The 883,635-nt window shown below is 45.2% G+C and overlaps 3 protein-coding genes and 1 non-coding gene across 13 annotated transcripts; 2 read left to right on the top strand and 2 right to left on the bottom strand.

The window, feature by feature from the left end:
- Positions 1–125,802: 125,802 nt before the first annotated feature.
- ELF1 (E74 like ETS transcription factor 1) lies at positions 125,803–651,811 on the bottom strand. 9 transcript variants are annotated; one of them, XM_078657393.1, is made up of 10 exons: positions 621,922–622,070; positions 370,580–370,888; positions 314,506–314,577; positions 257,115–257,295; positions 195,823–195,930; positions 178,159–178,323; positions 175,459–175,542; positions 169,269–169,461; positions 160,062–160,556; positions 125,803–127,805 (listed from the first exon to the last, which is right to left on the bottom strand). In XM_078657393.1, the coding sequence occupies exons 2-10, from the start codon at positions 370,649–370,651 to the stop codon at positions 127,172–127,174; spliced, it is 2,004 nt and encodes a 667-aa protein (XP_078513519.1). In that variant the 5' UTR covers positions 370,652–370,888; positions 621,922–622,070; the 3' UTR covers positions 125,803–127,171. The 9 variants fall into 9 exon arrangements, with proteins under 9 accessions (XP_078513519.1, XP_078513521.1, XP_078513520.1 ...); XM_078657395.1 differs by lacking the exon at positions 621,922–622,070 and adding an exon at positions 594,937–595,019; XM_078657394.1 differs by lacking the exon at positions 621,922–622,070 and adding an exon at positions 442,375–442,559.
- LOC144771692 (large ribosomal subunit protein P1-like) lies at positions 264,187–264,637 on the top strand. The gene has a single exon (XM_078656032.1). It carries the CDS (start codon positions 264,235–264,237, stop codon positions 264,571–264,573), a length of 339 nt encoding a protein of 112 aa, XP_078512158.1. The 5' UTR covers positions 264,187–264,234; the 3' UTR covers positions 264,574–264,637.
- Positions 651,107–651,178, bottom strand: TRNAE-UUC (transfer RNA glutamic acid (anticodon UUC)). Its single transcript has one exon. It is a non-coding gene; the product is annotated as a tRNA-Glu (tRNA).
- A 340-nt stretch (positions 651,812–652,151) lies between the features above and the next one.
- On the top strand, positions 652,152–870,212 carry WBP4 (WW domain binding protein 4). 2 transcript variants are annotated; one of them, XM_078657391.1, is made up of 10 exons: positions 652,152–652,295; positions 680,080–680,152; positions 687,166–687,228; positions 687,315–687,438; positions 739,845–740,033; positions 765,081–765,136; positions 786,568–786,643; positions 813,666–813,976; positions 832,798–832,982; positions 869,599–870,212. In XM_078657391.1, coding segments are annotated over exons 1-10 (1,290 nt in total). In that variant the 5' UTR covers positions 652,152–652,293; the 3' UTR covers positions 869,810–870,212. The 2 variants fall into 2 exon arrangements, with proteins under 2 accessions (XP_078513517.1, XP_078513518.1); XM_078657392.1 differs by having other exon boundaries at positions 652,158–652,295; positions 813,666–813,980; positions 832,802–832,982.
- The last annotated feature ends 13,423 nt before the right edge of the window (positions 870,213–883,635 follow it).

The raw sequence follows: 883,635 nt of genomic DNA, 5'->3' as shown, positions 1-883,635 counted from the left end.
TTGGCGACAGACCATTGTTACTTATACTACGGCTGGGCTGCTACAAATAAGAATGACCTACTAGGTAATGACTACATCTCAATACGTGGAAAATAAAACAACACAAATACAGTAGTATGTAAATGGCCCCAAATTTTCATTTTGCTCTAACTTCCCAAATGTTCATGTTTCATCTTGAAACCATCAAGCAGTGTGTTGATTGAAGTCTACAATCCTGCATAGGATTTTCTGTCCAGACCTCATCAACAAGACCTCTAAGTAAGTCTATTGCCAGCGTTATTTTCAAAAAGAATCATTCAACATTCAAAGTGGTGATAAGGAACACGAAAACACAGCAGTCCTTGAGTGTCTGCATCTGTGTTTGGGAGAAAAAAAAAATAAAAGCTTGTGAGAAATAGGAGGGGAGAGTGAGAAAGATATGAGCAAGGTAAGGCAGTGAATGTATGCGAGGTTGTGTGTGAGAAGAACAAGTGTGGAGACAGCAAAGTCCTCTGCATGGTGAGAGACATGTATCCCTGAGTACTGTAGTCTGAATCCCTGATGCTTATTTTTTTTCATAGGCAAACAGATCATGCGGGTGCGCTATGACATAGTCCTGTCTCATGGATTGAGGTCTTGTTGCAACGAGGGGCACCCAAGGCGCTACCATCAGAGTGATGAAAGGCTACCACATTCACCAGGAGTTAAGCATCACATGTGCGGTGGTGGCAGCATACTGTGTAGTGATCAGTAGTAGTGAACAGGACCTTTTTAGGTCGAGCCTAGTGCAGCGCGCATATGCTGCTCTAGGAGATGACCTTTTGGAATCGGTTTGCACTTTTGTAACACTCATGCGTGTGGCGGCATCCACCTTGCGGGAGCGAGCAGCGGCGCGCAGGGGCCATCTGTTTCTAATTAGCGTGGCCGCCCGCGCTTGTTTACATTTGCCTGTCTTGCGGTCACTTTCACTTTCTTGCCTGTCTCACGGTCGCGTTCACTTTCCTGTTTCCTCTGGTCGCTTTCGCTTTCACTTTCCTGTTCCCTCCGGTCACTTTCACTTTCTTGCCTGTCTCGCAGTCACTTTCACTTTCCTGTTCCCACCACTCTATTTTAATACATGCAACACTTTAAACAATCAAAACAACATATGCAAGTTAAGAGTGCTTTACATGGGCCGGTGCCGGCATTTATTTTATTTTCGAGGGAGATTACCTGCATTTCTCAAGAAAGACATAATAGTTTTAATTGGAGAGTACCAGCTCTTCTTAAAACAAGCAGGTACTCCGGTACAGCAGTTCTATTTTTCCATTTCAAGCATTGCCCGCGGGCATGCACACCGATGTCTACTCGTGCACGCGCTTTCCTTGAACACGCACACTTTTCTTCGAGCTGGCTGTTCTTGATACTGTAAACTGCTCCCACGCGGGCACAGTGCACTGGTGTGTATTTCTACAATCATTTGTGCAGATAACACATGCAAAGCCAAGTGCATTTCAAGTTGTGTGTTTCAAGGATTTTGATTGTAGAAAAGGACGAATGCTTTACTTACATTTATTCCAGTGGAAAGAACACAAAAGCACCGATTCGACAACAGTGTAACAGTTTCATATATGACAACGAGTCTATTTGTGCCACAGCAAACGGGTTGTCCGAACCAATTTCTTAATTAAGTTTCCCTAACCCTTATGTAAACTAAACACAAGACAGGGTTTTTTACTTTTCTAGTGCTACGTGTACCTTTAACATCAACCCAGTTTCCTTGCATGGAACCCATGCTATACAAACACAACACAGGCACTCCATCTCGGATAACTTACAGATCCATTTGAAACCAGTTTGAGGTGGTATCTGGCCTAGTTCCAGGAACCGGCGTGCTGGAACCGAGAGGAGGACGGGGGAGGGAGGGTTGCACTCGGTCCGTGACTGCCTGGCACAAAAGGGGACACGCACACTTGCCCATGCCCCTGCCGTCCCACAGACAGGGTTGGTGTATACTCAAAGGTTGTGTAGTTTATTGGCCAACCTGCTCTGTCTAAACCGAGGGGCCTCTGTTTTCATAAGCCTGGCTTTCCTACTCAGCAGTGTGATCATGGACGGATAGTTCTATCTACCACAGCAATTGTTTCCTTAATGCAGAAAATGGGGACCACTTTCAGATTGGTCTTCTATGCTGTCCCTGGACGTTCGCTTTGTCCTTCTTTCAAAAAGCGACCCTCCCACATGTCAAATAAGCTATGAAAGCGCCTCTCCCTGATCTTTACAGTATTGGAGTTTTCTGAAGTGGCAGGACTGTGCGTTTAGTTATAAGTTGATACATGGCCTGTCTGTGTTTGTAAATAAACTGACGGACTTTAAGTGGGGTGAAAAAACTGGGGCTTCTAGAGTCAGAGAGCATGTGCTGCTCTGCGAGGCATGCTATATTCTGTGAGGTTTGAACACGCCAACTTAGCTAACAAACATTGGCAAAACCAATAGCTCTAGCTAAACATTTATAAAGCCCCAAAGGCGAGACCTATTGGCTATGCCAATGCTTATTACCCTGTGCCACTGGAGTGAGACCTACAGTCTCACTCATCTTTTTAAAGGTCCCTCTTCTGTGTGCTTAACTCACCCTTGGCCTACATCAGGTAGATGTATAGTGCTCCATAGCGCAGGAGTAGTGACTGCCCTTGATTTATGTGTGCCTCAGAAAGGTGCAGTAGAGCGATAGAGCAGGACTGTGTAGTGCATGTAGGGATAGTGTATGTACTGGGTGTATGTGTGCCTGAGAGGAGTATGTTACGAGAGAGATGTAGTACTGTGCAGTACGTCTGCAAGGAAAGCATGAGCTCGGTGTATGTGTGCTTGTATGAAGTACAATACATGAGGGGTGAAATGTTGGGCATTGCGCACATGGTAAGAGTGTGTGCTAGCAATGTGTGTGCCTGTAAATAGCAGTTTTTTAATGTTTGTAAATAGCACACCTTGGCTAAACATAGAAAAGCTTCACTGCTGCTCGGAGACTGAGTGTGTGTGCTGAATACTAGTGTGCTTGTAATGGTACAATGCATGGAGGAACAGTGCTGGACAAAAAGTGTGCTATGAATGTACACTGAGTAAGTGATTCTGTAGTGGTACATTACATGGCTGCCCAGTGAAGACATGAGCGGGAGAGGAATACCCCTACCTGACAGATTTGTGTATTGTCGCCTTCCTGTGAGTTGGGAAGGGTCACACACGGAAGGGAAGGGAACAACATTTGTACTTCAAGAGGTTGCTCTTTGAATCAGTGATAGATCACAAGGAAGAGGCTTGGACAAATCCCAAGAAGGGAGATGGTGCTGATAATGGAATCATAAAGATTAGGGATGGAGCCTAGGATTAGCCCTTTGATGCACATATCACTGTGGCTGACATCCAAAGTGTGAACTCTGGTCACTGCCATGAATTGTGTTGTGAGTCAATCAGCTTCAGAGTCTTGTCTGCTGTGGCAGACATCTTTCATAAGGACAGTAGAAAGAAAGAAGTGTCCACTTCAAAAGAAGCAGAACACCCAACATAAAAAGTAATTGATTCAGACCCTAAATCACATTTTCTGTCTGGAAAAGGATTATAAGAAGGAGAGGTTGAGACTCCAAACTTTTGTCATCTGCCAAACAGCCAGATGGGCTATGTGAGAAAGGGAAGCTCTGCAAGACCTCTGCCTGTGACCAGGATTAGAGGCAAAGGCCTGCTGGTCTTCCTGCTGGGTAAGGGGCATCACCCAGGACATCAAAATCACCTAGCCTGGGCACCATTGCCTGCCTGCTTTCCAGACCAGTGTGCTCTGTGAGAGAGGGGAGAGCGTTGGAGGGAGCGAGGTCCAGTGGGGAGCCCTGCTTGAGAAATCCCTGATCCACGGGTAAGGCTGTGCACCGATCGGGCAGTTGCCCGGTGCATTATTGGCTCTGCGACCCCAGTATGCAAGGAGAGGGCCACATTGTTCTGATCTGTATCAGAAGCACTGGACAAGGAGCACTAAGCCACTCCTCGGTGATAACATATGCCAGAGGGGTCACCGTTGAATTGATTTTGGGCCAGATGCGCACGACTTGAGACTGTCAGAATCAGTGACTCCGTATGTCAGGAGGGTCCGTCATGGTGAGGGCGATTGCATCAGGAGAATCTGCGCCCAAATCATGATTACTACAACAATCCTGTATCCCAGGAGGGGCTGCCAGTACTACTTTTGGCTAGGGTTCGGGTTGTCGCCTGGACCAAAGAAGCACTGCTGTGACCAGTTGGTCGAGCCGCATACTGTGATCTGCACCTGACGAAGTTCCCAGGGTTCACTGAGACACTGCACCCAACCCGCTAGGGGGAAGAGCAAGGTACCTTTTGTATCCGCCGATCAAGTGCAGCTTCGATCACTGGGAACAGACTGGCAGTGCTGCTCGACAGGAAGAACGTGTGCCGATGTGTGCTGCCACGTTCTGTCGGATCCTCAAACTAATTCTCATCGGAATGATGCACAAAGGGGTCCTCCTCCTGTTAGCCTTGACTCTGAGAATAGTCAAACACAGAGTGAAAGGAGAGCAGGCGAGGGAAAGGGTATTGGGAAGAGGAACAGCAGGGAGTTTGACATCTGAAAAAACAAGGAAACATATATTAGCCTTCAGTATCAATAGTACACTCGGGTAAGTCTCGCTTGTATATAAATAAACAATTATATACCTTGAGGAAAACCAGGCAGACCCTGCTTCCTGGAATACCACCTCACACGTATCTTAAGCACCTGAAAACCTGCCGAAACCTCTAAGCAGAAAGACAGAAGATTCAACCCTTAACTTCCTATTCCAACATAACACCAATACTGCTATGCATAGGACCACTCAATAATCATACCTCACAAAACATTCAGCAGAACATTGATATGTAGACATCAAATGATATAGGAAAATCATGTATGGAAGCTTCTTTAGAACAAAAGCAAACACTCAAAGTCTCGTACTAATTCCCTGGTCTTTACGTTCACAATGAACGCTAATCCAACAGAAGGGACAAAAAGTTTGCAGGAGTGTTTAGGTCCTCTAAAACAATTTTGCATGAGCGAAATGGGCATTGGCAATCCAAAGGAATAAACACAAAAAAATGACTTGAATACAAAGTAAAACGTTCCCAACCTGGGACTTATTTCTTATCTTCCAATCTCACTCTCAGGGAAAGATATTCAGTCTTGTACTCCAAATAAAGGAGCACTGGTAAGATTAAAAAAAAAAGCTCACTTGCTCCTCACAAAGTTTTCAAAAAACCACTTACGTTTCTGCGGCTCCACGCCGAGGAACAAAGTGATGAGAAAATGAACAGCCTTCCATGGCTCGTTAAATGTTTTTAAGTAGGTCCCCCTCTGGGTCTTGTACCAAATAATAAATACAAAAAGCGGACCTCTCCGCAATGGCTTCCTTCTTCCTTACCTCAGTAAGACGAGACACGACGGCACGACGGTGCAGAATACACGTCTGTCTCCTTTAAGACCGGCTCGGCGTTCAGGAGCGGTTGCACCCTCACTCAAACTCTGGAAGCGAAATTACGCACAGGGATCCTTGTGCATCACTCGTTTTTATCCTGTGAGCCTCCAGACGATTGTGAATTGTAGTTTTTTGGTCTAATGTGCTGGGAAGGCGCTGGGGCTCGTAATTCCTGACACTTTCATCACATACGGCTGACTTTGCCAATCAGGATCCGAACTTGTGAGCGACTGAGGAGAGTGTAATGGTCGTGGGCCCTAGGCCCACATGCTAACAATAAGGGTGACACAGACACCAGTGGTACGTGGGTTAGTGAGCCACGAGCACGTGCGCTCGGCTCCTTTTATTGACTGTGTCACGTGATGTCGTGACATCAGTGGTGGGTGGGTGTTCAGTGTAGGCTTACAATGTTAACCCTTAACAGTGTCAGCTAGGACACTACATTCCTCCCAAACTTTAATAAAAATTAAGGAAATGCAAAAGTCCGAGCCTGTGGGAGGAAGTACATAAATATACAGTAATTACAAATTTACAGTGAGTCTCTTCAGCTGCTTGCTTGATGACGGTGATGGAAATTGCTGCTGAGACTTTATTTCTTCTTGGCTCGACGTCCTGGTTCTCGGTGGGCGTGTTCTTCTTTGCTTGCGCCGTGGACGTGTGGTGGTCAGTCCACGGAGATCTTGCTTTTGCGGATGACGTCAAACAGGATGACCAGAAGTTAGACTTGGATGAGGTTGTCTTCAGCTGGTCCGTCGGTTTCTTCACTGTAGGCAGCTTGGCTTTACTTTTCAAAGGGTGGAGTGTTCAAAGGACATTCTTCTCACTAGGACGCCCCTCTCGCGGGTGTTCTCCTGCCACGAGATATCACCGGAGGCCCTTTTACCAGGTTTCCACTGGGCCGGGTATTATTCCACAGCGTTGCTCCAACTCCACAGTCTGCGTGTGAATGGAGGAGTCGATGGGGTACTACCTCGCAAAGTCCGTAGCTCCACCTGAAGGGTAGTTGTTGACTCTTGCCTTTGCGCACAAGTTCCTCATCTTCCTGGGACGTGCAGGTTAGACGGCGATGGACTCATCTCTCGTGTTGGGACCCTCTGCCACCGGTGTCCCTGAGGCCTTTGCCCCTTGGATCTCCACGGGCTGGTGTGGATTGGTCAGTGCTCCTTGTTCAGGACATCTGAGCTCCCTCAACTTCCAGACTGCCGCTCAATCCCAAAGGTGGGTGTTGCCAATGGTCCGGCCTGTGCTCTCCTACCGTCCACGGGTCGTCGGGGTCTTGTGAATAGGTGCCTGTTCTGTTCTTGGTGCTATCAGTGTTCTCCAGGACGTGCGGGTCACTGTACACGATGTTGTAGTGTGTCACCTCTTCTTCTTGTGGGTGTGTGGACTTGTTACACCTCTCTTCACCTTTTCCAGAAGTTGTTGATGATGGCGTCGTGCCACATGACTTTTTACTTCAGTTCTCTTCTTCATGGCATCGTGCCACGCTTCTCCTTTTCACGACACAGTGCGGTCACCTTTCTTCCTTTGTCTTGCTGACCAGGCTTCTTCAAGCAGCGTGCACTCCGCCTGTTTCCTTCTGGTCTTGTCCTGTCTTTAGGACACTGTCTTCTCTCCACTCTTCGGTGACTGGACCGGTCATTACGATCTTCTTTCTCGTCTCCGATTACTTCTAGTTGTTGAAAGTTGGGCTGAAACCGTCAACATTATCGGCGCCCTCTTGCTCTCCTTAAACCTTTTGTGCGCGTAAAACAGCCGCCATTTTGGGCACCATGGCTTCCCTGCTCTCGCCGAGAGCCAGCGCGCCTCTCTCTTCCTCCTAGCTTCGCTGACAACCCCCCTGCCTGCACCTGCCGCGAATCATAAAACCCCTCTTCGGCACTGCTCTGCCCCAGGCCCTCGTCCTGTTCCCAGCGCAACACCTCCCTTCTTCCCATTTATGATCCCCGGCCCTTTGATGCAAACCCCTTTTCCCCGTGTGCCCGTTTGTCTTCCCCGTTCCCAGGCCGACACCCAGCTCTGCCGATACCAATCCCTTGCCCCTCCCCGTACAATAGAAAGCTTCCCTCCTCAAAGGACCCCCGAGATGATCAAAGCCCCCCCCCCACCCCACGAGATCCGATCGAACCCCACACACTCCGTGAATCGGCGGAATATCCAGCTGCGCGATGATCATCACCTGTTGTGAACGGGGCGGGGACTTCCACTGTAACCTTGCGTGGGAACGGGCTGGGAAGGGGGGATTCTGAGGATGTCTTTCCGTACATCAAAGTATCGACGAGAATGTGTTACATGCAATAAAGAGATAAACGTGTGTATAAGAGGCCAGGCCTCAGGGATGCGGTTAGAGCACCTCAGAACGATACCTTCTGTCCGTTTCGTTGTGTTCTCCTCCGGAGAGAATAAAAACCTTGTTTCCTGCCTTCCAGTCTCCAGTGCCTGCCTCTTCAATAGTTTAACTTCTTTGTGGGTTCAAGAGGCGACACCGCCGGGCAATACTTAAGGATCTTATATTCTGGTTGGTAGTGCCCCCCTTATTTTCAACAATTGGCGTCCCAAGCGTGGGGCCCATCAGCGACCCATGGATCCAGTGGGAGAGGTCCTGACGACAAAGTGAACGACTGCAACGATCGGGAACGCGTCTGTCCGATAGACCCTCGTCTGACAGCCGATCATCCGAACTTCACTGGTTCCGAACAGACCTCTCTCGAGTGATCTACGGTCCTGACTGGGAACCATCAGGAGTGCCGCGAGGATAACGGAGAAGAGAGGACGATCGGGCGCTGGATTCGGAAGACAAGAAACTGTCCATGCGGTCCGGGTAAGGTCGTGTAATCACGACAAGTTGCGAAATGATTGCTTGATTGCTTGTTTGTTTAAAAATACTAGTATTGCTCTCTTTTATTTATTTGGAGATTCACTGTCTGCAAACGGAGAAACAACGGGCTCTCTCTTTGCAAGCAGTGGAGGATAGGTAGGGCAGCAGCCGTGCTTATTTTTTCTCCCCCACTCAATAATCACTTGAAACTGAACTGTTGTTCGCAAAACTATTGTTTCCTGGAGATTCCCTGTCTGCAAACAGGGAAGAGACCACCCTTTTTGCAGATAGTGAAAAGGGTAGGTAACGCAGGTCTTTGCGGACCTACTCATTCTCCCCATTGTTATTTATTGGTCCTTTGTTATTTTGATCCATGAGGTATTCACTGCCTGCAAACAACGTAGAATAGAAATATTCTGTCCAGTCTTTGCACCTAGTGATAAGATAGGCAGTGCTGACTTTTTAGTCCCTCGTTACGAGCCGTCATGTCTGTCTTCTCCCCACTGATTAGTAGCCTGTTTAGCCCGGACCGCCTATTAGAGATGGACCATCCAGCCCCACTGGAAGGCACCCCTAATAAGGACATGTTCATGAAGCATGGATTGACCGCTATAGCCTATAGTAAACTATGGCATAAATATACAAAAAAGGGTCAAGAAAGTCAATGGCCCCTGATAGGATCCTTCGATGATGATAAAATAAAAACGCTAGAAACTGCCCTGGGTAAAAACAAGACAACACCTACTATGCTTGACAGCTTCGGCATGTGGCGAAAAGAAACTGAACAACGTAAAAAGAAAACTGAGAGTAGGTTGGAAAAAGAGCTGCGAAAAGCAGCCCACCTAGCTGCTCAGAAACTAGAAAAAGAGATAAAGGAAAGAGAGAAAGCTAAACAGAAACTAGAAATGGAAACGCCAAGCCAGTGTCCGGTTAGAACCCCCTCCATGCTCTACCCTGATTTACCCTCGAAACAACGAGCCAATGAGGACCTGCTGTTAGGTCCTCCTATCATCTACATGCCCCCTCCATATGCCCCTTCTCAACCCTTGGCGCAGCACGCGCCACCCCCAGGTACAAACGAAGGTACCGCCACAGCGTCGGCCCCAATGGCCTCTGTGCCAGCCGAACCCCTTGTATTAAAACCCGCATCAACAACAACGTTAGACGACCATGAGACTCGAGGGGCTGGCCCTGCAAGAACAAACAGACTAGACAAAGATGAGCGAGCGGGGATCGACAAAATAGCAAGGACACTGGTAGAAAAGAAGGATGATGAAGAGTACATCACAGATATGTTCAGCTCGTATACAGGGAGTCACAGACGACATTTTACCGTACGACTGTGTTATCATGTCTTGAATGCATACGAGGACCGATATCGAGACAAAGGTCCCGAGAGCCTAAGGACTCTGTACCGGAAGGTCGATATCGGGGATGAGGGCGAGTGTGATGTGTCGGACCTCCTTACGCGTACGCTTGAGGTTTTCCGCCACCTCACTGAACGAAAGCCGGGAGCTAAATCCGCAGCCTCCGTAGTGACCGAACCACCAACCGAGCAATCTAACACCATGATGCCGATACGTGAGGCTGCCCCTTACTGGGTTCCTCCTCGGGGTACAGGGACTCACGATGATGCAAACAACCAAGATGCGAAGGGAAGGGTAGTGTACAACTGGGTCTACCAGCCATGGGACCGGCAAGAGATACTGACATTCCGGAAATCTCTACCCGACCTACGTAAAAACCCCACTGCCTTCTATACTGAATTGGGTACAGCCCTGGGTTCAACGATTATGACCCTGGCTGACATCGACTTGTTCTTCGGGTTATGTCTACCAGCTGATGTGTGGAAGCAAATCCGGAAAGTCGACCACCTTGAGCTGTTTGGACATACCTGGTCACAACTCGATGACCTGGACAAACAACGGGGACCAGGACAAAAGCCGTTGAAATCCATTCTAGACCTCCCAGATAAAATCGTAGAGAAATTAAAAACCCTAATCCCAGAAAAGAAAGTGGACTGGTCGATAGTAACAGCCTGTCGCCAAAAACCCCAGGAGGATGTATCGGAATACTTCTCCCGGTTTGAAACGGTGTTCTCCGATTACAGCGGCCAGGACATGACCACTGCAACCGGACACCATCTGTTTGTCCAGAATTATGTTAAGGGCCTATCATCGGAAATCTCCCAGAAACTACAGGCCAGCGAGAGTAGTTGGGCAGCCTCCAAACCTACAGCGATTCTCCAAATGGCCCAATATTATGAGCATCAGAAAAATGAAAACGATAGGGCGACAGAGAAAAAGAAGAAGGACTTAAAAGAGAGGGTGATGATTGCCAAACTGCAAGGGGTGACTATAGGACGAGACCAATACCGGGGAAACTACCAGACAAACGTCCCTAAGACTACATTTCCCCAGGACCGCACTCTGACTTCCTACAGTGGACGCACAGACCTTAGAGAAGACCAGTGCGCTTTCTGCAAAGGGACTGGCCACTGGAAATCCCAGTGCCCAGTTCTTCTGGAAATGATCAGAAACAAAGACCCCAGGGATGTAGCAAACGGACCGAGACCTAAGGGACAACAACGAGGGCCCCCAAATGACGCGACTAATGACAGACCAAGCAGACCAAATACGTTCGATCGACCCAGGCAGAACCAATATCAACAATCTGACTATGACGACACTCACACCTTCGCATAGGACAGCCAAGGGCGAGGGAGGGATCCAGTCGAGCTCTATGTTGACCAACAGGGCCCTTATGTCACTGCTAAGGTCCTGGGTACCAAGTCTCCATTTCTGGTAGACACTGGCGCAACACGTAGTGCGTTATCTAAACGACTGATTCCAAGGGCACCCTTGTCTGGCTCACTCATAACATCGACAGGTTTCGATGGAACGCCCTCCACCAACCCTTTGTCTGCCCCGATTCTCTTTGACGTAGAAAACAACACCACCGACACCACGTTCTTGCTTTCCTCCAATAGCCCTGACGCCATTATGGGACTTGACTTACTGAAACACTTCCGAGCGACGATCAGGTGTTCTCAAGATGGAGTTCGAGTGTTTCTTTACGACAACCCCGTTCTGCTTAGACATTGCTCCCCCCGACACATGTTTTCCATCACCGACGTTGACGCGTCCCTGCTTGACACTCTACCTCCGTATCTGTGGGCCAAAGCGGATTCGGACGTAGGGCGTATGTTAATTGACCCAGTGCACATTACTGTCCGACCAGACGCAACACTCCCAAAACTCCCACAATATCGGATATCGCCAGAGGGCGAGAAGGCATTGGTAATGATTATCCAGTCACTGATAGACGCAGGAGTGGTAGAGGAAGTGGTTAGCAACGTTTGCAACAGCCCTATCTTGCCCATTATCAAGAAGCAGGGAGAGGGAGATGAGAAAGCATACCGTTTCATCATCGACCTCCGAGAGATCAACAAAGTGGTGGTACCCCAGTACCCTGTGGTCTCAGACATCACCACCATCCTGACCTTGATTCCATCCACTGCCACCACCTTTTCCGTCATCGACCTCAAGAACGCATTCTTCTCCATCCCCATCCACCCAGACAGCCGATATCTCTTCGGCTTTACCCTAAAAGCCCGCTCATATAGGTTTTGCCGAGCGCCTCAAGGCTACACGGAAAGCCCTAGCATCTACAGCCAGGCCCTCAAAAGACAACTAGACCAAGTCCAGTTACCCGACGGAGTGGTGTTGGTACAATATGTCGATGACATCCTTTTGGCAGCCGACACCACCCCTCTAGCGGTTACCGCCACCATTCAACTCTTGCACTTCCTTGCGGAAAATGGCCACAAGGTCTCCAAGAAGAAGTTGCAATTCTGCCTACCCCAGGTCACTTACCTAGGCCACCTTTTGTCCAAAGATGGAAGAAAACTCACCCCTGATCGAATCCAAACCATTCTAGATACCCCTGTCCCTAAAACCCAGAAGCAGGTTCGCTCCCTATTAGGCCTCACCTCCTTCTGCCGACAATGGTTACCAAACTTCAGCCTCGTTGTAAAACCACTGCTTTCTCTGCTAAACAAAGACATCCCTTTCCCACTCCCTTGGACTCCTGAGTGTCAAACTTCCTTCACAGAACTGCGAGATGCCCTTTGCTCAGCCCCTGTCCTGGGTACCCCTGATTACAAAAAGCCCTTCTCCCTTTACACTCACGAAAGGGAGGGGTGCGCTTTATCTGTCCTGACCCAGGCCATCGGCCCTAAGCAACGACCGTGCGCTTACTTCTCTGCCACTCTTGACCCTGTCGCCAGAGCCTTGCCTGCCTGCCTTCGAGCTGTAGCTGCTGCTGCAGTCTCTATCCGACAGAGTGAGGGGATTGTACTCTCGAATTCCCTCACGGTACTGGTACCCCATGCAGTCGACACCCTCCTGAACCAAACCAAGACGCAACATCTGACGAGTGCACGACTGACTGGATACGAACTGACCTTGCTTGCCCCCCATATCACCCTGAAAAGATGCACCACACTGAACCCAGCAACTCTGTTACCCTTGCCAGAGAACGATCCCAATGTGCACCCCGTACATGACTGCGTGACTCTTACGGACGAACAGACCAGGAGTAGGGTCGATCTCAGAGACACAGCTTTCCCTGACCCCGACGGGGAGTTGTGGGTGGACGGTTCTTGCATCAAACTCTCCGATGGTACCACTTCCGCTGCCTATGCAGTCACCACGGCTCGAACTGTAGTAGAAACAGCCCGCATCACCCAGCGATCTGCCCAGGCAGCGGAACTGATTGCTTTGACGCGAGCCTGCATCCTGGCAACAGGAACCACAGCGAACATTTACACCGACAGCCAGTATGCCTTCGGGGTGGTTCACCATTTTGGGCTCCTCTGGAGGGAGAGAGGATACTTGACCTCACACGGCACACCCATTTTGCACGGGGATTTAGTCTCCGCCTTAATCGAAGCTGTCCTCCTCCCCAACAAACTTGCCGTTATCAAATGCCAGGCACACAAGAAAGTGACAGACATTATTGGACAGGGAAATGCACTAGCCGACATCACCGCCCGAACGACAGCTGAAAATAGAACGACAACACATATGTACGTGACCAGGTCACAAGCAGAAAACTGGACTGACGCCAAGGACACAATTAGAGACATACAAACGGCTAGCACACAACACGAATTGACTGAATGGACACGGGTGGGATTGAAAGACGATGAAGGTTGCTGGCGGACAAAAGACACGAACAGATGGTTGCTACCTGATTCGTACTTGATTCCCATATTAACCATGGCACACTCCCCTGCCCACATAGGATCAGCCCCCATGATCGAACTTGTCTCCAGGGTTTGGCACAATGACAAGATCCCAGATTCCGCCAAACGCCTGGTCCAACAATGCTTAATATGCCTGCAACACAACCCCGGGAAAGGAACTGTAGTACCCCGGGGGGGATTTGGGGTCCCAAACCACCCATTTGAAGTCCTGCAGATGGACTACATCCAGCTAGACAGATGCCAAGGCCTGAAATATGTGCTCGTCGTGGTGTGCGCATTTAGCAAGTGGGTGGAAGCATATCCAACCCGTGACAACACCGCTATGGCCACTGCAAAGGTTCTGTTAAAGGAGTTTTTCCCCCGTTATGGCCTCTGTCGTGTTTTATGGAGTGATAATGGCCCCCACTTTGTAGCCAAAGTTATCCAGCTCATCCTAAATGGGCTGGGTATTAAACAGAAATTCCACGCAGTCTTCCACCCTCAATCTGCTGGGCTTGTCGAACGACACAATGCCACACTAAAGCTTAAACTGGCCAAAATAGTGGCTACGACGGGCCTGAAATGGCCAGACGCCCTCCCATTGGCATTGCTATCGATGCGCTCTACCCCCACCCGACATCACTTAACCCCTTATGAAGTTGTCTTCGGTCGGCCCATGAGCGTCTGGTCGGCCCCGAAACCAACTTCCATTCATGACGTTCCGGACGTCCTAATGTCTGATTATCTGTACAAATTGACTGAAACTTTGTCTGTCCTTCATCAGCAGGTGCAGCAGGCCATCCCCGATGCTTCCAGGGGTCCGGGTCACGCCATCCAGCCGGGGGACTTCGTGCTGATCCGAAATTTTCAGCGATCAAAGAGTTTGGAACCCCGGTGGACGGGCCCCTGGCAAGTGCTGATCACCACTCGGACCGCACTTCGAGTGGAGGGGAAGAAACACTGGCTGCACGCTCATCACTGCAAAAAGGTCTCTCCAGCCCTGGCCACGACAGACACCGTCAACACCCAAGAAGAGCTCCTGAACCAGGACCGACCATCGTTGAACTGCTACCCTGATACTGAGACACTTGAACTTTCAAAACATCCTGACCCCACTGTGCCATCTCGAGAAGGGTATTTCCTGCGTCGAAAGGAGGGAGCTTCGGCTAAGTAGGCCACGGACTAGGTTAAAGGATCTCAGAACGGTGACCCAAACTACCAAGGGTTACCTGGAGAGAAGCTAAAACCAAGTCTGTGGTCCTGCCCACTACCGAGCACCTTGAAGACGAAGATGATGGAAGCGCCAGATAAGAAGATGATGGAAGCGCCAAATAAGAAGCCGACGGAGACAGCAGGAAATACCCACTACAGAAATCCGAGAATGGACAGATTCCATAGCTCAAAGACAATTGCACTCTTCATCGTAATCCTCCTCTGTTTTCTCCTCATGACTACGCTCTGGATTATGGAAGAACACGCACCTGCTCGCGAAACATTCCTAACCACTGCTCAGCCTACCACCATGAAGGAACATCATCTAATTTCGCTCTCTCCTCAACTAAGAGAGAGGCGAAAGGAGTTTTGGAACAACTCTTTCGTGCAGCTACTTCACCAGCACAATCTTGCCACCAACACCACCAACTGCTGGATCTGTGGGTTGCTACCCCATGCCACTGGACATTCAATACCATTCATCCCTTCACCCTTCTCTGTCCACGGCTCCTGCCTTGCCTGGCTGATCCTCCTGCAAGAGAGCTATACGGGCAATGCCACCTCCAGCAGAACTGCAGCACATTCTTCTCATGGGGCCGGGCGAAACAAGACAAAGACACACTTCTGCCCGCTGACCCCCAGCGACTCGATCCAAATGGACATCCCGGCTAAAGAACGAATCGAAATGCAGGTGTTCAACAATCCAACCAGACCCACCTTCTCCTATCTGCGGAAACGAACGGCTGCCACTCTGACTGTGGCCCTGTCGGTCATCAACGTCACAGGCCACATGTGTGTAGAAGGACTTGGGACACAGCTGGTGGGTCGCAGCGCTTGCCGCTTTACCAGCACTCTGGATTCCACGGATCCACCTTCCTTTGTGTCATCCCCAAACATGTATTTCATCTGCGGCACGAAGGCCTACACCTGGCTCCCCAAAGGCTGGGGGGGCACTTGCTACATCTCCTTCGTCCTTCCCCCAACTTATGTGGCCCCAGCGAATCACCACAGGCAAAAACGAGCCAAAGACGTTGAGCAAGCCGACTCAACAGGGGCGCAGTTCCTCGATGCTATGAAAGGACTCGTCCCCCTCTGGGGCCCGATGGCAAACAGCCGTGCCATCCGACATTTGACTCAGGCAGTCGAGACAACCATGAACATCACAGCGGGCATCTTTGCCAACAACACTGCTGAGCTCCAAGCGGTCCGTTTGGTGGCTCTTCAGAACCGCCTCGTTCTAGATGTGGTTCTGGCGGACCGTGGAGGAGCATGCCGCATTATTGGGTCCAGCTGTTGTACATACATACCGGACAACTCACCCTCAGTGTACAAAGCCATCGAACATCTTCACAGACTCTCTTCGGAAGTTCACCAAGAGCAAGAAGAATGGTCGCTTGGTGGTTGGTTCTGGGACACCGTCAAAAGCTGGGGCTGGAGACTGCTCACCATTATCCTGATTCCCGTAGTCGTAATATGTGGCCTATGCTTAGGAATTCAATGTCTGCCACCTATGTGTTCTTTATGTGCGAGTTGTATTTTTCCCAAAACTGTGGACATTGGAAACGAACATATGAGAGCATTGTATGATACCGAAGTTAGGAATTTGATGAAAATTGACATTGAGTAAAGCAAGGTGGCTAGATATGTTGAAAAGGGGGGACTGTTGAAAGTTGGGCTGAAACCGTCAACATTATCGGCGCCCTCTTGCTCTCCTTAAACCTTTTGTGCGCGTAAAACAGCCGCCATTTTGGGCACCATGGCTTCCCTGCTCTCGCCGAGAGCCAGCGCGCCTCTCTCTTCCTCCTAGCTTCGCTGACAACCCCCCTGCCTGCACCTGCCGCGAATCATAAAACCCCTCTTCGGCGCTGCTCTGCCCCAGGCCCTCGTCCTGTTCCCAGCGCAACACCTCCCTTCTTCCCATTTATGATCCCCGGCCCTTTGATGCAAACCCCTTTTCCCCGTGTGCCCGTTTGTCTTCCCCGTTCCCAGGCCGACACCCAGCTCTGCCGATACCAATCCCTTGCCCCTCCCCGTACAATAGAAAGCTTCCCTCCTCAAAGGACCCCCGAGATGATCAAAGCCCCCCCCCACCCCACGAGATCCGATCGAACCCCACACACTCCGTGAATCGGCGGAATATCCAGCTGCGCGATGATCATCACCTGTTGTGAACGGGGCGGGGACTTCCACTGTAACCTTGCGTGGGAACGGGCTGGGAAGGGGGGATTCTGAGGATGTCTTTCCGTACATCAAAGTATCGACGAGAATGTGTTACATGCAATAAAGAGATAAACGTGTGTATAAGAGGCCAGGCCTCAGGGATGCGGTTAGAGCACCTCAGAACGATACCTTCTGTCCGTTTCGTTGTGTTCTCCTCCGGAGAGAATAAAAACCTTGTTTCCTGCCTTCCAGTCTCCAGCGCCTGCCTCTTCAATAGTTTAACTTCTTTGTGGGTTCAAGAGGCGACACCGCCGGGCAATACTTAAGGATCTTATATTCTGGTTGGTAGTGCCCCCCTTATTTTCAACATAGTTACTCTTGGTGTTGCGTCCGTCTCTCCAGGTCTTCTGATCTCTCGGTACACGGACGTCTTCTGGCAGGACATATTCATCCTGACTTGGCAGAATTTCTTCTTTCATTTCTAGCGATCATTTTGGGTGATCGGCTTTTGTTTGGGCGTCCCTCTGGCTTGTCGGATCATCCTTTTTCCTGGGCGATCTTCTTTGCTACCAGATGGGGTGGACAGCTTGCTCTTCGTGAGTCTTCTTGCTATCCGCGACCATTGGGATCGCTATTGGTTCTGCTGCAGTGCTTTTGCGTCGGCGCAGTTTCTCCTGCGCTCTTCGTGTGCTCTGTTTTTCCGGAGGGTTAGCTTCACCTCTCCCTGGACCTTCTCCGGTGGATGCACTTCTCGTGCTCGCTTCCGGTGAGGCTCTTTAGCTTCTTGGGGCGTTCACCTTGCTTGGTTGTTGCGCCTCCTTTTGGCTGCGGGGTAACTTTGCGTTACTCTTCCGGTGCACGTCAGTGTGCAGTGTAGTGGCAAGTTCTTGCTTCACTTGGTACCGTCGTGATACATCTTCAGTGTAGCTTTGTTCCTTGCGGTTCAATGGATTCTTTGGCGTTGTCGCTCTTCCACTTGCGTGTCGCACTTTTCTTCTTCACACTTGGGTACTTGCCTCGCACGTCTTCTGGTGCTTTGGGTGTGGCTTCCTTACTTTCAGGCGCTGTCCTGTACTGTCCGCGTCCGGGGTACACTTGCGCTCTTCCAGTCGGTTGCCTTTGGATCTTGCTGCTTGCGGTAGACGTCTTTGACTTTGACCTCGACGTCCAGCGTGAGGTTGTCTTCAGCGATTGCAGTGAGCACCTGTGGCCACAGGCGTCACTTCTGCAGTGATGATGGGTCTCCGTCTTGATCCGCGTCGCTGCAGGCTTGTTTTCCCTGTAGGCTGTCCCTTGTGCTTACTTGTGCTTGTTTGGTTCTTGTGGCTTCTTTTTGGGTGCACTGCTCACCAAAGTCCACTAGAAGGCAGTGTGGCTGGATTCCCTTTTGCAACAGCCTGCCTCCTCTTGGTGACTTTCTTCTTGAAGTCCCGGGATTGCTGTCTTCCTTGGAGTGTGACTGAGAGGAGGGGGCTGGATTCACTGCTGAACTGACTGCAGGTAAGTCCTTTCTTTTCCTTGTTACTTGGGGCTATGGTGCACGATAGTGTTTGTGGTGCAGGCTTTCTGGATGCCCGGGAAATCACTTCTCTATTTGGTTTGGGCAGCACTGGCTGTTTGCAGATTGTTCCTTCTTCGGATCAGCCTCACTCACGCTGCGCAGAGGGAAGACTGGGGGGAAGACTGGGGGCCATGTCCGGTCATTGTCTAGCGGCCTCCGTTCACTTTGTCCTCCCTGCCTGCCGGCTTCCCAGTACTCGCGTGGGCAAGGGGGGGACTATCGGCCATAGTTTTGGCTGCACTGGCTACATCCGGTACTTTTCTTCACACACTGCCCCTCGCAGCAGCCATGCAAAGTCACCGGCTGCGGGGAGGCATGTGGGGGCGGATAGATTCAGCGCTATCTCGCTGGCGGGCTCCTCTTAATTACTCTCACTCTTTGCGGGGCCCAGCGCTTTACTTTCAGAGGCGGACACCATTTGGTTTTCAGCGGGTAGGATCCGCTTTCAGTCTCGCAGCGGGTAGGCTCCGCTTTTCTTTCTGGGACCGGCAGCTCTCCCGGGCAGTCTCTTCACCCCGCCGCCGCACTTCACTCACTCTGTGCGGCGGGGGAAACGCTGGAAGCAGGCCGCCGGTGAGCTCTGCGAGTCATGCTTTGTTACGGGCCTGATTGTGATTCTCCTTTCACCCTCGCCGCGGCCGCCTTCCACTACTCATGCGGCGCGGCAGGGGGTGGGGGGGCGGTAGACGCTGCCAGCAGGCCGCGGGTGGGCTCCGCTGGCGCTGCTTTCTTTAATGTTCGCTGTGGGGCACCGTGGCCACGCGGGTAGGGTCCGCTGGCGTCCTGCAGCGCCCAGCAGCTCTGCACACGCTGCGGGCGGTTTTCTTCACCCCGCCGCCGCACTTTTGACACGATGCGCGGCGGGGACCCTGCAGGCAGGCCGCGGGTGAGCTCCGCTGGTCTGCCTTTATTTACAGTTCATTTTCGGCTGCTTCGCGCCCGGCAGGGCGCCTGACCATGTGGGTGGGCACCGCTTATGTTCGATCACAGGGGGGATCGCTCCTGGCATACGCGACCCCCCAGGGGCATTCACAGTCCCCGGGCTCACCTCCGGCCTACGGGCCTGTCTTCTCCTGCGGCCGTGGCGAGTGGGCTCCGCCTGGTCAGCACTCCTCGCAGGGGGCACAGTCGCGGCCGGTGCAGGTGGGCTCTGTCCGGTTCGCTTTTCATCGGTGACTCGGCCCGGGGCACAGCAGTCGCCCCACGGGCCTCTCGGCGGCGCCGCCTCACCAGGGGGTGCCCTTCACACGGGCAGCATTTCCTCCCCTTTCGCAGTGGCTGCGTCGCGTGGAGTTCGAAAACACTCCCTCGTCGCCATTGTAGTGATCGTGGGCCCTAGGCCCACATGCTAACAATAAGGGTGACACAGACACCAGTGGTACGTGGGTTAGTAAGCCACGAGCACGTGCGCTCGGCTCCTTTTATTGACTGTGTCACGTGATGTCGTGACATCAGTGGTGGGTGGGTGTTCAGTGTAGGCTTACAATGTTAACCCTTAACAGTGTCAGCTAGGACACTACAGAGAGGGCACACGCTGCACTGCTGAACATTGCAATACCGACAGAGCAGATAAGACTGAAAGTGGGCCTTTTGGGCCCTGGGGGACTTTCTGATAATGGTGTTTAAGCACTATACGAACATTTGACTAATTTCTAAAAAGTGAAAGGTAAAACTCTTGAGTAGGGCCTAATAGTTTGCCTTCCCTGAATTCGGCAACCAGTGAATGGGGAATAACCCCAAACACGTTACACAAAGAATGGTTGGACAGGGATTTCCTGATAACTAATAGCGCCAGACTCAAGGAGGATTGTGCTATTGCTTCTGGATGTCATATACCTTTGCATGTGTACAGTTAGAACTAAAGTACTATTTTTTACTATAGAAGCGAGTATTGGACTGGACCTTGATTTACTGTGTGCACTGCTTAGAGCTCAACTTGAAAAAAACAAAAGTAGTACGGCTGGTAGATTCAACAAATAAAAAGCATTCTTGGTTCGTAGAAGAGTAAAAAGTGGAGGAAGTCAAAACATACAAATACCTAGGATTTATTGTAGAACATTAAATGAAAGGAAAATAACAGATAGAAGCAATGCAAGACTCAATCTCAGAACTAAGGCTTTAAAATCCTAAAGAAGAAATTGAGCTGCCCTTCATTGAGACATATGTGAACAGTGATGTGCACCCAGTTGATTCCAATGGTGACATATGGGTCAAAGTTGCTGAAAGGGTGAGAGGAAAGCATTTTAAACAATCTCAACCAAGAGTATATCGGTGTTTAACATACCGAAATCTGCATCCCCAGCACAAGTGCGCTTAGAATTCGGTCTGTTGAACCAATAATATTAAGGTGCATTTGTAAAATTATGCTGGAGACTCCGTGCTTCCGACAAATGATCCATTAATCATTTGTACTGGCAGGAAATAGAGGAGCAAAAACAGAATAAGATAAAAGACTCATGGGGGCCAACATCTAAACCAGACCATCAAGGAATTAGGAGTACAAGAAGCTTGGTGTGCAAGCATTGGGAAACAGGCCTTTTATCAAGTACTAAAGATTTCAGTCAAACAACACTCATATTTAAAAAACAAGAACACCTTTTTGCTAAGACGACATGTCTGGACAGCGATTAATTCGAACAAAAAACGAATGTCCCAGGAATATCTCACAGCGCATTTTTCGCAGTCAATAAAACACCAGTTCATGCAGTACAGATTTGGAAAATGGGAAACAAAAGATCTAATCCCAACTTGGAAGGACCAGTTATCAAACCAAGAATGCCGACTGTGTAAATACAAGGAAGAAACCGTGGTACATATTTTCTGTGTCTGCTCAAAGTTCTTGAAAGAAAGGAAACATTCGCTGAAAGAAATTTTCAGAGATCTAGAAATTAGATCTTGCAGGCAAGCAGTAATTTCGTGGCTAGGCGAAGCCTCAATACCCCTCATTTACCGAGGTGTAAAATTTGTAAAATCGTATATAAAAGCAATGGAACACCTAACATAAGGCGCTTTCACTATAATAAAGAAGTACCATTGGGGAACAAGATCTGCCAAATATGTAAGAACAAAGTGTTATTGGCTAAGTTGCACAATGCACCAGCACTTTAAACGTAGGAGATCAGAAAAGGCAAAATGCAAAAGGGAATAATGGACTTAACCACGGAAAATAAATTTAAAGAGGAATTAATTTACACACCCAGTACGGAAATCAAATTTGTAAAAGGCCCTCATACTTAAATCGACTGGACTATATCAGGCATCAACCAAATCGCACAAAGATCTAGCTCTTTAAACCATGGGACCATGAAGGAAAACAACTAACTCTCTAGATAAATGACTTAAAGAACATTCAATTTGAATAATAAGTAGTGAAGTAAGACTTATGTGGGACACTATTAATGAGGTTAGATTGGTGGTTTAAAAGATAGCCGCCGTAACAACAGAAACGTAAAATAGGATTTAATGTCTATTTTGAAACAACTGTCTGTATTTTAAATATATTCTTTTTATATGAAAACAACTTGTCAAAATGGTCAAGGACTATATTTTAGAGTGGTAGTAAAGAAATTGTTTACGTTCATGACATGCAGTGAACAAACGTTTGTGTAATGTTTTTTATTGACTAAACACTTACACATCACTGTCACTTATATTGTGTGCATTGTTTGCATTTTAAGTTACAATTTGTGTTTGCTAACCTGTATCTATATCCCTCCCAAGGGAGCCTTGACTTCTCTAAAACAGCTACCACTGCTAGTCAAGTGCAGAAGGGGTGCTTGGCCCAGTTGCTCAGGACCCTTGGTAGGCTGGGCCCCAGCACATCTGGAGTAAAAGGCATCAACCACCAGCTGGATCCAGCAGCCCTTGTGTGCCCTGTCGACCCTTGAAAGGAGTTCTGACAGCAATTAAGTGGGATTTACAGGGAAAGGGCTGTTTGGATTAGAATGGAACATGTTGTATGTGTTTGTGAAAGGAGCATTTCATTGAGTGGTGAGGGTTTGAGAATGTGAGTGAAAATGGGATGCAAATAGAAATGGGACAGAAACGGCGTTTGAGAGAAGGGTGTGAAAAGAAGACTAGAAGATAATAGAACGTATTATATGAGAAAGAAGTGTATGTGAGACGATAGTGAGATGAATATCAGGAAGAGTGGCATGTATTATGTGCTTGAGAGAAGAGAGAATGACGGAGAGAGAAGAGTTTCAAAGAATGGGACAAAATGGGTGGACAAATAAAAAATGAATTCTTGCATTGAAGCCAACAGCACCGTGCATGCTGGGCTTTGAACCCATAATGCTAGCATTAGAATTACAACTCTTGTTGGATCTGAAAAGTCCTCTGCATGGTGAGGGGCGTGCACCCCTGCTCTGAAGTGCCCAAACTGCATGGATATTTGGATCCCTCAGTACTGATGTTTGGTCATGAAAGAACATGGATTATGTGTGCATTGCATGAGCTAGACCTACCACACCGTAATGCGGACTGGTTAGATCGGGAGGGGCACACCAAGTGCAATCCTTGTAAAGGTAGAGGGTTATATGTAATTGTGATGCGAGCACAGTGGTGGCAGCATACCCTTTTTATGTTCAGTAGAATCAGTAGCTAGGACAGGCCTTTTTACCTGTGTCACTGGAGTGAGCTCTACTAACCCACTTGTGTTAAGTTCTGTGGCCATGTACCTCACTCATCCTTGGATTGTGTGTAGCACTGGACAGCGCATGATACTTGCTTGTGTACTGGGATGCATGAGGGTGTGCCTGTGGATGGTACAAAGCATGGAGGACTGTGGGTTCCATGTGGGAATCCCAGGGTTTGATGAGACTTGTGGAGGTGAGGACTGCTATCCCCAGACAGGAGATGTGCATTGGGGACACTCCGGAGGGCTGGGAGAGGGCACATACATTGAAGGGAGAGGAGGAAGACAATCTCTGAGCACATCTCTTTGATTCCAGAAAGAATTATTGGTCAGTGGAGCCTTGGCTCATTGTCGGAGAGATTATAAGGGACCAGGGAATCATGATAGAAAAAAAGACTTAGACCTTTGAACTTTTGTGGGATATTTCAGTGGATGCTGACAGCCAGGTGTGATCCTTGGTTATTCCCCTGACCTGTGTTGGGGGACAACCAGAATTGGAGTCACTCCTGCTTTGACGCAGGGCACTTTAGAGGAGAGAGCACTTCAAAGAAACTGTCACTCCCCAAACCGAATTTCAAAGGCAAACACTAAATCACATATGTGTCTGGATTTGAACTATAAAGCTGAGAGCATGATTCCCTTACATTGTTGAACAGTGCTGTCTCTTCAATAGAAGGACATTGCCAAGGCTTCTAGTGGCTGCAACCAGGACTGAGGACCAACGTCTGTCAGTCTCCCTCCTGGGGTAGGGGCCAGCACCAAGGAAGACAAGACCACTTTGTATGAGTTTGGAGCACCAGACTTCTGTCTGCCTGCCAGTCAAAACCAGAGGACCCTATGAGGAGAAGAGCACCTAGAGTCTGAGTACCTACCAAAACCAGTGGGCCCTGTGAAGAGGAGAAGAATGACTGGTGGGAATGAGGCCCAGCGGGGATTCCGGAGCGTGATCCCTTTGAGCGAATTGCGAGATGACTGGTTCTGCCAAGACTGGTGCAGGAGTGTGGGCCGTTGCCCCTGTCTGTGTTAAAGTCGGTGATCCCTGTGTTGCAGGAGAGGAGGACTCTGTGAAGTGCGGGCTGTCACTTGTGGTTGCTTGCAAGTCGGTGTCACCCCATGGCACCGGGTGGGGGCCGCAGTGAAGACAATGCCATTGCAAAGTGCAGGCCGAGGTCCACGACCTCCCATGTGACCAGGAGAGCAGTTGGAACCACTGTGGAGTCAGGAGCAACACTACCGAGACGTCCGACATTTAAGTGGGTCCGCAGAGATTAAAAAGGCTTATGCATCATCTGGGAAGACACTGTGAAAGGACGTGGGCCTTCAGAGTAGGGAGGCTGGAGCTAGCAAAGAAGCGCCCTGACCCTCCCGAGATTGCTGGCTATCATTACCTCTTAAGGTACAGAATGTTTTGGGTGGCACTAGCTGAGGCTGCATCTGGGAGTTGCATTATCGAATGGGGAATAACCATCCCGATAATATGGGGCAGGGATACTCCGGGATTTCACTCCAGATGGCACTAGTGCAAGGACCATTAACAACTGTGTGGGTTATTTGGTGTGTCGATTACATGCTTTGTGTGTTGACATTACATTTTTTTTCTTTCATAAAAGCAAGTATTTAAATGGACAGGGATTTTATTGTCGTTACTGTTTGTACTTTGAGTCTTGAGCCTGTGCATGCTTTACATCTACCTTCCTTTGAAGAGCCTTGGACTGCTCAGCTCAAGCTACCACTGAGAGTCAAGTGCTGAAGTACTTGGCCCAGTTACTCAGGACTCATAGTAGGTCAGAGGCAAAAAGAACAATTGATGAACAGAATGCAGAACAATGTTCTACATTCACCCCAGTACAGAGATCTGGACCTAAATCCATCGTTTTTTTGCTTCCCATGCCATTCCAGTTTGAACCCAGCCATATGCAAATCAGTCTTGACCCGGCGACCAATGTGAACAGTCCAGCCTGAACTGCCGTGCCAGGCCCTCCCTGGACTGGAAACAAGCATCCTAGGACTGGTTTTGGGGTTTCACCCCTCATCAGCCAGGATAGCTTGATTCCAGTGGCATGAAGAGCACGGGACCCACGTCTGGGCATACCCGTCCCACTTGGAGTGACAAATGCAAAAAGAACAAATGATGGACAGAATGCAGAACAATGTCATACATTCACCCCAGTACAGAGATCTAGGCCTAAATCCATCGTGTTTTTTGCTCCCTATGCCATTCAAGTTTGACTCCATCCATACGCACATCAGTCTTGACCCTGCACCCAATGGGGACAGTACAGCCTGAACTACCAGGCGAGGTCCTCCTTGGACTGGAAACAAGCATCCTAGGAGGCCCAGTAGTCAGGTAGATCAGGGCCTGGGGTATCAGGAGTTAAAACCCTAAATCCCTACTCTTTCGGTCCAGTAGCTCCCTTTTGCCATGTGGCCCTCTGAAAGGGGTACAGACAACCCCACAATGCAAAATGCTGTTCGGTGAAAAGCCAGGAACATTGGATTTTATTATATGCAGGGCCTCGGCAATTATGCAACAGTAGTTAACAGAATTATGCATCAAGGAAAAGGAATATATGTGGCATAATGCATCACAATTTGTAGCTGTATTAATCCTTTATTTTGCCATTATACAAAATATTAAAAGTATCTGGCCAAAGTTGTGCCACATTAGTACAGCAACTGAAAGGTGACTGGGAACACTTTGTAAAGGATCTGCCACTGCTCAGTATAGCGTGTAGCCCATTTGTTTAATATTGTTTGAGTTAGAAACGACATTTTTGTTTGGGAGAAATATTCATGTAATGCAGCAGAAGGTGCGTTACATGCAAATGAGAAAAATTAAGGGTTAAATAGCCCTGTGAGTGAGAAGGCGGAGACAGTCTTTCTAATTCCGATGTGAGCATTTGACTGCACGTGGGCTAACATTAGCACTCCCTGGTAATCAAATGGACATTCTAATGTTATTTACCAGAACAATGGAGCAGCAGCAGCAGCACAAGTGTATTAAGAGACATTAAGATGAGAAACACAATGTGTTGATGCCCCTTTTCATAAGCCCATCCCTGGCATTTGAGCTTTGTGTGAAATTGGTGGAGCCCAGAAACAGACCCTGTCCTGAATAAGAAGAGCACAGGCTGCAGGTGCTGCCCTGCGAGGGCCGCTAGTGCTGCAGATTACAATGCACATTGCAGTTATGTTAGCAATATATGTTATGTGTATTTGATAAGCGTACTATCACTAAACAAGGGTATCCTGGAGCTGAGCTGGTGCGAGTGCCTAGCCCTGTATATAGTAGGTTGGTTAATTGAAAAGCCAGGTCTTCAACTTGTTGCAGAATTCAAGAAGAGAGGAGGAGGCTCTGACATGAGAGGCCGATCCAACCATTAGGAGCAACATAAGAGAACGCCCATCCTCCTGGTCTGGTTCTGTGTATGCATGGTATGTGTGCGAGTAGGAGTCCTGAGGAGCAGAGGTGACTGGGTGGTTGGTGGAAGAAGATTCAACGGTTCAGGGAGCTTGAGCCTCAGTTGAGTAGTGCCTTGAATGTGTGTGTGAGGAGTTTGAATTAAGCACGTTTGTGTATCAGAGACAGTGGAGTTCCCAGAGCAGTGGTGTGACGTGAGTTCTGTGTGAGAGGTTGAGGATAAGTCTGGCTGCTGAGTTCTGGGTGGTTTGGAGTCTCTTATGAGTCACTTGGTGATCCTGGCATAAAGTGTTACCATAGTCCAAGTTGCTGATGACAAGGGCATGAGTGACGTTTTTTTGTGTGTTGTTGAGCGCCATTTGAAGATCTTCCTCAGCATCTTCAGGATATGGCAGCAGGATGAAGTGACAGCGTTGACTTGTGCGGTCAAGTCTAGTTTGGTGTATATGATTATTCTGAGGTTCCTGGTGTGGGTTCTGTGTGTGGGTCCAAATTCGATATTCCACCAGTTGGAGTCCCATAGTGAGGTATTCTTGCCAAAGATCACTACTTCTGCCTTGCCGGTGTTGAGCTTGAGACAATTGGCTTTCATCCAATTTTCAACGTTGATCATGGAGGTGGCAAACTTGTTTCTTGTGCCGGAGGTCTTGTGCAAGAGGAAGAGTATGATTTTTGTGTTGTCGGCCTAGGAGAGGATGTTGAGGTGTGCACCAATGACATTGGCCATAGGTATCTTGTACGGGGTGAAGAGGTTGGGTCTGAGCAATAAACCTTGGGGCTCACCACAGATGATTTTAACAGGCTTCCGAGGAGTAAGGTGCCACGCTGATGGCTCCTGTTCTGTCTGTTAAGAAGGACCAGATCCAGTGTAGAGCTGGTCCTTGGATGCTAATCTCCTGCAGGTGCCCGATGTGTATGGGGTGTGAGACTGTATCAAATTCTGCAGAGAGGTCCAGGAGAAGGAGGCTGCTATGTCTCCACTGTCAAAGGTCACGCAGATGTCATCAGTGACAGTGATCAACGCAGGTCATGAGGTTAGGGTCTGTTCACCGCCCATGATGGGAAGTTGAATTGTGATGGTGACAGGGTCTGGTTGAGGGTTGTAGTTGCTGTATGTGGAGTGATTTTTGTTACAGAAAATTTTCAAGAGCTTGTTGCAAAGGTCTTGTGAAGGGGTGATGTTGCTGGAGGCAGCAGGAGGTGCAGTGAAAACTTTCATGATGGAGAAGATTTCCTTGCTACTGTTAGTGCTGGTGTTGATGCAGTCTGCCAGAGCTGTGCGCTTAGTATCTGATGATGGTAGCACCTTAAGGCTATTTGGAGATGTCTTTATCAGCAGTGTCTTGCCTTGTTCTCCAATTGTGCTCCAGTTGCTTGCATTGGCATTTCATCAGCCTAAGTTCCTCTGTGTATCAGATTGCCTCTGAATGGGCTTTTGCTGTTGAGTTGCACTTAAGGAGAGCCCGGGTGTCAGCGCATGCAATGATCCAGCTTTGAGGTTCTTGATGGCTTTCGATAAGTTGCTGGTGTGCTTGGTCTGGTGCTTGGAGAGGGCAGAAACCCACTACTCTTCGGCGGGTGGTTCTGGTGATGGTAGGTCTGTGGTGGTGCAGGATGGGTATGCTGAAACTGACCTAGGCTTGGTCTTTCCAGGTCATAGTTGCTGTCTTGTTGACTGTGGTGTTACATTCTGAGGAGAAAATCACTCCCAATAGGTGCCCGGCCATGTGGGTGTTTTCTGTTATGTGCTGAGTGAGGCAAAGGTTTGCAAGGTTTTCTAGAAGGGCATTATAGTTTGGAGCAGTGCAGTCTTCAAGGTCAAAGTTAAGGTCTCCGTAGAGGATGAAGGTGCCGGTGTTGATGAGGTATACAACAATGTCCATGATGTTGCTGGCAAAATGGGTGCAGGGCCCTGGTGGTCTGTATTTGAGGATTCCATCCAGGGAGAAGTTGGCTGTGATGCTATGAGGTGTTCCATGCATGTAGGTGGTGGGGGTGTCCTTGTAGGTAGTGCAGCTGATGGTATCTTTGAATATGATGGTGACTCCGCCTCCGGGCGGGTGCTGACGGTCTTCCCTGGCAATCTTGTAGCTGGTGGGGATGGCTGTAGCAATGTCCAGTGCCTAGCTTGGGTTTAGCAATGTTTCTGTGAGAAAGGGCAAGCCCAGATCGCGGACTTTCAGTAGGTCCCATGTTGCAGGAGAGGGGGACTCTGTGAAGTGCGGGCTGTCACTTGTAGTTGCTTGCAAGTCGGTGACACCCCATGGCACCAGGTGGGGGCCGCAGTGAAGACAATGCCATTGCAAAGTGCAGGCCAAGGTCCACGCCCTCCCATGTGACCAGGAGAGGAGTGGCATGTTTGGTGACCAAACTGGTCTAGAGGAGCAGGCATGCAAGTGTGGCATGTTGTTTGGGCAGCGTTTGGTCTCAGTGAGCAGGTAGATGGTTTAAGTGAGGTGTTAGGTGCTGCTGGTGCTAGAGTTGTGAGTTTAGGGTGTGAGAGTGCATCAGAACTTGCATTAGGTGCATGTGAATTCTCCTTCTGTGTTGTGTGGTGCGGTATGGAAGTAGTGCGGCGAGCAGCAGCGAGGGTTAAGAGCACAGAAGCGTGCAGCAGCATAATTGTGGGGAGCGAGAGTACCAGGGTTCCTGGCACTGGGCGCGCCTACTGCACATATCTGCTACACGTCCGTGCTGCAGCTGTTATTTAATAGGTCCTGGGAGGAGAGAGGAGCGCAGGGTACCATGGGTGGTAAACAGTGAAGTCCCATCCTGTGCACATGGATGATGGGAAATCCAGTGATTTCAAGTCAATCGCAGATGGATGATGGGAAATCCAGTGATGTCACTTCCTGTGAAGATGTATGACGGGAAATCTAGTGATGTCAATTCCTGTGCAGATGGTTGATGGGAAATCCAGTGATGTCACATCATGTGCAGATGGGCAATGGGAACTGCTATATACTCTTCAGGCAATTCACAACTCTCTCCTGCCTGACCCTCCTTTATTAAACCAGTGCAGCATGACCAATGCACTACTAGGACCATTTCTGGAAATAATTTACTCCAAAAATCCATCAACTGACAGAACCTCATAGTGGGAAAAAGTATAAGGCGATCAGTTGCCACTGCTGTTCTGCCAGTACATAGCATCCACGTTGTGAGCTCGGTTATGTGCGACAGTTCCATGTTTTTGGTGGGCTTGTGTGTGACACTTTTGAGTGACACTTCATTGTGAGTAGAGCAGAGCAGTTATGTTCATGTAATGAGATAAACGTAAGAAATTTCCTCTTTGTGCAATTTCGAGATTTACGAACAGCCCAAACACAATTCCCAATGCAAAGTAACCTTGGCTATAATGCTGGGACTGGACAAAGACATGGTTCATACATGCTAATAGACACGATTTAGCTGTCTCCTGCCAGAAATCGCATCTACTTCGATAGCAGTCAATGGGGAAAATACATTCCCCCGATTTTATTTTCAAAATCTCCCCTTTCCTGGTTTATAATGTTGGCATCTATGATCGATACACACACCAGTGCACTTAGGTAGTTCTATCATTGGCTTATGACTTCCTTTTCACCCTTCTACCTAACACAAGTACTTTTAAGTATGTGGCTAATTTTCAGTTTACTTTGTTAATGCTTAATTTAGAACTGGCAACACAGATTTAGAATCTGCACAACTATGGTAATCTGGTACTCTAGTCCAAATGAAGTGCACAAAGCCAACATTCACAGAACACCTTACATTTTTAACTGAGTGCTCAGGACTAGAGTATCCATTTGTCAGTGACATTCTATGTCAATTAATTAAGGAAAGCGGGGAGGAGCCAAGCTCGCGAGCAAAATGGTCGCCTTGTAGCTCGGCTCCGTCAGCCCTCTGGCCTGACTCACATATCCTGCTACATATCCTGCCCAGAGACGATACATTTTCGAAGAAAGAGAAACGCAACACTTCGCTCCCACTCACCGTCTGACCTGGAGGCTCCGACTTGCGGAGGATCCGGAGTTGTGCCCTCTCGCGGAAACCGGGGCCTTTGTGAAGCTGAGACCGGGGCTTCGCCTATTAGATCTGGCCTGGCGTTGTGGCGACTGTTGGCCCCGGCCGAGAGACTGCACCACGAGAGAGAGCCACTGTGAGAAATCCCCGGTGATCCTGAACCGGGCCTGCCTTGACGGCCGCGAGGCTGGTGCGGGGCGTGGTGCTCCATGGACTAACCGTGTAAAGGGGTTTCCCCGCCGCCGCTCCGTTCATCGACCCTGGACCCTCGCGCTCGAGCTATATTTCTGAGGAGCGCCGGCTCGACCATAGGCGACCTTCCGCTTGGTGGGGCTCTCTTTTCTGCACCGCGGTGGTCATTGCCGGGGCCCCCCAGACATCTGTAAAGGCCTACATCTGTGGACTGCTCCGGGGGTGGCGGAGAGTGAAGAAGGGGTTGAATTTACAAAATGGCTGCCGCAGTTTGGAGCTGTGGATTTCCTCCTGATGGCGATCTCCGGTTGCTAGATTGCGCGGAAGGATGGCCATGTGGACGTGAGCCTACGATCGGCGACGTTCTTGCTGCCTTGAGATCTCTACACGCGACCTTGGCCCCCGGTGCTCCTGGGGACTTGTCCCGATCCACCGCCATCTTGGGTGGACGCTCCTTCATGATCCCCTCTTGCCTCGGTGATACCATTGCCTCACCCCCCTCGATGGCTCCGAAATATGGTGCTGCTATCCACCAACGGATTTGTACATCGGCGGCTTCAGAACCTCCTGTTCGATGTTCGGAAACTGGAGACTTAGACACTGTGCGAGGGCCCGATCATCCCCGGGTGCCTGAGAAAGATGGCGGACTGCTGTTTGTTTTTACCTTGATGAGGTCTTGTTTCTATTTTGCCAGTATACTCCCGCCTTTTCGAACGACGAGACTGCACTCCTGTTTTTTATTGCTCCTGTTGCTGTTGCTGATATATTTGGATTGCTTACTTGAATTTCTATTCACTTGCTTTTTCATTGACCTTTCTGACCAGCATCTGTATCGTATTCTTTTTCATTTGTGTGCTTGCCTCGCATCGTATTGCACGCTTCAGGCTGTTATTTGGTGGGTGGTAAATGCAGTGAAGAAGGGATTGGGGTGAGATGCATGGCCCCCGAAAGATTATTGGTGTACGAATTCATGGCGGAGTTGCCCATATTCATAGTGCTATGAGAAACCTCTCTGAAAGTTTTATTGTGTTCGAGTCTATATCGTTCTGGTACACATGTACTGTAGTGTATGGTTGGGTGGAGGGCTGTAGCCGACCGTATTTATTTTTGATCTCATGCTCCTCCCTCCTATTTACTATCTTGTTTCCATATCTTTTTTTGTCTTCTGTTTCTTTTCTCTCTTATCTCCACTATATTTCGGGTTCTGGTTTAGGGCGACAGGCGCGCTGTTTGGAGGATAGGCCGTAGCCTTCTGCAGGGGTGATGGGTGGGTTGGGTCCTTTTTTTGTTGTTTTATTTTCTTCAGTTCTATGGCCCTTTTGTATCTCTTTATGGGGGTGCCGCGTCTATCCTTTGCCTCCCGTGGTATGATTGGGTGGGATATGTGACGTCGCTGTTCCTCTTCTTAAAGTTCTGCTGCTTCCGATTCGACTCCCATGCCCTCATCGTTGCAATTCCCCTGTTCCTATGTGTGTTCCTTGCTATGGGGAGCTTGTTCCGACGCGGCATTCCTCTTCTTTTAATCTGTGTTTTTTTCCTTCTTTTCTTTCCTTTTCCCTCTTCCTCCCCTCCCCTTTTCTTTTTCTCCCCAGGTTAGTATGGCGGGCTAGTTTTAATGATATTACTATTCCGGCCCCCCTGTTCTATATCCAAGTGCTATTGGGTGGTGGGTACGCCAAGTTATTATTGATTGCATATTGATTTGTGCTTCCTACGTCTGTCCTTCTACCGATGTGTATAGTACTGCCATTTCTATATTGCTGCCCTTTATCCTTTGGCTGTTAATGATTTGTGCGGGGTATACGGATATTGTTTTGTTCTCGCTGAGCCTGCCATACGCCCTATCGTTATATTATAAAATTAACCTATATTACTCCTGATTGCTGGCCGTATAGATCCTCATACTTCCCCCTCTCTTTTAGCGACTATATTGAATGTACAATTTTACTCTGATTCTGTGACTACTATTTTGGAATTTTTGACTGCTTTCACATGTTGTGGCCGGCCAGATCGGTTGTAGGCCCAGCCTTGTATATCCTTTTTGTACGAATAAAGGTTTTAAAAAAAAAAAGAAAAATAAATAAATTAAGGAAAGCATGTATTTGCTTGACCTCATATAAATGAAAGGCGAAGTAGGCTCTGCCAGAATTATAATGTGTAACCTCAATGTTAAGGACAACAGTACACAGCAAAGACTCAAACTACTGATCTAGCTGTTCATAAATGAATATTATGTCATTGCATCTTTCAGACAGAATATCATCACCATAGTTCTGACTCGGGTAGCTAGAGTTACAAGTCTGACTGAGACATACACCCACATATTGAGAAAGATCGCCTGCAGAAAAAAACATGCTGCAAGCTATGTAACAATACTGCCATGGAGTAAGCTTTGAAACCTGATCTCTCTTAAATCTAGTGCAAAATCAGTTTGCTTTAACCTGACCTGGAGTCAAGGAATAGCTGCAAAGTGACCCCATATTATATTTGAATTCTACAAGTAATGACTTATTTGCCAATTGCACTGTGGCACTTCATTGTATTTTTCCCATTTAAGGGACGCGCTTCGCAATCCCAACATGCAAGTGGTGATGGCTCAAAATGCAGAACTGTGTGTTCAGAGTTCCAAATATAGCCTTTGAAAATAAGACAGTGTTCCTCAACTTTCAGCAAAAAAACAAATGATATCAGTTTTGCCTACCTACTGTAATAGTTAGGGCCCTAGGCCCTCATGCAGCCATACACAGGACACACACATAGTTATGCTGTCTGGAACTATCCCAGGGAACGTGCACCCAGCCCCTTGTATTAGCAGTGTCACCTGACCGGTGACACCTGTCTTGGATAGGTGTTGGGTGAGTGTGGAAGCCAGCCCTCAGGGAGTGGCTGGTAGAAACACTAAATGTCTAAACACTTGACCGTGTCCTGCAGGACACTACATCCTTTCCAAACTTTATTGAAAAGAAACAACAAGTCCAACTTATGGGAAAGAATAAAACAGCAAAACAAAACAACAACTGAGTCTACTCAGGCGGTCCACAGGACAGGATGAGGGGACAGGTGCAGCTAAGAGAACCCAGCTTCACAGCACGCATTCGTAGTTTAACCATGGGACTCTGAGCACAAACTGCAGTGTGGATAAAGTCCGTATCGCTCAATAACTTGTCCGTGGTGCTATAGTCCACATTGGCACTATTACTCTGTCCCGCCTGGTCTAATGGGGTTGGAGTCTATTTACAAAGATCAACTTGAGGGTACATCAGGAGCAGTGGTGCAGTCCGCTGCATAGATATCTTTGAAAACGCGCGGTCTCCATGGATGACCAACCTGCAAACATAGAGGACGACAATGCGGTGGTTAAAAGTCTTCCTTGACAGCTGTGCTGCTTCCCGGTACCCAATAGTGGATGAGCTTCAGATTTCCCTCTCGTGCCAGGACTCCTCTCTCACAGGAATTTCCTTGAGGCTCTTTCTGCTGGGCTGCCACTGGACTGTGCAGGGCCTCTCAGGCTGCACAATGGCGTCACTCAGGAACTGCCAACAAGACCACATCCGGATCACTCATGAAGCCACAAAGGGTGGTTGTCTCAGGACCTGTTTGCTCTGGCCATCTGGACTCCGGTGTACGTGCTTTCATCACATAGTCTTTGGGTGTCCAGTCTCCCTCTGTGACCTCAGTACATCCTGCTGCCTGTCGTGGAGCGTCAGCAGATGCATCTCTTGTATTGGGGTTCACCTCTCACCGGAATTCCCTGAGGCCCTTGCCCCTGGATTGCCACAGGCCTGTGTGGAGTGTTCAGAGACTCTCATAGGCCCAACCACCGAGGTAATTGAGGAAGTCTTTTGTGCATCCACAAAGGTGGATGGGACAAATTTGTGACTATGCTCTCTTCAGCAGGCTTCAGGTTCACTGGGTCTAACAGAAGGTTTCTGGGTGGCCAGCCTCTCACGACACCAGGGAAACCATATTAACGTCTGGTTGTTGGGCAGGCGTACGATTCCACTCTGATGGTATGAGTCTCTTTGGGTAACATATGTAATGCACTTAATAAGGATGACAATTGCTGATGAGTGTCAGTGATCTACCTTGTGACGATTCTGTTACACTTCTTCTCCTCTTATTTCATGTTCTTTGCGATGTAGTACTGGGGCCTCATGCCACTCTCATCTCCTTTTTTCCATCTTCTTCGCGACGTAGCAATATAACATTTTGCCATGCTCTTCTCCCGGATTCTTCCACGACGTGGCATTGTGCCTCAACTCTTCTTCTCTTTTCTCTTCCTCTTCAAGTTGTTGCCTTGTGCCATCTTGTCATGCTCTTCTTGTTTTTGACCAGGCCTCTCAATGTGACATGCACTTCACATGGACCTCCCAGGTCACAGCCTACCACTAGGACTGATTTTCTTCTCTGTTTCATGACCAGCCCTCTCACTGTGACCTACTTTTTACAGGGACCTCCCTGGTTGCATCATGCCCTTTCTGTAGGACCTGAATCTTCTTCTCAAGGTCCTCTCACAAGTCCTGGCCATTCACTGAGGGATCTTCTTGGCAGTCCACATATGCTACTGGGGTGGCCGACCTCCTTCCTTATTCTTTCTGTGTCTTTTCTCCGAGGGCTCATTCACTTCCAGGTCTGGTACCCATATTCCCTCTGCAGGTGGCCACTTATCTCACGGGCTCGCTGGTGCAGTCTTGTAGTAAGCTAGTGTTTCTCCATGAGTGTCAACTGCTCTCTGTCCCATAAGCATGCAGCCCTTGCTTGGCTGAGACACAAATGTTCTACGCGGTGTCGCTTGCAGATGCCAAGGGACATCACAGTCACATTAATCACATGCTGCAGCAGCCTTACTAACACTGAGATTTACTGCCTTGTCGCTTTATTGGCTTTTAAGCTTGATGGCTTCTGGCTCCACAATCTTGGCTGAACCCTTCCTAGTCACTTGATACTGCGCGTCCTTGACTTGCACTGAATTACACTGCTTGGGTGCTATCTGTTCTTTCTAGGGCATCTTTAAACTTCTTGGGGTTCTCTGCTGTGGTAATGCAATTTATGTACACCAACACGCTTAATTGTTTTAAACTTCCTTTATTACCGGAGCGCCGGGATCCGTGACCATTACACTAGCGGTCGGCGCCTCTACAAGATGGCCGCCTTCCGCTTCCTGTTACTCCCTTTCCTGTTCCGGTGACGGAACAACTAGAGCGTCGCCACATATCTCCCCCCTTTTAATCAATACAAACAATATAACAATAGAGTCCTTACTTCCAGTTCATGTCAAAGTCCTTGAACTTCTCAGGTACCTTTACAGTCCTTCCTGCTCTGGTTCTCACTGCTTCAATACCACCTCCTTCCAGTTCCTTTCTGTCCAGCCTTCCTCCAGCGCCTTCTCTCTCTCTCTCTATCACTTCCTCACTGCTCTCTTCCTTGCACCAGCTCCTCGATCTCTCGTTCGTACCTCCTTCTCCTTCACTGTCTTCCACTTGCTGCATTCCTTTTCCTACCTTCTCATTTCGCCTTCCACTACATTCTTCTTCACCCTCGTCTCCTACATACTCTGCGCCTTCTTCCGTTTCATTTCCCCACTTGATGATCTTGCTGCATCTTGCCATTCTGTCCTGTGACCACACTTTCCCATCACTGAGTAAGGCAGAACGTGCGTAGGGCTCCAGCACTTGCAAAGGCGGTGAGAATTTGCTCTCTCCCTTTTTCTTGAGGATAGCTAGCTTCACCCTTACCCAGTCGCCCTTCTCCAGTTCTGCACCTTGCACGTTGCGTGTCTTGTTAAAGTGTGTCGTGTATGTTTCTTGAGCTTTTTCCAGATTTCTTCTGACCACTGCAGGTGACCATTGGCTCTGCACCACAAGTTTCCTCCATGCTAAGTTGTCTCTAGTGAAGGCTTCTCTTCCTCTTAAGACTTTAAATGGGCTGTATCCCGTGCTCCCTGGGGTGATCCGATAGGCCCAGATCATCTTCTCCAGTTCTTTCTCCCAGTCCAATCCATCATTTATCGCCGCTTGGATGGTGCCCATGATCACTCGATTGAAACGCTCCACCTGACCGTTTCCTGCAGGATGGTAGATGGGCGTGTGTTTGACTTCTATCCCATTCCTAGCTGTGAAGGCAACCCATTTGGCGGAGGTGAATTGCGGCCCATTATCGCACGTGACAACCTTAGGAATTCCCTCTCTGACAAATGTGGAGCGCAAAAAGTTCACCACTGCGTCCGTGTCTACGTTCTCCGTCACCTCTACCTCCGGCCACTTGGAAAATCTATCGATGAGAACTATGGCATACTTCTGTGTTCCTGCTTTGTCGAGGATGGGGCCCATAATGTCCACTGCTAACATTTCCCACGGGCCATCCGGGACTGGGAACTTTCCCAACGGTGGTCTTAGCATGCTCTGCGACTTGTCTGCCCTGGCACATGATTCGCACTGCCGTACATATCGTTCTATCTGAGCATCGATGGCCGGCCACCAGTACGCTTGTCTAGCAAGGGCCTTGGTCTTTGTGATGCCCTGGTGCCCTTCATGCAGTAAAGACATCAAATGATTTAGTATGCCGCGCGGTGGGATCACTTTGTCACCTCGCAATAGGAATATTGGATTCTCTGCCAACGACAGTTCCTCTCTTACTTCCCAATATCTCCTAAGTTCTTCCTTGAGGTGCCTTTTTTCCGGCCACCCGTGGACCACATACCCCTTGATGGCCTCCAAGTCGTCGTCCTCTTTATAGGCTTCTTCCCATTCCTGGGCACTGATTGCATTCTCTGTCTCTTGTATGGTGGCTACCACGTATCCTTCCCACCTATGTTTCCTGTTGTTATCCGCCTCTTCCATGGCTGCCACTCTGCTAAGGAAGTGCGCCACTTTGTTTTGCGGCCCCGGGATGTGCTCCACTTCATACACATAGTCCAGTAGTCTGAGTGTCATTTTCGCGATTCTAGGGGTCGCATGGGCGTGGCCACTGGAGGTCAGCACTTTGACTAAGGGCTTGTGGTCTGTCCTCACCAAGAATTTCGCTCCCCACAAGTACTGCCTGAATCTTTCCATGGCCCAAACTACAGCCAGCATTTCTTTTTCTATTACGCTGAACTTTTCTTTGTTGGGCGCGAGTGACCTTGAGGCAAAGCTGATTGTCGACGTGTCTCCATTCTCAGACTGCTGCATCAGTACCGCACCCAAACCACGGTCACTGGCATCTGTTGTTAGGATAGATGCTGCCGTTGGGTCAAACCCTTTCAGGGGAATGGCGGCTCCCATTTCCCGTTTGAGGGTGTCGAATTCTGTCTGTTCCTCCTGGCTCCATATGAACCTGTTCTTTTCTTTCAGTAGCTGGCGCAGGAGATGAGTTTTTGTTGCAAAGTGAGGAATGAACTTGCTGTAATACTCGGCCATTCCCAGGAACGACCGAACATCCTCTTTCTTGCTCGGAGTGGGGGCATCCAGGATGGCGTCCATGTTGGCCTTCTTTGGTTCTATCCCTTTTTCCCTCACCTCGTGACCCAGGTAGGTGACAGATTGCACACCGAACTTGCATTTTGTCCATTCCGCTGTTAGTCCGTTGTCCTGTAATGTGCGCAGCACTTTGTGTAGTTTCTCGTTGTGGTCCTGCTTGGTTCCTCCCATGACTAAGATGTCGTCTTGGAAGAACTGTACATCTTCAACGTTCCTCAGGATCCTGTGCATCATCTTCTGAAAGACTGCCGCCGCTGAGGCCAGGCCAAACGGCATTCTCACAAACTCGTAGCAGCCGAATGGCGTGATGAAAGACGTGAGGTGGCAACATGATGGATGCACTTTCACTTGGTGGTAGGCTGACGATAAATCTACTGTGGAAAACCACTTGATGTTTTTAGTCTTCGCCAGCATCTCATTTATGCGGGGCAGAGGGAATTTGTTGATCACGATGTTCTTGTTCAGTTCCCTGAGATCGACACACAGCCGCACCTTGTCATTGGGTTTCTGGGCCACCACCAGTGGCGAAAGCCATTCTGCACTCTCTATGGCTCTGATCACTCCTTCTTTTTCTAGCCTGTCCAGCTCCTTCTGCACTGCTTCTCTGCAACGGAACGGGATGTTCCTCACCTTATGAACTACGGGTTTTGCTCCTTCCTTCAGTTTTATGAGGTGTTTGTACTTTGATAGTTCACCGATTTGTCCGTTGAAGACTTTGGGGTATGCTCTGTGCCATGACTCTGCCTCATCTTTCTCTTCCCTGTCCATTAGGAGAATTTTCTCAATGCCTCCCGGGTTAAGTTGTATTCCCAACGCTCCCTGGTCCTTCCAGCTTAGTACTGAGGGGCCTTTCTCTGCGATGTATAGCTTGCAATTTGCGTGGCGGCCCCTGAACTCGAACAGGAGGGGGCAGTATCCCAACATGGGAATCTTCTGTCCAGTGTATGTGACCGGTCTCAGGTCCATCGGACGTAGTTCCTCCTCAATGTTGGAGACAAATGTTTCCTCCCACACTCGTCTCTGTATGATGGAGATGGGAGCACCGCTGTCCGCAATCATTTCTATGGGTATCCCTCCAATGTGCATGTCCAGCCTCGGCTTGTCCGACTCAGAACCATCCATCTCTAACACCTGCATGTCGATGTAGAGGACTTCTTCTAAGTCATCATCTTCCTCTTGATCGTCCACATTCTCTTGTTGCTCTTTGTCGACATATCTGACCATCGCTCCTTTTGGCTTCCGGCGGCACACTTTCTCGTAGTGCCCGAACACGTTGCAGTATGAGCATCTTACCCTGAATGCCGGACACGCTTTGTCGTTACCGAGATGCGATGTACTCCCACACCTGTAGCAGCTCAGTCGCCCACCTTTGCTCGTTCTCTGGTCCGTTTGGCTGGTTGGGGCTGGGCGTCGTCCATCTTGATTCTTCGGTTGGTCTCTCTGCTTCGGCCGTTCACTCCTCCCCGGCGTCATAATCTTGCACCCTGTTTGCGTTCCCCCAGTTTCCTTCTTGGCCGCTTGTGCACATCGTTTGGATAATTCAGCCTTTTTCACCATCGCCCAGATTTTTTTGAGGGGGGCGTCCCCATTTACCCACAGTTTTTCTTGGACCTGGGTGCTGGATGTGTGCATGATGATTTGGTCCCTGATTAGGTCGTCGTGTAGCGCGCCAAACTTACACGAGAGGGCTAACTTTTGGAGGGCCACAACATACTCGTCCACAGACTCACTGCTCTTCTGCTTCCTTTGAAAGAAGTTGTATCTGTCTATGGCGACGCACACCACCGGCCTCTAATGTGCGTCGAGGTCAGCAATGGCGTGGCTGAAGACGTCTGTATCCGTGGCGTCCCTTACGCCTTTGACTATGGTATCGTATACTCTTATCCCTTCAGGGCCCAAGTTATGTAACAGTATTTTCTTCTTCCTCTTGCTAGAAAACGGGGTATCACCTTCCTCCTCCAAAGCATCAAGGTAGTTCAGGAAGTACCTCTTCCAGTCTTCCCATTGCATCTCCGGTTCTCCGCTCTTCGTTAGGAATGGCACCAGCTGAGTGAGGGAGGAGGACTGGGCAGCCATTCTGGGTACGCCTCTCTGGTTCGCAGCAGCTGGGATCGCCTGACTGGGTGGACTCCCCGGCGTGGGTTGCTCGGCTGCGTCCCCTTCGCTGCGATCGCCGTCGCTATCTTCACCACCTTCCACTTCAGAGGGACCAGGTAAAACCTGTAGGTTGCTTCCCTTGGCTGGGTCCGAAGAGCCAGGCACTTCTTTGCCTGATCGCCGCTCCGCCAGCTTGCCGGGCACACCTTCGCTTAAGCCTGGGGTGGGGCACTCCACTGAGTAGGGCTAGGCGTCTCCTGTTTGCGCCCTCTATGCTGCACTGCCTGAGCTTTCCTTCTTACAACCTTTCCTGCAGCCCGGGGTGCTGTGTACCAATGAACAGGGCTCTGTGGCTTCCACCCGTGCCCACTGTGCTCTATAGCGCTATTTCCTCCTCCAGGTCTTTCCCCCCCGCAGGTAGGGTGTAAAACAGCTTACTTGCAGGCCCGTGGTGCCTTGCTGGAGCGCTGGCGCCGTTTCGCGTTTTTTTTTTCTGGTGCAGGTCGGGACCTCTGCCACGCTCCGGCGTTTCTTCTCGCTGGTGGTGCTTCGACAGTATACTGGCAGTGCGCAGGGTTCATAGACCAATCCTCGTCGCCATTGTGATAATGCAATTTATGTACACCAACACGCTTAATTGTTTTAAACTTCCTTTATTACCGGAGCGCCGGGATCCGTGACCATTACACTAGCGGTCGGCGCCTCTACAAGATGGCCGCCTTCCGCTTCCTGTTACTCCCTTTCCTGTTCCGGTGACGGAACAACTAGAGCGTCACCACATCTGCAGTGCGGGTACATAGTGTCTCTCTCCCCCTCAAAAGTTCAGGTCCCTGGGTGCTGCCACCCCTTCAGCTAAGGGCCACAGACGCCTTCTTAGCCCTGCCGGCCGGCAGGGCTAAGAAGTGTTCACTTTGATCAGGTGCAGTAACCACCTATGGGCATTAGGTGGCACTGTAATACTATTTAGAGGCCACAACAGCTTTACTCCTCGATTGTTCATTCAGCGCTCACTCGCTGAATGGGGAGGCTACCATCCAGACCAACAGAGAGAGGTTAGAGGGGCTTTCCGGGGCTGTCTCTTACTCTAGGCAGCTTTGCCATTTACCTCAATAGTCACACACTGAGAAGTAGGAGAGTATAGGTCGCTTTTTTAAGAGGTAAAACTGGCAAAGTACAAATCTTTGAAAAACTGCCCTCACCCATAACAAGCATTTACAATGCAATGGTTTCGCCTTTGCAAAAGTTAGAGCTATTGGCATTGTAAATGACAATTTTTTTTATTTAGTTGTTGGTTTTGAAAACAGATAAATAAATGGCATTGTCATTTACATTGCCAATAGCTTAATCTATCGCAAATGTGAGACCTATTGTACGAGCTCAGCAGACAGCAATTACCACCACACACACACACACCCAGAGCCACACATACCCACCCAGAGCCACACACACACCCATCCAGAGCCACACACACACTCAGGAGAGCAAGCACAGCGAGGGGGCAGGGAAGCAAGCACAGCGAGGGGGCATAAAGCAAGCACAGTGAGGGGGCATAAAGCAAGCACAGCGAGGGGGCAGGGAAGCAAGCACAGCAAGGGGGCAGGGAAGCAAGCACAGGCAGGGAAGCAAGCACAGGCAGGGGGCAGGGAAGCAAGCACAGCGAGGGGGGCAGGGAAGCAAGCACAGCGAGGGAAGCAAGCACAGCGAGGGGGCAGGGAAGCAAGCACAGCGAGGGGGCAGGGAAGCAAGCACAGCCAGGGGGCAGGGAAGCAAGCACAGCCAGGGGGCAGGGAAGCAAGCACAGCCAGGGGGCAGGGAAGCAAGCACAGCCAGAGGGCAGGGAAGCAAGCACAGCCAGGGGGCAAGGAAGCAAGCACAGCCAGGGGGCAAGGAAGCAAGCACAGCCAGGGGGCAGGTAAGCAAGCACAGCCAGGCCACCGGAGGATTCTAGGACAGAATTAATACAGACTAAACGTATGGCTTGTCAGATTCAAGCAAACTATGTGCGTTATCTTCTCTCCGAGCCTTGAGAAGTAAGGCCCCCTTGACAGGACAGCATGCCTCTGGGGACCTTTAGCTCTATTCCCCAGCCTCCCCCTAGAGGCCTGGAGCACTGCACCCACAGAAAAGGTGCAACTTGTCCCTCCTGAAAGGTACTCGAGAAATCTAAAACCGGACCAGCCTGTCCTTTGTGACCTAGAAAGACGCGCCTCGGGACTACAGCTGCCGGACCCTTGTGGCTTCTTCCTTATGGGGGACTGGGGCTGTGAGTCTCTAGTGCCACCTACAGTTCTAAAAACACTTAGGTTAGCTCCTTAAGACTTGACTTTATCCACCAGGACAGTGTTTCCGACCCGTGTCTTTCTGCTGTAAATCGTTATCAGAATCAAAACTACAGCACTCAAAATGCACTAGGTACGATCGAAAATGACAGCGCAATCTTCACATCTTACGGCCCTAGCCCATGAGTGCCGTGCTCAACTACATTATTTTATTTGGACTTTGATGTATCCAGTACTGCTTATGTCATCTAGACTAACAATATACAGCCGGTGAATTCATTTTGCTCTCCTATGAAGTTTATCAGGCACAAATTGCATGACCCCGAGTACATTCAAAATTCATATGGAATTTGCCTACACGTTGCAGTCAAAAGGAACAGGTGGGATTTTATAAGAAAACTTTCATCTTCGGGTTTTTCACAGACATACAAATCTTGGTTTCATACATCTGTAGAACATGGAGCTTCCAACAGTTTGGCCTTTGCCCTGAATCTTCCAATGGGTGTTGTGCACCTGCTACTTAGTCTCTGGTGCTACATTTCTCAAGACCTACTACAGCCAGCATATACGGTTGTCGTTCACGTCCGGGTGTTGGTTTGAGTCAGGCCTTTGTTTGGCCACGTGACGCAGGCTGGGTGAAGAACTAGAGTGGTGGGAGGGGGGGGGGATGGGGCTACAAGCCGTGAATACTGATGCAGTTCGGTGGGGGAGGGTCAGAGGTGTTTGACCTCAAGCTTGCAGTACGTGCAGGATGTGACCAGCGCCTCAATTTGGAAACAAACTGCTATCGCCACACTGCAGCTATGAAGTTGTGATGATACTACACCATAAAAGGGGCTTTGGGTGCGTTCAGATAAAAAAGGACAGTAAAAAGAAGAGTAACTTGACAAATTAATCGTTTGGTTACTGTTTCGCTGCCCAAAAAAATAATGCAACTCCTCCATGGGGTTTGATGATATGCAAGGTTACAATATGATTCAATGCCATCGATGACGTACTGCGCCAGCCCTTGGAATGCACTTAACAACTGCATGCGCTGTGGGACTTTTGGTCTTGGTTCTCTTCGACGAATTTACTCACATCAACGCAATGATTTGTTTAAAAAAACGTCATGACAGGGATAATGTGTACCGTAGCTTTACTTTTACTGTGCATGGCACGTCCGGATTGAGCCTCGGTACTTTAAATTGTAACAGTGCAGATTAAGATCATGAGGTCAAACTCAGGCCTCTACAGTGTAACATTGGTCTACTGAGCTACCAGACCCGGCTCCGAAAGGTCCACACCTTCAGAACTCAGGCCGGTCCTGGAAGAGGAAAAGCCCCCGCACTATCCCTCTACATGCCTTTACACCGCTTCTAAGTTGCAGAAGGCAGCCGACCCTCCTCCGCGACTGGGCTGTTCCTGCTCTTCAAACAGCTGTTGTGCCGGTGCCTGACTTGCACACCCACACATGGACACACGGACAGCAGGAGGGGGGCGGGAACGGGCACACGGACAGCGGGAGGAGGGGCGGAACGGGATAAGAAAAAAAAACTAAAAAATGCTGCTTACCTGCAAGAAAAGTGAAATGGCGCAGCCCACCCCTGCTCGGAGTAGGGAGCGGGTCGGGTCTGCGTCCTCACAGGGAGAGCGAGCAGGCTGGTGTGACGAAGGATACCGGCCTTGAAAAAAAAAAATTACATCCGCCCACCGCCGCATGACGTGGCGGAAAGCCTAAAAATCGCAGGAACGCCCACGAATCTGCTCGCAGAATGACGAGCAGATCTATCTTCCAATGGTTAGCCTCCATTTATGGAGCTAGCCAATGGAAAGAGAGGGCGGGACAAAGCCACACAGTGTAAGTCATTAGATGTCGCCTGCGCGAAACGCTGCTTGCGTAGCTTTCGACAGGCGAGACCTAAAAATTGGTGGCATACTTCATCATTGGGCTGCTAGACACACCTCCGCGCAGACCAACGCATGAGGTGGAGCAATAGGGTGGGGGAGACAATTCAAACATGTAGAAAATATCGGGATCCCACCCGAGGGGGTGGGAACACCTCACCCCCTCCGCAAAGCACATGGAACGCCTCCTTTGCAGAGAGTAAGGTGAGGCAGCGGTTTGCGCTTCTTTGCCTTACTCAATATTTATTGGGGCACTCAAAGCCACGCATTGTGGCTATGCGTGGCTTCATAAATCTGACTCAGAGCCTTGCGTCACTCATGTACCTCATTGCATGGTTCAAACATGTTGCAAGGCTCTCATAAATATACCCCTAAGTATTGTAAGCAGCCTTGAGTATTTTGACAGAATCTTCTTGGCATGATAGTTTCTACATAAGGAAGACAATGTGCACCAAGTACTAACCAATGTACATGTGTTTGATTAGCTTCAGAAGATGGGAGATTAGTTAAGTTTTCACTACAGTATGAAGGCTGCAGGTAGTATCACCGTTAGCACCTTCAGACCGATGGTATTTAAAATTCATAGTACCTCTTTGGACAAGTTTTGCATAGAGCGAACACTGTTCTTATTAGATACTTTTAAATACTCTGTGGTGTATTTCTCATGAGCGTTTCACGGTCTGCAACAGTGTGGTACAGAATAAATTCTCTCAATAGAGTTAACACTGTTTACAGCTCTCTCTTTTCTACTCTTATGCACTTTATTTCTAAGTGTAGATTTGGTGACTTTGAAGGGATTGAAACAGGTACAGGCTGTCCGTAGTAGGGCATTAGTTATATAATAGAAGTTGAGTACCTGGAGGAACTTGTTTTTTTTCCTAACAGTTGTGTACAGATTTAACATCTTGTGCAATAGGGGTAACCCATCTACTTGTGGTTGATTGTTAATATGAACTTGGATACCCATGTAGTGTATGTATAGGGTCAATGTTGTACTTACAAGCAGTTTGCTTTACCTAAGGGGGTTGTATGTGTGACGGCATTAATGGTGCTTCATATTATTCTGAGCTAATTTGTACTTACTTTCAGAACTCTAATGCCATATTCGTTTATAGAGTAATGGTTACAAAAGAAGCTTGGATGATGTCATCAATGATGTTATTTGAGATGCCCTAATTGATGTCATAGAACATGTCATCAGTGATGTTATTTGAGAGGTCATAAGCAGTGCATGGCAGGGGCATAACTAGAACTGTTGAATGTATGCAGTTTATTTAGTTCAAAACGTTATGTTGGCACTGAGATATTCACCTACCTATAACATCACTTAACCTTTGTTTTTTTCCAGTGAATTTCTAAGTTTTTTTTGTGTAAAGTAAAATATAATAAAAATTCCTGACTATACCTTCACTTTAACCAGTATATGTGTGTGTGCATGACTGCACGACGAGGCCAACACATTGCTGCTGTGTCTCCGGATTTGCCTGGACCTTCACACATGCAGTGAGACGTCTAAGGGGCCCGGGAGAGGTCTCTGTGCCGTGAGGACACTTGCTATTATAATCTGCACCTACACTCGACATGTCATAGATCACCAGCACTCACCATGAGTTACAAGGAGTCAACAGCCACAAGCACTTACCTGCAAGCCGGCATGGTGCCTGCTGGGAGTTGAAGTCCGCTTAGAGGGACTACAAGAGGTGTTCACGCTATTGGTTGACTCTGCTGGGCCCCCACCAATGGGAGTTAAATGGATCGTTTGAATGCCGGCATGTGTTAGTTTCTGGTGTTTGGCATTTGAGAAAGTCAATGAAGATGAAATGCGTCATGCCTACCACGCTGCAATAAAGAGTTTCTCCCTGGTTCCCCGTTGTGTCCCTCTGGTTTCTTTCTCCGTGGAGTGAGGGATCTTGATATATAAGTACACAACAGGGCCCATTGATGTGATGTACACATACTGTTGAAGTATTATGCAGTAATCAATTTTAAAATATAATTGCAATCAGCATTTAAGAGTTATTTGTATTATGATGTGTTATCATTGGCTTTAGATCTTTTCCGATGTGCGTTTTTGATTGCCAAGAACATGGTTATTCAAAAAAGTATTTCTTTAATGTCTATGATGGGAGGGGGGAATGGCTATATATACTCCCAGCTGTATGGCGGCAATTTGATTGACAAAGGCTTCAGTGAAGCTGAAACGCGTCTCTTTTTAGCGCGAGGTCGAGTGAGAACCAGAGATTAAAGAAGGCCATATACAAACTTCCTTGAGTACGTGCCTTTTTCCTTGCAGGAGAGGGATGGTGTGTTCAACAATTCACAGCGGTTGCGGTTCTCCGCTGATCACGTAACACCAGTCGGCTTATGGCTCTACCCTTTGACCGCAGTTTCTTTGGAGCAGTATGGGAGTGCTATTGGTAGAGCCCCCGGAGTTTACACCAGGATGAGGAACAAGGATGACAGCAGATGTGAGGATCCAGCAGCGGGGCGGTTTTTGTCAACTGCCAGCACGGGGCCTTGGTTTCCCAAGTCTAGAAAAGACTTGCCCAGGAGACTAATTTCAAAAGGGGGTGGTGATGGACAGAGTATCTGAGTTAATCAGAACACTCCTACCCAGTCAACAGATCAGGGCTTGATCCATCACCGTTTTTTAGCTCACTGCACCATCCCAGTTCAGAACCTGGCTATATGCAAATTAGTCTGTCCCTGGCCCAGTGCATCATGGGAACAGGGCAGACCAAACTACCAAGCCAATTCTTCACTGGAAAGGAAACAAGCTTCCGGGGACCGGTTTCTGGCATTAGAGCCGTCTTCGGCCCGGCTTGCTTGAATCCTGATGGTGCAGTGAGCAAGGGACTCACGTCTGAGCATACCCTTCCACACTTGTGGTGGCCAAAATAATTTCAAAAGGGGGTGGTGATGGACAGAGTATCTGAGTTAATCAGAACACTCCTACCCAGTCAACAGATCAGGGCTTGATCCATCACCATTTTTTAGCTCACTGCACCATCCCAGTTCAGAACCTGGCTATATGCAAATTAGTCTGTCCCTGGCCCAGTGCATCATGGGAACAGGGCAGACCAAACTACCAAGCCAATTCTTCACTGGAAAGGAAACAAGCTTCCGGGGACCGGTTTCTGGCATTACAGCCGTCTTCGGCCCGGCTGGCTTGAATCCTGATGGTGCAGTGAGCAAGGGACTCACGTCTGAGCATACCCTTCCACACTTGTGGTGGCCAAAATAATTTCAAAAGGGGGTGGTGATGGACAGAGTATCTGAGTTAATCAGAACACTCCTACCCAGTCAACAGATCAGGGCTTGATCCATCACCGTTTTTTAGCTCACTACACCATCCCAGTTCAGAACCTGGCTATATGCAAATTAGTCTGTCCCTGGCCCAGTGCATCATGGGAACAGGGCAGACCAAACTACCAAGCCAATTCTTCACTGGAAAGGAAACAAGTTTCCGGGGACCAGTTTCTGGCATTACAGCCGTCTTCGGCCCGGCTTGCTTGAATCCTGATGGTGCAGTGAGCAAGGGACTCACGTCTGAGCATACCCTTCCACACTTGTGGTGGCCAAAATAATTTCAAAAGGGGGTGGTGATGGACAGGGTATCTGAGTTAATCAGAACGCTCCTACCCAGTCAACAGATCAGGGCTTGATCCATCACCGTTTTTTAGCTCACTGCACCATCCCAGTTCAGAACCTGGCTATATGCAAATTAGTCTGTCCCTGGCCTAGTGCATCATGGGAACAGGGCAGACCAAACTACCAAGCCAATTCTTCACTGGAAAGGAAACAAGCTTCCGGGGACCGGTTTCTGGCATTACAGCCGTCTTCGGCCCGGCTTGCTTGAATCCTGATGGTGCAGTGAGCAAGGGACTCACGTCTGAGCATACCCTTCCACACTTGTGGTGGCCAAAATAATTTCAAAAGGGGGTGGTGATGGACAGAGTATCTGAGTTAATCAGAACATTCCTACCCAGTCAACAGATCAGGGCTTGATCCATCACCGTTTTTAGCTCACTGCACCATCCCAGTTCAGAACCTGGCTATATGCAAATTAGTCTGTCCCTGGCCCAGTGCATCATGGGAACAGGGCAGACCAAACTACCAAGCCAATTCTTCACTGGAAAGGAAACAAGCTTCTGGGGACCGGTTTCTGGCATTACAGCCATCTTCGGCCCGGCTTGCTTGAATCCTGATGGTGCAGTGAGCAAGGGACTCACGTCTGAGCATACCCTTCCACACTTGTGGTGGCAGTTCGGGCTGGACTGTTCCCAAGAGGCACAGGGTCAGACTGATTTGCATATAGCCATGTCTGAACTGGGGTGGCTGAGTGAACTAAAGAATGGTGATGGATTAAACCCAGATCAGTTGACTGGGGGTGAGTGTTTGATTTGTTCAAACTCTCCGTCCATCATCCCCTTTTGTATCGCTTTGCCCAGGAGACTGGCACACTCTGGTGACTGGGCACCGCGGACGCCTATGCTGAGGCGGTGAGGAACGTTTGGCAATAGTATTTTTTGTTTATTGGTCTCATCCGACCTCGTGGTTTTGTTCATTCTTCCATCGTTAATGAGTGCTGCTCGTTACCTTGAACATTATGGTAATTTTACCATTTTCAGACTGTTGTTTCACTGCTGGTTGTTACATTATTTTGACTATTAGCAACGGCGTTTGGCAGCTCCTGTAGTAACTGTCATATGAATCACTGCCCTTGAACTTGTGACTGTTATCATACTGCCACACTGACCTATGGGAGTTGTAGTCCGTTCATCAGGAGTAAGGCAATTTAGCCGTACATCACACAATTGACTTAATCTAACTTCGTGGGATGACAGTGATCAGTTAATAAGGTGTAAGTGTGATGATTCACACCACAGCGTTCATGCCTGAGCACCTGGAGACTGCTTTTCACATTTTCGGTCTAGAGACTGCATGCCGGTTATTCATCATTATTTGAAAGCTTTGCACTTGAGCGGACACGTCTCTATTTCAATGTTTAACAGTTGCAGCACGAGTTTTATATATTTGTACAATATCATGTTATTGTTTTATCATGTAAAGGACAGCTTTTTTAAGAGAAATTGTCGTCGTCGTATGCTAATGAGGTCAAAGGTATTCCCCCTGCAGGCTTGTGATGAAATTAATTTGCGCACATGCTCGGAAATGCAACAGGGCCCATTGATGTGATGTACACATACTGTTGAAGTATTATGCAGTAATCAATTTTAAAATATAATTGAAATCAGCATTTAAGAGTTACAGTATTATGATGTGTTATCATTGGCTTTAGATCTTTTCCGATGTGTGCATTTGTTTTTGATTGCCAAGAACATGGTTATTCAAAAAAGTATTTCTTTAATGTCTATGATGGGAGGGGGGAAGGGCTATATATACTCCCAGCTGTATGGCAGCAATTTGATTGACAAAGGCTTCAGTGAAGCCGAAACGCGTCTCTTTTTAGGTCAAGTGAGACCAAGAGATTAAAGAAGGCCATATACAAACTTCCTTGAGTACGTGCCTTTTTCCTTGCAGGAGAGGGATCGTATATATATATACGAGTTATTTCCATCTGGACACACATCTCGTTGTCCCATACATATCCTTACGTATTTGGTAACTGACTTTATTCTAGCATACTAGCATCTCCTTACCCTTTTACCTTACTTTACCTTACTTCTTTGTTTTTCACATCCCTGTAGCCGCCCTCTTTCTGTCTTCCCCATACGTTTCCACATTTTTATCGATTTTTTCTTCATCATTTTCACCCCAGCACATTATCTCCTGTTGCCCCCAGACATGGACCGCAATGTATTTATACAGCTATTTTTGATACTAACGTTTCTCATGCCATTGCAACTAAATTTCATGCAATCTTTTTAGTAATCATGTGGATGTTTCCACTAAATGAATTTATTCGTATTATCGTATAAGCATGACTTTGCACAATATTTCTTATTACAATTCATGAGCCCCGTATATTTATGTACATATCACTGAATGTATGGATTTGTATTATTAATTGAACTAGCATGATTCATTAGAGGTATTCTCTTTATTATTGAAGAGTATCATGTATCTGTGTATTTATACATTTGTAAACCATTCTTGCACGTACAATTCGGTGCTGTTTTGAACCGATATAACATTTTTTCCATGTCTATGACTCACCACTTTATCACGTGCTGTGGGTGTAATTCTTTTTAATGGTCCGCCCATGTTCTAGCGTTGTCATGTGATCAAGCCAGTCCGGTGGTGAAACGCGTTATGGCCGACGAATAAACGCACTACAACTTGCCCGAATTCTGGGTTCGAGTCTGCTTGTACGTTGCTCGAATGTGTGGGTAGCGGTTTCTCCGAGCAGTTACTTGGATATATATATATATATATATATATATACACATGCACACACACACACACACCAAATCTCCCCCTGTCCCATGATGCCAGCGGACTCAATAGACGTATTTACCGATGTGGTGACTTAGGACCTTTTGAAACTTCGAAACTCAAGGAACAAATTGAAAGGTGAAGGTAACATCACAGAGAAGAGTGATTGCGGATCTGAAACAGGTTAAAACAATTGTATGTAAACCATCTGACAAGGGCGGGAATGTAGTTTTGATGACTAATGACTACTACATAAAAGAGGCCCTTATGCAATTGAATGATGCATCGAGCTATATAAGGGTAACAAGAAAGGCATTTGAGGAAAGTGTTAAGGCCTACCGATCAATCCTGAATAAGTGGTATCATAGGGGGATGCTGAGTAAGGAGGAGTTTGCCTTCTTGGAATGCAAACATCCCCGGGTACCAACTTTTTACCAACTACCCAAGCTGCACAAGCACCAGGCCGCCCAATTGTTTCGTCCCTAGGGAGCCTGACGAAGAACATGTCCAGGTTTGTAGATTTTTTTGTTTGATTTTGTTAAAAAACTGATTTCATACATAACAGACACAAAGGACTTTTTGATAAGGTCCTGCCGGCTCCCCACGGTCCAGCCGGCTCCCCACGTCCTGCGGGAGCCAGCATTGCTTTTCCACATGGGGAGCTGATAACATGCAGCTCCCCTTGTGGAAAAGCAATCTGCTTTGCTTCATTGAAGCAAGAGCAAGTTTCCCTGCTCCCGCTTCAATGGAGCAAAGCAGTTTGCAACGACAGGCGGGAGCTGCGCGGCTTCAGCCCTGTCATTGCAAACAGCAGTGTCCCAGGGGTGGGCACCCCGGGACACTGCAGGAGCTGGCCCTGGGGCATGGCGGTCCCCCGGGCCATCAAGGGCTCCAGGAGGGGGCAGCGCGGCCCCCCTCCCAACCTATTGCACAGCCCCGGGGAGGGGGCGGTCCCTGTGGCGAGTGGGGGGCTCAAGCCCAAGCCTCCCACACAGGTGTATGTTTTTAAAAATAAAAGCCCCGGGGGTGATGGTCCCCGGAGCAGCGGCAGGCCGTGTGACCCTGCGATTATAATTAATAAAAGCCCCGGGGGTGGATTGTAGGGGCTTGGGGGGGCCTTAGAGGCCCGCCACACACTAAAAATAAAAGCCCCGGGGGTGGAGGTCCCTGGGTCTAGGGGGGCCCCCACACACTAAAAATAAGAAGCCCCGGGGGTGGCGGTCCCTGGGGCTGCGGGGGGGGGGGGAGGCCGTGTGCTCCCTGCAAATATTTATGGAAAGCCACGGGGGTGGCTTTGCCCTTTGCGATGACACCCAATGGCTTCACCTCAGGAACACTGCGCTTGCAGCAGGGCTTCTTCCGCGACTTGAGCCGGCTGCTAAAATCCAGTCAAAAAAGGTGCCCCTTATGGAAGAACCACAACAGGTAGAGTATATTCCAATAATTTTATTCATGGGGCTGCATGCAGGTTTTGACACAGACGTCATCGTTGATAAACTGCCAGACGCGTTTCGAGTATTCCTGACTCTTAATCATTGGCAACCACATGTAGAGCAGGACCGGCAATGTGCAGCTCGATTTAAATTCACTTGGACCGCCCCAGTGGGCGTGGCCACTACTCTGGCCTTGTGGTTTTCGTAGTGCACAACATTTATACTCCAATTAGTCCGTCCTGAAAAACATGAAATCAAAGTTCACTTTAAAACCCCAGTGGGATGATGTACAGTCTTGTTAAAAGCATGCTGCATTCTTAATCCTCAGTGATGGGACTACCTCCCTTTGCGATTACACCCAATGGCTTCACCTCAGGAACGCTGCGCTTGCAGCGGGGCTTCTTCCGCGACTGGAGCCGGCCGCTAAAATCCAGTCAAAAAAGGTGCCCCTTATGGAAGAGCCACTACAGGTAGCGTATATTCCAATAATTTTATTCACGGGGCTGCATGCAGTTTTTGACACAGACGTCATCGCAGATCAACTGCCAGACGCGTTTCGAGTCTTCCTGACACTTAATCATTGGCAACCACATGTAGTGCAGGACCGGCAATGTGCAGCTCAATTTAAATTCACTTGGACCGCCCCAGTGGGCATGGCCACTTCTCTGGCCTTGTGGTTTTCGTAGTACACAACATTTATACTCCAGTGAGTCCGTCCTGAAAAACATGAAATCAAAGTTCACTTTAGAGTCAGCTGCACATCATCGGCCCTGTGATGCTCAGCGTGCCTGGTGCCATTGAAGAAGGGTCACAGACTTGAAACGCGTCTGGCAGTAAAGGCAGTGAATTTTGATGGTATCTCTTGGCGTTTGTATGCAGCCTTCGTGACAAAATAAAGGAGCAAGTGTACTTACCAGGCTTGGTTCTTCCACATGGGGCAACTCGTTGTTTTGAAAAGATATATATATATGTATATATATATATATATATATATATATATATATATATATATATATATATATATATATATATATATATATATATATATATATATATATATATATATATATATATATATATATATATATATATATATGAGTTAGGACCTATTTTCCATATGAAATCCGCAACATTCTATTCCCAATAACTTTGGTGCCGGTTGACGAACCTTCGCAAAATTTTCAAAACTTTTGGCCAGCTCCGGTCCGCTCCTATCCTGAAAGTCTCTAGGTGCTTCGTCAAGCGGGGGCCGAGAAAAAGGAGGTCCCAAAACGTGTTTTCCCCATGCAATTTTCCATAGGAGCCTTTAGTCGCAACTACAGCCCGAACTGCTGAACGGAATTACACCAAATATGGCAAAAAGGTAGCCCTTGGATCAGAGTCGTGCTTTTTTTGTTCAATGGTGTAAATCTGTTCAGTATTTCTAGAGAAAATCAAAAGTAAAATCATATATATATCTATGGCCGCAGAGGATTGCGGCACCCTCCCAAGCACGTGCTTTATTCTAATTGGCTCTCAACACTCCAAATCAGTATTGGCAGCCATCTTGTGCCCCGGTAGTACCGAGGAACAAGAAAGCAGAGAAAAAAACACGCAAAACGCAATAAGGGTGCAGAGTAGAAACACCCTGACCCCCTAGGTTTGCTTAGGGTGTCCCACAAGGACACCCAGGGCCCAAAAAATTTGCAAAATCCGCGCAGGGTTCGCGGATCCTGCCGATTAAAAAAAAAGAATGAAGCTAGGGCTCCCACGCTTCCTTGGTAATTAATCACCCGGGGAGGTCTTTTTTTAATTATGTGCGGGGGCTCTCGGGGCTCCCCCAGCCCCGGGGACCGCCACCCCCGGGGCGGGCTTCTTTAAATTAGGTGCGGGGGCTCTCAGGCCCCCTCAGCTCCAAGGATCGCCACCCCCGGGGATTCTTTAAATTAGGTGCGGGGGCTCTCGGGCCCCCCAGCCCCTGGGACCGCCACCCCCAGGGCTTCTTTAAATTAGGTGTGGGGGCTCTCGGGCCCCCTCAGCTCCGGGGATCGCCACCCACAGGGCTTCTTTAAATTAGGTGCGGGGGGTCTTGGGCCCCGCAGCCCGAGGACCGCCACCCCCCCAGGGCTTCTTTAAATTAGTTGCGGGGGAACTCTCAGGCCCCCCAGCCCCGGGTGCCGCCACCCCCTGGGGCTTTAAGAAAAGAATGGCAGGGGCTCATGCCCCACTCCACACACCCCAGTGACACCACCTCCCGGGGGCTCTAAATATTTTAATTGGGGGGTCCGTGACAAAAACCCCAGCCCCGGGGACCACCACCCCCAGGGCTTTGCAGGTTGTGGGAGGGGGGCTGCGCGGCCCCCTCCTGGAGCCTTGTCGTGGCCCTGGGGACCGCCACCCCCCAGGGCCGGCTCCTGCAGTGTCCTGGGATGCCCACCCCCTGGACACTGTAGTTTGCTATGGCAGGGCGGGAGCCGCCATAGCAAACTTGGTTTGAATTTCGAAAGAGAGAGAAGGAAAACCTGCTCTCTCTTTCAAAATTCAAACCAAATTGCTTTTCCATACGGGGAGCTGCATCTTAGCAGGGAAGGACGCGGGGAGCCGGCGGGACCGTGGTGGGATTGGGGACGGCCCCCAACGGAGAGGGCCAGCCCTGGGGGATGGAGTCCCCGTGGCTACAAGTGTCCCGAGAGGGGTGCCACGCGGTCACCCCCCCAAAATTAAAAAAAATATATAAAAAAAAAAGGACCTAGGCTGGTCCCCGGGGCCATATAATGGCCTAAGGAAGGGGGGCGAGGCATCCCCCCCCCAAAAATCTTTTAACCAATATGGCCATGCCCTGGGGGAATAGGGTCCCCGGGGCAGATTTTGGCCTCAGAAGGAGGGCCACGCGGCCCCCTTCCCAAAATAGTGAAAGAAATAAGATTTTTGGGGCAGGCCCTGGGGGATGGGGTCCCCAGGGCCAAAAATATTAGGAAAAGAAGGGGGCCACACAGCCCCCATTCTTAAAATAATTTTTTTTTAAAAGACCAGCATCGCGCTCAGGCCACGCCCCCTCCTTTGAGCACTCTGCAAAGGCGCCTCCTGGCGCGTTTGAAGACGGGGAACAAATTCCCCTTGAATACTGGGGGTCCCTGGGGGACCAACTATCCCACCAGGAACCTCCAGTATGCGCCAGGGGCCTGCGTTGCAGAGAGGTGTCCTGAGGCCACGCCCCTTTTCACACCTCTCTGTAACGCAGCTCTGTGGCGCTTAATGGAGGTAGCTGGTGGGCTAGTTGGACCCCAGTGACCCTCAGTATTCAAGGGGAGTTAATCCCCCAACTTAAAACGCGCCACAGGGCACATTTGCACAGTGGTGAAGGGAGGGGGCGGGCCTGAGTTGACATGTGTGCAAACAGATCCTGTGGCACACTTTAAGTTGGGGAATTAGTTGCCCCTCAATCCTGAGCGTCCCCGGGGGCCAACTAGCCCACCAGGTACCTCCAGTAAGCGCCACAGAGCTGCGTTGCAAAGTGGTGTAAAAAGGGGCGTGGCCTCTGAACATCTCTCTGCAACGCAGCTCTCTGGCACATACTGGAGGTACCTGGTCGGCTAGTTGGCCCCCAGGGACACTCAGGATTGAGGAGTAATTAATTCCCCAACCTAAAACGCGCCACAGGGTTTGTTTGCAGACATGTCACCTCAGGCCACGCCCCCTTCCTTCATCACTGTGCAAACGCGCCTTGTGGCACGTTTTAAGTAGGGGGATTAACTCTCTTTCAATACCGAGGGTCCCTGAGGGCCAACTAGCCACTAGGTACCTCCAGTATGCGCCAGAGAGCTGCGTTGTAGAGAGGTGTTCAGAGGCCATGCCCCTTTTTACAACACTCTGCAACGCAGCTCCGTGGTGCTTACTGGAGGTACCTGGTGGGCTAGTTTGACCCTAGGGACCCTTAGGATTCCAGGGGATTTAATCTCTTAACAGGGCCTATTTACACAGTGGTGAAGGGAGGGGACGGGTCCTGAGGTGATGTGTGCAAACGCCCTGTGGAGCGTTTTAAGTTGGGGAAATAATTCCCCTTCAATCCTGAGGGACCCGGGGGGCCAATTAGCCCACCAGGAGCCTCCAGTAAGCGCCTCTGCGCTGTGTGGCAGAGAGGTGGTGCAGGCTGTGCCCCTTTTTACACCTCTCTGCAGTGGTGCTTACTGGACGTACCTAGTGGGCTAATTTGCCCCGAGGAATTCAAGGGGAGTTAATTTCCCAACTTAAAACGGCCACAGGGCGTGTTTACACAGTGGGGAAGGGAGAGGACAGGGCCTGAGCTGACGTGTTCAAACACACCCTATGGCGCATTTTAAGTTGGGGAAATAATTCCCCTTCAATCCTGAGGGCCAACTAGTCCACCAGGTGCTTCCAGTAAGCGCTACTGCGCTGCGTTGCAGAGAGGTGTTCCAGGCCGTGCCCATTTTCTCTGCAACGCAGCTCTGTGGTGCTAACTAGAGATACCTGATGGGCTAGTTGTACCCAAGGGACACTCAGGATTCAAAGGGACTTTATCCCCCCAAATTAAAACGGCCACAGGGTGTGTTTGCACACATCAGCTCAGCCCTCCCCTCCCTTCACCAGTGTGCAAACTCGCCATGTGGCGCATTTTAAGAGGTAGATTTAATCCCCCTGCCCTATTATATACTATCCTGTGATCCTGCCCGACTGCTATACACTGCTGTTCCATTGTGAACAACAAGGTCCCGTCGAGGTCATATTAAAATTTGTTGCCAATTGTGCTCGCCCGACCGACCAGTTCCGCTGATTTACTGGAACACGGAGGTGCCGCCTTTACTTCTGGTGCTCACCACCAATTGCGCTGATATTGCGCGTTCGGATTCTATATGCTGATTTTATCGTCCCTCGCCTGTCTGCAGTGGCGCCACTAGATGGGACATAATGCATGTCCATAGATACAGCCTTACCATAACTAGGGCATCCGACACCCCATGACTTGTTTCCTTACAACGGAAATACACGGAGATCTTCATGCCAGACCCTTCCTGCTTTAATACAATAGCAGTGAACCCAGACATCTAGCCCTGCTTATCAATTGGGCTTACTTAGTAGGCAATTCATTGGTTGTCCTGATGATGATCCTTTATGATTGTAGGATCGAAACGCCGTCGACAGTTGTTGTAGTCTAAACATAAGTTCTCCATTGTGTGACATAAATGCGTTTTCACTACAAGAGTAAAGCTAGATTAATCTTTGTAAACTGGTACTAGCTTCTCACAAATTGCTAAATTGCCTGTTAACCTTCTATTTATGTAAAGTGTCTGTTCTGTGTTGTTTTGTTGTGGATACAGGATTGTGTCCCACTATATATATATATGTCGTTCTTAATGTTTTCTATTCGCTACATTGATTAAATTCAGGGTCCGGATGGACACCTAACTCATTATAGTGCATATTGTGGCCTATAATTATTCTTAGCCTATGCAATTTGTCTTTTGCCAAGGACCTTTGTTGATTGATATTACTAATACCCTTGGTCCTTGCTTACCGAGTGGGTTCCCTTGTTTCTCTCAATACTATTATATACTAGGGGCTTACTGATGAGGTCATGCTAATAACAGGGGTACCCCCAACGCATAGTGTTCCCTAGTGTATGTAAGTGTTTTAACTGTATTTTAAGTGTCTTTTAGCATAGCATTGGCTCTAGGACTGGTTAGTCAGAGTCAGTTACCACCAGTACCCATCTGAAAAAGTTGAGGGTACAGGATGATTTTGCGACAAAGCCTCTTTCTGCTCCTCTGTTTGTTATTTCGGCACGTCTTCCTTCTTCCTGCAGTTTTCTTCATCTTTGAGGACTTCTGTTGCTTTTTTCTGCATTTCTTTTTCTTCTTTCTGTGTGTTTTTTCTTCTTTCTTCACATGTGCTACCTCTGTAGGCAGAGTTAGAAACTAGCATTTAAAAAAGCTTTGAAATTCACTGAAAAAAACATAGGTTTCAGGCAGGTTATAGTTCGGAATTATCATTTAAAAAACCCAAGAAATGCACACAAAAAAAACATAGGTTTCAGGGGTGTTATAGTTAGAATGACATTTCACTCATACAAAACCATTGAAATTCCCCCATTATAGTTAGTTCAGCTAACTATAACTCGCGCGTCCGCAATGCACTACTGATGATGTCACATATTACATCACTCATGACATGGTCAGTGACATCACTCATGACATCTCAAATGACAACATCATCCAGTGAATGTGTGTTTTTCTGAAAATTAAATATGCTTTATATATGTATATCTCAAGGTCGATGGAAGAATAAATGGGTATATAAGTATCTAAATGGATGATTTTTTTTTTTTTAATTGATTGTATAACTGGCTGAGGAAGTGTATCTTAGTGAATAATGTCCGGGTGTGATTGGAACCAGCCGGTGCTCTTCCCATTTTCCACACAAGCCTCTGAGGAAGACTGTGTTTGAAACGCATCAGGCAGTGGGAATCTGACTGTGAAAGGGGGGCCAGCTAGACGTTTCTGTACAAGTTATTAAAGGCTTATGCTTGAAGCCTTGTGTGTGTTCGGGTGCCTTTCAATTACCGGAACAAGCATGATTTGCTTCTCTTTCAGAAGAAGATGCCGGCATCCACTTCTAAAGAGTTTCAGGCCCTTTATTGTTTTTTCTCTGGAGATATGCGGCAGTTCACTTCCAACCTTGCACGTTTCAGCTCTCTCAGGAGCCTTGATCACAGGTGATCTTCTCTCCATTTTAGACTGACCATGTGTCCCTTGTAAATCAAACCACATTTTTATCGTGGTTTTCCAGTCGTGTTCTTTCTATGGAATGCGCACTCAAAAACATTAAAATCAATTAACTTTCACAGCAGCATATCTGTAGAAATCACAGTACATTATTAAACTCTGCAATTATAATCATGTTTTTTCAAACAGTTCCAATGCGCATAAAAAGTTTGTTGCCACTGCCTTGCTTTTACATCTCCTTATATGTGCTGTGAGTCCCTTCAAAATCTGCTAGCAGGAAACCAACATTCCAACTCACTCCCTGCCCTTCTTGCTTGTAATTTAATTAAGGAATAATCCTGTCTTTTTTCATCTGTAAGGAAGGGCAGGTCAGGCTCCTTTCAAAAAATCCAACACTTTCTTCTCCATGTGAAGGAGCCCCAGACCCTATCAGGGCGGCTTCAACTTGATGGACACAAAGCATCCCATCTGTTTATTGAACATACTTTTCTTTCACAAGAAGACACCCACATCCACTTCTAAGGAGTTTCAGGCGCTTTATTTTTTTCTCTGGAGATATGAAGCAGTTCACTACCAACCTTACACGTTTCAGCTCTCTCAGGAGCCTTGATCACAGGTGAGCTTCTCTCAATTTTAGACTGACCACGTGTCCCTCGTAAAGCAAACCACTTTTTAGGTCGCCTAGCGCAGTGCGCATGCGCTGCTCTATGGGAGGCTTCCTATGAGCACTCCAAATTTCCCAGAGACTTGCGGGTCTGGCAACTCTCACACATTCCATTAGCCTTTGCATGTGGCTTTCAATAATGAAAGCACACAAATGGCCAAAGATGGGTGCGTGTCCCGCCTTGTCTCTAAACGTTCACTCCCATGGAGTTTGGGTCTCGGGAGCGAGCAGCGGTGCGCAGCTGCATTCTTCCCTTTTTCTTGTTCTTGTTCTGGATCATGTTACTAATTAACACAGCGCAGTCGCTTTCACTTTCACAGCTGCGCTTGTTAAGTAGTAGCTGTGCTACGTGTATAACGTCCCTTCTGTGGCTCTCAAAGATTTGCTTTTGCTAATTAGGCCCTCGCTGTGTTTTTTAGATTTGAGACGGGGTATTCACTCTGCAGAGGCGGCGATTTTTAAACAGATGGAACCAGCTTCGAGTCCCGGCGTCGGCTTCACGTCCTGTGATTCTGGGCAATTAATTGTTTTCAGTCAAATGTACTATATTATAGCAGATTTCACTGACTGGCTTAAGATTTAACATAAATAGCTGAAAATTGTGCCCCGACTGTCATGTTGTCTCCGTCAATTTGCTTTAAAGTTTGAAAACGTACACTTAAAATGTATTGCAGGATTAAGCACATACGTAGAGATATACTACCATTTATAAATTTAGAGACATTACCTACGAAGAAGATATGACTTAAGATCGAACTAAACGCACTTGTTTAGATTCAAGCCGGGTTATTTACCCTTTAGAGGCGTCAATTTTGAAACAGATGGAACCTGCTTCAAGTCCCGGTATCGGCTCCACGTGCTGTGATTCTGGGCAATCAATTATTCTCCCTGTGACTTAAAAACAGGAATCTGACTTATGTAATGTAATCTGGTGCTCGTATACAGAGATCTAACTTAGTCACGTTCGCCCAATATAACAGGCATTGGCATAGCCAATAGGTCTCGCTTTTGGGACCTTATAAGTATTTAGTTATGCAGCACAAGATCCTTGGTGTAACAACTTCAACTGTTGCATGGCTAAACACTTATAAGGTCCCAAAGGCGAGGCATATTGGCTATGCCAATGCTTGTTTATCGTAGTTTTCAAGTCGTGTTCTTTCTATGGAATGCGCACTGAAAACCATTAAAATCAATTAACTTTCGCGACAGTATATTTGTAGAAAATCACAGTCCATCATTAAACGCTGTTTCACAATGAAGGATGCTGTTAGGTTAGTATTAGCCAAAGAAATTGCCGGAGAAGGAATACAATTCAGGTTTTTTATTTTTGGTTCAGTACAATTAAATGCCAATAATCCGATTGGAGAAAAAGACAAGCTTGCAAGATCATAAAGTTCCGTTCTCACCAGGGCTTCTCCTGGACTTATGCTTTGACAGTTCTTGGCCGTCACTCAGGAGATTGTATTGCCGGTGGTATCAAAAAGAAAGAAAAGAAAATATACCGGAATCAGTGGCTGGGAAGGAACGTTTTACTTGGACAAGGGGGTAGGGAGTGAGGAAGTAGGTCACCGCTAACCATACACCAGGTGGACCTCAGCGTGACCTCCCTCTATATTGTACCCTTCCCCCTCCTGTGACCTGTAAACCCCTGGAGCCTTGCCCGTACCTTGGCAAGCCACCCCTCTCCGGGAGAGTGGCTGGACGAGACGCCTTCCGCTTTGCAGTCTTCCTCGGCGGTAGCCTTTTCCGTCTTGGCGCCTTCTCTGGGGACCGCTCTGCTCGATTCAGGGTAGGTTCCGATCTTCTCCGCCGTCCACGCCACGAACGCTTCCTCTTCTACGGGGAGCACTCCTTCCCCCTTCCCCCTTCGTCAGAAAGTCGGCCCCTCTTGTTGCGCTTGGCGGCCCTTCTGGTTGGCTGGTTCCTGATGACATCACGGACCACGCCCCCGGGGACTCCTCTGGAAGATCTTATTTAAAGGGCCACGGTTCCTCCTGTGTAAAAGTCTAGATGGCGTGATTGATTTTGGCACTCTCAAAAGGCAGTAAAGTCCGGAATTCATTGGACTCGTGACACACGTTCCCCTGGATTTCCCCAATCAGGGAAAAGAGGAAACCTGGATAAGAAGTCTGCATTGCCTTGCTCCTTGCCATTTTGATATAGTACCTCAAAGCGAAAGGGTTGTAGGGCTAAAAACCAGCGAAGGACCCTGTCATTATTCCCCTTATTCCTCAGGAGCCAAGTTAGAGGAGCATGGTCCGTATATAGCAGAAAGGAACTTCCCTCTAGATAATTCAGAGTTTTTCCACAATCCACTTTAGGGCTAGACACTCCTTTTCAATTGTTGGATAGGCTTTTTCTCTGGGGAAGAGCTTCCTGCTGATATACAGGATGGGGCGTTCTAGTCCCTCATCATCCAGTTGTGAAAGGACGTCTCCTAAACCTACCCCTGAAGCATCTGTTTGCAAAATAAATGTTTTCTGGAAGTGAGGAGTGAGGAGTACAGGTGAGGTAGTCAATGATGTTTTTAGGGCCATAAAGGCCTGGAGTTCTTGTTCCGAGGTTTTTTTTATATGATTAGTAGTAGTGGATTTTTTTAGTAGGTCAGTGAGGGGTGCTGCTGTTTGGGAGAAGTGAGGAATGAACCGTCTATAGTATCCGACTAATCCCAAAAAAGCACTCATTTCTTTTTTTGTTTTGGAGAAGGGGGTGTCTTGAATGGCTCTTACTTTCTCAGACTGTGGTTCTATTAGTCCTCCCTCCCCTAATAAGTAGCCTAGGTACTAAACTTTTTGGAAGGCGAACTTGGACTTTTTGGCATTAATGTGAAGGTTGGCTTCTCTTAACTCATTAAGTATTGCAGAAAAATGTGACTGATGTCCCCCCATGTTTTACTGAAGACAACAATATCGTCTAAATAGGCTGATGAATAACCTTGGTGATTTTTTAGACGGTTGTCCTTGAGCCTTTGAAAGCTAGCGGGGGCTCCATGAAGGCCGAAAGGCAACACGGTGACATAAAAGAGCCCAAAAGGGGTAGAAAAAGCAGTCTTTTCTTGATCCTCCGGTTGAAGAGGAATCTTCCATTAACCCTTGGTGAGGTCGATGGTGGATATGTAACAAGCCTCACCCAGGCGTTCGATCAACTCATCCACCCTGGGAAGGGAATATCCGTCCTATTTAGAGATACGGTTTACCTCTCTGAAATTGATGCAGAAGCGGATGCTTCCGTCTGGTTTCCGAATGAGCACAATCGGCAAACACCAATTGCTGTTTGAAGGTACCACTACCCCTAAGGCTAACATATCAGCCACCTCTTTTCGTAAAGCGGCGTGATGTGCTTTGCGGACTCTATAGGGTTTTTGTTTGACAACAACACCATCGAGGGTAGGTATGGAATGGGTGGCCAAAGAGGTCTTACCTGGTTGATTGGACAAGATGTCACAGAATGAGAGGAGAAGAGTCTGCAGCTCTTCTTTTTCTTCCATGCTAAGCTTGGGGCCAAGAATTGTATCATGTACTGTTGTCTGAGCTGGGGTGGCGAATGAAACACTGCAGGGTTTCTTAGGAGGTGGGCCTAACCACTTTTTTTAGTAAGTTCACATGATACATCTGGGTTTTGTTGAGGGGAAGGTGGAGCAGGTAGGTGGTCTTTCAGAATTTTCTTAGGACCTCAAAAGGACCATGCCATTCCTTTTTTAACTTGTGAGAGGAAGAAGTAAGAAGTACCAGTACCCAGTCACCTACGTTAAATTCTCTCCACTTCTTTCCCTTATCATATTATATTTTATGTCGTTTTTGGGCCTTGTCTAATTGGTCTTGTGCTAACGTTCTCAATTTGTGAAGTCTTGTCTTCACCTGGTTGGCATAATCCAACAATGCATGTGCTTCAACGATTCCTTGTTCTTCCCATTTCTCTTTCGTAATTTCGCGGTGGGTGCGAGGTTGTCTTCCGAACAAGAGTTCGAAAGGGGAAACACCCAGGCTTGACTGTTTTGCACTTCTAATAACGAACAAGTCTAATGGAAGAAGCTGATCCCAGTTTATTCCATCCCCTGCCAGGAGCTTCCTCAATGTAAGTTTTAAGTTTCCATTATATCTCTCTACGAGACCATCCGTTTGAGGATGGTAAATGGATGTTTTTATATGTTTGATATTTAGCTGTTTACAGAGTTCCTTCATGAGGCGAGATACAAAGGTTGTGCCCTGGTCTGGAAGTATCTCTTTTGGAAATCCCATTCTGGAAAATACCTTGATTAGCTTTTGGGATATGGTGGAAGTTGTAGCAGTTCTCAGGGGGAAAACTTCGGGATACCGGGTTGCATAGTCCACTATCATAAGTACATACTGATTACCTTTGCTGGATTTAGGAAGGGGTCCTGTCAAATCCATGCCTATACGTTCAAAACGCCGCCCAATGATGGGCAGGGGCTAAAGGGGAACCTTCGGAGGGAGATAGGGGTTTCTTTTCTGACATACCTCGTACTCTTGGCAGTTTTTTTTTATTTGGAGGTATATGCCGGGCCAGTAAAAGTTATCTAAAATCGCCTGACTGTTTTTTTCAGCACCCACATGACCTGCTAACAAATGAGAGTGTCCGAAGTATAAGATCTGGTCTCTAAAACCCGTTGGTACTAACAACTGGGCTATAGCCCCTCCTTAGCGACCCGATATAGAAGCCCATGTTGTTCTATAAAGCAAGGATAGGTTTTATTTGGGTTGTTCTTTGACTCCTGGGCTCTCTGCATGCATATTTAAGGGCTGCATTGTTTAACTGCCCCCCCCCCTGAAGTTATGGTCCATAGCCCAGGGTTCTGAGGCAAGGAGGGCGTTGTGTGAATTTTGTTGGGGTGTCTCTGTTTTCAGAGCACTAGCAAGGAGGAGGGAAAAACTAGGATTATCTACCATAGGATTAATGGTTCGGGAAGAGAGGGGAGAACTCCTACGGTGATAGTGGATTTGGTGTGTACTGGTAACAGTGCTACAGAATAACTCCGGATATCCCCATGAACACACCGTATCCCAACCTTCTTCATAGAGGCCATCTGTGAACTAAGGACCATATCCCCCCTGGCCACTGAATGTTTACACCCGGAATCAAGGAGTGTCTGTACTTCTTGAATGTTTATAATGAGACTCACATAATACATATGTCCCATCTCCTGTGTAAACAGAACCGATCTGGGGGCGTAGCTGACATCCATAGGTTCTTTTTCCGGTCTGTCTCTTTTTTTTCTACAAAAAGGTGCTATATGACCCCATTCGCCACACTCAAAACATTGGGGGCTAGAGGTGACAGAAGGATCAGTCTTCCCATGTCTTACTTTTGGGGGCTCTGGGTAATTTTTGGCAGGTCTTTTCTCCCATCTGGATGCAGTAGGGCCTTTTTGAGATTTATCAAATTCTTTGGTAGGCCCACGACCCTGTGCACGGGTGAATGAAGTGGCCATTTCTACAGCCTGTTCGATGGTTAGATTAGCATGCTGTCTAAGCCATTTTTGGGTGCCATAAGGAAGGATCTCTAAATATTGTTCGAGATAGATCTTGTTCATCACATTTTCGAGACTGTCCTCTTGCGGCTGTAACCAGCGGTCAGCTGCATCCTTCATTCTAAAGAAAAGTGTTTTAGGAGTGTCCTCCGCTGGTCCTCGTTCTTGTCTAAATCTAAGGTGGTGAGCCTCGTCATCGACTCCTAGGCGGTCCAAAATGTGTTGTTTCACAACTCCATATGCAGCAGTTCCATCCCTGTTGATGGTCTGGTATGCCGCCTGAGCCTCTGCTGTAAGCAATGGAGCCAAATAAAAGGGCAAAGTTCGGTGGGCCATCCACTAGCCCTGGCAGCCCTTTCAAAATTAAGACAAAATGCTATAGGGTCCTCCCCAGATACATACTTTTGGAGGGGAATAACAGTACCCAGTGGTGCAGGGGTCCGTCCTTGTCCTAGCCCCAAAAGGAGCTTATTCTGTCCTTCTGCCAGTTTTTTAAACTATCCGCCTGTTTTTGTATGGCAGCTGTAAAAGTTGCCCTAACTATTTCGGCCTGATTGGTACCCCTCTCGCTGGCCCATTCCAACTTGGTTTGACCTCCTTTTAACTGGTATATTATGTTTTCCATCACGTATCGACGGAGGCTATGCCCGCATTTTCCACCACTTTGTCACAATGAGTGATACTGTTAGGTTAGTATTAGCCAAAGAAATTGCGGGAGAAGGAATAAAATTCAGGTTGTTTATTTTTGGTTCAATACAATACAATTAAATGCCAATAATCCGATTGGAGAAAAAGACAAGCTTGCAAGACCATAAAGTTCCGTTTTCACCAGGGCTTCTCCTGGACTTATGCTTTGACAGTTCTTTCCCGTCTCTCAGGAGATTGTATTGCCGCTGGTATCAAAAAGAAAGAAAAGAAAAAAAATATACTGGAATCAGTGGCTGGAGGAACGTTTTTCTTGGACAAGGGGGTAGGGAGTGAGGAAGTAGGTCACCGCTAACCCTGCACCAGGTGGACCTCGGCGTGACCTCCCTCTATATTGTACCCTTCCCCCTCCCGTGTCCTGTAAACCCCTGGAGCCTTGCCCGTACCTTGGCAAGTCACCCCCCTCCGGGAGGGTGGCTGAACGAGACGCCTTCCGCTTTGCAGTCTTCCTCGGTGGTAGCCTTTTCCGTCTTGGCACCTTCTCTGGGGACCGCTCTGCTCGATTCAGGGTAGGTTCCGATCTTCTCCGCCGTCCACGCCACGAACGCTTCCTCTTCTCTGGGGAGCACTCCTTCCCCCTTCGTCAGAAAGTCTGCCCCTCTTGTTGCGCATGGCGGCCCTTCTGGTTGGCTGGTTCCTGATGACATAACGGAACACGCCCCCGGGGACTCCTCTGGAAGATCTTGTTTAAAGGGCCCCGGTTCCTCCTGTGTAAAAGGCGAGATGGCGTGATTGATTTTGGCACTCTCAAAAGGCAGTAAAGTCCGCAATTCATCGGACTTGTGACAAGCTGCAATTATAATCATGTTTTCAAACAGTTCTAATGTGCATAAAAAGTGTGTTGCCACCTAACTGGTAGCACTTCCTTGCTTTTACGTCTCCTTATAAGTGCTGCAAGTCCCTTCAAAATCTGCAAGCAGGAAACCAATATTCCAACTTAATAATGGACTGTGATTTTTACAAATACGCTGCGGTGAAAGTTAATGGATTTTAATGGTTTTCAGTGCGCATTCCATAAAAGAACACAACCAGAAAATATATATATTCACTGAAAAAACCATAGGTTTCAGGCATGTTATAGTTAGGAATTAGCATTTAAAAAACCTTAGAAATTAATAGAAAAAACCATAGGTTTCAGGGGTGTTATAGTTAGCAAGACATTTCACTCATACACCGGGACCGAGTCAGAGAAGGTAATTGAACTTTTTATTTTAAATTTTTTAATTAAACCTCCCAGCTCCACGCAAACCCCTCCCCGGGGCACCCCCCGTCCTCACCACCCACGAGTCATGCTGGCCGCGACTTCTGATAGACCTCCAACTCGCTCCATCTGTGTTATTGCGTTTGCTATTTCATTTACCTTCTCAACTGCTTTGTGGATAATATGAAGGTGACTTGGCATGCAACTTACAACTTTGTTTCATGAATTCTTGCATAGCTTAAAGTAAGAATTGTACTCCATTGTTTATCATAATCTGACGTGGACATCCTCTTAATCTAAAAGCTTTTTTTTCTTTTATTAATTTCATTTTGCATTTTGAATGGAATAACATGACATACAGTAGCTTTACTGATGAAGCTATGCAAAAATTTAACTACGGGAAACACAACCCCCACACTTTCACCAAAGACAATAGTTATACATTTAGTACAACCCAGCTCAATACAAACAAAAGTAAATCTCAAGCACTCCCACCCTCCCAACCAGCTCAGTGGGTCACAGCGATCAAGTTGGGTGTTCAGCTCTTGAGGAGTTACCTTCTGCTTCTGAGGAGGCCATGATGTAAATCTCAGAGGCCCTCAGAGTATTAGACATCGTCATACGGAGCCACCCTGCCCTTTGTAAACATTGTATACAAGTAATGAAAGGACACCATATTACATAAAATTTGGCCACACGGTCATGAGGAATTGCCCTTCATTTTTCCATGGCATATATAGACCAGGTCTTTCCCCCACCATATGTTCAAGGTGGAGACTTGTGGCTGTTTCCACATCTGCCACAAACAACGTCTCAACTGGAAATCAATAAAACAGGACATTGATAACTGTGATAAAAATCACAGTGGGTGGGGGGACAAAGGAAGGGAGACCACAACAAAGAGGACAGAGTGAAAAGGTTATTATTTCTAAGTAGTTATAAAAGCACTACAGTACAATTTAATATACAATGACCATAACACACAAAGTGAGCACTGGTCGTGCTGGTGATAGTGAGCGGCACAGTGACACAGGGGTGAAGAGAACAGCGTGAACAGGAACAATGGGTAAGAATAATAATATTGTGATAAAAAAATATATACAATGTTGATGTTTAGGATTCAGGATAAATAAATTGACCACAACAGCGCCCATGTTCTATGCTGGGTATTCAACGGAGTTTCAACCTGATTGATTTCAGGTCATCATCAGGACAATGGTCATTAGTTTAAAGTAATGCTTAACTGGACCTGGGCTAGGTCTAGCGTTCGGTTATGATCAGACAGGGTTGTTAAGACATGAGGCATCAGGTATCGGCGTGTGCACCACACCTCATTCGCCCCCCTGCCAGGGTGCAACACAAAGGTTTGGTTCCTCTACTGCTGCATCTGAGCACATCGATCGCCACTCAACTCGCTACTGGAATTACTCCGTCAACCTCAATCAAACCTTTCTTGATCGTCAGACCCATGGATACTTCAATTAATTTGGTGCACACGCAGATTCCTGATGCCTCGCCGTCTTTAACAACCCTGATTGATCATACCCAGACGCTTGACCTAGCCCTTGTCCACTGTCACTAGCACGCCCAGTACACAGTTTGTGTGTTATGGTCATTGTATATTAAATTGTACTGTAGTGCTGTTATAACTACTTACAAATAATAGCCTTTTCACTCTACCCTCTTTGTTGTGGTCTCCCTTCCTTGACCCCCCCCCCCACACTGACTTATATCACTGTTATTACTGTCCTGTTTTAATGATTTCCAGTTGTGACGTTGTTTGTTGCAAACTTTGCCCGGTCTCACCGGGTTAACGGGTTCTACTCCTGTAACAAACATGCAGCTAACAGGTGGGAAAACAAGCGTTACGCAAACTTCTTAGTTAGACTGTTGAAGCCATGCAAAGCCATTTTGCATGGCTCTGAGTGGCTTAAAGAATCTGGTATAACAACTCAGCATAAATTGCCACGTTGCATTACTCTGCACTGGGAAGGCGTTACATGGGTGTTGCGTGGATGTTCCTATGTACCTCCCCTGGATTGTGAGGCATCCCCAAATTTACAAGAACTTGTAAACCAGGGGATGCGTCAAAATCTTACACCTTCTCAGGGGAGGTGTAACGATGAGAGGAATATGCCTTCCAGGATTGTTTTTGTGTACCAAAACAATCCTGCATGCAACACAGGTGCACCATGTTGCAAGGGTACCTGCGTTGGCGCTACCCTGCTAAAAGGGAGTCAGCACAAGTGAAGGAACAGGAATACGCTGTATTACCTTAAATACGGCGCATTCCAGCCCTTTCCCTGTCACGCATTACAGCAAGGTGGCTTGCTGTGCTGCACTGCGTTACAAGATCATAAATGAGCCCCTTGAAGTCTAAGAACATTCTATAAGAACATTGTGTGTCACTGAGAATGCTGGGTAACTGTTGGGATTTGGCAGTAGCTTTAGCCTGAACTTCACCTGTGCACCCCAGCTCGCTAATGAAGTATATCTTTTCAGAGGCGACACATTTGTGAGAGTCAAGGGGCAAGCAACATGGGCCACCTTTTGTTTGTTTTCTGGTTCGCCTCTGAGAAATTACTGCATGCAGTTGGTTTTGTCCTGGAGGCTCGTATCTGTGGAACACAACGTGGCAGGTGGGAAGTGTGCCTGCACAGCCTTTCACAAAGGGGTTTGCACATCACAATGCAGCTATAGGAAAATAAGAGGACTCACTGAATACACAAGGCATCTTCACAGATACAATCAACATCTGCACTGCAGGACATGTAAAAATCCAAGCCCTGCATTTAGTGCCGAGTATCTTTAAAAAAAAAAAAAAAACTGTATTTTAATAATTTTTAAACAAACCACTGTCTGAGATTTCCCAGTCCGGATCAGAGATGGGTGTGCCCAAGTCCTTTGCATCTTGAAAGGATATAAAGGTGTCCTCGGGTCAACTCTCCCAATGGGAACACTAGTGATTTGCAGACATTCATTTTTAGACCAGAGACCTTACTGAAGGTGTACAAGCGCCTCAGCAACATAGGGATAAAATCCCCAGGTGAGTGCACATATACCAAGGCATCGTCCGCATACAGCAATACTACATGGTTAATATTCCTCACCTGAAACCCCCAGCGTGTCAATTCTGTGCGCAGCAGCAGTGAAAGGGGTTTAATTGCCAAGGCAAACATTAGTGGCAGAAGGAGGCAGCCCTGTCTTGTGCCCCTCTCCACCGTCCAGCATTCAGAGAGCTTGCCTCCTCCCTTAATGCTTATAGAGGGTGCGGTGTACAATAGTTGTATCCATGCACAGAAGCTAGGTCCAAACCCCATGCCCATTAGCACTGCCATCAGAAAGGCCCACTCCACTGTGTCAAATGCTTTTTCAAGGTCCAGGGAGATCAGGGCCCTCCCCAACCCCTCATCTATGGTATCATGCAGCACATGGGTCAGCCGTCAAAGGTTATGCGTGGTACTACGGACCTGCATAAAACCACATTAGTTCTCATGAACCAAATCTCGGTCTACCCCCACCCAATCACGTCGCCAACAGTTTACAGGTCTGTGTTAAGCATAATCAGGGGCCTGTACACATATGAATCCACTGGGTCTCCTCCAGGTTACAACATCAAACACACTACCCTGTCTTGCATAGTGTGTGGTAAAAAGCCCTTCTCCCTTGCCTCTAAATAAACTTCCAAAAATGTCTCTTTTGTGGTCGAGGTATAAGAAATTGATAGAATTCCACAGAGAATCCATCACTGCCAGGGGCACTGAACTTGTTCAAAGCCTTAATGGTGCACCTACCTCTTCCAGTGTGAATTCCTTCTTTAGTTCTAACATAGTCTCCCTCTGTAGTTTGGGGATCCTACCCTAGCAAGGAAATTGTCCATCCAACCCTTAGTGTCAGGTGGGCCAGCCCGGAATACCAACTTAAAATTATCCAACAGGGTTTTCATAATATCCCGCCGCCAGGCTTGTAGATATCCTTGTGTATTGCATACAGACAGAATAGGGGTTATCTCCGTTTCCCGCTGGAGAATCCATGCCAGAAGTTTGCCTGGATTGTCCACATCCCACTGCCAGTAGGCTCTTAGGCCTGTTTTATCTAGAGTGTCCCAGAAGGAGGAGACCTTCCTGTGGGCCGCCAGCCTATCTGCACATACACCCGCTACATACACCTCCTGTTTCTGTAGGTCTGCTAACCGGCCCTCCCCGGTCTTCAAATCCACTATTAGCCTTCTGCACACCCATAAAAAGTACGAATACATTCCCCCGCACTACCGCTTTTAAGGCCGCCTCTTTGACTGCCCAGGTGGTCAAGGTCCCCAATTATTAGTGGTATAGGTTTCTATGGCAGTCCGCAAGTAACATCTAAGAAAATCAGAGGGCATACACCATTTTCGACTTCCATTCAGCCTCTCATCACAGTCCAACACCAGAAAGGCTGAGGAGTGATCTAACAAAAACCTGACCATATGCGAGGTTGTTTCTATCCAGGTGTAATCCAGCCCACCCACCAAAAAACGGTCCAACCAACTGTAGGTATTGTGGGTCCGAGAGAGACATGTGTACTTTAAACCATCAGGGTGCAACATGCGCCATCCATTCAAAAGACCCACATTTTGCATCACCCTCTCCAGGGCTCCCGTCATCAGTTTCATCCGGGGTGGGAACCGATCCCTCCCTCCATCTAGAACACAGTTAGAATTGCCCATCCATAGATTGGGAGACCCTACACTATCCGACAACACCTCCTGCAACCGCTCAAAAAAGCACCAGTCATTTATATTGAGAGCATATGAATTTAACAGTGTAATATCTGTTCCACCAAGGGTACCCTGGATCAGTACAGATCTCTCCTCCATATCCGCTGCACTATAAGTGAGCCTAAAGGGGACCCCAGGGGCCACCCAAATGACCACTCCCCTGGCATAGGATGAATAATAGGCAGAAAAGACTTGACACCTCCACTCCTTCAGTAATTTCTGTACTTCCATTATCCCAAGGTGCATCTCCTGCAAATAGGCAATTTGAATCTGATGGTGTCTGAGGAAAGAATGAACCCTATAGCACTTAGTTTAATTTTGGAGCCCTTGGACATTCCACATTACTATAAGAATTCGGTCAACCATATTCATTGCAGAATTGTGCCCTAAGCATGCCCCCCAGGATGCCCTACTCCTGGGCCACCAAGTTAAAGTCCATTCGCACAGTCGTAGAACACACATCTTAACAATAATAAACTATCGACCCCAACAGAGGGATCTGTGAAACGCCGCCCAGACATACAGAGCAGCATCACTACACACTGCAAATCCAAATGTAATCTCGTCGTCAGGACCTACAGCCTAAGTCAACCCCCACAACTATTGCCTAACACGAATGTGGAGCAGTCGCGCAGCAAAACAATCCCACAAACAAGTAGCTACAACAATGGCAACCCCCACACAATGCACAGCAAGCTACCCACTCATATTGACTACAGAGATAATTCAAGAATTCTTGTCAACTCACGCTTCTCCCCACTTACTACAGCAGCAGCATAAACCCAATTAAATGGAGGATGCTCCCCCTGTAAAGGAATAAACAATGAATTAAGCAATCTATACATGAGGGTCCCAGTCCTCAAGATATTGCGCTTCTGGTGTCAGAGGCCATGTAGACTCCTCTCGCTGTAAAGAATTATCTCCCGCCCCAAGTTGTTGCTCTGGAAGGACCAAGCATGGTACCACCCTCTTGGTAGTGCTTCCCTTGCAGGAGCAGTTCTCTCAGGGGATTGAGAAGTGTCAGTTGCTGGCCCCACCACCTCTCTCCAAAGCAAGCTCCGCAGCGACATACCCCTCCGTGTTTCGGACCTCCAGGAGCTATTGCCGTCCCTGTGCACTTTGTCCCACACCTCTAAATGAGCACCAAACATCTTCAGGTGTATCAAAAAAGGTGGGACAGCACCCTCAATCGAGCTTGGTACAGCAGCTTATAACAAAGCCCCATCAAGCGAAGTTTAGCTTTGATTTCCAGGAAAATCTTTCGGGCACCTTGGACTTTATTTGTATAGTCTGGATAAATGGAGATTTTGTTTTTCATATTTAGCCGTGTCACTAGCTGCTCTAAGAATACTGTCCTGTTAAGATGTGATCAATAATAGTTCTCTGGGGAGTTACAGGTCGTGGTGGAGCCACTAAAGCACGATGCACCCTCTTGATGGTGAAAATAGGAGGACAGCCCATCAGGCCTCAGAGTACCCCTAATCCAGGCTTCCACAAATTGCTCAGGGTTGGCCGACTCTGTTCACTCCAGGAATCACAAAAGGCGCACATTGTTGCATTGGGAGCGCCCCTCCACATCCTCCACTCTCTCCTCCAGGGCCCTTGAGTGAGATGTGACAGCAGCGACCAGTTTCTTCATGGTGCCACCTCTGACTGCAGCTCCTCAATGCAACCTCCTGCCAGCTGGACTTTATCAGAAATCTTGTGGAGGTCAGTATGTAGGAGAATAACTTCGAAGGGCTACGGTTTCACTTGTTTTTTAGGGCCACACGATACCCCTTAATAGCCTCCAGCAACTCAGCCCAAGTGGGTTCTGCCACCGTCTGGTCAGTGTCTTCACCTTCTCTACCAGGTGTGGTACGTGCACAGCGCTGCGAGGTGGAATGGGATGGTGTGATGTTCTAAGGTATTGCCTTGAGGGGTCCTGCCTGTCTGTTCCAGCCTATGGTTTTCGCAGTTACAGGGCCCAGTCACTTTGACCAGCAGCAGAGTAAGTCCCCCTCAGCAAAGGGGGGACAGGGCAGCACACCCCCACACCAGCGGATCACCTCGAAGCGAAAGGAGATTCAGTTCCCCAAGCGTCAGCAGGCGTAGCACTTACCCTTTGCCACAGGTACTAGTGGGGTCAAGGACATGTCCCCCAGGCCCAAACTCTGAGCAGGAGCTTTAAGGACTTCTAATCAATTTCAGCCCTGGTAGGCCTCCAGAAGATTCTGGCTATTTCCGTCCGGTGCAGTAATCCCCAGGGTCCGGCCCAAAAGGGTGCCACTCACCATTGCCAAACATTTAATTTCTAATAGGTTACCCCAACAAAGTTAAACAAATCTCTCTCGGTATGTTCCTGGGGAGAGCGACAGTCCCTATGCCAACCATCCCACATTGCAATCGATTTCATCATGTGTTGTAAGGTAGAGAAGCTCTCAATTCAACCTTTCCCCCTTAATCTACAGCTATCGTCACTTAGCAGTATAATAATGACAATGCAGATTCAATTACAAAAGCAGCCAACAAGTTTAGTGCTGAAAACAGTCCCTTTTCAAAGCAGACGTATAGGTAAGTAAAAGCAAAAATAATATATTTTTCAGTAGTTGCCTTTTCAGAATCAAAGCGAACTTGATTTCTAAGTTTTCTGTGATTCTTCACTATAATTATTTTTGTCATTTCATATCAGGTTTTATGCTTGGCAGCCGACTACACTGGAGAGATTCCATGAATGCCGTGGGATACCGTAGGCATTTCTAAAACAGGAGATATGTGGGGCATAAAGGTGATGAAAGCTATGGATTATTCCCAGGTCTTTGGATATGTGCAGCCAAAATAGGCCAGCACAGTTATAGAACCAAAACGCAATATATATATATAAGGCTATCCCCCTTCTGAAGAGTAGGGCATAAGTTGCTTAGTACAGAGGAAGGCAATGTATATATATATATATATTATATATATAATATATATATATATTACCTACTGGCGGTCGCCAGTAGGTATATATAGTTAGGATTTTTTCTCTATGGGTTTTTTGAAAATTCTATGTCTAATAACTTTGGCGTTTGTGGACGGAATTGGCTGAAATTTTCAGGAAAATGGCACATTTTGTTTCTGAGCAGCCCTTGAAAATTTGGGGGGGGGTTCGTCCAGTGGGGGCCGAGAAAAAAGGGGGGTCCCAAAACGTGTTTTTAACATTGAGTTTTCCATAGGGCGGTTGGCCTCACTTTTAGCCCGAACGGCTGAATGGATTTGCACGAAACTTGGCAAAATTGTAGGGACTGGTAGCCCGATGTGCCTTTTGTAGGTCTCAATATATGTGCTCCAGTGGATTTTGAGAAATTAACGTTTAAAAAAAGATATATATCTGTAACAGCGGACCGGGCAGCGGCCCAGGACGCGTACTTTTCGCGCAGCGGAGCTTTGTGAAGCGAAGCTGATTGGTTCTCTGGCGTCTGTCAACATTCCAAACAGTCCGTAGCGGCCGCCATCTTGTCTCTCGGTAGGATCGAGAGACAAGAGGAGGCCAAAGCGAAGGGGCAAATGACCATAAGGGGGAATAGTAGATCCTCGCTGACCCCCTAGGTTTGATGTGGAGGTTTTAAAAGGGCCCCGCGGGGCAAAAAAAATAAATAATAATAATAATCGAACGGCTGAATGGATTTGCACGAAACTTGGCAAAATTGTAGGGACTGGTAGCCCGATGTGCCTTTGCTAGGTCTCAATATATGTGCTCCAGTGGATTTTGAGAAATTAACGTTCAAAAAAAGATATATATCTGTAACAGCGCTCCGCTTCGCGTAACGGAGGTTTGCGAAGCTGATTGGTCATTCTGTCACTGGGCTATAGTTGGGCTACATCTGGCTGATATTTGGGCTACATTTGTTTTTTTGTGTGTCTGGCGGCCATCTTTGGGCTACATTGGGCTACATTGGGCTTCATTGGGCTACATTCGGCTAATTAGCAAATAGCTCATCGCAAACTAGGAATGGTAAAGAATCGCTATTTATTCCTTAAAGTTCGCTATTTAGGAAATGCAAAAAACTTTGATGATATATATGGCGGTTCATCTCTAACAAGATAAGAAGCATAGGGATACATTTATGATGACTGGCGCATCACCAGGGATGTGTTAGTCATTCTGTGCCGCTGTTCCGTCACCTATGGTGTGCTGCATTTACAATGCGGCGCATCATGGGGCAAAAACAGCACAGATGCGTGATGTATCTGTGCCGTAAAGGTGGCGCATTGCTGGAGTTGTATCGCAAGTGTGATGAAGCTCCAGCAAGGGTCGGGGGTGCCCCTGTCGCAGGGTTTCTGTTCTCACACAGAACTGTGGACAGAGGATTGGAACCTCGGCGAATGCATTGCTGGAGTTGTATCGCAAGTGTGATGAAGCTCCAGCAAGGGTCGGGGGTGCCCCTGTCGCAGGGTTTCTGTTCTCACACAGAACTGTGGACAGAGGATTGGAACCTCGGCGAATTAGGGTGTCCCAAAACTCACGTTAGTAATCAAAAACTCCTTAGCAAGCTAGGTACAGTGTCACATTGGATATAACAAACTCTCAATGTTTAGACAATCCAGAATATGAACTTATAGTACCTCAGGATACGTGGAACTCATGAACAGTCGGTCGTTATAGATTCCTTAGAAACCAGAAAATGGAGTTAAGAAGAACAGATGTGTATTTGAAATGTTTATTTACTAATGCCGTCTTCTCAGGCGCAGTACCTTAGATAATAAAAGTACACATATTATCAGTAGCAAAATTACCAGCATAGTTACTAGTACATAAAAAGTGAATGGTGATAGTATGTTAACATGCTGTAAATGAATAAGAGTTAGCAACACTTATAAGCAGCCGCGGGCCGTGGAGGGAGTTACGGTGAGGCAGGGAGGCGGGGAGGGGGAGAAGCAGGGTGGAGAATACAAGTACACATATTATCAGTAGCAAAATTACCAGCATAGTTACTAGTACATAAAAAGCGAATGGTGACAGTATGTTAACATGCTGTAAATGAATAAGAGTTAGCAACACTTATAAGCAGCCGCGGGCCGTGGAGGGAGTTACGGTGGGGCAGGGAGGCGGGGAGGGGGAGGGGCAAGGTAGAGAGGGCTCCACCCTGCTTCTCCCCCTCCCCGCCTCCCTGCCTCACCGTAACTCCCTCCACGGCCCGCGGCTGCTTATATCTCACCCTCCCTAATACACATATTATATTATTTGCTAAGAAGGTCTCTTTGTGTTGGTTTAGGGCGTGCCCATACTTTAGTGTCTTAGATTTGAAGGAATCACATCAGCATACACCAGCTCTCTCTTCATGTGAACCGCATCAACTGTTGTGTATGTGTGTTCGGCAAAGCAATATAAAACCCGCCTCATGCCCAGAATTGGCAGAAGTTGCACTTATGTTATGAGTATGAAGTCGTGGAGATCAGACCTCATAACAATTCTGTATCGTGTTGTTCTTGAAACTTTAGCACTCGCTGTACAGATATAGTTTAACAAGTAAAGCAGATAGTAGACCAATAACATATTATTCTCATGTAAACCACGATGAACTACTAGGTGGAAAGCTAAAGCAACAACTAAGTGTCGTGTGCAGAAGTTGCAAAAAAGGAAAAATGGCGTTTAAACCGGTAATGAGCCCATGCTAACTTAACACGGTGTAAAGATATCCAGGACCTAGATGACACCTCCTCATGATCCGGAAACGAACTGAATAAGATAATAGAAGTGCCATCTCATGAGAGCAGATTGCAAGTTTATATGTGGACGGTCCGCAAGGTAAAGCATTAAAAACTAGGAAAATTTAATGCTAAAGAAAAATAAAACAGCCAAGTACTTTATCGAGTCTTAAGCCAATAGGCAAGGTAAATAATAAAAACTTGACAAATAAGTTAATGAATTGTCAATGAAATGCTAGTACTCAGCATATCAAACATGAAAAAGGTCTATGACATAACTGTGTATGCAAAATAAGCTGCAACAGCCTCCAATAGGAAGTCACCGTCTTCATCCGAAAACAGTTCAGCCATCCAATTTAAAAGCGGAAAAGAACATACGTGCTCTCCCAGCACCGGATCCTCTATCACCATCAGAGGACAGCTCGGTGGGTTTTCAAGAAAGCTCTGTTCCAAGAAAGACTGTGCTGCCGCCAGTAAATTCCAGGGACCAAGTAGTCCATGCATCAATGCCACAGCCATAATCCTTTCGCCAGGACAAACCAACTCGTGAGTAATGATAGGAGTCATCAGCTGATTAAAGTCGACGTCAGGAGAAACCGGTCCGCAGAGACACAAATCAATGGCCCAATCGAAATCACAGGTCAGGCAGTGAAATACAGGCTGGATACAGGTGAAGTAGGAGAACCGAAAAGATAATCCATATGCCGTGCTTAATATCGCCAACGGCATTGTGCCATAATATTCTAGCATGCGATTGCGGAACAGTGTCAGCAGCTGCAGGGTCGGAGGTTGCATAGGAGGGACATCCATATTTAAAAATGTAAAAAAGCATAAGAGCGTCCGCTGGTAATGCAAGTAAAAATGCCAATCCACGAACCAGAGTGCAGAAAATACAATGAAAGGAAGCAGGGATGACTCCAAAGATTTTCTCAAATGAAGTCACGAGGCCACTGGTAACAACTTTAAAAAAGTGTGTCAGGGACTTTGTGGAGGATGCGTTAAAGATAGTCGGAAACATGTTGCTGAAATTGAAAGGCAAATCTTAATTGAAAAGGGTGTGCACCTCTGTACGGGTGTTCGCTATGTGAAGTACGAAAGTTTCACGGGCCGAACTCAAGGCCACCTCTCTCTGAGACAAAAGAGCTCTTATTCTTGCCATGCCGTTGAAACGTGTCCCAAGGTTGGTATTTGTGGCCAGATTGAAAACTCCCTATGTTCATGTGTGGGAGGAAATAGAACATTTCTGCAGCAAATAACCTGTTCACTTACTGTTACGATAAAAGGAATACTTTTAATTAACTCAGAACAATCTTCATTATTGAGCATCAAATAACTACCATTTTCCAACAACTTGAACGTGGGGATGATAGCAGGAACTGGCGTGCCTTGCAACACGCAAGCCATATTTGGTCGGTGTTTGTTGCATGAACCGTGTAACTGTATGTGCCTACACATTAGTGAATGATCTGGCGTCTCAGTGCATTCCTCTCCATTCAGATAAACTTCTTGATCATCTTTGAAACATCTGTATGTGTATGGAAGCGACCAGACCTCATGAAGAAAAGCACTACCTAAAGGTTCATAACGACCTATTGGTATATATTTCATACAATTTGAAAACTTATATAAAGCAAAAGGCAGCGTTATTAAACCGTGGATAAGGCATGTTGTCAAAAAACCCGCAATCCTCTGCTGATGATGTCACTGAGCATGTCATGAATGATGTAATATGTGACATCATCAGCAGTGGATTACGGGTAATAGTATCTCTAGTTTACTCCCCTATAGCTGTCTTTATTTTAACATAAGTGTGTGTTTCCCTCCCTTATACTTACTGTTTTTGGTTCGCTTCCAGTTCGCGTACCGGCGAGCGAACTAGGAAGCGAACTAAGAGAAATAGAGGTTGGCACAGTTCCAAATATTGTACCAATTTTTTAATAACGGGGAGGTAGTTCTGAAAAGAACTTTTTTTTTTTTTTTTTCTGAACATTTTTTCACTGTTTTTGAATTTTTCGGAACAGTTTTATATTTTTTTGGGTTTTTCTTGGAGGGGGCAATGAAAACGATTCATTGTAAAGGGCTCAACAGGAGCAACAAAACAAAAAAAAGAAGTATTTATTATTTTGGGCGTTTCGGACAAACTTGCATATGATAGTCAATAGCTCTGTTGATCAGAGTGATGCTTCTTTCTCCGTAGGAAATGAATCCATCGCAAAATACGCAGGTGTGTTTTACTTCACCAAATCTCATTTGTATATTTGGCACCATCTCCCTGCCCTCTGGTCCCGTTACTTCCGGTACAACAGATCTTCTGGCCATAATAGGGAGATTATCTAGGTCGTTCCGAAACTGTGCAGCACTGTAGTTGTTAGGATGCCACCTAGTCATATGGCGATGCATTGTGTAGTTTCCGAAACTGTATTTTTTGTCGGTCCCTCTGGACAGTCTATCTTGACATATAAGGCAAGTTACGTATCTTGCATTTACTTTTTTCTGACCTTTGGGAATTTTAAAAAATTGCCAAATGAAGTTTTCTTTCCGGTGAGACGTCCTGGGCTGCTCAGGCAAAAACTGCCTCTCTTCGTGCTCGTCCTCCTGTTCCTCTTCTTCTTCTTCTTGTTGAATTATAACTTGAGCAGGTGGTCCACTCTTCCTTGGATGTGGTGGAGGTGGTGGGGAAGCACCAGCTGAAGCTACTAAAGAAGCCATTGCTCAGTGATCACAAAGGGTCTTTCTCTCACAATGATGAAAGTCAGAGTGAGGAAAGAAGGAGGGATTTTCATCATTTGGGAAAAACAAGAGTTCTCAACCAATCAAAAGTGTTCATTTTAGATTATATGACCTAGTCTTACATCATTAGGAAACCAAAAGTGAAATGAACCAATGAAAAGTGTTATTACCAAGTCACATGACTTGCTGTGTTTACGTTAAGCGCTTTGCAGGGCCTCCCGGTTTGCTTCCAGAAACCTGCGCTTTGCGACTCGCTTCGCGTACCAGTTCGCTAACGTAGTACGTCATATGACGTATCACGCGACAACGTGAAACGTCATGCGGACGGGAGGCGTCACGATGTTGTTTTGTAACGCGGCACTTGCGGTAAAGAAACGTTTACCGGCTCGCGGTCTATTTCGCGGCATCAAGGTCAGCTAACGGGAAGCTTCCCGATTTGCGAAGCGGGAACGAAGAAAAAAAAATATTTAAAAAAAAAATTATTCATAAACATATAAAATATATTTTTGGATTTAAAGAAGAATACATTTTACAGCTACAGATATTAGCTGTTAAAAAACCAATGAAATTCACAGAAAAAACCATAGGTTATGGACCATATATAGTTAGGAATTAGCATTTACAAAACCTTGAAAATTCACTGAAAAAACCATAGGTTATAGACCATATATAGTTAGGAATTAGCATTTACAAAACCTTGAAAATTCACTGAAAAAACCATAGGTTATAGACCATATATAGTTATGAATTAGCATTTAAAAAACCTTATTTTACTCACACAAAACCATTGAAATTCCATATATAGTTAGTTGCACTAACTATATATCGTGCACCCGCAATCCACTGCTGATCATGTCACATATTACATCATTCATGACATGGTCAGTGACATCACTGATGACATCACTGATGACATCTCAAATGACATCACTGATGACATCACTGATGACATCTCATTTGACATCATTCTTGTGCTAATACGATAAACCTCTTCAGACTCTAATATAACCTTAGATACACTCAGTGTATACAGACACTCACACACTGCCACTCATCCATGGAGTTACTCACACACCCAGTCAGTCATGCAAAGAAACAATCTCACCTCCATTTCTTCAACTATACAGTTAAACACACCTTACTTATTGAAACATATACTAACACATATTTACTCTCTTATACAATCCCTGATACAAGTTCACAATGATCGATACAACCACTCACTCATTCAGTGGCTCTCATGCACAGTTATTTATATATGCCAACTCTCACATGTACTGTGTTTTACATATGTACTTACTATGACATGTAGCATTGAGATATCCATTCACTCATCAATACACTCATGCACACAGTCAACTGCCCATGTAGCTGTTTCCACATGCACTCTTGAACTCATACACCTAGTGAATAAACTGCTCACACATCTATGCATAGAGTCTCACACCTTCCAGCCACCCCCACACAAACTCAATCTCCCATAGAAATACTTGGGCAACCAATTAATAACACATATAGCCTCTCGTATAGCTAATGATCAACACATGCAGCAGTTTACAGAACAACAGACATAATGATGCACAAATTAAGACAGTTTAGTCACTAACCCATGCATTCAGTGAGACACATTTAATCACTCACTCATACAGTCAGTCATGCACCTACTAAATCCTTCATCCAGACACTTATACATCCACTCAAGACATATTTTAACTTTACAGAAATACACAGTCACTGGATGTTGTCATCAGTGATGTCATCAGTGATGTCATTTGAGATGTCATCAGTGATGTCATCAGTGATGTCACTGACCATGTCATGAATGATGTAATATGTGACATGATCAGCAGTGGATTGCGGGTGCACGATATATAGTTAGTGCAACTAACTATATATGGAATTTCAATGGTTTTGTGTGAGTAAAATAAGGTTTTTTAAATGCTAATTCCTAACTATATATGGTCTATAACCTATGGTTTTTTCAGTGAATATATATATATATATATATATAAGAAATCGCCACACTGACAGCCTCTGCTGCCAAAGAATTTCCAAATGACAGAGTAGCCCCGTAAGTTGCTGGTGCAGAAAGTGCTTTTATTTAATTTCGTGCCAGCGCGTCCGCCATGACGCGTTTTGCCTCAGGAAGAGGCTTGATCACATGACGTACCACACAACTCTCGGCAGACTTTTAAAGTGACGATGCAAAGCATTACAGCATGGACATAGTAAAAATACTGATTATCTCTGAGTCGATGAAATAAATACATATATAAATACATAAATATTTCAATAATAAATACACTTACAACATTTCATATGTATAGAAGCCAATTTCAAAAAACCTCGAGTGCAATGTTGTCAAAAATTACACGGAAGTTAGATACCTCCCTCTGTCCTGAGTATTAGAGTCCAAGAAGCCCAAAATGTATCGTGCAAATTGTATTCAAGCCACAATGGCTGATACCCATTGAATGTTGTATCTATCCGCTTGCCCTTACTTAATATCAGGTAGGGCTAAACCTTTACTACACAGACCCTCTGTTCATTTGGACTGTAAAAGAGGACTTCTGCTTAACATCGATCTCATTCTTATGTCACCAAATCATGTCAGATATGTCTAATGCCTTCGTCACTCTAGTGTATTACTCATAACATAATGCCCCAGTGGGCCATAGAGTTGTTTCAAGTCTGCCCAAATGTTGTAAAGTGCCAATAGTGATGTTCAAAGTGCTAAAGTTATGTGCAAAATGTGCGAGACAAACATTTAAAAAAAAAAAAAAAACATACATATTAAATAAATTTTTCTCATAATACCAACAAACTCCTATGTTAAAAACATTGTAAACATTCAGTTGTATGTACCCATCCGGACAGGCTACTAGTATCTCAAGAAACTTAGATGCAGGTGTGTAAATCCTCCCTATCATTCAAACCTCCCGGGTTCTTAGAATTGAGTTCCAGTATGTACCTGGTCTCCAGGAGAAGGAGTTTGGACTCCCGATCCCCTCCCCTCCTGGACGCTGGTACAGTATCAATCACATAATACTGGAGCTGATTGGGATTGCCTGCATGCATGGTTTCAAAGTGCCTGGCAACCGGATAGGATTGGTCGTGCCCCACAATTGCCCGTATGTGTTGGAGTAATCTCTTGTGGGCCGGCAAGCGGGTGCTACCGACGTACCTGAGACCACAAAGGCACTCCAACACATACACGGCGAATTCTGTTCTACAAGTCAATCTTTTACTGATGGCAATAGGCTCTCGTCGGAAAGGACTGCTGTAGTGTGTCCTATTGCTCCCATGGCGACAAGCTTTGCATTGAGGGCATGTTTTAAAGCCTCTACTGAGGTCCAACAAGGTATCGGAGAGTTTGGGCTCCTGGGTATTTCTTACCTAGGCCTTGGCCATGGAGGGGATCTGCGAAAGGTCAAAAGGTTTTTTTGGGTACTTTATGACCTATGATGGGATCACTCTGGACAAGATTCCAGTTCTTATATAGAATTTTCCTTAGTTCTCCATGTTGGCGATTGTACGTCAGTACAATACGCGATGATATTTCAGGATCCCTGTCTTCCTCTAGGACATTATGATCTTGTGTTCTGACCCTAGGTATCATGGCCTACTGTCTAGTAATGGACTCAGTACGTTGTATTGCCTTGGTTAAGCTATAATTCGAATACCCTCTGGGCCAGAAATCGTAATCTACTAGATTCCTGCGCTATTGCACACGCTGCATCAGTGCTACAGATTCTTCTGATCCGGAGCATCTCCCCAAAAGGGATGCTCCGGATCAGATGACCCGGGTGGTGACTCGTAGCGTGCAACAAAGTGTTGCCCGCGGTGGGCTTCCTATATAGCCTGGTTGTGAGGGCATCGTTAGCAACATATATCTCCACATCTAGAAAGCACAGAGCAACTTGGCTGATGTTGGAAGTGAATTTTAGGTTGATGTTATTTTTGTTAAGTACCTCAACAAAGTCCCTAGCACTTTCTGGACTACCCCTCCATATAAGGAACAGATCATCGATATACCGCAGGTACAGTAAAATATTGTTAGAGGCAATTTCATGGTGTTGGCCAAAGAGGACCTGCTCCTCCCACAGCCCCACGTGCATGCACGCGTAGCTGGGGAAAAAGCAGGCCCCCATCGCCACACCTCTGACCTGCTGGTAGATAGCTCCATTAAACATGAAAAAGTTCTGTTCCAAACACATCTGTGTCATATTCAGTAGCATTTTGTTGTGAGCCGCTGAACTGGTGGAGCGCTTGTTGAGGTAAAATTCCATTGCTCTCAGTCCGTCACAATGCCTTATGGAGGTGTAAAGAGCCGAAACATCAAGTGTCATCAGCAACATGTTGGGGCCCCAGGAGAACTGCTCCACCTTGCGGAGGAAGTCGAAAGAGTCCTTCACATAAGAGTTCAAAGATTTGACAGAATCCTGAAGGAAGAAATCGATGTACTTGGATACATTCTCCGTTGAACTGTCAATAGCAGAGATAATGGGCCGACCCGGTGGAATGTCGGTCCACCCATGCTGTTTTAACATTTTGAATGTTGCTTCTACGATAACATGTAGAATCTCCCAGATGGACTTCAGCCTCATCCAAGTACATCTGTCGTGGCCACAGGACTACGTTCCCGCCTTTGTCAGCCTGTTTGACTATTACGTCATGATTTGTCTCAAGTTTGCTGATTAGTTGTTTGTAACATCTATTCTGATTGTTGATATAGAATTTCTTTTTGTTCGTGGCGGTATATAATTTCTTAAGTTCCTGAACCACTATTTCCTGGTAAGTGTCCAGATTGTCGTGTACCATGATTGGCTGGAAAGTGGATTTCGGCTTGAAAGGAGTCTTACCACATCTCAGATTCGTGCTACTGATCCGTTGACTGGATGCCTGTTCATTTTGCAAAGACCAGATTTCTTCCAATGTGTTAAGATCTTCACTGTCTGTCATCACTGGGCTAGGAAATGCTCCAACCACGATCTTCATTTTTGGTTGGAGCTGGAAGAATTTGCTTAGTTTCAACTTGTGGGTGAATCTATAGATATCCATCCTGGTGTCCGTATAGTTCATATTACAGGGCGGGCAATAAGATAGCCCCAAGTTCAGGACAGAAATTTCACCCGCAGTCAGTTTCAAGTTCGTAAGATTGAATATTGATTTTGAGTCGGTTGTTTCCCTATCTTCCTTTGGAACCGATTCCACTGGCCTTGTTTCCCCGGTTTGCCTCCGCTCCCATTTGCGGGCATTGCATTTCCTCCACTGGCTGCGTTTGAAGTTTGCCCTTTTGTTTTTGCTCCAATGGGTATTCGTGGCCTTAGAGTCTCCCGACGGTCCTGGCACAAACAGTTGACTTCTTGTGCCAGGGATAGCTTTGTAAACCCCAGATTCGGGTCTCTTGTCGGGTCAATTTCTGGATCGCTTTCAGCAGCCGAGCTGAGGTCAGAGTTCGAATCCGATGTCATTAAGGTTTTGCTCGTAGTGTGTTGAACATATTTATTGCCCCTGACCCTGGCTTTGACCGCATCGTACCGTCTAGCGAACGTAAACACTTGTCCATTCTGGTAATCAATCCGATCTCTTTCAAACTTGAAAGTTTTCCTTTTTTTAATAACCTCTTGCTCCTTATTTAATCTAGCCATCATCTCTGTTCTCATTTTCGTAATGTGTTCAGTAACTGGAACTTTGGTCAACTCATGCTCCAGGATATCAACCTCCCCCTGCAGTTTGATGCGGTCACTCTCCGCGTATTTCACCAGAGTATGCAATAATTCCCCCGATGACTCCAGGTTGGTTTCTGCCCACTCCAATAGCACAGCAGGATCGGGGTTATCATAACTAGGAGCTATGGTGCTCCGTAAACCCCTGGGGACACGTCCAACTGCTATGTAGCGAGAAAGGGACTGGTGCTCCCACCACTTGGACTGCTCGGATCGCATTAATCTTTCTAATTTCCTGAATAAGTCCCTTGTGGTGGTGCTGCCGGTCTCCTGGCTTGTTGGCAAAATGTTTGTAGATCCCCCAGTTATAGCTAGCTGGACATTTTACTCATACAAAACCAATGAAATTCCCCCGTTATAGTTAGTTGTACTCACTGACGATGTAAGGAATGATGTAATATGTGACATCATCAGCAGTGGATTGCGGGCGCGCGAGTTATAGTGAGTACAACTAACTATAACGGGGGAATTTCAATGGTTTTGTATGAGTAAAATGTCCAGCTAACTATAACTGGTGTGAAACCTATGGTTTTTTCAGTGAATTTTAAAGGTTTTTTAAATGCTAATTCCTAACTATAACGAGTGTGAAACCTATGGGGCCTTATTTACGAGCCCCGTGCGCCTCCGGAACGTCACTTTTTGTGACGTTCCGGTGGCGCAGAAGACTGAGTGATATTTATCAGGCAGGACTGAGCCACTTTTTGTGGCGTAATCCTGCCTGATAAATATCAGTCCCTTTAACGCAGTGTCCTCCGTAAAAGGGGCGTGCAATGGGTGTTGCTGGGGGCGTTCCCAGCAGCATCCATGGACTTGAGTAATTTATAGCATCCTCAAAGTAAGTCTTTCAAAAATTCCAAAGTATAGGACATGATAATCCAAATCCAAATGTTTCTCAAGAAAAGTCATAAACCGTGTCCGTGGGTCATATTTGCCCAAACGCCGATATTCCGAACGATTGAAAATGACTTTTCTTGAGAAACATTTGGATTTGGATTATCATGTCCTATACTTTGGAATTTTTGAAAGACTGACTTTGAGGATGCTATAAATTACTCAAGTCTGCCCGATTTGTGTGGGTAAAATTGAGACCTAGTCACTTTGAATAACAATGTACTTACGACTTGTCTAACATTTGGAAGAAATATCTAGTTATATGACAACAGGATACCGATATAACTTGAAGGAAATAAGAACGCCCTGAAGAAGTTCTGTTGTACAGAACGAAACGCGTCGGCTGGCTGTGGTACATAAACTTAAGGAAAATAAAAGCATTTGAATATACACCAAGATTCAGCGCTTCAATAAGGACTCTAAGTGATATGATTTGATTGGACGTGTTGTGTAAGTGGTGCTGTGCCAAAGTTTGGAATATTCTCCACTACTTCTCTACTACTCCACTACTCTCTACTACTCACCCCCTACTACTCACTATCTACTACTCTCTACTACTCACTCTCTACTACTCACGCTTTACTACTCTCTACTACTCACTTTACTACTCTCTACTACTCCCTCTCTACTACACTCTACTACTCACTCTCCACTACTCTCTACTATTCTCTCTCTGCTACTCACTCTCTACTACTCACTCTACTATATACTACTCTATACTACTCACTCTACTACTCTCTACTACTCACTCTCTGCTACTCTCTACTGCTCTCTACTACTCACTCTCTACTCTCTATTACTCACTCTCTACTCTCCACCTCCCTCTACTAGTCTCTACCTCTCTCTACACGCACACATATACATGCATATGCCTATATATATATATATATATATATATATATATATATATATTCACTGAAAAAACCATAGGTTATACACCATATATAGTTAGGAATTAGCATTTAAAAAACCTTATTTTACTCACACAAAACCATTGAAATTCCATATATAGTTAGTTGTACTAACTATATATCGCGCACCCGCAATCCACTGCTGATCATGTCACATATTACATCATTCATGACATGGTCAGTGACATCACTGATGACATCACTGATGACATCTCAAATGACATCACTGATGACATCACTGATGACATCTCAAATGACATCACTGATGACATCACTGATGACATCTCAAATGACATCATTGATGATATCACTGATGACATCACTGATGACATCATTGATGACATCTCAAATGACATCACCGATGACATCACTGATGACATCACTGATCACATCTCAAAAGACATCACTGATGAGATCACTGATGACATTATTCGTGTGATAATACGATGAATCTCTTCAGACTCTAATAAAAACTTAGATACACTCAGTGTAAACAGACACTCACAGACTGTCACTCATCCATGGAGTTACTCACACACCTAGTCAGTCATGCAAAGAATCAATCACACCTCAATTTCCTCAACTATACAGTTATACACACCTTACTTATTGAAACATATACTAACACATATTTACTCTCTCATACAATCCCTGATACAAGTTCACAATGATCCATACAGCCACTCACACATTCACTGGCTCTTATGCATAGTTATTTATATATGTCAACTCTCACATGTACTGTGTTGTACATATGTACTTACTTTGACATGTAGCACTGAGATATCCATTCACTCACCATTACACTCATGCACACAGTCAACCGCCCATACAGATGTTTCCACATGCACTTTTGAACCCATACACCTAGTGAATCAACTGCTCACACATCTATGCAGAGAGTCATACACCTCCCAGCCACCCATACACACTCTCAGTCTCCCATACAAATACTTGGGCAACCAATCAATAACCCATATAGTTAATCATATAGCTAATGATTAACACATGCAGCAGTTTACAGAACAACAGACATAATGATGCACAAATTAAGACAGTTTAGTCACTAACCCATGCACTCAGTGAGACACATTTAATCACTCACTCATACAGTCAGTCATGCACCTACTAAATCCTTCATCCAGACACTTATAAATCCACTCATTCTTCAATATGTAAGACATATTTTAACTTTACAGAAACATACAGTCACTGGATGTAGTCATCAGTGATGTCATCAGTGATGTCATTTGAGATGTCATCAGTGATGTCATCAGTGATGTCATTTGAGATGTCATCAGTGATGTCATCAGTGATGTCATCAGTGATGTCACTGACCATGTCATGAATGATGTAATATGTGACATGATCAGCAGTGGATTGCGGGTGCGCGATATATAGTTAGTACAACTAACTATATATGGAATTTCAATGGTTTTGTGTGAGTAAAATAAGGTTTTTTAAATGCTAATTCCTAACTATATATGGTGTATAACCTATGGTTTTTTCAGTGAATTTTCAAGGTTTTGTAAATGCTAATTCCTAACTATATATGGTCTATAACCTATGGTTTTTTCAGTGAATTTCATTGGTTTTTTAAAAGCTAATATCTATAGCTGTAAAATGTATTCTTCTTTAAATCCAAAAATATATTTTATATGTTTATTAATAATTTTTTTAAAATATTTTTTTTGTTTCGCTCCCGGTCCGCGAACCGGGAAGCTTCCCGTTAGCTCAATTTAATGCCGCGACCCGGTCCGCGAACCGGTAAAAAATCAACTTAGTGACGGTATCGCGTTGCCGCGTAATGCGTCTTATGACGTACTGCGTTAGCGCACCCGGAAGTGCCCCGGGGCGCGGACCGAGGCGCGAAGCTCAGCGACCCGGAAGCTAACCGGGGCGCGTCGCGAAAGTGCGACGTATCGCGTTGCCGCGTAATGCGTCTTGTGATGTACCGCGTTAGCGCACCCGGAAGTGTCCCGGGGCGCGGACCGAGGCGCGAAGCTCAGCGACCCGGAAGCTAACCGGGGCGCGTTCCGCAGCGCGTAACATGAGCGTGAGAGGTCATGTGACTTGTTAATAAAACTTTTCATTGGTTCATTTCACTTTTGGTTTCATAATGATGTACGGCTAGGTCAGGTGACCTAAAAATAACACTTTTCATTGGTTGAGAAGTATTGTTTTTCCCAAATGATGAAAACCCCTCCTTCTTTCCTCACTCTGACTTTCATCATTGTGAGAGGAAGACCTATTTTGCTTGTTGGAAAATGGCTTCATTGGTTGCTTCAGCTGGTGCACCCCCACCACCACCTCCACCTCCTCATGGGAAGAGAGGACCACCTCCCCAGGTCATTACCAACACTGAGGAGGAAGATGAAGAAATGGATGAGGAGGGAGAAGAACCACAGTTCTTAGAAGAGTTGCTCCGGGTTTCCAGAAAGAAAGCCAGTTTCATCTGGCAGTTTTATTCGATCCCTCCTGGCCAAAAAAAAGTCAATGCGAGGTATGTCACCTGCCGCATATGCAAAGAACAATTGTCCAGAGGGACGGACAAAAAATATAGCTATGGAAATCACACAATGCACAGGCACATGACAAGGAAGCATCCACTAAATTACAGCCGGGCGGAAATAAGGGATATGCAGGACAATCCAAGACCAACTCCTGTGGCCAGACCAACAATACCGATTTCTCTAACACCAGAAGAGGCACGGGAAACTGTGCCAAATATTCAAGAAAATTTTGGGCACATGATTCACTTATGTATGCACTGTCGTGCATTATTAGCTTGTGGCAACATGAGCATCAATGCACTCAACCTGGCGTATGAACACCATGATTGCCCTAACCGCCCCCAGTAATTTTTTTTTGCTCCTGTTGAGCCCTTTTCAACGCCTGTTTTTTGTTGTTTCCCCCCCCAAAAAAAACCAAAAAATATATAAAATCGTTCAAAAAATACAAAAAAAACAAAAAATGTTCAAAAAATAAAAAAAAATATAAAACAACAAAAATATAAAAAAAAAGTTCTTTTCAGAACTACCTTCCCTTTCAAAAAAAATTGCTAGAATGTTTAGCACTCTGGCAAGCTCTATTTCTTTTGGTTCGCTCCCGGGTTAGCTTCCCGGTACGCGGACCGGGAGCTAACCAAAAAAAATTAAAAAAAAAAAAAGTGTAAGTATAAGGAAAGTAAACAGAGAGTGATGTTAAAAGAAAGACAGCTATAGGGAGTAAAGAAGAGATACTGTTTAATAGATCTATTTACCGAAGAAAAGACAGAAGAGGGTATAATTGTGAAAAACAAAATAGATAACGAAGTGAAAGAAAAAAAAAGAGAGTATAACATTAACAAAGAAGAGTTTCTTGGAGAATGTGAGTGAATGTTCAAAATAAGATTAAAACATGAGTAATAACAGAGAGAAAAAATAGAAAACAGAAAACAAAAAATAACAGAAAAAGATTAATTGAAACAGCAAAGAAATGTAAGTAACATAGAGCCATATCATCAACATAGGCAATAAAAGTTTTGCAGCTTTTATTGGCAGAAATGTGTCGCTAAAGCTGCTTTTGTGGCAGAAAACTGCCACTAAAACCACTTTTGCACCAGTTTTCTGCCAATAAAAAGAGCAATAATTGTATTGGCTGTGTTCATAATATTCCCCTTAGTGTGCTTCAACTACACAGAGAAAGCATTATGAACAAGTAGTGATAGAGTGATCAGTCAAAGACACTAAGAGTAATAGAGACGGAGTGAGTGAACAAGAGTGAGGAACTATGAGAAGAGAGGGACTGAGAAAAAGAGTGGAAGGAGTTGAGTAAGTAGGTAATAGAGAAAGGAATGAGGGAAGTAGCAAAGGCAGGAAACTGAGGGTTAAAGAAATGAAGCAGTGGAACTAATAGTAGTTAAATGTGATAGAAATGTAACGAAAAGAGTACAAAATATTTACCTTATAATTGTCGTTAAATTACTCACTTTTTGTTTTTATACTTTCAATGTGTGAAAGAGAGAACAAACATTTGAAAAATATTAAAACATGTATTTAAAAATTAGAAAAGACAAGGGAAAAGATTGAAGGACAAACAGTTTTTCAACAACTTTGACACTTACAGAAGCTTCTGCTTCTCCAGGCCCCCTACACAGTCCTAAAGATATACATTTTAAACTAACAGTATCTTGATGCAGATGAAGTGAGGCCTATCTTAAAACATGGTGCATCTTTTGCATTGCTGTTGTTTCAGAAAAGTGTCGCAAGACACTAAAATTTTAAATAATTGCTTCAGGATGCCAATAAGATGTCTACTATCCAGAGGTTTGTTTGAGGTGAGGCCTACTCAGGGTTGCAGATGAGATTTACACTTGTTGAAGAGTACAGAGGAGATAATACATGTGAAGGTCTACCAATGAAGTGAGTCATGTCCACTGCACTCTTCAACAAAGTCCAAACCTCCTATGTTTCCCTGGACAGACCTAAACTTGATCTGCACAATGTGATTCGTAATGATAGGAAACACAGGTGATGTAATTGAAATACGTGCAATTTATTTTGCTCATTTCACAATCACATCACTTGTGTTTCCTTTGCTTAGGTATCTCATTGTGCAGATGTAGTCTAGCATATGAAAGAATACGCAGAAGTGCAGCACTGCATGCAACAACTTTGACACTTACAGAAGCCTCACCTTCTCCATGCCTCCTACACAGTTCTACATATACATCATAAATGCAAACAGTACAGAATTAATTATACATGTTAAATGGTTTATTTTTGCTGTTCTCAGAATGTATCAAAATTCACTAAAAACAGTGACTTGAAGGTATTCATCATATAACAGCGGGGAAAAAAAAACACAATCAAAATGATTGTGTTTAAAAAACCCATACAACATAAGAAATCAAAATTCAGAACTCCTTAAAGTTAACTTACTTTCCATGACGTCCAAGGATGTCCTATGAACAGCTTACACTCTTTTGTGCTGTTATTACTTTCAGCCCGCCACTTTCTGAAAGAAAATCTCCATCGTTTTTAAAAACACGTTACATGCAATAAATGACTTCTTGCTCTCTACCACAAGTTTCCACAAGGCCAAATCTGGTCAGAGCCATTTATAACTCTTGGATTTCTTGTAAGCCAATCCCGTCATTTGGCATTTCCGCAACTTTCAGAATTAAAATGTTGAAGATCATTTTCACAATCCTGGAATAGTAATATCTTCCCCTTCTTGCTCAGTCATGTTCTACATTTCCTATGACACTGATACTGCTTACTATGAAGCAGACTTACACTACCTCTATGACTACTACAATTATTTAATTCTCTACATCACTTTTAATCACAAAGCAATGTAAAACAGTAGACAGCATTGCAGACTTACATTCCCTCTACTCCATGTTTTGATTGGCTGCTTCAATTAGCTTATAAAAAGAAACAGTTTTTCTGAACTCATTCAAAGTGCACGTATTTCTCCATGACGTCCAGTCCTATGGTTAGAAGTTATGTCTCTGAACTACACTTATCCTCAAGGCCAAATTGTGTAGGAGCCATTAGAACTTCTTGAAATTCCACAGAGCACATCCCGAGATTATTTCCCTAAAATTTTGGTTTTAAAAACACCAGGTAAGAGTTTTTAAGGTCATACGGCAATTTTTTTTTTGAAAATTAAAACAGAATCATTGCAGAATGACCAGCCATTTCTAGACTTTAAATAAGCTGTGTAATGTCCTGATGTTATTGAAGGGCCGTCATGATATATAATTGCTGCAGTTACAAAAGTCCTTCCTGATATTGACAACTGCGAAGCTACAAAATTTTTAATTAAAGTTGTCAATTTTGTTCCATCAGGCCTACATCGTTGGAACATTAAAATGACATACTGGCCATATGTTCGTATAAATAATGTGGACATCATTTCAGATTTACATTGGCTACACTCCATGTTGTGATCAGCTGCTTTTACTAGCTTATTAAAGGAGACTGATTTACTGTCTGGCAAAGTTAAATATATAAATCTTTCTGAGTCTACACTAGTAGTACTTGATACCATACAGTTCTCGCAGTCATGCTGCCATTGATAAGAAAGCCCAAACAGCTGATCTACATCTACACCTTCAGCATGTAATACATCAAGCATATACATTAAAAACTCCTGACAATCTTGCTGAATATTTTGAGAGAATTGTGTTTGGCCTGAACGGTACAGAGCAGGAATATCGCCGCAAAAATATCGCCTAACATAAATATCGCCGCAAAAATATCTACAGGAAGAAATATCGATGACAAAAATATCGTCTGACCAAAATATCGACAGACAGGTAAGTAATATCGTTAACATTAATATAGTTGTAATAAATATCGTTTACAAAAACATAGTTTACAATAATATCGTTTTTTAAATAATTATAAGTAATGTAGTGTTTTTAATGATTATTTTTAGTCAAAGTACTATTTTTAGTAGTATATTATTATTTAATAATGTATTTTCAGTTGAATTTAGTATTAATAGTTCCGTAGCGGGTTGTGGGTTTATAGGGGAGTAGGGTGGGAAGTAATTTAAATATAATGAAATAATACATTAATTAATGTTTTAAATGAATATAAATAGTGTAATAAATAATAGTTAATTAATTTCAATTAGTTAATTGAATAATAATTATGTAATTAATTATGTTAATTTTTTAATTATTTTTAGGTGTGTGTACAGGATTTTTTTAGTGAAAATGTTTTTGGGTAAAGGGGTATTTTTAGGGTTCAGGGTCAGTTTTCAGTTTTTGGGTAAAGGGGTATTTTTAGGGTTCAGGGTCAGTTTTCAGTTTTTGGGTAAAGGGTTATTTTTAGGGTTCAGGGTCAGTTTTTAGTTTTTGGGTAAAGGGGTATTTTTAGGGTTCAGGGTCAGTTTTCAGTTTTTGGGTAAAGGGGTATATTTAGGGTTCAGGGTCAGTTTTCAGTTTTTGGGTAAAGGGGTATTTTTAGGGTTCAGGGTCAGTTTTCAGTTTTTGGGTAAAGGGGTATTTTTAGGGTTCAGGGTCAGTTTTTAGTTTTTGGGTAAAGGGGTATTTTTAGGGTTCAGGGTCAGTTTTCAGTTTTTGGGTAAAGGGGTATTTTTAGGGTTCAGGGTCAGTTTTCAGTTTTTGGGTAAAGGGGTATTTTTAGGGTTCAGGGTCAGTTTTTAGTTTTTGGGTAAAGGGGTATTTTTTGGGTTCAGGGTCAGTTTTCAGTTTTTGGGTAAAGGGGTTTTTAAATATAATGAAATAATAGATTAATTAATGTTTTAAATAAATATAAATAGTGTAATAATAATAGTTAATTAATTTTAATTAGTTAATTGAATAATAATTATGTCATTAATTATGTTAATTTTTTAATTAATTTTAGGTGTGTGTACAGGATTTTTTTAGTGAAAATGTTTTTGGGTAAAGGGGTATTTTTAGGGTTCAGGGTCAGTTTTGGGTTTTTGGGTAAAGGGGTATTTTAATTATATATATGTATTATTGTTGTTATATAAAGTAATGTGTAAAATTAATTTATATGTCCACATTTATTAATTTTATAATTAAAAAGTGTAGTAAATTTGTTTGAAATAGTTAAAAAATAAAAGTAATTTAATGTATTTTGTTAATAGTACTTATATTTATTTATTATTTAATGTAATTTTAATTATTTTAAAAAGTCGATATTTTTTACATCTATATTAATTACAACGATATTTTGGAGTCGATATTTATGTACTTACCTGTTTAAGTATAGGGTGTCGATATTTTTGTAAACGATATTTTTGCAACGATATTTATGTCAGCTATATTTTTGTTATCGATATTTTAACACCCTACCGCCTGAACATCTGTCTAACAGATTTCGAATTTCAGACACACTTTCTATGTTTCTTCTATCAGTGCTACATTTCTCTAACACAGAATTTAACAAACTGCAAAATCTTTGATCAGAATTGACCACAATCTCTTCTTTTACATTTTCTAGAGAAAACAAAACATTAACCACTACATTAGCATAGCAGTTGACACCAGAACTGTTTTCAAATTGAAAACCAACAACATCTTCAACAGAATCCTTTTTGTTTCTGCTTGTAATTTTAGGTTCATCGACTTTTCGTCTTTTTGCTACAACCTCCCCAGTATTGGTCACATTTCTTCGTTTCCGGCCTACCACACGTTTCTCAAACAAAGGATACTGAGGCAAATGTGGCGCATACTCTCTTCTTAACCTATTGTATTCCTTAACACAATCTAGATCAGCACAAATGTTTGTGACATCACACTCAATCAAGTACAATCCCGATAAAGTTCTAACTCGTGACAATGCCACATATGCCATACCCTCCTTGAACACAGAACTGCCAATATTCACCAATGCACTGTCTACACTTAAACCTTGCGATTTATGGATTGTCACCGCATATGCCAAGCAAACAGGAAACTGCTTACGGCGAACATATAAGTCTTTTACAAGCAAAAATCTAGCAGAACAACGAGCAATTAGCTGTACTTCCTCAATGCCATCAAATTTAATTTTTAAAAATTCAATTCCATCTCTATTTCTGTATTTCACAAAATCAACAACATTACCCATTGATCCATTTACCAGACCTCTTTCAACATGTAAATTCCTTCTTAAAATTATACGGCAGTTCAAGCACACATTCAGAGTCTTTTCAAAACCTGCAGTTTTAGATATACTCTTCTCTAATGAATCCAATTTTGTTTTCAGATTCTCAGACAAAATAATTGTTGATCCCATATGCTCTACTCTGTCAATAGCTTCCAGTTTCACAATCTCTTGCTTTTCTAAATGCAACATTTTGTTGTTAAATTTGGCACATTCTGCAAGAGTTGGCATCAAACATATTCCAGATTTCTTCTCAGTAATTTTCAGAAAAATATTCTCAGGCACAACATCTTGTTCTGGATATAAATTTGATAGTAATCGTGCATGTAAAGCTTCTTTCCCATGCTCGGTCACTTTTCCAATTCTAACATCTTGTAGAATAGTCTTGTAAACTTCATCCTTCGCCTGACGCATATTTTCATGCAGTTCAGCATAATTGAAGTTTAACCATATATTGACGTTGCCAATGCTGCCTAGGCACTTCCTGGTATCTTCATGCGTGAGCATTTTGAACACAGGTTGCCCTTTCACTGGTGTCAGCTGCAGAAGATCTCCAAAAACAATGATGTGTTTGCCACCAAATAACACATCATACTCTGTTTTGAGAACTTCTTGCATTCTCAAATGCACAAAGGCAAGCATGACATTGGAAACCATGCTTACTTCGTCAATGATAAGAAGTTTCATTTTTCTCAAGATTCTTGAAACTTCAAAACAAGCATCTCCAGATAGCTTGTGATATTGTAATTTGTTGTCATGCTCCACTGGCAGCATCAGTAAACGATGTAAAGTAATCCCTTTAATATTATGTGCTGCCAGTCCAGTTGGAGCAGTGACAACACAAGACAGCGATGACTCTGTCCTTTCCTGCAAATAGCATGAAATTGCTTTAATGAGGAAACTTTTTCCAGTTCCCGCTTCTCCACTCACGTACAGTCGGACAGGCTTCAACGACGTACATGAGCACTCTTTCTTATCATGACTTAATCCATGATCAATTTGCATGGTAACTTCGTCATATATTTTCCTCTGCTCAACGTTGAGTTGTCTTTCCAACTCTTCTAAGTTAACCGCATCCTCCTGAGCATGTGCCATGGCTCTTTCCACTTCATTCATAGCAGTGGCAGCTTCATTTTCGATAACAGGTCCTCCTAGTGGATCCTGACTCAATGAAGCAGAACTCTGACTGTCCTGAGAACTGTCTCTGGCAATCTCGGCTGCAATCGTTGCTTCCTGCTCAATTTCCGCATTCAACATTTCTACATATTTGGGAAAAGCAGGACATTCTATGGTCTCCTTGGCGGCATTGAAAGAGTCTTCGTAACAGAGAAAATCTCCAAGCAGTTCCTCTTCTGCACGCCAAGGCTTGAAAAGTTGCAAAAGTGCTAAATAGAAAAACTCCTTTTTTTCAGGAGATTCGCCACTCAATTTTCGATGGTTTACCAAGTGGCATTTTCTTTGCTTGACCAGACATCCCTCACTTCCTATTACAGCATACACTCCTTTCTCAGTATCTTCTTTGATGTTCCTCTTGAATATGTAATTTTGAAGAACCTCATACAGACAAACATTCTCAAGGTGAATGCTTCGATTTGGATAATATGTATCCAACATGTTGGTCTTCAAAATGTCGGTACTGTTTGGCTCCTTTTCCGCCAAATACTCAATTTCCCGGACAGGTTTGAGAACTCGATTACGCGTTGCAGCAAGACCAAGACTCGCCCAAACGATACTCCTGGACTTGGCATAGAGACTTGCTGAAGACAACCGGTCAGAACATTCGTACGCTCCGATTTCTCGATGCGACAACATCTTCAGACTGAAACTGTACAACTTCTTGCTGAGGCTCTTTTCATGGGAAATGTCCTCCCACATATCCTTCAATTCTGTCTTCTCTTTTTTGGTGATGTAAGACGTCACATACCGAGCCACAGCCATACAATTATCAGCCACAAACTGTATATCCATGTTAGCATTCCACATGGACAAAATCACCGGGTTGTAGTCATTGATGTACTTGGACTCTTCGTTCCTCTTCAAATTGTATGTGTTTTTAGGTGATTTCTTCATGACATTGTGTCGCAGCGAAGACATCAAACTGTTTACTCTTCCTTTAGAAATCACCGGTCGTGGAAAGCCGAAACGACATTTGGTGTAGAACTTGTCCTTGTTTCGGAATTTACGACGGCAGTAGTTTCCACATCGATGGCTTTGGAAACGCAGAACTTTTTCTCTTACGCTTTTCTTCTCCTTTGCGTTTGGAACAGCACACGTAGAATACTGTTGGATGAAACTCATCACTGAGTCTTCTGGATCCGTTCCAAATTTAGGTGCATCCTTGATCCACAGCAACATATGTATATGAGGAGCACCTCTTGCTTGGTACTCCTTTCTCCAGAAGAAATCCAACACCTCTCCAAGAGGTGGATTCTTCTTATTCATGATGAAAGACATCATAGCTTCAAATCTATGATTGAAGTACCTACATACATTGACTGGATCCAAAGAGCACAGTTCTCCGGGTGTCTTGAATTCGATGTTATCTACGTTAGCATTTGCCTCTCGTAGAAATTCAAGTAAGTCTTCCCAGCCATACTCGGCACAGCTCAGAGTGAGGAACCATGTGGGAGTACCTAAGTTCCTCAGCATACATTTTAAATCACCATGACGACGGTACCAGTACTCATTAGTACCACGCTGACACGCCATGAGATTAATCAGGTGAGAATCCAAAATACTGTCTTGGACATTGACTTTATCCATAAAGTCACTTGCCGAGATGTTTTGCATGTGTATACCACTTTTCAAGATGTGGTTCACTGCATATGACAGTCCAGACAGATCGCTTTCAAACAGGAGATGAAACAAATAAGGAATGCATTGTCGAAACCTAGCATCTCCTGCATACAATCGCAAAGTCCGGTATTCAGAAGCAGGAATTTGATGAGGTCGCTCATCATATCTTCCTCCCTGACCTGTTGGAAAAAGCTGTGGGAAACACCGAGCTTCCAAACTTTCCTCCCAAACACTAATGGGACTCCCTTTGTCTTGTTTCATTTGAAACAACTCAATAGCATTCCCCATGACTTCCTTGGAATGCAAAGGATGAACACTATAATGTTCATATATTTCTTCACTAGTAGAGGGTTCTACTTTCTCAATTTGACCAGCACACAAATCGCTATCCTCTTCCTCACTTACTTCCTCTTCTGCAACATATACATTCTTATAGTATTTATTATTTTTTTTCAAATACAATGTTGCCTTTTTAACTTTCCTAACATCTACTAAATCTTGCCATATTTTCTTATTCTTTGTCGGAACCCCATTAACTAAGATAACCAGAGGTTCCTCTTCCACTTTTTCTACTCCAATTGTGTTAATGTTTTTCTTCAAATCTAGAGGCAAATAAACAACTCTTCCCTTTAATCCTCTCTGTAAATCTGATGGAGGCAATTTCCCTGTCTTTGGCTCCATTCTTACAATAGCCTGAAAGGGATGGATACTTTGAATCAAAATAGATTCATAAGTATTTAAATCCTTCAATTCAGAAGGAATCTCAACCAATTCCAGATTATTATGAACTGCTCTAGCAGGCATCTGGTTTTGATTTAATTTGCAACAACAATAAGTACACACACGTTGATCCAATCCCAAATCAAAACAATTTTCTACCATCAAGTATGTTGCGAAATCCTTCCATTCACTATTATTTTCCCTTTCACTTTTTGCATATAAATCCACTAACTTAGTCTGATTCTTATAATAAGTGCGTCGACAACACACACAAGTGAAATTTGGCCTCTCACTTGATTTCACCTCAAACGTGGCAATTTCCCTCTGGAAATTATCTGTACTGGAAACCTGTACACTATTTTCCACATTACCCTCTTCTTCTTGGTCAATTTCAACATTCTCCTCTTTACTTCCAAAGTAACAAAACTCAATTTCTTCACAAATATTCTTCACATCTACTTCAGAACCATGCAAAAGAGCAGCGCATAATTGTTTAAGCATAATTGCTGGACTCTTAGCATAATACAACATTCTAACTAATTTCCTCACTTTATTATGATGCACTGCTAGCATCCTGAAATGATGAAAAACACTCTGGCATACTCTCCTGGAAAGACAAGCCAGTGAATGACCATGCAAACCTGTCACTTCTCTCACTCTGCAAGGATCTAATTCTTGCAACAACCTTATTTTCTGCTTCAAACTTTTCTTATTAAATGACCGTACAAAATCACAAAGCAAATTGATGGAATCCTGTCGCACACTACAAATACTACTACACTTCCAGGTGTAGACAGGACCCTTAGCACGTCTTCCTAAAACCTCATTACCTAACACCTCTTCTGTCTCTGTTGTCACAAGTTTTTCTTTTTCAACTGGACAACCATCTTTCACTTCATAAGCACGACCACTGGTGTCAACTGCATGCACCAAATCATTATCCTGGAAATAACTCTCCTCATTAAAAAATGCCTCACAGCTTGAACTATGCATCCATTCTCCAGAAAAAACTTCACAAAAATTACTACGATTAACTATTCTCTTCCATCTACTATTTCTTTTGAAATCATAAATTGCCTTGTTTAGCTTCCTAATTCTATTGATTATCAAAATAAATAACTTACGTTTAATTTCAAATGCCTGATCAATAACTTTCTCAACTTTTTTTTTTCTCTTATAAAAAACCAGTTTCTGTTGACCTTTCTTAATATTTTTTAACAAATTGCCAATTATCCTGTTGCGGAACATTCGTTTACGAATCTCCCTAAACTGTTGTTTCCTTCTACTATCATGCACAGAGTTATCTCTTGCTCTAGCAGTAACATTTTTGATTGGCCTTTCCTTTCCATTTGAATTCCTTCTCGTTTTATGGACTGAAACATTTTCTGTAGTAATATTTTTTTTACTACACATATTTCTTATGAAATATTTTGTGCTCTTACCCGGTGCTTTCTTCGTGACTTGACAAATCTTTTTGTTAGAGGACTGCTGCTTATTTTCTTTCACCTGCTGTCTTTGACGTTTTGCAGCCTTTCTCTGTCTTTCTATTGTTGGCATGGTGAAATCTTGAAATGATCTGCAGTTGAATCTGTGGTAAAATATAATAAAAAATGTTATTAACCATTATTACCAAACAGTAAATCAATAACAGTGATCAAAAACTTAACACACTACTTGACATTTTAATTAGAAGATTTTTTAGTCGTTGGCAAATTTACAATACAGAAATAGCAGAAAAGAAATGACATTTATATTACCTGTGCTATTTTATATGTGAATCTGATCTAATTTTATGAGCATATTTTAATATTTTATTGAAGACACTACACATAACCTGTTTTTGAAGGTGTCTTTATTTTTAAATTAAACGGTTTACATTTTTACTTTTTATTAATTATAAATTTTAAAAATAAATGTTTATATTTCCATAGGCTCAAGCAGGTCAGCTTCCCACCCTATGTCATATAATTCGGACAAATCTGCATCCTCATGACGCTCTTCTTCATCCTCAGGATTTAAATCATCCAAAGGATCAACATCCACTGATGTTTCAATTACAAGTTCAATGATGAGGTCAAAATCAACTGATTGCAGATTGTCGCTCATGTTGATGTTGTCTTTATCTTTAAAGAAAGATAACAACAATGAGATGTTGCAGAGTAAGAGACAAATCTCATAGATTATAATAGTAAAATTGTTTAACAAGAGTAATATTTTGCAGCTATTATTTAGCCATGTCCAGCAATGCTGAGCAGGTGAAGACTATGTCTAAATTTTCAGTGAACAGGACTCATCTCTTCTTAACCTTGGATAAGCCTCACCGACTCTGTGTGTCCTGCACATACTTAAATGTAAAGGGGCAGATTTATGTTAAATGGCACATCCCCAGGCATGCACCAGTTAACGTGCACCACTACTCTGCCACCCATGTTGTGCCGTATTTACAATTAGATAGGAGAAAGCTTCGTCAAAACCCTGCGCCTGCTTTAAGCAGGCATAGGTCTTGACGCAACATTGTGGAGATGGGGCACCCCTGAGCCTTGCTTGAGCTGCATCGCGCTTGCGATACAACTCCAGCAATCACTACCTTTACAGCACAGATACGTCACGCATCTGTGCCATTTTTGCCCCATGATGCCCCGCATTGTAAATGCAGCACACCATGGGTGGCGGAACAGCGGCGCAGGATGACTGACACATCCCTGGTGATGCACCAGTCATCATAAATCTATCCCTAAGCTTCTTATCTTGTTGGAGATGAACCGCCATATGTATCATCAAAGTTTTTTCCATTTCCTAAATAGCGAACTTTAAGGAATAAATAGCGATTCATTACCATTCCTAGTTTGCGATGACCTATTTGCTAATTACAAATTACCCATTCATTTCCATGCAGCAGGAGGCCCATAGGAATGAAGCTGCAATTTGCAATTAGCAATTTGCTCATCGCAAATTAGGAATTTTTCCAAGGGTGCAGGGGTGTCTCAAGAACACCCTGCTGCACCCCCTGAAAAAGAAATTTGGGGGCATATGGCGCCCATACATGCCCTAAGGGCATGTATGGGCGTCATATGGGACCTTTTGTTTTTTGGAAAAAAAGCTTTTTGAAAAGAATTCACAAATTACCACCAACTAGAAGTTGGTGGTAGTTTCCAAATCCTTAATGTCATTTTTTTACATATTTTTTGTTTGATACATTGCATTTAAGTAATCACAAAATTTGCAAATCCTTCAGTGCAATTGCAAAATAAGGAATAGCAAATTTTGCTACTCCTTATTTTGCATCAAACTTGTTTGATACATACCATTTGTCTAATTAACATTCGCAAAGGCCGAAATTCGTAGAATTTTGATCTTTGCGAATGCTAATTAGCTTGATACATATGGCCCCAAGTGAGGCCTGTCTTGCGACATGGTGCATCTTTTGCATCACTGCTGCATCGGTTTCATGTGGTACGTTTTTTTTACACCATGACATATCTGCCTAAATGCATCAATTTGTAATTTTGTCGCCTCATAGCAAATCTTTTGCACCGCTGCTGCATCATAAAAGTGACGCACAGTGGCACAAAAGAAGCATACACCTATCATAAATCTGTCCCTAGCATTTTAAATGATTAATCCAGGATGACGATAAAGTGTGTCCTATCCAGAGGTTTGTTTAAGGTGAGGCCTACTCAGGATTGCAGATTAAAGTTACGCTTGATGAAGAATACAGAGGAGATAATACATGTAAAGGCCTACCAATGAAGTAAGTAATGTGCACTTTATTGCGCCAGTCATCATAAATGTATCCCTAAGCTTCTTATCTTGTTACAGATGAACCACCATATGTACCATCAAACTATTTTGCATTTCCTAAATAGCAAATTTTAAGGAATAAATAGCAATTCTTTACCATTCCTAATTTGCAATGAGCAAATTGCTAATTGCAAATTAGCACCGCCGCTGCATCATAAAAGTGACGCACAGTGGCACAAAAGAGGCATACACCTATCATAAATCTGTCCCTAGCATTTTAAATGATTAATCCAGGATGACAATAAGGTGTGGCCTATCCAAAGGTTTGTTTAAGGTGAGCCCTACTCAGGATTGCAGATTAAAGTTACGCTTGATGAAGAATACAGAAGAGATAATACATGTAAAGGCCTACCAATGAAGTAAGTGATTTGCACTTTATTTCGCCAGTCATCATAAATGTATCCCTAAGCTTCTTATCTTGTTACAGATGAACCACCATATGTACCATCAAACTATTTTGCATTTCCTAAATAGCGAATTTTAATGAATAAATAGCAATTCTTTACCATTCCTAATTTGCAATGAGCAATTTGCTAATTGCAAATTACCCATTCATTTCCATGGGCTAGGAGGCTCATAGGAATGAAGGTGCAATTTGCGATTAGCAATTAGCTCATCACAAAATAGGAATTTTTTCAAGGGTGCAGGGGTATCTCAAGAACACCCTGCTGCACCCCTGAAAAAGAAATTTGGGGGCATATGGCGCACATACATGCCCTAAGGGCATGTATGGGCGTCATATGGCACCTTTTGTTTTTTGGAAAAAAATGCTTTTTGAAAAGAATTCGCAAATTACCACCAACTAGAAGTTGGTGGTAGTTTCCAAATCCTTAATGTCATTTTTTACATATTTTTTGTTTGATACATTGCATTTAAGGAATCGCAAAATTTGCAAATCCTTCAGTGCAATCGCAAAATAAGGAATAGCAAATTTTGAATTAAGGACATTTTAAGTCATTTCCACATGTGCAGTGTTTTCAAATTATGATTTGAAAATCGTTTTTGGGGAAAAGTAATGGTTTGCAAATTTATGACAAGGACATAATGGTGTATGCTTCTCTATAAGGCATTTCAGTCTCTCTGATGTCATTTTTCCCATATTACATTATAAGACCTTTCCCCATGGAGCACATTCCTTGTAAATATGCTCCCACCTGTGCATGGTGAATTTAGATTTTGACTGTTTGAGTCACATAGCCATGTTAAAAGTGACCCAAAAAAATTGCAAACGCTTTAAAAAAACACATTCATGTGTCTTAACACCTTGAACGCTATGGGGATTTTTCCCCTGTGCTGGAAAAGCAGCAGATGCACTTTACATGACGAGCTGGGCTCGTCATGAGCGTAGCAGGAGGCTACTGCATGACGAGCCCAGCTCGTCATGAGCGTCGAAGGGGTTAAGGACATTTTAAGTCATTTCCCCATGGACAGTGTTTTGTAAGTGGCGCAAAAGAGGCATACACCTATCATAAATATGTCCCTAGCATTTTAAAGGATTAATTCAGGATGACGATAAGATGTGGCCTATCCAGAGGTTTGTTTAAGGTGAGGCCTACTCAGGATTGCAGATTAAAGTTACGCTTGATGAAGAATACAGAGGACATAATACATGTAAAGCTCTACCAATGAAGTAAGTGATGTCCACTTCATTGCGCCAGTCATCATAAATCTATCCCTAAGCTTCTTATCTTGTTAGACATCAACCGCCATATGTATCATATAACTATTTTGCATTTCCAAAATAGCGAATTTTAAGGAATAAATAGCGATTCTTTACCATTCCAAATTTGCGATGAGCAAATTGCTAATTGCAAATTACCCATTCATTTCCATGCGCCAGGATGCCCATATGAAAGAAGGTGCAATTTGCAATTAGCTCATCGCAAATTAGGAATTTTTCCAAAGGTGTAGGGGTGTCTCAATAACACCCTGCCGCACCCCTGAAAAAGAAATTTGGGGGCATATGGCGCACATAAATTTTAACAACATTCCTTTACCTCAAAAACGATTTTCAATTCATAATTTGAAAACACTGCCCACAGGGAAATTACTTAAAATGTCCTTAAGACACATGAAAGTGTTTTTTTATTGCCTTTCCAGCATGGTTGGGTCACTTTTAACATGGCTATGTAACACAAACATTTAAAATCTAAATTTGCCATGCACAGGTGTGAGCATATTTACAAGCAATTTGCGCCACAGAGAAAGGTCTTACATTAAAATGGGAAAAATAACATCAGGGACAGTCAATTGCCTTATAAAGAAGCATACACCATTATGTCCTTGTCATAAATTTAAAAACAATTCCTTTTCCCCAAAAACGATTTTCAAATCATAATTTCAAAACACTGCACATGGGAAAATTACTTAAAATGTCCTTAAGACACATAAAAGCGTTTTTTAATTGCCTTTGCAGCATGTTTGTATCACTTTTAACATGGCTATGTAACACAAACATTAAAAATCTAAATTTTCCTTGCACAGGTGGGAGCATATTTACAAGCAATTTGCGCCACATAATTCATAATTTTCTCCTTAAAGCACACTATTCTCTATCTAAATTAAAGAAATATTTTCTCACCTTAGCAAATACTTTGAGTTTGAAAACAGTCTCAGAAACACACCAATTTGTCTTCAGCAGAGCAAAAGGTATGCACTCCAGAGTCTGCAGCTATCAAAAGCACAGAAATGCTGTAATTCTTCACACATCTCTCATGTCACCCAATCAAAACTCTTCCCTCACTTTTTTTCAAATGAAAACCCTTCCCCCCTCTGCCATTTCATGCCTTTTCTGCATAGCAACCACCTCTTGGAAGACTTCTGGTGTTTGCAAGTTCACACAACAATGTTGCAATTGAACTCTGAACTCTCAGTGCACCTGCATATCCAGTGCATTCTTTCATTTAATGATTTTTTATTGACCATTCAAAATACATCTTTCAAATAACTCATCCGTGCACCCTAACTTTCTGTTTTCAGCAATCAAAATCCACCAATCACTGTTACTGCTTCATGAACACAGAAACTCCACAGTTTTTTTCATTTTAAACTCTCATTTTTTCAACTGCCATTTCATTGCCACACTTCATCTGACTGCAGGAGAACCTTCTCTCACCATGTTTTCTGTCTGGATTGTTGGACATAGTTATATTCACTGGGCTCAAAGGTACACTGAAAACAGGAATTTACCTAACCTCAATTTACAAGATGTGGAAATTAAGTGGTTTGGCCACAGAGGATTAAAATGTCACCAATTGATACCATTGGTGAAAACCTTTATGCATTTGCCCAAACCTGACCTGTTAATTGTGCACTGTGGAGGTAATGACTTGGGCACTTTGACTGGTGTAGGTCTGGAAATGCTTTTAAAGGACACCTTTGAGCAATTAATGGCACTTTTTCCTCAGACTGCCTTGGTATATTCAAATATATGCCAAAGACAGAAATGGAGGTGGTCAAACCAATTTTGTCCACAAATTGAGAAGTCGAGGAAGCATGTAAACAAATCTGTTTCAGCTTACATGAGAGACCATGGAATGGGCTCCCTGTACAACAATAACTTGCGTTACTACATGCAAGATATCTACAGAGGAGATGGAGTTCACTTCTCAGATGAGGGCAACAGAATTTTCACTCTGAATTTAAGAATGTGCATTGGTACCTACTTATAAGTACCTAAATGTACCATAAACCCAAAAGCTCTTCTCAGAGCTACCCTACATCTGATCACTCACAATTATTATTTTACTCTAACATTTTTCACTAATTTTCAACAAAGTACGCTCCCTGGGGCGCTACCCGGTACGCGAACCGGGAGCTAACCTCGCAAAAATGTTTTAACATTTTTTTTTTTTTCGCACATATGGGCCTCCTCAGCCACCCTCACAAAACCTAGGGGGTCAAGATAAGTCTACCGTGCCCCCTTCTACCCATTCTGAACATTATTTGCCCTCCATCTTGTATCTTAATTCGACCGAAACACAAAATGGTGGACTCCCGTTACGCTTAAGGTTCGCGAACCGGGGCGCTCAACGGTTCGCGTACCGGGTCGCTCCCTGGGAAGCGCACCATCAAAAAAGGTGGGAAAGTAGTTCACAGAAAAGCCACTTGAGACAATTTCACCAAATATAGACTAGCTCATACTACATACCAATCCCTACCATTTTCACAAATTTGATTGGAATTCCATTTAGCCATTTAGCCTGTAGACCTCTCTAAATACCGTGAGGTAAATTACTTCACAAAACACATCTGAAGTGTTGGAATTGACAACCAATTAAAATGTTACTTTCATTTTCTACTTTTTTTACCTGACATTTGATTGGTTATATACCTGAATATATATAAAGGAAGAGAAGAAAACACAGCCATTTTGACTACTACTTCTTGGTGTACATTTCAATAGGATTTTCACTAATTCCTTCAACTTCTATCTAAAGGTAAGTTTTTATTTTTAAAACTGAAGTATATTGTGCACTATAAGTTAATATGGTAAACTTTTTCTGATAGTTATATACTATCCCTCTGTAGTAGTTATAGATTTAGATAGACTTCTCTGTTACAGTTATGGATGGAGTTAGGCTTCTCTTGTATAATTATGAATTTACTTACGTTAAATCACATACACTTTTTTATATTCCTACTTCCACTCTGATACTATACACTGCCCAAAATTAATCCCAACAGTGCCCTATCTCTACTAATATATATTTTTTTAATCTAAATTTCAGGCAAAATGGAAGGCGAACAGAAAGTTGAATTTCAAATTGTCCTGCAAGAGAGCAGCCAAGAAATCAATGATGAAAATGATATTGAATTTTTCGATGAAACTTGGGACAATGAACTACTGCAATGTGTACAAGCAGTAGATAACCTCCTTGAAAATGAGGACATTTTACACCCTCAGAGACTACAATGTATATTCCATGATAATTATGAAATTTCTGACAATGAAATGTTAGAAAGTTTAATAAATTATGAAACACAATCACAATAAAAAAAAATGCTTAAAAAATAAAGAAAATAAAAAATAATCAACAAAAACAACAATCAATTAACATACAGCATTTGAAAAGTCCATCATTCATTTTTCATTGCAGTACGCTGCCCAGAACGCTTCCCGGTTCGCGGACCGGGCGCTCCCCACGCAAAAAAAACAAAAACATTTTTTTGTTTTTTTTGCCCCGCGGGGCCCTTTTAAAACCTCCACATTAAACCTAGGGGGTCAGGGAGGATCTAGTATGCCCCCTTATGGTCATTTTCGCCTTTGTTTTGGCCTCCTCTTGTCTCTCAATCCTACCGAGAGACAAGATGGCGGCCGCTCCGGACTGTTTAGAATGTTGACAGACACCGGAGAGCCAATCAGCTTAGCTACGCGAAGTTCCGGTACGCTTAAGGTCCGCGGACCGGAGCGCTGCCCAGAGCGCGCTTACAGATATATATCTTTTTTTAAACGTTAATTTCTCAAAATCCACTGGAGCACATATATTGAGACCTAGAAAAGGCACATCGGGCTACCAGTCCCTACAATTTGGCCAAGTTTCATGCAAATCCATTCAGCCGTTCGGGCTAAAAGTGAGGCCAACCGCCCTATGGAAAACTCAATGTTAAAAACACGTTTTGGGACCCCCCTTTTTTCTCGGCCCCCCCTTGACGAACCCCCCCCAAATTTCCAAGGGCTGCTCAGAAACAAAATGTTCCATTTTCCAGAAAATTTCAGCCAATTCTGTCCACAAACGCCAAAGTTATTAGACATAGAATTTTCAAAAATCCCATAGGGAAAAAATCCTAACTATATATACCTACTGGCGACCGCCAGTAGGTAATATGTGTAAATATATATATATATACACATACATATATAAACATATATAATCTGCATATCTATATAAATACAAATATAAATGCATGCATACATATACGCATACATATGCATGTTATTTACATGAAAGTTTGAAAAACACTAATAAAAGCAAAGCTAAAAAGCCACCTCATTACAAACAGAATGGCTTTAACTTAAACGAGGGCGAGATCTATTGCATTTTCAATGCTTGTTTACTTTGGTTCCATCAAGAAGGCATTCAGATGTGTCACACATTTGCCATAAATTCTGAATGTTAACACTCTAGTTGCTCATTAGATCATTGTAGTAAAGCTACTGCTCACCAGGGAAGTCTGCTGCTGGTTTTCAAAGTGTATGTTTCAGTCTGCATGTCAGAATTTTGTTAATGAAATAGAAGAGGATTTGAGACGTCAAAATGTGCCCTAATTTTTCTTTCTTCAGCACTAATCATAATTTCTATGGCAAAATGAACCCCCTCATTTTGTTCCTTTGCAAATTAAATGTTTTAAGTGTTACCACTTTATTCCAATCAAGATGACTTCAGGTGTGCCATACTTTTGTCATAAGTAAGACTGTTAGCGCTCTAGTTGTTCTTTAGAACACTCTGGGACATTCTGTCATTGGGCTATAATTGGGTTACATCTGGGGGATATTTGTGCTACATTTTGGCTCTTTTGTCTCTGGTGGCCATCTTGAAAGACTTATTTGTTATGAAGTTTCCTAATTTCCTCATTTACTACAGTCTCCTCAGTAGGAAATACTTTCAGTTTTCTACTTTGATTCCATCATGAAGGCATTCAGATGTGACACACATTTGCCATAAATTCAGAATGTTAGCACGCTAGTTGCTTATAAGATCACTGTAGTAAAGCTACTGCTCACCAGCCAAGTCTGCTGCTGGTATTGAAAGTGCATGTTTCAGTCTGCATGTCAGAATTTTTTAATGAAATAGAAGAGGATTTGAGAAGTCACTCAAAATGTGCTCTAATTTTTCTTTCTGAAGCACTAATCATACTTTCTATGGCTAAATGACCCCCCTCATTTTGTTCTTTTTTAAATTAAATGTTTTCAGACTTACCACTTCATTCCAATCAAGATGGCTTCTGGTGTGCCATACTTTTGTCATAAGTAAGACTGTTAGCGCTCTAGTTGTTCTTTAGAACACTCTGGGACATTCTGTTATTGGGCTACATCTGGGTGATATTTGGGCTACATTTGGGCTCTTTCGTCTCTGGTGGCCATCTTAGGAGACTGCATGTCTGAATTTTTTAATGAAATAGAAGAGGATTTGAGAAGTCACTCAAAATGTGCCCTAATTTTTCTTTCTGCATCACTTATACTTTCTATGGCAAAATATACCCCCTCATTGTGTTCCTTTTTAAATTAAATATTTTAAGAGTTACCACTTTATTCCAATCAAGATGGCTTCAGGTGTGCCATACCCTTGTAATAAGTAGGACTGTTAGCGCTCTAGTTGTTCTTTAGAACACTCTGGAAAGCTGCAGTAGAACACAAAGGAATCAACTGACAGTCTCTGTCCTTGTTGGATGTACATGTTTTACTGAGAATGTCAGACTTCATTCTCACATGACTGAGAAAGATAATGTGAATTTACAGAAAATATGCTTTCAGTTTAGCTTATAGATCCCCTCCCAAACCACTGTGGGAAAAGCATGCGATAATAGTTTTCTTTCAAATATGATTCATGATATCCCAGCAGAAGGCTTTTTCACATGGTAAAATCACCTTAGAACACACCACAATTCCTAAAATGAGTATGGTACCATCAACAAATGATTTATAATGTAACTAAAGTCCTAAAACCTTCTATTAACTGCAATGCTTTTTAATGAGGTGCTATCATGTATATTGGTCCCAAGATGGCTGCCAACACTTCTTGGATGAAATGCTGACAGCCAATCAGATCTCACGATGAGATGTGTGGTTAGGCTCCGCCCAGATACATACATTTTTTCACATTTGATTTTCTCAGGAACTACTGGAGGGCTTTACACCATTTAACCAAAAGGGCGATCTGCATACCAGACCCTAACATTTTCCCAAATTTGGTGTAATTCCGTTCAGCGGTTCGGCTGTAGCCGTGTCTAATCGTCCTATGGAAAATAACATGGGGAAAACACGTTTTGGGACCCCCCTTTTTTCTCAGCCCTCACTTGACAAATCCCCCCAAAACTTTCAGGGAAGGAGCAGAGCCGAACGGGCCATCTTCTTTGAGAAATTCGCGAAGATTCAACCGCGCCAAAGTTATTCCCAATAGAATGTTGCAGGTTTCCTATGGAAACTAGGTCTTAACTATAACTACCTACTGGCGACCACCAGTAGGTATATATATATATATATATATATATATCTCACTGAAGAACAATTCTCTATAAACTAACCAGGATAAAAATCAATAAACAGGTGAAGACCAGGGAACCCTGGATGACTGTCACTGGGAAGAGGAAAAATGGGGCCTCACGTAGGTGGCTATAACAGAATTGTTCCACAGATACTGCTGAAAATCGTGCATCGAGTAGACTATGTACGCACTATGATAAACAAGTTGGCAGGATAGCTTCAGATCATGGTTTAAGAGGCTGTATTTTAGTAGCTACGTCCTTTCTCATGTGGTTGAAATGTCCAGTTATTTTCATTGACCATGAATACAGTAATATTCATCACATAAGTCTGACATATTGAACCAAGATGTCAAATTACTAAATAGATTCATGCTCAACTTCAGGTTATGTTGATTTTTCTTTTCTGAAAATAAAAATAACAATTGTTATAAAATGTTGGTACAAACCTGATCCAATTGTCCCACTGTGAATCTTGATTCTTTGAACCACCCCTGAAAATAAAGTACTGTTTTTTAATCTCCATCAGTGAGTGAAACATTAATCTTTGATGAGTTTGAAGGGGTAGGTACAGGCCTGGATGACTGTTTAGAACCTTTATCTAAAGGATAAGTTAAAGCTTCGGAAATAGTCTTAGCATCTTAATTTGTGTCATGTACTGGCTCTAATGGGGATGTTCTGTTGGTCTGAGTAGAACACGGGTACTCATAGTACGGCCCACGGGCCAGCAGCGTCCCGGCAAGCCTTCCGTGGCGGTCTGCGGACCTTGCACACATCGTACCGTGTTTAAAAAAAAACAATTCCAAGATTGTCTGCAAACACTGCCGTTTTCAGAGACACTATGAGAGACTCTACTGCTCTGTGCTGCGGGCCGATTCATTCCAGGAGGCCAGAGTGGGGCAGAAGGGGCGCTAAAAGGTGAACAAAGCCCCATTCACATGCAAATGGTCTTTTTAAAGACCTGTGAAGTGCTTGGGTGGGGCTGTGTCTCTGTGCGCGCTGGGGAAGCTGGCTGGAGAAGCTGTCTCAGCCCGGTGACACACAGGCAGGGTGAGATGACAGAGGATGACAGAGGGTGACAGAGGGAGGTAGAGGGACAGAGGGAGAGGGAGGGAAAGGGAGACCGAGACATGGAGACAGAGAAAGTTAGACAGACAGAGGGAGGAGGGCAACAGAGGGAGGAGGGCGACAGAGGGAGGAGGGCGACAGAGGGAGGAGGGCGACAGAGGGAGGGAGACGGAGTGAGGGGGACGGAGTGAGGGAGGGAGAGGGGGAAGAGGAGTGAGGGTGACGGAGGGAAGGAGAGGAAAGGAGAGGAAAGGAGAGGGAGGGAGAGGGAGGGAGAAGGAAGGAGAGGGAGGGAGAAGGAAGGAAGGAGAGGGAGGGAGGGAGAGGGAAGGAGATAGGAAGAGGGAGTGAGACAGTCAGAGTGAGTGAGACAGAGGGAGACAGGGCGGGAGAGAGGGAGATAGAGGGATAGAGATATATATATATATATATGCCGGGTCTGGTAGCTCAGTGGACGAAGGCGTCCACTGCAGGGACCTGTGTTCAACCTCATGGCCACAGTTTTTTTTGTTGCTCTAGCTCCGACCCCTCCCCCACTGACCCCGCCCCCACTGGTGCGGCGCTCTGACACAAACCACACTGTAAATTTGGCCCCTGAGAGAAAGTTTGTGAGTACCCATGGAGTAGAAGGAAAATAATTTTCATAAGTTATGAATAATTTCAGTAGTGAGGTAGAATGCATTTTAACTATGAATGTCTGGAATGCAATGGCAATGTAGTCTCAGTTTTATGATATCAAATTGTCTTTGCCTCATTGATATTGAGTGCAGCAGGAAGAAGGTACTCTACCATAGAAACAGAAGTACTACCATGCTTTTGCCACTTACAGTACTTCCAAACATTATTGTGGGGTTTGTAGGTTTTCTTTTTTTTAAAACGTTATTTATAATTTTCAAGAAAACAAAGGGCGGACAACATCAGGCATATAGCAAAATATCGAGAAGTAGAACATTGCCAAGGCACAATTACGTATCAGAGATTGCAGTATAGAAGAAATACAATAATACTCGACAATACATCAATCACAGGAGATGGCAGCCACTGATGGGAAAAGCATCAGGGGGGAGGTGCCCCATACAATAATACAAGTGTCTTGGCTGGTGGAATATAAGGAGGGCTTGGCAGCGGAAGAGGTAAGTATTGAGCTCTGGAGGTCAGGCCAGAGAGAGCAAATAAGACCGGAGGATTTGCCAAATATCTGCAGGTCTGGCCGGGGCAGTAGGGTGGATGGGGGGGGGGAGGGTAGGGGGGGGCAGGGGGCTGCAGTGCGGCATAAGCTTCATTTGTCAGGTCACAGTCTGTCATGCTCGGTAGCCAGGCCATAGTACTGTGACGTATCGCGCAGCCCCAACTAAGAGCAATCTCTCTCTTTGCTAGTAGTAAAGCGATGGCTGTGACTCTACGGATGTTCTTGGGGTGGGTGCTGCATTGCCCAGAAGCGCCATCAGGGGAGAGGGATCTAGAGATAGTAAAATCATGCAGGAGAGGATGCAAAATACATCAGACCAGAATGTGGCGATAGGTGGACAGGTCCAAGTCGAGTGGGAAAAGTCTGCTTCCGGGAAACTGCATTTAGGACACAAAGAGGACCTGGAGGTGTCGAGTTTGGCAAGACCAGCGGGGGTGGTGTAAGATCTGTGCAAAAAATGAAAGTGAAGTAGCTTATGACAATAATAAATAATAAATAGGCATTTGTTAAGCGCACAGCTACCCCAACGGGGTGTCCCGGCGCTATCACAGATAGTGAGGAGGGCAACTGGCCAAGCTAGACTAGTCCTGATGGCTAAATAACCAGGTTTTAAGGGCTTTACGACAATTGTTGGGGGATATCAGTTTGTGTGCAGCAAGAAGATCAGTCCTTGTCGGAGAGGAGATGTTCCCAGATCCTCTTCCCATTGCCGTCGAACCATACTGTGAGAGGTGCGTATGAGTGCCATGCAGGCACGGTAGGGTTTGGTGACCAAATGAGACCCATCAAAGTCCATTATTAACAACGTAAGAGAAGGGAAATCTTCTGGTGCAAAAGGGTAAGGGATGCGGGAACGTAGTGTCCCATGTAGCTGGCGAAACGCAAACTTATCCATGTAGGTGGCATCAGCAAATCCGGTGTCTACCGAATGGGATAGCACGTCAGTCCGGAAATATGTTACCTACTGTGTGGAGGTCATGTCCATTCAATGTGCGTTGGACACGTTGTTTGAGTATCAGAGGCAGCTGTGGGTTTGTGAGAGAGGAAGTTCCGGGAGTATAAAATATCATATCCCAGGACCCTACAAAGCTTTTGCCAAGGCCACCACGTAGTAGACAAGGTCTAGATATCCGTAGGGCTAGTTTGAGACCCAGAGGAAACGGAGATGCAAGGGGCGTCGGATCTGCCAGGTCACATTTTGGTTTAGCGTAAGGGTGGTACAAATGATATGCAAACAGGGCCACAAGGAAATTAGTTTGAAAATCTGGGACTATAAAGCCACCCCGGTCATATGTAAGGCTAAGGGTATTCCAAGCGATACGAGGCCTGGGACCGGCCCTGATCAGTTTTAAGAGGAGACTACGCAAATTGGCAAAAAAGGAGTTTGTCAAAGGGATGTGTACGTGAAAAGCAAATGGGGGAGGACAGCCATTTTAATAATGGCAATAGGGCCTGCCAGGGAGAGAGGAAGCCAGATCCAGTGCTCAATTTGGACTGCAAATCTGTCGGACCTTAGTTAATCAATTGTTCATTGCCCCTATGCAAAATGATGCTCAAATATTTAGTAGTATCCGCACACCATTTAAGGGGATACTCACAGGTGGGAGGATGGTGACATATGTAAGGTGGAAGAGTTCATACTTCGCCCAATTAATGTGTAGACCAGAAAGCCACCAAACTGAATGATTTCCTGCACTAAAGGGACTAAGTTGACCAAGGGATGCCAAACAAATAATAAAATATAATTGGCATACATAGAATTGAGGAGTGGACCAGATTTAAAGTGGAGGCAACAATGCAATGCGTTTCCCTGGAGGTGGCGAACAAGAGGGTCCATTGCTATAATGAACAATAGGGAAGAGAGAGAACACCCTCCCTCGTACCCCTGAATATGGCGAGGGGCTCAGAAAGCGATCCATGTACCCATATGCAGAATGTAGGGTCCCAATATAGGAGAGATAAGAGGGTGATAAACCCACCGGGAATCCCAAGCTTCTGCAGCATTGCAATGAGCGAGAGCCATTCTAAAGAATCAAAGGCATCAAGAAGGGCGACCAGAGTGGGTATTTCAGGGGAAACTTGTTCATAACGGAGATTACAGCACGTACATTTAATTAAGTGGTCCTATGGGGGAAAAACCCGGTTTGTATGGAGGAAATTATCTGTTTGAACAGCAGTGATAATCTATTGGCGACTGCTTTGGCCAGGATCTTATTGTCAAATTTAAGCAGAGTGGCTTATAAGAGGTGCATAAATTAGAGTCTTTGACACTTTTAAGCAGCAAAGAGATCACCGCATCTCGTATAGTAGGTGGAAGGATCCCTTGTCTATGGCCATGGCATACATATTTAGTAGGTGGGGATGAAAATACTCATATGCCTTATAAAAAGCTCCTGTCAGGCAATCAAGGCCAGGGCCCCTGGAGCCATCTAGGGAGTCTATTGCCTGAGTAATTTCATCCGCTGTGAAAATTGGGATTGACCAGTGGTGAGCCTGACCCTGACTATTTCCTCAAAGTATGCCAAGTGCATCGTTTCGTCAGGGTCCAAACGTGAAGTTTATAAGGACTTGTAAAAGGACAATCCTTCTCGGATGTCTTCATTAGCAGTAACCCAGGTGCCACCGTCCAAGTGGAGTTCAGTAATGCATTCAGGACCCCTTGTGGGGTGTAGGAGGCTGGCCAAAGTACGACCAGGGCATTCTCCCTCGCCCTATTTACAAGCCGTGGAGTACTTGCCAAGGTATGCAGTCTCCCTTTCAGCAAAGTCCTAGAATTCTGCAAGGAGAACTGTCCGTCTGTGTAGGGAAAAAGGAGTAGAGTGGGGAGTGTGTGCCTTGTTGATTTCAACAAGTTCAGCTTCTGTTCAGAATAGACTATTGTGGATATCCCGAACCACACCTTCATGCTTCGAAATGCAGATCCCACATATATATGCCTTAAAGGCATCCCGCAAGATGGCATGCCTACTAACCGAACCGGAGATGAGATGAAATATTCAAGGATAGAGGCACGAAGTTCCTAATAAAAACCGCATCCAACAAAGCAGTGGTAAGGAAGGACCAACGTCATTTCCCGCCTCCACCATAAGGGAAGGTGAGAAGCAGTTTAAAAAGGGGCATGATCGGACAATGTACATGGTAAGGGATGAATGTCCTTAAGCCATGGGAGAGCATTCTCGAACAGGAACCTGTAGTCCAGCCGCGTCCACACCGTATGAGGAGCAGAATAAAAAGCACATCCAGGAGCATTGGAGTGGCAAAGACGGCAGACAACTCTGAGGGAACGTGTGTCAATATTATCTCGGAGAACGCGTAGCACACATGATTTACCACCTGACCAAGTGCTGGTGGTGTCTAATGAGGGTGTAAATAATTAAATTAATATCCCTACCTAACTATATGATGTCTATGTAAATCAACCAAGAAGAGCAGACAGCTCCTGGAAGAAGGGGGAATCGTCCACATCAGGGGCGTAAACATTCAATGCAGACTGGCCTCCCCAGCAATTCAGCCGTCACAATGACATCGCATCCGTGGCTGTCAGTGATAGTTGTGTGATGGCTAAAGAGGAGACTTCTATGAAGGAGTAACAAACTCCACGGGACTAAGTGCTGTGGTTGGCAAAGTATCTATGGGGCCCCCAGAAAGCTGCGAACGTAGGAGAGGTTTGGGGTGGAGGGAGGTGCGTTTCCTGTAAGAAAGCAACCTTAACACCACGTTGATTGCAATATGACAGCATTGTTTGCCCTTTTGGAGGTTAAGACCGAAATTATTCCACAGAACGTAGGTTCCAACAGTAGTCTATCATACCCCATTGTCAATATATAGGGAACAGCCATGTATGTCACGTCGTATGTGTAGAGCAATGAACAGTCCCATCCAAACTATTTGTGAATAAAGAATTTAAAAAAACAATACCCATAGAGACCACTACTAACCACCCCCACCCACACTGGGCATCAGAGACCCAGTGAGTCCCAGAGAAACTCAAACAACAAACAGAAATCCAAATATTTGAGACATGGAATAATCCTTGGGGGGCGAACAATGCTGCGGCAATCACTGCCCATAATGAAAAGTGAGAATTGGTGCTTAATCAAAAGATATTAGGGTTACATGAAAAGGGACATTTGAGCAAAATATAGAGCTGGTTAGCGACAACATGTCAGCCTATAGAACAATTGGGAAACTGTAAGAAATTCAAAGAAGCCATTGAGCAGTTCAGCCAGGAAGGAAAAGATGGGTGCTAGCCAATACGTTGAGGTCCAGGGAGGAGCGCTCTGGGGTGGTGCAGGATGATGGAGGTCCACTAGGGCCCAAGTACTTGCATAGAGATAACACCTTTGTATCGAAGAATCTGGCCTTACCATCCACAACCATCCGGTGCCTTGCTGGATACAACATACCATACTTGAGTCCGTGCTTGCGTAGTTGTTCTTTTGCAACTTTAAACTTCCGCCTTTTCTCCTGGACGACAACCTTAAAGTCAGGTTAAATGGAGATCATGATGCCCCGATACTGCAATGGGCCATGATCACGGGCTAAGCAATGCATGGTGTCACGGTCTCTATAATTCAAAAGGCGAGCCACAATGGGGCATGGTGAGGTGAATGGGGACCCAACAATCGGAGGGCTCATTCAACAACAAATGTAGATGTCAAATATTGCCAGCCAAACAAATCAGTGAGCAATGATTCAACAAAATGGTCAGGGTGTCCCATGTTTGTGGATTCCGCAAGGCAAACTATGTGAATGTTGTTCCGGCTCGAGCGTGCCTCAAGGTCCTCTTTTTAATAGCTACTGCTTTCAGGAGACGCTCCATCTTCTCCTGTTGCTGGGTTAGGGAGGTCCTGCCATCCTTGAGGCAAGAGACGCGCTTCTCAGCAGCATCAAAACGGTTGCCATGGGCTCTAGGCGTTTCCCCTTGCGAACAAGCTGAGCGGTGAGGGTGTCGAAATGGGCATCAATTGCACAGAAGCCAGATCAGAGTTTTGCCATAATACCCGCAGTTACCTCTGGAGGGTCAGGGAGCTGAGCCTCACCATGCCCATCCTCAACATCACATGGGGAATCAGACCGCCAGATCGATTGGGCACGGTCAGAGGTATGTTTGTGTTATTTAGGGACCCTGCGACCCTTGATGAATGAATCCCTGATACATCACAAGGGAAATCAGCAGTAGAATTAGTGGGTGGCTTGCACAGGGGGAGAGGAAGACAGTGGAGAAAAGACCAGCAGATTGAAGGCTGTTTGTAGGTCCAACAAACCACCTTCAAGCCCGTCACCTAGAGTATGGTGCACTCATGCAAAAATAAAAGTCAGAGCAGTTGCAGCAAAATGTGGCAAAAGCGAGGGAAGTCGCTGAGGCACTCTCCAACCAACCCAGGGGAAGCAGAGGGTAGGATGGCAGCAGAGCAAAGGTAGGCCAAACCTCGGGGGGATAAAAGGCCAAGTGGGAGATGAGGAAACCCCGCAGTGTGATGTGGTAAATCGGAGGGAGGGCAGCCGGGGAGGCAATGATTAAAAGCATAGTGTGGAGCAACAGTGACGTGGTAGTGTTGCAAAGAAAATAAGTGTAGCTACATAGGAAGCCCACAGAATAGTAAGGGGGGCTGGCACTGTACTCACATGAGGTGGCCTCCCACATGCAGCACTGGCATCAGGGGCGAGGGAACTAACCTCCTCGCATGACCAAGTTATGAAGCTGAATCAGGGGATGTGCCAGCAATCGTGCAGCTACACAGAGCCTAGGGACATCAGGCGGTACAGCAATGCCAGTCCCGGATTCCAACGAAGTGCAGTCGCCTGGCCACCCGCAGTAAGGTGACGATGGGCAAGGGGGGCAATGGTGCAGGCCAGCGCCCTGGGACAGCAGGCAAAGGTAGATGAAGCAAGGTGTGTACATCGCTTCTCTGAACGGGCCCCAGTTAGGCCCCACACCTCGTGGCCCGATGGGTCACGTGCACTGCCATGTCCGAGTTGGGCACTGCAGGCCGGCTGCAGTGATGATGGCGAGGAGCAGGCAGGGTCAATCCAGCATGAAGGTAGGGAGAGAAAATGTGAGTATGGGGGGGGGGGGGGGAGCCTCTGGCTCACCTGCAGCCCCGGTCACCACTGGGCCTCCGAAGCAGGCTTGGTGCCCCTCTCCGGCTCGAGTCAAGCAGAACAAGGCCCCATCAAAGCAGCAACCAGTGTGCTGGGGGGACAGTCTTTCCAGTATGGGACAGATGGAGCCAGCTGGAATGCTGTAAATGTCAAGATGGAGGCAAGCAGTGTCGGAGGTTCACTGCCATGGGCCATTGCTGTAGACGACGTGGCCACGCCCTGGGGTTTGTATGTTTTCAATATAAACGTATTACAAGCCATTGCAGTGCACAATAGAGAGCAAAAGTACCAGTAAAGTGTCCAATTATTTAGTGAGTCCTGAGGGTGACGAAGGTTTTACATGGTTCGTCCTGCTACCAGAGACGAATACATGGAGCACGGTGATTTCCACTCACTCAGACATGGAGCAACAGTGAGCTGAATTTAAAATAGAACCTTATGGCCAATCATATATCCACCACAGAGAAGGGGGAGACAAATGTTTAGGTGAGGAATTTGCAGTTAGGTAAAATATATAATACTGAGAGCATTATTGAAGATGAACATGTTTTTCTAAATGAGCTTCCAACAACAAATTCCTCACCTTAATAGATATACATGCAGTTCCCTTCAAAAGGTGGTGGGTCTTAGGAGTCGACTTTCCATCAGATCAGGAATGAACAGGCAAAATGGCACTTCCGGTTTGCCTGAGAATCTAGACAATACAGCGTGGTAAAGGTATGGATGGGCTCCAATGTGGAAGTCTTGCAGATATCCAGCAACGGAACACCCATAGCCAAAGCCTTGGAGGCAGATTTGGCTCTAAGGGAATGAGCCTGAAGGCCCTCAGGAGGCTAGCTTTTTGCCAAGGTATAGCACATTGATACAGAAGACAACGCATCCTTATAGGATCTGTTTCTGAACTATCCTTCCATTCTTTGTACTGGTGAAACCGAGAAAGAGTTGATCATTTGCTTGGGGCTCCTTAGCTGCCCAGCGGCCAAAATAGACTGACATGGTAGACAGGCAACACTTGTCCAAAATCACATCCACCACTTCCGCTGGCAGGTAAAAAAACACTCACTTGGTTCCGCCTAATCTCCACACTTTCAGGTGTAAGTTGTGGAAGTTCGGTTGATGAATCCTGGCCAGTAGTTGGGACAGATGGCAATTCAGAAAAGGCAGACAGAGCTGTGGGCAAGCTCACACACCCAACAATTCAAAGTAACAGACCCTCTGAACCCAGCCCAGGGCTGTCAGGATGAGTGGTGTCCAGTCCCTCCAGATCTTCTTCAGAACTTGGGAAAGAAGCAGTAAAGATGGAAAGGCATAAAGACAAAAGACCCACAGAAGGCAGAACCCGTCTCCCAGAAAGGCCAGAGTTGCAAAATTTAGGGCGCAAACGGGACAAGACTGAACATTTTTGGCAGTGCTCTCCTTGGACAACAGACATATGGCACCAGCAGGAGGTACAAGACCAGAGGACCAAAAAGCCTCAGAACTTTATGGGCCGGAACATAGGACAGAGCTCGAAACATCAAGATCATATACTGGATGTCCCAGACCTGCTGCAGGGGGGGAAAGGTTTTGAATGCAACTGTGTTCAGAATGACTCTTATACAGAGAGCCCACTGCACTGGCCAAAGTCAGGATTCAAGTTTTCGACAGAGAACTCTAGGGTGTACACCAATGAGACTGTGGTGAGTACACCTTCAACAGCGAGTTGTTGAGGTATATGAGTATCCATGCCCTCTGAAGATGGGCCACAACCACTGTCATCACCTTCGTGAATCCCTGGGGTGCCAAAGTGATGCCGAAGGACAGAACGATAAACTAAAAGTGTTCTCTGACCCTCCCATGAAATGCCTGGAAGACTGCAGTATGGGCAGGTGAAAATACATGTCCTGAAAATCCAAGGACACCATACAATTCCCAGGTTCTACAGCAAAAAACACCTGGTGGGATAGCATTTTGAATTTGTCCTTTAAAAGAAAGGTGTTTAGAGGCAGAAGGTCAAGAATTAGTCTCAGCCAGTTGTCTTTCTTCAGCACTAAGACGTACTGGGAGAAGCACCCTTTGCCCTTCTACGCCTAAGGGACTCACTCGATTGCCCCTCTGGCTAGCAGTTTCTGCGCTTCTTTAAAAAGGATGGTGGCAGTATCCACCGTAGTCTGGGCAAGAAAAAGAGGAGCATGAGAGGCATAACTAGAAAGGAAGGGTGTTGCCATTTTAAACAATTTTCATGACCAACCAGTCTAAGATAACTGCATGCCAGGCAAAAACAAATCCTATCCCCTGCCATCCACAGATAACCACTGGAGGAGGAATCAAAGTGGCTTGGCGGCAGTTGTGGCAGGCAAGAAAGAGGACGACTGCTGTTCATTCCCTCCTTCACAAACACCACTTCGTTCCTTGGATGCAACATGGATGTGCAAGCTGTTGTAAAGGTTGGGAGGATTGGTTTTGGCGATAGGAAAGGATTCGAGAGTAGCATTGGAATTTCAGGTACTGCTGGTGAAATTGGCAGGCCAAAGGTTGCAATCCTAAGGAGCGAGCCCTGATGGCACAGCAGGCTTTGAAAAGCTTAATGCCAAATCTGCTTTTTGTTCAAAGAGCCTGTTGCCATTAAATAGCATATCCACAAGCTATGACTGTAGGTCTCCAAAGAAACCTGTGGCATGCATTAAGGCATAGCGACTAACTATCACACTGGTGCCCAAAGTATGGCCAATAAGGTCCATGCTGTTGAAAATGGCAGATAAAATTTACTTGGTCACATCCTGTCCACTGTGAACTAGAGAGTGAATGAGTTCCAAAACTCCTCCAGTAGAGTGCGCAAGATCTTGCTCACCATGTCTTAGAGGGCATGAGTGTACCATCCCATAAGACAAACAGCATTTATGGACCTCATAGCAAGACTGGCAGACAAGAAGGCTTTCTTTCCAAGCACATCAATGCACTTTGATTTCCTATCCAATGAAGCCATGGGGAAAGCATTGGGGTTTACCTTCCTGGCAGAAGCACAACTAGGATTTCGGGCATCACGGATGAAGGCCACCCCCCCCCCCCCCAGGGTAGGCCTATCATGACTAGCAATAGTTTGGCTCACTGTTGGCGTGTCGCTCATAAATGCTTGGCCCATACTACCATCAAAGCAGCAATGGTTCTGAAGTTGAAGGTCATGGCTGCAAAATGTGGCATATATCTTGTTTGCTGTATTACATAGAAGTGCTATAGGCCATAATGTGTTTGACTGATTCTTCCATTTGAAAAACCCTAAATAAGGTCATTGGTCTTCAAACTTGGCAATTGCAATTCTAGCTCCACTGCAAATCACCACTGCGAAAGAGGTGCTCTCTTCAGTAGGGGCGGCTCAATGACTAGTTCAACACAGTCTCAGGTGAGCTGTCAAGCTCACTAGCATTTTGCAGGTAAAAATAAAGACCACCATCAGTATAGAGAGGTGGATGTAAATTGTTCGCCTACTTATCGTCACATTATCATGGTCATGGAGAAGATGCTGAATACTTTTTACACCGTCAAAATAAGATCCAAATATTGCCTCCAGGTGTCTTTAATACTAATGTCAAAGTAAAGGCATCATAGGGGAGTTTTCCTAGAGAGGATATGCTTTGGTAAATTTGTTTTGTGACATCAGCTGACAACTAGCAGAACTCTGTTCTATATCCAAAACTGGCATCAGGATTTGGCACAACTGAGGCTGAAGCACAGCTTGGTGCAGAATCAGCCAGAACCGGTGTAGAGGTGTAGCCTCGCTCCGGCAAGGGCCGAGTGGACGCAGTTAACACTGGAGAAAGCCATGCCATAGGGAGTCCAACTAGAGGTTCTTGTGGATCCATGGGGGCCAAAGACGCTTCAGGGTAATTTGGAATCATCCCAAAAGAGTTCAACATTGCCTTCTTGAAGTCCCCAATATGCTGCAGAGACGTTGATGGCCCAGCAAATTCGAAGCCTCTATGCTTCAACTGTGGAATGGGACTGGAGTCGGACGATGGCGACTGGGTCAAGTCCATGGAATGCTGACTGCATGACCATTCCCTGGAGTGGGAAGGGCAGGAAAAGGTGGCTTTCTGCTTCAGTCTTTTGTGCTTGCACTAAAACTTGTCTTTTGACTTCATCTTGGAATTATTACTCGAGGACAGCAACTTGAATGGGATCAGGACTTGGATCAAAAACAGGCCCAGATGTAAAGGCAGACGTCATGTGAATTCATGATCGACACCTGCTTCCTTCAGGTGGGGCATGGTTTAACACCTATAGACTTCAGAGGGGTCATTTTCCCTCCTGTGGTTTGGTAATGATATTTGCAGTCAGTGAACACCAACAGAGACTTTTTAGTAGAGAAGTTCGAGATACGAATCTAAGGGTACAGAAAAAAGAGGAATCACATCAACATATAGGGGTGGCACCTATATTTGGCTTCCCGTCGTCATTTCTGGAAGGGGAACAATGCTGCTTTTCTGAGGACAGAACCTATTGGCGCATGAGAGCTGTTCCTGGAGACATTCCTGGGGGAATTCAAAAGGTGTTAAAAAATGAAATGTTTACATGTAATTAGTTCTTGCGTCAAGCAAAGACAGCCATGAGAACGGTTTAAGAAATACAAACTGTAAACAAAAGAAATAGATGTCTTGAGACATTCACATGCGGTGGCTCACATGCCTCCTGTGTGACAAGCAACATGTGATCACTAAATTTATTGTGTTAAGCTGGAAAAGCAGGAACCCACCCACCCACTGCAAAGGAAGTATGACGTCTTAAGAATACAGGTGCTATGGGCATAAGGAAGAGAACAAGAACAGATCTGACAGAATGTGGCCCCTTAAAGTGGTATTTAGATCAGAATGAATTAGAACATCAGCCATAAAACAGAAGTTTAAACTCTTCAACTAGTGCTTAATGCTGACAAGTTAATACTTTAGTAACTGTACCTAAGGTAATAATTGATTGTTCTTTTGTTTTTCCCTTATCTTTATTTGCAGATTATTTGTGGTAAATACATGCATGTACCATGTGTCACTGAAATAAATCTTCCTGGTATGCTGCCATAGGCAAGGACTTGCATCTCTGATAAAATGACCTGCTCACAGAGAGCTGCAGTCATCTCTGAGGTGGAATTCCTATTAATAAAAAATAAAAAAAATTCCCGCTAAAAACACACAACGCCATTGATAATATGTTTTTCCGGGGTTATCACTCCTCTGCAGTAGTGATGTTCTAAGCAGACATGGTTGAAGAGACAGTCTACATTATTTCCACAAACACATTTGTGTGTGAAATTGTTGCTCAAGCTTGGTGGCATTAGGTCCATATATACAAAACTAGGTGGAAGGTCTCCTGTTAACGCAGATATTTGTGGTGAGACCAGAGCTCGAAAAAAAGCCGATAAAGTGCCAATGTTCCATCTGTTTCCCCTCTCTTCAGTCCTTCTAAGAGTTAAAAATGTATAAAAGCCAAAGGGTAGAGTATGTGTAGGAGAATCTATACTGCTTCTTAGCTTCTACCGAAACCAAACAATAGACATAGTACAATTCTCAAACATTTTAAATATAGGTCATTTAAGCAAAATAAATGCTTTAGTTCACATGATTTATTTTCATAATAAATCAATTAAAATACAAAAGGTTGAAAGGTGTTTCACCAATAATTTTTTAAATACAAATTCACTCTGAATAGATAAGACCATTCAAATGCTAAACACATATTGATCTCTTTCGTCTATAAAAATTATTTTTCATCTAACAGAAATCATCTTAAAAATGTATTTTTTTTCAAATTAGATGTAAATGTACACTATTTACAACCAATGTTCTACACAGAAGCGGACAGACAATTGAAAAAATATCACCTACTTATTCATTGTACACAACCCTCATTAAGTCAGACACGGTAGTCTTTGCAGAAGTTAGAAAATAATATGTAAGCGTTCAAACAATAAATCTCTGCATCAACTATTAAGTCTGATGTACTTAAACTGAAATAATTATGCATTGTTGTAAATAGCAGGCATTACTGCTATATAATTTAACAGTACTCAGTGTATCAACTCCGGAAGGGTGGTGTTGACTGGTTTCCAGTTTATGACCGGTTGGTCAAATCAGACATCAGCAGCGATCACGCCAGGCTATCTTGCCGACTAGAATAAATGCCCGGCATTTTCATCACTGTTGCCCATCATCAACTGAATGGAGATGTTCTCCATTCCATGTTTACCATCATTACAAGTTGACAACTTTCTTGCCCACTTTCGTTGGGCAAGGCTACTAAAGACTGTTGCTGTATGCAAAATGGGACATGATGAGGAACAAGATTCAGACTTTTCTAAGAGTACAAATTGCACACACGAAAATTTAGCAAACCTCTGCTTCTTACCGAAGAATCAGTTTACAATTTTAAAATATTTACAAAAATGGTGGACCTGTAACAATGTCCTATTCCAAGCAGAAAGTGAACTTGCATAGTGTAGCTGACAGCATTTCATAGCACATATTGTCAACCCCCTGAGCAGGGTAAAGGCCCTCTCAATTTAGAGCGGAGTAACTAAGGCACAGGGAAAACAGTGAATTGCCTACATGAGTCCTGTTGCTGAGTCGTAACAAACTCGTACCCCAAGCCAAGAGAAAGACCTACTAGAGGACATTGGCTAACAAAAGCGTTGGCCACAACAAAATTCCCAAGTCATTCTTCATAGAATGAGGCCTCAGCCTAACGGACATCTGAACAGAGAGTCAATGGAACCCTCAGCCTGAGATCTGAATAGAAACATTCAGGACACCTTAACAAATGAAGGCGTTGTCTAACCATCCACATTCAATGCTACGAAGAGCAGGCACTGAGAAACGTGTGGTCCGCCAGACCTCCTGATCCAAATGTTATTTTTATAACTAATAAAGTCTTGTACATGAAAAAGTAAGCACATTACAATGCACTCATATGTTCTATTATTTACAATTGAGCTCCCACTGTTTTTGTTCTTGCTTGACTTCCACATGGGATGGGACACCATTTGCACCGGTTACCACCAGCATACACCGTGGATCAAACCTCTGATTGGGCAGCTCCCCAGTCTCTTTGGGCGACTCCATTTGATTCCAAGCACCCTGGTGCTGCTCCTGCTTCACAGCCACATGAGTGAAAGTCTGTTTGGCCTCTGTGGATTTTATCACCGATGTTATCACAGTGCCTGAAGTGTGGGGGACTACCTGTGCAGTGCTTGGTGAAAAAGTCACCACAGGTGTGGCAGCGCCGAGGATCGAAGAGGAAGGCACAGTAACTGTTCCATTGCAAATGGTCTGTGCATTGCTCGCGAAAACCTGCTGCACCTGAGCAGGGCTCAGAACAATGGATGAAGCAGATGTTATTGCCTTTGGCGACTGGAGCGACATGTTTTCTTTAAGTACTGTCATATGCTGAGAAGATGGAATGGCTTGTAGAAAAAACTGCTGTGAGGCCGTTGCCGAAGTGGGATCTGTGCTCGATAAAACTGTTGTAAGAGGCACTGTCTGGAATACCGTGTGCAGATGCTGACTCCCAGGAGAAACCACCACTGGCACTTGTCCTGGAGAAGGCATTGTCCTGTTGAAATATTTATGTATGGAGAGATATTAGTTACCATCCATAACTACTTTACATAAATAGACATTACAGTTTACCAGGAGAGAAGCAAAACTAAAACAACACATCATTATCACGAAGCACTACTATACAAAGAAAAAATGCATAGATCTCCAAGACATTTCATTTAGTAGGCACCCAAACCGGCATATCGTGCTTTACAACTCAATTTGAATTTGTATTTTAAATAAAAGGTGTCCTGCTAGAAATATCAAGGTATCTGTAAACCGTGAAACCAGCTGTGACAGGGAGGAGGAGAGGTGGAAATATGTAATTGGGACAGCACATAACAGCACAGTCTACTTTTGTTTTTAAATATGCACGTTATAAATAGTTAAAATTTGCCCAAAATCACATGTTTAGGTAAAATGTTGAAACCACCATTTAGAATCCAGGTCTCCTGAATCTAACATCAGCAACTTCACAACTAAGGAATATGTCCTCTTTATGGAGTTACCACAAAGTGCTGCAAACAGCTAATCTTCCAGATCTAAACACATGCCATATCTATTTTTCTATATAGTAAGGTTAACATTTTAGTTTTCCAATCTCGGCTGTCTTCACGTGTGCAGGTGAAAGGCTACCAGAAATCTATTTGAGACTAATCAAGGCTACTGAGCTACAGTGTGTGCATGGGTTCCATGCAGCACAAATAAAGATGGCCTGGACAAGGTGCAAGAAGAAAGCTGGTGGTCCACATGCATTTAAGCACGAGGAGACAGAAAAAAAGATAACTTGCTCAATACTGTGGTTGGAAAGCGAAGACGTGCATACATTTTTGCCAACTTGAACTCAGGATGGGGCGCAACTTAATGTGGTGTCTAGCTCTAGGAGGTGGCATCCCAATGTACAGTTTTCAAGTCAAAATGCTTCATGGACACAACCGATGAAGCAATTGAGTACACTATGTGGAGGTATTAATAAGTAAATTAACCCCTTCGACGCTCATGACGAGCTGGGCTCGTCATGAGGTAGCCTCCTCGCACGCTCATGACGAGCCCAGCTCGTCATGAATAATGGGTTTTTAAAAAACTCAGCGCAGCAGGGGAAAATGCGCCGCAACGATGCGGTTAACAAGAGTCAGTTATGTAATGTATCTGTTTTCATCTGTGTGTATGTTTATCCCTAAGAATATAACAGATGTGAAAACGTTCCTGTTTAAATGTGAACAAAGAAAGGTACATAGATTAAGGGGCGATGTACAGGGATAAAATGATGCGATCCCTTGGCACCAGTAGAACAGCTTAGAGTAATCGGCCCACATCAGCAATCTGGGATATACATATCCCCCTCACCTATAGACAATCAGTTCGATAGACATTGAGATACAAATATAAGTGATTATCTCAAGTGTGACATAAAATGGATATAGAAATACCCAGAAGGGATATTATTTAATTTGAGCAATATATAAGAGGGGGCGTCACAGCCCGCAGGAAAACTAGAATGTGTGTATTATATGTACATATATATACACACATATATATATGTATATATATATATCCACAAAACTCCTTCCCAAGAAAAGAGACAGAGACCCTGGAGGAAACGGTAGGAAGCCTTCATTTATTTACACATTGGCGAATGCATTTCGGCAGTCTTCTGCCTTCTTCAGCACCCAAAGCGTTCTGTAAGTGTTGTCACACGCTGCTGATGAGTCCCTCCTCTTAAACACTTGCAAATGCAAGCCAGCTCCACCCCCTGTAGTTACTCCACGCACCTGTGTGAAGTCCCGAGTGTAGCGCAGGACTTCATTTCCCAGAATGCAGCGTGATGAAGTCTGGGAACTGCGGTGCAGAAGCGAGACACAGAAAGTCAAAATGTCATTACGGGGGGGTGGGGTGGGGGGGGGGGGGGCAGGGAACAGCATGCGCCCCACAGCACACTAGAATGGAATCTTCTGCTTTGGTGTGCAAATTGCCGAGTGCCTCCCCCGGTCCCCCAATACCACCTCAGCCACGTTGTCCAGAGAGTCTGTAGAGCAGGGGCTGATCCACAATGTGCTCTGCCCGGCATTGGATTAATATTCCCAAAACTGCTTTCTTTCTCCCCGGTGTTGGTGGCGGGCTCCTAGCCTTTCCAGCAAACGCTGGTGAAACAAAGCGAACTGCAACAGTTCAGGTCCCAGTGAAGCCGGTGCCCAAAACGAGGTGGGGGTCTCTGAAAAGCGTCTCTGGGTGACGCTGCCATTGATCCACAAAACTCCTTCCCAAGAAAAGAGACAGAGACCCTGGAGGAAACGGTAGGAAGCCTTCATTTATTTACACATTGGCGAATGCATTTCGGCAGCCTTCTGCCTTCTTCAGCACCCAAAGCGTTCTGTAAGTGTTGTCACACGCTGCTGATGAGTCCCTCCTCTTATATATATATATACAAGCATTTACAATGCAATAGGTCTCGCATTTACAAGAGTTTGAGCTATTGGCATTGTAAATGATATTGCTTAAAGCTTAAACGCTCGCAAATGCAGGACCGATTGCATTTAAAATGCAGGTTTTGGAAAAGGCCCCCATGCCGAGCTTTCACGTTAATGTCAGCTACGCCACTTTCTTTAGACGAGCCACGTAACGTCAGCGCACAAGTATTTGAGGAGTATTGTCAACTCATTTAAGCCTGGTATCATTTGCAGAGGCATGGAGAGGACTCCTTGCTGTTTTATGTTCGCACTTAAAAAAAGCAAACTGTAGGCAGAACGGGGTTGGCAGACACAGGGTCCAAGAATGGGCCTGCTCCTGCATGGAAGACAGCGATGCAGGCAGCGTAGGTTTATTTGATGGAAAACACGGACTAATATGTAAAGCATGTCTTGTCTGCGCTATATAACACTACTACATGTAAATAAATAAAAGGCGAGAATGTCCAGCAGGCGAAATGCTTCACTGGATAAAAACACAAATAATCTATAAAGGTGCCATCAGAACTGCAAGAAATGGGGCTGTAAAGCAGAATGTATCATGTGCTGTGAGCGGCTTCATACAACAGAGTGCTGATGGCATAGCGCCTTGAGGTTATTTAGTGCACAGTGCACTTTTATGAGCTCATGTAGCGAAGCCATTGTGGTTTAAGCCACTGCCCCGTGGCCTCTCTGAATGACTTTCCTCCACCCCAAGGAGACGGATTGGGCAATTAAAGGCTATAAAAGGTCTGGAAATAAAAGCTTAACGGTCTCGCCTTTGCCAAACTTAGAGCTATTGGCATTGTAAATGACAACATTTTTATTTATGTGTTGGTTTTGAAAACAGATAAATAAATGGCATTGTCATTTACAATGTCAATAGCTTAATCTCTCGCAAATGCGAGACCTATTGCATTTGCACCCACCCACACACCCACAGAGAGCCACACACACACAAAGAGCCCCCCACACACACACAGAGCCCCCCCCACACACACACAGAGCCCCCCCACACACACAGAGCCCCCCCACACACACACACAGAGCCCCCCCACACACACACAAAGAGCCCCGCCACACACAGAGCCCCACACACACACAGAGCCCCCCCCCACACACACACAGCGCCACACACACACGCAGCCCCACACACACACGCAGCCCCACACACACACGCAGCCCCACACACACACGCAGCCCCACACACACACGCAGCCCCACACACACGCAGCCCCACACACACGCAGCCCCACACACACGCAGCCCCACACACACGCAGCCCCACACGCACAGCCCTACCCACACGCACAGCCCTACCCACACGCACAGCCCCACCCACACGCACAGCCCCACACACACACACAGAGCCCCCCCACACACAGAGCCCCCCCACACACACAGAGCCCCCCACACACAGAGCTCCACACACACAGAGGCACACACACACACACACACACACAGAGCTCCACACACAGAGCCCACCACACACACACACACACAGAGCCCACCACACACACACACAGAGCCACACACACACAACGCCCCCCCACACACACACAGAGCCACACACACACACACGAGGAACAGGGGGGCAGAAAAGCGAGCACAACGAGGCAACAGGGGGGTGGGGGGGGGGCAGAAAAGTGAGCACAACGAGGAAAAGGGGGGTGGGGGCGCAGAAAAGCAAGCACAACGAGGAACAGGGGGGTGGGGGGCAGAAAAGCGAGCACAACGAGGCAACAGGGGGGTGGGGGGGCAGAAAAGCGAGCACAACGAGGCAACAGAGGGTGGGGGCAGAAGAGCGAGCACAACAAGGCAACAGGGGTGTGGGGGGCAGAAAAGCGAGCACAACGAGGCAACAAGGGGGTGGGAGGCAGGAAAGCGAGCACAGCGAGGAACAGGGGGGTGGGGGGCAGAAAAGCAAGCAAAACGAGGCAACAGGGGGCAGAAAAGCAAGCACAACGAGGAACAGGGGGGTGGGGGGCAGAAAAGCAAGCACAACAAGGCAACTGGTGGGTGGGGGGCAGAATAGCGAGCAACACGATGCAACAGGGGGGTGGGGGGGCAGAAAAGTGAGCACAACGAAGAACAGGGGGGTGGGGGGCAGAAAAGCGAGCACATCGAGGAACAGGGGGGTGGTTGGCAGAAAAGCGAGCACAACGAGGAACAGGGGGTGGGGGGTCAGAAAAGCGAGCACAACGAGGAACAGCGGGGTGGGGGGCAGAAAAGCGAGCACAACAAGGAACAGGGGGTGGGGGGCAGAAAAGTGAGTACCACGAGGCAACAGGGGGGTGGGGGGGCAGAAAAGCGAGCACCACGAGGTAACAGGGGGGTGGCGGGGGCAGAAAAGCGAGCACAAGGAGGAACGGGGGGCAGAAAAGCAAGCACAACGAGGCAACAGGGGGGTAGGGTGCAGACAAGCGAGCACAACGAGGAACAGGGGGGTGGGGGGCAGAGAAGCGAGCACAACAAGGCAACAGGGGGTGGAGGGGCAGAAAAGCGAGCACAACGAGGCAACAGGGGGGGCAGAAAAGGGAGCACAATGAGGCAACAGGGGGTGGGGGGCAGAAAAGCGAGCACAACGAGGAACAGGGGGGTGGGGGACAGAAAAGCAGACCCAATGAGGCAACAGGGAGTTGGGGGGGGGCAGAAAAGCGAGCACAAAGAGGAAAAGGGGGGTGGTTGGCAGAAAAGCGAGCACAACGAGGAACAGGGGGGTGGGGGGGCAGAAAAGCGAGCACACGAGGAACAGGGGGGTGGGGGCAGAAAAGCGAGCACAACGAGTAACAGGGGGGTGGTTGGCAGAAAAGCGAGCACAACGAGGAACAGGGGGGTGGGGAGGGCAGAAAAGCGAGCACAACGAGGAACAGGGGGGTGGGGGGGCAGAAAAGCGAGCACACGAGGAACAGGGGGGTGGGGGGCAGAAAAGCGAGCACCACGAGGCAACGGGGGGTGGGGGGCAGAAAAGCGAGCACCAAGAGGCAACAGGGGGGTGGGGGGCAGAAAAGCGAGCACAATGAGGAACAGGGGGCTGGGGGCAGAAAAGTGAGTACCACGAGGCAACAGGGGGGTGGGGGGGCAGAAAAGCGAGCAACACGAGGCAACAGGGGGTGGGGGGGCAGAAAAGCGAGCACAACGAGCAACGGGGGGCAGAAAAGCGAGCACAACGAGGCAACAGTGGGGTGGGGGGCAGACAAGCGGGCACAACGAGGAACAGGGGGTTGGGGGGCAGAAAAGCGAGCACAACAAGGCAACAGGGGAGTGGAGGGGCAGAAAAGCGAGCACAACAAGGCAACAGGGGGGAGCAGAAAAGGGAGCACAATGAGGCAACAGGAGGGTGGGGGGCAGAAAAGCAAGCACAACGAGGAACAGGGGGGTGGGGGGCAGAAAAGTGAGCACAACGAGGAACAGGGGGGGTGGGGGCAGAAAAGCGAGCACAGCGAGGAACAGGAGCATGGGGGGCAGAAAAGCGAGCAGAACGAGGAAACAGGGGGGTGGGGGGGCAGAAAAGCGAGCACAACGAGGCAACAGGGGGGTGGGGGCAGAAAAGCGAGCACAACGAGGAACAGGGGGGCAGAAAAGCAAGCACTCACCGGCTGGGGCGGAGGACTCGGCAGCTTCTCTACTTTTTCCGGCGGCGGTCCAGCAGAAATGGCTCTCCGAAAAGCCCCGACATCTTCGGACTGGGGGGCGTGTTTTTCATGCTCTCCTCTTCCCATTGGCTGGAATGTAAAATTCCAGCCAATGCGAAGAGGACAGAAAGAAAAGAGAAAGAACCTAAAAAACACCCCCCCGAATCCCAAAACGACGGGGCTTAAACGGAGTGACGCCCCTCTCCTCCAATGGCTGGCCTCCGTTTAGGAAGCCAGCCAATGGAGAAAAGGGGCGGGTTCAAGACCCACTCTGGAAAGCATCAGTTCTCCCCAGCTAGACTGCGCAAGCGCAGCCTTCGCTAGGCGGAGACCTAAAAACAGAACACAGCAAAGCTGTGAAAAACATTCCAGTCTGAGCACCGCAGGTCACCGTAATGCGCGCCGGAGCCAAGGGGCCCTGAGCTCATGGAACTCGGGGGCTGGAGGGGTCTCGACAAAGCAGGGAGGCAGAGAAACCAGTACGACTGACTGCGCCCCAGCCCTACAAGCGCTACTCTCCTGACTTCATCTCCCCACCTGGCCACTCTGCCGCTTCTTAAACCTCCCTCCCCCCCAGGATGCCCACCCACCTTCAACCATAAGCAGGGCACGGAAACTGTTTTTATTTATAAATAAGAAAAGCTTCTCAGAAATGTAAGGGCATAAGATAGCTGGTATGGATAACATGCCTGCACCAGAAAGGTGCTCTGAGGTCTGCCTCAGCTCCAAGCGCCAAAGTACAAATAACGTGCATGGTCGCTCCTGTTTAACACGGAACTCAGGGGCAGGAGGGGTCTTGACAAAGCAGGGAGCAGGGCTGGGGGGATGAGAGGGGTGCAGAGAAAACAGTACGACTCACTGCGCCCCAGCCCTACAAGCGCTACTCTGCTGACTCCATCTGTAATATAAAATGCGCTCGTGATTGTCCCGGCACCTTAGAAACTGAAAGCAGTAGGGGGGTGGTGTGTGTGTGGCAGGAGACATGGGCACAGAGTTGCGGGTCTCTGAATAGCGCTGGGACTTCCTTTGAGTTAAAAGGGGTCTGCATAGTCTCCGGCGGCACAACCTCGAGGTGAAAGCAGCCTCTTTGGGTAAAAGTATTAGGGGGCTGGTGGTAATAAAAAGGTAAAGCTGGAGCCTTTTATTTGGGGGAGGGGGGTAACTGGCTTACCAGCAGACCCTATCTCCCCTCACCCAGTGATCACGGGTGCGTTTGCCCCCGCAGAGTGTAAGCTGCAGCGCGAGATGAGATAATTAACCTCTTTGAATGAGCCCTGGCTGACAATCGAGCACGCACAGCCCCGGGCACGACAGGCGCTTTGTTGTCATGACTCATGGTCCCTGCTTGCAAACACATGTGCCTAATGACCACTTGCGTGTAACAAGGCCCGCTGGTTTTGTCCAGTCTTAACTGGCTGTACGTCCACTTACTTTATCTAAGGGATAAGCGCACTGGCCCGTTTATATGTGATGACCCTTCACAGCACGCCCAAGCCACAGGCAGCGCTAGTATAAGCTCATATCATAGTCAGTCAGGAGCGTCTTGAACAGAAATACTTTACAGAGCCAGTACGCTTAGAAATGGGCGATTTGCATTCCGTAGGAGCAAAGAGTGATATCCAGCCTTGTTATCTCTCAGTTTAGGCTTTCACAGCATCCTTGAACGGTGGGAGAGTACGAAAAAACACATAAGAAACTCATTTTTCGGCGGCTTACCGGAGGTGAGCGCCACTACAAAGTAAAGGTAGACGCATTGCCGCCATAATTACATGTAAAACAAGCGGCCGTGCGGAACGAGGGAGAGGAGGGGGGCCACTCCCCCAACCAGATGGCACACTGCACACAATTAAGTACGAGCGGAGCGAAACTGCAGTTAGGCGCCGCTGCCTCGGACTACATGGAAGTGACCATAGGGCCAACAGCCAACAGTAATCAAGAAAACAGCAGCAATGCCAAACTTAAACCAATATACAGATTACTTTAAGTCTCGCTGAGACCGCGCATGCGCTGCCAAACTTGAGACCTAAAAATAGGCTCAGCTTGCACAATCTAGCCTTCAGAAACACTGTTAACCCCTTCCATGTGTCGGACGCACGGGAGACGTCCAACGCATAAGTACCCATGTGCGTCGGACGTCTCCCGCGCGCCTGAAGCACCCACCCCTTTATACGTAGGGGTGGGGGTTGCCAAGATGGGCATCCCAATGCCCTCATCCCCCCAAAAGAATAGCCACAGTCTTTCTGCACCCTGTGGGGGCGTATTAGGGCCATAGCCCCCGATTTCCCCCCTCCCCAGGGTGGCAGAAAGCCCACTAGGCACTGTTTTTTTCAGGAATGTGCCTACCTGGGGATTTTGGGTCCTAGCACAGCCGGCACCTAGGGAAACATGGCAAACCTGTATACTTTTGAAAAATAGACACCAAGGGGAAAACAGAATGGGGTGACTTGTGTGGCTCTCACTAGGTTATGTTACCCAGAATCCCTTGCAAACCTCAAACCTTGTCAAAACAAAACACATTTTCCTCACATTTCAGTTATGGAAAATTCTGGAATCTGCGCAGATCCACAAACTTCTACCCACCCAGCATTCCCCAAAGTCTCCCGATAAAAATGGTACCTCACTTGTTTGGGCAGGCTTACTACCCGCGACAGGAAACGGCCCAACACGAAACGTGGACACACCACATTTTTACTGTGATAACTGACCCTTTTTTATACAAAGTACCTAGCTGTAGGTTTTGTACCCTGGCTCTGCTGGCACCTAGGGAAACCTAGCAAACCTATACATTTTTTAAAACTAGACACCCATGGAATCCAAGATAGGGTGACATGTCTGGCTCTGTAACCCAGAATCCCTTGCAAAACCTCAGTCTTTTTAAAACAATAAAACACATTTTCGTCACATTTCTGTGATGGAAAGTTCTGAATTCTGTGGGGATCCACAAAATTCCACCCACCACGCACTCCCCAACATCTTCCGATAAAAATTATACGTTATTCGTGTGGGAGGGTCAAGTACCCTCGACAAGCAAGGGCCCAAAACGTATTGTGGAGACATCAAATTCACCAAACACAAAACTACCTGGTTTTTCAGGGGGGGGGGGGGGGCACCTGGGTTTGTGGCCTCGGCTCAATGGCCATCTATGGACACCTACCAAACCCACACATTTATGAAAATTAGGCACCCTGGGGAGTACAGGGAGCTATGGCTTGTGTGGATCTCTCAACGTTCCCTTACCCAGAATCCCCCGCAAACCTCAAATTTAGCTGGGAAAAAAAAATCTAATTTTCCTCACTTTTCTGTGTGGGATCACCCACCTGCCACACATTTCCTACCACCTAGCGTTCCCGCAGGTCTCCCCATAAAAATGGTACCTCACCTGCATGAGAGCCGTCGCCGAATGGTAAAGAATGGACCGACAAAGCTACGATTGTACCTTGATGAAGTAAGTGCCCCGGATGGATGGGGGGTCCGAATTGGTAAGAACAAGATTTATTAAAAACACAATACGAATCGGTTAAGGCTAGAATGTCCGCAGTTTTAAATGGGTCCCCGATTGCTTGATTGGAGATATACCATTTTAAAACTAGAGTGAGACCTCTGGCTAGATCAGGTCTATAAAATAGTTGCTGAAATTAAGAACAGATGGATGAATATTAAAATGTAAACAGAAAGAATATATAAAGAAGTATTGATTTGAAATAAAATGAATCTGTTTAACCTTGCACACAGTGTGACAATAGGACGACGTCCCACTCTCACCCGAGTTAAGAGCGAAAAATAGGAAATTCAGGTTAGCTATTAGGTCTACAGTTATGCATTTTCTATAAAAAAGAGAGGTGCATCTCTGCTACTACACTGCAGATGGTGTAATGTGAGAGTGGTATATATAAATGTGTGTGTGATTGAGTTTACACTATATGTAGTGAGAATTAAAGTAGAAATTAGGAGTGAGGCAAATCCCTGTGGCGTGATTGTTACAAATAGAACCAATGAATGAGAATGTTTTAAATGCGTTGACTAAAAAAACAACGTTATTGTCATTTTAGGAACTTCCTGAAGTGTTACTACAACTGGCAAGTACAGTAACTTAAAAACCTCCACATATTAAATATTTTGGGAGGCTTGTTGAAGGTATCTATATCCTGAGGAAGGCCATAGACCCTTGGTGGGCACATATAATTGTCAGAAAAATGTCGATAAAAGCAGCGAGGGTGACAGGGACTTAAATTCCCTAAGTACAGCCCCAAGATTTTTAATCCTCTCGGGAGGGCCCAAACATAAAAATAATGGCGAGGGTACCCTCATAGATAGTTGTAACTTCTTATTTTATTTGCAAAGTGTATCCCTAGCATAATCCCTAAAACATTTTGTGCTCCACCGTGGATGTTGGTCTGCATCAGGGTCTGTCAGCGGCCCTACGATGAAGCATGTCACTACCTAGTGGGTGAGGGCAATATTAAAAACCCTTAGGGCTTCCCCATTCTGTGATTTCTACAAATAGATTCAAGTGGAACGAAGTATAATTATATAAATAGGAAGGACTATAGAAAGTATAATCCTCTCAGCTCTTCGTTTTTTGGTGTGAAGGATACGTTCAGGATCGCTCTGACAAAGGGTTTGCCACAAGAAAACAACTTCTATTAAAAACCTTATTCAAAAACACTTTGGTGGACAGGGTGACGTGGAGAAGTTTCCTGTCTTTTTCCAGACTAGTAAGCTATGCCGCAGCTGGTGGCCCCGGGCATTGGGCAGTACTGCGTTTGAGCAAAAGGGGACCTGTCGGTGCACTGAGGTACTCGGATAGGGACATTTTCAATTCAAATGATGGCTCACACACTTTTGGCATCCGGGCTATCAATAATGTGCGTTTGAAAAGCCATTCGTTTTTGGAATCAGAATATAATTCTCAATGGGAAAACTGAATTTCTTGAATCACAAAATCTATTATCTTCCCAAACCAAGACTGTTCTTAGTACTTCTTGTGAATAACTCTTTTTCCCCAGATGTGTATGACTCTCTATACAAGCTGACATTGTCAGGTTATGTTACCAAACTGAATATTAATGACCTGCACTTCCAGCTTGAGCATTTTCAGGCACTACAGGGCCTCTTGTTTCAAAACAGTCGCTGACAGAAGGGCTAAGGAAGATATTAACAGTGATTTTTGCATATGCCTAGAAAGCACATGATAGGAAATGGATCTGAGAGGCAGTGTGAGGTAATTTCACTTTGATGGTGCCTGAAACGAGAAAGGTAAACCCCCTCCCTCTTTTGCATCTGGGTACAAGAGACAGTTTGTGTTTAGATAAATAGAGAATTTTGTGGGGTAAAAGGTAAATAAGTTGTTGCACAATAAAATTAGGACTCAAGACATACAAGCTGTGGTGACAATACAAGCCACCTTGAAGTAGATACGAGTTTGGATAAATAGCTAGTAAAGTGATTTTAAAATAGTGTCATAGTAATAGACTGCAAAAGAAACAATTTGGGCTAAAGTTCAACTAGTCGTTACTAGGTGTCCCTCACGAGTCAAATGCAAAAGCATTGAAATGATTACATCAAGCTTTTGCATTTGACTCATGAGGGACACCTAGTACCGACTAGTGGAACTGCAAATTGATGTAATAATAACTTCAATGCTTTTGCATTTGACTCGAGATGACACCTAGTAACGACTAGTTGAACTGCAGCTCTTTGTAGAATTATTTTGATATTGGATCCTATAATATTCACTGCCCACTGCTAATCTTGGCCCATAATGCTTTGAAGGACCTTTGATTGGGATTCTATTCTTGCCAATAACTGTGCTTGGGGTGGTCCTAAGAGGATGGGACCACCACTGAATCCTTGAGCAAGATGTGCTCTTTGTTTTGAAGGCATCTGCTTGGTTCTCTCCCTAGGTTAGGGAGGATCCCAAAATCATCACATCTCTCACTGCTTGCTAAATTTTCCTTTTCACTTTTGCGAAATAACTATATGCATTTCAGCATGTAAAGACAGACATACTTGTTACTTTACCAAAAGTATATGAGGTTCCTGTTTTATTAATTGGGAGTCTGATGGAGCAAAGTTGCGGAATTCAGAGTTTTTGTTCAACTTTGTGGAATTCGGTGTAGTAGTACTCCGCCAACTACACCCACCCTTAATTATTGGGTGTTTTTTTAAACATAGTTTGTGATTGTTTCTTTTCTGACCTAGCAATGATTTCCTTTCTTCACTCGGGAGTTGTGAGGGTGACGTGAATCTAGAACAGTTTTAAGATGCAAAGTATTATTACAGACGTCAACTTAGTTTGTTTTGTGCACCATAAATCTATTCTAGGTTCACATTCTGTGCACTGATCAAGTAGCAATATTACCCCCAGAGGTAAGGAGGGATTGAAGAACTAGCAATGCCTAACAAATGTTTTAAAACTGACTTATCACCTCCCTTTCTGATGGGATGACTACACAGTAAAGTTCTGTAAACTTGGCTCTAGATAACCAAGTAGCTGTGGTACAAATGTCATAAATTAAGACATTGCCCATAAATGCCAATGTTGCTTCCTTTTGCGCTCGTTATTACCTACAGACTTTTATTTCAAAAAGTGAAACACATTTATATTGCCTGTACAATGCACCTTGCTATAGTTCCTTTAATCATTGCTGAGCCTATAACTTGAACTGCATCTGCACCAATAAAACTGCATAGCCTTCCCAACATTTTTAGTTTCTTGTATATGAAACAATAGATCTTCTAACATCCTAATTATATAACGCCCTTTCTGCTGAATTTGGAAATCAAAGCAGGTAATTGATATTGTGGGTTAATATGAAAAGTCAAAACCACTTTAGTAATGCATGGTGTGTGTTTGCATCTCACTGTTTTCTTAGTGTATAATTAGGTATGGTCCCTGAACATGTAAGCCCTGTTACTCATCTACTCTTATCAATGATGTAACAGTCACTGCCAAAGCTGTCCGTCATGTTAAGTGGTTGAGGTTTGTGTCATGCATAGGATTAAAAGGCTTTCATCAACCATGTTACAGCTAAATATAAACACCATTTAGGAGTAGAAGCTGCATCTGCTTTTTACACCAAGGAATTGTAAAATGGCGGTGTTTGATACCTTCCCTTAATCTAGGCTGCATTAGTCAACAGATGCACCCCGAGCTATGCATACCAAAGGTCACAGTCTAATGAATACAATGGGTATCTTAAAATCACTGATCTGCAAGTATTTTTGCAAACTGATGTTTCAAACACTATTTGGTGTACTTCATTCACTTTGCTGCATAATAAAGTGTTGTGCATGATTTCCAAACCTGCATAATTATCTTTATGCAATCCTAAATGTTGAAATTCTAGGATCTGATCTAGGTTACTAGTTGCAAGCTCAGAGAATCTGGCTGATTATTCATTTCCTCTTGTATTGTCAATAGATACATGTTCCATGATCAAAGGTCCATGATTTCCTTGTGCTGTGATGAATATTTAGATATGAATGTCTTGCTTAATGTGTCCCCCTGGCTTGAATTAGAATCGTATTCCTCTCATACTTGACCCAGACATTATTACAGTTGGAATGACTGGAATAGAAGGAAAAGCAGTAGCAAATATCCCATTTTAACTAATTGACAGCACATTGCCCCGCCTCAGAGAAGTAATGTCTCGATTCAGTCAGGCCATTTTGAGTTTTCTTTTGTGGTGAAGAGGCCTATGTCTATCTAGGGTGCCCCATTTTTTATATCTTGCTGACTGATGTCTGTTTTTGCCTTACACTCATGGGAGATTCAGGTCTGTCTGCATAAATAAGTATGCGTATTTACATTGTCTGCCCCAGGCAGATACAGTGCTACAAGTATTATATTTCCTACAATGACCCAATGACAAATGTCCTAAGCATCATTTCTCCCCATTTGTTTAGGTAAAACATTGCCGTTGTACGGTCTGTTAGAATTTATGCAATCGTGTTCTTAGTTTGGCTTTGGAACACTCTCCCTGCAAGGAAATCTGTGCTCAAGAGGCAGTAAGTATGGTCTATGTTGATGGATGCTAGGACTGGAGGGTTTAACATATTGTGGTTTGTCCACCATTCTTGAAGAAGTTTCATGTGAAATCTTGTATTTGGTATCAAATGTATACATGATGCCATCATTCCCAACAACTCATTGTCCTCATTATTCTCCTCCCTGTCCAAGACTGAGATGTTTATTAAAGGAGAATGTGTTGCTGCAACGCCACCACTCTCTTTCTGTATTCAGATATGCTTCCAGAAAAATATTTGGGTTATTTGGCCTGAGAGAGGATTTGGTCAGGATGACTGTGAATCCCCCTTGGGTTAGTAGCTGAAGTATTGTGAGAGGTGTGGCGCCGCGGCCAGGGCGACTGACGCTGGAATCTGGGGATCAGGGTTCGATCCCCGGGTCCGGCGGCAGGTTAGCCCAGCACCATGCGACTCTGGGCAATAGCTTGCTTAATCTTCCCGACGGCCCCCAGCGCCTAGAGACCCTAACGGGTGATTGTGCGCTATACAAATGTGGATTATTATTATTATTATTATTGTCTGAGTGCTGTATTGCCATTCTTGAAATAAATTCCCCTTTACTAGTCCATCATCTAAGTATGGACAAACGTCTATTACTGAACGTCTCAAATGTACTCCTACCATACTGCAAAACATTTGACACTCTTGAATGTCATTTGCCAAACCGTAGTATCTTGAATTGGTACTGTACACCTTTCCACACAAACTCAAGAAACTACTGACAAGCTGGATGCATACTTATATGGAAACGTGTCTTTCAGATCTATTGTAGACAGAAGGTTGTTTTCCTCCAACAATGGTATGATCTCTTTTACTGCTGTAATCTGAGCTTTAGTGTCTTTATGTTTTTACAAAGCTTAGGTCCTGTACGGATCTCAATGTGAGGTCCTGCTTGGGAATAAGGAAAAAGACTTGATATACTCCTGTGATCAGCTCCTCAAGAGAAATCTCCTATACTGATGGTTTTAGAAGAAGTTCTTGTAATTATTGCTGTAGTAATTGAATGCGATCCATCTTGTAGATTTGCCTCTTTGGTTTCACAGGTTTCTGCTTCTTATTGGTGTTGTGTGTTGTAGGAGTGAAATTAAGAAATTATTTTGTAATTGTTGCGGAGCCCTAGATGTATTTTCCTCAGGCCTTTCCTCGTGATCTTGGTGGGGTTGATTGTTCCCACGGACCAGAGTCTTGAAAATCAATACTACCATGTGCCTTGCAGTTGAAATTGCATAGCAGAAGGTTGCCTTCCTTGGCCTCTGCTTTCAATGAAAGTACCTCTTGTAAATTAACCTCTTATCTGTAATGCCCCTGAAAGGGGGCATGTACGTAATTCCTGGATCCAGCTACACAATATGACACAGCACTGCATTATATTGTCCCTGCTGACCATTGTCGATTAGCTGTAACTAAAATAAATAAATAATATAAATAGGTGCAAAATACAGGGCTAACTGTAGACATGAACTCAAAACTATTTTGCCATCTTCTACTTCCTTATTTTGTTGATTTACTGTTAGCAACATTGGTCCATATTGTTTACTTTTTCTACAAACGGCTCAATGCCTTAATCCAAAAACAAGCCAGTTTGTTTTCTTCCTCCATCTGGACCCCATAGGCTTTAGGGGCCACATATGTCTAGTGGTGATGGTCTAGTAGGATATTTTTCAAATTCTTCCAGCAATGAATCTACATCTATGTTTTTCCATATAGCCTCTTCCTCTTCATGAAGATTGTCACTTAAGGTTTGTAATATTGCATGACTAAACAGTCATGTACAGTGTCTTTCTGGTTACCTCCGGTTCTTGCTGAGGTATAAGTAATGCTAATTTAACTTTATGGTTTAAAGTTTCAATACCCTCTCTTGGAAATGTTACTCCCACTGGTTTTGGTGTTTTGTAAGAAGCTAAAGCAACATCGAATGATTCTCTTTAGTGAGCTCGATGTTGAGATATGCCTGAGGTTAAAAGCCTTTGATTCTACTTAAACAAGGGTCTACCTCCGGAGGACGATTTTAACACTATGTGATCTCCTTGTGTTGTAATAAAAAAAAGCACCGAAAAACACTCTTCTTTTGCTGCCCATGTTTGAGCTCCAGGGGTAGCTGTCGGCATTCTCAAGATCGGACTACACGTGTTCCTTTTATCTGGGTTTGCCAATAGGAGGATACAAAATTGCAAATGGATCAGAATATTGTAGTTAAACTTATCTCAGGTCTGTGTAAATTTGACAATGTGTTGGAAGCTTGGGGATGTGTTTCTCCACTGGCTCCCTGCAACTTATATTTTGTTCCATTCATTTGAGCCCAAGTATACACAAAAGGCCCACTGTTTTTTGTGGGCACGGGCCCACTGCATCACCTTCATTCAATATCCCATCTTCCGGTGATTACCCAGTTTACGCCGATTTGCCTAGCTGGATACGTTTTCTACAGTGGCAGTCCCTGGCTTTGGAATCCACTCCCAAACTCTCTTTAGCAAACTTTTACTGCCAATGTCCTTTGGAGGGCCTTTAAGGCTCAAGTAAGTGTTCTGTTGGATTTGCTGACTGTTTGCAGCATATACTTGGCTTAAGGTAAATGTGTGGTTCACAAGTAATTGACCCATGCACCCAAAGGATGAACACAGAAGCACAATGCTTAATTGATTTGAATGGTGTGTATTGCATTGCATCTTGATTGGTCAGAACCACTTCTCCAGTCCAGCATTTCATTGTGTGTAGAGTTCGGCAGCAGTTACCCAGAGGAATTAATGACAGGTAAGGGAGCTCTAATGCCGAATAAGTGTTTAGTACTTGTTACACCAGAAATTAGGTTGCATTTCAGAACCTGAATGGTGCAGGGCATCAAACCACCGAACACCACAAGCTGTAAATACGTGTCCCTAGATCATCGGTTTGCAGCAGCACGTGTCCCTAGATCTTCGGTATGCAGCAGCACAACAGAAATGTGATTTACACCTCTAGGTACACCAAGAAGAAATAGTAGTAACAATGACCATCCGGGCCTACCTACGCCTTTAACCCCCGAGAAGGTCTCCTGCAACAAAGGCCCAACATCAATATTCATGAAACTAACTCCCCAGGTACCTTGGGCGAATTTAACTAGCTCACCTCGCCAAAATAGGTACGAGGATGAATTCATAGCAATGGCCCACATGCAGGATGAACTTGGAGAGGGTCTCGACCAGGAAACCTCCCCGCCGCAAAAACGCAGTACAAGATACATTTCTGTGCTGGATTTGAGTTGAACACAGGCAACCGGAACCACAACAGAGGCCACCCTAGATAGTAAGAGGACGAAGGAAGTATTGACGTGCACAGAAAAATCAGCATCCAATGCAGAACTCAAAACACCAACAGTAGCACTAACTTTTTTAAATAAATTCTCAGAAATCAATTCAGAAAACCCCCCAACAGCACCGCAAATACAGAAATTACTTAACAAAGAGCCCCAGATACTCAAAGCCCAGATACACAGGGAACAAAACACAACCCAAATGGAATTGACTAGTCAGAACACTTCAGAAACGTCATGGCTGAAGCTATTAAATTCTACATCAAGTCCAACATCAAAAAACGAATTAACGCAAGACACAAGTAAAAACAAAGGGGGAAAAAACATGGGGGAAATAAAACCATCAAGCCCCACAGCAAGCCTCACATCAAGCCCAACAATAAACAAGGAAAAGCGGCAAAACACAAGTATAACCAACTACAAAAGGGAAGAAATCTCAGATAAAAAACTAGGCAACACAAACGAGGAAAGGCAGTCTACTCAACTGCAAAGCAAAGGAAAAACAGTGGAAAACCCCAGAGATGGAAGAACTGTTGCTCCAAAACCGGGCAACTCCTCACTTCCCCAAGAACGAGCTGATTTGCCACTCAATCAGAATTACGAACAGAGTACTAGTGTAAGCAACTCAGGGTTGTTTCTCTCTACAATAGAAACACTTCAATCAACAGTAAAGGCTTTAAACTGGCAATCCGACAAAATGGATATCCAAGTCGACTTAATGAACACCAGAGCCCACTACATTGCGGGTATCGACAACAAACTGGATAAACTAAATAATCTGATAATAACAGCTCAATCAAAGTATACACTGGAACAGAGTCCCTGCACCTGCGGTCCTATTATAGACAAATTAAACCTCCTTCCCAATCTATTAGAACAAATACTGGCTGCAAGAAAATCAGATCCACATTTTTCTAATGAAAATTCAACCAGGAAAATTATCGATCACAACCATGCTACCGGTCCAGAAACAGTAAATTTAACCCAAAAAATTACTGACCATAATACCGTTAAGATCCCAGAAACGGATACATCTAAAGGAAAGAACAGGGCAGAAATAAGTCCAGCAGTAAACATAACAACTCCAAACAAAAAAACTTCCTTAACAAGGCGACAAAAAAAACGGGAAAGGAAAGCAAGGAATAAACAACCAACAGGACACGCGGAAGAAGGTACCAGAATATTCCCCATATTTACCTCAGCTATAAACAAGGAGGAAACACCAAATACGACGATTCAATCCAGCGTCTCATTTGATCAAACACACAACTCATCAGGACAAGAGCTCCTAACAAAAAAAGAAAGGGAGGCCCTTCGCACAGAGACGATAAGCAACGCTGGCATACGCACAGTATTAACGGCCGTAGGCGAAAAAAAAAACAACAGAGACGCACAGCCGAGGTTGGTCTTGGGCAACGGAACACAGATAATTGATGCAGTGGAAAAAGGAAGCCGCATAGAAACCGGCAGTACATTACAACCAACCGGCCCTCCAGGCCTACCTACAACCTCGGAGATCCCCGGAAAATACCAAGAGGAGGCCGAGAATAAAAAACTAACACCAACCAGACAAAGATGCGACGTCACCCAAGAAAAACGACAAGAAGGAACCAAACACTGCCTACAAGGCAGAGAAGAAACAATCCTAAGACAAAGCAGGTCTCAAGGTACGTTACAAGATTCCACAATAGAGGGCATACCTACTAACGTAAATAACAACCAGGAGGTACCATCAAAAATAAATGAAAGAACCGTAAACTGGAAAAGCCGGGTCTGGGGTGGAAAAAGTCTACCCCCCTTCTGCGGGTATAAAAATACTACTAAGGCATGGAGTCCGTCACATAAACTTGAACCACAACGAGGACGCCACTCCAGGGAGAGGAACAGAGTCTGAGTACATCAGAGCCCCCCAGACTAACACAGCCACGAATGGAGGCTCAACAAAAGTGAATAACCAGACCATAATGACCACGATATCCCAGCGCGCACAAGTAATCGATACGCACGGAACACAAACATCCGCCGGGACCGGGCCCCACTGCAAAATCAGCCCAGACAACACACCAGAACTAGGGAAAGGCCCTGAGAACTGGTCTAGCAATGACAACTTATATCTCAAACAACTCTTTTTTACCCCGGAATACGAAACTCAGGGGCAGCATGACATCCTCAATAGGGGAAATTTGTTTAAACTTTACGCCAACATTGAAGGGCTTCAACACCTAACTAACACGGACCTACTCTCAGTCAAATTTTGCAAGCAAGACACAACTAGTTCACAACTAGTGACCGTCCCGAGATCCTCGAAGGAGGTCGCTCCCCTTGCTGCTGCGAATCCCATCCTGGTATCGTAGCGCTGCTCACACCGCCTGTGCCTTAATTACTGAACAGCAATCACTTATTTATGTAATTAGCGCTGCTCGCGCTGCTTGTGCCTGTGATTTCTTTTTAAAAATACTTTGATTAGCTAGCGCTGCTCACGCTGCTTGTGCCTGTGATTTCAGAACCTTGATTAGCTAGCGCTGCTCACGCTGCTTGTGCCTGTGATTTCAGAACCTTGATTAGCTAGCGCTGCTCGCGCTGCTTGTGCCTGTGATTTCAGAACCTTGATTAGCTAGCGCTGCTCGTGCCTCAGCCCCGTTTGGAATTACTGAATTGTATTCAAATATTCATTCTGCTGCCTGTGCCTGCAGTGCCTTATAGCGCCGACCCCACTGGCGTTTGACGACCGCCATTACCTGACCTGTGCCCTAACTCGTCGCGCTCGCTTTTTGGCTTGCAGCCATCTTGTTGTTGTTGTGACGACCCCCAGCCCGGCTCTCCACCCCGCCCCCCGCCTCCAAGATCATCCTCCCTCCCACTGTGAATATCCTGCCCGTCCCATCGCTCGTAGCGCTGTGACCGTCCCGAGATCCTCGAAGGAGGTCGCTCCCCTTGCTGCTGCGAATCCCACCCTGGTATCGTAGCGCTGCTCACACCGCCTGTGCCTGTGCCTTAATTACTAAACAGCAATCACTTATTTATGTAATTAGCGCTGCTCGCGCTGCTTGTGCCTGTGATTTCTTTTTAAAAAGACTTTGATTAGCTAGCGCTGCTCACGCTGCTTGTGCCTGTGATTTCAGAACCTTGATTAGCTAGCGCTGCTCACGCTGCTTGTGCCTGTGATTTCAGAACCTTGATTAGCTAGCGCTGCTCGCGCTGCTTGTGCCTGTGATTTCAGAACCTTGATTAGCTAGCGCTGCTCGCGCTGCTTGTGCCTGTGATTTCAGAACCTTGATTAGCTAGCGCTGCTCGCGCTGCTTGTGCCTCAGCCCCGTTTGGAATTACTGAATTGTATTCAAATATTCATTCTGCTGCCTGTGCCTGCAGTGCCTTATAGCGCCGACCCCACTGGCGTTTGACGACCGCCATTACCTGACCTGTGCCCTAACTCGTCGCGCTCGCTTTTTGGCTTGCAGCCATCTTGTTGTTGTTGTGACGACCCCCAGCCCGGCTCTCCGCCCCGCCCCCCGCCTCCAAGATCATCCTCCCTCGCCCCTCGCCCCTCCCACTATCCATATATGACAGATGCATTCACGCGCAGCGGTCACGCCGAAGGTGCGCCAAAGGTAAGCCCGTCTACGCCTGGACCGCGCCCAGCGCCAGACCCCCTGGCCCCCGCCGTACCCAGTCCACCACAATCACATATGATGTCGCGTCCCTCCTCGCCCTCAACACCGGTCGCACATCACAATGCTGCGTAGCCACCCCTGGACGTACCCATGGTCCATTCACCTGCCTCTCCTGCAAGTTCAATTGCTCCAGGACCATCACCAAACCCCCCTACGTCACACGCCGCCCCGACGCTAACCACCTGAAGTGCATCCTGATCAACACCCGCTCGGTCCACAGACACGCTACGGAACTCTGGGACCTACTCGACACTGCTTCACCTGACATCGCCTTCCTTACAGAAACATGGATGAACACATCATCAGCACCCGACATCGCCATAGCCATACCAGACGGCTACAAGATTACCCGTAAAGATCGTACCAACCAAACTGGAGGAGGCATCGCCATCGTACATAAGAACACCATCAAAGTCACTACCAGCACCGATGATAATCTTACATCCGCAGAACATCTCCACTTTCAAATCCACACAGACCCTAGGACCACACTCAGAGGCACCCTCATCTACAGACCCCCAGGCACCCGCACCCAATTCAACGATGACATCACGGACTTCGTCAGCCCACATGCCCTCGCCTCCGATAACTACATTCTTTTAGGCGACTTCAACTACCACCTTGAAAACAAACACGACAGCAACACCACCTCCCTTCTGGACAACTTGGCCAATCTCGGACTCAAACAACTCGTTGACGCCCCCACCCACGCAGCCGGACACACGCTCGACCCTATCTTCACCTCCAGCAAGCACATCTCCTTCAATCACACCACAGCCCTCCACTGGACTGACCACAGCTGTGTCAACTTCAGCTACAAATCCACCCTAAACAACAACCGCCCACAACCCATTCCTCGTAGAAACTGGAATAAAATCACCTCCGACCAACTCCTCACATCACTCAATCAAAACCCTCCCACCCTCTCATTGGACCCAAACCAAGCAGCCACCAATCTCAAGCAATGGATCACCCACAGTGCTGACGAATTAGCACCCCTGAAAAAACACCAGATCAAATCAACCAACAAAAAGGCTCCCTGGTTCAACGATGACCTTAAAAAATCCAAGAAGCTACCCTGGAGAAAACATGGAGAAAAATCCCGACCATAGACAACATGGCCACACTTAAGGCAGCCACCCGAACACACCACCAACTGATTCGATCCGCCAAGAAATCAGCATTCAAGGATCGCCTCGACAACAACTCCCACAACAGCAAGGAACTCTTCAACATCGTCAAAGAATTCACCAACCCCTCCGCAGCATCCAACGACATTACTCCTTCCCAAGACCTCTGCAACGCGCTATCCTCCTTCTTCTACAACAAAATTGCCGACATCCACAACAGCTTTAAGAACACTCACAGCGCTTATCCCTCCCCACCCACCTCAGATCCAACCCCACCAACCAACACCCTCAGCGCCTGGAACCCAATCACAACTGAAGAAACGATCCGCCTAATGAACTCAATCCACTCTGGCTCGCCAACTGACCCCTGCCCCCACCACATCTTCAACAAAGCAGACTCCATCATCGCACCCCATCTCAGTGATGTCATCAACTGCTCATTCAACTCTGCCACCTTTCCAGAAAGCTGGAAACACGCCGAACTCAGCGCCCTCCTGAAGAAACCCACAGCAGACCCCTCCGAACTTAAAAATTACCGGCCCATCTCCCTCCTCCCATTCCCGGCCAAAGTCATCGAGAAAGCCGTCAACAGCCAGCTCGCCGCCTTCCTGGAATCCAACAACTCCCTAGACCCATCCCAATCCGGATTTCGAGCCAAACACAGCACCGAAACTGCCCTAATTGCAGCTACTGACGACATCCGAACTCTACTGGACAACGGTGAAACAGTGGCCCTCATTCTACTCGACCTCTCCGCCGCTTTCGACACAGTCTGCCACAGTACCCTTATACAACGCCTCAGCAACATTGGAATACAAGGAAAAGCCTTGAACTGGATCACCTCATTCCTCGCTGGGAGAACCCAAAGAGTCCGACTTCCCCCTTTCAACTCCGAAGCCACCGAAGTCATCTGTGGTGTACCACAAGGATCTTCACTCAGTCCCACCCTCTTCAACGTTTACATGAGTCCACTCGCTTCCATCGCGCGTCAACACAACCGTAACATCATCTCCTACGCCGACGACACACAGCTTATCCTCTCCCTCACCAAAGACTCCAACAACGCCAAAACCAATCTTCACGAAGGCATGAAAGATGTAGCCGAATGGATGAATCATAGCCGCCTAAAGCTCAACTCAGACAAAACGGAGGTGCTCATCCTAGGATCTTCCCCCACTGCCTGGGACGACTCTTGGTGGCCCTCCGCTCTGGGCACAGCACCCACACCCACAGACCATGCACGTAACCTCGGCTTCATCCTAGACTCCTCTCTCTCGATGTCCAGACAAGTCAACGCAGTCTCATCCTCCTGCTTCAACGTACTTCGCACTCTCAAAAAGATCTTCCGCTGGATCCCCCTCGAGACAAGAAAGACTGTCACCCACGCACTGGTCACGAGTCGACTGGATTATGGAAACACCCTCTACGCCGGAATCACAGCAAAATTACAGAAAAAACTCCAATGGATCCAAAACGCATCAGCGAGACTCATATTAGACGTCCCTCGCCAAGATCACATCTCCGGACACTTAAAAGATCTTCACTGGCTTCCCGTCAATAAAAGAATTACTTTCCGCCTTCTCGCCCACGCACACAAAGCCCTCTACAATCTAGGACCCGAATGCCTCAACACTCGACTGTCATTCTACAAACCCACCCGACAACTAGGATCGTCCAATCAAGCCCTCGCCGCTGTCCCGCGCATCCGAAGATCCACCATGGGTGGCAGATCTTTCTCATTCCTTGCTGCCAAGACCTGGAACTCACTCCCCACTCACCTCCGCCTTACTCAAAACCACATCGCCTTCAGAAAAGAACTTAAAACATGGCTATTCGACAAATAACGTCCCCCTCCCCAAGCGCCTTGAGACCCTCTGGGTGAGTAGTGCGCTATACAAATTCTTGAACTTGAACTTGATTGGAACAAACATTAACAACATGGGGAACAGCAGAAACCGCCCAGTTAATACTATCCTTTAGAGAGAGGTTCGATTCATGGGGCATAAGACTTTCCAGGCCGGTAAAACCACGCTACCCAGGCCCTCTTGAAGCTCGTCCGGCGACAAAAGGGAAAAAAGAAAATCGGATAGAAAAAAAGGAGCAGGCAACTTCAGTACTACGGAACGCTAGAGGGAACAGCCCTTCACCGACAATCCATCCCCTAACTACAACAGGTAACCAAATAAACTCCAAGGATGACGCCGCCTACTGGCGCTGGCTAACAGACACATTAAACAAACAGAAAAATAATTGACCTCCCAAAAAACCCCAAAAGGATAGTACCCAGGAAATCCTCCACCTATTGTCCTGGAATATAGCCGGATCCAGGAAATGGATGGAAGAAGGCTTGCCCCCCCACAATTGGACAGCATGCGACATCATTGCCCTCCAAGAAACATGGGCATTGGAGGAGCTACCTCTTGTTGGGTACACTCACTTCAATATACCAGCAAGGAAAAATGTCCTCTATGGTCGACCAAAAGGGGGTTTATCAGTTTATATCGCGTCGGACATCAAGATTAACTCAGAACAAATAGCCCCTTATGGGCCAAACATGCAATTAATAAAACTATCTATGCCAGGCAGACCAACTGCGACACTACTGGTTAACTTCTATGCACCTCCAAAGGTGAAAGAGAAACAAGCCGCATTGGATCAGCTAGTATCCATAATCAGGGATACTCGAAACTATAATCCACCCTGGGAAATCATCGTAACAGGTGATTTTAATTCAAATCTAATCTATACGCCTGAGGATGATGAGATTATAGCAGCTGACAATGAATTTTGGAATGTCAAACCTCAAACTCAGCTGCAAACAGAGCGATTCGATCCAATTGGTCGAAAACTGGTAACAAGCCTGGAATTCCTAGGGCTGCGGTTCCTTAACGGAAGAATCAAAGGTGACAATCCGCCGCAGTACACCCATCTAGGAACCTTGACGGCCTCAAGGCTCGATTACACAGCAGTCTCTTCCACTATTGCCATTTGTCCAGCAATTTTCAATAGAATACACCTCAAAAAGTGATCATTCATATCAGCATATTTATTTCAATTTAAAACTGACCAAATATCACAGTTGCAATACAGTGGGAGATAACCTTCCGACCACTAACTTAAAACGACTTAACTGGACAACGGCCAACATCGATGAGCTGCAGGCAAACGTGCAGAGACTAAAAATAGAGGGCGAGGTTAACAACAGGTACCCAAATACAAAAATGGGAGAGCTTTACGGGAAAATTACCAGCAAGTACGTCCGTTCCAAATAAATCACAGCCTCCAACTAACAAAATTCCTCTGCCAAAGAACCTGGCAAAACTCAAAATAGAGATAAGGAGAAACGCCAGAGCATTAAAAAAGACAACTAAGTCATCCAAAGACCGGGTCCAAAGACAAAACCTCAAGAAAGAATATAAAAAGAAAATGTGGGAACACAAAAGATCTCTGAAAGATGACTTCTGGGCAAAATTACTCTGCACCGCCAAGAACACCAACTCAAACGCATTTTGGAGGATTATCAACAGCTTAAATCACCCTTCAAATCCAACATCATCCAATGTCCAAGAAGCGGACTGGGTCGCGTTATTAACAGAGAGGTTCGCAGAGATAACACTAGACCAGCCTAACCCAGGAGCATTCCAACAAACTACCAATAAAGTGGCCCAAAAAAGAAAAGGGAGTATCACTCCCAGCGGTGGAATTAGAACCTCTTGCATGCAAACATCAAACAATAAGGATGAACGCAGAGAAAATCCATCACCAGACGGGGATCTCTTGGTAACCAGGCTTCACCGTGACGTGGTTAGCCCACGGGAGAAGAAGGACGCAACAAATAAGGTCAAACAAGCACGGTATAGCGAAGAGGACATAAGAAGAATCATAAGGAAGTCACGTGGCAACGGAGCTCCAGGGCCGAATGAGATCCCTCCAATAGTCTACAAAACTGATCCGGACTTTTGGTGCAGGAAATTAAAAAAATTATTTGAAGAGATAACAAGTGAAAACGAAATACCGTCAAGTTGGCAAGGCTCCATAATCTCACCAATCTTTAAAGGAGGAGACAGAACATCCCCAGCTAATTACAGACTGATCGCCCTCCTAGATGTGGAGGCGAAGTACTTTGCATCCCTCGTCCTGGAAGATCTAATAAATTGGTCCGACGACACAAAGAGAATACCGTTGAACCAAACAGGCTTCAGGAAAGGAACTGGGACACTGACAAATATTATGTCTCTCTCAGTGCTAGCCGATAAATATCTTCGAAGAAAACAGCCCCTTCACCTATGTTTCATTGACCTAAAGGCAGCATTCGATAGTGTAGATCGGAACATCTTATGGAGGAAATTGCGCAGTTGGAACATCCCGGATAAAATCTTGAGAGGGATCTTACTCCTTTATTCCAACACTTGGATGGAAGTTAAATTGGGGAATGGAACACGGCTCTCAGGGAAAATGAATACCAGCAAAGGTCTAAAGCAGGGCTGTGTCCTAGCCCCCCATCTTTTTAACCTTTTTATAGCAGACCTAACATCAAGTCAGAATAAGATCCCATCCCATCCACCTAAACTTGGCTCCTTTCCGCTAACTCATCTATCCTATGCGGACGACGTGGTACTGTTGAACCTAACGAAGATTGGCATCCAAAGGTTATTAGCAGGGCTGGCAGAATTCATAACAAACAACAACCTGGAGATAAACACAACAAAAACAAAAACAATGCTCATCACCAGGCGGCGGACAGCCAGCGCATACATCTACCTGGAGGGAACAAAGCTAGAGGCCGTGTCCAACTTCAAGTACTTGGGCTTCTACTCGATAATCGACAAAGCCACCAGCAGCAAATGTCGTACATCACTCAGAGTTCCAACTCACTCTCATTTGCTTTTGGATCTTTGGCTAAAAAGCTCACGGGGCCATCATATAAACCTCTACTGGCAACAATAAAAGCAAAAGTTCTTCCAACCCCGTCATATGGCAGTGTAGGATTGCATGGGAAAGACGCAGATCTGCTTAACAAAATGCAGACAGCCATCTTCAAATCCACCTTCCAAATACATCAGGGAGCCTCACCAGCTCAGACAAGGTTAGAATTTGGAATAATAAATGAGACACTGGGAAGAAAGTACGCAAGTATTAAGTACTGGTATACACTGAAACAGAACACGTCAGCCTCGGAATTGCACCAAGCACTATGGGAAGAAATAAGATCTGATGTTAAGTCCCCATACAATCAGTATCTTGAAAAGGCCATAACTGAGACTGGAACAAGAAAACTTTGGGAACTCAACCTGCCTTACCCGGCGTTCAAACATGCTATAAACAAGTCGACAAAATTCCACTCCCTCTTACTCGATAAAGCCACGTTTAGTACCAGAAAACACGCATGGATGGTCATATCAAACTACAAAACACTCGTGGCAGCCCCATATCTAACAATCACATTCCCAGCTCACAGAAAACAGAAATTAATGGGACTCCGTTTGGGGAAATTTCCATCGACTATGGACCAACCAATCTGGGTGCACGACGGACCCAAAATCTGTAGACTATGCGGGAGGAGTAACGAGGACTTCATTCATCTTGTCTGTATCTGCCCGAATCTAGCTCAAGCTCGAAGCTCTCTTTTAAAAAAGTCTATGAACGAGCGGGGCATAAGAACGTGCAGATCTGCAATTATGGCAACCTTGAACCCAGTAGACACGCGATTGAACTGCCTACTACTAAAGTTCCTTGCAGCCCACTCCCAAGCGCTAAAGCACACCCTGGCACCCTGTCCTCAAAAGGATAACACAACTGTGGTAGCTCGGGGAGAGAGCTCTCCGGAACTTAAAAGAGAAAAAAAACAAGAACTTCTGAACTAAGTTAGACAGACTGTATTTTAATTACACTTTATTCTATTTTAAATAACAAACTCGGTAATAGACTGAGAATGTTTTAGAACATATCAACAGAGATTGCACTTATATATTAAGAACTTTTAAACACATTAGTCGATTCTTTTAAAATGTATTGTTGTGGTTTTAATTAACTGAAACAATACCAAAATTTCACCATCCTTCCATGAATTTAACTCCAAAAATAATGGCCAAGAAAGAAAGAAAATTAAAGTACAGGCGAAGGTGAAGAGAAGACAAAATTATCAATCTGAATAAAACTGCTGTTGTCAAAGAACGCTCATGACGTCATTAGTGACCCTTCATAAGAAATATGGAGAAGCAATAGAAGACTGAGAACACATTTGAGCATTCATAACATAGTGGAAGCCTGGATAGGAAACGCTAATTGAATCGAAATGCAAACTCCAGAAATCTGAAAGTGCACCTGTAAATATGAAGATAGTATCACCCAGTTTAAAAACAAAAGTAAAAAAACTCGATTTCTGAACTGTGCAATCTGTTGGCATTGCCCATTTCAAAAACAGAGCTGAAAGCTTGATTACTTGAAAAGAGAAGTGGATCATTAAATCTTATGCTGGCCAAGGATGGAAGATAGAATGAATTTTAAAAGGGTCAATGAGGTGAGAATAGATGAGCTATGTTTTCCTGAATATAGCCAGTTTATTAGGGCTCGGCAATAACGCGCTGAAAGCGCGTTCTCGCCGAGAACTATTGTCGGCGTCTCAGCAGTCTGAGACGCCGAAGGGAGACAAGACCTGGCCGCGCGCAGCGTTTTTCCATAGGATAACGTTGTGCGCGCGGCCAGGTCTTGTCTCCACAGCATGGCAGGAAAGGATCGGATCGCGTCGCGCGCCTCTCTGGAATGCAGGGGAGTCTGCAGAGAGGCGCGCGGCGCTGATAAGCTGGCTGGTTCTTTGTGTAACTCAGCGTTGTCCTTTTATAATTTGTTTACTTGTATCCTTACTGCTCCTATTGCGAAGCGCTCTGCCGCTTTCGGGCAAAATCCGCGACACACAAACACGCATAAATAAATAAACAACTGCCGCGCACGTAGTAGAGTAACGTGCAACATCTAACCCGCCAGCCCTCGCAACGAACTGGGCGTCCGTGGAATCCCCCCTGCTGACCCTCCCATCGGCCAGGCCGTGCTATTGCAAGAAATGCTGCGCAGCAGCCGCCCATCTCTTCCACCCCCCGGCCTGTATCACCCAGGGGAGGCCCCACCCCTCTCTTGGATCTGCCAGGCCACACCCTGTGCTCCCGCGCCTCGCCATCTACGCATCCGCAACCTTCGACCGGCTCACCCACAACTCGAATCCGGCCCCCTTCTCGTTGAGCTTTCTGTTCGGCCTGGCTGGTTGCGGTCACAAGGCTAGTGGTCAGCCTCACCCTGTTTATGTGCACACATATTGGTGAGCGAGCAGCCGGCTCGGCCATGGTTCTGCATGGACTATGTTAGGTTCTGTGTGGGGGCGGTTGGCCATAGCTCACCGTCACATGGCTTACATTTCAATCCGTGTGTATGTGGGGGTAGCATGTTTAAGTTTACTTCTTCAAGTCAGTAAATATTTGTCTACTGCTGAGAATATGTATGCCATTCCGGCTAAAAGCATGCACCCTTCAGGTGGCTGGTAAACGCTCACTACCTGTAGTGCCTGGAGCCTAACAAGGCACATGGGTTATCCCGCCTCCTTAAGGCCACAGGCGCCTTGACATTTAAAGATAGCTTAAGGTCAATATGCCTGCTGCTGCGATGTGTGTGGGGATGCGGGTCATTGGTTCCAATGCAGAAATACATCTCGAAAGGCTAACGCGCCAGCTGCTGCAATGCGGCTGTGTAACTAATAATGGGTTTGAAGTCCTACAGGACAGACCCCTCTTTTAACCCGACCGTAAAAAAATCGCTTTATCGCCGATTATTTAATTGCAAAGAGACAATTCATTCAATGGGGTGCGCCGTGGCACTATTTATCATTAAGACTGCCCTAGAGCTGCCCTGGGTGTCCTCTTGATTCGGATTTTTGATATTGCCAAACTGCCACTTTGGCATTATATTTGTGAGCTCGGGCTGGCCGGGGCATTAGACGTGCGTGAAATGGCTGCCACAGGGTCAGTTCGCGCAAGCTTGAAAAAGAACAATCGCATATTCCCCGGTCACTTGATTGTATAGCGCCAAAACGACGCCGGGTACGAGAGGAGCGCTAGATGATATCAGACAGGCCAGGCTCTCTCGACAGTGGCGGACATGGGTGCCCTGCCGCTAATGTGGCACCAGGCTTACTATTGGATGGTTTTGTGCCTTCTGCCACCCAAGGTTTTTTTTCCAGTGTAATCTGTTTCCAGGTTGAGGCCGATGACTGACAGATGGACCTCTTGGAATAAAGTCAATGTCTTGGAAAGTAGAGGAACTCCAACAAACTGCACCTGCTCTGTAAGACATTTTTAGCAACACCCAGAGGCTCCCCGGTCAGCTTTGTGTGTTGGTTTATTTTTTTTAATCGCATTCTTTTGTTCGTTCACTCCTTTATTTGTTTGTGTGAAGTCATTCAGGCTTTTTTTTATTTGTTTTCGCCTTGCCATTTACAATGTCAAGACCTTAAAGTCGCGTTCATTTACAATGCTAATAGCTCTAACTTTTGCAATGCTGCGACCGTTGCATTGTAAATGCTTGTTCTTTGAGGCAGGGCACAGAAGTACACTAGGCACTAAGAGAGAGCTGCTATGTAGTAATATGTGATGCTTGAACACCAAAGTCCATAGAACTTTATATTTTATATTTAGAATTTAAGTTTGCCTTCCTTTACCCCCCAAAATGAAAGGAATCTCAAAAACCCTAAAAGCAAATATATTAATGCTTCCTGGAAAGTGTACCAAGGAAGTCAAATGGTGTTACTTTTGATTAGGTTTCGGTAAATCGTTGTACGTTTGGAGACATTACTATGTTATTTTTAAATCGGAAGCGTAATTAAAATAATTTAAATGAAGACAAGAAGTGGAAGGCAGGGAGTGAGACAAGAGGCAGGTAAGGGAGCACAGGGAATGTTTCTGGAAATCTCTCCCATATTGAAGATCAGAGACACAGAACTATGGAACAGCCACTGGGAACAAGAGAAGACAAAAGGACTTAGTGGGCAGCAAATCATGGGAAATGGGAAGACTTGGCAAAATACAGGCCAGGGAACAGGAAAGGCACAGACTTGGTACAGAAGCTAAGATGGAATTCAGAGGAAGGCGTGAAAGTGGATGGACAAGCGAACTGAGATTGAGAGCAATGCATAGATATCTTTATCCACAAAGGCCATAGAGTGTAATGGAAACATATGGTTCTGGGGTTTCCCAATTGTGTCCGGCAGCAGGATGAGCCACAGCTACACAGAAAGAGTGGTATGCTGTAGCAACGTGAAGTATCTATACGGCTTAGGCAGTCCACCCCAAGAGCATCTTTCCCTGCATCTCTCCTTTCACAGTCACAGACGTGGTCATTCACAGGGAGCAGGTTTCCATCTTTCACGATCACGTGCCATGAGAAAATGTAGCAAAATGTTGCACTGAAACCACTGATGTTGGTCTTGCCGCACCATGCGCAATACCATAAAATGTTTAGTCTTGTATCCCTTCAAATACATTCTTGTACTAAATAAATATGACACCAGTCAGGATAAATTTATGGCACATTTTCTTTTAAGGATGGACACATAACAGAAATATTATAGGTCCTCGGCAAAACGTTCAGAACTGGCGACTCTTCAATAACTTTCATGCATCAGTCACCACACTTAGTTGACATCACCATCAACAATTCTCCGGCACAAACATTTCTTTTATTAAGGGCTTTACTTTTCTTTCATCACATTTACACATTAACCATAATTTTCTAGTGGAAATGTCATAAGTGGTGTGGAAATGGCATGATATGAAGCAAACACACTTGAGGAATAAATGAATCTTGAAATAAACAAAACCATTCGGCTCTTGAACAGGATAGATTGACAGGTCTCTACAGGATTCAGAATACATTTTTTAAATCATCAGAACTTAAACTCAACTCTGCCACTAAATGTTTTCATTTATGTAACCATAACTAAACTGAAGATTATAACTGAAAGAGTCTGTACTCCTATTTAAAAAGAAATGTAAAAAAATTAAAGACTTCAAATGTTTAAATTTCTTACCGGATACTATGAACAGGGGATTGCAACAGTTCATCCTGAGAGATGGAGTCTGTAGCTGTCTCAGTTACCGACGGCCCTGACTGCATCAGCTGCAAGGACCGGTAGAGGCTAGATGAATTAGACTGCTGTGAAGCGTGCATAGTGTTCACCGTGTTCACCGTCCTCAACATATCTGGTGACAAAACAGTTAACTGCTTATTTTCAATCTCTAGTTCTTTAAATTCTGAAGACTGTGCTTTTCCTGTAGACTTCAGAACGGTCGTCTGTGCTCCCCTCATACCATGATTTGCTGATATTCTGTCTTGATCAGTTTGATGCCCGCTGGTTGCAGATGGAGGAAGAAAAGAGGACTCTGAAGGAAGGCTATCAGGAGACTCCACACTGGCGTTTGGATCATCGTCATCTATGTAGACAAGATCTTTTGGCATTTCCTTGAATTGATAGACCAAGCGTTGTCCTTCTACTTTGGCCAAAATACCCCTCTGATAGTAATACCTACAAAAACACCAAAATATATACACACATTTAACTTCAGATCATAAAAAATATTGCTACACTTGCCTCGTTGCAAAACCCATTGTAACACTATGGACAAATCTTTTTTCAATATATTTGTAATCAATGCACACATTTTTCAGATCCAAATTGACAATCCTCATCTCATCCCTGTTATTTCTCACAAGAGATATCTAAGTACAGATCTGAAATGTTAGCACCATCGCATTGTCAAAGTTGTCAATTACAAGAGGCATATCAGTGCCTGTCACGATTCTTAATACAACTATTTAGTCCAAATAAGTCCATATACAAGGGAAGGACATATGAGATCAGTGGAAACTGTTAAAGCAGGAAGTGATCATTATTGAAAATCTGTTCTGTTTAAAGTAAGTTGCAAAAGTTTAACAATTAGTTCAAATCAGAAATGGGGCCTCTTAAATCTCTTACTGTTGCACTTTCATCATCACCATTATTATATTTATGGAATGTCATACCACCCACAGGCACCCAATGAGTTTTCAACCTGTCAATAAAAATTCAAGCTATCCAGGAAACAATTTTCATCATGAATTCACTGAGCCCAGCAATAGGTGACACTTTCCTTTTTTCAGCAATCACAATGAATAGATTTTCGTATCTTTAAATTCATTAAATTAGAAAGATTGACTTATTGACACTATCAGCAGTTTATTATTTAATGTAGAAGGGGGCCAAGGACTGATAAGACAAAAAGCACTATATGCAAAATTGATATTTAATAGTACCTTATTTAAAAGAATAACACAAATTAACAGTGATGTAACAATATAAATATCAAATAAATCATGTAAAAAAGTTAAGCACTCAATCATTTCACCAGTACTGTTCATCATAGGCATAGGAACTGGAAGTAGTAATTTAGCTTCAGAGTAGATAAAGGTGGGGCTCAACAACACTGTGCTTGGTGACCAAAGCCGAAAATGGATCTAATTACATAGACTCTTAAAACTACCTATAAACGTGTGCACGAGTTATGTAGAACTGGAAGACAATAACACATTTAACCTCACTCTGAACCATGACTTTTAAAGAACAGTGTGTAGCTTAGAAGCACATCAGGTTTCATACAGTTAATTTCAGAAATTCACAGTGTGTCTACTCATTTCCAAAGAAATATCCCAACTAGTACACATATTTATACTATTTTACCTAGAGGTAAAGGCTGGTCCCTTATTGACTCGTGCGTTGGGAGTGTACCTAGAATCTGTCGCTCAGCCTACCCAAGTACTTTGGCCCTTATTTAACATATAGCAGGCTGAACTCCTTTCTGCAGGTTCAGCAAAGGGATGTATGTACTGTACTCTACGAACTAACGGCTCACCATATTTAAAGATTCCCCCCCCGCCCCGGTTGGCAGAGATCTCTGTGCCTTTCACAGAACTGTTGTCGCTACATGTTCAATGCACCCACACTACATAGAGTTTTGGTTTTTAAAAACAACATCCCACAGCAGAAGTTTGTGACTCAAAAACAAAAGATTAATGTCCCCGATACAGTTTTGTGGGTGGGTGGGTGGACATTCCTTTTTTTTCCTGGTCAGGACCACAAGGCTTTTCTTGGCAGTCCTGAACAGAAATAAATTACATTGGAAAATCTGCCTTAAATATGGCAGATGGTATGACACCCATTGACCGATAGCCTAGTGTCAGTTGAGTTGTAGATCAAAGTTGTGCTCCGGAAAAGTCAGTGTAGGCTTTCAGATGGAACATGGGGGTTTCCCCTGGCTCGAAGGGGGGCGGGGGAAGTACGAGTTTGGCGGACATGGTATGGACAAGTTTGGTAGCAAAACTTTTAACTGTATTAACAACTGCTTTTCTCTTCCTGTTTGGCTATTTCCTATGTGTTATTGAGTTCATGTACCAAGCAGACATGCTTACTTAATGGCAGGAACCCCAAGTACTAAGACTGCTTGGCTGCTCATTAAATCTGCTTTAAAGTCTGGTCTACTTTCGTGGTGCATTCTGGTCCCTCTGTCGGACATGCCCTCTGGTTCCTGTCGGACACACTTGCATTGCTTCTAGTACAATAAAACTAGCCCATCTTCTTATTACCGTCCACGACAGACCAGTAGTAAACAAAAGCATCCTTAGTTAACTCTTATGTCTACTAGGGTTTTCACCAATACCATCCCCTTAAGGACAAGTGTAGAGGGTTTAACCCCTTGCGTGCTCATGACAACCGGGAGCCGTCACGCGCCACGGTGGGTGTGTGCGGAGGACGCCCCCTGGCCGTCTGAATCCCGCCCACTTATTTAAATCCCTGCAAATTGTCGTCATTTTTAATGAGTAGTGTGGGAGTAGTGGTACTGATAAGGGCCACATCAATTTCCACTGCAAGGTGTGGTAGATATTGAGGAGAGTGAAAACAATATTGCACAAAGCGTGCTTGGGTGCACAGATAGTATAGCTTTGGCGCCTCAAAGATAGAATGGTAGTACAAGAGTTTCCCATTTAATTCTGGGGGATTTTCCCTCCCATGTTAACCTGAAAAAACTAAGTACAGATCTAACGTATCATTGCTTTCCTTGCAGTCAGAGTTTAAAGCTCATGTTGAAAGACATCAGTTGATGATACAGACAATAAAAATGATACTATACTATTCAGAATCCTATCTCTTACAGCGTCAGATAACATTGACTATCCGAATTCTACCAGAACAAGAGACACTTGAGAGATGTACAACAATGTGAAAGTGCTGACCTTTGAATGAGTTTCAAATACGAGAAGCACAAGATGAAACGATTAATATTAACCATGATCACTTTGCTTCAAAAACCGCAATTTATGTATACACCGCCACAAACAATTCCTAACAGAGTTGCAGTTACAATTATTAAAACAAGGGTTGCCAGAGCAGAAATTGACAGCTGTGAAGGCGGATTTGTTTAACGTAATTTGCCTTTAGGAGCTCGATATCTGCTCATGACCGAGTTCTCTGTGAGATTAATTCAATATGTTGTTATATATGGACTAATTTATAACAAAGGAGGGAGGGAGAGGGAAAGTGGATTCGGTCTCCCCTGGCAAGTTTACATAAACAAAATAGAATCCACTCAACTGTTATATATGGACTGCCTCCAATGTCTTGCAATCCACATACCATATATTGTGTTTTGTAATAAATAACTTGTATTGTACCGACATGGTAAGGTAATGTCTTTAGGGTATGGTACATTTCTGGAAGTAGTGGTCTTAGATGAGTGTGGCTATGTCCGATTCAATGCATCCATTGCAGATGGTCTTTAATCTACCTGCTATTATTTGAATACGATATTGCTCTTCCATGAGTTTCTAGTCTAGAGAGTAATAATACATCATATTTTTTATTTTACTCAAACAATATAAGTGCCTTTTATTTCGGACATATGAAGAAATGGCTAACTGTCAAAAAGACCAATTGAAATCCTGCCTACTAGCCAGTTCTTTATGTACGCCCACAAACTAGGTATATATATATATATATCCTACATGCACGTTTCAAATTGTAGAGGACAGAAAATAAGTGCTTGAACCTATTTCATATACATATTTTGTCACTCTTCTTGGGCTACTCAGTTTACAAAAAACTTTATTATTCTTGTGAAATAACCTATAAACGTCTAGTAGCCAGAGAAACATTTTCATACTCAGCCCTTACTTCAATATCAAGGATTGCTCCCATCCTCAATGTGTGGTTATGCGATCGCCTAGAGTTCGGACCAGAAACTGATAATTTAGTTGTTGAAGTAGGCCTCTAGCACAATCAGGACCATGATCGCAGACCAACGTCATCCCGACCAGGTTCCTATTCGTGGGGGCACACCCCTGACATTTCCTTTCTTTAGACTCGCTCGTGTGAATCCAAACCCATTTCTCTGTAACAGTGCAAACGCTACTGAGATACCTATTTCTGGAGTCGTTTGTTCAATTAAGCCTAGCTCTTCCTGTGGGTACCCGGAGATAGATTCTTCACCTGATATGGCCAATCCAGTTGTTGACTACAAGTCCCTTGTTGGTGAGTTTCTCTAACACTCAGTGAAGTATGTTGAAAGGAAGAAAGAATCAAAGTTTGCGAAGATCCCCACTGCAGGAAAAATAGAAAGAGGCATGCCTTGCCTTCTGTTCAAGGTGTATTCCAGTTGTCACTAAAGAACAAGAATAAACACATGCACCGGTAAGCACTATACCAGCTGAGTCTACCTCCTTGGGCAGGTGCCTTGAGAGGTCTTCTAGGAAGGAGGCTCTAACACCACACTGTCACTGGACCCAGGAGTAGGGGACAGCCCTACTCTCTTGCATCAAGTTCTGGAACGACAAGCATTTTCAAATCTGGTTAAAGTCGATACTCATCTCCACTTCACACTTAACCTCACTGCTGCTTCTAAGATGATTAATCATGGGAGTGCGATACAGACACTTGAATTACACACACTCAAGAAAATTCTAAACATGGTTTAAAGTTTCCTTAACAATAGACTGCAACTGGGGCCCCACGTCATATCCTGCTAAAGAGAAATGTGTGGTTCCTCAGAGGTCTTTCTGAGCGACCATGCTCTTTAATGTTTATGTGTACCCTGTGCAAGTTAGGATAGAGAAGTTAGGTCTATCAATTTACCAGGATGTGGAGGTCACTTCACTGTACCCTAGAACGTTACCCATCCAACCTGCATAAATTACACGCCTGTATGGCCTTCTGTTCTTATGTTCAACCCTCCCCAAAAAATGATTACATTCACTCTCCCAGCCTGGCTCAATGAACTACATCTGAATGGCTTTTATCATTTAATAGCTCCAAAGGATACGTCACTTGTGTACATCATGGACACACAACCTTCCAATATTGTCCACATCTAGACTAAGAATATTAACCTCCACGTCAGTACGAAGCTTATTCCCCTACGGCTTGACTCGGGCCTAAACTCTCATTTCAATAAAGTGGGTCTTAGACCGATATTGTATTGGCATAGATTTGGGCGACCCCAGACCTATTGCCATACCAACAGGCTCTGGAGGATGTGCTGGGGCTTCTAAGATCTCCTGGCTCAGGGTTATAAAATGCTGACTGACCAAGATGGGGTGTGGGAACATCTGATCCAGCCTCGCGGAAGCCAATGGGGCCCGAAGGAATCACTCAAGAGTACATACTGGTGCTACATTGATGAACACACTTTAGGGAATGCTAGGGTGGGTACTCTTACTGCCTCCTTCCTTGAGTTCAAAGATGACTACATCATAGTGATGGAGCAAGGAGGAGGAACAACATTTTATGTACCCCTTGTGAAGTCATACTTCCATAACTATAACATGAACGAATGGAATGATGTGTGGAATTAATCAATCTAGAGTATAATTGCACCTACACAAGTACACGTGGGAATTAACTTTGCTTATGTTGCAATTATAATTAACTATGTGATTTTTTTGTGTCCTAAACTAATAAGCAGCTTTGAAATAATAAAATGCAGCATAAATGTGCTTTTGTTTATGTATTTGTGGCAGAAACCGAAGGATAAGTAAGTATATTACGCCTAAATGTTGCTTATCTGCTAGGTAACTACTAATAGGGAAAATCTTAGTAAGGGGGGAGGTAAACATAAGGGCTAAAATTCTGAAATTAACGTTCGTTTGTGTTTGTTTCTATGATAGTTCCCATTCTGGCCTGTGAGGCCTAACAAAAGATGGCTGACTCGCTGAACTGCGAATCGAAAATGAACTGAGCATGCGCAAGCCCGACTGCGAGTTCGAATACGAGCTGCTTGTGCCTGGAGTGAAAGCAGTTCAAGGACAGAGTAGCCTGGAAGTCCAGATGGCTGCCAAAAGATGAGCACAATGGTTCAGAACGTGAGAAAGTCTAGCAAAGTAGCTAAGTGAGAATAGGACTAGTTCGGACAAGGCCAAAAACAATGACCCATTTAAAATCAAGCTGACGGAAGCGGAATAAATGTTGTAATGATGAGATGATGCTCATCCACCCCAAATTGTCCAATCATAACTCGAATTTATGTTGAAAGTTACACTTTTAGATACAGCAGCTCTCCTTTGAATCTCACCGATCCATGGAGTAAGGTGTAAGTATTTTGTGAGTGACTCGCAGTGTCATGGGCCCCACTGTCGACTGTATGTATGATTTTGTACTTCAGGAAAAGGTGTCATGGTTCTAGAAATTATTTCCGGAGAACCGCTGCATCAATAGAAGGATATTTGGACGAGATTAAGGATCCTGTAGCCTAAACATTATATATGAAATTTTGGGTTGGGACCTTGCCAAAATGTTCAGTTATGGCAAAATGGCTGTGTGCACCCAAAGAGTCTGATGGGTATAGTTCCTTCTGTCCCCAGGTGATCGAATTCATAGAACACATTGTAATGTTTTGTCTAATTTACCATGGGTACAGAAGGAAGTGAATTCTACCACTATTGTGTAACCCCGGAATCAGGGACTGTAGATCAGCGATAGAATCCTGAGAAGTGATGCCAGTCCAGTTATTGTATTTGTGTCTCACTTTTTTTATTGGATATATGAAGGATTAGGCAAAAAAGGTTAGTCACTTGAAGGGTTGACAAAGGGTCCCGCCCCAGTAGGGACTGAGGGAGCGTCTTCCAATGTATGACGTAGTTTCTGAGTCTTTGTAACAAAGGGAGAAGATTTTAATCATGGAAAAGCGTTGAGTCCTTGGACACATGTATCTCCAAGTATTTAAAACTCTTAGTGGCTACAGTTGTATTGAAACCTTTGGGTAGGGTCGGTGGCTTACCACTAAGAACATAAAGAACCAACTTGGACCAATTAATGGTGTATCTGGAAAATTCCTCCAAAACAATAAATATGTGGAGTGCTCGATTCAGGGAGGCCGCAGGCGACGCCAAGTACAATAAGATGTCGTCGGCATATATCGATATTCGGTCCTCCCAATCTGTTGCCCATCTCAGCCCTCTAATTATCGGGTCTCTTCTAATCCACATCGCCAGAGTGAAAAGAGTGAAAAGCAATGGAGAGAGGGAACATCCTGGCCGAGTGCCCTTTCCGAGCACAAATTTTGAGGATACACGATTGTTCACCACTATCTGAGCAAACGGAGTCACATATAGTAGGCGTATCCAGCGCAGAAAGTCAGGGCCGAACCCTATTTTCCGCAAGACTGCAAACATGTATGGCCATTTGATCGTGTCAAATGCCATCGAGTGACACTACAACTGTATCCTCCTGTATCGTATCGGAACGGCCAAGCACCCCATGCAGTCTCCTCAAGTTGAGACAGATGTTTCTAGCTGGCATAAAGCCAGACTGATCGGGGTGTACTAACTTGGTGATTACTGTTAATAAACGTGTGGCGAGTAGTTTAGCAAGTATCTTGGTTTCTGCATTCAGCAGTGAGATCGGACTATAGGAAGAGCGGAGGTGCTTGGGTTTTCGTTCCTTGTAGATAACCATGATAGTAGCCAATCTTTGGTCTACTGGGAGCGACCCCATCTCGCGGCTTTCACGGAACATGTTTGCAAGATATGGTGCAATTTTGCTGAGGGCGAGCTTGAATAGGTCGACCGGCAGGCCATTTGGGCCAGAGGCTTTTACCCAACGCAGGTCTTGGATAGCTTTCTCTACCTCCGAAGCGTCTAAGTCTTTTTCCAGCTCAAGTCGTTCATCGCCATAGAGCCGTGGCAAAGGGATATCTTGCAGCATCGACAGTGCGTCCGATTCAATGTATGTCGTGAGTGAAGTATATATCTCTCGGTAGTGGTCAGTGAATCAGGACTCGATTTTTTATTGCAAAGGACTTGTTTCAAGTGGTGGGAACAGGAGAGCAAATGGAGTGATTAAATGCTCAATGTAAATAGCAAGGCTGAAATAGCTTTGCCTGGCTAAAAAGCAAGTTTTACAAAAACAATCATATTTAAAAAATAAAGATCTCATTATTGGGATGCAAATGCATTTATGCAAAATGGTATTTCACATCAATTATGACAGTGTGTGGCCTGGACTCTAAATGATGCACAGTTGCATCAGAACACAATTACTAACGTTCTATGATGCGCCTGCATGTAAGCCACAGACTAAAGAAAAACATTAATTGGATGAGGAATGTATTTCCATGGTTCGGCTAAAATATCTAACATGCCTTGTTGTATTTTTTTTTTTAATTATTTGCGATGCAAACTGGGAGGGGGGGTGGATGATGCAATCATTTCCTTTTAGAGAAGCACAAAGTAGCCTATCTGTTAATGCCTAGAACATTTACACTTGAAGAAAAATATTTAAATATACAGGTAGTACATTCCATAATATCTGATGATTCTATGTTGGTTCCCATCTCTTGCTCTGCGCCACATGTGAAAATGGAGCACACAGCACTGCAGGCACATTGAGAAAACACCCATGACCCCTGTCGTCTTCACACTGAACCAAGTTGCTTCTATTTCCCCTTGTGTAACTGCATGGAATCTGCCTGAACCACCTGTTCACTACAAAATGGATGCAGTGTTGCATTGCAACCAAATTAGGCTGGTTAGGTGGAAAGCTAAAGCCGTTGCTGATCACGTAGCTTATGTGCAATACCTCTCACCCCAGAGATATGGTGGAAAGAAGTAAAGTGTTCAAACAACTCGGCTTAAAATGCTGCTAAAATGAAAGGTGTAATTTTACCAATTTGTTTGTCATTCAAAGTCTGTGAAACATTGCAACTGCATACTATACCTCAGTGCTCTGCCCATAGTCTCATAGTTCATATCTGGCTTGTTCTTATGTTTTCCCCACAACTTGGACACAGCCTTTGAATCTACAAGCTTGAAGATGCCTTTGTCTCTCTGCGTCCACTTAATGTATTTTGGGCATGTAGCCTTGTCTTGAAGCAAAGCCAAAAGGAACTCCCAAAGATAAATTGTGTTTCCTGTAGGATAAAGATGAAGAAGTATAAATTAACTATTTTGACAGCAACATTTTAGTGACAGAGTATTTAAGGTATGTAATAAAACAGTAGGTGTAGAACACATTTAAATGTAAGCATAGTTGCAATTCTGTTAGACTACTGCTTTTATATCAGCCTTGTTTTTAAACTGCTTTTACAATGCACTCATATGTTATACCAAACTGTGCAGCCCTATTCGTCTACAAGAACCAAATCCTTGTTTTCACCTTGGAACTTGTAAGGGAGAAAGTTACATTCCTGTTAGTTCAGCAGAGGAGCTTCTGTTGTGTCTCTCTTATTCAAGATCTGCAAAAAAGTACTTCCAAAGTCTAAAACTACCTTTTTATTGCATGCAAGTCACCACTAAGGTCTGCCCTCGGTGCCCCAAGGGTAGGGTGCCTTGTTATAAAAAGCAGGGACTTATAAAATATGTTTTATATGCCCTGGTGAGAGAAAAACTGCCATTTTAGTTTTCCCATATTGTTTTGACAGGAGTGAGCTAGAACAATAATTAGAACTATAGAAATAATAGTTACAATAAATCCAAAACTTGCCATGGTTAGATTTAGTAGAACTATTGCAGCAAAGTAATTTTAGAACTTGCTTTCCTGAAGTTACCAAAAGCAGCCCTGTAGCAGCCTCTTCTGATTGGCCAGCCTTTGACAGCGGTGCCAAGCTTCCCCTGTTTAGATGTGAAGTGGTCTCGGCTGGAACAAAGACCATCTGGTGGGAGGTGATCTGCTGCTGCAAATGCTAGGACAGGAAGGGGACATGGTAGCCAAACTGGTCTTCAAAAGGAAAAAGACAGATAGTACCGGAACTACACACCCACCCCCAACTTCCTGAACACCCAGCCAAATGGGAGCCCCAATAATTGAAGTAGGAGAGGGGCTGGAAGGGGAGTGTAGGGAAAGGTTAGCCACACATGTGGGTTGGGTTAGCCAGACCTGAACCCCCAGGAAAGATTTTCCCCGTTTTGGTTTTTAGTAAAAAAGTGCATTCTGGGACAAAAATATGCCACACTTCTAAGGAAGTGGTCATAACAGAGGGTGGCAACTTGAACCCCATTAGTTAGGGGTGCCCCTTTCTTACCAGCCCAGAAACTGCAATAAATATGTGGAAGCTGCACAGCACCTCAGATCCCTGCTTGAAAACATCAGAAGGAGGACTGCCCTGCTGAACCCCTGGTCTGCATAAACAGAGGATTGCACTCACAAGGACTGCACCTGCTGCACACGCTGGACTTCACTAAAGAGGACTGTGCCTTGCTTCCAAGAATAAGGAGTGGGCTCCCTGATCAGCAATAGGACCAAAAGAGCTGAAAGAGGTTACCTGCATCAACTCCATCAGAACAAAAAAGTGACTAAGTAAGAAGATAAAAACTTGACCAGCCCCAACCAGCCAACGTATCTGACCCATGCTCCATTACTGTTGGCCTGAAAACTTTTTGACTTGGTCACGGTTAAGCGTGACCAGACAGCCGCACTTGGCGCTATTTAGTTTTTGGCAATAGAAATCATTTTTTTACATTTTGCCTTTAAAAATTCATATCTTCAGTTCCTGAAATTGGGTTTTTGTCGTTTTGGAGTCCTTTTAAGGATACAAATATTCTCAATTTTTATTAAATGGTGTTGGCTTTTTATTAGATATTTCTTATTTACTGTTTTTGCCGGTCTCCTCGCAGCCAAGCTACCAAGGGTTGAGCGAGGATTAATTTATTGAAACTTGACTGGAACTTATTTGTGATTGTTGTGATATTGCTAGCTGTTGGTACCTACCTGCACCTAGCAATAAACCACCTTCCAACCAGGTTCTTTAATCCGTTTTCTCATGAGAACCAGCGACACCCTGCCTTATCTCCAGTTATCAGTTTCCCTCAACTTTTTTTGCCTATGTGTAGAAAATATGTGAAAGTAATTTAATTTCTAGATGTGCTAGCATTATATGCTCAAACACTTTGTGAGCGTGATGTTACGTTGGTTTGGTTCACATTTACTGACTCCTTTGCTTTTGAAAAAAAAAACTATTTCTAACTTTGAGTAGGCTGAAAGAGTGAGTTTTCAGATAACAATTATGTTGCTTCAGGCTGGGAATCTGGATACTCTCACCATGAAGAGGAAAGTGGGCTGGACCAGACTCCACACAACAACTTCAGGCGCCAAAGATAAGGGCGCTACTCCCCAGGGAATGAGGGGCAGAGTGCAGACCAGTACCTTAACAGTAGAACCTGGCCGGACAGTGTTAGCCCAGCTAAAAGAACCACATTACAAATTCTGAACAAGTTGATTATTATGTCATTGTGATTGCTGTAAGTGCTGTCTTTGTGGGAACACATGATGAAATCTGGGTAGGTGACGACCTGAAGACTGGGTGGGTAAGAAAGCAAAGAGACGAGTCCCTCGAGTAGAAGTATGGTTGACTTCCATGGTATAGAGTGAGCAGGCTCTGGAAAGGTGTGGAAAGGGGAATATAGGTCAAAGTGTCAGGTTCCTAAGTGTAGATCCTCTGAGGATAAATGTGAGTGCGAAAGAGGTTTATTGATCCAACTACACTATCTTCTTCATTTGCTCTTCTGAGCGCAAAATTAAAGGCAAGTCAAATGCAATGGAGGTCAATTGGTGAGAGGGAGCAATACCTCCCTTCCTCCCTCCATGAGATCAATTAGACAAAACTACCCAGACCCCCGTCCCCTTCCTGTCTTTGCATTGCCACCCCTCAAACCACAGGATGAGCTACAGCACAAGGCTGGTAGACCCCTTTTTGTGTCTGTGTCCGAATATGAAACTGAGGTGAGAACTAAGATATCTTAGAAAGAAGAGCTCCAACAAATGGGACTCCAGCCTATGCTATGCACTGCCAGTATGGAAAAAGTGTGTGCAGGTCATTGAAACAGATCCTAAAAATAAACTGAATTGGGATAACGGCCAGCTTTTCTTAATTGGTTCGAGGGAGCAAACAAACATAAGCAAGAGTCTCAGGTACACAGAATGCAAAAAAAAACTCAAATACCAAATTAGCCATTTGATGGACAGAGTTATGACTTGTGTCCCCACTGCCATGCCTCCTCCTTATCTATTATACCAAATAACTAAACCAAAAGAGACTGAAGAAACCATAAAGGAGAATATCCTGGACATCCTTGGTTTTCTCATGACAGCTAAAGGGGCTAGGGGTGGAACCCTTTAAAAATGCTCTCTTGCATCCCACAATACCCTCTCTGTTCTGAAGCTGAAAAAGGAATTTGACACGTAAAATCTTATCTCATTATACAGGGAATTCTTGTGGCTACTTTTAGCTGCTGTAACTCACCTATTCTCCCTATAAAAAGGTAGGTATAACCAATGTACACCCTTTTGTACAAGACCTGTGCTCTATCAATAGCATGGTGATGCACAGCTTACCTTGCTGGTAGACTTACGTTCTTCCTTCTTTTCTATCATCATACACAGAGTATATTCAGCTTCTCCTCCGATGCATCTCAATTAACAAGGCAGATGCTTCCTCAAACATTTATAGGCCGGGTTCTATTTTTTCAAAGCTTTACACATATATCTGGACATTTTGGTCTTTCTGGAGAACTCCACTTTTAAGATTTGATATTTTCCTTGTACACACTGAAAGAATTAGCCCTTTTACATGAACAAGGTTCAGAAGCTGAGAAAAAAAATTAGGTTAAATGGAACTGTAATGGGGACCTGGAAGGAGTGGGAAGGCATGGCAGTGGTAGAACCAAAATGTCTGCCTCCCGACCTGACCATCATCACCACTCCCCCTCGAATGAAATGGGTGGAGTTACTTCTTTTTAATCACATGTACTACACATTCCCCTTATAAATCATCTCTGCGCTCAGTCAGATGGGACCTTACTCAAGGATCTACAATTTCATATTTTCCGTTCAAGAAATTAAAATAATAATATTGGCTTGTCTCTAGGCACTGACAACAGGTGTAACTTATTATTCAAGTAAAGAGCACTACTTTACACAAACATAAATGGATGAAAAACTGAGTAGCCCAAAATTATTTGAACCTGTGACTCGGGTTACACACGTTTCTACCAAGGATGCACAAGTTCACTGAGCTATTTATTGCACCTCAATTCCCTTGCAAAGCGGTCAAGAACAGCAGCAGTTCTGATTGCCCTTAACCTTCAATGCCATGCCGAAGAAAATATGTTGCTTACACACTCATGGTTAACTGAAGTATAACACAAACTTCTTTAAAGAAAAACTCTAATCTCTTACTAATTATTCAGGTTAATGCAAAGCCAATAATAAAAAAACTCAGAATGTAAATGAGAGTAAAAGGAGGTGAAAAATACCAGTAGCACAACAGAAAGGTTTTACAAACGAAATAATTGGAGTACATACAACAGTGCGATACAATAGTCGCTAAACCTTGACGGTCTCAAATGAGCACTCCCATACTCGCACTACAATACTTTACAATAGAACATTTTAATCCTGTATGTTTCATTAGAAATAAAAGCATACGACGTTGTGGGTCTGTCTTTGCCAACGATAGCAAACAATTGGTTAATCAATTACATGCCACTGCAGATCAACCTGGCTCTGTGTTAATCACTGTATCATAATGTTCCAAGTATTGCTATTGTTTATTTTTTTTTAAATGTTTCTGTCTGAAATGGTACAGATGTGAACTAAAATACATTAACAAGACTCAAGCTGCCTGACTGAGGGTTGCAGTTTTATTTGGGATATACTAGTGGCCCATTTTAAGAGGACAATATGCTGTAACCAATTTTCTACAAATTTAAATTCTTCACACACTTAGAGGAGCGTAAATAACTCTACTGTCGATACATTTTTGGTGCTTCTTGCCATTATGACTGACAAAAGCATGGTGGTAGAAGAATGGGCAAAACAATGCATGTTCTGCTTTACTGCTTCATTTTTACCCACAAAAGAACAATATTAAATTGCAAAACATAAATAACATACTTTTTTCTTAAAGGTTTTATCACGCAAATCAACACTAAACCCCAAATAGGCCTATATGAAGAGAACAAACGTCCATCTTAGCAACAGCAAAAAGTGGTAATCTTGCAAAAATAAAGGCACCCAAACCAGCACACCTTTATAGCTTCTGATATTGTAACTATAACCTTTGGGTGCAGAATAGTATTCCCAACACTTTGTAATTCAGCCCGCGATGTATTATAATTAATTACTATTGTTATTCAGATGCACAGCTGGTTTATTAATCATGAAGCTGGCAGCTGTAATAGAGTCAGTGCAGAATCAAATGGGAGAATTTAAAAGGATATGATGGAAGCAATTCATAAACTGAATAAAATGAAATAAACTCCACCCATAAGTACATACATCATACGATTAATGATTGCTAGTGCTTATTGGATAAGAATATTGCTAAGACAATAGGCCTGGTATTAACTGATTGGCCTGGCCTAAGCTTACATTTTTGTGAATGTTTTTGTACGAAAGCATGCATTGTAGGAAAACAAGCATTGTGTCAAATCCAAAAGCTATTTTTATTTTTCCTAATGTAACTGCACACATTGCACCAGTAATCTCGGGCATTAAAGACTCTGCTTATTGTGCAGATGTGCATACTGTACAAGAGCACAATGCGGTCACTCACAGTCAGGTATGCCAGTAGCTCAAGTGGGTTGAAACTATGCCGCACTGAGGTGGGCAGAAGCAAAATGTGAATAACACTACGGAAGACCAATGGCTGAAAAGGGCTGACAAATTCCCTCTCAGTATGTATAGCATATATATTTTTTCGTTTAAAAACCATGCCTTGGGTAATTCCAGACCTAAATGAGTGTTTCGGTTCATTTATTTGTATGATCCAAATCACAGGGACAAATTAGAAAATGTGATAATAAAACAAACAAAGTTTCAACCGAATTTCATAGTAATCTGGGGACAAAGAATGGCCATAGTAACCTCAATGGGCCGGCTCTGTCTTAGAGATTGAAGAGTAGTTAATTACCCTTTCCATCCTTGTTCTTCTTCTTCAGCGTTATGTTTGGTGTTGCTGTGGGAGACTCAGGGCGTGGAGTTTTGGGTTTTCTCCCTGAAACAAAAATTGTATTACTTCAAACCATTTACATAGTGAAAAAATTAAACCTTATTCTGTTAAAGTTTGATTGTAGAATATAGCCAGAACTCTAGTATTGCTTTCCCCTGGGATGACTTCAAAATAGTTTCCAATTTATTCCAGGAAATGTTAGCATATCTAATTTCTTTGCCTAGAAAAGTGTGCCACTTGCATTAATTTACAATCGATTTTATTCAACCAAAGTAACGGATACGTCTGCGTTTCCCCCCAAAATGAATTAAAAAGCTTAAAGGACTAAGCACTCTTTTTATATTAAATTCCATATAATTAGTTTTGGTAATAACAACACACACAGGTTGAGAAAGCTGATGGGTTACATAGGGCAAAGCCTGGTTTAGGTTTGATCACAGAAAATCCTTTGCTTTCTCGGGAGAAGAAGAGAGCTCAGAGGAAGGTGGGCAGAGTTTAAATGTGATGAAGTAAAGGAAATATAATAGAAAAGTTTAGAAGCCCCTTGAAGACCTGGTCTCTGCAAAATCCTCCCACTATCATGGACAATCATAAATGAACAAATAGTGAAAAACGAAAGATATAAACTTAGTGGTTATTGTATTTAAACATGGTATTCATTTCTTCACAAAATTAAAAGAAGCAAGCCCGTGAAACAGATTGGTTTTGGCAATGCTTGTTTTCTTCCGCCTAGATGGCCACAGACATATACGTGTGGCTGCCATCTTTGTATGAATGTTCTTATGTTTTAAGAACATCCATTCAAAGATGGTGATGGTGATTGCCTTTGCATCTGCTTCTGCAATTTGTAAATAGATTTTCCTAAAGCACAGAAAATGTCATGCAAAGATGGCGCAATCCGTGCATTAACACACAATCATAATGGAATAATTAAAAGATAATTTTAAGAAGGATGTTAAATTATATGGAAGCGGGCAGCACTCAAGGACACTGGGAGCAAGCTTGCACTCTAAGGGGTTGGTTATTAATAAAGAGGAGTGTGGAGTAGGGGTAGAGAGAGGTAAATAATATAGTGCTTCATATGCATGGCAAAGGTCTGGCATCAGATGTGAATGGATACACGCTATCCAATCAAAACACAGAGCCGAAAATGCTCCTGCTGAATCACCCTGTTTGGACTTGGCCTGGGCGGAGTTCCGCTACGTGGAACTACCTGAAGTGACAAAAAAAAAAAAACGTGCTACGCAGAGTTCCACGAGTGCATTAGGGTCATGCTGTTAGTGGTGATTTTGAGTGCCGGGTGTTTGTCCTGCTATAAAATAGTCGCGAACGGCATTATGCACAGTGCAAGAGGGAGCAGCTTCCTTGCTACTACTTGAGTAGATGTTCTTCTTGAGCGGCAGCTTTCTCAACTCGAAAGGAAGGTTTCTCAACAAGAGTAGTCGTGACCTGAAGCGAGAACTAGCATTGAGAAATCCAACCACCCGCACTGAGATTGATTATCCTCGCTCGCCAACTAGACATTGGCGAGCGACGAAAAACCTTGCCGGAGGTGGATTTTCCTAGCTCACCAACTTGACGTTAACAAGCACGAGCGAGGAAAAAAATCCGCACTGCTGAGTTTTTGGGAACTCCGCGTGCTCCGCGGAGTGTGGAAAACTCTGGAAACGTAGCAGAGTTCACCGCCCAGGGTTAGTTTAGGCTACCTTAAGGAACAAGTAACAGGCAAACGTATACGAGTACCGACAAACTGTTGATAATGGTTTCACATCAAGAAATCTTTTGCATGATCGGGTTTTTCTTTCCCTTGGCTTGAAGAAGGGTGCTTCACTAACAATCCCATGGCATGTCGAGCACCAACTTACAATCCGAGTGAATTCACCAATGTGTTGGGCCACATCAGTTTCTACCCCAGGGTCATAAAACGGTAGCCCCCTGGACTGCGGTAATGCCATTTACTCTGGACTTGCACAATGTCTTTATCCAGATTGCCAATAGTCCAGATTGTTCAGCTAAATCCGGTTTTGCGTGTGAAAGAATATGATCATGTTTTGCCAATTTAGAGGCCCTGCCACTGACTTCTTGTGTTGGCAAGAGGGGTAGGTATGAGGTGTTGAACAGTACACTGCCCTTTATATGGAACAAGCTTTATAAGAACGATTTGTGCTCTTAACCCAATGTCTTCACTTCATTGTAGTATCTTATCACAGTATTGAAAGACAGAATGGGTATACTTTTTACTGTTTTGTGGAAGAAGAGGGCCGTTCCCTTATGACCCGAAAGAGAAATTATCTAAATTCAGAAAAAAATACCTTATTTTCATAATTATAATTCAGATTCGCATTGTGGCCGACTCCACTGATGCATTAGCAACAGGAAACTATTTAGTAGTAGTAAACGGCACTATTACATAATGTAATATGTAAACAGCATGGCATCAAAAACAACCCTGCATGTTATGAACAGAACACAGCATCATGACATGCAATGAAGGCAGCACTGAACAAGCAGGTCTTTATGCAAGATATACAGTCTGCAGCACTGCATTACATAGGACCTGCTGCACTTAACAGCAACATTATCAACATGCCACAAGCCAATGTATTGCACTATGGTCCACATGATTCGTTCTTCCTCTTACTACTAAAATGTGTTACATACCTTTCTTTTTCTTCGATGCCTCAAGCATAGCCTCCTTTGGCAGATTAGTGTATCCCTGCTGAAGTTGGTGCACCTCCATCACTTCGGGGATACCATCTACCGTCACAGATAAGTGTGTGATTGGAGTACCAACCATGTCATCTTCAGACGTACAGAACAGATTCGCTACAGAGTCAAAAACAATACAAAAATGCATTAAGCAAAACGTCCAACAAATGCATAGCTCCGCAATCTTCCAGCCCACCTTCCCAAGACTTGCATTTTTTTACTGGTCTTCGTGTGAGCTTCTAACAATGACTGGGCATTTGCCTTGCTTTCCCAAAGGAGCATAAATGTCTCAGCACGCCCATGCTATCCAGGGTTTAACGTTTGCTTTTCCCTGGGTATTTTAATCATCAGCTCAAGCACTGAAGATAATTTGAAGCTGAAGGGAACCACCAGAGACACCTTGTTCCTGGCTAAGAACATATATATTACTACAACAGTTTCAGCAATCAAAGGACAGTCCCCAATAACATTTGTGCCACTGTCTCCTGTGTGACATTTTTCCTCATGAACCACTGTGCACCATGCTTTAATCCACTATTTTTTTGTCTTTCTTAGTTTCTTTTACTTGTAGACGATTCATCGACTTTCTTTTCTTTTTACCAACAATATACTCAATGTCACAGTTCAGCGGCTTCCACCATCAAATCAATTCTACCAAAAATCACTTGAACCATTGTTCATCGTGCTGTAACAAGTCCCATAGATAATGGAAGGTACACTGCGGTCCATGAGGTATAATTTGAGCTGAATACTACATAATAGATTTTAGAAGTGCTAATTAATTATTTACACCTTCAAAGCACCATACGTATTACGTCTTTAATGTACATCCAGTGGTGTTGTTCAAAAACACATTGAACCTCACTATGACTACTAAGCATATTTCTTGCCAGATGAGAGAAATACCCTGTTCTACCCGACACAAAATGAATGGATTAAAACCACGTTTCAAAAGATTTCTATTTATATGGAGATTCATTTATGTAAGATATCCTAAGAATGACTTATCTTCCCCAAACGATAATCTCCTACTGGAACTTCCAAATAGAACTGTGACCGCTGCAATGCTGGATCCCAGGCTGTGTCACATCCCGCAAGAGCAAGGAAGGAATGGTGTTATTGAAGGGCACTGTAAGAAAGTATGAACAAAAGACTGCTATATGGTACCTAGACATTGTGGAGGGCCGGAGTGTGACGGTTGGGGCTGTGACACAATGGGAGGGTACTTCCAGCTTAAGCCGAAGGCAGCTGGACCAATCAGGATAGTGAGAAAGGTGCTTCCAAGACAATTTAAGAAGCAAAGGCAGTGGGAACAAGTTGCCTCCTTGCAAGTGCTTTTGGTCATATGGTTCCCGCTGGATCAGTTAATACACTGTTTTCGATTCCCGCACCTCTATTTTGTTCTCCCTTCTTTGTGCTTTTTTATTTGAAGCTCTGATTAAAACTACTTAAAACCTTCGAGTGCCTAAAGTGCAGCATTTTGCTGTTTGTGGAATAAATATTGGAAGGTTGGTCTGCCCTTCATGCCAGCACCAGCAGCTACAGTGTGCCGTCACTTCTGACTGCATTGGAAAATATATATATATATATATATATATATATATATATATATATATATATATATATATATATATATATATATATATATATATATATATATATATATATATATATATATATATATATATATATATATATATACACACACATATATACACATACACACACACCCCACTTACTGTAAACGTACTTACCCGAATCAGCAATCAAGCTATTCTACTAGTGTTACCACTGATGATGGCTCTTCTAAGCCGAGTGGTGCAGTTATTCTGAATATCCCAGAGATTAAGTCAAGACCTCCAGTTTCTGTTCTCACCTCCCTACACTCCATTCTCCCCTCACACAATTACGTTGAAAACAGTGTGTCTATTTCTGGCCTAAAAATCTTTATTGTTGGAGATTGGATTCTCATCAGAGCCCATATTCAAAACCTCCATAACGATCCTAGCCTATCCGGCAATTACCAGGTCTGCCTTCTGCCCGCAACATCTGTTTAAGTGGTGGTTCTGCTCCACTGGACTGTTCTATGGTTTTCGTGTAGCAAACATAGTTTTTGCATTAAAGCGCCATCTACAGCAACTACATCTAAACGTGGTGCAAGACCCTAATACGAGCTGCACACTGCTCTTGCCTTTACAGACACCTAACACACTGCTTCACAGTTTGCTGGAATCACTTCAGCCACCTCATTGAAGCTTCTGCTATAGCCTTGAGACCTTCCTCAAATTCCATTCTGGTCAGCTTTTACCAACCCATTCACTTATTTCCTTCTTACCAACTAAGGAGGTCTATTATTTTCTACCTTTTTAAAAGTCAGTTGAATCCATACTTCGCTAGTCTTCAAACAAACTTTCAAAACGAAGCTATTGCCCTCCTGCTATGTTCTATCAAACCCCAAGCTGTGCCATCAATAGGCCCTTTACTCTTTTCATGCATCCTTTCCACATCCCTTCCTGAATTAGGGTGCAGGTTCGTAACACATACGTTTTCCACAATTCCCTTCCACTCCTGCCTCATCTGCACGATATAAAGCACTCCAACAAGGAACCAAAATGGTTGTGTCTCTTGCCGCTCCACTACCCTTACCTGCTACCAGTCATTAATACACGTTTAAGTAAGTCTATTTGATTTTAGATTGTTAAATACAACTGAAAAGAAAACACTTGTATTAAGCACACATTTCATTTGCATAATAGGTTTGGTTAGATTCTCTATTTTTGCACCCCATTCAACATACTTAGCAAACACACAGATTTACAAATATAAATCCATATTTGGGATTTACAAAACATGGATTTACTCTCAGAAAAATATGTATTCTTTCATCCCTGAGTGAGTAAATTCTCTCCCTGGGGAGGGAAGTGGAGATTCAGGGTGGTAATGTCCTCAGACATTTGTAAACAACAACAAATCTATTTTTCCATGACCCATTCACAAGCTATCCATTTTTAGGTCTCGCCTGTCGATGCGCATGCGCATCGAGCAAGGCGAGAGTATTGGCCCTTATCCGCTCTTTATCCACACTGCAAGGAATCGTGGCGATTCCTTGCAGTGCACGAGAAATTTAAGCTCAATGCGCATGCGCATTGAGCTTAAATGCGCGTGCACATGCCCCCAGCCGCCTACTCTCTCTCACAGCCTCCCCCAGCTCCGCCCCTCACTACTTGATTGCACGGCCGCTAGGCCGTGCCTCCCCTACTCTCCTCCCCCCTCCTCCCCTGCCTGCCTGCCGCTAGGCCGTGCCTCCCCTACTCTCCTCCCCCCTCCTCCTCCTACTCTCCTCCCCTGCCTGCCTGCCGTGTCGCACCTCTCCCCTCTCCGCCCCCTCTCCTGCCCGCCCCCTCCCCTGCCCGCCGTGTTACGGTGAAAGGCTTGTTTCCGTTTGTCTCTCTCCTTTCAGGTATTCCCTTCCTGTATTCTTTTTCCTCGAGCTTTACAATATTTCTCCCAAGTGCCCCCACCTTCTACCTTTGTCCCTCAATTTAAACATTTTCCTTCGGCCTCCTTTTCAATTATGCTCCTCAATTTTCTGCCTTGAGGTTCAGTCGCCCCCTTCAATGGCCTTCCTCTCCTCGTCCTTCCTTCCTCTTGCCTCTCTCCTCTGTTCCCGGTTCCCACGCTGCCTGTCCCTGCTTCCTGCCTGTCTTTGGGGTCTCCGTCTTCTTTGGTTGTCCCTCCCCTTCCCGCCGTGTCGCATTTCTCCTCCCCCCTCCACTGGTCCCCGCAGCCTCCTCGAGTGAAGCCCCTGCCTGCGCCAGCCCTGCCTGTGAGTACCGCGTGCCTGCAGCAGCTCTCCGAATTCGACTGCCTCCTGCAGGCGACCCCTCCCTTACATGTTACTGCTCCATGTCTGTGACCGCATCGTTTCTCTCCGCCTGTGACTGCTCCTGCCTGCGATTGTTCGTTGACTGTAACTGGTCTCCAGTTCTGTGTGTGCGCTCTGTAACTGCTGCACACATGAGCCTGCTGGCGATTGCTTCCTGTCCGACTGTTTCTTGTGTTTGTTTAACAGTTTATTCTGACCAATTGATTTACAGTTCACATTCGGGATTTCACACGGTTTGCGAAGTTACCTGGAAACTAAGTATATGCTGGGGCTTTGTCAGGTACATGCAAACGAGAGCAAACTTACTCAAACACAACTCCAGACCTTCCTGAAGTAAAATCCTTGTCTGACTGGCGCAGAGTTAAAAGAGGCGAACGCGCTGTCGTCGTTTGCGTTCCAACTTAAATATATCGCGCCAAAAGATTAAAAGCAAAGAAGAGCTCACTCACGCGCACACACGCAAATAGTTGTAACTTTTACAGCCTCTTGAATTTACGTAGCAAATCTCGCGTCATTGTTGATAAAAAAACACGTGCTCAATTATACTATATCCAATCCTGGCTGCCCCGCTACAGTATTTGCCCTGAATTATTGCTCGCCCATGTCAGGCTTCGTTTAGCGCTTGCAAACGGATGTAGATTTAATATAATGTTACCCGTCTTCAGCCATGGTTCTTTCCTTCGCGTTTTGCCTCGTTGACTCTGCGAGAACCCCTTTAACTTCCACGGCTCAGAACCGGAACGCAGCAGCCAGTCGGATACCAAAAGCAAACGAAGCCATAATCGTTGTCGCCCCACCGTCGCTCTCTTCCACAGGTTTCCCATCTCTTCGGACATCCGCTTCCAGGAACATACAGTTTCCTCTTTTGGTCACCATATAGCAGTGGGAGTCTAATGCTAAGCCTGCCGCTGCGTTTGGGTTTGAAGTCGAGCAGGCTGTGATGTCCTCGCTTCCAGGCACTGTATCTGACCCTCGGGCGCTCTCTGCTAATAGCCAGTCAAGCCCCAGCACTGTCTGCTCTTATTTTTTTCTCACTCACCCTCACTCACCCTCCCTCACCCTCACCCCCTCCCTCACCCTCACTCACCCACCCTCACTCACCCTCACTCACTCACCCTCAACCCCTCACCCTCAACCCCTCACCCTCACTCACTCACCCTCAACCCCTCACCCTCACTCACCCTCAATCCCTCACTCACCCTCAACCCCTCACCCTCACTCACCCTCAATCCCTCACCCTCACTCACCCTCACTCACCCTCAATCCCTCTCACCCTCAACCCCTCACCCTCACTCACCCTCAATCCCTCACCCACACTCACCCTCAATCCCTCACCCTCACTCACCCTCAATCCCTCACCCTCAATCCCTCACCCTCACTCACCCTCAACCCCTCACCCTCACTCACCCTCACTCTCACTCACCCTCACCCCCTCACCCTCCACCCTCACTCACCCTCACCCTCACTCACCCTCACCATCACTCACCCTCACCCTCACTCACCCTCACCCTCAACCCCTCACCCTCACTCACCCTCACTCACCCTCACCATCACTCACCCTCACTCATCCTCACCCTCACCCTCACTCACCCTCACCCTCACTCACCCTCACCCTCACTCACCCTCAACCCCTCACCCTCACTCACTCACCCTCACTCACCCTCACTCACTCACCCTCAACCCCTCACCCTCACTCACCCTCAACCCCTCACCCTCACTCACCCTCACTCACTCACCCTCAACCCCTCACCCTCACTCACCCTCAACCCCTCACCCTCACTCACCCTCACTCACTCACTCACCCTCAACCCCTCACCCTCACTCACCCTCAACCCCTCACCCTCACTCACCCTCAACCCCTCACCCTCACTCATCCTCAATCCCTCACCCTCACTCACCCTCAACCCCTCACCCTCAATCCCTCACCCACCCTCAACCCCTCACCCTCACTCACCCTCAACCCCTCAGCATCACCCTCACTCACCCTCACTCACCCTCAACCCCTCACCTACCCTCACCCTCAACCCCTCACCCTCACCCTCACTCACCCTCAACACCTCACTCGCCCTCACCCTCACTCACCCTCAACCCCTCACCCTCACTCACCCTCACTCACCCTCACCCACCCTCACTCACCCTCACTCACCCTCACTCTCACTCACCCTCACTCTCACTCACCCTCAACCCCTCACCCTCACTCACCCTCAACCCCTCACCCTCCCTCAACCCCTCACCCTAACTCACACTCACCCTCACCCTCACTCACCCTCACTCACCCTCAACCCCTCACCCTCACACAGTGCAATAGGTCTCGGAGCATTTGAGTTAGAGCTTTTAGAAATGTTTATGGCTTTTTTTTTTAATTCTTTAGCATTGGCTACAGGAAACAAAAATGCTAAAGATTTACAAAAAACCCATAAACAATTCTAAAAGCACTAACTCTAATGCTGCGAGACCTATTGCATTTCCAATGCTTGTTACTCCTGCTCGCCAACGGAGTATATTTCTGACCCTATGGTCATGTTGCAGTATCATTACCTGAATTCCATTAGTGTATAATGGTCAGAGCATATTTTTAATTTGCCCTATTTTTCCAAGAGAGTATCTAAGGGTCACAGAGGAAGTAATGCACCAGGGAGAGATCTGAAAGGAAAATATGTTGACAGTGTGTCAGATTTTACAACAATGCCTGTTGCCACAGAAGTAAACTAACCCCCAAAGAGCAGAGCCCCCTGGCCCTCCGGTGCCTGCGCTGGGCTTCAGGGTAGCTGCATGGCACAGGTTAGGAAGTTATGGTTTTTTTCTGTGCCTTTTATTATCCTAATGTTGTTAAAAAGGGTTTGTATGGGTAGGAATAAATTCTTATTAGCAAAGCTAACACTAACCACTGTGTAATTCTCTGAATCCGGGGTTTGTGCTTTCCTAGACCAAGCAATCTTATAAATGCCTACCAGTATCGATGACATGAATCCTACACTTTCTGGTCCCCTTTGTCTTATGTAATATTTTCTATACACTTATTTACACACGTATGATTCATTGACTCTGTATTTGTGTGTCATGTAAAAAGCTCCAACACCCTACTCTGGTATTAGAGGCGCTATAAAACAAATACATGTGAGAGAGGGGCTATGGAGAGTGAGGGGCACTGCTGGTGGGGGGGAAAGCCCCCACTCCCCCCTTACGCTCACTCATCACAGGGCGCTCATACAGAACTTTTACACCCCATCACTTTCAAATGCCACGAGCGCCACTGGGCAACATTTCTACATGTGTCTGCTGGGCCTGGAAGCACTACGAGGGGCGCAGACACCGAAGTGGCTGCCTCCTCTCCCAGAGTCTCAGATGGCCCTGTGGGATGCACTGCCCGATAAATGATTGATTGAAGCCAGGCAATGGCGTGAACCATGGAAAGTATCAATACACCGGGCGACGCTCACAGGAGTGAGTCTGCGGGCACAAGCTGCATTCTGACCTCAGGGCTCTGCCTGTGCCCATCCTAAAGCCACTCCGGTTCTGGTCATGGAGGATCGGGCACCCCAGGAACTAAGTGGCAAAGAATAAGAAAAGATGCTGCTGATTAAGCCTATTGCATGTTGGTTTCCCTGTTTTTACCCAATGCCCCCGTTTCTGAATCCTAGGAGATTATGCACTGCAAGTGACGCTCCTCTACCCTAACCAGTCAGATGTGTCGGCACACGGTGCAGACATTAAATTCTTACAAACTGATCAATGTTTGGAATTTTAAAACACTCCTTAGCACACAGAAGCCCATTGTAGGCTGCCTTCGGTAACGCCTATACATCATATCAGGGAGCACTTGTGCAACCTCATCGGATTGGTTTTCACATTTTTATGGCTCCAGAAATTTGTGGCTTGCTGAAGACAACTGGGTCCCTTCAAATTCATTGCTTTTCAATTCAATTCAAGTCTGTGTCTGATGCCCAGGAAACTACGCTAACTATCAGTCATGGTGCTGCTGAACAAGGTTAAGTATAAATGACGATTCTACCTCTAAGGCTGCTGTTTGTCCGAGGTCGGATAAAACTCCCAGTTCACACCAACGCAAACCTAACCAATCCTGCCGCTGCTCTCATACTGTTTTCAGCATGAGAGAAGTGTCAGGATTGGATGGAGCAGGCTATCCCAGCACTCTTTTTGCGAATGGGTGCCTGTGCAATCCCCCGTCTGTTTAACACAGTTGTTGGATAGGTGCGGCCAGAAGCGGGCAAGTCAGGCTTGCAGGTCCAAGACAGCCAATCCAAGAAGCGTACTCTGCACTTTATGGTGCCATTACTGCTATGCTAATCAAACAGAGATTCACTCTAGGCATTACACTCACTGGTGGCACGCACATCATAATAAAATGGCAATAAGACCATTTTATTATGAACATTGGTTTACTGCTGTGCCACCCTCCCCTGCCGTAAAGGAGGAACCACAGAAGCTGAAATCAAGTGCTGCACTAATGGCGCACTTAATTCGTTATCCCTTAATTCTGATTTAGTATAAACTGGTCAATAATACATTTTTGATATACTGGTTTATTTTCGTCTTTAACCAGGTGCCATAGTTCTGGCAACGTTTTGCTGTGAATTTTAAGTCGGTGAACTGCAAATACCTTGATTTGCATGCCTGTCAGTGTCCCCTTTACAATTAGGAGTTTTCAGAGTTGCTGCATTACTTCTGAAATTCTGGGATTCCTATTGGTGTCCATGCTTCAGACTGCGTGGCAACTGGTTTCTCTCTCCATCCAAGTTCAGCTTCACTTGGCAATTATTTCTGTGGATTCTGGTCACCACCAGTCTTGCCAAACCACTACATGTGTCATGTAGGCAACGTTCCTCAATTACCCCACATGAGAATGTAGAGGGTCTAATTTGATGGTCCACCTTGGGGAGACAGGAAAGACCCTGTCCTCCTGGCTCACCTTTTACCTATCCATCGTCTTTGGAAGAAACCTGAACTACTGGTACAGTGCTTTTAGGGTTGAGTAAGGGTATAGGGTGGTAATGGTGTTTTTAGAGTGGGTAGGGGGATTAAGTGGTAAAGGTGTTTTTAGGGTTTAGAAGTGAATGAGGGTATTGGCTGGTAAGGGTGTTTTGGGGTTTTTGCGGAGGGTAAGGGTATTTAGTGGTATGGGTGTTTTTAGGGCTGGGTAAGGAAATTGGGTGGTAGGGTACAGAAAATATAATAATGAAAAACAAATGGAGTGTCCCCTCACCACCATTAAGAAAATATTAAATTTAAATTGTAAAATAATAGATCCCCCAAATAAAAATAATTAAAATATATATATATACAAAACAATAGAGCACTCGGATTCGAAGAGGAACACTGCAGAGTGTTTAGTAAAGGCAACAGGATTCACTGCACTTAGAGAAAAATAAAAAGCCTTACACGTTTCGGAGCCAGCTTGCTCCTTGTTCACAGGCATTTCCATGTGTAGGCGCAAAAAAGCAGGAAGAAAACTTTTGCCAGCACGTCATTTATTAAGCCCGTCATTAGGCACCAGGTGAGTCCACAGATGCAGCATGCTGGGATTTGTAGTACTTGTTGCCTTAGTAGGCTTTCAGTGCCCTTCCCAATTGTTCCCAACAGTTGGCTTTGCGCTTTCACAACATTAATTTTAATTCTTTTCGCCCTCCAGTGGGCCTCCGCAGTTTCAGATCCTCCTCTGTAATGCCATCCTTCGCATCATCAGGAGAATTCCAGCCCAGGACTTTCTCTCCCTGGCCCCTCACAGTGGCTTTTGCGCTTTCACAACATTAATATAGATATATATATATATATATATATATATATATATATATATATATATAGAGAGAGAGAGAGAGAGAGAGATCGATGGATAGATAGATAGATATATGGGTTTCACATACCTTAGATATCCTTACTTTGTGTTGTAAAGGCATGCATGCGAAAGGAATATTCGTGGTAAAGACACGAGTGGTGAAAGCATGCATTGTAAAATGCATGCATTGTTATGTCATACAACCAAGAGAAGGGTTAGGAGAGATTTGTTATAGTTCTCATGGTAATGGAAGGGTGGCTCAGGGAGTTGAATGTTTGCAGCTGACAAATGCAGTGCTCTAGAAGTCAGGAGCTTGAATCCTGTCCTGGCCCAGCACACTCAATTTTCCATTCTCCCAAAGTTGGTAAACTGAAGATGCATAAAATGGGCTGTGGTAAAATAACATCTGTTCCTTACAGGTGTGGCATAAAGTGCGGTATGCAGCACTAAATAACAGCGAATAGTGTGTGTTGGTTAACGTGAAGTAGGCTATCTTGCTTAGGAAAAACCAAGCCCAGTATCTTTAAGAATTACAAACAATAGGTATTCTCCAGTGTTATTTTGTTTGATGATGTCTTGTTTTTGTTTTGAAACCTAATATGACATCATTCATAGATAGCCCTAGATGGTGAAACGATCACCTAAAGCGCTCTGAAACCTCCGGGTCTAGCTAGCGCTATATAAAACTCCCAAACAAATAAATAAATAAATACCCTGCTAGAGTTTTTTGTAGCCTGCTGTGCATAAGAAGGTGCCGAAGGACTTGGCCACTGATTCTCAGAGACATTTTTACGAGAGGGGGCGTTTCAAACTCCACCCAAAACAAACAGCTCAGGTGGAGAAAGGTGATCGCCCGGGTCGGTCGTGATTGCACAGTCCCGAAGGCGCTCGCTCGGATTCCCTCTTTGTGAGTTTTGGACGGAGTCCGGATGGCCCCAGACCCCCAGCGCCTCTCCGAGAGGTAACTTGATGGTTTTGGAGAGTCGCACTGAGCTGAAAAGCCCCTAGGATGCTTTGACGCGCTAACTCGCGCGCCTGGAATCAACCCGAGGGCCAGCACGCGCTGCTTTCCTCGCACACCCCGGTGCCTCTAATCTCCCAGCGGTGCCAGCCTCTTCCGGCGGCTCCCACGGAAGGGCCTAAAAGACTGGATCCCACAGGAAGCACCCAAACCCTGAGTGCACAGGCCCCTGGGCCACCGGCGAAGGAGCTGTTGTGAAACTGCAGGCAGGCGCGGTGCAGTGTTTCTAATTCACGGAGTTCAGGCAATCTAAGAGCAGGTATGAGTCCTTCCGGTTCAAGAGATAACCTGTAGCTCCTGCCCCCCCCCCCCCCCCCCGGGTGAAATAAATGTGACTACTTTCAGAAAGGTCAACAGGAGAAAGACAGAAGTATTCGACTCTCCTGGGTTTCGATTAGGATAAAACAGCTTCACACCGCTGCCAACACAAAGTCTGATGAATGGACAAGCGCTCGCCATAGTGCTGTTTATATTTCCAACACGCTTTCACTTTCAGTGAAAGCGAAAGCGCGATGCAAAAATAAATGTGCGGCGCCCGGTCTTCTTTTGGGAGGAGAAGTGTGGCTCAATGATTAGAGCGGCAGACCCTGATGCAGAGGTCTGGCCCGGACCAGGGTTCAATTCCTGCCTCGGCGGGTCTTGGGCTCAATTTCCCCGGACCTGAGAATTCTCGCCTCGGTGTCTATTCTAATCATGGGTCCCACTCTGCAACTCTGGCCAATAGCTTGCTTAATCTCCACAACGGCCTCAACAGCGCTATGATGCCTGGCCTCAACTTGAGGGTGCCCAGGAGTGGGCACTTCACAGGGAAAGGCCAGGAAGGGTTCCACAGCGGTATGTGTACAGCGCCTTGAGACCCCTTCGGGGGTGATACGTGCGCTATATATGCACTACATTTACATTTACATCAGGACTGGATCTCAGAGGCTTGTTTACATAACACGCCTCTGAGATAAGAAATTGCTTCACGACAGCCGTGAAGCAGGAGACCCAGTCCGGATGGGCCGTCCCAAAAGGACAAAGGGCGGTAACACAGAAGTCTCACTTTCAATGGGAAGCCACCGTTAACCATAAACGGTGACGCTACCCAATGAAAATTAGGGTGGGGCGTCAAGCCCCCTTCTGAAATATACTCACCCACAATATGTCTCGCAGACACGAGTAGCGCATGCGCGCTGCAACGCAGGTCTGCGAGACCTAAAAAGGTAGGCTTAGGTTGCGCCATTACTTTAAGGCAAACTTGAGTTAGCAGTTTAAAAACTGCTCCGCCAGGCAGCAATGTTGGACTGGGAGGCTTTGCTTTGGCACACACTGTGCTGCAGTCCATGGGGGACACTTTAACTTACGGGCCATGGGTACATTTGGTACAATTTACTAGGGACTTTTAAGTAAGTTAACTTATGCCAAATGTGGGTGAGCCAATAATACATAAACCTTTTAAAGGGTCAGAGCACTGGAACTGTGGCCTGTTTGGTAGGACTCTGTAAACTCTCAGTCAAAAAACAGCAGCATCATCCAAAACTTGGGGTGTGATCATGCAAAAAGAGGCATTTCCTTAAAGTTCTCCATTAGGTTCCAGTGACCTAGATCTAATTATAACGCAGAACAGTCCAGAATCTGACGTCTTAACGCTAAGGTCTTCATGACAGCTGTTGCAAGATTTATTTATGTATTATTGTGTGCTAAGTGGAATGCATCCTTCTCACGTTTTCTCCCTTGCCCCACAGGTCACACCCTTCCATCAGGGATGAGTTTCCTGACCCGCCCCCCCCAAACTGAAAGTGACAAACAGATTACAGTCCCCAAAAATGAATCCTCTAATGAAAAAAAACAAGTTGTCTACAATTAGTTGATGCACACAAAATGTACAGCAACAATAATGGAGGTTGTTGTTGTTTAACATATGCAGGAACAAAATACAGTGATGTAGTCATGCCTTAAATAAACCTTTTTTACATACTTAAGGAGCAATGTGCTTGTTTTGATTCTCATTAAATGTAGAATTCTATCATGACACATGCCCTGGTCACGCAGCAGAAGTTCCACATCTCACCCCTTCCATCTACCAAGGAGCAATGATTAGTAGCCCTTTGTAAACAAGCATTGAAAATGCAATAGGTCTCGCAATAGAAGAGTTTAACCTTTTTCGTTTTGCAAATGGATGAGTGGCGTTGCGTGGATGAGTGGCGTTGCGTGGATGAGTGGCGTTGCGTGGATGAGTGGCGTTGCGTGGATGAGTGGCGTTGCGTGGATGAGTGGATGTGGTGGATGTGGCAGTGGATGTGGTGGATGTGGCAGTGGATGTGGTGGATGTGGCAGTGGATGTGGTGGATGTGGCAGTGGATGTGGTGGATGTGGTGGTGGTGGGTGCGGTGGTGGTGGATGCGGTGGTGGTGGATGTGGTGGTGGATGTGGTGGTGGATGTGGTGGTGGATGTGGTGGTGGATGTGGTGGTGGATGTGGTGGTGGATGTGGTGGTGGATGTGGTGGTGGATGTGGTGGTGGATGTGGTGGTGGATGTGGTGGTGGTGGGTGTGGTGGTGGGTGTGGTGGGTGTGGTGGTGGGTGTGGTGGTGGATGCGGTGGTGGATGCGGTGGTGGATGCGGTGGTGGATGCGGTGGTGGATGCGGTGGTGGATGCGGTGGTGGATGCGGTGGTGGATGCGGTGGATGTGGTGGTGGTGGATGTGGTGGTGGATGCGGTGGATGTGGTGGATGTGGCGGTAAATGTGGTGGTGGTGGATGTGGCGGTGGATGTGGATGTCGTGGTGGTGGATGTGGTGGATGTGGTGGATGCGGTGGTGGTGGATGTGGTGGTGATGGTGGATGTGGTGGTGGATGTGGTGGTGGTGGATGTGGTGGTGGTGGATGTGGATGTGGTGGATGTGGTGGTGGATGTGGATGTGGTGGTGGATGTGGATGTGGATGTGGTGGTGGATGTGGTGGTGGATGTGGTGGTGGATGTGGATGTGGTGGTGGTGGATGTGGCGGTGATGCGGTGGTGGATGCGGTGGTGGTGGATGCAAAACAAAATGTAACACAAGCAACAGCGCATGCTCGATGCCAGGCAAGACCTAAAAAAGACTGAATATGTCAACAATGCATCTCGAGATTCATACAGAACTACCTAATGTACTTCACCAGATACAAGGAAACAATTAACTGCTACTTCGGGCAAATCTCCAACAAGATAAATGACTTCACTAAGCTCAATGAGAACAGAAGAGCTGCATCTTTCTTGGAGGAGGACCATTTCTGCTGAAAAGACAGTAGTGAACACGTGACACCATTGGCGAGACAGCGAGTCGAGTAAAGTATGCTGCAATGCATTTGGCAGTACTTGTAAACCAACAGGTTATTTAAGTAAAGCATTTCTGAATTAAAGCACAGAGTGAGAATGAGAGGGACCAGCGAGAGAGAGGATAATGTGAGGAAGAAAAATATACAGAATATGAGAGAGCAAAAGAAATGAGAATGAGAGAGGGAACACGATATGGCAATGAAAGAAAAGAGAACTGGAGCAAGAGAGTAATTTAGAATGAAAGAAACTATAAAGAATGAATGAGAACAAAGAGTGAAAGAAATCGCAGGACAGAGGGAGGAAGGCAGGGGAGGGGGGAGGAGAAATGCGACACGGCGGGCAGGGGAGGGGGCGGAGCGGGGAGAGGGTGTGAAAGCAGCAGGGGCCTGGAGTGCGGCTGAGGGAACTGAAGAAATGCGACACGGCAGGCAGGGGAGGGGGCGGAGCGGGGGTGTGGGAGGAGTGCGCCTGAGGGAAAATACGTGCAAGGCAGGCCGCTGGAAGTTTTTCTCTTTAATTTGGCCTCCTAATAGCCCTTAAAGTGCTTGCCTGGGTCATGAACACGCAGGGAACCTTTGAACGAGAACATCAAAGGGGCGCCGCGAAAGTGACGCTTCCAAAGGTGCAGGACCTCTTCCGTAAAGAGCTGCTCCTTCTATGAAACCATGCCCACACTTGCAGGGAATTGTCAACCTTATACGGAGTCTCAGTAGAGAGGCCAAGGAAGGTGTGAGCATCGTATCTAAATCAATTTCTCATGCAACGAGGGGGATCGCTCCGAGTCTATGTTAGGTGATTAGGGGGGCGAGGAGGCGGTGAATGTGGTAAGCCATTGGGGGAAGGGCCGCGCTGGTATGCCGAACCAAACAGAAGCGGACGGCTACCACATTTATGCAAGGACGGGGTGGGAATGTAATGAGCTCAGCATTGCAGCATGTCTGAGCCCTTGGAGTGGCGCAGACTGCTGTTAAAACAAGCATTTAACACCAGCGTTCCGTAACGCGAATCAGGATTTAGTGTGTACTTTTATAGCACTTATGGGACACAATGGGCGCTTCAAAAGGTGGTAGCAGGTGGTAGCAGGAAGATGTTTCCAGACGTGAACTGCAAATCATTTTTCTTTTGATAAAACTTCAGAATGTTGTGTCTGACCCAGCTGACGGACACACTCCCCTTGGCAAGTGAAAGCATTAGGTGGCGGGAGGGAGTGCTTTCAGTCGATGAGGAGCTCACATACCTAGTTAGTGTTAGGTCAGGGCGGAGCTAGCGCGCAACCATGATTCTACCCCTCCTTGTTAAATGCAACAAAAAGTATATCATAACAAATCAGATAGGCATTATGGGGAAAAGGCACACGTGGTACACAAAGCGATACTGTATCACATACAAACTGGTAGCTCGCTGTGAAAGCCAGTTTTACACCAGTAGCTTTAACCCTGTCTGAGTATACACAGTAATGCTCTAATGTAGAGACAGGAGACAACAGATTCGTCTGCCAATGAGGGGCCGTGGAGTGAAGGCTCGGGGGCGGCGGACGGGGGAAGCCGCATGACACTCCGTACAAGCCAAAGCAAACTCGAACAGAGGCAAGAGGAACTAGTCAATGACACAGCAGTGCTAAATAGAATATAACAGATATATGAAGTGTGCTGTGATCGGTCTGTTGTTTTTCCTATTTTCTAGCACGTAGGGGGCTGCAGATAAGGGGGGGGGTGCTGTGGGGCTCAAGGGGCGCATTTCGGCAACAGGCCTGAGTCGATTTACAGTTTTTAAGGGGAGGCTTTGGGTTGCGGTGCCTGGCACTGGTGGGTGTGGCGTCCATAAGGAGGAGTTGTAAACTGGGGTCCGGAATATGGGGGGAGTCGGATCCGATCCTCATACAGGACTCTGGGAACTGCTGGAGTCCTTGGTAGGTGGTCCGGGTACAGTGGGCGATGGAAGGTGGGGGAGGGCTCAGAGTGACGTCACCTGCCCAGGACGCGGGGGCAAATATGATGCTCCTGAGGTGTTGATTCTGGGTTTGGTACAGGGGTGAAAGAAGAGTTGCGATAGGTGGCATGCCGGGCTCGAGAGGCGGACAGGGGTGACCGGGTCTATGGGGGGAGAGCGTGTACTGAAGCTTCCAAACATATGTAAAACACGGGTGGAATACAGTTTTAGAGGTTTTAGCTGCTGAGGTCTCGGATAGTTATTGTGTAATAGTTTGCATTTTAGGCAGGGTTGTTGTGAGTGACGTTGAAGCCGCAGTGAGGGAAGCTGTCCTGGGGGCAGGGGGTCGGGCACGGAAGACGTGGGAGCCGCGATTACTACGGGGGCTACGGACACATTGGGCGGGGGGGGGTGGTAGTCTGAGGAGGTGGTAATTGTGGTAAGAAAGGCGGGGAGGCCTTGGGGTTGTTGGCGAGGGGGGTAGCCTTCAAGGGGGTAGGGCAGGGGAGCTGGCACAAGTGGGATGCAGCGGGTGTGGTGAAAAGTGCCAGACTCCGCACTACAAAGTGTGCAGGAGGCCTCCTTCAGCAAACTACAAGCATGCTTCACTCGTAAAGTGTGGCTGTGGCCTTCGTGCACCGCCATGGGTGCGAGCTTTGTGCAGGGTGCTGGGTGGACACGTTGTGTAGAGGTGAGCCCTCGCACGGACTTTGCATGCTACAATTTGCACAAAAGTGCCGACTGAGTCCTTTATTAAAAGTGCTGGATGTGCTCTTTGTGCAAGGTGTGAGCCCCCTTTGTAAAACAAGCAACGTTTTAGAACATGAAAATGGGATAAAAAACAAGCCAGTGTGCCTTAATCATATAGGCCTTTAAACACAACAAGACGGAGGGCATTGCTGTGGGGAGGGGGTGGAGGAGAAATGCACACGGCGGGCAGGGGAGGGGGCGGAGCGGGGAGAGCGGCATGTGGGTGTTAAGAAGCCGGGCCTTTGAAGTGAAGCTAAGCTTCACTTCAAAAGGTGTCGGAGCAATGCGGGAGAGAGGAACAGATGGCGATTGCGGCTGTGCACGCGCTTTTAAGCTCAATGCACATGCGCATTGAGCTTAAAAGTCACGGGCACTGCAAGGAATCGCCACGATTCCTTGCCTCTTAGTTAAAAGTTGTTTAAGCCGCAATAGGCTCGCAAGCTCGATGCGCATGCGCATCGACAGGCGAGACCTAAAAAAGGTCCTCATTGAATTTCCAAAGGAATTCATGTCTCCATCCTCCTTCAATTCAGTGCCACAAACTCTCACCACGAACATGTACGGCACACACACGCAGAATGTCAGTGCAAGGAGCTGGGGGGTTCACATAATAGCGGACTTCCCCGACACAGAAAAACATCTAATTGACAAAAACTTGGCACGCTGCCATCATTAGTTTATTTGACTTACCCCTGGGAAAGACTTATGCCTACTACAACAGCATGCTTTTTGCTCCCCTGCAGGCCACAGAATAGGTTTAAGATCTTACATTGCCAGGGACATGCCTAGTCCCAAGTGCACAAGCTAGATCAGCATGAGGCCATGGCCAAACAAAGTCAAGACACCAATTTCACAAGCAATTGTACACTCATGGCATGGGTACATGCCTCTTTACCATGCAGGGTACGTTCGTGTGCCAACAAGTTCACACTTACATATCCTCTTTTCATCTAGCAGCGGCCCAGGGGAGTCCATGTTGAGAAGTGCCTCTGCAGCTTCAATAGTTTCCAATGATTCATCTCCATTTTGACAAGAGGCCTCAACTGAAAACAAGAAAAAATACAAGAAACAATAATAGTTAATCATCTGGACAAACGCATTGAATTCAAATAACTTTTTCTACTAAACCACATAACCCTGGTGTCTTAATGAGTGCTCTCTGGATTATAGTGTTTCAGTAAAGCTTCTAGGCTGACACCGCTGAGATTTGGCTTCTGAGCATGGAGAAATTCAGTTCACTATTCTTGAATTTTGAAGTCTAAATTCTTTGGCCTTTTAGTTTAAAATTCTTCACTTCATTTCTTTAGCTCCAAATTTTCAAAATCAAAGAAAAGATCACTTCTTTGGCAAGTACACAAAGTCATTGTGCCCTAAAAACAGCATGCAATACTAAAAACTGGAATGGGTGCCCAATGGTAATACTATAAAGTGAAATGCTGGATGAAACAGTCAACATCATTTGGTGGCTTGACAGTGACTGGGGTAGAAGGTACTTACTGTTGTGCTCCAAAATAATAATTAACAGAAAAAGTATATTTTTATGCTATACTCCACGAGCTGAATTGCTGCGAGCGCTTTACTAATAGGGGCCACTGGCCACCCAACACAATGATAATAATGTTATCGAAAGGTAGATAGCACTGTCCTGGGATTCAAACCTCTTATTCCATGGAACCAAATGACATAAGCAAAATGAGACTACGCGAGTGAGTTACAATCAGTTTTCTGGTAGGCATTCATGTGATTCACTAGATCATGCAAAAGAGCTCAATTGCAAAAAATACACATTTAGAGAACTTCTATGAAATATAGATTTCACTAATCAATCAATCAATTAAAAAACAACAAAGAAAAATCTATACAATACGTTTAGTGCCAACAAAGGAAGATGTTGCGTAATGCAAACAATAAATTACATTCTGCAAAGCAGGAAGACATGCCAGTGGACGCTCGACAAGAGTTAGAATGTAAATAGAATTAAAAACGGTTGATTGTTCCTGGAAAAATGTTGCAGTTAAAAAGGTTCAATTATGATTCTGAGAAAGACTCAAACCACAAATGACGACTCCCAGCAGTCTTGTGGTAGCTGCAGAAGCTGATGAACACAGAACTCGGAGAACTCAAGGCCTGCAGGGAGAATTGGGGAAAAGTCCCCTACTCTAAACCCAAATTAAGAATAAAGATTTTCAGAAAAGGAGACAAATTACATAGGCTTGAGTCTTATGCTTCATTGGTACTCTTGTTTTTAGGGAATGAACGAAAGCTGCATTAGTAAGGCTTCTGGACATCATGTGGTCAGGTACTGCACCCCTCTCTACATTAACGTATACTCCTCCTAGAAGGAATCAGGTCAGCATGGCATAGTTATCATCCAGCTCATAGCAAAAGTACAGTCAGTTTTTATGGGTTATAAAGCAATCACCAATACAGCGTCACTGGACTAGACCTTCAGATTATAACATTTTGTGTCCTTGTCCATTTGAGAGGAAAATGCCCTTACTTTCATGAATGCAGACATTATAACCACAGACATTGGCTTGGAGAGTGTCCCTAAACTGAAAATGTCCTCGTGTATTTGCTGTCTAGGGACTTCTAGGATCTGGGGTCTCGGTTTAAAGCTTCTTACAGGTCTCATAATACAATACCAGTGTATGTGGGCCCACAGGGTGGCCAGTGAATGGAGCAAGGTATGTGACTCTCAAGTCTGCCGATTCGTGGGCCTGACCCGGACTGCTGCCAGAGCACAGTTAAGTGTCATTACTAGCACTGGTGCTTCAATCCTCAGCTCCGGGGTTGTGTAAATTATGGGGAGGCTGGGGTAGGTTACAGCCTCAGAGGTCTGGGCAGCCCTCATGATAACACGTATTTCACTGGACGATCAGGTTACAAGGCTACTGGGTAAGTGCCCTTCCATTTCTGGCACTTTGCAGCACTTTTAAGATCTACTTAAAGTTTCTCGTTGCTCAAATGGGTGCAATTTGTGATATTTAAATGTTTACCTCGTCTTCATTGCTTGATTTTGTTCATGAGAAAAGTATCACTCTTAGTTGTTGAAATGTCACTCAAAATTACACTGTAATTATGAAAATGTCACTCAGAGCAATCTGAAACCTTGGCAACTATGGGTATGTATGCTCAAAATGGTACAGGCCATTGGCATTCAGCGCTCACTATGAATGGATGACAGGTTAGTAGCGCTGCCCGTCCTGAACTTCAACACAGTAATTGAACCATCAAGCTATCTACTGTGTAAACCATGCAACAAATCTCACGTGACAATATGATAAAAGACCTTTCAAAATACAAATATGTTTTTTATAATGCGGAAGCTAGTCACATTAGTACCTTAGATATCCGTGCTGTGAATAGCATTTATTAGAAGTGACAGTATCAAAACATTAAATACATTCATGCGCACACCTGTGTTATGACGATGTAATTATTTAATCAAGACCCCTAATCGGGTACCTAGGTTGTTGTTCCCTTTGAAGCACCGTCAGTCTATTAAACCAAACGCAAGAAAGGTTTTTGTACCGCGTACTTCAATGTGCTCTCAGATGAGACGAGGAAGAAAAAGGGGGCTTGATAAAGTAATTGTCCTAAATAAATCATTTGGTCAGGAGGGGAAGCCAGGAGTGATCTCTGGTTTCTTAGTTTCACATAATACCCCACTTGCACATGCGCTCTGGAAACTGTCAAATAAAGACATTTAGGGAGCACAGTTAACACCTTATATGAAATCAGATTACTCTATTGTGCTTCTCCGGGAAAGAAGTAAAATACGTTTAGATTCACAAGAAACTTGCTGGGAGTAGAGCACTGTTCACCATCCAGTGCTTAAATGGACAGATAATTACAGGTACCGAGTACCTGCACTTCTTTAAATCGAAGGGGAAAAGAACATGCACTTCTTTGCAGTGATGCAATGCTTTTAGCACGAGAGTACCTGCACTGCTCAGAAGCAAACAGGTACTCTGAGATACTGAGTACCTACACTTTAATATTCCTATGTCAAGCACTGAGCATGACGCAATGGTGCTCAGCGGGTCCCGGTTGGAGTCGCAGTGGTCCCGCTGCGCGTCACCGGTTTCATGTATCCGCTGCCTTTTATGGGGCCGGTGGGGAGGGCAGGGGCGTGACAGCACTGGCTATTTACGACTCGGTGTCGATGCCTGCCTCATCCGAAGGATCCGCAAGTAGCGGAACTACACTGCTTGCGCTGATCCGACAGTAAATCCTCGATACGAGGCTAGTTCCAAAGCAAGCACTGAGGCACCTTCTACTTGTTGCAATGCACAGACCGTCGCAACTCAGAAGTGCAAGCTTTTGTCTACTCAGTGACAATACCGAGCCTGTTGTACATATTCCCGGAAGCAGGGGCGCGCGCGGAGGTGCGCGAGTTAGTTCCGGTAGTTTTCAGGACACATGGCATTGCTGTTTTTACACCAGAATGACAGTGCCCCGTGGCGGCCAAGCTGTCGCCCTTCCTTCCCAGTGCCCCCTTATCGGCGGTGCCTCGACCCCGTGTGGCATGCACTTGTTTTGAGAGGGGCGGGGGCAGCAGCCACCCCAGCATGCAGCTCGCTCCACGCACTCTCGCTGCACGCGCACGGGGCAGGCGCCCTCCCCTCTGCCCGGGCACACTGCAGCCCTTACCTGCCCGGATCAACAGATCCAGCTGGTTGTGCCTCCCTTGCAGCGCCGTCGCCATGTTTCCCAAACACTTTGCAGCCAGACCAGTATACTTCCAAAGTGGAGAAACCCGGATATGTGTGTGTGCAGCTGCTTCCTGGAGCCAGCAGCGGGAGGGGGAGGGGCGGCGCTGGGCCCGTGTCCCTGCAGCCCAGATCCCCTCTGGCACAATGTTTTGCTGCACTTCCTGGAGAGAAGTCCGACCCACGTGTCTGCCAGGCCCCCGGGCATGCTTCCTGGGAGGGACACCACCACCTCACATCCCCAAAGCGTCATTTAGTGGATGTATTCTGGGCCTGTCACAAACACCTGTTGATCACGGGCTGAAACTCTCGGAGCTTGTGGAACCTGGTTTACTGCCTCTCTGGCCAGGAGCCCGTTTGAAACGGTGCTGTAAAAATGTCAGCACATGGACATTCAACGTGTCGTCAGGGGTAGTAGGCGCTATATAATTACATTACAGTCGTCTTTCAAAATTGAGACTAATGATTATTCATTGTGATGAAGGAGTTGTGCAGTAAAATATTATTTTGGAACGTCGCAGTCACCGGCGGCACTCTTGCGGCAGAACCTATTTAATGCACTAATTCCAGACAAAGCTCGTTTCAGGCGTTCCGTCTAAATCGCACCAGAATCTAGGCTCGGGATGAGCTCCGGAAGAAAGCTGCCAGCACAATATTTTTCTTTTCTCATGGTCTCTTCAAACACGTTGGCTGCTGCTCGCATTGTTCTGGGGAATATCTTTTTTAACAGGCCCATTTGTTTTCCCAAAGACACTTAATGTTATCCCATTATTAGTGAGATGCTTTCATCTGTATTTGAAGAAGGGCTATGGCTGCCCTCTCTCTGGTCCACTCTGAATGTTTACACGATTAAAAGCCACAGTCAGGAGCTAAATTTACTTTTGCATTTCAAAAGTCTGACACTGGGAATATGTATGTATGTATGCGGCAGCAATGTGTTCTGTATAATCATGGATTTTCTCAATTGCCATATAATGCGCCATCTCCATAATAATTTGAAGATTTCACCCCCCAAAAAATGTTTCTACCTCAAACGGATCAACATTTATTAAAGAAAGTTCTACACGTCATTCTATACGGTGTTAGTTTTTTTTGCAATAGTTGCTAAAATGTCGAAATAAAGAAATAATGTTGCTACAGATTGTGTCACATTATGGCGCATAACTTTCCTTTCCTAGCTGCGTGATTTTGTTTACCCTGTTGGATAATTTACTTCTCCACTGCAGCATAATTCAACTGACCCTTCATATAATGCATCCACTGTTCCTGGCTTTTCAGCCAACGGCATGGTGCAGTGAAGGATTTATAGTTTGCTTTAGACACTGCCATTACGGGTTGAAAAAAATTGCATGCACAGTGCTGTTTGCTACTTGCCAGAATTGGCCTGAGGTGTTATTGTATTGTAATGCGACATTTGCATAGGGCTTACTATCTCTATGTGGGGCTCTGAAGCACTTGCCTACAATGGTAGCACATTACACTGGTTAGGGTGTGTGGTTGCAAGTGTTTTGTCTTTGTTTTGATCCAATCTGGGAAGTGTTTCCATGTCATGGGTAAGAACTACTGTGGAAAAAGGGCAAGCAGGTCAGATCGATTACCCCCTTTCAAGGTTTGCCCGGCGATAGCCGCCTCTCACCCAACTCAAGGTTACCAAATGAAGAGGCAGGCGCTGGAGACTGGAAGGTGGGAAACAGGAGTGTATTCCGACGGAGCAGAACACGTCAAATCAGACAACAGGGTATCTTCTCGAGGTGCTCTAACCGCATCTCTGAGGTGGGCCTCTTATACACAAGTTTATGGCTTTATTACATTTATGACATCCGTGGTATTGCTTTGAAGTACGAAAAAAAGGCATCTTTGGAATCCCCGGTTCAGGCCCGTTCTCACACATATCTACAGTAGGGGTCCCCACCCAAATCTCAGCATGATGGCTATCGCGCAGCTGGACATTCCGCTGGGAACAGGAATGCGGGCGATCGGTCGGATTTAAGGGTGTGAAGGCATTGATTAATCCCCGCTCCTTTGATGTGAGGTGAGGTCCTACTGTAGGGGGCAATAAACTGCATCTGTTGGGCTAGGTGATGGCCTGGGATCAGGCCGGACAATCGGCAGGGAGGAAGAGGTTATCAAAAGGGCCTGTTCTATGAATTAGATGAAAGAGTGAGGGGGTTCAGCACGGGATGTGGCTCGGAGGCAGGGTCGCGCTGGAGGTGCGTTTATGGCCCAAGCAGGAGAGACCGGGGGCTGTCGGGGCGCGGGGATGCTTGCGAGGCCGGGGGGTGAGAGGGAGAGATGCGCTGGCTATTGGCAGTGGGCAGAGAGACCATGGTTTTCAAAAAAATGGCTGCTGCTGTAAGTGTGCGAGAGTCTGAAAGGGGACAAGATGGCGCCGATAATGTTGACATCGCAAACCAGATTTAAACAGTCCTCCCTTTTCAACATATCTAGCCATTTTGTCTAGTCGATATCGATCTTCATTAAATCCTTAACCTCGACGTCGTACAATGCTCTCATGCGTTCCTTGTCAAAGTCCAGAGTCTTTGGGCAGATACAGTTTGCACATAGTGAGCACAAAGGCGGCAGGCATTGAATTCCTAGGCAGAACCCACATAACACAACTATGGGTATCAGTATAATTGTAAACAACCTCCACCCCCAGTTCTTTACAGTACTCCAGAACCATCCGCCAAGCGACCATTCTTCTTGTTCCTGGTGGACTTCTGAGGAAAGTCTGTGGAGATGTTCGATGGCTTTGTACACTGAGGGTGAATTGTCCGGTATATAGGTGCAGCAGCTAGACCCAATGATGCGGCATGCCCCTCCACGATCTGCTAGAACCACATCTAGAACAAGGCGGTTCTGAAGGGCCACCAAGCGGACCGCTTGAAGCTCGGCCGTGTTGTTTGTGAGGATGCCAGCTGTAATGTTCATGGTTGTTTCAACTGCCTGGGTCAAGTGTCGGATGGCACGGCTATTTGCCATTGGACCCCAGAGTGGAAAAGTCCCTTCATTGCGTCCAGGAACTGTGCTCCGGCAGAGTCGGCTTGTTCAATGTCTCTCTCTCGTTTTTGTCGGTGGTGGTTTGCAGATGCCACATAGGTCGGAGGAAGGATGAAGGCAATGTAGCAGGTACCTCCCCAGCCTTTTGGGAGCCAGGTGTAGGCTTTCGTACCGCAGACAAAGTACATGTTTGGAGAAGTGACAAAAGAGGGTGGGTCAGTAGTGTCCAAGGTTCTGGTGATGTTGCAGGCACTGTGACCTACAAATTGTGTCCCGAGGCCTTCGATGCATACAAGGCCCGAGACATTGACAACAGATAGGGCCACAGTCAGGGTGGCTGCTGTTGTTTCCGGAGGTAGGAGAAGGTAGGTCTGGCCGGATTGTTGAACACCTGCATTTCGACACGTTCTTTGGCTGGGATGTCCAAGTGAACAGAGGTGTTGGACGTCAGTGGGCAAAAGGGTGCAGCCGCTTTTTTTGTTTTGTTCAGCCAGACCCCTTGATAAAAGTGTGACATGGTTTCGTTGGAGATTGTCTTATCTCTGTAGCTCTCTTGCAGGAGAATCAACCAGGCGAGGCAGGAGCCATGAACAGAGAATGGTGAGGGGATGAAAGGGATGGAATGTCCAGTGGCATGCGGAAGCAACCCGCAGATCCAGCAGTTGGTGGCATTGGCGGCAAGGTTGTGCTGGTGCAAAAGTTGTACGAAGGAGTTATTCCAGTACTCCTTACGTCTTTCTCGGAGTTGAGGTGAGAGAGAGATCAGGTGGTGTTCCTTCACGGTGACAGGTAGTATAGTGGCTAGAAGTGTCTCATGTGCTGGTGAGCTTTCTTCCAAGATCCAGAGGGTGGTCATGAGGAGGAGGCAGAAGAGAAGGGTAACAAAGAAGGCAATAGTCTTTGAACTGTGCATTTTGTCAGTCTTTGGGTTTCTGTAGTGGGTCCTTGGATATCCAGTCGCTTCCACCATCTTCAAGTCGGGTGCTTCCATCATCTTCGTATCGGGCGCTTCCATCATCTTCAAGGGGGCTCGGTAGTGGGCAGAACCACAAACTTCGTTTGGCTTCTCTCCTAGCGACCTTAGTAGCGTTAGGCCACCGCTCTGAGAATATAAACTTAGTCAATGGTCTATTTAGCCGAAGCTCCCTCCTTCCGTCGCAGGTTGTACCCTTCTCTGGACGGCACAGTGGGGTCGGGATATGTTGCCAGTTCAAGCGCGTCTGTTTCCGGGTAGCAGCTCAGGGGTGGTCAATCTTTGTTCAGGAGCTCTTCTTGCGTGGTCACGCCTTCGGTTGTTGTCAGATTCGACGAGATCTTCTTGCAGTGGTGTGCGTGCAGCCAATTGCGCTTCCCTCCACTCGAAGAGCTGTTCGGGTGGTGATCAAAACTTGCCAGGGCGCCCGTCCAGCGGGGTTCCAGACTCTTCTCCCGCTGGAAGTTCCGAATTAGGACGAAATCTCCAGGCTGGATGGTATGTCTGGGGCCCCTGGAAGCATCGGGGATGGCCTGCAGCACCTGATGATGAATAACAGACAGCGTTTTAGTTAGGTTATACAGATAGTCAGACATTAGGACGTCCGGGACGTCGTGAATAGATGTCGGTTTGGGTGCAGACCAGATACTCATGGGTCGGCCAAAAACGACCTAGTAAGGGGTCAAGTGGTGTTTGTTGGGGGTGGAACGCCTTGACAGCAATGCCAGGGGAAGAGCGTCTGGCCATTTTAGTCCTGTGGTAGCCACTATTTTTGCCAGTTTTAGTTTCAATGTGGCGTTGTGTCGCTCGACCAGTCCAGCAGATTGGGGGTGAAAAACTGCGTGGAATTTCTGTCGTACCCCCAGCCCCTTCAGGATAAGCTGGATAACCTCGGCTACGAAATGGGGGCCATTGTCACTCCATAAAATACGACAAAGGCCGTAGCGAGGGAAGAACTCTTTCAGTAGTACTTTTGCAGTGGCAATGGCAGTGTTGTCACGCGTCGGGTAGGCTTCCACCCATTTGCTAAAAGCGCATACAACCAGTGGCGTCACTAGGGTTGGTGTCACCCGGTGCGGGTAACTCATGGTGTCACCCCCTCACGACTTACCGCATGGACCTCCTCCGGTGGCCCCACCTAGTAACCACCGGCTCAAATTAAGCACTGCCCAAAGACCTGTAAAAGATCATAAAAGAGTGCCCTGTTCTTCTACTTCCCGGAACGCTTCTGTGAATCGACCAGAGTTGTCTTTTACATTGTTCATTCAAGGTGTAGAGAAATGGATAAATACACAAATTCTAGCTAATGTGATATATATATATGTAACAACATCTTGGAAGATCAGGTTTAAGGTGGTAACAGTGGTTACCTAGAAAGCAGCAGGTGCTCGGCTGTCTGCGGAGGGATTATTGCAACTGTGGTTTTGGCTAAATATTGGCAAATATGGTCACGAGCGAAGTCACAAAACGGAAAAATACCGCTTGAGCATTGTGAAGACAGCTCAGGGCCAATGAGAAAGGTATGCCGAGCACCAGGGCCGGTCCGTACAAAAGGTAATTCGTCTGTCCATCCCGTCTCGACGAGCAGCCCTGTTTCCAAGGAGACTCTCCCACGGATCCGACATCCGAGTGGCAGTAAATACATACAATGCCGCAGTAAGCCCCCCCCCCCCACTTGAGGAATTATTGTGCCAGTGTATTTTCCCTTTCTTGCTCTCAGGAAATGCCACATGAGGAAAAATAAGTGCCAGTCCCCCAAAAAAGAGTGCAGTGTCCTACACCAGCAACCACCGGCTCAAATTAAGCACTGTTTACTGATTGCCCATGAACTCCACAGGCAGCAGTGTGTGGACCTTTAGGGCAGGCATTCCTATGATCAGTTGTCTGCATAGGATTTGCAAGGCTTGACTGACCCAGGCAGGAAAAAGAAAACACGGGGTGTGTGGGAGAAAGTTTCCGGCTTGTCCAGGGACATTTGTCTTTCGTTTCTCAGAAGCAAACTCCAACTTTTGCGATTTGGTCCTATAAAACAAAAAAGAATTGTTGAGCAGTTGACCATGACATAGAGGTGAAAGAACGTCAGTTATGTCACTGGATGCAACGTAATCCTACATGTCGAGCCAGAGGGGCAAGAAACCAAAATATGTCAGGATGAGTTGAGTTTTGTACAGCACCAGTGGCCTGTAAACCTTCCTCAGGTCTACATGACCCTCTAAGAGTGTCTTGCAAAGTATATATTATGCACAATCATTGTGTTAGTCTGACACAAATGCAAATAAAGTGTCCAAAAAGCTGCAATTTGTCTGCAAACGTGAATTGGAAAAGCTAGCCAGCTTCACAACGTTTTCCACAGACCCTTGCAAAGGTTGAAATAAATTTTGAACTTGACTCAACCCTACTCTGATTGAGAGGCAGAAGGCATATATGTTGGGAAACCTTTTTTATTTTTTAATACACTGTAATAGACTGCTGGCTTTAACAAACTGTGTCTGAGTAAAGTTTTATAGAGTGTCCCATCTGCATAGTCAATGGAGGCGCTGCGAGGTATTGTAAGGTATGTGACCACACAAGAAAGGTGTGCTGAAGCATCCGTACTAAGACTGAGCCTATTTGTATTGTATTGTACTGTAATTGCATTTATATAGCGCTTACTGACCCAGACGAGGCGACAGAGCGCTTTTCAGCGAGTAGCACACGAACCCAAAAAGGATTAGTGGATCAGTATAGTGAAATTGTGTAATAAGAAAGAGCGCAACACGTGCCCTGGCAATCGGACTGTAATAATGTGACACCACTATAGTTACAGGTGTAGTGCGCAGTGAGAGAAACAGTGAGTATGTGTCATGGGTTTCCTGAACAGGGTGGGTTGGAGGTGTGGTGAGCCATGATGATGCAGAAGAATCAATTCAGTGGTGTAGCGCCGATTTTCCCTAGCAGCACACCAGGAGCTACACAGAGGGTGAAATAGTTCTAGATTTGTACATATTATTATTCTAAAAAAGTAGGCTGGGAGAAACTGCAGATAGGAGCTGCACGTGCTATGGAATACTGCAATAAGGGTCAAGACTGTAAGAGGTGAGGAGGCCAGGACATTTGAAGTGACGCCCCTGAAACAGTTATTTTCGTTTATAGCACTGCCTGAATCTATAAAACGCCCGTTACTTAGCCCTGAAACAAGTCATCAATACAGTTTCTGAGACGAGCGTCAGTGCCACCGGAGAAATACGCACCTGTCAACCACCAAAGACAAATATTCTTAAATTGACACGATGGAGGCTGAGTACCGAGCTGGGGCTGTAACCACAATCTTTCACGTTGTTTAGTTCCTCCATTTAGTAACACAGAAATAAAACTCGTTTCCCCCCCTCTTCTGAAGTCCTCCTTTTATTTTCCAAATCTAGCAACACGGTGACATATTAACGTCTTTTCATTAGTTTTTGAATGTCACGTCACCAGCTGGTGGGGGCTTGACAACAGCTTTGCCGAAAACTTAAGTTTAGCAAAAACACTTACACGGACATAGCTCTCCTTTTCTTTCGACTCGACTGTGGTGGTGGCTGGGGCCCTACCCTAGGGGCTCTGTAGTGCAAATCGCCCAGCAGCAGCACTCCCCCCGACCCCGAGACTGTCTCCTCTCTCCAGCACTGCCTCTCTCAAACTAATCGCGTGGAGGTGGCGCACGTCAGAGAAGCACAGCGCGGGGGCTGGTCCAGGGCCGTCATTGGTAGTGCTATAAGATTGACGGCCCTGGGACCCACAAACTACTAGGTATGCTGCCACTACGCATCGCACCATCACCCCTAAGCTAGGTGGTGCGTGCGTGGCCGTGGCGTGCGTGCACACTGCAGTCTTTGGTGCTTGAAAAGCAGGTGTGCTTGCACAGCATTGGTGTCACCCCATGACAGTGGTGTCACCCGGTGCGGTCCGCACCCCCCGCACCCCCCTAGTGACGCCGCTGCATACAACAACAAGTACATACTTCAGTCCTTGGCATCTCTCTAACTGGATATAGTCCATCTGTAGGACTTCAAATGGATGGTTGGGGACCCCAAACCCTCCCCGGGGTACGACAGTTCCTTTCCCAGGGTTGTGTTGCAGGCAGACTAGACATTGCTGGACTAATCGTTTGGCTGAGTCTGCAATTCTATCGTTATGCCAAACTCGGGAGACAAGTTCGGTCATTGGGGCAGATCCTATGTGTGCAGGGGAATGAGCCATAGTCAGTATGGGGATCAGATACGAGTTGGGTAGCAACCATTTGTTCGTGTCTTTTGTCCGCCAGCAGCCTTCATCGTCTTTTAATCCCACCCATGCCCATTCAGTCAGTTCGTGTTGTGAGCTGGCCATTTGGATGTCCCTAATAGTTTCCCTAGCGTACGTCCATTTTTCTGCTTGTGACCTAGTCACGTACATGTGAGTCGTCGTCCTATTCTCAGCTGTGGTTCGGGCAGTGATGTCGGCCAGTGCATTTCACTGTCCAATGATGTCTGTCACCCTTTTGTGTGCTTGGCATTTGATTAAGGCAAGTCGTTTGGGGAGGAGAACCGCTTCAGTCAGAGCGGAGACTAGATCTCCGTTCAGGATGGGCGTGCCATGAGATGTCAGAAATCCCCTCTCCTTCCATAAGAGCCCAAAATGATGAACCACCCCGAAGGCATGCTGGCTGTCCGTGTAAATGTTTACTGTCGTCCCCTTTGCTAGGATACATGCTCGTTTGAGGGCAATCAGTTCTGCCGCCTGTGCGGATCGTTGCGTGATGCGGGCGGTTTCAACTACAGTTCGGGCTGTGGTAACTGCATAGGCAGATTAGGTGGTGCCGTCGGGGAGTTTAATGCAAGAGCCGTCTACCCATAGCTCTCCGTCAGGGTTTGGGAAGGCAGTGTCTCGGAGGTCAACTCTACTCATAGTCTGTTCGTCCGTGAGGGTCACACAGTCATGTATAGGGGGGACATTTGGGTCATTTTCGGGCAGAGGCAACAAGGTGGCTGGGTTCAGCGTGGTGCATCTTTTCAGCGTGATGTGGGGTGCAAGCAGAGTCAGTTCGTATCCAGTCAGTCGTGCGCTAGTCAGGTGTTGCATCTTAGTCTGGTTCAGGAGGGTGTCAACAGCATGGGGCACTAATACCGTGAGGGAATTCGAGAGCACGATCCCCTCACTTTGTCGGATAGAGACAGCAGCGGCAGCTACGGCTCGAAGGCAGGCAGGCAAGGCTCTCGCTACGGGGTCAAGAGTAGCAGAGAAATAGGCACAGGGTCGTTGCTTGGGGCCGATGGTTTGAGTCAGGACAGACAAAGCGCATCCCTCCCTTTCGTGAGTGTAGAGAGAGAAGGGTTTGGTATAATCGGGGGTTCCTAGGACTGGTGCAGAACAAAGGGTGTCTCGAAGTTCTTTGAAGGAGGATTGGCATTCGGGGGTCCAAGGGAGCGGGAAGGGGACATCTTTAGCTAGTAGAGAAAGCAGTGGCTTTACAATGAGGCTGAAGTTTGGCAACCACTGCCGGCAGAAGGAGGTGAGGCCTACCAGGGAGCGGACATGTTTCTGGGTCTTTGGGACAGGGGTTTCTAGAATGGCCTGAATTCGATCGGGTGTAAGCTTTCTCTCGTCTTTGGACAAGAGGTGGCCTAGGTAGGTGACCTGGGGTTGGCAGAATTGCAACTTCTTCTTGGAGACCTTGTGGCCATTTTCCGCAAGGAAGTGCAGGAGTTGGACAGTGGTAGTGACTGCAAGTGGAGTGGTGTCGGCCGCCAAAAGGATATCATCGACGTATTGTATCAACACCACTCCATCCGGCAGCTGAACGGCGTCCAGCTGTCTCTTGAGGGCCTGGCTATAGATGCTGGGACTTCCTGTGTAACCTTGGGGAGCTCTACAAAATCTTTATGAGCGGGATTTTAACGTGAAGCCGAAAAGGTAGCGGCTGTCTGGGAGGATGGGGATGGAGAAGAATGCATTCTTGAGATCGATTACAGTGAAGGTGGTGGCTGTGGAAGGAATCAGGGTCAGAATGGTGGTGATATCCGAGACGACGGGGTACTGAGGTACAACCACTTTGTTGACCTCTCGAAGGTCGATGATGAAGCGGTACGCTTTCTCATCTCCCTCACCCTGCTTCTTTACAATGGGTAGGATAGGGCTGTTGCAAATATTGCTGACTACTTCCTCTACCACTCCTGCCTCTACCAATGACTGAATTATCTTTACCAATGCCTTCTCACCTTCGGGCGATATCCGATACTGTGGGAGTTTTGGGAGTACCGCATCTTGGCGAACAGTTATGTGCACAGGGTCAATCATCATGCGTCCTACGTCAGCGTCAGTTTTGGCCCACAGATACAGAGGTAGAGAGTCGAGTAAGGATGAGTCAGCGTCAGAGATGGAGAACATGTGTCGTAAGGGATAAGGTCTGAGCAGAGTCGGGTTATCGTACAGAATGACTCGAACTCCGTCCTGTGAACACCTAATAGTAGCTCGGAAATGCTTCAGTAAGTCAAGTCCCATAATGGCATCGGGGGTGTTGGAGGAAAGCAGAAACGTCGTGTCAGTGGGGTTACTGTCCAAGTCGAAGGAGATCGGCGCGGACAAGGGATTAGTGGAGGGCGTACCATCAAAACCTATTGATGTTATGTGTGAGCCAGACAAGGGTGCCCTTGGAATCAGTCGTTTAGATAACGCACTACGTGTCGCGCCATTGTCTACCAGGAATGGAGACTTCGTACCTAGGACCTTAGCGGTGACATAAGGACCTTGCTGGTCAACATAGAGCTCGACTGGATCCCTCCCTTGCCCTTGGCAGTCCTATGCGAAGTCGCAGGCATCGTCACAGTCAGCCTGCTGGCATTGGTTCTGTCGAGGGCGGTCGAAAGTGTTCGGTCTGCCTGGTCTGTCATTGCTAGCGTCGTTTGTGTGCCCTCGTCCCTGTCCTCTATTTTTCGGCCCATCCGCTACGTCTTTTGTGTCTCTATTTTTGTACATTTCTAACAGGACCGGACACTGGGACTTCCAATGCCCAAATCCCTTGCAGAACGCACACTGGTTGTCGTCAATGTCTGTCCGTCCAGCATAGGGCGCGGGGGTACGGTCTTTAGGGGGTGGATTTCTAGGGGCAGTCGACTGGTAGTGTCCTTTGTACGGTTCCCTACCTATCATCGCTCCTTGCAATTGAGCGATCATTACTCGTTCTTTCAAGTCCTTTTTCTTTCTCTCAGTCGCTTTGTCGTTCTCATTCTTTTGTCGTTCGTAGTATTGAGCCATCTGAAGGATAGCCGCGGGTTTGGAGGCAGCCCAACTACTTTCACTAGTCTGCAGTTTCTGCGAGACTTCTGGAGTCAGGCCCTTTACGTTATTCTGGACGAATAAGTGATGTCCGGTTGCAGAGGTCATGTCCTGGCCGCTGTAATCGGAGAACACCGCTTCGAACCTGGAAAAGTATTCTGATACGTCTTCCTGGGGTTTCTGGCAGCAGGCCGTTACTATCGACCAGTCCACCTTCTTTTCTGGGACTATGGTTTTGAGTTTTTGTACGATTTTGTCTGCCAGGTCTAGAATTGATTTCAAAGGTTTATGTCCGGGCTCTCGTTGCTTGTCTATGCCATCGAGTTGTAACCAGGTATGTCCGAACAGCTCAAGGTGGTCGACTTTCCGGATTAGCTTCCACACATCAGCTGGTAGACATAGCCCGAAAAACAAGTCGATGTCCGCTAGGGTCATAATCGTCGACCCCAAGGCGGTACCTAATTCTGTGTAGAAGGCAGTGGGGTTCTTTCGTAGATCAGGCAAGGACTTTCGAAAAGTCAGGATGTCTTGCCGATCCCAGGGTTGGTAGACCCAGTTGTACATTACCCTCCCCCTCGCATCTTGGTGGTTAATATCGTCGTGTGTTCCCTGTCCTCATGAGGGGACCCAATAAGGAGCTGCTTCTCTTATCGGCATTATGGTGTTAGTTCCCTCGGTTTGAGGTACAGTCGCAACAGGGGTCGTGGTGCTAGCTTCTAATCTTTGTTCAGTGAGGTGGCGGGAGACTTCAAGCGTGCGCATGAAGAGGTCCGTCACATCACACTCACCTCCGTCTCCAATGTCGACTTTTCTATACAGAGTCGTTAGGCTTTCAGAACCTTTGGCTTGGTACCGATCTTCATAAGCATTAAGGGTGTGGTAACAGAAACGTGTAACAAAGTGTCGTTTGTGGTTATTGGCATACGAATTGCATATATCTGTTACGTAATCTTCGCTTTCTTTCCGTTCCACTAGCGTCTTTACGATTTTATCAATCCCTGCTCGTTCATTCTTACTCAATCGATTTAATCTAGCGGAGTCTTTCTTCTCAGTGTCGGGGTCATCTACTGTTGCTGCTTGCGCTGCGCTGAGTACAAGGGGCTCGGCCGGCGCGGAGGCCGTGAGGACCGAGGCTCTGGTACCGCTCTCATCTGTGCTTGGGGGTTGCGTGCGTTGCACTAGGGGTTGGGAAGGGGCGTATGGAGGGGGCATGTAGATGATCGGGGGACCTAGCAGTAGATCATCGTTCGCTCGCTGCTTCGAAGGTAGCTCAGGGTAAAGCGTGGCGGGCGTTCTAACGCGACATTGGCTTGATGTTTCAGATTCTTGTTTTAGTTTAGCTTCCTCTCTTTCTTATATTTCTTCTTTCAACTTGTTCGCGGCTAAATGAGCTGCTTTTCATAATTCTTTTTCTAGTCTGACTTCATTTCTTTTCTTTCGCTGTTCTGTTTCTTTGCGCCACATGCCAAAACTATCAAGCATAGTGGGCATTGTTTTATGGTTACGAAGGGCTGTTTCCAGCACGCTTATTTTAGTATCATCGAAGGATCCTATCAGTGGCCACTGACTTTCCTGATCCTTTTTAGTATATTTATGCCATAACTTACTATAAGCTACGGCGACTAGTCCATACTTTAAAAACATATCCTTATTAGGGGTGCCTTCCAGAGGAGCCGGATGATCCACCTCTAATAAGCGGTCCGGGCTGAACCAACTACTGAACAATGGGGAGAAGATAGGCATGACGGGTTACAATGGGGACAAAAGTCTGCACTACCTATCCTTCACTACTTTGCGAAGACTAGGCAGAATATTTCTATTCTACAGTATTCGCAAATAGGGAATACCCAAAGAGAGAACTAATTCCAAACAGTCAATGTTCGGACAAACAATCAATCAATCAAATGAGGAAAAAATAGGCGCGACGGGTTACAACGGGGGCAAAATCCTGCGCTACCTACCCTTCACTATCTGCAAAGAGAGAGGGAAATTCCTGTTCCTCCCCGTTTGTAGGCAGAGAAGATCCTTTCAGAGAACCAATTTCGAACAGTTAATGCTCGAACAAACAATCAATCAATGGAGAGGGAAGTAGGCGCGACGGGTTACAACGGGGGCAAAAGCCTGCGCTACCTACCTTTCACTATCTGCAAAGGGAGAATACTCCTATCCTTGCCCGTTTGTAGACAGAGAATCTCTCAGAACCAAACAATCAAATGCGTAATACTAGTATTTTCCAAGACAATCAAACAATCAATTCGCAATTCGTCGTGTTACACGACCTTACCCGGACCGCATGGATAGTTTCTCGTCTTCCGCTTCCAGCGCCTGATCGTCCTCTATTCTCTGTAATTGCTGTGGCACTCCTGATGGTTCCCAGTCAGGACCGTAGATCACTCGAGAGAGGTCTGTTCGGAACCGGTGAAGTTCGGATGATCGGCTGCCAGACGAGGGTCTATAGGGCAGGAGCTCTTTCCCGATCGTTACAGTCATTCACACTGTCGTTGGGACCTCTCCCACTGGATCCACGTGTCGCTGATGGGCCCCACGTTTGGGACGCCAATTGTGGAAAAAGGGCAAGCAGGTCAGATCGATTACCCCCTTTCAAGGTTTGCCCGGCGATAGCCGCCTCTCACCCAACTCAAGGTTACCAAATGAAGAGGCAGGCGCTGGAGACTGGAAAGGCGGGAAACAGGAGTTTATTCCGACGGAGCAGAACACGTCAAATCAGACAACAGGGTATCTTCTCGAGGTGCTCTAACCGCATCTCTGAGGCCTGGCCTCTTATACACAAGTTTATGGCTTTATTACATTTATGACATCCGTGGTATTGCTTTGAAGTACGAAAAAAAGGCATCTTTGGAATCCCCGGTTCAGGCCCGTTCTCACACATATCTACAGTAGGGGTCCCCACCCAAATCTCAGCATGATGGCTATCGCGCAGCTGGACATTCCGCTCGGAACAGGAATGCGGGCGATCGGTCGGATCGAAGGGTGTGAAGGCATTGATTAATCCCCGCTCCTTTGATGTGAGGTGAGGTCCTACTGTAGGGGGCAATAAACTGCATCTGTTGGGCTAGGTGATGGCCTGGGATCAGGCCAGACAATCGGCAGGGAGGAAGAGGTTATCAAAAGGGCCTGTTCTATGAATGAGATGAAAGAGTGAGGGGGTTCAGCACGGGATGTGGCTCGGAGGCAGGGTCGCGCTGGAGGTGCGTTTATGGCCCAAGCAGGAGAGACCGGGGGCTGTCGGGGCACGGGGGATGCTTGCGAGGCCGGGGGGTGAGAGGAAGAGATGCGCTGGCTATTGGCAGTGGGCAGAGAGACCATGGTTTTAAAAAAAAAATGGCTGCTGCTGTAAGTGTGCGAGAGTCTGAAAGGGGACAAGATGGCGCCGATAATGTTGACATCGCAAACCAGATTTTAACACTACCAAATGCGGTTATTTTGTAGTGGAATGCAGAGCTTAGCAGTGTATTGGATGAAGAGGTGTTAGAGCTAGACTTTATGTTGATGGTCTTCAGTGAACTGGCAGCATTCAGAAGCTCTATAGGTCTCTTGATGCCACTGCTTATGATCATAGCCTACTTAACCGGTTACTGTATTGGGGTGACGAACCTCATATTTTGCTTCAAGAGTTTTTGTCCTGAGCAGATGGGGGAAGGGGAGTGTGTATGTATGTATATATGTTGTATACGTGTGTGTGTGTATATATATATATATATTCACTGGAAAAAACATAGGTTTCACACCAGTTATAGTTAGGAATTAGCATTTAAAAAACCTATTAAATTCACTGAAAGAAACATAGGTTTGACACCAGTTATAGTTAGCTGGAAATTTTACTGACATAAAACCATTGAAATTCCCACTTTATAGTTAGTTGGACTCACTATAACTTGCGCGCCCGCAATGCACTGCTGATGATGTCACATATTACATCATTCATGACATGGTTAGGGACATCACTGATGACATCACTGATGACATCTCAATGGACATCACTGATGACATCACTGGTGACATCATCCAGTGTGTGTGTTTCTGTAAAGTTAAAATATGTTTTACATATTGAAGAGTGAGTGTATGTATGAGTGTCTGGATGAAGGATTTAGTAGGTGCGTGACTGACTGTATGAGTGAGTGATTAAATGTGTCTTAGTGAATGCATGGGTTAGTGACTAAACTGTCTGAATGTGTACATCATTATGTTTGTTGTTGTGTAAGCTGCTGCATGTGAGAGTTGTCATATATAAATGACTATATATAACAGCCTGTGATTGCATAAGTGACTGTATCTATCAATATGTACTTGTATCAGTGATTGTAAAAGACAGTAAGTATGTGTTAGTCTATGTTTAAATAAGCAAGGTTTTGTGTGTATAACTGTATAGTTGTGGAAATGGGAGTGTGATTGATTCTTTACATGACTGACTAGGTGTATGAGTAACTCCATGGATGAGTGGCAGTGTGTGAGTCTCTGTATAGGTGTATGAGTGCATATGTTGGTCTTGTATTGATGAGTGACTGTATGTATGAAAGATTGTATGGGTGAATGAGTGGATGTGTGTGTAGACTTAGAAATCAGTGAGTGCGTATGTGGTAAGTGGTTTTACAGTGTCAATGGTTTCAGGAATGGTAGTTTGTATTTAACACTAGGTGTATCATGTGTTAGATTAGAGTGTGAGGAGGTGTATTGTATTATCACATGGTTGATGTTATCAGTGATGTCATCAGTGATGTCATCAGTGATATCATTTGAGATGTCATCAGTGATGTCATCAGTGATGTCACTAACCATGTCATGAATGATGTAATATGTGACTTCATCAGCAGTGCATTGCGGGCGCGCGAGTTATAGTGAGTCCAACTAACTATAACGTGGGAATTTCAATGGTTTTATGTCAGTAAAATTTCCAGCTAACTATAACTGGTGTCAAACCTATGGTTTTTTCAGTGAATTTAATAGGTTTTTTAAATGCGAATTCCTAACTATAACTGGTGTGAAACCTATAGTTTTTTCAGTGAATTTCATAGGTTTTTTAATAGCTAATTTCTATAGCTATGAAATATAATATTTTTTATAATGAATCCTATATTGTATATTTATGTAATACTATTTTTTTATGTATATTGTTCATGTTTATTTTTTTTATTTTTTGCCTTAGAGCGCTCCCGGTGCGCGTACCGGTGAGCGCACCGGTAAACGAGTGTTGCGGCGCGCCCCGGTGCGCGTACCGGTGAGCGTCCCGTTAGCGCTATTTCCGCGAACGAAAACATCATCGTGACGTATCGCGTAGCCGCGTGATGCATCTTTTGACGCACGGCGTAAGCGCACCCGGAAGTGCCCGAGCGCATACGATCTCCCAACGTAAGCGCCCCGGGACGCGCCCTGGTGCGCGCCCCCGGGCGCGTAGCGTAAGCGCGTCGGGTCATGTGACCTGAAAATAACACTTTTCATTGGTTCAGAACAGTTTTGTTTTCCAAATGATGAAAGCCCCCACCTTTTTCCCTCATTCTCACTTTGTTCTTTGAGTGAGGAAGACCTGTTTCTATTCATTGAGAAATGGCTACAGTAGCAGCAGCAGCAGGAGCTTCTGCACCAACACCACAAGGACCACCACAACACCACATTGGTGGTGAAGAAGAAGAGGAGGAGGAGGAGGAGGAGAGGCAGTTCTTGCCTGAAGATAATACCCCATATAAACCTAAGGAGCACTTTGTGTGGGAGTTTTTTAAAATCCCAAGGGACCAAAAGAAAGTCAATGCGCCAAAAGTGACATGTCTGATCTGTGGCACTGTACTTTCCAGGGGGAACCCTGCAAAAAAATATTCATTTGGGAACCATACAATGCTTCGCCACATGCAACGCAGGCACCCTAACAACTATGCTGCGGCAGAGGTCAGAGAACTGACCAGAAACCCTCCCCAATCTTCTCTGAGCACCTCCAAAAGCAAACAACCCACTCCATCGGGTCCAGAGACAAGGGAGATGGTCCCAAACATCCAACGCCAGTTTGGAGATTACAAAATAGTTTGTATATTTTGCGGGACTACAATTTCCTATGGTGAGCAAAGCATCAAAATCATCAACCGTGCTGGAGACAACCACAACTGCAGAAAGAAACCTTAATTTTTTTCTGATTTTTTTTGCTCCAGTTGAGCCGTTTACAATTCCCTGATTTTTGTTTGTCCCCATAAAAACTACAAAAAAATATAAAATTTTTCAGAAAAGCCAAAAAAAGTTACAAATGTTCAAAAAAACAATTAAAAAAATATAAAACAACAAAAAGAATAAAAAAAACAGTTCTTTTTAGAACTACCTCCAATTTATAAAAAAATGCTACATTTTTAAAAAACTCTGTCATTCTTTTTTCTCCATGGTACGCTCCCCGGTACGCTCCCCGGTGCGCGTACCGGGCGCTCCCCCGCGTAAATCGAAAGAAAAAATAAAAATTTGTTTGCCCCGCGGGGCCCTTTTATGGCCCCCACATCAAACCTATGGGGTCAGGGGGGTCTACCCTGCCCCCTTTTGGTAATTTCCCCCTTTGTTTTTGCTACCTCTTGTGTCTCGATCCTACCGAGACACAAGATGGCGGCCGCTCCGGACTGTTTGGAATGTTGACAGACACCCGAGAGCCAATCAGCTTTCCGCTCGCGAACTCGCGTAGCGCGCTGGTACGCGCCCCGGTGCGCGTACCGGGGCACGCTTATAGATATATATATTTTTTTTAACCTAAATTACTCAAAATTCACTGGAGCACATATCTTGAGACATAGCAAAGGCACATCGGGCTACCAGTCCCTTTTATCTCGGCCCCCACTTGACGAATCCCCCCCAAACTTTCAGGGAAGGAGCGGAGCGGAGCTGGCCATTTTCTTGGAGAAATTCAGCCAATTCCGTCCATCAACGCCAAATTTATTCCCAATAGAATGTTGCGGATTTCCTATGGAAACTAGGTCTTAACTATAACTACCTACTGGCGACCACCAGTAGGTAATGTGTGTGTGTGTATATATATATATATATATATATATATATATATATATATATATAAGGAAATACTCGCCTGACGCCTCCCGGCGTCACCGATCAGAAATTGAAAATCGGACAAATAACGAAGAATGGAACCCAGGTCTGGTGCCAGAATCAAGGTGTCTTTATTCGTGGAAAATTGAGCTTAACAAGCCGCCACGACGCGTTTCGACTGTATCCACAGTCTTGATCACATGATGTGATTGCCCAGTCACAGGTGAGTTATAAATGGTCAAAACAAAGGGCGGACTCATGGTAAATACTTAAAATACGTCACAAGTTTGACTGAAAATGAAAAACAGACTTGAAATACATCATCTAATTGAAGTCTCAACATATTGAATGTTTCATGTGAAACCGTACATTTCATGATTAGTAAATGTAAAATACATCACTGATAATCAAATATATATATATATAGTGAGAGAGAGAGAGAACTGATGGGGAGATCTGCTGGAATGGGCTCTGTTACTATCATTCTATTATCTGAGTGTTACTGTAAGACAAATAGACGTGGTCATAGTGTGTAGGTAGTTATATATCTTAAGTGTATAAGAAGATTGACCTATAACTGGCTGCCAACCAATGAGTGTTATGGTATTAGTATTAGTGTGGGCAAGAAGCACAAGTTACTACTTGTGTAACGATATATCTGTAAGAGACATTAGTTAATGAAAGATTCCTTACCTTAGAATATCCCCAGGCGTCAGACTGGATCCGGAAATTTTTTGCGTAGCAGTACCCATGCGTGTCGGTAAGCGTCGGCCAAGGCTCCGCGTCAGTCGTCGGCGCCGTGATGACGTCATCGGAGTACTTAGACGCCGCCTCCGCGTGGTGACGTCAGTTGTTTTACAAAGCTTTTCCGCGCCAGAAACGCAGAGCCTTGATAAAAACTAACACTGGTGCCATGAAACTAGAGCCCTGAAAGGGGATGACCTTAACCCTAGATATCGGTTCGCAGAACGGGGAGGATGGGTGGGTCGGTAAGAAATCTATCACTAACTAATGTCTCTTACAGATATATTGTTACACAAGTAGTAACTTGTGCATCTGAAAGAGACACGTTAGTGATAGATTCCTTACCTTAGAATAGATACCCCAGCAATACCAACCCCGGCGGTGGGTCTGCGAACCAATAATTACACCAGAAAGTCCTGGAGGAGGGAACGGCCAAAGAAGCCATCCCTCCGGACTTGGCTGTCCAGGCAGTAGTGTCTTGCGAACGTGTGCAGCGAGGCCCACGTAGCTGCCTGACAAATGTCCTGCAAGGGGACTCCCCGACCCAGGGCAGTAGTAGTCGCCGTGGCCCGAGTGGAATGGGCCCTCAGCCCAACAGGAGGTTCCTTTTTAGCCAAGGAGTAGCAAACCTGGATGCACAACACGATCCACCAAGAGATGGTCCGTTTGTGCACCGCCCGTCCCTTCTTAGCGCCCACGTAACCAACAAAGAGTTGGCCATCCACCCGGAACTGGTGTGTGCGATCCAGATAGAATGAGAGCGCACGTTTTGGGTCCAGACGGTGGAGCCTCTCTTCCTCTTTCGAGGGATGAGGAGGCGGAAAGAAGGTGGGCAAGGTGATGGACTGCCCGATGTGGAAGGCTGTCACTACCTTGGGCAAGAAACAGGGTCTTCTCCGCAACACAACCTTGTCCGGATGGACAGAAAGGAAAGGTGGTTTTGAAGAAAGAGCCTGGAGCTCACTCACCCTCCTGGCAGAGGCGATGGCAACCAGGAAAGCAGTCTTAAGGGTAAGAAGACGGAGGGGACAGTTGTGGAGTGGCTCGAAGGGAGCGCACATCAAATAAGTGAGTACAAGGTTCAAGTCCCACTAGGGCATCACGAATGGAACAGGAGGAAACATGTGTGTGATGCCCTTCAAAAACCTATTTACAATTGGGGACTTGAACAAAGATGGCTGATCAGGTAGCCTCAAGAAGGCAGAAAGAGCAGAAAGGTAGCCCTTGATAGTGCCCAGAGCAGAGCTCTGCTGGGCAAGAGAAAGAAGGAAGAGGAGAACCTCAGAAAGGGGGGCAGAGAGTGGATCCACAGCCTTTGCTGTGCACCATGCCACGAATCTGTTCCACCTGCAGGCGTATACCGACTTTGTGGAGGGACGCCTAGCTGCCAGAATGACATTACAGACTTCAGGAGGCAAGTCAAATGGCCTCAACTGTCGCCGCTCAATCTCCAAGCTTGTAGGTGGAGACTGGATAGGTTCAGGTGGAGGACCGTCCCCTGCTGCTGCGACAGAAGGTCCTCCTGAAGAGGCAGACGAATCGGGGGATCGACAGACATGCTGAGTAGCTCTGGATACCAGTATCTTCGTGCCCAGTCTGGAGCCACAAGGATAACCTGGGCCCGGTCACGCCTGATCTTCTTCAGCACTCTGGGCAGAAGTGGTATAGGCGGAAAGGCATACAATAGACCGCAACTCCACTCGCGACGAAAAGCGTCGCCGAGCGAGTGCTGCCTTGGAAATTCCAACGCGCAGAACTGATGACATTGCGCGTTCTCTTCTGTGGCGAATAGATCTAATCAAGGCTTTCCCCACTGCTGAAAGAGGCCTTGCGCCACGTCCAAGTTCAGACGCCATTTGTGATCAATAATGCACCGATGGCTGAGTTCGTCCGCCTTGGCGTTCAGGGAACCTGCCAGGTGTTGAACCACCAGGGTCACGCCCGGATGTTCCAGCCACTGCCAGAGGCGCAGAGCCTCCTAGCAAAGGGTCCACGACCCCACCCCGCCCTGTTTGTTGCAGTACCACATGACGGTGGTGTTGTCCGTGAACACCTGCACTACACTCCCCCGGACAGAGGGGAGGAATGCCTTCAGTGCAAGCCGGATCGCCCGCAGCTCCAAAAGGTTGATGTGGAGCTGGGACTCCGCCGGAGACCAGAGGCCTCTGATCTCCGCCTCTCCCATGTGGCCTCCCCAGCCCTGGAGGGACGCGTCCGTCACAACTACATGCTCCGGGTGGGGTAGGGAGAGGGATCTGCCGCTGACCCAATCGCAGTCCGGGAGCCACCACTGCAACTGTTGTGCAGTGCCCTCCGAGATCAAGACATGGTCGGACAAGTTGCCCTGATGATGGGCCAACTGAAACTTCAGGTCCCACTGCAGAGCCCGTATCCGCCACCGGGCATGATGCACCAGAAGGATGCAGGAGGCCATCAGCCCCAGAAGTCGCAGCGTCAACCTGACCGAGACTCAGGATAAAGGCTGAAAGATCGGAATCAGAGCCTGAATATCCCGAACCCGCTGTTCGGGAGGATAAACCCGAAACTGCGGCGAGTCGAGAACCGCTCCGATGAAGAGGAGCTTTTGAGAGGGGCACAGGTGTGACTTCAGCACATTGATGGAAAACCCCAGCAGGTGCAGGTCGGCCGGCCGTAGTCTGGAGGTGGCTGACTGTCTGGGGCGAGCCCGCCTTTAACAACCAGTCGTCGAGGTAGGGGAAGACTGAAACCCCTAGCCTGTGCAGACGAGCTGCGACCACCGCCATCACTTTCATGAACACCCGTGGGGCGCTGGTAAGGCCGAAGCGGAGCACAGTAAACTGAAAGTGCTCGTGGCCTACCGTGTACCGCAGGTAACGCCGGTGGGCCGGCAGGACGGGGATGTGAAAATAAGCGTCCTGCAAGTCCAACGCTACCATCCAGTCTCCAGGGTCTAGGGCAGCTAAAACCTGAGCCAACGTCAGCATCTTGAACTTCTCCTTCCGGAGGAAGCAGTTGACGTTCCGTAGGTCCAAGATAGGGCATAGGCCCACTTTGCCCTTCTTGGGTACCAGAAAGTAGTGAGAGTAACAACCACACCCTACTTCTGGCCCAGGAACGCGCTCGATGGCCCTCTTGGCTAAGAGGGCCGTAACTTCCTCTTGCAGAAGTTGCAAGTGATCCCCCCGACACGCGGTGGTACTGCGGTGGCATGGCTGGAGGGGTCGCCTCGAAGGGGAGGGAGTAGCCCCTTCGGACGATTTGCAGCACCCACTTGTCCGATGTGAGAGTGCGCCAGTGGTGGTGGTGATGGCGAACCCTGCTCCCCACTGGTGTCACATGGGCCTGAAAGCACGGACTAGGAGGGTTTTGAGGCGGATGCTGCAGGGGCAGGTGTGGACTGGCCTCGCCGTTGTCCCATACCGCCGCCATGGCTGTTTCCACGTCCGCCACCGCGCTGGATGGCAGCTGCAGCACGTGGCTAGCAGAACGTGTGGGGGCGCCCCTTCCTTGGCCACGAAAGGGGCGAAAGGCAGCCGTTTGCTGGCGCGGGGCCGAGAGGCCCAAGGACTTGGCTGTAGCCCTGGAGTCCTTAAAGCGCTCAAGCGCATGGTCTGCCTTGTCGCCAAAGAGGCAACGGCCATCGAACGGCATGTCCATAAGTGTGTTTTGGACATCGGCTGAGAAATTGGCGGACCTCAACCAGGCGTGACGACGAATCGCCACAGTCGTTGCCATCACTCTGCCTAGAGAGTCGGTAGTGTCCAGCCCACACCGAATGGATTACCGTGCCGCATCTCGGCCTTCCTCAAGGGCCTGGCCGAGTTTAGCCCGTACCTCCATCGGGAATTCTGGCAGCAAGGCCGCGACCGTGTCCCACAGAGAGTGGGTGTAGCGGCCCAAGAGGCACGCGGTATTGACTGACCGCAATCTCAAACTCAGGGAGAATACCTTCTTTCCGTAAGTCTCGTACCTCTTGGATTCCCGGTCGGGGGAGCCGACGGGAATGCGGTCTGGGAATTGGAGGCCCGGATAACCAGGCTCTCAGGGGTAGGGTGGATAGACAGAAAGCAAGGGTCATCCGGAGCCGGGCGGTGGCGTCTGGCCACGTTCCTATCCACAGGCTGCCCTGTGGCGGGCCTGGACCAAGTGCCCAAAAGAACGTCTGACAAGGCCTCATTAAACGGCAGCAGAGGCTCGGCCCAGCTTGACTGCGGTTTAAGGACCTCAGTGAGGAGGTTAGTCCTCACGGCCGCGACGGGGAGCTCAAGGCCAAGGCCTTGGCCGCCCTCACCAGCACCATGCAATAAGCAGCCCCCTCCTCCATAGCCACGCTAGAAAGCGAGACAAAACCAGTGTCGGGCGAAGTGTCCAGACCACTGGCCTCCCCAAGCTCTCCTGTCCAGTCCGCAGAAGACTGACACTCACGTGCCAGAGGGTCCTCAGACCCCTCCCAGTCATCCTCATCACCCACCGCCTGGTAGTCAGGCTCAAAAGATTGGGTCGGGTCATAGAAATAAAATTCTCCCATCGGCGTCTAGAGCGGCGCCGCTCCGGCGCCGGACCCGAATCGAGGGCAGGACCAGGAACGACGTCGTCCTGGGACTGCGCCGGGGGCGATACCCTTGGGGCCGACACCGGCGAGGTCGTGAGGTCGACCGGCGGCGACCTGGATCCGGAACCAGAGGGGCCATGCGGCGCCGGGACCGAAGTCGCCGACGGCGCCGGGGCCGAAGCACCCGACGGTGCCGGTGCCGAAGCGCCCGGCCCGAAGGCGCCGCGGAACCCGACGGAGGAGCGAGCTACCTCATGGCCATGAGGAAGTCTGTAATCTCCCCCGGCGTCGCGTCCTGCCCAGGGACCGGCGGGTGTGGAGCAGGCCGCGACACCTTCGGCTCCAGCGGAGCCGCGTTGGCGGTGTCGCCCGAACCCCCGGCCGCATCGCGCGAGCGTCGGGGGGAGTCAAAAGAGCGATGATGCCTCTTCGACTTCTTGTGCCTCTTACCTGAGGACTTCGAGCCCGAAGACAGATGACGACTTCCGGAACTGTGGTGGCTCCGGCCCCGCGACCGGTCCCTCGACCTTGCGGACCGGGACCTCGAGCGGCGTGGGGCGGACTTCCGAAGCTCAAGTCGCTTACGGGACCGCTCCCGTCTAGCCTTGGACGTCAGGGCCCGGCAGTCGGAGCAGGACTAGTCATCGTGGTCCAAGCCTAAACAGTGCAGGCACCGGCGATGGGGGTCGGTAACCGACATCAGTCGGTTGCAGTCGGCGCAGGGCTTAAACCCGGGCATCCCTACCGGCACAGTCAGAGTCGAATAGACTTCAAAAATGGATCAAAAAGGATCTCAAAAGGTTAGTCAAAAAGTGACTCGGGTACAACTTTTTCCAGATCTGCTCTAGTTGGCGCGGAAAAAAGAAGAACTGACATCAGCACGCGGAGGCGGCGTCTAAGTACTCCGACGACGTCATCACGGAGCCCACGACGCAGACGACGGACGCCGAGCAGCGGACGACGCCTACCAATGCGCATGGGTACTGCTACGCAAAAAATTTCCGGATCCAGTCTGACGCCTGGGGATATTCTAAGGTAAGGAATCCATCACTAACGTGTCTCTTTCAGATGGGATGAAATGTCTAGAATATCCACGCTAACCTTCTTAGCCTACCTGTATCTAGAAAGTAGTGTGCTGGTTATGTTGTTCCATATCCGCGGGCTGTAAACTGTAGACTGAACTTGAAGGTGCGATTAAGCCACTTGTCAGCCAGGTTTAAAATAATTACAGTCCAGTTAGAAAAATTGCTTTTTTCACACACAAAACCAAAAGTAAACTCTGCTTACATATTTTGGAGGGTTCTCTTTTTCATCCACATCATGCACTAAATAAAGCATTGCAATACAAATCGTTTTGCCTTTTGTGTAGTGAAAATACCAAGCTTCAAACCACAACAATGAAACAAAATGGGCAGCAACAGCAAAACCTTCCCTAACTCATAGAATAAGTAAAAGACAGGTTGCAGAAGCAGGAGTGACATAACACGATTCTCTCACACATACAGAACTAATAAAGTACAGATAGGTAACACAGAAAAAAGGATGTGAAAGGAAGTAAATACTGTTGTGTGGTCTATGTCGACAGACATTAACATACATGAAGTACAGCACACCTGGAAGAAACAACCAAACCTTTTATGCAATTACCATATATTCATGTACTCACATAGGATGATGCACCCTCACCAACTCAGTGTGGGACGATTTATCAATGTATTCCATATATAAGACTCAGAATCATCCGAGATGTCTGCTGATCACCGGTTATACTGTTTTGCTAGTTATGAGTTCCGGAAAGGTTATGTCCCTCAAGTCGACATCTATGTCCTCTCATTGTCAAACTCAGACTTTTATTAAAATTGTGTGTAAGTGAGCTAAATATTTTTTTTACTGGTGTCACCTTACAACAAAATTAAAAAACAGAGGGTGGTGCGACGGACACTACTTGTCTTTTCCATCACCATGTTTCAACTCAAGAATATGGCCCTGATGGAGTCAGGTACCTTCCTCAGGACTAGAGGTCTTGGTATCTTGCATCACATGTTGTGAGACAGCTGCCTATGCATAGGGCATGTTATGCAAGTCGAAGCATCCTTTGTTTTTTCATGAGATGGGGCAACAGCGGCGGAAACAACCCTTTACAAAGAACAGGCACCCCTTGGTCAGAAACAGTGCAAGCTTCCATCCTTCAGAGGACAGGTACAACTAGAGCAGCAACACTTAAGCTTTCCCCATCACAGGACATGTACAAATCAGTGAGCCGCAGTCCAAGCTTTGCATTCTCACAGAGCAGAGACATCATGGCAGTAGCAAAGTAAGCTTCCCTCTCTCACAGAAAGTAGCAAGTGCAATTGATCATTCCACGCAGAATACATTAATCGCCCCAGGACATGCAGTTAATGGATTAGGGTCATGAAGGTGACAGACAGATCTCTAGCGTGGGTGCTTAACTAACTGAGAGGAATGTATAGAGGATGTGTGAGTAAACATTCAAGCTCTTACGCCATTCTCACTTATGTGATCTTCCACATCAGTACCCTGAAAGTCCTGCTGCAGTCACTCAAGGACCATTTGTCACTACTTACTCTTGCCAGTTCCTTTAGATCCAACGTCTTAAAGTTACATGCATATCTGCCAAAGGCTTTACCCTTGCTATACTAAGGTAAAATCCTTCTCGACTAATGGTGTAAAGGGGGTGGAGGGAGTGATATGTGCCTAGTTCTACCTGTTTAAAGAAAAAATGACTAAACCAAAACACACACCTCTGTGCTGTTTTTTTGTTCTCCCTAACGTTCCAACTGTCTGTATATTTCCCCTTTCTCGTTTATATTCCTTTGTCTCTCACTCATGTTCTATCTAGTCTCTACCTCTATCCAGTCTCTTATTCTCTACCTTTTTCCTCTTTCTCATTCTCCTTACCTTCCTCACTCGCCCTCACGTGCACCTCTGTGGCTTCAGCATCTTCTAATTCTCTCTAGTTTCAATTTTATATGTCTTTTCACCCCTTTCTCTGACCCCCAACACTCTCCCACTCGTTATTCACACCTGCTCCTATCCCACCCTCTTCTATCCCTTTATTATACATCCCTCTCTGACAAATCTCATTTTTTAGGTCTCGCCTAGGCAGTGCATGCGCGGTCTCTTTGAGGCATGCTATATCTACTGTATGGGCTTTCACCACGCCCCTCACTTTTCATTGGTTTCTTTATGTGCCTTTCTAAACTGGCTCTTGTGTGGTGAATCAGTCATATTTTCCCCTCCTTTTGTGGTTTGGTTCACACCTATGGGGACTAGCCTGCTTACATGTCTTATCTCTCCACGGGGCGTATCGGTTACTTTTGCCTATTTCCTTACTTTGCCTTGCCTCTGGTTGTTCGTTTGTTGATTTTTATGTGTGGGAAAACAACTGCACTTAAGCCAATGCTATTTGAACCATGCCTTCCCCTCCGCCGTAGCCACAGCACGGCCACACTTCTGCTCCTACCACTGCTGCTGTCAGTGCAGCATGACTGCCACTTTCTGCTCTCGTTCATCATCGCCCACATTTCCAACGCAGTACATGTTGGCATCCATGTCTGCTGGGCTCCAGAAGTAGGAGGGGTCACGGGAGGGACAGTGTGTAGGGAGGGGTGAAGGGTGCCACATCCCGGTTGCCTCGGGTACAGACAGGGACACCGCCGCCTTCTTTTTTCCTTTCTTTTTGTACTTGTTTTTATTTTCCAGAACCCTTCTGGGCCTTCACCAAACATAACGTCATCGGACCTTTGGCAATCTCCGAAAATTAGTCCTGCAAACAGTGCATCGAGAGAAGAACAGTACGTAGGCCCCCTGCCATCCAATGAACATCAGCGTTCTGCCGTCAATAGCAGCGAGTTATCGACTATGTCAACCAAAACAAAGACGTGCAACGCTTTTACTCTGTGTAGCAAGCAGGCAGGTAGCTTTGTGTATATTTTGCTGTTCATCAGTACCAAGAACCTGTAAAGCTGAAGTAGCCACTGCTATATAAACACAGCACCCAATGTACAGTATAGTGGAGCACCCAATGTACAGTATAGTGGAGCACGGATGAGGCCATGGTTCTTAGCCAAAGCAACTGTGGGTCTCCTAAGTAGTAAGAATAAGGTGCTCCTTGCTCATGTATGAAACCTTATAGAAGTGCCTACAGCTAATAAAATTTAATCCCTACGAAGAACAGAGACTGCCTGCGCTCTGCTCTTCTGGGATGCAAGCTGAGGCTATAGGACGTCACATTCCCTCCCCTGCCATCACGAGAGGCTAAGAGCCCTTAGGTGCCTCCCTCCCCAGTGTGACCTGTCCAGTTAAAGGACCTTGATCCAGCTGCAGATCATGTTTTTCATTGCTACTCATGGGCAAATCGTCTTACTCATCCATGTCCTCTCCCCATGGATGTCTACTGGCATTTGGGTGCGGAGTACAGCAGTGTGGCTTGCAGGGAGACTTTTGCGGTGCTCCCTGGCCGTGGCCCCATTTGTTTTACCTCTCCCCCGTCCTTCCCCCACTTTACCTACCTCCCCTCCCCCTTTCAGTTTTCTTCTCCCACACCGACCGCAGCACTCCTGTGGGCAGATCGAGTCACACGACTGCCAGCACCGTTTTCACATTGGCACGAGTAGCTCCTAGTTCTCATGGACGTCTGTCATGCCCCTAGCTCCCAAAGTTCGTGCAGCTCCAGCAAATGCTGGACAGCAGCCAGCACAGTGGATGCACAGTGAGGAAAGCCTGCAGCTTCTCTAGCATCGTGGCTTCACATCCATGAGTGCCTGATTCTGTCTGCATCTGAAAGGGTAAAGAAAACGCATGAAAGAAAACCCTGCCAAATCACGTACAGCAAGAAAACACCTTCGCAGGAAAATTCTTGCTCCAAAACCTTTTTTTGTAATATCTTACATCCATAGGCAAAGTATTGTAAAGTTGGCAACATTCGAGATGTTATCAAACTTTGGCAATTTTGCAAGCATTGGCCTGTAAATGTTTAATTTCTCCCACCCTTGTTACAAGCCCCGTGTGTTCTTGTGTTCCTTCCATATACTACTGGCCAAAGACCAAATGGCTTCAAGTTACCTTCTCAAATTCATGCCGAGCTAGCATATGAGCTTGAGGCCTTGGCGGTCTATTTTCACTGTCTCTCCTTTACTTCTTTGCTTTTTTCTCTCTGGTTTCCATGCATTTTCTTCTAATTTCCCCCTTCCTGTATATTCATTTCTCGCCTTTTTGCACTCCCTCACACTCTTTCCTTCCTCTTTCTTTCCTCTGTTGATCTCTTTCCACTCTCCCCCATTACCCTCTCCTTTTTTCTCTTTGCTGCTTTTTCTTCTCTCCTGTCTCTAGTATTCTGCCTTCTTTCTGACCATCACCCAGGCACTCATCCTCTAATTCTTTTAATCTCTCCCCTGGTCAGTCACTCTCATTCTGACATGCACTGTATATTCTCCCCTCTTTCAGTTTCACCTATTCTCTCTCTCTTGCTTCCTCTCGGTCTCTCAAGAAGCATTAGAACAGGCAGGAAGAAATCTCCCTGCATTACCAAGTACGAAAAAACTAGAAGACATTTTTTATGTTCATTCTTTTTTTAATAGGATCTTTAAGTTGTACATAATGTCTTCTTGGTTAGAAATGTGGTAACAAAAATACGTATAACCCTTTTTAGGTCTCGGGCCTGCGTAGGCTGCACTTGCGCAGTCTCGAGATTTTATGTTTTGGAGTATGGGGCTTAAACCCGCTCCTCTTCTCCATTGGCTGGCTTCCTAAACGGAGGCCAGCCATTGGAGAAGACGGGCATCTGTCCATTTAAGCCCCGTCTTTTTGGGATTCGGGTGTGTTTTTTAGTTTCTTTCTCTCCTTTTCCCATTGGCTGGAATTTTACATTCCAGTCGATGGGAAGAGGAGAGAAAGAAAAACACGCCCCCGAATCTGAAAATGACGGTGCGTTTCTCCGAGGCATTTCTGCTTGACCTCGGAGAAACATGGTTGCATCCCCTGCTCCTTGCATCAGTGCCTCACACCGCTGCTCAGGGCAGGGTCCCGCAGTGTTAGTGTCACCTTCCGGGATCCATGGAGTCTGTACCTATGGGCATCCACATTTAGTGTCTTGTTAAACCCTTCTTTGATTCTCCAGAGACGTTCATACAGCAGCATGGCGCACTTGGCCGGAAGAATAAACCAGAGACGTTCATACAGCAGCATGGCACCCACCGTAGTCTAAGATTTTAGGTAGCACTCTAGTTCTCTAATAGACCGTTATGCCAGGAGAAATTACTTGTAGTCGTCCTGCTTTCGTGTTGTTGCTCTTCCGATAGTCCTTTGTCTAGGTCTTTCGCTAAGAGGGAGGGTAGGGGCTAAATCCTGTGAAAAATTGTCCATTTTCTATGTCTACCGGCCCTCTGTGTTAGACCGTAGAGTGCCAGCGCGTTTACATCAGCCTCTGAGACGTCACATTGCTGTGGCTGCACAGTGAGGGGCGGGCCCGGGGCGGCGCTGGGTGCTGCCAGCTCCAGAAGGGAAGAGGCGGTGTAGGAGGAGGAAGGAGGATGGTGGCGGTGACCGATCTCTGAGAGGTGAGTCCAGAGCAGGCGCCTGCTCCTGCGCTGTGCGGGGGCAGCAGGAGAGAAAAGACGGGGATGGAGGGGTAGCTCTGTCTGCGACCACAGCATCTCCAACCTCTCTGTTTGTATGAGTGTTTGGGGTGTCGGCGCCAGTCCTGGGCCTGCAGTCAGACAGCAAGAGTGGGGGTGTCTTATCCTTAGGGCTCTGGCGCGAGTACATCTGTTGTAGAGGATAACCTTTGCTGAGAAGCTTGAGGAGAAGCTTGAGTCGAAACTAGGGTGGCAAAGGGAGGTTGGTGAACAGGGGCTGAGACTGAAGCCCTTGCACCCGTCGTGAGACATAACTGATCGTGCACTGGTCTACCATGGCTGGCCCTGGAATGTCACACCCGTGGTGAACAACGGCACTATGTCTGAAGTGTTAGAACCCATTATACGCTACATGTTGCTTGGACGTCATGCACCAGCTGGGGAACGATTCACGGTAGTGGTGGTGAAGATGTATTATCCTCATTGGTGTTGGGTCTTAGGGATGGGTCTTGAGCTGCCTTGGGTCGTGAGTTACAATTATCATGCACACCGCCGGTTACGAGGTAGCTCTGTAGTTAGTGGGCTTTCATTAGTTCTGCTTCTCTCGTTCTCCTAAGCAATATGGGGATGGAGGTCGTGGTCTCTGGGGCGGACTTTTACCGTGTCTACTACCACTTTAGCCCACCAGTTGCATGCGGAAGGACAAGCTGACAATCTAAATACTGAGTCCAAATACTGGGAAAACCGGATGAATTAGCAAGAAAGTTGTGCGTTTTGCGTTAGGAGAACTTCTCACTGTGGGTTCAGGCAAAAAAATGATCGACTTTACACACAAGGGTTTTTCTTCCAGTTTGTGTTTGAATGTCATGCATGGCTTGAGCTGCATTGCTGTTGTGCATCTGTTGTGGTGGTGTCCGTCTAGTGCCAATGCCGTGCCTGGATCAAGAGTAGTTTTTTTTCGTCTAATTACTCTGATAGACCCCATTGATGAAAACATGTTGCTTTTTATCCGGAATAACATAAGTCAGTACCCTCTCAGTCAATATAACAAATGCCAAATATCTGAAATAAATTACATATTCGACCGTATGCATAAATAAAAAAATGTAATTTAAATGCCAATAGCTCTAACTTTTGCAAAGGCGAGACCGTTGCATTGTAAATGCTTGTTAATTACAACTTTTCAATATACTGCACAGCAGCTCTGGCTAAACATTTATAAGTTCCAAAAGGCGAGACCTATTGGCTATGCCAATGACTGTCTGTAGGAAGCGGGCTCTGTATATACTATATCAAAGTGAGGTATAGTGTGTACAGAGTCCAGTGGAACCCCAAAGGAAGGCAGAGGTAAAGTTAGATAGCACCTCACTCTCTATTTGTGGTAGTGTGGTCGAGCAGTAAGGCAGTATCAGAGGACAGTGTTAAGCATTTGTTGTACACACTGTCGGCAAATGAATTCACACACTCAAAGACTGAACTTCAGACCAATTGTTTTTGTATCAAAAATATTCTTTTAGGTATTTTATTTCTGATTAGAAGGAGCACAGGACACACTCAGTCAAAGCACACCAGCAATTCAGCAAAAAGTGGGGGCAGCCATGCAGAAAGATGGCACTTTCTCACGTTGTCTTACTCTGTCCCCAGTCTCTCAAGTACGAATGTATGACGGAACTACGCATGTCAATACTACGCATGCTTTTATGACATAGCCGTTACAATGCACCGTTTCCAAGCATTACTTTAACCACACAGGATTTTACGATTTATGCCTTTACCACACATGCCTTTATAACAAATTTCCATTCAAAAGAATGAATGGTAAAGGTTTTATGTATTTTACAGGTAAGGAGAAACCCTTTTTATGTATATATAAAGGGTTTATATTTTCCTGTAAAATACTTACATTTTTGTGGTAAAGGCATACGATTGGTTAAAAAAAAAAAATCCCAGGAAGGTACCAACCCTATTTTTGTTTACACACACACAAAAAATATATATGAATGTATGTGTGTGTATTATATATATATATATACACATACACACACACATACCCATGACTCCTCAATCCATACCCACCCTAAGATTTCCCTTACCACCCAAAAACCTGAACCCACCTTAACCCCTAAAGATTCCCTTGTCACCCAAAAACCCATACCCGTCCTAAAGCCTACAAATTCCCTTTCCACCCAAAAACCCATACCCACCCTAAAGCCTAAAAAATTCCTTGCCACTCAAAAACCCATACCCACCCTAAATCCAAAAAATTCCCTTGGCACCCAAAAACCCATACTCACCCTAAACCCTAAAAATGCTCTTGCCAGCTCATAACTATTCTAAGCACAGAAAACCAAGAACACTTAACACTTACCTGCAAAATACTTATAAGATCTTAAATCCTTTACCAGGCATTTGCCTTTACAATAAAATTAATTGTAAAAGCATGCATGTTAAAGGCATGATTGTTGTGAAATCCTGCATGGTAAAGGTACTGCACATTAACGGTACCTGTGTGGTAACGGCAGTGTTGTAATGGAGGTTTCCCTCAATTACACCATCTTTTACTTCCTTGTCCCTCCTGCTTCTATCTTCTCCACCTGCACCACGATGGCCTCCCAACAATGTTGCCACCCTAGTTCAAGGTATATTTTTTTGTACCACCCACTCTTGCAACTGTGCCATTTTTCCTACTTGTACTGGAAATTTAACACCCCCTACTGGTGGCAAAGTAACCTTTAAGCAGCCCAAAGCCTTATAACACACCAAGACCATTCTACATTTGCAGGAATTATTTAATGATCAGTTTGCCCCGCCTAGCTATTCTGGCACATAATGATGATGTATTGGAATATTTCATTGATTCCGGTTCACAATTGCCTGTAGGTTATATTTTTTTTAGCTTATTTTCTGGGGAGAGAAGGGGGGGGGATTATGCTGGAAGTAACACTGTTTGGGCCCACTTAGCATTTACAAAATAGTCCAACCAATCCTACATTTCACAGTACCCTGTCCTGAATGGTGGGGGACAACAATCACCCTGGAAAGAATTGAGTTTGCAAGTCAGGCTCCTTCGCACTGAGCAGTGTGGTGTTGGTTTCAACATTTTTATTTTACAGAGTTTTATATAGCGCGAACTTGACCCGACTCGGGTATCAGAGCGCTTTACATAGCATCATTCGCATTACATGAGGACACATTTATTTTTGTTAGGCACGGGGAGATTAAGTGATTTGCCCAGAATCACAGGATGTTCAGCGTCATTGTCGAGACTCGAACCCAGTTCCCCAGATTGGAGATCAATCGCCCTAACCGTTAGGCCAACACCTCTCCCAATGGCTTTCTTTTGTTCTCAGTCCTGTCCTCAATCAGTCAAACAAGGCTTGTATAGCACTGTTAATCACCCGTGAGGGTATCCAGGCACTGTGGATCTTGCTGCAGAGGCTCAGTCAAACAGCCAAGTCTTGAGTACTTTCCTGAATTCCGGTAGCGAGTATGAGGTCCGGAGAAGGAAACAAATGTCGTTCAAGGCCCTGGCAACAAAGGTAGGAGAAGGAGCTTCCTCCGCTGAGATTTTGACATATGTGAGGGGTGTGAGCGAGGTGAAGGGAGGCGGAGCTCAGGTGTCTAGAGGGTTGGTGAAAATTCAGGTGGTGGTTAATGTATGCTGGCCCTTGGTTGTGTAGGGCTTTGTATGTGAGGATCAGCATCTTGAAGTGGCATCTCATCTGGATTGGGATCCAGTGGAGTTTTCTGAGGTGGGGGGGGGTCATGTGGTTCCACTTGGGGGAAGTTGAAGATGAGTCTAGCCGTAGTATTCTGTATGCTCTGTAGTCTCTTTAGGAGGTGCGAGGAAATTCCTGCGTAGGGTGTGTTGCCATGTCCAGCTGGCTGCAGACTAAAGATTGGGTGACAGTACTTTTGATGTTGACCGGGAGCCATCTGAAGATTTTGCGGAGCATGCAAAGAGTGAGGAAGCAAGCAGAGGAGCCGGAGTTAATCTGTTTTTACACAATGAGCTTGCTGTCCAGAATGATGCTGAGATTGTGGGCAGGGTCTGCTTGTGTAGGTGAGGGTCCTAGTTCTGAAGGCCACCAGGAGTCATTGTACGGGAAAATGTTGTTCCTGAAGATTAGTGCTTCAGTTTTATCAGTGTTGTGTTTCAGGCAATTGTCTTTCATCCAGTTGGCGATGCTTCTCATACACTGTGGAAGGGGCTCTCGTTTTGGAGGGCTCTTTTGATAGCGAAAGGATAAGCTGGGTGTTGTTAGGGTAAAAGATGATATGTAGTGCGGGGGGCGGGGGGTTGTTGTTCTCTAGGTGTTCCATAAGTTGGCGGTAGATAGCTTTTTTGAGGACCTTAGAGGGGAAGGGGAACAGAGAGATGGGGCGGAAGTTCTTGAGTTCGCTGGGGTTGCCGGGCGGTTTTTTAAGAATGGATCTGATTGCAGCGTGTTTCCATTCATCATGGAAGGTGGCCGTGGTGATGGATGTGTTGAAGATGGTAGTGAGTTTGTTGCTGATCAACTCGCTCTCAAGCTGAAAGATATGGTGGGGACACCGGTCCATCGGTGCTCCTGAGTGAACGGAGTTCATGAGGTCCTTGGTGCTTTGTGCGGTGAGTTGGTCCCAGGTGAATAGATGTGGTGGGGGTTTGCCTCTGTGGGAGCGCTGAGGCTAAAGTTGTTGACTGTGGTGTCTAGGGGCTCAAAGTTTTTGTAGCTATCGGAGATCTTGTCCTGGAAGAAGTCGGTCAGGGTGTCGCAGAGTTCCTGGGAGGGGTTGGGGACTCTTTAAAGTCTGAGGGGGTTGGAGAACTCCCCAATGATGTTGAATAGTTCTTTATGGCTAACTGTTGTATTCACCAGAGGCACTCGATCACAGCACAATACATATGGTGATGAGGTAATCTAGAAGTGATTCATGTATTAATATGTCTGTGGAGGCTGTGGTAGTGGCCTCACTCTATCCCACACATCCAGTAGAAATTATCAAACTGCTTTTTTTCACCTGCATTTGGCATCATATTCACCAGCAACAAAAACGAAAGTTCTCGATGGCCTTAATGACAAAATGAGGTTGGGACCCAAGAAGTAGTGCTGGAACAATATTCAGAGGGGGAGTGCTGCCACCAGTATGACTTTACTGAAGTCATATAAGGACTGTGAAAAATCCAAGCATCACCCAAAGAAGAAGTGTAGCAAATGAACTAAACCCATTCAGCAGGATAATGGTATGTTGTTGTATGTAGGCATACATGCATATTGGAGTTCACAGTCGCATATAAATTACAAAATCATGGTATGGTAGCACACTCTAGTTTAAATGCAGCACATTTTACATTGAAATGGCCACTAAACCTGTACAAAAATGCAGTTGTGTTGGAAAAAAATACAGCGCACAAAAGACAATTCAATGACAATTGGCTTCAGCGAATATTTATCATTTGTGCATTACCTAGTAAAGATTCTTGATTTGTTTTGCTCCTATTAACATCTGTGTCCTTCACACTTCAATATTGGAAAACAACATGCTCCATTTGCATTTACCTAACAGCCTATATATTTTGAAATGTACAGAGTTCATTTACAGATATTTACATTTTATTGTGTGCTAAAAAAAAACGCATTCTGAAGTGGATCCTTTCACATTTCCCGAATCCCAGAAAGATTGTCATATAGTTCAGTTTACAAATTGCTCTCAATTTGCAGTTAAAGTAAGAAAAGTATACACCAATCCCCATGTTGAAAATAAGCAGCAATTTGTCAGAATACTTAAGTCTGTCATTCGAACGCACAGGAACTGAGACACAATAAAAAACACATCTTTATTGCCGATTTTCCTTCTGAAACTTAGCATAATTATTTTGGGGGTGCTTCAGCACTCCCACCGCTCCTACTTCCAGAAACTATGCACCCAAAGGTGTCAGTTTTCCATGCTATGTCCTCTCATTCCAGAGCAATATCTCTAAATGCCAATCTGATGCTAGAGCAGTATTAGGAACGTTCACGTGCTACAAAATCCAGTGGTTGCAGTGGATGGTATCTATTAGGAATGACGTTTCAAATCTATTTTAGCTTTACCTGCACCCCTAAATTTTTATCGCAAAACAACCATTCCTGAGCCTGATGTGCCTCTGGTTGAAGGTGAAGGGAGAGGGCCTCCTATACTGTGAAGCCAAGGAAGTGGGAGCCAGCATGTGCTTTAATTGATGGAGTCTTTTGAGGCTTCCTGGGCACAAAGATTTATTATTTTTGGAAAATAATGTAAGAGCAGCTAAGCTCTGGAGTGTGTTTTTCTATTGCAAACTATAAAAAAAAAGGATTGCACTAGGTACATTCTGATTGTGCATTACTAAAAATGTTTATTTCTAAAGCACTTGTTTTTTTATTTAAAACACAAACAATCTATGCAGATTTGGAGGCAGTCTGTCTTGTAATGTGTATAATACAATTTTAAAATAATAACTTGCATATTCACAGTGCTTTCAGTCACTGGCTGGGACCTCAAATCACAACAAATACTCAAGATTCCGTTTTTTGAGTATTTGGTTACACAGACATCTGCAGTGATCGCATTAACAAATTGAGTTTTCATAATGTAAAAGAGTGCATTGTCCATCAATTACTTTAACCTGCATTTACTTTTCATTTACGGTGTGGGTGTATATTTCATATGTATTTACCTGAAGGTGAAAGGCCCCACTTCACACAGACTGAGACTGCTCTCTTTGCTCATAGGAATATAGTTCCCTTAATTTTTTGTGCACTTCATCACTAAGGACGACCCTCCCGGAAAAGGCATTTGCAGGGGTCTGTATTCATGAATAAGGTTCTACCTAAACAATGAACAGGAGTGTAGACCAGAAGAAACACAATGGCCTAGTCAGAAGACACCTCGCACAACGTCAAATCTGGATCGGATTATAGTGGTTGTCTGCTCCCAAGGAAGGGTCCTGTCCTTTAAAAGGATGAAAATGCCCCACTGGCAGGTTCTGACTGGATGGTACCCACTGAGAATACCTATTGGCCCATAATCTCTACACAAACATATCAGTGTAACAACAGGCATGCAGTATGACTCGGGGGGGAAAACAGGCAAAAGGATAAAAGACGAACATTAGATTGGAATCTCCCTCTGAAGGATTACTCCCAGTTACAGGTAAGTATCAGTACTTCAGTGATCAGGGATTCGAGTCACTGGGGAACTGGCTTCAAGGGCCACAGAACAAGTTATAAGGATTAGTACGTATAAACTAAATACCATGTGCCACCCCGACGTGAGAGGAGTACTAGGAGATGCCAAATCAGCCTTACCAGTCTTATGTGTGGAGGTTATCACAAGCATCTGACCGCCCTGGGTACCAGTCAGAGGCCGCAGGATGCCAAGAAGACAAGTAGCTTGGAGGCAAAAATACAAACACAGAAACTGGGAGGAGAAAAGGGAGAGGCCATACACGTGAGGGAACCAACAAGGGCGACAACAACAAAAGTGTGAGAACACAAAAGTAGGATGCAAACTAAAAGTAAGAAGAGAGCCACAGCAACCAAGCAAAGATGTGTTGCCAGGCTTCTGCTCCATATTGTTTTACCATTAAAAACTGGTTCTACCTAATCTCATCAGGAAGTGCACCCTAAACCAGGAAATACGCACATAAAAGCAAAACTCAATTGTGCAGTCTAGTGTTTATGTGGTTTTAGTTTCTATAAGCCTGTTCTCCTTAGTTTTATTCCCTTCCAATCTTACGCTTAATCCTGTGCCTGTGCCGTATGTGAATCCTGCCACCTGCATGTACCAAGAATAATCACCAAAAGTACACAAAGTTAAAGGAGATGGTAGATCAAATGTGGAAGTCAGCTGTCAAGTAGGAATGCATTCAAAACAACACCACATTACACTTTATTTGTGATTTTAGTGACAATGGCTCAAAGTAAATATCCACAATCGCCCTGAAAGGTAAAGAGTTAGAAGAGAACAATAACACTGCAACTGAAGAGTGAGATATCAATGACTGGGCATTTGACCACTCACTGACAGCGTTATGTGAGGAAGTCGTTGTCACGAGCATCTGACCAGGCATGGTACAAGTCAGAGGCCGCAGGACGCCGAGCAGACCAAGTTTCAGGAAGAGGTCGAAGTCTAAATATCGAAGATATTTATGGAAAATTATGTGAATTAATCAAAATGGATAAACCTTGGAAAACAAAAGGCATCGGTCTATGCTCTTAGATTACTCATGCTTGTATTGTGGACTAAGCCTTGTGTGAACACAAAGTAGCCGAAGGATCACCGAGTGTGCACTGGTGAAGATCAATTAAAGAGGAAACTGTCAGAGAAATGGACAGGCTGCATGAACCCAGCAGGCCTAATCTGGTTACAAATGGTAAGTCTCTACTGTATTACAGTATCGATTTAAATTTCCAAGCAGGCAAAGAAAAGAACATAAGAAATATCATGTTTGGTTAATACATTCTGCTTAGCTTTACAACGTTTAAAGACTGCCAGAGATCTGTAAACAAAGAATAGAATGTGCAGCAAACTGGCCTTTCTTTTTCTAAATAAAATAAGAATCATAGAAATACAGAAACAAATAAAGGAGTGTAAAGACAATAATGATGCATGTTGCTAAAAATGTGTGGGCATTAGCAAAAACGAGGATTCAAGAAATTACCAGTTAATTGCAATTTGTTTTATCGGCACAAACTTTTTTTTATTTAAACAAGAACAGCTCTACATGTCACAATACCCAACAGTCTTCAATTATTTGATAAAAGTAAATCAATCATAAGTGACTTACCTGTAACACAGACTGAGCAGCATCACATCTTTCATAAACCTGCATGTCTTTTTAGCTTCGGCCACCCTAAAACCAAATCCAGAACTGCATCTTAATCCGTAACAGTCGGAATCGTCAATGGGAGTGATTACACAAAGCTATGCTGATTTAAAATCGGATAACTCCGAATGGGAGCTGATAATTTATGGAAAGTGAATTATGGCGGATTTTGAGGTAGGCAAGGAAATCTAAACTTTGCCACTGTTCGTCACGAAATCCATATTCACCAATGTCAAATACCATAGAACCTCTCATGACAATTCTTCGTCTGCAGAATCCACCCAAAAACTAATAGTTCCTAAAGTAATATATCCCTGTCCATGGTGTAAGAACATTAATGTAGATCGTGTACACGTTTTTGGTTGTCCAATATTGATCTTTTTGTTGACGAAATTTTTCGTTTATTTAAAGGTTAACATTGAAAATAAACTCCAATAAAATGACAAGTCGGGGGCGTGGCTAAGATGGCGGCCTGACCGGACGTGTTCCCCGAGGCTCCCCGGCCCTGAACCCCGTATAGCCTTCCTCACAGAGCGCATTACCCCTTTCACTGGAGGACGGCGAAATGGCGGCCGTGAGAGCTCAGCACCCGGAGTGATCCCGGCGTTCCAGTGGCCCAGCATAGCACAAGCGACGTGTCGGGGGCTGCTGCCGCTGCCCTCGGAGCGCCGGACGGCCTGTTGCGATCCCCCGCGGCTGGCACACGGCCGGGACTGACTGCAGCGGAGCCCCGGGGCGGCCCGACGGACTGCTCCAGCACTCGAGGCCCCGGCTTTGGGCCTAGCTCCTGCGGTGGCCTCTTCGTCCGGAGGGGTCGCGGGCTCCTACAAGCAACGTCCCACCCCCTGGTCAGATTGGTGGCTACTGAACCAGACGCCTGCTAGCGCTGAGGAGCCCTGCCTGAGACGGGACAGAATGACACGGACAACGAAGGTGACAGGGACCTGGGATTTGGCAGCCGACCGGGACCTGGGTCTAACGGAGCTGAAAGCCGCTACGTGCCGCTCCTTGGGAGGCGGAAGGGCGGTCGGCCCCGCACGTTCCCCATAAGGCGCCGGACTCCGAGCCTACAGGTGAGAGGCGCGCGCCCCCGGCTTGCCCGACCGGCGGTGTGCTGAAAATTGAGGCCCAGGCTTCGGGCCTACTGAGGAGGTGCTGCGGTGGCCGTCTGGAGGAAGAGACGTCACACCGTATCGGCGCCGGGGGTGCTAGCCTTGAGGGATGTCCAGTGGCTGTGGCCTACAGGGAGACCTGCCCCGGGCCTGACTCGGTGCACATGGGACTCTGCTGCATGAGTCTCGGCTACACGGCTGGAACCTCGGCGGTCACCCCTTGTGCCGGGGGCCTCTGGGAGAGGCCAGAACACCCCTGAGGACTCGGACAGCTGCCCCCCCGAGCCCGACGCCCAACCCGGCTTTCTGGCTGAGGGGACCACCGATCTACACACGCGGCTACCCCCACGGCTCCGAACCCTTGACGCTAGCGTGAGGGCAGGGGCACTCACTCGTAGCCGCGACAGGGGCATAACGGACTTGGCAGTGCACCGACCGACCGTCGGCCCCCCGACCGGGTTGTGCTACCCATCACCGCTTCAGAGGCTTGGATCCGGCGCCCTCCCAGATCGCGACGCACACCCGCGGGTCTACCGGACCCCATCCCCTTAACTGTGCCCTACAAAGCAATTCGACCGGCCGGACACTTGAGCACCTGCGGTGAGGAGGAGGGACAGCTACCAGCAGGGGAGCCGCGCTTCCCCTCGGCCGGCCTTTGGCCTGTGTGAACACCTCCAGGCCGCGACAGACGCTCAAGAGGATTGCGCCGAGGTAGGAGGGACCCGACGCCGCCTGTCCCCTACTTCTTGGCCTGGGCCCCGGTGGAACTCCCGCTTCCCCTGCGTGACTGGGGGAGAGGCCCCCTGTCCCACCCGGCGCCCCTTGGTGACCGAGACATGGCCAACGCTGGACGCAGAACCGGTCGCACGATACCAGACATGCTGGCTAAGGGCGCGCTGAAGGGGGATAAGTCCCGCACACCCCATATACCTACAACTACGGCCAACACCCCGACACAGGATGATGGAAGTGCCCCTATCGCAAAGGCATTCCTGGAATCCTTATTCAACACCCTGCGCGATGATTTCACAGCCCTGAAGCAAGAACTGGCAAGGGAGCAGCGAGAATTGCGCAGAGATGTGGATGGCCTTGGTGAGAGAGTAGCCGCCATGGAAGAGACTGTCCAAGCACGTAGCGAGGAAGTTGAATTCTTACGACAGGAGGTTCTCCAGCTCCGGGAACAGCAGGTGGACCTTCAGGCGCATACGGAGGACCTTGAAAACCGCTCCCGAAGAAATAACATTCACGTGCGAGGTGTTCCTTTGAAAGCCGAGGGGAATAGCGTGTCCTGCTATCTGCAGGAACTCTTTAGGGAGACTCTCGGAGAACCAGCCGACTTCGAGATCCGCATTGACCGTGCACACAGAGTGGGCCCTACGAGACAAACCCCTGCACCTCCGCCGGACATCCTGGCCTTTCTACCGGACTTCCCTCTGAAGGAACACATTCTGAGGGAGGCACGCCAGAAACAACCTCTTAGCTTCAGAGGCCACTCGGTGGCCTTATTTCAAGACCTCTCGGCCATCACACTACAGAAACGGAAATCTTTTCGTGCAGTCACGTCCTTCCTCCAAGATAAAGGAATACCATACTCGTAGGGTCATCCATTTCGGATTATCTTCAGGTGGCAGGGAGCCCAACATCAGATCCGTTCCTTCCGTGACACGTGCACTTTATTGGGCATCGACATTGCGGAGGACGACTCGCCAGGAGGAGCATCACAACAGCGGGGGCGCGAGGGGCCCTCTTCATCGCAAGCGGATGGGTGGCAGCAGGTGAGGAGACGCCGCCATCCCAAGAAGAAGGGCCTCAAACCTGACCCAGAGACGATGGCCCTGGAACAGGCAGCAGCTATCCAAGAGGTGGTCAAGGACACATCAAGCCCCGAATGACGCATCAAGGTTTGGGGGTTGATTTAACGCATACTTTTCGCCGGAGGGGTGGGGGGGGGGGGAGCCGCTAAGGCTGCCACTACCACACACTCCTCCGAAGTGACCCTCCACTGGTCTGGGCTTGACTTGAGACTGGGGGCTGCAGGCCGCCGGTGCCACGTTTTCCCACTACTGACTTTACCTATGGGCCTCCACGGACTTGTGACCGGCCCGGGAAATTTTGTTCTTGGGGGGTTTGCCAGTTGGGGTTAGGGAGGGAGTCATGCGGGAGTTGGGGAGGGGTTTGGGGAAAGTCCAGAGCTCAATTCTTGAGCACCTACACTGGTTACATCTCGCTGATGTCTGACTATGCCACTAGGGGGGTAGCCCTCCCTCTCACTGCCAGGGACCGCGCACTAGACACCGTAGCTTCTGTCCACCACCTCACATACCATGATGCCACACACCCTTAAAGTCTTAACACTTAACGTGCGGGTACTCAACAACCCGGTCAAAAGGAGGGCAATTCTTTCTTTTTTGAAAAGCACACACGCGGATATCTGCCTCCTCCAGGAGAAGCACCTGCTAGCCCGGGATTGTCACAGGCTTCGCTCGCGAGCGTTCCCGGGACAATTCTTTTCCTGTGGGGCCACCAAAACAGCTGGAGTAGCGCTTCTAGTAGCGAAACATTTCAAGGGGGAGGTCCTACACAAAATAGCAGAGATAAGAGGCCGGCTTCTAGCGTACCGAGTGGCCTTAGGGGCAGTGACTTATACCATCGGCTCTCTGTGTGTCCCAATGAGGGTCAGGAGAAATTCCTACACACTGCCCTCACTGACATAGCGGCGACCTCGGATAGACACATCATAATAGGTGGGGATCTGAATGTAGTATTTGACACATCCTTGGACCGGTCTTCCCCGCGCACCTTCCACGCCAGAGGTCTGTCGACCGCTTGCACTGACAGGCTTCGGGATCTCGATCTCCATGATCTGTGGCGGCAACAACATCCAGGGGAAAGAGAATACTCCCACTACTCAGCGGCACACAAATCGTACGCATGTATAGATCATCTTTTGGTGACCGGACCGGTGAGTTCACTCACTTTGTCGGCAGACATGGGAGTCATATCCTTGTCGGATCACGCCCCGGTCTCTATGACCGCTGCCATCCCGCAGTCTCCTTCGACTCAGAGTGTGGCGACTCCAAGACACGCTACTTCACAGACAGGATGTGGTGCAACAGGTCCAGGAATCCATACATGATTTCCTGCGACACAACGCGAAGTCAGACACCGCACTAGCAACCCAATGGGCCGCATTGAAAGCTGTCCTTCGCGGAGTATTTATTGCAATCTACTCGGCGGACAATCGACTACGAGCGGAAAAAAGAGAGAAACTCACGCTAAAGGTACAGGAACTTGAACGCATGCACCAGCGGACCGGAGCACCCAGAGTCTGGAAACAGCTCAAGGTGGCAAGGGGTCACCTAGCAGCCCTCGACACTGATCGAGCAGAGTATGCGGCGCTCAGGCTGAAACACGCCTATTACACCGGCGGGGATCGATGCAGGCGGTTGCTGGCCAATCGACTCCGCTTGGCCCAGGCAACATCAGAAAGTGAAGGGCATTACGCGCACTGATGGGTCTACCGCGCTGGAGGACGCACAAATAGCCGAGACGATCCGTGACTTTTATGCTCACCTGTACGAGGGCACGCCTCCGAATGTCACTGCAGCAACTCGATATCTGGACTCGGTCACACTCCCATCTTTGGCACAGGAACAATCCGAATGGCTCGAGAGAGAGACATACGCACTGAGGAGGTGGCCGCTGCAATAGCGCGTCTTAAGGTGGGGAAAGCACCTGGTCCGGATGGCTACTCCTCTTCCTTTTACAAAACCTTCTGTACCACTCTAGCGCCATTGCTCACTCGCCTGTTTAACTCATTCGCAGACCCGGGAGCCATCCCACCGGATCTCCTGCGGGCCTCTATCTCGGTCATTCCAAAACCAGGGAAGGATAGAACCCGATGTGGGGCATACCGCCCAATCTCCCTTCTTAATGATGACCTTAAATTGTACACTAGCATTCTTGCCACACGTCTAGCAGCCCATCTACCAGTCTTAGTGGATCCCGACCAGGCGGGCTTTGTTCCTGACCGCCAGACAGTTGACAACACAAAGAGAGTAGCACACCGGATTGAAAAAGCTTCCCGGATCCCTGGGCAATACATGATGTCAGCGGTCGACGCAGAGAAGGCATTCGACCGGGTCCACTGGTCTTATCTTGAATTGGTCCTTGCTAGGTTTGGGGTGGGGGAGAAGTTTCGAGCCCTGATCTTCAACTGCTACAACGCGCCCTCCGCGGTGGTGAGAGTCAACGGCTATACCTCGACTGCGTTCCCCATCGAGAGAGGGACGAGACAGGGGTGCCCCCTGTCGCCCCTACTCTTTGCCCTCTACATGGAACTCCTCGCTTGTCGAATTCGACAGCGTCAGAAGGATCTGGGCATCAAGTTCGGTGGCGACTTTCATGCCATCGGCCTCTATGCGGATGAAGTCCTACTTGCCCTGGACCATCCGCGGACGGCGCTGCCGGCGTGCGTAGCTGAGCTTGAGGCATTTGCGGTAGTGTCCGGGTTCAAGATGAATACGGACAAATCTATAGCCCTGGACTTGTCTCTCACGGACTCGACTCGAGCTTACCTACAGACCCTTTTGCCAGTCCAATGGGCTACAGACACGGTTCCATACTTGGGAATCCAGCTCGCCCCGACCCTGCCTCGAATGGTCACTGCCAACTACACTACCTTGCGCACTCGCATGCGAGCGGAGATAGACCGGTGGAGACATCTTCCTCTATCCTGGCTGGGCCGCATAGCGGCAGTGAAGATGACCATCCTACCGCAAATTTTATATCTCTTCCGCGCTCTACCACTACGACCCCCGACGGGCTGGATATGACAAACCCAGTCAGACCTTGCCAACTTTATTTGGCAGGGTCGGAAAGCCCGGCTGAAGAGGACGCTTGCCACCTTGGCTCCGGAGGAAGGAGGCTTGGGTGTCCCTGACTTGCATAAATCCTACCAGGCAGCCCAGCTGTGCTATCTGGTGGAATGGAGTAAGTGGGAATCCGATAAACACTGGCTCTTTCAGGACCAGGCAGTGGCCAGGCGACCGCTGCAGGAGATACCGTTTCTACCCCGAATTCATAGGCCGCCCAACCTCTATTCGTCCTTAATCACTCGGGGTCCCCTGGAGGTCTGGGATGCGACTAACATAACTTATGGCTTGACCACATTTCCCTCTCCCCTCACCCCCCTGGTGGATAACCCTGACTTCACTCCCGGTGCGGCTAATGGGGTCTTTGCACATTGGAGGCCGGCAGGTTGCCGCTTCCTCTATCATATCTACAACTCAGAAGGGGTTCTCCCCTTTCAGCTTTTTAAACAAGAATATAATTTCTCCGAAACTGAGCGCATGAGATACTTGCAGGTGCGTCACTGGGCGTTGCAGCCGCAGGTGCGAGAGACAGCCAATAGGAAATTCACTGCATATGAACGTTGGCTATTCTCACGCACTTCCAATTCCAAACTCATCTCAGACCTTTATAAACTGATTCAGACACCAACCACACATATCTACAACCCGGGCAGGGTACGGTGGGAAAGAGAACTGGGTAGATCCCTGAGTCATAAAGAATGGGGGAACATCGAATACAGAGCCAGGCACTCAGCGTACCACATGGGTCTCACAGAAACACTCACGAAAGTATCTCTATATTGGTACTACACCCCAGAGAGGCTATCCGAAATGGACCCCTCCAAGGATAAGCTATGCTGGAGGGGCTGTGGACACACAGGGACTTTGGTACACATCCTATGGGACTGCCCGTTCCTCCAATCATATTGGACACACATCTTAGATGAAGTGGACACGCACTTTCGGACCGAACTGCCCCGCTTTCCTGCCTATATCCTGCCTATATCCTACTGGGCCTCCCCAAGGCACTAACCTACCCACTACGCTCTCGTAGGGGCCGTCAACTGGCAATAGCTCTTGGGTCTGCTATGCAGAACATCCTTGTCCACTGGCGTACTGCTACTATTCCTACTACCACAGGTTGGCTCCACCGGATGTGGCATGTGTTGGGCATGGAGAAGCTATCACTCACTGCAGTGGGGAAAGGGGAACAATTCGAGGAACTCTGGCAGCCCTTTAGAGCGCTACTACTGACTGAATTTACAGAGATAACTTGTCCTAAATATCTCCGATTGTTACGCCTGACGGCACCCATAGCTACGGAACCCTAGATGCCTGCGGCATGAGATGTTTCGACGTTGAACCTTCGAACTGTAGGGAGACGGATGGGAGCTCTGGACTGGGGTGGGGGGATGTTGGCAGGGGAGGTTGGGTTGAGGGTGGGGGGAGGTTGTTCCTGGTTTTTTCTAGTTTTTGTATCTTCTTGGTTCAGTGCTTTTTCATCCCCGACAGGTTGGACATTGCTGTCACTGCCAGTATTGAACTAAGCGTCCTGCCTCCACTGAGGATTAATACTTATCTCTGGTGTAACCACGCTGATTACTGTACTATCTTGCACTGCCTTACCATAATAAAAAGATTTAAACCTAAAATGACAAGTCTAATTCTCACTGGTGTTACCCAATTATCCCAAACATTGCATAAGGCACTAAAGTATTTGACCTGGGTAGCGATAGGGATGTTAGTCTGATTAATCACGCCATTTGAAGGAAGAAATTCATGACTTTCCCTCACACAACGGCTGGGGCAAATACACAAAGTTACATCCCTGAAAAGAGCACATGGTAATCAGAAATAATCTATCAGTAGCATTCCATTAAAGACCTTTTGCAGGCAAATCAAGAATGGACTAAATCACTTATTGTTTTATTGTAATATATATTCATTTGGGTGGTGGAAATGTAGAACTTGCCTGCAGCTACTTTGTCTTCATCCTTGGACTCTTAGCTGTATATATCATACCATTAATTTAATGAACTAGGTCTAAAGAAAACCAACTGATTTCGCCTTTTGTTGCAGTAGGTTTTACAAGTTACGCGTGTATCTATGAAAGATATACATTTCAGAACAACTGTTACAGGTAAGTAACATAGCTCTTCTGAGGCATGAACCTTTCATATTCTCCAATGCTCTCATTTAGTAATAAGTAAACATTTACTGTAATAACTGGCAAGGAGAAAAGGACATAAAAGTTTTGTTCTTGAGTTTTGACCAGTCGTGGCTCGCAATACACGAGGTGGGGGGGGTCGAGCAGGGGTGGGCGGAGGTTTAAAATATATATATTTTTTAAACGTATCTCACCAGGTCCCGCACCGCCTCTCCTGGGCCTGGTCCCTCGTTTGGTGTTTTCCTGCTCCTGAACAGGAACAGGCATGCGCCCTCCCCTCCCGTAAGCCAATGACAGAGTTGTAATAGGTGCAATCAGCGCCCAGCCGGGCGCCTGTAGGGAGGCCATTTTCTCTATGTAGGCTTCAGAGGGCCGACCAGTCAGGGTACTCTGAGTGGCAAGCCACTCCTCCCCGACCCGCCCGCCCCTAACCAGGCATACTCTCCCGCCCTCCCCCAACCAGGCATACCCTGCCTTCTGCTTTATTGCAGTGCGATAAGCAGAAACATAAAATGGTATTTAAAATACCATTTTATGTTTGTGCTTCAAGCACTGCGAGAAGCAGTGTGGGAGGATGCTCCTCCGCCCTATTGAAGGAACAGCCCCTGGGTCTTGACCTATATAAACATAAGTATGCGCGTAGGAATACAAACTGTACATTTCACTGAATATCTACTGACTTTCAAGGCACATTTCTTTCAATCTCAGCTTACACTATTTCTATGCAGCATTGCTTCAGTGGCAGTTTTACTGCATTTTGGCTGTATCTGATTGTATCCTAGGATTAATAGGTGTCTTGTTAGCCACTTGGGATTCCATGTACAGTTTTAAAGCATATACATGGACATCAATTTCAAACATTTGATTTCAAAGCAATGCTGTGAAATACAGAACATGCAACATTTATATCCTAGAAAAGAAGCTGAGAAGAAGCACAATTATCTAATGTCACTAAAAGGAAAGAGAGGTGTGAGCTTGAGCAGGTTAAGCTTGATTTCCGACAGGAAGTCTGTTTCAGTTTAAAAACTAAGTTTGAAACAGGGCTAAAGTTTACGAAAACAAGTGCACAATATGGCCAGGGTATTTTCTTGTTTTCAGGACTACGAAACAGCCGTATAAGGGTAAATATGCTTTACCAGCACCCATATTATAACTAGGCTATCTGGTTTCCGGTTTAAACCTAAAACAACTGATAAAAACCCACTGAAAGGAAAATAGTCATCACCAGTGTTAACATATTAACACTAAAAAAATCACCTTTGCAACCACAAACTAAGTGCCCTTCAGAGAAAGTAAAAGATGTGTGAATGAGTCATTTTTATTGCTTCCTGAAGGGGCCAATATAATGTAACCTTTTTGTAAAACATAGCAGCAAGAAAAACTGGGCTAACATTATTCTGCTTGAGTTTTGTTGTTTAGGAATGTCACTAAAGCAGTTTTGTGGTCTTTGGTCTAAAGATGCAGTGTTTAGAAGCATGTTTTGGGTCTTATTTAGTTATTTTATAAACTGTAGAGAATTGGGAAATATCAAAATCCTATATGATATTTTGGCTACCTTTGATTTCACTGATAGGTAAAATTACTGGTTTCATAAGAATCTTTCCCAATTTGTACAATCACATTCACCCACAGACAGAGAATGGGTGAAATCCTTTGATACATCAGCCCCATTTTCTAGTGAGTCAGTATAGATTGTAAGTGAATTGTCAAACACCGCAGGTGTAAACATTCAATGCAAGGTGTAGTGACAGGTATATGTGAAAAGAATGTTGTCACCAAGCATCGGAGTTAGAGGTGAAAACATGACACCAGACATTTGGTAAACATGGAACGCAGTGTCACTTGGAATGCTGCTGAACAAAGTCCCTACCAAGTTCAATAAAGATTAGAGTGATATTGTTTGTATTTGCAGTAATTCAGCTACGTATATGAAAAAGTTGTATGATGGCCTGTCAAAGTCGATACCCGAGTGAAGTGCTTCCCAGTAAGAGATCCTTGTCAGTTGGTAGATGGTATGCTGAAAGGATCTTTACAATATTCAGAGTTAATGAAGAATGCTAATGACTTTGCAGTCCATTCTGGTGCACTGTTTTGTTATGCCCGGGAACAAAAATGCTAAGATTTCTCATTTTGTGCTTTGTGTGGTATCAAAGAAAGAGTCATATTAACTGTGTCTTTTAGCCGGTGGTTCTCAGTCCTGGAGGCTGTGAATACCATATTATCCAAGTGGCGACCGTTTACAGATTTTTGCTCAGTGATGATGCCAAAGGCAAGAAATGTGATTATCTTCAGTCACTTATTGATAGTGATGTGAAAAAAGTTAAGTCTACTGCATGCTTAGGTTTTTACAGGAAAATGTGACTGCTGTAGTGGACATAATCAAAACACTAGAGTCTGAAAACACCCCTGTCTACAAAGTGTTCAGCCTAATTGGTGTAGATGTGAAATATCTCCCTGAGAATAGGATGGGCGACACATTTAGTGACTTTAGCACTGAAACATTTTCCATATTAGAATTCTTGCTACTTGGTAAGCAAAGAAATGTTGAAGAGCAATTCAGGAAATTTTATTTTACAGTCTATGGGAAATGGCTTGCAATGATGCATAGAAATGTCCCTTCACCAACCATGGCATTGATGTTGATGAAGCCTCACTGAGGTACTCTGCATAAGTTCTAGATCCCTTCTTAATTTTCTCCAGACTTTGAAAAGTACTGCTTCATTTTTGACCGCTACAATAACTGAGGGCATATGTGCCCAATTCAACACATATGTTGCAGACGTTGTCCTAGAGAATCACAATCTTCGGGTGCACCAGTATTGGCATGGAAAGCTATGTCATTGGCCAGAGTTAGCAAATTGTGTACTGGCTGTTTTGGCGTTGCCCGTCTCAAGTGCCAATGTTGAGAGGACCTTTTCACAGATAAACATTTACATTAGAAGGAAAGAGCAAGCACACATGACCAAAGGCTCACTAAAGAAGTATTGTATGGTGTACTACAATAAGTTTGATCTGTAAAAATGTATTTGGACCTCATATATACCCTGTGCACAAGCTCTCTATACACATGCACTATCAGTGCAGAAAGCAAGCAATAATTAAAATTAAATTAAAATTCCATAAACACCGGAAAAACACTGTTTCTATTCTTTTAATTGCAGGAAAATGTGTAACCACTGATAACTACTACTTTTTCAGGTATTGAAAACCCCCCACCAGAATTGACCAAAAATAGAAACTGAAAACAGAAAAGCCTAATTATGACTAATAATCTAACCAATGAAATGTTAAACTTGTTATCGCCAAGAAACCATACCATGCAGTTAAACTAAATAATGTAGATATACTAGGTTTCATAGTGGTTAATAGACCCAAATGGGTCGAAAGTCCAGAAGGAACTGAATGTAGCAATAAGGTAAAATAGATGCAATAACAATTAAATTATTTTTACATTTACCGCAGACACAAAATATTGACCTGAAAACTTGCAAAGATAGCATTCCAGGCTCCCATCAAAATATCCACACAATTGGGAGGTAATTTCAGTAGCTTAAGCCCATGACAAAGCCATACTTGTACCCCACTTCCAACACCTTTTCAGTGCAGTTTAGATCAAGCAGGCAACCAGATACTCAAGATCAGCCACCCAAAATGTGCTGGCTACCTGGCAGAGGTCTAGCATTTTGGGAGTAGATCCCTCAATTTCCATGCCCTTCCATCTGAGAAGAGCGCCAGCCACCCTTTACCATCTAAGACAAATATCTGCCACATTTTATTAGTGAAACAGGATGAATGAAGCGCTCTGGACAAAATCCTTTTCTGCTCGCCCTATGTCTCCATCTGTTCTCCTCCTGTTTACCACCCTGCGCTTGAGTGATCACTCAACAAATGACCATACAACTAAATACCATATAAGGCTGCTTAGTTCAGTGATGGCAGCTTCAGATTTGGCTTTTGCTTGTTATTTAGAGTAGTAATTCCAGTTTGTGTGGCAACATTTTGAAAGTCCCACAGACATTAGTAGGCATGAAAGTTGTGAATAACTTACCAGCAACAGCTGGTGTACTTGGGAGTTTAGGGCACAGCAGATTCCTGCCAGCAGCCCACATTTGTGAATTAATGGATGGGTCGTAGGGCATAAGCTGCTTGTGTGAAAGAGGAAAGTGCTCTCATCATGTTTTGTTTCTGAAGACAGAGAGAACGGGATTGTGCTGCAACCCTCAGGTTTGCAGTTGAGTATTTATTCCCAGCACTAGAGGCACAAGGAATAATTTAGCTTGCTTTTAACACGTGTAGCATCTGTTTCAATAAATGCAAACAAAAGTAAATGTCAGGGCACCCAATGGATGGCTCAGACATGGAATACCTAAATTCAGGGAAAGGAGAGAACTGCGAGCAGATATACCTGATGCTAACACTTTGCTGAAAATGTTCTCCAAAAAGTCATTCGAACCATCAATCAGGCATCCTGCCACCTACTTTGGCTAACATGTGTCTAAGAAACCATATCGCAAGCAGGCCAACACATCTCCAGATTTACCTTTATTTCTATTCTCTGTGCACAAAACTACCAAACCCCATCCTGCTGGGGGTGAGTGTGCGTAGAAGGCAGGTATTATACTATATTAGCACACACTAGCCTTACTGAAGGACAACTGCAGTTGGGATCAACCTGGTACTAGATGACGTTCCTGGCATACATGAGACTATACATATAATGACATTTGGGGTAAATGTTGCCTTGACAGTATGTCCCATGTGCTGATTCACAATTTGTAGTTGAGTTTTGAGGAAAGACTAAAACATCAGAGCGGTTGGCCTTTCAGGTGTAGCTTTTCAAGGTCTCGGATCCTCTTCTATTTTTAAGCATTGCAGTTATGGTGAGAGTGCACACATAAGATAGCAGTTGACGTGGGCCTACCAATTTTAACTTGTATCAAGGACTAATGGCAATTTCCTATTAATAGTTGACGGGCTGTGACAGTTCGTGAGAAAGTACCACAGTAATCTTTGGTTTTCAACCGGACATAGAATTATTCAAAACTGGTGTTGAGCATTTGATTCGCACTAGGATTAAAGCAATGTCATCTAGTGCTACCAATCGAAATGTTTGATTTGACATGCCTCACTCTTTCTGAGCTAACGTCAGTCAATGAAAAGCATTGCCCTTAGGGGCCCGTAACCGATGCAGCTAGGTTTTTTTGCTTATGCTCACTGTGCCTAAAGAAAGTGCCCGTCTAAAATGCTTAGCACTTCTCCTAAACGTTTTGACTTTTGAGACAAGAAAATGTGTTGATTAGCTTGCTCAGCCAAAAACATGTACAGTCTGGTTACAGATGAATGTCATCTTTCTTCTTTCTCAAGATCTTAGTCTCAGGGACCTATGTAATCTCTTTCTTTCAGGAAACTATTGATTCCCACTGAAGACCTATTTGTAGAATATCATATATTTGTGTCCTGCCTTTGCCTAGTAGAACTCACTTATATTGTGGTTGCTGGCGGGGCACCCCGTTTGCCAATTCCGTCATTCACAGATATTTTTCTTTTGTTAATAAACCTCTTAAGACTTGAGTTGCTGTAAGTACAGAGTGTCTTTGACACTTCCCTCCTAGAATTCCCACTTACGCCAACTCTCCTAATTGTAGCAATACTGCCACTCTTTTCATTTCTTCTCTCCTTCAGGACACTCTTGGTAATGATGTTAAAGTGGTAAGAAGGAGGAATTAATCAACATGAATGTTGCCATGCTCCTAATTGGTACAAAAATACTATGTCTGAAATGGGATGGCAGTAAAAAGCTTTGATTTTCTTAAGTAGAATTAGATGAACATTACAGAATGATGTACTGATAGGAATGTTGGGTTTGATTCCAGCATAAAACTCGATGACATAACAGAGAATGCCAGGCTAGGAGAGATATCCAGCCCCTCTGTAAGTGTGGACAAGCTTGAAGCAGGTGCATGTGAAGCCTTGGTTTAACAGGGTTTAGATTGAGAACAAGTGCTGTCACTCACTCTTTATTAACATTAGGACAGTCTCTCAGAGATGGATGCCTACCAATAATGGAATATGATAAATCCCTTGGAGAGAGGTGAATGGTCAGAGTACATGAAACTGAAGGAGGACTCACAATGCTCATCTGACTATATAATTAAAAAGTGTGAGAAGTTGGCCTGATGTATGATGTCTCCAGTTCTGGGGGCACCTTATATCAGTCCAAACAATCCCTTATGGTGGTGGTTGTAAGTCAACCTTATAGACAAGCTATCCTGGAGGTAGAATGGACTAAGCAGCCTAAAGGCTTAACTCAAGAGGACATGTGAAGCCAGCTGTTTTACCATATGCAATCCTGTAATATCAAATGAAAGGACACCACACAAGTTATATATTATAAAAATATATGTATTTATTCTCAGAATAATCCCCACTACTCTTTTTTTTTTTTTTTTTGCTCATAAAAAGGACAGTCTCTCGGAGATGGATGCCTACCAATGATGGAATATGATAAATCTCATTCTCATCTATATACTGCTAACCACAGTTTACATAGCTATAACTCAGTGGCCGTGTAGAGTGGCGGTTGGGTAACATTAAAATATGGCGAGCGTGATGCTCCAAAAACTCACCATATATGTTGCACAGCACTTTCTGGCCCTCGTCCGGAATGTCTCTCCTCATTGGGATCGGAATCCTGGACTCCACAAGCAGGAAATGGAATGACTTTCTTCCTGCTCTTCTAACGCAAAGTCAACCAATCCTGGAGCTGCTCTTGTGCTATGTCCAGTATGAGAGAAGCTCCAGGAGTGGTTGGAGCGTGCTACCCTGTGCTCATTTTGAGACTGGTTTGAGACAAGTTTCACAGCCATTTGATTGCTGGGTCTGCAGTGTGCATGTTGGATTAGACGGCGTCGACAGCTGGCCAATCCGATATGCGCACTGTAGACCAGTGCAGTTAACCTGCATTTGTAAGATTCAGCCCCACAGCGCCAGCGGTGGCAAACTAAAAAGCCGTTCATACGCCATTTTATTTATTTGCGTTTGCCAGTTGCGCTCACATTAGGTGGGTGACGCTCCTCCGCCATTTAGGAGGAGCCTCCCCTATGTGTGCATGGGTAATAGGTTTGGCTCCTGTGGCAGCTCAGAAAACATTGGGATGAGGTCAAACCTGGTAGAACCAGCTCAAATTGAGTCCTTCCAGACAGAAAAAGACAAATGCAACTGAGACTAGAGCTGCAATCCCAATTCGAATAGTCAGGGTGTTGAGTTGTAGCCCATGATTAAGTGTACCAAATACTGTTATTAGATAAACATAAATAGCACAAAAGCATCTGCGGTGTGCAGCAAGTGAATGGGTCTTCATCTATGAAGAAGTCCTATATCTCGGTGCTACGCCAGGACCATTGCTGAAAACTAGCTCCTCACATTGTCAAAGATACAGATGTTCCGAGAAACTGGTTTATACCCCACTTCCCCCTGCAGCTTCTGTCAGAAGGGACAGCCATCCATCATGTCCTTCTGGCAGATGTGAGAGTTACCAGAACTGGTGGTGGAAAATCTGTTCATTCTCATTGCTCAAGCTCCGACTGTTGCAGATGACCAATTTTTTTCCTTCACAGTCACAACAAAGTTCTTACCTGTGTAATGGTTACAGCAGAAATTGTTATCAGTGCCTTCAAGATCTCAACTAGCAAACTTTGATGCTGCTCTTCTTTTTTTATGTAGGGGTTTGTTATTTTCCCCTACATTGCGGTAAATAGGCCCAGGGCTATCAAATTACTGGATGTGAGGGTACTAGCTGTGGTATGTTTTCTATTACGGGTGGAGATCGGTTATCATCCCGTACACAAGGGGGATAAATTGCCTTAAATATAAGCAATGGGCTTCAATGAGTTCTCATACAGAAGTGTCAAGTCATGCCCTCAGGTTGATTCTTCCTGGTGCCCACAACTTAATTTTGTGTGTGAATTAGTACACTTGAAAAAACACACTTTAACCTAAAAAAAAGAATTATGTCTCTCAAGATACGGGTGATCTCTCAATCAATGGTGATAACTATTGAATGTGTCAAGGCCAAAACTTGGGAGATGCCTTACATCCAAGGTGCAGCAGGTAGATGTATGATTTCAGCCAGAGACTATCATAGAGCCCAAGAAGTCAAAGTTCTCCTTTCAGAGGGCACAACACATGCCTGGATACTCACCCTCTGTAAACTTTTGTTTGAAGTATGATGAATTGGTATTTATAAAGTGTATTTATATATAATATGTTATTGTTTTTAAAAATGTATGTTTTAAAGACTTTGTCCAAACATTAATAAAGTATGAACTGTACTGTAAAATTCAATAGAGGGGGAAAAGAGCTTCAAACGCACTGTCCTCTCCATCTGAAAGTTACTGCTAGTATATGTTTGCTCCCCCCATTTTTTCTGTTAGTCTAGCTGTGTTCCTGAATTTGGTGTTTTTTTATCTTGAAGTAACAGTAAACTCGACAGCAGTATGGCTTACTGCAAGATGGCATGCGAGTCTCTTGCCTGTCAATGACCACTATATTTCGCAGGCATAGTTTGACTGGTGGTTTCTCTGTATCGCTCATTGTGTGATCCTCATCCTGTTTTGTGCCAAAGAGGAGCTTGTGCACAGACCAGTGTTCCAAATTGTGCAATAATTAGCACACATTGGAATTTTTTAGTTGTGGGAATAACGAGCTATTTTCCCCCGGTTGAGAATGGTTCGCAAAACAATAATGTGATATGTCCTGCCTTCTTCCAACCTGCAGTAATGACCACATCTCATAAATAATCAGTGGAAAAATGTAGTAATGTTTGATTCCAGAAAACAAAAAAATGACATGTAATTCCTACCTTTCAGCAGGCCCGGTTCTAGCAGGGGGGCCAAGTCGGCCAGGCCCACCCAAACATGACCTTTGGCCCACCCAGTTACAGCAGAAGAGGCCACGGAGAAGGTCCCTCTTAAGTGCTTCCTTAATTTCAACGTCTGAAAGTCGAAATGTTTTTTCCACTGTCTATAAAACTGAAATTGAGTGGTGTGTTTTGGGGGGTAGAGGTGGGTGAGAAAACAGATTAACAAGGTAGAGGTGGGTGAGAAAACAAATTAACAGGGAGAGCTGAACTACTATTACACTCTGCTCAGAATCCTGGTGCTGGTGCTAAAGCCTAGCCTGCTGGAAATTAGAATAGTTAGGCTGTTGAGTATAGACATCAGTTCTTACTCTTAAATAACTCTCTAGACGCACAGTAGGCCCGTTTGGAAGAAGATATCATGAAAATCTTGGGTGTGTAGGCTGCATACAGAATTGACAAAAATTGACCCCGAATTGGCCCAAACAAACTCTTGGCCCATCCAGATGAAAAGTCTTAGAACCGGGCCTGCCATTCAGCAGTAAAACCTTGAATGGAGTTATTGAGCGGATGAGCCCTGATACTACCGGTTTTCAGAGGACTGTCCTGGTGTTCCGGAGCTTCTCTTAATTTTGAATACATGTCCCAGTTTTTGGGACCAAGGTCAATTCATTCTGCAAGCGAGAATTGCTCTTGTTCAGGGCAGCGCAGAAAGAGGTTAGTTGCATCAGTGGCGTAACAAAACTTGAGGGGGGACCCCTGCAACGTCCATTGAGACCCCCCCCCCACTCTCTGGACATGCAGCAGCAGGGGGGAGACAGAGTGAGGAGGCGGGCAGGGGGGCTCGGGTTGGAGGTCCTGCCATAGCTAATGTTATTCAAGCTTAGCGGTTAAATGTGTGAAAATATATATATATATATATATATATATATATATATATATATATATATATATATATATATATATAATATCGGAACAGGCCAGACACCGGTTTTTGCTTCTCAAAAGCAGGACACCCTAGTTATAGATCGCATCCTGTGGCATCGGTGTTTACAGGTGCAGCAAAACTCTCACTCAAAGGCAAGGCCTAAGAAGTGTTGACATCCAAACAATACTACTGGTTACCCTTCCTGCAGTGCGATGAAGGAAATATTCGCAGTGGGTAATAATTAATCAAGAATCACGAGAAATAACGATGTGAGTTAAAATACCTCTGCGAAGTGAACGCCGCAGGAAAACCTTCACAACATGTTTCAGTCTTCTTAACACAGCGACAGATACTCGCTCCAAACGATGATAGGCTGATTTTCCATTTTCAATGGTAGTTCAGAACGTAGCCACCAGGTGGCAGACGATACACATATACGAACCTTTGGGCGCCTAGGGCTGCCGAATGTTAATGTTACTGAATGACGTTTAGTTTATGTTTTTTTTGTTGTAAAAGCTGTCGCTGCAATCTGCAGACAACGAGAGAGTGGAAACTTCCTTACGTTACCTCCACCTTCCCGTTTAAAGCGCATTGAACTTTGAAGCGCTTGGCTAACTCACCTGTGAGAGTGATGTCGTCATCGTCGTCGTCGATGACCTGCTCCTCGGCCACATCCAGGGAGCTCTCGGTAATCATGTCATTGGGGTCATCGGTGCAGGTTAACCCCGAGTAACTGTGCAGGATGTCAGCGCTGGGGACATGCTCCACGATGACGGCCGGGAAAATGGAAGGGTCGCCCAGCTGCGAGACGAAAAAAAAATAGGAAAGCACGTTAATACACAAAAGTACTGGAAACAACAAAAAACCTTTTTGACTTTATGCTTTTTGCATCATTCTACATCGACGAAGTGAACTTAGTCGGCACTTAGTTAAGTCTCACACATAGCTGTCATAGTAAAAGTCTCTAATAAACGAAAGTACCAGATTCCTTTGTCACCCTGTAGTCGTAGACTTGATAAACCAAGTGGGGGAAATTTCGTGATTACAATGATTGAAGCACTGTGTTAAGGATGATATGAAGTCTTCTGGTAACCAGTGGCGGGTCCTACGCTAAGGCGGAGGAGCATCGCCCCACTGGTCAAAAGGAAAAATAAAATGATAATATTCTAACCTTATTATCGTTATTTTATGTTTCCTATCGCAGTCTGTGGCCGGTGCGGGGCTGGCCATAGCAGGGGGAGGAGTGGTTTGCACTCCCGAACTGCTCATGACGGATTGGCCGGCCCTTGTGGGTTGGCCAAGCAGTCATGCGCACTTTGCATGTTCCCCACCAGGCTGCATTACACAGCCTGGTGAGGAACATGCAGAGGCTCCCAGTCCCCATCTGGGCGCCAAACCACAGCACTCGGACCAATCACAACGCTGCATTGCAGCGTTGCGACTGGCTCAGGGGTGCCTGTGTGCCCAGGGGCTTCCTGCTGGATTCAGGAAGAAGGAGGCGGCGCTCCGGGGAATAAAGAAGTTGAAACGAAACTTCCAGCGTCAGTGTGGTGTATTTACATTATTACAATGGCGACGAGGGTTGAGATATAGACCCCACACACGACACACGCCGCGGAAAGGCTACGCGGGCTTGCATAAGCGCGGCAGGCACCCGGAGCGTGGCAGAGGAGCCGAAGGGGCACAAGAAAAGAGCGCGAACACACGCCAGCGCTCCAACACGGAATAAACAACGAACAGAGCGGACAAGAAGACAAGAAGTGAGACAAGGAGCATCTTTCTGCGGGAAAGGGCTGAGGACACGCAACCTTCAGCGCTGTGCAGAGCTCTGGGCGCAGGGAAAAGCCATAGAGCCACAAAGTGGTACACCCCATCCCTAGCTGTCGAGAAGGTGTGCCCGGCAACCTGGCGCAGCAGCGGTCAGGCGAAGAAGCGCCCAGCTCGACGAACCCAACCAAAGGGAACAGTCTACAGGCATTACCAGGTCCCTCAGGGAGAGAGAGGGGAGAAGATAGCGGCAGTGATCGCAGTGAAGGGGACGCAACTGAGCAGCATACGCCGGGGAGCCCACCTGGCCGGACGATCCCCATTCCGGCGAATCGGAGAGGTGCACCCAAGATGGCGGTCCAGTCTTCTTCTCTCACCCAATTAGTGCCATTCCTGACAAAGTGCGGAGAACCGGAGATGAAATGGGAAGACTGGAAAAGGTACTTCCCTAACTATCTCGAAGCCTTGGAAGAGGAAGGCGACACTCCGTTCTCGAGCAAGAGGAGAAAAAAAATACTATTGCAGAGCTTGGGCCCAGAAGGGATCAGAATTTATGATACCATAGTTAAAGGCGAGAGGGATGCCACTGACACAGATGTCTTCAGTCACGCTATTGCGGACCTGGACGCACACTACAGGCCAGTCGTGTGCGTCGCGATAGACAGATACAATTTCTTTCAAAGAAAGCAAAGGAGTGGAGAGACGGTGGACGAGTATGTTGTAGCCTTACAAAGGTTGGCCCTCACGTGCAAATTTGACAGGCTACATGACACCTCATTAGAGACCAAATTATCATGCACACTACCAGCTCCCACGTCCAAGAGAAACTGTGGGTAAATGGAGACGCTCCCCTCAAAGAGATATGGGCGATGGTCAAGAAGGCGGAATTGTCAAAGCGTTGTGCGCAAGCAGCCAAGAAGGAAGCAGGTGGGACGCAAACAGTATGCAAGATAATGACGCCGTCGAGAGGTGAACGACCAAGGCAGAGAGACCAGCAAAGGAATCAAGACGGAAGAAAACCCAACAACAACTACAACACCCAGATGGACAATAAGACGAATAAAGGTGGTAGGCCGAGCTGCGACAGGTGTGGCAGTACTGCACATCTGGGCAATGACAAAGCGTGCCCTGCGTTCAGGGCAAAATGTTCATATTGCAGCGTGTTCGGGCACTATGAGAAGGTGTGCCGCCGAAAACCCAAAGGAGCGATGGTCAGATATGTCGACCAGGAACAAAGAGAGGATGCAGACGACCAAGAAGACGCGGAGGACCAGGAAGAGTTCCTATATATTGATGTCCAGGTGTTGGAAATGGAAGGAGAAGGAACAGACAAACCCAGACTGAAAATGCACATCGGTGGGATACCCCTGGAAATGATAGCGGACAGCGGAGCACCCATCTCCATCATACAACGACAAGTATGGGAAGAAAAGTTCGCACCCAAGATCGAGGAGAAACTGCACCCTATGGATTTGAGGCCGGTCACATATACGGGACAAAGAATTCCCATGTTGGGATTTTGCCCCCTCCTGTTCGAGTTCCGAGGTCGCCACGCACATTGCAAATTGTACATTGCCGAGAAAGGCCCCTCAGTATTGAGCTGGAAGGACCAAGGAGCGTTGGGTATACAACTCAACCCGGGGGGCATTGAAAAAATCCTGCTAATGGACATGGAAAGGAAGGACGACGTGGAGTCGTGGCAGAGAGCGTACCCCAAAGTGTTCAATGGACAAATTGGAGAACTGGCGAAGTACAAGCACCTCATAAAGCTAAAAGAGGGAGCGAAACCCGTGGTGCACAAGGTGAGGAACATCCCGTTCCGCAGTAGGGAAGCAGTGCAATCGGAGTTGGACAGGCTGGAAAAGGAGGGAGTGATCAGAGCCATAGAGAGTGCTGAATGGCTTTCACCTCTGGTGGTAGCCCAGAAGCCCAATGGTAAAGTACGGCTGTGTGTCGACCTAATGGAATTGAACAAAAACATTGTGATCGACAAATTTCCCCTGCCCCGAATAAATGAGATGCTAGCTAAGACTAAAGACATCAAGTGGTTCTCCACAGTGGACTTGTCGTCGGCGTACCACCAAGTACGACTACATTCCTCGTGCAGCCATCTCTCTTCTTTCATCACGCCTTTCGGCTGCTACGAATTTGTGAGAATGCCATTTGGACTAGCATCTGCAGCGGCGGTCTTTCAGAAGCTGATGCACAAGTTACTGAAGGACGTGGAGAACGTGCAGTTTTTTCAAGACGACATCCTGGTAATGGGGAGAACCAAACAGGACCACAACGAGAAGCTCCACAAAGTGCTACGGACGCTGCAGGAAAATGGTCTGACAGCGGAATGGACAAAGTGCAGGTTCGGAGTGCAATCCGTCACGTACCTGGGCCATGAGGTGAGCGAAAACGGGATAATGCCAAAAAGAGCCAACATGAAAGCTATTCAAGACGCCCCCACACCTAACAAGAAAGAGGATGTTCGGTCATTCCTGGGAATGGCCGAATACTACAGTAAATTCATTCCCCATTTTGCCACGAAAACGCATCTCCCACGCCAACTCCTGAAGGAAAAGAACAAATTCTTATGGAGCCAGGAGGAACAGACGGAGTTTGAAGCCCTTAAACAGGAGATGAGTACCACCATTCCCCTGAAGGGATTCGACCCAGGAGCGGAGTCCATCCTCACTACAGATGCCAGTGACCGTGGCCTAGGGGCGGTCCTAATGCAGAAATCGGACAACGGAGAAACATCGACAGTTAGCTTTGCCTCAAGGTCGCTTGCGTCCAACGAGGAGAAGTTTAGTGTCATAGAGAAGGAGATGCTGGCAGTGGTATGGGCGATGGAGAGATTTAGACAGTACTTGTGGGGAGCAAAATTCCTAGTCAGAACGGACCACAAGCCCTTGGTCCGAGTACTGACGTCAAGTGGCCATGCTCACGCGACCTCTAGAATTGCCAAAATGACTCTTAGACTGTTGGACTTTGTGTACGAGGTGGAACACATTCCTGGGCCGCAGAACAAAGTGGCGGACTTCCTGAGCAGAGCAGCGGCAATGGAAGAAGCGCATAGCAGTGAGAAACAAAGGTGGGAAGGATATGTGGTAGCCACCATCCAGGATACGGAGGAAGTGATCAGTGCCCAGGAGTGGGAAGAAGCATACAGAGAAGACGTCGACTTGGAGGCCATCAAAGGATACGTGGTCCACGGGTGGCCAGAAAAGAGACACCTCAAGGAAGAACTGAGGAAGTACTGGGAAGTAAGGGATGAACTATCATTGCCGGAGAACCCCACATTTCTGCTCAGAGGCGACAAGGTGATTCCTCCACAAGGCATAATGGATCATCTGATGACTCTACTGCACGAAGGGCACCAGGGCATCACCAAGACCAAAGCTCTCGCCAGGCAGGCGTACTGGTGGCCAGCCATTGATGCGCAGATAGAACGACATGTGCGGAGATGCGAGTGATGTGCCAAGGCGGACAAATCACAGAGCATGTTAAGACCACCATTGGGAAAATTCCCAGTACCGGATGGACCTTGGGAAATGGTTTCAGTGGACATCATGGGCCCCATCCTCAACAAAGAAGGAACACAGAAGTATGCTGTAGTTCTCATCGACAAATATTCCAAGTGGCCAGAGGTGGAGATAATGGAGAATGTGGACACTGATGCTGTGGTGCGTTTCTTACGTACCACGTTCGTCAGAGAAGGCATCCCGAAAATCATCACGTGTGATAATGGGCCACAATTCACCTCGGCGAAGTGGATAGCCTTCACGACCAGGAATGGCATAGAGGTAAAACATACGCCCATCTACCATCCAGCCGGTAACGGTCAGGTGGAACGTTTCAATCGGGTGATCATGGGCACCATTCAAGCGGCCATCAACGATGGAATGGACTGGGAGAAGGAATTGGAGAAGATGATCTGGGCCTATCGTATCACCCCGGGAAACACGGGATACAGCCCATTTAAGGTGTTGAGAGGAAGAGAAGCCTTCACGAAGGACAACATGGCATGGAGGAAATTAGTGGTGCAAAGCAAATGGTCACCGGCCGTGGTCAGAAGAAATCTAGAGAAGGCACAAGAAGTATACACGATGCACTTTAACAAGAGACGCAACATTCAAGGAGTAGAGCTGGAGAAGGGAGGCTGGGTGAGAGTGAAACTGGCCATCCTCAAGAAGAAGGGGGAAAGCAAATTTTCACCACCCTTGCAAGTGCTGGAGCCTTACGCTCGGTCTGCCCTGCTCAGTGACGGAAAGGTGTGGTCACAGGACAGAATGGCCAAATGCAGCAAGATCTTGAAGTGGGGAGATGAAACTGAAGAAGGAGCAAAGCAAGTAGGAGATGAAAGCGAAGGAGAACGTAGTGGAAGGGGTAACGAGAACGTAGGAGAAGGAGTGCAGCAAGTGGAAGACAGCGAAGGAGAAGGCGGGACGAGTGAAGGTACGAGGAGCGGGTGGAAGGTAGAACGCAGTGAGGACGTGATGGACAGAGAAAGAGAAGGAGCAGGGAGAAGGTCAGACAGAAGGGAACCAGAAGAGGAAGGAAGTGGTGAGAACCAGAGTTGGAAGGACTGTAAAGGTACCTGAGAAGTTCAAGGACTATGACATGAACTGGAAGTAAGGACTTTATTGTACAAAATTTGATTATTGCATAAAGGGGGGAGATATGTGGTAGCGGTCTAGTGTTCCGTCCCCGGAACAGGAAGCGAGGGGACGGGAAGCAGAAGGCGGCCATTTTGTGATCGCCGCCGACCGCTGTAGTTAACGGTCACAGCTCCCGGCGCTCCGGGGAATAAAGAAGTTGAAACGAAACTTCCAGCGTCAGTGTGGTGTATTTACATTATTACAAGGAGAGGCAGTGGCCAGCCGGTGCATGGAAGTCCTTTTCTTTTCTTCATTCCCTTCCGCCCACTCCCCCTACCGCCCCACCACCCCCGTCCGGGAGCAGCCGCTACTGCTGGTAACCCTACCTTTCCAAGTTTATTGTAACACACGCTTTGCAGGTATTTTTTGCACCTTGACTCTTGGACGGTTCTAGGATTTTTAAGCCCGGGCAGAGAGGGAATGTGCAGAAAGGGAACGTGTACGGCTCCTCTAATTTGCATACAAGCTGACAAATTCATGCCTGTACCATCTCAATAAATGCCACTGCTCCTGAAGTTGCTTTGTGCAGACCCCTTCTGGGCTGCAGCCCCTCTCTCTTAGCCACCTTCAAGTACATCTTTTACAGCTCATAAGTGGTTGAAGGGGTGCGTGAGTTGCTTATGGGGGGAAGACTGGGGGGGGGGTTAAATTGCAGGATAATAGGTATCCTCGGGTGCATCGGTGTGGGTAGCAGGGCAGGAGGCTTAATTGCAGGACAAACCTTCAGACTATGTCTCCTTGCAACTGGGACCATGGGAGGGGACCCCCAGTCTAATTTTATCTGTGCATTTTGGGATTTGTAGTCCCTTTTATTCAATTCTTAAAATTACGACTACAAATTGCAGAATGTAAGGAAAAGTCCTGGACTGGATGAGCTAGTCATGCATCGACCTAGGAACGTGAGCACTCTGCTCTACATACTCAAAATATCCTCATTTCCAACTCATTCCTGCATGTCCTGTGTGCTGTGATGCCCATCAGGGCCCTTTGCACCTTTTCACAAAACAGCACTGTAGATCAACAAATCAGTTCAACTGTTGAAGATCTATCCACGTATGTATGAATGAACATACAGAGCGCAAATCTAGCTACAATGCAGTGAAACCTTGTACACAATGTGATGGGACATACAATTAGAAAAGAAGGCTTTAGGGTGGATTAGAGGGTGCTAGTCGCCGGATTGAAGTACGCTCCAAAACGGCCTTAGCTTCCGAAGAAGAACCGAGCACCTTGTAATCCTACAGGAAAGAGGCGGCGGATGGGTGGATTAGAGCACCCTCTAATCCACCCATCCGCCCCCCAGAGCGACCCAGACTTTGACGCCATGGCCTCAGTATCCGAGCTGTCTTGTATCTACGCTGCTCTTATCCTCCACGACGACGATGTGCCTGTCACGGAGGACAAAATCAATGCCCTGATTAAGGCGGCAGGAGTGTCGGTGGAACCTTTCTGGCCTGGTCTCTTTGCAAAGGCTCTTGCTAGCATTGACATCGGAAGCCTGATCTGCAATGTAGGAGCCGGCGGTGGTGGTGCCCCTGCAGCTGGTGCTGCAGTTGCTGCAACAACTGCTGCTGCTCCTGCTGAGGACAAGAAGAAAGAGGAGGAAAAGAAGGAAGAGTCTGAAGAATCTGATGATGACATGGGCTTTGGTCTTTTTGACTAAATGGACATTAATCAGACTTTTAATAAAGTAAAAAAAACAAAGAAAAAAAAAAAAAAAAAAAAAAAGAAAAGAAGGCTTTAGGTGTGAAGCAGATTAGTGAACTATAGAAGTTACGATTGATAGCGAAGGTGGGGTGTAAGTGGGACTTCCTCAGAGATGATCAAGTACCTGACTGGGAACTCTGTTTTCTAAAACAAACTTTACTGAGCAATATTACATTTGGTACTTCAATTTACGCTTGGATCAGGTGTGTCTTTCAGGCTGATCATAGTTTCAGTAAGCATTAAACTGTGCGAGAATACATTTTTTCCACAATATGTTTTATTATCTAACATGTCATTCGTCCTTCTGTACTCCGAGAGCTATTTACCAAAGGCTACATCTTAATGGCAACTATAAAAAAAAAAAAACTACAACTCCTCCCACATTCCCTCTCCCCTCCCATTAGGTGTGCCATGACTGAGGTTAATGACCTCATATAGGATGCAACACACTAATAGTGTGGGGCAACTATCAGTTTTGACTCATGTACTCTAGTCTTATCCACATCTCTCCATTGTCGCATACTGGGGGGATACTACTTGTTTGTATATCGGGAGGCCCCGTAATAGGTAGTAAAGTGACTCAGAACCTCATGGTGTAGCGAATGGGTACTTTGTGATAGTTTATTTTTTGAAGACCTAGGTTTTCTACTCGTAAAAGTGGAAGAGGGAAGGAGTCTTATGGATCTCAATGGGGGGCGGCATACCAAATCCTAGGAGAACCTGACATGTTCCCTTCTTTCTCTTGTCTGTGCTTTTAATTAATACATCAAAAGAGTTGAGATGCTGGACTGGGGCCGTGTGAGTCTCCTAAGACGATGGCCTTTGAAGCAATTAAAGAAACCTTCACAGGACAATGTTTGAAGTCAAAACCATAAAGGTTTATTAAAATTTAAGAATAATTATAGAAGGCAAAAAGTAGTTACTCAAATTCAAATCAGCACCAATAATGCATCAAATGCGAGATGATTAACATAAGGTTATCCTTCAAAGTAAATGAACAGCCAGAACAGAAGTATAGTTCAGCAAGAGGAATAGCATAAAATCTGCTCATATAGTTTAATTATTAAATCAGTAGACAGTCTAACGCAGTTAAAAAGAAAGAAAAAAAAGCATGCCGACGTGGAGTGTGACTTTGTGGAAGTGAGCAAAATGTCTGGTGCATCCCCCCAAAAAAGATGCGTTTTATGGGTTTCAGGCAGTTAAATCCCCACACTCGACATGGTGAGTTCTGACATTTTTGAGCTACACTAAGAAAATTATATATACATAAACCAATAGCTTTTCAAGAAAATATGGTACATCAAAAAAGAAACATTTAGGAACACCTTCTTCCATGCATAAATATGGTAAGATATACAAGAAACTGAAGGAAAGAACGTGACATTTGTGCAACAAATACAAATAGACAGTAAAACTGATGTTTTGGGCAAATAGCCTTGAATTTGTTGCAAATACCTACACATTCAGCACACGGCTTTCTTCTCAACGAACACAAATTAATACATTTCATATCAGCAAGTAAACAGCACAGTGAAATTAATTCGATTTCACTTATTTTCTAAATTGGAAAGACACAGAAGAGAAACATGCACATAGGAAACATGTTTGTGTAATTTAAAATCACATTTCTTTCTATATAATATAAAATGAATGTGAATGTAGGCTGACTAGGCCTAGTCCTGCAAACCGAGGTCTAGTTATTCTAACTAATCAAATTTAAAACCAGCATTATTTTTTTTTTTATTAAAAACACAGTCAAACTAGATTTACTGATTTCTAGTTTACACAGTTCTGTTCTCTCCCTAAGCAGTCTTACTCTTGGTTGTTAGGTATGGTGTAGTACAAGCGTTGACTGCCTTGTAGATAGTGTCGCAGGTCTTGGATTTAATGCAGATGGGTGGTGGAAGCCAGGCTTGTTCTTTGCGGGTATGTGTTAAACAGGGGTCCATCCTAGCATTGCGCCAAAAAACTCAGCCAAGTATATCCCCTTCAGCACTTGACTTTCAGTGGTAGCGACGGCAACCAGTCACAGGCTCAGCACTTCAGAGAGATCAATGTGGGGTTAAGGCAGGATTAGCACTCCACACAACATCCCACATGCCAACAGTGCGAATAATATAACTGTAAAGCACAGTTGCAGCTTCTCTCTTTAAAAAAAAAAAAAAAGTACTTTATTCTACTATAAGACAGAATACCACCTACAACATAAAAGTTATCAGGTACCCGATGAATGGGTGTAAGTCTAATATAGTAGCAGGCTAGCCTCTTCTGTCTCTACCCACCCACCTCTGGTGATCTAGGGTTTTGTGGTGCAGTAGCAGGTGGAGGTCCAGTACACTCTCTCCTTTACCAAATAGTTTCCACGACTGGAGCAGCCTAAGAGTTTTGCACCAGTTCTCTGGGCAACGGCAGCCGCAGCAGGCCCTTTGCTTTCAACCTGTGCTAACCAGAGGTGTGCTAGGCATGGGTGAAGCATAGAGCAAAGCCACTCTGGCCAGGTGGGTGAAAGCAGCTTGGCACAGTCCTCAAGACATCAGCGCAGGTTCCTCCGATCTGGTGAGACTTAATGGTGGTTACGCTGGACCTATTTGCAACATGGGATTACACAGTCCTCCATGAAGGTGCAGGACTATGGGGGTAATCTTCTTGAGTGAGCCGGTTATTCAGGCAATCTCGGGTGACTGGTGCCATGACTGTGATGTCGGAGATGATGGCGGAGCCGCTCAGGCATGCTTCAGAAATGTAGCGTTTCACTTGTGTTCCATGAGCGACTCCCAGGCTAGACCACCAGCAACATTAGTTGTGAGTCTCTTGGTGGACAGACCACAGTTCTAGGGTCAATTGTTTCTATCCACACCAGCAGTCAGCTCCTCCTGTAAGGTAGACTCGCTCCTTTCCTCTCGCTCAGGGTAGACTCTTCAGATTTTCAAGCCAAGATAGGCAGTTCTTCCCCCATATCAGACTCCATGTGATGTCCCCTCCGCTATAGGAAGCTGGCTGTCAGGCAGACACTAACTTTGGCTGTATAGTACTCAGTGGCTCCCACTCTTGTACAGGGATGGCATATAGGGGATGTGGATTCTTATTCTGTCTTTTCAGAACTGGTTTTGGGTAGGCCCTCTTTTACTGTGTGCTCCTCAGGCTGTCTTCCAAACTCAGCCTTTGTCTTGAGTGATGCCTTCCGCAGCAGGGTTGTCCCCAGATAGGTGCACCCACAACATAGACACAGAGAGATGTGATCAGTTCACACCCGACCATCAGCCACACCTGACAGTGATCAGGAATAGAAATTAAGGTTTGGCCCTTACGTAAAGGACCCTTCAACAAAAAATGCAGTCCCACCCTTCACCCCTACCATCCAGCAAATGGCAGGGCCAGAAAGACTACCCAGCAGCCCTCTGTCTCAAAAGGAACTAATCCAATTTTTAAAGGAGAAGCTTGAGGGTCTCTTCTTTCCTCACTTCAGCGTCTGAGTTTCCTCTGTCCAGGGTTAGAATGACAGCAATACATCACCACTGTCTGGGAAAGCAACTACACCTCTATGTGCACATGAATAGACCAGGGGTTTCTAAAATGGAACCCACAGGTCTGTATTACTTAGGTACGCCCATACACTCAGACCCTGTGCAACAAGCATTCCTCCACATGCCCAGGCTCTCAGCACTACGATTCCACATTCACTGTTAACAGCAGAAATTCACAAGAATGGGCCGGTAACCTTCCACTTCTATGACACTGCTAAAGATGCCTTTTAAAGAAAGATCAATGCATAACATTGCATGCTGCTAAAACCATGCTATATGCATGAACCTGTGAGAGGGATTGTAGTTCTCTGTCAATACTGAGGACTCACTGGTGTGCCCCTCCAGGACAAGTCTAGGGCCAGTCTCATGTCAAAGGCAGGCAGGCCTAGATGTTCATACACACGTTAATTTAGTGAAAGACTGGGGCCAAAAATAAAAAAATGGGATACCAGATAATCGCAATTGGGCACAGAGCGGAGGACATGTCTATATACCAAGCAGGGGACATTCCTGTCTAAACAGTGTGGTATGCACTGGTTGTACTTGAGAAAAACGCGAGGAGGTGCTCTACTGCGTGGTGGGCAGTCTTCAGCAGAGTGACGTGGATCTGAGGCACACTAGCCAATAAAGGGCTTCCTGTGTTGAGACAGAAAAGGGCCAGCGTTTGAATAACAGTTAAGAGTCTACTTCTTGCAGTAAATGAATCACCCTGTAGAGCAGGATCAATTGATGCCAGGCAGTATTTGTTGTGTGGGATGCAAGCTCTAAAGTTGTTAGTGTACATTTAGAAGTCCAGTGGCTCTCTGTTGCTGACAAATGAAGTCATCAAGATTCATCTTAAAAAGTCAAATTGCACCTGCATTGTTTCCAGCACAAATTATGTCTTGAGGGTTTTTCAGTTTGAGTTAACCTTAGACTTCCATAGTTTTTTTTTGTTGAGGTAGGGCTTGGACATCCAGGCTTTGACTGCAGTAAGCCAGTTCTTCAAGGTGCTCAGTACTGTAGCTAGGTGACACTTTGAGATTAAGTCGCAGGTTATTCACATACTGGTGGACACTGACATTCCTGACAGCCTGTAGGAACTGGCATGGGGATGGAACCTTACGGATGGCACAGGAGGGAGGAAGGAACTTGGATGTGGAGAAATGCATATAGATAAGTTGGGATCTGTTCCGCATTGCAGGATGATGTTGCTGAAAACATTGTCCATGTAACGGTGTTAGGTAATGGTTGTTGGTAAAAGATGTGAAAAGTTGGATGAGAAGATAGGTGTCACCATTGTTGAGGAGCTGCAGACTTGGATGGCTTCAGGCTCTATCCTGCTTTGGAGCGGGAGCCCGAGCTGAGGGTTTTCAAACAGGGCACTGCTTTTTTGATCTTATGTAGTTCTTCTCAGTGGCCTTACCCATTAATGGCAGGCATGAAAGATGTTCAACGCTAATGTTATTTTTACAGTTTTAAAACAATTTTCAAATTTTCTATGGACATTTTCTAATATCCTGGAAGAGGGATTACTAGGGGCACAAACGAAAAATCAAAAATCAATCAAACTAGCTGTGGCCCGTTTCACCTTCATAAAAAAATTAAAGGTGCATGCACAGAAGACATCAGCGGAATAGATATCAACAATGCCAACTGTACACCATAAGAAACAGAATAAGCTCAATGAAATAAAAAGTAGATTTGCTCAACTGAATTTATGATCCTGCAATTTCTCTCTCAGTGATGCAGAATGAAAAAGCATTATTTAAATCCAGGTGTAATAAATAGATGTACCATTTATGTTTTTTAATGCAGATTTTGTGCCAAACGAAATGCTACATTTTAAGTTTTATATATGAGTATATATGTTTTTACTTCGCTTTTTCGGGGGTTAGTTCTGCTAGTCAGGCATGTGAAACACGTGTTATGATGATCTTATAGCCCTCACATGAAAGGACTGATTCACAAAGCACAGGTTTGAAAATGTGAAAATTGTTGGGTTGGGAATGACCATTGTAGGGTACACGGAAGTGCTCCCTGGCTTTAGTAGGTTTAAAGCAGTGAGCAACCCGAAATACCCTTGAGGGCTTGGGTGAACATATGAAAAGGTAAGTAGTGCCTTCAAGGGAATTTATTTTGAAGATATATCTTTAGACTGATTTAAGAAAAGACTTATTAGGACAAATCAATGGTGCTCTAGCGTAATAAATCAACAGTGCAACTTTCTTCAAATTATCAAAAGAATAAACATTGTGGTTCAACATGAAACAGATAACAAATAAATACAAAAAGACAAACGCTAAACCGGTGTGTATGAAAAAATATTGAATTTATCAAAAAAGTTAAAAAGGCAGTAAGATTATGGTACAAATATATAAACAGGCCTACAGGAATATCGTTAATACATCAATATATAGCTCTGTAGGTCCTGTTGACGCCTTTCCTGATTTTCAATTAGGTGGATGGATAGGGAAAAAGGCGATGGTCGACGTTTCGGTCTCCTATGTGTTTATCTGCGAGACCATCTTCAGGACTGTTAAATTTATATTTGTAATGCCCTCAATAATTGGTAAGGTATAATTCAGGTGAGTAAGATCAAAACCGGTGGGTAAATCTTGAATCATAGATCTATTGATTACAGGTACTGTGACTTCTCTGTGTATCGCAACAATGGTGAATATTTTAAATACGAAAGTGTATTGAGAACTTCAGGAGCTGGATTGGACAACTTGCCTGGTAGATGGCAAAAGGATAATTATCTTTGTTTCAAGTTAAAGGAGCGTCGCCGTCTGCCGGTACGCGTTCTGGATTTCGCCTTCACGTTTGTGACTCTGAATTTAAGATTGCAACTAATCTGCTGGCTCACTTTCAATGCGGGATATATACTGAGAGCATCAAAGAGAATACCACGATTTGGTCTGCACACTAAGCTATTTGCTTAGCCCCGTACCGGCAGAATTTTAACAACCTTACGCATAAGCAGCACATACGTTGTGCAGGCCGTTGCATACTTAGAAGACTGCACCGTACCAGTCCTGCTTTTCGTTCAGACGGCGACGCTCCTTTAAATTGAAACAAAGATAATTATCCTTTTGCCATCTACCAGGCAAGTTGTCCAATCCAGCTCCTGAAGTTCTCAATACACTTTCGTATTTAAAATATTCACCATTGTTGCGATACACAGAGAAGTCACAGTACCTGTAATCAATAGATCTATGATTCAAGATTCACCCACCAGTTTTGATCATACTCACCTGAATCATACCTTACCAATTATTGAGGGCATTACAAATATAAATTTAACAGTCCTGAAGATAGTCTTGCAGATAAACACATGGGAGACCGAAACGTCGACCATCCCCTTTTTCCCTATCCATCCACCTAATTGAAAATCAGGAAAGGCGTCAACAGGACCTACAGAGCTATATATTGATGTATTAACGATATTCCTGTAGGCCTGTTTATATATTTGTACCATAATCTTACTGCCTTTTTAACTTTTTTGATAAATTCAATATTTTTTTATACACACCGGTTTAGCGTTTGTCTTTTTGTATTTATTTGTTATCGGTTTCATGTTGAACCACAATGTTTATTCTTTTGATAATTTTAAGAAAGTTGCACTGTTGATTTATTCCACTAGAGGACCATTGATTTGTCCTAATAAGTCTTTTCTTAAATCAATCTAAAGATATATCTTCAAAATAAATCCCCTGCTCTAGGAGGTAAAAAAAAACAAGCATTTACAATGCAATAGGTCTCGCAGCATTAAAGTTTGAGTAATTGGCATGGTGTATGACAATGCCGTTGCATAAAATTTTTAGCAAACTTTGAATTGGTGAGCAGTGACAGTGTGTGCAAGAGTATGCTGTTCTTCAAAGCAGTGTGGTAGAGAGTGCAGGAATTTGGGTGACGTGAGCAATGTGGATGGGGTGAGATTACAGGAGTGAGTGTAACTCGACAAAATGTGTTTAATTGCATACCAGTGACACCTCACGCACGGGCTCACAGCTGTTATTATTCACACAGCTCTGATGATGCACCTCACGCACAGGGCTAACGCAGTTATTATTCACACAGCTCTGATGATGCACCTCACGCACGGGGCTGACGCAGTTATTATTCACACAGCTCTGATGATGCACCTCACGCACCAGAGGAGGATGGAGTGCTCATTGAGGGTACAATTGCACACACTTGAACTAGATATTGCCCCACTTGACAAACCGCCTGAAAGTAGTGGTGAAAGGGTAGCCTGGGTAACCCTTCGGCAGAACCCCCCCCCCCCCCCCTAAAAAAAAAAATAAAAAAAATCAATGTCCCTCAAACCGCTGTGAAAAGGGGAGCTAAATTTCTGGGTCAAACGGTGGCGGCTGGGAGATCTAGGGAAGAAGAACATCCTGGCAGGATGTTTGCCTCAGAGACAGGGGAGGAGGGACTCTTGAACAAGCACAAGGGTTAAAAAAAATGAGAAGACATGGTAGTTACAGACACACATTAGAGACGTTCATGCAAAACTATTTTGCATTACATATTGCATGGGACAGTTAAACCCCAGACACAACTTCAAGATACCAAACTTCAATAGCAAAGGCATAAATAGCGAACTAGAGGTGGCTTATGTAGTGGCAGCCTCATTACAAAATAGGAGATTAAGGCAACTAAAATACAGGTGTAGGAGAAAATATCTGGAACTGACAGTCTGAGGGCATAGTTACATAAGAGATATGTAGATATTGTAGAGCTGCATGCCGCGGTGACAGGTGGAGCTCGTGTGCACGGGCTACGCCAACTGTCAGATTCTGGGGACGGGGCCACCTGTGTAAACGAACGAAGGGGTGTCCCCTATACTGAGGGGGGTTCTGTCGCTATAGCTTCCCCCCACTCCCCCCTCCCACACACACACGACACCGACTTATTTAAACAGGGAAGGCGTCCTAGTTCTTGCCGGAATAAATGTATTTTCACCATTCTGCCCTAATTCCACCTTTCTCTCTGAGTTCGAACAGCCCATCCACCAACCGTTTCTGATCCTCTGTCTCCCGGTGACAGTGACAAGACGCCTCAGCCCCTCGCCCACTCCTACTGAAGCTGCTGACCCTTGGTGTGTGCGTGTTTTGGGGTGCAGGCGTCCCCAGGCTATATCCATAGTCTAACAGATGCCATTCCCTCGCCTCCAACAACCCCCATAACTCACCCCTCAGCTGGTTCTGGGCCTCGCAGATCCCTGCTGTAACTGCCCTACGGAACCGGATTACCCCTTCGCCTCCACCCACTAACGTAGCTCATCGTTCTAGTTGTCCTTCACATGCTGGTGGCTGTATTCACCACAACATCTTCTGCCACCCACTTCCCACAGTTACTCACCTGATGCTGGTTGTAGTTGTTCCGCCGCTGCTGCAGAAAGGCGGCCGCAGCCTTGTGCTGTTGCTGCTGCAGCTGTGGACTAGCCGGGGAGCGCCGGTTCTGCGGCAGTGGAACACTCATCTGCGGTCCGGAGAATGGTCCCCCGAAGCCGGCCGGGGCCTGCAGGGCACTGTGCGGGAAGCTCTGGAAGAAGGCTGCGGGGCTCAGTCCGGCTGAGGAGGAGGGCGGCGGGTAGTAGACCTCCGCCGTTCCCGGGGTGCTGCATCGTGGTGGCGAGGAGGTCTGCACAGACCAGGGAGTTCCGAAGCCTGGCAGCGGAGGCGGCGAAGAGCCTGCGGAGGATCCTGCGGCAGGCGCCGGACTGTGTGGCTCTGGCAAGCCACCGAAGGGAGATTCCATGCCGGTGATGCGGGGAGGCGAGGGCGTAGCATGGGCTGGGGGGTCGACTCCCTCGTCAGTGGACAGCAGCAGATCGGCGGGGCCGCCGCTCTTAGGGGAGGCGGTGGGCAGGTACTGAAGCTCTGTCCCGGGTTTGCCCAGCTCCTGGGGCTCGGTCTGCGGGGGTGAGGGGTGTGCGCGGGGCCGCGGCGGCCAATAGTCCCCTGTCTTGTGAGGTTTCTTGTGGCTCAGCAGCGGCTCGTCCCGCCGTTCTGGTGGTGCTGCGCTGCAGCCGCCGCACACAGGAAGAGCGAGGAGACGCCGCCGCCGCCAGGAAAGAGGGCAGATCCCGAGGCGGATAGCGGATACGCCGATCTGAAGCCGCCGCCAACAGGCAGGTTAGCCGTATGCAGGAGGCTGAAGCTGTAGTCCCCCATGGAGGGAACGGGCCACCGCGGTGCCGGAGATCACCTGCGGATGCACATATATGTCAGGGAGCCGGGAGCGGTGTCACACACCGCGGTGTGTGAGGGGGGACTTAGAGGAGGACAGTCTGCCTGCTCATGAGGCAATAAACACTTTGCGTGTGGCGGACAGGCGCGGTATATAGTGTTTCTATATAGCAGTGTACACTAAATGAAGGGTACTCACCACATGACCCCAGCGATTCAGACGTGAGCGAAACCAAAACCTTCCGTGGGGCGGGACTTCCGTTTTCAGAAGCCCGCGCCCACGGAGTGCCACGGAGAGAGGCAGTGCTGGTGACGCGGGGCTCCCATGCCAGAGGGAAAGCCCCGCCGTGGCGGCTGAAGTCCGGAGTGGCGGTCAGTGGGCCGTACTGGTTGGGGGGGCTCTGTGCACTTGTGTGTGTGCGCGTGTGTGTATGCGACGGCGGGGGTGGGTTCTCTGTATGTATGTATGGGTGCGTGCGTGCATGGAGGCTCGTGTGTGTGTCTCTGTGTATGCGCATGCGTGTGTGTTCTTGGAGCTTCCGAGGAGACAGCAGCTGGCCACAGCGAGCGCGTTCGCGTGCGCGTGGCCCGCTCCGATCGCCTCCTCGGAGAGGAAATGCGCGCGGCCAGGTGCTGTCTCCTGGAAAGCAGACTCGCTAACAATAGGTCTCTGGCGAGACAGCGCTTCGCGCTGTAAATGCCACGAGACCTAAAAAGAGGTCCTTAGAGAAAAATTCGGCTCAATTAGTGCCAGATTACGAATACTTTGCGGCCTGATGCTGATTAATATTTGGTTAAATAATGATGAGTTTGTCCTACAATTTAATTAAGGTATAGATTTATAAACATGCATACAGATGAATAATATTCTATTTCCACTTCCTTGAACAGTAAAAAGGTATTAAAAATGCAAAGGTGTTTTTTTCATAAGCTCCACATGCTGTTAATTGTGACAGGCTAAAAACGGTCCAGATTGAGCCCCGGGTGTTTAAAAAGCAGAGGGAAAAAACTTCTTCGTCAAACTTAAATGGATTAATATGCATATGCAACAAAGTGAATGCTTTAACATGAGAGTGTTGTTCTGTGTGTTATGGCCACTTACAACAATATGATTGCACAGATATCCAGATGCCATATGTATTTTTCATTAAATAAATATGATTGCAACTTTTTTTTAACTTTTACTTCGCAGAACAAAAATATGTAAGGATGAATGCCTCTAAGATTACCAAAAATAGTTACAGATGGAAATGGATCCAAAAATAGATACCGTCCCATCTGGGATCAATATAGTCATATTGCATTTGGGGCCATGTGAAGATGCTTGTGGTGGTAACACTTGTTATGGAGCAGATGGGAATGAATTGGCGGACACGTTTTTATGTATTTCTGTTTTTTCACAATAACCATGCACCATAAACTGTAAATGCTAACCTTACAAGAGGGAAAACTTGAATTAATTGCTTCTGGAGAAACAGAATAAGACACATTGAAAAGTAAGGGTTATGTAATATCAGATGATAAAATGGGTAGGACCACTGATTAAAATAGGCCTCATTTTATTAATTTGACAATGGATGTGTTAGTTATCGTGACAAGAGATGATCATGGGTTGAAGGCTGGTTGTGCAACCGAGATCATTACGAAAAACAGGAACCAGTAAAAGGAAGTGGTTAAAACTAACCAAATTCTACTCTGAATAAGAAAAACAACAGCGCTTAAAAACTCAACGTATTTAGATAGACAGACAAGTTCTACACTAAAAAAAAGCATTTAAGGGCAGCTGAGGCATATGCCACTTCAGATGTTATTCGCCATCACAACATATTTTAAAGCCCGGTGAAGTATACTGGAAGAAGTACATTTGTTTTCAGGACATTAATAAAATAAGAGCACTTTCCCATCAAATAGCTGGCATTCTGTATGTATTACATGTCTGTATTCGTAACCACAGCAGCTTTGCCAAAGCCCATAGTTTACTTCTCAATATTTATAATAATGATAACGTGCTTAATGTATAACTTAGGGTACCAGTTTTATGGTATTTTATTTTCTACCATTTCCATCTGTATTAATCCAAGTTTCTTTTGTGGTCATCGTATTGATATGTATCCATATTTACTTTATGTTATGTGAATACATTAAATTGTGAGATCGTATATTTCCACATTGGTTTAACTGATAAACATGCACTCATATCTTTATGCATGTCGTGTTTTAGCAAATTAAGCAATCAAATATAACATAACAATACACCCACGGGTAAATATTAGCATTATATTTCAAATGAATGTAATTATTTAAGGAAATCTCAACCTCCTCTTTTAACTCCCCATGCTGTCTATCTGCTCAGCTGTTGGCCTAGCATTGATGAAAGACAGCATGGCAAGCCACAGGCAACATATTGTTTTCGGTCTGTATTTATCTGGAAAAATCTGAAAAAAATGGAAAATGTTAAGCATTGTGGACAGCATGTGCAGTTACACGTGTCTTACTTTGCATAGTGCTGTGTCACAATCACATAATCGCCATGGTACTGAATGTATCCATCCCAAAAGCATGCAAAACTGAACCAGCCTGGCAGCACTTTCAATTTTTTAACTTAATGTTACACAATTCTCCACAGGAAGCACTTAACTTACTGACCCATATTACTAGCAGGAAGTAATCTAGAGTGGGAGATAACCAACTAGCCACCCTAAAGAGAGAGAGACAATCTTCTGCCATGGACTTTACAACATCTCGAATTCATAAAGGAGTCCAACCATAAATTACTGTGTTTGAAATGGTCAGCAGAATTTACAGTTCCATTTTGTATTTCATCCAAAGAAATACTGCAGTCCGTCCCCGGCCTAGCTACCTAGTAAAGGCTGCTTGGAGTCCACCACCTTGAATGGTGTGATTGTCAATCTCCTGCAATTTATTGACCATCCACCCAAGCGGATAAAAAGATTTTGGTGGGTGATTACTCTGCTCTCAAAGATCCATGTTATCATTTACGCCATCTACTCCACTTCTTCCAATAGTGGCACTCGCTCAGCACAACTTCATCAGTTACGAATACGCGATGGACCCTGATTATTTGCCAATTATTTCACAGAGTGGATAAAGTGAACCACAGATCCATGGTTGAGCAATTCAGAAAAATAGTTATCTGTAGTACCCATGGTCATCAACCTAGCCTTGGTAGTTTCTGTGCCGTGTGGTGTATTCCAGAGGTGATTCTATCACTGACCAGCGGAAGCAGAGAGCTTCTGAGAGCTGAGTAGTAGAAAACCACTCATAGTGGGGCCTTTTAAGCAACTAATTAAGACCATCAAGCATCCAGACCATGTATGTGACACCCACAAGTCCCAAAAATGATGTACAATCTTATGGTTAAGCTCTCTAAACAATCTCGTTTGCCATGAAAAAAAATGTGGATAGATTTTTATTAGTTTTTTTCTCAGTAACATTCTACAGCAGCTTATGTTATGTGTATTGGTATAGCGTGTAAATAACCTGTGAGGGTCCAGGCGCTTGGATGGTGTCGGGCAGCTGTCTCCTGGTGAGGTTAGGCAAAGAGACAGGTCTTCATAATTTTTTTCCCAGAACTCAAGAAGAAATGTGGTGGCTCTGAATGGGTGAGTGAGGTCGTTCCATGCTTTGCGGGGGGGGGGAAGAAATGAGAAGGCTAGCACCTGCAGTGGCTTTACGATGCAGGGTATGTGTACAAGGGAGAGTCCCGCTGAGCAGAGTTGCCTGGAAGATGTGTAGAAGTGTATGCAGCTGTTAAGGTATGCAGGCTGTTGTTGTGTAGTGCTTTGTATGTGTGTGTGAGCAGTTTCAGTTGGGTGCGTTTGCGGATTGGGAGCCAGTGTAGTTCATTTATGTGTGGGGTGATGTGGGTGCAATGCTGTAGACTGAGCAGGAGTCTTAGTGTGGCGTTTAAGATTGTTTGGAGCTGGTTTAGGAGTTCCTTAGTGATTCTTGATTAGAGTGTGTTGCCTTAATTGAGTCTACTAGTGATCAAGACCTGTGTCTCCAGTTTTCCTGGTGTTCTCATGAAGCCATTTGAGGATCAATCGTAGCATTCTAAAGATGTGGAAGCAGGTGGCGATCACTGCTTTTACCTGGGCTGTCATTTAGAGCTTGCCGCTCAGGATGATTCCAAAAGATTTCATGCATGGGTGATGGGAGTGGGTGAGGGTCCAACTTTAGCTCTCCACTTGGTGGAATTGCAGACGGAGGCTTTCCCCTCAAACATCACTACTTCAGCTTTGTCCTTGTTCAGTTTGAGGCCGTAGTTTTTCTTACATATGGTTACTGTGGTCATGCATGTTGTGGAGCATCGTCTGTGGTGCAATTGAAAGATTCCTTGTACAGGACAGTGATTCCTCCTCCTAGTCTGTGCCTGCAGACTCAGTGAGCGAGTCTGCATCCTGCTGCAAAAGCTGTAGGATGTCTTTGTAGTAAGGGTTTTGTCCGAAAGGGAGACTATCAGTTGGATATCATCTGAATAGAAGAGTACGTTTGATTTTTGATTTGATTTTGATTTGTCGATTTGTAAAGCGCGCGAATGCCCGCGGGCGTCTTGGCGCTATGATAAATCCTTCCATTCCTTGAGCGGTGCCTAAAGTTATGCAGACCGTACCCTGGACCTTCATTGCATGCGCGGATGTGGCTCCCCTGGCACATTCTATCATATTCTGTGGGACTGTCCAAAGATAGAGAGATACTGGGACCACATACTATCAGAAATATCCGATGCTACCGGGGTAGAACTGCTCAGGGAACCCAGATGTTGTTTGTTGAATATATGGTCGCCAACTGATATGAACCGGGGATTGCAAATGTGGGCTACACTGGGTCTCGCATTGGCGAAACGAAATATCGCACAAAAGTGGGGATCTGGCGTGGTGCCGTCCCATGCGCAATGGGAAAAGGACATGGACACAGCTATGGTTGCTGAAAGGGCTGTTTATGTACACAGGGGCTGCCCCAAGAAATGGTCCAAGATCTGGGGAAAGTGGAACGAACACAGAGGACAGATATGTGATCCCCCACCGGACCCAGAAACTAGTCCATGAGGGGGTGGAGGGAGAAGCGGCATATTACGAATGTGTAGGATTTGTATGGTTATAGAAGGGAGGGAATAGGTGTGCTCCATCACTGTTGGGGTCTAGTACTGAAAAATGTTTAACGTAAGATCCTACGGGGGGGTTAGGAACGAAACAGGCACGACTGACCACGTCCCGTAGGGACATCACGGGATCCCAAACAATGTACATATACAGGATATTAGTCATAATTGACGTACCTATAATGTCGTGAGAAGTTTGAAAGCGACCTAATGTGTAAAATGTCTAATTGATCAACTGATTCTGAATGTATTGGTGCTGTGTAATTTGATGAAAAGCTAAATAAAAGTTTATAATCAAAAAAAAAAACAAAAAAAAAAAAGTTATGCAGAGAACAGCCATGTTTTTACTTCCTTTCTAAAGGATTCTAAAGATGGGCAGGTTTTTATGGCAAGAGGTAGCTGATTCCAGGTGCGTGCTGCGTGTACAAGGAAGCTTCTACCGCCCCAGCTTGCTCGTCTAAATCTGGGAACGGTAATTAGCTTCAGTTAGCCGGATCTCAGAGATCTCGTTGGTTCATATTGTTTCAGATGATATCTCAGAAATTGTGGTCCTTTTCCCTGAAATGCCTTATAGGTCAGGCATAGTGCTTTAAATTTCACCCTCTTTGCAATTGGCAGCCAATGCAAATTCTTTAGTTTATGGCTAATCGGCTCAAATTTAGGTATGCCTAGAACCAGTCTGGCTGCTGCATTTTGTAGACGTTGTAATTTGTCTATAACTTTTGTCCTAGCTCCAGCATATAAACCGTTTCCGTAACCCAGTCTCGCCAAAGCTAATGCTGTTACTACTGTTTTACGTGAATCCTGTGGTAGATATGGAAGTAATTTTTTTTATCATTTTTAGAATATACCAGAGTGTTGAAGACAGCTTACTGGCTTGGGCTTCAAATGATAAATTTATGTCAAGAGTGAAGCCCAAATTCTTCACTTGTTCTGATGATCCTGGGCATCTACCCAAGTCCTTGGGCCACCAGGTGGGGGACCAGATGTTTGGGTCACCCCCTAGTATCATCACTTCACTCTTATCTCCGTTGAGCTTTAGGCAATTTCTTTCCATCCAATGACTGACCTGTGTCATACAACGTTGGAATTTTTCCGCTGTTTCCTTTACATCCTTACTGATGGTCACTACAATTTGAGTGTCGTCAGCGTAGGATATTGGGGTAAAGCCACAGTTTCTTATTATTTCAGCAAGGGGGGCAACGTATAGGTTAAAAAGGGTAGGACTCAGCGAGGATCCCTGCGGGACCCCGCATGGTAGATAAAAAGATTTGGATTTTGCTCCTCCTACTTCTACTGAAAAAGTTCTGTTGGCTAGATAGGATTCAATGAGGGTACATGCCGAGTCATGTATTTCTGCTGTTTTTAGGCGAATTATAAGAATCTCATGACTGACTGTATCGAAGGCCGCCGATAGGTCGAGTAGTATCAGGGCGGCCTTCGCTCCGTTGTCCATCACTTTCCTGAGTTCCTCCACTGCTGTAATTAGAGCCGTTTCTGTTCCGTGTCCTTCGCGGAAACCAAACTGAGAATAGTCCAGCCAATTGCCATCCATCAGATAGCGAGATAGTTGTTTGTTTAAGAGTTTCTCTAATATTTTAGCGGCGAAAGGAATCCTGGCTATTGGTCTGTAATTACTTGGTTCTTCACAGTCCAAATTTGATTTTTTGAGTAATGGTCTGATTGATATCTTTTTCCAGTCCTCCGGAAAGGTGCTAGTTTCAAGTATTTGGCAGAATAATTTTTCTAATACCATGCTTAATTGTTCTGAACAGACTTGCATTGTTTGGGGTGGACAAGGATCTGATGGGCTACCTGAGTTAATGGTGAGTAATTCTTTCTGAATTTGATCCTTTGTAGGGGAGGTAAATTGGAACGGTGTAGGATGGTCTGACTGTTCCACTAAGATTGCTGATTGTGAGGTGGCCTGGTCTGGCTGATTAGCCCTTTCTATATTATGGTTTTTAAAAGAATCATAAACTGAGGAAACTTTTTTTACGAAAAATTCGCCTAGAGTGTTACAGAATTCTGATGACATTTCTTCTAAGGTATTATTTTCAATTTTTGAAAGTTTTTTAACAGTGGAGAAGAGAGCTTTACTGGAGTTTTTTGAGTCATTAATTTTTTGGACGAAGTATTTGCTTTTCTCTGTTAATAATTTTTTATAACTAGCTAAAGTTGCTTTATATTCTTTTTTTTGCTGTACGTCGTAATTGGCTCTCCACTTTTTTTCTGCTCTTCTACACGATTGTTTTTGTTCCTTCAAAGCTTCTGAGAACCATGGTTGTGAAGGGGTCTTTCTTTTAAAAGTAACTTTCTTTTGTGGAACTGTAAGTTGGACTGCATTCTCTAGCCACTTATTGAGTTGTTTACATACTTTATTGCTGTCTGTATCTAGAGTTGGATACGACGAGCATAGGGTGTCCATAAATACCTGGGGCTGGATTTTGGACCAGTCATGATGTGTTTTTTTATGGCTTCGACTGGTCTTCCTGTATCCTGTGTAATTTCTAAAAAGAATGAGACCATCTTGTGGTCTGACCACGGGACCATTAGCGTGTCAATGTTATTTATCTTCTGGCATGATGTAAAAATACCATCCAGAGTATGGACGGCGCAGTGCGTATCTAAATGTACTTTTTGTTTTAAGACAAAATTTTCCATTTCATCTATAAATGAAATTACCTTGGGGTCAGATGTTTTTTCTAGGTGTATATTAAAGTCTCCTAGAATTGTATAGTCAAGAAATGGACTTAGCAGCTCAATTAAAGGGGTTTTGGCATTAGGTGGTCTATAGATCAATAGGCCATTAAATGTATAATTGTTGGTAATTTTTATTTGAAAAGTTAGCGTTTCACAATCTGGGTTGCTTCCTTTGTCTGAACTTTTGATCTTAAATTCCTCCTTAGCTACGATCGCTAATCCTCCTCCGCGTTTCATTTTTCTATCGGCTCTGTAGATAGAGAAACCTTCTGGGATTGCCAGGGTTAGATTGGCATCAGATGCTTCGTCTGCCCACGTTTCGGTAACGAATAGAAGATCTAAATTTTGGCTTTCGATTAACTCTGCTGTGTGAACATTATGCTTGACCATAGATCTAACATTAATTAGACCTGCTTTAATGGTTGATAGTCTATAGATTGGTATCTTAGGTTGGTTGTAGGTCATATTAGGAGCTCTAATTCGTGAGAAAGCAAATGTTTGTGAACAAGATGGACAGGTCTTACCTTCCTCATGTAAATCGATCGGGATACAGGTGGTGCGAGGTCTTAATGATAGGAGCTCCTGGCTGGAATAGGTCCATCTTCTTCTATCGATATGAATTTGGTCAGGGGGCATGGCCCTGGGCCCGGTCTGGGCGCAGACGGGCTTGCCTTAGGCGCGCCTTCGGCTCGCAGACGGCGCGCCTTCGGCTCGCAGACGGCGCTCCCGCTGCGCTCGTCCGCTGCGCGTCCGGGGATTGCACATAGTTTATAGGAGTGAGGATATATCGGCGGGGGCGTGGCCTCACGATAGTGGGCGTGGCCTGGGGTTCTCGGTAATGGCGGCAATAGTCTTTCCAAACCCGTGACAGCGTTAATATCCGCTGTGCGGGTATGTCGAGTGCGTTTTAATCAAGGTTTTAGTGCTCAGGGAGGGGGTGTGGAAAAGTAAATTTTGTCATGTTCTGTGTCCCTACGTGTCATCCATCATATGTTATGTGTGCATGACCAATATGCATATGTACTCCCCATGTCCGATTAATGACGCAATTATAGTTGTGTCCACCTCTGGTATGTCATTTTCCAGTCCCCGTGAATACTACGAATATCAGGCTTATGTAAAGTAATGTTGCCACGCTTCTCAGTGTGCACGTTATTTCATTATAAAATCCCCGTTTCCAGGCCTCAACAGGGCCCGGACATCAGATTCAGCTCCTGTCTCCTGAACCCTTGCTGAGGAGCGATTCAGCCCCCACCTGTATCCTCGACCTTTCACTTACTTCCTGCCTCGCAGTGCCCGGTGCAGCTTGGCTCAGTCTCTGAGTCTGCCAAGACTATGTTATGATTCCCGTTATCAGTTTAGTCCTCCTTCTCTGCATTCCTAAACTACTGAACTGCATCAATAGTTTCCGTCATTGTCTAGCCTATGCGGCTCCATATTAAGAGAAATACTGTATTTAATGGTCATTTAATATTCTTCATCACGCACTACATGTAGAATAAATGCATGCTCTAGTCTTAGAGTCAATTAGCTTTTCCCCTCATGACTTCTAGTTTATATCAACATGTTCCCTAAACATCAGATACTAGATAGGGTTTAGGTACATGTCGCTCCGACCCTCCAGACTTTAGTCTCTGCTCCTAGCACAGAGTTCATAGCCCCCAGCTTCTCCTCGTAACACGTCATTACCAGTTTGCGAGCACCACCAGGTTAGAGGTCCCGGCTCCTTAGGTAGCCCCCTCCTATGTTTCCGCCCATTCATGACATATTCTGTTACGTTTGCATCACATGTCTGAGTTACACCTTCTTTTTACTCTTATCTTTCGCGACTGCTACGCGTCACGCCTTCTGCTCCACCCACTGCTACGCCTACTGCAATGTAATGCTATGTGTTTGCGCTATGTATATATGCTCATGTATTGTTATTAAAAGTCAGCGCGCTCATCCCAGCCCCAGCAGCTGCTGGGCCCTGTCATCCTATTCCTATGCAGGTTGTCCTGTTCCTGTCCTTATGCTGTATTAAACCTGCAAAACTCCTACTACCTCGAATCTTGACTCTTATTTATTGAGCTATCTGTTATGATATATGTCTAGTCAAAAATAGGGTATTATTTATTTATTTACCACATAATGGCGCCCGAACAGGGACTTGCCCTTTCCCCACGCGTCGGTGAAGCCACGCCGACCCCCTGACCCTCTGCAGTCGTGACGGAACTCTTCTGCGCAGTGGCAGATATTTCTGCTCAAGTATCCCTCAGGCCCACGGAGGAGACGGAGGAGGCGGTCCAGCATCCAGACGAGACGGTGGAGGAACGCGGCGAGTCCCGACCAGAGCCCAAGCCAAGAGTCCAAGGTCCGAGGTATCCGGAGGTCCACCCGTAACTGAAGTCCGAAGTCCGAAGTTCGTCTTCATCGTCGTAGCAGTCCAGTCCAGTCCGAGGCCTTCCGTTCTTGCTGCCCGGTGAGTACCGTTACTGGGGTGGTATCTAGACAGGGTCAATTTGATTGACTCTGGTCTGTGGGTTGGTGGTACACAGTCCCACAAACGAAGTGTCCACTTCGGTGGATGCGGGTCCTGACGTGTCTCTTTAAAGAGACCGGTAAGTTTCGTGCTGTTTCAGCAGTGCATCTAGTTTCTGTTCTAGTCAGTTCTGTTCTCGAGAAATTTCAAGTATTTCCAGGTAGTATTCTGTCCGAACTGTTATTTTAAATGTTTTTCATGTATTCTAATGTCGTGGTATGAATGGGAAATAAGTATCGTGTTTATTGTGTATTGTATTGTGTCTAGATTACAGTTCAGTCATGCCTATATTTTCCAAGTTACGTCAGTTAAAGACTAGAAAGGGTCTGCTGGAAGCAGCAGTTCCCGTCCCGCCCAGGGACAGTCCAGGTCACTTTATGTATCAGAAACATGGCATAAGTGCCATATTGTATCTAGATTTATGGGTAGAGTATACCAAACAGTTAGAAGAAAAGTATAGATGGCCCGTATCGGGTACATGGGATGCCGAATGCATCATGCGAGTAGAGGAGGCATTATGGAAAAAGAAAGCCAGACAATCACAGAAAGATGCCATCGAGTTATGGCGCAAAGAAGCTCATAAAAGAACCGAAAGAGAAATCAGAAAGTCAGAACTAAGTAGAGAATCCCAAGAACGAGCCCAAGAAAGAGAATTAATCGAGATAGGTGAACGAGTTAGAACTGAGCAATCAGACAGACAGAGGAATGCCCTCATTAAGGGTATGTATCCTCTTCTTGCTGAGGGCTTGCCAAAAGCGACCCCAGAGGCATCCAGTAATTTCCCGCCACCATTAGTTCCGACCAAGCTACGTCACAAACCGACCGCAGCTGATATTTTTATTTCGTCCTATCTGGACGACACAGTCCCCGAATATGCAAATCCTGTTCGCACTCCGCCAGTCCCTGTAAACCAGGTAATTCCTGCTCCTCCAGACACCGGGGTGCCCTTAACAGCCCCCCTGGGTCAGCCCGCCATACAAGTCCAGCCCACGTTACAATTACCCACCCTGCCAGGACGAAAAGCATCAGTTGATGATTCCAGTTTAGGGGCCGCAGGAGGAGGTCTTCCTCAAACTCCGCCGCCATACAAGCGTTTATCAGCACTCGAATTACATGCTCAAGCATCACAGCGTACTCCCAAGAGTAATAAGTCTGTTGCAGAGATCAGGCAAACCCTTGGCGAATGTGTCTATGACCCAGTTCCAGGCGAGTTTAATATTGTTTTATATTCCGTACGCGTAAGGAGAGTGACCGAGTATCTAGTCACCCTGCCGAATATGAAAGAAGATCTAGACAGGATATATCGTTTCATCCGTACAGGGGATGACCCACAAAGTATTAGTGATGCCATGTCTCAAAGGAAAGCCGAGATTCAGCGCATGATATTAAAGTTCTTAATTAACTGTCTAATAAGAGAACAGGATTACCCGTCTAAAGACCCGGAAGAAATGAAAACTCTAACAAAGTGGAGTGATAATATAGCCGAAGGAAAGCACAATACCATTGGTGCCATGGAAAGTATGTACAAGAAAATCCGTAGAGAGATAATAAAGATACACGAACAGCGTAAAGCAGCACAAGTAAGCGAGAAAGAAAGTACCTCTGATCCTGAAGAGGAAGACGACGAGAATACTGCCAGAATAGCGTATGTAGGAAAATCTAGATTTCCAGATCGCCATTTACGTCTAGAACACAAGCCAATTTTCCATCATCCAGCACCAGAACAAGGTTCCCTAGAACAAGTATTTCAAGCTACCGATCACATTCTGAAATCACGAATCGGTTATAGTGAGTTAAGTACTATGCATGAACAGGAACTAGTCCGATCGGCAGGCAGATGGATTACTGATTCTACCACTTTTCCAGACGAAATAGTGGCACAAATGTTCCTGAAAATGCCCCCAGCCGAGCAGCGACTGGTGGGTATGTATATGATTCAGCACCTCATTACTCTGTATGAGGGTCAACATTCTGATCCAGGCCCGTTACATGATATCCTGAACGAGTTACTCCAGTACAGATGGAGAGGTCTAGGTACCGATTTAATTAGTGTCATTCTAGAACAACGCCACAAATATAGAACATTCTTGAACCCGCATTTTGTCCATGTCTCACCCCCAGAAAGTAAATCATTCTACATAGACAGACAGAATCCGTTACGAGAAGTCCCCCCAGTCAGAGGAGCGGGTGGCGAAATGCAGCGAGTGTTTGTATACACTCCGATCACAAAGATGGAACTCCTCGAAATGAAGAAATTAATTCCCTGTCATGACAAAGATCCAGCAGGGTTCCATAGAGAATTAAAAGACATGCTCCGTATGGGAGAATACACTTACCCAGATATCATTAAAATGTTAAAGGTTCTGCTACCCGCAGGGGTGTATGAAAAGCTAAAGGAAAAAGAATGGGAGGTGGGAGAGAAAAAGATAGATTGGGCAGTCCTAGAAGCAGAAGATAAGATACGTGTACCAGGTACTGGTCTTGGAGAGAAATGTAAAGAATTACCAGAATTATTAATTCAAGTTTTACCCAGATTATTAACAACTAGAAAAGAAGACTGGGATGCAATCTCAGCCTGTAAACAGAAACAAGATGAAGATATTAGTGATTTTTATTCTAGGTTTGAAAAATGCTTTAGTATCAACAGTGGCCTCAAGACAAGTAGTGAGTCATACCCTCACCTTTTCGTTACCAAATTAGTCGAGAATTCAAGTCCACCAATTAAAAACCGAGTTCTGAAAGTCGAAAGTACCTGGCAAGCAAATACTCCGTCCCAGATGCTCCAGATGCTCCAGTACCACCAGAATAGAATCAGGGAAGAGCAAGAACACGAGAGAAAACGTATGAAAGACACGAAAATGAAAGTACTAGTTGCACAATCTGTTCCTCAAGACAGTCAGAAGAGGGGTCAGAATCAAGCCAGTCATCCTGCAGCTCCCGTTAAAGGGAACTGCAATTATTGTAAACAGCCAGGTCATTTTATAAATGAGTGTGCAGTTCTGAAACACAACATAGCTACTGGTAAGACTAAAGAAAGACCACGTCCGCCTAGACAGGAACAAGTTTCACAGATTCCTCAGCCACAGAATGCACAACAGACAGTTACAGTACCGCAGCCTATTGCTGCAACACAGCATGTTACATCGCAGATGTACCAGTATGCACAGTCTGAGTATCCAGAGTACCAGCCATATTCATGAAACAGCCTAGAGAGGGAGGTAGGCTTGCCTTTCATCGAGATACCTGTAGATCAAGAAGGTCCCTATGTTCACAGTCAAGTATTAGGGAAAGACAGAAAGTTTTTGATTGATACAGGGGCAAGTAGGACCACAATTAGTCATGCCGAAGTTCCAGGGGCTCCGCTCTCAGGCTCAAGAAATGTTTCCCTTGGATTTTCAGGAAAGCCTATCGTTAATGAGATTTCAAAGCCAGTCACTCTAGAAGTAGGTCCATTGTCCCGCACTACTGATCTGTTACTTACTAAGTCATGTCCAGAAAATCTATTAGGCATTAAAACACTGAAAGAGTTAGGTGCAGTTATATGTTGTTCCCCAGAGGGAATACGATTGTTCCTACGTGACTTTAAGGGTCACTATGTATTACGAGATTTTGATTCCAGACTGTCTAAAGTTCCGCAGCATTTATGGGCGCAAGGTCCAACTGATGTAGGTTATATGCAAATCACACCCCATCGTGTGACTCTCAAACCAGGTGTAGTGTTACCACGAATCAGGCAGTATAGATTGCCACCTGAGACTGTAGCAGCCTTATCCAAAATTATAGACGAGCTCATGGCTCAAGGAGTAGTTGTAGAAACTGACTCCAATGTATGTAACTCTCCGATCATTCCAGTCATGAAACGTACTGATCCAAATGCACCCCCAGTATATCGATTAGTGATTGATTTACGGGAACTTAACAAATGTATTATTCCTCAGTACCCAGTTGTCCCAGATATCTCTTCCCTATTGACAGCCATTGATTCCGAAGCCACGTTCTTCACTGTCATAGACCTCAAGAACGCATTTTTTAGTGTTCCCATCCATCCAGACAGCCAGTTTCTTTTCGGATTTTGTTTAAATGGAAGGAGCTATATGTTTACACGAGCTCCTCAAGGTTTCACAGAAAGCCCTAGTATTTACAGTCAAGCACTTAAGAGACAACTAGATAATATTCACATGCCAACTGACACTGCGCTGCTCCAGTATGTCGATGATCTACTGATCACAGCCCGTTCTGAACGTGACTGCGAGCGAGCGTCACTGACGGTTCTGTATTTCCTAGCCGAGATGGGACACAAGGTGTCCCCTTCGAAGCTTCAATTCTGTGTCCAGCAAGTGGTCTACTTAGGACACTTACTGTCCAAGAGGGGTAGGCAGTTGACACCAGACCGTATCCAGTTAATAGCGAGTCTTCCTCAGCCCAGGACCCAGAAGGAGGTACGTGCCTTTATCGGCCTTACTTCTTATTGCAGACAATGGATTCCTCAGTATGCATTTCTAGCCAAGCCACTGATACAGTTAACGACACAGGAGGCAGCCGCATCGACTGTTCTCCCTTGGACATCTGAACATACACTTAGTTTCAACGAGTTAAAGAAAGCTTTATGCCAAGCTCCAGTTCTAGCTACACCGAACTACAGTAAGCCTTTTACACTTTTCGTTACTGAACGTGAAGGTACAGCATTATCTGTTCTTACACAAGATCAAGCAGGACAATACAAGCCGTGTGCTTATTTTTCGAGCACACTAGATCCAGTAGCCCAGGCTCTGCCTGCGTGCCTCAAGTCAGTTGCAGCCACAGCCCTAGCTATCAGACAAAGTGATTCCATAGTTTTAGGACACTCCCTGACAGTACAAGTCCCACACTCCGTGGAAGTTCTTTTAAACCGAACACAAACACAGCACTTGACAATTGCACGTTTAACAGGTTATGAATTGACACTGTTTCAGCCACACATAGAAATTAGACGCTGCAACATCCTGAATCCTGCTACACTGTTACCATCAGCTAGTTCAAATTCTGCCACACATGATTGTGTGGAAGTAGTCAACATTACGACAAAGCCAAGACAAGACCTGACAGACATTCCGTTACCAGATCCTGACCTGACACTTTATGTGGATGGTTCATGTATGAGAACTAGTACAGGAGAACTAGTCGCCGCGTATGCAGTGACTACTGACACCGAAGTTATTGAAACACACCGTATTGATACCCTGTCCGCTCAAGCAGCAGAGCTAGTTGCTCTGACACAAGCCTGTATACACGCCAAGAACCTGAAAGTTAATGTTTACACAGATTCACGTTACGCATTTGGAGTTGTACACGACTTTGGAGTGCTCTGGCAGGAGAGAGGTTTCATGACTTCTCATGGAACCAAGATTCAGCATGGTATCCTTATCCAAGCTCTGTTAGATGCAATACATTTACCGACATCTATCGCTATCATGAAATGCAAAGCACATACGAAAGCTACTGACATTATTTCCCAAGGTAATGATCTAGCAGATCGCACAGCCAAGCTTACAGCACAGACTCTAGACAGTCCAGTTAACATGACACACACTCCAGATCTGACTACATGTATGACAGTTAAGGACCCTACTCAAGATGTCATAGATATCCAGTTACATGCTACTCCCGATGAAACCAAGAAGTGGTCTGAACAAGGAGGGGTCCAGACAGATCAAGGATGGGTGACGAAGGGTAGGACCGCATGGTTTCTCCCCGACTCTATGGTTCAAGTCATCATTAATACCGCACATAGTCCAGCACATTTAGGAGAAAAAGCAATGTTAGACAGTATCCAGAACATTTGGTTCAACAAGCATTTACGAGCTGCAGCCAAGCAGAAAGTCCGTACCTGTATGATATGTTGTCAGTTTAATCCAGGTAAAAGTGTCCCGGTGGAACAAGGGGGATTCCAGCCCCCTGACCACCCCTTTGAAGTCCTCCAGATGGATTATATTCAGATGGAGCGATGTCGAGGTTTCAAGTATGTCCTTGTAGTTGTATGCGCTTTGTCCAGATGGACAGAAGCATATCCAGTCCCAGATTACACAGCCGCGACCACTGCCAAGCAGTTGGTTCGTGAGTTTTTCCCTCGATATGGACTCCCTAGAGTCGTATATTCTGATAACGGTCAGCCATTCTCATCTGAGTTGATGAAGCACGTTTCCCTGTTGTTAGGGTACCAGTGGAAGTTCCATTGTGTACGCCATCCTGAAGCAGCCGGTCTAGTCGAGAGACATAATCAGACTCTGAAAATTCGAATTGCCAAAATATGTAAAGATAAGGGTGTGGACTGGCTAGTAGCTCTGCCAGTTGCTTTGTTTTATATGCGCATGGTCGCACATTCCAGATCAGGTCTGTCCCCGTATGAGGTCGTATTCGGCCGCCCCCCTAACATGTGGGGTACTCCTAGACCCCGAAGTATTACTGATGTTTCATGTAATATGCTGACAGATTACCTAGCTTCCTTGATGTCTGCCCTCAACTCATGTCGTTCACAGGTTGCCGCCACATTTCCAGACAATACCGAGGTGGCACCGCATGAAATCGTTCCAGGTTCGATGGTGCTCGTACGCAACTTTGACAGATCAAGTCCGCTGGAGCCACGTTGGAAGGAGCCCCGTCAGGTCCTCCTCACCACCCGTACAGCTGTGAAATTGGAAGGACGCCGCGGCTGGGTGCACCTTTCGCACGTCAAGAAATTCTACGGATTAAAACCGGTCTCCAAGAACATTTCCCAGGATATCAAGACTTGTCAAAACATTGTTCCTAAGGACTGTCCCGCAAATGACATTGACACAACCCCTCCCCTGTTAGAGAAAACTCCGCAACAGGAGTATAAACAGAAATTAAGGTCTAGTAAAATAAGTCAGCCAGTTTGATTGTCTAAGTCCTCCCCTAGGTGAAACGGTTAGACTGTTTCTGACATGTATAAAATAGACCCCCATAGTGAGAGAGTTAGTCCAAACTCAATCCGATGTATCGTTTTTCTAAGTTTCATATTATTTCTCAGCCTTTTGATATCCTGCACTAGTTACGCATTTTTCCTGTGTTTTCCAGTTCCTCATGTAAATAAGCCTTCTAATGTTACAGTAGAGCACACGTTTAGTGATCTGCCTCCTCACGAATATTCATACCGCCTCGCTATGCGTAACAATGCATTTATCCGCATGTTGCATTATTCACATCAAACCAGCAATGCCACTAATTGTTGGGTGTGTGGTCGACTGCCCCCTTTCCAGACGTCAAAGGGAGTTCTGCCACTTTTTCCTTATCCTTTTTCACATAATGGTTCGTGTGGAGCATGGTCCACGTTAACGTCATCCTTAACAGATATGTCTTTTCTTAACAGCACATGTTTCCCAGATAAGCAAGGTTTCCCCCACAGAACAGGTTTAGATCTAGAAAATGAAGTGTATAATTTAGGTAACTATTCTTCGAATTTCATGGTCCTGAATGTTCAGTCTGATACTACTCCAGACTCACCTGCTATTTCAGTACTACCAGTCAAAGGCGAATTATGTGTCCGTAATTATGGTTCTGTACACGTAGGACATAGTGATTGTACTACTATTATCCAGTATAGCGACAGTGGGAAATCTATTTTTAAAGCTTCACGTCATTCTTATTTTGTTTGTGGTCAAACTGCATATGTTCGTCTGCCCCTCGATTGGGAGGGAACCTGTTACATTGCCTTCCTACTGCCACCTGTTTTCCTAGCCCCACCTGACTACCATAGGAATTCCTTCCTAGTACATACTAGACACAAGAGAAATCTCCCGATTGTCGATTATACTGAAACTGCTGCAGAACAATTCATTGATATTGATAAAGGTGTGTTCCCTTATTTAGGTACAGTTGTAAACAGTAAGCTAATCCGTAGGTTAACAAGAACCCTTGAAGCAGTAGTAGATGAGACTGCCTCCGCTCTAGGTAACTTAACCGAAGAGCAATCCTTTATGAGAATTGTTGTGCTCCAGAATCGTCTCGTCCTTGACGTCATACTGGCCGATAGGGGCGGGGCCTGTAGAGTCATCGGATCCAGTTGTTGCATTTTCATTCCAAATAACGCGCCGTCTGTTTATTCAGCTATAACCAGACTCCATAAAATAGCCCATCTATTACACCAGGATCCAGGCACCTGGACATGGTCCGGTTGGTTCTGGAATATAATTTCCGCCTGGGGATGGAAAGTCCTGTCCTTTCTAGGTATCGCAGTAGCGATCATATTCAGCTGCTGTCTCTGTATACAATGTGGCCCTGCGATTTGCGGCATGTGTGCTACCTCTTGTATTCCTAGTCCCAAGCCCCGTTCTAAATCCCGTTCCAAGACAATTCGAGATGAACAAATGGTACTGTATGAAATGATAGATGGTATCATGAATATTGATGTTTCCTGATGGAAACGTAGTGACAAGGAGGGAATGTGGAAAAGTAAATTTTGTCATGTTCTGTGTCCCTACGTGTCATCCATCATATGTTATGTGTGCATGACCAATATGCATATGTACTCCCCATGTCCGATTAATGACGCAATTATAGTTGTGTCCACCTCTGGTATGTCATTTTCCAGTCCCCGTGAATACTACGAATATCAGGCTTATGTAAAGTAATGTTGCCACGCTTCTCAGTGTGCACGTTATTTCATTATAAAATCCCCGTTTCCAGGCCTCAACAGGGCCCGGACATCAGATTCAGCTCCTGTCTCCTGAACCCTTGCTGAGGAGCGATTCAGCCCCCACCTGTATCCTCGACCTTTCACTTACTTCCTGCCTCGCAGTGCCCGGTGCAGCTTGGCTCAGTCTCTGAGTCTGCCAAGACTATGTTATGATTCCCGTTATCAGTTTAGTCCTCCTTCTCTGCATTCCTAAACTACTGAACTGCATCAATAGTTTCCGTCATTGTCTAGCCTATGCGGCTCCATATTAAGAGAAATACTGTATTTAATGGTCATTTAATATTCTTCATCACGCACTACATGTAGAATAAATGCATGCTCTAGTCTTAGAGTCAATTAGCTTTTCCCCTCATGACTTCTAGTTTATATCAACATGTTCCCTAAACATCAGATACTAGATAGGGTTTAGGTACATGTCGCTCCGACCCTCCAGACTTTAGTCTCTGCTCCTAGCACAGAGTTCATAGCCCCCAGCTTCTCCTCGTAACACGTCATTACCAGTTTGCGCGCACCACCAGGTTAGAGGTCCCGGCTCCTTAGGTAGCCCCCTCCTATGTTTCCGCCCATTCATGACATATTCTGTTACGTTTGCATCACATGTCTGAGTTACACCTTCTTTTTACTCTTATCTTTCGCGACTGCTACGCGTCACGCCTTCTGCTCCACCCACTGCTACGCCTACTGCAATGTAATGCTATGTGTTTGCGCTATGTATATATGCTCATGTATTGTTATTAAAAGTCAGCGCGCTCATCCCAGCCCCAGCAGCTGCTGGGCCCTGTCATCCTATTCCTATGCAGGTTGTCCTGTTCCTGTCCTTATGCTGTATTAAACCTGCAAAACTCCTACTACCTCGAATCTTGACTCTTATTTATTGAGCTATCTGTTATGATATATGTCTAGTAAAAAATAGGGTATTATTTATTTATTTACCACAGGGGGATCGTGCAGATAAAAACACAGTAAGTATATTCAAATTTTAAAATAATGACGAACGCTCTCCCGGCTTCCGCCTCAGGAGAAGAATGTATCTAAGTTGCGCTTGTCTTTAGCGCCCTTTTTGTACCTTCGGTGGGGGGCGGGGCCTGGGGTTCTCGGTAATGGCGGCAATAGTCTTTCCAAACCCGTGACAGCGTTAATATCCGCTGTGCGGGTATGTCGAGTGCGTTTTAATCAAGGTTTTAGTGCTCAGGGAGGGGGGATCGTGCCGATAAAAACACAGTAAGTATTTTCAAATTTAATGACGAACGCTCTCCCGGCTTCCGCCTCAGGAGAAGAATGTATCTAAGTTGCGCTTATATTTAGCGCCCTTTTTGTACCTTCGGCGGGGGGCATGGCCTCACGATAGTGGGTGTGCCTGGGGTTCTCGGTGATGTCGGCAATAGTCTTTCCAAGCCCGTGACAGCGTTAATATCCGCTGTGTGGGTATGTCGAGTGCGTTTTAATCAAGGTTTTAGTGCTCAGTGTGGGGGGTAGTAGGGGGGTTGTAGGACCCGATGAGGTCCGCTAGCGGAGTCATGTAGATGTTGAATAACATGGGGCTTAGGGATGATGCTAGGGGGTCTCCACATATTAGGTTCTTGGCTTTTGATATGTAGAGTGGCAGGTTAACTCTCTGTGTTCCTCCTGTGAGGAAGGAACACATCCAGTTGAGAGTGGGTCCTTGTATATCCGCCTCATGCACTCTTTTGATCAGGTCAACTAGTATAGACGGCTGCTGTGTCTCCACAGTCTAGGATCATCCTGATGTTGTCAGTTGCTGTTATGATGGCAGTCCTGTGCTGTGGTTTGGCAAGAAAACAGATTGCGTGTTGCCCAGGAGCTGGTGTGCATTGAGGTGGTGAGAGAGTTTCCTTGTATATGGCTTTTTACATCACTTTGGCTAGGTAAGGTAGAATGGAGATCGGGCTGTAGTTTGCTAGTTTTCTGGGTTCTGCCAAGGGTTTCTTTAGCAGTGCCTTGACCATCTTAGTGTTTCCAGGGATCCAGGAGTATCTCAGAAGTGATGGAGGTGTTCATGATATGGGTGAGAACCTCAGTGATAGGGTAAGCGCCCCAGTTGTAGATGTGGTGGGGCAGGGGTCTGTAGGTTCCCTAGAATAAATGGTTATAGTGCTGGCTGTTTCCTCCATGGTAAGTGCTATCCAGATCATCAGAGGTATTCCGCGGGTGTTCGAAGGTAGGCTGGAGGCAAGGTTGAATAGGTTTGGTGGAGAGTTAAAGTTGTTTAATAGGTATTTGATTTTCTTGCTGAAGAATTCTGAGAGGTTGTCACATAGTTCTTGAGAGAGGATGATGCAATTCATGGTGGCAGCTAGTGAAATGAAGTCCTTGATGATAGCTAAGATTTCTTTTCCACTGTTGGAGCGGTTGTCCATGCGCTCTATTAGGACCTTCTTTGTTGCTTTGATATGTTGATGAAAGCTCTCAGGGCTGTCTTATATGTTATTTTGTAATTTTCTAGAAGGTTTGTTCTCCATTTTCTTGTGTTGTTTGTTTTGCAGAGTTTCTCAGTGTAACAGCTGACCTGCTTCCGTATGTTTCTCTGTGTGTTGTGTTTACAGGATGCCAGAGAGTCTGCGCAGTTTATGATCTAATCATGTTGTTGTTTAGGTTGATGGTGGAGGGTGGTTGATTTCGGCGCAGGGTGTCTACCCAGAAACCTCGATGCTGCCTCAGCTTCGTTTGGCCATTTTTGTGGTGGTAGGTCTAGTTGGGCGAGGTATCTAGGTGAGGAATTGGATGATGACGTGGACAGTCCAGGTGAGCAGCATGGCAGTTGTGATTTCAATGTAACTGAAGGTGGTGAAGATCGGGTTGAGGGTGTGTCCGACGAACTATGTGGTTCCAATGACATGTGTCAGTTGCAGGTTCTCGAGGAGTCCGGTAGTGTTGAGGTCACTCCAGGTGGCAGTCTCCTAGTAGGATGTAGTTGCTGGGGTTGATGGTGAAGGGGGTGATGAAGTTGTTCATGCTGTTTGCATAAGTGGCTCTGGGACCCGGTGGTCAGTGTACGAGGGCTCCACTTACAGTGTATATACCTGAAGTCTGTAGCTTGAAGTGCAGGAGCTCCATATAGGGTGTTGCGGCCTCCATAGTTGTGGTGCAGTTAAAGGACTCCTTGTACATGATTGTGATTCCTCCTACTGGTCTGTGTCGGCGGCCTTGGTGTGCGAGTGTGTATCCGGCTGTTAAAGCTGTGGGGTGTCTGCGCCACTTTGGAGGTCAGCCACGAGCAAACAAACAGGCAACAGGCGGGTGATTAAGAGTGTGACTGAGCAGAAATTAAGACAACAGAAAAATGTAAGAGAAGCACAAAAGGCAACAGAAGGGTGAACAATAAGGGCACAAGGCAATAAAAGCAAAAGTTAGAAGTCAAAGGATGACGAGTTTGAAGACAGAGGCAGCTCAGGCAAGAGACAGAGCGTGTTCGGGAAAGGAGGCAGGAGCCTTGATGTGCTGGAGCCAGGTCCATGAGGGCCTAGACCAGTCGAAGAACTAGTGCGAGTTAGTCGGGGGTAGAGGCCTGTGCACCAGGTAAATGAGAGGACAGGGGCCTGTGCACCTGCTTAGTCATAGCATCTCTTCACATGGTCTATAATTTGTACGAGACACCCAAATTTCTATCAGTTTGATTAAACGTTATTGCCCTGTTCTTAAAACTTGCTGTGTGTAGATATCCAAGTCATTGTGGACTTATCTATGCTTTTAGCTGCCGTTTCAGGAACAGTTGAATATGCACTAACCGCAAACCTGCGATTATAAATGATTTGCACCATTGATGGGCCAGCCTGGTGTAATACGGAAATACAGAAAAAGAAAATCACACAAGTCGTTCTACAGCCACCCCCGAACAGGCGCCTTTGGAAGAATTGTGTCTCAGTCCTGTTCTTGGGAAGGTGAGCTATCAAATTCCTAGGGGGTGTACCTGGGGGCAATCGCTGTTACAAAGAGCATTAAGCACTCAATCTAGAAACAAGATGAAATGATCCAAGCAATGTTTAGAGGCACCACTCAGTCTTCAAATGGGCGTGGCCTATGTAATTTTAAAGACATGGCTTAAAAACACCCAAGTTTAAAACCTGTCCTTAGCACAGTGTGCCGCCCGACTGGTATTTTGCTGTTTTTGTCATTGCATCCAGATATATAATACAGCAAGTAATATTTTACTTACTAGCCAGGACTATTGGCTTTGTCAATGGTTGTTAGTTGAATAAGATAAATAAGCAACAACTATGGCTGCGTTGTATTGTATATAATATTGAAAATGATTATGTTCTGAAATGATGAGACTATAAAGACCTATAACGAGTCTCTTCGAAGTTACATCAAAGTCAGTGAAGGGTGGTACTGCTTCAGAGATTTTTTTCTCACCTTGAGGGTGAGGGCAAAACGGGAGAGATGGATAGGGACGCGTTTCAGCACCTGCTTTTTAGAACAGCCACTGCTGAACACCGGCCCACTTAAAGCCCGGAAGTGCTGGAAGAATCTTTACTCCAGGTGCCACCAAAAGTGGCCAGTACTCTGGAAGAGGTGTTGAATTAGACATTTTTAACTTAGAAATTACTCTGGACGTATTGAATGTGGACATTAGGAATGAGAATACACTAGGAAAGATGACACACTTTGGGAGTGGTGAATCGCTAACACAATAAGCAAGCTGATCGAAACGGTTAACAACATTTACTTAGCAGTCATTATTCTGCATGACCTTTACTCTACAGTCTTTAAAACGCAGATAAGAACCATGCTGGCAAGTACATTTAATAGGTTTTTACCTTTACCCCACTGTACTTTACTGTGCAGGTAAGTATATATATTTCTTTCAAATAACATTAATTTAATATTATTCTTACAAAAATGTAAAGTTGCAGATAGAGGTAAAGTTAGGTTATGGATGAGTTTGGCGTTTAGGGATGTGCATGTAGAGTTAAAGGAAGATAAGGGTGACTTTAGGATTTAGGGGTGTGTAGAGCTAAAGGGAGGTAAGGGTGATTTTAGAGTTTAGGGTTGGGTAGAGGTAAAGGGAGGTAAGGGGGTTTACATTAAAAAGGGGGAATTGCGGTAATCTCCACAAATTATATATACGGCGCCGGCCATGATATTTTTTCTTATTCACCCTTGTATTTTTGCCTTTACAAGGTTTGGGATACGTTTTTCTTTTTACACAAATTATTGGCCTTTTCACCCCTATGTTGCCTGTGCCTCCGCGACCGCTGAACAAGGAAGCTGCAGCGTGGAGCTATATATTCAAACAAATGCCAAAAACTTTTAGGGGCGCACACAGCACCAACTGACACCATCCGGTTTTTTAGGCAGGTAACTCACTTCTTTATTCAGGGTTAAAAGTCATTGACCTGACGCGTTTCGAGAATTCCATATATATATATATATATATATATATATATATATATATATATATATATATATATATATATACACACACACACTCACACACACACACACACACACACACACACACACACACACACACACACATACAACTCGTTGTAAAGGTCAATATGTTGTAATGGCCATGGAGTGAATGCATGCCTTGAAAGAATTCCAGACGAGCAACGTCTACTATTCAATCAACAGTCATCTTGAAGCAACGTGGGGCTTAATATACTAGGTACAATACTTGAAACAATACTCCGGGTGTACTGAATGGGTAAATAATCTGTGTCTTTTGATCTCCGAAAGAAAAACGCCCACATTACTGTGGGCACAATTAATATTTTTGGCATTATTAATGAACCAGTACTCCCGTTCTTTAACTTTATTTATTGATGTATTTATGTAAGGTTCTGTAAAGCGCTATTAATCATGCCCACCGGCCTCACCGTGATTTGGCATGAGGGTACATAGAAAGATTATGGGGTAGCAGGCTAGTGTTATACAAAAATGGTGATGCGAAGCAACATAGTCTATCAGATTACAGCTGGACTTGCTGGAATGCCCACAATAGATTATGACCTGAAGGATGAAAAGCCATAAGGAAAAGAGTCCAGAAAGCGAAAGACGACAAAGGCATGCCAAGTCTACTCTAAAGCATCTGATCCGTCATGTCGTGGAAAATAAATTCTATAAACCACCAGAATGGGCACAATTACCCTGAATGGGGCCATAAGCATTTATATGAACACATGATACTATGAAAAAAGAGTATAACAAATATAAAATAATATTCAGCTGATAAGGAATACTAGCCATTTACTGCGTGGTTTTGATAATCTGAGCGGGGACACACATGCAACCACAGCCCGCGTGACATGCTACTGTGGCAGGGTCTCACAGTCCCTCCTCCAAGCCTCCACTCACCCTGGGCCCGCCTACAAGCTTCCTTTGAGTGTGCATTTTCAAATCCCAAGGAGTACTTCCTCCGTCATTTTGATAAAATCACTCCGGATTTTGTAAAACAGGACCAAATATCTCTGGAGACATAACTGGACACGGTACTAAACAATGAGGCCTTGCTTTATGAAACAATTACACAGCATTCAGCAGGTCCCCCGCGACAACAGATCAAACAAATAAAGACATCAGGCTTTTTCCTGCTTAGGCTGTCGTGGCCTCAGTCCAACGCCATTACTTCACTGCAGGCCTGTTGTTCCATGTTTCATTCGTAGATATTTGAATTAAGTTATGCACGTGTATACTTTGTGTACAATCTAAGAAACACACCCCCAGTAAGATGTGCTGGAAATCTATAGACAGCCTGCTAACGCAGACAAAACTGGTACTTTAATTTAGCCCCCTGAAGGTGAGGAATGGGGTAGGAATTGGTTTTTAAAATAAGTCCAATGTCCTTTCACCATTCCATTTAACTTTCCCGCATCTACCTGTATATAACTTTTTGCCCGAATTTCAGTTTTGTCTTTCATGCTACTCAGCAGTTCTGCTCGCGCACCGTTTCCTACAGTCAGACAAACACATCCATGCAATCTAGCCCTCTTTCCCTTGCTGACATCTGTAACTACCTTCGGAGGGATTCTGCGTCGCCCCTTAGCGTTTCTTTCGTCTTCCAATGCTACAATCTCACTCAGGGAAATACGTGAAAAGAAGTAAGGATTTGACCGAAAATTATCCAATTTCCTCCCCTCTTTTCCCACAACGTTTAGGACCTCTAGAGAATTCATCTTTGCCCATCCCTTTCTCACTGAAGCTCCTCTATTGCTCAGTCATTAAATGAAACATTAATTCAGCTCTTATCGCATCATCTTCACGACCCTTCATTTGTTACTATCCCTCGCTCTTCAGTAGGTAGTAAGTTTTCCTTCCCTTTGCCCTCCTGCCAGGCATTGCGTCCCTTCTCTCGCCGCCTAACATCACCTGGCACCACTTCCCCCTCACCCCCCACAATGCCCGTGACGTACGCAGACATCAATCAGATAATTTTATATATGAACGCTCCCTCTAGGGATGTGCTCTCGTCCCTGCTAAGTAAAATTCCTACCTAAACTTTACATCTATTATTCCCCAACCAGGGAAAATCTTCTCGTTCTCTACTTGCACTTCTCGCCATCTCAATCAGTTTTTACCTCTGCCCCTCCTGGTCTTCATATTGTTACCCAGACCTTTACTGCAGCCTGTCCCCTCGGTTTCAAAATACAATGGCATCTTAGGGGTAGGAACCACCTGCTCACGGCATACCTTCTTCACCATCATGAAAAATCACACACTCCCTGTAATCGCTCTGGTTTCTTATTACTTCAGGTCTTTGTAATTTTCTCACTCTAGTTTCTTATTACTTCAGGTCTTTGTAATTCCACCGATTCCTACCCTCCTTGAGCATTCCTTTAAGCATATGCTGCACTTCACAAAGGCACGAATACAATAAATACAAAAAAACAAATAATGCTTCATATATGGATGATCTTTTCTGCAATGATTTGTTTTCACTATAGCAACACCTGATACCCTTCGTTCAATTCCTAAATATTGGCATGATCCGCCCCTCGGCTTCTCAAATGTTTTGTTCTGCAAACTCATCTTCTTTAACTTCTCGCCCAGTGTTCCCAATCTGAATTACTGTACAGTCTTTCCCTTGCCTCCCAAGTTAAAACATCCCCAGTCCTCTGCAACCTCTTTAACTCCTATGTAATACTTTATATTCATTAAACATGTTTTCAAACGTTCTCGTCCTGTATATAAACGCATCCAAAACTTTCTCCCACTTTACTTTGTGACCTCATCATCCCTACATCACAAACTGGTCATGGTTTCCTGTCTTTTCTTTCCCTATTACTGTTCCACCCTACCCTATTGTTACCTGCTGCAGTCATCCTTCACACCAACCACATCCGTTTATATGTCTCTCGACTCACGGTCACAAAAACATGTTTTTAAACAACGAGTAGGTTGTACTGCACAACCACTAGGGTCACAGATTGAAAATTAACTCCATATTATACTGGAAATGCCAAGACAAAATGCTACAGCAACTATAGGGATACGAGTTCTCTTTTACTGATCAGCTATGGTTCTGTATGTGGGATTGTATATTTTGGTATTTGTAAAAGGCGAACCTAGCTGGATAGCAATGGAGGGGCTGTACAATAAACGGGGATTTATCAGTGCTTAATTTGTAAATTAATAAGTGCAGCAGCCGAAAGTTTTGTTCTGAAGACTGCAGCCAGTGCTACTGAATGTCAGTGTGCCGTATACCAAGGGTTTAGCGTCTTGATTCCACCTCTTGCCTCTTTAATGCATCACCAGACATTCCATGTCCCTTGTCTTCTGTGAGCGGTTGTGTGGGTGGGTCTGTGAGTGGGTGTATTTTTTTAAATTAAGAACTGGATCCGCGAATCTAGTGCAGATTCACAAGGGGCCGCGCTGAGTGCCACAGAGGATCCTCGGGTCCTTACGTGTCTGTTTTTGGACATTTTGTTGCCCACGAGTTATTTCTCACAGACCCTTCCATCAGACCCACTCCTATATCCTGACCCCTTATATCCTATTTCTACTTTATTCCACCCACCCTCCCTCCCCCACCAGGAACTGGGTCCCAATGCACAAAATGGCGACCGCAACTTTTCTCTCAGGTTGTGGCCAGCCAATCATGGCATTGTTGTTGGTATGTGGCATCTCTAAATATACATAACTCTTTTCTTTTGATAACTCCAAAACTACTAAACAGATTGACGCCAAATTACAAAAAGCACCCTCTCGACCAAGATCTAGCTTTCTGCCAAATTTGTTGTAATTCAGTTCAACGGTTCCGGCTGTAGTGGTCTCTAAAATCCATATGGGAAATTGCAGAGGGAAAACGAGTTTTGGAACTCCCTATTTTTCTAGCAGAAAGCTAGATCTTCACCAACAAAAGGTGCTTTTTGTGATTTGGTGTATATCTGGTCCATAGTTTTTAGGTCTCGCCTGTCGATGCGCATGCGCATCGAGCAAGCGAGACTATAGGGGCTCATCCACTCTTTATCCACACTGCAAGGAATCGTGGCGATTCCTTGCAGTGCCCGTGACTTTTAAGGTCAATGCGCATGCGCATTAAGCTTATGCGCATGCGCATTGACCTTAAAAGTCACGGGCGCGTGCATGTCCGTCTTTGTTTACCCGCTCCGCCCCCTCCCGCCGTGTCGCCTTGCCTACTCTCTTCCACAGCCTCCCCCAGCTCCGCCCCCTCACTACTTGATTGCACGGCCGCTAGGCCGTGCCTCCCCTACTCTCCTCCCCCCTCCTCCTCTCCTCCCCTGCCTGCCTGCCGCTAGCCTTGCCTACTCTCTCTCGCACCCTCCCCCAGCTCCGCCCCCTCACTACTTGATTGCACGGCCGCTAGGCCGTGCCTCCCCTACTCTCCTCCCCCCTCCTCCTCTCCTCCCCTGCCTGCCTGCCGCTAGAAAGCATGGGATACTGTGCTGCCTTAACTATTTGCTATGGCCATGTTAAAATCAGAGCCAAGTCGTAAATATACATTTTTCCACACCACTGTTTTTTCGATAAAAACGTGATTATTCACAGTTTACGCTGCTAATCCGTGACCAAACAGACAATATGAAGCTCTGAGTCTATTCTCTTCCTAGCGTGCTGTGACTGCCTCCCCCGCTGTATCCCCTCACCCCCCCCCCCTGCTGTATCCCCTCACCCCTGGTCTCTCCCCACGTCTCTCCGTTGCTCTCCCCTCTGCTGTCGCTCTCTCTCTCGCTCACTCCCCGGCTCTCTTCTTGCCTTGCTGCTGCTCTGCCTCTTTGTGTCTGATCCCAGGCTCACATGTCGGAGCTGGCAGCCCCCGCGGCTAGTTCCTATCTGTGCGACAGCATTTTTAATTTAACACAACCGCCTTTGATGTTTTCAAATATTTATAGCCAGCTTCAGAGCACTGCAGAAGTGTTTCCATTCAGATGGAACGGCTCGGCTCGCTCTCCTCGTGCAGGCCCTCTTAAACTCGGATCCCGCGGGATTTAGTTCACGCGAAATTCTCTCCGTGTCTCGTGCTTTTCTGTCTCTTTAACTTTTACTTTCCTTTCACAGCCTGTCATATGTTGTTGCACTCTCCCAGAAATAGCTAATGGATCGAAATATCAGAATATACAGAAAATCGAAAACTGCGACCAAGAAAAGCTCGTGCTGAGAAGTAAATCTTTAAATCTAAGAAGGACTTTGCGTGCTTTACAAGTGTTTACAGGGGAACAGCGTAGAACTGCACAGTTAATTTGATAGTACAAGCACATGCAATGGATGCACTTATTTCATATCTGTTTAATCCGTTCATTTTAATTCCTTTGGTCGCTTTAGTTCTAGTCATTATTTCTTTGCCTCTCCGATTGCGCTCTTCAATTACCCTCCACGCCCACAATTTATTTTTCTCATTCTCTGTAGTACTCTGCCAATTCTCACAATGTCTACCATTTTTCGAACCCCGCCTCCCCCCTCCCTCCCAGCCTCCACAGTTTCCGCTCTTCCAATATTCTGAATATTTCTGAATTGTTTCGTTTCTCTCCCTGTATGGAAGTGTGAAGTTTAGAAACTACCTGAAAACGTGGTTATTGAAGCAGGCTGTACACTCACCCTCAACCCCTCACTCACCCTCACTCTCACTCATCCTCACTCACCCTCAACCCCTCACCCTCACTCACCCTCAACCCCTCACCCTAACTCACCCTCACCCTCACTCACCCTCAACCCCTCACTCACCCTCTCACCCTCAACATCAACCCCTCACCCTCACTCACCCTCACCCTCACTCACCCTCACTCACCCTCACCCACCCTCACCCACCCTCACTCACCCTCACCCTCACTCACTCTCACCCTCACTCACCCTCACTCTCACTCACCCTCACTCACCCTCACTCACCCTCGCTCTCACTCACCCTCAACCCCTCACCCTCACTCACCCTCAACCCCTCACTCACCCTCACTCACCCTCACCCACCCTCACCCTCACTCACCCTCACTCACCCTCAACCCCTCACCCTCACACAGTGCAATAGGTCTCGGAGCATTTGAGTTAGAGCTTTTAGAAATGTTTATGGCTTTTTTTTTTTTAATTCTTTAGCATTGGCTACAGGAAACAAACATGCTAAAGATTTACACAAAAACCCATAAACAATTCTAAAAGCACTAACTCTAATGCTGCGAGACCTATTGCATTTCCAATGCTTGTTGAGAAATTAAGGTTCAGAATGTATAGATATCTAGAAAGTTGTGCAAGCAAGAGTCTCATAAGATTCCTGCTGGCATGCAACTTCAAATAATGGAGCGATCTCATTGACCACAAGTGTCTTTCTTCGTTTCACTCCCAAGAGAGTCTTGCGAGAAAACAAGCAGATGTGCGGGCCACACAAAAACTCTTACTAGAGTCCAGAAGACCAAGAAAAACAATTTAAAAGACAGGACCATGTGCAGCAGGAGTTCGGCTGCCACGGGCAGGTTGGACTGCAGAGAGTTGGCCATGCGCATTAGATTGAGCACAGGGCCTGGCCGTAAGAACTCACAAAACAAAGGTATTAGTGATATTATAGTTAGCTATGATAATAATAGATTACTTTATATTGAAGAAACACTTCAGAAATTCACCGTAAAAAAAAGATTATAGTGACATCACAATCAGGTGAAAATGTCAGTAAAAACTTAAAATTTTAAACAAAAAAAACCCCACAGAAATTCACCAGGTATATTTAACTGAAGAAACTAGAACGTATGCACTCACCGTGTGCTGCTTATTATCTCACATATTACATCACTCATGAAATGTTCTATGACATCATTGATAACATCACAGATGACAACTGAAATTAGATCATTGATGACAACACTATGCACTACTGGGTCACGAGTTATAGTTTCTTCAGTTAACAGTTTGGCAATGACAAAGGTCCCATCAGTGTTATTATCTCTGACGTAATAAATGCCCGTCCCCTAAAATTCCCTTGTAGAAACACCAATGGCCATTAGGTGTATAAGCTATCTGCAGAGACATTACATTTCCTAAATTAGGATAAGCTCTGTATAGTTCTGATAGCCGTTCTCTGTATCATTGTCTACTCTGATGATGTGATGCTGAAGTTTCGACCTTCACAACAACCATATTCTAGATCGGGTCTCACAAATGAATGTTTTACTAATCCGATTCAGGGTATTGAAATTTCAGTAAACAAAACAGATAATAATCTAACAGTCACATGTTTAGGCTTCTTTTTGTCTCAGACATGAAATATTATGTTCTGATTTGCTGTTATTGTGTGTTTTCGTAATGAATTATATAAATGTCAACTATGATGGATGGGAATGTTTAAACTAAAGCATAATAACCCCTAGGATTCCCCTGGTTACCATTCTATTGCATGCTGTTATGATATTGCAGAAAGGCATCAACTAAGTTAAAAGCAATCTTGGCCCAAGCACTCAGCAGAGTTCCAGTCCAACCAGCTCAACAATATCTCCTACAGACCGAAACTCCAGCAAAGCTGGATAGGTTACAGGATTAATTGGTGTCATCAGGGAGTTCCAGTAAATCCAAATGATACACTGAGCTTACTACCCACATCTGTGTAAATCTTTCTCCACCTAAAGTGCCAGGATAAGAGAAGAGAACGGTCATGTATTCAAATATTTAGGGCAACACTCGCTAATCACTGGGAAACCTCTTAATAACATTCAATTTCAGTATTAGTCATCATCATCAGATTGCTGTACAGTGGCGTAAATACAGCACACAGACTGCGGCAATTTGCAAAGTTAAATCTACATACAGAGATCGCCATATATGTGGGTTTACACCTATGCCTCAGTGTGAATCTCTTGCTTTTATTTATTTGGTTCATTATTTAGGTAGTGGGAACGAAGCCACATGGGGTACTGAGTTTTTTATGCATATAACAGGAAATACAACAGAACTTAATGTGGAATTACTGACATCATAGCTGAAAAGTAAGGACAGAGTAAATAGAAGTTCAAGATAGGCTGTCAAGGAAAGTATACGATTCAATATGAACATAACTTTATGAAGGTGTATGAGATTTTGCATGTGCCTTTAAAATAAGGTAGGGCCAATTTTTTCCTGAATTAAAATAGAGTTTTTTTTAGATTTTAAATTGTCTTCTGAGCCCTACATGAGAAGAGTTGATTCAGTGTTTTTTTTAGGTCTCGCCTACGCAGCGCAAATGCGCAGCATAGGAGGACCTTTAGTCGTCGTTCTGCTCTTTTAGGAAACACATACTCGTGCTTGTGGCGGCATCCACCCTGCGGGAGTGAGCAGGGGCACCCCACAAGCACGAGTATGTGCTTCCAAAAAGAGCAGACTGCGCGTGCCCGCATGCAGCACTCCCAGGCTCTCTCTCGCTTCACATAAACAGTTCTGTCAGTCATTTGAAATCAACAGAATTCAGCACTGCTGGTGCATTTGGAATTGACACTTCAGAAAGCTTTGTACGTCATTTCGTTAAGGAAAGCTTCAAATTATGGAATCTTGGGATTTACACTGTAGCTTTGTATTTAACCGCGTTCACTTGCGTGGTTTAATCAAACGTTCACTTGTGTTTTGTGAATCTAAAAGATCTGCTGCGCAGACACTACCAAAGGTGCATTATAACATCACAGGCGTATTCGTGGAGCGCAGTTGACCCAGAGTCACCCTCTTAGCGCTTTTGCTAGATCCCGGGTGTTTTTTGCTATCCAGCTTCTCACTCATTTTATGGGCCCCAGGAGGATGAAAGGCTGAGTGGTTCTGCCGAGATTCGAACCACGACCAAAGGCTCGTACAGAGATTCATGAAGTGGGAGTTTTACTGCACCGGGCCTCCAGAACCCCGCGCTTATGTCTGCGCTACACACAGTAGACATACAAAACAGTCAACGATTAAAAATAATTTGCATTATAGCCCCAGCCCTTCATTTGAGGCGCGTGCACACAAGACGCCAATGAATCTACTGTTGTCTCAATACCGTGGATCTGCGCAGACCAAGCTCAGCTGATTCTCTCATTCACTTTCAGGTTCTGAGGCAATGTTTTGAGGTCAGCTAGTCAAAACAATGTTATCAAGTAATGGTCCGGCAGGGTGCACTTTAGTGTATAAAATGAGTTTCTGAAGGGAAATGTCACATAAATGAAATCCTCCACCCCTCTGGTAGGTTTTCTCCATTGAGGAAGGTCCACAAAACTATACCGGTATGTGTGACCTGCCCTTACAACTGCTTTGCAATACATGCAGTAACCTTAAATTCAAACATTAAAAAAACAAGCATTAGATTCGCTAACCGGTCTCGCCTTTGGACTTTATAAGTGTTTAGTCATGCAGGACGTTATCCTGGATGCAAAGCCAATAGATCTTGGCTATCCGAGACTCTAGGGTTCAGGGAAACTGTACTTTACACTTCTGTGAAGTCCAATGCTCTGCCCGAACATACATTTTAAAAGTGCAGTTTTAAATTGTTCAAATAGTAAAATCCAAGCATATTACTGTTTACAGAACGTAGGCTAAGGCCAGTTCAGAACACAGATGCTAGTACCAGGGAGCAGGATAGAACACAGGATGTGGGAACTGATTGGAAGACTCACCCTCCATGAGGAGCAAAATGATCCTCATGTGGTTTACAGGTAATGCTGCACATGGCCAAATCAAGCACCGTTTTATGACTTTATGACAAAGAATTGATTTGATACTATACAGTTAACAAGCAGCAATTACTCTTTCATATGATAACTTGAAGAGACAATGAATTATACATCAATTCATCTGGCCCTTCCCATACCATCATCACACATCAATCACACGCCTCCTTAAATGCCTAGCAGCTGCAAGACGTTTCATAATTTAAATGGCAATAAAGATACATTACTAAGGGCAGTGTTTTTAGGTCTCGCCTACGCAGCGCGCATGTGCAGCATAGGAGGGACTTTAGCCATTGCTCTGGTAATTTTCAAGCACACACTCGTGCTTGTGGCGGCACCAACCTTGAGCGAGCGAGCAGGGACACGCCACTAGCACAAGTGCAGTGCTTGAAAATGAGCAGACTGCACGCGCGCATGCACCACTCCCGGGCTCTCTTCCGCTCTCCTCTCGCTTTCTCTCTCTTTCTCTCCGCCTCTCTCTCTCTCTCCCCCTCTCTCGCTCTCTCTCTCTCTCCCTCTCTCTTTCTCGCTCTTTCCCCTTCTCTCTCTCTCTCTCTCTCTCTCTCTCTCCCCCCCTCCGGCCCCCTGCTGGCAACTGTACGTTCATGCTGCCGCTGCTGGTTAATCAGACGTCGCTGGTTGCCCTCAGAGTTCACATCTCTTGGTGAGTGCAGAGAGACGTGTTTCCTTATTTTGTCATTATGAATAGATTTTTATTTTTTGATGGAACGGTTTATTTACAGAATGTGTTTGAGCTTGGTTAGAATGTGCTTTTTTTGTTTGTAAGTCAGGCCCGTTGAGCTGCGCGTCAGGTCGCTAACAAGGCATCGCGAGTGCACATCAAATGCAGAGTCTGCATCCTATGGCATAGACCCAGAGGGTACCCGCTTGAATACCACTATCATCGTAGGGGTTACTTCCGTTTCTGACTCTGTAGTCCATTTAGGTGCGCAATGTCTTCGGCAGCCATGTGTGTAACGGCGTTGGCTACTATGGCAACGATCAGCCATTTATACCACATGCGCGTGCTCTGCCCAGCCGCTACCAGCTAACAAGCATTGGCATAGCCAATAGGTCTCGCCTTTGGGACCTTATAAGTATTTAGTTATGCAGCACAATAACCTTACTGCAACAACATTAACTGTTGAATGGCTAAACACTTATAAGGACCCAAAGTCGATACCTATTGGCTATGCCAATGCTGGTCTTCTTTACTATTAGAATTATAGGGAGTTATATCTATTGTTTCTCCAACTCCAAACGTATGCAATTTGTCCTTTAAGTAGTTCTGACATCCTAAGCAAATGGCCTAATGTTTTAAGCATCCCCTCAAACTGAGTCTGGCATCCAACAGGATCCAGTAAAGGTCTCTCAAAAACAGGATGAGGTGGTATGATTTTTTTGCCCCTGTGATTAGCCATGTAGCTGTGTGAAAGATAGCTTTGGCAGAACTTTGCAGTAGATATTCTCAATTTTCTAGTCATTCTCCCTTGGCACACCTACATTTACACCTAAAACACAGAACTATGTGTGCATACTTCAACACAGTCTCGGACGAGAGGTCCTCAAATAATAAATTGGCACCCATAGGAGTTGATGTACCGCTGTACATTGGGGGATGGGATGGGATGGCATTTCTGACAATGTGAAGTCGTAATACAAGAGTACTTCTATGCATACTTTTTCAATTGCCACGATAAAGTACAACTTTACAGTTACAGTAAATTGACTAACAAAACTGTCGCAATTGGCTTTTTGCGGAAAAAGGTGATGAAAACACAGGGCAAGCAGGCAGGCAGCCTTCAGCATGAAATTTTCCCAAAAGTTGATTAATATATCAGTCAATCGGGTGGTGTTTATTCAATGGTGCATTTAGCACAAATGTGCCAACAGAAGTGACTGGAGTAGTAATTATTGTTTGGCCAAGATTAGGCAGGAATGATCAAGAAAGCAGAGTCAGGTGGTATTCTTTTTTCATAAAACAATCTCAATAAACATAAGAAAAACAATCCCACTACAGTCCCTTGATAACCAACCTCTGGATAGCATTTTTATCATAACCCACCCACTGTCATAGTCACTAAAAAGGGACTTTTCCCTCCCCCTTTAAGCCAGCATGTTCACTCTTCTTCCCTGCATACTTTTTAAATATGAAGGAGACTTAAAAGAGCTGAAACCAACTGCAAACGCATGACTACATTAGCACCATTATCGGGAAGGTTGGGATACAAGTAAAGGCAAGTGAATCTTTTTGTAATCTAGAAAGATGTGCAAATCCAATTTGAAAACACAGCTCCTTAATGGGACAGGAATAATCACTACAGAGACATGATACATGGTCGAATACATTTCTATGAATATGAATGCGGAAGTAAAAACTAGGGACCCTATTCACAAAGATATATGTTCACCTGTACATTTACTCTAATTTTTTTTCTTTCACCATTTCCAAGTGCACATTCACATCCATGTAAACACTTACATGCCTCCCTCTTGATACCAGGGGTTGAGGCATCTCAAACTGAATTTATGAGTGTAAAGGTACTACTAGTAACTTTTTATTCATAGAAGGATATTTCTACCACTGGGACAGAGACCTCTCAGGTACAGTAGAGGGTAAAATAATAACGTTTATTGATTCTTAATGTAGAATAACAATGTCATTGTAAATTAAAATGAATAATTATTAACCTATAACTTACAGAATACAATATTACAACACATTAGCTCATCAACTTAATTGTTTTTTAAAATAATTTTATGAATAATATACTTCAATATAATTTATAAATATAGTTTTTTTTTAAACTAAAATAAACGTCCCAACCTCATTGACATTTTAATAGGTCATGTCTGTAAATGTAACTAAACTAAGTTTTTATTTAATTTAAAATAATTCTAAATATCTATTAAAAATTAGAATTTTATATAGTGAAAAAATAAGCTAGTTATTATTTTTAAAATTATAAAATATTTAACTTTAATGTAACAACTTTTTATTACTAAAACAATTATAGATATATACATTTTAATCTATATAAAACATTTCTTATGAGGAGTAATTTTAAGTCCATGCCTCTATTATTTTCTCTGGGAATATGTGGAAGTACCTGTGAATGGGTGGTGCTAGACGTCAAGGCAGGGCTGTAGAACATTTACGACTGTTTTGTGGACCTTCGGGCTGCAGTAACTTTAGAAGTGTAGTTTTGAATAGCAATGGTCTTACTCTTTTGTGGGTGGGAGTTTGTTTTAGCATATCACACACTAAACCCCGGCTTACCCAAAACGTTAGTAGTACGTTTTCCTCATTTTACACCCACATTTATTACTAAGTAACGAAATGAAATGAATTAAAATGAAATTTATATTTACAACGCACGCTAATAACCGGAGGTGTCTAGGCACGGCGGCTCATAATGATCTATAAGCCAGCGCGGGGTGATAGGAAGGTGGGGGAGACGCTAGTTGTTGAAGAGCTAAGTTTTTAGAAGTTTACGAAATGCCAAGCGATTTTTTTCTGTCTTAAGTGCTAGTGGGAGTGAGTTCCACAGTCTGGCTGTGCCTGCAATAAAACTTCTCCCCCCTGAGGCCGTTCTGGCCCTGGGGATTACCAGATTTGCGGATGCTGCTGAGCGAAGCTGCCTCTCAGGAATATACCACTTGAACTTGTTTGCCAAGTAATCGGGCCAAGTCCATGTAGTTCCTTAAAGGCGATGCAGAGGGCCTTGAATTCGATCCTCCTTTTAACAAGTAGCCAATGCAAGGCTGGGAGGGCATAAGCCACGGATTGATATTTCGGAATATCAAGCAGCATACGAGCTGCTGAGTTTTGGAGGACCTGCATTTTGTTGAGGAAGTGTGCTTGTATTTTAAGGAACAGCCCACTGCAATAATCTATTCCAAACAATATAGGAGCTGTTACCACCGCTTTCTGGAGCTCAAGCTGGATGAAGGGAAGGATCTTTCTGATAGCTTTAATCATGAAGAAACAGGTGGAGGTGGTTGTATTGATTTGCCCCTCGAAGGATAGTTTAGTATCAAAGTAGACTCCAAGGTTTTTCACCTTAGAGATGGGAGTGTGGATTTCTCCCATTTCCTGTGGCCACCAGCTTGGTTGACAGAAAGAGGTGTCACGTCTGAAAAAAAGCACCTCGGTTTTCCCTGTATTTAGCTTGAGGCAGTTTTGGGACATCCAATGTCTGATTTTGCGCAGACATCTTGGAATCTCAGTGCCGTGTTCGATGGGTCTCCAGAAAAGGACTTCATAAGCGAGTAGAGGGGGGTGACATACTGGTTAAAGGTTGTTGGGCTCAATGAAGAGCCCTGCGGAACCCCGCAGGGCAAGGTGAACCAGGACGAACTGTGGCCGTCATGCTCCACCCGTTTTTCTCTGTCACAGAGAAAGGACTTCAGAAGATCCAGAGCTTAGCCCCTGATCCCAATAGAAGAGAGTTTGCTTGCGAGCAGATCGCGGTCAACCATGTCGAAAGCCACTGAGAGGTCCAGAAGGATCAGAGCTGACTTCCCACCTTTGTCCAGAGTCACTCTAATGTCTTCCGACAGATTGATCAGGGTCAGCTCGGTGCTGTGTTGATTTCTGAAGCCATATTGCATGCAGTCTAGTAGCTTGCTATCATCCATGAACTTGATAAGTTCTCTATTCATGGACTTCTCAACAAACCTAGCAGGAGAAGGAAGACGAGAGATGGGCCTGTGGGACTGTAGCGGTTTGCATCTATACTATCCGAATGTATGACGTTTCAGCGCATACATTCACCACGCATGGCTTTACAATGTGGTCGTTACAACAACCGTGTTGCTACCACGTGTGCCATTACATCGCAAGTCATATATCAACGACTTGCTGTAGGGGGCGCGCTGGACTTACGAATAGTATTAATTACTATTCCTACTCCAGTTTGTGCAACAGCAGGGAAGGTGTTGGGTCTAAAATCCAACACATTCCCTGGTACTGCACACCCCCTACAGCAAGTCGTTGATATGACTTACGATGTAATGGCACGCGTGGTAACCGCACAGTCATTGTAACAGCCGCATTGTAAAGCCATGCATTGTGGAAACAGCGTTGTAAATGCTGTTTCCCATACTATCCAGGTTTGTTTTTTTCAGAAGCGGGACAATAGATGACTTCTTCAAGGATATCGGGAAATATCCATCGGAGAACATCTGGTTGAAAATAACTGTAAGGTAGTGGGCCGTAGCCTACGAGGCCAGGTGGAGAAGTTGGGGGGGCAGGAGTCCCAGGGTGAGCCTGTTCTTGTTCGAGTAAGCATAGTCATAACCTGCATTACCGAGACGTTTCTAAAGTTGTAAAGGCAGGGGATAGTGTCTGCTGGAAAGCCTTCCTCACTTAGGACCTCCATCATAGTGGTGGATGGTCCTTTGTGTTGACCTCCCCCTACTCCATGGAAAGAATCCGAACCTGCTTTGACCTTTGCCTGGAAGGAGTCTGCTAGCTGGTTACAGAAGTCTTGATTTAATCCTGTGTTTTTCTGGGCGGGGAGTTTACTCAGTTTCTGAACTGTGGAGAAGAGTCTTTGGTGGAATTAAGAGACGCACTTATTTTGGTAGAAAAATATAGTTTTTTAGTAGTTAAGATTTTTGTTTTATAGTCTGCAATGGCTTTTTTGTATGCAACCTTGTTGTTGATGTCATAATGCGAGCCTAATTCCTTTCTAGTCTTCAACAGACTTGCATCTGTTGTCCCAGGCTATCGTCAACCCATGGCTCGAGGGCAAAGTCCTTTTAATGGTTGTAGTTAACTAACTTGTATGGTTGAGATCTCCCCATTGAAAAGATAGGAGAGGTTAGATGGAGGAGGAAATTTCCACCAGTTGGTTTGTGAAGTGCATTTTGCCATTAGTACTACTGTAGTAGTACTAAATGTACAAAAAAAATCAGTTTGTGAATCAGGCACATAGTAAGGCCTTTGCAGGCCCTCTAGCACTAGAAAATACTAGACCATGCTCACATCATATCAGAATAAAATAATGTTTTTATAGTTTTAAAATGTGCTAAAATAAATAAAATTATTCCCTGTCCCAATGGGAATAGGAGGTACAACCTGCCACGACTCCCAGGACCTCCGTCCCCGTTCAGCAATGGCAGTCGTCTTCCCATCCCCGGAGGCCACCATCTAGAAAAATACAAATAATACATGACTTTAAAAAATATTCCTAGTGTTTTATCATTCAACTAAATATAACCCGTTTTTTAAAACAACCGGGGCTTCGGTTTTTAAAGGAGGACTTGCACAAAAAAACTAATCTATACACTCCCACCAACTCTCTCTTCCCATGTGAATTTTTAATTTTCTGAGGTCCTGGGGACTTCAATTGTGATTTCCTTCAGCCACCATTTCTCCTTCAAGCAATTTCCTGGGTATTTTCAATGACATTTAAACATTTATTATTGCTCTCACAAAATGGCCAGACACCGGTAGGCACAGCACTCTTAGATGTGGATGTATCCACTTCTGCTAGTGGAGACTGGCTGCATATGCTTGCATTGCACCAGACATGGGTCACATAGGGCACGGCCCTGGAGCACATCAGACATTATGCTTATTGGCCTGGAGTAGGTCATGGATGAAAGAAGATGGCTGGTGGCTACCAAAGTACACTACTATCAAAATTTAGGGCAGCCATCTCCTCTATGAAATCTCAGCCGTTTGCCACCTAAAAGTTGCTTAGATTGATGGAGTTGTACAATGTTTATTTTTTATAAGAATTTCAATTTAAAATATAATAATAAAGCAGGAGACAGAACAAGGACCAGGAAAAAATACTACGAATTTTGAAAAATCAGCGGAAGCACATACTATATAAAACACACATTTGACCGTGGTGTATTCACACTTTTTCATAATATATTTCTTACCAATGATTTGCATTTTGTGGCACTTTTAGTGACTTAACATTTCAATATTCTGTCACACTTAGAAAGTGGGCTTTATCACCCAGGGCTGCACAATTTCTCACTGTGCTCCAGAATTCTGCACTCGAAGTATAGTTCGATTATTTTACCCTCAGATAGTGCATACAAAACATGTGAATGAGGGTGATAAATTACCCTCTATTCTAAGTAGGTACACCACTTATTAAGTCAGCCAGTAGATTAAGTCATCAGCAACTACAGTGGTAACGCCATTATTTAAAATAATTTAGTTCTAAGCAACTTTTTCCAGTTCAAATTATTTGAAAAACAAATACACAGAATAGGTAAATTGTATGAAATAAATCAAAGCACAATCAGTGAAATGTTTGGGAGGGGATAAAAGTCGAAAAGTAAGAGGCTGGGAATGGGTAAGGTTACATTAAGGAGTGTGGAAAATCATCTGTTTAATGCAAAAATGGGGCATATTTGATCGAGTTTATAGAGAAAAGGCTACTATAATAGTAATGGCAGTTTTTCAAGTAAATACATTTCAAAGCAATTGCCAAACCATATCATTTGAGAAATTAACACACATTCAGACAACATTTATGAGTTTAGTTGCGCTGTCCCTTAAAATCTGAATATAAAAACGTTTGTACTTTGGAGTTCTGACCCTAAAACGAATGCAATACATTTCACTTGTTTTATTAGATTGGCATATACTTAAAAAGTGCTAAGTGACAGACGATTGGGACCACTGTGTGGTCCTTCACCCATTGTGCAACCAAACACATTTATTTTAGGAAACAGAAATTTTAGACAGAAATACGAACTAACCATTATATTCACTTTCTTTTTTGATAGTGCATAGTGGATAAAGCTGAGACTGGGATCTGAATGCAAGCCTACTAGCTGGCTATAAGGTATGCCATTAGGTCACATGTCCTCATTCTTTTAATCCTATTTGTTAACTTTTTGAGAATGTTTTATGTGCTATGGCAACATTTTATTCTAAAATCCATCTTGTGCCTAATTCCACCAAATTGCACACTTCACTCGTACTTTTTAGTCTCATAAGTGCTCACAGCTTTCGGGAATCTAATTCAGGATTTAGCTAACTGTATCCACCAATAACGAGATACCAACATTCTCTCCCATTGCTGAAGGCTTGCTGCTCCCTAGCCCCAGCTCCCCTTCTCTTTGTTTTAATCCTATAGTGCAGTTGTATCGAGGTAGGCGGCATTGCTCACCGGCCATTCTATGACTAGGCTTTGATTTGCATTACTTTAGGTTTCCTAACACCCAGTGCAGAAGTTAAGACCTCCATTTGATTAATTACTCGCTCTCACCTCTTTCAAGAAAGCCTCCATTGGCTGTTGAGGGGGTTTCTAGACAATGATGAAACTGGAGTATTTTGCACTTAGTGGTATGTATCATGGGGAACCTCCTAATATTTTAGTATGCTAGTATTTTGTCAGCTTTAACAATGAGGCTTATCCAAAGAGTCTACGCTCGCCTTACTGGCAAGTCAGCAACAATAGGCAACTTTAGTGGTATAGGTGCACTTCATATAACCTAATAACATAGCTTAACAAACAATATGTTTTAGGAAGGAACGCTGGAGAACCTCTGGAGACTAATACCTGAGGCAGGAAGTGACGAGATTGTTACCCTATCTTTAATATATAGGCTTCCAACCTTTGTATACTAAGACCGTTTTTTGTCACGCCTGTAACAGGTGGGTATGGAGTGATCACTGTCTCCAAAGTTTTAAGTTCTTCATTAGTTCCAGTACGGGTTCAGTGAGGATTCTCACCATTATAAAAGAAAAGTAAGGGGAGTCAAATAGTCCGGGTACCATTATCCCTAATTTACCACAATGACCATTTTTTAGGACACCACTAGCCCTTGCAATCCATACATTACCTATTTGTGAGTAGGGAAAAGACAACAGACAAAATAGTAATTGAACAATTCTGACAAGCTCAAAAGATACCGAATGAGCCTCAAACAAAACCCTATCCATGCCAAGCAAGGAGAGGTGGGAGGCGGGGGAAAACAAGAAATGAATAGTGGAATCAAATCAGGTCTCAGAACAAGATTACAAATGAAGAGGAAGCAATAGCTGGCAGGCCCACAGATGTGAATATTGTTAGTGACTAAAAATTTGATTGTGAATTTGTCTGATTACATCTTAAATTACAGGGGAAATAAAGTGCTTAATAGGGGCCTAGGCTTTTGCTCCACAAGCAGATGTAACTTTGCTAATAGTCAAATTGATTTAAGTTTGTATGGATATTAAAACTCAAAAGTTTTTTTGCAATGAATCCTCATTAAATCTATGATGTGAATTAAATCATTATGCTGTCAGATCTGACTATTTCTAATGTGAAATATATTCAGTGTGTTCTATCTAGCGACAATGAATTTAGTTTCAATATAGCAGATTTACTTATGGATTTGGACATTCAACCTGATTTAAGCTGTGACAGTACTTTAAGACCTAAATCTAAATTCATTCCGTAGTGTGCCCACTTTGTAGGGATTGAACTTTTCACAACAAGGGTTATGAAAGATTTGTACAATTTGGAAGATAAGGAGACTACGAACATCTATAGTGATGATAAAACTAGTAATTTTACTAAGGAGGAATTGGCAGCCTTAAAGAATTTGAGGTCCAATGAAGCAATAATAATCAAGGAAGCGGATAAAGGGGGTAATGTTGTCATCATGAACGACCAACAATATCATTTGGAGGACATGTGGCAACTTAACACTGAATGTTACAAAAGTGGTGTCTATGGTTAACATCAGACTGGCACATTGGCATGAAATCTGCCTGCTCTCCGATTTAGAGTTTAAACATCTTAGGGTAGACTCACCCCAAAAAAATTATATATATTTTCCCAAAAATTCATAAGGATGCGGCCTTCCCACCAGATCACTGATTATCTCGGGAATCGGTGTTCCGAAGTAACACATATCTAAGTTTGTTGATGGGTTTCTCAAACCATTTGTTAGCAATTTACCATCTTATGTTAAGGACACCACGGACATACTCAGTAAATTTGAGGATGTCCAATGGGACAAAGAGAGGATGAAGTTCGTAACCATTGATGTGGAAAGTCTTTACACTTGCATTCAAAGGGAGTTGGGTCTAAAAGCCCTAGAATACTTTTGTCAACTAGAGATGCCAACCTGTATGAACATTCTCAGATGTTGTTAGAAATGGCTGACCTCATTCTGAATAACAATTTCTTTACACAACAAGATCAATGGTTCCAGCAGCCACAGGGGACGGCTATGGGATCCAGGTTTGCCCCCTCTTACGCCAATCTCTTCATGAGTTGGTCTGATAGGGGGCAAGCTTGGTTGTCCAGGGCCTCAAGGTGGACAGAGTATGTTCACTTTTGGGGCCATTTCATTGATGACATTATAATGATTTGGACCAGGTTTCAGACTCGACTTGAAGAATACTTTTTTACCTTAATGATAATGCATGGATACCACTAACTTTCATCCCACTAGGATTAACTTCCTGGATGTTTCGTTTTACATCTCTAATGATAAAATACAAAGTACTCTTCACAGGAAGGCTACAGCATGCAATAGCACTTTATTGGTGAGTAGTGCACATCCTTCAAGCACGACTAGGGCCATTCTTTATGGAGAAATACTCAGGGTTAGAAGGGTTTATAGTGAGAAGAAAGAATGTGAGAAAAATCTGTAAATTATGACATCCAGAATGACACGGAGAGGTCATGATTTGGATAATATAAAGAGAAGAGTTTCTAATATCACCAGGAATTCACTTCTGATAAATAAAAAGTTAAAGAAGGATGCTCGTTTGGCACTCATTACAACTTACAATTCATCTAGCCATCAAATAATGAGCACTTTGAATATACATTTGGGTCTCTTTGTAGGAGTACCTGGTTTGGACGCCGCCTTGAGCAAAATACCATTGGTAACACATAGAAGAGGGCGAAAGATTAAAGATTTGTTATCGCTAGCTATATATGATCACTATCAAAAAGAAAAATCCTGTTTTGATTTGGTTACCTGATCAACTGAAAAGTTATTACACCTGTGCAACGTGTAGTATGTGCAAATTTAGTAGAAACACAACCCAATTGTTTCCATATAATACAGGAAAGGAATATACAATTGGAGCAGTTATCAATTGCCGTACTACCTATGTTGTTTATGCAATTGTTTACACCTGCAACAAAGTGTACATAGGGAGCACTGCCAAGGAACCAAGGGTCAGAATAGAGGAGCACTTGAGGGCTATTCACAGCAAAGACAGTTAATTTCCTCTGTCCTCCCATAACGTAATACAGATACTGTATATCCCGTTGAATTCCATGGAATTGATATTGTAACAGCTGATGTTCGGGGTGGTGACAGGAAGTTAATGCTAAGACAATGCAAATCTAAATGGATTTTGCGCTTATGTACAGTAGAAATTGGACTTGAATAAAGAACATGAATTCCATCATTTCTTATAAAGGATAGGTTTGGGTATTTGTCACTTAAGATTGAATTTGTATTTAAGACTACTCAAAGAGAGCTTGGTTCCTTTAAGCTGAATATACATATGACTTAGATTGGATAGGTACATTCATAGGGTAGGTTGAGAGAATATGTAATGTAGTAATATCATCTTAAAATTGCCTTTGTATTAAGTATTTGAAGTTATTACATCACATGTGCTATGAGTTCATCCAAGATGGCGGCCAGCAACATCTGGTGTTTCAGGAAGTATGCCAACATTATAGATATGTGGGTCTCCTGTAGTCGAGTGATTATGTAGTTTTCCCAAAAGGGATAAATATAGTAGGTAGATATGCTGATAGATTTGCTGGCATGGTGTGGGTACTTTGAACACATTGCTTTTGAGAATATGCAAATCACAATTTAAAAATGGAGGCAATGTAAATTAGTGAATTATATGGAGTTGGTCACGGATGTACCATACTGAGCCACTCGATTGATATAAGGTGCCTGGAGTATGTAATACAGCTTTGAGAGAGTTAGTCTATTGTATTATCTGCCCACTTTAAGATGGCGGTCGGTAAGATTTGTAAGATCCGGGGCAGGAGGAAGTACAATTATGTACTTTCTTATGAGTGGAAATAGTACATGCTTTACAGGTTGAATAAACCTAATCTAGCATTACAGATGTGTTACTACGATGTGGTACTTATTTTGGTTTAGATGTATTATTTGTGATATGTGAGCTTTTCTATGAATTATGAGAGGAGTAAAAAACATCGCTCCAACATGGCGGTTATAATCATGTGTTCTCTTATGATTAGATTAAGTACGCATTTCACAAGTGGAACAAACAACATTTATGATGACAAGCGTGTTATTGTGATGTGGTATTTAGATTTTTGACTTTTGATGTAGGACTTGTGAGAAGCGAGTACTTTAACACTACAGATCACAAGATGAGTAGAAAACAACGTTTTAATATGGCAGCTACACAAACGAGTAACATATATGCGATGTGACACAGGTGAAATGCATTTGCAAAATCCAGCGAGTATTTAAGGGGCAGTCCGGGAACGGAGACCCTTTTGGAAACTGTGGAAGTGGATGCTGGGTCATGACGATAGGGAGTTCTGTATTTCTACGCAGTGGCGTGAAGTGTAGTTAGAGGCTTATCGTTTGTTTCTCCACTTGCTACAAGTTTGAGGGCAAACATGGGGATCGTGCTTAAAAAAACAAATTTCATTGCCGGGCACAGGATATTAGATGTGCTACTTTGTTCTGTTATAGGGCAAAGTTAATATATACTTTGAAGAGGAATATATTATAATTATTACCTGTGGTTCGCATTGATAATGCATGTGGTTAAACTATGCCACTTTAAATACGTGATGATTGTAGGCAGCTTCAACAGATGTTATTATAAGGCACAGTGTGTTTGTTGAAAAGGATTAGTGACATAGGAGTTTAAACACACACAATGAAATGTTCTATATCAGAGGAGGGTATATTATCTTAGTCTGGTAACTTGTATTGTTGATGATGACACTGTGAGAGTGAATGTTGACTAGACACAGTTGCAAGTGGATGAGAAGGGTATTAGGAAGATAAGCTTTTTATGTAAGGCTTTGTCGATTATTGGCTAAACTATAAATGTGGGCTATATATTATCCATCTATGTTCCATAGAGATACTTGACCCAATTGTCCAACTACTAAAAGTAGTTGGGAATTGTCATTGCTTGAAATAAGAAGTAATTGGAGAGTATATGCAGAAAACTCCTGGAGTACCTCATGTGGGGTAAGTAACCTCATAGCAATGTATAGTAGGTATTTGAAGACTGAGTGAGGCGTGAAGTATATATCTCTTTGTGTAGTAAAGTTATGGGTAATACTGCAAGTAGATTTGATTCTGTGGGGTCATGGTTATATTTTGTTAAAATATGGCTTTTCCTGTCTTCATAAGGAATGCCCCCCCCCCCCCTTTTTTTGGCTTGTTTAGGAAAAGAGAAAAAAGAAAAAATAATTGAAACGTAGTAACAATTGTTCATAGAGAACAGAAAAATCAGTATGCTAAACTTAATTGTGCATTTATCCCATGATAGTATTGTATTATATACAAAAATAAACATTCCTGTGCCGTCTGAGCGACATATAGGTAGAGATTTGATAGTAAAATCATTAGACATGGTGATATAAACTCCAACATAGTCATTGAATCATAAAGAATAGATCTTTTAAAGGTGCAGTCGTTTTCTTAAAAGACAAAATGGGCTGAAGTAAAGAGGAGGTTATAAAAGAATGGACATCACTGTATTTAACCATAAGACTTTTTACAGAGATATGAAGAATTTGGAATTACATTTTTGGAACGACCCTAGATCACAGTATCGACTTTTCCATAATTAGGAATTTTAATTGTGTTATGCAGACTGCAATTCTGCGAAGTAGTTTTTACATGTGTACTGTTGTTCAATGTATATGCACATATTTGATGTTTGTCATAAGTGCATATTTGTGTTTAAATCTTTTTTAATCTATTTTCTTTTTTTGTATTTGTTGAAAATGTGTAACTAATTTGAATGTTTGTCTAAAGTATATACTTATGTTTTAATGACAGCCCTGAGGAAGTCTTTATGGAACAGGACAAAATGCGTTGGCTGTCTCTCTGGCTGTGTCCTTGGCTGTGTTTGTGCTATTTCTGTGTATTAGAAAAGAAGGAATAAAAGATGACATTTTATATGATAGTATAAACTTTGGGATGTCCTTTTACTGTTTACGTGGTGTTGCAACCTCCTTGGTGAAAGTATTATACACTGTATATGCAACATTTAGTCTATCAGTTGGTGCTCCTCCTGTCTATGTTTACAAAGACAACAAACAAAAAGTTTGTCCAATTGGCACAAGCAGCATTCCAAAAAGCACTAAAAAATAAAATTTTCTCCTGGTTACTATGTCCCCTGCCTTCCTCGGTGCCTGCGTTTATTACACTTTTCAACAGGGCTTTTCATTTCGAGTGCCAGATTCCATTCATTCAGTTATTGCAACTATTCTGCTTTTGGATGCCTGCCTTACATTATATAACCTCTAAGCACTGCCTGTGTTGCACCTAGTGTCTGATTGGCGGCCCACAATACCGCCATTGCTTTCTCTATTGGCCTCTCTGTTTGGAGCCATATTTGGACTTTCCCCTTCCGTGAGCAAAATTACCTCTCTGGGACCCATCGTTTTCTATGGTGCACCTGCCTTCTGTTTCTCTCTCTGTCGAGATGGCTCTGGTTCAAACAGGGTACAACATTTCACTACCAACATCCCCATTCTGTTGGGATATCCTCCAGGGCTACCAGATCCCAGCTGCAGCAGACCAATGTGCAACACTGCAGGCTGATCAAAAAAGTGCACATCAACCCTAGCTGCCTCACTCTACAAGGTCTGTGTACCTGCCTAAGCATTTATGAGATGTAACAGTCTCCCCCACTCTCACAGGGCACAATAGCACCATCAGAAACAGCTCCTTTAAGGGATTATTCTCAAAGAGCTGACATCCCACCACAACCGCCTACCCATGAACAGCTCTTCCTGCAGTCGCCTCTCACAGCGTGTATGAATATCAACCTGCAACAGTGCTAGAAACAATTTTGATAATTAAATACAGTTCTTTTTAGTACACCACCAGAATGAGCAGGGCCAGGCTGTGAAGGAGACGTGTCAAATACATGAAAAGATTCTACCACACCCCTTGCAACATTCTCACTCTCTTCCAGCCACCTGGCCTTCTGTAGCATTTGTTCCTCTCCTTCACTGCACTCTGCTCTCTACGTAGTCCTCTACGTAGTCCTCTTCCCTTTGCTTTTCAGGTCTCGGTCTTACATGTCCATCAACATTGGAGTGCAAAAACGTCACCCTCAAAACGTCACCCCCAAAAGACGCTCTGAAGAAAATATACTGGGATTAGGCTGCAGGCCAGCTAATCATGAACTCTTCCCACTGTAATTCTACGAGAACTTTTTTGCTCCTGAAGGACATGACAAGATACGAATCCTATTTTGACTTTATCACTGCCCCAGCAGATAGGGCCCTGTATTTCAAATTTAGAGTTGGTATTCTCCCAATTGGCGCTTTCACATCGAAATGGAAATCTGTCACTCCGTTGTCTCCGTTTTGTGCCCTTTGCCATACTAGACCAGAACCGGTGGCTCATATTCTGTTTGAGTGCCCGGACTATCTAAGACCGAGAAAATACTGGCTCAAGCCCCTTTTGCTTAACATGGGAACACGCAGGCACTTGGTTGCTCTTCGCATCTTAATGTCAGATACCTCTCCTGTTATTGTATGTGGTGTCTCCAAATTTTTAAAACAATTTTGGTTGATCCGTTCCAAAAGGCTGTCAATTTCTGTTTAATTGTTTCTTAGCTAATTTATTCGGGAGTACACCCGTTCTTAACTTTTTATGATGTATACATAGACTACCTGGATGTTTGGAATATTTTTTACCGTATGTAAATTGCTTACAAGATATCTGTTTTATCGAATAAAAGCTTACAACCAACGACTTATAAAGTCAATGTATTCACTATTTAGAATTTTTTCAAACATAACTTTAATATCAACAAATATCATGAATCTCCTATCTCAGTTGAAACCTGAAGTGAAATATCCACTTAAATAAGAAAACCTTTGAAGCCAAATTAAATCTGAATCATCACCAAATTCTGTGAAATTGAGGGTGCCTTGATAAATGAGGTCAATCCCCAAAACAAGTATCTCATTAAACATCAAAGACAGTTGTATCAAAACTGAGCCACCACTAGCTTTCATCACATTAAATTAGCATCAAACTCCGTGATAACCCACCTAAAGGGCCTTTATTCACTGAATATACAAACACCCAATAGACATGGAATCAAAAACGTTATTAAGTTATTCATTAACAGTCAGGTTGCTTTTTTTTTTTTTTAGTTCAAATCTTTTTTATTTGAGAATACAAATAATACAAATGATACAATAAGTACGAAAAATTCAAAAAACAGAGAAACTAAACGAAACGAAAATACAAAAGTAAATTATAGGCATACACATAAGGAAATATAAAGTGTAAGAATGGCTCATTGAACAAAGGGAGACAGAAAATAATGCATTAGCGACTACAAACGATACTTTGAATGGGGTGATAATATGTTCAGGATACAATAGCGCTTCGAAGGAACATAAAGTGGCTCCTTAATGGACACTTGTCATTTGAGACCAATGTTCTTACCATCCATCCATAATAAATTGGAGCCATGTAGCAGAGATAGGGGGAGAGGTAAGGGGAGGGGGGTTAGGCAGCAGCAGCATGATATGAAACAATATGTACAGGAGAAGACTACGAGCTCACAGTACAGGCGTGAATAACCAGTGTGTTGTCACAGGCGTATTGTGGGACAATTGGTTTAAGGCGGGTCATAGCAAAGTTCTAACGGGTCATAGCAAAGTTCTAATGAGTCTAACAGGCTCCATAATTTGGTATGAGGTTTTTGCCAAGGGGATGAATGAAGGACATCATTGTCAGCTCCCCTCAGGGACATCAGCCATTCCTGCCAGATTTTGAAGGAGACATCTGAAGCACTCTTCCATTTGTTGAGAACAACCTTGCACGCAAGCGTCATCATGAGGTCTAGAAGGTGTCTGTCGTTGTCTCTTGTTATGTTCGGATCAATCGCCCCCAGTAGAACATATGTGAAATCCCTAGGCGGCCTATATGGAAGGTACGTTGGATATAGTTATAGATCTCATCCCAAAACTTTTGCAGTAACGGGCAGTGAAAGAGCATATGTGCTAGGTCACCAGCTTCTGTCTTGCAGTTCCAACAGAGGGGAGTGTCTGTAAGTTTGAGCTTGAAGAGTTTTTCTGGTGTCCAATATGACCTGTTTATCAACATAAATTTGGTCTGTGAGAGTATCGGGGATATCTTGTTATAGAAAGGCGTAAGGTGGATTTTATCCCAGTCAAAGGCCATGTTGGAAGGGTTAGATTCATTCTCCCAGTCCCGTTCACAATTCCTGTGTGCCCTCTGAGGCATAGGCGATAGGATCTTATAGATTTTTGATAAATGTAAATGTAAATGTGACATGAGTTGGATTAATTTATTGCAAAGTGTAGGGTTCTGTGGTGGGATGTCTCTGGCAGATACGAGTGCTTTAAGGTGTAGAAATTTGTAAAAATCAATTGGTTGGAGGTCAAGTCACGATTGTAAGGTGGCAAAAGTTAGAGGAGTGGTTCCTTCATAAATATCTTGCAGCAGATTCACACCCTTCTTGAACCAGTGATCCCAGTAGAGGAGTTGGCCTTCATCTTTTAAAGCTGGGTTAAACCAAAACGATGTTAAGTTAGACTTGGAGAATTTTATTTTTGCTTTACAGTGTCTCTCCAGGTTCAGGAGAGCCCTTTTAGTATTAAGGAATATATACTTTGAATGAGGGAAGGCTGTAGCATCCAAAGTCATTATGGCGGGGAGTGGTAGGTTATTAATGATAGATTTTTCAACTTGCGTCCACACAGGTGTATAGTCCTGGCAATTGTGAAACCAATTTGCTCCCTGTTTGCATAAATAGGCCGTTTGGTAGCATCTAAAGTTTGGTAATCCTACGCCTCCTCTATCTTTTGGCAATTGGAGTTTACGTACGGAGATTCTTGGTTTCTTATTTTGCCACAGAAAAACGTTAAAAACCTTATGTATCCTGGTGAGGAAGTCTTCAGACAGTAACATGGGTAACATGCTTATTAAATAATTGACAAGTGGCGTGATCATCATCTTTAGAGTTTCCACTCTGCCCCACCAGGACAAAAAGTTTGGGGACCAGCCGTCCAATAATGAGGAAATCTTTTTATATAAGGCATGTTCGTTAGCTTTAAGAGTACTGATTACATTTTTCTCGAATTCAATGCCAAGATATTTAAAGCTCTTTGTTTGCCAGCACCGTTCGGAATCACCCAGAATGCCTTTATTACCTATGTTGTTAAGCAATTTTACCTCCGTCTGGTCTTTAATAAGTTTGTACCCTGATACATCCGCAAATTCCGCAATAGAGGACATCAGGGCCGGGATTGCTAATTCCGCGCTCTCGGAGACCACCAAGACGTCATCAGCGTACGCCGCAATTTTGACTGTGACATCTCCAAAGCCTATGCCTTTAATTAGTTCGTTGTTTCGTAAAGAGAATAAGAAGGGCTCGATTGCTAGCAGAAATAGTGAGGGAGAGAGGGGGGGACAGCCTTGTCTTGTGCCTTGTTTCAGCTCGAATGAATTCGAAAGACATCCACCCGCCCTAACTCTTGTAGAAGGGTTAGCGTACAAGGCCATCACCATGCGGATGAAACCGGTTCCCAAATTAAATTTATGTAGTGTGGCCTCTAGGTAGGCCCAGTCGACCTTGTCAAATGCCTTCTCGGCATCTAGAGTCACAGCCACCGTGGGGGAGTAAGTCAGTTTTGCTTTTTCTAAGATGTGGGCAAGGGTTCGTTTGTTGTCGCTGGATAATCTATTTTTGAGGAACCCCACCTGCGATGGGTGAACCAGTTGGGGCAGCACTTTTTGAATCCTTTTGGCCAAAATCATGGCATAGATCGTACAGTCGAGATTGATCAGGCTTATCGGCCTGTAGTTTTTTGGGGACGGAGGGTCCTTCCCATCTTTGGGGAGGACAGCAATAATGGCCTCTGCAGGTGTGCCATGGACTTGCCCACTTGTGGCAAACTGCTCAAATAAATCTCTTAGTGGGTCCGTTAAAACAAGTGAAAAGCTTTTGTAGAACATCGCACTAAATCCATCGGGCCCGGGGCTTTCCCAGTTTTGAGGGACTTAATGGCTTGTATGATGTCATCTAAGGATATGGGGCAATTTGGTTCGGTTTGTTCGTTTGGTGGAAGAGAAGGGAGTTTGCAGTTGTCTAGATAATGCCCCAACTTGGATCCATTGATGTCTTTGTTTTTACTGTATAGATCATTATAGAAATCCTTAAAGATTTCAGCAATTTTGTTTGGGTCCGAGTGTGGTGTCCCTAATTTATCAACGATACTCTTGATGGAAGTTTGTTGTAGTTTGAATTTTAGGTAGGATGCAAGGCTTTTACCCGCTTTATTGGTGTGACACAGCCTGAAGTTTTTACGATGCTGAAGCCAAATTCCAGCCCTTTCGCTGATTAATTTGTTGTATTCATACTTTTTATTCATTAGATCATTGAAGACCAAGATGTCTCTAGAAACTATATGCCGTTGTTCTAGCGCTGTTATTTCTTCTTCTAATCGTGTTAGGGCGGAGTTAGCATCCCTATTCATGGCAGCTCTTATCTTAATTAACACCCCTCTAACCGTTGTTTTTAGGGCCTCCCATCTCGTAAGGTCAGGTTGCTTTTTAAATGCAAAATCTAGTGTTTAAACAGAAATCCAGTTTTCTTAAATCTTACGAGGACCATGGGATGAATCATGGTTCCAAGGTACTAATATGTGTCTGTGACACCACTGTGGCTCCTTATTTCTAGCAACCTCTGAATAAAAACACATTTGTGCAAATACCAGTTCTGTAACTATTGATATTCAATAATGACATCTAGTTACTTTTATATACAAACAGAAGCTGTATTGCAATAAACCTTTAAGCACATTTAAAACTCAAAAACATTTTCCTTGTAAATAGCCACTGGTACCTTGTTTAACTTCAAGAGTGCTAAACTATCCAATCCCTTTGCAATTTGTCAAGCAGAAAATTCATTTATTTTGCGGATGTGATAAGCAAGCTAAAAGTGAGTCTTTGCTACAAGTCATGAATTAATTGGCATTCTGCAGCAGCTGCCACGTGGCCAAGGAACACACTATTACAAGTACCATTTGAAATAGTAAGAGGTCCTTCATGTGTGTGAAAGACAAAGTTAAGAAATGCTGTGTGTTGGTCAGATCTTTATCAAACCAACTGATAAAGATTATATGCACCATGCCTCGTATTACCATACCAAATTGTATGAATTTAACTAAAACACACAGGAAGGTTGAGGTCCAAGATAGCATACTAGAAAAGTATAAATGGGAGAACAAGAAGAGGGGAGAGGCTTTGTAAAGCTGTAGATGGAATGCATTTCCAGAACAATAGGTTCCATATATCCAAATTCATTATTATGCCAGATTAAGTGGTACATACTAAGATAATGAAAAGTACTGAATGCGTAAAAATGCACATCAATTTAAGGTGCCAGAGATAAAGCTAATAGACATAACTGAGATAGGGTATGCAGCTAACACACGTACTTAAGCTGGGAACATGGTTATCAAAAATATAAGGCTGGTGAATAGTTCCTCATAATTAATCTTACACATATGTCAATCACTGTTCACAAATATATGCCTAGCATCAAAATAACTGTAAATGAATACATATCTCCCAATTATTGTGCATGTAGTAATAACTGTGCAAGTAAATGTATAAATTATTTTTATTTAGTGTGCCAACGAACGAGACGAACACATGGACTAATCCAGATATTATATTCAATAGCAATAATGTACCATAACAAATGTTTTACAGAATTATAGAGCGAAAAGGGGATTTTCTTATCCGAAAATACTTAGGACCTGATTAGGAGTACGGTGGTCCAGGGACCATGTGTCCGCGTTGGTGGTTCGATAGAGGCCAACTTGGCAGTCCAACCGCCCAATTACAAGTTGTACAGTGGGACCACCGCAACACCTCCTTCAGTCCCCCGCCTCCTCCAGGAACTGAGATCCCGGAGCTGTGGCGGGGAGGATAGTGGCGGACAATGGTGTAGGTGCCGGCATGGGCACCACAGTCATAATTACGACCTGCCATTCTGCCGACCTTTTCAGGGGGGGACGCCGACATAAAAAGGTTGTCGGAAAGGTAGGTTTTGGGGGTAAAAACATGTTTCCAGGGCGAGCATGCCCTGGAGATATGTTCATGGTGACACCTATGTGTACCCCATGTCACCTGCATGGTTGAGTACACTGCTGCTCCTGCAGACAGTGCTGCAGGGAAACAGTGAGCCCGACCGCCGAACTGAACTTCAGCATGGACGTCATTGGCTGCAGCTCTTTCATAAAGCTGCAGCATGCCGCCGCCATGACTGTGCCGCAGCAAGACCGCCAGCCCACCGTTTAAGTTGCAACGCTGGCTAGGTGGCGTTAATTCAACCACTGCTGCTGCGGGCTGTCGGTCTTCCTGCCAGGGACGTAATCTGGCCATAAAACAAAGAATATGCCCTTTAAATTTACAGGTGATAGTGGCCTAGCCCCTAATAGCGATTAGGACTCTAACCCGCATCAACAATATTACAGTATACATGGCCAACAATAATTTTTTAATAAAAAGTTTTCAAAAATGATAGACTTCGGGGCGTGGCTAGCAGCCAAGAGACATGGCTTGAGTGAGCTCCGCCCCGTTTTCTGGCCGATTTATCCTCTACAGCCTGTCATCCTGGTGAGATTCCCCCCGCGGACCCCCGCAAGAACCTGACAACCCCGTGGGGACGACAGACTGGAGTTCGTGGCTGCAACACCCCCCTGGACGACTTGGGACTTTGGATGTCTCCGGGGCCAGCGGCGATCAAAATGGCGACTCGGAGGAGCTAGGGCGGCTCTCGACCCTGCTCTCTGCCCCACAGCGCCGAGGTTCCCGGCCTTCGCCCCCCCCCCCTGCCTGAATTCAACCCGCGGCTCACACAGGGTCGCGGTGCGGGAGATCGCCGGTGCCCCGCGGAGCTGGCGGACGGATCGTCTGTGCTTGGAGGCCCTCGGGAGGTGCGGAGGTCGGCCTGGGGGCGGGCCCTAAATTGAGGCCACGGATTACGGCCTAGCGGGAGCCGGGCACTGGTGGAGGAGTGACGGGGGCCACGCGCGTGGATCATCATACGACCCGGAGCATCCCTGGACTGCGGGGACCTGACTGGCAGGGCTCTGAGGCACCCCGTGAGCAAGCTGCTACATTTCTCTGCTCCCCGGGCTCGGGACAACGTTGCACCACTCCTGCGCTTGGACATTGGACTCCTGGGCCTGCTCCGGTCCGGCTACGTAAGGTGGGAAGCCTACTGGCAGTCATCAGCTGACTACGGGTGCCTTCTGAAAGGACGTTTCCCCCCCCCTGCTCGCTGTAGTGCCACTGCTTGCGTGGGACTGATGTGCGCCAACCATGTGATGCAGTAACTGGCGACGACTCCTGGAAGACACATAAGAGGCGTCCCTGTGGCTTCGCTCTACCCCCCGGCCCCTGGTCTGGCCTTGTGACTCAGTGGCGCTGCAGGCTCTGTGGGGGTGCAATAGTGTCTGGGACGGACTGGCTTTCTCCCCCCCCCCCGGCATATTGATCTTTGTTGGAACACGGCAACTTGCGGCGGAGTTCTGGAGTGTGTTGACAGCGCAGGGGGCTGCATGGTGTGGACGGTAATTTAAGAGAGCAGCTACCACTGGTGGGGCATTATAAGGTTGCATGCGGTTGCTACATGTGGATCCCTGATTGTTGTGGGGGACTCTAGGAAGTCTGAGGTGCAGCTACGGAGTTGGCCCCTGCACTGCGTACGGACAGCGACTTTGATAGTGAGGACCCGTTGCTGCCGCAGCTGCAGCGCCCGTGTGCCTCTCCTCCCCACCCTTCCCCCCCAACACACTCCTACAATGGCCTCAGGGGGCAGGGGATCAAGAAATAATGCCCAGAAACAACTGTCCAAATTTGCGTGAACTAAGAGTGGCGATAAAAGCGGCTCACCAAACGCAGATAAGAGGGACTCGGTGGCGTCGTCGCATTCAGAACCGGAGCCTACGCTACATGACGTCATGGCTGCCATTGGAGGTATGCGCACATCTATAGACTCTGTTTCAGTAGAGGTCTCCCTGCTGCGAGCTGACTTTAAGCAGATGAATGAGAAGGTAAAAGAGCTAAAAATAGCGACGACTGCATTGCGGGACGATACCTCCGAGCTTCAACGACAAATGTCCGAAATGGAGACCAGACAGCTTCGCATGGCGCAGCAGCTGGATGACTACGAAGGGCGGGCCCGTCGCAATAATATAAGAATCCTTGGTGTTCCGGAAAAAACAGAAGGGCCAGCTGCGGACCTTTACGTAGAGGATCTAATAACAAAACACTTAAAGCCCAAGTCACTCTCGGCTTACTTCTCTATAGAACGGGCTCACCGAGTTCCAAGCGGAAGGCCCAGGCCTGGAGCCCTGCTGCGACCTTTGATTGCCAGAGTCTTTAATTTTCGGGATCGGGACAGCAGCATCCTGCAGACCTCGAGAACTGGCCCGCCGCTCAAGATTGATAACCATGAAGTGTCCTTTTTTCCCCGATTTCACTGCCTGGGCACAGGCACAGCGGAGACGTTTCCAGGCAGTTAAGCAGGAGCTGGGCAGCAGAGACAAAGTACGCAATGCTCTTTCCGGCAAAACTGAGAGTAGAAAGGGACGGTAAACCGTGGTTCTTTGATTCGCCGGATGCGGCCTGGGACTGGTTGGAGGGCTGGACAAAAGTTGGAAGCAGGAGCGGCAGTCGACGGGAGAGGACGGAACAGAGAGACAGTGAGGCTCTCGACCGGACAGCAATGGACAATATGGCGGAATCCAGTGGTTTAAATGACCAGGAATAAGATATTTCTTGCCTCATCGGGGGCCAGACATTGAAAACACACGCAAGTATTGCGGGGGAGGGGTGGAGGGATGATGCGAGTGAAGACTAAACCTTTTTTGAGGCTATGTTGGATTTCAGAAGACTCTGGGTATATAATATGTTTCATTTGCCGCTTATTACGACATGTCATGATGTTTTACATGGGACTATGGTAGCGTAAAGGCTGTATCTTATTGATGTCAATTCAAAAGGCCACTAAGCGGAGGGCTCAGTTCCCCTTTGCGTTCTTAGCATGGTTAAGGGGGATTCAGGCACTCTGCCGCGTTGGGGGGTGGGTAGTTTTACATCCACAGGCAGGGGAGCAGGGGGGGGGTGAGAAGAGGGGGGGGGGAGAGTTCGTGGGGCGGGGCAGGGTGTTTGTTTCTTGCAGAGTTGAAAAGTTATCCGAAACAATGACGACAATGTGTGAAGGGGTCTTAAACTCTACTTCAAGTTTTTGTTCTGGGCTGTATTTTATTGCTGTGATCTATGAGGTGCATATTGAGGAGATTGGTTTGCAACACTGGTTTGACGTTGATGGCAGAAACGGGTACTGTGTATATTGCTGCAGAAGTTAGTGTCCCCCCGCCAGCCCCGGTGTCCCTTATGACCTTAGTTACTTGGAATGTCCATGGGTTGGGGGACAAAACTAAGCGAGGATTGGTATCACAATATATACGCCGAACGGCACCTGCTGTCTTCCTGCTCCAAGAACCACACCTAGTGGGCTCGGCATGTAAGGCTCTGGACCGCTGGGGCTATACGATGGTGGCGCACTCTGAGTTTTCTACTGGCTCTAGAGCAGTTGGCATAATGGTTCGAAAAAGGTTTCCCCTAATTGTTCAGCAGGTATGGAAAGACACGCAGGGACAATTTGCTGCTATCTCATGCCAGTGGGAGGGGAAGAGATTTAATATAGTGTCAGTATACATTCCGCCAGCCCTCCACTCCGTGGCCCTTCCGGCCCGAGTACATTCTTGTTGGCATTACCGGTGGGGGAGCTCATTATAGGAGGCGACTTCAATGCAGTTTTAAATGCTGAGCTGGATCGCTTTCCAGACAGGTTGCAGGGAACGGGGAAATCCCGATTAAGTAGTTTCCTAGATGCGCTCGGCCTAACGGATGGGTGGAGATACGCCCATCCTACGGACCGTGCATATACCTTTCACTCCAGTGTCCATGGCAGTCTCTTGCGTATTGATTTTTTTTTCCTATCGGCAGACAGCCTCCCTCACTTGACCGAGACACGGATAGGGCCGAGTTGTTTTGACATATTCCTCCCACGTCAAGGCTCGGAAACGGATCTTCCCGATTTCTCCTGGATATCTATCTGCAGGTCCCTAAGATTCGAAAAGAACTTATTGCCGTCACAAAACACTATTTTCAAGAAAATGTGGATTCCGTTCACTCACCGGGCATCCTCTGGGAGGCTTATAAGACTGTGCTGAGAGGGCAGGCCATTGCCTCCATAACGGGACATAAGCGGGCAGCTAGAATTGAGTTAGATACGATGGAAACCAAACTGATCGGGCTGCAGTCGCAGTACGACAATGACCCTACTGCGGAGACGGCACGGCAGCTGCGCATTCAACAATGTGAGCTCACTGAACATCAGCGGAAACAAGTTTGATTGAGGCTCCAGCACACGCGACACACTGTCTATGAAATTGGGGATAAGGCTGGAAAGCTTTTAGCCTGGTTAGATCAGAAGGGCTCAGAAGACGATCGCGCAGCTCCGCTCCTCCTCAGGCGTAGTAGTCTCGACCCCTGTAGACATTGTCAACACGTTGGATGACTACTATGAGCAAGTATACACCTCCACTTCATGTTTTACGACAGAGGAGGCCCAAGCCTACATTAAAGATATAAAAATGCCGTCTCTATCAGAGGAGGATGCCCTACTTTTAGAAACCGCTTTTACGAAAGAGGAAGTACCAGCTGCGGTTCACTCCCTGCAATCGGGTAAGGCTATGGGACCAAACGGGATCCTTATTGAGTTGTATAAGCAGGTATCTGAATTAACGGTCCCACATCTCTTAACCATGTTTTCCGACAGTTTAAGCAGGGGGGAATTGCCGCGGGATCAGCGACTTGCCACAATCGTTGCAATACCAAAACCTGGCAAGCCTCCGGACGAATGTACTTCCTACCGTCCGATATCCTTGCTCAATGCAGAAGCCAAGATTTTGGCCAAAATGATAGCCAACCGGATAACTCCGCATCTTGAGACATTGATCCATCCTGATCAGTCCGGCTTTATGCCAAATAGAAGCACGGCTCTTAATTTGCGCTGGGTCCACGTGGTAATGACGCAAATCCCAAACCTCCCAGAACCTGGGGTAATTTTATCCCTGGATGTCCGAATGGTATTCGACATGGTTGAATGGCCTGATTTATTTGCGGTTCTCCGACATCTTGGTTTTGGCCCCAATTTGTGTGCATGGGTAAAACAGCTTTATACAAAACCGCTGGCACAGGTGGTTGCTAACGGCCACATCTCTAGGGACGTCCCGCTCGGTCACGGCACACGCCAAGGGTGCCCATTATCACCCTTGCTTTTTGCTCTTATTTTAGAACCACTGGCGGCATGGATCCGGTGGGACCCTAGTGTGAAAGGGCTTAATTGGACTGAGGAAGGGAAGACCGCATATCGTTATATGCAGACGATATACTTTTATATCTGACCCGACCCAGACGCTCTATTATAATTCTCCTTAACATCTTTGCAATCTTCGGACGAGTCTCAGGGTATACTATTAACTGGTCCAAGTCTGTTCTATTTGTTCTTAAAGGTCCCCCGCCACAACTTCCGGCTGATTGCCAATTGATTATTTCCGAAGATTCCTTTAAATATTTGGGGGTTTGGGTGACGCCTACTCAGGAGGCCTTTTTTAGACGTAATTGAGCACCCCCACTTGAGCGTTTTCGCTCTGACGTACAACACTGGCACACCCTGCCCTTGACCCTCCTGGGGAAGGCGGCACTATATAAAATGAAGACACTGCCTCGGTTGCTCTACATCCTCGAAAATACCCCATTCTTGGTCCCTCAAACGTACTTCAGATCCATAGACACACTGGTCTCAGGCCTTTTGTGGGGGAATAAACCGTCGCGCATTTCCCGACAAACTAATCCGGGGCTGGTATGACGGCGGAATTGCTCTCCCCAATATTCAATTGTATTACTGGGCGGCCCAGTTGAAGATTGTCAATCAATGGCTGCACGCGCCCCAGACTGAGCCCGCGTACAAAGCCGACAGGTACGACCTGGGTGGAGGTGGAGTGCTAGCTGCGCTTTATGACAAGAGGGGCGCCCCGGGCCTTGCTTGGCCCTACAGCCCATACTGTTAAATTGTGGTATGCGGCCCAGGCCCGCCTTAAGTGCAAAAACGTCATTACACAAATGACACCACTCTGGGCATCGCACCAATTAGGCCGCCTGTGCAAGAGTAAGGGCTTCCACGCATGGGATCTGATCGGTATCTCCACAGTGGGAGACCTTTAGAAAAGAGGTGCCGGGCTAACATTTGAGCAACTGGTGGAACAATATGACCTGGCTCCCACCGAACGATTTAGATATCTGCAAATTAGTCATGCCTTAGGATCACTTATCCAGCCTGGGGACGACGTCCCAGACTCCACCCCGCTGGAAGATAGGCTCCTCACGGAGCACATGCCCAAAAAAGCGACCTCCTTCGTCTATCGTAAGATTATTGACAACCTGCCGGACCCAACTTTAAAACTGAAGGACAAATTAACTGTGGAGGTGGGGGGAGAACTTGATGAATCGGACTGGCAGATGGCGCTTTCCTCCCCCAGAGAGGTTGCTATTCCTTCCCGACTCCGACTGGTACAATTGAAAATATTACACCGAGTATATTATACTAGGGTCACACTGCACGCGATCGGGAGAGCTGAACATGCATACTGCTTGCGACGGTGCGGGGAGGAAGGGACGTTCTTTCATACTATCTGGGATTGCCCATGTATTGCAGATTACTGGGCTAAGGTAATGAGGACTATGTCACAAGTGGTTAAGGGATCAATACAACCGGACCCTAAATGCGGTCTCCTAAATATCTGGGAACCCAATGATCTCACTCACTCCACCCAGGATTGGATGACATTAGGAATGATGTACGCAAAAAGAAATATAGCTAAATATTGGGAGGCCCAGGGCGCACCGACACTCAGGGATTGGTGCTCTGATCTTGACGTTGCAATGTTGGCTGAGCGAACAGTGTATGTACATCGAAAATGCCCACGGAAATGGATACGGATCTGGGGGGCATGGAATGAGTACAGAGGATATTTATGTGACCCCCCCGGCATTGGACAGTGAGAGTGACTCTGAGTAGGGGGTGAGGGAGGGGGAACTTGCGGTTGGACACAAATGTACCCAAATGCACTGCAGCCTAAGGTTATCTTTCCTATGTTTTTTCTTTTATGTGTTGTATCTAGACCGAGTGATTATCGATCTCTTTGTATGCACACTGTGATTCTCTATATATGCCCTATGATTGCTCTGAACTATAATAAAATGTTATAAAAAAAATGATAAACTTCATTGTTTATCCAGATTATCAAATCATAACATCTAATTAGTTGCCTATAAACAAGCAAAATCAATCTATTACAGGTATACACATATTTCAAAACAATAGGTTTGTAAACCAGTGCATTTCGGGACCTGCGTCCCTTCGTCAGGGGTATTTTCTGCAAAGGAAAATTAAAACATGTTCACGAGATGCAAGCGAGGGGTAGGTCAAATATGTTAGTGAAAACACGAGCATTTATAATACCTCTAATAAAGCGTGCTACCATCACCAAGGTGTATAAAGTGAGTGTGCACACGAGTAAACAATACTTACTAATTTTTTGTAACCAGTTGCTGTCTCAATCTGTCAGAATTATCAAGAAACAACACAAAAATAATGTTTTTAACAACCGAGCCTTAAGGGATTAAATGGTACCAAAGTTGAGCACTATATAATAATTCTCTCGTACCTATAAGATGATTTCCTATGAAATTCACTAAGATGAAGTACAATATACATCGAAGCCTATCCCTGTGAATAGACAACATTTTTGCAGACACATTATTACCTGCCTGAATTATATGTATCATTAGAGGAAAGAGAGGTATGCAAAAATGAGGATCTCACAGTCTTAGATCCTGACATCTGCTCTTCATCTGGCCAGACAACGGGATATCTCACATACCCCTACCAAAATGGTATGAAAACCTTGGTGTATGGATCGACCAGTATCTTTCATTTGGTATCAGATGACAGCAGTAACCAAAAACATAGACTTTCATCCCATGTTGCTAGGTACGATTTAACTGCTGCTACAGTTGCTACACAGCATTGTTATTATTGAGACTGGACTTGAACGAGATATCAAAACTTAAAAGGCTGTAAAATCAAGCCTCGGGACTCTGTTTCAACTGAAAGAAATGTCCTCAAATCACACCAGCCCTCAAGGAACATCTGTGGCTTTGGTGGCGCAATGCATAAAGTTCAGAATTAACAAGACACTCTTTAAATTATGGAAGGATGAGACTAGTCCAAATACCTTCAGACACAATTCCTGGGCAACATTCCTTTTAAAAAAAAAAAAATACATAATGTAATTAGCTTTTTGAGCTACATAACAAAACAAACATAAGCATATGTTCAAAGCATAACAAAAGACAACGCGGGAGGCACTGGTGCATCAAATAATGTCACAGGATACAACAGCATCAGTTTAAAGGTATACAGGGGAACAATATCCTACTGATGGGCACAATAATCTAGGCAGTTCAGAGTTTCAGCACGGTGTAGGCAACTCTCTATTAGCCTCATCCTGGGAATAAAAGTCATAGCGTTTAATCCAGGCACCCCATATCTTATGAAATGTATGAGGCCATCCTCTGCTCTTATATACCACCCGCTCCGTCGCCATATACAAGTCCATCCCTCGTTTCCATTCCACTGTAGTGGGTGCCTCGAGGTCCCCCAGTACTTGGCCAGGTTTCTTTTGGCAATCACCAGGCCTAAATTACAAAATAGTAATTTCATCCAGGGGAGATCTACATCATTTGGGATACCCAAGAGGATATATTTCAGGTCATCCGGTAGTGTGGTCTCAAGTACTTTACCCAGTTCAAGCAGTAGTTTTTGCCAGAAGGGGCATATAACAGGGCAGATCCAAAGTGTGTGACAGAAATCACCCCCTTGACCCATACATCACAGATAATTCAAGGTTGCAGCCTTCCCCGTTTTACATAAACATGCTCTGTCATAATAGACCCGGTGTAGAATCTTTAGTTTGATGTGTCGCAATCTGGATTGAATTGCCTCCTCCCTAGGGAACATGAGGGCACCCTCCCAAACCACCAGGGGCGTAACACAGGCCCCTGCAGCCCCCGCGGTGCGGGGTGCCCCTCACCCTCCAGGGGGCCCCATCAGCAACGCACTTCTGCTGGGGAGCTCTAGATTGAGTCCGGAGGGGGCCCCCTTCACTTACCCTGCAGGGGAGCCACCTCAAGGTGCATTACGCCACTGCAAACCACATCATCCAGTTCGCCAATCTCAGACCCCAAGTGAGCCTAAATTTCTGTAGGTTATCAGGCATGTTATTATTAATGATTTTGTATATAAATGAGACCATTATTTTCCCCATCAGCAACCTACCCCCCAGAGGTGCACACTCTGGGAAGTCAGCCGTGATAGATTCTGCTCCCCAAGCGTGTTTAAGTTGGAGCTACTTGAATTGCTGTGTATCGTAAAGCTGGTACTTCCGCTGGAGGGAAGAAAATGACATAAAGGCCCCACCCTCTAGTATGTCGCCCTCCTTAGATATTCCTATGAGGTCCCAGTCCTGAAATCCTCTCAATTTGCTGATTTCTTTAAAACTGTTCACAGCCCATAATGGAGTTTGCCAGGGGGTTTTCCTAGCCTAGTCCAGATGTCTGTTCGCTTTATGCCATACCTCAATTGTTACTTGAGTTGCAGGTAGGAAGCGCTTCACCCCGCTACTCCCATAGAGATAGTGGAGATAAGGGAGGTTCATAAATTGTACCCTTTCCAGAGCATAGGTGGGGTGATCTACCTTCATGTGATTTATTACAACCAGGTGGAAAGCCCAATAGTATGCCCTAACATCTGGGAGGGCTGCACCTCCACTGTAGCAACTCAGTTGAAATGTCTGGCAGGCCTATCCTGCAGTGTGCTTCATTCCAAAACTCTGGGCTACATTCCTAATCGTAATTTGAGGTCCAGTAGTGCTAACCTGTCCTGCGGTTTCATGCCATATTTTACTGGAAATATCATGAGGGATGTCAATCCCCTTCGCTGGAGTTCAGCTTTCAAATCCTGTCAGCCCAAACAAAAGGAATCCACCTAAAATGGGGGAATTCAAGAAACACCTGAAACCAAAGTGTTGAATAAGATATACATTGGATATGTTTGAAGAACGTTTATTGTATGTACACCACCAACTGACGCTTCCTGCCTTTCCAAACTCCAGTCTCGATCTGTCTGAGAGAGACATCACCATGTAGCTTGGAATGCAGAGTCATGGAACATTGGAATAGAATAACTAAGCATCTATAAGTATTACAACACAAAGCATTTGAAAGACACCTTATTTTGCATGACTTCTAAAACCATCAGAACTACAGCTCCCTTCTCTAAAAAGGGACATATCTATCTGGTTGAGAGCAGTTCGACCATGCTGAAGCAGAAATATCTGCCTTCATGTACGCCTCTTAAAACGTCAATCCGTGTTCCAGACTGAACGAGGACAAGTTATCATCATAAACAGCTGCCTACCCAGTTACCAGTGCTATGAATTGGCATTATATCACAAGTCGTTACAAAAGGGGGTGGTGATGGACGGAGCATCTGAACCAATCAAACACTCACACCCAGTCAACAGATCTGGGTTTAATCCATCACCGTTCTTTAGCCCACACTGCCACCCCAGTTCAGACATGGTCATATGCAAATCAGTCTGACCCTGTGCCTCATGGGAACAGTCCAGCCCGAACTGCCAAGCCATGCCTTCCCTGGACCGGAAACAAGCTACCGTGGACCGGTTTCTGGCATTTCAGCCGTCTTCAGCCCGGCTTGCTTGAATCCAGTGGCAAAGTCAGCAAGGGACTCACGTCTGAGCATACCCTGCCAACTTATGGCGGCCAAAGTGGTACAAAAGGGGGTGGTGATGGACGGAGCATCTGAACCAATCAAACACTCACACCCAGTCAACAGATCTGGGTATAATCCATCACCGTTCTTTAGCCCACTCTGCCACCCCAGTTCAGACATGGCCATATGCAAATCAGTCTGACACTCACTCCCAGTCACACCCAGAACATTAGAAAACTTTAAATCGGAGATCAATTCTGGAAGGTGCACAAAATAAAGTCTCGAAAGCCCATTACACACTTTTTGTCTTAGCTAACACTCTGAACCATTAAGTGGGTTTAACATGTTCAAATCATCGCTAAACACCAATTGTAGGTGAAAGGTAAGAGTAACTTTATTAGAGCACCTCGTCCATCAAACACCAGCAGCAACTGTCCCTCTGGCACTTGAATCGAACTCTACACTTTTATATTATGAATGACATCACAAAACTGCATGCTGCAGCTTGCCCAGCTAGATATCACACTTCTTCACCCTTCAACTGTAACAATAAAACAATAAATTTCAATATTCTTTGAAGGATACAAGTGTAAACAACCATGTACAACCTTCTATGTAAACATGGTAAGATTTATAAATGCAATACATTTTCCACAATGGATCATTTACATTGTTTAGAGTAATCTTTTAGATATCACTGGCTTGTACCTTTCATCAAAGTGTGTTTTATTTTTTCTCTGCAGCTCCATTTCTCGATCTCTCCACACCCCAATCCCATTGTATTTATGCCTTTTCCCCGTTCATCCATCCTGGACTTAAAGTGTTCGGTGCCCTTCCTTTGAACAACTCAAAAGGCAATTTTCGAGTACAAGAATGGGGTGTCATGCGATGTGCTGTTACTTCCTTACAATCTAAGGAATTCACTCTGGATAATTGCATGTTTTCTTTAATTACCCTGTTGAAACTTTCCACTGCTTCATTGGTTTCAGGATGATATATGGAACACTTTTTAAGCTGTATCCTACATGTTTCAAGATATTCCCTCATTTGCTTGGAATAGACATGTGGACCATTATCTGAAAGCAGAGATTTGGGAAAACTCTCTATTTTAAATAGCTCTTGCTAAAAATTAATTACACTGGTTGTAGTTACTTCTCGTACACAGGTGACCTCTACTCATCTTGAGTATAAATCCATCATAACCAATAGGTGTTCACTTTTCAAAGTCCCTACAATATCAATGGCATCCTCTTTCCAAGGATCATCCAGCATTTTGCGACAAACCATAAGTATTTGACACAGTGCCAAAACTCTGTCACTACTCTTGCATTCCGCACGGTCAACACTTAAATCCATACCTGGCCACCAAAAACTTGTTCTCAATCTCTCCCTTGTTTTGGTTATTCCAATGTGCCCTTTTTGTGCCTCATGTATCAATTTACTTCTTAGGTTTTTGGGGGGGAATCAACGTTGCCCCTCTTAACAACATTCCCCGTTTAGCCGTTAGATCATCCGTAATAGTAGACTATGGTTTCAATACAGTTCTCAACAAACTTTGACCAGCCTGTACTTATTTATTATATCCATCAACTCAACATCCTTCACTGTTTCTTCTTTCCACACCTCCTCAGTCAGAATCCCTAAGGTAATCTCAGGCACATGTATTTCTTCCTATTGCACTTCTTCTACCAACGTATCCTCTTCTTCTTCTGATACTAGTGAAGATAAACAATCTGCTGATAAATTAGAAACCCCAGGTACATGTCCCACCTCAAAATTAAAATCCTGCAGTGCAACAACCCATCGTCTGAATCTGGAAGAAATAATATCCAATCCTCTTTTTGAAAAATCTTTCAATGGTTTGTGATCTGTACATACTTGAAACTTGTTATTCAAGTCCCAGAAAACAGACAGGGTATCTCTCTCTCTCTCCACCACTGAATAGCTCAACTCGGCCCCCCCGTAAACTCCTAGAAGAACAAGCAATCCGCCATTCTTTACCAACCCTGCTCTGTTTTAAGATCACCCCTAGCCCTTTGGAACTAACATATGTGACTATGACAGATTTTTCTTCTGCGATGAATGCTTGTAAATTGGGTGCATTGTGCAATTCATTCTTTAGTACCTCAAACTCCTGTTGACACTCTGTGGACCATTTGAATTCCTTATTTTTTCCCAAGTAGAAATCTCATGTTATTAGATTTCTCAGCCAAATTGTCTTTCTTTATTAGATCACCTCATGCATCAAACACCAGCAGCAACTGTCTCACCGGCATTTGAATCACATTCTATGTTCTGAATTATATCACAAACTGCATGTTGCAGCTTGTCCATTACTGTCTTCAAATTCCTTACCCTTACTGATCACTGATAAGTTTCCATAATTACTCTTGACAGTACAGACGTGAATGCAAGTCTGAGATGAGAGGTCATCGTCAAAATATAAATAATAAATGTAGAAACATACGGTTGAAAAACTTTAAAACAACATATCTTGCCTAGTAACTTTTGATAAACCATTTACATTTCCCCATATGATATTTTACCTCAGTGTTGACAGTTAAAAAGAAATTACTCCATTAATAAGATCAGAGAATACAAAATGACTGCTAAAGACTGCCTTTTCGGCGTAGCCGAGGGCTGTACATAAATAAATGGGTTTCGAAATGTTACATTTTAACAATATGTGGAGGTGAATTCTTCAGTACGGTTTTTATTAATCTGTTGCACACGCAAGACTAAGAAATACTTTTTTAGTTGTACTTTTAGACTCTTATTTAAGCGTAGGGGCAGAGGCAATGCCTTCACCTAGGCCAAATCTCTCGCTGGGGGTTATTCTCAATGTCAAGGTTGGCTGGGGTATGGCAGGAAAATGTTGGAGTGGTGATCTACATCAGCCTGAAACCACAAGCACTGCCATGTCGATGTCAACTTTCTGCCCAGCTGTCCCTGTAAATCCCCGGTCTCTAACACACAAAAGAAGCACTGGAATTATGTGATAATTATGGATTTGCAAACCGCATAATCTGCAGATTTGAACAACAAAGTGGATTTTAGAACAAACCCATCAAAAGTTGATACAAAAAGTGGTGACCTTCGCAAAGGTGGTCACATTTCTGTTGCTTATTGCTATCTTTTGGTCTTCGACTGGTACCAATGAGGTGAAACCTAACCCAGTTTTAACAAGTGTAAAAATTAACAAAGCAAGGAAGTAATACCATTAGAAAATATGCTGCATAATGTGCTTTCTCTTCCCATACAATTTAGTCAAGCCTGCCACATAATTTGGTCCTCCTGTGGTGCTTGCACGCCTCAGGGAGCCTTGAGATGCTGGGGTGACAGAGGCTTCTACCCAGAGTTCAATGAAACTCCTGAACCATGGAGAGGCAGAGACAGCAAAGTGACTGCAAGGACTTTACCTCTATCCTACCTTCTTGTCAACCCATGTGAACACGTAGTGACAAGTATGATTTCTACTAAGTGGGTATCTGGTAGACTGCTAGCAGAGGAAAGTCGATCACTCACCATCTTACTGGAGGTTTCCTACAGCTGCCTGCGCCTTGTAATTGACATCTGGGAAGTGGAACCTTGTCGGAGAGAGATTACTTCCTCCAGTGCAAAGGTTTAACGGTTCACTAGCCTCTTTTCGTACACACTAAGATGTGTATGCTCACTCAGAAAAGGGATTTGTTCCGAGTGTTGCGTAAATAAAATGCATGTCAAATGCACAATTTCTAAAATTCCTGATATATGGCTCTTAACAGTTGAAATGTCACATTCCAGCATGCTGAGGTGACCACCAGCCACATGCCAAATACAACTAGGTTTCCCTTCTATGGTTTACCCTAGATTGCACATTGGCACTTTATACTTCAACCCCCCCAAAAACATACTACGGTGGCTGTGGCTGGTAGTGCATGACACAATTAAGCCATTGCTTATCAAACTAGCAATGCGTTTCTTAAGAGACTGAGATCAAAATCAGCATTTCAAGTGTCTCCTACTTGAGTATAGACAAATTAACTTGGACAGTAGGACAAACGTAGCACCCGTTCAATAGAATCGAGGTCTACACAGGTCTGTGCTCACAAAGCACCGTGTGGTTAACATTAGTCACATTAATAGGGTACGTGTTCTGAGCTCCGAAAGAAGATCCAAGTGGAAGTGACAACCTGGGAGGAAACTGCATTCGAATTAAAACGTTAATTTCACGGTCTGAACTCACATTTTAAATGTTCATACACTCTAGTGCTTCCCATGTGACAAAGACAGAACACTTCCAAATGAGCCATTAAAAAACTGGACCACACTGTGAATTTTGTGACCAATATTCTATATTTTTTTTAATTTTAACTTTAAACCACTTCATTTCTCTGGTTATAAATCGAAATAAAACCCATGGGGTTAGAACGGTGTCTGACTCAGCGGCTGACATTCTATCATTGCCACAACACTGTGAAAGTATTGTTTTTAAAAAGTTACCTATCATATTAGTAATCACACTGAATAACCAGGTTTGAATACACTTTTTTAACTTTGGTTTCAGTAAAAAAAATTAATGAGTTTGGCAACTCAGAACAGGGGGTAATCCAAAATGTAAGTGCCCAACAACAGTAGGTGCCACCATGCTTTCATTCCATATCATAATCTGATAATAGTCCTCTACAGGGTTCTCCGTTTCCAAGTTTAGCTATGGTTGCAGGGACGTCACCCATGCCGGTTATCTATTCCTTTAACACGTTGAATGCTATGGGAATTCCCCTGCTGTGCTGGGATTCCTGGATCTTCATGCTTTCAGGACGAGCTGGGCTCGGCATCAGCGTAGCAGCAGGCTACTTCATGACGAGCCCAGCTCGTCATGAGCGTGGAAGGGGTTGAAAAGGACTGTATACGTGTGCATTTGTATATGTATAACTGTTGTGACTAACAATGAAACCAGACTTCAGAAAGTGGTGACAAATTAAAATGGTGGCACATAGTGAAGAATAACGGGAAATCAGAAAAGGATCTAACCAGGTAGGGCGGGAAAGTGTGTGTAAAGGAGTCACGTAAGACAGTAGCAAAGGGCAAGCTGGCATCTGCCAGTGAAGTTCTGGGACCGATGGAGGGACGAGTGCAGGAGATGGAGGTTATAAGAGGGAGCGCAACCCTCCAAAAGAGAGCCAGAAAAAAGTGTTCCCTTCTTTGTTGCTCTCAAGGATTTCACATGAGGTCATGAATTCGCTACAACGCAATAACTATTTGTCAGACACCTATGATGCCTCTAATGATGTGATACCAGCTAAGAATGCTGTATTATGAGCCACCTGGTAGGGGAGTGGTCCAACTTCAAAACATGTAATTAGGAAATCTCAGTCCGGGACCAAGACACTCAACTAAGACCAGAACTGGCAAACTTTTGCAGCACTATCTCGGAGGTTGTGAAAGAATTGCTCCTCAGACAGGTTTGAAGCTTAAACATGAATACTGCATACATGATCTATTGCTTAGTATGAACATCTGAAATGACCTTAGACCCTGGCATTCGCTACCATACATAAATGTCAAAATTAAGCCCTAAACAACATCAGGGACGGTGTTTGAGAGCTCGGATGGTAAGACTTCATTGTACCTGCACCCGATGAGCAACCAAAATTCAGATGAAGCTGTTCTACACAATGGGTATACCGTAAAAAAAGAATCATTGTTAAAAGCATCAGCCGAAATGTCTCAAGGATGACGTTTGCCTATACTGGTTCAAAGCTCAATATGCATAAACAGACTCTGCAATAAGAATAAACACAGTTTTTCCATTTTGATTGACTCTATGAAGGGTCAAAACCACCAAAGCAGGACACTTCAATGAATGAGACTCCCTTGGAATTTCCAACCTTGTCTTGTGGCATCACCCTAGTCACTATCTACCCTAACGCCCCCTCCCCCAACTCCTCCCCCTCCAGCACTCTCTACCCCAGGATTTCAGGCTGATATGTAATTGTGCAGCACAACTATGAGTTTCACTTTACCAACAGGAGGTATAAAGTGGCAGAAACTCCCTACCTCCATCACTCCAAGACAGCATTTAGACTTTGTGAGACGGCTAAGGACTATGATGCTTACACAATCCACAGCCCTCAAATTCAGAAGACAAATTGTGGAGCCTGTGGGTCTGGAGAAGAGTGTGTACACTATGACACCTGCCCAAGGCGGAGTGGCGCAGGTTGCCTGTTGAGTGGCAGCAAACTTGGGGTGCTGGTTTTAGTTTATGGCAAATGCTGCATGTGGTACCCACATGTGCAAGACTCCAGCAAGAGACGCACACATGGAGTGGTGTTTTGGCAGATGATACCTTGCGACAAAGTCACAGGGGTAGTTACAAGAAGCATAGCTACAACATAAAGACCAGGCAATAGTTAAGTAGGTATGGAGTTCTGAGCCACAGTGGTTAACTAGCATACACCGCTGTGGTTTAGTCTGTGCCTATTATGAAAGGCTCGTTTTTGGGAGGCTAAACAAGGACAATAGTAGTAATAATCTTTATTGCTTGATTGCAATCACAACAACTTCGCATCTCAATCTTAAAAACTAGATTAATCATTAAAAAAATTAATTACAAGCAAAACATCTTCCCAACACATATAATAAGAAACTGTCCCATATATACAATTTAAAACTTATCAATAAAATCAAATCCAATCACATAACATCAATAATTACAGAATAATATTGTACATTTTATATTTTAAGGTGACGGTGTGTACAGCATACTATTTCCTTATACATAATGGAAAGATATTCTAACGAATAACCATTAATTTCAGCGGAAAAACTTTACACATGTTGTAATTCAAAGTAATAATGCTAAGGTGCAAAATTAACAGAAACTAAAAAAGTTTGTACTGTACATTTCATGCACAAATTACGTTTCAAGGTGCCAATGTGCAATGATAGCAGCACCATCATATCAAAACAATAATAAAGTGCATCAATTTACTATAAAGTGCTAATATGCGATTATTACAACAACCATCATATTAAAACAATAAAAGAAGCATCAATTTACGGTAGAAGTGGCACGTCTGTTTTGACATTTCAAATTCTCATCCTCGCAACATGATTATTAAGTGGTAAAGATTATAGGCCAGATAAAACGATTAGTCAACAGAGCCGTAGAAATACTGGAGATCTACCTTATTGTATCGAACTTTTTTCGACTGCCAATAAATAATTTGCCAAATGACTAAAAAATGGAATCAATTCGCCAGATAGTGACATGATTAAAGCCTGATGAACAGATCTCACCCCGCTCTTCAAAAAATATGGTCTCACAACTGTACGTCGAAGCTTAGTCAATTTGGGGCACACACACACTATATGGACTAGTATTTCCTGTGGCCAACCACAAAGTCTACAGTTAGAGTCCGGCCACTGCTTGATCCACGATTGTGTGCCCTCCTTTTTTGGGTTTAATCCCATATGTAACCTTAAAAACTTATTTTTAAACTTTGCTGAGAAAAAAACATTCAAATACGGCTGAATATGCAGTTTAAATTGGATAAAAATGAATTAGCAGAGAAGAATTATGCATGGTATGTGATTAACTCATAATATGCTTTTATAAAATTAACTTGTAATTGGGCATTTTCAGATCTTGCAGTGCAATCTGCCGGCCGATATCTCTTAGGGAAGTTAAAATATAAGATATCCATTGAGCCGCACAGACAGACGTGTCTATTTCTTGCCAGCAAATGTTCCCTAAGGATGCTGGGGCTGATGTTGACAATGCGACCATAAGGTTAAAAAAAAGCTCCTTTTGATACCAGGCTCTGTCTCTGGAGACCAAACTCCAGTCTTATTCCTGCTTGACACACTGATTTGGCAATCCCAAAAGTTGCTTTGTAGACCTCGACAACCAATAGGTCAAGCACCTTCACATCTTTCCCTCTAATAATGTGAGAACTATATATTAGGGTTGGTTGTATTTTGGCTTTAATTACTTTAAGAACAAAATCATATGATTGGCAGTTCAATTGTTTTTTTAGACATTTAAAAGCATGGCTCAAGGTCACAGCCTTGGCCCTTAGATCCTTAGATAAACAAGGACAAATTATTGGTGACTTCAGCGTAGGTTTTTGAAGACTATCAGGAAGTGTGCTGGGCAAGTGGGATGCACAGGAACAGGATATTGATATTTGATTTCCTGCCTGGACAATAAAATAAGAGAAAGGATGCCAGTACAATTTGCACATCGAAATAGCTTTCACGTTCTGGTAAGTTGGTCCTGGAGTTGGAATCCTGCAGGAGTGTCCTTCTGCAATTATGTTGGACAGTCTCCTTGGGGCAGGAAGTTTAAAGCTACCTTCACAAACACAAGGCCAGCTTGATGACTAAGACAAGTGGCTGTCAGTGAAGGAAACCCTTCTCAGACAATATCATTACATTCAATGCAAATTCCTCTGGTTGTGTATCATGCCCTGGCTTGAAGAACTGTTGAGCCCAGTAGAAATGGAAATGATCAACCAGGCTTTTTGTAAACTATCAAAATACTTTTTTGGTCACTGAAACATGATGTATTTTTATCGAATGATAGGGGGAGAAAGAAGTCTTGTAGGGAGGACAGACATGTTCAACCAAGGGGACGACTGACACATACATATTCATTCAAAGGGCATATTTTAGCCACTTAATATATTTTTCATCAGGAAATAATATTTCATCAGCAGTAAACTTAAGGTACTCATGATGAACTTGGATACTGTGCCCTTCGTTTCAGGTTAATATGGTATGTTAGAAACTTCCAAGTCTCTCTCTGACCCCCATTCATCTCTACCTCAAAGAACAATGTGCTTTAGTTCCCATTCATATATTTCCACTGTTCTCTGGCAGCGTGAGACTGGACCCATCTTGTTCAGGCATAAAAATTGCAGTGCGTTTTCTAGGTACTACATTCTCACCAGCCTCTTGAGAATTTTGAGAAATGAGTTTGGGGTTATCAATTGGGGTTTCAACTCCAAATAGAGATGCACCAGGGGTTGAGCTCTTAGGAACAAGAAAATAAGCCTTAAGGGAATTGCAATGGACTCTTAATATGAACTTCCATAAGCCTATTAATAGTGAGGTCTGAAGCCCATAAAGGGAAACTCCCACATATGGCTTGAGTTCAATACTTACTAGCATTTATTGTAATACACAGTCCTTGATTAATCCTACAGCCACAATGTAAATGTAAGAAGGGCGGATTTAAAACACTTTAGAATACAGAAAACCTCTGAATATCTGATATGGTTTTTGAAAGAATGTTTTAAGATTTTAAGGTTAAATGTTTTTTTAATGAAATCAAGCCTTTGAAGCAGTACAGGTAGAAAAGAAGTAGCATAACCTAGATAACATCTGGCAAAGAAAAGAAGAAGAAAATGCCTTTTAATACAATACTGTTTATAACTGAAATGATTGAGTCTTGCGACTCCATTTCAGAAGAAAAAAAACATGCTAGTTGAGAAGGATGTGAAAGGGAAAATCAATTTCGTAGCTCACAACTGAGCTAGGCAATACAATAATTGCAAATGCATTTTTAAAACTCAACTTTGAAGCCCTCTTTTGAAATCATTGGCAAATTTGCGTGGGAAGACTTTAGGCAGAGAATCGGTCTCATCATTTCCCTTTCTCGATTTATCTCTATCAAGAAATTCCAGAGCAGCCTTGGGCAGTGTGAAAACTGGACTGCCCCTGACTGCACCACTCTCAATATTGCAGGATCCCAAGCAGAAGCCTTCATGCCCACTGAGTTGATCACGGACATAACAAATTGGAGTTCTTATTAACTCAATAGCATTGCACAGAAATGTCTAGAATGATGTGAACAGTGCAGTCATTCAATAACAGCCCCTTCATATTTGCGGAATTTGCAGTTAGAGATGTTGCTTCTTTGATTTTCCCCAAGTCCACTACATAGTGCCCATTCCAACCGAAGTGTCACAGAAGCCCCTAGGGAAGACCCTTTTGCTCTGTATATGACAGGGGTTGGGCACCGTCAAAAAAAGAAGTTAAGAAGCACTATTTTAATACCTTAACTCTTGGGTGCCGGGAATTCCAACACTCTGGCCCTGGTGACCCACGCAGCGTTTTTCAGATCTTTCATTTTACGTTTCATTCTGATTATTTAGGTTGCGAGTTATGGTTTGTATGGCTGTTGTGCATGTTATTGATTGTCCCTCCAACTATAACTTGTGAATTTTAGTGGTTTTACGGTTTTAATTCGTAGTTATAATTGCACTTCAACAAAGGTTTTTTTTAGAAATATATATATGTATATATTCACTGGGTATAAAAGCAAAGGTTAGCGTGATATTCTACTGGGGTATTATAGGGGAGGGGGTGAATTTCAACCAACCGGCAAGAGAACTGTGCTCCGCATACCTCTCCCTAGTCCACATGCCCGCATCCACAGAAGCAGGAGCCCAAACGTCTCCTACCAGGACTCTAACATCCGGAACAGCCTTCCCTTCCACTTCCAAACGCCCTTCACCCTGCAGTAACTTAGGAAATGCCTGGCTATTCGACTTACATGCCTCGCCAGCTGAAATCCCCCCCCCCTCCCGCTCCTGGATACCCTCACATGTGATAAGCAACACTTTACAAATCCCATTTGATTGATTACGTTTGACCACATGTAGGGTTCACATGATAACTGACTTTCCTTGGATGTGTGACCTAGGGGCTAGAGTTGCTGACCTGGAATCTGGGTAAACAGGCTCAAATCCAGCTACAGTGCCTAAAAACAAATGTGCAATAAAGGTTCTCTAGTACAGCACCCTAATGCCATCAGGTTGTTGTTGTTGAAGCGGTGGAGGAGGCATAAACCTGTTGTAAGTTCATGCTTGAAAACAATCACTTCTAATGAACCCCATGCAGAATCTAATTCACTAACGTGAAAGCTTTCTGCATGTGAAAGAATTTCACTTTTTGAATCAAAAAGCCTTTTCTATACTTTTTAAGGCGTGTGTTGGACTGATTACATTCCAAATTGGTCCTTGGTTTGTGTTAGGGCTCTGAGAGCCAAGTCAGACCCTGGGCACGGTACGCCCTGTTATTTTGCTGGCTCACCTACCTCTTTACTCAGTCTGCTCAAGTGTTTCGTGCCCATGCCCTCAGAATCCACTAGGCCTCCAAGATGGGCAGCCTTGATCCCCTAAGGAACCGCAGCATCCTTAATCACAGATTACAGAGAAACCCGGTAGCAACAAATAAATAATTAAAAAAGAACAAAGAATATGTTTGTATTTCTGCAGGTATCCAGCGTGCTCACGTTTTTAAAGAATTACATATATACATGGTTTTAGTTAAATTCAGAAATATGTATATAATTTGTAACAAACAAATGCGAGCATGCCCCATTCTAACAGAATTGAAGTTCCTGCTTTTAAATTTGTGAGGCCCAAGAACCCAGCACTATTAAATCAACTTTTAGGTCGAGCCTGGTCAGAGCATGCACTGCTCTGCGAGGCATGCTATATTCAGGTAGGGACTTAAAGCTCCCCCCATTTCCCCACCCAACTTTTCAATTGGCTCCTGTTACTGTCCTTTCTAAATCTTTGCATTTGATTCATGAAAGGCTCATTAGTCCCTCCTTGGTACCGCCTTGTCTGCATTTGTAACCTCCCATGAGGACTGGATATTTTACTGGTGTTACACGGTCTGCTTTATCAGTTCTGTGAGCACTATTTTCTTTAATGATTTTCCCCTGCTCCATCCACGACGTGCTTTCTTACAAGGCAGCATGCTGCTCGCTTTTATATTTGAATTAGTAATGGTGGTCCGCTTAAAGTATAAGCCGCGTTTCTTTATTTATTTAGTTTGCCAGTGCAGTCTGCTTTAACTTTAGCGGCCGCTCTACAAAACTCTTTTTTTTTATCTTCCAGGGAAAGCACTCCATACCGTGCTTTTACTTTAATAGTGGCCACGCCCCATTCTTTAGACGCTATTCGCCGTATTCAAGTCACAGAAAACCGCGTCTAAACAAAGGGGTGCTGTTGCCATTAAACTGAGAGGCACGGCAAGGGGCGCTTTTACACAAAAAAAAATTGTGAACTTCATTAACAAAATAGTTTATTTTTGTAAAAGCCCCTCATCCCGTGCTTTCACTTTAATTATGGCTGCACCCCTTTCTTTAGACACAGCTCTTCTAAAGAAAGAGGTGTGGCCACCATTAAAGTGGTCTCTCATTTGGGAGAGTTTGAGCTATTGGCATTAAAAAGGACAATGCCTTTTATATATGTGTTGATTTACAAAACATAAATAAAAGGCATGGTAATTTACAATGGCAATAGCTTAAACTCTCGCAAATGCAAGACCTGTTGCATTGCAAATTCTTGTTTTTTTTTTACAGACGTCAGTCAGTCACTGCTGGGGGTTGCCGAGTTTTTCCAATTGCATTTTAAGTCCAACTCTATCCAAACGAAAGCAAGCCAGACCGGAACTGCCTCACGCAGGTAGGGCCTCCCCCACCTCAAGCACTGGCTTCTGGAAAGACTAGGTGAGACAGGAGAAACACCCTTGCCCACAGTGCTGTGACGTCACTGGAGCTGCGCACGAAGGAATCAGCATTATGTCAAAGCACAAATGGCAGAAACATGGCCAATCACTACGTAGCTTACAAATAAAGCCAAACAGTGATTGGTGTTGGTGCCTGCATTGTCTTGTGTACATGGGCGAGGTGCAGGGTGTATCTAACCAATCTGGTTACTACTCGCTCATGCTGTCTATAAAAGTAAACAGCAGGAGAGCAGTGGCACAATTGGTTTGAGCAGCGATTCTCACCGCTTTGAAGGAGACCAAGAGGGCTGTGTGTTTTCTACCCAGCTCCTAATACAGGGAGAGTTGGAAATGCCTCAAGTACGAATGTCGGGCACGACATAGCTAAACACCAGTCCTAACAGACATGCGCACTTGTCTTCAAACTTTGCCCCAGTTATCCCAATTCCTTGCTTCCAATGAACAGGACTGTTCCCGCCCCGAAAGCAGTACGAGTAGGACACACCATTTAAAAACATCCCAACCAAAAAGCAGTACGAGTGGGACACATCATTTAAAAATGTCAAACATATTTAAAATTACATGAATCAGTGTGGTGTCTCACATCAGGGAGCCACCGCTCTTCTGCTCAAATGGATGAGCTGCCCCTGCTCTCCGCTGAAACCTCTCTCTCAGATGACGGGTGTGCGTAGTAGGGTGTATAGATAGACTGCCATTTCCTTTCCGGCCTCTGTCTCAAATGAGGGGGTCCGTGTAGCAGTTTGTGGAGAATTACAGGACTGTCCTTCCAGACCTTTCTCTCAGATGACAGGTGTGCATAGTAGGGTATGTTGAGAGAGACTGTCCTCTCCGATAACATCTCTCTCTCAGATGACGGGTGTGTGTAGTAGTGAGTGGAGAGGTACTGTCCTCCCTGCTAACACTACTCCTTCTGATAATAGGCGCGAATAGTAGGGTGTGGGAAGAGACTGTACTCTACTCACAACTCTTACCAAGCTGATGGGCGTAAATAGTAGACTGAAACAAATCTACAGTAATGTGTATACTAAAGTGTAATCAAAGATCACCTACTCCTTTCTACTTTTCACAATACTATGAGTCTTGCAAAATCGTAACATTTTCTGAATATAATAATGAACTATTTACTCATCACAGTACTTATCTCTTCCACACTTCCTCTCAGAAACAAGGACCACAATATGCATTCCTACTAATAGATTATATTGAGAACTCATCTACTCCTTTTTACTATTCATGATCCTGCAATTGTCTTGCGAGAGCGTAAACATTTGTAAAAAACAATATCCATTTATTATATTCAAAGTATTTATCACTTAGACAACTCCTCTCTACAATCTAGGGGAACAGCATGCCTTTCTGCAGCCCCGCTGTATAGCTTTTATACTTCATTTCCACACCTCCAATCTTTCACAGTGAACACTAATGGTGGCCATTTAATTTTTAACATTCCAACAGCCAGTAAAGGCTCCCGCGAGAACGTGAAGGCTCACTGGAAAACAGACCTCTCGACCAATCACAGGGCTCCATTTTTGATTTTGCTCTCTCGTGGGAGGTTCACAGAACTCTATCGAGCCCAACTGCCAAAATATTTTCCACCCTTAATTTCTCCAAAACGACTGAATAGATTTACACCAAATAACAAAAAACACAATCTGCAGACCAATTTAGCTTCCTGCCAAATTTGGTGTAATTCCGTTAAGCAGTTTTTGCTGTACTCCTGTCTAAAGAAGTTTATAGAAAATGTACGGGGATTTTTTATGTTTTGGGACCTCCTTTTTTCTTGCTAGCCCCCTCCTCCCTCCACCCCCTGACGCATCACCCCAAAGCTTGGATGAACATTTTTTCAGTTTTGTCACAATTCGTCAAATCAGACACAATGTATTTTGGCTCCACATGACCCTTGCTCATATAAGATCCATGAGGGCTCCGCAGATAGGATCTTAGGTCTGTTTTTCCATAGAAAGTTTTTTGGTTGTTGTTGTTATGCTGATGCATTATAAGTAAACGTTTCCTTGGCAAGAATACCATACAATTAACAGTACCTTTTATGTAATGTGGGTAGACCTGGTGCTTCCCAAGTCTCAACTAAAAGTGGTTATGCATGGAGTAACATATGGACTGCCAACATCCGGTCAGCTCTTGTCTAAGCATCCACTAGAAGCCTTTGAAACCCAACAGAATAACCTTGGGCGTTTCCATTAAGGAGTAGCCTACTACTCTTAATTCTGCTCAGCACTTCCCTCCACAAGCCTCTCAACTTTAAACAAGCCCATCACATATGCTAGTTGGCTCCCATCTCGGTTTAACATCTACAACACATATCCAAAACCCCTGGGTGAAGGCGTGTCTGTGGTTTTAAATACTAATCATACATTATCTTAGAACATTGTTACCTGTGTGTAACATTTCAGAAAGTGCAGGAATATCTTCCCATATGCAGATGCCGTATCTTAGGCAATAATATTTGGGGCTGGGTGGGGATGGCGGGGTCGGAGACACCCCTACGTTTACATACAGGGAAGTTCACACATGTTTGCCAGGAATGTGCGCTTTACACAAACAATATGTAAAATATTTACATACTGTAGCAGATACTACCAAGGACCAGCAACAAACCCACACTTGCGCACCGGCCCACCATCAACAACCACCATCAACCACAGAGTTTACCATCAGCACAACAATTAACAACTCTGGCTTGGTTCATTTGCAGAAACCAGTGCTAACTGCCAAGCATGTACAAGCGCCGCAGCGGTGCAGTCATAATGTTCTAGTTTAAGAATGTTGGTCAGAGTCAGCACAGGCCCACTGCACATGCAGCCACAGATTAAATGAAGGTATGTGCCTGGGTGTGTGGGCTTTGGCAAGATACTTCCAGACTAAACTGGTTGGACAATGTGCCTGTAACAGTCAGTAATGGATCTCATGACATTATGGGCACCTGGAAGGTGAATGCTAATGACTGTGAATCACTGAAATCATTGTCAATGTGCGAATTGGAAGGGGCACTATTGAAGCTGGAAAGTATGCAAACTCTGCAAAAAGTAATGTGGAAATGGCAGTATCGCTGCTTGTAAAAGGTGGCTTGTCTGACGTCATGGAACATGTTTTGACTTGGTCTATGTTGTGTAACTATGTAATACATCAAAAAATGAGAGGAACCCCTTAAAAGTATCAAGGGAATGGAGGTAGCACACCTGAAGAGATAGTGGTTTCCCCTTGATCTCAGTTGTTATATCATAAATATCTGTATTGGTACTTTGAAGCATAGTCAAGGGGAAACCACTATAACTATGTAATACGGCATGATGCATGATTTCAGCGGAGTTTGCTAAACTAGTTATAGGAAAGCTTTCAAGGGAAATTATTACCATATTAATTTAACGACCCCTAGTACTTTAACCGTACAACAGTCTTATATGGTTTGCTCCTGTTATAAATTAGATTTAAAAATGAATCGAGGGAACAGTAACTCCTAGGTCATGTTATATTATGCTATTGGTGGCGTTACAGTGCAATAATCACCTATGAGGGAATCCAGGTGCTCTGTTGCAGGTGTTAGCGGCCAGCCCTGGGGGATTACTCGAAAAGCCAGATCTTCAGCTTCTTGCGAAAGTCCAGAAGAGAGAAGAAGACTCTGATGTGTTGTAGGAAGTTGTTCCCGGGAGGTCAGGTACGAGAATGTGCAGCCCGTTGCTCCCAATTTGTGTGTGAGTGGGGTGTGTGTGCTAGTGCGAGACTGGCAGAGCAGAGGTGCCTGGAAAGTTGGTGGACAAGCAAAAAGAGTTTAGAACTCTATTTTTGTTTGCACTATGTTATCAAACTGTCAAAAATGAAATGCTGATTCTCTGTCACCATTCATACCAACAGACCAGATTCAGGCAGATTGCCTCTGCTTCAATATATGTCAGTGGCGAAAATACATTCTCCTGATTTTTTTTTATACATCTCCCACTTGCCTGTTCTAAAATGTTGGTTTGTATGTTCACAGTATCTTCATATTCAGTGTTCTTCCTCAGATGTGGCACGAGTGATTCGAAGTATATCCTTATTACTTCATATTGCTGGTCACTTGTGAAATCAATCACATTTACCCGTATTAAATTGTTGAACAAACATATATGCTTTCATCGGAGATATATTCTATGAGAATTGCGCATTTTGCTGTGACCACAAACTAAGAACAAACAAGTGTGACCGAATCAAACCTTGGTTTCACTATCTATTACTGGCCGAGTACGAGTGATACACAGATGTTACAAACATATGTTCATGCTTTAGAGACTCATGGAATTCCTTCGTTCGCCACACTGTCTCGCAATCTTTGCAAGTTACACACTGCCACACCCATTACACTTGTAATCTTCACCACCCAGTATTGCTTCTCCAGTTTAAAGTAGGCTGAACCTTCCACAACCAGCCTTTCCACAGCCATTCACCATAACAACGAAACATTCCTTTGAAGAGACGGCCCGATATCCTGGTCCTGACTTCCCTCCTATTTTAGCGGATGACCACCTTTTGCTCAAGTGTCTTCTGCATTGCTACTGGGCGTTGACATTGCAAGCAGATGTGAAGAGATGCCATCTTTTCGGTTTGGGGGGGGGGGGGGGGGGGCTCTGTGGAAGGAAGGAGGTGAGTATGCGACCCTAGCTGTGTAGTCTTTTTTTTATAATACATTTCATTGACTTTGAATTAAGGTTCATCACAGAAAAGAAACAATGTGGCAACAATACAACAGGTGCATCTCTCCCAACAGTCCCCGTCCAAGGTTCCCTCATCGGCCGATGAGCCCACTCCACTGCAGTCTGCCCATATAGGGCTATATGTATTTATCCCACGTATGTACAGATTTCTGTCTCCAATGTCTTAGCTTGAGATTCCCCTGGTGTAATGGCAATTCCTCTATAATATGCTCATCTTTCCCAACTTGTATATACTTTAGTGGACAGCCGCTGGCCTCAAATACTGGATTTTCTCTATTCATGCACAAGTTTAGTCTTCTTTGCCAATTCTCGATGGAGGAAGGGAATTTATTATCTGTCCACCAGAAGGCGGTATCCCTTCTAGCCACAGTCCGGTCCCCCCCCAACAGCAATGTAAATTTGTAGCAACCCTCATCGAGGTCGGTGGTGGAGTGTAAAAGGACCAACTTTGGGTCTGATGGTATGGTGCACCCGGACACTAGTCCCAAGCAGGAGAGTACCGATCTCCAATAAGGTTCCAACATGGCGCAACCTCAAGTGGTATGCAGGAGGTTACCATCCTGTATCATTCACTGGTGGTTGTTTAGTCTAGTGTATCCACATACGTTTGGGCTTAAGGACCCTGTGCATGGGCACCATATGTTCGGAGATAGTAGCTCAGTACGTTTCTGCATTTAGTCAGAATAGACACATCACAACGTGACAGCAGCATTTCAAAGGGAAATCTTAGAAAAGCAAAGACAGAAAACGACTATTTAAGCACCATGTGCTGACCCTGAGAAGATTGCTACGCAAAAAAAAGATGGACAGAATGCTGAATGAATCATACATTCATCCCCAGTCAAGAAATCTGGGTTAAATCCAATGTACTTTTGCTCACCATGTCACCCCAGTTTGACTCTGAGAAGATGTATCAAACCCGTTGTGCACATAAAGCATTCAGCGTTATAGTGTATTGTATTGCAAAGCTAGACTGTCCCATAATTATGCAAGCACTCCCATTTGTCAGTCCTGGTCCTCCAAATCGCTCTTCTTGATGTCCCAAAAATTCTGGAAATTAAATGATCATGGCTCTGCACCTTGATTTAATCAGGATAAAAGCACCTAGGTTTCCCTATTCCAAACATCTAGAAAGCCTAATATGAGGTATTGAGCATGGTCATCCCAGTTCATACTACAGTGCTACAACCACGTCTTCTATCCCCCCCGAGATGACTCCCCCTCTTAACTCTGAAACCTTTGACTCCCTTCAGTTATCCTTTTAGGTGGGGGCACATAGGTAAATGCATCTATTAGGGAGAGGCTGTATACAGGCTATAGAAACTGGGTAAATGGGGGAACGTGTCAGTACTGCCTCCCAGATGCTCTCTCTGGCTTGCCCTCTTCTCTCTAAACATAAACAATAATATTGAACTCTGATATGCCAATGATTTGCCTTGATGTTATGCTTCACTCCCCTTAAGTCAATCAAATCTGCTTTTGCCTTCAGCCGTCTCCTGCTTCCCTCTCACATAATCTCTCCTACTCCCTTCCTTCCTGTCTACCACCTGATGTCTAAGACCACCTATCTACAAAATACTGTTAGGCCATCTGTTGAGTGTAGAAGCGTTTTGGTGTAATATTATGATTCAGAGACAAAGATGCAATTTCCACTGTATATGCTCAGTCAAACCACCATTTGATGAAGCATGAGCCACAACTGCCTACCTCAAATATATTTATTTCACAAAAACACCCCGGTGAGCCTAAAAAACAGTTAAGTAACACCAGGGCGTGATAATGGAGTACAAGGAGTCGCAAAAGAACTTATCTTATACAGTATTACAATTTTGAAGTGTTGCATGCCAGTTTGCAAGCTGTAATATCTTTGCTTTTAAAAGCCATGCTCATCCTTTACAATCTGAACAAACTTTATGTCAAAACAGTGAAAAAGGCACTGATGGGTTGACAATTTGCAAATTTAGGAAAACACAGGGGCTTATTTTGTGGTACTTTTAATAGTACTACAAACAGACTACAAAATGATATTCACAAGCATATGTGCAGCAGTTCCGCGTCTACAATCTTTCTCTGTGCAGAAACATCTGCCCTCACCCGAGGAGCCCTCACACATTTTAGAACTAAATGTGAGAGGGACAGGAAGGAGTGTCTGGAAAATAGGGAATGCTTACTGCTAAAGGGGGTGGTTGTAGGGAGGGGGGGAGTATCAAGAGTTTCAGGAAAGGTTAGAGAGGGGTTTAGGTATGATTAGGGAGAGGTTAGGGAGGGACCTCCACCCATAAAAGAGTTCGCTCATTCTTGTTCACAAAGAAAAGGACACAAAGCAGTCATAAATGTTACTACAGTTCAGAGCTGGAGTAAGTCCAGCACCAATACAAAAGTTAAAAATAAGAATACATTTAATTTACTGTTAATCATCTAAAAATAAAACGTAATCTTTATTTCAACACATTTTGTTGTACATTATTTTTTACATGAAAAATGCTAATTGTTTTAAAGCAATTAAAATGCTTTTAATTAATTCTATTCATCGCTTTTTTATGTTATATATTACTGTACATTTTATTCTAAATCCCAAGAAGGGGTAACTGCAGTTCAAAGTTTTGCATTCAGCATTGTTGTTGACAGAAGGATGCGTAGAAATCGCCTAAATGGAAAAGCCGAACCCAAACATAACATTGTAGGTGAAGGATGCAATGGAAATGGGCAGTAGCCGAAAAATTACACATCAATGCATGCAGAAGGGATGAGAAGGTGGGGGAAACCATGGGTTTTTGGGGGTGAGGGGCGATAGTAGAATATTCAGATGCCTGTAATTTAGCAGCGAAAGGGATTTTCCGAAGAGGAAGCATAGAGGAGGAGTGTGTAGATCATTAATACATTATCTCCTCTATTTTCTTGAAGTGAATTACATGAACGGTGATATTCAACTGTTCCAACAACCCAGGATAGTAAAGTGGGCACTGTTGATATACTATGAGATGTGAGGGGAATACTGTGACTGTGATATCTTTTGTATTTGCTACCTTTTTGTAGTATGAGAAACATTTTAAATAAATATTTAAAAAATATTACTTTAAATTCATTTTAAATGTGTTTTTGAATTAACCGCATCGTTGCGGCGCATTTTCCCCTGCTGTGCTGGAATATGCAAAAACCCATTATTCATGACGAGCTGGGCTCGTCATGAGCGTGCGAGGAGGCTACCTCATGACGAGCCCAGCTCGTCATGAGCGTCGAAGGGGTTAAATACAAAAACAGTTACAGGATTAATAACAATTTAAATTTAAAAGGTTTCCTTCTGCGACGAAATTCAAACGGCAATCGTCAACTATTTCGAACTCAGCTCAGGCTCTGTTCACTCTCCCTCCACACTCTGGGAGGGTTTCAAGGCGGTGATTCGGGGCGAATGCATCTCCAAACAATCTGGCATGTTGCACTCCATTCGGGGTGTTCTGGAGCGTTTGGAGGAGGAGATCAAGGCCCTAGACTCCTTACAATCGCAGGACCCCAACCTCAACATCCTGGCACAGCTCTGGGCAAACTTACTTAACCCCTTCACTGCGGCGGCTATTCCGCTGCAGTGCTAAGGGGGCGCAGCGGCCGCGCGGCGGGCGCATGCTGGTGATGGAACCGCTCCGTCAACAGCCGCGGTTGCGCTGTGCTCATGACGGAGCAGTTCCGTCACGGCCCCGCCAGCTCAATGGAACGCTCAGCGCAGGCGTGCCGAGCGGGCCGTGACGGAACCGCTCCGTCATCAGCACAGCGCGACCGCAGCTGATGACGGAGTGGTTCCGTCACCAGCAGGGGAGGGGTTAATTAAACGACTAGGCCAACAGGGAAATCTCCTTCCTGGGCAGGGAGGCGAGGGAGACCGCCCAGGTAAGACTCTAGCCAACCTCTTGCATCAACCACACGCCGCCTCTTTTATCACCGCACTTCAGGACGGTGGTCCAGACAGAACGGCCTCTCCCATGGAGGTGGTGGCCAGACTCTTCCCCTTCTACTCACAGCTTTACAATGCAGGGGAGTTGCCCCCACGTGAACTCCTTGATCAGTACTTTGAAACTATCGAGCTCCTCTGGCTGGGCAACAGACATCGGGAATACCTCTATGAACCCTTCACCAAGGAAGAGATCATGGCTGCCATCAATGGCCTCCCGGGCGACAAAGCTCCCAGCTCTGATGGCCTGCCAGCATCCTTCTACAAGCAATTTGCGCCCCTCCTGGTTCCACACCTTGCTGCCATGTACAATCACTCTTTCGAGTGTGGTCACTTTCCCCCTTCGCTCCGCGAGGCCCTGCTCACGCTCCTCCTAAAGCCAGACAAGTCTCCCGAACTCTGCGATTCCTACCGCCCCCTATCGCTCAATAAAATTTTCGCAAATTTGCTGGCCTCCGCCTCCTCCTCATTTCCTTAATAGCTCGCCCAGGCCAGTCCGTCTTTATCCCTGGTCGCGCCACCTCTCACAATCTCCGGACCATATTTGCTGTTCTCCATCAAATCAATCACTCGCTCCCAGCCGTGGCCGCTCTCCTGGACGTTACCAAGGCCTTTGACACCCGAGTGGCCCTTCCTTTTCTATCTCCCCCCACGCCTGGGATGTAGCCCAGTTTTTTTGTGCACTGTTCAGCTTCTCTACACTCTCCACATCGCCGCCTCCAGATTAATGGGCATATCACGGAGCCCATTCCTATCGCCAGGGGCACTAGGAAGGGGTGCCTACTCTCGCCCATGCTATTCGCCATCGCTATGGAGCTCCTCGCCACTAGGCTCAGGCAGCACCATACCCAGAGAGGCCCTGGCTTCGCTGCTCGCTCCATTGTAGTTTCCATGTACGCGGACAACATCACGCTATATGTTCGTAATCCACAGGAGAACATTGGTCTTATGATCCGCGAGGTAGTGCGATTCGGGGGGCTTTCGGGCACCCAGGTCAACTGGGGTAAGTCAGTTCTCTTCTCTCTTACAGCTGCCACCACTCCGTTTGCCCAGGATCATCCGTTCATTTGGCCGTCTGGACCCACTAGATACCTGGGCATCTGGCTTAGTAGGGACGTGGATGAACTATGGAGGGCCAACTTTGGCCTCGCAGTGGGCTGGTTGGAGACCAAGATCCAGCTGTGGCAGAGGCTGCCCTTGTCCTTGGCAGAACACATCACCATTGCGAAAATGGTGGTACTCCCGAAATTCCTATACCTCGTCCTCAACATTCCCGTCCCCCTCACTGCACTTTTTTTCCGTAAACTCTGCTTGCTCATAATCAGTCTTGTCTGGGCCGGGCGTCAGCCCAGCATCGCATCTAACATTCTCACGCTGCCTCTGTCCCGCTGGGGCATGGGAGCCCCAGACTTTAAGCTATATGCCCTTAGCGCCCAGGACAGCTTCCTCCATTTCTGGTTGCACCCAACGCCGTTTCAACTACATGTTGCGGTGGAGGCCGATCTTGCAGCTCCTTGGCCGCTTCTAACTACTCTCTTTGTCCCGCCAAACCCCCACCGTGGCGAGATAGATACGGTAGAGAACCTGCGCTGGGCCTGGCATGGACTCCGGAGGTACATTGGCTCCAGCATGCTCTCCGCCAATGCTATGCCCCTCACCCATAACCCATCATTCCCCCCATTGCAAACTGACGGCATGGTTAAACGTGTTGCTCGCCTGGGGCTTGCTAAGGTGTCAGACCTCTACCCTGACAATACCTTTTTCACCCTCTCCGGCGAGTCCGGTCACCTGGACACGCTGCTGTATTACCAAATAAGAACGTCCTGCCGGTAGATCCATCCCACATTCCCTCAACCCCCCCCTCCCCCACCTTAGCGGCCTCAACATGGTATACGCGTCTAGTTCCCTGCGCAAGATGGTCACAAGGATTTTTGCACTCACGCATGCGGCATCTCCGGTTAACAATGACAAGCCCGTGCTGCTTGGAGCGAGGATCTGGGCACTGATCTATCCCAGGAGGTCTGGTTGTACTGATGTAACCAAACCAAACATCTTAGCAAACAGTATGTTCACCTGACAGGTACGCCCACCCAATGCTCCCCGACACTAGACTGCAGATTACCCCTGGCCCATTTAAATATCGGGGTATACATATTACCCGAGACCCGCAAGTGGCATGGGATCGCAATATTGTACTGATCCTAACAAGTACCTGGTCAAACCCCTATTCCTGTTACTTCCTCCCTCTGAATCCCCTGAGCTACATAGCCCTCTATAAGATGCCAGCCCTCCTTTGATTTTTATATGTTCTATAGAATTATCCATTCGAGCTTCCATCTACCTTTTTCCCTGGGGTGCAGTCAACGACCATCAGATTTTTTTCAATGGGCAAACCCCCCAGGGTCTCCTACACAAAGTGTACTGCACTGCCATATGAAGGGGGTTTCTACTACTGGATGACGCACTTTATACTTATTAATGATGGGCTTTGTGGAGATCTCCAGGACTTGGCGATGGGATTGTCTGCCTGCCTCCTTTCCTCAGATTTCTAGACTCCCCTTTGCTGGCGGCCAGTGCGTTCGCACATTAAATGCCTGGGGATACAGACACGACAGACCACCTTATTAGTAGGAGCATGGCTGCGCCAGTGGCTTGGCTGGAGGGTTTTAAAAGCTGGGACAGCATAGGGATCTCGTTGTCGGGGGATACCTGGGACAAAGACATTGTCTCCTTTGAGCAGTTTAGATCTGAGTTTCACTTACAAAACTCGCAATTCTTTAGATATTTGCAGGTGTGCCACACCATGAAGTCCTATTGAGAATTACACATGAAGGTCCCCGAATTCAATACCCTGAAATAAATCTTACCATGGCCCCACTCCCCCTTTTATAAATTCATCCTCCTTAACTCTCTGGACCCGTCGCTTAAACTCAGAGATTATTGGTCGGCAGATTTGGGGGGTACTGGAATACGATGATGTGATGCAGGGCAAGAATGGCCTTACGAGTCTTGGCTATTTCCTCCAATCTACGCTTGATTCAATTTTCTTACTTTCACCGAATTTATTACAGGCCGGATAGGTTGTGGAAGATGGGGTGTTCAAGATTGACGCACTGTACGTGGTGCGGGGATCCCGAGCGGTGCTTCTATCACACGATTTGTCTTATCCCTGCATCGTGCCCTACTGGTCCTCTATCCATGCTCAAATTGCGCAGGTGCTGAACTCTACATTGGTGCTTTGTCGTAAAGTGGAACTCCTTGGGATTATGGACAACTGGGCCGCTAACAGGCATCGGCGGACATTCCCTGGCCTGTGATATCTAACTGCCAAATGGGAAATAGCCAAGGGCTGGAGGTCACCAGAACTCCACCCAGCTGGCACAAGGGAATGAACTTTTGCTGCACAGGGGAACAAGACATCTATAAAATTGTAGATTGGGGGAGGGTGCCAAATAAACACGTGAAGATCTGGGGTCCACGCACCTCTCTTTCTTTGTAAACCATGCTCTGATGCTTTATTGTCCATGCTTGATATATGTTGTTTTCTTTGGGGCTTGGCGAAAACCAGTGGAATGTGGGCCACTCTGCATAGCCAGCGGGCATGTATATGTAGGTACCCTTGCTCTGTTATGGTTTGTTTACTTTGGAAAACGAATAAAAATCCCCCCTTGGTTAAAATAATGTTATTATGTACCAATATTCATTAAAAGTGATGTACATAATTGATTCAAAGTAATCTAATTATATTCCAATAAAAATGTTACATTAATCTGGTGAAAGGTGAACAGCACAAAGTAGTAAAGTTACTCAAAAGTGTAAGCGTAAATTACACAGGTAGATTTACTCGTGTCTAAATATACCTTTTGTGAACAGGCCCCACAATGTATCAAGTATAACTGCCCCCCCCAAGAAACAAAGGAGGAAATCACAGTCAAAGTATCTCTAAAATGGTCTTTTAATTACTACTGAATATCATTCGTACTGACCAAGATGTGCAAAAACTTAAATGTACAAAGTATATTCTTTATCTTCAATAAGTAGTATTCAGTTATAAAGTAGTTTTACTATGGCGCCATATCCGTACTCCCCAAAACCGTTTATAAAACCTTTTTTTTTTTTAAAACTGGTAATAAGTGCTTTTCACGTTTTCATACTCTGCGTCTGTCACAGTTTTATCAGATAAGGCATTTACAGACTATCCAAACTAATACAGGGCGACTCTATTGCGGACCCGACCATACCTTCTTACTTTGGATACCACATGAAGTAAAAGTCTACATTGCTTGCGTATTATCTTAATAGGTAGACATGTTTACAGGCAATGATTACATTAGATTTATCAACATAAACTATTCCCCCAAAAATACTTCCAAAACATATTCTTAAATTAGCTGGCTGGGTAGGGATGTGGATAAATTCATCTTAAGATTCAAGACCGCATATTTGTTCGGTGACTACAAATGTAGACCATGCCCGGTCTTCAAGAAGGTGTTCTAAACTTGTGTGAGAATGTACCATCGTTTGAAACACTGTTTCTTTCGGAAACATTGGAAGGAAGGGGCCTTCTTTTAGAGACCTGGAAAGAGCCCCCTCTAGTATACTGAGGACAACGTGGAATAACCTTCCCAAAACACAGGGGGACATGATGCCAGGCTAAATATTTAGCTTCCAGACGTAAGGGCCTGTATACAACATAGACAGCAGTCCATAATCTACGCCACTATTTCCAAGAGCTATGGGCTTGAAAACATTCCCTCACATTTATGAAGAAACAATGATGGGCTACCCCCAATAGGATGAGGGTCATTACAAAGAAACCTTCATGAGTGCTCTTTGCAAACTATTGCTGCTCCCGGCATAATGTACGGTACTGTTAAACAAGCCTTTGAAAAAGGAAACTAATGGAGAAGATGGCATTCCAGCTTAGAAAGCGAGAATGACACAACTTGGAGCAGGCTTAAGATGAATGTGTCAGTTTTCCTCTGCTGCTTCTGTTAAAAGGAATTGACAGCGTCTGTCAATAACTGTTGTAATTCATGTAAAAGCCTAATAAAAAAAAATGAAAAAAAAATGACAGCATCTGTCAATATCCAGCTGACACTTAGGTTTCCCATGTACTCCAATAAGTAGACTGACATCATGTTCCCTTTTGCTTTGGGAAGTTCTAAACCAGCCTGGTTCGACTCAAAATTGATATGTGATATTCCTTAAGATGCAAAAGAAGCGTGCGTCTTGGGCGGAATAATGATAGGATGCTAAAGCTTGGGCAACTGGTAGATTCCGAGGAGGGCTAAAACTTGACCACCCATACATTTATTTACACTGGCTGGGAATTCACACCAACAACCAGAATAACATCTAAATATCCCTGGCAAGCCCACCTGCACTTACAGGTTTCTGATTAACTATTGGCATTGATGACCATATGCCTGATATCGAGTGAAGATACTCGCAAAATCAGCCAAACTACTGCAAAAGAGGAGCGCGCTTGACCATGGGCACAAGGTGACCCATTAGTATTCAGTGCTCCTTCAGTTCTACAGGTCCTGTTCACACTCACTTTCCTCTTGACTTCACGAGGTGAGGGAGTGGAGAAGTGGCATTCAGGAACCATTCTGTACTGAGAGTCACAACGTACACTTGTAAGTGTCGCTTTTAGGAGTAGGTTTCGCTTTTCTTTTTACTGCTGATTAACATGGTGGACTAATGCAATGACTGTGACTGAGAAATTGAATGTAGAATGAAAAGTGGTGGGTGTGATCTACTAACAAGTCCACAAATATATTGACACTCAAGAGGATTATTAAGCAATTTAAACAGCCTTGGTTTGGTCAACATGGTGGTAAAATGGGCTTAGACCTGGTGTGTAATTAGAACCAGAGAATGCTGGTGAAAATGGGTTCAATCTGATGAGATGGGTGGCTGCCAGGGTGCCCCTAGGTTCAGTTTCTGGCTTATCTTTTGCAATGCCTTATCCACACCATTGCAAAAGGCTTGGAATAAAGAGGTGCATATTTTTGGTTACACTAAAACATTGAACAGAGTTGATACTCAAGAGGAAGTAAAACAAATATTGGTATGCTATTTTAGAAACCTCAAAATATTGAGATTGCATGATTTGCTCTTGTTTCAAAGTGCTACGAGGCAATATAATTGATAAGTATGTGACACAGAAACCAAACAACCTCATAGTTCAGCTAAATTCGAAGACGTCCAAAGACATGCCGTGTGGACAGAAAGACTCTAGGCAATGAGATGGGGAAAGTGTACTGCTGGCACTAAACTGTGAGAGATTTGGGAGTTATTCCAAAACACAAACAGTATGAAATGAAATGTGGACTTCAAAATGAATGTGGGGTAGCACATATTGTCTCCTTTCCGTTATAAGACTCGCGCAGATCACTACCAGATGCCATAGTCTGCATCACAGAACATTTTTGGTTGGCACTATCAAATGTCTTTACTGGTAAGAAATATTGTAGGGTGGATGGTGTGCCTATTCTCTTGCCTTTGTGTAATGAAAGTAGGCTTGTGGCAGCTGTATTGTGCGATAACCGTGTTTAGGTATACTTGAACATTCAGAATGCAGTTGATGTACAGTAAGACAACTAAATAAAATGCACAAAAACCAATACAACACAAAAGAAAACGCAAGGGAATAACAAAAATGCAATAATATAAAACAGCAGAACACAACTTAACATACCAGTACAAAACATGCAAACTGAATACAACAAAACACAATGAAACAAAACAGTTTGACACAACAGTGTGCCAACACAAGTCAGTAACGCAGCAAAATAGCAGAACATAATGTAAAACAACAGAACAGTACACTCAACACAAAAACCACAACACAATTGTCCTGTATTCGGTTGCTTTTGTATGATTAATGTTTTGTGCTCAATTACTGTTGTGATACATAGTTTTTCTTCATCAACCTTAAAAAGTGATGCTCCGCTTCCGCCAAAAGCTACACATTCCGTTAGAAATCCATTGCCAAACAAAGAACCACTGCTAAAGTTGTAAATTACAGCCACTTCAACTCTGCAACCTTACAGGATACCACTGAACCCCAAACTGTGCATAGATCAGGTCTTAAAATGGTACTTCGCAGGTTCAGATTATGCAGCCATCCACGCATCTCTTGCAGGCCTATGATTAACAATGTAAGGGTTTAAGTAAGTATAATCTGGAAGGTGAGGGGTAATGTGACAGATACTCCCCTTCTTCTGGGTTATAAATAAAGTACAAGACTAGAGCAAATTCTAATGGACTTCTGTTCCAAGAACTAGGCATCATGAGATTCAACTATCTCAGGAGAAGGCGAAAAGTAATTTAGTTGTTGACAAAAAGAGTGGTAAATGTAGTAAACGACTGTATCAGGGTGCACTAATGAATGCAACTGAACAGTTAATACAGTGTTATCCCATGACCAGCCCTGGTGCTCCTGACTGGAGTCAAAGCACATAATATTGAGATTAAAAAAACACCAGGGCCCATCCTAAAATAAAATTCAGGTCTGTGACAGGATCAAGTGTTCTGGTATGTGTTACTCATATTGTGTGCCCATTTCCATCCAACAGTGCTTAATTTGTGCCAGTGGTTGCAGGTGGTAGCCAACAGGGTTCATGTTGCATCATCAAAATGTGATCCAGAGCAAGAGAGACAAAGGCAAAAAATGGATAACATGAGAAAGATAAAAGATAGGAAAACAGTGAAAGAAGGAGAAAGAAGAACACTTAGGTTAGGGAGTGGAAGAAATAGGCATGAGATGGAATCAAGATCAGGCAGCCTTTGTTCACCGCAACCAAGGTACTGGACAGAGCAAGCGGGACTCACAAGCAAAACTTTGGACCGGCAACTTATGTTTTTTTTGGTAAATTAAGCACTGCAATGACAGCATGTTAAGCTGGTCTATATCGTAAAGATGGTACAGCGTATCTCTCCACAAAAGACATGTCATCCTTGGCCAGATGAAGGATGACAGAAGCACTGGCCTGAATGTCGCTCCCCCTCACTGCACACTTTTGTCATGGTCAAGAACACTAGAATTATGTGATTTGCAGCTGCGTCGTTTTCCACATTATTATAAATTTACCACATAATGCATCATATGCTGCATAGCCTGAAAATGTCAACGTAAAAAAATGTTTGTAGGTCAAACGGTACAAGAGTTACCAAAAACGCAGCAGTATCTGATGCTGCACAGTGGAAGGCACATGCAGAGGTTGATTAGTCACCTTTGTGTTGCTTATTGTTGTATTCGGTTGTCAAACTGGTACTAATGAGGTGATATGTTGACCAGATATTTTAAAGATAACAAAATATTGAGGTCATACTATGTGCCGCATCATACAGCTTAATTTGCCTTTTCTTGTTACATAATTTAGTCAACCCTGCAGTATAGCTTTGTCATCCCCTGCCACATAATTCCAGTGGACCTGGTCATGATTAACCAGCCTCGTCAAATTTGTGTTCTGATCAAAGCACGCACTGGGTCGGCTTATCACTTAAACAGCTCTGCACCAATCATTTGGTGTAAATATTGGTCTCAGACATCTTGTATAACCGGTGCTTTGAATGGGCAGGTGTTCGCACTTTTCTAATTTGAAAGGTTGAGCACCTGCACTTATAGGCGGGAGTTCAATACTTTTAATGGGAAAGCACCTGCACTTCTCAAGAGCACAGAGGTAACAGCGAGTACCTACACTTCTATGATTCGATTTTAACCACCGTTTACAATTACCACAAAAAACACAGGCCGATGAAAATGTGCTTATCATGATGCCTTTTCACACAGTACCTGGTGTTCATCTTCCATCACGTTACTGGCGAACTCGAAAACCAGCTCATTCTGCTGAACGACAGAAGTCATGGTGCCGCATGCCCCGGTCTCAGCGGCGCGCGAGAAGCCCCAGCGTAGCCTCCTCGCGGGACTGTACACAGATGACGTCAGAGGGCGGCAGTCTGGTGAGTCAGCGGCCCGGGTCAGATGTCGGGGTTTCCCCCCTAGCACGTGAGACGCGCAGCCTCGTGAGGTTTCTCCGTCACCATGCACACACCGGCGGAGGCTGTTCCAGGTTTTCCCTGTCAGTCAAAAGCGTCTCCAACCCTGAAAAATACAAACAGAAGAAGCGCAAACTTAACAAAGTCATCTTTTGCTCACAAAGCACATCGAAGCAAGTGCAACAATTTCCACAGCCGCTCCCACTCAGTTCCTCTTAAACTTTCCATGGTCACTTCAAACTCCACATCTGACAGCATTTAGACGCTTTAAACGACTTTGCCCTCGTATTGCAAAACGAGCACAGGGGATAAACAATTCGAACACTAGAAGCAACATGGCTTTACCTAAAATTATTACATGTTATCAATAGCATAGACAATAACTATACCGTTCTTATTTCCACGGCCAATTAAAACGAAGTTTATGTTACTCAGTTAACCGGTCGGCTGAAATAAGGGGCGACAAAGAAAACCCACGTACTTTTCAGATTCGGTTTCAATTCAGCAGTCCGTCGGCAGTCTGACATAAAGAGTTCTTGTCAGCCTTTGGCCGCCCTGTGAATGTGTGTCCTTATCTCTAGCGCAGGCCTGCGAGGGCAGGAAGGAAAGGAAACAGCACAACCCGCGTCATGGTACATTAACATGCAAAAAAAAAAAAGAAAAAAAGAGAAAAGACGAGATCTGTGCGCTCCAGCAACAGAAAATAGAGATGATGTTCGGAAGCGGTTCTAATTGAGAGCGCGAGGAGGGTGTTTAAAAGGAGCACGCGGGGGAGTGGGGGGGGGGGGTTGGGGGGCTTACCCAGCACTTCACAGAGGGAGGCGACCAGCCCTGGATGGGAACAGAGCCTTGCACAGTGCTCAGATATCAAGGAATCTAGAAACACTGAAATACTATGTGGCAGAGCAGACTACGGTACACAACTTTTTTGGTGTCACTTCTTCTCTTACTGGACAACAGAACATATAGATTAAGAATACTGTACGTTTCTCGAATGGGCCCAGAGTTTCAAAGGTGTTTAGTACAGAATGTAGTTACATCATGGCCACAGAACATCCCGCCCCTCAACATACCCAACATCCCGCAAATAACACACAAGACACCAGTGTTAGAGTGGGAAAGTTGCTGCAGGTTTATTACATACAATGTTATGTAATCACGGTGGGTTATCTTACGGACGATCCAAGGGCAGGCCGCATTCTCGCCACCTGCCCGCCTGATGAGCCAAGCAGCACAGTGGCGAACCACCCATCTGCTGAGCCATTATGGTAATAACTCTACTCACGCCCCTTGCGGGGCATATCTAGGCAAACCCCCGGTTGCACAGGCACACAACCGCCCAAAGGACTACTGGGGCGCCGACACGGGTTCCCGGCCTCCCATGAGGTTCCAGGTTAGGCTCTGGCACCCCTATGTGCCCGCTGAAGTACAATGCTGCACCTCTCCGCTTCCGGATCGCCCTGTAACTCCGCCACAGCTGGGCCGGCGGCCACCGTCGCCGTCCGGGCCCCTCACCACTTCGCTACATAGATTACCTGCACCGGAGAGTGACCTTTGATCCTGACCTGAATCATTACATGGCTGATGAAACCAATTCTCCTCTGTCACTAATCTGCCGATTCCCCCGGGTCCATGTTCCTCTACAGAGTGTAGACCATCCCAGGTTCGTGAGGTCATACCCCCCCCGGTGAATGACCAAGGATGAGGAGGGGCCCCTACTGCTAATAGCGCTTCCTATTTAACCAATAGGAGCTCCAGAGCATGCCACTGAGACCCAACCACACACCTTTACACAAAGCGTCGGCAGACTACACCCAGGTTAAGATGCAACTTCTGCCGCGACGCAGTCCTCCGGATAAAAATCTGTAAACTGTGCTTTTGTGTAAACGCTTATGCTTCTGTACTCAAGAGAACAAGGGGATTATTCAGTAATAAACATACATTTATAATAATCACTTGTGTGGTGTCCCTACAATTGATATTACAGGATTGCAATGGTAAAACAGCTGGCTTCGCATGCACTCTTGCGTTTGGCCCGGAGGCCGATTAGTCCATGCTACCTCCGGATAGCTTGTCTATGAGGTTGACTTACAACCACCACCATAAGGAATTGCTAGACAAATACGAGGTGCCCCCAGATTTGGAAACATCATACGTAAGGCCAACTTATCCCATTGAGAGGGGCTCCAAGAGAATCTATGGGTAACTCAAGTTTAAGCAGGAGGCTGTTCCGGCGCAAGCCAGGTGAGCCCGACCACCCGTGAACATGTTCGTGAGGCCGAGTGTCAATTCCTGCTAAGAGCCCACCTCGCAAAGCTACCGCCCATATGGGTGAAAACGAGCAACTGGGAAGTAGGTTACCTGAAAGATCAGTGTGCACCCCCGCAAACTAAGCGGGTAAAATTGTGAGGGCCCCTCCCCATTGACCACCACAGGAGTGAGCCCCGACAGCAAATCTGTGAATTGTATAATTTAAGGTGCCCAGGTAAATTTTCGCACAGCAATAACGCGTTTCCTAATAGCTGATAAGAGCAAATCAAACACTTATTTACCAAACTACTCGCTGCACGTGATGCTGTATTGCCTCCTATAGCCCTGCAGGGGGTGTAAAGCGTCGCCTGCTGGACCATGTGCTTGGGGTAAATAACCGCTTGTATACATACTCCCCTTAGTGCATGTCAGACGGAGGATGCCCCAAAATACTGTAGAGCGAACAGCTCGACACCCGCCAACGCTGAGCAGCTCTCTGGTACAACCGGCCCAGAGCAATGGAACATTATGCTATCCCGGAGGCATAAACAATAAGCATGTTTCACGACCCAACATGGGTAATGCTGGGTCCTGAAAGGCCTGCTGAAACGTATGAACGGGCCTCACCCCTGCCCCAGTGAACTTCATAAGCAAACATGGACCAATGTGGTGCTACCCGAAAGGAAAAGTCGTCTCGTATATACAATGTACCAAATTGGAAAATGCAGGGGCAGGCGCTGCATCCCCTGTAGGGTGATCCATGAAAATCCCCTCACACTAATTGCTGGAGTCCTATCCCTGGTAGCCCTACCCGTTGTCCAAGGTGACCCTCCGTAAGGGAGGACACCTACCCTACTTCACTTGGTAGACCCCAGGGGTGCTAGCCCTCCACTAACGTTAGAGAAATAAAATGCTAGCCCTCTACTGACGTCTGAGAAAAGGGCATGAGTGCATCCGGAAGGTACTTGTTGACATATGAATATGTAGTTCTAGTGATAGACCAAGCCCTGAACTACGCATGCATGATATCTGCGCACTGACTAAGCAGCAGCCGGCCCATGAAACTGCCCCTAGATAGCGACTTGGGGAGGACAATACGACACCCCTACTGGTTGACTTCACGACGCCCAGCTGCGCCCACCGCCCCACACGATAGACAGTTAGCTATGGTGCCAATCCGGCACCTCAGATAGCCCCACACGTGGGTAGGGTGGCTCTGCAAAGTAGTACCTGCATAAGAAACAGAACTTCCTGAGAAAGGTCTGTCCCCCCTCACATAACAATATGCGATCACTGTGCTGGGACAAGGCCCTCAATGCCACACACAACCAAGATCAAGTCTGATTGACAGCGACTAGAGCAGGTCGACCACCTACATTCACAAAGGAGAGGGACAGGTAGAAACTATATTACTTATTCTATAGGTAAGTCAAGATGACCGCTGCACTTCGTTACTTCTCTTCAGAATTGGAATGCCCTTGCTATTGTCTGAAAGGAGCCTCTTAATACAGAATATTATATTCCCCTGGCTCAGAAGGGTCCTCCCAGGGAGTTCAAGTGGTATGGGAGTCTACCCCCACAACATGTTAAGCAACAGGTTACCTTCACTCTGAGCTGGGTCCACTACTGACACTGTGCACTCACTTCTCTCTTAAAGCACCCCACTACATGCACATAGTACGCTCAAGCGGCATGCACGCCTGACCCTTTCCTCCTGAAAGGCCCCGTATGCTAACTCCTGAATGTATGCTCGGGGGAACAGGTCTGTACATAGCTCGACACAGCTGCACAATCTGCCCGCGCCCCACCGGGAACATCTTAGAATTGTGGGTGCAGGGTAGCCGAACCCTCAGGTGACTGTACCGAATGCACAGTTAGGCAGTGCCTACCCCCAAGTTGGTGTAAAGTGCTCCGATTTTATAAAGCAAATCAAATACCATTGAGAGAAGGGCTATGGAAAGGCACTGTTGGTATGTGATGGTGAGGGAACCATTGAAGATCCCCAACAAAGATTGCCATGTCCTGGAGCACAGTGAGTTCATCATTTGATATGCTTTAAAAGCTAATACACTTGAATATCTGGAATGGCACAGGGAGCGCAGAGGAAAGCCGGGTCCAAGCGCTACCTCGCACCATTTCCGTTAACTCAGGACACCCCTTCATCCTGCTAGGCACTGGGGAGAATGCGTCAATAGCCCCGAACATAAAAAATGCAAAGTTTTAAGCGCTCACATACCCGAAGGTGTAACGTAGGAAAGGCCCCGGGGCGCGAACGCTGTTCACTCGCGCCGAAGTCGGCAGACCCTCCCTAAACTTGGTGCCAGCGCAGGGTACCAATCTAATCGTGTGCCAAGAATGTCAAGTATACCTGCGTGTAGGCAATCCCCTGGACGGATCGGATGACGCTTCACCCGGTTCGATACTTCCCGGTAACCGTGTGTGATGCAGACGCTCGGATCCCAAGGATGCCCCCCTGCTGGTGCTCGAACTTATGCCTCGGAGAGGCCCGTGACTCCAAAGGCCGAAGCCCTTGCCTTTGAGCCACAGCTCCGGTATGCAGGGAGATTCGAGGGCATGGCGGGCCACTACTGCCGCCGGGAGGAGGCTGTAAGGCCCTGCGTAAGCCGTTTATTTCTCAAAGGTGCTCCGCCCAGATTGACAAATGACCCCGTTGCACCCCAAAGTGAAAGCAGCAGTGTCGTCTAATTACATGATGTAACCAACCGGGTACGTGTCAAGCACATTAACACTGCACTTCCTACATGTCTGGAAGAGCAACTACCACAAGAATTCACAAGTTGACCGCCATAGCCACTGGGCCAAGACCTCGCGACCTTGGTGTTACTGGGAATTCTAACCCGACTGAATCCGCTGCAACGCTTCTCTCGAGAAGGGGCACCCGGAGAAAACTACAGTGGGGGGCCTGCGGCCGCGAACCCGGGGACCTGGTGGTCAAGAGAACGTCCCAGTGGCCAAGACCTCACGACCTTGGTGTCACTAGATAGATCTAACACGACTGCAACCGCTAAAACACTTCCCTCAAGGAGGGGGCACCTGAAGATCAAGGGCACGTCCCAATGGGCGCTAAGGGCGGAACCAGCAGCCAAAGGGTGCTGGGTAGATACCAGGAGAGGTAAATAACGGGTGAAGCGTTCCTCGTGACACGGCCAATACTGCAAGCCGGTTGCCCGGCAGGGGCTGTAGGACAACCTGGTGCCTAGATCACGCACGGGGACTAGTGCAGGCAATCAGGAAGTTGCGCGCTATTTTAAAGAATTATTTGGTACAGTAGAGAAGGCGCGGCCTTAATCCTACTGGCGCCGACACGGATTTGAAACACTTCCCTCGCAAAAGGGGGGGGCACCCAGAGAAAACTACCGCTGGGGGGGCCTGCGGGCGCGAACGCGGGGACCTGGTGATCAAGAGCACGTCCCCGTGGCCAAGACCTCACGACCTTGGAGTCACTGGTTAATTCTAACCCGACTTTAACTGCTGAAACACTTCCCTCGAGAGGGGCACCCGGAGAGAACTACTGCGGGGGCCCGCGGCCGCAAACCCGGGGACCGGATTAAGAGCACGTCCCGGTGGGCGTTGGGGGCGGAGCCAGCAGCCGAAGGGTGCTGGGTAGATACCAGGAAAGGAAAATAACGGGTGGAACGTTCCTCGTGACCCGGCCAACACTGCAAGCCGGTTGCCCGGCAGGGGCTGGAGCGCTGCTCGTGACCCGGCCAACACTGCAAGCAGGTTGCCCGGCAGGGGCTGTAAGACAACCCGGTGCCTTGATCCCGCAGGGAACTAGTGCAGGCAATCAGAAAGTTGCGCGCGATTATAAGAATTATTCGGTACCGTAGCGAAGGCGGGGCCTCAAACATACTGGCGCCAAAAGGACAACCAGTGGCCCCAAGAAAACGTGCGCGGCCTGGTTTCTGTGCGCCAGGGGTAATTCGCTCGTGGCCCCCGAAGTTGGGGGCCCGCTCTCCCAATAGAACGAGCTGCTCTAGGACCTTGACCACCACACAGAATGGCCCGCGCGAATTTGATCCCCAGTAACCAACTCGAGTCTTGCCCGAGCTGCAGAACAAGGTCCCAGCAAGCAAAGTCAAATGTATTTTACAGTTTATATAGCACGAGCTTGACCCGACTTGGGTATCGGAGCGCTTTACCTAGCACCCGTTGTATTACATGAGGACATATTCATTTTTGATGGCACGTGGAGATTCAGTGATTTGCCCTTAATCACAGGATGTGCAGCGTCATTGCCGAGACTCGAACCCAGGTCCCCAGTTTCGAGGTCGCCCGCCCCAGCCGTTGGGCCACCTCCTCTCCTAATGAAAACAATGACATTCGCACTCACAGCACCCGAGACCGGCAGGAGGTTCTCCCCTCGAGGGCACCAGGTTGAAACACCCCCTGGGGTGTGACACCCCCGGGCGGTGTTTCTCCCCCCCCCCCCCACCCCGGCAAGGCTCACACTTGGAACTCATGCAGGAGGGTGCTGACCGGGCCATGGTTGGCGAGTAAGACGTCCGGAGCGGTAAAGAGGCAGTAAAATAGGCGAGGAGGGAATAAATACCCCTCGCCCTGCCTACCGCCCCGGACGTGCGTCACTGGCCCTCCCACCGGACTCACTCGCCCAGAGGGGAGTGGCTGACAAGGAAGGGGGGGGCGGGACAGCCTTCCGTAACTACGAGCTCGCCCTCTTGATGGCCACCGGGTGGCCTCGGGCAGCTGCATTCTTCTAGAATTGTTTGGGTGATTTTGCCCTTGGGACCATCACGAGTATCAGGGAAAACCCATCTCTTACTTACTTGACAGAGAACCAGTTTTATTTTATCTTTTCTTCTTGCTATGGATGCAAGAGGTGAAGTCTGCTGCTAAAAAGTATAGAGGTGAAATCTGGCATGTGTCCAGGTGAAAACCAACTCGGCAGTGGCTACCCACTTCCAAGACATGGGTCAACTTTCAAAGCAGTCCTTTCTAACAACGAAACAGCTGCACAGAAGTTATTCTAGCAAACCGAAGTAGAGAAATGTGGAAAGATGGTTATATAGAAAATAGGTCAATATATTTGCACACAAAAAACCCAGCTTGAGGCCTTCAACAATATCTTCGCTAGTGATCTGTTAGTATTTTCAGGCCAGCATCAACCATCAACGAGATACAGTGGGTCCAATGATGAATGCAAGAAAGTGTAAAGTGAGTCTTTTAACATACGAGACTGAGAAAAGTCCATGCCAGATGTAAGCGGAAGATGAGCAGGCTAAATTCAGGACAGGGAAAGAAACCTAGACTACTAGAGATGCAAATAACAGCAGCAAATTGGTCACCTTTCTGAGAGATAATCAGGCACGCAAAGCACTACAGAATCAAGGAGAAACAGACAAGTCTGGGAAAACCATTTGGTCCTATTAGATAATTATCCAAAAGGGCACATTTCTTCTAATAGAAGCAAGAAGGGAAAACGTTAAACATATTTTTCACACCTGCAAGAAGGGAAACATCCACAAAAGTTTACACCACAAACAGGTTCTAGGGCCAGATGTAGGAGAGGAAATACCGGTCGGTAACGGCCGATTTCGGCTGTTACCGACCGGTATTTAGGAATCGGCATGCAGGGGCCAGCATTTTACAGAATTGGTAAATTTACTGTTTCGGTAAATTTACCGATTCTGTAAAATACCGAATCGGTAATTTTACCGATTCGGTAAATCCCAGATGTAGGTGACACTCCTAAGAGTGTCACAGGCCCTTAAGAGTCGGTATTTTACCACCCAATCCTATTGGGTGGGAAAATACCGAATTCAGGTGTGCATGCACATCTGTGCATGCACACCTGTGCCATGTGACACACAGACATGCCCTTAGGGCATGGCACACATGCCTGTATTTGGGGTGCTGGAGGGTGTCAAAGTGACACCCCCTGCACCCTTGCAGGATTCGGTATTTACCGATTCGGTAAATACCGAATCGGTATTGCCCATTGATTCCTATGGGCTTCAAGGCCCATAGGAATCAATGGGCAATACCGATTCGGTATTTACCGAATCGGTAAATACCGAAAGTTACCGAATCGGTAAATACCGAAAGTTACCGAATCGGTAATTCTAATTTATGATTTACCTACATCTCCCACCTTCCTATTTACCGATTCATAAATACTGAATCGGTAAAATTCGGTATTTATGAATCGGTAAATAGGAATTACCTACATCTGGCCCTTAGCTTTTTAGCCGTTGACAATGTCTTCCATTTTACATTTTTAAGTCTAGCTTGACAGCACAGCTCAAGGGTGTAAATTACCAAAACAACGCTACTATTACTCCACCACTTAAATGGATACTATGCTTTATTGGTATCATTCGTGTTCATAATTGAAGTACATTCATTTCATACGAAAGCTAACAAGACAGACTGGGAATACAAACCACCTCTGGCAACTCTGCTGGACCGGGGGGAGGAGGGGGGTGACGGGGTGCTAGCGAGAAGCAGCACTGCTTCTGCTTTAGCATTGCTACCGTTTTTGTTACAGGGGGCCGATATTGCAGCCCTTGCTGCAAAACCGTGCCCAACTAACAAAACCAGCCCTCACCGCTTGAAAAATTACCCTCACCCTTCCAGCCCGCCAGGAAAACCCCCAGTGCCGGCTACAGTCAGTCCGGCCCTGAATGTAATGCGTCTGAAAGTAACCAGTGTAGAATACCATCATAAGATGGCACACACATTGCAAAGATTGCCTTAATGTTGTAGTAATTTTTTGAATGAGGATTTTTAGTCTTTCAAATATAGCCCCCGTGATGTACGCCAAAGATACGTGGGGACTGAAAGCACATCTTGTTGATGGGCGCCGCATGGGCAGTGAGTCTAAAAAAGAGTTGATCTGTTACTTTGTATATTATTTTGACCATTTCATGAATTATCATATACCTCTGCTGATGATTTGTGGATTGGAGACACTAATAGCCATACTCTACTCACCGTATATATATTCCCACGTCATGTGGATGAACAGACTAAGCCATACCTGTTACACTTGTTTACATTGCATTTATTTAGCGGTTACAGTAAGCATGGATGGCTTTGATATGCAATTACCCACACCGTCTCACAGCTTCCACTATTCACGGATGGGAGGTATACTAGGTCTATCCTAATTTTGATTTTCTCTGCAGTACGCTATGTATGTTTTTGATCTATCCGCAGGGAGTAAATTATATAAATACTTCGCACCCAAAATGCATATATTTCATAATGGGACAGCGGTTTAATGCCCAAAGTGATACTTCTTCTACACAAGAATGATTATATTCTTTATCACGTCACGATGAAATTGTAGCCATTTCCTTGATAACTTATGGACCTTAACAGTGATGTGGCCCTCCAGACATTATCCTAGTGTAAGGACCATTCACCTGTTAGACCCGACAGCCTTTGGGTGGTCTTCCCCCAACTTTTTGCCTGCCTGCCTCCCTCCATTTTTCTGTACTCGTTTTTGCTGGCTTTAGGACTCCCCACACTTTACCACTGCTAACCAGTGCTAAAGTGCATGTGCTCTCGTCCTAAAACATGCTAACATTGGTTCATAGCCAACTGACATATTTAATTTACTTATAAGTCCCTTGCAAAGTGTACTACATGTGCCCTGGGCCTGTACATTACACACTGCTGGTGGACCTGTAGCACTGCTTGTGCCACCCACTTAAATAGCCCTCCAACCATGTCTCATGCCTGCCACGGCAGGACCGGTGTGTGCAATTTACTGCCATTTCAACTTGGCATTTAAAACCCTTTGTATAGCCTTAAACTCCCCTTTTATTACACACAAGTCACCCCTAATGAAGGCCCTAGGCAGCCCGTAGGGCAGTGTGCTGTGTAAGTAAAAGCTAGGACCTGTACTTTTATGTTTTGCATGTCCTTGTAGTAATAAACTGCTAAATTAGTTTCTCACTGCTGTGAGGACTATTCCTGTCAGAGATGAACATTGGGAATTCCTTAAAATACCTTTAAGCTGTGATTCTTGATTAGAAAGGAGTAGCCTCATCATGTTTCATATCTTTGGATTGGTAATGATAAATTCTCTTTATGGGTTAAGATGTGTTTAACATTACTATTTTAGATATGACAATTTTAGATAGTAGGTATTTCTCTGCTCTTACTGCTGTGTGTGCCTTGCAGCTGGTCTCCAATACACGTCTGGGCTGGGTGATAGCTACACTTTGTGCATTCCCTCCAGACAGCCACAAACACAGGAAGGCTGTGGCCGAGCACCCATTTACATACATCTGCATTCAGATGGCCCTTCCAGGGCAGGAAGGGAGGTAGCAGCTAACACACTTCAATAGCTACTGGCCTGACCCCATACAAAGGACTGATTACCTACCCCCAACCGATAACCTGGCAGACAGGACTGGACTGAAAGGGATAATGGTGCACTAAAAAGTCTCTCTGAAGTCTGCCCCACTTCAAAGGCACATTTGGGTATACATACAGGGCCACTGACCCAACAAAATCAGACAATTATGGGTCTACAACTGAACCTCTGTCAGAAGAACTGCTGTGTTGCTCAAAGGACTCCACTAGACTACTGATCTGGAAGGCCTTTTTTTCTGTTGTTGCCCTGCTGCCTGCTTCTCTCAAACTCTGCTGAAGGAGAGCTGGACTCTGCCTTCTTCCAAGCGATCTCCAAGGGCTTGTTGCTTGCCTTCTGGTGCTTGTGACTCAGGGATATCAAAGTCTCTACCCCTGTTCCTGTGTCTGGCTCACTGGAAATGGCCAAGATACTTGCAACATGGATTTCAACGCATCTCCTGTCTAGGTATAGCCGAACCGGTGCATCGACCCGGTTGCAGGGGTGAAATCAGTGCATCGCCTCAGAAACAGCGCTTTGCCTCCAGAGATTGATGCATCGAACATCGTATCACTGCCGCTGCAGCTAAGTGAGTTTGACCCATCCCCTTGACTGCATGGCTGAAACTGCCACATTGCTTGATGCCTCTCGACTCTGGCACCCATCTTCGGAACTGGCGCATCACCTTAACTGCATGGAGAAGATTGACGCATGCTGCACCGGCGGTCCTCCACATAGACACATCTCGCTGTTTGAAACAAGGAAAGGTACTTTGTTCACTGGGGCCTGTTTTGGGTCCTGTAGTTAGCTGGAGCTCCATTGCAGTCGGACTGAACTTTCACCCGGTTCAGCGTGACCTAAAGTAACCTTTTTTAGTACTACTTGCTTCTAAGCGCGTTGCTGCATTTTTTCTTTCTAAATTCAAGATCTCAACTTCTGCTTATTGGATTTTTGTCATTTTGGTCTTGTTTTAGTTATAAAGTTGCATTTTATTTTTCTAAACTGTTGTGGAGGCTTTTTGTGGTGTTTTAACTGTGTTACTGTATGAACGATTGCACAAATACTTTACACATTGCCTTCTACATTAAGCCTGCCTGCTCTGTGCCGAGTTACCAGACGGTTAGTACAGGATAACTTAAGTTGTTTTTTAACTTAACCGGATTAGGATTGTGGTCCCTACTTCGACAGGGTACACACCTCTGGCAACTAGAGACCCAATTTTTAACAGTGCTTTATAAGCATCTCTTTATATGTTGCTAAATATTACACTTTTCGGTCGACTTACCATTGTATATGGCTAGCTTTACTGTGACGATTCTAGACACATGCTATTGACAAGTATGTCTTTTGAGATATGATAGTGTTACATTCTTTTAGAAGAAAACAGACTTGAATATGTGCTTTACCTCCCTCCCTTCTTTTCCTTGGCTAGATATGATCATCAATTACTTTTCTTTCTCTATTGTGAATTGGAATTATTGGAATTCCACTTGGTGAGACAGCTCATACTTTTAAATGTCTTAAATATGCATGTATACCACTGCTCAATTTGAGCCGGTACTTTCCGGTGCTGAGCACCAGAACTTAATTGGTTTCCGGTGCTGGGCACTGGCACTTAATTGTCAACACCACACTTAGGGCAGTCTGCCAATAGGTGGTGCTGCTCACGTAATTTAGAGATGAGCAGTGTAACAGTTGTTTAGGAAAACAATATACATATACAAATTTGCTAATACCCGTCTCCCCAGCTATTCCTTTAGCTTTGGGGACCTGGATTAATCTGAAATGTCGCATTTACATGAGAAAGAGATGGTTAGTAGTTGTTTGGCCAGCGAAGACAAGGGTGATGGGTGGTGCAAGCTGCAGTGGCCTCCTGGTCAGAGCCCTGGCACTTAATATTTTACAAACTAAGCACTGATGTATACTTTAGACGGGGATCGCGGACAGATGGTACAAGGTTCTTTCACTCTAGTTTATACACTACTTGATTTGGTTCATGAATGTTTATTATTTTACAAAGATCCGGAAGGGTTATAAGCAAAAGCATGTGAATCAATTCTATGGCTGGTGCATAATTGTACAATGGGATGCGTATGATTTTGTGTACCTTTCTTTGAAGTGGAGTGTGAAATCGTAACTTTGATAAGTCCAGCCCAGCATAAACTATTCACATATAATTGGTGTTTACACTATGGTGAAGTGAAGTTTTGCTTACTAAGTGAGGGAATAATAGATTTCGTATTCTGTCATTTCTAGCATTGAGGAAGTCATTAAGTGACAAAATGCGTTAGCGAGCTAGAACAGAATATCAACAAGATCAAATAAAGAAGACTTGGAATATAATAAGATTGACATTTTGATTATTTAAATTTGGGGAAGTAATTCAGGTGAATTCTTGAGGGATGAATAAAATATTTTAGAAATATTCCCTTGGATGAGTGACTTGTCCACTTATACCTCACTGGAGCACCAGAGCTTTACCAATAAGGACCAGAGTGCAATTTCTGAATGCTGAAAGTAGCAAACTTACTCAAAAGTGTATATTACTACAACAGTGCAGTTAGTGAATAGCACTTGGTAGTAAGCTTTGTTGTACTACAGTAGTACAACACAACTTACTACAAAGTGCAGTTTGTGAATCAGGCCTAGAATTGCTTAGCTCATAGACGCACTGAAAACCATTTTTTTCACTGCAAAAGACTTAAAAAATATTTTGGAGAACGCTCAAAAACAAGCTACACTTATTGGCTTAGAAATACTTGTTTAATATCGGTAGCAGTGAAATCTACTAATGAGTAGAAATAAAATATTCAGTTATCAATTCATACATGGTCACAAGGGTTTTAATTTGCAAGAAGATATAATAGTTTATCCATGCAATATAAAAATATTCGGTAATCAGGAGTAATGGCAGTACAGTGAACACTATCTGGAAACAAGTAATCATATTAATAGCTTGTAGCTCATTCTACGATATCAAGACATAAACCTATGGAGATTAGTTCTAAGTATAGGCGGCTATCCCAGCAACTGTAAATTGAGAGGCATCTCCATCCTTGAAAGCAGGATCATTCTACTTTTCAAGACCGACGACTGATGCAAAACAGCTTCTTACCTCCCAAATACTCATCAAAACACATGGGAAAAAATATAATGAACTAAATCAGTGGCACTATATCGTCTCCCATCATGGATTACAAGGAACATTGCTCCTGTGTACAAAGACCAGGTTTTCTTTCAAGGCTAAATATGCCGGATAAGCTATTCAGAGACGAAGTTTGGGTGAAACGCTTCAGCTTTATTAGGATTGAAGTGATGTAAACCTCACCATGCGCAGCTTGTAACTTTTTTTGATAAAATAAGGATCTCACGTGGACTCCTAAACCTCACCATGCAAATACATGTGAACAAGTAGGCAGATGTCAGGTGTTGCGATGGGTGAAATTCCAGATTGAAAAACAAGAGTTAAGAATTTGCCATTTTTTTTCTGCCGGTAGGGTGGAAATTGGCTCTGAGCTACTCCTCTGTGGTAAGGGGAAAAAAATACAAAAACACAGCTGATATTTGAAGCATTATGAGAGGCTGGGAAATATAGTTCCCCTAATGCTAACTGCATGAAGGGAATTACATTGCTCAGACACCTGACAGTGCACTTCAAAGGAACTTCCCCCAGTAGGGAAGCCTGTGTGCAACGCCTGCCCACTGGATTCTCCTGCCAGGCAGGTGCCACACTTAAGTTGTTCTACTGGGAAAGTTTCTGTTAACATCTCTGCCACGGGCAGCCACTGTAACGAACTTCATGTAATTATCATCTAGGTAATTACTAAGGTCACTCCTTCACAAGTGCGGACGGCACAATAATTCCTTGCTACTTGTTTTCCTAAGTGCCCAGAACGAGGAATTCTTGTTTTGCGTGGTATTTCTTTTGCATACCCCCTTTTCTTCCAATACAGGGCAGGAGGATACAGAAACGGTAAAACTGACCGATGTTCTACATCCGCCGATGGGGAAAACTGTATTTTGTTCATCCCCAGTCAGGTGTTGTAAAGTGTGCGACTGAACAAAGGCCCTGGTGAAAAAGAGTAAGGACAAAGCAGTGCCTTGCACTTCAACCTTCTCATTTCAACCTTAACATCTCCCACATTGTAGAATGCTCGCACATAGCAAGACAGATCCTCACCAAATAAACAAACTTTTAATATATGCAGACTGGGGTGCCCTGTTGCGCGTACAAAAACTGCCTTGCACATACTTCAAGAAACATTTTGTGGCATCTGCAAGAGCAACTCAAAAAGTGAGTACAACAAAATGTAATGTTTACGTCTCTCACACATATGTACATACATGATGCAAGAGGATTCAACTAAGGTAGTTACATCCTTTGACTACCTGACACTCAACTACAGAGAAAATAGCTTATGATCAGTACACAGCTTACCTGTGATGCTAAAAGAACCAGCAGCAAGGAGCAGAGCAAGGTTCAACAATAAACACTGGAATCAACGGTTTACTTCAAAATCTGTTACCTATATACAGACTGCCCAGGATATTGCGGTATAGATTTGCAAATTTTGTGGAACAAAAAGGAAAATTTGCAGCATTATTCCAGCACTTTATTTTATTCGTAATCATTCCTTTTCAGACTTAAATCAACGGAAATTGTTTTAGCAGCATATTCTACTTTGAAATAGGCATGCTTAAAGTGTCAGGGTGTTTGTTTGCTATATTCTCCTTTGTGGTAACATTCTGGAGCATAGGTAAGCCAAGCAGTTAGGCAATTTCAACAGCTACCATTTAAAACGTTCCAGATCACAAGTCTGCATGCAACACAAAGCACTAAAGGTATGAGAGTCATGTGATCCACCTTCTGCCTCTTTCAACGTAAAGTAGAAAATAAGTGATGCTGTTGATAAGGCAGACCATGTTTGCAACACCATCTTTCGAAACTAAGCTTGCTTGTAAGGGGCATGAATAAATATATCTAGAATTTTGAGTAAATTTCGCCCCTTAAATTGTGCAATTAGGTAGGACTAGTTGGGACCAAGCAAAGGGAACAGAAGGAGCGAGAGAGGTCTGGGAGGGGCTCCAGGGTGGAGTGGAGACATATACGGGGAGTGGAGACATATGTATGGAACCCGTGAAGGGAAGGAAAACAGAGATATTTCAGGAATGAGTGAGGTAGGAGTTGGGAAGGTAAAAGCAAGCTCACAAGCACTTTATCAAACAGGTCACTAAGTTACTTTAAGAGCTGTGGCAAGATGCCTGGGTTTGTCTTGACACAGTGTACCATCTTCACCTGAGCGGGGGTGTCCGAGCCAAGGTATTTCTCCAATGTTGATTCACTACTTGTTTAGCAAATCATTGCTCCACTGTACACACGCGTGGCCCTCTCCACATGCATGTTTTTTTATCATCAGTGCAATAGGAGCAGAGGAACATAGTGCACCTGCAGCAACCCCTTTTTTGCTCACAAGTGGCTTACAGTCTTATGCAAGATGGATCACTCAGAATGAGATAGTGTAGCAGTTGGAAGCCAGAGGGAGGAGTGAGGGGCAAGGGGGCAGGGGGGTTGTAGTTGTTGAAATTACTATAAATGCACTTATCAGAATGTCCTGCTACTACTTTGTTATCTCTTAAATAAGGTTTCTGCAAAATATACTGTAAGAAATAATGCAGAATGCTTGCAAACACTGGAATATTGAGGCGCACATCTGTAGTTATACAAGACAAACACTGCTATGGTGTCTTAAAAAGTATATAATGCAATGTACGACTTATGAAACCAAAAACTGTCAATAACGTGTGTTTTAAAAAAAAGTGTAGCAGTTGGAAGAGCATATAGTAAGACAGAATCTAAAGAGATCTTAGGCGCCATAACATTTACCGAATCATTTCAATTCTTAAGAACTGACAGGATATTAGCAACTGAAAAGCGATCTACGTTTAACAACAAACAATGTGCAATCTGTTCGTAACAAAGGCAAACGTACCCCCCCAGGCATATGAGATTGGGACATTCCAAGCTGCATAGGAGCTTGGTGGGTCCAGAGGCACAAAACCAAACGTTTTGAGGCTTTATAGCATCTTAAAAGTAACTTCATTAAGCTACACTATGGTAGCTCAGTGGATTGAGGACCTTGTTGCCGAAGGCAGCGAGTAGCAGGTAGGAGGATCGTCTCCATGGAATGGGCAGTGGAGAGGGAGGGAGGCTGGGGAAATATGCAGGGAGCCAGGACTGTAGCTTGCATTCACAAAGCTCTCAACGGGTAGGCAGCAGAGGAATTTAACACCAATGCCACCAGCTGGCCTATTGTGCACACTCCTTTAATTGGCTTGATTACAGCGCAGAGCCAATAAAAGGTGTATCAGCCATTTTTTCTTCATAAATGAAAACTATTTAATTTTTCGGTGGCACTTAAAAAAATGCATTTTTACAGAAGTGCCGATTTCGTGTTTTTTTCTATTTTACATATCGCAAAATCTTTGGGGGTTTGCATAGATTTTTGGGGAGATTAGTATATAACATGGGTTGAGGAGCAGCTTCTAGCATGTAGTTTTGTAAGCAAATAGAAGGTTCTATAGGTCACCCTTGGTGCTTTTGAAGGAATCCTAAAACTTACACTTTGGCAATTGTTGGCACTGCCAAGCACTGAAGCAAATATTTCCATCAAGTCAACTCTTCCATTGGCCTTTGGTTAATGATTCAAGACTAGAACAACCATCAGCACGGGAAGGAAGACTCTAAAAACATGTTCCATGGAGAGTCCATAACCTCCATTTCTGTTTTGCAGGATGTAAATAAAACCGTTTGTGAAGCAGAGATGGATGACTGTTGTTGCCTTTGAACTACAAGCCTCCATCCGTTTTAGCTGATGGAAATTGGCTGGCAATTCCTTTAAAAATTTAATGAACAAAGTTTGGAGTTACAGCAAAGATCCCCATGTGAATGAAAGATATGAAGCACAAAGTCTTACCTTGCTTTGTACCAAAGCAGTTGGGAGCCCAGAAAACATTTCTGTTATGGAACACATTGCCTTCAACGGTTAATAATCAAAATTCTGGAATCCGTCCACAAAGGAAGCAATCATAGAGAAGGGCTTACACTGGCTAGAAATCCTCATTCCTTTTTGCTCTGTTGCCCGTATTACGCTACTTTGTACTCAGGATGGTTGAAGACCGTGTTATCATCTGAGTATATGGTTTGCACATGCAACAGATGTTTACTACCACTCACTCAAATGGAATGAGACTGATTACTAGTGTTTACCTGCAATACAGAGTATTGGGAGCAAAGAATAATGTTGAGAGGCAAATCATTTCTCTGCCACTTGTAGGTGTAATAGAAAGAGTGAGTGGGTTTTATGGATAAGGTCATTCTCTTGCATGAAGGGTCTGGATCAGTAAACGCTGTGAACAACACATTATGTAGCTCATCATGACGGGATGGCCCCCAAACAGCAGAAGCATCACTGAACACAAAAGGGACAGCATGCTTATTATTCTTTTATTAGTAAGTCATATATATTAGCCCTTATAGTATTTTGTGTGGTGGATGCATGGAAGTGTTAAGGCACAGTATGAAGTGAAGAGATGGCTTTACTCAATTGAAGATAGTTCCCCAGACAGCCTGGCTAACACTGGATAATATATGAATACTGTTGCCAGCCAACAGAGACTGCTAGAACCACATTAGCCCCAATTACAAACATTTGGAACAATGTCTTTGGAATTATTCCCCATTTAAGGGTGTGCAACTCGTGATGGCCAGAACCAGGTGTAGTGATACTGACTGGAATTATTTATTCTGCCCCGGTAACCAATTAAATACTTTTCATTAATCTCTCAAGGCGGTCCCTAGTCTGCTCATTCACCATCCTGCAGCAGCACTGCTGCCTCTAGTTCATTCTTTCCGTTTGTCCCATGATTTGTCAGTTTTATGTATTTCTAAATGTTATTATCACTAACTTTTAGGCAGCAGAAAACTGGATTTGGACTATTTCAAAACGCAACTTTTCTTATGGGAAAGTGGAATTTGGATACAGAAAACACTAGGAATTAGCGAGCAAACCCATTTTCAAAGTTCAGAAGCTGTGCTTTTCCAACACAAATGGCCGACAAGGCCAACTATAAAAGCTGCTGCCAGGCCGTGTCGCTCTATTTAGACGTTGGCTGATCAAAATCCCTACACACCCACACCCTGCACATACTCCAGAAAAACTTATGACATCTCTTGAAAAAGACCAGCAACTACATTATAAATAATTCATGTCACTATGTAGTGGTTACAAAGCGGTGTCTTTCTAGTCAAATGAGAGCGGTGTAGACTCACTCCCTAAACATACACCAAAGGAATGTATGGGAATCCCTGAATCTCCCTGTACCACAGACAAATACACAGAAGCAGCATGTCATGTGTCTTGGTCATTAGCAGCAGAAGTCTTCAACCCAATGAAGGTAACCACGAAATTGTATGGAGCAGGCCCAGGGACTTCTCAACATGTCTACAATTATCGGCCACACTGTACCAGCAACACACAATTACAGTGTATATATTTCCAGAAGACATGAACCAGTCCACATTAAATGCTAGAGGGAGACAATAGGTTGTATGAAAATGGGGAGCATATCTATCTAGAGAACCACTTATTTATTTGGCTACAATGCAGCTTCCAGTGCACCACACTCTTGAATGCAAGTCTGAGTAGTAAAAAAGTAGAGACAAACTATTCACTAAGGTAGCAATTACTGTTAACACAACGTATCATGTCTACACCCAACTTCAACCCCGAGTTTGGAGTCGAGACAGGTGTGTAAGCATAACGTGTGGAAGGTGGACCAGGCTCCAGTTGTTGAAAATAAGTGTGTTCAAATATGCATTATGTGGCTGATACCATTATTTAATAAACAATGACATGTGAGAATTGACGTGCCCGAACAGCTATACAACTTTACACAACAAAAAGACTAATTCTTTGCAATATAGACTAGCATTTGACTTCAACTGTTACATCGTTTAAAAAAAGAAATGAATCTTTTATAGATACAAAGGAAATAAACATACAGAGTGATCTTCTCAGCTGTATCCTCATTTAAATGCTATCTAGATGAAGAAAGCCACTGGCTGAGTGGACTGACCAATTTTCCTATGCTGAGGTGAGTGGAAAGAAAATGCAAATGACACTTGGATAGTCCAATGGACGAAAAGGACTTCCTGAAAGCCCAGTGTATGCACGTATGTATTATGTTTTTATTTCTGGAAAACATGAATGTTTGACCAGATAGATAAAATGGCCTGACGCAATCCTAAAGACTGATAATACATGATTATTTTTATATAATATATATATATATATTTTTTTATTGCTCCAAACAAAAATGGCCTGACGCAATCCTAAAGACTGATAATACATGATTATTTTTATATAATATATATATATATATTTTTTTTATTGCTCCAAACAAACACCAGCCTGCTGCACTCTCGAGCGGGTGCTTTCCAAGGCGGGGGTGTACCCGCCAAACGAATAACTGCTGCCACAATCTTCTCACAATTAAGTGTGAACCAGAAACAGCACTCTCAGGGGGGGTTTAAGGCCAATAAATCTTTATTTGGCACACCAGCACGGACAAGACGCGTTTCGGCGCTTAGCCTTTGTCAATTGCGAAATGAAAACGCGCCGCCATTCTTTTTAAGCACATTGATTCACTCACAGCATGTATGGTATAAACATCAAGAGAGGACAACATAACGGATAGTTTGTCGCCATCTTTGAATGTGCAATTCTAACATGAAAAAGAAAAGAAATACATTTCGATATTCATGATTATTTGTGTGGGGTAAGGGGAAAATCAAGTATAAATTACTTATTTGCCATGTTTCAAATATTTACAATATATACAGTATTAAATATACAATTTTTCAATCAAGCCCTGGATGGGCTGAAACCCCATAACTCATTCATGCCCATCTGTGACGGACTACATCAGGTGCATGCATTCGCCAGCGGGGGAGGAGCGGTCCAGCCTGTACTACTCTTAAGGCAGCGAGAAAGGACTATGTTGATGCCAAAATGTAACGGTGCTGGGCGCTGAGGAAGGCAAATGACCGAAATGCATTCGCCGCCACCGGAACAGTTGTTTGCCAAATAAAGTCTCTCCAAGCCGTCCCTTGGGTTCCTGCTCTTTTCTTTGGAGGGAGATACATGCCGAATATATATATATATATATATATATATACACACATATTTAAATAACGAAGCAAACCACATTCACTGGATGATGTCATCAGTGATGTCATTTATGTCATCAGTGATGTCACTGACCATGTCATGAATGATGTAATATGTGACTTCATCAGCAGTAGATTGCGGGCGCGCGAGATATAGTTAGTACAACTAACTATATCGGAGGAATTTCAATGGTTTTGTACAAGTGAAATGTCCAGCTAACTATAACACCCCTAAAACCTACAGTTTTTTCAGTGAATTTCTAAGGTTTTTTAAATGCTACTTCCTAACTATATCAGGCCTGAAACCTATGGTTTTTTCAGTGAATTTCAAACGTTTTTAAATGCTAATTCCTAACTATATCAGGCCTGAAACCTTTGGTTTTTTCAGTGAATTTCGAAGGTTTTGTAAATGAAAATGTTTAAATGTATTATTAGTTATATACTTTTATACGGATTTACTATATTTTTTTAACTATTTATTTTTAGATATTTTATTTTTTAAATTACATTGTAATTACATTATACATTACATTATACATTGTAAGATAGAACAGTTCCGCACTCTGTTCATCTGTGCACATCAAACGATCACTGTACAAGTTCAGTAGTGCACAGGTGAAGCCACCACTCAAAGCCATCTCCAGACTCTCTCACGTCCATCTCTAGCTCCGATCCTGCAACACATTTAGAGCAGTACATATCTATCGAGCTTGCACAATGGGTAGTAGCATGCTTCCTACTCGGTCACATGCAGTTATGTTTCAGCTAATTATACCACCACTAAGCTGTAGAAACTTTATTAATTATGAGGAGGACGCAGGTTTTTATTCATGGTTGTTCTTAGCCTGCATTTTATTCTTTTTTTTAATTGATTTTTAAATTTTGATATTGTTATATTGTGCAGCTTTTAAGATTCACTATTTGATTTCTCATAAAGCTTATTTATTTTGATTTCAATGAGGACAACTTTTCAAATAGAAAATCTTCAGGTGAAAGTTTGGTTATAGCATTTCCTTAAAATAATGTTTTTGTTGGAAGAAGATCATGTGGCAGAGTGTCCTAGAAACTCTTAATATGGCAATAAAAGTGTGGAAGTTTATCTTTAGTGATTATCTCAAACTGCTGTTTCTATTTCAATACAAATTCGCAGAATTTCGGCCTTTGCGAATGCGAATTTGCTAAATGGTATGTATTAAGCAAAATCTGGTGCAAAATAAGGAATCGCTAAATTTGCAATTCCTTATTTTGCAATTGCATTTAAGGAATTGCAAATTTTGCGATTCCTTAAATGCAATGTATGTAGCAAAACAAATTTGCAAAATGCCCTTAAGGAATCGCATTTGCAGAGTGGTGCAAGGGGAATTAGTTCCCCCTCTGCAAATGCGCCAGGGGGCTGCGTTGCAGAGAGGTGTAAAAAGGGGCATGGCCTCAGAACACCTCTCTGCAACGCAGCCTCCTGGCGCATACTGGAGGTTCCTGGTGGGCTACTTGGCCCCCAAGGACCCCCAGTATTCAAGAGGAATTATTTCCCCCTCTGCAAATGCGCCAGGGGGTGCGTTTGCAGAGTGGTGCCGTAATATTTTTGGGGGGATCGGCAAGGTACACGTACCCCGCGATTTTTTCAACAAAAAGTAAATACATTTTTTGGGCCTTTAGGGTCCTTGTGGGACCCCCTAAGCAGGCCTAGGGGGTCAGGGAGTTTCTACCCTGCCCCCTTTTCGCGTTTCTTTTTCTGTTTTCTTGTGCCTCGGTTCTACTGAGGCACAAGATGGCTGCCAACACTTCCTGGTTTGGAGTGTTGACAGACAGTTGACAGCCAATCAGCATGCAGCTCGTGCTCGGTAAGGTACGCATACTGTACAGACTTCTGAAATCTGTGCCTAGATATCGCTATGATTTTACTTTTGATTTTCTCAGGAACTACTGAACGAATTTACACCATTTAACAAAAAGCACAATCTGCGAACCGAACTCTATCTCTCTGCCAAATTTGGTGTAATTCCGTTCAGCCGTTCGGGCTGTAGCCCTGGCTAAAGGTACCTATGGAAAATTGCATGGGGAAAACACTTTTTGGGTCCCCCCTTTTTTCTCGGCCCCCACTTGACGAATCACCCCCAAACTTTCAGGGAAAGAGCGGAGCCGAGCAGGCCATTTTCTTGGAGAAATTCACGAAGATTCGTCCACCAGCGCCAAAGTTATTCCAAATAGAATGTTGCGGATTCTATATATATATATTTTTTTTTTCTTTTGATTTTCTCAGGAACTACTGGAGGGATTTACACCATTTAAGCAAAAGCCTGATCTGCGAATCAGACTCTACCATTTTGCCAAATTTCTTGTAATTCCGTTCAGCAGTTCGGGCTGTAGCCGTGTCTAATCGTCCTATGGAAAATAACATGGGAAAACACGTTTTGGGACCCCCCTTTTTTCTCAGCCCCCACTTGACAAATCCCCCCAAAACTTTCAGGGAAGGAGCGGAGCAGAGCGGGCCATCTTCTTTGAGAAATTCGCGAAGATTCAAACGGCGCCAAAGTTATTCCCAATAGAATGTTGCGGATTTTCTATGGAAACTAGGTCCTAACTATATCTACCTACTGGCGACCGCCAGTAGGTAATATATATATATATATATATATATATATATATATATATATATATATATATCTTCACATGCCGGTTCCTGGTTTCCCAGCCTTGCGAGCGCTCAGTGTGGGTGCGTGCCCTACGGCGGAACCTCGCCGTTCAATATTTCTCACTCCTCCGCAGAAACTAAAGTAATGGGCGCACTCGCGCTGATTTCCACAATTTGATTTATTGATTATTTCAGCATGAAAACAAACAAACGATCTACGCGTTTCAGTGCTCCTGGCACCTTGCTCACGATCCAGTGTATATATATATATATATATATATATATATATATATATATATATAGATAGACAGACATACATACTTACATACACAAACACATACTGAAAATAAAAAGTTAAAGTGAAGTTATAGTATATAGGCAAAACTAACATTTAACCCTTTCCGTGCTCGTGACGGAACCACGCCGTGATGAGCCACAAGCGGCGAGTGCTCATGACGGTGTGGTTCCGTCATGCTGCGGCCGCTTTGCCCACGCAGCACTGATTCCCCGCCTTTGCGGGCGAATTAGTGAGAGGGCGGGGCCATGACGGAACCACGCCGTCATGAGCACACACCGCCCGTGGCTCATGACGGCGCTGTTCCGTCACGAGCATGGCAGCGCCGCGCTCAACCCCCACCCCCCCCCAACGCTGTGGCGGAATTCGCGCCGCAGCCAAGGGGTTAAAACACACAGAAATTCTGATATTCACCAGTTATAGATTACTGAGATAACTAGACCTTGAGCCCACGCCACAAATTGCTTATGGCCTTACATATTACAACACTCATGACATGTTAAAAGACAAACCACATTTAAGTGTGGCACCCCCACATTCTATATTACTCAATAATCTTCAATGCCTCTACTCCTTTAGTAAAATTCTGGAAATAAACATGTGCAACGTATAGAATTTCTCTACCCCACTGCACGACAACAATTTTGCATGGGCATATGCCTCGTTATCCGCTAGTGGTTAATGTATCGTCAACAGCAGTTTTTGCCTTTTTATCAGATTTTTTCGAACAGACTTTGGCTTTGTGCCACAGCCTACTTTTAAAACTACCTCTGCAACCCACATCAGGTGCACTCAGCCTTAACTTTAACAATCAGTATTTCTTCCAACCCAAACTTTAGCGATTTGTAAATGGTGAGCCATATAACTTTTAATCACAATTACACTTATGTACAGGGCTTATGCTATTTCTATGATATTGACCTTTACATTCGGCGGGCCACACCTTAGACCTTATTTTTACGAACTCGGAGCAGATGGAAGTACAGCAACCAGTGCCGCTTATCTGGTCAGACCATTACCTGGTCCAATTTTCCCTCCAACTTCAAACAGGGCCTAAAAATAAGGTCAACCCCTTATACCATAAGGGGAAATATAAAAGACCATGGCATAAGCTGACGATGGATAATTTTGCCAAACCATTCATCGATCAGTCCAATAAAACTGAACAAACGGATCAAGATCCCTCAGCCATGCTAGCCAGTTTTAATCTAGCCCTAATGAAAACACTGGATACAGTGATTCCACAAAATAAGGCAACTATGCCACCAAGGGGACCCTCAGCCCAATGGTACACAGATGAACTTAAGTCTCTAAAAACTACATGTAAAGTACTGGAGAGGAAATGGAGGAAGGGGAAACTACCGGGAGAGAGGAAAACATACAAAGTAGCACTAGCTAATTATCACCATAAAATAAAAAGAGCTCGATGCTTCTATATCCAAACCCAAATAGAAAAGTCAAAAAACTCGACCAAAGCCCTATTTAATATTGTCAGAGACTTCTCCTCACCTTCAGTATGCAAACAATTACCATCAGAATCACAGGATCTATGGGATTCCATTGCATATTTCTTTCATGCAAAAATCGAAAAAATCTACTCAAAATTCCCGGTTCAGGATATAAATAAGACCCAGACAAACAAAAAAACAGACAACCTCCATATACCAAACAGGGCCGTGCTTAACCACTTCAATCATATCTCGCTCGCAGAGACAAGCAAATTACTATCAGTAGCTAAATCTGGATCGCCACTGGATATATGCCCACCTAGTATAATGGCTCTCATGTCCCCCGTATGTGCCCTAATTATCCAACGAATTTTCAATGCATCAATGGATACAGGCCTTATTCCGAGGGCTTGGAAAGAGGCCTCCGTGCGGCCTATCTTGAAGAAACCCACCGCCGACCCACTGGAGCTGAGTAACTACAGGCCAATATCCCTGCTACCGCTATTGGGGAAACTACTAGAATCTAACAAACTCCCAGCTTAGTCAATACCTAGAAGCAAATGAAATGCTGGACCCCTCCCAGTCAGGCTTCCGACCGGGGTTCAGCACAGAAACAGCAACGCTGGTTGTCACGGACTCACTAAGACGTACTCTCGACTCCGGTGGCTCCTCAGTTCTGATCCTCTTAGATCTCTTCGCGGCCTTTGATACGATTTCTCATCAAAGGCTCGCGGAGAGACTAAGCGAGTGTGGCATCGGTGGCACTGCCCTACGGTGGCTGAGAGATTTCCTAGGGGACAGATGGCAAACTACTACTCTTGGACCGTATATCTCTAAAAGGAAATTCCTGCTGGATAAAGGGGTGCCACAGGGATCCGGTCTTAGCCCTACTCTGTTTAATGTTTATCTATACCCCCAGGCCAAACTTATCCAATCCTTCGGCTATGAGATTATCTTACGCCGACGATACACAGCTACTGTTCCCAATTGGTAAGAACATCATGGATGAGAAACAGCACTTCATGGACGGTATGCTGGCGATCGTAAATTGGATGAGGGACCAATGCCTACAACTTAACCCGGGAAAAACCGAGCTAATGCTCTTAGGGAAATCTGCACATCTCTGGACTGCTGACTGGTGGCCCCCCCAATTGGCTGAAGCACCAAAACCTTTCAACTCAGTGAAAAGCCTGGGAATCCAATTAGATGTCAAGCTAGATATGAAGGACAATGTAAATAACATCACAAGTTCATGTTATTATAATCTGCGTCTACTGCGTAGAATACTCCCCTACCTACCCTTGGAGCACCGTAGAACCGTAGTGCAGGCAATGATAGGAAGTAGACTAGACTATGGCAACGCCTTACTGGCAGAGGTTGGAACTACCACCTTATCTAAGCTACAAGTAATACAGAACACAGCGGCCAGAATGGTTTTGAATTGCCCTCCTGGTACACCATCTCTTCCTTTGCTTAAACAGCTCCACTGGCTGCCAATTCAAAAACGCTCTGTGTTTAAGATCTGCTGTCTGTCCTTCAAAGCCCTTAGAGGTGGGGGCCCAGCCTATCTTAGAGATAAACTTTCTAGGCACTCGAGCGAATGTAACCTGAGGTCTAACTCCCTAGCCCTCCTGAACATTCCTCGGATCCGGCTCACCTGCACAGGCGGCAGAGCATTCTCGTTTGTAGCACCCAAATACTGGAATTCTGTTCCAGTGACGTTGAGGAAATCTACCACCTACTTGTCCTTCAGGAAACAATTAAAAACCTGGTTGTTCTGAAACTCTTCCCATTGCAGTTTTCCCCTCAGGTAAAGCACTGAGATGCCCCCGGGTGAGTCATGCGCGATATAAGAATCATTAACATAACCTGTACACTCAATACCTCAATGCTGTATATGACTATGGTGTCACTAATTGTTCTCTTATTACACTATAGTGTCAACTTAAACTTTGTTTTTTGTAAGAAAAAATAGAGATTTTCTGCTTTCTAAACAGTAGTTTTTATCTTGTTTCAACACCTAGCTATAACGTCACTTTACCCTTTGATTTTTTTCTCTGCGAGTTTCTAGGTTTTTTTTTTTCACAACAAATTTTATTAATTGATCAGGTAAAGGCATATATGCAGTTCTCCACAGTCAGGAGATCACTGCCAAATAGCAACACATGTCTCAATATCTGGGAAGCCCAATCAATAAAAAGAACAACTCCCCCCACCTCCTCCCACCACCCACAGCCACCCAAACAACCCCACTACCCACCCCTTATTCCCCCCTAACCCAGTGCACGTGATCACAGTAAGCCCCCCGTAAGTGCTGATACTAAGCCAGGCGCCGTGCGTCTCTCTAGGCCTGGAGTCCATCGTCTAAATACGGACCGTGGTCGGGATCTGCTGGAGGCTCCAGAGTCAACCCCCTAAACTCAGCCCACCTTTTCCAGATTTTGTAATGTTTCCGTGGGCATCCTCTGGCCTCGAACACTGGGTGCTCTAGCCCCATAAAATAGTCCAATCCAGCCTTCCACGCATTCAGGGGGGGGGGGGGGGGCTCGTTCATTCATCCACGCCCATGCCAAGTCCCGCTTGGCCACCACTAGGCCCAATAACAAAAGATGACGTTTGTAAACATTCCCTCCCATACCCTCCAGCACATGGAGAAGACCCAAGCGAGGGGTACGGGGGAGATCCCACCCCAGCACCTCCGACAGACAGCTCCATACACCATTCCAGAACCCAGTCAAGCCAGCACAAGACCATACAGTATGCAGCAGGGTACCCATTTCGGCTCCACATCGCAGGCACTCCGGGGACACAATCAGGCCCGCCTACCACAGCCGCTCCCGTGTATAGTAAGCCCTATGCAAATATTTGAATTGGATTAGTCGGAGTCGTACCGCAATAGCGGTCCCACGCTGGGACTCCAATGCCTCCCTCCAATCATCCTCATCTAGGGGTCCTACATCCCCTTCCCAGGTGTCTTTTAACGGAAGTCGGGAGGAGGAACAGTGGGTAACTAGCGTTTGATAGATACGGGATACCTTTTTATCCCCGAGGTCTCCCATGAAAACCTTCGCTTCCACGGGGCTGAATTCCGGCAGCAATTCCAAACCAACTAGACTAGGCACGAGTGCATGGCGGAACTGTAGATACTTGAAAAATTGGGTCTTGGGCATGTGGAATTCGTCCCGTAACTCCTGGAATGACTTGAGAGTTACGCCGGACATAACGTCTCCAAGCGATGAGATCCCGATAGAATGCCATCCGCCAAACCCCAGCAGCGAGGCCAGCGCGGGGAGCCGCCCGTTATGCCACAATGGGATCTCCGCCGTCAACCTACCCCACCAGCCCATGCGACGCAGCATTTGTCGCCATACCGCAAAAACCACTTGTGTGGCACACGGCAGCTGCCTCCGGAGTCTGGCTGAGTATAAGATTGTGTGCAACGTGTTGTCCCCCATCAGCGAGCGCTCCAGAGCATATGCCGGGTCTCCTCCATCTCCGTACCACCATTCATTCAACACTAGCAAATGGGAGGCCTGGTAATATGACAGCAGGTCTGACGTAGCAAGGCCACCACAATACGTGGATAAGAAGCACGTACGCAGCGCCACCCGGGCGGCACCCCCGGCCCACAAGAAGCGGCCTAGGATAGAATTGACCTGCCGGAACCACTGAGGTGCGATCAGGTGCGGATAGTTCTGCAACTGATATAGGAGGCGCGGAAGTGCGACCATTTTAAAGATCGCAGACCGTCCATAGATGGTAAGAGGCATCCGGGACCATGTTTTAATATACGCTTGGACCCTCTCCCACACCGGTATCACGTTGCGCTCCCACGAGGTCATCGCGGACTCGGACAAGAATACTCCAAGATACATTACGCCCCCGGCCGCCACGTGCAAGGCCGACGCCCACGAGCCCGCACTCGCCCCGTCTCCCAGCACCCATAGGGTGGACTTACGCGGGTTAAGATAGAGGCCCGATACCTCGCCAAATACACGCATGATTCCCAACATTCGGGGGCCTGATCTATTTAAATTCGTGAGAAAGAAGAGGACATCGTCCGCATAGAGTGCGATCCTATCAGTGAGTCCCCCATCCCACACGAAGCCCCGCAGCTGCGCGTCGATGCGCACCCAAGAGGCCAGGGGCTCCATGGCCAGTGCAAATAAATACGGAGACAGCGGGCATCCCTGACGGGTCCCCCGGCCGATGGGAAACCCCTACGAGACCACTCCGGAGACACGCATGGACGCCGTGAGTTTCTAGGGGTTTTTAACGTAAGCCAATTTATTATTAGCATACCTAACTATAACATCACTTTAACATTTGTATTTTTTAGTGAATACACATATTTATGGCGTCCATGCTTCTCAATAAGCTTCTTACTGGCAACTCGGAATGTGCTGCTTTGCTTTCAACTTCATCATTACTGCTGTTCTGGTTATATGTTTCTGGTTTCTCTCACCGGTTGCAGCTGCACGACTGCTAAGAGGGTCTGTATGACGGGGATTGAGAGAAGATGTGTAGTACGAATAAATCCTCACCAGATTTGAGACTCCAGTGAGTGCTGGTCGTTATTTTGAGTGCAGCATCATATATATTTATATATTCACTATTTTAAAATTAGGGAGGTATTAGTCGAATGATAAGATAGGTAAGTTGAGTAAACAGATGTAGAAAGGGAGCACTGTATTTATGCAGGCATCTCTCTATATTTTTGGGCTATTTAAAAATACATTATACCTCAAATTACTAAAACTCTTATCTCCTTTCACATTTTTAAACCTCTGGGTTCATACCTACATTTACCTCTCAATGCTCATTCACTTCAGCTTGCTTTTCAGGAAAGTCTTTAATACAACAGCTCTTATTCCAACAAAATGGCATTTAGCAGTTCCTCACTTTTGCGTTGAACGCAAAAAGTTGGCGCTCTGGTTGTTCGTTAGAACTCGGTGGTTACACTGCAGTTGATTACTAGGGAGCTAAGGTATTGACTGCTGTTGGAAGAACATGTTTGACTCTGCATGTCCGGATGTTTTACGAACAGATATTTGAGTACTTGTAAAAAATGAGCCTTTAATTTTTATTTTTAGAGCACTAGGCAACATGTCTAAGACAAAAAACCCGCATTGTGTTAATCTCTAAAGGAAATGCTTTAACATTTTGCAAGATGGCTTCAGGTGTTCATAAATACAGAATGTTAGCGCTCTAGTTGTTTATTAGAAACTGCACTTGATTAATGGGGAGTTAATGGATAGACTGCTGCTGTGTTCAACGTATATGTTTCCCACTGCATGTCAGAATGTAATACTAAAATAGATATGGAAGATGTTTCAGAACTCATAAAATGTGTCCTGATCTAAGCTTCAAGAGCACCAAGCATATTTTCTCTGATAAGAACATCACCCTCATTTTGTTCATGTTAAAAGGAAAGGCTTTAGGTTTAAAAGCCTTGATTCCATCAAGATGGCTTGAGGTGTGCCACACTTTAGTCATATATTACAGAACGTTACCATTCTAGTTGTTGATTAGAACATTATAGAAGCAGAAATAGAATATTTGATAACTAAATGACAGGCTGATGCTGCTGTGGGAAGTGCTTTTTACTCAGAATATCAGACTTTATCCTCACACAACTGAAGAAAGACAGTGTGAACTTATTGAAAATGTGCTCTGAATTTAGCTTCTGAAGCACCTTACATAACCTCTAGGAGAAAATCATTAAACAAAACAGTTTTCTCTCAACCATGGTTAATCAAATCCCAGCAGAGGATCACCATCTTCCACAGAGTAAAATCCCATTAGAACACACCACGATTCTTAGAATTAGTATGGAACCACCAACAACTAATAATTTATATTGTAACTAAAATGTATTATCCTTTATATGTGAGCCTTTTACTGACCCTGGAAAACAGACTTTCACTGCATCCATTTCAATGGGGACCATGATTCCCCAAGTCCTGCAATGGCTGCCACAATGTTGTCCACGCTGTGGCCAGCTAAAAAAGGCTGATGGAAGAGTCTCTTTTGGATCCCACTGCCACAACCCACTTGGGGTCAGGGTGTGTTCACCATGCCCTCTTATACTTTTTTCAATAGATTCAGGTTGCAGGCTGAACAAATTTAAAACAAATGACAAATGCTTGCTTGCTAAGTATAATTTCAATTTTTTGCCAGCTGTTGTCAATTCATTTAGCTGTTTTTCTGTAGCTTCAACAAAAGTTTGCTTTGGGAAACGACATGAGAAACTAATGTTTTTTTTGTTTTTTTTTTATTGATTTTTTGTTTTATCCCATGGTGGTGGGAGACAGGTTAAACAAACAAACATGAATCTTACATAATTTATACATAAGAAATTATACAATAGTAATTAAAGGACATTATTAATTTGCCAGCCATTTTTCAAATGGTGACCAATTCTTCGAAGCAGTTAGACATTTTTTCTTTCCTCTGAGCGCCTGAACAGAAGTCTCTAGTTTAAACCAGGCCAGCATCCTGGCCTTCCAATGGCAGAAAGTAGGAGGTTCAGGATTTACCCAGAGCGATGTAATACAAAGTCTGACCATGGCCATTGCAATAAAGTGAAAAGCTTGCAAATATCTTGTTCTTTCGGGGGCCTTAGAATATTCATAACCGGTAATTACCATTTCTGCAGAGATTTTAACTGGAGTTTGAGTTAACTGGGTAAGAAAAATTTCAATTTGATTCATAAAGGAAGTTAACTCCGAACAATCAGAAATGAATGTTTTGGACTCCTTTTTTCTAGGCCCACTTTGCGGATCAGTACAAAACTCCTTTGTGCTCCAGCCACAAAGTAGCATAACAATATTCCATGACACTATAGGCAAGAATGGGAACAGGGACCGTAAATTAGAACACATTCTCCGGCAAGACACAGTTATCCTCCTCCACGCAGACCCCCAAGTTTTCCTTCTCCAAGTCAAATATGGATGGATGGTCTGTGTACTGCTGCTGCAGTCTTTTGGTGAAAAAAGCACAAATGATGGACGGAAAGCTGAACAATGTCAAACACTCACCTCCAGGACAGAGATCTGGCCCTAAATCCATAGTTCTTTTGTTCACCAAAACCATTCCAGTTTTTGCCCAGCCATATGCAAATCTGCTCTGCGATCAGTCCAGCCCAAACTACCAGGCCAGGTCTGACTGGAAACAAGCACCCTAAGACCCGTTTTGGGGTATTAGCTCTCATCAGTCAGGATAGATTGACTCCAGAGGCATGTTAACCACAGGACCCCATCTGGGCATACCCGTCCCACTTAGGGAAACAAATGCAAAAAGAGCAAATGATTGACGGAATGCTGAACAATGTCAAACACTCCTCCCCCATACAGAGATCTGGGCCTAAACCCATTGTGTTTTTTTGCACACCACGACATTCCCGTTTGGACCCAGCCATATGCAAATTAGTCTTCACCCAGCTCCCGTGGGGTACTAGGGGTGAGTGTTTGATAATGTTCAGTATTCCGTTCATCATCGTTTTTGTAGTATCACCTGCTGCCAGCTTGTGGTATGCTCCCCAATCAACGTAAGTGGCATTCCAGGGGTTTTGTGGATGGAAACTACCTGCTTTTCAATAGTCTGAGTGCTAGTGAAAGTAGACAAGTTGGTCTAGATAGAAGATGTGAGTTCTCTGTTGACACCAAGTCAACCCTCCAGATCCTCTGCAGCTGTCAGAACAGTGCATGGGATCTCATACATCTAACCCTTTCTGGCTTCAATCAAGTGGGGTTCAGCTACATGACCTCCATTATTATTTTTTTTAAAGGAAGTAGAAGCCATCAAGTACACCTAAACAGCAACATGATCTATATGAGAAGCGCTTGGCAACTGAATATAAGAACCCTGAATTCTTTTTCATACATGTTCCATAGCTTCCACGTTTGTCCAGGCTATGTGACTTCTGCATGTGCCATCTATTTTGCCCTCTGCATCCCTGAACTCTGCCATGTGCATTCTTTGATTCCTGCTTAGCCTATCTCTACACCCAGCCACGTGTTCATGTATTGTATTTCCTGTAGGTCTGCCCTGCGTGCATCCCAAATGCTAATTTTAATTGCTCACATATCGCCCTTCACGCACCCTACAACATCCTCCCTATTAATCCTTTTGCCGCACTGGGCAGTCTGTCATACCACATGTATCTCTGTGCTGTGCTGCCTTGCAGTCCCTAAATCGCCAACCTTTAGTCTGTATACTCTGCATTTGTCACCCCCTGCCAAATGTCCCTGAAAATATGTGCTCCCTGACGATTTAGTAGGTGCCCCTGTGCATGCATCTATAATGCACTATCACATGCCTCCCACACCCTTTCTCAGAACCATCCTACAATGTGACCTGCCATGTAGCCTGTCCTTCCGGACTTCTGTGCCTATGCCTATCATATTTGTGCCCTGACACCTGCCATCCTAGTCTGTGCCCACCCATGCCCTCTGCATTCTTATCCAACCATGTACCCTACTTTTCTCAGTCTTACCTGCCAGTGCCTCCTGCATCCTAATACTTTCTAGTTATAATCATACTTTCTCCATCTCTGTTTCACCAGTAATATGGTCCTTTATTGGTTGTACCCCATTTCTGTGCTGCCTTACTCCCTGTGGCACGGTGCAGTATGTATATTCCAGATTCCCATGCCAACAGTCCGTGTCCCCAGCATGTGTGCGCCCTGCTGTAAAACATTCTAGGGCAATGCAGAAACTGGTATAAATGTACGCTTCAGTGAGCCAATGTGAATACTGGCAGAGCAAGGTTTAGTTTGATTTGGTAATGTTTAGTGTCACTGTAATGTAAAAACTGGCAGTTCAGTAAATACATAGCATTGGAAGACCCAGCTTATAGAAGAACGATTTGAGAAGGGAGACAACAATATTTCTCTAAGAAAGACGGAACAGTATCCAAAACACTAGTAAAATGGCAGGGAGGCCCTTAATGGTATCTGCGGTTCCTGCATTAAGACTTCAAGCCGGGCTAGAAGCGACATGAAACAGAATGTGATCCTTTCCATCCTAGACCGCAACCGAAGAGATCTTAGGTGGATATGGAGCTAGATGCACTGAATTTCGTTAGCATAATTGAGTCAAGAAACAACTGATCTAAAAGTCTACCAATCACTGCCTTGCCTGAAGAAAGTGAAGTGTTCTTTTCTGTATTACTGGTCTTGTTGCTAAATCGGTTTTTGTACTGATCACTGAGCTTTACTTCTGTTGTTTCTAAGAACATAGCAATTTGAGGACTACTTGATGATCTAGATGGTTTATAATTATTCATATATTGTCTCAATCATATGACAAACGGCATAATTTTTAGGTCTTGGCTAGAAAGCGTTGACACAGTCTCCTAGAGACATGTTATATATACTTGTAGGCTTCAGCCTGCCCATATATCTTCCAGACATGTTGTATATACTTTGTAGGTTTCAGCCTGCCCATAGTTTTCCCATTTGCTGGCTCCATCGTCACTCTTATATTGTTTCTCCCCATTTGTCCATGGCATGCATGTGTCATGCCTCTTCTTGTATATAGCCCTTCTTGACGGCATAGACCAATTACTACTATACACCTACTGCTCCCCACTTAGCAACTGCTTTCGAAACTACTTTTTTCTTTAATTTGGAGCACTTCACACAAGCGCTTCTGTTTTCACTCACTCCGAGCTTCGCTGTAACAGGGATGTAAACCTTGTTCTTATCTCATCAGAAATGCTGCTGCTCCTGTTAATGTGTGCGATACAAAGCTAAGCTCTGGGGCACTTGTGCATGCCCCCTACTGCTCCGTCCATAGTGCTTAAAATCGCACTCCCCATGCTGTATTTTTGTTGTACGAAGTCCGGCACTTTAAGGTCTCCCGCCAATAAACACAACTCGCTTTCACGCACTGCACTGCACAGATGAGAAAAGGCAGGTAGCGTAGATCCAGGCCGCACATTTTTTACATCTGCCTTTCACCCGAGCACTTTACGGTAAACAATGATGCACACTCTTGAGGCAGGCTGGAGGTCGGGCTTGTTTGTTCTGGGTTTTTTCATATATATTGTGTTCTTGATTTTATTTGCCCTCGTCCATTTTATGCAGGTTGTTTCACACTCTCACTGCCTGTTCACTCTTGAGACCCTACAGATTCTGAACTTTTTTTTGCACCTTTTATTTTCCAATATTCATAGTTCTTAAATCAAGCGATTTACAAATGAGAGCTGCCAACTTTGGAAATGGGGAACCGTTGTTCGAGTCAACATCCTGTGATAATGGATAAATCACTTAATCTCTCTGTGGTTATAAAAATAAATGTGCCCATGTGTAATATAACTAGTACTCGTGTCTAGCCCTCCAATACCTTGTTTTTCGTTATGTCGGCACCCATTGTAGTTGAATGAACTGGAGAGGAGAACAGCACATCTCGGTAGTACCATCCTGCGGCCTACAACCCTTCCAATACTACTACATATTTAGTTAAACGTAGCATCAGTTGAGAGAAATCTAGATGAAAAATGGGTGCCTTTTGTTTAAATTAGTACTTTCTCTTTGTAAAACATTTTGGTCATGTTACTTAAACAATGGTTTTCACCCTGCATTACACTGTCCCAAACGTTAGCCTTTACATCGTCCTGAAAACAAGCACACACAAAAAAGAGTGATTTTCTATGCTTCTTAGGATTTGGCACATTATGCCCACCTGATGACCCCAAATGTATTAGATCAATCCAATGCAAAGATGCTAATTGTGAACTGCACTCATGCATGCCTGTATGCACTTCCCCAAGACGAAATCTGGATGTGGAATGACGGCGTACTGTGCATACACGAGTGCCACGGTTTGCTGCCCAACCTTCTCAGTGTGATGTAGCACAAGAAACCACAACACTTACCAAAATAAAGATGGCATACATTTTTTTTTTATCTTGTCACATTTGCTGTTCATTGAAAGGAAGATATCAAATGTCGGGTATTCTGACAAATTGCAGCTTATTATTTTAACATGGAGATTGGTGTTTACTTTACTACAAAGTTAGAGGATTTTGTAAAGTGTACTATCTGACAATCTTGATGGGGTACATGTAGTATGTAAGGAAATGCAAAGGATGTCACTTTTTTATAACACAACAATTAATTACCTGTAAATACACCTTACGAATATTTTTAAAGATATCAGCAGTTAGGAAAGCACACATGAAGCACATATTTATGTAATTCCGCAGGGTGAGGGGAAACAAAGATTTTTATAGAATAAAAAAAAATCAACAAACTTCACTTGGGGATGTGCAAATGATAAATAGGTGCTGAAATCGGGTTTCCACACATTATTTCTGTGCTTTATAGTTTTATCAGTAATACTGCATGTCAGAACAAATTTTCGGGCCATCTCAATAGAAAATGTGCTGTTTATGGCAGAGTTACTACTACATCATGCATTAGTAATGTTATGTGCGACAGTGTGCTCCAAAATTAACCAGCTGCTACATACCACATCATTGCCATTCTTCTGCTGAAATGAAGTAGCTCATTTGCTATACTTGTTTTTTGAGTGGATTCTTCACAATCCCAATGACTTCAGTGATGCAACATTGATGGCAGCACCCCCACTCTTGTTATAGCACACTGTCTCTTGGAACCCCACCTAGGTTTGAGTACTTACGTCTGTACCGAGCTGTGAGGGGGGCGAGAATGGTACGAACGACAGACAATCTTACAGTGCCTCCCTTGGGTGATCGCCTTCTGACATCCAGTGTGGGGCTGGTCACTTACAGCAGATAGTCCGGCCACCAGGCTAAGACAGCACTTATTATTATCTTTCTTTTGCAATGTTTGCTCGGTGCCCACCACACCCAAGTGCCAGTGAGAGCTTTGCAAACTTGATCGCTCGGCAGACTGCAAACATGCCGCAGGACACAGCGAAAGCATCTATTTCACAGAAATGTGTGAGGGGTGTATGCTGTAATATTCTGGGGATGTTAAGCAGTATTAATGTAGGTAGCAGTGACATGAACTGTCTGGATTCTATATTTCCAGCCACCAATACACTGACCCACAAAGAAAAGCGACTATACAATTATGGCAGAGTTGTCAGAGCCTATACATTTGGATCTCGTTGCATCTGGATATTTTGGAATACATTCTATTTGTTTATATTTCAGATTAGAAGGTATATATTTTCCATTTCTGAACAGTCAGAAAATATTTAATCACAGGTAGGGCCGCTCACATTAAGTGGTTAGGGAGGACAAATTGATTAAATTATGAGACCAGAAAAGGTCAATTATGTGCCATAATGCAGCACATATTCTGGCAGAATTATTTCACTATTTTGTCAATTTAATACGTATTAATACCGTCTGGACAAACTGAAATGTGACCAGTAAACCTCTGAAAAGGGAAGGCCACGTTGGGGCGATTCAAAGTAACTTTCCATCCATTTCAGCTATGATTTTTGTTGTTGAAATCAACAAATTATGAAGCAGAAGGTGGACTATGTGGCAAGCAGTAAATCCATATATATGTAGAAAATGCAGTAACCACAGAATTTCACAATTCAAGTGCCACTGGTCACAGGCCACTATTCCCAAATGTGTGGGCCTGGGCATATCCCATGTTTCCACCATCTGCTGTATTAAGTACAGGTCATAATCCATGGAAAAATTGAACCTCTGATTATTTTAAATTAGGCCCTTTAATATAGACTCTGTGTAGCCCTCAGCTGAATGAAGGATGCCCCGCAGAGCAGTATTTACAAAGAGTTACATTTGCTTTGTATCCTAAGAGAATGTATTTAAGAACACCAACACTAATAGAGCACCTCTGACCTTCGGAGCGTCCTTCACTCAGTGCTACGTATTGAAGTGCCAAGAAAAACAGCAGTCCAATGTACCTGTACCGCCCATAGCTCACTAAACAGGAAAACAAAATTATGGCTAGCTTCACTGTACTAATGGTTCATAATTGCCTTTCAAACACGTTAGTTGTCTGAATACTATAGAGGTGCACATGAAATGTTATAGAGAGTTGAAGAGGAGAATTTTCTATGTAAAGGGGCATTTTGTTAGAGAAATGTGTAAAGTCTGAGCTCTTTAGACTTTACCCATCCTCTCACCTGCCAAAAAGGGTCTCATTGTGGGTTACCTATGAATTCTGATGGGCCCAGTCACAGCAGTGACTGGGCCCATTAGCATCAGAAGTTAAGCTTGAACACTGCTGGTGAGTGGCATGCCCCCAGGAGATTCAAGAAGGCAAAGCCTCCAGGTAGAGCACCAATTTGCAAGATTCGGCAGGATCAGTAATCTCTGTTATCTACAGTACCCTGAAATAATGGCCCATCCCCCAGTAACAGTAATCCCGTGAGGGGGGATTCAGGGCCTTATAACAGGCCACTTTGAATGAGGATTAAATGATGACAAATAAAAGGAGCACATGGGACATTCACCTCCGTAAATTTATGCAGCTAAAATCCACAACCAACTGAGAACCAAATTATGTTGCAAATCGCAAACAAATAAGATATAAAACTTTGCAGTACACAAATGCCACGGATGTTATCAATAACAATAATATCAATAACACAAGATAACAACAATAATAATAATTGTAGCAAGCATGCTTCCTTGTATGCTGGAATCTTGGTGACCTCACCACATTAGAGAATATCACGGGACACCATACATACCAAAGTTCCTTCCTCCATGTTAAGACATTTGACATGACAACCCGCTGTCTGGGCTGCTATAGAGTATGTGTTTTTACCCAGAAAGATGGTCACAAGAACGAAGACAGGCCGTTTTATGCACTCTATTCCTTCCTGTGACAAACTTATAATGTCTTGAAGTCTATCCTGCACTAAAACCTATAAACAATTCTACAAAAAGTTGAGACAAAAAAGCTGGTTACACATTAGAACCCCGATTCACATCTATACTAATTTGATTTCTCTTATCGAGTCTTGACAGTCGCAGCAATCTTCAAACAAATGTATGCCAACGTAATGCATGCATCTATTCCCCTAGGACTATGCAGCACAATAACTACAGCGAGACCATAATGGAGCAATCCGAAATATAGACAGACTGCTCTAGAGGGAACATACAATCCCCAACCTCAAAACCTGCCACTCCTGCCAGGGATCAAACATATACAATTTAAAGCTATCTGCATGGTTCATTCATTGCTTCAAGAGGAATGTACTGTCAGGGTTGTGGAATTTAATAAATTATCTACATGTCCATGGGACAGGTTTCTTCAGAATTCTATTTGTCCTGTAAAATAATCCACTTGTCCCTTTGGTGTCATGTGGTGCAGCAATACATTATGGATTATGGCAGCAATCTCATGATATAAGAGTGCTGATATTAGCCTCTCTGGCAAGTTGGCAAAATGCAGGATTTGCTAGAATTAAAACCTTACTATAGTAGAAGTACTGGCATAATCACAGAACTACATACTGGGACAATATGCTATAGTTTCAGTGTTGGGAACAGGGTCTTTACAAACCTACCAAATTATATGTTTTAGGGTCTTTACAAACCTACCAAATTATATGTTTTAGGGTTTTTCACCAGCTCTTCTCTAATCTTCTCCCTTACTGAGAAAGGCTGGAATTTTACTCCGGACAATGGCAGAAATAAACCTTCTTCCACTGTTGGGAAAAAGTAATTGGAGGCAAAGTGAACATGTAAACGCTCAACAGATTTTTGCATTAGCAAAAATCTAAAAATGCATATTTTCTCGTGCTAAAATGCAGTTCTCAAATATTTTCTGAGAGTTTGATTTCCTAGCCTACCTCTGTAAATTATTGGGAATTCATGAAAGCTGTAAATCTGCATTAATGAATGGGTGCACTTTTGTGACTTTACTTCAGAACTGGGCCCCTACTTAGGTATTGCGTTAACCAAGACCTTTTGTTTTTATTACAATTCTGTCTATCTTTATAGACTGGCTTTATTCGGAGTGAAAGCATGCTGCTCTTTCACAAGGAGCATATCAGTACACACAGTAGTTTTGATCAGTGCCAGCGACTACTGTGGCAATGCTTGTTATAACGATAAGGGCCTGGCAGCTCCCACAACTAGAACGTTTCACAAACATCATGCCAGAACAAGACACACTCTGACAAAACCAAAAAGTTGATCACCAATGTCAGACCTATTGGTGTTGCCATAGATTGTTTAATGTTCATGTTTCTCATAATCTTGTTGAAACTGGTTGCACTGATTTTTCAGTATAAATAGTATTGGGAAATCAAGCATGCATCAACACATTTTAGTAGGTGATGCTTCAAAGTAAAAGAAATAGTACCTAACATTTTACAGTGGTTAAGCAAAAAGGCTCATCAATTCTGCAAATATCTGCATCTAATTAGAAAGCAGTATAGAAGCATTACACGTAGCCTCATATTGTTAAACTTTGCAAACGTGTGTACACATTTTTATACTGGGAGCACAGTCAGAAGTACAGTCCTACCTTACAACATTTCTGTAGAGCGCTCACCCTAATAATAAAGGCTTTGCAATAATGAACCATAAATACAAGTTCGAACAACATTAACATATGGACACAGATATTACCTTAACTGCAGACAATGCTCTTCCTTGATCCACAATGTGGTGCTGTAAACTGGCAGCCAAAGGGTTTGTGCTGCAGGGACATGGGCCTACTTGTGCAAAGTACAAAATAAATATGGGACCTGGTTGTCCTTGAACAAAAACAATATGTCCTGGGAGTCAGGCTATAGGAATTCCACACCCCTGAGTACTGATCGACAAAGTGACTCAATACTCTCCTCTGAGACCTCCTGGCCAACAATGCCATAATTATCAAGGCACAAAACTAGAAAAGCAAGAGTGAGGGGAGAAGAGTTCCTCCATTCAGGGATCAGCTGTTTAGGACAATCATACAACTATTTACAGTATAGACAAGGGGCAAAGACATGATGTGTTCTCAAGAAAGTAAGGGTGACAAGTAGAGATTAAATTCCCAAGCAGGCACTTGTACCATACAAGCACCCCAGAAAAGGTACTGTGACATAATACAGCAACTAATTTCAGGGAAGCAATCTGAGATGCAGAGTGCCATAATGGACTACTTACTGTGACACCAACAAAATGATGGCATTGGCACACAGTAAAGCACTCTTAGCACCTTAATGAAGCATCTTCTTAGAAGCAAATGAAGAGGTGAGAGTGAGGACCCTCTGTAACTGCACACGAATGCAGGTTAGAAATGTGGGCCAATCTGCATGGAGGGTGTAGTGATGTACACAGGAGGTGAAGGCAGTTATGAAACATTAGTACTGTGAAACAATTCAGAATTTCATTTTCCTGTTTAGTGAGCTATGGGCGGTACAGGTACATTGGACTGCAATTTTTCTTGGCTCTTCGATGCCTGCTTTTGGAATACAAGCCAGACGTAGCACTGAGTGAGGGACACTCAGCAGGTTAAATCTGTGGTCAAAATTTACAACCATAAAGCAGAGCAGTGGAAAGGATGGGAGCCCCACTAGCCACTCTGTATGCTCCCAATTGCTGTATTTGCACGTACCACCCCTTTTAAGGATCAAGAATGTCCTTTGTTGCCTCTTGTTTCGCATTAGCAAACCCTTTGTGTAATTATCATACAGGACAAAATGAATCTGAAAACAGTCGGGGACGCTTTTAACCTTTGGTCAGCGCTTGTCCCTGAAGGCGCTTGTTTGGGGGATCACCACTTGCCTGCTGCTGCTGTTGTTGGAACTCGCCGTCTCCCCTGGGGGCCGCTCCAAGGACGCTGTAACCGGCGCTGTCATCTTTGCTGGGGGCTACACCTGGGAGGCTGTAAACCGGCGCTGCAGAGGACGGGCTAGGGCGCGAGGCTTCAGCGGGGCTGCGAGCGTTAGCAGGGACTCCATTGTCCAGGAGTCCCTGCGTGACCGTGGGAGAACTTCCGGTCCGCTCTCCCCGTTGGCCCGCCCATCACGTTAACTATTTCAAGGACCAGTACTCCCGCAGCGCGGGACGCAGCTCGGGGCGAAGACCGGGCTAAGAGCGGGCCGTTTGAGGCCGTTCGAGGACAGAGGACTGGACTGGCCCACCCTCTTTCGCCCCTTGCCTACCTCCTTGGTTTATTTGGTCTATTGGGCATACTATTGTATTACCTTCATAGAAACACCAGCCTAGGGGGCTGGACCTTCCTGCTAAGCCATGTGCACCAGGACAACCCGGAGCAGGCTGGTCAAGGGTCTACCATCAATTACCGGCCCAATGGACGACTTTATTTCTCGTACTAATTTAGCCATAGACAATGAAATTACTAAACTACAGTCTCGTGTTTCTCTGGAGTTGGCTTCCGCTAAAAGATTGTCCCAGGATTTTGCTCTCTCAAAAAAATCTTCCCTGGGCCACATAGCAAATGCTGTTACCCCAGAGCGCTCGGCCATTCCCCACCGGGCATTCACGCAGGCAGACGTCCATCAGACCCCGATTTTATCCCCCCTTCCCACAACCTTGTGTCCCTTGACTCAGACAGGTGACCTGAATTTACCTGTGGTTACTTCACAGCACGAAGCAAGTTTGTACTCCCCTGCCCTGATATCTTCAATCACGCCTAAGGGTAATAATACTACCAGTAAACCACCCAAAAGGAAACGCAATTCTAGGTCTGCTTACTCTCGTAAGAAGGCTAAAATTGCGGTGCAGCAACAGCTAAAATTGGACAACGTTCCAGCCCTTAATGTAGTGGGAGGGGGCATTTTTAGGACACAGCCACAACTAGAGGGAGTTGTAGAGGGGATAGCCCCTGCCTCTATTTCTACAACTGTAGAGGATAAGGGCCCTTATGTAGAGGGCTTGGAAGGGAAAGACGGGGATTTCATAGGTCTAGTTTGGGAAACTCTTAAGAAACTACTTTCTCCACTAGACCTGAGACTCTCACGAATCGAAAATAACTTGCTTGAGATGGAGAAGAGTATTATTGCCTTGGCCACTCTTGGCCTGAGAACCTTAGAAAATCAAGGTGCTCTTGTAGAAGATCTAGTACCACAAGCCGCCCAACCCTCCCCTCCTATACCCGTAACAGTACGGCCGGTTCCTAAACCGCGGACTGTGGGTGTGGATCAGATTACTGCAGTTCCCATTATTAGGGTTCCTAAGCACCCCAATTCCCAATCTTCAGTAAATCTTAGCGCTGGCGTCCCTTCAAGATCTTCTCCCAGCGAAGCTGTTCACCAATCTACTCAGGACCCACACGTTAAAAGCAATTTCAGAGGGGGTTATATTGATCTTCCTCCTGAGGCCAATGACTACGTGGTTGCTTTGACGGGCGTCCCCCAGATCGGAAATGGTCACCACGAGAATCATTGGTCTCTCAAGAACAAGATAATGCATTGGCTTAATGCGAACAGACCAATTCCAAATGGGCGGAAAAGTAGAGTTCTGATGGTTCGTCGAGTTCCCTGGGTAGGTCCGTCTAGGAAACCCAGTCCTGGGGACTGTATAGTGGTGACCTTCGAGGACCCACTTACGGCATATCACATTTGCTCGTGGCCCTCCGGTGAAGGTTCTCCCATTATACCCAGGCCATTGTCCTTCTTCTATCCGCCACGCCCCAGACAAACTCGGGAAGGCGACTGGTTAACGGTTCGCCATCATACATGGAGGAACAACTCGAACAACTACCAAGATTTCCTTAGACAGTGGAATGGGTTCCCGACCTCGAACAGGTTTGGCGGTCTTGAGGATGTAGATTGACTCCCAAGGCAACTTGCTTCCCAAGCAATGACAAGGGCCCCTTTACCTATGGCCCTAGGGACCATAGTATCTCCATCCTTGAAGACAGAAATCATTCCCACCAATCTCCTTGCTCCAGAAGCAATGCCACACGCTTTGTCAATAGAGGGGGGTTTTAATACTATAAGCACTCTAGATTCTGAAGATGTAGTGCAGCAGTTGGACACACCCTTTGTGGCTCCCTTGTCACCTTTTCTGATCGCTACAGCAGGCGGGAAGCAGACTGCTGTAGCAAAGGAATTTAAACTTCAGCAGATTGAGCCCCCGCTAAGGTCAATTAGTGCGGCTGCAGTGCCGATAGGTCCTCAGTCTATTCCGGCTGTATCCGCCGATTCATCAAAGCTGATTACCCCAGGCAATTCTCCGATCAAGATTTTAAGTTGGAATGTGGCAGGACTCGCACGCAATTTTGATATCCCTGAGTGGAACACATTTGTGGACCCCTTTAACATCTGCCTCTTGCAAGAAACCTGGTGCCTAGAACCCAGGCACAGAGTAGGCTTTACATCTTACTTTGTTCCAGCTTTACAAAATCATGGCTGCAAAGGTCGCCCGTCCGGCGGCCTTCTTATATGGGTTAGCATCGCACTGGGTTTAAGCGTAAGTCAAAAGACCACCCAATCTCTCGACCTTCAGAGGATAACCATACGTTGCCAAGGGGGTAGGAAGTTAGAAGTGTTCAATCTCTATCTAAGGGGGGCCAAGGGAGGGGCTTCCTCGTTATCTTCCACAGGGCTAACTAGTGAACTAGACGCTTGCAGTATTGATTCCTATGTTCTTCTTGCAGGCGATTTCAACTGCTGCTTCGAGCCACTGGCTAGGGAGGACATTCTGGACACTTGGGATGATGATATAAGGAGAGGCATTCCCACCCTGACCCTAGATCCGATTAAAAAATGGACGCAGAGTGCTATAGATATTAACGCACTCTGTATGGAACACGACCTGAGAGCGACAAATGGTCGATCTAAATCGGATCTTAAGGGTTTGCACACCTATAATAGAGTGGGATATACCTCCAGAATAGACTATATTATGTTGAATCATAACTTATGGCCATTTCACCAAGACATGGAAGTTATACCGTCTTGTGAAAGTGACCACAATTCTCTATCCTTATCCATCATTCCGCCCTGGCACGCAAGAAGTCCAGCAAAGGTTGCCCACGCGTGGAAAACATCTCATGATCTCGTACCCTCCAATTGTGGCAGACGTCTAAAATGGGTCAAAGTGGCAGAGGATGAGGGAAGGATTGCGCAAGCAGGGACTATAATGGCAGCAGTGGGCCCGCGACTCGATGCCTTGGGTACTAACACCCAACCTGTTTTAATGACATTCACAGAAACTATTGCGGCATTAAGTGATCTGTTTATTATTCCCCAAAACAGGGCGAGGGCTGCAACGAAAGGCGCCTCCAAGGCTAGAGACAAGTGGTATTCCTCTAGTTGTCGGGTTGCTAAAGGGGAACTTATCTCTGCAGTGAAGTCCAAGGACCCTAACAACATCAGACTTGCGAGGAAATTGTACAAAAAAACTGTAGCCACAGCTAAGGAGGCTCATGAGTACAGCTTCTGGAGCGAGTTAATGGAGGCGAGCATTAGAAAAGACTAAGGGGTTCTGGGACCTGTTGAGAGCCAGGGGCAAGCCCATTGATCTTCAACTCACATGTAACATTCCTGGTGAGGTCTGGTTTGCCCATTTTTCCAAACTGTATTCCTCCTCACATGGTGTATTACAACCAAACATGGGTTTTTCGGTCGGATCTCGAGTTGCTGCAATGACCAATGCTTGCCCCTTCGGCATTGAGGAAGTCGAGGGGGCAATCGGGGCCATTGTCACCAATAAGGCTGCCGGCCCAGACGGTATCCCTGGCGACCTGCTCAAGGTAAATCCATGTCTGTGGAGTAGATTAATCTCCATGCTACTGAATGAGGCTGTGCTGGGGGGTTCTTTTCCCGATTCCTGGAGGGGCGCTGAGGTCGTCCCTATTTTTAAGAAAGGCTGTCGGGACGACCCAGCTAACTATCGCCCAATTAGCCTGCTTGACTCAACACAGAAGGTTGCGGGCAAAGTAGTACTAGGTAGGATCTTGCAATGGGCCGAAGAAACCCAGGTACTGTCAGATTTCCAGGCAGGCTTTAGAACAGGGACAGGCACCATTGAGCAGACATTTCGCCTTCTAATGCTATATTGGAAAGTGGTCGTACTGGGAAGGGGCAGTTTGTATTTGGTCTTTATAGACTTGCGAACTGCCTTCGACCTGGTCCCACGAGTCCAATTGTGGAATGTCTTAGATGGGTTGGGTATCCCGCCCTATCTGTTGGCTTTGCTTACCAAGTTTCACGACAGCAACTTTGCCCAGATTAGATGGGGTGATCAGGGGGAAAAAAACATCTTGTATCCCTGTAGATAGGGGCGTCCGCCAGGGTTGTGTGCTTGCCCCCACTCTGTTCTCACTCTATGTTAACGGAGTGGTGGAGCATCTCCTTCAACAACCAACAGATGCACCTTCCCTGGCTGGTAGAAAAATACCTACGCTCCTATTTGCGGATGACACCCTTCTAATCTCAAACACCACCAGGGCGCATCCAAAAGCTGCTTTCTAGCATCAAGGCCTTTTGTGACAGCAAGGGCCTGTCTATAAATATAGGCAAAACCAAATTCCTTGTTCTGAACCCCCCCAGGAAATCTGTTATTCCTCCTGTGCTAGATTCCGTCCCTTTAGAAAGAGTCAAAGAGTTCGACTATTTGGGCATTCGACTCTGTGACAACATGAGTTGGAAAGCACACCACCAAAAGGTGTTTCTGACCCATAAGAGGGTCACAGGGTCCCTGCTCAAAGAACAACGTGCTTCATCTCTCAAACCTATTGGGGCACTATTAGACATCTATAGGGCTAGGGTGGTGAGTGCAGCGCTGTATGGTGCGGAACTGTGGGGCGTTCAGAGAGTTGACACCTTATCCTACCTCGAAAACAACTTCCACAAAGATCTAATGAAGTTACCCCACAGTACCCCCACACTCCCCCTCCTTCTAGATGCAGGTACACGCCCTATATGTGAGCAAGCTAGGCTACGTCCCCTTTTACTATGGGCCAGGATATGGAATGTCCCAGAACTGTGCAGCTATGCCGATGCCCTGAGAGAACTCCTATCCTTACCGGGCTGGCACAAGGTCAGCTGGCTTAGGGAGGTCAAGCGCCTTCTACATGAACTGGGTCTAGGAGACGCTTGGGCTAACCGAACAGCACCTTCTAAACAGATGCTCAAGAAGTTGTACTGGCTATGGGTGGCCAAAGAGAGAATGTGCAATTCTAAGCATTGTAAATCTGTTGTTGAGTTTCTCCTAATTAAGGAGCTCCCTTACAGAGAACCTTACCTGGACCTAATTCATATCCCCAGCGACAGATCATTATACTTCAAATTTAGGGTAGGAGTACTTCCCTTGGGGCTGTTGACTTCTACTTGGAAACCACCCTTTCAAACAATTCCGCATTGCCCCTTCTGTGATCTAAGGGTTGAGTCTATTGCCCATTTGTTGTTTGAGTGTAATGCATATGCAGCGCCTAGGTCGAGGTGGCTGAAGCCATTATGTAGGAGCTTGAGTACAAGATCACACTTAGAAGCCTTACGCATATTACGGTCAGATGCCCGCCCCTTTTTTGCCTGTTCTATGGCAAAATTTTTGGGCTGGGCTTGGCGGATAAGATCTGCAAAGAAACTGCTGCTCCAGTAATGTACCTTTTTTACCTTGTACCTATTTTTATGACTGGGCCATTAACTTACTCCACTGATATCTATGTTGTCCTTGCAGGTTTTTTAGATTGTGTAATTTACTGCTTGTTGTCCTTGTAGGTTTTTAGATTGTCAATTTCTTCTTCTTAACTGTTTTTATTAATTGCTGTTTATGTATGCTTTTATGATATGCTTTTTATATCGAAATAAAGCTTTACCAGTACCAGAAAACAGTTGTCCTTGAAAGAAAGTAAATAATCTTTCGCCTATGAAACGAGCGTGTACACCCCCCCCCCCCCCCCCGTAGTGCTGCAAAACAATTTGTTTGGTCATGTTCGTCGACGACATAACGTTCTCAAACAGGGGCGGAAAGCTTAATGCGCAGCGAATGCATCTGCTTTCTTTTAAGATTCCATCCATCCCTCGAGAGATACTCAAAATCTGGCCAATCTCTTGAGCCAGATCCTCGTATTTATCAGAGGTTCTACAAATCCCTGCTTCACTATGTCAGATGTATCATCTGATTTACAAAAAATACAAAAAGATTTTCCAAAACAAGAGGAATTGTGCCCAGTCCACGAGTTTCTGCACCTCACATACAAAGCAAGTTAAAGGACTTTATCCCTCAACGAAACCAGAACAGGGCAGACTTATAGAGGAGCGTAGCTGAGGTCATTTCTATTGGCCAGTAACGAGCTTTGGCACCAGAGCCATTTTACGGCGGAATAATGTGAAAAAAAATGTAATTTTGATGGCTAAAATAGGCCTTCCTCTGTTACGTTTCAGAACAGAGCAGCACCTCATCTAAATGAAGAAGCTTCAATTATAGTTTTATAGCGGAATACCTTTAGCAGTTCTTCCTCTATTTCTATAAATGCTTGTCTCCCACAATGCAGTCCCTCCCCTGCCCTACTCTGAACTGCCCCTTTTCGTTACTCATGCACGGTGTGGGTCTTTGGAAACAAAGTGGTGGCTAGTGTTTGGACCACCGACCAGCTGCTCCTGGATCCTACAGTCTCCTGGCTATCAATGATATGACATAAAATCCTCTCAAATGGATGCCCCTTTAGGGGGGAAGTTATACAAATCTATCAGGCACATCAAAACACATTTTATTGATTTTTTACAGTACTACATGGGCAATCGCCCGACATATACAATAACAAAAGTGAAAATCAAACCTGTAAGCAGACATTCCCACCCCACCCCACCCACACTGGCGAGCATTCTTAGAAACAAATACATGTCCAGAGAGAGAAAACACTAAGTTATATAGTATGGCCTCCAACACCCCGTGGAAGCTGATGTTTAGGGGGTTTGCGAAGGAAGAAGGGAGGGGTCTAAGCCCCTGTATGTGGCCCATCAAGACCAAATTTGTCTGTGCTTTTGAGGACAACCCCGCGCTTGGAAGACTGCTATTTCTGCACCCATGCAGTTGTATAGGCCCCTTCTCCATTTCCCTATTGTCGGTGGGGAAGTTCCTTTCCATAGCGGAGCGATATCGCGTTTGGCAAGTCAATGCTTGTTTTGACAAGGTTTTTGTAAATATTTCTTGTTGGGGGATGCATATAGTAAGCGCTATATAAATGCAATTACAATACTATATATATGTGTGTGTGTGTTTCAGCCAATGTTATATATTTGGTCTCGCAAAGCAAGTACAGCAGTCCCTGACAATGAAGGGAACCACTTTGTACGAGGATGTGCTCCTTGAGAAAGAGCAGAAAGACACACTTGTTTAACCCTGTCAAATGAGAGTGTGGCCTTCCTTAGCCAGCTGAAACATATCACCCTAGCTCCAGAAAGTTTCTAAAACATGGCACTTGAATACCTATTCCTGCCCATCTTTCACTCATTAAAGATTTTGTCAATGATCATGATTTTAGCATGTCATGTGCTTCAACCGTGCCAAGAAGCTTGGAACACTTGTGTTGAATAAATACAAATAATATGAAAAGGTACTGCTACTATCTGTGCTTCTAAGTGAAACTTTAGAGCACAACATAATTCATTAACATCCACAAATTATAGATGCTGATTAAAAGAATCAGGGTCTGTATACATTTATGGATGAAGATGGAGCTTAGAACTGTAAATAATGCACAGGAGGAAGGAGCCTGGTGGCTGAATGTTCAGCAGGTACGATAAGTAAGGAGTGGAAAATGAAAACTCCCTGTGGACAGTCAGGAGTGTGCAGTATTTCCCATCTTAATTAAAGTCTCAATATTCACAGCGAAAAAACCGTTGGAGTAAGCAGGCAGAGGCCTCTAGAAGAGTGACTCAGCATTTAAAAGAAATTCACAATAGTGAAATCAAAGTGGTGAGATTAGCTGAAAGGGTCAAAGAACGTCCACAAGGAGGTACTTGCGAATGAAGACGGTGCCAGCCTAAGGAGATTATTTAATGAGCAAATCTACGACCAAGAGGACTGGAAATCAATGAGGGCTCTCAAATGTTTCTGGAACTTAAATCTTTTCAGTGCAAGAAATAGGATTCATTTAATTTCAAGTTATTCAAATTGTACACCATATTTGAACAGATAGGTTGATGTAATATGCACAATAAACAACGTGATGGAAAGAATGCTTGAATGAACATTCAAATCAATAGCTTTTTAATTATAGTGCTATTTTAGACTACGAACAGTCATGTGTAAACAAGTCTTGGTTCTTTTACTACATGAACAGCTCATTTCGAACTGACAGTCGCTGGTGATTATGGAAGACAGCAATACAGTTTATCAACTTTTACCCACTGTGCAGCTCTAAAGACCAGCCATAAGCAAATTAGTATTGGTCTTGTTCCCATAAGAACAGTACAACCCAAAGGGCCGGACAAGCTCCTCTCCATACATTAACCCAAGCAACCCTAGACTGGTTTTGGCCTACCTGGGCCTCATCAGCAAGTTGCACCTTGACTCTTATGGAACGGTGAACTCAGGGCCCAGGTCTAAGCATATCCATCACACTATGGGTGTTTACTGCAACACACAACAAAGTGAAGGAAGGAGTACTCAAACTAAATTCAACCACTGATGACCAATCGGGATAGCATTTCACTCAGTTGTTTTTGTCAACATTAGGAACTCTAGAGAGAGGCGCGCTATATGCCAGACAAAGCCTTGGGAGCTCCTCGGGGAGAGGCAGGCATCTTCATCTCAATCAATCAGGCGAATGTATAGAGCGCGCTACTCACCCGCTAGGGTCTCAAGGGGCTGGGATGGGGGGCATCTAAAAAACACTGACTCAAAGCTGTGGAAGAGAGGATGGAGGGGTTGAGTTGTGCCTTCACCAACAATCTGTAAGGACTAAATATCTAGTATTTGAATGTTTTACAGAAAACCAATTGGAAGCCCCTAAACATATTAATTTTTCCTTACTACATTGCAAATGCATCCTCTATCGTGTCCTTAGCCTGTGAAGTCATATTCTATCTATTTTAGTAATGGCATACTGTTTACAACATAGTTGTAGTGTGTACTAACTGCCCTGTAAGTTGGGGAGTATTTGTATAAAGACAGAAAAGCAGGGTGAAGAGAAATGCAAGACAGCTTCTATCAAGTGAAGAGAAACAGGCAGTGTGGGGCATAGTCTGAAATAGATGTGAAAATAGCTCCGAAATAGTGGAAGCCATGACATAAGAGAAGGGATTGTTGCGAAAGTTTGCGAGTAGGAAAAATAAATTACAGTGGATGGTGGATTACCTGCATTCTTATCTGAAATATTCAATTTATTTTTCCAGTCGGTGGCTGCCGCTTTTCTTAGTTGCACGGGCTGTTACAGAGCGTCTTGCAACAGGCAATGACTCTGTAAAGTCGTCCAGTACTTGAATGTTGGAAACGCGCAACACTGTGTGTCAGGCGAGTACCTCTGCTGTCTTTCAAGGCAACGCCTCGCTGCACCGGTGCCACACAGAGCACCGTGAGCCTGTTCTGCTTTTCCAGGAGTCCACACCCTGACAAAAACCAAGGGAAGCTTCGTTGTAAATGTTTCTTTGCTTCATTTTATTTGATAAACAGCGCAACGCTGCTTTCGAAGAGAAAAGCCATAACAGACCACAATTTATAGCTCAGCTGTCATCACTGGCAAGGGAATTCTGCGAGAGAGTTCTCATTATGGGCTAAAAATACACTTAAGCTACGTAAGCTGGAGCACATTCGAGTAATAAAGAGACACATTCTGAAATGGTTAAATCTCTTAAAATGAGTTACACTGCTCACAAATTCATTAAGAACTGATACTTAGGGTACTCCGGCTATAAAGTCAAATTCATGTATTTGTTGTCGGTTTTCACCAGTTAGTCAGTTACAATTGTAAACCACTGATTATATATCATTTTAAATCATACACAAGTCAAGTCAAAGTCAAAAATTTTATTTGTGTTGGTACTCGACAGAGGACCACAAAAGAAATCTACATTTTACAAGAAGTGCAATAGTATTAATACAAAGATAAAAATTGTTTTAAAAACCTGTACAAGTTGAAACAGATGAATTCATTCAAAGGTACACCACACATGTCTAAAAGTTCACTCCCCTTAGTAATTCTGCAGCAGCGGAATATAGGATTAAGGTATCTTGTACGAGCTATGGTTACTTTTTGATTGGGACACACAAGTAATAAATGTTCAATAGTTTGGTCACCCCCGGTGCACAAAGTACACAGAGGAGATCCTCCTGGAAGCCATCTGGAGGTAAATGCTAATAGTGGTAAGATACCCAACCGGTACATAGTGATCGCTCTTCTTACACCATGTGTCAGGGTAAACCCAATATAAGGTCGAGTTTGCTTGAATTCTAGTTTCTCCACAAATGGCTTATAGATGGTTAATTTATTACAGTGTAAACAATCCAATTCGTAGCTCAATTTAGGGGTAAAAGTTTTTAAGAACAATTTTAAATGCGCTGGAGACCAGGTACTCAACATTTCAATTTTAATGTTTGCCAACCGAAGTGCAACAGCCAAGTTTTCCAGAAAGATTTGCTTATTAGGCACTGCCCCAAAAGACTCCTTTTTCAACACTGACCTTAAAGTGTTCTCCTTTGCGTGTATCAGGTTGTAGGCCCACCTTATTACATTAGCAATAGCTATAGCATAAGAGCTTATGATAGATAGTTCTAATCTCAGTGCCTGTACAGGTACAGCATCGGAAACTTTCATGATCCTTCTTAATATTTTCCCTTCTTTTTGATCCATGAAAACCCATTGTTTTAAAGGGATGTATTCCGTCGCATATGATAATACAGGTGGTATTTTTACTCTGTATGTGCCTAACAGTGCAGAGAAATGTCTATTCCCAGTTGCGCTGTAAAGTTTCAGGAGAGCAGAGGCATGTATATCGGCTTTCCTTTGTAGGTTTAATACCTGTGTTGAATTTGTTAAATTTTTGGAGAGAATCCTTCCGAGATAAGGATAGTTGTCTACCTCTTCTAGTTTTTCTTCACCAATCTTCCAGGTATATTTGGCACTTTGTTTTCTTCCTGAAAAAGCAATCACTTTAGTTTTCTTTATATTTGGTATTAAGTAATTTTCCTTCGAATATCTATACAAAATGTCCAGTGATGCTTGTAGTCCGAAAGGGGTTAGATCTAATAATACAATATCGTCAGCGTAGAGTAATGAGATTATGTTTTGCTGGGCGATCTTCGGCGGTAAATTAGAACCAAGTTGCAATTGGTGAGGCAAGTCACTTAGATAGAGGGAAAAGAGGAGCGGGGCTAAAAGGCACCCTTGTTTCAGTCCATTCTCTGTTTGGATTCGTTTTGTAAGTCCTTTTTCTCCCCCCATCTGGACTTGACACCAGGTGTTGGAGTGAAGGCTTATGATTGCTTGCAGCAATTGTTCTTTGATTCCAAGCCTCCTAAGTTTTTTCCATAGGGTAGATCGATCAACCCGATCAAACGCCGTTGAATAATCAATGAATGCGGCATAAACTACCTGGGCTTTTAGAGTAATGTACTTGTCAAAGATAACCTGAATGACTGCTATGTTGTCTGTGACCGAGTGTTTAGGCCTAAAGCCTGCTTGACACATGGGTATCAGACCTGACGAAAAGGCCCATTCTTTCAGGCGATCTAATACCTCTGCCGCAAACACTTTGCCTGCTGCATCCATGAGTGCGATCTGACGGTAATTTCCAGCTTGGGTTTTACTTCCCTTCTTATGAATAGGGATAATTATGCTTCCCTGCCAAGATTTTGGAACATGTCCACTCTCAAAGATGTAATTAAAGAGAGGGCATAATAGCTTACTCCATTCTTTCGGTGCTACTTGTAATGCCTTAATCGGGATTTGATCTGGTCCAGAGGCACCTGTGGTTCTTGCTTTGCGTATATTGAGTTCAACCGAGATGACTGTGGTTTGTATTAAAGAACTCTCGTCTTTATCATGCTTCCTATCTTTACTATTTACTTTAGGTTTTATTGAATTTACTTTATAAAGATCAGAGAGGTATAGTTCCCAGTCATTCGGGGGAACCGGGATGGCTTGTAAATTTTTCTTTGTACCAGTTAATTTCGCAATCAAGGACCAATATTTACGTTGATTGTAATTACTTGCAGCAATCTGAATATCGACCCAATTTCGATCTTCTATGGCTCTTTTTTCCTTTTGGTTCTCCCGCCTCATTTGATTCTTCAGTCTGTTTATTTCCTTCTTTACACTTGCTGAAAAGTTCATGTATTGAGCACGTAAGAGTTTATTTAATTGTTTCTTTACTTCAGAATGCTTGTGGGAACATACATTTTTACCTTCCTTCTTTTTAGTGTTTCCTCTTGCACCAGATGATATCATACTTAGGATAAGTTTTTTTAAATCCTTAATGATGAATTCAAAGTTTTCTGTAGGATTATTGGAGAAACTCTGCTCCAGGAACTTTGAGTGATCAATCTTCGTCATAATTTTATCAAGGGTCGAGGAATTCCAGTAGATACATCTCCGTTCACTTTCTATTTGAACAGTACTTTCAATGTAAATAATATGACTAGGTTGGGAGGTTTTAGGTATCCAATCTGCTGTTAATTGCATAATCGCATGATCGCTCTCCAGACAAAATTGATTAGATAAAAGCAAAGCAGTATCAAGCAAATCCATACTACTTATGATATAATCTATGATGGATGAAGACCCATTGCCTCGCCTGGTATACTTTGCTGGAATGTCTCCTTCAACAGCTCCATTCAATGTAAGTCCATTAAGGTGCGTTATTGCTGATAATAACAATCCGCCTCTTTTATTGGTTAGAATACCCTCGGGGAATTGTGGAATTATAATTTCCTGACCTTCTTCTGCATATGTATTTGCCCACCTATTAATTTCAGAATTGGAAATTTTACTATTAAAATCCCCCGCGATTAAAAAAGATGAATGATTTTGGATCTCAGTAATTTGTGTAATCTTTTCAATTATGTCCAAAAATGTACTGTCATTTTCTTTCCCAGGGGGAGCGTAGACATTGAAAAGTAAGATTGCCTGTGGTGAAGCAGTGCTATGTTTTTTTGCGAATATTTGAATGCACTGTAAGTTGTTGGATTTTGTATCTATTATTTCCTGTTCCCATAGGTAATCTTCCCTTAGCATTATGGCTAACCCTCCTTTAGCATGACCTCGATTGGTGGCTAGTGCTAGTTTTTCATATATGAAGTACCCTTTAAGATTGAAAGATGCGGTGTCCCATGTTTCTTGTAAAAGCAATATGTCGGGGAGATTTCTCATAACCATGGACAGTTTGTTTTTAGTTCTGCCAGCAATATTCCAAGATGTAATCCTTAGTCCCGTGCTAAACAGAATTTTGTCTGAAGTTAGAGATTTTGTTGCAATTCAGAGTCTCGGAGACCCAAGCCCAGGACTCGGTAGTATTATGCTCTTCAGGTTCCATGTCAGCTTTGTACCAAACTGCCCTATGACCTTTATTCACCAGAATTTTTAGATTTGTAATGTCACGATCTTCAGTTATACCATTTTTTCGCTGGTATTTATTGACTTGAGAATTGGTAATTGCCTGTATTTGAGCATTATACCCATTGGGAGTATTATAGTCCTTTGGATCTTCTGTTTCCATTACATCATATCCGTGCTTGTATAGTGTCTCTTTCTCCTTTAATATTATGCCTGGAAGAACTGTTGACCAAAAGGTTACTATTGTCACTTTATTGTTCTCTTTTTTAGGAAAGGATACAAGATCAATTTCGTTACTAGTCATAGTATCTAAAGGCCTTATATGTCGTAATAAATTGATAATCCTTCCTCTATTGAGTGGTGCCGAATCAGTAGGAAAAAGTTCCTCAATTTGAAGAGTTTTGGAAGAAGGCCCTTCCACCTTTTCATAGTGGCTACTGTTTCCTTCTATAAAGATGTTTTTATTTTGATCCAGTTGCTTAGGATATTTCGTGGGGATATACTCTTTTACTGTCGGATCTAGTTTAGGAACCATATTTTCATAGTTATTACTGGGAGTACCTTTTTCAACATTTTGAGACTCTATTTTTGTGTCACATTGTTTTTCTTCAGATTTATGAGAGATACAGATTTTTGGAATTTTAGTTTACGATTTTTCCGTTTTTGGATCCTTCTCTCTGGCTTTTTTCTCCTTTTTTTCCCAATTGCGATGTTCTTTTCCTGGTTCTTATTAGTAAGCGTGTCTTTGTTACCTTCACTCGGTGCATTACTGATGTTAATTCTTGATTCCTGTATTTCAGGAACGTTAGCATTGGTAGACTTATTCTTTTCATGAGTTTTTAAAAATACTGGAAAGTGTTTTATTTTCTGTTGATGTTTTTCTTTAAATAAGTTTTTCAAAGAATATGTCACTGAGTCGTTCAAGTTTTCAATTTTATGTTTTTCTTGTATCTGAATGTCTACAGTTTGAGTACCAAAGTCACGCGTTTTTTCCTCCTGAATTTTTTTGTGATCTTTTGGTATGAGTTGTTGGTCAGAATTGGTTTTATATAACATTTTGATTTTATCTACTTCATGGAAATTCTTTTTCTTCTTTTCTTCTACCAAATACTTTAAAATGCCTATTTGAACGTCCAATGTTTGGTCGGAATTTTCGAGTATATTTCCAAGGAATGAAAGAACAGATTCCAATATCTCTTGTAGAGAGAATAGAGCTTTAGATATTGGAGGAGCATTATCAGCAGTATTATCATTATTTTTAAGGTCGAAGAAGTCCATTGAGGGATCACACAAAGCAATAGGTGAAGAGGTTTTTAACTGGATACTATTAGTTGTTCCTAGATCCTTTTTCCCTGTTGCAATAATTTGATTACTATTATTTATTTCATCGAATAAGGTTACGCTCCCACTGCTTTTTATAGGTGTTACCGTTTTCAGATGGATCGTTTCATGATATGACAGAAGAAAGTCTTTCGGAGTGCTAGATAATTTGTTGCTTAGGTCTAATTCCAAACATTCCTCCTTGAGTTGTAAGCTAAATTTCGTTGGGGTAGATTTTGATGGAGGGATATTAGTCTCCCCAGCAGAGTCTATTACGTTGAGATTAACATCCTTACTTAGCGATAGTGTTTCTTGACTTTGTTTGGGCGGAGAAATAAGTGCGGAGAAATAAGCAGTGATGGCTGGTGTATGAGTTAAACGACCTAGTTTTATAGCTTTATCACTGGTATTTCGCACTGCATTTTCCGTTCCCATTCTTTTCATATAGACTGTCCGAGATCTCAATTTCTTAAAACCCATTTATGCTCCAATTATCGTCAGGGATAAAGAATCTCTTATAACGTCACTGGTATCGTTTGAGATTTTGGTGTTTTAAGGAAATCTTAGTTAACCCCAATATATTCACAATGAGCAGAGAAGAATATTTACCACTGTTAGTAGCGTTTCAGTGAAGGCTGAGTAGATATCAGGAACCTGAAATGATGACCGTCAGTGGGGTGGCCCGTCCCGTCCTCAGTCGGCCTCGGACGGCCACAGACGGCCCGCCCTTTGCCCGGGCTTAGCCCGGCGTCCCGCACGCGTCCCGCTGTGCGTCAGTTGGATGTATTTATAGGAGGAGCAAGGGGCGGGAAGAGACTCCAGGTGCGCTCTGTTGGTCCTGCGCTGCAGCCTGGGTCTCGCAGTCCCTGCCCTTGCTATCGAGCAGCCTCACAAGCGCTGACAATCTCCTTTGGTTGGCAAACAAGCAGGAAAGCAGTGGATTCACGAGAGTCACTCAGCAAGGTTGAGCTCCGAGCGGCACCCGCGAAGCGGGGGCCGCGAGCAGTTGAGGATAGCAGCAGCCAATCATAGGCCGCTTGCAAACACACAGCCAATCAGTGAGGAGCAAGGGCGGGAAGAGACTCCAGGTGCGCTCTGTTGGTCCTGCGCTGCAGCCTGGGTCTCGCAGTCCCTGCCCTTGCTATCGAGCAGCCTCACAAGCGCTGACAATCTCCTTTGGTTGGCAAACAAGCAGGAAAGCAGTGGATTCACGAGAGTCACTCAGCAAGGTTGAGCTCCGAGCGGCTCCCGCGAAGCGGGGGCCGCGAGCAGTTGAGGATAGCAGCAGCCAATCACAGGCCGCTTGCAAACACACAGCCAATCAGTGAGGAGCAAGGGCGGGAAGAGACTCCAGGTGCGCTCTGTTGGTCCTGCGCTGCAGCCTGGGTCTCGCAGTCCCTGCCCTTGCTATCGAGCAGCCTCACAAGCGCTGACAATCTCCTTTGGTTGGCAAACAAGCAGGAAAGCAGTGGATTCACGAGAGTCACTCAGCAAGGTTGAGCTCCGAGCGGCACCCGCGAAGCGGGGGCCACGAGCAGTTGAGGATAGCAGCAGCCAATCACAGGCCGCTTGCAAACACACAGCCAATCAGTGAGGAGCAAGGGCGGGAAGAGACTCCAGGTGCGCTCTGTTGGTCCTGCGCTGCAGCCTGGGTCTCGCAGTCCCTGCCCTTGCTATCGAGCAGCCTCACAAGCGCTGACAATCTCCTTTGGTTGGCAAACAAGCAGGAAAGCAGTGGATTCACGAGAGTCACTCAGCAAGGTTGAGCTCCGAGCTTCTCCTTCCGTCCCCGCTGCTCTGTGTTTAGTGCAGTGCAGCGGGGACGGAAGGAGAAGCCCGAAAATCAGCAGCGAAAGCTGCCATATCGCTAACCGACACTGTGGTTACAAGCTGTGGAATATATCGCCACGAACTAAAGTCCCCTAACGGAACCCCTTTGAGGGTTGGAATTATCACCTCAACGAAGAAAAGGAGAATATTCTCGGAAAATAGCCTTGAAAAAGTCGAGGGTTACATTCCCTACTGACGAAACACGTGTTGGCTGTAACATCTTCTGAAATAAAGCAACACCTACGGAACACCCTGAATAACGAGGATCTCAATTCTTAATGATTGCATGACTAATGTATGGTTGAAACACACATGTACAAACCGTTGTAAGATACTAAAACGAGTGCTAAGGAGCGTTCAAATATCTAATGGTCCTTGCCCATGTTAGAAGAGGAAGTGTGGTTCTCTTCTCCTTATAGCACCGTTACTAATAGTGAGCTAGAAATTAGAAAGGTGTACAGTCCCTTGAGGCGCCATATCCTAGTATCATACCACCAATCCAGTCCAAACATGGGTGAGTGTGGTACTTTAACATAAATCTATTAATAAAGCGAATATAAAACTGCAATTAACCAAATTAAAAAAATATATATTTTTGTTTGACACTCCCATTGTAGTCTTGGTTTGGATTTACAGAAAGCAGAATCAGTATCATAACTTGCTAACCTGGTTCTGTCTTTCCGTTGTTTTTAGACGCCAACGTGATATTTGCACTAATTGTAACAGCTGCATCGGAATTAGCTCCCTTGTCCGCTATTTTCTTGAGTTGGAACTTTTTCATTGTATTCATGCGCAAATCATAATAAATCAAAAAGTGTACGATGTTCGCCGAAGCATCAAAACTCAAAATCTCTTACCATAGCTTTTAGAATTCTAAAATCGGGATCTCTATCAAAATTGACACAATGAAACATCGCAATGGGGCCTGCCTGGTGGTGATGAAGAGGATGGTGGCTATACCAATTTCACTGACTACATCTGCTGCTTATGATCACTTAAACCACCCTTCCTTGGTGTCAAAACGGTGCTTACAGGTCCTTGTTAAAATGTATTTCTTTGCAGTTGTCATTACAGCATCTTCCCTCTCCATTACTACACACATCTTTCGTTGACTAGAGTTACCTGCCCTACTACTTGATTTCTGTCAGCCCCAGCATAGCACATTGATTAAATTAGCTGCACGATTTCACACTTAAAATTACTATGCTCAGGTGTATCTGAAGTTCACTAGTTATGCCATTTTAAATCTTAACAAGGCAGGGTGAAGTTTAGCCATGCCTGCCATTTCACTCAAGACTTTCACACTTTGCTGCAGAGATAAAAATGTCAGCTTTGGCCTTTGATAATTCTAAGTCCTTGGTGGTGTCTGCCATAAGCATGGGCTTAAAATCCGTTCCGCTCGCGGATTTTGCGGATTTTCGGTAAATTCGCGAACTCTCGCGAACTTACCGAAAATTCGTAAATCCGTGCGAAGCGGCTGTTTTTGCTTGGTCGCACTTGCCAACTAGAATACTATACAATTTCGCAGGAGTAAACACTCGCGAAAACGTAGATGCGGCGGGCAGCGACAATCTCGCAATTGCGTGATTGCAAAATTTGCAATTTCGCACAAGAAATCCACCAGCAGGCAGCATAAACCTTGAAAATTATGATTTTTATTAGAATAACTCCTCAGGTTGACATTTGCCTGCACTTTTTTTTTGCAAGGAGTCCATTTTGGGGGGGGGGGGGGGGTTGAAGGAAGTGCCCCACAGTCTCCAACTTCCTGTTCCTGTCCAGCAGGCTCCTCTCAGTGCTTTCTTCATGTGCTGGTCACTTTGATTTGGATCTTGACCTGGAAGCACTCAGCAGGTGCAAAAGTTCAAACTCATCATTAGTAACCATTCCCTGTAGTGCTTCCTGAGGGGGCCCCTCCAGAGTTCAGTTGCCTACTTGCAACTATTCTATGACCCTGCTCTGACCCTCACAGCAGGCTCAGAGAATAGCTACAAGTATACAACAAAGGTCCTGTTAAAAAAATTACACTGCAACAGAAAGCAATTACAGATAAGGAAGCAGGTGCCAGGGATCTTGATCTGGAAGGATTACTTTTTGTGGATGCTGCTGGATATTTGGATTTTTGCAAAACTGAAAGCACTCAGCAGGTGCAAAAGTTCAATCTTATTATTAGTAACCATTCCCTGTAGTGCTTCCTGAGGGGCCCCTCCAGAGTTCAGTTGCCTACTTGCAACTATTCTATGACCCTGCTCTGACTCTCACAGCAGGCTCAGAGAAAGCAATTACAGATAAGGAAGCAGGTTCCAGCCAGGAAGTTCAAATTCAGTAACACATTAATCAGCCCCTAATTCATTTATGTCAGTTGAGGCAGGGCAGGTGTGCTTTTCCACCCATAATCTACAGTGATGAACTAGAGGGTGGCATGGGTGAGCCAGAGGGTGGCATGGGTGAGCCAGAGGGTGGCAGTGGTGAAACAGAGGGTGCTGTGATGAACCAGATGTAGAAACAACATGTTCGCGACCGTTGCTACCCGAAAAGTAAGTTCGCGTTTGCGAACTGGTACAAAATCCTCGCGAACTGGCAGAAATCCTTGCGAACACAAAAAAAAATCCGAAAATTCGCGAGAGTTTGCGGATTTTGCAGATTGCGAATCCGTAAATACGCAATTTCGCGGATTGCCAATTCGCAAAATCCGCCCATGCTTAGTCTGCCTCCTATGAGATGTTAAGAGATACTGTGTAGCAAAAGAGCACTTAACTTTGTCATTTGGGATTTAAATTAATTCAAAGTTTGTCGGCGAACATTATGGAAGGCAAAGTGGACAAGCATTTCCATTATAGTGCAAAAATTGTAGAACCCTTGGGGTGACCAATGGTTTCCAATCTTACTTTCCTGATCTTCTCTAGTGTGAACGTCACACGAACGAATCACTAAAAACCAAAATAAAATCTTAATACATTTGTACAAGCTTAAAAGCCTGCTAGTTCGTATAGACAAATCTAAAGGGATCTAAAACGTAACTACTAACAAAATATCTAAACAAATAATTGTCTATTATGGATCTCTTTACACAATAGCTGCCATTGAAAATGTGCCCATTCTATAGAAACCAACAATAAAAACTTTGAGGAACTTTAACCCCTTGGCTACTGGGGCTATTGCCCTGCTCTACTGGGGGGCGGGGTGGCGCGCACAGTGCCCCCATGCTCATGCCGAGCTCCGCTCGTCATGAGCCACGGTGCTCCGGTGCTCATGATGAGCTGAGCTCGTCACGACCGTTTAATGGAACGCTCAGCACAGCAGGGGAATTAGCCCAGAGTGCGAGCGTTCCACGCGCAATGACGAGCTCAGCTCGTCATGAGCACCGGAGCACCGTGGCTCATGACGAGCTGAGCTCGTCATCATGAGCATGGGAGAGGTTAATGACTCCTCTTTTAAAACAGATCCCGAGACTGGATAAACACATTGAACTGTACCTATCTTAGACCCCACCTTGCCACTCCTGCCTGAGACTTAGCAGGAGCAAAAGTGGGCTACTTTTGCCTCCTTCATTTAAGCTTTCACAGGGAAATAAGTGCTAGGTAGTAGTGTTCAAAATGCATCAGCATTGACTCATTGTTCTCAAGCTCATACCAAGCTGATCACAAGGAAACCACATTTTTTTTACATTTCTAAGGCGCACAGCTACCCAGAGGTTTCCCGGATTCATCGGACCCACGCGAGAGGAGAGAGCTACCCTATTGGTTAAATAACCATGTTTTTAGGTATTTGCGGAATTTGTAATAAATAGGTTCATGACGGAGTTTTAGGGGAAGAGAATTCCACAGTGAAGGAGCTAAGCAAGCAAAAGACCGACCACCCATACGTACTTTTTTGATCCTGGGGACTTGAAACTTTGCCTGAGTAGAGGATCGGAGAAGACGCGAGGGGAGGTAAGGGTGCACCAAAGTACTGAGATACTGTGGCGCTGCCCCGGATTTAATCCTATGCATATAGCAAAGGGCTTTAAATTTAGTGCGATTCGCCATCCTGAGCCAGTGAAGGTCTCGTAGAGAACTTGAAATGGAGGCCTTTCTAGGTAACTGGCAAAGTAGTCTGGCAGCAGAGTTACGGACTACTCGCAGTTTTCGAATCACCTCCTTGTTGGCTCCCAAATATAGGACGCTGCCATAGTCCAGTCTGGACACAATTAAGGCCTGGATAACTGTTCTTTGCGTGGACTTTGGCAACATCCAAAGTATTTTTCTGAGCCATCTCAGGATGGTGAAAAACAGGTTGAAGCGACCTTAACCGCTTGCTGCCTCATAGAAAGCTGCTCGTCTATGATTATGCCAAAATTTCGGACTGATTGTGACAAGTTGGGGGAGATCACTCATTAGAGGCGGCCAGTGTTGGGGACCCCAGAGATCTTTGTTTCTTCGGAGGATTAAAACTTCAGTCCCCCCCAGTTTAATTTCAACCTGTTGGTATGCATCCAGACAGCTATCTTTTGCAGCCCTACCTGGAGAGATGACACATTAGAAACCTCCTTGGTGGACAGGGAGAAGATTAGCTGGGTATCATCTGCATATGAAAATATGGTTAGCCCAGCTTCTTCTGCTATTGAGGCCAGGGGGGTAACATACATATTGAAGAGTAACAGGCTTAAGATAGATCCCTATGGCACTCTATATGGGGAAGTATGTAGCTTAGAACTAGCAGACGGAGAGAAAACATGAAAACATGAAAAGTCCTGTCAGACAGGAAGCTCGACAGCCACTTGAGTGCTGATCTGACAGTGCCACAGTTTCTCCCATGTACAGACGTTTGCGAAGAGTTTTCAGTGACGCCCAGGAGCGTGGATTCTGTAGAGAAGCCAGCTCTAAATCCTCATTGAGATGTATGCAGGATTTTTTGGGAGTCCACAAACGGCGCCAGCTGCTAATTGATATGTTTTTCTAAGATTTTAGAAAAGGCTGGGAGTAATGAAAATGGGCAGAAATTACATGATTGTGTGGGAGGTGGGCTAGCCATTCTCTATAAAGAGTGCTTCCAATGCCTTATTACACCTGTCAAGGTTCCTAGGGATGCCTTTGAGGCTCTCTATTTTTCTTTGACAGGCCCTTATAAATTCACATTTAACGGATTTCTAGTTTATCGTCCTCCAGGCCCTAGAACCGATTTCGGACTGCAACTGCTTCACATCCTAGAACCTTATTTTGGCTGCGAAAACTTGACGGTTCTGGGAGATTTTAATTTCCATCTTGAGCTGTCAGAGGCTCATGATACCGTCTCCCTGGTGGATGTTATGCTAGCTTGTGGACTTTTCCAACTGGTGAAAGTGGCCACCCATCGAGCAGGACACACGCTCGATGGAATCTTTTCCAACGATCGGAGGTTGACAGTAAATGATTCCTTTTTTCTGTCATGGTCAGATCACTTGGCCGTACCACTCACTATGTCCTGTCCGATCCTGGATGGCTTCAGAAATATTCCGAGCAAGACGGAATTACGTAGGAATCTGAATAATATCACAGAAGGTTCCTTCACACCCTGGATCACCAGTTTGTCTACTTCCTTGGGGGACAATGTCCAGTCGGCTGTCTCACAATATGACAAGACCATTACAGAGGCTCTGGACTCTCTGGCCCCTATACGGCCTTGCTATTCTGCTAGGAAAAGACCTTCAGCCCCATGGTTCACGGAGCATCTAAGACTACTCCGACAGGAAGCCAGGAGACAGGAGCGTCTATGGCATACCAGCTGGGATCTAAGGGAAAAGGAAATCCATAAGATCTTGAAGAAAGTATAAATTGGAAGTTATTAGGGTAAAACAAGAATACTTTACTGCCCTAACTTCCTCACTTTCATCTCCTAAAGAGCTCTTTAGGATAGCAGATTCCCTTACTACCCTTCAGACCCCTGATCCGGTGATTGCGTCACAGGAGTTCTGCAACAATATTGCGATGTTCTTCCAGACTAAGATCCTGGACATTTATACCGCTCTAGAGTTGCTGAAACCTGTTACCACTAAGCCCGTTGCCCCAGCTGTCCTGGACTCTGGCCTTTCGGAGAAATCTCCGGTATGGTGCCTGGAATCCTTCCCTCCTCTCTCCCTACAGGATGCAGAGATACTTCTCAGTAAAATTAAATCTGGCTCTCCTCTAGATGTCTGCCCGCTTAAGATCCTAAAGCAGTGCGGAGATTCTCTTTTGCCCCCTCTTGTAGACATCATGAACAGGGCCATGAGGGAGGGCATTTTTCCCCAGCAGTGGAAGAATGCAGTAGTAAGACCTTTACTCAAGAAACCCTCTCTCGACCCTGGGGTACTAAAGAATTTCCGTCCCATCTCACTGCTCCCAGCCCCCGCGAAGATGTTAGAAATCCATCTGAATAAACATCTTGCTGCCTTCGTGGAAAAATCTGGCTGTTTGGATCCTTCCCAGCATGGTTTCAGGAGGGAACATAGTACAGAGTCTACCCTCACCATAGTACTGGATAATATCCGTATGTGTGTGGATGGGGGACAGACCTCCCTCCTGATCCTTTTAGACCTTACCGCCGCCTTCGATACCCTTTCTCCCTCAGTGCTAACATCTCGCCTGAGGGAGATTGGGGTTCAGGGGGCGGCATTGGCTCTACTCACCTCTTTCCTCGACAAGCGAGAGCAAAGAGTGAAGCTGGGTAAGTTTCTATCTCCATCCCTGTCTGTGCAATGTGGGGTCCCTCAGGGGTCGGCGCTTAGTCCGACCCTTTTTAACATCTATGTGACCCCCCTTGCCAGACTAATTAGATCTTTTGGGATGGAGGTAGTTTCCTATGCGGATGACACCCAGATCCTCGTCTCTCTCTCCCAGTCAGTTACTCCGACTGCCTCCAATTTCAGATCTTGCATGGAGGCGGTCGGACAGTGGATGATTCACAATTCGCTGAAACTGAATGGGGAGAAGACTGAGGTGATGGTGTTTGGAGGCAAGGAGGAGGTATGGTCAGCTGAATGGTGGCCGGACTCACTTGGAGCATGTCCTGTCCCTGCGGCATCTGCTAAAAATCTTGGGGTGGTGATCGATCCCTCCCTCAGTATGTGTCAACAGGTAAACAGGACTATTGCTACCTGCTGGGGCGTTCTACGCATACTGAGGAGGATTAAGCACTACCTTTCGCAGCAGGCTAGGAAACAACTGGCAGTGGCTCTAGTGGGTTCTCGTCTGGATTACTGCAATGCGCTGTATGCGGGACTGAATAAAAGCCTGCTGCAGCGCTTGCAGGTGGTCCATAATGCAGCGGCTAGGTTCGCTCTGGATTTACCTCGGGGCACCTCAGCCACACTGGCTAGGAAACGGCTTCATTGGCTCCCCATGGAGGATCGTATTCTGTTTAAAACCCTGTGTTTAATCTATAGGGCCCTAGCAAGAAACAGCCTTATAGGAATCGGATCCATCCTGTCCTGTTATAGTCCTGGCAGGAACTTACGTTCCTCTAACAAGGCTCTTCTAGCAGTCCCGCGTATCCGAAAAGCCAGATGGGGAGGTAAAGCCTTTTCCAATCTGGCACCCAAGTGGTGGAATGTTCTTCCTATGGAATTGAGGTCCCTCCCCACTCTGCAGCTTTTTAGAAAGGCCCTGAAGACCAGTCTCTTTGCGCTCGCATATGCGTAGTTTGATTTGCCATCTTTTTGATTTATTTTTTTAGGCGCCCTGACACCTTAGGGTTTTGGTTGCGCGATATAAATTATTTTCAAATCAATCAATCAAATCATGATTCCATCAGATCACCATTCACTTTTTTTAGCAGGGGTAGAACCATGGCATATTTCCACGCCGCTGGTACTATTGCTTCACGTAGTGATGCATTCAGCAGTTCCATAATAACAGTGAGTAAAGGTAATTCCGATTTTTGAAGAATGGAAATAGGGAGAGGATCCTTGGGAAAGCCAGATTTAAGACTAGTTAGAATGCGATTTAAAGATGGAATATCTAGAGGCAGCTAGTTTTCCAACGACTTGCCCGGAGTTGCACTTGTAGCCTGCGTCATAGGAGGAGTGGTACAGCCAGATGTAGATACATTGATCTTTAATTGCAACTCCACACTAGTTGCCGAGGTATTCAATTCTGTAAACATTTTTTCTATTTTATCAGTAAAGAACCCAGCCAGAGCTTCACATTACACATCATTTAGCTCAGGTGGCGTGGGTTGGTATGTTGCACCAGATAGCTCTTTCACTACTTTAAACAGGACTTTAGTATTGTTATGCGCCAATGTAATGGTGTTGTTTGCGTGCTCAGCACGAGCAGTTTTACACAGGTCATCATCATCTTTTTTTGCCAGTTTATAAGTTTGTCTAGATTCTGGCGCATAGTCCTTCCTCCACTGTTTCTCCAAGGCTTTACATTAGGTTTTTACTACTTTTAATTTATCAGGGAACCAAGGGGGCAGGAGTACGATCATTGTTCATATTTTTTATTAGACGTAGGAAGACATGTATCAATAGATGTTATCAGCCAGGTTTGGATAGTGTCAGCATCTGCTATAATCAGCCACAAAGTTGATATGCAGAAATGCATTAGACAGCCAGCTAGAGGAGAAAGGTCATCTGAGCTGAAGCTCAAAAATCTTTAAATAAACTACCAACAGAGGTGAGTTAGTTCAAGTATGGATTCTTTCAGAAGACCATGCAAAGGCAATGACTTCACCCTCTAACCACAGAAGCTTTATCTTACTTCTTGATACAAGATCAACCATAGGCCAATAACTGAGGTAGCCTCATGCTAGCAAATTCATAATGCACTCGCATAATAAAAAGATAGGAGGACTAAGACTTGTGGAACTCCACAAAAGGTGTGAAAACATGCTTATTACATTCAGGTATGTCCTATGATGTCACATCCTGAAAAATCACTGAACATTTAACAGCATAGTATATGATCTCTTGTGACTAAGTTGTAATTTGACTCCCCAAATAAGGGGAGAATGGGTAAATAAGCCCTTTACAACATAAGTAAGTAAATAACTATACATAAGATATTCTGCTTTTGTTAAACAACAGTGGTCCAGATTACAACTGTGCTCTGTGACGTAGTCCTTCTCAAATAACCTACACCACTGTTTCTTCAACTGAATAAAAAAGGTGTGAACATTTAATACTCCAAGTAAAGAAGCATTCATTGAAATTTCTTCTGTGCAAAGTGAAATCCCTTCTTGGAAGGGAACGAACAAATGCAGTTTTAGCTGCAAGCAAATACTGTGCACAGCAAACGTGAAAATCCGGGTAAGACAGACTTGAGAGAGCAAGGTTCGTGAAATGCACTTGTGATGAAGCCACTTTAACGCTTCCATCTTTTCACATGCGCAACAAGATTTCTTAAAGAGATGTTTTTGAAAATCTAGCTGACTGAACAGCGGAATGAAACTTAACTTAAACAAAGCAGTGATTAGATATTCAATAACTTATCTGCAAAACATACCGAGCAAAGGATGTACAAAGAAAGGTTATAATGATTTTATTTACATAGTTCTAATTGGTAGGGATTTTTCCTCTCTTCCCCGCCATTATACTGCAGTGTTCCTCGCAGAGATGTTTTTTACAGCTACGTTTTACCCCATAATGTGATCTCCTGGCCAGTTACCCATAAACATTAAATACCTGCATTCAAATCGAAACCCAAATTACGCTTAGGTTGGCGGCTGTTCTGTGGCTTACAGGATAACATCTATTTGAAATGTAATAATCATTTAAAATATAAGTCAGGAAATAAATGTTGTCGGTTTGACAGCAGCAACAACCACAATATTTAGACTACACACCTTTGTACTACTTCAAAAGGTGACCGTTCCCAAAGTAAAAAGTCTGTGATTTTTAGCACACAAAGATGTTTCCCTATCTCCCAAAGGAGAGTGGTTTGTAGGCAATTATTTCTGTCAACTATCACTTATTAGGTTAATACTCCATTCTTGGCTCTCCCACATAAACTGATAATGATCAATGAGGTTCTACTTTGACAATGATCAATGCGGTTAACTCTTCCAGGTTAGATTAAGGAAACTGAGCATCTCAGAGCCCTGAACCATTACCTGCAAAAGAAACAGTGCATAGTTTGCCTAGATCGATAATAAAAAACACCATAACACACTGACCAGAGATGTGTCATTTGCAATCCATAAAGAAGTGGCTTCTTCCAAGACATGGTGTTTTGCCCATATGCCCTTTTATAGACAGTGGCATGAGTCTAATTTTTCAAAATGCCAGACTAAAAGAATCAAAGTTCAGGCTGCAGCAAGATTTGGAAGACTGGTTTAGAGGACAGAGCTTTCTGTTGCTGGTAGCCAACATTTGGAACCGTCTTCCTCGCGCCATTCATCATTTAGAGTCCCCTATGTCCTTTATGAAGCCCTTAAAAAGTAGGCCTTTGTGTCAATAGTCTGTCTTTACTACCACAGAACTCCCTTTCTTGAGATCTTCTGTTTTGCACTGATCACGTTTTCGGATTATGTAGCACAGTATAAATGTCACCTCACCGTTATCATAATTTCCTGTCACGAAGAGTAGTCGAGAAGCGAATTTGGGTAACTTCTGACAGCAATGGCATATGGAACTTCTCTGAGAAGAAATGGTACACCTCGGGCAACGCCGGCAGAGCCAATACCCCCACACCTTATTCTGCTACTCCCCAACTGTAAGGTGCCTGTATTGTTGGAGGTGATATTTGGAAGTCAAATGCTGTTGTCCATAATGAAATAAAATGCATACTGAAATGTATGGAATGATACAAACTCTTTGGAAGTAGCAGGAGTTCTAAAAGCAAATGAGGTTGACATCACAGACTGTACCCAACTATAGCGTAATACCCTGACGCTGATCATAGGAAATCAGTACACAGAAGAATTTCCTGACTTGGGAAACCCTTAAAATAAAGACGTATGTGTGGGTTAAAGAAAATTCCCAAATGATAAGAAGCCATTAACAAATAGGCAGCTTCTCTATTTCTTAGCTTTTTAAACAGTCCGAGTGCACTGGGCAGGTTATTCCAGTCTGCACCTGCAAGAATGAAGCCCTGATCTACCTTGAACTAATTTTGCATGGAGGAACGCACAGTAAACAAACCCCTGTACAGTTACGGGTGCAATGTATAAGTACTTAAGGAGGGCATTTTGCTGGTAGCTAGATGACAAGCTGAGGCCCTTGTAGGCCAAATAACTGATTTAGTTATTTAACCTTAATGGGGATGGAAGATAAAACGAGGGGCAGCAATAAAATGAGGGCTACAATATATATATATATCTGTGCTTCTTTTACAGGGATGGGATAGGTGAATTCAACTAAGAGCAAGGAAGAGCCATGAGCAAAACTGAGAGGAACTAAAGGTCAAAGAAGCGGTCTCCACAAGCACCTTGGTTGTTTTATTCCTTCATCCTTCCACTTGCTATCCCCTCATCCACCTGCTAACCAGTTGAAGGCTTACAGCAAGGTTACCAGATGGCCCACGTCATCCGGCACACTGTTTTCCACTCATGGCTATTTATTTAACAAAACAGAACAGAACATTCTGGGAGTTGTAGTCCTAGTATACCTAAACTGGGAATTAGGCACTAATGTTCTAACCAGAAGTGGCAAGTAAATGGAAAACTGCGCTGAAATATGAGGTCAGTGATGACATGGTGCCTTCAGGTAACTTTAGATCAAAGTGCTCCCTGAAGACAATCGACAGTAGAAAGCAACAAATGTCCCGATGGAGGAGACTGTAGACAGAAAATGGGTCGATGGGGAATTCGGGGTTCCCACCGCTTCCATAGAAACTCTGCAGTTCCTTCATACCTGGTACTAGTAATGAGAATGGAAAATGGAACGTAAAGGGTGCGGCTTTCTTTTAGCATAATTGTGAAACATTAGCTTTCTAAGGAAGAGTCCTATGTCATTTTACATGTAAGAGAGAACTAATATAACATGGGTCAGTTGTAGTTGTTATACTACCAATAAAAGTCGAGTAAATACAAAACCACACCTGCATCTCTTATTTCTGCCATTACCTCAAGACCAAGTTCATGGAAAACAACAGTGCGTTAAATCCTAAAAAACCTGATTTAAAAAAAAACTGCGAATCAGACACAAAAACGCCAGGACATTAAGCTCTATATAGATGCATTTACAATTCATTAAATCAATATTTTTTTGTAGTTTACGTTTTTAGAACAGTGCACGCGAGCTCTGTGGTTAGCTGAAAGATGCTGTGGTAAGCTCCACAGCTGCTTAATTATGCAATACAAAATGAAGGGAAACGAAACAACATTTACGTATCTATTTAAGGTGTGTTTACACCAAGTACAGCTCAAAAACATAGCCGGCATCTGAAAATGAAAAGCGTTTGGCGAGACTCTGCAGAAGCAGGTGGCAGTTTGCGCTGTTGCTAACACGCTCCTTTGTCTCTGCCCTCTAACCCCCAGAGCTCAGCAATTAGGTTGGGTGTATTTACGAGACAGGTGCGGCCCGGGAGGCCCTGGAGCCGGTCCCTGCCTCCTTCCAGGCCCTGCCTGCTCTTAACTCGCTTCATAAAGCCGCGCTCTGTCTCCGCCGTCCCTGTTAAGTGAAGACAGGCCTTTTATGACCAGTCATCGGTTTGCACTTTGCACTGTGCTTTAGACCGCCAGCCGCAGCCTCCCAGCACAGGTAGAATAGATTCTAGCAAGAGTCCCCCCGGGTTAGGTCTCTGCCTCCACCATCCTAACCACCAGAAGAGCTGGAAGTTGCACCGCCGAACGGGGGAGCCACAAAAACAAGCTCCCATCACACGAACCACCGCCCACCTCAGGTGATAACACCTGCCCAATCCCTCTGGCTACCCCTCGCGAGAGCCCGGGACGCCGGCGCGCGCAGGCCTTCTTCTTACCCGCACCGTGATGGCGTTGCACCCGGCAGCCGTTCACCCAGCACAGGCAGGCCCACCCGGCGCTCGCTGCTCGCACTGTCAGCCTGTCAGAGGTCTGGAGAGCCCCAGCCCTTGCCGGGCAGGCTGCGCACTCGCCCCGACCTGAATTTCCAGTTCTCTTACATTGCTGCCTACTTGTCTTTATTGGCCTGCCCGTCCCACCCGGTGTCGGGTTACACGGAGCCAGCACTCGCAGCACCTTGCGGAGCAGCCAAACATATCACATACCTGGATGTGTCGCTACCTGTTGACTTCATCGTTAACCCTCTGCGCGCCGCGCCGCCATAGGGGCAGCCAGGGACGTCCCTCCCCTGCACGACGCAGGCCCCCACCCAAAGAGTTAAAATGCGAATGCAAAGAGTGGGGCTGTCTTAAGAGGCAGACAAACACAAGCGGCTGCAGAGATGTCAAGCCAACGTTGCTGGTTGCAAGCAAACTTTAGTGGGAAAGCGACATCACTAAAAGTTATAATTTGTGTTCACTTTAGCCAATAATGATGTAACATGTCTTCCCGCAATAAAACAAACATTTAACAACTCATGTCACTTCGCTGGTGGCACGGTTGTGTTCGTGCATCTAGTTTACTTTTACCTCACGCTAGTGGCATTTTGTGTTAGTATGAAAACAGCTGTGATTATTACTTAAATGTTTAGTAAGGTCAGATAGGCCCATAATAAAGTACACCATCACCAGTTACATATTGTGACAATAGCACTTTCTAATAACACTTTCCATATGTCGTTAATCAGTCCTATACTGCTTCAGCATTACAATTATCTATTTATCATTTACAGTTAAGATAAGGCTGGAACATTTCCCACATTTAGCACCTTAAATAGCCCAAGAGCCACATCAACGGCAAAATAAACTCAGCAGTTAGCACACTCAAGGCACCTTTCGTCAGTGAGTTCAGTATTTTAAAAACAAAGGTTTCAAATAACTTTTTTTAACAAAATTATAGCGGACTATAAAAACTGGGAGAACCATTGGGGGCGCAGTGGGGAAGGAATCGCTGCTTTCTGCTCCTCCTGACCAATCGGATAAACAGGAGGATAAGAAGGCATGGAAACTTTGTACAAAGGAGTGAAGGTGGAGTGTAGGTAGGGTGACCAGGCGTGCCGGATTTGGCCGGACAGTCCTGGTTTTCCGACATCTGTCCCGATAGATTTCAGGAAATTAAGCTCATGTCCCGGTTTTTTGAGAGGGTCGGCTGAAAAGGGTCGGAGGCATTTGTTATGTTTTGCAAAGCAGGGATAGCTAGCAGCTGTTATAGGAAAGCAATTTAATGAACAGGCATGCAACTGGCTATAAAAATGGCATTTTATGTATTTTCTGACTGCCTTTTCTGTAATTTTCTGCTAAGGAGCATTGTCATTCCGTACACTGTGTTGAAGTAAACATTTAGTCCTTCTTCTATTTTTGGAAAATGTCCCTTTTTTTGCTTTAAAATTCTGGTCACCCGAAGTATAGGTTGTATGCAGTACAGAGATTAGGGCATAAATGGTGATGTAGATGGTGGTATACAGTGCGGGAGTATGCTGTGTTGATATGGGTGGGTGGTGGTACAGAATGTAAGGTGTAAGTGGAGTAAATGGTGTAATTGTTAGTGGTGATGTAGATGTAATAAATGTGATGTATGGTGGAGCAAGCAGTGGCGTAGGTTGTATTTATATGGGTCTATGTGATCTGCATGGTGGTGTAGTAAGCTTGTGGTGATGTAAAATGCAGATGGCACAGAGTTCCAGGGAAAGGTTTACATGGTGGTGTAGAGTGTTGTGTATGATGTGGTGATGCTGTAGATAACAGGAAATATTGTAGGTTATGGTGTAAGGTGAAAGTGGTTATGTAGTGGTGTAAGGAGCAATACCTATGCAGTGTAGGTGAAAGGTGGCGGCGTATATGGTGATATAAATGTAGATAGCATAGGTGAAAAGTGTACGTAGTGGTATAGGAGTATGGCGGTGCTGTAAGCACACGCCAAACTGCATGAAATGGTGTAGAGCAGCGGTCTTCAAACTGTGCCCCCACTCCTCCAGGGGGCATTAAGTGATCCGTGGGGGAGTGGGAGTTGGGCGCCAGGCACTGTTTAGGATAATCATCATGCTGATAACAATGCTTTGTTTTTGCTGGAAAAACCAGAGCGGCAGAAATTCACCGTGTAATGGGCCAGTGCTAACATCTTTTGTCGTTCATATACTGGCTGAGAGTGGTTGTATGTCGTTACAACGAATTCGGTTGCAACGCATGCCTTTACCACGCATGCGTTACAACTGAATTTGTTTTCCACGAATCACCTTTACCACGAATATTCCTTTACCAGCATAGATTTAGAACGATTTTCGTTGTAAACTTATGCATGGTGAGGGCATAATCGTGTTAAAGGTTATACCTCTCCCCTTACATGACCCCCGGCCCCCACTTCTTATAATTAACCCTGCCCTTAACCTTTTTTTTTTTTAAACTAAAATCCCCCTTACCTTTTTAAGTCGGCCCCTCTTCATCTTCGTTGGTTACGTCGGTCGTACGTCATAAAGAGGAAGCAGAAGTTTATTTCAGCTTCCTCTCGAACGACGCCGATTGCTTCAGCTTCGGCACTTCAGGGTTTTTTTTTTGGGGGGGGGAGACCCCCTCCAACCCCCCTTTTTAATCCCACGCTTTATTTTTCATTTTTGGGGGGGGGGGGGGAAGACCCCCCAACCCCTTTTTCTTTTTTTGCATTTACCAGACATGCCTTTACTACGTATCTCGTAGTAAAGGTATGCGTGCTAAAGGCTTTGTTGTAACCACGCATGCGTTGTAATGCATGCGTGATAAAGGTTTTCATGGAAACGGCCCCGTTGTAGCGGCTGTTTCCCGCTGAGAGTAGGTTTCAAAGGTGGAGGGCCTCCTAAAGATACTTTTACACTTTAGTAAGACCTGGCGACCAGAATAGTATGTTGGCAATCATGTATTTTATTGCATTTTTAAAAGGGATAACTGCAATGTTAAATATGTTTATACATTTTCAAACATTGCCAAATTGATAGAATAATTGCAAACAATTGTAGAATAATTGTAAAAAAAAAGAAGTTGTTTTCATTCTTGGGGGCCCCAATGATCTTTTTGATCATAGAAACACTTGTGCCCCCCTCCCATGAGAATGCAACTAGTGAACTAAGGGAAGAGTCAGTTGTCATGTGGACCCTATATGTGACTTAGATTGAAGCAACATTATAATATATTTATAATCTATTAAATTAAACATGAGATATTTGTAGAGCGCACATCTTGAACTCACATATTTCAAGGTGCTCTCATATGCGATAATAATATAATTGCCACAATCACACAATTTGGTTAAGCAGGGAAACTGGGGTTTATCCCAGGTTTTGTGGTTTCCTAATGAGCAATTCAGCCACTAGAGAGGAATCTATTTACATCTCACCTTTTTTTATATCAAAGGTTAATTCTTCACTATACCAAAACTAAAATCAAAACTGAACCAATACATTGGATTGGTTATGAATTCTTTGTAAACATTAATTGATGCCTCAAGTGGCCTCCTGATGCTGGGGTACATGTTGGAAGCTGTATACTGAGCTTGACGGGGTTGTGATCAGATAGTTTCCTTGCTAATCACCCAACGTCTGTCACCCAAGCGCTTGCTCCTATAGTGGCCAGCCAGTAATCTGGTCGGGACCAGGACTCACAGGCCAATGATGCATAAGTGCCCTCTAAGCGGTCCGGATTGCGGATTCTCAAGAAGTTCACCAAGCCCATCTCATCCAGCTCTTCTCTGATAATTCAGGCCGACCTTTGTTGTGTCAGCGTAGAGGGGCCCATTTGTCTTTGCTTGGGTCCAGATGTGTGTTTAAGTGGTCTACAACCTTTACACCGCGGTCAAAACACCACGGTGACATTCCGACGCGTCTTTTACAACGCAAGTCGTTACCACGAGTTGCGCTGGAGGGCGCTCTAGACTAAGGAATAGTAGATTTACTATTCCAACACCTTCCCTACTGTACGTAGGCTGGAGTTGGAATAGTAAATCTTACTATTCCTAAGTCCAGCACCCTATAGCGCAAGTCGTAGTAACGACTTGTGTTGTAAAAGATGCGTTGTGATGTACCGCGATCATTTTGATCGTGTTGTAACATCGTACATCCGTTTAAGTGTCCCCCCCTTATATATTTCTAATTTTGGGAGTGGGAGGAGGATAATATTACTCAGGACAGTAAACGCTGAAGTTAATGTATGTAACCTAATTGACAAATGAATGTTGCAGAATAAATATAGTTATGATGTATGTTGACTTTTTAAAGGAATGAAAATGTCAAAACAATAAATAAAATATAAAAAAAGGTGCCATTTCTACTTTTCTTATTACTGTTACACGTTTAATGTCTTTTGCAAAAAAAAAAGTAAATGCAGGCCTGCTAAAGCAAGACCTATTGATTTTGCCAATACTAGTTTAAATTTAGGAGCACAGCATCAAGGCACCAGCGGAGAGGAACTTCTGAACTGCGGCATAACAATTTTTGTAGCAGACCACTGGAGGGATGTGCCAATGAAATATTTGATGCACAATGCAAAGGACTTGATCACGATTTTCTTCTGAAACCACAATCAGTGTAGTGACCCAAATGTTGGAGCAAGGTGTTCTCTGCACCCCACGCTGATGTCAAGCATACAGTAGCATCCTCACCATGCTGGAGAAAAAGCATTAGGCAGTCCAGAAGGTTATATTCATATTACTGATGTAGTCGATAGGTAGCATAACCAACACAAGAGAAGATTGAACATCAGAGGGAAAGTCAGTTGGGGAAAAAATATAATCAGCTTGCAAAAGTAGACCTTCTTTTGATGCTTACACTTTGAAGAAAAAGAGCAGTGGGGCTCTCTATCGATCTACATTTCCATATCCTTCTTCTTCAATGGGACAAGAGGTGGACGAGTACCAAAGAAGAGGGCTGGCTCTTCGTGTCTATTCTGTTGCAGCAGTTCCCACAAAAAAAATCTAGTTTTTGAAGATGTTCATTGTGAGAAATTGGGTTTTTAGCTGACTGGGGTGTGAGAACTGGTCAGGCAACAGCACAATCTCATAGTAAAGTGAACCATAAAAAGTCACTAAATTAACCTGTGCTTAACCCTGGGTAGTTTGGCATAGAAAGAAGTCCGGCTTAACTTAAAGGCAATTTGTAAAGTATTTATGCAGCACACAAACACAATTGAAGTGAAAGCACAACACAAGAAAAATCCCAAACCAATTCAGAAAATTAGAGTAATTTTTGATGAATTATTTTAAGCCAAAATGACAAAAATCCAATCAATGGAACCAGAGTTAAGACTTTTGAAAGGTTTAAGTGAAATCTAGCGCCTAAAAGACCAAAGCGCCAACCGCGTATATCTAGTCACGCAGGACTGGGCCAAAGTCGAAAGTTAAAGCCGACCGCAATGAAGCGCAGTTCAGATACAAGAAGTGGATTGGGCCAGGTCAGCGCTTACCTTAAGACTTAGAAACATTTCGGAAGAAAAATGTCTGATAAGGTCAAGTTCAGCGGTGCAGGGCTGCAGGAGGAGTCCAATGAGGGAGCGTCTTAGTCGGATGGCCTTGGGTCGAAGCCAGGGTGAAGGTTTCTATGTTCGGACTCAGTCGCCGAAATGGAAGTCAACAAGGATATAGTCGAAGACAGTTCCACGAGGTCAGATACCCCTTAGGTGAAGGATTGCTGAAACAGATTTGCAGCTGTGGAGAAGAATGTATTGGGAGAAGATGTGAAGTCAATCAGACCGGCGAGGCACCTCAGGTGGATTGGCGAGCAGGTTGTCCCAGTCTAGTCCTGGTTCTCAGAGCGCTTGTAGCCACATTTTGAGTACTCAGTTTTGGGAAGTGGCCATGTGAGCACCTTTAGCAACTAAACCAAGGGTCCAGGACTGATGGGACATAGGTAGGGGGTTCTGGACTCGCCCAGGATGGGTCCAGGTGCGGGTTCAAGATGTTGGGAGCCTGTTCTATCCATGTGGATCCAAACAGGAGGCCAGTAAACCTGCCCTAAGCGTAATTACTGGTAGTCCTGTGTGCAGGTGCAGGGTTAAACACCAGAGCTGGCCTCTGAGGGTTCAAGGCAGGCTTTGGCAGCAATGCAGTTCTTCCAGGTACAGCAGCAAAAACTGAGTGCACAGCAGGTCACAGAAGCAGGCAGTACTCTGAAAGTTCTTCTGCAAGTCCAGTAGTGAACTGAAGAGTGGGTCTGAAGGTCCTGGTGCCCATCTTCTGGAAAGTTGGAGAAGCTTCTGGAAAGGTTCTTTGAAGTGCATGGGCTTCCCTGCCTCCCCTGCCTTGGCTCCAAGCTGGCTGCAGTGACAATACCGTGTCGTTAGGCTCTTGGTGTGAATGCAGAGCAGAGGATATTCACGTGTAAGCAGGGCTGTGCTCAGCTCCGCCTCCCCTCATTTGTTTGTGTAACACTCCCCTCATCCTGCCAGCAGATGGCCAATTCAGGCACACCTAATTACCCTATTGTGGGTCTGTCTGGGAGGAATTCACAAAGTCTACTGTCAGTTACACCCAGTCATGTGTCCTAGGCCAGGCTACAGGCACAATAGGGCTAAGGGCAGGAAAATACAAACTTTCTAAAAGTGGATTTTTCAAAATTGTAATGAAAAATCTGACTTTAAATCGGGGTTATCATTACAATTTCATAGGTATCAAACATGACATCTTCTTCCTCTCAATTAGGAGATATAGCTTATTAGATGTAATAAGGAATCCCAATGCTATCCTATAGAAGGGATAGGCCTATAAACTCCCAAATTAGTTTTTCACAGTAGTGAAAAACTAATTTGGGAGTTTTTCACACCCAGGGCATTTAAAAGTTGAAAGTACATGTCCAACCTTAAAATTACACAGTATCCTGTCCTATGGGCCACCTAGGGCCTACTTTAGGGGTGACTAATATGTAAAAAGGGGGAGATTAAGGCTTGGCAATGGTGTTTTAATGCCAGGTCTACATGGCAATGGGGCACTGTATTAAGGCTGCAGTGGCAGGCCTGGGACATGTTTTAGAGAACTACTTAAGTGGGTGGCACAATAAGTGCTGCAGGCCCACTGGTAGAATTTGATTTGCAGGCACTGGGTATATGTTATACTACTCTACAAGGGACTTATACGAAAATTAAATATGCTACGTAGGTAAATGCTAATCAAAACATGTTTAGGGGAGTGAGAACAAGCACTTTGACACCGGTTAGCAATGGCAGGAGCACAGAGTCCTAAGAACAAAAAAAACGAATTCAGCAAAAAGTCGAGGGTAAAAGGCTAAAGGTTTGGGAGTGGCCTTGCAGAGAGGGCCAGGTCCAACATTCATCTTGAACCAGTTCTTCAGTATCCACAAACCTATTGCTTCAGTTAGGAGGCAGTTGTTAAAACGCCTTATCTCTTTCGAAGCAACAGATGGAGGTGTCTAATGAACTAATAATACTTATGTAATAACTTCTTCTGGCTGCTTTTCTTTTTAATGATTTATTAAATGTTGGACTGTAGCCCAGGGACAACTTCCAAGCATCACTATTCAGAGAATCATACAAACACACAATTACTCACATAACAACAGAGTTAAGTCTCCCAACCCCTCCTATGCACGTACTTTCAACAGCTTCTATTTCTATTTCTATTTAAAATTATTTGTACAGCGCACGTACACCAGCGGTTTCATGGCGCTAAGCTGACAGAGAACTGGGCAGAAAAACAGGGGCTAATTGGAACCAGTAAATGAGAAAATGATGTATTAATTAAAGAATTTGGCAAAAAGATGTGCCTTGAGCTGTTTCCGGAACAACAGGTAAGAGGTTGAAGCTCTGAGCTCTAAAGGCAACGAATTCCAGAAAATCGGAGTGAGGGTCGCAAATTTCGAGCCTCCCCATTTCTTTCTTCGGAACCGCGGAACAGTAAGAAGGGATTGGGTAGATGACCGCAGTTCCCTGGAGGGAACATAGGGGATAATCTCAGATGAGATGAAAGCCGGTGCCGTGCCCAGTCGTGCTTGAAAGGTGATAGAAGCAAGCTTAAACTGGACACGGGCACAGACAGGAAGCCAATGTAAGGACTTTAGGAGGGGAGTGGTATGGTGGGACTTTGGGAGTTTGAACACCAGGCGCGCCGCCTGGTTTTGAATCTGCTGCAAACGCCGAAGACTATATGCAGGAATACCTGCATATAGGGCGTTGCCATAATCCAGGCGGGATACGACCATGGCAAGAGTGATTAGTTTTAAGCCATCAAATGAAAAAAAAACGGGACACCTTGCGTATGGTACGCAGTGCCAAAAAAGAAGAAGAAACCACAGAGCTGACCTGGGAGTGAAGGGTGAGTTGGGAGTTAAGCTTGATGCCTAGAGTTTTAACTGAGGTAGAGGGAACAGGTGGGGAACCAAGGGAAGGGGGCCAGAAGATGGAGGACCAGGGGCTGGATGAACCACCCGTCAACACCAGCTCAGTCTTGTCTGGGTTGAGTTTAAGATGGTTGTGGCTCATCCAGTCTCGGATGTGGATCATGATGGTTTGAAAATTAAGGGCAGAATCAGGGGAGGAGGAAAGATTGAAGACAAGCTGGAGGTCGTCCGCATAATTGAATACGGCGACCTCCATTTGTTGCAGTGAAAAGATAAGAGGGGAGATGTAAAGGTTAAATAAGAGGGGGGAAAGGGAGGAACCTTGGGGGACCCCGCACTGAACATCGCGGAAGTCCGCAGTAAAATCGTTCCATTCATTAACAGCTTCATGGGAACGGACTAGTAAGCAGAAAAAGGTTGGGAAGGCAAAAACCATGCTCCATGCAAACAGATTAGTAATAATAGATTGGTTAATTACAACAACCTCTCAGGAAGAGTTGTATGTCACAATATTGTGTAGAAAATATCACCTGACATAAACAATGTGTCCTAAATATTCTTTGTAGCAAATATTGTCCCATTGGGTGTAGATTTTCTATTATTTATTCCAATGCTGTAGTAGTTAAGAAAATGCTATTAGGACACAATATTAACGTCGGGCCATATTCTGACCGTGATATTCTGGTCCTCACCACTTGCAGTCCAGCAATTTAAATGTATAACTGCCTAGGAAACCTTTAAGTATTACAATTTTACGAAAAATACTGGATGATTCAAAGAACAACTCGCACCTAATATGAGAACATTTAACTCAATTTTTGCATGCAACTATATGTCTACAACCTGCTGGTTTCAATGCTATTACTAAATATCACAAAAACTCCCTAAATCTCCACTATTGCTTGATGTAAATAACAGCATTATGAAAAAGTCAGCAATATGGCTGTTTGAACAGCCTTATCCTATCTTTAAGATGCATCACACTGCTGTAGATACTGCAACTGTGTGCATTATGCATGTGAAGGCCTAGGCTGCCACCAGTAGGAACTTTGTCCCTGCTCACTTTTTGCACTTTTGCCTCAGTTTCCTGAAGCTTGGAGGGGGTGGTGAGGAAAACTCTGCACGAGGCTTGCCCTCTAGTCTGGATGGGGCAAAGGCGAGAGGCTGAAGCTAGTCAAGTCACTGTGGCCAATGGGCTGAACTGTTTATGCTTAGCATGTTGTCATGCCCAAATAATTTTTCTACACAAGCTTGTATGATACATGGGAGAGACTTGTTTATTTCTGGCACAACATTGGGTGTCCAGAGGCTTTATGGATGATTTGTCTGGGTCTCACATGAGTCAAACTATGGAACTGAGCACAGTTGTGAATGGCGGTTGGTGTGACGGAAATGTTGGCATTCTGGCCTTTGCCTTTAGACTGTCACTGGGATGATCAATTGGCACATTATTTTAAAAGCATTGTATTGTCCGGGTTTGGTCTCAGGTGCCCTCTTCCAGTATTTATATAGGTGACTGTTTTGTGTTTTATGGTTATTAATGTTGAAAAAACATGGAATGAACTTTACCAAGAAAATCACTGTGTCCAGCAATAGTTTATATTGTTTTATCTCTTTTAGATGTATGCTGTGTGCAAATGAAGAGTTCAGACCACACATCCAGTGACAAGATTTTACACAGGTACCCTACGCTAAACTCAAATCCATACGTCGGTCCTTGAGGGTCGGATCCATGCAAGTTTTTAGGTCTCACCTAGGCAGCGTGCATGCGCTGTCTAGGAGATGACCTTTAGAAAACCATCAGCTCTTTTCAAGCACTCATGCTTGTGGTGGTATTCACCTCGCAGGAGCGAGCAGCGGCGTGCAAGGGCCATCTGTTTGAAATTAGCGTGGCCGCGTGCGCTTGTTCTTCCACTGCCTGTCTCGCCCTCACTCTCCCTTGTCAACTTGTTTTTAAATTTGTCACCATTTTTTTTTCTTACTTGGGTTGTTCCATTTTGAAAGCTACCTTTGACTTGAAACGAGTTGCAAAAGAGAATGGCTGGAGCGTAGTCTAAGATCCATAAAAGCAACAAAATAAAATCACACACTAGGCCAGACCGAATACAAACGCGCACCGCTTCTAATCACTAGGCCCGTCATCTCGGCACGGCTGTCCTCGCTTAACGGGGCATGGATCCTAGCGCCGAGTCCTGTGACACACGCAGAGCACCTCACTTGTGAAGTTCCTTATTTTAGGGAGGCAGGTCACCGGAAACCCAGGGTTGTTACGGACAGTCGCTCCTCGAGGCAGACACTTCTGTCAAATCAGCTGATTGCGGTTAGGGAGGATTCATGCACTACAGTAGCCAGAGAAATGGGATGACACGGTTTGTTATGTTGTTGACAATTGTGTAGCGCCCATTCAGCAACATTCATGGCATCATGGTGCTATATTACTCCTTCTGTATCAGTCAGTCCATCCTTCTTTGAATGTCGGTACTGCTGCGCTAAAAAGTTAGGTATCGATCGATCTATCTGAGGGATATGTTTGCACTAAGGTGGCATTGTACAATTCACACACATATGCATAAGTGTGTATATTGTGTGTTTGTACATCCCACATGCATATATGACTTCTTTGCATTATACTGTTTACATACAATGTTATGGTTTTAATTAACTGAAATAAATAATTGTGACTTCTTTGACTGTTTACATAGAAAGAATAATAACTGAAGTTCTGTGAAACAAGGACGAAAACGTGTAAAACCTTTTTGCTGTTTTCTACCTTACGCATAGCTGTCAGAAAGTGACCTCTGAAAACATATATTTCTGTATACAAAAACTTAAAGCGGCGCTAGTGCCGATTCTGCGTCATGTGTATAGGGTGAGGGCTACATAGAACTCCTGAGTGCGTGCATAGGTGGTGAATGCATATTGTCTCTAAAACCAAACTCTTTGGTTTCAAGATATCACTGCGCGCACTTTTTTAATCAGTTCTTGCAAAATGTGACTACTCGGCTTGCCAGGTTTCTTAATGTTTGACCCGTGCTGTAGTAAGACTATGCAGTTAGAGGCCAGATTTTCACGAGTGTGTGTGATGAGAAGGGGTTGAGGACACAGAGGATTTGTGAGTTTAATCGGCACAGTTATACTTGCACGGTGTGACTTTGGGACCACGCAGTAAAATAATACGTGCAATTTGAGTAGTGTTTCTCGCTTTTTCGTATCCCTGGTCAGCGTCCCGTACTTTTGCTCTCACAGAGTTTACGGAACCTACGGAAAAAGTTACTTTTTGGATTGTGCGGAAAGCTCCGGCTCGTGAAACTGCTAGTAGATAGAAGTCTTTCTCTCCTTTTACGGCTGTGTTTTGTTGTTGTTATTTTCACATCACTGACAATAGTGAAGGATCATACATGAAGCTCATTGACGTCCTTCAAATCACTACCCTACCCAGAACTCCAAATAATTGCTTCGACCTTCTACACTGGTCAAAAAGGGGTTGCGGGTAACAAATATGTTGGATTCCCATTTCTTCAGGGAATTATGGTCTTAAGAATCGGTAGGTGTGAGTTATCCGCTTCACAAAACTGTGATCCTGCGCAAATCCCATTTATCGCGGTGTCTCAGCTTTTTTGACTGACAAAACGACGAGCCACTAAATCTTACTTATTCAGAGTGAAACTCTACTTATTCAGAGTGTTATTTTGAGAGTCTAAGATCGCAACAGTACTGCCAATCTATGGGATGCCTTATTATTTAGAGGCGGTACACTACGTAGCGTGTTCAGCCTGCAGCATACTAAGGAACGAGAGGTACAGTACCACCCCAGGCACACTTCTGGAGACTCTATAACCCGCTGCTCCTCACTGTGTCCCACAGCAACACCTGATGCACTGCATCACTGTGGCGCACTACACACAACATTAGGGGCACAAAAGCCCTCTCTGCAACAGAACCGTACAAAAACAGAGCATAGGCACACAACACGATGTAGGCAAGCTCCCTAAAGCACAAGGATGTGGCGTCATGACCAGAGCTGCCATGCGGGAAGCTGGAAAACCAGGTTCGAGTCACAGTGGCGGCACACCATCCTGTGAGATAAAGCTCCCCATGACCATCCTTCCTCCCCTTCTATCGTCCCTCTTCTTAACACAGCTTCTCTCCTCAGATGTTCGTTGACAGGGCCTGCACCTAACGAAGCTGATAGCCTACTCAAGCCATTTTCGTCAAACACGGACACCAACTCAAGTACAAAGGGAATAATTCAAACAATTCACTCTAAACCGAACAGAGAATCCCACCATAACCGCAGAGTCATAAATAATGACAACCTCAGGAGAGTGAACATCATTCAGCCTCCTTCCCCCCAGACTCCGGCTACACTCAAATGAATACTACTCAACTGCAGGTCTGCCAACAAACATGTCTCTGAGATCTTCGACCTCATACAACATAAAGAGATCGACATCATTATACTCACAGAAACCTGGCTCACCCCCTTGTCCACTCCAATTCTAGACCTCTTGGTGCCCCCCTCCCAAGACATAATTCGTCTGGACAGAGTTACGAAATTGGGAGGTGGCCTAGCCTGTATACATCGAAATACACTTGCGATCTCCCTTTCAGAGTTCTCTTCCCCATTAATCTGCGAATAACTTTGCCTCAACATTTTCAGTAACAAGCAGATGGTTTGCAAACTTCATATATTCTATCACCCTCAGGGTTAAAATCTACCATTCTTTGAACAATTAATGGAAATCATAGCGGACAATGTGGATTCAATGCAGCCCCACATCTACCTGGGAGACTAACCTTCATTGGTCAAACCCTAATGACCAAGCGGTAGCATGCCTCAATTCCTTCTTGAAGGATCACGATTTGGTTCAACACTGTGACCAGCCTACCCACAGTAAAGGGGAAACCCTTGACCTCATCATCTCTAAAGGACATTCAATCACTTTGGACTCCATCATACCCTGCGATTGGTCAGACCATCATGTCATTTCCATCCAAATCAACTTGGAGGCTTCTCAGAGTAATTCTCAAACTACTAAACCAAAGATCTGGAAACAAGACCTCAGAAACATCAACACAGTTGACCTAGCAACCCGCTGTATGCATACCCTCTCTCCTCAAAGAGACTTAGTTGAAGTGCATGCACTAAACTTAAACTCTTCTATTTCCAGCATCATGGACGACATTGCTCCACTCCAACAAAAAAATGCACCCTCAAAAATATCTAAACCATGGTTCAATAGCAAGCTAAATTCAGAATGTCGCAATCTAAGGGCCTTAGAGTGCTCCTGGAGATCTACTCCTTCAGCAGAACATCTAAAAAACCTCAGATCAGCTAGAAGCTCTTATAATAAACAAATCAAGACAGCCAAGTCGGAATATTTCTGATCCCAACTTAATCAAGCGGCTAATCGACCCAAGAAACTGTTTGAATGGTCAAACAACAATCTCTCATAGCCCCCAACTGTTCAGCCTCGGAGGTTAGTCCTCCCTCTTGTTTTGACTTGGAGGACTTTTTAACTGAGAAAACAAGTCTTATCAACATTGATCTAGAAACCAGGAGGTCTCTTAACATCCAACGGCCCGGCACCCCTCCAGGTCACACCGGACAAGGTCGCTACACTTAGCAGGGGTATCAAGCACAACGCTTCCTGGGATACCTTTACCATCCTAAATGAAAACTAAATCAATACGGTCCTTCAGAGTATCAACCCATCTAATCACTCCAGTGACCCTCTTCCACCTACCATATTCAAAGCAATTAAAGATTCTATCTCTCCCTTCTGGACAAAGATCGTCAATGCTTCTCTCTCTCAGGGTACGATTCCAGACTGCCTAAAAGAGGCCCAGGTAACACCTATTCTAAAAAAACCTACAGCAGACAGTACGGATCTTAACAACTTCCGCCCTATCTCCAGCATCCCCACTCAAGCCAAACTCTTGGAAAAATGCGTCCAGTCCCAATTATGTGCGCACATTGAAAATTTCCATCTCCAGGACCAACACCAATCGGGCTTTCGTAGCGGGCATAGCACTGACTCGGCTCTCACTCACGTCATGGACGACATCCTAAGAATGCTTGACAGAAATGAATTGTGTCTCCTTATCCTACTCGACCTCTCCTCAGCTTTTGCCACGGTCAATCATGACAACCTCCTAGATATTTTGGGGCAAAGGATGGGCCTCTCTGGACAGGTGCTGAAGTGGTTCTTGTTCTTCCTCCAGCATAGATCACAAAGAGTTAAGGCAAACCATTCTCTCCGTCCCAGCCATCCCCTGTCACCATGGGGGTTCCCCCAAGGATCCTCCTTATCTCCCATTCTATTCAATTTGTTTCTGGAACCACTAGCTAATGTACTAAAATCCAGGGACATACACTTCCATATGTATACAGAAAACACCCAACTCTACCTGAAAATCTCCTCCCCGGACAACATCACCTCACTTAACTCCACCTTACTGACTACCCAAAATTGACTAACTAAGAACCACCTCCTGATAAACACCTCCAAAACAGAATTCCTCCTCATCTCTCCCCCGAAACACACTCCTAATATTGACCTCTGGATGAACCAACTCACAGCCTTCAACTGCTACCCACACATTATTGACTCAGCTAAATCTCTAGGAATCACACTGGATAAACATCTGAATATAAAGACCCATATCAGTAACGTAAGCAAGCGACCTTCTGAGAACACTCCGGAATCTCAAACCTTTCCTACCTCAAGCAGGTGGTCCAAGCGCTTGTTCTACCGAGGCTTGACTATGGCAGTGCTACGCTAGGCGGCCTCCCCAAATACACTTTGGCTCCTCTAAAGGCATCATTGAACCCTGCGGCCAGACTGATTACGGGCACCAAGCGAAATGCCCACATCTCCCCGGTCCTAAAATCTCTAAACTGGCTGCCCTACGAAGCTAGAATTCAACTAAAGATTGCATGCTTATCGCACAAGGCCCTCCACTTCAAAACCCCCAATTACCTGGCGCAAAAGTTAATACTATCCGGAGGGGGTAGACCGTCGAGGAGTGCTAAATCCTTCCTCCTGAAACCCCAGATCTTCCGCAAAAAGAGAACATGTCAACGAGCCTTCTCGGGGTCTGCTCCAAAAATCTGGAACTCTCTTCCACCGGAAATCCGGAGAATCTCCACCAAGGTTGCATTCATATTGGAAGCAAAACGATTCCTCATGAACAAGTTCTTACCTTCATAAGAGGAGCGAATGTCAGCTATTAGCGCATTGGTCACACTACAAGAAAGGACGTCATTCTGATACTTTACTATTGTATAGGCTCCCCTTTGTCGTTATGTTTCAATGCATAGCACATTATACTCCTAGCCAAGGCCTATCTTGAGTCTTTTATGTGCACCACTACTGTATTGCTTTTGTATATTCCTTATTTGTCTCTCGTACGGTTATGTTACCTCATTCCCTCAAGTGTAAAGCGCTCTGATATCCTTCGGGATTAAGTTTGCGCTATATAAAACTTTATAAAATGTAACTGGTTCTCCTGTAAAGCTCTTCACTACGTTCGGGTCGAGTTTGCGCTATATAAAACTGCAAAACAAAACAAAAACCAACCAGCCAGCACACCCCGTCGAGCAAGAGCTCACTACACCGGCTGATCCAGTGCACGCACAGCTATGAGGGCTCTATGCACCCCAGTACTGTCCGTGGGATAGAATGTTCCCACCGCACACACAGCGCTGGCAGGGGGCAGTGTCCAGACACACACCGAAACACACAAGATGATGGATGGAATGTTGCAAGATGGCAAAACATTCACCCCCAGTCACAGATCTGGGTTTAATCCATCGTTATTTTGCTCACCAAGCCACCCCAGTTCAGACATAGCCATATGCAAATCAGTCTTGGCCCTGTGCCTAATGGGAACAGTCCAGCCCGAACTGCCAAGCCAAGTCTTCCCTGGACCGGAATCAAGCATCCTAGGACTGGTTTCTGGCTATCAGCCGTCTTCAGCCAGGATAGCTTGACTCCAGTGGCGTAGTGAGCACGGGACCCACGTCTGGGCATACCCTTCCCACATAGGGTGAACAGCAAAACACACAAGATGATGGACGAAATGTTGCACAATGGCAAAACATTCACCCCCAGTCACAGATCTGGGTGTAATCCATCGTTATTTTGCTCACCAAGCCACCCCAGTTAAGACATAGCCATATGCAAATCAGTCTTGGCCCTGTGCCTCAAGGGAACAGTCCAGCCCGAACTGCCAAGCCATATCTTCCCTGGACCGGAATCAAGCATCTTAGGACCGGTTTCTGGCTATCAACCGTCTTCAGCCAGGATAGCTTGACTCCAGTGGTGTAGTGAGCACGGAACCCATGTCTGGACATACCCTGCCCACATAGGGTGAACAGCAAAACACACAAGATGCTGGACGGAATGTTGCACAATGGCAAAACATTCACACTGAGTGAGACTACGGCCCTTAAACCTATATTCAGCCCGGGGTGGCAGGAACAGCACACTGTACTACCACTGAATCAATGCATACAGCGTACATCAGCACACGGAACTGTGGTGGTCAAAACCCCCGGCACACTGCACTACATACAGCACTTTAACGGACACCTTTAGGCGCACCGAGTACTGAGCCCCGCACAGATCTGGAACAGGGACTCCTAAAAGCACCAGGACACGGCAACAATCCACACAGCACTGAGAGGTCACATTCCCGCAGACACTGCAACTCACAAACAACTGCAGTGGCACACAGAAACACTGCAAAACACATAGGACTGACCGGTCGCATCCCTGCAGACACTGCAAATCGCTTAGAGCTGGGACTGTGAACCCGAGACACACACAGAGACACTGCAACCCACACAGGACTGACAGTTCACATCCCCGCAGACACTGCAACTCACAAACAACTGCAGTGGCACACAGAAACACTGCAAAACACACAGGACTGACCGGTCGCATCCCTGCAGACACTGCAAATCGCACAGTACTGGGAGTGTGAACCCGAGACACACAGAGATGCTGCAACCCAGACAGAAAAGTCACGCCCACCGTAAGGCACCCCAAGAGACTGCAAACCACACAGCAGGGGGCCACATCCCCGCAGATTTTCCAACCCACACATAACTGGGACCCATGGTACACCGAGACATTGCAACCCACTCCGCACTGAGAGGTCACATCCAGCGGGTACTGTAACTCACACACAGGGACGTCCACCTCAGGCAAACCGAAACACTGCACCCCACACAGCAGCACATGGAGTCCTTATCCCTGCACAGACTTCAACTCACACACAACAGAGACAGTGACCCTCACACACACATAGACACTGAAACCCACAGGGCCCCGAGATGTCACATCCCTGCAGACACCAACTCACACAGAACTGCGACCACTGCTCCTAGATGCAACACACACAGGGCCCTGAGGGGTCACATCCCTGCAGACACTGCAACCCCAACAGCCCTGAGAGGCACATCCCCACAGACACCAACGCACACAGAACTGCGACCATTACCCCTGGATGCACCGAGATACTGCACCCACACAGCCGAGAGGTCACATCCCCGCACATACTGAAACCCCACACAGCCCTGAGAGGTCACATCCCCGCAGACACTGCAACCCACACAGCCCTGGGACATTACCTCTAGGTGCAGGGAGACACTGCAACCCACAGGTCCCTGAGAGGTCACATCCCTGAAGACACTTCACCCCCACGGAACTGGGGCGATGACTCCTAGACACACAGAGACACTGCACCCCACACAGCACCAAAAGGCCACATCCTCGCAGAAACTGCAACTCACACAGAACGGGAGTAGTGGGCCCCTGGACACACTGAGCCACTGCAACTCACAGCACTGAGAAGTCATATCTCCACAGCCACTGCAACACAAACCGCACCGGGATGGCCAGCTTTACAAATTGAGACACCGCAACAAACGCACTCTGGGAGGTCACATTTCCGCGGACACAACACTCCAAACAGCACAGGGAGTTCTTGTCCGCTGATACTGCACGCCTCACAGTACAGGTGCGGCCACGCTTAGACTCACAGAGACACTGCACTCCGACACAGCACTGAGGTCACAGCACCATGGACACTACTCTCCACACAGTACTGAGGTCACATCCCTGCAGACACAGCTTCCCACACAGCACTAGGACGGGCGGTTGCATCCTCAAACACACTGAAACCAAGGGCGAAGTAGGAGCAATGTCACAGAGGCCCAGGAAAGGTTACATGTTACCACAAACCTGCGGCGTGGGGGTATTTTCCTTGTGTGCATGAGGGTTTATGACACACTTGCTACGCCAGCGTTAGAGACACTGCACTCCACGCAGGTCTGGGGCCGTCCCATTGCCAAACACTCCCAGACAATGCATTCAAACTGTAGTGTGTTTATCTAGGTACCTATATTGATACTCCTATTTCTGACCCTTGTCCGGTTATTAATTCACTAATGTCCATACACCGGCACAGAAACCCGTTTTCAGATTAGGTCATAGCACATGCTGTCACATTAAGCAAGCACTATCCCTCCAGCCCCCTAGAAAGCACAACGAGTTCTCAAAACAAATCAAACCTCCAGCAGACCTGGGAAATCCCCGCAGCCATTGTTTTGATTTCGCTCGAGAACTCCTGCAAAGAATGTAAGAACGACCAGTCCTTATGACATTCTTGCTGACGTCTTATGTCCGTCCTTACGTCAAACACGGCACCTTTCAGGTATAAATATACCGACGCTGCCCTAAGCTAAGACACGGTGGTGACGAGCTTGGAGCAGCGCTACTTGCCGGAGAGCCCAGCTGATGCAGAAAGCCCACGGACGCTGCCCCTCCCTTTTGACGCACTGAGAGAGACGCTGCCTTTTCTCCTGCCGAGAAATCCAGCCTCCGGCGTTTCCAGCCGCCCTCGCGGGTAACTGGGATATCGAGTCCTGAGACAGAGATGCCAAACCTCCAGCCTTCTAAATCCCAGGTACTGAACTGACTAACCCCTTACAGAGAATTCTTGAGTCAGATCCTTGGCAAACCAAACTTAACTTAAACTGCTACTTACTTACTCCCGCCCACGTATTAGGCTTAGGTCAGGTACACCGGGGTAGGCGTAGTTAGAAGCACCAGTTGAGAACGATTAGTCAATGTATATATGTATGTATATCTTTTGTCAATTTTAAGTATCATATGGCTAAGAAACCATATAAATGCTTTTACAGTATTATTTTATAATTCTGTTTTTACTGTATGCACTTTACTTAACTATAAGTATTGCAATAATAGCGATTCATTTCTCTTGTATGAGAAAAGAGACTGATCAATAAATAACATCTTTTTATTGAAGCACGCCCATCTCTTATTTCTCTACAAACTGGTGAAACTAAGAATGCACGTACTGACTGAGTAAAATAGTTGTCTTTTGTTTTCACACGACTCTAGAGATATACTCTTGATTAGGGGAGAGCAAAGTTGTCATGTTCTATGGTTGTCAGAAACTAAATCCCTTCTTGTCTATCCAGGGAGGTTAAACTCCTCCTTGCCTATTCGAGAAAGTTTCTAGTGAACTCTGAGCTAGCTGGCACACATAACTTTAAGTCTAATATCGTCAGTAGAAGACCTAGTTAACCGCAGTCCTACGTCTATACTATTGAAGATATTATTCCAATGCGCAGAGCCTATTGGGATAATAGGAACTACACTACATGGCGCCCAACGGTTTGGATAGGCGATAAATCTAATGCAAGACATTAGAGTAACTCAGTCGTGCTTTTTCACACAGACCCTTTTTCCCATAAAACTCCAAAGATGTCTGGAGTGGGTGAAAGGTTAAATCCGCCAAACTTAGTAGGAGGAGACTCCTATGTATGGTTTTTGGTTTATTTAACGTTGAAGGATACAGTGTTCCAAAATATTGTGCATCTAATCTTTGTTTCCGTGGAAACCTGATCTGCAACAAAAACCCTTCTTGACAGTAAAGTGTCAGAAACTGAAGAAGAAAGGGAGACAGCTAGAGTAGCAGCTCAACTCCTAGCGGAAGACACAAGTCTCGTACAGCAAGACCCGGATGCAATACTCATCCCGGTCAGCATAAGAAAAACTATAACCTTAAAACTTATAGAAAATGGACTGACACCAAGAGGTGGTACAGTCATATTCGTAATTGAGGCACACGAATATCGGCAGACAGAGGTATTCTATTCATGGATAAATTTTCCAGCAGCAAACGCTGTAACAAAGGAGTTCCATTATTACAAGATAGAGGAACCTCCGGATGAGTACACCCCTTTCAAGGAGGTGGAAATACCACTCAAATACCAAGAGCACCTGCTCTGGTTTAAAGGCGCCCTAAAACATAATGATCACATCACCAGGCTCGGTCCACTAGGTAGACCAGGAGCAACGTGACCGGTTCTAGCCAGCTACACACCACATCCAGACATTGGAAAAATGTCAATACCAGAATTTTTTTTTTTTTTATTTTTTTTTTTAAAAACCTTTATTGTACAAAAGGCGCTCACAGATACGGGCCTACAACCCACCGGGCCGGCCACCACAATAAAGAGACATACGAGGCAATACAGGAGAGAGAACAGGATTTCTAAATAGCTCATATGAGAGGGAAAGACAACAAGTATTTGAGTCGCCATCACGGACAGGATAAAAGTAGGTTAATTTTATAATAGAAAAAAGGGGGGTGTCACAGGATAATGTCAATCTGTATGGTCCAGAGGGCCGTGGGGGGCCGTGAGTAAGCCGAAGTCTCGAATACAGGAAAAGACTAACAGAACAATACATTTTGGCAAAGGCAGAACTTGAGTCCCACATCAAGAACAATCACAATCGCTGCTCAGCACCCACCCACCACTACCAGGGCACATAATAATAAAACAGCGAAAAGTACGCTTACAAATCTAAAAGCCCTCCGTTACAACAACCCAAGGGAGGAAAAGAAAAGGGGGTGGGGAAAGGGAAAAAAGGGGAGGAAGAGGATATCAAAAAAGGGGAGGGGGAAAGTGAGGGCGCAGCGTCAGTGCACGCCCCCCACGGCTAACAAAGCACCCCATACTAATTCAGCACATGGAACTAGTGGCAACAGGAGAAATGAATGCGTAGTAAACCGTGACAGCAGACATAACAAAAGTGCCACGCCAGCACAAACACCCCGGGGGGCTACGCGCCGACACTGCGCCACGAAATTAGGGGATACATAAGAGCCATAGAACCAAAAAGAGGAACAGGGAAAGATACAATAAACAGACCCCCCCACCACTCCGCACAGCCCACCCTGCACCCCTGCAGAAGGCTATGGCCTACCCCCCAGCAGCGTGCCTGTCGCCCTAATTAGAACCCGAAATATAGAGAAATATAAGAAAGGAAGAATCACTTAGATTAAAAAGGGGGGGGGGGGAAGGGAAAACAGGGAAAAACAGCGGGAGAGGAGCCACATAATCAAAACCCCTTCAGCTCCCACCCCCCCGCCCGAAAATACTCAGAGCCCACGGGAAGATAATAAACTCACGGATAAGCTCCAGGAACGTAAAGACGTATCAAACATAATCATACAATCATAAACGGATCACCCAACCATACCACAAAATAACAGTCCACAGAGGCAAGATCAGCTCAACCCTGTCCTCGTTTTTCGCAAACTGTAATCGTCCAGCGTACCAGGAACCAGATCACATAAAACAGGAGGTGAATAACAGGGAGTCGAATCAAAAATACACTCAAGTTGTAGCGATCGTGACCCGGATGATCCAGAAAGTACAGTAACCACTTCAGGCAAAGCAGGCAAAGTTCCGATGAGAATACGGAGAAAGCCGGTCCAGCGGCATCGTCACAGGATCTTCGTACGGCCATGTAAGGCCAAAGAGGAAAAGGAGACCCATCGAGGTCGGTCCAGACGGGATCCAGCCGGGGAACCTCCGAAGCAGAAGGAGGCACAGGACGAAGAAGGGCAGCGGGCACCCGTACATCCACACCAACAGCAGCCTCCAGGTCCACGACCCCCAGGAAGGTTCCAGCAGCACACAACAGAGATGAAGCCGCACAAACCGAGGGGGGTCCGGCAGGCCCAACAAAGGGACCCCCCTCCAGGATAGCGGTCGGTGCGGCCATGGGTGCCCCCCAGGAGCGCAGGGCGGCGAGGATGTCGCGGAGCGTAGGCTCACCTTTACAGTATTCAGCAAACGTGCCGCGCGGCGGACCCGCACCGCCGGTCCCCCCAAGGCCAAGAATCATGGGGCCGGCCGCCATCTTAGAAGCCCGGCGGGGCCGCTGCAAACACCGACCCCCGCCCGGATATCAGCGGGGCAAAACAGGACACCGGCAACCACCAGCAGAAGTGCCACCAGGGCAGGAAGGGGAGCCACCAGAAGAAGGTGATGCGCCGGCACCCCACACGCCGCCGGCACCGCTCTCCGAGTCCGGGCGGAGGAACTCAAAATGGCCGGGCCGGAGAACAAAGGGGAGACGAGCGAGATGTACGGTTAACCCCGTCCATGGAAGTCAGCTCCCCAACACCAGGCCGCAGGATCGCCGGACCAGGCCCGGGAGGCCGCAATCGGTCTATTAGCACAGCGGCCCCTCCGACCGACTCCACATCACCACCAAGGGCCGGCCACCGCGCCCCGTCCAGCCCGGGCGCCGCCAAGGAGTGCCAGGCCCGGCCGCTCCGGAGGCCCCGAAGCAGACAGGGGCGTAACTCAGGATCCGTGACACCCAGGAATCACCGGAGCAAACGGTAAGTGCCTGTGAGTTATCGTCGTTCCACTGCACATCGTGGAATACTTCCCGGGGCAGGATAAAGTACAGGATATTTGCTGCAGACAGGAGAGTGATCGGAGCCGAGCTAAAACGCGGCCATCTCGGACGCGAGCTTGGCTCCTCCCCAATACCAGAACTTTTAACACAGTTAAAACAACTGATTAAAATACACAGACAATTAGTCCAATATGTAATGCGGACTTCAACAGTCCAACCAGCTATTAAAATTCCACAGCTGACCCCTCATCAAGGGAACACAAATAAAATCACACCACAGAACATACAGTCCTGTCTAGGTAAAGTACCCATTAAAAGGGACCAAATTCCATTCTGGTTAGCACAGAAAATAACTCAAATAGAGGCGGTATTTCCAGATACCACCCCTGTGGAGAAACACAGAATTCTGACTATCTGTCTCCCAATGGGGATCGCTCCACATGTGGAGGACTGTGACACTTGGGGTACAGTCTTTGCTTCCATTTACACAAAAACACATGGTGTTCCGTCCATGGCGGTAATACCAGAGGTGCTAAAACAGATTCAAAATGAATACGGTCCAGAACCTGCTTTAACTCTGGGTATGAAATTACTGAAAGACTTCAAGCAGGTCTCGGCAATATTACTAGCAAACATAAAAGGGGAAGCAGCAAATGTGGCGATCCGCCAAAGATTGAAGGAAACAGATATAGCAGACCAACCATCTGAACTTGCCAGAATAATAGAAAAATCCTATGAAGAACTAGGAAGAGATAGTTTGGGTGGGAAACCAGTGAAACCCCAACTAATAGAAAATCCTGAAAAGGTATTCATTAAAAATAATCTAAACACTTCAAAAAAGAACTGGGATGGAAATAAACAATCCACTCCCAAAGAAAAAAGATTCCAGTCCAGAGGAAGGTCTCCTCGGCGGAGAGAAAGATCTCCGGACCAAGGACACAAGTCTCCCCAGAGGGAGCCCTCTGAGAAAAAATACAACCTTAGAAATAGGGATAATTTGAAGAAACCTGATATATATCAAGATATTGATACACGTCCCTCTCGGTCTTTTCAGACTTCCTCGCAGAAATCGGAAAGAAGAGGACGGTCAGAACACAGGGAAGAGCACGTCAAGTCCAAAGACAAAGAACCTGCTCATCAAAGTAAAAAGTTACAATTTCCAAAGAAGAAGGTAGCCAGCATTAAAATAATCAAACATGCCGAGGATCCTGAGGACTCAGTTGAAAAACGGAGAGTGGGCTCAGACAATGTTAGACAGCGCAGCAGAAGTGAACATAGCTCGCAAGATCCTGATGAATCATCTGGAGACAGTGGACACGAATTAATACATTCAGGTGGAAACTGCAGATACCAGAGTTAGCAAACCTCATAAAATATATGAAATAACTTTACGTATAGAGGGAGATAAGACTAGGAAAATAAGGGGTCTATTTTGGGATAATCTCTCCAAGGGCTATGACATCCTTTTAGCTGAAAAAGACTGGCCACCAGAATGTGTCAGGGAGTGCCCTCATGGCGAAGAAATGATTATGCCTGCCTTCTCAAATCATATTCCAATTCATAAAAAATATACACTTGCAAGAAAGTGGGCAGTAGCCCAAGCTCCTGCACTATATAAAAATCATGTGGGATGGGATGAGGACTCTCCTCCTCACAAGATCCAGTTAAAATCTCAACCGACTGCACAGAGGCAGTACCCAATTAAGCAAGAAGCTAAAAAACAGGTCAGGGAGATCTTAGATCAACTTGAATACCAGGGGGTGATTGAAACATGCACCTCACAAATGAACAATCCTTTGTTTCCTGTCTCCAAACCAGATGATTCATATCGTCTAGTTTTGGACTACAGACACCTTAACTCATGCTGCAAAACGTTTGCAGTACAAAACTCACACAGTGCGGCACTAATGAATAACATAGTGCGCAAAAAATACAAAACAACATTAGACATCTCTAATGGATTCTTTTGTCAAAATATAGCACCTGAAAGCAGATATTTGACCGCTTTCTCAATAAATGGCTCGCAGAAAAATTTCTGTTGTTTGCCCCAGGGGTTCAAGAACAGCCCAGGATTATTCTCAGCGAGAGTAACAGAGTTACTACAAATATATGATGACGAGGCATTATCTTATGTCGATGACATCTATCTAACAGATGATGACTTGGATACTCATTTGAAAAGAGTGAACACCATAATACTTGGGTTCGCAGCAGAGGGTTACAAATTCAACTTCAAGAAGTCAAGAATTGCCCATCTGACTGTCCTATTTTTAGGATATGAATTATCAAGTGAAGGCAAAAGCCTGGCTGACAATTTCCTAGAGAAATGTGCTGTAATCCAAGCACCTAGAACACTGAAAAACTTGCAATCAATTCTAGGTTTCCTGAATTTCGGAAGAACTTACATTATAAACTATGCAGAGAGGGTTAAACCTCTCTATGATCTAATAAAACCAGATTTTAAAAGAATCAATTGGACTCAAAAACACACAGAAATTTTGAGATCTGTACAAACAGACATGTTAGTTAAAACAAAACTGCAAACACGCGATAACACACGCAACCTTGTGATTCGAGTCATCCCAGGAAGATGTGGATTCACATACCTAACCTCAAATGAGGGAGAAAAGGTACCAATAACATACAAATCACATTTGTACACAGAAGCTGAAAAAACATTCAGCATTAAGGAAAACATTGTTCACGCGGTTCAAACAGCTGTAGCAAGAGAAAGATACCAAGCTGACGGCAGACAGATTACAGTCAGAACAGCAGAATCAGCCTTTGAGGCATTAACAAGCCCATGTAATTTACCTACAATGGCACTAAATCCAAAATGGATACAATGGGAAGATTCTCTTGCTACAGACAGAGTGAAATACTATTTTGATCCAGAGATGACAAAATTAAAAAATCTAGAATATGAAAGAGAATATCCTCTGCCAATCGACATTCTGCCCATACGACAGTACGCCTGTGTAATACATACAGACGGACATGCTCAGCCCTCAGTTTGGGGAGAACAAGCTTATAACGCCACATGCGAGATTACAAAAAACGTGTGGCGCGGAGGTAAATTAAAACCTCTGTTTTCAAAAACACACTCAGTGGAAAATAATTCAGAACAACAAACTGAAACAATAGCATTAAAAATGGCGCTAGATCATGCGGATCGCGAATTCCCGACACTAATAGTGTGCGATTCATATTACTGCGTCAAATCATACAATAACGACTTGCAGAAATGGGTTGAAAACGGGTACAAAGATGACACAGGTGCCACAATAAAGCAGAAATCGCTTTGGGAACAAATAGTTCTTTTAAAGAAAGAACTACCAAAGAATCAGGTGATACACTCACTGAGTCATCAGCGTGATGGCGTGGCGTTCACGTTGCAGGGAATTCATTGGCTGAGACAGCCACAGCGGAAACAACTAAATCGGCTTCCGTAGCTACAAAAAAGCGTTCAGTAAAATACATTGACGGGGAAACAATGCTGGCGGTAAAAACGTCATCAAAAGGCGACTGCTCAGCGCTACCCCTCATGTATCCACTCAATTATACATACATAATCGATGCAAACTCTGTTCCTTTTGCTCGAATCCCTGGAGTGGGGGATAGAGTGATTCCAAACATGGACAGGAGAGGCTTGTTAATAGCAGACGCACGTATGGGTGAGGGTCTTAGACACCTTACACTTAAGGATTCTCTAGAAGAATTACAATCAACATACTGGTGGCCAGGAATGAGCCTGCAACATCACATATTTGCAAAAAACTGTCCAAACTGCAACAGAGACCGCAGTGGTGACCGAGACGGTGTATTGCCATGGCGTTTCACTCAATAAAGGATTAGGCTATCGACATAAAATACCCAGTATGAATAATGCGTCATATTAACATATAGAGACTATTTTCACTTATAATGTAGACCCCAGCTCTCGGCTGACGTCTGAACTGTTATAAAAAGATTTGCGAGTCTATAATGGCATATACGCAATTGGCATGCTACATTCTGACCAGGGTTCTGCTTTTAGCTCTCTAGCTTATAAGGCGGCCATGGCCGGCATGGGCATAGCATTGCGGTACTCTTGTCACCTCCTTCCTGAGGGAAACGGGATGGTGTAAAGAAAAAACCAGGGCATAGAGCAATCTATAACAGCAAAGGTATTAGGTTCGGGAGCTGGGTGGGTCAAACATTTAATAAGTGCCCAACGTAGTCTTAATAATCTGCCAAGAAATTCTCTGAGAGGTCTCAGTCCGTACGAACTATTGTTTGGGACTAGAATGTTAATCCAGGACCTTGATAGTCAAACTTCAGTGGTTAAAGAAAAATGCTTTGATATCAAAGATCGTTTGGCTATTTTACAGGACTTAAACGAAACAAGAAAAGACCTGAGCAACAAAGTTGAAACAGCAACCAATAACCACTGAAGAGAAACCACCTGTCCCAGCAAGGCCTGTCTGGATTCCAAAAATCGGGGATCTGGTCAGAGAGAAGATCGCGGTGAAGAAGGAATTTGGGCCTTCTTACAGAAAAGCAGTTCCTGTCTTGTCTGTCAACGGGACAAGATCAGTAGTACTACCGCCCCTTGCTGGTAAAAAGGAGAACCGAGTTGTATCCATCGACCTGGTTAAACCACAATCATGTGGCCGATAACAAGTAGTAGGCCAAGTGGACTCCCAAGAAGTAGCAGAACACCAAAGTTTGCTACAAACACAGAGGTTCAAACTGAAAGACTAATCACAATTGATAAACCTACAGTAAAACAACAAGGACTATGCAACAAAGCCATGGAACTTAAACCTCTTGAAACCCAAATTAAAATCTTAAATCAAGAAACACCAGTCTACAATGATGTAACCACAGACTATGCTAATGAAACAAAGAAAATTCCAAAAACAAAAAGGAATCCAGAAGCAATTGAAACAATTGACAGAACAGCATCAGGCTACTTCATCAACTTCGATGATTTTTCTGAGGATCCAAGTGAACATGAGGAACAGCGGACAACAAAAACTTTTAAAGATAAAGCAAAGGAACTCTTTCATCAACTAAAAGAAACCTATCTGATTTCTCCATGGATTGAACTTTGGGTGGCACTAGGAGTATTCATCCTCTTACTTTGGCTCATCATGGTAATATGCTTGGGACATTTCATTGAGGGAAAATATGCTACAATGGACACAGCAAGTCAGAACATCAACTTGGTCCTGAAACCACACAAGTCTTCACACATCGAGAAAAGAGAACTTTCTTCAGTAAACTTCACAGCCAATCCTATACCCGGTGGGGTAGCATGGGACAAAACTGATTACGAAATCTATGGTCCGGTTGAGCTCCTGAAGTATCCTCATCAATTCAAGATTTCATTAAGTGACTTTGTAAAACCAAGCACATTTGCTGATGATTGGGACTTTGAAAGTATTAATGATATGATGTCTGACCTAGTAATGTCAGCTAAATTTACAGAACATGATTATTTGCAAGGTTCATCTAATTACGATCAAATGTTTTGTTACAACCATTATGGTAACCATTATCTGCATAAATCTACTCAACCTAGAAATGTTTTAAATTTTAACCAATGGGAACATTGTGCAACTCCACCAAAAGGCAGTTCAAAGACATTTTTTGATAAATATTCATACTTTTCAGGGTTTAACACAAGTAATGCAGAATCATTTTATTTCAAATTGTTAAATAAGACAGGGGTGAAAACCATGCTTACAAACACAAAATTGATATATTCGGACTCATTTTTTGAAAAAATGAATACATTCGGTTTTGATTTCTGGAACAATAACATTGAAACGAAAACGATCTGGGGCACAAAAGATTGGCAAGTGCAAGGTATAGAATCATTATTTAGAGCCTGCATGATCCCAGAACAAATTATATTTTTGAATGATACAATTCAACAGACATCCTGTCTTGGCCTAGCCAAAATTAAAGACTTAAATAAACCGTCTATTCCAAAACCAACACCTAACAGTAATAGCACTACGGATGTTGAGATAGACATATCCTATATTTTTAACCAAAACAGAACACATCCTGATTGGAAACAATGGTTGATCTGGCCCACAGACACAAATAACTGTCAAGACAGATTCCTGAACAAAATACAGGGGTTCACATTGACCCGGCCAGACCCAAGATACTCCCAGAGACAACATCCAGGGATTGTAACTACTTATAGTGTGGGGAAACTCTGCCTTCAATGGCTACATACATCCACACTGTCAGAAATTAAGCAACACTTAACTTTACTTAAAGAAGGTGCTGACTTGCGCGATTTCATCATGGGACCACGCAAACAGCGTCAAAAACGTTTCATAGCGGCCTCTATATATGCAGCTTACAACGAAGCTTGGAAAGTAACTCAAATTGAGACAGCAGAAAAAATACGGGAAATTGACCGTGTTAATTTGGAAAAATCACTTTCTCTTGTGGACAATGGGTTAATGACTCTGTCTTCCAGAATATATTCACTGGACAGTATTGTATCTTCTGCAATCGATATAATAGAGCAAGACTTACTGATGTTGCAACACGGTCAGTCTCAATTACGTTCTATTGTACAGCTTGGCTGGACGTTACAAAATCTGCGTTCAGGCTATGTGCCTTGGCGTTTAATCAACACAACGTCACTATTTAATATCTTTAACCTTACTGATAAACAAATCAGTTTGGCACAAAAGGGTGCTGACTATACAATTCTGAGCATTGAAAAACTTGAGAGATTACCATTGACAATGTCACAACGACCTGTCATTGAATGGATAATACATGGGATAATAAATATACCGATAACAACTTTCCAGTTTCAATACTGCCAAAAAATATATACAGGCAGGCCAGTATGAAAGGTTGGGTAAAGGATACATTAAGTCCACATGGAACTTGCCCTATACACACACATGTGTCAGTAATACCGGACAGAGTGTATTTCTTAGTGGTAATAATTGTGAAAAATCACTAAGTGGCATACTTCTGTGTCAGGGTATTAGTTTACATGGGGCCTGTGAAGGGACTTCAAATAACCTTTCATGTCACCAGTTAGGCACACCCGCAACACAAATAGAACCATTCTTTAGAAGACTTTCGAACTGGAGTTACATTCTAATTGTAGATCACAGATGTTGTGGCTTGCTGCCAGGAAAACCTTATCTTGTAAGCGTGACTTCCAGGGTCATGTGCTGTGAAAGAGTATTGTTCCCGAATGATGCTCCAGACAGGGAGGGAAGGTTATGGCCCATTTTAAAAATCTCTTCTATTCGAATTGATACTTTAAGAAGACTGTGCTCCTACAGACGCCAACCCAGTTGACGTCATCAAAAGAAACGTATGATCTCCAAGTTGCAAGGACAACGGCAGAGATTCATTCAATGTTATCAACAAATTGCCCCCTACACTTCGCAGAAATACTGAACGAAATCTTAAATATTTTTGATACAAGTGGTATCGCGAGTGTATTTAAGACAGTTTTTTCAGGCGCTTTAACACCATTCAAAGCGATCCTGGGTATCTTTCCAAATTTCGTCCATTCCATCTTTGGCGGACTTCCACTCCTGTTGGGACTCGCAGCAGGCATTTTATTCTTGCTACTATTGCTTCGTTATGGCAAACCATGTCACAGACAAGACTCCAGCAACAATGGAAGAAACGATCCTAGCTATCCGCTACCGGGACCGCATAACTAAAGTCCTTGGCTTAGCCCGGCTACGAGATCTAAATATGACCTGGTTTCTTTCATTCAGACCCATCTGGCAGAATTGTGTTATGCCTGTATTAAGGTGCATGCTATGCGGCGAAGAATGCGTGTTGGACACCTGTCTTACACTACAATCAGAAGTACCATTGGATGCAGATACTTTGTTGGGTCCAGTAAAGGCTCATGCATTGTGCTGTCCCCAGCGGCTACCTATCCTGATGACGGCATTCGTGGAGACTTCACCACTACGATTGAGGGGTAGTGAAGTACAAGATGAAAGCAGCATCAATCAGGTACAACCATCTGTAAGCAGTTCTGATCGACCCATCATTGAAAGCACTCATGCGCACGACTGCATGGTAGCGACATTTTCCAACCTGGTCGAACTTTCACCAGAAGCTGTAGACTGTTTTTTCGAGAATCTGTCTGAAATGATGTTTTCACCGGAACAGAGAGAATGATTTTAAAACAAACTTGCACACGGCGTTCCCTGAACTCTGAATTTGGCCTTCAGTCTTTTGAAAACAAAGTGACTGTGAACTATTTTTTCTCTTCTCCCCTGAATAGTGAAAACTTTTTTCCAATTCCAAAATATTTACCTTTTTGGCACTTATCTTCTGCTTAAAGTAAAACTATTCTTAGAGAACAGAACTTCTATTCTTAGGAATACTAGAGACATTACATTACCTCAACCTCTAGTTTATATACAATTAATTGTGTTTATATGTGATGAGATGGTCTCGCAATTTTTTTCTGTATCAAGAGCCATTTCATGTGTAATTTCGCAAATCATTCATGCCGATATAAAATGTGCATCTCCTTTTTGAATGATTATACTGCTTGAATGCATACAGTACCTATACTCATTTCGTGCATTTTGCATACGCCATTTTTCAAAAAAATATATATATATATATATTTTGGGGTGGTTCGGTGTACACATGCACTATTAGTTGTGTTTACTATTGCTTAGTTTAGTAAATATGTACTTAAATTCGTGGAGTGGGTGCAGTGTGTTTATCTAGGTACCTATATTGATACTCCTTTTTCTGACCCTTGTCCGGTTATTAATTCACTAATGTCCATACACCGGCACAGAAACCCGTTTTCAGATTAGGTCATAGCGCATGCTGTCACATTAAGCAAGCACTATCCCTCCAGCCCCCTAGAAAGCACAACGAGTTCTCAAAACAAATCAAACCTCCAGCAGACCTGGGAAATCCCCGCAGCCATTGTTTTGATTTCGCTCGAGAACTCCTGCAAAGAATGTAAGAACGACCAGTCCTTATGACATTCTTGCTGACGTCTTATGTCCATCCTTACGTCAAACACGGCACCTTTCAGGTATAAATATACTGACGCTGCCCTAATCTAAGACACGGTGGTGACGAGCTTGGAGCAGCGCTACTTGCAAGAGAGCCCAGCTGATGCAAAAAGCCCACGGACGCTGCCCCTCCCTTTTGACGCGCTGAGAGAGACGCTGCCTTTTCTCCTGCTGAGAAATCCAGCCTCCGGCGTTTCCAGCCGCCCTCGCGGGTAACTGGGATATCGAGTCCTGAGACAGAGATACCAACCCTCCAGCCTTCTAAATCCCAGGTACTGAACTGACTAACCCCTTACAGAGAATTCTTGAGTCAGATCCTTGGCAAACCAAACTTAACTTTAACTGCTACTTACTTACTCCCACCCACGTATTAGGCTTAGGTCAGGTACACCAGGGTAGGCATAGTTAGAAGCACCAGTTGAGAACGATTAGTCAATGTATATATGTATGTATATCTTTTATCCATTTTAAGTATCATATGGCTAAGAAACCATATAAATGCTTTTACAGTATTATTTTATAATTCTGTTTTTACTGTATGCACTTTACTTAACTATAAGTATTGCAATAATAGCGATTCATTTCTCTTGTATGAGAAAAGAGACTGATCAATAAATAACATCTTTTTATTGAAGCACGCCCATCTCTTATTTCTCTACAAACTGGTGAAACTAAGAATGCACGTACTGACTGAGTAAAATAGTTGTCTTTTGTTTTCACACGACTCTAGAGATATACTCTTGATTAGGGGAGAGCAAAGTTGTCATGTTCTATGGTTGTCAGAAACTAAATCCCTTCTTGTCTATCCAGGGAGGTTAAACTCCTCCTTGCCTATTCGAGAAAGTTTCTAGTGAACTCTGAGCTAGCTGGCACACATAACTTTAAGTCTAATATCGTCAGTAGAAGACCTAGTTAACCACAGTCCTACGTCTATACTATTGAAGATATTATTCCAATGCGCAGAGCCTATTGGGATAATAGGAACTACACTACAAAACCACACACTGCACGCGGGAGGAGGGGGGGTCACATCCCCAAACGGATCTCTCCGTCCCACTATTGCTCCAGCACAGAGCACTGGCCGGGCGGAGATGCCTTTCTGACAACTGAACAGCTCCAGCCCTTTTGTTCCCAGACTTGGTAACATATGCCTCTCCGCAAGCAGCCCTAAGAGAAATCACCGCACCCACTCCCATCCCAGCCACCCAGAGGCCCTGGCCACTCACCCAGCACTGACATGAGTGGGGGTCGCTGGAACCCGAGCTGGCAAGCTGCGTCTCTAAAGCAACCTAAACACGGGAGAAGTTTGCACTGATATGGACAGTCCTAAAAACTGCATGCCAATCTGCAACAAGCATTGGCATAGTCAATAGGTCTCGCTTTTGGGACCTAATAAGTATTTAGTTATGCAGCACAATATACTTGGTGCAACAACATCAACTGTTGCATGGCTAAACTCTTATAAGGTCCCAAAGACGAGACCTATTGGCTAGGCCAATGCTTGTTTAAGATAGGTACATTTATCTAAATGGGGATATGCTAAAAATCGGGCATGGATCAGGCACCCCTAGGACCGACTTTGAAGAACCCTGCCATACACCGACACCAAGGTAAGCAGCGCTTATCACTCAAAAGCTGAATTTTCATTCGCTTGGAAATCATATGTCCCTGGCGGAGGAACAGTTTATCGTCAGGGGCCTGTAAAAACACGAACGTGAATCAACAAAGGAGCGGCCCCGCTTACGAAGCTGCAACTGCGTAGGTGGACGTGAAGCCGCAGTCAGGCAAGTAGGGAGTGGGGGAGTCTGTGAGACGCACGCAGGTCTTTCATGCCCCTAGGTAAATCACATTCACACCCCAGTCAAACTGACTTTGCCCTTAAACACAGCCATGTGTTGTAATTGTTTACACATGTTGTGGTGGCGTGTCGAGTTGTATTATCTGGAAACACCTGGTTTAAGGCCTTAATTAAAGTTCTACATAAAGGAAAGGAATATCAAAATAAATACTGAGCCTATTGAAAGCCAGACGAGCCTGAGGCCAGCTCTGTGCGTGCTGGACGTGAAGCCAGGGGTCCGAGGGCAATGCAGGGCCCATGATGGACTGCGGGAAGGAATATTGCTGATATGATTCATTCGGGCCTGCCTGTCCAAGAATACAACACAGGCATGAAGGAATCTATGCCCAATATAGACCCAAGCTAGTTTGTTTACTAACTAAAGTGACCAAAAAAGCTTCTCATAATGTCTGTTTGTATAGCGTGCACCTGAAACTGAACTGCCTCCAGGCGCTTCAATACACGTGATCTCATATCTAAGTCCTCGGTACTCATATATACCTCAGACGGATGAAAGGCCGAGTCAGTCTTGCTGGGAAGCATATCTGTGATCTGTAAGTACGGTGTCCTGCTACCAGAACATTACAACCAAAATATCGTCTGACAGAAATATTGAGTACTAAGTACCGTTTACAAAAATAGCGTCCCACTGAAGTTAAAAATAGTAAATCTACACGGAATGGGCCTATATTTTGTAAATGATATTGGTGGCACAATATTTTTGTCAGACTATATGTTTGCTAACACTATTGGGAAATACAACCCTGTGCAAGTCCTTAGGAGCCCGAGGGAAGGAAATACACTTTGCAGCATTCAGCAAGCCCAACTGTAACTACTATCTCCAGATACCATTAGTACAGAGAATAAAGCAAAGACCGAGAACCAGGCAAAGGAATAATAATTATAAAGAAAAGGAGTTATTCGTGTAATAATTTATTATCTACAGCTAGTGCGCTGCAGTTAACTCCAAAGTACTTATTTCATCGAGAGGACAGAAGGCCGAGTAGAAGCCAAAATGCTTTCTCTTTCTGGTGATACTGGTGTGTGGAAAAGTGCATTAGGAAACAGAATTATTTTACCAAGTATCCTGAATAAAAACATGGGTAATAAACAGCGTCTCCCAAAATATTCAGTATGAAGAGAGAGACCAAAAGAACAATAACTCTATGTAGAAAGATCTCGTGTCCCCCTCGAGACTTTAGATCACAGAAACATTTCCACTGAGCCCATCCACCTGTACTTCAATTAGACAAGGTGACTGAAGTAAGTGGCTGAGACATTAAAGTGCCTTGAAGGATGTGTTTAGTGCAGAGTAACATTTGTCCTGGTTCAAGGGTGGGGGTAGTTGCCTCTTTTAATAAGTAGTGTACACCTTCCCGCACACTGTTTGTCCATGGGGTAGGAGTATAGAGCAGCTTAAGGTAGGCAAAATGGGGATGAAATGGAAGTACCATTGCAGGAAGGATAGGAAACAAAAGGCATCTGGACGGTGCAGCCTGCAGTGGGCTCTGCTCCAGAGAGGATTCAAGCAGACAGTCTGGATGGACACATTCAAACTGTAGGAAACGGCACACATATATGGTTATGTTGTTCTGTTTTATGAGATATCAGGGTTCCTGCAGCTGCAAACCAGCGCCAGCATCCAGATTATCTCCTGCTCTAGGAGCCAGTGAAGGCCACTGAGGAAGGAATTAGCCCTGGTAGTGCTGTCACTAAACCTCAAGGCTTTAAGGCCGGCGGTCCTGTCAGTGCTGAGCACCCTTAGTAATAAACTAGCATTGGCAAAGACATTAGGTTTCGCCTATGCAGGAGTTATTGACTTTGCCAATGTGTTTTGAACATGTTGTACACTAGCGTGGCTGCTGTTCAGCATTGCTGTTCAGCATTGCTAAAAGTTAGTGGCGGAGAGGAGGTGGTGTGGAGTGTCGTAGAGTGGAATGTCTAAGAGTGGAGTAAAGTGTCATGGGGTCGAGTGGCACAGAGTAGAGTCGTGTAGAGTGGACTGGTGTAGTGTGCATTGGCATAACATGTTGCAGAATATAGTGGTGTAGAGTAAAGTGGTATCGAATGCAGTGGTGTTCAATGCAGCAGCGTAGATTAGAGTGTTGCATAGTAGAGTGCAGTGGTGTAGAGTGCAGCAATTTAGAGCAGAGTGGCATAGAGTGCAGTGCTGTAGAGTGGACTGCTGTAAAGTGAAGTGATGCAGAGTGCAGTGGTGTAGAGTGCATTGATATAAAATGCAGTAGTGCAGAGTAGTGTGGGGTAGAGTTCAGCAGCATAGAGTGCAGTGTTGGAGAGTAGAGTGCCATAGAGTGTAGGGGTGTAGCGTGCAGTGGTGCAAAGTAGAGTGCAGTGGCGTACAGTGGCGTGGGGTGTCGTAGAGTCGACTGGTGTAGAGTGCATTAGTGTAGAGTGTTGCAGAGTACAGTGGCATAGAGTGCAGTGCCATAGAATTCAGCGGCATACAATGAAGCGTAACAGAAAACAGTGGCGTAGATTAGAGTGGTGCATGGTACAGAGTAGAGTGGCATAGAGTGCCGTCGTGTAGAGTGGTGCAGAGTAGAGTGCAATGGGGCAGAGTGGAGCAGAGGAGTCGCGTAGAGTGGAATGCTGCAGAGAGCAGTGGCATAGAGTGTTGTAGTTCAGAGTAGAGAGTGTAGAGTGCAGTGTTGTAGAGTAGAGTGTCATAGAATACAGTGGTGTAGAGTGGCGTAGAGTGCTTTGGCTTAGACAGCAGTGGTGCAGTGGCATAGAGTACATTGACATAAAGTAGATTGTTTCAGAGTAGAGCGAAGGGGCATGGAGTGGTGTGGTGCACAGTAGAGAGCAGTGGCGTAGAGTAATGACATTAGGTGGTGTAGAGTCAGTGGTGCAGGGTTGATTAGAGTTGTGTACAGTGGATTGGCGCAGGGTCGTGGAGTGGAATGGTACAGAGTAGAGTGCATTGCCATAGAGTGGCTTTCTCAAGGCTTAATAACAAAAATTGTAATTCAGAGAACAATTCTCATATAATGTAGAACGAGAGTCTGCATAACAGTTTCATACATGCTGATTTTTTAGCAGCATTATAATCCCTGGATCAATCCGTCAGGTCAGTGAAGTCTCAATAACAAGCCTTAGGGAGTAACAGAGAGAATTTCTCTTCCACATATTCCTTTTATACCAGTCTTGTTATGCGCTTAATTCAAGGAACGTTGCTACTGGCATCTATGATGGGCAACTAGAATACTCTCGATTGGCTACGAGGGCTTTTATGCCTATTGCCAATTGTTGTTTGTCATTGCCTAAGTTTCTGACACCAGGTTTTCTTGACTGAGAATGGTCTTTGGTCAAGCGACTACCTTGCAAAACTGTCGATCTAGAGATTGGCTGCTTGGCAGGCATCAGTTTCCGCCATGTCTGGCAACACACTGCACAACTGGGACAGACTCTGTGTAGACTATGGAGGAAAGCTGCTAAGACAGAACATTTTTCGGTCTATTCTTGATGCACGTCGTGGACTGATGTTGTCCCCAGCAATGTTTGTTAAGGATAATTGTAACATGGACACCATTGGATTATAAATTAGATTAGTTTTTGCTTTAGTGTGTTCCTAGCGATGGCACTTCAAGATGAGCCAAACCGCTGTAATTCTGGATTTGGACAGAAATACACTTGGAAAGCGGTAGGAGAAAGGGTAATTAGATTTCCATCTGCAAGTAATAGATATAAAAATGGACTTAAACACCCTCTTTGACGATTCTGCAATGTCGCTTTTTATTTTAAAGACAAAAATGTAAAATAATGGCATATAAATACCTAATACTGTAGTGACCTCAACTGCGAGAATATATTTTCACGGATGGATAGCGCACATACCTCAAGTTTCGCCCCCGACCCTGTTAAATTGTCAAAAATGCCCACCCTTTTATCAATTCACAGGAACAAGACTTAATATGTTGCCTCTGCTGAAAATTACCCTTAATATGCTGCCGCTGCTGAAATTACCCAGATTGCTTTTTTGCACATACTCCTGTACTGTAAATTCAGTCCCGCTCTTAGAGAAAAACTCCTTGGCTATTTTCCGAATACAGAGTTTAATGAAAAGCATGGGGCACAGGCATATAGGATCATAGCCTGTGATAAGCAACCTAAGATGGGACACTCGATTGATTATTTGGATACTTTCAAAATGTTCACTGTTAGGAATATGTAAATCTTATTTTCGATTTCTCCAGTGGTGAAGTTTACATGCCTGTAATCAACTCAGAAAATGTGTAAATGGTAATTTAAAAAAAACTAGCATTAAGCCGGATTCCAACTGCTACTAATTATACAGAAATGAAAGGTCTATTCACAAAGGTAAAGTAGTACTCCGGTCGTACTCTTTTACTCACTCTTACATGCCTTTGAGTATAAGGTCCTAAACATCTAAAGCGGTAATAACATGGGGGTTTCCAGGGGCTATTCATATAGTTTTAATTTAAATAGAAAATGTTGCGGTCTTATTGGACTTTTAACAGACACTGTCAAATTCAACAGAGTGGGTGTTGGCTTCTAGCCATGTGGATTTATCCATGCAGGTGTGGTTTTGTTATTTATTTTTAAATTTTTTGCAAAACTTAAATGTTGGAGAAGCTACTAAGCCCTCATCAAGGTAAAAAAAAGTTTTTGTGAAAAGCATAAAAAAGTTTTTATCTCAAAAAGCACACCTTGCTATATGGTATGTAAGTCTGTGGCATTAAAGGGAATTCAAATGTCTTGGCTAATACAATTCCAAGTAAAAGTAAGTTGGATGTTTCGGGGCAATAGGCAAAGGCATGCATGAAATAGAGTACTGCAGTGCTACTTGGTGTACTCATTCATGCGTTTGTCCTTCACCCCATAGTGATATACACAGGATCGCGTAAAGTCCAGGTTATAACCCATTCCCACATTTATTTCAAAACTGACAACTTAATGTAGCCATTTGAACGCATTTCCGTCTTCCAAAACGAGGAGAATCACAAGACATAGCAGTGGTAGTACTGCAGCTATTTTTAGAATTACTGTGTGATTCCAGCCATATGCTATCTGTGTACAACTATACCAATTCACATTACAGCAAGTGATAACACTTCCATGGTAAGTCACTGAATCTTTGTCCAACACAATGGATAATTTGAATTAGCTTATCAGTACTCACAGTCAATTCAATTCAGGTCTAGCAGTGAGTACAGAGGATGACTATGCATTGTATCCCACAAACAAACATGCTGGATGACGTCAATACGGTTTGATCATCCTTTAAGTATGAACATACATACAACCAGGCCCCTGATGATGCTTGTGTTACCAGGAAGGGGGAGGCTACATAAAGCAGCACCACTTATTACTTAACAAACAAATTATAAACTTGTTTTTAGGTCTCACCTCCGACAGCGCATGTGCTGCATGTGCTTGTTTATTGTGACAACAGTTGTTATCTACTTTTATTGTGACAACAGATGGTATCAGCTTCCAAATGCATTTTCACTAAGACTTGGACATGGGTGCAATTCCTTTCTTTATGTGCTAGGATTTTTTGACAAATGTATTTTTTTTGTTTTCACACTGATTTGCCCCAGAATCACAGAAGCCCAGGACCTCCCACAAGCAAAACAACGCCCGATTCCCACTCTGCTCTATGCAGACGATGCCGTCGTACTGGCACGCACCCCGCGCGAATTACAGAAGGCACTCTCCAGGTACTCGGATTTCATGGGCAGTCTTGACCTCCACATTAATATTAAGAAGACCTTCGTAATGGTGGCAGGCACAGGGAGAAAACGGCCCAAGGACATATTCCTTAATAATCAAAAACTTGAAGTGACGGCCCAGTACCCCTATTTAGGCATCACAATAGATGAAAAATTGACCTGGAAAGCGGCAGTCGAGACTAGGAAGCATTGTTTTAAGAGAGCAATAGCAGCCCTGATGTCCTTCTCACAAAAAGTGGGCAAACGGTCGCCTGTGGAATTACTGAAAATTTACAGTGCTAAATGCCAGACTATTGCACTGTACGGGGCCGGCGTCTGGGGGCATGCGGATGTTGGTGCTTTACAGGTTGCAGAAAACTCATTCCTAAGATTTCTCCTTGCAGCACCAAGACGATCTTCTACATACGCGTGCCACACTGAACTAGGTATACCACACATAGAGGACCTGGCAAAAATCCAACAGTTGCTATTATGGCGGCGTATTTGGACCTCTAATCAAAACACGATAACCAAAGGGATCGTGGCAGACTCAATGGCATTAGATCATGCGGTAAAAATAAGATGGCTCGCGTATATTAGAAATTTCCTCACAGACCTAGGCCTAGAGACATTTTACACCACATCAGCAAAGATCAGCGAAATACCTAAGAAAGATCTGAAAGCAATGGCGGCCTTGAGCAATTTAGATGGACTAAGGCTCGCCAACGAAATAGGGACAGCCTCTGTCCATCACGCAATTATGGTCCAGACTACCATCACCATCCAGCCTTATCTAACGCTTGAAATTGGTATTTTCGATCGACTTCTACTAACCAGATTCAGACTAAACCTTTTCCATCGGCTAGTAGCTTTTCCCACGACGAATGCTTGGGAGCCAATTCTAGGTCTTTGTCCTTGTGACGAAAAATCAGTGCAGACCACCATACATACTGTACTGTTTTGCAAATTTTATCGTGATCATCGCAAATTTTGGCTGCTATCATTGTTAAAATCGTGGGGTTTCAGACAGTGCCGTCCTGCCATGTTGCGCCTTCAGTTTTTAGAGTCTGAAACCATTTGTTATCACGTTGTTAACTTTTTTAAATGTATTTTTAAACACAGAAAAAATTTGTAAGTAACACGCCCAAAACAAAGAACAATGAATTTAATGAAATGTGAAGTGATATTCTTTTTAACTATTTCTTCTTAGTTTTATTGTATAACTGATCTTCTGCTTATTACTGTAATAATATGTACAATACTGCTTTTATGGATTTCTATTATGAAATACCGAATAAAGAAATTTACAACAGAAGTGTTGTGCCGAGACCTAACAAGCACTGGCACGGCCAATAGGTCTCACCTCTGAGACTATCGACTTTACTATTGTCTTTTGATCATGCAGTACAGCATGGGCCCTCTGATTTTGGCAATGTTTCTAGATATACTATATAGCAGCACGAATGCTGTACAGCATGGCTAAAAATAATAATAACAAAATATTATGATGCAGCCAGTGCTAATGCACTTTAAAAAAAGTGATTTAGCCCCGGCTGCGTCATAGCATGTTCCTAAATTAGTTTTAGCCACACTGCAAAGCATCCGCACCGCTGTACAGCAGAGCTACAAAACATTGCCAAAGCCAATGGCTCTCATGGGGGAGTTATGTATTGGCTTTGCAAGTATTTGTTATATTTCGAGACTTTACTTGTTTGTAAGTAATATCTTACCTGAATGAAATTAAGGACTTCTTAATTAAGAGGATTTTATTTGTAACTGAACTTTTTATAGAGCACATACTATAATGTAATAGCATTTTGTTCAAAGTCATATCGAAAGCAAGTGTTACTATTTCATAATTTAATGGCGCTCAATTGTATCTACCCGGTAAGGCTGACAGATTAAGTCAGATTAAGTCGACCTTGCAGATGATCTGAAGATCACACCGGTTGTCAACAGCGAACAATTAGCTTAATGAGCCATCTTATCAACTTTAATCTATACATCAAACTTTATCAGGATATTCCTAGATGGTTCAACAATATTACTCATATTTAGAGGCATAAGTATAAGCCTCTCAAACAGTAAAGGATGGTTGTGAAGAAGTAATGGTCTCAGGCTTCGACAATGTCCAGTCGGTGTATTATCATATTTACTTGCCTTGCTCATATGTAGAATCTTAAAGTGGTAAGGATATTAAAGAAAACAGCTACCATTTATAGGGCTCGTCCACCAGACAGTGCAAGCTGTCTGGCTGTGAAAGACTTATTGTGAACATGCAATGGGCTTGCAGCCACCCATTATTACCACTTGTTGTCATCCTCATTTGGTGGCTTCTTATTCGGTGGCTCATCTTCCTCTACTTGTGTTTGTCCTCCACTAAATATAAGCCTCGTTATGGTCCCTTTGATTGGATGACTTGTATCCTTTCAATGCTTACATTTAGGGAACTATTTATTCTTTTTCATTCAGTACTCCACAAGAGTGCATGTGTTTTCTCTCTTGCTCCTTTATGTCCTGCTTTCTCCCCTCAAACGCCCACCTCTTTGCACTGTATATTGCTTCCTATACCTCTCAGCTCATCTGTAAATGCATGCAACAAGTATACTTTTGCTCAGGCAAGGCAGATGACAAGACTTTGAGGGTTGTTTTGGTTTGATCTCGTACAGTTCATATTGCCTGAAAGTACAAGCTTTGGCACCAAAGGCTCTTATGGCACTAGGAGAAGGGTCACCCACTGCACCCGCTTAGCTGGTGTCTGAGGCAGAAGGTATACCTAGCATGATACTTCTCGATGAGGCATATAAAGCTGCTCCTTGGGCTACTACAGAAGATCAAGTAGCTGAATCCTATTGTAAGTAAATTATGGTTTTGCAAGTGTTCCCCTTTACTACTGACACAACTTTGTTCTTTTTTTATTCTGTTTGGAGTTTCCCAAGTCAAAAGTATTTGAAAAGTAAACCATGACAAGATTGAATTCACTGGATTCAGTGTACAGTTGTGAAAAGTCACAAGGTGTGTTTGTTTTCCCCTAACAACACTTTACTTACAAACACTGGCAAAGCCAACAGCTTAGCACTTGTATTTTAAAGGCAAGATCTACTGGCTTTACCAATGCTTGTTTCATTTGTAACAATGGTGACAACCAGGAAGGATCTTTTGTCGATAGCAGGCCTCCACAGTAACATCTGTCCTTCTGCTCGTGGTTTAACTGACAGGAACCAGAGCTCCAGATATGCAACAGAAGCAGCCTGTATTTCCGGGATGAGAGGACAGCCTCTTTCTCAAGAGCTATAAATAATCCGTGAAGGGTGGGCTAGACGAGGGTTCACGCATGACACTGCACCTAAAGATGAACACTGGAGATTTTCTCAACTGACTTCAATCTGCCACCATTTCAATATGGTGGGGTCATTTGTAGGTCTGATGTAGAGGCAGTTTAAGCAGTTTGTAAGCTGATGTAATAATAAAAAAACATTAATAAAAAAATACACTCATACATACATACATACATACATACATACGTAATCGACTTTGGATCAGCCCCCTTCACCCACTGGTTTGTTGAACTGTAATTCACATTTTTCTTCCACAGCATACGGCATAAGAAAATGGGTCAGACCCATCATTGGCTCTCTTGCACTCTACGCAGAGGAATTAATCACAAATCCACGTGTGCCTAAAATAAATTTACTGCAGTGCCAGGGCTTTTTGCTTATCCATTCTTTATCCTTATTTATTTGTGCAGTCATACATATGTGTTTACCTTAGTCTGCAGATTACAGTAATTCAAAGTGAATAGCACGTTTGTTTTTCCCTAATAAGTAATGCTTTTTTTGTGAATTGCGTTAAAACTAAAAAGAGGTTCTACACATGTTCAACATGTCTGCTAAGAAGAATCTGTACAGCTGCAGCTGTATTAAAGTTATCCAAATTAGTTAATTTAAATTTTACATTTTCATCAAGAGTGCTGCTATTTTTCCATCTCTGGACTCCTGACAGGAACTGCCCCCACACACTAACGACTACTGAACACTTCATACTACAATATATCACTGTTTGTGCCTGCACTCATGTAACTTCTTAACAACCTCTGGGATCTGGGACTGTCTGCGCTATGTTCTTGTTGATTTACCTGCAAGTTGTGCAGGAGTTGCAACTGTATGTATGCTATGGTACTCCTGATTTATCTTACCTTCAAAATGTGAATGCAGGGCCATGGCCCGGATGGTATCAGGAAAACCAAATAAAATATGTTACTTAACACCTTGAATGCTATGGGGATTTTTCTCCTGTGCTGGAACTCCACGAACCCCATTATTCATGACGAGCTGGGCTCGTCATCAGCGTAGCAGGAGGCTACTGCATGACGAGCCCAGCTCGTCATGAGCGTGGAAGGGGTTAAAAGAAGTGTTGCTATTTGGCATCCCAAATAGAACACCTCCTATTGTGGGTTCATGAATCCCTTTATAGGGAAAAGATACTTCTACAGGAGAACTACTCACCAACTAACTTAAGCATGGCGCACCTTGCACGGTTATAAGAGGGACACATACACCATACTTAATGGCAGTGATGTCACAAGTCTGGAAACATTCTTGCAAATACAATGTGAAGGGAACTCTCTTCATGACGGAAATGGAGATATGGAAAAAATGGAAACCAGTGGCCGAGACTGCTGGGTTGTCTGAAGGAAGTTGCCGGGAACTGTGAGATCTGTATGAGAATGAGGTGCTGGTACGTTTGATGAAGCACAACACAGGTTTTCAGTGGGACTGGGCCAATTTTTGATACTTGCAAAAATTACTGTTCTGTTAAGTACTAATTGGGGAGGATTCCACGGGCGCTCCCCTTGGGAGTCGGCCACAGTGAAAACCATTACCGAGCTCATACAGGGAGGTAGATATATATCTCTATTATACAAGGCATATTGCAGGACCACATACTTAGTCCCCTGAATATCCAAACTAAAGGGAAACAAGATCATAATTAGGCTTTCTGGTTTTAGGTTTAAACCTATAATAACTGATAAAACCCCACTGAAAGGAAAATAGCTATCACCTGTGTAAACATATAAACACTGAAAAAACACATTCGCAACCACAAATTTAGGGGCCGATTATGATGGAGGATTTTCCGCATCCTCAGGGCCAGCGGATGCCACTGCCGACCCGGAGGATGCGGAAAATCCTCTGCGGAGCCTCAGAATACCCACCGCCATATTAGGATGGCGGTGGGTCTAGAAATCTGTCCGCAGCTTTTCTGCAGCGGTCAGCTTCCGACCGCGGCGGAAAAGCATTAAAATGGCTGGCGGTGTCTATCAGACACCGCCAGCCATATTAGCATGGTGTAAGATGTATGCTTTTCCGCGGCGGCTTTTCTGCCGTGGAAAAGCATATGGACCTTCACTTCGGGGAGGGGGGAGGGGGATGCACATGGGGGGTACCTATGGTACCCCCCTGCATTTGCGTGAACAAAACAGCAGGCACCGGCGGTGCCTGCCGCTTTGTGCATGCAAATGGATAACGTACATTTTTAACATTGCGGCGGGTGCTGCTTCAAGCAGCACCCCCCGCAATGTTAAAAATATAGGATGTGACCGCCAGGGTGGCGGTCACATCCTAATTTGCACGGAAGGACCGCCGCTGCCCCCGCGGACGGTCCCTCCTACTCTATGGTGGCGGACGGACTCAGGTCCGTCCGCCATCATAATCGGCCTCTAAGTGCCATTCAAAGAAAGGAAATGATGAGTGAAAGAGACATTTTTATTTCTTCCTCAAGAGGCCAATACAATGTAACTTTGTTATACAAGGTAGCATAAAGAAAGACTGGGCTAACATTATTCTGCTTCAGTTTTGTTGTTTAGGGATGTCACTAAAACATTGTCTCTTCTTCCTTCTGCTTCTTTTTCAGTTTTATGGTCTTTGGTCTAAAGATGCAGTGTTTAGAAGCATGTTTTAGGTCTTATTTAGTTATTTTATAAACTGTAGAGAATCAGGAAATATCAAAATCATATTTGATATTTGGGCTACATTTGATTTCCCCGATAGGTAAAATGGCTGGTTTCATAAGAATCTTTCCTAATATGTACCATCCCATTTACCCACAGACAGAGAATGGGTGAAATCAGCCCCCTTTTCTAGTGAGTCAGTATTGATTGCAAGTGAATTGCCAAACACCCCGAGCTTTAAACATTCAATGCAAGATGTAGTGACAGGTATATGTGAAAAGAATGTTGTCTCCAAGCATCTGAGATAGTGGTGAAAACATGACACCAGACGTTTGGTTAAAATGCAACGTAGTGTCGCTTGGAATGTTGCTGAAAAAAGTTCCCACCAAGTTCAATAAAGGTTGGAGTGAAATTGTTTGTTTTTGCACTAATTCAGCTAAGAATGTGAAACATTTGTATGATAGTCTCTCAAAATCGATATCTGAGCTGAAGTTCTTCCCTGTAAGAGATCCTTGTCACTTGCTGGACGGTATACTGAAAGCATCTTTACAATCTTTAGAGTTAATGAAGAATGCTATTGAATTTTTAGTACATTGTGATGCAGTAAAAAATTATTTAGATCTCATATCCTGTACACATGCGCTATCAGTGCAGAAAGCAAGCAATAATTATAATTAAATTAAAATACCATAAACACTGGAAAAACATTGTTTCTGTTGTTTTTAATGGCATGAAAATGCGTAACCACTGATAACCACTGTTTTTTTAAGGTAATGAAAAAACCCCACCATAGTTTACCAAAAATAGAAACTGAAAACAGGAAAGTCTAATCATAATATTCCATTCTCAAACTGGGTTCCGATACTGACATAGCACAAGAAGGTGTCTGGTGATGCAAGGCTCTGCCTCAACAATTTAAGATACTACACAGGGCATATCTCACCCCACACACACACTAAGCAGGACACATCCAACAGGGTTGTGGAAATGTTCACGCTGCCACCAGAAAGGGGTGGAGTTTCTGTACATGGTATGGTCTAGCCCGGTGATGCCTTGATGAAGTTACAGGTAGTGAGGGTTGACTGCTCCTTAATGCATAATATTTTGGAAATACAGCCAAAACCTAAAAAGGCAAGGATTCGCTATAGGTTTCTAGTATCAATTGCAGGATAGTTATACACTGGCTACAATGGCAGACCCCCTCACTAAAACTATGGCAAAAGATCTCTTGAGAGGCTACAAGCTTAGGAAGTTGTGATGAAAATGGTACGGAATGAAAATAAATTACAGGAAGATTGGCAGGAATGGTATGTAACGACTGATCAACTGTTGGAGGAGAAAAATGTCCCAGCCTCAGCATGTTTCGTAATTTTAGGACTGCCTGCCTCAACATGCCAACCCACTCTGACATTGCAATCCGTGCCTGCAGACATGTGTGCTAATGCTTTTCTCGTTCCTAGAATAAATGTTTGCGATGCTCCAAAGGCTGTGCTGTAACAACCTTATTGTCTAACGAAACCAGTGTTATCAAATCCATATGGAGGCCACTTTCAAGAGACAGCATGTTGTTTTTTTCTTTCTTTTTTCATTTTTGTGAGTATGCAATAATGTTATTTTCAAGTAACCCGACCAGCTACCCAAGGCTCCTCTTATTGGCATTTCCAGGGCTTATTTCAATTTCAAGGCCTAAAGCTAGCTTGTAAAGGATAAAACACTATTTGTGAGGTAGCGCAACCCACTGTGCAGTCATGGATAAGGCACTCCTAAGAATGGTAAATCCATGGGATCAGCACACGTTCAATACTGAGTTCGAACCAAATGTGCACAAGCTGAAAAAGATTATTTAGCTTTAACCCAAAAACTAACAATAAACAATTGAGAATAATATTCTTTAATGGCTCCGATGCAACTGCTGCATAGAAATAAATACTCAGTGGAAGTCAAACTATGTATCATGACATTTGCTTCACAATTGTCTTCAACTATTAAGCTATATCTGTATTTTCTCTGCATTTTACAGTCCTCTTATTTTTGAGAATACTGCACTAGAACTGGATTATTCTTTTCTTGATGTAACAAAACACCATTAACCAACGTCTTTTTTATAAATACTTGAGATGAGCCACATAATGTATCACTCAAATATCAGCTTTAAATATATTTTGGAAGCTCAAACATTTTTCTCCAAAACATCAGCTCATGAGTTCTGAGTTTCTGACAATACATACATTTTCATCTTGAAGACACACTTTACAGTTTTGGTATACATATAATAATTCAGCCAAGCAAAAGCTTCAAATTTAGCAGCTGGGCCCCACACAGGAGAGCTACTTACAAGTAACTGGAGAGCTACCAGTTGCTCACAACCTACTTGTTGGAGAAACCAGATATAGACAGATGGGTCAAACTCCCCATGCCTACGGAGGCAGAATTGTTCTAATTGAAATGGTCGTCTTACCCCAACTACTCTACCTGTTACATAATCTCCAGATTCTCCTAACCTGTGCTTTCTTTAATCAACTCCAGTCACTACTGATAAAACCGATATGGGCAGGTAAGCAGCCACACGTTATTCTAAAAGTGCTTCCAAAGCCATATGACCAAGGTGGATTCTTAGCAGTGGTGTTGGAACAATTTTCAGGGTAGGAGAGCTGTCATCAATGCTACTTTACTAAAGTCATAAGGTTTGCTAAAATTCCAAGCATCACCCAAGGACCAATATAGCAAATGAGCCATGTCAATTCAGCAGGAGATTAGTAATGGTGTGGTATGTAGCCAATGGTGCATGCACATTGTTGCAAATATACTACTAACGCATAGCACGCTGCCATTTACAGACAGCGCATTTTCCACTAAAATGGCAAGACAATTTGCACAGACTTGCAGATTTACTGATAAAACTCTATAGCATGCAAACAGTGATGAGAGGAAATGAGGGTTCAGCAAATATTTATAATCTGCACGTCACCAAGTAAAATCTTTGTTGCCATCACACTTTAGAGTTACAGAAGAAAAACGTTATTTGCGCTTTCCTAACTGCTGATATGTTTTCAAATATGTGTACAGTTTATGTTAGAAAACAAAATTGACATCCTACAGCTTTTCCTTCCACTCTCCCTGTGGCCCAGCAGGACTCTCAGATAGTTCACATTACAAAATCCTCTAACTTTGCAATCAGAGAATGAAAAGTAAACACCAATCTACATGTTAAAATATTAAGCAGCAATTTGTCAGAAGACGTAGCCTGACAATTGACCTCTGTCTTTGAATGTACAGCAAATGTGACAAGATAAAAACAAAATGTAAAGGCATCGTAATGGCTCATTTACCTTCGGAACTCCAGCATGTTTCTCTTGGGAGTGCTGTAACACTCCTCGGACTCCTACTTCCAGTGCCTATGATTCGCAGCACCAAACTTTGACAAAATATTATTTACTAGCACATTTTGCCAAACAATAGGTGCACAACACAAGGCGGGGCCCACACAGATGCCTAGAATAAGACCTGGCTTATCCATATAAGCTATTAAACATAATAATCAAAACCCCTAAGACCACGGGCTGAAATATATGGGCAGCGTCATGACTAGCACAGAAATGCGCAGTGGATATACAATACTCATCTTCTATACAATTAGTCAACAACCTTAAGCTCTAGGTTACAAGCCACTAATGATGAAAGAATTACACAATAGAACACTCTTACATTTAGAGGATTTATACATTAACAAACTATTCATAGAAAGTACCGACCATCAGAGCAGAGGACATAGCTCTCCACTAGGTATATTCCATGATTACAGAGTAAATGAGTCAGTAAAGGACAGCTTACCCTCATACCCACAAGAGCAGCTGGACTGGAAACTATTGACACGAGTCGCAGAGGATCCAGCACCAATATAAACTAGTTACTATGCCGCTGGCCGCGCGACACGGAGGGGAGCATGGGCGAGACAGCGTCTTAGTCCCACACGTCGCGCGAGAGAGGAGCCTGCAGCGCGCCAACCCCCCCTCCTGAGCCGCCCTCCTCGCCAACGGCCAATGGGAGGGCTCTTCTAGGGATGGGGGCGTTCCCGGGGGGTATTTAGCAGGCCCAACATCTTTGCTCGGCCTCTCCTTCCCGTGTCGGTTCCTTGGGCTGTTCTGCGCTGTTGGCTCTGCACAGGTAGGGTGGGAGGTCCATTCGATGCTTCCTCCTAATATGGTTTAAATGCGCTAACGTAGATGCGTTTGGCCAATCAATGGCCACGTCTCTGTTCCCTTCTACCGGAAGTAATCTAGTCCAACCCTCCGTGCTCTCCGCGGGAAAAGTGCGTGTCGCTATTTGGTTAAGGTGTTGTGGGGGAGTGTGTGACTGCGAGCAATCGAGGACAATAACTCCATGCTTCCGCGGGAAAAGGGGTGTGTCGCATTGTGTTTCAGACATTTGAAGCCCCTGGATTCGAAGTGTCTATACGTTCATAAAGCGCGCTCTCACTCAAATGGGGAGCCAGAGGGGGATGTTTTAGCGACTATGATACGATAGGGGTTTGTATATTAATTTAAATAATGCATTTTATATAGCGCGAACATTACCCGAGGTCAGAGCGCTTTACAAAAGAACCAGTTGCAATACTAAGAACGCAGGATTACATTAGTCCCACACCGCCAGCAATGATCCACCTTGAATCGCGCCCGTGCCCCCAGGATCAAAGCGGTGTAATGAATTTAGTTTTCCTCCTCACTTATAGTGATCCTTAGTTTTCTTCCTCACTTATATTGATCCTGCCTCCTCAAGGTAATGCTCCATCCTCGCTTCTGTTCTTAAGTGTTCCCGAAGTAACATATTGTACTCTGCAGCGCGTTCAATGGGGGTTACCTAAGGCTCCCTCCTCGCTTTTGTTAGGAGATCTCAAGTCTTGGCATCTCGGATACCTGCATGAGGAATCGATAGAGATGCCAATGCGTCGCTCTTTGTGCGCCTGGCTAATATCCACGAAATAAAGACAGGCGGATAATGCCGCATCAACTATTAGCGGTTGGCTGCTCAGGCCAGCGCGCCTATCTTTCACGCAGTATGGGACAGGTAGCCCGTGACATCCTGCAATTCCCGGCATTTCACTTTATCTCCCCGAGCCGAGTTTTGCTTCTCTGATATAGAGCGTAGAACACGGCAGATCACCAATATTTGCGATCCTGCCACAAGTATGCACAATGCTAAGTGGATTAATTTGTTCATTTACGAGTTTATTTTAGTTTTACAGCAACCATAAATGTTCAGATTGCCGTGTAGTGCCTGTATTCGGTTTGGACCCGATCCTGGTGTGCTGTGGAAATAGAATGACGCAGCACTCCAGCATTAGATAAGTGAATGGTTAAGAGGGGTTCTAATGTTATGCCTGGGGTTTTAACCGTCCTTGGCACCACCAATATACAGGCTTATGTGTTAGATGAGTGAATGGTTAAAGGGGTTCTAATGTTATGCCTTGGGTTTTAACCGTCCTTGGCACCACCAATATACAAGCTTATGTGTCGCTAGGGAAAGCTGCAGCATCAATGGTCTGAACGGTACGAGGAAAGAAGTGCCACAAGCCGCTAAGCATGCGCACAACGAATTGCTAAGTGGTTTGGGAATGCAACCCAGTAAAGCTTTATTTAATTAAAGCTTAATTTTGCGCGGTTCGGTCCTACGGTACGCCGCGCGCAGCCTTCCGGCCCCTCTCTTTGGCAGCGCTGTGCGGTACTAAGAGGCACGGTGCTGTGTTTGTCTCACATTTATGCATTGGACTTCGCAATAATTTGTTCAATGAATGTATTCCTATATATCTACTACACCCATATTTGCATACAGGTAGTAATATTGTCATGGTCAAGCATATGCACGCATGTTGCGCATGATTATACATGGGATGTTGTATGTATTTATGGATTGTGAAAGTGAGTGAAAATTCCGGTTTTCAGTCTGATTTCAGAACTCACAGGCTGCTTGTGGCTCCCCGGGGGTACCACGCCGATCCTTTTATGCACTCCCGCCATTCACTTTATCATTCACTGTGACACGCACTTAATTGTTCTGTACAACAACAAGAAACGCAGCCCGAGCAGACCGTTTCCGCCGGTACTTTCAGTACCTCTCAATGTGTTCGCTAGAGCACGAGCACAGCCTCCTCCTGGCCCCCACTGCAAAATAGATTATGCCATGCATGGTCGGCAAACACGTCACCCTGAGTGGGGCTCAATAGGTACAGAAAATGACGGGCGAGAAACTTTGCGTAAATGACAGGGGAAAACATACAAAAACAGACAAGTTACATGAGGTAAGAGTGACAATTGTGATATTAGAGGTATAGTACGCAATACATACCAGACACCCAGGCACAAGAACAAACGTTACGTAGGCAATGATGGCACTTGTGCTAGTGCAAAGGTAAACAACAAGTGAGAAATAGCAAACAGTCTGTTATAAGAGAGAAATGGCGTGGCATGCACCAAAGAGGACCAAACACAGGTACAAGGAGAGCACTGCAATAATGGCAAACACTTTAAACTGAGAACGGGGAATGACATTGACGGTTACGGGCACCTGCCAGTTGGCTCTAACCAATCTCAAATAATGATCTTGCAGTGATTTGCCAGGACAATCACTGTCATGTTTATTGCAGCACTGTGCCCATGCAGCAAGTAAATGATTTGACTACAGGATAGCTGTCATAATCCCACCTCTTTGCGGGGACGTATCACTGGTTTTCCATTCTCAGCAGATACAATAATGCAAATAGTCACTTGCCGATCCCCCGTATAATATGTCCGGACAAAAACAACTAACAGTACCCAAGGAATCTCTGTAGGAGGTGTGGCCTATGTAACTAAGGGCGTGGCCTAAGAACCGTATCTAAGCAATCCCCATAAGAGGTGCGGCTCATGTAACCAAGGGCGTGTCCTAAGACCCGTTCTAAGAAATATCCATAAGTGGTGTGGCCTAGGTAATTGAGAGCATGACCTGAAAACGATAGCAAGAAATGTTCATTGGCAGGTACCAATACGGAGAGAAAACGGAAGGGTACTATGATAAAGGTGCACTAAACAGCGACCGAAAGTAGCTAGGTGGTGGGGGGCTCTGTCATCGACGGGGGCCTCCTCCAGAGCTGTGGCGGAGTACAGGGCGATCTGGAAGCAGATGGACAGTAGGGGTACCTCTGCGGCAGAAGGATACAGTCTAAATACCTCTGCCTGGCACAGTAAGGGTGCCTGAGCCAAGAACCTGGAGCCGAGGGGGTTCCAGGAAACAGCGTCGGCGCCCCGTTAGTCCTTCGGGCGGTCGGGGGCCTGAACCGACCGGGGGTGTGCCTCATCGCTCCGCCCTGACAGGGGGGGCAGGAGTATAACGAAATAAAGTGATAATTTACTGCACCGTCAGAGCATCGACTCGCCGTGCAAGATGGCTCCTTAGGCATGCGGGTCAGCGAGGGGCTGCCGCATTGGATCGCCTGTAAGATGACCCAGCTTATCAGCTACTTGTTGTACGAAATAAACCTGCACCACTGCTTTCCCACAAATATGTCTCATGAGTCTCCTTGGTATATAAGTGTTAACGTGCGCAGTGCGGAGCGAGCGCTGGCGGTGTGGGCACTATGCCGCTGGCCGCGCGACACGAAGGGGAGCATGGGCGAGACAGCGTCTTAGTCCCACACGTCGCGCGAGAGAGGAGCCTGCAGCGCGCCAACCCCCCCTCCTGAGCCGCCCTCCTCGCCAACGGCCAATGGGAGGGCTCTTCTAGGGATGGGGGCGTTCCCGGGGGGTATTTAGCAGGCCCAACATCTTTGCTCGGCCTCTCCTTCCCGTGTCGGTTCCTTGGGCTGCTCTGTGCTGTTCCCACCCTAACCCTGACCCAGCTGCAGAGCGGAGGGCGAAAGTTGTGAACTTTTAATGGTCATGTTTTGTGTTGCAGGCGGAGTCACAGGGCGATCTGGAAGCAGATGGACAGTAGGGGTACCTCTGCGGCAGAAGGATACAGTCTAAATACCTCTGCCTGGCACAGTAAGGGTGCCTGAGCCAAGAACCTGGAGCCGAGGGGGTTCCAGGAAACAGCGTTGGCGCCCCGTTAGTCCTTCGGGCGGTCGGGGGGCCTGAACCGACCGGGGGTGTGCCTCATCGCTCCGCCCTGACAGGGGGGGCAGGAGTATAACGAAATAAAGTGATAATTTACTGCACCGTCAGAGCATCGACTCGCCGTGCAAGATGGCTCCTTAGGCATGCGGGTCAGCGAGGGGCTGCCGCATTGGATCGCCTGTAAGATGACCCACCTTATCAGCTACTTGTTGTACGAAATAAACCTGCACCACGTCTTTCCCACAAATATGTCTCATGAGTCTCCTTGGTGGGTCTTGGGCTCAAAATTCCACGGCCCTGATAATTCTCGCCTCAGTGCCTATTCCAATCATGGAGTCCCACTCTGCAAATCTGGGCAATAGCTTGCTTAATCTCCACAACGGCCCCCACAACGCTAAGGATGCCTGGCCTCCACCTTGGGGGTGCCCAGGAGTGGACACCTCACAGGGATGGGTTCCACAGCGGTATTCGTACAAGCGCCTTGAGACCCTTGCGGGTGAGTAGTGCCCTATACAAGTATCAATTTTACAATTTTTAATGTGCAAAATGCAAACTGGATCGATCCACAGATAGCTGGTCGAAGGACCTAATGCCGTCCTGGTCGATTCACAATGGAACCTTTGTTACAACCATACAAAGGAAGTCTGAATGAACCACAGCCATCAGTTGTTGCACTATAAATACTTACACTAAGTTTAACCTACTCTAGTCACTATGTTCATATATGGGGGTGGGAAAATGCGATCTGTTCCAGATGATCAGCCAAATATACAAACTTCATCCATCAGGTAAGGACGACTGGACATGTCCCAAGATAGCTCAAACTGGGAAGAAATATTCCAGAATGTTAACCCCTTCCGTGCTCATGACGAGCTGAGCTCGTCATGACCACACCCATTTACATTACGGCCCAGCACAGCAGGATAATCTCCCTAGCAGCCATGAGGTTAATGAGCTGACTAGCCTCACCCTACAGGTGGAACCCGAACAAACATCGCTAGTATACTTAAATAAGCATTGCAAAGGACTGCTGAAAGTTCAATCTCAACCAGCTGGATAAATAAAGAAAATGAATACTGCAGCATGGAGGCAAGCACTTTTTTTCTCGAAGCACACAACTTCTGCCCAATCAATATATATACTTTGACTCTAGTAATGTTCACACAATTGTCTGGCGACACCTGGGCTGTCAAGACAGACCATAAGAATATCCAAAAAAGGGCAGAAAGTTTGGGGGCTTGCGCTTTTACCAGGTAAATGTCGAATGGCCGTGACATGAGGTAGAGGGCGACCTCGAAATCCATCGATTGGCTCAAGAACTTCATTACCTGTAACACAAACTCCAAAAACTATGGCCAACTCTTACCAAATGTGGCTAGACCCAAAGACATTTGGGATCCACTACAGAAATATTTAGTTGCCAATAGGGCAGGAGAATCTATTAGTATTGAAGAAAGCAACAGCTGCAACTCTGAACACTAACCAGCTTAGCTCAAACAATAGCTGAACAATCCTTCAGGTTAGGGAGCTGCTCAGTGGGTGAGCCCTGTTTAAATGATAGATACATATGTAAGGAAATGTAAATGTTTTAACAAATCCTATGCTGTAATATGACATGCTTGATACAGATATATCTGTAATTTTTCAAAGGAAAAAAGGTATAAAAAATTAAAAGAAAAAGAAAATCGTTCTGACATTTTTTTAGTGGAACCATTTTTGCCGAATATTTCTTTAGGAATGGTTTCAACTGGTGGACAAAACCAGCCTGGAGAAAAACCATTCTTGAAGAAACATTATTTTTATCAGGTTATATTTATTTTTGGGCTATTTAAGTAGGGGGTCCCTCTTCTTCTCCTTTCATCTGATCATTTTGCTCTCCTACCTGTCCGCTAGCACCCTTGGTGTTGTTCTCCCTTCTCTTCCTAGTGCTCATCCTCCTGCCTCACTCCCCAGTGTTTAGGTCTCAGCTCTAGATGGCGCGCTTGAGCTGTCTTGAACAGAGACATGTTGTATTTATAATGTGGGCTTAAAGCCCCCCCCCATAGGCTTTGCATTTGCTGGCACCATCGTCGATTCATTTTTTGTTCCCCCCATTTTTGAAGAGCATGCATAAGATATGCCTCTTCCGGTGTTTAGCCCTCCCCGAACGCACCGCCCAACTACTTTTTAACCTATGTATCGGCCATTTTTATCAATTGTTTTGGGACTGCTTTATTATTTTTTTTTTAATTGGTGACTCGTCCCGCCACACACTAGAAGCACTGTTGTTTAAATTAGCGGCAAGCGTCGACTAAACACCGCTTCCTCCTCCTGTAACCGCAGTGACATGAAGCCTTCAGCGCTCTCCCCTCCGTGCCAACCCGTATCAGGTCTTCATATACCAGCTAAGACTGTTCTAATTCTGGGCTTGTTAAAGGAGTACTCTCCAATGGGGAAATAGTGAACATCAGTAAGTTGCAGGAGTAATATGTATTGCAAAAGTATAGGATGTAAATTTCTTTTAATTTAAGAATACGTTTAATCTTTTTAAATGCCACACAATCTGTTGACCCGTTACACAACTGAACACATTTTCATCCTCTCATTCCAATTTTTCTTTGTTGAGTACCTAGTAACAGACAGTATAAACATTTTTAATGTCTGATCCCGCAGATAGCAGGGTGTTCATTTGATTGCGGCTAATGTCGTAGTGTGATCTTTCACCAACCTGTTTCACACAAACAGAAACAGTTAATTTATAAGATTGCACTTAACGTGCACTTAAGATGCTTAAAACTTGGCTTTTTCCCAAATGATCCTGCCTCAGCCTTAAATTGGTTATGCCCACAGCGCTGGGATGCCCTCGGGTAACCACAACAATTACAAATACTGCTTTCATTTCATTTCATTCATTCATTGAAACACTTGCTTTTTAGGTCTCGTTATTTGTTGGCATGGGATGTAGGAAAGTGGGTTTCTATTGCAGTAGCCCCCCCACACTATTTACTTAACACTTGATGCACTTTGACTTGATGTGCCCTGACTTGATGTGGCCTGGGTACCTGCCAATCGGGTTCCCAGGGCCTTTGTTCGTTCCCAAAACTGAACCTCTGTATCCACAGTTGGCACATCTCTAGCCACAGGTAAGTCCCTCCAACAAGATACCATGGGTACAAAGGGCACTGTGACCAGGGAAGGCCTCTAAGGGCTGCAGCACCTATTGTGCCACCCATAGAGACCCTGCACCTTTACACCCACACACTGCCATGACAGGCTGTATGTTTTGGTGCAGAGAAAAGTGAAAAGTCGACATGGCGCACATCCCTGTGGCCTAGGTAAGTCCCCCCTCTAGCAGGGTGCACTAGACCACAGGTGAGGGTACAGTTGCAGGAGCGCTGTACCCCTACAGTGTCTGAGTCCATTCTTAGACATTGTAAGTGCAGTAAAGCCACAATGAGCATATGGTCGGGAAGTTTGTCATTACGAACTCCACAGCTTCATAATGGCTTCACTGAAAGCTGGAAAGTTTGGTAGCAAACGTCACAGTACAATAAACCCACACTGACACCAGTGTGGGTTTAAACGTAAAATGCACTCAGAAGGTAACTTAGAGATGCTCCCTGAAAAATAGCCATCCCTGGTGTGGTTCCTAAATGGCTACCTGCCATTAGCCACCACCAGACAAGTTTCTGGACCTCTGGGTGGGGGACCTCAGCTCTATAAACAAAGCCCATCTTGGGCAGAGGTGCCACATGCCCTCCCCTAGGATTGACTTGGTCCACGAAGAGGATGCTTCAAAGGCCTGCCACCGAGGTTGGCTGACCGTGCCTTTTGCTGCCCCCAGCAACTGTCTCCCACTGGTTCTGACCCCCACTTTGGGTGGAAGAATCGGTAAGAAAGCAGGTTAGGAAGAGAGGTGGGCCCACCTTTGTCAACCCCACCCCTTAGGTGGGGAAGGCGAGGTGAATCACACATCTGGATAGCCTGCTGACATTCCGAAAGGCTGCTAAAACCTATCCTTTTCCTGTGGCTTAGTCCCTGGTTTCCTTACTGATACTGCTGCCAGCGCCGGGATGCCTAATCGCTGAGGCATCTGTGCACTATATAAAAATGGGTAACATAACATAACATCTCAGTCCCCTCCATCTTGGCGATGAGGGGACACAGCGAACCAGAGAGAGGCTCATGCCCCCCTCCCACTGGAGGGTGGCGTATTAGGGGGTGTACTCACCCCAAGGGAGGGACCCATTGGTCTTAACCTGCACACCCATATAACGCCCCTAAATTTTTTATTTTGGGGGACCCTGAACCTTGCCTCCGCAGATTCCTGCAACCTACAAAGAAGGACGGTAGAAGTCGCACAGCAGAGAAGACTGTAGAGAAGAACTGACTTGGCCCCCAGCCCTACCAGCCTGTCTACAGTTTTCAGAGATCCTGTACCAAAAGTCGACTTGTCCTGCAGCCTGCGGCCTCCAGAACCCCTGGGAGGACAGACTGCCTTCAACAAAGACCGGATCTCCTACGATCAGCAGCTCTGTTCAAAAGTAACACTCTGAGCCTGCTGAGGACCAAGAAACTTTATGCCTGGAACCACCACTGCACCAATCGCCTACGGCCCGAGTACAAGTGGCCCACTGGTCACAGCAAGGTCCCCCAGTGCTCCAGAGTCCAAGTCCACCATGGGATGCCCCTCCAGAACTCCCTAACGTCACTGCAGCCTCCGAATGGAGACCCCCACCAACCGTGAGTGGCCTGGTTAGGTGAAATCCGACCTCAAAAGGCACCCCTGGAGAAGAGGACCGGAGGTGCACCTACGTTCCTGAGCCCTCCAACTTACCTGCCCGGCTGATGCTTCTTCCCTGAAGACTTCCTGGACCGATCCTGCAGCCAAAATCCTAAACCGGCGACCTTCATAGGATCGCACAAGGCTCTTGGCACCTCCTTAAGCACCCTGCGCCACTGGTGTTGTGGACTTGGTACCAACCTGGAACCCACTTTGCCTTGACCTTATCCATAGGAGCTTTGCTCCCACAGCTGAGTGGTCAGCTCGTAAGCAGCCCTTGATCAAAGGCTCCCTAGTCCCACTGGCTAACATTGGGCCCCTGCACTCTGCACCCGGTCGTCGTAGTGCCACTGGTGGTGAGATTTGAGAGACTAACTGACCCTTGGGGAGCCTTGGTTCTAAACCCCAAAAGCTATTCTTGCAGGACATTTACTTACCCACAAACTGATGGGAACCAATTTTATGAGTTTTGTTCCAAAAATGTTCTGTGTTGAACTGACATTTTGTATGAAAACCAAATTAACTTTCTTTGAATCAAAAAGTGTTGAACTTACCTGTATTTTGAAAGACCCATTGTGTGATATCTAGGCATATCACCTTAAGTGGTCAAAGTAACTGAAAAGTTATCTAAAAATAATCAAAAGTAATTCCTATGTATTCTAAACTGTTTTAAAAGCAAATACAAACCGGTAATGATTCCAATTCACAGTTGCATTTCCTTGTACCGTTTTGCATTTGAAAGTATATTCTACTTGCCCTTAGCAAGTCCTGCTTGGTTCTAGAAATAAAACATAAGTATACCTTGTTTATACTTACCTAATTGGTCTAGATTTTGTCTCCGAGTGTGCGCCATCAGCCTTGATTGAGCGAATACAATAAATGCTTAACGCACCCTCCAGATCAGCCTAACAGCCTGACCACACTACCACAAAGAGTACTGTTAGTGATTATATAATTTAGCATTTGCTATTCCTCTGAGGATTCCCTGAACCCTGTGCACATTATACCTTACTTTGCTATAGTATATACGGAGACAGCTTCCTACATGGGAGATTGAGGTTGTACTTTATTGCAGCACGTTTGCGCAGTTTTACAATACTGACATTCCTTGGTTTATCATATGATACCTCTATTCCATCTAACGTTCGCTCTATTTCGCTGCTCCCCACTTTCTCAAAAATTTTAGAGAAGCATGTCAATGGTCAACTGGTTTCTTTCATGGAAACCCAGAACTTTTTCACACCTCCCAACGATGTTTCAGAGCTGGATTTCCTACTGAATCCACACTGTTGGGGGTGACTGAAAAGCTAAGGCATTATCTAGATGAAGGTGAAACTGAGGCACTCACTTTATTAGATCTTAGTGCCGCTTTCGAAACAATATCCCTTCATATCCTGGAGAAAGCCTTACAGTCATTAGGTTTGGATGGATGGCTTTAGAATGGTTTAGTTCCTTCCTTAAGGATCGGACCTTCCAGGTCTCCTCAGCAACGGCCTGTTCCAATTCTCATACATTCCCTATTGGTGTCCCACAAGGTTCGGTGCTGAGTCCGCTGTTATTTAATATATACATCCTCCCTTTAGCGGAGGTTGTTGAAAATGCTGGACTGTCTCTTTTTTCCTATGCTGCCGACACAGAGATTGTCTTTTCTCGCTCTACTCGTCAGAAGGACATGAGCCCTCTGACCTTAACCTAGGATTGAGCAAAGTTGCTTGTGGATGCAAAATAGTTTGCTCAAATTAAATGACGACAAGACAGAAGGTATGATCTTAGGCAAAAGACATGACCTCTGGGGACCACAACACTGGGCTCCCTAATTGGGATATCTTCCCACACCAGTGAACAGTGTTCGGAACCTGGGTTTCATTATAGATAAACATCTGTCGATGAAACAACAAATGGCTAAGATTTCATCCACCTGTTTTGCAGTCTTGCGATGGTTGAATCTTCTCTCAGTGCAGAGAACTGTGGTCCAGGCTTTTGTTATTTCAAGACTGGATTACGGTGATGTGCTCTATCTGGGAGCAGATATGTCGATCATCCAGAGGCAGCAGCTGGTGCAAAACGCATCAGCGAGACTTCTTTTTTGACTGCCTAAGTTTTCCTATGTCTCAGTGTGTCTACAATACTTACACTGGCTGACGGTGTTGAATTGGGTGAAATTCAAGGCTTTGTGTTATATGTTTAGAATTAAAACCGGTTCAAACCCAAAATATCTGTAGGATTTGATGTAGCATCACCTACCATCTCGCCCCTGCGCTCTGCTCAGCAAATTCGGTACATTGTTCCTAAAATCAGACGGGCCCGTTTGAGAGGCCGGTCATTGGCTTACTTGGGACCGACCTTATGAAATTCCTTACCAGCCTCCTTGCAAGCTAAGACCTCTCTGCTGGCCTTCCACAAGGGTGTGAAAACCTGGCTGTTCTTAAATTAGCTCTTCTTCGTACCTCCTCTCTCTGGACTTCCCTGCTTGGCACCGGGAAACCCTTCAGGGTAGCTGTGCGCCGTACAAATGTTAAATAATAATAATAATAATAGTTTAACCCCCCCACCAGCTGTTACCATTAACTTATCCTGCCTTCATCCCACCATACCATCACCGCCATCACTGCTCTGTGAGGCCTGCCAACACTCTCCTATTACCCCTCTCCTTTATCTGCCATCGCCTCACTCTCATCATACTATTTTGTCCTTACCCTCCTGCCATTGTCTTTCTTTGCCACCTACATGCTCTTTAATCACTGTAACCCCTAACTTCCTTACCTGCTGTCACAATTCTCTGCCTTTAACTTAAATCCAATCACCCTACTCACTCACAACACTCCAATCCATCTCCTACTAACACTCTCCTCGTCATCACCCTCCTGCAGTCACTCCTCTGCCACTACCCATCCCATATCTTCAGTCAACCCCAACTGCAACTACGCCTTCCCATGCCTTCACCCCACGGAATAACCCATCCTCTTCCATCACCCTAAGTCTTGACTGCCATACCCTCTTTTGTCCAACCCACTGCCATCACCCCACTCACTCTGGTCATCTCCCTCTACTTTCTTCATCCCATCAGTCATTACCCTAACATCCCCTGCCAGCACTTCGTAGCAACATCTTTCCTGATAGGTTTCTGATTTTCCTACACAGCTATGGAGGACCTGATGGGATCTGATGCAAAGGAAGCTGGACATGAGAATGAGCTGTACTATTCCAAGAGTCCTCTCCGCTCACCGCTTTTTGGAGCAGATCTAAATGCCTCACTCTAAGACACATGCTGATGTGGGCCTGAAGCAAGGATTCTAGTGGGATAGGAGGCACTGAGCTGTTGCCAAGGTCTCTCCTGCTACGGACAAGGTCTCTCCTCCCAGAGTCTGATCTGAGAGGCAGTGGAGATGAGTATGCCTGTAGGTGAACAGTGTCGCTACTCACCCACAACACCTACTCCCTTCCTCCTCACTTCTACATAGCACAACATTCCTATGAAACTCGGCACTCTTGGACGCTCTCCCAATGTATCGGATGGTGCATTGATCTATAGAGTATAAATTATATACTCTTTATAGGTTAATGTACTCTCTGACACAGTGTGAGCGCATCCATCGCACATTTACGCCCTTTTCATAGGCATAGCAGCCAAGCCTTATGTGTGACATAACATATCCAACGTTTCAGTGTGCTTTTGTGTGGCATACCTTTACTCTACGTGTAACACTCTTCATGTCACTGTCTCGAGTTGAAACAAGTAGTGAAAAATCATGTAATGGGATAAATATCAGAAAGTACCACGTTTGCACTCATAGTCGCTCTAGAGAAATTGCCTTGATACTACTGGAAAACCCAGAAGGGCTTATAGACGGTCACTGACCTACTTTCCATGACGTGATCGTGTTAGAAACAATTGTGATGCCGTAATATTAAACTAGTATTTTAAACCAGTCCTCGGGACTGAGGATATTTTCTTAAGGCTGCCCGCATTTCTTTACAGTACACTCAGTCGTTTGTTAGGTCTCCTATGTGTACCCACTCTGCCCTTTAAATGCCGACCATAACATGTGCATAGTGGTTTCCCCGTGAATGTTGCCCACTGCACAGACCGACCTGTGCATGCTACCTTTGTATGCTCCCCTGCTGACTCTGCATTATGCATGCTCTGAAAATGTTCTTCCTACTTGTTCACACTACCCTTTCCCCTTTGTACAACCCTACGCCAACAATATAGCGCGGTTAGCAACATCATAGGTTTAAAAAAAATCTTATTTAGCCAAGATGCACAGCATCGGGGATGTTATACACCATGGCTAAAAACCATTGACAAACACCCTTGAGACAGAAAAAATACATCTACAAGAATCCAAATTACCTACACAGGTTTCACCAATATATCTCGAATAAAAAAAAAAAATTATTAAATACAGAGACAGTGGAAAAGCAACTAAAAGACATTCATATTGGCAGATAGATCTTAGATTGCCGAGACATATTGGATTTGCCAATGCTTGTTTATTTCATAGTCAAACGTGCTTTAGTCACCATTTTGTCATAAAAGCAATAAACAAAACACGATATTTGTAAAATATATCAATGCCGGTCAACTGATTAATTATGCATGATTGTAAGACTACCTTAAAAATACAAATTTAGCTGCAAGCCATTGTCTTTAAAAACCATCAAGCAATATATAACTGCTTGCAAAAAATGATCATTAAATAAAACAGCCACCACAAGTTAAAACACTGGATAGGAGGGGAATTAAAACATTTTTGTCACCATTAAAACACTCAGGAAGGGGGGGAAGATAAAACATTTTTGTCCTAACTTATGGAGCAAGCATTGTGGGGCCATTACTTTAAAAAAAGCAAAAGTAAAAGACAAAAGCAAAATATTATGTAAGAAAAAACTGTGACCTAATCGACCAAGCACAACCTAAAAATTTCGCTACAGCTGTAGTGATTGGAATAGAAGCATGTGTACGTGAAATTCTTTCAGCTTCCTCGCTCCTTCTAGTTCCGAGTAATTTACAAATTGGAACTATATCATCTTTACAAACTCCCCTACACCATCTACGACTCCACACTCTCTTTCTTTATCTCGTTACCCGTATTGCGTCATCTGTTTTTGTTTGTTTACCGACTAGGTAGCAGTAGACATAAAAGAAAGACTACTGCGACTACTCACCCCCATCACCCCTGCCTCGCCCTTTTTTTTATACATTTTCCAAAACAGAGAATTCTGTTTTCGGCTCTTAGGCATTTATCCATAAAGGAGTTTCAGTTCTGATCAGTTTGATTTCTTCAGGCTAAGTCTAAGCAAAACAATTGTTCCCTGTTTACTTATCATTGGCATATATTTTGACAACAAGTCAGTTTTCACACTTACAAATTCATCTGATGCTTTCCAAATAAATACACCAGGCTGGAGGCTGCAGTGCTTTAGCACAGTAATGCCAGACGCTGATTGCCGTTAATGTTAGGGCCGGTGCAGTGTGCTGCCATTCTCCAGGAAAAGAAATCCCCAAAATCCAAAGATGACCCTGTACATCATGAACTGCTTTTTATTACTACACATTTTTGTATAAACACAGTGTATTACACAAGTGCCATGCTGGCTTTAGGTTCCTGACAGATGTTCTTCATGAAAAATTCAGGAGCCGCCTTGGCTCCTAAAGTCAAGAGAGAGTTGGTTTCAGAACATAGCAGGCAATTATTGCCTGGAAAAAAGGACACGAGCCTCGTTTTTTTTTGTTCAGGAGAGGAATGGGTCGATTCTTTGCCACTCTGTCACATTTTCATACTTAAAATGATGCCTCAAAAAAAGGACCCAAGGAGTATATAGAAGTTTTAAATGTAGGCAGTCCTTCTAAGACAGTCTAAAAATAGAACAAGCTTTGGCTAAACTAGTAGTCTGGCAGTTGCTGCCAGCCTTTTGGCTTTGTCAATGCTTGTTTTGTTATGGTTTTTGTAAAACTTTATTTTTGAGGAGCTCCCAGACCTTTGCCAAGTGTTTTCTGAATAGTTATGGATTTACCACATTTCCCCATAATCCACAATGTGCAGCATAATATGCAGACTTTACACAAAATATGTTCCATGGTCAAACGGTTCAAATGTTACTAAAAACGTGGAGGCACGTGTTACAGCGCAGTGGAAAGCCCTTCAGAAAGGTCGACTGGTCATCTTTCAGTTGCTCATTCCTATACTAGGGTGTTAAACTGGTACTAATGAGGCACAACCTTTACCAAGACAGTGTTAATATGTGTAAAAATGTCAAAATAACGAAGTAACACTATCACAAAATGTGCTGCATTATGCCACATAATGTGCATCTTCTTGCCACATAATTTAGTCAACTCTGCCACGTAATTTGGTCCGCCACTGCTGCATAATTCCAGTGGCAAAGATTCATAACACAACACAACACAACACAACATAACATAACATAATAGACTTGTTAGTGTAATAAAACAGGGGAGCCAGAGACCTGGCGTGATTTCTAAAAAGAGAGAGTCTAGAAGAGGACACTACGCTTTCTGACAGCAAAGAATACTGCAAGAACATTCAATCTGGCTAAATTATTTGAAGTATTTTAGAAATCTGTGCGAAAGGCACTGAGCCTTGTGTACCAGTGCATTTCTCCATAGACAGAGAATGAGAAAAAACCTTTGAAACATCAGACACTAACTAGCTCTTTTGTGACCTGTAATTTGGAATGGCTCTTTTGCCACTGCTTGATAATTTTGGAAGACGACTGGCAGAGAAATAGGCGAATTTACCATAACATTTGCAAAAACCTTAGATGAAAACCCTGATTTGATTTTATGACTGACCTTGCCCCTATGATAAACTGTAAAATATTATCAATGGGCAAGGATTTCATCACAGTAAGTCTTGTATCACTTGCTTAAAAGAGAATTTCCTTCAAATTAAAAGTCCTTTTGAAGCTTCACCCATTAGAAGCCTTAACACAATTATTTCAAATGAGTAATTCCCAACAAGAAGCACCTTAGCACACACAAGGGATGCCATCTTTAGAAATACAACTTAAAGCAGCAATAAAGACCACTTCGGCCCTTCTGCCCTTTACAAGGCACATCTGCCCTTTAGAAGTCCGTCTAGTCTGCAATGTGGATCTTCTTCTGCTCTCGACACATTTGGTGGAGGTGTTTCAGCTTTCTTACTTTTTGCAATTCTTCAACATTCCCCGAGGTACAGCTTGAAAACAGCACTAGGTGCGGGTTCCTTTGCGTACTCCTGGAAAGGTCTGGTGTCTTTTCCAGCAGGCTCCTGCTCTTGCTGTGATGAGTGTGCCATAAAGACTAACTCCACACAGTAGGAATAGGATTCCCTATTTGCAAATGTATTTTTTTTCCTCCATGTGAGGAATATTTTGCCCCATGAAGAAAGCCCTTCCCCTGTGCCCCCAGCAAATTTGGGGGTAACCCGTTCCTCTTCCCATCATTGAAGGGAGGCTACTTCAGCCTATATGAGAGGGTTTTACAGCCTGCACCTTAAATGGCAATAGATACTCAACCAAAGCCTTTGCTTTGATGGTGAGAACAACAGGCTAAATCCTATTCTTTGTTTGCCATTTTTTGTGCTTTTCCAAGTGTCTGTCAATGTTTCACTTTCTCATTGCGATAAAGGTAATCTTTTATACATTCCCCTTGTGTTCCAATGTAGACTAACAATTATGGAGTAAACAAAGGATGCGTAAGATGGGTATACATGCTTGTAAGGGCTTGCACATGCTAGCAACTGGTGGCATAATACCAGGCTAATGAGATTTTCATCAATCGAGGGGTTGCTTCTCAGAATGTATGCCTCCTCATGAAGAAGATCAGCAAAATGGTCAGGCGGTTTAGTCGATGTTTCTTAAGTAATTTTGCCCGGCGTTAAACGCCTCTAATACCTTATGAAGATTATCAAATAAAGAGGCAGGCGCTGGAGACAGGAAGACAGGAAACACGTTTTATTCCGACGGAGCAGAACACATCAGATCGGACAACAAGGTATCGTCTCGAGGTGCTCTCTGACAGCCTCTCTGAGGCCTGGCCTTTTATACACTGGTTTACGACATGTGACCGCTCTTTATTACAATAAAGACATTGTGAAGTAGTGAAAAATGACATCCTCGGTACCCCCCCCCCCCCCAGTTCCGGCTCATTCCAACACGTGGCTACAGTAGAGGTCCTCACCCCCCATACGACAGGAGGGGGCTATCACGCAGCTGAGTGTTTCGCCGATTCCTTTGGAATGTGTGCGCCTGATCGAATCTCAAGGGGTGGGGAGGTCATGATCAATAGTAGCTCCTTTGAAAAGGGTCGAGTGCATACAGTAGTGGGCAATAAACTGTATCCTCAGGCCAAGGGATGACCAGCGGTTCGTACAGACAATAGGGCTCAGAGGAAGGGGTCATCAAAAGAGGGGTATTCATGGAAGCAAAGGAGGTGTTTGTTAGGCGCGGGGTGTGATTCCCAGAGACAGAGTCATGTGGAAGGGGAGGTCATGACTTGTGCATGTGAGAGCGGGGGCAGCCAGGGTGCATGGGGGAGGCTTGCAGGGTCAGGGAAGTGTGCTGATGATCGATCGTGAACAGGGAGACCATGGTACCTAAAATGGCTGTCGTGTATGTTCATACGTGAGTCTGAGGAATGGGCAAGATGGCGCAGATGATGTTCAGTTCATAAACTAAAATTCCACAGTCCTCCCTTTTAACATGTCTCGCCAGCTTGTCAATTCGGATCTATCCCCATAAGACCACGTATTTCTATCTCATAGAGGGGACTCATGTGTTCAGTTCTAAAGTCCAAAGTCTTAGGGCACATACAGTTAGAAATGAGTGAACACAAAGGTGGCAGACATTGAATACCTAAGCAGCACCCACACAGTACCACGACTGGTATCAGTATAAATGTAAACAACCTCCATCCCCAGTCCTTCAAAGTGTCCCAAAACCAGCCTCCAAGCGACCATCCTTCTTGCTCTTGGTGAACCTCTGAGGATAGTCTGTGGAGGTGTTCAATTGCTTTGTAGACTGAAGGCGAGTTATCTGGCACGTAGGTGCAACAGCTGGAGCCGATGATGCGGCATGCTCCTCCACGGTCGGACAGAATCACATCTAGAACAAGGCGGTTTTGGAGAGCCACCAGGCGGACTGCCTGAAGCTCAGCCGTGTTGTTAGCGAGGATGCCAGCCGTGATGTTAATGGTTGTTTCTACTGCCTGAGTCAGGTGTCGGATAGCGCGGCTGTTTGCCATTGGTCCCCACAGAGGAACAAGTCCCTTCGCTGCATCCAGGAACTGTGCTTCGGTGGAGTCGGCTTGTCCAACGTCTCCGGCGCGCTTTTGCCGGTGATGGTAGGCTGAGGCCACATACGTGGGAGGAAGAATGAAGGCAATGTAGCACGTACCCCTCCACCCTTTCGGGAGCCAGGTGTAAGCTTTGGTGCCACAAACAAAGTACATATTCGGAGAAGCAACAAAGGAAGGGGGATCAACTGAGACCAATGTTCTGGTGATGCGGCAGGAACTGTGACCCACAAGCTGCGTTCCCTGGCCTTCGAGGCACACGAGTCCTGTGACATTGATGACAGACAGGGCCACGGTCAGGGTGGCAGCCGTTTGCTTCCGCAGGTGGGAGAAGGTGGGTCTGGCTGGATTGTGGAGCACTTGCATTTCGACTCTTTCTTTGGCAGGGATGTTCATAAGGAAGGCGGAACCTGAGGCCACAGGACAAAAGGGGGCAGACGTTCCTCCTGTTTTGTTCAGCCAGAACCCATAGTAGAAGTGTGACACTGTCTGACCAGAAGCGGCGTTGTCCTTGTGGCTCTCCTGCAAGAGGATCAACCAGGCGAGGCAGGAGCCGTGAACTGAGAAAGGAGAAGGGATGAAAGGTATGGAGTGTTCAGTGGCATGCGGGAGCAACCCGCAGATCCAGCAGTTCGTGGCATTTGTAGCAAGGTTGTGCTGGTGCAACAGTTGCACGAAGGAATTGTTCCAGAACTCCTTACGCCTTTCTCGGAGCTGAGGCGAAAGGGAGATCAGGTGATGTTCTTTCATGGTGGTTGGTTGTGCAGTGGTCGGCAACATCTGATGAGCGGGTGTGTTGTCCTCCAAGATCCAGAAGGAAGTCATGAGGAGGAGGCAAAAGAGGAAGACAATGAAGAAGGCGATTGTCTTTGATCTGTGCAAATTGTCAGCATTTGGGTTCCTATAGTGGGTATTTCCGGTTGCGTCCATCATCTTCTTATCTGGCGCTTCCATCATCTTCTTGTCTGGCGCTTCCATCATCTTCAAGGTGCTCGGTAATGGGCAGAACCACAGACTTTGTTTAGCTTCTCTCCGGGTGACCCTTGGTTGTTTTAGGCCACCGTTCTGAGATTTTAACTTAGTCCGTGGTCTACTTAGCCAAAGCTCCCCCCTTTCGACGCAGGAAATACCCTTCCCGGGACGGCACAGTGGGATCAGAGAATTTTGCAAGTTCAAGTGCCTCGGTATCAGGATAGCAGTTCAGTGATGGCCGGTCTTTGTTCAGGAGCTCTTCTTGGGTGTCGACGTTTTCTGTCGTGGCCAGGGTCGAGGAGACCTTCTTGCAGTGATGGGCGTGCAGTCAGTGCCTTTTTCCCTCCACTCGAAGAGCCGTCAGAGTGGTGATCAGTACTTGCCAGGGGCCCGTCCACCGGGGTTCCAGACTCTTCGCCCGTTGAAAGTTCCGGACTAGAACATAATCTCCCGGTTGGATATCGTGACCGGGGCCCCTGGAAGCATCGGGGATGGCCTGCTGCACCTGTTGATGAATGACAGACAACGTTTTTGTTAATTTGCACAAATAATCTGACAGCAGGACGTCGTGAATGGAGGTTGGTTTGGGGGCAGTCCAGAGGTTCATTGGTCGCCCAAACACCACCTCGTAGGGGGTCAAGTGGTGCTTAGTGGGAGTGGAGCGCATCGATAGCAATGCCAGTTGGAGGGCATCTGGCCACTTGAGTCCTGTGGTGGCCACTATTTTTGACAGTTTCAGTTTCAGTGTAGCATTGTGTCGCTCAACTAGGCCAGCGGATTGGGGATGGAAGACCGCATGGAACCTTTGCTTTACCCCCAGCCCCTTCAAGATTAGTTGGATAACTTCAGCTATGAAGTGGGGGCCATTGTCGCTCCATAAAATTCGACAAAGGCCGTAGCGAGGGAAAAACTCTTTCAGTAGTACTTTGGCAGTAGTCATGGCAGTGTTATCACGGGTTGGATAGGCTTCCACCCATTTGCTGAAGGCGCATACAATGACTAGTACATACTTCAAGCCTTGGCATCTCTCCAGCTGGATGTAATCCATCTGAAGGACTTCAAAGGGGTGGTCGGGGGTCCCAAACCCTCCCCGGGGTACCACAGTTCCTTTCCCGGGGTTGTGTTGTAGGCAGATAAGGCACTGCTGGACCAGGCGTTTGGCTGAGTCGGGGATTTTGTTGTTGTGCCAGACTTTGGAAATGAGTTCAATCATGGGGGCAGAACCTATGTGTGCAGGGGAGTGTGCCATAGTCAGTATGGGGATCAAGTATGAGTCAGGCAGCAACCACTTGTTTGTGTCTTTTGTCCGCCAGCAGCCTTCGTCGTCCTTTAAACCCACCCGTGCCCACTCAGTCAGTTCGTGAGGTGTGCTGGCCGACTGGATGTCCCTAATCGTTTCCCTAGCGTCAGTCCATTTTTCTGCTTGTGACCTGGTCACATACATGTGTGTCGTTGTCCTATTCTCAGCTGTGGTTCGGGCAGTGATGTCGGCCAGTGCGTTTCCCTGTCCAACTAAGTCCGTCACCTTCTTGTGTGCCTGGCATTTGATCACTGCTAATCGTTCGGGGAGGAGAACTGCTTCAATCAGGGCGGAGACTAGATCTCCGTGGAGAATGGGTGTGCCGTGGGACGTCAGGAATCCCCTTTCCCTCCACAAGAGCCCAAAATGATGAACCACCCCGAAGGCATACTGGCTATCCGTGTAAATGTTCGCTGTGGTTCCTGCTGCTATGATACATGCTCGTGTGAGAGCAATCAGTTCTGCCGCCTGTGCGGATCGTTGCGTGATACGGGCTGTTTCAACTACTGTTCGGGCTGTCGTCACCGCATAGGCAGCTGAGGTGGTGCCGTCTGGGAGTTTGATACAAGAACCATCTACCCATAGTTCTCCATCAGGGTCTGTAAAAGCAATGTCTCGGAGGTCAATTCTACTCCTGGTCTGTTCGTCCGTGAGGGTCACACAGTCGTGTATAGGGGGCACATCGTGGTCATTTTCAGGCAAGGGCAACAGTGTAGCAGGATTCAAAGTCGTGCATCTCTTAAGAGTGATATGGGGTGCAAGTAGAGTCAATTCGTATCCCGTCAGTCGTGCACTAGTCAGGTGTTGAGTCTTGGTCTGGTTCAAAAGGGTGTCAACTGCGTGGGGTACTAACACCGTGAGAGAGTTTGAAAGTACAATTCCCTCACTCTGACGGATAGAGACAGCAGCGGCGGCTACTGCTCGAAGGCAGGCAGGTAAAGCTCTGGCGACTGGGTCAAGAGTGGCAGAGAAGTAGGCACAAGGGCGTTGTTTGGAGCCGATGGGCTGAGTTAGAACAGACAATGCGCATCCCTCCCTTTCGTGAGTGAAGAGAGAGAAGGGCTTGGAGTAATCTGGTGTTCCTAGGACGGGTGCCGAGCAAAGGGCGTCTCGCAACTCCTTAAAGGACGCTTGGCATACGGGGGTCCAAGGGAGTGGGAAGGGAACATCTTTGGCCAACAGGGAAAGTAGGGGTTTTATGACGAGACTGAAATTTGGTAACCATTGTCGGCAAAAAGAGGTAAGGCCCACCAATGAACGGACTTGCTTCTGTGTTTTTGGGATGGGGGTGTCTAGGATGGTTTGGATTCGGTCGGGTGTAAGTTTCCTCCCTTCTTTGGACAGGAGATGGCCTAGGTATGTCACTTGAGGTTGACAGAACTGCAGTTTCTTTTTGGAGACTTTGTGGCCATTCTCCGCAAGAAAGTGCAAGAGTTGGATAGTGGCCGTGATTGCAAGTGGAGTGGTGTCGGCCGCCAAAAGAATATCATCGACATATTGGATCAACACCACTCCATCTGGTAGCTGGACGGCGTCCAGCTGTCTTTTGAGGGCCTGGCTGTAAATGCTGGGACTTTCAGTGTAGCCCTGAGGAGCTCTACAAAATCGGTACGAACGGTTTTTTAAGGTGAAGCCGAAGAGATAACGGCTGTCTGGATGGATGGGGATAGAGAAAAATGCATTCTTGAGATCAATAACGGTGAAGGTGGTGGCAGTGGACGGGATGAGGGTCAGAATGGTGGCGATGTCTGAGACTACGGGGTACTGTGGTACCACCACTTTGTTGACTTCTCGCAGGTCGATGATAAAGCGGTACGCTTTCTCATCTCCCTCACCTTGCTTCTTAACAATGGGTAGGATAGGGCTGTTGCAAACATTACTAACCACTTCCTCTACCACTCCTGCATCTACCAGGGACTGAATAATCGCTACCAATGCCTTCTCGCCTTCGGGCGATATCCGGTACTGTGGAAGTTTCGGGAGTATTGCGTCTGGTCGAACAGTTATGTGTACAGGGTTCATCATCATTTGTCCTACATCCGAGTCGTTTCTGGCCCATAAGTACAGGGGTAGGGTGTCGAGTAAGGATAGGTCGGCATCAGTCGTAGAGTACATATGTCGTGCGGGGCGGGATCTAGACATGCTTGGGTTGTCATACAGGATGACTCGGACTCCATCTGGGGAACACCTAATAGTAGCTCGGAAATGTTTTAGTAAATCAATACCCATAATGGCGTCAGGGGAGTTGGAGGAGAGCAGAAACGTTGTGTCAATGGGGTTGTTCCCTAGGTCAAAGGAGATAGGTACAGACAGGGGATTAGTGGAGGGCGTTCCATCGAAACCTATCGATGTAATGTGTGAGCCAGACAAGGGTGCCCTTGGAATCAGTCGCTTTGATAATACACTACGTGTCGCTCCAGTGTCTACCAAAAATGGAGACTTTGTACCCAGGACCTTAGCGGTGACGTAAGGACCTTGCTGGTCAACACAGAGCTCGACTGGATCCCTCCCTCGCCCTTGGCAGTCCTATGCAAAGTCGTGAGCATTGTCGCAGCCGGACTGTTGGCACTGATTCTGTCGGGGCGGTCAAATGTGTTCGGTCTGCCAGGTCGGTTACTGTTGGTGTCGTGGGTGTGCCCTCGTCCCTGCCCTCTTGTCCTGGGGCCATTTGCCATGTCCCTTGTCTCGTTATTCTTAATCATTTCTCAGAGGACCGGGCATTGAGACTTCCAGTGGCCAAATCCTTTGCAAAACGCACACTGGTTCTCATCGAGGTCTGTTCGTGGAGCGCCGGGTGTGGGTGTGCGGTCTCTAGGGGGTGGATATCTAGGGGCATTCGACTGGTAGTTTCCCCTATACTGCTCCCTTCCTCTAGTCACTCCCTGTAATTGAGCAATCATCACTCGTTCTTTTAAGTCCTTTTTCTTTCTCTCAGTCGCCCTCTCGTACTCGTTCTTTTGGTGTTCGTAATACTGAGCCATCTGAAGGATAGCTGCAGGTTTGGAGGCCCCCCAACTACTCTTGCTCGTCTGTAACTTCTGGGAGACCTCTTGTAATAGCCCCTTTACGTAGTTTTGCACGAATAGGTGTTGTCCGGTTGCGGTGGTCATGTCTTGGCCACTGTAGTCGGAGAACACTGTCTCAAATCGGGAGAAATATTCTGATACGTCTTCCTGGGGTTTCTGACGGCAAGCCGTGACTATCGACCAGTCTACCTTTTTCTCTGGGATCAATGTCTTTAGCTTCTGCACTATTTTGTCCGGGAGTTCCAGTATGTCTTTTACAGGTTTCTTACCGGGCTCTCGCTGCCTATCTAGTTCACTGAGTTGATTCCAGGTATGTCCGAACAGATCTGTGTGGTTGGCCTTCCGGATTTGCTTCCACACGTCAGCCGGCAGACATAACCCAAAAAACAAATCAATGTCCGCTAGAGTCATTATGGTTGAGCCCAAGGCTGTACTTAGTTCGGTATAAAATGCTGTCGGGTTCTTTCTTAAATCGGGCAGGGTTTGCCTAAAGGTTAAAATATCTTGTCGATCCCATGGTTGATAAACCCAGTTGTACACAACCCTCCCTTTTGCATCTGCGTGGTTAATATCGTCGTTTGTTCCCTGACCTCTTGGGGGAACCCAGTAGGGGGCGGCTTCTCTGATAGGCATCATAGTGTTGGCTGCTTTCAGTGGGGGCTCAACTGTGATCTTGACCTCTGGTTTCTGCTCCATGAGGTGGCGGAAGACTTCAAGCATTTGTATGAAGAGGTCCGTCACATCACTCTCAGTCCCATCTCCTACATCGACCTTTCTATATAGAGCCGTCAGTTTAGCAGGACCCTTATTCTGATACCTATCCTCATATGCGTTCAGGGTGTGGTAGCTGAACCGTAAAATGAAATGCCGCCTGTGACTACCGGCATGTGAATTGTGCATATTCATCGTATATTCTTCGCTCTCCTTCCGTTCTACCAGTGCCTTTGCTATCTTGTCAATCCCATCCCGCTCGTCTTTGCTCAACCTATTTGGTCTGGCTGTTGGCTGCTTGCCAGTCTCGAGTTCATCTGATGTTGTTACCGATGTGGCCGGTGCGAAGGCCGTAAGGGCCGGGGCACTAGCGCTAGGGTCACCCTCGCCCGCACTCAGGACTGGTAGGTGCTGTGCCAGTGGCTGGCAGGGGGCATAAGGAGGGGGCATGTAGATGATCGGAGGACCTAGCAGTAACTCGTCGTTTGCCCGTTGTTTGGAGGGCATCTCTGGGTAGAGCGTAGAGGGGGTCCTAACAGGGCATTGGCCTGTCGACCCTGATTCTTGCGTTTGTCTAACTTCCTCTCTCCTTTTTATCTCTTCATCTAGTTCCTTCGCTGCCAGGTGGGCTGCCTTTCGTAATTCTTTCCCTATTTTTGTTTCTTCTCTTTTCCTTCGTTGCTCTGCTTCTTTGCGCCACATGCCGATACTATCGAGCATAGTGGGTGTTGCCTTATTTATTCTAACAGCTGCTTCTAGCGCCTTTATTTTATGATCATTAAAGGAACCTATCAGTGGCCACTGACTTTCGGGGTCCTTTTTCGTATATTTATGCCATAACTTACTATAAGCTATAGCGACTAGTCCTTTTTTAGTGAACATGTCCTTATTAGGGGTGCCTTCCAATGGAGCTGGATGGTTCATCTCTAATAAGCGGTCCGGGCTGATCCAACTACTGACCAATGGGGAGAAGATAGGCATGACGGGTTACAACGGGGACAAAAGTCTGCACTACCTATCCTTCACTACTTCGCGAAGACTAGACAGAATATTTCTATTCTACAGTATTCGCAAATAGGGAATACCCAAAGAGAGAACCAATATCGAACAATTAATGTTCGTTCAATCAAACAATCAGTGGTGAGAAAGAAATAGGCACGACGGGTTACAACGGGGGCAAAAGCCTGCGTTACCTATTCTTCACTATCTGCAAAGGAGGACAGAATACTTTTTACCCTTCCCCGTTTGTAGACAGAGAATTCTCGAGAAAAACAATCCTCGAACAAACAATGTTCGGGCAAACAATCAATCAGTGGGGGAGAAAAGATAGGCACGACGGATTACAACGGGGGCAAAAGCCTGCGTTACCTACCCTTCGCTGCATGCAAAGGAAGAGAGAATACTTTTATCCCTCTCAGTTTGCAGACAGAGAATCTCCAAGAGAACCAACAATTCGGAGAGTAATACTAGTATTTTCTAATCAAACAATCAAATATTTCTTAGTTTGTTGTGTTACACGACCTTACCCGGACCGTATGGACAGTTTCTCGTCTTCCGCTTCCAGCGCCCGATCGTCCTCCACTCTGTTACTACCGCGGCACTCCTGATGGTTCCCAGTCAGGACCGTAGATCACTCGGGGAGAGGTCTGCTCGGAACCAGTGAAGTTCAGATGATCGGCTGTCAGACGAGGGTCTATCGGACAGGAGCTCTTCCGATCGTTGCAGTCGTTCACTCTGTCGTTGGGACCTCTCCCACCGGATCCACGTGTCGCTGATGGGCCCCACGTTTGGGACGCCAATTGAAGATCAGCAAAATGGTCAGGCGGTTTAGTCGATGTTTCTTAAGTAATTTTGCCCGGCGTTAAACGCCTCTAATACCTTATGAAGATTATCAAATAAAGAGGCAGGCGCTGGAGACAGGAAGACAGGAAACACGTTTTATTCCGACGGAGCAGAACACATCAGATCGGACAACAAGGTATCGTCTTGAGGTGCTCTCTGACAGCCTCTCTGAGGCCTGGCCTTTTATACACTGGTTTACGACATGTGACCGCTCTTTATTACAATAAAGACATTGTGAAGTAGTGAAAAATGACATCCTCGGTACCCCCACCCCCAGTTCCGGCTCATTCCAACACGTGGCTACAGTAGAGGTCCTCACCCCCATACGACAGGAGGGGGCTATCACGCAGCTGAGTGTTTCGCCGATTCCTTTGGAATGTGTGCGCCTGATCGAATCTCAAGGGGTGGGGAGGTCATGATCAATAGTAGCTCCTTTGAAAAGGGTCGAGTGCATACAGTAGTGGGCAATAAACTGTATCCTCAGGCCAAGGGATGACCAGCGGTTCGTACAAACAATCGGGCTCAGAGGAAGGGGTCATCAAAAGAGGGGTATTCATGGAAGCAAAGGAGGTGTTGGTCAGGCGCGGGGTGTGATTCCCAGAGACAGAGTCATGTGGAAGGGGAGGTCATGACTTGTGCATGTGAGAGCGGGGGCAGCCAGGGTGCATGGGGGAGGCTTGCAGGGTCAGGGAAGTGTGCTGATGATCGATCGTGAACAGGGAGACCATGGTACCTAAAATGGCTGTCGTGTATGTTCATACGTGAGTCTGAGGAATGGGCAAGATGGCGCAGATGATGTTCAGTTCATAAACTAAAATTCCACACTCAGTCAATTCAAGGAAAACCCTGTGCCCCTCCCTGAAATCTTCGGCATTCACTCTCAACTGTGCAAGGGAACCGGAGATGTCCCACCCTTTTCCTGGGATCCTATTGATATTTGTCCTGATCACTCTCCAAGGATCCCCAACGGTACCATGGCTCCTCCCCACAGCCTCAGGGGTCCAGTCTTTTACCGCAATTACAATAGATCCCAAGGGCTTGCATGAGGTTAGCTTATCTTTCCACTCAACAAGAAATCCTTGATTTTCTTTTCACTTGTTGTGAATGTAACACATGCAGAACAGTTACATTCACTTCCTACAGGTTACTGTTTTACAGAATAATGCAGAACTCAGAGGGTGTAAGTTCCCTCCCATGCGGCCCTCGCCACGTAGGTACAGTATATCAACACCGACTCGCATTGGTCTTTTAATAGGATAACTCTGTGCTTATCAATACTTCCCCAACCAAACTTTCAAGACAACACACCCTTAGTTTTGGCCAAACCTCAGTTTACTCCAACCTCTTCAACGAAGGCTATTTCAACCGTGTCTGCTGCCTCCCTTCCACGGTTACCAGTTCCATGTTGCTCTCAAGGTAAATCCCAGAACACGTTTGAACTTTCCAATCTTGTTCGGACAAACCCTAGAAGTTTTCACGCAATGTTTAAATTCTCATATTATTGACTGATTTTTCTAGGCACATACAAACCGACCATGATAACAAGTGTTGCAGTACAGTAGCTTGTCTCCCACATCCACTCAAAACAGTGAAATCAAACAAAATGACTACTAATAAAGGGAACACTTCAACATCTGCTGTCTAGTTCGGTAAGGCACTGTGCAAGAGTAAATCTCAGTGTTTTTCCTCTGAAAAAAAAGGTGCCTAAAAACACCAACACCACTAGGAGCACAACTTTAGCTAAGCTTCAAATCCAAAAGACTCACAAAGAACACACACTTCAACGCGCCTGCCTGTGGACTGAGACTCTGGTAGGGCATCCTATTGCATCTTGTTACTTTGTTAATACGTTCAGGAAATGTCTCAAAATCCAACTCTATGCAATCTCGCTACATTTGTAGACTGCAACCATTGCCTTACAGCACTATGATGTGTATACCTGATCTCTTCTGTAATTTTACACATGCACTGTCCACAGTTGACATTAAAAAAGACTGCATTTTGGCTATACATCCACTTGCAAACTAAGAGACTACACAGCTTGGGACTAAGTTTGCACTTTGAAAATAACTCCAACAAAATAATAAATAATAAAGTGAATACACCCCCTTTACATATTTTTTAACTTTTACTTTTGTTGATGACAGTGAGAACATAAATAAGCCGGCTTCTGGAGAAGGGTGACTCGTGTTCCTAGACATGGGCTTAAAAAAGGTGGTAGGAAGGCAGTAATTCATGATCCTCCATGATCCACAATTTCCAAAAGCAGGCATTCCTCTTTACGGAAACAATCGAAAAAAGTGCAGGCAGCTTCCAAATCCGGAATATCCTTCTTTCAGCTGTGAGGAAAGTGGGTGTGTCAGTCATGACACCCAGGGGCATAGTTCTCATTTATTAGGTAGAAATATTGTCTTAGCTTCCTTTGTGTACCCGAAACCCAACACCTCAAAACCTTTAAAGGATGTCAATGGGAGTAAAATGGAGCAGGGGCGAGGGATGGTCTAAACAAACCAGACAGGGGAGATACCCGATCCACAGTCAGGTTCATAAACAATGGACCACAGTTTGAATAGGATTTTAATTTTTTCCTCCCAAGTATGAGAAAAATATTGTCAAACAAGGCACTTATGTTACGGACACTCATTATATAATATATGATTTAATTTATTTGCCCCACACTCATGTTGCAGATCTGTCACACTATTCACACACCGGCTGAACATCAATCAATGCGATGTGTGCTGCAGGTTGTGCTCTTAGAGACTTGTGAGACATGCGCAGTGGAGTCCTTGCCAGCGATCACTGCTCTTGGGTATCCAGACTCAATATATACTGCCCTGTCAACAGATGGTACTGGACAACCAAACAGCATGCAGGGTGTGGATTCCTGAAGAAATCTGGTGAAATGGAGTGGGTCTGTCACAATATAAGGCTGATTGATACTTTTTTTCTGCAGATGCTCTTAAGAGACGGCGCCAAGTATGTATGTGTGTATCAGGGACATCCTGGCCTCTAGTTATTTTGCAGTAGGTTATGTTCTATGTTGGCTGCCAGTTTCGCCACAACAATTTCTTTTTCTTTTAGTAAACGTATTTTGTTTACTGAGTGTTATGTTTTGAACATTTATGGCTTTAAATAATAAAAAAAATAGTTATAAAAGGAGTGGTGCCTTATTCTACCATCACAATGTCATTGCCAAAAGGTGCCACATGGAGCATGGTCACAAAATGAACATGCTTGTAACTGTAGTCTTTGTGGTATCTCGCTCCCAGAGGGGCAGGCACCAGAACATCTCACCCTTGTTGCCTTCGGCCAGGCACCCTAGACTCGCCAGAGCTCCCCTGGAAATCTGACAAAAAAGAGACCAGCTAACTTCTGCGTATTTCATTCCGACTCTGCTATCCCAGTATCACTCTTATGTAAGGAGAATTCAGATTTCCACTGGAGCTCCAATTTGCATTATGAGTTTTAGTGCTTGTAGGAGGACTCTAGGCACTTTAAATTCTGATATATGTGCCATGTCAGTGACAGCAGCCGCTCACCACTTTTGGATACTTGGTTCACTTCCAGGCTTCAAGAACTGTGCACTGCTAAATTTCTAGGTTGAACGCATTAAAAAATGTTTTCAAATATAGCCTTGCAGAGAAGATTAGAAACAATATAGCCAACAACAATTAAAGGGCGTAACGAAGCCAGTTTAAGCTTTCCTGCAAATAGGATAGCTGAACCTCAGCTAGACAGCCACACAAAAAAACCCAACTTAAAAACATGGCTGCCGCAAGGAGGCCTAGAAAAGAAAGGTTTACCTCAGCCTGTGTTATGAACTATATATGTTCAAAAAAATTGTTCTTGGTGTTTAAATGTTGCGGCAACAATTATGTTTAAGGGTTTTATTACACATGGAAGAACAGCAGTTTTCGACCACTGCAGCAGTTTCGCCTTTTGTGGTGCTGTAAGTGTTCAATAATGCAACACGACAGTAGCAGCTGACTCTTGTGCAGAGCACAGTTAACTGGGAGACTTTTTTTTCGGTCTGACCTGTCCTGGAGTCCGCTACAGCCAGCCTAATGTGTTAAGACATTCATGATAAAGTCACACACATACAGGAGCTTTCAGTCAGACTTTTTCCATTGGCGTGTCAGCCGTCATTCACATTTTGCTTTCAACGCCGAAAGCATACAGCATGCGACAATGGGTCATCCCACTTCGGCCATTGGCTTTCTTTACTGTGCGTGACAGTATTTGTTTGTGTACACATGCATATCCACCTAGTAGTGCCAAAGACGATGTGCCAATGTTTGCTGTAATTTCCGCTTTGATGTCATTCTTATTTTATTTTTGGAGTAAGTCACTTTCTACGTATTTCTTTTCAAACATGTGCACGCCACCTTAACACAGTGGTATTTTTGCTTTTTACTATTTTTAACCTTTCAATGACTTCTGCATACATTTGAATAAAAATCACAAACCTTGATACGCCCGGACCTGTTGGTTTTGCCAATGCTCGTTTTATTTATCTTTCCGATTGTGGGCAAGACTGAAACATTTACTGTGCCAGATACCATCATCTGCTCTACCAACTAACTTCGCCTTCTGTCCTTCCCAAATTGGTTTTACACTCACTTTAAGAGAAATGAAACGTAAAATCATCAGCCTAAAGACTGATGGGAAGGGACTTCGCCTTTTCCATTACATGCTTTTGGAGATTGTGGATTAATTCATTCCTTTGGCATGCAGTAATTCTAAAGGGGGAACCAGACGCACCAACTCTCACACTGGTCCCTAAATGTTTCATCTACTCCAGCCACTTCCCAAAGACTGATATTGAGATCGCTTAGTAGCTTGAGCCTGGGATCTCAATCTCGACATAGTTGTGCTGCTTGATATCTGTGCTGGGAAGTCCCTCTTCCTTGCAATCAACATCGACTGAGGTTTTTTATGTCGGCTATACGCCCCACTCATCAAATAGGCGCAGTCATGTCACTTATTCACCCCTATCCTATGCAACCCCTTGCAAAGTGAACATGAGTGACAGCAGTGTTGTTGTTTGGGCTTTAGACATTACTCTTCAGCCTTGGATGGTAATCGTGGGTTGGCGTTCCTTCCAGTTATATTACTAAAATTAAATAGGTATATTCCACGCCTATGCCCCACAGTTTTCATTATTTTTCCACTGCTTTTCAAAGAAATCCTCACCCCTCTACTGAACCTAATCAGATCACACAACCTATCCTACTTCAGCTATGTGGGCACAAACCAGTTTACCATTAATTCAGAAAACCCTCCGGGCCTCAACACCTGTTCCTTAGGTCAGGCCCGCTCTATGCCCAAAAAACTTCAACACACACAAGCAGTGGTCCACTTGATGCTTACTCAATTATTTCAAAGTCTGAGATTCTTACCTGGAAAAACAGGAGAGTTATCACCTCACTGATACCTGACCTGAACAACTCTATCTTCCCTCTACCATGACGGAATTGATGACTGGCTGTGGTCGTGATCCCAAACTCCAGCCTGTTGCATAATCTACTACTAAATCAAGTGATCAACAGTACACACAAAACAAAGGCTATGCTACATCTTCCCTCAGCTTGGCTTTCCTTATAGGGTTGAAACCACTATCACCTTGATGTTGTCATGCCTGGATAACACTAACGGATTGTACCTATCTACTGCTGGCTCCCGAGAAACCAAAATGTGGCTGCCAGCAACACCTACATCTACTCATAAGTGACTTCATCGATCTAGGCCTGCAAGCTCTCTGCTGTGTGCCTAACGCCAGATACAGCTCATTCAAGGCTCTCTTATGAGTCCAAAGGGCTACCCACAGAATAGGACCCACTTTCCTCCAACTAAAATGAGAGCAATATGCCCAAAGGATGCTCAATACCAGACTGGCTACACTCTTGCACCATCCTTCCCTTCAGAAAAATGTGCACCTGTCGGCGCTTCCTCGCCTGCACAGACCGTAAAGCCCTGAAATCCACTCCTGGAAGGATAAGGATCATCCATGAACACCTAGAATTCGGCAGGGTGGCAAAGCCTGGTTGTTCCAAACTGATGATTCTATAATGCTCTGGTTCTTTTACAGGGGTATAGTATTCTTACACTTGCCTTACCCTGGCCATTTTACACTCCTCCAACATACCACACGCACAGACTCAGCGGCAAGATCACCATACTATGGCTGAGCACACTGTGAAACCTTATGCACAACATCAAAGACTTTCCACGTAGGCCAGACTAAAGCCCACACCCTAGCAACTAAGCACAAGCGCCAGAATTCTTTCTTACACAACTTCATGAAGATGCCAAGTATTTGCAAATGCAACTATCTCGGGTACATCTCTATGCTTCACTCCATGCTTACGTCCAGTTCACTGTGACACCATTATGGCACTCGAGCTAACCTAAAGCACAAACCCTCACTCTTCCCACATTGGCCACTCGATACCTCTACGCTCTATTTCATCAAACGGAGTAACCTCTTACTCTACCACCCAGAATCCCTTTAGGTCTGATCCAGGGTCTGAGACATGAATAAACCAATGCTACAAAACAAAACTTTCTGTTTCAAATGGCCTCAGCTGATCAGAAATAAGGTTTAAATCATTGTGACTGCCAATAACTCCCCATTGCAGAATAGCAAGTCACGATTTACCGAGGAGAGAAATTGATTTCTCAGCTTTCTCTCTTTCAACACGCAGGGTTTTCTATATTTGCCCCGCCAAGGGCCAGATCCAGGCCAAGTTTTCAGGCCAGTCACCTGGGATAAATTAACAACCTGTTAAACAAAACTAGCAATCTGCTTTTTCAGTGATTATGCTCAAAGTTTGGCATAAACGTGGTCCTCGTGGACCAACGTTGGACACCGCATTAGTGTGGATGGCCCTAATCAGCAATGACCTTCACACAAAGTCAACCTTCATGTATTGTGGCATTGGAATGAGTAGCTAGGTCTGCCTGCCCATCGGTGCAAAGCACAAGGCAAAAGCGCTGTCTTGTGTATATGACAACACAGCTGAAAACATCTAGAGATGTTTCCATCTGTTTGAAAAACATGCAAACGAATCCCCAGCATTCTCAACCCAGCATTTCTGAATTTACATTCCGCGCTCGTGCAGCTCAAACACATACTGGCTGACAACACAATTTTGCATGGAGTCACAATTCGGTATTTAGCCTCCAAATGAATTTCCGTGACTGCTGACTGTAAGCAACATTAATATATTTTCTTAAAAATGTAGGAATTCTTAAAAAGAAAATTATAACCTTAACTCCTCTGCTTTGGAATGGCAGGTTAAGCTTGTGCCTTAATCATATTTTTACGGAACATTTTTACACCCAATGACGTTAGAGTGAGCTAGTTCATTCTCAAGATCAGACAATTACCTAGAATCCATTAAATAAGGATTTTGTTATATTTAATAAAATATTCAACTGCAAAAAGAATATAATTGTGACTAGAAGGATAAAGGAGAGTTTGAGCACAACCAATGATTTCAGATTTCAATCCTTCCTTAGAGACCTTAAATACTGTGAGAAATGTTGTTTCAGTTACTTTGTTTATAGTAGGGGAAGGTTAGGCAGGAGTGTTTCCACCAGTCAAAAACAGTAGGCAGCACACTGCCTTGACATCCCAGTACCCAGTCCACTCAGATGCATTCTGGTAAATGTAGTGTATGGTATCACTTGCTTCCATTAAACAATCGTTTGTTTTAAACATGGTTGGTGCAGCCAGAGGTGAGCATCTCTATGCAAAAGTTTATGTTTCAGGATAGTTGTCTTTCATCAATAGAGAGAGTCGCATAAAGTTAGAGGTGCTGGAAATGCTACTCCACAGTCTTCAGGTCACAGTTCCACTCCTTGAGCAGAGGAGCATCACTCAGAACTTGTCAGCTCAACCAGCTCCAGGGAGCCTTATCAAACAAAAACAGGGCGAAAGTGCACTGCCTTGCCATCCCACCAATGTTCAAGTGATGATGGCATGGTCACATCATCAGTGTTATATCACTGTATTGGATCAGCAGGCAGTTGTCCCGCTTAACCCCTTCCATGCTGATGACGAGCTCAGCTCGTCATCAGCTTTACCTACCCTGTGCGGATGACAAGGTGAACTCGTCACTCAACATGTTGATTTTGAAAATCCAGCGCACAGCGGGAAAACCGCTAGCGTGGAAGTGGTTAAAGACAATACCTTTCCACAGAAATGTGAAAGTGGTGGTCTCTGTTCAATTTTATTCAATGTGTTTACTACCCACCAACCACAGATGCAACAAATTGACCTTGGAACTACAGTCCACTCTGTGGTCAGGATAGGCTGCACTATCGCAAGCTTCTCCATTGGTGTCCAGGTTTAGGTTCAGTTTCTATTGGTATTTTAGCACTACGTCTGTCCTATCTGAGGTAATGTATTTACCTTCCCGCTCTGGGGAGGCCTTTTTACTCACAGAAGGGATGCCACCGCTGCTCAGTTTCTTTCTGGTCTCCTTCGCAGGATAGGTCTTCACTATAAGGATCTCAGTTCTCTGAAAGGTGATTACATCCTACATTCACATGACCACTAAACATGCCCTGTTTCGGATGTTTTATTCACAATAGGCTTTTTAAATAGGCTTGCTCGTGTTAGCAAGTTATGGAGCAGCTACTATGGGGTCTAGTTGAAGTCAGCTGCATACAGACTTCATACCCAGGGCGCTTTAAAGCTCAGCATCGTGGATCAGCGTGACTAAACACTTAAGTTCAATGCCCTGATAGTTTAAGGTTAGGGGCAGACGGGACCGAAGTGAACAGACAAAAAATGAAAAGGGTATACAAATTCATTTAATTTTCTATATTTTCATTCCTTTGTAGGTATGATGCACTCCGGCTGGCTCAATCTGCATATAGAGTGAAGTACTAATCCAGTCATGTAAAGGTTTGTGTTCAATATGCAATTAATTTCCAATAGAAAATTAAATGCATATTGAACACTTGGACTTACTAAAGGAAGACACAATCTCGTACGAAGACTCAATGTCCCATCAGTGATGTCATTTGAGATGTCATCAGTGATGTCACTGACCATGTCATGAATGATCTAATATGTGACATCATCAGCAGTGGATTGCGGGTGCGCGAAATATAGTTAGTACAACTAACTATATAGGAGCAATTTCATTGGTTTTGTATGAGTAAAATGTCCAGCTAACTATAACACCACTAAAACTTATAGTTTTTTGAGTGAATTTCAAAGGTTTTTTAAAAACGAATTCCTAACTATATAACTCCTGAAACCCATGGTTTTTTCAGTGAATTTCAAAGGTTTTTTAAAATGCTAATTCCTAACTATATAAGGCCTGAAATCTATGTTTTTTTCAGTGAATTTCAAAGGTTTTTTAAATGCTGATTCCTAACTATATAAGGCCTGAAACCTATGGTTTTTTCAGTGAATATATATATACACACATATATACACATATATATATATACATGCAGAGACAAACTCCTTCCAAGAAAAGAGCAGAAGCCACAACGGGGGAACATGAAGGAGGCAGCTTTATTAAAACACAAGGCAAATGTATTTCGGCGGGGATTGCCTTCTTCAGTGCCAGGTGAGTGTTTCAGGAGGCGTGTCCCTTCCCCATTCAAAACAGTCCTGCTCTCTGCTGATTGGTTACACCTCTACACCTTAGCTCCAAGTAGATAGGTGCGCCCTTGTAATGCTGGTCCACCGTGTAGCAGTAGACCACAAGTCCCAGAATGTATCTTTTCTGGTCCGGGCGAAGCTGGATAGGGTGACAGTCCGATATAGCTGCAGGGCACTCGGGGAAAAAAGGACACTGCCACTGTCCTGATGGATGTTAAAACAAAGGCCCCCTCGAGTCCCCAACACCGCATAAACCATGCCTTCGGGAGTCTGTAACGCGAGGGCCATATGACAGTGCAACAGGCCCGCTGTGAGGAAAGGTTTCCTCAACATCGCGCAATTTCTTCCCAGTCAGCAGGTGGGCTCCAGCCATCCGATACCTCGGAAACAAACAAAGAGCAGCCGCAGCCGCCCACGCCAGTGTTGATGGAGCCACTTGAGAATGTGGGGGCTTCTGGAACGCGTCACAGGCAACGCGTATATATATATATATATGTACACATACACACACACAAAAAACTGTTCCCTCTCGTAACAGAATGAAGAGCTGGCTAAAGTAGACATATTAAACTGTAATTCCTTTTAAAGATAGATTTTGAAAGTGTGTATTAAAGATAGCAGTTCTGATTCCTTATGAAGGACTACAGAAACAGCTTTCGTAATTTAGCTAATTAATGAAAAAGGGGACAGTTCATGAAGAAATTATGTTTCCATGCAATACCACATTAAAAACAGACCTGGCGTTTGTCAATCCTTTGTGGTGGTGTGGTAGTGGTGTTTGTGGTATAGTTGGTTATATCTGTGGTGGTAGGACTGGAATTGTGATTGTCGGATTGGTAGTAGTGGTGTGATACTGATTAGTCAGATCTTAAACCTAGAAGATAAATAATGGGATGCATCACAAAGCACCCAAGATTATTTAATAGACAAATGTAGCTGGTTTATTTTCTGCGAGTTGCCTGCAATACCCATGCTTTGTTTCACACGGAAGTAGGACTAAAATCAAGTTGCCAGACAGTAAGGGAGCTTTATAGTCCGGTTTCTATCCTGCTTGGATGCATTCTGATCAAGTCAAGTCAAGTCAAGTCAAAGAATTTATATAGCGCACTACATACCCAGAGGGTCTCAAGGCGCTTAGGAAGGGGAGGAGGATTACTTGTCAAATATCCATGTTTTAAGTTGCTTTCTGAATGCTAGGCTAGGCTAATCAAGGCTAGGCTAATCAATGCTAGGCTAATCAAGGCTAACACGTGGACATCTTATAGACCTCCCAACTGCTTTTTCATTATAAATAAATAAAATGTCCTGACCCCAAGGATGGTCATCCGAACTGATAAACAAAAAGCAATTAAGAGACCATGTTAGCGTAAGGCTCACAGAGATGAAAAAATATTCTAAAAGGGCTGCAGGCGTAAAATAAAAACAAGATTGCTTCCTCTATACAACACAAGTATGAGGTAAAAAATTGAATGTGACAGAAAGTGAGGTTGTAGAGTGCACTTAGTAGGTCTCAAATACTGCCTTGTGTATAACAAAGCAAGCACTTCAGGGGATACGGATGAAATATCAAAGACCCAAAGCATGGCTGTGACAGACATACAAAATACTCCTCTGGGCTGACCTAACATGTGAATGACATTGTCTCAAGTCACTGGCTGAAAGAAGCTGACCCAAAAAAACACACAATGGCTGAAATGGTCCAAATCATAGACCACTCTATATACTGTAACCTATAGGTCCCGTCCTGTCAACAGCTGCACAGTCAACCAAGATCATAAAATATAGATCAATACAACACACACAACCACAGTTTGGAAAAAAATTGCTTAGTAATATTTGTGCTAAATGGGCATTCACTTGTGCTGCCTAAATATCTGAGTAGCAAGAGAATTGGCACCCATGGATACTTTTGTTTCTCATACTGTCCTAAACCCATTCTTGTTATCATCCAAGGCCCAAATGTCTTGTTTTAATACAGCCTGTGCTCCGATCACCTCACATGCCAGAACGTCAGAAAACGTGAAAACCCACCTCTTCTGTCAAATATGCAGACTGGAGCAGATAACCCATAACCCTTCACACGTGTGTGCTTTGATGCTACTGTCTACTAGCGGCTATTGTGTAGTGGTGCTAGCGATACAAGAAGCATAAACCGAAACAAGAAACATAAAATAAAACCCTCCTCTTATACCTAGATTCTAGCTCCCCGCATCTGGAACCCTGCCCTACACTCACCACTTGTATCAAACCTTATTCCACGTTCATCCCGTGTCCTGACCAAACCCCACGTTTGACCTTTGACCAGACCCCCCTCTGCATTTTCCCACTGACTGGCAATTCCCGCGTGCACACACTCCCAGTTTAGGTCTCAACTGATTAAGCCCTGCCTATGTCCACAAAATAAAGCTTCGACCTCACAGCATCATTTATAATACTTTTCATCTTAAATACAAATGGTCCATTCATACAGAAAGAAAACACATTTGCTGAAAGAGGTTTAAAAACAGATACATAATACAAGCAACGAATACATAAAATGGCTTGCCGTTATGTTCTCGCTGTGTGCGCCGCCCTCAAAAGCTAGATTCAGCATTAATATCCTGCCTGACGAAGCACGCGGTAATCTGCAACGGGATCTCTGCACAAGCCAGCCTGAGGTCAGCAAACATTGTCGCAGGCCGAGCAGCAACAGGGGGTTTTCCACTATCTCTGCGTCTGCAGCCTGGAACCATTCAAGGGTCAAACCAGAAGACGGTTACACAACACCCCACCCTTTACTCAGTTTAACACAAACGAACCTTCCTGGCAGGACGCGGTATTTATTGTTTCACTCTTTCTGTCATCTGTCATTTCATTAAGCAGAAACTGAAACGGAAAATAGATTCTGAACATCCAGTCTTTCCTGGTTGAAGCGAGGCAAACGTGAGAACTCATTGCTATGACCCTGCAAACAATAACACTGGCATTTCTGATTTTTTGATTTTATCTCTACAGGCTCCTTGAACTAGAATGTTTTCTTAATATGTCAGTAAAGGTCACACGGGGCGGCCATGAGTGCAACTGTTGATGTTGTTTTGAAGTGCGAGGCCTGGACCCTGCCCTCAGTGCCAGGGCACCTTTACTCAGGGCACAAGTCCTATAAAAAGAAGTGGGGGGGACTGATAATATGCAAATAACCTCATGACGTCACGCGGTGAAAGTGTCCCGGTGTCTGAAAATTACACCGGGACATTTTCAGCTTATTTCTGTAGGGCCCAGCTTCTTGGCAGGGGCTACAGCGTCCACCCTGTGAAAAGAGTGGGGGGATGCCGTCCACACGCGTGTATCCCCGACTCGATCCCTGCCTTTACTGCTCCAGGCCTGATGGATCGGGCCTGCCCTCTGGGCAAGGCCCCTCCAGGGCAGGCCCTGTGTATCTGTGATCATTCTCTGGTAGAGTGGCGTCGAGTGAGCTAAGACACCCTGGGCCCCGCCCTGAGTGATACAATAGTTCTGACGTCCCCCACACTCGACAGGCACACGAAGACAAGCAGACAAGAGCTGCCCCAGGAGGAGGAAGTAAGTAGATCCGTTTAGAATATGTGCATGGTTGCATGATCTGGGATGAGGTCTCCCCACCCGATGCCTTGCGGGTTCAACTTCTGCCGCTTCCCCCACAGCCTGCCCTCTTGCTTTGCCTCCCATGGGATGACCGGGACCCGCGAGTCTTGTTGCCAGGTACGGGGGTGCAGTTGCAGGAAGATTTTCGGCGCTGCGGCGTGAAGCTCCCGGGCTTTTCTTTGCTATCCGAGCCTGGGGGGGGTGCGCCCTCCTGGACTGCGTTTCTGCCTCCTTCGGACTGGGACCGCTGCCCCTGGCATCCAGGCGGACTTCCCCAAGCTCGCCGCTCCTGATCATCCCCAGGCCAGAGCCTGTGCACGCATCTAACAGCCTTTCGTTCACCTTTGGTTTTGTGGCTGCGTCCCCCTTCTGGCTCTACTCAATGGAATCCTGCTCTCTGGGTCCCTCTTCTGGATTCTTGACTTTTGTTCATCCTGCCATTTTTGGAGATGGTCTCCGTCTATAGCAACGACCCGGACCGCCATTTTGTTTGACCTTTGTTTCGTTCCTTTGTCCTTCCTACTCCTCCTGCTGGACTGCCTTAAATAAATATATATATATTCACTGAAAAAACCATAGGTTATAGACCATATATAGTTAGGAATTAGCATTTACAAAACCTTGAAAATTCACTGAAAAAACCATAGGTTATAGACCATATATAGATAGGAATTAGCATTTACAAAACCTTGAAAATTCACTGAAAAAACCATGGGTTATAGACCATATATAGTTAGGAATTAGCATTTAAAAAACCTTATTTTACTCACACAAAACCATTGAAATTCCATATATAGTTAGTTGCACTAACTATATATCGCGCACCCGCAATCCACTGCTGATCATGTCACATATTACATCATTCATGACATGGTCAGTGACATCACTGATGACATCACTGATGACATCACTGATGACATCACTGATGACATCACTGATGACAACATCCAGTGACTGTATGTTTCTGTAAAGTTAAAATATGTCTTACATATTGAAGAATGAGTGGATGTATAAGTGTCTGGATGAAGGATTTAGTAGGTGCGTGACTGACTGTATGAGTGAGTGATTAAATGTGTCTCACTGAATGCATGGGTTAGTGACTAAACTGTCTTAATTTGTGCATCATAATGTCTGTTGTGATGTAAACTGCTGCATGTGTTGATCATTAGCTATACGAGAGGCTATATGTGTTATTGATTGGTTGCCCAAATATTTGTATGGGAGATTGAGTTTGTGTAGGGGTGGCTGGGAGGTGTGTGACTCTGTGCATAGATGTGTGAGCAGTTGATTCACTAGGTGTATGAGTTCAAGAGTGCATGTGGAAACAGCTACATGGGCAGTTGACTGTGTGCATGAGTGTATTGATGAGTGAATGGATATCTCAATGCTACATGTCATAGTAAGTACATATGTAAAACACAGTACATGTGAGAGTTGGCATATATAAATAACTGTGCATGAGAGCCACTGAATGTGTGAGTGGTTGTATGGATCATTGTGAACTTGTATCAGGGATTGTATAAGAGAGTAAATATGTGTTAGTATATGTTTGAATAAGTAAGGTGTGTATAACTGTATAGTTGAAGAAATGGAGGTGAGATTGTTTATTTGCATGACTGACTAGGTGTATGAGTAACTCCATGGATGAGAGACAGTGTGTGAGTGTCTGTATACACTGAGTGTATCTAAGGTTATATTACAGTCTGAAGAGGTTTATCGTATTAGCACAAGAATGATGTCAAATGAAATGTCATCATTGATGTCATCAGTGATGTCATTTGAGATGTCATCAGTGATGTCATCAGTGATGTCACTGACCATGTCATGAATGATGTAATATGTGACATGATCAGCAGTGGATTGCGGGTGCGCGATATATAGTTAGTGCAACTAACTATATATGGAATTTCAATGGTTTTGTGTGAGTAAAATAAGGTTTTTTAAATGCTAATTCCTAACTATATATGGTCTATAACCTATGGTTTTTTCAGTGAATTTTCAAGGTTTTGTAAATGCTAATTCCTAACTATATATGGTCTATAACCCATGGTTTTTTCAGTGAATTTTCAAGGTTTTGTAAATGCTAATTCCTAACTATATATGGTCTATAACCTATGGTTTTTTCAGTGAATTTTCAAGGTTTTGTAAATGCTAATTCCTAACTATATATGGTCTATAACCTATGGTTTTTTCAGTGAATTTCAATGGTTTTTTAATAGCAAATATCATACACTGTCGAATGTCAAGTACGTGGTAAGTAAAAACATTTTCGTGTTTATGCACACTGATCTGCTTTGAATGCTGCCCCCCCACCCCTCATTTCTATTAGGAGTACTCTCTCTTTGCAGATAGTGAAGGGTAGTTAACGCAGGCCTTTGCCCCCGTTGTAATCCGTCGTGCCTGCTTCTCTCTCCATTTGATTGATTGTTCTCTTTGGTTCATTCTCTATTTACAAACAAGCACAGAGTCGCAATACTCTGTTTAGTCTTTGCAGATAGCGGAAAATCGTGTAAAAAACAAAAGGAATCGAGCAAAATCAGTAGGCCACTAATGGGATCTCTTTTTGACCTCGCTAAAATAGAAACATTAGGAACAACCTGTTGAAAATAGCAATGTGTATGTACATAAGCGGCGTTCATTTCTGTTCACAGTACCCCTTGTTGATTGTTTGAATCGAGCATTGAATTGTTCGAAGTTGGTTCTCTTAAGGATTTTCTCTGCCTGCAAACGAGGAAGAATAGGAATATTCTCTCTCCCTTTGCAGATAGTGAAGGGTAGGTAACGCAAGCCTTTAACACGTCGTACCTATTTCATTCCTCATTGATTGATTGATTGTCCGAACATTGACTGTTTGGGAATTAGTTCTTTTTGGAGGTATTCCCTATTTGCAAATAAACGTAGGAAAATCTTTGCAAGTAGTGAAAGGGTACGTAATGCGGACCTTTCTCCCCCGTTGTAATCTGTCATGCCTATCTACTCCCCACTGATTGATGCACCTGTTTCACTCAGACCATTTACTAGAGATAGGTCATCTGGCCCGACCAGAGAGCACCCCTAGTGAAAAGGACATATGCAATAATAACGAAGTGATCACTGTATCCTGTTAACAGAAACTTTAGCATGAAACAACCTGGAAAGAAAAGAATAGGAAAACGAAAATCAGTAGGCCACTGATGAACTTTTTATTAAATAACAAACAAAGAAACGATAACAATACGTAATGATAAAACCTATTATTGTCCTAGAAACAAGAAACGTTAGAAGTAAGCCCGTAATAAGAAACCTGAAAACATCGCCCCTCACTGCCCCAAAACGTGTCTGTCCCACCGCCTGCCACGGCCAAATAACGGCAAACTGGGAAAGATAGAAGTCAGCAGACATCCGCCCCATTCTAGAAACTTCCAAAGGGCAACAGGTTTTCGGCTACGCCCAGCCGGAAGCAACACATATAAGGCGGGTCCTGCTGCCACGCCTCGGCCAGGAGATCATCACGTAGGGTGTAGCCGGAGGAGAGGCCGAGGCCAGCGGGACCCGGCCAGGGGGATTGACAACACTGGAGAGTTTCAGGGGGGGGAATGTCCCTGTCCTCGACCCTCCCCTCTCTCTCCCAGTCCGGCCGCGGTGGCCCTTGAGAGTTGCAGGTTGTCCCTCCACACTCTCTCCCGGTCCGGCCACCAACGGCCGGGGGCTGGGGCCGACGGGATCCGGCTGCAGCCGATGAGCCAAGGAACCCGTTCATGGGGCCAGAGCAAAGGGCGTCCGGCCGCCATCCACCGGAGGTGCGGCCCAAAGACGGACGGGACATTTCTTCTTTCTTTTATAATGGCTGCGACAACACTGGGGGGGGATGTCTTGCACATGCCTCCGACCCCCCCCCCCCTCATCCTCATCGCCTGGTCCGGCCATAACAAATGTCAAGCGAGACGCCGTGGGGTGCACTGGGAGGGAGAGACGATGCGAACAGGCCTCTCCCGCCTCCCCAGGTGAAGGCTTCCCAGCTGCACCCTCAGCGCTCCAGGCGCCCGGAAAAGGGTTCTTCCACTGTGGCGATGCTGCAACGTCTCGCCCGGCAGGGTGGAGCCCGTCCGCTCATTTGACCCCGCGATCGCCAGTAGCTACCGAACTCTCAAAATGGCGGTCGACCTGGCAAGAGCGGGCCTAGCATAAAGAAATGGCCCGGTCACTGGTTGACTCCACCACCGTAGTCCTCCACGACCTTGAAGATTCTAGAGGAGCCGCGGGAGTCTCCGACCCCCGCAGACACCCCCGATGGGGAATGACTGCCATGATCGCCCGTGGAGTGACGAAACTGTAGCCGCGGGACGTCGGCGCTCCCATGCTGCCACCAGCCTCAGTTTGAATGACTAGAATCCTGCAGACCTCAGTTCCGGTGAAAGCACAGTGTGACCCGGTAGGAAAAATTGTTGCACCCCCTCCCCTTTTTGACTGATAGTTCAAACCACCGATCCTTTCCTTTGCCCTTTTACCGGAACTATGGACTGCCTCCCCCTCTTTTATATTTTCTAGAGAAAACAAAATATTAACCACTACATTAGCATAGCAGTTGACACCAGAACTGTTTTCAAATTGAAAACCAACAACATCTTCAACAGAATCCTTTTTGTTTCTGCTGTGACCCTGCTACAGCACAGGCATTGTCCCCAGCAGTAATTCTGCAATGCCGATAAGTATAGCTGTGGTGCCTACTGGACTCACTCACCCCCGCGGCGCCCCACGCCGTTATTTGCTGGGCGGCAACTTACTAGACATCACCTTCGTGACATCCAGATTTCAGCGCTTTCTGCTGCCTTGGAACTATTCGCACAACAGACCGCTACTGACAATCCACCCCCCGGGACGCCCCACGCCGGATACCCAAATCAGTGCGGCACCCAGGCAACATCTTCTGAATTTTCATAATTTGAAAGAACTAGTAACATGTCCTCATCAGGAATTTCCTCATGAAAAGTCTGCAATGATGATTCTTGTAATTCTATGGTCTCCAAACATTCAATAAATTCGCCATCAAGAGATTGATCAAAAAAATCATTCAAGTCATCTCCTCCTTGTGAGAATATTTCATTATTGGTGCTGTCAATTTCAATAAATGTATTGGATAATTCAAAAGAAATTGCCACGGTCTCTTCGTTGTTTAAATGTTTTTACTGTTTTTGTTTTGTTGTATATATTTATAAGTTATTAAAGTTTTATAATCCTACTACTTTGTTGGAGTGCTATATATTTTTAATATGACACATAATTGTAAAAACTTTGATGTACAAAGAGTCATCCCTGGAATCTTCCGCTTCAGGCTCGGTCCCCTCCCCAATCACAATACAGGATGGTTTTCAGATAGTAGGAACACGTGTGGTGTGACGGATCTCATCGGGTGTGGGCCTTGATCTACTATAACTCCTTTGAAGAGGGGTGATTCTTTACAGCTGGGGCCATAAACTACATCTGCAGGGCTAGCTGATAGCCTGGACAATCGGACACAGAGGAAGAGGAGTGTCAGAGGGTGCGGTAGTGAATAGGGCGAAAGGGAGGTGTCGGGCGGGCACAGAGTGTGATTCTCAAGGAAGAGCAGCGCAGATGGGGGGAGGTTTATTGCCCATGCATAACACAGAGAGCGGGGGTGACCAGTGCCTGGGGAAGATGCTTGCGAAGGTGGGGAGCCATGCTAAGGATCGACAGCGTGCAGAGAGTGGGTCTGGTCAAGGCATCTAAAATGGCTGCCGTGCACGACAAAAGTGTTGCATTTCAAAAAAGGCAAGAAGGCGCAGACAATGTTTTTCAACACTTCCTCATTTCCTTCGAATCGAACGTTAACAGACGTTGGTGCATATTACCAAAGTTAAGCGATATTTATCGCTAACGATGCTTAGCAACGAATTTTTTACCGCTAAGCATCGTCAGAAATTATCGAAGATAAACCTTGCTATTATCAAGGTTTATCGCAAATGCGATAAAAAACGGCCGCAATGCATGAATATCGCTAAAAAGTCAGCGATATTCATGCATTACCGAGCTAATGCTCTTAGCCATGTTATCCACCTCCCATTGGATAACATGGCTAAGAACTGCTCAGGGCAGGTGTTAGTTTTTGGAGATATTCGCGCTTAGCGCGAATATCTCCAAAAGTTGGTAATAGGAGATAGATATCTTGCATGTTGTAATGCAAGTTATTGTGGTATATGGAACTCATACCATAATCTCTCAGGAAAGCAGAAACTGATCCTTTTGGGACCGCCTGAGAAGGCCTAGGAGGTGAGGGGTACTCTACTTTGCCCCCTTTTCACGTTCCGAACTATTTTTTTTAACTCTCTTCTGTAATTACACAAAATGGCAGCGATAAGATGCATCAGAGACAGACAGTGAGAGAAAGGAGGCCGGAGATGAAGAAGAGATGTCAAATACACATTGGAGATAATATAGTGGGAGAAGGAAAGTAAATATGAGTAAACTTACCATGTAACATAAAAATTTTGCACTCTATACTATAAGTCTCATTTTATACTACAATCACTTCGCTACAACCTCATAAATTAAAAATAAAAATGAATAATGTCTCAAACAATTTTTAATTTCTAAATATAAATTTATTCTTCTGAATTTTCAAAATTTGAAAGAACTAGTAACATGTCCTCATCAGGAATTTCCTCTTCAATCATCTCATCTGGAATCTCCTCATGAAAAGTCTGCAATGATGATTCTTCTAACTCTATGGTCTCCAAACATTCGATAAATTCGCCATCAACAGATTGATCCAAAAAATCATTCAAGTCATCTCCTCCTTGTGACAATATTTCATTATTGGTGCTCTCAATTTCAATACATGTAGTGGATAATTCAAAAGAAATTGCCACTGTCTCTTCATTGTGAGCCATTTTATTTTGAAATTGCTTACTGTAAATTGCAGAAAAAAATAATCACTTTCATTTATCGTTTTTAGTAATACATAATATAAAACTAACTTTATCAAGTATTTAGTATAACAGAAGGACTGTAAATAAATAACAGAAAACATTTTTCAAATTATCTTCAAGTGTACAACATAGTTCCCCTTACAAATTAACAACTCACCTTTTTAAAAGTAGGAGAAGTGTTAGTACTGTGTAAATCAAACACCAGCAATTGACCACCAAAAATTCCTCACAAATGTACCTCAGACAGTAGTATCACAAAATGGCTGTGGTTTCCTCTCATTTTAGATATATACATAACCAATTAACTTTCATCACACACAAATACAAAACCAAAGTAACATTTTAATTGGTTCTAAATTTCAACACTTTCAAATGTGTTTTCCCCATGCAATTTTCCATAGGACATTTAGATACGTCTACAGCCTGAATGGCTGAACGGAATTACACCAAACTTGGCAAAATGGTACATCAAACCTAAGAGGTCAGGGAGGATCTACTATGCCCCCTTATGGTCATTTGCCCCTTCGCTTTGGCCTCCTCTTGTCTCTCGATCCTACCGAGAGACAAGATGGCGGCCGCTACGGACTGTTTGGAATGTTTACAGACGCCGGAGAACCAATCAGCTTCGCAAAGCTCCGTAACGCGAAAAGTACGCGAAGCGGAGCGCTGTTACAGATATATATCTTTTTTTGAACGTTAATTTCTCAAAATTCACTGGAGCACATATATTGAGACCTAGCAAAGGCACATCGGGCTACCAGTCCCTACAATTTTGCCAAGTTTCGTGCAAATCCATTCAGCCGTTCGATTATTATTATTATTATTTTTTTTGCCCCGCGGGGCCCTTTTAAAACCTCCACATCAAACCTAGAGGGTCAGGGAGGATCTACTATGCCCCCTTATGGTCATTTGCCCCTTCGCTTTGGCCTCCTCTTGTCTCTCGATCCTACCGAGAGACAAGATGGCGGCCGCTACGGACTGTTTGGAATGTTTACAGACGCCGGAGAACCAATCAGCTTCGCTTCACAAAGCTCCGTAACGCGTAAAGTCCGCGAACCGGAGCGCTGCCTGGTCCGCTGTTACAGATATATATCTTTTTTTGAACGTTAATTTCTCAAAATCCACTGGAGCACATATATTGAGACCTAGCAAAGGCACATCGGGCTACCAGTCCCTACAATTTTGCCAAGTTTCGTGCAAATCCATTCAGCCGTTCGGGCTAAAAGTGAGGCCAACCGCCCTATGGAAAACTCAATGTTAAAAACACGTTTTGGGACCCCCCTTTTTTCTTGGCCCCCCCTTGACGAACCCCCCCCCAAATTTTCAGGGGCTGCTCAGAAACAAAATGTTCCATTTTCCTGAAAATTTCAGCCAATTCCGTCCACAAACGCCAAAGTTATTAGACATAGAATTTTCAAAAATCCCATAGAGAAAAAATCCTAACTATATATACCTACTGGCGACCGCCAGTAGGTAATATATATATATATATATATATATATATATATATATATATATATATATATATAAAGAAATATGGCAGAATAATCAAACATCGCCCACCGAAGGGATACTACTGAGGGGCTGGGTTGAACTACAGGAACCAGAAGGCTCTGCATTGTAATTGAATGCAACACCCACTGGAGGGTAATCATGAATAATTAAATGAGCTCAGCTGACGCTGTTAGTGCAATCACAGTCCCGTGATGTTTGCCGTGCTCCTCCTCTGACGAAGGCCAAAATGGGGTTGAAATGCATTAGGACATTTGGAGCGTTTCAATAAAACTTGAAAATTCACCGCGATGTGTGCGGCTCACTTCTTTCTTCTGGAAAGATGCGGGTGATATATATATATATATATATACACATTATATAATTGCCCAAGCCTAATCGCTGTTAAAATGTAATCCTGTGTGAATCTACTATTTGTATATATAGAACTCTAACCACTAGTATATGTAGTAGACCTTTGTACTTACTACCATTCCAATGTGATTTTAGAGTTTATCTCTTTTTATCTCTTCCTTGTGTGACTTTACAACTTGTATGTGTGCAATTTTTTCCTGTTTATGCCTCTTCCTTGAGTGACTTTACACCTTGTACATTTGCAATTTTTTTTCTGTTTGTATCTCTTATGTAACTCATGTAATCCAAAGTCCTTATGTAACGCAACTTTGACACTTACGAGTAATGTTCGCGCTATATAAAATCGTATTAAATAAATAAACAAATAATAAAAAGTAAAGGGGTGTCCTTTATTTTATTCCTTCCCACACATACTGACGTCAGACTTAACTTTTAATAGGAATGTGACAAGAGTAACTGCAATCGTTTATTATAGGTGACTCCAGACGTCACGATGCCGTGTTCCTACTGCACCAGCGTTTTATCATCATTTACGTACTGAACGCGAGACGACATACAGATGGCGGCCTGTTTAGCGCTCGCCACCAAGCTCTTATTATGAATATAAGTATTTGAAAAAAAAGATTTATTCTCAGTTATTTGTTGATGAGACATTAAATACTCTACTTCAGATTCGGGAGCAATATGGTCCGACAAAACTATTAGCAGCACAGTACTTACTAGGCAGAGATTTCACTTTTTAATTTGACACTGCTACTACTAAGGGTGGAGGCACCTATCTCAAGGCACACAAATAGAGTACTTACACTGTATGCTATTTGACGATTCATGCGAAAGGTTCCCTCATCAAAATATGCTGAGTCAAAACCACATGTCACATCAGCAGCCCTGCAAGATTCAGTATTGTAATTTGAGGCCAGCAAGAGTTAAGATATTTTGGAGCTCATGAACGAACCGCGATTAAAGGTGAGTGAAGAGTGTATTTGCAGGCTTCCATTTTGGACGCCACTAACATTGTAATGCTGTAGAACGTGTGCTTCTGTACTGGGAATGCAAAGAACATAGTACAATGTATTACACGCCTCTAATGTTTCTTATGATCGCCAGCTGGTCATGTAACATGGATAAGACTAATGAAAGTTGCTGAATGCCAATGATACAATTATTTGACATTCAATCCAGTCAGGATTGAGTCTAAGACCCAATCGCCACCTTATCTGTGGTCTGATTCATGTAGCATCCCACTAAATCTGTATGCAAACCACTGCCTTGGGAGATCAAGAAATTACTAGCTATATATTGAAGCAAGTCTATCATTTAGCTCATCAATGGGCATATATTTCTCTTCTATGGAGGCAAATTCAGAAGCTGTAAAATGCAGAAGGGAGAGACAAGACCCTACCTATTAATTTACCCATTAATTTACAGGCGATCCGAACCCCCAAAACATTAAGGGCATACGAATGAACACTGGAAAAAGATATGCATGAAAACAGCATTACTTCTGTTCAAAGTGTTAAGTTCTCCTAAGACTTCTTTCTTTTTTAGATCTTTTCTGCATTTACATCTGCCAGCACATTGACTTCAAGGACAAAGGCTACGTTTTTATTAACTTGTTACATTATGAGGATGCACTCTTGATGAAGACTCTGGAAAGAATGTTGTACTGTCCACCCATGAAGCACTAGACAGTTTAGTACATGTGGTCCACAGTACACTTCTGCATGTTTTTCCAAAAGTACACCCCACCTTGAAACCTGCAAAGGCCCCATTAAGTCGCATGTGTGTGCTGCTCTACAGGAGTCCCAGGTTAAAGGCGCAAGGCAGGATGGTTGCTGGTATTTTTTGCTGTAATTGCCTTGCAAATTGATCCCCACAACTTCATTGCATCTACCAACCACAAAGACTTTGCCTCTGCAAGGTTGTCAGGTTAGGTAAGACGGCACACACACATATTAGTATCATTGCCTTTTTGACAGCTTGCCACTGAACCTAATGGGATGGGGTGAGGGGAAAGTCATTGGCTGTCTCTCAACATGTTTGCTGTGAAGTAAAGAAATTAAAGGTTTTCAACAAGTAAAGGAGAAAGGACTTTGGTCATTGTACATGACCATATCAAAGACGTAGCCTAGAAGGAGGCTGGTCCAATGATTGTCTCTTTAAACAAGGGGCTATGCAAAACATGAACTGATGTAATCCTCACAGAATGGTCACTTTACATAAACAACACGTACTACTGTGAGGACCAGTCATAAACAGCAATATGTGCCTGTAGACATTTGTATCGTGTAGGAGCACATTAACTGTACTAAGTTCTGGCTGGTGAACTTGTTTTGAACCTAACGTAAGCACCTTATACATAAATTATTCCAAATGTAACCTCAGTAGGTGGTGTGGGTGGCAACTATATAGAAGCACTAACAGGCAAAGTGTCTAATGGCTGTGCGGTTTCAGAGATTGAAATTAAGTTATGATACCCTTACCATGGGTCTTGTACATATTTCTAACCCAGGTGTAAAATAAATTATTAAAATGTAGTCACTCAAAGGCATTCAACTGTACTGGATTAAAGGACGATATGCTTTTCCACTGGTGTTGGCAAAAGACAATACAAATCTTTTTAATAGTATAAAATTAGCACAAAAAAATTCCAATTTCTGGGGAAAAAGAAAATTTTGGGGCAACTAAGAAATCTGTGAGGACAACAATGAAAATGTAGGTTAACTTTTCTTAATTTAATGCGAAAGTATTGAAAACCCTTTATGTGAGGGCGGAGTTCAGATGTGGTAGGGTCAGGGGTGGCTCCTCTGCTAAGGTGGAGGAGCGTTGCCCCACTGCACTTAGAGCAGAAAAAAAATTAAATGATAATAAAGTTATTATCATTTTATTTTTCGCTGCTGCTGGGCTGGATTAGGGCATGGCGGGGCTGATGGCACAGGGAGGAGGAGTGGTTCATGCACACTAAGTGCGCATGACAACTTGGTCAGCCTTCTTGGACTAGCCAAACCGTCATGCACACTTTGCATGTTCCAGACTAGGCTGTAATGCACAGCCTGGTGAGGAACATGCACAGGCTCCCTATCCCTGATTGAGCGCCGATTCACGGCGCTCAGACCTATCACAACATTGCATTTCAGCATTGTGATTGGCTTAGGGGAGCCTGGGTGCTTCTTGGTTCTGGGACTCACCAGAAGAGAAGCAAGGACGGCGAGCGTGAAAAGGTAAGTGTTTCACTCTCTCCATCCCTTCGCCCCACTACCCCCGTTCCCTGCCAGCCACCGCTGGGTAAGGTGGCTGCTTTGATTGTGCTCTGTGGATCAGCAGGAAGGCTCGGTCTCTGCTTCATCCTTGCAGGGAAATTATATATACAAGCTAACTGAAGGTGAGCTGTATCTCGATTGGCAATGGGCTCTGGTACCTCCTATACTGGTGCCACCCCACACCCCTTCTCTGAGGCTCACCCAGACTCCTACACACTCTGTCCCCCACCCATTACCTGCTCGACAGGGACACTTGTCTAACCATCCACTGGAACACTCAGGCGACAAAGATATGCAGAATGCTATATGATGGTGAGATCGTACTGCTGCCCTTAAGACGGGACCCTATTTTCAGGAAAAACCGACCTTGGCAGAGGTGGCATTATGCTCACATAGCGGGGCACTGGCATGCAGTTGACAGGGCGACGCTTAATGGAAGGTGGGGATGTGCAACCCCTGGATGAGCTTTTTGACTCCCGACACTGAATCCTTCATATGCCTGAGAAGGAGCGAGGCTTTGCACTTTTTACCATATAGTAGGGCAATTTAGTCTAACGTTGGTTGATGACTTTTAATGGCTCTGTTCACCAATAATATTCATTTGGGGACCATTTCATTTAGCTCATCTTTGTTTCGAAGTGAGTGCAGTGAGCCTGAGTAGACCAGTTGGTGGGGAACAAAATCCCGAAGTGACTATGGGCCAGATGTATCAAAGGGTTTTACCCATTCTGTGTCTAAGGGGAAATGTGTTGATACATATGGCCATATGTTATATTAAATTTCTGCTATTTAGTACATCCAACACCACAAAGCCCCAGCGACCATCAGTGGTATAAAGTACCCACAAATGCTTTTCTGAGCAGTGTTGCCCCTTTTCACACATCAAGTCGGAAGGTGACCTAGTTGACACCAGAGGCTATTTTGGAGAATCTATGGAGACCCATTTAATTTAGAACAAAATGTGAAATGGATGCCTGGCCACTATACAGAGTACACACACTGGTCTGGCAGGCTGCTGGTTGCAATCCTGGAATCACAACTGATCTACGCTGATACCCAAATTTCTGGCATCCATCTAGTAGTCAACAAAGGAGCACGCCAGCGGCTACTGTTGTGTTCACAGAGGGGACATGAGCCTTAACAAATGTGTGACTAAGAGGTGTCCTTCCCCAGTGTTTACTACTAGATTTGAACCCAACAGTATTAGTATGAATTACAGTTGGACAGTGAGGTGAGACCTGTTTTACCTCTACGTTCGAATTAGTTACTAAAGGACACAAATAGGGGTACCTTTGACTAACTTGATGAAGGCCTTAGACTTTCCTATGAGGGATCTTACCGTAGCTGAAACACATTGTCAAAAGAGATGTAGGAAGGATGTTCGAGACTTAAATTCACGGCTAGTGTTTTGAATCCAGCCTTGGGTACCCCAAAATAGAGGTAAAGCATAGGATTTACACAAAGGTCGTTTTATATAAAAAAAAATATGGACCCTTGTATGACCAGAAGAATATTTAATCTGATCTCCCTCGCAACGAGGTCGAGACCACCATGTTAGTATCATCTTAACATGGGGGGACGGACTGGCCTATGATGAAGCATGCCATAAAGAGTGGGTGAGGCTTTTCCGTTCAAATCTTTTTCCCTTCCCATTTTCCCTCAGACATGACTCTGCTATTCAGAGAAGAATACAGGAATGGGTACTTTGCCGTACTGGATACCCTCCGCCTTCTCCCTGCACTCTAGTGCTAGGTCTTTGATCCACTCAATTACTGAACCAGCATAGGTTCTTGAATCGCATTGAATACCACCTTTATAATATGGCTCAGTCGAGGCCAATCCATGAGATTGAGCAACAGTTCCCAGATAACAGTTAGAACGTTGAACTCTTGAATGCACAGGATACTCACACAACACCATCGCTGGGTCGATCTAAAAGCATCAATAATTGTTTCCCTAAGGGTGATATTTGCTCAGCTACAGCATGGACACAGGTCTATTATCACACTGCTAGTCCTGACCCAAATTTACCTCTTCTCACCACATGCGATATCTTTAATAGACTACCCTTCTGCCCAGACTGAACGACTATCACACAGCTCTAAAAACTGATACAGACCTTACCTTCCCAAATAACTGAATATCGAAGTTCCTGGTCCTTGCCCTTACCCTTTAATCATCACTCCTGTTCCGCGTTTTAACAAAAAGTCATTAGCACTCCTTAAAATGCTAATGGCATGACACCTTTCATCAAACAAAAGAAATTCCTGTACTAATTGAACAAAAAATACACCAACATTGCATTGCTCTCATACAATAAACACAGTTATTGGATGGGGAGTTGACTAAACTGAAGTGTGACTGCATGGGAATGATCATTATCAGGCTGTTGTGCTGCATCAACGTTAAATCACTGACCTCATAGATACTTTGCAAAATCCAAGCATCGCACAAAAAACAAGTGTAACAAATTAGGTGGTGGTAAATTCTGAAGCACACTCCCAAATACTAAAGCTGGGATGGTAGCACACTGTTATTTACTGAATGCAAATTCTCCATTGAAATGGGCACTATTTTTGCACAGACGTAATTTTACTGATAAAACTATATAGCTTACAAACAATTTGTGGAAATCAAGTATCTCGGTTTGATTTGATCCTATTAATATCTTTGTTTCCGTTACACTCTAGAATTTGAAAAAAAGCGTTTCATTAGTGTTTTCCTAACTGCTGATATATTTTTTAAACATCTATACAGTTCATTTATAGGCATTTACATTTTGTTCTGCATTAGAAAAAAATCACACCCTACAGACTTTCCCAGCTAGATTGTCACATAGTTTCACTTTACAAAATCCTCTCACTTTGTAGTCGGAGAAATTCTTCGTACCATTGCGCACCGCACCTCAGTAATCACTGAAGGTCTGTATCCCTACAAAACAGATTCACTCATGACTGAGCTAATTGATATGGCTGTTGTCCTTCATAGATTCCCTGCGTGCAGGAGGGGCCCAGTGTCCAAGTCCGTCCTGCACTCAGCTGAGCTGCTACTTCAGTGAAGTAGTACCTCATTCAATTGTAGAAGGGTTAGGGGTCCACGTTGACATCTTTCACTGTGGTCGTCCCTACCATGTTGGCCGCAGTCATTCCCCGTTCCCTTCTGATGCTTCTGCAAGCTTTCTCTTTGCCTAGAGAGTCAGGCAGAGATACAAATTCTGCAACTCATTTTCAAAATTTCAAAATTCTTCATGGAATTAAGATATCTAAGTTTTCTGTCAAAAAATCTACACCACATATTTGGACTGACTTTAGTAATGGCTATTAAAGAAGTCAGCATCAATCAACGCAACTACAGTGAATCTTTTACTGTAGTTTAATACATTTAGGATATGCTTTTGTAAGTATCAGATTTGCATCTGCCAATAAGGGCAATGAGCTAGAAGCGTGACCTTTGGGACTTCGACCAACGATTAAAATATACAATGTGTTAAGAGCCTGTAGTTGTTATCTGGTGTAACTTTCAGGCGCAGAGTTCGAAACAAATCACTGCCAATTCTTCAGCATTGCTTCTTTTCAAGCCCAATAATTTGAATGCCATTAAACTGAATAACAGAAACACTTGTCATTAGAAATGACAAAAACTGCAACCGTAGCCTATGTAAGAAACATGTTATGTTATTACATATTTTGATTAACAAATATTATTATTGGCAATAATTTATTGAGGCCGTTTCCTAAAGAAATGATATAGGCACCTGCTAGGCTTAATTCTGATCATAAGAATTGTGATTAGGGCCCACTGGCTTGGAACACGCTATAGATTGAATACCTATGGCTCAATGGGATTCCCATGAAGTCATCTGCAGAACAGAGGTGTCGCATTATATAGATGGGCCGTGCTTTTGTTCTAGATTATGGGCTGCACCATGCCTTAAATCAGAACATTCTGGGAAATGGGGGCACTGTAGAGTCATGCCACAAATAGGAAGAAAAATCATGTGCTCAGGAAATATGTAAGCAACGAGGGAGCCACTCACATTCTTTGAAAGCTTGAATGATTGAATGTAACTAAGTTGTGTGCTTTTCACTTCAGCACTGAAATGTTGTTCTTAAATGGTAGTCAAAACAAAATGCAAAGAAATGCATTGGTTTGGATGCATTTCACATACATTTCACTATAAAAATGTTGTTTTTAGGTCTCACCTACAGACAGTTTTTACAATACAGATATTTAGAGTGGGCTTTGGTTCAGGACAATTGCATATCATTTTGGCTTTCAAGTCAATCTCTTTTGCTTCCTTTCTATTCAATGGCTTTCCTTACTCTTCTTGTGTTTGTCCCACCCCTGGATCATTTCTTCTCCCCTTCTTTTTGGCTGGATGATTTGTATCCTTCCATGACTCTCATAAGGGAACTACTTTTTTTAGGGCTCGCCCCTCGTGATGCACTGCACAGCAGTGCTCGCGCAGGTGAGCCGTTTTGTAGGGGGGTTTAGAAACTGACCCAGGAAAAGCATACGCCTGTGTTCAACAAAGTGAATATAGCGGACATGTTGAAGCTGTGTGGTTTCTGCCTCACAGTCAGCGAGTGTTTAGGCAGAAGAAGCAAAACAAATCTGTATTTACGATATTTAATGTAAAAAACGATTTTGTTTTACTATTTCTGATAGAGGCCAGTGGGTTAGCAAAGCAAACCCACATTTCATTAGCTTTTTCTTCTGGAGAAAAAGATGCGCATTATTGTTAAGTATTTCAGAATAGTAAAGCAGAAGAGGTTAGGGCACTTTGGTTGGATCAAGGGCTCTTGTTTTACTTTTGTGGCGAGGCTGTCGTCGTTTGGCAAGCGTTGTAGCTTTACAGATCCTCGCATTGCCCTCTCCTTTGTGTTCATTCTGTTAGTTCGAATTCTATGGGGCCGCCGAGGTGAGCGGTCCCCCTCCCTTAGTACCGGAGCCTGAGGAGGATACCCCCGCAAGCTAGGAGTCCGGGCGGCCCTAAACCCCTGTCCGTGCGGCGCTGCGACGGGGCCAATGGAGGAGGAGGAGGAGGAGGAGACGAGGTCCGAGGCGCCGGGCTGGGAGCAGGCTCTGAGCCCGAAGCTGCACCAGGGGATGTGCATCTTGAGGGACTTCTTGCTGGAGATGAACCGGTCCCTGGTAGCGGCCTTTCTACAGGGGGAGACGGAGGAAGAACCAGTACTGTTGGTCATGGAGGAGGGCTGATGGTCAGGGGCGATATCAGGACCTAGAAGACTTTGTAGCCGACTTCAGGCTCATGCTGGAGGGCTGCTACAGACGAAGAAGTTTGGAGCACTGGATGTCCAAGCAGGCCCAGCGGCTGGAGGGCATGCTGGAGCAGAAGTCGTCTCTCCTGTCCCGGTGTGAGTCCCACTTTTCATAGACACACTGGCTGTGAACCCATCCCGCATATTCTCTGTTCATGACACTCACTGTGCCATCTGGTCGCAAATCCAGTTAACCGTGTATTGATCTTTGCCTGCACACACCCACCCCGTCCATCTACATTTTCTTTATTGTTCTCCAGAATCGCATATCCCTACTCGTTGCTTTGTCTATCAGTTCAACTGTTTTTTGCTGCCTCAATCAATTCTTCCACTGCTGCTATGTGCATTTCCATTGTGTTGCAAACTGCCTCAGCCCTTCTCACGCTCATACCACTTGACCGTCTATGTGTCTACCCCACATTTTGAGTATTTGTCCCACCTGTGTATTGTAATTACCCTTTTATCCGTTCTCCAGACCTCCATCCCTTTCTCTTTGTAGTACTTGTAGCTGCAAAAATGATGCGATTTCATTGTACATAACCGGCAGCAGACAAGGAAAGTGGCAGTTTAAGGGTTCTGGATATCCCTGTTTATTAAAGTTTCCAGTGAACTGAATGCAAGGTCTTGCTCGATTGTCTTGGAAAATGTCTTCTTCCTTTTTTAAAAGGAAATAATTTGTTCATGTTTGATCGGATCCGGAAGATTTGCGGGAGGTATACCGGGGCAGTAGGTGGAGCGAAGATCATGAGCTCATTTGGTACGGCTCGAGGGAGTACAATTGTTTCAAATACTTAAAAAAAGACATCATTTGAAAAAATTATTGGAAAGTGTAACATCCTTATGCAAAGGGCATTGGTATTTATAATGCCAATAGCTTAAACTTGTTTGCAATGCAATAGGTCTTGCATTTGCGAGAGTTTAAGCTATTAGTATTGTAAATGACAATGCCTTTTATTTATGTTTTAAAACCCAAAACATAAAAAAAGCATTGTCATTTACAATGCCAATAGCTCAAACTTGTTTAAACTGGTGCGGACACTGTAGCTTATTCAACAAAGAAGTGTGCAAAAAAGTTGAACAAATTGTGGCCAACAGGCCTATTGGTTTTGGCAGTGCTTGTTTTATTACATGAAACTGGCATAATATTCAGTGTGTCCCCATTTCCTTTGTTTTAGCTGGAGTCTGCAATGCTGAGTGAAGGGGTGTAACAGAATGTTGTGTGGTCTGGCCTGGAGACTAGTAGAGTGTTAGTTTTAGGGAAGATCAATCTGACTGGACCTACCTTTGATGTGATCCGAGGGCCTGAACTGGAACAAGGGACATAACCTTCTATTTGAGTAGCTCCAGGCTCTTATGAAGTCCCAGCCTTCTCACTACATCAGCTATTTCAGATTACCTCTAAAGCTAGAGTCCATAGAATGGCCTTACTTTAATGCTCTTTGGTACACAGAGAATCAAGGAACCTTTTTAGTGTGAGAGACTGCTGTCAATTCTAGCGTGTTGATGTGATACTGTTGCTCTTATGGAAGACCTTTAATTTGGGACCCCAACACCATAGTTACAGCCGCTTCTTACTTTGATGGTTGCTGGAATTACATATTTAATCATGTTGTAGTTTAACACTGCCATTCGAGGGACTGCACGGGTACTTGGCTCATGAAAATCCAATCCCACTGATAACCTTGGACACCCCCGTGCCCCCCCCCCCCCGGTCTCATGAGTAATTTTAGTGTCTGATACCAAGAAATACACACTGTTGGAAGCTAGTCTTTTGCCTTGAGCATTCCCTAGCATTGTTCTCCATGGTAGTGTGTTTTCTTGCTCCCTGCCCTATGTGCTGCTTCCCCCTCACATCTACTCCCCTGCACTCTATATATTACTCTCCACTCTTCCCAGCTGATCAGTAAAAGCACTGCAAAATGTCTATTTCTGCCGGGTTTGAATAAAAAGCAAACATTATCATGTTGGTTTTGTTTTATCTCATGCCTTCCATCTGTTACATGAAAGCTCATGGTTTGGCACTAAAAGGCAGCATTTATGGTGCTTGGAGAGGGGAGGACTGCTTCACTCAGCCTATATTTGAGGCAGATTATTTACATAGAGTGACTGGGGAGGAGGTGATATCCTAGAGGCCATAAATCTGCTTCCAGGGCGGATGCAGAGACCAAGTGGCCAGAGCATTTGTTCCAGTTCCAAGATGTGTGGAAAGTGAAAATGACCGACACAGTACCTGTAGTCGGAATGACAAATATAAAATTATATGCCGATGACATTGTCCTTTTTTAAATTCAAAGCCCACAAGTCAAGTAGAAATTTAAAAAATATTTTCTGACTTCCAAAAGCTAGGAGGTTATAGAATAAATGTTAATAAAACGGAAATCATTTTAGCTAACTGCACGGTAGACACTTTATCAACAGAATTTAGGCAGATTTACAATACCCACCCTAAGAGATATTTGGGAATACTCATCTCTGAAAATTTGGAAGACCTATATACGTTAAATTACATACCCCTGTTAAAAAGGGTTGGTTCGCAATTAGATCGCTGGAACCAACTACCATTATCAATAATGGGACGTGTTGCCCTAATCCGTATGTCTATCCTACCACTTTTTAATTATCTTTTTAGTGCAGCCCCTTGCGCAATTCAGGTCTCATTTTTAAAAAAAGTAGATGCCATGTTCTCCTCTTTTCTATGGGCAAATACAATTCCGAGATTAGCACTTAGCACTTTGTACCTGCCGTCCGCACAAGGAGGGTTGTCCCTCCCAAACATTACAGAATATTATTATGCTACTTTTGCACATCATAGTTTTAGTTTTTTTTTTAGATGATCATGAAGCAGACAATTTTTTTATGAGGAAGATGTTGTTGGAATCTAAAATGTATAATCCAGTAAGAATTACGAAATACCCAAAGAAGGTACGCTATAAGTCTTTACAGTGGCTATTTAAGCAGAAAACCCAGCTCCTGAAATATTATGATATTTTTAGAATAAGTAGTTCGACTAGTTTATTTAATTTAAATATAGGGGAGAGGGGTTGTCTGGATAAAAATATTGTGAGACTTTGGAAGGAAAACGGTTTTGAGAAAATTGAGGACTTTCTTTTAGGGAATAGATGGAAATCTTGGGAGGAAATCACTGGGGAGATCCACCACTCGAATACAATCTTGAAATGGTCCTTTATCGCTCTTCACGCCGGGTTCAGAGAGCTAGACATATCTGACTTATTTCACAAAAGTGACATAACGGAAGCACTGAATAGCGCGACGCGAAGGAAAATTAGCGTCTGGATAAAAAATCTCAAGGGTGATATCTCAATTGTATTGTATAATAAGGTTAGAGACAGGTGGAAAAAGAGGGAAGACATTGAAATTAATAAATCAACGAGGGATAAAGTTAATAAATTTAACAAATCCATCTTTCGAGGCGCCAACTTTAAGCGAATGCAATTCTATAGCAAATGGTTAATTTATAGAACGCCCTCATTTCTTCATAGTATATATGCCCAAGTTGAGGATAAGTGTTTCCGTTGTGAAGAAAAGGGTACTTGGAAACACATAGTCTGGGAGTGTTCCAAAATACAGGAGTTCTGGAAGGAGATAGGAAAATACCTCAGTAATATGATCAAAGTCAATATCACATTTGATGAATTAACTTCAGTCCTTGGTTGCTCCCCGAGCCCCACTCCCTATGACGAGTCCTTGTTCATAGCATCATTGGTAGCAAAATTGCTTATTTTGCAGTGTTGGAAATCGGAGAAAGTACCAACCCTACAAGCATGGAAGGTAAAATTATCCAGGATTCAGGGAGGGGAAAAAAAGTATGCATTGAGATCAGGGGCCCTTAGGAAATATGATAAATACTGGAGTGTGTTCGAATGTTAGACTTTTTATGCTGGACATTGATTTTAACCTCTTTGTTAGTCTGTTTTATTGTCAATATATTGCACTATGCACATTGCACTTTATGAGTATTTTTAAACTCTCTGAATTTGAATATGACTCTGTATTTAAATGAAGTTACTGTCAGTTTTCTCACTGTTTTTTTAATATATATTGTATTTTGCACTTTATCAATTTTGCTGCTGAAAAAGAGAAAAGGGGGAAAAAATGCCATGTAATGTTTATCCTTTGTCTATGAACTATCAATAAAAAAAAACTTTAAAAAAAAGATGTGTGGAAAGTAAATGGCAAGCTTTTTCGTTCAAAATTTGACATGGCCTCAGAAAGCTGACGCGTTCTTTTAAGTACCTGTATCTAGTCCTCTGTGTTGTTTCTAAGATGGATCACGTGCAATGGGTTTTTAAAAATCTATTCAGCTTCCTGTGTGAAATGTGAAAAATAGGCTACGCAGTTTATAAAGACTGAAATATGAATTCAATAGTCAGTTTTGAGATACCTTCAGAAATGTGTGTGCTTTTACTTCAACATTAAACAATTTTTTCTTTTACTTTCTTTAATAATGTGTTACAAACAGGTTTTGATAAAGCCAATAGCTCTGCATTTGCATTATAATAGCGAGACCTATTAGCTTTGCCAATGCTTGCTTTGTATGTTTGCCAATTGGGACTCTTCATCTTTGCTGTCACAACTTCTTCCCACCATAGCGCAGTGTTTTTCTCTAGATGTCTGCCAGTTTTGTGCCACCATTTGCTTATTTCTTTCTCTCTCAACTTTATGGGGCGGAGGTGGGGGGGTCATGCATCCAATGCCTTCATCTCCCTCCACTTCTCCAGTGGTACGGGCTATCAGTGAGTTAGGTCTGTGGTGGGATGTCTCAGTTCTTCTGTCTTTCAGAAGGTCAGAGGAGCGATAGAGGAGTGAGGGAAAATGTTCCTGCCGTAGGGTTCTGAATCGTTGTATGACCTTCCTCCAGAGTGTACGTGCTTTTAATAGGGAAAAGACAGCAGGGTTGGTTGTATTGCACCAGGTAGGGAGAAACTGTCTTCATGCAGTAGGATTCTTTTCGTATGTGTAGGACTTGTACCCCCGAAATAATAGTATCACAAGGTGGGGTAAGTGTAACTGTTTATTAAGTGACAATTATCTCTACAACAAGAGCGCAGCTATCCTTCGGCTAGCCCTAGCGTAACTGACTTCAATGGAACGACTTGCAAGATAACTAGACCCAAGAATAAAGGCTAATCCCACATTCCACAATCTCACATAAAGTTCCTGCTTACAAAGCACAACAGTAAGATCCTTTGTGGGATATAAACACATATGAACGGAGTTTCTAGTTTGCTGGAAATCCAGTGAAACTGTGTGAGGATAGCAGAACTGTGGCCCTATCCTACGCTAGTTTATGTATTTTGTGAGAGCTGTAGTTTGTGTAGGCCAGAGCCTGAAGACTAGAAAGGTGGAGCTAAGGTTATCAATTTAGGCAGCGTAAGAGCTTGGTTTAAGCAGGGTTTCCAAAGTGTTACGGTGGAAAGAGTGTTTTCAGTTTCTCGAAAAATGTATGGTGCCATGATAGGCGCAAGTAGGTTTTTGTTTATGTGTTGGGAACAAAAACAGTCGAGAGATTTAACAACATTCTCAGTGATTTTGGTTGTAGACTGTTTCGAGTTTAAGTGGGAGAGAAGCACCCTAAAATAATGAAAAGCTAGAAGAAAAAGAATGTCAATAACACCTTTCCAGGTAAGGGGCTCTTTCTGTCCCACACACGACATTGGATCACATATTACGAGAGAGGAGACACAAGCATGCAGAACATGTCACGTTTTAAGGGTGAAATTAATTATGGGGTCATGCCAGCAATATGTACAAAAGGGGCAACATGACAACACGTTGACTACATTTGACAGCAAACTAGAGTTCTCAAATAAAAACTGAATAAAGCAAAATACAGACAACAAAACTCTTTTTAGATGTGCCAACAAAACTAGAAGAAGGAAAAATGAATGTCGTCTCTTAAAAACCTGTAAACAATGCACGCAGACTAATGCTCCAAATTGGAAGAAATGCTGAAAAATTGGTCATTCTGGTGAAGTCAGATAATGTGAGAAGTGTAACACTCTTAATTGTAAAGGCTTTAAAGTGATGGCTTGGGATCATTTTGCCATTCAGTATTAACCCAAGTGAGTAAGACCAATCAATACAAGCATTTGCAATGCAATAAATCTCGCATTTGCGAGAGTTTGAGCTATTGGCATTAAAAATTATTACTTCTCATAAGCAGAGACTCTAAGTATAAAGTAGGTGTTTACGCACCGCTTGCAGGTTTTCAAAACACATAAATAAAAACATTGTCATTTACAATGCCAATAGCTCATAATGCGAGATCTATTGCATTGTAAATGCTTGTTTTTTAATGTGTATGCCGCGGTGCCAGCAAAATTCTGTGAGATTTAATGGAAAGGAGCGTGAAAATCTATAATGTTTCAGCAATCTTGTGACCACCCTAAGGACGAAAGCAAATAGAACTGCAAAACCCAGAATCCATTGGGAATGAAAACCCGGGCCACTTGAACAGTCCAAATTTAAACGACTCAAAACCATCATAGTCTTCCAATGAAAAAACTAGCAAAAATCAGGGGACTGATTGAAAGCATCAGAGGCTGAACTATGAGCCCAACGGCTCGAGGACGCTGAACCCCGGTTCCAGTCTGCTCGTGCACATGAATTACACACCTTCAAAGGTAAGTGTGCACCGCGAAGCACAGACGGGCGTGGGTTAATGAAGAGAGATAGCATGGAACGCTGTTAAAGTTCAACAGGGAATTTCTGTCTTTCAAAAGTTGCTCGTTCCAAATCTGACATTAAGCCTTAGGCAGTTAATTATGAGAATCTTTCTTCAAAATGACAACTTGCTTCCCTTTCGGATTTATTATAATATTGAAGATTGGAATGTTTCAAAGGTTTGGATACAATGTTTCATTAAAACGTCCGACTGCAGCATGAAATATATGCGAGTCTGTGTTTTATCAAGAAAAGTATTTAAATAATTGTTTTTACATGAAAGCATTTTAATGAACGGATGTCCTGTTTTCAGCCAGATAACTGAGGCAAATCGTTTATGGAAATATGAACTTCACACACTAACAGAACTAGTGGTGCGCACGCACCACAGAGGAGCGGGGGAGGAGTGCAGCAGCGAGGCGAACGCGCGCTGCTGCGCGAGCTGCTGCGCGAGCTGCTGCGCGAGCTAGCGACCGTCGGGAATGGGCGGGGCAAAGGCGGGACATGCGCCCGCCTTTGCCCAATTGCGTGCTGGCTAAAGCACGCGAAAGCCAATGGCAGCCGCAGGAAAGCTGCTCACACGCACGAGCTTGTGAGCAGCTTTCAAAACCCCATACAAAAGGTCTCTCGCTGCGCGGGCACTGCTGCGCACTGCAACGCAGGCACGAGCCCTAAAAACTAAGGAATATTATTAAGCACCAGCAAAGGGGCCTAAGGCCAGCGATGAAGGACTTGGGACTGTCTTGATCACTTTTTATAACGAATATCTAGGCATATACCAACAGATTTATTAGTCCACAGAGCCCTCTTTTCCATGACATTATGCTTTGATACCACGTCCAGAAGAATGGAAAATTTCAACATGTGCAACCCCCTTATAGTGATGGTGATCCAAGAATCTATGTTCCATCTACCCAGGCGATGAGTACCACACTAAGTCTATGTATTCACTTCCGCTCAAATGGTTGCAGCAACATAATTCTTGGAGAAACTAGGGGTCTTTAAAATAATCGCTAGGCTTGGAGGATTTATGATTGCACCGATCGTGTAAAATTATCAAGGCTGTTTCTATGCTAACATCATCTTAATTTCAACTCACATTTTTACAGCTACTTCCATCTGCTATAAAGCTTTAGCCTTTGACCTTTGTGCTCCTTAAGGCGATTTTTTTTTTATAAATTAGGAACATCGATAGTAAATTATGATTTGTTTAGTACATTTTCGGTCCTCTCTTATGTTGGATTAATAAATCTGCCCCATTTTGTTGGGTCTTGGGGCAACATAATATTATGATGCGCAATTTGCATCTATTTGAGTATCCTGTGCATTTTAAATGTTTAACACTAAAAGTAATAGGTTTGTTGCACTTTTATGGGCACATGGTAGCCAGGCGTTTTTGTTAAGCTGTCTGAGGAATGGAACATATGGATCATAGGCGCACCATCTGACTGTATATAAGGGCAGCTAGCCTCAGACTCAAGCTACTGCTCTTGCTCTAGCTGTACCTCTGCTCTTCATTGTTCCTGCAAGAAGACCATTGTCCACTTTCATTTGTGAAATGTTCAAAGGTGGCAAAAATAGAAATACAAGCCTCACCATGCAGAGAACTGTTCGGTTAAACAATAGAAATGGCTGGAGCTGATCCCCCTACACGTAGTAGATTTGTGAGTTAATGAGTTGGAGAGACGTTTTGATCCGTGCCTATGGGTGCAGCCTTGATTGCTTCTAATGGAACTGCCTGCAGCAGCAAAGGGGTGGTGGGGTGGGGGTGGGAGGCAAAAACACAACTCTCCTCCGTCCTTTCGCAGCACCCAGAGCTGGGTTCTAAAGTCCTTGTCAATGTTGAATACAATGCACCTGTGCCAAGTAAGAATTTTTATAAGCATTAGCTGGTAGGTTTTTCTAAAGGCAGTATTTCTGTTAAAATGTAATCTGGTTTTACTTTCCGCTGGGGCTTCCCTGGTGAACAGATGACCAATTTCTCTATCAACAGGGGTACAGTAGTGCTTCACTACATTCCTAATTCTATTTATTTCTTCAGTTTCACAGCAAGCTTCTTGGACTCCAAGCAAATTAAGGTGTTCTGACACAGGGCAAAAACAGTAATTAAATAATGAAAGTGAAAAGGGAGACTCCCGAGGTTCACCCTACAGCACGGGGTTTGTAGTTTAATCAAAAGGTAGTAAGGGCAAGGCTTAATGTGAGGATGGAGAGAAAGTAATCAACATCTCACTCAACAGCAACCCTAACACCAGCCTGAAGATGGTATTGACTGTTGAAAGCTGTCAAACGCGCCAAGAAGACGAGAGCCTGGACACCACCATGATCAACCTGCATACTTAGATTGCTTATAAAAGGTCTGACGTGTGTAATAGATGAATTACACAATTTGACTAAAACAGAGCACAATGATTTTGCAATATTTCTTCTAATGAATTAAAACATAAAAACTGATTTTGCCTCAAAGAGGAGAAAAAAATGCTGTCTCATTTTTTTATGAATTGAACAGAGAACAGTTGTGAAATCAATTTTATTTTGAAAGTGGGAAGGGAGCAAGACTATTTGAGGGTGTAAGTAGAAAGAAAAGTGCAAGTGCAGGGACTTTTGCAGTAAGCACGGTGTTGAAGAGATTTAAGAATGGCATGCCTTGCCCGATTCTTTAGCAGGGACATGATCAGTGGCGACTCCTCCGCTATGGCGGAGGAGCGTCACCCACCTGCCCCAACAACGTCAGGAAAGGAGAAACATAAGAGCCTCGTTTTAGTTTTCTTTTCCTGCCGACTCTTGGGGCCGGGACCTGGGGGTGACAGGCACCGAGGGGAGTGATAGTGCACTCCTTTCTCTGTGCATGAAGGTTTGGCCGGCCGTCTGAGGCCAGCCAAACCGTCACGTGCAGTGACAGCTCTCTGCAACCCAGTACAACCCAGCAACGCAGCTGGGTTGTAGAGAGCAGGCACAGACTCCCAAATTGAGGGCGCTCAGGCCAATCCTGAAGCTGGTTTCATGAGTGAGAGAGAGCAGCTTCAGGATTGGCTGCAGGGCATTCTGGGAGCATGTGCCTTCCTACAGTGAAGAGGAGTGGAAGAGCGCAACGGGGACGGCTGCAGGTACATTGTTACTTTTTTTTTACCCACGACTCCTATGCCACTTCCTCTTGCCCGCCCGCCTGCCGCTCGTCCAGCATATCAGTCGCTCCTGGACATGGTGTCGACTGAAGGTACAGAAAGATGTGGGCAGATAACTGCGAATAAGTGAGGGAGAGGTGGTAATGAAGTACACAAATCGAAGTGCAGCATCTTTAGCCCCATATTTCTTTGTGAATATAATATAATGAATGGCAGATGTTATTCAGCAACCAAGATAGAGGACAGAATATGTGCCATACCTCAAGTATGCAGAGAAGAACAAGGGAAGCGAGGGATGCTACGGAGAAGGGAATGACAGGGACCTGGTGCTGAGAAGTGACCCTAGTTCACTTCCTACTGCCTAAGCACCTTTTCACCATTTCTCTAGCTATACCCTCCACTACCCCCCCCCATGCCCCCCTCATGCTTCCTGTCCATATCAGCTGGTCCTCAAACTGTTGAGAAATACAAGGATGAGGATTGAAAAGTGAGCATTAGAAACTGAAATAACTCCTCATGCCAATCAAGACTTTGGTAAAATGGCAAACTTGCCCTGTTTTAGGCTCTTTTCATTACATCGTCAGGTTGACTAAACCAGCACATTCTACCACCTTCTGACCTACACATCTCTGCCTGCCCCACCCCCACCGGTGCACCCTGCCTGTACAGAGGCCCGCTCGGACCACTCTTGAAGCCAGAGAAACATATCCCCGGTGCAGATCCAGCCACTAACAACCAATAAAAACTCTGTAAATCTAATCCCTTGAGCAACAGAACAATCCCACCCCTTCCAGGATGCAGTGGCAGGCCGCCTTTAACTGGAGCATTATTTACATAAAACACTATTCCATTCCTGGCCACCTGAGTTCCCCTTGCAAATGATTATTAGTACACAAGCTCTGTATTGTGCTTCATATTGAAAACACTTTAATCCGCGGTTTCGATCCCGAAAATCTAACTGCAGGCCTGAAATTACCCTCAAGTATAAAATTGAGCATGAAAAGACTATCAGTTACAGCCACATTCTTTCCTTACCAATACCAGCTATTTTGGTAGAAATTTCAACATTTCTCAGCTAAAATTGCTATCGGGCTGGTCTATTCTGAATACAGTGCAAACCCTTCTGCAGAGGGATTTGGTCACCTTCTATGATTATGTTGCATCATTGTGAAACAACAATTTACTGAGTTAAACAGGTGTTCTTTGGAGAAGACACTTTGAAGAACAATGACAGGATTTCCAAGTTTTTCCCCATTTAAAAACGTTTTATAATCTGTATACCTCGAGTGAGGTGTTCTTGGTGGGCTTATCCCTCATGGAGAATTACCATGAAGAATAAACAGTAACTACAACATGGAGGTTCTTTAAAAATCCACAAATTAGCGCATGAGTGGACTCCTCATGACAGACAAATGCACAGTAACACGATCTACACAGGTGTACTGAACAAGTTTACTAAACAAGAGTTCAACATAATTTACAAAATGCAACATCAGAGGCTTATATACAATGATTATCAAAATGGAGCACCTGAATGACAGCATTCATTGTACACCCAATGGCAAAAGCCATCCAATGAATGATATCATGATCTACTTATTGCAAACCCAACAGGAGCAAGACGGTACCCTATGACTTTTCGCTGTATGTAGTTGGTCACACTTTCACGGTATCAAACTCAAGAGTATGGTTCAGTCCCTGTAAGGTTAGCACCTGTGGCAGTTTCAATTACCTCAGAAGGGGTGCACTTGACTGACAGATCAGTAGGCCCGGCCGTCATCAATGAATAGAGAGGCGTGGAACTGCCTGACCTGTGGCCATGGCTCCTGACACACATGCTCTATTCAGCAGAGAGGTGGAACAGGTTTTGCAAAGAAGAGGGCAGGGCAGCGGCGAGAACAACGGTCGCCTGGCAACAACAGATGGTTTGTCATAATTTCCCTGGGGTTATACCTAGATAATATTTGACGGCACCGAACTCTTCATATTCTGTAATACAAACAGGAACCTTTTTTCTCTGCATTATTAGAAGTAAATGTAAAAAAAAAAATCGAGATTGGTTGCATTGGTATCATATTCTGAGGGCTATAGAAAGGGTCGTAAATGAGGTATTCCCTGTCCTCGCCAATATAATGTTTGTATTACACAAAACCTGACCTGTGAAATATGGGTTTCATCATCATACTGACAGCCCCCCTGCATAAATTAATCATTAGAGCCACTACAAATGAGTAGCAATAGAGAACCAAATTATGAGACAAGGCCTTCTAAATTATGAGACGAGGAAAGATAAATTGTGCTGAATTATGCAGCTCATTCATTCCCTAGTTGCTTTATTTCGGCCCAGCTAGAAACAATTTTTTTGGTTAAAATCTGCATACAATGTGGCAAGTATGGTAAACCTGCATAATTCTACCAATCCTGATCACCGTTCTTTGTTTTATCAACAATCTATTTATGAATGGATAAAAAATCTACACATTCTAATTCCAAACAGTGTCCATTTTTGGCTTCACCTTGAAAAGAACAGCTTCAACAATCTGTTGCCTTTCGAAACAGAATGTATTTTGATACTGCAAAAGGTATTCTTTGAAAACTTCTGCATTCTTAAAGGGAAACTGAGTATTGTTCTCTTCTTTTTAAAGCCGACAACCAAACATTACACTCCAGTAGTTCACTAACTATTTTCAATACACATTTCCCTGTCTGAACCCCCCCCCACACCCAATCAATAAAAGAAACTAAAATAAGCACGTAATACAAAAAGTACACCATGGATAATTTCTAATTTAGTCGTATATTACCATCTCAGGGTTGTGTAGACCTTCACATACGACATGGCTGCCCATCTTGTTTATAATGGCACCAGAACTCTACAATAGCAATTTCAGACCATATTATAAGAAGTGTGGCTCACTGGTTAGAGCGGCAGACTCTGAAGCAGAGATCAGGCGCGGCACCAGGGTTAAAGTCCCGACGCGGCAGGGTCTTGAGCTCAATGTCCGCGAACTCGATAATTCTCGCCTCGGTGCCTACTCTAATCATGGGTCCCACAATGCAACTCTGGGCAATAGCTTGCTTAATCTCCACAACGGCCCCTACAACACTGGGATGCCTGGCTTCACCTTGGGGGTGCCCAGGAGGGGCTTCTCTCAGGGAGAGCCAGGTAGGGTTCCACAGCGTTATACAGCGCCGGGACGCCCCGTTTGGGCAGCTGTGCGCTTTACAAAATACACTACATTTACATTTACATTTATACAGTTACATATATATATATATATATATATATATATATATATATATATATATATACACACACATATGCATGTGATCAATGCCAGGACTGACCAAAACGCCTCATTTCAGCATTGAATATAAAATAATTTTGTGAGCAGGAAACATTGATGTCCACTCCCAAATTCTTGATACCACAGTGGGATTGTGTATATATATATATGCGCTTGAGAAGACGCCGAACCACCGCACCTAACAGCGCATCGCTTGGCCAATTAAATTGGGTGATGACTACATCGCGTTGCCTCTGCCTACTGAGGGAAAGTGGCACCGGCGCGTTGTTAGCACTGTTGGTAGGGTGAAGGTTAAGCAGGATGACCCCTCAACACTACAACAACCACAATCCTAAGGGGGCTGCAGTCACCACCCACTGGGGCAAGGACTTCCGCATGTGTAACTGCAGCCAATCAACTCGATGTAGCGAGTATGAATCCATCCTCTTAAAAGTGGGACTTGCTGTGGACAGGTCATTTTAAACACGCATCAGGCATCTGAAGAAGGCACGATGTGCCGAAATGCATAATGCCGCTCTGTTACCTGGAATAAAGGAGGTCGTTTTAATTTACCTGTGTGGGCGGACGTCTTTCTTAATGGAGAGGTTCGTTTGGTCGGATGTTTTAGTGCGCAGCCACTCGCACTCTAAGCCCCCACCCTGAAGAGCTCGGCGGATTGTGGCAAACCTTTGTACATCTAAAAGCGCTTGAGAAGACTCCGAACCACCGCACCTAACAGCGCATCGCTTGGCCAATTAAATTGGGTGATGACTACATCGCGTTGCCTCTGCCTACTGAGGGAAAGTGACACCGGAGCGTTGTTAGCACTGTTGGTAGGGTGAAGGTTAACCAGGATGACCCCCTCAACACTACAGCAACCACAATCCTAAGGGGGCGCAGTCACCGCCCACTGGGGCAAGGACTTCCGCATGTGTAACTGCAGCCCATCAACTCGAGGTAGCGAGTATGAATCCATCCTCTTAAAAGTGGGACTTGCTGTGGACAGGTCATTTTAAACAAGCATCAGGCATCTGAAGAAGGCACGATGTGCCGAAATGCATAATGCTGCTCTGTTTCCTGGAATAAAGGAGGTCGTTTTAATTTACCTGTGTGGGCGGACGTCTTTCTTAATGGAGAGGTTCGTTTGGTCGGATGTTTTAGTGCGCAGCCACTCGCACTCTAAGCCCCCACCCTGAAGAGCTCGGCGGATTGTGGCAAACCTTGGTACATCTCAAAGCGCTTGAGAAGACGCCGAACCACCGCACCTAACAGCACATCGCTTGGCCAATTAAATTGGGTGATGACTACATCGCGTTGCCTCTGCCTACTGAGGGAAAGTGACACCGGCGCGTTGTTAGCACTGTTGGTAGGGTGAAGGTTAAGCAGGATGACCCCCTCAACACTACAACAACCACAATCCTAAGGGGGCTGCAGTCACCGCCTACTGGGGCAAGGACTTCCGCATGTGTAACTGCAGCCAATCAACTCGAGGTAGCGAGTATGAATCCATCCTCTTAAAAGTGGGACTTGCTGTGGACAGGTCATTTTAAACAAGCATCAGGCATCTGAAGAAGGCACGATGTGCCGAAATGCATAATGCCGCTCTGTTTCCTGGAATAAAGGAGGTCGTTTTAATTTACCTGTGTGGGCTGACGTCTTTCTTAATGGAGAGGTTTGTTTGGTCGGATATATATATATATATATATATATATATATCACACACACACCCACACAAACACACACGTGTGTACATATGCAGCCATCGTCAGGACCCACACACTCAACATCATCTCCTACGCCGATGACACCCAGCTGATCCTCTCCCTCACCAACAAACCCACAGCCGCCAGAGACAACTTCCACGATGGGATGGAAGTCGTCGCCACCAGGATAAAAGACAGCTGCCTCAAACTCAACTCGGACAAGAACAAAGTCCTCATCCTGGAACCCACCCTCTCTGTTAGGGACAACTCCTTGTGGCCCGCCGCACTAGGACACCCCTCACACCCACAGACCATGCACAAAACCTCAGCATCATACTGGACTACTCGCTCACAATGAACAGCTAGATCAACGCAGTCTCCTCATCGTGCTTCGACACGCTTCGCCTTCTTCAAAAGACCTTCGAATGCATCCCCACCAAATCCAGAAAGATGATAAACCACACGCTCAACAGCAGCATACTAGATGACAACAACGCACTCTACGCCGGCATCACCCAGAAACTCCTCAGAAAACTACTGAACGTTCAAAACGTCGCAGCCAGACTGGTCCTCAACATCCACCACCGCAGCCACTTCACCGAACACCTGAGAAAAGTCCACTGGCTCCCAGTCAACAAAAGAGTCCCTTTCAAGCTCCTCACACACGCCTACACAGCCCTCCATGACGAAGGACCAGCATATTTGAACCACCCCCTCACACTCCACTTACCCACCAGATGCCTCAGCTTGACTCAATTGGCCCTGGCCACCGTCCCATAGATTTTTTTTTTTAATTCTGTTTATTGACATTTATACACAGCACATACAAAGAGCACAATGGCAGCAAATACACAGTCATAGTTATACAGCAACTTATTGGCAAAGAATACATTGCATGTTGACGGCAGCTGCTCCCAAGCTCCAATATAAGCTATCATCACCCTTACAGTAGGCAACCACCCCCCCTAACACTGTGGCTCCTCCATGTCTTCCCCCAGGAGCGCTCTAAGTGCCTGTCGCACCCTGTGAAACTGGAAGCGAGGTAAAAGCTGGGCACCCGAATCTCCGTCCGAGTCAATGTCCTCCCAAGTACGGGCCGAGCCACCAGCGAAGAGGTCACCTATAGTATTGATATTCAATTTAGCAAGAGCAGATAAAACACCCTTGTCCCTACAAGGGCCTAGCCATGTGCACCAAGCCAGTGGTGCGACCGGGGCGTACAACAATGAGCAAGCCTGCGCATCCATAAGATGGAACCAGGTGTGCGTCACAGCGATTAATGAATCTAGAAGGCCCGTACGCCGATCTCTGGGGCGGGCGAGCAGAGCAGGGAGCGGCACCGGGTCTGCCACTTTTCCCTTGATCTTCAAATGTGGTGCTTCCGCAGAGCCATGCATCCAACCATATGCATGTGCGCCTTGAGCAGCACGATAATAAAGCTCCAGATCTGGGGCGTTAAGGCCACCCTCCTCATAGGGTCGGATAAGAATGTTCCACGCCACCCTGGGCTGCTTACCAGCCCAGACCAAGCTCAGCACCAGTGCGTGCAACTGTTGAAAAAAAGCGTTTGACAGGACCATCGGGATGTTACTGAACAGGAATAGCAGGCGGGGGAGGACTACCATTTTCAGCAATGATATGCGTCCCAGCAGGGACAGGGGGAGATCAATCCATTTAGCAATCGTGTCCTCCAGGTTGGAAATGGCCACTCCATAATTCTCCTGGAGGACCACCTCTGGGTCCGTGTGTAGCCGGATACCCAAGTATCGTACCGAGTCCGTGGTCCACTGTATTGGATAATCAGATTCTACCCTCTTGGTGGCAGGGGTGAGTGGGAACATGACAGTTTTGTTCCAATTCACATGTACCCCAGACAGAGAACTGAACAAGACCACTTCCCTCAGTACTCTTGAGAGGTTTTCCTCTGGGTCCCACACATAAAGCAAGGTGTCATCCGCATAGGTAGAAACTATCAGGTTGTATCCCGGAAAGCGAATTCCCCGGTGGCCATGATATTCACGGAGTACGCACGTCAGTGGTTCCGCGACCAGGGCGTACAAGAGAGGAGAGAGGGGGCAACCCTGTCGAGTGCCCCGGCCTATTGTAAAGGGCTCTGTAAGGAGTGATCCAATTCGTACTCTCGCCGTTGGGGAGGAATAAAGAGTGTCCAGCAGTTGGATAAAGAGGTCCCCTACTCCCTTGCGTCGGAGCACAAGTCGGAGAAAAGGCCACTCGACAGAGTCGAAGGCCTTTTCCATATCTAGGAAGACGTCGACCGCCGGGACCTCCGGGCGCGTGTGCTGGAACGTCGCAAAAACTGTGCGCAGGTTATGTCAGATTCCGGTTAGGGACAAAGCCTGCTTGCTCGGGGGCCACTAATCTAGGGATCAGCGGACTGAGTCGGTTTGCGACTATTTTCGCAAAGATCTTAGCGTCCACGTTAATCAGGGATAGTGGTCGGTAGGACGCGCAGTCTTCTGGGGGTTTGCCTGGTTTAAGAATAGCCACTATAATGGCCTCTCTCATCGTGGGTGGCATCGTCCCCCCTTCCGCCATCTGCTCAAACAGCGTTAGCAGCCAGGGCGTTAATATATCCGAAAATATTTTATAAAACGAGGACGGAAAACCGTCACTGCCCGGAGCGCTCTCCGTCCTCATGGAGGACAATGCCCAGACCACCTCCTCTCTCTCAAAGCGACGCACTAGAAATTCATTGTGGGTGTTTGTGAGCCAGGGTAACTGAATATGTGTTAGGTAGACAAGGATCTGTTCCTCTGAGACCGATCCCATAGTGGCATAAAGTGCGGCGTAATATTCCCGAAAGCGTTCAGCCACTTGCTCCGCTGTCAACTCCTCATCCGTTTGCGGCGATCGGAGTATCGGTGTCTTAGTACCATGCCTATGATGTTTGGCGAGTCTAGCCAAAACCGCCCCTGGGCGCTCTCCCTCCCCATACGATCTGGCTATGGAGTATTTCCCCAGGTATTTCACCTCCGCGTCTGCCTCATCGTGATATTCTCGAAGCGTTTTCGCATGTTCCCGGGTCAGCTCCACGCTATTATCTCTATGGCGGCGCGCTTCTATATCCTTAAGTGTAGTTTCTAGAAGTGCTAAGCGCCCCCGTATGGACTTTAGGACGCCCGCGTGTTTCGAGATGGCCACGCCTCTTATGTATGCCTTAAAGGCCTCCCAAACGGTCAAAAAGGAATCTACCGAATCGATATTTCTTTCAAAAAATTCTTCAATAGCCTTTGCCATCTCCTCCCTGAAGACGTCATCCAAAAGTGCGTATGGTGCAAGACGCCACGTAAAAGGAGGAGGACGCTGTGCCGGGCACAAAGCGTAACCAACACCGGGGAATGATCCGAATAGGTACGGGGTAGCGTTGCGCAGGCCTGCACTGCAGAGAGGTGGGACGAAGACAACAGCCAATAGTCAATGTGGGTATGAATGTTGTGTTGTGCCGAATAATGCGGAGACCCCCCTTGCGTCGGGTGCCTGACCCTCCAAACATCCTGCAGTCCCAGTCTCGTCATTTCAGTTTCTAACACTCTGGCAGAGGGGCGTCTGTCAGGGCCGTCTGAACGATCTAACGCCGGGTGTCGCGTCATGTTGAAGTCCCCTCCCCAAAGTACATATCCTTCCCCTAAATCCCTGACCCTGCTAGCCAGCGTTATGTAAAAAGAGGGGCAATCAAAATTGGGACCGTACGTGTTGATAACATGGAAGGTCATGCCCTTGCCAGCGCATTTCGTGATGGTGTATCTGCCTTCCGAGTCCGTGGCTATGGGTGCGAGAGACAGGGAGGCCCTCGGGTTCACCCAGGTCAATACACCCCTAGCATTGGAAGTAAAGCCAGCCGCATGTGTATTGTTATGCAAACCTCTATAAGTCAATGTAGGGCTGTCCGGTCTCAAATGAGTCTCTTTGAGCATGGCTACATCTATCTGTGTCTTGATAGGTATTGTAGTATCCGTCTGACCTTTCTGTGGTCATTGAGACCTCGGACATTCCACGTCAGGAAGGTGAGAGTGTCATTGTCATGAGTGCGTTGTGTCATGTCAGTGGGTGCAGTAAGAATTTGCAATTGGTTGCGATCAAGCGCATCACCATCCAGAGTGTCATCCTACATGTATGTGTGCCAACACAATTCAAAATCAAACAAAGTACCCAAAACCAAACTCCTTCCCACAAAAGCAGCAAGCAGGAAAAAACTGTGTACTGTACCCCAACCCCCTCCCACGCTTGCCCTACCCCAACCAGGCCGCGCCCCTCTACACCCCCCCGTCCCTCCCTCCACCCCCATCAATGATCCTCAACCACCCCTCTTCGCCCCCCACCTCCACCCTCAGCTCCCAGAACTATGTGAATGAAAGAAAGCAGTACATAACAAGAACAAGTTCCCCAAAAGGAGGAGCAGGGCAGAGAAACGTGGCTCACACTCCGGGGCATAGGTAGGATGCACTTAGCAAATATATAACAGTATCCAACAGTACTACCGCCACATGGTCCCGCCCCTCCACCTCCACATGGAAGAAGGTAGCATAATAACAATTCTACTGACAGTACCGGGCCGAGTTCCATAGCAAAGCCCTGGATGGTCTCCCAACATCGGATAGTCCCAACGGGTCTCTTCAGCTCCCCAGAACATCCCCACCCGGGATGCTCTCACTCAGAGTACGGCGTTGTGCAAGTCTAGAGGCAACGCGTAAGACAGGAGGAGAAGCAACATTACCACGCACACCCCTTCAGAGTAACACCCTGCAAAATCGGGGAATCACCAAGGCAGAAAATCAGACAAAGAGTAGGCAGAGAAGCACCCCGGTATAGAGTCACTATGTAAAGTACTAGTGCACCCCATCAGGTCTAGAAATCACGTTGGCGCACAAGTTCGACAGTAGGTAGGGGCCCTCCTCCTCCAACCCCAGCCAGTGGCCATACCAAACAGTCCTGCAGCTGTGCTGTCCCCGTAGACCAAGCACTTCACCAGATAGCCGACAGCAGACTCAGTCCTGCTCTTCCAAAAATTCTCCTGTCACCTCCTCCGCTCCTTCGTCTCTCAGTGCCTGTCGATTATCCCTGCGCCAGTCCCTCATGGCCCTCTGCAGCGCCTTCGGGTCCATAAAAATAGTAGAGCGACCCTGTCTGTTGACCCTTAATTTGGCGGGATGCAGCAGGGCGTAGTCAATGCTGAGTTCGCGTAGCTGTCGCTTCATGGGAACAAACTGGCGTCTAGCCTCCTCCACCCTAGCTGTAAAATCAGGGAACAGGGATAGCGTGCTGCCTTCATAGTGCAGGGGCTGTTTCTCTTGTGCCAGTCTCAGAGCAGTGTCCCGGTCCCTGTAGTTGAGAAGTTTAGCCACAATAGGTCGCAGGGGCTCCTGGCTTGGGTCTCGGGCCGAGGGTGCGAAGGGCACGCTCTATCACGAACATTCCTGAGAAGGCCGTGTCTCCCAGCAGCTTTTTAAGTAGTGACTCGACAAAGAGCTCCATATTGCCCGTTTGGGTGGTTTATGGAAGGCCCGTGATGCGTATGTTGCATCTGCGCGACCGCGCCTCCAAATCTTCAGCCTTGTCTTGGAGCAGCTGAATCACTTTGCCCAACTGCTTGTGATCGGAGTCCAGTGTCGTCTGTGACTCCTCCACCTCCCCTATTCTACGCTCCGCCATATCTAGGCGCTCGGCATGTTTATCCAACCGCTCCGCCATCCTGTCCATGCGGTATGTGAGAGCGTCCATTTTGGCGCCTAGGGAAGTGAGGCCGCCCTGTAGGTTCTTTTCCATCGCCAAGAGGATGCGTCGAATATCAGGTTCCGCCGAGTCGCCATCCCCCGAACCTCCCGCTCTATTGTTCGTGTCACAAGATGGCAGGTCTGGGGCCTTAGTCTTCCTGCTCTGATCAAAGTTAAGTTTGGTCTGCGAGCGGTCTGGGCGACCCATGTCGCCTCAGCAGGGCGTCGCCTCAGAGAGCAATGTACACCGACACACCCAATAGTCCCTCCACACACAGCTGGGACAACCAGTGACCAAGCCGCCCTCCGCAAACAGTGCGCCGAGAAGATTGATGTCCGATTGGACGCCGTGCAGGCCCCGAAGCATGTCCCTGCCACCCCCGGGGGTCGGCGTGCAAGTCAGCCGTGCAATAGTCAAGGGAACCAGGCCAGGGGTTTACCACGTAACACAACTGCACCCCAGGCCCAGAGATGTTGCAGCTCTCGCAGGTCCACAGCAAACGACTCACCACAGTGGGTTCTGAAGATATCCTCTCAGATATATACGAGGAAACCAATGGGGCCCTGGCGCACTCCAAATGGGATGCAACAAGCTGGGCAGGTCGCAAACAGAGCCCGCAGGTCGCGTGCAAAGCAGCCAGTCCAACATCCAATCGGCCCGAAGATGGGGGCAGCGCAGTAGGTAGGCCTCGAGACCTATGAGGCACCAAGAGCGCTAGAGGGGTATCGCCACCGTGCCTCCTTCAGCCCCAGACTGACTCACCGCCGACTCCTAGCCGTCCACGCCGCACACAGTCCCGGCCGCCCACTGCCAGCCGGCCCGCCGTCACCAAAGCACTTCCCCAGCTCCTTTCTCAACACAGTGGTGGGGGCTCTTCAGCAGCAGAGATCTGTAGGCGGCGAAGCGGGTGCAGCCGGGGATCCGCGGCCGGAGTCGCACTGGGAGGCCCACAGTCTCAGCCCCCTCCTCAGGTCACCAGCGTAGTGTGCACACCTCCGGCGGCGCGCTCACGCACCAGGCTCCGCCAGAACTATACTGCAGCTGCTCCTCGCCCTGCCACAGCAGATGGGGCACTCTCAGCTGCCGTACCGCACGCCCTCAGGTTGGAGATTTGCCCAGTCCGGGCCACGCGCCAACCCCAGCTCCGCAAAGGCCGCACCGCCTCGTAGGTCAGCTCGCCGCAGGTCAGTCGAGAAAAAGGCACTACCCGGTGCCCTCGGCACCTGAAACTCGAGCCGATCGCACCTTCACTGATCCGGAGCCTTTGGCTGGCTTTGTGGCGCCCAAAGAGTACAGCTACCCTCAGGATAGGTTACAGGATCGTTGTCATGGCGGAGGGGCCGACGGCTTAGGCGGCCATCACTGTCGCAGGCTAGCTCCGCCCCCCCACCACCGTCCCATAGATGTAGAAAAGTGTGGCTCACTGGTTAGAGGAGGCAGACCTGGAAGCAGAGGTCAGCCCGGGACCAGGGTTCAATTCCCGGCTCGGCGGGGTCTTGAGTCCTAAAATGTCCATGGACTCGACAATTCTCGCTCCGGTGCCTACTCGATTCACGGGTTCACACTCTGCGACTCTGGGCAATAGCTTGCTTAATCTCCACAACGGCCCCTCGCGGCGGGATGCCTGGCTTTCACCTTGCGGATACCCTGCCGGGGTTATCTCACAGGGGAATACCAGGACGGGTTCCCTAAGCAAGCGCTTAGAAACCGCTTGGTGATTTGCGCTATATAAATTCCTGTACATTTACATTTACATCAGCAAGACCAGGAGGATCCTTCTCAAAACTCGCTGCCAAGACATGGAACACCATGCCTCTCCTCCTCAATCGAGCCTAGTCACAGACCCAATTCAGAAAGGATCTTCGACTGAACCCCAATGCCCAGACAGATCAGCAGCCCCCATGCCATGTAAATATTACAGAAACAGTGACAGGTTCAGTGGCATAATACAAAATGATAGGACCCACCACTGCAAGCATGATCGGGGGCCCGATAAGTCTCCCAGGTTGCACAGATCTTAATTTGTCTTCAGCGCAATAGGGTCCCACTGAAGGGTTGGGGCCCACCTATACTGCAGGTGGCCTCCTTGGGAAAGCAGAGTAACTTTCCCAAGCTCTTACCTATTTCTTTGTCCATGCCATTGCACGTATTCCGCAAGGCATGCAATGGCACGGCTTTGGGCAGTGAGGGGGCACTCTCCAAAACAAAGAACCCTGGGCCCCTGCCACAATGCGGGGGATGTGTGGACCTACATTACACCCATGGATAGATTAGCTCAGAGTTTTTTTCACGGAACTGGCGTGTTTTGTTTTCTTAGTAACTTTGGTAATGTTCGATGAATTTGCATGAAACTTTACAAAGTAAAGTACATCCACATTCAGTCATAAGATGACCAAAAAACATTGGCAGAGCCAATAACTTTCTCGTAGGGGAGGCCTATTGGGGTTGCCAATGCTTTTTACTTGATCAAGTTATAGCAAATTAGGTTTAGGTGCTGGTTTTGAATGTCTAACAGAAAAACAAGGGAGTTCTACTGGTTAAAAACATGCCAAGTGAATTTGAAAGGCACTAATAACGTCTCGTGAACCACCTGTTATGTTAAAATTAGTTATAGAGCGCCCGTACACCAGTTCGTTTCTTGGCGCTGGTGTAATCAGATGTAATGTTTACTGCAATAGTCTAGTATATGTTGAAAAACCCACAATTCAACAATTGGAGCCAAACAAAAAAATTACATTTTCCATCATGATGGCAGGTCACAGTCACTTTTGACCGCTGCTGCAAAAAAACAGTCTTCTAGCTAGAAGCTGCTTATAACTGTGGACATAATATGTTAAGATATTATCCTATTTATTTTCAAAAGATATACAAATATAAACAAAAATCAATCTGACTTTTTAAAAAACACTGTGCACAGGTTTCTCAGTGCGACTGCTATGGTCACCACTAATCCCAAGCTTTCCTCAACAACACTCACTGTTAAAGGTCATGGCATAATTAACAGAAAACATGTATTTACTTTCACGTAGCCTTGATATTGTTTATGACAGGGGCAGGCAGGCTCGGTTAGGCAGAGGAAATCTCCTGCAGGAAATACTATTATGTTGCTGATCCTTTTTAAAAAAAAAAAAAAAAAAAAAAAACAGGCAGTTAACTCTTTAGGAGCCTTTGTGCTATTTTTTGAATTTCCAGTTTTCACAGCTAAAATCTTAACAGTGCCATTTATAGACACATGCAGTAGGCAGATTCACATTAGACCTTGTAAGTAAAAAGAGTAAAGGTCATAACATATTAAATGTGTTTGTTGCAGGGTGCTCCAAGCCCTACAGTTGATTCTCAAAATACCGATGTTTATTGCTTGAAAGATTATGATAAATGCAGGAGCGGCCAGAGCGGGTAAGGGCGGTAGGGCCGGGATTCGACAGACGACCACGAGGGAAAATTAAATAAGTCATTAATTTTCCCTCATTGTCGTCTGTCGAAATGCCCCCTCCACACCCTGCTCTTACCTGCACGGGCCGCAGCTGGATAAATGCTATTTGTGGTTCGCTTCCCCTTGCAGGGACGTAGCAGTGAGAGTCAGGGAGTGAAAATCTCAAATTTCCCAACTAAAAAGGCGATGGGCCAAAGGGCGGAGCGGTGAGATAACCATAGTTCGGGATGGACTGTTCATGTGAGGAACAGAGACAGTACTGACTTGCATTATGTGGACCTCTGTCTAAAGTGGCATAATGGGTTCAAATAAAGTTTGTGCAAAGTCTACGTAACTTGCTTTTACCTAATTACGTGAAATTATAGCAAAATTGTGCATAGGTATATGAAATACAAATCTGTCGTTTTACTCTATATGTTACCATGAAATGCATCTTCGCGTCAATTTTTGCTGTGAGGATGCACTTAAAACAAGCATTTGCAATGCAATAGGTCTCGCAATAACGCGAGTCTGAACTATTAGCATTGTAAATGATAATGCCCTTTATTTTTGGAACATAAATAAAAGGCTTTGTCATTTACAAGGCCTATAGCTTAAATTTGCGTTAAAACGAGACCTATTGCATTGCAATGGTGGTGGTGCTGCTGCGTTTTCTCTGAATCTGCACTCTGAATCTGCACCCACAATCTGCACCCACAATCTGCACTCTGAATCTGCACCCACAATCTGCACCCTGAATCTGCACCCTGAATCTGCACCCTGAATCTGCACCCTGAATCTGCACCCTGAATCTGCACCCACAATCTGCACCCACAATCTGCACCCACAATCTGCACCCACAATCTGCACCCACAATCTGCACCCACAATCTGCACCCACAATCTGCACCCACAATGTGTGAGTGGCGTTGCGTGTGTGAGTGGCGTTGCGTGTGTGAGTGGCGTTGCGTGTGTGAGTGGCGTTGCGTGTGTGAGTGGCGTTGCGTGTGTGAGTGGCGTTGCGTGTGTGAGTGGCGTTGCGTGTGTGAGTGGCGTTGCGTGGGTGAGTGGCGTTGCGTGGGTGAGTGGCGTTGCGTGGGTGAGTGGGGTTGCGTGGGTGAGTGGGGTTGCGTGGGTGAGTGGCGTTGCGTGTGTGAGTGGCGTTGCGTGTGTGAGTGGCGTTGCGTGTGTGAGTGGCGTTGCGTGTGTGAGTCGCGTTGCGTGTGTGGGTGGCGTTGCATGAGTGGCGTTGCGTGTGTGAGTGGCGTTGCGTGTGGGAGTGGCGTTGCGTGTGTGAGTGGCGTTGCGTGTGTGAGTGGCGTTGCGTGTGTGAGTGGCGTTGCGTGTGGGAGTGGCGTTGCGTGTGTGAGTGGCGTTGCGTGTGTGAGTGGCGTTGCATGTGTGAGTGGCGCTTGCATGCTTGATAAACAACTTACACGTCTTCTAATGGACTGAAAGGGCTGCAAGGAGGTATAATAATAATAAAAAGAGCCAGAATGGATCAAGGGAGCAGCAGGGCAGGGGGAGAAAGGAGGGGTTATTTTGCGAGGCTTCTGGCGGGGGGGGGGTGCGGGGGGGGGAGAAAGGAGGGGCAGCGGAATGCGTGCGAGGGGAGGAGAAGTGTGGCAGGCAGATGTGCGGCCTGGTGAGGGGGCGGGAATGCGAGCCTGGTGGGGGCAGGCGGATTACGGAGATGCTCGTGCTTGTGTGGTACTGACTGTGCAGTGCACTATGAAAAAACAAGCGTGGTATCCCTATCGGCGCTCTCTTGCGAGCACCATCTGGGCTCGCTCGGTGCAACATGGGGCTAGCAGAACCTTTTCCAGATCTCCATTTCACTTCCAGTGCAGCTCCACCGCCACTTTATAAGTTAACTTTCCAGACACCTTTTGTTCCCCTGAAGTAGGCAGCAGTTTTCTAGATTTATCCTGGATTTCAAGCAGTTTCCCAACAAACTGCAACGATTTAAAAAAAAAAATTTTTTAAAGTCGGGTAAAGTGTTCAGTGGTGAGTAAGGCATCTCATTTGCACCTAAGGAGAGCGATAACTACAAAAAACCTACCACGAACAGCTGCAAATTGGCCGGCTTCATGATTGTTTTCTAAATAGCACTCTACGAGCTTGCACACTAAAACTAATTCCAAACTGGCTTGTGGTGGCGCTTGAGGCAAGGCGGGTGCGGCGGTGTGTGGAGAGCTAGCAGGCTGCCTTTTAATTTATTTGGTTAAATTCCGAGCCTAGCTGACGGACGGGCAGGAAGAGACGCTGCAGGGACGGCTGACTCGGCCCAAGCAAGAGACCAGCGAGGTGGTGCCAGTAGAAGAGCTTCTGACAAGAGATTCTAAATGAATTAAAGTGAAAGATTACATGCTCAATGACGTATCACGTGTAAACAAATGAGTATATAACGGAAAGTATGCCAATCGTTTTTTAAATGTATATATTTATTTATGAGTTTTGTGCAGTGAGAACATGGGCAAAAGGTGTGAGCGTGTTTAAAAAAGAAGAAACAATTTCAAGAGAAAATTAAGAGACACCAACAATAGCAAGAACATTGTTAAACAAACCTTGCCAATACACGTTGCAGCCGGCCACATAATTAGGGGAGGAGAAGCCGCACAGCACACGCTGGGAGAAGCCCTTTGATGTGCTGTGCGGCCGCGATGCGCGCTCTGTGCTGGGGGAGGGGGGAGGGCCATTAGGAACAGGAACAGATGGCCAAATGCGCGTGCCTGTACGTGCACTCGAAGAAAACGCCACGGACAAAAGTGGTGGTTTGACTATCCGATGGAGCACATGAATTCTCCCCCATTTCCCATTGCTTCGCAATGGAAAAGGACGAGACCTAAAAAGAACAACTGGCACAACAGCCACTCACATACTGTAATTCCTGTTAGCTCGTGGTAACTTTTACTGCAAATTGTATAATTTGCTGCAAATTGCTACCACAAATTGAACCATTTGCTGTAAATATTCACCACGAATACTGCATAATTAGGCAAAGTAGGGTAATAATGTCATTTTAGGAATTTCGCATAACAAGAGCAATTCCAAAAATTACAGTAAAGCGTAATTTAAACTAAGCCAATGCCTAATTGGAACACTACCCCAAGCAATTGGCAAGAATGTGCCCCATCACCCTTAGGGTGTCTGATTGCCTGTAATATGCCTGGAAACCTGGGAAGGCGCAGCTTTCCAAGCATACTAATACAAAAGTTTGCGAATTCCAAGAATTAGTAAATGTACACACCTTCAATACCTATATGGGTGCAGATTTACCACTTTGTTCAGTAAACCAATTATTATATATATTTAAGATCCAGATCTAAATAATGAAGAAGTTAAAACCTCTCACTAAAAGGATAACAAGAAAAACCTACCCAGACATGGCAGACCCGACCCAGGTCCCCAGGCACAACTACCAAGGCAAGAATGCAATTATTTGGGGGTGTCACACCCCAAACACCCTTTAAAGCAAACCCCCTGGTTCCTTGCCTTCTCGTCAAGCAGTTAAAAAACAATAAGGTACTCTGGGTGCATCTAGGGTTACTACAGGACAGTCCTACTGCATACTGCTGTCACCTAAATGGAAAGGGTAGATTTCTCTCCCTTTTAGCCTTTTCTCTCACTTGATCTCTCCCCCACTTCCGGTCACTTGTCATTCAGGCATTTAGATCCTAGCCCAGGCGTAATCACCTCTCTCTTCCTTTCTTCTGGAGGTCAGACAGTTGTCCAGCCAGTCCAATTTTCTACAAAACTACAGGTGACAATGTGCATTTTATACTGAATACATTAGAACATATTTTTAGATTATAGACAGCTTTAGCATCTCGCCAGACTATTGCTTTTCTCAAAAATTCATACATTATTTTTATACATAGAGGGACTTTTTGTCAGCGGGCTTCACTTCATCTCCTGGTTTATTAAACTGTCATTCATCTTTAGTTCCACCCACCACAGCTTGGGCTGTGAGTCAGCCCACTTTAACTATTTGCTCCCTTCACGTTGAGTGACTACAAAAAGGATGTGCACATTGTTCACATTCGCCTAAAAACAGATCAATTTTATTCAATGACATATCTGGTTCAAAATTACCTTTTTATTATTTTTTCTCTTTAAATGATGGATTCTTTTTTGCATTAATTTTGGGTCCCGAGTTAGCTGATGAAGTATTGTCGGGTTCCTTTTTAAAGTTGCTGTTACTAAGGGGCCTATTATGATTGCGGTTTTCCCGCATCCTCCGGGCCGGCGGAAGCCACCGCCGGCCCGGAGGATGCGGAAAAACCACCGCAGAGCCTCGAAAGACCCGCCGCCATATTAGGATGGCTGGTGGGTCTGGCATTCCGTCTGCAGCTTTTCCGCTGCAGTCGCCTTCCGACCGCGGCGGAAAAGCTTTAACATGGCTGGCGGTGTCTATCAGACACCGCCAGCCATATTAGGATGGTGTGAAAGGCATGCTTTTCCGCGGCGGCTTTTCCGCCGTGGAAAAGCATACGGACTTTCACTTCGGGGGCCCGTTGCGGTCCCCCTGGGTGAAGGTGGGGTGGGGGGTGCACATGGGGGTTACCTATGGTACCCCCCAGCATTTGCGTGCACAAAGCAGCAGGCACTGCGCGGTGCCTGCCGCTTTCTGCAAGCAAATGCGATGCATGCATTTTTAATCTTGCGGCGGGTGCAGCTTGAAGCTGCACACGCCGCAATGTTAAAAATAGAGGATGTGACCGCCACCCTTGTGGACGTTCCCTCCTGCTCAGGGGTCGCGGACGGACTCAAGTCCGTCCGCGATCATAATCGGCCCCTAAGTGTGCAAGTGACATTGCAACATTGTAACGCCCTGGGAACTGAGTACTCGATCAGACCTTTATTTATTCTTGTTTCCTTCACAAATAAAAATAATAAAAAGCAAGGTACAACTGAAAAGGTTGTGTTATTTAAAAAAAAAAAACACTAATAAAACCGCTGTATCAGTTGTTTTCAAGTTTCAAATTTCTATCACAAGCATATGGCAGCATTTTTTTCATGGCATATGCTTGCATAAAAAATATACAAAAAACTATTGCACCAGCTGGCTACGTCCAAATGTTGGGATTTGCTAATGTTGGTTTATTCACTATTTCATGCCACCAATCTTGTCTCTGCGCCCAGTAAAAAAAGTTTTAACAATGCCCAATTTAATGGCTCTCAATGTACCCGATGCATAAGGATGTAAGGCTGAGTTTGCTTTTCTGGGATTCAAACTGGTCCTCAGCAGGTCACAGTAAATGCCGGTGGCAAGCATTTAACTCACTGAGCTAGCTGCCTTGCCAGTTGGGCCATTTATAATCCTCAAGTGCTTCCACAGTGGGTTAAACAAAAGAATACCAGGGAGAAAAAGCTTGGGCGGGAGATCCAAGTGGCTCTGAGTTGCAAAAGAGAAAGCACAAAGTATCAAAAATGCACACTCCCAGGGAGCAGCACTTGGCTGCTTATGTATGGCGTTTGTTACTGTATCATCTCCTCCTCATCTACTCCTCCAGTGGATTTGTGGGTGTGATACAAAACTCAGACGGACGCTTGACAATGAGATGGGCAATTCCTGGATAGTACGGTCAAACTTTCACTGGCCAACAACAGATCCATTCTCTACTCAGACAAGTGCTACCGGACAAAGCAGAGCCAGCTTGAATTTTTAGTAACTCAGACCAACCCTTCCTTTTATGTATTAATTTTGATTTACACGTGCATGAAGGACTTGTTAGGCTTGCCACGAAACAACGTAGTCTTTAACCAGACATGAGTCAGTTTGATCTACAGGTATCTGAAAAAGACACACACAAAACACTTAAATGAGGGTCAACACCTATACAGCACAGTGAAGTGGAGAACGTGTTGCCTCCACATATGGCTGCTTGAACTGTGTCTCTTGTTTCTGAGGAGTGAGTAGTTCATTGGTTGACTGATGAACACAAATGTTCCTTTGCAGGGAATGATGGCCGAGCTGTGAATGGCTCTGAAGACTGAGACCCGTGTCTTCTCTTTTCCACCTGCCCTACTATCTAATGAGGGTTATTGACACCATCCCTGACGAGCCACTGTGGCTCAGTCACCATCCTTGTTAAAGTGTTTCACAACACTTGCTGTCAATTAACTTGTCCATTGGAAAGAATGTACACAGGCAATTACCATCATCCACTGATAGCGAGACTGGAGCATTGACGATTGTCTTGAAGTCTGAAGAGGGCAGAACATTTTAGAGCGTCCACATCTTAAATGGGAAGCCAATAATGACTAGGGTGATCACAATGTGAAGTTGGCGGATGAAGGATGCCCGTCTCTGATGCAGGCTTCGGTTCACCGTCTAGAACCATGATGCCTGACAATGACAGATGAATCCAACTGATCCCAAATGGATCTGCAGATCACCTGTCCTCAGCATGGGGCATCACTTTTGCTAACCCAAACTGTCTAAATCGGCACTTGGCTTCTCGCCATCACCGTTATTTCGACTGGCAGGTATCAGAGGGGTTCTGAGGTCTGAGTCACCCGTAGGTTGTGCATCATCCTAGATTTTTTATCTGTATCTTCAGATAGCAGGTGGGGTCATAAGTTGAGGGGGGTGGTGACATGTGTAGATCATTTCCTAAACGTTCAAAGATTACTAGATATGGTAGAGTCAAATCCTTACATGACATTTTCAAAGCCTACCACTGGTCTACGGAGATATCTAGGAAGAGCTGCATCCAGCACACAGTAGAGAATTAAATAATTTATTTATTTATTTATTTTATTTTGAGAGTTTTATATAGCGCGATCAAGATCTTTGCAGATATCAGAGCGCTTTACAACAAGGGGTAGGAGAAACAAGAGAGCAATTAACAAGCTTTTGAGCGAAGGATCTATTCCAACGAACAACAGCAAGGAACCAACCACCTCTTCATTCTGTGTGAGAGGGGTATGCAACCATAGACACTGAGGGCTGTAATTACGCAGAACTTCTTGGCTGCCTGCAGCCAATAAGTGTATATAGCTTGAATCTTGATGACTAAGATTAACCTAGTCCTGAAAAACGTTTCTCAGTGTTGCCCTCTAAGGCCTCGTATGGACACCCCTGAGTATGTGATCAGCTGCTTACAGATCTGCAACTGAAGCCTCTTATTTACATGGCAAGGGTGAAAAATATGGCTTTTCTGTATCTTACATATTGTACACTATATCATTAGAACGCTTCTCTTTGCAGACAGTAATACTGCGTTAACTTGTGACATTGGGCTAGTGGGGCTCGAGCCCTACCTCATCAGTGCAGCCACAGCATTCTGTCCTACCATGGCCTTTGCCTCATGCTTCATATGTGCACAAACAACACTCGTGCACTAAAAGTCAAAACAATCCATGGCACTAGTGATGGCATCACTCCCTCATACTGATGATGACAGCACTCAAAGGTTTTAATAGGGATGGCTGCATATCTGGCATTAACCCCTTGGGCGCGGCCGCCATTCTGCGCCTGTGCGGCTGTTTTGAAGAGTGGGCGGGTTCATGACGGCCCCCAGCCGTTATCAGCACACGCCCACCGTGGTGCATGACGGCCGGGGGCCGTAATCAGCATGGAAGGGGTTAAAAAAGTTAGCTCTAATAATGGCTGCACATCTGGCATTAATGGAGATGGCACAAGCTAGCACTAACAAAAATGTCATTCCCCGGAATTAACAGACAGCACAAGCTAGCACCAACAATGTCTGCCCCCTGGCATTAATGGAGATGGAAGAAGCTAGCAAAAGCTGCAACCCCTGGAATGTACAGAGACAGCACAAGCTAGCACCAATGACGGCTGCACCCTGACATTAATGAAGATAGCACAAGCTAGCACTAACAAAAGCTGCAATCCCTGGAATTTACAGAGACAGCACAAGCTAGCACCAATAACAGCTGCACACCTGACATTATTAGAGATAGCTCAAGTTAGCACTAACAAAAACTGCAATCCCTGGAATTTACACAGCACAAGCTAGCACCAATAATATCTGCAATCCCTGGAATGTAGACAGACAGCACAAGCTAGCACCAGAAACAGCTGCACCCCTGGCATTAATGGAGATGGCAAAAGCTAGCCCTAACAAAAGCTGCAATCCTGGAATTTACAGAGACAGCACAAGCTAGCACCAATAACAGCTGCACACCCGGCATTAACAGAGATAGCACAATCTAGCACTAACAAAAGCTGCAATCCCTGGAATGTGCAGAGACAGCACAAGCTAACACCGATAACAGCTGCACCCCTGGCATTAATGAAGATAGCTCAAACTAGCACCAATAACAGCTGCACCGCTGGCATTAATGGAGATAGCACACGCTTGCACTAACAAAAGCTGCAATCCCTGGAATTTTGAGAGACAGCACAAGCTAGCACCAATAACGGCTGCACCCCTGGCACTAATGGAGATGGCACAAGCTAGCACTAACAAAAGCTGCAACCCCTGGAATGTACAGAGACAGCACAAGCTAGCACCAATAACGTCTGCCTCCCCTGGCATTAATGATGATGGCACAAGCTAGCACTAACAAAAGCTGCAACCCCTGGAATGTACAGAGACAGCACAAGCTAGCACCAAAAATGGCTGCCCCCCTGGCAATAACCCCGTCGATGCTCATGACGAGCTCAGCTCGTCATAAGGTATACCTCTAGGGTGCTCATGACGAGCTGAGCTCGTCATGACCACACCCATTTACATTATGGCCCAGCACAGGAGAGGGATAGCTCAAGCAGCCAAGGTGTTAATGGAGATGACACAAGCTAGCACTAACAAAAGCTGCAATCCCTGGAATTTACAGAGAAAGCACAAGCTAGTACCACTAACGGCTGCACTCCTGGCATTAATGGAGATAGCACAAGCTAGCACTAACAAAAGCTTCAATACCCAGAATTAACAGCGACAGCATAGGCTAGCACGACTAACGGCTGCACCCCTGGCATTAATGGAGATAGCACAAGCTAGCACTAACAAAAGCTGCAATCCCTGGAATTTACAGAGACAGCACAAGCTAGCACCAATAACAGGTGCACACCTGACATTATTAGGGATAGCACAAGTTAGCACTAACAAAAGCTGCAATCCCTGGAATTTACACAGCACAAGATAGCACCAATAACATCTGCAATCCCTGGAATGTAGAGAGACAGCACAAGCTACGCCAGAAACAGCTTCCCCCCTGGCATAAATGGAGATGGCAAAAGCTAGCCCTAACAAAAGCTGCAATCCCTGGAATTTACAGAGACAGCACAAGCTAGCACCAATAACAGCTGCACACCTGGCAGTAATAGAGATAGCACAATCTAGCACTAACAAAAGCTGCAATCCCTGGAATGTGCAGAGAAAGCACAAGCTAACACTGATAACGGCTGCACCCCTGGCATTAATGGAGATGGCACAAGCTAGCACTAACAAAAGCTGCAATCCCTGGAATTTACAGAGACAGCACAAGCTAGCACCAATAATGGCTGCACCCCTGGCATTAATGGAGATGGCACAAGCTAGCACTAACAAAAGCTGCAATCCCTGGAATTTACAGAGACAGCACAAGCTAGCACCACTAAAGAGCTGCACCCCTAGCATTAATGGAGATGGCACAAGCTTGCACTAACAAAAGCTTTAATACTCGGAATTAACAGAGACGGCACAAGCTAGCACCAATAACGGCTGCACCCTGGCATTAATGGAGAATAACACAAGCTAGCACTAACAAAAGCTGCAATCCCTGGAATTTACAGAGACAGCACAAACAAGCACCAATAACAGCTGCACACCTGACATTATTAGAGATAGCACAAGTTAGCACTACCAAAAGCTGCAATCCCTGGAATTTACACAGCACAAGCTAGCACCAATAACATCTGCAATCCCTGGAATGTAGAGAGACAGCACAGCACAAGCTAGCGCCAGAAACAGCTGCACCCCTGGCATAAATGGAGATAGCACAAGCTTGCACTAACAAAAGCTGCAATCCCTGGAATGTACAGAGACAGCACTAGTTAGCACCAATAACAGCTGCACACCCGGCATTAACAGAGATAGCACAATCTAGCACTAACAAAAGCTGCAATCCCTGGAATGTGCAGAGACAGCACAAGCTAACACCGATAACAGCTGCACCCCTGGCATTAATGAAGATAGCTCAAACTAGCACCAATAACAGCTGCACCGCTGGCATTAATGGAGATAGCACACGCTTGCACTAACAAAAGCTGCAATCCCTGGAATTTTGAGAGACAGCACAAGCTAGCACCAATAACGGCTGCACCCCTGGCACTAATGGAGATGGCACAAGCTAGCACTAACAAAAGCTGCAACCCCTGGAATGTACAGAGACAGCACAAGCTAGCACCAATAACGTCTGCCCCCCCTGGCATTAATGATGATGGCACAAGCTAGCACTAACAAAAGCTGCAACCCCTGGAATGTACAGAGACAGCACAAGCTAGCACCAAAAATGGCTGCCCCCCTGGCAATAACCCCGTCGATGCTCATGACGAGCTCAGCTCGTCATAAGGTATACCTCTAGGGTGCTCATGACGAGCTGAGCTCGTCATGACCACACCCATTTACATTATGGCCCAGCACAGGAGAGGGATAGCTCAAGCAGCCAAGGTGTTAATGGAGATGACACAAGCTAGCACTAACAAAAGCTGCAATCCCTGGAATTTACAGAGAAAGCACAAGCTAGTACCACTAACGGCTGCACTCCTGGCATTAATGGAGATAGCACAAGCTAGCACTAACAAAAGCTTCAATACCCAGAATTAACAGCGACAGCATAGGCTAGCACGACTAACGGCTGCACCCCTGGCATTAATGGAGATAGCACAAGCTAGCACTAACAAAAGCTGCAATCCCTGGAATTTACAGAGACAGCACAAGCTAGCACCAATAACAGGTGCACACCTGACATTATTAGGGATAGCACAAGTTAGCACTAACAAAAGCTGCAATCCCTGGAATTTACACAGCACAAGATAGCACCAATAACATCTGCAATCCCTGGAATGTAGAGAGACAGCACAAGCTACGCCAGAAACAGCTTCCCCCCTGGCATAAATGGAGATGGCAAAAGCTAGCCCTAACAAAAGCTGCAATCCCTGGAATTTACAGAGACAGCACAAGCTAGCACCAATAACAGCTGCACACCTGGCAGTAATAGAGATAGCACAATCTAGCACTAACAAAAGCTGCAATCCCTGGAATGTGCAGAGAAAGCACAAGCTAACACTGATAACGGCTGCACCCCTGGCATTAATGGAGATGGCACAAGCTAGCACTAACAAAAGCTGCAATCCCTGGAATTTACAGAGACAGCACAAGCTAGCACCAATAATGGCTGCACCCCTGGCATTAATGGAGATGGCACAAGCTAGCACTAACAAAAGCTGCAATCCCTGGAATTTACAGAGACAGCACAAGCTAGCACCACTAAAGAGCTGCACCCCTAGCATTAATGGAGATGGCACAAGCTTGCACTAACAAAAGCTTTAATACTCGGAATTAACAGAGACGGCACAAGCTAGCACCAATAACGGCTGCACCCTGGCATTAATGGAGAATAACACAAGCTAGCACTAACAAAAGCTGCAATCCCTGGAATTTACAGAGACAGCACAAACAAGCACCAATAACAGCTGCACACCTGACATTATTAGAGATAGCACAAGTTAGCACTACCAAAAGCTGCAATCCCTGGAATTTACACAGCACAAGCTAGCACCAATAACATCTGCAATCCCTGGAATGTAGAGAGACAGCACAGCACAAGCTAGCGCCAGAAACAGCTGCACCCCTGGCATAAATGGAGATAGCACAAGCTTGCACTAACAAAAGCTGCAATCCCTGGAATGTACAGAGACAGCACTAGTTAGCACCAATAATGGCTGCACACCATGGCATTAACATCTACAACAAAAGTGGGCAATGATAGTTGCTGCACTCCCACAACAGTACACCAGAAGACTCGAAACTATGCAGACATGAGATAACAGGATCTAAACTCAATTTAATATACTTCTTACATCTGAGTTCACTGTATGAAGATCTACCCTACTGTTTCATTGAATGTGACTTACAGAAACATATTCTATCTACAAAATGATTAACTAATACTCTACCCATAGACCATAATGTGCAAGGAGCACTTCTTATTCTGTCACTCAACAGTAATAACAGATCTTCAGCTTTACAAATAAACAACATTTACGATTAAATATTTTACCTCCCAGACACTGTAAACATCATGCATTTCATTCCAACTGACAAACTAAAATCTATGGCAATCAGTAGTTTTGTAGATTGTCCTGAGTCGATGCTCACCTCACAGGTAATCAAGAATTTACCTTTCGAACAGAGCTAATGGGCACTTGCACGGGTGTTGACGCTTAATTATTCACAGTTGGTGAGGTCACCAATGTTCGCAATCAATAACAAGCATTGGCAAATCCAACAGGCCTGACTCGCATTTTGAGCCCTGACTTAAATATTTTTAAGAAAGCCTGCTACAGTGAAAATGAAACAAAAAGTGATTGTTTTGTGTATGAATTGTATCTGTGAGAAAGAATGAGATATGTGAAGTATCAAGGTACAGCTGAGAGTTTAAGCCGTCCCAGAACGGTTCACCAAACCTGCAAACCTGCCAACAGCATAAGGCGAGAGAGGAATATTCCTCTGGGTAGAGCCAAAGCCCACGCTAAGTATGTTTTAATTAATTAATAACAATAGGTCTACACAACTACGTTGTTAAGCCACACCTAAAAATCATCCTACGTTTAGTAACCATAAATGGAAATGACCCTGGTATATTTTACAGTTGTCTTTCGTGATCTTACAACTCCTGTTGAGGCTATTTTGGGCCACTGGCCACTTCTGACGAGGTGACAAATGAACAATAGTAGTCAAGTTCATAGCTTTTTTAGTAGATTAACTGCATTGATATGATTTATTTTGTATACAGCGACCGGTCTCCGAGGGGCATGCGGTCATTAAAGGACAGTAAGAAACAGTAAAATCACACGAGAGAGACCAGGCTAAAAGACGGCCAACAAAATAAAAAAAGTTCTTCACAGTTTGCCTAAGTAGTAAATGACTTCGGATGGAGTTTATATGCAACTTTACCGGTTTCACAGCCCTGTTAAGCGGAGCAACAACAGGATGCCTAGACTAGTTGGCTTCAAACACTACCTCAGATTGCTTTTGACCTTCGACCCACGAGGAGCTGGCTTCACACTCCGATTTTGTAATATCCATATGAGATAAATGTGCATATGTTTAACCTAAATTAGCATAGTTACATGGTCAGGGACAATCCTGTAAGCTAGGGCATAATTGTGCACACCTCTGAACTCGAGGGTGTGAACTTGGGGTGCTTCCGTCACTTCTGGGCACCATCCTAATGCATGAGTTTATACTGGTTTAAGCTAGGAAGAATAGGCAGATGTTTGAGTTCTGGACCACAATCTAAAGGTCAAACCTTCTAAAGCAGGACTGTCTAACACACGTCAAGGTCTAGATCCATGCCGGAGTTCCACGATAAGCAATGTATGTAAATGTATAGTTTGTGGATATTTGGCATATATATATGGTCCTCCTAGACTTACGTTGGACACCCCTAAGCTAAATATGTCAAGGATACTGTCACATTGTGACATGGGAAACTTCCCATGAGGCATGAGGCAGTACTACCACGACGATATGTCAACATCTTTTCTTTGGAAAAGACACAAATGAATCTGGCACACTTTCTATTTCTGTGTATGTTTGATCTTGCAACGAAAGACTCATGCTTTGTTTTCTTTTTTGACCTTTTTTTATGTGTGTTTATTATCGTTCTGTCTGCTTTGTGCTGGTATGGCATTTAAAAAAAAACAGGCAGTTTACACTGTAGTTCGTGTTACAGTTCACCCCTAGTACTGCTCAATGCTCAGCAAAATGATCTTATCATGTTTGCCTTGAATTCGCAATAGTAAATATTAACAGGCCTGACTTCGACAGGCTTATTATTTTTGTTAGGCAATTTTCCTTTTTTAATTCTAATTAGTACCGACGTGCTGCCTACTGAAATGCTAAATTACAGGTGTTGGTTATTTACAAATTATGAGTGAAAAAAAAAATTCTTTGACACCAACATATTTTCAAACGGCAATAGACCCTCCTTTCATTCCATTTCCAAACGAGGAATTCAATAGTGCTCACATTACCCAGATACAGAAAGTGTAGAATGAGCTCTTCGACTTAACAGAACTTATTCCAGCCCAAAGGCCAGACTTAAGCGGGGCGACTGATAACATCATTAAGTGATTGGTTCAGGAGAACTAAAATAATAAAATAACTACGTACTGCGTGGTGGATTTACGTCTCAAAGAGCATTCTACATATCAAGCGTAACTAGTCAAGCTCTGCTATTTATAAACAGGTAACTTTCTAGTCTGTTGACCATTAAAAAACACTTGGCCGCTCGGCCCAAGTTATTTTTTCACCTTAAAAAGTATAATTCGAGGTTATTTGCATAGCCGAACCAGGTGTGGTAAAGTGACCCTGTATTATGATGCTTCGATGTAGACCAACTGACAACTGAAAGATGGCCCAAGACAAACACTCCAAGGAAAACAGTGCATGGCTTAAGTGGGGATTTGTGTTGCAGTGTTGTCTTGTAATACCGAACCTTGTCTCCTACTTAACAAGTGCAAAGCTCTATAGGGAACTAAAAACCTCTGCGCGACTGGGTGTTCTATAGGAACGAATGTCCTGAAGTAAATTATTCTTGATGCCGAGGAAACTGGGGCAGAGTTGGGGCATCTGGAAGTGCTAAGGCTGGAGCACTGTGCATAGAGCGCTGGAGTGGAGGGCAGGGGCTTCTATGAAGAGATCTTTACTACCACCTAATGGCAGCACCAAATAACAGAAAAAAGGTCCATATGTTATTTTTTTAGTGTATGGGGAGAGGTCCCAAGGTAATCAGCTTCTTGCCTAGGATCTTTAAAATCCTCGCTCTGTTCTTGGTAGGATGAGGCTGTCTGTATTTTATTTGCTCTGCAGAACAAACCTGGTATTACGTCCCACTGTGCTCAATACAAATACAGATTGACAGTTTTTTTAAACACAAATTACTGTCACTTTGGGAAACAGACACATAATTTCTTAATACAAAGCTGCACTTGTCAATTGCTAGCGTGATCAGAGCATCTGATTATCTTCAAAAACCCAGCACTTGAATTGACATGTCCTCTGGGCAAGTTCCTCTTCCAAATGACAGAGTGCAAGACACGCCATACTATTGAAGAGAGTGATACCGATAACAACTGCACAGTTAGAATTTACAATGATCATGTAGAGCTGCCGAAGAATGCCTTAGATCAGTAACCTTTGAAAATGTTAAATATAACCTACTCATTTGCACTGGCAACAGAATGCGAGATGCTTTGTTTCCAGAGTAGATTAGGAATATATACATATTTTTGGAAAGGATTACTGCTGCTGTTCATCAAGTATGCTGCAATAAAGGGATTAAGCGATACCGCCTAGAAGAGAGCATTGTCTCATAAAAACAACTTAGTGGAAGACAGAAAACTGAGCACTGGCAGACAAAGGGGGCCCTTTATGCACATCTAGAACTCATCCCAAACTCAACATCTATTGGGTGACTATTAGAGGCCCCAGGCTGTCCATCATTTTCTCAAGGGTGTGCAGAGAGAATATCGAGTAAAAAATATCGAGTTGCACAAATATCGAGTAATAAATATCGTGGTTCAGAAATATCGACAGCAAAAATATCGTGGTCAAGAATATCGACTTAAGGTAAGTAATATTGATTTTAAAGATATTGAAGTGTTTAATATCATTTGCAAAAATATAGTTGTTAAAAATATTGTTTTTTTTAATTGTTATGTATTTTAGTATATATCTTATATGTATGTGATGTATTTTTTTGTATAAGAATTGTTTGTATTGTTAATATATGTGTCACATTTTTAGTAGCTATTAATTGTTTTAAATTTGATTTTGCATTTTTAGTTTCGTAGCTGGTTGTGGGTTTATAGGGGGATAGGGTGGGAATTAATTTCATTATATTAAATTCATTTATTATTTTTTATTTTTTATATTTGTTTAATTTAACTTGTATAGTTTTAAATGTATAAAGTCATTTTGAAATTAATTAATTGGTTGTTAATTAATTTGAATTAATTGGTAATCAATTATGGTAACTAATTAATTTTAGGTGTGTGTTCTGGTGTTTATAGGTGTAAAGAGTGGGAAGTAATTTATTTTTAATTTGACTTAATTGGTTAATTAATTTTAATTAATTGGTAATTACTTATGGTATTTGTGTAATTAATTTTAGGTGTGTGTTTAGTAGGGGTAAAGGGTGTTAAGTAGTTTATTTTTATTATTAATTTTTTTGTTCATTGATATTAATTAAATGAATTATTATTCTATTATGGTAATTGTGTAATTAATTTTAGGTGTGTTGTGGTGTTAATAGGAGTAAAGGGTGGGACGTTATTTGTGTTTAATTAATATATAGTGGTTAATTAATGTTAATTATTTGTTATTTATTTTGGGTAATTTTCTTTATTTTTGTGTGTGTGTTTTTACTTTTAAAGGGGTAAAGGGTGGGTATTAAATGCATTTTAACTATTTAATTATTAGTTGTTAATAGTAATAGTTTTAATTTCAAAATAAGTTTTAATTGTGTTTTTATTATTTTCTAGTATAATTTAGGTGTGTATTGTGGATTTTATAGTGTTAGAGTCTGTCAATTAATGTTTATTCGTTTTTTTATTAATATTATTTTTTATTTATTATTAATTATGTTAATTATGGAAGTACATTTATTTTAAAATGTTAAAGTGTTTTGTTTTTGGTGTGGTGTATAGGGTGGGAAATAAAATGTATACATGTACTAATTTATTTTTTGGTTTGTAAATATTTACTAGTTGAACAAAAACATTTATTTATTATTTTATATAAAATGTGTACGTTTTCATTATATGTAATTAACATTATATGTTTTCTTCCTATATATTTAATATATTAGAATTTTAATTTTTTAAATATTGTTTATTTTTATGATTATTTTTAAATATGTATATATATATATATCGTCATGTGATCAAGGCTTCGTTAAGCCGAAACGCGTCATGGCAGTTTGGTGTTGGGCTTTTGAATAAATAAATAGCGCCAATTTCTGGGTCTCGCCTCGTCTATTTTGGCTATCTTGCTGAACTTGGGACGTCAACATACCATATATATATATATATATATAGATATATATATATATATATATATAGATATATATATATATATATATATATCTATATATATATATATTTTTTTTTTTTTACTGTTTGATTGTGAATAGTAATTTTTGTCTCTCCGCTACCCAGCACTTTCCCTACTGTTGCACTCACTGGGATGGGAATAATGGATTTTACCCCTCCGCTGCCAAACACTTTCCGTACTGCTGCACTCATTGAAGTTGGAATAGTCATTTTTACCCCTCCACTATCCAACACTTTCCCTACTGCTGCACTCATTGGAGTGGGAATAATAATTTCAACCTCTTTGCTATCCAACACTTTCGCTACTATTGCACTCACAGGAGTGGGAATAAAATATTTTACCCCACCGCTATCCACAGTTTAATGTTTTAATTTGTTAAATATTTTTGTTTTTTCATATTTTAAATTAATACATTTTTTTAATTGTTTTAAACTTTTAACATAAATAATGTATGTTAAATGTATTTTATTTTGTTACAATCCTATTTAATATATATTATTTTATTTTATATAAAAGTCAATATTTTATACATCTAGATTTTTTACATCGATATTTTTAGTCAATATTTTTGACTTACCTGTTTAAGCATAGAAGTCAATATTTTTGTTGGCTATATTTTTTTCTATATATTTGTAACATCAATATTTTTTACATCTATCAGGGGGTCGATTCCGATTTGGGAAAAAACGCTCCGAATAGCCGTTCGGAGCGTTTTTCCCGTACGAATCGTACCCTGCAACGTCCCCCGTACGTACGACGAAGTACGATTCGTACCAGGAGCCGTACTCCGTACGAGTCGTACAAGACACCGTACGACTCTAATCTCCGTACGATTCTCCCTCGGAACCAGCTGTACGCGACATCTGTATGGTTCGTGGCTCTTTTTTACGACCCAGCAAGTACGATACGTGTCAGGTACGCACCGTACGACCCTTTTTCTACGGGAGCTGAAAACAGCCGTAAAAGCAGAGTTCGCGCCGAAACAGGTACGGAACGGCCCCCGGGTATGGTGCGTACCCCCCATGATCACAGGGGTACGCACCGTACCCCTGCGATCATGGGGTGTACGAGCCGTACCCCCATTGTACGATCGGTGTACGAGCCGTACCCCATGTACGATCGTTGTACGAACCGTACCCCATTGTATGATCGGTGTACGAGCCGTACCCCCATTGTACGATCGGTGTACGAGCCGTACCCCATGTACGATCGGTGTACGAGCCGTACCCCATGTACGATGGGTGTACGGCTCGTACACCGATCGTACATGGGGTATGGCTCGTACATGGGGTACGGCTCGTACACCCCATGATCGCAGGGGTACGGTGCGTACCCCTGCGATCATGGGGTGTACGGACCGTACGGTGTGTATGTGTTTGTGTGCTTTTCCGTACGACTCGCCCTTACCCGACGTGGACTGTACGAATCGCGTCCTCATACCCCGGTCCGGATCGTACTCGTCGGGTCGTACGGTATGTGTACGAGTCGTACAGTTCACGGTTTCAGCCTTGCAATACGTACGGATCGCGACGATTCGGACGGATTCACGGAATACGGATCGTACTTCGTGACTCGGACGGACGGGTACGATTCGTACGGAAAGGGCTCCGGATACAAATCGTACGGACGTTTTTTTCCCCGAATCGGAATCGACCCCATTGTGTCAGTGAACCATCTCAAGGTTGCCCATGTCAATGTGACATGGATCTTCTTCACTTGGCTGGTTATATTTTACTGGTTCCTCCTGAGATAAACTTGCCAAAGTGTCACAGGAGTCAGAAGAAGCAAGTGAGTGGTTCTTATCATTCGTAATAGACTGCATCCTCCTTAGTGACATGTGCACTCCCAAAAGGATTAGCATATCCCATTACTTAATATTAATGACCAGCATTTTCTGACGTTACCATCCAACCATTTCTAGATGTGCATAAGCAAATACTGAACACTTCAGCCAAATCAATACGACAAATGCACAGGAACTTTAAAAACTGCTGAATTCATGCAAAAAGAAAACTACTACCACTTGGCTCCAAACATGGGGCAATGCACTCAACTAGCACCAGCTCCAGCCATCCGTGTCCAGGAAAATGTAAAAAGATTAAGCTGATCCAGAAACAAATCACTTACCAGGGACAAAGAAGGCAATAACATTTTGTGTCCCAAACCTTCAACTTCAAACTGCTTTCGAGAAACTAACGGACTCCGCAATAAAGGGAACAAACATCCAGCCACTAGGTCCTAGGCAAAAAGCTAGACTGTGTTATGATCCATTTTGCAAGCATTCGCAAAAGGCATCACATTACCACTTGTAGAAGACATAAACCGTGATACCCCAAGATTAGGCACTAGGCAAGTCCCAGTCTTGCTATATGCGAATGACGCGGAGCTTATTGCGCGAACATCTAGGGCGTTGCAAGTGTTAATAAATGGGTTTGTCTCCTTCATGAATACCTTGGATTTATCACCCAATTTTAATAAATCATTCGTTATGGAAATAGGGTGTCGAGGGACTAGCACAAAATCCTACATGGCAGGCACTGCTAGCCTAGCTAGAGTTCCGACTTTTACATAGCTGGGTGTTTTATTTGATTATAAACTGAATTGGAATAACCTGATGGAGGAAAAGGCAAAGGTCATGAAGAAAGCCCTGGGAGCCATTGCAAATTACGCTAATAGGTTAGGCACATGGTCTCCGGGTGTGATTTTAAAATTATATCAGTCAATTTGTATTTCCAAGGCTTTGTAGGGGAGTGCGATTTGGGGCTATAAGGCAGTTGATATGCTCCAAATCATCCGAAATAAATGTTTCCGATGGATTTTAAAAGTGCCACAGGGAACACCTGCATATGCAGTACATGAGGAGCTGGGGGTCAAATATATTACAGATCTAGCTGCAGTCAAGCCCCTGCTCTGCTGGATGAATGTATGGTCCAAAGAAGAGGCTTCTTTTAATCAAGCAGTAATTTTGGATTGTCTTTCCCTGGACCACGCTCTGAAAATCCCTTGGCTTAAATACATTCATTCAGTGCCCTGGAAAGACCTGATATTTTTATGAATCATGAGTCAGTAAAGAAGGTGGACAAAAAGTTAATTGAAGACCTATTTTTAAAAACAAGTAGCGCAGTGCGTGAAGGAAAGGAGCTTAATAAGCCTATGATAAGAGCCATGCTCTAGTTAAATCAGTGCCAGGCATGGAACTCTACCTTTCCATTTTAACCGGACCCCATGAGCGTTTTTTAATCACTTGTTTTAGACTGAATATGTTTCACCACTTAGTTGCCTCTCCTCTTGGTTTTATTGTACGAACTGAGTCCCCTGTGGCTGCGACAATAGGTCTCCGCAGGATATTTTACATTTTGTCTGTTTATGTAAATATTTTATGCATCTCAGGCTACAATTTTTTAAACCTTATTTAAAAGAAATGGGATTCAGACAGGCACGTGTTGCTCTCTTGCATTTGCAACTTGTGCAAAACGCTCGTACACTGTGTGTTGTTTCGCATTTACTAAGAACAAGGATAAGATCAAGGAAATCCAGATTTGACGGAGCACAGGAGGTATATTATGGAAATTGGCTTGGTAGATAACATAATCAAAATGTTTTTGAAGTATTATATGATTGATTTCACATGAAGGTTGATATGAATAATTTTATATCACAGGAAATGTTATGCAATGATTAAGCGTAGATTCGAAACACTCTCGAGAAACTGTAAGAATAGGATGGTTTAGATTTGCTTCAGAAAGATAGCGAGAGGTGTATTTTTATTGTGTGTTGAACTATGTTTTAATGTATTTGTTACTGTTTTGAATGCATGATCTCTCTTATGGCGGTATTACTGCTGAATAAAGATTGTTTATTATTATTATTATTACATAAACCACAGCATCAAGAGCACTGCTAAAAGATATCATTATGACACCCACAATTCCAACACAGAAGAGAGTCCCTGGGCTACTCATCATTGAGAAAATCACATCCAGAATCAAATTTTAGAAACAAAATCTCGCCACACCGTAATGCTAGATTATGCTTAACTCTGTACCAGTTGGGGCTGCTATGTTATGTCTGTCTTACCAGGAACTGAATATGCAGGATTACATTGTAATGAAATTAAATGGCGTTGAACCAATGTGCCTGCACTTTATTTAAAAAAGGCCCTGGTTAACCTACAATTCATGTAAACAACACCCAGCAGCATCCTTTCTAAGCGATTCCCCAAGAAGAGAGGGCTTTCTGCATGCTACCAAGGCAACAAAAGCCCATAACAAACACGAACCTGCCTTCCCAAGAGCCAAAGATATTGTGGGGGAACAGGATATCCAAATTTGGGACCTGGGTCATTTAACAAGCTCTCCCAAACCACAGGAAGAAATGCGAGTGACACCACCTTCAAGTGGAATGCGCCACCATTGACTACTTAACAGCAGCAGGTGGCCCCAACACCTGGTGACATAAGGGTGTCGGCTTGCTACAAGAACCATATGAATCCTGCATGTCAGCTCGGCTTTGGCCTGGTGCGTTGGAGTCAGACATACCACTTAACCTAGTGGGCTGAGTTCAGGTGTGGCTGTGTGCTCTTTTCATGTCAGAGACACCACTGATCAGTTAGGTCCATGTGCTGGTTGAAGTGAGTCACCCCACTGCACCCGCAAAACAGCTACCTTCCACTCCCTAGCCTATGAGAAGGGGACTCTTACCATGTACAGTCTTCATCTTACCACAAAAAACCTTACATACACAAGACGGGCCTGGAAGTTGCCTCTTATCCTTTTCAAGTGCCTCGTTTCTGGTCGTTCTACATTCCTGGTTAGTGGTTACAGAAACAAGCTTAAAAGAGCGCATGTCCGAGTCACAGCTCTAAGTGACAGGCTGCGCTGCTCACAGAGGAGACAGAACTCCACACTGTTTGCACTGCGAGGCAGTAATATGCAACAGGTTAATGTTTCACTGCAGCGCCGCGGCCAGACCCACGCGAAGAATCTAGTGTGCCCCTCTCGCCTCAAGACAAAAAAAAACACGTCTTTAACACAAACAGGAGCCAATGTGTTTCGAACACAGCGGCCGTAATTACCGTTCGTGTGACTCGGGAGGTCCGAGGTTTTCTGTCTCCTGCCGGCCTCCTTCCCCGCATTGTGTCTCCGCGCGCCCGGTGCAAAGGTCACGCTCTCATTTGAATGCCCTGCCCTGCCCTGCTGCAGCAGGTAGGAATGACTAACATGCCCGCCCGGCTCGAAGAGCACACGGTGTGCCCCTCCCTGCCTTCGCGCCCATGCTTACTTATTTACCTTATTTTTGTATTTGCGGTTTTCTATAGCGCAATCTTCGCCAGTGAGCAACAATAAGCTCCCCAAAATAACACGCTTCAATTAAAGAAGAGCACAGACAGGCAAATGCTGCAGTAGTTTGATGTGGAAAAGTGCTTGAATAGAAAATATAGGGTTTAATTCTCATTTATGTTTGGAAAAAGTTATAATGTACACGACAACTGAATGGTCCAGCCCCTGTGAGGAAAGTACCCCACAATTTCCACTTTTGGAGTGCAAAACAAGGGGAGCCATTTTAAGTAGGATTAAAGGGAAAGCATGCAGGTTGGGGAGGCGAAGCTTGGCGGTGAGGGGCCTCTACAAACCGCTACTGGGGGGCAGGATGAAGAGCGGGCAGCAGCCAAGCCCGGGAAAACGCTGGGCAATGATTGGTTATCTTGATTTAAAGCGACCAATTAGCAGAGGGCCCCCCTGGGTGCGTATCAGGATTTAAGGGCATGCCCCCCCCCCAAAAAAACATGTGCATAGGCGCCTCCACAACGGTGGCGGCCTGTGCTTTGGAGGCGGGTCGCATCAAACAAATAGGCTGGTGTTCGTTGGATGCCTTTCGGGGTACATATGACCTAGCCTAATATAAGTCTTTCTTCACCACAGGTGGCCCTCGGCAGGAACACAGGGTATGGATCCTGGGACATTCGAATGTTGTCAAGACACAGCGGTGAGTGACATCGCAGAGAACTAAATAAGGAATGTGGCTGCGCGACACAAAGGTCTCGTTGGATGGGCAAACCTGGGATGCAATAGAAGCACCTGCTGCCTACCGTACAGAAGGCAATAGGTCGCAGGGAGAAGCTGGACGCAGGAGTGGTGCACCTGGTGGCTTGATTTGGCCAACCTGGAACGTAGGGATTTGATGGGGGCCATGATATCCGTACTGACGTTTGTAGCTAGGCTCATTAGACCAGCAGAGCTGATATGGCCAGAAATTATACTACAAGTCCTTTGGAAGGGGGCTCAAGACAAGGCAGTTGTAGAACGGTCTAGGAAGAAGATGAACAGCACCATGTCCAGATTGTGCAAGGCTACTGGGTGGGGTTTTGTGAGGCATGGCCTTATTAACCTTAAAACACCAGGGTACCACAAACCTTATGAGGAACACTTGTTGGAAGTAGGCATACAGCTGTTCCTCCTCAACACTAGGGGGGGGGGGGGCTAGAGTTACAAGGATTCAAATAAAGAGTGTCAGGAAGGAGCCTGTGAAGGAGCTGCCTGAGGCCGGAAAACCACAAGCAACGTGGAGGGCCGGCTCCAGATAGAGCGCAATAGCCAAAGGTGGAGCCACTGAAGCCTATGCCCTAGGGGTGCCTTATGGCAGGGGCATGGGGTGCAGGCTATGGGTCAGCAGAGGGCGGACACAGCACTTGGAGCCCGGTCAGGCATGACGGCCGCCCACAACACTTGGCAGCAAGGTGTAGCCTAGAAGCAGCAAGGGAGGTGCTGAGAAGGGGAGACCTGCTGAGAAGGGGCATTCGCTCAGGGCGTTGTCACCAGGTGTTGTGCTGTTTAGGTTTAAGGACTGGACTTGAACTTCAGGCAAGGAGGCGATAATGACTTGACTTGATTTAAATAGATTATGTGTTCTTTATGGCAATATATAAATAAAAGCTGTAGCCTTTTTTCACCATCACAGAACTGTGTCATTTGTAAGCACGAAGGACGGTGGGGTGCATGTTTTGGCCGGGGAGCTGAAGGGAACCGAACTTGCCCGCCTGGGAGGGGTTCGAAAAAGTAGGCCTTGGGTGAAAAAATGTAGAACAATTTTAATTATCTGTGTCGAGCGCAAATGATGCCAAACACTACTAAATTATAAACATTTTAACACAGTCACACAAAAACCGTTGAAATAGGTCTTGCTCGGATTGCCAAAAAATCCTTAAAATGAAATTGGCTTTGAGTGACAGAGTTAGAGATAACAGAAGGCAGAGAGGGAGAGAGGTCTGGATAGAGAAATAGAATAGACAGTGGTTAAATAGAGAGAAAGTTCAGTGTCACGAGGTTCCTTAAAAGGTTGGGGCCCTGATCATATGCCCACTTTGCCCATGCCCTCAAACGTCTCTGCATTCAACAAATGTGTATGGCAGGCTGTGCCATTACACTGTCCATCTAATCTTCTATACACTGGCACATGAAGAAGCAACCTGCTCAACTCCCGTTTACCTCATACATTAAAACAATAGAAACAAATTATGAAGCACAGTTTTTAAAAGTTTCAAATACGTTCCTGCAGGTTTAATCTTACATCCGGAGTGCATTTAGGATCACTTTTATAGAATTCAGATACTTGTAGGAGCATGCCTGCAAATCTAAGCCAGCTGTAGATTTCCGGTATAGCAAATTGCAAAACTAACTTATGTGGTATTTACATCTTGTAGAAAATTACATGTGTAAATGTACGTTTGCAAACGCAACTTTCCTCTATATGCAATTTAAAAATAGGAGTGTTTCATCAACATTCCCATCTCTGAAAGACAATTACGCCTGCCTTTAAACAGAGTATATTTGTAGAAGTTTCTACTGTGGAAAACGTCCTGCATCTTGATTCTGAATGCCCCAAAACTCACGAATCTGTGGGTGTTTTCTGCAAACTGCAGTCACTCCATGGATATGTGTAGTTCACGAACAGAAAATTCCACCAATCCCTGATATTGTGGCTCACTCTGGGCATTTTACATTTGGAAATTGCGTTTTTTTGTACACTCATGATGAATGTAGTTGATCAAAAAACTTTGTGAACCGAACCGAGCTCAGTATATAACAAATTTCTCAAACCTCTAACGAGCTATTCTTGGCAAACAGGGCAAGCCGAAGGGCGAGTTAGTGGGGGCATTATTTTCAAGGCCTTGTGGGGCCAACGATCGGCACTCTTTAAATTTTGAAGCAAGCCTGCACTGTATATTTATTCACCCACAAGGGCTAAAACCACTAAGTGGCACCAAAATACTGGAGCTGCGAACAAGTGCTTTGTGACACATTTCTGGCAGCCTGACGTTTTGAACTGGGTACTGCAAAAACTTCTGAGATGCCTACTCTCAAGAGCCACCACAAAGAAGTCTACTTCTGCACCGATCGCTGGAAAAAGGTCCCAAATACTAGAGCAATAATGCTCAAGGTAATGCAGATAAAAGCACATCGCAAGGCACCGGATACCTTTCCAGGGAGTTTTCCATCTCGTGAGTCTATCTTCCTAGCTCTTTAACCTTCAATTGTCTTAAAATCATTATAGTTGATTTCTTCCCATGTACAAGGTATTCTTGTTTTCTTCATTGTCATTGTATTTAGAGGGGACATAGAAGCCTGATAGTGAATAGGAGCACCAGAGAATAGTCAAGGTGCTACAGAAACCTTTTCAGTCCACCTTGTTGAATGCTTCATGTTTCAATCTGCTATTTGACACCCTCCAGGGAGGTCTGCAACACTTTGCAATTGAGAAAGCTCAGAAGATTTCCAGTTCTTTATGTGATGCACAAGAAGCCATGGGTATGGGAGTAACAGGCACTCTCAAAACAGATACAGAGTTTAATCAGACCACTTGTTAGCCCCCTCTTACCTCTTTATACTCCCTCCAAATTTGTGGGTTTAAAACTATAAGCCCCTCACTTAGAACCGTAATTGGGATGTTTTAGTAGCGTGAAGGTGATGTAACAGTGACGGCCCAACAATTATAACAGAATTGCACCGTGAGAAACATAAGAGGGTCTACAGGAATGTGAACACTAATAACATCCTCACACATACTTTTACGTCTGGCTCAAGTAGCATAGCTGGAGTGACATCGCTCCATCTATAGGCTTTGACAATGACAGCGGTTACGCGTATTGACAACAGCAGATAAAACAGCTAGATACACCCACATTCAAAACGCCTCAACTGGCCTGTCGTGCCCGATGTGACAATTGTTGGTGGCTTTACTCAAGCACCTTGAGAGGTCCAATCTCAATTAAAAAACCACAATCATTTGCACCCTTGTTGGAACTGTCAGGAGAAAGGATAGGGTCTAAAGCACAAGGGAAGCTAAATCGGCCTCTCGCTCACCAAGACAGGAGAGTGCATGTCAGTGAGCAGTGTTGGGAAGATCTCCCCGATATGGAGGACTCCAGTTTTGAGCACTTTCTAGAAATCACCTTCTTAAAACAATGAGGTCCGATTCACAAACATAAGTATTTGTGCATGTAACTTTAGTTTAAACACAGACAAACATCCTTTTTGAGAATGTAAACTTTTTCAAATCAGTAACGGTGTTTTGCCGTCATAAAATGTGATTTACTGTCACAAATAACTTTGTGCGAGTAAATCTGCTCCCTGGGGCGGTGAGTAGGTGTCTTTAGTGGCTGTTTTTTTACGTCACACGCAGTTTTTTCGTCACATTTCAACTTTGGATAAGATAATTGACACACACCCTGAGATGTCTCCTGTCTGTGCGTTACTTCTTGACATGTTAAAGTGAATTTTCCTCTTGGAATATAGCCACAGTGACCCTTGTAATTCCTAGCGTTGACTCACTGGTTCAGTAAAACAATGGCACAGATCCCTGATTCCTCAGTCTAAACAAACACAAGCTCTACGTCAGCTCCAGACAACTTTTCTCCGTTTTTTCTGGGAGAATGTTAGCACCCTAAGAAGCTACATCCTTGGGTGACCTTTTCTTAATTACATAAAAGAGCATTGTTTCACTATCTGCTATAACTATTATTACATAGCATACCTTAACATGTAATATAAATTATTTGTAGCACATGATCAACATTAGAACAAAAAAACAAATAAATTCTATGCAAGTCCAAATATTTACTACATATTCTCTGTTTAAAGTCTAGTATCCTTCTGCATCCTTTGATAAGTGACAATCATTAGAACGAACTGTGCTTATGTCTACAATGCAAGTTAGTTCTGGGAGTTTCAATGTTGTGCAATGCTTCTTTTGGCACGGATCACGCCCCATTGCAAAGTGCTGCGAAACAATAAGACTGCTGATAAAATCACAGTAAGCCTGAAAAGAAAGGGAATGAAAGGCCCAACAACAGAAGACTTGGCAATCACACAGTACCATTGTATGTCACTCCATATTGGAACTCTTCCCCTGGTCACCCGGTGAAGAACACGTATCAAAATGGGAAGCACACTGTGAGCTGGAAACCCCTGTACAGCTCATGTGTGCAGGCTTTCAACAACTGAACACAGTTATTGGATTTCCATTCTCCCCAGCATAGGGGAGGCGGACTCCTAGGTTTTTGGTTTTTTTTTATCTTGGGGGGCGGTTAGAGTTGGTGCTCAAGGAGCTCACCCAATTCAATTACTCTCTATTTAGGTCTCACCTATCTTACAGCTTTTAGCTGCCTGTAGGCAAAAGCCTCTTGTGGACTAGACCAAAAGCTTTTTGTGGACTTGGAGCCCTCTCACTGCTTACAATTGGTTGGTTTTATTGTCACTCTAATTTGCTTGCTTCCTATTGAAGTGCTTGCTCCCCTTTTCTTGCGTTTGTCCCTTTCATGGATCATACCCTCTTTACCATCCTTTTGGTTGACTGACTTGTGCCCTTCCACCGCTCACATTTAGGTGAGTACTTTTTTCACTAAGCTCTCCGCGACAGTGAATGTCTCTTCAGGATCACGCCCTCATGTGCATCTTTCTCCCTGTCAAATCCCTACAGCCCCCTCCTAGAGCACGCCCTGTTGCTAACTCCAAACCCCCACTTGCACTCTCTATCATGTACTGCTTTTTATACCACAAACGCTTCATGTCGATTTCTCTTTCCTCCATCCTGTCTTGCTTCTTCCTCCTTGGCTTTTTGGGTTTCGCCTGCCGAAGGCTGCTGCGCAGCCTTTCAGCGCAGGTGAAATCCTATGTCCCCAATAAGCACTTCGGGAACGTCCCCCGGCTCTCATTGGCTAGCTCCATAAATGGAGGCTAGCCATTGAGTGCCGGATCTGTCCGTCAAGGCCGGACCAGATTCGGGGGCGTTCCCGACATTTTTTCCCAGGGCGGAGTTACGTTTTTTCCTGTTCCCTCCCCTTTCCCGCCGTCCATGTCCTCTCCCGCCCCCCTCCCGTCGTCCGTGTCCTCTCCCGCCGTCCGTGTGCTCTCCCGCCCCCCTCCCGTCGTCCGTGTCCCCTCCCGTCGTCCGTGTTCTCTCCCGCCCCCCTCCCGTCGTCCGTGTTCTCTCCCGCCCCCCTCCCGTTCGTGCAACTCGAGTCAGCTGTGCCCATCAGCGAAAACAGGCAAGAGAGAGACTCTGAAGTCGGCAGTCAGGTAAGTTTTCTTTTTTTTTTTTTACTTTTCTTTTTAATGCCCCCGGCGTGATTACCAGCTAGATCCCCTACCATTTGAGGTTCAGCTCGGTGAGGCTCTTCTTACTTGGATCTTCCCGAGATCCTCCGCTAGGCCCCGCTGCCCTTTGAGGTGTTCTTTAGCAAGGCTTCTCTGCCTTTTTGTGGATTCGGCGTGCAGCCATGGCTCGGGATCGCTTTGTTCCCATTATATGAATCACACATTAATATGCGTCTCTTTCTGGTAAATATACTGACACAGACTTGTTTTTAGTCTCTGCAACGACAGAAGCGCCGTCCCACGGTCGGCCTAATTTTAGCACTTAAAGCTGTGCGTTTTTGTGTTTTCTGAATATTTCCTCCCCTGAATGAGTTCTACAGACGTAGTTGCTGTGGTGCCCTGGTCTTTCGGAGCCCAGGTACTTTCTACTGTTCCTGACTGCCTCTTCGTACATTAAGCTTTGTTGTTGCACGTTGTGTCGGAGCTGCTGGCGCCATCTATCTGACCCCCTCTGCTCAGCACTTTATGGTCTGCTGATGCGCTGCCCCTGCCATGGTGCGCAACTGTCCCTCACACCCTCCTTCCACGGGTCTGTAACCCTACTTTGGGGCGGGAATCTTTAATGAGGTGCGTGCAGGTCTACGGTGCCCGACTCGTGCTGGCAGCCTGCCCCACATGTCCATGCCCAGGGCTTTAAGCGGGCCGGGTATCACCGGTGCTGCGCACCGGAAGTTTTTTAAAGGAGGCCTCGAAACGGGCCTCTATCGGGCTCTGTTTTGTGCCCTGGCACAGGCGTCCGTTTTTCCCCAGACTTCAGTGACAGCAGGCACATCCATGTGCGCGTGCTCACAACTCACTTCTGGAGAAGGTACGTCATGCCAGGTTAGCGTTCTAGGGGAAGGGAAACCCTTTTAAAGAGAGTCATTTTCTCTCTGTATTTCCCTTCTCTTTTTGAAAGTGTGGAGCAGCAACATTGTCGTGGTGTCACCAGGGCTGTAAGTGGAAGCTTTTTCAATATTATAAACCAGCCATAGTTGCTGCTTATTTATCTTATTCAGCTAACAACCATCGCGAAAACGAAATGCTCCTGAGTTGTTGTAGGTAGGATTTTACGTGTTGTATCATATTTGGATGCAATGACAAGCAGCAAACTACAAGTCGGGCGGCACACTATGTATGCTAAGCACACATTTTTAGCTTGCGTGTTTTATGACACGCCCTTAATTACATTGACGACGCCCCTTTGAACCCCCCACGTTTTTTCATCCTACTTAAAGCACCGTCCTTGCCTGATTGGCTGGATGCCTGTGTCAGACGTAGTGTGATGTTGCTCTGTACTGCCCTTCCATATCAACGGACCCGTGACGTACTGCACTTTGGTTAACTGGGCTCCTTTCATTGTGCTTGCCCGACACACACCCTTGGAGACAGCGAGCGGTTGCAGCCTGTGCCAGGTACAAGGCACTTTGGCCTTGCGTTGCAATTTTTGTTAAGCCTATTACATGCCATCCGATCAGAAAGCCTTATTTATGTTCGCTACTGCTACAGTGGAGCCCCCGTGTTACTATGTGACAGACAAACTATTATGTGCACTGGTCCTGCAAATTTATTTGTGTGGTATTTAGTGGAAATTCTAGGCTGCAGCGTGCTCACCAACGGCAATTGTTAGCAGGGAAATGCACAACCAGACGTCCTTAAACAGCCACTCGCGCTCATTTGCCTATCAGAAGGGCACTCTCAACCAGTTGCCCAGAATCAGCCACGTCAACCTCCCACAACACCAGCCACGCACAACCATGCCAGCTGCTTAAAGTTGCTCACACCCAGACGTCCCCAGTCGCCACGCAGAATCATCTTTCCTAACTAGGCCCACAGACCTGCAGAATCGGTATGTATGCTCCCCACAATCCCCCAGGTCCCCTGTGTGCAGAAAAATGCTTTCTGTGTACATTTCAAGAAAGCGATTGGCCGTGCCTGCAGGTGCTACCTCACCCTGCCGTGCCTCGCAAGTGGGATATTTTACTTTACTCTCTTTTTCCTTCCTGATGACCTGTGCTTCTCGGCTGACCCGGGGGTCATTGGTGTGCGTTACTGCGACACGTGCCTGACCTCACTTAGCAAGTTTGACATCTGACCTGCTGGCTCACAGGGCATTTCAGTGCCTAATTAATTAAGTGCTGCTTGGTTTGTGGTTGGGAGTCATCCTCTGGACGGTGGTAGGCAACTGCCCTGGGCAGATTCTACAGCTGCGGTCTGTTTTATTACACTGGCAGTGTTTGGCCTGAGGTTTTTACAAGACCATCACCGACCTAGGGCTGTATATTATCGGAGTCTCAGCCTCTTAACAGTATACGTTTTTACTTATTGTTAAAGGATGTTTTTCAATACTTTTCTAGCGCATAAAATCTGCCTCCCGTTATTTATTCATGCAAAAGATCTTCATGTAGAACCCCAGGCGGTAAGTAAAAACACAGACAGATGAAACCTTGTGTCGGCGCTGCAGATATTCAAATCTCCAGCCTCTAGTTGACATGAAAACTCCAGGCTCTGCCTGTTAACGGAAATCCATTGGAAGCACTCAGCCAGCTGAGCTATCTAACGAAATAAAGACACTCTGCCAGTCAACACCTGGGTGACGGACACCCCTTACTTGAGGGTTGGGGCTAAGTTTCATTAAGTACATTCACCCTTTTAAGGTAAACCTACAGATTGTTCTATCGATATATCTTCTGGCCGTGTTTCATAGGGCATGTGCTGGAACAATATGCACCCCTTCTCTCCCATCAATATTACTGCCCATCTTCGCCATTCAGCTTTAAACTCCACCTTTAAGCTTCAGTTTCGGACAGTGAATCTGACTTTACGAGCAAAGTCTCTCATGTGACTAACTTTACCCATTCCTACTGTCCTTTTACTGGTGGACTTGGTGTGTAATTCACAGGTACTGTTTCTCCATCCTTTCACCTTTTGATTTGCGCTCTTCATACTCTGCCTACCTTCCGGAGACGATCCTGACACATTTCTGTGGAGCCTCCAAGTTGTCCCATGTCTTGGGTGACACCTTCAGCCAGTTCGTGCTTTTCTACCAGCAGCATGTCTAGTGGAACTTGCAGGTTTGCTTTTTCCATAATACGATTGTGCTTCAAAGTCTCCGCATGAAAAGTGCTTTTGTACAGAGAAACCAGGGCTTGGTTACCACTACACACGGTATGTACATGGAGACACTTGGCTGTTATGTGACTGACTACTTCCCCAGTCCTACCTTCCTTTTAGAGGCCGACATGAGAGAAGCAAAATGGAAAACACAAGTTATGTTGTTGGCACAGAAGTCATGCATTTATTTCCCAACAAATGCATGGATATTGCAGAAGTGACAACTGTCTACATTGCCCTAACAGGATGATTTGATTCGTTATCTGTACACAGAAAAAGCATAAGCCGACACTATAGAGCCAAACACTGTGACTTTCTGCAAGGTTGCTGGATTTCCTATGTTCTTGCCTGCAAGCTGTATACCTTCCAATTTTCTCCGGTGGAACCCTTCTGATATGCAGTGTTGCATCACTTCCTCAAAAAGGGCCACCCTATATTACGCCACCTGGAAAACCACTTAATAAGATAAACCGTTCTTCATTTGAAGATTTTTAGCTCCTCTTTCTTCCTACCCTGACATTAGTGGCCATACATTCATGACTCCCATGCACTTTGTTACAGCTGCTGTGCCTTACTGACTGCCTCGGCCCCCACTTTGGTTTACAAGCTCTCAAGAACTTCACTGCCTTACTAGACTAAGCGCTTGATCCTGCTGGTCATGGAATATCTTCTCGGCCCCTTTTGCTTGTGATAGTCTGATTCCTGTTCAAACATGCTAACCTAGCCACAAAACCCCATGCCAATACGTAAACCTGCAATGTTACTGGGAAGAGTCCCATTCCGTTATTTCCCTATCATCTTTTACCCCGTGCCTGCATGTATCACTCTGCACAAATTGTTGGCTAAAGGCACGCCTTTGGAAAAGTTAGAGCTATTGCCATTGTAAATGACAATGCCATTTATTTATCTGTTTTCAAAACCAACACATAAATACAAATTTTGTCATTTACAATGCCAATAGCTCAAAGTTTTCCAAAGGCGAAACCGTTGCATTGTAAATGCTTGTTTATACTGTTTTTAAAATTATTCTGCCCCTAGTGCATTGCTTTCCCCGCTGGTTACTCCTCTCTCCATTACCTCCCCCACTACTCGCTACTTCGTTGCTTCTCCTTGCCTTCACAGTTATTAAAAATATATATAGATTTTGGGAGGGTCTAGCAGCTACCATGTGCTGCCGGGCCACTCCACTTTTAAAGAAGCACCTTTACACAGGTAAAATATTTTTTTCATTTAAGGAGCCTAGTGGCATTTGTACTCCTAGAAACATTAAAGTATGTCAACAGTAGGTCCTCACTCAATATGAAGTCAAGGCCACCACCTCCACAAGGTGAATTAAGGCAGTAGCCTTAGGGTACCACAATTAATGTTATGCCAAATAACAAAGAAAGGCCTAAAAAAAGGCACATTTCAAAGAGAACAGAGAGCACCCCAGCAGCAAAATAATATTTTGACTGCAGTTTTGAACATCCATGCACAATTTGTGATTATGTCAACCAAGTTATCTGTCAGTTCTGGTTAGGCAAATCATAATATCACTCGCACAAAGAGGTAGAGCAATGAGCATAGACCCATGAAGGGGAGGGGCATGCATTCTGCACGACCAACTGCACCCAAACAATACATTTGCATTAAGAAAAGAATGTGCTTGTAGTGTCACCCCGTGTTACAATTCATTTTATTTTATCACCTGGGCTGGGACACGTACTCAGACAAAAGCTAGTGTGTAATTTGTAAGATAAACACTGTGAGGTAGCTTATTTTTGTATTTAGTATTTGTCTAATTTGCCTTAAAACATCCTGCATTGTGCTATAATGTGCCCCACCTTACTTTCAAGGCTGCAGCTCCAAATATCGTGCCTGCCTCCCCAAGGCTGCGGCTGAAGTGTAACCCCTCTATTACAGAAACCTGCTAAGGCAGACATGTTTAGTGTGGGTGTCAAGTGCATAAATCAAGGGTGTCCAACATAGGTCTAAAATGTTCGATCAATGTGTATTTATATAGTGGGAAACTAGCTGAAAGGCAGCAGAGTACTGTGTAGGATTGAATGAAGACATATAATCAGAGAACAAATCCAGACAGGAAGCTGGAGGATTCTGAGAGGGGAGGTGGACTATTTACTGCATTGGAATGCAGTGTTATTTAAAGGGGCGAGTCTTCAACCCTTTCCTAAACTGCAGAAGGGCATGTATGGTACTGATGGATACAATAACGTTCCAGATCTTGGATGCGTACATGAAGAAACCCGTTGACTTGTTTTCTTATTTGCACTTTTTTGCCTCCAGTCTGATGGGGTGTGGCTGCGGGTGCGCCAAGAACCACAGCTTGAGGCTGTGGACGTCCAGAGCAGAGGCTTTCATATACATTCTACATGCCGGATTGGTAGGAAAGCCACATGAAGTACCTTTGCGAACCTAAAAGAAGCTCAATTAGATAGTCACTGGTTATTCTGAAAATATGTCTTGGATCTGACCGTCATGGATCTACATACATTGCCACCCATTTGTTAGGGTATACAATTATTTCCTCCGGAGTTGCGAGAAACTTCCTGGGAAGGAGAACCTTGCTCCCCTGAGCTGTAGTCGGAGCTGACGGTAAGACTAAGATGGGAGACCGTTGTGATCTGCATCAGCGGGGTCTCCAAGATGCGGCGGTCTCTATGACAGGTCCCCAAAAGAACTGCTGCCATGTATTATGCTTTTAAAGTGACAAATAGGGCCTGTTAGCAGGGTCTCCAGGTGGTGGGCAGGGCTGATTATCACATCTCAAGATTTCGAAGGGACTTTTCTTGCCACCAAGATACTCAGCAAATGTGTATCCATTTACCATATTTTCTAGTATGTTTTTTTTACACTCTAGCCTTGGTTTGCAGCTACGGTACAGGAAAAAAACTCTTGAAATTGGTGTAACTCTGACAACTCATTCTCTGAGCTCTTAGTCGTTTTAAAAACATTTAAAAGCAATCCGTCGATCAGTCATTGACTTTGTAAAACGGTTTCTCCTCTTTCCCAGCAGCTAATTTAAGCAGCTCTTTTCTTTTGCGTCGTGACTTCTGATGGAAAAGGACTCTTCAGAATACACAGGCGCTGAGATGTAGTTCGTGAATGGCTTCATAGAATGCCAGAGCAGAGTGACTGATACTTGTCATATGTTTATAGCTGAAGAGAACTCAGACAGGATTGCCAGAATCCACGTCAACGGGACACACTGTTCCAGTCCTGGGCTTTCCTTTTACACATCATATTTTCCAGCTGTGTTAGTACAGTGGCTTCAGTTCAAGAAAACCAAACTGCATATCCCAGAACGCACTTAAAGGAAACACCAGGAAGGTGGAAGTGGGATCCTCTGAAAGGAAGTGTTCTAGGAACCCTACATGCCACAGTGTTCTGGCATAGAGGAAGAGTGGTGTTATAAGGTCCTCCCGCTCTGACATCACAGTGCTCGTTCATATAACCCTTCTTTTCTTTCTACTGAAAGAAGCTGGAGGGCTATTCAAATACAACACAAACTAAAAACTGATTTAACACGACAGAAAGTGGGCATGAGCGGGAAGAGGTCGTTTGACTCTTCGCAAACTGACCACACAGTTGCGCGTCCCTCCCTTTCATTAGATACTCTGTGTCAAAAATGCATGATCGCTTTTCATAACAGCAGTGTGTTTATGTGAGAGTGTGTACACAATGGCACTTAATACACACAGATAACACACTCCTAAGCTCTCACTTTTCTGCACACCCATGAACAGCCTCCCTGACCACTCACTGGATGCTATGGTCACTCCGCGCAGCGTCTACACAGTTTAAGTTACAAGCGCTACATTGTGGTGCTATATACCCTCAGCAATATAAATGGATGACCTCTCTGGAAATTCCCTAACAATCACCCTAACATACAAGCCGCACCAACCAACACCCTTCTCTTCCCTGTATGGACATGCCAGAGATCAATATTGTCATCTTTTTTGCCTCATATGGGTATTTTTCCAAGATGGAAACATTATCCAAACGGTTGACATATTCCAAGCAATTGTTACAATAAATACTGTTTTGCAATGCCTCGAGGAAGAACCCAGAGTGCCAGTCTCACGCATTTACCGAATGGCTTGACAGACTCTCTCCCATTATTGACAAAACACTCAGGGCACGATTAAACAAGCATTTACAATGCAACGGTCTCGCCTTTGCAAAAGTTAGAGCTTTTGGCATTGTAAATGACATTTTTATTTGTGTTGGTTTTTAAAACAGATAAATAAATGGCATTGTCATTTACAATGCCAATAGCTTAATCTCTGCAAATGGGAGACCTATTGCATTTGCACACACACAGAGCCACACACACACACAGAGCAACACACACACACATAGCCCCACACACACACACAAAGCCTCACACAGAGCCACACACACACAGAGCCACAGCCACACACAGCCACACACACACAGAGCCACAGCCACACACAGCCACACACGCAGCCACACACACAGCCACACACACAGCCACACACACAGCCACACACACAGCCACACACACAGCCACACACACAGCCACACACAGCCACACACGCATACACAGAGCCCCAGAGTATAATTCCAAGAGCCAATTTACTTGTGAAGAAGCATCCGAGGCACCGTTGAGGCGCTGACAGCTCATTTGCTACCGTGTGCTCGGGTGTCCATCACTGGGTGCTGAGGTAAACACCCTGCATCACGAGGCCGCCTCTTTCAAGCACCTTAGACCATGGAGCCCCAAAAACATTGATTTAGCAGGTAATGTGAGTTACTATGTTTCTTTTGCGTAAAGATTCTTACAGCTGCTCAGCAATCCAGGTCTCATTTTAATGCCAAACAGCTGATCCTATGTCATGGTCTATATGACATAGGGTTAACAATCGAATGTATAAACACATAATATTCAGTAGTATAATGGTACAGGGTGCTGGTTTCAAGGAAACCCTTCTTTTAAAAACCAACACTGGGACATGGTGAAATATAGTGATTGGCCCATGATCACATGGTTTGGTCAAGTGGTGAAACAGAGCTGAGACTACAAAGGAAGCCTAGAACGGACAGTGACATGGCACTTCCTCTGGTACTTTCTCCACAATCATACTTCTGAGAGGCAGGCCCCCTGCGCTCAGTAATTGTGAGGATACTGTAATAGTAGCCCCAGTGTTTTCCTTCTCTAGATCTGCGCACAATACAGCACTATGTATTACTCTTAACAAGAACGCAATAAACCGCTTCCGTGAAACTGTTCACAAAGAACATATATCGTGGAAGGAGAGAAAAAACATGCCAAGGAAGACGTAGCAAGAGAAGGACAATGAACAGGCGTAGAAGAATGGCCCAGCGAGATAGCTCAGTTGGGTAATATACCTACTACAGATTGTTGCGTATTCGAGAGGCCACAGGTCCTAATCCTAGATAGAAAGCTCAGTGCGTGACTGCACAAACTGCAGAGATGTGCAGTGTAGTGCATGTGTGTTGTAAGTAACCCAGTAGGTCACTGTTTCCAAACTCTGTGGCAAAGCTCAATGGGTTGTTTACCATTCTGTGTATCCAATAGGTAATATGAGCCAGCCACGGAGAGAACACTGAGTGAGCTAATATTACACCTCAGGCAGAGATGTGAACGTAGACATAGGTCAAGTGTTTCAATTCCAGAAGCTCTTTCCTTTCCTGCAACAGAATGACAGTGACTCTCTCGGCACAAAGTCATACAGTATTGTTTGCGCCCATGGTCACCAGGGCGCAGGTGCGTTATCTGGAGGCCAGCGAAGGGCCGCTTGCCTGATCCAACCACATAGCGTGTTGTCGGTCCACGGACACGCGCTATACTCGGGCCTCAGGGCGCTAGCGTCGAGGAGTAGAGCTCACTAGGGTGACAGTGGTCGTGCTTTCACTGTGCGGCAGCCAGGAAGCTCCTGTCTGGGGTTTTGGACAACTCGTTGACCCCGTGGTGACTTAATGCACAAGGGTGAGAGCAGATACGAAGTGTCCGCTAGAGAAATCCAAAGCCTGGCCAGATCTGACCCAACCCGGCACGGACAGCCTGCCATTGGCAGTGGCACTGAGAGTGTGAGAGCGAGACAGCTTGCTTCAGGCCATAGAGCAGGACGACGTGGGGCACGCGTGGTGCGTGTGATGGGCTGCCCGTGGTCATGAACGCAGCAGCGGAGCATGACAGTGTTACCTGGAGATTATGGTGACGAAGGGTGGGTGGCTCATAAAGAGCCTTCAGTTTGAGGCTGGAGTCGCCGGTACGGCATCAGCACGGCTCCTGGGTGCAGCCAGGGGTGGGTCTCAGTAGCACAGGCTTGAATACCTTTACTGTACACCCTAGACCCACAACAAAACAAAGGACCCCGAGGTGTAGCGCGATATGCCGCCCTGCTGCTTAAGGCACGGATGGATATGGGCTGGGCGGGGCCGCGACTCCTGGGGGCCTCGAGACTTTCATCGGACTGGACCCATAATTGCGGCGGCGCCCCCCCGTTTAGAGGGCAGTGTCACGCTCTGTCCCAGAATACAGGAGCACGGTCACGCGCAGATCACGGATCAAGGCGCATTAACCTTCTGTGCTATCTTGCTGCGGTTGGAACCTGGGATCTGTCGATTACACACACAGCTCTGCAGCAGGCGCATTGACTATCTCAGCTATCGTGGCGGAATTTAAGCCAAGAGCCTGTAAATCATCCACAAATGGCTGTAGGAGGCGCGTCAACTTTCCAGGCTAGTACACTGGGATTTAAACCCGTGACAAGCAAGCTGCACATGAATCTGTACAGGAGGCGCATTCACCCACCAAGCTATCGTCCACTGTGGCCAGTCCAGCTCTGTGCCACGCGCGGGAGGTGACTGGACTGCTGCAGGTGGGGGTGCTTGGTCAGTACGGTGTCGAACATTATCCTACCGTGCCCTGGCCAATGGAGTCCACGTCTAGCATCGCGTGCGCACAAATTAACATGTTCTAAAAGCACTGACCCCAGGGGCGATGGGTGCACAGGGCATGTTTCCAAGGGCATTTCATGAGCTTTTCTGTCGGACCGATATCGCAGGCTCAGCTACAACAAGCGCCTAGATGCCAATCTTTCACAGTGTGCTCTCTACCGAATTTGTCAACAGCCCCCTGCCCGACCAACCCCTCACCCCTATTAGATCAACCACACCCGACTCGCTCCTGTTCGGTCTGCTCCCTGGCTGACCTGATATCCCACGGGGAGGTGGGGGAGGTGTGTATGCGACAGGACGGTGGAGGGCTGGGACAATGGCGGACTTGGGAACACGAGAGTGGCTGGAGATTGACGATAGAGCCTGGGAGTGAATTGTCTGACCAGTCAAGTCCCATCGCTTGAGTCATTACCCAAATAATTGGAAACAAAAATCAGCTCCTGTAATTTCATTTCCCGATAGGGGGGGGGGGGGGTAAGTATACCCGGGACTAGTGGGAAATCGAGATATTTTGCATGAGATTGGCTGCGCCTGCAAAACCATTTGGAAGGCTCGGGACACGAGGTAGCAAAAGGTACATTACAGGAGGAATATACGAACTCGAAAGTTTCAAACCGGCATCCCGGAGCAGCTACGTCTGCTGGATCAAGACGGCACTGCGGAGCTTCGCAAGTAAGCTACTGCCCGGGCGCCATCTTCGGAGGAATGACAAAAACAAAACTTGGAAGAAAAAAAACGCCCACCGCTGCATGACGGAGAAAGGCGGCGGAGCTTAAAAAAAACACAGAAACGCCCACTAATCTGCTCCCACAATGATTGACACATCTCTCTCCCAATGGCTAGCCTGCATTTATGGAGCTAGCCAATGGAAGAGAGAGGCGGGTTAAAGCCACAGTACTGGAAAACAAAAAATTTCGCCTGCGCAGTGAACGCCAGGCGAAACCTAAAAAACAGTTGCAACCCCAAGTTCAAAGCAGCTGTGGTAAAGTGCCTCCTGTCTGCATAAACACCATATCCTAATTCGCAGACTCAGGTTCTCCAGTCAATCCACAGATGAAATTTAGGACTATAGAAAATCTGAAGGAATGGTGGATTTCCCAGTCTCTTCTTTAGGGTTAAGGGAAGAAATATGGCTATCCCTAGAGGAGCTGTGTGGGCAGGGAAGCAATCAGGGGTGGAGTAAAAAAAAAACCAAAGGAATGAGCCCAACTACACATAGGCCCGGATTCCGAGTTCATCAGAGTATTAGGTGCACCTGACAAATAAGATACCACGGATATGTTATTTATCGGGTGAGATAAACAGTACCTTACCGTACACTTTACCCCAGTTAAATTCCAACAGGTCTGATCTGTCGAAATTTAACGAAGGATGAGGTATTTAATGCAATAAAGTTACTGGGTGTGTTAAATACCACCCGACTCGGAAGTCCAACCCCTGGTACAAAGAGGTTTGCACAAGGATCTGAAAGCACCGACCCACTCATAATCAGGGCCATTGTGTTAAAATGCTGAAGTAGAGAGTAGGGATGTCAAAAAAAGAACAAATATTTTCAAGGAAGGTAAAAATAAAAAAATAGTTGCATGCACTATTGTAATATGTGCAGAATATACTACTGTGTAATGTTCAGTGTACAGATATAAGTAGGCGGGAGCAGTAAAAGAGATCTATGATTGAAATAGATTTCAGTGCATACACACTTTTTTTTTTAGGGTATTCTAAAAGCCAGAAACTTTACGGTAGTTGTGCAGTTCTACGTAGATTATGATTTAATGCTGTCTAGGGGTATGTCTCTGAAATGGAGGGCACAGTTGAACAAAATGTTGTGCCAGTAAAAAAGAGGAAGAGTGAAAACGAGCTAAATGCCGCACACACCAACATATCCTGCAAAACAAGCACAACGTGACAATCGTAGGCAGCTCCACCCACAAGTTATCAACAGTTCCTAAAACACAGCACACTGTGTTCATGGGAATTGTTCTGATTAATGGTAATCTTTCACTTTTAGCACAGAACCTCCACTAAGCTGCAATGTTCTCCCTAGGCAAAACTCAGAGCTCATCAGTCTTTTTAAGATTGAGCCTTCCCCTGCCAGGGAGTCAGTTTGTTTTATGGATTTTAAGGAGTATCTATGTAAGTATATATAATATGTATGTACATCGGCAGAGTGTAATATGATATGTATTACTTTATTGCCATTGTTCAGTGTGGGTAGAGGGCATGACAACAGGTGAAGTGTCGAGAGGGTGATGACCCACATCACCCTCAACAACGGTGATCGATAGCATATTATACTCTGCACATCTGCATATAATTAAAGTCATGATATTTTTTATAGTATTTAAGCTATATCACGTTGCAAGGATCTACATCTACGCAGTGAGATAAAATCACAATGACGAGGACTCTTGATTATTAGCAGTGCTTTTCCATATGTAAAGACAGACAGACAAACAGATAGGGCAGGAAGATCGGCATGCGTTTGCCACCAAAATTATGAAAAACTCAACAACCCCATTGCAATTCCTTGAATTTGTGCACACCTTGCAAAAACTGCTTACATTCTCCACATTTGATTGCATTGTAAAGAAACTTCAGAGTTACAAGATTTCTTGCTACAAAAACGTGCCGGTTCGGTTGCCTGCTGGCTACACCATTTGAGAAATATTCAGTAGGTCATGATTGAAGTTGTAGGAAGGACGCATAAGACGCCTGTCACTAGCATAGTATATGTGGGCATAAATTCAATCAAAAATATATATGTTAATAGAAAATTAAGATTAAAAGCCCTCTACAAATGTACATTGACTCAGAACCACAGATTAGGTTAATAACCCATATAAGTGCTATTAGGAGGAATCTCTTCCACATAAAACCAATTCCTAATACGTTTCCAGTGGGCTAAGCTTCTGAATTCTGGGGAAGGAGACACTTATGTGGTTTATGGCAAAGAGTGGTTGCCTGATGCTGTGTTAGCCCTTCATCCTGCTCATTTTCAGTGACACACAGGCAGCAACGAGCAGCTCACCCGATACAGCTCCTCTGCGTGAAGTTACAACTTTCACATCAATCCACACCAGTGGTGTAAGGCAAAATGATGGGGCCCTCCTGCAGAATATGGGTGACAGGCACCTGACACTCACATATTTTTATAGACCTGAGGAAGAATGGGTGGCACCCTGAAGAGAAGACCCCCTGAGTATGTGGGCCTGGGCTATGCCTCTTGCACACCAACAGGAGGACAGTCTAGGGGCAATGGCAGGTTATGAACTTTAAAAAGAGTGCAGCGTAAATAGCCGCACTAAACTGCACTGAGGGAGCAAGCCTACCAGGAGTATCTCTTAAGGAACAGGACGAAGCTCCAAAATAGCCACATTTCTGTGGAGCTCCGTCACATTCCCCATTTCTTGAGCTGCACAAGGACAGGTCTCCAACATACAACAATGAATCCAAACAAGATGCTTGTGAGCTACTGGTAGTTCTCCAGCTACCCACAATTAGGTCTCCTGTAGGTAGCCCAGCCTAATAAATGAGACACTTTAGCTTGGCTGAAAGAAATATAGGTATATCAAAATTGAAAAGTGTTTATTTGAGAAGAAAATGTGTGTATTTTCAAAACTCAGCTGAAGTTTGGGGAAGCTTATTACTAATATTAACTTGGAGCCAGGGACATTGCAGCTATGGCAGTTATGAATTACCCACGTAGAGGCATTCCAGAATGACAAAGATATTTTTACATTACTGCTGGGAACAGTGCCGGAGGTACAGATGTGATCACTACTGGAAAACTTGCATATGGTGATCACTAATATAATCTTTTCTGATGTGGTCAGTAATAAAACTCTACTAATAGTAGCTCGGGATGATGTTCATTGAACATCTGTAGCTCTTACGGCAGAAAAAGTTGGAGACCGTTTCAGCCCAACACTGTCTCCTTTTAGAAACACCGTAGGAAAAGCTGCAGGAGCTGAAGACCATGGAGCCGAAGCGCAGCATGAAACCTTCCTGATAGAGACCTGATGAGAGTTGAAAAATACTACTCGAAGTTAAGAAATCTACTTGAATGGAGGTTCTGCTTGAGGCCATGCAGCTCAGTCTGAAGAAAATCAGGCAAGAAGCTCAAGGGGCGTTAAGTATGGTGGAATATATAGAGACCAGAGTCACAGACTTGCAAGCATCTCAGAAAACATGTAAGGGATTTCAGGAGTCATGCAGCAAACTTAATTGTTTACCGTGAATGGATAGTGGAACATTTGGAAAACAATGCTAGAGTCACTAATCTCCATCTTCTTTGAAGTGCTAGCTGCTGGATATTTGAGGAACACCGTCCAGGGATTGATAAATGCTTTGATCTACTTACAGCTTCCTCAGCTACAATAGCTGTACAAACAAAACTGCAGCTGATCGACAATTCCACAGACGCTATTGTGGGATTCTAGGGTACTGTGCACGAGAGAGGTAACATTATGCACAGCTAATAAGAAAGTAGAGTGGACTGTAGGTTACCATACATTCCTCCTATTTCCAGAATTAGTAGGAAAACTCAACTGAGAAGGAATAAACTGCAAAACATTAACAGTGGTATTCTGGCACTGCAACAGCCTCCGGTAAACAGCGTTTACAACGCAACTTTTACCACGCACTACCTTTACCACGCAACTTTTACTACGACTTGCGCTGGGGGGGCGCTGTAGGATAGGGAATAGTTTAATTTACAATCCAAAACCTTCCCTACTATCCACGGGGACTGGAGTTGGAATAGTAAATTAAACTATTCACTATCCAGCGCCCCCCAATGCAAGTCGTTGTAACGACTTGCATTGTAAATGTTGCGTGGTAAAGGCATGCGTTGTAAAAGCATGCGTAGTAACGACATACATCCCAGCCTCCAAATGGTATCCAGGCAAGTTATGAGCCAGAAGAACACTTAAAGTAATCAGACGCTCTATGACTAATTTTATCATCATCATCCATGGTAAATACAATGGCACGGTGCACATGTTCACCCAGGCTCAAGCTGCACAGATCTTCACACTCCATGGCAACAGTGAAAATGAAAAGACTCTGAAAGGTAGGCAAAAGAGACACATTAAGGCATCCATGCAAGGTCTTTCTGTGTTGTAGAAGAAGAAGAGGTTGAAGGGTGGATGTAATATTCAGCATAATGAAGACCCATGCTGGGTTTAATGCTGCCTTGTGGTACAGCTTCTTTTTCTGGAGACTTTGGCGGTAAAGCCTCATAAAAAAGAACAGACCGGCCATTCCTGCACTCAGACATTTTCCCAGTGGGCTGCAGGGAAGAGTGCTGCTTTTAAGACAGAATGGGCTTCCATCACCAACTACCCTGCTACTTGTGTTTTCCTGCAGCATGGGGCTGGTTCGAACATGTTTGATGGGGCTAGGTTTGGTTTCCACTTTAGCCCTGCTCAGGAGGGTTGTATTTTGGACCAATAATTTCAGAGTTTGATTAAGTTGCCAAACCTGGCCAGACTTTTGTCATGTTAAATGTTTTTCCCCTACTCCTTTCCCGAACCGCATTAAGAAAATTACTATAAACAAATTGTAAACCATATCTAGCCAACCATTGCCAGGAGTTTGAACTTAATGAGCACAATATTAACATGATTTCCTACCTTTCCGTCAAAAAGCAGTGCACCCCCAACAAACTTTACAAAAAGTACCACTCCAAATTCTCAATTGTTCTTCAATAGGTCACTAATTTGGGATGTGTGCAAATGACATCCATGTGCTCGTTGCCTGCATCCTACGGATCCTTCAGTCACTACAGTACCCTCAGACTGCCTGCTACTAACCACGCAAGTACCCAGGGTCTGGTGATCACTGTAGGACCTAGATTTTCAACTAGTGATAACTGCTCCAAAAAACAGACTTCATGCTGTCCACCTACCTATCCTCACCACAGACGTCACAGACTGCCAGCATCCTCTGGGTGCCCACTGCAGCATAATTAGCATATCGGTCTCCGACAAGGCAAGCACACAGTTCTGTCTGCTTTCTGAGTTAGGTAAGCACCCTTATGGCACATATACCTCTTCCCTTGGGTACCCTGGGGCTGCTGGTGACCACACAAGTACAATTAACCTGTCTGCGTTCCATGGGGGTGGAGATTTTCCTAGTTCACCGAGGCTGCATGTTTCTAATGCAAGATTTGAAACATCCAATACTCACACAACTACATGCCCTTTAATGAATTACTAAGTTGGCAGGGTATGCTCAGACGTGAGTCCCTTGCTCACTTTGCCACTGAATTCAAGGTAGCCAGGCTGATGAGGGTTATGAACCCGAAACCGGTCCCAGGATGCTAGTTTTCGGTCCAGGAAAGACATGGCTTGGCAGTTCGGGCTGGACTGTTCCCATGAGGCACAGGGTCAGACTGATTTGCATATGGCCATGTCTGAACTGGGGTGGCGGAATGAGCTAAAGAATGGTGATGGATTAAATCCAGATTAGTTGACTGGGGGTGAGTGTTTGATTTGCTCAAACGCTCCGTCCATCATCCCCTTTTGTATCGCTTTAATGAATTACTAGCAGCCTAAGTTAAGCAGAAACATACATCCTGAGCTTTACATATAGCCCCACCACACCAGTAGACTATTTATCCCTGAGACGTCCGTCGCAGGTTCCATTTAGAGCCAAAAGCAGTGAAACCAAAGAGACCTTTACCATGACAAAGGCTCAAGTGCATCTATTTAGACTCAATTATTCATAGAAAAAAACAGAGTGTAGCACCTGTGCACCATGAAAGGACAGCAAGAAGTGCATTACAGAGACTGTATAACCAGTAATACGTGAAGTGATAAACACCTCACTCCGTACAAGAATTGTACCTCCCCTACAGAAACAAGCTAGGGTGAAAGCTCTTCTGAAAAAAACAAATCTCAACCCTGATGATTGGGCAAATTACCGACCCATCTCTCTGCTACCGGGAATTAGTAAAGTAGCAGAAAAACATGTGAATTCTGCCCTCTCCAGATTTCTGGAAGAAAACAACTGTGTTCATTCTTCGCAGACAGAGTTCAGATCCCAACAAGGTGCGGAGACTGCTCTCCTAGTCGTGATAGAAGGATCAAGGAAAAATCCTGGATGCCGGAGGCTGCCCAGCCTTTATTCTTTTGCACCTTAGCGCAGCCTTCGACACGGTGAACCATCAACTAATGATTCATAGACTTAGGGAAGTAGTAATAACCGAAAAAGCATTGAAATGATTACAGTCCTTTCTGGAAAATTGAGTCTTCACAGACTTTGAAGAGGTATTTTCCTTGAAGCAAATACCTCTGACATGTGGAGTCCCCCAGGGATCCTCTCTTAGTCCAACAATGTTTAATGTTTATATGAGCTCCCTGGCTGGAACCCTATTTTCAGATGAGATACAGATGATCACGTACGCTGAAGACACCCAGCTAGTGATCTCTCTTAATCAGCTTGATAAGGCAGGAACTGGTCTGTCTTCATGTCTTGAGAAGGGATCCAGGTGGATGGACAGTTCCTTTTTAAAGCTTAATGGAACAAAGACCGAGCTTATGCTCCTAGGTCATTCTGTCCCATTGAATATATATCTTCATTGGCCCACTTGTTTGGGCACGCCGCCGGTGCCAAAAAAGCAGATCAAGAGCTTGGGTGTCTGGCTTGATGTCAACCTTAACTTTAAGCAACAAGCACAAAAAGTTGCAGCCAGCTGCTACGGTCTTCTGAGAATGATTAGAGGAATTCTCCCCCTGCTACCTTTTGGGGCTAAACGGCTATTAGTCCAAGCCTTAATTTTATCGCGGCTCGACTACGCCAATGCCCTTTATCTAGGTGCTCCTCAAACCTCTATAAAAAGACTGCAAATTGTGCAGAATTGTGCGCTCGCCTCCTACTCAATATCCCGAGACACCTATCAACAAAATCAGCCCTCTACATTGGCTACCAATGCTAGAGAGAATCCAATTTAATTGTGCATTGCACATAAAACACTTAATGGCAAGGGTTCAACACTAATCCACCCGATGATTCAACCCTACCAAACAAGCAGGCCACTCAGATCGAATAAAAAAGGCCTAATCTCAATACCGAAGATCAAAAGAGCTCGAACTGAAGGCCGCCAATTTTCATATAACGCAGCCAAGAGTTGGAATAGCCTGCCCGACCACATACGGCTTGAACCCATTTATCTGACCTTTAGGAAACATCTTAAAACCTTCCTTTTTCCTTGATTTGTCATAGTTGAAGGGCGCTACGGATAGCGCTGGGATGCTCTAGGGTAACCATGCGCTTTACAAATGCCTTTTTCTTTCATTTCAATTCTTTCATTGCTGTTCTGCTGCACACAATGTATTTTATTTTCACTTAACTTAAAAACTGAAACTTCGGCTCCACTAAAACAGGGCTACAAATCGGTCTTAGACTCGATAATGTGTTGAGTACAAAAGTTAAAATACAACATACAAAGTGCATCTCCCTTCATTTTCTTACTTTGTGCAGGAAAGGCTGTTGAAAGTGGTCAGACAGACTTCCATGGCTTGAAAATGACTGCTATATGTGTGTTATACTTGGAGAAGCATGGTTCATTTATTACCAATTCACATTTGACATCCTAGCTCTGAGAGCATTTGAAAATAGCCCCCACCAGCAGAGAAGCCATCCCGCTCGAAGGCAAGCAAGAAAAGAGCAACCTATGGCTGACACGCAGAACCGATTGCTGTGCGATGACTGCAGTAAGGCCTTTTGGGCCTCACCACTTTAAGCCGTCATTGATGCATCGCGATATTTGGCCACCAGTTTATTTGTTGAGTCTCATGAAAAGTATCTGCTGATCGACAACAGTTTCCCTTGGGTTGTTCATAGACAAACCACGGATATATGTTTGAATGTATGTCAGGACAATGACCACCAGTAACTCTACTTCTACACATTTTCTTCACCTGTTATCGTGGACTCTTACCACTGGCAATAACTTGCCCATGTCTTTGACACCATGTTGCTAACACTCATCCCTAAACCTTAACATCGAGCTCCCTTTACTTCTACCCCTTCACTTTTATACTAGCTCTAGCAAATGTCAAATACTTAGTTGTAATGATATGAATTAAATCACATTTAAAAGGCATTATTCTTCTAAGTAATTGCAGTTAAAATAATTGTCTAGATCAAAGTAAGGGAGTTGAATTAATGGCAAGTAAAAGTAATGGATTCAAATGAATTGGGTGCCACATTAGTGGCGAACCACAAATGTCGGTGTTTGGACTACATTTTGCCAGCAAGACGGACAATATGAAAAGCATGACTGGTAAATATGAACATCTTCTATAGTATTATCATGTTTTATTTACTTTACTTTGATGACGTTTATTATGAAAGAATGTGCTTATATATTGTGATGTAAACATTTAACACTATGTAGTCACCCATGCAAAGTTGTTAGTGTCTGTTATTTTGCTGAATCGTGGAGGGGCATGAATCTTTTACCTGCTTTTGCTCACCCCTGCACTGCACATGAGTATAATGAATAAACATTACAAATAACCCTCACAATACAATTAACAAAACTTCCAAGTTTAAGCTCATCTGAAATCCCTTGGTGTTCAGAAGTGTGGAAATACTGTTGCCTGTCAAAGATAGTGTGGTTCTCACTTCTTAAAAAAAAAAGAAGTGTTTACAATGGCCCATTTTAATGCGCTTTCATGCACTCCAACCAACAGCGGAAAAGTCGTTACTCCAACTTGCCCAGATGAATACATTATATTTCTTGAAATCAGGTAACCGTTGTGTTTCTTGCCAATTGGTTCAAATCGCAATCTTCGGGCACCTCTTCAAATAATCTAATTATGCCTAATTCCAAAATTTAACAACAAGAGCACAGCGATTAATAAAAACAAAATTCAAATCTGAATCCGCAACCAAGCCAAGCAACACAGATAAACCCAGATGCCATCAGCTAGCACTAGCTTCATATTAAAGAAGGCAACTCATAGAAAAAGTACCTACATTTATTTTGAGCTTCATCAACACCCTTTAATCAGTGGCCTCAATTTATAGTTTCAAAGACTGGCAAAGAGAGCCTTTTAGAAAACTCACTCAGTATTACTGTACTCGCAAAATACTCTACAACATAGATGAGTGCATTTCTCTTTGACTTTTCAGCATCCACGTGGGCTTCGAAAATCACTTTGAAAGATCGAAAGATAATTCCCTTAAAAGTATATGTTTTCTGCGGTTACATCAGTACGGCACAGGTGACCAAGAGCATAAATTAACCAAGACACATAATACCCACAGCCATATTTTTCAACAGCCTCAGCATCAGTCCTCTGCTTAGTTCACCACGTCGAAACACAACAATGAAAAAACACAGAAAACATATTTACCTCAGTTATTAAAAACCGGTTTGCTCACAGTTCCAGGCCAGGTTGCGTGTGAAAAACGAGCAGTTAGTTGCTGGTTTGCCGTTAAAATGGCTCCTACAGATTGGGGAAGTGGTTTCTGTGCAGTCTGTGAGTCATACATGAAACAAACTAACAGCCTCCGAGACGGTCACGCCCATGTTGCTGTGAGCACAATTACTCCACTAGGTCAAACATGCAAATCCGCAGGTACAGGAAAAAAATCAACACAGGCGCACAAGGCAGGCCAGGAAGACAATCCCTACAGTGAAAGAGCCAGCCCCACCTTAATTGCTGAGAGCAAAGGCCGTACAATTATTACAGCGAATGGAAAAGCACTGCAAACACAATATGAAAGTATGACAGGCCCCTGCTAGGCTGCAAAAACAAAGACGACTGAAGGAGGTATAGCATTACGCTGAGGACTTCTTTTAAGAAGCCGCGTAGGACACGGCAGCTAGAGCAAACAATTCAAATTTGTACCTTTTTGTTCATACATAGAATAAAAGAGTTGCATGAGGGCAGGGTGCAATTCAAGCTATGAAGCGTCTCCCCTCCCCCGCTCTGCCAGGCCAAACACCTGCAATCCACCTGTTCGCCGCTGCCACCTGAGGAAATCGAGGGAGGCGCTATTTACACAGCCTTATCAGCAACTCAGCAGCAGCTTGACAACTGCTCTGATCCCGCCCTTCAAACAGACACAAATCACCCTGGGAGGGCCATCAGGAGGTGCTTAATTAAGGAAGAATTAATTCGGAAAATATATTCACATTGATCAAATATTACAAGCTTTACTGTGCTGAAAACTGTATTCTGGAGCAGTCGTTCTTAACCTTTTGACTTCAGTGGACTCCTATTTGATCAGTACTGTAAGTCGAGGACCCCCGCCAAAGCAATTTCTATATTTTGAAATTCAAAATAATACACCAAAATACAAAAACAAGTGTATATCAAACAAATGCACAAATCCTGGAAATTTGTATTTAATTCACAAACAAAAAATATGCAAAAATCGAAATTTACCTTTTAATGGAAAGATTGGAGATGGTCAGAAAGGGGCCGAGTGTAAGTGGCTAACACCTGCCAGGCCCTGAGAAGACAGGGGGCACACGGGAGTCGGGATGCAGGGCTCGTCCTACCTCTGAGATGTGAGAAAGCAAGATCTTTTAGTCTGTGGTGTTAACACACACCGATGTCTAGATGAACGTGCAGGTATGCATGGGCTTCGTCGGCTGCTACTGCGGTATCTGCCCATATTTGGTAGAGTTATTTTCATGCCCTGTGTAGATGTCGATGTATTGTTGAAGCGATTGAATTATACATTGATTACAGGGTATGGTTAGGAGATGACCTTAGGACAGGGTCAAATTGGTCTGCTCACTTTTTAATGGTTTCGGGTAAGATATTGCTTGTAGAGAAGCTGTCATGGAGCATTATGATAATGTCTTTAATAGTGGTTAAGCAACCAGTATGTGAAAGGAGCATGTATTACTTATGTCATTTTGGAGTTTTTGTAGGGGCTTTGTACTACATCTGAATGTCCGATTTTTCTTATTTGGTCAAAAAAGGAGGCTGAATAGGTTGACTAAATTGTTAAGTTATTTTCACTGTTTGGGCCAGACAAGTGGGATTCAGAGCCTTAAACATTATTCTAAATCTCTTGTTAGATTAATGGTTAGTATTGGCGAGCACAGTGGCTAAAACTTTATTTTTTTCAGCGAAAATGGCTTTCTCGTACTTTGTGGAGGTAGCCATACATTGCTAAACATTACATACCGTTGATGGCTACCTCAAGTACGATTCCGTGCTTTGGCATACACCTGAGGAAAGTGAAAGAGTGGTTGAACCAGTTGTGTACTGTCATGTAGCTGTCCTTGAATGAATGACTGAACGAATGAGTGATAGAATTTATAAAGCGTGCAGCTACTCTAAGGAGTGTCCCAGCACTAAAGAGGAGGAGAAAACTCCTGAGGCGCATGAATAATACTCCAGACCTCACAGTCTCAATGAGAAAAAAGCCAGAATTTAAGTTTTCTACGGAAGACAGTCTCAAGCGGAATCAAAGGCAGGTCCAGTGGGAGTTAATTCCAGGCCTTTGTTGCCTGAAAGGAAAAGGCTTTGCCTCCCCTACGAATGTGTTTAAAACGGGGAAATGGACAAGAAGGAAGTAGAGGAGAACCTCAGTGATCTAGAAGGATGATCCTGTACAGATCTCTTTGCCAGATAACCCAGACTGGAGAGAAACAATGCCCTGTGGACCAGGACCAAGGCTTTGCATACAATCCATTTCTCGATAGGCAGCCAGTGGAGAGCCTTCAGAGCCGATGAAATGGAAAAGCATCTGAGAAGATACAAAAGGATCTCTCACCACTAGGTAACAGTGCAAAAGACTCACTGGTACCTACAGGGGTAAGAAGGATAGATGTGTGGATATCTCCTCCTCAATATAGACTTATCACACAATTGTATCCAAACCAATAATTTGGCTCTAACTAGTTTCTAAATCTCCTGCTGATAATGAACTCCGGTGTCGCTGGGAGGAAAATGATTTCCTTTTATTGATTAACCCTCACACACCCTATTGGTGTCATGCTTCATCATCGGGTTCAACCAGACTCCTAAAGATCTGGGTGGGCTCGACCATCTTTCAGGGAGCTCTTAGGAGATATTGGTCAGGGGGGTTAAAGATTAAAAACTCCTATTGCTTCCCCAGGTATCCCTTTATTAGGCGGCATGCAATGGATATTAAAAAAACTAGAAAAACGGGTATTTTCTGAATTTGATGGTCCTAAGACCCTAAAGGTTAGCCAACATGTTTCAGCCCTCTGTAAACTGCCCAAAAATGGTCAGGGGCTTTTGTCAGGGCTCAAAAGAGAATGTTCCCTCCCTGGTTCTTAAATCAGTTGACCTATATTTTAGTTTTATTGAAGATACAGATAGCTGTTCTCTTCACAAAATACCAAAACTTTCGATATTTTTCTCAAAATTTTTTCTTTCAAAAAATCTTTTCCATCAAGCGGAGAATGATTATTCTCCTACCTTTTGTATCTGAAAAATTCCACCCAACTCGGGGGTATTTTGCGTGACTCAGGAGGGAGAGGATAGTTATTTGGTCAACTTGTAATTTACAAGTCCTTTAGATCCCATGCCCCTATATTTCATCTACGCTCGCTGGCTCTCACCCAAGAGCCAGCGAGCGGAGGGAAATGGTTGAAAAAAGAACCAGGATGGAAAGAAAGTGTAAGCAAGATAAAGAAATGGAAAGAGAAATGACTAAAGCAAGACTACAGCGAGATCACGTTAGATGAAGATACGTCTGTATAGTACATAAAAGAGGTCTGTACATGGAAAGAGAACCATAATCACTTACCTTAAATTGACACTAAATTATGATACAGACAATCCAAGAAATTCATGAACCAAATATAGGGAAAGAGAGTAATGGTGGGAAGATGATAAAATTGTCAATATTTATCGGAACAGAAAAGGAATTTGCATGCATTCCTTGAGAACATAGCAGAAAATTCCTTTCAAACATTGCCTGTCTCACATAATTTCCCTCTGAACTTGTATGAGATGCCCGAAAAGAGAAACAAAAAGGATGAGTGTAAATTAATGATGAGAACATGCAATACGAATTGGAGTTAAAGAAGCCCCCAAACACAAGGCTATAACTGTATAGTTGCAAAACAACAGTTGATGGACAGAATGCAGAACAATGTCATACATTCACCCGAGGACAGAGATCTGGGCCTAAATTCATCGCTTTTTGCACTCAACACCACCCCAGTTCAGACATGGCCATATGCAAATCAGCCTTGACCCTGTGCCTCATGGGAACAGTCCAGCCCGAACTGCCAAGCAATGTCGTTACTGGACCGGAATCAAGCATCCTAGGACCGGTTTTTGGCTATCAGCCGTCTTCAGCCAGGATAGCTTGACTCCAGTGGTGTGGAGAGCATGGGACTCACGTCTGAGCATACCCATCCCACTCGGGGTGACAAATGCAAAACAACATTTGATGGACAGAATGCGGAACAATGTCATACATTCACCCCAGTACAGAGATCTGGTCCTAAATCCATCGTTTTTTTGCACTCCACACCACCCCAGTTCAGACATGGCCATATGCAAATCAGCCTTGACCCTGTGCCTCATGGGAACAGTCCAGCCGGAACTGCCAAGCCATGTCTTTACTGGACCGGAATCAAGCATCCTAGGACCGGTTTCTGGCTATCAGCTGTCTTCAGCCAGGATAGCTTGACTCCAGTGGTGTGGAGAGCATGGGACTCGCGTCTGAGCATACCCATCCCACTCGGGGTGACAAATGCAAAACAACAGTTGATGGACAGAATGCAGAACAATGTCATACATTCACCCCAGTACAGAGATCTGGGCCTAAATCCATTGTTTTTTTGCACTCCACACCACCCCAGTTCAGACATGACCATATGCAAATCAGCCTTGACCCTGGGCCTCATGGGAACAGTCCAGCCCGAACTGCCAAGCCATGTCGTTACTGGACCGGAATCAAGCATCCTAGGACCGGTTTCTGGCTATCAGCCGTCTTCAGCCAGGATAGCTTGACTCCAGTGGTGTGGAGAGCATGGGACTCACGTCTGAGCATACCCATACCACTCGGGGTGACAAATGTAAAACAACAGTTGATGGACAGAATGCAGAACAATGTCATACATTCACCCCAGTACAGAGATCTGGGCCTAAATCCATCGTTTTTTTGCACTCCACACCCCCCCCAGTTCAGACATGGCCATATGCAAATTAGCCATGAACCTGTGCCTCATGGGAACAGTCCAGCCCGAACTGCCAAGCCATGTCTTTACTGGACCGGAATCAAGCATCCTAGGACCGGTTTCTGGCTATCAGCCATCTTCAGCCAGGATAGCTTGACTCCAGTGGTGTGGAGAGCATGGGACTCACGTGAATAGATGCAATGTCTACATTCAAGTAGCATGCATTATAAAAGGAAGGCTCAGATGTTTCTTCAGCCTCAGATTTTCTTTTTGTCTTTATTCCCTAGTAATTTCTCTATAGAACGGGCTTTCAGGATAATGGTTTATATCCATCCTATTGGACAGGTTGTGCCAGCCTCATAGCGAAGTGAACATCTCCTTGTTGTGCTCCACCACAGCTCTCTTTCTAAGGCTCGGCACTTTGGTGACAGAGTGTAGCCTGGCGGATCCAGAGCTTGGCCAGGGCCATTAATCAGGGCACAACTAAGCAGGTCTATTCCTCATCTTTGATGTTAAAATAGGAAGAACAGCAGCACTCCTCCTCCCTCTTCGTCCTATATTTAAAAAGTTAGTGGTCTCAGTGACACTGTTAGGATCTGAAAAAGGGTTCGGAGGTACTGAGGACTTCTGAAAGGGGTTTCCTGCTTGATGTAGTGCTAGAGGGGGACTAAGCATATTGATAGCTGTAGTTAGGCTAGGTTCTTCCTTGTTAAACCAGAAAACAGGACATGAATCCCCTACTGTTTGCCTGGTGTGGCAATGGTAACAGCTGAGACACCTGGCCATTCGGTGCCACTGGGGCAGTCTTGAGGTTGTCAGAACCACCGGCTGTTGTGTACGGTGTCTGCAGCAAGTAGGAGAACTGCCAAAGAGTCTTTAAAGTCCCTAGGTTACCAAGAGACTACCTTGCTTCTATGACCTTCAGAGTGAATAAAACCTTCTGCCATACCCTCTATGGAGCAAAAACAAAAATGATCCAAAGATGGATTTCCCCCCAAGCCAACATTCTGCACAACAGTGCCCTGAGGACTATTAGGAAGAGTGTATGATCTCTCACTAGCCTGGCTGATCTTGAGTTAATCCTTATTTTATGATCTCCTGTAGGAGGGAAGAGCTACAATAACACCTCTGTGATGGAAACTAAACTTGAGGAATTGAATGGGAAATGGACTGTATGGAAAAACAGCTTATGGCTTAGAACAGAGGCTGTCAATTGTGGCGCAGGAAGTCGGACCAATAGAGAAGTAGTAAAAGGATGATGAAAACATTTAAAGTTGCAATATATCACGTGTATTGAATTTGAATCAGATGTTTAGGTATTCAACCTCTTTCCATGGGAAACAATCTAAAAGCCTTGATGCATTCCTCTCTGAGAAAGAACATTTTGGATGCTGATTTTTAAATCCAGCTGACAGTGCACGAGGCATTCAGGTTTTACAAAGCGGGCACTGGCACTGTGAGAGTTGAGTTCGGACAATCCTTACAAAAAGAGTGACTGCCACAGGTGCCAAAACAGAGAAAGATTTACTCTTCAGATGTGGTAAGCTGCTTTTCTTCACTGATTTAAGACAAATCACCAAGACAAGGATAGAGGAGCTGCAGACGGTGAACCATAGTCTGTTGGCAAGCAAGTTTGAGTATTTTCTGTGGTACCATGCCAAGTTACTTGTGATCTGGGAGGTTTAAGAGTTATGTTTTTTTTTACACTGCTGCTATCTGTTCTGGACTTCCTGGACAGTAAAAAAGAAAAAGGCAGGCTGGGCACTCTGGATCACTGCATGGTTAAAGCAATGTTGTATCCAAGTTTATACATAGATTTGCCTGATCTTAGGTTCCTTGTAAGAGAGGCAGTTTTTATGCATTCTATTTTACAGTTTAGTTTCGAGCAGTGTTTTGCTTTTTCCACATCCATGTTTTCTCCCACCCCCAACATTCCTCCTGGTCCCCATAGGATGCATAGCTAGCAAGTTTTCTTATGTGTGACATTTATATATTTTCGGTGTGCCTATGTGGAATATTTAGATGTCTTGTGTGTTACAAGGAGTGACACTTAATCGAGAGTAGAATAAACCACGATGTCCTTGAAAATTATACATATCAGAAATTACTTCAATCAATTACATTACTTTATTCGGTATAAAAAAATACCATAAAAGTACAAGTAAAATACATCAAAGTTAAAAAACAAACCAATTCAACAATCTAAAATTCTACATAATACATATACAATACATCAATAGTTAGGTACCCCTCCCCTCAGCCAATTAATTCATAAAGTCATAACAAGAAAAACATCATGGGCGACGTATGTTCTCCCAATGCCCCTTGTTGCTCTAAGCCTAACCGCTGCCCTTAAAAAATTTACAGTACAAAAGCCAAAGCATCTGAGGAAAATAGCAAGGCCACCCTAGCATGTTTAAATCTACCTTTCTTTAAAATGCTATTTCAAAAGAGGCTCCTAAATTGTGAATAAAAGGGACATAATAAAGCAAGGTGAAGGTATCCTGTGGAGATCGTTGGTCGCAGCCACATAGTCCCTTCATCTCTATAGACGCTGTAGATCCTGCCGGGTCGGCTAGTATGTGGTACAGAAGATTTAGCCTGAACCGTGTCATTAAAAATCTATCATGGGCATTGTGAAAATAAGACAAATAAGATTCAATGCCCCTGGATGTTTTAGTTAGAAGGTGTTCTCTCACTGACGGTTTAATCGGCTCCCTATCTTCCCTGAGTGTTGTAACATGCTTGAAAAACCGGTCCCTAACCATGGCCTTATCTTGCACAGATATTTTAGAAGGGTTAATAAAAAGGTCTGCACATCCCATTCCCTCGAGGGTCTCCTTCACATACTTTAGCCATGGGATATTAAGCCCCCGGTCGCGGGCAAGGCAGTCTGCTATGACCTGCCTACTGAATGTTGCCTCCGTGTTTCCCCAAATTTTAGCCCAGCAGACTAGGGGTTTAACTCCCAACCTGTCCCTAATGTGACAAACGCCAAGTTCTTCGTGGACAATATGGGATAGCGTACTCTGAGGCACTTTGAGCAAACGCCGAAGATACTTATTTTCCTCTATTTTTAGTTGCTTACCTCACTACCATAGAGGACTTTGGCGCAACACAAGGAGCTATATAATTTCAAATTTGCTCAAGTTACCATCGACCTAACCTTTGTGAAAAATTCATGATCGACCCAGAGCAACTAGCTAGAGTACGACATTTCTCCTCAGGTAAATTTTTAAAATTTAGACGGCAATCATATAAAATCCCCAAATACGAAAAAGAGTGCCCACTTCCATAATATATGATTTTGACGGATTGGGGACAAATCTAAATTCTCCATAAAAGAAACAAAGCCGTCTATCAAAATCTGCAGCCCTTTGGGAGTGCGGGCAAGGAGAACCGCGTCATCCGCGTGAAGCAGGACAGGGATCCCTCAAGAGCCAACCCTTGATGTGTCAACCTTTAAAGTGCTAAGTGCCTGATCCGATTTATATACAATGTAAACAAAAATGGGGCCAGAGTACAACCCTGTTCTGCCCCTCTAGAGCATAAAAAGGGTTCTGTGGTGCTTCCCTCCTGATTGTATCTGACCGCAGCGGTAGTATTCGAGTGCAAGGATTTTAGAATATTAAAAGTCCCGGGTCCACATCAAGGTCAGCCATGATTGCCCATAATTTCCCTCAGTTATCTCGGTTAAAAGCCGCCGTCAAGTCCATAAATGACAGGTACACAGTCCCTTGGCTGGCAATGATGTACTTGGCTACAAGTAGATATAAGTTGAGATATTGTTCGGTGGTTGACTTCCCAGGCCTGAAGCCAAATTGGGTGTCAGTTATAATGTGCTGCTACTCAGCCCAATCCATTAGCGGCTGAGGATAACCCACCCTAAAACCTTTGCTGACACGTCAATTAGGGAAATTGGTCGATAACAAAGTGGGATATCCTTGTTACCTTTTTTGAAAATGGGCACAATTGTGGCTGTGGACTAGGATGGCGGCATGACTGTATCTACTGCTGCATTAATAACCCTAGTCAAAATGGGCGCCCACAGCTCTACCTTACTTAGAAAAAAAGGTCGGGTGGAATCCCATCGGGACCCGAGGCCTTATTTCGGGTCAAACCTTCAATCCATACCTTGATCTCGCCTAAAGAGAAACTTATCGGGGTAATATTCCGTTCCCCCTAATATCCTCCGACTGAGCCTCATCTGAGCAGTGATTGTAGAGCCAATAAAAATACCCATGCCATTCCCCCGGCAAGGTATTTTTAGCTAACCTGGGTTTATTTGCCTCTTGGAAACAAGGATTGTTTATAACTTTCCAAAAGATAGTTGTATCCTTTAACTCCATCGCCTCCCTCAGATCCTCCCAGACTTGCTGTTGCAATTTCGTTTTACGGCCTTTAACGGCTAACTTATAGTTTGTCCTACAATGGGTCACCCTATCCTTATCTCTTGGGGAAGATTTTAGAGCGACGTTCAGCTCTCTCAAAGCACGAGTCACGGGTTCCGGTGCCGGACCGGCAACTTCCGGTTTTCGGCCCGTCCTCAACGGCGCAGGAAGCGGGTCCTGCTCGCACTCCAGTTCCCGGCTTCAGATGTGCGGAGGCCGCGTATCACCGGACGGCGTATCTTCGGCCCTGAACGTCTCAGGCGGACCGGGATCGCAGCGGGAGGCACCGCAGCTGCTTAGCCATCAGGCGGTGGGGTCCAAAATCAGGATATATATATCGGGATGCTCCTGCTGGAGGATGGTGTTGATGGAGCCGGTCGCTCACGTGGCCATCTTGGTTCCGCACTAGGCTCCTCCCCTACAGGTACAGATTTATCACCAAAACTCTGAAAGCTAATAAGTATCAAGGTGCCTGAAAAACTATTTTCGAGCCACGAAATAAGCAGATTGTGAAACCAGGTGTTTCTTGCTCCGCCACTATACTGGTGACGAAATCTTCAAACTATTAAGCAACCTTCCCAACACTGGGGCGCATGATGTCCAACCCCCAAATGAACACCGAATTCAAGAGGTTCAATTTACGCCGAGATGCCAACACAAAGGAGAATCCATGGACCTCTTTTATGCTCGCCTACAAGAATTCACCAGCACGGGCACTGAGGATGACCCACACAAAGAGGCTTGAGAGCAAATCATCCAAGGCTGCTGCTCAGCAACCCCAAAGCGCTACATCCTCTGACACCCTAACATGCCACTGGACGAGATCCTCGCGCTTGCCCAGTACGAACTGTCCAATGACTGAGCCGACCAATTTGAGATGGAATTCAACAAGCTTCCCACCCACCCTGCGCCTGCCCCATCAAAATAGAGTCAGCAGCCACCATCTCTAAGGTGACGCCCTCGTCGATCTGCTCCCAGACCAGTTCAGGCCGGAACACCTGACGAGGACATGTGTGGCTACTGCGGATTCTCCCCACACCCCCTCCAAGAGTACTGCAAAACATGCTCCTTTTGCTGACTCAATTACTATGCAGAAGTCAGCCATGGCTGACATAAGCCATCCGCCTTCCTTGGGCACGACACACAGTGCCACCAAGAGGTGAAAATGGTCACACTCAACCAAGGACACCTAAGCTATGGATGGTGACGAAGAAATCTTCCTGATATCATGCACCCTTGAATTCTCTGCGATATGCTCGTCCCATCTGCCAAGTCACTATCGGCTGCACACCAATCATCTCTGTGATCGACATGGGCGCATCCGTCAATGTAACCTGCCTGGTGCAGTAGCTTGCCATACAACCATCTTACAGCCTACATCAGCCTAGATTTTAGCTTATGACAGCACCAAACCTATCCTGCTAATAGGGTTGTTCCTCTGCTTTGTCTCCCACGAGGGACATACCTGCCACACCAAGTTCTTTGTCAAGTCCTACGAATCTGAGATGCTAATCTGCTGCAATACTGTTGAGCACCTTCTCCTCATCCACTACACTGCTGCGGTGAGCAATCTGGCTGCTGAAATGGATCGAATATTCTACGATTTCCCCTGCTTGTTTACCAGCATAGGACGCCTGAAAAGAACCCCAATTTCTCTGAACATCGACCCCCCACTGCCTGCCCAGTTGCCCTACACCAATGGATTCCATTTCATCTCCGACCTGCGGTGGAGGCTGAGCTGCAGAAGCTTGAAGAAACAAGGGTTGTCCAAAAGGTGTTGGGACCCACTCCATGGGTGTCCTCCATGGTCGTAGAGAACCAACCCAAACAGCGAGGTTGCATTCGTATCTTTATCGACATACATCTACCCAACAAGGTCATCAAATATTTACGCCACATCTCCCCCACATCTGATGACTGGTAGCGGATGTCAATGGATTCAACTGGTTTTCAAAGCTTGACCTGAACTCAGGCTACCATCAGCTAGAACTGCATGAGGATATTAGATATAATCACAACTTTCTCAACCCACGTCTGTGTCCGCCGCTAGTGCAGGCTGAATTTTTGCATTTCCCCTGCAGTTAAAGTGTTCCAAAATGCAACACAAGAAGTCGTCACCAGTCAGGAAGGTGTCATCAATGTCAGAGATGACATCCTCATCCTCGCCTCTACCCTCAAAAGCCACAACTGCCTCCTAGGAGTAGCCCTTAAGAGGATCACACTCCATTGCAACAAGTGACAGTTATTTTTGGGCAGGAAACTGTTTTTGGGCTACATGTTCTCACATGACAGCATCAAGTTTGATCCGGCCAAGTGCATTGACATCAAGGAAGCACCTACACCTAAGTCAGCCGCTGACGTCCAGAGTTTCCTTGGCTTTGCAATGTACTGTGCGAGGTCCATCCCCAACCTCATCACACTCGCAGGACCTCTGAGACACTTGACAAAGATGTCAAACCCTTGGGCATGGGGGAAGACTGAAGAGGAGGTGTTTTTAAGTCATTAAGGACGCTCCCCTCTAGAGGACAGTAATGGCATTTTTTGATCTTGCAAAATAATCTAAACTCCTAGTAGACACCGCCCCATCGGCTTCAGAGCGGTCTTCGTGCAACGCGACAAAGAAGTCAAGTGGGTCCCTGGCATATTTTTCAGCATGACCCTCACTGAGACCGAGAAGAGGTAACCCACATAGAAAAAGAAGCACTCGCCATTAGTGGGGCTGCCATCAGTATCTCTATGGGTGGCCCTTTAGAGTCATAACTAACCATAAATCACTTATTCAGTTGTTTTCGAGCACAACAGCTCACACCCTACACATTGAGAGACTGACATTGCAGCTCCAAAATTACCCGTTGTTCATGAGTTATTAGCCAGGGTGCAACAACCCTGCTGATTATCTCCCCAGACACCCCTGACTCTCGTCCAGCGGTCTTAGTGGGCCTCAGTCAAAATCGAACAAGTAAGCTAATGGTTAGCAAAGACAGGCTGCCTGAAATCACTGACCCTCCACGACATCGCTCACACCACGATATCAGACTTGTGCCTCTAAACAACAATAAAAGCAACAAGTTCCTGTCAATGGAGAGATTTTCTAACAGACATGAAACATTACGACAACATCACTCAGCATGGCCTCTCTGCCCTGTGGAATAGCAGGCATAAACTCAGCACCGCAGAACAAGGAGTACTCCAGAGAGGCCGCAAATTTGTAGTACCCACTCGCTGGGAGCCTCCATACTGGCCCTCATACACACACTGGCCACCTTGGAGCCATCAAGAGGAAAGCACACTTGCAGATAAAGGTGTTGGTCGCCACTCTGGATGTGAAGGTCAATGACATGGTCGCCTGCTTCCACTGGTGCCAGTATTAAAGTTCATGTACCGGCTCCCTCCCTTTGCCAATGACAAACCCAGTGCAGGCCCTTGGTGCGATATCAGTGTGAACTTTGGTTCCTTTTCTGATGGATGCCACATGCTGGTAGTTTTGGATACATTCTCAAAGTTCCTGATTGTGGAGGTGCTTCCACGCACCACATTTGATCATACAAGGAAGAGCCTTGGCAAAATCTTCACTGCCTTTGGAGTTCGCATCAGCTTTAAAAGCGACAATTTGCCACCGTTTCAGAACCAGGACTTTAGGACAAAATGTTATCCAGCAAAAGCTGGAAGATGCTAGAGTCATAGAATCATGTATCAGGGCCCACCCCATGGGTGTTACCCATGGTAGTCGCAAACAAGCACAAGCAACCTGCGAGCATCCTCATCTGTATGGACATGCGCCTTCCCAACATGGCCATACATACGGAATGGCAAATCTCCTCTACAATTGACGGCCTAATTGGATCCAAGAGGTTCTCAAAACTTGATCTGAACTCAGGGTTCCATCAGCTCAAGCTACACGAGGACAGCATGTGCATCACAACATTTTCCACTCATGTCGGCCTCAGCCGCTACCACAGATTAAACTTTGGAATATAATCAGCATAATAAATGCCATTTGTGATGACCTTGCGGGCCTCGAGGGAGTAATCAATGTCAGCGATGACATCCTGATCCACACCCCTACCTATAAAACCATTGCCGCTGCCTATAGGCAGCACTCAAAAGAATCGGCTCAGCCGGCCTCACACTAAATCACAAGAAGTGTCAGTTCTTCTGTTAAGAAATGGAGTTCCTTGACTACATATTCTCCAATACCAGTATCAAGGTTAACCCTGCCAAACGCATGGACATCAAAGAGGGGGCCACACCATCCTCTGCTGCTGAACTCCGAAGCTTCCTTGGCCTCGTAGTATACTGTGGGAGATTCATCCCCAACATAGCAACCCTAGCTGGGTTTAGGGGAAGGTGGAGGACGATGCATTCCAGGCCATCAATAATCTCTGCTAGAAGACACAGTAATGGCCTATTTCAATGCCGCAAAGGTATCCAAACTATCGGTAGATGCCAACCCCATGCGCCTTAGTGTGGTCTTAATGCAGCATTCCATCCAGTAATGACCACAGGGCACAAGTCACATTCGTCAGCAAGACCCTCACAGAAAAAGAGAAGCGCTATGCATACACATGGTTTGAAAAATCCACTCGCCCACTTGCTATGGCGAGACAGATTTAATCAGAACAAGCTATTTTTAGGGCATACTCGTCCGTTCTGGCGAGCTGACAACAGGTGTTCTTCTTGCTCACAAAGTGAATGAGCAATAAAGATGTCTTCAAATCTTGCTACCTTGTCACATTTGCTCGGCTTTCAGAGACAGAGGTCAAAAGTCAGTTTGTCTTCAGTTTGTCTTCAAACATTTACTTTTCCTTCTGTGACGGAAGTTAGAGGATTTTATCAAGTGAACTGTGTGACAATCGCCCTGTGCAAAGCATGTGAAATGAAAGGCTGTAAGAACAAAACACAGAAATAACTAGTAAGTAAACTGTTCCAACATTTAGAATATATTTCACTAGTTATAGAGACACATTTTTGTAAATCTGTGGTGAAAAAAAAGATTTTATAGGATCAAAATAAATCAGAACATTTTACTTGGTGATGTGCAAATTTTAAATAGTTTTGCTGAAACCCAATTTCCAAACATTGTTTATGCGCTACGCAGTTTTATCAGTAAAACTACATGTTAGTGGGAAAGTTCAGTGGCCTTTTCAATGGAAAATGTGCTATCTGTAAATGAAAGTGCACTACCACATCATGCTTCAATAATATATTTATGAAAAGTGAGTTTTTAAAAATGAACTGGGAGCCATAATGGGCCGGGGGGCCCAGGTCGGGCTAGATGTTCCCACTGCTGCTCTGCCTGTGTTGTATTGTGGTGCTGTTGCGGTATGGGAGCGCAATGCAGAGTTCTCGTCTTCTACTCTTCTTGATGCTGATGCGGAGGCTGGCCACTGAGGAGCCGGGGGTGATCACCATCATGCAGGTATATTCGGCTGTGGGGAAGGGAACAATGGACTGGGGAGTGGGTGAGTAGTGCACCCCCCCCCACACTCATTATCTAGATGCTGCCCCCAACTGCAGGCTGTGGTAGTGAGTGTACCTGTCCTGCACCATGCACACTTCACAAGTTCCCGCACCTAATGTGGGGCACTGTGCATGACCCAGTTCCCCCTCTCTGGAGGCCTTTATACATAAAGCGGAGTGCAGCAGCTAGTACACCCATTGCCCAACACTTTAAGTTCTATTTTCTCTTTAGTGCATCCATCCACAGTCCTGAACTTTAGAGTGTCCTGCAAGCAGCCTGTCACATTCCAATTTCCAACGACGGGTGGCACATTGTATCTTAACAAACAAAGAAAAAATACAATGATCCAGTTTTCATGTAACTCTAGCAAAAGAGAGGGACCCAGAGTCCAAAGGGGTAGGGTACCAAAAGACAAATTGTCAAAGCAAAGTTCTCCCCTTTGGGTGAACTCACAATAGCCACAACGCTTATATCCACAACATACAAAACAGAATTGAGCAATAAGTAAAAAGTGAGCCTAGTAATAATAATTTTATAAAACGTGTACAATTTATTTCGGTATATATTAAAAAACACAGTAAACAGTGTTCGTCACTAAAAAAAATGAATAATACAGTAATTCATATACAAGATAACAAACACAGTGGGAGACAACAATAAGGAAAATTATTCCAATTCATAGACTTAACGTAACGTGACTCATGAACTTGCATCAAGTTCATGAGTCACGTTATGTTAAGTCTATGAAACAACTACTCCAACTACGATAATATTACATGTTTTGGAGTTAGATTGCGTTTTGAAATAGTGTACTTACCTCATTTTAATTGGAATCATTTTCCTTATTGTTGTCTCCCACTGTGTTTGTTATCTTGTATATGAATTATTACTTATTATTGCTCAATTCTGTTTTGTATGTTGTGGATATAAGCGTTGTGGCTATTGTAAGTTCACCCAAAGGGGAAAACTTTGCTTTGCCAGTTTTCATGTAAAACAAAATTATACAGCGTGTCGCTGCTACCAGCAAGAGAAAGATGATATAAATGCATTAGCGAGAAGGGTAGTAAAAAAGTGTAAAGAACATGTCATGCTCATGTATAATTGATATTTTCAAGAACTTTGTTGCATAAAATATCAACGATCCGTTTAAAACAGCAGTTGCCCTTCCTGCTCCACCCAGCATGTATTGTGTTAAACATAATTGGCGCGGATCTTGCGATCCGTATAACTCTGCAATCAACATTCCTTCTTCAAACAGCATGTAACGAGTTAAACATAATCTGCGCAGATCTTCAAAAGAAAGAAAAATTTATTTACAATATGAACCACTTCTAAATACCCACCATCATTAATAAATAAAATCCAAACTGGCAAAAACCACATACTAACATCAATAAGAACCTGAACACATGATGATTCTCAAATAAAGTAGGAGCATATTGTTAAAAATTAGAGTAAACGTGTAAAATAAACCAGACGGCTCTGGCTGAGCAATACTCTGCCTGCTTGCGCAACTCTGCAGAATTTGGCAGAGTTCCTTAGTAACTCTGCGGAATTTCCTCAGGGTGGAACTCCGGAAGCTCCAACCAGGAATACTCATGTCTACATGCAGCAACCCCTGCAGCTTTCAAACTGGACACTTCTTGTCCTTTAAGTTTTCACACTGTCGCTTCACATTTATATACTCGTTTTTTACACGAAAACTGCTTTTCAAATGTCTTCATTGTTGATTTATACTATTGTATCCATACTGACATTGTATTTTTTTGGAATATTTTTATTAACAGGAGGTCATTTGTAATAAACAAAAATTAAGAACCATTATTATATAAATATGCATTATTAATACAAATTCTTAGTATCCAATAACGATGGGTAAGATACGAAAAAGAAATAATAATACACAATAATACAAAATACAAGATGAGGCCAAGCTTTACATAAATGTTCCCCAGATTTTTTTCATCTTACAAAGTGATTGAGTCCCCCTAGTTTTAGCAAGTAAAAACTCCATATTGTGTATATCTTTAACCAAACCCCACCATTCCATCACCGCCGGTGGCATTTTCAAAATCCAAGCCCGGGCTATGGTTAATCTAGCACAAGCCTATAGGATAGTTATTAAATCCTTCTGGTTAGAGTCTCTATTCTGTCCCCCCATTAATACATCCACTGCTGTAAACGAAATGGGTCCATCCAATTTTTGAGAAACAGCTTTAACCACCCCCTGCCAGAATTCTCCCAGTTTTGGGCAAGAAAAAAACATGTGTTGTAGATCAGCTGCCACCAGATCACATTTCAGGCACTTAGTCGGATCGCTAGTAGTCGTGTTTGATGCCCACTTGGGTATTCGTTCAGGAGTATAATATAGAAAACAAACAGTTCTATATTGTTGTAATCTCAAATTATATGAATGCACCACTTTACAAATACCACTAATGCAGATGACACAGTGCTAGCAGATATATTATAACCCATTTTCTGACTCCAACGTGCAGCACTTTTTCCACAATCACTTTCCTTATGAGAGTTGAAGCTTTTATATCCATTGATAACCATTGATTTATTCTCCTTTCTGTATATACAATCCCATATATTAGAGTCCAGTACGATCATAAGCTTCATGCTTCGAACAAAATAATCACGGATCTAGTAGTACTTCCATCGCATACTCTCTGCTAAATCAAATATAAGCTTTAGTCTATCAAATGTTAGAAAACCATTGGAACTGTTGTCCCCTGAATTTTCAATACCCAGATTAGCCCATTGTTTCCAACCCCCCTCATGAAATATTCCCAGAAATACTGGATTGTCCCATAAAGAAAATTTAGGATGATAAATCGACATGTTATATTTATTTAGGCTAGCTCGCCAAATAGATACAATATCACGTGCGGTCTTGAATTTTACGCGTTTGTAATAATTGGTGTCATTAATTCTATATAGAAACATCTTAGTTTCTTCTGCTAACATAAATACGTAGTAAAAAAGATGGTTGCCTAAAATTACTAAACTACGGATCGTCCAAGAAATGTTGCCCAAAAATATAATTTAAAATCTGGGAAATCAAGAGCCTCGTTGACTGAATGTGAGTTTTAATAATTCCACTGCACAACGCGCTTTTTGTACCCCCCAAATAAAGCTGCTGAAAATGCCATCTAAACGTTTAAAGAATGAGTTATTACTATGTAACGGAATGGACCGAAATAAAGAAATTTAGGAAGAATTTTCATTTTAATTAAATTTATACGACCACTTGTGCTCAAAGGAACCTTATGCCATTTTTTTGTGAAATGACGGTCTCTTTCAATAATGTTTCATAATTTAATGTAACTACCTCTTCTAAATTAGCAGAGATTTTTACCCCCAAGTAGGTAGCTGTTTTACAAACTCCTTGTATCAACGTTAATGGTTTATAGTACACCACTACTTGGGTTTTATTCGTGTTCAATCTATAACCGAGACTGCCCTAAATCTTCTTGCCTCTAATATTATCCCTTTCATAGCTTCTCCTGCATCTGTTGAATAGACAGCAATGTCATCTGCTTAAACTGTTATTTTCAGTGGGTTCAGACCTGAAGGAAAAGGGATTATACATGATTGGTTCTGTAAAGAATCTAAAAACGGTTCCATAGACAAAGCAAATAGTAAAGGGGACAAAGGGCATGCTTGGTGAGTACCCCGTAATATAGGAAACGTTGTAGATTGTAACCCTGCGTAGTTGATTTTCGCTCTAAGATGGTCATAGATCGCTTGGACCCATTGTAAAAACTGTCCTTTAATCCCAAATATTTGTAGTGTAGCCCAGAGATAGTCCCACCCCACTCGGTCAAATGCTTTTTCGGCATCTAGCAGTAGCATACTGAGTGGGGTTGATCTAACTCTGGCCACATCAAATGCTACTACAGCAGAATTTACATGGGTCGTAGTATCCCTCCCTAAGATAAACCCATGCTGTTGAGTTGACACCAAATCAGGCATTATCAATGCCAGCCGAGTTGCGAGTATCTTAGCAAATATCTATGCATCAGTATTAATAAGGCATATGGGTCTATCTGACCCATATTCATCCGCTGGTTTATTCTTTTTTAAGAAGAATACAATTTCCGTAATGTTCCACGAGCTAGGAGCTTTTCCCCCAATTCCAATGTCTGCAATTACCTTGCTAAATAAAGGGCCTAACTCTTCAATACATTCTTTATACAACTCCAAAGGAATTGAATCCTCTCCAGCCGCCTTCCCAGCTGATAACGCTGATACAGCTACTTTAATTTCCGCCAATGAGATGTCACTAATTAATTTCTCTGATTGTTCAGTCTCAATATGATTCAAAGGGGTGGTCTAAAAATACGTATAAATATCATCATACAATGGTCGATTCTCTGGAGTATACAAATCCCTATAGTACTTAGCAAATTGATCAAGTGTCTGCTCAGAATTTATGTAAATCAGATTATTTGGTTCTTTAATAACCTTGATTAAAGTTTTGGCCTTTTCGTCTGCTACTTTATATGCTAGTATTTTCCCTATTTTCCCACCACCCTCATATTGAATTAAATGATATTTGTTCAATTTAGTGATGCTTTTCTCCCTGAGTGTGTTTTGTAAAGTAGATTTCAAATCAACAAGAGTATACCCCAAAGCTTCTACCTCTGGCGAGCACTGTGTGCATCAGCCAGCTGTTTTTCTGCTTGAAGTATATTAGCAATAGTACTATCTGTCTCTCTTTTCCTCTCCAAATTCTGTCTCAATATAAATTGTTGTGTGAACCCCCTGATACTTGCTTTGCAAGCGTCCCAAAGCACGATATGGATAGCTGTACCTTTAATAATTTCCCAGAAATGTTTCAGATGTATCTTAAGTTTGGCCAAAAAATTCAGATCTAAAATTAAGCTTCTAGGAAATTAAAACAATCGGGTCTCTGCTTATTTGTCTTAAATTTGAACGTTAAGAGGATTGGGTTGTGATCAGATGTGATCCTTGGGCATATTTCCATGTCGCTTGACTCCAAAATTCTTTCCGATACCCAGGCCAGGTCTATGAGCGAGCAGAGTTTATGCGCAGCTGAGTAAAATGTATATCCAGCAATATCTGGATATAGTACCCGCCAAGCGTCTCTTATACCATGTATTACTCCTAGCTCTCTAACTGCAGCTCGTGTTTTGCGCATCCTCTGAAATGCGCCTCTTCTGGTGGTGTCAATATCGTAACTCATAATACAGTTAAAATCGCCCATTATTACCCGCTCTCCCTCCCAATCCACCAATTCCATATTAACCCTATCGATGATAGTAGGATCATCCCTATTAGACCCATATAAGACACACAATATATATTTAATGCTTTCAATTTTTATCTGTGTTATAGCCCACCTGCCATTTTTATCTGACAATGTCCTAATGATCACCCCCCTAAATTGCTTATGTTTCAAGATTACAACCCCTCAAAACGAAGTACTTAGTTCTGAACTTACCACTAAATCATAGCCTAACTGACCTAGCAGGTTCCTATCTCTAGCAGAAATATGAGTTTCTGAAAGCAAAGCAAGATGTGGATTATACATTCTCAATTCTTCAAAAACCAGCCTTCGTTTATTTCTACTGTTCAGTCCAAAGACATTCCAGGCCAGACATCTCATCCTATCCATTTTATTAATCTCATTTCTCTCCCTTTCATTTTACCTGTTGCAAAATATTTTTCCCCCTATTATTCTCAAAATACAATTACCTCATGTTATTTTTAGCCACTTTACCCCCCCCCCGACCCTAACCAAAAAACATCCTTCTCCCACCCCCCACCCACCCTCCTTATCCTTAGAGGAGGATTCCTCTGCCTACCCAGCTTCAGCCATTAAGAGCCACGGCCATAATGATCAACCCCTGTGTAAACTAAAAGTCACATATACCCTATCCTTAAATAACCCATTAGAACGATAAGTAGCCTTTCAAGTGAGGGTAGAAGAATGAGAAAAAAAAGAAAGAAAGAAAGAAAGAAAGAAAAAAAAAAAAGAAGGAACACACTAAAGAGGGAAGATTTAATCGTCTTCCCTCCAGCAACTATAGAATCCCAGCTATATTATTTGCGGTTAATCCTTATCCAATAATATGAGTCATTTATTTCATTAGTTCTCCAGTTGTTTCTCTTGGCCATTTAATCAGCATCTTCTCAGTTTCTTTCTCATCCGTAAACAAATAAGTATGACCCTTCTTGAATAATTTCAGCCTAGCTGGCTCCTGCAAGAACGCTTGTCATCCGAGAGCTTTAGTTGGGTCTATATATTGCCTCAGTTTCCATCGTCTGGCCATGGTAGCTTTACTCAGATCCGATCTAACAAAAAAAGTTACAGATTCCGTAGGGACTGGGGTATTAGGGCGAGCTTTACGTGAAACCGCTTGCCTCAGTAGAAAATTCCCCAGATAGATCAGGAAAGGGCGAGGATATTGGCTTCCCTTATTTCTCTGCACCAATGATAGTCTATGTGCTCTTTGAATCTGTGAATCCCAGTCCCAATCTGATAAGTCCGGAAATGCCTTTTGTAATAGTTGGACAATGTACGCTTTTGGGTCCCCACCCTAGGACCCCTCTGGAATACCAAATAGTCTAAGATTTTGTCACCTCTGTCTGTTTTCCATATCTTCTATCTTTGCCTGCATAGTCGTAATCTGGTTCTCATGTCTTTTCACAGTGTCCTCTGTACCTGCAGATAATTCCTCGACTCCCAAGACTCTTTGTTCCAATTCTGACATCTCAAGCGTCACTCCTCCTAATTTGCTTGCCATTTCAGATAGTAAATGTTGTACTCTCCCATTATCTTCCTGCATCTGCGCATAATGTTGCTGTGCCTCCTGCCTTTGTTTATTAAGCATCTGCCATATTAAACCAAGCGAGACATCTTCCTTGCTCGACCCATTCTCCTGTAAAGTCCGAGGGGTCAGCTCTATCTGATCCAGATCTTCTACTGTATTAACAGAATAGAGAACAGGGAAAACAGCTAATGATACAGACTGTTCCACCGGCTTGACTATATCAGATTTTCCAATGTGTCCGATGGTAGATCTTTCACAGTGTCCCCCTCAGGAGCGCTAGTGCCTGAGAGCCGTAATGCCATCGTCTTGACACCTCCTTTTGCCTGCATCCATCACCGTAGCGGGCTATTATCAATCATCGATTTTCCTTTAGTGATTACATTGCTTTGTTCCCCAAGCGTCTTCTTTATTTTATTCTTATCCTTCGCTCTTCCTTTCTTGAACCCGAGCCTTTATCTGTACTTTTATACGCCTCCTTGAGGTTCTCAGTTACTGTCTCCTTCAAATCCTCAAACTCCCCATTCGAGCCCGAGTCCTCCCCCAGAGCTATATCTGTACCGATGTCTTTAGCAGCACATACTTCCGCCCCTAATTCTGCCACTACAGCAGCATTGACTTGATTAGTGTGTGCCTCCAGGGGGACTGCATCACTCAATGCGTTACTTGGATCATTCGTATCAGTTACCCCTTTTTCTCGTGGAGCACCTGATGGTAAAATCTCACTCACATGCGTTCCCCCGGGTCTTCCTCCAGGGCCCCAGAAGCTTCTCCCATTTCTATATTTGTCGTTGATAGCACCATATTGCTAGTTATGTTAGAGCCGTCTGAGGTAACAATGTTGCAATGCATACGTTTTGTAACTATTGCTGGTGTTATCGCTGTTATTTTGTCACAATGGTTTCCTTGTTGTTTTTTTATCATTTACAGTCACAGCCCCAGCCTCAGTCTCAAATATTTTCAGTGATTGCACTTGTAATAAGGGCGCTCGAATTATTGATTTACCCACGCTCATGGCTGCCTTCTCTATAATCACATCGCTGGTGTCCTGAGCGGCATTACTCGCCTCCCCACTCACCAGATTCTTACGATTAGACCTCGATGGATTTTTCGGGGCCATATGTCGAAATGCAGGTGAGCTCGTCGCAAAGGTTTCTCGCCGGAGGCCCTGCCGCGTTTCGGCGGATTCAAAACCTTGCTCACATATATATCTTTTTTTTCCAGTCACACTGCTGAAATAACATTGAAGTTCCCGTTCTTATACTTCATTAAAATGGGTTATAATCTGCTCCTGTGGTATTAATTTATGATTGCCAGGTTGAGATATGGATCTGTGGTGACACAAGTGCAAGTTAGGTCATGGTGGGAACTGGTCCTAATAATGAGTAGTTGTTAATAGAACTTAGGCTTGATTGCAGAAGTGCACAGGCATAATTTGAGAGTTTCAACTTTGGACTGTTTATTGGGCTGCTACTGGTCTGCGTTGGGCTGAACCTGGGCTTATACTTGGACAGCTTTGGGCTTGGGATGCACCTCAAAGTAAAAAAAAAGTAAAGCATTACATTTCCCATGAGTATACATAGTCACATGTACCAATCATATAGCCTCCAAAAGATAGAGAGTGGTCCTACTCACCAAAGGGACAGGACTCAAAATGACACTAAGTGAAAACAAAACTCCCTTTAGGAAACCACAGGACAATCAATTCTCAATCAAACCGTATACACATTAAGACTATAACAGTCGCCAAAGGACAATATATGAATGCTTTATTCACCAGGTGAATGCAAATCGTTAAAAAATCTATTAAGTACAATAAACAAGAATTAATAAAACTACATGTGTTAAAATGTGGTTTGACAATCTGACGTTCTACACAATGTACATCAAAACAATTTTTGGTCAAGATACAACAAAAGTTCATAAATCCACATCAACATTTCATTCAGAATTAAAAAACTTTTATATAAGTGAAAAACACTTTTTCAATAGCATCACAAAAAGTATATACACCGATCTGATATAAACGAAGACGAAGAAGCAAGGTGTTTCCGTGGCAATGACAGGTCCACACCACCTTCTTCAGGCTTTATATAAAAACGTGTCCAGGAACTTTAAAATCTATGAAATTTTGTTGTATCTTGTCCAAACATTGGTGAATAAAGTATTCATATATTGTCCTTTGGCGACTGTTATAGTCTTAATGTGAATAAGGTTTGATTGAGAATTGATTTTGCTAGTATGCGACTGTGGTTTCCTAAAGGGAGTTTTGTTTTGACTTAGCGCCAATCATACAGCCAAAAGCCCTATATAACTCCATCTTGTGTCCTCTTTCTTTGCGCAGATGCGGGAAAAAAACTATTCATCACTCCGGAATCCTCAAGGAAGGACCCATAAGAACCATAAGGAAAGAACTCTGACTCAACAGGACACCCACAAAGACCCTTGCTCCAGGGCGTCAACAACCTCCAATGAAGACGTAACAGTTGTCTAGATCCAGAACTAGAGAGGGAGAACCTCCAACACTGCAAACTGCAACTCCTCAAATGGTCACTTCAAATCATTTCTTTGAAGGAAAGAAACACTGAAGCCTTAAACACTGGCCAGTAAAAGAAGAATGCCAGAATCAGAAAACAAATAACAGGGTGGGCATGAATTGAGATAATAAGTACTTAATGCAAGCAGTAAAAATACAAAAGCATAGCCTAGAGTGGGATAATTCTGGTCTCTGTGTCCTTAATAGAATTGAAAAATCTTACTGCGAATGCTTGAACTTTTTTTATTCTACGTCACAACTGGAGGCTCTGATTATGCTTGTTCAAAGCTGAGCCGCTACCACTGAGAAACATCTAAAATAACATTTGAATAAAAATAATTTGAAAGCGGACTCGGATGACCAGTCCGCAGTGATAAGGATATCATCCAACCTGGACCCTAGGGAAAAGATTTGGAGGCCATAGCCCTCTTGACCGATTGAGTCCCAAAGATGGAAGTGTTGATACCTACCAACAGCCAACAGATCTACCTGGCCAAAGTGGCAGCCACCACAGATTTGCAGGTTTTTTGTAAAGCAATCAACAATTGACCCCCCCCCCCCATATCGGAATGAGATTCACTGGTACTCATCTCATTAGCTTTCAAACATTGTAACACACAAAGCTTACCGTTACCAGGGAATGCTGGGTGAGAAACGGACCTGAAACCTGTTTTTGTCCTCCTGGTAATAGTAAAGAAACCCCTTCTGGAGAGAACACTCTACCGGCAAGATCCAGACCCCAACCATAAGACACTTGTTTACATGAAATTTAACACAGAAGCATTGTCAGCTTGGCTGGGAGTTGTTTGCAAAATAAATATTTATCATCTGGCCAACTCTCTAAAAAGCATAGAATATTGACGTCCCATGGACCAGAGTATTTTGGTTGAGGAGGCTTGGCCATTCTGACACCCCGCAAAAGCTGGCACACAATAGGATGTTCACCAATGGGCTCACCATCCATAGGAAGGTGACCCGCAGAAATCGCAGACCTAAAGTTGTTAACAGGGAGACAGACCATGCCAGCCGACGCTAATAAAGACAAAATGTTCACGAGTAGACAGCAATCTGCTCAGATGAGATTTGCACCCTGTCCAGAGCACCAACCACACCAGCGTCTCCATCCTGAGGCATAACGTTTATGGGCTTCTGCGGACCAAGCCTGGTCAAGGAAGGGCTCAGCATCCTGCGAAATGCCTGGGAGACTCCACCTCACCTGGAAACCTTCCATGCCAACAGCAAGAGGAGCCCTGAGAGTATCAGAGTGTGTGGTTGCCCTACTGGGTCCAGCAACAGGTTCCACCGAAATGGAATCAACATAGAGCAAACACATGCCACATTGAGGAGTACTGGAAACCAAGCCTGGGCTTTCCAGAAAGGAGTCACCAGAATCATCTCTGCACTCTGACGCCTCACCAGGGAATCATCATAAACGGGGGGAAACGCGTAATTCAGGGAGTGTGACCAGTCTTAAAGGAAACCATCTGTGGCCTGCACTTCCGGATCCGGGCGTCAACTAAAAAATATCAGAAGCTGCCGGTTGAGGCAAGAGGCGAACAAATCCACTACACAGGGGCCCCACCGACAGTGAATGACGCGAAAGACTTTTGGGTGCCGTCGCCAGTCACTGCTATCCCTTAGGTGACGGGAGGCCAATCTGCAACCAGATTGCGTTTGCCCAGGAGATACTCTGCCACTACTGATAAACCATGTTTAAGGAAAAAGTGGCAAAAATCCTTGGCTATCTCCGAAAGCAGGCGAGATTTGGTCCTGCCCAATTTGTTCACATACCAAACTGCCGAGACATTGTCCATCCGAAGCATGATGCAACAATCAGTCTTGTCTGGGGTGAGGTTCCGAATTACAAAAGATCCCGCTAAGAGCTCCATGCAATTGAGGTGAAGGGACAGCCCCGTCGCGGATATATGGCCCCCACGGAGATCGAGCCACATCTCGCTCCCCAGCCCCATTGGCTGTTGTCTGATTCTATAATCATCTCCGAAGATGAGCCAAAGATTGCTCCGTCGTTCCAGGCCTCCATGTGATCCAGCCATCACGACAGGTCTGTCCTGGCATCCTCCGATTAAGTCACATGTTCTGAGTAACTGAGACCCTTGCAGAGGTTATGGATTTTGAGCCATTGAAGGGCTCCACAGTAAAGAGGGCCTGGAAAATGGCTTGGATCAATAAAGCGCGAAGTCCCATCAGTCGAGCTATCAACCTCAAGGATATTGTCTGTTTGCACAATGCAGACCTCAACGGATGTATGACGTTACAACGCATACTTTTACAACGCCTACCTTTACAACGCAAAATCTTTTACAACGCATTCCATTACAACGCAGGCATTTACAACGAACTTTTAAAAACTACCTTTACAACGCATTCCCTTACATCGCATACTACCTTTAAAACGCATACCATTACAACGCATAATATTACTTTGCAAGTAAGGTAAGTATTGGATAGTGTAAGGGTAAAAATTACTATTCTAACTCTAGGGGGTGCAACAGTAGGGTATGTGTTGGATAGTGTAGGGGTAAAAATTACTATTCTAACTCCAGGGGGTGCAACAGTAGGGTAAGTGTTGGATAGTGTAGGGGTACTATGTGTTGTAATGCTATGCGTTGTAATGTTATGTGTTGTAAAGACTGCGTTGTAATGACATGCGTTGTAGTGTCGTGCGTTGTAGTGTCATGCGTTGTAATTGTTGAGTTGTAAATGCATGCGTTGTAATGGATGTTGCGTTGTAAACGTTTTGTTGTAATGGTAGCGCGTTGTAAAAGTTGCGTTGTACAGGTTGTATACCGACCTCAACTCCTTGATATTCTGGACTTTTTGCTGGGGAAGAACCAGCTAGCTGCGTTAAGACTTAATCCACCTGAAAACCCAGGCAGGCAGTGGAGATGGTAAAAGAATTGACTTCTGTTCTGGACATTGATAATGAAACCCAGATCTTGAAGAAGGAGAATCAGCCACTCTAATTGAGTCAAGACTGTTTGAGGACACTGGGCCATAATAATGATGTTGTCTAGGTACACTATCAAAAGTACACCACTTGCTCTAAGGGAATCCACCACCAGCCTCATGATCTTCGTGAAGCACCATGAGGGGGGTGGGGGGCGGAGGGGAGAAAGGTCAAAGGGAAGGACTTTGAATTTGTAACAACGACCTAGCCACAGAAACTGCAGAAAACAACAATGAGGGGCAAATATCAGGATGGTTAAGTAAGCGTCTTTCCAATCCAGATACACCTTCCAATCTTCTTCTTGACGGATGTCTAGTAAAAGATGAATGCCCTTCATCTTGGAGTGCCTGTAAACTAACCAAGTATTGGAGGTCTTTAAGTGGAGCACTAGGTGTGATCTGTCCCTTTCTTCTCCACCAGAAAGACAGAACTGAGAAACCCGGAAGGGTGAGCAGAGGTCACCACATTAGCCCCTTTGTTTAGGAGAGTCTGAATCTCTGAGGAAATTAAATCGCTCTCTTGTTGGGAAAATACATCACAGAGGGCTATGACTCTGGGAAAGGGTTGTCGTAAAACTAACTGGACCGTTGCACGGATTCGAGCACCCATGTGTCTTGGGTCAACATTTGCCAATTGTGCAGGAATAAACCAGTTCTGCCAACCCCAAAGTAATCTCTGAAAAAGGAATAATTCACACCTGCATCTCCGGACTCCTGGGAGGCTTCTTGCGTCCTCTACAGCGCCCTGTACGGAAACAATTCCTGCCTCCACTGTTGTGGGGGGTAGAAGGTGGAATTGTAGGAGGAGTTTTGTCCATCACCTCTTCCCCACCTTGATGATAGGCCCGCTGTGGGCCTTGGTAGTATCCTCAGCTGAATGTTCGCCCCCCTGAAGCATCCGGCTCTGCCAAAACGGGTTTGGCAAAACACCTTTTTGCGGGACCTCTGGGCCTCATCAACAGAACTGTATGTGGTGACAAATTTGGAGAGTTCCTTAAGGAATGGGGCTCTAAAGAGGAGACTGCCCTACCAGTCCTGCATCAGAGGAAGACAATTTGTTAAGCTTCAAGTCGCTTTTAACAAGAATGGAACGCCTTCGCTTTGTGGATATGGCACAGTTTGCGTTGCCAAACTGGCAAACATCCCTTTGGGCCCATCTCACCAAGAGATTATACGGCCCTGAAAGATTATGCATACTCAAGGCGTCGTTGGGGAACCACAGGGCCAGAAGTGTTTGGGCGAGGTTGCATGAGTCGCCTACGCATTACAAGCAGCCTTGCTGACTGCAGCCGGCTGCTGGGGGGAGAATGTGCGCCACAACGCCGGTGTAGTTGTAAAACGAGGACTGTGGCCGAAGCGGCCCGCATGTCCTGGCTCCACAAAGAAAGGCCGCCAGGTGGTAAGAATGCTCCCCAACACTGTAACAAAGCAACAATATCAATGTGCAGAAACCCTGCAGTAAAAACCGAAGGCAAGTAAGAACGGGGGCTCGCCCGCAAACAACAAATACAGCAGTAATAGCACTAATTAATCAAACAAATACAAAAGACCAAATCAAATATAGACTCAGTTAATAAAAGGCACTAAATGCCAAATTTACATAATAAGGAAGGGACTAAACACTTAAGTGGCTGTGAAGCAGCAAAGAAAGCGGACAGAAAAGTGAGTTATATAGGACTGTGGGCTCTATGGTTGGTACATATGACTGGGTACACTCAGGGGAAATTTAGTATTTTAAGTTTTTGACTTTTGATTGGCTGCTGAAACAATAAAGGACAGAAAGAGAAGCATAATCAAAGCCTAAGATCCTGACATAGAATGTGGAACATTGTGCGCACAGAAAAGTGGACCTGAAAGCAGCCTCCGTGTCTGTACTCAGGCCTGCTGGTCCCCAGCACCACGAAGTTTTCAATGTAATTTCCTGCTTTTCTTTCCTTTTTATGCAGAAAAGAACTAATATTGCATTAAAAGCCTTTAAAAGTGCCTAAACAAAATATGAAAGGTTTCAGTTTCTGTAGGCAAAACATGTATTTTGTTTTATATTCTCATACTAACGTAAAACGACGGTAATTTCAGGAGATATTACATGATACCGTTTAACCACAGAGGAACGAGACAATAATAAAGTAGGCAAGTAATTGTATAAGATGCTCTAAGAGTATTAGAACAAATATTAACGCAAAAGGAGCTAGGATATATATTTCTTGCTGCTACAAGATTACTAAAACACATAAATTATAAAAACAAAATGAGAACATTTCCCATACCGGGAGTCGAACCCGGGCCGCCTGGGTGAAAACCAGGAATCCTAACCGCTAGACCATATGGGAAGCTTGCGCACAAACACGCCCAGACTTTTCTTGACATTTTTAAACACTAGAGCGTACAGTTCCCTATTTAAACTGTCACTAGCGTTCTTTCCTTGCACTGGCAACTGATACAATTATCCACATCTAACATGGCCGCCACAAAAAAAGTTTACCGTCTAGCTGCCCAGATACGTCAGATAAACCGCGTGACTAAATGCCAACGTCCCTAGCTGTCCCGGGACTCTAAAAAGATGGGGACGCACCTTTCTTTACTCAAGAGAAAAGGGGTAAAGTTTGAACCGGGGTTTTCTGTACATACTTATCAACGTGCTATATTGATTTTCGTTCCTTAATCCCCTCTCAAACCTATTTCACAAACATCTGCTGTCCTTATGCCCCTTGTAGTGGAAACACAAATATAGAAGACAACATATCGCTAGAAGTGCCCGTATAAAGATACAAACTAGTCACCTCTATGGGACAGTCATGCGCGCGCGTGCCCTGTGCCTTGCCCATCACTCACCTGTGGCGCGCGCCTTCACCCTCTTCGCAGCTCTGAGCCCCTCCCTTTCTTCACTCTAGCTCGCGCCGTGCGCTCGCCTCGCATCATCTACGCTTGCCGCCTAAGAACGCTAAAAGCGCCGCACTTGCCAATCTGTACAGCTAGGGGGCGCGCGGAAACAGAGCGTGATTATTCTTCCCAGGGCCACCGCGCGAACAGATGTGATACTGAACGATAGAGGACTGAGACGCTTACTGGAAGTCAGCGTTGGAGACCCGTCGTTTCGGAATTGGTTTTGAAGGTGTACAAAACAGGCGTGTTGCGGCCTTTCAGCTTACTGAAGTCTCTGTTTTTCGTAACCAACATATTTTTAATTATATGTATATTGGTCGTTTCCCATTCCATCATGGCCGTCTTGTCAGGCTTAATTAGACTCCGTCTTTACGGTAGGCGGAGATACGAAACTGAAGCTGTCTGCGCAAGTGCGAGAGAGTGCCACCTCCCGCAGCGCATGCGCTTAGATTGTATTTTTCAGAACCTGTACGCACGGGGAATGTTCCTGATAATTGGCGCTACGAGTTGTCCTGTGTCCGGCTGACAACGAACGGGGTTACCAGGGTCTCCCTAGACGAAGATGTGAGTCTTTTAAGTCCAGGGTTACTTTTTAGCAAGTGGTCTCTTGTGTGGCTCCTGATAGTCTGTGATAGAACAAACTAATGTCTTTCGTGTTAGTCGCTTTTGCCACTGGGATGTTAAGAGTTGATACTTTTTGTCAAGAGAGAAGTATATATGCCTTTGTTGATTGTCAATTTTCTTCCCTGGGAAGTAAAACTCTTTAACTGGGAATAGTCGTTTTCGATAGAGGAACGTGATCGTGGAGATGTCCTTAGAGATATTCAAAGGTGGGTTTATTAGACAATCGCACGTTGGAAAATGTAAGCAAGCAGTTTTTGGGGGGAATTCTGGTAACAACTTTTATGTAGAATATTTTAGCACATACTCATTTATAACTATATACTATTTTTTAGTATTTGTGGAGATAGTTTTTTTTGGGACGGGTGAGACAGCTGGCTAGTTTGCTACACAGACAGCATCAGTTGGTGAATTGTTTTTCTGTTTTTTAATAATTCTGATGTGACCCAGAGACCGCTGTAGAGAGCTTTGTGTGGAGTAGGGTACAAGTCCTAAATAGAGCACATTTGGTGACAGTATTTTTAGTTTTACATGTTAACACTGGACACAGGTTTCACCTCATTGGTATCGGTTTAATACCGAAGTACAGCATTCAGCAACTGAAAGGTGCCAGCTAACGTTTTCGAAGAGCCTTCCTCGGCATAGCAACTTCTCTGTGCATTTGTGCTAAACGCATTATTTTTGTTACAATATGCAAATTAAGCGGAAGGTGATGGATTATGTGGCAAGTGCATCAAACTGATTAGGCAAAAAACGCTACAGCTGCAGAATTGCACAATTCCAGATGACCTGCACATAAGCAATTATGTGCTACGCCAGTTTAAATGTAATTTGACCTTTAGTTTGATAATCTGCGTTATTTTGTTTGATTTTTTTTTTGTAAACATATTTTTTAATTAAATGATAAAGTGAATAGTGACATCATGATAAGAATGCTATAATTGCAATTCAGATCAAGCATTCGTTTTTACAGTCATACACGTTAATCGCAGGCTGTCGTCCCGCAAAGAGAAATTGGCCTTGCATCAATACAAGGCAAGGATGGGATATCTAATACAATTATAGGTCTTCAGGTTTTCTGGTTCCAGTTCTGTCCTTTCCAGACATACATCAACTCTGTATTCAACACTACAATCAGCTCCAAGCAATCAACAGTGAAACAACTCCCTGCCCCCCACCTCCTGCAAGGTGCCCATCTGCCCCACCCCCCAGGCATGCCGCTTATACATTTGGATTCCCGCTTATTGACGCTAATCAGTTCTGCAAGGCATCAGCTGTATTATTCCAGATGGTGTAGTTCCCTAGGCGTGGCCCTCTCCCACAGGGAAGCTCATCCCATACCGTGATCACCCGGGTAGCTGTCAGGGCCAGCCAGGATATCAAGTGCTCAATTCCCCATAGATGGGTCCACTCCGTCGAGGGTGATGTCCGTGTCGTCCCTCCGCTGTTTCTGTACATCCACCACTGCCACCCATGCTCCCGCTGCCTCCAGGGACTTTTCACTCTCAGTTCTCTGGGCCATCTGTAGGCTGAAGATCCCTTTGCAGTCCGCCCATCTTATAAACTCCCTCGTCCATGGCAACACGCTAGGGGCAGTTTCCGCCTTCCAATGACTTGTAAGTTCCCTTTTTGGCAATACCAACCCCAGGTCTATGAACTTGCTGGTAACTTTACTCTTGGCAGTATGAGGGAATCAGTGTAGGAGGCAACACCCCGGTGTCAGTTCAATGTCACATTCTGTTGTGTCCCCTAGCCTATCCACCACCGCTCACAAAAATTCACCCAAAAGCGGGCAGTCCCAGAACATGTACAAAAACCCAGCGTTTTCCTGGTTACACCTTGGGCAAGCACAACAGGTCCCAAAATATTCATTGAATCAGCTGGAAGCGTGCATTTCTAGAACTTTTCCAAGCTCTTTCCACCAGTTCCCCCATGGTTTCTCATTGATGGACACGTCTAGGTCTGCCTCCCATTTGAGTCGTAGTGCCGCCAGGGGTTGTCTAATCCCTCGCGTGATACGCTGGTATAGGCAAGTGACCGCTTTATTCATTCTGCCTGACATCATTCTATACTGACAGACCAGGGAGGTCAGTGGTTCCGCCAGCCCATCTCGCCAATGTTTACAGAGAGCTGCTATTAGAGCAGCATGTAAAAGGAAATCCCCTTGTGGGATGTCAAATCCCTCCAGCAAATCACGAAAAGGAATCAGGCTGCCATCTTCATAGAGATCTCCAATAGTAGAGATCCCAATTCTCCCCACGCTTGCAACCCTTGCCAATCCCCCGTGGGGCAGCTATTCACAGATTACCAGTGGGATCTCCGGCGCTTAGGGGAGTCCTGTCTGTGCCTCCCCGCAGGCCTAATTCCAGCAGCGATGCACCACTCGCAAATCCGAGGGAGCCACCCCTTCCCTCCAAGGGAAGCGCAATACCACGCGGGACAGGAGCCGCAAACTCTGGTCCAAACTCCCAGGATCTTCCACATTCCGGAGTCGTCCGGCCGCCCATTGCATGAACCACTGCATCTGGGCTGCATGATAGTTAGCCTCGAAGTCCGGTACCGCAAAGCCCCCCTCTGCCCCGGGTCTCATCATGGTGGTAAGCGCCACTCTGCGTCTCCCTGTGCCCCACAAAAATCCTGTGATCAGGGTGTTGTGTTGGGCAAAAAGTCTATGCGGGATCCAGTGCAGCAATGGTCCAAAATAGTAAACCAGTCGATGTAACGTGACTATTTTTAACAAAGCCATCCTACCCGCCACTGACAGGGGGAGGGTCACCCAGAACTCAAAATTACTTTTGGTTCCCCGTATCGCTCGCTCTTTGTTGCCTTCTAGTAGATTAGCAGGGTCGTGATATATTTTAATGCCCGAATAAGTCAAGCACCTGTTTTCCCATACCACCCCCTCTGTTGCTAGTGGTCCAACCCTCTTCGCCCGGGTACGGAAAAGGCACGTCTTAGCCCAATTCACCTTAAGTCCTGCAGCTCTTCACAGTCTGTCTAGCAGGTCTTTGGCTCCCCGCAAGGCCTCTCCAGAATTAGCTAAAAACATGCGGAGATCATTTGCGTACCGAGCTATAAATTGAGTCTGTCCTATCCTCGTTATTTTGTTTGATAGTGTGTTTTTTAAAATTTCAACTCTGTATCATGATTTGATATTGAAATCACAATCAACTGTGTTTGGTTAGCAGATGCCACAGCTACCAGACTCCTCCACTTTAAATGTTTGTTCTGGATAACTATTTCTTTTGAATTGCGGTACTTTCACAATGAAAGTATTTGAAATTATATTTGATTCCGTATCAACGCATTTTTTCCACTAGCTACGATTTTGGTAAAATAAATCTTTTCTGAAAACGGTACTTGTCAAGAAGTGGAAATAAGGTAAAAGTGGGCACACTTTTTATAGGTCTAAAGTGCCCAGTGTCATTATTCCTAATTAGCCAGTCCTTTAGCTGGAGGGGGTGGCCATCAAAACACTCTTCCATAAGAAAGTTCAAATGTTCACAGATACAACTTTAAGCACTCTTCCCTCAGATAGTTCATCAATTGAATTCCAGTCTGAATTGTTCTAATTCTTCATTTATTCAATTGTAGCCAACACCTGTTTCGTCATGTACTGACATCAGTGCTCAAATCTTGTTTGCGTGAAAAATGGGGTAGTCCTCCCACAAGTAGGATCCACAAAAATGCATAACCTGATAAATCATTTGTAAGAAAGCTATGATGAAGGGCTAATCAATATCCGCAGCAATCCCTGTTCAACTCAGTAGTATCCCCAAATTCAATGTAATGCTCATATATTCATGTCGCTCTTTCATTTGACAGTGTGCTTTCTTTGTGTGTTGGGTGTTTTCAATTAAATATCATGGTTAATAGTAGAGGCAGTTTCTGTAGTCTTGTTTAATTTGAAGTGCTTGAGGAGCTTTAATTTTCGTATGAATTTAAAAATGTCTACCCTCGTTTGCACATATTTGAAACCTGCAACCGGGCAAAAGACAGACCCAGGGAGAGAAGTTGTAATTCAGCGGCTGTGAGCACTGTATCTGAGAGATTTATGACAGTATTGTCAGGGTTTTGAGAGTTTATGGGGTTGTTTATTGTCGAGGCCATTTCTTCCCTCTCCCTCTGTTGTTGCCTCCTGAATTTGTTCCTCTGCTTCCTGCGTTGGTTTCTCCTTCACCGCCTTTCTTCGCTGGATTGCGTGGGCGCAATGTTTGGCGGTGATCTTGAATTAAAAAACCCAATTCCTCTGATGGTGAAAAGTTAGTCGGTACTTGTACTTGCGGGTTATTTGTGCTACTGTCGTCTGAATCCGAACTAATGCTCACAGGGATAGATATAGAAATATTCCTCCGATAGATCTTTGGAGAGCTAGCAAGGACGCGTATAATGAGATGGATGCTATTTTCTTTATGAGGACCTATAATGAAGAAAAAGCCTAAACAACCATAATAGGCACAATAAGCTTCAAATGTCAAATAATTCACTATTAAAGACAAACTCTGTATACTTAAGTCACTTTTATCTAAATCATCAAAATTTGAATGGTCAATACAACACATACATTAGAAACATTAATTTCACTATTATTTCAATGTTACATGTAAAATCACAGTAACGAAATACAGTTCATGGTAAATACATCATAATCAAAAACAAATGAGAGGAGAGAGAGGAAAAATAATACATTGCAATATCAGTTTGCAATTTCAAGACTCATATGAACCTAAGATCAATAGTCAGAAGTAGCTAACCCTTCAGCTGAAGAGGTATATATAGCTAGAGCAACTTCGCCAGCCGACGAAGTACAAGGAAAGTCAGGATAAGTTCAGACTGAGACCGACAGCATGTCACGTCCAAGATTAACAAGGAATATAGCCAGCCAGAGTAGCACAGAGAGTGCAGCAGCAGAGCGCTCTCCTCAAGAAATCAGCTACTACCAGTTCTTTTCTCATGTGAATAATTATACCCCATTATCACCAGAGATCAGACCCCCCAATGTTTACTTTCTTAGTTCTACACCATTTATTGGTTAAATTCATGAGGTGATTATTCTTCAGGCTATGTCATCCGGAACTTCAACAGGACAGTCCATTGTTAATACGAAATATGTCATCTTCACGAAAGCAGGAAAAAGAATTGAATCTTTTTTATGGCCTCACGCTTGCTTCCACTTCAGCTTGCAACATAGTTGACACAATTATTCATAGAAAGAAATACTCTAACCGTAGGAAGGAAATTCTAGTGATATCCTATACAAAGCTTAACAAATAAATCAACACTTTGGAAATAACGAAGGACAAAATACATTATTTGAGGCCTACGTTAAAAAGAAATAACTCTATCAGGTTTCGAGGCACTCACAGATAAACCATAAATCATCGTTCTTCTGCAGAATAAAACACACATTACTATTTAAGAAATAAAAAGGAAGAAAATACATGTGGAAATGACAATTAAGGAGGATTCATTATTCTAATTAAACTTATGAACACAACCCAATTTCAAAATGTACGTTATTATTTAAACGATTACTCTTTTTGTAAAGAAGAAAATATAATCATGAAGTAAACATTTTCTCTAAGCATTTTCATAATTATTTTCACAATTCTACGTATACGTTTTGTTTAGCACATTTATTAATTTTCTCTCGTATCATTTTAGTGTCACATAAAAACTTCATATTAATCATGCTTTCTGCACCGTAAACATTGCAACTTCTGTTAAATATGTTGTCTTTCTTGCACATTTTCACGTTATACCTTTTGAACATCTCCAGTGTTAATAATTTTCACACCGTTAATTATGTTTATTAATAACACACTTATGAGCAGACTTGATCAAGTATGATTATTCGCAAAAATCATGCTCCATCAAGTGCATGCAATTTTATGAGATAGAAACAGAATCTAAATTTGTAATGTGTATATTGAAATTACAATTCTGGCCCTATATTATCAGGTAACCACTCCATTTGACTTGGTCATGTTTTAAAATACCAATCTATGGCAAAATGTTGAGAGGAAAATAAGGTGGTGTGCTCTCAGTAGGAATATTGTGTACATTTAATGCGGACATGAAATGTCGTGGGAAAAGCTTCCAAGTTTAGCAATGACTTGAAGTAATATACACTAATGCAGCTTTAAGGGTGTTTTTTACACATTTTATTGTATCTGTTGCAACTGTCAATGCTTTTTTATGTGTATTCGCCCCAGAAGAGAGACAAATCTGCTGTTTTCGCTACATGTACTACTGGGTAGGCTACTTCTGTGTAAATAAGCAGCACTGCAAATGAAGAAAAACCAAACTTGAGAAGTGTTCGACTGAAGTAGGTTGCACACGTGTTAACCACGTTTCAATAGTCTTTATGCAGACATTGCAGCCGTCTATGTACATGCTGACATGAAAACTAGGACCCCAGTAAAATAGTACATTATGCAACATTTTGAAGAAAATTGTTAAGGCAAGTTGCTTGTGTAATTATTTGTAAGGAAAACAACTATGAAAAGAAAGATGGGCATCATGTGACCACTTTGCGTGCAAGCTCCTGATATTTTTATTCGCAATTCAAGTAAAGTTGGGCATGCTTTTGAAAGGAAAAGTGACACTTAAAATGCGCAGCCCCATTTTCTTTAGCTCTCCATGCCCAATTTACAATTGAGGGCAGTCGGAGGTACAGCCACTGAGCAAAGATGATGCATTCATGTTTTATACTGAGCCCTCTACTACGCACCCGTTGCTTTGCAGTGCCCTGGTACTCATGAGCTATGTGTGCAAGGGTGACAAGGGACTGCTTATATCATAGGTTCTAGACCAGTGATACTCAAAGTACAGCCCGGGAGCCGTATGCGGCCCTCGTGACCTTTACATGAGGCCCCCTGGGCAATAGCGGCACTGGGCTGCTGTTTACTCGACTCAGCATTTACATTAAAAAAAAAATCAACAACAAAAAACAGCAAGCTCATATTTAAAGGTTAATTGCATCTATGGGAAGGAAGTAACTAGGCCCTTAACTTTAGGAACACCATAATTTTTAAAGACAACAAACGTGTAAAATATGATAGTTTTTTCAAAATTTAAAAAGTGTATTTCATTAACCTATCCGTTCTACCTCAGTAAATAAGATTATAACAGTGCATTCAGAAGTTTTTTTTTTTTTTAAGTGAAAGTTTTCAAACAAATTTAGAAACATTCATGCCCCAGACACCAAAGACCAAACCTTTCGGCCCCGGGGAAAATGTTTGCGGGTACCCATGTTCATTTTGGGTTTGGCAGAAGACTGTAGACCCGTCATTCAAGACCAGTCCTTTTTCAGTTGTTCGTTTATTAATTATATGGTATACGTTAATATATAATGTTTGTGTTTTTCTCGTTGGTCCAACAAGATGTATTTCTGGCACTAATGTTTTGAATTGTTCATAATGAGAATGGGATAGCTTTATATGCTTCTACGCTGGTGGCTGAAGCTGAGGGGAAGTTGCATAGAGGCTGGATACACTGCATCAAGAGACCGTTGCCCTGAGACAAAAGATGACTTATAAATAGCCCAATCTTTCCAAGAATATCCTAATAAAATATGCGCAATAGAAAACTGGCGGCGGCAGAAGTTTCCAAAGTCTGAGGTCCGCAGGCATCCCTGTTTTCAAGGATGCACCAAGGTTAGAAAAACTTGTTGCTATAGAGGGAGTGATCTCGGCCATTTGCTAGTCTTGAACCAGATAAGTCCCCCAGAGCTGACATTTTCACGTTGGTGTTCTATAATATGTTTTGCCAACCCTAGTTCCTGTTCTTTAATTAATTGCTGACATCGGCGCCCTAGCTGCCTCGAAGAGTGAAGTCTCCATGCCGATGATCCTGAAGCCTGACAGAGTGCTCACGCTACAGGATCATTTCCAATAATAAATGTAGATGCTCAACTATTCACAGGGATCCAGGCGCATAGGCTGAGCACACGTCTTCACTGGTGGACCCCCGACCTTGCAGAATTTATACAGGGAATAAATTACACCCATAACACTAATCGCATCTTACACATGCTTGACAATATAAAGAAAACCAACATATTGTAACTGATCATCTGTCAATGCTGGAAAAACGTTCTGCAAGGTGCAATGCCTTACTTGAAAGAAACGATGAAGGCCTCTGAAGTTATCCCAAAGTTCAGAATTTGAGTGTTTAATGGATAGGGAATCCCTTTGCTAGGTTAAGGGTGAATAGTATATCTTCAGAGGCAGTTCCAATTTAGAAAGGTATGAGGTAGGGATGCCCCATGTCTCCATTGTTCTTCACCCTACACATGTAACCCATGACTTTAATGGTGATACAGAATCCCATTATTGTGTGGAAGAATAGGGCCCAATGTCCATGAGATATGTTTATGCATGGTTGACATACTTTTGGCCCTTACGAACCTGATCCATTGTTGTACTACTGGAAGAGCTCAAATGTTTTGCTCAAATCTCAGGTTTGATAACTAATAGAGTCTTTTGTACAATTGTTAACATTAACACTCCTGTGGATCAAGAGAAAGCGCTGCATGGCATGGCCAGGGGTAATGCCCAAAACTCGGGCCTTAAAATCACAACCTTCCTGTACAAAATTACATCTACTACCACAAGCTAAGTAAGGCGGTTTTGAAAGAACCAAAAGGATGGCAATCAGGGAGGCTATCGTGGCCTGACCTGGAGAAATCTACTACTCGCTTGCTATTTTAGGCCCAACTAGCCTGGTCAGGCAAGAGAGCTCGAGCTGGCAAAGAACATGTTCTGTTCATTCAGAAAGTGAATGAGCAATAAAGATACTTTTAAATCTTGTCTTTGTTGTGTTTGTTGGGCTTTCAAACACCGGTCAAATGTCCGCTTATGTCGTCTTCAAGCTTGCTGCTTATTTTATCCTAGAAATGGTGTTCGCTTTTCTTTCTGTGACTGCAGAGCCAGAGAATTTTGTAAAGTGAACTGTCTAACGGTCTTGCTGGGAACGCAACATTTAAATAGCTTATACATTTGCTACACAAGTATTTCAAAATTCATTTCAGTAGTTGTAAACGTATTTTTTTTATTATAACTCTGAAGTGAGATGAAAGCAAAATAAATCAAAATACTTTACTTGGTGGGGTGCAAATGAAAAATATTTGCTGAAACACCTATTTCCACACATTGGTTGTATGCTATATAGTTCTATAAGTAAAACTGAATGTCAGTGGGAAAGTGGCCAATTCAGTGTAATATGAATGAGCATGTGTTAACACTTTATGCTTTAGTAACCTATTTATTAAAAGTGAGTTTTTAAATATGAACCGAGATACATTCCTGTACCTGTGTTGATGACAAAACTGTACGTGAACTAAGAGGCAAGTCAGGGTCGTGTGTACCCTAATATGTCTGCTAGATTTTTATTATACATGGAGGAAAAGTTTAGTTTATTAAACTAAAGAGGTGTTTTTTTCTACAACAGACCTACTGAACTTGATAATTTGAAGGGCTCTCCTGTGTGATAATTATGAGAAAAGCGACTCTCTGAAGCAAAATATTTGTCTTGGGTCGCACAATTTGAGAGGGGTTTATGAGTCAAGTGAATTACAGTTAGGTCGAGAAGATTGTGCAAGTCAGTAAACCTGCAGGTCTGGAAAATAAATTCTGGTTTTTCTAGGCCCGATGGTTGTGAAGATGAGCAGAAATTAAAATTATTCTTCTGCCCAAAATACTTTTCCTGCGGCAGTCCCTCCCATTCCAATCGGGGCTGAGTGAGGAGTGGAAAGAAACTTTAATGTAGTTAGACAGGTGACAAGACGGCTGGGGGGGGGGGGTTTCCTAATTTGATCAGTTACTACCTTGTGGCTTAGATATGCTGCATTCTAGAGTGGAACAGACTAGAATCAGGAAGTACTGGTGCTTCACAGACCAGCGTTGGTGGGTATGCATCTATAGAAGGCCCCTTGGTCCCAAAAAAACAGAGAGCATAGGCCTTTACTCATCCCCGGTAACATGGGGGACTTAAGCGACCTGATATAATGTGGCCATCAAAAAGGGGTTTACAAACCAACCGTCACCAATTAATTCCCTCATAGTCAACCCTGACTTTATCCCAGAAGCATCTGGTGAATCCTATGTGTTGGCAGGAGGCAGGTTATAAAAGAAATGGGGATTTCAGTGACCACATGATATTAAAATCATGTGAGCAAATTAAATCTGATTGTAGCTGTACTGAAAAAATAAAGAATACAATGTCTCCAAATTAGACATTGGGCCACTGAAAATTCTATCAAGCCATTTGCTGGCAAAAAGCTTACAGAATTTTAAAGATGAATCTTTATGAAGACGGGCAATAAAGGCCACCTCTCAGACATATGCAAGTTACTGGTAATCCCTGCCCAAGAAGTCTGCACAACTGTTAGTCTGAGGGATGGGAGCGAGAACTGGGCTGAGCTCTATCTGACGTTTAATCGAAGGATATTTGTTGGAGTACGATTGAGAAAGAGAGCCTGTCGAAAATCAGGTTACATTGATATTGCACACCTGTCAATACACAAATGTACCAGCTCCAAGTCCCAAGAATGATGGAGGAGATGTGGGGACTGTTGCTTCCTCTTACAGCATCTGTGGCACTACTTCAAACTGAAAAGATTCCAGAAGCTGGTCCTCAATAATATAGACACCATGTTTGATAACGAGATTCATACTCTGAGGTACTGGGTTTTTAAGAACCGGTACAGAACCGGTAACCCAGCGGTGCCAGGGAATCAACACCCAGAGACCTCGGGTTCTTCCTGATCCAGACCACAGAAACTCAGAGTCTTCTAGGTGAAGTCAAAGATTAGTTTATTGGCTGCAACCAAGGTAACAAGTGTCCTAGAAGTACAATACAGGTATATTCTCAGGAGACTGCACACTCTTACAAAGTCAGGCTTCCCTTCTTATACACAATTTTGGGCTCCAGGCAAAACATTCTTGGTTGTAAAGTAAATCGTTAACATACTTTTAGTACAAAGAGAAAGCAGAGTCATGATGACATGTCCATATTTCACTTCGTGCTGCCTACAACAAATCATTTGGCAAGGCCCAACATTTCATCAGATATCACTGGACCCCGAATAAAAACGGGCACCTCCCCACCATAAAGTAAGTGAAGCAAAAGAGTGGCGATAGATGTTAGCGAGATATGGCAGGTGTGCGCGCTGAAATGGTTTTATGGTTTGTTGAGCCTAGATGATATCTTGCTTGGCCACTGGGAGGGAAACTGACCTAACGAGTTCGGCCTGGGGCAATGGTTCCAACTTGTACAGGTCATGGAAAAGTCGATTAAGGAGTATGTGTCCTTGCGGAATCAAATTCAACTGGATTAAGGCCTATGTAAAGGGCAACACATTAATGGAAGCCAAGGGTTCAGAATGTAAATGACGATTTCGAGGTGAAATCGTCACTCGAATATGCTGAAAATATATGTACATGATGTACTCGTCATTCTCGGTCTTTTGATACCAAATTCGTCATGTTTCGACGAAGTTTTAATTCTCGAGTCCAGAATAATTATACGAATCCAGATTTTCAGAACCACAATCCCTCCTTTTGCCCTTACATAGGCAATTAATCTATCCTCATGTTAGTCTGAGTCCAGATCTATATTCCTAAAGTCATTGAGATGTTGCTGTAACATCATTCTAGTACTTAGTTCATCTCTTGACACAGGCTTCCTTACACATGATGTAACACAGAGGCCACATATTGCAGGAGCACACTGTATGCACAGACAGAACAGGAAAAGAATGGCTAAGACCATCCCAATGACCATCAGAATTTTCCATCCCCAGGCAGATATCAGTTCCCAGAACCATCCCATTAACGACCAATCTCCTTTATCCACATGAATAGATTCGGAAATCTTATGCAGTTTGGAGATGGCCCTGTACACTGTTGGAGCATTATCTGGGATGAAAATGCAACAACTAGACTGGATCAATTTGCATACTCCACCTCGGTCTGCAAGTATAACATCCAAAGCGACCCGGTTCTGAAGGGTCATAAGTCGATCCGACTGGAGCTTAGCAGTCAAGTTACTAAGGGCACCAGCAGTTTCAGTCACGGTGGACTCAACTACCCTTGTTAATTGCCTTATGTTTCTACTGTTAGCCATGGATCCCCAGAACGGCAGAAAACCCTTTGCAAAGTCCCCAAATTCTTGACCTGCAGTGTCTTCTTTACTCAAAACACCTCTAACTACCCTTGTCCGGTGGTAATCCGCCGCTGCTGTGTAGGTGGGAGGCAACAGGAATGAAACAAAACATGAACCCGAGAAGTCAGGGGGCAACCATGTATAGGCTCTATCATGGCAGATGAAATAAGTACCCTTAGCGGCTAAAAACGCAGGGGAAGTCTGGGATCCAAAAACATATGTTTCTGTACTGATACTCTTCCCTAGCTGAGCTCTGGGATTCTTGCCAATACCTTGCAGACACAGGTGACCTTGATGGGGTACGATCCAGATAGGGGACGATCTTTTAGCTTGCTGTTTCTCACTTAACGTAGTGCCATATCCGGTCACGTTCCAACCTACATATGCAAGTATCTCATCATCCGGGGTATCTTCATAAGAAGTTACTTCCTTGATCATGTCAACTATACCTTTGACTAGAGCGCTAGTCTTGAGGTTGTCTTTTACAGAACGTAGGGGTTGGACTTCTCGTGCATATATGAACATTGTCCTATGTGCCCATACTGAACCATTGTGACTAAATGGCAGGACCAAATAGGGGATACCTTTATCCGTTGTGTGAGGCATGAGGCCGCACACCCAACAGTTAGTTGTGTTCATTACAAGTTGGTGTTTGTGTAATAACTGAACAAAGGAGTTATTAATGAACTCAAATCTCCTATTTGATTCGTGGTCAGGCAGAGGGTGGAAAGAATGAGAGGAAACAGTAGGAGGAGGTATGGGTGATGCAGTGGGCACAAATGTTACATGAAAAGAGAATAAAACATAACTTATCAAAAAGATCATTACACTGGATAGCATAAAAATACACAACATTATAAAACTTTTCTTTGTCATCGTTTTACACAGTCTCTGCTTAAAGTTCATTTGTTTGGCAGGTCTCTCCACATCAGGAAACTCCATCCTCTCTAAAGTGCTGCCCGCGGTGGGAGGTTGCCTCTGCTAAAGGATGCTTCCGTCAGTCTAGGGCAACTCCCTTGGACTGACCAGAACTACCGACCTAACGTCGTCAGCTGCACCCAAAAGACTTTAATCAACCGCGGCCCTAGCAGCGGAACCCGGATGGCGGTTCGAAAAACAAAAATAAGCATGTTACCTAGATGGGAGATCTGCACTTTAAAAAAAAATAGTACTTGGGGGGGAAAAGGATATCTTTATTTGTCCATAGGTCTTGGTCTCAAATCATAAAAAGGAATCACTTTATTAGTCTGTTTTTCTCGGTCTCAGATTGTAGCGTCTTTTCCCTGCTACTGTCTGGTCCTGAAACAGGAGTTCAGGCTCCGAAGAGTTCAATTGTTCTGGTGGTGGCACAGTCTCTTGAAAAATGTCCTCGCTTTCACATTCAGGGTTAGTTTGTCTTACACGGTCATCGCTGACAGGTATGACACGTGGCACAATTGTGAGGTCTGAGTCAGTGACACCCTTCTGGACCCACTGGTCATGTGGCGGAGGTGAAGGGATTCTCTTGCAATGGACCCCGTGGATCCAGTTGGCCTTCCCCTCCACTCGAACGGCTGACCTCGTAGAAAGAAGGACGAGGTGCGGCCCGGTCCACCTGGGCTGGTCGTTCTTTGTCCTTTGAAAGTTTTTCACGAGAATCCAGGATCCAGGGACAATGGAGTGACCTGGAGTCTCAGAGACCGGAGGCAGGGTGTTGTGGACCTGTTGATGCAAAACACGCAATTTAGCCGTCAATTCATACAAGTAATCAAGCAAAATAGGGTGTTGCAGCTCGCTGAACTTCGTGGGCCTAGGCACTCCCCATATGTTGGCTGGCCGGCCAAAGACAATTTAGTAAGGGCTGAGTTTCACTCGCGAATGCACAGTCATTCTGGTGGATAGGAGTGCTAAGGGTAGAGCGTCAGGCCATTTAAGACCTGTGCTCGCTTGGATTTTGGCCAAGTTTTAGCGTGCCATTGTAACATTCTACTAATCCAGCTGATTGGGGGTGATTTGCAGCGTGGAACTTCTGCCTAATGCCTAGCCCTTCACACACACTTCATCACACGACCCACAAATTCACTTCCGTTGTCAGACCAGACCATTCTAGGCATTCCGAACCTGGGGAAGTACTCTTTTACAAGGGCTTTTGCTGTGGACAAGGCAGTATTGTCTTTTAGGGGATAGGCTTCTACCCATCTTGAGAAAGCACAAACAACAACGAGCACGTATTTTAAGTTGTTGCACCTCTCCATATGTATGAAATCTAGCTGCAAAACCTCGAACGGATACGTAGAAGGTGCAAAATGACCAGCTGGAGTTGGGGTTCCCCTACCAGGATTGTGCTTCAGACATACCATGCAATTCTTGACAACATTCTCTGCACACTTGGGAATCCCTGATTTCTTCCACACTGGGGCCAACAACTCGCAAATCCCTTTCACGCTGATATGAGCCATTCCATGAGCCATTGTAACCACTGCAAGCACATATGCATCGGGTAACAACCATCTCTGATGCTCTGTCAATTCAACCCAACAACCATTTGCATCCATTCTCCCTGTACTCTCTCTCTCCACGTGCTCAACTCTTTCTCTGTGGCCTCAGCTTGGATGGACTTTACACTCTCTATCGTGTCCTCACATATTCCAACATCGCCAGTCCATCTTTCAGGGCCTGCAACATACATTCGGCTCATCACATTCTTTGCCGTTTCTTTAGCGATCTCATCAGCAAATGCGTTTCCACGACCAACATCATCAGTCACCTTCTTGTGAGCACTACATTTCACAATCGCCATCTGCAGAGGCAAGGTCAGTGACTCAAGAAGCTCATTCACCAACTGACCATGCTGAATCTTAGCTCCATGCGAAGTCAGGAATCCACGTTCTCTCCACAATCGTCCAAAACTGTGAGCCACTCCAAACGCATACTGACTATCAGTGTAGATAGTCACTCTCATTCCTTTAGACAATACACATGCTCTCGTTAGTGCAACTAATTCTGCGGCTTGAGCTGAACCATGTGGTATTCGTGCAGTTTCAACGACTGTGTGCAAAGTCGTGACAGCATATGCTGCAGTCACGTTACCATTTGGGAGCTTAAAGCATGAATCATCCACCCATAATGTACCATCACATTCAGCAAGAGGAGTGTCAAATAAATCCACTCTCCCTTTTGTCTCTTCCTCTGTTGTGAGGAAACAATCGTGCTGTTCTAAAGCATCTGATTCCTCTGCAATTGGTAACAACGTGGCTAGATTTAAGGTACTGCACCTTTTTATGTGCACATGGCTCGCTAGCAGCGTTAATTCGTAACTGGACAGTCGAGCACTAGTTAAGTGCTGTGTCTTGGTCCTATTTAACAATGTGTCTACTGCATGCGGGACCATCACGATTAGTGTATTATTCATTACTAGACCAGCAGACTGTCGAATAGAAACAGCTGCTGCTGCTGTGGCCCTTAAACAACTTGGCAATGCTTGTGCTACCGGATCCAAAGTTGACGAAAAGTAGGCGCATGGCCGCTGTCTACCTCCAAATAACTGAGTCAGCACAGACAATGCACAGCCCTCCTTCTCGTGGACATACAATGTGAAAGGCTTACTGTAGTTGGGGGTACCTAACACAGGAGCCGAACATAATGCTGTGCGTAATTCGAGAAAACTTTTCTGACACTCTTCAGACCAAGGAATGGGATTGGGTGTATTTTTACACGTTAATGCCACCAAGGGTTTGGCCAATAACGAAAAATTTGGAATCCACTGTCTACAGTACGACGTAATGCCCAAGAAAGCACGCACTTCTCTCTGTGTTCTTGGTACATTCAATTTCGCTATTGCCTGAATTCTTTCTGGGGTCAGTTTCCTTCCCTCCTTCGATAAGAGGTGACCTAAGTAGGTCACTTCTTGTCGGCAATATTGAAGCTTGGAAAGTGACACCTTGTGATGCAGATCACACAGATGATGCAATAATGTCAACGTGGCCTTTTTACAAATTTTCTCAGTGTCTGCAGCAATGAGCAAATCGTCCACATACTGTACAAGAGTGGCACCTTTAGGCAAAACAATCGTGTCAAGCTGTGTTTTCAGAGCTTGACTGTATATTGAGGGGCTTTCACAGTAGCCTTGAGGAGCGCGTTTAAAGCGGAAGCTTCGACCTCCTAAACTGAAGGAAAAGATATCCCTGCTCTCCTCAGCAATTGGGATGCTGAAGAAAGCATTCTTTAGGTCAATCACCGAAAACCATGAAGCAGAAGCTGGAATCCTAGTCAATAATGTGGTAATGTCGGGGACAACTGGGAATTGTGGCACAACTATCTTATTTACTTCTCGAAGATCAATCACGAATCTGTACACAGGTGGCTGAGAAGGGTCAGTTCGTTTTGAAACAGGCAGAACAGGACTATTGCAAACATTGCCTCGTGTTTCTTCAATCACGTCCTTTTCAATCAATTCGTAAACAATCGCTAGCAAAGCTTTTTCACCCTCATTAGATATTTTGTATTGGGGAATTCGTGGCATTTTGACGTTGGCTTTCAATGTCACAACATATGGTGGAATTTCTAAAAGACCTACATCGTTAGGACCAGTAGCCCAAAGAATATCCGGGAGAAATGACAATTCTGCTGGAAGTGCATCGCTCGACAAATACATGGAATAAACCACTTTCTTACCTAAAGTAAGTTGTACTCCTGAAGGAGAACAGTACAAAGTCGCATACAATCTTTTTAACAAATCCAATCCTAGCAAATTTTCACCACAACCTGTTGTCAGAATAAGGGGTGCTTCGAATTCACAAGGACCAACAGAAAGAGATAAAGGGTCAGAAATCGGATTTCTAACTGGGGCGCCAGAAAAACCTACAGAAACGTTCATTTCGCCAGACAAAGGTGCGCCAGGGAGTTTGGAGTGCATAATAGAACTCTTTGTAGCACCAGTATCCAACAGAAAAGGCTCTGACACACCTGATGTAATCACCTCAACGTAAGGTCCACTCTGATCTACTGGAACTGAAACAACTCCCTCTCTTTGTCTATGGCTGTCCTAGCAATCATTATTCTCCCACTGCTCATTTTCTGTGTAATAATCGTCAACATAGTATTGAGCTGTCCTGTCAGATACGTTATTTTGCTGATCAAACCTGTTCATAGAGTTTTGTGGTGGAAGGGGACGTGTGTCCTGAGGGGCGTTTCCACGCCCTCTACCTCTAGGTGCTTGCTGACTGCCACGACCTCTAACACCAGAAACTCCATTTGCACGTTGTAATAGAATAGGACAATTATACTTGTAATGACCCTCTTGTTTGCAATATAAACACTGGTTGGGGCCTACAGGTACACGGGGTTGAGTATACTCGGTTCTTTGCGAGTTCCTCTGATACTGTGGAGGCTGCTGAAAAGTATTTTGGTAGTGATTCTGACCATTATTATTTTGATTACCACCACCACGTGGCGGATAGGCTTGCTGTAGCAAAACCTTTGTTTTTAGTTCTCTAGTTTTCTTTTCTACTCTATCTTTCTCATCTTTGTCTCTATTCTCGTAGTATTGTGCGGTAGCCAATATCTGGGCTGAAGATGAGACTGCCCAAGAACTTTCTGAATCTTTTAATTTTTTACACAATTCTGGAAGCAGATTGTGCACGAATTTATCGACAAACAATCTCTGACCACCTTCTGTGGTCATATCTTGACCGCTATGGTCAACAAATGTTTCTTCAAATCTGGTGAAGAAGTCTGAGACTGTTTCTTCTTTCTTTTGCTTGCATGCAGACAACTTATCCCAATTTACGCGTATTGCAGGCATTATCGTTTTCATGTAATCTACTATTTTACCAGGGAGTTCTGCTATCAAAGGCTCAGGCTTGGCACCACCAACTTGTCGGGCATCTGCAGCAGTAATATTAGCCCATGTGTCACCTAATTCCTGGTCATGATCTATATGACGAATTTTACCCCATAAAGGCTGTGGAACAACATTTCCAAATAACATATCGATATCTGCTAAATTCATTATACATGACCCAGCAGTTTGCGACAACTCTTTATAGTACCCTGCAGGATTTTTACGCGGATCTGGTAATGTTTGCTTGAGTGCTAAAACTTCAGCTCCTTTCCATGGGACATGTACCCATACATGCTGAAAGTGTGGCAGAATAGGTGGGACAGCAGTCGTGTCACCCTCTCTCCATTGTGGGGGAACTTCTCTCATAGGGTATTGTCACGCCTTTTTCCTACTGGATGTATTAGATTCAGATGGTGACCCAGAACTGCTTCCCTTACTCCGATATGATAACAACATTTCAACTGCTTTTTCCACATCTGGACCTACAATCATACCCTCTCCGAACCTAAATCGTACACGACACATTTCTCGTGGGATGCATTCCTGATCATTGTCTTCTAAATCCTCGCAAAGGAAAACACACATCTGTTCGAAAACATATCTCTGTGTCGCTGCTTCCCATTGATGGAAGACTTCCATGACAGACTGTACATCATATTTTACGGTGTCCATGACCCATTTCCGTGCTAAACTATTCAGTGAATCTCTCTCTTGATAATCAGGTAGTTGACTTCGCAACTGCCTTCTTCCCATGTTAAGGGTCGTGGTAGGCGACCCGAAAAGAGGTAAAAGAAGGTTAGTAACAGTGCTGGCCATTTTCTGCCGAATGGAAGGTGAAACTGAAGGACAAACAGATGGAAAAACGGGGTGAGATAAGGCAGGGGTAGAGATAGCAGAAGAGGTATCAGGGGAAATAGAGGGGGCACTAGGCAAAATCGTAGAGGGAGCATTAGGAGACGTAAAAAGTACAGTAGGCAAAATCGTAGAAAACACAGGTGAAACAGAGGTGGTCAGTGGGCCTGGAGGAGGCTGCACCGAAGAAGTAGGAGCCAGCTGAATAACAGCTGGTGGGTGCTGTGGAGGAGCAGGAGGCGTAGTTTGCGCAACTAAAGGTTGAGGGGGTGCTGTGGCATTCTGCGCATAGGGGGGTGGTGAATTTAGCAAATGCGACATTAATGGGTCTTTTTCACGCTCTTTTGCTGCCTCTTGCTGAAGAGACGGCAAAACTGGATAACACTTATCTATTGCCATTTTACGTGTCCTGTGCAACTGCTCATTCATCTGCTCTTCTTCATTATCTTTAAACTGTACAGCAGCTTGCATTACTGAAAGTCCCCCTTCTCTCTTATTTTTCTTAGCTAATTTAATTTCTTTTTGTTTGGCTTCTTTACGCCATAAGCGGAAAGAGTCAAACATCGCCGGCCGGGCTTTCTTTTTAAAGAGTTTAACTTCGAGGTTGTCTAAGATTTCAGAATCAAAGCTACCATATTGGGGCCATTTTAGAACACCATCTTTCCTGGTGTATTTAATCCATACTTTGTTGTAGGTGATGGGGCCTACCCCATGTTTTACATATAGCTCGTAAGTCGGAGTTCCAACTGGAGGAACCGGACATGAGTCCTCCAATCGGGAGTCCCTATTATTACCACCAAGACAAAACAAATTCCCAAGTCTAAGACTAGGCATCTTCGCTCTCTAGTCTAGTTCCAAACTTCAAAGGATTATCGATTACGATATTTCTCGTGAATACACGAGTCCTTCGGTTTTGGTGCTTGCAAGTACCAATACAAAACTTTGTATCCCAAAAGATACCCAAAACTAACTAAGGACTGGGAGACGCTCCACTTATACTTAACTGAAATATCGATGACGTCACCAGAAGACTCGTCTTAGTGTTTCGCTCTACCAAACTTCAAGGGTCCAAATCAGGGCGATAGCCAGGGCAGAAGTCCTTGTAGCCGCCGGGAAGCGGGGAACCTCGCAGCAAAGACCTTCGGACCACGTCGACATGCAGGGGTCGATGAGGTGGTTGGCCGTCCTCCGGAATTTCCACACGAAGCTCCTCACGATCTTCAGGCTGACTGGTACCACTGGAATCGCCCCAAACGTTGGGCGCCAACTGAGGTACTGGGTTTTTAAGAACCGGTACAGAACCGGTAACCCAGCGGTGCCAGGGAATCAACACCCAGAGACCTTGGGTTCTTCCTGATCCAGACCACAGAAACTCAGTCTTCTAGGTGAAGTCAAAGATTAGTTTATTGGCTGCAACCAAGGTAACAAGTGTCCTAGAAGTACAATACGGGTATATTCTCAGGAGACTGCACACTCTTACAAAGTCAGGCTTCCCTTCATATACACAATTTTGGGCTCCAGGCAAAACATTCTTGGTTGTAAAGTAAATCGTTAACATACTTTTAGTACAAAGAGAAAGCAGAGTCATGATGACATGTCCATATTTCACTTCGTGCTGCCTACAACAAATCATTTGGCAAGGCCCAACATTTCATCAGATATCACTGGACCCCTAATAAAAACGGGCACCTCCCCACCATAAAGTAAGTGAAGCAAAAGAGTGGAGATAGATGTGAGCGAGATATGGCAGGTGTGCGCGCTGAAATGGTTTTATGGTTTGTTGAGCCTAGATGCTATCTTGCTCGGCCACTGGGAGGGAAACTGACCTAACGAGTTCGGCCTGGGGCAATGGTTCCAACTTGTACAGGTCATGGAAAAGTCGATTAAGGAGTATGTGTCCTTGTGGAATCAAATTCAACTGGATTAAGGCCTATGTAAAGGGAAACACATTAATGGAAGCCAAGGGTTCAGAATGTAAATGACGATTTCGAGGTGAAATCGTCACTCGAATATGCTGAAAATATATGTACATGATGTACTAGTCATTCTCGGTCTTTTGATACCAAATTCGTCATGTTTCGACGAAGTTTTAATTCTCGAGTCCAGAATAATTATACGAATCCAGATTTTCAGAACCACAACTCTTCCAACCGTGTACTCTCCACGAAGAGCAAATTGATATTAATTAGTCCTGTGTGTTGCAAAGCAAATTATACTCCTACTTTGAGGCTCTTACAAAATACCCGATAACAGGTCCTAGATACATGTTTTATGAACCTGATGCCAAAGTTCGATCTACTTATTCCCAAAAGCAACAGTGACTTGCCTAGTGAGCGTATAGTCTGTGTCACCACTTTTTCAACGAAAAGCAATGCGATCAAACGCATGATTAATCAACATTGGGCACTTGTAGCTGGAGACATAGACCATAAAGAACTTCCTTTACATGCTTTTAAAAGGGCCAAGAATGTGCGCGACTCTGTAGGGAGGTCCTTTCTGAAAAGTCCCATTGATCCCTCATTGACTGACCTGTGGAATCTACCACCTATTATGGGTCATTATCGATGCGGGGCGTGCAAAGCGTGTGACAGCACTATTCAAACTAAAGTATTTGAGTATCGCAATATCAAAACACCTATGAAGTCACATACCAATTGCAAGTCCACAAATATCATCTATGCAATTGTGTGCCCTTGTGACCTTATATATATCGGGCAGACTCAGCAGAAAGTAAAGGTCCGGATCTTGCAGCATATGAGCAAAATACAATGCGAAGTCCAAGGTGCACCATTGGTTCAACATTTCAAAACCGCGCCCCACTCTCCAGAGAGTTTGAAGTGGGTCGTTCTTGAACAAGTGTCTTTGGGTCCAAGGGGCGGTAGCATTGGAGGTATTCTGAATATAAGAGAACTTAAATGGATGTTCCGCTATAATTCTATCAATGAGGGTCTTAATGAATTTGATAGCTCATTTTCACAGTTGGCTCTGCTTCAATAGATCATGTTGTACTCGGACTTGTATGATTTCAATATAACACTTGTGTGATGTGCTAACCAGTTACATACCATGAACAGCTTTATAATAGTCTCAATCGTACATTCGACCAGCTAACAATGATGTGTTGTCCTTTACCATCTTGGTAGTGTTGCGCTGGCGAATAGCTGTATATGATGTTCTGCTGTAGAATTTTGATACTGTGAATTGAGTGATCTGGTCTATACCGTATTGCAACAGGTACACCAGAATGTGTGGTCTATATGTATATTGTCAATGTTATTTTTAACAAATTGATTATGTTGGTAATTTTTATCAAGAGGTCTCTGCCTGCGACTATACTGAATTTTCTAATGAATTGCTACGTTCAAGATAGTAGGGTGCGTGTTGTTCCCTCAACTTATTGCTAATTTTGACAATGGGTTTACATGTCTGATATTCTTCAGCAACCTCATTTCTGCCATATCGTTTTTCGTTTTTCATTTAAAGTTTCTTGCGATTAGCAATTTGGAATGGTTATGTATATACTAGTAAGTGATTATACATCATTCCAACATGTCTGCCATGATCTCCGCGAACTTGGCCCCTTTTCTATCTTTATGACGATCACGTGATCGCCCTACCGCGTTTACCTGTGTTTTGAGACAGCTGCTTTCAGCGCGTCTCACCCGCAGCCACGGAGGAAGTTACTGCTGAGATTGAATCCTGCATTAGGTGAGTGGAGTTTGCGACTTGATGCATCTCCTAAGGTTTTGTCACTAATATGTTTGGGAAGTATATACCCTGGCTAAAACTCCCCCTCCTTTTAAACGCAGATGCTGTTCTGAATCACCGCGTTACGCCACCACGTCCAGTTAGAGACTAGAGCCTCTTATATAATGTGTCTAAGTTTTAATAACGTATGGCTTTGACAATGAATTATAGTTTAGCAATATTGAACCTCTGTGACCTTCAATTCACAGGAACGTGAACAAGCGTCACGATGGGTCTGTTACATGCACATTCATGTGCTTAAACCTGTCAAATAAACATACGGTCAAGTGGAATCTTGGACTCCTTCCCATTTTAAATAATTGTAAGTTTGTTTTTGACCCTATTTCTATCTTTTAAGCGGTAGTCTCAGTACCTGTGTTGATTGTTCCCTCGTTTTCATCTAGGGAGATAATTGTCCTTGTTGCCAGACAGATCTGGAACTGCCTTCTTTCAATCTATTGAGGATAATAACTGTGTCCGGAACACAATTTCCAAGAGGTCCTTTCTTCCTCCACCTACTACAAACGAGCATCCTGATATGTCTTGTTTGGTTACCATTCTAGTGATGTGCTCTTAAATTTTGATACTTTGGGATTCATTCCTAATATATATAATTTTATACTCGAACAGGTTGGTGTCCCTGTTTTTGTCCTGATGAAGACCCCACTGCAAGGGAACTAATTAAGCCTGCTTTCCTAAAGGGGTCGAAACGTCGACTACTTTTGTTTCCAACTTCATTCTCTAATATTGTGTTATTGATTACACCTTTTGAAGTCTGGTTTTCTTCAAAGTTAAATAACAGAATGTATGAATATTCAGTCTATAAGTTGTAATATATCTTTGTATATATTAGTGTGTAGCCCCCTTTGGCTACTGTGTTTATGTCACATATCCCTTCCTACACTCACCAATTGCACTTACCCCCTTCCCAGGGCACTGATATTCAGAATATATCTTGATTGTATATTAATTCATAGCAAATTATTGTTGCTCAGCTTCATTGCAATAAAACAATGTTCGCTCATTGATGTATGGTTTTTGATGATTTGAATAATAATTGATCAAATTGCGTGTGTGATTACTGGGGCCCCTTCAGCTCTTTTCTTTGAACATGGCGGAGGATTTCGGGCTACCAGTGTTATCCCACCCGTCTTTCGATGCCAAGCAAATTTAAGGAATCGCCTTGTCCTAGTTTCTTCAGTGCGCAGCACGAGAGGAAGACAAACAATAGAAAATCTTAAAGAACAGTAAGATACGTTGGTTCAATTATGACTTTCATATACAGTCGGGTTGAGGCCTCTAAGTGGTCTCACTATCTATAGTCTGTGTAACTCGGTGTACTCTCAAGCTGTGAGTTGGAGGAAGGGATGATATGTTTTTGACGGTACTGGCTTTCATGGTTAATGCCCCTCCGGCCTTCAGAAATAGGCGGTTGTATTTGTATTTTGAAAAACACTCGATAAAATCGATTTAATCTATACACTGGTGGTTGATAAACATGAAGACAAGTAGTCTTTCTCAGCTAATTGTAGTCATAGTTGTTAGAATAAAGAGTTTACGGTCATGGGTGCCTGCTGTTGTCCAGCAACATTACTGAAGCGTGGATAGCACTTAGTCCCTGCCTATCCAAAAGCCTAAAATTCATACAATTTAGAAGAGGTGGCTGGACTCTGGTAGGGCACGTCTCTAAGTTATTAGCGAAGACGCACTTTTCTTCTCTTGCTGTTGCCAGCGTGATGGGGCGTAGGAGAAGGGTTTCTATTAGTGATAAGCACCTCTAGTCAGCCGTCAGCCACCCATGCCTTTTTCTGCACTGTCATGCGAGCTGCTTGGCAAGCTCCGAAAATTTGTGCTCGAAAATAGGCTACCGTTTTTTTCTGCAATTGTGCAGCTGTGCTAGTGACATGGCAGATCCACCTCCCAGTCCTTGCAAGTGAAAGGGACCCGTTCAACGTTTTTTTCCCTTTCAAGTCAAACGTATTCACATGTTTTTAGAAAATGTGTGTTTTATTAGCATGATTTTAGATGATGTAATTCATACTTTTCTCTTTTTAACATTAGAACCACTCTAAACACGCCAAAGGCAACAGCACGTTTCATTGCTGTATGTGAGACTTTGCGTCTTAAAACTTTTCTTTCCAATAGGACATTGCTGCCCTATAACCTCGAGGATCAAGCAATGGAAAATCATTGTACCGTATTGTCCGATTGCACCATCTAGTCTGCCATTACCTCAGTTCCAGGCACCTTCAGTCATTGTGCATTTTATTTGTTGATCTAGCTTTGACATGAAGCCTAAAGCTCCGCATAGACCGCTGCCTGGGCTGAGATAGGTCGATTGAAGCAATCTGTGCAAATCTTAAGGCAGGCTGATACTATTTGGTCTTTTCTTCCTTATGAAGACAAAGTCCATTGTTGACGTTTTGTAGACTGATTTGGCCTTGGTGCACCTTTGGTTCCTGGTTTTAATCCTTAACGAGGTGGATGGATTTTCCAGCATTCAGCCAGGAGTTCTGTCAGTTGCTGGTGCTGTCTGAGTCTCATGGACATCTAGTCTCATATTCTCCTGGACTCGTATTGCAGTAGACCCTGCCAACCCACCTTCCGTTTTCAACCATTCATCACCTTTTAAATAGATAACATCTGGCATTTGCACTAGATATGAATTCCACTTTTGCAATGTGTTTTTGGTTTAAATTGTGGCCATTTTAGGAAGAACTGGAAGAGTAGGATCTACTATGCCAAATTAATTTTGGACCTCAAGGGTGGGCGTTATTACGTATCTTAAATGTTATATTTGGATATCATCAGAATTTTTGGAACCAGTCATTCATGCTCTCCCGTAGTATTGTTTGCTGCAGTGGGCCCGATGCATAATATGCACAACAAATGCCACCTGCCTTGATAGCACAGAAAGTGCATTAATAATGATGTAGTGTCAGTGGTAGTAAGTTTAGAGTTAGCAGGTGGACCACGACTATTACAAGGCAACAAAGGGCAGACCATTGGAAAGGTCTAACCTTCTCAGTGTTTTATTACCTAACTTATCACCATCAAGGCTACCTGACATGTGCGTTTTGGACAAGAAAACGAATTATTTTATAGCAGTAGATGAGGGTTTTTTCTTCACTGGAAATATTTTCCATGGAAAAGTTAAAAAAAAGTTGAGAGTGCGTTATATGCTGTATTAGGATCAATCGGTGCTTAATTGGTAAAAACAAATAAGTGCCAGGGCCCTCGTCAGTAACCCACTGCAGCTTGTACCATCCATTGCCGCTAACAATGACAATTATAACTCACCTACAACCCATCACACTCTAAAAAGTGTGACAATTCATACTATGATCACACACAAGGGGTATATAGAGTACACAACTACAACAAAGGAAAATCCAATTTGGAAAAACTGCCCTCACTCACATACCGAAGTATGTGACATGCTTCATCATAGGGCCTGCTACAAACGCCCTGGTGTAGCCACATCCAGGGCGGAGCATTAGGGAAGGGGAAAAAATAATAAATTCCACGTTACAAGACGTACAGCACAATCAGTCAATACGTACAACGAATAACATACATGAGTGATAGAACGTGCAAGTGAACACCTCGTGGATCTGCTGTTAGTGCGACGAAAAAAAGTGCAGTAAGGATGTGTTTAAAACTGATTAAGGGTGCCAGTAGAAAGAATTACTTTATTAAACCCAATTTTGATACCCTTATCAGGATTAAAAGGAATGAAAGAGGATGGGAAAATGTCTTATTGAGAAAATGAGGTTCCTCAAGACTTCCCTCCTACCACTGCTAAAGTCAACATGTTTCGACCGGTTCAGTTGTGCCCCAAGAGGTCACTTCGGTCTTCCTCAGGACTGTCGCAGTCAAATCCACTTATTTCCAATGCCGTATTTCGGTCACTGACATTAAGGGGAGAACATTCACTGGAAAAGAGTAAAGACTATGCTTCAACAACGTTCCACAATCTGACTCAATCGTATATTATTTCAGCCTAGATGTTTAGTAAGACATCTAGTCTGAAATAATATACGATTGAGTCCGATTGTGGAACGTTGTTGAAGCACAGTTCCTTTAGTTTGAGAAATACCAGAGTTAGAAAAACAGAAATTTTAGGGAGGAATTGAGTACAAAAATGGGGGGCTAGTACCAGGGGCGGATTAGCAAGGCGGGCATGGGCTGAAGGGCCGGTGCCTCAGTGCCCCCTGCGGGCCGTTTTTGCAAAATACTAGTCACAAATTTGAATAGAATTTTGGTGGTGAGTAAAGACTCTTAAGAACCTACATATGTATTAAATTGCTGGTTCCTAAAAATCCGGATCATTCTGGGTCGGAAACTGACCTACATCATGAATAAAAATAAGATTGGTTGCAAATTGTGAGTCACTACCATCGGCTGCCATCACAGGGATCATTACATAACAACCACTGGAGCAGCCCACAGACCAATGTGGACAGGGCTATTCAAGGGTTTAGACAACAATGGCCAATAAATGTTTCATTTCAGTGCATAGTTTAAAATAATAATAATAATAATAATAATTCTGAATTTTTAAAGCGCCTGGTTACACCTATCGGTACAGGTACTTAAAGTGTATGTTTGAAACAAAGAATGTAAAAGCCAAACATACCAAAAGGAAAAAAAAATAACTGTTGTAATTACAAGGAAACTGATTTATACAAAGAGTAAATGTAGGACATATAATAAATTGCTGAGCATTTATAGAAAATTGATGAATCAAAGTGTGCCCAGTGAACTAAGTGGACACGGTGCTAGTGATAACAATGTTCCGAAAAAGCGATCACAGCTGAGCATAGGTATTAGCCAATGTAATATTCGGTATGGTGAAGAAAACGTGGAACTGACAAGAAGTACTTAGTTCATAGTCAAGTGCGCGGAGTTGTTTTGTATTTCAATGTTTATTTTCACCCCTTGGTGTTAATGTGTAACTATAAAACTACATTTGAAGCTTCTTAAAGTACATGAGCAGTATGCAGAGTGGGTGCCAGCCGGTGGTCATGCTGATATACAACAGTGAAACCTCCTATATTTTTCCAGGGCTGTAACTAATGTAAAGTATGTATTGGTATATTTTATGCCACTAAACTTCCCCTTGTGTTTCTATTTTAGGGCCGACTATTGGAAGTCCCAGCCCAAAAAATTCTGTACATATTGCAAGTGCTGGATAGCAGACAACAAGCCTGTATGTATCTGATGTCTTCTTTGCAAATGATAGCCACCATTTATGAAAATCCTTTTCAAAATACTTTGTTTTGTAAAATTCAGAAATCAACCACACATTTATTTTCATGTTTCATAGTTTGAGCGTATGCTGAGTAAATGTAGTGTCACACCTGTGTGGTGCCCTCTCTTCAGGAAGAAGTGCTGAAGACTACGCCTTGGTTAAGATGTTCCGCCCTGTTTCACCGCAGTATGTTAATTTTTTAAGCAAGGCAGAGTAAATGGTTTTGATGCCCATATATACAGAGAGGCACATGGCTAAGAAGATTAGTTAATGACTGCCTCATTCCTCTGCATCCTTAGAACCTGCAGACTAATAGAGTGTGGGTATTAGTAGTCAAAGAGGGTTATAAATAGCCTACACACAGGTCGGGTTTAATTTTTCCCAAGTACAGTCTTTTGCCATCACGATCAAGGTATCCTGCCTCGAAAAAATGAGTTTTCTAAGCAGCCTTTGTTGCAAAATAATTTTAATTCTAATGGGAATTTTTAGCTTCTGAAAATCTTAAATGATTTACTAGATTTCTTTATCATTCTCTCGAAAGTTTTTTCTTACATCTACATGTGTTTGTGCTGTTTCAGCGCTGGGTGCTCTAAAACCGACCACAACAAAATCTCAAGGGCAAGCGCTATATCGCCTACCATTGCTTATATTGTTATTGTTCATAAACGTTGACATTTGAAATGCAGTGGCGTTTCGCGTGTCTTGTTTGTATAAGTTGGCTTAAATTAATTTGTGAAAACTACAAATAACTTTACAGAGCTCTAGTCAAATTGAGACCAGCCTAATACAATTATAGTGTAAATGAGCTAGATATGTGAACCTGTAATGCAGCAGAAGTGAATTTAGATATTCTTGAAAGGGAACAAAAATGTTATACTTGTGTTATGAGGCTCTAGGTATTCGGAAGCTGGAGGGATTGTACAGAAATGAAACGTTTTGCCGCGTGAAGTTTTTTTTTTGTAGTCACATCTTGTCCATTATTCAACATCTAGTGAGTGCCTCTGGAAATTACCCTAGTTAGGTGTTCGTCCTCTACCAGTATGTGGATAGTCCCATCCCCTGTGATTTCCTAATTACTCCCACAATACTCAGTACCAGTGTGTGGTGGGTCTTCAGATAATTTTTCTGCCATTAGTTTTGGAAGCATAGTGCACCACTTCAAGTTGGAGATCATCGAAGTATTGGAGGAGGATGTTGAAAAAGAGATGAAAACACCAGAATAGGGAAGAGCTCACCTGCGATTTACAAAGACGTCAAAAAGGAAGAATCATAAAGAAAAACCCAGAGATTGTTTTAACTATTGGGCTTTGACCACGTGTCGGAGAATGTTATCAGAGGTACTGAGAATGTCCTACATGCCCCTTTTAGGCACCCAGTGGCTCATCTCTGCATCTAGGGGCCTCTACCTTCTTAAAGGAGATGCCTTTACTATATCCTTCTCAAGGAAAATTGTGGTCCTTTTCTGCTCTCGGGTGAAAAAGTATGATTATCGAACCAGTCTGTGAACTCACCTCCCTTTCTGAGTCAAAAGATTCTTAAAATCCAGAATACAGATTGACAGCTGCATACACAAGCGACTGAAACCAAGAGAGCAGTGTAGGATATTTTAAAAAGCAGTTAGCATTACACCACACTGTGTGTTTGATTGGCTCTGCTCTGACATGCAAGGCTAACTAATATGATATTTAGAGATCCAGTTAACAAAGAGAATCAAACCGTACATGCTCATACACAGTACTTTTCCTTAATTAACTGGTATCTTGACATGGGAAGAAAAGCATTTTGGTTGCATACCCTCCTGTACCATTCAATGTGTAGGAGAGTACAACTGGATTGGGAAGAAAGGAGCAGAGAACACAGTCAAAGGCCAATTGGAGGGGCAAGCTATATGAGAGAGGAGTGGAGCTTGCCTCTTGCACATCTTGCGGTCCTTCTTCCAGGGGCATCTGCAGACAAGCATTCCAGAGCTGATCTGGGTGGGGGAACGAGCTGTGCCTTGCTCTGCAATGAAATTGAGAATAAGGCTAGAGACTTTTTTAACCTCCAAATATACATGATAGAAACATAAAACGTGGTACATGATCATGCACTTATACGTAATGCAGTGATATTTTAAAAAAAACAGTATGAAAGCAATAAAAAATCCTACAAAAGACTTCAAATGTACCTTTAGAGGTGCTGGTTGTCTGTCACCCTCCTTGTAAAATTAGAAGGGATGGCAAACACCCCTTTTTAGATTCTCAACCAAGTGCCTCCAAAAACAAAGCACAAAAAGACAAACGCAAGGTGTGCAACTTATGCTTGTCGGAAGACCACCAATAAGAGAGGTGCAAGGAGTGCGAATAGTTCTTCCCTAGAACCCTTAGGAAGCAGAGGTGGGCACATCACAAAATGACACACTTCAAGCAGGTAATTGAGGACCTAGGACTCCACAGCGAGAAAGAGATGGTATAATATGCGCAGGGAGATCGGGAGTCCGGCATCTATCATTTGATGTTTGTCAAACAACGAGATGAAGATGAGCCAAAAATAAAGACATCAAACAATATAGAGATGCCAAAAAGATGCACTTCCACCACGCCACAGGGTTTCAGTGGAGCCGAGCTCAAAGTTTCAGATTTGAAGATCCTGAAACAATCCTTTACACCAATGCAGCTGAAGGAAAAGTCAAGGCACAGGAGCTTTATGGGTCGAAGACAAAAGGCATTGTCAAGGGTAATCGTTCATATTCCGATTCAATGCCGAAGGGGAATCTGCATTAGGACGGGGAAGGAAAAGAGCGTATAAAAGCCTTTTAGACTCTGAAGATAAAGCAGTGCAGATGCTGGATGTTGAGCAGAAGAAACGAAGGATTGAGACAAAAATGGTGGCTTTACTTCAGAAAGAGAAGTGTTTGAACAAATCCCAATTAAACCAAGTGGCCCTAGGATGATGACACGGGTCAGACAGGGAAAGAGCCAACGCTAACCCCAGAACCACAGTAAGACAAATAGGACCTATTCATTGATGGAAATGAGCTGTATGAATAGCTCTTCATTAAAACACTACAGGACCAGAAAGTATGGTAGGGTTTTGAAGTCCACTCCCCAGAGAAAATGTTTGACTCCTATCCCACCAGGCCATCGCCATCAGATGGCCTCTCATCTATAATGCAGTAATTGAGAGGGTAGCAGACACCTTTGTGGTGCAGGAAGGAGAGTAGCAAACAAAGACCCGTTTCGTACTTGATACTGTACGCTCTTCACAGAAGAAAATACAATTCTTACTGGTGCTGCCTAGCATCAATGACCAGGGGAAAGAGGCTTTTCCTAAGCAGTCAAACCTAGTGTTGAGGAAAAACAAAAGCCCTTCACATAGGACTCAATGTACGATAAAAACAATTCACCAGCCAATTCCTTCATACTGTAACTTGCAAGAAAGAGAGCAAGTGCCTCTGCTTTCACTGGGCAATCATCAGGTAAGTAAGGTAAATTCATAGCAATAGTAGAAAGTTAGATGGAAACGTTAACGACCACTCAGTGGAGAACTGCCCTCTCCTGTGCCCTCCTAAGAAGATACATCTATCAGCAGTGATAGGAAACAGAAGAACTCCTACAAGATCTTCCAGAACAGTGCAATGAAAGGGTCAAGAATCTAATTTAAGATCGGGTCGTACGGACTTACACACATTGGATGGGGCAATGCTAGGCCTATACAGACTAAAGAAGTCCCAAAAGGTGACCACCCGATTCATTAACCTGGCACTACTTATAATGCGCCGCTCAATAGCAATGAATTGGAAGGCCCATACTCTCTTGAGTGAACATTACTGGCAGGCAGCAACATTGAAATGGGCGTAGGGAAGAGGCAGAGGCACTAAGGAGAGAAGAGATCAGAAAGTTGCTCAGAATTCCCATAGCAGGACTGTGGGAGAATATATTGCAAGAGTTGCATCTACTGCATGGTACCCCATGGGAAGAATAGGGGATAAGCAGACCATAGCGGTGCCCACACAGGATGCTGCTTGTCTGAGTTTGTCAGTGATTCTCCGGACCATGTCCCTTGCGGCTCTGGGGAGGAGAGGTCCCTATTTCAGATCCTGTCACATGCCCAATCATTAGCACAGGACACCCACAAGAGTAGAGAGCGTGAAGGGCTACACACACTAAAAAACAGTAGGAATAGGTGCACAATGAGACAAGGGGTTCACCATGAGAAACAGAGTTGACAAAAGGAATGAAGACATACATGAATAGTGACACAACAGTGATCTGCAGTTGGCATTGTGTATTAATGGTTGTTTGATATACTGAACCTCTTACTCCTGTCTATATCCTATGACTCTCACAAATGTAAGCCCTGAAATAGATTTCGTTATGATATGCTACAAGATGTCTTGGCTCAGTGGTTAGAGGCGGCAGACCCAGAAGCTGAGATCAGCCGTGGACCAGGGTTCGGTTCCCCGCCTCGGCGGGTCTTGGGCTCAAAATTCCACGGACTCGACAATTCTCGCTCCGGTGCCTACTCGACTCACGGGGTCACACTCTGCGACTCTGGGCAATAGCTTGCTTAATCTCCACTACGGCCCCTCGTGGCGGGATGCCTGGCTTTCACCTTGTGGATACCCTGCCAGGGTATCTCACAGGGGAATACCAGGACGGGTTCCCTAAGCAAGCGCCTTGATACCTTCGGGTGATACGTGCGCTATATAAGTCGCAATACATTTACATTTACATTGTATTGTGACAAAATCTAATAAAACAAGCTCTCACTGTTCAAGAACCATACCGACAGACAGGTTTGTGGTCATGAGGACCATTCCACACTATTACACTTCCATGTTACCAGTCTGTACTGTTACCAGTCTTTTAACAGCCAAACATGTAGGCAGAGAGAGTACTTAACATGCTAGATGTAAGAATGTTCATAATGTATTAGTGAAAAGGAAGAAACTGCAAATAACTATTAGAAGTGAAGTCCATTCTTTAACTCATTTACATCAGCCAATAAGAGATGAATAATCACTGAAGGAGCCATTGCTAGATGGATAGTACAGTTCTAAGGCGCATACTATAATCTAGCAGTGAAACCGTTGAATAGGAAACCAAGAATACATTCCAAGAGGAAACTAGCATTGGCACAGCAATAGGTCTGGTGTTCGCGGTCAGGTTTTTAGATTTCTTATGCTTGTTTTATTATTATTTTTGCAGATGTTTATTGTTGGGAAAGCTGTTGGGCACCTATCAATCTAAGGGGGAAAAAATGCAAAAGCAAAAAACTTATTTTTAGTTTCAAAAAACACAAATTGCCATAATAGCCAGTAGGAACTTGCGTTGGCCTCCTCCCACAACTTAGAAAAGTTTCACCTTTGTTGTCCTTTTCCACTCTAAGGCGAGCAGTCTCCGCCACAATCCTGGCTAGGCTAGATTATGGCAACTCGCTATATATAGGACTGCCACAAAAACTCTTGTATAAGCTGCAGGTTGTCATGAACGACGCTGCTAGGCTTATTTTAAAAAAACCAAGGAATGCTCATGCATCTCCCCTTATGCAAGAACTACACTGGCTGCTGGTTAAGCAAAGGGTGATGTTCAAGGGATTGTGCATTGTTCACAAAGCCCTGTATGGTAAGGCTCCAATGTACATGAAATCTCGCCTTATCCCCTATTGCCCCGCACGAACACTTCGATCTGCTGACGCCTCTCTTCTTATTCAACCACGTTGTAGATTGGCCACAGTAGGTGGACGTGCCTTTTCATGTCTGCTCCCAACAGCCTGGAATAAGCTGCCAGCTGAATTACGGAAGGAGACTAATTTGTTGGCCTTGCGAAAAAAACTAAAAACAGTGCTTTTCCAGCAAGCATGGGGTGTTTTATAATTGTCTTTTTTATGAACAGTTGTTCTCCACAGTACTCGATGTTTGGACCCTGATCTCGATAAAGCGCTTAGAGACCCCTGGGTTATAACGCGCTATATAAATCGAAATAAATAAATAAATAAATAAACTACTTTGTAAAACGATGTGCTCATTGTGCAAGGAAAGAATGCAGTCACTCGCAGTGAAGTTATACATTGACTAAAGTGGACTGGCCCATGCCGTAGAGGATGGAAGAAAAATATGAATGACAATATAACAGACCAATGGGTGATGAGGGATGGCTGAAAATTCCTGTAAGGATATCATAGATAACATTTGAGTGAAATAAAATGTCTTGGCTAACGTGAGACCAAAAAAGGGGCCACGCTAACTTTCATAGCTATCATGTCTATGAACGACATTTGCATGGCATTCTTAAAATTATCCATCCATACATTTATGAAATAATAATGTATGTATATATACCTCCTTAATTCACTTCACCACTTGAGCACTTCACCATTTTTATTACTGATCACTACTGTAATAACCAGTGGTTTCTCCTCCGGGTGGAGGAAAGCATATAAAAAGAAACCCAATGATGATGCTGTAACGTTCCTAAGGCAGACAATCAAGATATACCGCCACACGACCTGAGACGTGAATGAGGGTTTTCTATTGAAAGACAATAAGAAGGCAGTACCCTAGTTACTCAGGTACAAGTGATCCATTCCCCATTGATTTATTATATTACAACAGGAAGCTGAATGGATCACAGCTCCTTCTTCCTCCCTCTTTTTGATTAGATACATTAAGCAGAGCAGTCATGAGCTGTTTCTGGTATTGTAGAAGGAAAGAGACTTTTGCCCCCAAACATACTCTCTGTTACAATTTGGTAGTATCAGTCTAGCAAGGTATTGCAATTCCGACCTGAAGACCGTTTCTCTGCCAGGGATGTCCTTCTCATCAGTTTAGGCCTAGGATTTCTCAGAGATAAGGATCATGCTGATCTATTTGTCAGTTGTTCAGGTCTTTCCCACACTACAGCTATAATGTTGAGGTAATGTTCCGACTTGTATTGTGAGATATTTCTGTTTGTTGTTTAACTTTTCTTTTTCTTTCTTTTTTTGGGAAGAGTGTCGACTTTCACGAAAGAGGAAAAAATCATAAAGAAAATGTGGCTAACAAAATCAGTGAGGTATTGTAGCCGTTTAAAGATTTGGTTTACTAGCAAACATTCTTCACAGTTAATTGAATTGGGGCTAATGTATTTTGCATTTGTAGATTAAACAAAAAAGTATGGAGAAGCTCAAAGAGGAAGCAAAGGCTACAAAGGAATTTGCTGCCATGGAGGAAGCTGCCCTGAAAGCTTATCAAGAAGATCTGAAGAGACTTGGTTCTGATGCAGGTAGCTTTTTTTTACATTAAAAAAAGTTATATGGCTCTCAAAAACAATCTACAACTTGTAATTCATTGTTTGAAAAGGTCTTGATCTCAAGTGGAAATGATGTTGAACTCCATAGTTCTGCCAGTGGCTTTTCCCCATGAGCCTGTCCTTAATGATTTAGAAGACTTGTAAAATATAGTTTTCTAAAGTTTTCATGCTCTGTAGAGTGTACCCTGCTTTTGTGATGCATTATCAATTTCTTTACTCTCTCAACTGTGAGATTCAGCTGGCTCTTGTCTGAAGCAATTATAAACTTCCCAGTAACCAATTAAACTAAATTTATAACAACATATTTTGTCATTACAAAGTGAATAACAATACCATCAAATGTTTCTTCGGAGACGAGTGCCTACACTTAAGACAATTTCCTGATTTATTTTTTCTTTTTTAATTTGATTTATATAGTATTATACAGAGTAGGTGCTCTTTAGTGACAATGTTTGGTAAACGGTGAAAATCTTTGTGATCCTAGACACAAAGCACCATACTTTTCTCTGTGTATTTTATTTTGTGTATCTGTAAACACTGAATTAGGGCTGCCATCTCATGCCATGACTTAATGAACACTGTTACCAGATTCTGACTTTTATTGAAACTACAAAACATTGTTCTCAGGTCTGTGTGTATGTATGTTTAATTAGAACAATGGAAGCAAGTCAAATATACACGACCCTTATTGTATGTGATTGTAAAGTAAAAGCCCAGTATTGGGAACGCTGTCTGTTAAAATAGTGAGGTGGCCAAGTTATTGTGAGTGCTTAGATATCATATGCCCACCTATTGGGCATTATGCTGTATAAAAAAGACCCACTTTTCTTATGTTGATGCATCGGTCATAATTGGCTGTTCATGGAAGTAAAATGCATGACGTGGTGGCATCAGTAGTTTCTATACTAACAAGATGTCTCCTTGTGCTTTTTATTTTTGAAAATTAACAATGAACTACTCATTAACTCTGATTTTATTCCTACCATTTGAAACGAAAAGCTATGTGATTTTAAAGCACACAATGCTTTATTTTGTTTTATTTTAGTGTTATCCGCAAGAGTATGTCTGACACGCAGTGGATTTTAAAGCTTATTGTGCCAGTAGTATTGATCAAAACTGGATATAATTTAATGCCCACTTTACAGGGGTTTGTTGGTTAAAAGCTTCCTGTAAGAAACTGGATATTGGTTGAAAGGGGTGGAACCCCACTCAGGCAACAACCACAATCCCAGTTAGTGTAAACCACCAAAGTCCCTATATTTTCCTGTGCTTAACCCTCTGGTAGCTTGGCATAAAAGCAGTCAGGTTTAACTTGGAAGCAAGTTGTAATGTATTTATTCTGCTCACAAAAAGTAATAAAGTGAAAACCCAATACAAGAAAAATTCCAAACCAATTTAGGAAAATAGAATTAATTTTAATAAATGCAATTCTACCAGAATGACAAATATCCAATCTGTAGAACCAGAGATAGTCTCTTTTAAAGTTGTAAGTGGAAATAGCGCCTAAAAGCACAAATCTCCTCTCCCAGTCATCTGGTCTCGCTATATGGGGAAAGTCACAAAATCAAGCCAACAGCGATGAAGTGTGGGGCGGAGTCAGAGTGTCTTGGACTGTCATTGTTGCAGCATGAATAGCAGGTTGGGCTTCGCAGACAGTTGTCGCTATAGCGTGAAAAACTGGTCAAGCGTCCTGGACGGTTGTTGCTGTAGCTCCACATTGGCAGTCGCCACAAGCTGTCTATGCTGTAGTGAGAATTGTAGGTCTCTTGTTGGCAGTCACCGCAGATAGTCCTTGTCTGTGCAAAGAGCAGTTTTCACCACTGCTTCATGTTGGTGGTCGTGTAGACAATTTTGGTGGAAAAGAACCCATTCGCGGTAACGAGGATCCCTAACTTCGGGATTTCAGCCTTTTCTTTCGGAGAAGTGTACTCTATGATGCCAGCCAAGGGCCTAAGTCCTGGGGAATCACATCTTGGGGAGGATCAGAACCTACTTCAGCAGAGCCAACTAGACAGTTGCTGGGGGGGCTCTAAAGCCTGTTGTCACATAGGAGGTCAGCCATCTGATACTTTGAGTCACTCCGGCTAGCCTGGGTTGAAGGCAAGCAGGTCCAGTCTTCTTAAACAGCAAGGAAATCCTTTAAGCAAAGGGTAATCCTGTAACTTCCATAGGTCCAGTAGTGTTCTGATGAGTAGCTCTGAAGGTCCAATACTTCTACCTGGTGCCAGCCTTTGTGTGTGTGTGGGGGGACTCCCACATCTGATTCTGGAAAGATCTCCCCCTGTCAAGGCTCCAAACGGTCTGGGAGTGACAAATTTCAAGGCAAGCCTGGTGTCAGGTTACTTTGTGTGTGTGCAGGAGGCAAAGCCTTTTGAGGTGTAAATGGGGCTGGCTACAGCCCCTCACCAGTCATGCTGCCAGAATGGCCCATCCTGTTCACACCTAAGCGCCTTTTGTGTCACTGTCTGGAAGCAATACAACAGTAGAGCCATTCGGAACCACATGACCGAGGACACTGACAGAGGGCACAGTTTGTCAAGAAAATGCCCGCTGAGGAGGAGCTTCGTGCGCACCCAAGATGGTCGCGTGAGCACAGGGCTCCCGGACCCTCGCCACCTCCATCGACTATCCTGTACTTTATCCTGGTTCGGACGACGGGTGTTTATTGGCGCAGTTCTACTGATCATTTATCTGTTCCCAAAAACTTTTTTGGACTTCGGGGTCCGGAGATACAGATCGCCGCAGTTTTCTGGCCTGCTCCAAGCTGACGCCCCGAGCTATCTTGTCTGGCCTGCCGTCCAGTAAGTGAACAACAACGGACTGCCTGACTTGAGTGGGCTGGCGACCGCTTTTGGTTTCGATTCCTGTCCGGAGATCACCCTGACTTTGTTAGCTACGTAGACGGCCGGACGTGCCTATACTTTTGGTCTATCCGCTTCTGATGCCGGTCTGTCGTGGCTTTCAGTTCTGAGACTGGCACCACCTTCGCCCTTTTGGTCCTGCATTTGCCACCGCAGTCACCATTTTCACCCGACAACAGGCGACCCGTACGGGTCCAGGATCTAAGATGGCCACCTAGCCAGAGAGTGAGAGGCGCAAGACTAAACCGGGCGTTCGAGGGAGTGCTTTGCAAACGAACATTATGGACCGGTACACCCTTACTAAAGGATCGCCGGGCGCAGCATCTAAACCCTCGACGGCAATGCCGGAGGACTCATCGATTGAGGAAGAGCCCTCGTTGCGGGATCTCATGGGCGCCATTACCGGTATGAAGGCTTCATTGGGGCAACAATATGAGGCCTTGACTCTCAAACTGGATACTGTGTCGATTGATGTCAATCTGATCAGGGCGGATTTGGCGAAGACAAACGAAAAGGTCAAATCCCTGGATCTCAAGACCACTAGCCTGGTCACTGACGTCTCTGACTTACAGGCTGAAGTCGGGAATCTGCGGAAGGCTAATGACTATTTCTCTGGGCGCCTAGAGGACTATGAAAGCCGTGCCAGGCGCAATAACATCCGCCCGATTGGGGTCCCGGAATCATCGACTGCGGCCTCGACGGACTTATTGGTGGAAGACCTGGTGCTGAATCACTTGGCGCCCAAGGGTCTCAGCAAGTTTTTCGCTGTCGAGCGTGCACATAGGATCCCCGGCGGCACACCTAAATCGGGTGCTAACCCACGACCCATCATTGCGAGGAGCTTTCATTTCCGGGACAGAGACGCTGTCCTGCAGGCTTCGAGGCAGTCTGGTCCCATTGCCTTTGAGAACTCTACTGTCAGCTTCTATCCGGACTTTACACAACAGGTCCAGAAACAGAGGCTGGGGTTTCAAGGGGTCAAGAAGAGACTCCGGGAACGGTCTATGAAGTATGCCATGCTTTTCCCGGCCCGTTTGCGGGTGGTTCATAGGGATCGTACTTTTTTCTTTGACCATCCTGGGGTCGTGAGTGACTGGCTTGACTCGCTGCCTGCGGATCAAGAACCTTTTGAGGACTCTGGCAGATCGGATCGGGCGGACGGTGGCCCGACGGAGCAGGAGTAGATGTCAACTTTGACCCCGTACCCTTTATGTTGGCTTTGAACTGTGCTATGCTGTGTCATTAATGTTTGCATGTAATAGTCCTTTTGGGGGTGGGTGGGGGGTGAGCGGGTCCTTTCTCCTCCTGGGTTTTCTTTTCGTAGATTAGTTGGGTGGTTGGGCGACAGGCACACTGCAAGTTTATGGGGCTTTTTGGTCTTCAGCAGGGGTGCGGGGTGGGGGGTATAGTTGTTTTGACATTGTTGGGGGGACTGGGTTGTTGGTTTGAATTTTATTGTTATTTGCAAGGCGAAGGAAAGGCAAACTCCTGTTTTATGCAGTTGCTTTGGGTGTGGGGCGGGGGAGGGGCTGAATTCGGGGATGGGGGTAGGGGACTTCAGATATTGTGTTGGAACGTGAACGGGTTGGGGGATGGGATCAAGAGGAGGGTGGTGCTACAATTGCTGAAACGTTTGTCTCCTGATGTTGTCTTACTGCAGGAGACTCATTTGCTCGGCAACAAGTGCTACGCTCTGAATAGGCGTGGTTATCGCCTTGTGGCGCACTCGGGTTTCACTTCGGGCTCCAGAGGGGCGGGCATTCTGTTTCGGACCTCCCTCCCCTTGGCCATTGATGATGTCATACTGGATGATAAGGGACGATACGCCGCCATTGTGGGGCGCTGGGAAGGGAAGGTTCTTATTCTGATTTCCATGTACGTGCCCCCGGGCCTCCAAGCCACCACATTCGCTGATCTGAGTGGACTTATCCTGGGTCTCCCCGAGGGTCTGCTTTTGGTTGGGGGTGATTTTAATGCGGTGGTCTCGGGGATGTGTGACCGTCACCCTCCCAGGGAACTGCCGAAGGCCCAGACTTGGTTGAGTGACTTCCTAGAGACGCTGGGGCTCACTGATTGCTGGCGCTTGCTTCACCCGGGGCAGTTGCAATATACCTATCATTCTGGTGCTCATGGTAGTCTCTCGAGGTTGGATCATATATTGCTACCCTCGGCCCATGCATCCCTCATACGGGAAGTTAAACATCTGGCAAGGGGTATCTCGGACCATTCTCCGCTTTGGCTGGTGGTTGATGCACGGCAGGGTTCGGCGGGCCGAGTGGCTCCGATTAACCCCTGGTATTTGAAGGACCCCAGGGTCAGGGCTGAGCTGGTTAAAACACACGATTGTTATTTTGCGGAAAATGTGGGATCTGTTTCCTCCCCAAGTTTACTTTGGGAAGCTTACAAGACTGTCATTCGTGGCCAGGCCCTCTCGTTGATTGGTAGCGTGAAGCTGGCCAACCGTGCTGAGATGGTTCGCCTTGAGGGGGAGGTCACAGCCCTGGAGGGGTGCTTGGAATCTGAGGTCACCGCTGAGGGGTTACATCTATTGGAGTTGAAACAACATGAATACAGGGCTCTGGTCACGGAAGCTGCTAAGGAAATGGGAAGGGAACAGCAGGGCCGCCTGTATGATGTGGGTGATAAGGCTGGGAAATTACTTGCTTGGCTGGATAAGAGGGAGAATGCAAGTCGTGTCGTCCCTGTGATTGTTGCGGAGAATGGAGAGTGTTGTACTGACCCTGCTGACATTGTCACATGTTTTGCCGATTACTTCCGCGAGGTGTATTCCCAGGTGTCTGATCGCTCTGAGCAGGACTCCCACCTGCTATTGCGGGATATTGCACTTCCCCGATTGCCTGACATTGATAGGGATGCTCTGGATGCGCCGCCTACTGTGGACGAGATTGCCGCTGCTGTCCGTTTGGTCCGATCCGGCAAGGCTTCGGGCCCTAATGGGCTCCCCATTGAGCTATATAAACTACGCCCGGACACGGTAGCTCCACATCTGCGCTCTATGTTTCTCGAGTCTTTGGAGGTGGGTTCTCTCCCACCTGACCAGAGACTGGCCACTATAGTCGTCATCCACAAAGATGGTAAACCTCGGGATCGCTGTGCCTCTTTTAGACCCATCTCGTTGATTAATGCGGAGCCTAAAATCTTGGCCAGGCTGCTGGCGACACGTTTGGCGACTGTCATTGGAGACCTGGTTCACCCTGATCAATCCGGCTTTATACCGCATCGCAACACGGCGCTTAACCTCCGAAGGTTGCATGGCGTCTTGGCACGTGCCGAGACGCTACGTGAGCCCGCCATCTTGGCGTCCTTGGACGCTACGATGGCGTTTGATACGATTGAATGGCCGTATTTGTGGGCGGTTCTTGCCAAGTTTGGTTTCGGTCCGGAGTTTGTTCGGTGGGTCAAGTTGCTTTACGCCGGTCCCATGGCTCAGGTGGTGGTCAATGGTCGGGTCTCTGCACCTTTTGCACTGGGCAGGGGTACGCGACAGGGCTGTCCCCTGTCCCCCTTGTTGTTTGCTCTCGCCTTGGAACCGCTGGCGGCCTGGTTGAGGTGGGAGCCATCCCTGAAGGGCATTAGATGGAATTCGGAGTTTGAGGACCGTGTATCTCTCTATGCCGATGATATTCTGCTGTTTCTCACATCTCCACGTAAATCCCTCATTGTACTGTTCGATGTCTTAACGTCCTTTCGCAAAAACTCGGGTCTTGTCATCAATTGGTCGAAGTCTTGTGTATACGTCCTGTCGGGAGATGCCCCTCTTCTGCCAAGTGGTTGTCCTATCGCGATTGTGAGGGATGGATTTAAATACCTGGGCATTTTTATCACTCTGAAACCTGAACTGCGGTTTGACCGGAACTTGCTGCCCCCTCTTCAGCGCCTTCGGGCAGATGTTGTCGCCTGGGGGAAACTCCCTCTCTCTCCCCTAGGTAGAGCGGCATTGTTTAAGATGATGTCACTGCCCCGCTTCCTCTACGCATTGCAAAACACACTGGACGTTGTCCCGGCTAAATATTTCCGTGAGGTTGAGAGTTTACAGAGACAACTGGTGTGGGGGGGTAGGCCCCGGATCGCCATCGCTAAACTGTCGCTCCCGTGGTACGACGGTGGAATTGCTTTGCCTGATATCCGTCGCTATTATTGGGCGTCTCAATTGGGGGCAACAAATCATTGCATGTATGGCCCTTTGCCGAATCCGGCCTTCGAGATGGACAAATGGTTGTTACCGGGGGGTGACTATAATAGAGCCCTATACTCGAAAATCACCCCTCGAAACGTAACGGGCCCCACTAGGACGGCTGTCCAGGTGTGGAGACAGGCTTCCATGGCGCTTGGGTGGACTAATAAATTGACTTGTGCCACCCCACTGTATGCATCCGATAGACTTGGCTCTCTCTGGCAGTCGAAGGGGTTTGATAGGTGGGACTTGATAGGTATCAGCAGGATTGATGATGTTTGGACTAAGGGGAGTATGAAGACGTTTGAGGAATTGAAAACCGAGTACGCTCTGAGCGATCGCGAATTTTTTCGCTATGCGCAGGTCCGCCACGCGGTGCTCTCGATCTTCCCTTCGGGTGTGGAGATTCCGGAGTCGTACTAGACGGACATGTTCCTGATAGTACGATTTCGCTTATTTATAAAAAATTGATCAACTCCAGGTCTGATCTCCTGTTTTGCCTTAGAGAGGTCTGGATTGGTGATGGGCTGGAGCTGGACGACGAGGACTGGCAGGCGGCGATCTCCTCCCCTAAAGAGGTGGCCATCCAGGCGCGCCTTCGATTTGTGCAACTTAAAATCCTGCATAGAGTGTATGTGACTGGTCCCCGTTTGGTACACATGGGCTTTTCTGTGGATGGTTTGTGTCGGCGTGGCTGCGGTCTCCTGGGCACCTTTTTACATATCATTTGGGAGTGCCCTGAGATAGTGCGATTCTGGACCAGTGTGCACGAGGTGATGAGTGAGGTTACGGGGGTGCGATCGATGCCGGAGGCTAGGAGATGCTTGCTGAATGTATGGGAACCGAACGACTACTCCGTATCGCAGCTTCGATGGGTGACCTTGGGCAATATGATCGCCAAAAGAGACATTGCGCAACAGTGGGGCGCTCAGGGACCACCCGGGATTCGGAAATGGAAACAAAACATGGACTGGTGCATGTTCAGGGAAAAAACTGTATATATTTCCCGGGGTACCCCCCGAAAATGGGGGAAGATATGGGCTCAGTGGAACACTTACCGTGGCGATATATGTACCCCCCCTCTCCCTGACCCAGATGTTGCACCTACGTCCCCGTAACCCGAGGGTTCCTCCACTTCTTACTGTGTATTGGATACATTTTGTTCCTTCTGCCCCCCCACCATGCGAGACTCTTTCTTGATGGAAAATACGCTCATTGGTGGACCTTCCCGCTCCCACACCATGTAATGCAACGTTGTTTATATTGCTGTCTTCTCTTTTTCTTTGTTCCTTGCAAGTTGTTTGTGTTTGTATTTATAAAATTAATAAAAAGTTAAAAAAAAAAAAAAAGAAAATGCCCACTTTCCAGAAGTGGTATTTCCAGAATTGTAACTTAAAATCTGACTTTATCATTAAAGAGTATTTTAAATTGCAATTCATTTGAGTAGAAACAGCATATCTTTATCTGTTCCCAATCTAAAGTTTACACTTATTACACATGTCCATTAAAAAAAAATATATAAAGCACCCTGCCCTATGAGCCAAGTTTAGGGCCTACCTTACAGGTGACTTATCAATATTGAAACGGAATGTTTAGGCTTGGCGAAAGGGTTATTTTGCCAGGTTGAAATGGCAGTTTAAAACTGCACTAAGTGGTGCAGCGGTAGGCCTGAGACATGTTTTACGGTGCTACCGTAGTGGGTGGCACAATGAGTGCTGCAGGCCCACTAGTAGTATTTAATTTACAAGCCCTGAGTACATGTAGTACCATATATTAGGGACATAGAAGTAAATTAAAGGTGCCAATCAGGTGTCAGCCAATTTTACCATGTTTTGGGGAGAGGGCACCAGCACCTAAGCATGTGTTAGCTGTAGTAAAGTAACAAAAGAGCAAACTGGAGGAGTGAAGGCAAACTGTTTAGGGAATACCACGCCAAGTGTGTTAGGTCAACCACTTCTTTAGAAATGTTTGTAAACATAAATTATATACTTAATAAAATATCACATAATAAACCTGTTATTTTAGTAAAAACTGGCGATTATGTTAAAAACCAACACAAAATAGTAATTTTGGTGTGAAAATATATACATTGAGTCACAACACAAATTATATAATTCTCGTTGCTCCAATGAATGAACAGAGATGTGTCAACACAGGCACCTCAAACATATGTATCCACTCTACTAAGTCAAATGCCATTCGGGTATCAAAGGAGGAGCACCAGTGTGCGCTTCTGTAGGTTAGGCGCCTGACTTGGCACGCTATGAAGGTGTCTCAGGTTGAAGGCAGTGCTGGACTGGTCCGGATGGACCAGCTCTGTAATCACTTTGATCAGGTGTCAGGGCAAGACCTTTGCAGGATCTTAATTTCTGATTCAGAATTGATATTGACCTGTATGAGGCGCAGTCAAAGGACGGCTTCCCCTCTTTAGGTATGACCACGATAGTGGCCAGCCTCTGGTCAGCGAGCTGTGCTACCGGCTTTCCTGAAAACATATTCAAGATGTGAAGAGCTAGTTTCCGGGCTGCTGAAATGTATTCATGGTTAAGCACTCAAATGACTTGTCGATCCTGGGCATAGTTCCTGACAACTGTATATGTTCTGATTCTCCACTTATTTATCAGAGCCATCCTGTTACCACTTGCTTCAATTTGTCTCTCAAATCCTCATTTCATGTAATCCAGCCTACTAATATGTGCTGCTTAATTATAGCTTGTCAATATTTTTCTAAAGTGTGTTGTGTTTAGACCTCCGCTTGAAAATTCTCCTTCATAGATTCTGTGACTTCCTATTTCAGAGTGCAAGCCCCACCATTCCGGTTCCAGTTAAAGTCTTCAGTATCCAGTGAATGTTTCTTTCCTCTTCCTGTCCCCTAACACTACTAAGACATAATATGTCAACTAGTTGCTATTACTGAATAGGTCAACAAATTACCCCTGTGCTTAGTTTGCATCTCTAGCTGCTGTTGATAAATAGTATCCTTTCTGACAAGTATCAAAATTATTAGTCTAGATTTTACACAATTGTTTTGGTTTTGCCCTGAAAACTCTCAAATGTTATTTTTCATTAGTTTTTTCAAGCAATCTTCTACAGATTCTTTTACCTGCGAATTAGTCTGCCTTAGTAAAAATCTACTACTTGGCTGAGCTATGGTTCATTTTGATCCTTACTCTTTAGTTATTCCGTTGACTATTCAACACCCAGGCTAGATTCACATTTTCTATGTACAATACTGTATATATTATTTTTATGTATTGGCAAGTAATCTCCTTTGATGGATCGATTGTCCCACTGTATTGTTCCGAGTGAAAAATACTCTAAAAATGAAAGACTTCCAGGGCACCATGTTGTACCTTAGTTGCCCAAACCTTAGCCGAAATGATAATCTGTTTCCTACTAGCAAAGTGCATGCATCTCTCGCCTTCAATCTGTGCATGTCCATCCAACCCAAAAGTAGCAGAGGGATGTGTGTAACCACATCTTGTTGCCCATTGGCCAGGAGCCTGTATGTACAGAGGTGCAGCTATGATCTCCAAGTATATCACAGCATCCTCTTGCCACACGTATTCTGGCAACACGACATGCAATACGTACATTGCTCCTCAGCAAGTTAATCAGCCCATTGATTAACCGTAAGCTGTGGGCAGATAACCAAATCACCAGCTGAAATACCATTTTCAGCTCAAGGGAAGGTGTACACAACTTGTGTAACATACACCTAAACATGTAATTGATGTATACCAACTATTTCACTTTTAAGCAATCTAGCCTTACAGATTTACTGTTACCTTCTCAGGCCCATCTCCCCACTTACCTGGACTCGTTCTCTGACCAATCGGGGCCCTTTTGGACCCAGCTCCGTGTTCCTGCTGCTGATCTCTCGCTCTCCATACTCTCATCTCACTCTCTCACCCTTTTCCCTCTTGCTCTTTTTTCAACTTTTCCTCTTTTAGTCTCTTTGTGCCTTTTTCCCCATTTACTCATGATTGAGCTCACTCCTGGTCTTTCCAGCTTTCACCTCTCTTTATTGCTTTAGGCCTCTCTGTTGCCTTCTCACTCGTGCCATTTTCTCATAGTTTTTTTCACTCCTTTCTGCCTGTTTTGCCTTTTTGCTTTTCCTCACCTCGTTTTGCACCTCACTCCTTTTCAGCCCATTAGTTGAGCCTGTGTAAATTATTTTATGCAGTAGGGCCACAGGCTTCTTCGTGCATCTGCGGGGAGCAATTGTAGTGTTGCTTGTGTGTTTATAAAGTGCTCATATAATTTATATCCAGCAATCAAACAAGCTGCAGCATATATAGCAGCTTTTAATTGAGTACGGTCAATTTTGGAAATCCTGTTAGGTGTGAATTTGTGTAGCAGAACCCGAACAGAACTAATGACTGGACTAGCTTGACCAGTGTTGTATTAAGTTTACCCTATCAGCAACTGTAGCCAAAATTGTACAATGTTGGCAATGCTATTAATGCGTGTTTAAGTAATGTTTCTGTAAAGCGAAGTTTAGGGTTTATGTACAATCAGCAGTGTTGGGTTTGCTGTCCAAGATATAGAAGGAGTTGAGCTAGAATGCAACTTTCAAGTTAGCATTCAATGGTAAGCTGGCAGAAAGTAATTTTCTTAAAATTTTAAGGCATTGTTGTGTCTTGAATTTTTGAGGATCAAGGTAATGTTGTTGCTGTCTTTTGCAGGTGTGACCATGAGGCATAGTTGAGGATCGTCTGTGTTAACTTAATGGGCAAAGAAACGCCATGGGTGATTCTAGGTAGAGATTTAATATCTTTGGATTTAGTATACAGTTTTGTTTAACACATTTTAGTGAAATGGGATTGGAAGGGCATTTTAAACCTTTATCCACTGATCTTGGTTAATTAGGTCCATAGAAGACAACTCAAGTACATGTCTTTCTGATTGATACTCCCATCTACCTCCAACAGGTGAGGAATCTGGATGTCCCAGATGCCAGAAAGCATCTAAAAACCTCTGACATATGGTGGATGGGGGGGGGGCTAACTTCATGTTGGTGCTGGAAGTGAGGTCGCAGTGACAACTCTGGAGCCATATGTCAGTCCCTTTTTCCCACACTTCAAAGCGAAACCAGAGCTTCTTTCCTCGTTCTGTTACTTCAGACTCTCCTCAGAGATTTTTCTCAGAAATCAACGAGATCTTCAATGAAGTGCTTTAAACCCTCCTGAGATTGTGATAGACAGATGTCCATTGACTCATATGAGTTGTGCGTCTGTGGTGCCTCGGACCGAGATGTGATTTGAGGTCCTGTGACCAGTGTTGCAGCATGAATCCCAAAGCCATCAAGGTGTATGATGCCAAACTCTTTGGCCCATGATGACCTTCTTGTTTAGTGCTGTTCGCGCTCCAGATCAAGATGTCCTTCCTGTTCTTCACTATCATCCAAGTCATCCAAAGAAAAAAGAAGGAAAACCAAGTAGAAGAGGATGGAATGGGAATTCTCTGTGGCAACGCTCAAAATTGAAGGGTGTTTTGACATTCCTCCTCTCCTCTGATGCAGTCTTCTTTGGATGCAGAGTTGGTGAATATTACTCCTCAAGGACCTCTTCCATTGATGCTGATGCTAGTTCTAGCAACCTTTTTTGTCCCGCTGCTTCCAAAATTCTCCTCAGTGCTGGCATTAGGGTGCCTGAGTTCCTTGTGCCAGGGGCTAATTCAGCCCTTTTTTTCTCCAAGCCATGTTGGAGATGTTCCGGCGTATATGATCCCCATCAGAGCCCTGTTAGGCGCCATCTAACCGTTTGGGGCTCCGCTTTGGGTCTTTAGGTTTTTTCAGGCACGAGCTGGAGTCATGGTAGCTCTGCATCCCTTGCATTGTGTTACTCCACCAGTACAAACAGTGACGCTGCCACCAGTTCCACTAATGCTGGCACCCTGTCAAGACTTATCTGAACTACCTGTGAAAACCCAATAATAAGATTTTATTGTGTATAGTTAATTAAAACCATTACAATTTTGTATTCAAAATCATCAATTTTGTCAGAACTTTCCTGTTTACAAGCAAAAGTCATTTATTCTTAATACAATACCCTTTTACCTAGTGTATTGACTCCCGGTACGGCACAATTTAGCTGCAAATTGTGTGTGAGTCAGCTAGCCGTTTTTCATTGTTTGTGTGCAAAAAACTCGTTCATGCGTTCTTGTAATTGTTCAGTTCTTTGCACCAAAATTTTAAATCCGCAAAATCCCTCTGTAGTCCATGGAAAATGTAAGCTGATACAGGTTACTACTGGGTGTTACTCATCCTCGATTTTCTAATTTAACAACTAGTACAAAAATGCAAAGACACGTGTCGTGACAAAACGATAGTCTCTGAGATCAGCCTAACTGTCAAAAAAAGAAAAAGGTTAACGCTCAGCATTAATCGTCCTCAATTTCATATCCGATCCATGTGCAAAACTACAAGTGTAAACTAGATGTTACGGCTCCTCGATTCCTTGACTAAAAATGTGTGCAAAAATGCAAGTATGAACTGTATACAGAATGATACCATATATTAATGATCCTCACTTTCATGGCTGATTCATGTGCAAAATGCAAATATACTAATCGTCAAGACGGTAGTAATGTCCAAGGTCGACAATGTCAATTATACAAGTTAATACCATATATTAATGATCCTCTGTTTCATGGCGAAGTCGTGTGCAAGAATACAAATGTGCTTTTCACTAAGACAATGATAGTGTTCAAAGTTCTTGCGCTAATGGCCTTAAGACTTGTAGTATGATATGGGGCATGGTTGTTGATATCTAAATAATTGATCATCATCAGAGTCTTGTCAATAATCATGCACTCTGGTTTCATACTAGGCCTTTGGTATTTGGTACCAGAATTCCACGTGTACAACGTATGTAAGTGCGATATAGCGGTCACACACTGCGAGTACTATTTGTTTGATTTTTGTAACATTGTGCTAACTTTATGCAAAAATCTGGAAGCCCTGCATGAAATCTGGAGGGACTGGCTGTTTAGCAATGACATTACGGCTGGTCGACATGATCTAACTTAGAGAAAGCGGAGTGCGTGAAGTAAATATTGCCGTCTCAGATAATTCACAGCTGGGCAAATACACAAGAAATGTAAAATTGTTTCTTCCATCTGTGAAAACCCTTTGGTGCAGAAGAGAGGCACAAAGGGCTTTTGAAGAAGAGAGACATAGGAAAGAAAGTGCTAGTTCTCACCAATGTGAATGGCAGACTATGCATGATCAAAAACCAAAGGCGATGATGGACGGAGCGTTGACAATACAAACACTCACCCCCAGTTAACTGATCTGGGTTTAAACTATGCATGAGCTCTTTTGATCTGACTCTGACCCTAAACAAATGCCGAACAGTCTGCCACATGACATGGACGACAGCAGTGAAGTGGCCAATCTGCTACTGCCTTTTCCATCTAAGAGATCCGATTGATTGGCAAAACAGGCCATTAGGTTGGATGCCTCTACAGACATTGAAATAGACCTCCCTTCAGATCCGGCACCTACAGAGATTACTTCTTTCCAAACTCCTCAAAAAGGCGGCTGAGGTGCTAAAATTGTCCCCGCCATGGAAAAGAAGTCTAATATTCTGGCTGAAGACCTATAATTCACTTGCTGTTCTGCAGAGCCGTTGTTACCCTTCAACCATGCACTAATGGAGGTAATAAAAGACGGCTGAGAGAAATGTACGTTGTCACAAGCAGTGAGCCATACAATGACCAGAAATGCTGAGCGAATAAAGATATATTGGCATGCGCCCCCCCAGCGATTGCCAGTGGCTGAGATTAATTTGAGTCTTCAGTCCTTCACCTTGTTGCAGTTGACACCCTAAGTGTGACGGTATGCCCAGACGTGGGTCCTATGCTCACTGTGCCATTTGAATCAAGCTATACCTGGCTGATGAGCCCTTTTTATGGTGAAACCAGTCCTAGGTTGCTAGTATTCCAGTTCAATGTAGACCTGACTTGGCGGTTTTACCGGACTATTTCAATTGGAGCAGGGTCAAGACTGATTTGCTTATGGCTGGGTCTAAATTGAAATGGCATGGTGGGCAAAACACAGTGGATAGGGATGCGTCCCAGAGTGATTGCCAGTGGCTGAGATGATTTCAAGTGTTTCATCCATCACCATGTCATTGCAGAAGATAGAGCCCCTGATGTTTTTGTATGTTCACCCGTCTCCAGAGAACCTAGTGGTCCAGGACCTTGTCCTATACCAAAGAGAATCTAAGAGTTTCCCTGACCCACCCACCAGTTAAAGAGTCCCAAAAACTGGAAATAAAGTGGAAATAAAGATTTATATTTGGCCAGTTGCCTGACTATCCATTCGTTGAACGCTACCTGCCTCCTACGGAGGTACACCCATGCCCCTTGAAACATGGCAGCCATGATTGTACCTAACCTTCTGGACTTTCTTAAAGACCACTTTGCAGTGGTCTGTGACAACCAGATGCATCCACACATCTCATACGAGCTGGTCTCGATACTGCGGACACAGTAAGCAGGACTATGGGCTCATCAGTAGCCCTAAGTAGAAATGCCTGGCTGAGGTCTATGGGCTTCTTAAGTGTTTTCTGGGCATGTTGATTGACACGCTCTTCAGTGGAGTGCGTTAGAGGGGAACAGTTATTCTCCCGTAGGGCAGAATATAAACACAAGACCAGCCGATGAGTATTATAAGTGTCGCACAGGAAGCAGCAGCTGTGAAGGAGCTTGGGCTCTACACCATGCCCTCCCCAGATAGTAAAAACAGCCACCGCCAGTGTACAATATAACAGGAGTTACACCACCAGGATATCCTATTCCGCGTATAAATAATCAAACAGATGCAATACACCATCAGCATATAACGCGCTGACTGTATACAAACCTGCTACCTTCTGCTCCAGTGTCCGACCCTCCTCTAACCCTTGTAGTTGCATAATCAGTGCTCACGGAGGCAAACTTTGAGATTACGGTGACCGTAGCTGTGCCTGGCTAAGAACCTGCATCCAAAATGTCCTGATTACCGTTGAGTCATGGTGACGCATATAGGCGGCTCGCTTTGGATTGAGTATAAGGGTCCACGGCTGCTGCGAATCGGTAGGTTTTGGCAATCTCAATAACCCCGGTCTGTCCCTCCACTGGAACTAGCCCCATCACCTCTGTAACTGAGCTGATTAGTACGAATAAAAGTCAGGGGCGTTCATCCCACAGTCTGTTGTAGCTCACTGCAGTTTAGCCAAAGCTACACACCGGAGACCCTTATTCCATAAGAGATCAATAAGGATGAAAACGAGATCTCGGAATGTGGTATCACCAGTGAGAGTACTGAAAAAAATACAGAAGGCGAGGCAACGCCACCACTTTGGCCAGGGCGATGCGGCCCGCAACCATGAGGTGCTAGGGCTTCCAAAATCGCACGCACACATAGTACTCACCCCCATTCCTATTTTGCCCTCTAGGAGGTAAGGCAGAGTCTGATAGATCAGAGCCCCCAGGTACTTCACCACAGTCTGCTCCCTGCACATGTCACCTAAGTCTGGGATTCGCCCCCGTCTTCACGGATTCAAAATGGTCTATTTTTCAACCAGTTCACCAGGAGGCCAAAGGCTGAGAGGACTCGTGCTTCCCTCTTCAGGTCCGTGCACGGGTTGTGCAGGTAAAGCATTATGTCATCTGCGTAAAGGAAAATAAAATGGGACACACCACAGACCCGAATACCATTAAAAGGTAGACAGCTATGCGCCCTGCATGACAATGGCTCTACTGTAAGGGCAAAAAGCAACAGTGACAGTGGGCAGCCCTGGCAGGTGCTATGCCCCTTCACACATTGTCCTGAGATTGTGCGACCAGTAGGAATCTGGAAACAGGGTTTGTATATAGTAATAAGGTCCAGCAAACAAAGCGAGGCCCTAAGCCCATCTGAAGCATGACAGCTTGGAGGTAGTCACAGTCCTGCTATTGAAAGCTTTCTCTATGTCCACGAATATGCACTCCGCCCATTCCCGTAGCTGCGGATCCTACCGTTGTGTTGCCAGAAGCCGCCTGACATTGAGCCGTGGAGCAGCCTGTTATAATCCGGGGTTGCTAGCGCGCTGCTAAAAATCTTATAATCCATGTTTAGCATTGATAAATGCCGGTAGGCAGTCACATCTGTAGCAGGCTTCCCCGACTTGAGTAGAGAGCCAATAAGGGCCTCTCCTTGGGTGGGGTGGGAGAAGCATCTTGGCGGTGAGTGCATGTTAGAACAAGGCCACTAAACAGGGGGGGGGCAAGGATGTCAAGATAGGCAGCATAAAACCCTCCCCGGGAGGCCATATATTTCCAGGACCTTCCCACGAGCTATGCCCAGATCTCTCCCTTTGATTTAATTACATTTTCTAATTTGTAGAGCGCTTCGTATGTCTGAAGATGTCTTGGCTATCTATGACCAATACATTGATGACAACAATAGCTATTTGTGTCTGAGCAGCCCGGTCTTCAGTAGTTTCCTGAACCCAAATGTGGAGGTGGCTTTTTTTTTTTTTTTTAGCTCCAGAGGCAAATTTAGGTGGTAAAAATTACAAAAATCCTACCTCACCAGGTGGCCAATTTGCAGGTGGGAACTACCAAGTCTCCAGCAGAGCTCGAGCGAAGAGTCCTGCAGGACTGATACAATCTAAATCTATCTGTAAGGGGGGCGTGGCCAAGATGGCGGGCTGAGAGGACGCTCTCTTCGCGTGCTCCCGAGGACCCGGAGCCCTTGTGCCGCCTAATACCGCTGATCTCCCCCAGGTTGCGCGGAAACCGCGGCCGGAGCGACAGGACGAGCACCAGTCCAGCTTTGAGCCCCGGCGACTCCTCGTTCATCGAGACGCTGTGCCGGAGCGGCCCCCGGAGCTGGGTTGGCCTGCAACGCGACGGATGACAGTGACAGTGACAGTGGAGCCAGTGACCGGGGCCAGCCGGGAGTCCGGTGTATAGCCTAGACGACGCTGCGAGGCACAGCGCACCGGAGACACCCCCCACCACGGGAGCCCGGGGAGGCGGATAGATAGAGTTCTCCAGCCGGTCACCGACGCGCCGGCCGCCGGCCTGAGGGGGTGGATCCGGCTAGGCACTGCTACGACGGCCTGGGGATCCGGAGGGCCCGGAGGCCTGGTTCTGCGCCCTGACCTTCGCGCCTCCTTCCCGAAACCCCACAAGCTCGGGGGTAGGCGGGCTGCAATTCAGCTGGTGCCCCAGTGACTCCCTAGCCGCCGCGGCGTCACACAGGAGCGGACCCCGGAGCGGGGGGTTGGCCGCCGAGCCGGCGGAGACCGAGGGGGTCGAAGACTGGGACCCGCCGTTGGCCAGAAGTATAGCAGCGACGACTCTGAAGGTGACCGACAGCCTTGGGACTCACTCCGCACACGCCGCCAGGGTGGCTAAAGGAGCAGAGGCCCCGGTGAGACGACAACGCACCGTCCGACGACCCAGGGGGCGGGGACGGCGGGAGGCAACTACGAGAGCCCGGGCTTGAGTAGGCCGGGAGGCCTGTATTTGCGCGCCCTCCTCTGTGCCCCCCCCGGGGCCCCACAGGCCTAGAGGCGGAGAGCGGAGGTGGGGAGACACCCGGAGGAGACTCGCTGGCCCCACACACGACGAGGGACCCCCGCCACAATTCCGAGGAGGTCCTGGCTGGCCTATTGTGCGGAGGTGACGTAGATCCTGCGGGCCTGGCCGGAGGAGGGCCTCTGCCTCGTCGCCCTCCTCTACATTGGGCCGGAACTCGGCCGCTACACTGGGCTCCCTCGAGGGTGGCCTCCTTGGAGAAGCGGAGACCGCCTAGCCCCCGCATCACGCACCTCGAACTGCGGTGCCGGGCGCCGACCCCGGGGGGGTCTGCCCGCGAAGCCTAGCACTTGGGCACGGTGGAGGTGATCCCGACTCCTGCTGATGAGCTGTGCCACGGACATCATCCCAAAGGTGTGGAGGGAGCCCTGACGGCGAGGCGCTTTGTTCTTGGCTGGGAAGGGGGACACCCCACAGTCTCAAACCTATAGACATTCCCTTGTACTTCGCGAAGCAGAGGGGGTGCCCGGCAGCTGAGGGGGGACTAACCCCGCCTGTCCTAGAGGTGACACTCCTGGGGTGCGGGACGCTCCCCGGCTGGGACTTCGCCGAAGCGTGACGCACCAGGGGGAACCTTTGCGTGAATCCCAGCCCCTACGTCATCCGGTCATTCAGGACTTTTGCGGCGCACCCCCCCCTCCACGATGTCAAGCAATAGGGGGGGAAAGAAAGGAGACCGCACCTTGCCAGAAATGCTGGGCAGAGGGGCCCCAAGACATGATAGGACTCAGCCGGTCCCGAGCCCCCCGACTAGCTCTCGAGGTGCTGAAGGAGGGGAACCCCCAGTAACTCGATCTTTCCTGGAGTCGCTGTTCGGCACCCTCAGGGAGGACTTTCAATCACTGAAACAGGAGGTGGCCGGGGAGATCCGTGAAGTAAGGAGAGAAGTCGACTCCCTTGGAGAGCGTGTGTCCACCATGGAGGAAGGCGGCCCCTCCCGTGATGAGGAGAACGCGCACTTACAGCAAGAGGTCCTACGACTCAGGGATCAACAGATTGACCTCCAGGCCCATGCTGAGGATCTCGAGAACAGGTCCAGGCGCAACAACATCAGGGTTCGCGGCGTTCCATCTAACGCGGAGGGGGACGACGTAGCCGCCTTCCTGAGAGACCTGTTCCGCGACATTTTGGACGAACCCAGCGATTTCCCGGTGAGAATTCATAGGGCGCACCGAGTGGGCCACCCGCGGCGCGCCTCGGCGCCGCCACCGGACATCCTGGGCTTCCTACCGGACTTCCCTTTGAAAGAGCGAATTCTACGCGAGGCAAGGCGGCGGCAGCCGGTGAGCTTCCGAGGACATCCGGTGGCCCTTTACCAGGATTTGTCAACGGTCACATTGCAGAAACGCAAATCCTTCAAGATTGCCACGGACTTTTTGAGAGAACATGACACGCAATACTCCTGGGGCCACCCCTTCAGGCTCATTTTCCGTTGGAACGGGACTTTGCATCAGCTACGGTCCCTTCAGGACACCTGTGGAGTGTTGGGAATCACCGCGACGGACGAAGATGCTCCCACGCCTACCCGCCGACGCAACACCAGGGAGGGTTGGCAGACAACTAGACGGCGACGCTCCACAAACTTGGGGAGGGGGGTAGCGGGAGGGCATCGGTGGTGGCTGGACGTCCACTCGAATAACTTTCCACGGGCTAGTCCGTTCCGGACCAGGCTGGGACAATGGTGTTCTTTGAACGGTTGGGCTTGAGGGGGGCGGGGAGGGGGGTCGGAGGGCCTCCAGTTGGGGTGAGGGGAGGCGGGAAGTTGGGCTGGTTGGGGGATGTTTGGGGGGGGATCCGGGGTTTGTGCTGTGCTGTCGTGTTTTGCTGTTGCTCCTGCCTTGACCTCCCACCACGGGTACAGTGTTACGGGTGTCGTGCTAGTTGGTTATTGCATTTTTTAGTCCCACACCACCATACCACACGGCAGTCGCTCCTGACTCAGGTTCATTGAGCGCCATCCTCACGATGATCATTCATGACCCTTAAGATAGTTACCCTTAATGTGAAGGGGCTGAACAACCCGGTCAAGCGTAGAGCTATGTTGTCCCTACTTGAAAACACCCAGGCAGACATCTGTCTTTTACAAGAAACTCACCTCCTAGCCCGAGATTGCCACAGGATGAGGTCACCGAAATTCCCGGTACAGCTCTTTTCCTCAGGGGCTACCAAGACGGCGGGGGTTGCACTCTTGGTGTCTAGAAAGTTTAAGGGTGAGGTCCTGCACAAGGTAGCAGAGCAGAGGGGGAGGCTCCTGGCTTACAGGGTCAAGTTGGGGGGATTTTTGTTTACTGTAGGTTCAATATATAGCCCTAACGACCGCCAAGACCTGTTTTTGCACTCGGCCCTTGAAGACATTGCGACTACCCCGGACAGGCACATAATCCTTGGAGGGGACTTGAATATGGTCTTTAACTCATCCTTAGATAGATCTGCGAAGCGACGCCCAAATACCGGGGAGTTCTCACAGCTGAGCAACTCCCGCTTAGGTGATCTCGATATGCATGATTTGTGGAGACGCCTACACCCCACCACCCACGCCTATTCCTACTACTCCCACGCGCACAAGACGTACGCGAGACTGGACCATCTCCTGGTTACAGGACCGGTTGCCGAACTGGCGACGGCTTCCGATATAGGGACTCTTACGTTGTCAGACCAGGCCCCGGTATCGGGCTCTTTCCAACTGCCGCCGGTGTCCCCCTCAAGAGGGGTCTGGCGCCTTCGGGATACCCTGTTACATAGGCAGACGGTAGTAAAACAGGTGCGAGACGCGATCGCTGAGTATCAGAAACATAATGATAATGGAGATACCACCCGAGCGACGCAGTGGGCCGCCTTGAAGGCGGTGCTCCGTGGTGAGTTTATCGCCATTACCTCCGCGGAGAATAGAGAACGACAACAAAAAAGGGACGAACTTACGGCTACGGTGCGGGAACTGGAACAGGTGCATCAGAGGACGAGGGCCCCCAGAGTCTGGAGGCAACTCAAGGCTCCCCGGAAACTCCTATCCGCACTGGACATGGACAGGGCGGAATATGCAGCGCTCCGCCTGAAGCATGCGTATTACACTGGCGGCGACAGGTGCGGGCGATTACTCGCGAACAAACTTCGGGTAAAACACCAGCGGGTTAAAGAACTGTCGATTCCCGGCGGGGCGACGGCTACAGAGGACCACCAGATAGCGGACAGGTTCTGTCGCTATTACGCCGCCTTATACGCGGGCGAACCCCCCTCGGCATCGGCCGAGGCTGATTACCTCGCATCGGTCGAACTCCCCACCCTCGCCCTGGTGCAGGCAGAACACCTGGAGCGGGACATTCGACCAGAGGAGGTGATTGCGGCTATATCCCTGCTCAAGCATGGGAAAGCCCCGGGTCCCGACGGCTACACCCCGCTTTTCTACAAAACGTTTTGCCAGGAACTGGCGCCCCTGTTAACGCGGCTCTTTAACTCCTTTTCGGAACCAGGAGCTATCCCTCCAGACCTGCTCCAGGCAACGGTGTCGGTTATCCCCAAACCGGGGAAGGACCGGACTGAATGCGACTCCTACCGGCCGATCTCGCTATTGAATGTGGACCTCAAGCTCTACACGGGGATCCTAGCGGCCCGTTTGGCGCCCCATCTGCCGGGGCTAGCGGACCCGGATCAGGCCGGGTTTGTCCCCGGTCGGCAAACGGAGGACAACACTAAGAGGGTGATCCACATCCTAGAGAAGGCCTCCCGTATTCCCGGGGAACGCATGCTGCTCTCGGTTGACGCGGAGAAAGCGTTCGACCAAGTGCATTGGTCTTACCTTGAGAAAGTGCTCTGCAAACTAGGTATAGGTGAGAAATTCCGCACCTTCATATTTAACTGTTACAGATCCCCTTCCGCGTTGGTGCGGGTGAATGGGTGCAGCTCCAGCCGATTCGCGATAGAGAGGGGGACCAGACAAGGGTGCCCGCTGTCACCGCTTCTCTTCGCTCTCTACATGGAGCCATTTGCTCAGAGGATTCGTCGGAACCCGGAGGTGACTGGCGTCCGGGTGGGGGGCTACGTTCACACCATTAGTTTGTATGCGGATGATGTGATCTTAATGCTTGATAATCCGAGGGAGGCGCTCCCCGCTTGCATTGCCGAGCTGGACGCCTTCGCCACGGTAGCGGGTTTCAAAATGAATATGAGAAAGTCGGCAGCCCTAGACATCTCGCTAACCACTGCGACGAGACTTGATTTACAAGGCCGCTTCCCCATGCGTTGGTCTAAGGATCTGGTCCCGTACTTGGGCATACTACTGGCACCCTCTTTGCCTGCCATGGTGTCGGCCAATTACGCAGTCTTAGGCAAGAAAATTAAGGAGGAGCTGTCCCGCTGGAGCAAAGGTACGTTGTCATTGCTGGGTCGGATTGCCTCGGTGAAGATGACTCTCTTGCCGCAGGTACTATATTTTTTTCGGGCCCTACCGCTTCAGCCACCGAAGGGGTGGATCCGACAGGCTCAGGCCGACGTCGCACGCTTTGTCTGGCAGGGCCGCAAGCCCAGACTCAGGAGAGCCCTGTCCACACTGGCACCTGAGTCCGGTGGACTTGGCGTGCCGGATCTACACAAGTACTTTCAGGCGGCGCAATTGCGGTATTTAGTGGAGTGGAGCAAGTGGGAATCTGACAGACACTGGCTGTTTCAGGACCAGGCGGTGGCGGGCAGGACCCTACAGGAGATACCCTTCATGCGCAGAGCTCACCCCCCCCAATCTCTATGGGTCCTTTGTCACACAAGTTCCGCTCCGAGTATAGGATGCCGTGAATGTTACGCATGAGCTCACCACCTTCCCGTCACCACTTACACCCTGATTGGGAACCCCGACTTTCAACCCGGGATGGAACCTGGTGCATTCTCGCTCTGGCGGGCTGCCTGATGCTGTGCTTTGTTTCACATATACGGTCCGGAGGGAGCCGTGTCATTTCAAGACCTCAGACGGGACTACCACCTACCCGAGACTGAACGCATGCGGTATCTGCAGGTACGTCATTGGGCGCTTCAACCGCAAGTGCGGGTCCTAGCCGACCGGAAACTCACTCCATATGAGATGTGGCTGGCAACACGCTCCTCGGACGCCAGGCTCATCTCGGACATTTACGACTCTTACAGCCCCCCCCCCCCCCCCCCTTTCCACATCCACAACCCCGGACGGGATCGCTGGGAGCGGGAGCTGGGGAGGGAACTGAGCCACAAAGACTGGGACAACATTTCCTACCGGGCGCGTCATTCAGCATATCACACTGGGCTCACTGAAACCTTCACTAAGATATCCACTTACTGGTACTACACGCCTCAGAGGCTGCATGAAATGAACCGTAACATCCCGAACACTTGATGGCGCGAATGTGGGCAGACTGGCACACTTACACACATTTTGTGGGACTGTCCGTTACTGAGTCCTTACTGGAAAGAGATCTTAGATGAGATAGACCAGTGCTTTAACATTGAATTGCCTCGCTTCCCAGCCTATGTCCTGCTGGGATTACCTAACGGCTTGATGTATCCTCTAAGGTCTAGGAGGGGTAGGCAGATAGCGATCGCTTTAGGCTCGGCGATTCAGAACATACTCATATCTTGGCGCACCACCAACCTTCCCACCACTACGGGCTGGTTACACAGGTTATGGCACGTTCTGGGAATGGAGAAACTGTCCCTCACAGTGGCAGGAGAAGTGGATAGGTTTGAGGACCTGTGGCAACCTTTCCACACCTTGCTACTGTCGGAATTCAAAGAAATCACTTGTCCCCGATATCTCAGACTAATGCGGCTAACATCCCTGACTAACCCGCTTACCTAGTTGGTATGCATGGAGAACATGATGAGAGGTGAGGATCCATCGCAGAGGTGATGGAGGTGCAAAACTTTCGCTCAGCACAGGGGGGAGGGGGGTTTTGCAGTGGGGGTAGGGAGGGGGGGGAGTTGGGCGGGGGGTTGTTGGTTCTGGAACTTGTCGTCACTGCACTCACACCTAGCCTGGAGCTCTACAAAGGGTTCTGGTTGTAATGTCTGGAATACTGATGGCGCCCCTGGAGCAGAGACTTTGCACTACATCCTTACGGCGACTGTATTCATTGTATGTATTGTTTCCCTTGTTCATTAAAATGCAATAAAATGCTTTAAACCTAAATCTATCTGTAAGATAGGTGGGGACTAAACCATGAAGTGCTTTGTATGCCATACACAGGCCCTTGAAGACTATGTGCTTCTTCACAGGTTCGCAGTGCAATCTGCTAATGGCTTCCGCAGCCAAACCTAATCTGGGGACCTTCATCAGCATTGAAGATGCTGAAGTTTTGAGAATTTGCAGTTTACTCAAAGATGGTTTTGGCAAATTTTGATATAAACCATTGCAGTAGTCTTCTCAGCTAGAAAAAGTGCAATGATGAGTCTTTTAAAAAAAAAATTATTAGCATTTTCATAATTAACGACACATTGTTTACATAACACTTTTAAGTTAGCAAAGTACAGTGTATTTATATTTCTAGAGCAGTATATAGGTTTAGATTTCACCCTCACAACTTGCACATTGTAATCTAGTGTGTTCGAGGCATGTGGGCTGCTGAATTCATATCTATAGCATAGATCGCCGCCTAGTGTTGGGTCCGGATGATTGCACATTGTTGTCCTGGAAGAGTCTTCGAAGTATCACGAGATAGGTGGCTCCTCCCCTGGACTACAGTGCGCATGGGCATCGACTCCATCCCCAGATTGTTTTTTTCTGCCATTGGGTTCGGATGTATATTCGACATCTCCAGTTCGGAATCGAAATAGACTATTCTTAAGGCCTGAAGGCCTTTTTCCTATACCGTCGGTATTGTTTTGCGGTCGGTGCCCAGCTCTGTTCCGACTCAGTTCCCGAGTCGGACGTCCAGAGGAGTCGCGTGGCTCTTCGGTGCTAGAGGCCCATTCGACTCAGCAAGACTTTCGACGACACATCATGGAACGGAGTCCGTTCAAGAAATGTCCCGTGTGCGGATCTAAGTACCCACACATCGACGTCCACCCCGTGTGCAACAAGTGCCTGTCGACGGACCACGATGAAGCCAGCTGTATGGCTTGTTCCAGGTTTCGGTCGAAGAAGACAATTCGACTTCGGCGCGTGGCGTGCCCGGAGGCCCGGCGGTCGGCCCCGGCACCAGTGGACATCTTCGACAGAGAAGAAGCAGACGAACACGAAGTTCATATGCAGATTTCCCCTCCGGCGGAGGAGATCGAATACGACGCGGACGTCGAAGTGGTCGAGGAAGAAGTCGTCGACGAGGTAGGAGACGACAATGAGGCCTACGGGGCCACCGGAGATAGCTCATGTGAAGAGCTAAGCCCCGAACGAACAATTACTAAGGCTCAGGTCGAGGGATCGCCACACGGCCTTACCCAAGACCTTCCACCCCAATCCACGGCCTCGCCTACGGGCCCGGCTACGGACACTTCTACGGAGCCGACCTTGGTGAAACCGAAACCTTCGGTGTCGACGAAAACGAAACCTATGGAGACGCTGTCGAAACAAAAGACGTCTGTCCCTCCGGCCGCCTCCTCGTCTTCGGACACGTCGGGGCAGCCGAAACCGAAGAAGGCCGTCGACCCGGGGAAGTCGACCAAGGGCGCCGAGCCAAAGTCGGGCAAAGGCGCAGAGTCAAAGTCGGTCAAGAGCGTCGAGCCAAAATCGGCCATGGGCGTCGATCCGAAGGCTGGGGCCCCGCGCGCGGTTCTCAAGTGCATCGACAAGTCCACGTCGGCGCCAAAAGCCGTCGGCGCGGAAAAAGGGCATGGTGTGCCGAAGGGGCCTGATCCGGTGCCTCGGCCGGATAAGAACAAGGCATCGGCCCTCAAGTCTAGACTCGCTGGTGGACCGAGGACGTCTGTCGGGTCGACGAAACCGCCCGCTTCCTTTACGAAGCAGGTGTCGGACTCTCTACAGCGCATCAGGAACAAGGCTTCCGCGGCCGCACCGAAGGATGCTTCCACACCAAAGCCGGCTGCTGTGACGCCAAAGTCTTCGACGCCAATCCTGTTTACGTTGCTGCCGAAGGTAGCGCCAAAGGCCTTCGCACCACGGTCGGTCACCGAAGCGCCCGCCCACGGGTCTACGGCATCGAAGCCTTCTCAGCCGCTTGGGAGCTTGAAACCTCGACAACCCTCGGTAGAGGAGCAGTCGGAACACTTTATCGACGCCGGGAAACTAACCCTCTACACGAGGAAGATCACGGCAACCCAGCCTTTGGAGTCCTACACCATTCCTTTAAAGCGCAAGAAGCCTGCTGTGGACTCCCCTGTTCTGGTGGAGCCTCTTGCTCCACAAACTCCACGAGTGGCTACACCCTCACCCACCTACTCAGATGCAGAAGGTGGAGGTGGTGAGGATGAGGAGTATAACTTTCCTGCCAACACTGATCCTGAGGATCACCAAGACTCATGGGCAGATGTAAGTGACCCAGTGGATCAGCATACTGCACAGGACCCTCAGGTCTACAATGTCAAGCCCTCTCCTACTGAGGATTCAGCTGCATTTAATGCTCTAATTGAGAGGGCGGCTAAAAACCACGACGTGGAGCTACAGGCTGACCCTGTCGAAGTGGACTTCCTATTTGATACCTTTTCAGCAGCAGAGAAGACTGTCAAGACTCTCCCCATGCTAAAAGGGGTTCTGAAACATGCCGCAGACATTTTTAAGGAACCCACACGGGCCAGGGTGATCAACCCTAGGATTGAAAAGAAATATAAACCGGCGCCTGGCGACCCAACCTACATCAAGGGCCAGTTGCCATTGGACTCTCTGGTAGTTTCTAATGCCCGGAAGAGGGCGAACTCCCAGACCACTGGTGATGCTCCTCCCCCCGACAAGGAATCTAAAGTGCTGGAGGCATCAGGGAAGAGGGTGGCGGCTCAAGCAGCCAATATCTGGCGTATTTCTAATACCCAAGCACTCCTAGCCAGATATGACAGGGCGCACTATGACACGCTAGAGACCCTGTTACAACATCTTCCAGACCAGTATAAGGAGGCAGCTGAGATGCTTATTCAGGAAGGGAAGCTTATCTCCAACGCTTCTATTAAATGTGCCCTGGACGTGGCAGACACCGCGGCCAGAGCCATTAACACCAGTGTCATGTTGAGACGTCAGGCCTGGCTCAGGATATCCGGTTTCAAGCCGGAGATACAAACCACCATCCTCAATCAGCCAGTAAACCCGATAGGTTATTTGGTCCAGAGGTGTTTACCACCTTAGAAAAGATCAAGAAGGAAACCGAGACTGCGAAGTCCATGGGGGTTCTACAGTCCCAGTAGTTTCGGAGCAGTAATTTTCGTCGCTCAGGCAATAGAGGTGTTTCCAGAGGCCAGATGTCCCAGCAAACGCAATACAATAAAAGTGGGGCGCAGTCCTCTTACACCAAGCAGAGTAGAGGCGGCTATCGGGGCAACAGCACCAAGGGCAGAGGTCGCGGAAACAACAACTCCCGCTCCTCCGCCACCAACAAACAGTGACGCCCTGTCACTGCCCCCCGACCATACTACACCTGTCGGGGGGAGACTCCAGCAGTTCCTGCTAGTCTGGAAATCCATCACCACAGACGGGTGGGTCAGGAAACGTATCCAGTTTGGTTATTGTCTGGAGCTGACATCCACTCCACCCAACATGCCACCAAAACACCGTCCTATGTCCACAGAGCATTTGCACTTATTGCAGCAGGAGGTACTCGTCATGCTGCAAAAAGGGGCAATCGAGCTCGTGCCGGTGGAGGAAGAAGGCATGGGAGTGTACTCCCTGTACTTCTTAATCCCAAAGAAGGACGGGTCCCTCAGACCCATTCTGGACCTCAGACCCCTGAATCAGTACATTCTATCAGAACACTTTCATATGCTCACACTGCAGCAGGTTCTCCCGTTGCTCAATCAGGGAGACTTCCTCGCAACCTTGGATCTCAAGGATGCCTATTTCCACATTCCACTGCATCCATCACACAGAAAATACCTCAGGTTCACCATTCAGGGTCGGCATTATCAGTTCAAGGTCCTCCCTTTCGGGGTGACCACAGCGCCCAGGGTGTTCACGAAATGCCTGGCGACAGTGGCGGCGCATCTCAGGAGGCAGAACGTTCACGTTTACCCTTATCTGGACGACTGGCTTGTCCAAGCAAAGTCGGCCCAGCAGTGCGCCGCCAACATGTCCCACACCATTCACCTTCTTCACAATCTGGAATTCTCACTAAATTACCCGAAATCACACCTTCAGCCAGCCCATGTACGGCAGTACCTGGGCGCGACTATAAATACTCTGGCAGCCACGGCACAGCCAAATCCTGTGAGGATCGACCGCATTCAGTCACTGATCCAAAAGTTCAGACCGCAACACTCTCTCCCAGCAAGAGTGTTCATGCAGTTGATAGGCATGATGGCCTCCTGCATCTTCATAGTCCCGCACGCGAGGCTACGTATGCGTCCGCTCCAAGAATGCTTGGCTCATCAGTGGACTCAGGCTCAAGGACAGCTGAACGACCTAGTGTTGGTGACCGGTCGGGCATACAACTCTCTGCATTGGTGGAATCCACACAACCTTTGCAAGGGCCGACCGTTCCAAGAGCCTGTGCCGCAGATTATCCTGACGACGAACGCATGTCTCCAGGGATGGGGAGCTCATGTACTCCACTACACGGTGCAGGGACTATGGACTACGCAGCAAAAGAAGATGCACATCAACTACCTAGAACTGATGGCAATCTTCATGGCATTGAAGTACATCTGTGCAACAAAGTAGTGTTGATCCGAACGGACAACATGACGGCCATGTACTACATTCAGAAGCAGGAAGGGACACACTCTCCACAGTTGTCTCATCTGGCTCAGAGCATGTGGAAGTGGGCCATTCAGAGGAACATCTTCCTCATGGCGGAACACCTCCCGGGCAAGGACAATCACATGGCGGATCTGCTCAGCAGAGACAGCCATCAAATGTACGTGTGGGAGATACACCCATCAGTACTCCACCCGTACTTCCAGCAATGGGGTCTACGGAGATAGACCTGTTTGCCACAAGGGAAAACGCAAAATGCCAAAGCTTTGCCGCCAGGTTCCCTCACCCACAGTCGCAGGGCAATGCGATATGGATGAACTGGTCAGGCAGATTTGCGTACGCTTTTCCCCCAGCACCTCTCATACCGCTGGTGGCACGAAAGCTAAAACAACACTCGATGACACTCATCCTGGTTGCTCCAACGTGGGCACGCCAACCATGGTACACCACGTTTCTGGAACTTTCCGTGGTACCGCATCAAAGGCTGCACATCACACCCAGGCTTTTGACGCAGAACTGTGGCGACATTCAGCATCCAGATCCGCAACAGCTCAACCTGGCGATCTGGCTCCTGAAGTCTTAGAGTTTGGCTACCTTGACTTGCCTCCTGAATGCATGGATATCATACGGGAGGCAAGAAAGCCCACCACCAGAGCTTGCTATGCAGCAAAATGGAAGCGGTTTGTCATTTACTGTACTGAACACAACATCAACCCGCTAGATGCATCCACTCCCAACGTCATCTGTTATTTGTTACATCTTTACAAATGCAATCTAGCATATGCTTCCATTCGGATACACTTATCCGCCATAGCAGCTTATCTCCAAAACAGGCAGCATCTCTCCGTTTTCAGAGTGCCTGCCATTAAAGCCTTCCTAGAAGGACTGAAGCGGGGCATCCCTCCCAGGACCCCGCCAGCTCCTGTATGGAACCTCAATGTGGTCCTCACCAGGTTGATGGGCCCACCTTTTGAGCCTCTACATTCATGTGAGATTCAGTTCTTAACGTGGAAAGTGGCTTTTCTCATTTCCATTACGTCTCTACGTCGTGTTAGTGAGCTACAGGCGCTCACTGTACAAGAGCCATTCATTCAAATTCACTCCAACAGGGTGGTGCTGCGCACTAACCCTAAGTTTCTTCCTAAAGTGGTTTCGCAGTTCCATGTCAATCAGACCATTGAACTGCCCGCGTTCTTTCAAAACCCAGAGACGGTAGCCGAAAGAATGCTCCACACTCTTGATGTCAAACGAGCTTTGATGTACTACATCGATAGGACCAAAGAATTTAGGAAGACACAACAACTCTTTGTTGCCTTTTCAGCCCAGCACAAAGGCAACCCCATTTCCAAAGCAGGTAAAGCCAGGTGGATCGTTAAGTGTATTCAGATTTGCTATCACAAGGCTAAGCGCACTTTAACGGTCCCCCCCAGAGCCCACTCCACCCGCAAGTTGGGGGCCTCCATGGATTTCCTTCGTAATATCCCTTTGGAAGATATTTGTAGAGCAGCCACATGGTCTACACCACACACATTTACTAAACACTACTGTGTAGATGTGCACTCCAAGCAGCTGTAGGGCAGGCTGTTCTTAAGACACTTTTTCAAACGTCTGCAGCTGGCACAGGCGGCCACCGTTAATGGAGGGACTGCTATTTATTCTATGCTATAGATATGAATTCAGCAGCCCACATGCCTCGACCTGAATATGCTACTTACAAGTATGCATCTGTTCTTGGCGTGTAGGGCTGCTGACATTCATATCGCCAGCCCTCCTCCCCGGCGGCTGCAGAATTTACACTTACTCTTAGCATGGTCATCGCTCACACTGTTACACTCCATCTTCGCCACAATGGCTAAAAACAATCTGGGGATGGAGTCGATGCCCATGCGCACTGTAGTCCAGGGGAGGAGCCACCTATCTCGTGATACTTCAAAGACTCTTCCAGGACAACAATGTGCAATCATCCGGACCCAACACTAAGCGGCGATCTATGCTATAGATATGAATGTCAGCAGCCCTACATGCCAAGAACAGATGCATACTGGTAAGTAGCATATTCATTTTCACCCAGCTGTTAAAGCATTTGTGTTAGGACTACCTGATTCCCACAGTGAGGTGTCTCCTGTGGGGATAGTTAGGCAGCAATGTCATGATGTAATGCAGGGAGAGGAGGGGAGGGGTCCAGTAGAGCATCTGTTGCTTGTTGGGAAAGCAATCAGTATGTCTTTAGGGGTCCCCACATATCTTGGGGTCTGGAACCTAATGGTAATAATTCTGAATATGTAGCTAGTTATTCCTGGCAATATGTACCCCTATGGTCTCGTAACAGGTGTTTATAAGCAAAATAGGTACCTCTCTCAAAACCAAACTGCTTCACAAAGAAGTTAAATTGAATCAACTGGCGGAATCATCCCTTAAGGATAGGAACCCTCACTCACCCGAAGGTGACATGCTTCATCATATGGGTCCTCCTTACCAGTGTTGAAAACCTAGTCAACACTGGAAGCTACTACTTCGGTGATTAAAGAAGGAGCTTAGAGATGTTTTCAGTAGAAAGAGGATGATAATCCCATAAGTGAGATGAAGGGTGTAGTGAGGAATGCAGCGCTGTGTAAAGGAGTGAAAACGTGGGTTTAAAACTGGCTAAAGTAGAATCACCACTAGACTTTATTGATGTGTTCTACCTGTCAGGATTAAAAATGAAACAGCACAGTGGTATGGATGTAAACCACTGTCACTTAATGGTCAACATGTTTATCATCCAATTTAACTTCTTTGTGAAGCAGTTTGGTTTTGAGAGAGGTACCTATTTTGCTTATAAACACCTGTTACGAGACCATAGGGGTATAATTTAGTATTTACAGTTGTGTTGGTAACATACCCCCAGTGGTCTATAATCTGTCCCTGTAGACCCTCAATCCACGGTAGTTGTATCTCATTCCTGGCAATATACCAGATCTTGTAGCCATTCCATAAACTTAGGAGCCCTTCAACTTCCCCATCTACACGCTACCCTGCGCTTGGCCAACAGCAGCCCAAGGGCCACAAATCATCGAACAGATGCTTCTACGGTTTCCGTGTACCAGAGTAACACAATGAGTGGGGCGAGGCATAGCTGCATTCCCCCCACCCGGGATAGGGCCTCCCCAACCTCCTCCCAGTATTTAAAAATTAGAGTGCATGTCCAGGCTAGGTGGAGGAAATCTGCCCCACATCTTTCACAGTTGTCAGTAAGTTCTCTTCCAGGGGATACTCATTAATAGTCATAAGCACTGAATAATCTCCGCCCATGAGCGGGAACCCGTAACATATAATTATATATATATATATATATATATATATATATATATATATATATATATATATATATATATATATATATATATATATATATATATATATATATATATATATATATGTAGCCACAGCTTTCTTCTTCCCACGTTAAGTAGAGTAAAGACCACGGCACAGCAACAGATGAGTTTCAGCGTTTATTTACACACCAGTGCAAGAATAACGTGCATCAAATGGACGGTCTACGCGTTTCGGCTCCTGCCTTCCACTGGACCATAGAGTCCCTGGGTCTAGACCTTACTTATATAGTGCATTTCGTGTAAGTACCCTCTACCATTTCCATGGTCATCTAGACCAACCCAACCCAGCAAAGTTTATATACATGGCCAGTACATGTTAAAAGGTATATACATAAATAAGAATAATCGATGTAAAGTACATTAGTCAATTTCCATGACCATACACAATAAAGTATTATAGGGTTTCATGGTCTATTTTACATATCAATGCGCAGATTAATGTAAAGGTATGTACATAAATATGTATAATCAACGTAAAGTACCTTAAGCAAAATTCTATGACAATACATTCAAAATAAAGTATTATCAAGTCTCATAGTCTATACATAATTATGTTCAATCATTGTAAAGTACCAAAAAGTAAAGTTCTGTGACCATACACTCAGAGTGAAGTACTATCAGGTTTCATGGTCTCTTATTCCACTTCAAAATGCGCAATTGGAATGTGCAATACCCCTATATGGAACCGAAGATTCTTTATATAATTTTAAAGTATGTACAAAGGATCATTATCTACATTTCCAATCACCCCCTAAAGATTATTAAAGTTTGAGGATTAATTAATTTGAGATGGTTATACCTTGTAGAGAAACGGTCAGTTTCTAAGTTTTTACGAAAAGAATACTGTGGTCATTAATCTAAATATATATATATGTGTGTGTGTGTAAATACATATAAAAATAGTACATAGTACTAAACAAATTATACACATATATATGTATAACCAATACAAATGCAGCCCAACATAACCCATAGGCTAATAAGGCCATAATTACATATTTTCTGCAGTATGAAAATAAAACACATTAGTAATGCAATAAAAAGGCATGAGCCTCAAAAGCATTCCAAAAACAGCAGAAAACCTTTATTTTCATCAAAGAATTTGTAATAAAAGGCAATTAGCCTAAGAAGGCTGCATACAGAAAAAACTATCCCTGTATAGAAAATCAGACTGACACCTCGCCTTTAAGGCATCAGAGAATCTGAACACTTTGCCTTTAAGGCCTCCAGGGGAACTCTGTTCCCATTATGCACCACAGGTGACAGTTAGGTCAGTTCTTTTTTCCGGCTTGTTCTGTGAGGAACCTGGAACTTGAGCTCGGCTGAATTTGACTGTTTTCAGTCAGAATTTGGTATTTTCTTGTCTTTTTTGACAGAATTGGCTTTTGGTGGTGCTTTTCTACCTTTTCTGACTAAGTCTTTCGAAAGATTTTAGTCAGTTATGCCACCTTTATTCTACAAGTGCCCTTCCTGTGGGAAGATGTCCAAAACAGATCCTCATTCTGTTTGTGTGGTTTGTCTACCTTCCACACATGATGTGGAAAAATGTTACCATTGCCTCAAGCTTTCTAGCAGAACATTGAAAGAAAGAGAAAAGGTTCGGCTCTTGGGGCTTATGGAGAGAGAAGGACGTCGTGAAAAGGGGGCAAGGAGTGTTGTCATCTGGAAGGTCCCCTTCTCACTCAAAACATCGAAGATCTGCTTCTCCTGAAGGCAAAAGCAAGAAAAAACGACATCAGGAAGCGTCGATGTCGAAGAAAGTAAGTGCGGCGTCGAAACTGCATCGACGTCGAAGACATCGCCGGTGAGGCATAAGTCGTCGAAGTGGAGATCGAGGTCGCCGTCGAGAAGTGTATCGACGTCGAGACATCTGGTGTCGATTGCTGTGAAGACGACGAGAGCAATGCGTTCGACGTCGAGAGAGAGAAAACCAGCGACGTCGAGAGGCAGAGTTCGATCGGCGTCGAGGGAGAAGTTCAGATCGTCGTCGAGAGACGAAGGTACGACGTCGAGACCTGAGAAGACGATCCAGATCGCCGTCGAGACATGGTTCGACGTCGAGGCATACCTCGGGCTCGAGGCTTGAGATCCAGTCGGCGTCGAGAAAATGTCCGAAGTCGACGTCGAGATCACCGCTGCGTGTCTCACGGTCGACGTCGAGACATCCTAGATCAGCCTCTCGGACCTCTCATAGGTCTTTGTCAAGGTCTGAATCGATGTCGAGGGTGTTGGATAACCCTCCAAGGTCTGTTTCACACGACCTGCAGTCAAGAGCATCGGTGAACAGATCTCCTGTGGTCGGAGATTCTCCACACCAAGATTCTTCAGTGGTGGCTCATTCTGACTCGAGGTCAAGGAAGTCAGCGTCAGGAGAACGACAGGTGGTCCCCAGAGAGGTGCAGGCTCCAGTTTCTGGGTCTCCACATTCAGTTGGGAATGCTTCCTCATCTGCTTCTTCTTCTTCGTTGGGAATGCAGATTGTGCAGGTTTCCCCGGAGGGCTCTCCGGTGCGTAAATCACCACCTGCAGGTATGTCTCCAAGATGGCTAGAAAGCATCCGTCATTGGAAGATGCAGCCAAGACCTGATCGAAGACCACTAACTATGGGGGCTTTGAGACCATCGGCTGGTGGTTCTACAGGAAGATCCAGATCTCCAGTGTGAAGGCGTTCACGCTCTAGGGAACGCAGTAGGCATCGGTCTACTACTCCTGAGAGAAGACATAGATCTCCTGCTTCTTCATCTTCAACAACGTCTTCTTACAGAGACTATTCGCCCACGATTTCATCAACACCACCCTCCAGGGTTTCGCCTGTAGATGATTTGGGAACCTTCAATGAGGTTTTGTGTCGTGGGGCGAGTAAATTCAATATTACTATGACAGTTCCTCAGGTGAAATCTTCTGTAATTTTTGAGACTCTACATCAAAAGTCCTCTGCTAGGCCTCTTCTTCCTCTGGTGCCTGGTTTGTTGGAACCGGCAATGAAGACTTTTTTGACGCCAGCAACTGTAGGATCAGGTCCTTCAAGGATTGCGAAAAAGTATAAGGCACCCGATCAAGACCCCATGTTCCTGCGCACGGATCCGCCACCAGATTCTCTCATAGTGGCTGCAGCCAGGAAGGCCCATTCGGCTACGTCTGTCTCGTCTGCTCCACCTGAGAAAGACTGTAAAAATATGGATTCCTTGGGCCGAAGGATGTGTAACATAGCTGGTTCGGTCATGAGAGTGGCTAGTGCTGCGGCGTTGCTGGGTCGCAATGATCGCCTCTTATGGGACTCTATGGCGAGGTTTGCAGACAAACTTCCAAAGGAAGATCAGAAAGATTTCCTGGAGATTGTGGAAGAAGGTTGTTTGGTGGCAAACCAAAGTATAAGTGCGGCTGCGGATTCGGCTGATCTGGCAGCTCACGGTTATGCCCACGGCATATGCTCCAGAAGATCGGCTTGGCTTCGTCTCACGGGTCTAAAGCCGGATGCCCAAAGAAAGATAGTTAACCTACCTTTCAACGGATCGACATTGTTTGGATCTCATGCTGATGATGAGATGACCAAGATGAAATCGGAGCTGGACACTCTTAAGGCAGTGGGCCTGGAGAAGAAGAAAGACTTCCGCCGGCGTAATTTTCGTCCTTATGACAAAAGGTCTTTCCAGCAACGTGGGCAATCCTTAAACTGGTCGTCGCAAAATCCGGGTCAGAACCAACAGAGGTCTCAATTTCAACAGCGCAGACCTGGGCGAGGCAGAGGCGGAAATAGACAGCAGTCTTCTGCTGCAAAACATCCTCAGAAGCAATGAAAAGAGACTTCCTCCGCAGCTGTTGTCCACTCCGGTAAGAGGAAGCATTGCTTTATACTTGGACGAGTGGAGAAGATTAACAAAGGACAGGTGGGTTATCGGCATTATTCAAAATGGTTACCTTTTTAAAGTTCAAGAAACCTCCTCCCATTATCAATCCGAATGTACTTTTTCATCACAATCTAAAGCTGTTGCAACGAGAAGCAAACATCCTTCTGTGCAAGAAAGCAATAGAGAAAGTCCCTTGTCCACAGCGAAACCAAGGTCTGTACTCCCGGTTTTTCCTGGTGAAAAAGAAAGGTCCCAAGGCAGAATTCAGGCCCATACTGGATCTGAGACTGTTGAACAGGTTCATTCGAAAAGAAAAGTTTCGAATGTTAGCGCTCCATCAAATATTCCCTCAGTTACATCAAGGGGACTGGATGTGTTCCATCGACCTGAAGGATGCATATTTTCATGTTCCAATCTCCAAAAGGCATCGCAGATTTCTCAGGTTTCGAGTGTCTGTACATCACTACCAGTATGCAATACTTCCATTCGGGCTGAAGTCTGCTCCCTGAACGTTTTCCAAGTGTATGGCGGTGGTTGCTGCCTTCCTTCGAAAGCAGAGAATTTTCATTTATCCTTACTTGGACGACTGGCTCCTGAAGAGTTTGTCCCCGTCTCTGTTGGAAGATCTGTCCATATGTCTTCATCTCATGTACAGGCTGGGTCTCCAGGTCAACTTCAAAAAATCTATTCTGAATCCTAATCAGCGGATCCATTACCTGGGAGCTCTTCTGGACACAGAAAGAGAAAACGTGTGTCCTTCGGAGGAGAGGTGGTTATCAATCAGGTCGAAGTGTCAACTGCTTCTTCAATCCACTTATCCAACAGTTCGTCAAGTATCTTCTCTTCTGGGATCCATGGCATCGTGCATCTTCATAGTTCCAAACGCAAGGTTGCACATGCGTCCTCTACAACAGTGTCTAGAAGACCAGTGGAGTCAGAGGACGGGATGTTGGGAGGATCGAATTCTTCTTCATCAGTCCGCCAAGGATTCTATCAGGTGGTGGATGAAGAGATCACACTTGATGAGAGGTGTTCCGTTTCATCAAGACCCTCCGGTGCAGACTCTGATCACGGACGCTTCACTCCAGGGTTGGGGTTCTCATATGGGCCCTCTTCTAGTACAAGGGCTATGGCCCGACTCAGAGAAGGGCTATCACATCAACTTGTTGGAGCTGCGGGCTGTTCATCTAGCCCTCAAGTCCCTGTTTCCATCATTCCAGTCTCGGTCCCTCCTGGTCCAAACAGACAATACAACGACAATGTATTATTTAAACAAGCAGGAGGGGGACTCGGTCCAGGACTCTGTCCATAGAAGCCCAGACCCTCTGGAACTGGTTACTGGCGAGAGACTTGTCGAAAACGGCTGTACATCTGCCGGGAGTTCTCAATTCTCAGGCGGATTTTCTAAGCAGAGACTTCGTCGAGGCTCACGATTGGGTCCTCAACGAGGAAGTCACAAACAGTATCTTTCAGGCATGGGGAACACCAGATATCGATCTGTTCGCAGACGCGGTAAACGCAAAATGCCCCGTCTTCGCGTCCAGGTTTCCCCAGAGCGGGTCTCAGGGGAATGCTAGACTGGTGTCAGAACTTACTGTACGCTTTTCCACTGACCCCGTTAATACCAACAGTAATCAACAGGATGTACAGAGCCAACTCCAGGATGATTTTGATTGCCCCAGAGTGGCCACGCAAATGGTGGTTTCCAGATCTCCTTCAGTTGGAAGTACCACACAGGAGATTGCTGTGTCGCCCGGATCTTCTGTCCAAGCAGAAGGGAGAGTGTTCCACCCCAATCTGTCCTCCCTGCGACTAGCAGCATGGCTCCTGAAGTCATCCAGTATGGACACTTGCAGTTGAATCCTGACTGTATGAACATCCTTAAGGAGGCGAAACGGCCTTCTACGAGGAAATCCTATGGATTTAAGTGGAAACGTTTTTACCTGTGGTGTGAGAGTAATGGATTTGATCCTATCCATGGTCAGGAACAGGTGATTTTGCCCTACCTCTTGCATTTAGCAAGATCTGGTCTTCAGTTTAATTCTATTAAAGTCCATCTTGCTGCGATCGCAGCCTACAGAAAATCACCTACTCAGGCCTCCTTTTTTAGGATGCCTGTAGTAAAGGATTTTCTGGAAGGTTTGAGAAAGGTGTATCCGCCAGTCAGGTCTCCTTCTCCACCGTGGGAGCTGAATGTGGTGTTAACTAAGTTAATGGGTGCTCCTTTTGAACCTATACATAAGTGTTCTTTGCAACACTTAACTTGGAAAGTAGCATTTCTAGTGGCTATTACTTCTGCTCGTTGAGTGAGCGAGATTCAAGCTCTGTGTTGCAAAGAACCTTTTACTGTGTTCCATTCCAATAGAGTGGTACTCAGGACGCATCCTTCTTTTCTGCCCAAGGTAGTGTCAGATTTTCATATTAATCAAGTCATAACCTTGCCTACCTTTTTTTCCAGATCCTACTGGTCCTGCTGAAAGGGCTCTTCATTCCGTAGATCTGAAGAGAGTCCTTAAGTTTTATTTAGATAGAACAAAGACTTTGAGACATTCAGATCGTTTGTTCATTAATTATGGTTCTGTTAATACAGGCTCTGCAGCATCTAAGAGGTCCATTGCTAGATGGATTGTTTCTTGTATTCTTCTAACTTATCAGTTGTCAAATAGGTCTTTATCAGGAAGACCAAAAGCACATTCTACAAGAGGGAAAGCTTCTACCATAGCTCTCCTTAGAAATGTTTCTATGGCAGAAATCTGTAAGGCAGCTACCTGGCGTTCAGTGCACACTTTTACTCGCCATTATTGCCTTGACTCAGACACACAGGCAGATGCTCAGGTTGGGCAAGCATCTCTTAGAAATTTATTTGCTAATGCTACCTGAGGGCTGTGTGTTTTCAGTTGTTGTTGTAATTATTTTTTCTGTTCGCCCGCGTTTTGTGGGTATATGCTTGCTACTCTATTCAGTGCTTATGACTATTAATGAGTATTCCCTGGAAGAGAAGGATTAGTTACTTACCTGTAATCCTAGTTCTCTTCCAGGGGTAAACTCATTAAAGTCATAAGCACCCTCCCGCCTCCCCGGGCGAGCAGTAGCTTTATGATGGTACTATGTTGTTTCTAGATGCAGATTCCTGCTAAGTTTACTGTACCGTACAAAAGAACTGACCTAACTGTCACCTGTGTGCATGATGGGAACAGAGTTCCCCTGGAGGCCTTAAAGGCAAAGTGTTCAGATTCTCTGATGCCTTAAAGGCGAGGTGTCAGTCTGATTTTCTATACAAGGATAGTTTTTTCTGTATGCAGCCTTCTTAGGCTAATTGCCTTTTATTACAAATTTTTTGATGAAAATAAAGGTTTTCTGCTGTTTTTGGAATGCTTTTGAGGCTCATGCCTTTTTATTGCATTACTAATATGTTTTATTTTCATACTGCAGAAAATATGTAATTATGGCCTTATTAGCCTATGGGTTATGTTGGGCTGCATTTTTATTGGTTATACATATATATGTGTATAATTTGTTTAGTACTATTTTTATATGTATTTATATATATATATATATATATATATATATATATATATATATATATATATATATATATGTTCCGGGTTCCCGCTCATGGGCGGAGATTATTCAGTGCTTATGACTTTAATGAGTATACCCCTGGAAGAGAACTAGGATTACAGGTAAGTAACTAATCCTTTCAGATTATGCTGATGAAATCGTGCTGGGGAATAATATATCCTGTGCAGGAATTTAAAATGAATAATCCGCAGTCTACTACTAGCTCTTATCTTTTCAGTCTGTTGGCAGCAGATCGCCCACTGTGTGTCCTCGAATAGAAAACCTAACTCTGTTTCCCAGCAGTTCCTTGACCCATTATTAGTCTCGGCTTGCAATGTGGAGGGTTAGTGGATGGAAGCAAGTTGTGTAGTGGGATTAGTGTAGGCGGCTCCTCCGGGAAGTCTGGGGTAGCTGCTCTAATGTCTTGTGTTAGCCTTATGTACAGAATAGCTCTATGGGTGAGGGGGTATGCTCGCCAAATAATTCTTCCCTATGTTGGAACCTCTCATAGACATACAGCTCCCCCATGTGTGTATATTATAGCGATGCAGCATACAGCGAAAGATTCCTTTGTGAGTTACTGGGAAAGCGTGTTAGTAAGCTAACTTTAGTGTGGGTGAGTACACCATAGGGACTTGTAGCCGCTTTGCAATGCTTTACCATGCTGCGTTTGTACACTCAACAGTCCCCACCTCCAGCCCCTTCTCGTTCAACGCTACAAAAAGGCAGTTAGTCGTATGGGTGCCATGTACCCCTGTTCCAGCGCAATGTGTGGCATGAAGGGTGGGGGATGATACCAATACAGTGCATAGTGCGCTTGTGCACTTAAATACAATAGTTCTGGGTCTGGTACTTCAAACCTCCCTTAGAGAAAGGTATGGTGATGGTGCTCCATCTGATTCTAGGTTGTTTACCCCCCCACCCCCACCCCAGGCAAATCGGATCATCTGGCTTCTCTGGCTCATGAAGAATTGGTGCCCCATGGTATAGGTGATATGTATGAATAGGTACAGCAACCGAGGCAGGATTATCATTTTCATTAACGCTATGGACCCAGCCAGGGACAGAGGCATAGCAATCAATCGAGTAATGTCAACTAAGGAGACCAACACCCTGCCATAGTCTTTTCTCAGTAGTTCCTCCCTATTTCTGGTAACAACTATGCCTAGATATTTAAATTCGGACTCACACCATCTCCGTGGATGTTCGGGTACAAAGGCGGGGGGGTATTGGGTCGTGAGAGGGAAGATCTGAGATTTCTCCTGATTGATTGTTTTTCCAGAAAGTTTTCCAAACTTAATAAATTCCCAGAGTATTTAATTTAGACTGGTCTGGGGTCTCTGACATATATAACGTGATGTCATCAGCATAGAGTGACACCAGAACATTTCTAGAAGGGTATCTCAACACATACTCCCTGTGGTGCTGCCTAAGGATAGCTGCTCATGGTTCCACCGCAAGGGCAAATAGGATGGCAGAGAAGGTGGGCAACCCTGCCTAGTGCCTCGAGTTATGTCAAATATAGGAGTGCGCTCTGTTAATAAGCAGTTTTGTCACCGGTCTGTGATATAATAGCCACACCCATGTGCTGAATCGCGGAGAAAAACTCATGCGCTGCAATACTAACATCAAGAAATCCTATTCCAGGGAGTCAAAAGCCTTAGTGGCATCCAGGAATACTGCCACAACGCTTAGCTCCGGGTCTATGTCCTGAATAATCGAGAACAATGTTTGTAAGTTGTACGAGGTGGCCTTGCCTGGGATGAATCCAGCCTGATCTGAAGGTCCCGATGAGTGTCACTCAGCTATCCAACTTTCCTGCCTCCAGGTAGGATTTTACATCTAATGGGACCAATCTCTGAGTGGAGTACAGTGAGGAGTAATATGCCCAGAAGGTCTGTAGTATCGCCACTGTGTCTTTTTGTGGTTTCACTTCTGCATCTCGGATTTCCATAACATAATTGGGGTTTACGTGTCAATTCCGCCAGCGCTCTCCCCTGCTTTTCCCCCTCTACATATCTCCTGGCGCTGTGATATTTTCTACGGAATAGGCTTTCCATCTCTGCCGTATTTTGGTATTCAGTGAGTGTTTCCCTAATTTTTGCACGTATTTTCTCGTCATTAGTTGTAACAAGCTCATTTTCGAATTCTCTGAGATTCTTTTCCATCTTCCCTAAAGTATGCCTGATGTCTGCCAGTATACCCCCTGCCTTAGTTATACATGTGCCCCGTACGGTCACTTTCAAAGCTTCCCAGACGTTGCCTGCGAGGTCACAGAGTCTGTTGTGTTTAAGAAAGTCTGGCAGTTCCTACCCCAGTTCTACTCTGAAGGGCAGTAGACCTCATTCAGCCAATAAACTTCACCAAGACCGCTAAAGTCCGGTCTCTGATGCTGTCCTGCCCACTTCCTGCTTAAAAGCAAGTGCGCCGAGCGGACGCGCGCAGTAGACCTCAATCAGCCGATAAACTTCACCAAGACAGCTAAAGTCAGGTCAGGCAGCTGACTGCCAGAATTTAATCTTCACTTGTTGTATTGTTTTTTAAAAAACTGCACTTTGATTACCCGTACTTCTGGTGTCCCCCTGGTCCGTCACGGCGTGTGCCGATTGCACGGAGGGGCCAAGCACCATCTTGCTCTTGAAACAGACACACCTCCTGGAGCATAAGATTAGCGCCCCACGCACGACCGCATCTCTGCTGCGGTCCCGCCCACTTCCTGCTTAAAAGTTAGTGCGCCGAGCGGACGCGCCGAGCGGACACGCGGAGCGGCGCGCCAAAGGAAGGCTTGGCCGCGCCTGTCCGTCGCCAGACACCAGGTACCCTGCCCGTTTCAAATTTGACCTTGGTTACCCTGATAGCCGATGGCTATTCTACAATATACTAGTCAGGAGCTCCACTCCTTAAACACTGCGCCTCACCCTCCACAGAGAAACCCCCCATTCTTACAGACCAACACCTGCACAGATCAGGAACCTTCCCCGCATACTCCGCAATACTTAAAGGCACCCAGCTACATCAATCACAGTAAAAGCGAGCCCTCACCTCATACACCTAACTTGCCTATACTGCAATGCTCGGTCCCTCCCTAAGCACGCACTAGAAATATGGTCGTTATTAGACACTGAAAAGCCAGACCTATTCTTTGTTACAGAAACCTGGCTCCAAGAGTCATCCACACCAGACATCTCTATAGCCCTGCCTCACGACTACAAGATATATAGACTGCACCGATCCGGGAAAAGAGGAGGGGCACTGCAATTATTCATAGGTCATATATCCACTTAGAAAACTGGGGCGAAATGTGCATCGTCACCATAAGAACTGAGAACGAGGAGTCATGGAAGGTTGCCCTCATTTACAGGCCCCCGGGTATTAAAATCCACTTTGTCAACAAGCTCATGGAGAGAATAGCCCCACATGTTCAGGATTCCGGTAATTTCCTCTTATTAGGGGACTTTAATTATCACGCGGAACAAACCCTAGAACCTCACTCCAGTGATCTGTTCACCAGCATCAACTCTTTAGGATTAAACATGTTATTCACCGGCCCTACTCACATTGCAGGCCATTCACTAGATCTACTGTTCACAAACTTCTCGGAAGTCGAGATCAACCAAATACTCCCTGTCCTATGGTCTGACCATTATGTTATCAAGTTTTACATCTCGTAAACTCAACACAGCCCCAGACTAGAAAGCAATTAAAACTGAGCAGACCATGGAACAAGATCAACCTGGACTCCTTCACCACTCATTTTGCCTCCCCTCTCATCACCGAGTTACCAACCCTAATAAGGCAGCAGTCGACCTAGAACGTGCCATCACCTCGACTTTAGACATAATTGCCCCCAAGAAGGTATCCAGATCTCCTAACAAACTTTCCCCATGGTTTACCTCAAATCTGGAAAAAACAAAACTCTGTCAGGTCAGCCGAACGGAAATGGCGACAAGCAAAGAACTTAACAGACAGACATCAATATAAAGCAGCACACAGACTCTACATGAACGAGATAGCCGCAGCAAAAAAAGCCTGTCTAGGGAATAGGATGAATCTGGCATCCAACTCTCACAGAGAGTTATACAAAATAGTCAAAGAATTGAAGAATCCCCCTGCCTGTCAGCCTCCACTCACCGAGTCCCAAGATTGGGTCAACTCCCTTTCATCCTATTTCCATGAGAAAATTAACGACATCCATTAACTTTTCCCCCAACCAACAAACCCAATTTTAACCAGCCTGCCACCTAAAAAGATTAACATGGAACCCTCTCCCCGCACACCACAGTCCTTAAAGAATTTCAACCTTTCTCAGAAACAGAAATAGTATCCACATTTAACAAAATTAAATCTGGATCTCCAGACGACCCAGCCTCCTCTCAAATTTTAGCAAAAATAGCACCTGCTATGCTTCCCGACCTAACAAAAACCCTTAATCTTTCACTGTCTCACTCTTCTGTCCCCTTGCACTGGAAGGAGGCCACGATCAGACCAATTTAAAAAAAGAACTCTGCCGACCCTAAACAACTTTCTAACTACCGCCCTACCTCCCTTCTGCCACTTTTTGGAAAGATCATGGAATCCTTAATAAATAAGCAACTAGGCAAACATCTAGAGGTAAACAAGCTGCTGGATCCATCCCAATCCTATTCAGAGCGTTTCATAGTACTGAAACTGCCCTACTTGAGATAGTGGATAATTTTAGGGTGACCCTCGATGCAGGACAATCCGCCATATCGATCATGCTCGACTTGTCGGCTTCCTTGAACACCATCTCACACTACATTCTTTTAGAATGTCTGGCAGAGAGTGGTGTCGAAGGCTCAGCCTCACTCTGGATTAAAAGCTACCTGACTGAAAGGCGCTCAAAGGTCCAAATAGGATCATTTACCTCAATTAACCAGAAAAATGATAAAGGTGTCCCCCAGGGATCAATACTGAGCCCTACGCTCTTTAACCTATGTGTATCCCCCCTGGCACAGGTAATCAAAGCACACGGTTTTGAAACCGTGTCCTATGCAGACGACACAGCTACTGATCACCTTAGGCCCAGACCCCAGTGATGCCAAACTGAGATTCCAAAAGTGCATGGTCTCAATAAAGGACTGGATGACCAACAACCTTTTGATGCTTAATGCTGGCAAAACAGAGATCGTGCTTTTTGGAAACGCCGACAAACATTGGACAGATGAATGGTGGCCACCGACTCGGGGACCCTGCCCCTCTCCCAAGACATCAGCCAGGAACCTAGGGGTGACAATTGATAACAGGCTGTCCATGACTGAAAATGTCAACAAGATAGTGCACACGAGCTTTGGACTGATGCGCAGTCTGAAGACATTTTTTAAATGGATCCCCCTTCCGTCCGCATGCCCTTAGTCCAAGGCCTAATTAAAAGCCGTATGGATTATGGAAATGCTCTGCTGGCCTCCATCAATGAGTCTCCTGGCAAAACTCCAGGTTCTGCAAAACACCGCGGCCAGAATGGTGCTTGATCTTCCTCCCCGCACCCCCTCTGTGCCCAGCCTCAGGACTCTATACTGGCTCCCTATAAAGAAACGCATAAAATTCAAGTTATGCTGCCTAGTCCATAAAACCATCAGTGGACAAGGACCAAAATATCTAGAAAAAAAATTCAAAAACCACTGTCCGATCAGAACTCTCAGATCCTCCAGTAAGCTTCTTCTAACTATCCCCAAAGTTCGCACAGTTAGAAACGGCGACAGGGCCTTCTCTAAAATAGCCCCTGAAACTTGGACCGCCCTGCCCCAACACATTCGGACCGAAGCCAACCACCTGCGGTTCCGAACAAAACCTAAAAACCTGGCTTTTCTAACCGTCTGACTACCTGTCCCAGCTTTTGAGTATCTGCCAGCGCTCTGAGACCTACGGGTGATTTATGCGCTATATAAGCACAAATACAAAATACAAGGGAGCATCTAGTAACGATTGTGTAGGGAGACGCCAGGACGTGTAATTGGAGAGGTTCCCCAAGGGGACAACTGTATACATACCAGGGAGTGATCAGAGTGCGTGGGTGCTAGATGTTGTGTGCATGTAATCCAAGTTGCGAGTCCCCTGGGCAGCAACCAAAAATCCAGCTGAGACCAGCTGGAATACAATGTGGAATGGTAGGTTCCCTCCCTGTGTGTTTGGTGAGTGGCCGGCCATGTGTCGATTAGACTGTGTTCTTCTATGATCTGCCACAACTGGCGTGGGCCCTTGTGTAGTGTTGTGGCTGGGGAAGATCAAGCCTGGCTGTATAGTAATATTGAAACATAATATAAGTTGAGCCTACGTTTATGACCAACCCCCACAGAGTGGCGAAGAATGTTTCGTCATCTATGTTGGGCCCATAGTACTTTACCAGTGTGACTGAATGGGATACCACCCTCCCCCAAACCACACTATACCTCCCTCGCGGGTCATTTAGGGCTCCCTCTGCTACATAAGGGGTGTTTATCTCAGAAGGATGGCAGTTTCTCTCGAGTAGGAGGACTGTGAGAAAAAATATCTGTGCGATGCCCATCGTGCGGCAAATGTAGGATTAGTTGCTGGGGCTGTGTGCGTTTCCTGCAGCATGGCAATGTGTATATTGTGCCCATTTAATTAAGCTAGATGGGGTCGTCTCTTGCATGGGTCCCCCAGTCCCCAGACATTCCACATTAAAAAATTCAGCCCCAGCTGCTTTTTGCTATCTGCCATGTGAGCCTTAGCTGCTTGGGAATTACATTTTAGTGACCGTCCTGGGTCTTCTATTGCCTTGGTCTAGTTGTGAACTTCAAACTGCTCTCCTGCTTTCTCTATGTACGTTGTGTCAAATACTCATCCCCCTCCCACCCACAACAGCTTCCCCATCTTGCCGTGAACTAACCCCCTCCCCTCCTATGCCCCCTGAGTGTCCAACCTGCCCCCATAACAATCACACATCCCAGTGTTCGAGAATAACTATCTCTGCTTTGTGTCAGCATCGATTGCAAGTTCTGAGGGATGTAGAGTAAAATCAAAAGAAAGAAACCGAAAAAGGAAAAAAGTGCCAGTATTTAAGAAAAGAGTAGAGAAGTAAAAAAGTGGGAGAAGGTGATTTAGCAGGAGCAGTCTAAGTAATAACTCCATGTCTTGTTAGAGGGAATTCCTGCCGGGGAGTATCGCCTAGAGACAAAGCAGGACCTCTCCCCGTGTAGTACAACAGGGTCGAGGGTGTTTGGGACTTATCTGTGGTGCACCTGAAATGGCCTTCCCTGATAGAGGTGCTGTCTCCGTGACTATACACACCCAAACATGTCCGTCCAGCATGTATCTGTAGACGTTCATCATATTTATAGGCACCCATTCATTCGTACTTGGGCAGTTCTCTTCATACCACAATTAAATTGGGTCTTGAGTTTGAGACTGAGTTGCGTTGTATCTGGGCTTTACATAGTAATTTCTGTTTTCTGCATGGTCCTATTACTCCCCCTCCGATGTCGGTGAGACAGCTGTCTCCATGTGGCGAACTGTTCTGTTCGCCCTGCGAGGACTCCTGGGCAATTTGTTTTATGAATTCCATCACTTGCTGGGGTGGGATGTGTAAAAATATGGCTTGCCCTGGTGTGTGGTCCGTATTCGAGCCGAGCAGGGTAGAGCATAGCGTATGTAATGTTGGCCTGCTGAAATTTTTTTCTTGGCCGCTAGAAACTTCTTCCTGGCTTCTGCGCCATACAGCTCCAAGGGGGGTATTTTACCTTTTATAAGCCTTCATTAAAGGGGTAAGGGCCAACCCTCTGTATGTCCAGTTAAATCTAGTGAAACCACTAGCTTGCAACAAGGACCTCTGCTTAATACTATCCATGTGTGTGTTTACCATTTTAAGTTATTTTTTAAAAATAGGTCTAAACACTTATAGAAATCACTATTTACACCACCGAGCATATAGGAACCATCTAAAGCTTTTTACCTTTTTTTCCAAAGACCAACAACTTAATTTCCTCTAGAATGATCTTCAACTGATTCTGCTTAGTGTATACTTTTAGGTAGTGTAATTGTCTCTGCAGGCCACCTGGCATGTACTCCAGGAGCACAAAGTCGTCTGCATAAAGCAGGCATGAAATGTGCTGATTCCCAAATGTAGAGGAAAAAGTCTTTACTTGGATTAAGGAAATTGGGAGTTCGGCTAGAGATATGCGAAATAGCAGGTGGGCTAGAACACACTCCTGCCAAAGGCACTTCTTAATGGAGATCTTCTGAGATAGCCTGCCTGATTTATCTAGCTCGACTGGAGCCCAATTGTCAGTATATAAAAATTGCAAAACGCTAAGGAGGTCTGAAGAAAACTCCCAGGCAGCAAGTTTGCGCCATAGTATTTTCCTGTGTTTTGAATCAAAAGCTGTCCCGAAATCAACAAGACAACAACAAAGCCTTTGATTCACTTACAGGGCCTGCCTAATGATGGCCCATAGAGCAAATCAATGATCTATGGTTGAATGGCCCTCCCGCAAACCCCCTTGCTCAATTGGTATAATCTTATGTTCAAAAGCCCAGTCCTCCAGCTTGGTTAAAATACTCTTAGCATACACTTTAACTGAGATGTCCAGAAAGCTAATCTGTTTGCAATGTGAGGTATCTGAGCCAGTACCCTTTTTTAAAAATGGGTTTTACAATTAACCCATTTCATGATGGGGGTGGATGTCCTTTGAGGATATCCAATGGAACAAAAGGGAGTGCACCCTTGCCCACCAGTTGCTCTTTGATATAATTATCACTGCCGGGATGTTGTTGGGGCCTGCGGCTTTTGAGAGCTTTAACCTATCAATGACAGCCCCTACCACTTTTACAGAAAACCAGGTAGGGGGCAGCTCTTTGACAGCTGTACGCAAAGACCTACTTGGTGAGGAAGGACTACCATACAGAGCTTTCAAATACGCTGTCCATACGTACTAACATCCTCCTATTCAAGCTACTAGACTTATTTACTTTTGCCCAAAACTCACGTTCAATCACTGGCACATTTAAGGATGCGATACCTGTCTCCAAAGTGCAGGAGGTGCACCACGATTGGGCAAGGTGCCCCACCAGGAGGCCCGCGGGCAGGCTGGCAGTCTATGGGCCCTCTCCAGCGCAGAGAAGGGGGATAAGCCTTCTGGTGCTACTCTCTCTCTCAGCCATGTCTCAAGAAAGGCCTCCATTTTGTCACCCTCCCATCTCTCTGGCATACCCACTACACTTACATTGTTTCTGTGGCCACAGCCCTCAGAGTCCTCCACCCGTGCCTCAAGAACACAAACTCGACCCACCACCTCCTCCTTCTAAGCAGATACATCCTTAGTCAAGGGGACCACTTCCTGCAAGGTGAGTTCAGTGGCAGCAGCACGCCCCCCCCCCCCCCCCCAGTTCACGGTGGTCATCCCTCAGGAGGCCAAGATCCACCACCACTGTCTCAACTTTATGCTCAAGGGTGTTTTTCAAGTCTTAAAAGCTAGGAGGATAGATCCAACTTGGCCTGCGGGACTAACACAGAGTCCTCAATATGTACAGGGGATTTTTCTGGACCTGCCCCATGGGACTTCTTTCCATGACCTAGGCGCAGCATGTTAAGAGCCGAGGAAAGAAAGAGGGGAGGAGGGTCTTAGCAACAGCCACCAACCATTGGCATAATCCAAAGCAGTAAGTCCCCACACGGTGCCCAGACTCCCAGGTGGTACTGTGTTGAGAATGGGAGTAGTAGCAAAGGCCCGGACCCGGCAGAGAGGGGTAGGTCTACCCGAGGAGACACGGGACTCACAAACCTGAAAATTAAGAGGTTGTACCCGGAACTCGACCTGCCGGGTGCTGTTGTTGTAGCTCACATCCACAAAGATAGGCAATTACAGCACAACACAGGTACCTTTGACCCTTTACACCCAATGGAATACTGCTCTCTAGCAAGGTAAAGGCTCTCTGTAGACAGTTTTAATAGCACATACTATTTACTTAATTTGGTCCTGAAGAATCGCTTGTCATTTGACAACCTGCGAGAAACATGTCGACCCATTTATATGTTCACTAGTATAGACTCGCACCAGGGAGCATTATTTCCCTCCGAGTCTATTCTACCTTCTATTTTTTAACTTGGAGTAAGGGACCGCTTGAATAAACCTGATCCTGGTACCCTTTACCCCAATTTTAACCTCCACTAACGTCTACACAGCACTGGCCCCTCACCCACACTTCACCTATACGGCAGTTGGAAAAAGATCTTCGCCAAAGAGCCCCTCTTTGAGGTGTTGCCCGTTGGGTATTGCACCGCCGACCCAACGAGGAGCATTGCCGATGATGAAGCATGACACCTGCAAGGGTGTGTGAGGCCATAATATCCAACAAATTGGATACCCACGCGCTCTACCACGACGCACGGGTGCCACCAACACCAAACCCCCCCTCTCCTTAGGAACAGCTCAGTACTTCTTGTGTTTCATGCCAATTTGGGCGAACACCTAGCTGGACCTCCCACTCTCTCTCTGATTGGTAAACTCGCCCATCCACCACCTTTCCTCCCCCCCTTTGAAAACACAACGCTAGTTAACAATGGCCAAATAAAGGAACTTGGGCTCCCAGAAAGGTCCACAGGGGACTCCCCGCTAATTAGCATAAAGAAGAGAGAGCAGGAAGTGCTTCACGTATCCTCAGAGGGTGTGGACCCCAGTGTCGGCCACGGTAGCGGAAGCACCACGTGTTAGTTCTACAAAGGCCAGGGATAATGGTTCTTGGGGAGACGCAGTTCAGGTCAGGAGTGGAGTGGATGTCTTTGGGACCCTCTCAGCCAGCAGCGGGGCTTGGAGCAGCCTTAATGCAGGACACCTGATTGGGGGGAAAAAGGATACAGGAGTGGGAGGTACAGTTCCAAACAGTGCAGAGTCCCCGGAGTCACCCGGCTCACCTCAACATGGTGTGTAGCGATGCGGGGGCGTGCCACTCCCTGTACTGCGTGGGATCACCAGCAGAGCAGCAGATAGCCACAGTGGGACCCCGAGGTGAAGCAGTTAGTCGTCAACAAATGGCTGTGTGGCCCGCCGGGCTGCTGTCTCCTGGACTCCCGTAGGCAGCCACTACAGTGGTCCACACGCGGAGGTTGCTGACCGTAGATACTCCTCCCTCTATTCCCTTCGGACTCTGAGTGCAGAGGCCTTACTGCAGTGCTCGCGCCACTCTCCAAAGCTGTCCCCAGGTGAAGCAGAGGAGGGAAAGAGCACCTGTCTCGCCGGTATTTCCTCTTCAGGCTTGAGTTCAGTCTGTGGCACTCTTACATGTGGATGGGCTCCATATGGTGAGCGGGTCCCTGGCCAGACTCTCTGGCCTCGTTCAAAGGAGGGGTCTCCTAATGCGCAACAACGATCTCCCCCTTGGCCAGCCAGGGACCCCAAGAAAGGGGAAGGAGAGGGCGCAACAGACCGTTGGGGCACACATGCTCATGGAGCCCATGTAGTTCTGGGCGTGGGCACCTGATGGTCAAGCAGGGCCCACCCAGCGGGATGTGGGCTCCCCCATCACTCTCACCAACACTGACCTCCGATGGAATCCCAAGGATGGCCCCGACTCCCAACTGTGGTGCTCACGAGGAGGCGCCAGATGATTGTTTAAGGTAATCCCAGAAAGCCGGCATCTTAGTACAGGCGCGGCACAGCCCGGTCAAACCAACTGTGTTAAGCAGCCTTGGGCAGCTCCTTTAGAGCACAGAATTTTCCAGGGGTGGGCAGCTCAAGTAGAGCGCAGGATTGTCCAGGGGGTCCCCTAATATCCCCAGCATAAATATCAGGGTTTTTTGATCTCACTGGAGCCAGGATCTACGACAGGATGTGGCTTGGCGTAGGGGCCTCGCCAGGAGCTCCTGCAGACCACGTTTCACTTCATCGGCTGCTGGCCATGCCCCCACTCCCCTCTTGCAGATCTTTAATACGGTTAATATGAGAATTTTGTATATGTACCATTCTGTATAATGGAAGTAAGATCTTTGAAGATGGTAATAAGTGATGATGTAAACTGTGTAAGTGGTTTAGAGTAATCTAAATAAATTGGAGTTAAAAAAGATGATATATTAGGTAAGTTGTATTTGGGCAATGCATCCCGTTGCTTGAATGTCATTTGAAAATGATGCCATAAGCAGGAACCATTCAAATGGAGGTATCTTAGATCAGACCATCTCTTCAGTCCCTACAGGTCAAATTGCAACACAGAGTGTACTTCTGGAGAGACAGATCAAAACGAAAACAGAAAAGCATACATCAACCAGAACAAATGAAATACCAACCAGACCAGAGGAATGGGACGTAAAAGATGAATGGGTGGAAGGAGTATCTCCCGAGGGTTACACCTACTACTACAATGCAGCAACAGGAGGTAACCCATTTATGCTGAGTGTTTGGGAACAAACCATGTTGGTTTCAGTATTTCACATAAGTATCTTTTGTTCAGCTTGCCCCTAGAACTTCTATGACCCAGCACAATGATACAATGCATTCACACCTGCCAAGGGTGTTCTTTCAATCTGAATGTCTCCTTTGAGGACAATAAGGAATGATAAAAAATTTACACTGCTAAATATTTACCCTAAATGAATTAAACCACACTAGATCTATAAAGCAGCAAAGGGCCTTCTATGAAGTAGTTGCCTTGTGAACTTGTGTAGGCACAGACATGTATGTCACATAAGGCAATCACTAGCTTCAATCAGACTAGATCATAATTATGTACAAAACATCAGTATAAGACAAATGAAAAAACATTCTGGCGCAGTCAGACCAACCTCCATTCACAGTTAGGATTAAGATAACACTTTCAAGGAGGCTCAAGTAGGAGCAGATCAAACTGTAAAGGGTAGCTTATTATACTACATCGGGCCACTAATTGAAAATCACTAGGGATCCACAGGTAGTGGTTGAGAACATAAGGAGAGATCAAAGTAGCTATGGTGAAGCAAGAATATGTTAATATTTAAAAACAAAATATCAAAAACAATGCAACGGTAAAAGGTTACCAGCATAACTATGAGCAAGATGGGTGGTGGATCGAATGCCAGTGTTCGATGCTGATTGCTGGGGGAGTGGCAAGGTATTTGGGCTCCCCCATAGGGAAACAGCCTTTAACACGCTGCCTTTACCATTCATGGTAGGTACTGGTAAGGTACGCTTTCACTGAAAAAATCATCAACGGTTAATAGGAGTTATAGTTGGGTACAAATGTCTGTATAACTTGCACCCTCGTTCTGCACAGTGTTGTCATCAATGATGTCATTTTAGATGGTGTAGTGATGTCATAGAACATATCCTGTAAAGTAACCTATTATCACAATTGCCTACTATAACGTCCCTTTTACCCTTTTTTTTTTTTTAGTGAATTTCTAATTTTTTTTTTATTAATGTAAAGTAAGAAGTCCGTTGCTGTGTGGGGTTGAGTGCAGGCCAAGCTTTGTGCCCAACCACCCTCCATCCCCGCTGCGCAGGCCTTTTGCAGTGCGCAACAAGTGGTTGGGCGCAGGACCTAGCCTGCGGCCAGGCCCTGCATCTGACTCCCCACTGATTTCCAACCCCTCACAGCAAATTTCCTTCTGATGTGCCGTGCCAGGAGGTTGGGCGCAGGGCCGGAATATGTGATGTCACATTGTAAAGAGTGTTATTTTAAGTAAGGCATACCTAATGACATTGCCAGTTGGGCTGAACACCAAAATATAAAAAGTGGGCTTATTGGTTCTATGATTGGGTCAGCGTAGTAACCTATATAAAGCACACCAATAATGAAAAAGTCACCAATAATATCAAATTTCCTAGCTTTCGTAACCTAAAGTTTCAATTCTGTTAAGGACGTGGAGGCTAGGATTGTGCTTTCTTTTCTTCTCTTTAACAGCAGCCATATGATAACATTAAACAAACTACAGATCCCATGAACACTTGGGATAGAAAAGTTTATCACGGTTCAACTAATCAGGATACCTATGGCCACATTTTAGTCCTTTGTCTTTCTTTTTTTTTTAAGTTTGAAGTTTATTGAAGTATAAAGAAGCAAAGACAGAAAATGAAGAAACAATCATAAGTTATAAAAACAAGAAATCTCTCTTACAAAAAATTAGAATTGATAAATAAATCTATACATAAAATATGGCAAACGAAACTATTCATGAACATAAGGTAAGTGAGGTATATCCTGTAGAATAAAAACACATAAGTGATATGAAAAATTAAATACAAGGAAGAAATGCAATTACGGTGGATTTTGGACTTCAACATTCCGAACTTGAGTGGTAGGTGGGATTTGGGCAACACCGGATAAATACTCAGTGAGGGGAATCCATAAAAGATCACGTTTGATTGCAAGGGAAATGGGGGAAACAAAGTTAGTGTCCAGACGGTGATTAAAACAAACTGCGTTCCACCATGCATTGAAGGAGACATCTTTAGCCTGTTTCCAATGAGATGTAATATGGTGGAAGGCAACAGCTATCAGAAGGTCGATTAATTTATGTTTATGGGACGAAGTGGCAAAAATAGGAGAAAGAGAACCTAGAAAAATGTTAACAATGGAAAAGGAAAAACAGAAATTGAAAATCTTTTGAAACTGGGACCATACTTGTTGCCAAAAACGAAAAATGGGAGGACATTCAAACAACATATGCTTCAAATCAGCTGAAAAACTGGGACAGGACCAACAAGTGGAGAGAGTGTCTGAGGAAAACGATGACAAAAGTAATGGAGTGAATAATGTGCGATTATAAACAAAAAATAAGGTTTGGGTAGTGTTTGCAGCTCTGGAAGTACTATGAAGTTTTGCCCAAATTTTGTCCCACAAAGTGAAGGACCAAACTTGAGATAAATCTTTTTCCCAAGCCAACTCAACCCTAGATTTGAGACGAACAGTAGAAGACTGAATAGATTTATAGATAAAAGAAGCAGAAGGGGAGTGATCAATGACATTGGAAATGGGAAGATATGCTGTAGGAATAGAATTTGTAGCGGGAAGTGAAGAGAGGTATTGGACGAGAGAGGGAATCAGTGAGGTATATCGTGTACGAGAAGAGGAGGGCAACGAGAACTGTTTTTGGAGGTCTTGAAAGGAAAGAGGTTGATTATCCACAAGAAGTTGAGAGATCCATTTTAGACCAAGAGAGTGCCAGGTCTTCCAATATAATGAGCGATTGCGAATTTGGAGAAGTTTATTATGCCAAATAGGCTGAATATGAGTGGAGGAAGTAGAAGGATAAGAGGATGACAAGTATGGTAAGAGAAGAGTACGAGAACGGGAGATAATGGGGGAGCGGAGAGATGTTACATTAGAAGTGAAGGAAAGAATCTCATGAAAATCAAAAGGATGAAGAAAAGAAGACTCTAGCTTTAGCTAAAGAGGGGGATAAAGGGGGAGGTCCGAAGAGAGCCAACGCAAAGCTTGCTTTAATGAAAAAGCGGTATGATAAGATTTGAAATTCGGAAATTTAACCCCTCCCAATGTTTTATCTTTCTTCAAGGCAGAAAGGGCTATTCGAGATTTCTTACCTTTCCACAAACATTTTTGCAAAATAGAATCTATTGATTTGAAGTAATAGTCCGGAATATGAATGGGAATCATGGAGATAGAGTAAAGTACTAGAGGTGCCAACATCATCTTAATTGAGTCAAGACGTCCCCACCAAGAAAGGAAAAGAGGGTTCCAGCGAGTAATAGCCGCATTAAGTTTAACAGAAAGGGAATTGAAATTAAACTTAAGAGTATCTAAGAGATGAGGAGCAAACCAAACACCCAAGTATTTAATCTTGGAAGGCTGCCAAGAAAAGCCAGAGTTGTGAAAGAGATGCTTTTGACAGAGAGGGTTTAAGGGTAAAATTTCACATTTATCAATATTAAGACGGTAGCCAGAAACCTTAGAAAAGGAGGAAACTTGATTCAAAAAGAACGGTAAAGTGGATTGTGGGTCCGAACAATATAACAAAATATCATCAGCGTAGACTGATAGTTTAACTTGCTGTTGGGAGCCGTAACGAAATCCAGAAATATGCTCATCAAGTCTGATCTTAGTCAAAAAAGGTTCTAAAGCTAAAACAAACAAAAGAGGGGATAAGGGGCAACCTTGACGCACGCCTCGTTGAAGAGGAAAATAATCAGAAGTTATACCGTTTGCGAAAATTGAAGCATGGGGGCTAGAATAAAGTAATGAAATAAGAGAAATGAATTTAGGAGAGAAACCAATCCAACGGAGAGCTTGAAACATAAAGTCCCATCCTATTCTATCAAAAGCCTTTTCGGCGTCAACAGAGATGGCAGCCAAAGGATAAGAAAGGGAGGGAGCTTTACTCAGAATATTAAAGAAAACTCGGGAGTTATCTGATGATAAACGACCTTTAACAAAGCCTGATTGCTCAGGGCCAATGATATTTGGTAAAAGGGGATCCAATCGAAGAGCTAATATTTTGGCGAAAATTTTATAATCGGTATTTACAAGGGAGATGGGGCGATAATTTTTACATAAGGTATGGTCCTTATCTGGTTTGGGAATTAAACAAATAAGCGCTTCCTGAAAGGTTCCCCGGGAAGAACCAGAATCGACAAAAGATTGAAATAATAGATGTAGTTTAGGGAGGAGAAGGGAGGAAAAATGATTATAGAATTCAATGGTGAAACCGTCAGGCCCAGGTGCCTTACCACGCCGAAGGACAGAAACAGCATGAGAAATTTCAGAGAGGGAGATATCCGAATCAAGTGTAAGAAAATCAACATGAGTGGAGGGAGGGGGAGGAATGTCGTGAAAATACGTAAGGAGATCAGCGGGATCAGGACTGGATTCAGGAGTGTATAAAGTTTGATAGAACGAAACAAACTGATTTAATATGTCTTTATCTTTAAACAAAGAAATACCCGACGGACCTTGTAGAGACTCAATCTTTGTTTTCTCCCTTCTTATCTTAAGATAATTAGCTAATAATTTGCCCATTTTGTTTTGACCTCCATAATAACGAGAGTTGCATTTAAGGAGAGAATTAGAGGCTGCATTAGTGGTAAATTTGTTAAAATCGAATTTGGCTGAAATAAGCTTTCGAAGGGAGGAGTCAGAGGTAGAGTTATAATAAGCATATTCTAGTTTCTTAATTTTATCCAGAAGTTGAGTTGTCTTAGAAATAGACTTCTTTTTCTTTTGTGATACGTAATTCATAACAAATCCCCTAACAGCAGCTTTAAAGGAATCCCACACCATGACAATGGAAGATTCAGGGAGATGATTAAGTGTGAAAAATTCAGTGGCAAAAACTGTAAATTGAGTGCAAAAATCAGAATCAAGGAGTAAAGAATTATTAAATCTCCAGCGTCCTGAATGAGGAGAGAAGGGGACTAGGTCAATATCAATAAAAACGGGAGCATGGTCTGAAATTAAAATAGAACCAATGTCTGCATGAAGGGCAAGTTGAGCTAGGGATTTGCTAAGGAACAGGTAATCAATACGGGATTGGGAATGATGAGTGGGAGAGTAAAATGTGTATTCTCTAAGGTCGGGATTGCATAGCCTCCAAATGTCAACTAAAGCGTTATTATGAATAGATGCAGTAAATTGGGAGTGCATTTTGGAGGAAACAAATTTAACCTTAGAGTTTCTGTCTAAAATGGGGTCAAGAACCACCGAAAATAACATATTGTTCATCAAGCATAACAAGTTTTTCAGAAATAGCAGGCCAAAACAATTTGTCAACCCCTGTAGGAGCATAAACATTAAATATAACAATTGGTATCTTGTCTATAAGAAGATTTACAAGAACCCAACGACCATTAACGTCACATTCTTGAGATACAACAGAAACGGTTAACTTTTTGTGACACAATATAACTGAACCATTTTTCTTACCTAAAGCAGGAGAATGGAAAACATGTCCCACCCAACAACGTTTGAGTTTTACAGCCTCATTTTCCGAAAGATGGGATTCTTGGAGGAGGGCTACATCAGCGTTAAGCCTAGCCAAGTGCGTCAGAACTCGTTGACGTTTAATAGGGTTATTTAACCCCTTAACGTTCCAAGTGACTACTCGGAATATGAATCAAAAGTAGAATGATATGGAAAAGAAGATAGAACAGAAAAGGTACATTGGAAAGAGAAGAGAATGGTTGTAGGAATGTAAAGATAGAGTAAGTAAGAGAAATAAATCAAGAGAGTGGATAGAGAATACAGTAAGAAAAAAGGAGAGAAAAGAGTAAAGAGAGGAGATAGGAAAAGAGAGTAGTAAAGAGGACAGAGCAACATAAGAAGAACATAGAAACATACCAATAGATACAGAACGAAGACGAATGGGGGGGTGACGACGCCAGAAGATGACGACAACGGAACACACGCCACCGAACACCGAAGGAACCAGCAGAGAACTGAATTGACGGGATGCACGAATACACCGGGATGAAGAAAGGGGTAGATCATCTATAAGAAGACAAAAAATAAGAAGAATATTAGAGAAACATACGAGATATAAAGTACAAAATACAAAATACCAAAAACAAAAATACTAAAATGAGATATCACTCAACGGGGAATATATGACAAAAATACGACACAGTAGGATAACGGAAAAGTAAACAGGTCATTCATGCGTGACTAAACAGCTCTAGCAGTGTCCATGACGTCGGTCTCCTGCTGATGAAGAAACTCTTGAAGAACCTGTGGATCATCGAATGTCGTCGTCTTATCCTTGTAGGTCACCTTGAAGAGACAAGGATGAAGCAGTCCATATCTTGCATTCAGAGCTCGTAGTTGTGGTCTCAAATCAAGGAATTGTTTTCGACGATCAGCTGTCACTTTAGCCACATCCTGAGAAAGATAAAGACGATGACCTTCCCACATAACTTGTTTTTTAGTTTTTGCTGCTGAAAGAACCTGCAGGAGGTCAGTATATTGTAAGAACAGCATGATGACTCCTCGGGGTTTGTTGGAAACTTTAGGACCAAGTCTATGAGCACGTTGTATATTAAGTAAAGAGGAAGGAGGAAGATCCAGAATTTTCGGCAGAAAGGTTTGAAAAAATGCAGTTGGGTTGGATCCCTCTGTAAGTTCCGGAAGACCATAAAGGCGTAGGTTATTTCTGCGATTACGATTTTCCAACTCCTCTGTTTGCCTCCTTAGGAGAGAAACGTCTTTTTCCAAAAGCGAAATCCTAGAGCTTGAAGTGTGAAGGGCTTCCGTGGCCTGTTCTACTAGAAGAACTCGAGATTCAAGAGTAGACCATTTATCGTGAAGAAACTGCAAAGTCTTAGTAGTCTCAGCCATGAAGGGTTTTAGCGCACGAATTTCCTCAAGAATAAGATCCATAGATGCAGAATGTGAAGATGAGCCTGGGGAGGGTGGGTCTTTTTTGGGGCGCTTTGTTGAAGCAGGTTGCAAAAGTTTACTTGAGGAGGTATTTTTTGGAATTGCCCCAGGATTTGAGTCCGGTTTTCGAGAAGCAGGATCATCCATAGTTGGGAGTCGTGGAGTCAGAGTCTGAAGAATGACGCGGTTTGGGTATTGAAGCAGTAAGCTTGAGAGTACGCAATTTCCCCATAGAAAAAATAAGAGGAAAAATATTAGTGCCACCACAGACCACCAGAGAAAGTCAATAGGAATAGTATTCAGAGAAGAAACACTGTGGCTCGGCACTGTTGAAAGCGTACAGGAAGCGCGCCAAATAGAGATAATGAAGCTGAAGAGAAGTCGGACTAATCACTATATCGGCTGTGAAAAATACATTTCTTCATGAAGAAAAACCTTCAAATAGCATTTGCATGAAGAGAACACTGAAGCAAATCAACAGACATTGCATGTGATCATAAGCGCAAAGGCAGCAGCGTCGATGACCCGCAGGTTATGCAATATGATAAAAAATCAAAGTCCAGTATGAAGGTTGCTGTGGTATTTCTGCGATAAGAAATATTGCAGTAAGCCAGGAAGCAGAGCGCATATGAGAAAATGCGGTTGAAAAAAGGGCCCCAACCAGGATTTGTTAATTGAAGATGTCAACAAGCGTAGCGCATATCAATATGCGGGCGAGAGAGGCGCCAATCAGGAAGATAAGGCATGAAGTACTGATGCAAAGTTGGTGAAAACAGGCAGAATTAGTGCGAGCAGCGTCTGCACGTCAAAACATGTGAGGAAAACTGCAACTGTATAGGCATTTTGTATTGTGCCCAAGCTGATTAGGAAGGGAGCAGACAGCCAATGTTCCGTGGGATGGAGAACGAGGCGTACATTCGGGAAATACCGCTCATGAAGGGATCGCGGTAAAAAAAGAAAATGGCGGCCGCCGAAATAACGGACCGCGTCACAACAAAAATGAGCGCATGTCGCTGGTTTTAAGGAACAAAGCACGGATCCTCCTGCTCACCTCACATTCCGATGGCAGATTATGGGGTTAGAGTTCGTGTCAGTCCGGTGTTAGCGGAGATAAACTGCCGGCGCCGGGCTCGGTCAGCGGAGCTCCGGTATCAAGCCGCCATGTTGTGCGGCGCTCAAGCCACGCCCCCAGTCCTTTGTCTTTCTAATCCTCTCTTTATGTGACAATAGCTGAAAATTAGCCTTTAATCCTGCTTGCCCATATCGTTGCCTGTGAAAGAGAAACAACGTTGAGAACCAGTTCTGAACATTCTTAAACACATACTTAGCAATTCAGTTTCAGCATCCTGTAATGGTGCTATAGTTCAGCAAAACTTTCACAATTGCATAAGGTAGATCACATGTAATCATAAAAACGTTACTTATTAACATTACAAATTCTAATTACATCGGAGGGCATAGTCTTTCCACGACCACGGACGGGATAATCCTCTCCCCCTCGTCCTTAATAGAATGGAAAGTTTCCTTTACAAAAGGTAGGTCATTTTATCTTCTATGTCGGGACCAGAAGCTAGGATTATGCTAGTTCAAATTTTATCTACCGCTAAAAGCTCTTGAAAACAGAGTCTGATGACCAATCCGCTGCATTCATGATATCCTCCAAGCGAGTTCCAAAAGAAAACACCTTAGAGGCCATAGCCCCACTGGTAGAGTGGGCCCCCAAAATGCGTGTGTTTATGCCAGCTTCCTGCATGGCCCATCTGACCCATCCAGCGATAGTAAGGTAGGACACCGCTCGATATGGCTTTCTAAGAGCAACAAGGAGTTGTCGGCTTGAGCTGACAATTGTTTATGTGAAAGATAGTTGTTGCTTGGCTAAGAGAGGAACAGATTAAACATCACATTCACATCCCAAAGGATTGAATACTGCGGTTCTGGGGAAGAAATAGGCAAATGACTCTCAGTAGCTTTCGGCTTAAATGGTGTTCACCCACAGGATGCCCATCGATCGGTGGATCCCCAGCTGTTATCGCTCATTTGAAAATATTGATCGTACCATAGGCCATGCCTTCCGCCTAGAAAATTCAGGATATCAGCAATGTTTGACCTGACCCTATGGGATCCAAGTGTTGTTGACAACACCAACCCAGCCATCTGGACCAAGCTGATTGAGATCTCTTAACTGTGTTACTTGCCCATGCCTTGGAGAAAGGGTCTGCAGTCTGGGCCGAAAGTCTGGGACATTCCATTGTCCCCGGTAATCTTCCACTCCATGAGCTGCAGCGAACCCTCCAGAGCCAGATGTTGGGGTTTCCCTGAGGGATCTCGGAGGAGAGCTGGGAACAGGGATAGATTGATTGGAGTATCCAAAAAAAGTTCCATCAGAACTGGAAACCACACTTGAGACCTCCATAGAGGGGTAATAAGCACCACATTGGCCTGCTGTCACTGAAATTGGGTGCAGCCGGAACGTGTAGCCCCACTACGTCTCCCAGGTTGTTGAAAGGAATCGGTCACATGAGCTAAGGGGTCCGGCCTCCAACTGAAGTATTTGACCACCTGTACGCGAATAGATCCACTGAAAAGAGACCCCATCTGGATGTCAGTGCCCGGAACACGGATGTATCCAGCTTACAGAAACTGAAATCCCGAAGATACCGGGATTGCCAGTCTGCTACTTGAATTGCCCATGCTCGGGAGATGTGACTGAGATTTGAATCTCGAGGCAATATTCCGAAAAGTAGCTGGCCTGATCTGGTAGAAGCTTTAATTGTGTCCCCCCTAGGTGGTTGATGTACCTGACCGATGCCACATTGTCCATCTTGAGAAGGACATTGCATTTGATCTGTTTCTTTGTCCAACATTTGACTGTGAATGAACCAGCCAACAGTTCCAGACAATTGATGTGAGAAGAGCTCTCTTGCTCTGGCTGTTTTTCTCTGTCAGAGAATTCTCCACATCGTGCTACCCAGCCCACTCTGTTGCCATCTGATTCGATCACTAGGCGTGGTTGAGATCTGAAAAAGACGCAACTGTTTTAGCCTCCATGTGGCTAACTACCATTGGATTTCCGCCTTCAATTTGCTTGTTAAGGTTACCACTGTGAGTACATCAGGCCTTTCCAGAGGTGTGAGGTATTGAGCCTCTTGAGGGCCCTGTAGTGTCAGGGGCCGGTGAAAGATGGCTTGGATGGAAGATAAGAGAAGTCCTACCTCCCTCGCAATCTGTTGCAGGGATGTAATTGGTTTGCCAGGGTACGAGTCAGTTTGTGTCTGATCTTGACCAGCTTCCTAGAGGGAAGTATCAGGGTGGCTTGAATGGAATCTACTACAAAACTGAGGAAGACAATGTTCTGAGTCGGGGATAAAACAGACTTATTTTCGTTGATCAGAAAACCCAATGACTGTAGCTTGTCCAAGACCACTGGGTCTCGTACTCTGATCCCCGCTGCTACTGTGCCAGGTTACTAGCCCTGAGACTCTGACACAGCCCTAATGTGCCCGGGTTCGAGCCCGCCATTCTGGTAACATGGTTTCTCCTAAATTGTGCACCTGACTTGCCCATGTGTCCTACTGCTTTTACTGTATTTAAAATTCCCTGACTATTTGGACTTACTGTTTTGCTCCACCTCTCCTGTTTTTTGGTTCTCCTGTTGTTTGTTTGCCGTAGCTGTTTTTCCTGCTTCCTGCCCTCCCACCCAGCCTCTCCCCCCTCCCAGGACTACATATGGAGGCGGCTGTGAGGCCTTGTGGCTGGCGCGCCAAGGGCAAGCCCCTTCATGCCTCACGCCTGGAACCCTGGCTCTTCCACCCCACGAGATATACCACCTCCAAGCCATGGACCCCCGGACGCATGAACAACCACTGCTGGCACGAATGCAACCACGCCCACCACACTGACCGGGACCGCCACAACAAAACTCCAGTGCATTCTACTCCACACTCGATCACTCTGCCAACATAACTCTGAGATGATCTGGGTCATGATCACATCTGCACGGACATCATCTTTCTCAAAGAAACCTGGCTGAACCTCTCCTCCGCACCAGACATCGCCATTGCCACCCTCAAGGGCTACAAGATTACAAACTGAGATCGAACAAACAAGCACAGAGGCGGAATCAGCATCATCTACAAGGACTCATTCACTGCATGACCTCCTGAGAAGACCCGCCCCGCTAATAAAACACCTTAACTTCCACCTACGCACAGATGGGAAAAGTACAAGAGGCAACCTCACTTACAGACCACCAGGACCACTCCCCAGCTTAAGCAGCGCAATCCCAGATACCATCACCCCCAAGCGACTCAGAGCCCTACATCTTCCTAGGAAGCCTCAAATTCCACATAGACTACTCCAGCGACACCAACACTCTTGACCCCATCTTTACCTCCAACACCGAATCAAGTACACCCATGTCACACAACTCGCCTGGACCGACCATTTCAGCGTCCACTTCACCATCTCAGGGCCCACCAACTCCGGCACAGCGCCCTCCAGTTCCAAACGCGGAAACTTGAAGGAGATAACAGAAGACTAGTGGAAGAACGCTCTCAGCTCCCATCTCCCAGATTCAATGCCTGACCCAGAGCTGGCAGCAAAAACACTCTCCCAGTGGATCACAGAATGTGCCGACAGAATTGCCCCCGCCAAGCAAGCCAAATCCAAAGGACTCACCAGGCAAGCCAGCTGGTACACTGAGGAGTTGAAATCTGCCAAGTGCAATTACCAGAAACTCGAGATGAAGTGGCGCACCGCAAGAAGACAGAAGACCGCACCATCTTAAAATCAGCAATTATCCAGTACCATCACTTCCTGAAGAAAACGAAGAAGACCGCACTAGAAGACCTCATTGAAGCCAGCGCAAATCACAGCAAAGAACTCTTTGCCATCATGAAGGAATTCTCCAATCTCGAAGCCGCCGAGGACGACATTCCTCCCTCACAAGAACTATATAACACCCTACCAGACTTCTTCCACAACAAGATCTCAGCCATCTACTAAAACCTCAAACCCCAACTTCCCGCCACTGACCGAATAAACCTGCTCACACCCACAAACTCAAACACTGGCTCACCCACTAGGATCCTCCCACCACCCCGGACACAATCGCCTTCATGAACTCAGTACATGCAGGAGCACCCAAGGACCCCTGTCCCCACCACATTTTCAACTTCAGAAGCAAGGCAAACTGCGAAGAGCTCAGGAAAGTGCTGAACACCTCCATTGCCTCTGCCTCCTTCCCACAGCACTGAAAAGATGCTATATAGAGGCCTCACCCTAAGAAACCATCCGCCGACCCAGCAGAACCAAAGAACCACTAGCCCATCTCGCTTTCTAGAAAAGGTCCTAGAGAAAGCCACGAACCAGCAACTTACTGAACACCTAGAACACAAAAATCTTTTGGGCCCTTCCCAATCCGGTTTTCGAGGCAACCGCAGCACAGAGACAGCCCTGATTGCATCCACCGATGACATCGGAGCCCTCCTGGACCATGGGGAGACCGCAGTGCTCAGCCTTCTGTATCTATCAGCTGCCTTTGACACCATCTCCCACCACATCCTGATTAACAGACTCCACCTCAACAGTATCCAGGGAGACGCCCTCAGATGTATTGACTCATTCCTCACCGGAAGAACACCAAGAATCCGACTGCCACCTTTCACATTAGAGCCCAAGAAGATCATCTGCGGCATCCCCCAAGTATTGTCCCTCAGCCTAACCCTCTTTAACACTTACCTGACCCCCCTAGCCAGCATCTTCAGATGCACACAGACTCCACATCATCTCCTATGCAGGCGGCACTCAGCTCATCCTCTCACTGTCCAAAGACACCTCCACCATCAAAGCCAGCTTCCACAGATGTTTGAGAAAGATCGCTGACTTGACTGGCAACTGTCTCAAATTCAACATGGACAAGACTGAAGTCCTTATCTTTGGGAACAACACCTCGCCCTGGAATGACACATGGTGGCCCACTGAACTCCTCCCATTCCCCACTCCGACAGACCATGCATCAACCTCTGTATCATCCTGCTGTCCACAGCCTGCCAAGCGCCCCCTCCCACGGCCGGTCTCAATGAAAACCTGCGGGTTAAATATGTTTTTTATGAACAATTGTGCTTTGTCCGGCCAATTGAATGTGGTGATGAACTTGCTAATCTCCTTAATGAAAGGTTTTCCGAACAAGCCGCCTTACACCACTGGACCAGACTCTGAGGTGGCCAAGTCCCCTAGCTTGGGGCTGATTTTCCCAACACAGACCTCCTCCGCTCTGTTGAAAGGGCACAGATGGCATTTCCAAGACATATTATGGCCCTCAGTGCCCATTTTAATGTTGACAGGACTTCTGGGGGTATAAAGGAGCCGGAGGTCTTGGCATCATCCACCATGTCTAGTATTTTTGTGAGTTGCCCTGCTATGTCCAGAAGTTTGTCCTGGCAGGGCTGCCAGTACCTATTGATGACCATTTTAGATTCCAATATGTATTTAAAGAGGAAAGTTGCCATGTGTGGGTCTATCTCTGGGGTAAGGGCCACTTTTCCTGCCCGGGAGGGGTGGGGGCATACCGCCTTGAGACAGTTGCAGATCTTCTTATCAAAAGACTTCCTCAACCTCTCCACCACGTATGTGGCAAATTTGTCAGCGGGGACCCACTTCGATGATCATGGATGTAGGCGGTCCTCTGGGTCAAGTGTTCTGGAATCTGACCCTGGTAAGGCTTTTCGCAGGCAGACAGTTTCGGGGCAGAGCTGGGGGCGCCAGTGTCTTTCTGGCTCCACATCCTCTCTTCTTAGGGGGTTGACTGATCACTGTCCGGTGAGGAGGGCCCTTGGGGAGCAGGTGAGGGTGTTGGACTTAAGTCAGGATGTGTGGGAGCATTGATAGGGTCTAGAGAATTATGACCCAGGAATGCACGTATCAGGTGGTCAAAGGCGTCTAAATCCATGGCTGCTCGCTTCCTACCAGAAGGTTGGGGCGTCTTGGGTATGCCCGTAGGCTTATTAAGGGTGGATGACCCTTTAGGTTTTACCTCTAGGATCGAGGGCACGAAAGCACTGCATTGCCAGAATAAATTGTTTTTGCTCCAGCGACACCATGGCTTCCAAGACCGTCCTTTGGATGGAGGCATCTATGACCTCACAGAAGTCCTCGTCAGTGAGCAGGTAGGTAACCTCTTCCTCCTCCATATAGGAGTTGCAAATTTTTTGCATCGCAGAGGCACTCTGGGCTGGTGATACCTTACAGGTAAGAAGGGGCCTGAGCAGGCACTGTTATGAGTGTGGGGACACTAGCCGCCCTTTTATTCACAGGGCTAATAAGAGATACAGGTAGGGAATTTAGCAAACAGCTAAGCTGTTTTTTCCCAATTCTACTGTTATGGCCCTGGGTGCAGTGTCCCCAATTCCCTGCAGAGGGCTACTGTGCAATTTTTTAAAGCACTTAAAATGCGCTGATGTATATGAGGTCAATGACATCAGATACGTACCCTGGCTTGGGGCATAAGTGCTCACACGTTCGCAAGGAATAACTCAGGTGCCTATCAGCAAAGTGCAGATCTCTTTGTGAGAGGCGTAACAGTCCATACCCCGGGGCAGGTTTAGAGAGGCGGCCAGCCGCGAGCTCTGATCCAATCGCTATGTGAACAATGTGATCGTAGCAGCCGCCCGGCAAGCCTTAACAAGAAAAGTCTAAGAAGAGATGTATGGGCGCCCCTAGCCGTTGGAGGACTGCACCACACCGCCCCGCCATGCTTCAGCAAGACGAATGCCCTCGTAGGCCTCCGCCACGTAGAATCGCCTTAGAGGAAAAACATGTAAATCGCTCTCAAAAGCAGCAAAAAAAAATCAAAAATACTTCCTGGCACTTAGCTGACGGCTACGAGGAGCAGCGAATAAAGAGCAGGAGATTACATAGGCAAGGGACTATAATGGAGCCATATGTACCCTAATTGTTTGACCTGTGATGAACTTTTCTATACCAAGTGTTCATGGGGTTTGTAGTTTGAAAAGCGAAGAAAAGAAAGCATAATCCTTGCCTCTAGTCCTGACCTAGAATTATCAAGTGCACTATAAATAAACACATTGCAATGTTAAATAAGTGATCGTCATTATCATCAATCTGCCTTTAAGTCTTTTCTTAAAACCTTTTTTAGGCCGTAAACTGCACCCCTATATCTCATCACCCCAAGTGAACACTGCACTCCAGCTGAAGAACATACAGCTTCAGCTTTAAGTGCTTTGAAAAGATATGATAAGCTCTACTGTGGGTCATGGGCTAGGAAGACTTACTGTGGTGGTAGTGTGCTGCTGCACTCCCTGCAGCCAATCCGATATAAAAAAAAGAATGCTTTATGGTGCCCTACCCCTCCTAGGGGCACCACCAGAATCCCAAACATAGCCAAAAAGCCCTCGCAGGGCATTATCTTCATCTGGAGCGATTCAATGACACTCATTTATTATTTACTTTTTTTGTATATTTGTTATATATTATTTGGGCCTCGGTGCCTACTCATTCTTTCTTGGTTTTTAAAGTTGGGAGCCGCGGGGGGTGCACTTTGGTCTCACCCGTTCCCTGCAAGTGGGCGCGCAGCAGCTGGAAATACCATTTGTGTTTTTTACCCAGGCTACCCTAGTGCCCGCCAGGGGCACCACACAACATTTTTTTCACTTTTTTAGCTCACATTTCCGGCAACGGTCAGCTTCACCACCGTTGTTGTATGGGGGTTAAATCAGATTCAGCTTTTTGCATAAAGTCACTAAGCGATTGGCTCAGGTAAAGTTTTGAGTTAACTATATAAAGTTACATTTTGATTAAGGGGAGCAGACATCTCCTGCATCTCAGAAAGCCTTCTATATTGACTTTCCCAAATGTCCATGTGTATAGCACAATACCGACCAACAGTGCTGGTGATATCCACGTATATGGTATTTCACAGACAAACACATTTTTACTAACTAGAATTTTTTATAAAACTTTCTTTCCTTACTCAGATTTGCATGGCACACAGAACCGCTGCTACAAAAAGTTTCCAGATCCAGTCTAGCACATTTCGGGGGTCGGGGGAGGTGGTTCTAAGGTGAGGACTCTGTGATTTGAAGTATCCATCAGGAGGCGGGCCATTCTCTGGGTCGTGAACCTCTACACCATCTTGGATTCCCTCCTCTCCCTTGTGTTACTGTGGAGCTGGCAGTTTTGCAAGTGCACTCTCTAGGGTCCTGGATTACCTGCAATGTGCAGACAGGGCTTATTAAGGGCATCAGCAGCCCAATGTGCCAAAAACGTGCCTAAGGCAAGCTTGTCTGTGCCCCACCCGCAGCCCTGCTGTGGTCAGGAAATTAGGTGCAGCCAGTTACAACCACCAACCTATGTTCTCAGGTAAGCAAGTAGCTCATTCCATCCCTCACCAACTTCCCATTAAGTTATATTAAACTTGCCAGCTTACTGTGCTCCTGGACACCACTGACTTTCTCAGTCGTAATCATCATCACTTCTCTTTACCCTTGTCAACCACTGTTGAGTCTCACCATTTTAAAGGGGATATCCTAGACCATCTAATTGTATTCCTAGTTCCGCATTAAACTATGAATTTGAGCCGCATTGTAATTAATTATGTTCGAGGCATGTGGGCTGCTAAATTCATATCTTAGCATTAGATCGCCGCCTAGTGTTGGGCTCGGATGATTGCACATTGTTGTCCTGGAAGAGTCTTCGAAGTATCCTGAGATAGGTGGCTCCTCCCCTGGACTACAGTGCGCATGGGCATCGGCTCCATCCCCAGATTGTTTTTTTCCGCCATTGGGTTCGGATGTGGTCTCGACGTCTTACTGTCGGAACCAAGTAAAACTATCTTTTACCGGCCAAAAGGCCTCGATTTTCTTGCGTCGGTATTGTCTGCGCTCGGTCTCGAGTCTTCCGTCTCTTGAAGCCGGAATAAGCGGAGTTTTCTTCGCTTTCTAAACTTTGAGGCCTTCTCATCGCGACACGACAGCAAGCCTTTACGGACATGGAGCGGAGCCCGTTCAAGTACTGCCCGCTCTGTGGGTCCAAGTACCCACACATCGATCTACACCCTGTGTGTAACAAGTGCCTTTCACCGGACCACGACGACGGCAAGTGCAAGGCCTGTGCACAGTTCCGCTCCAAGAAAACTCTCAAGCTTCGGCGCGCGGTGCGCTTGGAAGCTAGGCAAGCGGCCCCAGATCCGGAGAACATCTTCGGCGACCCGGAAGAAGAGGTCCAGGGTCACCTTCTACAAATCTCCCCATCACAGACGGAGGTCGAGGCGGATCCGGGAGACGACGACGGAGTCGCGGGTCAGGCCCTCGAATACGTCGAAGAGGTAGGAGACGACGATGAGATTTATGGGGCCGCGGCGGACAGCTCTGCGGACGAGCTCTGCCCCGAAAGTTTCGAGGATACCGACCGGGACACGGGATCGCCTGTCGGCCTTACCCTGGACCCGTTGCCGCAAGCCACAGCCCCGCCTTCGGGCCCGGCTACGGACTCACTTGCTGGGCGCGATGTTTCGAAAACGAAACTGAAACCGTCGGGGTCGTCAACACCTAAAATGGCCGACCCGAAATCGAAACTGAAACCAAAGGACTCGAGTGTCCCTAAGATGGCTGCCGTGCCTGTGAAGAAGTCGGTGCCCGTCACCCCGTCGGCTCCGTCGACCTCCGGTCCGCAGAAGCCGAGGAAGTCTGTCGATTCCGATGCTCCGAAATCGAAGCCGACGCCCGAGGAAGGGGCCCCCAAGAAAGATGGTCGGCACGGATCAGCGGCTCCGGCGCCGTCCAAGCCCGCCAAGGTCGGCTCCAGAGAGGCTACGCCCAAGAAGTCTGCGCCCCGGCCTCAAGATTCGGAGGAGCCGAAGAAGGTTTCCGCGCCCAAACCGCACAAGGCCCGCGAGGACGTCGGATCCGAGGGACCGCTCAAAGCATCCTTGTCGGCGACGAAACCCACTGGCAGTGTACCGTCCCCCATTGCGGAGTCACTGCAGAGAATCAGGGAGAAAGCCTTTGCTCCATCGGCTCCGATGCCATCACCGCAGCCGCAAAAGGACGCTCCGGCTAAGCCTTCTGGGAAACTCCTTTTTCTCTTGCCACCTAAGGAGGCGCCGAAAGCGTTTTCGACGAAATCGGCTCCGAAACAGGGTTCCTCGCTGCCTGACCCTCTTCCACGTCGTGTATTCGAATCGGAAGACGATTCAGAGCATTTCATCGATGCTGCCACCGGCAAGCTGACACTCTATAAACGGAAGATCACTTCGGAGCCGGTGGACCCCTACGTCATCCCGTTGAAGAAGAAGAGGGTGCCCCTTGACGCCTTAGGCCTCACGGAACCGATTCCGCCTCCTCCTAGACGGAGCCCTACTCCCTCCCCAGAACACTCTGTGGGTGAGGAAGATGATGAGGATGAACAGTACAATTTCCCCATCGATGAACCTGATGTCCAACCAGATTCATACGACGACACTGGTGACCAGAACACCCAAGGTGCGGGCCAAGACCCGCAGACCTTTAATCCACGTGCATCCCCGACTGAGGACTCAGCAGGATTTCATGCACTACTTGAACGGGCGGCGGCCAATCATGATGTGGACATGCATGCCGACCCGGTTGAGGAAGACTTCCTTTTTGACACCTTTGCCATATCTGAAAGGACAGTAAAGACACTTCCTATGCTGAAAGGTGTTCTCAAACATGCTGGAGACATTTTTAAGGAGCCTACGAGGGCTAGAGTGGTCAACCCTCGCATTGAAAAGAAGTACAGGCCTGCTCCTGCGGACCCCGTCTACATCCGGGGACAATTGCCACTGGACTCTCTTGTGGTTGCCAATGCCAGGAAACGTGCCAACTCCCAGACAACGGGTGAAGCTCCTCCCCCGGATAAAGAGTCCAAAGTGCTTGAGGCAGGAGGCAAAAGAGTGGCTGCACAGGCGGCAAACTTTTGGCGCATCGCAAATACACAGGCGCTCCTGGCGCGTTATGATAGGGCGCACTACGACACCCTAGAACAGATTATACAACACCTGCCCCCACAGTTCCAAGAAGGCACCAAGATGCTTATTGAGGAAGGAAAGCTAATATCAAACGCAGCCATCAAGTGTGCACTTGACGCTGCGGACACAGCTGCTAGGGCTATCAACACTAGCGTTATGCTGAGAAGACAAGCCTGGCTCCGCATCTCAGGGTTCAAGCAGGATATTCAGACAACAATTCTGAATCAGCCAGTCAATCCTGATAGTCTGTTTGGTCCGGATGTTGACACTACCCTAGAGAAGATAAAGAAGGACACGGAAACTGCTAAGTCTATGGGGGCCCTGCAGTCCCAACAGTTTCGTGGCAGCAATTTTCGTCGCTCAGGTGCACGTGGAGTCACCAGAGGACAGATGGGTCAACAATCCCAGTTCTCCAAAGGTGGGGCGCAATCCTCGTTCACTAAGCAGAACAAGGGAGGTTATAGGAATAACAGCAACAGAGGTCGCGGCAGAGGAAACAACAGCTCCCGCACCTCGACTCCAAGCAAACAGTGACTTTCTGTCACTGCCCCCCGACCACCTAACACCTGTCGGGGGGAGACTGCAGCAGTTCCTGCCCGTCTGGAGAAACATCACCACAGACAGGTGGGTGCGTCAACTGATCCAAAATGGTTATTGCCTAGAGCTGAAATCCACTCCACCCAACATCCCACCGAGGCAAAGGCCTATGTCCGCAGAGCATTTGCACTTATTGCAGCAGGAAGTGGTGGCGATGCTGCAAAAAGGCGCAATCGAGCTCGTGCCGGTGGGGGAGGAAGGCACAGGGGTATACTCCCTGTACTTCCTTATTCCAAAGAAGGACGGTTCTCTCAGGCCCATTCTCGATCTACGTCCCCTCAACCTGTACATACTGTCAGAGCATTTCCATATGCTTACACTGCAGCAGATTCTTCCCTTGCTAAACCAGGGAGACTTCTTAGCGACCTTAGATCTCAAGGATGCTTATTTCCACATTCCACTACACCCGTCACACAGGAAATACCTAAGATTCACTATTCAAGGCAGGCACTACCAGTTCAAGGTCCTACCCTTCGGAGTCACTACGGCCCCGAGGGTGTTCACCAAGTGTCTAGCGACAGTGGCGGCGCACCTCAGGAGGCAGAATATCCATGTCTACCCCTACCTAGACGACTGGCTCGTACAAGCCAAGTCAGAGCAACAGTGCGCCGCAGACATGTCGACTACAATTCACCTTCTTCACGATCTGGGTTTCTCCCTAAATTACCCAAAATCCCATCTTCAGCCGGCACATGTCCGGCAGTTCCTGGGTGCTACGATCAACACCCTGACAGCCATGGCTCAGCCAAACCAAGTCAGAATCGACAGCATTCAGTCACTGATCCAACGATTCCGACCGAGACACTCCCTGCCAGCGAGAGTGTTCATGCAGTTGATCGGCATGATGGCCTCCTGCATCTTCATAGTCCCTCACGCACGGTTACATATGCGCCCGCTCCAGGAGTGCTTAGCGAATCAGTGGACACAGGCTCGTGGGCAATTGACAGACCTAGTGTTGGTTACCAGTCGGGCATACGACTCTCTGCATTGGTGGACTCCACACAACCTTTGCAAGGGCCGACTGTTCCAAGAGCCCGTGCCGCAGATTGTCCTGACGACGGACGCATCCCTCCAGGGATGGGGAGCACATGTGCTCACTTACACGGTGCAGGGACTATGGACGACGCAGCAACAGAAGATGCACATCAACTATCTGGAACTGATGGCAATCTTCATGGCGCTCAAGTCCTTCATTGTACATCTGAGCAACAGGGTCGTGCTAGTCCGGACGGACAACATGACCGCGATGTACTACATTCAGAAACAGGGGGGCACCCACTCGCCACAGCTGTCTCATCTAGCTCAGAGCATGTGGAAGTGGGCCATTCAGAGGAACATTTTCCTCATGGCAGAACACCTCCCGGGCAAGGACAATCAGATGGCGGATCTGCTCAGCAGATACAGCCATCAGATGCACGAGTGGGAGATACACCCTTCTGTTCTCCACCCGTACTTCCAGCAGTGGGGTCATCCGGAGATAGACCTGTTCGCAACAAAGGAGAACGCAAAATGCCGACTCTTTGCCGCCAGGTTCCCTCACCCACAGTCGCAGGGGAATGCGATATGGATGAACTGGTCAGGCAAATTTGCATACGCTTTTCCGCCAGCCCCTCTAATACCGCTGGTCGCAAGAAAGCTAAGGCAGCACTCCATGACTCTCGTCCTGGTTGCTCCAACGTGGGCACGTCAAGCTTGGTACACCACGTTCCTCGAACTCTCAGTGGTGCCGCATCAAAGACTGCGCCTCACACCCAGTCTTTTGACGCAGAACCATGGAGACATTCAGCATCCAGATCCACGACAGCTCAACCTGGCGATCTGGCTCCTGAAGTCCTAGAGTTTGGATACCTTAACCTACCTCCAGAATGCATGAGTATCATCAAGGAGGCGAGGAAACCTACTACTAGAGCATGCTATGCTGCTAAGTGGAAGCGTTTTGTCATCTATTGTACGTCCAATGACATCAACCCGCTAGATGCATCTATTCCCAACATCATCTGCTATCTGTTACATCTCTACAAGTGCAATCTGGCGTACACTTCCATTAGGATACATCTCTCAGCCATAGCGGCTTATCTTCAGAACAGGCAGCACCTCTCTGTCTTCAGAGTGCCCGCCATTAAAGCCTTCCTCGAAGGTCTGAAGAGAGTCATTCCCCCAAGAACTCCACCAGCTCCGGTGTGGAACCTCAACGTCGTTCTCACCAGACTGATGGGGCCACCATTTGAGCCACTGCACTCGTGTGAGCTCCAATTCCTTACGTGGAAAGTGGCCTTTCTGATAGCTATTACGTCTCTGAGGCGTGTCAGTGAGTTGCAAGCGCTCACCATACAAGAGCCGTTCATTCAAATTCACCCAAATAGGGTAGTGCTACGCACTAACCCTAAATTCCTCCCTAAGGTGGTGTCACAGTTTCATCTTAACCAAACTATCGACTTACCAGCATTCTTTCAAAACCCGCAAACGGTGGCGGAAAGAATGCTCCATACCTTAGATGTACGGAGGGCGTTGATGTACTACATAGACAGAACACAACCCTTTAGAAAAACAAAACAACTCTTTGTTGCCTTCGCACCACAACACAAAGGCAACCCGATTTCCAAAGCAGGCATAGCCAGATGGATTGTTAAGTGCATCCAGATATGTTATCAAAAAGCCAAGCGCACTTTAACAGTACCCCCCAGAGCACACTCCACACGCAAACTGGGGGCATCCATGGCTTTCCTAGGGAACATTCCTTTAGAGGATATTTGCAGAGCAGCCACGTGGGTCACACCACATACCTTCACAAAACACTACTGTGTTGATGTGCATTCCAAGCAGCAAGCAGCTGTAGGACAGGCTGTTCTCAAGACACTTTTTCAGGTTTCTGCAGCTGGCACGGGCAACCGCCGCTGATGGAGGGACTGCTATGTATTCTATGCTAAGATATGAATTTAGCAGCCCACATGCCTCGAACTGAATATGCTACTTACCAGTATGCATCTGTTCTTGGCATGTAGGGCTGCTAACATTCATATCGCCCGCCCTCCTCCCCGGTGCCTGTCGCAGCTGCAGATATACTATTGTATTTATTTCATTAGCATGGACATCCTTTACACTTTCACTCCATCTCCTGCCACAATGGCGAAAAACAATCTGGGGATGGAGCCGATGCCCATGCGCACTGTAGTCCAGGGGAGGAGCCACCTATCTCAGGATACTTCGAAGACTCTTCCAGGACAACAATGTGCAATCATCCGAGCCCAACACTAGGCGGCGATCTAATGCTAAGATATGAATGTTAGCAGCCCTACATGCCAAGAACAGATGCATACTGGTAAGTAGCATATTCATTTCCAGGGGTATAATATCCATTGGAGTTAAGGAATCTTTTCGATTTCAATTCAGACATAACTTCCATTACTGATACTTTTTAAAATAGGAATTAGCAATCCTCACTGATTACCATATGAGGTCAGCTTAACGTTTTATACTCCCTGGAGGCGGTGCTGAAGCAACTCATGGATCGTCTCATGGCTTCAACTTGGGTATTTAATCAGCTTTATGACACTGAATCCATATCAGTTACTATCACTATCAATCCTAATCATTATTTCAAAGTACTTTTGATTTACAGACCCTGCTGGCCCGGTGAATAGTTTTGTTCCATCATTACAAGAAGCTATTTGTGTTTCTTGCCTATATACTAACAATTTAACTGACTTTGATCACCATGTTAATGACAAGCATGATAAAGGGGGCTTCTGTGCTGCCGCAATGAAAGTACAGCCTTTGATTTATCTCTTCTAGTTCAACGGCCCACACATCTGGCAGATCTAATATTCCTGCAGTACATCATCGTAGATTCCCTATCATTATTAGCTCTTACCTGGAGTGGTCATAAGGTTGTTTGCTTTTGAAATCGCCAAGTTTCGCAACATTACAGCCAACCACACGGTACTAGTCCACATGAATATATAAATATGATTTTGGAACTTTTCAGCAGCCAGGTCAAGTCAGGTGTTGACTCCACTCTTCCTCTGACCACCTGGAATTCTTATAGGACATATCCAACAGCAGTGCCTTGAATTGTGTACTAAAAAAGGTTGTTTATCTGCCCTTTTGAATGGCACCAGGATACCCTTGCAGGTTATAATACGTTTTACAAATACTATATGTTTGCTGGACCAACCATTCCTGTTCAGATCATTTTTGTGATTACGTTTATTAAACATTTGACACATATGTCCCCTTGCAAACCTTCGGAAATACTACATAGAGACCTTAATTAGATCTTAACGTTTGCCTATGCATAACTGCTCGCTGCGCCTTTTAACCTTAAAGACTGTTTTCTCTTTGCGATTACGTTAGTTCCTCAATTGAGTATACAGCAGGCACTGTCAGTCAAACCACCCTACTCCACATTTTGGTGGATGTCCGTGCTTGATGTTTGCCAGGCTACTAAGTTGCAATTGACTCCTATGTACACAAAGCATGACAGCCAGACCCAGTGGGAAGAACACTTCGCCTGCCTGGTTCTAGACTAAAAGCAGGTGAGATGGACGCTAGCTGTATGGCTAAATTGACCAGGCACAACCAAATTGGTCTCAAAGTGGTTGGTGGTCGACATAATTCTGCTTATAAAGTGCGTTTTGCTAAGCATTCATCAGGATCAAGCCTCCACGACGGTGTACGTTCTCTAAGGCGTACCGTAACCTGTGGAGGTGTATGGATGGTAAAACTCACGGTTTTACCACGCGGCCTTCTGGAGTTCCAAAAAGCCAAGGGACTGTGAAGTGACAACTGATTTCACGTCATGGATCCGGGTGAGGGTAGAGCTGCTGGTGGGATTTCCAAAACAGCGCTCTCCAGCATCAGACCTATTGGAACCAGTCCTCGGACCCAAATGGGCCAAGACTACAGATGTAGCTAAGGGGAATGTGATGGAGTAGAGTGCCAGATACGGTACAGCTTCCCATTGTCATCTGAAGTTAAGTCCCACATCCTCTAGCTTCACCTTCTTTTCTCCTATGCTGGAGTTATGGCGTAGTCTCTGCTTCTCCAGTTAGTCGGGTATTGAGACGGCCACTACACCAGGTGAGGTGGCACATCTATTAATTGTGCCCTATAGGCACATAATCCACAGAGATATTCTGGAGAAGTCTTTGATGACTTAGGTGATTGGGAGGGCTTGGAGGTAGTTGGTAGAAATGAAGAGCATTACAACAAAAAGAACTCTGAGTTGAGGGTTCAAGATTTGGTGCATCCTTCTCACGGCAAAAGGTAATAGAGCCTCAAAAGGACTGTATACACCTGTGCAGTAAAAGACATCCTGTTCCCGTTCATATGCTTGCATTGAGAAGGAGAAGTTGACTTTGCCCTACCAAAACATCGGCTTTCACATATCTCCAACAATTAATTTCACTTTCTTTTCCAGTTAGATTTTGTTCTTTTTTTCACTGATATTTTTTCATTTAGCGTTTTTCACACTACAGAACAATTAGCTTAGTTCATGATTTGCTTTTATTTCCATTTAGAATCTCGGTGGGAGAAACCAAACAGCATTCAGAAAAGTACTGAAGACTTAACAAAGGTAATGCATCTCATGTTGTTTTCTGCTTTTATTTTAATTTGACTGTCAGATAAACAAGTTAGGGACACTGTGAAACAGGCTTTCCTTGAAAAATGGTGATGATGATGATGATGGTTATGCACAAGTGTGTGCATTAAAGACTCCTCAGTCTCGTCAGAGCACACAGGATGACTACATAGCTCCCCCTCTCAAAGCGTGTCATCCTTTCCCAGCAGAATCACTGCCAGAGGATACCACCAAATGTCATGCTCCGGTTGAAAGAGCTTCAATAAAATTAGAAATGCTGATATCCAGGATAGAAACAGATGGTTTTTTCCTGTATGAAAACCGCCAGAAGATTTGTGAAAGCCGTACTGTTAATTGATCATAACTGGCAGTAAGACTAAAGCTTATGCAAACACCAACAACTATTGTGGCAGTCGGTCCCAAGACATAATAAAAAGTACAAGGTCCAGACAACAGTCCTGTGTCCCCTATGGGACACACACGGTCTGGTTCAGTTATAATGCAAGTGGCGCGTCGTGGATCTAAAAATCAAACTACCTCATGTCTAGCTTTTTGCACAGGGAAGGGTGACGGATGGACCCTTTTCACAATAGTATACTCTATGTAGCTACATTTATATGAACAGCTAATGCCGTATTAGGGGAGATACGGCCCACACACAGTAACCCTAGCAATGTTGCTGAGGGTGGGAACCAGAGGCGCGTGGCCAAAGAGCGAGCCAGCCTCCACTATCTCATGAATATACAAAAGTGGGCTGCCCCTTGAATCAATTCCTATATGTGTCTACAGAGTTCTGTAGAGATGCACTACCAGTGGGGGCATCTCATAAAAAGTTACGGACTGGCCTCACACACCACCCGGTGTCATGCTTCATCATCGGCTGTCCTCGCCCTCTAAAAACTTGGTTTGATAGAGGGCGGGCATACACCTGGAGACAGGGATGCACTTCTAAATCTAAGTGATGGCCGTGGGGAAGTGATAAGTGATTTAAAATCCATTACATTAGTCCATGTGCTATGTTTATTCAAATGGTAAATGTATGGTGGTTAAAAACAAAGTGGACGGTGGTATGGGATCTTATTCTCCCTTCACCGTGTTAAATGCGGTCGACGTGTTTCTGCTGAGGTGTCCCCGAAGGGTACGTAGCATTCTTCAGGACCTAAAAAAGGGGGGGGGAGAAAGGGGGTGTATACCCTATGTACCCACTTCTTTATAGCTAGTGATAATGGAAGGGAATCCTGTCGCTAGATCAGGGGAGGGGGTTTGTGGTTAAAAAATATCCTATCTAAATGGATATTTCCCACTTGGTGTAGTACGGCCACCAAATGTGGTCCCCTATAATTACCTGGTACCAGATGGCAAAGGCAATCATAAGGATAGGCAAGCTCGTTTCTGTAGTTATCGACTCAGCCATACATGTTTTTAACATGGAGTTGAGACCGACTGGCAAGATCTGTGGTATTCCACGGACCGGGATGACTCTGTACCACATCATATAGGAATTCAAAGCCTAGCTAGGCCATTCGATGGGGACTCGTTGGAAAAGCATTTCAGGAATTCTCCCCAACACATTAACACAGATATGGATTCTGCCCAATCCCAAAGAGTGCTCACTGTAACCAACCCTTTCAAGATACTGAAAGGATAAGTCCACAGTCAAACCATGGAGACTATCCGGGGTATCGATGCCTCCTGTACCAACCTCAATCAAGCCCATATTGCCAAGGTTTCTTTGGGCAGCAGCAACAGCCCTAAAGTTCGCCACTTTCGGTAGCTTGCACCAGCCCACACAAAGTGAAAAGGAAGAAATAAATCAAGGACTTCAGATGCTGGGTGATGTCAGTGACTCTTCTTCTGCGTCATTAATTCTCATTTCCTTTTTCTGACTCCTTTGACTCCAGGCACGTTGGTTCTAGTCCTGGCCCCTTTATATGCCTGCGTAAGAAAATTGTTGTCCAGAGATTTACATTTTTGGCTTGCGTTTTTGTATTGTTAGAGAAGTAATTAAGCAATCCGGGCCGAATTTTTCTGGACGACATTTTTAAAAATGGCAAATGTGTTGCAGTGATGATGTAATATTCCAGGAACCATGAAACCTATATACTTCATTTTGGTGTCAAAACATAGATTTTGGGGGTCAAGTAGTTTCATAGAGACAGAAAATAACTTCAGAGTAACCTTCCACCGTTTTCCAAAATGATGGCTCTATAATGATGTGTTTTAGCCATCATATTGGTAATGTTTTTTAATATTTTTGTTTCAGGTTGTCAGTAGATTCAAATTTGTAGACTTGAGCAAAGCAGGTAGTAGCCGAGGATCTTTACCGCCTGACAGAGTGTTGCGAATTACAAAATCTGAGCATTCCTTCAGCAAAGAAAAATGTGTTAAATCCCAAACTAATCCGAAAGAAAAGCTAACATCAACTATGGCTGGACAGAAGAGACCTGAGATGCTGCAGAAACAGGGGAAGACTACGTTTCAATATTTTGTGAACGGATGCATGGAGAGGATCAAATATTTTATCATTGTACCAACAAGTGCTACAAGTCATATGCAATGGAAAAACCTTGAAAACATTCTAAAAACAAATAGCAGAAACCAGTGAATCACAACAAGAATCCGAGTCTTCTGAGTGAGAAAGTGACGACAACCAAACCTAATGCCCATTCACTTAGAATATCGATGGCTACCACTCGGTCACCTCCAACAACTGATCAGAAAGCAGAGGATCTTCAATGTGTTAGCTGTGGTTTAGTCAGAACAAGGGCCAAAGGGATTGACGACAGAACAGAGTATGTGAGTCTCAAAGGGCAATCATGTTTTTATCTGCACCTATTTTTTTCCGCAATAAAGTTTTCAGGCGAGTAGCCTATCTAAACTGCGAGGTGAATGTATTTGCAGCAGATTTGTATGCCCACCCGAACTTCACGCGTGCATACATTTGAAAATATGAATGTACAATGAGCTCCCAGCAGCAAAGTAACTGCCAGCCTTCAGTTACGTTTGCACTCTTTGAAAAAGCAAATAAAGTTTCAATGCCACTCTTGAGTGCTGGCTATGGGTTCACACTCAGTGAGATCAGAGAAATATTGATGAAACTGTATTGATCCATAATAATGAAAATATGATTTTTCTGGTGCATATGGACAATGACCGAATTCTTTTTTAGTCAGTCTTACAAAAAGAATTAGCCACTTTTGGTGTTCTCAGCTGATTTCACTCCTGAAGTTTTTGCTGCCAAAATAAGATAACAGGATGCAGTAAAATCAGCAGGAACCATTTTAAGAAACCTTCTAAAAGATTTAGATTTGGACTTGATTACACATTTTGTGATGCCCAGAGCTCTGAAAATCCTGAGAGTCAACAAGAATGCCTAATATTGTTTTAACATTTTTTTTTACATCATTGTTTAATATCAAGTTCTTGAGTTCTGAACAGAAGCCGACAACTTTGACGATGGCTTTGAAAATATGCATGAAGAAGTGGAAGACAATCCCATTAACCAACAGCTTTATGCTGTGCAAATGGGCTGTCTTTTCCAAATCATGTTTTATGAATTACATCACGACAAAAAGAAAATTCAGCTACACATGATTGTCCACGCAATCTATGAAAAGTGCAAAAGTAGAGAGCTAATCACTTCAATGAATAGGATTGGTGTATCAGCAAGTTATGACGTAGTACGGAGCAGGAACTTGTTAGTAGCTCATGCTGTAAAATCTTGTGAATCCAACAGCACACAACTTTCAAGTCACTTTACTAAGAAAGGATTTGCAATTGCTGCTCTTGATAGTCTGGATTTTGAAGATAGCTCTGCTTTGTCTGGAGCATCCAGCCTTGGTGCTTTTTAAAGACGTTGCCAATGAAGTCGCTGCTGGAAAGCAAGCTGTGTCCGCTGTAGGCATAAACAAACAAAGCTGCAAACTTATAACCTAACTGCCTTGCCTACGTGTGCAAAATCACTACAAGCCATCAACACGTCACAGTCTGCCAGAAAGTTTCAAAGTGGTTGAGGATATGGATCTTCTTCTACCTGATGCTGCGGTCCGAAAATGCGATTTATCTGAATGTATCATATCGCTTATTCAGTGCAGACTGAAGGATGAAGAAAAGCCTGTTTCTCCGTGGGCTGGAATTCATGATCTGATCTCCCAAAATATCATCCCACTGAAGAAGGTTGGGTTTTTGCCAGTAATACCATCTCCAGTCACAAACTACTCAACAGTATACACAGCTCTAAAAAATATTCCAAAATGTGCATTCTCCGCCTGAAGACCGGCCTGTTCTGCCAGTTTGCTGTTTTCAAGGTGGATTCTGTATTGTAGCCTACATTTCGATGAACAATCCAATAGGATTTGATGTTTATCCAGTTGATTGGCGTTTTCCTCATGACAAAAGTAGTGTTGTGCAGGAAGCTATCTTAATGGATGTTTCATAGACAATGCACTTATTGAGGCTGAAATATTTGGAAGCAAATCGGTCCAATCAGTATTGAGCGGAACTCATTATGTTTGTTGCTAGGTATGCTCATTATATCTGAGGCTGTAGAAACATTGCATTGGAATGCTCTCTGGAACAAGAATGACAAATTAGGTTTTGCATATCTAATCGCAGAAGTGAACAAGGCACAGGGTGCACTTCATTCAAAAGACATAATGCAAAGCCAGGCAATGTTCAATGCATTGAGTTCAAAATAAGAAAACCTGAAAACTAAGTTAGTAGAGTTTGTCTAAAACGTGGAGAACAATCAGCTTTGCAAGTGCTGGGGAAATGTTTTACACATGATAGCTCTAGTGAAAACCTTGGTACATGCTGATCTGGAGATGCCCGTTAAGGCCGTGGAGTCACTGATTACTGTCTTTAGCAAATTTCTTTTTTGAAAACAGATTTTATTGTCTGAACACACATGTTATGCAAAGCTCTGCCCTCCAGAGTCTACTGCCATCATCAATAAATCAGCAATTTCTTCAGCAAGTTTTAGGGGGGAAAAAAAGGGAAAAACAACTACATAACCCCCCTCACCCCCAAGTCCCACCCCCCCATGCGCTGCTGCTAACCCCACTAGAAAACCTATTGTCCACATACATAGCTTGCCATGTCCACCAAACCTCGTATTACAAAGTCCAGCATATCAAAGAGTCGGGAGGGTGGCCCCTTCAGGTGGTGGGTCCAGATCCAGACCCCGATAATCTGCCCACCTCTTCCAAATTTTATAGTGTTTTTGAGGACATCCCCTGGCTATAAATATAGGGTGTTCTAGCCCCATACAGAAGTCTATGCCGTTCTTCCAGGCGGCCAATGACTGGGCCTGGGGCGCCTTCCAAGATTTGGCTATGTCACGTTTCGCCAACGTAAAGCCTAGTAGCAATAAGTGGCGTTTGTACCTGTTGCCCCCAACCCCATCCATGACATGCAACACAGCTAACTTAGGATCTCTGTGGAGCTCCCAGGCCACAACCTCAGCCAGGCATCTAAACACCCCATCTCAGAATCTCCGCAGCGCTGAGCACTCCCATGTCGTGTGCAGCAGTGTACCTACTTCCGATCCGCACCGGAGACATTCGGGGGAACCAACCATACCTGCCCTTCACAAACGCTGTCGAGTGAAGTATGCGCGGTGTAAGTACCGAAATTGTATCAGTCGCAGGCGTGTGGAGATTGCCGCTCCCCTGGGGCTTGCCAGGGCCTCTGCCCAGTCCTCTTCTTCTAAGTCCCCCACGTCCTGTTCCCACGCAGCCTTAAGTCTATGCAAGTCAGAGGAACAATGACGTACAGGTGTCTGGTAAATACTCAATAGTTTCTTATCGGGCAATTCCCCCATAAAGAGTTTGGCTTCCAGTGGATTAAACTCAGGGAGGTGCTCCAGGCCAGTCAGGTAGGGTGCTAGGGCGTGTCGAAACTGGAGATATTTAAAGAACTGGGTGCGGGGCATTCCGAATTCATCCTGGAAATTTTGAAAAGATTTAAGGGAGCATCCTGACATTACATCGCCGAGGGTAGAGATGCCTATAGCATCCCACCCCCTGAAGCCCAACAACGTATCCATTTGGGGCAAACGACCATTACGCCAAAGGGGGGTTTCCTGAGTAAGCACGTTCCACCAGCCCATTCTGCGCAACGCTTGCCTCCACACACAAAAAACTACCTGCGTGGCAGAGGGAAGGGATCTCCGAAGCGGTGCCGAGTACAACAACATATGTAGGGACGCCGAACCCATCAAAAAACACTCAACCGCATAGGCCGGATCTCCCCTATCGCCATACCACCAGTCGTTTAAGACCAATAGATGCGCCGCTTGATAATATGAAAGCCCATCTGACGTGGCTAGCCCCCGTATATGATGATAGAAAGCACGTCCGCAGCGCCACACGCGCAATGCACCCCTCCCACAGAAACCCGCTCAGCGCCGAACTAAGTTGCTGGAACCAGCGGGGCGGGATCTTATGCGGGTGATTTTGTAGTTGGTACACCAGGCGAGGGAGTGCCACCATCTTAAAAATGGCAGACCTGCCGTGTATAGTCAGCGGCATCTTAGACCACACCTTCATGTCTTCGCGTGTGCGATCCCAGACCAGGTTAAGGTTGCGATCGCGGGAGACAGCCACTTCCTCAGATAAAGACTCCTAAGTATTTCACCCCTCCCGTTGCTAACTGAAGGCCCGACGCCCACTCTCCTACGCTCTGTCGACCGCCTAGTGTCCACAGCGTGGACTTGCCTGGGTTCATATAGAGGCCAGAAGTTTCACCAAAAATGTGTAGGATGCGCAACAGCCGCGGCCCGGAACGGTCCAAGTCAGTAAGGAAAAATAAAACATCATCAGCGTATAGCACAATTTTATCTGGTAGGCCCGCCGACCACCAGACACCTTTAAGTTGGGCGTCAATGCGCACCCAAGCAGCAAGAGGCTCCATGGCAAGCGCGAGCAAATATAGGGAGAGGGGCCTGCCCTGCCGCGTCCCACGCCGAACCGGAAACGAGCAAGAAATCGCTCCCCTAACGCGCACCGAGGCCGTGAGGTCCGTGTAAAGCAACTGAACATACGCCAGGAAGTGTGGGCCGAGGTTGAGACGTCGCAATAAGGCAAACAGATATGTCCAGCTCAGGGATTCAAAGGCCCGGTCCATATCCGCCAGAAACAGCGCTGCCTGCTCCCCCAAACACCCCCAGGCTGATATCACGACCTAGGCCCGCCTAATGTTATGGCGAGTAGCCCGCTGAGGCATAAAACCAGCCTGGTCCGGGTGGTCCAGGTCTGTGATATGGGGCTTGAGCCTAGTGGCCAAGGCCTTAGCCAGGATCTTGGCTTCCGTGTTTAGCAATGAGATGGGGCGATAGGACGCATGACTCTCCTGGGGTCTCCCCGGCTTAAAAAAAACCACAACCTCGGCATGTCGCCAGTCCGGTGGAAGCACTCCGCACTCGCGCGCCTCCTCCACAACCGGCCGGAGACGCGGACCCAGCTGCACGAAAACTGCTGGAAAAGGACCCGGTGCCTTACCCGGATTCAGCTCGCCCAACGCCGCGCCCAGTTAATCGTCCTACAGGGGCCGGTCCAGAAGGTCCCACACCCCGTCCGAAGCCGCTCTCGGGGGAAGATCGTCTATGAAGCACTGGATAACCTCGCCTGCCAAGCATTCCCGGGGCGCATACAGCCCCTCCTAGTACGCTACAAAGCTTTCCGCGATCGCAGGGGGCTAGAGTATGGGCTCCCCTCTAGGATCCAGGATCTGGGGCAACGGCTGGGCATGCATGGTGCCCTCACACAGGCGGTGTAACATCTTGCAGGATTTGTCACCCCACTGGTAGACACGACTACGGGTGGCTAGCCAGGCCTGCCGCGCCTCTTCCAACAATACCGCAGTGTACTGCTGTTGAGCCAATACTAACTGTCGCCTCGCAGGTCCACCGCCCTCCTCCCGACCTCTACGCTCCAACGCCTCTAACTCCGCCTCGCGCTGTACCAGATCCTTACGTCTCTCCCTCTGGGCCGCCACGTACCAGGAAATATCCACGCCCCGCAACGTGGGCTTTAGGGCCTCCCAAAGGGTAATCGGGGAGTCTACTGAACCTGCATTAGAGGTCAAGTAATGGTCTATTTCAGTAGTCATGTGTGTCCTGTACCCGTCCTGCTGCAGATGCCAGGCTGACATGCACCACCGAAATGGCTGTCTGGCCGGGCCTATGCTAAAAGTGATAGCTATCGGCGAGTGATCAGAGAGCACCCTCGGCAGAATATCGGCCGACAACACTCTATGGGCCAATCCCCTCGGAACGAAAATGTAGTCCAGTCTGGAGAATGAATCGTGCACTGTGGAAAAGTATGTGTAGTCCCTATGTGACCCATATTTATATCTCCAGGTGTCTACCCAGTCAAGACCAGTGACTAATGCATGCAATTTGGTGGTGGGTCCCCCGCCCCCCGTCCTGGGCATCCACCACACTCCGCCACCTATCGCGTCACCTCTCCATCACGTCATTCCAGTCCCCCCCCTATAATGGAAAGAGTATCGGGCATGGCTCCCCAAAGGGACATGAGCCTCTCCACCAATGACCACTGTAGCGGCGGTGGGGCATATACACAACCAAAAGTCACCCTATCTCCCCCAACCTTGCCCTGCATAAAGACGTACCGGCCCTGTGTATCCGCCAGAGTTTATTGTGTACATAGGGAACCCTGCGGTGTATAAGGACAGCCACCCCTCTGGAGCCCCATGCGAAGCCTGAGTGGTATGCGTACGTAAACCCAGAGCGCTGGAGACAGAACGCCTTCGTACCAAGCAGATGAGTTTCTTGCAATAATAGAACATCCACCCCCACCCTTTTGGCATATTGAAAGCCCGCCCCCCGTTTCACCTTGTCTAACATCCCCTGTACATTCCAGCTCAACACCCGCAAGGATCCAGGGCCTACCCGCCCTCCTTCCCCAACAGTGGACATTTGGCTAATACAGCATACAAACTACTAGTGTCCCTGTGCCACCGCCGGTGCAGTACATGGCAATCATTAAGCAGCAAAACTTGTGTAAACAGCTCCCCCATGCCCAACACCAACCCCCCCTTCCTTCCCCCACCCCATACCTCCCAAACATGGAAGCACCTGTCGCAGTCTGATCGTAGCCTAGTCCCCAACGGGGGAACAAGAACCACCCCCTCCAATGGATCCCCCAGTGCCAGCCCATATGAACGGGGCTTTTACTCCCTCCCACCCACCCTGACCGGGTTGGGCTCCCAGCCTTAGACAACAGCGTACCTAAGCATCCGCACCAACCATATACATAGTCCTATATTGAAGTCCCAAAGCGTTCAAGGCACATCAGTTTGCTGTTTCTGTGTAGGGTCTTCCCGGCGAGAGGCTGAGCCATAGCGCGAGCCACGGCTCGAGCGTGATCTCCTACGTTGCCGATGCTGACTTCTGAGGCCCTCCCGGGCCATTCCACTTGAGGATGAATCAGACTCTCCGCCCCTGGCCATGTTGACTCGAATCTTCACCGTTTCTTCCGTCTATTGGAAGACCTCCTCTGGTGTGTCGTAGAACAGGGTACGGGATTTATAGATAACTCGCAACCGTGCCGGGTAGAGCAACGCATACTGGAGCTTAAGGCCGCGGAGGCGGGCCTTGGCTGCGAGAAAAGACTGGCGCTGTTGCTGCACCAGCCTCGTGTAGTCCGGGAAGATGAGGATATTTGCGTTATCATGTGTGAGTGAGTCCTTTATTCTCGCTTGCCGCAGAATGGTATCCAGATCCGAGTAATTCATGAATTTGGCTATGATCGGCGGCGGGCGTGCTCCAGCAGGGGGTTTCTGCATAAGTGCCCGATTGGCCCTCTCAACCACGAAGCAGCGAGATAGAGTGTCCGCCGGGAGCCAGCCTTCCAACCATTGAGCCAGGAAGCGCTCCACATTGTCCCCCTCACAGCCCTCCGGGAAGCCAACAAAGCGTAGGTTGTTCCGCCGGGCGCGCCCTTCCGCGTCCTCGACCCTCATAGCCAGGCCCTTTTGTAGTTTTTCCATAGCCGCGACCTTTTTCTTCAATATGGACACATAGTCTTCTAGCTCCGAAATGCGGGTCTCCACGCCAGTGATGCGCTCCACTGCATTACATAAGTCCTGGCGGAGGAGGGTGACATCAGACCCAACCGCCCCAATCTTGGCGTCCAGCATGTCCCGTGATTGCGTGATGGCCGCCAACAGTGCCACATTGTCGGGTACCGAGGCCTGCGACCCCCCCCCCCCCCCCCCCCGTAGCCGGGCGCCGGGCCGACCTCCGGGAATTTGTCCAAGGTCCCTTGCTTGCCATGACCGCCACAGGCGCCGCCTCGCATCATCGTGGCCGTGTAAAGCGTTCCGTGCTGTGGGATTCCCCTACCCCAGTCTCCGTCCCACCTGGCGGTCCCAGAGTCGGCAGGGCCAACCAGGCAGACCAGTGGTCGTTGGCCGTTAGTTGTAGGCCACCCGAGTTCCGGGGACGCCGCCACAAACACAGACTCCCAGCACCGCAGACCGGGCAACCAACAAGGCTATGGACTGGGACGTGTGGACAGTACTTGCACCAAGCAGCTCCCAAAGCAGCACCAGGGGTCCCCAACGCACACGCCTCTCCAAGGGTCCAAGGATCGACACACTTCCCCCACTGGGGCCCGATCGAGCCCCCGAGCTCCCCAACATCTGAGAAGGGCCCTCGGCCCAGCAGGACCTCCTCCAGGCACGCTCGACTCACCGCTGCGATTACCCAGCCGGTCGCCCCGACTCGTCCCGGACAATCCAGGCTGCCTTCACCGGGCCCCCGTCGACCTCCGCTCCTACGGGGTGCCCTCCGCTGACTTATAGGGCCATCCGGCAGCGTCTTGCTGCTGGCTCACACCAGAGCGGAGGGGCGCCTCAAAATGGCGGCTGCTCCCGCCGGCCGCTCCAGAATCTGGCCCCCTCACTGTCCCACCGCGGCTCCTTCTCCAGCTCCCCAGGGGCGTCCCTAGACTCGTTAACTTGGGGGTCCAGTCACGCTCAGCTCCTCTCCAATGCGCGCGATCCGCGCTCCACCCGCGGCCGCCGGCTACTGCCGCCGGCAACTGCGCCCGACCTGGGCCGCTCCAAAATCGAGGTCCCGGCTGCAGGCCCAGCCGGACCCCGCAGGCCTCTCTTCTTCGCTGGGCTGCCGCTCGTCTCCTGGAGCCGCTACGGGGCCGCCGCCGGATGATGCTCCCAGACCAGGTGACAGCCCGGGAGCGTTGGGTGCCCTCGTGGATGCTCAGGGCCAGGATTCACAGACAGGATACATGTAGGCTGGTCGGAGCTCACGCTCTACATGACCGCCATGATCGCTGGCTAAGCCACGCCCCCTGTGTTTAGCAAATTTGATTTCATAAACTACATGGGATGTGGGTCTTGGTATTTAGAAAAAGTGAAGAGACTAGAGGTGGAAAAACCATACCTCTACAGAAAATTCATCCAAAGACATTTTGTGGTGAAAGACAGAGAGGGAAGGTTCAATGCTGTAGCTCTAGATATGAAGCTGGAACAGACGATCCAGAGATCATAGAAAAGCTGCAAGGAAATTGTTGGTTAGACACCTAAAAGTGAATATGTTGCTCTATGTCAGCTAGTTTACCATGGAATCCTTTCTATTTGCAATGTTTTCAGAAAGATTGCAAATGCAAAATTAATGGGCCATTGTGAAACTGTTCCTCACCACAAACTTGTAGCAAAGAGAGGGGAACGTTTTAATAAGCATGTTGACAGGCTTCTTTATTTCATGCAGCAGCAAGGAAACCCTTTTGAAATCATTGAGCCTGGGCTACTACACCACTTTGTGACCAAACAATGAGGATAACAATATAAAGACATGTCTACTAGATGTCCAGGAACATGGATCAAAACTATATGCAGAACTGAAGCAGGAGAGATTTGTATTGAAAGAGAAAATGCTATTTGACATCTCTAAAGCTAAACCTCCACACTTAATTGTCATAGTAAGAATTTAATCCAACCAGCCACCACAATGCAGGTTACAAAAAACAACTTTTGCAAGCACATAAATGGATGTAGCAAAAGAAAGGGGTGAATATATCGAGGACATTATCACATGATCTTCTTCCAACAAATACACTATTTGATTGAGATGCTGCAACCAAACCAGTAAAGCACACACTCGTACAAGAGCTAGAAAAAAAACCTTCACCTGAAGATTTTAATTCGAAAAGGTGTCCTCATTGAAAACTGCTATTGTTGTGGACTATATGTCACAATTACGAATGGTCAGGATTAAATCCATGCCAAACTTCGGAGGGGCAGTTCAGACTCTTCTACAGATATCAAAGTCTGTGTGCACCTTGCAAGAACTGCACATTGTTTTTGACAGCTGTCTTGGACTATCAGTCAAAGTATGTGAGTGAATCAGACTAATTTCAAATGGAAAATTTTCCCTTGCATGCATCATACATTTGTCACCTATACATGCGCAACTAGATAAATTCTGGTTATCAACATCGAACAAGATGAACTTGGAGATGTTAGCTCGCCAAAACATTAGTGATGCTGCAGTGAACACTGAATTTCCAGTTATTGAAAGTGGAGTGATTACCAATGAGGAGTTGGTGCTTGCAGAGATCTACTCAAAAGGTACAGGCCATATTGCTCAAGAACTTAACAGCAAATTTGAGGAAGCTGGCCTTCGGATTGTGCCACATGTTGAGTGGGATGTCAAAAATGGTTCCAATCGAGTCATTGTACTATCAAATAATGCAGATATTATTATTGTGGTACTTAGATTTGGTGCAATATTCGTAAGTCAAGGATTGTAAGAGTTATGGATACTTTATGGAACAGGCGAGAAAATACACTTAATCCTCCTTTATATTCTGTACAAGAACCTTGACCCAGATATGCCCAGTGTTCTTATCAAGGAAGGCACATATTCGTACGGGTGATGACACTATGAGCAAAATTGGAACCGAACTTCGAGCTTTAACTGCTGAACCTATGAAGTTTCTAAAAGAATTTTCTAAGACAAAAGAAGAATGTAACTTTAAAGACGTAGAAGAATATCTGGGGCATGAGTGGAAAACGAATTCTGATTGTTACACATTTGACTATATTCGGTACAGTGAGTTCAAGAGATCACGCCCGCTAAGTGCCGTTCCACAGACGTCATTCCGTGTGTGGGCACATTAAAAGAGTGTTCTACTTTATCAGAAGATGTGTGAATATTTTGGATCATGCTTATGTAGAGAAAGATCCATGTGAATTTGTTTGGGAAGATATTGATGGGATGCTAAAACCTACAAAACATCTAAAGCCTCTACCCACAGAACTTACATGTACTTGCAAAATCTGTGCTACAAAACGATGTCCCTGTCGATATGCTCTTCTTAAATGTTCAACATTATGCAAATGTACCACAAGTGATTGCCTAAACAAATAAAGTGAACTTCGAAAATCTGTCTGAAGCAGGATGGATAAACATTTTCTTTTCATATTCAGATAATAAATATTGTTTGGTGTATACATTAAAGGATTAAAAAACATTATTTGTTTCTTTTTTATATATCTCTTCTTCTCTATTATAGCCACCATTTTCGAAAATGTCTTAAGGGTTGCTCTGAGAAGTTATTTCATTGTCTATTCTTGACCCCCAAAACCTATGGTTTGACACCAAAATGAAGTATATAGGTCTCATCGTTCCTGAAACATTACATCATCACTGCAACACATCCGCCATTTTAGAAAACACTGTCCAGAACAATTCAGCCCGGATCAGTAATGTTTTCCCAAGCTAAATTACTTCCCTAATAATCCAAAAACACAAATCAAAAATGAAAATCTCTGGACATTTTTTTTTTCTAGAGGTATATCAGGGGGCTGGCATTTTACCAGGAGGGACTAAGATTGATGAAACACCTCTGCATACAACTGCAGTGCAAATAGAAAATGAACCAGGACAATGCAGACAGGAGCACATTCAAATCCGCCTTGAGACACTATCACCAAATGATCCGGACCGTCATACTTACCACTCTGGCAGACCACATTGATGCCAGAAGCAAATAAATCTTCACCTTTGTGAAGGATTTCACCTCAGCAACACCGCTTCCAACTCGATTACTCGCTCGCAGGACCTATGCAACTACACCTTTCGATTCTTCAGCAACAAAATCACTGCAATTAACTTCAACTTTAACCTGCAACCAGACCCAACAGACCTTGCCATACGCCTCCTGACAGACCTTGCCATATGCCTCCTGATCTTACTCAAAGAACCAAATGGCCCATCACCACCCAAGAAGAAACTGCAGTCGCCATGAAGTCCATCTACTCAGGGTTTCCATCGGACCCCTGTCCCACCACGCCTACTCTAGAGCACAAGAACCTATCAACATCATGCTCACGACCATTCTGTATGCTTGCACCACTTCCATGACCTTACTGGGTGCTTGGAAATAACCAACTGTCTTCCCAGTGCTGACGAAACTCTCTGTGGACCCTTCAGTGCTTGCCAACTACAGACCAGTCTTCTTGCTACCATTCCAGGCTCTTGAAGAAAATCATCAACAAACTCCTCACTGAATACCTCAACCACCACTGACTCCTCAAAACCACTCAGTCTGGTTTCAGACCCAATCACAACACAGAAGTTGCCCTTATTGCCACCACAAATGACATCTGCATGATTCTGAATGGAGGAGGCACTGTGGCCCTTATCTTCCTGGACCTTTCCGCAGAGTGTGACACAGTCTCCCACCCACTCCTCATCCAATGCCTACACATTGGAATCCAAACAAGCACACTCTCTCAGATGGATCTTTTCTTTACTGACCCGAAGGACCCAGTCAGCCAGCCTGGCACTGTGCACCTGGGATACCTGTGACCCCATCTGCCAAGTTACACAAGGATCCTGCCTTAGCCTTACCCTCTTCAAAGTATACAGGATCTCTCTAGCCAGCATCATCCGCTCTCATGTCCGCCACTTTTTTCCCTATGCCAATGAGACACAACTCATTCTCTCCCTCAAGGGCAAGACTCCCAGTACCTTGGTCAAGTTTAATGCCTGCACCTTCTGGATGAAGACAAACTGACTGAACCTGAACGCCGACAAGACCAGGAAGAGCACTTCACCTTGGGATTTCACCAGTGGCCACACTATGACTGATACCCACCCCGACCATCCAAACCAAAAACCTTGGGATTGTCATCCACACCAAGCTCGACATGGTTACACAGGTTCCCTACCTCATGTTTCCGTACCCTTAAGATGCTTAAGGAGATTTTCAAATGGTCCCAATAGGCACCCAGAAAATCATTCGGAAGCAAGCTGGGTGAGGGGAACATCCTCTAATCTGAGATCAACAAAAAGCTCCCCAGAAGACTGCAGACCATTCAGAACTCGACAGCCAAAATCATTCTCAACATCTAATGCCATACTCTCATCACACAACACCGGAAGGAGCCCCATTGGCTCCGCATACATAAACAAGCACACTTTAAGGGCACTTCACAACACTGGCCCAGCTTACATCACAATTGCATATGTTTTGACAAATCTTGTGGACACCTCCACTCATCTTGACGCTTAGCACACAACCCTGGCTTATGGAAAACCAGATCCAGCTGTCGAGCCTTCTACTGCATCACTCCTAAAGTGTGGAATGACCCTCCGGTACACATGAGAGCCTTTTCCTCGCTTGCGAATACCACAAGAAGCTTTTTGAGTAGTCCCACTAGGCCTTTGGTTTGGCTAGACTCGCACATACTCAGTGCCAGGATACCCTCTTGATAACATAACTAAGGCTCCCTGTTTTCAGTTATTACTGATTTTTACAGACAAATACAGACCTAAAACAACGTGTTTTCTGCCTGCATTTATTTTTAAAGGTGGATAAATACAGAAAATTGTGCTTCTTTATGTGAACCTCTGTGCTGGCTTTCATGAATTATAGCCCCACAGCTGAGCTATAAGGACAGCATGGAAAATGAAAAAAACAGGATGAAAATTCTTTAAATTATGTATTATTTGGTAGCTTAAATAGGGAAAACATGACAGATATCAAAGTATGAGTGCGCATCGATCTGTTAAATAAATATGGGAATGTACAGCTTTACAACTTAATTTTTTACGCAAAACACAAAATAAATATGGATAAATACAGATAAAGTGGCCCAAAAATAAATATGGGTAAATACAGACGGAAATAAAAAAAATACCATTAAACTGGGAGCCCTAAACATAACCCGAATCCTAAAATCTGCTTTACATCCCTTTACCTCTACACACCCTGTTATGTTGAAATTATATAGTGCCTGGTTACTCCTTTCGTAGTGTCCCCACGCTTAAGGATTAACAGCACAGAGGCTTGAAACTAAAAAGAGATCTGATCTAAGTTTGTCTAAAAAGTCATGTCTTTAATTTTTTATGAATCCTGAACCCTACAAATCACCCTTACCTCCCTTTACGTCTACCCACCCCATAAATCTTAAATCACCCTTAGCTCACTTTACCTGTACTCTCCCCTGAACCCTCAAGTCACCCTTACGTCATTTTACCTCTACCCACAACTAAATCTTCAAGTCACCCTCCTCCCTTTTCCTCTGCCTATCCCTAAACCTTTGAGTAAACCTCACCTACCCTTACTTCTGTCCACCACTGAGCCCTCAAGTCACCTTCATCTTTCTTTACCTCTACCCTCCCCTAAACCCTCAAGTCACCCTCACGTACCCTCTGCCCACCACATAACCCTCGAGTTACACTCATCTCCCTTTACCTCTACCTGCCCCTGAACTCTCAAATCACCTGCACCTTCCTTTAGGTCTACCCTCCATTGAACTCTTAAGTTCCCCTTACCTTCCTTTACTTTTACCCACCCTGAACCCTCAAGTCACCTTTACCTTTACTCACCCCTGAACCCTAAAGTCACCCTTAATTCTACCCTCCCCTAAAGCCTAAAATAACTTTTTTTTAAAGTAGCACAAAAAATAGCACAAATAGTATGTTATTATAAAAGCATACTTGCCTGTGCGGTAAAGCTACAAATACTTACCTGTGTAGTACTTACATGCATGGTGAAGGCTGCAAGGTACAGGCTGTTTTCTCTTAGGCGGGAGACATCCCCGGCAGGAGACATCCCAGGCAGGAGACATCCCAGCCCCTTCCTTGAACACTCTCCTGTCTTACTCTAATACCCCTAAATGTTTTAGATCCATTTTATGTCCTTGAGTACGCCTGGCAGGCACCATCACCTCTTTCACAGTTTGTCCCCTCGCTCCTCCCATCACCCTATACTTTAGGTCTCTCCTGAGCGAGGGCATATGCTGTAGTTTGCAAGACATTTTGTTTGATTACAGGGGTCTTAAAGCCTACCCATTGTTTACCATTGGTTAGTTTAATCATCACACTCATTTCTTTTTTTCTTTGATCGCTTCCTCTTGGATTATGGCGCAGGTACTGCTTCCCTTGCCCAGTGTCCTTCCACTGCTCGCCACTCTCAGAAATACTTTTTATTTCATTTTACTTGCTCCCCTTTCCTCCCCACTTCTTGCATTTTTGCTTGCCCTGTACTGCGTTGTTGCGTGTCCTGTCTGCCCCTCTCCCTACGTTGCTTGACTCTTTCCTGAACTTTTGTTGCTTACCCCCTTCCTATCCTGCCAGAAAAAGAGGACCCAAAGTCATGCCAACGGTTTTCAAGATGCTTTAAAGATGGAATCGGTGCTTCGCTCCATGAACTCCATGGCCTTTTTGGCACTGTCTTCATGCTGGGTCAACATGGTGAATTTCAGCTCAGATGCAAAATAATTAAACTTAAAACTTTTTTTTTTTTTGTGTGAGGGCAAGGCACAATCCCCTACTAAGAAAATGGACTAATGCCCCTCGCGGTTAAGTGCTGTCGCATCACAGCTCTTTCTTTATTTCAACTATCAGCCATGCTGGACATCAGCCATCCTGTGCTGCACAACACGGCTAAAAGAAATTGACAAAGCCAATAGCTGTCCCAAGTTGAGACCTGTTGGCCTTTCCAAACTTCGTTTTGGTAACCACACTTCTCTGTGTCATTTGGTGCTCCTATGATTACAAGCTATAGCTAAAACCTTTAATTGAAAAAGGCTTCCAGCTTGCTGAACTTTGAGGTTGGCCACGCTGAGTTCAGGGTTCTGACTGACCAGATGAGGCGATATTTTGGCAGGTTGGATTTTGAATACCACTGGTCACTTATGTCCATTCGTAGGGCACTGGTCGCCCATTTTTGGTCTCTTGACATTGCATTGACATCTATTCCTTTATGGGTCAAGGTTGCTACCAGTTTGTCCTGTTAAATGTTGATAAGGGATCGAAATGTCAACTTCTCAGTCTTAACCACATTCGCATTGGCTGCTGGACTTTAAAAATCTTATTGGATTTATTGTTATGGGCGTTTATTTTGTAATTGATTTTCCGATAATTAAGATATCTTTGTGATTATGGGAACTATATTTGTTTATTTGCACATTGTTCACTTATATTGCATTCGCACTGTGCCATCACCTGTATCACCTTTCCATACATAATTAAATCTAAGAATTCCTTGAAATATTTATTTTGATAGCAAGGCCATTGTATGTGATAGTGATTTCCTTTGGGAAACTTATGCTTTTCCTCATATCCCTCTACTTCCGTTTCTGGTTCAGAGGCTTTAGCAGATGTCTCTCACCCGCCTCCTGGTGGCTCCCACCTGGATAACCAACCATGGTTCACCATCTTCCTCGAACTCTTAGTGGTTTCGCACAAGAGGCTCCGCAACAAGTCGGACCTTCTCACATAGAACCATTAAGAAATCCTGCACCCAGACCCCAGGTCTTCTCAAGCTAGCAATCTGGCTGCCGTAGTCCTAAAATGTAGGTACCTTAATCTTCTACCCAAATGCATGAGCGTTCTTAAAGAAGAGCACAGGCCTACTTACTACTAGTGCCTCTTACGCTGCCAAGTGGAAGAGGTTTGTCTACGGTCATTGAAAACACATTGACCCCTTAGCAGTCAAAGTGCAAGACATTGTCTGCTACCTACTTCACTTGCAAACCTGTGGTTCAGCTTTCACATCCATACGACTACACCTAGCTGCCATGGCTGCCTACCTTCAAAACAGACAACATGCTTCCATCTACAGCATTCCAGTCATTAAAGCTTTTATGGAGGCTCTCAAAAGAGTAATTTCTCCTGTGGTCCCACCAGCACTGACATGGAACTACAGTGTTGTATTGACAAGACTTATGGGCCCTCCATTCGTACCCCTCCACTCCTGCCCCCTTCAGTTTCTGTCTTGGAAGGTAGCATTTCTGGTCACCATACATCACTTTACTCAGACGTATTAGTGAGCTTTAAGTACTAACCTTTGAAGAACCCTTTCTTCCAAATACACAGGGATAGGGCTGTTCTCCGCACCAACCCCAGATGTCTTCCTAAGGTGGTCTCACAATTTCACCTCGATCAGTCCGTTGAACTACATGTTTTTTCCTCTCAACCATACTCTGTTACGGAATTACCTCTCCCTACCATAGATGTTAAAAGAGCCCTTCTGTACCATATCGACAGAACTGAACTCTTTAGGAAGGCTCAACAGTTCTTTGTTGCCTTCTCTACACCCCACAAAGGTAGGCCTTGTATAAATCAGGCATTGCCTGATGGATTTTAAAATGCATCAAGGCATGCCATGCTAAAGCTGTAAGAACCATGCCTGTTCCTACTAGAGCCTACTCCACTCAGAAAAAGAAAGCCTCTGTAGCCTTCCTTGGGAGTATCCCTATAGCTGACATCTATATAGCAGCTCAACAATTGGCGTAATCTCCAGACATTACACCCAACTCTATATATCCAGCATTGGAGGGTTCACCAAAAACGTTGTCACTCCCTCGTGGATCTTACTAGATCCCTACGCTGTGGTGTGTCTAAATTCTAAAATCGTTTATACCATTATTATGCACCCAATGTGCAAAAAAGTGTGGAGAAGGCAAGGAGGCACCTCACGGTCGAACCACCAAGGGGACTGCTAGCTGGTACTCGTCAGCAAGTCCACTTATCATCATCGGTTACCCCCTTTCCTGTTTAAAGAAACGTGTGTATATGTTATTTAACAAAAACCTTAACCCATTGTTGGATTGAAAAATGACACTCCAATGTAGGTTGAAATAGATTTAATCCTTAAGCAAGCAGGAATATCCCATCCTTGTCGCCACTTGTTGGATTGAAGAATGACACTCCAATGTTGGTTGAAATAGATTTAATCCTTAAGCAAGCAGGTACACAGCTGACAGGTAGTCAGTCAGCGTCAACTGAATAAATGTAGAACACATAGAGGAAAGTAGAACACAGTACACTCAATTCTAAAGAACGTGGAATGTGTGAAGTTAAAGGTACATTACATATTACACAACATAACACCCATGAAATCAGGCAAAACTCAAAACCTAAGTGCCATAACATGTTACTAGCATGTATGCCCAATGGACCCCATGAGGATATTGACAGAAAATCCTCACAACTAAAACTTGGTGAAGCGACCTAGCTAAAACTACCTTTAATTGGTGCTACTACCTTCCCAAACTAAAAATGGTTCCAATCAAACCATAATCAATTACGCTGCCAAATTGAATTTTGCACTTTGGGTGGATAATGATGGTATAAACGATTTTAGAATTAAGACACACCACATCGTAGGGATCTAGTAAGGTCCACGAGGGAGTGACAACGTTTTTGGTGACCCCTCCAATGCTGGATATATAGAGTTGGGTGTAATGTCTGGAGATTAGGCCAATTGTTGAGTAGTAATACGTTGAGTGGAGGGCGGCCTGATCCCCTTTTCTTCCCCCTGTGGCTCCTGTTGTTTGGATGATCTATAAAGCAGCTACCTGGTTCACACGCATACTTTTGCAAAACATTATTGTGTCGATTTGCTAGACCGCCAATGTTTGCCAGGCAGTTCTTCAAGCACTTTTTCAATTCACTGCAACTTTTCAGGCTAGCCACCATTTTTCTGTGAGGCCTGCTTTACAGTCTATTTCACAGCAAGTGAATCTACAGCCACACAACTCAAATGGAAAATGTTACTTACCCAGTAAGCTTCTGTTCGTGGCATGTTGTGCTTTAGATTCACATGCTCCCACCCTTCTCCCCGGAACCTGTGGCTGTTGCTTTCCTCTTTCTCGGTTTTGTATCTGTTTCATTTTTCTGTGTTGTTTATTAAGTGTTTAAAAGTAAGAAATCAAGCAATGTTCTCTGTTGTGGTGTAGTTCATTTTAGTTGCAAATATTATGTTTTTGCTCTTTTTCATTTGTATCGCCATAAGTGGAATTGCATTAAACAGAAGCTGCACTTCTGCCACATCACCTGAGTACTTTATTTCTAAATGTTACCACCAACTGAATTCGTTACAAGCATGCACAGAATAATATTTATTGTGTCCTTTTTTTAGACGGCAGAAACACCTGCATGGGTTGAAGCTGTTACCGAAGATGGTCATACATATTACTATAATGCAGAAACCAGAGGTAAACAAAATGATACCATCATCAAGGCTTTGTCTGAAAACTATTCCATTCGTTTTCTTGAGGACAGTGACGTTCTAGGAATTCAGATTGTGATGAACAGACTGGGAGAGGTGTGCCCCAATTGCAATATTGTCTGCAAATAAACAGCCAATTACTGGAAAGCCCTAGTTATTTATTTATTTACACCTGTTTTGTAAAGTCAAGAGACCCCTCTGAGTTTGTCCAAATGACTCCCAGAAGTTTTGTTGTGAAGGATATTTTATTGCTCTTGATAATGGAAACACATTTGCTCAGATAGGTACTGGCGGAAAGGAACATTTTCTAGAGTGTGTGATATTGTTTCATGTCGACAGACACCATTTAATCAATTCTGAGCTTTATTTTCGCAATATAGTTTCCAGGCTTGTTAGTCCATTTGGTTCAGTTGAAGCAAACAAATGCTACAAGTCTCAGAATCCGCCAGTTTGGAAATAGGTAAACCCAAGACTGAATACCGTGTCTCCTACCAAAAAGTGATGTTGCAGCACTAATTCACTCCAAAATTACTCACTGGGCTTTGCACTTTTCTTTTATTTTCTAAACCCTTCAATGGTAAATTCTTAAGTCATGTTAGCAAACTAGAAAGCTATGGTTAAATTATTCTTTAAAAAAAAGTTATGAAATGCTGTTGTGAATATCAAATATTTGTTTGTTGCATGTGCTGTTGTAGATCACATACTTTACATGCTTCTGCCATCTAGTGTTGGATGCCGGGATTGGCAAGTTGTTTTTCTTTGAAGAATTCTTCGATCTTGAGATCTTTTGGCTGGCTCCTCCCTTAGTCCATAAAGTATCAGACTCCACTTCAGATTGTTTTTTCAACCACCGGGTTTCGGCGTTTCAGCTTGAGTTCTTGACCTTTCAAAGTTTCGCCGTTTACTTTTGGCTCCAGCCATCGAGAAATATTCATCTGTCATTGGAGGACACATTGAGGATATAGCCTCTGTGAAGCCTGCCTGCACAGGAGTTGATTATTTGCGTTAACTTCAAATGGATATAATGACTTTGTTCGGGAGGGGTCAATCTGACCAAAGTAACAGCCCTCCCATGGTCAGACCATAAAGCTGTCTATTTTAACATCAGGGTAATTCAGCCGACTTATCATATTAAAACTAAAGCAGTCAAGGTAAAAACTAGATGCTAGAACAAAGTCCAAGCCAACAATCTAGAGATGGCCCTTGGCCAACTCCCCCTTTCGCGGGCTAAGGACAATAACGAGGCAGCGTCTCTGTTCAATGAATGGCTCTTGACAGCGGCTGATTGTGTGGCACCTGAAAAATTGGTGACGGTCAAGAGACTAAAGGCCTCGTCACCGTGGTACAGCCCTGAGATGAGAGGTCTAAAAGTAAACTGCAGGAGAGCTGAACTTCTTTGGAGGCAAGATTATAGTAAAGATAACAAGACAACCTACAATCTTGCTCTCCAACAGTATAAGGACGCAATCATTGCTGCAAAAAAGATTATTTTATACAACCAAGATTTAGGAAGCCGGTAATTCCACTAAGGAACTTTTTAAAACGGTTACATTATTGTCTAAATCGCAGCAGACTAATGTTTTCCAACCAGACCAAGCGAAGTGTAGTAAACTGGCCCTATATTTTCAGAATTAAGTCCAAGTAATCTATGATGACCTTTTAATACTCAAATGGGTCCAGACAAGCCATATCAATCATTGGATGAGGCTTGTGCAATATACTCTAGATTAGCAAGCTTTTCAGCATGTACAAACGAGGAGGTATGTAAACTTCTTGTTTCTATAAAATCTGGTTCACCCAAACACCCTTGTCCCCTGCGATTATGCATCTGGCCGCTAGGAGAATTGGAGATGAAGTAACCCCTTTAGTCAATCAAGTGTTGCAATCAGTTAGTTATCCAGTATGTTGGCAAAAAGCAATGATTAGGCCGATCCTGAAAAAATCTACCCTAGACCCCTTGGAGCCCAAGAACTACCGCCCGATTGCTGGCTTACCAATAGCAGCTACAATCTTGGAGAAGTCGGTGAATAAGGTGCTGACTGAGTATCTGGACACCAATAACCTGCTGGACTCTACTCAGCATGGTTTTCGATCATACCACTTTACTGAATCTGCTCTGATTGTAGCAAATGAGGAGATCCGCAGAATAGTTGATAGAGGGGGTAGAGCAGTCCCCGTACTATTAGATTTGTCAGCCGCTTTCGACACCGTGAATCACACAGTGTTAGTACAGCGGCTGAAGGAAGTGGGGATTGAGGGCTCGGCTCTGACCCTCCTCTCATCGTTTTTGGAGGGGAGGGAGCAGAGCTTGTACTGGGAGGGTATGCAGTCAGATAGCTTCCATCTTCCTTGTGGGGTTCCACAGGGATCGTCCCTATCACCGATGATGTTTAATACCTGTCATTCCCCTGGCCAGACTCATCAGGAACTATGGTTTTGCCCTGGTATCTTATGCGGATGATTCTCCGATTGTAATCTCGATAGCTAAACAACCTGAAGATACAGCTGTTAGGTTTCATGCATGCCTTACTGAGATCATGACCTGGATGAACCAAAGCTTCCTGAAAATTAACACCGATAAGATGGAGATTATTGAGTTTGGTCAGGGCTGATCCCTGTGGAATGACTCCTAGTGGCCGGTGGGAGCGGGGAATGCCCCAGCCCTGTGCCCAAGGTCAGAAACTTCGGAGTTATCTTCGATAGTCAGTTAAACTTTTCCGCTCAGGTAAATAGCCTTACCTCTTCCTGCTTCTTTCTAATAAAAACTTTGTGAAAGATGTTCCCTTTCATTGCACAGGAACTACAAAAGACAGTGGTGGTGGCTCTCCTATTCTCCAAAATCGATTATAGCAATGCCCTGCTGTTGGGGATTGATAAAACCCAGATGAGTAAGCTGCAGTCATTACAGAATGCTGCTGCAGGGCTGCTTTTAAATATACCTAGAGGTAAACCAACCTCGGCAGGAATCAGAGCACTGCATTGGTTCCCCGTACAGCAGCGTGTGGGATTCAAGGCCTTATTCCTGGTTCATAAAGCATTGTACGGGGGAGGGGCTAAGGACATCCAAAAATTGTTTATGCCCTATACCCCTGCTCGCTTAACCTGGCCTTCTCCAGATTGATAGGATTAGGCGAGTAAGATAGGGCGGAGGAACTTTTTCAAACTGTGCAGCAAAGTTATGGAACAAAATACCAACAGCCATGAGATTTCAGTCAAATTGACAATCTTTCAAGAAAGATCTGAAAATTTGGCTGTTTACCTCGATCTAGCTCCTGTAACATTGGCTGTACGCCTTCCATACACTCCAGCGCCAAGACGCCGCAGCATTCGAGTGCTATACAAACATATATCCTATCCTAAGAATATGGTTTTCCAATTTTGCCTTCACTAAAATGTCTAAAACCCAAGGTAGGAGCAACATTGAGTTAGCAACCTTTTGATAAAGACCCCGACTGATTAAACGGCCGAGAGTGTCAGATGTTAAAAAATAAAAAGACAGTCTGCTATCAAAGAAAACTTCACTGGGCTCAGTACAGGGCTAAGCGCCAACACCACCCAATTGCCAGCTGTCTTCAGGCCCGAAGTCTTCATGGGAGCCTCCGAGGAAGGCGAGGGCTCATCAGGTACTCCAGTGGCCAGGAGCAAAAGGCCAAGAGAATTGACATCTGAGGACTCTGGCGTCGAGGATGAGCTATTAAATCTGAAGACAGGGCAAGGACCAAGGACAAAGACAAAAACCGGAGCCCCCATTCTAAAGTCCACAACAGAGGATTTAAACTCCAGGATCAACCTCAAACGCCCACTCAGCAGGAGGTAGATCTTCACTCCTGATGAAATCGGGCATCACGCCCTGAGACGGGACACTAGAGGCACCAATCTGCTGGTTCAATCTTCGGCTCCGAGCCATGTTGGCATTGAGTCCGCCTTCGGCTCCAGAGAAGCATTGAGGGAAAGACACCAAGCATCGGCCCCAGCTGACACTGACTCTACTTGGAAGACCGCAGCCTCCTCCGCATCCAAAATTGACTACAACGAATGTTTCTAAGTCGACCCCAAATTCAGCCCTAAACACGATCTTGACGCCAAGATGAATTGAGTGAACCCTGTCCAGTCATTGAACTCCCTCAGGTCCCTGATGTTGAACAACTCAAGATACATCTATCCTTCTACAGGGAAAATTCTTGCAAGATGAACATGAAAAAATACGAGTTAGTGCAGGGCTAGAGGGATGTTTAACGACCAAGCCTAAGTATTATCCCCCAAAAGGAATCAACAAACAACAACAAACTTAGGGGTCTAAATTGAGGATTCAACCGTAGTCCTCTACTCTTCAACACCTTGTCAATAGTACAGAGGTATGAATGCAGTATGCTAACAAACCAGATCGCCAGATGTGAAGAACCAGTAACGTGAGTCCCCCCTGGTGTAGGATTCCCATCAACGGTCTTGTGATGATCAATATTATCATTTGGTAGTCCTATTCAGGTATTGTGTCTCTAGATCATTGAGACCGGCATACCCCGAAAACCAGATAAGGGGTAGCGACCCACAATCACTTGGTACTACCACATGTTGTTGATGTGGTGGGAAGTGCAGTGTAAAAATATAATAAGTGGTGATTTTAAAAAAGGATAGGGAGCTCAACCCAGAAAACTTTAATAATTGTCTGCCCCTTCCTTGCTAAAAACAAGAACAGTGAAATATCGTCAACGCAGTACATACAAATAGCTGCGGGGAGACCAACATGTTTCAGCCACTCAGGGATTAGTCCTTCGGCTTTCGTCAGGGTCTCTGTTCTCTACCAATACTACTGCATCAGTCGTGAATACGGTGTGAAAAAATATATGAAAAAACACACAAGTGAAAAAACCAACAAAGGATACAATTTTCCTTCAGTTGCTTCAACTCCTCTCTTCGGCACCTGGTTAGGTATGTACTATTTAGGGAGGACAAACGTACAGGAAAAACACAGTCTATTACCCTGGTCTGTAAGCAACATAATAACTTCTTTAACAACAATGTATATACTAACTTATTTACTCACCCAGTGTGTCCGGGGAGTGGACCTCACCTCTTCCTGGACCTGGCTCAGGATATGTGAGACCCCGCTCTAAAAACAAAAACCGACTACGTCAGCTACACAAACCAGGCAACCAAGCATGTAGCTACTCTGATAGTGTTTAGGTCTACGTAATCTAAGGTCTTCTGTATATGGAGTCAAATGGCCCCCATCGATAAGTTCACAACACACCTTCCCTCCACCTCCCTGCTAACTACAGGCTGAAGCAAACAAGGGTTTGCATCATTACAAATATGTAGCGCAAAGCTCACAGAATGGCCTGCCCAAAGCGACTAGCTGCTAAGGCAGGTAATCATACCTGTCCGTCGGTGTCCCGGGCCGTAACTGAGTCAGGGGGAGGCACCATCCCCACAAGACTCTGACTACTTCACTGTTTGGCCGGGGGACACTCGACCAATCACAACCAATGAGGGAGGGGCTGGCCAAATCACAGCCTCCTCATCTGTCACCCTGTCTTAGTATTATATTAATGAGAATGCCGCGTACCTCATTATTACCGCCTGCCCTTGATTCCAGGACCAGATGTCTCAACTGTCCCGCGCGGTGTTTACTCTAGCAATGAGGCATTGAGCGCGTCCCCTCGCGAGGACGGGCCGATCTAGAACTACAAGATGACATCATGTCATAGATGTTTGTAGTTCTAGTCCACAACGCGGAAGGGATTCCGAATTGTTGCTCCTAGCGTCGCCCAGCACGATGTCACATGGGCCGCCTGAGCTCAGGACCGGCTGGAAAATAACTCGGTCTGCATGCAGTAAGCTTCCCACCCTGGGGGTATACATATAGCTGGATTCTGTCGAGCGCTCGTTCAGCCAATGAAAAAGAACTACACAATGACATCATGTCAAAAATAGGTGTAGTTTTTTATACTTCTGGTGAAGCGCTCGTTCAGCCAATACATAGGAACTACACGATGACGTCATGTCAGGGAAAAGTGTAGTTTTTCATTCTACTACTGGTTGTGGGCTTATAAACTGTGGGCAGACTTAGCTAATCCTCACAGGCAAGACAAGAGCGTGCCAGCAGACCTCAGAATTGCAAGTGCAGAAAAGCCAAAATAACTAATTGCTACTTAGACATTGTAGTGCACCACCGCAACTGGGCACGTAAGGAAAAATGGAAAAAGTTGAATTAGAAATTTATAGACTAGTGAACCAGAATTAAGCGGTTAGAATGCGCACATAGGTACTGGAGCACATCCAGATAAGCAGGTGCACCGTCGCCTGTGACAGGACGCTGAGTACTCTTTAAATACTCATTAGTTCTTGGGCTCTAAAATGCTGTCACCAGAAGCCGACTCAAAATGTCTCCCACCGGGACTAGTACTGTTAAGTGGGGGGACAAATCCTCTGATTTACAGTGAAAGTCGCGCAAAGTGCTATTCATAGGGGCACGCATCGACTTGGTCAAGACAAAGAGACCCACGGAATGTCATCGTTCAGCCCTTGTTTATGTGTCCCCAATTTAAACACCCACCTTTGCTCACGAACGAACAGGTATCTGGACACGTCACTCACATGGGGGGGAATGTACGGTTTCTCAAGAACATGCCATTTGAAATCTGTTTCGGCATGGTTACACGTGAGGAAGTGATTCGTGAGTTTGGAGACATCTTTCCTGCAACGGAAAGTGCTCTTGTGTTCCTGCATCCTCACACGTACCTTTCTCGTGGTCATACCCACGTATCTTTCATTACATGTGCACGTGATGAGGTAAATCAGGTTGGTGCTGTTGCAGTTCGTGAACTGCCGCAGCTCCCAGGGCTTATCTGTACCAATGTCCACACTCGTGACCTTCATTGTTAGAGGGCAAATGGAGCAACCTCCGCAAGGATGATGCCCTGTTACTGGCGGGAGATCCCATAGGGTACCTAGTTCTCTCCTGGGTGTGCTCTTGGGACGTGTATGCACCAGGCGGTCCCTCAGGTTGGTAGAGCGTTTGAAAGCGAACAGAGGAAAGGCGATCTTCTCTTTACCACTGTTCAGAATTTTCCAGTGTTTTCTGATCACTTTTTGGACCAAGTTCGATTTGGTATTGAAAGTGCTCACTAGGGTGAGGCGATCCAATGGAGGTTTCTCTATGCGTGGTTCCAAGAGGGCAGCCCGATGGTTGTTCGCTGCTCGTTTATATGAGCGTTGGATCAATTTCTTGGGGTAATGTCTCTCTCTCAGCTGTTCAGAAAGTACCTCTGCATGGAGTTTGAAAGTGTCTGGGGTAGAGCAGTTCCGATGGATCCGGAGAAACTGTCCAAAGGGCAAGTTGTCCCTCAGAGACTTAGGATGTTGACTCTCATACAGGAGCAATGAGTTCCTCGCCATTGGTTTTTTGTATAATTCACTCTCCAGGCCCGTCGAGGTGCTGTAAATAGAGAGATCTAGGAACGGGAGTCTGTCTTTACTCATTTCCATCGTGAAGCGGAGGTAGTTATTCTTGCTGTTAAGCCATTCGTGAAATTGTCCAGCCGATTCACTAGTCCCTCTCCACACCATCAGGATGTCGTCAATATACCTTTTCCACCAAACAATGGATGGAAAGAAGGGATTGGTGGGATGTAAAACTGTCGACTGTTCAAATTGGTGGACATAAAGATTCGCCAGCGATGGGGCAAAAATGCTGCCCATGCTGGTCCCAGAGACTTGATGGTAGATCTGGTCCTCGAACATAAAAAAGTTCTCTTTCATGGCTATGGTTGCTAGAGCCATAATGAACGGTACGGGAGTAATGGAATTCAGTTCCGATTCGCCCAGGATGGACCTGATGGTATCCAGGGTCGCATCCTGGGGTATTGAGGTATACAGAGACTCAACGTCCAGAGAGATCAGATAATCTGTCTCTCGATCAAAGGCAATGTCGGGAATCACTCTCAGGACATCAGCAGTGTCTTTAAGAAACGTGGGCATCTTGCTCACCAAGGGTTTGAGAAAATAATCAGCAAACGCCGAAAGCGGTTCAAGTAAAGAACCTAAGCCCGAAATAATGGGTCTCCCCGGAGGCGGTCTCTGTGGCTTATGCACCTTAGGCAAGGTGTAAAAATAAGGCATGATGGGATGCTTAGCCTCCAGGAAAGATGCCTCTGCGTGGGTAATCCAGCCTTCGGCCAAAGCTTCTTCAACCAAGACTTTGATCTCCCTCGTCAATCTCGGAGTGGGGTCGATGGTCAATGGCCGATAGGCATCACTGTTGCTCAACTGACGGAGACACTCTGCCCTATAGGTGTCTACATTCTGTACCACAATGGAGCCCCCTTTGTCGGCGGGCTTCACAATTATCGTGCTGTCTTCGGTCAGTGATTTAAGACCTTGTTTCTCTGCAGTGGTGAGATTATTGTACCGTGGTCTGGAACTATACTGTATGAGGTCTATTTCATTCTTGACTGCTAGTTCGAAAGTGAGAACTTGAGTAGGTATAGCATGTGAGGGGGGTGAAAAAGTAGATTTATTCCTCAAACCTGTGTTGGTGTCCACCTCTACCTCTAATTCCTCAGAGTTCTTATTTTTGAAAAAATAATGAAGCCTCAGTTTCCGAAAAAACTGCGCCAATTCCATTTGTAAAACAAATGGATCGCCCTCATCAGTAGTCACAAAGCCTAGGCCCTTGTTTAGCACCGCTTCCTCTGTGTCCTTTAATGTTCTTGAACTGAGATTAACCACCAGGCTCTGTTTGGGTCTGTTTACTGGTCTTGAGCATTCCGTCTCGTTTGACTCCGAGTTCCTGCGTGGGGGCCTGTTGTATCCTCCCACTGGACCTGAGTCTGTCCCAGTGCCGGTCTTCTTTTGCCCCGTGACCGTCTGGGGCCACGCGCTAAAAAAGGCTGGCTGTTGAAATTTTGGAAACCTGGAAAAGGGCCCATCGGTGGCGCAAAATTGCCTGGATACCCCCAGGGTCCCGGAGGCCACCACGATTGGCCGGGCATGTTGTATTGGCCCCTATAATTCTGTGACCTCCCACCTCTGCCACGGAAAGTCCCGGTGTTGGAAGATTGATTGCTAGTCTCTGAATCACTCCCTGACTCCGTGCTGGATCCTGAATAGTTCGATCCATACACTCTCCCTCTTTTGTTAAAATCAGGAGCTTTATAGTTATCGCTGGTATAGGGATACACAGTTTCCAAGTTAAACTTGGCCAGGTCTTTCTTGAATTTCTCAAGTTTGGTCTGGAGTATTGAATCAGCAAATTCTTTGTTGGCTTTGTCTGATTCGTCTTTGTTCTTCTTGAAGGTAGCACTGATGGTCGCCTTGATTTTGCCCTCCAACACTTGTATTTCTACTAAAATGGCGTCTGATATCCGTTTGGCCGTGCTGATAATTAGAATTAGCCAATCACGGGTACAGCGCCAAGCGATCATAGACCAGTCCTTTAGGAATGGTTTGTCACTTAGAAATAGTCGTGGAGCATTGGTAACTATAAGCCCGGGAGGGGCGCAACTGGCTCTCATGTACTCTGCCATGATGACCCCATGGGTCTGAGTCCGAGATTGTGATTTCTTTAGGGCCAGCACTTTAGTCCAGTCATCTGATACAGTCACTGTAGGTGCAGGCAGTGTGTCTAAGAGACTTGGCATATTGTCTAAAATAGAGTGGTACATGGCATCGTCATATGCCAAACCATGGCGTTCATCCATTGTAGCTATACAGTGGAGGGGATAGTGCATTCTGCATTCATACCTCTGTACTATTGACAAGGTGTTGAAGAGTAGAGGACTACGGTTGAATCCTCAATTTAGACCCCTAAGTTTGTTGTTGTTTGTTGATTCCTTTTGGGGGACAATACTTAGGCTTGTTCGTTAAATATCCCTCTAGCCCTGCACTAACTCGTATTTTTTCATGTTCAGAGCAGCGTACAGCTGCGGGCTTGTACAGCTTGATCGAGAATAATAGCGATCATTTTCATTTCTATTGGTAAGAAGTGATTAGTATTTTGACCTTTTGTCTGTAGGTTTCTTACACCCCCTATCCCCTCCACTGTATAGCTACAATGGCTGAACGCCATGGTTTGGCATATGACGATGCCATGTACCACTCTATTTTAGACAATATGCCAAGTCTCTTAGACACACTGCCTGCACCTACAGTGACTGTATCAGATGACTGGACTAAAGTGCTGGCCCTAAAGAAATCCCAATCTCGGACTCAGACCCATGGGGTCATCATGGCAGAGTACATGAGAGCCAGTTGCGCCCCTCCCGGGCTTATAGTTACCAATGCTCCACGACTATTTCTAAGTGACAAACCATTCCTAAAGGACTGGTCTATGATCGCTTGGCGCTGTACCCGTGATTGGCTAATTCTAATTATCAGCACGGCCAAACGGATATCAGACGCCATTTTAGTAGAAATACAAGTGTTGGAGGGCAAAATCAAGGCGACCATCAGTGCTACCTTCAAGAAGAACAAAGACGAATCAGACAAAGCCAACAAAGAATTTGCTGATTCAATACTCCAGACCAAACTTGAGAAATTCAAGAAAGACCTGGCCAAGTTTAACTTGGAAACTGTGTATCCCTATACCAGCGATAACTATAAAGCTCCTGATTTTAACAAAAGAGGGAGAGTGTATGGATCGAACTATTCAGGATCCAGCACGGAGTCAGGGAGTGATTCAGAGACTAGCAATCAATCTTCCAACACCGGGACTTTCCGTGGCAGAGGTGGGAGGTCACAGAATTATAGGGGCCAATACAACATGCCCGGCCAATCGTGGTGGCCTCCGGGACCCTGGGGGTATCCAGGCAATTTTGCGCCACCGATGGGCCCTTTTCCAGGTTTCCAAAATTTCAACAGCCAGCCTTTTTTAGCGCGTGGCCCCAGACGGTCACGGGGCAAAAGAAGACCGGCACTGGGACAGACTCAGGTCCAGTGGGAGGATACAACAGGCCCCCACGCAGGAACTCGGAGTCAAACGAGACGGAATGCTCAAGACCAGTAAACAGACCCAAACAGAGCCTGGTGGTTAATCTCAGTTCAAGAACATTAAAGGACACAGAGGAAGCGGTGCTAAACAAGGGCCTAGGCTTTGTGACTACTGATGAGGGCGATCCATTTGTTTTACAAATGGAATTGGCGCAGTTTTTTCGGAAACTGAGGCTTCATTATTTTTTCAAAAATAAGAACTCTGAGGAATTAGAGGTAGAGGTGGACACCAACACAGGTTTGAGGAATAAATCTACTTTTTCACCCCCCTCACATGCTATACCTACTCAAGTTCTCACTTTCGAACTAGCAGTCAAGAACGAAATAGACCTCATACAGTATAGTTCCAGACCACGGTACAATAATCTCACCACTGCAGAGAAACAAGGTCTTAAATCACTGACCGAAGACAGCACGATAATTGTGAAGCCCGCCGACAAAGGGGGCTCCATTGTGGTACAGAATGTAGACACCTATAGGGCAGAGTGTCTCCGTCAGTTGAGCAACAGTGATGCCTATCGGCCATTGACCATCGACCCCACTCCGAGATTGACGAGGGAGATCAAAGTCTTGGTTGAAGAAGCTTTGGCCGAAGGCTGGATTACCCCCGCAGAGGCATCTTTCCTGGAGGCTAAGCATCCCATCATGCCTTATTTTTACACCTTGCCTAAGGTGCATAAGCCACAGAGACCGCCTCCGGGGAGACCCATTATTTCGGGCTTAGGTTCTTTACTTGAACCGCTTTCGGCGTTTGCTGATTATTTTCTCAAACCCTTGGTGAGCAAGATGCCCACGTTTCTTAAAGACACTGCTGATGTCCTGAGAGTGATTCCCGACATTGCCTTTGATCGAGAGACAGATTATCTGATCTCTCTGGACGTTGAGTCTCTGTATACCTCAATACCCCAGGATGCGACCCTGGATACCATCAGGTCCATCCTGGGCGAATCGGAACTGAATTCCATTACTCCCGTACCGTTCATTATGGCTCTAGCAACCATAGCCATGAAAGAGAACTTTTTTATGTTCGAGGACCAGATCTACCATCAAGTCTCTGGGACCAGCATGGGCAGCATTTTTGCCCCATCGCTGGCGAATCTTTATGTCCACCAATTTGAACAGTCGACAGTTTTACATCCCACCAATCCCTTCTTTCCATCCATTGTTTGGTGGAAAAGGTATATTGACGACATCCTGATGGTGTGGAGAGGGACTAGTGAATCGGCTGGACAATTTCACGAATGGCTTAACAGCAAGAATAACTACCTCCGCTTCACGATGGAAATGAGTAAAGACAGACTCCCGTTCCTAGATCTCTCTATTTACAGCACCTCGACGGGCCTGGAGAGTGAATTATACAAAAAACCAATGGCGAGGAACTCATTGCTCCTGTATGAGAGTCAACATCCTAAGTCTCTGAGGGACAACTTGCCCTTTGGACAGTTTCTCCGGATCCATCGGAACTGCTCTACCCCAGACACTTTCAAACTCCATGCAGAGGTACTTTCTGAACAGCTGAGAGAGAGACATTACCCCAAGAAATTGATCCAACGCTCATATAAACGAGCAGCGAACAACCATCGGGCTGCCCTCTTGGAACCACGCATAGAGAAACCTCCATTGGATCGCCTCACCCTAGTGAGCACTTTCAATACCAAATCGAACTTGGTCCAAAAAGTGATCAGAAAACACTGGAAAATTCTGAACAGTGGTAAAGAGAAGATCGCCTTTCCTCTGTTCGCTTTCAAACGCTCTACCAACCTGAGGGACCGCCTGGTGCATACACGTCCCAAGAGCACACCCAGGAGAGAACTAGGTACCCTATGGGATCTCCCGCCAGTAACAGGGCATCATCCTTGCGGAGGTTGCTCCATTTGCCCTCTAACAATGAAGGTCACGAGTGTGGACATTGGTACAGATAAGCCCTGGGAGCTGCGGCAGTTCACGAACTGCAACAGCACCAACCTGATTTACCTCATCACGTGCACATGTAATGAAAGATACGTGGGTATGACCACGAGAAAGGTACGTGTGAGGATGCAGGAACACAAGAGCACTTTCCGTTGCAGGAAAGATGTCTCCAAACTCACGAAGCACTTCCTCACGTGTAACCATGCCGAAACAGATTTCAAATGGCATGTTCTTGAGAAACCGTACATTCCCCCCCATGTGAGTGACGTGTCCAGATACCTGTTCGTTCGTGAGCAAAGGTGGGTGTTTAAATTGGGGACACATAAACAAGGGCTGAACGATGACATTCCGTGGGTCTCTTTGTCTTGACCAAGTCGATGCGTGCCCCTATGAATAGCACTTTGCGCGACTTTCACTGTAAATCAGAGGATTTGTCCCCCCACTTAACAGTACTAGTCCCGGTGGGAGACATTTCGAGTCGGCTTCTGGTGACAGCATTTTAGAGCCCAAGAACTAATGAGTATTTAAAGAGTACTCAGCGTCCTGTCACAGGCGACGGTGCACCTGCTTATCTGGATGTGCTCCAGTACCTATGTGCGCATTCTAACCGCTTAATTCTGGTTCACTAGTCTATAAATTTCTAATTCAACTTTTTCCATTTTTCCTTACGTGCCCAGTTGCGGTGGTGCACTACAATGTCTAAGTAGCAATTAGTTATTTTGGCTTTTCTGCACTTGCAATTCTGAGGTCTGCTGGCACGCTCTTGTCTTGCCTGTGAGGATTAGCTAAGTCTGCCCACAGTTTATAAGCCCACAACCAGTAGTAGAATGAAAAACTACACTTTTCCCTGACATGACGTCATCGTGTAGTTCCTATGTATTGGCTGAACGAGCGCTTCACCAGAAGTATAAAAAACTACACCTATTTTTGACATGATGTCATTGTGTAGTTCTTTTTCATTGGCTGAACGAGCGCTCGACAGAATCCAGCTATATGTATACCCCCAGGGTGGGAAGCTTACTGCATGCAGACCGAGTTATTTTCCAGCCGGTCCTGAGCTCAGGCGGCCCATGTGACATCGTGCTGGGCGACGCTAGGAGCAACAATTCGGAATCCCTTCCGCGTTGTGGACTAGAACTACAAACATCTATGACATGATGTCATCTTGTAGTTCTAGATCGGCCCGTCCTCGCGAGGGGACGCGCTCAATGCCTCATTGCTAGAGTAAACACCGCGCGGGACAGTTGAGACATCTGGTCCTGGAATCAAGGGCAGGCGGTAATAATGAGGTACGCGGCATTCTCATTAATATAATACTAAGACAGGGTGACAGGGTGACAGATGAGGAGGCTGTGATTTGGCCAGCCCCTCCCTCATTGGTTGTGATTGGTCGAGTGTCCCCCGGCCAAACAGTGAAGTAGTCAGAGTCTTGTGGGGATGGTGCCTCCCCCTGACTCAGTTACGGCCCGGGACACCGACGGACAGGTATGATTACCTGCCTTAGCAGCTAGTCGCTTTGGGCAGGCCATTCTGTGAGCTTTGCGCTACATATTTGTAATGATGCAAACCCTTGTTTGCTTCAGCCAGTTAGCAGGGAGGTGGAGGGAAGGTGTGTTGTGAACTTATCGATGGGGGCCATTTGACTCCATATACAGAAGACCTTTGATTACGTAGACCTAAACACTATCAGAGTAGCTACATGCTTGGTTGCCTGGTTTGTGTAGCTGACGTAGTCGGTTTTTGTTTTTAGAGCGGGGTCTCACATATCCTGAGCCAGGTCCAGGAAGAGGTGAGGTCCACTCCCCGGACACACTGGGTGAGTAAATAAGTTAGTATATACATTGTTGTTAAAGAAGTTATTATGTTGCTTACAGACCAGGGTAATAGACTGTGTTTTTCCTGTACGTTTGTCCTCCCTAAATAGTACATACCTAACCAGGTGCCGAAGAGAGGAGTTGAAGCAACTGAAGGAAAATTGTATCCTTTGTTGGTTTTTTCACTTGTGTGTTTTTTCATATATTTTTTCACACCGTATTCACGACTGATGCAGTAGTATTGGTAGAGAACAGAGACCCTGACGAAAGCCGAAGGACTAATCCCTGAGTGGCTGAAACATGTTGGTCTCCCCGCAGCTATTTGTATGTACTGCGTTGACGATATTTCACTGTTCTTGTTTTTAGCAAGGAAGGGGCAGACAATTATTAAAGTTTTCTGGGTTGAGCTCCCTATCCTTTTTTAAAATCACCACTTATTATATTTTTACACTGCACTTCCCACCACATCAACAACATGTGGTAGTACCAAGTGATTGTGGGTCGCTACCCCTTATCTGGTTTTCGGGGTATGCCGGTCTCAATGATCTAGAGACACAATACCTGAATAGGACTACCAAATGATAATATTGATCATCACAAGACCGTTGATGGGAATCCTACACCAGGGGGGACTCACGTTACTGGTTCTTCACATCTGGCGATCTGGTTTGTTAGCATACTGCATTCATACCTCTGTACTATTGACAAGGTGTTGAAGAGTAGAGGACTACGGTTGAATCCTCAATTTAGACCCCTAAGTTTGTTGTTGTTTGTTTGAAAATTCTTGCAAGCCCAGCACCTGCTGAGAAGAGACAAACATTAGACCGGCTCAGGAAGAAAATGAAGCTAACGTTTGAGGAGGGGATAGCAGAAGATCTAGGAAACTTTACAATACCCAATCAGAGCAGGGAACAGGCCACTTTCCCTATACCTCAGTATCCTCTGCATACTCTCCTACTGTTACCACGCACATAAACCAGATCGACGCAGTCACTACACAGGCCATCTTGCCCCCAAGACACTGTTCCCTCATTTTATTCAGACCCTGGCCACTATAGCCAGTATGAGGTTACTTATTTTAAACCTACACCACCTGGAGTTGGAGATGGAGATGATGCATAGGACGATTATCCGGTTGGACCAACAGGGCATTATTAACCTGAAACCTTATCCGGTTAAAGCCTCACCGGATGACATTGCTGTATACAAAGAGCAACCGAACACCATAAAGTTCAATTCCATGCAGTGGAAGAAGAGGATGACTTCCTGTGGAAACGCTATCCAAAACTGAAAGTCCAATGCAGTATTTGCCAGTACAGCCAAGTATAACAAGATGTGCCACTAAGAACTTATAGGAGCCTGTAAAGGGGAGTGTGCTTACTCCAGTGGCAGATAAAAAGAAGCCTGCTCCTATTGACCCACCATAGTTCAGGGGTCATGTCCCACCGGACTCTTTGGTTGTCCATAAAGGCTGCTGCCTATGCCCTACCTCTTGACAAGGAGAGTAAGACGATTGATGTATCTGGCAAGCACAACACAATGAGAGTATTAAACTAGCAGAGGATTGCTCATTCTGGCGGGCGCCTATCCTGATAAGACCGGTACAATGGCGAGCAGATGTAGCAGCATATTTTTACAGTTGCCTTAGACTTGGGGGTATTTTAGAACAAAAATAATCTGCACAGAGATTTTTGGATGGATCTCTTGGGGTGCTCAAAATGTGAAAACACAAGCATTATGTGGAGCATACAACAATGCATCACAACAATATCTCTGCTGACACCAGTGGTGCAAATTAACAAAGGAAATACATGAGAAATAAGATATTAGCCTTTGGCTTTATATTTCCTTTGTTAAAAAGACAGACATGATTTTAGCTTACACTTCTAAATGTGCTGCAAGTGCAATATCAAGAAGTTAATTCACTGAAAGTGCTAGGTCGAAAGCATTATTCAACACAAAAAGTCCAGTTTTTCTAGCTGCCCTGTCCCAGCTCGGTGCTTTGAGATAACCACTGATTGGAATTAAATACTAGTCCAATACACACAATAACCTAACATTATAGTACTTTCTAGAAGAGAATGCAATGCAGGTGTATGCACCTTGTGTATAGAAGTTCTTTTGAATTAGGAAGGAGTAAATACCAGATTGTTTATACTGAGCGACCACTGCGCCTCTGGCCTGGTTGCCCCCTCGCTCCTCCGCGCTCCTGCTCCAGAGCCCCTTGCTGAGCTAGATCTTCACCGTCGCAGAGAGCAGCGCCCCAGCCGCCGCAGGGCCGCCCGCTCAACCCGATCCAGTTTTCCCGCCGCTTCCTGCCTGCGGCCCCACCCCCTCGCCACACAATTGGTGGACACGACGCCGCCTCCCAGCTGACCCGCCCTCCCGGCTCCCCTCTTATGTCGCCCCCTCAAAGACCGTGCAGCAGACGCGCGCAGCGGGAGCACCGAATGAGCGCCGAAGGTAAGCCAAAGGTAAGCCCGTCTGCGCCCGTCCGCGCCTGGACCGCGCCCAGTACCAGGACGCCTGGCCCCCGCAGACCACAGCCCACACGCCGGACTTACGACGCCACCAAACTCTACGCACTCAACGCCGGAAGAATCCCGGGCTGCTACCGAGACGCACCCACGGACCCTTCTGCTGCAACGCCTGCAAGTTCACCTGCATACGGACCTGCACAACTCCAGCAGCACTCAAGACCTCGACGAGCAACAGCAGCAGCCACCTGAAATGCATCCTGCTCAACACCCGCTCCGTCCACAGACACGCCGTCGAGCTCTGGAACCTGCTCGACACAACTTCACCAGACGTCGCCTTCCTCACGGAAACCTGGATGAACGCCTCTTCAGCGCCCGACATCGCCATCGCCATCCCAGACGGCTACAAGATCATCCGAAAGGACCGCATCAACAACACCGGAGGAGGCATCGCCATCGTCCACAGGAACACCATCCGCATCACGACCAACACCGACGACACCCTGACAACCGCCGAACACCTTCACTTCCAGGTCCACATCAACCCCAAGACCACCCTCAGAGGCACCCTCATCTACAGACCCCCGGGACAACACACACAATTCAGCGAAGACATCGCCGACTTCATCAGCCCGCACGCCCTCTGCTCCGCTGACTACATCCTCCTAGGGGACCTCAACTTCCACCTGCAGAACAACAACGACCGCAACACCACCACCCTGCTGGACAACCTCGCCAACCTGGGACTCAAGCAACTGGTGACCACCCCCACCCACAACGCCGGACACACACTCGACTCCGTCTTCTCATCCAGCAAGGACATCGCCTTCAGCCACGCCACCGGACTCCACTGGACGGACCACAGCTGCGTCCACTTCAGCTTCGGTAGGACCACGGTCCACCACCACCAGCGACAGGTTGCACGCAGGAGCTGGAACAAGATCACAGCCGACCAGCTCACGACCTCCCTGAACATGAACCCTCCCACCAGCACAACGAACCCTAGCCAGGCGGCCACCAACCTCACGAAGTGGATCAGCGACTGCGCAGACGAGCTCGCCCCTCTGAGGACCCCGCCCAGCAGACCCGGTAGCAAGAAAGCCCCATGGTTCACCGACGAACTCAAGAGCTCCAAGAAGAACTGCCGAGCCCTCGAGAGAACCTGGCGAAGAGACCCAACACCGGACAACATTACTGCCCTCAAGCTCACCACCCGAAAACACCACCAACTCATCCACGCCACCAAGAAAACTGCATTCAAGGAACGACTGGACAACAACGCACACAACAGCAAGGAACTCTTCAACATCGTCAAAGAGCTCTCCAACCCCAACGCCGGAAACAACGACATCACCCCTTCGCAAGACCTCTGCAACTCTCTCGCCTCCTACTTCCACAACAAGATCGCGGACATACACAACAGCTTCAGCTCTCTACCGACGAACGCCACGATCGAACCACCGCCCCCCACCACCACCCTCCGCGCCTGGACTCCGATCAGCACCGAAGACACCGTCCGCACGATGAACTCCATCCACTCTGGATCTCTGACCGACCCCTGCCCTCACCACGTCTTCAACAAGGCCGACGCTGTCATCGCACCCCACCTGCGGAACATCATCAACACCTCCTTCGACACCGCCACCTTCCCGGAGAGCTGGAAGCACGCCGAACTCAGCGCCCTACTCAAGAAGCCATCGGCCGACCCGACCGACCTCAAGAACTACCGCCCCATCTCGCTGCTCCCGTTTCCAGCAAAAGTCATTGAGAAGACAGTCAACAAGCAACTGGCCGCCTTCCTCGAATCGAACGGATCCCTCGACCCCTCGCAGTCTGGCTTCCGAGCCAACCACAGCACCGAGACCGCCCTGATCGCAGCCACCGATGACATCCGAGCGCTACTCGACAATGGAGAAACAGCGGCCCTCATCCTCCTCGACCTCTCCGCGGCCTTCGACACTGTCTGCCACCGCACCCTAGTGCAGCGCCTCAGCAACGTCGGAGTCCAGGAGAAGGCACTGGAGTGGATCATCTCCTTCCTCGCCGGAAGGACACAGAGAGTCCGTCTCCCTCCGTTCAGATCTGAAGCCACCGAAGTCATCTGCGGCGTCCCTCAAGGCTCCTCGCTCAGTCCAACCCTCTTCAACGTCTACATGAGCCGGCTCGCAGACATCGCACGCCAGCACAACCTCAACATCATCTCCTACGCCACCCAGCTGATCCTCTCCCTCACCAACGACCCCGCCACCGCCAGAGCCAACCTCCACGAAGGGATGAAAGAGGTAGCCGAATGGATGAAGAACAGCCGCCTGAAACTGAACTCAGACAAGACGGAAGTCCTCATCCTAGGATCCTCACCCACCGCGTGGGACGACTCCTGGTGGCCCCCCCGCCCTAGGCAGCGCACCCAAACCAACAGACCACGCACGCAACCTGGGCTTCATCCTGGACTCCTCCCTCTCCATGACCAGACAAGTCAACGCCGTCTCCTCGTCATGCTTCAACATACTGCGCATGCTACGTAAAATCTTCCGGTGGATCCCCACCGAGACCAGGAAGACGGTCACCCAGGCCCTCGTCACCAGCCGTCTGGACTACGGCAACTCCCTCTACGCCGGAACCACCGCCAAACTCCAAAAGAGACTCCAGCGGATCCAGAACGCCTCAGCGCGACTCATCCTGGACATCCCCTGTCGCAGCCACATCACCGGACACCTGAGAGACCTGCACTGGCTCCCGGTCAGCAAGAGAATCACCTTCCGTCTCCTCACCCACGCACACAAAGCTCTACACAACCAAGGCCCAGGATACCTCATCAGCCGCCTCAACTTCTACGCTCCCAAACGCCAGCTTCGATCGACCAGCCACGCCCTCGCTGCCGTCCCCCGCATCCGAAGAGCCACCACAGGGGGACGGTCCTTCTCCTACCTCGCCGCCAAGACATGGAACTCCCTCCCCACCCACCTCTGCCTAACCCAGGACCACCTCACCTTCAGGAAGCTACTCAAGACCTGGCTGTTCGAGCAGTAGCGGACCCCCCCAGCGCCTTGAGACCCTCTGGGTGAGTAGCGCGCTATATAAATGCGATGATTGATTGATTGAAGCATCAGAAAAATTGTGGGCTGAGAGACAGAGCGTACAATAGCAGGCCAGAACTCAGTTATTGTCAAAATAATGCGTGACAAAAAATTGATCGTGAAATTAATACGTCCAAATGTTTTCTAAAATCTTTGTTTTGACTAGCTGTTGGAGCAGTTTTGTGGGGTATATCTTTCATAATGAAAATAACATAAAGGGAGAGAGAGAGAGAGAGAGACGGGGTGGGTACGTTCTCCCTTAGTAGAATTTTATAAACATAGAGAATCCACAAGTGGGTGTGATTGGTCCCTACAATGGTGGGGAGCATGTAGTGTTCTTTAAATACCCCTCACACACCAAAAGGACCCTTGGTGTCATGCTTCATCATTGGGGTCTTCGCACCCCTCTATGGGATGCGTCGTGCTACTACCTACGACTACGCGGGAGCACTTTTACACAATGACTACGTGAGGTGCATGTGAGGTTTTTATGTTATTGAGTGAGTGGTGGGGTTCGAAGTGACTAAAGTGATGGTTAAAAAGTACCTGGCTCGTGGGGTGGACTCAGAATTTTTTTTAATGGGTCCCCGAGCTGATACTGTAAAAAGGGTGATTTTAGAGGTGTTTATGTAATGCAATGTACATCACCTCCTGTGTGCGTCAACATGTTTCGGAGTGGAAGACACAGCAGAGACAATAACCGGACCGGGTGATCAACACAGCAATGAAGCGAGCCCGCAACAACAATAGAGAGGCCCTTCTGGAAGATAAGGTTCACAAAGAAACTGACCAAAAGAGACCCATCTGTGTGACAACATACAGTACCCACTCTAACGAGGTCTCGAAAATCAACAAGCATTGGCGCACATTGGTCTGTGGTGAACTAGATTTTGAAAAACCCCTATTCGCACACAGACGATGGAAGAACCTAAAGGACATTCTAGTCCACACCCGCCCGCAAAACATACAATCTGAACAACCAACACTGCATGGCATACAGGGGCACCACCCCTGTGGCAATTGCAGTAGTTGTCATTTGACCAAGAAAAGTAAGCACCTTACCATTAGAAATGGGACGACGTGGGACCAAAGAAAATTCACGAACTGTAATAGCAAACACGTGGTTTACTTGATCACCTGTCCCTGTGGCCTCGAGTACGTCGGGATGACCACTAGAGCAGTCAAAATCAGAATAAATGAGCACAAAAGTAATGTGAGGTGCATAAAAAGTACTACCAAAATGGCCACCCACTTTTTGAATGAACAACATTGTGTAAATGACTTGAACTGGACTGTAATAGAACAACTGCAGTCAGAAAATGGTCTGTTTGAAAAAGAACAGCGTTGGGTGTTCCGGCTGGGCACCCATATAATCGGTCTTAATGATGATATTCCATGGGGGCAATTGAATTGACAGCAACTGGTAACCCAGGGTATAAGCCCACCTTAATGAGTCTTCGAGAACAGGAGATACGTCACAGTTTTTTTCCCCCATCAACTTGTTTCCTTTTAAATGGGAATGTTTCTATACATCCATAGTAGTTTATTAATAAAGTCCCCCCAGCGCAACCTTAGCATGGAACCACCATCCCCCTGAGTACACAGCACTGAGCAATATGTGCAGCGCCACTAGCGCTCTGGGTAGACAACTTTGTCAGCACAGCCATTAACTTGTTACATTTATACATCCCTAGTTGATTGAACAAATCAAGTCCCCCCACGCTACTTTGGCATGGAACTGCCAGCCCCGTGAATATACAGCACTCATAGAAGTGTGCAGCGCTACCACCCCCGGGGCAGTTAACATTTATCAGCACAATCACTGAGCGCATTATTTTCAAGAAACCTAACTTCTGCTTTAGATGTAGCGATTGTTGAACTGGCACTCTTGACTTTGGCATGTAACTGATAGCCCTCTGAATATACAGCACTCAAAAAGTGTGCAGCCTCCCCCCTCGGGGTATTTAACATTTATCAGCACAATCACTGAGCGCGTTATTTTCAAGAAACCTAACTTCCGCTTTAGAGGGAACGATTGTTTAACTGGCACTTTAGACAAACTCATACATAAGAATTATGTGCCCAATCAGGAGCGCATTCGGGGAGCCACTACCTTCCGGCCAATGCACATTTGCAGAACAAGGGACACGTGGGCCACTCGCCTGCACATGCGCGGTGCCCGCGAGCTGCTCACACTCTGGCACTATGCTACCTGGCGTACTCCAGTACCGGCAGCCTTAACAAACATGCGGCCCGGATAGACCATATATGGGCAGCCCACTTCCTTCCGGTTTTCCGGGTAATTAACGCCTAATTGATCGGATGATCGGATATAAAAGGCGCGAAATCCAGTCCAGCCTTCATTCACAGAGCTGCGTTGGGGCAGCAAGGCGTAGGAATTTCCCTCGTAATCGTGAGTACTATAGCAGGAAACAACGTACAGAAACGCCAACTCTGAAGGTGAGCGATCTGAGCTGTATCTCTTACCTTACAGGGTGCAGATTGGCACGACAGTGCCCCAACGTTAGGAGGCTCATGAGGCACACCATATTGTGGTTACAAGTATGCATCAAAACAACGTTATTATCCTCCTCAGAATAACAGGTCCCCAGAGCTACAGAGGCTAAACAAATCGAGCGTGTGTTTTATGTTCTGTGTTTTGTATGTCCTGTCTTCGTTCCTTTTTACAGGGCGCCTCTTCACTATTAGAATGACAATATTTGTCTAGTACCTGCTGCCCACACACCTTTTTTCCCAGGTCATTGAACCAGGAATAATAGAAATAGTGAATCACTATAAAAATGAAATATTATTGTTTCTTTTCTTGTGTTTTTTCCAGAGGTTCGCTAATCGCAGAAACCTTCGTGACAATTAAATTTAGGCACATATTAAATTTGAATTTTAAAATATTTATAAAGCGCACGTTCACTGTGCAGTTTCTTGGCGCTAGAAGATTCATGGGCTGGGGAGGACTCAGGGAGCTATAGGGTGAAAGCTTGTTGGAACAGGAAAGTCTTGAGGGATCTGCGAAACTCAATGTAGGAGGGAGAGAATCTGACTGGGGTGGGGAGAGAATTCCAGAAGGTGGGCGCAAGAACTGAGAATTTCTGGCCTCCCGATCTTTTTTTCTTGAAGCGGGAATAGCTAATAAGGATTTAGAGGAAGAGCGTAGTGCTCTAGCGGGGCAATAGTTGGTGATGGTAGAGTTAATAAAAACAGGGGCAGTTCCTGTCCGCGCTTGAAAAGTGAGGCAGTAGAGCTTGAAAAGGGCACGTTGTTTGATGGGAAGCCAGTGAAGGGCAGAAAGGAGGGGTGAGGAGTGATGATATTTAGATAGGCCATGTACCAGACGGGCAGCCTGGTTCTGCACCAGCTGGAGGCGCTGAAGTGCATAGGCGGGGGCACTATTGTAAATAATGTTCCCATAATCGAGCTTAGATAAGATCATGGCCATTACGATCAGTTTAAGTGCAGAGGGGGAAAAAAATCGGGATACTTTCCTAATGATACACAAGGAGAAAAAAACAGGAGGAGACAACAGAACCAATGTGAGAGTGGAGTGTCAGATGCTGATTGAGAATGATACCAAGGGTTTTAGCTGAAGAAGAGGGGGTGGGAGGGGAACCAAGGGAAGGGGGCCAAAAGGAGGAAGACCAGGGGTTGCCACTGCCTCCAGTCAGGATCAGCTCTGTTTTATCTGGGTTGAGTTTGAGATGGTTTGCATTCATCCAATCCCGTATAAACAGCATGACGGACTGGAAGCTAGCGGCACCTGATGAGGGGGAAGAAGAAGAGAAATTAAAAAAGAGTTGGAGGTCATCAGCATAGTTGTAAACTGTGACCTCCAATTGTTGCAGTGCGAAAATAAGGGGGAAAATATACAGGTTGAATAAAAGAGGGGAAAGGGAAGAACCCTGAGGGACGCCACAATTCACCTTGCGGGGCGGGGCGGAGAATTCAGCAAGGTGGACTGCCTGAGTGCGGTCGGTCAGGAAGGAACTTATCCAGGTCAGTTCCTGCTCCCCTATGCCCGCCGCCTTGACACGGGACAAAAGGATAGAATGGTCCACCGTGTCAAATGCGGTGGACAGGTCTAGGAGGACCAGGGCCTGAGGAGTGTTGGTGTCAAGTCCCTCCCTGAGTTGGTCCATGACCGAAATCACCACCTTCTCAGTGGAGTGGCGGGGCGAAAGCCCGCCTGACAGGGTGCAAGATAGTTGCTGTCCTCTATGAAAGAGCTGAGCACCTGGGTGACGTGGGACTCTGCTACCTTTCCCAGGTAAGGGAGAAGGGATATAGGGCGATAGTTTGCCGGGGAGGATGGATCGGTGCCCGGTTTTTTTAGTATGGGAAGAATTGTGGCAGTTTTGAAAAGAGGAGGAACTAAACCAAGCGTGAGGCAGTTATTCAGAAGGGTGAGGGCGGGGGCTGGACATTCAGAGAAAATCTGACAGAGAATGCGTGCCGGGCAGATATCCGCTGGGGAGCCCGACTTAACACGCTTCAATAAAGGGAGCAGAGATTCTCTAGTCAGCATAGGAACAGTGGTGAGGGACCAGTTGTTATCAGGTGGCTGCGGGTAAGTGAAGGTGGGAGGGGGGGAAGGGATGTTGGCTTTGATGCGAACTATTTTTTCAATGAAAAACTCGTTGAGCGAGTTACATAGGGCCTGGGAGGGCGGAATCTTGGGTAAAGTTCTATCTGATGATGCCAGCTCGTGGACGGTGGAAAAAATATCACGAGGCTGGCTTTCTGCTGCTAAAATGCGGCCGGAGAAGTATTCAGTTTTAGCTGTCAGGATGGCCTGTTTGTACTCACTAAGTTTAGTGATGAAGAATTGTCTACGGGACGGGCAGTAAGCCCTTCTCCAAGGTCGTTCAGCCTGCCGCAGCTCTAGTTTCTTGGCTTTGAGGCCAGGATTAAACCACTTGTTGGCATTGTGGGTGCGGTTGATGGTAATCCGCTTCAAGGGAGCCACGGGGTCGCAGGCTGTGGTGAGCCAGTGGTCCAGAGTGGCAGCCTGGGAGTGTGGGGCTAAGCCCGATAGATCTGGACGGGTGACAGCAAGGGAGTTGCACAGAGATGGAATATCGACTTGAGTCCAGTTCCTTGCCCAGGTGTTTTTGGGGAGAGAGGGTGTTATTTTATGACTCAGATCCAGGGAAAAGGCGAGCAAAGAGATAGAGGTCGGGATGTTTAATGACAAGATCTGGTCGAGGATATGGCCCCTAGTATGGGTGGGGCCATGAACATACTGAGTGAAATTGAGACCTAGAAGCAGTTGGGTAAAGTCTTTGGAAATAGTGTCCTCATCCGGGTCAGTGGGCCAGAAATTAAAGTCTCCCAGAACAAGGACAGCGGCAATATTGACCACTAATGTGGCCAGTAAGTCTTGAAGGGCAGAAAGAAAGCCAGGAATCGGCTGGGGTGGTCGGTACATTAATACGCAGGTTATAGGAGTCTTGAAAGAGGTTGAGCGTGCAACGAGGCAGTCGGATGCGGGTACCCTGGGTGATGGTAGTATTTGAAAATGGAGTTCCTTACGGGCAATCAGAGCTACGCCACCGCCTGGTCTATCCTCAGGGCGGTCTGCACGAAGCATAGAGTAGTGAGGAGGAAGGGCTGCCAATACGCTAGGTAGCGAGTCAGATCTGTACCAGGTTTCGGTTAAAAACAATAGGTCGGGGGAGTTGGAATCTAGGAGGTCAAATATTTCGGTCTGATGCTTAACGGCTGATCTTGTGTTTAATAAGAGGGCAGCAGTGGGGGGGAGAGATTTGGGGGGAGGGCGTGGTGGGCGCAAGAGAAGCAAGACCGAGATTTTGGACATATGACAATATTGTAGGATTTAGTGGGCAATTTTTATTGAGTGAACACAATTGTTCAGCGCTGTATGTTAAGAAATGCGCATAGTGGGGTGCCCCTTGCCCCGGACGGGCGCAGACGGGCTTGCCTTAGGCGCGCCTTCGGCACGCAAACAGCGCGCCCGCTGCGCGTCCGGGGGATGCTCATTTTTATAGTGTGCAGGGGGCGTGGCCTGAGGGTAGTGGGCGTGGCCTCAGTGTTCCGGGGAAATGGCGGCAAGCAAAAGTTATAGCCCACGTCAGCGCTAGAGTCCGCTACGCAGGGATGCCCGGGGGAGTGACAGGTATGTTAAAACACACAGTATTACATCAAATATTAAAATTGCCAAAAAGCGTTTCTCCTGGCTTCCGCCTCAGGAGAGTTACAATCCTTACATATTAGCCTTGTCTTAGACTATCACTTTTCTGTTAACTACAGACTTTTCGTAGGAAAACGTGAGTAAGGTGGGGATTTGTGCACCCCGTCCTGAAGAAGGATTTCCACTCCGAAACATGTTGACGCACACAGGAGGTGATGTACATTGCATTACATAAGAACCTCTAAAGTCACCCTTTTAATAGTACCAGGCCACCCCACGAGCCAGGTACTTTTTAACCATCACTTTAGTCACTTCAAACCCCACCACTCACTCAATAACATAAAAACCTCACATGCACCTCACGTAGTCATTGTGTAAAACTGCTCCCGCGTAGTCGTAGGTAGTAGCACGCCGCATCCCGTAGAGGGGTGCGAAGACCCCCATGCTCCCCACCATTGTAGGGACCACTCACACCCACTTGTATATCTTTCATACCCTTGTAGATTGGAAAATGAGTGCAGCAAAGATTATAAAGTATCATTGGAAGTGAAACATGCAACTAAATTGTCACTTCTAGAATCCAGGTGGGAGAAGCCAGAAGACTTTGTTCCAAGAGAGGATTACCTTCCGCCTCACAGCACAACCCCCACTGACGTTTCAGAAGAGTGTCCAGAAACTGCCACAACGGAAGAAGACTCAACAGAGTGTACAGCAACTGACACCACAGAATCAGAATCCACAGAGACTACTGTAACACCACTTAAGGAATCTGAATCCACAGAGTCTACAGTAGCAGCATCCAAGGAATCGAACTCCGACATCGAAGACGGAGCAAAACAAGGCAAGGAAACTGAAGAATCCGAATCTGCTGCCGAACCTGAGCATTTGGCAAGTACTAATGTTTTATCCATCATTGCAAATGCAAAAGAAACTACACACACTTAAAAAATATTTTCTATGAGTAAAAGTTCATGTATTGGGGAATCAACTGCACCCTCCTTTTTTTTCTTTTTTTCCGACCCCGTTGATAGTCTGCATCATATTGGTAAAATGTAAAACACCACTTACAAGAATAACGTTCCCTAGCAAGACATTGTAGCACTAACCCCCTTGAACCACCTTCACTGGCATGGCAACATTTTTAAAAAGTCCTTACACTATCAAAACATTTTGGATTGATTGCTTTTCCTCTTGCATCACGCACATTTCTGTTTAGTTTAATTGTTTTACGTTGTTTCATTTTATTCAAGTAATTTTTTTAAATGAAGGCACCCCAGTGTAGCAGTATGGAAAGTGCTGTCAAGTGCTTTAGTGGTTATCCACAGTCTTTAATATATAGCCCCAAGTTATGCGACTGGATACATGCGACTGTATACATGTTTTAGGAGTGTGCTCCCAGTCCATTCTTTTTTTAGGTCTCGCCTACCAGACAAAGCATGCTGTCTTCAGGCAAAAAGACCTATTGTCAGTTACAGTGGGTTTAGAGCCCACTTATTGCCTACTATTGATTGGATTTACTGTCATGTGCTAGTTTTTTTAATTTGCTGGCTTGTGTGGGCTTTCATCTTCTTATGCTTGTCCTTCCCCTGAAGCATTAACTCATTACTTGTGTCCTTCCATTGCCTGATTTTTCGAGCATTAATACTTTTTTCTTTTAGATTAAGGACTCCACCAAATGGCATGTCATTTTCAGCTGTCGTGTATTTTTCTTCTCGGGCCACACTCCATGTTCTCTCCCACAGTCCGCTTCCTCTTTGTTGTACTTGCCCTAGAGTTCTGTTCTCCTCCTCCACATTGTTTTCTCACCTGTGTGCTCCTACCCTGCCTACTTCATTATGCTTTCTCACAACCATTTCTCCTCCCCGCCCTTGCCCTGTGTGTTGCATCCCCCCACCTAAGATATCAGTTTCTGCCGCTTGCACCCTATGTATTGTTTCCCCACCATTGTCCTCATGGTTGTTTCCCCCACACTCATCCTTTGTGATGCTAGCCACCTCCCACACCCTCTAAATTGCTGTCCCCACTCGTGTTTAAACCAAAACATGTTTTCACTCTACCTATTTTTTGTTTATTTGCAGTTACAATTTTGTGAATTAAAAAAGACATGCATATTTTTTAGACACAGCGTCCTAGCGCTTTTTTTGATTTGTTTCTTTAGCCGTTCTGACTAATAACCATTGGAAAAGCCAATTGATCCCAAAGGTGAGAACTATTGGCTTTGCTGATGCTTGTTTAAATACCTGCTGTGGTTATTCCTTCTAAATACACTTTAATTCCAGTTGTACAGTAAATGAATTGTGGTGATACGCTGAAAGAATTACTTTCAAATAGATTGATACCGCGTAGATGTAAGAGGGATAGTGTTTCACCTTTCTGTGTTGACAATACTGTTTCTGTTTCTCTGGATGTTTGACACTCACTCCGGCTCAAAAGATTTACTAAACAATCTGAAAAAACTCATCAAGTGGAAAATGTACTCAACCCAGATGTAAATTCCCCCCACTGGAGTACAGTAAAGTTATTTTCATTCGAGAAAGCCCAATCTGGGACTCCATTTCCACTTTGCAGCCAACTCCGAAATGGAATGCTTTTTAATGGCAAGTTTGCAGTTAATATATCAAATAGCATCTGTGGCTTTAACGCGTGTTACATTGTGTTAACTTTTAGAGGCTACACCAGCGAACAGCGATCACAATTTGATTGGCATTCCGAATTTTTCATATTATTCATACAATTCGAAAAGGTGCATACATATTATCCACCATATGTTGTGTTGATACTCTGACACACAGTTCCATCTCTTGTTTTGTCATTCCTTAGCTTCCAACTTCTGATCTGTTATTGGTGCAATACAAATGCATAAGCTTTTCATGTGGTGTATCTGCACCCATTGTTTACTCATGAGTGCTGTTCCTGTTGAGCCATTACTTTCCCTCTAGTCTGGTCCCCTTCTTTCCGCTGCTGGTACTCCAAGAGTGAGTCCCTCATATCTTTAGGGGACAATATGCGTGTGAATCGTGACATTAAGTGTCTTGTTGTCATTACAATACATTATGTCCTCAGACAGTGTTTTACTGTAACAGTCAAGCCCAGTCCCCAACAAATAGTCTGCATCCTCTTAACAAGATGTAAGGCTTATCTGTTTGTATGGACCCCAATAGCCAGTAGAGCTGTTAGTGGAGATGGATACATTGGTGTGCCTGTCATGTCAGTGTGTGTGTTGAATATCTGTCACCTTTTGTCAGGCATTTTAGGACAGGTCAAGTCCAATGTTAAAAACTAGCCACCGGGTGATGGCAACCTTCGAATTTCTTATCCACCTGATGCTGAAAGATTTCAGTCTCGTAGTACAGTGTAGCCTGTGTAAATATTAAGCATGGGCGTAAAATCCGTTCCGCTCGCGAATTTTCGGTAAATTCGCAATGCGCGAACTCTCGCGAACTTACCGAAAATTCGTAAATCTGTGCGAAGCGGATTTTTTTGCTTGGTCGCACTTGCCAACTAGAATACTATACATTTTCGCGGGAGTAAACACTTGCGAAAAAGTAGATGCGGCGGGCATCGACAATCTCGCAATTGCGAGATTGCAAAATTTGCAATTTCGCACAAGAAATCCACCAGCAGGCAGCATAAACCTTGAAAATTATGATTTTTATCAGAATAACTCCTCAGGTTGACATTTGCCTGCACTTTTTTTTTGCAAGGAGTCCATTTTTGGGGGGGGAGGGTTGGGAGGAAGGAAGTGCCCCACAGTCTCCAACTTCCTGTTCCTGTCCAGCAGGCTCCTCTCAGTGCTTTCTTCATGTGCTGGTCACTTTGATTTGGATCTTGACCTGGAAGGATTACTTTTTGTGGACGCTGCTGGATATTTGGATTTTTCCAAAACTGAAAGCACTCAGCAGGTGCAAAAGTTCAATCTTATCATTAGTAACCATTCCCTGTAGTGCTTCCTGAGGGGCCCCTTCAGAGTTCATTTGCCTACTTGCAACTATTCTATGACCCTGCTCTGACCCTCACCGCAGGATCAGAGAATAGCTACAAGTATACAACAAAGGTCCTGTTAAAAAAATTACACTGCAACAGAAAGCAATTACAGACATAACTGAAAGCACTCAGCAAGTGCAAAAGTTCAATCTTATCATTAGTAACCATTCCCTGTAGTGCTTCCTGAGGGGCCCCTTCAGAGTTCAGTTGCCTACTTGCAACTATTCTATGACCCTGCTCTGACCCTCACAGCAGGCTCAGAGAAAGCAATTACAGATAAGGAAGCAGGTTCCAGCCAGGAAGTTCAAATTCAGTAACACATTAATCAGCCCCTAATTCATTTATATCAGTTGAGGCAGGGCAGGTGTGCTTTTCCACCCATAATCTACAGTGATGAACTAGAGGGTGGCATGGGTGAGCCAGAGGGTGGCATGGGTGAGCCAGAGGGTGGCAGTGGTGAAACAGAGGGTGGCAGTGGTGAAACAGAGGGTGCTGTGATGAACCAGATGTAGAAACAACATGTTCGCGACCGTTGCTACCCGAAAAGTAAGTTCGCGTTTGCGAACTGGCAGAAATTCTTGCGAACACACAAAAAAAAAAAAAATCGCGAGAGTTCGCGGATTTTGCGGATTGCGAATCCGTAAATACGCAATTTCGCGGATTGCCAATTCTCAAAATCTGCCCATGCTTAGTAAATATGTTTAGTGTAGGAAATACGTTTGCTATAAAGGTACATGTCTATAGTTTGTGAGCAGCAGAAATTCCTTTGATCATTTCGTAACAGGGTTACTCAATCTAAATCTTAATGTTGCCTAGCCACCATGTCCCTAATCAACCTTGAATTAGCTATAGCATTATAGTTGCACAATACCGCCTTCCACGGGAAGGCAGACGCATTCTGCAAGAGTGCCTCTAACTGTACTGGTTCCACTGGGAGGCTCGGGCAGCAGCTCCTCATGGTATAATACAGCCTAAATTAAAAATATTAAGCAGGGAAACTATCCAGAATCCCTCAAATTGGATGGTCATCCTAAAAATACCATTTATGTAGAGATCACCCATTTTCATCAGTCCTAGTTTTGTTAACTTTGTCTTACGCTTCGATGCTGCTGGCAATTTAAGGTTATGACCTAGTAGACTCTCAGGTGTCTGTAACCTAGTGGTGCTCCAAAGTTTGTGACGAAAGATTGATTAGGTGCAACTAGAGTAACCCTGGGCGAAGTACTACGCTATGCTTACGTAGTTTTCGCTACTTCGCACTACGCACAGTGCAAACATGCATAGCGGTAATTTTTTGCTTGCTCGCGGTCCTCAACGTCAAGTTGGCGAGCGAGCAAAATGACATCCTGGCGAGACGTTTTCCTCGTTTGCGATCAGCAACATCAAGTTGCTGTTCGCGAGTGTGGAAAATAAACCTCCCGGCAAGATTCTCAACGCGGGAGGTCAGGTTTCTCATTGCGAATGGTCGCGTATGCTTGCAACCGCTCGCGATGAGAAACTACCAGTCTGCGTTGAGAAAGCTGCCGCTCGAGTAGAAATCTACTCGAGTAGCAGAAAACGCCTGCTTGCACTGTGCAAGATGCGGTTTGCACTGATTGCATAGTACGGACACGTTTTTGGCACTGTGCACTATGCAGTTCGCGTAGCTCGCGTAGTGCGAAGTGCTCTTCGCATAGCTATGCGTAGTGCTACTACGCGAACTATGCCCAGGTTTAAACTGGAGTAGCAAGAATAGGGCACAGCAGCCTTGAAAGGATAATTTTGATATAGGCCACTGTGTCCGCCATTGATAGTGTCAAGGTAATTTATGCAGATTTCAACTGATTCCTGTATCTATCCTAGCCATCACCGGACCGTAGAGTCTTACAGAGAATTACATCCAAATCGTGGTAGTATATTCATTGCTAGGTATCTTAACTGAATCCTCGAGCATTCTCCGGAGATTCTAGCTTTGGTTTAGCTGTGCCTCATGTCTGTGGAAATGTTTGTGATTTATTCCCGTTTATTTAAAAGGTAGATGTAGTGCATAGCCTGACAAACTCCCTAGTAAAAGAAAAAAATAATGCTACGGGTCTATAACACATAGTAAAATGTAATTGGTGGAAATAGATATGTATGTATATCTTTTATTTTGATACCTAGTGGCCGTCGGTTTGCTAATAACTTTGGTGCTGCTTGGCAAATCTTCACAAAACTAAAACAGAGGCAAATTATCTAAGGGTCCTTCCTGGAAACGTTCTTGTGGGGGGAGGGGAATTGGGGGTGGATGGCGAGAAAAAAGGCACAATCGCAGGCATTTTTCAACATACCATCTGGCCCTACAGATTTTCCTAACGTCATTTACGTTTTGCAAGAAATCAGCCTCTGGACTACAGCTACGTCTTGCCCTCACCATTTGACCATATGGGGTGGCAGTAGCTGAAGAGTGCAGGTGGGCACTGCTTGCATGTAGTATATTGTTGCACGCCGTTTCTTTATGGTATGTGCACCTCTGAACTTGTCTATTATCTATATATATAGTCAACAAGTCAAGATACTCCAAAGTCTGTGCTGTATCTCATTGGTAGATGTACATTGTATACATTTTGGTTTAGAATATAACACATTTTCAGTTTTTTCAGACTATTTTCACTTCCAGTCCAGATGACAACTGTCCTCTATAAACCTGCCAAAAACAGGATATGCTCATGGTTTGGCCCCTGAGCCCCAGGTATGCTTTCTCGAAAAGATTGTCATTAGTAGGGAGTAAACCCAGAACCCCTCACAGTTCTCTGTTTTTGTCTAAACAAGGACCCATCATGCAACAATTCATTCTTTGTCGATATATTTGTATTCAAATCTAGTAACGTTTCTGTATGGGCATAATAATTTGTCCTACCGGTTAATAAAAAGTGACTTAATGTCAGAATGCCATGCTCCATCTCGTGATACAGGTATACAAACTAGTTTCGCCAAATGTCACAAAATACCTTCTCCTTTATTACCATTCATTGTCAGTTAGTCAGTCAAAAGTTTTATTGTTTGATTAATTAAAATCATCAACAGTATCATCATCGTCCGAGCAAATAAAACCTAGTTCATAACTCTGATGCGATATTAAACAGGCACAGGGTTCAGGCAGCCCTCATTAAGATCGTATCGTCCATAAATCATTCACACTATTTAAAATAATGTAATACAACATGCCATGAAATCTAGGGAAGTCTATAAATCTACCCTACAACAGCAGAAACAGCTTGAAGTCTTCCTCCCCTCCTAGGATACTAAAGGGCTACGTTCGTGTCCTATGAGGACTTCACCCTTACGATTTCAATCCCCAAATCTGCTGTGTAAAGGTTAAACAGTAATGTTAAACAGTAATGGGGCTGAAAAACAGCCTTGTTTAATACCTTTGCTTATATATACCTTTTGAGCTACATGTAAGGTTCATGGAACAATGGTGTTAGGTGCTTAGTCCAAAATTCAATATCATATTTAAACAGAGAGCCAGGCAGGCTATTAGGGAATGGAGCAGCATTTTCACGAATTGCCTGGAGTACTTTTTTTATTAATGCTGTATGACACAGAGAGGGACCCCTTATCCACTCAAAAGTGAAATAGTATACTCGTTAACAAGTAAAAACAAAGGTTTCCCTAGGACATCACAATACCCAGATCAAATAATTTGCACGTAAAATATATATATCACTCTGTTCATCAACAATTGAAAGAGAAGAATGAGAAGGTAGAAGCCCAAACAAGAAACTCAGCAAAAAATCATCAAAGTAGATCAATACAAAGTGTATTAAAAGTATCTGCATAAAAGCATTTTGTTTTACATATAATTATTTGCATACGTGCACAGTCAATTTATACTATAAAAAAGTATATCCCTATGAAAACACACAATCATATGCATACACTAATATGCTATTTCAATAGAAGAACAATATTGCCACAAGATAAAAATTCACCAGACCCGAGAGAGAAACATTAGACACTGAAATCTGTCATAGTAAACACATTTGTCAAGAAAAAATGTTGACTGGCGCTTAATACCCGTTCCACAATTAGTATCTATTGAGCCAGTCAAACACCGAATTGTGTACACAGTTGCGTCAACGCGTTTCGATGGTAATCTTAAATTAAAACCAACTTTTTCAAGACACTGATTATTCCCTTGTTGTAATAATTCTGGGGAAATTGTACGTCGAACTAATTCCCAAATATACCGGAGACTATGGTATATTTTCCTTGTTGTAACTAGCCTCTCTTGGCAGGTAAGGGCGCGTATTCTTCAATATTGTTCAAACTTGAGGAATGCCGCCCTTCATAATTTGGGCCTCGTGTGCGGTCCAATGCCGTGACTACTTCCCGTAGCTCTCAGCGAGTCTTCTTTCAAAGAACGACGTACAGTTTTCCCGGAATCATTACAACAAGGGAATTATCAGTGTCTTGAAAAAGATTGTTTTAATGTAAGATTACCATAGAAACCCGTCGACGCAACTGTGTACACAATTCGGTGTTTGACTGGCTCAATAGCTACTAATTGTGGAATGGGTCCTAAGCGCCAGTCAACGTTTTTTCTTGACAAATGTGTTTAGTACTATGACTGATTTCAGTGTCTAATGTTTCTCTCTCGGGGTCTGGTGCATTTTTATCTTGTGGCAATATTGTTCTTCTATTGAAATAGCATATTAGTGAATGTGAATGCATATGATTGTGTATTTTCATTGGGATATACTTTTGTATTGTATAAATTTACTGTGCATACATGCTAATGATTTATGTAAAACCAAAGGTTTTTATAAATTTTGTATTGATCTACTTTGGTGATTTTTTGCTGAGTTTCTTGTTTGGGCTTCTACCTTCTCATTCTTCTCTTTCTATTGTTGATGAACAGAGTGATATATATTTTGTGTGTGTATTTGATCTGGGTATTGTGATGTCCTAGGGAATCCTTTGTTTTTACTTGTACTTTATTTATTAAACTGATATCTACTCCCCATTGGTGTGTATAGTTTAAGCCATCCTCCATCATAGTATCTTTACTTTGAGTCCCAGAGACTCTTCCTGTACAGCCTCTGTTTTTAATTAGAGTAGGTTTTATTTTTGTTCATTATTTTTGTCTTGCCTTATTGATTTTCCTTAAGGCTGCTTTGGTATTTTTAAGCTCTTGATTGTTCCGGGGTTTTCTGCCCATGCTGCTACGGAGGTGTGCATGTTTAGATGCAGAGTTTCAACCTTTGCCCGCTAGTGTCACTTGCATGGAACTTATTGTACCTGACCATCTACCTATGAAATTATTGGTCGTTCTGGAGCTTTGCTGGGTTGAGGTTTGATCTGAGTAAGTTTGCCAACGTTTAAGCTGCCCTTCTGTTAATTTGCTCCATTTTATTCTCTTCAATACTTTGGATTTTTATTCCCCATTAGGGCTGCTGATTGTTGGTCAACTTATCCCTTCTCTATATGTAGCATCAAAGCACGCTGCTTATGGGAAGTGATCACTTTGGATGCGAGTTCCTTTGTGCCAGATGTTTCAAATTGAAGTCGCCCATGAGTAGAATCTCATGTGTTGACATCTACATAATATGTCCTCCGATGTCTCACTCAAGGCATTTATTATTCCATCTGTGGGTGTTTTGGATAGATTCAAGTGGATGTTTAGTATGATAATTGGCTTAAATGATTGACCCATTTGGACACCATCCATGGTTAGTGCTTGGAATATCGAGTTTTGTTCAATTATGTTTACTTCAACATTTAAGACAGTCGATATGTAAGTAACCAAACCCCCTGATGGCCTTCCATGTAAGCTGTGTTTTTTTCTGCTGGTTGGAACACTTTCTAATATCCGTCTAATGGCAGTGAGCTCTGACTCCAGGTTTCTTGAATAGCAATTACATTCTGTCTTGGGGAAGTTTAGGGAGTCTGTATTATAGGTGATTTGTTTTAACCCTGCCACATTAGTTAGTTGGTACAGGTGCATGCATTACTCATAGTTAATGGGGGGATCGATGCATGACATTATTGTTGTTTCGGTTCCAGGCGTGTTTGCAGCAAAACTAGTTCTGGCTATGTGTTCTGATTTTATGTGCCTTAATGTTGGAACATGTTGTAGTAAGCAAAGAATATTTGCTCTGTTAAGTATATCTTTCCTACCTCTCGAGATATAATTTGGGCTGAGTGTTGTGTCCTGGAGATGATTCTCTAGCCCATTGCTGATGCTCGCACTTCCAGCGTGGGAGTCTAGATGTTCGTATTGCAAGTGTAGTGTGAAGGGTCCGGAGGTGTTGAGGCTGCCAGCTGTCGTTGTTCATGGTATGATTACTTCCATGGACTGACAATTTGATTCACCAAGTGCTTTAGGGGCCACTGGAACTGATGCTGTATGGCAAGTCATCTGGGTGGAGCTCACAGTTCTGGATGGGTGGCTCCTTTCCTTAACGGTCGCTGGGGCAGTCAATTTCCGAGGCATCCTTTGGCAGGCTATGATGTTATTTTCATGTCTTGGTGCCATTGTATATCGTCCAGTTTGTTAAGAATGAATTCACTGTCCTGTACAAAAGAGGGTAGATTATATACAAATGGTTGTAAAAATATATCAATGTAATGGGCCATATTTTCAGTGTGCCTCCCATACCCCGAAATCATAGGCCTTCCTGGTGGAAGCACTCCTGCTTTGTGCGCCTTTGATAGAATATATACAAGAATGAACTTTCCAAAACATATATTCTTTTTCTGATAAGCCATTCTCCTTCCATTTTGCCAATTGCTTATTGTTCTATTGGACTATTAAATGAATTGTACTGGAACGCCGTTTCTCTAAGCTTTGAGCATTCAACAACTACCTCAAGATTCTGTTATTATAATCCTAATCAACCTTATTCATAATCACAACGTTCCAATCTTTTTCTTCTTCACATACTACAATTGTATCCTCATTAATTAAACCTATAATTGTCTCCTTTATAGGTCTCGCGTGACCCAGCGCTGGTCTTGCGTGACCTTAAGTAAAGAGGGCTTTAAAAAGTGCTACCCAAAAAATGCGCCGGCTACAGCATGCAGTGCATGTGCACGTGAACGCGCACAGTTTCCATCTGCCTTTCTAATCTCATTAAGCCGTCATGGCTCATTAAGTGCGTCCCTTCCTATCGCAGCTGCTCTCCTGTAATCGTTTTGCTTTCCCTCCCAACTCCTTCTCCTCTCCCTCCCCCTACTCTTCAGTGTGAAGCTGTGAAGCTTCCCACTCGCACCGCTTTCTTTTTCCTGCTCTCCCTTTTCTCACCTTTCTTTGGTTTCCTCTCAGCACCGCCTCTCCTCCCAGCCCCCTCCCCGTCCCTCCGTCTGCTGTTGCCCTGTGATCCCCCCCTTCTTGTAGGCGCGAGGCAGGCTCAATGAGTGCATTGTCTAACTTGTTTTAGGACTTGTCCCTTGCGCATAAGGTCTGTAAAATAGAAGCATTCAATTACCCAGTGTAATAGTTAGTGCTTACCAGAATTGGAAGGGTTAAAAGACGAGTTGCTCTGTCAGGATTTAAACTTCTGGCCCACAGATGTCAGCAGCGAGTGTTTAACGTGTGCACCCACCTCACGCCCAGGCTTTATCTGCCATCAACATTTTGTGGAATTCTGTTTTGAACGGATTGTTTGAAACACAAAGGGCAGGATTGGAACCCCTCTCTGTCCCCCTGCTCTCATTGGCAGGCCCCCCTAATACGTGTCTACACAACTTTGGACCAGTAATGCGGGGTTTTGATTGCTGAAAAAGACACTGGTCTCCCAACTCCTGTTTCACTGTGATGACGTCATACCATTGGAATTTTTTTCTCCATATTTCACGGAAATGACATCATGACTGTGAAAGATGGGCAAGGACGGGGGTTGAGGGAGGTGGGGAGGGAATGATTGGAAGTGGATGCACTGGTACTTTGTAAATGTTCAGAAAATAATAAAAATTGTTTTAAAAAAAATGACTGTGAAAGATCGGCTTCTTCCAGTAGGGAGGCCTGTTCGCACCTAGCTTTACTCCCTCGTCTCATGGATGTCTAGGTCTAGACAGTGCCCCCGCCCTGCAGAGCTTTGCTATTGCAACTTGTTTAATTACAACTGCTGTGAAAGGCAAACCAAGGCAGACCCTTCTAATCCTAGCCAGGGCTCTTTGTTAGCCCAATCTTACAGGAAGCAGCTTCAAAAACCCAACTTCTACAGACAATGTTTATTTAAATAAAGCAAAACGTGTTTTATCGCAAATCTTACATGTGTGACCGCATGTTTAAATGTATTCTTTTCCTATTACTAAGAGCACTCTTTTCAGTGAATGCTTCGATGTTTGAAAAATCATCTTTTCCATGCAAAAGGCAACAAATAAAACTGTAATATAAGTAATATGCACCAGGTAATATGTAATATCGTATATTGCGATTTTAGTGTTCCGGCGGTTTGTGCAAATGACTTTCCGTGGTTTGTGATGTCACCAAAACCACTTGATGGCTACATTGCGCCTTATTAAGCGTTGTCTTGTTATGTATAGTTTCATACGTATATATATATATATATATATGTATATATATATATATTTATGTAGAGCAGACGTAGGGAACCCTGGAGAGTTCCCAGTATTAACCCGGAGAGCATTGCCTTTAAACAACACAACCGACTCTTTAAATCTGCCCACCACAAAGGTTTGTTTTTCTAGCGGAATTTTTAAGTGTAGTTTTTTTTTTTTATTATTATTTAATTTTGCGGCCAATGCTTGTTGGAATAGTGCTCTATATGCGTTCGTCAAGGAAGTCACCATGTAGTTCGTATAGCCCTGTGGACTGATGCATCCTTCTAGGGGCTCAAGGTTAAGGTTAAATCTGAACCTCGCCGCTGCTGTTTTCTTACAAAGTCCCTTTCAGTAAAAAAATAAAATAGAAGAGCGTGCCGATGTTGCCCAGAGTCTAAAATAAATATCCTTGCGTTTTTGTTGACTGCCCGCTGCGAGCTCTAGTGGTCCGCATTCTTTCCACATACCTGAAAAGTCTTTCTTCTCGACTCCAGCGGTTGCTTCTGCCCCAAGGTAATCGTGACCATATTTTCCTGACGCTTAAATATGAAGGTGAAGCGCCATTCACTTGTTGTTAAATGCAGAATGCTAAAATGCGTAGGGTTGCAATGTAAAGCTACAAACACGAGATTCCACAAAGATAACTCATTATATATATTATGAGTCTGGCTGTTTTGTTCCTGTTTTCTAATAGTATCGGGTTGGGATACTAATGACCCAGTTTGTGGACTTAATTTATTTTGACAACCTTTACCTTGTGACTGCAGTGTGATTACATCCGTGAACATTGTGTATGGACCAGGGCTCTCTCCCCTGGGTCTCCTTATGCTTGGAATCAATAATCTTCTGTTGTGGGACTCTGATCTCCACCCAGGCATGGACAGCTCCACAGTACCCTCGGATGGGAGCTCTCCTTGGCTGATCCAGCCCAAATACAAACTCTGGCCTGGGCTCCTCCACTTTAGCTCCCATGGACACGTACACAGTTCGTGCATGTGTCGGAGTGCTCTGAGTGCTCTCATGCACAGTGCACATGTGCAGTACAGTGACCTTCAAGGGAAGGTTTGGGTTTAACCCTAAGCTGGTTGACTGTACAGTTCATGTACCTAAGATGTATACATGCAAGATAAAAACAAGCAAGACATCATTGTAGCTGTTGTCACTTGGAGTCTGCTGTTTCATGTGAAGACGCTGGTGAAGGTGAGGGTGGGTCTAGGATGAATTCTGGTGTTTAGTCTGCATTTGAGCACTCTCTAAACTTTGCTCCCTGTGCAGACTCGTACGAGTGTTCTACTAATATAATTAATGTACCTATCTTGGCCCACATCACTGCCACTGGTTGGTTACTTCACCCAGTGGTGGTGATGTGGGTCTATGAAATGTGACTAACTCTCTAAGAATCAAAGGATTGCTGGTGAGGTCTTCATCAGTTGGCCGTCTCTGTGTATTGATGGTCTGAGTTTTGGAAAATGGCTACTAAGGTGATCTATAGTTATGAACATTTTTTAATGATGTAGGGGTGCACACCTCTTTGTCTGCTTTTCTTATTCCTCATTTTTTAAGTCTCTCCTTCGTATAATTGCGTGCAGAAAGGTGATAGGCATGCCCAACTGCCATAAGTCAATAGTGAACTTTATGTAGGATGGGACTCCAGAGCCCCAAAACCTCTCGCACAGCTTCATGCCGCCGCTGGCGTGCATGTTTATTCAAAATGTTCTTTAATCCATTCTCAAGTGTTCCATCATTTAACAATACTCTTTAATCTTCTTTAAACACATATTTCTCTTTTTTTTCTTCCAAATCCACATCAGAGGTATACTGCCATTTTTCAATTTTCTAATATTCAATCTGTGCCAATCCAGGCCTCTTCAAAGAATACGAATAATGCAAAAGTTCATCTCAAGCAGTCTTTTATTTTGCGTAAAAACCCAATGCATTTCGGGCTATATGCCCTTCTTCGCGGGTTACTACAATAAAAATTAACACAAGAGTTAATGCTACAAATCATAAGTAATTGTGTCATCTGCAACATGATTTCATTAATGTATCTTTAAAAAAAAAAGAAAACATTTCATTTTAGTACATTGCATCATCCTCTGTTTTAACTCTACCACACAACAGTCCTTCCCACCCCGGCCGTAATCCAACAAACCTCCCACAGCCCATTTCAACCCACTACAGTTGTCAGATGGTCGATGCAATGTACTAAAATGATATGTTTTCTTTTTTTTAAAAAGATACATTAATGAAATCATGTCGCAGATGACACAATTACTTATGATTTGTAGCATTAACTCTTGTGTTCATTTTAATTGTAGTAACCCCCGAAGTAGGGCATATAGCCCGAAATGCATTGGGTTTTTACGCGAAATAAAAGACTGCTTGAGATGAACTTTTGCATTATTCGTATTCTTTGAAGAGGCCTGGATTGGCACAGATTGAATATTAGAAAATTGAAAAATGGCAGTATACCTCTAATGTGGATTTGGGAGAAAAAAAGAGAATATAAGACCTTTGCTCTTAGTATCTTCTTCATTATCTAATGGTCTATTTGACAGATTAATTATTGGAAGGTTTTTTTCCATTATGATTTTTTGTTGGCCAATCCACAGTATCATTGTCATGAATCTCCAAAGTATCAACCTTTTGGTCAGGCCCTCTCTTTGTGCCTTTTTATCCTTGTTCTAGCCCTATCATTCCAGGACCAGGTTATCTACCTGCACACAATGGCACTTTACTCTAGTCCCGACCTTCCTCTAACAACTTCCCCGCTTATTCCTTCTATTTTTTGTCAAGTGTCCTATCAAGTTCTCCACATAACTTTCTAGAGAATTCCAGGGCCAGTTCTGATATCAAGCTATCACTTTGCTACAAATATCGTGGCATCATGCAATCACACTGATGCCCGTGGGTTACCTTATTGCTTAACCAGTATTGCACTCCATTGGATTCATAGCCTTGGAAAAGCCTCCCCGGTGTTACTGGATGGCCATATGAATTTCTTTGCCCACTTCCTTCCAGCCAGGTGCTCCCACCCCGATATAGATCCAGTCACCTCCGCCGCTGAGTGCTTTTCTTTTTCAGATAAAGTATTGAAATGTTTCAGCTCTTGGATTTGGCCCATTCCACCAATGCTTGCAGTAAGTCTAACCACTGGCAGTAGCCCGGGGTAGCACTCCATCCCTTCGTACTTTTGCTCACGGTGCTCCTCACAGGAACAGTCCAGCCCGAACTGCCAAGGCTGGTCCTCCCTGAAGGGCTTTGGAATATTGCTGAGGAAGCAATTGAGTAGGGTGTATTCTGAGCTCTTCAGAATGAAAGTCCATTAACTTCCTTTATTCTTTGATCCTTTATTTAAGGCGGTAGACTACACTTTCCACCATACCCTTATTCTAATAGCCTGTAAAATGCATCTGAAGGAATGCGCATGCAGATAGGATAGTCTTCCATATTTACTTTGTAGGCTGCTGCATATCTCGTTAAAGCTATTGTTTGTTTACTTTTTGATGATAGGTTATATAGCCATTACTGAGCAATATTTCTATTTCAGGGTGTCTTCACAAAGCTATTACGATGTCAAGAATCCACAAACATGAGAAATATATAAACAGTATTCTTCACAAGTCATTCAAATGGTTGCTACAAATCTTATTACTATTTTGTTCATATTGACAAATCACTCATATGGACTCATGATTTCGTGCTGTTATACAGCTTTTGATTCAGAACCATCCTAGTTTGGCAGGTCTTGGAGCTCCTGAGCCTTTCAGTTTCTAAACCATTCTTAGTTTTTCACAAGGGCTAAGCCATCCATCTGTTATTCTAAAAATGCTCAATGATTTCTCTTTTTTTGACCATGTGCTAGTTGAGCTGAGGCAATAATTGTCCTTTCACATGCTCGTATGTATTACATAAGGACGTTTGTCCAAGACACGCACCATTCTGCACTTGTTGGATAATTTCCTGCACTTCCCAATGCTTTAACGTCCGATAGTCACTCCTACTTGATGTCTAAGCTCATTTCCTTTTTGCTCAGGCTCAATATGTAGGTTTCAGTAATGGGGCGCAAATGCAAGATTGTGAAGTCTGGCGTACTGCCGTGCATTCACAACAATTCGTAATCTTTTGCTGAATAATTCTTCCCGCTTAGTTGCTATTGGAATTGACAATATGAGTGAATAAGACTTCAGTACTTACTTGGTATCTCTTGAACCCTTGGTCTACAGACTTTCCTGTTATCAATGACCATTCTACTTCTCTGACTATTTCATCATTTGATAGGAGACTGCAGTGTGGTCGACCACTCAGAAGGGAAGGGACACATATGCCATTAGGGATTTTGGGTTCCTTTTTTATTTTACAGGTTTTGAAGCCGCCTTGATGATCATTATCAATAGTTAGGAATAGGAAAGAGGAGAAGGAGTAAAGGCATTGGAGTGGCTGAGTAAGTAGTCTTTCCTTTACACTGACTAGAAAGGGGTTATATGACCGAGAGGGCGCCTTTGAATTTAATTAAGTATATTACTAGAACTCTTGGAACTATAAGCCATACGGACTGCTCGATTGTTTTAAATAACAAACTCTTGCACTAGACTCAGAATGTTTTAGATGAACTAACAGAGAATGTATCCATATATTAGGAAATTTTAAATGCAGTAGTCGTTTTTATAAAATGTATTGTTATGGTTTTAATTAACTGAAACAATAAAAAAAATTCAAGTTCAAGTTTAAAGGGTTATATGACCGGTGGTAACGTCCGGACCACCAGCTGGTGACTGTTCAGGTTATTGGAGACTGGAGGTTTAAAGGTCACATACAACCCATCTTACAGTAAGGGACTTAAGACCATTGTAGCATTGTTAGCTAGTTATGACACAAATCAGTAGCATTATCTAGTAGAGCTACTTAAACACCTCTAAAAGGCTTGTATGTTCGAGGCACAGACCTTTGTGCAGAATAGGATAGTCTTTTGCAAGCACCCACACCCTTCAATACTAGAAGATGATTATAGCTCTGTATGACCGCCAGCCTCTCATCCCTGGCACAAAGCCCCTCTCTTTCTAATAACACCCTGTTTGTGAAACATTGCTTATTTAAAAAACAAAAAGTGAGAACTCAAGATATCAATTTCTATGAAACCTTTTTCATTATTTAATAACAATTACTTAAAGAGATTTCAAAATGTACATAAAAACCAGAATATATTCAAGCAGACTCCATTATCATGTTGCAGTCAGTAACAACATTAATTATTGTGTATTTATATTTAAAACATGCATGTAAATAAACAAATATAATTTAAAACGTGGGATGCCTAAGGGAGAAAGATCATGATTAAGAGGGGGTGTAACGTAAGGCAATACAAAATGTGGAAAACGGGGTGGGGAAGGGTAGAATAGTGATGGACACAATGAAGGTCAGATCATAGGTGGGCATCAACACACCCTGGGTGTTTTCTAAGTCTTTCTGGCTATCCCAAAAACCCGTTGAGACTAAGTTGAAGCATTAAGGGCCCCATCCCTGACTTTCCCCCATATTCTTCTTTAAGGCTTAGAGAGCCAGCAGGAAATGGGGCTGGCAGTAATCTCCATTTGTAAGTCCTCTAACTTCATGATAGCCTCTAAAGAATGCGATAAGCACCTTGATGTTACGTGGCATCTGCCACAGCCTGCTTTTTGCCGTAGGGTGAATCGTGTTATGCTGATCCTGAAGACCCTAATGACCTGACATTGCTTCGTTTGTTAATGATGTATTGTACCACAGATGGCATCTGGACCTACATGGAAGTTATTATTTGATACCCACTTCTGGCTTCCATCTGTGTGGGCCGGTAATAGTGCTAGGGTCCGGGCAGCGTCTAACTTTGCATGATGTGCTGTTATTGCCCTGCCTCTGAATGCTGCCACACAAGATTTTCACTCATTGGTGATTTAATATATCTTTCAATCCATATGAACTGCGGTCAACAGTAATAGCACAGAGATCTATTGCTAATGCTTCCTGGTTCCGCCCAAATTCCTCCCCTTTGCCTAAGAGTTTATGCAGAGGCTTCAGGACAGTGACAAAGTTCTTCTCAAATATGCTGTAATACTGGAGTCCTGCTGAGGACATTAACTTTGTGTGGCGCAGGAGCATTTTTGATTGCTTAGACTAATGAACCCTTGGAAACTTCTCCTTTTGCAGATATTGATTGTCTCAAATACTCAACTTTGGTGTTGAGCAAGTTGCATTTCTCAGCACATAGAACCAGATCTATTTTAGAAAACAAGGAGCAAACTTTATGTAGGCTGTTTTATTGCTTTGCAGTATCATTTTGTAAAAGCTAAAATGTCAGCCAGGAAGCATTTTACACAGTTATCCATATTCGATAATAGGTGAAATACTGATACTTCAGACACAAGACTAAGTGCCATCCTTTTGTATTGAAACAAGCCTAAGGGATTTATGAAAGCAGCGAGACTTCTTAATTCATCAGCTAGTTCAATTTGGTTGTAGACATTTCTCAGATCTTGGTAGAGAGGATGGAGCTTCTTCCAAAAGGGTGATCGTATCATTTATTTTTGGCAATGAGTGGCTGTCAGTAATGATGCAGGTGTTTAATGCGCTCAGATTCACATATGAGTTACCATTGGTTTTCTTTCTTGCAAGGACAATGGGTGAAGTCCATTGGCAGCTGTCTTTTCTGTTGGAGTTTTTCCGATAGGACTTGTGAAACTTAACAAACTCTAATGTGCCCTCTCCTTGGTCTCTGTTTCACAGATGTGGAACCTTCCTTGAGTTTTCCTACAGTGGACAAACCCTTGTAGCTTTCCTAAGCTGTCAGAATTTTTTTTCGGTAGGATTGAACGATTTAGGGGTTCATGTCTAGATCCATTTACAGCTGAGACGAGTTCAGGGCGCATCATATTTGCATGAAATGTAAGTGGTGCGTTACTGAAATTTGCTAAATAGATAAATAGCGGCTAAGGTAAAACATTCAATCCACAAAGAGCAAATGGCCCACAATTAAAAAAAAACCCAGTAACCTTCGGATTAACTGTGCTCTGCTCTGTCTCTTGAGTACCAGCTTGCTATCATCTTTGATGTAATATTTAATTTTGTAGATTAATGAAAAAAATATTTGCAAAAGATATTAAATGTGTTTAACTCTATATGAATTATTATGTAATTTGCGCGGAAATCTGTCTTCACCCCAGGAAGAAGAGGAGATAAAAATGCAGGCAGCCAAAGATGGAGATACAGAGACTGAAGCCACGTTAGGAACAAGTGAAGATGTCCAACAGCCGTCTACCACAGGACCAGTAGAAGCCAACATCAGAATAGCAAGGAAGCCTACTGCCTACGGAACCTGGGAAGAAATCAAAGAGGAAGAAGACCCATAGTACGTATCAGTATATATTCAATTGTATCATTGTTTTTTGATTTGTGCATTTTATTCTTCATCATCAGACTGTCAATAATATAAACGGAGAGTTACCCCCACCTGTAGGCAGTATCCCTAAAACACTAGATTATCTCAAAGAGAAAGTTTCGCTTTCTAAAATAAAGAGCAAACTTTTTTAAACACTGTTTTTGAATAGCAGAATTGAAAAGATAAGACAGTAATCAGTGAAATAGCATTTATTTAAATATATCCTAAAAAAAGATTTTTACATGGTCACTTTGAGAGAGTATGCTTCAGGGCCATCCCATAGAGCAGGGCTAATTAAAGTAAATTTATGTCAAACCAAGATCCTTACAAAAGATTCTCTATTTATCTATTTTTCCAAAGAAATACATTTTTGAAAGAGAAAGCAATTCAGAGGGAGGAACAAGTCTGCAACCGTGCCTCTAGAGGGGCCCAAATTAAATCCCTGGAGATCTCTGTAGTGTTTAGGTCTGCCAGTTCTGGCTTTCAGCCAATACCACTAGACCCAGAGTGGTGAAGGACAGCAGTGCTCCTCCTCTCCCACCACTGCTCCAGTCGGCATCTGACCTCGGTGGCACTAATGGTTCGTCTCAGTAAGAGAAATAGCACTCTTTCTGCTCCCACAAATGGGACAGGGATATTATTTCCACAATGTCCTTGTATGTAACAGTGAAGAGATTACTGCTTTCTCTTTAAACAGGACTTGAACCAATCCCCTCCGTTAGAGAAAAACAAGATTCTGATTTTGGCTCAGGTGCTTTCAGCTTTCCAGCAAAAGTAATAGTTGTGCTAGTGGACCTTCAATGTGGCTATTTCCCTAAGCTTGACCTAGCCAAACAATGGAGGTACTTCAGATTCACTGTGGAAATTTAGCAGCACTAGTAAGGGTGCTGCCTTTTGGTCTCAATCCCAACCTCAGATCTTCTCCGTGATCCTTGCCCAGGTGGCGGCCCTCGTGCAGCACTGTTATACCTGAACTATTGCCACATCCGATCACCATGAATGGTGGAAGTTGATGGTGTGCCTGACAAACTGTTATATATTGGGGTCTCATGCATTTACCTTGCTTGGTACTATCGTAAGGGATTCAGTTCCTAGGAGGTTTTATATTCCCGCCTGATGAAAACCTTTCTTCTCCTAGAGAAGATGACGTCACCAGCAAAACAGAAGATCATTCCTTTTTAATAACTTGAGTCCTATTTACATGTACATATCTTATGGAGCCATGCAATCAAGGCATTTTAGCATTCCAGTCGGAGAAGATACTCCAGACAAATAATATACAAAGATACATAAAAGGAATACAGTGTTGTAGTGTGGATCTGAAAGAGACACGTTAGTGATAGAATCCTTACCTTAGAATATTCCCTAGGCGCCAGACTGTATCTGGAAAGTTTTGCGTAGCAGTAGCGTCGGTAGGTGGCGTTGTGCAGCTATGCGTTCGTCACTGGCGTCGTGAGTGCCGAGATGATGTCACGGAGACTACTTAGGCACCACCCATGCGCGCTGACGTCTGTTCTTTCTTTTTCCGCGCAAAAAGCGCAGATCCGGATTGAGCACGTACCTCGGTCATTTTTTGACTACTTTTTGAGACTTTTTGTCTCCTCCTCTTGTCTCCTGGTGCACGTAGGGATGCCCTGATTTAAGTCTTGTGGGTCGTGCCGCCGTAACATGTCGGTGACAGACCCCCACGATGTGTGCCTTTACTGCTTGGAGACTGACCATGACTCACGAGACTGTCGAGCCATGGCCCCGAAGGCCTTGCGTGAGTGGCGCCGGAAGTTGCTGGAGGTCCAGCACTCCTCTCAACGCCCCTCCGGGTCTATGGGCCGTTCACAAGACCACCTGCGGGACCGGAGCCGTCGCTCCTCGGGCTCTAAGTCTTCGCCATCGGATTCCGGTAAGCGACCGACGTCCCCCCGTCGCTCCTCGGAGGCGGACGAGGAGGACAGGGGCTCGGCTCCTGCGGTTCCTCAGGAGCCGGGGAGTCCCGCGGCCTACCCGCTATACCAGAGTCCGTCAGCGACTCCCGAACAGATGCAAGAGTTTCTTGCTGCCATGGACCGCCTCTTTAGGCCACGGGCTCCCGTCGGCGCGCCTTCGGGCCCCGCGGTCCCGTGTCCAGATCCTGTAGGCCTGGCGGCTCCGCCATTGGCGCCAGCCCCAGCGCCACAGGATTCTGCACCGCCGGCTCCGGCACCACGAGGCGCAGTATCTCCGGCCTCGGCGCCGCCCATGGCTCGGCTGCACTGGGTGCCGTTCATCCCACCCCTGCCCCGGTTCTCGGACCATTTTGTTCTGGACTTGGATCCGCATTGGGATACAGCCCCGACCGGCGCCGTTTTTGGCGCCGTTCCTGACACCACTTGCCCCCTCTCCGGCTCCCTATACTCTGGAGCAGGACAAGGACTGGGATGGCTCCGAGGACCCTCTTGCCCGGCAGTGTGACTCCGAGCAGGATTGGGTGGACGACCTTAAAGATGCGGGCAAGCTTGAAGTGTCTTCTGACCCGGGGTTTGCCTCTCCTCCACCTACTATGTAGGAGGGCGCTTCCTACACCGTGGTGCTGTGGCGAGCTGCAGAGGCTCTCCATCTCAACCTCCCTACGGTGGCCCTTAAGACCAACCTCCTTACGGAGGTGCTCGGAGCCGCTGCTCCCTTTCAATGAGGCACACACCGAAGTCCTCTTGGGCACTTGGTTGCGACCGGCCTCGGGGACACCGGTGGATAAAAACATCGCTAGGCGTCCCCGCCTGGCGATCCTGCCTTCTTGACCACTCACCCCACTCCTGAGAGCCTGGTCATTCAGGCCTCGACGTCGCAGAGTGCCTTTCCCACTGCTCCGCCGGATAAGGACTCTAAAAGGCTAGACCAATTTGGCAAGATGGCAAGAGGTTGTTCTCCTCAGCCAGCTTGGGGTTACGGTTGGTTAACACTGCCTGCTTATTGGGCCGTTACTCCCACGCAGTGTGGGATTCCGTAGCCGAGGTCTTGCCTCAGTGTTCTGAGGAGGTCCAGGCTGTCCTTTCCCAAGCGATTGCGGAAGGCAAGGATGCGGCGAAGTTTGCCATCAGGTATGGTTTGGACACCACTGATTCGTTGGGCAGGGCGATTTCCACGACTGTGGCGTTGCGGCGCCACGCCTGGTTGCGTTCAACTGGGTTCTCTCCCGATGTCTAGAGCTCGCTCATGGACATGCCCTTTGATGGCTCCCGCCTTTTTGGCGATAAGGCCGACAATGCCATGTAGCGCTTTAAAGACTCTCGGGCCACGGCCAAGTCTTTGGGTCTTTCCACCATGAACCCTGCGATGCCTGGATTTCGTTCCTTTTGTGGCCAGGGCAAGGGCACCCAAGCACGCTCCTCCAACAAGCCTGTGCAGAACCAGCCTCAGCGCGGCCGTGGATTCCGCAGGGGTGGGTCTGGTAACCAGCGCGCGGATCAGTCCACCTCCGCTGCTTCCGCCTCTAAGTCTTCCTAATCCGAGCTTCAGGGAGCATGCCGGTGGGTGGCAGGGTCCGCCACCCCCTCGACCACTGGCGTGAAATTACATCGGACAAATGGGTGCTGCAGATAATCTGCCAAGGGTACTCGCTCCCCTTTCTGTCCTCCCCTCCAGCCATGCCACCTCGGTACCACCGCATGTCGTGGGATCATTCGGCTCGTCTCTGTCAGGAAGTCACAGCCCTCCTGGCCAAGGGAGCCATCAAGTGCGTTCCTGGTCAGGAAGTAGGGAGTGGTTGTTATTCCCACTACTTTCTGGTCCCCAAGAAGGACAAGGGGGGCCTGCGCCCCATCTTGGACCTTCCAGACGTCAATCGCTTCCTTCGGAAGGAGAAGTTCAGGATGCTGACTCTGGCTCAGGTCCTGGCTGCCCTGGACCCTGGAGACTGGATGGTAGTGTTGGACTTGCAGGACGCTTATTTTCACATTCCCGTCCTGCCGGCCCATCGGCGCTACCTGTGGTTCATAGTAGGCCGGGAGCATTTTCAGTTTGCTGTGCTCCCCTTCGGCCTTACCAGTGCCCCTCGGGTGTTCACAAAGGTGATGGCGGTGGTCGCAGCTCATCTACGCAGGTCAGGGGTGTTAGTCTTCCCCTACCTCGACGACTGGCTGTTGAAGGCGGGCTCGCCCCAGGCGGTTGTCACCCACCTCCAGACTACGGCCGACCTCCTGCATTTGCTGGGGTCTCAATCAATGTTCCGAAGTCTCACCTGAGTCCCTCTCAGAAGCTCCCCTTCATCGGAGCGGTTCTGGATTCAACGCTGTTTCGGGTTTATCCTCCCGAGCAGCGAGTCCGCGATATTCAGCCTATGATTCCGCTCTTTCAGCCTCTATCCCGGGTTTCAGTCAGGATGATCCCCCTGCCTGCATACTGCTGGTGACACATGCCAGATGGCATATGCGGGCTCTGCAGTGGGACCTGAAGTTTCATTTGGCACAGCATCAGGGCAACCTGTCTGATCACGTCCATATCTCGGAGGGCGCTGCACGACAGTTGCAGTGGTGGCTTACGAATCTCGATTGGGTCAGTGGCAGATCCCTCTCCCTACCCCACCAGAGCACACACTGGTGACGGATGCGTCCCTCCTGGGATGGGGAGGCCACATGGGAGAGGCAGAGATCAGAGGGCTCTGGTCTCCGGCGGAGTTCCGGCTCCATATCAACCTTCAGGAGCTGCAGGCGATCCGCCTTGCATTGAAGACATTCCTTCCCTCTGTCTGTAGTAGTGCATGTGTTCACGAACAACACCACTGCCATATGGTATTGCAACAAACAGGGCGGGGTGGGGTTGTGGTCTCTGTCAGGAGGCTGGAACATCAAGGCATTACCTTGGTGGTTCAACACTTGGCAGGTTCTCTGAACGCCAGGGCGGACGAACTCAGCTGCCGGTGCATGGTGGATCACAAATGGCGTCTGAACTCTGACATGGTGCATGGTCTCTTTCTGCAGTGGGGAGAGTCTTGGTTTGATCTATTCGCCACCGAAGAGAACACGCAATGTCATCAGTTCTGCGCGTTGGAATTTCCAAGGCGGCACTCACTCTGCGACGCTTTTTGTCGCGAGTGGAGTTGCAGTCTATTGTACAACTTTCCGCCTATACCACTTCTGCCCAGAGTGCTGAAGAAGATCAGGGGCGTCATTCTTGTGGCTCCGGACTGGGCTCGAAGAGTATGGTATCCCGAGCTACTCAGTATGAGCATCGTTCCCCCAATCCGTCTGCCTCTTCGGGAGGATCTTCTGTCGCAGCAGCAAGGGACGGTCCTCCACCTGAACCTGTCCAGCCTCCACCTCCATGCATGGAGATTGAGCCGCGACAGTTGACACCTTTTGATCTTCCTCCCGAAGTCTACGATGTCATTCTGGCTGCCAGGCGTCTCTCCACCAAAACGTTACACGCCTGCAGGTGGAACAAATTTGTGGCATGGTGCACATCGAAAGCTGTGGATCCCCTTTCTGACATTCTTTCTGAGGTTCTTCTGTTCCTTCTCTCTTTGGCCAAGCAGGGCCCTGCTCTGGGCACTATCAAAGGTTATCTTTAGGCCATCTCCGCCTTTCTACGGCGTCCAGATCAGCCTTCTCTTTTTAAGTCCCCGGTTGTTAACCGTTTTCTGAAAGGCATTTCGCATACGTTTCCACCCGTACCCTTCATAATGCCTCAGTGGGACTTAAATCTTGTCTTGACTTTTCTGATGTGCGCTCCCTTCGAGCCCCTTCATAACTATCCTTTGCGTCTTCTCACCTTAAAGACTGCTTTCCTGGTTGCTATCACCTCTGCCAGAAGAGTGAGTGAGCTCCAGGCTCTTTCTTCTAAACCTACTTTCCTTTCTATTCATCCAGACAAGGTGGTTTTAAGGATCCGTCCTTCTTTTCTGCCAAAGGTTGTCACGCCCTTCCACATCGGGCAGACCATCACTTTGCCCACCTTTCCGCCTCCGCATCCTTCAACAGAGGAAGAGAGGCTCCACCGTCTGGACCCAAAACGTGTGCTCTCGTTCTATCTGAAGCGCACACAACAGTTCCGAGTGGATGACCAGCTCTTTGTTGGCTACGTGGGCGCCAAAACGGTTGGGCTGTGCACAAACGGACCATCTCCCGGTGGGTCGTTCTGTGCATCAAAGCTTGTTACTCCTTGGCCAAGAAGGAGCCTCTTGTGGGGCTGCATGCCCATTCAACCAGGGCAACTACAACCACTACTGCCTTGGGACGCGGCGTTCCCTTGCAGGACATTAGTCAAGCAGCTATGTGGGCCTCGCTGCACACGTTTACCAAGCACTACTGCCTTGACAGTCCGGTCCGGAGGCACGGCTTCTTTGGCCGTTCTGTGCTCCATGACTTTCTGGTGTAATCTTGTTCGCAGACCCTCCCCCGGGGTTGGTCTTGCTGGGGTATCTATTCTAAGGTAAGGAATCTATCACTAACGTGCATCTTTTAGATGCACAAGTTACTACTTGTGTAACGAAATATCTGTAAGATACATTAATTAGTGATGGATTCCTTACCGCCCTACCCATCCTCCCCGTTCTACGAACTGATTACTAGGGTTAAGGTCCCCTTTTAGGGCCCTTGTGTTATGCACCAATGGTCAGTATCTTGCATGGCTCTGCGTTTTGGTGCGGAAAGTCTTGTACAGAACTGACGTCAGCGCGCATGGGTGGCGCCTAAGTAGTCTCCGTGATGTCATCTCGGCGCTCACGACGCCAGTGACGGACACGGAGCTGCACGACGCCATCTACCGACGTGCAGGGGTACTGCTAAGCAAAACTTTCTGGATCCAGTCTGGCGCCTGGGGAACATTTTAAGGTAAGGAATATCACTAACTAATGTCTCTTAGAGATATATCGTTACACAAGTAGTAACTTGTGCATTAACACCTTTGACACAGGCAAATACCAGAAACCGTGAGAGGTTTTGCCAGGAGAAGCACAAGATTGGCTTGCTCTTAATTTTGAAATGTAAGTGAAACTCTGATTCTTACGTAGTTTGTCTAATCTTTAAATTAAGTGATAATCTGTCCATGATGTGCACATTCCATATCGCAGACCTCTACACCTGTAAGCAGCCGTTTCCATGATTCTCCAGCACTTTGTTTTCATGGTTCAAGCAGCGAGAAAGTTTGAAATTAATTTGTTCATCAACAAGCTCAGTCACCTAAAGGAACGACTAACTGAGGGAACAGTAAAAAAAATCATATTTTATATAACTATGGATTACCTTCCAAAAGCAATTTACAGACCAACAATGTGACCCTTGACCCCTTGTTTCGGGCAAGCTCGCCAGTAACCTGTGGGGCCCACATATATGGTCTGCAGCCTCACTGTGACCTGTCTATTTATGTTGAAAAAAATTGAACACCACCCTGATATATAATATTGATTCAAGAATCATATGACATGCTTATGAACATTTCTGTTGAGCAGCTTATCTTTCATTTGTGCGTCATTTGAAACGGTCAACATCTTGTAACTTGTATAAGGTGGTTTTCAATTTTATGCTGGATTTCAGTACAGATATATGTTTTATGCAACTAATCCTTTGTCGAGGATTTTTCTGTGTTATCCTATCTAGTGACGAAGCTGAATATAGTGAAACATTTATTTTTTCAGTCCAATTAAAGGCTTTCTTTCACTATGATAGTGCCAGCAGTATTTCATGTAATGGAGGTACATGTTCCCTATAATAATGCAATATCTGTATTTTCGAACAATGAAGTGAGCGGAAAGGAAACATGGGCCTGCCTCAGGCTTATATCACCTTCCTTCAGTACCACAGTGATCCATGGAATGTTTACAGGTTTCAAAACTGTTGTGCTATTATCGAGAAAGTCATCATAGACTATCAAGGCGGATAATACTGCATTACTTCTCATTGGAGAACCAGTACGTGAGCTGCAGTAGTATAACTTTTGGTCGCTTGTAAGCCCACCCCTTTTACAGACAGATTTATAAAGGACTTTGTCCACCTTCCTTGTGTTTATTTTACCAGAGAAGACTAAATGCTTTTGCTGAAAGATTTTAAGACCCTATTTGATCCTAATGTTGACAATTAGGACTCTATGTCTCAACTATGGCATCTTTATTTCCTTCACCGGCAGGTCGTTTTAGACAGTGTTCTGGAGGTTTGACCATTATGTTTCTTAAAGCATTTATCACCCTCAATATATAGAAACACAGGCATTCTATCCTGTCCGCCTCCCACTGGAAATCACAACATGATGGCAAGCTCTGGAAAATTGCCCTCTCCTCAGATACTCATTTCCTTAGCTTGTTTAAAAGTTCTTTTAAAACCTGATGTCTTTTGCAAATGCACTATAGTAGATCCGGAAGTGATCGCGATGTTTGACTATGGAAATAGATGATATCACCTGCGAAAATGGCAAATGATAGTGCTCTCCTTGTGAGCAAATGCCATTAAATGTTCTTTTGCCATGTAGCTTCTGCATCAAGGGTTTATGTTGCCTCTTGCTAAGTCAACTGACTGAAGCAAGATAATTATCACTATTTCTGGTATGGGTTCAGCCAAAAATTTGCCAGGATTAATTTTATCTTTTTGGGGCTTGTGCCCATCTTCTTTAATACCATGTTTAAGTAGGTCTAGTATTCTCGAATACCTATTAACAAAAGAATTATTTAGGGTCTGTCTTTTTGTCACCACCTGTTCCTCCGCATTAAGTGAATTCTGACATTATTCACAACGTGTCTCTCTTTGATAAAGGCAGCTTTGCTTGAAGATGAGAGTTTGAGCATTATTATGGATGTTAGCATTTACATGAATTATTTGTGGCTCTATTCATACACTTGATTGGTCAACACTAAACATTTTTTTCCCACTATCATTGTGAGGATAGAGTTCATCATGGGATTTTTAATCGTGCCCATTTGGAGGAATGAATGAAACACTTTAGCAAGCAGAGTGGAAAACAGGGCACTTAATGTTTTATAAAATGACTTTGAGAAGCCTTCTCGGCTTAGAGTTTTCTTGCCAGGCATATCTTTCAATGCCACTACTTTTTACTTTATCTTCAGTAATGATCCTCCAGGGTCCTGCATTGTCTCAGTTTTAAGCGTAGGCAAAAGGGCTCATTCTAATTTTGGTACTCAGCGGAAAATGGTCAAGATGAGTTTTGCCATGAAGGTTTGATGACATTCTTCTTTATTTTGGTATTGGTGTGATTAAGTTGCTTGATTACTTTTCTTTTTAATAACTCATTATATTGATTTGATAGGAGCATTGGAAATCATTGTCGTCCATACATGTTTCCTTTTGCAGTAAATAACAGAAATAGCAGCCAACAATAGTCAGACATTGAGCCCACAGCCTCCCAGGCATTCCTATCCCCCCGCCCCTTTAATTGCATCCCATTCTAGTGTCATTTTCATGACACCATGAAGCAACAATCTCTTCGTCAGCGGCTCTAGCCCCGGAATGTTCTATTTTTTTCGTCTAGCTAACCGGCAATGGTATGTACTGGTTCTAGGCACACTCCCTGGTAGTCCGCCCATACCTGCCATATTTTGCTGTATTTCTGGACAGGTCCGGGCCTTGTACACCGATTTACCAATACCCATGCAACGGTCTAGACCCTTTTTAGGTCGAGGCCTGCGTCGCACTGCGTAAGCAGTGGGTGGAGTCTGAGATTTTATGTTTTGGCTACAGTAGGGCTTGAACCCGCCCCTCTTCTCCATTGGCTAGCTTCCTAAACGGAGGCCAGCCATTGGAGGAGAGGGGCCTCACTCTGTTCAAGCCCCGTCTTTTTGCGATTCGGGGGCATGTTTTTTGCAGTTTTTAAGCCGTGACGTCATCCGTCACTCAAATGCTAAAAACACGCCCCCCGAATCGCGAAAATGTCGGCGCTTTGCGGCAGCCATTTCAGGCCGACCGCCGCCGGAAGAAGTCGTCCTCAGGTGAGTGCTTGTTTTTTTTCCGTCTCATCTCGTGCGTTCATGTCTTGTTTTCATGGATGCCGCGTGCTCCTCTGCGGCTGCTCGGACAGCTCGACCTTCCATCATGTCTACCTTAAGAAGCCCCCTTTCCCTGCCCCGCTTCCGCCATCCTCGGCCCACAAGTGCGCCAAGAACACACCCACGTAATTACAATTATTTGAATGTCTGGAGCCACCATTACCAGCCAATTTAGTGCGAATAAAAACCTGCCTGCAGTCGCGCCGGGTCCGTGAAGTGAAAAGAGGCGATTAATCAGAAGTGATGCCAGCCCGCGCCCCGGAGACGGCACGGCGGGAAAACGGCTGCTGGGGGGAGGGGGGCGCGCGGGCTGCAGGGGGGAAGAGCAAACAATCTGCGCTCGAGGACAGCCGCGCCGGGCTCTCTGCGCGCGCCTCTTGGTGTCTCGGCATGCAGGGCGCACACCTTCCGGTGCTGTGAAAGGCTGAGTGCAGGAGCGGGCCAGGCTTCAGCTTGAACGCTTTGTCCAGATGGGAACAAGCAAAGCCCAGCAAAGAGACGTTTTGTTTTGTGTGGACAGAACTACCACGATAGGGAGTCTGGCAGTAATAACGCTTTATGAGGGTGGTTCGTTCAATTGTTTCGAGGCCATGGTTGTCGTAGGAAGCGGACAGCATTGGAATGCAAAGAAGAAGAACAGGAAACCCACAGCAGCGCCTCGCAGGCTAACACTCCAATGGGGATTAAGGAAGCGTGGCTCTGAGGACCCTTCCATGGTCCTGTGCACGAGCTGCCACTAGATGCAGGTGGGATGTGAAATGTCAGTTGAAGACTGTTACCAGGGGGAATTAACACCTGCTATGGACTGGACCCTCTCACATGCCAGTGCTCCGTTCCTTGATGCTTCATGTTCATTTACATCAGGGGTGTCTTGATGAGTTCAGGAGGGTCTGATCCATTCCAGATATACAGGCAAGCGCCTATTAGCTTGCTCTCCTGCCCCCTGGCTGTGCTTGCTCTCCTGCCCCCTGGCTGTGCTTGCTCTCCTGCCCCCTGGCTGTGCTTGCTCTCCTGCCCCCTGGCTGTGCTTGCTCTCCTGCCCCCTGGCTCTGCTTGCTCTCCTGCCCCCTGGCCGTGCTTGCTCTCCTGCCCGTGCTTGCTCTCCTTCCCCCTGGCAGTGCTTGCTCTCCTGCCCCCTGGCTGTGCTTGCTCTCCTGCCCCTGGCTGTGCTTGCTCTCCTGCCCCCTGGCTGTGCTTGCTCTCCTGCTCCCTGGCTGTGCTTGCTCTCCTGCCCCCTGGCTGTGCTTGCTCTCTTGCCCCCTGGGCTCCGCTGTCACCTGCCGCCCGAGCCTCCACCCGAGCTCTGCTCACCCCGAGGGGTGCTGTCCCCCGAACTCTGCCGCCCCCAGATCCGAGCTCTGCAAGAACCCCACACCCACCGATGCTGCCGCGTGTGATGTGGGGTCTACTGCTGACAGGGGGTGGGGATCTCAGTTCATCCAAACTCTGCAACTCTCGCAGGGCTCTGGCCCGTGGATGCTTTGTACACTGCTATAAAAAAAAAGGGTTGCAGGCTTCTCGCTGTGCTTGCTCTCCTGCCCCCTTGCTGTGCTTGCTCTCCTGCCCCCTTGCTGTGCTTGCTCTCCTGCCCCCTGGCTGTGCTTGCTCTCCTGCCCCCTGGCTGTGCTTGCTCTCCTGCCCCCTGGCTGTGCTTGCTCTCCTGCCCCCTGGCTGTGCTTGCTCTCCTGCCCCCTGGCTGTGCTTGCTTTCCTGCCCCCTGGCTGTGCTTGCTTTCCTGCCCCCTGGCTGTGCTTGCTTTCCTGCCCCCTGGCTGTGCTTGCTCTCCTGCCCCCTCGCTGTGCTTGCTCTCCTGCCCCCTGTTCCCTCGTTGTGAGCGTTTTTTCTAGCCTCTGCTGCCTGTGTGTGGCTTTGTCTCTGTGTGTGTGTGTCTCTGTGTGTGTGTGTGTGGGGCTGTGTGTGTGTGGGGCTCTGTGTGTGTGTGGGGGGGGCTCTGTGTGTGTGTGTGTGGGGGGCTCTTTGTGTGTGTGTGTGTGGGGCTCTGTGTGTGTGTGTGGCTCTGTGTGTGTGTGTGTGTGGGGCTCTGTGCGTGTGTGTGTGGGGGGCTCTGTGTGTGTGTGTGTGGGTGGCTCTGTGTGGGTGCAAATACAATAGGTCTCACATTTGCGAGCGATTAAGCTATTGGCATTGCAAATGACAATGCCATTTATTTATGTTTTAAAAACAAAAACATAAATAAAAGTAATGTCATGAGCAATGCCAATAGCTCTAACTTTAACAATGAAAAGACCATTGCATTGTAAATGCTTGTTCTATCTGCTGACCGCTTGGGGTACCACTTTCTTTCCAGTGGCAAGCCACATCCTTCTTGACGACCTCCAACCTCAGATGGAGGAGGGCCCATTTGTCTCTGTTGTTATCTAGATCTTCCCACATGTGCAAAAGGGCTAGCTTGAGGTCCAGCTGGATCTTCCACCCCAAGACAGAGCTTAGGCAGGACACAACATTCGTCCAGAATGGCTGTAGTTTTGAGCAGTTTCATACTGTATGCAGGTAGTTCCGTTCCATGTCTTGGCATCGGAGGCACGAAGGGGAGACAATCACCCCCATCTTCCATAATCTGCGACTGGTGAGATACACCCTATGAAGGTTTTTTAGTTGAATAAGCTGGAGTCTGGCGTGAATTACTTTGTTTCGAGGGGAGGCTGTGGCGTCCACCCAGTCCTCATCTGTAAGTTCTGCCAAATATTTGATGATCCCCCGACCCCATAGAATATGTCCATCTGAGGTGCAAATGCATTTCAGGTTGAGACTTACTTTAAATAGGTTTCTGCCAACTCTTGCTGTGTGGAAAGATCGTACAGTGAACAGATGCTAAGATGCTGGTCTTAGTTGTCAGTTTGGGCAATATTTGACCAGTTCAGATGTAAGAACTGGGGACCCATTTTATCAGTTGTTACATGTGCTAAGCATAGTGCCTTGTTAGCAAATGTATGATAAAACATAGCTATTGTAGCACTTGAAGTGACATTATTATTATAATTTTTTTGTTTCAGTAGTGAGACTTCTAATTCACACTGAGTTTTTTGTGTAGTAAAATCTGCACATTAGGAAGGCAACAGGTCGAAGTACAGTCAAAGTGCATAGTCAAGTCTGTCCAAAACTGGATCTCATTCCGAGGATTCTTTGTATGAGGCTAGAAAGGGAAGAGATCCATATGTGGAATCTATTGTAATACACGTTTTTAACTATATTGTGTATTCAGGGTATAATGGAAAGGGTTAGTGTTTATTTAGATGACAACATTCTCTACAACTAGAGGAAGTACATACAGGGCTGTGGCATAATGTAGAGCATCTTAAAGGTGAGGCGAACAGCAAGTCTCTAGACGTCTGGTATGCAGTTTGATTCAAGTAAATCTTGTGTCGCGTTATAGAAGAATAATTGTATAATTGTGCTTTTATAAAGAATATTAGTGATGGGTCTTTTTAGTGTAAATTTAGCACTCTTTAGTTGGTTTATTGCTGGTTGTAGACTGATGGTACCTCGGCTACCTCCTATAGGTGAGGTTATTTGCCTATATGAGATATCCTTAATGTGTTCCTTTATTCATCTTTTTTCCACTTGATTTTAACTTTTCATTTCTTTTATGTGTTTGATCCAGCTAGTGATTTTATCCCCTTTTCACCTGTAGTAGGGCCTGATTGTGGACAGTGGAATAAAAGTAGTTTATGAAAAATTGCTCAATTAATTTGAGACTTTTAGAGAGTGGGTGGCTTTTGATTCTGCAGTTGCGACATGTTATGCCTTCTGAACATGGGACCTTGTTGTCTAGCAGTCTGCCAGGCCATCGTATTAACAATACTGAAATGCATGTCAGCTGCTTACCCAGAATAAAGAGGAGGTTGCTTTCACCATGATAAGACTTTAGATGGTAAGCATGAGTTTTATAACAGGTCCTGTTGAATTGGTAAATCAAATGAAAAGTTGCTTACGCTCTAAAGTCTTAAGTGTCTCCACTATGAAGTAGCATGATAGAGTTGTAAACCAAATATTAATTTCCTAGTATTATATGATGGTTGTCTAATATGATGGCATGGATTATACTGATCAGATCATCATGCCCAATCGTGAATTTTTGCGCAAAAAGATGGTATGATATTGCCCTACATGTAATTTGTATTATTTGTAACCATTATTATCATGGATTTATGATTATCTGCGGGTATTTTATTTTAGCATGACTTGTTTGATGAAATGTTTTGTTTTTATTATATCTTTTATGGCAGGTACCCTGTAGAATAAAGATTTTTTTTAACGTTGGCATGGATTGTTTCACAAACATCAGGGAATAGGTGGTGTCATTTTCAGGACCCATAGAGGAGGATACTGTGAGTGGAATTAGTAGTGAGCCTTGATTGAAGAATGCTGGTCTTGTACTTTTGTCATTAGAAAGTGGTGTACATTTTTAAGTCTGTGTCTAACTTGTATGCTGTTACCAGCCCCCACTGTTCTCGTTTTGTTTTTAGGAGATTCTAGACTAATATTTCATAACCAAGTGGGATAGTTTCATTTACTCAGTGGGCTTGTCTCTCAAAACCAGTATTTAATTGTGAATAGAAAGTCTAGGTTTTCTCCGACAAGAAGGTCATAGATGTAGTCATAGAAGTATGTATGCTTTATGTTTGGAAACTGATCTAGCACTGATAGTTTGCTATTTTTATTTTGGGATGCTATCCAACCTGATGGTTCATTGGTGGTAGCATCCCAGAGGCTTTGAGATGGTTTGAAGGCCACAGAGTGAATATTAGAAGCAAGAAAGGTTTCTGTTCAATTGTAATTTTAATGATGATCTTTGGGGCAGGGATCAATGGATGGATGCTCCCTTATTTTGTTGATGAAGTGAATTGTGATGAACCTATTATGTTGGACATTTACATAATGGAGCATGGTTATTACTGTTGGTATGTTGCCATTTTGTTGTACTGGTAACTTGAGAGCAGTATTATCCTGCAGTAGGAGAAACAGATGTGTGAAAGGATTCTGGGGATTGGGCCACCCTGAATCTCAAATCAATTTTCTTTTCAGATGGGGCATAAAAGTAGTGGGTTTGTAGGGTGTATGGTCTGTTGTAATGCTAACAGTGTTTGTGTTGGCTGGTCATTGTGTTGAATGGCTGGGTCTGAGGAGAGGTTTAATTTTGGTGTAACAGGTTTGTTTTTATGATGAGAATGCAGTTTTAGCTATGGATGAGTTTGCTTTTTCGAGCTTACTTTCATAGAGTGTATTTTGTTTTTTGTAATTTTGTATAGTTTATTATGGGGTGTATATTTGTTATGCATTTGTTCGAGGCATATGAGCTGCAGATTACACACTATGCATAGATGGCCACCTAGTGTTTGGCCCGGATGTTTGCAGTTTGTTTTGTTGTAGAAAAGTCTTTGGAAGTCACGGGATAGGTGACTCCTCCTTTGGATGATACTGCGCATGGGCATTGGCTCCATCCCCAGATTGTTTTTTTCCACCACCGGGCTCGGATGTGTTTCCAGCGCTCCATGTTGGAACCTATTTCCTTCGGCGCGCAATCCTCACCACCTTAGTTACGAACGCTTTCCAGTCGACGCTACTCTTCAACATTGAGGATCTCGATTCCGGTCGTCGTCGATGGCCTTCTGGCCTAGCTAGGCCTCGACTCCAGCTCATGGAAAGGACGCCATTTAAAAAGTGTCCTCAATGTGGGTCGAAGTTTCCCCACACCGACTTTCATGGGTTGTGTAACCTCTGCCTCTCTCCGTAGCACGAGGCAAAGGACTGTACAGCTTGTACCTCTTTCCGCTCCAAAAAGACTATACGGGACCGAAGAGCGAGGAGAATGATGGCTCAAAGATCTTCAGCTCCGATTCCGGACGACATCTTCTAAGAAGGTGTCAATGTTCCAGAACAACAAAACGTCGACAGCAGCTCCGAGGCAGAAGATTCCGAAGTCGAGGACATCACTCCAGCGCAGCGGGTCGTAAGTAAGACCGTCGACCTCGACACAGAAGGCCCCGGTCACACCCTCGCCCTCGGGTGCACACCGGCACTCTGCCGGGCACCTTCGGGCCCGGCTAAGAAGCCAATTAAGCCTTCAGGCGACTCGGCCTCGAGTCGGCCGTCACACGGTGCCGGAGCACATCTACCAGAACCGAAAAAGACAACGGCACCGACTAAACCTACATCCAAACCATTGGCGCAAAACATACCACTACTCCTTCGGTACCGAAACCCAGGTCGGAGCTAAGCAAACGCCCTTCGGATTCCCAAAAACAACCGGAACCGAAAAACCCATCGGATCCGAAAAAACCTTTGGATCCAAAAACCATACCGGAACCGAAAAAATCCTCGGAACCGAAAAAAGCCTCGGAGCCGAAAAAGACTCCGGCTTCCCCAGTGAAAGACATTGTCAAGAAACCAAAACAAGCCATTTCGGTGCTCAAGCCTTCCTCCGCACCAAAAGATCACCCTCCTGCAGAGGATTTACCTTATCCAGACCCTGCTCAAAAGACCCTAGCTAAGGATCCAATCACGGGACACTTAATTTTGGCTTCAAAAAAGCGACCACTGGACAAACCAGCTCCAGCTCCGCATTCAAAGACAAGCATTTACAATGCAATGGTTTCGCCTTTGGAAAAGTTAGAGTTATTGGCATTGCTCATGACATTTCTTTTTTTTTTACTTATAAATAAATGGCATTGTTATTTATATTGCCAACAGCTCTCACAGCCCACACAGCTCTCTCAGCCCACACAGCCCACAGCCGACACAGCCCACACAGCTCTCAGCCCAACACAGCCCACACAGCTCTCAGCCCAACACAGCCCACACAGCTCTCAGCCCAACACAGCCCACACAGCTCTCAGCCCAACACAGCTCTCAGCTCTCTCAGCCCACACAGCTCTCAGCTCTCTCAGCCCTCACAGCCCACACAGCCCACACAGCCCACACAGCCCACACAGCCCTCTCAGCCCTCACAGCCCTCACAGCTCTCAGCCCAACACAGCTCTCAGCCCAACACAGCTCACAGCCCTGACAGCCCTCACAGCCCTGACAGCCCACACAGCCCACACAGCCCACACAGCCCACACAGCCCACACAGCTCTCACAGCCCACACAGCTCTCACAGCCCACACAGCTCTCACAGCCCACACAGCTCTCACAGCTCTCACAGCCCACACAGCTCTCACAGCCCACACAGCTCTCACAGCCCTCACAGCCCTCACAGCCCACACAGCTCTCACAGCCCACACAGCTCTCACAGCCCACACAGCTCTCACAGCCATCCGCCCACACAGCTGTCACAGCACAGCAGTTGTTCTCAGTGCAAGTGTGCACTGAAGCAGGTACTGTAGTAGAATTGGCCTATACCATGTACTGCACTGTGACATTTACACAGCACTTCATCCCCGGGCTGTGGAGCGCTCTGATTTGCACGGAGATCCTAGGTGCAAAGGTTTAAGATGGCGCGGGTTCGAGCGTGACCAGTGCCTGTGATGCTGGGTGACGCGTGTGAGGTCTGGAGATGGGGACTCTGCGCAAGCGCAGATCGGCCCTCTTACGTGGCTGGTTATAATATACTACTTTGCACAAGCGCAGACATGCCCTGCCTCTTACATGGCTGCGCAGCCAAGTTTTAATGTGCTCCATTTTTTTTTTTGCTGTTTGCAAAGTCCTCTTATTCCTGCTGGCACGGAGTGGTGCATCTTCGGCGTTTCACCCTGTGCGAGATTTGTTGAAGGAAGGAACAGATAGGAGAGGGGCTGCTCCATGACACTGTGGTTTCCTTGACAGTGGTTGCTCACTTTTTTTTGCTGGGGGAACGAACAGACAGGCTGACATTGCAGCACGCACACAGAAAGACGGACCTTAGACACTGCAGGCACACAGACAGACAGAGACTGCAGGCACACAGATAGACGGACACTGGAGGCACACAGACAGACAGACGGACCTCGGACACTGCAGACACACAGACAGGCTGACATTGCACGCACACAGACAGACGGACACTGCAGGCACACACACAGACAGACGGACCACGGACACTGCAGGCAGGCAGACAGCCGATCACCGCAGGCACACAGATAGACGGACATTGCAATCAGACAGATGGACACTGCAGGCGCACAGACAGCGGGACACTACAGGCACACAGACAGACGGACACTACAGGCACACAGACAGACGGACACTACAGGCACACAGACAGACGGACACTACAGGCACACAGACAGACGGACACTACAGGCACACAGACAGACGGACACTACAGGCACACAGACAGACGGACACTACAGGCACACAGACAGACGGACACTACTGTTTTCAACCTTAGCTCTGTGGTTATTAAAGCTTGCGGTGTCAGTGCTGAGGGATGGTCGAGTCCTTGGCGATGTGGGGAAAATAAAGTACCTATAAAGCATATCATGAACGGTGCATGACTCATAAGTGCAATTAAACAATATCTTAGGCGGACTACTACAACTGATGTCCAATCACTCAATAAAGATAAATCATGAAACTGAATTTAACCTTTTCTGCTTTATCATGTGCTGGCTGTCAGCCATAGGCATACGAGGGTTGTAATGTCCACAAATCCATACGGATATGTTTGGGCTTAATATACATGCTTCGACACTTCAGCCTCTCACAAAGCGGTTCAATCGCCAAGACCATTTCGGACTGAAGAAAGCGGTTAGTCACTCGCCTGACTCACGAGGGTAAGAGTCATGATGATTGATTCTTCTAGATGCTAAACATGCGCTTTTTCTCTTCCAAGCCCCGCTATTATTAAAATATCGGCAGAAGGGGAAGGGGGGGGCAACGCAGAGCGCGCTCTCGGCAAATCAAAACTCCATTCAGGCGGGTGATGGATGACGCTGCCCTGCCGGTGAACCCTCACTTTAATACAGAGGAAGTTATGAAAGCGACATCGATCACAAGGCCCTGCGAGGCGGGGCAGCCCCCGCAGCCCGCGGGGTGGCAGGCTGCCTGCTTTCCCTCTCAGTTCAAAATCAGGAAATTATAGCGTCAGTAGCGGAGGGGGGACAGGAAAGGAACCACTCACCTGGACTTCCTCGGCTGGCCGGCCCTCCGCTCCTGTCCGGTTAGCCCCCCACCCTCGCCCGCTTCTTCCTCCTTCCAAGTGAGGCGGCCGGGGTGGCAGCGCTGCAGGCCAGTCCCGCCTCGCTTCACCCGGGTGCTGCGGGAGTTCCTCTCTGGGCTCCCAGTCTGCTGTCACCCGGCCGGGAGCAGCGCAGACTTCCAGCGCTCGCCGTGGCTCCTCTTCTCGCGCTGGGCGGCGGGGGGGGCGGGCACTTCCGGCCGGCCGCGCTGGGATTGGCCGGCCGGCTGAAGAAACCCGCGGGCGGGACGGGATACCAATATTTGTTTGTGAGGACACGGGGGGGGCGGGAGAGGACGAGGGGGGCGGGCGGGAGAGGACGAGGGGGCGGGAGAGGACGAGGGGGGCGGGCGGGAGAGGACGAGGGGGCGGGAGAGGACGAGGGGGGCGGGAAAGGACACGGACGTCGGGAGGGAGGAGGGAACAGCAAACACGGCCCGGCCGGACCAGACACGGGGGCGTTCCCGGCGTCGCGTGACGTCGGCAAAAGGAAAAGAATCTCGGGAACGCCCCCGTGTCTGGTCCGGCATTGATGGACAGGCCCCTCGTCCAATGGCTAGGCTCCATTTATGGAGCCAGCCAATGAATGACGAGGGCCGACCCAAAGCCACACTACAGTTCTCATAAGATTTCTCCTGCGCAAAAGCTGCTTGCGCAGCTTTTTGCAGTCGAAACCTAAACAAGCATTTACAATGCAATGGTTTTGCCTTTGTTAAAGTTAGAGCTATTGGCATTGCTCTTGACATTATATTTATTTATGTTTTTTTAACATAAATAAATGGCATTGCCATTTACAATGCCACTAGCTTTATCTCTCGCAAATGACACACACAAACACACACAGAGCCCCCCCACACACACACCCATACAGAGCCCCCCCACACACACCCACACAGCCCCCCACACACACAGCCACACAAAGCTTCCCACACACACAGCCACACAAAGCTTCCCACACACACAGCTACACAGAGCCCTCCACACACACCCACACAGCACAAGCAAGCAACAGGGGCACACGGCATTGACGGACAGGCCCCTCATCCAATGGCTAGGCTCCATTTACGGAGCCAGCCAATGAATGACGAGGGCCGACCCAAAGCACACTACAGTTCTCATCAGGTCATTGGTGTCAGTCAACAAGGAGGCTGCTGTCTGTAGGCCTTTAATACAGACAGCTGCGTGCGCCCCTCTGAAGATTGGCGCCCTGGGCCTGGGCTCAGCTCGCCCCGTCCAAAAGCCGGCCCTGGTGATGACCGTTCAGTGCTTAATCTGATCTGGTGATTTCCGGTGTCCAGCACCAGCGCTTAATTTCCTAAATCAGCACTTGTGACAGTCTGTCACAGGTGGTGATGATTGTTTAATTTAGAGAGTGGCACAACAACAGTTGTTTATTAATGTAATCTAATTGTCACACTTATGCTGCAGGCGCTGTCACGGCGTTGGCGTCAGTCTGCATGTTAGGCTCTCCTATGAGACTAACAGACCACCGCCGAGAGACCGCCACAGCCCTGTCTGCCCGACCAGGATTGAGCTCCAAATCAGGCAGACGGGCGCACTAAGGGGCAGATTTACGTTTCTTGTCGCATTCCTGCAAATCAGCAGGGATGCAGCAGGAAACTTGCGACACGCATCTTAATCCTTGCGCCACCACGGATGTGCAGCATTTACAATGCGGCGCATCGTGGCGCAAGGAAATGCAGATGTGTGTTGCATCTGCTGCTGTAACGTTGGCGCAGTGCTGGAGTTGTGTCACGGGTGCGACGCAACTCCAGCACTGTGCCAACCCGGGCTATCTGAAACATGGTGCGTCACACCTAACGACTGCTTCAAGCAGACGCAAGGTTTTGACGTAGCGCGGTCGGAAAAGTGACTGAGGGAAATCTGCGCCAGAACGCCCACATGAAACCTGACGCATGTTTCATGTGGCGCAGGGCTTTACAACGTGACGCATCTCCCTAGATGCGTCATGTTGTAAATACACTGCAGCATGGTGTCGGCTTTACGCCGCTGCTGCGTCACAGAAGTGGCGCAAAAGTGGTGTACAGGGCTTGTAAATCTGCCCCAGTATCTTTGGCAGTCCTCCAGCGGACGGCGGGGTGGCTGCACAGCTGGAGAACCGCCAAAGTCCTAATAAGGCCCTAAATGTGTGATTATAAATATCTTACTGTTCTTAAAAGCCCAATTCAGAACTCCCCACATGAAACACCCCAGGATTAACTCTCTGTAAAATAAAACAATTCATTTATGAACAGTTTAATTCTGCTCTAAATATAATACAATTGTAGATGATTTAAGCAGATCATCGCAAAAGTGTAACACTCTTGATTTATGCATAGCATTGTCACCCAGCCTTCTATATTACATCTTTCTACATATATGTTTGAGAACTATAAATGTTAACAAACGTTGCTCAGTACAGTAATCTGATATAATGGACTGAGTGATGTCTAACAATGAATCTTTATTACTCCGATTACCCTTCCTCCCCTCAGTACTTACCCTAATCAAGCGAGTCCACCTTTTCAAAGGCAACACATGTCCTAGCATAAACTAAAAACAAGTAGCAGCTTCCATTTTTTACTAGAGATCTGTACACAATTACATAAATTAGACAGAAGTTTCTGTTTGGATCTGTTGCATTTATTTTCCCTGAGACAATAAATAGTTGACTCGAGGAGAGAGGATGGAAGATATTGCCTTTAGATGTTTAAATATGGCGGAATGTTTGCTACTATGAAAACGTCTATACTTCTCTGTAACAATGAGACATGCTAATAGGTGCTGCTGCCCAGCAGAAAGAGGGCTTAAAGATGCTGAATAAACTTGGGGGTCACCAAGCCCCCCTAGTATTAGAACATTGACCTGCAGCGGTGCAGCCCAGCCCTCCTCGTATATCAATGACGGGAACAGAGGTGCACAGTGCATACGACGACCAGAGCTGCCTATGCTGTGATTTTACGCAGTGTATATACAGCTTCTTCTGCTGTGATTTCGGGCGTACATTCAGGACCTTTCTTGCTCTGTTGCACCGTGTGATCCTCAGATTCTGTGTCTCGATCAGCCTCGGTGGACGGCGTCCCCTCTCTAAAATAAGTGGGTGGGCTCCGTCCACCTGCGTTTATCTCGACATGCGCCGCAGAGCCTCGTGTAAACTACTTTATCTGAACTACATTCTTTTTGGCTGCTTCTTAATTCAGTGACGGGGCATTCAGAACTCAAACCTGTGATGCCGGTCTTTGCAGCAGGTACAGAGACCTGCTGAGCTATCTAACCGGATATTAGGACATATTCCAACTCCTGATTGAATATCTTTGATTAAAAAGTACTTGGATCCCTGTGAAGATCTCTTCACAGAAAGACCGGTGCAGATTTCAATTCGAGGAGTCCCTCGTGAGAGCTCAGACTGTGCATGTTTCAGTACAGCATGCCAGGGACAGGTTGGCACCGAGGTGGATAGAGAGAGTTCCGACGAATAACGAACACTGGCATAGAGGTGAATAGAGTTGTACAGAAAGAGGCACATTTTGAGAGGTCTGCCTCCCTAAAACAGGAGGTGATACTGTAAGGAGAAATCGGATCGTTGACGACCCCTCACTAGTGGCAGCATCCTTGGTGATTATATCAGGTGTTCACGTACCTAATTAATATTGATGAAGCGCAAACAGATCAAAGTAAACTTGTAATTCTCTGATAATAAATCTTGTCATATCATTGTTGGTGGCTGCGAGTCTTTTTCTTCATATACATGTACGATGATTTGTCATGACGACATCACAAATCACATAATGACGTTTTACAAAAGATACTGATGTACTTGAAATAGGCACTTATCTTCTTTCTGACCAAAACATTCATATATGAATACCTCTTTAGGAAACCCTGTTATCAGTGGAAGGGAAGATTGAAGCAGTGTGGGAGAGCTCTGCTGATTTCTGAGTTCTGGCAGAGTAATGCGTGATACAAGTCAGGACAGATGTCTAATGTGAGAGGTCTCTGTAAGTCTAAGTCAAAAGCAGGACCGCTGGAATTAAGTTATGCAACAAGAAAAGGCAAATTATGCGGCATAAATTTTACCTGGCCAAAGATTCATCTCATTAGTATCATTTCGACACACAATACAGCAGTAAGCAGCATAAAGGTGACAGGGGGAGAGAGGTTGGGGCAGGAAGGCAGGGGAAGAGAGGAGGGGAAAAAAAACCAAAACAAATCAAATCGACTCACCTGCACCTTGCGACGGCGGCACTTCTCCGGTCTCCCTCTTCGGCATGGGAGACCGGCAACGTCGACAATCTCTCTGGCACTTCTCCGGTCTCCCTCTTCGGCATGGGAGACCGGCAACGTCCTCCGCATCTCCCGGGGTTCCCTCCAGGCCACGGGAGCCCCGCGGGCGCCGCCATAGTGCTTGCCGTCTTCCTCTCCTTCTTCCCCGGGCTGCGGGGGGCGGGCACTTCCGGCCGGCCGCGCTAGGATTGGCCGGCCGGCCAGTCACGGGGTTAGGAGAGACGCAGAAGTGCCGGCAATGCCGGACCAGACACGGGGGCGTTCCCGGCGTCGCGTGACGTCGGCAAAAGGAAAAGAATGTCAGGAACGCCCCCGTGTCTGGTCCGGCATTGACGGACAGGCCCCTCGTCCAATGGCAAGGCTCCGTTTACGGAGCCAGCCAATCAATGACGAGGGCCGAACCAAAGCCACACTACAGTTCTCAACAGGATTTCGCCTGCGCGAAAAGCTGCGCAGAGCGCAGCTTTCGCTAGGCAAAACCTAAAAAGGACATGGCTACCTCTCCCCTAAGACTGCCTTTCCCTTCTCTTTCACCTGTGCCATCACTACATCCTCCCATACCACAGCATTCCCCAGCATCCTCCATCATACCAGACAGGGATGATAGCTCTGATGATATGGGGGGTAGCCTACCTGATCCAGCCACGCCTACAGGAGCCCCTGACTCGTGGGCTGATTATACCACCCCAGATGTCCCAAATGTCCCTCAGGATGACTTACACCCCTCGAGGCCTTCCCCACTAGAAGACACTATAGGGTTTAATGAATTAATTCACAGGGCTGCACAATATCATGGAGTGGACATACATACAGACCCTGTTGAGGAAGACCTCCTAATGGATACCTTTGATAATGCACAAAGGTCCTCATCCATTTTACCGATGCTCAAAGGAGTGATCAAGCATGCTCCTGAAGTCTTCAAGGACCCAGTCAGAACTCGGGTCATTAACCCTTGTATAGAGAAAAAATATAAAGCTGCTCCCTCAGACCCAGCATATATTAAAGGTCCAGTACCATTAGACTCACTTGTAGTTTCCAATGCACGCAAGAGAGCAAACTCAGTCATCACGAGAGGCTGCACCACCAGATAAGGAGTCTAAGCTACTTAACGCATCAGGGAAAAGAACAGCGTCTCAAGCAGCAAACATGTGGCGTATCGCCAATACACAGGCATTATTAGCCAGATATGACAGGGCACCTTATGACGAGCTAGAGTCATTAATGAGGCACCTCCTTGACAAGTACAAGGATAGAGCAAACAAGCTTATCCAAGAGAGGAAAACATCACAAACACCTCTATTTGGTGTGCACTCGATGCAGCAGGTACTGTCTCTAGGGCAGTTAACACCAGCATTTTACTACGCAGACACGCCTAGCTACGTATATCAGGGTTCCAACCCGAGGTGCAAAGTGCCATTCTTAATCAGCCCTTTGATGAGCAACACCTATTTGGACCCAACGTAGATGTATCACTAGAAAACAAGAAAAAGAATACAGACACCGCCAAATGTATGGCAGCTCTGCAGTCGCAGGCTCCCAGACGTTCATTTCGTCGCTCATCCTATCGAGGTGCCACCAGGGGATATACTTCAGACACAGCTTCTACCTCGTACAAAGCCCCTACACAGTCCACTTACAGCAAGGACTACCAAAGGGGGGATCACAGGGGTAACAATAACAAAGGCAGAGGTAAAAATAACAACTCCCGCTCTGCCTCTACCCCTGCCCAATGACTCCCTTCCCTCGTCCCATTCCACTCCTGTCGGGGGAAGACTTTAACAATACCTGCCAGCCTGGGAAAACATCACATCAGAAAGGTGGGTGCTACAGATAGTTCAATCAGGTTACTGTCTAGAACTAACATCCACCCCCCCAAACATACCACCCAAGCAGAGTCCAATGTCACAAGAACATTTAACACTGCTCAGACAGGAAGTAACATCTCTCTTGCAGAAAAATGCAATAGAAATAGTGCCGGACCATCAGAAAAACTAGGGACTATACTCCCTATATTTTCTAATACCAAAAAAGGACAGATCCTTAAGACCTATCCTAGACCTCAGGCCCCTAAATATTTACATACAGTCGGATCATTTTCATATGGTCACACTCCAACAAGTCCTTCCACTCCTGGTACAAAACAACTTCCCTTGTCACTCTAGATCTCAAGGACGCCTACTTCCATATTCCCATTCACACAGCGCACAGAAAATATCTCAGATTAGTGCTAGACGGACAGCACTACCAGTTCAAAGTGCTCCCATTCGGAGTCACAACAGCGCCAAGGGTGTTTACCAAATGCCTAGCAGTGATAGCAGCACACTTAAGAAGACAGCATATTCATGTCTTCCTTTATCTAGACGACTGGCTCATAAAAGCCAGCTCATACAGCCAGTGTGTACACCACACTCACTCTACTATTCAACTGCTTCACTACTTGGGATGCACAATAAATCAAACCAAGTCACATCTGCAACCCTCACACATACAACAATATCTCGGCGCTACAATAAACACCCAACTAACACTAGCCTATCCCTCTCCAGCCAGGATAACAAGTGTACAAACTCTCCTAACTTGAGTCAAACTGCAACACTCGCTTCCAGCTTGACTGTTTTTGCAGCTCATAGGAATTATGGCATCTTGCATATTTGTAGTACCTCACGCAAGACTGCAAATGCCTCCACTTCAAGAGTGCCTAGCATGCCAGTGGAGAAGTGTGGCTCAATGGTTAGAGCGGCAGACCCTGATGCAGAGGTCTAGCCCGGGACCAGGGTTCAATTCCCCACCTCGGCGGGTCTTGGGCTCAAAATTCCACGGACCTGATAATTCTCGCCTCGGTGCCTATTCCAATCATGGAGTCCCACTCTGCAACTCTGGGCAATAGCTTGCTTAATCTCCACAACGGCCCCCACAACGCTAAGGATGCCTGGCCTCCACCTTGGGGGTGCCCAGGAGTGGACACCTCACAGGGAAAGCCAGGATGGGTTCCACAGCGGTATTCGTACAAGCGCCTTGAGACCCTTGCGGGTGAGTAGTGCGCTATACAAGTATCAATTTCCATTTTTTACATTAACCAAGCTCAGGGTCAATTAACAGACCTAGTGTTGGTAGACGGTCGGACTCATCGTTCTCTGCAATGGTGGAACACCAAAAACCTTTCCAAAGGGCGACTGTTCCTAGTGCCAGTTCTTCAGATAGTCATGACAGCGGACGCATCACTCTCCGGCTGGGGAGCTCACATACTGCATCACACCACACAAGGAAGGTGGACACCGCAGAAAAAGTTACTCCACATCAACCACTTGGAATTGCTAGCTGTGTTTCTAGTCCTAAAAGCATTTCAAAATCAAGTGTCAGGCAAGGCTGTCTTAGTCCACACAGACAATATGACCGCTATTTACTACATAAACAAACAAGGGGGAACACACTCTCTGCAGCTCTCTGTTAGCGCAGCAGATATGGAGATGGGCTATACCACTAAAGATCTTCCTCTTAGCCCAACACGTCCTAGGAGTACAAAACACTCTAGCAGATCAGCTAAGTCGTCAGACTCAGCAAATCCACTAATCGGGAAGACCAGATCCTGTGTTGGTCAGTACAGAAAATAATAGCCAGCCGACACGTGTTTCATCACACCGTGAATCACATGCGAGAAATAAACCTTATTGACTGGACATCCGTAAACTAACAAACCCATATTTTATTATAGTTAGACTAAAAATCCAGGCTGACTAAATGAGAATTTCATAATAACACCTTTATGCATTAAGCCCTACGTGCTCAGTTACCTTCTCCTTCTTGGTATAATAGACTATAGTAGTATGGCTCTGGTAAAACATACACAAGGGGAACATATACAAAGGATACATACAATAAAAGTCAACAAAAATGCACCTATCATACAGACTATTTGGTAAACATAGTCTTTTAAGGATAATTACCCTTATGTAGTTTCAGTAAAAAATTATCTCTATATTCTCAAATTGCTCATTGCCCTCAAGTCTGCACATAAACAATCGTCTACCTTCGAGCTGCTCTGTTTTTACTAGTTCATTTTAATGATGATCTAGTAAAAACAGAATCAGTAGAAGGTTAGCCAGGCACTGTTAATTGCCCGCACATATTACATCATTCATGACATTATCTATGACATCATTGATAACATCACTGCAACAGCTGAAAAGACATAATTGATGACATCACTGTGCATGGTGAGGGAGCGAGAAATAGTTACTGTAGGCCACAAGTTATAGGTACTTGAGATGGCTGTAAGTGGTGAATTTCAGTATTTTGCTGGTTTAAAATGGTTGTGTTAACTGATGTTTTCACTGTAAGGGTCTCAGAAAATAAAATGACTCAAATTTCAATGCTGCACGTGGTTGTTTTTGTGTGACCAGGTGATTCAGGTTAGCCATACTTGTACATTACAAGTCTGATCAAATCTGCGGAGGGTTGAAGAGAGGTAATGCTAGGAGCGTCCATTCATGGTTTTGAAGATCAGGATCAGCAGCGTGTAAAGAGCTGTATTCTGAGCTGACAACCAGATGTGTTGTTCCTAGTTGTCTGAGATAAGAGTGGGGCCAGGGCCTACTGGAGTTGACCAGACGCTGATGATTCACATGCAGCCCTCCCTGTCCCACAACATTATCCACTGTAATACTCAATATTGCTGCCTTTACGTTAATGACTTTGAACATTAATGGTCTGCTTGACCAGATTAAGAGAGGTGGGATCCTGCAATTCGCTCAACACCACTCACCGGCAATTCTGTTGCTTCAGGAGACTTATCTCCTATGCACCAGAGGCGCTTTCTTTGCTCGATATGGGTACAACACGATCTATCACACAGGGTATTTCCGAAGCGATACTCCTTCATAAAACGTTGCCTTTTGCTGTCTCCTGGACCTCTCTTGACACGCTAAGTTGCTATGGGATTCTTTGTTCGCCCTAAATTGGCAGGGTATGCCCAGACGTGGGTCCCTTGCTCACTTTGCCACTGGATTCAAGATAGCCTGGCTGATGAGGGTTATGAACCCAAAACCGGTCCCAGGATGCTTGTTTCCGGTCCTGGGCAGACATGGCTTGGCAGTTCGGGCTGGACTGTTCCCATGAGGCACATGGTCAGACTGATTTGCATATGGCATATCTGAACAGGGGTGGTGGAGTGAGCTAAAGAATGATGATGGATTAAACCCAGATCAGTTGACTGGGGGTGAGTGTTTGATTTGCTCTAACGCTCCGTCCATCATCCCCTTTGGTATCGCTTTGTTCGCCATATGTTGGCAGGGTATGCCCAGACGTGGGTCCCTTGCTCACTTTGCCACTGGATTCAAGATAGCCTGGCTGATGAGGGTTATGAACCCGAAACCGGTCCTAGGATGCTTGTTTCCAGTCCAGGGAAGACATGGCTTGGCTGTTCGGGCTGGACTGTTCCCATGAAGCACAGGGTCAGACTGATTTGTATATGGCCATGTCCGAACTGGGGTGGTGGTGTGAGCTAAAGAATTATTATGGATTAAACCCAGGTCAGTTGACTGGGGGTGAGTGTTTGATTTGCTCTAACGCTCCGTCCATCATCCCCTTTGGTATCGTCATGTGATTCTCAAGGGCTCTCTAGAGGGCACCCATTATAATATCTTGAGTGTTTATGTTCCCTTTTTATAGGCTAAATCCACTCTAGAGAACTTCAGAGAACTCATTCTGGGACTCTTCCCTCAACACTGCGGTTATTGGGGGGGTGGGGAGGGCATCCATGAAATCATGTATCCCATTGACCTACCCAGGCCTAGTAACGATACAGTGGGTGGGGAGAGGTTTAGCCAACTGGGTTGACAGCCTGAAACTGTGTAATGCTTGGAGGGTCTGAAATCCACGAACCCCAGGGTACACTTGCGCATCTGCGACTCACGAGTCAGTGTCTCACATTGACCTTTTGCTACTTCCAGCCTCCGATATGCTACGTATAACAGCTTCCCTTGTCTTGCCCAGGGGTATATCCAGTCATGGTCTATTTTGCTACACATAGTGCTGGGGAGTGACTAGTTTGGCATCTTAGCGCCCGGTTCCTGACCACTTTACCCCATTTCTACGCCATGAACTGCAAGCATTCTTGGAGATCAGTCAAGGGTTAGTGAAGTCTCCTTGGGTGCTGGTGCCAGCCAGTAAGGCCTCCATGAGGGAAATTGCCCACTCATACCTCAGAGGCAAAGAACTGGAGAAATATGCCCAAATTAATGCCCTTGAGACAGAAAATCTAGCATCTGAACGAGATAATCACATACACCAGATGGTGCACGTGAAATGCCATTTGGAACTGGCTAGAATGTCCCTAAGCGGTTCAAAAGGGGGTGGTGATGAACGGAGCATCTGAACCAATCAAACACTCACACCCAGTCAACAGATCTGGGTTTAATCCATCACCGTTCTTGAGCCCACTCTGCCACCCCAGTTCAGACATGGCCATATACAAATCAGTCTGACCCCGTGCCTCATGGGAACAGTCCAGCCCGAACTGCCAAGCCATGCCTTCCCTGGTCCGGATTCAAGCTTCCTAGGACCGATTTCTGGCATTACAGCCGTCTTCAGCCAGGCTTGCTTGAATCCAGTGGCAAAGTGAGCAAGGGACTCACGTCTGAGCATACCCTGCCAACTTATGGCGACAAAGCGGTTCAAAAGGGGGTGGTGATGGACGGAGCTTCTGAATACGATAGGTATGTTTGGGGATAGTCCATCAATGCTGAGTGACCTCCACCAGGCAAGTGTATGAATGGCAGGGAAAAAGGCAAATTCCTTTACTGGTATGAGACACTGCGCACAGAGTCCACTTAGCCCTTACACACTCCCAATACCCAAAATGCTCTATTGTGTTTAATGCTCATTGATTTCGAAAAAGCCTGCAGTTTGCTGGACTAGGCATTCCTGGAAGAGGTACTGCTTAAGTTGCGCTTTGGACTCCCTTTTATGCTGTCCATGTAGCATATACACAGCCACAAAACCAGGCTGAGTGAATGGTGTCTTTTCCTCCTGGTTCCCGATTCATAAAGGGACCAACAGTGTTGTCCCGTCACCCCCCATCTATTTGCACTGCCCATAGACCTGCTGGCGGTGTGGGTACTATGTGACACACAGGTCTGGAGTTTTGATTGGCTATGCAAATGGAGGATTGAATCACTCTGTATCTGGATGATGATCTTTTATTCCTGGCTCGCCCTGCTATTTACAGGGCCCCGGCTAATTCCCATCCTGGACACTTTTGGTGAGGCATCTGGCCTTCTTGTCAAATGAACAGTAATCAGAAAGGTCCACCTCTAAGAGGATCGGTGTGTATCCTATTGTATCCTATTGTCTATGGTGTTAAAATACCCCTCACACACCAAAAGGGCCCTTGGTGTCATGCTTCATCATCGGGGTCTTCCTGCCTGGCTGCCGGACGGGGCAGTGCTGCGACAAGCGACTACGCTGGAGCACCTTTAAATGTTGGTGCTATGTGAGTGAATTTGAGTGAGTGTCAGTGGAGTCAGGGGTGATGAAAAGGTGATGTTAAAAAATACCTGGCCTGGTGATAGAAAAAACTATTTAATAAACACTGGCTGGTATTATTAAAAAAGTGGTGTCGGAAAGGATAAGCGGGTTAATGGGCTTACTTTCCTGTGCGGGTCAACATGTTTCGGGGCGCCATGCCCCTTCGTCAGGACCGGGGACAGATCCCCCTGTCACTCACTAATGTTTCTCCACAATAAAGTGTATGTACAAAGAAGTGTGGTGGTGATCTTATTTATCATATAAATATACAGTTTATATTAATACACTTCCCTTGCTAATGCTAAGATACTAATGTAGTATGCCTAAAAGACAAGAGCTCAGTATTATTAATGTGCGGATCCCACAGCGCTAATCTCTGTATTGCCTGTAAGGAGAAAAAGGACAAACATACATATAGCAGTAGTCTGGCGCTAGGGAACCCGAGAAGGGAGTCCATAATTTTCATAGTTATTAAGGTGTTAGATACTACACAGTTAAGCACACACATAATTGAGCTCACACATTGTTTACATGTCCAGTACAGTAAATTCAAATGGAGAGATACTGCACTTATTTTAAAAGATACATACTTAGCAAGGTGAGGAACAATGCCCCATGAGCCAACTCTAGAGCGAAGGGTATTTGAGGGTCCAACTGCAGGTGAGACAAAGATGGGAAAAAAGAAGAAAAATAGGGGGTTTCTGGTCCCAGTATTCTGATGGTAAGTAACTTAGAAGTGTGGTAGTGAAACCACATAAGCCACTGTCTTTTAGTCTTCCCCATTCGGCTATGCCGTACTTACTCAACCCCCAGCCTCGTTGTGCTTCCTCCTCCGTCCGTGGCTTCCGTGATAGTGAGGATGGAAGTTTGGGCGGGTGTTTTTATAGTGGTGTTAATAGGTAAATCAGGGCTGGTCTAATTAGTTAAGGGCTTCTGACTCCGGACAGCTGTGCCAGAAAGGAAGGGTGTTTAGGTCTGGTTAGTGCGGTGGCCATTGTTAACTAGTCATCGATCTTTTTTTATTTTGTTAGCACAGGGAATGGTGGTTTGTTCCGAAGTTCCCCGTGACTAATCGCCATGTAGATATCTCTTTTAGGTTAAGTTAAAGTGGTTAGGGAGGTAAAAATCACCGTCTTGGTCCAACCGCTGTCTGGTGCGTAATGCGCATGGGCGGAAGCGTGTTTCCAGGCCGCGCATGCGTGGTGGAATGTGATCGGTCCGAGCATGCGAGGTGGAAAGGGTAAACACTACGCATGCGCGGGCGGCAGTGGCACAATGCATGCGAATGAAAAGGGTTTGTATTGGCTCATACCTTCAATTTACAAAATAAAGTTTAACAAAACTCATGATGCATAAAGCGGACAGGCTGTTGTGTAACATCTTGGAGTTGTTTCTTGGGAAAAAACTTTTTGGCCACTGCCGCCCGCGCATGCGTAGTGTTTACCCTTTCCACCGCGCATGCTCGGACCGATCACATTCCACCCCGCATGCGCGGCCTGGAAACACTCTTCCGCCCATGCGCATTACGCACCAGACAGCGGTTGGACCAAGACAATGGCCACCGCACTAACCAGACCTAAACACCCTTCCTTTCTGGCACAGCTGTCCGGAGTCAGAAGCCCATAACTAATTAGACCAGCCCTGATTTACCTATTAACACCACTATAAAAACACCCGCCCAAACTTCCATCCTCACTATCACGGAAGCCACGGACGGAGGAGGAAGCACAACGAGGCTGGGGGTTGAGTAAGTACGGCATAGCCGAATGGGGAAGACTAAAAGACAGTGGCTTATGTGGTTTCACTACCACACTTCTAAGTTACTTACCATCAGAATACTGGGACCAGAAACCCCCTATTTTTCTTCTTTTTTCCCCATCTTTGTCTCACCTGCAGTTGGACCCTCAAATACCCTTCGCTCTAGAGTTGGCTCATGGGGCATTGTTCCTCACCTTGCTAAGTATGTATCTTTTAAAATAAGTGCAGTATCTCTCCATTGGAATTTACTGTACTGGACATGTACACAATGTGTGAGCTCAATTATGTGTGTGCTTAACTGTGTAGTATCTAACACCTTAATAACTATGAAAATTATGGACTCCCTTCTTGGGTTCCCTCGCGCCAGACTACTGCTATATGTATGTTTGTCCTTTTTCTCCTTACAGGCAATACAGAGATTAGCGCTGTGGGATCCGCGCATTAATAATACTGTGCTCTTGTCTTTTAGGCATACTACATCAGTATCTTAGCATTAGCAAGGGAAGTGTATTAATATAAACTGTATATTTATACACATTGATAAATAAGATCACCACCACACTTCTTTGTACATACACTTTATTGTGGAGAAACATTAGTGAGTGACAGGGGGATCTGTCCCCGGTCCTGACGAAGGGGCATGGCGCCCCGAAACATGTTGACCCGCACAGGAAAGTAAGCCCATTAACCCGCTTATCCTTTCCGACACCACTTTTTTAATAATACCAGCCAGTGTTTATTAAATAGTTTTTTCTATCACCAGGCCAGGTATTTTTTAACATCACCTTTTCATCACCCCTGACCCCACTGACACTCACTCAAGTTCACTCACATAGCACCCACGTTTAAAGGTGCTCCAGCGTAGTCGCTTGTCGCAGCACTGCCCCGTCCGGCAGCGGGGCGGGAAGACCCCGATGATGAAGCATGACACCAAGGGCCCTTTTGGTGTGTGAGGGGTATTTTAACACATTGTGTGTATTCCATAGACAATAGGATACACACCGATCCTCTTTGAGGTGGACCTTTCTGATTACTGTTACTTTCGCAAGAGGAGGACGTGCCCACCTCGGTGCCACACAGCACCACCTCTTCCTTCCCCTTTTTTGATTTCCTCACTTCGTGTCAAATGGCCACAATTCTTCCTGATCTCCCTGAGAGGTGAACATGGGGCGTAGGTCCTGGCAGCCGAATCTCCAGGTATGTTGTCTCAGTTTCCACTATCTGGGCATGCACATGGCTCAAGAACCAGATCTAACCCGGAGCCTGAACATTTCACTACCTCTACGTAAATCCCAAGATGACCTGGATAGAGGGGCCAAATTACCAATCAGAATCTTGAGCAGAGTAGCCCTGTTCAAGATGGTGGTCTTACAGCGCACAATGTATGTGCTCCAGAATATTCCTCTCTTCATTCTACAGAACTGGCTGGTCCGATGTCCTGTTGACCGAAGTGCCTCTGTTTCTATGGTTGAAAAAGCCCCCTAGGATACCCTTTGGCAAGTTTGTACAATCCAAAGTTTTATGGAGGGCTCACCATGGCGGATATCCTTCTATATGAATGGGCGGCACAAACACTGGTTGATAATGCACGGGGGATGAAAGGCCCCCCTCATTGAGGGGGAGATAGCGTTGATTGACCTGGACAATATATTGGACCTTTTGTATATTGCGTCCATTCCCAGTGCACTCCTAAAAGTGACCAAAGTATGGTTCTCCAGGGGTGGAGGTCAGTGCTGGGATGGGACCAGCTGTGGCTGAAGGATGACACATGAGACTTCCCTCTGGAGAAGTAGCTCTTTGCACCAGGTGGTGCGACTGAAGGGATTTAATGACTGTGACCAGATAGGAATATTAAAGGTCAGTAATGTTCAGGAGGGTGCACACATGAAGTCCTACTAGGAGCTCTGGGATGGGGACCCGGACCTGGATCTTGGTGGGATTTGGTGCAATGATTGCTAAGAGAAACTTTGCTAAACACTAGAACTCTTATCGGGACTGTCCTTGCACCCGCTTCTCCCCGTTATGCAGGACTGCAAAGTAGGAAAATCCATAGATATATATTCCTCTGGGCTTGAGGATCCGACAATATGGCCTGAGCCTTACACTCGGGTATCGGGTGGAATGAGACTGGGGGTGTTATTAGAGTGCACAATAACGTTCCCACACACAGCTGGGACGTCAGCCCCTGATGGATGGCTAGGTGGCCCGATATTTGTGGGATTCATGTACTGGGGAAGATGTGTAGGCTGGGGGAGGGACGACTGCTTTAAAAGGGTGTGTCTGCTTGTATTTACGTGCTACCCTGTTCCCTCCTGCTTTGGACACATTGTGCGCTGCATTTACATCTTTTGGATGTTTTGTTGTGCATTTGGGAGACACTACCTGTTCGCCTTCTCTGGAAGACTCCACTGTTAATGTGTTTATTATTTCTGTTTGTTTCTAATTGCATAATCGATTTTGCTTGTGTGCTTGGAATGGAACGGATGATACTACAGATCTATCATCCAACATAATCCATGCCCTTGCTTTGTTTGTATTAAAAAGAATAAAATACATTTTAGAAAAATGTCCTGAGAAATATTTCCAAATTTTGGAAGTGGTAGGCATACTGTGGATGGGATTCATTATTTTTGGGCGCTAATATTGCAGTATATATATACTGCTGAGTGATGTATTGATTCGCTATGCTCCACGTGCAGTGTTACTACAACTAAAATAAATAAAAAAATATTTAAAAAAAGTGTTTGTTGGAGAAGAGAGCTGGGGTGAGGAGCAAAGAGGAAGGTGAGGATGGAGACGCCGTATGTTTGGAGAGAGGTGTTCCACATCTAATGGGCTAATTTGCTGCAGGTTTGTTAAAAATCCATATCCAGAAGGACATGAGTGAGTGCTTCAGAAGGACCTCCACGTTTATTTTGAGTTGGAAGAAGTATATAAATGATATTGGTACTAGGATTCTTCTGGTGACTGAGGCCCTAGTAAGTTCAGTAATACTTACAGAGGCTCTTCTCTGTTGTTGCTGTTTCAAGCCAATGAGGAAAAGTGCTTTGCATTTTACTACTTTCTGTCTCAATGTTGAGAGCAAAGGTACCTGCTCAAGTAGCTTTATTAGACATGCAGTATATGCCCTCCTCCATGAGGGATGCCACACCGCCAACTTTAGTAAAGTGAGAGGGGTCTTGGGTTAGAATGGGTACACTTTATAAAAAGATGTTTGACCTACATGAATAGTTTGAGCCTTTATTACACAGCCTTTTCTGGGTATAATATATGTTGCTTTTGCTGATACCCAAGCGGGTAACTCTACTTCATGCTTATTTCTGATTGAATGGGTACAACTTTCTTAAATTACTGTTTTAAAACCTTATAAATTAGACCAGCAATATATTCCTTTTAAATTCACTGACCTGTAGTACATGTTAAGTTTGAGACTTAAGCCTTTGTAAACCCAATCAAGTCTATGAGTCCACAATGATACCTATCAGACTGTAATGCACCTTCGGTTCAACCAACTACAGTTATAATTAGTAAAAGATAACTGGAGATAACAGCTATATTGAGGTGAAATGTAAGCGTTTTAGTTTTTACTTAAACAGAGGACCAGGTTTACTTTATCCTGCATAAAGCAAGTGAATTTCCATCTAAGACTCCTGCTCAAGAACTTTAGAGAGGATTTTTACACAGCTAAAATAAGTGGGTAAGGCATACAATCACTAAAGTATTTATTTCGGTGTTTAGTAATCATTGAGTATGTTTTTACATGTATGTTTTCTCCAATACTGTTCTTTTATTACTTTTATATATATATATTTAAATGTTTACTTATTTACATAAAGTTTGCTAATCCGTATACAAAAAAACATTGATTTTTTTTTAAAATACTTATTTAGAAATGTGTGTGTGCTAAACTTTACAATTTTTTATTATCTTATTTCCGGAAACAGTGAAAAGGTGGATTTGGAACTTCCCACTGTGGAGTATGATTATTTTGACGCAACAGAACTTGATGTTCCTCAAGAGCCAAAGGTGAAGTTTAAGGAGAAAACCATCACATCTTTGGGAGATGCTGGAGCCATAGGAAATCCAGTGTTTAAGAAGAGGAAAACTGAAAATGGGAAAAGCCGAAACATCAGACAGAGAATCAGTGATACTTAGGAGAAAATTTATTTCTAATTCCTGGTGTGATTTGGACTTGTTTTTTAAAGACAACCATGGTAAATTCAAGGAAGAAATTACTTCAGAAGTATTTTGGAATTGAAGTGTTTTACATTATTATTTTCCTGCCGAAAATAATGGAATTGTGCGAGTGAAATGTTTTTTGCTGACCTGGTAGAAATACAACATTATTTTACATACGTTTTAAAGAGCTTTCTGGCAGGAAAAAAAGCTGTGCAACTGAACTACACTTTCTCACTTGGCAACGTTTCATACATAACAAGATAAGCATGTCATGGCTTTTCTTTTCACAGCACTTTGTGCTGCCCTGCTCCCTCTGTTGGACCAAAGTGTGTTTTTCTCATTTTAAGTTATTAAAACAAAAAAATGTTGTTGGGGTTGATATTGTCTGGTGCCGGTCTCTCTGTTACAGATTGTTTCACTAAATTTAAATAGAAAAATTGGTCTACATTTAACTTGGTTTACAAGTAGTGACTGCAGCGACACAATGTGCCAGAAAAGAACCCTATTTCATATTACAAGTCGTACTAACACTTGCTATATCCCAAAATGCTCGTGACCCCTTAAATTGACAGTGAGCCCTACAGTGGTGTAGCACAGTAAACGTTGGGCACACTTATGTGGTGAGTATTGCAAGTGTTGGGTAGGAATTGGGATTGGGTTTTACTCAAGAAATAAGATTTAACACACATTGAAGCACGCTCTGTGCATTTAATTTATTTGAAATTAATATTAGATCTGTGATCAAGTATGATGACTGAATTGTGTGCCTCAACATACCCATGTAGAGAACTTTTCAGACTGTAAGGACAATAGCCCAACACATCATACTTTTAATATTGAAACGTTTCAACTCCCTGTTCTGAGATGCTTTCCCAAATCTCATCTCCTTCTGATTTGTTTCCAGTATATTTTTGTTTATTTTCGAATATTATGCATATTTTCGAAAGAGCCAATACAATAAAAGCAGGCATGTTAAAGAACTTTTATCACACAATTCATGTTCTTCTGGTTAGGGAGCACTTGGCCAGTGTAGTTTATTTAAACTGACATCCGTGGATATTCTAATAACCATAAACAAAGCTAGAAATGTGCTTTTGATTTGAAAGTAGTGAAACAGGAAAATGGAAAGACAATGGATTAAATACATTTCCAGAACAGGAGGAAAACAGTGCGTATTAGTAAATGCAATCTGGAAATAGAAACGGATTGTTTCTAGGTGCTTCTTCAAGGAAATAGAGAGTCCCATTTATTGAGCTGAAAAAACGGAAATACCTTCTGGGTTTCCCACAATTAGTAATCTGAGATCGTCCGCAACTGCATTATCCTCTTGACAACTTTGAGGCATCCTTCCTATAGGCTAATTAGAACCACGAAGCTTTTTCGACCTGGTGGACCTATAAAGCTGTTTTGACTGTGCTGATTAACTTACTAGTCCAATTCCAGAGTTTCACGAACGTGGGACAGCTACTCAAAAGCAGTAGATGTCCCATCTGCCAACCTTGTGAATTCCCCATGTCTGTTTAGATTCAAAGGAAACAACGTGTCTGATGGCAGAACCTCTGCTGGCTCTGCCTGCTGAAACATTCGACCAGTGGCTCGTCAGCCACTGACCAAAGTCGGTGTACAAAAGAACGTCTCCTCTATTGAGGTCAGTTGTTCCATAATACATTTTACATGTTCCCTGCCACATCAAGCCTGGTTGCCCCAAACAGGGTCCACACTGTGCAAAAATCTCCCAGATTGTCAGACATATTTCTTTTTTCTATGCAAGTTTCCACTTTGGAAGTCTGTTTTTGAAGAGTAAAAAACGTTGCTGGGCAGGCACATTAAACATGGCACCCGCTCAGCAAAGCTGCAGTGGTTCTATTGACGGCACATGGATCTCCCCCTGACTGTCGAAGATCTTGAAGTATGGCGGATAGTCTTTGGTACGTCAACGTAGGCTATCTTTCCGTTGCCCTTGTGGACCGGCAATCCAGCCACCAATACACTAAGAAAGGCCAAAGTCTTAGAAACATATGTCTGTTTTTATACCACACTAAGTCAGTAATTGATGATCAAATGCAAGTCCTGATGAGGCTGCCACAATACTACACACAAAACTCCGCACCAAAGCTGAAAATTCTACCTGGTACACTTCTTTAGCTACTTTCTTTTTCCTTCAATGGAACAGACAGTCTGTGATCCCTCCCTTCAAGGAGAGACTTGCCTACTGTTCTTTCCTGCCAGGCTATGAGGTTTATAGTATTATAGATCATGGTTCAGGGCTTATTGCCAGCACACACCTGACAGGGAGGCTGACTTACTAACATGGGTGGTAGGTTTACGTATGAGACAGTTTGCCTGATCTCCTGGTGAGATGTCCTTTGTCCATGGACATTGGAGTGTTCTTGTCATTTTGTTAATTACTTCTCTTCCTGTTATTAGATTTGGTTGATACATGCGTAGTCCTGATCCATTCAGATGAAAACGTGGTTTTCCAATCATTGCAGCCAAACTCAATATCTGCTTATTGCTACTGTCGCCAGGCCACCAGAGCTCTCGGGCTTGACTGGTGGGACCTGAATCAACAAAGGACCTCGACCAGTTGTAACTGAGCTGCCCTGTGACTACCTTTAAATGCCTGCCAGTCAATGGGCAAAGACAGAGATGCATCTACGATTGGAGGAGGATTTCAAACTTTAGTTAAAGTAAGCTTTGGCACTTACACTCATTTTGCCTGTGCCACCAACGTTGGTCCAGAAACCCAGATTTTAGATGAACATCTCAAAGGACCTACACCGCAGCGTTTGGAAGGTTGACTTCCGTGAACATAATCTTTTTTAGAGGCTGTACCGTTGAGGCTGTGGATGAGCACTGCACTTTATAGCATACTTGCACTTGCGATGATTGGAGAAGAAAGGAAGCCTTATTGCTCATTGCTTTACCATATTTTCTAGGAAGACCGGCACACGGCCCATTCAGCTAAAGGCCTGCAGGGAGCTTAATGTATGGACTCGCCCATCAAGTAGTCAGATGAACTGTGAAACGAGTCCAGGGTTACAGAAACTACTAAAGATCACCACGTAGATTTGTGAAAATGCATAGATGCTTTGCTACTTTACATTGCCTGTATTTACCACCATGATTGTTTTTGCCTTGTTGTGACCAAATTCACTGAGTCTGAAATAGTTAGAGCCATTTCCATTATTCCTATGGTTCAAGCGATATTGTAGTTTTAAGTCCCCTTTGAACCCTAAACAGTACTTCCAAGTTGGGCTTGGATGAAGCTCTGGGTCCAGTGTTTGCCAATGGTCCTTTGAGTAACCCTCCTGCTGCAACTCTTTGACAGCCACCATGGCATTTTGAGGTGTAGACCCTTAAGGTTCTTACATTTTTGAAGCTCTTTTCGGTTGCTGACCTATGGCTACCTCTGCCCACTGAAGAGTGTTAAAATACTGAGACAGGTTTGCTCCTTAAGAGGTTTTGAGTGAGTGATGGGTTTCAGAAGTGGATTTTTTAACTATAAACTACAAACGCAGGCAGGTGTCTGCGACCACAGTTGTCCAGTTAGCAATGTCATTCTGTTTGGCTCCACTTCTTCATTGACTAGCTTTATTTAAAAAGGGTACTTTAATGAGATGTGACCTGAAGCTCCCAGGGAACACGTGAACACTCCCCTATAGAGTAACATAAGGCACTAACTCTCAGTGTAATTTGGAATTCTAGTGTCAATAGCACCAACACTGCAACCAGCTTTGTGGTTGTAATAATGGCCCCAGAAGAAGCAAGCACTTCCTGTTTTTTTGTACATCTGTGATTAAATGCTATAGTTTACTTACTGTTACCAGTTATTGTAAACACCAGCACCCACACAGCATACTGCTGAAAGGCCCCAAGAAACGATCTCACAGATCTGCAGTATTTGTGAGGTTGGTATAATCAATTGAGAGCACACTGACTAAATATAGCCAAGAAGACAGTGCCATTGGGTTTCCAACACTTAAGCATGCTTTGGGATCTGCAGACCCTGCAAACACCAGTTGACTTTCATGCCTAGGATGATCTTCATGCCTCATCTGACTTTCACAGGGCTTAACCCCTTGGCTGTGGGGCACATTCCCCTGCTGTGCTGGGGGGCGCCCACAGCGCCCCGGTGCTCATGACTAGCTGAGCTCGTCATGAGCCACGGTTCTCGTGTGCTCATGACGAGCTGAGCTCGTCACGGCCACGTCCGTTTCAATAGAACGCTCAGCACAGCAGGGGAATTATCCCTGCGTGTGAGCGCCCTAAATCTCGTTTCGTGGACACCGCTTCACCCCCAACTTTTGTGTGAAGTGTAATTGCAACTCTGAGACCATTGCTGGATAAACATGGACAAGAGATTGTGCCCATAATGAGTGAGAATTCCCTTCTGCCTGCTTTTTTCTGTGGACATGTCAAATAAAAAAGCTGTAGGTGAGCAGTAGGTCTGGAGGATATGAACTCAGACTTCCCCCTTAGCGGAGTGCTGTCAGATTCAAAGAACATCTCAAGGAACCTCTAGGCGGGGAGAGAGGAATGGAGCGATGCTGTTTAGTTGACGTTCAGAAAAATGCACGTGGGATAGAGAATGAAATCTAGTGGATTTCTAGGAGTGCCGCTGAAATCTGCAAGTTTCTCTCTCTGGATATTTCCAGTCCCTTTAGGCCCTCCTGCAAAGATGAGAGGTAATATTTCATTGGGGGAAAGTACCTTGATCAGAGACACCAAGTTTCATTTTAGACCATATTTTAATACACAGGGGAGTGATGAAGGACGATGGTGTGAAGGGTGGCTTTATAAGCTAAAGCTAGTTTTACATCCAGTGTTGGGTGGTGCGCTGATTCGCCTCTTGATTTTCTTTTCAGTTGGTGCCCAGTTGTACCAGTAAACCTCATTGTTGACCTCTGTGACCTTTAAGTGATGCGCTTTACCTTTCTTTTGCACATCCACTTTGTCGCAGGCTTTAACACTGGCCATGTCTCTTGCAATTATTGGGAGAACGTGCATGTTTTAGAATAATGCTGGTAGGCAGAGCAGCACATGGTGGCTTGTAGGTCAGGCACCCATCTGCACAGGGTGGTTGTTGCTAGGAGTGTTTAGCGTATATGTATGCATGTAGAGGTAGTAGACCACATTTGTCCTTTTGCAGGACGTCATTTAGGCACAGGTTGTAATTCTTGTTTCTAGAGACTATTGCCTTTTCCTCATGCAATCACAGCATTGACTCTATTCTTACAGATACGCCCAGACTGATCCATCAGCCATCATGACTGCTTAGCAGCCAGGATCTTATTTTTTTATTGATCTTTATTCAGTTTCCAAATTACACAGTATTCAGCCACCAGCTGCAGCTTACTTAGCCTATACGTAAGGATAGTGAGCATCTTATTCAACTTGGGTAGCTCAGTCTGTGAACAATAGATCAATACTACTATCCGTGTGCTATCTCCCATGTGTTGTACCTTCCCAGAGGCTCGCACACATCCTAGTGCACACACCCAGCTGTTCATGTGATTTCTTCTGCATTGTACCATCTCAGACACACGTACCTCCTCGCTTTCACACGCAACCGTTCAGTCTATTTCTCCTGTGTTGTACCATCTCTCAGGCATACATACATCCTCCAGCTGCACACACCTTACTGCAGACCAAGGGTCGAATTAAATACACAGTAGTGGAGTTCTGTCAGGATGGGCCAGGAAGCACCTCTCAAGTGACACAGGTAAAACGTACCGATTCACTCTACTGATCACTAAAAACACGGTATGCTGCCACTACTGTGCTCTTGCTACTTAACTCTAGGTAAAGGCAGTAGCTTTCCACATCCTAAGGTTATGGCATGGGGTCCCATCCTGATCTAATTTGACCACAGTCCATGAGACCGGTTAGGTCACAGCACGCCTGCATGATCTGTGTTCGTCATGACCAAAAATGATTCCCAAGGATACAGATATCACCGCAACTGGGGCACTCTGGAAAGAGTACACGCCTGTCACCATATGAGGGACATTTCTTTCCCAACATTGGGGCTATCTAAATCTTTTTACGCTTCCAAAGGGATCTGCTGTGTTACCTCTCCCACACATTGCAATGCACGACCACATCATGTGACTGAGAGTGGCCTGTTCCTCACTGCATCAAGAGCAAGTATGAGTTGTGTTCGGAAGAATAGCCTGTAAGGCTGGTGGAGTTAAGTATGTGTGGTGGACTTAGTAATACTGAATAAGATTGAACTTCTGGAGACTGGACAAATAAATAAATCGAAGGGCTCATAAAATTAAACATCAGCCACTGTGCCGTGTATGTCCTCATTCTGTTTAGTACTAAGGGATCTAAACTCTATGTTCGAGGCATGTGGGCTGCTGAATTCACATCTTGTGCATAGATCGCCGCCTAGTGTTGGGTCCGGATGATTGCACATTGTTGTCCTGGAAGAGTCTTCGAAGTATCACTAGACAGGTGGCTCCTCCCCTGGACTACAGTGCGCATGGGCATCCTATCCATCCTCAGATTGTTTTTTTCCGCCATTGGGTTCGGATGTACTTTTCTTTACTCCAGTTCGGAAACTTTCTATAGGCCAAAAGGCCTTCGGGGTCGTCGGTATTGTTTCGATCGGTGCCGAGTTCTTGTTCCAGTTTTCTTGAGCAGGACGTCGAGAAGTGCTGCTTGGCCTTTTCGACACCGGAGGCCTGATCGCCTATGGAACGTAGCCCGTTCAAATGATGCCCCCTTTGTAACTCCAAGTACGCGCACATCGATGTACACCCGGTGTGCAACAAGTGCTTATCACCGGAGCACGACGAGGACAACTGTCTAGCCTGTGCTCGATTCAGGTCGAAGAAGACGCTTAGACTCCGACGTGCAGCGAGGCAAACGATGTCGAAGCCAGCGCCTGACCCAGTGAACATATTCGATGAAGACGACGAGGAGATCGTCTACACGGAGGATCCAGAACAGCTGTCGGATCCCGGTTCGGAGCATGGCTCTGACTATTATGATGAACAAGAAGACAACGTCGAATTGGAAAACGTCGTCAAGGTAAGGGACGATGTATCCCCCATCGGAGCCGTTGATGACGACTCAAGTGATGAACCAGGCTAACAGTGGGTACTGGGCACGAAACAGACACTCAAGGACTTTCCAAGGCTCCGGTCGAGGCATCGCCACAAGGCCTTAGCCAAGATCGTGAAGACCATTCTATAGCCCTGCGACAAGGCCCGGCTAAGAAAACACTACATGAGCCATCGGTTCCATTACTCAAACCGAAACCGAAAGCTATCGAGCACATTGCGAAACCGAAAGTCCTGAAAACAGTCCTCGGGTCGAAAGCCTCGACCCCATCGGAGTCGACAAAAAAATCAGGTGTCGACGCCCCTGCGGGGACAAAAGTGAAGAGTGTCGAACCGAAGATCGGGGCGCTAAAGTCCGCCCTTAAAGCTAAAAACGTCGAACCGAAGACGTCGACGTCAAGACAGCGACATCAACAAAGGACTCTAATCTCAAAAAAATCTCGATCCGAAGCGTCAGGTCGATAGACCCCAGCTTGTCAAGGGCCTCGAGTCGAAAGAAAATAGCGCCTCGAAGGACCACGCAGAGTCAAGGCAGAAAAGTGCGCCTCCGACGCCGCAAGCACCGAAAACGGCGCACACCCAAAAGACTGATAGCAACAAGGCAGTCGGTCGGCCCTACATCGACGCCGGCGCCAAAAAAGGTCGCCCTCTCTAAGGAGACACCGATAAAATTCGGACTACCACCTACTGCACGTCCCAAGGCGCTCGACCCGACACCTAGGGTTAAAACCCCTAAACCAGTGTCGTTCAGAAAATGGAGCCAACCTTCTGAAGAGGACGTTGTGTACCAGGAGCCATCTTATGATGACCAGTCCAAGTTACATATAGACTCAGACTCTGGTAAACTCACTATTTATCAGAGGAAAATCAGATCTGACAATACTTTGGAATCTTACAAAATTCCACTAAAAAAGAAAAGGGATTCAGCAAACTCACCTGTTCTTTTTGAGACTGTGCGGTACTATAGCCAAGACACTTCGGCATATTCACCCACACCTGCTACAGAGGATATTGTTTATGATGAGGAGGAACAATATCATTATCCTATAGACACTGATCAGGATGACCAAACTCAAACATGGGCAGACCCTGCTGACCAGGGAGAATCACAAACTATTCCTGATACTCCCTCTTATCCGATCAAAACTTCACCAACGGAGGATACAGCTGCGTTCAACGCTTTAATTGAAAGGGCAGCCCTGAATCATGATGTGGACATGCATGCTGACCCTGTTGAGGAGGATTTTCTGTTTGACACTTTCTCCTCTTCAGAGAAATCTATTAAAACTTTGCCAATGTTGAAGGGTGTCCTTAAACATGCTGGGGACATCTTCAAAGAAACCACTAGAGCAAGGGTTATTAACCCCAGGATTGAACGGAAATACAGACCGGCGCCCGTGGACCCTACATATATTAAGGGACAGCTGCCGTTAGACTCCTTGGTGGTCTCCAATGCCCGTAAGCACGCCAATTCACAGACTACGGGTGATGCTCCTCCTCCAGACAAGGAATCTAAAGTGCTAGAAGCCTCGGGAAAAAGGGTGGCTGCTCAAGCTGCTAATATCTGGAGGATCTCAAATACACAGGCCCTATTAGCCAGATATGATAGGGCACATTATGACACTCTGGAGCAACTGCTACCACATTTGCCAGAGCCTTACAAGGAGGGAGCAGAGACACTAATAGAGGAGGGTAAACTCATTACCAACACATCCATTAAGTGTGCACTAGACGTAGCAGATACTGCAGCAAGGGCCATCAACACAAGCGTCATGCTCAGGAGGCATGCTTGGTTGCGCATCTCAGGGTTCAAACCTGAGATCCAGACCACATTACTGAACCAGCCTGTAAACCCAGATTTTCTTTTCAGTCCTGATGTGGACAACATCTTAGAAAAAATTAAAAAAGACACAGACACGGCCAAATCCATGGGTGCCCTCCAGTCCCAACAATTTAGAGGTGGTTCCTTTCGTCGCTCCAGTAACCGAGGAGCTACACGAGGCCAGGCATTACAACAGTCCACGTACAATAAAAGCAGCACGCAAACCACCTACAATAAGAATAATAGAGGTGGCTACCGTGGAAACAGCAGCAAAGGCAGAGGACGGGGGAATAACAACACCAGATCCTCCGCAAATAATAAACAGTGACGCCTTGTCCCTGCCCCCAGACCATATAACACCGGTCGGGGGCGATTACAACAGTTCCTGACAGTCTGGGAGAGCATTACCACAGACAGGTGGGTGAGAGAACTTCTTCAGTACGGCTATTGTCTAGAGCTAACCTCCACTCCACCCAACATACCCCCAAAACACCGTCTTATGTCAGCAGAGCACATACACTTATTGCAGCAAGAGGTCATCAGCATGCTTCAAAAAGGGGCCATAGAACTCGTCCCTATACAGGAACAAGGTACGGGGGTGTACTCGCTGTACTTTTCAATCCCCAAAAAGGACGGGTCTCTCGGGCCAATTCTGGACCTCAGGCCCCTAAACCAATACATCTTGTCAGAACACTTTCACATGCTTACTTTACAGCAGGTTCTACCATTGCTCAGTCAGGGAGATCTCGCAACGCTAGACCTAAAGGACGCATACTTCCATATACCCATACATCCTGCACAGAGGAAGTATCTCAGGTTCACCATACAAATCAAGCACTATCAGTTCAAGGTCCTACCCTTTGGGGTGACAACTGCACCCAGGGTATTTACCAAGTGCTTGGCAACAGTGGCGGCGCACCTCAGACGAAACCATATCCACGTCTACCCCTATCTGGACGACTGGCTCGTTCAGGCAAAGTCAGCCCAGCAGTGTGCCAGCCACATGTCGTGCACTATTCACCTCCTACACAGCCTCGGTTTCTCACTAAACTACGCAAAGTCTCATCTCCAACCCGCTCATGTACAACAGTACCTGGGGGCGACTATAAACACTCTGGTAGCAAAAGCACAGCCAAACTTAGCCAGAATCAACAGTATTCAAAAATTCAGGCCCCAACACTCGCTCCCAGCACGACTGTTTATGCAGTTGATAGGCATGATGGCCTCCTGCATCTTCATAGTCCCTCACGCAAGGCTACACATGCGTCCGCTTCAGGAATGCTTAGCACGGCAGTGGAATCAGGCTCAGGGACAGTTGAAAGACCTAGTGTTGGTGACCGGTCGCGCATACAACTCTCTGCATTGGTGGAACACACAAAAACTTTGCAGGGGACGACCGTTCCAAGAGCCTGTACCACAAATAGTGCTAACGACGGACGCATCTCTCCTGGGCTGGGGAGCTCATGTCCTCCATTACACTGTGCAGGGACTATGGACAACACAGCAAAGGAAAATGCATATCAACCTGTTGGAACTGATGGCAATCTTCATGGCAATGAAAGCCTTCAAAGTACACCTGTGCAACAAAGTCGTGTTGATCCGGACGGACAACATGACTGCCATGTACTACATTCAGAAGCAGGGGGGGGGACACTCTCCACAATTGTCACATCTAGCGCAAAGCATGTGGAAGTGGGCCATTCAGAGGAACGTCTTCCTCATGGCAGAACACCTCCCAGGCAGGGACAACCAGTTGGCGGATCTGCTCAGCAGACACAGCCACCAGATGCACGAGTGGGAAATTCATCCTTCGGTGCTGCACCCATACTTCCAGCAATGGGGTCACCCAGAGATAGACCTGTTCGCCACAAGGGAAAACGCAAAATGCCAAAGCTTCGCCGCCAGGTTCCCACATCCGCAGTCTCAGGGCAATGCGATATGGATGAACTGGTCAGGCAGGTTTGCGTACGCTTTTCCCCCAGCCCCGCTCATACCACTAGTGGCACGCAAACTGCGACAACACTCCATGACACTCATCCTAGTTGCTCCAACGTGGGCGAGGCAACCATGGTACACCACGTTCCTAGAACTTTCCGTGGTGCCTCATCAAAGGCTGCGGTTAACACCCAGTCTTTTAACGCAGAGCCATGGCGACATTCAGCACCCAGATCCGCAACAGTTGAACCTTGCGATCTGGCTCCTGAAGTCATAGAGTTTGGTTACCTGAACCTGCCTCCTGACTGTATGAATATAATCAAAGAGGCAAGAAGACCTACAACCAGAGCGTGCTATGCGGCAAAATTGAAACGATTTGTCATCTATTGCAAAAATAATGACATAAATCCGCTGGATGCTTCTACTCAAAACATCATATGTTACTTGTTACATTTACACAGATGCAATCTGGCTTACAGTTCCATCCGTATTCATTTAGCTGCGGTGGCTGCTTATTTTCAAAACAGACCGCATCTGTCACTTTTCAGAGTTCCTGCTATTAAAGCTTTCCTAGAGGGACTCAAAAGAGTCATTCCTCCAAGACACCCACCTTCGCCTGTCTGGAACCTCAACGTGGTTCTCACCAGAGTAATGGGGCCACCTTTTGAACCTCTACACTCGTGTGAGATACAATTCCTGACGTGGAAGGTGGCTTTTCTAGTAGCAAATACATCGCTTAGAAGAGTTAGTGAGCTGCAGGCCCTAACTATTCAGGAACCATTCATGCAAATTCATGCAAATAGGGTAGTGCTGCGGACAAACCCTAAATTTCTGCCAAAGGTGGTATCCCAGTTTCATGTCAATCAAGCTATAGAACTGCCAGTGTTCTTCCCAAATCCAGATTCAGTGGCAGAACCAGCTCTGCATACCCTAGACGTTAAAAGAGCTCTCCTGTACTATATAGACAGGACAAAACCTTTCAGAAAAACGAAACAACTGTTTGTTGCCTTTTCACCGCAGCACAAAGGCAACCCCATTTCCAAATCAGGGATAGCCAGATGGATTGTTAAGTGCATACAAATCTGTTATCAAAAGGCTAAGCGCACATTAACAGTTCCCCCAAGAGCGCATTCCACACGCAAGTTAGGGGCATCCATGGCTTTCCTAGGAAACATTCCTTTAGAAGAAATATGTAGGGCAGCCACATGGACTACCATACATACATTCACAAAACACTACTGTGTAGATGTACACTCCAAGCAGCTGTAGGGCAAGCTGTACTCAAAACTCTTTTTCAGACTGCTGCAGCTGGCACGGGCAACCGCCGCTAGGGGGAGACTGCTATACATTCTATGCACAAGATGTGAATTCAGCAGCCCACATGCCTCGAACGGAATATGCTACTTACCAGTATGCATCTGTTCTTGGCATGTAGGGCTGCTGATATTCACATCGCCCTCCCTCTTCCCCGGTGCCTGTCGCAGCTGTAGCACTCAGAATTAATCTCTAGCATGGACATCACTTACTGTAGCATTCTCCATCCCTGCCACAATGGCTAAAAACAATCTGAGGATGGATAGGATGCCCATGCGCACTGTAGTCCAGGGAAGGAGCCACCTATCTTGTGATACTTCGAAGACTTCCAGGACAACAATGTGCAATCATCCGGACCCAACACTAGGCGGCGATCTATGCACAAGATGTGAATATCAGCAGCCCTTCATGCCAAGAACAGATGCATACTGGTAAGTAGCATATTCCTTAAGTGTACCTCTGGTGACTCATACAGTGCATTGATTAAATGGTACCCTTTAGCCACGTGAAGAGAATCTGAGGCACTGCATTTTCTTCCGAGTCAGCCCGGTCAGTGCTCGATGTTTGCTTAACCACTTTTGTCCTTCTAAAACTCTAGAGTCCATCGTTCCCAGGTGTCTTTTCAACCATCATCTGCTCTATTACTGATTCAATAGGACCCCCTACCCACAGGGAAAAAGGTCTCTGCATCGTCTGCCTACATCTTTGTTTTGACTGGGCTGACCCTGTATTTCTCCAGTATTAGGGGTGTCTTTCATAGATTCACATGCTTGAATATTCCCCGTCGTCGAAGTGGGAGTCCCACGGTACATAAAAATAGCAATATTGCTAATATAACATAAATGATAATATCATAGAATAATAATAATAGAGATAATACACTGTAAAACCTCTAAATGGTAACTTCCATAGGAAGACATTACAAGAGAAAAAACTCATTTGTAACATATCAGTGTCCTTATGTTGGTCCAAACTGCAGCCAATCAGGCTCAAGCACCCTCTAGAACCTTCTCCTCAGAAGCTCAAGCCCTCAGATTTTCTACCGCACGTCGTGTGAAGGGAGTCTCCCTGAGCTCTGCTCAGTTTTTTCTTCAAACTTTGTCTTTTCAACTTATTTCTTCCAGAATGTCAAGTAAGAAGTCTTTGTTTAGAGCTTGCTCTTCATGTGGGAAACTACGGTTGTTTGAGAAGGACCCCCACCAAAAGTGTATTTACTGCCTGTACCCTGACCACAAGGTGGATGAATGTAAATTCTGTAGAGCTCTTCCTTCTAAGACTCTCAGAGACAGGGAAGGTCGTCTTCTTATATGGTTGAAGCGCCTCCAAGATAAAGAAGATGTTCTGTCAGACGCAGTAAGTCTTCAGTCAGGCTGTTCCACTGTCCCTTCCAAGCGTGGGAGTGCTCAGGACTTACCTTCTCCTTTTCTACAGAAGAAGAAAAAGCTGGCTTTACCTGTGGCACAATCTTCAGGTCCTATGACTTCTGTGTCAACGCCCACGAGACCTGGCTCTCAGGCGTCTTGTCCAGGCTCTATCAGTATTCTGACAGTCTTGACTCCCAGGTCGTCGACGGGCTCGTCGACGACCGTTCCGTCCACAAGATTGGCTTTGCTGTCTTCGTCGACGACCTCTGTGACGACGACGTCTGCCTCCTCGTC

The sequence above is a fragment of the Lissotriton helveticus genome, chromosome 8 (assembly GCF_964261635.1).
Source record: "Lissotriton helveticus chromosome 8, aLisHel1.1, whole genome shotgun sequence".
Lineage (NCBI taxonomy): Eukaryota > Metazoa > Chordata > Amphibia > Caudata > Salamandridae > Lissotriton > Lissotriton helveticus.
Note: the sequence above shows the minus strand (reverse complement) of the source record. Positions and strands in the feature narration are given on the sequence as shown.

Coding starts and splice junctions, on each gene's coding strand:
- LOC144771692 (XM_078656032.1), top strand. CDS start 264,235: ATGGCCTCAGTATCCGAGCTGTCTTGTATCTACGCTGCTCTTATCCTC.
- ELF1 (XM_078657393.1), bottom strand. CDS start 370,651: ATGACTTCTGTCGTTCAGCAGAATGAGCTGGTTTTCGAGTTCGCCAGT. Junction 178,324..195,822: donor GCTAGATGAAAAGAGGATAT/GTAAGTGTGAAC, acceptor TTGACTCTGTAG/CGAATCTGTTCTGTACGTCT. Junction 175,543..178,158: donor GGCATCGAAGAAAAAGAAAG/GTATGTAACACA, acceptor TTTTTGTTTCAG/GGAGAAAACCCAAAACTCCA.
- WBP4 (XM_078657391.1), top strand. Junction 687,439..739,844: donor GAGACTTGGTTCTGATGCAG/GTAGCTTTTTTT, acceptor CCATCTCTTCAG/TCCCTACAGGTCAAATTGCA. Junction 813,977..832,797: donor CTGCCGAACCTGAGCATTTG/GCAAGTACTAAT, acceptor TCTTCACCCCAG/GAAGAAGAGGAGATAAAAAT.